The sequence below is a fragment of the Mus musculus genome, chromosome 3, assembly GCF_000001635.26.
Source record: "Mus musculus strain C57BL/6J chromosome 3, GRCm38.p6 C57BL/6J".
Lineage (NCBI taxonomy): Eukaryota > Metazoa > Chordata > Mammalia > Rodentia > Muridae > Mus > Mus musculus.
Genome location: NC_000069.6, coordinates 157,863,078 through 159,016,510, shown reverse-complemented (window position 1 = coordinate 159,016,510; position 1,153,433 = coordinate 157,863,078). Strand labels below are relative to the sequence as shown.

At 38.6% G+C, this 1,153,433-nt stretch overlaps 5 protein-coding genes, 1 long non-coding RNA gene and 3 pseudogenes across 71 annotated transcripts; 4 read left to right on the top strand and 5 right to left on the bottom strand.

Moving 5' to 3' along the window:
• Gm9423 (predicted gene 9423) lies at positions 54,865–56,083 on the bottom strand (annotated as a pseudogene).
• Gm3092 (predicted gene 3092) lies at positions 206,783–207,829 on the bottom strand (annotated as a pseudogene).
• Lrrc7 (leucine rich repeat containing 7) lies at positions 454,528–949,325 on the top strand. Of its 22 annotated transcripts, none has more exons than XM_011240122.3 (28): positions 454,528–455,405; positions 563,722–563,819; positions 603,306–603,390; positions 663,044–663,246; positions 697,959–698,076; positions 713,096–713,174; positions 724,489–724,578; positions 727,475–727,531; positions 775,999–776,062; positions 806,747–806,821; positions 814,017–814,161; positions 818,322–818,394; positions 829,406–829,535; positions 831,018–831,133; positions 834,901–834,970; positions 836,647–836,746; positions 839,178–839,302; positions 841,160–841,408; positions 845,755–845,955; positions 852,125–852,236; positions 852,439–852,619; positions 854,598–856,278; positions 859,583–859,723; positions 867,812–867,931; positions 881,102–881,323; positions 889,204–889,296; positions 912,009–912,083; positions 931,965–947,051. In XM_011240122.3, exons 4-28 carry the CDS (start codon positions 663,058–663,060, stop codon positions 932,070–932,072), a joined length of 4,614 nt encoding a protein of 1,537 aa, XP_011238424.1. In that variant the 5' UTR covers positions 454,528–455,405; positions 563,722–563,819; positions 603,306–603,390; positions 663,044–663,057; the 3' UTR covers positions 932,073–947,051. The 22 variants fall into 22 exon arrangements, 20 of the variants coding, with proteins under 20 accessions (XP_011238424.1, XP_006501570.1, XP_006501573.1 ...); NM_001081358.3 differs by having other exon boundaries at positions 454,750–455,405; positions 603,306–603,381; positions 931,965–949,325; XM_006501507.4 differs by lacking the exon at positions 603,306–603,390 and having other exon boundaries at positions 912,026–912,083; positions 931,965–931,997.
• A 95-nt stretch (positions 949,326–949,420) lies between these two features.
• Lrrc40 (leucine rich repeat containing 40) lies at positions 949,421–979,829 on the bottom strand. 5 transcript variants are annotated; one of them, NM_024194.6, is made up of 15 exons: positions 979,635–979,829; positions 975,889–976,070; positions 974,852–974,925; positions 972,821–972,950; positions 967,987–968,110; positions 964,672–964,814; positions 963,575–963,747; positions 961,843–961,930; positions 961,680–961,725; positions 960,685–960,793; positions 957,734–957,841; positions 955,163–955,273; positions 953,785–953,862; positions 952,642–952,827; positions 949,421–950,398 (listed from the first exon to the last, which is right to left on the bottom strand). In NM_024194.6, exons 1-15 carry the CDS (start codon positions 979,783–979,785, stop codon positions 950,293–950,295), a joined length of 1,809 nt encoding a protein of 602 aa, NP_077156.2. In that variant the 5' UTR covers positions 979,786–979,829; the 3' UTR covers positions 949,421–950,292. The 5 variants fall into 5 exon arrangements, with proteins under 5 accessions (NP_077156.2, NP_001276453.1, NP_001346692.1 ...); NM_001289524.1 differs by lacking the exon at positions 974,852–974,925 and adding an exon at positions 974,578–974,648; NM_001359763.1 differs by lacking the exon at positions 974,852–974,925.
• Positions 979,830–979,843: 14 nt separating this feature from the next.
• Positions 979,844–1,005,596, top strand: Srsf11 (serine and arginine-rich splicing factor 11). Of its 35 annotated transcripts, none has more exons than NR_166757.1 (16): positions 979,905–979,995; positions 984,863–985,059; positions 989,653–989,786; positions 992,280–992,388; positions 993,152–993,268; positions 993,561–993,670; positions 994,459–994,551; positions 995,086–995,135; positions 997,072–997,199; positions 997,313–997,424; positions 998,620–998,701; positions 1,000,058–1,000,189; positions 1,002,470–1,002,559; positions 1,003,615–1,003,731; positions 1,004,063–1,004,201; positions 1,004,308–1,005,592. NR_166757.1 is itself a non-coding variant. In XM_030252799.1 (15 exons), exons 8-15 carry the CDS (start codon positions 995,116–995,118, stop codon positions 1,004,500–1,004,502), a joined length of 882 nt encoding a protein of 293 aa, XP_030108659.1. In that variant the 5' UTR covers positions 979,905–979,995; positions 984,863–985,059; positions 989,653–989,786; positions 991,750–991,813; positions 992,280–993,268; positions 993,561–993,670; positions 994,459–994,551; positions 995,086–995,115; the 3' UTR covers positions 1,004,503–1,005,592. The 35 variants fall into 35 exon arrangements, 21 of the variants coding, with proteins under 21 accessions (XP_011238521.1, XP_030108659.1, XP_030108654.1 ...); NR_166760.1 differs by lacking the exon at positions 997,313–997,424 and adding an exon at positions 991,750–991,813 and having other exon boundaries at positions 1,003,636–1,003,731; NR_166759.1 differs by lacking the exon at positions 997,313–997,424 and having other exon boundaries at positions 1,003,636–1,003,731.
• A 2,880-nt stretch (positions 1,005,597–1,008,476) lies between these two features.
• Ankrd13c (ankyrin repeat domain 13c) lies at positions 1,008,477–1,071,091 on the bottom strand. Of its 3 annotated transcripts, none has more exons than XR_003954348.1 (13): positions 1,068,555–1,071,091; positions 1,055,486–1,055,527; positions 1,054,129–1,054,233; positions 1,044,194–1,044,279; positions 1,043,466–1,043,511; positions 1,041,217–1,041,283; positions 1,027,727–1,027,871; positions 1,024,699–1,024,830; positions 1,021,753–1,021,859; positions 1,016,775–1,016,854; positions 1,015,339–1,015,437; positions 1,012,702–1,012,802; positions 1,008,477–1,010,771 (listed from the first exon to the last, which is right to left on the bottom strand). XR_003954348.1 is itself a non-coding variant. In NM_001013806.2 (13 exons), the coding sequence occupies exons 1-13, from the start codon at positions 1,068,982–1,068,984 to the stop codon at positions 1,010,641–1,010,643; spliced, it is 1,626 nt and encodes a 541-aa protein (NP_001013828.1). In that variant the 5' UTR covers positions 1,068,985–1,069,511; the 3' UTR covers positions 1,008,477–1,010,640. The 3 variants fall into 3 exon arrangements, 2 of the variants coding, with proteins under 2 accessions (NP_001013828.1, NP_001346838.1); NM_001013806.2 differs by having other exon boundaries at positions 1,021,753–1,021,914; positions 1,068,555–1,069,511; NM_001359909.1 differs by lacking the exon at positions 1,043,466–1,043,511 and having other exon boundaries at positions 1,021,753–1,021,914; positions 1,068,555–1,069,511.
• A 7,064-nt stretch (positions 1,071,092–1,078,155) lies between these two features.
• Positions 1,078,156–1,091,303, bottom strand: 1810013D15Rik. 4 transcript variants are annotated; one of them, XR_867796.2, is made up of 6 exons: positions 1,091,165–1,091,303; positions 1,090,265–1,090,408; positions 1,089,486–1,089,722; positions 1,088,061–1,088,148; positions 1,079,438–1,079,575; positions 1,078,156–1,078,606 (listed from the first exon to the last, which is right to left on the bottom strand). It is a non-coding gene; the product is annotated as an RIKEN cDNA 1810013D15 gene (long non-coding RNA). The 4 variants fall into 4 exon arrangements; XR_376286.3 differs by lacking the exon at positions 1,091,165–1,091,303 and having other exon boundaries at positions 1,090,265–1,090,818; XR_867797.2 differs by lacking the exons at positions 1,089,486–1,089,722; positions 1,091,165–1,091,303 and having other exon boundaries at positions 1,090,265–1,090,818.
• A 126-nt stretch (positions 1,091,304–1,091,429) lies between these two features.
• Positions 1,091,430–1,122,263, top strand: Cth (cystathionase (cystathionine gamma-lyase)). 2 transcript variants are annotated; one of them, NM_145953.2, is made up of 12 exons: positions 1,091,448–1,091,645; positions 1,095,475–1,095,556; positions 1,096,399–1,096,494; positions 1,097,976–1,098,085; positions 1,102,780–1,102,911; positions 1,105,571–1,105,628; positions 1,107,535–1,107,612; positions 1,109,039–1,109,191; positions 1,110,207–1,110,328; positions 1,111,314–1,111,366; positions 1,119,181–1,119,319; positions 1,121,684–1,122,263. In NM_145953.2, the coding sequence occupies exons 1-12, from the start codon at positions 1,091,481–1,091,483 to the stop codon at positions 1,121,690–1,121,692; spliced, it is 1,197 nt and encodes a 398-aa protein (NP_666065.1). In that variant the 5' UTR covers positions 1,091,448–1,091,480; the 3' UTR covers positions 1,121,693–1,122,263. The 2 variants fall into 2 exon arrangements, with proteins under 2 accessions (XP_006500878.1, NP_666065.1); XM_006500815.3 differs by lacking the exons at positions 1,095,475–1,095,556; positions 1,096,399–1,096,494; positions 1,097,976–1,098,085 and having other exon boundaries at positions 1,091,430–1,091,645; positions 1,121,684–1,122,191.
• Positions 1,122,264–1,127,636: 5,373 nt separating this feature from the next.
• Positions 1,127,637–1,128,046, top strand: Gm6520 (annotated as a pseudogene).
• Positions 1,128,047–1,153,433: the final 25,387 nt, after the last annotated feature.

Here is a 1,153,433-nt window from a genome sequence, read left to right as displayed (position 1 = left end):
GCTGGAGTAGAAGGAATAAATATCTGACAGATGGGTGGTTTCTGAGATTATAGAACTGATTGCAGGTACAAGAAAGAAATAGGTCTCTAATAGTTTTGATTTCTGATTCCCTGTTTCTTTTTCAGAAATAGTGCTTGACACAAAACATTAACTAACTGGATTATGGGTAATGAAGATTATTCTAGAAGAAATAAATGTGGGAATGATAATCAGAAGAATGTCTCTCAAATTCAATCCCCTCTTTGCTCTTTAATTATCCCTTAAGCAGCAGCTCTCCTGCACATATCTAAAAATAGACTGATGCTAGGTCAGGAGAAACATACAGTAACTTGTTTGCTCTGTATTCAATATTGGCTCAGATTTGCATATCAGTGTCACAAAACACATTTGCATATGTTTTCCTATTTTAAAATCTAACATCTATTATAGAAAGTACATACCCAGAGGTTTCATTAAATCTTAAACTATGAGTATAGGATTATATCACTTTTGTTTAGAACTTCACAGTTTACAAAATACTTTAATATAATAGTAATCACCACCATCATTCAATTCTTTCATCCCTGAGTATAAATAATCGTAAATTAACACTTAAAACAATGGTGACTCCTTCCCAAATTTGCATATAAACTGGCAATGCTTCTGAGGAGTCCTGAAAGAAGAAATTAGGTGACTTGTGTATCAGTACTGTGTGTTGCCTACTGTTATCATGACTTATCTAACATTTTTTTGTCACTGTTTTGGTTTGTCATGGCAATATTTCCCGTTCTTCAGACAACTATAAAAAAGTTCATGGTACCCATATTCACCTTGAGTTGATAGATATTGATATATAAGATACATCTTAAATTGTCTGAGATGTACTGGGCTCCTCATGAAGATAGAGAGAATGCTTCATTTTCATCAATTTTTTGATATACTCTTTTCTCTTCTACTTAATGGGACATTTGTCCATATATTTATGATCTTTTAGCTAGTTGCTTAACACCCTCCCTCAAATTCTCAAAGTACCTCTAGCAACAGCTTTAGTTTATTCTTAAGTAAAGTTGCTCCAAAGCATCACTTTTCATGACAACCTAATATAATAAGGATAAGGCATTGTTGGCTCCATTTTTATATTAGGATATAAATATAGAAAATATATTAAATTTAATAAACAATCACCAGAGGTCATAATGTTAAATTAGATAATGATAAGGCTTTCTACTATTTTAGTAGTGATAGGAACCAAATCCAAGCCTTCATATATGCTAGGGAAGAACTCTACATGGAGCCCTAGCCCAGCTTCTTTCTCCTGATCCTATTCTGTCAAAGTCAGTGAGTCTTCTAATTCTATATTTTTGTATCAAGACTTCTTTCCTTTAGTGATAAAAGTATCCTGGCAGGCTGAGTTCTATGGAATTTGAAAGCCAACACATGTAATGTTGTGTGATCCATAACAAATGGAAACAATATCTTCCTAGTTATTTGGTGGTCAGTGATCCAGTTGTCAAACTAAAAAGCAAAACAACAAGCTCTCTGTAGGAAAGTGGGTATATCTAGGCTTTTATTAAAAGAAAGACCAGGTGCACTGGTAGGAATTCTCAAAGGAAAGTGTCTGAGGGATGCCAGGGAGTCAGAAAAAGAAAAGGGAGCCTGGTTTGTGTTTAGCTTAGAAGACACAAGAGGAACAGTGCATGGATAGGCTACCAAATTCATCTTAGTGAATGGCAGAGGTGGGTGGGTGTGCCCTTACCTAAAGATTTCCTCAATTTTAAGCTGTTGTAGTAAGAGGAGCATCTTTTAAGATGCATCACTGAATGAAAAGACTATAGCTCAGAGGCAGAAACAGCACATAGAAGTGGCTCATCTACTTGTCAACTCTGCAATACTCCAGTGGACTGAAACAATATTCTTGGTATGGCTAAAGAGAATGTGTTGTGAGGCATCTTGAAATTTATAATTTTCTTTCCTTTTGTGTTAATAGGAACCAAATAAGTTGAAAAAAGAATGAGGACTTGACCAATGCCTATAACAGGTGGCCTAGATGAACTCTCTGATACTTCATCATTGTCTTTAGAGTTACTTGGCATTTGCATCTGAATTGTTCTTTTTTTTCATCTTCCTAAAGATTTTCAGCTTCCACCAATTCTGCCTCAGGCAAATCAGGAACTCCAGACACCTTCCCACACCCAGAGACAGCCTGACTCCAGGATGTCCATTATAACCCATAACCAGGCTCACAGGAGGAATAGGCTCCAGTCAGATAGCAAAGCCAGTTAACACCAAAGATAACCAGATGGCAAGAGGCAAGCACAAGAACATAAGCAATAGAAACCAATCCCACTTGGCACCATCAGATCCCAGTTATCTTACCACAGCAAGCTCTGGATACTCTAGCACAACAGAATAGCAAAATTCTGACCTAAGATCCCATCTCAAGAAGAGGATAGAGGACCTTAAGGAGGTCATAAATAACTCCTTAAGGAAATACAGATAAATAAGGTAAACAGGTAGAAGCCCTAAAGAGGAACAAATAAAGCCCTTAGAAAAATGCAGGAAAACACAATAAAACAGGTGCAGGGTTAGAAGAAAACTGTCCAGGATCTAACAGTGGAAATAGAAACTATGAAGAAATCACAAGGGGAAGCAACCGTGGATATGGAAAACCCAGAAAAGAGATCAGGAGTTACAGATATAAGCAACACCAACAGGATACAAGTATAGAAGAGATAATCTCAGGCATACAAAATACCATAGAAGATATTGACACAACACTCAAAGAAAATTCAAAGTGTAAAAAGCTCCTAACCTATAATATCTAGGAAATTCCACACACAATAAAAAGTTCAAACTTAAGAATAATAGGAGTGGAAGAGAGTGAAGATTCCCAACTCAAATGGCTAGAAACACCTTGAACAAAATCATAGAAGAAAAATTCCCTAATCTAATGAAAGAGATGGCTATAAACATGTAAGAAGCCTACAGACCACCAAATCGATTGTACCAGAAAAGAAATTCTTCCTGTCACATAGTAATCAAAACACTAAATACACAGAACAAAGAAAGAATATTAAAATCAGTAAGGGATAAAGGCCAAGTAACATATAAATCAGGCCTATCAGAATTACACCAGACTTCTCAACAGACTAAATGACAGAAGATCTTAGGCAGATGTCAGGCAGACCTTAAGAGAACACAAATGCCAACTCAGGTTACTATAGCCAGCAAAACTGTCAGTCACCATAAATGGAGAAACCAAGATATTCCATGAGAAAACCAAATATAAGCAATATCTTTTCACTAATCCAGCCCTACAGAAATAATACAAGGAAAACTCGAACACAAGGAGGGAAACTACAGCCAAGAAAAAACAAGAAATTAATTATCTCACAACAAACCCAAAAGAAGAGAACCATACAAACATAACACCACTTCTAACAACAAAAATGACAGGAACCAACAGTCATTGGGCTTTAATATCTCTCCACATCAAAGGACTTAATTCCCCAGTAAAAAGATATAGGCTAACAGACTAGATAAGTAAACAGGACCCAGCATTTTGCTCCAAACAGGAAACACACATCAGTGACAAAGACAGTTCTTTCCTCAGAGTAAAAGGCTGGAAAAAAATTTCCCAAGCAAATGGTCCCAAGAAACAAGCTGAAGTAGAATATCAAACAAGAGTTACAGAGACAAAGTTTGGAGCTGAGATAAAAGGATGGACCATGTAGACACTAGCATATCCGGGGATCCATCCCATAATCAGCTTCCAAATGCTGACACCATTGCATACACTAGCAAGATTATGCTGAAAGGACCCTGATATAGCTGTCTCTTGTCAGAGTATGCCTGGGCCTAGCAAACATAGAAGTGGATGCTCACAGTCGGCTATTGGATGGATCACATGGCCCCCAATGAAGGAGCTAGAGAAAGTACCAAAGAAGCTAAAGGGATCTGCAACCCTATAGGTGGAACAACATTATGAGCTAACCAGTACCCCGGAGCTCTTGACTCTAGCTGCATATGCATCAAAAGATGGCCTAGTCGGCCATCACTGGAAAGAGAGGCCCATTGGACACGCAAACTTTATATGCCCCAGTACAGGGGAACGCCAGGGCCATAAAAGGGGAGTGGGTGGGTAGGGGAGAGGGGGTGGGTGGCTATGGGGGACTTTTGGTATAGCATTGCAAATGTAAATGAGCGAAATACCTAATAAAAAATGGAAAAAAAAAAAGAATCGATAAATGGGACCTCATAAAATTGCAAAGCTTCTGCAAAGCAAAAGACACCGTCAATAAGACAAAAAGGCCACCAACAGATTGGGAAAGGATCTTTACAAAAAAAAAAAAAAAAAAAAAAAGTTATCAAAAGAGACAGGGAATGTCACTTTATACTCATCAAAGGAAAAATCCACCAAGATGATCTCTCAATTCTGAACATAGACATCCCAAATGCAAGGACACTCACATTCGTAAAAGAAATATTACTAAAGCTCAAAACACACATTGATCTTCACACAATAATAATGAGAGATTTCAGCACCCCATGCTAATCAATGGATATATCATGGAAACAGAAACTAAACAGAGACACAGTGAAACCTAAAGATTTCCCAGCATCTGAGCTTTCAGTGCATTAGATTATCTTGAGAAACTGGGTCTCAAAACTGGGGTTGAGAAAATTGGAGACATCAAAGATAAATAGCTGACAAGACTATCCTAATAAGGAAGAAAGTTAGGGAGCTACTTGGATAAAGGAGTCAGTGAAGGGAAAAAAAAAGATGAGAGTACTAAGAATTCTTGCAAAATGGATTACTAATATCAAGAGTAGAGGATGAAGGATTTTATCAGTCACTGAATATGGTCTGATATGGGGGGTGGGGGGTAAGCTCCTTAAACAGTATAGGTTAGCCTAACATCACTGTAATGAAAAAGGAAAGGCTGCTAACCTTCAAGGTAAGTTTGTGGCCCTGGAGATTCTAGCTGCAATTCAAATAACCCCTTTGTTTCTGGCCTCAGTGAGGGTTGCAGATGGTAACAGCAGGAAGCCCGTGCTGGAACAAATTCCTCACAGGAAGAGTCTATTATCCCACAGTCCTCTTTCAGGTCATATCCACAGTCCCATTAGTACCACACAATAGGCCTTTCCTCTTAAAGGCCCATTGAACTTTCTAATACTGTCAGCAGGGAACAAGCTTCTAATATGTGGTGCTTGGAAACACTGCCCATATTTAAACTGTAGCACTGACTTTGAAATCTTCTTGATAAAACTAGCTAGACCAAAGGCCTAAGGACAAAGTAGAAAAGAGGGTTCAAAAAAGACTGCTCTGTCTCTAGTCTTGGTAATGTGGGGAAGATCTGTTTGGTCATACTGTCTTTGTCCTGAAACACAGTTTTGACTCTGAACCTTCTTCCTTCAGCTTGCCAAGTCCACTAGCAATGTTACTCCACATGATGGCTATGCAGACAGCTTGGCTAACTTATTTTATATTGTTTCATTCTAATATAAAGCATCCTTGTGAATGAGGCAATGTTACATTGTATGTGTTTACATAAAAAAAAGATTAATCTAGACAGTTTTAATCCTATAGTAAAGAATCACTTTAGAAAGGAAATGAAAATTTTAGTTCTAGATGGGTAAACTGAGACAGATAAAATGTGTTTCTCCTGAAAACTGCAAAAAGCAACACAGCTGGGAATAAAACCCCAAGCCCTGGTTTCCACTTCCCTGCTCTCAGCCCTGGTTTCCACTTCCCTGCTCTCATCAATAAAACAGAATCAACGCTTTGCTCTTTTGCTCTAATTGCTGTATTTACATGCCCCAATTCTCGCACTAAATTGTATCTGTATTTAAATATAGCTTGTATTTAACATATCCAGCAGAAACTTTAACTTTTAAATAATTTCTAGGAGGTCTTACTAGAAGTCATGGGATTTAATTTTGAGAACCAAGATGAGGAGTTAGGGCAGAGGTCAAATGAGGGTCAGAAGTCATGGTGCTTCCTTAGGTGAAAGCCATACCACACACTTTATTCTTTTCTTTTTTGAATATTTAACATTTTTTAAGCAAAAGTTAAAATAACTCTAAAATAAAATCAAAATATAGCAAAGTAAAAAGAAAAAAAAAAGGAGGACCCATATGCTCACTTAGCTTATTTTTTATTGAATAAACAAATTAATTATTCTTAATTCTTATGTTTTTCACATCCATTTGTCACTAGTGGTATGTATGTGTGCATATAATGACCATGCTGTGTTCAAATTAGAAATTAGCAACGATCCAGATTTATAGACAATTTTATGGCGCATGTGTAACTATTGAAATTTATATACTCCTGATGTCCAAATATTCAGGATAATGTTCACAGTGAACAATAGTGGATATTATTGAAAGGAAATATTCATGATAAAAAATAATCAGAAAACACCACCAAGTTTTCTGAAAATTTTGTCTCAATTCAAAGAGCAGGGGATAGTGTGAAATTTAGATTTTAATGGAAATCTATTAATTTTCCATTAATAGATTAATGGAAAAAAGAATTTTCTTTTGCTAAGAAACAGATAAGACTTTATTGTTTTCACAACTGAACACCCAGTTACACTGGAGCAAAAGGGGACATTGAAACTTTGTGAAGACTAAAAGGAAAGGATGGGATTATGTGGCTATATATCTCATACAAAATATAGAATTTTTAAAAATATAGTTGGATGGAAAACATAATTTACACATTCTTAGAAGAGAATAACATGATTAAGAGGAAACAAGAGCTGAAGAACAAAGCTAAGGCTTTTTCAGAAATGTACATAAGAGAAAGTGTTGTAATAAACAAATAAAAGAAAAAAGAAAGAAAAAAGCCCCCTTTGGAGAAATAATGAGATAGAATTGATTATAAGTATTAGAGGGTTTGAGAGGGTTGTTGTTTGTTTGTTTGCTGGTCTTTTTGGTTTTTTGATACAGGGTTTTTCTGTGAAGCCTTGACTGTCCTGAAACTCACTTTGTAGATCAGTGTGGCTTCAAACTCAGTGGATGGTGGCTTCATTTACCAAGATTTCTAATACGCAGGTTGGCCGAGAAAACACTGAGATTTGAAAAAAAACTTTTAGAAGTTATTTTGTTACACTAAATTTGAGATACTCCACAGTTAAAAAGGAAAAATCACACCAGGAACACACGCAAGTCTGGGAAGATATACTAAAGTAATGAGGTACTGAGATAGCCCACAAACATGGTCCTAAGTAAAAAGAAGACTATATACTTAGCTTTGGAAATGCTACTTGTCATAGATTAATGGCATCTTTGTAATTAGTACTTAAAGCACCAAGTATACACTAGTGTATGTTTTAATATATCTATTTATGGTTGAAGAGATGATTCACTCAGTAAGAAACTTGGTGTATAAGAATGAAAGCCTTAGGATCCCCCAACAACTGGAATGAGGGCTGTCCCTGAACCTGTTGGCTACCTGTGGATCCTGTTCTCCTGACTGGGCTGCCTTGTTCAGCCTCTGTGGAGGATGGTGAGCCTGGTTCTTCAATGACTTGATGTACCAGGGTAGGGATAGAGATGGGGGTAGGAGATGGGTGGTGATAATGGGATATGGAGTGAATAAATAAATTAATGAAAAAAAGAATTTTCTTTTGCTACTGCATGTACAGAAAGCCTATATAAAGCAGAATCCTTCTTGTAAGAGAAAAATGTTTCAGTAAATAGTAAGAGTCAAAAGAAATGTCTGCTGTGGTGTCATACAAGTATACTTCCATTGCTCAGAAATCAGAAAGTGAAGGAGTTCAGGTTAGATGAATCTGTCAGTGCCAGACCCTCTCCACAAAATTAGATAAGGACCAAACAAAGAAACCCCAGCCCTACACCTACATGCATACATGTGCACATACATGAAAATGCATGTGATTTACATTTAATGGAATGTAATGTAAGCTTAGTAAATACTTTTAAAATGTATCGATATGACATACACTTAAAAGCTTAGGAAAGGAAACACTCTGTTTTAAGCCTTTTTAGTTAAGGTGGAGATCCTTTCCTCAGTGTTGGGAGATGTCTTCTGACAGTGGTTCTGATATTGTTTGAAAGGGTTTTCAACGTTTCACACTGGAAGTATAACAGATAAAACTTGGAGAAAGCATCGTGGGAATCATGATGTAGAGTTGAAAGGAATTTTAAGGGTTGTGCCTGATTAGAAACTAATTGAATGTGGTTTTAGTTATTTTTAAACTGATTTTGCAAATAAAAACCTGAAAGAAAAAGTTAAGGGAAGAAAAGATTTGGTGTCTTCACACAGAGTATCACACCATTCAGTTCTTCATGGCAAAGAGTCCTGCCAAACCACTAATGAAATCACCATGGCAGAATAGAAAGAGGAAAGGGCCAAGCAAAGTGTAGTCACTAAGATTCAGCAACCACAATCTCATTTCTTGAATTAGGTTACCTTTCACAATTCTACTACATCTCAGTAGTCTATTCAAAATTTAAAGACATCAATTGATTATGCTAAAGACCAAAGATCTAATTACCTGAAAATGCCACCATGACTCTTCATTAATCTATACAGTTTTCAATATAGTGAAGTGGGCAATGAGACTTAACCATTAAAATAAAATTGTCAGCTTAAATCTTGATCCACAAACATAGCATTTAATTCATAATGTCCCATCCCTTATCCCACAAAGCCTCATATATTTCTTATAATTCAAAAATGCATCCAGTCTATTGCCACAAGTCCCCATACTTTTAATAGATCTGAAATTGTTCAGTCTCCACAGAACACAAGGAATCTGAAGTCTATGATAATTAAATGACAGTTTTTTAAAACTTCCCAAGGCACCATGGTATAGATAACACACTTTCATTTGTAAACAGAGGAGGAGAAGAATAGCAAAGGTAGATTGGACCAAAGCAAGATTCAATGCCACAGTTATAAATGTGTGGCAACTAAGTAAATGTGATTGATTTGTTCTGCATCTCTTATTATAACCTGCCCATCTTCATTAAAAAGCACACAGACTTGTGTTATATACAACTTGAAACACATCCAAAACACATAAGAAATCACAAATCATCCTTTACCCATCATTCCAAAGCACTACCTTTATATTTTCTCTTATTTTCTTACATTAGCCATCATGATTTTTTCAGGCCATCAAGCTATATTGACAGTAAGACCCCATTCTTTGTTCTACTCCATATCATTGCAGCTTCAGAGGTACAGTAATGCTTACATAATAGGAATCAAGCTTGTCAATCTCAAGACATGTTTTTGGTGAGACTTTTTTTGAGTTTTTAATTTCAGTAATAATATTAAGATGCATTCATTTAATTTTGCATAAAATTCTCTTCATTCATAAAATAGCATACTACTATTCTTTTTGGTGCAATTAAGACAAGATACATAAAAAATATTGACAAGCTAAAAGTCAATGCATAACACTGAACATGTCGTGGAATCATTTTAGGAATGAATCAACAATCGAAATACTTGCTAGAAAAAATGTTGGCTTTTCTGAACTGATGAATCAATGAAGAAACTCTAGTTTCTTTTACAACTTTAAAACTAAAGTCAGCATATGAAATTATTTCTTTGAGTTGCAAGGAAAGCTTTGTGTCATAGAGGCTCATCCAACACCATAGCATATAAATAGCATATAACTCATTTGACTCTGCTGGGCACAAAATGTACAAACCTTGATGTACATTATGTAGCTTGATGGTAATAAATGAATGCCTTATTTGTCAGTTTGAACCAAGTATGGGTCAGTTACCTTATACTAGAAACTCTTACACCTGTGTTTTTTCCCATTCTTTTTCTCTTTCTTATTCTGCTCACTTCTTTATTTTCTTATTTATTAATATATAGATTGATTGAGATAGAGTCTCATGTAGCCCCTGGTGGCCTTGGTGTATATATAGTAGTAGAAAATGATCCTCCTACCTCTTTTTCTGAAATACTGAAATTTCAGATGCATGCCATTACACATAGATTCTTTATTTTATATTTTAATCATACAAGACTTAACATAACAGCCCCTTAAAGGGAGAAAATGTTCAGTTTTTATCCTAATTAATGAAACGTGTACCAAAGATAGATTAGGTAAGTAATTGATCTACAAATGCCTTTTCCTCTGATGGCAGTGATTTAACACTGAAAAAAAAAAAAAAACTAAAAATATAAACCATTGAAATTCACATAGGATGTCCTCTTAGAAGTACCTAATGATTTGGTTGATTCTAATTGTGTTACAAAAAGGAGATGAGTGCCCAGATCTTGAATCAAAGACAAAATTGCTTAGATTTTTTAAAAAATGCAACACACATTTTTCTTTCATTTTAGACTAGAAATAAAAATACTCTTGATATCAAAAGGAAAATTGATTAAAACATTTTTATGATTGCATTCTCAATATGTTTATTAGGCCATATAAGAAGTTCTAACTTGAAAATTATTCTGGTGTGAGTCTGTGTGAGTGTTATCACACACACACATATATTTTATATACATATATATTATATCTAATATACATTATATGTATATGTGTATGTGTATATGTATATGATGTATATGATGTATAAGATGTATAAGATGTATAAGATGTATAAGATGTATAAGATGTATAAGATGTATAAGATGTATAAGATGTATAAGATGTATAAGATGTATAAGATGTATAAGATGTATAAGATGTATAAGATGTATATGTATATATGTATATGTATATGTATATGTATATGTATATGTATATGTATATGTATATGTATATACAGTTGTACATGCCTATATTTCAATGAGCAGAGGCCAAAGCCAGAGAAGGATAATGTCAGTGGTCTTCCTCTACTGTTTTTTGTCTTATTTTTGAGAAAAGGACTCTCACTAAAGGTGAATTTGACATTTCAACTAGGCTACCTGGCCACCAAGTACCTGGAATCCATTTGTTTCTGCCTTACAATACTAGGCTTATAGACATGCCTTGCTTCCATTTGGGGGCTGGAGATGTGAACTCAGGTCCTTGGTTTGGCATAAAGCACTCTTATTCATTAATTTATCTCTCCCAGACTGTGTGGTTTTGTTTTATGTTTTGTTTTGTCTTTAGTCAAAAGGAAAGCCAAGGCTTCTCTGCTGGGAAAAATAATCAGAGTGGAGATGAACTTACTAAAACAGGAAAAGATGTTCACTTCATGGTTGTATTCTAGGAAACCATAATTAGAGGCACATTTGCACATAGTTTTCCATATTGCAAAGATGTCCCTGACTTTCAATGTTATTGTCTGCTTTTTCAGTTACCCATCACCACTGTCTAAAAAGCAAGTGGCAAATTTTAAAAATAAACAGTTTATAATCTCAAAGTAAACGTTGTTACAATATATTATCATAATAATTCTATCATATTATTTGTTATTATTGTTAGTTTCCTACTATGCCTAGTTTAAAAATTCAATGTTACTATGGGTGGTATATGTAGAAAATATAGTCCATTCAGGATTTGGCTTGGAGCACTTGGTCTACAGATAGAGAAATAGCAGGATGGTCTTGCATTTAATAGTTACCTTCCTCTTACTGCTTTAGTATATAACACTAAATTATCCTTGTGGACATGGCACCACCATTTCTTAGGTGATCTGGCATTATCCATAGCAGTATTTCAGTACATTAAAGCATTATGTATTTTCATCCTTTTCCATTATTATATCTTAGTAAGGTCAGTGTTATGGAGAAGTTATGTAATTAAATGATTAAATGCTTGACTGACACACAAGAAAGGTCAAATTTACTACTCCCCACCACCACCACAGACACACCAGCATATCAATTATGGTGTTTAATTTAGTTGAAAATTATACAAGTGAACTCTGTGCCTTTTACTGTTAAAACACTGAACAAGATACTTCAAATTATATGACACAGGAAGTCCCTGGTCTTCAAAAAACAGTTTTAATATTAGTTGTGTACTCTGTAGTGGTGTCTTTAAGTAATCAACTTCAAGCTTAGCTTAATTGATCTAATCATGACATTAAGCATTCATTACCAAGAATAGCGCAATTATCCTAATTAGTTTTTTGACCTTCGACCAGTGTTTAGGAACTTCAAGGAAATCCTTCTTTGTTAAAGTGCTGTACCAAGAAAAAAAGATTCTTTCTATGACTAGTTGAGCCTTTCTAAGTTACAAAAGGAGTTGAGGTAATAACGTTTCAGCATAAAATGGTTGCTTTCTCTACCCTTTCCTGCAGCCTGGTGTTGAGAGGGTCTAATGGGAAAATGAACAAAGAGAAATAGCCACAGGTTATTCATTTACAGTGACCAACACTCAAGGGGGTTCCAGTGTTCTTAATTATTTCCTCAAGAATAACATGCAATGGTGAGTAGATGGAGTGAGATGCATTTTTATGCATCCAAGCATAAAAAATGAGGCAAAGGAACTGGGTAGGGATCAGGTAGACCAATACACACAATGTGACTAAGGGTTAGAACAGTGTACAGCCTTATTTTCCCTTCCAAAAGCCTTAAATATAAAAATTTTACATGTTCTTGAATATAGGTGGGTGTTGGAAAGGGGGTAGAAAAATATATAATTGAATTGAGTTGAAGTATAACAGCCCAGAAATTTCAGTGAAGAATCCTTAAATGAGAGAGTTTAGATTATAATTAGATATGATAATTAAGAAAGGTTGCTGGATATGTATCAAAAGATGGCCTAGTCGGCCATCACTGGAAAGAGAGGCCCATTAGACACACAAACTTTATATGCCCTAGTACAGGGGAACGCCAGGGCCAAAAAAATGGGAATGGGTGGGTAGGGAAGTGGGGGCGGGAGGGTATGGGGGACTTTTGGGATAGCATTGGAAATGCAATTGAGGAAAATACGTAATAAAAAATATTAAAAATTAAAATAAAAAGAAAGGTTGCTGGGATAGAGGTGAATTCCTAGATACTAAGGCTTCTAGCAAAGAAATGCACTGTGTACTTCCTGAATGTCAGATATGGTACAGGAATACCAGCTTCCTCTCATAATGTCTGCTCAAGTGTATGTTAAAATGCCATATAGTTAGGCAAAACATATCACATACAGGATTAGGCTTGACTAGAATCCTCATTGATGCATTTGCTCCAGCTCTCATCTTATGAGATATGTTATCCACCTTTATAGACTGCTACTATCAGACCAGGATGACTCTAGTAAATAGCATAAAATGATATTTATTTTCCATTTGTGGTCACTATCTTTTACAAACATAGTCCCATGGTCAATGATCCTCTCTCTTCTCTGCATGTTAGTATAGATTGCTTCTCTCTCTCTCTCTCTCTCTCTCTCTCTCTCTCTCTCTCTCTCTCTCCCTCCCTCCCTCCCTCCTTCCCTCCTTCCCTCTATCTCTCCACTACCTGTTCCTTTTCAGCCTTCTTTCTTATCAAATAAATTTTTCCACTCATTTTAAAACCTTTGCCCTTCTTGCTTCTGTTACTTTGGAAGCTCCACTTTCTTTTACAAATCTGCTTTTCTTACTTAACAGGCTTATACCAAGCTCTGCATTTTCTTCAGGCCTTGATATCACCACTAAATTTTTATGTCTGGGTTAGTGCTTCCTGTAGCCATCAGGCAACGCTTACTAGACATGGGCAATATCCAAATACAATTTGGTTGTGTTCACTTGTTTGGCAATCTTCCTGTTCATCTTCCTTGCATCTCTGGCTCAGCCTCTTTAGTAGCAGATCCAGGTTTTAGTCTCCCATTGGTTTTGTTCTATTCCTCATTCTTTTTACTGGTGAAGACTTTCTCTGTTCCTTCAGAGAGGTTTAAACTTCTAGTTTCTTGTAAATACATTTTATTATTTTTCTATAAAAGAGAAAATTTCCCCCCAAAGACAATGTATCTTCAACACTATAATACACTATACAAGCTATAGATTATTTTAGGAGAAAATATAGTAATGTTCTATATTAAAGTCTGCTCTGATGAAGTACTATAGTCTGTATTGTCAAACAAACCTTAAACACCAAAGGGATGTGAAACAATACTGAAAAGTAGGCAGATGTGTTTTGAGAATTTTTTTTTAAGATTCTAGGATTTTGGTACAAGTTCTGTGTCTTCCTAATATAATACACAGGTTATTAGAGCCCCAGTTATCAAAATTAGTGGCCTGACAGTTTCCAGTCTTCAGCTCAGAGGGAAAACTTTAGAAAGGAGCTAAGCTAATTCAAGTTGAGAAAGTGGACAGTGAATTCTGTGAAAATGAAGTGGCCTGACAGAGGACCAAAGGGAGAACATCACTGTTGAGAACTACATGGATCACCCTCTAGCACTCACCTAATGTAAAGAGCAATAAGATAGATATGAGTAGGTAATATAACCAAAGTTATATTTTATTACACTGAGACTCTCCACACAAAGTTCACACTCTTAAGTTCCCAACTACAAACATATGTCTATCTCTCCAGGGTTGTTCACTTGTGTCACATATCTCAGCTGAAGATCAGGTCCAGTCTCTAAAGGTGTCTTTTATTTAAGGGATCATGGAGGAGACACTTCAGCCACAGGGCAGATGGTGTCACTCTAGATGTGCAAAGCAGAGCATTCGGTGTCATAGAGTTCTAGGCCTATGTCTGGTTATCTTGAATGAGTGATGTCACTGAATTCTGGTTATCAGATACAGCCTTGATTGTAGTATATTGAATCTTACATGTCTAAACAGCATTTTTCATTATGATTGCTATACCTGCATAATAATCAGAACATGCTTGTGAGAAACAAATTGAGATGAAGAAAGAGATACAGCTCTACTCATCCAAAGCTGCAACATTCTCTTCACATCCAAACGGATAAACAGATATACAAGGTATTAAGTAGAGAAATCAAAATGTTCCTCCAGTACATATCCCTTATTGGAGAATTGTTAAGCATTCATAAACAATATATATCCATGCTGAAAAAGAACACATTTTCAGACAAATGGAATGCACAATGGAACTCAAGAGTACAGCAAGATCCAGCATTCAATAAGGCCAAGTTCACAGGGTGTGGATCCTAATTTGATATTGTCAGGTATACCATAGGAGCAGGAATATATGAACACTAAGAAATCAGTCAGGAAGTTTCAAGGTCCCCATACAGATGGAGGTCTTGAATTTAGTAGATAAGGCCATCAAATTAATTATTATTATTTAATTCTATTTCTTCAAAGGCTATGAGGAGATCAGGAAGATGTCAATAGGTTTACATTGAATTATGAAGATGGAAACTTTAATGTGATGAGGCACACTGTATAAGATGAATAGTGCATGAAATGCAGCCAAGGAGAATGAATGTATTTGAAGATATTTTGAAAGAATCCACAGAAAGGAGGAGAAAAAAAGCAAACTAAAATGAAATGGGTATTGGTGATCTGAGGAACAACTTCAGCAACTGAGTATGCAGCTGTGCAAAAGTCCTGTGTGACAAAAGACTGACCTAGAGATCCAAACAGCAGGACTACAATGAGAACTAAACTGAGGTCCATCATGGCAAGTCATATAAAAAAAAAAAAAAAAAGAAAAAAGAAAAGAAAAAGAAAGAGATATTTAACAGCTTTTACAGTTGTGTTGAATATAGACTTTTGTAGAAGGATCTGATGATTTTTTTTAATTTCCTCAGTTTCTGTTGTTATATCCCACTTTTCATTTCTGATTTTGTTAATTTGGATACTTTCTCTGCACTGTGGTTAGTCTGGCTATGGGTTTATCTATCTTGTTGATTTTCTCAAAGAACCAGCTACCAACTTTGCTGACTCTTTGTATAGTTCTTTTTGTTTCTACTTGGTTGATTTCAGTCCTGAATTTGACTATTTCCTGTTTTCTACTCCTTTTGGGTGTATTTGCTTCTTTTTGTTCTAGAGCTTTCAGGTGTGCTGTCAATCTGCTACTATATGCTCTTTCCAGTTTCTTTTTGGATGCACTCAGAGCTATGATTTTTCCTTTAGCACTGCTTTCATTGTGTCCCATAAGCTTGGCTATGTTGTGCCTTCATTTTCATTACATTTTAAATAGTCTTAATTTCATTTTTTATTTTTCCTTGACCAAGTTATCATTGAGTAGAGTGTTATTGAGTTTTCATGTGTATGTGGGGTTTATGTTGTTTTTGTTGAGTACCAGCCTTAGTCTGTGGTGATCTGATAGGATGCATGGGATTATTTTAATCTTCTTGTATCTGTTAAGGCCTGTTTTGTGTCCAACTATATGGTCAGTTTTGGAGAAGGTACCATGATGTGCTGAGAGGAAGATATATTCTTTTGTTTTAGGCTAAAATGTTCTACAGATATCTGTTAAATCCATTTAGTCCAAAACTTCTGTTAGTTTCTCTGTGTCTCTGTTTAGTTTGTGTTTCCACAATGTATACATTGATAAGATTGGGGTGTTAAAGTCTCCCACTATTATTGTATGAGGTGCAATGTGTGCTTTGAGCCTTAGCAAATTTTCTTTTATGAATGTGGATGCCTTTGCATTTGGAGCATAGATGTTCTGATTTTAAGAGTTCTTTTTTGTAGATTTTTCCTTTGATGAGTATGAAGTATCCTTCCTTATCTATTTTAATAACTTTTGGTTTAAAGTCAATTTTATTTGATATTAGTATGGCTACTCCCGCTTGTTTCTTGGGACCACTTGCTTCAAAATTGTTTTCTAGCCCTTTCTGAGGTAGTGTCTGTCTTTGTCACTGAGATGCATTTCTTGTATGCAGCAAAGTGCTGGGTCCTGTTTATGTATCCAGTCTGTTAGTTTATGTCTGTTTATTAGGAAATTCAGTCCATTGATGTTAAGAGATATTAAGTAATAGTGCTTGTTGCTTCCTGTTATTTTTTTTTTTTTTTTTTTTTGTGTGGTTATCTTCTTTTGGGTTTGTTGAGAGAAGATTAATTTCTTCATTTTTTTTTTTTTTATGGTGTAGTTTCCCTCCTTGTGTTGGAATTTCCCATCTATTATCCTTTATAAGGCTGGATTTATAGAAAGATAATTTGTAAATTTGGTTTTGTCTCGGACTATCTTAGTTCCTAAATCTACGGTAGTTAAGAGTTTTGTTGGGTATATTAGCCTGGGCTGGCATTTGTGTTCTCTTGGGGTCTGTATGATATTTGTACAGGATCTTCTGGCTTTTATGGTCTCTGGTGAAAAGTCTGGTGTAATTCTGATAGGTCTGCCATTATATGTTACTTGACATTCTTCCCTTACTGCTTTTAATATTCTTTCTTTGTTTTATGCATTTGGTGTTTTGATTATTATGTGACAGAGGAATTTCTTTTCTGGTCCAATCTATTTGGAGTTCCGTAGATTTCTTGTACGTTCATGGGCATCTCTTTAGGATAGGGAAATTTTCTTCTATAATTTTGTTGAAGATATTTGCTGGCTCTTTAATTTTGGAATCCTCACTCTTTTCTATACTAATTATCCTTAGGTTTGTTCTTCTCATTGTGTACTGGATTTCCTGGATATTTTGGGTTAGGACCTCTTTGCATTTTGCATTTTCTTTGACTGTTATATCAATGTTTTCTATGTTATTGTCTGCACCTGCGATTCTTTCTTCTCTCTCTTGTATTTTGTTGGTGATGCTTGCATCTATGACTCCCGATCTCTTTCCTAGGTTTTCTATCTCCAGTGTTGTCTCCTTCTGTGATTTCTTTATTGTTTTTATTTCCACTTTTAGGTCCTGGATGGTTTTATTCAGTTCCTTCACCTGTTTGTTTGTGTTTTTCTGTAATTCTTTAAGAGACTTTTGTGTTTCCTCTTTAAGGTCTTCTACTTGTTTACCAGTGTTCTCCTGTATTTCTTTAAGAGAGTTATTTATGTCCTTCTTAAAGTCCTCTATTATCATGAGATGTGATTTCAAATCAAAGTCTTGCTTTTCTTGTGTGTTGTGGTAACCAAGTCTCACTGTGGTGGGAGCATTGGGTTCTGATGATGTCAAGTAGCCTTGGATTCTGTTGCTTATGTTCTTGGGCTTGCCTTTCGCCATCTGGTTATCTCTGGTTTTAGCTGGTCTTGCTGTCCCTGACTGTGGTTAGTTGCCACTGCAAGCCTGTGTGTCAGTATTCCTGGGAGATCAGTTTTCTCTGGGAGGAATTTAAGTATGGAGAACTGTGGCACAGGGTCAGCTCAGGAGTGCAGATGGAATCCAGAAGAATCCTGTCCCTATCTGTTCCTTGGTTCCTGTGTCCTGATGGTTCTGGTGTGGGTCCCTCTTGGGCCAGGAATTTGAACAGAAGTGGTGGTCATACCTATGCTCTCAGGAGTGTAGGCACTCCTGGGAGACAAGCTCTTTCCTGGCAGTATTGGGTATGGAGAGATATGACATAGGGTCACTTCTGGGTGCAGACTGATACTGGAAGCATCCTGTCCCAAGCTTCTCCTCAGTTTCTGTGTCCTAAGGGTTCTGGGTAGGTCCCTCTTAGCAGAAATGGTGGTCTTTCCTGTGCTCAAAGGTGTGTCTACACTCCTGGGAGACCAGCTTTCTCTAGTCATATTTGGGTATGGAGCATTGTGGCACAGAATCAGCTCTAGCCTTAGTCTCTTTATAATAAACTAAATGTTAAAAATAAAAACTATTATCTAATAAGTCTTATTGTGTATCTCTAAGTGAAATCCACAACCTCAAGGCCATGAAGAAAAACAAAAGCATTCTCTGTAGACACCAAACATTGAAAAAGATGTCAGTAAAAGTAATGCTCATTCCTTGATTGTGAGAATCCAAAAAGCAGGGACTCTGGTCCACAGTTTGTTTGGTAGCTTCTTATAAAACTAAATGTATTCTTTTGTTTGTTTGTTTGCATGTTTGTTTGTTTGTTTTTTGAGACAGGGTTTCTCTGTGTAGCCCTGGCTGTCCTGGAACTCACTTTGTAGACCAGGCTGGCCTCGAAATCAGAAATCTGCCTGTTTCTTCCTCCCAAGTGCTGGGATTAAAGGTGTGTGCCACCGTCACCTGGCAACTAAATGTATTCTTACCATACAACCAAGTGATTGTTCAAGGAATCTGAAAATGCATGTCTACACAAAAACTGGTATATAGATGGGTACAGCAAATTTATCCATTAAGACAGCAAATTTAACCCCAAAACTTAGAAGCAACCAAGAGTGTGTAAATACATCAATTGTAGTACATTGTGGGAGTGTGAAAGGCAGCCTGTTTTCTGGTTGAGCTAGGTTCAAACTCTGGAGAACAGCAGAATAATCTACAAGAGACAGAAGCCCCATTTGCCATGCTCCCAGACATAGGCTCCTGACAGAAGGACCCAGCTCCATAATTCTGTCATTAGTTATGTAGGCTGTCCAAATTCCACCCTCATAGTTACCTGGCAATAGCCTGGTATGGTCCTCCCCACACTTACCCTGCAACAGCAAGGTAGCCCAGCCAACTACAGCTGCTTGGCCCCTCCTCTCTTTCGTGCTTCTCTTGCTTTCTCTCTAGCCCTCTTGCTTCCTCTCTCCCCTTCCCTTCTCCCCTCTTTCCACTTGGCCATAGCTTGCCTCTTTACTCTCTCTCTCTCTCTCTCTTTCTCTCTCTCTCTCTCTCTCTCTCCCTCCCTCCCTTCCCACTTTTCTACAATAAAGCTCTAAAACTATGGACTGTCTCTGTTCATTGAGACCAGCTGTGCTAGAGCAATGGAATAGGCCTTCCCCTGAAGATCTACATCTAATCTTCCAAGGGAAAGTCTCCCAGCATTTCCAGCCACCAGACTGGATCAAAGACTCTGTCATGGGAACACCCAGCACCTTCTCCCCTGCCCCTTCTCCCTTCAGTCTCATCCAGGATCCCCAATTCATACTCAGCTCTTCTGAGGTGTCTAGTGATGTCCTATGAGGTCCAAGAAATAAAATCTGCCATCCCTGGACTCCCTGAGGCCCAGGGACCCTGGTCTGCTCCCTTGCCACTCCCTTGGACCAGGGTTCCATGGCTTCCCACAGCCAGATACCCATTTAGCAGTATAAAGAGAGCTTGGCAGTCCCCGGCCTCTGCCTTCCCAGTCTCTGGAGCTCTGGCAAGACATAGGTCATCTCTCCTGCCCCTTTTATTTCCCCACACCCGGCACCCGCACTACATGGAGATAATAAAATATTTTTTCCGAAAAAATTTTATTAGATATTTTCTTCATTTACATTTCAAATGTTATCCCGAAAGTCCCCTATACCCTCCCCCACCCTGCTCCCCAACCCACCCACTCCTGCTTCCTGGCCCTGGCATTCCCCTCTACTGGGGCATATAATCTTTGCAAGACCAAGGGCCTCTCCTCCCAATGATGGCCTACTAGGCCATCCTATGCTACATATGCAACTAGAGACACAAGCTCTGGGGGTACTGGTTAGTTCATATTGTTGTTCCTCCTATAGGGTTGCAGACCCTTTTAGCACCTTGGGTACTTTCCTTACCTCCTTCATTGGGGGCCCTGTGTTCCATCCAATAGATGACTGTGAGCATCCACTTCTGTATTTGCCAGGCACTGGCATAGCCTCACAGGAGACAGCTATATCAGGGTCCTGTCAGCAAAATCTTGTTGATTTATGTAATAGTGTCTGGGTTTGGTGGTTGTTTATGGGATGGATCTCCGGGTGGGGCAGTCTCTGGATGGTCCTTCCTCCTGTCTCAGCTCTGAACTTTGTCTCTGTAATCCCTTCCATGGGTATTTTGTTCCCCATTCTGAGAAGGAACGAAGTATCTACACTTTGGTCTTCTTTCTTCTTGTGTTTCATGTGTTTTGTAAATTGTATCTTGGGTATTCTAAGTTTCTGGGCTAATATCCACTTATCAGTGAGTGCATATCATGTGTGTTCTTTTGTGATTGGGTTACCTCACTCAGGATGATATCCTCCAGATCCATCCATTTGCCTATGAATTTCATTAATTCATTGTTTTTAATTGCTAAGTAGTACTCCATTGTGTAAATGTACCACATTTTCTGTATCCATTCCTCTGTTGAGGGACATCTGGGTTCTTTCCAACTTCTGGCTATTATAAATAAGGCTGCTATGAACATAGTGTAGCATATGTAGTATAGAAAAAAACTTTCTGCTGGCCCTCAGGTCTTCAGTCCTGTTTCCTCACCCAATATCACATCAGGTTCCCCTCTCCGTCTCACACCCCCACCAGGCAGCCTCAGGAGATAGGAGACTGGGCGGACCCTTCAGAATGTACCAGAGATCTGGGAGGTGAGAGACTCTGATGACTCAAAGGGAATGACCTTAGATGAAATGTTCGACAGTAGGGAGAGTAATCTTTTAGAGCCCACCTCCAGTAGGAAGACAAGGCATCAAATGAGGGATGGGGTTGCCACCCCACAATCCAAACTCTTACCCATAATTTTTCCTGTCCAAAAGAACTATAGGAATGGAAATGGAGAGGAGCATGAGGAAAAGAAGGTCCAGTGAAAGGCCTAAAGTGAAACCCAGCTCAATGGGAGGTTCCAAGGCCTGGCACTATTACTGAGGCTATGGAGTGCTAACAAAAAGGGACCTAGCATGACTGAACTCAGGAAGAATCAACAAGCAGCTGAAAGAGTCAGATGCAGATGTTTGTACACAAGCAATGGAAATAAGCTGCTGATTCCTGTGGTTGAATTAGGGAAAGGCTGAAAGAAGCTAAGGAGGAGTGTGACCATCAGTCTCAACTAACCTAGACCCTGAGATCTCTCAGACACTGGATCACCAACGAGGCAGCATACATCAGCTGATATGAGGCCATTCAACACATATACAGCAAAGAACTGCTGGGTCTGTGTTCAATCAGAGATGATGCACCTAACCCTCAAGATACTGAAGGTTCCAAGGAGTTTAGAGGTCAGGTGGTGTTTGGGGGAGGCATCCTCGTGGAGACAGGAGTTTGGGGAGGAGGTATGGTATGTGGAACAGTTAGAGGGTGAACCAGCAGGGAGGAGAAATAAAAGCTGGAGTACAAATTAATTAATTAATTAAAGAAAAGAAATAAACTTCCAGGCCAATTAGATTCCAATACAGAGCAAAAACCTATGCAGGCAAAACTTCAATGCATGTAGAAGTTAAATAAGCTGATTTGAAAGAGCTTCAAGCTGTATGTTTTGAGCCCCATGGAATTCTAGAAAAAGGCAAAACTACAGCAAAAAATAGAAGGATGTCATTGTTAAAGGTTAGAGAGAGAGAGAAGAAGAATCGGTCCAGTAAAGAGTATTTTTAACATGACAAAACTATGTTTTCATGGTTTTATATCCCTGGATACATGTTTTTTTTTTTTTTCCATTTTTTATTAGGTATTTAGCTCATTTACATTTCCAATGCTATACCAAAAGTCCCCCTTACCCACCCACCCCCACTCCCCTACCCACCCACTCCCCCCCTTTGGCCCTGGCGTTCCCCTGTACCAGGGCACACAAAGTCTGCGTGTCCAATGGGCCTCTCTTTCCAGTGATGGCCGACTAGGCCATCTTTTGATACATATGCAGCTAGAGTCAAGAGCTCAGGGGTACTGGTTAGTTCATAATGTTGTTCCACCTATAGGGTTGAAGATCCCTTTAGCTCCTTGGGTACTTTCTCTAGCTCCTCCATTGGGAGCCCTGTGATCCATCCATTAGCTGAATGTGAGCATCCACTTCTGTGTTTGCTAGGCCCCGGCATAGTCTCACAAGAGACAGCTACATCTGGGTCCTTTCAGTAAAATCTTGCTAGTGTATGCAATGGTGTCAGCATTTGGAAGCTGATTATGGGGTGGATCCCTGGATATGGCAGTCTCTACATGGTCCATCCTTTCATCTCAGCTCCATACTTTGTTTCTGTAACTCCTTCCATGGGTGTTTTGTTCCCACTTCTAAGGAGGGGCATAGTGTCCACACTTCAGTCTTCATTTTTCTTGAGTTTCATGTGTTTAGGAAATTGTATCTTATATCGTGGGTATCCTAGGTTTTGGGCTAGTATCCACTTATCAGTGAGTACATATTGTGTGAGTTCCTTTGTGATTGTGTTACCTCACTCAGGATGATGCTCTCCAGGTCCATCCATTTGGCTAGGAATTTCATAAATTCATTCTTTTTAATAGCTGAGTAGTACTCCATTGTGTAGATGTACCACATTTTCTGTATCCATTCCTCTGTTGAGGGGCATCTGGGTTCTTTCCAGTTTCTGGCTATTATAAATAAGGCTGCTATGAACATAGTGGAGCATGTGTCCTTCTTACCAGTTGGGGCTTCTTCTGGATATATGCCCAGGAGAGGTATTGCTGGATCCTCCGGTAGTACTATGCCCAATTTTCTGAGGAACCGCCAGACTGATTTCCAGAGTGGTTGTACAAGCCTGCAATCCCACCAACAATGGAGGAGTGTTCCTCTTTCTCCACATCCTCGCCAGCATCTGCTGTCACCTGAATTTTTGATCTTAGCCATTCTCACTGGTGTGAGGTGGAATCTCAGGGTTGTTTTGATTTGCATTTCCCTGATGATTAAGGATGTTGAACATTTTTTCAGGTGCTTCTCTGCCATTCGGTATTCCTCAGGTGAGAATTCTTTGTTCAGTTCTGAGCCCCATTTTTTAAGGGGGTTATTTGATTTTCTGAGGTCCACCTTCTTGAGTTCTTTATATATGTTGGATATTAGTCCCCTATCTGATTTAGGATAGGTAAAGATCCTTTCCCAGTCTGTTGGTGGTCTTTTTGTCTTATAGACAGTGTCTTTTGCCTTGCAGAAACTTTGGAGTTTCATTAGGTCCCATTTGTCAATTCTCGATCTTACAGCACAAGCCATTGCTGTTCTGTTCAGGAATTTTTCCCCTGTGCCCATATCTTCAAGGCTTTTCCCCACTTTCTCCTCTATAAGTTTCAGTGTCTCTGGTTTTATGTGAAGTTCCTTGATCCACTTAGATTTGACCTTAGTACAAGGAGATAAGTATGGATCGATTCGCATTCTTCTACATGATAACAACCAGTTGTGCCAGCACCAATTGTTGAAAATGCTGTCTTTCTTCCACTGGATGGTTTTGGCTCCCTTGTCGAAGATCAAGTGACCATAGGTGTGTGGGTTCATTTCTGGGTCGTCAATTCTATTCCATTGGTCCACTTGTCTGTCTCTATACCAGTACCATGCAGTTTTTATCACAATTGCTCTGTAGTAAAGCTTTAGGTCAGGCATGGTGATTCCACCAGAGGTTCTTTTATCCTTGAGAAGAGTTTTTGCTATCCTCGGTTTTTTGTTATTCCAGATGAATTTGCAAATTGCTCCTTCTAATTCGTTGAAGAATTGAGTTGGAATTTTAATGGGGATTGCATTGAATCTGTAGATTGCTTTTGGCAAGATAGCCATTTTTACAATGTTGGTCCTGCCAATCCACGAGCATGGGAGATCTTTCCATCTTCTGAGATCTTCTTTAATTTCTTTCTTCAGGGACTTGAAGTTTTTATCATACAGATCTTTCACTTCCTTCGTTAGAGTCACGCCGAGATATTTTATATTATTTGTGGCTATTGAGAAGGGTGTTGTTTCCCTAATTTCTTTCTCAGCCTGTTTATTCTTTGTGTAGAGAAAGGCTATTGACTTGTTTGAGTTAATTTTATATCCAGCTACTTCACCGAAGCTGTTTATCAGGTTTAGGAGTTCTCTGTTGGAATTTTTAGGGTCACTTATATATACTATCATATCATCTGCAAAAAGTGATATTTTGACTTCCTCTTTTCCAATTTGTATCCCCTTGATCTCCTTTTGTTGTCGAATTGCTCTGGCTAATACTTCAAGTACTATGTTGGAAAGGTAGGGAGAAAGTGGGCAGCCTTGTCTAGTCCCTGATTTTAGTGGGATTGCTTCCAGCTTCTCTCCATTTACTTTGATGTTGGCTACTGGTTTGCTGTAGATTGCTTTTATCATGTTTAGGTACGAGCCTTGAATTCCTGATCTTTCCAGAACTTTTATCATGAATGGGTGTTTGATCTTGTCAAATGCTTTTTCTGCATCTAACGAGATGATCATGTGGTTTTTGTCTTTGAGTTTGTTTATATAATGAATTACATTGATGGATTTTTGTATATTAAACCATCCCTGCATCCCTGGAATAAAACCTACTTGGTCAGGATGGATGATTGCTTTAATGTGTTCTTGGATTCGGTTAGCGAGAATTTTATTGAGTATTTTTGCATCAATATTCATAAGAGAAATTGGTCTGAAGTTCTCTATCTTTGTTGGATCTTTCTGTGGTTTAGGTATCAGAGTAATAGTGGCTTCATAAAATGAGTTGGGTAGAATACCTTCTACTTCTATCTTGTGAAAAAGTTTGTGCAGAACTGGAGTTAGATCTTCTTTGAAGGTCTGATAGAACTCTGCACTAAACCCATCTGGTCCTGGGCTTTTTTTGGCTGGGAGACTATTAATAACTGCTTCTATTTCTTTAGGGGATATGGGACTGTTTAGAAGGTCAACTTGATCCTGATTCAACTTTGGTACCTGGTATCTGTCCAGAAATTTGTCCATTTCATCCAGGTTTTCCAGTTTTGTTGAGTATAGCCTTTTGTAGAAGGATCTGATGGTGTTTTGGATTTCTTCAGGATCTGTTGTTATGTCTCCCTTTTCATTTCTGATTTTGTTAATTAGGATTTTGTCCCTGTGCCCTTTAGTGAGTCTAGCTAAGGGTTTATCTATCTTGTTGATTTTCTCAAAGAACCAACTCCTCGTTTGGTTAATTCTTTGAATAGTTCTTCTTGTTTCCACTTGGTTGATTTCACCCCTGAGTTTGATTATTTCCTGCCGTCTACTCCTCTTGGGTGAATTTGCTTCCTTTTTTTCTAGAGCTTTTAGATGTGTTGTCAAGCTGCTAGTATGTGCTCTCTCCCGTTTTTTCTTGAAGGCACTCATAGCTATGAGTTTCCCTCTTAGAAATGCTTTCATTGTGTCCCAAAGGTTTGGGTACGTTGTGGCTTCATTTTCATTAAACTCTAAAAAGTCTTTAATTTCTTTCTTTATTCCTTCCTTGACCAAGGTATCATTGAGAAGAGTGTTGTTCAGTTTCCATGTGAATGTTGGCTTTCTGTTATTTATTTTGTTATTGAAGATCAGCCTTAGTGCATGGTGATCTGATAGGATACATGGGACAATTTCAATATTTTTGAATCTGTTGAGGCCTGATTTGTGACCTATTATGTGGTCAATTTTGGAGAAGGTACCATGAGGTGCTGAGAAGAAGGTATATCCTTTTGTTTTAGGATAAAATGTTCTGTAGATATCTGTCAGATCCATTTGTTTCATCACTTCTGTTAGTTTCAGTGTGTCCCTGTTTAGTTTCTGTTTCCATGATCTGTCCATTGGTGAAAGTGGTGTGTTGAAGTCTCCCACTATTATTGTGTGAGGCGCAATGTGTGCTTTGAGTTTTACTAAAGTTTCTTTAGTGAATGTGGCTGCTCTTGTATTTGGAGCATAGATATTCAGAATTGAGAGTTCCTCTTGGAGGATTTTACCTTTGATGAGAATGAAGTGTCCCTCCTTGTCTTTTTTGATGACTTTGGGTTGGAAGTCAATCTTATCAGATATTAGGATGGCTACTCCTGCTTGTTTCTTCATACCATTTGCTTGGAAAATTGTTTTCCAGCCTTTCATTCTGAGGTAGTGTCTATCTTTTTCTCTGAGATGAGTTTCCTGTAAGCAGCAAAATGTTGGGTCTTGTTTGTGTAGCCAGTTTGTTAGTCTATGTCTTTTTATTGGGGAGTTGAGACCATTTATGTTAAGAGATATTAAGGAAAAGTAATTGTTGCTTCCTGTTATTTTAGTTGTTAAAGGTGGCATTCTGTTCTTGTGGCTGTCTTCTTTTAGGTTTGTTGAGGGATTACCTTCTTGTTTTTTCTAGGGCGTTGTTCCCGTTCTTGTATTGGTTTTTTTCTGTTATTATCCTTTGAAGGGCTGGATTCGTGGAGAGATAATGCGTGAATTTGGTTTTGTCGTGGAATACTTTGGTTTCTCCCTCTATGATAATTGAGAGTTTGGCTGGGTATAGTAGCCTGGGCTGCAGTTTGTGTTCTCTTAGTGTCTGTATAACATCTGTCCAGGCTCTTCTGGCTTTCATAGTCTCTGGTGAAAAATCTGGTGTAATTCTGATAGGCTTGCCTTTATATGTTACTTGACCTTTTTCCCTTACTGCTTTTAGTATTCTATCTTTATTTAGTGCATTTGATGTTCTGATTATTATGTGTCGGGAGGAATTTCTTTTCTGGTCCAGTCTATTTGGAGTTCTGTAGGCTTCTTGTATGTTCATATGCATCTCATTCTTTAGATTTGGGAAGTTTTCTTCAATAATTTTGTTGAAGATGTTTGCTGGACCTTTGAGTTGAAAATCTTCATTCTCATCCACTCCTATTATCCGTACGTTTGGTCTTCTTATTGTGTCCTGGATTTCCTGGATATTTTGAGTTAGGATCTTTTTGCATTTTCCATTTTCTTTGATTGTTGTGCCGATGTTCTCTATGGAATCTTCTGCACCTGAGATTCTCTCTTCCATCTCTTGTATTCTGTTGCTGATGCTCAAATCTATGGTTCCAGATTTCTTTCCTAGGGTTTCTATCTCTAGTGTTGCCTCGCTTTGAGTTTTCTTTATTGTGTCTACTTCCCTTTTTAGGTCTAGTATGGTTTTGTTCATTTCCATCACCTGTTTGTATGTTTTTTCCTCTTTTTCTGTAAGGACTTCTACCTGTTTGATTGTGTTTTCCTGTTTTTCTTTAAGGACTTGTAACTCTTTAGCAGTGTTCTCCTGTATTTCTTTAAGTGATTTATTAAAGTCCTTCTTGATGTCCTCTACCATCATCATGAGATATGCTTTTAAATCTAGGTCTAGGTTCTCAGGTGTGTTGGGGTTCCCTGGACTGGGCGAAGTGGGTGTGCTGGGTTCTGGTGATGGTGAGTGGTCTTGGTTCCTGTTAGTAAGATTCCTCCGTTTACCTTTTGCCATCTGGTAATCTCTGGAGTTAGTAGTTATAGTTGACTCTGTTTAGAGATTGTTCTTCTGGTGATTCTGTTACCGTCTATCAGCAGACCTGGGAGACAGATTCTCTCCTCTGAGTTTCAGTGCTCAGAGCACTCTCTGCTGGCAAGCTCTCTTACAGGGAAGGTGCTCAGATATCTTGTATTTGGACCTCCTCCTGGCCGAAGAAGAAGGCCCAAAACAGGACCTTTCTCAGACACTGTGTTGCTTTGGCAGTTCCCAGGTGGTACAGACTCTCACCTAAGCAGACTAAATTCCTAAGTTCCTTGGAGTCCCGGGACCAAGATGGCGCCCGCTGCTGCTGTGGCTTAGGCCGCCTCCCCAGCCGGGTGGGCACCTGTCCTCCGGTCCGGAAGGTGGCCGGCTGTCCCCGGCCCACACAGGGTGCTGCCTCAGCGCCTCTGTGCTTCTGCCTGTTCCAGAGGCTGTCAGGTTCTCTGGCACACCCTCTCACCTGTTCAGACTAATTTCCTAAATTCGGTGGGTCTCGGACCAAGATGGCGACCGCTGCTGCTGTGGCTTAGGCCGCCTCCCCAGCCGGGTGGGCACCTGTCCTCCGGTCCGGAAGGTGGCCGGCTGTCCCCGGCCCACACAGGGTGCTGCCTCAGCCCCTCTGTGCTTCTGCCTGTTCCAGAGGCTGTCAGGTTCTCTGGCGCACCCTCTCACCTGTTCAGACTAATTTCCTAAGTTCGGCGGGTCCGGACCAAGATGGCGACCGCTGCTGCTGTGGCTTCCCCTGGATACATGTTACTTTACAAGTTTAAGTCTTTGAACGTCTTTGTACCATGTATAACAATCTGGATGCTGAGAAGAGGAGGTGGTGTAAAATAGTGTGTGTGTGTGTGTGTGTGTGTGTGTGTGTGTGTGTGTGTGTATGCATTTGTGTACACACACGAGATCAGGTATGAGGGTATTCTATGAAAATTTCTATAACTTCTGCTCAACTTTTCTGTAAATCTAAAACTTGTCTAAGAAATAAAGTTTACTTTTGAAAACTATATCATTCTAAGAGTTTACGCTATCTATGAAACAGAGTGGCATCATTTAGTAAGATAATATCACACATTAATATTGTTGGTGCTCAGTTAGATGCAATGAGATTTAGCATATTGAATACATCCACCCACATGCGATTGAAGATCTATAAACAAAGTGTTTCTGACCTAATACTGGTACCTGTGTCATTATAGTGATACCCTGTCCTTTCCGTTTAAAAACATTGGACCAATCCTCCTGTTTCAGTACCCTCTGTAGGACTTTCCATTCTTCAACAGATATGTTTTGTAAATTTTCCAGAGGCCTTTTGTCTAAGGATTCCATTTGTCATTTAAGTTTTGATTATTACGTATGACTAGATCTACTAATTCAGGCCTATAATCTTAGCTATGAAGAACAGTGAACACAATCCTAAGTTCCAAACCTGTATAGCCTACAGACTGTGTTAAATATCAAACTTGGAAACCTAGTCAAATCCTGTCTCAAAACAAAAATCATTTACAAGGTGCTGTGGGTCTATTACTTGCCTAACATGATAGAGTCTGGATATTAAATTCCCATTACTGGTAAATTATTATTGCTTTCACTAATTCACAATACTTTCCCTTATCAATCTATATTTTCAAATAGGAATTATGTTCCTAATCCTTATGTTGGAGAAGAGAGTTATCACATTTTTCTACCTCTATGTCAATATTACAAAATGCAATGCAATCACTAGTAAATGTTACAGTTGAAACGATGACAGAATTACAATATAAATAAAAGAGTGTTCAGTAAGTTAGAAAGAAGAGAAATATATCAAGAAAATACAAAATAAACATGCAATGTACACTAAGTTAATAGAAAATATAATCACATCAATAATTAGACTGAAGTGCCTTCAATTTAAAAACAGAAATTGTTACACTGCAGGACTTAAAAAGCCATATTCAAGTAGATGCCTCTTTTCTTAAAATCCCCTTAAATTACAATGTTCTATGGGTATAGCTCCAAATGATTTCATTCATAAGTTGCAAGAGAAATTTAAGGGAAAAATGTCAATTCAATCAATATAAACTTTTCTTGAAATTGAGGAGGAAGAACTACTGAAAATCCGTTGTACTAACAAAGCCAGCCATGAAAGCTAGATTCCTACCTTGCATGGATTTTAAATCTGTCCAGAGTGACTGGGGAAGTTATCATGAACCTCTTTTAATAGAAACTTGCTTATTTTATGGAAGTTAACAATGCAATGCTATGTCTTGAAATAAAGTTCTTCATCTTTTTTTGTTGCTACCATAAGCCATGCATTCTAATCAAAGAAAAAGTCCAAAAAAAAAGAAAGAAAAAAAAAAAAAAAGAACAAAGACAGAATTGTACTCTGAACAGAAATTTAGTTGCAAATTCTTTAAATATCTGCTATTCTAAAATTCTGGGTTTATTTATCATTTGCTGAGAAGCCTTTAAAGGTTATTGTAAAAATGAAGTGATTTTTCTTGATAGAAATTTTATATACCGTTTCTTTGATGCAAGCTACTTCAATTACCACTTAGCTAATGAACCCTTCAGATTTCATTTGCATAATTGGTGCCAATTTTGACAAGAGGGATTTATCCTGCTGGGATAAAAGCATCATCGGACACACCAATGAAGTGATGATTATTTAGTTTAAGACGTTCATGGACATGCCACCAAGCAGAAAGGCAGAAACAGCAGGTTGTCATTCTGGGCCTCTAAAGTCCATGATTGTATGTGTGTGTTTTCAGAACCAGGGGCTCAAATGTGACTGATCACACACATCCATTAGGTTATATCCAGCAATTGAGTGGAATTTTCAGAATATCTATTAATCACAGCTTCAACATGAGCAGCCCTCATTTTAAAAAGTAGGGCATTTTTACATGTTATGTCTTAATCTGTATGAACCTAAAATCACTCACACTCTAGCTTTGCTCCTAGGGTCCAGAGCCATGGACTAATTTGTATTCCAAATCCTCTACCTCTTCTGCATTAGGGTCTATGCCAACCACTTTACACACATTTTGCCATCTTTTGTATATAGCTCTAGTCTAAAAAGGACATTATACCACCCATTCTTATTTACATGAAAAAAGACTACAAATACCAGTTCGAATAGCTGGGGGAGAAAGATGTTGTATTCCAATTACATTTTTATGAATCGTAAGCCTTTTTGGATTCCATCATACACTGTAATATGTCTTAGAATTAATCTAACTTAAAGCAGAGATCTTATAAAACATAACATTTGAGGTCATGCCTTTAAAAACAAAACAGATTCTCACCCTATCTCCAATATTTTTATAGTAAAGAAAATTTCCATTTAATAAACAAAGAATGTCAGATTTACTCTGCTTTCGCCAAGCCAATAAGGATAGACCATGGCAACAGGTATGTTAGGTACTGACTTGAATATTCTCTGTAGACAAACTTTGCTTATCTCAAGAACAAAATAATTGTTATTTGAAGAATATGATATAAAAATATTCTGAAGCTCATCTCTCTCACAAACCACAGCATATTTAACAATCAGCCTAGACCCCTGAATTATAATTATGCTGATTCAGAGTGACTCTACAGGAACAAAAACAAGAAAATCATCGGAGGCAATATTCATTCATGTGTGTGTGTGTGTGTGTGTAGTAAATCTTGATCTGTCTGGCTTATACACAGCCAGACTAGGATATTCTGTAGAATTGATCATGAAGTATACATTATTCTGCTAAGGAATCAGAATATAAACTCGGGCTAAAAAACTGACTAGGACCCGTACAATCAGTTTCCTCCTGAAATTGCTGATAGATTAGACAAGATAAAGCAAAATCAGTACTAAGAACATTTTCTGTATAACATAACAAAGTGATGTCCCAGTAAAGACTACACTCACTAGTTTGCAACTGACTTATAACACTATAAGAGGCCCAGTTTTTATTACAGAAAGCTGCTGTTAACAGAAATAGAGAAATATACAAGATAAGGAAAAAAATTCATTGATTCTTAGCCTGGCACCAGAATTCTACAGTCATGGCTTCAGAACACCCCATTTGGTAAGTACTGCATGTAGGAAACATAAGAATACCAATCCACTCACAAAACTTTCCACCCAAAATTTGTCATCAAAAAGAAATGCAGGGATGGAACAGAGGTGAAAGAAAGGTCAACCAATAACTGGCACAACTTGCAAACCATCCCATGGGAAAGTATCAATCCATGACAGTATTAATGACAATCTGTTAGCTTGCAGAGTCTAGCATAACTGTCCTCTGAGAGACTCTACCCAGTAGCAGACTGAAACAGATGCAGATACCCACAGGCAAACATTAGAAGGAGGTCAGAGACACTTATGGAAGAGTTGGGTGAAATGATTGAAGGTCCTAAAGGGATGGGACCCCCCAGAGAAAGACCAACAGAGTCTACAAACCTGGGCCCCTAGGAGCTCTCAGAGTTTGAGCCACCAACTAAAGAACATACATGGGCTGGGACAAGGCTCCTAGCTTATATGTAGCAGATGGGCAGTTCAGTCCTCATGGCTGCCTTGTCTGGCCCCAGTGGGAGAGGATGTGCCTAATTTGACAGGGGCTGGATGTGCCAGGGTAAACTCACCCTCACAGAGGAGAAGGGAAGGCAGCCCAGGGAAGGGACTCTGTAAGGCAGGGACAAGGAGGAGGAGCAGCATTGGGATGTAAATAAATAAATACATAAATACTTAAATACAGAAACCGAACCAAACAAACAAAAAGTACACCCACCCCCTAACAAACAAAACCCAAAAATTATTCTAGCATTTGAAGGTGCTTGAAGCTATACTTTAGTAGCTACTCTCACCCAAAGATGAGACTGTTAACTACACTGTTACCAGGGGTAGAACAAATGTTCAGATAAACACAAAATTGTTTGATGCCAAATAGGACAAAATGATTAATTGGGAAATAGAAAATGCAAAAAATAATTCATTGCTTTAGGAATAGGAAATGGTTATGTTAACTCACATGTCAAAAGGTAAAATATCTATCACACTATTTTGTTGTAACTATTTAAATAACATATGTGACCAGTAGTATGGAGACTGAGTTAGTTCATGACCTATAAAACTTCTGAGGTCATTTTTATGTTATCAAATATACATACATTTTTTTCAAAATTAAGTAAAATGAATAAATTTTGCTTTAAAAAAAAAGAACATCAAATATCTAACAGATATCCTATTAACCCATTGCCAGGTCTGGCAAACTGTGGTAGTTGAGGTGGTTTTCCACAATATTCACTCTCTCTTTTATGGCACAAATGTTTCTGACCCTTGTACTTCGGCACTGCCATATAACTCTCTGTAACAATTAAATTTGGATAAAGGTAATGATATTCCAGCTGCAACTGTGTCTCAAGCATAGTGAGTTCAGACTTGGCATATTAAAACATGGCATGCCCAGTTAAACTTCAAAGTTAGATAAATAAAAACTTTTCCAGAGTAGGCATATTGGTCTATCAAATTGGAGAAATTATGTTAATTTGAATTCTAGTCAGTTAGGCTCTCTCTTGATCTGACCTTTACTATCATATACAGTATTAAAACCCCATGATTAAACATCTTTAAAAACTATTTCCCATCTCAGTAAATACTAAAGACTTTGCTTGACCTATATCAGGTCTTCAATAGATATTTATTAAAAGTTTGCTTGCATGTCTAATCTCTTAAAGGAGAGTATCAGTGTTCTCATTAAATGGCTTCAAAAGTTCACTTAATTTTCTTTACAGGGTAAACAATCCACATTTCCTTAATCATTATACATGTCAGTAAAATAATGTTACTAGTAGAGTACATATAGTACATAGAGTACTGGTAGAGAACTATTTCAGTATATGATTAAAGATCTATTTTTCACTTTTTACATATAATTCTTCTCAAGAGATATTTTTTTCTTTAAAGAAAATATGCCATTGTTGAATATCTAGTTATTTATATGTATTTGATTGCCTCTATTAAATAAAGCCATAAACTGAAACATGAATGAGTACATGAAAGAGAATAACTAAGAGTCAGGGAAAAAAAGGGACTGAACACACCTTGATATTTGGTGATTAGTAGAGATGTTTTTGGAAGGTTATGACCAGAATTCCCTCAAACAACCAAGAGAAATATAACATTTGAACTTATTCCTGGTGGGTGAGTGTGAATCAATATTTTCTGGATTAAAATGAGCTGAGTTGAAAATCCTCCCCTGCAACTCTTTCATCCAGAGGCCTTATATTATTGTTCAGGGGGAAGAACATTTAATAATATCAAGAAATAATAACTGCTTCCAAGTCCTCTACCATCATTTCCCAAGCTCCCCATTTTCCACAGTCCCTCTTAATACTTTTCTAACTTTGTTCATTAACCTCATATGTAGAGCATCAGAAAATGGGGTTGACTCACAGATGGAAAGTTAGAACTTGGGCCAGGCAGCTAATGTTTTCATCCACTTACTTCCAGAGTTAGCAGAGCATGTCCAGCTGGTTGAACATAGTAGACTTATTAATAAAAAACAGTATCCCAATCAGTGAGTTGAGACTAAAATTTCTTTCAACATAAATGAAACTACACCATCACAGTTCATGTTCCACAGACTTCATGGGGAAAAAAAGCTCATGCCTCCTAAAACTAAGATTTTCATAGCATCTAGTAGGGACTCTCTCATAATAAGCAGTACAGATGTACTGTATTCTACAATTTCTGTCTTATTTCCCTCTGAGAGCTTTTAATTATTGCCTCATAAGAGATCCACAGCATAATTTTTATATACTTGAAAACAGACAACAATGTTCAAATTTAAATATTTTAAAAGTGTCTCGTAGTCCATTATTAAACAAGGTAGAAAGCCAAGGATGCAAAACTCACAAGTATCACTTTTTAAAATCCAATTTAAATAAAGGTTCATAGATTTGGCACACAATTTACAATGAATATCTTAGACATACTTTTATAACTACAAAAAAGAGCTCTTCTCCATGTCATCCTACCAGCAGATCTACACAGTTAAGTGGAGAAGTGAGGCAATTCAAAAGCTAAATTGAACAAGTAAACAAAACACTTATCCTTAAAATATCTAAAGGAGATTAGACTTAAATAAGTACTTTTTTTAATTTTAAAACTTCTTTGTTCAGCTTTGGATTTCAGTAGGATAATATTCATCAAACGAACTCCTTGGAGATTTCATAAAGCCTGAAGGTTGTCACAGGATGGTGAAGGCAGCCACAACAAGGTTTCCAATGGTGAGCACCCAGGGAGATAAGCTGTGGAGACAAGGTTTTGGAGGCAAACAGTAAGAACACTTAAGAACACAGAAGTGTATTCCTCTTTCCCCACATACTCACCAACATCTGTTGTCACCTGAGTTTTTCATCTTATTCATTCTGGTTGGTGTAAGGTGGAATCTCAGGGTTGTTTTGATTTGCATTTCCCCAATAATCAAGGATGTTAAACGTTTCTTTAGGTGCTTCTCAGCCATTCAAGATTCCTCAGTTGAAAATTCTTTGCTTAGCTCTGTACTCCATATTTAATTGGGTTATTTGGTTTTCTAGAGTCTAATTTCTTGAGTTCTTTTTATATTTTGGATATTAGCCCTCTATTGTATATAGGATTAGTAAATATATTTTCCCAATTTGTAGGCTGTCATTTTGTCCTATTGGCAGTGTCCTTTGTTTTACAGAAGCTTTTCAGTTTCATGCAGTCACATTTGTCAATTGTTGATATTAGAGCCTGATCAATTGCTATTCCTTTCAGGAAAATTTCCCCTGTGCCAATGTGTCCCAGGCTATTGCCCATTTTTCTTTTCTATTAGATTAAGCATATCTGGTTTTATTTGGAGGTCCTTGATCCAGATGAACTTGAGCTTTGTACCAGGAGATAAAAATGTACCAATTTGCATTCTTCTACATGCAGACCACCAGTTAGGCCAGCACTGTTTGTTGAAAATGTTCTTTTTCTACTTCATGGTTATGGATTGCAAGCTGGTAAAATCAATTCGGAGATCAATTTGGTGGTTCTTCATAAAATTGAAAATAGTTCTACCTAAAGACCCAGCTTTACCACTACTACCACTACTACCCAAAAGTAGTTCCACTATATCACAAGGACACATACTCCACTATGTCCATAGCAGCCTTATTTACAATAACCAGAAGCTGCAAACAACCCAGGTGGAACACCCACAATGGAACCCAGAAACAACATAATGGAATACTACTCAGCTATTAAAAATGAGGACTTCACAAATTTTGAAGGCAAATGGATGGAGCTAGAAAATATCATCCTGAGGCAACCCAGACTCAAAAGGATATACATGGTATGTACTCACTGATAAGTGGATATTCGCCCAAAAGTTCAGAATACCCATGATACAACTGAAAGACCATATGAAGCTTAACAAGTAGGAAATCCATAGTGTGAATGCTTCAGTCTCACTTATAAGGGGGGAAACAATCATGGGAGTCAGACAGAGGGAGGGACTTGGCGGGGGGAGGGAAAGTGGAGTGGGAAGAATAGGGATAGGGGAGCAGGATCAGGTATGAGAAGAGACAGGAGAGAAATACAGAAGGCCAGGAGAATGAATAGAAATAAGTAACAGTAGGGACAAGGAAGAGGGTGTGGGGTGTCAGGGCACTACTAAAAAGTCCCAGACACCAGGGATTCAAGAGGCTCCCAGGACCAAATGGGGATGACATTAACCAAAATGGCCAATTGCAGGGATATAGAACCTGAAGAGACCACCTCCAGTAGATAGACATGGCCCCCAGTTGAGGTATGGAACCATCCACACATCTCGAAAATTTTAAACCAGAATTATTCCTGTCTAAAGGAAATGGTGGGACAAAAATGGAGCAGAGATAGAAGGAAAGGCCATCCAGTGACAGCCTCACAAAGGGATCCATCCCATCTGCAGATACCAAAACCCAAAACTATTGCTGATCACAAGATGTCTTTGCAGACAGGAGGCTCTGCCAGCTGCTGACTAAGACAGATGCAGATACTCAAAGCCAACCCAGGGACAGCAATAGAAGAGTTAGGGAAAAGACTGAAGGAACTGAAGGGGATTGCAACCCCATAGGAAGAACAACAGTATCAACTAACTAGACCACTCAGAGCTCCCAGAAACTAAACTCCCAATCAAAGAGTATACATGAGCAGGACCATGGCTCCTGCTACATATGCAACAGAGGACGTTCTTATCTGGCATCAGTAGGAGAGGAAAAACTTTGTCCTGCTGAGGCTTGAAGCCCCAGAAAAACTGGTGCTAGAGGAGTGAAACAGGAATTGGATGTGAGTTTCCTGGAGGAGAGATCAGGAAAGAAGACAACATTTTTAAATATAAAGAATAAAATCATACAGATCTTTCACTTCCTTAGCTAGAGTCACACCAAGATATTTTATATTATTTGTGACTATTGAGAAGGGTGTTGTTTCCCTAATTTCTTTCTCAGCCTGTTTATTCTTTGTGTAGAGAAAGGCCATTGACTTGTTTGAGTTAATTTTATATCCAGCTACTTCACTGAAGCTGTTTATCAGGTTTAGGAGTTCTCTGGTAGAATTTTTAGGGTCACTTATATATACTATCATATCATCTGCAAAAAGTGATATTTTGACTTCATCTTTTCCAATTTGTATCCCCTTGATCTCCTTTTGTTGTCGAATTGCTCTGGCTAATACTTCAAGTACTATGTTGAAAAGGTAGGGAGAAAGTGGGCAGCCTTGTCTAGTCCCTGATTTTAGTGGGATTGCTTCCAGCTTCTCTCCATTTACTTTGATGTTGGCTACTGGTTTGCTGTAGATTGCTTTTATCATGTTTAGGTACGAGCCTTGAATTCCTGATCTTTCCAGAACTTTTATCATGAATGGGTGTTTGATCTTGTCAAATGCTTTTTCTGCATCTAACGAGATGATCATGTGGTTTTTGTCTTTGAGTTTGTTTATATAATGAATTACATTGATGGATTTTTGTATATTAAACCATCCCTGCATCCCTGGAATAAAACCTACTTGGTCAGGATGGATGATTGCTTTAATGTGTTCTTGGATTCGGTTAGCGAGAATTTTATTGAGTATTTTTGCATCAATATTCATAAGAGAAATTGGTCTGAAGTTCTCTATCTTTGTTGGATCTTTCTGTGGTTTAGGTATCAGAGTAATAGTGGCTTCATAAAATGAGTTGGGTAGAATACCTTCTACTTCTATCTTGTGAAAAAGTTTGTGCAGAACTGGAGTTAGATCTTCTTTGAAGGTCTGATAGAACTCTGCACTAAACCCATCTGGTCCTGGGCTTTTTTTGGCTGGGAGACTATTAATAACTGCTTCTATTTCTTTAGGGGATATGGGACTGTTTAGAAGGTCAACTTGATCCTGATTCAACTTTGGTACCTGGTATCTGTCCAGAAATTTGTCCATTTCGTCCAGGTTTTCCAGTTTTGTTGAGTATAGCCTTTTGTAGAAGGATCTGATGGTGTTTTGGATTTCTTCAGGATCTGTTGTTATGTCTCCCTTTTCATTTCTGATTTTGTTAATTAGGATTTTGTCCCTGTGCCCTTTAGTGAGTCTAGCTAAGGGTTTATCTATCTTGTTGATTTTCTCAAAGAACCAACTCCTCGTTTGGTTAATTCTTTGAATAGTTCTTCTTGTTTCCACTTGGTTGATTTCACCCCTGAGTTTGTCCCAACCGGTAAGAAGGACACATGCTCCACTATGTTCATAGCAGCCTTATTTATAATAGCCAGAAGCTGGAAAGAACCCAGGTGCCCCTCAACAGAGGAATGGATACAGAAAATGTGGTACATTTACACAATGGAGTAATACTCAGCTATTAAAAAGAATGAATTTATGAAATTCCTAGGCAAATGGATGGACCTGGAGGGCATCATCCTGAGTGAGGTAACACATTCACAAAGGAACTCACACAATATGTACTCACTGATAAGTGGATATTAGCCCAAAACCTAGGATACCAAAGATATAAGATACAATTTGCTAAACACATGAAACTCAAGAAGAATGAAGACTGAAGTGTGGACACTATGCCCCTGCTTATAATTGGGAACAAAACACCCATGGAAGGAGTTACAGAGACAAAGTTTGGAGCTGAGACGAAAGGATGGACCATCTAGAGACTGCCATATCCAGGGATCCACCCCATAATCAGCTTCCAAACGCTGACACCATTGCATGCACTAGCAAGATTTTATGGAAAGGACCCAGATGTAGCTGTCTCTTGTGAGACTATGCCGAGGCCTAGCAAACACAGAAGTGGATGCTCACAGTCAGCTATTGGATGGATCACAGGGCTCCCAATGGAGGAGCTAGAGAAAGTACCCAAGGAGCTAAAGGGATCTGCAACCCTATAGGTGGAACAACATTATGAACTAACCAGTACCCCCGAGCTCTTGACTCTAGCTGCATATGTATCAAAAGATGGCCTAGTCGGCCATCACTAGAAAGAGAGGCCCATTGGACACACAAACTGTATATTCCCCAGTACAGGGGAATGCCAGGGCCAAAAAAAAATGGGAATGAGTGGGTAGGGAAGTGGGGGGGGGAGGGTATGGTGGACTTTTGGGATAGCATTGGAAATGTAATTGAGGAAAATATGTAATAAAAAAAAGAAATAAAAAAATAATAAAAAAGAAATAAAATAATTAATAAAAATAATAAAAAAGAACATGGAAAAATGTCTCTACCAATTCCTAGTGTGGACTATTTGCTTAAGGGCTGCTGGGAAAACTGTAGAATTCTAGCACAAATTATATGCCATGAAAAACACTTAAAACCTAGTGAGAAAGGACAACTCATCTGCAGACCTTATTATCAACCTAATTATTTTATCTGTATATTTTTCTAGGCTCTGAAAGAAATATATTTAGATCACATGTAGCACTTGTAGGGCAATGGCCAGAATCTTGTGTTGCTGGTCAAATGTGCACAAAAGGTTAGAGGGATAAAATATATTCAAAACTTTAGAAGCCTAGATAAGTGAGATATCATCTATGCAAACAAAAGACCTAAGGATATTGGTTAAGAGAAAGAGCTTTATTAAGTGGCAGATGTGTGGTGCTGGGTACTTCCTCTCCTCTCAAGGTGTCTGGACATCACCTGTACTGTAGAGGAGGACAAGGACAAATCTAGAACAGGTAGTGTCCACAGTCGGCCTCTCCATTTGGGGCATAGGGCACCCTGCCAGTCAGGAGCAAGTGCTGCAGAAGGGGAAGAGAGACTTCTTAGAGAATGTTAGTTCTAGGGCTCCTTTAGATGAAGGCCTTCCCTGACAATTTCTATTGGTGGTGGAATTGAATTCATATGCTTTATTGAGGCAAACCAAGAATTATATAATTTTGGGAAAAGCTGTGAGACTATCCAGGAAGGAAAGGTCATTAGCTGAAGGCTGAGGCTACTGAAATGCCTCGTTATCATGAATAAGTGTTCCAGGTGTTGGGTATGTGACTGACTGCTTGTGACCATCTGTTTGGGATTTGCTTGGTTATATAGCCCAAGGCACAAATGGAAACAGGGAGGGAGTTATCTCTAGTCCTGCTAGCCTCAGGTTCTGAGGCTTCTGAGGCTTGAGTGTGCTTCAACTCACTAGTCCTATGCCAACTCCTCTAGTGGCATGGTCCACTTACCTCAGCTCTGTAGTTAATACTCAAAAGAAAAAAAACTTTCAAAATATTAATGATAACAATTTCAAGTTCTTAAACAAAAACATTACCACCATTAGTGTGTTTTTCCTCTACTTTTTCTCTTAGAGGCCTTTTCATGCCATTTTATTAAAATGTGATATTATATTTTGCTAATTATTGATTGTTTTCACATTGTTTTAGTCTTGAAAATATTCTCTTTATAAAGTTTTGCAGCACTTATTTTGAGCTCTGTTGAAACCCAAGTAGGACAAGTAATAATCAGAATTTCTGTAGGTACTAACCAGAAGACCCTTCCTATTTTTTTCAGTTCTGAGAGTTTTAGAAATACAACCCACCCTTCCATCCTTTTTCTGACTCATTGTTTGATACTGTATCTATATATGTTAATCATATGCATACTGTGACTACAGTCCTCCAACCCTTCTAATAATACAACATAACTTTCCATGTTGACTTTTAAAACAAAACTATATTCTATGAAATTCTAGATTCTGGGTAGTGATAACATAGGATATTAACACTTGCTTATAAAACTTATCAGATAAATCTGATTGAAGCCAGATGAGATAACATGTCCATATTCCAGCAATGGGAAGACTGAGGCAGAAGGATTGCCATATGGTTGAGGCTGGTCTGGTCTACACAGTGAGATTTCTTTTTCTTTTTTCTTTTTCTTTTTTTTTTTTTTTTTTTTTTGGTTTTTTCGAGACAGGGTTTCTCTGTATAGCCTTGGCTGTCCTGGAACTCACTTTGTAGACCAGGCTGACCTCGAACTCAGAAATCCACCTGCCTCTGCCTCCTGAGTGCTGGGATTAAAGGCATATGCCACCACGCCTGGCTGAGATTTCATATTAAAATGAAAACAAACCAAAAGGCTAAGATGCAGAACAGAGGAAATTAAATACATTGAATAAAAAGACCAAGAGTATTTCACACATTTTCCTTCTCTTTAATATAGTTTTCTTGATTTGTGAGGAAGCTGATATAGTATAAATAATAATTGAAAACTTATAACAGGTTTTCATATCATAGGAAATGAAGGCAGTTCCAGAAAGCAAACAAGAAGCAATATTGTTGTTTTCTATAAGGTCAGTTTCTCTTAGGGTTGCATTCTACCATAACTTCTTAAAAATGATTGCAAAATAGACCAAAACCTTCTGAAGGTAGCTAAACAGCACTTTATGTTCTCTGAGTTTCTGGAACACATTGCAGTGCAGAGAAGAATGAAAACAATCAAAACAAAACAAAACAACAAAAAACAAGGTTAGTTTTATTACTGTCAGTCTTGAATGCAATTTTAGCTCCAAAGTCAAGGTCCTGGCACCTTAATTAAGCCAGTGTGTATGAGTGTGTGTGTGTGTGTGTGTGTGTCTGTATTGCACATGGTTGGTATGTGTGGTGTGGTGGGTGTGTGATGTGTGCAAGGAGTATGTATCATGTCATTGGTGTGATATATGTGTTATGACATGTCTGTATGGAATGTATGTAAATCTCTAACAGAAATATGTAGTAAAGCTCTAATAGTGAAAGTTAAAATCAATGGAGTAGCTTAAATCCTGTTTGAAGAACTCTCAAAGATCCATGTCAATGCCATGAAGACATATTCAACCAGATTGAACCATCCCAAGACTTCCTGAAGTTCTTCCCAGACCAGAAATCTTCCCTGAGGACATTTATAGCTATAAGATTTTTCTAATATAATGGATTATAATTTAATACCTTCAAAATCCACATTATTTTTTAAAATGTATTTGAATTATATAGAATGAAAAGGCCCAAAGTAAACATAAAAAGGAATAAGTTCAAAACTCAATTTGTTGCCATGGTGAGTACTAAAAGTCCCTCATTGAACTAAAGGATGTTTCATACAGTAAAATGATGATTCTGAGGACAGAGCTTAATATCTTGGATAATATAACTTGGCAGCATTACTGGATCTATGAAGGAAGCCTCCTTGCCACAGAAAAGGAAGGTATTATTATGCAAAGTTGGTTAATTTCAAAATAACAACTCAGATTGCTGAGAAACATACTAAGGAGTCTTGTCTAGCTATGAATGTCAGTCACAAGATACTGGACTTCAGGTCTGATCCCATAACTGAGCAAACTTGCTGAGTCTTATGCAAGGTGAGAGTTCATTAATTTATGGGAGAATGGAGTGTGATAAAACATTCATTCAATTTCACTGGTGTGTTGCTCACTTCAGCATTTTTGTGATGTTAATCTACTGAATTTCCTGTGTCCTTAAGTCTGAGATGGATGTAGTTTGCCTGGGCTAATAAAATTTGGGAGACAGGAAGATGTGGAACTTTGGAGGTAAGGCTTTAAGACACTTGGCAACTTTTGCTTAATTTTTTTGCATTGAAACCATTAAGTAAAAAGGAAGGATTTGGGATAGGGACATTTTATCTGAGCTCCTGGATAAAACAAACCTACAATTTCACCAGCTAGCCTCAGATACAATGAAAGAATAAGAAATAATAATTCATACTTGTTTCAGTCAATGTTTTACAGTTATATATTATATAAGATTGCAAATTACCTAGCTTAACCCATATCTGCTATCTCCCTGATGTACTAGGTCAAAAATCTAGACATACTTTATCTGAACCACTTCTGAGGTTGTCAGAAAGCTGAAATTATGCTTCCATGTCAACATGTCTTCCTTAGAGAAGAATCAACCTCAACAAGGATTTAATTGTTAATAGAATATGATATCTTTTGGCCATACAGTTGAAGGTTATAGCTTCTATCAGATACTTTATCAGATAACAACAGCTATTTGATGCCTCCTCAGTATGGCTTTATTCTTAAACAACTCACAATTTGTCTATTTACTTCTTTCTTGAATCTACTAAGAATCACAGAGACAGTCTACTCTCATCATCTTGCCGCATCAAACAGACTCATCAGAGATCCAATAATCCTTAGTTGGAGGGGCTAGTGAATGGGAAAGATTTAGTGAGGGTCATCTTAGAGGGATCTGATACAGCCATTGAATCTTACTGAGGTGGTTTATCAAGCAAGTGTGAATAACTAACCCTCCTTTATCCAACAACAAAACCTTAGTATATTATTTATCAGTTGCTGTGATAAGATACCATGACCCAAAGCAACTGATGAAGAAAATAGTTTATTTTAGTTTCTGATCATATTGGGAAAACATGGCAGCAAGTGATAGTAGTGGCAATAGAATTAGGAAGCTGAGAGGCCACATTTTCAACTGCCAGCCCAAAGCAGAAATAGTGAACTGGAAGTGGGAGGCAGCTTTAAACTCTCAAAGCTGCAAGCCTTCCAGCTATCACACTTCCTAAGCCTTCTTAAACAGAACTACCAACTGGAGACCATCTTCAAATACAGGGCCTATGGGAGTCATTTCTCATATAAACCATGACACTTAGCTAAGTAAAATTTGCCATTTTTAATCATTAGTAAAGAACCCAGTTAGAGAAACTACTTCATTAATTGCTTAGAAAATTAGAGTATCTACTCATTGTAATACTGGCTGATATACCAAGGTAGAAAACATTTCTCATCAGAGCCAACAGATAAGCCTGCCAGACTAGGGAATTACCAGACCATTGTGAATTTGAGCTCAGGCTTAGCAATATTCTATCTGCATTCTGTTTTCACATTCTAGATCCAAGCAAATTATTTTAAAGGTACAGCTACTCTGTTACTGTACAATATTATATTTCAAGATTCCAGTGCAGAGGAAGTAAATGGAGCTGGAATTTGGGGTAAACTAAATCTGTGTTTCGGATCATGATCAGTCTTACTGGAATCTGGAAAATGGCATTTCATATCCCCTGTCAGGGGAAAGTTAAATTTTTCTGTGGACAGATGATGATAACTTGTTTTCTTCTTCTTCTTCTCTCTCTCTCTCTTTTTAATAAGAATGGAAAGTATGAGTATATAAGCAAAAGAAGACCTTGACCAAGTCATCATGGCTGGCTGGTTTTACCAATTGAAACAGTAATAAAACTCAGTGGCATTCAACAGACAGTGTGATGAAAGGAGATTCAAATAAATAGTTTTTGAAAAGTAATTCTAAGTTTATGAAAAATAAAATCAATCAATTGAAAAGAAAATCTGCCATGAATGTATCAGCATTTCTGGTTTCATAAATAGTGAAAATGTCTTTCAGTGGTGAGAAGAGAGCTAGTGAACTTCCCACTGCAGAACTTCACAAAGCCCTTGAACTTCAAACATACCAGCTACCACCAGTTATGAAACTCAGCAATGTGACTATTCTTCTGTAGTTACAGAAGTGTGTGGGATAAAGAAGAAAGAATCTTACACCTGCCAACTTGACCCAAATAGCTCCTCAGAAGGCTTAAAAGGCTGCTTTCCTTCTCATTCAGCCTTCCTATTATGCTTTTCTGCTACAAGTAAGTCCTACTATGTGCAATGTTAAGATATGCACTAGGAACACTATAGTGGGAAGATGAGTTTGGATAATTCTCACAGAATTTATAGGATAATTAGGGGGAAAAAGAGACATGCAGACTGATGAGATGTATGATGTATCAGATACTGTGTTATCAATGAGAAGACAGTTGAGAACAGTCAAAATTCAGGCAATAAATGTATAAAATAGTTGGGTAAGGTGTTTTAATATAACCTATACTTAGAACTTATCAGATGAGAAAAATCATTATAATTACATTTTAAGACAGATAATTCTAACAGACAATAGTAAGCATGAGTGAGGTCTCAGTCCATGAACACAGTCTGTCAACAAACTGGAACTTGGCCACTCTGATGGTTAGTTTTAATTCTCCCAGTGAGAAGAACTTTAAATCATGATCTGCTCTGCTCAGTTCTTAGGAGAAATATACATGTACATGATTTCACATCAACTGGCAGCTATGGCTACTAGTTTATCTAGACTGCCAGGGAAGACACATGATTGACAAACTGGAAACAAGCAAATGAGAACCTTAGCTCTGAATGGATAAGAAAATTCAAGAGTATTCTCCCTTAAGTTGTGCTGAATACACTTGCTTATGTAATACCATTGCTTTCTCTCAATTCTTAGGCTCTGAATACACCATGTGATACATTTATTTTATACCACAATCTGTCAGTTTCTTTGCTGTTGTAATTAAAATAAACTGTCAAAATCAACATTAAAAAATGTATCATTTGGTTCAAAACAGCAAGTGATAGTCAATCAGTCTATCATGGCAGGGAAGTCACAGAGGCAGGACCTTGAGAGAACTAGTTATATCACATCCTCAATCAAAAGCAGACAGTGACGAAGAAGTGTGTCCCTGCTAGTGGTGGCTTGTTTTCTCCTTTGCATTCCTTCCATAGTCCAGCTTCCCAAATGGTGCAACCTATATTTAAGATGTGCCTTCTCACATCAGTCAACTCAATTAAGAAAATATCCATTCACAAACACGTCCCTAGGCCTATCTAATACAGACAATGCTTTGTAAGACTCCTCTCTCTAATGAGTCTACATTGTATTAAGTCAACAACCAAAACTAATCACCACACACAGAACTTAAAATTATTTATATTATGGTATTAAAATAATTTGACATAAGACAAAACAGTAAACAGCATTTAATAACTTCCAGAAAGAGCTAGAGAATTTTTGGTTAGATATAGAATTGTATCATACTAGGCAGAATTATTTACCTCATTATCTTTATGGAGGGATATTAAAGCTGGCCTAAGCATGCATGCATACACACACACACAGACACACAGACACACACACATATGTATGTACGTATATATATGTATATATATGTACACACACATGCATATATATATATATATGCCAAATTGCCAACGGGTGGGATTTTTTAGATTTGCTTTTATTTTGTGTGAACGGAGACTTTGCCTACCCGTACATATGTAAACTATTTACATGTAATGCCCATGAAGGCCAGAGGTGGCATCAAATCTCCTGGAATTGGCTGCCATGTGGGTGCTGGCAACCAAAACCAGGTCCCTGTTAAGACCCCCAAAGTACTATTAACCAGCTCTCTAGAACTGGCCCTCAAACCTCCACACACTCAGAGGTAGATTTATGGTGGGTAATTTCATGTATCAACTTGAGTAAATCATAAAATGCCCATTATTTCTGAGTAAAACTGTGAAAATATTTCCCCTTAACTTAGCACTGAGTTAATGAACTGTGAAACAGGAAGCCCTCTCTAATGTGGCATCATTCAATTCACAGTCTGGTATGGAACAAACAGATAGAAGGAGGTTATATTTGCTCTCTGGTTAATTGCTTACCTGGGACTTAATCTTTATCAGCCCAAAGCTCTCTGTGTTGTTGGAGAACTCAGTCTGGAATCTACAATTTCTGTTCTTGGATATATTCCCTTTGAACCCTGTAGCCTGTATTCCTGCATCGCTAGCTTGCAAATGGTGGACTGAGATTTCTAACCTTCACAGTCTTACAAGTCACCATTTTACAATGAATCAAGGTGATTATTTTTCAGAATTGTTCAATTCAGTAATGTAAAACAACATTCAACACTTTGATGATTTTTAAAAGCAAAATGAATTCTTCATTCTTTAGAGTATTTGTTATTTCTGACTTTCCCATACCGTCACATATTTATGCTATCTACTGGTTCCCCAATTAATAAGTTTTAATTCAACAATATAATGAATTGTAATGGCTGAATAATAAGACTTATTGTAGTTTTAGTGCTAAGATTACAACGATTCAGAACAAAATAGAAGGTAAAACCAGTGGTTCTGAAGGCAGAAGGATATAATGAATGGTAAAAATGCAGCTAGAGTAGATGAGTCTCAGTTGCTACAACCTAATAAGACAAACAGAGAGAGGATGGAACCTTTAAAAACTCATCTAACAGGTGGATACTTCATTCGTCCTTAGAATAGGGGACAAAATACCCATGGAAGGAGTTACAGAGACAAAGTTTGGAGCTAAGGCGAAAGGATGGACCATCCAGAGACTACCCCACACGGGGATCCATCCCATAATCAGCCACCAAACCCAGACACTATTGCATATGCCAGCAAGATTTTGCTGACGGGACCCTGATATAGCTGTCTTGTATGAGGCTATGCCAGTGCCTGGCAAATACAGAAGTGGATGCTCACAGTCATCTATAGGATGGAGCACAGGGCCCCCAATGGAGGCGCTAGAGAAAGTACCCAAGGGACTAAAGGGGTCTGCAACCCTATAGGTGGAACAACAATATGAACTAACCAGTACCCCCAGAGTTCATGTCTCTAGCTGCATATGTAGCAGAAGATGGCCTAGTTGGCCATCATTGGGAAGAGAGGCCCCTTGGTCTTGCAAACTTTAAATGCCCCAGTATAGGGGAATGCCAGAGCCAAGAAGTGGGAGTGGGTGGGTAGGGGAGCAGGGTGGGGGGAGGGTATATGGAACTTTCAGGATAGCATTTGAAATGTAAATGAAGTAAATACCTAATTAAAAAAAATGAAAAAAAAAGAAAATATATAATAATAATAATAATAATAATAATAATAATAATAATAATAATAATAACTCATCTAAAAGTTTTTAGGAAAGAAGCCAGAGGATGGGTTAATGCATGATCACTGAACATTCCTGCTTTTTTCTTAGTCTGGAATCTATGATTATGAATTTATTTAGGAAAAGTGGAGGCAATAGGTTCTGCATAAAGTAACAATGTCCTTAGAGTCCCAGAATTACAATAGGCTTAGCTCAGCCTCCACCTTTTCAAAGGGAAGCAGGGAGTCCATCATGACCAGGCTTATGATAAGGCAACCTCCAGCAGGCTAATCATCTGGCTCTCACTAAATCCAGTATTGTTCACATTTATCTAGTAGTTGTAGTCCAGCTTCAATGGTAATGATAGAAAGAGTCACCTTTAGAGGCATCTATTCAAGCATGGAGCTATTGTTCTTATCTATACTGACTGACAAGGCTCTGGATGCTCTAACATCATGTGAGGACACAGTGAAAGGGCAGCATCCTTGCAGCAGAATTACTGCTCATCAGACTGCACATAACTTGGTTGCTGGATCTTGTATTTCCCAGATTTGGGAACCAAAAACTCTTTACAAGTAATCCAATCTAACAAGGTATCTGGTAAGAGTAGTCCAAATATGTTAAATTATATCTTATAAGACCACCATGCCTCATAACTAATTAATAGTTTATTCACATGTGGTAGGACAGATGAGGAATAAAAGCAGGAGAAGCAATGCTAATGATTAAATGATTAAGCAAGGATAGGTGATAGGAGTCAGGGAGAGGAAGAAGTAGTGGGAAGGCTAATCACAACTAAGGATGCTAGAAAAAGCCTCATGGCAACCCACTAATTATTAAGAAAGTTTCATATTACAGCTTTAAAAAGACTTTGAGCAGATTTATCCTACATATTTGGAAAAGTTGTACCCAGACAACACCGGTTAGTAAATGAAAATGATGGTACAAACATTGGATGCCTCCCAGAAGCCTCCAGAGGTCTATATTATAGACTGTCTTCATTTCCCTTGATTGTCCTTCATTACTATGTGGTAAGATTCTGTTGATGAAGATACCATATACTGTGGATCTAGGACACAGGAAAATTTATGTCTAATCAACTAGAAAAATTCCTATCCAGTGGATAGATAGCTTTCATAGCAACAAAAGTTGTTATTCAGACTGCAAGGAAGAAACAAAGTTAATAGTCTTATCTAGCACTGAATTTCAAATGCCAGGCAAGATATGCCCACTAGTGTAATAGTGAGATAATTTGTTATAGGGTAACTTTCTGATTGGATTTGAGGTCAGCTCAGAGCCAGCCCGGCATGGAATGGTTTGAAGGAGAACAAGAGGTTGCTTTAAAGACTGATGGTCTCTGGCCTTCTAGCTCTCTAACTATACTGAATGCTGATAACTTCTTTTAAAAAATCCTAAATTAAAAACTTTCTTGCTTATTCTATGGTTAAAAACCAGTTGTTTGGGTGACTAATACCTGTTGCCTAGCAGTGGGGAACTAAGTAAAAAAAAATATTGCTATCACTCCCTTCTCTATTCAGGCAGCCAGAAGCCTCTCTGACTAGGTTGGTTAACTCTTTGTGAAACAGAGAAGAATGAAAGGAAAATAACCAAAATGTTTTATAAAGGCAAATATGTACAGACACATATATATTTGTATATACATTTACATTTTCATTTATATATTAATACATTCACATTTTTTTGGGCCCAACCATCTGTCTCATATACTCCACAAGTATTTATGCATGCTTACATACATACATATACCTACACACACACACACACACACACACACACACACAAACACACACACAGACTGACAGACAGACACATACATTTGGATGGATGGATAGATGGATGGATGGATGGATGGGTGGATGGATGGATAGGGGATAGCTCCTCAAGCAAAACCATTCAGCCAACAATTTTATTTCTTTTCTCTGGCCTTTTGATACATACTTAGACCAAAAGTTTTCAGATAAAATGTTACATAAAATGTGACTTACAGAAGGATGCTGATATTAAGTTCAAATCAAAAGCTTTTACATGGCCTTGCCTTATCATCGTGCACACCTGTGGCTTTATCTTTGGACCTAAATATTTTTCCTTGATCAAAAATTTCTCCTGCTGGGTGGCAGTGGCACATGCCTTTAATCCCAGCACTTGGGAGGCAGAGGCAGGCAGATTTCTGAGTTCAAGGCCAGCCTGGTCTACAGAGTGAGTTCCAGGACAGCCAAGGCTATACAGAGAAACCCTGTCTTGAAAAAAACAAACAAAAAATTCTCCCAAGTCTATTTCTCACTTCAGGTTTAATTATGAAAGCTCATTGTATTTCTTATTATGAAGCCTTTAGTTACTAGTATGAGGAGTGGGTACATTCTTCCCTTGGTTCTAATTTTATTATATTTTTTAGAAAAACAACTAAAACCATCTCTTACAACTTTCTTCCTAAAATTATTTGAATCAAATCATGAATTCCGTAAGATCATTAATTCAACTAAACAACATTAATTCATAACAGTGCATCTTTATGTTGATCTGCCATATGATCAATAGGGTGGGCTAATGCCCAGAAATTATTAAATTAATTAATATTGAAAAAAAAGGCTTGTCAGTTGCAAGAAGCAATTCTGAGATGAAGTCTCTTTGGAACCTTGCAATTGAGCGAACCCGCTGTAGACCATGTAACAATGGTGGGCCACCTCCAGGAATGTAACCTGCTAGCCTTAGTCTATCCTAGATGGCTCCTGACAGAGGTCTGCTCCATGGAAAGAGATTTAATGTCTGGAATTAAAATCCTGCTCAAAAGCAAATAGCTTGGAAGGTTACATAGGCCCTAGGATATTGTTATTGTTATTTTGCTAATTAATTAGTATATATCTAATTGCCTTTCAAATATTTCTGCTCGTACCCATATAGCTGGGTTTCTCATAACCTTGGAGAGAGAAGCTTCTCTTTGTAATCAACACTGAGATTCATAACTGTATAAAGTGCTAAGAATAACAGACTAGGTGTTCATCCCTAAATGGCACATTTATATTAACCCTACCACAATCAACACTCAGAGAACATACAGAACAGCAGGCAGAAAAAAATGTAAAAGCCTGAGGATGGTATGGTGCTCTAAAATACTGTATTCTAGACAGGACACAACTGTCACTGTCATGAATTCACAGCAGCTATAGTCCTCTGGACAAGACCTACATGAGATCAAGTCAACCAAAATCCCAGAATAGATGAGATGATCTTACTGAGGAGCTACTGACAGTGAATTGTTGCAGGGAGACAGAATCGGTTATTGAGCATGTGTCCACTAGTAGGTTCCTGAAGCTTCAGTGGATAGTCATGCACCCATTAACATGGAGATAGCACTGGCTGTGCTTACTGGGCTGGGAAAGGAAGAGACCAGGAAGGAAAAGGGGAGGGAGGAAGACAGGAAGGGATAAAGAGTGCGAGAGAGAGATTCACACACATTCAGAGAGAGAAAAGAGAGAGGGGGGAGGGGAATAAGAAGAAAAAGAAGAGGAAGAGGAAGGAGGGAGGGAGGGTCAGGGAGGGACATGGAGGAAAGGATGAGACATAAAGTTGAGAGCAAATGACAGGAATTGGAAGAGGAAATCAGGAATAGATATTTTATGCAAGTATGAAATTCTCAAAATTAAAATATGTTTTTTTTAAAAATTTAAATTATGTATTTATATTCCAAATATTTTTATTAGATATTTTCTTTATTTACATTTCAAATGCTATCCCAAAAGTTCCCTATACCCTCTCCCCACCCTGCTCCCCTACCCACCCACTCCCACTTCTTGGCCCTGGCATTCCCCTGTACTAGGGCATATAAAGTTTGCAAGACCTAGGGGCCTCTCTTCCCAATGATGGCCGACTAGGCCATCTTCTGCTACATATGCAGCTAGAGACAGGAGCCCTGGGGTTACTGGTTAGTTCATATTGTTGTTCTACCTATAGGTCTGCAGACCCCTTCAGCTCCTTGGGTGCTTACCCACCTTCCCACACATCCCAATCACCCACCAACCCATTTACCCAGATCTCATCCTCTGTCATCCCCCTTTTCTGAGGCATCAAATTTTAAGCAACAAAAAACATGCATCTCTAGAATATTTTTCATGTAGTTTTATAGGGAACTAGGACTGAATTTTCTAAAGGTAAGAATCCTAAATACTCTGCCCACCTCACCTTACCTTACCTTACCCCCCTAACCCTAATCCTCCCTAGTCCCTTCCTTTCTCCAAGATACAGCTCCCTCACTCTTCTTTCTCCAGGTCCCTCTTCTTCAATATCAATTCCTCAGTGTGCTGTTTACTCTTCGCAGGCCCTGGAAGCCACATCTCTACTTGCTGCATGTGTGAGTGTGAGAACTTCATGTAAATGAGTGACAATGCACTTGTCATTTTGTGACTTTTAACCACACAATGTTTTCAGGCTTCACCCATATTGTTAAAGATTTTAGAATATTTTTTGCTAGCGTTTAAAAAGAAAGGCTTCTGCTATGTTCTATTTTTTTATATATACAACTTATAATTTCCCTATGTCCTACATAACTCTCTTCTTTCATGTCACTTCTTGTAATGAAATGTGTAAATCACTTTTGCATTTACTTTTGTGTATGTGCTATACCTATTTTCTCTGTGGTAACCATGGGAATTATACTTAGTCTTCTGAAGTCATTGCTCTAAGATTATACAAGCTTAATTTCAGTATCATGAACAAGCTATTCTATATATTTCTCTTCCCACGCCTTTCAGATATTGATGTCATAAAATGAAACATTTATGAATTGCATTCTGAAGCAAACTGATATAATTTTAAGTGCATCCATTTTTTAAATTATTTAAGAAAAGTATATCCAACCAGAAATTGTTAGAATAATATTAGATTTTAGATTAGTAATCACCTCCTTGAAACATACTGTCCTTTTGATCACTTAGAGGGTAAATGGTAGAGTTACAAAGTGTTCTCGCACTAATAGTAACTTTGGGGTTGCTCTGGTGTCAACTTCCTGGAACTACCTCTCTTCACAGAACCTTAGTTGAGTGTGCTGTTCTTTGCTTCAGAGGTGGGACATCCCATTGTTTCCTGCAGAGCAGCCTTAACTTCAACAACACCCTCAACTTCTGTGTATCTGCTAGTGACTTAACTATTTAAAATTTTCAGAATTTTTTTTTCAGATAGAGAATTCTTCAAAATGTTTTCATACGTAGTATTTTTTTTGGCTAGTGGGTTTTGTTGTTTCTATATGCATTTTTAAATCTGTAAACTCCTTGCTGTCTTTTGCCCCAAATTTCTGTTGCAAGATCATCCAACAATCTTAATGAAGGTCTTTTATATGTGGCAAATTATTTCCTTCACTCAAGGTTGTTCATTTGTCTTTTCAATATATGTTTAATATTAATCTTAGCATTGATCTCTAATACTAACCCATTTGGAATTTACTGGGCTTCTTAGATGTTTATCAGATATTTATGTTTAAATCAAATTTAGAATGTTGTCAAACATTATTTCTTCAAAACTTCTCCATGGTTGCATTCCCTTTCCTTCTCCTTGGTCTCCTACAATGCATATTTTAGTCTACTTGATGGTATCCCATAAGCCCTTTCACCTCTCTATAGAATGTAAATGATGCTTTTATGTCTCAGGTTTGATCATTTCTATTGTTGTGTCTTAAAGTTCAGTATTTCTTTTGTCTGTTCAACCATCTCTTGATTTTATTTCCAATTTAAGTCACAGTACTTTTTACTTAGAACTTCCTTCTATTTGCATTCACGCCATCTATTTTTTTCATTCCTATTTATATTTGTTCATACATTATTTTCTTGACCTTGTCCACATCTTTGTTTACTTCATCAGCACCCTAAGACAATCATTTTGAATTCTAATAATTTCTCATCAGGTTTTGGGAGATTGTTAGTGAAAGTATTTTCCTTTGAGTGAACCATTCACCTTTGCTCTCCTGTATACTTCTTGACTGTTTCTGACTTTAAAAGGCAAGCATTTATTGTAACCCTGGAAACTATATTCCCTTTTCTTTTAGTTTTATTCTTGTGTTAGTGTTCGAGAATCCAAAACAACCTAAGGAGGCACAAGATTCCATGGAAAGCAAGACCTTTATTTGAATTAGGCAGCAAAAACTGACCAGTCAAGCACAGACTTGAGAGCTGACTGCATCCTCAAACATTCATCCTAGTAAGTATTTAAGCAGATGACAAAACTTTACTATAACCAAGTTACTACTGATTGAACAGGGCTACAGAACAGGCTTGGGAACTGAACTGTGATCTGACCCCTAGCCCCCATCCCCAGCCAGAATGTTACACATCTTTTAAACTTGAAAACCACAAACATCTGTGCCATGTTAGAGTTATATTTTACCATTAATCAGGACTTAGGGATAGGGGACTTCCTTAGGTCTCCTAGTGATACACTTAACCTGTTTCCATTCAACTGTGTCAGGGCATCTTGCCCAGCATTTATTCCTCAACTTGCCAGCCAGTATGTCAATTACCCACTTATATGTCTCAGCCAACCAGGATGTCAGTTACACAGGAGGTCTTGGGAACTTAAACTTTATTTGACACTGCTTAAAATGAAACTTTTATTCAAAATGGTTTCAGTTTGGTTGTTTCTTACATTTGTTCCTTGTTTTTTAATTTTATTTTTTCTAGACTATATCTGTGGCAAGGTCTAGCATAAGGTATAATATTAAAATAATCTTATTAATTTTATGCAACCCATGCTTTTCCTTGGGCATATATATTTTCTTTCATTATTCTCAATTTATGCTTTTAAATATTTTGACCTTTTTTTTGGTGGGTGCAGAAAACTTTTATTGATGGTATTCAAGAGAGTAGGGAGGACTCCCTAAGCCTCTCCTATTATTATGTGGGTCTGGGATGGAAATTGTGAGGGAGATGCTCAGTACTGGGAATTGAGTTGGCACAGGGACTCCTCAATAACCGAGGGTCTCTCTCTTCCTCTCAGTGTCCTTGCTGGGGTGGGTAGTCCAGGGTTTCTTACTCCTTGGAGGTCATGTAGGCCATTGAGGTCCACTACCCTGTTCTGCATCCATATCATTGTCAAACCAGGAAATGAACTTTACAAAGTTGTCATTGAGAGCAATGCCAGTCCCAGCATCAGAGGTAGAATAATGGGAGTTGCTGTCGAAATCGCAGGGAACAACTTAGTTCTCAGTGTAGCCCAGGATGTCCTATAGTGGGCCCTCAGATGCCTGCTTCACCACCTTCTTGATGTCATCATACTTGTCAGGTTTCTCCAGGTGGCATGTCATATTCAAAATGGATACATTGGGGATAGGAACACATAAGGACATGCCAGTGAGCTTCCTGTTCATCTCTGGGATGACCTTGCCCACAGCCTTGGCAGCACCAGTGGCTGCAGGGATGATGTTCTGGCCAGCCATCATGCCACAACTTTCCAGAGGGACTATCCACAGTCTTCTGAGTGGAAGTGATGGCCTGGGTCATGTTCATGAGCCCTTCCATGATTCCAAAGTTGTCATGGATGACTTTGGCCAGGGGGGCTAAGCAGTTGGTGGTGCACGATGCATTGCTGACAATCTTGAGTATTTTGTCATATTTTGGGTGGTTCACACCCATTACAAGCACGGGGGCATCAGCAGAAGGGGTGAGATGATGACCTTTTTGGCCCCACCCTTCATGTGGGCCCCAGCCTTCTCCATGTGGTGAAGGCTCCAGTAGACTCCACAACATACTCGGGACCAGCATTACCCCATTTGATGTTAGCGGGGATTTCGCTCTTGGGAGATGGTGATGGGCTTCCCGTTGATGACAAGCTTCCCACTATCATCCTTGACTTTGCTGTTGAATTTGCCATGGGTGGAGTCATACTGGAACATTTAGACCATGTAGTTGAGGTCAATGAAGGAGTCGTAGATGGCAACAATATTCACTTTTCCAAGTACAGAGCAGAAGGCAGCCCTATAACTAGGCACCCAATACAGACAAATCCATTCATACAGACCTTCTCCATCTTGTCTATGGGATGAGGCTGGCATTGAACAAGAACATGCAGCTGTCTCTGGAACAGGCAGGAGCAGAGAGTCAAATACTTGTGTAATTTTGAGGGAAAAGGTAGAGAAGTAAAGGAATGAACAATATTGTCCCTTTAATTACCCTAGAGAGATGTCTCTGCAGTTGGGAGGGGATAAATTTCAAGGATAAGAGAGGTAGAGCAGCCATTTTTCTCTGCATCTCTTTGCTTGCAGAAGACAGATTTCATGTGTTACTCATTCTAGAATAGAGATCTTACTCAGAAACTGAATACTACACTATTCTCTTGTTAGTAATTATATTAGTTATGAAAGACCTTCAGATTCGACTCACCACATTATAACTGGAGCTAAGCAAATCAGGATAGATTTATTTTCTTATTTTCTTTTTAATTTATGCCATTGTTACTGAGGGGACAATTTAAGAACTTTTCTTTCATTGACACAGTGGGAAAGATCATATATTTCTTTTTTTGCAAGTTCTTTTCTCTTTCCACAGAGATGGGGTGTTCTTATTGATAACTTTGAATATTTGTTTGTATTTTCTGTTTCTTTGCTGTTTGCAGGATGTATTTTCCAGGTCATTGCTTTCTTCAGTCACTTTTGTACCTTACTTAGGGTCTTTTCTGACGTTTCTTTATTCATAGTCACCCTTTGCATTTCAACTGGTTCTTCATGTAGGAAAACTTTCATATTTGTAATTGTAATACTTCTCATTCACTTCTCTGATACTGTTAATTTGCTTTCCAAATTTCTAACTTTTCCTGAATTTTATCATTTTTCCAATGGCAACTGTCTATTTATTTTGATATTCTCTTTCAGTCTACTACTTTTCTTTCTTTCTTTCTTTCTTTCTTTCTTTCTTTCTTTCTTTCTTTCTTTCTTTCTCTCTCTCTCTCTGTCTTTCTTTCTTTCTTTCTTTCTTTCTTTCTTTCTTTCTTTCTTTCTTTCTTTCTTTCTTTCTTCTTCTTTTGAACTCAGAAAACTGCCTGCCTCTGTCTCCCAAGTGCTGGGATTAAAGGCATATGCCACCACTGCCCAGCTTACTGCTTTTCTTGAGTTGTTTGGTTGCTACAATAGGATTAAGGACAGTAGAGGAATAAGAATTTTCATTCTCTGGTAGGTCAATGTCATTTCTGTCCTCTCAGAGTCTGGACTGGCTTCCTCTTTCCAGACTGATTTTGAGAAAACAGTATTGAGGCTCCATCCTTCTCCCAATAGCCTTGTTGGTGGTAATGCTTTGATTCTAGGCTACTTCCAAACATTTCCTTTCTGTTTTGAGTAACCTTTGCATGTACTTACTTGTACTTCCATCACTGCCTCTCCCATATGTTGCAGAGAGATGACTTGACTTTTTTTGCTCTCATTATATGACATTCCAGGCCCACATAAGGAAGGAAGACTGCTCAGTTATTCCAAAAATAAATGCATTGCATGAAATCTGTACAAACATTTTTGGCACTTTATACACCTGTATCTAGGTAGGAAAAAATAACCAAAAAGGCATGTTAAAGATTTGGTTTATGTGATGTAGGGATGTGCAAGCCCAAAATATGCAGAAATGATTAGCAGACTGGTGACCCAAGGGTGGGGTGGGATGATCATCTAGTCTAAGTCCAGTGACATATTTGATATGGAGATCTCTCTCTTTCTCTCTTCTCTCTCTTCTCTCTCTCTCTCTCTCTCTCTCTCTCTCTCTCTCTCTCTCTCTTTCTATTTCTCCCTCTCTCCCTCTCTCACCTTCTCCTTTTCTCTTCTCTTCTCTTTTTTTCTCCTGCCTTCTTCTTTTTTTCTGTCCTTTTACAATTGCCTGAAAGAGGTCTGCCTATGTAATTGCACTATGGCCTCAGTGGGTGACATATAAAACTATTCTTGTCACATGTATTCGAAAACATATGAGTTAGAGTTACATGGGAAACTACAGAGCATTGAAAAATCACCATTAAGTGTATTTTTAATAGCTTCCTAATTGTTTTTTGTTTGTTTGTTTTTTTTAGTTTAAAGGTAGACATTTTGAAGATAGCATCTACTGCTAACATTTCTTTGTTCCTACAGGCTTTAAGTAATATGCTAGCCACTTTTAACAGTACAGCTGTCAAGATTGGTGGGTTTGACAACTCTGGGTGGGTTTGTCAAGTGACTAGGATCTATTAGCTGGACAGAATATAAAATTTTCAGTAGTGATCACTGATTCTTGGAAGTTTCTACTCTTCATTGTCGTTTTTAAAGTTCCATTCAGAGTGTCATCTCTATAGTGCAAGCTATATAGTATTATGTAATAGGTTTGTTCTACTTTTTGTAATTGAGATCTATGTTTATGTTCCTTACCACATATTTCTCAGTGGAGTGGGAGAGGACATACTTCTATCATTTTCTGGGCTGAGATTGGGCCCTCTTTCTACTACAGGTGATAGAATGTGCACAGATGTTTGAATGAAAGCTGTGGTGGAAGGACTGGATCACCTCCATTTCTTTCTTTAGCAAGGAGAGTCTCAGAATCATGTATTGAAAAAAAATGAAATGGACTCATGATTTAAATTAGAATTCTAACAGCTACTTATAAATCTAGGAAATGTATCATTCTACTACCAATAAAATTTCTTCTTAGTATTCATAGAGGGTAAAATAAACTTACCTTTATAGGTTCTTTTTACTATGGAAACAGGTGGAAAGCTGCTATTGAAGAAATAAAAATTTAAATTACTATTAAAAGAAATAGTTTTCAGTCATAGTATAGGCAGGAAGGAAATATATTTTCTAATTAGCAAAGTAGCAAAGAATTTTCAGGCATCTGCATGGAATCAGTGTTACAGACTATTGGCTGAACATTATACAATAAGAGACCAGAATAAGCTTTAGAGACCAGTGACTGATATGCATAGCTTTGTCATACACTATGATCTATGGTCTACACATATTCATATGTAGTCTTTCCTCTGGGATGCAGGATAAAGTCACTGATAAACTCAAAGATAATATATATCCTTTCTACCATTTTAGTTCTTCTTTACTTGTCAGTTCTATGATTAACTGTCATGAAATTGTCTCCAGTGGTGGAGACAATAAGTAATAACCTATACTTTCATAACAAAAAACTAAAATTCTACCATCATTATTAAGGGTACTTGTAGTAGAGGCCCTGAATATTTGATTTTAACATTCATTGTTCAGGTCTCCAAAAAGAAACAAAATACTGTGGTGAGAAATTAAAGAATAGGTATAAGTCAGTAACGAATTTTAATTTATCAAGAATGGTAAATAATCACAATAACCCTAGGTTAATTACCTGATAATTATTCTCACACTTCATTGTTCTCAACAAGCTGTAATTGATTTGAATGTGAGAGCTTGCTTCCGGAAATATTTGTTCTATGATTTAATTTTTCCCCTCAATTTTCACTAATATCTGCTAATAATATCCTTCATGTTATCTAGTATGAGTGCAATTCTTATTAGAAAGTTCATAGTTTAAATATGAAAAGCTTATAGGTTTTCTATTTTGCCATTAAAGATTACAGAGCTTATATTTTACAATCCCTTCAATAAAGGAGCTAGCAAAATCCAAGATGCAAAATAAGACTGGGAAAACCTCCCTTGCTGAGTCCAAATGTGCTTTTATGTGCAGTTAAGGATCATTTGACCATTATAAAACCTAAATCAGTGTTTTACAATCTATAAAGCACTTTCCAAATATTCAGTTAATTCTCATCATTATCCTAGGAATATGCATTATTTCATCATGAAAGAATCAGTCAGAGTTGCAGAAAGTTTTAAATGACTTAGAAACACCAATATATAACTTATTAAAAATTTGCTGAGAAGTTTATATAAAATCTTCAAGTCTTCTCAGCATACTTGTTACCATAACAAAAGTTTATTCTAGAAAACTTTAGTATTTTGTGAGAGTATTGCATGCCTAATTAAAATTTAGTTCTTGAGATGATGTCATAATGACTTGAGATAACAAAGACAATCATCCTTATGTATATTACTTTTTTGACTTTTAAATAAATAATATTGACCTTTATCAATGGACAATATGATAAAATATGGACTTTTATTAAGAATATCAATTTTATTAAATGTCATCTCTTAAGTTTAAAGGGCTCTTATTTGACACATTGAAGACCTTTGGTATATGGGAAATGGCTACCCCATTCTTGGTTTTTGTAGATGCCCATTAGTTCTTGTAATTTTAATGCCCTATTTTGTTCAGTGTTTTGTTAGTGTCTAGTTATTGATACAAAAAGTTTTACTGAGGTGCGTGTGTAATGCTGATTGTATGGAGTCTCTCTCTCTCAATAATTTTGCCTGTCTTTGTCAAACCTGCTTTATGTGGCTGGAACATTCAAGGTACAAAGTTGAAAATTTCCATAGAAAACAGGTTGTAAGAAGCTATTTAATATTACTATTGGTAAAAACAACTCTAGTACATCTCTTGGAGGTGCAAAATTGAGAATGAACATGTAGCACTAAAGAATAAAATAAAAACTTTGGAAAGAACCACACATCGTCATATATTTTGCTGGCTATCACAGTAACCCATGATCACATTGAATATGGTAAGCTCTCAGTCATACTAGATGTCTGCCCATCTGCACCTCCAAGCATTCATTTCTGAGTGCTGTTCTCCATTATCCCAGACAATATGTGTGCTAGCACTAAGGGCAGTATGCACTCAGTGAGGTTTAAATTGTTCTTTTGTTGTTGTTGTTGTTGTTCTTTTCTTTCTTTATTGGATATTTTCTTTTTTTTTAAATATGTTTTTATTACGTATTTTCCTCAATTACATTTTCAATGCTATCCCAAAAGTCCACCACACCCTCCCCCCACTTCCCTACCCACCCATTCCCATTTTTTGGTCCTAGCATTCCCTTGTACTGGGACATATAAAGTTTGCATGTCCAATGGGCCTCTCTTTCCAGTGATGGCTGACTAGGCCATCTTTTGATACATATGCAGCTAGAGTCAAGAGCTCCAGGGTACTGGTTGGTTCATAATGTTGCACCTACAGGGTTGCAGATCTCTTTAGCTCCTTGGATACTTTCTCTAGCTCCTCCATTGGGGGCCCTGTGCTCCATCCAATAGCTGACTGTGAGCATCCACTTATGTGTTTGCTAGGCCCCGGCCTAGTCTCACAAGAGACAGCTATATCAGGGTCCTTGCAGCAAACACTTGCTAGTGTATGCAATGGTGTCATCGTTTGAAGGCTAATTATGGGATGGATCCCTGGATATGGCAGTCTCTAGATGGTCCATCCATCCTTTTGTCTCAGCTCCAAACTTTGTCTCTGTAACTCCTTCCATGGGTGATTGTTTCCAATTCTAAGAAGGGGCAAAGTGTCCACACTTTGGTCTTCGTTCTTCTTCAGTTTCATGTGTTTTGCAAATTGTATCTTATATCTCACTATACTAAGTTTCTGGGCTAATATCCACTTATCAGTGAGTAAATATCATTTGAGTTCTTTTGTGATTGTGTTACCTCACTCAGCATGATGCCCTCCAGGTCCATCCATTTGCCTAGGAATTTCATAAATTCATTCTTTTTAATAGCTGAGTAGTACTCCATTGTGTAAATGTACCACATTTTTTGTATCCATTCCTCTTTTGAGAGGCATCTGGGTTCTTTCCAGCTTCTGGCTATTATAAATAAGGCTGCTATGAACATAGTGGAGCATGTGTCCTTCTTACCAGTGGGACATTAAGAATTTGAAATCAGGAAATGTAGAGAAAGCTATAAATTAACTCTTCATTTTCTTTTTCTTTTTTATTGGATCTTTTATTTATTTACATTTCAAATATTATCCCCTTTCTTGGATTTCCCCCCAGAACCCTCCTTCTGATTCTAAGAGAGTGCTCCCCCACCCACCCACTCTCATCTCTCAGCCCTGACACTCCCCTACACAACCAGCTTTCACAGGACCAAGGGACTGTCCTCCCATTGAGTCCAACAAGGCCATACTCTGCTACATATGTAGTTGAAACCATAGATCCCTCCATGTGTACTCTTTGGTTGGCGCTTTAGTCCTTGGGAGCTAGGGGGGATCTGATTGGTTGATATGGTTGCTCTTCTTATGGGGTTGCAAACCCATTCAGCTTTATAGAAGGAAATAAGAATGGACCTATTTCCTTTTTTTCTTTAAATATATCTATCTCTATCTCTATCATCTCTATCTCTATATCTATCTCTATCTCTATATCTATATCTACATCATCTATATCTATATACATGTATATATATATATTTCTATTTTTATTAGATATTTTCTTCAATTACATTTCAAATGCTATCCCAAAAGTCCCCTATACCCTTCTCCTACCCTGCTCCCCAACCCACCCACTCCCACTTCCTGGCCCTGACATTCCCCTATACTGGGGCAAGACCAAGGGCCTCTCTTCCCAATGATGGCTGACTAGGCCTTCTTCTGCTACATATGCAGCTAGAGACATGAGCTCTGGGAAATACTGGTTAGTTCATATTGTTGTTCCTCCTATAGGGTTGCTGACCCCTTCAGCTCATGGGTACTTTTTCTAGCTCCTCCATTGGGGGCCCTGTGTTCTATCCAATAGATGACTGTGAGCATCCACTTCTGTATTTGTAAGGCACTGGCATAGTCTCACAAGAGACAGCTATATCAGGTAAATCTTACTGGCATATGCAATAGTGTCTGTGTTTGGTGGCTGTTTATGTGATGGATCCCCTGGTGGGGCAGTCTTTGCATGGTCATGCCTTCCAACTCAGCTCTGAACTTTGTCTCTGTAACTCCTTCCATGAGTATTTTGTTCCACATTCTAAAGAGGAACGAAGTATCCACACTTTTGTCTTCCTTCTTCTTGAGTTTCATGTGTTTTACAAATTGTATCTTGGTTATTCTAAATTCTGGCTAATATCTACTTATGAGTGAGTACATATCATGTGTGTTCTTTTTTGTTTGGGTTACCTCACTCAGGATGATATCCTCCAGATCCATCCATTTGCCTAAGAAGTTCATAAATTCGTTGTTTTTAATAGCTGAGTAGTACTCCATTGTGTAAATGTACCACATTTTCTGTATCCATTCCTCTGTGGAGGGATATCTATGGATCTATCTTCATTCTTCTATGTGCTGACTGCTAGTTGATCCAGCACCATTTGCTGAAAATGCTGTCTTATTTTCCACTGGACGGTTTTCGCTCCTGTTCAAAGATCAAGTGACCACAGGTGTGCGGGTTCATTAATGGGTCTCTAATTCTATTCTATTGATCTACTTGCGTCTCTGTACTAATACCATGCAGTTTTTATCACTATTGCTCCGTATTAAAGCTTGAAGTCAGGGATGGGGCTTCCCCCCAGAAGTTCTTTTATTATTGAGAATTGTTTTCTCTATCCTGGAATTTTGTTATCCCAAAAGAATTTGCAAGTTGCTCTTTCTAACTCTATGAAGACTTGAATTGGAATTTTGATGGAGGAGTGCATTGAATTTGTAGATTGCTTTCAGCAAGATGGGCATTTTTGCTATATTAATCCTGAAATACACGAGCATGGGAGATCTTTCCATCTGCTGAGATCTTCTTCGATTTCTTTTTCAGAGAATTGAAGTTCTTGTCATACAGATCTTTCACTTGCTTGGTTAGTGTCACAGCAAGGTATTTTATATTACTTGTGACTATTATGAAAAGCAGTATTTCCCTAATTTCTTTCTCAGTCTGCTTATCCTTTGAGTAGGGGAAGGCTATTGATTTGTTTGTGTTACTTTTCTATCCAGCCATTTTGTAGAAGTTGTTTATCAGGCGTAAAAGTTCTGTGGTTGAAGTTTTGGGGTCACTTAAGTATAATTACCTCCTTTTTTGTCTTTATTTTTTATTGGATATTTTCTTTACTTACAAATTCCAATAAGGCACTATTATTGTGAAATTGAGTCTTTATTAATAGCAAAAAATAATTGGCTAAGTTTAAGCCACTATTACATTTTTAGATTTTTATTTTGATTTACATGTCAGAAAGCAATTATGTTAGGGGGGATTTAGAAATTTTTAAAACCTCAGCTCTTAAATACTGTGTGTGGAGTTATATGGACAGGCCCTGTGGTGCTGTCACATTATTGCCATTTTATGTCACAGAGACTGGTAAAGTTTTCTTTGACAGTTTTCTTTAAAAACATTATGATATTATGATTTCCCAGTGGTATTGCCTCCTCTTTAGATCCATTGAGAAAGATTTGCTCACTTCAGTTACAGAAAGCAGTCATACCACTGGTGTCCTGTCTCTCCCAGGACAGAACCCAAGCTTCTCAGTGTGATACAGAAGGCTTCTTGTGACCTTAGACTAACTTCTGTAGGCTGAACCTTTGGATCTGGAGGCTTCTACATATAAATAATATTTAAGCTAATACTTGTCTTAATTGATTTGAATGGCTTATTTTGGGATAGATGATAAAATATTCTTTTATCTGGCAAGCTCTTAATTCTCAAGGTGATTTTGAGTGTATTTCTTAACACCATTTCCCCTGATGATGGCTTTGAAGCCTGCTAGAAAAAATTTACATCATTATTTTATGAGCTTCATATCATCTTAAACAACTGTCATATGTTTTGTCTGAATTACTTGCTCTAAATTCTGCCTTAGTCAATGAGAATTTTTATTAGCTATTTTCTGCATTTACATTTCATATGCAGTCCCGAAAGTCCCCTATACCCTCCCCCTGCCCTGCTCCCCAACCCACACACTCTCACACTCTCGCTTCCTGGCTTTGGTATTCCCTTCCACTGGGGCATATGATCTTCGCAAGGCCAAGGGCCTCTCCTCCCAATGATGGCCAACTAGGCCATCCTCTGCTACATATGCAACTAGAGACACAGTTCTGGGGGGTACTGGTTAGTTCATATTGTTGATCCTCCTATAGGGCTGCAAACCCCTTTAGCTCCTTGGTTACTTTCTCTAGCTCCTTTATTAGGGGCCCTGTGTTCCATCCAATAGATGTCTGTCTGCATCCAGTTCTGTATTTGCCAGGCACTTGCATAGCTTCTCAAGAGATAGCTATATCAGGGTCCTGTCAGCTAAATGTTGCTGGCATATGCAATAGTATCTAGGTTTGGTGGTTGTATATGGGATGGATCCCCAGGTGGGGCAGTCTCTGGATGATCCTTCCTTCCTTCTCAGCTCCAAACTTTGCCTCTGTAAATCCTTCCATGGGTATTTTGTTCCCCATTCTAAGCAAGTATCCACACCTTGGTCTTCCTTCTTCTTGAGTTTCATGTGTTTTACAAATTGTATCTTGCGTATTCTAAGTTTCTGGGCTAATATCCGCCTATCAGTTAGTGCATATCATGTGTGTTCTTTTGTGTTTGGGTTATCTCACTGAGGATGATATCCTCCACATTCTTCCATTTGCCTAAGAATTTTATGAATTCATTGTTTTTAATTTCTGGTAGTACAGTGTGTAAACGTACCATATTTTCTGTATCCATTCCCCTGCTGAGGGATATCTGGGTTCTTTCCGGCTTCTGGGTATTATAAATAAGGCTGCTATGAACTTCATTTGTTTTTGTGCATTTGTTTGCTTGATTGTTTTCTTGCATGCCTTACTCAAACTTCTAGCATGTGGTAGAAGAAATCTTTAGAGGAAATAGAAATTTTCACTTTTCTCTAAGTTCTAATAATAATCTCACTGTCCAGCCTTCTCTCTTACTACTGTTAAAGAAGTAATCTGATCAATCAGGCAGAGTACCATTTTTTATAGTTTGAATAGATATATTAAGCTCATTTTGAGCCAGCACTGGCTTGGCTTTTCTTTTCCTTTCCTTTCCTTTCCTTTCCTTTCCTTTCCTTTCCTTTCCTTTCCTTTCCTTTCTTTTCTTTTCTTTTCTTTTCTTTTTTTCCTTTCCTTTCTATTCTTATTTTTATTTTTAAAAATAAAAATCATGTAGTGTTAGAGGGATGCTTAAGATAAAGCAAACAATGCCAATGCTCAAATAAATAAAAATGTAGCTGATATAAAAATGAAGTATAAATTTAAAAGTAAATAGAAAAGTGAGATGAACACTTGAGAAGAATTATAAAAATCATGGATCTGACTTTTAAATAATCAAAACTAAATCACCAACAAAATGGATTCCCACTTAAAAAAAAAGGCAAGATCTCAGAAATCTGAATCGAGTCCTAGAAGAACTAGAAGAAATGAAGAAAGTTAAGTGCAAATATTTTCAAATGGGGATACTGATGTGAATAAGAAGAGACTCCAAGGATGCAAAGTATCACTAAATGGATTTCCCTAAAATGAGAGGAGAGCAGATAGAGAGGTTATATTACTTTAGCAACCATCAGAAAAAAATATCTCTCTGTCTTAGATAGATAATTTCATGAATTCAAAGTATGTACTGAATTTCTGGCATGAGGGGTAAATGGAGTTAGAACAACTTTCATATTTTAGCACTTGTGGTGGATTGAATGAGAATGTCCTCCATAGTTTTGTCCACAGTGGTGTTATTTAGCAGGTGTGGTTTTGCTAGAGGAAGTATGACATGAGAGGTGGGCTTTCAAGTTTTATTTCCTTTTCTTTCTCCTTGCAGCTAGAGATGTTAACTCTCAATAGTACAATGTCTATTTCCTGCTTCCTACTTCCTGCTGCCTACTAACTGCAGTCTGCTGCCTGCTGCCTGCTGTCTGACTGCTGACTGACTGACTGACTGACTGACTGCTGACTGCTGACTGCTGACTGACTGCTGACTGCTGAGGACTGTTGACTACTGTCATAATTCCCGACCATGATGGACTTTCATCCCTCTAGAACTGTAAGCTCAAATAAATATTTCCTTCAATAACTTGGCTTGGTCATGGTATTTTATCACAGGAGAAAAAAGTAATACAGCACTGTATATAGATTGCAGCTTTGTGATATTAAATTAGTAGAAGTTCAAGGTGGTAACAGAAAAAGTGCCCTAGGAATTATGGTTATTCTTTCAGCATGGAGGCACAACAGTACTTTCACAGAGTGTTGGCAACCCAGTAAATGTATCTTAGTTTTAGGGCCCAGGGTTTTTATTGCAGCTTAGCATATGGGAATAGTAGAATGAGTTAAACTTAGCCTCCACCAGGGTCCTTTCTATTAGAAATCAGCCTGATATCTAACTCTATCATCACAAGTCTAGTAACTCTGGCACACTCAGCTTATATCCAGAGTTATTTTGCCAACATAAGTAATCAAATTGTATACAGGATTCATCACAAACAATAAAATCTCTCTTATTTCTCATGGAATTCCAAAGATTCCACTTATGTCCAACATTGCAATGTTAGGAAGTAACATACCTAATGACATTGGAGAATCATACAACTGAGTCATAAAATGTGTGTATCACCCACAAAAATTTCTTACAATGTTTTAAGTAAGTTTACAATTTTTTATTGGCCATATTTGTCGCTAACCTTGACACTGGATATGAAGACTAGACCTCTATTTGGGTGGAGACCAAATTTCTTATTACACAAGAATATATTTGTGGGAGAGTTAATTGATAATATATTCAGTTTATATAATATACTTTCGATACATGGAAATTGAAATAGAATATGCCATAACTTAATTATTAAAAAAGAAAATTAATGGATTTCTAAGAAAAGTCATAAACACTGAAAATGATTAAAAATGTTCAGTGGAAAATAATGAAATGGAAAAAGGAACTTATACTATCCAAATAATCTCCTTGCAAAGAAGGGTCCTGTATGGCCAGAATTTTTTTCCATCATACTAGATGTGCTATAGGTATTATGAGAGACAATGAGACAAACCAGGGAGTAAGACAGAATCCGTGCTAGACTTGAATTGCACTGAGCCCAAACTTATTTGTGAATAACTTGCTTTGATATTTTGAGGTTAACTGTAGATATTTAGCAAACCCTAACATTATCTCTCATGTAGGAGGCAAAATTTCTAAACAGGAGCATAGAGTAGAAAACTATACTAGGCATAATAACAAATGAGGTAGGACTTAGTGTTGGAAAGAAGTGAGGAAGATAAGAGTCAAAATTCAAAATTGGTAACAATACTTCAAAACACCACCTTCAGATTTGAAAAGTCTAGAAAAGAATCATATTTGAATAATATAATCAATAATTAATTTTAGTATGCATAGATATGTACAAATATATGTAAGTTTATAACTCTCCAATAAAAATAAAATTTCATTTCAGTAAACTTTATAAAATTTCAGAAAAACGTAAATCTCAACATTTCTTCAGGACATATTCTCTGGTCATTTTCTCATCAAATTAGGAATAAATATAAAAGTTGAACATCATATCAATTAGAAAAAACAATAGGTTATGTGAGGAAAACATCAAATACGAAATTTAAAAACTATCAGAAAGCAAAGGACAGAAAACTTCATCTTAAAGAATATATTTAGAAAAAAACACAGAAACACATATGGGAATGTGGGGTCTTGGGGGACAGTGATATCAAGGACAGAATACAAATTAAAGGACTTAACATATTGTTAAGGGATATAATTAAAAGGAAGAAAATGTAATACTATCATGGAAGTATCATGGAGTTTTGTTAAATCTAAAAGCTACTACTGTGAATTTTTTCTTTATTTATAAACATGAATTGGACACTTATTTTAGAATGAATCCTGGATTCACCTGGGTTTAAAAGTTGACTGTTTCTTTTGCATAATGGTTCAGAATTCATTTGAAATCTCCCAAGCTATTTTGGTGATAACTATTTTTAAAAGACATTTAATATGAAAATAATAACTAAGCATAATTTCGTTTACTTATTAGCTATTCATATCCTATTTATAAGATATAACAGAGAGTGCTATTCCAGTTTATATTGAAGAGAAAGAAGAGTCAGGATTCTCTAAGCATGGCTTTCAAGCCAATTTCCATCTTCATAAATCCTCGATAAAAATTCAGCAATAACAAGGGCTATACTAGCTCAGATTACTTAGAAATATGTATTATTCACATGTATCATCTTGAATGAGTTCTGCAAAAATGATAAATGGCTGAAATCATAGTTCTGGAAGGGAAGAAAACAAATGATAGACAATCTTTGAAAACTACACAGGCTATTTGGCTTAGCTATACCTAAGTGCTTTGCCAGAGGAAGGAGGCTTGGAGGGTAAATGAACAACCCAGAGAGTGGAGTCCCATCTGCTCTGACAGCCTGCAGCTCCCAGGGATGACAGCATTTATGCAAGGATTTGATTGATGTCATCTCAATTGGCTCTTGACATGAGAGGTGGTTGTGGATGTCTGAATTAGAAATTGGTCCTGGGATCCTGAAAGTAAGCCAAGACCAGTGGTTATAAAAATGGTTTAGTAAACAAAGAGCAGCCACCATCCCTTGCCAGTGCCCCTCAAAAGTAAGCTAAGAAGAAAAAGAATAGGCAGGTAAAGGCAAGAGGAAAACAATAAACATGAAAAAAAGATTAAATGGTGGAACAGACTGAGGCTAGTACATGAAAAATTACCAGTTACCTGTTCAAAATCAATAGGTATATGTTTATCCTTGTCCATTCATCCATGCTATCTCTCTGATTTTTACTACCTTTTAATGTTTATTTAATATAACATTGCAAAGCTGATTTTCATTCAATTTTCACAGTCTGATATTTCATTTGAAAAATTTAAAGCCAGCCTTAATTAACCATACCACAAACAATAACAATTTATTTACATGTTAATTTCTACCTATTTTGACAGTTAAAATGTTTCAAAACAGAATTTGATTAATTATATAATGTTTGATACATAAGTAATTCAAATTTCTTGTTATATAAATGGCTTCTTAATTTTAATATAATTTTAAAATTATTTTAATTTATATGTAATAGCTTTTTGCTTATACATGCAATATATGCATGCAAGAGGAGGTCACAGGGTATCACAACCCATGGGGATGTAGTTACAGGCAATAGTGAGCTGCCATGTAGGTGCGTGGAACTAAACCTGAATATTCCAATCAAAAGCAGCAAATGCTCTAAAGATCTGAGCCAATAGCCTCCTACAAATGGTTTCTAATATTACATAATTTTAAGTTAAACCTTTAATATGTGTGAGTATATTTCTTTATGTTATTTGGATTGTTTTCTTAGGCAGAATTACTGGAGAAAAGTCTTTAGCTAAAATACAACAAATCTGAATTAAATAAATGATGGCGATTTGCTTCCACAAATATTTACAGTATTTGAAAGAAAGAGAGCTGCAATAATGCCAAGCAACTGTGTACAGTTCCCTTGTTTTTTACTAGTTTGTCTCTCTACTTGCATTACAAATGCCATATCTCCCTGTTACTTTTACTTTACTCCCATGGGTTAAATGAGGTTTTATATATAAGTTCCTTATATTGTTCCTGTTAGACCATACTGGTGAAATCAATTTAAGGAAAGAATGGCTTCTTTTGGCCAGGATTTAAATATGAAATTCCACAACAGACTCATGTGTTCTACACTTGTTTCCAGATAGTGTCACAACTCTGGAAGATTCTGAAAACTTGATTAGGCATGATCTAATTAAAGAGAGCACATCACTGGGAGCAGAAATTTAAATTATCCTTCCTGTCTCTTCCCTCACCACTGATTCTTTTCTGCAATAAAATAGCATCTGTCACATGGTTTTAGATATTCCGTCTCACCACAGACTCAGAATACATGGAACTGACTATGATGAACTGAGTGCACTGAAGCAGTGAGCTCAAACAAATCCTTCCTCTTCAATTGTTTACATCAGTTATTTTGTCAAAAACATTATATTATCTTGTGAATTTTGAATTTTTTAAACATTTCATTCTTCAATGACATAGACATCCCTGATGATTTAAAAGTTAACTTTTCTAAGCATAAGTTAAATTTTGAAATATCTCTCCTACTAACACAACAGAGCAAGCTGTATACATTTATTGATTTGACAACTTCAGTGATTATCAAAATAAGCTATTTTTATATCACTGTTGATTTTTTTCTTTCTTTTTTTTGTTGGTCTTTTTATTTATTTACATTTCAAATGTTTTTCCCCTTCCTTGTTTCCCCTCTGCAAACCCCCTATCCCATTTCCACTACCCCTGCTTCTATGAGGGCGCTCCCCCACCCACTTACTCCTGCCTCACCACTCTAGCAATCCCCTATGCTGGGGCATTGAGCCTTCACAGGACCTCCCCTCCCATTGATGCAAGATAGGCAATCTTCTGCTATACATGCAGCTAGAGCCATGAGACCCTCCATATGCACTCTCTGGTTGGTGGTTTAGTCCCTGGGAGCTTGGGGACGTCTGCTTGGTTGACATTGTTGTTCATCCTATGGGGTTGCAAACCCTTTCATTTCCTTCAGTCCTTCCCCTAACTCCTCCCCTGGAGTCCCTGTGCTCAGTCTAATAGTTGTCTACAAGCATCTGCATCTGTATTGGTCGGGCACTGGCAAAGCCTCTCAGGGGACAGTTATACCAGTCTCCTCTCAACAAGTGCTTCTTGGCATTAGCAATAGTGTCTGGGTTTGGTGTCTGCAAATGGGATGAATCCCTAGGTGAGGCACTCTCTGGATAATATTTCTTTCAGTCATGCTATACTTCAGAGAGCAATAGTGATAAAAACCACACAATATTGGAACAGAGACAGACAGGTAGTTCAATGTAATAGAATTGAATACCCAGAATTAAACCCACAAACCTATGGTTGCCTGATCTTTGACAAAAAAGCCAAAACCATCCGGGGGTGGGGGGGAAGACAGCATATTCAACTAATGGTGCCTGCTCACTTGGCAGTCAGCATGTAGAAAGCAAATTGATTCATTCTTAACTCCTGTATAAAGCTCAAGTAAAAGTGGATCAAGGATGCCCACACAAAACCAAATACAGTGAATCTAATAGAAGAGAAAGTGGGAAAGAACCTTGAACACATTGGCACAGAGGAAAATTACCTGAACAGAACACCAATGACTCAGGCTCTAAGATCAACTATAGACAAATGGGATCTCATAAAATTGAGAAGCTTCTGCAAGGTAAAGGACACTGTCAACAGGACAAAACAGGAACCTGCAGATTGGGAAAAGATCTTTACCAACCTTACATCAAATAGAGGGCTAATATCCAAAAATATACACAAAATTCAAGAAGTTAGACTCCAGAGAACCAAATAACCCTATTAAAATGGGGTACAGAGCTAAACAAAGAGTTGTTAACTGAGGAATCTCAAATGGCTAAGAAGAAGCTAAAGAAATGTTCAACATCATTAGTCATCAGGAAAATGAAGATCAAAACGACCCTGAGATTCCACCTCACACCACTAAAAATGGTTAAGATTAAAAAACTCAAGTGACAGCAGATGTTGGTGAGGTGTGAGAAAGAGGAACACTCCTCCACTACTGGTGGGATTGCAAGCTGGAACAACCACTCTGTAAATCATTCTAGTGGTTCCTCAGAAAATTGGACATAGTACTACCTGAAGACCCAGCTATATATACCCAAAAGATGCTCCAACAAATAACAGGACACATGCTCCACAATGTCCACTGTTCAGTTTTTGTAGTCATCTCTATGCCTGGCATTCAGATTGTCACAAAATGTGATTATGCCATTTGTGTTAAGTCTTCATCTTCTGTCTTATTGAAGGACTTCTGATTATAGAAGAAAGGAAGAAACTCATCTTCTGTCAGTTCTGTGTAGCAGGGTCCCACTCTCCTTTCCAACTTTATTCTGCTTCTTTATCTCCACATTTTCTACCAGAGGGTAACTCTTTTCAGCTCAATCTTATACCTCTCTACAATTTCCCTACTAAATTTCCTTCTCTTCTTAGGTCCCATTTTCTCTATCCCACAAATTCTCCTCTTTATCCAGGAGAATTTACACATTAATTTCATTTGTATGGAACTTAAAATGATTGCAAAATTACAAAATTCTTGGGATTATTTAGTAAGATTGCAAATCTTCTAAAGATGAGAATAATACTATTCCTCATCAACTTATCAGCAAACAGTATAGATTTCACACAAAGTAAATCTAGGTTTTCCATAAGAACTTAGCATATATATATATATATATATATAGTTTTATTATAAGGACTGACCATGATCCTAATAGTGAAAAAGTGATTGTTCCACAAACATCACTCAGTAAAGGTTATTTCTATCTATTTTTTTTATTACATATCTTCCTCAATTACATTTCCAATGCTATCCAAAAAGTCCCCCATACCCTCCCCCCCCCCCACTCCCCTACCCACCCATTCCCACGTTTTGGCCCTGGCATTCCCCTGTACTAGGGCATATAAAGTTTGCGTGTCCAATGGGCCTCTTTTTCCAGTGATGGCCAACTAGACCATTTTTTGATACATATGCAGCTAGAGTCAAGAGCTCCGGGGTACTGGTTAGTTCATAATGTTGTTGCACCTACAGGGTTGCAGATCTCTCTAGCTCCTTGGATACTTTCTCTAGCTCCTCCATTGGGGGCCCTGTGATCCATCCAATAGCTGACTGTGAGCATCCACTTATGTGATTGCTAGGCCCCAGCCTAGTCTCCCAAGAGACAGCTATATCAGGGTCCTTTCAGCAAATGCTTGCTAGTGTATGCAATGGTGTCATCGTTTAGAGGCTAATTATGGGTTGGATCCCTGGATATGGCAGTCTCTAGATGGTCCATCCTTTTGTCTCAGCTCCAAACTTTGTCTCTGTAACTTTGTCCATGGGTGATTGTTTCCAATTCTAAGAAGGGGCAAAGTGTCCACACTTTGGTCTTCATTCTTCTTCAGTTTCATGTGTTTTGCAAATTATATCTTATATCTCGTTATACTAAGTTTCTGGGCTAATATCCACTTATCACTGAGTACATATCATTTGAGTTCTTTTGTGATTGTGTTACATCACTCAGGATGATGCCCTCCAGGTCCAACCATTTACCGAGGAATTTCATAAATTCATTCTTTTTAATAGCTGAGTAGTACTCCATTGTGTAAATGTACCACAATTTTTGCATCCATTCCTGTGTTGAGGGGCCTCTGGGTTCTTTCCACCTTCTGGCTATTATAAATAAGGCTGCTATGAACATAGTGGAGCATGTGTCCTATTTACCAGTTGGGACAACTTCTGGATATATGCCCAAGAGAGGTATTGCGGGATCCTCCGGTAGTAATATGTCCAAATTTCTGAGGAACCACCAGAATGATTTCCAGAGTGGTTGTACAAGCTTACAATCTCACCAACAATGGAGGGGTGTTCCTTTTTCTCCACATCCTCACCAGCATCTACTGTCAACTGAATTTTTGATCTTAGCCATCCTGACTGGAGTGAGATGGAATCTCAGGGTTGTTTTGATTTGCATTTCTCTGATGATTAAGGATGCTGAACATTTTTTCAGGTGCTTCTCAGCAATTCAGTATTCCTCAGGTGAGAATTCTTTGTTTAGCTCTGAGCCCCATTTTTGAATGGGGTTATTTGATTTTCTGGAGTCCACCTTCTTGAGTTCTTTATATATATTGGATATTAGTCCCCTATCTGATTTAGGATAGGTAAAGGTCCTTTCCCAATCTGTTGGTGGTCTTTTTGTCTTATTGACGGTGTCTTTTGCCTTGCAGAAGCTTTGCAGTTTCACAAGGTCCTATTTGTCAATGCTTGATCTTACAGCACAAGCCATTGCTGTTCTATTCAGGAATTTTTCCCGGGTCCATATCTTCAAGACTTTTCCCCACTTTCTCTTCTATAAGTTTCAGTGTTCTGGTTTTCTGTGGAGTTCCTTGATCCAATTAGTTTTGACCTTAGTACAAGGAGATAGGAATGGATTGATTTGATTCGCATTCTTCTGCATGATAACCACCAGTTGTGCTAGCACCATTTGTTGAAAATGCTGTCTTTCTTCCACTGGATGGTTTTAGCTGCCTTGCCAAAGATCAAGTGACCATAGGTGTGTGGGTTCATTTCTGGGTCTTCAATTCTATTCCATTGGTCTACTTGTCTGTCACTATACCAGTACCATGCCGTTTTTATCACAATTGCTCTGTAGTAAAGCTTTAGGTCAGGCATGGTGATTCCACCAGAGGTTCTTTTATCCTTAAGAAGACTTTTTGCTATCCTAGGTTTTTTGTTATTCCAGATGAATTTGCAGATTGCACTTTCTAATTCGTTGAAGAATTGAGTTGGAATTTTGATGGGGATTGCATTGAATCTGTAGATTGCTTTTGGCAAGATAGCCTTTTTTACAATGTTGATCCTGCCAATCCATGAGCATGGGAGATCTTTCTATCTTATGAGATCTTCTTTAATTTCTTTCTTCAGAGACTTGAAGTTCTTATCATACATATCTTTCACTTCCTTTGTTAGAGTCACACCAAGATATTTTATATTATTTGTGACTATTGAGAAGGGTGTTGTTTCCCTAATTTCTTTCTCAGCCTGTTTATTCTTTGTGTAGAGAAAGATCATTGACTTGTTTGAGTAAGTTTATATTCACCTATTTCACCAAAGCTCTTTATCAGGTTTAGGAGTTCTCTGGTAGAACTTTTAGGGTCACTTATATATAGTATCATATCATCTGCAAAAAGTGATATTTTGACTTCATCTTTTCCAATTTGTATCCCCTTGATCTCCTTTTGTTGTCAAATTGGTCTGGCTGGACTTCAGGTACTATGTTGAATAGGTAGGGAGAAAGTGGGCAGCCTTGTTTAGTCCCTGATTTTAGTGGGATTGCTTCCAGCTTCTCACCATTTACTTTGATGCTGGCTACTGGTTTGCTGTAGATTACTTTTATCATGTTTAGGTATGGGCCTTGAATTCCTGATCTTTCCAAGACTTTTATCATGAATGGGTGTTAGATTTTGTCAAATGCTTTCTCAGCATCTAACGAGAGGATCATGTGGTTTTTGTCTTTGAGTTTGTTTATATACTGGATTACATTGATGGATTTCCGTATATTAAACCATCTCTGCATCCCTGGAATAAAACCTACTTGGTCAGGATTTATGATTGCTTTATTGTGTTCTTAGATTCGGCTAGCGAGAATTTTATTGAGTATTTTTGCATCAATATTCATAAGGAAAATTGGTCTGAAGTTCTGTATCTTTGTTGGATCTTTCTTTGGTTTTGGTATCAGAGTAATTGTGGCTTCATAGAATGAGTTGGGTAGAGTACCTTCTACTTCTATTTTGTGGAATAATTTGTGCAGAACTGGAATTAGATCTTCTTTGAAGGTCTGATAGAACTCTGCACTAAAATCATCTGGTCCTGGGCTTTTTTTTGGCTGGGAGACTATTAATGACTGCCTCTATTTCTTTTTTTCTCTCTCTTATTTTTTTTATTACATATTTTCCTCAATTACATTTCCAATGCTATCCCAAAAGCCTCCTACATACCCCCCCCCCACACACACACACTCCCCTACCCACCCATTCCCATGTTTTGGCCCTAGCGTTCCCCTGTACTGGGGCATATAAAGTTTGCCTGTCAAGTGGGCCTCTCTTTCCAGTGATTGCCAACTAGGCCATCTTTTGATTTCTTTTGGGGATATGGAACTGTTTATATTGTTAACTTGATTCTGATTTAACTTTGGTACCTGGTATCTGTCTAGAAATTTTTCCAAGTCGTCCAGGTTTTCCAGTTTTGTTGAGTATAGCCTTTTTTAGAAGGATCTGATGGTGTTTTGGATTTCTTCATGATCTTTTGTTATGTGTCCTTTTCATTTCTGACTTTGTTAATTACGATGCTGTCCCTGTGCCCTCTAGTGAGTCTAGCTAAGGGTTTATCTATCTCATTGATTTTCTCAAAGAACCAACTCCTTGTTTGGTTAATTCTTTGAATAGTTCTTCTTGTTTCCACTTGATTGATTTTGCCCCTGAGTTTGATTATTTCCTGCTGTCTACTACTCTTGGGTGAATTTTCTTCGTTTTTTTTCTAGAGCTTTTAGATGTGTTGTCAAGCTGCTAGTGTGTGCTCTCTCTAGTTTCTTTTTGGAGGCACTCAGAGCTATGAGTTTCCCTCTTAGAAATGCTTTCATTGTGTCCCATAGGTTTGGGTACGTTGTGCTTCATTTTCATTAAACTCTAAAAAGTCTTTAATTTCTTTCTTTACTCCTTCCTTGACCAAGGTATCATTGAGAAGAGTGTTGTTCAGTTTCTATGTGAATGTTAGCTTTCCATCATTTATGTTGTTATTGAAGATCAGCCTTAGTCCATGGTGGTCTGATAGGATGCATGGGACAATTTCAATATTTTTGTATCTTTTGAGGCCTGTTTTGTGACCAATTATATGGTCAGTTTTGGAGAAGGTCCCATGAGGTGTTGAGAAGAAGGTATATCCTTTTGTTTTAGGATAAAATGCTCTGTTAAGTCCATTTGTTTCATAACTTCTGTTAATTTCACTGTGTCCCTGTGTAGTTTCTGTTTCCACTATCTGTCCATTGATGAAAGTGGTGTGTTGAAGTCTCCCACTATTATTGTGTGAGGTGCAATGTGTGCTTTGAGCTTTACTAAAGTGTCTTTAATGAATGTGGCTGTCCTTGCATTTGGAGCATAGATATTCAGAACTGAGAGTTCCTCTTGGAGGATTTTACCTTTGATGAGTATGACGTGCCTGTCCTTGTATTTTTTGATAACTTTTGTTGGAAGTAGATTTTATTCAATATTAGAATGGTTACTCCAGCTTGTTTCTTCAGACCATTTGCTTGAAAAATTGTTTTCCAGCCTTTCACCCTGAGGTAGTGTTTGTCTTTTTCCCTGAGATGGGTTTCCTGTAAGCAGCAGAATGTTGGGTCCTGTTTGTGTAGCTAGTTTGTTAGTCTATGTATTTTTATTGGGGAATTGAGTCCATTGATATTAAGAGATATTAAGGAAAAGTAATTGTTGCTTCCTTTTATTTTTGTTTTTAGAGTTGGCATTCTGTTCTTGTGGCTGTCTTCTTTTTGGTTTGTTGAGGGATTACTTTCTTGCTTTTTTTAGGGCGTGATTTCTGTCCTTGTATTGGTTTGTTTCTGTTATTATCTTTTGAAGGGCTGGGTTCGTGGAAAGATAGTGTGTGAATTTGGTTTTTTCGTGGAATACTTTAGTTTCCCCATATATAGTAATTGAGAGTTTGGCAGGGTATAGTAGCCTGGGCTGGCATTTGTGTTCTCTTAGTGTCTGTATAACATCTGTCCAGACTCTTCTGGCTCACATAGTCTCTGGTGAAAAGTCTGGTGTAATTATGATAGGACTCTCTTTATATGTTAGTTGACCTTTCTCCCTTACTGCTTTTAATATTCTCTCTTTATTTAGAGCATTTGTTGTTCTGATTATTATGTGTCAGGAGGAATTTCTTTTCTAGTCCAGTCTATTTGGAGTTCTGTAGGTTTCTTGTATGTTCATGGGCATGCCATTCTTTAGGTTTGGGAAGTTTTCTTCCATAATTTTGTTGAAGATATTTGCTGGCCCTTTAAGTTGAAAATCTTCATTCTCATCAACTCCTATTATCTGTAGGTTTGGTCTTCTCATTGTGTCCTGGATTTCCTGGATGTTTTGAGTTAGGATCTTTCTGTGTTTTGCATTTTCTTTGATTGTTTTGCTGATGTTCTCTATGGAATCTTCTGCACCTGAGATTCTCTCTTCTATCCCCTGTATTCTGTTGCTGATGCTCGCATCTATGGTTCCAGATTTCTTTCCTAGGGTTTCTTGCTCCAGCGTTGCCTCACTTTGCATTTTCTTTATTGTGTCTACTTCCCTTTTTAGTTCTTGGATGGTTTTATTCAATTCCATCACCTGTTTGGTCGTGTTTTCCTGCAATTCTTTAAGGGATTTTTGTGTTTCCTCTTTAAGGTCTTCTACCTGTTTAGCTGTGTTCTCCTTTATTTCTTTAAGTGAGTTATTAAAGTCCTTCTTGATGTCCTGTACCATCATCATGAGATATGCTTTTAAATCCAGGTCTAGCTCTTCGGGTGTGTCGGGGTGCCCAGGAGTATGTGTGTTGGGAGTGCTGCGTTCTGATGATGGTGAGTGGTCTTGGTTTTGTTAGTAGGATTCTTAAGTTTGCCTTTCACTATCTGGTAATCTCTGGAGCTAGTTGTTATAGTTGTCTCTGGTTAGAGCTTGTTCCTCAGGTGATTATTTAGCCTCTATCAGCAGAACTGGGAGACTAGGTCTCTCCTTAGTTTCAGTGGTCAGAGTACTCTCTGCAGGCAAGCTCTCCTCTTGCAGGGAAGGTGCCCAGATATCTGGTGTTCGAACCTGCCTCCTGGCAGAAGTTGTGTTCAGCTCACCAGAGGTCTTAAGATCCTGTGGAGGGCCCTTTGAGGACCTTGGGAGTGTCCAGAACCTCTGTGTACAAGGAACCCTGGTGCTGGAGTGGACCGGAAGGGACTTGTGCCCCTGACAATGCCGGGTTATCTGCTTCGCTAGTTAATGCAGTCTCAGGTCTCACAAGATTGGATTGGAGCAGAAGCTGTGTTCCACTCACCAAAGGTTTTAAGATCCCATGGGGTATCCTGTGTGGGTCCTTGTGGGTCTCCGGAGACTCCATGGGCAAGGAACCCTGGTGCTGGAGTGGACTGGAAGGGACTCTATTTTTTACTTATACTCTTCATCCACTATTCCTAAGCTTACACACTGCTTTATAGAGCATGAAAAAATTTTATATGTCTTTACTAAATATGACTAAAATAAAATTACCCATCTAATTTCTCTTGGTTATGTAAGAATTTTACTTACCAGAGAACTTTGTTTTTCTTGACATCCATTGCACCAATACTTTACTTAACTAAAAGTGTATTAAAGGGAAACTAGATGTTATAAGGAGCAAATTTCTTTCTCCAGAAGGCTGAGCTAAAGTCTATGATAATATATGGATTTTGTTTTCCTTAGTTAAAGACAAAAATGTCAATAATTTTGTTCTAAATTGGTATGATGTAATTTTATGCATGTTGTAATTTCATTTTATTCATATCAAGTCCTTAAATATGTATTTATTTGCTCAAGCACTAAATCAATTTATGCTTTCCATGTTAAAAGTTGTTTTATAAGAATACTTTGTGTTTTTTAAATACTAACAATATACCTTTTAATATTTTATTTATTTGTACATTCCTCTGCTTAATTGAAGTTTTTGATGTCTAATTCAGGACCACCATATATTGACTGACTTTCTACTGCAGCAAGATTGGGCACTGAAAAGGGTAAAGACTAAAATTAGATACCTGAACCATAAGTTTTCCCAAGTGTCTATTATTTTATATTGCTTTCCAATTCCCAGAATTAGACAGATTAGTTTAAGAACAAGTAGAAAACCTTTTCCCATTCTGTAGTCTGCTGTTTTACCCTATTGATGGTATCCTTTGCCCTATAGAAGCTTTTCAGCTTCATGAGGTCCCATTTATTAACTGTTGATTTTAGTGCTTGAGATGTTGGTTCAGCAAGTTGTCTCCTGTGCCAATTCATTCAAGACTATTCCCCAGTTTCTCTTCTATTAGGTTTAGTATACCTGATTTTTATTGACATCTTTGATCTACGTGAACTTCATATTTGTACAGGGTAATAAATATGGATCTACTTGTATTCCTCTACATGCAGACATCCAGTTAGACTAGAACCATTTGTTGAAGAGCCTTCCATTTGTTCAGAACAGAAGAACAGGAAGAAGTATTGTGGTCCCTAAAGAAATAGGAACTCCACAGAAAGAGGAGTTAACTAACCTGGATCCTCAGGGATCTCAGAGACAGAACCACAACCAAAAGAATGTACATGAGCTAGAACTAGGCCTCCCTACACATATGTAGCAGAAGTGCAGCTTGGTTTTCATGAAAACTCAACAACTGAAACAGGAGTAATCTCACAAGCTATTGCTTGTACTTGTGATATATTCTTCTAGCTGGGCTGCTTTGTCTGACTTTAGCGGGAGAGGAAGTGACTAGCTCCACAGAGACTTGATGTGCCTGGGTTGGTGTATACCCTGGAGACTCTCACCCTATCAGATTTGAGATGAGCTGATGGAAGCCCAGTGTCTTCCTATAGCAGCAGGCAAAGATGCTGTAGCATGAGAAGCTAGACTGTGTTAAAGATTTAATGAAATTGTATTTGACAGAAGTGTAACATGTAGCTTTCTATGTATGTTCTCACTGTAGGAACTTTCATTAGCATTGTTATTGCATTGACTGTAAATATTCCAAGTTATAATAATTGTCAATGTTATTTCTCAAATTTATTCAGTATAAAAATACTGGACAATAACAAGTTCATAAAATTAACAAATTAACAAATCAACAGTAAATAATATTTAATAGGCCCAATTTATCTATTATTTATCATGTTCATATTTTACAAAGTTTTCAAAATTGACAGTATTTAAAATTCTGGCTGGTCTGACTTCCCCTTATGTCCTACAATATCGATTTTCTTTGTATTGCTTGCTTAGTTGCTGGTTACAAGACAACTCTTAGGGTCATTCCATCCTATCATCTAAGCTTCATGACTCTTCTGAACAGGACAAAAAAAAACCTTTGCTAAATGAACTCTGATCAAATAAATGCCTTCCCCCTCAAAAGGGAAGGTCATTTTAAACATGAATAAAAAATTTATCCTAAACTATTTGAAATCTTTCTTACTAAACTCACGGAAATAAATCTCATCTAGTTCTTATGCTTGTATTTCCAGAGCTTATAAAATTATCCAGTATATTGCTGAATGAATTCATAGAATTAAAACTTCAAGCATTTTCACACAAATCAGCCACTTTAACTATTATAATAGCCTGTAGAATCTTCTGTTGCCCAAAAAGAAGTTCTAGGTTTTCAGGTAAGTTTTAGAAACTCCAAAACCTAATACTTCTTGATTACACACTACTTTGACTCATTACTTACAAGAACTTGCCATCTTCTTATTTATTCTTTCTCTTATGCAGGTCAATTGAATTAGACCCATTTTCAAAGAAGCAAGGGAGAAAAACATTATCATACATGAATAAAAGCTGTTAACTATAACTTATTCATTAATGGGAGAAAGAATTGAGTCAGCAATAGAGAAAAATTTTGACTAATCATCTTGGATGTTTAATTTTCTTCATTCTGGTGAAGATTTCCTTATTTATTTCTGTGTGATTATAATTTTGGATTCATCGACCCATGGCTTTTCCAAAAGAGCACAGTTATGATAGTTCTGATTCTAAATAGCCAGGCATTGCTTTGTTTTGTTTTGAATTCTTTCAGTGTGGAATGGAAATTGGTTTTCCCTGGATCACTGATCCAATCACTTTTGAAACATGGAGTCTGTGACTGCAAGGTATGATTTATTTGATGAAGGTGAGAGAGTAAAGCCACAATTAGTGCATTCGTGGATTTTTTTCAATATAGAAATATATACTTAAAAATAAAACTTTCTCAAAGGAAATAACCTGCCTCTCTTTGGTTCTCTGTTAAGATAATACTGCAACTTATAGGAAGTCACACTAAAATGAGCTGAATTGAACAAATTAATAGGACTGTCTACTGGAGACAAATTACTCAGGTTTTTTGGTCATGGCATATGATTATATATCTTAGACATTTTTCTGAAGCCCACAGAAGAGCTTTAAAGTGTGTTGAATTAATTTCAAAATGGAATTTTTCTTTGTCCAATTGATGTGTTGTGAAAATGGAGCCTGTGCTATTAAAGAGGAACAGAAACACCTCCTAGAACATTATGTTTAGAAAGTAGTCATAGATTTAGTCACATAGATTCCTGAAGAAGCTAGACATTTCATTGTAGAGGAATGGATCCATGACAATTGCTCTCCTCCAGAACTAGGAGCATCAGTTTTTCAAGTTCATGGAGAATATGATCCAAGATGCCTACTGAATTTCTGGACTCATAGAAATCAACAAGTCCTATACATTGGTAGGTAGAAGTAAGCAGGGGGTATCTTATGCATCCAAAGAGATTTATGTCTTCGCTAGGAGAATGGAATGGAATACTATATTTCATCATAGGCATTAGGACAGGCCTACAACTCAAAAGTTATAAATTGTTTATTTCTAGAGCTCTACCCTTCTAATATATATATAATAACTAAATAATAACTAAATAATCACTACTTGAATTTAATTGACCACTCATCTTGGGTTTTGAGTGATTGAACTCCCTAAATGAGTTTGAGTAAAATGAAAAGACTTATCATGAGATGTGAGATAGTTCAGAGGCAATAAGAACATGCAGTTTATTGAACATTGCAAGGTCTTGGGTTGTGATGCAGAAAGCATTATAAACCTTGGATAAAGTGTGCAAATCTGAAATGTCCAATGACTAGCAATTCTTCAAATATGCCACTCCTCAAAATGGTTCTAAGAGTCAGGATGTAAAGCTATTTTTGGCAGCCTAACACTATTATTTCTATTTTGCTTTTTTTGAAAAAGGGTCTCATGCAAGATAACCTGAAACTAGCAGTGTAGCCAAGTCTGGTCTTGAACTTCTGACTTCCATACCCCCATTAAGCCTGATTTAACATTGTTAGCCTCAGTTTGTGTCTTTGAAGCTTCTTTGAAAGTTACTGTTGACAAAGGAAACTCAATCTTATATTCTAATAGCTAATAAGAATATTTTGCCTTACTCCTGTAACTTGAAAAACCCACAGTATGTGCTTGCTTCAGATTGTATACAGTTATTTGTGTCTAATTAGATTGTTTAACCCTGCCGTCCTTGCTTCCAAAAACAAGGAAAGGCAGTAGCTTCAACCCAGAACAACAGATACCTGAGGGCAGCTGGCTTCTATCATAACCCAGGTCAAAATCCATTAATTCCTGTAATTTAGAGAGTAATTTAATTTTTGCTCTGTCTTCAATTATTCCAAACTGACATTTTATATATGTTGAAAAAGATTAAGAAAAACAATACATTTACATCTTGTAAATGAATAGTGTACATAAGCATCTAGGTAATGCTAATGAAATCTTAAAAAGCTATTAAAACATTTATGAGATCCCAAAGCCACTCTGATAATCAATACTTATCCTTCAACAGAAAGCTATCCCACAAATAAATGATGCCAGAGTTTCTTATTACTGACATGGGTGGGAAAATCTGTTTTGTAAAACAGTGAGTACTTAATACAAGTCTTCTTATATTCAAGTTTCCACTGATCTCCTATAGGTAGATACTATTTGGAAAAAATGAATCCCAAATCTCATCTGAGAGAAAGAATATTATAACCTATAGCTGTTGAGTTCATTCAGGAAAATTTTTTAATTCCAGTTTAGATATTTTAAATGAAAAGTATTTATACTTTGGTGAGGCACACATTTTTATTCCTTAGTGAACTCAAGTGAGTTTTGACATATTTTAGGATTTCTGACTTTCATTCAAAAAGTGGACTAAATAAGACCAACCTGTGAAAGGATTATGAAGAGCTGGTGGATAGTTAATACCATCAATGTTTAGGGTTAAACATACTAGTTTCAGTAAATATTCTGATGTGTAGTTTTGTTATTGATTACAAAGGGTGGTAGACAGATTAGCTTCATAGCATAGAGTATTGGAATATTAAATTAATTAAATTTCTATAAAAATGCATATTCACTAAATAATTGCTAAGATAAACCTATGAAAAATCTTTTAAGTTATCTAGTTAAAAGTTTCTCTGGCCTTCTGGTCTCCATCTGCACCCAGGAGCTGAGGCTGGTCCACAGCCTTCTTTACACATGTCCTGCCAGAAGAGAGCTGATCTCCCAGAAGTGCTCTCACTCCTGGGCTCAGAGGTGAGAATGCCATGTTCTCTCCAATAATGTCCAAAGTGGGACCAGCCAGAAGCACACAGGGTACAGGAACTGGAGCAGCTGGGACAGGATCCTTCGGTCAACATCTACACCTTAGAGCTAAGGCTGTTCCACAGCCCTCCACACCAAAACCCTGCAGAGGATAGAGCCAGTTTTGCCAGGAGTGCTGACATAGGCTTACAGGCACACAGGAGGGATAAGTTCCAGCCAGACACAGCAAGAACAACTAATACCAGAGATAATCAGATGGTAAGAGGCAAGCACAAGAATCTTACACAGAAACCAAGGCTACTTAAGCATCATCAAAACCCAGTCCTGGATACTCCAACAAATGGGAAAAGCAAGATTTGGATTTATTTTCACATCTCATGATGCTGAAGGGGGACTTTAAGGAGGACATGAATAAATCCCTTTAAAAAATACAGGATAACACAGTAAAAAGGTAGGAGAACTTGAAGAGGAAATACACAAATCCCATAAAGAATTACAGGAAAACAAAACCAGACAGGTAAAGTAATTGAACAAAACCATCCAGTATCTAAAAATGGAAGTAAAAACAATAAAGAAATCACGAAGGGAAACAACTCTGGACATGAAAATCTAGGTAAGAGATCAGGAGTCATAGATGCAAGCATCACCAACAGAATACATGGGAGAAAAGAGAGAATCTCAGGTGTGGAAGATACCATAGAAAACATTGACACAACAATCACAGAAAATGCAAAATGCAAAAAGATCTTAACACAAAATATCCAGGAAATCCAGGACACAATGAGAAGGACAAACCTAAGGATAATTGGTATAGGAGAGAGCGAATATTCCAAAATTAAAGGGCCAGCAAATATCTTCAACAAAATTATGGAAGAATTATATAGAATTATACTTCCCTATCCTAAAGAAAGAGATTCCCATGAACATACAAGAAGCCTATAGAACACCAAATCATTTGGATCAGAAGAGAAATTCCTCCTGTCACATAATAATCAAAACACCAAATGCACAAAACAAAGAAAGTATTAAAAGCAGTAAGGGAAAAATGTCAAGTAACATATAAAAGTAGAACTGTAAGAATTACACCAGACTTCTCCACAGAGACTATGAAAGACGGAAGATCCTAGGCAAATCATACAGACCTTAAGAGAACACAAATACCAGCCCAGGCTACTATACCCAGCAAAATTCTCAATTAGCATAGATGGAGAAACCAAGATATTCCATAACAAAAACAAATTCACACAACACTGTTCCAAAAATTGAGCCCTTCAAAGTATAATAAATGGAAAGCTCCAATACAAGGAGGAAAACTACACTCTAGAAAAAGTAAGAAAATAGTCTTCTTTTAACAAAACAAAAAGAAATTAACCACATAAACATAATTCCACCTCTAACAACAAAAATAACAGGAAGCAACGATCACTTTTCCTTAGTATCTCTTAATATTAATGGACTCAGTTACCCAATAAAAAGAAATAGACTAACAGACTGGTTGTATAAACAGGAGCCAACATTTTGCTGCATATAAGAAACCCACCTCAGTAACAAAGACAGATACGACCTAAGAGTAAAAGGCTAGAAAACAATTTTCCAAGCAAATGGTCCTAAGATAAAAGCTGGAGTAGCCATTATAATATCAAATAAAATCGAATTTCAAAATAAAGTTATAAAAAAAAGATAAGGAAGGACACTTCATACTCATCAAAGGAAAAAATCTACCAAGAAGAACTCTTTAATTCAGAACATCTATGCTCCAAATGCAAGGGCATCCACATTCATAAAAGACACTTTACTAAATCTCAAAGCACACATGGTACCTCATACTATAATAGTGGGAGACTTCAAATCACACTCTAAACAATGGACAGATCTTAGAAACAGAAACTAAACAGAGACACAGTGAAACTAACAGAAGTTATGAACCAAACGGATTTAACAAATATCTATAGAACACTTTATCCTAAAACAAAAGAATATGCTTTCTTCTCAGAACCTCTTGGTACCTTCTCCAAAATAGACCATATAATCAGTCACAAAACAGGCCTCACAACATACAAGAAGATCAAATAATCTCATGTATCCTATCAGATCACCACAGATTAATTCCAGCACTTGGGAGGCAGAGGCAGGTGGATTTCTGAGTTCGAGGACAGCCTGGTCCACAGAGTGAGTTCCAGGTCAGCCAGGGCTATACAGAGAAACCCTGTCTCAAAAAAAAAAAATCACCACAGATTAAGGTTGGTCTTCAATAACAACAACAACAACAACAAAAATAGAAATCCTACTTACACGTGGAAGCTGAACAACACTCTACTTAATGATAACTTGGTCAGGGAAGAAATAAAGAAAGAAATTAAAGACTTTTTAGAATTCAATGAAAATGAAACCACAACATACCCAAACTTATGGAACACAATGAAAGCAGTGCTAAGAGTAAAAATCATAGCTCTGAGTGCCTCCAAAAAGAAACTGGAGAGAGTATACACTAGCAAATTGACAGCACATCTGAAAGCTCTAGAACAAAAGGGAGCAAACACACTGAAGAGGAGTAGACAGCAGGAAATAATCAAAGTTAGGGCTGAAATTGGCCAAGTAGAAAAAAAAATCTTTACAAAGAATCAACTAAAGCAGGAGCTGATTCTTTGAGAAAATCAAGAAGATAGGTAAATCCTTAGCCATACTAACCAGAGTTAGTAACAGAGATAGTATCCAAATTAACAAAATCATAAATGAAAAGGGAGACATAACAACAGAAACAGAGGAAATCTAAAAAAGCATTAGATCCTAATATAAAAGTCAATGTTCAACAAAACTGGAAAATCTGGATGAAATGGACAAGTTCTAGAAAGATACCAGGTACCAAAGTTAAATCAGGATCAAAGAAACCATCTAAACACTCTTATAACCCCTCTAGAAATAGAAGCAATCTTCCATAGTCTCCAAACCAAAAAAAGCCCAGGACCAGATTGGTTTAGTAGAGAGTCCTATCAGACCTTCAAAGAAGACCTAATACCAATACTTTTCAAACCATTCCATGAAATAGGAACAGAAGGAACACTACCCAATTCATTCTATGAAGCCACAATTACTCTGATATCTATACCACACAAAGACCCAACAAAGATAGAGAACTTCAGACCAATTCCCCTTGTGAATATCAGTGCAAAAATACTCAATAAAACTCTTGCAAACTAAATCCAAGAACATATCAAAACCATCATACATCAAGATCAAGTAGGCTTCATCCCAGGGATTCAGGGATGGTTCAATATGCAGAAATCCAATGTAATTCACTATATAAACAAACTCAAAGAAAACAAATATGATCATTTCATTAGAGGCTGAAAAAGCATTTGACAAAATCCAACACCACTTTATGATAAGAGACTTGAAAAGATCAGGAATTCAAGGCTCATACCTAAACATAGAAAAAGCAATATATAGCAAACCAGTAGCCAACATCAAACTAAATGGAGAGAAACTTGAAGCAATCACACTAAAATCAGGGACTAGACAAGGCTTCCCACTTTCTCTCTACCTATTCAACATAGTACTTGAAGTCCTAGCAAGAGCAATTAGACAACCATTGGAGATCAAAGAATACAAATTGGCAAGGAATAAGTCAAAATATCACTATTTGCAGATGATATGATAGCATACTTAAATGATCCTAAAAATTTCACCAGAGAACTCCTATACCCGATAAACAACTTCAGCAAACTGGCTAGATATAACATTACCTCAAACAAATCAGTGGGCTTTCTCTACTCAAAGGATAATCAGGCTGAGAAAGAAATTAGGGAAACAACACCCTTCACAATAGTCATAAATAATATATAATATCTTGGTGTATGTCTAACTAAGCAACCGACATGTCTGTATTATGAGAATTTCAAGTCTCTGAAGAAAGAAATCAAAGATCTCAGAAGATGGAAAAAAACTCCCATTCAGCATGGATTGGCAGGATTAATATAGCAAAAATGGTCATCTTGCTGAAAGCAATCTACAGATTCAATTCCATCCTCATCAAATCTCCAAATCAATTCTTCATAGAGTTAGAAAGAGCGATTTGCAAATTCACCTGTAATAACAAAAAGCCCAGGATAGCAAAAACTGTAATCAACAATAAAAGAACCTCTTGTGGCATCACCATGCCTTACCTCAAGCTGTAATACTCAGCAATAGTGATAAAAAAAAAAAAACCTGCATGGTATTTGTACAATGACAGGCAGGTAGATCAATGTAATAGAATTGAAGACCATGTAATGAACCCACACATCTATGGTGACTTGATCATTGACAAAGGAGCTAAATCCATCCAGTGGAAAAGATATAATATTTTCAACAACTCTTACTGCTTCAACTGGAGGTCAGCATCTAAAAGAATACAAATTGATCCATTTTTATCTCCTTGTACAAAGGTCAAGTCCAAGTGGATCAAGGACCTCCACATGATATCAGATAAACTGAAAGTAATAGAAAAGAAAGTTGGGAAGATCCTTGAGCACATGGGTACAGGGGGAAATTTCCTGAACAGAACACTAGTAGCTTATGCTCTAAGATCAATAATTGACAAATGTGACCTTATAAAATTGCAAAGCTTCTGTAAGGCAAAGGACACTATCAATAGGACAAAATGGCAATCAACAGATTGGGAAAAGATCTTTACCAACCCTACTCCAATAGAGGGCTTATTTCTAACATGTACAAAGAACTCAACAAGTTAGACTCCACAGTACTAAATGACCTAATTAAAAATGGGGTACAATTGCACACACTAGCAAGATTTTGCTGAAAGGACCCAGATATAGCTGTCTCTTGTGAGGCTATGCTGGGGCCTAGCAAACACAGAAGTGGGTGCTCACAGTCAGCTATTGGATGGATCACAGGGCCCCCAATAGAGGAGCTAGAGAAAATACCCAAGAAGCTAAAGGGGTCTGCAACCCTATAGGTGGAACAACAATATGAACTAACCAGTACTCCCCCCCCCCCCCCCAGAGCTCGTGTTTCTAGCTGCATATGTATCAGAAGATGGCCTAGTCGGCCATCAGTGGAAAGAGAGGCCCATAGGTCTTGCAAACTTTATATGCCTCAGTACAGGGGAATGCCAGGGCCACGAAGTGAGAGTGGGTGGGGAGGGGAGTTGGGGGCGGGGAGGAGGGTATGGGGGATTTTTGGGATAGCATTGGAAATGTAAGTGAAGAAAATACCTAATTAAAAAAATGGGGTACAGAGCTAAAGAAAGAATTCTCAACTGAAGAATCTCAAATGGTTGAGAAGCACTTAAAGAAATGTTCAACATCATTAGTCATCAGGGAAATGCAAATCGAAACAACCCTGAGATTCCACCTCACACCAGGCAAAATGGCTAAAATCAAAAACTGAGGTGACAGTAGATGTTAGCAAGGATGTCTAGAAAGAGAAACACTTCTCCATTGTTGCTGTGATTGCAAGCTGGTACAAGGACTCTGGAAATCAGTTTGACTGTTCCTCAGAAAATTGGACATAGCACTACCTGAGACCACAGCTATACCTCTCCTGGGTATATACTGAGAAAATGTTCCAACATGTCATAAAGACACATGCTCCACTATGTTCATAGCAGCCTTATTTATAATAGCCAGAAGCTGGAAAAAGAACCCATATGTCCCTCAGCAGAGGAATGGATACATGTGATACATTTACACAATGGAGTACTACTTAGCTATTAAAAACAATGAATTCATGAAATTCTTAGTCAAATGGATGGAACTAGAAAACATCATCCCAAGTGAGGTTACCTAATCACAAAAGAATACACATTGTACTAAGCTTGGAATACCCAAGATACAATTCACAGACCAAATGAAGCTGAAGAAGAAGCAAGACCAAAGTGTGGAGACTGTGGTTTGTCTTGGAAGGGGGAACATAATACCCATGGGAGGAGATACAGAGACAGTGTGGAGCAGAGACAATCCACAACAAATCCAGTTACTGCAGCATGGGGATCCATGCCACATAAAGTTACCAAACTCAGATACTATTTTGGATATCAACAAGTGCTTACTGACAGGAGCCTGCTATAGGTGTCTCCTGAAAAGCTCTCCCAGTGCCACATCTGGTTATAGACTCTATTCTCACAAAGGACTCAGTATTTCTTGTGCATCACTCAGCATTCTAGACCCATAATATGCTACAAAGTTAGGTAATTAAGGCTAAAGCTATTTCTTGTGTCAGTGATGGACTTTCCATGAGGTCCAAAGGGCCACAGTAAAAAATACAAAGCCTGGAACAATATTCTTGAAAGAAAAGCCAAATGTGTAACCAAACTGTACAGGGTGGCATAGGGCTTCCTCTCCCAAGTTTCTCAGGGTCTGTGCTACCAGGTTAACCTTATTCACTGTACTTCCAGGTCATCTGGTCCCATGCTGTTCATGTCAACTTCCTTCATAAATGATTGGATCTCTCACCTTCAGCAGAAATGAACCCTCTTCAGGGTTCTCACTATCAGAAAAATTGAGAGTACAAATTACTGGTCAAGTCAGCAATATTCTTCATAGCTTGTGTTTAGACGTACAAAGAAATATGCTAATTTTGATGAGCTGGAGTTCATCTCCTTGTAAACAGAAATCGTCATCATAAATCCACATATATTTCAGCAGCTTTATAATGCCTTTTCCAGACATCTCCCAGAACATGATGCTTCTAGACTAATGTGTGCTCTTATAGCTGTTTCCTTGTTTGCTGTACTAGACTTTACATGCTTGAAACATTAACTCTAATGCAGTGTCATCTTACAGATAAGTAGGGATCTAGTTATAGGCCATTCAGAAACTTGCTGGTTCGTTTGCTCTCTGTATCAGGATACAGACTCCTTACATGTGGCAGTGGTTACAGAAAAGCTCACACTAAGTTTACTTAATGGTCAGTCAACCCTCTGCAGTTGACTTCACCAAGTTTGGATTAGAAATTTCTAATCAATGGAAGGGGATAGGAAGACCCAATGGCATACCTGCACATGGGTTCTGCTACTCCACAGAAGTCATGACCACTGTTGGTGTGCTTTATGGGGACTTGGCAAAGTAGTCTTACTTAGTTGTTCCTGGTGTCAGCAGGCCTCCAGGAATACAAGCAGAGTTGTGGGCATGAAAGTGCAGCACAGGGTAGAGTCCAGCTCACAACTGCTCTTGCAATTATTTCTTAGCTATATGATTAAAAAACTAAACACTTTGTTTGATATATTTTGAAATTATCAAGATTGACCAGAAACCTGTGTTAATCAGCCTGAGTAATAGAGAAATTGCTCTCCAGGAATTAGCATTTACATAGGAAAATTATTTGTCATTGGCTTAGCAGTAATGGTCCAGATGGCAAGGACATTGAGTTTTGAAACTTAAATGTAATGATGCCAATCAGATAAAAACATGACAAAGGAATCACATGAGACAGCAAAGTTAGACAGCATATATTTACTTGTGTTTTAACTTTTTTGTTTGTTTTGTTTTATTGCTTTGTCTTTTTTTTTTTTTTTAATGTCTGAGGAGCTAAGGCAGATAGCCCAAGTTTAACAATGTGTTATGGTTTAATTTTGTGTATGGTTTAATTTTGAAGGTATGACAATGAGATCAGGAAAGATTAGCTGGGTAGCAAGTATAAAAAAAAAATAGCAAGAATCCAAATCTAAGATCCTTCCCAGCTGGAAAAAATCTATTTATTATATTTCAAAATGTGTTATGAATGAACCATTTGGACACACATTTTTATTAGAAAAATAAAGGTGAGTTTATGCACAGTAAAATAGATAGTATCCAGAGCACATCAAAGAAAAAGTAGGAGTATGATTGATCTAAGCAAAATGCAAAAAGTACCAAGAAGAATAGAAGGAGTAGCTGGGTTGAAGTGAGATGGAATAAGGAAATACAAGGCATGTGTTACTATTGAAAGAAAATACCTAGAGATAATGACTAGGAAGTGGGAGGGGGCTTATGCTAGGAAACAGGCTTCTTTATCCTCGTTTCTTAAAGAAAAGCATCCAAGAGGATGGGTTACTCTGGTTGTATATCAGTTAAGACAGTACAATATGAAGATGTTCCAAACATCCATAAAACAGTAAAGTCAATTCTGAGCTCAAAAATCTTTTCAGTAAAAGAGAATGCCCCACAGAAAAAAGGATGTCATCCTCGGCTTTGAAGCAAAGCTTATATTATGTTTTTAGTGGGGAGATGTGTTATGTAAAATGAAAGAATGGAGAATGGAGAGGGCAGTGAACTTTGGTCTGCCAGGAACCAATGCTAGGATGTAAACATTCTTATCTAGACTTGGGGTACCACTGTCTCTAAGATGCTATAACAAAACCATTATAGATGGTAAAAGTTTGGAAATAGGCTAGAGAACATTGCTTATCAATTTATGGCAATCAAAACTTATCTATAGTTCTTGAACTAGAACCATTTTGCCTATAGTTTGAAAATGCAATTTTATAGTAAAAATCCTCATGTTTTTGATAACACAAAAAATAATTCAGATTATTAAGGAAGCTGTTGATAATGAATATAATGCTAGTTTTGATAGCAAGGAAAATAACATCATTAAAAGTTTATAATTCAAATTACATAGAACAATTAGCAATTCCATTTTTTTTTTGTATGTGAAGTCAGAACCAAAATACCCAGGCACATCAGAGAATACAGTCATAAAAGTGTTTATAACATATCAAGTAGATGAAGCTGCTTTCTGCCTGGACCTGTACTATTAATTGTTATGGTTGTCATCTCTGATTTTACAGCTAATATTTTCTAGACTTCTTGTGAGCAAAGGATTTTATGATTTTTACTGCTCTTTGGGATTAACATGGCTTCATACTTGGTGGCTCAACAAGAGTTTTGAGCCTTAAGGTAATGCAGCTTTACAAAAGTATAAATCTGAGAAGACCCCAGGATTCCAAAATCTTACACAATAAAAATACACTCTATTCAAAATATAGTTTTTTATAATAAAATTTACTACTTTCTTCTTTAAAATTTTGTGTTTGGGAAGATGAGTTATATATTTTTTTCTGATTCTATGTGAAATTCTCAATGAGCACAGCTGAACCCAGGTAAAGAGGTACTATGTTCTGAAGAATACATGTGAGTTTATCAGTTTCTTACTCTCTCCGGGTCCATGGCATGTCTAATCAAAATCACTGCTATGTGGTCAGAAGCCAACAGAGCACAGGTTTAAGCATATGCATGGGGTGATATTTTAGGGATAATTGAGGTTTGAATTTTGACTTATGCTTTTGCAGGTCTTGCTATATACTTTTTACTTATTGTCATTCTAGAAAAAAAACCCTAAAATTAGAGGGTACTTTAAAAAGTGGAAGTGAAAAAGGTATCATATGTAATATACCACATATTAAGACTGTAAAATGCCCTGCTCCGCCTGGGGATCCATCCCATATACAGTCACCAAACCCAGACACTATTGTAAATGTCAACGAGTGCTTGTTGACATAAGCCTGATATAGCTGTCTCCTGAGATGCTCTATCAGTGCCTGAAAAATACAGAGGTGGATGCTCTCAGCCAACCATTGGACTGAGCATAGGATCCCCAATGGAGGTGCTAGAGAGGTGTTTGCAGCCCCATAGGAAGAACAACAATATGAACCCACCAGTACCCCCAGAGCTCCCAGGGACTAAACCACCAACCAAAGAGTACACATGGAGAGACTCATGGATCCAGCTGCATATGTAGCAGAGGATGGCCTTATCGGTCACCAATAAGAGGAGAGAGACCCTTGGTCCTGTGAAGGCTCTATGCCTGAGTGTAGGGGAATGCTAGGATAAGGAAGCAGGCATGGGTGGGTTGGTGAGTAGGGGAAGGGGGGAAGGAATAAGGGATTTTTGGAGGGAAAACTAAGAAAGGGGACAATATTTGAAATGTAGATAAATATAGCTGTCTCTTGTGAGACTATGCCGGGGCCTAGCAAACACAGAAGTGGATGCTCACAGTCAGCTATTGGATGGGTCACACGGTCCCCAATGGAGGAGCTAGAGAAAGTACCCAAGGAGCTAAAGGGAGCTGCCACCCTATAGGTGGAACAGCAATATGAACTAACCAGTACCCTGGAGCTCTTGTCTCTAGCTGCATATGTATCAAAAGATGGCCTAGTCAGCCATCACTGGAAAGAGAGGCCCTTTGGACTTGCAAACTTTATATGCCCCAGTACAGGGGAACGCCAGGGCCAAAAAGGGGGAGTGGGTGGGTAGGGGATTGGGGGGGTGGGTATGGGGGACTTTTGGGGACTTTTGGAAATGTAAACGAGGAAAATACCTAATAAAAAATAAAATTAAATAAAATAAAATTAAAAAAAAACAGAGATGTAAGGCCAAAAAAAAAAAAAAAAGAAAAAAGAAATAAAAGACTGTAAAATGATTACAGTACTTAGAGTACTGTAATTACTATGATGAAGAAATTATCAAGTATATATGTGCTGATAAAATACTCTTTGAAACAATCTATCATTTGTATTACTGTGGCTTCCTTGACTTTACAATCACTACAATGGCCTATTTTAATATATTTGTGACATCACTGGATGCAGAGATCAAAAGATAGCAAAAGAATTGCCCCTTGTGAATTTAAATGTCCCAACTTTCAGAAACTCCTGCTTTTTCCTCACATGATTTCCTAAATAGAAATGATGGCCTAAGCAGCCGCTTCATCATTTGTATCATAGGAAACTGGTTACTACAGCATGGGAGTATTTGTGGGCAATTTCTCCACACTGTCTAACACTCTCACTTTTATGCTCACACACTTTCTAGTGGGCAACAAGGAGAAAGTTAGAGCTTAGTTCTTGAGGGAGGTGTTTCAGGTATGGAATTGTTCTGCTAAAGCTCATAAATAAGATGGATTGCAATTTCATTTTGTTGAAGAAGCTCACTCAACCTGACCCTCCTGTTTAAAGATGTTGAGAAATGCTGTTAGTCACCCAGGCACAGAGAAGTTCAGGCCCTAAGTGTTGAAATAGTTTGGGGAAATTAAAATTCACATGAATATTAGACAAATAAAATTGCTATGTTGGCATGTATATAGTAAAAGAATATTCTTCCATTGGAAAGCAAATATGAGCTAGAGTTACTGTTTTTCTGTAAGAAAATAAGGCCAATCACAACTACTCAATTCTAAGGTAATGAGAGTTTTACTATTAAATGGGTATTAAATAACACGTATTTTATAATAGCTGTAAAATAGAGAAAAGCTTTAGTCTTTCTAAACACTGAAGAGACCATTATAAACAGACTGGAATAAGAATGAAAATTGGAAAAGTTATCACATGTATTATAACTAGTTTTAAAGTGAGAGGGCTCACTCACAGATATCTTAAATTTATACCAGTATTTATTAACTCATTGGTTTTGACCAATGTAATAAATAAGCTTCCTGGTCTTCATGACAAGAAGCTATCTATTATCCCAGAATCAGGTATCCAGGAATCCAGGAAGCTCATGTTGCTGCCCTTACATGGAATCAGAAATACAGACATCCTCATATATGTGTTCTCAACCTGTGGTTCATGACCCTCTGTTTTAGTGGGGGAGTCAAATGACGCTTTTACAGGGTCATCTAAGGCCATCAGAAAACATTGGTACTTACTTACATTTATATACATATATATATATATATACATATATATATATACATATATATAATTGGATATTTTCTTTATTTACATTTCAAATGTTATCCCCTTTCCTAGTTTCCTCTCTGAAAATCCTCTATCCTCTCCCCCCTCCTCCTGCTCCCCAACCCACCCACTCAAGCTTCCTGGCCCAGGAATTCCCCTATACTGGGGCATAGAATCTTCACAGGACCAACGGCCTCTCCTCCCATTGATGAACGATTAGGCCATCCTCAGCTATGTATGCAGCTAGAGCCATGAGTCTCTCCAAGTGTTTTCTTTGATTGGTGGTTTAGTCTCAGGGAGCTCTGGGGTTACTGGTGAGTTCATATTGTTCCTCCTATGGGGCTGCAAACACCTTCAGCTCCTTGGGTACTTTCTCTAGCTCCTTCATTGTGGACCCTGTGCTTCATCTAATGGATGACTGTGAGCATCCATTTCTGTATTAGTCAAGCACTGGTAGAGCCTCTCAGGAGACAGCTATATCAGTCTCCTGTCAGCAAGCTCTTGTTGGCATCTGCAATAGTGTCTGGGTCTGGTGGTTGTTTATGGGATGGATCCCCAGGTAGAGCAGTTTCTGGATGGTCATGCCTTCAGTGTTTGCCATGAACTTTGTCTCTGTAACTCCTTCCATGGGTATTTTGTTCCCCCTTCTAAGAAGGATCGAAGTGTCCACACTTTGGTCTTCCTTCTTCTTGAGTTTCACATGTTTTGCAAATTGTATCTTGGGTATTCTGCATTTCTGGGCTAATTCTACCTCTCTGGAAATCAGTTTTGTGGTTCCTCAGAAAATTGGACATAGCACTACCTGAGGATCCAGCAATATCACTCCTGGGCATATACCTAGAAGATGTTCCAACTTGTCATAAGGACACATGCTCTATTATGTTCATAGCAGCCGTATTTATAATAATTGCAAGAAGCTGGAAAGAACCTGGATGTCTCTCAACAGAGAAATGGGTAAAGAAAATGTGGTACATTTATACAATGGAGTACTACTCAGCTATTAAAAGCAATGAATTCATGAAATTCTTAGACAAATAGGTAGATCTGGAGGATATATCCTAAGTGAGGTAACCCATTCACAAAAGAACATGCATGATATGCACTCACTGATAAGTAGAAACTTAAATTTCATAATGGTAGCAAAATGATAGTCACGAAGTAACATCAAAAATATTTTTATACTGGAGGATCACTGTAACTGTATGAGGAACTGTATTATAGGGTCAGATCACTAGGAAGGTTGAGAACCACCATTCTAAAGTAATGACTTCAAGATCCTGGACATTCAGTAGTCAGAGACTGACAAAGGCCCTACATGATGAGTTTTCTAAAGATTTTTAATAGTTTGTAAACAGAAAAAAACTTACAATCATACATTTTTCTAAGATACTGAACAAATAGAGGGAGGTTATTCTTAATTTTAATCAAGATGAACTTATTTTCAATTTTATGTGTTCTTAGTATTTGTATCAGAATTAAATACATGGTTAAACCTGGCTGCAATCCTAGCATATAGAGGAAAGGAAAATATATTAAGGCCATCCTGAACTATGAAAAAGAATCAGTGACCAGTAAGGGCTATATAGCAAGAGACCATGTAAAATAAATTAAATAAAACAAAGAATTGAGGAATATTTGTCCACATGCAGTGGCACTTTGTAAAATCTACGTATACAATTGAAAGTACACATACCTATACTGGACTTGATTTAGCCAGCAGCCTCAGGCTCAGTCTTCCACGCCATCTATACCACATGTACAGCATCTTTTCTTAAATTGTAAATAAAAATAAACTTTAAGCTGTTTCTCATCATATTTTAGTCACAGAAACAAGGAAGAGGAATATTTGTGTTACAAGTGTCCCTCCATCTCAAGGTCACTGTAGAGCACTTGCGTCATTAAAACAAATGATGCAAGTTGGGAATGATTGACATTTCTGGCCAGAATAAGTTAGGAATGAGGGCATCACTAAAGAAAGAACATATTTTTTGATAGTTGAAACAAAGGTAACTATAATTTCCTAACAAAGGAATGGCATGAGATAATATGAACTAGAATCCTCTGAACAATCTGCTCCTCAATGACATGTTTTGCAGCTTGCCTGACCTCAGTGACTACAACATGGTGACTGTGAAACCTGAAGTGCTGGGCTGCTTAGCCTCTTTAACAGTTATGAACCTTAAGATTTACATCTGAACTAACCCAATAGTATACTGACTAATAGATAAAGTTCTAACAATGTGTAATTAAGTTTAATAGACCTCTACCTCCTCCAACCTCCAAGCTTAGAAGACTTTATGGAAATATCAAGGCTGTAGAAAGATTTCTCACTTTTCCTGTAGTCTGCCTACCCAAATATTATTAATATCAATCTGTATCAATAGCTGATACACATGTAGATTTATGACTTTTCTGTTATATGACTATATAGTTTCATGTAATATCTTCTACAGTGGACTATGCCATTTGGGTAACTGGAATTCAAGTTCCTGGGCCATAGTAACTTATATTAGGCTCAGAATAATGTTTTAAAATGTTTCTATAAAGCACATGTATTATTTTACAACAATTATAACATAGGAAATTTGTTCTAAAGTGTTCATGTTATTTATAATTCTAGGTTAAGTAACAGTTAGGAACTCCTGTGTTGACATCTAATAGGTACAGGTTTTATTCCAAGCCTCAACACTGTGAGAATGAACTTCAAGATTTTCTCTTTTTAAAACAAATACTTATTTATTTATTTTATGTACATGAGCACCCTGTAGTGGTCTTCAGATGGACTAGAAGGGGGCATCAGATTCCATTATAGACAGTTGTTAGCCACCACATGGTTGCTGGGAATTGAACTCAGGACCTCTCAAAGAGCAATCAGTGTTCTTAACCACTAAGCTGTTTATCCAGACCCCAGCAAGATTCTCAATCTCATATTATTCACCACTTTTTTCCCTATACTCACGATCATAACACTCTTAGAGCATGGACTCTCTTCAGTATGTTGTCAGTGCCTGACACACAAATACCAGTAAGTGATGATGGTGATCATCACCATCCTCATTATGAACAAAGATTAAGGGGGGGTGAGTTGCAGGATAATTAAATGATCTAGGTAAGGATTGTCAGTTTTTTTTTTTCTCATATGAAACAGCAAGTCTTACAGGTAAATCAAAGTTGTCCCGAAGGAACCTGGACAGCAATTTGCTGAATAAATAGACAATGACAAGTTTTGTCATCTGTACAAGCCTGATTGCTTGAAGAGTCCCATTTTTTACCCACTCCCAGGAAATTCCAAAGCTTCATCTTTCAAAGGCAGCATGTTCTCTATAATGATGATTTAGCCAGTTAGAGATTGAAAAAGCTAGCAAGGATTATTGCCCTCACAGATTTTATTTTATCATGAAAGGTTGTGTTTGGATAACTCGAAATAGTTTGATAGAGAGAACTTCTTTCATGCTCCTGAGAAGGCAGTAGAGCAACCTCCAGACCTGTGAAAAAAGCCCAGTTAAGTTTGGCCATGCTACACTATACCACAAGGAGACATGCTTTAAAATGTTCATAGCAGCTTTATTCATAATAGCCAGAAAGTAGAAACAACCCAGATGCTGATCAACCAAAGAATGGATAAAGAAAATGTGGTTCCTTTACACAATGGGATACTACTCCACTATTAAAAACAGGACATCATGAATTTTGCAGGCAAATGGATGAAATTAGAAAATATCATCCTGAGTGATGTAAACCGGACCCAAAAGGACATAGATGGTTTGTACTCAATTTTTTAAAAATATTTTTATTATTATGTATTTTCCTCAATTACATTTAGAATGCTATCCCAAAAGTCCCCCATACCCTCCCCCCCCACTTCCCTACCCACCCATTCCCATTTTTTTGGCCCTGGCATTCCCCTGTACTCAATTATAATTAGATATTCACCATAAAGTACAGGATATCCATGTTACAATCCCTAGGCCCAAAGAAGATAAATAACAGAGAGGGCAAAAGGAAAAATGCTTGACTCTAACTTAGAAGGAAAAATAAAATAGTCATTAGAGACAGATGAAGGAAGGAAATTGAGTGAGAGAGCAGATGCAGAGGAAAATGGAGGATATGGGAGCAGGAATCAGGATCACTGTAGATATAGATCAGAAGAGAGGTATAGGAAAGTGAGTGAAAACTGGCAGGTGGAGAGGTGCTGCATCTCTAGGATGGGTCAGAGACCTGGAATGTGGCAAGGCTCCCAGAAATCTCTGGGGGTGGTTCTAACTGAGCCTCTTTGCAATTAGGCACACTGGTTACAAATGCAGGTACTATCAGCCTTCCTGATACCCATCACCAAAGCTTAATGCTGTTTGTTACAAGGATTCAAACAAATCATATTCAAACAGTCTGATCTTTGAGGAATTTAGTGGGGGCTGAGACTGAAGAGGTCAGTTACCAATTAATATCTATAAACGTCCCAGGATCCTTTATACTCTAAACCTTTAAAATGGTATTTGTTATATCCAACCAAGATTTTTGTATGACACCCTTAACACTAGATTTCTATTTGTCAATAACTTTAAAACAGGCTTCCTTTCTTAAATTTTACAGATTGCCTTAAGGAGCCTATTTTATAGGACAGGCATTAAAATAAGTCTATCTGAACAAGGAAAGGCTGTAGAGAAGGCCTTATTTTCTTACACTAATAGAGGGCTTTATTTCTATTTGCATAATGGACTCAGACAACCAATGATTGGCTAAATTGCTCATTCTGTTTCTTGCCTCAGGCTTTGGCTGTGAGCAAGCACAAACACAAAATCCGACTGCATGGGACATTAAACAGGTATTCTTCTTTTTAAACTTTGTGATCTTCATTTCCTAGAGTTATCCAATGGAAAGCAGATGTAAATTAGGAGCTCAACTCACAGAAATAATAGGTGCATTTATACTGGCTTCCCATGGAGATGCCTCTAAAAGAAGTTCATGGAAGGCACAGTTAGCACTTCCAAATGAAACACTCATTCCTACAGTTTCATAAATACTCTGCTTGTTCTCTTCAAATATTGAACTTTTCATGCAGAGCACAAGGTGGATACAAACTAACAGAGGGTGGAATCCTAGCAGAGGGCTACCTTCTCTAGAGAATGAAAATGCATTTATGGGCTTTCAATGCTGCTTATTCAGACACAGAAGACCAGGAACAGATTCTTGAAATCGGACCTGTCGCTGCTGAGCAGTGAGTGGATGGACCTGGAAACTGAGAGTATTCTGAGCCTCTCTCAACATAACTGTTAAAGAAAAGCCCTGGCATACTACAAAGTCATTGGGAGAATGTGATTCTTGTTTGTGTTTGTACATATCTGTTTTTAATTTTTGTTTTTTTGTTTTCTTGTTCTTTTTCTTCAGTTTCCCTTAATAAGAAATAGCAAACAAAAACCAGAAGTAAATAAATTATTCTGTTATATGGATTTAGAACATTCCTTAAAGTTTTTAGATCATGACCATGGAAATGGTACAGTACTTGCTAAATAATAGTGGGGAACTTAGTTCACATCTCCAACATCCCCATAAAAATAAAATCTAGGCACTCTGGCCTATGACAGCAGTTCAGAGGAGGGGAGGCAGGACAAGTGGATTCCAGAGGTTCACTGGTCAGACAATCTAGCTCTAACAGTGAGCTATGTGCTCAGTTAAGAGGTCCTGTGTCAATCAATCAATCAATCAATCAATCAATCAATCAATCTAGCTATCTAGCTATTTAGCTATCAATCATTAATCAAATAATCAGCAATCAATTAAAAATCAATCAATTAATAAATGGGAAAAACATGGAGGAAGATACCCAGTGTCAACCTCTGGCTTCCACAAGCTCAAACACAGGCCACCATACCTTCTAACAAGCACTTGGATTCTTCAAAATACTCATGCATTTGTCATAAAGATAATAAATGCTGACTGAGTTTTTCTTGAGATTATAATGTTGAACAGAAGTCATTAGTTAAAAAGTGTTGACTTTTAAAAAACTGCCTACTTGCACCTAATTTTTAATTATATCTTAGGTGTCTGCTGCTATCTTATACAAAGAAGATCCATTTGTAAATGAAAGAAGCAAACACCACAATCTGTTCTATGGAATATCTTGTGACCATTTCCCTATAAAGTTTTTTTAAAGATTTACTTACTTTGTATATGCTGATGTTTGCCTATATGTATGTCTCTGCACCACATGTGTGAAGTGCCTGTGTAGGCGAGTCTGAGTTGCTGGATATCCTGAAACTGAAGTTATAGATGGTTGTGAGCCCCTATGTGGATGCCAGGAATAAAACTGGGATCATCCTCAAAAGAAGCCAGTGAGTACTCTTAACCATTGAGCCATCTCTCTAACTTTATCTTTCCCCTCTTTAATTTGCAGTCATTTTCCTCTTCAATTGTTTGAGTCTTATGTTCCAGGCTCAGGATATTGCTATAGTTGAGAATTTTCACTGCCCTTGCATACATTTTATTATTAGTAATTATGGTAGATTTTATAACTGCTATAGTTTGACAGTAGTGGCGTTAGCTACTTCCTTTATAGCCTCATACCTGAGATCTCAGACTATACCAAAATTAAATGCTGCAGCAAACTCAGATGTACACACAGACATGTTTTAGAAATTATGTATATTTTAACAGTGGCAATAAAGGCTCACAAGACTGTTCTGTATATTCAGAGGCAACCATTCCCTTGAGATGCCTGTGATGGTCTCTAGATTCTATGACTATGGATGCAGGCTTCAGTAGGATTGCAGTGAACCTTAGGAACACTCAGTCCTTTCAAGTCACAGTTAGTGAAGGATCCCACATATTGTAACTTTCTCTAGAGGAGAACCATTCTATTCTGGATCCCATGAACCATAAATACCTGAATCAACTATGTATGAACTACTACTTAAAACACACACCACATTTACCCTCCAACTTAGAAAATATTTTTCACACAGTCATATTATTTTATTTGTGAGACAATTATCAAAACAACCCTTTGTTAGTTGTCAGAAAGAGCCTGTCTACTTCGGCTCAGGAATTTTGAAACTATGTAGGAGCATTTGTGCTTTCTAGAGCCCTACTAGCAGCAATATCTACACTATTATCTCTCCGCCAAAACCTTATCTAGCTCTAATTGCAAAAGACCCTAGATAAAATGCCTTTTTTGGACCTCTCACAGAGGAGAAGAAGTCAGAGTGATCCATCTGGTTATTGTCAAAATATTCAAACTGAGGCATATGAATTAGTAGCAAAATAGTATGACATTGAATTTTATTGTGATAAAAGATAGTCCAAAGGAAAAAAATGTGTGTGTGTGTGTGTGTGTGTGTGTGTGTGTGTGTGTGTGTAAGCTTTGTTATTTTTGTGAAGGGGTTGCAAATGTCCTTCTATGAGTAAATGTATATGTGCATGTTCTCATATGTAAGGGTACATACATACATGTAAGAGGCCTGTGGTTGACACCAAGAATTTTGTCCCACCACTTTCTACTTCATTCATTTGGCAAGATCTCTTGGTTGCATCCAGAATTTCTTGATTAGGCCAGTACAGCTAACCAGCTTGCTCAGAGATTTCCCATTCTCACCTTCTTGGCATTACAATTACATGTGGGCTATTTTACTTACCCAGACTTTACATGAAAAGATCTAAGTCCAGTCCTTGCATTTTTACAAGTATTGTATCTGCTGAGACATTTTATCAGCCCCATATAGAGGTTTTGAATGGAGTCCTTCTTAAAATTGAAACTTTACTCTATCATCTACTGCCTGTATAGACTTGTTTATATAAACTTGTTTAATCTCATGCATGCTGCATTCCTTATCCATAAGCTCCAGTGACGTCCTAAATATTGCAACATACAAAATACTTAGTGTATTCTTAACCCAGTGAATAATAACTGTAGGTAAAAATCTTCATTATTTTTTGTTGATGTTATTAATATTCTCTCTTATTCTTGGGACTATATGTGAATTTTTGAAAAATCATCAAGGTCTAAATATGAAGAAGGTGTTTAATAGCCACATGGAATAAATCAAGATATAAATCACATACAGATGTACAGCAGGCTATCCTAGCAGTCAATATAAATGACAGCTTTTGTATGAAAACATTGTTCAACTTAGATTGGCTATTCAAACTATGACTGAATCCTAGGATTGTTTTCAGTTTGCAAGTCTCATTCATAAAAGACAGCAATTGCATATGTATTATGTATACCATACATGTGTGCTGATCCTAAAGGAAGAGAGACTAAATATTTTGGTGGGAATATATATTATAATCCTAACAGAAAGCAATTCATTTTCACAGTGGGCATTCTAGCAGTGTCACTAGCTTTAAACTTCCTACAGTCCCATCTGTCTGCGTTGTAATTCTAACTCTACCATGAAACCTTAATTTCAACTTCTATGAGATAAAGAAAAAAATGGGTTAAAGGGGATGAATGAAATGAAATGCAGAAATCATTTGACACAGTGATTGGTACATGCTAAATACTGTTATCTAAGATGTATCAAGAGATCTCTGGTGCTCTACTCAGCCTGGATTTTATTGTTGTTGTTGTTTTGTTTTGTTTTGTCTTATGTTGGTCATACAACCCAGTGCTTCGGTCATGACAGACAAGGACTCTACTATTGAGCTACACTTCCATCTCTGATATTAAAATATATAATTTAATCAATCACCAAGATGTTTAATATTCCAGTCACAAGGGAAACATTTGTGTATACACAAGTATGCTTCTATCAGACACAATAAAGACTTACACTTAATCCTAGATCAGAGTGCAAGAAAGGCACAGTGACACAATGCCATAGTCCAGATAATAGGACTGAGATAAATGCCACCTGATTGCACTTTGCCACAGCCCTCAGCATAGACAGCCATGTCACAATGAACTAAAGCTTAATTCCTATTTTAGAGCAGGTCCTGTGGACTGTTTCTGGAAAATAATGTCATTCTATGATGCTTGCTGAGATTGTGTGTGTGTGAGTATCCTCGGGACACTGAACTCTACTCAGACCCAAGGCTATACTATTAAGGCTCTCTACAGCTCCAGGAGCAGGAAGTTGCCTCCCTTTGTTACACAACTATTTTGCAAGTATTGAATAAGTATGCCTTACATGTTGCAGAAACTATAAAAGTAAATCATAGAAACAACACTAGAGAAATGAAAGCAAACACATTTGCTTTCCCATATGTGTTTCAATCACTGGACTAAACATTGTTTTCACCTCTATAATCACTATAAGAAATGGGCCCCATTGTGTCCTTCATTTTACAAAATGATGCGTTAGAATTGCACAATGCCACACAACTAACTGAGATGTGGGTTCAGGCAATATGAATGCATTGGTAACCTTCCGACTATAACACAGTTTTATGCCATAAGCTAACATACCAAAATCATCCATAAACCAGTCACTATTCAAGCCACGAACAAATGCACATGCACACAGTACTATTTTATGTCAGAACATCATCCAGTTTGCAGTCAGTAAAGACAATCTGTTCCACACCACTTTTAGATATACTTGAAGCCTTTCCGCATCTTTTCCAAAATTTTATATTCTTGTTGGAATCTCTCTCAAACCACAAACTCTTCATGATTTTTCTCCCACTCTATGATCCAAATAGCATTTTGGATTACTTACATGTAGTCTTCATAGGACTCTATGCAGTCTTTCCATTGTCCATTCTTTACCTATCATTAGGGTTTGAATAACCTGGAAAGTTTGCTAATCAGAGGATTACTTACATCAATCCTCTGATTAGCAAACCTTGTAGTTTGTCCCTGAAATTGAGAGTCCCACAACCTTTTAATCCCACTTCCTGTGATTTTTTTTTCATCTTTTTGAAATAGAACATATTTGTAAAGACAGAATTGTCTGGTGTTAACACATGTAGATTTCTCAAATTCAAGAGCAGTAAAGGTTCACTCCACTTAGACAGATCATAGTTTGGTTTCTTCTGCATTCCAGTCCTATTTAGTCAATGGTTGTCAGAATCTCTATTGAAGATCCCATAGCCAGAAACTGTGTGGAGTGATAGAACTTGAGACTTACAGTTTATTACATTTTTTTTTTGTAAATTTTGTCTTCCTGTCATATTGAAACCTATTTAGATGACACCTGCTGCCAAGTGACCACTGTGAACATTCTAAAAGTAGTAAAAAAGGAAGTAAAGCTGTGTCTAATCCTGAAAGCCAGTGTGCCCTTGCATGTTTAGCCATTTAAAATTAAGGGTAACTTACCATTTCATAGGGAACATTGAACAACAAAAATGAAATGCAAAAGTGTCTTTCCATTGGAGCTTTTACATTTTAATATACTGAAATTTTTCCCATAAAAAGGCCTCCATGTGCTTTATGTGGTATCAGGATTTAAAACTTGAGCCTCCAAAACAGATATAATGTTTCACACAGGTTGCCCTAGCACTGGCAAGGTGGAAGAAGGAGGATCAAGAGGCAAAGGTTATCCTTTAATTATATACTGAGTTTGAAGCCAGCCTCGGTGACATGATCTCATGTCTCAAAAGATAAATAACCCATGTTGTGGTAAAATTGTTCTTTTTATAATAAAGAAATAGTTTGGGTATGGTTCAATTCCTCCTCCCAAAGAAGATTCAAGTTCAAGATTCCAATCAGTGCTCTTAAAAGGGTACAAAGCTTCAGAGACAGAGGGGCACAGATTAGGAAATTTACCACTAGATCTTAGTATGTACTCAACCCCAACAAAGATGTTGGTTTCCAATGCCATAATCCCAGTTTCCCTGGAAAGACCTCATTTCTTGTCCCACAGCCCAGACCCCAATCTTGCATACTTCAGTCTGATTTGTCTTTTCTTGTCTCTGCCTTTTCAAAGAACCTAGTTCTTGTCCCAGAGGTAAGATTGGAGTGGGTGGGTAGGGGAGTGGGAGGGGGGGATATGGGGGATTTTTAGGATAGCACTAGAAATGTAAATGAAGAAAATACCTAATAAATAAATAAATAATATGCAAAAAAACCAACCACAACAAAATAAATTTAGCAATTTGCCTTGGGGGTAAAAAAGATTGCATGCTTTGCACATTTTTTTTTAATAACTCTGACACTGATACCAGCACCAGCTGTCAGGGTTGGTGATCAAGATAGCAATCTATATATACACAATACCTCTGTTCTCTGAATGAAAGAAAGGCTTGTTGTTGTCCTGGAATAGTATTCTTTAGTAGCCAATCTTCTTTCCTTCTTGGTACAGAAAAGCACTAATGATTACAGTAACTGGATAATTCTAATCAGATTTGCACAGTAGAATGAATTGCACTTTCCTATCATATCAAACTCCCACTATCTTGCTACTTGCTTTTTTTCTTATGGGTTATTTATTTATTTATATTTCAAATTTTATCCCCTTCCCAGTTTCCCCTCTGCAAACCCACTATCCCATCCCCCCCCCCAACTCTATGAGGGTGCTCTCCCACCTACCCACCCAGTCAAACATCAAAGAGACACTTGGAGTCAATAGTACTGTTTTATAACTAAAGGCCAAGAGACTGAGAATAGCAAGTAGTGAGGTTACATCAAAACAATCAAAAATAGTGATGGCTAGATCTCTCCATTCTTTCTCTAAATTGACAGAGTTGACTCAGAAGTTAAGAGTGCTTGGAAGAAGACTGGAGTTTAGTTCCCAGCACCACAGGAGCAGCCTACAACTCCAAGGGAATCTGATATGATGAATTCTTTTGGCCTCTGCAGGTACTGCTTTCATACACATGCACACCAATAAAATTAAAAATTAATCTTTCAATGGACAAATGTGATTCACCCCAATAAGTGTTCTCATTCTGTTTGAAACTGGAAATATTTTAGAGAAAAGGAAGGGGATGATTTTGGGAACATAGCATGAAAGTTCTTGTATCTGGATATCTCGAGAGAAACTAGGACTGTTACGTACACAGAATTCTTCTTTGTGAAAGATGAAAATAACCAGTTCTTCCATACAGGAAGCTGAACATTGGAAGTGGTTAATAGCCTGGTGATCTGCATTATCTGTTAGGCCATATCAAGATCCTACAGTCAGGACAGGAGTGGCCTGTAAATGGCCTGTATAGCTAGAGACACTCCAATACTCCCACAGCAAGAACAGAGTTGGCTAGTAGCCCAAAAGGACCCCTATGCTATCTGTATAATGGACACCTTAGCCTCTTAGCCTAGTGCAGGTAGTGTATCACTAGATCCCACTTTCTTGGAAGAAATTATATTCCCTGAGTTGAGTTTCAATGTAATTACACTTTCTTGTGAAACATGGATTTTATTACAGCAGGAATAATTTTTCAAATTATACTGGGCTTAAATATATTGGGAATAAACCATCTATTTTGAAACTCACCGAAGTCTGATCCAGGCTCCTAAAGTTAATCTGTGCCAGGTTTTCATTCTTATCTCTGTGCAGTGTGCATCCCTATATGATACCTGCATGAACCACTACTACCACCACCCCAGAATGAGGGAAAAGAAGGTACATATAATAATAGAGAAATAGAATTGAAATATTTTGTGTCCATATATGAAAATGATACCAAAACTGCATTGTCTTGAATTAGTCATATATATTAACAATACTTATAGTACTTACAGTACTCAAAATTCCCAATATTTAAATTATAGGCATGGCATTCAATCCCTATCTAATACTATCTTTCATTCACTTGTTTTTTCAACAAGTAATAACTATTGTGAAATTCTGTTTCCAATTCTTCAGTGTTGGGACATTCAATTTTATACGACTTTGCAGTTGAGAGCATTTGGAAAAGACTTTAGTTTGGTTTGTAGTACCCACATGATAGCACAAAATCATCTGTCAACACCTTTTTTGGCTTCTGCAGGCACCAAGCATACACACTGTACACATAAATGTACATATAATTCATAACCCATAAAGTGAGTTAATTTCCTGAATTCTTAAATTTTGAGAACAATGAATGGGATGCTTCCATAAAGATACTTGGAATAACAGTTTTCAAGTCACTGATTTGGATTATGTTTCTTATTATTAGTAACAATGCAATAATTTCTGGGGAGAAATGCTGTTACATGTTCCTGACTACATGGATTAAAGGAATTGACTATTCTGATTGGTTTTGTTCAATTTGACACATACTTCCACCTATCTGGGATGAAAGATAGGTGTTCACCTTCTCCCTTCAAGTTCTTGCCCTGACATCTTTCAGTGAGGGCTGTAAGCTGAAATAAACTTTTTCTTTTCCAAGTTGCTTTTTAATCATGGTGTGTCATCACAGAAACAGGAACTCTAACTAAAATTTTGACCATTCTTCCTTCTAAAAGATCAGACCCGGATCCAAAATGTCAGCTATAGGCACTCCTCATTTTTTAAGAGTCTTCTGTCTTAACTGCTGTACAGGATTTCTTGTCTCCCCACAGCTGCTGGAATGCTTTTGGTGATGTCTTGAATGGCAGTTGTAGATAAAATCTAATGTTCACTAACCTCAACATGAACCTGTTCTACACACTAGTGCTGGGATCAGAACTCTGATATGTTGTCTCCATTGTGATTATCTGCCTGGATAGCTGCCTCCCACCCCACATCCGCACCTCTGAACTCCAATATCTACAATTGTTCATAATGTCTCTAACAAGGCTGACTGATTGTGGGCTTCAGGCATCGATGTTTCTGACTCTACAGAATTTACTCTCTACTTCAATGCCAAATAGGCCTCTCCCAATATTTCAAAAATCTATCCCAAAAGCTTCTTTTATCTTCCATCCATTTTTTTAACTTCTAAAACCCACACTTAGATTAAAAGTGATTATTACCAATAAATAATCACATAACACTTTACAGCAGTGCCACCAATGATAAGCATTAGTTTTTCATTTACACAGGAGTCTTAACCTACTAAGCTCACTTAATCTGTACTTGTAGGAATAGATGACTGTGCTATTCTCAGCTCAGTGTCTGGCATACAGCAGGCACTTTACATGAGTTTACTGTCAAAGTGAAATAATAATTATCACTGTTTTCATACCTTTCGGTTGATTCCCATAAAGTGCAACACAAGATCTAAATCTTTTTAACTGTTTGTCACAAACTTCTTGCCTAGAGTCCCCATTCTTCCTATACCCATATATTTATTCATGATCCTGGGAACTAAAATAAACTACTCCCCCAATGGGTCTCTGTGTTTCTGCCTTCTAGCTCTCGACTTGTCTGAGTTCACAGCTAAACTATTTTTCAGGGTCTACTGAAGGCCAAATGAGAACAGGCTTGTAGGAGCTCTTTGTTACCTACAGATCTAAAGAGAGTTGGTGTCCTGAAATGTAGGCCAGCTTAAAAAGCAAAATCTAAAATGTTCCTGAGCCATTGTTTTATATGCTAGGCTGTGCCAATTTTGTCTTTGCTGAAGTCCTGAAGATTCTCTGCCTTCTCTTACATGTTCCTTTGTGATTCAGGCTTTTCTTTGTCCTCTTCCTCCACTCCCTTACCTTCTCTCTATCACTTTTCTTCCTTCTTTTATCTTTTTGTGGCATATTTTAACCCTGCCTCCACCTCTTGATGTAACATGAGCTCCTGACCTCCTTTCAACACTCACCAAACTCCAGTCTCATTTTCCCAACTGTCTGGCAGGAGCGTTGAGGATCAGGCCCCTCATTTCTCATGAAACCTGTGAGGGTTTTATCACACATCTTCTCACTTCATTCCCCATGAAGCTAGAAGGGTATTTAAAATCAAAAACAAAACAAACAAACAAACAAAAAAAACTGCCCTTGAGTTTTCTGTGTCTCCCCTGTGGCGAGTGAACTCACTGTACATAGGCTGACTCAGGCAGGTAGGAATTTGAGCACTTCCTCTGCTGTTAGCATGGACATTTAGTTTCATGAAAAGAAATAACAGAAATGAAGTCTGTGTGTGCCTCCTTTGTTCATTAAAATAATGTGTTTTCTTCATTCATTTAGTAAATCTTTCCTCAGGTCCCTGAAAAGTACCTGAAGAGAGATTTCTAAATGAATGAAGGTAATTTAACTTTTAGTTTAGTCACTTTTCCCCATCCCATCTCTATTGGAAACTGGTCTAGTGCTGCTTGTCTTTATATGCTAAATACTGACTACCAAGATCTTGTTGCAGATCCTTATGTACACAAAGTGATACTATGTAAACCTTTTGCTGCAATTTACAACTGCTGGTTAAATAAAACTGGCAACAGCCAGTTACTGAGAATGAAGTTTGCTTTAACAGGCTGGGGTGTCCCAGGTAGGCACCATAAGGAGGAAAAGAGAGAAGAGTACAAAGGAGCATGGAGGAGAAGAAGACAAGAGAAGAGGTCTCTAGGAATCCTGATGGACCAACAACAAATACCATGGTGATATGCCTCTCTAGGAGGCCAGACTCTTAGAGCAGAAATCACTCAGAGAGTTTCAAACAGCAAGTATTTCAGTACCACAGTTGAGCCAGTAGCCAGATTGGCAATTATAGATTTAGATTAGTGGTGATTCCCCAGGACATATACAGAGCCTAATAAGTAAACATCTTAGTTTGAGTTTCATTCACTTAAAATTATACAAAGAAAAGTTTAATAGTTATTCTTATACACCTCACTGCTAACCTATTTCTCTGAAAATGATGATAAAGTGAGAGAGGCAATGTGCAGAACGTCCTCAGACAGTTGGCAGCCTATAGACACTATTGAGCAACCTCATCCCTATGCAGCACCCAGTGTGTTGTGAATGGTCTCAGGCAAGCCCAGTGGCTTATGGATCTATGTTGTCAGGTTCCTACCTCCTGCTGCTTTCTATGGTTTTTATTTCGAGATGAAAAGTGTATTCCTTTCTTTCTTTGCCTTTTCTGTTTGCCTGATTGGATAATCATCCATCCTGGAAGCTGTGAACACCATAAGGCTCCCACTAGCAGCTGTTCTCCATAATTTCCTGTCAAGAGATTGTGAGGAGTAAGGCTTCCTTCCTGGGACACCACTTCCCACTGTGTCCCAGCAGTTGCTTACCATTAATACCTCCTCTTGGAACACATTTGGTTTTCCTTCTGTCTTCTTGATCCCCAGGGCCATCTTGCTGACCAGGTGTACCATCATAGAGCCATTCCTATATTCTTTATCCCTTTTCCTTACCTTGTTAGCCAAGCTGCTGATTCCTGAGGATAGCTATGTATAGAGGCTAACAATTATAACAGATCCCAGCTAAGAATAGTCATCTACCTTTTTTTGGGAAATATTTTAAAATAGATTATCTTTGTTATTAAGATACTACATAAATATTTCTCAGATGTTAAGACGAGAGCTTATTTATATTTGTGTTTCTATATTAAAAATTATACGTATTGTTTATTATCTTCTTGCTTATTTTGTTGAAAATAACATTATTGAGGCTCTATCATGTGTCTCTTCTTTCATCTACGTATATAAAGCATACACCTACATTGAAAAGTATAAGTATTAATATATAAATGTCATATAAATATGATATGTATTATCTTACTAGTATAACATTTAACAAATATAAGACTCTACATTTTAAAAGTAAATAATACAGGATAAGAGCTAAAACACTTATAGTTAAATATATAATAATCATTGTTATATAAATAACATTAAAATTCTCCCAATAAGAGGTTTATAATATCCAAATCCTAACAACAACATTGCATACATCAAGCAGAAATTTCATCCAACTGTGTTCTAATAATTCAAAGAAAAGAAAGCTAAGGGATGAGCATTTGTTTTGCCACAGAGGCACAGACAAAGTTTGTAGGAATGCTTAATTACACCCTTTACATCAACTCAGCCTAGATTATATAATGAGGGTGATGCTACCAACAGGCAATTTTATCTAAAGACACATCTTGTACCATTAGTTAGAAAATGCAATAGCTACCTGCTCATAGAGGAGGGCAAAGGTGACCCTGTCCTTGGTTTGTAATCAAATGTCCTTTGCATTTTGAGATCAGATTTGAAGTTTCCAAATGACACATTAGGTTTCAGCTGTTATTCTTGATGGTACATTATGTGTCATTTGATCCAGCAAGATGACAATGCCCCATAAACACAGTGGAAATGTAGTTAATAAGGGAAGATGTTGTAAGTCACTATCTTGTGACATTTCATGTTATCATGCTTCTTTCTCTTCATATGTATGTTCTCATATATATGGAGACACTCGCTCACACACAAATTGTCTTAGTCAGGGTTTCTATTCCTGCACTAACATCATGACCAAGAAGCAAGTTGGGGAGGAAAGGGTTTATCCAGCTTACACTTCCATACTGCTGTTCATCACCAAAGGAAGTCAGGACTGGAACTCAAGCAGGTCAGAAAGCAGGAACTGATGCAGAAGCCATGGAGGGATGTTCTTTACTGGCTTGCTTCCCCTGGCTTGCTCAACTTGCTTTCTTATAGAACCCAAGACTACCAGTCCAGAGATGGTACCACCCACAAGGGGCTCTCCCCCTTGATCACTAATTGAGAAAATGGATTTTCTTACAGCTGGATCTTTTTTTTCCCCATTTTTATTAGGTATTTACCTCATTTACATTTCCAATGCTATACCAAAAGTCCCCCATACCCACCCACCCCCACTCCCCTACCCACCCACTCCCCCTTTTTGGCCCTGGCATTCCCCTGTACTGGGGCATATAAAGTTTGCGTGTCCAATGGGCCTTTCTTTCCAGTGATGGCCGACTAGGCCATCTTTTGATACATATGCAGCTAGAGTCAAGAGCTCCGGGGTACTGGTTAGTTCATAATGTTGTTCCACCTATAGGGTTGCAGATTCCTTTAGCTCCTTGGGTACTTTCTCTAGCTCCTCCATTGGGAGCCCTGTGATCCATCCATTAGCTGACTATGAGCATCCACTTCTGTGTTTGCTAGGCCCCAGCATAGTCTCACAAGAGACAGCTACATCTGGGTCCTTTCGATAGAATCTTGCTAGTATATGCAATGGTGTCAGCGTTTGGATGCTGATTATGGGGTGGATCCCTGGATATGGCAGTCTCTACATGGTCCATCCTTTCATCTCAGCTCCAAACTCCAAAGTCTCTGTAACTCCTTCCATGGGTGTTTTGTTCCCAATTCTAAGGAGGGGCATAGTGTCCACACTTCAGTCTTCATTCTTCTTGAGTTTCATGTGTTTAGCAAATTGTATCTTATATCTTGGGTATCCTAGGTTTGGGGCTAATATCCACTTATCAGTGAGTACATATTGTGTGAGTTCCTTTGTGAATGTGTTACCTCACTCAGGATGATGCCCTCCAGGTCCATCCATTTGCATAGGAATTTCATAAATTCATTCTTTTTAATAGCTGAGTAGTACTCCATTGTGTAGATGTACCACATTTTCTGTATCTATTCCTCTGTTGAGGGGCATCTGGGTTCTTTCCATCTTCTGGCTATTATAAATAAGGCTGCTATGAACATAGTGGAGCATGTGTCCTTCTTACCAGTTGGGGCATCTTCTGGATATATGCCCAGGAGAGGTATTGCTGGATCCTCCGGTAGTACTATGTCCAATTTTCTGAGGAACCGCCAGACTGATTTCCAGAGTGGCTGTACAAGCCCGCAATCCCACCAACAATGGAGGAGTGTTCCTCTTTCTCCACATCCACGCCAGCATCTGCTGTCACCTGAATTTTGATCTTAGCCATTCTGACTGGTGTGAGGTGGAATCTCAGGGTTGTTTTGATTTGCAATTCCCTGATGATCAAGGATGTCGAACATTTTTTCAGGTGCTTCTCTGCCATTCGGTATTCCTCAAGTGAGAATTCTTTGTTCAGTTCTGAGCCCCATTTTTTAATGGGGTTATTTGATTTTCTGAAGTCCACCTTCTTGAGTTCTTTATATATGTTGGATATTAGTCCCCTATCTGATTTAGGATAGGTAAAGATCCTTTCCCAATTTGTTGGTGGTCTTTTGTCTTATTGACGGTGTCTTTTGCCTTGCAGAAACTTTGGAGTTTCATTAGGTCCCATTTGTCAATTCTCGATCTTACAGCACAAGCCATTGCTGTTCTGTTCAGGAATTTTTCCCCTGTGCCCATATCTTCAAGGCTTTTCCCCACTTTCTCCTCTATAAGTTTCAGTGTCTCTGGTTTTATGTGAAGTTCCTTGATCCACTTAGATTTGACCTTAGTACAAGGAGATAAGTATGGATCGATTCGCATTCTTCTACACGATAACAACCAGTTGTGCCAGCACCAACTGTTGAAAATGTTACAGCTGGATCTTGTGGAGGCATTTCCTCAACTGAAGCTCCTTTCTCTGTGATAACTCCAGCGTGTGTCAAGTTGACACAAAACTAGTCAGTACACAAATCATGCTTTTGCTAAGGTATAAATGGTCATTCAGAGAGCACAATCCTAAAGATGATGTGTACTTTAAGATACCTCTGGATTTTTGTTTTTATGCCTGCAACAGGGATTAAGGATGCTCACATAGCCAATGGCTGTTGTGAATAGATGAAAAGAAGGCATGAGAGTGAGATATGTGTCTGAAACTGTAGTTTAAAAAATGCCTCAAATTTCATGTATAAAAGAAAGGGATAGTATATCGATATTTGAATAGTTTTCACAATTCTACTAGGCTATGTTTCATTCATAATAACTCATGCTTGGGCAGCATACAATGAAGAGACAAGTCTGAAGGCTCCCAGCTTATCAGCATCAGAGCTAGTACCTAAGTTGTAGCATTGCTCTCAAAATATATATGCTCCAAATTGATCAGTTCTGGTCAGAAGAGTATTTAGGGGTAGATGTTATCTTCCTAACTTGGACTTTGAATTACAAGCAGAATTTCAGTAGATGGCAATAGAGAAAAGGCACATTTTGAGCAAAAGGAGATAACATTGACAAAATTGAAAGAATAATTTTTATGCATAAAGGTAATACTTAGAAAAAATTTAGGTTGAATCACGAAATTCCTAAAAATCCAGAAGTGACTTAAGTTCGCTTTACTAAAACATAAAGATATCACATGGGTGAGAGATAGTAATTTATTTTCAAAAAACTTGTGGCCAATTCTCATTGACTACCTGTAGTTATGTCCTTACCAGCATGGCAGAGAAAAGTGGTTATTGTCCTTAATTTGTATGCATGCTTAGTATGAATTACACTCATTTTACCTACATATGGATGTGTTTGGTGCTCATTTGCCACATCCTATGGATGAAACTCAGAAGATAGCATGCAAAAGTCAGTTCTATTCTACCATCTGGACCTAGGAACTGAATTCAGGGCATTGGCTTAGAGACAGACACCTTTATTAATTGAGCCATTTTGCCAGCTGTGAGTTTAATTAAATGGACAAAGAACTAAAAATGTCCAAAGAAAGATGAAAAGAGGGTGATGAAAGAAAATTTTGACTTGTTTATTCCAATCAATGAAAAAAACTGTATCATGAAGCTGAATGTAAGAGAGTCTGCTATAAATAGAACTGAATGCAGAATATTTTAAGGTCAGCAGATGGGGCTCTAAGAGGTGAAAACTGCACAGAAATTCAGTTTAAGACATAAGAACATGTAATAAATTCAAAGAAATATAACCTATATCCATAATTCAGAGATAAATTTTCACTTTGTGGGTAAAGTACAGACTATGCAAAAAGCCAGTTCCCTCAAGAAGTAATTAGAGAATAAAGGGACTCTCAAAACACAGCAGGGAGAGCTGGGCTTATAGGAACAGAATTATAAGACCAGGATTTGGGCCTAGAAAAGAATGGCAAGCTAAGGAAAATGAGGAACTATGGGAGAAGGTATCCTGAAATTTGTTTAATGTCTTTAGCTTTGATAACAACCTCCTGCAAGTCACACAAGCTCTGTCTTATTTCCACACAGTACAATTGCTGTAATGATATCATAGAGGGCAGTATGCCACACCAAATCTGAAACTAGACTCCAGTTCAAATTCTAACTGCATACCTGCGTAAGAATTATCTCTCCCCAAATTCTTCATATGTAAATTGAAAATTGTTGTTCCAGTGGATGCAAGCCTAATACAGCAAAGCATTGGACAATGATAGAGTGCTACTATGATTCCAGGATTGGATATTCTGAGCTTTGGGGCTAATATCCACTTATCAGTGAGTGCACACCATGTATGTTCTGTTGTGATTGGGTATCCTCACACAGGATGATATTTTCTAGTTCCATCCACTTGCCTAAGAATTTCATGAAGCCATTGTCTTTAATAGCTGAGTAGTACTCAATTGTGTAAATGTACCACATTTTCTGTATCAATTTCTCTATTGAAGGACAGATGGGTTCTTTCCAGTTTCTGGCCATTATAAATAAGGCTGGATGAACATAGTACAGCATGCATCCTTGTTATAGTTTGAGGAATCTTTTGGGTATGTGCCCAGGAGTGGCATATTTGGGTCCTCGGGTAATACTATGTCCAATTTTCTGAGCAACTTACAAGATACAATTTGCAGACTACATGAAGGTCAAGAAGGAAGAAGACCAAAATGTGGGTGCTTCGGCCCTTCTTAGAAAGGAGAACAAAATACTCACGGGAGCAAATATAGAGATAAAGTGCAGAGCAAATACTGAAGGAAAGGCCATACAAAGATTGCCCCACCTGGGGACCCATCCCATATGCAGTCACCAAACCCAGACACTATTGTGGATGCCAAGAAGTGCTTGCTGAAAGGAGCCTAATATAGCTGTCTCTTGAGCTCTGCCAGATCCTGACAAGTACAAATGCAGATGCTATCAGCCAACCATTGGATTGAGCATGGGTTCCTCAATGGGGGAGTTAAAAAAAGGATGGAAGGAGATGAAGGGGTTGCAACCCCATAGAAAGAACAACAATATCAACCAACCATATCCTCCAGAGCTCCCAGGGACTAAGTCACCAACCAAGGAGTATGGATGGAGGGAACAACAGCTCTAGCCACCCATGGAGCAGAGGAAGGCCTTGTCAGGCATCAATGGGAGGAGAAGCCCTTGGTCTAGTGAAGGCTGAATGGATGCCCCAGTGTAGGGGATTTGAGGGCAGGGAGGTGGGAATGAGTGGGTGGGTAGGGGAACAACCTCATAGAAGCAGGGGGAGGGGATAGGGAATTTCTGGGGGGAGGCTCAGGACAGGGGATAACATTTGAAATATAAATAATAAATATCCAAATGGAAATGTTTAAAAAGAAAAATATGTAATCAATTAAAAAAAATTAAAAAGAAATAGATTCCAGGATTGGGCTGCTTTATTTTTCAAAAGAAAGAAGCATTTTAAATTTGAAAGATTGGTAAATTTGACTAAAAGGAATCATAATAGATACAGTAGAGAATTGGAATATCATAAAATGGAGGACAGATAACAACAGTTATGTGACAAAACATAAGATGCCAATATTTGTAATTCAACCTTTAAAAAGCTTACAAAATTTTAGCAATAGAGCATTCTGTAGGAAAGAATAAGCACACATTCATTACAGCTGTTTATAGATTGAGCAGAAAGGGAGGGAAAGCCAATTCTCCATGTGAGTAACAGACAATGTGTGCTCCATTACAGCTAGGATCTTACTATTTTGTAAACTATGTGCATTTATTATTGTAATTTAAATTTTAAAATTTATTATTATTATATGTGCATGCTATGAGTATTCGTGTGTGTGTGTGTGTGTGTGTGTGTGTGTGTGTGTGTGTGTGTGATGGTTTACATCCTATTATATGCATGTGGAAATCAAAAGGCAACTATTTGGAATTAGCCCTTTTCCACCCTTTTCATAGGTCCTGGGGCTCCAAGTCAGATCACCATGCTAGTGTTGCAAGGGCATTTACCCACTGATCTCACCAGCCCTCTATGGAAGTTATGAGAAGTACATATTTGTATATAAGCTATGAGTAGATAAATTCCTGAGTACAGTGTGCCTAGAATGTCATAGGATCTACAAATGTGCTAATTCTCATTTTTGGTGGTATATAGACACATTGGAAACATCATGGATTAATCATATAAGATAGCTTCTATTTTAATGTTTTATTACAGGGAAAACCATATTAAGAGAGAACTTAGTCTGCACAAACAAGATCAGAAAGGTGTCTCAGAACACAAGAGATTTCTATCCAGTAGGCTTGTTCTTGCAGTGGGAATGATTTAGCCCAGGATTGTTAATTTATCATACCACTTTTTTTTGATTTTTGTTTTTTGTTTTCTACCATGGTCTACCATGGTTTCACATAACCATCCTACACCTCATTTCAGAAGAACACGATGTGTAAACCAGAGCATATTATCCCACTCCTTAGGCCAATTCATATATATGTGTGTGTGTGTGTGTGTGTGTGTGTGTGTGTGTGTGTGTTATCCCCTTTCCCAATTTCCCTCCCTCCAGGGAACACCCTATCACATCCTGCCTCCCCCTGCTTCTATGAGGGTGTTTCTTCACCCACCCACCCACTCTGACCTCCCTGCCCTCCAGTTCCCTACATTGGGGCATTTATCAAGCGTTCATAGGACCAAGGCCCTCTCCTTCCACTGATGCATGACAAGGCCATCCTCTGCTAAATATGCAGCTGGAGCTATGTATACTCCTTTGTTGATTGCTGAGTCCCTGGGAGTTCTGGGGAGTCTGGTTGGTTGATATTGTTCTTCCTATGGGTTGGCAAACCCCTTCAACTCCTTCAGTCCCTTTTCTAATTTCTCTATTAGGGAACCCACGCTCAGTCTAATGGTTGGCTGCTAACATCTACCTCTGTATTTGTAAGGCTCTGGCAAGGCCTCTCAGGGGAGTGCCATATCAGGCTCCTTTCAGCATGCACTTCTTGGCATCCACAATAGTATCTGGGTTTGGTGATTGTATATGGGATGAATCCCCAGGTGGGACAGTCTCTGCTCTATACTTTATCTCCATATTTGCTCCTGTGAGTATTTTGTTCTCCTTCTAAGAAGGATTGAAGCTACCATACTTTGGTCTTACTTCTTGTTGAGCTTCATGTGGTCTGTGAATTGTATCCTGGTTATTTGGAGCATTTAGGCTAGTATCCACTTATCAGTGAGTGCATACCATGTGTTTTCTTTCACAATTGAGTTACCTCACTAAGGATGATATTTACTAGTTCTATCCATTTGCCTAAGAATTTCATGAATTCATCATTTTTAATAGCTGAGTAATACTCCATTGTGTGAATGTACCACATTTTCTGTATCTATACCTCTGTTGAAGGATATCTGAGTTCTTTCCATCTCCTAGCTAGGTCTAAGTAGAACAAGGAACTCCACATGAAACCAGAGACACTGAAACTTATAGAGAAGAAAGTGGGGAAGGGCCTCAGAGATATGGGCACAGGGGAAAGATTCCTGAACAGAACAGCAATGGCTTGTACAATCGACAAATGGGACCTCATAAAATTGCAAAGCTTCTGTAAGGCAAAGGACACTGTCAATAAGACAAAATGGCAATCAACAGATTGGAAAACGATCTTTACCAATCCTAAATCTGATAGGGGACAAATATCCAAAATATATAAAGAACACAAGAAGTTGGACTCCAGAAAACCAAATAACCCTATTAAAAGATGGGGTACAGAGCTAAACAAAGAATTCTCAACTGAGGAATACTGAATGGCTGAGAAGCACCTAAAAAAAATAATGTTCAACATCTTTAATCATCAGGGAAATGCAAATCAAAACAACCCTGAGATTCCACCTCACACCAGTCAGAATAGATAAGTTCAAAAACTCAGGTGACGAGGATGTGAAGAAAGAGGAATACTCCTCCATTGCTGGTGGGACTACATGCTGGTACAACCACTCTGGAAATCAGCTTGGCAGTTCCTCAGAAAATTGGACAGAGTTCTGCTAGAAGATCCAGAAATAGCACTCCTGGGACTATACTCAAAAGATGCTCCAACTTGTAATAAGTACACATTCTATGTTCATAGAAGCATTATTCATAATAGCCAGAAACTGGAAAGAACCCAGATGTCCTTCAACAGAGGAATAGATACAGAAAATGTGGTACATTTACACAATGGAGTACTATGCAGCTATTAAAAACAATGAATTTATGAAATTCTTAGACAAATGGATGGATCTGGAGGATATCATCCTAAGTGAGGTAACCTAATGACAAAAGAACACACATGATATGCACTCTCTGGTAAGTGGATATTAGCCCAGAAGCTCAGAATCTTTCTTAGAAGGGGGAACAGAGCTTAGAAGGGAGCTACAGAGACAAAGTTCAGAGCACAGACAGAAGAAACAACCATCCAGAGACTGTCCCACTTGGGGATTTGTCCTTTAACCAACCACCAAACCCAGACACTATGGCAGATGCCAACAAGAGCTTGCTGACAGGAGACTGATAAAGCTGTCTCCTGAGAGGCTCTGCCAGTGCCTGGCAAATACAGAAGTGGACACTCACAGGGTCCCCAATGAAGGAGCTAGAGAAAGTACCCAAGGAGCTGAAGGGGTTTGCTGCCCCACAGGAGGAAAATCAATATGAACTAACCAGTACTCCCAGAGCTCCCTGGGACTAAACCACCGATCAAAGAAAACACATGTTAGGACTTGTGGCTCTAGCTACATATGTAGCAGAGGAAGGCCTAGTCGATCATCAATGGGAGGAAAGGCCCTAGGTCCTGCGAACTTTCTATGCCCTAGTTTAGGCAAATGCCAGGCCCACGAATTGGAGTGGGTGGGTTTGGGAGCATGGTGGAGTGGGGAGGTAATAAGGGATTTTTGGAGGGAACTAGAAAAGGGATAACATTTGAAGTGTAAATAAAGAAGATATCTAATAAAATATTCATATAAAAAAGAAAATGCACAATGAAAAATAAATATAAATAAATAAATAAGGCTGCTATGAACATAGGGGAGCACGTGTTCTTATTACATGTTGGAGCATCTTCTGGGAATATGCCCAAGAGTGGTATAGCTAAGTCCTCAGGTAATACTATGTCCAATTTTCTGAGGAACTGCCAAACTGATTTCCTGAGTGGTTATACCAGCTTGCAATCCTACCACCAATGGAGAAGTGTTCCTCTTTCTCCATATCCTTGCCAACATCTGCTGTCACCTGAGTTTTTATTTTAGCCATTCTGACTGGTGTATGGTGGAATCTCAGGGTTGTTTTGATTTGCATTTCCCTGATGACTAAGGATGTTCAACATTTATTTAGGTGCTTCTTGATCATTCGATATTCCTCAGTTGAAAATTCTTTGTTTAGCTCTAGATTATAATAGGGTTGTTTGGTTCTCTGGAGTCTAACTTCTTGAATTCTTTGTATATATTGGATATTAGTTCTCTATCGAATGTAGGATTGGTAAAGTTCTTTTCCCAATATATTGATTGCCTTTTTGTCTTATTGGCTTTGTCCTTTGCCTTACAGAAGCTTTGCAATTTTATGAGGTCCCATTTGTTGATTCTTGATCTTACAGCACAGGCCATTGGTGTTCTATTCAGGAATTTTCCCCTATGCCCATATATCATATGTTCGAGGCTCTTCCCCACTCACTCCTCTATAAGTTTCAGTGTATCTGGTTTTATGTGGAGGCCCTTGATCCACTTGGATTTGAGCTTCATACAAGGATATAAAAATAGGTCAATTTTTATTCTTCTACAAGCTGACCTCCAGTTGAACCAGCACCATTTGTTAAAAATGCTGTCTTTTTTCCACTGAATGGTTTTTGCCCCTTTTTAATAGATCAAGTGACCATATGTGTGTGGGTTCAATTCTGGGTCTTCAATTCTATTCCATTGGTCTTCCTGCCTGTTTCTGTATCAATACCATGCAGTTTTTATCACTATTGCTCTGTAGCACAGCTTGAGGTCAGGGATGGTGATTTCCCCCCAAAGTTAATTTATTGTTGAGAATAGTTTTCACTATCCTGGGTTTTTTATTATCCCAAATGAATTAGCAAATTGCTCTTTCTAATTCTATGAAGAATTGAGTTGGAATTTTGATGGAGATTGCATTGAATCTGTAGATTTCTTTGGGCAAGATGGCCATTTTTACTTTTTATCCTGCCAATCCATGAGCATAGGAGATCTTTCCATCTTCTGAAATCTTCCTCAATTTCTTTCTTCAGAACCTTGAAGTTCTTGTCATATAGATATTTTTCTTTTTAGATAAATAGTCTGAGAAAGAAATTAGGGAAATGACACCCTTCACAATAGCCACAAATAATATTACATACCTTGGTGTTACTCTAATCAAGGCCAATTCTTTTCACTTCCATTCTGCTAATAGAAACACATTCTGCTTTGCTTCTATATCTCTTGTTATTTCTTCTGTCACTGGAAATTTTGGAGTCCTCAATTCAGAAAGCATTAATAGCAGATAAAGAGATAGCATATACTGCTCTTTCAGAAGACTTGAGTTCACTTCTAGGACTTACATTGAGTATCTTGCAATTGCTTGTATTTCCATTTTCCGGGAATCTTAACTTCATGACTCAAAGGGCATGTACATTTTCATGCACAGGCTCACCCACAAACACACAAATATGTATACACTCACACATAATTAAAAATAGAATTAAATTAAAAATTTAAAAAGAGCCAGAAAGCATTAAGAAAAAGTCTGTGTCTAAAATAAAAAAGCAAAACCCCAGGTCAGAACACAGTGCAAGGGTAAAGCTTAGCCAGGGTACCCATCATATACTTTTTATGAGTTCCCCATCAAAAACAAATGGTGTCAGGAAAAAGAAAACTGTTCAAATAAGAAACTGTGGTTGAAAACGAATCATGGAAAGACTAATCTCTGGATATCACAAAAGATCTCAAAGTTTTAAAGTCCTGTGCAGAGAGTGGAAGAGTTCACGACATAGTGCTAGTTACACAAATCATGAATATGCACACTATATAACAAGAGAGATGCTACTAACAAACCCACTGATTCATCTAAGAATGTTCTGACTACTAACCAGAAAGAAAGGTGATGATAGGTAATCACTAACAAGTTAAATATGGCAGCAATCCTTATGTACATTTTAAAAGACATAAAATATCAACATGGGTTCACAAGAAGTATTAAAGGAAAATAAAGACAATATATGTGAATAGATATCCATTATAAATTCAAATAGGCATTTCCCAGTGTGCACAATATTTGTTTCATATACAATTTAGAATATATAGTAAACCGATTTATTTTTGGACCCAGATTAAGGAATAAACAAAAATAAAGAAAATTCAAGCCATATATTTAGGTACAATCTGTACATAAGTTTGAAAGTAAAATATGTATTAACTATCTACATTCATAGGTTAGTCACCATTATAATTCAAAGTACTCACCAAGAGAATTGATAGGATTTATATCAATAGATAATGTAATACAGTGAAAGACATTATGTTTTCTGACTATAATATGATAGTAGCTGAAATTAATTTCTCAAAAGCCAGAAAGTTTGACAGAGACAAATAGAATCATATCAATTTCCCATTAGAGCAGATAAGTTGTTCTTAATGGTAAGCAGGTTGATAAATAGGTCATATCTTTCAAAATACCCAAGTGATAGCATGCTTGGTAGTAAATGATATAAAAATAGCTTTCATGAGAAAGAATGAATATTCTAAATATGTATATAGATACTTTAGGACTTCTACATTACATTTTAAAAATAAAAACACCAGAATAAAAGACAAATGTACCAGTCAAAGTAAATATGACAGCAGGGTGATAAAGAAAGAAAAATGACAGACAAGCATACAGACAGACAGATAGGCAGATTCAACTTTCTTAAGTTAGTCAAAGAAATAATATGCAAATGATATGATAAGAGAAATATTAGACAAGACTGCTTCCTTATGGACTAGTCTTAAATGTAAGATAAAATACAAGAAGTCATTTAGTCAGTAATTTATTAATTCAGTAATTCTGTCAATCAGTCAGTAATAAATTCAATCAGTCAGTAATTCATTTATTCTCTCATTAAATCAGTGATTCATTGATTTAGTTTGTAATTCATTTATTCAGTCAACTAGTAACTCATTCCTTCACTCACTCAGTCAATAGTGCATTCATTCAATCATTAGTTTAGTCAGTGTTACCATCTCCATCAGAATCAGAAGAGGTCTTGGTAAAAACTTTGCTTTGTGTGTGAACACACACACACACACACACACACACACACACACGCACAGAAGAACACAAGAAGAATCATGTTGGAAGGTATTAAGACAGATCAATAGCTAAAAGCACTTGCCACCAAGCCTTATGAGATGTTTCATTCTTTCATAAACCATCAAAAAAGTTTCTTACATATTAATGTTACTCAAGGGGGAACAATAGGTTTCTCAAGCTATTTCACTCATTTCTTAGCATAAGACAAGAGACTGACAAGAATTAGGAGTGGAAAAGAAGCCAATCCTCATCCCCATGCAGTTAGGCATGCGGTTGACTTAAGATTGAGCCCTCCTGATGAAGGCCATGGAAGTAAAGCGAAATATTTGGGAGTCTATTACAGAAAGTTCTAGGGTCCTGGTAAGACTTTGAACCATCAGAGCATGTGACATACATTCCTTTGTGCTGTATTGAGCATGGGACAGAGGAACAAATGCATGGCAAAATACAACAGGAAGGATTTTCCAGAATCGGAACAATTTGTAGTCTTTAAGAAACAGGGAATATGGTAGCTATCAGTAATTGATGGCAGAATGGGTTCAAAGTAGAGATTAAAAGAATAGCATAAAGTATTCCTAAGTGTAATGGCCCGTCATCTGGATGGATTGATTCAATGTGGTTAGATGTTGAGGCAGCATGAGGAGCTGAATTCAGACACACTAAGTTTAATATACTATTGATGTGTGAGTGAGGATGTGGACATATTCAAGGAAACTGTCATCTAATTTATGTCATTGTGATAGTTAATATTCACTGTCAAGTCAATATGATATAAAATGACCTAAAAAAAAAAAAAAAACAAACCTCTGGAAATATTTCTGAAGGAGTTTCTATGTTGGCTTAATTAAGGTAGAAATGCCCATCCTCACCATGAACAGCACTATTCCATGAGCTGAGTTACCAGGCTGGATAAGGAAAAAGTAGGCTTAGCATCAGTGTTCATTTCTCTCTGTTTCCTGTCTGTGAGACCAGTTATCCCATGTTTTTGTGAACATGACTTCTTCACCATGATTGTCTTGTATCTCCCAGAGCTGTGATTCAAAATACATTCTTCTTTAAATTGCTTTGGTAAGGTATTTTTGGAAAATAAATAGGAAAATAACTAATACCACCATTGTTTGAAGAACAGTAAAGATTAAGATTTAGTCACACTTTCAGTAACTTTTACTATATGTTCTCAAATTTATTTCATCAAAATTGATCAGCATAAATTATGAATTTGCTTATAGGAAAAGAATGTTAAGATGGAACTAAAATCACCATTAGGCAAGAAGTAGTGGAAGTCCTGGGTAATTCTGCCAGTTTGAATGAGGTCCTTGCTCATTTCTCAGAACGATCTCAAAATGACTTTTATTTCTATACTTGGTTGCACTTTTAATGCTATATTGACTGAAGATGTGATAGTAATCATAATGAAACCAAAGCATTTAATAACAAAATGCAAACAAAAGTGAGAGAAAGAAGGTGACCACATAATTTCAGAGCAGTATCTTAATCAGTCTTGTAGGAAAACAAGCTAAATAAAAGATAACAAAATTAAGAGACAGACAAAAATTTGAGGCAAGAGTATATAAACATAGAGTTGTAGAGTGGGAAGAAGTTGAATATTTGTATAAAGCAAACTGGAAATTTTCTTACTACAAGTATATCATGCTATTCAAAGGGAGATGATTAAAGCCATGAAAGATCACATTGTAGTAGCCAGACTTTAAATCTCCTGGGCATGTAAACTAGTATGTTAATTTTGCTGGTAATGTAACATTTTTGCTGGCCTTGGAACTCTGAGAAAGAGAGCCATCAGTTGCTTGTCTGATAACTAGATATCCTTTCACATGCCATGATCCATTTGTCTCCAGAACTGTCTCTCAGGAACAAAAATAACATTTTTTTCTCCCATGTATCAAAAAATGTCACCCATTTCACCTATTATCTCCTATCAAACTTTTTCTAACCTGCCATTCCACTAATTATCTCCTGTACTTTCCCACTGTGCTGTCCTCCTCTTCCACTGATTTATTTTAATCTTCTAAAAAAAAATCTCTGCCTACAAATTTCTTATTTTTCAAGACAGGAAGTTAAGGATGTCCTCTACCTGACATTTGTAACTTGAAGAATTGTGAGGTTTATTTTAATTCTAATGCTTGAGCAATGTGCTCTATAGCTAGAAAGCAATATAGATGTATCTCAGATTATAGAGTGGAGCTGCCCCAGTAGCCATCCATAGTCTGAAATAACCCTAAATTGAAAGCAGACTTGATATGCTAGATACTGGACTCAATAGTAAGTGACAGCATGCAGGTTCAAGCATATTATGGATTTTCCACAGGAGCATAGCCTGACGCAGGAGTCCAGGCCTTGCTACTACTCAGCAGTTCAAAGACATTTTAGTATGCATCACCAGTTGAGGAAGAGAGAAATTTTCCAGTTTGGGACCCTGTTTCTTTCAAATTCATAACAATTTTGCCCTGTATGAAAGCTGAAAAGCTCAAGGTGAACTATGCTTCATTAGCAACAATTTGTACACTCATGTCCTACTAGGCAGAGGGTGACTGATTGGAGTGACACTTTTAGCTTACTACTTGATACCTGGTTGGTACTTTCAGAAGTGGTAATTGGAGGGCATGTTCAGTATCTCTACCAAAAATATTAATTCTGATTTCTGCCAAGTCTTCTTTTCCCTGCTTCTGTATTTTTGACATTTTAAAATGTATAATCTACTTTTTCCCAAAGTGAGTACGTTCAGGAATAAAAATCAGCCCAAAATATTCCTTACTAGCAGTTCATCTAGCATGTTTGACTCAAGAAAAGAAAAGAAAAGAAAAAAAAAAGAAAAGGAAAGAAAAGAGAAAGGAAAGGAATGGAAAGGAAGGGAAGGGAAAGGAAGGGAATAGAGGGAAAGAAAAGAAAAAAAGAAAAGAAAAGAAAAGAAAAGAAAAGAAGAGAAAAGAAAAGAAAAGAAAAGGAAAGGAAAGGAAAGAAAGGAAAAAGGAAAATTGGCTTAGAAATGTTGCCAAGGGATCTAAGTTATATAATTATTGTAATGATAGTAACTAAAGTCCAGAGGACATTATTTGTGAGAGGTTTTAATTAGTAGAAGAAAACATACAGTTCTTGTGTATGGGTTGTCTATGTTGAAACTCTTCCTGCTAAGATGAAAAGGTATGAGAGGATGGACCATGCTTAGAGTCAAACCCTAGCAAACCATGGGGACAACAGTTGAACTTTCTGATTCCACAGCCAGTGTGCTCAGCACGGCCTGTGTAAGAGAAAAACTGTTGAGAGTGACCAAGATAATTTCTTTAATGAAAACATATATTCAACATGTAGTCAACATATAGTCAACTCAGAAGAGGGGTAGTTAGTGAAGTATAAGATACTACTTATACTAAGATAGGTAAGATAAGATAAGAGTGTCAAATTAGCGACATTTCACTTTATATCATACCACATCACACACACATACACATGTGTGTCTATGTGTGTTGTGTGTGTGTATAGTGTACATATGCATACTGGTATGTATTTATGCCAGTGTTTTAAAAATCAAGTATTTAAAAATCAAGTGCATGCGCACGCGCACACACACACACAAAATACCTGGAAAAATTTGAGATCTAACTTAAAATTTACTCATAATAAACTAAAGACTACAGGGGTTGTTTCTATTAAACATCATTGTTGGAATAAAAATTCTCACTTTGTTTATTAAAATTCATTTATTTAAAAACTTTCTTAAATACCAAAATATTTCCACAATTGTTATTGAAATCATGATATCTATTAAGATCCAAATCTGAATCAGGTGAAAACTGCAATGTTTGTGGAATGGAATTTTTTTTCACATTCTGGGTGAGCTAAGTACAGTGCTGCAAAGTGCATGATCTCAGGTAAGTTGGTCACTCGCCAAGCAATTCTCAGATAAGATTTGAAGATCCTCTGAACTACATGCATAGAAATTTAATGAGTATTAATGATATTTTAAAAGAGATGCTGGAGTTGTTATCAGTAAGCATGGATGCTTAGATGGTGCTAATGTTATAGCCTAACAGATTCCCTAAATGCCTTTCATGTTGGGGAGAAATTCCTGTTTCTATGGCAACCTGCAGTGAGTTAAGAAGGGTACTGTTAAACTGTACTGCAATTTTGCTTACTCTTTCTGAAAGAAAAATGTCAGAGGAAACCATGTCTTTACCCATGGTTATAATGGGAGCTCCTCCCTCCACACCCACCAGCTTCTGTTCTGCTGCTAAAGAACACATGAAAAACAGCAAATCAAATCTACTTAATAATTGACTGTCTTTTATATAAGCTGCAGACCCTTCAGTTGGGGTGGGTGTCACATTTTTTAGTTAACATCTACATATCTGTAGGAATGGATCAAAATAGACAATGGTGCCAAACAGCGAGCAGAAGAAATAATAATGAAAACACCTGCAATGGCCTGATTCCTAGAGACTGCTTTTAAATTCACTAAAACTACTTCCTCCTGGGTGATGCATTGCTGTTCTGCCCATGAAGCTTTGCTATTCTTTGTATTTTGAAAGGAATGAAAATATAATGAACATTTATGTTGTTCTGCAAGGAATCCAAATCAAAGCTCTGACAGAGGACATCCACCCACGTGTTTGCCGCAGCTTTTCCTAATTCATTCATTATCCTGCCTCAAGCTCAAGACTAAGCTGTGTCACCCAGAATGACAGGCAGCTTGTCCACTGGCAGTGCTCCCAGACCATTGTTTTTTAATGATAGGCAAATGAAACAATTTAAAATCCCCATCTACTGGCATGTGTCATAGAACACTTGCTGTGAATGTTCACTGAACATCTACTGTGTCCCAGAAATTATGTTAAGTGCTTATATGTATCTTGTAAAGAGTAGCTGCACAATATCAAAACATATGGAATCTACATGTTATCACAATTTATAAATTGTTCGATTCTATGATCATCCATAAGACTCTCCGGCTTACTGAAGGACCCCCTGAGTGAACAACACATAGTCATGAATTGATGCAAAAAGCAAGAGGATTTTATTATTCCAACGTGTTGGGGGTCATCCTACACCCAAAGTAGAGATGGTGACCCTCCTCCCACTACACCCCAGCCCATTTGGTCAGTCTTTAAACAGTTTTCAGAGCAGCAGCCATTAGGCACAATGTGATTGGCAGAACAGTGTGACTTTTAAACTGATTGATCTTTAGAGAATGAGGTGGCAGGATCTGTCCTGTGGAATGTGTTTATTTGCTCTAGGCCTCCCCCTGCCCCCCCCAGGTGGTCAGGCCCTGCAGAATGTTAATTAGCCTTCCTTTTCTGGAGGGGAGGTATCTGGTGGAATTTCCCAAAAGGTCCTTAACTGACCTCTTCACATCTTATACAGTAAAATATTCTAAATTATCAGAAATAAACTTGAGACTGGCTATCTCTCCTTTAAAATATTCTTCTGATGCTAAAAATCTAAGTAAACATGTACATATTTACAATTCCACTTACTGTCAGGGCTATCATGGAAGTGTGTTCCAAACTAGAAGGCAGTGACTTGTGCATTCTATTATTGCTTCCCATGTGGAAGATGGAGGTCAAGAACATATATTTTATTTCTTTCTAGACATCGTAACAGTCACTGAAATGCACACATTTTTTAAAAGTTCTCAAATAAGTTTGAGAACCAAGAATTTGATTATATTGGAGACTGCCCATTCAATTGTTCTTTCTTCATTAATGATTAGCACCATCTTCCTCTGTAATAAAGAGTTAGAAATCCATAGCACCAGTGACATTAACAGCACAAAGGAGAAACTGAAACATGAGTGAATATGGTGGAGTCTCAGATGTGGTGAGACTTCCTGTAATGGGGACCAGTTACACACACAGCTCATAAGAATTACGTCCATATCTGGTTGGATCTCCATTTGCTGAATCTCTCATAGAAATTTAGTACTTTTGCTTAGTATGAATGTCGTGTTTTTTCTCTCTTCTAAGCCATTGGGACAGAACAGAGATTCATTTACTCCTTAATTAAATGAAATTGCATTTAGAAGTCTTGTTCCATAATTTTCTGATGATGCAAGTAGTAAGTTTAATTCATTTTGCTGAATGATGACAATAAACACACAGAACAGAGATGAATAATTTAGATTATCAGAGTTCCTACTATTGAAGTTAATCACTGACAAGAATAGATGGGGTGTTTTTTAAGGTTTATGTCTCACTCAAAAACCATCCTTCTGTGTACTGTTCAAAAATGCAGGTGTTAAGTGTAATGGCCAATAAGATGGGGGTGGGGGGAAGCTAAGGAAATCTATACCATGCAGGCTCCATTCCCTGATAAGGTTATAAAAGTTGCTTCATTCAGTCTTCATTTAGTTTATTTTTTCATCTTCTGCTCTGGAAAAAGAAAATTTTTGTCCCATCTAGAATGGTTGCAACAAGGTGCCACCTTAGAAGTAAGAATCAGGCCTTGACCAAATAATCCAACCTAAAGTCACTATGATTTAGAGATTCTCCAACTATCTAGAACTATGAGAAAGCTTTTCATGGAATTCAATTATTATAATTGTGTCAAGAAGTTTCATGTGGCTATGATAAAATATCCATGATAAGAACCTTATAAGAAAGCCGGGCAGTGGTGGCACATGCCTTTAATCCTGGCACTTGGGAGGCAGAGACAGGCAGATTTCTGAGTTCTAGGCCAGCCTGGTCTACAGAGTTAGTTCCAGGACAGCCAAGGCTACACAGAGAATCCCTGTCTCGAAAACCAAAATAAATAAATAAATAATAAGAAAAGAACCTTATAAGAAGGAAACACTTTGTCCCATGGCTTCTAAGGTGTCAGCTATAGGCAACTGGTACAATTTGGGGACTTGTGGCATTTCACTTTGATAGGTGCATGTGGCAGAGTGTACTGCTTAGCTCATGGAAGTTAGAAAATGGAAAATAAGACAGGGATGAGTCCCAGTGTTTTCCCTCAATGAGCTTACTTGACATTTAGCCTTACCTCCTGAAAGTTCTACCATTCCCAATGGTGCCATACATTAGTATATGGGATGTTGAGGGTCATTTAAGATCCAGCCATATATAGCTCCTTTGGCAACAAGTAAGAAAAAGAAGCTCATCTGTAACCTTGGTACTCAGGAGCTGAGTCAAGTACAGCTATTTAAAGTAGAGGTCAGCCTGGTCTACGCAGAGAGTTTCAGGACAGAAAAAGCTACACTGGGAGACCTTGTCTCTAAAAATATTAAGAAGAAGATCACACTGAAAATTATATGCTCCTGGTCTTTTTTTAGTATATTAACTTCTGAAGAGAAAACCAAATGCATGGCTATTCTGATAAACAGGAAAGGAAAATGCCCTAGTTCCCTGTTTTATCCTGACCATCTTATAGACATGCTAAGGAACAATGAAACTTCCCAGGGCAGAGGATATGGACACCTGTCTGTTCAACAAATTGCTTGAAATGTTTCTAAAGCAATGTAAACATTACATTAAATGTCAATAAATCATTCTGTTGCAATAATGTTTAGGACATTCCTCCTTTTACTACATTCATTAACTGACCACAAAGAAGGCCCAAGGTTGCTTGAAGGTGAGCTTGGTCATAAGAATAAATTCCCATGCTCACATACTAGAAACATATGCAATCATTCATGCATATGGCCCTCACAATGACATTTCATGGATTATTTGCTCTAACTTAACAAAGCTGTGAAATATATCAGCACCAAGCCCCAGAAGTAGTTGACATTAGCTGTCAGTCACAATGGGTCTTGCAAACATAGGAAAATATGAATAGAAGTTGTATTAGTCAGGGTTCTCTAGAGTCACAGAACTTATGGATAGTCTCTAGAGAGTAAAGGAATTTATTGATGACTTACAGTCAGCAGCCCAATTCCCAACAATTGTTCAGTCACAGCTGTGAATGGAAGTCCAAGGATCTAGCAGTTACTCAGTCTCACACAGCAAGCAGGCGAAGGAGCAAGAGCTAGACTCCCTTCTTCCAATGTCCTTATATTGTCTCCAGCAGAAGGCATAGCCCAGATTAAAGGTGTGTTCCACCACACCTTTAATCCCAGATGGAAGGTATATTCCTTAAACTTGGAGATTCAATCTTCTAGAATCCATAGCCACTATGGCTCAAGATCTCCAAACCAAGATCCAGATAAGGGTCTCCAAGCCTCAAGATAAGGGTCACTGGTGAGCCTTCCAATTCCGGATTGTAGTTCATTCCAAATATTGTCAAGTTGACAACCAGGAATAGCCACTACAATCCACCCCTTGTCAACTTGACACAAATAATATCTCATGTTCACATAAAGCAATAACAAGGTTGTGAATATGCCTAACATGATATAACTATCCCTCATACGATTGCAAAGGCATTTGTAAATTTACAATGGGCATTCATATTACTTTATAATCCTCATTTCTGCAACTGGTTACGTGGCCTTAATTGGTATTTATAACTACCTTCCTCTACTACCCATTCTGTATTTCCTCCAGCCAGCACCTCAGCAGGTCTTGGCTCTTTTCCTGGAGGATTGACCCATACCTTCATTCCTGATGGGTCTGCGTCCTTTGTCATCCTGCTTGGATTAGGCTATTGTAGTTTCCCATTGACTTTAATCACAGGACATGGTAGTACTAAGAGACGCCCTAAGGGATCTCCTACACTCCAGATATAATCTTGCTTACCACCATTGTGAAGAGGTAATCCAATTTCCCCATGGTAATCTGGATCTATCACCCCTCCTAACACTGTTATTCCTTTTTAGCCTGTTGGTTTAAGGGCATTAGAAGCCCAAAATGACCAGGGGGAAGTCTGAGCTTCCAGTTCAATGGAATGTTTGTTGTAGCTCCTGGTAGGAGCACTCCCCTCTCTGGAGCCAAAACTTCTAGGCCAGCAGAAGCTAGAGTTATGGGGACAGGAAGCAAAAATTTTCCTAGAGGGTCACTAGGAGTGATAGTAAGTGGAACTATTCCCTTTTCCACCCCTTGATTCCTGGACCCATGAATCCTGGCTATGGGTGAAACTGTACCATATATCGAGCGCTGATTCAAAGCATATACTGCCTTCTGAAGAACTCTACCCCAGCCTTCCAAGCTGTTACCACCTAATTGGCGTCTTCAAAAGGCCATTCCATCTTTCTGTCAGCCCAGCTGCTTCAGGATGATTGGGAATGTGGTAAGACCAGTGTATTCCATGATCGTGGGCCCACTGTCGTACTTCTCTGGCTGTGAAATGAGTTCCTTGGTCAGAAGCAATACTGTGTGGAATACCATGACGATAGATAAGGCATTCTGTCAGTCCGTGAATGGTGGTTTTAGCAGAGGCATTACGTGCAGGAAAGGCAAATCCATAACCAGAATAAGTATCTACTCCAGTAAGAACAAAACGCTGTCCTTTCCACGAAGGAAGTGGTCCAATATAGTCAACCTGCCACCAGGTTGCTGGCTGGTCACCTCGAGGAATGGTGCCATATCTGGGGCTCAGTGTTGGTTTCTGCTGTTGGCAGATCTGGCAATCAGCAGCAGCTGTAGCCAGGTCAGCTTTGGTGAGTGGAAGCCCGTGTTGCTGAGCCCAAGCATAACCTCCATCTCGACCACCATGGCCACTTTGTTCATGTGCCCATTGAGCAATGACAGGGATGGCTGGGGAGAGAGGCTGACTGGCCACAGAACGGGTCATCTTATCCACTTGATTATTGAACTCCTCCTCGGCTGAAGTCACCTTTTGGTGAGCATTTACATGGGACACAAATATCTTCACATCCTTTGCCCATTTGGAGAGATCTATCCACATACTTCTTCCCCAGATGTCTTTCTCACCAATTTTCCAATTGTGATCTTTCCAAGTCCCTGACCATCCAGCCAATCCATTGGCTACAGCCCATGAGTCAGTGAATAATCGTACATCTGGCCATTTCTTCTTGCAAACAAACTGTAATACCATGTGTACTGCACGAAGTTCTGCCCACTGTGAAGATTTCCCTTCACCTGTGTCTTTCAGGGTTGTCCCAGAAAGGGGTTGTAATGCTGCAGCTGTCCACTTCTGGGTGGTGCCTGCATAACATGCAGAGCCATCAGTAAGCCAGGCTCTAGTCTTCTCCTCTTCGGTCAGTCGATCATAGGGAACATCCCATGAGGCTATAGGCACATGTTTGGCAGCAGATGGCATTGTAACAGGAGTAGAAACCATAGGCATTTGAGCAACGTCTTCATGTAACTTGCTTGTTGTTGGGAGCCGCGCCCACATTCGCCGTTACAAGATGGCGCTGACAGCTGTGTTCTAAGTGGTAAACAAATAATCTGCGCATGTGCCGAGGGTGGTTCTTCACTCCATGTGCTCTGCCTTCCCCGTGACGTCAACTCGGCCGATGGGCTGCAGCCAATCAGGGAGTGACACGTCCTAGGCGAAATATAACTCTCCTAAAAAAGGGACGGGGTTTCGTTTTCTCTCTCTCTTGCTTCTTACACTCTGGCTCCTGAAGATGTAAGCAATAAAGCTTTGCCGCAGAAGATTCTGGTTTGTTGCGTCTTTCCTGGCCGGTCGTGAGAACGCGTCTAATAACAATTGGTGCCGAATTCCGGGACGAGAAAAAACTCGGGACTGGCGCAAGGAAGATCCCTCATTCCAGAACCAGAACTGCGGGTCGCGGTAATAAAGGTTCCCGTAAAGCAGACTGTTAAGAAGGATTCAACTGTATGAATTCAGAACTTTTCAGCTGGGGAACGAGAGTACCAGTGAGTATAGCTTTACGAGGTAAGCCTGGCCTTGAACTTTCTAAGGAAATTCAAGACAGTCTATCAGAAGTAAAGTGGAAAATGTTTGGCCTTGAATTTTTTCTAGTGTTAGAAGCCCTTTTGTCCCTTTTCACATGTTATCAAGTGGTTAAGGCAGGGAGGATTCTGGATGAAATTCAGGGCAATCTATCAGAAGTAAAGCGGGGAGAGAGAGTAGGAACAAAGAGGAAATATGGTACACAAAATAAGTATACAGGCCTTTCCAAGGGTCTTGAACCCGAGGAAAAGTTAAGGTTAGGTAGGAATACCTGGAGAGAGATTAGAAGAAAAAGAGGAAAAAGGGAAAAGAAGAAAGATCAATTAGCGGAGGTCTCTAGGAAAAGGAGCCTGTGCTCATCGCTGGATGAGCTCAGGAAGCCAGCTCTTAGTAGCTCTGAAGCAGATGAAGAATTCTCCTCTGAGGAAACAGACTGGGAGGAAGAAGCAGCTCATTATGAGAAAAAAGGGTACCAGCCAGGTAAAGTGCTAGCTAATCAGTTAAGGAAGCCAAAAGCGGCTGGCGAAGGCCAGTTTGCTGATTGGCCTCAGGGCAGTCGGCTTCAAGGTCCGCCCTATGCGGAGTCCCCGCCCTGCGTAGTGCGTCAGCCCTGCGCAGAGAGGCAGTGCGCAGAGAGGCAGTGCGCAGACTCATTCATTCCCAGAGAGGAACAAAGGAAAATACAACAGGCATTTCCGGTCTTTGAAGGAGCCGAGGGTGGGCGTGTCCACGCTCCGGTAGAATACTTACAAATTAAAGAAATTGCCGAGTCGGTCCGTAAATATGGAACCAATGCTAATTTTACCTTGGTGCAGTTAGACAGGCTTGCCGGCATGGCACTAACTCCTGCCGACTGGCAAACGGTTGTAAAAGCCGCTCTCCCTAGTATGGGCAAATATATGGAATGGAGAGCTCTTTGGCATGAAACTGCACAAGCGCAGGCCCGAGCAAACGCAGCTGCTTTGACTCCAGAGCAGAGAGATTGGACTTTTGACTTGTTAACGGGTCAGGGAGCTTATTCTGCTGATCAAACAAACTACCATTGGGGAGCTTATGCCCAGATTTCTTCCACGGCTATTAGGGCCTGGAAGGCGCTCTCCCGAGCAGGTGAAACCACTGGTCAATTAACAAAAGTTGTCCAGGGACCTCAGGAATCCTTCTCAGATTTTGTGGCCAGAATGACAGAGGCAGCAGAGCGTATTTTTGGAGATTCAGAGCAAGCCGCGCCTCTGGTAGAACAGCTAATCTATGAGCAAGCCACAAAGGAGTGCCGAGCGGCCATAGCCCCAAGAAAGAACAAAGGCTTACAAGACTGGCTCAGGGTCTGTCGAGAGCTTGGGGGACCTCTCACCAATGCAGGCTTAGCGGCCGCCATCCTTCAATCTCAGAACCGCTCCATGGGCAGAAATGATCAGAGGACATGTTTTAATTGCGGAAAGCCTGGGCATTTTAAGAAAGATTGCAGAGCTCCAGATAAACAGGGAGGGACTCTCACTCTTTGCTCTAAGTGTGGCAAGGGTTATCATAGAGCTGACCAGTGTCGCTCTGTGAGGGATATAAAGGGCAGAATCCTTCCCCCACCTGATAGTCAATCAGCTTATGTGCCAAAAAACGGGTCATCGGGCCCTCGGTCCCAGGGCCCTCAAAGATATGGGAACCGGTTTGTCAGGACCCAGGAAGCAGTCAGAGAGGCGACCCAGGAAGACCCACAAGGGTGGACCTGCGTGCCGCCTCCGACTTCCTATTAATGCCTCAAATGAGTATTCAGCCGGTGCCGGTGGAGCCTATACCATCCTTGCCCCTGGGAACCATGGGCCTTATTCTCGGCCGGGGTTCACTCACCTTGCAGGGCTTAGTAGTCCACCCTGGAGTTATGGATTGTCAACATTCCCCTGAAATACAGGTCCTGTGCTCAAGCCCTAAAGGCGTTTTTTCTATTAGTAAAGGAGATAGGATAGCTCAGCTGCTGCTCCTCCCTGATAATACCAGGGAGAAATTTGCAGGACCTGAGATAAAGAAAATGGGCTCCTCAGGAAATGATTCTGCCTATTTGGTTGTATCTTTGAATAATAGACCTAAGCTCTGCCTTAAGATTAACGGAAAAGAGTTTGAAGGCATCCTTGATACCGGAGCAGATAAAAGTATAATTTCTACACATTGGTGGCCCAAAGCATGGCCCACCACAGAGTCATCTCATTCATTACAGGGCCTAGGATATCAATCATGTCCCACTATAAGCTCCGTTGCCTTGACGTGGAAATCCTCTGAAGGACAGCAAGGGAAATTCATACCTTATGTGCTCCCACTCCCGGTTAACCTCTGGGGAAGGGATATTATGCAGCATTTGGGCCTTATTTTGTCCAATGAAAACGCCCCATCGGGAGGGTATTCAACTAAAGCAAAAAATATCATGGCAAAGATGGGTTATAAAGAAGGAAAAGGGTTAGGACATCAAGAACAGGGAATGTCCAATAGTCCTACTATGTGTCAACTTTATGTGCAAGAAGCTCTTTTGCCAGTGAGGGAACAATTCCCCTCTTTAATTTTGCTCCTTTACATGGATGACATCCTCCTGTGCCATAAAGACCTTACCATGCTACAAAAGGCATATCCTTTTCTACTTAAAACTTTAAGTCAGTGGGGTTTACAGATAGCCACAGAAAAGGTCCAAATTTCTGATACAGGACAATTCTTGGGCTCTGTGGTGTCCCCAGATAAGATTGTGCCCCAAAAGGTAGAGATAAGAAGAGATCACCTCCATACCTTAAATGATTTTCAAAAGCTGTTGGGAGATATTAATTGGCTTAGACCTTTTTTAAAGATTCCTTCCGCTGAGTTAAGGCCTTTGTTTGGTATTTTAGAAGGAGATCCTCATATCTCCTCCCCTAGGACTCTTACTCTAGCTGCTAACCAGGCCTTACAAAAGGTGGAAAAAGCCTCACATGTGATTCAACATTGCCTTGAGGCATGGAGTGCTTGGGGGAAACCCAAACTCCTTAAGACTGATAATGGACCAGCTTATACGTCTCAAAAATTCCAGCAGTTCTGCCGTCAGATGGACGTAACCCACCTGACTGGACTTCCATACAACCCTCAAGGACAGGGTATTGTTGAGCGTGCGCATCGCACCCTCAAAGCCTATCTATTAAAACAGAAGAGGGGAACTTTTGAGGAGACTGTACCCCGAGCACCAAGAGTGTCTGTGTCTTTGGCACTCTTTACACTCAATTTTTTAAATATTGATGCTCATGGCCATACTGCGGCTGAACGTCATTGTACAGAGCCAGATAGGCCCAATGAGATGGTTAAATGGAAAAATGTCCTTGATAATAAATGGTATGACCCGGATCCTATTTTGATAAGATCCAGGGGAGCTATCTGTGTTTTCCCACAGAATGAAGACAACCCATTTTGGATACCAGAAAGACTCACCCGAAAAATCCAGACTGACCAAGGGAATACTGATGTCCCTCGTCTTGGTGATGTCCAGGGCGTCAATAATAAAGAGAGAGCAGCGTTGGGGGATAATGTCGACATTTCCACTCCCAATGACGGTGATGTATAATGCTCAAGTATTCTCCTGCTTTTTTACCACTAACTGGGAACTGGGTTTAGCCTTGATTCAGACAGCCTTGGCTCTGTCTGGACAGGTCCAGACGACTGACACCATTAACACTTTGTCAGCCTCAGTGACTACAGTCATAGATGAACAGGCCTCAGCTAATGTCAAGATACAGAGAGGTCTCATGCTGGTTAATCAACTCATAGATCTTGTCCAGATACAACTAGATGTATTATGACAAATAACTCAGCAGGGTTGTGAACAAAAGTTTCCGGGATTGTGTGTTATTTCCATTCAGTATGTTAAATTTACTAGGGCAGCTAATTTGTCAAAAAGTCTTTTTCAGTATATGTTACAGAATTGGATGGCTGAATTTGAACAGATCCCTTCGGGAATTGAGACTTCAGGTCAACTCCACGCGCTTGGACCTGTCCCTGACCAAAGGATTACCCAATTGGATCTCCTCAGCATTTTCTTTCTTTAAAAAATGGGTGGGATTAATATTATTTGGAGATACACTTTGCTGTGGATTAGTGTTGCTTCTTTGATTGGTCTGTAAGCTTAAGGCCCAAACTAGGAGAGACAAGGTGGTTATTGCCCAGGCGCTTGCAGGACTAGAACATGGAGCTCCCCCTGATATATGGTTATCTATGCTTAGGCAATAGGTCGCTGGCCACTCAGCTCTTACATCTCACGAGGCTAGACTCATTGCACGGGATAGAGTGAGTGTGCTTCAGCAGCCCGAGAGAGTTGCACGGCTAAGCACTGCAATGGAAAGGCTCTGCGGCATATATGAGCCTATTCTAGGGAGACATGTCATCTTTCATGAAGGTTCAGTGTCCTAGTTCCCTTCCCCCAGGCAAAACGACACGGGAGCAGGTCAGGGTTGCTCTGGGTAAAAGCCTGTGAGCCTAAGAGCTAATCCTGTACATGGCTCCTTTACCTACACACTGGGGATTTGACCTCTATCTCCACTCTCATTAATATGGGTGGCCTATTTGCTCTTATTAAAAGGAAAGGGGGAGATGTTGGGAGCCGCACCCACATTCGCCGTTACAAGATGGCGCTGACAGCTGTGTTCTAAGTGGTAAACAAATAATCTGCGCATGTGCCGAGGGTGGTTCTTCACTCCATGTGCTCTGCCTTCCCCGTGACGTCAACTCGGCCGATGGGCTGCAGCCAATCAGGGAGTGACACGTCCTAGGCGAAATATAACTCTCCTAAAAAAGGGACGGGGTTTCGTTTTCTCTCTCTCTTGCTTCTTACACTCTGGCTCCTGAAGATGTAAGCAATAAAGCTTTGCCGCAGAAGATTCTGGTTTGTTGCGTCTTTCCTGGCCGGTCGTGAGAACGCGTCTAATAACAGCTTGTGCCTTCAGGACCTGCTCTGGCCCGATCACGAATATACCACTTCCATTTGATAATAGACTGCTGCTGTGCACGTCCCACTTTATGACTTGCAGGGTCTGATAGTACCCAGCTCATGATGGGTAGTTCAGGTCGCATAGTAACTTGGTGTCCTATTGTCAAACGTTCAGTTTCCACTAAGGCCCAATAGCAGGCCAAGAGCTGTTTTTCAAAGGGAGAATAGTTATCTGCAGATGATGGTAGAGCTTTGCTCCAAAATCCCAAAGGTCTTTTCTGTGATTCACCTACAGGGGCCTGCCAGAGGCTCCAAACGGCATCTCTATCAGCCACAGACACCTCAAGTACCATCGGGTCTGCTGGGTCATATGGTCCAAGTGGTAGAGCAGCCTGCACAGCAGCCTGGACCTGTTGAAGGGCCTTCTCCTGTTCCAGGCCCCACACAAAGCTAGCAGCTTTCCGAGTCACTTGGCAAATAGGCCTAAGTAACACACCCAAGTGAGGGATGTGTTGAATCCAAATAGACCCACTAAACGTTGTGCTTCTTTCTTGGTTGTAGGAGGGGCCAGGTGCAATAACTTATCTTTCACCTTAGAAGGAATATCTCTGCATGCCCCACACCACTGGACTCCTAAGAATTTCACTGAGGTAGATGGTCCTTGAATTTTGGTTGGATTTATTTCCCATCCTCTGATACGCATATGTGTTACCAATGAGTCCAAAGTGGTTGCTACTTCCTGTTCACTTGGTCCAATCAGCATAATGTCATCAATATAGTGCACCAATGTGATATTTTGTGGAAGATCCAAACGATCAAGATCCCTTCTAACTAAATTATGACACAGGGCAGGAGAGTTAATATATCCTTGAGGCAAAACTGTGAAGGTATACTGTTGGCCTTGCCAACTGAAAGCAAGTTGCTTCTGGTGGTCCTTATGGACAGGTACTGAGAAGAAGGCATTTGCCAGATCAATAGCCGCATACCAGGTGCCAGGAGATGTGTTAATTTGCTCAAGTAACGAAACTACATCTGGTACAGCAGCTGCAATTGGAGTTACTACCTGATTTAGTTTTCAATAATCAACTGTCATTCTCCATGGTCCATCTGTTTTCTGCACTGGCCCAAATAGGAGAGTTAAACAGAGATGTGGTGGGAACCACCACCCCTGCATCTTTCAAGTCCTTGATAGTGGCAGTAATTTCTGCAATGCCTCCAGGAATACAATACTGTTTTTGATTCACTATTTTCTTTGGCAGAGGCAACTCTTAAGGCTTCCATTTGGCCTTTCCAACCATAATAGCCCTCACTTTACAGTTCAGAGAACCAATATGAGAATTCTGCCAATTTCTGAGTATATCTATCCCAATTATACATTCTGGAACTGGGGAAATCACCACAGGATGTGTCCGGGGACCTACTGGACCTACTGTGAGTCAGACATCAGTCAAAACTCCATTAATCACCTGCCCTCCATAAGCCCCTGCTTTAACTGGAGGGCCACAATGTTTCTTGGGATCCCCTGGGATCAGTGTCAACTCAGAACCAGTATCCAGCAGACCCTGAAAAGTCTGATTTTTTCCTTTTCCCCAGTGTACAGTTACCCTTGTAAAAGGCCATAGGTCCCTCTGGGGAAGAACTGGAGAAAGGGTAACAGCAAAACCTTTGGGTGTCTTATCAAGATCCTCCTCAGTGGAACCTGGCCACCCCTTCATTCAAGGGGTTCCGGATCTGCAAACTGTCTCAAGTCTGGAAACTGATTCAGTGGCCGAGATTGCTGTTTACCACGATCTAATGTAGCCTTTCTTTCATTTGTTTGAGAATTTTTCTGCTTATACAGATCAAACAAATATGCAGTAGGCTTCCTATGTATTTCATTCCTGGAAACACCATGATTGATTAGCCAGTACCAAAGGTCCAACCGAGTCATGCCATTATAAATTTCACCTCTCCTGTGTTGACCATTACTGGGTATGTTATTATAAACATTCTTTTGTCTACGCTGTCCATTATAATAACTAGGATCACCTTGTCTCCGACGATTCAATGCTGCCACCTGGCCCTTGTTACCTCGGAATCCAACTAAACCCAGTGAATTTAATTCATCTAATTGAGCAGAAGCATCTCCAATGCTAAGATCTGGCACAAGGAAAAGGGAAAGAACAAAACCCTTCAAATGTGCTGGTGCCCCTCTCACCAATTTGTGTCTTATAGAGCTGGTGAAAGGCATATCTTCTGGACCTTCCCATTGTGGACAATTATGCTTTACACAATATATCCACTCTAGCATTGCAATTTCCCTAAGTCTTAAAATCCCTTCATCAACACTAAGCCACGGAATATCAGGCATCTCCAAGTCATTTCCAGTAGGCCATCTTTTGATAAACACCTCAGCCAACCATTCAAACAAACTTTTGACACCTTTTTTAACTATGCGAGCTTCCGTATTAAACCTAGAATCTCTACTCAGAGGACCCATGTCAATAAACTCAGCCTGCTCTAGTTTTATGTTCCTTCCACCCTTATCCCACACCCTTAAAATCCATTCCCACACATATTCACCAGGTTTCTGCTTGAATGAATTAGCAAACTCATTAAGCTCCTTAGTAGTGTAGCGAATTTCCTCATGGACTACACTTTCTACCTCCCCTCTAGGAGCCTGTTTTGCTTTGAGTCTGGTTACAGGTCTAGAAGAAACTATTGGTGGGCCTTGAGAAACATCAGTAGTGAAAGTCATTGCTGGTTTATCAGACTCTGCAAAATTAATTTCCTCATGTGGGGAAGGCATTATTTCAAGGGGTGGGGCTGAGGGTACTGCTTCCTCAGGTGGGGCAAACCCTTGAGAATCTGAAGATTCAAAATTCTCAGCTTCAACATGGTCTTCCCACACATCCCCGTCCCATGTTATAGGATCCCATTCTTTGCCAATTAGAGCCCTTACTTTAACTGTCGACACACTCTGAGGCTGAGACTTGAATTTTCGCTGTAGTTCAGCCAACCTTACAATGAGAGTTTCCGTTTGATTTTCTGCAACTTGAGCTCTATTGCTACAGGAGAGAAGATTCTCTTCAAGGACACACTTAGCAACTTTTAGATCGTTTACTTGTGTCTGGAGCCTTTCAATTTTCTCACACAACTCCTTCCTTTCATTCATCATTTTTTCCACAGATACTAAGAGCAGCCAGCCAGTAAAATCATTTTCTGATTTTTTCCCCATCTTGTAGAAAGCTTTGTGCACTGAATCACCTAATTCATTAAGAAAATCAAGGGCATTAGCTTCTTTAAGTTCGGAATATAGTTTCAACCATGGGTCTTCAAAATTCTCTGAGCTCCCAGGAGGGAGAGAATCTGGAGAGGTTTCAATAGTTGAAAGTGCTGGTGGATCAACAAGCCAATTCCAGTATTTTAAAAGATTCATCCTTGTACTTCTGTTATTCTAGAACCACTCCGGGTACCAACTTCTGTATTAGTCAGGGTTCTCTAGAGTCACAGAACTTATGGATAGTCTCTAGATAGTAAAGGAATTTATTGATGACTTACAGTCGGCAGCCCAATTCCCAACAATTGTTCAGTCACAGCTGTGAATGGAAGTCCAAGGATCTAGCAGTTACTCAGTCTCACACAGTAAGCAGGCGAAGGAGCAAGAGCTAGTCTCCCTTCTTCCAATGTCCTTATATTGTCTCCAGCAGAAGGCATAGCCCAGATTAAAGGTGTGTTCCACCACACCTTTAATCCCAGATGAAAGGTATGTTCCTTAAACTTGGAGATTCAATCTTCTAGAATCCATAGCCACTATGGCTCAAGATCTCCAAACCAAGATCCAGATAAGGGTCTCCAAGCCTCAAGATAAGGGTCACTGGTGAGCCTTCCAATTCCGGATTGTAGTTCATACCAAATATTGTCAAGTTGACAACCAGGAATAGCCACTACAGAAGTAATCACTTTTTTAATGGTAAGAGGCAGTGGATCATTAGCAAAACTTCTGTCTATATTCCATTCTGCTTGACCATTGAATATCTCATGGTGTGCTGTTATTTAACAATGATAATGATGTAGGCAATATATTTAGTTTTTACTATAATTAGATATTCCTGGGTAACCAATAACTCCATCTTTTTTTGAAAACATGTCAAAATTGAGTTCAATACACTCAACATACCATGTACTAAGGCTAAGCACCACAGTACGCTGTGGAGTGTTAGACATTTCCCATGTGACCATCCTCATAACTGACTCAAAGCCATGACCTTGGCCCTGCCAACCATCAGAGAGTTATTCTTTCTGCACTGACCATCATAACGATAGAATATTATTTCTACATACCACTATCTTGGAAGAAGATTCAAAATTCATAAGGGGATCCTGCATAATGCATATTGCTTTATACACTGGCTAATTGAAAAATAATAATTAATTTGAGTGCTTTAAGTTGAAAGCTATCTATAATGTTAGAGGTTCAGTCAGAGTAGATTTTCTAAGGGACAATAGCTGTGTTCTCTTTTCTTATTTGCCTCTCCCTGTACCCTAATTTGGATTTCTAGAATGGAAACCTACTTTTTATGAACTCTAGTCTTATACCAGAGCCAGTATGAACTGGATACTTATAGAAAACTTAGTATTTTTTGGAGGAAGCAAGAAAGATGTCAAAAGCTTTCCAGAAAGAGCACAGCTGGGACTCATTTGTAAAACATTACATGTTCCATTTTTCATTGAGTATTTAGCATTCAGTGGTTGCCTTCCATTGCAAAATGATGAACCACCATAATTGTTTCATTGCATGCATTCTTATAGGCTGCACACTTCTGGGGTAGAACAAGTCACTATAATCAAATTTATAGAGCCTCATCCAACGGGGCTCCATGCATGACTGTCAGAAGAAAGAATGAATAAGTATAGATTAAATCGAAGCACAGTACTGATTGTTGTTTTGCATAAGTATGATTCACAATAATCCATATTTTATGGATAATGAATATGAATTAAATTAGTTTAATTGTAGAGCAAATAGTGTGCGTGTGTGTGTGTGCACACACATGTGTGCCCATGTGTGTAGAGGAATGTCTGTGTATGCACATGTGTGGGGTATGAATAAGTGTTTAGGCTAGAGATCAACCTTGAGTATCATTTCTCAGGAGATGTCAATCTTGTATTTACTGACTTTTTATTGGAATGTAGGCTAGACTGAGTGACCATTGGTTCCCAGGTACCTATATCCCTTAACCTCCCAAGCTCTGTGTTTTAACTTTCTCATTTAAAAATGGTAAGGGTGATGTACTTTCATCCAAAATAATTCTACTTAATATTTGTAAAGTGATAATAATAGTTTGTAGATATATGGAGTATTTATCAAATATTGGCTACTATATTTTATGTACTACATTTAGTATGATATTGGCTTGGTCCCAGATAGAGTGATTCTAGTCACTTTTAGGCTCATACTTGATGTACTTCCTATATTTCAGTATCACTTTGAGGCCATTGTTGTCAGAGTTAAATTTGAATGAAAATGCTGAGCATTGGCATTGGTATATATTCAAAAATTTCACCAAAACATTTCACCATGCAGCTGTATTTTTGGTGTTATGGTGTTGTGATGACAGGATGTCAAATACTTATAACACTTTAACCTCGGCCTTTTCTTTTCCATTTGATATTGTCTCGGCCATGCCTGATCTCTGGCCCCCATGGAGAAATTGGTGTTTTAGGTGACTCATCAGTTATAAGCTTATATTATCAACTCATTGATCAGCAGGTGAGACAACTTGACCATTCCTGCACAGTAGATGACTATGAGTAGAAACTTAGCAACTGCTATAGAGGGAACTTCTAGAGAGAAAGTTACAAACAAGAGGCTGAGATACTTAAGAAACACATGAAGACATCATTAAAATTAGGATTTGGGTTGCTCAAATGGGTTTTAAGTTTGGACAACAATTTCCACCTCACTGGCAACATGCACATTTCTGCAGCTGGCCTGAAAGGCTTTGCTCTTCTGACAGATCATATTTTAGAAATCACAATGTCAGATTTTTTTAAGCTCCTTGCTGTGAACAGACTGCAGTAGCCACAAATACAGCAATCACCTAGTTCTGAAAAGCCAGGCACAGTAAACACAGGCTTGGCAGAGTGCTGAAAGCAAGAGTTCAACACAGATAATGGGAATGTTCTCAGTTTTGTAAGTAAAATTGCTATGTCCCACTTTTGTGCCTCTCTCTCTCTCTCTCTCTCTCTCTCTGTGTGTATGTGTGTGTGTGTGTGTGTGTGTGTGTGTGTGTGTGTGTGTGTGCTTGTTTTAACTTTTTCCTCTGCAGAGTCTGAATGCAAAGAAAGAGAACCCATGTTTCCACATTTGCCATAAGTCAGCCTTACCTGCCATGTTGCTGAAGTTGGGTTATCATCATCAGACTTTATTTAAAACATCATCACACGTGGTGTCATGGAAGCTCTCTTTATTATTGATTTTATTGCATGGCCACTTGACAGGAAGTTCCTCAGAAACTAACACATTTACAAAGAGACATATGTATTAAGTTTTGTGACTAACTTTCCTTCCCTTAAATTTATAATCATAGTCATATTAAGTTTTAAAGTCTTCAGTGGTTTTCCATCTCCGTTATACAGTCAAAAGATAAAATGTAGAAGCTCTCATTGAATTTGAACTTTAGATAAACAAATAGTTCCTTTTACTTTAAGTATGCCCCATGTAGTATACATGTTACATAAGATGTATGTATACTAAGAGTCATCTGACATTCAGATTAAACTGGGAGTTTTATACTCTTAGTTGATTAATCAGAGAATCATGCCTTAACCCAGATGTGTGAAATTACAGCTAAGCTCTCCTTTGTATTTCTTTGTATATCAAACATATTTGTTCACTGCTACATACCTTTGATCTCATCTGCTGCTCTTTCTGTTGTAATTGCAGTCCTCTGTTGTGCCTTCACACCACCCTGTCTTTTGCCTAAGCAGCATGTATTACACCAAAACAATCTCTCTCTGCTTCCCAATCAATATTTCTTCAAATCTCAAATTTTTCACTAGAAAGACAGGTTTTACTTTTTTTATTATGATTTTAGTGTAGTCAATATATAAAATTCCTATTTCTGGGTTAAATTAGGAGTAAACTGAAAAAATACTTGTAAGACAGGCAGAAAGGAAGCAAAGCTGACTGAAGAATATGATCATAAACCTGTGTACAGATAGGATTCTATTATTCTTGAGTTGACTCTAATTGCTCAAATTGCAGGCACCTTGAAAAAAGACAATGTTATGGGGTTGAACTTTTTCTCTCTAACTGGTGAGTCAGGATAACTCTTTTCTACTTGAATCTGAAGAGCAACTAAGAAGGCTTTTTCTAAAATATTCTTTTAGATGTTAAGTAGAAATTTTCTTTCCTAGCTGACCTATTTTAAAAACTTAAATAAATGTCAGTTCATAAATGTTCCCAGATTTTTTTCTTAGTTCACACAGTTAATCATTAGATCTGTGGTCCTACTATATATTTGGCAAGATCACCAACAGGAGAGTGTCAGGATGGTCATGTTTTTACCTTCTAAAGGCTATCTCATCATACTGAACACTGATGATGCTTTGAGATTCTCCTGTACAGATAGTGGTCACTACACTTTTGCCTGTTAGGCTCAGACATGGTCGAAAATTGAACTTATTTTGCAGTTTTAAACATGTGCACAATATGTGCATATTTATTCCATCAACTTTCCATCAGGAGGTGGGGATAAAATCACCACTTCTCTAAACTGAAAGAATATCAGAAGGAATTTTAGACAATTAATTTCTGGGGAGAGACTTTTTTTCCAGAAGTGGTATAGCTGCTCAAAAGTTGTCCATGTTCATATTACTAACCCTTTATCTAGGCTTCTGTAAGTTATTACCAAGCCAAATAGCAGTGGAATATTTCTTTGTTTCTATCACAGATGTGTTATTTAGTGTGAATAGACATTGATTTCCATATAATAATAAAAGGTTCACAAAATGTGATGTTTTCAGAAAGATTTAACTAAGGATTGGAGACTTATTCTAAATGTGGGTGGTAACATCCAAGTTTGAGTCCCATAGTGGATATAAAGAAGCACAATTATTTTTTCTTTCTCTGATTCATGATTGTATATGCAGTGTGACCGCCTGCCTCTTCCTCTTTCCACCATGCCTTCCCAGCCCAGATGAACTTAGCACTCAATTGTGAACCAAAACTAATCCTTTAAGTGTCTCTTGTCTGGTACTTTATCATAGCAACAAGAAAATTATCACAAAGTGCAAACTCGTAGTTTGTCTACTTGCCAAGGACGAATTTGGTTATTAGATTCCACTTCTAACCCTCAAAAGCCAGCAAGAAGCATCAAATTAGGTATCTTTAATCCAGAAAATTAGCAAGATCTCATCATGCCACAATGTAAAATATAACCTGAAATATATATTACCATTTTAATAAATGAAAATTAATGTCAAAAAAAAGATTCCACTTCTAGAACTCTATGCTATCATCTCTCAAGACATCACTTCAAAAGAGTAAAAGGCACAGTAGTAAGATGGCAACTAGCTCATAAGTTAAAAGTCTAATTTTTAAATGAATCAGTGTTATTAATGTAATGAATATCAAAGCAGAAATTTGGTTTGGTTTCATCAAGCATATTGGAGGGCATAATATAGTTCTAATGTTCAATCCTGGAGGATAAACTTTGCCAAAGTAAAGTTCACTCTGTACCCCCCACTTCTGTCCTTTCTTCAGAGGTAAAAAACAGAGCTCATCATTCCATTATCTATCCCTTTGTTAGGTAAGACACAAGTTAAGAAGTTAAGTGGTGAAGTGTACATGATATTAGAAAGTGTGGAGAATTAAGGTCTCTGTTCTCAACTCTATTATTGCTCACTATTGTGAGCTAATAGGCCCTCCCCATTTTAGTTGGCTTCTGAGATAAAACAGATTTGAATACAGGAGTTATTTTTGCCTTGCTTCCTAGTACATTCTCATAAATTGGCACAGTGCTGGCCCTGGTTAAATATTTACAGAAAAAAAGAAATACATGACTGCATAGTGCCATTTGTGTGGAATTTGGGGAAAGTACATTGATAACCAAACTTGTATCACAGCAATAGAGAATGATATGACATGAAGATTCACATATAAAGAGTCTTTCTACTGTTCTTCCATGGTGTAGAAGAAATCAGAATAGCTCTGACATAGAAATGATCCCTACCTCACTGTCCATGGTGCATCCAATTTCTGGTAGTATGGAGTATCAGACCGAGGGACTCTTCAGTCACTCTTCTTTCCTTCCTTCTTCAGAGGCAGCAGGGCAATATCCTAGTTATATAAATGCTGAATTTTTGTCTTTTACTGTTTATTGTAAAGCTAAGTATGGCCCCCAAGACAGGGAACCCGCATATAGCACCTGTGATCCTGCTCCCAAAGTACTTCTGATTGGTAAATAAAGATGCCAACAGCCAAATGGTGGGCAGAAGTGACAATGATGAGGTTTAGGTTTTCTGAGTTTGGGGAGAGAGGGGGATTATGAGAAAAAAGGAGAGTGAAGAGGAGGAGGAAGAAAAGTGGCCATGGGTTAAAACTCAAGAGAGTGTGATCCTGAAGGCTGCCCAATTAGAGCTAAGAGCAGTCCAGATGAAACATAGTAGGAAATAACTTGGGACTATTGATAGAAAAAATAGATTTTAACAGCATATTAGGTAGGCAGTTGCCTAGCCCTTGTGTTGTTTAAGGCTTATTGTAAATATAAAGGCTGTGAGTGTGTCCTTGGGGTAGAAGCCATAGGCCAGGACTTCAATACTTCCTACATCTATTCCATGAAGCCACTAAATACTTTATAGAAGCATGCCATCTCACAGAATGACAAATTAAGCAAATAGCATAAACTGAGAATTTTCCATTAAATGTGTGTTTATTTCATTTTCTCCTGTGCATCATTTTGCATAATAATTCTAGAACTAAGTTCAACTAGGTATCATTGAATATGATCTATTTGAACTGTATCTATTTGGGAAAGTTTATGATAATTTACATCCAATTTATGTCTAATAAAAAAGAATCTATATTTCAAAAGATATATTATTAAACCTCTTGGCCATAGAATGTGGGAGTCTAATCACATGGTTTAAAATGGTAAAACTGTGATGGAAATTGCCAGGAATTTTTTCCTAATAAAAGATGAAGGAATGGCCAGTATGATAAAAGAAAGGGTGAGTGATATGGTAAAAATTCTGGTTAGAGCAGGAACAATGAAGAAAAATTTCTGGGGGCTCAGAAAGAAGCAGAGATTTAGTACTTCAAAGTAACACAACCCAGTTACTCTAAACATTCAAAAAGGTATTCCATGAATGCATTCACAGATGGCTGAATGAAAGGAAAATCAGAAAAAGGAGGGGTACTGGAAATGAGATACAACACAGGCCCTGATAAAAGCAAGATTTTAGAATAAGAAATATCTAAAAAAAATGGGTGACTGCAGAATTTGCAGATATGTCAGAATAGCACTGGATATGGAATAAAGCTTGTGGATGTGGGTCATATGTTATTACGTTTTAAACAAAAGCTGAAGTCACAAATGAAGAATGACTAGATTTACTGTCAAATAGATGTCTTTGATATGCCACATTGCTACATGTTTGCCTACTATGAATAGATATTAAAACACCTTGCGTGTAAGTGTTAAATTTAGATGACAATAAATAATCTCTTTAGACATTTTAATAATTAAAATATTCTTACACTTCACATAATTTATCACTTTTAGTGAAATGCTGTTGTTAAAAGTTTGGTGTCTTATGCTTGATTTTTTTATACTAAACTTAGAGAAATGCAGCCTGTTGTCATTTGATAAGTAATAAAACTGAAGTTAGAAAGGTTAATTAAATAGTACAGTTTCCACAGATGACTGAGCCAAGGGGTTAAACATAAGTCTCTGAGCCTTCACATTTCTGTTCTCTTATATAAACTGTTTGTTTCCAGTACAGTTCAGAATCTGTTTTGATGCAACTTCACAAGCCTAATTCCATTTGCAAACACAGGAATGCATGCTCCTGTCACCACAAAAGACATTTGCACTGAGATACAATTCAGACAAAAAAGTCCAGGTGTCAGTGGTGACACAGAAAGCCTGTCAGTGGTAGACAACAACAAGCCGCCACGCAGCTAGCTATCTGATTTATATTAAAAGGAGAAAAACGCAGAAGGGTCACAACAAGCAAAATAATTCTGAAGGATGGAAAGAAATCTTGTTTTCTTGGAGAAGCAGGGAAATGACAAAAACCACCCAGGGATAATTCTTGCATTTGAAACAGAAAACAGAAACAGAAGACAATCTATTACAAAAAAAAAAAAAAAAAACAAAACAAAACAAAACAAAGAAAACAACCTTCAATTCATCCAAAGCAGTTCCCATGCAGTAGTACAAGTGTATACAGAACCATGAATTACTGTGAAGTGCCCCAACATGCAACTCAACATGCCTCTCAAGGTGTACTTACTGGAGCATGTTTTATGCAAGCTAGCCCAAAATGTCTGCTTCTCCAAAATACATTATGCATTGTGGTTGTGTCTTAAACCCAAAACATGATGATGAAAAGGGTCTAAACTGCCTTGAAAGCCTCAAATCCGCATTTAAAAAAATAAAGCTATTCAGACATGGTAGTATATGTTTGGAGTCTGGGCATGGGGGAGGCAGAGACAAGCAGATCCCTAGGGATTATTGAACAGCTAACCTAAATGATAGGTGAACTATAGCCCGTTGAGATATTCTGATAAAAAAATTTAAAAATAAAAGTAAAAAGGACGCTGGATGGGTGCTGAGGAACAACACTAGTGGTTGACCTCTGGATTTCATGCACCCCATATAGGTTTGTATACAAACACATGTACACATGCACATGTGTTCACTCAAATACAAATCAAACTCATTGGCTATATTGAAATAAAGAGACTGATGACTAGATAGCAAAAGTTACACAGAGTTAACTTATTTTTCTTTTAAACTGTTGCTTTATGGGTTCTTTGTTACCACATGATGTATCTGTTAAAGCTGTCATCTTTAGGACATTATCAGTACCTCCATGATTTGATTATTTAGAAGCTATGCTTTTGAAAATATTTTATCTCCCGTGTACTATTTAACAACTTTTGTACCATCATACTTTGAGTCCCAAGCAGCTTTGTCCAAATCAATGGTAAAACCACCTTCAGGAATACAATAATAAACTTAATTTATATCGCCCAATGACACTAAACTGGCTTCTGTTTTCACGGTTCATACATAGCATTTTGTGTTATCTATGAAAATATCCTCTATTAAAATATGACTCAACTACTGGTACTACTAAGAAGTGATTGGATTATTACTAGGAAATGAGGCCAGGTGGAATAAATAGATCATCAAGATCAGTCTTGAAGGGTGTCTGTTTTCTGTATTCTTCCTGTCTAATATGAGCTGAACCACTTTTTTTGTTCTACCTGATAATCTCATTATGCTTTGCCTAAGAGTCCATGAACACAGAAGTAATGGACTCAAGTGGATTATGAGATACAAAATAAAGTCTTTTCCCCTTAAACCATTGCCAGAGTGGTGAAAACAGAGGAATTATTAGCCTTGTTTTTAAGAAGCAAATATTGGCATTTTACTGATCATGTGCATTACCAAGACTTCTCAACACAAGGTTTGATATTTTTCTATATATTACTTGCCTACCAAAATATAATTACAGTCTTCCTTCTGAAAGCTCTAAAATTTTTCTTATTGTATTCTTTTTTAATCAATTGGAAATTTATTTTGAAATAGAGTATTATTTATAATATTCTTTTTTCTATACATAACCCAACTCTCTTCACACAAATTAACTAACACCCTGACAATTTTCACAGATTTTTGGTGATGCTTATGACATTTGCAAAGTACGAACTATGCGTGATTCTATATTTCCTTCTATATTACAATTAACTTTTGCTTTGATTTTTTTTCCATTTTTATTAGGTATTTAGCTCATTTACATTTCCAATGCTATACCAAAAGTCCTCCATACCCACCCCCCCCCACTCCCCTACCCACCCACTCCCCCTTTTTGGCCCTGGCGTTCCCCTGTACTGGGGCATATAAAGTTTGCAAGTCCAATGGGCCTCTCTTTGCAGTGATGTCCGACTAGGCCATCTTTTGATACATATGCAGCTAGAGACAAGAGCTCCAGGGTACTGCTTAGTTCATATTGTTGTTCCACCTATAGGGTTGCAGTTCCCTTTAGTTCCTTGGGTGCTTTCTCTAGTTCCTCCATTGGGGGCCCTGTGGTCCATTCAATAGCTGACTGTGAGCATCCACTTCTGTGTTTGCTAGGCCCTGGCATAGTCTCACAAGAGACAGGTATATCTGGGTCCTTTCAGCAAAATCTTGCTAGTGTATGCAATGGTGTCAGCGTTTGGAAGCTGATCATGGGATGGATCTCTGGATATGGCAATCACTAGATGGTCCATCCTTTCGTCACACTTCTAAATTTTGTCTCTGTAACTCCTTCCATGGGTGTTTTATTTCCTATTCTAAGAAGGGGCAAAGTGTCCACACTTTGGTATTCGTTCTCTTGAGTTTAATGTGTTTGGAAAATTGTATGTTATATCTTGGGTATCCTAAGTTTCTGGGCTAATATCCACTTATCAGTGAGTACATATTGTGAGAGTTCCTTTGTGATTGGGTTACCTCACTCAGGATGATGCCCTCCAGGTCCATCCATTTGCCTAGGAATTTCATAAATTCATTCTTTTTAATAGCTGAGTAGTACTCCATTGTGTAAATGTACCACATTTTCTGTATCCATTCCTCTGTTGAGGGGCATCTGGGTTCTTTCCAGCTTCTGGCTATTATAAATAAGGCTGCTATGAACATAGTGGAGCATGTGTCCTTCTTACCAGTTGGGGCATCTTCTGGATATATGCCCAGAAGAGGTATTGCTGGATCTCCCGGTAGTACTATGTACAATTTTCTGAGGAACCGCCAGACTGATTTCCAGAGTGGTTGTACAAGCTTGCAATCCCACCAACAAAGGAGGAGTGTTCCTCTTTCTCCACATCCTCGCCAGCATCTGCTGTCACCTGAATTTTTCATCTTAGCCATTCTGACTGGTGTGAGGTGGAATCTCAGGGTTGTTTTGATTTGCATTTCCCTGATGATTAAGGATGTTGAACATTTTTCAGGTGCTTCTCTGCCATTCAGTATTCCTTGGGTGAGAAATCTTTGTTCAGTTCTGAGCCCCATTTTTTTAATGGGGTTATTTGATTTTATGGAGTCTACCTTCTTGAGTTCTTTATATATATTGTATATTAGTCCCCTGTCTGATTTGGGATAGGTAAAGATCCTTTCCCAATCTGTTAGTGGTCTTTTTTCTCTTATTGACGGTGTCTTTTGTCTTGCAGAAGCTTTGCAATTTTATGAGGTCCCATTTATCGATTCTCGATCTTTACAGCACAAGCCATTGCTGTTCTATTCAGGAATTTTTCCCCTGTACCCATATCTTCGAGGCTTTTCCGTACTTTCTCCTCTATAAGTTTCAGTGTCTCTGGTTTTATGTGGAGTTCCTTAATCCACTTAGATTTGACCTTAGTACAAGGAGATATTAATGGATCAATTCGCAATCTTCTACATGATAACAGCCAGTTGTGCCAGCACCATTTGTTGAAAATGCTGTCTTTTTTCCACTGGTTGGTTTTAGCTCCCTTGTCAAAGATCAAGTGACCATAGGTGTGTGGATTCATTTCTGGGACTTTGATTCTGTTCCATTGGTCTACTTGTCTGTCTCTATACCAGTACCATGCAGTTTTTATCACAATTGAACTGTAGTACAGCTTTAGGTCGGGCATGGTGATTCCACCAGAGGTTCTTTTATCCTTGAGAAGAGTTTTTGCTATCCTAGTTTTTTTGTTATTCCAGATGAATCTGCCGATTGCCCTTTCTAATTCTTTGAATTGAGTTGGAATTTTGATGGGGATTGCATTGAATCTGTAGATTGCTTTTGGCAAGATAGCCATTTTTACTGTATTGATCCTGCCGATCCATGAGCATGGGAGACCTTTCCATCTTCTGAGATCTTCTTTAATTTCTTTCTTCACAGACTTGAAGTTCTTGTCATACAGATCTTTCACTTCCTTAGTTAGAGTCACGCCTAGGTATTTTATATTATTTGTGGCTATTAAGAAGGGTGTTGTTTCCCTAATTTCTTTCTCAGCCTGTTTGTCCTTTGTGTAGAGAAAGGCCATTGACTTGTTTGAGTTAATTTTATATCCAGCTACTTCACTGAAGCTGTTTATCAGGCTTAGGAGTTCTCTGGTGGAATTTTTAGGGTCATGTATATATACTATCATATCATCTGCAAAAAGTGATATTTTGACTTCTTCCTTTCCAATTTGTATCCCCTTGATCTCCTTTTGTTTTCTAATTGCTCTGGCTAGGACTTCAAGTACAATGTTGAATAGGTAGGGAGAAAGTGGACAGCCTTGTCTAGTCCCTGATTTAAGTGGGATTACTTCGAGCTTCTCACCATTTACTTTGAAGCTGGCTACTGGTTTGCTGTAGATTGCTTTTATCATTTTTAGGTATGGGCCTTGAATTCCTGATCTTTCCAAGACTTTTATCATGAATGGGTGTTGGATTTTGTCAAATGCTTTCTCAGCATCTAACGAGATGATCATGTGGTTTTTGTCTTTGAGTTTGTTTATATACTGGATTACATTGATGGATTTCTGTATATTGAACCATCCCTGCATCCCTGGGATGAAACCTACTTGGTCAGGATGGATGATTGTTTTGATGTGTTCTTGGATTCGGTTAGCTAGAACTTTATTGAGGATTTTTGCATCAATATTCATAAGGGATATTGGTCTGAAGTTGTCTATCTTTGTTGGGTCTTTTTGTGGTTTAGGTATCAGAGTAATTGTGGCTTCATAGAATTAGTTGGGTAGAGTACCTTCTGTTTCTATTTTGTGGAATAGTTTGTGAAGAACTGGGATTAGATCTTCTTTGAAGGTCTGATGGAACTCTGCAGTAAACCCATCTGGTCCTGGGCTTTTTTTTTGGTTAGGAGACTATTAATGACTGTTTCTATTTCTTTGGGGGATATCGGGCTGTTTAGATCATTAACCTGATCTTGATTCAACTTTGGTACCTGGTATCTGTCTAGAAACTTCTCCATTTCATCCAGGTTCTCTAGTTTTGTTGAGTATAGCCTTTTGTAGAAGGATCTGATGGTGTTTTGGATTTTGCAGGATCTGTTGTTATGTCTCCCTTTTCATTTCTGATTTTGTTAATTAGAATGCTTTCCCTGTGCCCTCTAGTGAGTCTGGCTAAGGGTTTGTCTATCTTGTTAATTTTCTCAAAGAACCAGCTCCTCGATTGGTTGATTCTCTGAATAGTTCTTCTTGTTTCCACTTGGTTGATTTTGCCCCTGAGTTTGATTATTTCCTGCCATCTACTCCTCTTGGGTGAATTTGCTTCCTTTTGTTCTAGAGCTTTTATTTTTGTTGTCAAGCTGCTAATGTATGCTCTCTCTAATTTCTTTTTGGAGGCACTCAGAGCTATGAGTTTTCCTCTTAGAAATGCTTTCATTGTGTCCCATAAGTTTGGGTATGACGTGGCTTCATTTTCATTGAACTCTAAGAAGTCCTTAATTTCTTTCTTTATTCCTTCCTTGACCAAGGTATCATTGAGAAGAGTGTTGTTCAGTTTCCACGTGAATGTTGGCTTTCTATTATTTATTTTGTTATTGAAGATCAGCCTTAGTCCATGGTGATCTGATAGGATGCATGGGACAATTTCAATATTTTTGAATCTGTTGAGGCCTGTTTTGTGACCTATTATGTGGTCAATTTTGGAGAAGCTACCATGAGGTGCTGAGAAGAAGGTATATCCTTTTGTTTTAGGATAAAATGTTCTGTAGATATCTGTCAGATCCATTTGTTTCATAACTTCTGTTAGTTTCACTGTGTCCCTGTTTAGTTACTGTTTCCATGATCTGTCCATTGGTGAAAATGGTGTGTTGAAGTCTCCCACTATTATTGTGTGAGGTGCAATGTGTGCTTTGAGACTTACTAAAGTTTCTTTAATGAATGTGGTTGCCCTTGCATTTGGATCATAGATATTCAGAATTGATAGTTCCTCTTGGAGGATTTTATCTTTGATGGGAATGAAGTGCTGCTCCTTGTCTTTTTTGATGACTTTGGGTTGGAAGTCAATCTTATCAGATATTAGGATGGCTATTCCAGCTTGTTTCTTCATACCATTTGCTTAGAAAATTGTTTTCCAGCCTTTCATTCTGAGGTAGTATCTATCTTTTTCTCTGAGATGAGTTTCCTGTAAGCAGCAAAATGTTGGGTCTTGTTTGTGTAGCCAGTTTGTTAGTCTATGTCTTTTTATTGGGGAGTTGAGACCATTGATATTAAGAGATATTAAGGAAAAGTAATTGTTGTTTCCTGTTATTTTTGTTGTTAAAGTTGGCATTCTGTTCTTGTGGCTATCTTCTTTTAGGTTTGTTGAGGGATTACCTTCTTATTTTTTCTAGGGCATTGTTCCCGTCCTTGTATTGGTTTTTTTCTGTTATTATCCTTTGAAGGGCTGGATTCGTGGAGAGATAATGGGTGAATTTGGTTTTGTCGTGGAATACTTTGGTTTCTCCATCTATGGTAATTTGAGTTTGGCTGGGTATAGCAGCCTGGGCTGGAATTTGTGTTCTCTTAGTGTCTGCATAACATCTGTCCAGGCTCTTCTGGCTTTCATAGTCTCTGGTGAAAAATCTGGTGTAATTCTGATAGGCTTGCCTTTATATGTTACTTGACCTTTTTCCCTTACTGCTTTTAGTATTCTGTCTTTATTTAGTGCATTCGTTGTTCTGATTATTATGTGTCGGGAGGAATTTCTTTTCTGGTCCAGTCTATTTGGAGTTCTGTAGGCTTCTTGTATGTTCATGGGCATCTCTTGCTTTAGATTTGGGAAGTTTTCTTCAATAATTTTGTTGAAGATGTTTGCTGGTCCTTTGAGGTGAAAATCTTCATTCTCATCCATTCCTATTATCTGTAGGTTTGGTCTTCTCATTGTGTCCTGGATTTCCTGGATATTTTGAGTTAGGATCTTTTTGCATTTTCCATTTTCTTTGATTGTTGTGCCGATGTTCTGTATGGAATCTTCTGCACCTGAGATTCTCTCTTCCATCTCTTTTATTCAGTTGCTGATGCTCGAATCTATGGTTCCAGATTTCTTTCCTAGGGTTTCTATCTCCAGTGTTGCCTCACTTTGAGTTTTCTTTATTGTGTCTACTTCCATTTTTAGGTCTAGTATGGTTTTGTTCATTTCCATCACCTGTTTGGATGTTTTTTCCTCTTTTTCTGTAAGGACTTCTACCTGTTTGATTGTGTTTTCCTGTTTTTCTTTAAGGACTTGTAACTCTTTAGCAGTGTTCTCCTGTATTTCTTTAAGTGAGTTATTAAAGTCCTTCTTGATGTCCTCTACCATCATCATGAGATATGCTTTTAAATCTGGGTCTAGGTTTTCGGGTGTGTTGGGGTGCCCTGGACTTTGTGAAGTGGGAGTGCTGGGTTCTGATGATGGTGAGTGGTCTTGGTTCCTGTTAGTAAGATTCCTACGTCTACCTTTCGCCATCTGGTAATCTCTGGAGTTAGTTGTTATAGTTGACCCTGTTTAGAGATTGTTCTTCTGGTGATTCTGTTACTGTCTATCAGCAGACCTGGGAGACAGATTCTCTCCTCTGAGTTTCAGTGCTCAGAGCACTCTCTGCTGGCAAGCTCTCTTACAGGGAAGGTGCGCAGATATCTTGTGTTTGGACCTCCTCCTGGCCGAAGAAGAAGGCCCAAAACATGACCTTTCCCAGAAGCTGTTAGCTTCTGTGGTGCAGACTCTCACCTGTGCAGACTAAGTTCCTATGTTAGGGGGAGTCCCGGAACCAAGGTGGCGACCGCTGCTCCTGAGGCTGAGGCCTTCCGAGCCAGGCGGACACCTGTCCTCTGGTCGGGACAGTGGCCGAATGTCTGTGGCCCGAAAAGAGTGCTGCCTCAGCTGCTCTGTGGCTCTGCCTATCCCAGAAACTGTCTGGTTCTGTGGTGTATCCGGTTCTGTGGTGTACCCTCTCACCTGTTCAGACTAATTTCCTCTTGCTTTGATTTTTCAAAGACCTCTAAATTAATAATGGTACTAAAACCATAGTATCAGAAAATTCTGGATTCTGGTGGCAATAAATGAGCTGAATAATAGAATTATCTAACTTTATACAGATGAAAACTCAATGTCATAAAAACTAAATGCTGGTGTAAGGCAACAGTATTGCCAATTTTAGGAATATTTACTGTCTCTTTCCATAGATTCCTGTCTTCAGGGCCAGTGTCAGCATAGTAGTTTATTTACTATTTGAATTAAATGACAATATCAGACAATATTAGCAGGGGATGAAAACTAAAGAGTATTTATCATAGACAACACTAAGTTATTCTTCTAATTACTCAGAATGACAAACATTCTGAATTAGCTTCTTTTCTTGTTGCTATGATAAAGTACAGAACAAAAGCAACTTAAGAAAGGAAAAGTTTACTTTGGCTTACAGTTGGAGGTTACAGAGTATTATAGAAGGGAAGTAGTGTCAGCAGGAGCAGATCCCATGGTGTACACATAGTCATGAAGCAGAGAAATGCTGAATGCTGGTACTTGGCTCATTTTATCCCTTTGTTTTCAGGCTTGAGCCTGGGCCATTAAAAAACAAAAACAAAAACAAAAAAACAAAACAAACAAACAAAAAAACATGATTCAGTTGAGTTCTTTTGCCACTATTTACATCAAGAAGTTATATTAGCTATTTCTTTTGTTACTATGACAAAATACCTAGGAAATAAATTTTAAAAAGGAAGAGTTTATTTTTATTCACAGTTCAATTGTAAAGTTCATCATAGAAGAGAAGTCATGAAAGCTGCATCCACACAAAAAATCAGAAATGGATGAATACTGGTGCTTAGCTCACTCTCTTCTTTTTAGTCAGTCCAGAACTTCAACCTATGGAATGGTGCTGCCACAGTTAAAGTTGGTGTCCTGCCTTAATTACCCAGTGTAGAAACTTCCTCATAGATATTCCCAGAGGTTTCCAATCTGGATGACTTAAATTTTGCCAAGTTGATCATTGACATTAATAAGATGGCCTTTCTTCCACAATCCAAAATAATTTTCAATTCCATCTTAGCTATCATCAGTGTGGCTTTTATTTTTCATATTCCTACTAGAATTCTATTCTTAACAAGTTGAGTATTTAAAAACTCCAAGAGGCTCCCCAGAACTTTCCTCTTTCTCATTTCCTTCCAGGACCCTTTAAAGAACTGCATGTCATGATTAACTTAAAGCAATACAGCATTTTTTTATTAACTTCAAGGCTCTCCTGTCTTCTAACCAGAATGTAGAGTACTCTTCTGCAATTCTATATTTTTGTATTCCAGTGTTCTTACTTCTCAGCACCAATTTTCTATTTTAATTGACTTAGACTTCTAACAGCAAATTGTTTTTTCACAGTTTAGGGGTAGAGAATTCTGAAAGAAGTGCTAGAGATTTGGGCACAGATGAGAGCTTCTTTCTCATAGACAGCCATCCTCCAGATGTACCTTTACATGGAAAAGGCATTAGCTCATTGGGTCTCTTTTAGGTATTAGGTTAGTTTCATTCTAAAGACTCCATGCTCAAGCTCAAGCCTTGGCCAAATTATCCATGAAAGTTAGGATTTCAGCCTGTGACTTTTTGATTTACTTCAAAATTCAATCCATTGAGTAATAAAACTAGGCAATCTATAAAAAACCTTTGCTTAAAAGTATTCTTTAAAAACATTAGAGATAACATTATTCTTTAGCAAATAAGGTTATTTATGGTAACCTTGAATTATATAGATTGTTGGACAGTAAAACCATGCCAGAAAGCTTGGTAAGATAGAGCAAGTTGAGACTCTGAGACTCCATGGGCACACACCTGAGACTTAGGCTGCTCCCCACACCCTGCCAGATTCCTGGCCCACCCATAACACATGCCACACTCCTCATAAGGAATTGCAACCTGTGCTTTTGTAGATTCAGAAGAGAGCTCTCCATGCTAATGAGGTAACTAGATGTCCTGAGGGCCTAGCCAATAAGCTCCCCTTCCAAGACATCCCTCCCTGCAAAAGGTATTTCATCTCAGGTCTGTGCCCTCCTCACAGTCTTGAGCAGGCTGTCTCAGACCTGGTTTGCCACAGTTGCTAGCCCACCTACGGTGGAGTCTTCTGACCTAGGTAAAGTCTATTGTCTTGCTACATCTGTGGTTTCCTTTATAACTATCCATATCCACTACCTGCATAACACTACCTGTTTTCCTGAGGCTATGCTGACAAAGCAGCGATCTTGACAAAAGAGACCCTGGTATGGTTGGGAGATGGGTTCCCCCACTTTATAAGCTCAGTCTCATAAGTAAACATTGGCCTTGATCAGAGAACTTTGTCTTGCCTCTTTATTTCTCTCTCTGCCTTTTCCATCCGAACCTCATCTTTCATTTCAGGAACCCAGTTGTGGGAAGCCACGTGTGCCGTTTCAGGGTGGCGCTGGCTACCACTGGCCACCATGCATACAAAGGCAGTCAAGGTTTTTTTTTTTGCCAAGATGAGGTTTTGAGAATTAACCAATCAGATGAGAGAGAAGTTAACCAATCAGATGAGAGAGAAGTTAACCAATCAGATGTAGGCATGCAAATGTGGTGGTAAGCATAACCCATGCATAACCAATCCAGGTGTGAGACACGCCTCTCCTAGGCCTATATAAGCAGCATCAGTTCTGGCCTTGGGGTCTCTTCGCCCCTGCAATCAAGCTCTCCCAATAAACGTGTGCGGAAGGATCCTGTTGCAGCGTTGTTCTTGCTGGTGAGCCAGGGTGCGCGCAAGACCCAGTAACCTATGGCTACTGGCAGCTACACAGGTCCACCCTGAGAAGTGGGTATGTTATAGGTATCCATCCATTTTCCACCATGAGCAGACAATAAACAGTTTAGAACTATGGCCGGTCTGTTTCATCAAAACCACCATGGGGAGCCATGGACAAGGCATTTGACTACAGAGATGCAACTTAATTCTCCCTTAGAAGGTCTTTCTGCACTTCTAGCATGCCTCTGCCAAGTTAAAGATAATCACCTCTGGGAAAAACTATAGCTCCCTTCCCCCCTACTCCCCCCAGGCCCCATGCTAGTTGCTGTCCCCAGCCCCAATCTATTCTCAATCTTCTACCATTCTCTGTGGCACCTGGATTCCAAGATTCTGAGAACCCCATGGCCCAGCCTCCTTCCAGGCCTGGGGACCCTGAACTAGCTCCAGTTTTCCCACATCTCAGACTGCACTTTCCCACTCCCAGAGCATTGTCTATCTAGGTGCTTCTCTACAGCCTCAGCAGCTGCATGGGATAAGTGCAGTCAAACTCCCCACATTTGGCATCACCAAGAGGCCATGCCCAGATGCAGACTCACAATATATCATATTTATTTAGGCTGAAACTGTAATATTAGGGAGTAAGAAAGATTTGCTTCCTGTTTTGTGAGAGTCATAATAATGGCATACATTAAAACAATAGCTATATATTCAAATAAGAATGAAATAATATGAAGAGCTGGAAATCCTTAGAATGGGAGAGCAGATAGGAAAGAAGCAAAAGTGACAGAGAATTAGGAAAGGCTTCCTGAACAAAAATGTGCTAATAATAAAAGTGGGTTGGTAAAAGATCAAAATGAGTACAACTTCCAAAAGTCATGCTGGAAAAAAAAAGTAGCTGGGCGTGGTGGCACACGCCTTTAATCCCAGCACCCAGGAGGCAGAGTCAGGTGGATTTCTGAGTTCAGGGCCAGCCTGGTCTACGAAGTGAGTTCCCGGACATCCAGGTCTATACAGAGAAACCCTGTCTCAAAAAAACCAACCAAACAAACAAAAAAGTATTCACATTTATATAGTATAACTCAGTAATAAGGATGGATAGCGAAAAATCAGTAGGTGATTATTAATTTAGTGAATATAAAAGTCACAGGTATTTATTTTGTATTTTGTATTTAATAAGAAGACTGTAATTACATTATAACACTTATTTATAGAACATCAGGTACTGATGCATATAAATGATGACTTACATGGCATAAAATATTGATAAACTCTTATAAAGGAAGTAAAAAGACATTTGAAAAAGTAGACTGGTAGGAGCTATTGTGTAGCAAGTCTTTCTTGTAAAGTTAAACTTACTGAGAAATAGAGAACCTATAACTTTGAGCACCTACATGTTCAGTGTCTTAAGCATTAACCATTACCATGTATTTACTTAAGGAATAAATAAAACAGTAAAATAATAACTTGTGGAAGGAATGATCTTCATAGATTTGCTCAACAAATATTTATTGAGAACTATTCTGCAATGAGTATTATGTTATAAAAGCAAATAGAAAATTATCTCTCAAACAGGGCTTTTTAAATGCATTAGGATTTCCTAACCTAAGTTATGTAGGCATTCAGATTTCTTTTGTTTTTTAGGTTTCTTCAAGGAAAAATGGTTTGTGAAGGATAGAGTAGCATGTATGTAGAAAATAAGATCTAAGAAGGATCTGAAGGGAAGGAATAGTGTACAAAAACATAAAAAACGCAATGTTCATTATAAAGTCACAGAAATGGATAGGAACTAACCGCATGGGTGAAAAAAGGGATCAAGACAAGAGAAAGGCTGTAAATCTGAAAAATGAAATGTCAGAAGTGAAGTGCTAACTGCAGCAATTTATAGGGAGAGAAACTAAGGCAGTAGGAATAGAAAGTAAGAAACCTTATCAATCTATATGATTGGAAATAAATTATTACTAATACTACATTGCTGCAGAATTTGGGAGCTGAATGATTATAAGTAGAACTGGAAGAGAGACTATACTGATGTTAGCTTCATAAACTGATATTAGAAATATATGCAATTCCGGGATCCCTAGAGAAAGAGAACCAAAAAGAAATCGACAAATGACAGGCAGGCAGATAATGGAGAAATAGATGTATAGATGACAAACAGTGAATTCATATGTAGAGAATGTGTTTATAAAGGTTGAGTGATTTGTTTTAATCAGTTTACTAGTCAAATGTTAATCTCTTTTGAGAACACACTCAAAGCCACATTGAGATGTTTAACACCGGTTTGTCATTTCAGACTTCCTAATTTGGTTTTTCCCACTCTTTTGTCTGAAGCACATAATAAAACTTTCACCACAGAAGTATCATTGCTACACCCAATGCAAAGGACTATAAGGCAGAGACCATGGAAGAACACTGTTTACTGGCTTGCTCCATGTACTTTCCTGTACCATCCAGTATCATTTGCCTTGGAGTAGCACTGCACTCATAGAGCTAAGCACTTCTACATCAATTACTAACCAGAAAAATGCACTACATGTCAATAGCCCAATCTATAGGAATATTCTCAATAGAGAGTCTTTCTTTTCAAATGACTCTAGCATGTGTCAAGTTGACAAGACTAACAAGGACAAAAGGCTCCTGCATCATAAAAATCTTATTTTAAATAAATGAATCTATAATTTTCTTCCTCTAATTTTTATAGGGAATATAGCCATGAACCTTGTACTAGTTTCATTTCCGTGGCTTATATACAATACCTTAATAAACTGACGTAAGGGGAAAGAGCTTTGTTTTAACTTACAATCCCAAGTTACAGTTTATCATAGCATGAAAGTCAGGGTGGCATAACTTAAAACAGCTGCTTAAATCACATCCACAGTAGATGTATGGATGCTTGCCTGCCAGTGCATGACCTACTTTCTCTGTTTTGTAATAATTTTTATAAATCCCCTGTGTGTGTGTGTGTGTGTGTGTGTGTGTCTGTCTGTCTGTCTGTCTGTCTGTCTGTCTGTGTATGTGTCAGAGAGAAAGAAAGAGAGGGTGTGTGTATGTGTATGTACTTGCAGTGAGAGTTTTGGTTTCTTTAAAATCCCAGATGTGTGAATAGGATTTAAACTCAGGTGTGGGATAAGAGGCTGCCTCACAGCAGGTGATTATGATTTGTCTCCTCCACTAGTGGGGGCATGACTTTTGCCAGCTACAGATAGTTTAATTCTGGAGACTCTAGAGAGCAAAGTGGTAAAAATCATGATGATGAAGATTGGACTGGCCCCAAGATACACAACAGGAAGTTGTGTATCAGCAGCAGATATAAATCAGCAGTAAGTAACCTACAGAGCTCTACACCCCCTTTCTCTTCTAACCTTTCTCTACTACCTAAGGAATTAGGGTGAAATAAGCATTGGAATTAAGGCGGTAGATATAAGAACCCAATTAAATAGCAAAACAATTACATAAACAAGTATCAACAGGATAGAGAATAGGGCTTTGGATTCCCAAGAACAAGAGTTACAGGCAGTTGTAAGTCATCTGATTTAGAAGATAGGAACTGAACTCAGATTCTCTAGAAGAACAAGAAGTACATTCAGTCTCTGAGCCATCTCTTTAGCCACTCGCTTTTCATCTTTTATACAATATAGGACAAAAATAGAATAATCACCCACTTAGTCTGGTGCTTACCACATTACTAATTATAACCAAGACCTAAGACTATCTCCAACATACATACTCAGAAATCAACCTTATTGACACTCTATTCCCAGATGATTCTCAATTGCATCAAGTTGACAATTAAAACTATCACAGCCTTGCACTGGAAAAAAAAAGAAGTTATTTCCATTTTCTTCTCATAAAATTTGCCTTTCCTTGTGGAGTAGAAAAATGTCTCAGAGCTCAGATGTTATCAAGTTAAAGGTCTATCCACAGGAAAATTCTTTATCACCCTACTAAGCATCTTTTCTGATTAAGAAACACAGAAGTGTATGCTCACAGTCAGCTATTGGATGGATCACAGGGCCCCCAATGGAGGAGCTAGAGAAAGTAACCAAGGAGCTAAAGGGATCTGCAACCCTATAGGTGGAACAATATGAACTACCCAGTACCCCCATGGAGCTCATGCCTCTAGCTGCATATGTAGCAGAAGATGGCCTAATTTGTCATCATTGGGAAGAGACACTCCTTAGGTCTTGCAAACTTTATATGCCCCAGTACAGGGGAATGCCAGGGCCAGGAAACTGGAGTGGGTGGGTTGGGGAGTGGGTTGGGGAGTGGATGGGGGAGTGTGTGGGGGACTTTTGGGATAGCATTAGAAATGTAAATGAAATAAATACCTAATAAAAAAGAAATTAAAAAAAAGAAAAAAAAAGAAAAGCAAATGGAATTAAAAGTGGTGACTACTTTCTATTGTTCTTGCTGATGTGTGGCTACTATATCTAGACAGGAAGCCTGCTCTTGACATTCATAGAGCAGATAACACCTGTAGAGTAGTCACCCAATACCTCATCACTAGAAAAGCATGTTTCTTTAACATTTCCAAGCATGTGCTTTAAAAAATAGCTTGTAAAAAATATGTTCCTTGAAATTTTCAAAGAGTTAAAACAAAAAAATTACTTTTAGATGAATCCTATATTCTGCACAAAGAGGGTAGTGAAAACAACCAATGCAACTCTTGAAAGGTCCACAAGAGCATGCTTAGATGCTACCAAAGATCCTCTGTCTATCCTTTTGATTGTGTTTGGCCTTTCCTTGATTTCTCAGAACATTCACAAACACCCCACTCAGTATTTATTGGCATTTATTTAATGGGGCCTAAAGAAAACAAAAAGCTTCCAATGGGCTTGGTGTACTGATGTTCTGAAAAAACCTGTCTGATTTAAGACAGAGAAATAAAACTTTAGCTTAAACACACAGAGAGGCATCCATTATTAAGAAGGCCCTAGACTGTTTATAAAGATATAGCTGGAAGCCACGTGTCATGAATGGTTACAGATTCTGAGATCTCAGGGAAAATAGGAATTTAGAGGTCAGGGATATATTGAAGGAAGGGGAGGAGGAAAAAAATGAGAACACATATAAAGGGAGAAGAAAGGGGCGAGAATATCCTAGTGTGTAACTGAGGCCAATGCAGAGCCACAGTGAAGATTTGTTTCTGTAAAGGACACAACTTAGAAGATCAGTATAAAATTAGTATCTCAAAACAAAACAAAACAAAACAAAACAAAACAAAACAAAACAAACAAACCTTTCTTGTTGAGAAAGGGGAAACAGAGTGAAGTTCACTGAAGTTAACAGTGGAAAGGCTGAGGACAAAGGTACAGCCTCATGACTTGACCACAAGTGTCTTTTTGTGTTTCTATGTTGACACAAACATTTCAGCTTGAAAGGAAAACAGGTAGCTTTAGTGACTATCTTCTAGTATAGTGATACATGTGGGGGGAGATGAAGGAAATCTAAAGAGTCAAGTCAGGTAATTCATGAATTTTATCAGTCTCACAGGATCATAGCATCATGGCGAAGGATAATTTCTGAACTTATTCTAGCTATGTTCACTTATGGAAACTCTGTGCCTCTTCCCTTGTGGGGAATCTGTCACTAAGTCTTTAGTATTTCAAATAGAGAATAGAAATTAAATACTCAAGGTCAGTACATTTTAGTCATTCAGGTTAATCCTTTTAATTCAGATATATTAGACAGAGAAGTGACACTTACATCCCATCACTTTTCAAGTCCAGTTAGTCTTTAATCCTAATTATACCTGACCTGATTTAAAGTGAACAGAAATTCATCCTCCGCTGGAGTAAACAAGAACCACAGTGCTTTTGTTATTCATTAGAACAAGCCTCTATCTCCATTCTAATTATCGCTTGGGGTTTTAAGGGTCCAGGTTAAGTGGAGTTGTCAGAGTTCTCTTTGTTGTATAATGAAGTAAGAAACATGAATTAATAACAACAGCTCAGGTTTGGGCCATGTTCTGAAATTCACTGATATGTCCATTAGTCCATTTAAATCCAATAATGTTGTGCAGAAAGTGTGTCTGACTCTTCATCCTTTAGTGGGAGTAAGAACTACCTCCTCCACACTGAGGTGATAAATTGAAGGAGCTTGAAGCCATGCCAGGAGCAAAACAAGTACTAAATAAATGTTCTCTGTATTTGTTAATACTTTTACTATGAGGAAGAAGGGAATGAAGAGAGGAAGGGAGAATAGGAAGAAAAGTGAAAAGAGGAAGAAGAGGTTTATATCTGGTTTATGACTGAGAGGCTCTGAATCTCATGCTTGAAAAGGTTGTTCAGAGTTGTACTGTATCACTAAGCCAAGTGGATTGAAGGAGATACATTAAACTGATATTGATTAATTTTGTTAATATTCATTCTCTCAGTCATCAAAGGAGATCACTTAAACTACAAATGCGAATAAAAAGACCTTCAGAAGAGAGAAAATTGAAAGACTAAGAACCACTCACCATCTATATAGGGTTGTACATTTATGTTTAACTTATCCAGACCCAGACTACCATCTTTGAAATATGGAGCTGAACAGTATATTCTTATCTGTATTTATGACATGGTTAATGTCAGAAGGCATATAGAGATTTCATGTAGGCTGAGTACATTAGGAAAGTGACTCCATAAATTATACTGCCATTTTATTCATATTTATTGTTATTTCTTTAATAATTATATTGTTCAGATGCCTGGATATTTACATAGCTTATGATTTTAGTTCTTGCTCTTCACAGTCTGTCTGCCATGATCGTGTGTACGCGCGCACGCGCACACACACACACACACACACACACCTTCTCAAGTTCATTGCATCATTGCATTGGTAATACTTTCCTTCCATTAGTAGGTCAATATTTGGGGTACCATTCTTTTTCTGTCATCTTTTTTATTTTTAAATCTGTGTTGGGAGGCAGAGAGTCCAACTCATTATACAGCCCAGGTAGAACTCACAGTATGTATGGGTCAGAGTACTACATGGGGTAGTTGGGTTTCTCCTACTACTTGTGGGTCCTGGAGACTCAGATCATCAGTCTTGGGTCCTTCAGAAATTAACATAAGTACACTTTAGAGAACACACAGCATTTGGAACTTTGTGACAAGAACATTGTTAAAAGAACTTTTTTGGTCAGCTGACAAATCAGTAAGGTTCATAGTAAGTGGGAGAACCAATATGTATACGACTTACAAACACATTGCACTTTTAAAATCTTTAAAATATTTAATTTTGTTGAATCAATGTAAATGAAAAGAAACTACATACATATAAATGAAACAAGAAAGCTCAAGAAAATTCCCAAATTTTTAAAATGTACCAATTAGCTATATTGTATAATCTTATGCAACACTGTATGAAGATAATTACAATTGAGTAAGTAAATATTCCTTTCTTCAAGGTCAATTTTCTATCTTGTGTCACCTCTGTTCTGTGGTCTGCTTCATGTACTGAAGACAAAGTATTAATAAAATCATCACATTGATTGCCAGTTATTTTATAGTTTGAAGAGGCAGACATTTAAATATATATTTGGGCATCCAAAGGTTAGAGAGTTTCAACAAAAGTCATACAGATGAAGAGAGTGATAAAGTGGATATGAAAAGTAAGGAACTATACTTAATGCACATCACTCTGCATAAACAATCTTGGATTTATTGAAATAGTGATAAAAATAATCAAGTGTTCTTTAGAGTAAATGAATCAGTTAATGTTTTCATTAAAAGGCAAAATTAATTAGGATACAAATTATACCCTTAATCTGACACTTTAATATGCTTGAGTCATGTCTAGATGAAGTGTAGGTTAGTCTTGTACCATTTGTAAAAAATGATTTTGCCAATATAAGACCCTACCACCAGCAAGATATTGTATATGTGTGTTCATTTGAGTAACAGATATCTGAAAGCAATCATTTGCTCTGTACTCACTGCCTATACAACTTTCAGGAGGATTGCTGACATTACAACCTTTAGTTTTCCTATTTGCAAATGGAAGTCAGACAATTCTTATCACAGGCCACTTTTGAAGTTCAGGAACAAAATCCAATCACATATTTGCCATAACAACTGTTTGTTCCATAACTGTTTGTTATGTGATTTAGTCAAAAAAGTGCAAACAAATGTGATATGATTGTTTATAATACCATAGAAATGAAATAATAATAAATATCATCATAATGTATATGAAGACTTTTAAAAAGCAGATTATATTTGTAAATTAAACTTAAAAGACTCAGATGAAGCTCGTGCCCACTTTCTCTTCTGTTGAAGTCATCGTATCTGGTTTTATGTGGAGGTCCTTGATCCACTTGGACTTGAGCTTTGTACAAGTAGATAAGGATAGATCAATTTGCATTCATCTACATTCCAGTGGAACCAGCACAAATGGGTGAAAATGCTGTCTTTTTCCACTGGATGGTTTTGGATTCTTTGTCAAAGATCAAATGACCACAGGTGTGTTCATTTACTTTTAGGTCTTCAATTCTATTCTATTGTTCTACCAGTCTGTCTCTGTATTCATACAGCTCTTACTACTATTGCTCTGTAATATAGCTTGAGGTCAGGGGTGGTGAGTTCCCCAGAAGTTCTTTTATTGTTGAGAATAGTTTTTGCTATCCTAGAGTTTTTGGTTATTCTAGATCAATTTGAGAATTGCTCTTTCTATCTCTGAAGAATTGAGTTGGAATTTTGACGGTAATTGCATTAAATCTGCAGATTGCTTTTGGTAAGATGGTCATTTCAACTATGTGAATTCTGTCAATCCGTGAGCATGAGACATCTTTCCATCTTCTGTGCTCTTATTCAATTTTTTTCTTCATAGACTTAAAGTCTTTTTCATACACATCTTGTACTTCCTTGGTTAGAGTCACACCAAGATAGTTTATATTTTTGTGACTATTATGAAGGGTGTTGTTTCCCTAATTTCCTTCTCGGACCATTTATCCCTTGAGTAGAGGAAGGCTACTGATTTATTAGAATTAATTTTATATCCAAAAAGATTGCTGAAGTTGTTTATCAGGTGTAGGAATTCTATGGTAGAATGTAGCAGTGGGGGATGGGAAACTGGGGGTAGCCACTAGAAAGTCCCAGACTCCAGGGAAGCTAGAGGCACCAAGGAACCAAGGGGGATTACTTTAGCTGAAATACCCAACAAAAGGGAGCTACACCCTGTAGAGACCACCTCCAGTAAATAGGTATGGCCCCCAGTTGATGAATGGGGTCACCCACCCATCTCAAAATTTGTTAACCCAGAAATATTCATGTCCAAAGAAAAGAGAGGGAAAAAAATACTGGAACAAAGACTGAAGAAAAGGCCATCCAGAGACTGTCCCACCTAGGGATCCATCCCATCAGCAGACACCAAACCCTGACACTATTGCTGATGTTAAGAAGTGCTTGCCAATAGGAGCCTGATATGACTGTTCCTTGAGAGGTTCTATCAGCAACTGACCAATACAGGTGCAGATACTCACAGCTAACAATCAGACTGAGCCTGGGGACTCCAATGGAAGAGTTGGGGGAAGGGCTGAAGGAGTGGAAGAGGATGGCAACCCTATATGAAGAACAATATTAATTAACTGGACTACCCAGAGCTCCCAGGGACTAAACCACCAACCAAAGAGTATACATAGAAGGCTCCATAGCTCCAGATACACGTGTAGCAGAGAATGGACTTCTCTGATATCAGTGGGAGGGGAGGCCCTTAGTCCTATGGAGGCTTGATGCCCCAGTGTTCGGGGAGGCTAAATTCATGAGGCACTTGTGGGTGAGTTGGTGGAGGAACACCCTCATAGAGGCAAAGGGGAGGGGAATATGGGGAATGGGATGGGAGGTGTGAAGGGATAACAAGAAAGGGGGGATATCATTTGAAGTGCAAACAAATAAAATGATTAATAAATAAAAAGACTCAGATGAAAAGCTTATGAAGCAGCTAGTCAAGTCTAAGTTATAAAATTGATCTGAAATAAAGTGATTGATATTTCAACTTCACACTGTAAGCACACAAGGGACTCTAGTTAATGTTATGGATAGATTAAAAACAGAGGGTTTGCTCCATACATTAACCGAACCAGAAATTAACCAAGCTTCTACCAAGGGGTAAAGCAAGGAAATGCCTTTGGCCTAACTGGAGTACATAGTATCTAAAAAGACAAGGACAAAAGACAAAGACCATATAGGGAAAGAGAAAAATGTCTCTTACCAGAAAATAGCCTAGTCATCATTTCTAACCAAAGAGGTATCACATCCTTCTTCCTTGGTCACCAGGAATTCTAAGAAAGAAGGGAAAGATGAAAGAAATGGGCTCTGTCCCAAGGCAATGAAAGAAAAGGGACAACCCTGCCAATTCTGGTAAATAGGAGATTACAGATTTCAGAAGTTCATACTCATTGAAGACATTTTTAAAGTATTATAATTTAACTGGTATGTTTCAACAGGAATAATAATAATAATAATAAATAATAATAATAATAATAATAATAATAATAAATTGGTGGTCACAAGACCAATGCCTAGAGTTCATACCTAAGTAAGCTGAAATCTAAGATAGAGTGAATAAACACAGTCTTAGAAAAAAAATCATCTTAGCTTTTGAGAAACTACTAACTCCACTACAAATGAAATTTATCAGTCAGAAACCAATGAAACTACAGCCAGATTTTACCAATCAGAAGCCACTATTTCATTTCTACTTAAAGAATTCCCATTTCAAAAATAAAATGTTATCTTTCTCTTGCTTTTTATAATGCCATTTAGAAATTCTCACTCACAATTCTTACTAGATTTCTCCATTGTTTTGGGTTTGGTGCTCCTGGATTCACAAATGACTGTTCGCTTGAATAACTCATTGAAATTTTAAGTTTATCATTTTTGTAGAGTGATCTTATATAATTTCAAAGGAAACGGTTCTATGTTTAGTTATATCCTTCATTTTCCTCTGAGAATTCAGTCCATTTAAAGAACAAAAGCTGTGACCCACTCAAATCAAAAGTAAGACACCTTGTCCCTTTGGTATAAATATACAAAGTGGGCACAGAACTGCAGAGCAATATGCATTTATCTTACTTGTATAAGATTAAAGATCACAACTAAACAATAGACCTCATTGTATGTAGTTATTTGTCAAAGGTATGCCAACACATTCCATTGTGGCCCATTTATTATTCTAAGTTCAGTTATAAAAACTATAAATAAATTGTAGCTATGAATGAAATTCTTTTTAAAAAGTATAATTTGTGTGTATACAACTTGTATTTATTCAAGCAGTTTCACAAATGTCTAATGAGTGAATGTCTTATATAATTTAAAAAATGCAAGCTTACTGAGAGCAATACAGTCCTTCCAACATACAATACAAAAAACCTTGGCAAAGCTAAGTTCCTCCCAAAACAATTAATGAACATGGCAAATGCCTCATTAACACTCTGTTCTTAGCCTTATGATCTGACCAAAGTTTATGTATAAGGACTCATTTATTATCTTTATTATTTTAATAAAATAGGCCATTGACCATATATGTGAGTTGGAATTGCTCAGACTATGAAAAGTGATTACATTAAAATAGTATGAATTGAGCCAGAGGAGTCAAGGACACCACAAGAAAACCCACAGAATCAACTAGCCTGGAATTTGGGAGCTTAGAGAGACTGAACCTACAACCAGAGAGACTAAATGGGTCTGACCTAGGCCCTTTGAATATATCTTATAGTTGTATAGGTTGGTCTTCTTGTGGAAGTCCTGGCAGTGGGACTAGGAGCTGCCTCTGAATCTTTTGCCTATTTTAGAGAGCCTTTTCCTCCTGCTAGGTTGACTTGTTCAGCATTACTATATGGGGACAGAGGTGCCTAGTCCTACTGCAACTTAGTATACCATGTTTGTTTGATATCCATAGAAGCCTGCCCCTTTCTTAGAAACATAGGCAGAATGGAGGGAAAGGAAATGGGGGAAAGAGACTAGGAAAGGAGGAGGGGAATCTGTGGCCAGCATATAATATATGAGAGAAGAATAAATAAAACATTTTAAAATAGTATAAGCTTTGTATTTTCTGAAGATGAATGAGATACGCAGAAATGGAATGTCTAGGTCAAGTTCAGGCATTGTGAAAGGTATAGAACTCAGTTATTACAAATTCTGCATGACTTGCCCTTGAAATTACATTGAGGAGAGTTGCCAAATCCTTACCAAACATATTATTGTGTAGAAAAAAGTCAGTGTAAGAGGATTCTCAATAACAAAAACAAAAAAACAAAAACAAAAAAAACCCAAACAAACAAAAAACAACAAACAACAACAAAAACAGTTTTCAAAAACTTAAGGGAAGATCCTCCTAGATTCAGAATGTAGTTTTGTAAATCTTACAGTATGTAAAAACATCAGGTATATAAATATTAAGGAGCAAATACAAGGGGCACAGCAGCAGTAGCACCTGCCACTCCACTGCCAGTCTATAAGGCACAGAAGAGGACCTTTCTGTGGTTATCTTTATTTGTGATACTTTCCTTGTCAGTGGGGTGGTGTCAATATACTGTGTCTTGGGCATCACAATAACTGCTGTCTGACACAGATAGTGCTGGTAATCGTTCCAAAGCCTGAAAGATGCCTGAAGAGTCTTAAAGAGAAATATTTGACTTTAAAATTAGGGATTGAAAAGGCTTACAAAAGCATAACAATGTTAAAAGGATCAGCCAGACCCCATCTTACAGACAAGTTTACCTGACTTATACTTTCAGCTGCTCTACTTACTAGTCCTCTGCTATTTCACTTTTATTTTCTATGCTATATATATTATTTATTTGGTATTTAATAATCATTTTAAACTATTTTTATAGTGAATTACTATATTGTAGAGTCTAAAAGGCTAAAGAGTGCATTCTTCAGGTTTTCTCACAGTCAGGATTATGGATTAGGCTCATCAACTAGATGAGCTCACAGATGTCTTGAAAGGCAAAAGGGAAAATGTGTAGACATATCCCTATCACATGTAATCTTATACAAGTGAGCAAAGTCCTATGGGAGCAGTACTTTTTCTTGACCATAAACTAGTGTCTAAATTTGCAAATATCAGAAGAGAATTCAGATGGTCTTGGAAGCTACTGCTTGTCTTCCCTGACCATTTATGGATGAGTCTTCCAAAAATGAGCTAGCAGAATCCTCCTCTGAGAGATAGTATTGTTACACTTTCAGAGTCTAGAGCCTACATACCTACTCCTCAGTGACTCTCAGTACCCAAGTCTGTGGGTTTAAATCAATTCCTTCTTCATCTGTCTAAAGTGGTTTCTGAATCCTAGTTTCAAGCCTGAATGATCAACCTGATCAAACCTCAGCTTCCTCACTTGGAAATTGGGGCAAATAGGTGTTTGTTTAATGGGAGAACTAAATCAGATGGCTTCTGAAGAATGTTTAACTCAGCATGCAGCAGAGCAAGGCCCTAATATATATTTAAAGGAGTTATTTTTGTATTAGCCTGTTCTCAGACAATCATGTAGCTGAGTTAAATTCAGCCACAAGTTGTCAGTCGTGGCCAACCAAGCTCTTTCAGCCCTTGTTTGGGTTACATGCATAAGTGGTGCCTGCTCTACTGTTTTACAAAGCCCTAAAGTCTTCTTATGTCAGTTCCAACAGTCAAAAATGGTTCTATGCTCAGTTAAACTGTGCTAAATCTAATGTATTCATATTTTTTTATTTCAACAATAGGAAAGACTGAGATGAGAAACTTCTAATCTCCAGATTGCATCAACAACAAAGCTGTAAAAATAGGGTTGTTTTGTAAAGAGGGTTGTGGGTGCGAACTGAAAGTTCCAAAAAAGAATCAAACCTGTGTTATACATTCCACAAGGCTGATCAGTTTTGGAGTGCTAAGATGTTACATGTTGAGAGGGTGAGTTATCATAAGTCTATCTCTTAATGGGCATTCATTGCCCATATTCTGTCTGACTCATCATCCTTATGACTATGAGGTATAAATACTTTTTGGAATGTATAGACAGACCTGTTGCAGTAAATCTCTCCAACCCAGATATGCCCCGGCAAGGAAAACACAACACAGTTAATATGATTACATGCTGTGGGCCTAGATTGGGCAGATCTACTGCTATACTACCATCTTCCACAGTTTATGAGTCTCCTTAGAACTTGCTGTTTTTCCAGGCCATGTGCTTCTGCTTCACTTTTCTTCATCTTCATTTTCCTCCTCCTCTGCATCCTCTCCCTCCTCCATTTTCTCCTTATTCTCTCTCCCCATCTTCCTCTCCACCTTCCCTTTTATCTGTCCAATCATCAACTCTTTCCTTTATTTTACAAATTAAGGTGGGAAGCAGGTTTACAGGAAATCACCTGAGTGCTGACTCATTCCTTGTTCGCAGCCACTCACAGGAGAACGGAATTAATATCAAATATAACTAGCCCCAAGGCTATCCACAACACAGACCCCTAGGTCCTACCAATATAAAGACTAAGAATGTCATCAAGAACTATGGAAATTTAGTAAAAATGAGGATTACAACCAATTATGAATATCTTTTGACACTGGGTAGCAAAATATTTTAGGATAAGGCATTTGTTCTCCTTCCAGTACCTAAAACCCTACTCCCTGGCTTTTACCCTGTGTTAGAACCATTTTATTGATATTTAATCACTGTCTTAAGTAAAAACTGCCCACGGGGTTAATTTTAAGACTCATTAGAGTAAAGATTATGACAGTATTTGTAGGATACCTTTTAGTCATTCTTTCTGTCTTTTGGATGGTCTTTAAATTAGCACTCTCTTCTCCACCTTCCTAAGTGCAGTCAATCAATTCTGCCTGCAAGTTTTAAGTAGTATCTCTCTATGCAAATGAGAGGTCATTCCATAGGTGATTAAATTAAAAGAGGCTCTACAAAGAGACTTTAATGGGATCTATTGATCTCATTGCTTGGCCTTGAATTTTTAGACATCATTAGCAGACGATAGAACTTACCTGAAGAGTTTCATTAATCTGGAGGTGTACAGGCAGGAGAAATATATGAAAGTCAGCCTTCAAAGCTCTTTAGCCATGTATGAAGTAGAATTTTTGACTAAATCAGTAGAGTAAATTTGCTGATACTTCCACTGTGGTGTAAGTTCTATACCATGTCATTTAATAGGTCATTTCATCTTCAACATTACAGCAAGATACACAGTAAGATACAGTAAGACCACTATCACAGAAATTCATGAATTTTCATGAGAATATCACTCTCAACATTTACATGTATATGTACATTTATATGTAGAATATATATATATATATATATATATATATATATATATAACTTTAGAAAAATTTATACATCTTTATATGAACACAACCATGCACATGGAAACTAGCTTTCTGGAAAATATAATGTTTAAACTTCTGTTGACACAGAATAACAACCCTGTCTTAAAGAATGTGAGAAAATTGTTTGTTCTGAGGAAAATCTAAATGACACTGGCCTGGGAACTTGAATTCAAGTTAGATTGAGTGATGTTAAACTATAAGAGAAATCACAAGAGCTATGATAGCCAAAGAAGAAATTGAATGAGCCAGGAGATAGCTTGGCCTGAAAAGTGCTTGCCACAGAACCATAAAGACTTGAGTTCAAGGACCAGAACCCCACAAAAGCTTGGCATAGTAATACATGCTTTTCATCCCAGCATTGAAGAGAGATAGGGGTGGATCCCCGAGGCTATCAAATCATCCTAAACAACTATATAATTTCAAAGTAAATGAGAGACTCTATTTTCCAAAAGAAGATGGAAGACTAGGGAGATGGCTCAGTGGGTAAGAGTGCTTGCTTTACAAACATAAGAACCTGAGTTAGATTCCTAATAGGTACATAAACATTAAGGAAAGGTTTCACCTATCTGTGACCCAGTACTGAGGAACAGGGTTGATAAGAATTCAGGTTCAATAATATACCCAATCTCAAGGTAACAAGAAAAGAACAATAGAAGAAAACACTCAACACCCTCCTCTGGTCCTTATGTTTGTGTGAAAGGTACATGAACCTGCCTGAACACATACAACACACACACACACACACACACACACACACACACACACACACACACACCAGGATAGAAAAATCCTTAGGAAGAAATACTCCCCAAGATTGACTGGCTTCCACATAGGCAAAAACATACACAAACAAACTTGTGTTTATGGACAAGTTTATAAACACTAAACTATGCCCCCTAAAAAAGGTAAAATAAATCATAAATCAATATATTTGATGCACACATTGGTGAGTTGTTAGGTAGTTGCTGATGAGTGGACATTAGCTTATACAAGTTTCAGCTATTGTTTTTTAGCATCTTAGCTTCAGGCTTGTCGAAGCTAAGGTGCTATGCATTAAGACAGAGTATAGAAGTTTACTAATAGTAAAAAGAATGTTAAGCCAGATGTAGAGTTTGAAAGTAAATAGATATTAAGTTTATTAATTTAGCCCAATGTAAGTTTGCATATAGAAACATGATGATCCACTTCTCCTAGACAATGCTGTTCATTCAGGCATACTATTTGGGGATATTCGTTGTGTATAACGCTTCCTCAAAGAACAGTAGTTTCATGTTTAGTCAACAAGCCTGGTATCTCTGTTCATAGGTCAGTTGATGTTTTAGAGAAGAAATAAATATCATAAAATGGAATGGAAAAACACCAAGAATATTGGGGGAAATTGAGTAACTATATATTTAATCTCATCGAATTTCTGTTTTAATGAAAATAAATTAGATGTTTAATGTGATGCACAATTTTCTCTTTTTGCAAATTTGAAACCATACAAAATTCATTAAAAATGATCCTTAAGAAATGTTGACTGTTCTCTAGATATGTGTCATAAGTTCTACAACAAGCACCCATTCAAAATAACTTTTCAAATGGTAGTGGCCACTAAAACAAAACAAAATGTTCTCAAAAGATCAAACATAAACATTAAAATTGTTCAACATCTGTAGCCATCAGGGAAATGTAAATTAAAACTGCTTTGGGATTTCATCTTAACCCAATCAGAATGGCTAAGATTAATTAAACAAATGATGGCAGATCCTGAGAAGGAAGCAGGAAAAATGAAACACTTATTCATTGAAAGTGGGAATGCAAACTGTTAGAGAAACTGTGGAAACCAGTGTGTTGGTTCCTTGGGAAGCTGATAATAGATCTATCTTAAGATATAGCTAAATTATATACCCAAAATACTCTACATCCTACTAAAGAGATGATCTATGTTTATTGTTGTTCTACTAATGATAGTCAGAAATCAGAAATTCCCTAGAAATTGGTCAACTGATAAATAATGAAAATGTGCTACATGTATATAACAGAATATTACTTAGCTATTTATTAAAATGAATCTAAAAAAATTTCTGGTAAGTAGAAGGAGCTAGATACAATACTCTTAAGTAAGGCAACCCAGGTCCAGAAAGGCAAAGATTGTGTACTATTTTTAAATATGTAAATATTATATTTTAAGCTTTAAAAATACATGTTTCCATGAAAACAATAGAGGCTAGGTGGCTTGCAAGGGCTAAAAGGGGAGAAGGGGAGCTTCCCAAAAAGGGAAATAAAACTAGTGTTATAAGGAGATTTAAGGAGAAATTAGAATAGGAGGGTTAAATGGGAAGTTGCAGTCCAGGGGAAAAAAAAGAAAGAAAGAAATATTAGGGGGAGTAACTAATGATAAATGCCTTTTGAAATCATATAGATAACCTCTACCACAGAAGTTCCTTAAAATATAAACATATGTGGAAGAAATTTAAATGTAATAATTGATTTATGGAGGAGACAATGCCCTAAGTAGACATCTTATGCCATAGCATATAACCTACAATGCCCGGAATGCAATGTCTAATTTTGAGTCATTGGCCAAAGGGGTCTCATAAACCCCTCCCAAAACATCACAGGTTATTGGTTATTTTCATAACCTGATGGTAAGGCACATTTGCAGAAAACACAACTTAATTATGCCATTGGACATGAAGAAATTGAGCTATTGCCCATATAAAAGCACAGTCCCTATTGTGCTTTTGTTTATGTGGTTGGATGGGTGTGTGTGTGTGTGTGTGTGTCTTATTGTATTGTTTTTTTTTTTCTTTTTTATTATCTTTTGGGAAGGAGATAAAGAACATGAAATTCAATAGGTAGGAACGTGGAGAAAATTATGGAGAGTTGAGGGAGGGGAAAGAATATGATCGAAATATATTGTATGAAAACATGTTTAAACAATAAAAAAGCAATTTATAATTCATGTGGGTTCTAATCTGCTTTCAATTTAAAAGCATGATTTGTGATTAAAATCATGACCAAAAACAATTTGTGGAGAAAATGTTACATTTCATCATACCCTTGTACATCAAAATCTACCATTAAGGGAAAAGAAGGAGGGAACTTAAGGCAGGAACCTGGCACAGAATCTATGGAAGAGTACTGTTTATTAGCTCACTCTCTGGTTGCTTTCACAGATATGTTCAGCTTGCTTACACAACGAAGACCCACCTGCTTAGGGATGGCACTACCCACAGTGAACTAGAGCCTCTATTAATCAAGACAATCTCTCATAAACATGTCCAATCTGGCCTTAGTCCCCAGTGGACTCGAGGTTATCTCAAGCTTACAGTAAAAACTAACCAACAAAAATGCTTTGCAAGCTGGATTCCACTGAGCCTTAAGCTACCTCTTGCAGGTTTGCAAACAAAAATGAAAACAAAGCTGTTGTCCTTTGTCTTAGTCAGGGTTTCTATTCCTGCACAAACATCATGATCAAGAAGCAAGTTGGAGTACTACTCAGCTATTAAAAAGAATGAATTTATGAAATTCCTAGCCAAATGGATGGACCTGGAGGGCATCATCCTGAGTGAGGTAACACATTCACAAAGGAACTCACACAATATGTACTCACTGATAAGTGGATATTAGCCCAAAACCTAGGATACCCAAGATATAAGATACAATTTCCTAAACACATGAAACTCAAGAAAAATGAAGACTGAAGTGTGGACACTATGCCCCTCCTTAGAATTGGGAACAAAACACCCATGGAAGGAGTTACAGAGACAAAGTTTGGAGCTGAAATGAAAGGATGGACCATGTAGAGACTGCCATATCCAGGGATCCACCCCATAATCAGCATCCAAACGCTGACACCATTGCATACACTAGCAAGATTTTATCGAAAGGACCCAGATGTAGCTGTCTCTTGTGAGACTATGCCGGGGCCTAGCAAACACAGAAGTGGATGATCACAGTCAGCTAATGGATGGATCACAGGGCTCCCAATGGAGGAGCTAGAGAAAGTACCCAAGGAGCTAAAGGGATCTGCAACCCTATAGGTGGAACAACATTATGAACTAACCAGTACCCCGGAGCTCTTGACTCTTGCTGCATATGTATCAAAAGATGGCCTAGTCGGCCATCACTGGAAAGAGAGGCCCATTGGACTTTCAAACTTTATATGCCCCAGTACAGGGGAACGCCAGGGCCAAAAAGGGGGAGTGGGTGGGTAGGGGAGTGGGGGTGGGTGGGTATGGGGGACTTTTGGTATAGCATTGGAAATGTAAATGAGCTAAATACCTAATAAAAATTGGAAAAAAAAAAAAAAAGAAGAATCAAGTTGGGGAGAAAAGGGTTTATTCAGCTTACACTTTCCACGTTGCTGTTGATCACCAAAGGATGTAGGACTGGAATTCAAGCAGGTCAGGAAGCAGGAGCTGATGCAGAGGCCATGGAGGGATGTTACTTACTGGTTTGCTTCCCCTGGCTTGCTCAGCCTGCTCTCTTATAGAACCCAAGACTACCAGCCCAGGGATGGTCCTATCCACAAAGGGCCCTTCCCCTTTGATCACTAATAGAGAAAATGTCCCACAGCTGAATCTCATAGAGGTACTTCCCCAACTGAAGCTCCTTTCTTGGTGATAACCTCAGCTTGTGTCAAGTTAACACACAAAAACAGCCAGTACAATTGACCACTTGTCAACTTGACGCACAAACAAGTCACTATTAAGCCTCAACCCTTACTTGATTCATCCCCAATATCTAAATAACTTTAAAAGTCCCACAGTCTTTACGTATTAAAAGTTCAATCCCTTTAAAAATGTCCAATATCTTTTAAAATTCAGTCTCTTAACTGTGAGCTCCACTAAAATACATTCTTCTTTCAAGAGGGAAAAATATCAGGGCACAGTCACAATCAAAAGCAAAAATCAGTCTCCAACCATCTAATGTCTGGGATCCAACTCACGATCTTCTGGGCTCCTCCAAGGGCTTGGGTCACTTCTCCAGCCCTGTCACGCAGCTTGTCTTCTAGGCTCCAATTGCCTGTACTCCACTGATGCTGCTGTGCTTGGTGGTCATCTCATGATACTGGCATCTCCAAAACCCTGAATGACCTCTTCAGTCCTGGGCCATCAATTGCAACTGAGGCTGCACCTTCACCAATGGCCTTCCATGGCCTCTCACAGTGCCAAGCCTCGGCCACACTTCATGACCCCTTCATGCCTTCAAAACCTGTACCACCTGGGTGACTCTTACACATTACTAAGTCCTGCTACAGCACGAAGTAAAACCTTGGTTATCTCTGGAACACAGGCCTCTGTGCTCTCAGAAAACACTTCCCAGAAAATTTCACCTCAATGATGCTGGTCCCTTCTTAATCACAGCTTATTTCTTAGCTCCAGCTAACCAGCATCAATAGTCCCAGTAATGCCCAATATCTTTAATTTTCCCTCTGAATTTAAAAAACCAGGCCTCCATTTTCTAATTGTTCTCAAGATTATATTCCAAGCTCCTACACAACATCCTGCAGAGCTATTAACACCAAGGATCTTCTGGCCCAAATTTCCAAAGTCCTTCCACAGTCCTCCCCTAAACATGGTCAGGTTGTCACAGAAACACCCCACTATGCTGGTACCAATTTGTCTTAGTCAGGGTTTCTATTCCTGCACAAACATCATGACCAAGAAGGAAGTTAGGAAGAAAAGGGTTTATTCAGCTTACACTTTCCACATTACTGTTGATCACCAAAGGATGCAGGACTGGAACTCAAGCAGGTCTGGAAGCAGGAGCTGATGCAGAGGCCATGGAGGGATGTTACTTACTGGTTTGCTTCCCTTGGCTTGCTCAGCCTGCTCTTATTTTTTTTCTTTCATTTCTTTGGAATTTATTTTAGTTTATTTTTCCATTTTTTATTAGATATTTTCTTCATTTACATTTCAAATGCTATCCTGAAAGTTCCCTATACCCTCCCCCGTCCTGCTCCCCAACCCACCCACTCCAGTTTCCTGGCCCTGGCATTCCCCTGTCCAGGGCATATAAAGTTTTCAAGACCTAGGGAGCTTCTCTTCCCAATGATGGCCAACTAGGCCATCTTCTGCTACATATGCAGCTAGAGACACGAGCTCAGGGGTTACTGGTTAGTTCATATTGCTGTTCCTCCTATAGGGTTGCAGACCCCTTCAGCTCCTTGGGTACTTTCTCTAGCTCCTCCGTTAGAGGCCCTGTGTTCCATCCAAAAGATGACTGTAAGCATCCACTTCTGTATTTGCCAGGCACTGTCAGAGCCTCACTCAGACAGCTATATCAGGGTCCTTTCAGCAAAATCTTGCTAGCATGTGCAATAGTGTCTTCGTTTGGTTCAGCCTGCTCTCTTATAGAACCCCAGACTACCAGCCCAGGGATGGTCCCACCCACAAGGGGCCCTTCTCCCTTGATCACTAATTGAGAAAATGTCCCACAGCTGGATCTCATGGAGGTACTTCCCCAATTGAAGCTCATTTCTCTGCGATAACTCCAGCTTGTGTCAAGTTGACTCACAAAACCAACCAGTACATCCCTTTGTCTTGTTCATAGATTAATTTTATGGATTTATATTAAAAAATAATTTTTTTTATTTTGAAAAGATAAAGGAAGTCCTGGCATTTGAGGTTATTTCCAGATCTGCAACTCTAACAGTCTAGAAGCCTGATATTCTTGTCTAGCTTCCCTTATAGTAACTTAAGACCTGTCAAGAAGAAAATGCATTAGAAGTGAAAATAAAGGAATAAGGAAGAAGCCATGCAGTTCTTTTTCCAGTGAGAAAATATCTTAGTGAGGTATTGCACTGTGCTGGTCTGTGTTTAGATAACCACAGTGGGAGAATTTATACTGTTAGAATCAACAGAAAGAATGTGTGGGTCAAATCCTCACCTTGCTGTTACACCTACTCAACCAACAAGTAGGGCCTGGGGTCTTACCATTTATCTCAATTCTGACCTCTGGGGAGAAAGGATATGATTAGAATATATATATATATATATATATATATATATATATATATATATATATATGATTCCTGGAGCTTTCGGAGTCATAGGAGCCAAGAAAAATGAACAAACACTTAATAAATATCTTCATTCTTTTCTACATTTTCCTTTTACTATGTAATACTTGTAAGTTTTCATTTATGATATTAAGATAGAAAGAGCCATTATTCACCTGCACATAACTGCTGTTGTGTGGAACTAGAATGTCTCCCAGAGGCTCAGGTGTTTAGGCATGTAATTCCCAGCTAGTGGAACTTCTTAGGAAGGTTCTGGAATCTTTAGGAGAGGAAGTCTTGCTGGATGAAGTATGTCACCGTGGGTGGGCTTTGACACCTGGTCTCAGTTTCTATTTTCTCTCTGCTTCCTGAGTATAGTTCCAAAGTCACCAGCCTACTTCCTGCTCCAACTGCCACATCTTCTCTGTCCATCCTCAGGCCTTCACCAACATGATGGGCTATCTCTTTCTTGAACAATAAAACAAGAGCCCTTTCTCCTTTAAGTTGCTTTTGTCAATTTTTCTCACAGCAATTGAGAAGGATTGATATAATAACCATTGAGCATTTGTTAAAACCAGCATTAACCTCAGTAAATACTATTAACAAAATTAGATACTGTACTTATATTTTTCCAGTGACCTCACTCATGTCTTTTCTGTTTCTTAAATCTAGCATGTGACCCTGCTCTGAGGAAGCAGATCTTGCCCATAACATGCATCCTTCATCCTTTCATCTTTGAGGATTTCTCAGGTTTCCATGACTTCTAATGGCTGTGCCATATTTTGAAGTACTGATAGTGTGTGTGTGTGTGTGTGTGTGTGTGTGTGTGTGTGTGTGTGATGTGATATTAACCACTTTCTTTGGTTTGTCTAATAGTTTTCTTTTCAATGCACTATGGAGAGAAATGCAACAGATCTTATTTTCAATCTGTGACACCCACAAGACATCATGGGATGCAGTGTACTTCAGGAAAAAATTTTTTGAAAGGAGTCAGTAAGTCTAGTTTATACTCCAAGTGAGAAATTAAAGCTTCACTTTCGGAGGAAGAAGCATTTGATTATTTGATTTTGACATATTCCTTCTTTGCTCTTTCTCTATCTCTCTCTCTTTTTCTTTGTGTGTGTGTGCGTGCATATGTATTTATGTGTGAATATGTACACAAATGTGCATATAGATATTTATACTTATGTGTATAGAAGCTAGAGGTCAACTTCAGGAATTGTCTTTATTTTTTTTTTACTTTTTTTTTTTTTTAGTTTGAGAAGGGGTCTCTCACTGACCTGGAATCTGCCCATTTGGTTAGGCTGCCCCTCAGTAATGTTCCTGTCTTACCTTCTCAGTGCCAAGATTACAGGCTCACATCATTATGCTGGGATTTTTATGTGAGTTCTAGAAGTTTAACTCAGGTCCTAATTGATATGTGAAAATCACTTTATAGACTGCATCTCCACACTCAGAGACATCTGTTAAGAAAGTTCTATAAGAAGTAAATCAGTATAAAATTGTGGTCATGAGAACAACCACAGAGAACATGATGGGACAAAATTATGCACCAACTTATTTATTTTTCCCACCACCCATAAAACAAGAATCTTTTAATAGCTATTCAGGGCTGATGGTCCTAAGAGACAGCATCAAGAAAAGAAGAGAAGAAAACAAAACCATGGGGAAACATTCTGTATAGGATATGAATAGAGTTCATATACTGAGGTGATAGTTGCCATTCAAAAACAGAATGTCTTAAAGGGATTTTTAAAGCAATATTTTGAGTAATAGAAAGCAACTCAAAAGAAGAAAAACACATAATCATCTCATTAGATGCTTAAAAAGCCTTTGACAAAGTATAGCGCCCCTTCATGCTAAAAGTGTGAGAAAGAATAGGAATATAACGTCCATACCTAAATGTAATAAAAGCACTATATAGCAAGCCAAAAGACAATATCAAACTAAATGGAAAGAAAATGAAGCAATCCCACTAAAATCAGGGACAAGACAAGGCTGCCCATTTCCCCCCATCTATTGAATATAGTACTTGAAGTTCTAGCCAGAACAATTAGGCAACAAAAAAAGATCAAAAGGATACAAATTGGAAAGGAGGTAGTCAAGATATCACTACTTGCAGATGATATGAGAGTATATATAAGTGACCTAAAAAAAAATCTATAAGAGAACTCCTACAGCTAATAAACAACTTCAGCAAAGTGGCTGAATACAAAGTAACTCAAACAAATCAGCAGCTTTCCTCTACTCAAAAATAAAGTCTGAGAAAGAAATGAAGGAAACAACACCCTTTACAATAGTCACAAATAATATGAAATATATTGATGTGACACTAACCAAGCAAGGGAAAGATCTGTATGACAAGAACTTCAAGTCTCTGATGAAAGAAATTGAAGAAGACCTCAGAAGATGGAAAGATCTTCCATGCTCATGGATCGGCAGGATTAACAAAGGAAAAATGACCAACTTGCTGAAAGTAATCTACAGATTCAATTCAATCTCCATCAAAATTCAAACTCAATTTTTCACAGAAATAGTAATAGCAATTCTCAAATTTAACTGGAATAAAAAGTAAAATAGGATATAAAAAAACATTCTCAACAATAAAAGAACTTCTGGGGGAATCACCATCCCTGACATCAAGCTATATTACAGAGCACTAGTGATAAAAACTGGATGGTATTGGTACAGAGACATACAGTTAGATCAATGGAATAGAATTAAAGACCTAGAAATGAACTCACACACCTATGGTCACTTGATTTTGACAACAGAGCCAAAACCATCCAGTGGAAAAAAGACAGCATTTTGAACAACCGGTGCTGGTTCAACTGGTGGTCAGCATGTAGAAGAATGCAAATTAATCCACTCTTAGCTCCTCGTAAGAGAAAGTGGGAAAGAACCTCAAACATACACACAGAGGGAAATTTCTGAACAGAACACCAATGGTTTATGCTCTAAGATCAAGAATTGATAAGTGGGATCCCATAAAATTGCAAATTATCTGTAAGGCAAAGGACATTTTCAATAGGAAAAAATGGCAATCCACAAATTGGGAAAAGATTTTTACCAATCCTACATCTGACAGATGGGTAATATCCAAAATATACAAAGAACTCAAGAAGTTAGACTCCAGAGAACCAAAGAACCCTATTAAAATGGGGTACAGCACTAAACAGATCATTCTCAACTGAGGAATCTCAAATGCTGAGAAGCACATGAAAAATTGTTCAAAGTTCTTAGTCATCAGGAAATGCAAATCTGAAAAAATTTGCATTTTTCCGTGAGATGATGAAAATCCATGAGATTCTACCTCACACCAGTTAGAATGGCTAAAATCAAACTTAAGGTGACAAGAGATGCTGGTGAAGATGTGGAGAAAGAAGAACACTCCTCCATTCTGGTGGGCTTGCAAGCTGGTATAACCACTCTGGAAATCATTCTGGTGGTTCCTCAGGAATTTGGAAATAATTTTACCTAAGGACCCATCTATACCACTCTCATATACCCAGAAGATGCTCCAACATGTAATAAGGACACATGCTCCACTATGTTCATAGGAGCCATATTTATAATAGCCAGAAGCCAGAAAAAAAAAAAAACAGAAATCCCTCAACAAAGGAATAGATACAGAAAATGTGGTACATTTACACAATGGAATACTACTCAGCTACTGAAAACAATGACTTCATGAAATTCTTAGGCAAATGGATGGAACTTGAAAATATCATCCTAAATGGTATGTACTCACTGATAAGTACCCACCATACAACTCATATACCATATGAAACCCAAGAAGAAAGAAGATCACACCAAATTGTGGATGCTACAGTACTACTCAGTAGGGGGAAAAGAATAATCTCTGGGAAGTAGAGGGAGAGAGGGATCTGGGAGAAAGAGAGGAGGAGGAGGGAAAAAGAGGAGCCAGTTCAGGTATGGAAGGAGATGGGGAGAAGTACACAGGGTCAGAAATCTAAAAGTAGGTGTGTAGCAGTGGTGGAGGGGGGAACTGGGGTTAGCAACTAGAAAGTCCCAGATGCCAGGTACCCAAAAGTTTCCCAGGGCTTAACAGGGAGGACATTAGCAGAAATATTCAACAAAGGGGAGATAGAACCTGTAGAGACTATATCCAGTGGATAGGCATAACCCTAAGTTGAGGGATGGGACCACCAATGCACCTCAAAAATATTAATCCAGAATTCCTCTTTTCAAAAAGAAATGCAAGTACAAAGAGAGTGGAACAGTAATTAAAGAAAAGGCCGTCCAGAGATTGACCCACCTAAGGATCTATCCTATCTATTGACACCAAACCCAGACACTATTTGTGATGCCAAGAAGTGCTTACTGACAGGAGCTCAGTATAGCTGTCCCACAAGAGGCTGTGCTAGATCTGGACCAATACAGATGCTGATATACACAGTCAAACATTGGACTAAGCATGGCGACCCCAATGGGCAACTTAGGGCAAGGACTGTAGAAGCCGAAGAGGTGTGCAACCTCATAGGAGGAACAACAATATCAAACAACCAGACACCTCTTCCCCCCCTCCAAAGCTTCCAGGGACTAAACCACCAACCAAAATGTACACAGGGGATACCCATGGCTTCAGCTGGATATGTATCAGATGAATGCCTTATCTGGCATCCCTGGGAAGGGAACCCTTTGGTCCTGCGGAGGCGTGATGACCCAGGATAGGGGAACACTAGGCAACTGAGTCAGGAGTGTGTGGGCATTTAGGGGAGCACCCTCATAGAGGCAGGAGGTTGGAGGAGATAGGGGCCTTATGGAGGGGGAATGGGAAAGGGGGTAACATTTGAAGTGTAAATAAATAAAATAACCAATAAAAAAAGAAAGCATAGTGGTCAGAAATAGATTTTGCTACTGGAATGCTTCCAGGAAGATTATGTCCTTGTTCTTTCTCTTCCTGTTTATTAAGCCTGGGCACTATAAAACATCTAGTACAGACAACATGAGGTGTCACATACAGTATCTCAAAATGATATCTTGGAAGTGTATAAATAAGGAAACTGTTGGAGAAAATAGAAGGTAGCATGGTGGAATTGGATCCTTACATCTGATGAGGATAGAATGTTGAACTTCAAAATCCTTGTGAACTTGTTAGCACTATACAAAAATAGAATACAAATATAAGCAGACTAGTGAAATATAAAATCATAAGAGAATCAGTATTTTTTTTTAGGTTTAGAATTAAGACTACTGCATTAAGAGATCAAACAGAAAATGGTTTGATTAGGTAACTGGTAACTATGTACAGCAGGGAAGGAGATAAAATACGTAGATAAAAGTGTTCTCTAATCTTACCTGTCCTTATTTCATGAGTGTTAACTTTTTTCCACAGTTCTTAAGCCTGTGCCCTATTTCAGAATCTTTTCCCCCACTCATCTTCTGAACCTCAGGATACTGAGGGAATTTGATGTTCAGACATTTTATTTTTAGGATAACACATTATATAATATCTTGAGTTAGTGTCATTCATTTTAAAAACTGCTGTTTTGAACAAGACGTGAGAAAAATGTACCCAGTAGATATCAATCTTTACATCTAAACCTTAAAATCACCTCAAAAAAAGCTGTCCTCCTGGAAGCATATTTCTTTTATCTATTAACAAATCCATATGTGACTCTGGGTTCACTTTCAAAGCCAGGTTACTGCACCTTTATTTCTAGTAGCAGTTTTCAATTAATTAACATTCCCAAGAGAATAGTTAAGCACAGTATTAAAAATAAAACAAAACAAACCAACAAACAAAAAACAACAAAAAAAACCTTTTATTTATTTTGTTTCCCTGCTGTGTAAAAAAATGTTTCAACTCTAGTATACTTTATCTTTTGAAAACTGGCCTCTCTGTTCTCCCAACAAGGATAACCATGAAAGCATATTTAGAGAAGAAGACAGAAAAGTTACAAATTTCAAGAATAATGAAAGTTTCTGCAATACACTGAGGTTCCAGCATGAACAATCTACACAACATATCTGCATTCACATCTGCTCTGCATGCAATCTGCTCCTTTTACGTTAAGGAAATGTTCTGTGGAGTTCCTGACAAAATCAACATAGATTTGATTTTTTTTTCTTTTTTTTGGCATGGAAAACATTAATGGACATCTGAACAGCAGTTATCATAAAGTCGAAATATCTCCTGGCTTCACACTGAACTGTTAGGGTAGCTTTGGCTTTTCATTATCTCGTCAGTCATTTGTTACAGTATCCAGTCTGTGGTGTAGGCAGAAGTCTGCAAGGTAAATTGGAGCAGCCATCCTGGAGCACTGTGAAGATGCTGGTGCACGAGCCAGCCCAGTCATTAATTTCATCACTAACAAAGAGGAAAAGCAAGTGTGTAATTACATGGTTTGCAAAGCCAGCAACAAGCACTGGCATCAGGGACTGTTTTCCTGCCTCCATTATTTTATCTGGACTAGAAGCTGCCTGTGTGCTTTCAAAGGAGGGGGTGGGTGTAGGCAGGAAAAGAAAAAACAAAAAACAAAAAATGAACAAGCACTGTCTCTCCTTCTACTGTAGGCTATTGTTTCCCCTTAAACAAGCTTCTCTCTCTAGTTCTTGCCAGTTCAACTAATTTTAGAAGTTACCATAAAGTACAGAATACCCATGGTACACTCCACAGACCCAAAGAAGTTAAACAAGAAGGAAAGCCCAAGCAAGGATGCTTGAATCACACCTAGAAGAGGAAACAGAATAGTCATAGGAGGCTGAGGGAGAAAGGGAACTGCATGGAAGAGTAGAGGGTGAGGGAAGTGGGGGAGGCGGGATCAAGTGTGGAGAGACACAGAAAAAGGTCCAGAGAGGGAGGAGAATGAATGTAAATCTGCAGCTGCCAGGGGTGGAGGAGGAGGGGAAAATCTCTAGGAATTCCCTGAGACCTGGGATCAGGGAGGTTCCCAGAAGCCAATGCTGGTAATCTTAGCCAAGATGCATAAGAGTGGGAACATGGAATCTGAAGATTCCACCTTCTGCAGCCAGGCTGGATCCCCAGTAAAGGGATAAGGACACCAACTCACTCACAAAGTTTTGATCCAAAATTTGCCCTGTCTAAAAGAAATGCAAAGATGGAGCAAAGACTGGAGGAAAAGCCAACCAATAAACCAGCCCAACATGAAACCCATCCCATGGGCAAGCACCATTCTCTGACATTGTTAGTGATACTCTGTTATACTTACAGACAGGAACCTAGCATAACTATTCTGTGAGAGGCACCACCCAGAAGCTGACTGAAACTGAAGTACAATATCCACAGCCCAATATTGGGCAATGATCAGAGACACTTACTGAAGAGTTGTGGGAAGGATTGAAGGCCCAGAAGGGGAAGGGAACCCCACAAGAAGACCAACAGAGTCAACTAACCTGGACCGACTGGAGCTTCCAGTGACTGAACCAACAACCAAAGAACATACATACACAGGTTGGAACAAGACTCCGGCACATATGTAGCAGACATACAGTTCAGTGTTCATGGATGCCTTGTTTGGCCTCCCTGGGAGAGGATGCACCTAATCTGGCAGAGACTTGATGTGTCAGGGTGGGAGTACACTTGGGTGTGGGGGGAGCTATTCTCTCAGAATCAAAGGGAAAGGGAGATGAGGGAGAGACTCTGTGAGGGAGGGGCTTGGAGGGGGAGCAGAGTTTGGGATATAAACAAATAAACAAAAAGTTAGTGAGATCACTGAGTCTGTGATTTTAGGCTTTTTATGACTACTCTAGTGTCTATATATTAATAATAGTTAAAGTAATAATAACACTTGCCATAATATAAAATAATAAGTGAGTTTTAGATAAATATCCATTCTTAAAGTTACAAGGGTAGCATGTGTGTGTTGCTAATTATCAGGGATGGGATACTCAAAAACTTTTAGGTTCAGTCCCTTAGAACATCACTAAAGATCTGGATACCAGGGAGTCCTATGACATGGACTTAAAAAAATTTCTGATATTTTATTTTCACAGGTTTCTTTGTGTTACATTACTTTTCTCTTCTCCTGGATGTTTTCAGGGACAGCAGGGATAATCTGCAGCATATTTCCCTGACTAAAGCAAACATTCTCTTAGCTATGGGAATGTCCTTGTTCTCTCTTGGTACAGTAGACGGTTTACACTACAGAACCCTGACCAACAATGATTTGAGACATTTAGATTTCTCTCTATAACATCTAGTAGATCTGATGTCTATTTTACTCTCACCAAAAGACCAATAATAATAATTGAAGGTCACATGATATGTGAAAATATTTAAGTTATGATTGGCTGGCTGATTTTGCTTTGGAGTTCTACAGAATTTTCTTGAAATATTCTCCCTCCATCCCTTCCTTCCATCTTTCCTTTATTCCTTCCTTCCTTCCCCACCCCCTTTTTATTTTGAGGTAATAAGAGATAATTTATTCTGGAAACATTTTAGGTGACTGTGAACTACAAACATAAGTTTAGGTTACCCCAAATTCCATGTTCCAATGTAGAATCACTTTTATAAAGTTTTACAGAACAAAGAAAGTCATAAATAAAATCAAGTTTAACATACATTGGGGGGTATATCAAAAGGGCAGTTACAGGAAAATGAGGGAAACATTTTGTTTTTGTTTTTGTTTTTGTTTTTGTTTGTTTGTTAGTTTGATTTTTTTTGAAACAGGGTTTCTCTGTATAGCCCTGGCTGTCCTGGGACTCATTCTGTAGACAAGGCTGGCCTCAAACTCAGAAATTCACCTGCCTCTGTCTCCCAAATACTGGGATTAAAGGCATGCACCACCACTGCCCGGCTAGGGAAGCTTTTCTATAAACCCAAGATCTTTTGGGTTGGTGGAAGTTAATTCAAAATGGTTTTAATTGTTAGGCACAAGATATTAATTCCAAATCAGGTGGATAAGGAATAGCTCTTTGGAAGGCCTAGAACTCATCCAAGATACTAGCCTCTTAAAGTTACTGTGGTTTCTTTCTTCCAGGAACTTAAACTCTGTTAGCATTTTTTTTTTTTGGCAAATCAAAATATTGACTGATCATAAAAAAAAATCTTTTTCAGTGAATCCAGCCCAAAGATTTATAAGCAAGGGAGGAACAGTTTCTGTAAGCACTGTCTATCTGGGATGTTACTAAAATGAAATATGGTCATGCAGAATAAAGATAATCACAGCACCAAATGGCCTGATGGCTGGAAGCCTCCCCATAACCCAGTGTAGTTCACAGGCACATCCTCAATCTACAGCCACCAAGGATGAATAAGCACTGTAAATTGTTCTATAATTTCCAGAAGCGGATCTACATAAAATATAGGTCAAAGCATTCTATTTAATACCATATTTATCTTTAAAACATGAATATTGAGAATGTTACTCTGCCATCAAAAACAAAGTGATAAATAAATAGACTCTTAAATGCTATTTAGGAGACTGCATTCTGTTTCAAAATTATCACTGAGATATGAATTCTACAAGGTAGAAAACATGTGTGTTTTGTTTACTGTCATCTGTCATGCATAGCACAGAGCTGGCCTCATACAAGCTTACACACAGATACACATAGATTTGATTATTTTGCTACTGATTCACATCTGCAATTTTGTGTGAATTGATTTATCATTGCTGTTCTCTACTAAACAAATTTTTGCAGTATGCAGAAGAGCTGCAGTATTTATTTATACATATTCTGTGCCTAGGTAGATGCTTGGCCAGTAAATAGAATGATATAAGAAAATGATGCTTTACTAATACTACTATTTATGAGGTGTTGAATATTAGAATCCAACCACTGCTAATATTCACTTTACTTGTAAAAGAATCAAATTTGTCTCTGGATTTGGCTATAGTTATAAAGTCAAATGACTTTGTCTAAACTTATTTATGTATAGTAATCCACAGCAATACAGACACTCTCATAGTTAACTCAGTGGACAGAAAAGAGAATGCAGATGCAGAGGGTGTTCTGGGCACAGAATGATGAGCACAGTAGACAGAATGAAATATTGAAACAAGAAGAGATATAAAAATGGAAATAATTCATGAAATCAGGGAGCTAACTGAAAATGTGTAAATATAGCATGTTTTTTAAATGTAATAGCATGAAACTTAAGATATGTTATGGATTTCAATAGTAAGAATTTAAAAGGAAGAGCCAGGAAACAATTTAGCCACCAGGACTAGACAGATATAGTTATGTAAGGGTTATGGCAGTAGGTGCGCATTGTTGGAAAGCCTTAGTGAGGAATGCAGGGGAGTGTTTTTAAGCTAAATTAGAAAAGTTAAGAAAGCTGGTAATGATTGCAAACCTGCTGTGCACAGAATGTGCTATTTGTGTCTTTGAGACTCAGAACTCTATTTTCTGGTCAGGTAAAATGATGCAGCCAGTCCTTTCTTGGAGATGCACTAAGAAGAGGTTGTCTTTCATAGAAACTATTATATATCTCATTCTTTCATCTAACAATAAACCTTAAATATTTAGCTGCTATCCAGAAGTTCTTCCAATAATTTGTAAAATTTGTAAAAATAAGAATTTCAAAAATAAAAAAAATAGAAAACAATATTTTGTGTCACTAAAAATGATTATTTGATTATTGGAAAGTACATTCATCCTTAATTTTGAAAAGAAAATTCTGATGTATATGCAACTGTTATCTGACAGAAAACTCAGTAGTTGGCCACACTGGATTGAGTAGAGATATTTAAAGTCAATAGCTGACTACTCCATTCACTGACTGTTACTGATTTCTGTTATATTGATTTTTACATGCACAAGAGTAGTTGTCCCCCCTTTAGTTAAGATAAGGTAAAAATAATGACTATAGCAAATGAAAAATCATCAACTAGCATATATTTTATATTCATTAATAATTCATATGAATTCTGTCTTTAATGTCCTCACGCTCAGAATCTATAGGGAATCTTAGATATCTACACTATTATTAATGTGACTGTTAATTCTGCTCATAGTTTAAATGGGAGCAATTTAACAAGACCAGAGTTGGAAACATTTGTCATCTAAATAACGTTAAAGTCAGGAGTTAATATTGTTCTTAATCCAACTTGTATTATATATAATAAAGTTTAGATGAAGGCACTTGGCTGTGTAGTTATAACCTAAATAGGAGATAAAATTCATTCTTCCATAAGTAATGCTTTGATGTAAATGGTTTCAAAGTGTCAACCCCTTATAAAGAACAATGCCATAAATCACGCATTTTGAAAAGAAGAAAAAGAAGAAAATAAAGATGTAAAGAAACAGAAAATAGATGGAAAGAAGAAGAAGAAAACCCTGGAGCATATTTCCAACTATTGGGGCCGAATTTTTGTCATTCCTTAGCTTTTTATAAATTCTGTATTTTAAGCATAGAACAATTGTAGCAGGATCATAAGGAATATAGCTATTCAAATTGTCAATTTACTTATCTGCAATAATGAAATCAAAATACCTTTGTAAGAAAACAATTGATTCTGGATTTTCAGAAAATAAGTTTTCATGTGATCTGTGTAGTACTGGAGAGCCAATCCAGGGCTTTGTGTGTTCTGAGGCAAACATTTGATGACTGAGCTACATGTCCAGCTGCAGAAAATACATAAAATTACATATTTGACCCTGTCTTCATGTTCTCTGTCACCATATACTCATATAACCATGATTATATACTCCTGGCAATATAAAATACCCATTGCTAGAATATTGTCAGTGACTAAATTTATGAACATTGTAACTCAGTATTTTACCAAGTTTCTTTGGGGTTTTTGTTTGTTTGTTTGTTTTGTTTTTTTGTTTGTTTGTTTGTTTTTTGTTTTTTTGGTTTTTTGAGATAGGGTTTCTCTGTGTAGCTCTGGCTGTCCTGGAACTCACTTTGTAGACCAGACTGGCCTCTAACTCAGAAATCCACCTGCCTCTGCCTCCCAAGTGCTGGGATTAAAGGCATGTGCCACCACCGCCCGGCTTTTACCAAGTTTCTTAAGACACACAAAATAGAAAATAAGCAGAGCAAAGCATTCATTTGCCTGTCCAGAGTCTACAGCATCTAGTCAGATCACTGAAGAAGCACAGATGTATGTTTTAAAGCTATAGAGCCTGCCATCTTAATTTTTCTTTAGTCATTGCCTGATGTGATAACAGTGATACCAGCACTGATCACTCACATAAGAGATAGCTTTGTGGAATTCTGTTCAGTACAAGATTAGTATTAGTGAGGACTGCTTTCAACTCTGCTTCATGTGATCCTAATACAAAGCAAGAGTTAGGATGAAAACCTTTTTCCACCAATGTCCTGACACCTGGTCCTAGCTGGTTAGGGGAAACACTGTGTTAAAGGCTTCTTCCCTCCATAACCACTATCTTATTTGGCCTGCACATCAGCCCTGGGAAATAGAAAAATAACAAGAGAGAGGTGTTTTGTCCTCTTAATAGGTAAGAAAACTAAGCCTGAGGGAGGTGAAGGCACAAGCCCACATTGAAAGCTCTTGGACCCATGTCTTCTAGCGTGCCCTGTGCTGGTTGAAATAAGTATGTATCTGATGTAGGAAGAAAGGCAGAGGAAAGCCTTGCTCTTGTTCATTCTACTTTCCTCTGACCAGGAAGTAGGAACTACTTAGGCAACTAGTGGTGATTTGGCTGGGAGTACTATTTAGGGATATGTCATTCATGAGCCCTCTAAGTTCTCTACCTGAGAAAGAAGAACTAGGAGCAGGTGTGAATTAGTGCTAACCATTGGTTAAATACACAGATACTACAATGAAGAAAGTAGAACCAGTTTCACCTTGAAAATCTGTAGCATAGTACAGATAACCAGAGATCAGAAGTCTTGAGCACAGCCTGTAGATTTCAGGGGTCTCCTAGAGATACATAACTGTGATCACAGGACAGGAAAGAAGTTACTAAGGAAATAAATTTCTATGAAATACTTAAACCCACTGGTATCTTTACATATGTGGGTACTTTGGTTATATTCTTGGAAAAAGAGTCCACCATAACCAGACCTATAACACACAATAACACACAAGCACATGCAAACTTACATATATATGAAATCCAGAGACACACACATACATAGACAATCTGTGTATTTTCCTGTTGATCTCGATATTTTAAATGAAATCTATTTTACTTTACAATCCTTTTATATATTATTTCATTTAGGGAAAATGATCCATACATATACAACATGTCTGTTAAATACACAAATAAATATATATTATGTACAGGATAATAAGTTCTGTGGGATAGAAATAATGGATTAATGCTATCAAGAGTGCCTGGGTCAGGGGTAGCTGTGGTCAGGATAAGCTTTATACACAAGGTTCATCTGAGAAAATCATGAAGACACTGAGGGAGTTTATAATAAGAATGTCTTCAGGACTTTATGAAAACATTACAAAAATAATTAACATAGCTGCCTTGAGGTCAGAGCATGACTGAAGTATTTGGCAGAAAACAAGGCAATGGGTGGGGTTGGAGCTAAATAATGAAAAGGAGGGAAATTGACAATTGGAACAGAATGTGGACAGAGCCCCAAGCTTAAGTAAGCACAGAAAGATGTTTAGTATCTTCTGTCTATTGAGATCAGATTAAAAAGAAGCAGAAAAGAAACAGGTCCAGTGGGAAGTTCCAGTTACTACTAAGCCTGACAGAAGCAGGGCTGGTAAGTTCACCTAGTTTGTGTATTTTGAAGGATCAGCCAGTAGAATTTTGGGGAAAAAATACAAGTAAATAGTTGAGTAAAGGCCCATTTTTCATACTGTTAAGAAGTCAATTTAATACTACATTGAGTCACATCAGAGCAAGAATAAAGAAGATAGCCTCAATTATAAATTAAGATATGATGCTAGTTGGACTCAGATAGACAACTGGAGTGTAAATCTACACAACCATGTGGGAAATAATTTGAAGGTATTTACTGATATTGAACATATGCACACTCTATGGCCCAATAGTTTTACACCTAGCTACATACCTAACAGAAATGTGTGCTCAGATTCACTGAAAGGCATATTTAAGTATTCATAAAAGTATGCTGTAAAAAAAAAAAAAGAAATTGAAAGCTACTCAGTAGTGGAATGTGAATTGTAGAACAGTCACATGGTAGCATATTATATAGGAATGAGAACGAACCAACCTCCTCTTCCTGTAAACTATATATTAATTCTCTCCATAAAAACAGGTAGATTTATATAAGCTCAAGCTGGTCAATTGATTTATGCTTGACAAGTCTGACGGAGAGCACCTTTGATTGGGGATTTGGGACTGCTGCTAGGGAGTGCTTCCTCTGGTACTCTAGCAACTATGTTCCTATTCCAGAACCAGTGAGCAGTTCGGTTTATGGAGATCATTTATTCACCCTTTCTTCAATTCTTTAAAATTATGCTAAATCTCCTTCAACTAATCTATATTAGTTAGTAAAAATGCAAATCAGAGAAACTTCTATGAACAATGATTTTCATCTTATCAAATACAAAAGCCAGTGAACACATACAATTCATTTTCCCACAAACCTTTTCTGTAGAATACAACCTTCAGCTTCCTTACAACAGAAGCAGCAAGATGTATGTGTAAAGTTATTCTTTAAAGCACTGTGTACCTCAGCAAGAAATTGAAACAACCTCAAAGGCCATCAGTGCAGACCCATTGAAATTAATTATGGCAGCACTGGTTCAATGGAAAATCCTGGGGCTGTGAAAAGACATGGGGAAAAGCACTAAGCTCTGACTTGAAACAATTGTCAACGTAATATTGTTAAATTCCCAAAAGTATGGCATAGGCAGCCTTGCCTGCACTATTATTTATATTGCATGCACAGGGAAGGATAATCAGAAGTAACATTTCAGGCTTCAAGTGGTAGAACATGAAAAAAAAATGGATAGTAGGGGTAGAAAAATTTTTACTAGCTTAGGTGAGTGTATTACTTGTCTGAAACACAAATACAATGCACATTTAAATGAATATTTATCTAGAAAGAAAATATATGTCCCATCATAGAATGATTGCAACTTGGAGAGAAGGGAGGTTGTTAAACCCTGACACTGTATAATAAGGTGACTTTTGTATTACAAAATGACACCTTATATCATTAAGTGTGAGATTTAATATATAATTGAAAGTGTCCATAGGATCAGATGTGAGGTGGACACATCTGCCCCATCACCAGAAGTAACGGGGTTCAGAGGCACTCGGGCACCCAGAAACTCCACCTGACCAATGGCACAGGTTCTTTCCTGTCTAGGCCAGTGCCCTGAGCAGACCTTGGACCCCAACTCCACAGTCAGTCCTATAATACTTGAAGGAAGTCCCACTCCCAGATGCTCTAACACACCCAGGTCCACAGGATCACACAGAAACTTGGTCACACCAGGATTTCAGGGTCATAGAGGCAGCATGATATCCCAGGAGCTCTGACATATCCAGGATCTCAGGATCACAGCATCACAGAATCATAGGATTACAGAGACAGCTGAAATCTAAGGAATTCTGATATAACCAGGATCACAGGAAGGACAGGCTCCAGTCAGATATAGCATGGTCAGGTAGTATTAGAGATAATCAGATGACAGGAAGCAAGTGTAAAAACACACGCAACAGAAACCAACATTACTTGGCATCATCAGAACCTAACTCTCCCAACATAGCAAGTCCTGGAAACACCATCACACCAGAAAAGCAAGATTCAGATCTAAAATAACTTCTCATGATGGTGATAGAGGACTTTCAGAAGAACATAAATAATGTCCTTAAAGAAATACAGGAGAACACAGGTAGAAGCCCTTAAAGAGGAAACACAAAAGTCCTTTAAAGAATTACAGGAAAACACAATCAAACAGGAAAGGAAATGAACAAAACCATCCAAGATCTAAAAGTGGAAATAGAAAGAATAAAGGAATCATAAATAGAGACAACCCTGGAATTAGAAAATCTAGGAAAGAGATCAGGAGTCATAGATGCAAGTATTACCAACAGAATACAAGAGATAGAAGAGAGAATCTCAGGGCAGAAGATAGAAACATTGATACAACAGTAAAAAAAAAAATGCAAAATGCAAAAAAGCTCCTAGCCCAAAACATTCAGGAAACCCAGGACACAATGAGAATAGCAAACCTAAGAAAAATAGGTATAAAAGAGAGCTAAGATTCCCAACTTAAGGGTGCAGTAAATATTTTCTTTTTTTTTTTTTAGTTTTTTTAATATATTTTTAATTAGGTATTTTCCTCATTTACATTTCCAATGCTATCCCAAAAGTCCCCCATACCCTCCCCCCCACTCCCCTACCCAGCCACTCCACTTTTTGGCCCTGGCATTCCCCTGTATTGGGGTATATAAAGTTTGAAAGTCCAATGGGCCTCTCTTTCCAGTGATGGCCAACTAGGCCATCTTTTGATACATATGCAGGTAGAGTCAAGAGCTCCGGGGTACTGGTTAGTTCATAATGTTGTTCCACCTATAGGGTTGCAGTTCCCTTTAGCTCCTTGGGTACTTTCTCTAGTTTCTCCATTGGGGGCCCTGTGATCCATCCAATAGCTAACTTTGAGCATCCACTTCTGTGTTTGCTAGGCCCTGGCATAGTCTCACAAGACACAGCTCTATCTGGGTCCTTTCAGCAAAATCTTGCTAGTGTATGCAATGGTGTCAGCGTTTGGAAGCTGATTATGGGATGGATCTCCAGATATGGCAGTCTCAAGATGGTGTATCCTTTTGTCTCAGCTTCAAACTTTGGCTCTGTAACTCCTTCCATGGGTGTTTTGTTCCCAATTCTAAGAAGGAACAAAGTATCCACACTTTGGTCTTCCTTCTTCTTGAGTTTCATGCATTTAGCAAATTGTATCTTATATCTTGGGTATTCTAAGTTTCTGGGCTAATATCCACTTATCAGTGAGTACATATTGTGTGAGTTCCTTTGTGATTGGGTTACCTCACTCAGGATGATGTCCTCCAGGTTCATCCATTTGCCTAGGAATTTCATAAATTCATTCTTTTTAATAGCTGAGAAGTACTCCATTGTGTAAATGTACCACATTTTTTGTATCCATTCCTCTGTTGAGGGGCGTCTGGGTTCTTTCCAGCTTCTGGCTATTATAAATAAGGCTGCTATGAACATAGTAGAGCATGTGTCCTTCTTACTTGTTGGAACATCTTCTGGATATATGCCCAGGAGAGGTATTGCGGGATCCTCCAGTAGTACTATGTCCAATTTTCTGAGGAACTGCCAGACTGATTTCCAGAGTGGTTGTACAAGTTTGCAATCCCACCAACAATGGAGGAACATCTTTTCAGGTGCTTCTCTGCCATTCGGTATTCCTCTGGTGAGAATTCTTTGTTCAGCTCTGAGTCCCATCTTTTAATGGGGTTATTTGATTTTCTGGAGTCCACCTTCTCGAGTCCTTTATATATATAACCAAAAGAAAGAGATACCCATGAACATACAAGAAGCTTACAGAACTCCAAATAGACTGGGCCAGAAAAGAAATTCCTACTGTCACATAATAATCAAAACACCAAATGCACTAAACAAATAAAGAATATTAAAAAGCAGTAAGGAAAAAGGTCAAGTAACATATAAAGGCAAACCTATCAGAATTACACCAGACTTCTCACCAGAGACTATGAAAGCCAGAAGATCCTGGACAGATGTTATGCAGACACTAAGAGAACACAAATGCCAGCCTAGGTTAATATACCCAACAAAACTCACAATTAGCATGCATGGAGAAACTAATACATTCCATGACAAAACCAAACTTATACAATATCTTTACATAAATCCATCTCTACTAAGCATAATAGATGGAAAACACCAACATAGGAGGGAAAGTACATCCTAGAAAAAGCAAGAAAGTAATCTTTCAACAACCCTAAAAGAAGATAGCCACACAAACATAATTCCACATCTAACAAAAATAACAGGAAGTAACAATCACTTTTTCTTAATGTCTCTTAACTTCAATTTCCCCCAAAAGACATAGACTAACAAACTGGATACATAAACGAGATTCAGCATTCTGCTGCGTACAGGAAACACACCTCAGTGACATAGGCAGACACTACCTCAGAGTAAAAGGCTGGAAAACAATTTTCCAAGGAAACTGTCCCAAGAAACAAGCTGGAGTAGCCATTCTAATATCAAATAAAACCAACTCTCAGCTCAAAGTTATCAAAAAAATAAATAAATAAGGAAGGACACTTCATACTGGTCAAAGGAAAAACTTACCAAGAAGAACTCTCAATTCTGAATGTCTATGCTCCAAATGCAATGTCATGTACATTCATAAAAGAAACTTTACTAAAGCTCAAAGCACACATTGCACCCCATACAAGATACATTTTTACAGTTTAATGAAAATGAAGCCACATCATACCAAAAAGAAACCGAAGAGAGCTTACACTAGCAACTTGACAGCATACCTGAAAGCTATAGAACAAAAAGAAGCAAATACACCAAAAAGGAGTAGATGCAGGAAATAATCAAACAAAATAGAAACAAAAAGAACTATAGAAAGAATCAACAAAGCCAGGGGCTGGTCCTTTGAGAAAATTAACAAGATAGATAAATCCTTAGCCAGAGTAACCAGAGGGCACAGAGACAGTATCCAAATTAATAAAATCAGAAATGGAAAGGGGGTCATAACAACGAAATATACCTTAAATAACTATTCTGTTTGTTGAATATCAACAGTTGAAAGTATTAAAATCATCTTCTACAAGAAAGAAAGAAAGAAAGAAAGAAAGAAAGAAAGAAAGAAAGAAAGAAAGAAAGAAAGAAAGAGAAAGAAAGAAAGAAAAAGAGAGGGAGGGAAGGAGGGAGGGAGGGAAGAAAGAAAGAAAGAAAGAAAGAAAGAAAGAAAGAAAGAAAGAAAGAAAGAAAGAAAGAGAAAGAAAGAAAGAAAGAAAGAGAAAGAAAGAAAGAAAGAAAGAAAGAAAGAAAGAAAGAAAGAAAGAGAAAGAAAGAAGCCAATTTCAGAGGGAGATCAGAAGCCTTTTCGTACCCTGCTATCATCTGACAACAGAACAAGCTCTGGATAAAGCCCAAGAAATATAAAGCGGTGAGATGTGATGGACAGTCAGATTACTAGATGTTGTTTTTCCTTTCTGAACAAGCTGTTTCTATTCCATGTCTAACTTGAAAGGCGTGGCCTTTTCCCCATCTCCCCTCTTGGTGGCTGTCAGGATTGTTACATAACCTGTACAATCTACTGTTTTCTGAAATGCTAATAAAATTGTTGTCAAGAAAAAAAGAGAATTACCTGACAAAAATTATATATAATTTTATATATATATATATATATATATATATATATATATATATAGAGAGAGAGAGAGAGAGAGAGAGAGAGAGTTTTCCTAGTGCATAGTAGTTTCTCCGGTAGGCTTTCTAGTTATCCTGACAACTGAGTGTCTTCATAAAAGTAGACAAACCCAATCCTCATAGACAGAACTCAAAGTCTTAATAACTGCAACCATGGACCATAGTTGCAGCTAATATATAAGTGGTATTTGCTATGAGCCAGAAATAAAATTTATGCTCTTTGATTACCAAATGAGACATAGAGAAATTAAGGAATATGTTCAAGGTAACAACTAATTAAGTGGCAGAGCCAGAATTTGAAGCTAGACAGCCTGGCTCTGCAATCTAGTCTCTTTATACCCAAACTTTCTCTTGTCCAAGGAAGTTTTACAAACATAACTGTAAGGAGATGAAGAAGCCCAAGCTGAATGAAGCTGTGAATGAATATGTTATTGACAGAGGCATGGCCATGACAAAACCCAAGGCCTTGTATCCATGAGAAATTGCCAAAACCTATCCCCCATATGGGTCTGGCTCCTCCTCTTCCTCCTCCTCCTCCTCCTCCTCCTCCTTCTCCTCTTCCTCCTCTTCCTCTTCTCTCAGGTAAAAGAATTTACAAATGATTGATTAGCATGTGAAAAAAAACCTAGCAACCTTAGCTTCCTCCTCCTGGATGTTTAGGATCTAAGACTCATCTACAAAGACCTCCTACTGAGAAGCACCAACAATACTCCCACCTCCTATGTTCTGCCTCCTCTGATGTATATAATAAATACTGATAAGGTCACAGGATGTAGAGGTAATAGGTGCAACTCCATGTGAGTATGCATCATGCACCGGATTTTTTTGTGCCTGTGTCTGTAATGTCTTCACCTCCTCACTTCTCCGAGCTTGGGTTCCAGACCCAAGCTCTTAAGGATAAAGCACATAGCCAAAAATAATTTTCTGCTCACAGAGGCAATAGGAAGCATATAAATTGGGGGCTGGGGGGCAGGAGTGATGGGCACTGTCATTTTTTTCAGTGATCTCCCTGGGTCTGGAGCCTTTACCCAGTTCTGTGACCATAGTTCATGGTGGCATCCATTAAGCTGTAAGGACTACTCTATCTGACCAGGGACTTGTTATGTTAATAAAAGCCTAAATAGGATGTCTAATCCAAATATTTGTGGTAAAAGTGGACTCTGTATTTGGGGTGCACTTAACCAGGCAAGACCACACATGGTCTATGTTACAATGGAGTTGTCACTTGGGTAATACTCACCACTCCCACGTAATATAGTCTTTGTGCACTTATAAAAATATATAAACAATGCATCTTGAAAAAGAAAGAAACAACTAGAATATGTAGTTTTATTATTCCTGCTTAATGGGATATAGGATGCCTTATTAGAAGATATCATTGCCAAATTAAGACCTTGTCTACTTCTTTATTCATTGAATTGAAATGAACATCGATCATCTAACATGCAATCTGCCTAATTTGCCTTTGCTTTTTAGTTTTTCATAGTTCAAATGCAAACACAACAGGAATTTCTTCAAATTATGTATGTGTCCTATACATCTCATATTGAAGTGAGAAGACAAAGTATAATTCTATCTGTGTATATTTCCTTTTTGTAATAACTTTTTAGTAATCTACTTATTTATTAACTACATCCTGATCGAAGCCACCCTCACACAGTGCCTCCCTCCACCATCCCTCCCTTTCACATCTGAAAATGTGGAGGTCCCCCCTGAGTACCAACACTCTGGAACTTCAAGTCACTACAGGACTAGACACATTCTTGCCCACTAAGACCGGACAAGGCAGCATAGGGGAAAAGGAGCCACAGGCAGGCCTGTGTCAGGGTAAGCCTCCTTTGCTGTTCCAGTTGTTGGGGGATCTTCGTGAAGACAAAGCTGCTCATCTGTTACATATGTGCATGGGGGAGTGGAGGCTAGGTTCTGCCTGTGAACCTTGTTTGACCATGGTTCAGTCTCTGGGGTGTCCCCAGAGTCCAGGTTAGTTGACTCTGTTGATCTTCCTGTGGAGTCTATCCCTACACTTTGGGTCACTTAATTCTTCCTAGCTAACTTCCAGTGCTCCATCTCGTGCTTGACTGGCTGTGAGGTCGCTCCATCTGTTTCAGTCAGCTGCTGAGTGAAGCGTCTCAGAGAACAGTTAAGATATGCTTCTATCTGAATCCAGACTGACAGATACAAAAATAACCTGTGGCTCCAAGATAGGTGAAGGAGTAAGGCAGGCAGGCCTACAATGTGTCCCTATGGATCCTCTGAAGACATCTTGGTCCATTCCCCCTAAATTGCCAGAGGTTGTGACTGTATTCAAGTCTGCCCCACATAGGGCACCTGTATATCTATCTAGGCCAGCAGTGACGAATATAGCTGTCAACAGTGTCTTCACTTGTTGTATCATTGTGACATGGATTTGACCAACAAAGAAGCAACAAAGTCTTGCAATGAGTCCCTGTAAATTCACTACCTGTGCAGTCACAACAGTAGTTGTTTCCTTCATCCACACATAGATCTCCATGGAGACATGGCTGACTAGCTTGTTCATGAAAGCTGTTTACAGTAGTCTTCAGGAAATCCAGGTGCATAGTCACAGTAAGGCCAAGAGCATCCTTACATGTGGTACCATGTAGACATGTAGACATCGCTGGGATCCACATTCTTCAATTTCCATCTCACAGCTCACACTAGAATACCCTTGACAACATACACATGTGTAATTTCCTATCTCATTGAGATATCCAGCCTCATTTATGCAGGGATCAGAAACACATTCATCTACTTCTAAGTCACAACATGTGCCATGCCTTGCTATCCAGGCACACCAAAGCAGGAGTAGCTATTGATTCTATCCTGCCATGCAGCCCCATTGTGGTAGGTGATGAAAACACTTTCATCGTGATCTGCCTCATAGAACCTTCCAGCATATCCAATAGGACAGATACAGACAGAGTGCTCAGGGTTTTTATGGCAAGTGTGTCCATATTGGGAGGCATCCCCTCCACAGGAATTAGTGCCACAGGTCAGCCCTCTGTACCCCTCTCCTAGAGTATTCACATAGTGGCAAGTCTTTGGCAAAGACTGGAGAAGCAGGGGCTTTTAGGTCTTTACAGTCTTTGTACAAATTATTGGCTGTGTCTAAGCAACACTTGTTGTCTTGTGGAAAACACTGTGCATTTAATTATTTTGGCAAGAATTTATAGTCATCCATTTGTTTGAAAATTTCATGATGACTTCGTTTTTAATAGCTGAGTACTAGGTATTCTATTGTGTAAAATGAACCACATTTTCTTATCAATTCTTCCGTTGAGAGACATCTGACATGTTTCTAGTTTCTGGCTATTCAAAAAAAAAAAAAAAAAAAAAAAGCTGCTCTGAACATAGTAGAGCACATGTTCTTGTGGTATGGTAGAACAACTTTTGGGTATATGCCCAGGAGTGTCTTGAAGTAGAAATATTCCCAATTTTCTGAAAAACCAGAAAATTGTTTTCCACAGTGGTTGTAGAAGTTTGCAATTCCATCAGCAACAGAAGAGTATTCCCATTGCTCTACATCTTTGCCAGCGTGTGCTGTACCTTGAGCTTTTGATCTTAGCCATTCTGATGGGTATAACACAGAATCTTGGAATCATTTTGATTTGCGTTTACCTGATGACTAAGGACTTTGAACAGTTTTTTGAACTATGTTGCCAGTCTACCTTTTATTTTTATTAATTATTCTATTCATTTACATTTCAAATGATATCCCCCTTCCCAGTTACCCCTCCACAAACTCCCCATCCCATCCCCCATTCCCCTCCCCCCTTTGCCTCTATGAGGGTGCTCCTCCACCCACTCACACAGTCCTGCTTCACCGGTGACTCAAGCATCCCCTTCAGACCGGGGATCATCAAGCCTTCACAGGGCCAAGGGCCTTCCCCCCCATTGATGTCAGATAAGTCCATCCTCTGCTATATATGTATCTGGAGCCATGGATCCCTCCATGTATACTCTTTGGTTGGTGGTTTAGTCTCTGGGAGCTCTGGGTGGTCTGGTTAGTAGATAGTGTTCTTCTTATGGGGTTGTAATCCTGTTTAGCTCCTACAGTCTTTCCCCTTGATCTTCCATTGGGATCCCTGGGTTCAGTCTGGTGGTTGGCTGTAAGTATCTTCATCTGTATTGGTCAGGTGCTGGTAGAACCTCTCAGGAAACAGCCATACCAGGCTCTGTCAGCAAGTGCCTCTTTGCCTCAGCAATAATGTGTGGATTTGATGTCTGCAGATGGGATGGATCCCAAGGTGTGTGTGTGGCGGGGGAGAGGAGCAGGCTGTCTCTGGATGGCCTTTTCTTCAGTCTCTGGACATTTCTTTAAGTGTTTCTTGATCATTAGAGATCCCTCTGTTGAGAATCCTCTGTTTACCTCTTTACCCCATTTTTAAAATTGGTTTATTTAATTTGTTAGTGTCTAAATCCTTAAATTCTTTATATATTTTAGATATTAGCCTTCTGTTGGATATAGGGTTAATGAAGATCTTTTTCCAATCTGTAGGCTTGGCAGTGTCTTTTACCTCATGAAACTGAAAAGCATAGGAGACCTTTTTATCTTTGCATATCTTCCTCAATTTTTCTTCAGAGACTTGAAATTCTTGTCATATAGGTCTCTCACTTGCTTGGTTAAAGTTACACAAAGGGTTTTTTTAAATTTTTTATTATTTGTAGCTATAGTGAAGGGTTTTCCTGATTGCTTGCTTAGCCCATTTATTATTTATATAAAAAAAAGGCTACTGAATTATTTTTAGTTAATTTTTTTACCTAGCCACATTGATGAAGGTGTTCATCAGCCGTAGGTGTTCTCAGGTAGAATTTTTGGGGTCACTTATATACACTATCATGTCATCAGGAATAGTGATACTTTGACTTCTTTTCCAAATTGTTTCCTCTTGATCTCCTTTACTTGTATTATTATTCTGTCTAGAGCTTAAAGTACTATATTGAAGAGATAGGGGAGAGTGGACAGCCTTGTCTTGCCCCCTGTACTAATGGAATTGTTTTAAGTTTCTCTCCATTTAATTTGATGTTGGCTGCTGGCATGATGTATATTGCCTTTATTGTGTTTAGGTATGTGCCTTGTATCCCTGATAACTCAAAAACTTTTAACATAAAGGGTGGTTGGAGTGGTCAAAGGTTATATCAACACCTAAGGAGATGTTCGTGCGGGATTTCTTTTTTTTATTTTTTATTATTTTAGTTTGTTTATATGGTGGATTTCATTGATAGTATATATATATATATATATATATATATATATATATATATATATATATATTGAACCGCACTTACATTTCCGGGGTGATCTGGGTGGATTATTTTCTTGATGTATTTTTAAATTCTCATAGTAAATACTTTATTGAATATTTTTGCATCAATGTTCATATGGGAAATTGGTCTGAAGTTCTCTTTCTTGGCTTTTTCTGTGGTTTAGGTATCAGAGTGACTATGGCCTTATAGAATGAGTTTGGCAATGTTTTTTCTGTTTCTATATGGTGGAATCATTTGAGGAGTCTTTTCTATTAACTCTTCTTTGAAAGTTTAGTAGAATTCTGCCTTAAAATCATCTGACCCTGTGCTTTTTTTTTTTTGGGGGGGGGGGGATTTTAATGACTGCTTCTATTTCCTTAGGGCTTATAGGAGTATTTAACTTGTTTATCTGATGTTGATTTAATTTGTGTAAGTGGGATCTATCAATACAGTCATGCATTTTATTTAGATTGTCTAATTTTATGGAGAACAGATTTTGAAGTAAGATCTAATGATTCTTTGTATTTCCTCAGTGTCTCTTGTTATATCCCCCTTTTCTTATTTTGTGGATTTGGATCTGCCTTTTAGTTAGTTTGCCTAAGGGTTTGTCTAGCTTGTTAGTTTTGTCAAAGAACCAGCTCTTGGTTTCATTATTCTTTGAATTTTTCTCTTTGTTTCTAATTGATTGATTTCAGCCCAGTATTTGATTATTTCCTGTCATCTATTCCTTTCAGGTATGTTTGCTTCTTTTTGTTCTTGGGCTTGCAGATGTGCTGTTAAATTGATAGTATTTAATCGCTCTGGTTTCTTTATGAAGGTGCTTAGTTCTATAAACTCTTCTCTTAGCACTGCTTTCATTGTGTCCCATAAGTTTGGGTGTGTTTGGTTTTCATTTTCATTAAATGCTACAAAGTCTTTAAATTTTTTGATCTTTTCTTTGATCCAGTGATCATTAAGTTGAGAGTTATTCATTTTTCATGAGTTTATATGTTTTCTGTTGTTTCTGTTGTTGTTGAAGTCCAGATTTAATTCAGGGTGATCTGATAATATGCTAGGGGTTATTTCAATATTCTTGTATCTATTGAGGCTAGCTTTATGACTGATTATATGCTCGTTTGGAGAAGGTTCAATGAGTCACTGAAAAGAAGGTATATATTTGTGTTTGTATGAAATGTTCTGTGGGTATCTGTTAGGTCTATTTGATTGACAATGTTAGTTAGTTTCATTATTTCTATGTTTAGTTTCTGTCTCGATGACCTGGCTGTTGGTGAGATTGGAGTGTTGAAATATCCCACTATGTATGGAGTTAGATGTGTGGTTTAAGCTTTAGTAATATTTCTTTTACAAATGTGGGTACTCTTCCATTTGGAGCATAGGTGGTTGAAAGTCTATTTTAGTAGATATTAATATGTCTACTCCAGCTTGCTTCTTGTGTCTCCTTGCTTTGAAGACAATTTTCCAGCCCTTTACTCTGAGGTTCTATCTTTGTTGCCCAGGTGTGTTTCTTGTATATAGCAGAGTGATGGATCCTATTTACATATCCACTCTGAGAGACATTAATGACCAGTGATTGTTAATTCCTGTTATTTTGATGTTGGTGGTGGTTATGTGTTTCTCTATTCTTTTCATTTTCCTAGTGTGAAATTACTTATTTCTTGTGTTTTCTTGGATATCTTAGTACTCATTGGGTTAGAGTTTTTCTTCTAGTATCCTCTGTAGTTCTGGATTTGTGGAGAGATGTTGTTTAAATTTGGTTCTATCATGGAATATATTGTTCTTTCCATCTATGAAGACTGAAAGTTTGGCTGGGTATAAAAGTCTGGGCTGACATCTATGGTCTCTTAGGGTCTGCACGACTATCCCAGTCACCTCTGGCCTTTAAGTTCCCAGTTGAGAATCAAATGTAATTCTGACAGGTCTATGTTTATATGTTACTTGGCCTTTTTTCCTTTTAATATTCTTTTAATTTATTCTGTACATTTAGTGTTTTTATTATTATGTAGTGGGGATTTTTTCTTTTCTCATCTAATATATTTGGTGTTCTGTAAGCTTCTTGTACATTTATAACCATATTCTTCATTAGGTTAGGGAAATTTTCTGGAGTGATTTTGTTGAGGATGTTTTCTGGACCTTTGATGTGGGAGTATTCTTCTTCTTCTATTCCTATTAATCTCAGCTTTGATATTTTTATAGTATCCCAAATTTCCTGGATGTTTTGTGTCATGAACATTTTAGATTTTTGCATTTTATTTGTGTTGATTTCATCTATTGTATTTTATATGTCAGAGATTCTCTTTTCTATGTCTTCCATTCTGTTAGTAATGCTTGTGTCTGTAATTCCTGCTATCTTTTCCAGGTTTTCCATTTCCAAGATTGTCTGAGTTTGTGTTCCCTTTATTACTTCTATTTTCAGTTTTAGTTCTTGGACTATTTTTTCATTTCCCTCATCTGTTTGATTGTATTTTCCTAAATTTCTTTAGGGGATTTATTCATTTACTCTTTAAAGCACTCTATCATCATTATGAGATTATATTTAAGGTCATCTTCTTGTGATTCAGCTGTGCTAAAGTATCTAGTAATACCTGCTTGCTGTCCTAGGATAGCAGGGCTCTGGTGATGCCATATTGCCCTGGCTCTAGTTGATTGTGTTCTTTAGCCATCTGGTTTTCCCTGGTGTTAGCTGAATTAGCCTGAGGCCTGTAGAACTCTTTGGTAAGGCTGTGCGCTAGACAATGCATCAGGGGTGGGTGCACAGTTTTCCTATGATGGCCATATGCCAGGTGGACCAGACTGGGAAGGGATTGGTGGAGCATGGTTCCAAGAGGACTGTTTTTGGTGCCCCTGAAGGCCTTCACTGGGAAGCAGGACACTTTTGGGGTACCCCCAGGTCCTTGGTATGAGCCATGAGCCACACAATCTTGTGCTTATTTTCAAATGTGATCAAAGTTTTTCTGATTTTAACCATGGAGAGACACAATGAGCATAATTGCTAATATTTTATTCTTTAATCACAAAGTATACATATTCTTATGGAACATGTTTAACAGAAAGTCAGTAGTATTTTAAGTAAATTTTAATGTAATACATATCTCCTTTTTTGGATAAAATGGGTATCATTCAAATACACACAATAAACATCATACTCTTATCCAATGTTTCAGGACAGTTATGTGCTAAATTATCAAATAAATTTTATAGTATAATCAAGAAGTCAAATGAAGAACTATTTGAAATTTAAAGAATTACAGTAAATAGAACAAAAACATGTTTTTAAAAGTTCACTTTTAAAATTCCATTTTACTTTAAGTATTCAAAACAGAAATTCTTCCATGTAAATAAAATTTAACGGTATAAAAATATCACTGACTGCAGATATAATATTGCACATCACATCACTAGACCATGCTTATCTTGTTTATTTTAGACTTTATGCCTATTAATTAGTAATTCCTCATTTGTCCTTATGACCCAGATTTTGATTATCACCTTATGTTTGATGCCAAGGGCAGTGCTAATTCAGATATCCTTAAAAGTAGAATTATGCAGGATTTACCACCTTAGTTGTGTGATCCCACTTACCATAACGTCAAAGACAATTCATATACTTTGGTATTTCAGAATTCCCTTCCAAGGACAAATAATTTTTCAGTTCACTATTGTGAATACCAACATCTTTATCTAAAGGTATTTTGTTTGCTTCCATTTCTTTGATAATATTAATAGACCCTTAGTTTGAATAGGAGGACTACAAGAGAGCTAATACCTCTTCTACATCCTAATTCACAGAGTTTAGATCAGTCCTTTGTTTCCCATGAGACATATTTCCTAGGGTAAAGTTTACAATGTCTAGTTGATAGTCATTGAATGTAACACTATAATTTACTATTGGATAATTTTCTAGTCATTGTATCTTCTTTCCTATTACTATATACATGAAGTACAAAGAAAGCTACATCATCAAAGTCTTTTTTTATATATATTTTTATTAGGTATTTTCCTCATTTACATTTCCAATGCTATCCCAAAAGTCCCCCATACCCCCCCCCCCACTCCTCTACCCACCCACTCCCATTTTTGGCCATGGCGTTCCCCTGTACTGGGGCATATTAAGTTTGCAAGTCCAATGGGCCTCTCTTTACAGTGATGGCCAACTAGGCCATCTTTTGATACATATGCAGCTATAGTCAAGAGCTCTGGGGTACTGGTTAGTTCATAATTTTGTTCCACCTATAGGGTTGCAGATCCCTTTAGTTCCTTTGGTACTTACTCTAGCTCCTCTATTGGGGGCCCTGTGATCCATCCAATAGCTGACTGTGAGCATCCACTTCTGTGTTTGCTAGGTGCCAGCATAGTCTCACAAGAGACAGCTATATCAGGGTCTTTTCAGCAAAATCTTGCTAGTGTATGCAATGGTGTCAGTGTCTGGAGGCTGATTATGGGATGGATCCCTGGATAAGGCAGTCTCTAGATGGCGCATCCTTTTGTCTCAGCTCCAAACTTTATCTCTGTAACTCCTTCCATGGGTGTTTTGTTTCCAATTCTAAGAAGGAACAAAGTATCCACACTTTGGTCTTCCTTCTTCTTGAGTTTCATGTGTTCTGCAAATTGTAACTTATATCTTGAGTATTCTAAGTTTCTGGGCTAATATCCACTTCTCAGTGAGTACATATTATGTGAGTTCCTTTGAGATTTGGTTACCTCACTCAGGATGATGCCCTCCAGGTCCATGCATTTACCTAGGAATTTCATAAATTCATTCTTTTTAATAGCTGAGTAGTAATCCATTGTGTAAATGTACCACATTTTCTGTATCCATTCCTCTGTTGAGGGGCATCTGGCTTCTTTCCAGCTTCTGGCTATTATAAATAAGGCTGCTATGAACATAGTGGAGCATGTGTCTTTCTTACTTGTTGGAACATCTTCTGGATATATGCCCAGGAGAGGTACTGCGGGATCCTCCAGTAGTACCATGTCCAATTTTCTGAGGAACCGCCAGACTGATTTCCAGAGTGGTTGTACAAGCTTGCAATTTCATCAACAATGGAGGAGTGTACCTCTTTCTCCACATCCTCACCAGCATCTGCTGTCAACTGAATTTTTGATCTTAGCCATTCTGACTGGTGTGAGGTGGAATCTCAGGGTTGTTTTGATTTGCATTTCCCTGATGATTAAGGATGCTGAACATTTTTTCAGCTGTTTCTCAGCCATTCAATATTCCTCAGGTGAGAATTCTTTGTTTAGCTTTGAGCCCTATTTTTAAATGGGGTTATTTGATTTTCTGGAGTCCACCTTGTTGAGTTCTTTATATATATATTGGATATTAGTCCCCTATCTGATTTAGGATAGGTAAAGATCCTTTCCCAATCTGTTGGTGGCCTTTTTTTCTTATTGAAGCTGTCTTTTGCCTTACAGAAGCTTTGCAGTTTCATGAGGTCCCATTTGTCAATTCTCAATCTTACAGCACAAGCCATTGCTCTTCAATTCAGGAATTTTTCCCCTGTGTCAATATCTTCGAGGCTTTTCCCCACTTTCTCCTCAATAAGTTTCAGTGTCTCTGGTTTTATGTGGAGCTCCTTGAGCCACTAAATTTTGACCTTAGTACAAGGAGATAGGAATGGATCAATTTGCATTCTTCTACATGATAACCACCAGTTGTGCCAGCACCATTTGTTGAAAATGCTGTCTTTCTTCCACTGGATGGTTTTAGCTTCCTTGTTGAAGATCAAGTGACCATAGGTGTGTGGGTTCATTTCTGGGTCTTCAATTCTATTCCATTGGTCTGCTTTTCTGTCACTATACCAGTACCATGCAGTTTTTATCACAATTGCTCTGTAGTAAAGCTTTAGGTCAGGGATGGTGATTCCACCAGAGGTTCTTTTATCCTTAAGAAAAGTTTTTCCTATCCTAGGTTTTTTGTTATTCCAGATGAATTTGCAGATTTCTCTTTCTAATTCCTTGAAGAATTGAGTTGGAATTTTGATGAGGATTGCATTGAATCTGTAGATTGCTTTTGGCAAGATAGCCATTTTTACAATGTTGATCCTGCCAATCCATGAGCATGGGAGATCTTTCCATCTTCTGAGATCTTCTTTAATTTCTATCTTCAGAGATTTGAAGTTCTTATCATACAGATCTTTCACTTCCTTAGTTAGAGTCACACCAAGGTATTTTATAGTATTTGTGACTATTGAGAAGGGTGTTGTTTCCCTAATTTCTTTCTCAGCCTGTTTATTCTTTGTGTAGAGAAAGTCCATTGACTTGTTTGAGTTAATTTTATATCCAGCTACTTCACCGAAGCTGCTCATCAGGTTTAGGGGTTCTCTGGTGGAATTTTTATGGTCACTTATATATACTATCATATCATCTGCAAAAGGTGCTATTTTGATTTCCTCTTTTACAATTTGTATCCCCTTGATCTCCTTTTGTTGTCAAATTTCTCTGGCTAGGACTTCAATTTTAAAGTTGAATAGGTAGAGAGAAAGTGGGCAGCCTTGTCTTGTCCCTTATATTAGTGGGATGCTTTCAGCTCCTCACCATTTACTTTGATGTTGGCTACTGGTTTGCTGTAGATTGCTTTTATCATGGTTAGGTATGGGACTTGATTTCCTGATCTTTCCAACACTTTTATCATGAATGGGTGTTGGATTTTTTCAAATGCTTTCTCCATGTCTAACGAGATGATCATGTCGTTCTTGTCTTTGAGTTTGTTTATATAATGGATTACGTTGATGGATTTCCATACATTTAACCATCCTTGCATCCCTGGAATAAATCCTAATTGGTCAGGATGGATGATTGCTTCAATGTGTTCTTGGATTCGGTTAGAGAGAATTTTATGGAGTATTTTTGCATCGATATTCATAAGGGAAATTGAATTTCTCTATCTTTGTTGGATCTTTCTGTGGTTTAGATATCAGAGTAATTGTGGCTTCATAGAATGAGTTGGGTAGAATATCTTCTACTTCTATTTTGTGGAATAGTTTGTACAGAACTGGAATTAGATCTTCTTTGAAGGTCTTATAGAACTCTGCACTAAACCCATCTGGTCCTGGGCTCTGTTTGGTTGGGAGACAATTAATGACTGCTTCTATTTCTTTAGGGGACATGGGACTGTTTAGATTGTTAACTTAATCCTGGTTTAACTTTGTACCTGGTATCTGTCTAGAAATATGTCCATTTCGTCCAGGTTTTCCAGTTTTGTTGAGTATAGCCTTTTGTAGAAGGATCTAATGGTGTTTTGGACTTCTTCAGGATCTGTTGTTATGTCTCCCATTTCATTTCTGATTTTGTTAATTATGATGCTGTCCCTGTGCCCTCTAGTGAGTCTGGCTAAGGGTTTATCTATCTTGTTGATTTACTCAAAGAACAAGCTCCTCTTTGGTTGATTCTTTGAATAGTTCTTCTTGTTTCCACTTGGTTGCTTTCACCCCTGAGTTTGATTATTTCCTGCCATCTACTCCTCTTGGGTGAATTTGCTTCCTTTTTTCCTAAAGCTTTTAGGTGTGTTGTCAAGCTGCTAGTGTGTGCTCAATCAGGTTTCTTTTTGGAGGCACTCAGAGCTATGAGTTTCCCTCTTAGAAATGCTTTCATTGTGTTCCATAAGTTTGGGTATGTTGTGGCTTCATTTTCATTAAACTCTAAAAAGTCTTTAATTTCTTTCTTTATTCCTTCCTTGACCAAGGTATCATTGAGAAGAGTGTTGTTCATTTTCCATGTAAATGTTGGCTTTCCATTATTTATGTTGTTATTGAAGATCAGCCTTAGTCCATGGTGATCTGATAGGATGCATGGGACAATTTCAATATTTTTGTATCTGTTGAGGCCTGTTTTGTGACCAATTATATGGTCAGTTTTGGAGAAGGTCCGGTGAGATGCTGAGAAGAAGGTATATCCTTTTGTTTTAGGATAAAATAGCCTGTAGATATCTGTTAAGTCCATTTGTTTAATAACTTCTGTTAGTTTCACTGTGTCCCTGTTTAGTTTCTGTTTCCACGATCTGTCCATTGATGAAAGTAGTGTGTTGAAGTCTCCCACTATTATTGTGTGAGTTTCAATATGTGCTTTGAGCTTTACTAAAGTGTCTTTAATGAATGTGGCTGCCCTTGCATTTGGAGCATAGATATTCAGAATTGATAGTTCCTCTTGGAGGATTTTACCTTTGATGAGTATGAAGTGTCCCTCCTTGTTTTTTTTTTTTTGTTTGTTTGTTTGTTTGTTTGTTTTTTGATAACTTTGGGTTGGAAGTCGATTTTATTGGATATTAGAATGGCTACTCCAGCTTGTTTCTTCAGACCATTTGCTTGGAAAATTGTTTTCCAGCCTTTCACTCTGAGGTAGTGTCTGTCTTTTTCCCTGAGATGGGTTTCCTGAGAGCAGCAGAATGTTGGTTCCTGTTTGTGTATCCAGTCTGTTAGTCTATATTTTTTTAATTGGGGAATTAAGTCCATTGATATTAAGAGATATTAAGGAAAAATAATTGTTGCTTCCTATTATTTTTGTTGTTAGAGCTGGCATTCTGTTCTTGTGGCTGTCTTCTTTTTGGCTTGTTGAGGGATTACTTTCTTGCTTTGTCTAGGGCGTGGTTTCTGTCCTTGTATTGGTTTTTTTCTGTTATTATCCTTTGAAGGGCTGGATTCATGGAAACATAATGTGTGAATTTGGTTTTGTCATGGAATACTTTGGTTTCTCCATCTATGGTAATTGAGAGTTTGGCTGGGTATAGTAGCCTGGGCTTGCATTTGTGTTCTCTTAGTGTCTGTATAACATCTGTCCAGGCTCTTCAGGCTTTCATAGTCTCTGGTGAAAAGTCTGGTGTAATTCTGATAGGCCTGCCTTTATATGTTACCTGACCTTTTTCCCTTACTGCTTTTAATATATTATCTTTATTTAGTGCCTTTATTGTTCTGATTATTATGTGTCGGGAGGAATTGTCCAGTCTATTTGGAGTTCTGTAGCTTCTTTTATGTTCATGGGCATCTCTTCTTTAGGTTTGGGAAATTTTCTTCTATAATTTTGTTGAAGATATTTGATGGCCCTTTAAATTGAAAATCTTCATTCTCATCTACTCCTATTATCTGTAGGTTTGGTCTTCTCATTGTGCCCTGGATTTCCTGGATGTTTTGAGTTAGGATCTTTTTGCATTTTGTATTTTCTTTGATTGTTGTGCAGATCTTCTCTATGGAATCTTCAGCACCTGAGATTCTCTCTTCCATCTCTTGTATTCTGTTGCTGATGCTTGCATCTATAGTTCCAGATTTCTTTCCTAGGTTTTCTTTCTCCAGCGTTGCCTCACTTTGGGTTTTCTTTATTTTGTCTACTTCCCTTTTTAGGTCTTGGATGGTTTTATTCAATTCCATCACCTGTTTGGTCGTGTTTTCCTGAAATTCTTTAAGGGATTTTTGTGCTTCCTCTTTAAGGTCTTCTACCTGCTTAGCAGTGTTCTCCTGTATTTCTCTAAGTGAATTATTAAAGTCCTTCTTGATGTCCTCTACCATCATCATGAGATGTGCTTTTAAATCAGGGACTATCTTTTCGGGTGTGTTGGGGTGCCCAGGACTGGGTGGGGTGGGAGTGCTGCGATCTGATGATGGTGAGTGGTCTTGTTTTCTGTTAGTAAGATTCTTACATTTGCCTTTCAACATATGGTAATCTCTGGAGTTAGTTGTTGTAGTTGTCTCTGGTTAGAGCTTGTTCCTGAGGTGATTATGTTAGCCTCTATCAGCAGACCTGGGAGACTAGCTCTCTCCTGAGTTTCAGTGTTCAGAGTACTCTCTGCAGGCAAGCTCTCCTCTTGCTGGGAAGGTGCCCAGATATCTGGTGTTCGAACCTGCCTCCTGGCAGAAGTTGTGATCCCCTTACAGAAGTATTAAGAGCCCGTGGAGGTCCTGTAGGTACCTTGCGGGTGTCTGCATACTCAGTGCCCAAAGTACCCCAGTGCTGGCGTGGACCGGAAGGGACTTGTGCCCCTGATTAAGCCGGGTTTTCTGCTTCTGTAATTAATGCAGTCTCAGGTCCCGCAGGATTGGATTGGTGCAGAAGTTGTGTTCCACTCACCAGAGGTCTTAAGATCCCGTGGAGGGTCCTGTGGGTACCTTGTAGGTGTCTGCAGACTCTGCACCCAAACTACCTTGGTGCTGGTGTGGACCGGAAGGGCCATCATCAAATTCTAACTTGGTTGTTTGTAATTTAGTTTGGGGGTTGCAATATGTTGACTACATTAACAGCCTTATCCAAATACTAAAACTAATTCATGAGAATAGGAAAAGGAATAGAAAAGTTAGGATCGGAAGAATGATTCCAATAAAAATGCCACATATTATTTTAAAATATAATTATTAAATTAAAACTGAGCCCAAGGCACTTTTATTTATTTTAAATATAATAATGGCTAAATCAGATTTAAGCGTCAAGGAGGTATAGTCTTGCCTCAGGGAAAGGATAGTTGTCATGAGTCATGGTTTGTACTACCTCGGAGTCTCATATTGAAGGGGCACAGATCAGAAAATACACTGTTTTTCAATGTTATGTTAGGCAAAGGAGGTTTGCTTTCATAAGGTAATGTATAAATGACACTTCTTTTCATTTTCACTGCCTTTGTGGTTCTACTATTGTTATTATGATTCAAATCAATGTTCATTCCATAATGGTCATGAGCTTGAGATTTAGTGGGGATTCCAGAAAGTGCCAAAAACTTCAGGAAATGGGGCCTACTAGAAGGATTCATGGTTGTGGACACTCCCATAAAAGCATATAATGACACCATACCCTCTTCTTTATCTCTCTATGCTTATCAGTTTCAAAGAAGTGAGCAGGTTCCTCTGCCATGGGCCCCCACTATAATATATTATATTTCCACAGACCCAGAGCAACAGGGGCAAATAGCAGACTGAAACCTTGAAACTTTCATCAAAAATTACCTTTTTCCATTATTAAAATGATCACCTCAGATAATTTGTCACACTCATAGGAACCGTACTAAGCTAAAGAAATCTTTTATCTTTGTCATGCTTTGTTTTACCAGTTCTTACTGAGCACTGTAAAGCTTCAGATAATTTCACTGGGGGCTCCATAGTAGACAATAAAGAATTGTTCTCTGTTCCAGGATATTTGATCACACTCTAAACATTGTGTTATTTACTGAAAAATCTGTTTCCTAGCTGTGGTGTAGCTCATACCTAGCAGACATCTTTAGCTCAAGATCTCTCTGCTTATTGTAAACAGGATTAAATAAGGTCAACCCAGGTTAGGAGGCAGAGCAAACAAGCAGTTGACAGGGAGTGAACATAGGGAATAAACAGAGAGAGAATGGAAGTCAGAACAGGTAGAGAAATGCATAGAAAGTAGAAGAGAGGGGCATTCAGTTTCAGAGTTTTTGACAGTAGAACTTCCTTTTCCATTTTCAATGTTAATGACAGGGAAGGTCAGTCAGGTGTTTTCTCTGCCATTCTAAGTTAGCAGGCTTTTACCCCAGCATCTAGCTCTGGAGTCTTTATTGGCAAATTGATTGCTTTAGATTTTGTTTAAGACTAAAGTTTTCCTTCTCCCCCACCCCTCATAATTTCAAAACATGTAAATATATAAGTGTACATAACCAATAATGAATGTTGTTCACTCAGTTATTTAGCCAGTGTCTAGAAAGTACCTGGTGGCTGAATCACAATGATAAGTTTTAAATATTATTCTTGTTATAGAACACTTGTCAGTTGTTATGGATGTTTATTTGACTACTTCTCTCTATATATCTCTTGATATAAACATGCTTTTATTTTATTTCCATATAATATTTTTGTAGAATTCTATGAATCAACATGAACCCCATTCCACCCTCTTGTGTAAGGCAGGAGCTCTTAAACTGTAAGCATGTATAGGGCTACTTGAGAGGTTTCTTCAATCATGTTGGGGTCTTGATTCTGTGCCTCATATCTTTTGCAAGACTTTCTTGCTGCAAAGACTGGTAATGTGTTGGTTGCCTGGGATAGCATCTGATTCATCATCTCTACTGTATAGCCCATAGGCACCTACACTCCACTGACTGTCAGATGTTTTGGCAGAAGCTGACTTTATGTTGGCTTGCAGCTTCTCCATATAAACCATGAGAGCTGTACTGGATAGAATCATGCTGGAATAGTGTTGTGTTGTATCATTAATAAAGCAGAAAGACTTTCAACTTTCAATATGTTTTTTTTTTCTTTTGAAATCATTATTCTGGTATGTTCCTTAACATCAATGCAAATTCTTATTGAGATTGCAATTAGTGGTCATCAAATAGGAAAACCAGAGACCAACAATTAAATATAATTTAGAAAGATTAATACATTCATGGTACATTTAATATAACTGCATAGTTAACTTTATACTATAGCCATCAAACATCAATGTGGTTTCTTTATACACCATGTTTTAATGAGTAGCTTCTTAGAGCCTACTTGGCAGCTTGTCCATTTTCAAATGCCAGATATTATTTGCTGAAGCAGTTTAATACCTATGTGTGACATTTTTCTTCCCAAATTAAAAATACCAATATGAATGTGCCAAAAATATTGTGATAGGTAGATCAATGGAATAGAATTGAAGATCCGGAAATGAACCTACACACCTATGGTCACTTGAACTTTGACAAGGTAGCTAAAACCACCCAGTGGAAAAGAGACAGAATTTTCAACAAATGCTGCTGACACAACTGACAGTTATCATGTAGAAGAATACGAATTGATCCATTCTTATCTCCTTGTACAAAGCTCAAGTCTAACTGGATCAAAGAACTCCACATAAAACTAGAGTCACTGAAATTTATAGAGGAGAAAGTGGGGAAAAGCCTAGAAGATATGAGCACAGAGGAAAAATTCCTGAACAGAACAGCAATGGCTTGTGCTGTAAGATCAAGAATTGACAAATGAGACCTCGTAAAATTGCAAAGCTTCTGTAAGACAAAAGATATTGTCAATAGGACAAAAAGGCCACCAACTGATTGGGAAAGGATTTGTAATGAGTTTTTATGGTAAGTAGTTCTATTTGTTAACTGGTCTACAGATACTTTCATAAGTCAAAAGAAGAAAACCAAGCAGTTGCAACAAAAGCTTTAATGTCTCCAGCGACCTGCCATTGCAGCACTTTGATGTCTGAGACAGGGATATCCCATGTTCTATTCCAAAAAGGAATATTTAGCAAGATCCTGTCTCAATAAACCACTATCAATGACCAAAAGTTTTCAAGTACAATGCTTTTGTAAAGTGTACCAACCAAATTTCTACAGGAAGAGGGCTCAGTAAAATTGTAGCAGAAAATAATGAACAACTTGAGAAATTACTTGTGTGTAAGGCTAGGAAACATAAAGGGCAACGCATGGATAAGAGCCTGGAGAATCAGACCAATGTGATTTACTTAATGACACGTGCAAGAGAAAGTGACTCACATTTTCTGAGCATAGCAATAACATCAAAATTATACTTAAGGTATTCATTTGTCACAGGTATACAAAATTAATTGAAACAGATAATGAAGACATCAACCATCAGCATGTGATTGAAAAACTATCACTGGCAAGAGATATTGGGGTTAGTTTTATGATGATAAATTGGAGGAGGAGATGACCAAATGTATTTTTATAATGACTCTAAGAGTACAGAGAGAGTTCAGAGATGAATAAACACTGGTGCAAGCTGTCAGCATCAATGAAGATGACAACTCAGAAAAATGATAAACTGTGTCAGCATCATGTCAGAGATGAAGATAGATGTGGCTGAGCAGAGACCATAGATATAATTGATTCTTCACTGAGAGCAATGGTAGATCCAAAATTGTTACTTAATTAAATGATGCACTGAAGGAAGAGAAAGAGCCTGTAGGCTTGTGGAGAAGCATGTGGAAATTTAAGCACTTCAGGAAAATTCACTGAATAATTTTATGAATAGTTACCTCTATCAATATGCCCATTTTACAGATGAAGAAATTAATGTTTAACACAACTGGGTTTTTTCCCACTCTTTCACAGTTAATATGAGAGCTTGAACACACACAGCCTTATATTGAAACTGTGTGCTTGCCTAAGCATAAACCTGGACTACATGTCAAACAAGGAAATATATGCAAAATGATATGAATGAACATAATGATGCTTTAAATTGTCCTCTTAGTTGTTAAAAAAAGTTTAGTGCTCTTTTATAAAGGTTAAATGGTGACTACCAGAATAAAAACCTGTGTCTATGTTACTTAATTTCTCATATTCTAATAACTATAAAAACAAACAATGAATAGGAAGAGAGAAGGGCTATACAAGGGCTGGTTCTATCTGTGGAAAGAGCAGTGGGGTGTTCTGGCTACCTGCTGTCATGCTGCCTCTGTTGCCTAGCTTATTGTGCAGATTGGATGGCTGTGGGAGGGACAGTTTCACCATGCTGTACTGAGTCTTTTTCAAAGTCCAGCCTGAACTCCACAGGAGTTTCAGGTCTTCTTGTGATTTTTGTCAACACCTTTCTACTCTACTTGGATAGTGCAATTTCTGTAACAGGAACAATAATTACACCAATTAGCTCCAACTTTCATTTTTTTTTCCTCAACCTTCAATAACCTGAAAAGAGTTTAATGAAGAATATATAGATCATTGTGGATATAAACATGGCTGAGGGGGATTTTCCTCATTGCTAATATATATATATATGCCCAACCCATTGTGGGTGACACCATTCCCTAGACAGAAGCCCCTAAAAGATAATAAGACATAATAAGACATGTTTTAAAAGTATGTTTATCAAATGAATAGACAAAAAGACCAATGTTCTACAGATAATGTTTCTGAAGTTTTAGGATTTTTGCTTTAGGATGTTGCTCTCTTATGGACTTTGCCAGAATTAAGTAGTGTTGAACTTTTGTTTTTTGAAATTTTTATTTTTGTTTTATAGGCTAGCCTTGATTTTGTAATCTCTATGAACAGCTGTGATTGTAGGTACATCCCACCATGCTTCTTATTATAATTATTAATTTATTTATTTACATCCCAAATGCTGCTTCCCCTCCCTGTTCCTCTCTCAAAGTCCATTCTCTCACTCCTCCCCCCTTCCCATTGAAACGGTGGACCCCCTGAGTATCTCCCCACTCTGGCACATCAAGTCTCAGCCTGATTAAGTACATCATTTCCCACTGAGGCCAGACAAGCAGTCATGAAGACTGAGTTGTCTGTCTGTTACATATGTTCTGGGCTCTTTTTTCCAGACCTTGTATGAATTTTTGGGGTCTGAGAGCTATCAAGGGGTCAAGATTTGTTGACTCTCTTAGTCTTCCTCTGAGGTTCCCATCTACTTATAGGCTTTGATCCTCCCCCATCTGTTCCATAAGTATTCCTGATCTCCACTTAATGTTTGGCTATGGGTATCTGCATCTGTTTCAGTACAGTGCTGGGTAGAGCCTCTCAAAGGACAGCTTTGGCAGGCTCTTGTCTACAAGCACAACACAGAATCATTAATAATGTCAAGGATTAGTGCTTGTCCTTGGAATTGGTTTTAAGTTGTGTAATTATTGGTTGGCCTTTCTTTTGGTCTCTGTTCCATCCTTGCAATTCTGTTATAGAGGATACTTTTTGGGTCGAAAACTTAGTGGGAGGTTGGTGTCTTTATATCCCCCCTGCATGTCCTGACTGGCTATAGGAGGTGGTCTTTTCAGATTCCATTTCCCCACAGTTAGGCATCTTGGCTAAGGTCATCAGCATTGATTCCTGAGATCCTCCCTTAGCTTATCCCAGGTCTCAGGGACTTCCTGTAGATTCTCCACTTTCCCCTACCCCTGCCTCCTGTTCCATTGGGCCTCTTTCCTGTCTCTTTCCATACCTGATCCGTCTCTTTCCCCACTCCCCTCCCCATCCCCTCTCCCACCCATTTCCCTACCTCCTTTGACCTTCTAGGATTATTTTTCTTTCCCCTTTTAAGTGTGGTTCAAGGAAGGCTTGGGCTTTCCTTCTTGTTTAACTTCTTTGGGACTATGAGGTGTAGAATGGATATTCTGTACTTTATGGCTAATATTTACTTATCAATGAGAACATGCATGTCCTCTTGGGTCTGGGTTACCTCACTCGGGAAGATATTTTCTAGTTCCATCTATTTGCTGGCAAAACTCATGGTGACTATTCAGCTTTTTTATAACTGAATAGTATTCCACTGTGTAAATGTGCTACACTTTTCTGTATCCATTCTTTGGTTGAGAGATATCTGGGTTGTATCCAGTTTCTGGCTATTACAAGTAGAATAAAGCTTCTATGAACATAGTGGGATACAGTCCTCGTGGGACAATAGAGCATTTTGGGGGTATATGCCAAGGAGTGGTATAGCTTGTCTCAGGTAGAACTATTACCAATTTTCTAAGAAACTACCAGATTGATTTCTGCAATGATTGTACAAGTTTGCAAACCCACCAACAATAGAGTGTACCCCCTTTTCCACATCCTCATCAGCATGTGCTGTCCCTTGAATTTTTTTGTCTTAGACATTATGATTGACATGAGGTAGAAACCCAGGGTTGTTTTAATTTATACTTCCCTGATGAGTAAAGATGTTGAGCCTCTTTTTAAGTGCTTCTTGGCCATTTGATATTCCTCTGTTGAGTATTCTCTGTTTAGTTCTATGCCATATTTTTAATTGGGTTATTTGGTTTGTTGAAGTTTAACTTCTTGAATTCTTTATATATTTTGGATATTTGCCCTCTTTTGGATATAGGGTTAATGAAGATCTTTTCCCAATCTGTAGAGTGCCATTTAGTCCTATTGACAGTGTCCTTTGCCTTACAGAAGCTTTTCAGTTTCATGAGTCCCATTTATCAATTGTTGATCTGATGGCCTAAGACGTCAATGTTCTGTTCAGGAAACTGTCATTTGTACCAATGTTTTCAAGGCTATTTCCTTCTTTCTATTCTATTAGTTTTAGTGTATCTGGTTTTATGTTGAGGTCCTTGATCTGCTTGGATGTGAATTTTGTGCAGGGTGATAAATTATGGATCTGTTTACATTTTCCTACATGTAGATATCCAATTAAACCAGCACCATTTATTGAAGATGCTTTTGGTTTTCCATTTACGGTTTTGGATTCATTGTCAAAAAAGAAAATGTCTTGTCCAATTCCAGTCCAGGAACCATCTATGATGATTCTACGAAAAAAAAAAATCCCAGGTTCCTCAAGGACATTACAAGAATGAGGGCTCCTGTTAGGCACTCCTCAGAAGGGAAGAAACATATCATATATGTTACAATACAATAAAGATGTGGTTTGGTTCACATGTGTAGCTGGAGGCTGAGAGCCAATATTTGCTCACAGTATCTCCCTGGTTTATGGCTAAGATGAAACAGGGTGATATTGCTGAGAGAAAGAAACAAATGAGACATAGCCATAGTAACTATCAGACAACAGTTACTCATCTACAACCAAAACATATGAAAATTAAGAGAAACTCCAACCAGATATTTGGTCTAGTGTTCCCTCCCTCTCTGTGTTGTATGTGAATGTGCAGGTGTATGCACATATTTTAAGACATGGCCTCTTGCTGTCCTGATTTTACAAATTAGGCTTCACTGGCTGATTGGCAAGCCTCATAGTCAACACTTTCCTTGTATTTGGATTACAAGTGTAGGCTGTCATGATGAGCTCTTTACAAGGGCTCTGGGCATCAAATTAAGGTCCTGAAGCTTACAAAAGAAGCACTTTACTGTCCAAGTTACTGCTTTAAGCCTGATTCCACCTCTTTCAGTGTCAGAGTAAGGAATATTTCCACCATCATGTCAGCAAGAACAAAAGTTCACATTATAGCCCTTGCTGGTAGTTTGGGATTTTCTCTGCTTTATATTTTTGTTACAGTTGGATTAACATCTAATAAAGCAGATGTGTACTATTTCAAATTTGGAATTATTTTTTTTTCTTTGCAATTTAACTTATAGCCTATGTTTATAACTGTGATTTCCTTTCTTTCCTACATTTACCAATGGGTCTATATTTACATGCCTTCATGCCTTTTTTTTTTTTTTCAAGACAGGGTTTTTCTGTATATCTCTGGCTGTCCTGAAACTCACTTTGTAGACCAGGCTGGCCTTGAACTCAGAAAACCTCCTGCCTCTGCCTCCCAAGTGCTGGGATTAAAGGCGTGCACCACCACCACCCAGCAACATGCCTTCTTTAAAGATGGTTGAAATTTATTCTGTTTTACTAATTTTTATCTGTGTATCATAATATAGATGAAAATATGCATTTCTGTGTTAATTTCTCCCTGCCTTTACTGCACTCCCTGAAGTTTTGGCTTTCAGAATTTCCATAATTTGACATCTAAGATACATTCTTACTATGGATTTGAAAATTATAATTATAAAGTATTAGTGTGTGTGTCATTTCACTCATCTTATTTTTTTAAAGCTTAAAAATAAATACCCACTTTGTCTGATTGGAGAATCATGAAATTTAGAAATCATTCAGTAAACAGTAAAAATGTGTCACTTTCCAATTAGGCCCTATTCTAGTTAGCCTATTAACTTCCCAGTTAGGAAAGTAGCCATGCCAGTGTAATAAATATTTTTTGTTCATTTTGTCATTAATCTGTGCAAGCCTGAGGATTAAAATTCATTTTATGAACCTTAATTCCCAATATTTAATCCCCTCAAAGACCACTATTTCATTAAGTATTTCCCTCCATTTAATCAACTTAATAGATTCAAGCACTTGGGCTTTTACTCCAGAAAACTGTGTTGTTGTTGTTTTTACCGTATTCTCAAGGATCTTATAATGGATTTCTCATAGTTTTACTGAGTGTTTTTCTCAGTCTCTTTGGGAATTAAAAAAGATTAATCCTATCACTATTAATGCTGCCTCAACAATTCACACAAGTCTTAATAAACTTTAGGAAAGGACAGTGCTATAGAGGTAAGGGAGGATGTCCATGCCCGGACCTGATTGGACATTTTCCATGATTGTGCAGTCACTCAGGTCAAATTTTGCCTCTGCACATAGCTTAAGGATGCTGTCTTACTGCATATGCACTTAGCTGTCAGGTTAAAAGTATTTGAGGTTGTTTTGTTATTGATTACATTTAATGTACAATACTTACCTTTGAAGAGCATATTTTTTACAAGGGTAGCATCTTCAGGTTCTGGTTCAATCCTAATAATGAATAATACACATAAAAATGTGTATTGGAACTGAGAAAAGATGTACTTTCTATTTTCTTATAAGTGCAATTTTAATTTATCAAGTTGATAGATTTTTATATCTCTGAATTTAGTCTTTTTTTATTTTCTTAATGTTTATTGTTTCATAGTAATTCCCTTATGTAACTTAAAGAATTAATAATTTCAAAATATCAGTGATGAGCTTCTGTGGTGATAAGCCCCTTCCAGAATGCTTGTTTCCAGCTTGTATCTCTTTCTCCAGGGTGTGAACCTGTAGTCAATTCATGTAAATGAATGAATGCACTCTCAGTCTTAGGCTGGCTTTCTGCTAAGTCAATTCAGAAACTGTCCACTGACTTCACCTCCTCTGTCAATTCCTTTTATGGTCTTGCTGACACCATATAACCTCACTTATCATTGTCTGTTTCCTCAGAACCTCTTGGACTAATGGCTTACTCTTCTTGCTGGTCCCTGATAGCCTGTGACCAATTATTTACAACACTTTCCCCCTTCACTTCTGATTGCTATCATAATAACAATGACTGTGAAAATCAGCTGTGAAGTATATCAAATCATTCTTCCTGCTACAGTTCCTCAGATTAGTGTAGCATTTTCAAAAGCACAATGTGGAAAAAATAAAGCTATATGTTCTGTATTATTGCTAAAAGCCTTCTTTCTGTTTCAGTACACTCAAACTGGTTACTCACCAAAACTCAACTTCTCTACATACTAACCCAGCTATCCAACATAGGTTTCTACCCTTATGTTTTTAACATATGATTTTCAGGAATTGACATTTCTAATTAATGGCCATTGTCATTTTAGTCCTGTGGTGCTCTTTTCTTGATTACAAGCAGATCACAGATTCAGTGCCTTATATCCTCCTTCTCTTCCTGATTCTTTCTATATCAGATAAATATTTCAAATATACAGTCTCACACAAAAACCCTCAGAATGAGATAGGTAAACTTCTTTGGGGACATCAAATATTGTTTCATGTAGGAAAATGATGAATATATATTTTTAAATAAAAAATCATTTCATGTGTATCCAGCATTTTAACTTATTAGATTTTAGCCCTCAGTTTCTTTTTGCCTGTGTCATTGACTACCAAAAATAAACTTTTGTTTTGTTTTGTTTGGTTTGGTTTTGGTTTTTTCAAGACAGGGTTTCTCTGTATAGCCCTGGCTGTCCTGGAACTCACTTTGTAGACCAGGCCGGCCTCGAACTCAGAAATCTGCCTGCCTCTGCCTTCCAAGTGCTGGGATTAAAGGCGTGTGCCACCATGCCAGGCATGAACTTTTATATAGGAAGAAATAATGTCTTTTTGTATTACTTTCAAAAGCATGAGAACAAAACTTACTAAATACTTTTGAGTAGGATGGAAATCAGTTCAGGTCTGTTATCATGTTCAATCCCCATGAAGTTCTAGACTAAGGTTGATAATTTGAGACAAATCTCTAAATTGATCATATCCACAATACCTAACTGTCCATCAGTCTTTGCATAGAAATAGGCCCCAGATTTTTCTTCGTGAAAGTCATGTGTTCACAGGATTTAAAGGAAAAATTTTAAAAGGCAGAGTCTGATTGGTTCATGGGCACCTGGGAATTTTGGGGGCTATTAGAAGTTGTAATATTCCAATTCAAATCTAACTTATAGGAAGAGGTGCCATCACAAATTTGTTTGTTTTTTTCTTTCTTCCTTTTCTTTCTTTCATTCTTTTTTGCTTTACATCCTGGCTACAGTTTCCCTCCCTCTTCTCCCCCTAGTTCCTCTAGCTATACTTCCCCACCTACCTATCCACTCTTCCTTTTTTTCCTCTTCAGAAAAGAGCCAGCTTCTATGGATATTAACCAGCCATGGAATATCAAGGTGCAGTAAAACTAGGTACCTCCTGTTTCATTAAGGCTAGACAAGGTAAAACAGGAAGACTGTAATACCAAGTCTAGCCATGTGCTGGAGGACAAGTATTAGGGGGTAAGAATATGTGACTGAAAATGTCATAAGATGATACGATGTGATGTGATGTGATGTGATGTGATGTGATGTGATGTGATGTGATGTGATGTGATGTGATGTGATAAGGTATGGAGTGTGGGGGGTGTGGTTATGTAGATGATGGGAAGAGTACATGATGTCCTTTTCCTTTCATGCATGTGGAAGTCAGAGATTGATATGGGATGTCTTCCTCCTTCGCTCTACACATCAGATTTTGGGGCAGGATCTTTCTTCTCATTGAACCTTAAGATCACCAATTTGGCTGTTGGAAAAGGCCAAGCGATATTTCTCTTCCCACTATTCCAGATCTGGGATGTTCATCCTTACTTTGTTTTGTTTTTTTTTTTGTTTTTTGTTTTTTGTTTTTTTGTTTTTTTGTTTTGTTTCATTGTTTTTGTTGTTATTGTTTTGTTCGTTTTATGTTTTTGTTGTTGGTTTTGTTTGTTTATTTATTTATTTTGTTTTTGTTATTTGTTGTTATCATGGTTGGTTGATTGATTTTAATGTGACTTCTATGAATTGATTGAATTCAGGTAATCATATTTGAATAGCATGTTACCAACTAAGCTATCTCCCCAGCCCCTATCCATTTCCTCTTATTTCAAATACCATAAATTTAGATACCTCAGTTGTTCTCAAGGAATTATAAAATATTATAGGCAAGAAACATCAGTGAGTATTTTAAAGAGCTGGCATGGTTATTACACATTGGCATTAAGAGAACTGTTTTGGTTATAACAAAATCATTTCCTGCCTATCTGCTTAGTACTGTCAGGAAACAGGACTCAAGATCAGAAATAAGGTGAGAAGCTGTTCACTGCCACTTCTTGACCCTTCTTGGTCCACCTCCCAAAGTTGATCCCATCTCCCTTTTCCTTTGCCACAGAGAGGGTGCTCCCCCAATCCCCTCACCCACCACCACCACCTATATCCCCCTTTCCAGGAGCATCAAGTCTCTACAGGATTAGGAACATCCTCTCCCAATGATTCCAGATAAGGGAGTCCTCTGCTACATATGTGTCAGGGCCATAGACCAATCTGTATATGCTCTTTGGTTCACAGCTTAGTCTCTTGGAGCTTCCAGGGATCTGGGTTAGTTGATACTGTTGGTCTTCCTATTGGATTGCCATCCTCTTCAGCTCCTTCAGTCCTAATTCTTTGATGGGGTCCCCAACCTCAGTCCAATTATTGACTGTATCTTCAACTGTCTCAGTCAGCTGCTGATAGAGCCTCACAGAGGCCAATCATGCTAGGCTCCTGTCTGCAAGCACAACATGGCATCAGCAATAGTGTCAGGGTTTGGTGCATGGCAATGAGATGGATTCTAAGCTGGGCTGGTCACTGTGTGGCCTTTCCTTCAGTCTCTCCTGCATATCTTTTGGACAGGAACAATTCTGGGTCAAAACTTTGAAGATGAATTGATGACTTCATCCCTCCACTGGGTGTCTTGCCTATCTACTGGAGGTAGTCTCTTCAGGTTCCATCTCCACATTGTTGGTCATTTCAATTAAGGTCATTCCCATTGGGTTCTGGGAGCCTTTCACACTCAAGGTCTCTGGACTTTCTAGAGGTCCCCCTCTGACCCTCACCCCGTATCCCCCACACCCTGAAACTGCATATTTCCATTCATTCTCCTGACCCTCTGGGCTTCTCTCCATCCCCTCCCTATTCTCCCTCCCCCTTTTCTCCTCCCCCTACCGTCTCTCACCCAGGTCCCTCCCTCCATCTACCTTCTGTGATTATTTTATTCCCCCTTTTAAGTGGGATTGAAACATCCTCACTTCAGCCTTCATTCTTGTTAAACGTCTTACAGTCTGTGGATTATAACATGGGTATTATGCACTTTGGGCTAATATCCAATTTTCAGTGAATACATCCTATGCATGTTCTTTTGGGTCTGGTTTACTTCATTCAGAATGATAGATTTTTAGATCCATCCATTTGCTTGCAAAATTCATTATGTCCTCATTTTAATGGCTGAATAGTATTACATTGTGTAAATGAGCCATATCATCTATTTCCATTCTTCTGTTGAGAGAAAACCTGGGGTGTTTGCAGTTTCTGGCTATTACAAATAAGGCTGATATAACCATAGTGGTTCACAAGTACTTGTGGTATGATGGAACATCCTTGGCAAATATACCCAGAAGCAGTATATCTGGGTCTTCAGATAGAACTATTTCCAATATCCCGAAGAATTTCCACATGATTGTAGCAGTTTGAAATCCCACCAGCACTACTCAGCTATTAAAAACAATGAATTTATGAAATTCTAAGGTAAATGGATGTATCTGGATGATATAATCCTGAGTGAGGTAACCCAATCACAAAAGAACTCACTTGATATGCACTCACTGATAAGTGAATATTAGCCCAGAAACTTAGGCTACCCAAGATACAATTTGCAAAACACAAGAAAAACAAGAAGGAAGACCAACGCATGGATACTTCATTCCTCTTTACAATAGGGAACAAAATACCCATGGAAGGAGTTACAGAGACTAAAGTTTGGAGCTGAGACAAAAGGATGGACCATCCAGAGACTGCCCAACCTGGGGATCCATTCCATCACCAGCCAGTAAGTGCAGACACTATTGCATATGCCAGCATGATTTTGCTGAAAGGAGCCTAATATAGCTGTCTCTTGTGAGACTAGGCCAGTGCCTGACAGATACAGAAGTGGATGCTCACAGCCACCTATTGGATGGAACACAGGGCACCCAATGGAGGAACTAGAGAAAGTACCCAAGGAGCTGAAGGGGTCTGCAACCCTATAGGTGGAACAGCAATATAACCAGTACCCCCAGAGCTCGTGTCTCTAGCTGCATATGTATAGCAGAAGATGTCCTAGTTGGCTATCACTGGGAAGAGAGGCCCCTTGGTCTTGCAAACTTTATATGCCCCAGTACAGGGGAACACCAGGGTACTGGTATAGAGACAGACAAGTAGACCAATGGAATAGAATTGAAGACCCAGAAATGAACCCACACACCTATGGTCACTTGATCTTCGACAAGGGAGCTAAAACCATCCAGTGGAAGAAAGACAGCATTTTCAACAATTGGTGCTGGCACAACTGGTTGTTATCATGTAGAAGAATGCAAATCGATCCATACTTATCTCCTTGTACTAAGGTCAAATCTAAGTGGATCAAGGAACTTCACATAAAACCAGAGACACTGAAACTTATAGAGGAGAAAGTGGGGAAAAGCCTTGAAGATATGGGTACAGGGGAAAAATTCCTGAACAGAACAGCAATGGCTTGCTCTGTAAGATCGAGAATTGACAAATGGGACCTAATGAAACTCCAAAGTTTCTGCAAGGCAAAAGACACCGTCAATAAGACAAAAAGACCACCAACAGATTGGGAAAGGATCTTTACCTATCCTAAATCAGATAGGGGACTAATATCCAACATATATAAAGAACTCAAGAAGGTGGACTTCAGAAAATCAAATAACCCCATTAAAAAATGGGGCTCAGAACTGAACAAAGAATTCTCACCTGAGGAATACCGAATGGCAGAGAAGCACCTGAAAAAATGCTCAACATCCTTAATCATCAGGGAAATGCAAATCAAAACAACCCTGAGATTCCACCTCACACCAGTCAGAATGGCTAAGATCAAAAATTCAGGTGACAGCAGATGCTGGCGTGGATGTGGAGAAAGAGGAACACTCCTCCATTGTTGGTGGGATTGCAGGCTTGTACAACCACTATGGAAATCAGTCTGGCGGTTCCTCAGAAAACTGGATATAGTACTACCGGAGGATCCAGCAATACCTCTCCTGGGCATATATCCAGAAGATGCCCCAACTGGTAAGAAGGACACATGCTCCACTATGTTCATAGCAGCCTTATTTATAATAGCCAGAAGCTGGAAGGAACCCAGATGCCCCTCAACAGAGGAATGGATACAGAAAATGTGGTACATCTACACAATGGAGTACTACTCAGCTATTAAAAAGAATGAATTTATGAAATTCCTAGCCAAATGGATGGACCTGGAGGGCATCATCCTGAGTGAGGTAACACATTCACAAAGGAACTCACACAATATGTACTCACTGATAAGTGGATATTAGCCCAAAACCTAAGATACCCAAGATATAAGATACAATTTCCTAAACACATGAAACTCAAGAAAAATGAAGACTGAAGTGTGAACACTATGCCCCTCCTTAGAAGTGGGAACAAAACACCCTTGGAAGGAGTTACAGAGACAAAGTTTGGAGCTGAGATAAAAGGATGGACCATGTAGACACTACCATATCCGGGGATCCATCCCATAATCAGCTTCCAAATGCTGACACCATTGCATACACTAGCAAGATTATGCTGAAAGGACCCTGATATAGCTGTCTCTTGTCAGAGTATGCCTGGGCCTAGCAAACATAGAAGTGGATGCTCACAGTCGGCTATTGGATGGATCACATGGCCCCCAATGAAGGAGCTAGAGAAAGTACCAAAGAAGCTAAAGGGATCTGCAACCCTATAGGTGGAACAACATCATGAACTAACCAGTACCCCGGAGCTCTTGACTCTAGCTGCATATGCATCAAAAGATGGCCTAGTCGGCCATCACTGGAAAGAGAGGCCCATTGGACACGCAAACTTTATATGCCCCAGTACAGGGGAATGCCAGGGCCATAAAAGGGGAGTGGGTGGGTAGGGGAGAGGGGGTGGGTGGGTATGGGGGACTTTTGGTATAGCATTGCAAATGTAAATGAGCGAAATACCTAATAAAAAATGGGAAAAAAAAAAGAAAGTCTTATACCCCAAAATATGGGATTACAATCCCTGCTTTTGCCAACTTTAATATCTATAGCCAATCTATCAAATAAAACCAATCTCCAAGCCTTAATTTTCTCATTAGATACTAATAATTTTTGATATTTATAGTTCATTTCCTGCAAACTCTGATCTTTAACTATATTATCCTGTAACACTTTGATATGGGATTTAGGAAAAAAAAAAAAAGCAAAAAAAAAAAAAATATCATCATTGCAGGGCGTGGTGGCACATGCCTTTAATCCCAACACTTGGGAGGCAGAGGCAGGCAAATTTCTGAGTTCGAGGCCAGCCTGGTCTACAGAGTGAGTTCCAGGACAGCCAGGGCTACACAGAGAAACCCTGTCTCAAAAAACAAAACAAAACAAAACAAAACAAAACCCAAAAAAATAAAACAGAAACAAACAAACAAACAAACAAACAAACAAAAACCATCATCATTGTTTTTAGAGACAGGGATTCATTTAACAGTTAAGTTTGGCCTATAAATCAAAAGTTCTCTCTCTCTCTGTCTCTCTCTCTCTCTTTGAGATATATACTCCAAAAAGAAGGATTACACAACTTTGAAACAAAAATTCCAAACTAAATGTAAAAAAAACTAATTTTTCTAGAAATTTTGGTTCTCAGTCCATGGGTATACAGACAGGTATTAGTAATTGAATTCAAGTGGACTCTGGGGAGAGGAGGCAAAGGAGGAAAAGAGGTGGATACAGGAATGTGGGTGCATTGGGGTTGGACATGGCTTAACATACATTGTATACATGTACATAATTGTTAAAAAATAAATTCTTTTTAATTAGGAGTAGGTTTATAATGATAATGACTTATTTAGTTGTCAAAGGAATTATACCTAGAGTGGCCAAATCTAATGCATGTTTAAAACAGAAAAAAAAAACCACAAAAACATTCTGGTAACACAGTTTTAGGCCTTCAGTGACTTCTTCCTCAACAAATCCTGCTGTGGCACTATATTAAGAACCACTAGTTTTTCTATTCAAGAGCTTTTCCTTTCCTACTTTTTGGCAAATATGTGACCTCCTTTTTTTTATTATTAGATATTTTCCTTATTTACATTTCAAATGCTATCCCAAAAGTTCCCTATACCCTCCCCCTGCCCTGCTCCTCCCAGGTTCTTAGAGGCATGTACTTCCATGCTGGACCTGAGAATTGACTTGTCAGATGTGCTATAACTTACCTATTTCCTAAGTGCCTTTACACTACTTTGCTTATCATACATTCCTCATAGGTAATCTGGATACATTGTTCCTATGAGGTTCAGGATTGTACCTTGTAGGAATTACTCTTTGTAATGAAAGTTTTGCTTAAATTCTACTCTTTTCCAAGTGACTTTAAGTTTCTATTTAAAATGCCTCTACAAACTTAGATCATTAATACTCTGCAGCCAATATAATTTAAAAAGTTCTCTAAAATGAGGGAAGAAAGACTCCCATCTGGGAGCTGTGGGTGTTCTTTATTTCAGTGAGGACACTGATATAATCTGATCTCCTAGGCTCCCTGGCAGAGATGTCATCTATTTAGAACATATTGATGTGGCAAGCTAGCATGACCCTTGAAGGTTCAAATAGAATGGTGATTAATGTGGTTTCCAGGCAGCCTCTGACCACTAGCTTCCTGCTGCTTTTACATGAGTATGTTATTTAGAATACTGTTTTGATACCATTTCTTTCCTAAGCAGACACTTTGATTTTATATTCTTGGTTTTATATTAGTTCCCTCTGCACAGACACTTTGCTGTCACTGTTGGCCAATTAACTCAGGTGCCAAATGAAACTCAAAATATCATAACAAGGTTTCTAGATTCTACTTTGTGAATAGAAATAATTCAATAAAAAACAAAATGAATTCATTCAAGTATAAATAGCAGGTGAATACAAGTGTCTTCTGGAAGTAGTTTTATAACTAAGCAGTTGTATTTATTACTACTTCTAAGATTTAAAGAAAGGTTGACTATAATCAAAGGGCCAATATCATCATTAAAAGGTTCCTGTGGGTCAGACATGATGTTATAGTCACCTGATACAGCCACAGCAGTGACTTCAAAGAGCACAGAGGGTTTGAGGAATTATAAAGTGGGTGTGTTGTTAGGTCCTAAAAACAAATAGTCAATGTTCATTGTAGAACATCATAGCAATTATTTACATAAAATAGAAATTAATCATTTTTTCACATTATCTGTGTGATTCATACCATTTGTATGAAACAGAAGCAATTAATTTATTTTTCCAGTATACAATTTATATAACACATCATGTCTAATATGACAGAATTCCAAAGCTTATACAGGAAATTCAACTTTAACACACAAATACAGCCAACTCTCCAAGGGAAGATGATAGGAATCCCAGCATCTATTTAGTGGCAGCAGAAGTCCCTGGATTCCTAGTCTAACTCTGTCTTAATTTCCTGTCCTCTTTTTGTTAGCTTATTTAACCTGCAATTTTATAATTAAAGTACAAAGCTTTCAGATTCTTGAATACTGTCTCATTCAATCTCATTCATTTCCCCTGAGTATTTAGCCCCAGCCGACTTGAAATGATTTAGACTAACACATCTGTTCAGAGCTTTTGCGTCCTGCAGATTTACAAATGGAAAACCTGGGAGAAGAGTGGGGCAAGATGTGAGTAGTCCATGGTGCTTAGACCAAAGGATTTGAATTTGCTTCCTTGAATCAAGTAATCTCCAAAAGATAACACCATAGTGTTATTTGGTATAGCATTCCAACTGACACATAAGGGTTGTGGATGGCTTCATGATGTGATGCTTCCTCTCCAGGGAGAGGCTGCCTGGAATGAGGAATGAGTCACGTGCTCACGTGGCTTCTTGTGAACCAATGCCCTAATGAATAAAGGCAATCACTGAGCGAGTAGGCAGGACTTCTAGATTGGACAGAGGAAGAGAGGAAGCAAGAGAGAGTTATTTCCTTTTGGAAAGGGACAACAGAGGGGTAAGATGCAGTTGCTAGAGTTTCCCGGTATCATGGTGGCCCCACAAGGATTCGCCACCAGAGGAATCAGAATTTCATAAGGCTTACAAGATTTGTTTGTTGCTCTCAAGTGGCGGCTCCTCTGGGTTCAAGAAAGGTACAGAGGCAAAGTGTCTGTTTGCCAGATGTGCACCACAAAGGCCATGGGGGATTGAAGCACAGGGTTGGGGTGGTAGCGAGCTGACAGTGGGAACCTAGTGAGCTGGGTGGAGAGATTGTAGAGTTCTGAGTCAGTCTCCATGCCATAAAAACAGGTTGGTCATTGCCCACCAGTGCATAGCTGGCCAGTCGGCCGGGGCAGAGGCATAAGTGCGGGAACGTGCGGGTTTATTTTTTCATATTTCCCGCAACATTTTACCATTCCAGGCCTGGCACAGATTGGCCATCATCCTTTTCCTTATTTAGAAGGCTGCATACCAGAATGGAGTTCATCCTCTAAAGTTGGTTCAAATTTATTTGTTTAATTCTTATGCCTTATATATCTAAATTCTCACAAAACACTATTTTCTACTTTCAAGGGTTTTTATTAGAAACATACGTTCATTTGCAGAAGTTAGTTGCATCATCTCTGTCATTTCCTTTATAGCAATTTGAAATCTTATTCCCCTTTTCCAGTTTAAAGTCTTTTCCTTTACTGCAATTATAAAATATTTATTGACATATTATTCAAGACCATTCTAGATATGGACAATATAAATTTAACAAAGTTCAAGTGAAAAAGTAAGCCATAAAGAAGTGAAAGTATGCAAATGGGTGACACCTGCTCTTCTCCCTGCCAAGATCCTTATACCCTTTTTCTTTGTTGAAATATAGCCTGGGAATATCATTTTCTGTCCAAACAAGCAGCCTATGCTTTTAATGTTATGGTGTGAATGTAAAGGTTCATGTTATTGAACACTTAGTGCATAGTTGTTAATACAATTTTAAGAGGCTGTCAGATCTTTGATTGATAAGGCCTACCTGGTAGTTGTAGGCTACTAGTAGTGAGCCTTGAGCATTATAAACTGGCACCACTAGTAGCCCAATTTTTCTGGTTCCTGGGATGTAAAGAAAACTTCACCACAAGTACCCACCAATGTGGACAGAGATGAACTCTACCCAGTAAACCTTGAGTAAAACCACACCTTTTCTCCTATGAGTTGCTCTGTCAAGTCTTCTCCCCAGCAATAAGAAGAACAACTAATATATTATTCTTCACATCTTAGAACCTGAGAACTCTGGTTCTTAGAACTCATGAAGCTCTGTGTAGTGGTTATATTATTCCCTGTGCATTAAGGGCTTTACACTTTTCTTAGCCAGACTTTGATCTTTGATTCCCCCTTTAGATGATACATAAATTTTGAACTAGTTTTATCATTGCTACTTGAACCAAGGACATGGAATTACATATTCAAAATAAATAGTGCATTCACCAAATAGGGGGGAGCACAGAAGAGTAGCCACAGAAGCAGCATACATGCAAAAACTATTGTCAATCTCTTGGTTTCACACATTCAAATTTTGGCTTATGCCTGCAATTTCAATGATACATATAAATAGTATAGTGTAGTGACCTCACCTATAGCCATAGTTCATTGCTTTTGCTTTTCTTCATAGTAGGTAGTCAGAGACTCAGGATATTATAAAATATTATAATCAAGCTGGGCAGTGGTGGCACATGCCTTTAATCCCAGGACTTGGGAGGCAGAGGCAGGCAGATTTCTGAGTTCAAGGCCAGCCTGGTCCACAGAGTGAGTTCCAGTATAGCCAGGGCTATGCAGAGAAACCCTGTCTCAAAAAGCCTACACACACACACACACACACACACACACACACATTTAGATCGTGATCACTGACTGATTAGTTTCACCCTTGTGAGAACTTGATAGAGTCTAGTGTTCAACTCTTAACATAATTTACAAATTCTGAAGGATATATAAAAGATCCTGAGAGAGAGAATGAAAAATTATTTAAGCCTCTAGACCTGTGTCCAAAATAGAGAACGTGCTCCATTGTTCCAGGATGCCAGGTGTTTGAGGTTTTTGCCTTTCTATAGCCCAATGCCAGGTGTTTGCGGTTTTTGTGCCTTTATAAACCCCTTACCCTTAAAAACCTCTACCCCTGCATGGGATACGAGTCTTCCCCAGTGATCTGGTCTTTCCCGAATAAACCTCTTGCAGTGAGTGATTTGGGGTGTAGCCTATCCTGAGTTAAAACGTGGGGGAATCCTCACATTGTGGGTCTTTCATATACACCTATAAAGTGTACCTGTTTGAGGAGCTAGGGATGTATCTCAATCAGTAAGGTGCTTGCTGTCTAGCATGAGTTTAATTCCCAGAAATCACAAAACGAGCTAGGCACAGAAATATGTATGCATCTGTAGTTTTAGCACTTAGTAGGTAGAAATAGAGCAATCCCTGGAGTTAAGTAGCCAGCCATGTTAGCCAAATTGATGAGCTCTAAATTTAGTTAGAGGCTTTAGTCCATAAATTAAATGAAGAGTGAGTAGAAAAGATATCAAGCTCTGCCTGCACAAGCATACACGTATGTGTACATGCACTATGACACACAAATAAATAGAAATAAACAAAAAGTATTTATTCGAAATAAAAGAGAATAGTATTCATGAATTCATTATATACATGGCCCAAGATAAGTTCATGAACATTTAGAAATCAGAAAATGTTATTGCCCTATTGGCACAATGATAGGTCTTCTGTGTATGTGTGTGTGTATATTCATGTACATATATACATGTGTATATTCTATGTATTACACATGTGTGTACATACATGCATGTGTGCATTATATGTACATGTATGTTTATATGTGCTTGTGCATGCATGTGGTGTGTGTGTATGTGGGTTTTTCTAATGATATAATGTCAGGCCTACACATGCTAGGAAAGTACTCTCCAAATAAACCACAACCCTGCTCCTCAGCACTATTTCTCTATTTTTAAAGGAAAAAAACAAATCTACCTTTAAAATCTAGGTAAAGAAAGGGGTCTATAAATAATGCTGTACCAACACCTAGTTTTGAATTGGCCTCACTGAAAGGCCCTGGAATAGTTGGAAAAACAACATTTTTAAATGAATTACATTGTCACCTACTAGAGAGACAATAAGACAGTCTTGTAAAATTAATATTTTGAAGGAAAAGAAAAGCCTAAGAGATTGTGCATAGATGTGAAGCAGGACCTTTACTAATCTCATATACTGAGCAAAAGCACCACTAAGAATTATTTTTCCATTAATAAAATAGGGAAGGTGGATAATTACAATGTTTTCACATGACACATACCTTGGTATCATGTCACAATGTTCACATTGATTTGGTTTAAACTTTATATTCTGTGGATTGGGTGAATATGAATTGCTCATTGTGATTCACTTTCTGAAAGGCAAACAGAACAAAGACAGAAGATTCATGGTCTGTATATTAAGATAATACATGCATATTGGTTTTGAAAGTCTTTCCTGTCATCCAATACTTTCTAGTAATAACATCAAGGAGCTAAGCATACCGTTGTGAAGCAGAGTGACGAGAATGTCTTCTGGCTTGAGGGCTCTCAGCTGCCCAGGACTATGCAGGATAACAGCCTATAGGAGCTTCTGTAGAGCTGAAAATGGGCCCAATTTGGAGCTAGGTAGATAAATCAGCAGTTAAAAGTGTTCTCTGCTCTTTCTGCTCTTGTCAAAAAAACAAGGTTGGTTCCCCGTGCCCATGTCTGTGAGCTCATAACTATCTGTAACTTCAACTCCTGATAATCTTGCCTCTGTACACCAGCACTCATGTGCACATACTTACATGTAGACATACACATGCATGTTTAAAATAGTAAAAATATAAATATTTAATGGACCTTTTAGATATTTTAAGGAATGAAATAACCAAGACTAAAACTAATGTGAGTGCATATCAAAGCTTCTTTTCCACTTTCTCCTCATTATTTTTTTGTCTTCTATCCCTCCTCTTTCTCCCTGCTTCCTGCACTATGTCTAATCTACAGCCTCTAGAATTTTAAGCCAGAAGTCATTTGAAGGTAATCACTCTCTTTCAGAAAGCTATGGATTTTTATCCCCCAAGAAACTTCCTTGATTAGTTTTTTGTTTGTTTGTTTGTTTAATAATCTACCAGTCTATTCTTTCTGGCCCAAGAACACTTATGAATTAAATACAAACACTTGATTTGATGTGAAAAAAAAAAAAACTGGGCATGACCAAACTGAATTGGTTGTTAAGATAACTGTGTTACTATTCCCTAAAAGTATTCCTGTTCATTAATGACTGATAATTCCTAATTCTATCCCTTTGGTCCATTTCCATAACCTACCTAGAGTGTCCCAAAATTGCTCTTGAGATATTCTGTTTACAACTTTATGTAAAATAATGAACCCAGACACACAGAAAAATCAAAAGGAATACAGGCATGTTAAAGTGTGCATGAGGCAGAAGGCAGCTCTGGATTCTTCAGATATGGGAACAAAATTTGTTCTGGAATAAGCAATACCTCTGGATGCTGATTCAATACTAATATTGCAATGTTCCCCCTTGATTTGAGATGTTATTTTTCTAAGTCAGAGTGCCCTCAAAGTCCAAATTACTTCTGTATCTATGATGTTTCACAAAATTCCTTGTAATTCAAAGTCATGACTAGCTTATTACTCTCAGTCCAGGGAATGGCAATGGCATGAGATTCCAAATATACTCATTCTGTCATGCTTCACAGTTTTTCATGATGATTATGTCAAGCTCATGGATGTCTATTGCTAAGTGAAGAGCTTGAGAAGTTTTAAAACACTTAGAAAGTTATTATGGCTTTCTACCAATTCTTGAATTTCAGGTTCAACAACTTTGTCACTCTTTGGGGTACTTTACCTACTAATAATGATTAATGACTATTACAGTAGATTTAGGCTAATACTCATGAAATTAGCTGACAAAGAACAGCATATGTGGCTCTAAAGTTGTAAAGACTGCTGTATACAGAGCTTGGAATGTGACATTTATTTGGTGTTTATTTAGACTAGAGTATTATCTTAGAGTTCTATAGAGTCACAGAACTTTTCAAATATATATGTGTCAGCTGGTCTTTTATATAAGCTGGAATTCAGAAGTGGGCTCCAATAGATGCTCTAGCAAGCAGGCAGAATGAGTCCTTCCTTCTTCCATCATCTCTTTATATAGGCTCCCAGCAGAAGTTATGGCCCAGATTAAAGGTATGCCTCAAGATCTCGATTAAAGATATGTTTTCCTGCCTCAAGATCTGGGTCACAGGTGTATCCTCCATTTCTGGATTGTAGTTAATTTCAGATATAGTTAAGTTGACAACCAAGAATAGCCATCACAGGTATTGAGTTGGTAAATCTGATTTTTTAAATTCAAATTAAACTTAAATTTGAACAATTCAAGCTTAAATTCTCTATGCAGAATGACTCATTTCATTTCAAAACAACATCAGACATCACGTGTCACTTAAACACAACCATTTTCAAGGAATACTATGTTCTACAATCTGATGTATAACTCATTTATAGAATGGGAATGATGGATGAACTTAAACTTTTTTAGTTCATTGTTGCCTCAAGGGCTTTAAGGGTGAGTGTATTTATAAGCAAATACATCACTAGAGCATAACAGTTATATACTGTTGACATGATTTTTCTTATAGTTTAATATAATATGTATATGTGTGTATATGGCCTGTGTGTACAGGATTCCAGAAAGGGGGATCATATCCCTGAAAATGGAGTTTCAGGTAGATGCCAACTACCCACCACTGATGGCTAGAAACTAAACTGGGGTTCTGCAAAAAAGCAGAAAGTGTTCTAAACTGCTAAGCCATCTCTACAGTCCCTCATTCATATATTTAACAGGGAAAATCTCAGGAATGAGATGAATGTCAGTGTTCTTAGTATACAAATAAACCTTTGGTTTGTTTACAATTGTGTCTTCCTTTGTTATGAATAATCAAATCAAAATTAAGTTTGTTAAGGTGGATAATGTTCACTAGTAATCAACCACTTAATGGTTTGCCTCAATACTCCTATCTTCTTTGGAGACATTAATGCTCATTGAATCCATCAGAGGGAAATACGTTTATACTGATTTTTTGTAACTATTATCTCACAATTGCTATTGTTATTGCTCTGATAACATAAATTGTGTTTCCTTCTACATACATGTAATAATTTATTTAAAATCTTTTATAGCAATAAAGATAATGTATGTTCTATTCCACTAACTAAATGTCTCATCAGTTTTTTTCTATGAAATTGGTAAGAATATAGCAATATATATGTATTTCTTTACATACCATAAGATAAATACTTTATTGTACCTGAATCACATTTTAAAAATGTATGTATTTGTGCATGTGTCTGAGTGAATGTATGTACATTGCGTATGTGCAAGTATGCACACCTATAAGCACTTGGTGGTCAGAAATTGGTATAGGACCCTTCACAGCTATAGTTACAGGCATTGTTAAACTTTCAGCCTGTTACATGGTGCTAATATTTTATCTCTGGTCCTCATTATTGTGTAGCAACTGCTTCACACTTCTGAGCCATATCTCAAGCACCCATCTCATTTTTAATTTAACATTTTACTTTACTTGATAATAAATAATAGTGTGGCTATTGATGTAATATATTTTTATAAGTAATTTGGTAAAACAATTTCTGATTTCTGGACATTTTGTTTGTTCCTAAGATTTTCATATTAGCACATATATTGCCCAAAATCTCATATATCCTCTTCTGCACACACATCAGTAATTATAGGGTACATGTGCCATTTTCTAAATGTAACTTAGGATAGTTCTACCTTCATATTTTTTTCTTTTTTTATTAGATATTTACTTTACTTACATTTCAAATGTTGTCCCCTCTTCCCACCCCTGCTCACCATCACACCCACACTCATTTCCTGGCCCTGGCATTCCTCTACACTGGGGTATAGAGACTTCACAGGACCAAGAACCTCTCTTCGAATTGATGGCTAACTAGGCCATTCTCTGCTACATATGCAGCTGGAGCGAGGAGTCCCACCATGTGTACTCTTTGGTTGGTGATTTAGTTCCTGGGAGCTCTGGGGGTACTGGTTAGTTCATATTGTTGTTCCTCCTATGAGGCTTCTATCCCTTTCAGCTCCTTGGGTCCTTTCTCTAGCTCCTCCATTAGGGACCCTGTCCTCAGTCCAATTGTAGGCTTCGAGGATCCACCTCTGTATTTTTCAGGCACTGGTGGAGCCTCTCTGGAGACAGCTATAACAGGTTTCTGTCAGTAAGGACTTGTTGGCATTCACAATAGTGTCTGGGTTTGGTGACTGTATATGGGATGGATCCCCAGGTGGGGCAGTCTCTGGATGGTCATGACTTCAGTCTCTGCTCCACACTTTGTATCTGTAACTCCTTCCATGGATATTTTGTTCCATCTTCTAAGAAGGATCAAAGTATCCACACTTTGGTCTTCTCTCTTCTTGAGCTTCATGTGGTTTGTGAATTGTATCTTGGGTATTCCAAGCTTCTGGGCTAATATCCACTTATCAGTGAGTGCACATCATTTGCATTCTTTTGTGATTGGGTTACCTCACTCAGGATGATATTTTTTTATATCCATCCATGTGCCTAAGAATTTCATAAATTTATTGTTTTTAATAGTTGAGTAGTACTCCATTGTGTAAATGTACCACATTTTTCTGTATATATTAGATATCTGGGACATCTGGCTTCTTTCTAGCTCCTGGCTATTATAAATAAGGATGCAATGAACATAGTGGAACATGTGTCTTTATTACATGTGGGAGTATCTTCTGGGTATATGCCCAGGAATGATATTAGTGGGTCCTTAGGTAATATTATGTCCAATTTTCTGAGGAACTGCCAAACTGATTTCCAGAGTGTTTGTGCCAGCTTGCAAACTCACCAGCAATGGATGAGTGTTCCTCTTTGTCCATATCCTCACCAGCACCTGCTGTCACCTGAGTTTTTGATCTTAGTCATTCTGACTGGTGTGACGTAGAATCTCAAGGTTATTTTGATTTGCATTTCCCTGATGATGAAGGATGTTGAATATTTCTTTAGGTGCTTCTCAGGCATTTGGTATTCTCTTTTTTTTTTTCCTAATATGTACTTTCCTCCTCTTGAACATCTAACCCATTCTGTCAGCTTTAAATTACTGCTCATTTTCCTCTTGTCGGAAAACTCTTGGCCTGGACACCCTTTATCCCTCATTTTCATTTTAATACACCTGAAATTGGTGTCCTCTCTTGCTCAGGAAGTTAATTATTCTCACATGTACCCACCATCAATAAAACATCTGCTTTATTCCCAAACCTGGACTTAGGATCAAAAAGTAGCCCTTCTCCACAAGGAATTTTGAAATTTATAAGGATTTTTGAGTTGTGTCTGTCATCCTGACTAGGGATGCTAGAAACAGTCAGTGTTGGGGATGGATTTGCTTCATATCCTAGCATTTGGCCTTTGTTTTTCCCCAAAGAATTTTTGTGCAATTTTGTGTAGTTGAGTGTTTGGGTTCTTTATACACATGATCCCCCATAGGTCTGCAATTATTGCTGCTCCAGGCTTTTGTGTGAAATAGTAGGGATTCATTGCTTTCATTTATTCATTCATTAATGGAAGATATATCAACTTTATCTCCACTTTATATTTGAATTATTCTGAGGGTTTACATATTGGGGTGAATATTGTTTTTATTAGTTTTCTTTGATATTCAAAAGGTTATTTTCATTTTATTAATGTCTAAATATTTAAATATAACAAAGAAAGAATGTTATGCATATATAAAGGAAGTTTGGGGTCTGAAAGAAATGAGTGTATATTCTAAATTCTTGTTTTCATAATATACTGCCAAAGTCTACACAGTTTATGTTCATGTGTGTTTGTCAACATTACTACCAATTATTCATAGAATTATGTGATCATTATATGAATACTTTTATCTGAATTTGCCTTGAAAGGTAGGCTACATTATTTTAAAATCTATGGACTTCGGAAAACTCATTTAAGGTAACATTTTTCCCATATTGTATGTTGTTTATATAAGTTGTATATGAACTTTTTATACTTAAAATAAGATGAATCACTTCTACATTTAAAGAAAAAATAATTTTTACATGTTAATCTTGAGATATGAAACATTTCGTAAAGTGTTTACATTGTAAACACAAAGACCTGATTTTAATACCACATTTTTATTAAATATTTTCTTTATTTACATTTCAAATGTTATTCCCTTTCCTAGTTCCCTCTGAAAATCCCCTGTCTACTCCCCTCTCCCCCTGCTCCCCAACCCACCCACTCCTATTCCTGGTCCTGCCCTTCCCCTATAATGGGGCATAGAAACTTCATATGACCTAGGGTCTCTCCTCCCATTGATGACCAACTAGGCCATTGTCTGCTACATATACAGCTAGATCCACAAGTTCCACCATGTGTTTTCTTTGATTGGTGGTTTAGTTCCAAGGAGCTCTGGGGATACTGGTTAGTTCATATTGATGCTCCTCCTATAGGGCTTCAGACCCTTGCAGCTCCATGGATACTTTCTCTAGCTCCTTCATTGAGGACCTTGTGCTCTGTCCAATGGATGATTGTGAGCATCCACTTCTGTATTTGCCAGGAACTGGCAGAGCCCCTCAGTAGACAGCTATATCAGACTCCTGTCAGCAGGATCTTGTTGGCATCTGCCATAGTGTCTGGATTTGGTGTTTATGGAATGGATCTCCAAGTGAGGCAGTCTTTGGATGGTCTTTCCTTCAGTCTCTGCTCTGAACTATGTCTCTGTAACTCCTTCCATGGGTATTTTGTTCCCCCTTCTAAGAAGGATTCTGAGCTTCTGGGCTAATATCCACTTATCAGTGAGTGCATATCATGTGTGTTCTTTTGTGATTGGGTTACCTCACTTAGGATGATATCCTCTAGATCCATCCATTTGTCTAAGAATTTCATGAATTCATTGCTTTTAATACCACATTTTTTTAAAGCTAGGTATGTTTGTATACGTATAATGCCAGGATTGTGAAAAGAGAGACAGGATATACACTGGCCAGGCAGCATGGCTTACTTGTAGATTGTATCTCAATGGAGAGAGAGAGAGAGAGAGAGAGAGAGAGAGAGAGAGAGAGAGAGAGAGAGAGAGAGAGAGAGTGCAAAAGGGAGAGAGAGGGGAGAGAAGAGAAAGAGAGAGAGAGAGAGAGAAGAGAGGAGAGAGGAGGGAGGGGGAGGAAGGAGGGGAGAGAGTGAGAAGAGGAGGTAAAGAGAGAGAGAGAGAGGGAGAGAATGAGAAAAAAGGAAATTAGGAAGGTAAAAAGAATGGAAAAGATAGAAAAAAGAAAAGGAAGAATGGAATGAAGGAAGGAAGAAAATAATTAAGGAAGGAAGGAAAGAAGGAAGGAATAAAGGAAAATAGGAAGGAAAAAAGAAGCAAACAAAGATAGGAAGAAAGAAATAAGCACCCACTAATGTAGATATCACCTGAAGAAGATACCCACTGTTGTCTATCTTTCAAGATACCTGCCTACACTCTCACACCTATCTGCAACCCACACACATGTGCAGATTGATACATGTGCTTTTATTGTACCACAAAGATTAATAAGCATAGATAATATGCCTGGCCCATAATCATATGCATTCATTGACTATAGTATTTCAGATTCATTTCTCTATGCTGCATAGCATTTATAAGTGTTCTAGATTCTCTAAAAGAATCTTCTTTGCAGTATTATACAATGTTGTTAAACCATGTGATATGACATTAGGCTAACAAAATACTGCTAAGGTGATTACCATGTTTTTTGTTTTTTGTTTTGGTTTTGGAGTTTTTTGGGGTTTTTTTGTTTTTGTTTTTTTTTTTTTTGTTTTTTTTGTTTTTTGTTTTTTGTTTTTTGTTTTTTGTTTTTTGTTTTTGTTTTTGTTTTTGTTTTTTGACTATGAACTAAAGGTGTGTGTCTCCACAGAAGAAATTGAAAAAAAACTCTTTTAGTAAAAGTCTTTTCATAACCTCCAAAGGAAAATTTTCATTACTTCTTAAATAATCTTTCAGATAAATTTGATGCTGGATATGAAGAAAAATTTGGCTTTCGACCTGTGCTGCCATTTCTACTGAACATCAAGAGCTTGCTTATTTTTGCTTTACATTTCTTTTATGATCTGTAGCTCCATTCAATTTCTTTTCTCCTAAAATGGAAATGTGAAGAATTTACTGAAAATAGACTGTTCTTGCCACATTATAAATGAAACATTTCTGAAAATTAATGCAAAACTCTAAGTTAACAGCAGTAAATTGAGTGCCTGTATGAATGCTGCAGAAAGTTCTTAGGGAGCCTAAGTCATTTCTGTTATTATTATTATTTGTAAAACTCATTTCAGAAATTGCTTATTTCTTCCAGTTGGATTTTCTTATCTAACATATTCATCTATAAAAAAATCAGAATGTTAATTTAAAACTTCAGGTCTGACCACTTTTCTAAGACAAGGTTTTTAGACTGTTTAGGACTGTCCTCTGTTTGAGGAATATTTCCGAGAGAGGGTCAGATACAACTGCAAAAAAAGGGAACTAAGTTGAGTTTTGGGATGAAAAGAGCAATAAGAAGGCTTGCTTGTAGCTAATAATGAAGGACTCAACATACAGAGAGGCATATGCCACATACTGAGCCCACAGACAAAACTGTAAGGGTCCGAGTGAGGAGATCCTTATGGGTAGAAAAGAGGACATCACTTTGGTTTTCATTAACCTTAAGTGACCACATCTAACAATTTGAAACCATGACAATATAAATTTTATTAATATTAAATTGTTATATTCTAGGTCTGTGCAGCAAACATATTTTATAATGTCAGTCTATGTAAAGGGATTTGCTCCCTCTCCATGGACACTTCTCTAGGAAATTCTGAAACACTAAATTGCAACATGTGTCAGTTTCAATCATATTAAGAATATAAGATCCATTTTGCAGTGTTTATACTGAACAACCAAAATGTTTTTTCTAAAGTTAATCCTATTATAGAATATTTAAATTTTTTCAAGTGGATTTTTATTATTACTATTTTATTAATTTTATTTTTATAGTCTTTTTGCCCCCCTCCCAGCCCACCCTCCCATAGTTCCTCATCCCATTCTTCCTCCCCTATCTCTATCCAAGAGGATGCTCTCCCTCCCCTACCAGGTCTTACCACTCCCTGGGACCTCAAGTCTCTTGAGGGTTAGGCTCATCTCCTCCCACTGAGGCCAGATCACTCAGATTTTTTTTTTTATACTTTTATCCTATACATTTAGCCAGATGAAAGATGCAGGAACTAAATCATTTCAAATCTGTTATAAATAATTGATATGTGACATGGACTGAATTAACAAAGAAGGCAAAGCTAATTCTTTACTCCTTCCGCAGGTGAACAAATCACTAGCCCACCACATACTGATTTCATTAAACATATTTCTTAACATTCTATTCAAAACCAGATTGGTTGTTCAGAGGCATAATTTATAAACCAAGATGAACACATTAAATGAGCTTTGACAAATACTGGCTTTTTGGTTTTTTTTTAGAAAACAATGGCAGGTTTCACCGTCAAAGCCTGTATACTTTAATCCTTTTTAAAAAAAAATAATTAATTTTTTTACACTCCAGATTTTATCTGCCCCTCTCCAGCCCCTGATCCACCCTCCGACTGTTCCACATCCCATACCTCCTCCCCACCCACTGTCTCCACGAGAATATCCCCAACCCCCCACCCCACCTGGCCTCTCAACTCCTTTGGGCTTCCAGTCTCTTCATGGTTAGGTGCATCATCTCTGATTGAACACAGGCCGGGGAGTCCTCTGCTGTATGTGTGTTGGGGCCTCATATCAGCTGGTGTATGCTGCCTGCTTGGTGGTCCAGTGTTTGAGAGATCTTGGGGGGGGGGGTGTCCAGATTAATTGAGAGTGCAGCAGGTCCTCCTACAGGGTAGCCCTCCTCCTCAGCTTCTTCTAGCCTTTCCCGAATTCAACCACAGAGGTCAGTAGCTTCTGTCCATCTGTTGGGTAAAAGCCTATATACTTTATTCTTTAAGATGAGAGTACAGGCACATTCTCTCTCTCTCTCTCTCTCTCTCTCTCTCTCTCTCTCTCTCTCTCTCCCTCCCTCCTCCCTACCGCCCCCCTCTCTCTCTCGCGTGTGTGTGTGTGTGTGTGTGTGTGTGTGTGTGTGTGTGTGTGTGTGTGTGTGTGTATGTGTGCCTATAGGGACTAGATTATGTTCTCAAAGCACCAGAGATGAGCCCAGTTAGAGACAATCTCTTCCTGAAGGATATGATGGCTTTGGGTGTCACTTCATAGAACCATTTACCGACTATACAGATACAAAACTGTCAGAAATACTCCTGGATATTCTGAATAACTTTCCAAAGTTGTAAGTTTGATGACACATTACCAGGCAGCTTTTTAAAATCAGGGAATATGGTGTGGCTAGGGCATGGACCCTGAATGTAGTTCTGCTAAGAGAAAGAATTGAACGCCAATCTGAAGGGCATAACCAGTTGAACTAACATGCAGGCTCCATACCAGTCATGTGGTAGGTTCAGGTACAAAGTTTTCCTGTTCATAGCATCCTCGTATGTCATGTAAGGAGACACTGAGGACAGAGTAACTGCTATTGCTGCTCTCTGTTGTTGGAGACATTTAGAATATAGGTAGAGACTTGTAGCAACCTTGTCTTGTTATGAGCCTAGCTTGCAGCTTACTCTGGTGGGATTGCCCTCCATATAAGAAAACTTGTCCTCCATCCACAGGAAAGACTTTGGCCTGGGGACAGCCTGCCATGCAACTGTATTGTAATTTTTAGTATACCAGATTTTGGATATTATTTTACATTAAACAAACTTCAAATTTACTTTAAATTTGTTTTAGTTACTTACTTTAGGCTAAAATTGAGAACATACAGAAGGCTATATAATGGGAGATATAAATTGTTCCCTTGAATACAAATATAGTTCTGAGATCATTAAATAATTTAATCATTTATAAGGTAGCTTAGCATTAACTTGTAAGTCTTAATTATCTTTAACAGTTTACAATAGTTATTAACTTTATAAAATTAGAAATTTTTAACTTTATCACTGTTAAGTTTGAGCCTTAAAATTATAATGTTTTAAATTAACGATACTTTAATATCAAAATAAATTTTAGACCATAAATATACTCCAAAGAGACCAGGAACCTCATTTTACAAAATACCATAGTTTTGGTTTGGGTTCTGTTTGTATATGTTTATTTCTGTAAATAATTAAAACTTAAGAAAATTAGTGAAAACATAGTGGATAGATGTGTGTCTTTACACCAGTTTCTGCCTGAACAGACTATTGTAACATTATGAATTTATAAGCCTTAATTAGCAAATATATGTTATTTTATGTCCCATCTTTCATAAACCTTGCCCATGGTTTAGTGCTCATCTCTTATTTTTTTTATTCTCAGAACAAAAATCATCACATAAAATTCATCCTAATCCAAAATATCTTTGAGGCCTTCTGTTCCATCCTTGATATTAAGAAAAAAAAAACTGTCTTGGAGCCTGATTTTGCCTTCTCGAAGAAAGGAGGTGATAAACAGTTCAGTAGAATGGTGAGTTTTATGGGTGCTGCCAAAATTGCTTTATATCACATGGTCATACTAACTAAAAAGGTGGGTAAATTATGTGGTATTCCCTCTCTATAGCCTGAGTAAAGTTGGTGGTCAACTGCAGGGTTGCTTTCATACTGATGAACTAACTTATCAACCAAGATGGTAGCAAGCCACATGGTTGCTTTATCTCAATGGTGAACACACCCCCTGTTTTCATATTTAAAAAAGGTTTATTTTCCTAAATAAGAGATGAATACAAGATACATATGTAGTAAGAAGGACACATGTTCCACTATCTTCATAGCAGCCTTATTTATAATAGCCAGAAGCTGGAAAGAACCCAGATGCCCCTCAACAGAGGAATGGATACAGAAAATGTGGTACATCTACACAATGGAGTACTACTCAGCTATTAAAAAGAATGAATTTATGAAATTCCTAGCCAAATGGATGGACCTGGAGGGCATCATCCTGAGTGAGGTAACACATTCACAAAGGAACTCACACAATATGTACTCACTGATAAGTGGATATTAGCCCCAAACCTAGGATTCCCAAGATATAAGATACAATTTGCTAAACACAACAAACTCAAGAAGAATGAAGACTGAAGTGTGGACACTATGCCCCTTCTTAGAATTGGGAACAAAACACCCATGGAAGGAGTTACAGAGACTTTGGAGTTTGGAGCTGAGATGAAAGGATGGACCATGTAGAGACTGCCATATCCAGGGATCCACCCCATAATCAGCATCCAAACGCTGACACCATTGCATACATTAGCAAGATTTTATCGAAAGGACCCAGATGTAGCTGTCTCTTGTGAGACTATGCCAGGGCCTAGCAAACACAGAAGTGGATGCTCACAGTCAGCTAATGGATGGATCACAGGGCTCCCAATGGAGGAGCTAGAGAAAGTAGCCAAGGAGCTAAAGGGATCTGCAATCCTATAGGTGGAACAACATTATGAACTAACCAGTACCCCGGAGCTCTTGACTCTAGCTGCATATGTATCAAAAGATGGCCTAGTCGGCCATCACTGGAAAGAGAGGCCCATAGGACTTGCAAATTTTATATGCCCCAGTACAGGGGAACGCCAGGGCCAAAAAGGGGGAGTGGGTGGGTAGGGGAGTGGGGGTGGGTGGGTATGGGGGACTTTTGGTATAGCATTGGAAATGTAAATGAGCTAAATACCTAATAAAAATGGAAAAAAAGATTACCTATGAATTACCTATGCATTTTGTAACACTCAATACATTGGTTACAAGTTTTAAGCTGGCCTTTTTTTCTTGGTTGAGATTTGTCAGATTTGTTTTTAAATCATATCCAATTAACTTACAAATCCTAATATACAGAAAGGTAAACTTTAAATTTCAACAAAAGCTTCAAAGGCTGTAAATAAACCTAGGAGATGGGTGTATTCAAAGAATTAAACATTTATGATTATACTTTGCCATTTATAACCTCTGCAGAAAATGGTTTACCTCATTGCTGCTCTCACATACATGGTTTCTTTTCCTGAAAAGTTCTGTTTTGCTTCTTCTCCATGCCACAGAATCAGTTGGCCAGCATGACTCAGGATAGATACTTTGGACAAAACATTTAAACAAAGAAGGTATGGAGTAAGCAGACATGTAAAATCCCCTCTCTAGAGTCAGACATTTTGGAAGAGGAAAAGAGCATGAAATAGTTTTTTCAGTACTATGTATACCCAAAAGACATTTGAATCTCTGTAAAACTAAACCCAGTAGTCTACATACACATAACCAGTTTGTGTGTGTCTGAAGTTTGGGGATACACAGCCTGAAATGCTTAACGTACATTTTAGAAGTTATAAAGATACAAGAAGGAGCTGGGCATGGTGGCACATGCCTTTAATCCCAGCACTTGGGAGGCAGAGGCAGGCAGATTTCTGAGTTCAAGGCCAGCCTGGTCTACAGAGTGAGTTCCAGGACAGCCAAGGCTACACAGAGAAACCTTGTCAAAAAAAAAAAAAAAAGATACAAGAAGGATTTTTCAGGTTTGGAGAGACAGAAACACAAGTAGGCCAAATGCATAAAGGCAAAAGGGTTATAAGGTAAAAGAGCCCTATCATATTTTAGGAATTGTAAAGATGCAAGTTTAGAGGCATAGTAGCACTCATGATCTGTGCATAGTTGCAAACAACAGCCTTGATAAAGAGTAATATGAACTGAGAGCTTCATAAGAAGAGAGCCCTTGAGACCATATTAACATTCTGTCTCATGGGGTTTTCTAAATCAGTTTAGACATTAAAATCAAAAGTTTCAAATTTGTACCAACATGGCCATTTGCCCAATGTATATTTAGGCCATATTTGCATTGCAAGGTGATTCACCAGGCTCAGTTCTCCTGATTGGAGCTCTTTTATGTTAGCCCACAAATATATACATACATATATATATATATATATGAATAGGAATGCCTTTCAGTATAGAAAATGTGAACCTCATAGTGGGTGTAGTACCAAGACAAAAGCATGTGTCAAATGGTTTGGGCTGGCCAAACAGGCCTGTAAAGAGTGTGTATGTGGATTACTGTCTCCATTTCCTATTATCCCAGGTTCAAAGAGGCCACAGTTCCAGTAAAAGGTTCTCAGCAATTTTAGCTACAGGCCAGTGGAGAATTCCAGGAAATCTCAGCCACTCTTAGCCAGTAAAAAGCCCTTGTAATTTCTGAATAACTATGGCACCTCTACATTATGTCTAACAGATTACCTTGTCCTGGTGTTTTGGTGTGTTGAATGTTTGATTTGGTTGACTGCATCATGGCTTCCCATGTAGGTCAAACTGCAACTGTGTCATGCTTAGACAAAGAAATGTATGATAGGGGCATAGATAGAGAGTTTAAAGAAGTGGCTGCCAGGGAGAAATAGGAGGTCCTACCTGGCTCAGTGCCAGGACTAAGGGCAGCTTGGCAGTATATGTTCTCCTCAGAGGACAGATCACAGGATTGTGCAAGTGTGGCAAGGTAGTCAAGAGGTCCTTTGAGCTACCTGCTAGGAGCTAGCTTACCCACATGGATAGTTGAGCCATATATTCTGTACCATGCCTGTGAATGAGAGAATGCCTAAGGAAAAAGAGGGGTGCAAACATTTTTAGAGGCAGGTAAAGATTGCAGCACATGTCCTGCCACAATCCCTCTTTACCAGCTCCAAGAAAATTTGGGAAGTGTAGTATTTTATCAGGAAACTATCATTGCTTCCCAAGAAGCTAGGTATAGCAGAGGCTCAATGCTATCTGTGGAACAACAAGTGAATTGTCCTTTTATATTCATGTTTGGAATATGACAGAATCATTATAAGTCTGTAGCCATATTAAGCCATGGAATAATCTTGGGAATGGAATCCTTATTCAATGCAGCAGTGAAGTTATCTGAACTCTTAGCAGAAGTGCCTCTTATTGCCTACATTACTACTGACAGTAATAAGAAAATAAGACTTTATTTTGTTGTAACCTCTGATAATTTTTGTTTGCCTGTTTCTTGGTATTGTTATTTAAAACTGAATTGGATGTTCAGATATCCACCTATTCAGTTTAAGGAAGTCAAGACTCAATTAAATAGGACAGAGGCTGAACATTGTGATAATTCTCATATGGTCTTTAACCACTTAGACTACTAACCCTATTCAAACATTGCACATGTGAAATAAATCAATCACCAACAGCAGAAGAACAAAATCACACTTCATAGAGATGTATTGAAGAGTAGATTCACAATGTAAAGAGTAAATTGTATACTAGAGTCTTAAATTTAGAGGGGGCTGCTCAATGTTAGCAGCTAATATTAATTACTAATGCTACTAGGAATTCTGAAGCAACTTTTTATTGTCATTTTAATATAATTTCAAAACAAAACCATGTAGGTTGAATGAAGGACAAAAGATCACTGTATGAACAGCAGTTCTCCTTCATCCAGGATATCATGGATACTAGCTTCCAACTCCAGGTCACTAACCACTTCTGCAGTTTAGCAGATCTTTAACATAGCAGGTGCTATACTAATACACATGTTGATACAAAAATATAGTGACAGAGACAAAGTATGGAGCAGAGACAAAGGGCCATTCAGAGACTGCCCCACCTGGGGATCCATCCCATATACAGTCCTAGACCAAGCCCAGACACTATTGAGGATGCCAGACAGATACCAGGAGTTCTCTGGTAGAAGTTTTTGGATCACTTATATATACTATCATATCATTCACATATAGCAATACATTGACTTCTTCCTTGCAATTCCACCACAATTCTTTACAGAACTGAAAAGAGCAATTCTCAACTTAATGGAAAAATAAAAACAAAACCCAAGATAACTAAAGTAATCCTAAACAATAAAAGAACTTCTGGAGGTATCACCATCCCTGACCTCAAGCTGTACTACAGAGAAATAGTAGTAAAAACTGTCTGGTACTGGTATGGGAGAAGATAGGATTATCAATGGAATTGAATTGAAGACCCTGAAATAAACTCATGTGCCTATGGACACTTGATTTTTGATAAAGAAGACAAAAACATACAATGAGAAAAGAAAGCATCTTCAACAAATGGTGCTAATCTAACTAGAGGTCAAGATGTCTGCATGTAGAAGAATGTAAATCAATCCATATCTATCATCCTGCACAAACTCAAATCCAAGTAGATCAAAGACCTCAACATAAAACCAGATATACTGAATCTAATAGAAGAAAAAGTGGGGAATAATAGCCTTAAACTCATTGATACAGGAAATAATTTCCTGAATGGAACACCAGTGGCTCAGACTTCAAAATCAACAATTGGTAAATGGGACATCATAAAACTGAAAAGCTTCTGTAAGGGAAGGACACTTTCAAGAAAAAAGCTGCTGTGAACTTAGGTGAACAATAGGACAAAATGTCAGGCTACAGATTGGGAAAAGATCCTACATCTGATAGAGGACTAATATCCAAATATATAAAAAGAATTCAAAAAATAGACACTAACAACACAAATAACCCAATTTAAAAATGGGTTCAGAGTGAAACATAATTCTCAACAAAGGATTATTGAGTGGCTGAGAAGTACTTAAAGAAATGATCAATATCCTTAGTCATCAGGTAAAGGCAAATCAAAATGAGCCTGAGATCCCATCTTATACCCATCAGAATGGCTAAGATCAAAAACTCAAGTGATAGCACATGATGACCAGAATGTGAAGCAAGGGAAAGACTCTTCCATTACTGGTGAAAATGTAAACTTGAATGACTACTTTGGAAATCAATCCGGCTGTTTCTCAGAAAATTGGGAATAGTTCTACCTCTAGAGCCAGCCATATTACTCCTGGGGATATACCCAAATGACATCTTGCTATACCACAGAAACACTTGTTCACCTATGTTTACAGCAGCTTTATTCTTACTAGCTAGAAACTGGAGACACCCAGATGTCCCTCAACTGAAGAATGGATAAAGAAAATATTGTTCGTACACAATAGAATATTATTCAAGTATTAAAAACAAAGACATCACAAATTCTTCAGGCAAATGGATGAAACTTGAAAATATCATCCTGAGTGAAGTAACCCAAACCCAAAAGGATATAATACTCACTTATTAGCCATAAAGTAAAAAATAACCACACTATACTACACATATTCAAAGAGGCTAAACAAGAAGAAAGGCACAAGCAAGAATACTTCATAGGAGGCATATGGAGGGATGACCTTGTTGGGAGAGGGAACAAAAAGGGGAATGAGTGTTTTCAGGGTCAGGTGTGAGCATAGACAGGAGAGGGGGCCAGAGGGGCAGGAGAATGGAAATTTTTAGTTGGTGGTAGTGTGTGTGTGTGTGTGTGTGTGTGTGTGTGTGTGTGTGTGTGTGTGTGTGTGTGTGTGTGTGTGTGTGTGTGTGTGTTTCATCCATGGATGTGGGGTGGCTTCTGGGCAGAGCTGGTAGAACAGTCCACCTAGGGTAGTAGAAACTACACACTATATTCACCGAGACTCACAGCAGTGGGGATATGTAATCTGAAGAGGCTATATCTAGTCAGGACCCCATTGGAGCAATAGAAGCACCAACTTACCCACTAAATATATATATATATATATTCACACATATATTGTCAACCAATAACCAGCCCAATACGAGACTTATTCCACAGGCATGCACCAGTCCCTTACACTATTTTTTTTTTGTTTTAAATTTTTTTTCCATTTTTTATTAGGAATTTAGCTCACTTACATTTCCAATGATATACCAAAAGTCCCCCATACCCACCCACCCCTACTCGCCTACCCACCCACTCCCCCTTTTTGGCCCTGGCGTTCCCCTGTACTGGGGCATATAAAGTTTGCATGTCCAATGGGCCTCTCTTTCCAGTGATGGCCGACTAGGCCATCTTTTGATATATATGCAGCTAGAGTCAAGAGCTCCGGGGTACTGGTTAGTTCATAAAGTTGTTCCACCTATAGGGTTGCAGATCCCTTTAGCTCCTTGGCTACTTTCTCTAGCTCCTCCATTGGGAGACCTGTGATCCATCCATTAGCTGACTGTGAGCATCCACTTCTGTGTTTGCTAGGCCCCGGCATAGTCTCACAAGAGACAGCTACATCTGGGTCCTTTCGATAAAATCTTGCTAGTATATGCAATGGTGTCAGCGTTTGGATGCTGATTATGGGGTGGATCCCTGGATATGGCAGTCTCTACATGGTCCATCCTTTCATCTCAGCTCCAAACTTTGTCTTTGTAACTCCTTCCATGGGTGTTTTGTTCCCAATTCTAAGGAGGGGCATAGTGTCCACACTTCAGTCTTCATTCTTCTTGAGTTTCATGTGTTTAGGAAATTGTATCTTATATCTTGGGTATCCTAGGTTTGGGGCTAATATCCACTTATCAGTGAGTACATATTGTGTGAGTTCCTTTGTGAATGTGTTACCTCACTCAGGATGATGCCCTCCAGGTCCATCCATTTGGCTAGGAATTTCATAAATTCATTCTTTTTAATAGCTGAGTAGTATTCCATTGTGTAGATGTACCACATTTTCTGTATCCATTCCTCTGTTGAGGGGCATCTGGGTTCTTTCCAGCTTCTGGCTATTATAAATAAGGCTGCTATGAACATAGTGGAGCATGTGTCCTTCTTACCAGTTGGGGCATCTTCTGGATATATGCCCAGGAGAGGTATTGTTGGATCCTCCGGTAGTACTATGTCCAATTTTCTGAGGAACCGCCAGACTGATTTCCAGAGTGGTTGTACAAGCCTGCAATCCCACCAACAATGGAGGAGTGTTCCTCTTTCTCCATATCCACGCCAGCATCTGCTGTCACCTGAATTTTTGATCTTAGACATTCTGACTGGTGTGAGGTGGAATCTCAGGTTTGTTTTGATTTGCATTTCCCTGATGATTAAGGATGTTGAACATTTTTTCAGGTGCTTCTCTGCCATTCGGTATTCCTCAGGTGAGAATTCTTTGTTCAGTTCTGAGCCCCATTTTTTAATGGGGTTATTTGATTTTCTGAAGTCCACCTTCTTGAGTTCTTTATATATGTTGGATATTAGTCCCCTATCTGATTTAGGATAGGTAAAGATCCTTTCCCAATCTGTTGGTGGTCTTTTTGTCTTATTGACGGTGTCTTTTGCCTTGCAGAAACTTTGGAGTTTCATTAGGTCCCATTTGTCAATTCTCGATCTTACAGCACAAGCCATTGCTGTTCTATTCAGGAATTTTTCCCCTGTGCCCATATCTTCAAGGCTTTTCCCCACTTTCTCCTCTATAAGTTTCAGTGTCTCTGATTTTATGTGAAGTTCCTTGATCCACTTAGATTTGACCTTAGTACAAGGAGATAAGTATGGATCGATTCGCATTCTTCTACATGATAACAACCAGTTGTGCCAGCACCGATTGTTGAAAATGCTGTCTTTCTTCCACTGGATGGTTTTAGCTCCCTTGTCGAAGATCAAGTGACCATAGGTGTGTGGGTTCATTTCTGGGTCTTCAATTCAATTCCATTGGTCTACTTGTCTGTCTCTATACCAGTACCATGCAGTTTTTATCACAATTGCTCCGTAGTAAAGCTTTAGGTCTGGCATGGTGATTCAGCCAGAAGTTCTTTTATCCTTGAGAAGACTTTTTGCTATCCTAGGTTTTTTGTTATTCCAGACGAATTTGCAAATTGCTCCTTCCAATTCGTTGAAGAATTGAGTTGGAATTTTGATGGGGATTGCATTGAATCTGTAGATTGCTTTTGGCAAGATAGCCATTTTTACAATGTTGATCCTGCCAATCCATGAGCATGGGAGATCTTTCCATCTTCTGAGAGCTTCTTTAATTTCTTTCTTCAGAGATTTGAAGTTTTTATCATACAGATCTTTCACTTCCTTAGAGTCACGCCAAGATATTTTATATTATTTGTGACTATTGAGAAGGGTGTTGTTTCCCTAATTTCTTTCTCAGCCTATTTATTCTTTGTATAGAGAAAGGCCATTGACTTGTTTGAGTTTATTTTATATCCAGCTACTTCACCGAAGCTGTTTATCAGGTTTAGGAGTTCTCTGGTAGAATTTTTAGGGTCACTTATATATACTATCATATCATCTGCAAAAAGTGATATTTTGACTTCCTCTTTTCCAATTTGTATCCCCTTGATCTCCTTTTGTTGTCGAATTGCTCTGGCTAATACTTCAAGTACTATGTTGAAAAGGTAGGGAGAAAGTGGGCAGCCTTGTCTAGTCCCTGATTTTAGTGGGATTGCTTCCAGCTTCTCTCCATTTACTTTGATGTTGGCTACTGGTTTGCTGTAGATTGCTTTTATCATGTTTAGGTATGGGCCTTGAATTCCTGATCTTTCCAAAACTTTTATCATGAATGGGTGTTGGATCTTGTCAAATGCTTTTTCTGCATCTAACGAGATGATCATGTGGTTTTTGTCTTTGAGTTTGTTTATATAATGGATTACATTGATGGATTTTCGTATATTAAACCATCCCTGCATCTCTGGAATAAAACCTACTTGATCAGGATGGATGATTGCTTTAATGTGTTCTTGGATTCGGTTAGCGAGAATTTTATTGAGGATTTTTGCATCGATATTCATAAGAGAAATTGGTCTGAAGTTCTCTATCTTTGTTGGATCTTTCTGTGGTTTAGGTATCAGAGTAATAGTGGCTTCATAAAATGAGTTGGGTAGAGTACCTTCTACTTCTATTTTGTGAAATAGTTTGTGCAGAACTGGAATTAGATCTTCTTTGAAGGTCTGATAAAACTCTGCACTAAACCTGTCTGGTCCTGGGCTTTTTTTGGCTGGGAGACTATTAATAACTGCTTCTATTTCTTTAGGTAATATGGGACTGTTTAGATGGTCAACTTGATCCTGATTCAACTTTGGTACCTGGTATCTGTCCAGAAATTTGTCCATTTCGTCCAGGTTTTCCAGTTTTATTGAGTATAGCCTTTTGTAGAAGGATCTGATGGTGTTTTGGATTTCTTCAGGATCTGTTGTTATGTCTCCCTTTTCATTTCTGATTTTGTTAATTAGGATTTTGTCCCTGTACCCTTTAGTGAGTCTAGCTAAGGGTTTATCTATCTTGTTGATTTTCTCAAAGAACCAACTCCTCGTTTGGTTAATTCTTTGAATAGTTCCTGTTTCCACTTGGTTGATTTCACCCCTGAGTTTGAATATTTCCTGCCCTCTACTCCTCTTGGGTGAATTTGCTTCCTTTTTTTCTAGGGCTTTTAGATGTGTTGTCAAGCTGCTAGTATGTGCTCTCTCCCGTTTCTTCTTGGAGGCACTCAGAGCTATGAGTTTTCCTCTTAGAAATGCTTTCATTGTGTCCCATAGGTTTGGGTACGTTGTGGCTTCATTTTCATTAAACTCTAAAAAGTCTTTAATTTCTTTCTTTATTCCTTCCTTGACCAAGGTATCATTGAGAAGAGTGTTACTCAGTTTCCACGTGAATGTTGGCTTTCCATTATTTATGTTGTTATTGAAGATCAGTCTTAGGCCATGGTGGTCTGATAGGATACATGGGATAATTTCAATATTTTTTTATCTTTTGAGGCCTGTTTTGTGACCAATTATATGGTCAATTTTGGAGGAGATCCCGTGAGGTGCTGAGAAGAAGGTATATCCTTTTGTTTTAGGATAAAATGTTCTGTAGATATCTGTCAGGTCCATTTGTTTCATAACTTCTGTTAGTTTCACTGTGTCCCTGTTTACTTTCTGTTTCCACGATCTGTCCATTGAAGAAAGTGGTGTGTTGAAGTCTCCCACTATTATTGTGTGAGGTGCAATGTGTGCATTGAGCTTTACTAAAGTGTCTTTAATGAATGTGGCTGCCCTTGCATTTTGTGCGTAGATATTCAGAATTGAGAGTTCCTCTTGGAGGATTTTACCTTTGATGATTATGAATTGTCCCTCCTTGTCTTTTTTGATAACTTTGGGTTGGAAGTCGATTTTATCCGATATTAAAATGGCTACTCCAGCTTGTTTCTTCAGTCCATTTGCTTGGAAAATTGTTTTCCAGCATTTCACTTAGAGGTAGTGTCTGTCTTTTTCCCTGAGATGGGTTTCCTGTAAGCAGCAGAATGTTGGATCCTGTTGGTGTAGCCAGTCTGTTAGTCTATGTCTTTTTATTGGGGAATTGAGTCCATTGATATTAAGAGATATTAAGGAAAAGTAATTGTTGCTTCCTTTTATTTTTGTTGTTAGAGTTGGCATTCTGTTCTTGTGGCTGTCTTCTTTTTGGTTTGTTGAGGGATTACTTTCTTGCTTGTTCTAGGGCGTGATTTCTGTCCTTGTATTGCTTCTTTTCTGTTATTATCCTTTGAAGGGCTGGATTCGTGGAAAGATATTGTGTGAATTTGGTTTTGTCGTGGAATACTTTGGTTTCTCCATCTATGGTAATTGAGAGTTTGGCCGGGTATAGTAGCCTGGGCTGGCATTTGTGTTCTCTTAGTGTCTGTATAACATCTGTCCAGGCTTTTCTGGCTTTCATAGTCTCTGGTGAAAAGTCTGGTGTAATTCTGATTGGCCTTCCTTTATATGTTACTTGACCTTTCTCCCTTACTGCTTTTAATATTCTATCTTTATTTAGTGCATTTGTTGTTCTGATTATTATGTGTCGGGAGGAATTTCTTTTCTGGTCCAGTCTATTTGGAGTTCTGTAGGCTTCTTGTATGATCATGGCCATCTCTTTCTTAATGTTTGGGAAGTTTTCTTCTATTATTTTGTTGAAGATATTAACTGGCCCTTTAAGTTGAAAATCTTCATTCTCATCAATTCCTATTATCCGTAGGTTTGGTCTTCTCATTGTGTCCTGGATTACCTGGATGTTTTGAGTTAGGATCCTTTTGCATTTTGTATTTTCTTTGACTGTTGTGTCGATGTTCTCTATGGAATCTTCTGCACCTGAGATTCTCTCTTCCATTTCTTGTATTCTGTTGCTGATGCTCGCATCTATGGTTCCAGATCTCTTTCCTAGGGTTTCTATCTCCAGCGTTGCCTTGCTTTGAGTTTTCTTTATTTTGTCTACTTCCCTTTTTAGTTCTAGTATGGTTTTGTTCATTTCCATCACCTGTTTGGATGTGTTTTCCTGTTTTTCTTTAATGATTTCTACCTGTTTGGCTGTGTTTTCCTGCTTTTCTTTAAGGGCCTGTAACACTTTAGCAGTGCTCTGCTGTAATTCTTTAAGTGACTTATGAAAGTCCTTCTTGATGTCCTCTATCATCATCATGAGAAATGTTTTTAAATCTGGGTCTAGATTTTCGGTTGTGTTGGGGTGCCCAGGACTAGGTGGGATGGGAATGCTGCGTTCTGATGATGGTGAGTGGTCTTGATTTCTGTTAGTAGGATTCTTACATTTTCCTTTTGCCATCTGGTAATCTCTGTAGCTAGCTGTTTTAATTGTCACTGTTAAGAGCTTGTTCTTCAGGTTACTGTGTTAGCCTCTATAAGCAGACCTGGAGGGTAGCACTCTCCTTAGTTTCAGTGGGCAGTGTATTCTCTGCAGGCAAGCTCTCTTCTTGCAGGGAAGGTATCCAGATATCTGGTGTTCAAACCAGACTCCTGGCAGAAGTTGTGTTCCACTCACTAAAGGTCTTAGGATCCCGTGTGGAATCCTGTGTGGGCCCTTGGGGGTGTCAGGCGACTCTGCTGGCAAGGTAGCCCGGGGCTCGAGTGGAGCGGAAGTGGCTTGTGCCCCAGATCAGGCCCGGGTAGCCTGCTTCCCTATGTACCACAGTCTCAGGTTCCGCGTGATTGGATTGGGGCAGGCGCTGTGTTCCACTCACCAGAGGTCTTAGGATCCTGTGTGGAATCCTGTGTGGGCCCTTGCGGGTGTCGGGCGACTCCGCTGGCAAGGTAGCCCGGGGCTCGAGTGGAGAGGAAGGGCTACCTTACACTATTAATGATATTCTGTTAAGCTTCTAGATAGGGGCCTAGCATAACTGACCTCTGAGAGGCTCCACCCAGCAGCTGACTTAAACAGATGCAGAGACACACAGTCCAACACTGGATGGAGCTCAGAGGTTCTTATGGAAGAGTTGGGGGAATAATTAAAGGCCCAAAAGGGATACAAATGCCACAGGGTAACCAATAGAGTCAACTAACCTGTACCTTTGGAGACTCTCAGAGACTGAAATACCACCCAGAGAGCATACACCATGGGCTGGACACAGCCCTCCCCACCAGGTCCATAGGTAGCAGATATGCAGCTCTGCCTTCATGTGGGTCCCCCAACAACTGGAGCATGATCTATTCCTAAAGCTATTGCCTGTCTGTGGAACACATTCCTCTAACTGGGCTGACTTCTCTGGCCTCGGTGGGAGAGGATGCGCCTAGTCTTGCAGAGATTTGATGTGCTAGGGTGGATGGATATTGGGGGATGGGTTGGGGAGCACCCTCTCAGAGGGGAAAGGGGATGGAGAAAGAGACTGTGTGAGGGGGCACTTCAAGGAGGGATAACAACCTGGATGTAAAGTGAATACCTACATGCGTACACACATATATAAAAAAGCAATGTTGGAAGACTTCTGTTTTCAAATGACTCCTCTTTTACAAATATACTAAAAGGATTACAACATATACAGAACCATCATAATTACAAGCATCACATGCACACAAGATTTAACACCCATTTCAGCATAACCTCATTTGAGTTTTTATAAACCATTTTGTAGGGGACGAAACTTAAAAGCACCTGTGATAGACTGGAACTAGAGTGGCTATATATGTTGCCTTTGCTTTCTAATTCGAGGGTCTTCTGCCATATAAATTTTGTATTTGTTATTTAGACGTAAGATTACAGTATTACAGTGGCATATTGTCAACACCAAACATTTCAAAATTATTTCCCTCAATCTTGAATGAGAAGTTATTTTTCTTATTGTATGTATCAGGTTCAAAAGTTAAGCTTTGTTATAATGCTCTCCTTGTAAGACAAGGAAAGGATGATGAAAAGATAGAGAAAAGGAGATAAGAAAGAAGAAGAAAGAAGACAGGGAGTGGTTGTAAAATTAATTACATTTTATTTCAGCATTATTAATTGAATTACCTAGAAACTATAGAGCCTGACTCTTCTTCACTATAGACTAATAAACTAACCTAAAGTATTTTCGAAAATTGCCCTGAAAAGCATCATGGGTCTTACATCAGGCTCCTCCTAGGCATCAGATCCTTCATACCACCTAGAAATTATTTTCAAAATAAATCTAAGCACTTTAATTCATTATTTGTAGATTTAAAAATAAACTACATGAGAAACGGGGAGAAATACAAGTCGTGGAGCATTTCAGGAGTGAGATTAGGAGCCTAGTGCAGCAATGGAAACTCCATGGAATCTATGACGCTGACACTAGCACTGACTCCTAGTAATGGGGGACACAGCACCTGAATGAACCATGTTCTGTAACCAGGCATGGTCTCAAATGGAAAGACTGGGACACCAACCCAGTCACAAAACCTCTAACCTACAGTTTATCATACCTGCAGGATTTTGTGCTGGGACTAAAGTCTAGCATAATCATCATCCTCATCAGAGAGACTTCATCCAGCTACTGCTGGAAGCAGATTCAGAGTCTCACAGCCAAATATTAGGTGGAGCTCATGGAATCCTGTAGAGGAGGGAGAGGAAGGATTGGAGGAGCTAGAGGGGTAAAAGACAGCACAAGAACATGGCCAACAGAATTAACTGACCAGGACTTAATGGGCTCATAGAGACAGGGATCCTATAAAGGCCTGACTTAGGACCTATGCATATATATTATAGCTGTGTAGCTCCGTGTTCTTTTGGGATTCCTAACAGTAGAAGCAAGAACTGTCCTTGAATCTTTTGCCTGCCTTTGGGACCCTTTTCCTCCTCCTGAATTGCATCATTGTAGCTTGTTATACCATATTTGGTTGATGTCTCTGTAAGACCTGCATTTTTCTGAGGGGCATGAAACAGGGGTGGGGTTTGCTTTGGGGGAAAACTGGAGGGGGGCAGGGAGTAAGGAAGGGAGGGAAATTGTAGTTGGGATATAAAATATGAAACATGAATAAATAAAAAGAGGGGGAAAGCCATTAATAACCACAAAAAAAACTACCTTTAACAGACCACATAGACAATTAGTATCTCTTACAAATAAAGGTTGTTTTGTACTTCCTAAGATATATGAAGGTATATTGAGGGTTTGGTAGATTGTACATGCACAGTTATTTTATATAAATAATAATTTATAATATGTTAGAATTTAATAGAATTTATATCAAAATAAATATATATATATACATACACACACACACATATACATATGTATGACATGAAAAGAAATGTTCACTAATTCTATGCCAAAGCCCTGTGATTCTATTAGCAAAACATCAATGATCTGGTGGATAGAGATTTCAGGGAATAGTACAGGGGGCGGCTTATCAAATTATTCTTGCTTGAAAGTTAAGATGCCATTAAAGCACAGGAATTATTTAACATGCTCCAAAGACTGGGAGAAGTGTCTTTATAGACTTAAATGAAGTACAGTCTGTATTTGAAGAAAGTATCTTAAAAGGCAAATGCTTCCCCTAGAAAACACAACAGTAATTTCATACAAATCCTCTTCTAAATTGGTAAATTGGTAACACAGATGGATAATTCCTTTTAATAGCTTGAATCTTTATTGTATAAGACTCTGTAACATCTCTTATTGTCACATGCTAAATAACTGCCATATCAGCTCACTTCAGCACGAGAGAGAGACAGAGAGACAGTGACAAAGAGAAAGAGTCAGAGATAAAGATACAGAGACTGAAAGACAGACAAAATTGTTTTATAGTAAAGCTGTTTGTTTAGGAAAAAGAAATATGATTTCAAATACTCAAATGGACTTTTGAGATCCACACCATACAAAGCTGTAACTGAAGTTTCAAAAACTTGGAGTAGAAATAAAAAATTAAACATCAATATAAAGTAAGCAAACAACAAAACCTACAATGTTTGTGCCAGGTAACATCTTTAGAAATCTTGTTTGTTCCCTTACACTGCAAATGCCTAATCTGGTATTTTCAGTTAAGGTCATCTCTTGAGCCTAACAATCTCAGAGTCCTGGGGGTCTGCCTGTGCATTGTGGGAAGAGCCCAAGTGTCGGCTCTATAGACCAAGTACTAATTCTCTTATGTGCTCCCTCATATTTAGTCAATTGTTGTGCATAAGCTATTTAATCATCTTGAGATTGCTCCCCAAATAATGATAAAGAATGCATGACCAGCACTGGAGCATTAGCTGAGACATTATCCATAAACTATCTGGTAGGGTCTCTGGTGAAGACTTAGAAGTTCTTCAGGTGTGAGAAGGGATGTATGCTGAAATAGCTATCACCAAGACAGGAAGTCTCTGCAATAGAATTCCTTTCATTTGACCTTTCTTCTATCAGATAATGTGTTTGGTGACAGGATGTATTCCTAGTGACATCATATTTTTGAGAATCAGATTTATCTAATCAATAACTAAAGTAATTATTTTCACTGCAGAATGTATCCCAGAGCATGATAACAACACAGGTGTTTATTCAATCAGCATCTAAAACATTAGCTTATTTCATCACAGACACTATTTGTGGGAAGCCGCCCTCACATTCGCCGTTGCAAGATGGCGCTGACATCCTGTGTTCTAAGTGGTAAACAAATAATCTGCGCATGTGCCAAGGGTAGTTCTCCACCCCATGTGCTCTGCCTTCCCTGTGACGACAACTCGGCCAATGGGCTGCAGCCAATCAGGGAGTGACACGTCCTAGGCAGAGGATAATTCTCCTTAAAAGGGACGGGGTTTCGCCATTCTCTCTCTTGCTTGCTCTCTTGCTCTGGCTCTTGCTCTCTTGCACTCTTGCGCTCTTGCGCTCTGGCTCCTAAAGATGTAAGCAATAGAGCGCTTGCTCTTGCTCTCTTGCTCCTGAAGATGTAAGCAATAAAGCTCTTGCTCTCTTGCTCTCTGGCTCCTGAAGATGTAAGCAATAAAGCTTTGCCGCAGAAGATTCCGGTTTGTTGTGTTCTTCCTGGCCAGGTCGCGAGAATGCGTGTAAGAACTATTGCCTCCAATTACCCTCTGCAGGGAGGTAATTTTTCCAATATGCACAGCTGAGAGTAGGATTGTGCCACTTTCAGGAGCTGGTAGAATCTCTTCATAAAGACTGCAGCACTTGTTGAGTCATGGTCCCAGGATCAGCCCCGTTGTTGTCCCACATGCATGACACCCACTGGGTTCTAAGCAATGCCGCAGGGAGGCATTAGCATGCCCCCATGAAGTTCCTCTGTGGGAACATCTTCCAGGTTTCAAACTCATTCTGTGTGAGCTCCTGTAAAATGCCTGTAATTGTGCTTGTTCTACTTTAATTTGCTTGTTTATCTTTTTGTTGCTGTTGCCTATTGGTTGGGAGGCTATTATACTTTTTGGTTAGACATGCTGCATCATTTACTCAGTTACTAGCCTGGATATGTCTTCTTTATGTTCTCTTCTGATTAGAACTTCTTAATTTTACTTCAATAATATTTTTATCAATAATTTGCTGTTTAATTTGCACGTCTTGTTAAAGCCTGATAAACATAAAAATAAATAAATAAATAAATAAATAAATGCATTATATCATGTTAATAGTTTTCCATTTCTATTTTATTGACTATGCTTGCATCTTATAGTGATGAAAGAGATTTATTTGATATAATTTTTCTGAAGTGAGCAATGATCCTAAACCAGGCACTTAGAATCTATTTCTGCGTACTGATCTAGAGCTGACATCATACATTCTCTTCATGCTACACTGTCTCCACTCTGTTTCCTTTCCTAGAAAACGATTCTTAGTCCAATACATTCCACTAAAACCCTTATAGCTTCATAGTAATTTTTACTATAATGTAGGATATATTCTTCCTTATAGCTATTTTGGTTCTGTACTCCTTTAAATAATCTTAAAAGCTATTTTATAAAATTCTACAGTGTCTCAGTGGGGCTAGAGTGAACACTCTATTAATTTATTCCTCTATTTTACTTTCAAATAATTACAATATTTTCACAAAACTTATAAATTGATGTTTTTGCTTTACTTTTAGATTTTATATCTTTCCATCTCCTATGTATAATGTTGTTTAAAATTACATTTTTATAATCAACAATTTACTTTTTAATATTATACATTTTAAATTAAAATAAAATTGCATCACTTACCAACTTCCTTTTCTTTTCTCCATCCCCATTAGTTTACTTTCCTCAAACACTGCCTGTGCTTCCTTCTACTCTCAAATTGATAGCCTCTTTTTTTATTATTATTGTTGCACATACACAGTGGTAATTTTTAATAGCAATCATCTCATCTGTTATAATGGCAGGTTATGCAATTTTTAATTCTTTCTTTCGTCATTACTTGACTGCTATTGCTTTGAGGTTATCATGCAGATCTTCAGCATAATATTGAAGTGGTAAAAGCTATGTGTCCTTAAAATATCTTTGGTGGTGAACAGAATGGTATCAACAATTTACTTTACATGTAGTGTGTTGTAGATCAGTGTTTTAAAACCTGTACTTTAAGGTATTTACTTTCCCACTATTTCTGGAATTTTTTTTGTAAAGTCTTCACTTGGTGTTTTAAAATTCCTAACCCTTAGAAATGGTCAAGGAAATACAATTCCCTGTTTGTCCCCTTATGTCCCCTGCTATGACATTTTTTAACCCTCTCCTACTCTCAGTTTCAGTCACAGTGAACATTTCTTGACTTCTTCATGCTCCAGATATGTATCTGCTTCATATTTCTGTTTTCTGTCTCATGTTGTCTCCTCCACATATATTCAGCACTGTCACCTTTCCAAGCTTTGGTTCATTAGTAGAATTCTCATACCCAAGATATGCCAGAGTCATCATCTTACCTTTGCCTAGACACATTCCACTTCTTTCCTCACTTTCACTTTGCCATTTCAACTTATGTTACTGTGTGCTACATTTTCATTTTGTTAGTATCTCACTAAGGGAAGTTTTATATTGAGTATTCATCTATGCTTTCACAAATAAATCAACTGATAAACTGCCTAAGAGGAAAATAGACTCCATTCTGTTTCTTCCATTAAATGCTCATAACCTACATGTACTGATTATTCTCTGTCAGAAGGGAAAAATGAACAGAAACATTCTGCAGTAATATACACAATACAATAATTATGTATCTGTGGTATTTTGGAATGACATTCACTACTGATTGTGTGTGTGTGTGTGTGTGTGTGTGTGTGTGTTTCCCCACTAAACACAATAGCTAAATTGGGGTTTTAGTTTTGTTTTGCAATTTTTATATATTTATCCTTACAAATAATGACTGTCTTAATTATAATAGAATATAGTTTCTTTCCTAGTTAGAATGATATAGAGTAACAAAAAGTTATTTTTAATATGGAACAGATTGAATGTGGTAATGTTTCTATGGCTACTAAGATTCTTGAACAAAAGATGAAATAACACATTACTGAATGTTATGGTCTCCATGAATTTTGCTTTCATGAGCTTGTATATCTTCAAAGCAATAGCAATTATTTTTATTTGAAATGGAGAAAAGTGAATGAATTTTCAGCTCTCCTAGGAAAGTTGTACTATAATAGACAAAACATGCTAGCACCTTTATGTGATGCTGGCTTGTTGGTGGTAGTTTCATCACACACACACACACACACACACATACACACATACACATACACACACACACACACACACACACACACACACACACACACACACACATATACACACACAGAAAGAGCAGGATTGATATTAACCTTTTGTTAAGCCCAACCAAGTCCAAAAAGCTGTCTTGTCAAGTTCCTTTCAGCTCATTCCACTGGGGAAACTGAAAAGCTAAGACTCTTCTGGCCAAGACTACAGTGAGGCACAGGCTGACAAATATATGATGGGTACTAGAGAATGAGCCTCTCCTTAATCTTTATGCCCTGAATCCTAATTTTTTTCATCCAAATTCTCCTCCTCATATTTCCAGTGGTTCCACAGATGGCCCAAACAGCAGAGAGACATGGAAACAAGGTATTCAAAGTCTGTTATTGTAGAACTTGTTAAAATTAACAAATATCTTTCTTTTTCTTTTAAGTATGGGGTTCAAAGACAGATTCCTGAAGCGATCAACAGCTACTAGAGGACAGCTAGGGCTATCTATTTCACCCTGATGTGAGGAATTAAAGTCTGGAGTTCACAGTGCCATCTTCCACTAGCTATAAGAAAGAAGAGAGTGTACCAAAAAGCAATGACTTGGAGATGGTCTACAGGAAAAGAACCCAGCCAGCTCTGGAGTTGCTGGGGTGTAGGCAGGTTGTAATAGTGGGCATGATGCATGATGAAATTTAAGTTAGAATTTCAAGGTACATTAAAGAATTTGAAATAGATTTTGTTGTTTTTAGTTTGTGGCTATTAAGTGATTATCATTCACATTTATCAATCTTTAGTGTTTATTATTAAATTTAGGACATCTTAGAATTTTGTTCAAGTTTGTCAGAGGTTTGAGAGACTGCCCCATTTATTTCTAGCCATTAAGAGAGAATACAAAGAAGCCACAACATCAGCTAGCTCTGTTTTCATTAAACTCTTAGCAAAATGAGCTTCTGAAGCTGGTAGTTGAGATGTTGAGTTTCCTACAGCAGATCATAGAGGAGATGATAGAAATTAGCGCTAAGAGACCTCTACTATCCAGTAGAACCTGTATCATTTTCAAACCAGAAAATGGAGCAGCAGTTCCCTGAATCCATCATCTGTTTTCATGGCAGTGTTCAAGAGAAAAAAACACATGAAAAAACTCTAAGAAGCCTGCAACTATTGTGCAAGATAAGAGAGAAGTACATAGACTTTGTTTAAAATTTCAATCACAAAAGAATACATTTGATAATCATTTATAGAAACTCATTCACTAACTACTGAATGAATTTGTCACAAAAACCTATGCTAGGAAAAGTACATTTTCCCACCATGCTTTTCCTCTAGTATTTATTTGTTATGCATATTCACAATCATCTTAAAAGCTACTGTTTTATAAACTGAAATTACCCTCAGCCACAGTCAATTAATATAGTTCATAGTCCAATTTAAGCCAGTGACATAAGCATTCTCCTGGTGTCACTGGGAACATGCCATGAAAACAGATGATGGATTCAGGGAACTGCTGCTCCATTTTCTGGTTTGAAAATGATACAGGTTCTACTGGATAGTAGAGGTTTCTTAGCGCTAATTTCTATCATCTCCTCTATGATCTGCTGTAGGAAACTCAACATCTCAACTACCAGCTTCAGAAGCTCATTTTGCTAAGAGTTTAATGAAAACAGAGCTAGCTGATGTTGTGATCATTCTAGCTGGGCACATAACCCACCACAGGTCACTCACAGCTGAGAAGTAGTTTTGTTTAACTTTTAAAGAAAATTACTTCTAAAAGTCTTTTTCTTAAGATTTATTTATTTTATGTATATGAGTACACTGCAGTTGTGAGCCTTCATCTGGTTGTTGGGAATAGAATTTAGGACTTCTGCTCACTTTGGTCTGCCATGCTCATTTATTATTATTATAAATAAGTACACTGTAGCTGTCTTCAGACACCAGAAGAGGGCATCAGATCTCATTACCAGTGGTTGCAAGCCACCATGTGGTTGCTGGGATTTGAACTCAGGACCTTCAGAAGAGCAGGTGGTGCTCTTACCCACTGAGCCATCTTGCCAGCCCTAAAAGTATTAGCATTACAGCACATTTTTTCAAGTCTGATTTTCATCTTGGTCTTTATGATTGCTATACTATTAATATTTAATAAATAAATACTTATGGAGGGGACCCAAAATGGTGGAACATATGCATGTTTGGTTAATAGAGCTAATTTGTTTATCTATTCAAATTGAAAGCTACCATATATAAAATGCTTAGAAAACAAACAAGGTAAACATAAGCTATAAACCATGCCTAAGCAGAATACAATTAAATGAGAGAACAAGATAAAGAATTTTACATTTCAGATTGCTACAAAGATCAAAACAATAAGACAACAAAATACCATCGCCATACTAAACATTCACATAACAGATGAGTGAAAAATCACAGGAGCAGCCTTTGAACCTTCCCATCAACAGATGTAGCACACTGACTAGTTCCTTCCTGGGCAGTGTATGTCAGCTCTTAGTTAATATGCTAGGCACCTTCACATGTAATCAAAGTGTACAAATAACAAGAATGTAGAAAAATGTGGGTTTTTTGTGTTACATGCAGTCTTATTGACTGCATAAGGAGTGTCAGGCTTTGGCATACTGTGAAGAGCAGGTGTGGTAGCAGTCCCAAGATGGCGCCTGGGACTGCAGCTAAGTCTTATGACTTGCACCTGACTTCCTCATACCCCTGAAAATAAGCCACGACCATCGTGAGAGCTGCGCAGGTGCACCATGATGCTGGCAGTGTAAACAAGTCCATATTTGGTGGAGACATGACCCTGCTGCCCTGATTGGCTGAAGCTGTGTGCCTGGTGAGGTGGCATGGCCTGCTGTGAGTGGATGGGGCTGAGAGTATATAAGCAGCCCTCCCTGGGTTCCTGGGGTCCCCGTAGCAGCATTGAGGTGTTCCTGCGATAAAGGCTGTTGAGAAGAATCTGACTGTGTTGTGTTGTTCTTGCTAGTCGAGAGCAGACACAACAGTATACAAAGTCATACAGGGATTAATCCTTGAAAATTTAACAATTCCATGAGGAATATAACAAAAACTAAATTGGTAAAGTCCTATAAAAGGCTTGAATAAAATGCAACAGGGGAAACCCCAAAAATCACAGAAGAAAATTCTAACAGCTTGATGATTAAACCAGAGAGAATAAACTTCCATAGCTTCCTCTCTCTGCAGCTGAGCTTACATGGTGGGGGTGGGCTTTTTTTCCCAGCCTTGACCACATGTGTAATATACAAGAGAGTTTTCAGGAAGAACAGAAAGCCATCAGGCACATGGAATTTGAAATAGAGGATGGCTCAGCCTTTACTCTCCTGCCATAATAAATATCTCTATTGGCCATTACTATGTGTGATCACATACAATGAGAAAATTAATTCCTGTAAGCTAAAGGGCTCAAGTGCTCAACTCATTATGTCCTTCATATGTGAGATTCATTTGATAATGACGGATATAGGATCGACTCTATGAAAAAGGATGGTTGAATATTTAAAGAGTTTGACTTTAATCAGCTCTCACTGATTTAAAAAATCACATTCTACTAGGATACCTTTGTGAAGATTCTTATGATGTTAGCCATATTTCTTGATTAAGCAACTTCTTCAGAAAGTCATTGAGAGTGTGCACATGAGCTTACTAGAAAAGAAGGCTCATTGACAAGCTAGTGATTGCTTATGGGGTAATATGTCCAAGGAAGGATATGAAGGAACAAGACCATAATTGTTAATTTGTTGTCCTAGAAAAGACAGAAAATAGAAAGGTTCTAAGCATAAAAAAACATTTTGAGCAATGAAGAACCATATCTTCTTTTAGAAAAAAAAAAAGAGACCAATTTCAGAAAGCAGAGAAATTAAAGTCATTGTATTAACCCGGTTTGTTTCACTCTACCTATTGTCCTAATAATAACATGATCCCTATAACTTCAGTCTTGATTTAAATAAACCTATACATCAAGTGGAAGGACTAATGTATTAGTAAGCCAGCAGTGTGTGAGTGTGTGTGTGTGTTGTGGGGGAATGTGAGTAAGAATACAGATCTCCTAATCATAAAGAACTTATAGTTGACTGGGAAACATTGTCAAATTTATAAAATACATTCTGTGGTAAGATGTCAACTACTCACTGAAGTAAACTTGATGTGAAAAAATGGGGTCCCAAAGATGAAATGCTGAGTATAGATTTCTCCCTGAAACTTATTTCTAAGTCAAAAGATGCAATAAGGCAGCAATCAAGAGCTGCTGAGCACAGGAAAGATAAGAATTCAGGGAAGGCGGTACATAGGGAAGCAGGCTACCCGGGCCTGATCTGGGGCACAAGTCCCTTCTGCTCGACTTGAGACTCGAGCCCCGGGTTACCTTGCCAGCAGAGTCTTGCCCAACACCCGCAAGGGCCCACACGGGACTCCCCACGGGACCCTAAGACCTCTGGTGAGTGGAACACAGCGCCTGCCCCAATCCAATCGCGCGGAACCTGAGACTGCGGTACATAGGGAAGCAGGCTACCCAGGCCTGATCTGGGGCACAAGTCCCTTCCGCCCGACTCGAGACTCGACCCCTGGGCTACCTTGCCAGCAGAGTCTTGCCCAACACCCGCAAGGGCCCACACGGGACTCCCCACGGGACCCTAAGACCTCTGGTGAGTGGAACACAGCGCCTGTCCCAATCCAACCGGGCGGAACCTGAGACTGCGGTACATAGGGAAGCAGGCTACCCGGGCCTGATCTGGGGCACAAGTCCCTTCTGCTCAACTTGAGACTCGAGCCCCGGGCTACCTTGCCAGCAGAGTCTTGCCCAACACCCGCAAGGGCCCACACGGGACTCCCCACGGGATCCTAAGACCTCTGGTGAGTGGAACACAGCGCCTGTCCCAATCCAACCTGGCGGAACCTGAGACTGTGGTACATAGGGAAGCAGGCTACCCGGGCCTGATCTGGGGCACAAGTCCCTTCTGCTCAACTTGAGACTCGAGCCCCGGGCTACCTTGCCAGCAGAGTCTTGCCCAACACCCGCAAGGGCCCACACGGGACTCCCCACGGGACCCTAAGAACTCTGGTGAGTGGAACACAGCGCCTGTCCCAATCCAACCGGGCGGAACCTGAGACTGCGGTACATAGGGAAGCAGGCTACCCAGGCCTGATCTGGGGCACAAGTCCCTTCTGCTCAACTTGAGACTTGAGCCCCGGGCTACCTTGCCAGCAGAGTCTTGCCCAACACCCGCAAGGGCCCACACGGGACTCCCCACGGGACCCTAAGACCTCTGGTGAGTGGAACACAGCGCCTGCCCCAATCCAACCGGGCGGAACCGGAGACTGCGGTACATAGGGAAGCAGGCTACCCAGGCCTGATCTGGGGCACAACTCCCTTCTGCTCAACTTGAGACTCGAGCCCCGGGCTACCTTGCCAGCAGAGTCTTGCCCAACACCCGCAAGGGCCCACACGGGACTCCCCACGGGACCCTAAGTCCTCTGGTGAGTGGAACACATCGCCTGTCCCAATCCAACCGGGCGGAACCTGAGACTGCGGTACATAGGGAAGCAGGCTACCCAGGCCTGATCTGGGGCACAAGTCCCTTCTGCTCAACTTGAGACTCGAGCACCGGGCTACCTTGCCAGCAGAGTCTTGCCCAACACCCGCAAGGGCCCACACGGGACTCCCCACGGGACCCTAAGACCTCTGGTGAGTGGAACACAGCGCCTGCCCCAATCCAACCGGGCGGAACCTGAGACTGCGGTACATAGGGAAGCAGGCTACCCGGGCCTGATCTGGGGCACAAGTCCCTTCCACCCGACTCGAGACTCGACCCCTGGGCTACCTTGCCAGCAGAGTCTTGCCCAACACCCGCAAGGGCCCACACGGGACTCCCCACGGGATCCTAAGACCTCTGGTGAGTGGAACACAGCGCCTGTCCCAATCCAACCTGGCGGAACCTGAGACAGTGGTACATAGGGAAGCAGGCTACCCGGGCCTGATCTGGGGCACAAGTCCCTTCTGCTCAACTTGAGACTCGAGCCCCGGGCTACCTTGCCAGCAGAGTCTTGCCCAACACCCGCAAGGGCCCACACGGGACTCCCCACGGGACCCTAAGACCTCTGGTGAGTGGAACACAGCGCCTGTCCCAATCCAACCGGGCGGAACCTGAGACTGCGGTACATAGGGAAGCAGGCTACCCAGGCCTGATCTGGGGCACAAGTCCCTTCTGCTCAACTTGAGACTCGAGCCCCGGGCTACCTTGCCAGCAGAGTCTTGCCCAACACCCGCAAGGGCCCACACGGGACTCCCCACGGGACCCTAAGACCTCTGGTGAGTGGAACACAGCGCCTGCCCCAATCCAACTGGGCGGAACCTGAGACTACGGTACATAGGGAAGCAGGCTACCCAGGCCTGATCTGGGGCACAAGTCCCTTCTGCTCAACTTGAGACTCGAGCCCCGGGCTACCTTGCCAGCAGAGTCTTGCCCAACACCCGCAAGGGCCCACACGGGACTCCCCACGGGACCCTAAGACCTCTGGTGAGTGGAACACAGCGCCTGTCCCAATCCAACCGGGCGGAACCTGAGACTGCGGTACATAGGGAAGCAGGCTACCCAGGCCTGATCTGGGGCACAAGTCCCTTCTGCTCAACTTGAGACTCGAGCCCCGGGCTACCTTGCCAGCAGAGTCTTGCCCAACACCCGCAAGGGCCCACACGGGACTCCCCACGGGACCCTAAGAACTCTGGTGAGTGGAACACAGCGCCTGCCCCAATCCAACCGGGCGGAACCTGAGACTGCGGTACATAGGGAAGCAGGCTACCCAGGCCTGATCTGGGGCACAAGTCCCTTCTGCTCAACTTGAGACTCGAGCCCCGGGCTACCTTGCCAGCAGAGTCTTGCCCAACACCCGCAAGGGCCCACACGGGACTCCCCACGGGACCCTAAGACCTCTGGTGAGTGGAACACAGCGCCTGTCCCAATCCAACCGGGCGGAACCTGAGACTGCGGTACATAGGGAAGCAGGCTACCCAGGCCTGATCTGGGGCACAAGTCCCTTCTGCTCAACTTGAGACTCGAGCCCCGGGCTACCTTGCCAGCAGAGTCTTGCCCAACACCCGCAAGGGCCCACACGGGACTCCCCACGGGACCCTAAGACCTCTGGTGAGTGGAACACAGCGCCTGCCCCAATCCAACCGGGCGGAACCTGAGACTGCGGTACATAGGGAAGCAGGCTACCCAGGCCTGATCTGGGGCACAAGTCCCTTCTGCTCAACTTGAGACTCGAGCCCCGGGCTACCTTGCCAGCAGAGTCTTGCCCAACACCCGCAAGGGCCCACACGGGACTCCCCACGGGACCCTAAGACCTCTGGTGAGTGGAACACAGCGCCTGTCCCAATCCAACCGGGCGGAACCTGAGACTGCGGTACATAGGGAAGCAGGCTACCCAGGCCTGATCTGGGGCACAAGTCCCTTCTGCTCAACTTGAGACTCGAGCCCCGGGCTACCTTGCCAGCAGAGTCTTGCCCAACACCCGCAAGGGCCCACACGGGACTCCCCACGGGACCCTAAGACCTCTGGTGAGTGGAACACAGCGCCTGCCCCAATCCAACCGGGCGGAACCTGAGACTGCGGTACATAGGGAAGCAGGCTACCCGGGCCTGATCTGGGGCACAAGTCCCTTCCACCCGACTCGAGACTCGACCCCTGGGCTACCTTGCCAGCAGAGTCTTGCCCAACACCCGCAAGGGCCCACACGGGACTCCCCACGGGATCCTAAGACCTCTGGTGAGTGGAACACAGCGCCTGCCCCAATCCAATCGCGCGGAACCTGAGACTGTGGTACATAGGGAAGCAGGCTACCCGGGCCTGATCTGGGGCACAAGTCCCTTCCGCTCGACTCGAGCCCCGGGCTACCTTGCCAGCTGAGTCGCCTGACACCCGCAAGGGCCCACACAGGATTCCACACGTGATCCTAAGACCTCTAGTGAGTAGAACACAACTTCTGCCAGGAGTCTGGTTCGAACACCAGATATCTGGGCACCTGCCTTGCAAGAAGAGAGCTTGCCTGCAGAGAATACTCTGCCCACTGAAACTAAGGAGAGTGCTACCCTCCAGGTCTGCTTATAGAGGCTAACAGAGTCACCTGAAGAACAAGCTCTTAACAGTGACAACTAAAACAGCTAGCTTCAGAGATTACCAGATGGCGAAAGGCAAACGTAAGAATCCTACTAACAGAAATCAAGACCACTCACCATCATCAGAACGCAGCACTCCCACCCCACCTAGTCCTGGGCACCCCAACACAACCGAAAATCTAGACCCAGATTTAAAAACATTTCTCATGATGATGATAGAGGACATCAAGAAGGACTTTCATAAGTCACTTAAAGAATTACAGGAGAGCACTGCTAAAGAGTTACAGGCCCTTAAAGAAAAGCAGGAAAACACAGCCAAACAGGTAGAAATCATTAACGAAAAACAGGAAAACACATCCAAACAGGTGATGGAAATGAACAAAACCATACTAGAACTAAAAGGGGAAGTAGACACAATAAAGAAAACCCAAAGCGAGGCAACGCTGGAGATAGAAACCCTAGGTAAGAGATCTGGAACCATAGATGCGAGCATCAGCAACAGAATACAAGAAATGGAAGAGAGAATCTCAGGTGCAGAAGATTCCATAGAGAACATCAACACAACAGTCAAAGAAAATACAAAATGCAAAAGGATCCTAACTCAAAACATCCAGGAAATCCAGGACACAATGAGAAGACCAAACCTACGGATAATAGGAATTGATGAGAATGAAGATTTTCAACTTAAAGGGCCAGCTAATATCTTCAACAAAATAATAGAAGAAAACTTCCCAAACATAAAAAAAGAGATGCCCATGATCATACAAGAAGCCTACAGAACTCCAAATAGACTGGACCAGAAAAGAAATTCCTCCCGACACATAATAATCACAACAACAAATGCACTAAATAAAGATAGAATATTAAAAGCAGTAAGGGAGAAAGGTCAATTAACATATAAAGTAAGGCCTATCAGAATTACACCAGACTTTTCACCAGAGACTATGAAAGCCAGAAGAGCCTGGACAGATGTTATACAGACACTAAGAGAACACAAATGCCAGCCCAGGCTACTATACCCGGCCAAACTCTCAATTACCATAGATGGAGAAACCAAAGTATTCCACGACAAAACCAAATTCACACAATATCTTTCCACGAATCCAGCCCTTCAAAGGATAATAACAGAAAAGAAGCAATACAAGGACGGAAATCACGCCCTAGAACAACCAAGAAAGTAATCATTCAACAAACCAAAAAGAAGACAGCCACAAGACCAGAATGCCAACTCTAACAACAAAAATAAAAGGGAGCAACAATTACTTTTCCTTAATATCTCTTAATATCAATGGACTCAATTCCCCAATAAAAAGACATAGACTAACAGACTGGCTACACAAACAGGACCCAACATTCTGCTGCTTACAGGAAACCCATCTCAGGGAAAAAGACAGACACTACCTCAGAATGAAAGGCTGGAAAACAATTTTCCAAGCAAATGGACTGAAGAAACAAGCTGGAGTAGCCATTTTAATATCGGATAAAATCGACTTCCAACCCAAAGTTATCAAAAAAGACAAGGAGGGACACTTCATACTCATCAAAGGTAAAATCCTCCAAGAGGAACTCTCAATTCTGAATATCTACGCACCAAATGCAAGGGCAGCCACATTCATTAGAGACACTTTAGTAAAGCTCAAAGCATACATTGCACCTCACACAATAATAGTGGGAGACTTCAACACACCACTTTCTTCAATGGACAGATCGTGGAAACAGAAACTAAACAGGGACACAGTGAAACTAACAGAAGTTATGAAACAAATGGACTTAACAGATATCTACAGAACATTTTATCCTAAAACAAAAGGATATACCTTCTTCTCAGCACCTCACGGGACCTTCTCCAAAATTGACCATTTAATTGGTCACAAAACAGGCCTCAATAGATACAAAAATATTGAAATTGTCCCATGTATCCTATCAGACCACCATGGCCTAAGACTGATCTTCAATAACAACATAAATAATGGAAAGCCAACATTCACGTGGAAACTGAATAACACTCTTCTCAATGATACCTTGGTCAAGGAAGGAATTAAGAAAGAAATTAAAGACTTTTTAGAGTTTAATGAAAATGAAGCCACAACGTACCCAAACCTATGGGACACAATGAAAACATTTCTAAGAGGGAAACTCATAGCTCTGAGTGCCTCCAAGAAGAAACGGGAGACAGCACATACTAGCAGCTTGACAACACATCTAAAAGCTCTAGAAAAAAAGGAAGCAAATTCACCCAAGAGGAGTAGACGGCAGGAAATAATTAAACTCAGGGGTGAAATCAACCAAGTGGAAACAAGAAGAACTATTCAAAGAATTAACCAAACGAGGAGTTGGTTCTTTGAGAAAATCAACAAGATAGATAAACCCTTAGCTAGACTCACTAAAGGGCACAGGGACAAAATCCTAATTAACAAAATTAGAAATGAAAAGGGAGACATAACAACAGATCCTGAAGAAATCCAAAACACCATCAGATCCTTCTACAAAAGGCTATACTCAACAAAACTGGAAAACCTGGACGAAATGGACAAATTTCTGGACAGATACCAGGTACCAAAGTTGAATCAGGATCAAGTTGACCATCTAAACAGTCCCATATCACCTAAAGAAATAGAAGCAGTTATTAATAGTCTCCCAACCAAAAAAAGCCCAGGACCAGATGGGTTTAGTGCAGAGTTCTATCAGACCTTCAAAGAAGATCTAATTCCAATTCTTCACAAACTATTTCACAAAATAGAAGTAGAAGGTACTTTACCCAACTCATTTTATGAAGCCACTATTACTCTGATACCTAAACCACAGAAAGATCCAACAAAGATAGAGAACTTCAGACCAATTTCTCTTATGAATATCGATGCAAAAATCCTCAATAAAATTCTCGCTAACCGAATCCAAGAACACATTAAAGCAATCATCCATCCTGACCAAGTAGGTTTTATTCCAGAGATGCAGGGATGGTTTAATATACGAAAATCCATCAATGTAATCCATTATATAAACAAACTCAAAGACAAAAACCACATGATCATCTCGTTAGATGCAGAAAAAGCATTTGACAAGATCCAACACCCATTCATGATAAAAGTTTTGGAAAGATCAGGAATTCAAGGCCCATACCTAAACATGATAAAAGCAATCTACAGCAAACCAGTAGCCAACATCAAAGTAAATGGAGAGAAGCTGGAAGCAATCCCACTAAAATCAGGGACTAGACAAGGCTGCCCACTTTCTCCCTACCTTTTCAACATAGTACTTGAAGTATTAGCCAGAGCAATTCGACAACAAAAGGAGATCAAGAGGATACAAATTGGAAAAGAGGAAGTCAAAATATCACTTTTTGCAGATGATATGATAGTATATATAAGTGACCCTAAAAATTCTACCAGAAAACTCCTAAGCCTGATAAACAGCTTCGGTGAAGTAGCTGGATATAAAATAAACTCAAACAAGTCAATGGCCTTTCTCTATACAAAGAATAAATAGGCTGAGAAAGAAATTAGGGAAACAACACCCTTCTCAATAGTCACAAATAATATAAAATATCTTGGCGTGACTCTAACTAAGGAAGTGAAAGATCTGTATGATAAAAACTTCAAATCTCTGAAGAAAGAAATTAAGGAAGATCTCAGAAGATGGAAAGATCTCCCATGCTCATGGATTGGCAGGATCAACATTGTAAAAATGGCTATCTTGCCAAAAGCAATCTACAGATTCAATGCAATCCCCATCAAAATTCCAACTCAATTCTTCAACGAATTGGAAGGAGCAATTTGCAAATTTGTCTGGAATAACAAAAAACCTAGGATAGCAAAAAGTCTTCTCAAGGATAAAAGAACTTCTGGCGGAATCACCATGCCAGACCTAAAGCTTTACTACAGAGCAATTGTGATAAAAACTGCATGGTACTGGTATAGAGACAGACAAGTAGACCAATGGAATTGAATTGAAGACCCAGAAATGAACCCACACACCTATGGTCACTTGATCTTCGACAAGGGAGCTAAAACCATCCAGTGGAAGAAAGACAGCATTTTCAACAATTGGTGCTGGCACAACTGGTTGTTATCATGTAGAAGAATGCAAATCGATCCATACTTATCTCCTTGTACTAAGGTCAACTCTAAGTGGATCAAGGAACTTCACATAAAACCAGAGACACTGAAACTTATAGAGGAGAAAGTGGGGAAAAGCCTTGAAGATATGGGCACAGGGGAAAAATTCCTGAACAGAACAGCAATGGCTTGTGCTGTAAGATCGAGAATTGACAAATGGGACCTAATGAAACTCCAAAGTTTCTGCAAGGCAAAAGACACTGTCAATAAGACAAAAAGACCACCAACAGATTGGGAAAGGATCTTTACCTATCCTAAATCAGATAGGGGACTAATATCCAACATATATAAAGAACTCAAGAAGGTGGACTTCAGAAAATCTAATAACCCCATTAAAAAATGGGGCTCAGAACTGAACAAAGAATTCTCACCTGAGGAATACCGAATGGCAGAGAAGCACTTGAAAAAATGTTCAACATCCTTAATCATCAGGGAAATGCAAATCAAAACAACCCTGAGATTCCACCTCACACCAGTCAGAACGGCTAAGATCAAAAATTCGGGTGACAGCAGATGCTGGCGTGGATGTGGAGAAAGAGGAACACTCCTCCATTGTTGGTGGGAGTGCAGGCTTGTACAACCACTCTGGAAATCAGTCTGGCGGTTCCTCAGAAAACTGGACATAGTACTACCGGAGGATCCAGCAATACCTCTCCTGGGCATATATCCAGAAGATGCCCCAACTGGTAAGAAGGACACATGCTCCACTATGTTCATAGCAGCCTTATTTATAATAGCCAGAAGCTGGAAAGAACCTAGATGCCCCTCAACAGAGGAATGGATACAGAAAATGTGGTACATCTACACAATGGAGTACTACTCAGCTATTAAAAAGAATGAATTTATGAAATTCCTAGCCAAATGAATGGACCTGGAGGGCATCATCCTGAGTGAGGTAACACATTCACAAAGAAACTCACACAATATGTATTCACTGATAAGTGGATATTAGCCCCAAACCTAGGATAACCAAGATATAAGATATAATTTGCTAAACACATGAAACTCAAGAAGAATGAAGACTGAAGTGTGGACACTATGCCCCTCCTTAGATTTGGGAACAAAACACCCATGGAAGGAGTTACAGAGACAAAGTTTGGAGCTGAGATAAAAGGATGGACCATGTAGAGACTGCCATATCCAGGGATCCACCCCATAATCAGCATCCAAACGCTGACACCATTGCATACACTAGCAAGATTTTATTGAAAGGACCCAGATGTAGCTGTCTCTTGTGAGACTATGCCGGGGCCTAGCAAACACAGAAGTGGATGCTCACAGTCAGCTAATGGATGGATCATAGGGCTCCCAATGGAGGAGCTAGAGAAAGTAGCCAAGGAGCTAAAGGGATCTGCAACCCTATAGGTGGAACAACATTATGAGCTAACCAGTACCCCGGAGCTCTTGACTCTAGCTGCATATATATCAAAAGATGGCCTAGTCGGCCATCACTGGAAAGAGAGGCTCATTGGACTTGCAAACTTTATATTCCCCAGTACAGGGAACACCAGGGTCAAAAAGGGGGAGTGAGTGGGCAGGGGAGTGGGGGTGGGTGGATATGGGGGACTTTTGGTATAGCATTGGAAATGTAAATGAGTTAAATACCTAATAAAAAATGGAAAAAAAAAAGAATTCAGGGAAGCCTGTGGGACACTTAGCAAGAGCAAAGGGAACTTCTGATTTAGGGATACAAATGATGCCGTCTTTAAAGCTCAGAGTATAAAAAAGAAATGCTCAGTGCTGCCCCTGGCAGTGTGGAGATTTGGATCCATTTGAAGCAAGATATAGATGGCTTGTTTCTAAACTGTAACAAATAAAGGGAGGGCATACTATAAGTCTGATGTGATGGTTTATGAATTTTGGAATCTCTTTGACCTCCAGAAAGAAGGCTAATGGTGGCTTCTAATTCCCTTTTCATTGTTCACTAAGCTACATCCTTCAGTCTGGCTGTATTCCCTGTCATCGCTGCTAACAATCTCCCAACACAGCACACTCCAACTTTATCCTTCCTTGCTTCTCACAGTGAACTTACAGGAAGCTATTGGCTTAACCTTTCTTTGTAATAAAAGATCTCTTAAACCCATCACTGCAGGCCCCAGTACCATCATATACTCAAGTAATTGATACAAAGGGGGGGTCCTTATTAAGGACCCAAATAGAGTTGTAAGAGGATATTCAAACAGTTGCTGTATGCTCTTTGAAAGTATCAAGCCCACTGTCATCTACTTTGGTGATTTTCAAACCTTTGTCAAATAGTGCTTTACTGCATATTTCAAAATAGCTAGAAAAGACGATTTTGAACATTCTCATATAAAACACAAATGTTTGACATAATACATTCGATAAATTCCCTGATGTGCTTGTTATATGTACGGTTACAGAAACCTATATCTTATATATATATTATTAATTTGTATAATAATCATATGATGATAATAAAAATATGCTGAGATATTGAGAAGACATTTTCCTGGTTAATAGTTTGAATCGAGACAATATAAGCTTAGATGTTGTGGTGAATGAAAGTAGCCCCCTTAGGTCCATAGGCCAAAGTAGCATTATTAGGAGGTACAGCCTTGTAAGAGTAGGTGTGGCTTTGCTGGAGAAAATATTTCACTTCAGGTGGGCTTTGAGGTCTCAGATGCTCAAGCCAGGTCCAATCTCACTCTTTTCCTTCTTACAGCAATGTCTCACTCTCTTCTACTTCCTGCTGATCTGCATGCAGAATTCTCAGCTACCTTTCCAGCACCTTATCCACCTGCATGCTAGCATGCTTCCCTTCATGATAACAAGGGAGTAAACCTCTGAACTATAAGCCAATCCAATTAAAATGTCTTCCTTTATAATAGTTTCCATGCTCATGGCAATAGAAACCCTAACTAAGACTGATGATACAGGTCCAATAAATGATGGGGGCATTGTATTGAGTGCTTTCTGGTTTATAAATGGGGTTGAGCAAACACATTGGGTATCCAATGAAATACAGAAAATAGAATTGTGATTCAAGTTCACGATATACATATTGAATCCTCAAAATGACAACATTCTTCATTTCACTAAAACAAGAGATATTCTTGAACTAGTTTGTCCCAGTGTATTTAGGATTTCAAGTTTTCTATGTACTTGCATCTCAGTAGGAGCAGAGATAATCATGACTGATGCTGACTATGGCTGAGTTCCCTGGGTTCCCTGGGTTCCCAGGACTTCATATCACTGCATCTAAAAATAAGAAAATCTCACCAAGGACTACACTGGTCTCCAGAGGATTACTTGTGAGCTTCCCATTCTTCACAGGCAGTGTGAATGTCAGTGGAGGATGAGAACAGATGATGTTCAAGTGTTTAATTTTGGCATTTAGATTTATATAATGATGTTTTCCTGTATTTATTTTGGATCTAGTCTTGTGTTTTTTCTATCAGGCACCATTATCTGCATCTCACAGATATCACAGTGAGACTTAATGTTGGCCATGAAGCAGATGAAATATCATAGATTTTACTGTGTGCTGATATGCCAGTAGGTCAAATGTTTGCAAAGTATAGAATTGCACAGACTATCTCCTACCATACTCATAAGCAAAAGGAAATTTTGTTTATTGTACTAGCATATATATGAATATTATAACTACCTTTTATTAAATACCTATTGGTTCCTAGGGTTTTTATACAATGCTGCATTCATGTGAGTGACTTTCTTGTTCAGCTTCAGTTGGAATCCAAAAACTAAGATGGGTTGGAAGTTATAATAGGTTCCAACTAATAATTATAAAAAACTATCTTAAACCTTGATGCTTCAAGCAGTATTTGTATTGGGTATAGCAATGTATGTTAATAATTCTAATGCTCAGAATGCTGAATCAGGAGTATTACATGTTTGAAGACACACTGGCCTACATTGTGAGATCCTATATGATAATTACAAGCTAAATATAAGTGTCTATTATGTTGACAAATGCCTTGGGCAAAGGAAGCGGTATACTGTGGCTTCAGCTGCCCTTAAGGCTAAGGGTAACTCAAAATGTAGACCCAAATTGTTTGAAGGCTAATTCATCCATATATTTGGGCCCATAAGAAACAAACACAAAGATTGAAAGTGACATCTAGAGTTTCCCTTTGGTTTGCCTCTCCACGGTGTGGTCATCTTGTGTATAACTTTCTCAGCTATGAATTCTGGGATTCTAGAAAAAAATGTTTCATAGCATAAAACCATCCTTTCAAGGCAGTATAATCTCTCCTATTAATGGACACCGAAATGCTAAAACTATGTTTTTTTAAAAGTCAAAGCATCGGCATATAGAAGGGAAAAGTTGTCAGTTTAAGCTGCTATAAAAAAGAACTCAAGAAGGTGGACTCCAGAAAATCAAATAACCCCATTAAAAAATGGGGCTCAGAGCTAAACAAAGAATTCTCACCTGAGGAATACCGAATGGCTGAGAAACACCTGAAAAAATGTTCAGCATCCTTAATCATTAGGAAAATGCAAATCAAAACAACCCTGAGATTCCACCTAACACCAGTCAGAATGGCTAAGATAAAAAATTCAGGTGACAGCAGATGCTGGCGAGGATGTGGAGAAAGAGGAACACTCCTCCATTGTTGGTGGGATTGCAAGCTTGTACAACCACTCTGGAAATCAGTCTGGCGGTTTCTCAGAAAATTGGACATGGTACTCCCGGAGGATCCCACAATACCTCTCCTGGGCATATATCCAGAAGATGTCCAACTAATAAGAAAGAAACATGCTCCACTATGTTCATAGTAGCCTTATTTATAATAGCCAGAAGCTGGAAAGAACCCAGATGCCCCTCAACAGAGGAATGGATACAAAAAATGTGGTACATTTACACAATGGATTACTACTCAGCTATTAAAAAGAATGAATTTATGAAATTCCTAGGCAAATGGTTGGACCTGGAGGGCATTATCCTGAGTGAGGTAACCCAATCCCAACAGAACTCAAATGATATGTACTCACTGATAATTGGATATTAGCCCAGAAACTTAGAATACCCAAGATATAAGTTACAATTTGCTAAACACATGAAACTCAAGAAGAACGAAGACCAAAGTGTAGACACTTTGCCCCTTCTTAGAATTGGGAACAAAACACCCATGGAAGGAGTTACAGAGACAAAGTTTGGAGCTGAGACAAAAAGATGGACCATCTAGAGACTGCCATATCCAGAGATCCATCCCATAATCAGCCTCCAAATGCTGACACCATTGCATACACTAGCAAGATTTTGCTGAAAGGACCCAGATAGAGCTGTCTCTTGTGAGACTATGCTGGGGCCTAGCAAACACATAAGTGGATGCTCACAGTCAGCTATTGGATGGATCACAGGGCCCCCAGTGGAGGAGCTAGAGAAAATACCCAAGGAGCTAAAGGGATCTGCAACCCTATGAGTGGAACAACATTATGAACTAACTAGTACCCCGGAGCTCTTGACTCTAGCTGCAGATGTATCAAAAGATGGCCTAGTCGGCCATCACTGGAAAGAGAGGCCTATTGGACTTGCAAACTTTATATGCCCCAGTACAGGGGAATGCCAGGGCCAAAAAGTGAGAGTGGGTGGGTAGGGGAGTAGGGGGGAGGGTATGGGGTCTTTTGGGATAGCATTGGAAATGTAAATGAGGAAAATACCTAATTAAAAAAAAGATTTAAAGAAAAGCTGCTCTAAGAGAATATCACAGATGGGTTTAAAGAGTACCTGTTTAACTCTTGGAATTCTGCAAAACTGAAATTCTTCACACCCATTGCCTAGTGAGGAGAGTTTTCTGGGTTACACACTTCAAAAGTTATATTGTATTCACATTATAACTATAGCACGTGCAGTAAAGGGGAAAGAGCTTGGTATGAACTCTTTTTAAGAGTACTAAGACAATTCATGGGCTCTTAGCCTCATGAACTACTTATATCCAAAAGTTTCTACCTCCTAGACATAAGGCATTTATGGCTAAGATTTCAATATATAGATTTTGGAGAGGCACAGATCTCATTAATAATGGATTGTGTATTGAAATCTAAAATCAGCAATAAAATACATTACTTATTCAGGATAATAAAACAAATGCATCGGTAAGTAGTTTGAGAATACAATGTAGTTTGGGGAAAAATGGCAACTCTGTCCATATTTCTTAAGTGTAAAACAATTAAAAAGAGAAATGGGAGAAGCTTCCGTTTTTCTTACTGGCAGGAAGAGATGCTTGGTAAATTTGGAGAGCTTGTTTTGATAGGCATTTCTTGAAACTTGTGGGATAGAATTAATGGGATCACACTCATAAGTATAAAGTCTAAAGCTGATTTGTAATTAATGATCCAGAGTAGCCTAGAAATCTAAAGAAGCCTAAGGCTAAGTATCCCTCAGAACCTCAGAACCATTCTGGACAGAGACATTTATGTCATCACAAAGTATGAGTTGTCTGGGGGATACAGCAATTAATTCCTCCATTCACTAAAAGGACAAATTGGGAAAAGATTTTCCCAATCCCACGTCTAACAGGGGGATAATATCCAATGTATACAAAGAACTCAAGAAGGTAAACTCCAGAGAACCAAATACCCTTACTAAAAAATGGGGTACAGAGCTAAACAATGAATTCTCAACTGAGGAATCTCAGATGGCAGAAAAGCACCTAAAGAAATGTTCAACATCCTTAGTTATCAGGGAAGTGCAAGTCAAAACAACCCTGAGATTCCACCTCAAACCACTCAGAATGGCTAAGATTAAAAATTCAGGTGACAGCAGATGCTACTGAAGATATGGAGAAAGAGGAAGACTCCTCCATTGTTGGTGGCATTGCAAATTGGTACAACTACTCTTGAAATCAGTCTGGTAGTCCTCAGAAAATTGAACATAGTAATACCTGAGGACCCAGCTATACCAATCCTGGGCATATATTCAAAAGATGCTACAACATATAACAAGGGCACATGATCAGGGTTAGGTTATCTTTATAGCAGCCATACTTATAATAGCCAGAAGATGCAAAAGAACCCAGATGTCCCTCAACACAGGAATGGATACAGAAAATGTGGTACATTTACACACTGGAGTACTACTCAGCTATTAAAATCAATGACTTCATAAAATTCGCAGACCAGTGGATAGAACTGGAAAATATCATCCTGAGTGAGATAATCCAGTCACAAAAGAAAATACATGGTATGTACTCACTGCCAAGTAGATATTAGGCAAAAAGTTCAGAATACACACAATAAAACTCACAGACCATATTAAGTTCAAGAAGAAGGAAGACCAAAGTGTGGATGCTTCAGTCCTATTTAGAAGGGGGAAAAATGCTCATGGGAGGTAGAAGGTGGGAAGGACTTGGGTGAAAGAAAGGAGGGAGGGGGGAAATGGGAGACATGGGAGATGAGATCAGGTATGGGAGGAGATAGAGTATACATACAGAGAGGGTCAGGACATTGAACAGAGGTGTGTAGCAATGGGGCATGGGGAAATAAAGTTAGCCACCAGAAAGTTTGAGATGCCAGGAAAGCAAGAGGCTGCCAGGACCCAAAGGGAATGGCATTAGCTGAAATACCCAACAAAGGGGAGAGAGAAGCTGTATAGACCATGTCCAGGGGCTAAGCATGGCTTCTGGTTGAGAGATGGGGCCATCCACCCATCTTCAAAATTTTAACCCAGAATTTCTCCTGTCTAAAGGAAATACAGTGGCAAAGAGTGGAGCAGAGACTGAAGGAAAGGCCAACCAGAGACTGCTCCAGTTGGGGATCCATCTCATATACAGACACCAAACCCAGACACTATTGCTGATGCCAAGAAGTGGTTGCTGAAAGGAGCCTTATATAGCTGTCTCCTGAGAGGCTCTGCCAGAGCCTGACCAATACAGATGTGGATGCTTGTGGCCAACCATTGGACTAAGCATAGGGACCCCAATGGAGGAGTTAGGGGAAGGACTGAAGGAGCTGTAGAAGTTTGCAACCCATAGGAAGAACAACATTATCAACCAACCAGAGCGCTCAGGGACTAAACCACAACCATAGAATACACATGGAGAAACCTGTTGCTCCAGCTGCATATATAAAAGAGGATGGCCTTATCTGGCATCAATGGGAGAGCAGACCCTTTGTCCTGTGAAGGTTTGATGTCCCAGGGTAGGGGAATACTAGGGCAGTGAGGCATGAGTGAGTGGGTAGGTGAGTACTCTCATAGAGGCAGGGAGATAGAATAGGGGACTGTGGAGGGAAAACCAGGAAATGAGATAACATTTAAAATGTAAATAAATAAAATAACCGATAAAATAAATAAAAAAGATAAGCACTTTGGCTCTGCTTGACATTATAACAGGATGTTCTGGTTTGCAGTGCCTATAAAGCAAAAGAGCCAGCTAAGCATGGACTGAAACCTTTTATATTATGAACCAAAATAAATTCTTCTTTAAGAAAAAAAAAACTAAAAAGGACCTGGCATAAAAAATCCAGAAGCATTAAAGGGAAAAGTTTAAGGGAATTTGGTAAATCAAGTGTATTCTGTCACTGTTGCCAAGGATTTGATATCAAAGATAAACCAAGTAAATAAATAAATAGCCCCAGGTATGTACCATACATAGATTGCATCACTCCATGATCCAAATGAGTATTCTTTTTTTATTAGATATTTTCTTCATTTACATTTCAAACGCTATCCCAAAAGTTCCCTATACCCTCCCCCTGCCCTGATCCTCAACCCACCTATTCTTAGGGCTCTGAATTTCTGTTCGTTCCGTTGTGTCAAAAGACAACCATCTGGAAGGAAAATGCCTTATGAAAATTAGAATCCCATCCACTAGAAGATATGGAAAAACGATCTTTAATTGAATGAGAATGCAGAGCTTAGACTGCCTATGGACTATGGTGTCATTAAAACCTGGGAAAAGAAAGTATTCTTGGAGTTCCTGAAAATGACTAATGGTATATGGTATCTGTCAGAGATTTTAATTCATGGTTAGATATTTTAAAGCTCTAAGGAATAGCAGTCATTGGGAAAGCATCAAGTATATTTGCTTCCAAATATTTCAAATAAATGTGACTCATGCACATTAAATATTTTGTATCGATTAGAAACATAAAAAGTATTATTTTTCCATGAAGCAGATAAATTAAGGGTTTATCTCTGGCATTTCTGCAGTAAAGACCAGCATCTTTATGTCCTTGCATTGTGTACAGGTCATCTGTGTCATGGATGCAGTGAAAATAATACAGAAGAAATAATGTCATGCCAGTTTCCAGGCCATAGCAGTGACAATCTGACAGACCTTTGTTTTAAGTAACCCTCTCTAAGATTTGGATCTACAGTGAAGTTCATTTACCTGAGACTTTCATGTTCATCTGATGGAGCCAGCTAAGCCTAAAGTCTCTTTAGACAGGTGTCAGAGCAGGAAGTTAAGTCATAGAGAATGATTCCAACTAGCTCCATCTCCCAAAGGAATCACACAAAGTAACCTCAGCTGACACTTCACAGAAGAGGAAAATGATACAGCTGAACCATGTCCAAATCAATCACACACAAAGGGACAAGACATAGTAAAAATGGATGGTTATCACTTAAAGCTATGAGGCTTAGAGAAAATTTTACATATTAATAAATACACTAAACATTCCCATCTTGTAATAAGGAAACAGACTCTAGAATATAAGATTTTCACAAGAAAATGTCTTTAACAAATGATAAATGATATTTAAAACTTTTTTCTTTTTTTTTTTCTTTCCATTTTTTATTAGGTATTTAGCTCATTTACATTTCCAATGCTATACCAAAAGTCCCCCATACCCACCCACCCCCACTCCCCTACCCGCCCACTCCCCCTTTTTGGCCCTGGTGTTCCCCTGTTCTGGGGCATATAAAGTTTGCGTGTCCAATGGGCCTCTCTTTCCAGTGAGGGCCGACTAGGCCATCTTCTGATACATATGCAGCTAGAGTCAAGAGCTCCGGGGTACTGGTTAGTTCATAATGTTGATCCACCTATAGGGTTGCAGATCCCTTTAGCTCCTTGGGTACTTTCTCTAGCTCCTCCATTGGGAGACCTGTGATCCATCCATTAGCTGACTGTGAGCATCCACTTCTGTGTTTGCTAGGCCCCGGCATAGTCTCACAAGAGACAGCTACATCTGGGTCCTTTTGATAAAATCTTGCTAGTGTATGCAATGGTGTCAGCGTTTGGATGCTGATTATGGGGTGGATCCCTGGATATGGCAGTCTCTACATGGTCCATCCTTTCATCTCAGCTCCAAACTTTGTCTCTGTAACTCCTTCCAAGGGTGTTTTGTTCCCACTTCTAAGGAGGGGCATAGTGTCCACACTTCAGTCTTCATTTTTCTTGAGTTTCATGTGTTTAGGAAATTGTATCTTATATCTTGGGTATCCTAGGTTTTGGGCTAATATCCACTTATCAGTGAGTACATATTGTGTGAGTTCCTTTGTGAATGTGTTACCTCACTCAGGATGATGCCCTCCAGGTCCATCCATTTGGCTAGGAATTTCATAAATTCATTCTTTTTAATAGCTGAGTAGTACTCCATTGTGTAGATGTACCACATTTTCTGTATCCATTCCTCTGTTGAGGGGCATCTGGGTTCTTTCCAGCTTCTGGCTATTATAAATAAGGCTGCTATGAACATAGTGGAGCATGTGTCCTTCTTACCAGTTGGGGCATCTTCTGGATATATGCCCAGGAGAGGTATTGCTGGATCCTCCGGTAGTACTATGTCCAATTTTCTGAGGAACCGCCAGACTGATTTCCAGAGTGGTTGTACAAGCCTGCAATCCCACCAACAATGGAGGAGTGTTCCTCTTTCTCCACATCCACGCCAACATCTGCTGTCACCTGAATTTTTGATCTTAGCCATTCTGACTGGTGTGAGGTGGAATCCCAGGGTTGTTTTGATTTGCATTTCCCTGATGATTAAGGATGTTGAACATTTTTTCAGGTGTTTCTCTGCCATTCGGTATTCCTCAGGTGAGAATTCTTTGTTCAGTTCTGAGCCCCATTTTTTAATGGGGTTATTAGATTTTCTGAAGTCCACCTTCTTGAGTTCTTTATATATGTTGGATATTAGTCCCCTATCTGATTTAGGATAGGTAATGATCCTTTCCCAATCTGTTTGTGGTCTTTTTGTCTTACTGACGGTGTCTTTTGCCTTGCAGAAACTTTGGAGTAAAACTTTTTTCAATTGCACATTATTTTCACATGAGTAATAGCATTATAGCTTGGTTTTCCTATAACAAATACCTAAGATGTATAAAGATCTCATGATGTATAAGATGTATAATATGGCTCATGATCTCAAAGGTTTCAGTCTGTGGACAGCTGATCCTATTACTTTTGAGGTGAAAATGAACCAGCAAATTATGTTCAGCTGTGTGTAATAAAGCAATACTAACTACATGGAGACTAGGAAGCACAGAGGCAAAAAACTAAGATCCCAATAACAATTCAAGAACATAGCCCTAGTTACATAAGTTACATAACTTCCTTCAACTAGATTGTGCCAAGCTAAGGACCAGTCTTTAGCCTAATGGCCTTTAGGGAGCATCCCAACTTGGCTCCCCGAGACTCATGTTCACCTCATAAAAGCAACATGCATTCTGTACACTGCCAAGACTCTCCAAAGTCTTCAACATTCCTGAAAAGTCCAGTATTATTGTTTCCTCAAAGATGCAAGACAAACCCTGTTTTAAAAGGGAGGGGGGAATTTCATGCTTGTCCCAGTATATAATGGCGCGGGCGAGATGGGATGTTTTCTGATGGAGAAAAACAAGAATCAAAGCAAAGCAGAGACGTGGGGAATGAAATGTAGGGGCCTACAGTTCATGGCAAGGATGGAATGGGGGCTCCCAGACTACTGGACACCCAGGTGGCAGTGCTGAGTTATGAGGAGCTGAGGAGGGAGGGGGACAGGTTGAAAACAGGTTGACAAGCCAGGGCTGGGATAATGGGAACTCCAGCTTAGATCATCTGTAATTGTCCTTAGCTTAGCAATAGTTGTCTGGGCGTGCAGAGAGGCCTTTTGCAAGAGACTTAGGCTGTGGCTCGGTAGTTGAAGACCTTCTCCATGCTCCCCACAGAGGTTTTTGATGAACGAGACAGTCGAAGTTTATCCATACCATTTATCAACTGTTCATCATGGAAAATGGATGCATGGCAACTTCTCAGGGTGGACCAGAGATTAAATGCCTTTTGCAAGGAGGAATGCCCTGGAAGGGACACTTATTGACCAAACTCTCAGGGCCTCTAGGTACCTCATTAGCATGGAGAACTCCATTTAGGCTAAGAGACCACAGGTCACATTTTCTTATGTGAGAAGGGTGGTATGTGTTCCAGGCCAGGAATCTGTCAGGGAGCAGGGAGATGCCTACCATCTCAAGTGGGTACTTGGGTTTCAGGGTCTAAGACCCACTCTACCCACTCTAACTTACCAAGTTTCCTGGCATGGTCCACTCTTTCACATATTATGTTCAGCCTGTCACCACAGGCTTCCCTTTGAGATCTACATGGAAGCAAGACCCTATAGTTCTTGCATTCTTCATTCCTGCAAAAACAGCATCAGTGGGGCAATGCCAAGTTATACTAATGCTCTGAGCTATTCCTGGACTTCTTGAGCCATTGCTGCAGTAGACTGTGGGTAGAGCAACAAATAAGATCAAATTACTGGAGCTAAGGAAATGTAACAGACTTCAAGTGCTTTTTAGGGTATACTTTCTTCTTTTAATTATTTAAGAATCTCATATTTTGAACATACTCACCTCTTCAGGTCCTCCCCTTATCTTCCATTAACTGCCCTAATCCTTTTGGTCCCAACATTGAGATCACTTCTTATTTTCTCTCTTTCTCAATAAAATCTAGTGTGTGTTGCCCAGGTAGTCTCGGTATTGCAAACTGCTTGGTCTGTAGTCAGGCGACCAGGAGCTTCATTGTAAAAATAAAAATATAAAAACAATCTATTTTTATTTTCTGGATAATGTCAATGAAGCAGTGTTTTGCAGTCACCACAGGGAAGATGCACATATGAACTCAGAGATTAAAAACAGCATGCACAAGACCTGCAAGCTCCACCCAGAGAAAATCCCAGCATAGTGTGTGGGAATGTCAATAAGCAATCCCACTACTAGGTGAGGGTATACTTTCTTTTAAAGTTAAATATCAACACTGAAATATCAACACTAAATCCATAATTTTTCCATATTATGTGTTATCTGCTTATACATCCTTCTGTAGGGTGCATGTAGATGAGGGATACCTACATGCACCTACGTATATAGGTGCATGTAGGTGATAGATAATTATGTCAAAGGAATTGTCAGAATGAGCCATACATTATCCAGAAGAAAATTTGGTTTTATTTCTAGAAACCAAAACCAAAAATCAGAAGTACTAAAAAATAATAATTAGCACTTTTAAGGAAATTTTATTGGATTTTATTCATATCTTCAAAGACTGCTAGCAAAGTCCAGTAAGGAGTTAAAGCAAAGGTGAATGGGATCATGGATGGTGGAGCAGATGCTGCTGAAAGCTGCAAACATTCTTAAGGGAAAACCAGATGGGTTTATTGACATATGAGATCAGTTGTAAGAAAGTGAACTGGGAATCAAGACTGATCTCGGCATTCTTACCTAAACAAAGATGCCAATGGGAGTGGCCAGAAACATACAAGAAGGATGAAGCTAGGTCAGAGAACCCCTTGGAAAGAGTACAATCATGAGAACATAGATGGCTGTATATACAGAAAGCACTGTGGCTGATATAATATAAAACAACATGTAATTTATCACCAATGGAACATAACTGTGGGTACTTATACACTGTTAAAACAGCTGTCATTTATTGTAGCCTTAGAGTCCCACTGGAAAAACAGAATCTATGTCAGCATTTGCATAGAAGGTGTTTTATGTAAAGAATCAGTTACAGTTGCAATTACAGTTCTGGGAAGAATAGGAAAAAATACATAATCACACCAGGCAATTTTCATAGATATCTTAGTGGGCCTGATTCAATTAAGTGTTTGAAAAGAGAGGGTCCCTTTCCTGAAGAAGAGCTGATGCCTGATCCAAGTCAGTCCAGAATTCTAGCCTGTTCATCCCCAGGCCTGCCTGTGAACACTGGGCTTGCCAAGCTATCCTGCTCAAGCAACCAATATGAGAACTAGAATAAATCTTTCTTCCTTCATGGTTGATCCCTGGCTGATATCATAGAAATAATAGAGAAAAGTTATCTATAGCAGGTGTCAGGTGGATGGAAAGTGATGGGTGAGGAGGTAAGAGCAACAGGATAAAGACAACAGTGGCAAGGTTGCTTCTTTGGCTACAGCTAGTGGCTTATGACTTTCTTGTTTGGCTAGGCATCATTTCTTAAGGTTGACTTTCTGTGGGTTTCCCAGAGTGTTCCTCTAGGAAGAAAATAGCACGTTGATATAAATTCACAGAGAATGGTAACTTTGACTTAAGCTGAGTGATATATTGACATTCACAGATAGACTGCATGTGGCAGCTTTGTCCTCTCTGTGAGTGAGTTGACACTAAGTCTGGCCATGCAACTTATCTGGATCAGTGAGACAAACTAATCACAGTAAGTTCATTACTCATTGAGTGCTTTGCCTATGAAGGAGCTGAGGCTGGACTCCTTAAAGGATGTGCAAGGAGAAATCCAGCCTTCTGCCTACCTGTACAACAAGCCACCAGCTCCCTATCTCCTAACACATAACCCGAAGTGGAAACATGCAGGAAATATCATCCACCCAGTCACAAAACTTGGAGCAAATTAACAAAAGTCTTTATTCAAAGCCACTGAACTCAGAATAGTTAGCTATAGTTAACTGATAATCTCACCTATCTCTGAAGAAAAACCTCCCATTAGGAATGATACAAAGCCATGATGAATTGTTTATCCATATCAATGTTTATTGTTTTAATTTTGAGATTATAATGTAATTATATGTGTGCATATGTGTGTAGTTATAATAGTATAATTATAACTATAAAAATAATGCAGTGTACATTATTTCTCCCTTCCCTGCTCTCTTTCAAATTCACTGCCTTTTTTTTCATTAGTTTATTGTTATTTATAACACATATATGTGTATATTCTAAATACAACCTGCTCTGCCTCAGTAATGTTATCTGTACGTATATTTTAGGGCTGACCATTTATTATTTGACAAGCAATTGGTGGCTCTCCCCTGGAGATAAATGTTTTTCACACTTTCAGCATTCCTTAGTTATCTCTAGTTCTTTATATAGGGTTGAGGCCTTTAGGGCTTTGCCTTGTCCACTTTGGTATTTCTAATTGTCCTGTCTTTGTTCAGCTCAGATTCAGGTAATAACATTAGAGAGCTTTCACAGGTGTAGCTTCTGACATTACTAGAAGACACTAGATATTACAATCTTTCTGCCCACTCTTCTGCAATGATCCTTGAGCCTTAGGTGGTAGGAATTACTTTACTGGTGTATGCATTGGAACTGAGCTCCAAAACTCTGTATTTTGATTTCTTTTTTTCCCCTGTGTCTTAGTCAGGGTTTCTATTCCTGCACAAATATCATGACCAAGAAGCAAGTTGGGGAGGAAAGGGTTTATTCAGCTTACATTTCCACATTGCTTTTCATCACTGAAAGAAGTCAGGACTGGAACTCAAGCAGGTCAGGGAGCAGGAGCTGGTGCAGAGGCCATGCAGGGATGTTCTTTACTGGCTTGCTTCCCCTGGCTTGCTCAGCCTGCTCTCTTATAGAACCAAGACTACCAACCCAGGGATGGTCCCACCCACAAGGGGCCTTTCCCCCTTGATCACTAATTGAGGAAATGCCTTACAGTTGGATCTCATAGAGGCATTTCCTCAACTGAAGCTCCTTTCTCTGTGATAAATCCAGCTGTGTCAAGTTTACATAAAACTAGCCAGTACACCCTGTTTTTTGTTTTCTTTTTGAAATAATAATAATAAAATTAAATCATTTCTCTTTTTATTTTTCTCACTCCAAACCCTTCTCCTCCCCATATATGCCTCTTGCTTCTTTTGATTTTTAAGAGAATATTCTGTAGATTGTTCATTTGGGGATTTTGTTTTTCAGCTGAGACATCAAAAAAGATGATTTATTGTATACAAGTTACATTTGGCCACAAGTGAGAGCAGAACTATTTCAGAGTGCCATAGGTCCAGGGCAGAGAGCCAGAAAGACTGTTTTGGTTGTAAGAAAGGCAGCTATGGTCTCAGCAAGAAGATGATGGTGTTCCAGGTCACTGAAACATTTTACCAACAGTAGTAGACAGTTCAATAGCTTGCATTAATATTCCAGCCGTAAGTATCCCTTACTTCTGCTCCTTCAGCCTTCATAGTACACAAACTAATTTATTTGGTCCTCTGACTCATTTTCCTTCTGTTGTGCTTCTGCTTGGACATTTGCTTCTTTGTCCAGTTCGCTTTCAGGATGAAGGATTTTCAAGGAAGATGGTCTAAGAAAGAGCTCATGTTGGGATTTATAATGGCTGGAATGTAAATGCTTTTAATATAGAGTTTTATATGGGACGTAATGGCAACTGAATAAAAAATTATTATAGAAAAAGCAAGACTGTAACCAATGCACACTTGAGGAAAATGAAGGATAGATCACAATAAGATTCTTAGACAGGCAATTTTGTATAACTTCAGAACACTAAAATGAATAGAGTTTCTGGTGCCCAATATACTGTAAAGTTTCACTTAATCTTTAAATGAGGGCCTGAAATCTCTGAATTCAGGTCCCAAGTTATAACTAATCCTCTCTTAAGATATATGGCTCTGCCTACTAATAAGGGCCTGCAAACATTCCAAGTGCATACATGGGATGTGGTAACTATTGTCAGGATCATATTCACCACATCTCTCTGCTCCTAAATGCTTATGTGTTAAATTCTGCTACTCAGGGCCCACAGTTCCCATATCTCTATTGTCCTAAATTTATCAGCACACACTCTGAAGTTGCACTTTCTCTTTAGACCTTTAATGACCCTTGCCTTTTCTACCATATTAATAGTCTTGACTATCCTAAGAGCTAGATGGCCAAATGTGCAAGCCAATTACTAGTGACCATGGCTTGTTAGTCTAACATAAAATTAGCAGTATTACAGATGCAACAGATTTATTAGTTTGTCCTCCCTCTTCTCACCCAAGTCCCCTGGAGATTAGATGGAACACAGGATTATCTTGGTATGTAGATTAGAAAATTCTCTTTATGGCCTTTTCTCTTCACTTGTTTTAAGTAGTCATATAAACATGTTTTATAAAATAGGGTCTTAATGTAATAAGGAAATTATAATAAAAGAATTAAGTAATTCTAGGTTCAAATTGACAAGGCTTCCAGGATAATCATATCTAATTTATACAACTGTTTTATTTATTTTTATTGGTTGTTGGGAATAAAAGGGTGAATGTGCTACAATGAATAAAGTCAAATTTGTGGAATACAGTGAGTAATCTGTGTTGCCTTCACATGTTTGTTCATAGGTACCAATCCTACCAGCAAAGGTATCCCAAATTCCATAATGATCAGTAAATCACAGGTAGGAAAAGTTTCTTTACCTCATTCCTTGTGAAGGGGAACACTGGAGCAGATTTGATGAGCTTCACCTCTGGGTTGCTATGGCCAAATCATCCATCAAAGGCTATTACAAGGAGAAGCAGACTTTTAGTCTCCTTCTGACCCTTACACATGGCTATTCCACATACTTCTTTCATGACTTAGCTTTTAAACATACAGCCCCTTAATAAGCTTTGAGATACCTGCAAAAAATGGGGTCCTCTGAAAAAAGTAAAGTCATAGGTATGTGCTGGATGTTACTATGGCACACATCGCAGCAATGTCTCACAGAGCAAATGCCCCACTCAAAAGTAAATTTGAACAAAACAGATTTTCTATGCACAGATTCTGTTAAAGGATCTGGCTGATATAATGAGACAAACATTTACTTTGGCACCAGGACGCTCAGTTCCATTTGAAAGTTCTTTTGCCCCGATGGTTTGCCTCTCTGTGCCTCAGTTTCCACATTGGGAAATTGGAGAACAAAAATCAAGAAATTTTTAAATTATGTGACTGAAGAAGACCCAAGTGGGTAATGCTTGTGGCCAGACTTCATACTATTAAATATTAGGGTGTATGTGAATTATGTTTTCCTGGAAAACATTAAAATGTTGATCTTCTGCAAGTATGCACTTACACCTACAAATCTAAGTACTAACCATGTGTTTAGAAACCTTCAAACAACATGCAGTCAGAACTTTTACAACTCATGTAATTTTTATGTATTATACTTCAGGTTCTACCAGTGGTCACAAAATAATAAATGCACCAAATTATTTTCTCCAGTGCTTGAAAATATCAGTTAAAATAATTACTTGGATTCATAATATCCCTTTCTTCTTTACTATTTTTGGTACACCAAAAAATAAAGACATAGCCTCATTAACTCCTAAGCCTTATATCACCCCATTGCTTAAATATAACCAAGGTTGAAAGTGAGGAGAAAGACAGAGGAACAGAAGTGATGGAATCAAGCTGGTCTTTCTTTTTGCTTGAGTGAGCTAGGATACTCCAAACCAATTTGTGGCAGATTATAGAGTTTTCACAAATCAGTAAGCAAAACTCAGGCAAACCAAGAGAAAATCATAGACAAAAGACTTGACCAAAAGCTTTGTATATTTACACAAAGATATTTTAGTATACAGTCTGAAATATCCTGACCATCCTAAGTAGAAGAGTTCAAACTGATCTACATCACCTGAAATATTTTCAGAATGTAATTTAATACTTCCATTGCCTACCAAATTTCCTAAAAGAGATAAGAAATCAGTCAATTCATGTTTCTCTGACTCCGACTGATATGAAGCAAAACATATATTTAAGTGAATTTATCAACAAACTTTACTTCAGAGCAATGACAGCTAATAGATTGGGACACCTAAGCAAGACATCTTTTACTTTTGCACCAACCCTTCCTGCATTTAGGTGTAGCATGCTTCCCTCCAGAACATGGGGCAGGACCCTCTTGAAGAAAACCACTCAGTGACATAGCAAATCAGGGAATTTCTTTAACATCAGCACAAGACAGAAAAACAGGAAAGACTAGTTCTTTTCTGAAGCACCTCTGGGAAGAAAATTCTAGTTTCAATGGTGTACCCTAAGTATGAAGTTATCAGCCAGGAACTGAAGACACACTGATGCACACACACACACACACACACACACACACATACATATTGTGTCTGTGTGTGTATGTGTGTGTGCATGTGAGTGTGCATGTGCATGTATGTGTGTACCTGTGTCAGAACAGATATCTAGGTATTATTAAGACAACAGAGAGAAACAAACAGTAATATGCCATCATCAGACCTCTGGATAGTTAAGATGAAAAGGAAATTGAAAAAAATGACAATTGGATTAGCAACAGTTGAGAAAAACTGGGAAAACTTATACGTGAATTATTAAATAAACATTCTTGCTATGTAAAACTTCACCTAGAACCACACATTAATATATACCAAAAGACAGACTTGAATGAGAACATACTTGTAGTGCCATTATTCACAATTGCTCTTCACTGAAAATATTTTAAAATGTTCACCAACAGACAAGGACACTGTAATATTTAAACATCTGATGAAACATATAACATGCAAAGAAAAATACCTCTGTTACATAAAATTGCTGGGTTAATCATGCAGACAATATGTTGAGTCAAACAATGTCTAAGCTTTAGGCTGTGGTAATATTTCAGTGAATAAAGCTCTTATGGCACAACAGGTAGACTAGTGAGAATCAGTAGATTCAGGCACAGAAAAAAAAAAACCAAACAAACAAACACTGAAAAACAAACAAACAAAAATACACTGTCAAAAAATAAAGTAAAATAAAAACCTGAAAAATGATGGAAGACATACAACTTCTTCTCCCCTCAAAAATGCCTGTTCATGAACAAGTGCTCCCATACTCAAGAAAATATGCACGCAGTCAAAAAGGAAGAGGAAAAACATCCCATCTCTAATGCTGGATATTTATTCCAAAGGTAGATAGCTTGCCAAGCATGCTTGAAAAAGCAAAACAAAACAAAACAAAAAAGTCTGCAAAAGAAGGTGTTATGCTTTGAATAAGAATGGCCCACACTAGCTGGGCATGGTGGCCTTTAATACCAGCACTCGGGAGGCAGAGGCAGGCGGATTTTTGAGTTTGAGGCAAGCCTGGTCTACAAAGTGAGTTCCAGGACAGCCAGGGCTATACAGAGAAACCCTGTCTCGAAAAACCAAAAAAAAAAAAAAAAAAGAATGGCCCACACTGGCTTGTATATTTGACCATATAGTTCCCAAGGAATGGCACAATTTGAAAGGATTAGGAGCATTGGGAGATGTGGCCTTGCTGGACTGGGTATGAAATTTTTGGTGAAACTGTGTCAATAGGGAAGTGTTTTGAGATTTTAGAAGCCAACATCAGGCTGAGGCTCTCCTTATTCTTACATAAGAGCTATCAGCTGATCAGATATTAGATATCAGCTATACACCTCTCAATTAATGCTCCAGCACTTCCTGCTTGCACCTTCTTCCTTCATGATGATAATGAACTAAGCTTCTGAAACTATAAGCAAGCCTCAAATTAAATGATTTCTTTCAAAAGAGTTTTCTTGCTCATAGTATCTCTGTCCAACAGCAGAATGGTGACCAAATCAGAGAGAATGAGAAATAAAGAAAAGGAAGGGAAGGAAAAGAAAAAGTAAAAGGGAATGGGGAATGGAAGAGAAGATAATCTCAATAATAAAACCATTTTCACTTCATTTACATAAAACATAAAAAAGAGAATACTAGCCCTTAGCATTGAAATTCAAGAACAAAGATTATTGGAAAGTGTTTTAAACTCTGGAAGGGACATTGTTGAGTGGGGTTAAGAGAGCATTATTGTTTGTTTGTTTGTTTGTGTGTTGTTTTCACTGTTCTAGCTCTGGATTTGTGTGGGTGTTAACTGGTTGACTGGTTGTTTTCTCTCCTGACCATTCAGTGAGTATCTGGGTATTTTCCTTTATAATAAACACCCAATTCAATACATATATCTGAAGGTTAACATTAAAATTAACATAACAAGTTTCTTGCTAGCATTTGATTTTTAAATCTTTTCTCACTTACTTTAGGCCACAGCTCCCTGAGCATCTTGGCTCATGTCAGCTACAAGATTAATTATAGCCATAGTCTTCACTGAATAAGGCAAAAGACACCGTCAATAAGAAAAAAAAGACCACCAACAGATTGGGAAAGGATCTTTACCTATCCTAAATCAGATAGGGGACTAATATCCAACATATATAAAGAACTCAAGAAGGTGGACTTCAGAAAATCAAATAACCCCATTAAAAAATGGGGCTCAGAACTGAACAAAGAATTCTCACCTGAGGAATACCGAATGGCAGAGAAGCACCTGAAAAAAATGTTCAACATCCTTAATCATCAGGGAAATGCAAATCAAAACAACCCTGGGATTCCACCTCACACCAGTCAGAATGGCTAAGATCAAAAATTCAGGTGACAGCAGATGTTGGCGTGGATGTGGAGAAAGAGGAACACTCCTCCATTGTTGGTGGGATTGCAGGCTTGTACAACCACTCTGGAAATCAGTCTGGCGGTTCCTCAGAAAATTGGACATAGTACTACCGGAGGATCCAGCAATACCTCTCCTGGGCATATATCCAGAAGATGCCCCAATGGGTAAGAAGGACACATGCTCCACTATGTTCATAGCAGCCTTATTTATAATAGCCAGAAGCTGGAAAGAACCCAGATGCCCCTCAACAGAGGAATGGATACAGAAAATGTGGTACATCTACACAATGGAGTACTACTCAGCTATTAAAAAGAATGAATTTATGAAATTTCTAGCCAAATGGATGGACCTGGAGGGCATCATCCTGAGTGAGGTAACACATTCACAAAGGAACTCACACAATATATACTCACTGATAAGTGGATATTAGCCCCAAACCTAGGATGCCCAAGATATAAGATACAATTTGCTAAACACATGAAACTCAAGAAGAATGAAGACTGAAGTATGGACACTATGCCCCTCCTTAGAAGTGGGAACAAAACACCCATGGAAGGAGTTACAGAGACAAAGTTTGGAGCTGAGATGAAAGGATGGACCATGTAGAGACTGCCATATCCAGGGATCCACCCCATAATCAGCATCCAAACGCTGACACCATTGCATACACTAGCAAGATTTTATTGAAAGGACCCAGATGTAGCTGTCTCTTGTGAGACTATGCCGGGGCCTAGCAAACACAGAAGTGGATGCTCACAGTCAGCTAATGGATGGATCACAGGGCTCCCAATGGAGGAGCTAGAGAAATTAGCCAAGGAGCTAAAGGGATCTGCAACCCTATAGGTGGAACAACATTATGAACTAACCAGTACCCCGGAGCTCTTGACTCTAGCTGCATATGTATCAAAAGATGGCCTAGTTGGCCATCACTGGAAAGAGAGGCCCATAGGACTTGCAAATTTTATATGCCCCAGTACAGGGGAACGCCAGGGCCAAAAAGGGGGAGTGGGTGGGTAGGGGAGTGGGGGTGGGTGGGTATGGGGGACTTTTGGTATAGCATTGGAAATGTAAATGAGCTAAATACCTAATAAAAAATGGAGAAAAAAAAAAAAGAAACATTAGGACTGGGACCCAGAAACATTTTGGATGCTGTTTTGTTTTGTTGTTTTGTTTTGATATCCCTGGGTGTTTTGTGGTAGCCAACACTACCATTGAGGTCTACAAGTCTTCCTCATCTGCAGTTTAAAAGCACAAGCTGTTTTTATCATTGGTACATGTCATTTGTATTCATTAATATAAAACTGCATACAAGGTAAAAATATGCATTGTTGGTCTTATTTCCATAAACATTTCTATAAGCTGAATATTTAAATGAGATATGATTGATCTCTGAGTAAAACTGAAGTTTTTGTGTTTAAAAGAATTTTCTTTATAAATCATTACATATAAAACTTGAATTTCAGCCATATTTGGGATATAGAATTTTGTTATCTCAAGAAGGATTTCATTGGGATTCATGACAAAATAGTTAAAATATTAAAACTTAGGATACAATAATTTTGGTAACTTTGTAGCTATTATTGTTGCCTTGCTCTTGTGGAAACAAAAAGAATCTCACTCAGGCCGGGCGGTGGTGGCGCACGCCTTTAATCCCAGCACTTCGGAGGCAGAGGCAGGTGGATTTCTGAGTTCGAGGCCAGCCTGGTCTACAAAGTGAGTTCCAGGCTAGCCAGAGCTATACAGAGAAACCCTGTCTTGAAAACAAAAACAAAAACAAAAACAAAAACAAAAACAAAAACAAAAAAAAACAAAATCAACAACTACAAAAAATGAATCTTACTCAGTTTACACAAGCTTTAAAAATTAAGCATTGTATATGTCAAAATATTATTATCATGGTATATGGAATTTTAAGTTGTCCCCTACGATTTCTGACAATCCAATGAGCATGCACTGTCTTATCCTAGGGACAAGGATGACTGATTCATGTTGCCCTTAGATTCACAGAGAATTGACTTTAATAGAGATCAGATGTGCTTTTAAACCCTTAGTATTTTTTTTTTCAGTTGGTACCAAGTATCCAAGAGATGAGTCTGTCTGGACAGAGTGAGAGTCAGCACTCATTTCATAAACTGCCAATAGAATGGCTAGACTAGCAAGTATTCAGAGTGGTACTCAGCTGGTAACCAACAAGGATGGGTGGCCATAGCTCCACAATCCCTAGGAATCAACTTCTTCAAAAAGGTAGTGTACCTCTCAGTCCCAGAAGACAATTGGACATCAGCCTGTGTGCCTTGAGTAGAGAATCTTACTGTGCCATTCCCAGACTTATAAAGAGTTATAAAAATGAGTGGGTAAAGGAGTCTAGTTTCAAACTGTTAAATTATGGCAATGTGTTATACTGCAATAAAAAGCTAACAAATTCTACTGCCTAGGGGTGGAACATGACTGTCATAAATAACTAAAAACGAGGACTGACCTAGGAACTGAGCAGGAGTAAGTTGGTTTTTGGAGGAGAATGATGAGTACTATACTGGGAAAAGCTTATGTTGCTCAAACACTTTTAATGGAAGTGTGAACACTGAAAATGCCATTGACACTATTGTAAAGTAGAGCAAGAGAGCTGGATGCTTGATGCTTAGGGTGGGGTAGTAGAAACTGCCTACAGTTGTGTGTGTGTGTGTGTGTGTGTGTGTGTGTGTGTGTGTGTGTGAAGACAGAACTTATGTAATTGATAAATATGGATACTGTGAATATAGATCTAAAGAAATATTCAAGCAAAATGAAGTAAAGAGTCGAGATCTAATTTTGTTGTTTTTGCTACTTATAATAAAATGCAATGCAATAAGTGTAAATGAGGACAAGGAGAGAGAAACAGGAGGTTATTTAAGAGGAGATTTTCTGGAGGTATGCTTCATATGCTCATGCTAGGAGAAAGGCTTGTGATTTGATTCTACTGTCCTGTGACATAACCTGGAGAGATCACAGGGTTATAATATTCATCCACAGGAGATTAAGGGTGTGTCCAGCAGATCCTCTCAATCAAATCACTTTTAGGAAGCTTTCAAGAGCTGTCTCTAAACTGCAAACCAGAACCAGGGTTGAAAATTATTTTAGAAGTCTGTAGATATGGCTTTTGTCTAGCAGAATGAATCCCCCATAACATCCACAGGAACTCCTTAAAATTAGGTCAATAGAAATACTTCCATTATAGATAAGGCTCAAAAGACTACAAAACTAAAGAAGTTCTTGACCCCCTAAAATTCTATTGGAAGCACACAAATGTTCTCAACTCCAAAAGCTGTAATTTTTCATGATTGACAGGAAAACCCTGCAACCCTGAGAGTACAACGAGGTGGCTAGAGGGCAGAGCAAAGAGCCACAAAGGTTTACTTTCTGACCCAGATGTTGAGTCAAAGGACATTATTTGAATTCTATCCACGTGGACTCCAAAATCACTTTATACTACCAACTCCTTTCATTGTCTTTTAACCACTTTTGTATAGGAAAGCCTATAACTTTTTTATGTTCATTCCATGCCTATAAGTTGGAATTGTTAGAAACGGAATATAATATTTGTCTTCTGATTATCACCCTGTGAGACCCTTAGTCAGCCTGGAAGAAGGAAAGGAAGAAATAAAACAGAATGAAAATGGAGCTTCCTATAGGTTATCACACAAAGTAAGCCAGGGGGTGGGGATTTGAATATATTTGGCCCCTGGGGAGTGCCACTATTAGGAAGAGTGACCTTTTGGAATAGGTTTAGCCCTTTTGGAGGAAATGCATCACTGTGAGATGGGTTTTGAGAGCTCCTAGTGCCACTTCTAGTCTCTTTTGGCTACAGTCAGATCAAGATGCAGAACAGTCAGCTCCTTCTCTAACACCATATCTGCCTAGATGCTACCATGCTTTCTGCCACAAGTTTCTACAGGATTGGGCACATGAAAATGGACTAAACATCTGAAACTGTAAACTACACCCAATTAAATATTGTCCTTTACAAAAGAGTTGCCTTGATCATGGTGTCTCTTCACAGCAATGAATCTCAAAATAAGACAGGGTGCTCACAGAAAATTAAAATTTTTCTAAAGAGAAAATGTCCAAGAAATGTCTTTATTATAAGCATATGCCTCAAGGATGCTGCCAATAAGACAAAAGGGCAACCTACAGATTGGGAAAAGATCTTCAGGAAACCTACATCCAAAACGAGGGCTAATATCCAAAATATATTTAAAAAATTCAAGAAGTTAGACTAAAAAAAAAAAGAAATAATCCAACTTAAAAATTTGGTACAGAGCTAAACAGAGAATTCTCAACAGAGGAATTTTGAATGACTGGAAGAGTTAGAGGAATGACTAAAAGAGATTAAGGGTATGGCAACCCCATAGGAAGACCAATAACATCAACTAATCTAGATGCCTGCCTGTTCTCAGAGACCAACCAAAGAGAATATATGGACTGGTCTGTGGCCCCTGACACATAAGTAGCAGAGGGCTGCCTGTCTTATCTCACTAGAAGAGGATGTGCCTAATCCTGTAGAGTCTTGATGCCCCAGGGAAGAGGAATGTAAAGGTGGGGAGGTGAGAATGGGGGTAAGGTGTTTAGAGGGGGCTTTGGGAGAGCATCCTCTCAAAGATTAAGGGGAAGGGTGATGGGGTGAAGAACTCCTGGAGGCCGGACCAAGAAGAAGGACCATATTTAGAATGTAAAAAAATAAAACCACTTAAAAAAAAAGAATATCTGTAATGCAGGATATTTTATTCTTTGAAAACATATTTGAAAGAGGAATCCTTCAAAGAAATGAAAATGTGCTTGGGAATCTCACAGGTTTCACCTGTAGTGGATGTGAAGGTTCTACCCCAGAGATGTAAAGATCTATCTTCAGTGGTAATTTTGGAGCTGGCATCTTGGTTAGCAATCTTTACCAAGAGCACTTTGATGTTTTTGAAATAATAGGCTCCCTCTCCTCTATGGCAAAGGATGTGCTAATGGCTTGATGTTTGTCGTTTTTCCTGTCTTGTGGATTTATGGCAAGTGTTTAATCAGTACAGTGTATTTGACAGCATTTTAAAACACAAATGAGGACAGAGCTTTCTCTCTAATAATCCTTTAACTGCAATGGATGTCATTTCTCAAGGATTTTCTTGTATCATATATTCAACACTAATCAGGACATTTTTTTCTTTGTTTAACAAAATCTAAACGCGTGTGCTTTTAAATCTCTAGATGTGTGCCACAGTTTCTTTGGCACATGATCTCTTGTGCTGTAACTGATAATAGTGTCTCAGGGACCAATGAAGAAGGAATTTTCCAGCCTTACTATTGACTGTAGAGTTTCCCTGAATTTGCTGTACTCAACTGATATTTAGTGGTCATTCCATGATTGGGCTGCACATTTACCAATAGCCTCTTCTGGGCTCTTTAAGGTGCCTGTCCTCCACTCTGCAGGATCCTTTTAATCCTAGGGCATCCACTGGTAGTGATTCTGCACTATCATCAGTGGCTTCCCCTGGCTTCTTACAGTGCCAAGCTCCTGATGCTCTCCATGACCCTTCATGCCTTCAAAAGAGGTGCCACCTGGGTAATTCTTACATATCAAGTTCAGCTGCCAGCATTGAGGCACATCTTTGGCAACCTCTGGAACACAGCTTCTGTGTGCTGACTCAAAACATTTCCCAGAACATTTCACTTTGGTGATTGCCTGTCTCTTCTTATTCACTGCAACTTTCTCAGCTCCAGCTAATCAGAACCATGGATTCTTAATTAAAAATATTCAACAGTTCCAGTAGAGTTTTTTGGGTTATGTTTTGTTTTGTTTTGTTTTAACTTTCAAATTTCCCTCTAAAACTTCACGTGCCAGGTGTCTATCCTCTGCATTTCTCTGAACAGTCTTTTTTTTTTTTCATTTTTTATTAGGTATTTAGCTCATTTACATTTCCAATGCTATACCAAAAGTCCCCCATACCCACCCACCCCACTCCCCTGCCCACCCACTCCCCCTTTTTGGCCCTGGCGTTCCCCTGTACTGGGGCGTATAAAGTTTGCAAGTCCAATGGGCCTCTCTTTCCAGTGATGGCCGACTAGGCCATCTTTTGATATATATGCAGCTAGAGTCAAGAGCTCCGGGGTACTGGTTAGTTCATAATGTTGTTCCACCTATAGGGTTGAAGATCCCTTTAGCTCCTTGGCTACTTTCTCTAGCTCCTCCATTGGGAGCCCTGTGATCCATCCATTAGCTGACTGTGAGCATCCACTTCTGTGTTTGCTAGGCCCCGGCATAGTCTCACAAGAGACAGCTACATCTGGGTCCTTTCAATAAAATCTTGCTAGTGTATGCAATGGTGTCAGCGTTTGGATGCTGATTATGGGGTGAATCCCTGGATATGGCAGTCTCTACGTGGTCCATCCTTTCATCTCAGCTCCAAACTTTGGCTCTGTAACTCCTTCCATGGGTGTTTTGTTCCCAATTCTAAGGAGGAGCATAGTTTTCACACTTCAGTCTTCATTCTTCTTGAGTTTCATGTGTTTAGCAAATTGTATCTTATATCTTGGGTATCCTAGGTTTGGGGCTAATATCGACTTATCAGTGAGTACATATTGTGTGAGATTCTTTTGTTTGTTTGTTTGTTTGTTTGTTTTTTGTTTTTTCTTTCCATTTTTTATTAGGTATTTAGCTCATTTACATTTCCAATGCTATACCAAAAGTCCCCCATACCCACCCACCCCCACTCCCCTACCCGCCCACTCCCCCTTTTTGGCCCTGGCGTTCCCCTGTTCTGGGGCATATAAAGTTTGCATGTCCAATGGGCCTCTCTTTCCAGTGATGGCCGACTAGGCCATCATTTGATACATATGCAGCTAGAGTCAAGAGCTCCGGGGTACTGGTTAGTTCATAATGTTGATCCACCTATAGGGTTGCAGATCCCTTTAGCTCCTTGGCTACTTTCTCTAGCTCCTCCATTGGGAGCCCTGTGATCCATCCATTAGCTGACTGTGAGCATCCACTTCTGTGTTTACTAGGCCCCGGCATAGTCTCACAAGAGACAGCTACATCTGGGTCCTTTCAATAAAATCTTGCTAGTGTGTGCAATGGTGTCAGCGTTTGGATGCTGATTATGGGGTGGATCCCTGGATATGGCAGTCTCTACATGGTCCATCCTTTCATCTCAGCTCCAAACTTTGTCTCTGTAACTCCTTCCAAGGGTATTTTGTTCCCACTTCTAAGGAGGGGCATAGTGTCCACACTTCAGTCTTCATTATTCTTGAGTTTCATGTGTTTAGGAAATTGTATCTTATATCTTGGGTATCCTAAGTTTTGGGCTAATATCCACTTATCAGTGAGTACATATTGTGGGAGTTCCTTTGTGAATGTGTTACCTCACTCAGGATGATGCCCTCCAGGTCCATCCATTTGGTTAGGAATTTCATAAATTCATTCTTTTTAATAGCTGAGTAGTACTCCATTGTGTAGATGTACCACATTTTCTGTATCCATTCCTCTGTTGAGGGGCATCTGGGTTCTTTCCAGCTTCTGGCTATTATAAATAAGGCTGCTATAAACATAGTGGAGCATGTGTCCTACTTACCCGTTGGGGCATCTTCTGGATATATGCCCAGGAGAGGTATTGCTGGATCCTCCGGTAGTACTATGTCCAATTTTCTGAGGAACCGCCAGACTGATTTCCAGAGTGGTTGTACAAGCCTGCAATCCCACCAACAATGGAGGAGTGTTCCTCTTTCTCCACATCCACGCCAACATCTGCTGTCACCTGAATTTTTGATCTTAGACATTCTGACTGGTGTGAGGTGGAATCCCAGGGTTGTTTTGATTTGCATTTCCCTGATGATTAAGGATGTTGAACATTTTTTCAGCTGTTTCTCTGCCATTCGGTATTCCTCAGGTGAGAATTCTTTGTTCAGTTCTGAGCCCCATTTTTTAATGGGGTTATTAGATTTTCTGAAGTCCACCTTCTTGAGTTCTTTATATATGTTGGATATTAGTCCCCTATCTGATTTAGGATAGGTAATGATCCTTTCCCAATCTGTTTGTGGTCTTTTTGTCTTACTGACAGTGTCTTTTGCCTTGCAGAAACTTTGGAGTTTCATTAGGTCCCATTTGTCAATTCTCGATCTTACAGTACAAGCCATTACTGTTCTGTTCAGGAATTTTTCCCCTGTGCCCATATCTTCAAGGCTTTTCCCCACTTTCTCCTCTATAAGATTCAGTGTCTCTGGTTTTATGTGAAGTTCCTTGATCCACTTAGATTTGACCTTAGTACAAGGAGATAAGTATGGATTGATTCGCATTCTTCTACATGATAACAACCAGATGTCCAAGCACCAATTGTTGAAAATGTTGTCTTTCTTCCACTGAATGGTTTTAGCTCCCTTGTCGAAGATCAAGTGACCATAGGTGTGTGCGTTCATTTCTGGGTCTTGAATTCTATTCCATTGGTCTACTTGTCTGTCTCTATACCAGTACCATGCAGTTTTTATCACAATTGCTCTGTAGTAAAGCTTTAGGTCAGGCATGGTGATTCTACCAGAGGTTCTTTTATCCTTGAGAAGACTTTTTGCTATCCTAGGTTTTTTGTTATTCCAGATGAATTTGCAAATTGCTCCTTCTAATTCGTTGAAGAATTGAGTTGGAATTTTGATGGGGATTGCATTGAATCTGTAGATTGCTTTCGGCAAGATAGCTATTTTTACAATGTTGATCCTGCCAATCCATGAGCATGGGAGATCTTTCCATCTTCTGAGATCTTCTTTAATTTCTTTCTTCAGAGATTTGAAGTTTTTATCATACAGATCTTTCACTTCCTTAGTTAGAGTCACGCCAAGGTATTTTATATTATTTGTGACTATTGAGAAGGGTGTTGTTTCCCTAATTTCATTCTCAGCCTGTTTATTCTTTGTATAGAAAAAGGCCATTGACTTGTTTGAGTTTATTTTATATCCAGCTACTTCACCGAACCTGTTTATCAGGCTTAGGAGTTCTCTGGTAGAATATTTAGGGTCACTTATATATACTATCATATCATCTGCAAAAAGTGATATTTTGACTTCCTCTTTTCCAATTTGTATCTCCTTGATCTCCTTTTGTTGTCGAATTGCTCTGGCTAATATTTCAAGTACTATCTTGAAAAGGTAGGGAGAAAGTGGGCAGCCTTGTCTAGTCCCTGATTTTAGTGGGATTGCTTCCAGCTTCTCTCCATTTACTTTGATGTTGGCTACTGGTTTGCTGTAGATTGCTTTTATCATGTTTAGGTATGGGCCTTGAATTCCTGATCTTTCCAAAACTTTTATCATGAATGGGTGTTGGATCTTGTCAAATGGTTTTTCTGCATCTAACGAGATGATCATGTGGTTTTTGTCTTTGAGTTTGTTTATATAATGGATTACATTAATGGATTTTCGTATATTAAACCATCCCTGCATCCCTGGAATAAAACCTACTTGGTCAGGATGGATGATTGCTTTAATATGTTCTTGGATTCGGTTAGCGAGAATTTTATTGAGGATTTTTGCATCGATATTCATAAGAGAAATTGGACTGAAGTTCTCTATCTTTGTTGGGTCTTTCTGTGGTTTAGGTATCAGAGTAATAGTGGCTTCATAAAATGAGTTGGGTAGAGTACCTTCTACTTCTATTTTGTGAAATAGTTTGTGCAGAACTGGAATTAGATCTTCTTTGAAGGTCTGATAGAACTCTGCACTAAACCCGTCTGGTCCTGGGCTTTTTTTGGCTGGGAGACTATTAATAACTACTCCTATTTCTTTAGGGGATATGGGACTGTAGATGGTCAACTTGATCCTGATTCAACTTTGGTACCTGGTATCTGTCCAGAAATTTGTCCATTTCATCCAGGTTTTCCAGTTTTGTTGAGTATAGCCTTTTGTAGAAGGATCTGATGGTGTTTGGGATTTCTTCAGGATCTGTTGTTATGTCTCCCTTTTCATTTCTGATTTTGTTAATTAGGATTTTGTCCCTGTGCCCTTTAGTGAGTCTAGCTAAGGGTTTATCTATCTTGTTGATTTTCTCAAAGAACCAACTCCTCGTTTGGTTAATTCTTTGAATAGTTCTTCTTATTTCCACTTGGTTGATTTCACCCCTGAGTTTGATTATTTCCTGTCGTCTACTCCTCTTGGGTGAATTTCCTTCCTTTTTTTCTAGAGCTTTTAGATGTGTTGTCAAGCTGCTAGTATGTGCTCTCTCCCGTTTCTTCTTGGAGGCACTCAGAGCTATGAGTTTCCCTCTTAGAAATGCTTTCATTGTGTCCCATAGGTTTGGGTACATTGTGGCTTCATTTCATTAAACTCTAAAAAGTCTTTAATTTCTTTCTTTATTCCTTTCTTGACCAAGGTATCATTGAGAAGAGTGTTGTTCAGTTTCCACGTGAATGTTGGCTTTCCGTTATTTATGTTGTTATTGAAGATCAGTCTTAGGCCATGGTGGTCTGATAGGATACATGGGATAATTTCAATATTTTTGTATCTTTTGAGGCCTGTTTTGTGACCAATTATATGGTCAATTTTGGAGAAGGTCCCGTGAGGGGCTGAGAAGAAGGTATTTCCTTTTGTTTTAGGATAAAATGTTCTGTAGATATCTGTCAGGTCCACTTGTTTCATAACTTCTGTTAGTTTCACTGTGTCCCTGTTTAGTTTCTGTTTCCACGATCTGTCCATTGATGAAAGTGGTGTGTTGAAGTCTCCCACTATTATTGTGTGAGGGGTAACGTGTGCTTTGAGCTTTACTAAGGTGTCTTTAATGAATGTGGCTGCCCTTGCATTTGGAGCGTAGATATTCAGAATTGTGAGTCCCTCTTGGAGGATTTTACCTTTGATGAGTATGATTTGTCCCTCCTTGTCTTTTTTGATAACTTTGGGTTGGAAGTCGATTTTATCCGATATTAAAATGGCTACTCCAGCTTGTTTCTTCAGACCATTTGCTTGGAAAATTGTTTTCCAGCCTTTCACTCTGAGGTAGTGTCTGTCTTTTTCCCTGAGATGGGTTTCCTGTAAGCAGCAGAATGTTGGGTCCTGTTTGTGTAGCCAGTCTGTTAGTCTATGTCTTTTTATTGGGGAGTTGAGACCATTGATATTAAGAGATATTAAGGAAAAGTAATTGTTGCTTCCTGTTATTTTTGTTGTTAAAGTTGGCATTCTGTTCTTGTGGCTGTCTTCTTTTAGTTTTGTTGAGGGATTATCTTCTTGTTTTTTCTAGGGCGTGGTTCCCGTCCTTGTATTGGTTTTTTTTTCTGTTATTATCCTTTGAAGGGCTAGATTCTTGGAGAAATAATGGGTGAATTTAGTTTTGTCGTGGAATACTTTGGTTTCTCCATCTATGGTAATTGGGAGTTTGGCTGGGTATAGTAGCCTGGGCTGGCATTTGTGTTCTCTTAGTATCTGTATAACATCTGTCCAGGCTCTTCTGGCTTTCATAGTCTCTGGTGAAAAATCTGGTGTAATTCTGATAGGCTTGCCTTTATATGTTACTTGACCTTTTTCCCTTACTGCTTTTAGTATTCTATCTTCATTTAGTGCATTTGATGTTCTGATAATTATGTGTTGGGAGGAATTTCTTTTCTGGTCCAGTCTATTTGGAGTTCTGTAGGCTTCTTGTATGTTCATGGGCATCTCTTTCTTTAGATTTGGGAAGTTTTCTTCAATAATTTTGTTGAAGATGTTTGCTGGTCCTTTGAGTTGAAAATCTTCATTCTCATCCACTCCTATTATGTGTAGGTTTGGTCTTCTCATTGTGTCCTGGATTTCCTGGATGCTTTGAGTTAGGATCTTTTTGCATTTTCCATTTTCTTTGATTGTTGTGCCGATGTTCTCTATGGAATCTTCTGCACCTGAGATTCTCTCTTCCATCTCTTGTATTCTGTTGCTGATGCTGGCATCTATGGTTCCAGATTTCTTTCCTAGGGTTTCTATCTCCAGCGTTGCCTCACTTTGGGTTTTCTTTATTGTGTCTACTTCCCTTTTTAGGTCTAGTATGGTTTTGTTCATTTCTATCACCTGTTTCGATGTGTTTTCCTGTTTTTCTATAAGGACTTCTACCTGTTTGGTTGTGTTTTCCTGTTTTTCTTTAAGGACTTGTAACTCTTTAGCAGTGTTCTCCTGTATTTCCTTAAGTGAGTTATTAAATTCCTTCTTTATGTCCTCTACCATCATCATGAGAAATGCTTTTAAATCCAGGTCTACCTTTTCAGGTGTGTTAGGATGTCCTGGACTGGGTGAAGTGGGAGTGCTGGGTTCTGATGATGGTGAGTGGTCTTGGTTCCTGTTAGTAGGATTCTTACGTTTACCTTTCGCCATCTGGCAATCTCTGGAGTTAGTTGTTATAGTTGTCTTTGTTTAGAGATTGTTCCTCTGTTGCTTTTGTTACCCTCTATCAGCAGACGTGGGAGACTAGCTCTCTCCTCTGAGTTTCAGTGGTCAGAGCAGTCTCTGCAGGCAAGCTCTCCTCTTTCAGGGAAGGTGCACAGTTATCTGGTGTTTGCACCTCCTCCTGGCTGAAGATGAAGGCCCAAAACAGGATCTTTCCCAGAAACTGTGTTGCTTTGGCCAGGAAGGTGGTCGGTTGTCTGGAGCCAAAGATGGCGCCGCCTCAGAAGCTCTCCGGCTCTCTCCTTTCCCAGAAATGGCTGGCCTCTGTATTCCACACTGTCACCCGTGCAGCCTGCCCTCCGCAGAGTCCTGGAGCCAAGGAGTCTCCCGCCGCCAGGGCCTGAGGCACAAACCTCTCGGGGCTGGCAGATCCCTGTGCACTCACCAGGAAGGTGGCCGATTTTCTGGAGCCGAAAATGGTGCCGCCTCAGAAGCTCTGTGGCTCATGCCAGGAAGGTGGCCGGTTGTCTCTCTCTGAACATTCTTATATTTGAGTTCCCTCAGAACAGCTCAGAAAACTTTGAACACTCAAGAGTGTAAAGTAGCTTTTATTCATCTGATGTAATTGTCTCTAGGGCTTACTGCCTAAGTCTGCTAATCTAGGCCTAGTCCTGGAAGCTTCTAGCATCTGTACAATCTTATCTAGGCCAAAAATGTTTTCAGCCTCTGAGGTTTACTGCTGAATAAACTCACTCTTTCTAATTCTTTCTGATCTCTTGCTGGACATCTAAACTCAGCTGTCTGTCTCAAACTCCTCTTCAAGCTGACTGATTCAATCTGGATTCTCTCTCTTTGCATCTCCTGAATTGCTCTGCTTGGCCTCATACTAAATTTGACATTATGTTCTAATTTTCTAACTCCTCATTCTCTAGCTCATTCTGTCTTCACCTGTGTCTAGCTTTCTCTCTCTCTCTCTCTCTCTCTCTCTCTCTCTCTCTCTCTCTCTCTCTCTCTCTCTCCAACCTCTCTGTACAACTGTCCCAGTAAAACTCCCTCCTTTTTTCTCTCTCTCAGCTGCTCTCTCTTAAGTTGCCTCTTTTTCCTCTCTCTCTCTTTTTTTATTACGTATTTTCCTCAATTACATTTCCAATGCTATCCCAAAAGTCCCCCACACCCTATCCCCCCCACTCCCCTACCCACCCATTCCCATTTTTTGGCCCTGGAGTTCCCCTGTACTGGGCATATAAAGTTTGCCTGACCAATGGGCCTCTCTTTCCAGTGATGGCCTACTAGGTCATCTTTTGATACATATGCAGCTAGAGTCAAGAGCTCTGGGATACTGGTTAGTTCATAATGTTGTTCTACCGATAGGGTTGCAGATCTCTTTAGCTCCTTGGATACTTTCTCTAGCTCCTCCATTGGGGGCCCTGTGATCCATCCATTAGTTGACTGTGAGCATCCACTTCTGTGTTTGCTAGGCCCCGGCCTAGTCTCACAAGGGACAGCTATATCACGGTCCTTGCAACAAAGGCTTGCTAGTGTATGCAATGGTGTCATTGTTTGGAGGCTAATTATGGGATGGATCCCTGGATATGGCAGACTCTAGATGGTCCATCCTTTTGTCTCAGCTCCAAACTTTGTCTCTGTAACTCCTTGGGTGATTGTTTCCAATTCTAAGAAGGAGCAAAGTGTCCACACTTTGCTCTTCGTTCTTCTTCAGTTTCATGTGTTTTGCATCTTGTACCTTATATCTCGCTATACTAAGTTTCTGGGCTAATATCCACTTATCAGTGAGTACATTTCATTTGAGTTATTTTGTGATTTGGTTACCTCACTCAGGATGATGCCTGTAAGAAGGACACATGCTCCACTATGTTCATAGCAGCCTTATTTATAATAGCCAGAAGCTGGAAAGAACCCAGATGCCCCTCAACAGAGGAATGGATACAAAAAATGTGGTACATTTACACAATGGAGTACTACTCAGCTATTAAAAAGAATGAATTTTTTCCTCTCTCTTGTAGTGAGAATTCTATCAAATCTTTCTCTGATTTGTTACTTTGCCATCTGATAAGATGTCACTTTCAAACATATATGCTTCCTTCTACAAACTAACTTTACATTCATTGTTTGGGGTTAAAGATATATACTAAGGCTGAAGCACACCAAAACTAGAAACAGGCTCTTCTTTTTTCAGTAAATAACACAATCTAGGGGTCCACAGTGTGATAGAATATCCTACAACACAATGACTTTTTTATCCCAAAGTTCCAAAGTCATTCTGCAACCTTCCCCAAAACAATACAGTCAGGTCTGTCACAGCCATACTCCACTCATGGTACAAAGTTGTCTTAGAGTTATTTTTGATATGCTGAAAAGCCATGACCAAATCAACTTTGTGAAGAAAGAGATTATTTCTCTCATAGTTCCATGTAACAGTTGATCATAAAAGCAGTGAGGGTAGGAACTCAAGCAGGTCAGAAATCTAAAAACATAATTTGATGCAGAGGTCATGGAGCGAGGAGTACTACTCAATGACTCATACTTGATTAGCCTGATTTCTTTTAGAATCTAGGATCGCCAGCCCAGGGGTGGCCCCACCTACAATAGACTGGGTCTCCCACATCAATCACTAATTAAGAAAATGCCCTATGGCATTGTCTGCAGCCTGATCTTATGAAGGCATTTTCTCAATTGAAGTTCTCTCATCTCGTATGACTATAGTTTGTGTCAAGTTGATATAAAGCTAGCCAGCACACTGAGTTTTAACAGAAACAATCAACAATGGGCCCTATAATTAATGAGAAATCAGCTTCAAAACACATCAAATCATTCTGAGCATTTCAGGTCACCACATTAAGCACCCTAATAATTCCCTAAGCTTTCTCTTAGCTCAGAGTCTAGGAGTTCTTCCTTGTAGGCTTTCTTACTTAGAAAAGACTAAATCAGCTGGTTAAAAGGAAGAAAATGGTAAGAGAAGGGAAAAATAATTAAAGGTGACCTACATTAATTTTGAAATAGAAACTTTGCCTGGGAAAATTCAAAGCAAATGTGAGAGCTTTTTATTGGATTTATTTTTATTGGACAGCAACACGCACATTAACATTTACTTGTACATATAACTCATTTTAGTAATAAGAAAACTGAAACAAAGTTTATGCAACCTGCCTGTGATCACCACAGTGTCACGTCACTGATGAGTTGATTTTAGACTTCAGGCACTTAGGTTATAGCTCTCAGCACAACTTGAACTGTATTGTAATGGACTGTTTATTTTTTCCTATTTGTGTCAGCATTGAAAAGCCATCTTCTTTCTATTCCCCTCTGTTATTTCAGTCAGTAAATTAACACTGTTAATTTTTTGCTGCTTCCAACCCTCATCCCATCTCTTCACCTAAAAACTCACACCAATTAATCAAAGGCTCCAGTTATTTCCTCAGTGAATTTAATGTATAGCAGAATGAACATTATTCTAAAAATATGGGTAATAGCACTGAAGTGAGAAAATAATTGCTGAGTATTGTCAAAGACTACCAGAAACTGACCAGAAACCAAAATTCTTGCCAAAGAAGAGAAAACTGAAGGTGACCTGTAACAGGAAATACAGGGGGTGGTGTATCAGAACCCAGGAGTAACAACTTGTCAGAGGGAGTAGCCATGGTGAGAGTTTAACCTCCCGTCTTGATGCTCTCTCCTCCTTTGAACACAAGTCCACTTACACATCCTAGAATTAAGAAAGTGTCCAGAAGCTCTGACACTAAACATTTCCTACAAATTTTCCTTCCTTTTAGAAACTATGTGCTTACCCAAGAAACAATAGCAACATATGCTAAGGATCTATTTTCCTTTAACTGACCTCAATTTCTTGAAAGATTTCTCCAGAGATAGTTGTTAGAAACTGAATTTGAAATGTATTCAAAATTGCTTACCTCTGTCTCATCTAGGTGGCAATGCCCATGTTAGCTGAACATAGTGGCCATTCAATTCTAACACAAATAGATTCTCAGTTTAAATAAGTAGACCATGAAGTGTGTAGCATATAATTTTTTTTGTGAGATCCTATTAAGACATTTAAAAATATATTTTATTCATCAGGTCCTTTCTCATTTGAAAATTTATTTCATTTTTATGAGAAATGTTGCATGTTTTCTGCAACATGCAATATTCCAGGCTTCTATATGTGGGCACTTATTTAGTATCAAAATTGAGAAGAGAGATAGAAAGTTAATGGCATTCTTCAGTGGACCTTGTTTATATCAAAGACTCAGGAGAATCACCCAAATACAACTGGAAAATGGAGGTATTACAAAAGTCAAATTATTTGACTACAAGTCCTCTGAAGTGTGTGTGAGATATAAGATATTGAGCAGATACAGAGAAAGATATTTGTATTGCTAATTTACTTTGCCCTTCAAGTACTCCAGATAAAATAACACAACACAAACAGAAGGCACTTTGAGCAACTTTTATCTCTAACAATACCTGCCTTTTTTTTTTAACCTTAGATACAAAGATAAAATGACTTTTAGGAAAAAAAAACAAATTTGGGTGGAAATATCAACCAACTTATTTATAATATAGTATATATATTATACTATAATAATATAGTATATGTGTGTGTGCATATATATATATATATATATATATATATATATATATATATATACATTCCAAAGAATATAATTTGGTAGTTTTTAAGAAAACAACAAAAACATGATTCTGAACAACTCAGGTCAAGATTCTACTATAATCCTGTAAACTCTTAGTCATGTACCTGCACTGTCTATGTTTTGAGTCACAGGATAATTTATATCTATTTTACTATAATTTCTAAATATGCAAAATATATCTTAGTTTCTTAAAGTTTTTTTTTAGTGATCAAGTTCTTGTCCACATTATACTGTCTACACTGGGAAAGCTATAAATCATAAGTTGAAGATTATGTATTATTTTAATTACATTTATCTATTTTAATGGACATTCTTCTAGAAATTGAACACATAAATTGAACAAATAAATATTAGAAGAATAATTGGTTAATGGTCTTGTCTTACCATTCTAGAAGAGGATTACACAAAAAATTCTAGAATATTACATATCTGTTCTACAATCACCTGTTTGTTCCCCTTGAACTGTGGACACAAGTGGTCCAGGTTGCTATTCTTCCTTCCTCCACAAATTTCAGGCAATGATCTTTATATCCCAGCCATGATACTGATTGCACATGACGCATGCTATGCACTCGATGCCACCTTGTCATGGCACCTCTTGCATCTGTATCCCAGATGGGTGCTGTAATAGTTCTTGTCTTGTTTTCTCTTTGTTTATTACAGTACTGCTTACTCCAAGTAAGATGTTGATAATATGGCTGCAAATCCTCAATGATTTGGGCTTTAGTGTATTCAGAATAATCTATCTCCTGTTGATACAGGGTTAATCAGGGTCCTTTCTAGGAGTTCTTAATCTCATTCATAAAATAGTTTAAAAATGGACTCAAATGAAAGTCCAAGATGCAACGTGAGCAGGCAAGCTGTAAATGCCAGCAGCTGCCCAGATGAGGAGAATGAAGGAGAGAAAGTGAAAAACATTCTGTTTGAGTGGATATGCAACACATGATGGAGATTTGTACCTTAAAAAGAAAGAAAAATGGGGGGGGGGGATTTGAAAGTATCAGAAAAAGGACATTTCTAAGTTCCGATGCAAATCAGAAAGAAATAGGCAGACAAAAAAAAAGAGAGAGAAGGTTGTGCCTTTCTGATTCTAGCCTCAGAAAGACAGGCAGGGCCAACAGCACCTGATACTTGCTCAAAGGACTGTACTGGGGTAAAAGGGATTCTTGGAGAAAGTATAGTATTTCATTAAATGAAAATATATTTACCCAATCATATTATAAGGGTTTTAGATGAATCCATTTTCTAGGGCCTGTCTGTTGGCAAAATTTGGTCCAACCCAACTGGAATATTTTGCCTCTATCTAGCCAGAAATTTTAGTTTTGACCAAAAGTTTTTCTTTAGTGGTCTTACTGCTATTATAATGTATCCTAACAAGGGACAAAGGCAGGCACATATCTGCATATTGAACGACTATGAAATAAGTTGTTTACTCTCTTATTCTTCTCATGTCATTCCAGAGAGTCTCCCTCTAGTCTGGGAAGAGGTGAAGTAGGATGTCTTCATCATTTCTTGTGATCATCTGTGGCATGTTACAGCTGAATTCCAGAGAACTTAGACTTTGAAAATCAAGGGATCCCATTTTTTTATAACTACAAATAACTTATTTTTAAAAATGATTTTGTGCTGTATTTTTCTTCCAAAAAAAAATATAAAGGGTACAATAAAACCAGAGGTAAAAAAAAAAATCTTGGTATGTATTTTCAACACAAGCTCTGGTGTTTGCTCTCCTTTAGAGTACTGTACACATGTCCTGCTGAGCCTGGCAGCATGTTTTTATATGTTTACCGATTTTCTAGCTGCCTCTGTCTTCTCCGCAAATAACAACAACGGGAGGCAACTTTACTTTTCTATGAAAGAGCTGATTTTTAATTTTCTGTTTATGACATTAGTGGCTCCCCTATTGGGAAGAAATATGGATGTCATGCCACACACTGAGCCATGTCATTAAACAGTCTCTACTCTGCCACACCTCCAGCCCGCTGCCTCTCGTGGCACTGCAAAATAATTATGTAATAATAATATGTTCAATATTGTATGAGTTTCGAAAGCATACGATGAACTCTAAAATGCTACTGATAGGTTCCCTGACTCACCACCAGTGGAGAACAGAGCTGGCTTATAGGATAAGATCTAATTTAAGCTCTTGTTTTGAGTAGGGTCATGTGCACTGTTCAATAGCAACAGTATTACAGTAATTGACTCTTCTATTGAGCACACAGCAGATATCAATGGTATGATGCAGCCGAATAGCATGTTAATGAGTCATTGACACTGTCTCAAGCTTGTGCAAGAGGACAGGGCCTGGCTTTTCTACAAGAGCTGCATTAAATGGAAAGACTATGGATACTGAGTCTATGAGTCACAGATCTCACATGAGATTGACCTTGTCTTATTTAAGCTGAAAGGTTTTACCTTTTAGAACAGATGTACTACAAAACTTTAGCAAAACATTTATCTGATTAGAAATATATATACTAAGAGAGTTGATATGTATAAAGTTAAAATGTACTTTAAACATAATGGCATCATAGAAAGAATTTTTTTCTTTTGGTTTTTTGTTTTTTGTTTTTTGAGACAGGGTTTCTCTGTGTAGCCCTGGCTGTCTTGGAACTCACTTTGTAAACCAGGCTGGCCTTGAACTCAGAAATCTGCCCGTCTCTGCCTTTTAAATGCTAGAATTAAAGGCATGCGCCACCACCATCTGGCGAAAAAAATAATTTTAAGTTTCATGAACGGGGAGATGTCTGAGTACTCATATCTAGATGGAGAGATTGAAAGTCTTTATAGAAGTAATCATCTATAAAGATGAGGTGCATTAGGTGAAAAGCTTAGCACAGGAGACTTGGGTCTTTTAAGACTAGGTATTTTAAGAATAAAAGCTCATCTGTAAATAGGACTGGTGTGAGATACTAAGGAACCCTAAATATGTACATAAGAAGGACTTCTAAAGTTATCAGTCAGTAAGAAGTTCTAGATGTGCTTAGTGCCCAAGTAATTAATAAGCTGCCATATATAAACACAAACTCTTTTTCTTCCTTAATCTCATTTCCCAGGGTATGCCTTTTATGTAGATTTCAAACTTTGGTTCTTAAATTTATCTCACCACAAATGTAGTCTCTCTCTAAGCTGACTTATCCATGGCTGTTTTGCTAATAAGACCTATTTGTTTCCACCAAGGAAACCACATGGAACCCAGCTTAAGAGTTCAGCTAAGAATTTTCCAATTTCAGGATGGCATAAAAGCACTATACAGAAATTTTACTTCACATTTTGAATTAGACTTCATGTACAGAATGAAGCTCTAGTGATATTACTTGAGGACAGTGAGCCACAAATCTAAAAGACTGTTAACACTATGTAAACAGCTGCTACTGTCAGGCTGATAGAGTGGCAAGAATTTATTGGATACAAATGGTCAATAAAATGCATGGGTCAGTACTTCACTAGGAAGTGGAGTATGTTGTGGGTGGATTTTCCATCGTCTATCAGTATCCCAACATGCAAGGACAACAATGTGTATAGACTTTGGGGTGAAAATCTGAGTCTTCAGGACAGTTCACAGGAGAGGGCTCAGAGTCCAGGCTAGAAGATTTTATCATTGCCCAGATTCTCCTAGGGATGTGGATAGGAAGTAAGAAGCTGGGGTTTAAGGGCAGACCAAAAAGATGGCAGAAATATGTATTTGGGTATTTGTAATTATTGAGTCAACACATTAGTCAAATACTTTCCAGACACCTGGTTGTATAAGGAATGTAATTTTCAAATTGGTGACTCCTTCTCTGTTCACTTTCTGCCTGCAAACTTCCGAATTCCATCAAAAGTGCTTCCCTTATGCAAATATTGACTTTTTATACACCGACAGACTGTGTTTGAATAAATTAAATATTTATTTGCTGAATTCCCCACACTTTCTTCTGTCTTTCTTTTATCAATTACTTTAAAGAATTCCGAGATCTAAGAAAAATAAAATATTGGATGTGGGGTAAAATTACCTACCATATCAGCAGATGAATAAATATATTGATATAAGTAAATTTAGAATGAAAATAGACATCCTTACTTTAAGAATGTGTTGTGTACAATGCTGTTTTTATTGGGCTGGCTGGCTAGACATACCTTTATACACTATTTTTGGTCTTTCCTACTATTCAAAATAAGTACATATTAAAGACCATTTGGCCCCAGTCGAAACATATATATGGAGGTCAGTGTTATATCCATATTCAAACTAAAATTGAGATGGTATTTTAGATTCTCTACTTCAAAGCAGAATTTAGTGTTAAATTGGCCTTAGAGATATACAGACAAAAAATACATCCAAGCTGAATGTTGACGTGATTCTATAACATTTGGTAGATCCTAAGGCAGCTTTGGTCTTTTGTTGCCAAAAACGAAATTTTTCTTTGACTGTGAATTCTTTTCCTACTGTATGGACAATCCAGCAGACTAGCAACTCTCAATGTTGTGTTTTTCAAAAGACCATGCTATATTGTGAATTTTGTCAATACCATTGAATTTCTCATCATGTTGAGTGACAGCACAAAATATTTCCTAATTTAATGCTTAAAGAACAGAAGATAAACTACCGTAGGAAGGATGGAGACTGGCATTTAATCTCCCCCATGTCAATATTACCCTCAAGCATACACTAAATACGTAGATGATAAAACCCAGATTGTAGCTGAAGAGAGATATGGCCAAAAATTTTAAAAATCTGATCAAAAGACAGACATGTCAGAGTACATAGCTATCAGCTAGAAAGCTAGAGCTTGTTCATACTTGTCTTCAACATCCTAGAAGTGATTCTGTTTGAATCAGAATAGTGACCATTATGTTTTTAAAATTTATTATTATTATTATTATTATTATTATTATTATTATTATTATCATCATCATCATCATTATTTTATTATTGGTTGTGGTGTGTTTGTGTGTGTGTGCATGCATACTTGCATGTGTGTGTGTTGAATGTGCTTGGCACAGGGTACATATTGTGGATATCAGAGACTAACTCAATGGAGTTGCTTTTCTCTTTTTACTTTTTTTTGAGTATTTTTTTTAATTAGGTATTTTCCTCATTTACATTTTCAATGCTATCCCAAAGGTCCCCCATACCCACCCCCCAACCCCCTACCCACCCGCTCCCCCTTTTTGGCCCTGGCGTTCCCCTGTACTGGGGCATATAAAGTTTGCAAGTCCAATGGGCCTCTCTTTGCAGTGATGGCCGACTAGGCCATCTTTTGATACATATGCAGCTAAAGACAAGAGCTCCCGGGTATTGGTTAGTTCATAATGTTGTTCCACCTATAGGGTTACAGTTCCCTATAGCTCCTTGGGTAATTTCTCTAGCTCCTCCATTAGGGGCCGTGTGACCCATCCAATAGCTGACTGTGATCATCCACTTCTGTGTTTGCTAGGCCCCGGCATAGTCTCACAAGAGAGAGCTATAACTGGGTCCTTTCAGCGAAATCTTGCTAGTGTATGCAATGGTGTCAGCATTTGGAAGCTGATTATGGGATGGATCCCTGCATATGGCAGTCACTAGATGGTCCATCCTTTCATCACAGCTCCAAATTTTGTCTCTGTAACTCCTTCTATGGGTGTTTTGTTCCCATTTCTAAGAAAGGGTAAAGTGTCCACACTTTGGTCTTCGTTCTTCTTGAATTTCATGCGTTTGGCAAGTTGTATCTTATATCTTGGGTATCCTAAGTTTCTGGGCTATTTTTACTTTTATTAGTCTCTTGGAATCAAACTCAAGTTTGTCGGGCTTAGACAGCAAGCACTTTACCAGTGAAAACACCTTGCAAATTCCATTGGTCATGTGTCTCATTCTTAGTCACAACCCAAGTGATTTTTCATTTAGAAACATTTCCATTTAAGGGTTCAATTTTTCTGAACAAGTGGAAACTCAGAAAGAAATGCCTGGTGACTCCTTATTGGAGCCCCTGTCAGAACCTGGATTAAATCCGCACACCTTGTTACAAGCGTCACTGAGTTCAGAAAAGCTCTGAGCCAACTTCATAGTTTGAAGTTAAATAAAGGGCTATGGAGAAACTCTAAGAGTTCAGTTTTATATTTAACATGGAGTTTTCCATTGCTTTCCCCCACTCAGAGCAGGTTTTGTGGGTCTTCCTGTCACTACTGGGAATATCTAAAGTAACTTCCTTCTATATTCTATATTTTTCTATATTCTATATTTTTGTAGACATTTTTCAGATTTAGGATAAGGAGCTCACTTGTGCTGATGGAAATAACACTTCAGAAAATGAAGATCAGGATTGAGAAAATTCCCTAATATATAATGTGGGCCTAAATTAGACAAGTAGCCTTAGATAGAACAAATAAAACAAGGAAGACACTGAAACAAAAACAACATGAAAACAGAGGTAGAGATGTATGGTAAGAACCACCAAAAAGTGAAAAGGGAAGATAAATATAACCCAACGAGCCTTTGGAAGGAGCCAGATTCTGACATCCAGAACTGTTACAGTATGTATTTTGCTCTCTCTCTCTCTCTCTCTCTCTCTCTCTCTCTCTCTCTCTCTCTCTCTCTCTCTCTTTCTCTCTCTTTCTCTTTGTGTGTGTGTGTATGTTTAAGTGTGTGTGTGAGTGTGTGTGTGTGTATGTTTGAGTATGTGTGAGTGTGTGTGTGAGTGTATGTATGTGTGTGTAAGAGAGAGAGTGTGTGTGTGTCTGTGTGTGAATGTGTGTGTGTGTGTGTGTGTGTATGTGTGTGAGAGTGTGTGTGTCTGTGTGTGAGTGAGTGTGTTTGTGTGTCTGTGTGTGACTGGTGATTCACACAGGTGCAGGTTCATGTCCGTGTACACATGCATAAGGAGGCCAGAGCAAGATTTCCAAGTTTATGCCTATATCGTCTCCTCCTGCCCACTCTCTTGAGACAGGGATTCTCACTGCATAAGAATGCTGTTTCAGCCCAAATCACTTCAGCAAGCTCTCAGGATGACCTAACAATATCTGGATTACAGGCACAAATATCCACATTTGGCTTTTATGTAGCTTCTAAAGGTTTGAACTCAGGTTCTCATGCTTGAAGATAAGCTCTCTTGCCCATTGAGTAACCTCCCAGGTCCCCATAATGTAACTCTTCCTGATTGTAGTTAGTACATCTACTTTGTTATTATATTTTTATTTCATATCTGTGTATTCCCTCTGCTTTCTTTATATGTCTTTGTTTTTTGGTTTTGGGCCATTGAGACATTCTATCAGCATAGCTCATGCTAGCTTTCTTTTACCTCAAATTAGTACTTTCTTTGTGTACAATTTCCAAATGATACATATTTTTATGATATTCATAAAATATGATGTGTTCTGTACATTTTACCTCTTGAGTCCAAGATATGGTATCATAATTTATGTCGTGGTACATATATTATATATCTTTAAGTATAAGTTCCCAGAGTTGCTGATGACTGATTTATTTCATGCTTTCTGTGATATACATGCATGGATCATACAATGAGTAAAAATATAAATAAAATTTTCATTGAAGACTACCTGATCTCTGAATAATAATCATCTCCCAATAACAAATATCAGATTCTCTTATTTTCTTCACAAAGGTAAACTCATACTATATATATATACTATATATATCCCTAAAGGATTGCATATTCTAAATAATGCTACTAATTAAAACAACAAAGAAAGGTATTTAAATTAAAACCTTGTTGAAGCGATCACCTTCCTCAGTTTGCCTTGTTAGATGCCAAATATCTCTTATTTTATTCTACTTATCCTTGAGAAAAACTTGGGATTGTAAGGGACTATGAGGGACTATGAGACCATCCTGCCCACGATGTCACTGAGTCCACAGCCACTGTGTTTAACTTTCTCGGTAAAACTTAGTCCTTTCTTCAGACTAGCACAGTTGCTTCTCCATTGCTCTGCACTGAGAGCTCCAGAGATACACTGAAGAAGAGAGTCCTTGCTAATGGAAAGGAACCCATATATATCATGTAAATCCTCAAGCTCAGACCACTAAAATGTAAAACCATCTACTGCAACTCAATGTCTTCACTCTCCTTTTCATATAGAAACCCAAGGATCTTCAGCAGCCCAGAGTTCCCAGAATTTCTTTTCCTTGCATCCAGCACTTACATTGCACTTACTTTTCTCCATGCTTAGAACATCCACCATAATTGATCCATAGATAAAGGAAGATATAATCAGTGATAGGCATCACTGTAAGTTTGATATAGGCTTACATAGTAAAAGTATATGAGTAAAATAGAACTTTTTTTTTTTTTTTTTGGTAAAGAAGGAAAAGCTTTACTTCAGTGTAGGAAGCCATGGACAGAACACTTCAGTCTCAAAGTCCTATAGACACATGTTGCTTCTTTTAAGAATTACTCAGAAAATAAAGACAAGATGATGGATAAAACTAATTTAAATGTCTGGGCTTTAGGCTATGATTATAAAGGTAAATAATTCTAGGTTGAATATAAAAATATAGGTTTTTATTAGAAGAGAATGTTCATAAAGAAAATTTATATTGATATATGAGCATACCATTATCCCTTTCTAAAAATTATAAAAGAATAATAAAAACATGTGTATTAAATTTATCCTATGTTGTCTAAATTTTCAATGAATTAATTTTTTGTTTTAAAAGACCCGAATTTTTCAAAATAAGTAAACTGCTTTTGGACATGAATTGAAACAATAAAAGCCCACTTGGTTTTGAAATGATTTTTATATTAACAATCTGTTTTCTGATGGGACAAAAGCAATTCAATGTAATAAGTATTTTTTTGTTTAAGGTCACAGGAGAAATTGTATCCTAGAAGAAGTTGTATGCTGTGGTTTGGATCCTAAGTGTTCCCAAAGACTATGTCCTAACACCTTGGTTGCCGACCAATGGTGCTCTTGAGAGACTCTACAATCTTGAAGAAGTGGGAAATAGTGGAAGAAAGTGAGGTCTCTAGGGTTGTGCCCTTGGAGGTGATACTGCAACCTTAGCTTCTCCTTCTCTTTTGCTTCCATGCTGCTATGAAGTTCATTAGCAGCTTCTACCACGTGTTTGCCACAATGTCAACCTCACCAGAGGTTCAAAGCAATACAGCCAACAAATGACCCTGAAACTGTGGCCAAAACCAGATAGTTCCTCTTTTTAATGTTTTCCTTTTCTTTTGCTTTTCTTTCTTTCATTCATTCTTTTTGTAACAGAAATAAAAATATAACATAACACCCAAATTCTTTTTTTCTTTTCAAGACGGGGTTTCTCTGTATAGCCCTGGATGTTCTGGAATTCACTTTGTAGACCAGGCTTGCCTCTAAATCAGAAATCCACCTGCCTCTGCCTCCTGAGTGTTGGGATTAGCCACCACTGCCAGACTTTTTAACTTTTTTTTTTTTTTTTTTTTTTGAGACAGGGTTTCTCTGTATCGCCCTGGCAATATCCAAATTCTTAATTATAATTCTATGTTAACTCATTTTGATGGTGTGAATAGGCAAGATGCCCATAGTCTAATGCTTAAATGCTTGGCCCAAAGAAAGCGGCACTGTTAGGAGGTGTAGCCTTGTTGGAGTAGATGTGGCATTGGAGGAAGTGTGTCACTGTGGGAGAAGGCTTTGAGGTCTCCTATACTCAAGCTACACCCAGTGTGTCACACTGTCTCCTTCTGCTGCCTGGAGATCAAGAAGTAGACCTTTAATTACTTCTCCAGCACCATGTCTCCCACTGTGACAATAATGGACTAGACTCTGAAACTATAAACCAGACCCAATTAAATGAGTCGCCATGGTCATGGTGTCTCTTCATAGCAGTAGAAATCCTAGCTAAGATATGCAGTGTGACATCTGAACTCTTAGAAATTTCCTTTCTCTTCGTGTATGAGGAAGATAATGTAACAAGTTAAGTCTGAGGGTTTCTTAGGTTTCTAGAGGTGTTCAGATGCTAAACAGTCTTTTCTCATTTTTTTATTTATTATTTTTTGTAATTCTAGACCTTTAATGGCAACACAAGTCCTACTTTTTTTTTTTTGAATGAGAGGTTAACAGGTTATATTCTTGCATATGTGACACTTTTTGTTTTGTTTTGTTTGTTTGTTTGTTTGTTTTGTTTTGTTTTGATTTGTTATGTTATGTTTTGTTTCGAGACAGGGTTTCTCTGTATAGCCCTGGCTGTCTTGGAGCTCACTTTGTAGACCAGGCTGGCCTCAAACTCAGAAATCCGCCTGCCTCTGCCTCCCGAGTGCTGGAATTAAAGGCGTGTGCCACCACGCCTGGCTACTTCTTTTTTTTTTAATTGGGTATTTATTTCATTTACTTTTCCAATGCTACTCCAAAAGTCCCCTACATGCTCCCCCACCCACTCCCCCACCCACCCACTCCCACTTCTTGGCCCTGTCATTCCCCTGTACTGAGGGATTTAAAGTTTGCACGACTAATGGGCCTCTCTTTCCACTGATGGCCGACTAGGCCATTTTCTGATTCATACGCAGCTAGAGGCATGAGCTCCAGGGGGGGTACTAGTTAGTTCATATTGTTGTTCCACCTATAGGGTTGCAGATCCCTTTAGCTCCTTGGGTACTTTCTCTAGCTTCTCCATTGGGGGCCCAGTGATCCATCCTATAATGACTGTGAGCATCCACTTCTGTATTTGCTAGGCCCCGGCATAGTCTCACACGAGATAGCTCTATCTGGGTCCTTTCAGCAAAATCTTGCTAGTGTATGCAATGGTGTCAGCGTTTGGAGGTTGATTATGGGATGGATCCCCGGATATGGCAGTCTCTATATGGTCCATCCTTTCGTCACAGCTAAAAAACTTTGTCTCTGTAACTCCTTCCATGGGTGTTTTGTTCCCAGTTCTAAGAAGGTGCAAAGTGTCCACACTTTGGTCTTCGTTCTTCTTGAGTTTCATGTGTTTTGCAAATTGTAACTTATATCTTGGGTATTCTAAGTTTCTGGGCTAATATCCACTTATCAGTGAGTACATATTATGTGAGTTCCTTTGTGATTGGGTTACCTCACTCAGGATGATGCCCCCCAGGTCCATCCTTTTGCCTAGGAATTTCATAAATTCATTCTTTTTAATAGCTGAGTAGTACTCCATTGTGCAAATATACCACATTTTCTATATCCATTCCTCTGTTGAGGGGCATCTGGGTTCTTTCCAGTTTCTGGCTATTATATATAAGGCTGCTATGAACATAGTGGAGCATGTGTCCTTCTTACCTGTTGGAACATCTTCTGGATATATTCCCAGGAAAGGTATTGCGGGATCCTCCTGTAGTACTATGTCCAATTTTCTGAGGAACCGCCAGACTGATTTCCAGAGTGGTTGTACAAGCTTGCAATCCCACCAACAATGGAGGAGTGTTCCTCTTTCTCCACATCCTCTCCAGCATCTGCTGTCACCTGAATTTTTTATATTAGCCATTCTGACTGGTGTGAGGTGAAATCTCAGCTTTGTTTGGATTTGCATTTCCCTGATGATTAAGGATGTTGAACATTTTTTCAGGTGCTTCTCTGCCACTGGGTATTTCTCAGGTTAGAATTCTTTGTTCAGCTTTGAGCCCCATTTTTTAATGGGATTATTTGATTTTCTGGAGGCTTCCTTCTTGAGTTCTTTTTATATATTGGATATTAGTCCCCTATCTGATTTAGGATAGGTAAAGATCCTTTCCCAATCTGTTGGTGGTCTTTTTGTCTTATTGAAGGTGTCTTTTGCGTTGCAGAAGCTTTACAACTTTATGAGGTCCCATTTATGGATTCTCGATCTTACAGCACAAGCCATTGTTGTTCTATTCAGGAATTTTTCCCCTGTACCCATATCTTTGAGGCTTTTTCCTACTTTCTCCTCTATAAGTTTCAGTGTCTCTGTTTTTATGTGGAGTTCCTTAATCCACTTAGATTTGACCTTAGTACAAGGAGATAGGAATGGATCAATTCGCATTCTTCTATATGATAACCATAAGTTGTGCCAGCACCATTTGTTGAAAATGCTGTCTTTTTTCCCACTGGATGGTTTTAGCTCCCTTGTCAAAGATCAAGTGACCATAGGTGTTCATGGTTCATGTCTGGGTCTTCAATTCTATTCCATTGGTCTGCTTGTCTGTTGCTATACCAGTACCATGCAGTTTTTATCACAATTGCTCTGTAGTACAGCTTTAGGTCAGGCATGGTGATTCCACCAGAGGTTCTTTTATCCTTGAGAAGAGTTTGCTATCCTAGGTATTTTTTTATTCCAGATGAATCTGCCGATTGCCTTCTCCAATTCGTTGAAGAATTGAGTTGGAATTTTGATGGGGATTGCATTGAATCTGCAGATTGTTTTTGGAAAGATAGCCAATTTTACTAGTCCTACTTTTAAGGTTTACTTCAGCAATATAGGAAAGCTGGAGGTAATCAGAAGCCATATCATTCTTTTCTTTGGCAGTGGTCAGTAAGTGAATAGGCTTCAGTGGGTGGGAAATAAGAAACCATGACTCCCATATTTCAGGCACAAACAAACTGAGGACTGTGTGCACAGAGAAGTTACTATTGGTTATTTGATAACCTAGTAATGATGCCTGTGAACTACAACCCTCTGTGAAAAACTTTTTGTAATAATTTTACACTAAAAACAATGCATGTAGAGGGTAGAAATGTCTAGTTTATGGTGAGCCTGTCTGCATTCAAATCTGGCCACTGAAGCTGAGCTGTTATGCAATCCAAGTAATTAAGATCTAGGGTAGCTCTTTTGACATATCTGTCTCCTGCAAAGAAGAGATTAAAAAAAAAAAGGCAAAAGCCTGTCTTCCCTCATAGAACTGAAAGTATCAAGTGTATTATATCTTTTAGTAACGCGCGCACACACACACACACACACACACACACACACACACACACACACACACACACTTCTGTGAAATCCAAATCATCAAAACAAGAGAACTCTGGTCCTTCCACATGCTCATTCTACCCTCAACCTGCAGGATTCCTTCAGAAATTTGGTCAGTTGTGTCTGTTAAATATCTTCCAAAAATTTTTCCCACCTGTGTTCAGTTTGACCATTAGTAACATCTCTTGTCAAGCCTATAGGGTTTGTGTTCTAACTCACTGTGTCTTGTGTACTGTCCCTCATTGTGTTTCCTTCCCCCACCTACCATGTCCACTAGGTAGAAAATGGAACATTGACTACAAATTTAAAACCTTCATTCTTTCCCAAATACCTACAAAGAAATGCGTTATCTCTGTATCAAGTTTCTTTTGCATGTTTGTAGATATTTTAGAACCTTGTTCCACAAAGAGTGAGTACATCAAAGATGTACTTCGTTTGAGTGTTTAGCAATTAATGCAGGAAATTCTGAAGCAGGGTTCCTGGTATCATCCTTTGAAAAAACTCTTGTGCCTGGAGCCAATCTTTCCTTCTCTACACGTGCCTTTTTTTTTTTTTTCCTATTCTGTGCTCTGTGTCTCTTTCTATGCCTTATGATCCTAGAAGAAATGAGCTTAAGGCGTTTGCAACCCCATAGGAAGAACAATGATATCAACCAACCAGATCCCCCTGCAGCATTCCCAGGCACTAAACCAGACTACACATGGAGGAACCCATGAGTCCAACTGCATATGTAGCAGAGGATTGCCTTATCTGACATCAATGGGAGGAGAGGCCCTTGGTCCTGTGGAGGTTTGATGCAACAGCATAGGGGAATGCTAGAAAGTTGAGGCAGGAGGGGGAGGGATAGAGCACTCTTGTAGAGGAAAGGGGAGGGAAGGGGTTGGGGGTTAGCAGAGGAGAAACTGAGAAGGTGAACAACATTTGAAATGTAAATAAATAAAATAAACAATAAAAAAGAAATGCCATATGACATTCCTATTTAAAAACAAAACTAACAAACAACAACAACAAAACACTTGGATTCTAGAAAATATCTCCCTGTAAAACCCCTTCCAACAGGAGTTAGGATTCCCAAAAGGCATCTTTCTTACCTATGAGAAAGCCTGTGTAAGCTTCTTCTCTATTTCTCCTGTGCGTGAATTTGATCTGTATTTTCTGTGAAGTGAGTTTACCCTGTGCCCTGCCAAAGCACCTAAGAGAATCAGCTTAAAAGAGGCATACCCAGATGTTCCCATTGCTGTGTGCTGCTACTGAGGTAGAACAGCAAACCAAGTTGTGTAGTACAACAAAGGTATGTCTCTCATAATGACTGGAAGATATGGAGCCAACACGGATCTGAGAACAAAATGTATTTCAAAACTGTGCCTCCACTGAGGTACATCCAGTGGAAACCCACTTCTATTGACCCATTAAGCTAGTTAGAAAGTTCAGGATCAAAACACCTCTGGATAGTGCTTCTATCCAAAGTTCATGACTGCTACATCTGAGTCTTGAGGAGGATGTTGGGTATCCAAGCCACAGCAATCAGCATGGGCTTTACTCAGGGCTGGAATGCAAAGAAAACCCACAGAGAAGTTTTTCCCAAGCTTTCATTCATTAAAATGAACACACATTCTGGTCAGCCCTCCAGTTAGTCTGCCTATTAGTCCTGCTTCCTTCCCACAGCCATCCCTCAAGGGTAGAACAGGTATTCTTCCTCCCCAACAAACCCCAACTTAATGCAATAGTTCCTTTTCAGAACCATCACAGAATTAGTCTTTAAAATAATTTATTAAGTACAGAGAAGTGGCAGGATTGAGAAATAAAATACTTATCATTAACTAGTAAATTTTCCTAATGGGACCAAAATGTACTAGAATCTTAAAATGCTGAAGAGAACTGAGGTCTCAGGCTGTACCTCAGTGGTAAAATAATCCTTATTCACAAGGTATTGGGTTTGGTTCTAGCAACCGAAGGAAAAACAGTAATTGGAAAGAAATGAAGTTACTGTATTATGGATGAGATTCAGTTATGGAAAGTAATTTTCAAATCACTGATTAAATAGCCTTTTTAAAACATATATTAGGCACAACTTATTAGGCAGGTCAGCTTCTGTGACTATTCTCCTAGGGATTATAGGGAGAAAATGACTGTAGAAAACATTTTTTTTTTTTTTTTAGAAATTTCATAGTGGCTTTAAAAGAATTACTCTGTGCAGACATCAATGTTGGGTTCTCTTTGCATGTAAGGGTTGGGCAGGTCCACATATCATGGATGACTCTTTTTGTATGCAAAGTTCTCAATAAAGACTAATTCTTCTACAATATTTGTTAATTGCATCACACTACAAGGCAGCATGCTATAAATTCTTTTTCAAGCTTAGCTTTAAATTTTTATTGTTCTTTGGCTTGAAATTATATTATGTACAAGTAGAATATTTAGATTCTTTAAGTTTACAAATTGAACATTTTATTATGTTCCAATTCTAGATATATTAAGAAATGATTATTTTTGGCTCACATAGTGAAATCATATTACTAAGATGTATAGGTGTGATTAGAAACACTTCAGTATTCGAAGTAACATGATGACTTCTGAGAGTGATATTTATGGTTGGTAATATGCATGCTCATCACTCTACCTGAGCTCATGACATCTTAAAGATTGGAATAAGCTAGTCTTGTAACAGCAATAATAAAACATGCAGTAAAATTAAAAAAAAAAAATCCAAAAAACAAAAGTTCACAAATTCCACCACTACTGAAAATGGTATGACTCACAGAAAAGGCAGTACAAGGAAAAAGAGGCAGAAAATAATCAGCACAATTTATCTATGATGAGAATAGTAGGACCAGGACTTGGAAAAGACAGCTGAGAAATGTGATTGGCACTTTTAATTTCTAATGTGGGTTTTCCACACACTTATCAGTTAACCTGTCAGAGTAGCTTGTTACCTACACGCAATTGTTGGCATTAGGGTTAGCTTTAAGTTTGTATTAATTCACATCAGGGTAGAAAAAAGATTCCCTTACCATTAGGGTAATGTTCCTTTATGAGAAAATTCTCTAAATTATCTTACAATCTACCTATGAAAATAGCATGAAACACATTTGTATTTTTGTTTTGTTTTGTTTTCGAGACAGGGTTTTTCTGTGTAACCCTGGCTGTCCTGAAACTCACTCTGTAGACCAGGCTGGCCTCGAACTCAGAAATCCACCTGCCTCTGCCTCCCGAGTGCTGGGATTAAAGGCGTGTGCCACCACGCCCGGCCACATTTGTATTTTAATGGTCAAAGTTTCTATGAAATTTTCTAGTAGCAAATTTAGTCATGCCCAGTGTGTTCATGGCTTCACACCCAGGTGGTTTTGTATATGATCAGTTTTTTTTTTTCATATCTGAGTGAAAAAAACCCTCAGGGCTTTCTTTTCTGAGTGGTTATAGATTATAATGATTTTTATTCTGGTGTCTATGCCCTCCTTTTAGCATATGGAAACACTTTTGATTTGGGAGTGTTGAGATTATAGGAACCTTTCTTTAACCTTTCTAAACACATTTACAAATTTTAAGAGGTTTTGTTTTGTTTTAAGCATTCATGGAGAATCCCAGAATCATAATTCTGCCATCAAGAAATAGTTATAGTTATCTCTTTCCAACCTATATCATTTAATTTTATATTTTATTACAGCGAGCAATAAATCTAGTACAAAATGCATGTTTTGTTACTTTTCCCAATCATTTTTCTTTTTTCAATTTTACTGATTACTGTCCTTTTTAAAATTATATTCTAATTAACTTATTTCATATAATAGATGTTTAGGGCATGCTTGAAGGTCAGAGGACAATTCACAGAAGTCAATTCTCTTCTTCCAGCATACAGGTCTTGGGAGGCAAACTCACATTGTCAGTCATGGCGAACAAGCACCATTACCTAGAGAGCTGTCTCACCAGCCTACTGTCTTTAGCGCTTCTCTGTTCTGTTATGAATGTGTCTCACTTTTACTTGTTCTCGTCACTTAGATAAATAACTTATCTTTTTTTATTTAATACTTTGGGACTTTGGGTAAATGATGATGTTTCAGTTGCCCTACTAACTCTACAATGGATTCCAAGCCTGTATAGGACTGCACTTGGTAAGTCTCACCAGCCTCAGAGAAGAGGGCAGTAAAAAGCCCTCAGGTCACTTAGCTGATCCATTTGAGACCTGCTCTCAGTGCCATGATGTTGGGTAGTGATACCCAGGAAGTCGGTCCCTAGAGGAACTGAGCTTTCTCTGGTTTGGCTTCCCACTGTCTTGTCAAGAGAATGTTACTTCTTTCCCCAATGGGCACAGAAGCTTACTCAAACCACCAAAGGAGTGGGAGATGTGTAAAAATGGTGGGGAACTCAAATAGTTGCAAGTATTGCCCAGAAAGTTTCTCTGTTGCCCATACACATCGAGAGAGTTGATTTCAAAGTGTTCTTGTCTGTGTCCATTGTTGGCCCTATGTATGGTCACTGCACCTTGTCTGAGAAGTACTAGGAACTCATCAATGAGTCACTCCTAAATTTTAAGGGCATGGGGATCCTAGATTGTCCACTTTCTTTCTACATTTGTAATTTTCCAGTCCTTGTTTATTGTTCTAGGTCCAAGGTTTTTTGTTTTTGTTTTTGTTTTTTTGTTTGTTTGTTTGTTTGTTTGTTTGTTTTTCAGTATAGTTGTGATGGCCTTGGAGAAATGAGGCTACTAAATCTTGGTGGAACAAGTGGTCTCACATCTCTTCTATGTTTCTTTATTTTTAGATTTGCCTAGGCATGACTGCTTCTCTAACAATGTTAACTTCATGAGGAGATCCTACTCATCCTTAAGAATTTCATGAGTGAGTCTCTTGGCTAAGGTAGATACAGAAATCCTCTGTGTATCCACAAATTCTTGTGCATATCTTGTGCGTTTCCAATCACATTGCTTTTATTTATGCTATTGTCTTGAGATGATTTTTTTATGCTGTTGTATGAGAGATTCCTATTTTGTTATATTTTTTGAGATACGACATAACTATGTAGCAGCTCAAGCTGGCCTGGTCTCACATTCCTCGTATGTCATCTTTCTGCATGCTGGAGTTATAGGCATTCACCACTATGCCTGGCAGAAGATTCTTAGAAAGATTTCAGCCCTATTCATCTCCATATACCTAATAATTAACACAAAGACTATATCATATGCTTGCTGAATGCTCCTTGCAATTAATAGGGCTTTGAAATATTAGAAAAAGATTTCATATTTTCTACCACAGTAGACACTCTATTACATCAGTCCTGTTAGAGCAGTGGTTCTCAACATTTGTAATGCTGTGACACTTTAGTACATTTCCTCATGTTGTGGTGACCCTCCAAACATAAAATTACTTTGTTGCTATTTCAAAACTATAAATTTGCTACTATTATGAATTGTAATATAAATATTTGATATGAAGGATATCTGATATGTGACCCCTGTGAAAGGGTCATTTGAGTAGTTGAGAACTGCTGCATTAGAAAAAATCTCAACAATTAGATATTTCAATCTAATTTTATAGGCATAAAAACTGAGAATTTTAATTTCATGTTGACACAAATCATGGAACAATGTCCTGCTTTCTAAATCAGAGGAAATAAGCCCTCCAGTTTACATGTGCTTTGTAGAGTAGGAGGGTAGATACATACAATTAATTTTTTTCAATGAGAAATTATGACAATCATACCAGTTAGAAAACTCATATTATTAGAGTCATTTCTTGATATTTGATCACAAACCTCTACACTGAAAATGAACAATTGTGAAGGAAGTGTTATTATTATTGTTTTCCAGTCCCAAACCAGTGAGATTAAAGTTGAAAATATCTCTCTGATAGAAATACAGAAATGAAGTATTAACACTGTGTGGCTTTATCCATAATTGTGCCACTACAAAAAGCAAAATTTTAATTTTATTTACATTTGTAACTAAAATTGCCCATTTGAATCTTGGTAGACAGCTAGACTGTCTAGAGTAACTGAAAAATTAGCATTCTGAAATATGATAAATCAGAGGAAAATTTGCTTGTTTTGACGAAAAATATGCTAAAGTAGAGCTGTTGATTTGACATAGGATCTGTAACATCTCAGCTCATTTAAATTAAATGCTTGTGTGACCCCAATCTGGATGCCTAGTGCTGATGCGTAGGAATGAATGCTGCTTGATTGAGGTAGTAGCAAGGGAGTGCACTAGGTCTCTAAAGACCCACTTTTTTGAACAACATTTTTACTAAAATAAATATAACGCATTATATAATTTCTGAAACTTTCACTCTGCCAGTGTTCCAGAGATAATCAGTGAAAGTCTATTTATACTGGGTCAGAAAATCTTGCATCAAAACTAGGCAACTTTTTTGAGAGAAAATAAGATAAAGCAAATTCAAAGTATTTGTTTTAACATTTTCTGTTTCTATAAAATACTCCATTTTATTCTAGGTCAAAAAATAATAACTATATTTCTGAATTGTGTTTGAGAAGAGGTACTGAGGAACACACACCTGTTACCTACCCCCACATTTCTAAGTGATTGTGTATCTAATAGTATTTCTTAGGTTTTTGTGACTTTGTGTAGTTCAGTATTGTTTAAATTACCTTTATGCTCTCATAGCTCTAAAGCCAATGTGTTCCTAATTATTTGTCTTTTAAAAAAATGTGTCCATCTGAACTAGAAAATATCACCCTGAGTGAGGTAACTCAGACCCAAAAGGGCATACTAATAAGTGGATATTGGCCAAAAACCAACCAACCATACAAACAAACAACAAAAAAAAGTACAGAATACCCAATATACAGTCCATAGAACTCAAAAAGGTCAACAAGTGAAAGTGCCCAAGTGAGGACACCTCAGTCCCATTTGGGAGAGAGAAGAAAACAATCACAAATGGGGAGGAAGGGAGGGACCTGGGAGGTAAAGTGGGTGAAGGGAAAGGGGGGGGGGAGAAGGGGACATGATCTAGTATTGGGTGAAAGAAAAGGACTGAAGCCCTGAGGGCCAGCAGAAAGTATGTTATCAGGCAAGCTCAGGAGATAGGAGGTTGGGGGGACCCTCCAGAATGCACCAGAGACCTGGGAGGTAAGATACTCTCAGCACTCAAAGGGAGGGACCATAGATGAAATGCCCTACAGTAGGGAGAGGGAACTTATAGATCCCACCTACAGCAGGAAGACAGGGCATCAAATGGGGGGGGAGGGCATCCCTCAGTCACAATTCCGACCCATAACTGTTCCTGTCTGAAAGTATTACAGGGATGGAAATGGAGAGAAGCCTGAGGAAAAGAAGGTCCAGTGACAGGCCCAAAGAGGAATCCAGCTCAAGGGGAGGTCCCAAGGCCTGACACTATCACTGAGGCTATGGATCACTCACAAAAAGGGACTTAGCATGATCGCACTCCAGAAGATCCAACAAGCAGCCAAAAGAATCAAAAGCAGATAGCTGTACCCAATGAATGGACAGAAGCATCTGACACCTGTTGTTGAATTGGGGCAGGCTGAAAGAAGCTGTGGAAGAGGGTGACCCTGTAGGAGGACCAGCAGTCTCAATCATTTTGGATCCCCCCCCCCCATATCTCTCAAACACTGGACCACCAAATAGGCAGCATATACCAGCTGATATGAGGCCACCAACACATATACAGCAGAGGACTGCTGGGTATGTGTTCATTCAGAGATGATGCATCTAACCCTCAAGAGACTGGAGGCCCCAGGTAGTTTAGAGGTCAAGTGGGGTGGGGGATGGGGACATCAACCTGGACACAGGGGTTGGGGAAGAGGTATGGGTTTTGGAGCAATAGGAGGGTGGATGTGGTAGAAAGGACAAAATATGGAATGTTAAATAAATAAATGAATAAATAAATAAATAAATAAATAAATAAATAAATGTGTCTGTCTTGTCATCAAAACTGGCTTTAGGCCCATTACAAGTTTCTCCCTCTTTTATCTGTAACTATCAAGTGTTTTGCTTGTTTTTGTTTGTTTTCTTTTTGGTGCTTAGAGGAATTTTTACATCTTTTTCCCCTAGGTAATTCTCACAAGATTCATGTTAACTACCTGTCACACAGAACATTGCAACCCTTCTTTGTTTTCTACTACATCCCAGAAATCAACTTTTGTAACAAGACAACATCTATTCATCACATTTTAAAATGTGTATCTGTAGTGCAAGGATCCTGTGAAACTTGTATTCAACTTCCTTCAAAGAAGCCAGAGAGGGAACATTCTTGTTCACATATATACCTTAAGTTAAATGAATTTCCTGTGAATTAACCAAGTGGCTAATCTTCTTTAAAAGTTGTTTTATTTATTTACATCCCAAATGTTGCCCCCTTCCTGGTCCCTTCTCTAAGAGTTCTTCATCCCCCTCCCCACTCCTTTGCCTCTGAGAAGGTGCTCCCCAACCCATCCTCTCACCCACCCACCCACCTCCACCTCACCCCTCATTCTCTCTCTTCCCTGAGGTATCAAGTCTCTACAGGATTAGATGCATCCTCTCCCACTGAGGTCAGACAAGGCAGTAGTCCTCTTTGGTTGTTGGCTTAGTTTCTGGGAGCTCCCAAAGGTCAGGGTGAATTGATTCTGTTGGTCTTCCTGTGAGGTTGCCATCCCCTTCAGCTCCTTCAGTCCTTCCCTGGACTCTTCCATAGGAGTCCTAGACCTCAGTCCAATGGTTGACTGTAAGAATCTGCATCTGTCTCAGTCAGCTGCTGGTAGAGCCTCTCAGAGGACAGCCATGCTAGGCTCCTGTCTGAAAGCACAACATGGCATAAGTAATAGTGTCAGTGTTTGGTGCCCACCCATGGGCTGGATTCCAAGTCAGGCCTATAATTAGTGACTCAATTTCATGGATCCAGTACTGAATTGTGTCTTCTTGGGCTTTTTTGTTGTTTTTAATTCCTCGTGTGTGTGTGTGTGTGTGTGTGTGTGTGCGTGCGTGCGTGCGTGCGTGCGTGCGTGCGTGCGTGTGTGTGTGTGTGTGTGTGTGTGTGTGTGTGTGTTATATTGTCTGGATGGGCACCATGTGAGTACATTGTCCACAGAGGCGAGAAAAGAGAACTGGATCCCCTGAACATGAGTTATAGACATTTCTGTGCTGCCCAAAATAGGTTTCAAGATTTCAAACAGGTTCTCTGCAAGAGTAGCAAGTGAAGCTATCTACTGAGCTGTTTCTCTAGATCCCTACTGGTACTAACTCTTTGGCTGTACATTTGCATGTTTTCTCTGCTATCCAAACATATTTTTCTTAAATTCACTCTCTATGCTGTTTCATAAGGATATCTTTCATGGATATAATAAATATAATAATACTATATAGCAGTACAATAAACATGTGAGCTCTGTGGTCAGAGAGAAAGCATTCTAGACTTTACAGAACCAGTGCAATGCACAATCACTGTGGCAACATTTACCTTCTGTTCTGAACCATCTTGAATTCTTCTGCCTTTCTTACCCTCAACTACAAGGCACACACACACAAAAGGAAGTAGTTGGATGTACAGAACAGAACTACTTACAAGTATCAAGTTAATAAAATAATCATAAACTAAATTGTACTAATTCTACATTTATGAATGGCCTCATAGTAATATATCATCTCTTCCAGAAAGTACCTGGAACTACCTAGTTTTGCAATCTTTAATTTACTTATTAAGTATTTTTTTTCACTTACAAATACCTTTAGTTGTGCAGCATATGTCCAGTAAAGCAGGTGAATATTTGCCTGTAATTCCTCTACAGCAGTTTTGATAATAAAACAATGTCAAAAACCAGCAAATGCACAATGCTGGACACATGTAAATCAAGATATTAATGAAGAACTGGGTTACTCTAAATAATAAATAATAAAATCTGGGATACTCTAGAAATGTTATTTGGAAAACATTAGGACCCAAAATATGAAAAAAAAGTTATATTTCAACTACCCTGCATGGAAAATAATGACTTGGCTCCTGCCTTAAAAGAAGTACTTTCTTTCAGAAAACAAAGGGATTGACTGAGATGCTGGGATATGAACACACACACAGACACACACACACACACACACACACACACACACACATCCCTTATATTCTGCATGTTTCCAAGTTATACAAGATTTTGAATTTGAGCTTTATCCTGACAACTATGCGGTTGGGTTATAATAACTATAGCTTCTCAGTAATTGGTAGTAACAACACCAATAGCTAATACTTATTTACAGTTAGTGCATGTCAGGGTAACCGAGTGCCTACATATATTTTTCATTTTATCATTTGATGACATTGCTGGAGAGGTTCTGTAATGATCAAAAAGAGGAAATATATGGTTATTAAAGTGAGGTTAGGATTACTGGAGCAAAGCACTGCAAGTAGATAATTTAAATGTGGGACTATAGAGTTCTGGCATGTAAATATCCATTTCAACATAACTGCATCAGATTAAATGACAACACACACATGAAAGAAATATTCATATCACATACTAAGAATACATCATCTTTTCCCTCTCTTCTATATATGTGTGATGTTAGAAAATAAACAATGAAATTTGTTAAAGAGCATTTTTTGTTCTATAGACTCATATGTCAAGTGTATTAACATTTAAATTTATTTTTCTGTATTAGAATGTAGCACACAAATATGGGAAATAATCAAAGAAAACCTTGTGGAGAAAGTAGAGAGACCAATAACCTTAAAGATGATTCTGATGGCCATTGGAAATGAATACAAAGGACTTGGCATAGGTCTGTGAACTAAAAAGCTGTTTTAAAAGAAATAATTTGTGTAATTTTTCATTGATTATAGAGAGCCTCTGTCATGAAGTTCATTTTCCAATAGAAATCAAGTGCTTTATTTCTCTAATGAAAAGGACTAGGAGTCATAATGTCCCATTTTATGTTTACAAGCCTGATTTCTCAGAACTCTTTAACTGTGGCTCCCAGTTCTTCATTAATATCGTGATTTACATGTGTCCAGCATGGTGCAGTTGCTGGGCTTTAACATTGTTTTATCATCAAAACTGCTGTGGACGAATTACAGGCAAATATTCACCTGCTTTACTGGATATATGCTGTCCAACCAGAGGTATTTGTAAGTGAAAAAGATACTTATTAAGCAAACTGGAGATTATAAAACTAGGTAGTTCCAGATACTTTCTAGAAGAGATGATACATTACTATGAGGACACTCATAAAGGTAATATTAGTAGAATTTAGCTTATGGTTATTTTGTAACTTGATATTTATACGTAGTTTTATTTTAATTGGTTTATGCATATATTTAGTCGAATAAAAGCTTGGTATCTACCTAGATCCAGTCATAACAGGAGACTCAGAATCTCAATCTTAGAATGTTAGCATTGGTAAGACTGCAGCAGTAGGACCATGGATTTAAGGACATTCTGACTATATAAAGAATTCTAGGCCAACTTGGGCTACATGGCAAGACCCTAGTACATAAATAAATAAATAAATAAATAAATAAATAAATAAATAAATAAATCTAAATAAATAATAAACAAATGTTCTCCACATATGTAAAGGATGCATGGTGCTGACATTTTGTCATAGTAAGAAGCTCTACAAATCATTAAGCCAAAAACTTGGCAAAAGTATCTGGACTTACTCTTGTGCTCCATCTAAAACTCACCATAAGCTAAAAAACTGTTATCCCAAAAGCATGTAGTATGTGTCTACCCTTTGGCCATCACAGTTTAGCAGTGCCATGTGCTTTGCCTTATAATCATTATGACCAGGCACCTCAGTAAGTCTGCCTAAGGTTATCAGAGTGTCCCAAAACAGTGCCCATCAGAGTGTGTATCAGTCTCTTAGTGACACTGACTGGTCTAGGAAAATACCTATGTCTTCAGTTCATAGAGTGGTGGCCAAATGGCTTTAATATGTCGTGACAATAAACATATAATTTTCCTCTCAATTATGTCCCTTTGCCATCACCATGTAATATTCTCTTTAATTCTTTCTTTTCCAGTCTCTTAGGCATCTGGCTCATCTGTGACTTCCATAGTTTTGTTCTCCTCTCTCAGAAGCTCTTGTATTTGTTCCTAGTCTTGACATTTCCAACAACCTGATGAGTTATTCTAATTTGTAATGTGCACATATTTCAGAATGTGTAATTGAAAAAATGCATTGTTTTTTTTTTCATTTTTCCTTACTTTCTAGAGATTGAACAGAAGTAAATCTGGTTGGACCAAAAAGACCAGTTCATTGAAGAAAAGGCACTCGTGTTCTGGGATTGTGTGGTTGGAATCTAACTTGCTGCACATTGTAAATGTTACCCCTGGCTCTGTCTTCCTCTCCACCCTGCCCTTAACAACTCACATATCTCTGATCTCTGTAAACATCTATCTCAGTCCTTCTTCATTGCCATTGTTTATTTCTGTACCTCACCTTAGCCATCTGTTCTTCTGACTGAACATATTGAAATCTGGAGTCATCAAAAATGTAGCCACACTTAGATCTAGATTACAAACATCCCAATGTCTAACCATACCGCTCTATAATCTTACAAAACTTCTTTTAACAGGATGTCTCTTGCTCAAAAGTGTGAGCTACAATTAACATTTCTTCCTATCAGTAGACTATCTTGGGCATTTTGTTACTGTAACAGAAAACTGATTAACACAGTTAAAGGTGGTAGAGTTTTACATTTCAATAAAGTTGAAGAATTAAAGAAACTGTGGTAGAGGAACAGGAAAAAAATAGCAACCAGGATTTTTTTTTTAAGAAGCTGATAATCAAGCATCCAGGTCACAGTGATTTAAGATGAAGGCTCCTAGCTTAGGAAGTCATACTCCATAGGCCTCCCCTAGTCTGGCTTTGAATGCTCCCTGTAGCTTCTCTCAACAGGGCCTTCACCTTTCTGTTTTCTCTATTATCTTGGGAGATTTCTCTTGTAGCTTCATTTTCATTCTCAGAGATCCTCACATTGCCATACTACGGGCATTTCAGAGACTCTAATCCCCAGAATGCTGCCTGGCCTGCCTGGCCTCCCTGGCCACCCAGTATTCCTTTGAAATCTAGATGGAAGCCTCCAGAATCAGGGAACTATGGTATTTTTTAAATCCCCATGAAGCCAGCAATGACATGGCTATCAATGATCTGCAGACAGCACAGATTGATTGGGTAGACCATGAGCTATGCCCTGATGGGGAATATGGAGCAATAGAGCAGAACATAGTGGATTGAAATTCTATTAGCATAAAGCTAAACCAAGCATGGCCAAAAAATGAAGGAATGGAGAAAAAAGATGTGCAGAGACAAAGATAGAGAAAGCATGGAAAAAATGTTCAACCAATGACTGACCCAAATTTAGACCCAACCCATAGGCAAGAACCAATTCCTGGTACTATTAATTATACTCTGTTATGCTTACAAATAGGAGCCTAGTATAGTTATCCTCTGAGAGGCTCCATCCAGCAGCTGACTGAAATAATTGCAGAGACCCACAGTCAAACAGTAGATGGAGCTCAGGGAGTCTTAAGGAAGAGTTGGAGAAAGGACTGAGAGACCCAAAGAGGACAGGGTCTGCAATGGAAGATTAACAAGATTCCACTAACCTGGACCCTTCGGGTCTCCCAGAGACTGAACCACCAACCAAGGAGAGAGCACAGACTGAATCTAGATCTGCCAGCCCATCTGTAGCAGATGGACTATTTCGTCTTCATGGGGCCCTCAAGAATTAGAGTGGGGACTGTCTCTGAATCTGTTGTTTGCCTTTTGATCCCATTCCCCTAACTGGGCTGCTTTGCTTGGGACGCACTTAGTCCTGCAGTGATTGATGTGCTCTGGGTATGGACTAGGGTTATACCCAGGGGAATATCCCACTTCTCAGGGGAGAGGGGAGGAGGAGGAGATACTAGGAAGAGAGGGGTAACTGATATTGAGATGTAAGTAAATAAATAAATTTTTAGAAAACTGATGAATTAAGAAAGTAAAAATGGGAGCAAAGCCACCATGGAGATTTTCTTTGGGAAACCTATACTTGTTGGTATAGGAACACACTGTGGGGAGAGGGACAGTACAGATCATGCTCAGTTGGTGAACACATTTCTGAGCATACATTTCAGGTCATGCCTTTGGGAAGGAGATGTGAAGTATGAGGTCTGAGACTAAAAGGTTAAAATAGGCTTTGGATATGTTAAACTTTTCTAGTTAGTTTAAACCAAGAAAAAAATTAAGAAAAGAAAATTTGCACGCATATTAGTATATGAATTTTGCCCTTAAAGTGTCCGAATTGCTTAATATCTAAATGTTAACCAGCCTGGAGGTTGCTGTGAATGTCTTTAACACCAGCACTTGAGAGTCAGAGGCAGGGAGAGGTCTGTGAGTTCCAGGCCAGCCTCGTACACAGAGTGAGATCCAAGATAATCATAGCTATGCAGAAAAGCCGTGTCTCCTGTCCTGAAGAACATATAGATAAATGACAGGTAGATGATAGATAGATAGATAGATAGATAGATAGATAGATAGATAGATAGATAGATAGATAGATAGATAGATGATAGATTAGATTGAGAGAGAGAGAGAGAGAGAGAGAGAGAGAGAGAGAGAAGCAAGATTGTTCACCTCAAGGTGTCTGCAGATCAAAAAAGAAATGGCTTAGACTCCCATAATTCTCTCTAGCCATATATATCCCCAATGACCCAAAGCCTCCTGGGAGTAACATTTCTTAAACAGTTCTACCACTTTCTAGTTGTGCCCAAATGGAAGACTAAGTTTTTAACATGGGAGTATCTGGTGTGTGTGAATATATGTGTGTGTGTGTGTGTGTGTGTGTGTGTGTGTGTGTGTAGAAAACAGAAAGCTATGGTTTTATTTTTTATTATATATTTTCTTCATTTACATTTCAAATGCTATCCTGAAAGTTCCCTATACCCTCCCCCTGCCCTGCTCCCCTACCCACCCACTCCCATTTCCTGGCCCTGGCATTACCCTGTATTGGGACATATAACCTTTGAGACACCAAGAGTCTCTCCTCCCAATGATGGCCAACTAGGCCATCTTCTGCTACATATGTAGCTAGAGACACAAGCTCTGGGGTTACTGGTTAGTTCATATTGTTGTTCCACCTATAGGGTTGCAGACCCCTTCAGGTCCTTGGGTACTTTATTTAGATCCTCCATTGGGGGCCCTGTATTCCATCGAATAGATGACTGTGAGCATCCACTTCTGTATTTGCCAGGCACTGGTATCACCTCACAAGAGACAGCTATATCAGGATCCTGTCAGCAAAATTTTTCTGGCATATGCAATAGTGTCTGGGTTTGGTGGCTGTTTATGGGATGGATCCCCATGTCAGGTAGTCTCTGGATGGTCCATCCTTTTGTGAAATAAAATATGGAGTGTAAAAATAAATAAATAGTCCATCCTTTTGTCTTAGCTCCAAACTTTCTCTCTGTAACTCCCTCCATGGGTATTTTGTTCCCCATTCCAAGGAGGAATGAAGTATCCACACTTTGGTCTTCCTTCTTGAGTTTCACGTGTTTTGCAAATTGTAACTTGGGTATTCTAAGTTTCTGGGCTAATATTCACTTATCAGTGAGTGCATATCGTATGAGTTCTTTTGTGATTGGGTTACCTCACTCAGGATGATATCCTCCAGATCCATCCATTTGCCTAAGAATTTCATGAATTCATTGTTTTTAATAGATGAGTAGTACTCCATTGTGTAAATATACCACATTTTCTGTAGCCATTCCTCTGTTGAGGGACATCTGGGTTCTTTCCAGCTTCTGGCTATTATAAATAAGGCTGCTATGAACATAGTGGAGCATGTGTTCTTATTACCAGTTGGAACTTCTTTTGGGTATATGCCCAGGAGAGGTATTGCTGGATCCTCCTGTTGTACTATGTCCAATTTTCTCAGGAACCGACAGACTGATTTCCAGAGTGGTTGTACCAGTTTGCAATTCCACCAGCAATGGAGGAGTGTTCCTCTTTCTCCACATCCACGCCAGCATCTGCTGTCACCTGAATTTTTCATCTTAGCCTCTCTGACTGGTGTGAGGTGGAATGGGTTGTTTGTATTTGTATTTCCCTGATGATTAAGGATGTTGAAAAGAGCACATTTTTTTTAAGATGCTTCTCAGCCATTTGATATTCCTCAGTTGTGAATTCTTTGTTTAGCTTTGTACCTCATTTTTTAATGGGGTTATTTGATTTTCCGGAGTCTAGCTTCTTGAGTTCTTTGTATATATTGGATATTAGTCCCCTATCAAATTTAGGATTGGTAAAGATTCTTTCCCAATCTGTTGGTAGCCTTTTTGTCTTATTGACAGTGTCTTTGCCTTACAAAAAAGCTATAATTTTAAAGTAGAATATTCTTTCAAAACTTGCAATCATAGAAAATATCCATAGCTCACTTACCTCTTTCTCTTTTGGTTTATTTGCTATTGTAGCCAAGCTATAAAGAAAACAAAAGTATTTTCCTTCTGTGCTTGCACCCTAGGTAGTGAATATTTCCTGGGAAACCACATAGCACTTCTTTGACTTTAAACTCATACTCAGAACTGCAATGAGGCCTGGTTCTCACATCTGTGTTTTCCTTTAAAATGTGCTTCACACTCTTCAAACTGATAACTTCATACAGTGTCCTGTCTGCACATCTGCTCCTGTTTTCCCTTGCTATGGTAGATAAAATCATTGTTCCTTCTCTTTTAATTTTAGGCTATGAACATTTACCTAAAGGCTGAGTCTCTTAATCTGACATCTTTCCCTGCTTCAAACATGCAGCAGGATGTTCTGCCAACAACTTTCCTTCTTGTGCTGTCATTTCCTCCTTCCTACTCTGTTACTTCCTGTCGACATAAAGGCTATGGAGGTTTTCACATTTTTTAAAAATTCTTCCCATATCACATTTATGACTCCCAGTTTTCACATATTCTTTTTCTAAAAAAAAACACTTTTTGGGGAAGGACCTTCTGCTGTCTCCATTTCTTCATGCCACAGTTGTTCTTAAGTGGGACAGATTTTCTGTGTCTTTTGAGACTTTAAAGCATCTTTCTGCATAGTTTACCCCTCTTTTTGAATAAACATTTTTGCAATTTTTATACTACCATATTCTACTAGTTTTCTTCCAAAGCTTTTAGCTTCTTTTATGTGTTTACTCCATTCTGTATGAAAGCCAGCCATTGGGTCTAGCTGCTAGGTAAGCTTTTCAATTACAATGATTTTGAAAAATAACTTTCATTCTGCATACTCTCATATCTGCTTTTACAGCACAAAACTTCTGTTTCTGATATTTTGACTTATATAGTGAGGGAATTAATTGACTTTTGTTAGATAATTCACAACTATACCAGAGGTAATATAACATGATATGATGCAATTACACTTTCATCCTGATCCCCAGCCCCTTTCCTGATCAAGCTAACAGGAAAACATCAGTTGTCAGTTTGGAAACCTGGTAGTTCTGCTAGTTCATGTCATGTCAACCTTATGTCAAGTTTACCTCACACCCTGGGTCCCTCTCCAGCTCATAACTTCTGCCCTAGTGGAAGAAGCAACATTACTTCCAACTTTGTTGGAATTATCTACCAATTTTTCATCAGAGAGCAATTTTTATTCTTAGAGTTTACTCTCTAAACCTCTACTTGTTCATAATAATGTGCTTTAGTTCATAATCAGTTTGGAAAGAATCTGTAACCTTTCCAAAGAAACATTTATGTTTCTCTGCATCCTATAAATAAGGTGTGATATGTACAGGCTTTGTAACCTGTTGCTGGCCCATCTGTGCACATTCATTTTGTGGCATTGTATCCCTTGCTTCATTGCTGCAATTCAAGTAAGCTGACCTGAGAGTTGTATGTGTAATAAGCACTTCCTGGCACAGGCTCTGCTTTCTTCTTTTCCTGTGGAGCCATTGTTCTAGCACACCTTGAAACCTTGTTTCTGCTGTTTTATGCTAAAAATGTAAACATCATCTCTGAAGATAGCTTCTTTGTACTTATTGGCTTCTGTTTATAGGTGAATCCTACCACCCTTTACTATGTACATGAAACCGTCCTGGTGTTTGGTGTCTAACACAAGCATCTATTATAGATTTTTGCTGAGTTCAAAGTGATTTCCTTGAAGACTTGCTAGTGAGTAAGAGACTTTATGGACGGTTTACTTGATAAGTAAATTTCAGCAAAGTTATTCAAGGTGATAATTAATGTAAGGCATTTAATTCTAGTCATTCATGACACAGTCAAGTTGCAGCTTGTATCTAGCTGTGAAACAGTAACAGAATATAGTCTGTAAGATGGTTTACTCACTGTTATGAGACGTTGCACTGTGAGCTTATCTATTAATTACAATTTCTCACTTCAGATTGACTGCTGCTGAGAACCCCAGGCAGGTGGGGTTAGAGCCAACATGGATTACATTCCTTTTATAACCACTGATGACAAGAGTGGATAATCAGGTGTGTGTTCTGCACAAAGCTGTGTTAAAAATTCAATTTTATTGATAACAAGTGCTACTGAATGTTATATTAAAATTGTTGTATTCTGGTAATAGTAAATAAATATCTGCCTTGCTTTTATAACAAGCTTTATAATTTGGTTCTTTAAAAAAAAAACACACACACACAAAAAAATGTGATCTAAAGGTGAAAGTAGACCCAGAAAGACAATAATTTTATTTTTATTCTTTTCCAAAGAAACAGCTATTAAAACATGTAAGAAGCATGGACATTAAAAGTTTCAAGTGCCATTCAGCTGAAAGAGTGTTGTCTAAGTTAGTTTGTTTCTATATTCTTTAGTAGGGCAAAAATATTTGGAATTACCCATCCCAAATGCAGTTAGTTATTAGTGAACCATATGTTATAAAAGTCCTAAAAAATTGGTGTGCCTTTTCCTCAGCTTCCCTCTCATATTTCTATCGTATAGGATCTCATCTCATTGACAGGAATTTCATAAACTTTTGACAAATCATTTATTTTTGTGACCATATACTATCTACAAATTCCATCTAATAGAGTATTGTATCATCATACATTTTAATAATTTTGGACATCTTTTTACAAAGATATTTTGAAAAAACTACTTCTATGACTCTAATTTTACCTTTGACAGGTAAATGTCAAATACTCCTTCATCTTAAATGATATACTATGGATTTAACTGGAGTACGAGAATATTAACTCGCTCCTCACCTGGGCTCCATATCCTTGCCCATAGCCAGGGCAGAAGACTCCAGCTCTACTGGAAACATGCCAGTACTAGGAAACCCAGAACTTTAATCCAAACATATTGTTGGTCCCTACTTGGCCTTGGTTTGGACCTTGAAAACAAACTGTAGCCTGACTCTATTTTCTTTTCTTTCTTTTTTTTTTTTTTAATAAAATTTATTTCTCTGGCTCTTATCTTTATAAAATGATTAAAAATATCCTCATGGTAAAAATATTACACACTTTTAAGAGGTGAGTTTATAAATAAAGAGGAGTGTACAAAAATATATATTTTTATGATAATATTGATCGTTGAGAATGATTTTGTACAATTAGATCTGCAAAACTGTTAAAGTTAAATTTTTCTAATTCTGTAAGATACCATTATATAATTATAGAAAGATATTGATAAAAGATGAAGAGATATGGATATCTTAGTTATAATCTATAAACACATTTACCAAGTTTTTAATATCAATTAAGGTTCTTTTTTTAATTTTTTATTAGGTATTTTCTTCATTTACATTTCCAATGCTCTCTGAAAAGTTCCCCATGCCCTCCCTCCCACTCACCCCCCCCCACTCCCACTTCTTGGCCCTGGTGTTCCCCTTAGGCATATAGTTTGCAAGACCAATGAGCCTCTCTTTCTACTGATGGCCGACTAGGCCATCTTCTGATACATATGCAGCTAGAGACATGAGCTCCAGGTGGTACTGGTTAGTTCATATTGTTGTTCCACCTATAGGGTTGCAGATCCCCTTAGCTCCTTGAGTACTTTCTCTAGCTCCTCCGTTGGGGGCCCTGTGTTCCATCCAATAGATGACTGTGAGCATCCAGTTCTGTGTTTGCTAGGTCCAAGAATAGCCTCACAAGAGACAGCTATATCAGGGTCCTTTCTGTCATTCGCTTCTGCTTGAGAATGGCTCAACACAGCCTGGATGAAATCACCTCTGCCTAGCTACTGCTGACTTTTAAAAATTTCATAAGACCCGTGAAGTCACCCCATATCCCTCATCATCTCATACCACCCCATATGTCATCTCACCCCATACCCCTATCCCCACCTCCTTGCCCTGTCTATATAAGCAAATTGCTGCCACATTAAAGTAAGTTCCTGCTCTGACTCTGGGCTTGGTGTGGTTCCTCTCGGGTTGCTGACATTCACCATCCCACTCAGCCCACCACAGAGAGATCCAGCTGACCTGGATTTCTCTCCTCACAGCTACCTCCTTTTAGGAGCAAAGAGCTGACAACATATGAAGATGATACAGGCTCTTAATGAAGAAATGGAAAAATGCCTTAAAGAAATATAGAAAAACACAAATAAATTAGGTGAAGGATATGAATAAAATAATTCAAGACCTGAAAACAGTAATAGAAGAAAAAACACAAACTTAGGGAATCCTTTTGATGAGATACTGAAGATCATGCCAGTAGTAAGAAGTGCAGATCCTATCCAGCCATTTACAATAGCACCTCTGCCCACTGGGATCCAGATGCTGACACACATCAGAACTTCTGCTTTACTGGAAACAATGTCAGTATTAGGAACCCCAGTCCACAACAGTACCACATCCCCTTGGCTCCATATCCTGGACCACAACCCCAGCAAGAGACTCTTGCTCTACCAGAGGCTGTCTTCATCTGGAGATAGAAAATCTAGGTAAGCAAACAGAAATTACAGAAGCAAGCATCACCAATAGAATCAAAAAAAAAAAAAAAAATAGGAGAGAAAAATCTCAGTCATAGAAGAAATTGATAGAGCAGGAAAAAAAAAACCGTTAAATCTAAAAAGTTCCTAACACAAAATTTTTAGGAAATCTGGGACACTATGAGAAGAGCAAACCGAAGAATAATGGGAGGGAAGTGAGAAGGAGGGGGAAGGAGAAGACGAAGAGTGGGGGAGAAGGAGGAGGAGGAGGAGGAGGAGGAGGAGGAGGAAGAAGACGACAGGCTCAAAGGCCCAGAAAATATTTTTACCAAGATCATAGAAGAAAAAGTTCCTAACCTAAAGTAGAAGAAACCTATAAAAGCACAAGAAGTCTGCCAAATACCAAATAGACTGGACCAGAAAAGGAAGTCTCACTACCATATGAATATTAAAACATCAGTCATATAAAATAAAGGAAAATACTAAAAGCTGAAGAAAGAACGAGAAACATATAAATCCAGACCTTTCAAAATTACACATGACTTGTCAACAGAGACTCTAAAAGCCAGAAAGCCTGGACAGATATATTGCAGACTCTAAAAGACCACAAATGTCAGACCAGACAGACCACTATACCCAGCAAAACGTTCGATTACCAAAGATATACAAAACAAGACAGTCCATGGCAAAGTCAAAATTAAGCAGTATCTGTACACAAATCTAGCCCTACAGAAGGTACTAGAAAAAAAACTTCAAGCCAAGGAGATAAATACCCCCAAGAAAACACAGAAAAGAAATAATTTCTCACCAGAAAAAGCAAAAGGGAAACACACACACTCACACACACACACACACACACACACACACACACACACTACCACCATCAGCACCACCACAAACAAAAATAACAATAGCAAAATAATTGAAATTAACAATCATTTATCATTAATATTTCTTAGTATCAATGAACTAAAACCTCCAATTAAAAAAAATCAGGTTAACAAAATAGGTACAAAACCAGGATCCATTCTTCTGCATTCAAGAAATATACCCCAACATAGAACATAGACATTACCTTAGAATAAAGGGTTGGAAAAAGATTTTTCAAGCAAATGAACCCAAGAAACAACCTAGTGTGATAATTATAATATCTAACAAAACTAGACTTCCAACAAAATTTAATCAAAAGAGATGGGAAGTATACTTCACAACCATCAAAGGAAAAGTCTGCCAAAATGACATCTCAGTTCTCAGCATTGATGCATCAAATACAAGGAGCACATTTGTAAAAGAAATATTACTAAAGCTTAACTCACACATTTAACACTTTAATTGTGGGTGAATTCAACACCCCACTCTCACCAATAGAAAGGTCATCCAGAAATAGAGAAATAGTGGGGCAGATGTTATGACTCTAATGAACTTAACAAATATTTATAAAATATTTCACCCCAACACAATAGAATATAAATTCTTCTCAGGACCTCAATGGAGCCTCCTCCAAAACTGACCATATACTCCATCACAAAGGAAGTCTTAACAGATAGGAGAAAATTGAATAACCCCCTGTGTCCTATCAGATCACCCTGGATTAAAGCAGGATTTTAACAATAGAAAGCCTATAACCTTGGAAAGTGAACAACTCACTACTAAATGACCCCTGGGTCAAAACAGAAGTAATGAATAAATTAAAGATTTTCTAGAATTCAGTAAAAGTGAGTTCACAACACAACTAAACTTACAGGATACAATGAAAGTAATGTTAACAGGAAACTTTATAACACTAAGTGCCTTCATAAAAAAAATGAGAGAGATCTCATACTAGCAACTCAAAAGCACACGTGAAAACTCTAAAACAAAGAGAATCAAACATCCAAAAAGAGTAGACAATAGAAAATAATCAAACTCAAGGCTGAAATCAATAAAATAGAAATAAAAGAACAATACAAACAGTTAAAAAAAATAGAGTCAATTCTTTGAGAAATGAGCAAGACAGAAAAATCCTTATCCAAACTGAATAAAGGGCAGAGAGAGACAATATAAAAATTAATAAAATAGGAAAGGAAAGGGGGAACATAACAACAGACAATGAGGAAATCCAAAGAATTACTAGTTCATACCTTAAAAACCTATATTCAACAAATTTGGAAAATCTAAAATAAATAAATGGATTTCTTGATAGATATCACTTAATAAAGTTAAATAAAAACTAGGTAAACAATTTTTAAAAACCTATATACCATAAGGAAATAGAAGCAGTCATTAAAAATTTCCCAATCACTAAGAGCCCAGGACCAAAAGGTCTTAGCATGGAATTTTACCAGACTTTCAGAGAAGAGCTTATACCAATACTCCCCAAATTATTCCATAAAACAGAAACAGAAGGAACAATGCCAAATTCATTTTATTAGGCCACACTCAACTTGATACCCAAACCATACAGACTCAACAAAGAAAGAGAATTTAAACCAATCTCTTGTATGAATACTGATACAAAAACACTCAGTAAAATACTAACAAACTAAGTCTAAGAACACATCAAAAGATCATCTGGTATAATAGAGTGGCTTTCTCCAGAGATGCAGGAATGGTTTGACATAAGAAAATCTGCAAACTGGAAGAAAAAAAGAACATACATTATCATCTCATGATATGCTGAAAAGTCTTTGGCAAAAATCCAATACCTCTTCACCACAAAAGTCTTGGCAAGATCAGGAGGACATACCTAAACATAACAAAGGTAATACACAGCTAGACTATAGCCACCATTAAATTGGATAGAAAGAAACTCTAAACAATTCCACTAACACTAGAAACAAGACAAGGCTCTCCTTTCTCTCCCTATCTATTTCATATAGTACTTGAGGTTCTATTTAAAACAATAAAACAACTAAAAGAGATGAAGGAAATACAAACTGAAAAGGAAGAAGTACTGCTATTTACAGATGATATAGTATATATAAGCAAGTCCAAAATTTTCATCAGGAAACTCCTAAAGCTGATAAACACCTTCAATGAAGTGTTTTTAAAAAATCAGTAGTCCTACCTTGTACAAACTATGGATGGGCTGAGAAGGAAATTAGGGAAATAACATTCTTCAAAATAAACACAAATAGTTAAAATATCTTGGTATAACTCTAACCAAGAAAGTGAAAGACTTGTATAAGAAGAATTTTAAGTCTTTGAAGAAAGAAATGGGCAAAGATAGCAGAAGATAGAAAGATCTTTCATGTTCATGGATCCCTAAGACTAACAGTAAAATTGCCATCCTACCAATAACAATCTAAAGATTCAGTACAATCTCTATCAAAATTACTATACAACTATTTACAGACCTTAAAAGGATAATATTCAAGTTCATAAGGGAACAAAACATAAAAAATAAAAACTCAAAGAGATCAAAACTCAAAACAGTCAACAAGGTGAAGTGCCCAAGTGAGGATGCCTCAGTCCCACATAGGATGGAGAAGAATTCAATCACAAGTGGGGAGGAAGGAAGGGAGGGAACTAAGAGGGAAAGTGGATGGGGGGGAGTAGGAGTTGGGGAGATGGGAACCTGATCTGGTACTGGATCAGGGAAAAGGACTGAATCCCTGAGGGCCAGCAGAAAGAATGGAAACAGGCAATCTCAGGAGATAGGAGGTTGTGGAGACCACCCAGAATGCACCAGAATGCATCTTGGAGGTAAGAGACTCCCAGGACTCAAAGGGAGGGACCATAGATGAAATGTCCTACAGTAGGAAAAGGGAACTTATAGAGCCCACCTCCAGCTGGAAGACAGGGCATCAAATGAGGGAGGTGGAGGCCATCCTACAGTCACAACTCTGACCGTAATTGTTCCTGTCTGAAAGACTTACATGGAATGGAAATGGAGAGTAGTCTGAGGAAAAGAAGGTCCAGCAACAGGCCCAAAGTGGGATCCAGCTCAAGGGGTGGTCCAAAGGCTGGACACTATCACTGAGGCTATGGATAGCTCACCAAAAGGGACCTAGCATGACTGTACTCCAGAAGACCCAACAAGCAGCTGAGTCAGAGGCAGATACTTGTACCCAACAAATGGACAGAAGCAGCTGACCCCTGTGGTTAAATTAGGGGAAAGCTGGAAGAAGCTATGGAGGATGGTTTCTATGTAGGATGACCAGCAGTCTCAATTAATCTGGACCCCCCAAGATCTCTCAAACACTGGACCACCAGTCAGCATACAACAGATGATATGAGGCCCCCAACACACATACAGCAGAGGACTGCTGGGTCTGTGTTCATTCAGAGATGATGCATCTAACGCTCAAGAGGCTGGAGGTCCCAAGGAGTTTAGAAGTCAGATGGGGTAGAGGGTGGTGACATCCTTGCAATGACAGCCAGGTGATGAGGAGGTATGGGATGTGGAACAGTTGGAGGGTGAACGCTGCAGGGTGAAATAAAATATGGAGTGTAAAATTAAATAAATAGTCCATTCTTTCGTCTTAGCTCCAAACTTTGTCTCTGTAACTCCCTCCATGGGTATTTTGTACCCTATTCTAAGGAGGAAAGAAGTATCCACACATTGGCCTTTCCTCTTCTTGATTTTCTTGTGTTTTGCAAATTGTATCTTGGGTGTTCTATGCTTCTGAGCTAATATCCACTTATCAGTGAGTACATATCTAATGACTTCTTTTGTGATTGGGTTACCTCACTAAGGATGATATCCTCCAGATACATCTATTTGTCCAAGAATTTCATAAATTCATTGTTTTTAATAGCTGAGTAGTACTCCATTGTGTAAATGTACCACATTTTCTGTATCCATTCTTCTGTTGAGGGACATCTGTGTTCTTTCCTGCTTCTGGCTATTATAAATAATGCTGCTATGAACATAGTGGAGGGAAGAGAGGCCCCTTGGTATTGCCAACTTTATATGCCTCAGTACAGGGGAATTCCAGGGCCAAGAAGTGGGAGTGGGTGGGTAGGGGAGCAGGGCAGGGAGAGGGTAATGGGAACTTTCGGGATAGCATTTGAAATTTGAAATGTATATAAAGAAAAGATCTAATAAAAATAAATAAGTAAATAATAAATATTTTTTTAAAAGAAAATAGTAGGATATCCATTACTAAAGGGAGAAGGATCTTTGCTAATGAATAGTACTGAAGACACAACATTAATAATTCTTCTTCCTTGACCTTTAAAAAAAATAAAACTAATTTACCAATTAAAAAAATAAAAGACACAGCTATTTGACTCCTGGGCATATACCCAATGGACACTCCAGTTTATGACAAGGACACTTATTTAACCATGTTCATAGCAACTTTATTCATAATAGCCAGAAACTACAGACAACTTACATGTCCCTCAAATGAAGAATGAAGAATACCCCTTTTAGACAAGGGAATCTTACTCAACTGTTAAAAGAAAATATGAAATTTGCAGGCAAATGGGTTGGTCGAACTAGAAAAATAGTCATCCTGAATAAGGTAATTTAGACATAGAAAGAAAATCATGGTATTTACTCACTTGTAACTGTAAAGGATTACTCTACTCCAATCCACAGACCCAAAAATACTAGTTAATAAGGAGGACTCAAGGGTGGATGTATGTATCTCCCTGGGAAGGGGAAATAGAATAGGTAAGTTGGGTGGCAGTGGGCAGGAACAGGAGAGATAAGGTGACAAGGTGGTGGGAGAGAGTACTGAGAGAGACAACCAAAACGGCTGAGCATCTTAGGGACTACATAGAAACTTGAAACTCCCAAGAATCTACAAAAGTGACCTAGATAAGACTCCTAGCAATAGAGCACATGGAGCTGGACTTGGCCATCTTGTGTAATCAGCCAAGACTTTTAGTGGGGAGATACTGGGACACCAAGGCAGCCACATAACCTTCAACCTAAACTTCTTCCTACCTACAAGATGTACTGAGCTAAAGGTGCATTGAAATTGAGGGACTAGCCAACAATGACTTATCTAGCCTGAGACATATGCCACGAGAGAGACACCACACCTAACACTGCCTGGAAGCCCAGGACCCAGAAGCTGGATAGCTCAAAGACTCAAGATAGAATCAAACAGGACTGGCCAAAAAAAGTCAATGAAATAATTCCTTATGATATTCTTCTATACTCATAGATTGGTGCCAAGCCCAATAGTCATCAGAGAGACTTCATCCAACAACTGATGGAAACACATGCAGAGACCCACAACCATACATAACGAGAGCTCAGGGAATCATGTGAAAGTGGGAGAAGAGGGATTATAGGAGCCAGACAGGCCAAGAACACCACAAGAAAACCCTCAGAATCAATGAATCTGGACCTACAGAGGTTCACTGAGACTGACCAAAAAAAAAAAAGGGGGGGGGAGCCTGGATAAAACTGATCTGTGCCCTCTACATATATGTTACAGTTGTGTAGCTTAGCCTTCTTGTGGGATTCCTAACAGTATGAATAGGGGCTGAGTCTGTCACTTTTGGTGGGTCTTAATACAATGGGAGGTGTCTAATCTTACTGCAACTTGATATGCCATGTTTGGTTGAAATCCAGGGGAGCCTGCCCTTTTATAAAGAGAAATTGATGAGGAATGAGTTGAGAGGAAGCATTAGAGGTTTGGAGGAGGACTTGGAGAAGAGAAGGGAGGGGAAAGTGAAATCAGGATGTAAAAATAATAATAATAAATTTTAAACAGAGCACTAGCTCTAAGAATATGAGTTGTTATTCTTTTTATGAATATAGTGATATGTAAAAGTTTAATTCTAAATATGTATGTGGAATATATAATGCCATGAGTATTTAAAAATAATATATCCAAAGTCTAATTATTCTTTTGCCCATTGATTTATTCATTGACCCATGCATTGCCTAATGAATTCCAAGCCTTAAAGCAAACAAGAAACACACAAGGTTATGAAAATAATCATGTCAATGTTGAAAGACAGCCATAAGTTTTTGGCATTCTCTCTCTGGAGTGTGCAATGTGGAATAAATGCCTGGTTTTCACTGGTAAATAATAGAGATGTATTTCATTAATTTCTGAGTACATACCTTAAAAACTAGCCCAGCCACAAAATCAGTTTCAGCCGTTTGGCCTCCTTTCCTCTTATTTCTCCTAAGACTTGGTCCCCACGATATGAGGTAAAGTTACAGGATTTTCCCTGTTCAATCACATTAGGGCAGTGGGAGGCCTGTAATTGGATAGGAAAGGGAAGGCAGAGCTAGGAGTTGGGGAAAGAGAGAGGTCTCAAGAGGAGAAGGAAGAAGAACCCATCATGAAGGCAGACGGACAGGAAGAAGATTCTGATCCGACGTGGTTTTAAACAGCTACAAGTAGCTAAGATTTTCACAAGGTTAAAAATATTGGGATAAAGCTTTTATCATTATCAACTGTCTCCAAAATTATTGTATTGGTCTCTTGTAAATTGTGACTTTATTGTTATATAAATCTGATTGGATACTTAAGCTTTAAGAATCATGTTTCTACCAGGAAATTAGGAGTTGAGATGGCTAACCAGGGGTGCATGGGGGGTTTCGTGGAAGTGAGATGGCCCAGCGGGTGCCCTGTGGCCTCATGGGGCAGAGAGTGAGAACACCTGGAACGGGGACTAGCTCCAAAGAGTTGGTTGGGGTGGTGGCTGCGGCAGGAACTCGGGAACTTGGCCTGACCACGCTGAGAGTTGGCAGATTAACTTTTTATTTTTATTTCTCATAAGGTAAGGCATATGGTCTATCAAGAAAGATAAGAAACAGCTGAAGATAGTCACTACCCAAGCTTTAAAGTAACTCAAACAATTCTGACTTCTGATATTTAATGCATAGTTTTAAATGTCAAGTTACTCCAACATAACACCATCTGAGAATGGAATCTTGGTTAAGGAATTATCTAAAACAGCCTCGACTGTGGACATGTTTATGGGGAATTGATTGTTAATTGACCCAGCCTTCTATGGGAAACACTATCCTCTAGGGTGGACCCTGAATTATATAAGAGTAAAAAAGGATGGCTATGAGAGCAAACTGGAAGCATAGTGAATTCATTTCTCTTTGCTCTTGATTGTGGTTATAGTGTGACCAGTTATCTTAAGATCCTGCTTCTGTGACTCTATAGTGATAAACTATAACCAGGAAGTGTGAGCTAAAACAAACTCTTTTTCCCTTTGTTGCTTTTTATCAGGTTATGATTGTGGTAACTAGGAAATGCTATTAACCACCCTTTGTTTTCATCCTATACCGACATGAACTGAATTTTATAACATTAAAATATAAGAGACATATGGAATGTGATAGTTTAGACTAAGCATTAAAAGCCATTGAGATCCTTACTGCTCTCAGAACACTGAGGAACACCCCATGAAGCCACTCAAGCAACCTTTTGGAGAGATTCACAAGTGAGAAGTTGAAATCTTTATCAAAACCTGTACTTATTCCCTGTTCATATGAACATACCATTTTGAAAGCAAATTCTCTAGACTCAGCCAAATTTTGGGTGACCATGATCCCAGTGGCTTGATTGGTGTCCTGACAGAACCCGAGGAGGATAACCCAGATAAGCCTTTCTCTACTGTTTCACCACAGAAACTCCATATAAAATGCTTATTTCTTTTTCAGTTGATAAATTTGAATTAAATTGTTCTGGATTGATAGATAATGAATTCACAGGCATTAGAAAATGATCTTAGAAATGGATTTTCTACTTCCCTACTGCTACCATGTAGAACTAAGACAAGATGTCAATGAGTCTTACCAAAACAGTAAATTTGTTCACATAAAAGAAACAATTATTCTAATGAGCCACAAATTGTGAAGCAATTTGTTATGTAACACTTAATAATGATTAGATAGTGAGTTTTTAGAGGTATAAAAGTACATTTATAATAGTGTAAAAATGAGATTAGATAATCTACTATTGTTACAAAATGGAGGACCTGACCTAGGCATTGGACTGGGAATAGCAAAAAGACTGACCAGAGAGAAGACTACCTGGGTTCTTTGGAGAGAAAACTGCTTTTATTCTGGTCTTTGGTCCTTTGTAATAGTATTAATTTTTGCCCTTCATATTCTTGGAAATCCAAGCTTATAGCTTTATATAAACACTGTATGATAACTATGTGTACCTAAATAAGATTTGTAACTTTTTTTATTAGTATTGTCCTGAAAAAATAAAGACAGCATTTGACAGGAACTAAGACATTTAATATCTGATGCAATTAAGATTTGTATTTTAGATTGAATTGATTCCTGTGGCTGTAAAGAAGTTACTTAATTATGACATTTTATCTCAAATATAGATCTGGATTCATGTTTGTTTTCGAAATCTTTCTTAAAATCTTGATAGTTTTATAATTTTTTTTATCCTCCCATGGTCCTGGCTAGTTCAGGTTCCTTGATTTACAGATTTTGCAAGACAAGCATTTTAAAGGTTCTATAGTTGCTGAGTTCCCAGATAGCTTATTAGGTCACCAAGAACATCCTATCTTTTTTCAGTGACAGAGACTGTTCAGTACCTCAAGGCCAAAGACAATGTGGGTATCTAAACAAATATGTCCTGTAGATACTATTTTTAGCAAATTCAGAGAGAAAAAGTATGGAATTCACAGATTTGTCAAGCATATGTTCAAATTAAGAATTTTTTATAAAATTAAATCTAGTTGCCTGGACCTTCTTAGATATGGCACATTAGACGATATGTATTTTGTTCTAAGTCTCTCAATTATACTTAATGTTATGTATTTTCATGGTATACTACAAAGGAGTCCTTTCAGCCTAATGAGGATGTCACCTGTGAACTGCAACCTCAGGTATCTTAACTATATTTGCCGTATTGCTTAAGGCCTCTAGTGTTGTGCTCTTGTGAACATATAAACTCTATTCATACATATTAAATGTTAAAGTATATTTAAGGAGCTAGAGAAAGTACCCAAGGAGCTGAAGGGGTCTGCAACCCTATAGGTGGAACAACAATATGAACTAACCAGTACCCCCAGAGCTCGTGTCTCTAGCTGCATATGTAACAGAAGACGGCCTAGTCGGCCATCATTGGGAAGAGAGGCCCGTTGGTCTTGCAAACTTTATATGACCCAGTACAGGGGAATGCAAGGGTCAGGAAATGGGAGTGGGTTGGTGTGGAGAGCCGTGAGCAATCGCCATCATGAGCCTCCGCTGTGCCTAACTGGTAAACAAGTAATGTGCACAGGTGCAAGAGTAAATTCATGCCAAGTCACTGCCCATCCTGGGGCATAGTAGTGGGGTGATGAGTGAGCAGCTAATCAGGAGCTGACACCTCACATGGAGGGGTATATAAGCTGCACCATTTTCCTTGTTCAGGGTCTTCCTTCAGATGAAGCAATAAAGCTTTGCCGTAGAAGAATCCGAATTCTTAGAAGAGTGAATTCTTGCTGGCGAGATACTAGCTCGGGATAGGTGGGTAGGGGAGCAGGGCAGGGGGAAAGTATAGGGGACTTTCAGGATACCATTTGAAATGTAAATGAAGAAAATATCTAATAAAAATTGAAAAAATATAAAACATTAACTTTGAAAGGGCTTCCTTTTGTTTCTAATTCTTTAGTGAAAGATTCATTCCTAGTGAATTCCCAAACTAAGCCATCTTGATGTTTTTCTTTTTTTCTCCTTCTCAGTGCTGTTTTTGAGGATACCTTTATTTAACAAGGAAGGACACACTAACACTGGCACAACGGAAACTCCATGCAAAAATTCAAGTATGAAGCATCCACATCATAAGTGATGGGTCTGTAATACTACGATTGGCATGGTCAGGGTCTGCCTACTGTGTCATAATCTATAAAGATTGTGATGGGAGTAGCTTCATTTCAGTCTGCTTGGAAAAGGAAGGGAAAAGGCAGAGGGAAATACTAACCCATATAGACATAGATGAGAAGCTTCACATATCACTTCCATTCACAGTAGAGGTCATGACCTGCCTGCAACTGAGACTCAGAAAAGGACAACAGATGTGTTTTAACTTAAAGATCTGCTACAAATCAGAAAGAGGACAAGATGCACCATATACAATGGCTACATCTTTAAATATGATCACTGCCAAGAAAATATTAATGCCAGGATCTTAAATTACTGTGAATGCCTGTCACCAGCACTAGATCCCTGTGTAGTGACCCTAAGTCATGATTCCTTTAATATGACAGGTAAATCCATTCCCATTCACTATCAATGGGTTGTCTGAGCCAATATCAAATTATGATGATCTTTAAACCATAAAGAAAGAGCCTGAATTATTTGTATACTTATCAGCAGCACTTGTCATTTTCCTGTAAAGTCACCAAAAATGTGCATGTAATATTACAGTGAAATGGTCAAAAGTCCAAAAATGCCTTTTGGTTTCTCTCCTTACTCTAAGTGGCATATGTCCTGGTACATCAGAATTTTCTTTCATCCATTTATTTTTCTTGAACTCAATCTTGAATAAGATTGTGATACTTTGCTAAATTTTCCTGTGGGGGGGAGGAATGATTTGACTTTGTCAATCCATCTAGCATGATGACTGGAAAATAATTGAAAGAAGATACAAAATGTACTTACCAGGAAGCTGAAAATACACAGCAGTAGTTTCTCCTTGTCATTATAAAAGAGCATGACAAATTCATTGTTATCCTGACTTCACAGCTGTCAGCCCTTCTACATACAGTGGTCACATAGGAGCTATGGTTGTCACTAGCAGTAGGATTTGATGTATTTACCAAAACATCAAATATCACCAATTGCCAGCGAAAAAAATGTTCATAACCCCAGTAAGATAATGGGTATCAAAAGGCACTTAATGTTATCTACTTTTGGGCTGAACAATTCCATACAGACTTGTGCTCGAAATTTCAAATCACTGAACAATTAAGTTGGTTCAATAATTCCTTGTCTTCCTGGATCCCATCTCTCATTAGCCCTCTAGTCTATGCTGTGTTTATTTTGATGCTTAATCCTTGCCCCATCCAATTTTTAAAATGTCAAATAGTAGCATTACAAAAATCACTGCCAATTCCGTTCAGTATTAAACAGTTCCCAATATAGAGGGTGAGGAGTTTGTTAACATCTCTCCATTAAAAAAAATGAAACAGGTGGAGATGTTGGACCCTGACAATTAAGGTGGAAGTCTGCCATGTCTGGATAGCTCTCTGAGCCCTTCAAAACAAATGAGGGACTCCCTTTACCAGTAGGGCTTCTCTTTTTCTGATGTTGTCTCCAGAGTCTAAAACCCCCACACCTTCTACCTACAAGTGAGATTACAAGTTCAACTTCCTTTCTGATGTCCAGAAAACACCTGGAATTCCTGGAATATTTTTCAATGCAAATGAGACATTCAGTACCCTAAACTATAGCCAATGATACCTACCTACCCTAGAAATCCCTACTCCCTTCCCCCAAGCTACATAGTCCTTGATTCACCCCAAGTAAAGTTGAGTTGCCTTTCTGAAGTTGATCCTGGAAGTCTATCCTTTCTGACATACAGAGTATCAGAACCCTGTTTTTCACCTCTGATCCCTTTGTTCTCATGGGTTGGTGGCAAACAGCCTTTGGGGAGAAGGGAGGACCACAGATCCTAGCCTCAGATCCATGAGAAAATTTGAAAGGCTTCCCCTAGGCTGGGTTTAGGAAAATGACAAAGCATCTCCTCCTGGTCCATGTGCAGATACTGATAGTGTGTACAGAAAGCATCCACCCATAGATGATTCCAACTGTCACTTTGGCCTAAAAACTGTATCCACCACAAATATGGCTCCTACTGAGATTAGCTAAACCTGTCTCTTTGATCCAACTGTATATCATTAAGTAGATCTTGTTGTTTATCTGTGTTGATGTCCAATATCTTTGTTCAGCTATATGCAATATAATCTGGTCTCCCAGTTCAACTGTATATAATAAACAAGCCAAGCTCCCCAGGGTCTATTGTTTCTCCATCAGAGAACCCAGGCTACTGATTCCAGTCATTTTTGCATTTCTGTGTATCTGTATTTTCATTGTCTTCTTGTCCCCAGTCAAGTCAAATTCCTGGAAGCCATGCAGAAACACAGCTGATTATACAATGATGCAGAATAAAGAAACTTATCAGTTATGAATGTGTAAGACAAAAGAGCTAAGTTCTCCAAGGATACTACCATGTGGCTAGTAGTATGCATGGGGTCAAAGTGTAGAAAGGAACCTAGAAAGATCTGGTGTACATAAGGACCAAATGAAAACAGAATTGTAGGTGTGCTTGGTGATGGAATAGAACTCTGCACAGAGTTTGGATGTCTTATGGAAATGCAGGGATGGGTAGTAGCTGGCTCGATGAGATTTTAAATACTATAGTGTTTGACATTCAACAGAAAGAAGATGGCACTGTTTGTTTTAGGAACTGGTAAGAAGTCATGAAACAGGAATGAACATTGGTTTTTGAGAAGCTAGTAGTTCCATGCATATTGTTGGGGTTTTAACTTGTGGCAATCACAGCAAAATATGATGTATATAAGGCAGGTAGGGGTCAGGTCAGGACAGTTCCTAGACCTATATGGACAAGTCTGCTGGTTACCCTGAAAATAACATGATGCTTGCATGAAAGCAAAGAACATTTTTGTTTACTTTTGAAGACTAGAATATTAGAACTAAATCCCTTTGGTTAAGTGCTGTGACTCTGTGACTCAGCTTTTGCTCCCCCAGGGTGATTCCTACAAATGTTGCAAGACTTAGAAGTTAAATTACGCAGGAACAGATCATCACCATTTCTGCAAATGAGCACAAACAATGCAACTACTAAAAGTGTTGGTCTCCTGGGACACTTATTAGATAAGAGATGCGCTGTTAAGGAACAGGGAGGGTAGAAAAGCAAGCTGTACACATGGAGTGACAGCAGGAAAGCATTTTCAAAAGCAGAGAGCTGCATATTCCTCTGGCTGTTTGTGTGTGTGTGTGTGTGTGTGTGTGTGTGTGTGTGTGTGTGTGTGTGTGTATGATGTATATGTACATGTATATGATATGATGTATATGCATATATGATATTTATGTCAATTTATATGTATATGTGTATATATAATTTGCCTGCATGTATGTGTGTGTGTGTGTGTGTGTGTGCATGCATACATAGATTCCCAGACACCATCAAATAAAGAATCCTCACCTAGCTTCAGATGATCATGGCCTGCTGACATCACTGTTTTCTACTGTTCCACCATTGACAGGACATATCTGCTTGAACTCAGACAAAATTGGTTCCTTAAACAGGAGAAAAACATTCTCAGTACATTCAGTCTTGATATGTCCCTGAAAATAATGAAACATGGTATGAAGAAAAATAAAATTAATGAAATATCTACCTATTTTTATTTACTGGTAGTCCATTTATTGATTGATTAATAGATTAATTATTTATATATTTTAAGATAGATTTTCACTGTAGAGCACTGCCTGGCCTGGAACTTACTATGTGTACAAGTCTGGCCTTGAACACACAAAAAAACACTACCAGGCCTGGTGTTTAGTTTTGGTTTTGTTGCTGTTGCTATTGGGGATCAAACTCAGATTCCTGTGTTATGAGACAAGCACTTTATTGGTTGAGGTATCTCTCCTACCTCTAACGTTACACTTTTAGTTTGATTTTATTCCTTTTATTAAAAATGAAATTTTTCCTTACATAATATATTCTGATTATATTTTCCCCTTCCTTTACCACTCCTAGTTCCTCCCCTTCCATCTGGATCTACCCTTTTTCTGTTTCTCAGAAAATAAACAGTTTTCTCAGAGATAGTAATATAATATAACACAATAATGGTATAATGATAAAAACAAAAACTAATACATGAAAATTGGACAAAACAAACAGAAGGAAAAGAGCCCAGGGAAAAGCAAGAAACAGAGACCCACTCACTTACATGCTCAGGAATCTCATAAAAACAATAAGTGGAAACCGTGATATATGTACAAAGGACCTGTAGGATAAAAAGAAAGAAGAAAAAAATTAAATTAAAGGTAAAAAAAGAAAAAGAAAAGAAAAATTGTGTCATGACAGTATGAGACAAGGAACCTCCACAAATGGGGCTGAGTTTGTTTTTTGTTGTCTCTCTGCTGCCTGAGCTTGCAGCCTACCCTTGGATTTGTTTCCTCAGGGAGCTTACCCTGAAGAAAATTAAATTTTCATTTGCAAATAGTTATCAACTGGATCATGAATGAGGGTGTGTCTACTTCTCCTTTCAGATCCAGGCCCCCTTCGGTTGCAGACCAATGCAGGTTCTATGTATGCTGCCTCAGTCTCTGTGCATTCATATGTTCATCAATCATGGTGATTTAGAGGACTTTAGTATTCTCCATCCTGTCTGGTTTTTACAGTCTATCTGCCTTCTCTTCTGTAGGGTTCCCTGAGGATTTGATGGAGTGTTCATGTTTAAGGTTGAGTATTCCAAGCTTTCTCACTCCTTGGCATGATCTCTGACTGTGAGTCTCTGTAAGGAAGCTTCTCTAATGATAGCTGATGCTTTTAATTTTAAAATATTTTCATTTTACTGAGGCAAAGTGAATATACTCATATAGTCAATACTTAACTCTAGAATAAAATGTTATTCATGGAAGTTACAAAAGTAAACAAAACAAAATGTAAGACTACAATGACTTCTAAACCTGTCTTTACTTTGAGATTGTTATCTTTACTTTCCTTTGGTGTTAAAATAGCTTCTTCCCTTGGGAAATATTTGTAGATCTGAGGCTTGGTTGCGCTTTTATTGTCTTTAAGGTGACAAAGGCTGAGTTATTAAAGTGCTAACCTCCCCAGGTACTCCTGAAATACAGTCTTTCCTCAGCCATAAAATCCCAAATGTGGATTGCTCTCAATGAGAATGACAGAAAGAGAATTTATTTAGATACATTAGGAGTAGAATGTATTTACTTTATGTCCGTCCTGAAAATGAAACTAGATCTTTTTTATTTTTTCAGTAGGAAAAAGATATGGTGTCCTCTCGTGAGGGAACTGATTAAAAATAGTGAGTATTTTTTATATGTCTCTATGAAAATTTCTTCATATTTAAATTTGTATTTAATAAACACTTGTTTTGGAAATTTTAGTTTAGTAGTATGTTAAAAGATGTATAAAGTTAAGTAACTCATGGTTTAATATTTTAAAAATTAAAATGAAATTAAATTAGAACATTCACATTTTTACTTGAATAAAGTCCATTTCTAAATTTAACATACTACGCATAGTGGTTGTATGAGAAAAATCAAATTTTTTCAACACATTTTATGCTTTTAAGTTGTTTGAAAGCTATAAAAATTTAAAAGGTATCACATATTTTACTTTGACAAATTTCTCTTCTTGAAAATATTATTGACAAGAGTAAAGTGTTTTGTTATGAATTCAATTTGCCCAGAAATTTTATAATATAGGAAAAGATCGATGAAAATTGCTTACAACTCCTGAAACAGCAGCTCTAGACCAGAGCACTGATAACAAGTTTGCTACATTACCTTTGCTTATAGAAACATGGTGTTTCCAGGATGATTGAGCAAAAGTGCTTCCCAATCAAAATCTCTGACCTACACTGTCAAGTAGCTTCACATAATGTCCTCACTTTCCAGATTTGTGCTGTTATGTGCCCACTACAGTCCAGGGAAATAGCTGTTCCATCTTTGCCAGGTTGCTACATATAAAGAGAAAAATATTTTTGTATATAACAAATTTATAATTTTTGAATCCATTAGTGCTTGTGTGATAAAAATAAATCAGAACAAGGCAGTCAGAAAAGGAAAACAGTGTGGGACATTTGAGAAGAGATACCAACACATAAGCCACAATTTTGTACTGTGTGTTGCTGAAGATTCTGAAATGCAGTTTAAAAATTCTAAATATTAAAGCACAATCCTCACCAATTTATAAATGTTTGTGTACTACATTCTATGCTCAAGGTACTATACAAAAAATTTGAAATCACACTGGAAATATACAACAAATAACTGAAAAAAATGACTTCCTATTTTGTTGTAATTATGGAAATTTGTCCAATAGATCTTTTGACATGAAGACTTTAAAACTGCTTTCTTCTCCTCTAATGTAATATGACTTCTACTTTGTTAGCTATGAAGAAAAATTCAAACTGAAATAAGATGCATTATTTATAGTTTTTAAGTCATTTCAAATTAAATATTATAAAACTATGCTGTGCTAGAACAGTTGTAATAAAACCTGGCAATTATATATTGTAGGTGGTGTGCGAGATAAACATGAGTCTTCTGAAAGGTTATCGTGAAATACCTTTTCTGAACAAACATTGTTCATATCATTTGAAACATTAAAAGATTTCTTGCTCTTGGATATTACAAAAAGACATACAAGCAATAAGCTACATGAATTATGATATCTACAACAGAGTGTTTTAAGAATGAACCAGTTGCAGCCGGGTGTGGTGGCACACACCTTTAATCCCAGCACTCAGGAGGCAGGACAGGAGGATTTCTGAGTTCGAGGCCAGCCTGGTCTACAAAGCTGAGTTCCAGGACAGCCAGGGCTATACAGAGAAACCCTGTCTCAAAAAACCAAAAAAAGAAAAAGAAAAAGAAAGAGAGAGAGAGAGAGAGGGAGAGAGAGAAAGAAAGAAAGAAAGAAAGAAAGAAAGAAAGAAAGAAAGAAAGAAAGAAAGAAAGAAAGAAAGAAAGAAAGAAAGAAAAAGAAAAGAATGAACCAGTTGGAACATCTTCTGGGTATATGCCAAGGAGAGGTATTGCTGGATCTTCCGGTAGTACTATGTCCAATTTTCTGAGGAACTGCCAGACAAATTTCCAGAGAGGTTGTACAGTTGTACCAGCTTCAATCCCACCAGCAATGGAGGAGCGTTCTTCTTTCTCTCTCGTTCTCAGGGAGCAGAGTGAGCAGAAAGTGGGGCTGGGTTTTATAGCCTCAAGACCACCCTGTTGTTCCACTTCCTCTAGTGAGGCTATACTTTCTAAAAGTTCCATTAGCTCTCTCATCAGCCCCACCAGCTTGGGACCAAGAAATCAAACATATAAACCTGAGGTAGACATTTTACATTCAAAGTACAAAGATATTTCTGAAGCCTATATTGTAGATTCTTCTCCCTTTTGTTGTGATAACCTCTTAACAGCTATGCACCATCATCCAAAGCCCTTCACAATATCACTCATACTTTTACTTATTAAGACCACTAAAACAGTACCTCAAACATTTTCCTAACTGTGTTTCCAGGCTACCTTCTGCAACGTAAGTGCAGTGATTTTGCTGAAAATGTAGATTGTGGGACACTCCTGGGTAGAAATCAATAACTTCCCACTTTCTGAGACAGAATGAAATCTGAAGTTCTTCTACAGTACAGCAGAGCTGTCAAACTGTGGTACTGACTATTTCAGTTTAACAGAATTTTCAACCCAGCTAATGTCATAGTAGTAACTACATTTTTAATGTACAGCATGTAAACTACATTTGTTAACTCATGTAAAATTTATAACACCCTTTTACATTGAGAATTAGTATTTATAGATGTGCAGCATATAATTGTAATGTATATTCCTGATAAGTCATTATACTAATTGTACCCTTACAGCTTCAAAGATATCAAGCTGAAGAAAAACAAAGTCATAGCTTGCAGTCACACAAACAGTCCTGTTAGGGACAAATGGGTTGAAATTTAAATGTGCTATATCCAAAGCCCATTAACTTACCTCTACATTAGAATCTCAATAAACTATTTCAAGTTCTCTGAATATGCCAGGAATTATTACTCAGTCATTATTTATGACTAGTTTACAAAAGAGAGTCAAATCAAGCTGGGTTTTCCCCAATTTCTCTACAAAAAAATCTGTCAACCACATTGTATCCATTGTATCATAGTTTAGACCACAGATCTAAATTCTACATTAAGTGAGACATGAAATCAAAGACTTTTACATTTTCAACAATGTTTAACACCTGAAAGCTTCAAATAAGCTTCAATTTCTCCTGACAATTACTTAATATTTCCCAACCTTTAAAATGTAATAGTTACCAGATATAGTGTAAAAGTGTTTTGTTTGGGGTTTGTTCAGTTTGAGGCATGGGAGTTTTTATGATGACAATTATAAATCATAAAATTTATTTATTTAGATCCTGGGTGAGACAGATCATAGCAAGCTTCTCATATGGAAAGAGAAAAAATAACAAATTTCTAAATAAAATGGAAGGTATTAGAGTGATTTCAAAATATGCAGATAGCTGGAAAATAAATGTATGCCTTTTAGAGGGTTTTCTGTGCTGTTTTGTAGGGAAAACAATCTCAAATAAATGCCAATAGAAATCACTGTGAGTTTTCTACCAGCCATTCCTGTAATTGTTACAGCAATTCAAATACCAAAAATGTGATATACCTGCACAGGAAAGGCTAACCTATATGAATAACCCTTTCCTATTTGCTCCATTCAATACATGCTAAAGGAACTACTGCGCTTTGTTCATGACAAGAAGAAAGAGTCCATTATTGATATTTGTTCAAGAAAAATGAGCAATAAGAAAAAATTTATTAAAACAATCTGAATTGCATTTTACTTTCCTAGTGTACCTTTGAACCACCTTCCTGTGGTTGATAATCTCTCATCCATCCACCCAGAATCCAACAGCTCTTTCGGTAGCTTCTGTGATTGAAGTATTTTGTGCTCATACTTTATTTAGTTTTTAAAAGATAAGTGAACTGCAGGGTTAAAAGTCCCTTCCAGTTGGTGCCAGCACCGGGTCACCTTAGGCAATGAGTCAGCAGACACCCCCAAGGTCCCCTAGAGGACTCTCCATGCGATCTTAGGACCACCTGTGAGTGGAACACAACTTCTGTTCCAATCCAATTGAGTAGGACCTGAGACAGCATTAGGAAAGCAGGAAACCTGACCTGACCAGGGTCACAAGTCCCTTCCAGTCAGTGCCAGCACTGGGTCACCTGGGCACAGAGTGAGTGGACACCCCCAAGATCCCTAGAGGACAGCTTCTGAGACAGACCCCATTTCAGATTCCAGACATCCGGGCACCTTCCTTGCCAGAGGAGAGGTGTCTGCCCTGCCCAGGAGGGCTTTGCCTGAGCACCTGGGGGAGCCATCTTGGTTCCCGGATCCCTCTAAGACTTGTCTCTGTAGGTGAGAGTGTGGACTACAGAAGCTAGCAGCTTCTCTGACAGGCCGAAGCAACACAGCTTCTGGGACAAGTCCTATTTTGGGCCTTCATCTTCTGCCAGGAGAGAGGTCTGAACTACAGATATCTGTGCACATTCCCTGTAAGAGGAGAGCTTGCCTGCAGAGAGTGCTCTGTCAACTGAAACTCACAGGAGAGATCTAGTCTCCCAGGTCTGCTGATAGAGGCTAACAGAATCACGATAGAAACAATCTCTAACCAGAGACAACTGTATCAACTAACTCCAGAGATTACCAGATGGCAAAAGGCAAACTTAAGGATCTTCCTAACAATACCAAGGGCAATCACCATCATCAGAACACAGCACTCCCACCTCGCCCAGTCCTGGGCACCCCAACACACCCGAAAAGCTAGACACAGATTTAAAAGCATATCTCATGATGATGGTAGAGGACATTAAGAAGAACTTTAATAACTCACTTAAAGAAATACAGGAGAACACTGCTAAAGAATTACAAGTCCTTAAAGAAAAACAGGAAAACACATCCAAACAGGTGATGGAAAAGAAAAAAACAATACTAGACCTAAAAAGGGAATTAGACACAATAAAGAAAACACAAAGGGAGGCAACACTGGAGATATAAACCCTAGGAAAGAAATCTGGAACCAAAGATGAGAGCATCAGCAACAGAATACAAGAGATGGAAGAGAGAATCTCAGGTGCAGAAGATTCCATAGAGAACACCGACACAACATTCAAAGAAAATGGAAAATGCAAAAAGATCCTAACTTAAAACATCCAGGAAATCCAGGACACAATGAAAAGACCAAACCTACGGATAATAGGAGTAGAAGAGAATGAAGATTTTCAATAAAGGACCAGCAAATACCTTCAACAAAATTATAGAAGAAAACTTCCCAAACCTTAAGAAAGACATACCCATGAACATGCAAGAATGCTACAGAACTCCAAATAGACTGGACCAGCAAAGAAATTCCTCCCTACACATAATAATCAGAACAACAAATGCAATAAATAAAGATAGAATATTAAAAGCAGTAAGGGAAAGGGGTCAAGTAACATATAAAGGCAAGCCTATCAGAATTACACCAGATTTTTCACCAGAGATTATGAAAGCTAGAAGATCCTGGACAGATGTTATACAGACACTAAGAGAACACAAATGCCAGCCAAGGCTACTATACCCAACCAAACTCTCAATTACCATGGATGGAGAAACCAAAGTATTCCACGACAAAACCAAATTCACATATTATATTTCCACGACTGCAGCCCTTCAAAGGATAATAACAGAAAAAACCAATACAAGGACAGAAACCATGCCCTAGAAAAAGCAAGAAAGTAATCCCTCAACAAACCAAAAAGAAGACAGCCACAAGAACAGAATACCAACTCTAACAACAACAAAAAAAAATAGGAAGCAACAATTATGTTTCCTTAATATCTCTTAATATCAATGGACTCAATTCCCCAATAAAAAGACATAGACTAACAGACTGGCTACACAAACAGGACCCAACATTCTGCTGCTTACATGAAACCCATCTCAGGGAAAAAGACAGACACTACCTCAGAGTGAAATGCTGGAAAACAATTTTCCCAGCAAATGGTCTGAAGAAATAAGCTGGAATAGCTATTTTAATATCTAATAAAATCGACTTCCAACCCAAAGTTATCAAAAAAGACAAGGAGGGACACTTCATACACATCGAACATAAAATCTTCCAAGAGGAACTCTCAATTCTGAATATCTATGCTCCAAATTCAAGGGCAGCCACAGTCATTAAAGAAACTTTAGTGAAGCTCAAAGCACACATTGCACCTCATACACTAATAGTGAAAGACTTCAAACACACCACTTTCATCAATGGACAAATCATGGAAACAGAAACTAAACAGGGACAAAGTGAAACTAACGGAAGTTATGAATCAAATGGATTTAACAGATATCTACAGAATTATTTATCCTAAAACAAAGGATATTCCTTCTTCTCAGCACCTCATGGCACCTTCTCCAAAATTAACCATATAATTGGTCACAAAACAGACCTCAAGAGGTATGAAAATATTGAAATTTTCCCATGTATCCTATCAGATCACCATGGACTAAGGCTGATCTTCAAAAACAACAAAAACAATGGAAAGCCAACATTCACATGGAAAATAAACAACACTCTTCTCAATGATACCTTGGTCAAGTAAGGAATAAAAAAAGAAATTAAAGACTTTTTAGAGTTTAATGAAAATGAAGCCACAACATACACAAGATTATGGGACACAATGAAAGCATTTCTAAGAGGAAAACTCATAGCTCTGAGTGCCTCCAAAAAGAAACTAGAGAGAGCACACACTAGCAGCTTGACAACACACCTAAAAGCTCTAGAACAAAAGGAAGCAAATTCACCCAAGAGGAAGAGATGGCAGGAAATAATCAAACTCAGGGGTGAAAGCAAACAAGTGGAAACAAGAACTATTCAAAGAATTAACCAAAGGAGGAGCTGGTTCTTTGAGAAAATCAGCAAGAGAGATAAATCAGTAGCCATCCTCACTAAAGGGCACAGGGACAGAATCCTAATTAACAAAATTAGAAATGAAAAGGGAGACATAACAATAGATCCTGAAGAAATCCAAACCACCATCAGATCCTTCTATGAAAGGCTATACTCAACAAAACTGGAGAAACTGGATGAAAAGGACAAATTTCTAGACAGATATCAGGTACCAAAGTTTGATCAGGATCAGGTTAATGATCTAAATTGTCCTATATCCCCTAAAGAAATAGAAGCAGTCATTAATAGTCTCCCAACCAAAAAAAGCCAAGGACCAGATGGGTTTAATGCAGAGTTCTGTCAGACCTTCAAAGAAGATCTAATTCCAGTTCTTCACAAACTATTCCACAAAATAGAAGCAGAAGGTACTTTACCCAACTCATTCTATGAAGCCACAATTACTCTTATACCTAAACCACAGAAAGGCCCAACAAAGATAGAGAACTTCAGACCAACTTCCCCTATGAATATCGATGCAAAAATACTCAATAAAAAATTTTGCTAAGCGAATCCAAGAACACTTCAAAACAATCATCCATCCTGACCAAGTAGGTTTCATTCCAGGAATGCACGGATGGTTTAATATATGGAAACTATCAACGTAATCCACTATATAAACAAACTCAAAGACAAAAACCACATGATCATCTCGTTAGATGCTGAGAAAGCATTTGACAAAATCCAACACCCATTCATGATAAAAGTCATGGAAAGAGCAGGAATTCAAGGTCCATACATAAAACATAATAAAAGAAATCTACAACATACCAGTAGCCAACATCAAACTAAATGGAGAGAAACTTTTAGCAATCCCACTAAAATCAGGGACTAGACAATGCTGCCCACTTTCTACCTACCTATATAGTACTTGAAGTCCTAGCCAGAGCAATTTGACAACAAAAGGAGATCAAGGAGATACAAATTAGAAAGGAAGAAGTCAAAATATCACTTTTTGCAGATGATATGATAGTATATATAAGTGAGCCTAAAAACTCTAGCAGAGAACTCCTAAACCCGATAAACAGCTTCAGTGAAGTAGCTGGATATAAAATTAACTCAAACAAGTCATTGGCCTTTCTCTACACAAAGGATAAACAGGCTGAGAAAGAAACTAGGGAAACAACACACTTCTCAATAGTCACAAATAATATAAAATACATTTGTGTGACTCTAACTAAGGAAGTGAAAGATCTGTATGATAAGAACTTCAAATCTCTGAAGAAAGAAATTAAAAAAGATCTCAGAAGATGGGAAGATCTCCCATGCTCATGGATTGGCAGGATCAATATAGAAAAATGGCTATCTTTCCAAAAGCAATCTACAGATTCAATGCAATCCCCATCAAAATTCCAACTCAATTCTTCAAGGAATTAGAAAGGGCAATCTGCAAATTCATCTGGAATAACAAAAAAACTCTTTTTTTTTTTAGGATAGCAAAAACTCTTCTCAAGGATAAAAGAACCTCCAGTGAAATCACCATGCCTGACCTAAAGTTGTTCTTAGAGCAGTTGTGATAAAAATTGCATGGTACTGGTATAGCAACAGACAAGTAGAACAATGGAATAGAATTGAAAACCCAGAGATGAACCACACATCTACGGTCACTTGATTTTTGACAGGGGAGCTAAAACCATCCAGTGGAAAAAGGACAGCATTTTCAACAAATAGTGCTAGCATCATGTAGAAGAATGCGAATTGATCCATTTCTATCTCCTTGTACTAAGGTCAAATCTAAGTGGATTAAGGAACTCCACATAAAACCAGAGACACTTCTTATATGCGTTCTCACGACCGGCCAGGAAAGACACAACAAACCAGAATCTTCTGCGGCAAAACTTTATTGCTTACATCTTCAGGAGCAGGAGCGCAAAACCCCAAGCCCCAAAAACGAAAGCCCCCTTCTAAACGAAAGCGAAACCCCCCGTCCCTATTTAGGAGAGTTAACCTTCGCTTAGGACGCATCACTCCCTGATTGGCTGCAGCCCATGGCCGAGCTGACGTCACGGGAAAGGCAGAGTACAAGTAGTGGTAAAATACCCTTGGCACATGCGCAGATTATTTGTTTACCACTTAGAACACAGGATGTCAGCGCCATCTTGTGACGGCGAATGTGGGGGCGGCTCCCAACATCTCCCCCTTTTCTTTTAATAAGAGCAATAGGCCACCCATATTAATGAGAGTGGAGATAGAGGTCAAATCCCCAGTGTGTAGGTAAAGGAGCCATGTACAGGATTAGCTCTTAGGCTCACAGGCTTTTACCCAGAGCAACCCTGACCTGCTCCCGTGTCGTTTTGCCTGGAGAGAAGGACACTTGGACACTCAACCTTCTTGAAAGATGACATGTCTCCCTAGAATAGGCTCATATATGCTGCAGAGCCCTTCTACTGCAGTGCTTAGCCATGCAACTCTCTCGGGCTGCTGAAGCACACTCACTCTATCCCGTGCAATGAGACTAGCCTCGTGAGATGTAAGAGCTGAGTGGCCAGCGACCTATTGCCTAAGCATAGATATCAGGGGAAGCACCATGTTCTAGTACTGCAAGTGCCTGGGCAATAACCACCTTGTCTCTCTTAGTTTAGGCCTTAAGCTTACAGACCAACCAGAGAAGCAACACTAATCCACAGCAAAGTGTATCTCCAAATAATATCAATCCCACCCATTCTTTAAAGAAGGGAAATGCTGAGGAGATCCAATTGGGTAATCCTTTGGTCAGGGACAGGTCCAAGCGCGTGGAGTTGACCTGAAGTCTCAATTCCCGAAGGATCTGTTCAAATTCAGCCGTCCAATTCTGTAACATATACTGAAAAAGACTTTTTGACAAATTAGCTGCCCTAGTACTGAATGGAAGTAACACACAATCCCGGAAACTTTTGTTCACATCCCAGTTGAGCTATTTGCCATAATACATCTAGTTGTTTCTGGACAAGATCTATGAGTTGATTAACCAGCATGAGACCTCCCTGTATCTTGACATTAGCTAAGGCCTGTTTATCTATGACTGTAGTCACTGAGGCTGACAAAGTGTTAATGGTGTCAGTCGTCTGGACCTGTCCAGACAGAGCCAAGGCTGTCTGAATCAAGGCTAAACCCAGTTCCTAGTTAGTGGTAAAAAAGCAGGGGAATACTTGAGCATTATACATCACCGTCATTAGGAGTGGAAATGTCGACATTATCCCCCAACGCTGCTCTCTCTTTATTATTGACGCCCTGGACATCACCAAGACGAGGGACATCAGTATTCCCTTGGTCAGTCTGGATTTTTCGGGTGAGTCTTTCTGGTATCCAAAATGGGTTGTCTTCATTCTGTGGGAAAACACAAATAGCTCCCCTGGATCTTATCAAAATAGGATCCGGGCCATACCATTTATTATCAAGGACATTTTTCCATTTAACCATCTCATTGGGCCTATCTGGCTCTGAACAATGACGTTCAGCCGCAGTATGGCCATGAGCATCAATATTTAAAAAATTGAGTGTAAAGAGTGCCATAGACACAGACACTCTTGGTGCTCGGGGTAGAGTCTCGATTCCCCTCTTCTGTTTTAATAGATAGGCTTTGAGGGTGCGATGCGCACGCTCAACAATACCCTGTCCTTGAGGGTTGTATGGAAGTCCAGTCAGGTGGGTTACGTCCATCTGACGGCAGAACTGCTGGAATTTTTGAGACGTATAAGCTGGTCCATTATCAGTCTTAAGGAGTTTGGGTTTCCCCCAAGCACTCCATGCCTCAAGACAATGTTGAATCACATGTGAGGCTTTTTCTCCGGTTAACGGAGAAGCAAACATGATGCCAGAACATGTGTCAATGGACACATGGAGATATTGAAGTTTTCCAAAGGAAGAAACATGTGTAACATCCATTTGCCAGACCTGTAGAGGTCGAATACCGCGTGGGTTAATTCCCACATGAGGAACTGGCAAGAACTCACAGCAGCTTTGACATTGAGTAACAATGTCACGGGCTTCTTTTCTTGTCAAGGAGAAACGACTGCGTAATGTTTCAGCCATCACATGAAAATTGTTATGAAAATTTCTTGCAGCCTCTACCGGGGATGATAGGGCAGCAGCCACCACTTTAGTGGCCTTATCTGCCAAATCATTTCCCAGAGCCATGGGGCCAGGTAGGCCTGAATGGGCTCTAACATGAGTAATATAAACAGGAAATCTTCTAGATAACAAAACTAATTGTATTTGCTGAAAAATATTGGCAACTCTACTGGAAGGCTTAATCACTCCAGCCACTTCTAAAAGATTTACTGCATTAACCACATAACAGGAATCTGACACAATATTAAGGGGTTCTAAAAAGGTTTTTAAAACTTCTAAAACCACTAAACATTCTACCACTTGAGGTGAATTTTCATTATATTGTTTGGATACCACTTTACCATTAGCCACATAGGCACCTATGCCAGTTTTTGATCCATCAGTATATACCACAATCCCATTTTTAAGTGGGTTTCTTACTGTTATTTGTGGAAACACAACAGATTGATTTTGGGCAAACTGTAAAATTGGATGTTTTGGATAATGGTTATCTATTTGCCCTGAAAAGGAGGTAACTAAAACTGCCCAATCATTAGATGTGGCTGCCAAGGTTTGAACCTGTGCAGCGGTATAAGGTACAATTAAAAGATATGGACTTCGCCCAAAGTGGGTGATTGCTGCTTTTAGGCCTTTAAGGGCAAGCTGTGCAATTGCATCAGGATACCAATCTATTATTTTAGCTGGGGATACGTTTGGATGGATCCACAACAATGGCCCATTCTGCCACAAAACTGCGGTTGGCAATTGTGCTGTCTTAAAGACACACAAACTGAAAGGCTGCGAATCCTCAATACGTTGTAATTGTGCATTCTGTAAGGCTTTTTCCACCTTTTGTAAGGCCTGGTTAGCAGCTAGAGTAAGAGCCCTAGGGGAGGAGATATGAGGATCTCCTTCTAAAATACCAAACAAAGGCCTTAACTCAGCGGAAGGAATCTTTAAAAAAGGTCTGAGCCAATTAATATCTCCCAACAGCTTTTGAAAATCATTTAAGGTATGGAGGTGATCTCTTCTTATCTCTACCTTTTGGGGCACAATCTTATCTGGGGACACCACAGAGCCCAAGAATTGTCCTGTATCAGAAATTTGGACTTTTTCTGTGGCTATCTGTAAACCCCACTGACTTAAAGTTTTAAGTAGAAAAGGATATGCCTTTTGTAGCATGGTAAGGTCTTTATGGCACAGGAGGATGTCATCCATGTAAAGGAGAAAAATTAAAGAGGGGAATTGTTCCCTCACTGGCAAAAGAGCTTCTTGCACGTAAAGTTGGCACATAGTAGGACTATTGGACATTCCCTGTGGTAAGACCTTCCATTGATACCTCTTATCAGGTTCCATGTGATTAATAGAGGGGATGGTAAAGGCAAATCTGGGCCTATCCCTTGGACACAAAGGTATAGAAAAGAAACAATCTTTAATATCTATAATAATTAAATTCCAGCCACGTGGTAAGGCGGAAAGTACAGGGAGACCCCTCTGTACTGGGCCAAATAAGTTCATTTGCTCATTAATGGCTCTGAGGTCATGGAGCAGTCTCCACTTTCCTGACTTTTTCTTAATTACAAAAATTGGAGTATTCCAAGGTGAGGTAGAGGGTTCAATATGGCCTAGTTTTAATTGTTCCTCTACCAGTTGAATCACAGCTTCCAGTTTTTCAGAGGATAGGGGCCATTGAGGAACCCACACTGGGTCCCCTGTTTTCCATGGTATGGGTCGTGCTGCCCCAATGGCCACTAAGGAAAACCCAGACCCTGTCTGTCTTGGTTTCCATTAGGTGAGATGGGCTCTATCCTTCCCTGTTCTTGATGTCCTAACCCTTTTCCTTCTTTATAACCCATCTTTGCCATGATATTTTTTGCTTTAGCTGAATACCCTCCCGATGGGGCGTTTTCATTGGACAAAATAAGGCCCAAATGCTGCATAATATCCCTTCCCCAGAGGTTAACCGGGAGTGGGAGCACATAAGGTATGAATTTCCCTTGCTGCCCTTCAGAGGATTCCCACGTCAAGGCAATGGAGCTTATAGTGGGACATGATTGATAACCTAGGCCCTGTAATGAATGAGATGACTCTGTGGTGGGCCATGCTTTGGGCCACCAATGTGTAGAAATTATACTTTTATCTGCTCCGGTATCAAGGATGCCTTCAAACTCTTTTCCGTTGATCTTAAGGCGGAGCTTAGGTCTATCATTCAAAGATACAACCAAATAGGCAGAATCATTTCCTGAGGAGCCCATTTTCTTTATCTCAGGTCCTGCAAATTTCTCCCTGGTATTATCAGGGAGGAGCAGCAGCTGAGCTATCCTATCTCCTTTACTAATAGAAAAAACGCCCTTAGGGCTTGAGCACAGGACCTGTATTTCAGGGGAATGTTGACAATCCATAACTCCAGGGTGGACTACTAAGCCCTGCAAGGTGAGTGAACCCCGGCCGAGAATAAGGCCCATGGTTCCCGGGGGCAAGGATGGTATAGGCTCCACTGGCACCGGCTGAATACTCATTTGAGGCATTAATAGGAAGTCGGAGGCGGCACGCAGGTCCACCCTTGTGGGTCTTCCTGGGTCGCCTCTCTGACTGCTTCCTGGGTCCTGACAAACCGGTTCCCATATCTTTGAGGGCCCTGGGACCGAGGGCCCGATGACCCGGTTTTTGGCACATAAGCTGATTGACTATCAGGTGGGGGAAGGATTCTGCCCTTTATATCCCTCACAGAGCGACACTGGTCGGCTCTATGATAACCCTTGCCACACCTAGAGCAAAGAGTGAGAGTCCCTCCCTGTTTATCTGGAGCTCTGCAATCTTTCTTAAAATGCCCAGGCTTTCCGCAGTTAAAACATGTCCTCTGATCATTTCTGCCCATGGAGCGGTTTTGGGATTGAAGGATGGCAGCCGCTAAACCTGCATTGCTGAGAGGTCCCCCAAGCTCTCGACAAACCCTGAGCCAGTCTTGTAAGCCTTTGTTCTTTCTTGGGGCTATGGCCGCTCGGCACTCCTTTGTGGCTTGCTCATAGATGAGCTGTTCTATCAGAGGCGCGGCTTGCTCTGACTCTCCAAAAATACGCTCTGCTGCCTCTGTCATTCTGGCCACAAAATCTGAGAAGGACTCCTGAGGTCCCTGGATTATCTTTGTTAATTGCCCAGTGGCTTCACCTGCTCGGGAGAGCGCCTTCCAGGCCCTAATAGCCGTGGAGGAAATTTGGGCATAAGCTCCCCAATGGTAGTTTGTCTGATCAGCAGAATAAGCTCCCTGACCCGTTAACAAGTCAAAAGTCCAATCTCTCTGCTCTGGAGTCAAAGCAGCTGCGTTTGTTCGGGCTTGCGCTTGTGCAGCTTCGTGCCAAAGCGCTCTCCATTCCATATATTTGCCCATACTAGGGAGAGCGGCTTTTACAATCGTTTGCCAGTCGGCAGGAGTTAGTGCCATGCCGGCAAGCCTGTCTAACTGCACCAAGGTAAAATTAGCATTGGTTCCGTATTTACGGACCGACTCGGCGAGTTCTTTAATCTGCACGTATTCTACCGGAGCGTGGACACGCCCACCCTCGGCTCCTTCAAAGACCGGAAATGCCTGTTGTATTTTCCTTTGTTCCTCTCTGGGAATGAATGAGTCTGCGCATTGTCTCTCTGCGCATTGTCTCTCTGCGCATTGCCTCTCTGCGCATTGTCTCTCTGCGCATTGCCTCTCTGCGCATTGCCTCTCTGCGCATTGCCTCTCTGCGCATTGCCTCTCTGCGCATTGTCTCTCTGCGCATTGCTGACGCACTACGCAGGGCGGGGGCTCCGCATAGGGCGGACCTTGAAGCCGACTGCCCGGAGGCTGAACAGTATGCTGGCTTTCGCCAGCCGCTTTTGGCTTTTTTCTTGACCGATTAGCTGGCTGGTAATGAGCTGCTTCTTCCTCCCAGTCTGTTTCCTCAGAGGAGAATTCTTCATCTGCTTCAGAGCTACTAAGAACTGGCTTCCTGAGCTCATCTAGTGACGAGTATCTCCTAGAGACCTCCGCTAATTGATCTTTTTTCTTTTCTTTTTTCTTTTCCTTCCTTCTAATCTCTCCCCAGGTATTCTTACCTGACCTAAACTTTTCCTCGGGTTCAAGACCCTTGTAAAGGCCTGTATACTTATTTTGTGAACCATATTTTCTCTTTGCTCCTATTCTCTCTCCCCGCTTTACTTCTGATAGATTGTCCTAAATTTCATCTAGAATTTTCAACCCTATCTTAATCACCTGATAACATGTGAAAAGGAACAAAAGGGCTCCTAACACTAGAAAAAATTCAAGGCCAAACATACCTTGTAAAGCTATTTTCCACTTTACTTCTGATAGACTGTCTTGACTTTCCTTAGAAAGTTCAAGACCAGACTTACTTTGTAAAGCTGTACTCACTGGTACTTCTGTTCCCCAGCTGAAAAGTTCTGAATTCATGCAGTTGAATCCTTCTCAACAGTCTGTTTTACGGGAACCTTTATTACCGTGACCCGCAGTTCTGGTTCTGGAATGAGGGATCTTCCTTGCGCCGGTCCCGAGTTTTCTTGTATTTTTTCGTCCCGGATTTCAGCACCAACTCTTATACGCGTTCTCACGACCGGCCAGGAAAGACACAACAAACCAGAATCTTCTGCGGCAAAACTTTATTGCTTACATCTTCAGGAGCAGGAGCGCAAAACCCCAAGCCCCAAAAACGAAAGCCCCCTTCTAAACGAAAGCGAAACCCCCCGTCCCTATTTAGGAGAGTTAACCTTCACTTAGGACGCATCACTCCCTGATTGGCTGCAGCCCATGGCCGAGCTGACGTCACGGGAAAGGCAGAGTACAAGTAGTGGTAAAATACCCTTGGCACATGCGCAGATTATTTGTTTACCACTTAGAACACAGGATGTCAGCGCCATCTTGTGACGGCGAATGTGGGGGCGGCTCCCAACAGACACTGAAACTTATAGAGGAGAAAGTGGGGAAAAGCTTTGAAGATATGGGCACAGGGGAAAAATTCCTAAATAGAACAGCAATGGCTTGTGCTGTAAGATTGAGAATTGACAAATGGGACCTCATAAAATTGCAAAGCTTCTGTAAGTAAAAAGACATAGTCAATAAGACAAAAAGGTCACCAACAGATTGGGAAATGATCTTTACCTATCCTAAATCAGATAGGAACTAATATCCAATATATATAAAGAACTCAAGAAGGTGGACTCCAGAAAATCAAATAACTCCCTTAAAAGATGGGGCTCAGAGCTAAACAAAGAATTCTCACCTGAGGAATACCGAATGGCTGAGAAACACCTGAAAAAATGTTCAGCATCCTTAATCATCAGGGAAATGCAAATCAAAACAACCCTGAGATTCCACCTAAGACCAGTCAGAATAGCTAAGATCAAAACTTCAGGTGACAGCAGATGCTGGCGAGGATGTGGAGAAAGAGGAATACTCCTCCATTGTTGGTGGGATTGCAAGCTTGTACAACCATTCTGGAAATCAGTCTGGCGGTTCCACAGAAAATTGGAAATAGTACTACTGGAGGATCCAGCAATACCTCTCCTGGGCATACATCCAGAAGATGTTCCAACCGGTTAGAAGGACACATGCTCCACTATGTTCATAGCAGCCTTATTTATAATAGCCAGAAGCTGGAAAGAACCCAGATGCCCCTCAACAGAGAAATGGATACAGAAAATATGGTACATTTACACAATGGAGTACTACTCATCTATTAAAAAGAATGAATTTATGAAATTTCTAGGCAAATGTATGGACCTGGAGGGCATCATCCTGAGTAAGGTAACCCAATCACAAAAGAACTCACATGATATGTATTCACTGATATGTGGATATACTGAAGATAATAAGATACAATTTGCAAAACTCATGAACCTCAAGAAGAATGAAGAGCAAAGTGTGGACACTTTGCCCCTTCTTAGAACTGAGAACAAAACACCCATGAAAGGAGTTACAGAGTCAAAATTTGGAGCTGAGACAAAAGGATGGACCATCTAGAGACTGCCATACCCAGAGATCCATCCCATAATCAGCTTCCAAATGCTGACACCATTGCATACACTAGCAAGATTTTGCTGAAAGGACCCTGATATAGCTGTCTCTTGTGAGACTATGCTGGGGCCTAGCAAACAGAGGTGGATGCTCACAGTCAGCTATTGGACGGATCACAGGGCTCCCAATGGAGGAGCTAGAGAAAGTACCCAAGGAGCTGAAGGGATCTTCAACCCTATGGGTGGAACAACAATATGAACTAACCAGTACCCCCCGGAGTTTGTGTCTCTAGCTGCATATGTATCAGAAGATAGCCTAGTCGGCCATCAGTGGAAAAAGAGGCCCATTGGTCGTGCAACCTTTATATGCCTCAGTACAGGGGAATGCCAGGACCAAGAAGTGGGAGTGGGTGGGTGGAGGAGTGGGTGGGGGGTGGGGTGGGGGGGACTTTTGGGATAGCATTGGAAATGTAAATGAAATAAATACCTAATAAATAAAATTCAGAAAAAAAGTGTACTTCCTCATTCTTGGCCTGTAAATGACATCCTTGTATTTTCTCTGACAAGGAAATTAAAAACCATTAAAAAAAAAAAAGGTAAGTAAATCATTTATATTGTGGAAATAGACAAAGTTAATTAACATCAATGAATGTCACCTTGCTTCTCTGTAACATGAATAAGAGAAGCAAGTCTGTAGGTCTCTTTCAGTGTACATTGTGTGAAGGTCTGTTTTTGTATATTCAATTGTTATTCTTTACTCTTTACAGAGTTTGTGGGAGAGACCTAATGCTGGCAGGATCTCAGTATTGCTATTTCTATGGTGCACCACCAGATATTTTCTAAATATTTGTTCTTCCTCACCTGCCTAAGGCAATCTCGAATTGTATCTCGTTGGTTGCAATAAAGATTTTACAGTCAGTAGTTGGGCAGGAAGTGAAGGGTGGATCTTATGGACAGAGAGAGGGACTCTGAGAGGAAATATCTTCTGAGGAACCATCAGACTGATTTCCAGAGTGGTTGTACAAGCTTGCAATCCCACCAACAATGTAGGAGTATTCCTCTTTCTCCACATCCTGGCCAGCATCTGCTGTCACCTGAATTTTTGATCTTAGCCATTCTGACTGGTGTGAGATGGAAATATCAGGCTCAGAATTCATCAGCAGACACAGAGAAGAATAGACAGATTATAGCAGAGAAGATAGTTAGACCTGATCACTTGGTTAGTCAGGTTAGAGTAGTCAGAAAACTGCTCAGGAAAGACCTAATCTTTAACATATATATAAAGCATTGTGTCATTATTTATATTGCTGGTGTGTTTAAGAAAGTCCCACTATAGGTCTCAGAGATTATCACAGAGATCTTGTAACTGACAAGCAGCAAATATTCACCACCTGAAGACTAGTTGGAGGACCCAACAACCCCATCTTTACAAAATTCTTGTCTGATGTCTTTACTCTTTGTTGAAAGATCTAAAATATTTTTGATGTTTAGAAGACAATTAAAGTGATTATGACTATTTATGAGAAGGCTGTATATCAATATTCAACTCATAGGGTTGGTGTGGGAAATTAATGAGTAATTTATATACAAATCAATAAAAAGAACCCAGGATATACAGTAAGCACTCCATAAATATACTGTTATTATTCACAACATCCCAGGAGCCATCTAGAAAGGCTAAATGCTAGCAGGTCATATTCCAGAGATGTTTTCACCATGGCACAGCAATGAAAGAGCCTTTGAGAGACAAGGCCCTAAGGAAAGAAATCTCATAAAATGATTCCTACAGCTAACATGGCTTTCTGTCCTTATAAAATTAATGTTAAATAATCCCTGGGCATTAGCCTACCCTATTGGGCAAATTTCTGCAGATCAATGGAGATGTACTCTCATATAATGGTGCTATATAGACAAACAGATTATTTCTTTATTCTTAAAAATTAATAGCTAATATTATTTATTGGAATTATTTTGGCTTAAACTCTTTTTAGAAATACCACTTCATGAAATTAATTTGCTCAAAACACATTTTGTACAGAAAACCACATAATCAGTGATTTGTTGTAAAGATTGTGGAAATATTCTATTTGTAAATCAGATTAGATCTTATTTTCTTATTTTCTGGTTACTTTTGATGCCTCTACTTAGGTGGAATATATTTAATTATAAAAATAAGGAAGGAAATAATATGAATAGCATATCTTAGAGACATATGTGTGCCTTAATGTGTAATCTAGACACATCTGGGAATTTTCTTGCTCTGGAGTGGAGGGGGGGTTAAGTATGACAATCAGGCTGAAATCACTATTTGGTAGTATAGTATATTCTTCTGCAAGTTGATGCCTCATCCTTTAGTTTCTATAAATCTCAACAACTCATCACCTGTGCCTAGCGTATTTCTCTACATATATGTCTAGATGTAATGAAATTAATATGCATAATTAATATGCTTTTCCAGAGAACTTCCAAGTCACAGTGCAATAAATTGTCTTACTGGAAGTGTTACAAAAAAGTCTTATAATAAAGAGTATACCTTTCTAAAAACCAATGGAAGTGTTAGAAGTTCTATTGTTTATCAAATACAAGAAAAGTCATGTTCAATGGTAAGCAAAAAACAAATTATGATAATCTAAAAAGAACTATTAAAAAGAAGTATTTTGAAAATGAAATAGCATTTTTTATCATTTGTAAGAATTTCTTATCCAAAAATAATTGTAAAGAAAAGCAACAATTCTGGAACTATAGTGTAATGAGATTTACAACTCAAATCCTTTTAATTGAGAACTTCAGTCCATGGTAGGCAACATGTAGAGTTAAATTTTGATGAGAACTAGAGATTTGTTTATAAGCTACATTAGGTGTCTGCTCTAGATATTCTATTCCTCATCTAAGGTCAATGTTTCATAGATAAACAAATCAGAAGTTGATACTGTGATGTCATCTCATCCTAATTCAGACCATCACAAATAGATTCTCAGATGCATCTTGAAAAAAAAAAGTGTTCAGCTATTTTGTGGGAGAAGAAAGATGCAACAGTGATTTAATTTTCATAAAATGCATCAATACATTACTAATAGTATTGGTTCTAGAAACACAACAATGCCCTAATATACCAGATCCCCTATTCACAAAGCACTGTGCCTCAAAATACAGGGGTTGAAAAGCCTGAATGGCTATTCAGGAAGCTACACCTCTCTAGTTAATTAGGGATTAGGTTGATATTACCATCACATTGCTGGGTGACAGGAGACAATACCTGTGACCCAGCGTAGTACATAGTAATTGTCCAAGGTTAATTAGCCCAGACAGCATTGCTTCTGAGAAGTATTGCACATTTACAGACTAGCACTAGGAAGAAATATAACTTCCTAAGGCTGGGATGAGAAATATCCCTGTGTTCCTGACTGCATTCAGGCCCTGGAGCTTATTTTAATTTCCTTCTTCAGCATGCTGAAATGGCTGTTATATTTAGATAAGGCAGTTATAATTACTCCACCATGGTAAAGTATATAATTCATAGGAGATACATCCCATACCACTTATTTTTCTCTACATATACCTGTCGTCACATACCTTCCTATAGCCATATAGCTATTTAAAGCTTTTTTCCTCTAAAAACATATCTTAATATATAATACTTTAGCATTAACTATTAAGTGATGGTGATGTCTATTCAGATATTAACTTTCTGTTATCTGTCACTAACCTAGCAAGATCTGTAAAAATTTAAATGCCTAGCTGATATTTTTCCCTTAATACCAATTGCTGGATTTTAAAATAATTACTCACTCTATATTTATTTCATGAATGCCTTAGGGCATTCAAGTTTCTTCCAAAAATAGCCCACTATTTTAATGAAGGTGGTATTTTCCAGAAGTCCCTTTTGTAAAGTCTTTTCAAAATTACATCTTATTGCTTTTACATAGACAGGTATAAGAAGATGTCAAAATAAGGAAGAAAAAAGACAGCAATGAATATGTTGTGGAGTAGGTGTATAACAGTGGCAATAATTGTAGACTATATCTCCAGGATTATCACCTACAATGAAAGGCACATTCAAAAAACACAAGTTGATTCTTTTTATTTTATTTTTAGGTATTTTCCTCATTTACATTTCCAATACTATGCCAAAAGTCCCCCACACCCTCCCCCCAACTCTCCGACCAACCCACTCCCACTTTTTGGCCCTGGCATTCCCCTGTACTGGGGCATATAAAGTTTGCATGTCCAATGGGCCTCTCTTTCCAGTGATGGCCAACTAGGCCATCTTTTGATACATATTCAGCTAGAATCAAGAGCTCCGGGGTACTGGTTAGTTCATAATGTTGTTCCACCTATAAGGTTGCAGATCCTTTTAGCTCCTTGGGTACTTGCTCTAGCTCCTCCGTTGGGGGCCCTGTGTTCCATCCTATAATGACTGTGAGCATCCACTTCTGTGTTTGCTAGGCCCCGTCATAGTCTCACAAGAGACAGCTATATCAGGGTCCTTTCGATAAAATCTTGCTAGTGTATGCAATGGTGTCAGCATTTGGAGGCTGATTATGGGATGGATCCCTGGATATGGCAGTCTCTACATGGTCCATCCTTTCATCTCAGCTCCAAACTTTGTCTCTGTAACTCCTTCCATGGGTGTTTTGTTCCCAGTTATAAGAAAGAGCAAAGTGTCTATACTTTGGTCTTTGTTCTTCTTGAGTTTCATGTGTTTTGCAAGTTGTAACTTATATCTTGGGTATTCTAAGTTTCTGGGCTAATATCCAATTATCAGTGAGTACATATCACTTGAGTTCTTTTGTGATTGTGTTACCTAACTCAGGATAATGCCCTCCAGGTCCAACCATTTGCCTAGGAATACCATAAATTCATTCTTTTTAGTAGCTGAGTAGTACTCCATTGTGTAAATGTACCATATTTTTTTGTATCCATTCCTCTGTTGAGGGGCATCTGGGTTCTTTCCACATTCTGGCTATTATAAATAAGGCTGCTATCAACATAGTGGAGCATGTGTCCTTCTAACCGGTTGGAACATCTTCTGGATGTATGCCCAGGAGAGGTATTGCTGGATCCTCCAGTAGTACTATTTCCAATTTTCTGTGGAACCGCCAGACTGATTTCCAGAATGGTTGTACAAGCTTGCAATCCCACCAACAATGGAGGAGTATTCCTCTTTCTCCACATCCTCGCCAGCATCTGCTGTCACCTGAAGTTTTGATCTTAGCCATTCTGACTGGTGTAAGGTAGAATCTCAGGATTGTTTTGATTTGCATTTCCCTGATGATTAAGGATGCTGAACATTTTTTCAGGTGTTTCTCAGCCATTTGGTATTCCTCAGGTGAGAATTCTTTATTTGGCTCTGAGCCCCATTTTTTTAATGGGGTTATTTGATTTTCTGGAATCCATCTTCTTGAGTTCTTTATATATATATATATATATTGAATATTAGTCCTCTATCTGATTTAGGATAGGTAAAGATCCTTTCCCAATCTGTTGGTGGTCTTTTTGTCTTATTGACAGTATCTTTTGCCTTACAGATGCTTTGCAGTTTCATGAGGTCCCATTTGTCAATTCTCAATCTTACAGCACAAGCCATTGCTGTTCTATTCAGGAATTTTTCCCCTGTGCCCATATCTTCGAGGCTTTTCCCCACTTTCTCCTCTATAAGTTTCTGTGTCTCTGGTTTTATGTGGTACACTTAGATTTGACCTTAGTACAAGGAGATAGGAATGGATCAATTCACATTATTCTACAAGATAACCACAAGTTGTGCCAGCACCATTTGTTGAAAATGCTGTCTTTTTTCCACTGGATGGTTTTAGCTCCCTTGTCAAAAATCAAGTGACCATAGGTGTGTGGGTTCATTTCTGGGTCTTCAATTCTATTCCATTGGTCTACTTGTCTGTTGCTATACCAGTACCATGCAGTTTTCATCACAATTGCTCTGTAGTAAAGCTTTAGGTCAGGCATGGTGATTCCACTGGATGTTTTTTTATCCTTGAGAAGAGTTTTTGCTATCCTAGGTTTTTTGTTATTCCAGATGAATTTGCAGATTGCTCTTTCTAATTCGTTGAGGAATTGAGTTGGAATTTTGATGGGGATTGCATTGAATCTGTAGAATGCTTTTGGAAAGATAGCCATTTTTACAATGTTGATCCTGCCAACCCATGAACATGGGTGATCTTTCCATCTTCTGAGATCTTCTTTAATTTCTTTCTTCAGAGACTTGAAGTTCTTATCATACAGATCTTTCACTTCCTTAGTTAGAGTCACGGCAAGGTATTTTATATTATTTGTGACTATTGAGAAGGGTATTGTTTCCCTAATTTCTTTCTCAGCCTTTTTATTCATTGTGTAGAGAAAGGCCATTGACTTGTTTGAGTTAATTTTATATCCAGCTACTTCACCAAAGCTGTTTATCAGGTTTAGGAGTTCTCTGGTGGAAATATTAGGGTCACTTATGTATACTATCATATCATCCTCAAAAAGTGATATTTTGACTTCTTCCTTTCGAATTTGTATCCCCTTGATCTTTTATTGTTGTCGAATTGCTCTGGCTAGGACTTCAAGTACAATATTGAATAGGTAGGGAGAAAGTGGGCAGCCTTGTCTAGTCCCTGATTTTAGTGGGAATGCTTCCAGCTTCTCACCATTTACTTTGATGTTGGCTACTGGTTTGCTGTAGATTGCTTTTATCCTGTTTAGGTATGGGCCTTGAATTCCTGATCTTTCCAAGACTTTTATCATGAATGGGTGTTGGATTTTTTCAAATGCTTTCTTCATGTCTAAGGAGATGATCATGTGGTTTTTGTCTTTGAGTTTGTTTATATAATGGATTACGTTGACGGATTTCGGTATATTAAACCATCCCTGCATCCCTGGAATAAACCCTACTTGGTCAGGTTGAATGATTTTTTTAATGTATTCTTGGATAAGGTTAGTGAGAATTCTATTGAGTATTTTTGCATCGATATTCATAAGGGAAAATAGTCTGAAGTTCTCTATCTTTGTTGAATCTTTCTGTGGTTTTGGTATCAGAGTAATTGTGGCTTCATATAATGAGTTGGGTAGAGTACCTTCTACTTCTATTTTGTGGAATAGTTTGTGCAGAACTGGAATTAGATCTTCTTTGAAGGTCTTATAGAACTCGGTACTAAACCCATCTGGTCTGTGGCTTTTTTGGTTGGGAGACTATTAATGACTGCTTCTATTTCTTTAGGAGATATGAAACTGTTTAGATTGTTAACTTGATCCTGATTTAACTTTGGTACCTGGTATCTGTCTAAATGTTTTGAGTTAGGATCTTTTTGCATTTTGTATTTTCTTTGATTGTTGTGCCTATGTTCTCTGTGGAATCTTCTGCAGCTGAGATTCTCTCTTCCATGTCTTGTATTCTGTTGCTGATGTTTGCATCTATGGTTCCAGATTTCTTTCCTAGGTTTTCTATCTCCAGTGTTGCCTCACTTTGGGTTTTCTTTATTGTGTCTACTTCCCTTTTTAGGTCTTGGATGGTTTTATTCAATTCCATCACCTGTTTGGTCGTGTTTTCCTGCAATTCTTTAAGGGATTTTTGTGCTTTCTCTTTAAGGTCTTCTACCTGTTTAGCGGTGTTCTCCTGTATTTCTTTAAGTGGGTTATTAAAGTCCTTCTTGATGTCCTCTACCATCATCTGAGCTATGCTTTTAAATCAGGGACTATCTTTTCCGGTGTGTTGGGGTTCCCACGACTGGGTGGAGTGTGAGTGCTGCATTCTGATGATGGTGAGTGGTCTTGATTTCTGTTAGTAAGATTCTTACACTTTTCTTTTTCCATCTGGTAACCTCTGGAGTTAGTTGTTGTAGTTGTCTCTGGTTAGAGCTTGTTCCTCAGGTGATTATGTTAGCCTCTATCAGCAGACCTGGGAGACTAGCTCTTCACTGAGTTTCAGTGTTCAGAATACTCTCTGCAGGCAAGCTCTCCTCTTGCAGGGAAGGGTCACAGATATCTGGTGTTCGAACCTGCCTCCTGGCAGAAGTTGTGATCCACCTACCAGAGGTCTTAAGATCCCGTAGAGGGTCCTGTGGGTACCTTTCGGGTGTCCATGCCCAAGGTACCCCGGTGCTGGTGTGGATCAGAAGGCAGAAGTTGATTCTTTAGAATGGCAAATTTAGACTTTGAAAATAACATACCTTTTAAAAGTCTTCTGATTCTTAATCAGAAACTCATAGACAATTCATGGGATGAGAATAAGTGGTCAAGAAAATGTTACAGTAGTAAAGGCCCCTATCTCTCTGGACATTGGAAGATAGGGTGGACCATGAATATGGAAGGAAGTGAAGGAGGCATGAGGAAAAGATTCAGTGCAGTGCAATGGAGGTCCTAGAAAGACAAGCTGAAAGGAGAAGGCAGAGGGAGGAGTGATTAATATGAGGATCTCTACTGGCCTACTGGATCATGTTGTTGTGACTTAGACCCCAGTGAATCCCAGGAGGAGGTGTGAGAATTGGGTTTTCTGGTGCTGAGTTGTAAACATGCTTTTAAACACACAAAAATAATTGAAAACTAAGAGCAGAGAAAAGAGACACAGCCTTCAAAGGAACATCTCTGTGATTAACAGCTGATATATCAGATTCTATAATCTGAGGACAGCAAAACATTAGGAAAACACCAAGAAGCAACTGTCAATCATTGTTCACACCTAATAAAGTTATCCCTTACACAAGGTTGCAGATTAGAGTCATGTTTAAAATAAGTTGAGGTAAATTATTCTTACCAGACATATACTCCAAAGAATAGTAAGAGGTGCCATTTTATCTGTGAAAACTTATGGCGGGTGGAATTGGATATAGGGAAAAGGGCATCAAAGAGGGACTGTGAAGGAAAAATCAACTTAATATACTCAATTTTGAGTATATTAATCAGGATGTTCTCTGGAGTCTGAAATAAATGTAATTTTTAGACCAGAAATAATTGAATATAAATAACTATTCACTGAGCAAAGGAAGGTGATGGCTCATGGAGGTAAAAGAGGGTTTGAACTCCACCTGTGCATTCAAAACAGAAATACAATAAAAAAAATTGCAGGCTGAGAGTCTTAAGACTGAAATAAAGACTGAGTCTCAAGAGATAGCTTAAGATACACTCCCTAAAAGGTTGAAAACACGACTACTTAGGCACATGTTGCCTCCAAGCTGAAAATAAAGACTTTGGAAGGAAAAGATTAACCAATCATTGTGCACTGAGATTCTGTGCAACCCAAGAATGAGAGATAATGCTTGGATGTTCAGGTGGGTATGCACCTGTCACTACAAATACTGTCATTAGAGAAAAAGAAACTAATTAAAAGCCAGCTTAAATGTGAATCAATGTTGCTTCTAAAAGGGATGCCTGCCTTGTTGGAAAGTTTGCACCAACTGGATATGGTCATGAAAAAGCTACTGAAAATGGTAAAGGTTCTGCCAGGGCTTTCAAACTATCACAATTGAGACTCAGAGAAAAGCTATCCAGGAGGAGCCCAGGCCCTAAGAGTGGTGAGAGCCAGACACCCATGTGGCCAAGGCACTCATGTGCCATAGAAAGAGGGAGGAGTCTACACACCCAAAAGAAAAGCAGACCCTCTCCGTGGTTGTCAGCCATTGTTCCTATAGTTCCCTCTCTCGTCAAGTCTCACACTATCCCAGTGGACAAAGAACAATGTTCAGAGGGCAACAGGATCCAGGTTGACAGAGCTGATGAGGAAGATGTTCTATAAAATGATAAGAAGATAAGGCCTGCACTGGGACTCTGTACTCTGTTCCTTCATTCCATTTACTTACTATTTACTTATTTTTATGTATATAATGATAGGTGTAACTGCAACATATGTTTAAAGTGTTATAAAACGTAGGAGTGAAATAAAGAATGATTGTTACAATGATTTTGTTTTACCTACAAAATGGAAAATGTACTATGGTGGAATGTACCACATCAAAGATATTTATTGTTGTCTCTAAGAAAGCCATTAGAAGGATTATAAAAGACAGTGTGACTAAGAAACTCTATGGAAAAAGAAATATGCTTGATCTAACAAAAAGAAGAAAGGGCACAGGGAACAAAGAGCAAAAAATAATAATAATGTGATTGTAAATTGCCTAGTTACAAGGAAATATTTTAATACTGAAAGCACATAAAAACAGATTAAAATGGTAGTAGACACAGTATTAGACTGACTCCTAATGACTGACTTATCATCATTATACCCAAAGAGTAATACAGCTCTCAACCCTATCAGAGAAACTTTTCTTTGTGGTGGATGGTGATTAACACAGAGACTCATAGCTGGTCAAAGTTCAGGGAATGAGAGACTGCAGAGTACTCATCCTTAAATGAAGATATATAAGTCACTCCCTCCTCCTAAGACTCAAGATCTTTGTGGAAGAGTGAGTAGAAAGAGTGTAATAGCCAGAGGTGGTGAATGCCTACAGGAAACAGTGTATTCTGGATACAACACAGCAGCTGCACATATAAACAAACCCACAGCAGTTACAACAGCATTCTCAATACCTGTGCAAGCTTAAGACAGACTGGCTAGAGAGATGGCTCAGTAGTTAAGAGCACTGACTGTTCTTCCAGAAGACCTGGGTTCAATTCTGAACACCCATGTGACAGCTCACAACTGTCTGTAACTCCTAGATCAGACACCCTCACACAGACATACATGCAGGGAAAACACCAATGTACATTTAGTAAAAACAAGTAATTTTTAAAAAAAAATTAAAGAGCTACCCAAAGAGCTATTGACAATTGTTAGCTTCTAGTAAAGAGAAGTCCAATTGTTTTTTTCCTAAGAGTATAGTCCTAATAAGCTGACCATACTCCAATAGATAACTAAACATTCAAGAATATGTTGGCCTTACAAAATTGGCTAAAAGAAAAAAAGAACACAAAGATGGGTGAATAAGGAAGGGGGCAGATCTAGGAAGAGTTGGGAGTAAAGGATGAATATGACTAAACACATATTAAATTCTCAAAGAAATAATAAAGATACATTCTAAAAGGTGAAAATTAAATGATACAAAAAGATTCAATGTAAAAAGTCCAAAAGAGAAGCAAATTACAAAACAAAACATACAAGGATCTGTCTTCTCAGCAGATAGCTTGGACTTGAAAGCAAGACATTATGCCTGGGGGAAAAAAGAAACTTTCAAGTGTGATGAAAGAATCATTTCTGTAATCGCATATTTCATAATTCATGTGCAGCGAGTAACATGGATCCAAAATACCCATAATAAAACAAGAAATCAAGAAAAAGTAAAATCGTAATTATAGCCAAACATTTTATATCATCTCTCTCATTAACTGAGGAAAAAACAAGTCAAAAGCTAGGAAGATTTATAAGCCATGGTTAATAAAATGTCCTAATCCACATGCTTAAGGGACAATTTCAAAAAATGCAGAAAACACTGTTCCTGAGTATATTTGTGCATTTACCTAATAGACTAATAATGCCATATATTCAAAGAATTTGTTAATCACAGAAAACTTAACCTACTAATAAATAATAAGACCCTCCAAAAATTTACAAAATATTGATAAAAATCAAAGCACTGTGAAAATGATGAAGTGGATGTCCACAGACTGGTAAAAATCACTATTGAAGAACCACTATTTCTTATGTAATTAGTATACAAAGCAATATAATGTCAATTTCAACTAAAAAATCCAAATGTTGTGGGTTTTTTTTTTCCTTCTTGAAAAGAGAACAGGGCTGAAATCAAGCAGCCAGTGTAGAAATGAGCAATACGTAAAATACCAAATTCAATATTTTAAAAAGAACATAATTACATAAGACTGTATATTACTAGGAATAAAATGTTCTATTCTGCTGTCATAATCAAAACGACCATGTACTTGTTGAAGGAGAAACGGTCTGATGAAACACATTTCAAGGAGAACCCCACATGTGGAACTTTGGTCAGGTTCTCCCACTGGCACCAGTCTGAACAGGAAAGGGATATCAATGACAGGGTGAGGTCCTTAATGTGGTTTTAAAATAGCGTACATCATATGTAATTCACCAAAGCAATAGCAGCTTATACAGTGTGTCAACCTAAACAGGACCTCTATACCAGAAGAAATTAACTTTGGGTGGGTGGTGAGATATTAGCATATCTCAAGATCTTGAAATATGGTAATATTTTTAAAGTGAGAAACTAGAACTATTCATTATTAAAGGAGAAAAGGTAGAAAATGGACTTCATTGAGATGGAAAGCATTTACTATTTAAATCTCCATTAAGCAAGTCAAGACTCCAATCATACAAGACATCACATTGTGCGATATACAGACATTTTATAAAGGCATTATATGTAGAACACATAAAATTCATAGCAGGCAATGGAGGAAACAATGGCTGCAGTAGAATAACAGAGTAATGCTTGAACAAAAGGACAGTATCTGACTATCACAGTGCAAGGTACTCCTTAATCGTGGGGAAATTCCACTGAAACTCTCAGTAAGATCCCATTCTATTTTAACTTACAATGATCAGTCACCTCCTGTGAGGACAGGAGAGTACACAGACCTTCCTTACCAGTCTTTACATGTGGTGGGTGGTGAGAAAGTCGGGATATAGAGGTTATATGTTGCAAACCTTAACATACCTAATTACAATGATAAAAAGAGACTGATCCACTCAAAGCCAACAAAATAAAATTACTTATCAGTTTAGTAAATTTAAAGTATATTACTGAGTTGATGTGTCTGAGACTTATCCCTAACTATCCTCAACAGCAGAGCAGAATGAAGTCAAAGTTCTCACAGTCCTGGAAGTTTCTCATCCTATGAGATGCATGAGATAGTATGAAGCCCTGGAATGCATACATACTTTTATATTATCAGGCCTTATAATTTGAGGGCAATGGCAAAGATATAAAGTCTTTTAAAATTATCTATAAAGCTCATGAGTATATTTGTTTTCCACCATTTTTAATGGGTATTTTTTATTGTCAGATCATTACATAGAAAACAATATGCAGTTGTGAGTTCTCTGCTCTAATGGGGGGCCTGGTATGCAATGAGCTGGCTGCCAGCTGCTGGCTGCTGGCCAGGCTATCCTAAGGTTTCTGTCTTTATCTTCCTAGGATTAGCACAATCCAGGTGTTTATTTAGTGCTGATTCCTGACACTGCTGTTTCCGCCCATTAAAACCTTGAGTTCATCTCAACAAATCATTGAGCCCTGGGATTCTGTCCAACCCAAGAATGGAGATACTGTTTGGATGTTCAGGTGGGTGTGCACCTGTCACTACAAATACTGTCATTAGAGAAACAGAAACTAATTAAAAGTCAGCTCAAATAGGAATCAATATTCCTTTTAAGAGGGTTCCTGGCAAAGTTGCCTAGGTGAGTAATTAATCAATTACCTGTAAGTTTGAGGTTTCTCTCATACTCTGGGACTCGGGAAAAGAAGGCAATTGCTTCTCTGTGTGAGATGGATGGTACACTGAAGCTTGGGTGCCTTCCCAGTCATTCACATGCCTGACAGAAACAGCTGACACGTCTGATGACTGTGTTATAATCTCTTAACCTCACTCCAAACAGTCCACAGCTTAACAGAAAAGGGAGTTCAAGCAGGAAGTTCAAGCACAACTCTTGTGATAGTTTATAATTTAAGATCAGATCAAAACTGAAAAAAAAAAAAAAACAAAACAAAACAAAAATCCAAAAGCAAAAGAGTGAGACTTATAGGAAAGGGAATTTCACTTGAGAAGCATATACCCAATTTTCATTCATGTGAAAAACTGTTCTAATTCTTCCACAATGTCCTTCACATACATTTAAATCTTTTCTTATATATGATCCAGCTTTGCTTCAAAACAAGCAACCAAAAACGATTGAAATTGACATGAGCTGAGTTTGGCTTAAATATCATAGCTGGCCTCATCTCTCACCTGTGGCAGCACTCACAGCACTCAAGAGTGCAGGTCTTGCCCTTTGCCCAGGCAGTACCATGAAGCTGGTCCTGGTGGTTTGGGTGTAGGTAAGCTGACCTTGAAGGTGTGAATGTGCATGACCTGACATGACCCCACCACTGGTCTGCTGTAGGGTGGCACAAGCATAGAGGTGATCTCCCAACACATAGTCAAGCAAGTTGCCCACAAAGTTATTAGCTCAGGAGAGCTGGTGGAAGGCCAGATGAATTCTCCCAGAGGGTAAGAGTGAGAGAGAGCTGGCCCTAACACTCATCTGGAGTGGGTGTGGGGATGATGTTCCCCACCACCACCACCATTCTCCTCAGAAAAACTAGCCCCAGGATCATGAAAGTCAGTGGACTGGCCTTTTCTGTTTCAGGATACAGTACTCAGGAGAGCATGCCTTGCACCTCACCTGGGCAACACAGTGGACCTGGCCCTTATAATAAAGGCACAGGTGAGCCCATTCAGAATGTATGAGAGCAGGAGATCTAGCCCAGGCCCTTGTAGGCTGCAGCAGTTGGGATAAAGGCTCCTACTGCACCTTGATTGGGCAGCGAAACAGAGCTTGCTCTGCTGACGTGGGTGTGGCTGAGCAGGCCCCAAGTGCATAAGAGCAGGAGAGCTGATTCCTGGTGGCATCATTGGATGGCCTAACTAGAGCAGTGATGGAAAGCTTAAAGTGCTGAGGATAAGAGAAAGCTGAGTAGCTCAGCTACCACCCAGTTCCAGATCCAGGGTTCAGAATAGGCTCTCCCCAAAATCTATATCATCTGTGAATGGTTGAGATTCATAAAAGGGCCAGTCCTGCTGTCTCAGTGCTGCAGGATCTCCATGACACAGAGCAGCAACAGGATAACTGGGAAGAGTTCCAGTGAGGATCCAATATTGGTATCACAGAAGCCAGAGATCTTGAACCAGACCAATGCTTCATTGAGATGAACATTTGCAAGTGAAACTGTTTGGACAGAAGGATATACTGTGAAACACACTGCAACATACTATAGCCTGAATGATGAGGTATCTTCTATGCTTTGTTTTGTTGTTGTTTTTGGTGGTGGTGGTGGTGGTGGTGGTGCAAGGTCAAAGGATGGACATTAAGGGACACTTAGATAAGCAGCACTTGGGTGCATGATGTGAATGATACCCAGAGTCAATTAAAAAGTTTAAAAAAAAAAGGCTTAACAGAAAAACATCTAAAGAATGATGAACGCTGGATAAGGATATTCCAGATAAAGAAGATAGAGGAAAGAAAGCCACTAAAGCAAGAAAATGTGGGATATGTTTGGAAAATGGTGACTTTAACATAAAGAGAATTATGTCCTATAACCTACAGAATGTAAACTATAACCATGATAAAAGTCTACAAATGTCAGACTCCATTGATGGAAAATCCTATGATTCTGTTTGGAATAAAAGTTTCCAAAGCAGGTAGAAATTCAAAAGAAAAAAGAATTATTTTCTAAGCCTGTAAAGGCAAGATGAGTTGTGAGGAAGAGCAGGTACGTGCAAGAAAAATGTAAGTAGAAAGGAGTAGGTTGTTCCATGATAATTTTTGAAACAGAAAGAGATGTATAGTAGATAGATGATACATGGATACATACATACATATATACATACACACACACATAGATATAGTTAATGATGATAGATTGATAGGATAGATACAGCTGATATATATTATAGATATAGATGATAATAGATCAGATGATAGAAAGATATAATACATAGTAGAATATACACAGGAAATATGGAATGATATATACACACATGGCTGCACATACACAGAATGGCACAAATACATTCATAGGTGCACTAGCATATATACAGATACATGAGTATTTGAGCACACAAATATATAAATAGTTATGTGTACATATATGTATATTACAGTGGCTCAGCAAAGCTGAAAGAGAAAAGGCTGAACATTGGTTTTTGAATTTGTATAATGAAGGTGAAATGTAAAACACAGAATGAATTGTAGGATCATAAAATTTTAATTCTATATGCAGCTTAAAATCTTGGTCATAATCATTATCTCTGGAGTCAGATCACATATTGGTCAATACTAGTGCTCCAAGATCAATCTTGGTACTTCTACTTATTAATTCTGAAGCCTTTAGGAAAATGTTATTTGTTTACCTACATTCCTGTCTGGGAATTAATAGTAACAACAGCTCTTCCATAGAGTACATAATGAGACGAATGCATTAATATGTTTGAAACATGAACTCACACTTAAATACAGGGGAGTATATTAGTTTGTTAGATAAATAATTTCACTAGATTTAATGTTTATATTGGACAACCATAAAAGAAAAAAGTAAACTAGAAAGATAACTATATAGGTAGGGGCATTTGTCACCAAGTCTGATGATCTGAGTTTGGTCACCAGAACCTCCATGGTAGAAAAAAAATGGACTCTCCCAAGTTGGCCTCTGACCTCAATATATATACCATAGTACATATTTCTGAGAGAGAGAGAGAGAGAGAGAGAGAGAGAGAGAGAGAGAGAGAGAGAGAGAGAGAGAGCGATGCTTTTGTAAGACTAAAGAATAGTAGTCAATACACACTAATCCTGGAAAGTAATATTTGCTTTACTAGTTGTCAAAGTCTGACAAAATTACAGCAAGAAAAGCACCAACAGAACATAGACATGTGTATTGAATCACATTATGCATCATTATGCATCATTTGAGTGTCTCCCATAGGCTCATGTGTTTGAACACTTGGTCTCAGATGATGGTGAAGTTCTGAAAAGGTATGGAACTTTCAAGAGGTGGGTTATAGCTGAATAATATGTGTCACTGGAGGAGTGGGCTTTGTGGATTATACTTCAACTTTAATTGTGCTATAGCTCTCTGCTCCCCAAATAATTGAACAACTAAGATGTGAGCAAGCTGCCTTGTTCAGAGTGTTCAGTAAGGTAGCAGCATGATGTTTGTTTGTTTGTTTTATATATGATGAGTACACTGTAGCTGTCTTCAGAGACACCAGAAGAAGGCATCAGATCCCATTACAGATGGTTGTGAGCCACCATGTGGTTGTTAGGAATTGAACTCAGGACCTCTGGAAAAATCAGTCAATGCTCTTAACCGCTGAGCCATCTCTCCAGCCCTGAAAATGGTAGATCTTAGTTCCATGAGTGAGAGGGTTTAGTTTCATACATGAGTGTGAGGATAGGTGTTATTATTTCTACATGGGTGAGAGGGTAGAGTGTCTTAGTTTCATACGTTAGTATGAAGGTGGCAAGTCTTAGTGCCATACATGAGTATGAGAGCGGGATGGGTGACTTCTAATAAGGATGATCAGACAAGATTATGCAAAAGATTCAAGAAATGAGCCATTGGAGAGGAAAGGGTTTTGTTCTTACTAAGTTAAAAGTGTGATCTCTCACGAACAGAAACCATGAAATCAAGGACCTTCTACTTGTAACACATTGCTCTTCTCTGTGTGAGAGATCTTGAGCAATGAGAAAAGTTCCAAGGAGACTGGAGGACATTGTTTCTTCTTAATACGGGTACAACTTGAAAATCTCTCTTGACATTTTAATTTTATTCTATTTATCAAAAATCTAGTTAGTGGATGACTTGACTTCTCTGTATGGATGTTTTGGAGATAGAATGTTTACTATAAAGTGTTACTTATCTACCTAGAAAACCCATATAAGGAAAAAATATGAGAAAAATTCTATCCGATACCATTCTCTAATGTTTTTATTTCAAAATTCTAATAACCAAATCTACCAATTATAACACTGCTTATATATCTACTGACATAAAATTCAGCTCCATTGAGCACTTAAATACCTGGACTCACTTTGCAGTAGTGCTTTGATCAACTTTTCTTTCTATCTTTTTTTTTTACATTTTTTATTAGATATTTTCTTTATATACATTTCAAATCTATCCCAAAAGTTCTCTATACCCTCCCCCCGCCCTGCTCCTCTACACACCCACTCCTGCTTCTTGGCCCTGGCATTCCCCTGTACTGGGGCATATAAAGTTTGCAATACCAAGGGGCCTCTTTTCCCAGTGATGGCCGACTAGACCATCTTCTGCTACATATGCAGCTAGAGATACAAGCTCTAGGGGTACTGGTTAGTTCATGTTGTTGTTCCACTTATAGGGTTGCAGACCCCTTCAGCTCCTTCAGTGCTTTCTCTAGCTTCTCAATTGGGGGCCCTGTGTTCCATCTTATAGATGACTGTGATTATCCATTTCTGTATTTGCCAGGCACTGATCAACTTTTCTTATAGTAAACTTTAGAACGGATGTGGAATGCTGTTAAGCAAATAGACTATAGCATAATATCTTTTAATTAATTAACATACCTAACAACAAACACTTTTTAGGTTACCTCTCAGATTCCAAACTGTACTGAATGAAATTTTTATTGCCTTGTTCCTCATCACCTTCATGGAGAAATCTTTATTACCATTTAGAAGGGTCTTCTATTTCAAATTGATGGACATGCATATTATATAAGGCAATCTATATTTATGTTCCCCGAAAAGGCCAGAAGTTGACTGAGCACATCTAGAAATGCCCCTGTCAGAATGTAGCTGTCCATGCCATGAATACTATAATAGCTACAGCATCTGCTGGGACCTTGGCAGCAACCACTGCAGCAAACAGTAAAGACTCACTAATCTCTCCTCCAAGGGGAAATGCATATGCTTTGTGATGGTAAAACTCCTAACAGCATTACAACAATCAAATATTTTTCACAATATTTACAATTTCAAAAAATAGTCATGTAAATAATTCTTCACAAACACTCTTCTATAAGTGTTAATTATCTTAGACTGAACAATGGAATAAATTTAAATGTCAGTCTCAACTTATTACCATGTTGTTGTGATCAGAAAGCACAACCAACTATCAAAGACTAAATATAGACAAATGAAAAAGTGCTTCCTAGCTTTTAAATAAAATAAATAACATGTACTTTATTCTAATTACACTACATATAATATAAATTGTCTTATAATTTAATAATAATAACTAAATGAAGGATGCACACATTTTAATAATCTGGTAAGTCTCATTTGTTTTGGGAATAGGAGCTTTGAAATTTAATTGTAACATCCAAGGAACTATCACAGTAAAACTTCCTAACTTGCAACTTCCCCAGGCAAACATATGTTAAAAGAAGAATTTAATTTAAATGCCTAAGAAAGATAACATTTAATCATTAAAGGCTAATATTATGAAACTATATCCATCAGACCAAAAGTAAACACTAAAAACTAACAACTAAAATAAGAATATTCCAAACAAAAGATGAAAGTAGTAGAAAATAACATCATCTGGAAGGAAATTAAAAGAACGACGGTATCAAAAAAAGGAAGGAAAAGATGCAAAATTAAACACACTGCATAAAGTTCATGTGACTGAATAATAGAAGTTCTGAGAACAATAGAAGAAACATTAGGAATACATTATCACATAATAATCAAGAAAAGATTTTTCAGAGCTAAAGGTTCCAAGTTTCTGCACTGACAAAAAAGACCCTCCAAGGATCCAGGATGTTGTGTAAATAATACTTTCCAAACCACAATTATAAACCTTGAGGACAGGCAGACTTTGAAAGAAAGAATTGAGGTCCAACGGAATGGAATGCACAGGCCAGTAGCCTTCCAGGAGCAGTTCCAGGAACAAAAACTTGTCAGCTATGCCTGTCAGGAATCTGTAATGAGGAATGTAAAGGATTATCTTCAAACATACTTTCCATAAGGATGAACACAGGATTTTTGTCATGAAAAGAATAATGAATATTACTTCTCAGAAACTTAGGTGAATAATAACTATGGGCTTCATCAAAACTGGAAAAGAAGGGGGGGAGAGAAGCTGGGTTGAGGATAATCAAAAGATAAAGGGATGCCCTGGTAATGCTGATTCCAAGGGCTGAGAATGAAATGTGTCCAAACTAGAATAGAGCAATGCCTCTGTAGGTTGAATGCTCATTGTGCAAGTGTGAGGATTAGTGTGGATCCACAGCACTCGAAAATGTCCAGGCATAGTACCACCTCTATATAATCCCAATGCCAATGAGTGAGCCTCATACTGAGTGAGAGATTCTGCCTCAGAACATAGAGAAAGCACTAGAGAAAGATATCCAGTGTCAATGTCTGGCTTCCACTCATACACACATACTACATATGCTTTCTTTTATACATCCCACAACTTTTCTTGAAGCAACTTTGGATTCTTTCTCTCCATTTTTTTTCTGTATGTGTGTGTAAGGAGGTGGCAGTGGTGGTGGTGGTTTGGGGGTGGGAGTGGACAGGTATGTGTGGGTATATGTATGTCTGGAGGCCAGAGACTGATGAGCACTGACTGCTGATTCCAACAAAAATAAGATACCTTAATGTGGGGAAAGATGAAGGGATCCATTAGCTGATCCAAGATCTTTACTATAATACAGCTAATAAATTTTGTCAGAATGATCCAGTAAACACCAGTCAGGTTCTGCATGGTGTTCAGAAATACAGGTTAAAAATAACTGCCTCTAAAACCTGAAAAGCAGCTCATACTAGAAAAAAAGACTAGAAGATAAAAGCAGAGACTGAATGTAGCTGTCATTTAAGGTAAAGCTAACTGTTTATTTGCATAAGGTTCAATGATGTACAAATAAATGCCCCAGTTGCTCTTTCAAATATTATGTGCACCTCTTTGTCCGTTTGATATCATTTCTGGTAGGTTAAGCTATTCTTGAGCTATAAGGCATGCCTTGGTCATTTTTAGATGCCAGTATGGCAGCTATAATATAAGCAGTTTCCTCAGTGAAACCCCAGGGCTGTTTTGTTGGAGAATCTTGAAGGCTGACTGTGGAGGACAGAGGTTTCTTATCTGTGGAGAATTTTGTTTGTTTGATTGTTTGTTTGGTCCATTGCAACTCTGTCTTTTCTCTTCTGTGGGTGGAACATCTTTGCAGGTATCTTCTCTAATGCTAGTCAGAGTTTGCTTGTAGACCACAGGAGCTCTTCCCTCCCTGCTTGCCTGTCTTTAGGGTGGCTTCTCACTTTTCTGCACACATTAATAATTATCAGATATAAGACTCCATGAATAAGGCACGGGGGAATTTTACTCCCTAAAAGTCACATGGAAACGCAGCTTATGCTATTGCCTCTCCTTTTTGTTCTGCTATAAGACAGACTTTTCACCTACTTTCTACTTTTAGTCTTTCCAGTATGCCCCTGGAAACAGTTCTTATGTTTCTTTAAAATCTGAGTGAGCTCCAGACTTCTCTTTTGTAGTCTGAGAACAAGCACTCCATTTCTTCAACTTATAGTGGAAAACACCTGGTAAGTATCCATACTTTAACTGTTTTCCACAACTGCTACTGGTCCTCTCCTTGTGTGGGAGATAATCAAGCCTGGAAGCCTCACTTTTACATCTGGTCAGTCAGTATAGTGCAGGTGCACAGAGACCAGCTTCAAAACACAGAGTCATGTGACAACTGTGGTACAGAGCTGCTCCTCAGTGTCCCCTGTAACAACCATAACTGTGTTGCACAGCTGTCCTTCAATATGGTACACAGCTGTCCTTCTATGTCCTCCACAGTTATGTTATATATAGACATCCCTCCATAACCTCACCCTTTCTCCTGCAGCTACCCAAATTCACAAATGTTCAGCTCATATGCATAAAGAGCACTGTAGCTGAATATAACTTTACTTTAAGGCATCTCTTGGTTATTTTACTACTTAATAAAATGCAGATTATATGCAAACATTTGTTATACTGTATTAAATGAGGAATGATCAGAAAAAAAGTATCTGTGTATGTTCAGTACAGACTCAGTAATAATGTATGCTCTGATTAGGAGGGTAAACAGTAAGAAATGGAGGCCTAGCATTGCGGCATACCAGGTGTCTACACATGACCACACACCTACACAGTTGCACTCAGATTATGTGTGGCAACCTAAAGTTTTGTTTTGGAGGGATTTGTGAGATCTTTCATCTTTTTTTCTGGGTGTTTTGGTCCATGCTTGGTTGAATCAAATTCCATCCACCAAAAGAGAAAGCAGGCAGTAATCAGAAATGCATTGTTCTTTCTTGTCAGTTCCTGGCACAGAACTATTGAAATCCTCAGAATTCCCTAAATGACAGATTTCTACAGGTTGGATCTGAGTTTATGCTCTTGAAATGATGGGATGGAGGCCTTAGGACAAGGTTGAGTACAAAACAATAATACAAATGAAAATAAAAATAAAAACAAAACAAAAACAGGCAGGCAGACAGACAAAACCCTGAAACACCAAGTGTTCAGTAAGTAGTGCGTTTCAGACCCAGAACCCAGAGCAGTCTGAACTGTGAGATTTGGGCAGCTCCTGACCAGAGCAGCTGAGCCTACTGGCTTTCTGGAGTGGGAGGTGAAACAGAGAGAGGCCATGGAAGTTCCACACCTACCATGTACCTTATCTGTGCAACCCTATTCATCTGTCCCCTGAATTTTGTAACTTACAAGTCATTGCAAGCTAAATATTCTTAGGATTGTATGATCCATTCTAGCAGATCATCAAATATGGAAAATGTCATAAAATTCCCAAATTATAACAAGTGAATGAAAACTACAGGTGACCTAACCTGTGGTGTAGAGAAGTCCTGGGGGACTGAACCTTTAAATTTGTAGGATCTGATGCTAGCTCCAGATTTGGATCATATATTTGGATACTGAGAGGGTTTCAGAGAACTTCTGTTATCAAAGCACACTTCAGAGAAACTTTATGAAAACCTGTAAATGCAGAACAATATGAGCCTGAACTGATAGCCAATACCTATTGGTGTAGTTCAGCTGATGTCCAGGCAACCATTTAAAATATTCTAATATTTAATAGAAAATAAATATATTTGCACTCTTTTAACAACAATAGCATTTTAAAAACAATCAGTATGCTCTTAGAAAGTGATGATCTCTGGATATGGATTTTTTATAAAATCTGTTATACATGATGATGCTAAGTATGTAGGTGAGATACTTTCTTTCCATGATGCTATAAAATTTTTGAAGTGTTTGCCCTAGGTTTCAGGACAGCTAAGACTAAGGTCAATGACTCAGCATTAAATCATTTGGTAAATGCATATTAAATGCTTATTACATACAAAGTGACTTGCAAAGAAATAATATAACACAATGATATAAGATAATAAAACCTTCCTCTCTGTAAATATTAGTGTCAGAGTCCTGAGTTAAATAGCTACTGTGTCATAGGTTAAATGTATAAAAAATGTTGTAATAAATAAAAATCCTTTCTGGAAAAGTCACAGATGAAAATTAAAGCATACATCTTGACTAACGAAATCACAAATAATAATAAATTCTTGAACAGAAAAGATGCATTCCTAACTCATGTGCCCTGTGTTCACAGAAGTTGGCCCATGTGTATTCACAGCTTCACTCATAGCCAATGAGCTGCTTGTTGTTCTACCTCTATATCTGTATTTACAAGTTATTCTGGTGCTGTTACCAGATTCACATAAACAGAAGTCTAGAGATGCTCTCTTTACGTAACATGCTACAGTCCCAATAGCAGTCTTCTAAACAAGGACTATGTTACACAGGAGTTCAGAGGTCCCCATTCACTTGCCTTTTCTAGAATGGCCCAGAGATGGTACCTCCATCATTATTGAACTGTCATACAAGATTGCTTTCTGGTCTGCGCCAGTCCCAGGCCACCTTGGGCACGAACTCAGAGGATAGTTGCACGGTCCCCAGAGGACTCGACACCACAGGTGCCCTAGCACACCCTGGATCTTGGGATCACTGGTGAGTGGAACGCAACATCTGTTCCAAAACAACCAGGAGGGACCTGTGCCAACAGGAACAGTGACACAATAGACCCACCCAACCAGTGGCTGGGATTCTTTCCAGTCAGTACTAGCCCAGGGGCACCTTGGGCATGAACTCGGTGAACAGTCCCAAGGTCCCCAGAGGGCTCTCCATGCCACAGACACCCTAGCATACGCAGGATCTTAGGGTCCCTAAGGAGAGTTGGCCTCCAGAGAGGGCTCTGACCCATGGACTCAGGTGAGAGCTCCATCTTGTATCCAGGGTCTCTCAGAAACCAGTCCTCAAAGAAGAGCACATGGGCCACAGAAGCAACAGAGCTTCTTGGACAGGGTCCCTTCTAGCCTTCATCTTCAGCCAGGAGGAAAATCTGAGCTCCAGACATGCATGCTCCTTCTCTGCAAGAGGAGAGAGCTTACCTGCAGAGAGTGCTCTGACCACTAGGACTCAGGAGAGAGTTGGACTCCCAGGAGTGCTGACAGAGGCTAACAAAATCACAGGAGAAACAAGCTCCAGCCAGAGACAGCTAGAACATCTAACACCAAAGATTACCAGATGGCTAAAGGCAAACATAAGAATCTTACAAACAGAAACCAAGACTACCCGGCATCATCAGAACCCATTATTCCCACCACATCAAGTCCTGGATATCCCCAACACACCAGAAAATCAAGATTTGGATTTAAAATCATATCTCATGATGCTGGTAGAGGATTTTAAGAAGGGCAATAAAAACTCACTTAAAGAAATACAGGTGAACACTGTTAAACAGGTAGAAGTATGGAAAGAGGAAGCATAAAAATCCCTCAGTGGATTAGAGGAAAACACTGCTAACCATGTAGAAGTCCTTAGAGAGGAAACACAAAAATCCCTTAAAGAATTACAGGAAAATACAACCAAACAGGTGATGAAATTAACAAAACCATCCAAGATCTAAAAACGGAAGTAGAAACAATAAAGAAAACACAAAGGGAGACAACTCTGGAGATAGAAATCCTAGGAAAGAAATCAGGAACCATAGACGCAAGCACCAGCAACAGAATACAAGAGATGGAGCTTGTGTCTCTAGCTGCATATGGATCAGAAGATGGCCTACTTGGCCATCATTGGGAAGAGAGGCCCCTTGGTCTTGCAAATTTTATATGCTTCAGTACGGGGAAATGCCAGGGCCAAGAAGTGGGAGTGGGTGGGTAGGGGAGTGTGGGGGGGGAGGGTCTGGGGGACTTTTGGGATATCATTTGAAATGTAAATGAAGAGAATACCTAATTAAAAAATAAATTTAAAAAAAAAAGAGAGAGATGGAAGAGAGAATCTCAGGTGCAGAAGATTCCATAGAAAACATGGACACAACAATAAAAGAAAATGCAAAATGCAAAAAGATCCTAACTCAAAACATCCAGGAAATCCAGGACACAATGATAAGAACAAACCTAAAGAAAATAGGTATAGATGAGAATAAAGATTTTCAACTTAAAGGGTGAGTAAATATCTTCAACCAAATTATAAAAGAAAACTTCCCTAACCTAAAGAAAGAGATGCCCATGAACATACAAGAAGCCTACAGAACTCCAAATAGATTGGACCAGAAAAGAAATTCCTCCTGACACAAAATAATCAGAACAGCAAATGAAGTAAATAAAGATAGATTTTAAAAGAAAAATGGAAAAAGGTCAAGTAACATATAAAGGCAGACCTATTAGAATTACACCAGACTTCTCACAAGAGACTATGAAAGACAGAAGATCTTGAACAGATGTTATACAGACCGTAAGAGAACACAAAAGCCAGCCCAGGCTACTATATCCAGCAAAACTCTCAATTACCATACATGGAGACACCAAAGTATTCCATGACAAAACCAAATTCACACAATATCTTTCCAGGAATCCAGCCCTTCAAGGGATAATAAAGGGAAAACTCCAATGCAAGGAGGGAAAGTATGCCCTAGAAAAAGCAAAAAAGTAATCCTTTAACAAACCTAAAAGAAGATAGTCACAAGAACAGAATCCCAACTCTAACAACAAAAATAATAGGAAGCAACAATTACTTTTCCATAATATCTCTTAATATCAATGGCCTCAACTACCCAATAAAAAGACATAGACTAACAGACTGGCTACACAAACAGGACCCAACAATTGCTGCATACTGAAAACCCACCTCAGAGACAAAGACATAACACTACCTCAGAGTAAAAGGCTGGAAAACAATTTTGCAAGCAAATGTTCGCAAGAAACAAGCTGGAGTAGCCATTCTAATATCAAATTAAATGGACTTCCAACCAAAAGTGATCAAAAAGACAAGGAGGGACACTTCATACTCATGAAAGGTAAAATCTTCCAAGATGAACTCTTAATTCTGAGTATCTATGATCCAAATGCAAGGGCATCCACATTTATTAAGGAAACTATAGTAAAGTTCAACGCACACATTGCACCTCATACAATAATAGTGGGAGACTTCAACTCCCCCCCCCCATCAATGGACAGATTTTACAAACAAAAATTAAACAGAGACACATTGAAACTAACAGAAGTTATGAAACAAATGGATTTAACAGATATCTAAGAACATTTTATCCTAAAACAAAAGGATATACCTTCTTCTCAGCACCTCATGGTCCCTTCACCAAAACTGACCATATAATTGGTCACAAAACAGGCCTCAACATATAGAAAAATATTGAAATTATCCCATTCATCTTATCAGATCACAACAGAGTTCATAAAGGCTAATCTTCAATAACAACAAAAATAATACAAAGCCAACATTCACCTGGAAGCTGTACAATACTCTACTCAATGATTACTTGGTCAAGGAAGAAATAAAGAAAGAAAATAAAGACTATTTAGAGTTTAATGAAAATGAAGCCACAACATACCCAAACTTATGGGACACAATGAAAGCATTTCTAAGAGGAAAAATCATAGCTCTGAGTGCCTCCAAAAAGAAACTAGAGAGAGCACACACTAGCAGGTTGACAACACACCTAAAAGCTCTAGAACAAAAGAAAGCAAATTCACCCAAGAGGGGTAGACTGCAGGAAATAATCAAACTCAGGGCTGAAATCAACCAAGTGGAAACAAAAAGTACTATACAAAGAATCAACCAAACCAGGAGCTGGCTCTTTGAGAAAATTAACAAGATAGATAAACCCTTAGCCAGACTAACTAGAGGGCACAGGGAGAGTATTCTAATTAACAAAATCAGAAATGAAACGGGAGACTTAACAACATAACATTAGGAAATCCAAAACATCATCAGATCCTACTAAAAAAGGCTGTACAGAACAAAACTGGAAAACATGGATGGAATGGACAATTTTCTAGACAAATATCAGGTACCAAAGTTAAATCGGGATCAAAATAACAATATAAATAGCCCCATATCACCTAAAGAAATAGAAGCAGTCATTAATAGTCTCCCAACCAAAAAAAAAAAAAAAAAAAAAAAAAAAAAAAAAAAAAAAAAAAAAGCCCAGGACCAGATGGGTTTAGTGCAGAGTTTTTTGTTTTTTTTTTTTTAAATCGGGTATTTATTTCACTTACATTTCCAATGCTATCCCAAAAATCTCCCACACACTCCCCCACCCACCCATTCCCACTCAGACCTTCAAAGAAGACATAATTCCAATTCTTCTCAAACTAGTCCACAAAATAGAAACAGAATGTGTTCTATCCAATTAATTCTATGAAGCCACAATTCCTCTGATACCTAAGCCAAATAAAGATCCAAAAAAGAAAGAGAACTTCAGACCAATTTCCCTTATGAATATCAATGCAAAAATACTCAATAAAATTCCTGCTGACCAAATCCAAGAACACATCAAAACAATCATCCATCATGATCAAGTAGACTTCATCCAGGGAGACAGGGATGGTTTAATATATGGAAATCCATCAATGTAATTCACTATATAAACAAACTCAAAAACAAAAATCACATGATCATCTCGTTAGATAATGAGAAATCATTTGACAAAATCCAACACCCATTCATGATAAAAGTCATGGAAAGAGCAGGAATTCAAGGCCCATACATAAAACATAATAAAAGCAATCTACAACATACCAGTAGCCAACATCAAAGTAAATGGAGAGAAACTTGAAGCAATCCCAGGAAAATCAGGGACTAGACAATGCTGCCCACTTTCTCCCTACCTATATAGTACTTGAAGTCCTAGCCAGAGGAATTCGACAATAGGAGGTCAAGGGGATACAAATTGGAAAGGAAGAAGTCAAAATATCACTATTTGCAGATGATATGATAGTATATATAAGTGACATTAAAAATTTAACCAGAGAACTCCTAAACCTGATAAACAGCTTCAGTGCAGTAGCTGGATATAAAATTAACTCAAACAAATCAGTGGCCTTTCTCTACACAAAGGATAAACAGGATGAGAAAGAAATTAGGGAAACAACACCCTTCTCACAATAGACACAAATAATATAAAATATCTTTGTGTGATTCTAACTATGGAAATGAAAGATCTGTATGACAAGAACTTCTAGTCCTTAAAGAAAGAAATTGAAGAAGATCTCAGGAGATGGAAAGATCTCCCATGCTCATGGATTGGCAGGATTAATATAGTAAAAATGGCTATCTTACCGAAAGCAATCTACAGATTCAATGCAATCCTCATCAAAATTACAACTCAATTCTTCACTGAGTTAGAAAGGGCAACTTGCAAATTAATCTGGAATAATAAAAGAAACCTAGGATAGCAAAAACTCTTCTCAAGGATTAAAGAACCTCTGGTGGAATCACCATGCCTGACTTCAAGCTGTACTTCAGAGCAATTGTGATAAAACATTGTCTGGTACTGGTACAGCGACAGACAGGTAGATTAATGGAATAAAATTGAAGACCCAGAAATGAACCCACACACCTATAGTCACTTGATCTTTGACAAAGGAGCTAGAAACATCCAGTAGAAAAAAGACAGAATTTTCAGGAAATGATGCTGGCTCAACTGGTGGTTATCATGTAGAAGAATTCAAATTGATACATTCTTATCTCATTGTACAAAGCAAAAGTCTAAGTGGATCAAGGAACTCCACATAAAACCAGAGACACTGAAACTTATAGCGGAGAAAGTGGGGAAGATCCTTGAACATATGATATATGGGCATAGGGGAAATTTTTCTGAATAGAACAGCAATGGCTGGTACCATAAGATCAAGAATCAATAAATGGGACCTCATAAAACTGCAAAGTTTATGTAAGGCAAAAGACACTGTCAATAAGACAAAAAGGCCACCAACAGATTGGTAAAGGATCTTTACCAATCCTTAATCCGATAGGGGACTAATATCCAATATATACAAAGAACTCAAGAAGCTGGACTCCAGAAAATCAAATAACCCCATTTGAAAATGAGGTACAGAGCATTCTCAACCGAGGAATACCGAATGGCTAAGAAGCACCTGAAAAAATGTTCAACATCCTTAATCACCAGGGAAATGCAAATTAAAAGAACCCTGAGATTCTACCTCACACCAGTCAGAATGGCTAAGATCAAAAATTCAGGTGACAGCAGATGCTGGTGAGGGTATGGAGAAAGAGGAACACTCCTCCATTGATGATGGGATTGGAAACTGGTACAACCACTCTGGAAATCAGTCTGGTGGTTCCTCAGAAAATTGGACATAATGCTACTGGAAGATCCAGCAATACCTCTCTGGGGCACATACCCAGAAGATGTTCCAACTTGTAATGAGGACACATGCTACACTATGTTCATAGCATCCTTATTTATAAAGCCAGAAGCTGGAAAGTACCCAGATGTCCCTCAACAGAGGAATGGATATAGAAAATGTGATATATTTACAGAATGGAGTACTGCTCAGCTATTAAGAACAATGAATTTGCCAGGTGGTGGTGGTGCATGCCTTTAATCCCAGCACTTGGGAGGCAAAGCCAGGTGGATTTCTGAGTTCGAGGTCAGCCTGGTGTACAAAGTAAGTTCCAGGACAGCCAGCAGTGCTATACAGAGAAACACTGTCTCAAAAAACAAACAAACAAATAAACAAAAAAGAAGAAGAACAATGAATTTATGGAATTCTTAGCCAAATGGATGGTTCTAGAGGATATCCTCCTGAGTGAGGTAACCCAATCACAAAAGAACACACATGATACGAACTCACTGATAAGTGTATATTAGCCCAAAAAAATAGAATACCAAAGATACAACTTGCAAAACACATGAAACTAAAGAAGAAGGAAAATCAAACTGTGGATACTTTGCTCCTTCTTAGAATGGGCAACAAAATACCCATGGAAGGAGTTATAGAGACAAAGTTCGGAGCTGAGAAGGAAGGAAGGACCATCCAGAGACTACCCCATCTGGGGATCCATCCCATAAACAACCTCCAAACCCAGACTCTATTGCATATGCCAGCAAGATTTTGCTGACAGGACCCTGATATAGCTGTCTCATGTAAGGCTATGCCAGTGCCTGGCAAATACAGAAGTGGATGTTCACAATCATCTATTTGAGGGAACACAGGGTCCCCAGTGAAGGATCTAGATAAAGTACCCAAGGAGCTAAAGGGGTCTGCAACCTATAGGAGGAACATCATTATGAACTAATCAGTACCCCCAGAGCTTGTGCCTCTAGTTGTATATGTAGCAGAGGATGGCCTAGTAGGCCAGAAGTGGAAGGAGAGGCCCTTGGTTTTGTGAAGATTATATACCCCAGTACAGGGCAATGCCAGGACCAGGAAGCAGGAGTACATAGGTTGGGAAGCAAGGCAGGGGGAGGGCATAGGAGACTTTTGGGATAGCATTTGAAATGTAAATGAAGAAAATAACTAATAAAAAAAATTGCTTTCTGCTGAACTTTGCCCTTCCACTTAACTTTTTATCCCTACCAACGCTTCCTAAATTTCCTAAATGTCTGTCTATATTCATTGCTTAGAACATAAATCAAACCACTTCATTCCTAACATAGGGCCAGAAACAGTTGTCTTGAAGTCCCAGATGTCTGTGGATTTTCTACCTTGTAAAGGTCATGAGGGAGACTCTGTCTACCTTCTCATTTCTAATCGTTTTATAGGAATCTTATTTTGTTCCTGAACTTTGTTCTTAGTTTTCAGATACACACAGTATTCTTGTACTCATGCCTATATTTGAATTTTCTCCTTATGAAGATACCTGTCATGCTGACTTGGAATTTCAAACTAACAATACTTTATTCTCATTTGTATCTCCAGATAAGTCACTAGGAATTAGTACTTAATCATCTTTGAAAGTAAGAAACAATTCAATACTTGAAGTTTTGTTCAGGACAATAGTTTCATATAAATTCTTGTGTGAAGGTCTGCTTCCAGAAAGTCTTGTGTCATAATAGATTTAACAATGGCTTAGTCTCAATAGTTAGAGTTATCAGAAAAATAATGTTCAACTAAAACTGACAAGTAATAAAAACAATTTATTTCATCATATAAACAAAAAATTCAAAAAAGTCACACTTGAAGTATAACTTCAAGAATTTTTGAGTATCTCAACAATTTTGAGTCCTGACTGTGTGCTTCATGTTTAGCTATAACACAGAGCAAAGAGACACATTCCTGAAACACTAATTAAGAGAAGATAAAAAAAGACAAAATTAATATGTAAAATATATAGGAATTTAGATGACAATAATGGTGTGGTTATTAAGCTGGAAATGAGTCACGAGTTCTTTTTATGTGTGTATGGTTGGAAGTAGGAACACTGGCTTTGACAGTTTGGTCTTGACAGGTTCAATAAAAAGGTAGCATTTGACAAATCAATCAATGGAATAGAATTGAAGACCCAGAAATAAATCCGCACACCTATGAATAGTTGATCTTTGATAAGGAAGACAAAACCATACAGTGGGAAAAGAACATCTTCAACAAATGATGCTAGTCTAACTGACAGTCTGCTGGTAAAAGATTGCAAATTGATTCCTATTTATTTCCTTGTACAAAGCTCAAGTTCAAGTGGATCAAGGACCTCAACATAAAACCAGATACACTGAATCTAATAGAAGAGAAAGCAGGAAATAGCTTTGAATGCATTGGCACAGGGGAAACTTTCCTGAACATGGGCGTATACCCAAAAGATGTTCTACCATACCATAAGGACATGTGCTCCACTGTGTTCATAACAGTCTTGTTTGTAATAGCCAGAACCTGGAAACAACCCAGATGTCCCTTAACCAAAGGATGAATGCAGAAAATGGAGTTCATTCAACTATTAAAAATGAAGACATTATGAATTTTGCAGGCAAATGGATGGAACTAGAAAATATAATCATGAGGAGGTAACCTAAACACAAAAAGTCATGCATAGTATGTACTCACTGAAAAGTGGATATTAACCAAAAATACAGAATACTCATGAAACAACCCACAGACCATAGGAAGTTTAACAAGAAGGAAGACCCAAGTGAGAATGCCTCATTCCCACTTAGAAGGGGGAACAAAATAATCATAGGAGGTACAGGAAGGGAGGAACTTGGGTGGGAGAGGGGAGGTAGAGTGAAAAATGGGGCAGGTTCAGGTATGGGGCAAAATAGGAGAGAAGCCCAGAGGGCCAGAAGAATAAATGTCATTATGCAGCAGTATGGGGTGCGCAGGGGTTGAGGGGGAACCTCTAGAAAGTCTCAGAGACCTGGAATGCGATGGGCTCCCAGGACTCACTGGGGATAGCCTTAGTTGAAATGCCCAACAGTGGGGAGATAGAACTTGAAGAGACTACCTCCAGTAGACAGACAGGGCCCTAGTGATAGGGTCACCAACATATGTTCAAAATTTTTGACCACGAATTGTTCCTGTCTAAATGAAATTCAGGAACTAAAATGCAGCAAAGATTGAAGGAAAGGCCAGTGACCAGCCCAACTTGGGAACCATCCCACGGGCAGGCACTAAACACAAACACTATTACTGATGTTGTGTTTCCAGACAGAAGCCCAGAATGGCTATCCTCTAACAGGCTCTAATAGCAGCTGACTGAGACAAATACAGATACTTACAGCCAACCCCTATGAAAGAATTAAAGGAAGGACTGAAGGAGCTGAAGGGATGACAATCCATAGTAAAAAAACAATATCAACTAACCCAGACCCCTGGAGCTCCCAGAGACTAAGCCACCAAACAAAGAGCATACACAGACTGGTCTATGACCTCCAGCACATATGTAGCAGAGGACTGCCTTGTCTGACCTCAGTGGGAGAATATGTGCCTAATCCTGTAGAGACTTGATGCTCCAGTGAAGGGGGATACAGACTAAGGTTATGTTAGGGGATTGGGATTAGGAGTGGTACCCTCTCAAAGGCAAAGGGGAGGAGAGATGGAATGAAGAACTCTTGGAGGGGGGGACTGAGAAGGGAAGAACAATTAGACTGTAAATAAATAAAACAACCGTTTAAAACGGAAAAGAAAGGGGTAGCATTTGAATAAAGACATGGAAACAAGAAAAAGATCCCGGAGAATGTCAAATGGAACTCCAAGCAAAGGTAAAGAGTCCTGAGAAAATCTTAAGGGAAAAGGAATGTAAGATGATATGGAGGAGAAGGAAAACTAGTCCTTAGCAGAAGAAAAGTCTCAAGGTGAAGAGAAAAGTCAAGAGGGAACATTGTTCCAAGCACAAAGAAACTGTAGACTACTGCAGAGCTTTGGTCTTATTCTGAATTGTTGAGAAGTTGTTAGGTGGTACTGAGCTGAGAATAGAGTACACACTTGGACAAGCTGTCTTGCTTCAGACCTGAGAGTTGAATGCCAACAAGGAGACAGCAGTAGACAGGTGTAAGAAGGACATTATAATAACCAAGGGATGAAGGGGGTTGTGTTCCAGCATGGTAATGTATGTTCATATGATCAAATTGTTAAAGCATTTTGGAGCCATAGACAGTAGACTCACCTTGTTATTACTTACTTTCTTTTTAAAAATTTTTTTTACTGGTTATTTTATTTATTTACATTTCAAATGTTATCCCCTTTCCATGTTTCCCCTCCACAACCCCCATATACCACTTTCCCCTTCTTCTATGAGGGTGCTCCCTCACCCACTCACCCACCCACTTCTGCCTCACCTCCCTAGTATTCCCCTACACTGGGGCATTGAGCCTTCACAGGACCAAGGGCTTCCTTTCCCGCTGATGCCAGGTAAGACCATCCTCTGCTACATATGCAAGTGGAGCCATGGGTCCCTCCATGTGTACTCTTAGTGGTATAGTCCCAGGGAACTCTGGGGGGTCTGGTTGATTGATATTGTTGTTCTTCCTATGAGGTTGCAAACCCCTCAGCTCCTTCAGTCCTTCCCCTAACTGAGAATTTTCAATTAGTTATTTCATTACTCATGTTAAATTTTAAATTTGGATGGTGTAGTTTTCTTCTGATTGTGGTATATTAAATTGGAAAATACAATGTAAAATGGCAAAAATATCCCCTAAAGCAAAAATTTGACAAAAATTGGAGTACAGCAGATGTAATAAAGATTAAAAAATGTCTGTGAAGAGAACTAGTACATGATATTATGGAAAATGAGTAAGACTCAAAGAACAAAGCCCATATGGATCATCGTCTTTCAATAACCCCTAGCCTTCTCTTTCACAATAGACTCTGGTTACTGTAATTCTCAGCTCCACTGTCCCTAGAAAACTGGTCACACCAAGTTGCTTTTCTCATGGTAGAAATGTACTAATCCTGGTATTCACTTTGTGAAACCAGCAGAAAATTATCAATAATTTTATTATTTAATTAATATTTAAATGATAAAAATAATAAATAATAATTTTATTATTTTATTAATGTAAATTTATCCAATAATGACCCAACCAATGACCCTTCTATATAAAGTAGTCTATATAAAACAGTAGTCAAATATGCAATTATCAAAACAATGTGTTTTAGAGGACGGCAAAGGCACCATTTCTAAACCAAGAATATTGTCAGGAAAAAATAGGAATATACTGAGTGCCCCCAAATCAACTGTCACTCACAGAGTGAGAAAAATCATTGAACTAGAATTCCAATCATAAAATGGGAAAGAGATACAATAAATACCTGCAAATGCAGTACAAGCTGATGATTGGACAGATAAAAGGGAAGGTAGAGCAGAAGGTGGGGAGAGAAAAGGAGAAAATGGAAGAGGGAGAGGACACAGAGGAGGAGGGAGAAGAAAAGTGGAGCAGAAGCACATGGCCTGGAGAAACTGCAAATTCTAAGGGGTCTCATAGATGTGGAAGATGGTAGTGTAGAGGTAGATATGCCCAATCTAGGCATACAGCATGTAATCATATTAATTGAGTTGTGTTTTCATGGCCGGGACATATTTGGGATGGAGAGATTTACCGCAACAACCTTTGATTTTTGTTGACGTTCTTTAAAATACTAGGTAACAACATTGGAAAATTCTAAAAGCCTTAGCCCATTGAGATCCACAGTACCAAACTTCTGATTTAGTAGAAGAATAGTTTAATGTTTCCTCATGAGGCTCCTGGCAGGTTAACAAGAGAAAATCATAATTCTCTAACTGAAGTTTTATTTGATAAAAGGGCTTTCAGACACAGAGATCTAAAGTCTCTTTGCTTGAGCGCCAGGTAGACAAAGACTAGGGGTGATGCACGGGGTCTCATGTACTGGACTGATGGAGGGCAGTGAGGGCTGCGTGTTTACATCCTTTGTGATCATTCCATATATCACTCCTTCCTCCTGGATGTGGAATAAGATCTTTTAAATTGTAGATTTTCCTAAGAGAAATGACCTTCATAAATTGAATGGCTTGCTTTGGTAGTTTCTATGACTTGTTTAAAGAGAGGGTTGAAGGCAGGCAGGAAGCAAAAAATTCCAGCAAGATTTTGCTTCTGTGACCCTATGTCCTTGAGGAAGAAGTACTTAACAAACTAAAGTACTGCATTTTGGGCTATCACTTTTCTGAACCCTAACAAGATCAATAACTAAATTTCTGTCTGTAAACACCACCATTTGGTTTCAGCTGCTAAGTTCTTCATTAGTTTAATTGCCCTGTAAATCTTTATCAGCTAAATAATTCAGTATACATGTGCTTTCTGCAGTTTATCAGGTGTAATAAGCCAACTGAAAGACTGTGTCAGGGTTACTAGTATGTCAATAAAAAGTGTCACCTTCAGGCAGAACACTAATAGCTGACTCAGTTACTCACAAGTACCTGTAGTACTTTTCTTAGACCTCTATATATTCATTCAATTTTCTTCTTAGATTAAAGTTAAAATCCTCCAAAAAACCAAAAGAATGTTAGTAGACTTCCACCAAACTAAAGATACTTTTACCACAGAGTCTAGTGTATGCTTCTTTCTAGAAGGCCAGTAAAGGAGTTCCTATTTTACTATTTGCATTTCTGTTTCAAGAGAATTGGTACTAGAAGAAATCAGTATACACAGTGTCTCAGATTTTAAATCTACAGTGAATACCAAGCTATTTTCACAACTTTTAATATAAGCTGTGTATAGTTGACTCACCTGACTTCACCATGTAACACAGCTACATTATGAAAAAAAGTAGTTTTCATCTTAGCAGTTTTGTCACCTAAATAGACCTAGTCAAATCTCTCACCTAAATCTGACCTAGTCAAATACAAAATAATTATCTTTTAAATCCCGTGACTTAACAATAAATAAAATAAATACTTTAATCTCTTTAAATTTCATGATTTTATCCTATATTTTTCAATATGCTGAGATCTATAACACATTTGGAAAAGTGCTAAGACTGCCATTTTATGTATGGATTTGTATTCATTTTTATTTTGAAATAAAGAGAAAACACAAATTATCTCTAATTTTGCTTCTTTTTCTTATGTTTCTTAAAAAAACAAGCTATCTTACAAAGATCCCTCCTATAATTCAATTCATCATGCAATTAAAACATGATATTAGAATTAGAAACACTAAGTGTGTATGTGTTTGTGTGTGTGGTGATTTGCACTATATTAGGAAAAATGTATACATGCACTACATACATATTAATATATATGTGCACAGAGTACACACACATATATGTACTATATGTGAACATGATATACAATGTTTCAGTGGACAGATTATCTAAATAAATGAATATTACAAAGGACTCCAAATTCTATTTATGTATGTTTATTAACTAACTGTCCAGTGATGAAACAGACAACAGTATTAATAGGACAACTATTTTATTTACATAATACATATTTCTATATTTAAAATTATATATACATATTACATAATGTAATGATGTATAAAGTATGTTAAGTAGAAAGTATAGATTTCCTACATTGCTGCAGACTAATTTTGCATGGGAAATTTTCTGCTTAAGTGAATTGGCTGAAAATTTTCAACCGTTAAGGGTCATTGCTTCAAATGAAAGACTTAAAAAGCATCCAGAGAGCTAAAAGGAAGCCATTTCAAAATGATATTAGTCAATACTATAGGAATTAAAGGTGGTGAACTGTAAATAATCTCTAGGGTTATAGTTGGTGGTTTTAACAAACTAGAGCAAGCAGGGGAGATGGTTCTGGGATCAGAATGTCTTGAAGCCCTGACAGATGCTTATACAAATGTAGTTCCCTGCATGCATCCTGACTGCTCCAGAATGAGGGAAAAATAGTTCCTTCTTGTCTGGGTCTTCCCTGGTTTTTAGGATTGCATTGACCCATGTAATAAGACCTCCATGATACAAAGTATAAACATCTGTGGCAGATGAGGAAAGTTTTAAAGAGACCAACCAGAAAATGTACTTTGGAATGTTTCATGACCTGGATACATACAGCAAAGGAAATGCAAATGAAAACAAAACAAATGAGAAAAACCTCCACAGGAGCAAGGATGGTAACAGGAAAGAAAAGAAAAAAGTTCAAATACAGAAAATGTAAAGCTTCAGGAATATGTTAAATATGTCACAATGTGTCATTACCGAAAATAAATATACTTGTAGTTAAGTTACACACCGAAGAGATTTTCAACTCTGTTTGTACTATTATGCCAAGACATTGAGTATTTCTCATATACATTGACTATTCAATGATGGGTGAATGTAGAAACGAAGAGAATCAGCTCCTAAATGGCAGTGAAAGACCAGAACAAATTTATGTCTTACTGATATCAGAACAAAATGACTTCACTAAAAAAGTGTCTTCTGGGACAAAGAAGCTGCTAAATGAGAACATTCGCTGTGAAGATGACATAATTCATCAAAATACATTCTCAAATACACCATAAGGCACAAGTGGTCAAGATTATAAAATATCATGCTTAATCCATTAAAGCAAATGGTAATATGTGTGTCTCGGAAATTGATATACTGAGCAAGAAAAACATTAGTAAGGAAATAGAAGAGTTATATTATATGATTATAAAATAAATGGCTAAACTCATCAATTAGGGAATCCATATTTTGTGGCATACATAATCAAATCTAGATCGTCTTCCAAACTATAAAGATAACTTCAGCAATACTGAATAAAAATTACAACTTAAATGATCTGTGGCTATAAAATAACCATAGACTGATAAAATGTTGCTGTAAATGAATATTTCATACCTTTACAGTGAAATGTGCTTCCACACATATCTGACTGAATTATCTCAAAGAATAATCATAATGTAAATTGTACAATATTGCGATTGCAACAGAAAATAGTAAAAATAATAAACAAAAATTATGACCTGTCTGAGAAACTCATTCACTGAAAAGTAAGTGGACTAGAAATGAACTAAGAGGTTAACTTGGGGGGAAACATTAACAGAATAAAGAAAATGAAAATAGTGAGAGAAAGGTATTTATGATATAGGTAAAATATTAAAGTAGATTACAGTATGGTACAGCCAAGAAATAAAAAAATATTTAGAAACATACTGAAGCATGGGACATGGGAGTGGGAACAAACGACTATATCAATCATAATGGGGAAGGCGTGGCAATGGGAGCATAGAAACAACCATCATTTCAGACAAGACAAAGTGCTATGAGCACAGTCTGTCATGCTGGGGAAGGCATGGGTGCATGGGTGTGAGGCAGCTGGTCACATTACCTCATTACATTCACAGTCAGAAAGCAAAGACAGACAGACAGACAGACAGACAGACAGACACACACACACACACACATACACACACACACACACACACACACACACACACATTCACACACAGGAGAGACAGAGACACAGAGAGAGAGAAAAAGGGAAAGGGGACCTCAGCCCATCCATGTTCCTGCCCAGGGTGGGGAAAGGGTATAGGAGGCTTTGGGGATAGCATTTGAAATGTAAATGAAGAAAATATCTAATAAAAAAGATATTTCCTTTTTAAATTTTTTTCTTAATCAATTCTAGACCTTTAAATTAAGATTACGTATAGCCTTCTCTGTAAACAACAATTGTGGATACACACAGAGGTGTTGTTACCCAAGTGATCCTGGATCTAATCAAATTAACAATGATTACTAGCCAATATGGTGATTAAGCTTAAAAAGAAAAACTCATTCCATTGATCTATCTGCCTATCACTGTACCAATACCATGCAGTTTTTAACACTATTTCTCTGTAGTACAGCTTGAGGTCAGGGATGGTGATTCCCTCAGAAATTCTTTTATTATTGAGAATAGTTTTTGCTATCCTGGTTTTTGTTTGTTTGTTTGTTTGTTTGTTTGTTTGTTTTTGTTTTTGATGTTTTTTGTTATTCCAAATGAATTTGAGAATTGCTCTTTCTAACTCTATAAAGAATTAAGTTGGAATTTTGATGACGATTACATTGAATTTGTAGATTGCTTTCGAGATGATTTTTACTATATTAATCCTGCCAATCCATGAGCATGGGTCTTGTGAAGTCTTCTTCCATTTCTTCCTTCAGACATTTGAAGTTCATGTCATGCAGATATTTCAGTCGTTTGGTTAGAGTTCACATCAAGATATTTTATATTGTTTGTGACTATTGTGAAGGGTGTTGTTCCCCTAATTTCTTTCTCAGCCCTTTTATCCATTGAGTATAAGAAGGCTACTAATTTGTTTGAGTTAATTTTATATCCGTCCACTTTGCTGAAGTTGTTTATCAGCTGTAGGAGTTCAATGGTGGGATTTTGGGGGTCACTTAAGTATACTATCATATCATCTGCAAGTGATGATATCTTGACTTCTTCATTTCCAATTTTTATCCCTTTGACCTCCTTTTGTTTTCTAATTTCTATAACTAGAACTTTAAGTACTATATTGAGTAGATAGAAAGGGTGTGGGCAGCCTTGTCTAGTGCCTGATTTTAGTGGGATTGCTTCAACTTTCTCCCCATTCAGTTTGATGTTGGCTACTGATTTGCTGTATATTGATTTTACTGTTTAGGAATGGGTCTTGAATTCCTGATCTTTCCAAGACTTTTAACGTGAAGGGATGTTGAATTTTGTCAAATGCTTTTTCAGCATCTAATGAAATGATCATGTGTTTTTTTTTTTCCTTTGAGGGTTTTTTTTTGTGTGTGTGTAATGGATTACATTGATGGATTTCTGCACATTGAACCATCCCTGAATCCCTGGGATGAAACCTACTTGATAGTAGGGAATGATCATTTTGATGTGTTCTTGGATCCTGTTGGTAAGAATTTTGAGTATTTTTGCATCAATATTCATAAGGGAAATTTGTCTGTTGGGACTTTGTGTGGTTTTGGTACCAACAAATTGAAGACCCAGAAATGAACCAACACACCTATGGTCACTTGATCTTTGGCAAAGGAGCTAAAACCATCCAGTGGGGGGGGGGGGCAGCATTTTCAACAAATGGTTCTGGTTCAACTGGTCGTCAACAGGTAGAATAATGAAAATTTACCCATTCTTATCACCCTGTACAAAGCTAAAGTCCAAGTGGATCAAGGACCTTCACATAAAACCAGATACACTGAATCAAATAGAAGAGAAAGTGAGGGAAAGTCTCGAACATGTGGGCACAGGGGAAAAGTTCCTGAACAGAACACCAATGGCTTATGCTCTAAGAACAAGAATCAACAAATGGGATCTCATAAAATTAGAAAGCTTCTGGAAGGCAAAGGACACTGTCAATAGGACAGAATGACAACCAACAAATTGAGAAAAGATCTTTACCTATCCTACATCTGATAGAAGCCTAATATCTAATATATACAAAGAACTCAAGAAGTTAGACTCCAGAGAATCAAGGAACCCTATTTAAAAATGGAGAACAGAGCTAAACAGAGAATTCTCAACTGAGGAAACTAAAATGGTTTAGAAACACCTAAAGAAATGTATATTCTTAGTCATCAGGGAAATGCAAATCAAAACAACACTGAGATTCTACCTCATACCAGTCAGAATGGCTAAGATAAAAAAATTCAGGTGACAGCAGATGCTCGCAAGGATATAGAGAAAGAGGAATACTCCTCCATTGCTGCTGGAATTGCAAGCTGGTACAACCACTCTGGGAATCAGTTTGGCAGTTCCTCAGAAAATTGGACATAGCACTACCTGAGGACCCAGCTATAACACTCCTGGGAATATACTCTGAAGATGCTCCTACATGTAATAAGGACACATGCTCCACTATGTTCATAGCAGCCATATTTCTAATAGCCAGAAGCAGGAAAAAAAAAAAAACTCAAATGTTCCTCAACAGAGGAATGGATACAGAAAATGTGATACATTTACACAATGGAATACTACTCAGCTATTGAAAACAATGACTTCATGAAATTCGCAGGCAAATGGATGGAACTTGAAAATATCATCCTGAATGAGGTAACTCAGTCACAAAAGAACACACACGGTGCGCACTCACTGATAAGTGGATACTAGCCCAAAAGTTCAGAATACCCAAGATTCAACTCACAGACCATATGAACCCCAAGAAGAAGGATGACCAAAGTGTGGATGCTTCAGTGCTTCTTAGAAGGGGGAACAAAGTACTCACAGGAGGAAATATGGAGACAAAGTGTGGAGCAGAGATTGAAGGAAAGTCCATCCAGAGACCACCCCACCTGGGAATTCATCCCATACACCAAACCCGAATGCTATTGTGGATGCCAGGAAGTGCTTCCTGACAGGAGCCTGGTATGGCTGTCTCCTTAGAAGCTCTGCCAGAGACTGACAAATACTGAGGTAGATGCTCGCAGCCAACCATTGGACTAAGTGTGGGGTCATGATGGAGGAGTTGGAGAAGGGACTGAAGGAGCTGAGGGACTTTGCAGCCACAGGGAGGGAGCAATAGTGTCAACTGGCAAGATACACACAGCCCCCCCCCCATCCCCGGAGCTCTGAGGACTGGACCACCAAACCAAAGAATACACATGGAGGGACCCATGACTCTGGCCACATATGTGGCAGAGAATGGCCTTGTTGGATATCAGTGGCAGGAGAGGCCCTCAGGCCTGAGGGTATTCCATGCCCCAGTGTAGGGGAATGCCAGAGAGGGAAGGTGGGTGTTGGGGGATGGGTAGGGGAGCACCCTCATAGAAGCAGAGGGAGGGAGGATAGGATAGGTGGTTTCCTAAGGGTTGACCTGGAAAGGGGAAATATTTTAAATTGTAAATAAAGAAAATATCCAATAAAAGAGAAAAGAAAAGAAAATTTTAAAAATATAGAAAAAAGTGAAATTCATGAAATAGTTTTCTGTTAATTTAACTTCATTTTTATTTTTGGAGAATTGTATATATGAATGCTATATTTATATCATTTTCAACGTACTCATTTTTCCCTCTAACTCATTTTGTGTCCTCTGCAAATTTATGACTACTGTAAATATTTTTGATATTGATACACAGCTCGAAGCATACAATTTGGTCCTCTGTCATTGCCAATCTTTCCAATCCTCTTCAAGAATATTTCCTGAGCCTTAGGTTGTATTGTAAGTATATAGCTGGGGCTACATAACCCATGTCATCCATTCTCATAGAAGGAGCCTACTACAAGTTAGAGAAAATCCTGGTTAAAATCTAGGGAAATAGTCACTTCCTCTTATCTCACATGGATTCTAGGAAGAAAAGGGGATCTTGATGTGACAGAAGAATTTTGCAGTGTTAGTTTTGTCCCTGTCTTCCATCTGCCCTAAATGGTGCCATTACTTATGACAAGGTATGATTTAGCATAAAAAGGGAGAAAAGTTTACCTTAACTCTCCTGCATATGACTTGTATGTCTCTGAGTTTGCCTTGTTTCTGAACCTGGACATCTTCCTGACATTGTCACAACAGAAACACTGACACCCTGGTGGTTTTATAGTGGCATTTTAGTTGCTGTCCTGGTGTCACCTCCTTCACAGACTTCAGCCTCACAAAGATAGATACTTCATGACTTAAAGCCTGTTCTCCCTTTATCCTAGAATCCTCACTGAAACCAGGAGACCAGCAAGTTCATTTATAGTCACCCCAATGTGAGCAGCAAGCTTCCGAGTTCACTCCATTTTCTCTGAGGATGGCAGTGAATTAATTTATAACTCTATTGACCCCATGCACTACTAATAAGTTGTTGATTTGTGTCAATGTAACAAGTGTAAGTAAGCAGAGATTAAAGAGATGCATGCTGCCCACACTTGGAAAGATGGAGCTTGTGACTGCAAGACCTTGCAGAATAGAGGAACCAATTTTATCAACAATTTGAACACTAATTTAACTCTGAGAACTAATGACGTCATTACTTTAAGACCATGTCTGATACACTACTTTTTCCAGTATTTTAGAGCAATATGGTCATACAAAATGTCTTTAAATGAAGGCTTTGTGATGCTTCCTTGTTAAGATGTCAGAAAAGAAATGCAGAAGCTGGAGAAAAGTTGGCTAGGAGGAATCACACAAAGGGAATCGGTCAGCATAACTCAAAATGTCAGTGCCAGATAAGCAGCAGTGGGAGAATTGAAAAATCAGAGGTGTGAAAACCACATCTGGCTATCAAAACACCTCAAAGCAACACAGGTAACAATCAGTCTGCTCAGATAGCAGGCTTTTTAGAAATTCCTAAAATATATCTTTTATTTAAGATGTCCTATTTTTATTTTCTCTCATGGCTCAGCAATATCTATGATGCTGTTAGTAGTTCTTACTGTTAAAACACTAGGTACTTTGAAGAATTGATTGGAGGATAAAGAACAAATATTTGAGGACATTCTCTAAAATGTCACTATTAAGGCAACTATCATTTCAGTATTTATTTATTTATTTATTTATTTATTTATTTATTTATTTATTTATGTGATTTTGAAATAGGGATTTTCTGTGTACTCTGGCCATCCTGGAACTCACTTTGTAAACCAGGCTGGTCTTGAACTTAGAGATCTACCTTCTCTCTCCTTCTCTCTCCTGAGTGATGGGACTAAAGGCATGCACTGCCTGGCTCCATTTCATCAATTAAAAAAATATATTTACTGTTCATCTCATTACATGCTACCCTTGATGAGAAACTGGGCACATAGTCCTTAAGGAAAAGATGAAAATCTTTCTTGAAGTTTACTTCAGGAGAAACCAGAGGATGGCCTAGTAGGTCATCAATGGGAGGAGAAGCCCTTGGTCCTGTAAAGGCTCTATGTCCCAGTGTAGGGGAGTGCCAGGGCCAGGAAGCAGGTGTGGGTGGGTTGGTGAGCAGGGGGAGGGGGAAGGAGGAGAAAGTTTTCTGAGGGGAAACCAGGAAGGGGACAACATTTGAAATGTAAATAAAGTAAATATCTAATTAAAAGAAAAGAAAAGAAATTTGGTATGTAAAATACATTCAAAGTTCAGTGCTTAGGTAGATACATCAAGCAGAAGAGGAAATTAGGAAGTTTGTCTGTGAGGTTGAGACACATACCTCTTGGCTGTGAAATGCCTTCTTATAAGGCATTCTTATAAAGGAATGATTTTTTGATAAACAGTTAGTAAGTAAGATGAGCTCTGTGGGGACCTGGAAAAGCCATAGTTTGAATATAAAGAAAAGAAGATGGAAAATTCCATGAGCAGGAACTGTGCAAACAAGGACTTATCAAATACATTAGTCAGTTACTACCTGTTGTTAGCATTTATATTCATAATAAGAAAACAATTTCTTGTTAAGACCCTCATAATTTGTGCTATATGCACTTCCTTAGTTTCCCTTGTCTTTTTACAGCTTTTATTCTTGATTAGATTAGCGAATTAAATCTTAGTCATGATTTTGTGGCATACAGCATTGCACTGAAGAATTCATTGACCCTTTCACTGACCCTTTTTAGTGCTTTCATTGCTGGCAAATAACCATAGATTTGTCTCAGGTTCTATGCTTTAGATCACTAACATAAGCATTTACCCTCTGCGCTGATATGTGATAATTACCCTGTGGAAATGTATTCTTTCAAAATTTTTGCTTGAAAATATAGATGTTGGATAAGAGTTCTCTAGGAGATAGAAATGCAAGTCATTGGCTGTATTGCATATTATGGGGACACATTTCATTCCAGAAAACTCACAATCTAATGGCAATGGTCTAGTTTTAGCTTTGAGTTGTAATGCTTCTTTTATTAAAGTTTTGCTTGCAAAAATCAACATTTAAACTGACAGGGCCTTTGTCCCTATTTGCCATAATCTAATCTGTTCTCAATTTCTCAATCTAAGGAAAGGTCTTGAATATGTTCTTATGCTCTGGAACTCACAGACATGTTTGTTTTCTAATATTTTCTTTGAGATTGTATACATGCATACAACATATACTGAATATATTCACTCCTCACTCCTCTTCTTAAATCAAACCTCACTTTCCTACCATCTTTCCTATTTTATGTTTGTTTGTTTGTTTGTTTGTTTATATGACCCACTGAGTTAAATGTATGCTGCATATATACTCATGAGTCTGAAGCCACTGGAGGATGGATGGAACTAATGAGAGTCATGCCTTTAAAGAAAATTGACTCTCCTCTCCCAGAAGCTATCAACTATCAATGGCTCCTTAGTTGAGGGTAGAGGGACATAAGCCCCACCCCCTTCATGCATGATTGTCTTGATGTTGAAATTTTTTTACCATTATTGTGAAATGTCGTGAATTGATAGATAAACATATAGTGCTTATGTAATAGTAATGGGTAAGCGTTATAACAGATAACAGCAAGCCACCTGTAAGATCTCGGCTGTACAAGCACATGCCTCCCTGCGTTTAGGTGCTTGTATGGCACTTTGTAATTTGTTTTGCCTGAAGGATAAGTTATAGAAGCTTGCAAACAAAACACTTTGAACTCATGATAACATCATCAGAGTAAAATATGGCTGGGAATGGAAATATTTCCCTTTTTAGAAAAGGAAAACAAATTAAAAATTGTAGCTAACATTCTGGGTGAAAAGATTATTCAAGGTTGTTAAGCATGTATCAATGAAAGATTGTTAAGTCTCATCATGTGTTGGGAAATTTTTGTCTTCACATTGTTCTTTCAAACATACAAGTTTCAGGGTAGCTGTTGTAGGTCATGATATTGTGCCTTATACTCTTTATGGCAGGTAGAATGCTTTGAACATAGAAAAAATAGGTCTAACATCATTTTAAATTTCAGTATATATTTAGCAGTAAAATTTGAAGACAGAATTTTTTAAAACCTACATTTTTAAAATTACTTATATAAATCAACTAATGGTAAAAATATGAGTAAAATATCTTTGAGTCATCAATTTATGATTACAGAGATATTTGAATGAATATGATGGTAACAAAAATAAAGAGTTTAATTTAAAATTACAGAGATTTTAATGCCATAACTGATACATTTATAAAGTTTTTGTTTACTTCTATGAAAATGTCACTTCTTTACATTTAGAATTAGCATAAGCATGAGAATTTTTAATTATGATGTGTGCTTTAGATAAACAGGATTATAGAGAGATATGTTTTGAAAAAATAATACCTGAAAGTTAAGTACCAATCTTCCTGGTTACATTAGGTACATACAATTAACATCATAAAATGCCCTATTATGCTTAAGTAAGTAATATTTGCATGGAGATTCAGTGTCTGTGATAAAAAATAATGACTGTGATTTTTAATAATACAAATAGTTGCTTCCATAATAATTTTCACATTATCTAGTCTCAAGGTACCATTTTATTACCTATTGCTTTTAAAATGTTTTTGGAGTACAAGGGTAAATTATTCTATTCATTTTTATTTGAAATCATGTATCAATCTTAAACCAAATGACTGGTGGTAAACTTTATCTAGTTTTCTTTTATTCTGCAAGAACAAACAAACTAAGTCTTCCAAGTCTGAGTACACTGGTCCATGTCATTCTCAACCAATGGAATTCAGAAAATCACTGAATTAAAGAATAATATAATTTATATCACTACCTGATGGAGAATGAGGTTACCAGAAATACTTTGACTGTATCTGTATAATGCCAGAGGGTGGACCAGGAGGGGAAAAAAATCTGGAGAAAAATAGATGATAGATAGATAGATAGATAGATAGATAGATAGATAGATAGATAGGTAGGTAGGTAGATAGATAGATAGATAGATAGATAGATAGATAGATAGATAGATAGATAGATAATATTTTTTAAAAGAATGATTAACATGGATAAAACAAATGCTAGCTCATGCTGGTGAGAATGTGGGGGGGAAAGAACACTTTTCCACTGGTGGAAGTAAAACCTACCACAACCAGTGTACAAATCAGTGTGGTTGTTCTTCCGGAGACTGAGAATAGATCTACCTAAAGATCCAGCCATACCACACTTGGGTATATACCCAAAAGATTATATATCCTACTAAAGAGATATACAACATTGATTGTGAATATATTTTAGTTAGGACCATTTTCAGTCCAAAGAAGATATACGTAAAAACAAACGGCCAATGATTTTAATTGGTATAACAGATGGCTCAGTAGTAAATTAATTTGTCTATGGAGGAGGAGCTTAAAAAACACTAAGAAAAACTTAATCCCTCCCTCACATCATACTGAGAATGTTTATATGCTGAAAATTGAAAGTCTGAAAGCTTTTATAATAACACATAGAAATTTTAGCAATACACTTATAACCTTAGCATAATAAAGCTTTCTTTAAACTATTGATGGAATAGGGAAGCATTGATAGTTGATAGCATTCAGCTAAAGCTTCTTTTCATAAAATGTACCTCATTAAGAATAAGAAAACAATATAAATATGACATGTAACTAATACAGAACTAGAATCCAGGATAGACACACATTTACACATAAATTAAGATATTAATAACCATAGTGATTAAATGAGATATGTAACAGAATTATGTTGATTGAGTGAGCTATAATTGAAAGTAACTGAAATACATACAGAAGTCAGAAAGGGAATGTGAGGGATGGTCCTACTAAAAGTTACACTGCCTTGTACACAAACAGGAAATGTGAATTTTTAACCCATAATAAAATCCAATCTCATACATTTTCATGCAGCAACATGAAAATGGCTGAAGACAAGCATTGCCATGGAATGAATGAAGGGGAAACTCTTCAACTGAATAAAAAGAAATATATACATCCATGGGATGCCCTGTGTATTTTGAAACATGCTCTGCAATGTTCAAGTGAGTAAACACAGTTGTTGCATCATCTACTAATTTATTTATTTTGAAAATATTAATAATTTATTCTGTGTATTTTCCTATGTTAATTACCTTCATTCTTCTTGGAATTTTATCATAAAGCTGTTAACTCTAAGATTATTTTCTGCATCTACTGAAATGATTATATGATCTCTGTCTTTGAGCCTATACAACACACTATATGTAGTGACTAACATATGTTAGATGTGGTGATTTGAATGAGAATAGGACCCAAGGGCTCATAGATTTGAATGCCTGGTCACTAGAAATCTGCACTATTTGAAGGGATTAAAAAGTGAATTAAAAAAGTGATTAAAAAGTGTAGCTTTGTTGAAGGAATTTTATCACTAAGGGTGGTCTTTGGAGCTTCGAAGGCCAAGAAGATCCCAGTGTCTATCTTTTCTCCTACTACTTGCCAATCTAGATGTAGAACTCTGAACTACTTCTCCAGCATCCTGTGTGCCAGCATGCCACCATGCTTCCCCCATGATAATGAACTAAATCTCTTTAACTGTATGTGACCCTCAATTAAACAATTACTTTTTTAAGAGTTGCCTTGGTCATGTTGTTTCTTCACAGCAGTAAAACATTGACTCACTCTTGCATTCCTTGAATAAGGGCAACTTGGTCACAAAGAGTGACATTCATAATGTACTGTGGAAATTGGTTTCTGCGTATCGAACTGAGAAATTTTGAGTTCATGTTATTTAAAAAATATGGTCTGTAATTTCCTATTGTTCTTAATCCTGTTTTGGTAGCAAGGTAACTGACTCTGTAAAATGAGTTTTCTAACATTCCTTCCTCTTCTAGTTCCTAGAAATTTTCAAAAAGCATTGGTGTTTATGCTTGTTCAAAGGTTTGCTAGAACTCAGCCATGAAACTGTGAAGCACTAGGCTTCTGTAGTTGAGAGACTAATTCAGTGTCATTTCTGATAATAGATATGTTGAAGTTACTTACACTTTTGACTTAATTTAGATGGACCCATATTTATGCAGATATTTAATTTTTTATAAATTAGATAGTTCAATTGGAAATAGAATTTCAAACTATATACAGTGAACATCTGAATTTCATTGTTATTACTTATAATATCTTCCCTCTTCATCTCTAATTTAAAATTTTTTGGGGTCCTATTTTTTTTGGTAAGTTTGGTATATGGATTCATAAATCTTTGCAAAGAACCATTCATTGATACTTGCTGATCTTTGTTTCCCTGTTTTGTTATTTTCTGTCTCAAATTTGACTATTTCTTTGATCTATTTATTTAAACTTGAACTTTTTCTGGTATTTTTAAGAACTTGAAGTATACCATTAGGTGATTTCTTTAATATTTAAGTGATTTTTTTAAAAATGTAGACATACATAATTATAATTTTCTTCATTAAAATGGATTTGGTTATTTCCCAAAGGTTTTGATAAATTATGTTTTGATTTTCCCTTGTTTCTTAGAGTTACTATTGTTATGATGAAACTCCATGACCAAAAAGCAAGGTGTAGGTTGCTTACAGGAACTCAAACAGGACAGGAACCTGCAGGCAAGAGCTGACATAGAGGTTGTGGAAGGGTGCTGCTTATTGGCTTGCTTATCATGGATTGTTCAGCCTATTTTCTTATAGAAACCAGGATCAACAACCTAGAAATGGCGCCACTTACAATAGGCTGAGCCCTCTGCCATTAATCACAAATTAACAAAATGCCTTAAAGACTAATCTTACTGAGGCATTTTCTCAATTGAGGTCCCTTCCTTTCAGATAACTCTAACATGTCATAAAGCTGACATGTTATGACATAAAACTGTCCACCACAATTGGGTCTTAGTCAACATGACACACAAACATATCACTATTAAGCAACAATCTTTCATTTCTTGTTAATTCCCAAGATCATACATTAATAGCAACATTACAACATAAAATACTTTACAAACTTAAAAAGTCCTATAGTTTTACAAATTAAAACCCTTTAAATTGAATTTCTAAAAATCTAGTCTCTTCCAGCCTTTCCCTAATTCAACCACAGGGGACCCTGACTTCAGTCCAATGGTTGAGTGTAAGTATCTGCATCTGTCTCAGTCAGCTGCTTGTTGGGCCTCTCAGAGGGCAGCCATGCTAGGCTCCCATGCACACCATAGGATCAGTGATAGTGTCAGGCCTTGGAGCTTCTCCTTGAGCTGAATCCCAATTTGGGCCTGTCATTAGACCACTTTTCCCTCAGGCTCTTCTCCATTTCTGTCTCTGCAGTTCTTTTAGACAAGAACAAGTCTGGGTCAGAGTTTTTGACTGTGTGATGGCAACCCCAATCCCTCTACTTGATGCCTTGTCTTTCTACTGGACACCCCATAGGAAGACCAGCAGTCTCAACTAACCCAGACCCCTAAGATCTCTGAGACTGACTGATCCAACAACCAGTTAGCATACATGATCTAGTCCAAGGCCCCTGATTCATATACAGAAGAGGACTGCCTGGTCTGGCCTCAGTGAGAGAAGATCTGCCTAACCCTCTAGAGACTTGAGGCCCCAGGGAGTGGGGAAGCCTGGTAGGGGGCAAGGGGACATCCTCTTGGAGTCAGGAGGGAGGAGGAATGAGATGAGTAACTGTGGGAGGGTGGACTGGAGGAGTTTACAACTGAATGTAAAATAATGAAGAAGAAGGAGGAGAAGGGGGGAGGAGGAGAGGGAGAGGGAGAAGGTGAAGAAGATAGAAGAAGAAGAAGAAGAAGAAGAAGAAGAAGAAGAAGAAGAAGAAGAAGAAGAAGAAGAAGAAGAAGAAGAAGAAGAAGAAGAAGAAGAAGAAAATCTAAAGTCTCTAAAACTTAAAAATCTTTTTAAAATTCATTCTCTTCACTGTGGACTCTTATAAAATTAAAGATAAGTTAAATACTGCCTTACTTCAAGAGTAGCATGATACAGTCACAATCAAAGCAAAGCAAAACCAAGCTCCAACAATGTAAATCACTCAATTTCCAATATCTGGGACTCACTTACAATCTTCTGATCTCCCCCAAAGGGCTTTGGTTACTTCTTTGACATCTGAAGCACAGCATGTTGTCTTCTGGGTTCAGGCTAGCTCTATTCCTCTACTGCTGCTGTTCCCCCTTGTCATCCCAAGGTACTAGAATCTCTAAGCTTCTGGGGTCTCTTGAGGAAACTGTTCTGCACTTTCACCAATAGCCTCTCCTGGGGTCTTTTCATGGTGCCAAGCCTCAACTTCTCTTCATGACTCCTTTAATCCAGGGGTTTCAGCTGACACTGAGGCTGCATATTTTCCTGGCCTTTCACAGTGCCAAGCATCAGCTGCTTTTCATGATTCCTTCATGCCTTCAAAACCAGTACAACCTGAGAGACTCTCACACAGTACCAAATTTGTCTGCCAGCATAGGGTACAAACTAGGCTACTTCTGGACCATAGCTTTTGTGTGCTCTCAGAAAACTACTTCCTAGAAGACTTAATGATGCTACTCCCTTCTTTCTTTTTTCTTTTTTTTTCTTTTTTTTTTTATTAGGTATTTTCCTCGTTTACATTTTCAATGCTATCCCAAAGGTCCCCCATACCCACCCCCCCAATCCCCTACCCACCCACTCCCCCTTTTTGGCCCTGGCGTTCCCCTGTACTGGGGCATATAAAGTTTGCAAGTCCAATGGGCCTCTCTTTGCAGTGATGGCCGCCTAGGCCATCTTTTGATACATATGCAGCTAAAGACAAGAGCTCCCGGGTACTGGTTAGCTCATATTGTTGTTCCACCTATAGGGTTGCAGTTCCCTTTAGCTCCTTGGGTAATTTCTCTAGCTCCTCCATTAGGGGCCGTGTGACCCATCCAATAGCTGACTGTGATCATCCACTTCTGTGTTTGCTAGGCCCCGGCATAGTCTCACAAGAGACAGCTATATCTGGGTCCTTTCAGCGAAATCTTGCTAATGTATGCAATGGTGTCAGCATTTGGAAGCTGATTATGGGATGGATCCCTGCATATGGCAATCACTAGATGGTCTATCCTTTCATCACAGCTCCAAATTTTGTCTCTGTAACTCCTTCTATGGGTGTTTTGTTCCCATTTCTAAGAAAGGGTAAAGTGTCCACACTTTGGTCTTCGTTCTTCTTGAATTTCATACGTTTGGCAAGTTGTATCTTATATCTTGGGTATCCTAAGTTTCTGGGCTAATATCCACTTATCAGTGAGTACATATTGTGTGAGTTCCTTTGTGATTGGGTTACTTCACTCAGGATGATACCCTCCAGGTCCATCCATTTGCCTAGGAATTTCATAAATTCATTTTTTTTAATAGCTGAGTAGTATTCCATTGTGTAAATGTACCACATTTTCTGTATCCATTCCTCTGTTGAGGGGCATCTGGGTTCTTTCCAGCTTCTGGCTATTATAAACAAGGCTGCTATGAACATAGTGGAGCATGTGTTCTTCTTACCGGTTGGGACATCTTCTGGATATATGCCCAGGAGAGGTATTGCGGGATCCTCCGGTAGTACTATGTCCAATTTTCTGAGGAACCGCCAGACTGATTTCCAGAGTGGTTGTACAAGCTTGCAATCCCACCAACAATGGAGGAGTGTTCCTCTTTCTCCACATCCTCGCCAGCATCTGCTGTCACCTGAGTTTTTGATCTTAGCCATTCTGACTGGAGTGAAGTGGAATCTCAGTGTTGTTTTGATTTGCATTTCCCTGATGATTAAGGATGTTGAACATTTTTTCAGGTGCTTCTCTGCCATTCGGTATTCCTCAGGTGAGAATTCTTTGTTCAGCTCTGAGCCCCATTTTTTAATGGGGTTATTTGATTTTCTGGAGTCCACCTTCTTGAGTTCTTTATATATATTGGATATTAGTCCCCTATCCAATTTGGGATAGGTAAAGATCCTTTCCCAATCTGTTGGTGGCCTTTTTGTCTTATTGACGGTGTCTTTTGCTTTGCAGAAGCTTTGCAATTTTATGAGGTCCCATTTATCGATTCTTGATCTTACAGCACAAGCCATTGCTGTTTTATTCAGGAATTTTTCCCCTGTACCCATATCTTCGAGGCTTTTCCCTACTTTCTCCTCTATAAGTTTCAGTGTCTCTGGTTTTATGTGGAGTTCCTTAATCCACTTAGATTTGACCTTAGTACAAGGAGATAGAAATTTTTTCTTAATTTATTTATTCACTTTACATCCCAATTGAAGCACCCACTCTTTCCTTTCCCGACAGTCTCAATCTCATAAACACAACTTCCCATTGCTCTCTCCCATTTTTCTCAGAGAAAGGGAAGTCCCCCATGGGTACCAACCACCTTGAACATCAAGTCCGAGCAGGACTAAGCACATCCTCTCCCACTGAGATCAGACAAAGCAGTCCAGTTAGGGGGAAGGAGACCCAAAGACAGGCAGAGTCAAAGACAGACCCTGCTCCAATTGTTGGTGGACACACATGAAGAACAAGCTGGACATTCATTACAAATGTGTAGGGGCCCTAGGTTCAGCACCTTCATGATCTTTGTGAACCTCCAAAGACTGAAGTTATTTTACTCTGTAGGTCTCTTTGGTGTCCTTGACCACTCCACTCCTCATTCCTTCCTGCCACTCTTCCAGAAGACTCTGCCTATTTTTCTGCAAGTCTCTGCATCTGTTTTCTTCAACTGCTGGAAGAAGCCTCTCAGAAGACATTTATGCTGGGCTTCTTTCTGCAAAGATATTATTAATAGTGTCAGGGGTTGACTTTCTCCTATGGGATAGGACTCAAGTTAAACCAGTCATTGGTTGGTCATTCCCTTAATCTCTGCTCCATTTTTATCCCTGTGCATCTTGAAGGCAGGACAAATTTTGGGTCAAAGATTTTGTGGGTAGGGTGGTATATCGCTTCCTCCACTGGAAGTCCAGCCTGGGTACAGAAGGTAGACACTTCAGTCTCCGTATTCACAGCTGCTGGGGTTCTCAGCTAGGGTCACCCCCATAGACTCCTGGGAGCCTTCCCCATCCCAGGCCTCCAGCTCCTCCCTGAGATTCCACCCTACCAATTTCTGTTCTCTCTCCCAGCCCTCTCATCTCCCCAACTCACCATAACCCCATACCCCTTTCCCTCCTCACCCTTATGTCCCCACCCAGATCCTTCCCTCCATCCACCTCTGCTGCCTATTTTATTTCCCATTTGAAGGGAGATTTAAGCATACTCCCTTGGGTCCTTCTCATTATGTAGCTTCTTTGGGTCTGTAGATTGTAGCATGGTTATCCAGTACATTTTGGCTAATATTCACTTATAAGTGAGTACATACCATGCATGTCCTTTTGGATCTGGGTGACCTCACTCAGGATAATATTTTCTAGTCCTATCCATTTGCCTGCAGATTTCATGATGTCTTTGTTTTTAATAGCTGAGTAGTATTCCATTGTATAAATGTGCCACACTTTCTTTATCCATTCTTCAATTGAGGGGCATCTGGGTTGTTACCACTTTCTGGCTATTACAGATAAAGCTGCTATAAACATAATTGAGCAAGAGTCCTTGTGGTATTGTGGAGCGTCTTTTGGGTATAAGCCCAAGAGCTGAATAGCTGGATCTTGAGGTAGAATTATTCCCAATTTTCTGAGAAACCACTAAGTTGATTTTCTTTTTTTTTTTCCATTTTTATTAGGTATTTAGCTCATTTACATTTCCAATGCTATACCAAAAGTCCCCCATACCCACCCACCCCCACTCCCCTACCCACCCACTCCCCCTTTTTGGCCCTGGCGTTCTCCTGTACTGGGGCATATAAAGTTTGCGTGTCCAATGGGCCTCTCTTTCCAGTGATGGCCAACTAGGCCATCTTTTGATACATATGCAGCTAGAGTCAAGAGCTCCGGGGTACTGGTTAGTTCATAATGTTGTTCCACCTATAGGGTTGCAGATCCCTTTAGCTCCTTGGGTACTTTCTCTAGCTCCTCCATTGGGAGCAGTGGTTGTACAAGTTTGCACTCTCACCAGCAAAACAGGACCGTTCCTCTTGCTCCACATTCTTGCTAGCGTGTGCTATCCCTTGAATTTTTTTGAAGTGGAAATTTCTGGTTTCTTTGGAAACTTAATTGGGTCACATGATGCTTTTCTGGAAGCTGTCTTGTGAGAGCATGTTTTACTGAAGCAGAAACATGAGAGGATAATTTGCTGATTTGGATACTTGAGAGGGTACATGATATTTGGAAAGAGGATAAATAGAACCCCACAGACAGTGAAAGGATGCTCTTGCATCACTATGCCTTGTAACACCACTGGTCTTCCTTGATCTTGGCTAGCTATGCAACGATTCAATGGTCTTCACTTTGTAGAGAAAATCACTCCAAAGAACTTCTCATAGTATTCTAGCTGAATCTTGACACCTCTCCTGACTAGTGCTGATTAGGCAAAACCTGTGGTTTCTGCTGGATGGAGCAGCTGCTACTGATTCATGTTTGGTGGTTGCTATTGGATTGGATTGGAGTTCTGGTGTCTTGACAATGAAGAGTGGAATCACCCCCAAAGAACTACTTCTAAACAGGTTCACAAGCCCATTTCTTATAAACCTTCTTTTCCCCCTACCTCTGGTCAGTAGGCTAGAAAGGAAGTTGACATATTTTAGAATCCTAAATAAAGTAGGTTTAGACAAATCTAAGCCTACACTTACTATCTTAGCCATTCAGTAAGATGGAATCTCAGATTCATTCTGATTTGCATTTTCCTGATTACTAAGGATGTTGAATATTTCTTTTAGTGCTTCTGTCGAGAAGCACTTAAAGCACAATACCCATCGTTTGAGAATTCTGTTTAGCTCTATATTCCATTGTTTAATTGGGTTATTTGGGTTGCTAGTGTCTAATTTCTTGAGTTCTTTATATATATTGGCTATTTGCCCTCTGTTGGATGTAGGGTTTGTTGATCTTTTCCAATTCTGAAGGCTGCCTTTTTATCCTATTGCCGGTGTCCTTTGCCTTCAGAAGATTTTCAGTTTCATGAGGTCCCATTTATCAATTGTTTATCTTACTGCCTGAGCTATTGGTGTTCTGTTAAGAAAGCTGTCTCCTGTGCCAATGTGTTCAAGGCAGTTTCCCATTTTCTCTTCTATCAGATTTAGTGTGTCTGATTTTATGTTGACATCTCCAAAGATGATATGATAGCATATATAAGTGATCCCCAAACTTCTACCACAGAACTTTTACAGCTGATAAATACCTACAAAAAGTGGCTGATTGCAAAATTAATTTTAAAAAAATAGTACCCTTCTTTATACAAATAATAAATGGGCTGAGAAAAATTATGAAAATAACATCTTTTACAATACCCACAAATAATATAAAATATCTTGGTGTAACTTGAACCAAGCAAGTGAAAGACCTGTATGACAAGAACTTCAGGGCCCCAAAGAAAGAAACTGAGGAATATATCAGAACATGGAAGGATCTCCCATGCTCATGGATAGGTAGCATTAACGTGGTAAAAAATGGCCATTTTACCAAAAGCAATCTTCAGATTCAATGCAAATTCCCATTAAATTCCAATAAACTTCTTTTCACACATTAAAAGAGCAATTCTCAACTTCATATGGACAAACAAACAAAAAACAGGATAACTAAAACAATCCTGTACAAAAAGACTTGTGGAGATATCACCATCCTTGATTTCAAGATGTACTAGATAGAGAGCAATAGTAACAAAACCCACATGTTAATGACATAAAAACAGGTTGATCAATGGAATCAAATCAAAGACCCAGAAATATATCCACACACTATGGCACTTGATATTCTTTACAAAGAAGCAAAACCATACAATGGCATCTTCAAAAGCGGTGCTAGTCTAACTGGATGTCTGCATGAGAAGAATGCAAATAGATCCATATTCATCACTCTGCTAGTCTCTTCTTACTCACAGCTGATTCTTCAGCCCATCATCCACATCCATTGACTCAGAAAAGCAAAGGTTTTACTTTAGTGATTTTGAGCTCTTGTTAACCACAGCCAGTTCTTCAGCTTTAGTTGACCAGTCACTGCAGATAGGAGCAATAGGAACACCAACCTACCCAACAAAACTTTCAACCCCAAATTTATCCTGTCTATAAGAAATACAGACAGAGGCAGGAGACAGAGTAGAGACTGAGGGAATGGCCAAGCAACTTGGCCAAGATGGGCAATTGCCCCAACTTGAGACCTAACCTATGGGCAGCACTAAATCCTAACACTATTAATGATACACTGTTATGTTTGCAGACAGGCTAGCATGGCTATCCTCCGAGAGAGTCTCCACTAACCAAAGACCATGGGCTGGACCTAGGCCCACACAGTTGTAGCAGATGTACAGCGTGGTCTTCATGAGGGTCCTGAACAATCAGCGGGGGGGGGGGGGTATCCCAAAAGCTGTTGCCTGTCTGTGGGATGTTTTTCGAGCTGGGCTGCCTTGTCTGGTCTCAGTGGAAGAGGATGCACCTAGCCCTGCAGAGGCTTGATGTGCCAAGGTAGGGGATACCCTGGGGGCCTCCACCCTCTCGGAGGACAAGAAGGTGGGGAAGATTGCTAAAGAAAGTGACTTGGAGGAGGGGCAGTAAGTGGGATATAAAGTGAGTAAAGTGGATAAAAAGAACAATTTTTACTGACTTCTGAAATATCACAAGCCATTCTCCATTATCTGTACTCAACATTCTTTTTGTTTGTTTGTTTTTCTTTGGGTTGGTTTTTTTTTTTTTTTTTTTTTTTTTTTTTCAAGACAGGGTTTCTCTGGATAGCCCTGGCTGTACTGGAACTGGAACTCACTTTGTAGATTAGGCTGGCCTCAAACTCAGAAATCTGCCTGCCTCTGCCTCCCAAGTGCTGGAATTAAAGGCTTGCGCCACCACTCCCGGCTTCCGCTCAACATTCTTATTTTGCGAGGCACCTATACAACAGCTCACTGAGTTTTGGACACACATTAGCTTTTCCAGCCCAAAGTTCCAAAGTCCTTCCACAATCTTCCCCCAAACACATGGTCTGGTCTGTGACAGCATTATTCCACAATTCTGATAACAATTTGCCTTAGTTAGGGTGACTATTGTTATGATGAAACATCATGACTAAAATCAAGTTGAAAACGAAAGGGCTTATACTTCCACATTACAGTTCTTCACAGAAGAAAGTCAGTCCGTACAGGAACTCAAATAAGAAAAGAAAAAAACAGAAAGTGGGAGATGATATAGAGTCCATGGAAGGATGCTGCATACTGGTTTGCTCATCAAGGCTTGTTCAGCCTTATTACAGAATCTAGGATTACAAGACTATCACAACACACAATGGGCTAGACTCTTCCTTATCAATCACTAATTAAGAAAACTAAAAAAATAAAAAATAAAAAAATAAAAAAATTACAGCCGGCATTTTTTTTTCAATTCAAGTTCCCTTCTTTCAGATAACTGTAACTTGTGTCAAGTTGACATAAAACTATCCAGCACACTTTGTTTCTAAGAAAATATTAATTTCTTTTCTGATTATAATCGATTATACCATATAATTTAACCTGTACTGACCAGATTTTGTCAACTTGACACAAACTATAGTCATTTTGGGAGAGCCTAAATGGAAGAAATACCTCTATCAGATTGGATTGAAGGCCATTTTCTTAAGGAATGATTGATGTTGAAGAGCCCAGTCATTGTCTCCCCTGGGTAGGCCCTGGGTTGTAAAATAATGCAAACTGAGGAAACAAAGGGGGAACAAGTCACTAAGCAGGATTCCTCCATTGTCTCTGCTTCAACCTCAACCTCCTTGAATGTCTGCCCTACCTTTACTTCGTGATAGTTTGTTAGCTATAAGATGTAGCATATGTTTTTTTTTCCCCTAAGCTGCTTTTGCTCATGATGTTTATTACAGGAATAGAAAGCAGAATAGGACAAATCTATTGTTTAATGTTTATTTGTTGTTACAGTTTGTATAGTTTACTTTGATATTGATCTTTAGTGTTATTCCACTGTGATCTGAAAAGTTAGAACAAATAATTTAAATTATTTTTTTATTTCCTAACCCATGCTTTGTGGCCAGGCATCCTATTTTGAATAATGTTTTATAGACGTTTGAGTACTATATAAACTTTGTAAGTAACTTGAGATGATACAATTTAAATCTGTAGTTTATTGTTCAGGATGATATATTTATCGATGAAAGTAAAGTGTTAAGGTCTGCCACTACTTTTGTCTGGACCTATGTTTATGTTTTGTGGAATTTATATATTTTTATAAAATTATTCACATCTACATTTAATGCACATGCATGTATATTCTTGATCTAACTTTTGATGAGTGTTTTCTTTATTAATGTGTAATGACCTTATTTATACTATAATTACATTTTTACTTGAAGTCTACCTTTCAAAATACTAGAAGAGCTATTCCAGCCCATTTTCTGCTTCCATGTGTGCAGTACATAGTTTTTTACCTCTTAACTTTGAATCCATCTTTGCAAGTGAAGTTAGCCTTTTGCATAGACTAAAGTGTTGGACTTTCTGTTTTGATCCAATAGGCTACTTTACATTTTTTTAATGGATGAGTCAAAGATATTAACATTTGAGTTACTATTTAGATATTTAGTGGTGCGTATAAAAGTTTGGTATTTTATTTCTTTGGTTAATTTGAATATTGTTTGTTCTTTTCCTTTTCCCTTCTCCACATCTTAAAAGAATTTTTTGTCTTAGGGATGTGATAACTTGGGCTGGCAGTTATTGATCATCAGGATTTGAAATATAACATTCTAACTTATATGGCTCTTCAGGATCCTATAAAAGATATGGTGATATTCTGATAGGTTTTCCTTTGAAAGTTAATTAGTGTTTTTCTCTTGCTACTTCTTCTATGTTCTTAGCATACTCAATGTATATATTATGACACAGAGAGTATCTTCTTGGGTTATTTCTCTTTGGGATTCTAAATGCAAGTACATGTCCATATCATTTCTAATACTTGGAAATTTTTCTGCTATAATTTCACAAAATAATTTTTAACCCAGTAATTTTTTGTCTCTGCACCTTCTTTTGTTACATAGATTCTTGGATTTAATCTCTTGATAATGCTTCTGTGTTCTTAAGTCTTATGTTCATGTATAGTTTTCTTTATTGCTGTCTGAATGCAATCTGTAATCACCCTTCTCTTCTGTCCCTGATACTCCTCCTTCTGCCTGGTCTATCTATAATGCTTTCTATTGTGTCCTTATCTGATTCATTTCTGTTCAACAGTTATTATTCATTTTTCAAGATACCAACCTCCTTGCTCAGTTTTCATTATATGAAGTTTGGTGGTAATACTGGATATTTCTTTCATGTTGCTTTTTGATTCACTAATTTAGATCCTGAATTGACTTCTCTTCATTTGTCTACTTATTTGAATCCTCTTTGAAGTCACTAAACATTTTTAAGGGGGAATTTTTAATTCATTGTCCAGCATTTCAGTTATTTTATGATCGTTTGTTGCAGTTATTAAGGCATAAGCTATAAGGGGGTTACATTTATTTTTTCATAGCTTTCTTGTTTTGTCTTGTGATTTACATATCTGTCTTTCAGTTCTTTGCTTCTTCCACTATGAATTTTTTTCTTGGATTTTTGTTTGTTTGCTTGCTTTTTGGGCTTTTTAGAGGGGTCTTCTTAATGGCTAGTCTTCTCTTGGGTTTGCAACCTCCACTTGTGACCATCTGTTCTATTAGCAGGTTATATTTTATTTTCTTCTAAGTTCCAGTAGTCTTTGTCCCATTACATATTTTTTATTACTGTTAGCTTTCAAGTTGATAACTAAATTAAAAAATAAACAATTTAATTAAAAAATGTAAGATATCATTCCTTTAATGGACAGAGAATGTTGAGTTTAAGAGAGCAGTCTCACTATAAAATCCATCTAACAAATATACTTGAATAATCTTACAGACCCAGCATCATTTCTTACTCGAAAATTCTCCCTGAATTTTAACAGTTAACACTGACAAAGCAACTATTTTTGTTTATAGTGCTCATTGAGGTTGATCTGCCCTGACAAACCCTACCAGCTCTGATATTATAAGACCTGTATCTCCATGAATCCAAAGCCAACAAAGTTTTCTCTTACCCCAGTCACCAAATATCTAAGGAAGTCAACTTTTTCAGGATATTAACATTTCTTAAAATTGACAGAAGATGCTGGCAAGGATGTGGAGAAAGAGGAACACTCCTTCATTGCTGGTGGGATTGCAAGCTGGTATAACCACTCTGGAAATCAGTTTGGTGTTTCCTGAGAAAATTGGACATACTGCCAGAAGATTCAGCAATTCCACTCCTGGGCATATACACAAAAGATGGTCCAACTTGTAATAAGGACACATGCTTTACTATGTTCATAGCAGCCTTATTTATAATAGCCAGAAGCTGGAAAGAACCCAGATGTCCCTCAACAGAGGAATGGATGCAGAAAATGTTAGGATACAGAAGGAGTGTCATTTACACAATGGAGTACTACTCAGCAATTAAAAACAATGAATTCACGAAATTCTTAAGCAAATGGATGGATCTGGAGGATATCATCCTGAGTGAGGTAACCCAAACACAAAAGAACACACGATAAGCACTCACTGATAAGGAGATATTAGTCAAGAAACTTAAAATACCCGAGATACAATTTGCAAAACACATGAAACTCAAGAAGAAGGAAGACCAAAGTGTGGATACTTCGTTCCTTCTTAGAATGGGGAACAAAATACCCATGGAAGGAGTTACAGAGACAAAGTTTAGAGCTAAGACGGAAGAAAGGACCATCCAGGGACTGCTGCCCCACTCAGGGATCCATCCCATAAACAACCACCAAACCCAGACACTATTGCATATACCAACAAGATTTTGCTGACAAGACCTTGATAGCTGCCTCCTGTGAGGCTATGCCAGTGCCTGGCAAATACAAAAGTAGATGCTTACAGTCATCTATTGGATGGAACACAGGGTCCCCAATGAAGGAGCTAGAGAAATACCCAAGGAACTGAAGGAGTCTGCAGCCCTGTAGGAGGAATAACAATATGTGCTAACCAGTACCCCCAGAGCTCATGCCTCTAGCTGCATATGTAGCAGAGGATGACCTAGTAGACCATCAATGGGAGGAGAGGCCCTTGATCTTTTGAAGACTCTATGCCCCAGTATAAGGGAAGGGCCAGGAAGTGCGAGTGTGTGGGTTGGGGTGCAGGGGGAGGGGGGAGGGTATAGAGGATTTTCAAAGAGGAAACTAGGAAAGGGGATAGCATTTGAAATGTAAATGATGAAAACATCTAATTAAAAAAAATGAAACACTGCCCTCTGTGTGTGTGTAGTTTTACCTTAATCAAGAATCCCTCAAAGAGAATATCTTGGTAAATATTGCAGACATCAAGAAAGAATTATACACAAAGTTTTTGGCACCTAACAATTTAATATCATCATGCCTTTTATTTTCAAGTAAGGTTTAGACCTGCTCATCCTAAGAATAGATTATCATTTCAATGATTTTAATAGTATGAGTCAAAGAACTTGATTAGCACCTCATAAAATTTTATAGCTTAATATCTAACCATATGTAGATGCATATTGAATAGCTAGTCTTAAAACTCTCTGGTCTAACTTTGTAAATTGTGAATTTTTAGATGTCAAGCATCTGCATGAAGTTTTCTGAGTATCATCTACATATAGTTAGAAGTAGTGTTGGAGACAGGAAAAGTTGGAGTTTAAAGACAAAAGAACATTTGCATTTCAGTAGTTCTATAATTCTGTGAAACCACTGACATCATCAATACACTTCATTGTATAAATACTGAAGGTTGCCAAGTTTCCTTCAAGGTTCATAAATAATAGTTGGGGGTGGGGGAGGTGTCCTGGGCCTTGTAGCCAAAACTTCTTCACTGTCACTTCTAGTGCTGTATTCACATTCCACCACAAAATGCCTTTTGTCTGGATATTTATGGCCCAAAGTGAGATTATAATCTAAAGAAAAAGGAGAAAGAAGGCATGTGGTTTAAAATATGATATTGTGGTGGCACTGAATTTTAGTTTTCGGTTTCAAAAGTTTTCTCCCATTGGAAAGAAAAACAATTTCTCCTACCTAATGGGAGGGCATCTTTTCGTTTATGAAGGCCAGAAGTTACTTGTAGCCAACTGTGACGCTGGATAGAATTTGAAATGTTTTGATAGGAGAGTGGATCATCAAGTTAGAGTAAGAAGTTCTGAGTTCTAATGCAGACAGTTCTAAGCTCAGAGGAGCTTTTTCTGTCTTTTTCATAAGGGTGGGCCCAACATACAGCTTTAGGAAAGAAGTGAAAGACTGTGAGAAAGAACATTGTAAGCAGTACTGAAAAGAACTGGAACCTTGCAAAGGATTTCTGTAATGGGGCATAAGCCGTGATGAGCTATTTTAATAGATTTTCAATTCCTATCTAATTTTTTTCACAGCATCTCCTCCAGCTGAGATATTGTAACTTACAGTGAGATGTTCACAGAACAAATCTGCGGGGGGGGGGGGGGAAGAGTTCAACAAAAGTTAGGTTTAAAAAAGTGTCCTTTCAACAAATTTTGTCATTTCTTTGCCACTTTCAGAAGAAGTTTTACACTGTTTCACAATGCTTTTTTTCTTAAAAATGTGGTTTTCCAAAATGCACTCCTTTCCTCTTCTTTGTGTAAATTAAGGGAAGTCTCCTTAAGAGGCCACCAACCTTTTCACCTTTTCCAGATAAAGCAGTAATCCTCTTCCATGACTATCTATAGATGAAGTCTCAGTCTCCAATCTCTTCCTAGACAATTCCTGGCAGCCTGGGGTGGGGGCAGGGTTCGATGTTTAACCTTGAAGACTTTTCGTATTCCAGATATAAGATACATGCCAGCACTTTTGGGAGTTCACCCAACTCCAAGTAGCATCTGAATGTCACAGTCCACTGGCATTGGAGAGAAAAGGGGGAGGCCCCTAGCCCTATCACTTCTAAATCACAGAAGAATCCCGGGATAGAAGGAATTCGGTTTCGTCTAGAAAGCAGGGGGTCTAAATATAGCACTAGTCTCATCACTATGCTTTTTAAAGCTTTTTGTACATGTCTGTATTTTTCTGTGTGTGCTTTCCGGTGAATATGTGTGGAGGAGCGAATGTTCCTGAGTTCGGGGCAGAAGGAGCAGGATTGTGAATAAATGAAAGGAAGTTGGGAAACACTTCTCATTTTTTGTACATCCCCTGAACAGCAATCTCAGACCAAAATGGAAAGGGGTCTTGAAAGCTGCCATTGACTCTCTATGGTAGTACTGAATAAGCCACTGGACTCAGAAGCAGACCTTTTCCTTGGGCAGCCTGCAACCTGCAGCCTGCAACGCAGGCAGGGAGGAAACCCCGAGGAGGCACTCCTGGCGGTCTCTTTGCTGAGGTAGCAGGAGCGGCAGCCTGCGGAGCCACGCGCAGCGTCACTGAACTGGTGCGGGAGCACCCAGCGCACAGGCCTGGAGCCGCGGTGCTGGCGGATTCCCGGCGCTGCAGAACACCGTGCCGCCAGCAGGAGCGCCCCGGGCTGGTGGGAGAACGCCGGGGGAGCCCGCGCTGCCCCGTGCGAGCCTGATGACACCTGCTTTGTGTACTCCAGGCAACTGAGGGACCTAGAGAGCTCAACTGGCTGTCTAAAAGCTGCGGGTGGTAACGGAACCAGAGAAAGCTAGAACATCTCATTTCTCCGCGGGACTGAGATCTTGCTCCTCCAAATTGCAGGGAGTCCAAGTAGAGGTCATAAGGGGCAAGCAAGGTAGTCCAAGAATGGCTGAGGTCTGGCAAGGTGGTGGTCATCCTCTCTGAGCCCTGGAAAATCTCCTTGACATTTTTCACACTTTGAAGCAGCTGCAGCTGGTGTCGTCGGAAAAGGGGGTGGGAGGAAAGAGAGGGGGCGGGGAGAGTGGGGAGTCACAGGCGCGAGCCAGGAGCAGCGCCTCGTCTGCCAATCCTGGCACCTGTGCGCCAAGCCGCGGCACCACGGAGGACCCCGTTCCGGGCCAACCCTGGGCTCCAAGCCACGGCCACCCAGCCTCTGGGCAAGCGCGACCTGCAGCCGCCCACCCAGGACCCCCGCCGCCACCCGCAACTGCGGGAGCGCAAGAGCCCAGCCAGTGCTTGCTGCGCCCCGGGCCACGGGGTCCCTCGCCTCTTCAGAGGCGTCGCGGCCAGCCGGGGCAGCAGCCGAGTTGGGTACACGATTCGCCCGCGCTGCCTTTCTCTTCTCCACCCAGGATTTATTGTCTGTGGAGCCTTCTGGGGGCGGGGAGGGAGCTGCGCCTCCGCCGCCGCCGCCGCCACTGCTGCTGCTACGGTCGCTAGCGCGGCGCTCTGGGCGGGCGGAGGCCGGGGACTGGCCGCAGTGGTGCTCCGGGCGGGCTCCCGGCTCCCCAGGGGCGCCTCTCCTCTCCTGCACCTGAAGGGCAGTGGCACCATGGTCTGACACCGCATCTGCCTGGAGTCCCCTCTGCCTTTGCTTCGGAGGACTCCCCTACTGGCTTCACTGCGGACCCCAGAGCACTTTAAGGAGTAACCCTCAGCAGCTGCAAGGCCTTCACTCCTTGGACCCTCATGGGTAGTTTCTGCTTCCGGCGATGTGAGTAGGGCATTGGGGGACCTCTGCCCACGGTCCAGGAGTGGGGATCTGGGAGGCTCAGGTGGCCCGGGTGCCTCAGCGTTGGGGCGGTTGCCGGTCTGTGGAATCCAGCGATAGCTGGACAAGTGCTTAGGAGCCCGGCGCTTTGGATGGTCAAGGGACTCTAAAGGGTTACATATTGCGAAAAGGAAAGGTGAGGAGCGAGTGCGGGGAACTGATGCTGGGACCACGGAGTCCTGAGAGATATGGCTTTCTGCATTTTTTTTTTTTTTTTGATCCTGGGGTATCCAGTCTGCTTTCCCCGTGGTGTGTGAGGGATGGAGCAAGTGTGATACACACACACACACACACACACACACTTGTGGCAGCACACACTTGTGCTTTATCTTGAAAGGTGTATTACTGTCTTGGTGTCTATAAAGGAATTATTGGGGTGTCACTGAGGGTGAAAAGAAAAGGGTGGGGTTTGGGGAGAAGAATGGGATGGGAAAGAAGGAAAGACTAAAGGACAGAAAGAAGTGGGAAGGGATGGGGCGAGTGCTTTCCTTGGAGTCTGAGAAGATGCTTGACTCTCTAAGCCAGGCAACTCCTTTGTGTTCTGTGAGAGAAGCTAGGGAATCTCACTGCTCCTGGTACAGCTCTGGGTCCCTTGGCATCCTCCGGGGTCTTTTGGGATTCAGGACATGCCTTGGATTGTATTTGAAAAAGGAGCTAAGACCGCCAATATTGGGGTAACTGTGACACTCTGCTTGCAGACAATTAGCTGGGCTACCAGAGATCTCCTATATCATCAAATTTAGAGTCAAGATGGGGGCGGGATGGGGGTGGGGGCTGCACAGATTGTCGTTAAAAACAGTGACTTCATAACCGAGATGGCTGCAAAATTGCTTCATTACACTACTTGGCCATCAGGGTTGGGGAGAGAAAAGATCCGCCTCCGCCCCCCACCCCCTTCTTGCTGGTTGCCCCTCCTCACCAAGGCACAAAGCAAGTGGCACCTCACCAGGCAGGGAAGGGGTTACTTTCACAACTCCTGGGAATCGGCCTCAGGAAGGAACCATCTGTGACTCCCACGTCCTTTCCAAGTTCTCCATCAAAAGGAATCTCAGAAAGCAGGAGGGGGTGGGTGGGAATTGAGGCAGCGGGCCTCCACCTGCTCTTTGCTATTACTTTCCCTGTACACTTAAGCACATCGGAATTACCTGCAGTGGTAATTGGGTCAGCAGGAGAGCATGTGCACCCGAGTCTCTAGATGGGGCTCTGCTGATGGATGAGAAGCAATTTGTGTTTGAGCATATTTTAACCTGAGCAAAATTTCTAAGCACAATAGAGGTTTTATCGCGTGGGCGAGCAGAGTGCATACCAGTGAAAGTGAACACGTGATCCCTCCAACGCAAGAGAAACTGTATTAGGAAGTAGCTTTTCTTTGTTTCAAGCTGAGCCTATGAGAAGCTCAGCATCCCAGTTGCTGAAGTTCCCTTTTATTTTTAATAAAGTTGACCAGAGGTGAAAGAAAGCGAAAGGGAACTCAGCCTGAGATGCCTCTTGGTTAGCAACATCCTACATTCTTTGTTTCAACGTTCCCTCCAGTACCCTCCATTCAGATATCTATCTGGTCCCAGCTGGTTCCTAGTTTGAAATGATACATTCTTTCTGAGGGCATAGGGGAAAGTTCTTCAGACCCTGAGCACAAGCACGTGCACATGGGTGCTCTAGAACACCAAAAGCTGCTGCCTTTCTGAAACGCGTGCTTCTGTCTCTGGTTGAAGCACTCCCAGTTGCTAGGTTCTAGAGAACCACCTGGAGGTCTTGCTGGGAATGAATAGAGCAGTCTGCCTGGCTTCCTTGAAAATACTCATCACAACAGGGAAGGGAGAGAAAGCAGGCTTCAGGGGTGATTTTATTTCTCCTTAACTATCTGAGACTAAAGTTATTTAGAGGTGTACTTAGCAATATCTGTATTTGAATTCCTCAGGTTTAAAAAATGTCCTGAATGTTGATAATCTATTAATTTAGTGTAAGTGGAGCTGATTTCCTACCCAATCATTAAGGGCAGTTACCTAACTTGGGAATCTCTTACTTCCAAGAGACCTTAAAAAGCTGATGTCTTTAAAATTTGAGCTGTATATGTCCTACCTGGACAATGCCCTTCCACCACACCAAGATGTCATGGGAGAAAAGGCACCCTCAATTTCCAGAATATGCCATGAGCTGAGAGATCTTTATGCACATTTTTTTTAATTTAACTTCTCAAAAAGATGTGTGCTCACCATGGCAACCCTTGCCTCCCACATCCAGGCTCCTGCACATATGCAGCTTCAGAATTAGAACAACTTCATAAGAAATGAACTTGGTCCAATTACAGGAGCCATGTTTTATTCAGAATTTTAGCATGCCTTTAGGCAAGCATGAATATTTTCTCAATTAATATAACATTCCATTATATTTTGTAAGCTTTTAATTTTTCCAATTTCTCCATAATTATAGAACGTAAACATGAACAGTTTAGTGTACTTTTTGTTTGCTTTGAATTTTTAGAAATTGAAGATATTGTTATTACAAATCTTTATTGCATATGAAAGGCATCCTGTATTACTGTCAGATTGCTAATCTGGGGTATTTCCAGTACATAGTGCATGGTCATAATTGTAAAAAAAAAAGTCTGTATTTGAATTTAAAACACTACATTTTTACAATAGCTGAAAAGTTGTAGATATTAGATTTTAATTGACATTAATATCTCACTGATGCTGTAATTTTGTTTGTTCAATGCCTGTAACCCAGGTGTAAGAATTGGTCACACATTCCACAGCACTAAAACTTTACACCTAAACCAAGAATACAAAGGGAAAGACTAACTGCTCATAAATTTATTGATGGGTTGTTTCTGGGTTGTTTTTTGTTTCTTTGTTTTTTGTTTGTTTACTCCACAAAAATTACTTCATGTTTTAGAAAATTCTAAATTTTGAAAATATGTGGTGCTCTTTAAACTCAAGAATTATAGTAGCCACACATACCAGCAATGAAAACATTATTTTGTTCTCTTCAGCAACTTACTTTTCAGGGCATCCTTTGTACTCCTTTTTGGGAATAAGAGAGGTCTAATTGTTCATGGGTTTGCATCTTGACTTTCAGAACAATTCTAATCTGTGACAGAGAGGACACATTCAGTTTGTGTTACTCTTTTCTGACTCTGAATGATATCCCCATGGAATGATAAAGTGGAGAGTTTCTAGGATCTTCTGAGAAACTTGATGCTTTCTCTGGGAATCTCTAAGGACAACATCAGTCTCCCATTGGGTATTTTACTGTTTCTATATTAGAACATGGAATTTGAACATAAAACAATTTTAACAGTGTAAAGCTACTGTTTCTGGGGAAGTAACAAAGCAGAAAGTATGGTCTTTAAGAATCCTTGAATCGGGATTCACTAAGCCTATATTCACACCATCAAGCAAAGGCCATACTTAATTTATATCAGGATTCACTCTGTGTAACATATTATGTGGACTTTGTCAAATGTATAATATCTGTCAACCATTTTAATATTATACAAAATGTTTTATTGCCGTAACAGGCTTTTATATCATACATGCTTATCTTCCCTCCACTGCAACTTTAGAAATGCTGAAATTTATAATCCTTAGTTTTGCCTTTTCCCATAATGTCATATAGTCAGATTGGCATGTGTTTGAGTCAGTTTCTATGATTTACCAATATTTGCATATGCCTTAAAACATCAAATTATGGATTTGCATAATACTCAAAATTAAAAGTAAGTGTACCATAAAGCAACAGTGTATGGAAGGAAGTACAAATCAACAAACTTGCTTTATATTTTAGGGGTTTTATTGCTGTGAAGAGATACCATGACTATAGAAACTAAAACATTTAGTTGGGGCTGTCTTACTGTTTAGAGGTTAAGTTCATTTTAGTCAATAGCAAGAATCACGGCAGCGTGCAGGCATGCATGGTACTCTACATCCAGAGTTACAAGTAGCAGGAAGAGAAAGGATCATCTGGCCTTACTTGAGAATTTAAGAGTAGACATGGAGGAACCCATGGCTCCAGCAGCATATGTAACAGAAGATGGCTATGGACATCAAGGGAAGGAGAGACTCTTGGTCCTGAGAAGGCTCCATGCCCCAGTGTAGGGAAATGCCAGAACAGGGAAGCATGAGTGGGTGGGTTGGTGACCCTGGCAGGGAGGAGCTTGGGGGCAGGGTGGGGGGAGAAAAGGGGTTTTCAGAGGGGAAACCAGGAAAGAGGATAACATTTGAAATGTAAATAAAGAAAATGACTAATTAAAAAAAAAAGAAAAGAAAACAGATAATAGTGACAAAAAAAAGAGAGAGAGGGAGAATTTTAAACCTCAAAGCCCACCCCCAGTGAAAGGCTTTCTCCAACAAGACCACACCTCCTAATCCCTGTCAAGTAACTCCTCTTTCCTACAAAATGACCCATGTGGGCCATTCATATTCAAACCACAGCACTCCCCAGTAAAGTCCTAACTTTGTTCTTTGTGCGAGGTTTGAATCATTAGGAACACCCATATCTAGAGAAGTGGAGTAAGAGGAAGCTGGCCTTAGGAGCCTCCAGAGCAACTCTACAATCACCAATAACATGAAGATTAGTTGGCTAAACTGTTGCTGAGCTAGAAACCATTTCCAACCGGAGAGATTTCTGCAAGGAAAGTGGGATGTCAGGTTAGATGAATATTTGTTAAACTTTTGGGTATAAATCAGTTTTTCTGTGGTACAAGTCTGTGTATATACACTTACTTGTAGTGGTAGGATAGCAAACATTAAAATAACATCGCTTAAACAGATCACTCTCTTCCTGTCCTGGAATTAGGTGTGTGTGCTGAGGAGTCAGTGAACACTTAATGCCTGCCTTTCCTCACAGAAAACAGTGGTGAGCTGTACTCACACTGTTAGGCACCAGTCCCTAACCCCCAGGATGAATCAAGAACAGAACTTCAAAATTGTACTGTAGGAAGCATCATTCCCACTATTCCAAATACTGAATGTTTGAGGCTTGGAAAGGTTCAAAGGTGTGAACTCAAGCTCGTGGAGTGAAAATCCAAAATGTTTTCAAGTTATGCATGTATATGCATGTATTTTAAATTAAGTTTTATGTCTTAGAGTTATGATTATACACTATTTATATATTTCCACCACTTCCTCTCCTCACCCCAATTCCTCTTCAGTTCCTCAGATGGAGGGCCTCTTACTTTATACTTATTACTTTACATTTATACATATATTATACACATACAAAAACTACTTAGATCATTTGGTGTCACTTTATGTACATGTGTTTAGGTACACTGATAACCTCTCAGTGTGGTTGCCTGAACAAAACTTATATTTTCTTGATTTATAAAGAAGTATATTCTGATCCAGATTTTCAAAAACCAGCTACATATTTGGCAACAACATATATTACTTTTGTGACTACCTTAACGTGAGTATAAGAGATACTCTTGTTTGTATTCTAGGAATAATTAACTCATGGAAGAAGTGTTTTATCTCCTGTTAGAATCTGTTACACTAAAATGAATTAAGAAAATTTCAGCAAATCATGCAGGGTCAATATCTGTCACCTATTCTTAAACCATGATGGTAGATTTGATCAATAACCTCTTTGGAAGTGTCAGATAGGCTACTTACATTATTAATCAAAAGAGAAAGTTTATCATTTGTCACTCAAAGACACATGGAATATGTATTAAGTAAATGCATCTCCGGGGGTTTCTCATGTTCACTCCGTTTCATTGATTGTTCATTGCTTTAATAAAATCTCCACATCAGTTGTCATTTTAATACACATGAAACATGATACATTAATAGCAGTGATCAGGGATGACATCAAAGCTTATATTAGCATCAACATAATCTATTTAAACACTTTAACAATGGAGTCACTGTTTATACTGACTGACTTTCAAAAGATATCATTTCTCCAGTTGCCCTGATTATCTTTGTTTTACACCAAGTTCAGGTTAGTTGAAAATTATCTTAAATTATTGGAGAGTTATAGTGTGCTGAAGGTCATGCCTATAACAAACATATTAGGCTAGAAACACACATGCTTTCACACATGTACTGTGTTCATATAAGGGCAGAATTACACTTTGTGGAATTTCAGGGGTAAAGTAGGAACAACAACAACAAAAAAAATGTGTTTCTATGAGGAGAGAGAGAGAGAATAGCTGACCTGAAAAAGAAACTGTTTTGCTACTGTTATGCATTAACACTTCACCATCAAATATTCCTAGGAAGAAAAAAGAACGAAGCATTATAAACAACAGGAAATCAGAAATAGCATAGAAAATTGGGGAGCCAACATCTGGAAAAGTTTGAATTAATTTGTTGAGAAAACTACCGTATTTGAAAGAGGAAAAAATACCTTTGTGAGGAGGCAAAATATCTTTTAGAAGACTGCATAACCAGGCTATGGGATAATAGAATGAAACCAGAGTGAAGCTGAGACACTGTGTGCTATGAAGACATCAGTGTATTAAGATGGTGAATAATGGACAGAAAGCTGAGCTATGCCAGCTGAATACTAAGATATGCTGTGACACAGATGGTGTGACTAAAATAATTAAAATGTGTAGATAATTAGATTTCTTGAGTAGTAAATGCTCAGTGGTCTGTATTCACCATAATAGGCACCTCTCAGAGTCACAGAGGATGGAAAGGTACCTGGAACCACTTTCACCACATATGATGTGCCACTCAGTGTTATACAGAGAAGGTGTACTTCATGACATAATTTTTTTTCTTCTCCATTTCAAGTGCAATTAATTTTGTAAGACAATTATAAAGGCTATGGTGATTAAGTTATAAATACCTATATAAATGTTGAGTGAGTGTTAAACATCAGAGATCTCCTGGGATAATACTGAGTGCGGAACAATATGTACAGGGTGTATATGCACACATGGTGTGACGCTCTGTTTCTCAACACGTGTGACAGAAGAATCTACTTTTTCATTGCTTCTTAAAACATCAGAGCTGGACAAAATTCCAGAGGTTGCACTATATAAGAAAGGAAGTTGAGGCACAGAGAAATTTGCTTCTTTGTTCTAGATCAAAGAGCTGTAAGTGGGAGCAAATTCTTGAGACCAGCTCATAGTGTCCAACCTTTGCCCACAAAACTACACATACAGAAGTGTTGTAGCATTTATACCATAGCACATGCACAAGTACTTAATCCAATAGATACGGTCAACTGAGCCCTTAGCACCACACACTTATTTTTCATTTGGGTTTTGGACTAAATTTTTCACTAAGATTATATTTGGTTTAAGGTTTTTCAACAATTACCTTATATTTTCTCTTTGATTTTAATTATATAAAACACTTTAATATCATAAATGTAGCATTTATTAAGTATTCCATTTTTAAAGATGCCTTTATTTAAGAATTAATAATAATAATAAACACAGAATTAATTTTTACTATATTGAAGTATTCTAAATGTGATAGAGTCTATCTTAATGGAAACTAAAATTTTCTCTTAGGCTATTGATTTGTTTTATAATAATTCCAGCAACATGAATATTGGATGATGAGAGATATGCAATTCAGTCTGCATAAATAAATTCTTTTCTAAATTTGTTGATTTCGTTAGTGGCCAGTTGGTAAGTTTTCTTACACAAAACAAAATTATTTAAAATATTATAGCTTCATATAAAATGTTATCTTAAATATTGATTATGAAATAATTATAATTTGGTAAGATAAATGCATTACAATTGGAGTTTGTACAACACATCATTTTCTGTGTTTTACACACCCTTCTGTGATTTTCTTATTAGTTTTCTCAACTCCAACACCCCAAATTTTTCTTCTATCTGGTAAAACTCAAGTTACAGGTTATATTACCTTAGAGATAACAAATTTCCCCTTCTCAATGTGTTTAGTGTCTGTTATGTCTTATTTGTTCTGTCACACGACAAATTGTAAGCAAATGACCCATGTGCTTTCTAAGTGATAACTATACATTCTATAGCTTTGGTGATAGGGAAACCAAGGGAAAGACCCTGTTATTCCACAAACAAAACATGCTGACAGTTCTAGCAGGTCTGACACTTAGATGTAAGCCTCTTAAGATATGTACTTACCTTATGGTCAGTGAAGCACAGAAACATTTGCAAACAAAAGTGTTAAGGAAATTAAACCTATAAATCCCATCTCACAGTGATGTTTAAGGCAGATTAGGGGGTTGCAAGGCAGCTATGCAGATAAAATGCTTGCTGTTGCAAGTGTGAGGTCCTATTCAGATCTCCAGAATAAATGTAAAAATGCTAAGTGTGGTGTAATAGATTTGTAATCCCAGTGCTGGCAAGGAAGATAGAAAGAGAATCCATGGAGCTTGATCTTAAACCAGTCTAACCACATTGGTGAAATCCAGGTTAATTGAAAGACCTGTCCAAAAAAAAAAAAAAAAAAAAAAGAGGGAAGCAATTGAGGAAGGCACCCCAATGTCACCACTTGCATCCATACAGGCACACAAACAAGAACATAGAAATGTAGACGCACACACACACACACACACAGAGAGAGAGAGAGACAGAGACAGAGACAGAGAGACAGAGAGAGAGAGACACAAAGAGAGAGATTAAATCTTGTTAAAAATTGTAGGAATACCATAGTGACTAACTACTGCCTACTGAGCTGCATATCAACACCGACATTCCCCCCTCCCTTTCTGAACAGCTCTTACTCATTCTGGCCTTCAGTGTGCAGTCTAAGGCTCGTGGGTGTGACAGAATGGAACATATTTCTGCATCTGAGAGTGCAATCCCACACACCATACAACATGACACAGTCTGAATGTCCTATGTCTGTGCTGACAGGAAGACAAGATGCCAACCTCCACCAGCATGGGCCTCCGCTCACCCTCATAGTAACAACTGTTGTATCTTTCGGGTCTAGTTTTATTTAGTGAGATGGTATATAAAGATGAACTGTTCTACATGCGTTGTGGTGGCTTACTTGTTAGATTTTTCATATTTAACATACCTAAATTTGCTTCCTGCAGCCAGAAAGCTTTTCAGTTAAATTCATACACAGCTGACAAGGTAGGATGTGAATATCAGGCACTATCTGATAAGAACATACATTTTTTTCTACTTCTGTATGTGAAGAAACTGCCCCAACTAACATGATGATTAACTTACAAATTAATATCATGAAGTAGATAAATGTTATTAAGTTAACTTATGGCCAAGTGTAGTGCCTCACACCCTGAAATCCCAGTACTCTGAGGTAGGTGGATTGAGAACTAGAGGACAAGATTGTTGACAAATGAGCTACCCAATGAGACTAGGTTTCAAGAAATAAAAGAGGAAAAAAAAGAGTATATCTCATATTGAGACAGAGTCCCTACTCACTTACAAAATTCTAGCACATGGTAAGGGCAGGTTCAAGCAAGTACATGTACACAGGGCTTCAGGGCTGTATATTGTTATCATAAATGTTTATGTAAATAAATATATATATTTCTTGTCTCATACCAAGACCATCATCTTCTGTAGCAGTTGGCATGGCATGTACTTCATTTGTTCCCAAAGGCATGCTATGATGGAGACTGCTAACCATGTGCTTGTTGTGCCTGATGCATTTTCTGCTGCTGCTATAACTGAATTTGAACTGAGATATTTTATAAAGTAAGCTTATTCAACACATAGAGTCTTGAGGCCCACAAGCTATGAGCTGCATTTAGTGAAACTCTTCTTGTTGTAGAAAATACAGAATCTAGATGCCTTGTAGTATATTAAATGGAGTGAGGCTGAGGCCCAGAGACAGAAGCAACCTGATTTTTATAATAGAACCACACTCAAATAACTCTTCAATTCATCCATCCATGAGTAGGCTCCATTCTCATGCTATAATCAGACTGGGACATTGAAAATCCTAGGAAAACACTCCATCATTGAACTACACTCCTACCTTTTCCTCATCTCTTAAAGGTTCTTCCTGACTCCATCTCTTAAACACCAGCAAGGGATGACTTTCAATATGGGTGTTGAGAAAATTTAAACCACAGTGGCCAGTATCTCTGCAGTTAGTCTTAGCTAAGTAAATTGACCTCTTTATTCTACATGAGGCCAGACAGCTCTATTGCTCAGAGGTCTATCTCTTCTTTGCCTGTGTCAAGTTCCCACTATTTGCTGGACTGTGTTCTAAATCTTCTCTCTTTTCTGACAGGATTTCATTGTGGGATCAGGTGTGAAAAGTAGAAATTCAAGAAAAGAAAGAAATCTGTATTTTGATTCTGGAAATATAGATTAATTCTTTCTTACTTAAATTCTGTTTACTAGCTTTAATATTATTGTTTAACAGTTTATAGAATGTCATACTCATTATAGAAGACAGATCATTTTATTGGAGGCTAAGAGTTGCAGACCCAAGAGCTAACATTATAATAAACATATTGCCTGCTAGTGTTTCAACTGAGAACAAAGGCAACAGAAAGCCTTAGACTACTACTTCACACTTTCACACTCTTTCCTTCTGAAGGAGAGACCATGAAAATTTTAACTTTAAACTGAATAATTATCACTGTCAATTGGTCAATTCTTTTTAGAGTAGTTAGTTGAAAGAATACCATATTGAATACACAGCAGTTTAATGAAATACACCATTCTGTGAGTGCATTGTTTGCCTGCCTCTCTTTAAAAATCATCACACCTTTATATTGTGTGGTTTTAAGTGATTGTCATAGGATCCTATTCATACCATTATTGTTTAAATAATAGTGGCTGGTTTAGATATGCATCCCAAGCCAGCACGTGCAAAGGAACTCTCTCACTTTGTGTACTTCTAGGAAACTAGCTCATGTCTCAATATAGATTAGACACATGTCTCACTGTGTGAATGAATGACTGAATAGAATTGCCCAGTTACAATTCTCTAGGCCTTGGTAACACTTACACTATGATTAAACAACACTTTTCTTTCTGAGACAAGCATAGGAACATAGTTTCCAGCCTTTCATTCCAGTTAGATGTGGTCTTGAAACATGCTTCAGCCAGAGTGATAGAAGCATCTTTTCTGAGAGAGGCATTTATGGGTCAGCAAGTTGTGGGCTCTAGTATGGCAATGGTAAGAAAGAGTGTTGTGATGAAGCCTCCATTCATCTAGACCCTAAACAGGTACACCAATTACATCCGTTCAGCAAGTATTCATTCAATATATAGCTTGACCAACACAGACAACTCAGAGATTCAGGGGTTGTTATCAGAAATTACTACTAGGACTCTTTTTTCTCAGTCTAAGAGACAGACACAGATGAATTCTAGTGAAGATAGATTTCTGATGTTCATCCAGTATATGGCATTATGGTTCTAGAGATATTATATAAACATGCCTGTAATGTCATGATGAATCGTGAACACAGTTCACTTAACATCATGCATGTTTTAAATGTTTTTATTCTCAGTTTATAATTTTGTGTGTGTTTTCAAACACAGTCCAGCGTCATCATATTTTCTTACTCTGTGTATTTTTACAATAATTTTTATAATGAAAAACCAAGCTGATTATTGTTGTAGCAGTAGAAAGGGTTAAGATAGAAATATGCATTTTAGGTCTGCTCCTGAATTAAGTGAAGACAGCTAATGGAAAATAAAACTGGAGTCAAAAATTATTCTCTAACTTGAGAGATTAGATATGTGAAGGTACATGTTGCAAGCTGTAGAATCTTGTAGAAGGAGATAATTTATTCAAATGCAGTTAGAACACTGACCTTATTAAGAAGGAATCCAAGTAACAGGCTAACATATAGAAGCAGCATAATTAATCAAAGTAAATGCACCTATGTAAAAATTACTAGAAATACATTAAAGATTTTATGGGGAAAAATAGGGCCTCCTTTTAAGGAAAAAAATGTGTTTTCAAATAAATGAGAATTGGGTATGCAACAGAATGACTCATTTTATTTTGCTATCTTGGTTTCTTTTTAATTATTTTTTGGCATGAGAAGAAAGCATGAATACATACCCTCTTCTTCTGAATACTAATTTCTTCCACCGGTTTCTATTTTGCTTTATAGTTTAGAAAGGATGCTTGAGTTCTAGTCTTTTGTATACTGATTTCCTGAAGTGAGAAAAGATTTGGCTCATGTTTAAAGTTTTTAGGCCCATTCTTGTTACATTAGCCAAAGCAAGTCACATAAGCAACCCAGCAAGACAAACAAGTAGTTTACTGAGATCCACATAGACATAAAGGCTCAGTGATAAGATGAGGATGACAGGCCTTTTTCCAAATCTGTATCTGTTCCTTGGTGGGGTTCTTTTTGTTTGTTTGTTTGTTTGTTTATTATTTATTATTATTTTGGCAAAAAGAAAGTTTGTATATTTAGTATAGTGCCTTTAGGTGTACTACACCATAGTTCCCCATTGTACTGAAACACACTTGTATGGCCAGCTGAGCAGAAGAGTCAGCATAATTAACAAGGGACCAGCACCATTGCAAAGAAACCTTTGCTTTACTGGGACTATTAATGCTGTTTAAGTGGAGCTAAGAAATTAGTGGTGATTAAGAAGAGACCAGCATCACTGAGGTGAAATTTGGGAAGTGTTTCCTGAAAGCACAGGAAAGCTGTGTTCCAGGGGCAGCTACAGTTGTGCCTTCTATTGGTAACCAAACTTGGTAATGTGTAAGAGTCACCCAGATGGTACTGGATTTGAAGGCATGAAATGGTCATGAAGAGTAGCTGAGGCTTGGCACTGTGAGAGGCCAGGAGAGGCCACTGGTGAAGGTGCAGTCCTCAGTGGGAGTTGAAAGCCCAGCACTGAAGAAGTGATACAAAGAAGGTGGAGCTTAGCACTAAGAAGAGAGCATATGAGGAGATACTGGTGCAGTTGCAGCCCAGTTGCAGCAAGTAATCCCAGCAGTTTTGGAAGAAATTGTCTATTTTGAAGTGACTGGAATTTTATTACATTTCTTTCTGTAAAAACTATAGGAATTTAAAGTAATGTATGTTTTAATATGAGATCTTGGGGATAAATAAGGAAAGGTTGTGGCTTAGTAGTGATGTATTTGTGTCAATTGGACAAGAAGTCTGTTGTACTGGCTGTTTTTTTGTCAACTTTCCATAAAACAAAGTCATCAGAGAGGATGAAAGAAGCCTCAGTTGATGAAATGCCTTTCTGAGATCCAGTTGTAAGGCATTTTCTCAATTAGTGATCAATGGGAAAGGTCCCAGCATACTGGGCTGAAAGCAGGCTGAGCAGGCTAGGGGGGGGGGAGGCAAACCAGTCAGCAGCATTCCCCCGTGGCATGAGCATCTGCTTACAGGTTTCTGTCCTGTTTGAGTTTCTGTCCTGACTTCCTTTGGTGATGAAGAAGTAGAAGCCTAAGCTGAATAAACCCTTTCCTCCCCAAAGTGCTTTTTGGTTGTGATGTTTTGTTGCAGCACTAGAAATCCTAACTAAGATGGGTATGAACAAAATTTTGGTTTTCTTTGAATTTAAATGCATGTTCAAAACTTCCCAAGGTTTTCCCTTTGCTATGGCTAAGTAGTAGAACACAGCTTAAAAATATAGATTTACACTCATTTAGTTCTTGGAGACAAAGAAATTTATATCTTTTGTTGCACTGGAGCTTAGTTATGTAATAAAATTTTACCTTCCAGCCAGAATCTGGAGTTAGGAAGCCTTTCGTATTTTAAGAATGGGTGCACTTTATGAGATATGAGATGCTTATCAATACATACCGCTTGCAATTCTGTTTGATTATTGTATATTATTATGCCTTTAGCTTTGGATCCCATAGCTCATGTTGTTGTTGTTTGTTTGTTTCTTTGGTTGTTTAAACCAGTAGGAACATAAATTTTAGGAATAAAAAAAATCTCTGAAACACTGTTCCTCAGGTTTGTTTTTTTTTTCTTATCATGATTTGTAGTCCTGTCGTCAAATGAAATTTTAGAGAGACCACCAAAGGTAGGTAAGAAGGCTGTGTTTAAAATGGCTGTTTTGTGTTCAAAAGTTGCCAAGCTAAAGCATGATTGTTTTATAATTTCTTATTTTTGTACTTCAACAAAAATAACTCTCCCAGTTAGGGAAATTAAATAAAAATAGGCTGAGCAATGTGACTTGAATTGTCTTGTAAGTTCAAATGGTTACATTATACTGGTTCTCGTTGTTCAGTTGATTTATTTGATGTTCCCTACAAAGAGGCTTTAAAAGAGGTTCACTTTATCACACCTACTATGTACATGCACACAAACAGGTGTTTGGGGTTCCCCTTTTGCTGCTGCTTACTCTCCTGTGTTCTACTAAACAAAGAAACGACTTCAAAACATACCTATGATATGGTTTATCTAGCCTAGAAAGAAATCTGTAAAAGATCAAATGATTGCACCGAAGTCCAACTTGTTAAAACAATAAGTCTTTGTTGGGAATGAATATATAAGTTACACACAAGAACAAGGATAATTCAAAACAGTGCCACACTAACACCCCCGCCTCACCATGGATGATGGTTCACAAAAGCTCAGCCATGATCCTTCTGCAAACTTACAGGCAGGCAGTTCGACGACAGGGCCAGGAATCTTCTCTTGGCTGCTTGTCTAATCAAGCTGTTCCCTTGTATTTGTTTATTCATTCTGTTCAGGAGTCTCTGAGAACCTTGCAAGTTTCTACTTTCACAGATCTATGTCATTTTTTTAAACCTCCTTAGCCTCATGAGGCCCTCGTTTTCCTTCCTAGAATGTTTCAATTCATATGAAATGTTTTGTAAGATGGAAGCTTGGCTCAGAGGATGAGGACATCTCTATAGCATACCTTTGGTTTATACCTGCCACCTCCTAGGATCTCCTACTTTCTACATTTCCCTGTTGAGATTGGCTAAATATTTTATGAAATTTTTTTCTGTAAGATGTTCAGCAAAAGAAGTTGTTCCTGGGGCAATGGGTGTAAGGTTAGGTGAGTTCCTTTAGATTCCACATCTCTTATTCCTTGAGATAAAAATATAAGCAGGTGTTTTGTAGAAGCCTTGTGCATTACAAGACAAAAGATTGTGTCATTCCAAATTATTTTATCTATATTTTTGTCTTGCTATCTGCTCTTCTGGCCTTTGAAACTTTCAAATACCTATCAAAATTGTATTTTTCTCGTATCTGTGGTTCAGTGACATGTATATTAGATCACAGATTGCTTTCAGAGGTTTTCTGTTGTTATTTTCTGACTAAGTGACTTTAGGAAGGTTAATAGTTTAAACAAAGCACATCACAATGTATTCATTTGAAGTAAAGACAACAATAACAATTGTGTGCTGATGCTTTAATGGTCCAATAATTTAGCCAAAATACAGCCTAGCATAGTATTACCTCTATAATACTTTGGTTGTGCCTTTGTGACTATCTTGCCCCTCCCTCACCAAAACAACTTATTAATTTGGCATTCACTTGGGGATTAATAATTGTCTTGTTTCTGTCAAAGTCCAGTACATCTGTTGTCTGATGTCTCAGCTTTACCTCTTACCTGACCAAACACTGGTGTGCATGGAAATGTCTGAGGACTGAGGTCATTTAATATGCTACTCAGGACACTTGGAAAATTTTCATTTTCCTCTCTATATGAACAGAGTGGTTATAGAGTAGAAAGCTCTCCCATCCTCTTCGGAAGGACATTGTATGTTTAGCAGGATAACAGACACAATGCCCCATACATGTTTACAGAGATGCTCCACTAACTCCTAACTAACCTTTCTGATCCTTGTTAATGTTTTGTCTCAAACATTTATAAAATTACTTTTTTAATTTTACTTACAAATTGAATAAGAAAAGATAAAAGGACAGCAATTCAGTGCAGGAATATATGTATTATATATATATATATATATATATATATATATATATATATATATATATATTATACATATATTCCATTATATTCATATAATCTGATATAATCCTCATCAGCTCTGTGAAATAATATGATGTCAGGAAAAACTTAATGCTACATTATCATGTAATACCACTATAATATAATATATCATTATATAATCACTTTGACTATTGAATTTCTTTGTGCCAATCAATCAATCAAACTGCATAGACTTAAAAATGAACATTTATAGAAAAGCTAGAAAATTATATAAATGTTTAGAATGGCAGGAAAATTCCATGTTACAGAATATTCTAATTATTTTTATTTTTCAGGTAATATCTGAAATATTTGCTATTTCTATAGATCAGGCTATACCTCAGTAGTCTAATCCAGCCATGAACCATGTAGGCTAAAATAATGATCAGGTGCTCAAGTGTGCCTACTGGTGGGCAAGACTTTTTTATGGTACAGCCAACCATTCTGTCCACTTGAATATAAGCCAGAGGAAGGAATTCATGCTTGGTAATGTAAACATTGCCAAAACCCATTGCTAGGGAAGTTATACACCTGACTGATGGTATTTTTCTAATGATCAATTTGTCAAACTGCCTTCTAACTCTGTGGGATTTTTGCTGCCCAAAAACCTTGATCAGGGAAGCATTTTGTTGCAGAGGATAGTAGTTAACTACCCATAATGTTAAGAATAAGTAACTGTGAGTGCTCAATCATAAATGATACACCTGTATCAACACCCTCCCTCCATGCAAAGTTTGGGAACAAGGAGGAAGTGGGGATGGAAAGAATGTAAGAGCTAGAAGAAAGAGAGGAGAGCTGTGAAATACTGTCCTTTGGACATGACATGGTCATTGCATACATGAACTCACAGCAGCAGTGGTTACCTACAGAAGACCTGTGGAAGATCAAACTAATATAAAATCCCTGCATGGAGGTGAAAGAGTCTCTTCAGGCCCTAACCTAGCTGAGGTACTGTTGGAAGTTGATGGTTGCAGGAGGATCACTTTTCTTTAGAAGTGTGGGTACTGGAAGGTTCCTCTTTCCCCATTAGGTGACCCCACACCCAAGCACATGTAAACAACAGTAATTAAACTCAGTTTGTTTAGAAAAATAATAGCAGGACATAAAGTTAGGGGAGAGATGAGATGAGGGTCTTAGGGGGAGTTTAATAAGCTAAGTAAGGGGTAGATATGATCAAGATGCTTTAGTACATATGTGAAATTTTAAAAAGAATACATCTATAAAACAGAACTAGGGATACGGCCCAGTAGTAGAGCACTTGCCTAACACTGATAAATCCCAGGATTCTACACTAGAACTGACAAGAAAAAAAACATACAAATACCATGTGCATATTTTCCAGTAATGCATGTGTGTTTATAAACTGAATAATTGTAATGAAAATTACTCTGCCTACGTAAATAACATGTGATATTCATTTGTACCACAGTCACAAAAGGAAAAGCTTTCGAACAGCTTGTAGATGTCAAGAATAAGTTGTGAACCAGAACAGTAAACATTTCTTGGAAGTACAAGATGTGATAAAACATTTGCAGCCAGTTAAATGAGGGCCACTGACCTTATCAGAATGACACGGCCATCTACCAGAGAGTGCAGAAAGAACTGCATGAACTATTACCAGGAAACATAGCCTTCTAAGAGTTTTAATTAGCACACTCTCCCATTGTTCATCTTAAACATCTTACAAGATAATGTCTTTGGTTCCTTTATGCCATAGATTAATATCAACTCCTAAAAGCTTTGCTTACAAAATTACTCTAGAAATGGAAGGACACAGAGTTTCACATAAATCTATGACAGAAGAAGCTTACTTTGGACTAGATTTACCATTTATACAGTGGAGGGGCAAAGAGTTTGTCTGACACTTGGCCTTACTGTTTCCAGTCATGTTAGTCATGTTAAAGGATAATTCAAACTTAAAATTAAATCCATGTAGATTAAAATACTGACACATTTAAGAGATTGGTCTTTCCCTCTCTTAGTGTACCCATAAACAAAAAACTGAAGATGATTGTATTCAATCAGTCTGACTTCATTCCCCTTGCCCATTTGACCAATTAATCTTCTCCTGTGTGTGTATATATGTGTGTTTACACTTATGTGTATATTTGCATGTGCATACAGAAGCCAGGCACCAAAATCAGTTGCCAGCTATTCCTTTGGTACTATCTCCACTCTTTCCCTCTCCCTCTCCCTCTCCCTCTCCCTCTCCCTCTCCCTCTCCCCCTCCCTCTCTAACACTCTCTCTAACCCTCTCTCCCTCTCTCTTTACACACACACACACAAGCTTCAGTTTCTTAAGATGATATTTGCCAACTTGAAAGCTACTTGTGACATTTTCAAATCGGTCTCTGCATCTGCTGTAAACAATATCCCAGTACATTTAGTGTGTGTGTGCATGCGTGTGTTGAGTTTCCCTGAGAGTTGCATATTTCTATAGAGAGGTGTGATGAGATAAAAGATAATGCAATCAACCCATTTCTGTTCTACTGAGAGCTGTGGGCTATAAGTGTTTAAGGTAAAGACTCCTCCTTCTCTGTACATGAGAAGTCATAGCAATCACACTCATTAGCTTCATGAGGATGGCTTTGAGTTTTGGAGATGACACGGAGTGATACATACAAAGCCCTAAGTAAGGATGCTGACACTGCCAATGGAGACAAAATAATTGCTCCATTCTTCTTGCTTTATTAAATTGCTACTTCTCCTAAAAGTACCAGAAAATTGCCTGAGGCCACAGTGAAATATGTCCTATTGATTGTGAGGAAAACGTGTGCGGAAAGGCAATGAAGAATCTGTGGTGAGGAGCAGACAATCTGGCCTCACCTGGTTCTCACAGGCCCTCCTTGCTTTGTACCAACTGGGATGCTGCAGAAAAGCTAGGTACTATGAGCCTTGGTTTTCATATTAATAAAATCAAGAAAATATTTTGTTCTAAAATGGTAGTCAGGTGGAGAGTCCATGAACACCATTGACTAAAATTTCTTCTGGTGACCCTTGATAATGGTTATTTCTTATTCTTGTAGTGGAGAAGTGAAATACATCTTTCAATAAAGTTGATTTCCTTGTAAATATTTAATTTAATTCATTATGAAAAAGAAAAATTATGTATTTTTAAAATTTTTTAAAGAATGTGATATTTTTTTTATTTCTAAAATCCCATTGTTAATTCTTAACAAAGTAATCTAAGATCATAAAGATCATTTTTTGTTAAATCTTGAGTTTTCAGTCTGGTTACAATTTGTATAAGAAAATGGCTCTTGAGTAACTATAGCAATTCTGGAATGCTTGTGGTCTTTGAGTATTGTAGTCTATGGAAAGCACTGTTGATTTCTGACCTTTGGTATCTAAATCGCATACACAGCAGATTTGTATATCTAGCTTTCTTTCCTCCACTGGGAAATCTACAAGTATGTAAGTGAGGCAATATGGTATGATGTCATACAGTTTTATCTACAGAGAAAATGCCCCAACTTTTAAAAATCTCCTCTGTCTATCATTTATTTTGCTTGTTCATGACAAAAACAAATTTATACAATATCTTTCCACAAATCCAGCCCTACAAAGGATAATAGATGGAAAACTCCAACACAAGGAGGGAAACTATACCCTAGAAAATGCAAGAAAGTAATCTTCCAACAAACCAAAAAGAAGATAGCTATACAAACATAATTTCACGTCTAGCAACAAAAATAATAGGAAGCAATAATCACTTTTCCTTAATAGCTCTTAACATCAATGGACTCAATTCCCAAATAAAAAGACATAGACTAACAGACTGGATATATAAACAGCACCCAGCATTTCACTGCATACAGGAAATGCACCCCAGGGACAAAGACAGATACTACCTCAGAGTAAAAGACTGAAAAATAATGTTCCAAGCAAATGGTCCCAAGAAACAAGCTGGAGTAGCCATTCTAATATCTAATAAAATCGACTTTCAACTAAAAGTTATCAAAAAAAGATAAGGAAGGACACTTGACACTCATCAAAGGAAAAAATCTCAATTTTAAACATCTATGCTCCAAATGCAAGGCTACCCACATTCATAAAAGAAACTTTATTAAAGACTTCTTGAGTTTCATGATTGATGTATAAATAGTTTTTTACTTTCTACTCCTTACTGTTTCTTCAATGATTTCCCTAGCTTGTGACTTTTTAAAGTCACCTCTAACAATAATTAGTGGTTCTCTCATGGTTCCTTTTCTGAGTAGTTCACCTAATCTCACCTCTAGACAGTTCTCCAGTCTTGAGATTTGGGTAAGGGCCAGACAATTGAGACAGCACTTAGCTATCAGTAAACACATCCCCAAGATCTTAGACATGTATTATCTGTGTACACAGCACATTCTGTTCTGACCCTTGCAAGCATTGTGCCCACAGTGCCTGCTGCTCTGTCTCTCACATGTGAACTATATATTTCTAGAAGCTCTGATGAAACATCCTGCCTTGCCCAAGCCTGTCATCTTCCAGTAATGCTAACAAACACCTAGTCTTCCAACTGTTCAGATGCCACTGTTTTATGCTTTCTCTCTGTCTTTGTTAGGGTTCCATTGCAGTGAAGAGACACCATTACCACAGCAACTCTTCTTAAGAAAACATGTAGTTGGGGCTGGCTTTCAGTTTCAGAGGTTTAGTTCATTATTATCATGGTGGTAAGCATCATGGCAGCATGCAGGCAAACATGGGGCTGGAGGAGCTGAGAGTTCCACATCTTGATCCACAGCCAGGCAAAGAGGAAACTATCTTCCATACTGGGCAGAACATGAGCATGGGAGGCCTCAAAGTTTACCTTCACAATGACATACTTCCTCCAACAAAGCTGCATCTCCTTCAATAATGTCACACCTCCTAATAATGCCACTTCCTATGACTAAGCATTCAAGCACATGAATCTATGGGGATCTTACTTATTCAAGCCACCATATTCTATTCCATGGACACAACAGGCTTGTAGCTATAACATAATGTAAAATGCATTTAGTCCAACTTCAAAAGTCTATCATAGGCTCAACAATGTTTAAAAGTCCAAAGTTCCAAGTCTCTTCTGAGATTCTTGCAATCTCTTAATATCACAGAATATACATTACCATCCCAAAACAGCAGAGTGAGGAAATACTGAATAAGAATGAAAACCAGCTGGACAAATTCCAAACTCTGTGTTTCCATGTCTGATGTCCAACTCCTTTCAGCTTTGTTGACTGCAACACAATTCCTTCTCTTGGGCTCATTCCACTCCCTGTTAGCAGCTTTCCTGGGCAAGTATCCCATGGCTCTGGCATCTCTAACATCTTGGGGTCTCTAATGAAACTTCAGCTTCATAGCTTCTTGTTCCAATATCTGGGCTCCTCCAAAGAGCTTGGGTCACTTCTCCGCCTCTGCCCTCTGTAGCACTCTAGGCTCTGGTTGACTCCACTCCACATATGCTGCTGTCTCTCATGGTCATTCTCTAGTACTAGCATCTCCAAAACACTGGCATCTTCTGCTGCAACTAGGTGGCACTTTCACCAGTAGCTTCTCATAGACTCTCTTCCTTGTGCCAAGCCTCAAATTCTGTGTATGATTCCTTCAGTCCTGGACTTTCAACTGACACTGAGGCTTCATCCTCAGTAGGCCTTTCCTGGACTCTCCTGGTGCCAAGCCTCAATTGCTCTCCATGACCCCTTCATTTCTTTCAAACCAGTACTACCTAGGCAATTCTTATACATTACCAAGTTTGTCTCCTAGCATGATGTCTATCTCTAGAACACAGTTTTTTTGTGCAATCAGAAAACACTTCCCAGAGAATTTCACCTCAATGAAAATGGTCTATTCTTAATAACCACTAATTTTTTAGTTTTAACTAACCAGCATCAACTGCTCTTCTATTATTGACTCTAAAGGCAGTGCCACATGAACAAAGCTGCCAAGTTCTGCTGCCTGCTGGTGCTGGAACACAGCCCCTTTATTATGGTGAATCTTCACCAGCTTTCTGTTTTCAATGGTTTTCTTCACTGTTTAAGCTTGGCTGTTCTGGAACTTGCTCTGTGACTATACTTGAATTCATAGATCTGCTTGCCTCTGTCTCTTATTTTCTGAGATTAAAGACATGTACCACCAGGCCTGGACCTAAACTTTTCTTTACCTGGAACTTGCTCTGTACCAGGTTAGCATTAAACTCAGAGATCTCCTTGCCTCTATCTCTTGGGCTTAAAGCTGGACCAAACCTTTTCTTTACTTCCTTTCACAAGATCTCTATAAGTTTTGGATTGTAGTTCATTCTAGATATAGTCAAGTTGGCAACCAAGAATAGCCATCACAATCCAACCCTTGTCAATTTGACATTAAATCATATCTCCTAATAATTAAATGAAAACAATACCCAAATTATAGTGATACCTAACAACTGCAAATGCATAAACAATAAGCTTATCTTGGTAGGATTTGCCCTGAGGTCACCACTCCCTTAATTCCATTTAATATCCTTGAATACAGAATTTAGCTCCATTCTACTTTCTGGTACCCTTTTACTATTTGAACCATACATTTTGTATTTTACTTTCTAAGATTGCTATGCTTGATCAAAATATTCTCCATACGAGTGAAATATAGAAAAGAGTCTAGACTTTTTGAGATTTTCTTTGCCAGTGCAATTAATCTAAATCTCTTCCGTTCAGTCTTAGGCAGACTCTTTAGACAAGGGCAAAAAGCAGCCACATTCTTCACCAAAACAACAGTCTCTAGACTGCATAGTAAAATTCTTCTCTGAAACCTCTTGAGCCAGGTCCTCACAGTTCAAATCACCCTCAGAACTACTGCCTTCCATCATACCAGGATGGCCCATTAAGCCCTACTTAAATTGTTCAACTGGTTTTGTAATCCTCATTCCCAAAGTCCATATTCTTCTGAACAAAAACATGCCTATCCTAGCAATACCCCAGAATCCCAAAGTTTACAAACAAAAACATGATCAGGCCTATGACATGAACTTATATAATCCCTAGTACCAATTTCTGTCTTTTTTGTTAGGGTTTTATTGCTGTGAAGAGACACAATGACCAAGGCAACTCTTATAATGGAAAACATTTATTAGGGGTTTCAGAAGTTTAGTCCATTATCATCATGGTGGGAAGCATGGCAGTGTGTAGGCAGACATCGTACTGAAGGAGCTGAGAGTTCTTTAGCTTGATCTGCAAGCAGCAGAAGAAGACTGTCTTCTGCAGGCAGCCAGGAAAAGACTATCTTCTACACTGGGCACAGCCTGAGCATAGGAAGCCCCAAAGTCCACATACACAGTACCACACTTCCTCTAACAAGGCCATACCTCCTTCAATAAGACCTCACCTCCTAATAATGCCACTCCCTATGACTAAACATTCAAATACATGAATCTATAAGGGCCCAACCCTATTCAAACCACTATACTCTCTCTATCATCTTCCTTCAACCATTCTAAGAAGAAAAATCAAAAGGTTTCCCTCTATTTTGGAAGTGACTGTCATATAACAATACAGTATGACCATTTCTATTTCATTTTATTGTGTGTGGGATTGAATGTTGCATTATAGAATTAGAACATCATTCCTGTTGTGCACCAACTTTTAGTACATAGCAAATGTTAATAAATATTTGAAAACAAATGAATAGCAAAAGAATGTGTTAAGGCTGGCATGAAGTTTCATGAAAAGTGTGAGTAGATCTACTTTCAAAACCACCTCTTTCTGTTGTTAGATGCAGATCACAGAGTTCAATTTCCTAAATTAAACTATAAAGCCTAAATGCAATAAAGCCAATGTGCAATAACAAAGACAGCATAAGATTTGGAAGGGTTAAAAACAAATCAAAACAAAAATAACTCTGGGTTTGAACTTTAGCTGGTGTCTTAGTCAGGGTTTCTATTCCTGCACAAACATCATAACCAAGAAGCAACTTGGGGAGAAAAGGATTTATTCGGCTTACACTTCCACATTGCTGTTCACCACCAAGGAAGTCAGGACTGGAACTCAAGCAGGTCAGAAAGCAGGAGCTGATGCAGAAGCCATGGAGGGATGTTCTTACTGGCTTGCTTCTCCTGGCTTGCTCAGCCTGCTCTCTTATAGAACCCAAGACTCCCAGCCCAGAGATGGTCCTACCCACAAGGGGCCTTTCGCCCTTGATCACTAATTGAGAAAATGCCCCACAGCTGGATCTTATGGAGGCATTTCCCCAACTAAAACTCCTTTCTCTGTGATAACTCCACCTGTGTCAAGTTGACACAAAATTAGCCAGTATAGCTGTCTAATGGTGAAGAAATGTCAAACATGCTGCATAGTTTTACTAAGTCCATTATATTTTTATTTATTACAAACTCTTATTTCATTTCCATCTGAATAAAGAAAAGAATTATGTGTCTACCCTATCATAGATGGTGAAAACCAAGTGACAGTAATTGAAATGCTTTTTAAAGCATTAAGAACCAGACATTTTTTATTGAGAATTTAATTACATTTAAACTTATAACCATAGTAATAATCTGATGAACCATTATACAGCGTTAACAATCTATAATGTACAGATATTCTTGCACCTATTAAATTTGTTTTATCTTATAAAATTTCTGAAATTACATTTAATCTAAAATAGTCTCTTCTTCTTTCACATTTTTAGGGCATTCTGGAAACAAAAATATAAGACTCAAATAAGATATATCTGATCTATGTGGAGATCCACACATCTACCCCACATACTTCATTTTAACACTAGGCCTCTTATTGGCACCCATGGGTGTCCATACTCCAGTTGTCTTCACTGTGACTTATTCTATACTCTTATACATTCAAACAGCCACTTCTTTTGAAGGGAGCATCAGATATATCAGATCAAATGAAATGTTTCTTTGTTTTTTTGTAGCAGTAAGAATTTGTGTCCATTTCTCCTAGTTTGATACTTAATATGCAGCTTTTAAAAATCCAAGAAGAAATCCCCTCTCAGGAAGAATTTGATTTTCAATCTGTATCAAATAAAGCCTGTAAAGTCCTTTTATTAATACTTAAGCCTGAGTAATTATTTCTTTGTTTTTATCTGTGTTCATTGTCTTCCTCGGTAATGAAATCTACCAGCCTCAACATTATAAGGTACATAGATTATAAGAAGAACTATATGGAAGACTTTCATCCATGAACTATAACACTGGGAGCAACATTATCTGATTATGATAAATTAGTATCATTATCTGTTATTAAAATTCTAGCTTCCTTAAACATTATTTATTATATTCTAAAATACATAAAAATATCTATAACAAATTTGATTATTCTGTGTCTCTAACTAGGCTTTAAATAAAAGGCAGATCAAGTTTCTTCCTCTCCAAACTTCAGTAAGAGTGACTTTCTGATAAATGTATCAATATTAGACATAATAATATAGACTAATCAAAAATTATTAGTGCATGGTAGAGATTTTTTGTAGAATTTAAAGCTCACTGTTTCATGCTCTTGCATCATGTTCCTACAAAGAACTTAAGTGTGGCAGTTAGTAACTCAAATCAGCAATTCTAATAATATTAACAATGACTAACAACCATTCTGCAAATCCATCCTTTCTGCACACTTTGCCTGAGAATATGGATTCTGTCTATTCAGCAGTGAGGGGGCCTTCATCTACCCCAAAGTGCCTTTACCAGAAACTTCCCCCAGTGAGACACACTGTCTGAAATATGTGCTGGTATCATGATGGCAATGGGCCGTTAGGAGCAAGTAAGTATATAAATTATATCTGTGACCAGACTATCTGGCTGAAACAAGTTAAAGGAGGAAAACATTTTGTTGTCTCATGATTTCAGAAGTTTTCCTTTATCATAGCAAGGAAGAAATGCAAAAGTAGGCCCTGTCTGTAGAGGTAGGACCATTAACACATGAGAAAACACAGAAAGATGACCATGAGTCAAGGGTGAATGTAATTTACATCTAGTGATTGACATCTTCCAGCTAAGCTTTATCTCATCAAGGCTCCATAATACTTAAAATAACACTACCAGTGGTGGATCACACTTTTTAAACTTGAGTCCTTGAAGCCCTTCTGGATTCAGGCCATAAAAGCAAGGACCACATCCTAAATTTCTAACATAGTGTTTCAAAGTAGTCATGTTAGTGCCAGTCACTAAGAAATCTCATCAGCTTACATTGCACAGTTAAGCTAAAAGATGCCAAATGGAGTATCCAGGTCACTCTCAGTGCTTAATATCATATAAGAGTGATAGACACCAAATCTGAATACAAATAGCCTTTTTGTAGAAATGTAGTCTCTGGGTTCTTTTCAGTCTCACCTACATGTAAGGATGGAAGAAGAATAAACATTAAACATTATCTTAAAGAGATATAGCTCTCTCTTGTGAGACTATGCCGGGGCCTAGCAAACACAGAAGTGGATGATCACAGTCAGCTATTGGATGGGTCACACGGCCCCCAATGGAGGAGCTAGAGAAATTACCCAAGGAGCTAAAGGGAACTGCAACCCTATAGGTGGAACAACAATATGAACTAACCAGTACCTGGGAGCTCTTGTCTTTAGCTGCATATGTATCAAAAGATGGCCTAGTCGGCCATCACTGCAAAGAGAGGCCCATTGGACTTGTAAACTTTATATGAACGCCAGGGCCAAAAAGGGGGAGTGGGTGGGTAGGGGATTGGGGGGGTGGGTACGGGGGACCTTTGGGATAGCATTGAAAATGTAAACGAGGAAAATACCTAATTTAAAAAAAAAAAGAAGATGCTGAATGTGTCATAGAAAATCACTATTAAATATTATTAATTATTATAAGAAATGGTGGTTAGACACAGGGGCTATTTTGCTTAAATGAAATTTGTATTTCACATATAAAATCAATTTTAATCTTTACTAAATCATGTCACAATTAATTGAAATAGGAAAGTAAATTCTAAATAAAACGGAAAGTAAATGTACTTATTAGTGTTTCTGAAAACTCTTAAAGGAGATGGTTAACTTGTTTTCTGCCTCAAAACTTTATAAACATGAAATCCCAGTAGCAATCCTGAGCAGTGAGATTGTCTGTCACCTAAGTGCCCCCACTTAGTATTATATTTCCATTACCTTGCTTTAGCATCCAGGGTTGCCAAGAAAACCTTATGTGGGCACCTTATCAAAAGGGGCAGTGTATAAGAAGATGTTTCTCAGAATAGTATTTGCCTCATAGATGTCAAGAGGAAAAATCTTGCTGCCCAGAAAGCATAAATCACACAGGCTCTGAAGCAAGGCCATCTGAGCCTTAAGTAATGCCCCTATGGAAAGCACAATAAAGCAGGAGCTTCCATGATGGATTCCTCCAAGGGAACTATTAATGGGATCCTTAGTGTCCTGACAGCTTAGAGTGTCACGTTTTTCATAAACTATATTACCAAGATATGCTCTCTCTCTCTCTCTCTCTCTCTCTCTCTCTCTCTCTCTCTCTCTCTGTGTGTGTGTGTGTGTGTGTGTGTGTGTGTGTGTGTGTGTATGGTGTGTGTATATCCTGCTGGAAATTCAGCAGAAATTGGGTCTGTGATTCAGGATTCATGATCAAGTGAGTACTTAGCTCTTCACTTTTGTTGCTGTTTTGAGACAGGGTCTCCTGTAGTTCAGACTGGATATGAACTTACTATATCATGAAGGATAACCTTGAATTCTTGATATTCTTATCCATATCTCCAGGTTTTAGAATTTCAGGTATACACACCCTCACGTGTTGATGGGAATCAAACCCAGGGCTTTGTGTGTACTAGGCAAGTACTCTATGACTGAGAAGCATGCTCTGCCCACCTCTGCATTTTTCATCCAATTAGAAGCAACAGGAATCTGATGGAGCAAAGAATAGACATTGTGTCTATCAATCTGTCTGTGCAGTGTCTCCCAAGGCTCCCACCATTCTCATCTAGAATTGTATTTTCTCTTTCATTTTCTTTTACCTTTTATGTTGTATATGCCTATTTAAGAATTATTGAGCCATGTGTCCTGTATGAGAGACACTGCACGTGCTGTGGTAAGATATAATTCCAATTTCTTTATCCAATCTACAGGGAACAAAAGATGTTGCATTGTTTCCCTCTTCATTGGACATGGTTTCTCAGCTGTTTCCCTTCACTTCCACAGCTCCCCCACCCTTGCCCCCTGCACACACATACAGTGTGTTTGTTCTGCAGTCTGTGAAATTGAACAGATGCTTCAGTTTAGTGAAAATGTTATAGGAAATTAAATCATTATATGAATTTGCTTCAAAGAACCTAAGAATGTCTGTCACCTGGAATGGATAAAAACAGAAATTCCAAGGGGTTGTCTTATAACCCAAAGGCATTGGCATATGTTGAAATTTAAAAATATAAAATAGAACGGTTTCCTGTTATTTTCTTCAGGAGTGGACTTTTTAGAAACACTTGAACATTCCCATGACTTTTGAATTTTAAGGCATTATGCCCACTACATACCACTGCAAATTATCCATCCAGATACCAGGCAAAGATTGTTCTGAGCACAGGACTAAGTGTTATACTTAGTGTTCAGCCACTAAGACTTTGGCTAAAGCAAACCTTTGTGTATACAGAATATTCTGAAATTTTAAGCTTTCATCTTAGAGATAGAATTGCCAACAACTAAGGTGTAGATATAATGATCATAGCTAATGTCTACACTTATTCTGTGTGCTTTTAACATGCTTGGTGTATATTTAGCTTCCAAACATCATGGAAAAGAAAAAAAATTATCTTTCTAACCTACAAACAAGGAAATTCTTCTCTAGTTGGGTAAGATAACGTTTCCTCAGCATCTTAAGATGCAGAACTCAGGTCCAAGCCCAGGAATGCTCATCTTTTTTTTGTTTATTACATATTTTCATTATTTATATTGCAAATGTTATCCCCTTTCCTAGTTTCCCCCCAAAAAATCCCCTATCCCCCCCACCCCCGCTCCCCAACCAACCCACTCCTGCTTCCTGGCCCTGGCATGAATGCTTATCTTTTAATATCACAAAAAAATTTAGCTTTTTTCTAACCTATTCTACAGATAATATTTTAAAATAATTTTCATTTTAATTTACATTTGAGAATTTTATATGAATACTGGATTTACATAAAGATCTCTCTTACTTTTCAATATCTCCCCTCTCATGTCCCTCCTACACCTAACCTAAGATTTGTCTTTTTATCCTATAATTATAATTGGTACATATATTTGTACATAAATTTATAAATACAACCTACTAAGACCATTTAACATTGCTCATATGATTCTAGAGCTTACATCTTGGAATTGTCTAACCTATTAAGGAACTTGTCTCTGGAGAAGATTGATTCGCCCTCTCCTAGCAACCATTACTTCCTTCCAGTTCTTCAAGGGATAAAGCCCCCAAAACTTGTCTGTCTGTCTTGGTGAATCTATTGGTATTTTCATAAAAATGTTGTCATTTTGCTCAGATTTAAAAGCAGATTCATTAACTTTGACACATGTAACTTGGAAGATGGTCTGAACGTAGAAATATAAGAATGGGCACTTAGTGATGCAGATTGCTTAAAAATTCTTAGTATTTAGTTGGTAAATAATCATATTCTCTTTTAAGCAAATTAATGATACAATAAGTGTATAAAAATCACACTAAAACATAAGTACTTTTAATGATAAAATTTTTAAAAGTATACTTAAACATCTAACTCCCTTATTCCCTTATTCTATTTTATAGTGTTTGCTTTTGAAATAAATTTAAGAAGATTAAATGAATGATTCATATTTGTCTTTAGTGAAGAGAAGAAACATGATGAGTGTTCTTTGGCTTAACAAATCTAAATATGAGGTGTAGATTGGGGCTAATAGCTCAGTGGTAGTGTATTTGTCTAATATGTATAAAACCCAAAGCTCATTTCTCATAAGCACACACACACACACACACACACACACACACACACACACACACACAATGTAGTGACAGTTTGAAATACCAGCAGGAAAACCTGGATATGTTCAATGTGCTATAAAAGATCCTATTCCTGATCTAAGTTATGTTCTTCCTGTGAAACCACAAAGACCTGAGTTCATAATCATAGCACCTATGTTAAAAACCAAACACATAGAAGTTCACAGCTGTAATCTCAACACTGGTGAGGTGAAGGCAACAGGATTTGTGGGGCTCACTAGCCAGACACTCTAAATGAATCAGCAAGCTTCAGGTTAATTTCAAAAATTAAGGGGGAGGGTAATAAAGGAAGACACACAATATCAGCTTCTGGCACACATATACCTTCAGCTGCATGCATTCTTGTGCACATACCCCCATTTGTGTTTACACAAGAACATGGTCATACAGGTGCACATACTCAAACACGTTTCAGGCTTGTGTACCTGACTTCTAAGATGCCCTTCTTTCTAAATCCATGTTGCTACAAGATTCAAGAAAAATTAAAAATTTTAAAGTTTTCTTTGCATAGTCCCCATCTTTGACAAATCTTTAAGGTATATAGATGTAAGGTTGGAGCCAAAGACTGACCATGATTTTTATATGTTTTTCTATTTATGTATTATTTGTTGACAAAGGGCTCATTCATATCACTGGCTCTGAATTCAAGCTCCCACACAATTGAGTTTAAAACTATGCCTGAGGCTAAGTTGAAGAGCTTTGGATCAATGGCATTAGCAAACGAAAACTCAAAACAGCCTAATATCAATTCTGTCGGGGTTGGGGATTTAGCTCAGTGGTAGAGCGCTTGCCTAGCAAGCACAAGGCCCTGGGTTCGGTCCTCGGCTCTGGAAAAAAAAAATCAATTAATTGTTAATTCTATGCAAATTTAAAATGAAAAGGAGTAAGCTGAGCAAGAAAAGAAATACAAAATATACAGTCTGAGGAGAAAAGAGGCACCAGGAAGTAGAAGGAAGCTAAGTCTTGTATTTAAGGAGATAAACAGATTAAAGAAAATCCTGATGTTAAATGGAATAAAGGGAGTGATGACCTCAGGGAAAGACCCCACCAAGATAAGCTTCCAACTCGTGCAAAGGAATTAAAGAAACTTAGTGCTGGACTTGGTAGTGTACACCTTTAAAATAACCCTCCAGAGGCAGAGGGAGGTAGATGTCTGAGTTTGAGGCCAATCTGCTCTTGCAGATTTTCAGGACAGCAAAGCTTAGACAGTGAAGGAAACCACCAAGCAAGAAAGCTGGGTAAATTATTTGAACAAATGGGTCATGTTCAAGCCCCAGCTTTAGCAACTTGTCAGATTTAGCCCTGTGGTTCTGTCTTTAGAATCAAGAATGCAAGGGGTTATAGAGTCTCCCTTTGCCATCACTGGAAAGAGAGGCCCATTGGACTTGCAAACTTTATATGCCCCAGTACAGGGGAACGCCAGGGCCAAAAAGGGGGAGTGGGTGGGTAGGGGAGTGGGGGTGGGTGGTTATGGGGGACTTTTGGTATAGCATTGGAAATGTAAATGAGCTAAATACCTAATAAAAAATGGAAAAAAAAAAAAGCTACCAAGGCCATGAGTTTATCAGGGACATTCCTGCATGGAGGCCCAGAGAGACCATTGTAGGAAGCTCTGAAGGTAAAGCCTGGACTGCCTCAAAATACTGAAGACACCAAAGGTGTAGGATACCTGCCAAGGAAAGCTGCTAAAAGGGAGCAGAAACAACTCAAGAGAAAGAAGTGTGTTTCCATAGCAAAGCTGAGAGGAGTTGGAGACCTGAAGAGTTCTTTGAGATGGAGATTCAGAGTTTGGACTGGGTCCAGCTGTTTTCAGTCCCACCCCCACCCCCCAAAGGTTCACTGTGCTCCCCTTCCTCCCTCTCCTCCCTCTCCTCCCTCTCCTCCCTCTCCTCCCTCTCCTCCCTCTCCTCCCTCTCCTCCCTTTCCTCACTTTCAGAATGGTAATATATACCCTAGGCCATTATATGTTGGAAGTATGTGATCTGCTTGTGGTAATGCTAGTACCATTGATAAAAACTCACCAAAGAGCTGCTGGTGAGGTTCCTGTGGCTTCAGCAGCCTCAGTCTGCTTGGCAACCCTTGCTTTTTTTTTTTTTTTTTTTTAATTTCATGGGTGTTTACTTAAATAAAAAGTTAAAGATATAGACAAGGAGCTGGGATATACATTTGTGGTAGAGTCCACTATGAATCATAGTTCCAAACATTACCTAGCACAATGGATATCTCAGAAAAGAGATCAATAAACTATATCCAGTTCTTACTGCACCACAATGTCCTGTTTATGATTTTTCTTTCTCTTTAGTTTCTGGATTACTGAGACACAGTTTTAGTCATTAATACTTCAGTACATCAGACAGATACTTGTGACTTTTTTTTTTACATCATAGAAATTAACCATTACCTTCCATTTCCTTTTTTTATTAGATATTTTCTTCATTTTCATTTCAAATGCTATCCCCTTTCCTAGTTTCTTCTCTGAAAGTCCTTTATACCCTCCCCCATCCTGCTCCCCAACCCACCCACTCCTGCTTCCTGGCCCTGGCATTCCCCTGTTCTTGGGCATATAATCTTTACAAGACCAAGGGCCTCTCCTCCCATTGATGGCCAATTAGGCCATCCTTTGTTATTTCTTTAGGATTGAATTACAGCAACTGACTCCTTTGTGGTGTCTGCCTGTCAAGAGAACTGGACTGAAACTGCTGATTCGTATTTGGTGTTTGCTACAGGACTGCACTGCTGACAAAGAAGACTGAGCTCATCCCCAAAGAACTCTTGCTAAATAGATCCACTTTCCCCAAATCCTAATAACTTTTCTTTCCCATTACCTCTTGTGGGTGGTGGGCAAGAGGAGAGGTTGAATGTTTATTAAAATAGGTTACAAAAAAAAGTATGTCTACACTCTCCTTCTTCCTTTCATCCCTCAAACCTATCCATCCTCCATCCAAACAGATCCATACTCACCCTGAATTCTCATCACACCAGACCTGTAATAGCCCTCAATCATCTTAGTAGATTTTCTTGTCACCCATGTTATACCTGTCAAGGGCATTGTGTAGGCTGCCAACAAGTATCTTACTAAAAACTGCCAATCCATTCACTATGTCATGTATCTTCATTGTGATTTAATCTTCCTTTTGCTTGAGTGAGTTCCACTCAAAATGAAAGCATTGGAACCTGAACGCAAACCACCAACCAAAGAGCATACAGGGGCTGGACCTAGGCCTCCTACACATTTGTAGCAAGTGTTCAGCTTAGTCTTCATGTAACTCCCCTAACATTTAGAGCAGGGGCTCTAACTCTCTTGCCTGCCTTTGAATCTCCTTTCCCTAGCTGGACTGCTTTGTCTAGACTTAGTAGGAGAGAATGGGCATAGTCCTGCTGCAATTTGATGTGCCCAGGTGGGTTGGTACCCATGAGGAGCTTCCTCTTCTCTGAGAAGAAAATGGAGCAATGTGAGGAAGGAGTATGTAAGGATAGTACAGGAAGGAGAAGAGGGAGGGAGGCTGTGATCAGAATATCAAGTTTAAAAAAAAAAAAAGAATGGGAAATTGTCTATCCTGCTAACATCTTTTGAGAGTCTGCATATATATTTGGTATTACACTAGCTATTTTCTACAGAGGGATTCATTTTAAGCATACATCTACTTATATGGTAGGCATATCATTCACCCAGAACATGATAGCTCACCTGTGATGACTTCATGATCGCCAGATGTGCTGAAATCCATCCATAGTGAAAGCACCGATGTCACATCAGTAGCATGCTACATTATGGGATTTGTATGGATACCCTACCATTTGCCTCTTTTTAAATATTTAATATTTAACTTAAATTATAATACTTAAACACTAGAATTTTTCTTTAACTTAATCTTTCAAATAAAGTACATTTTTAAAATAATCTGTAATTAGTAAAATATGTACTAGATAACTGCCTACTCCTAAACTATTAAATTACATCATATAGAGAATGTTGTGTTACTTAAAGTGATGTGTAATTACTTTTGATATGAATCTTCTATTTATCTTTAATCACATAGCATTGGATAATGATTCTTACAAGTCTATATTTGAGAGTACTTTAAAACTCTTCAATTGTGCCAGGCTTTATTCTGACTACTTGATTAAGATAAGTTAATTTGTTCTTCATGTGACACCAATATTTATACCATTTGAAGATTGAAAAATAGGTAATTTTTTTAAGGTGACACAGAATAGTAATTGATGAGCCCTGGAGATTTGACCATAGGACCATTGCTAGTCACCACTGTGTAAAAGTCCCCTCATGCATCATCCCTGAATCTGGTTTCTTGTGTAAATATAATACTCCTGGCTTCTCCTCATGGTCAGTTGAGGCTAAAGCAGATTGGTAGGTGAGATGTTTTCAATTATGCCAACTGATGAATCTTCCATAGAACAATGTTCATTAACTAGGTAGTAATCATAAAAATAGACAGAGCTTGAAGTTAAACATACAGATCTATTTCCCATAAAGAATTTAGAAAAAGAAACATGGAACATTTACATCCTTTTTTAGAAATAAAAATTGAAATATGCCTTGCACCTAATCAGAACAAAGGAGTGCTAATGGACAATATCAAGTGAATTTTCAGTTTATGCACAAATGTGCCTTGAATTCTTCCAGAGTGAATGGAGGGGATCTGAGTGGCATCTTCTCTCCTTTCCTTCTTTCCTCTGGTGTCAGGACTCACTGAGGTTCACTGAGTCTGAAACAGACAATTACAAAGCCTGTACAGGTATGAGCTAGGTCCTCTGTGTATATGTTATGGTTGTGTAGCTTGGTGTTTCTGTGGGACTTCCAACAGTGGGAGTAAGGGGTGTCTCTGATTCTTTTGCCTGTGCTTAGAACCCATTCCCCTTACTGGGTCACCTTCTTCCAGCCTTGATACAAGGGTGTTTGCCTAGCCTTGTTTTAATTTGTTATGCCATATTCATCAGATATCCCTGGAAAGCCTTTTCTTTGTTTTTGAAGGGAAACAGAGGAAGAGTGGATCTTGGGGGAGAGGAGAGGTGGATGGGTACTGGGAAGAGTGGAGGTAGGGGTAACTGCAGTAAGGACATAACATATATAAAGAATAAAAATACAAAATATATCAAGGAAAATAACAATTAAATTTAGAAATAGATTAAAAAGTGAACTATAGGAAAACATGTAGGGCATTTTTTAAAAGTTAGTGATTAATGAGGAATATCTCAGCCCATTGTGTGTGGTGCCACCTCTGGACTGGTGGATCTGGGTGCTATAAGAAATCAGACTGAGAAAACCATGAGGCATATAAAGGAGAAGCCTCTATGGCTTCTGAATCAGCTCCTGCCTGTAGGTTCCTACACAGTTTGAGTACACTTAGGTTCCCTTAGTGGAGTGTGATTCAGAATATATAAGTTAAATAAATCCCTTTCTCATCAATCTGATTTTGGTCATACTATTTGGTCACACCAATAGAAACCCTAAGAGACTGGTTTCCCCAAGTAGTGCTATCCTACCACAGGATAGCTAGCCTTAATGGTCTACTTCACTTTGCTGAGTCCCAGGTTCTTTTTCAATAGGAAAGATTATATTCCAGCAGATTTATTACAAGAGTCACAGAGAACATATATAAATAACATGATTTATTATCTTATACAAAATGGAAAATCCATAAAATGTTCACTATGGTTTCTGTCTTCCCTCTTCTAGACTTTTTGTCTACTTCTACCAGAAACTATAAATACTTTTTAGCCTCATGAGCTCCAATTTGAGTTATGTATATTTTTATATTAATATATTTATTTTCTCCATTAATTTGTTTATTTAATCCCTGTATAGCCTGATCACTGTCCCCTCCCTCTTCTTCTCCCAGTCCTACCGTTACACCCTCCCCTCAGCACATAAAGTCACAGGACAGCCGAACATCCTTTCCTGCTGAAGCCAGACAAGGCAGCTCAGCTACAGGAAAGGGATCCAAACTGCACATCTACTAGACTTGTGTAGGTCCAGCCTACACATACTCTTTGGTTGGTGATTCAGTCTGTGTGAACCCTCATAGGCCCAGATTAGTTTACTCTGTAGGTCTTCTGTTTCCTTGACCACTCTGGCTATTTCATTCTTCTTTCCATTCTTCACAAGAATCCCTGAGCTCTGCCTATTGTTTGGCTGTGGGTCTCCACATCTGTTTTCATCAGCTGCTGGATGAAGCCTCTTAGAAGTTAGTTATTCTAAGCTCTCATCTGCAAGTATAACAGAATATCATTAATAGTGTCAGAGGTTAGCTCTCTCCCATGTGGTGAGTCTCAACTTGGGCCTGTCGTTGGTTGGCCAATCCCTCAATCTCTGCTCCATCTTTATCCCTGTACTTCTTGTAGGCAGGACAAATTTTGGACCAAAGATTTTGTGAGTGGGTTAGTGTCCCCCTTCTTCCACTGGAAGTCCTGCCTGGCTAAAAGAGGTGGGCTCTTCAGGCTCCATATTCCCAAGTGCTAGGAGTCTCAGCTAGGGTCACATCCAAAGACTCCCAGGAATTTCCCCTGTTCCAGAACTGCTCCCCCAAACTAATTTCTGTTCTCCGACTAATATATTATTTTAGACTGAATTTGAATCCCAGCATGAAATAGTGTGCCAAACACCTGGGGAAATTCCTGATATATAATAGATGGTCAATAAGTTATTGTTCACTGAAATATATGTGATCCTCATTTTCAAAATACATGGAAAGAGTACAGAATGGAGACACCTAAACTAACTGGCTTATTCCACATAATGTACATTTATTTACCTTTTTCTTCAAGGCAACTTATTGGATTTTAACTCAAAGAGTTGACCTCATGCAATAACATAGGTGGTATTGATGTCTTCTTTTTAAATATCTTTTTGTTTCTCAATGAAGTCATTTTAATCATGGCTGTGGAACAAAGGGGGTGGGGGAAAACAGGCAATCTGAGCCATTGCCTCCAAATAAGTAACTGCCAGAGAACTTCTAGAAGACTGATCACTTTCTCTTTTGCAAGGTTCTGCTAATAGACAAGGTGAAAAGAACTAAGTTTAATATGTTTTGCCATTTACTAATGCATACATGAAAAGATGTGTTTAGTCACAGTGACATAAATTACAGCTTTTTAATGAATCAAGGCTTTCTTTCTCTTTTAAGAAGTGACTCTTCTAAGGAGTGACAGATTTCTAAGTGTCACGTCTCTGCAATCCTGACATTAAATTTCCAGGAATGTAAGCTACAGTGAAATGATGACAGTATGCCTTGGTCTGGTTTTAAAATAAAAACTAAAATACTCAATGATGATGATGCCTTGAGCTAATAACACAACTTAGAACATGTAGACTTTACAAAGTCCTCTGAGTGTTAAGTTGGTATGCAGTAGGCACGAGGGAAAACTTGCTATTATATTCAGCAGATATATGATATTATCCTATTATACCTGACCTTTTTTGTCATAAGCATATTGCAAAAGAAGAGTTTTGGTTTTGAGCTGTAACTGTGTTCCTCCAGTAAAGTCTTGTCTCCTCAACTGAATTTCTCACATTAGATAGTGTGAATGTCTTATCAAATGCTGTGGCTAAGCAGTATGATAGGTACATAATACAGTAGGAATAATATCAATTGCCAGCATTATACTTTATAATCAGAAAATATCTTCCATTTGCATTACTCTACATAGCTACCCTGTGAGTGATATCAGGCTCCTCCCATGAGATAAATGTAGAAAATGGCAGCCAGGGAGTACATGTGGAGGTAGGAAGCAACCAAGAAACATTACCACAAACCAGGAAGTAACAGAACTAGAACTAAGGTGAACTCTTTGCCTTTATTTGCATGAATCTTTCCACTATGTCCTTCAATGAGTGATGGATATTGGCAGAAAGGAAATTGAAAAATATAACAGAGAGAGACAGAGAAATTGAGATTCAGGATTTAGTTATTAACCAGGGTATTGTGAGCTAAACTCTGCTGTGTCTGGAAGGCAAGTGATGAGTTAAAGGGTAAATTTGAGCAGTCTGTTTGCCAAATTCTTTCTTACGAACAAAGCATTAAATATTTATTTTTTAAAGGTTTCTCTTTTATTTATTTCATGCATATGTACCACATGTGTGCTTGGTACATATAGGAGCTAGGATAGGGAATTAGATTCCCTGGAATTGGAGTTACTGGCAGTTTGAGCATCCACATGGAAGCTAGGAATGAAACCAGTGTGCTCTACAAGAGCACCAAGTACTCAAAACCAGTGAACCATTTCTCAAGCCCCAACATTGAATTTTCCCTGTAAGACTTACCAGAGATTAAATGAGGCCATCATATTACAGAAAATAAACTTTGTAATTCAAAGTATATCAACTTAAGATTGAATCTTATCCTATAAGCATATGAATGAAAACAAATGTTTAGTTAGATATGGGCATGGTGGTCTACATAACATACATATAAACTTAACCATTGCATATCCCTAAGTATCTCCTACCACCATGTACAGAGGGAGAGTATATTGTTGCAGTTACTTAGCTTGAGGATACTGATCATAACTTCCAGCATTCAAGGCCAGGCTCCTGGTGCCCCTGTTCAACATTAACATTGACTCACCCGAGCTTCTTAATCTCCTTCATGTCTACCAACCTTTAGACTATTTCAGTTAACAGTGCAGTTAACATTCTCTGTTCACTCATTTCCTACCTGACATAGCATGGTAAATGAAGCATAACTATTATTAAAGTATACCTGACATTCTAGGAAGAATTTCATTAAATGAAAAGGAAAAAGAAGAAGAAAAGAAAGTAACACTAGCCTAGAGATGTTTGCTGCATCTTGGTGTTGTGGATGAAGTAAATCACATCTCAGATTGACAAATGGAAAAACAAAGCCTCAGAGAAGGTCAATAATGAGCCTAGTAGTTGTTACATATTCATGTTTCTCTGGCTCCCTGTTCTTTCAGTTTTCCCACATTTGCCTGCAATGCTGTGCTCTGAAGATGCAGACAAGTAGATGTCATGGCTATTTGCTACAATGTTGTTCTTTAGTCTGTAAAACAACTCAGGGTAGATTGTCTTTGGGAACTACACAGAATTGCTAGGGGTGTGTTACTCTAGTGTTTACTTTATGAACCTAGTCATGAAAGAATACATAATTATTTCCTAAGTTATATTGTAAGCTGTTTATCAGGGTTTTCAAATATGGCACAAGATTGGTAATAAAATACTTAGTTGCAAAGCTTTAAAAAATAATGTTTTCAGCTGGGCATGGTGGTGCATGCCTTTAATCCCAGCACTTGGGAGGCAGAGGCAGACAGATTTCTGAGTTTGAGGCCAGCCTGGTCTACAGAGTAAGTTCCAGGACAGCCAGGGCTACACAGCGAAACCCTGTCTCGAAAAACAAAAAACAAAACAAAAAAACAAAAAACAAAAACAAAAACAAACAAACACCCAATGTTTTATTCATCAAAAATTTCCTCAAATAGAGGAAAAAGAATCTGGTGTAAGTGATGTCTAGTGGCCTTGGAACCTGGGTCCAGTCATGGCTTTGTGCAATACATAGTCAGATGACATCACAAGCAGCTATGGTGTCCATGACATCCAGTCCTCTTCTTCCCTCATGTGCATGCTCCATGTTTATATCTGCACTGACTACAAGTATTGAAGAAGGACCTACTTATTTCCAGCTTCAGAGATAAGCAAGTTTGTTCTTATCCATCATGACCTTCCAACCTTTTTGTCAATAATGGCTTAAACCTAGTTCGAAGACATTATTAGAAGTCTGAAAACTATTGGTTTATTGCAAGGAGGAGACAAAGCATGTGCTTCTGGGAAGAAAGCAGCAGATAAAATATATATCAGGTAAAATAACTTCTTTTTTTCTTGTTAAATAACTTACTATTTTATAGTTAGTTGAGATTTATAGAAATCTCAAAGATAATAAATGGTATACACGTTTGTCCATATCTACTATCCCTTTTATGATCTTATATGAATTTGGCAAAATTAAATAATACATTTTTATTAAGTACAGTACATACTTTTCAGGCTTCCAGAGTTTTTACTCTATCATTGAATTTTATATTATTGATATTCATTATTAATTTCAAACTCTTATTTTGTAGTATTGTGTTGGCTTTCTAAGGCTGTTATGGCAAGTCTTCCAAAACAAGATAACTTGAATTAGCAAAAATTTGTTACTTTGATATGGTGAGGCAGGAAGCTTCAAACTAAGATGTGAGACGGTGGGTTTTTCTACATAGTTCTAACAGATTGTGAGTCTACTCCAGGTTTCCCTCCTAGTGGTTAGGACTTTGGAAACAGGTGGCAGCCCTCAGCTCATGGCTACATGATCCCAACTCTTAAGTTTTTCTTCACAGGGCTGGCCATCCAATGTCTGTCCTTTTCTTTACCCATGTCTTCACAGGACTTGCTTCTTAAGTTCTTTAGTCTCTCTTCCTCTCCCCTCATATGGTAATTCCGAATTACATTAAGGACCCACCCTAAGTCTATCGTGTTCTTATTTCAAGATCTAAAGACCACATTTCCAAATAAGGTCATGTTCAGTGACAAGATTTTTTTACTTTTCTCAGCCAGTGTTCAGCCCAGTGCAGATATATAGCCTAAGCAATAAAATTTAGACAAGACAGAAATAACACTCATAAATTTTCTTGTGAATAATTTGGCATGTTAGAATAATTATACATTATAGTATATTTTTACTACATCAAATGATAATTTTTGTTCCTACTACAACTCATATTTATACTGTTCCATTAGTGGAATAAATTTACCAGATATTTGCACACATAATTTTTGCTTAAATAATGCTTTAATACTAAAAACAAATGAGGACATTAGCTATTAAAAATAAGCAGAAATTCCAGTTCATTAATTGAATTGTAAATTCTAGGGACTAAGTATTTCAAAATTTTTGTAATAATCTTTAATAACCTTTGAGTTTCTTGTTTTAGTTTAATTTTGTGATATGTTTTTTGGAAAATCCAGGATGTGGAGGTAGGTGAGGCAGCGTGTTCTGAGTGTTGAACATGATTTCCTTCTTCCTTGGTTTTTAGGAGCTCTGTGCCTTTGTGATAGTAAACAATAATTAGCTTTAATTTTCCTCAAAGTTGGTTAGAAAATAAGTGAATTCTTTCTTCAAGCATAAAAATACAAAACCTCAAATATCAGACTTAGGAATTGGTTTTTTACTGTTTTGCCTTTGCAAGCTTTTCAATATTGTAAATTGTGTGTTGGTTTTACAATTTCTTTGGAGTCAGAGAAATAAACTATATTTTTAGGACTTCTAGGGATGAAGGAAGTTGATATAACTCCATCTCCATTAAAAACATATTTTAAAACTCCAAATAATGGCCTTTATATTGTTATTTCTAAGATTTTTCATAGATACACCTTTTTTTTCAAATTCAAAAAAGATCTAGAATCCCATATCTCTCAAAAAAGTCCAGTCTACTAATTTTATTTTATATGGCCCATTCATTTTTTATTTTATTCTATTGCACATAGCCAAATGTCATTATTTTACTTTGGAACTAAAGAATAAAATTATTTTCACCATAAATAAATGGCCTTTAAAGAAACTGACATCCTGTAAAGTCACCCAATAATTCCTCTGTGAGTGAGAGGCAGGTGAATTATAGAAGTAATCTGCTAAAGCAAGACAGGGCACCATTAACACCTTAGCTAGACTTAGTGGCCTGAATTATTGGATTAACTCTGACAGAGAGCAGGACCTTGGGATAAAAGCATTAAGGAAAGCTTCTGTTTTGATGAAGGGATGCAGTATTTTGTCATCACTTTGTGGCTAGATGGATTTTGCTGTAATTATTTGTAAGTAGTTCTAAATATGCCAATATCTCTGCTTTGCTTCAACCATGTTGTCTCAGTGGCATCAGGTTTTAGGGTGACTTGGACACGCTAAGATTTGTGAGATAAAATAATACAGATTACAAAGTGCCAATAAATGAAAAAATAAGTGCCTATAAAAGTCAAGCTATAATTGGCTGTGAGGAGTGCTGGAGGAATAGAATGAAAAGGACAGACCATTCACATACCTTCTGAATTTTCTAGAAGTTTGTGTGTACGTACTACAAGGTGTCCAATTTCCAAAAACTGTTAAAACTTATCTCGAGAACTGGAGGATTGGTTTGGCTGTAAAGACCATTTGTTGTTCTTAAATTGGGCCTGAGTTCAATTCCCAGCAGCTATGTGGTGTCTTAGAATCATCTGTATATCTAGTCCCAGCAATCCAACACCCTTTTCTGACCTCTGTAGGCACCAACCACACACTCCGTGCATATGCATGCAGGTAAAACGCTCAAACACATAAAATAAAATTATTTTTTATCTAAAGAAAAATTTTCTTGAAATACATGAGGCATTGTCTGTATATTGCATTCACCTGAACACTTGTGTTCAAAGTGGATTTCTGGTCTATCTCGAAGAAAACAGGCATCGACTCTTGGAATGGGTCCCTTATTTTCAAAGCCTACTTCCTGAAGAAGAGTTAGTTAACCTTCCATGATGTTGGCTACTGCTGAGATCCATTCTAGACTTGAATCATTTCCACTCTGAGACACAAATAACCTCATCTAATAAATGTGTGGCATTGTTCCCCAGGGGAAATGAATAGATACAGGATAAATCTCAACAGCATCCAGTAAAAACCTAACTGTATTTTGAAAATGTTGTGTTGTTTAAAAACAAACTTTGACAAACACAAAAGATGCTCTCCCCACCTTAGGCTCTTGCAATTTTAATGAATATTTAGCTTCCCTGTGGCTCCTATTAGCTGGATACCTACACTCAGATTGTTAAATCTAGGCTTGGTTGTAGGATTATCTTTTCATTTTATCTCTCCCATTTATACCATACCTTTGGCAAATCTAAAATGAAAATGTTGTTGTCTGGATAAATTTTCAACAGCATTCAAGTATTGGATATTATGCATTGATTCACAGTTTCAAAGAAGTGTCTTTACTAATTCTTTTTCATTTAATATTTATGTCATTACTATTCTAAAAGAAGTTTCTCTAAGGTTGTTTAGCCTTAGCCATCTTGTGCCTCAGCTCTTCTTTCTATGTGCTAAAGACTATGGCAGCATCTCTGTAAACTGGGACTTCTACAAACTCATTTGAACTTCCCTAAGTTGCTTTCCATGTGGCTGGTGCAGTCAGCTGTTGCAAGCAGAGTACACTCAGCAATTATGCTTCCATGGCCCCTTAATACTAATATTAAAAAGTAGTTCAGACTAGAAACCTGTGACATGCAGTGTCTTCCAACAAACCAAATTAATATTTACATTAAGTATTATTTTATTAATTTTTTGAGAGTTTCATGCATTCATACAATATATTTTAATTATCTTCTTGCAATAGGCTGAAAGTTACATTCAATGACAGACATACAGGAAGGATGTAATTATCTACTAACCTAACATTCTATCCAAGAGATTTAATGTAAGAAAGACATACCTCTGATTTACAACAGAAACTTAACTTTGAGTAATAGGGTTATCTAAAAGAACATAACTGATAGAATAAATAAATGAATATATATGACTTTATTTTTTATACCTTCTTATACAAAAGTTCTTTGTAAAATTACCTCATAGATAAAATGTTATGCAAAAGGGGAGTTACAGGTGGATATTGATAGTAAATTCAAAGCAATGTTTCATTCTATAAGCTCATTATAAGTTCAAAACATTTTCATGGTCCTTGCTTTATCATAGTGCATACCTGTAGCTTCATCCTTAGACTGGACCAAAAATGAATATATTTTCTTGATCAAAAAGTTATTACAGTAGCTTACAGGTTGTGGTCAAGCTAACACAACAATGACAATCTACTCACAGAAAGACAAAGAATCAAGTAAGTCCATGAAGCTGGATGTCTTAGCTGGTCTTCAGTCTATGTTGAAATCCCAAAAAAGTAAATTCTAATACCCAGACAGGAATGCCTCAGCAATAGTATAGGTGAATTTGCTAGTGAAGGTAAGGGAAAGCAAAGAAAACACAAATGCGTCCTTCTTCCACGTCCTTATGGCAGGCTGCCATTAGAAGGTGTGGCCCAGATTTAAGGTGGATATTCCCTCCTCAAAAGATCCCCACCTGCTTGAATTGTCAGTTGATTCCAGATAGATTCAAAGGTTACCCATTGCATATTGCATAGCAAAATAATAATAAGAATAAAAATAAGAATAAAAAAATTTAACTACAAATTTCATATAGCTTAAATACAATATGAATTTACGGGGGTTATATTTTTCCATAGGAACATGCCCAGGTCTCGAGATTTTTAAAGATGAAGCACAGGTAGTCTGAAAATGTTACGCCTTGAAGGTTGGGGAAAGAATGATTCTATGAAAGCAAAGAGGAAGGAGATGGACTTCACTACTGACTTTGACTATTTATTACAGCTCTTAGGATCTTGTTTCCATTGTGTGCATTTAGCTAGATGGTACTTTATCTTCTGATGATTCAAATCTGACTCACTTCTGCATATTCATAAAGGTTATTAATTAAACACAATAGCAGAAAATAATTCATCATGTTAGTTTTGCATGTTTCGATTTTCTACTGACAAAAAAAATTGTTATAAAAAAGTTATTAAAAAACCTTATAGTAGTCCTGAGAAATAAACACAGGCTATACAGAAGTTTAAAGTGGGGAAGAGCTTTGAACATATGGGCACGGGGGAAAAATTCCTGAACAGAACACCAATGGCTTGCGCTGTAAGGTCAAGAATTGACAAATAGGACCTCATAAAATTGCAAAGCTTCTGTAAGGCAAAAGACGCTGTCAATAAGACAAAAAGGCAACCAACAGATTGGGAAAAGATCTTTATCAATTCTAAATCCAATAGGGGACTAATATCAAATATATACAAAGAACTCAAGAAGTTAGACTCCAGAAAATCAAATAACCCTATTTAAAAATGGGTTACAGAGCTAAACAAAGAATTCTCAACCGAGGAATACTGAGTGGCTGAGAAGCACCTAAAACAAATGTTCAACATCCTTAGTCATCAAGGAAATTCAAATTAAGACAACCCTGAGATTCTACCTCACATCACTCAGAATGGCTAAGATCAAAAACTCAGGTAACAGCAGATGTGGTGAGGATGTGGAGAAAGAGGAACACTCCTTCATTGTTGGTGGAATTGCAGGCTGGTACAACCAATCTGGAAATCTGTTTGGGAGTAGCTCAGAGAATTGGACATAGTACTACAGGAGGATTCAGGAATGCCTCTCCTGGAGCATATACCCAGAAGATGCTCCAACTTGTAATGAGGATACATGCTCCACTATGTTCATAGCAGCCTTATTTATAATAGCCAGAAGCCGGAAAAATCCCAGATGTCCCTCAGTAGAGGAATGGATACAGAAAATATGGTACATTTACACAAGGGAGTACTACACCGCTATTAAAAACAATGAATTTATGAAATTCTTAGGCAAATGGATAGATCTGGAAGATATCGTCCTGAATGAGGTAACTCAATCACACACACACACACACACACACACAAATGATATGCACTCACTGATAAGTGGAGATTAGCCCAGAAGCTCGGAATACCCAAGATACAATTCGCAAAACACATGAAACTCAAGAAGAAGAAAGACCAAAGTGTGGATATTTCGATCATTCTTAGAAGGAACAAAAACTACCCATGGAGCAGAGACTAAAGGAATGACCATTCAGAGACTGCCTCACCTGGGGATCCACCCCATATACAACCACCAAACCCAGACACTATTATGGATGCCTGTTTACAAGAGCTGGTTACAGGAGCCTGATATAGCTGTCTCCTGAGAGGCTCTGCCAGTGCCTGACAAATATAGAAGTGGATGCTCACAGTCATGCATTGGATGGAGCACAGGGTGCCCAATTAAGGAGCTAGAGAAAGTACCCAAGGAGCTGAAGGGGTTTACAGGCCCATAGGAGGCACAACAATATAAACTAACCAATAACCCCAGAACTCCCTGGGACTAAAAACCACCAACCAAAGAAAACACATGGTGGGGCTCATGGCTCTAGCTGCATATGTAGCAGAGCATGGCCTAGTCGGTCATCAATGGGAGGTGAGGCCCTTGGTCCTGGAAAGGTTCTATGCCCCAGTATAGGGGAAAGCCAGGGCCAGGAAGCAGGAGTGGGTGGGTTGGAGAGCAGGGGGAGGGGGGAGGGGATGGGGGTGTTTCAGAGGGGAAACCAGGAAAGGAGATAACATTTGAAATGTAAATAAAGAAAATATCTAATTAAGAAAACAGCCTTTTAGTATGCATATTACAATTGCTTTTTTAAAGGTGAAGAAATTGGTGTCTAAATGGATTGACTAAAACACAGGAAATGTAGCCTACCTGCTAGGTGACCTGACTTTACTCAAATCAATATAGCTTCAAAGCCTCATTTTTACCAAAGTGAATAATAACTTTCTTAAGGTAAAAGTTCTAAAGTGAGGTGTGTGTGTGTGTGTGTGTGTGTGTGTGTGTGTGTGTGTGTGTGTGTACTTTATTTATATTTTTTTGGTGGTGAAATTTCCGTTTTTATTATGTACTGCTTTAGAAATCACTGAACTGCTGTATATACAGAACTTTCATTGTGAACACTGCCCTTCAGAATAATTTTCCATGCTTTTTTTACCCATAAAAAGCACAAGAATATTAAAATGGAGCCCAGATTGAGCATAGTTCTGCTATGCCTGTTCCTTGAAGACTGGCATTAACTTGTTCAAGGTATTCTAAAGAAGAAACAATGTTCTGTTATTTTATCTGTGGGCACTGAAGATCTCAGAAGATGGAAAGATCTCCCATGCTTGTGGATTGGCAGGATTAATATAGTAAAAATGGGTATCTTGCCAAAAGCAGTCTGCAATCCCCATCAAAATTCCAACTCAATTCTTCACTCAGTTAGAAAGGGCAATTTGCAAATTCATCTGGAACAACAAAAAACCTAGGATAGCAAAAACTATTCTCAACAATAAAAGAACCTCTGGTGGAATCACCATGCCTGACCTAAAGCTGTACTACAGAGCAATTGTGATAAAAACTGTGTGGTACTGGTACAAGGACAGACAGGTAGATCAATGGAATAGAATAAAAGACCCAGAAATGAACCCACACACTTATGGTCACTTGATCTTTGACAAAGGAGCTAAAACCATCCAGTGGAAAAAAGACAGCATTTTCAGCAAATGGTGCTGGCTCAACTGGCAGTTACCATGTAGAAGAATGTGAATTGATCCATTCTTATCTCCTTATACAAAGCTCAAGTCTAAGTGGATCAAACACCTCCAAATAAAACCAGAGCCACTGAAATTTATAGAGGAAAAAGTTGGGGAAAGCCTCGAAGATATGGGTACAGGGGAAAAATTCCTGAACAGAACAGCAATGGCTTGTGCTATAAGATCAAGAATTGACAACTGGGACCTCATAAAATTGCAAAGCTTCTATAAGGCAGACATGCAACTTACAAGGAGAGCTATGGAGCTTCTGTAATGAGTCCTGAGTCCTTGCTTCTCTCTTGTAGAAGACACAAGGTGATTTTTCCTTTCTTTTCTTCCCTTTTCTTTTCTTTTCTTTTTTTTCTTTTCTTTTCTTTTCTTTTCTCTCTCTCTCTTTTTTTTTTCTTCAGGTCTGAGGACTGAACTCAGGGCCTTGTGTTTGCTAGGCAAGAGCCCTACCACTAAGCTAAATCTCAACCCCACAAGGTCATTTTTCTTCAACAGTTTTCTGTGGTAAAGGTTTAATTAAACCTCTGTGGTAGTATTTAAAGAATTGCACTATTCCTTTTGTTCTGAAACACAGATGGTTAGATCTATGGATTTAGTGTGTTTCCATACTTGGCTTAAATATTCCTTGTGTCTTTCAAAGAGAGTTCTGATTTCAATTTGCCCATTTTCAGTTTTGATAAGCCTGGTCATAGGACCCAAATTATTGTCCTTCAGTATTTACACCTCTGCTTATTCTCGAGCTTCTTTAAACACTTGTTTTAAATTTATATGAGGCCTAGATTTAAAAAAAAAAAAGTTTGTTGAACCTTTGATTTATCTTATTTTGGCTTTGTAGTAATTTTAAATTTCATTTAATAATATAAAACATATTGCTACAATCAATTCTTATTTTATATATATGTGTATATGTATATGTATGTATATACATAGATATACATACACACATGTATATAGATATAGATATACACATACATATGCATGTATATGAATATATAGCATTTACCACATTGGTGTCTAATGAAGATGTAAGAAGTTTTGGATTTCCTGGAACTGGAGATTTAGACAGTTTTGAGATACTATGTACATGCTCTACTAGAGCAACAAGTTCTCTTAACCCTTGAACTATCTACCCAGGCTCTTTTGACATACTTTTGTTAGTTCATTAACATTGGATTTTTGACCAGCAGCATTGTAACTCCTGCCTCAATGGTCTTTCCTAAAACACAGCATTTCTACATGGCTATATCTCAGTCTTCTTATGTTTAAAGGCTGGACAGTGCTTTGATGTTATTCAGGGACCATGTAAAACAGGAGTTAAAATGCTAAAGAACACAAAAGGGAGCTGTGTTTATCATGGACCAGTAACTGAAACAAGAAAGAGACAGCATTGTTTGACACATGCAAACTAAGCCATCCAAGCCAGCAGCTTCTCTAATCACAGATGCCTATAGAAGCATGGCAGGTTTGATGTTGCCTGGGCAACTCAACTTCTTCAAGTAGGCAAGTTCAGAAGCTAAGGATAATATGCTATATTTCATTTTTGTTATCTTTTCTTTGCTGTCTCTATTGCCTATATTTAATGATATCTTAAAAAAATTTCTATGCTACTTTTATGACATTAACCAATGTTTCACTAAGAACTACTTTATTTCAACAAGATAAAATTAAAATAAAACATAAATCTGGTGATTTCTGCAATAAAAGAACATACTATATACTTTTAAGACTTTAAGAGTTGAAACTACTACATCAAAAATTGATCTTATTTGACATTAAAAGTTACAGCCAAGCATGGAGCACACACCTAATCCCAGTATTCCAGTGGCATTGGCATGTAGAACTCTGTCAATTTTAGGCAAGCCTGGTATACATAGTAAGTTCTAGCCCAGCTAGAGCTACACAATGAGATCTGTCTCAATCACCACTCTTCCTTTCTTCTAATTCAAAACACTATTTGTATCTTATATACAAGTATCTGTTTTAGTTTTGTTGGAGCTAATAAACAACTTACCGGAAAATATCCGAATACTTATAAACTAGTTTATTAAAAGTTTAAAATCGTCGGGCAGTGGTGGCACACGCCTTTAATCCCATCACTTAGGAGGCAGAGGCAGGCAGATTTCTGAGTTCAAGGCCAGCCTGGTCTACAAAGTGAGTTCCAGGACAGCCAGGGCTATAAAGAGAAACCCTGTCTAAAAAAAAAAGTTTGAAATTTACATTGTTAGATATTTGACTCTAAATAGTTAATCAGTAGGAAGTTGACATGAGGAGTGTTAGACATGTGGAGCTCCTTAATCCACTTAGATTTGACCTTAGTACAAGGAGATAGGAATGGATCAATTCACATTCTTCTACATGATAACCACCAGTTGTGCCAGCACCATTTGTTGAAAATGCTGACTTTTTTCCACTGGATGGTTTTAGCTCCCTTGTCAAAGATCAAGTGACCATAGGTATGTGGGTTCATTTCTAGGTCTTCAATTCTATTCCATTGGTCTACTTGTCTGTCTCTATACCAGTACCATGCAGTTTTTATCACAATTGCTCTATAGTACAGCTTTAGGTCAGGCATGGTGATTCTACCAGAGGTTCTTTTATCCTTGAAAAGAGTTTTTGCTCTCCTAGGTTTTTGTTATTCCAGATGAATTTGCCGATTGCTCTTTCTAACTCATTGAAGGATTGAGTTGGAATTTTGATGGGGATTGCATTGAATCTGTAGATTGCTTTTGGCAAGATAGCCATTTTTACTATATTGATTCTGCCAATCCATGAGCATGGGAGATCTTTCCATCTTCTGAGATCTTTAATTTCTTTCTTCAGAGACTTGAAGTTCTTATAAAATCAGAGACACTGAAACTTATAGAGGAGAAAGTAGGGAAAAGCCTCGAAGAGATGGGCACAGGGGAAAAATTCCTGAATAGAACAGCAATGGCTTGTGCTATAAGATCAAGAATCGACAAATGGGACCTCATAAAATTGGAAAGCTTCTGTAAGGCAAAAGACACCGTCAATAAGACAAAAAGGCCACCAACAGATTGGGAAAGGATCTTTACCTATCCTAAATCATATAGGGGACTAATATCCAATATATATAAAGAATTCAAGAAGGTGGACTCCAGAAAATCAAATAGCCCCATTCAAAATGGGGCTCAGAGCTAAACAAAAAATTCTCACCTGAGGAATACCGAATGGCTGAGAAGCACCTGAATAAAATGTTCAGCATCCTTAATCATCAGGGAAATGCAAATCAAAACAACCCTGAGATTCTACCTCACACCAGTCAGAATGGCTAAGATCAAAAATTCAGGTGACAGCAGATGCTGGCGAGGATGTGGAGAAAGAGGAACACTCCTCCATTGTTGGTAGGATTGCAAGCTTGTACAACCACTCTGGAAATCAGAAAATTGGACACAGGATTACCGGAGGATTCTTCAATACCTCTCCTGGGCATATACCCACAAGATGTTCCAACCGGTAAGAAGGACACATTCTCCACTATGTTCATAGCAGCCTTATTTATAATAGCCAGAAGCTGGAAAGGACCCAGATGCCCCTCAACAGAGGAATGGATACAGAAAATGTGATACATTTGCACAATGGAGTACTACTCAGCTATTAAAAAGAATGAATTTATGAAATTCCTAGGCAAATGGATGGACCTGGAGGGCATCATCCTGAGTGAGGTAACCCAATCACAAAAGAACTCACACAATATGTACTCACTGATAAGTGGATATTAGTCCAGAAACTTAGAATACCCAAGATATAAGATACAATATGCTAAACACATGAAACTCAAGAAGAACGAAGACCAAAGTATGGACACTTTGCCCCTTCTTAGAATTGGGAACAAAACACCCATGGAAGGAGTTACAGAGACAAAGTTTGGAGCTGAGACAAAAGGATGGATCATTTAGAGATGGCCATATCAGGGGATCCATCCCATAATCAGCTTCCAAACACTGACACCATTGCATACACTAGCAAGATTTTGCTGAAAGGACCCTGATATAGCTATCTCTTGTGAGGCTATGCCAGGGCCTAGAAAACACAGAAGTGGATGCTCACAGTCAGCTATTGGATGGATCACAGGGCCCCCAATGGAGGCGCTAGAGAAAGCACCCAAGGAGCTGTGGGTATCTGCAACCCTATAGGTGGAACAACAATATGAACTAACCAGTACCTCTTGTAGCTTGTGTCTCTAGCTGCATATGTATCAGAAGATGGCCTAGTTGGCCATCAGTGGAAAGAGAGGCCCATTGGTTTTGCAAACTTTATATGTGTCAGTACAGGGGAATGCCAGGGCCAAGAAGTGGGAGTGAGTGGGTGGGGGAGCGTGTGGGGGACTTTTTTGATAGCATTGGAAGTGTAAATGAAATAAATACCAAAAATAAAAAAAGAATGTTAGACATAGCTATTATAAAATGTTTCTAATATGAAGAGAAGGTTTCCTCTGACTGTCTTGTTACTGTTGTCCTGATTAGATTTCTATCAACTTGACAAGAGTTATCTAAGAAAGAAAGCATAGTTGAAAGAATGCCTTCATCAGGTTGGTGTGTGAACAAGTATATGGGATTATTGTCTTAATTAAGGATTGATGTTTGACATTACAGCTCACAGGGGGCTTTCTCATGCTCAGAAATGTGGTCCTGAGTAGTATAAGAAAGCAAGCTGAGCAAACCATAAAGAGAAAGCAAGTAAGCAGCACTCCTCCTGCTCTGTGATCTGTATTCTAGTTCCATGCTCCAGGTTTCCCCTGGAGTTCCTGTACTAGCTTTCCTCAGTGATGGAATGTGACCTGAGAATTATAAAAATAAATCCTTTCTTCTCCCAAGTTGCCTTTAAGTAATCATACAATGATGGAAAAGGACAGGACAATTTACTTAATTTTTGTACTTTTTCATGAAGGATTCCTAATGCTTTTAACTTAGTTCTATAAACTAAAGTTTAGGGGTTTAAATAACTTGCCTTAATCAAAGACCTTGCCAAAGATCAGAGAATAAGAAAGTGCTAAAGCCAAGATTTGTCTTCCTACTCTTGACAAAAGAAGATCATTACATTAAATTACTCTTTGCTATAACCTCATATTGTAGCCTGTCTACCTGGCAGTTCTTCTCAAACCAACCTTACTACACCTATATTCACTTAGAGAACTGTCACTCAATCTCTTGTTCTGACTTATACAAACACCATAGACTGAGTAGTTTGAGGCACTAATGTTTCTCACAGATCAGGGGACTGTAAAGTCCAACATAGAGATGCTTCCTATCCAGTGCTACTGAGAACATGCTTCCTGATTGATAGGTGACCACCTGCTTATTTAATCTTCATGCTGTAGAAACAGAAATTAAGTGGCCAAAGACTTTCCAGGAATCTTCATGAGGGTGACAATTTTACACAAGAGGGATGTACCTTTATGACCACATTACCTCCCCAAAGCTCTGCTATTAACATATATGTCTACAGTTCATTTCATGATAGTTAAGATTTACACAGGAGTACATCACTTATATGCACAAAGTCCTTACGAGAAAATGTTATCATGAGAATTTGTTATGTATCTTTGCTCATGAAGTAATTTGTAGGATACTAAAATTATCAGTAAAAGGCAGCTCAAACTCTTATTCTTTTTTGTGATGACACTATGAGGAATAGTAGTAGTAGTAGTATATGTTCATTCCAAACCTAATGCCATGATCAAATTTACTTCAAGCATTACTAAATGCAATCAAATGCAACGTTGAAGTGCAGGATAACTGTGTGATGGATTCTTGACCGCCAAAGCTGGATGCAGATCAGTTGGGGAATGTGCTCCTTGTTAGCTGTTAGCACTGGGAGAGATAAAGCTTTGATTTGTCCTGGCCACTGTGCTTGTTGCTGTCATTGACTGAATGCCAATTTGGACTGTGTACTTTTGCACAGGAAGGATCAGGAGCAATTTGAAATTGCCTTCAGGCAGTTTTCATTGTCTCCTTTCACGTTCCCTTTCTTGGCACTGATTACTTATCTCAGCTCTCCTATTAACTTCCATGTGACTTCAGGGATACAGAAATTTGAGAATTTGTGTGATGTTTTATTTGTAAAATGCAACTAATCTACTTACTGCAGCAATGTGTGGAATTGCTAATTACACCAGGTGACTCTAATTACTTGACTGACTAGAAACAACTCACAAATTTGGGCAGTACGTGAGGGTTATGTAAGCCACCCATTTTGACATACAGACTTCTTCACTACTTATCCTTTTGGACACAATAGAACCAGTTGAATTTATTGCATTTTGTATTTGTAATTATTTGTAAGTCTCTGTGTCTTTAATTTTCTTCTGATTGTCTCAACTTTTGACCAAATAAGTGGTACAGAAAAAATCAGATTAATATAACTACAATGGATTAAAATCCATGCAATTGCTATTTCTGTTCCCAAGTCACAGTTAGATTTTATCACTAATTTTCTGGTTTATGAAGAATATATAAATGCATTTGTAGAAACCAGCTCTATCCTCTACTTCTTTACCACTTTTATCAACAAGTGCTAAAAACAAGACCTTAATTTTACCCAGACTTCCTTGGAAGATATGATTGACCTTGTGCAATATTCTGATGAATAAATTTTTTTCAAGAGGATTCTGGGTATTCTTGGATATTCCTTGATCCTTCTCTTTTCAAGCTGAGAGAGAGGTGCAGAAGTTACTCTGAAGAAAAAAATAACATAACAGTGCTTGGGACAGGCACCAGTGACTTACATGTCAATGTTGACAGCTTTCTGATTTCCAAATATTAATAAAAGAGAACAATAAATCCTTCTTAAAAACAGAAATAGCTATAAGTACATTTATTTTAAACCAAACACATTCTGGAAGCAAGGTGAAAGACACTAATATACAGTCACATAAGAACATGAGTGCACTCTCAGATAAAGCAGATAGATGTTGGCGAATGACAGTAATGAAACTTGCCATGGTAGTTTTTGAAGACCCAGTGATCTTGGTGGTAGTTGAAGAGTTCTATTCCTTATATAGACTCTTATTCTACTGTCTAGACGAGAGCACATTGTCCTTTCCAGAACTCTGACTCTCTGCTCTGGGAAGATCTTGCTTTTCTTCTTTCCTTCACTGTCAGAGCTGATGAATGCAGCCTGAGAGTATGAGGGACTGGATTTTGCCTTTCTTACAAGCTGATTCTGTTGCATACTGAGTGAGAACAGGGACATATTATAAACATAAGGTATACTTGGGCTTGCAGTTTCTTTAATCATTCACTTTCCTTGAAAACTTTTGAGTTTTGGAATGGTTGGGTCTAGTCAATTCTATATCAGTGACTCTACCTAATCCTCTTTCCTCAAAATTCCATTTTTTTCAATTTTTGATTGCTTGTTAAAAGTATCAGACAATGCCAGAAGGCTCTCTCTTATTCTCTCATTCACTAATACAAACTTCATCAAGCTTTGTCTCTTCAATAATTTTTTTCTAGGCAAAAATTTCCTGGAGGTAATTGTCTAATAGTTTTCAAAGAATCAGATTATGGTCTTTCTTTTTCTTACTATTTCTACCAAAATATCTATCAACTGTTGCTTGAGATTATTGCTCTTTTATATTTATGGAAACAACAACATAAGTCACACATATGGTCTGTGGTCATGTTCATTCTTTTTTGTTGTTGTTGTTTGGTTGGTTGGTTGGTTGGTTGGTTGGTTGGTTTTTGTTTTGTTTTGTTTTGTTTTGTTTTGTTTTGGTTTGGTTTGGTTTGGTTTGGTTTGGTTTGGTTTGGTTTGGTTTGGTTTTTTGAGAAACGTTTTCTCAGTATAGCCTTGGCTGTCCTGGAACTCACTTTGTAGACAAGGCTGGCCTCAAACTCAGAAATCCGCCTGTCTCTGCCTCCCAAGTGTTGGGATTAAAGGCATGCACCACCACTGCCTGGATATGTTCGTTCTTTTTTATGACTCCTCTAGATTTTTTTTTGAATTTTTCTGATCTTTTTTTTTCTTTTTTCTTTTTTTTTATTATTATTAGGTATTTTCCTCGTTTACATTTTCAATGCTTTCCCAAAGGTCCCATGTATTCTGAGATCAGGGGCCTATAGCCAAGTTATCACTGGTAATGCTTCTAGAAAACAATTTAAAAAGCAAAATTGAAACTTACGGCTCAGAGGTTATCATCTAGCTCCTTATCACCTTTGGGTTAAGCACATAGTATAAGCCTAATGTTCTATGTTTTAGTTTTGGAAGTACTGATTTCTGTAGAGATTCTTAATGCCACAATGCTTACAAGTGCCTCACACAAAGAAAGTTATGCCTTCTCATGACACAGTATAAAACTGCCTTGGTGGAAGAGTTAGTTTATGTATGATCTTCAGGTAAGTTTTCAAGGTCCTTAAGGAATCACGCAATGCACAATAAAGATACCTGCATTCCCAAGCTTATGGCTTCACTGAACACAATTATCAAGTTATGGGATCAGCCTAGGTGTCACTCACTAAATAGCTAGATAAATTAAATATGGTACATATGTGTAATGGAATATCATTTCACCAGAAGAGAAAAATGACTATTTATGTGGGAAAATGTCTAGAATATAATAAAAATATGCCAGCCTCAAAATGACAGCCATATCACATATTTTCCCTAATGTGAGGAAACTAGATTTTTAAATGAATATATAAAAGGCTGATTGAAGAGATAGCTCAGCAGTTCTGATCACTCAACACTCTTTGAAGAGGACCCAACTTCAGTTCCCAACATCTATGTCAGGAGCCTTATAACCACTTACAACTCTAGTTCTTGGAATCCAATTTCCTCTTATGATCTCTTTGTGTACAAGAGGGCTCATGGTGCAAATAAACTCATGCAAGCACACAGACATACAAACAAACAAATAGATAAATAATAGTGACTATTAAGAAAAGTGGGAGGGGTGTGGGGAAAAAGAGGTGGCTGAGTTGGAAGAGGAGGGGAGATCAGGCAGAGTAAAGACAGAGTATATATGATCCAATTATGTTATGAATATGAGTGGAAAGATAATAAAATTCACCTTATACAGTAAGGGCTGATAACCAACATCCATACCCTGTTCACTTGTGACTCCACTTCTTTGGCCTCTTTAGTTCTCCAGCTATGGACCTATGGTCTGGGTCTGGCTTTCTTGTTCTATTTGAACATGTATATCAATTTTCAGTGAGCTGACATTTGCACCATAAGTATAGAAGAAGGAGGAGGGGGAGGAGTCAGAGGAGGAGAAGGAAGATGAAGAGGAGGAGGAGGAGAAGAAAAGAAGAAGAAGAAAGAAGAAAGAAGAAAGAAGAAAGAAAGAGGAGGTGGAGGAAGAAGCAGAAGAAGTAAAAATTCAGTTGTCTTCATATAGATTAGAATAGTGATTGATGTTCCACCACAAAAGCTGCCAAAGCTCTATTTGTTTTCATTGGCTTACACGAGAAACACTGTTGCTTCTCTTGAGTGTGCCAGAAATGAAGGGAAAAAAAACATCAATTTTAATATAATATTTTGATTGATTATCAACAGATTGTATTCTTCAAGTAGAAATGTTTTTCAATTTTTGAATGAAGAAATGGGATCTAGAGATAAAATAACATTGTTATACACAGAGGTGTAGTATTTAATCTCAAGGAAATGTCTTTGTGGGGTAACTTGGGCTTCAGTGTATCTGGTGTTCTTCCTCCTAAAATCGTAATTGGCTTCCATAATATACATTTTTTTGCAATTTAGAGTTAACTATGTGTTATAAAGGAACCTCTAAAATCAACCTGAATAAGATAATTGCACTAGGACAGTAACAGACTGCATTTATGGAACATTGTAATTTTTTTTTTATCTTATACATCTATTTTTTGTTGTTGTTGTTATTTTTATTGGGTATTTATTTCATTTACATTTCCAATGCTATCCCAAAAGTCCCACACACACAACCCCACCCACTCCCCCACCCACCCACTCCCACTCCTTGGTCCTGGCATTCCCCTGAACTGAGGCATATAAAGTTTGCACAACCAATGGGCCTCTCTTTCCACTGATGGCCAACTAGGCCATCTTCTGATTCATATGCAGCTAGAGACATGAGCTCCGGGGGTGGGGGTGGGGGGGTACAGGTTAGTTCATATTGTTGTTCCACCTATAGGGTGGTAGATCCCTTTAGCTCCTTGGGTACTTTCTCTAGCTCCTCCATTGGGGGCCCTGTGATCCATCCAATAGCTGACTGTGAGCATCCACTTCTGTCTTTGTTAGGCCCCGGCATAGTCTCACAAGAGACAGCTCTATCGGGTCCTTTCAGCAAAATCTTGCTAGTGTATGCAATGGTGTCAGCGTTTGGAAGCTGATTATGGGATGGATCCTGGGAAAATTGTAAACTTTTAGGTTTGCAGTAAAAATTGGAATAATTGAAATTTACTTTCCTCCAAGAGATTGAAAGTGTTCCAGTAAAAATGTAACAATGTTGTTTTTAATAGCAGTATTGATAAAATGCTTCAACATCTGGAAGATTCATAAAGCTGACCATGTGATGCCATGCAAATGACCACTATATCATATTTTGAAATTAATTATTAATATTTTGATTTCATTCAATATCCCAGATAATGGGAAAGATTTTCACAAAACGGAATTATTGTGCAATGATACTTGAAGGAAAACAAGGATTTTTCATAGATGATTAAAGAATATTCAAATAATGGTAAGATATTTTCTGAACCAGGCATGCTGATGCACCTATAATCTTATCACTCAGGAAGCTTAATGTCAGAGTTAGATTCTGCCTGGGCCACACAGTGAGATCCTTTCTCAAAAGCATATTCTTTGAATTTCTAGGTATTTATTTAGATTTTCATATGCAGAAGAAGATATGAAAAGATAGCTATCTTAAATTAAGTCATACAAAAGGAAATTTTTAAAAAATGTACATTAATGTTCTTCCTGCTCTTGAATTTAAAACAGTTTGGATTTAAAATGTCTTTTAAATTAACATGTCATCACTTGGTATTTTAAAATAGATTAATGGACATTTATTAATTCTCTCACAGTTTACTTTTGTAAATATTACAAATATTTATAATATTGTAAACATGAGGAGATATATTCTACATTAAAAAATATACTCTTTGAGTACTGGAGAAATGATTCAGTCAGTAAAGTACATGAGTATTATTAGGACCTGAGTTTCCTGTTCAGTGCCCACAAAAAAGATGCTAGACATGGAACACATGCTTGTGTTGGGAAGACAGAGGTAAGGCAGACCTTGGGACTGGCTGTCCATCTAAATTGCTTATCTTCATGGTTTAGTGAAGCCTTATCAAGCGGGGGGGGGGGAGAGAGAGAATTAAATAATTCTGAAATTAAAAAAGATTTAACCTGTTGCTCTAGAACAGTTGTTATCAACCTTTCAATCCTGACCCTTTTATAAAGTTTCCTAAGACCACTGGAACATGATTCACAACAGTAACAAAATTGCAGTTATGAAGTAGGCACAAAAATAATTTTATGGTTGGGTGCTACCACAACATGAGGAACTGCACTAAAGTGTCACAGCATTATCAAGTTGAGAACCACTGCTCTAGAATGTCCTGATTAATCAGTGATGAGGAAAGCAGATTACAAGTACAGACTGTAATAGTTTGGACCAAAGCAGGGACTATGAGTCCTACTTTAGACAACTCTCAGCACTAGCAGACACAGCTTCAAGAGAGCCAGACAAAGAAAAGAGGAATAATAACAGCCACTGATCACACTGAAATTAGGAATTATCCTTAATATTTTTACTACTTATTCCTACTGATATTTCTCTATCACACAAATATTTTCCTTATCTGCACATAATCATTTGTGGAAGTGAGTTCATACACAGTTTTACTTTTCTTCAATTCCTCACTATATAATCCGTACTTACTCAAACTTATGATCTCATACCCTCAGTATTCAAAGTGCAGAAATTGACGTTGTGCATCACCACACAGAGCTATGAGATGATCTGGGACTGGTGTCTTATTCGTATGGTTTGTTTGGCTGTTGTTAGTATTTTGTGATGTAAATATCCCATGAATGCACCTTCCTAACTCCACTTCTCAGAGCTGGAGTTCTATGTAAATGAAAATGACAAAAGTTGCCCAGTGAGCTCTGTAGGCAAAAGTCAAATTAGAATCTATCTAGTTCATTTTCTCTTTTCCTTCTGACTTTTCACACTGGTTTATAGAACCACGATTGGTCGAGATCAAAATATTGCCCTTTGATCTTCTACAACCATCTAGCAACAATCACAGATTCTCTAACTCGGACTCTTTGGAGTCCTCGAATTCAGGAAATTTCTAGAAATGAATTTATACTTTTTGACTCAAGTGTGTAGATCTTTTTCCCACTAGAAAATTTCCTGACTGAAATATAGTTGTCTCATAATTGCACTCAATATTTCCCTAGAATTAGGGGCTTATTTTTTCTACTTTAGAGTGTTAGCTTGTAAATTGCCTTGTCAGGTTCTATCATTTTATTTCTACAAATATGTTTGCACTGCAGTTTCTAACTAGTCTAGTAGCAGTGGCTGCAATAGCTTCAGTCTCTGAAAGAGGGAATTGGCAATGCCCTTTTATTAACTGCTGCTGTTATCTGTGTAGAGATTTCACCTTCCTCCTCTGTAACTGTCACAATAAACACCCTTCACTATTCCCCTGACTTTCTTCTCTTCCATTTACCATAATCCAGCACTTTCTACACATTACTTGTGATTGCAACCTCTTCCTTGGTTCTGGCATCTGGTACCCTCTTGGTTTACCACCTGTCCCATTTCCTTTCTGTTGCTGTCATAAAACATCATAACAAAAGCAATCTAGGGCAGAAAGAATGTAGTTCATCTCACAGCTCCAAGTGCTGCAGGTCCATTGCTGCTGAAGTGAAGTCAAGGCATCAGGAATGTGAAGCAGTTAATCACACCTATTCAAAAGCAGAGAGACAGAGAATGTATTGCTTGATAATGCTTAATTTCTCCCTCCTTTTTGATTCAGTCCAGGGCCCAGCATATGAAATGGTGCTTCCCACATGCAGAGTGTGTCTTCCCAGTTTAATTAACCCAACTGAAAAAAATTCCTAATTGCCACAATCATATACCAACTTAATATAGATAGCTGCTCCCTGAGACTCTCTTTCCAGATGACGCTGATGCTTCAAACTGACAATCAACAGTAACTTGGGATTGCATTCAGAATCTCTTTCTAGATCCTGTCATTTCACTTGCTTTAATGTCCTTATCTTGAACCCCGATGTACTCAACAAGTCTTGTTATAACTTGCAATACACCTTTATTTAATCTTTACTCCTCTGCCTTTTCTTCTATTAGCTGTAGCCTCTTTATCCAATCACAATTGACTGGAGGCCACTGATTCTATAGCATCATCCTTAGTCAGAACATTTCTCCAAGATTCCTTTGGGTTATTGGACCTTTTCTTCATCTGTTCCTGTGGTTTTGGTTATGTGATGGTACTGAGGAAAATATCTTGAAATTTCAGCATGTAAGTGGAGGCCTTCTCTGGGCTACATCTTCAACCCTGCTTAAAAAAAAAAAACTAAACTGTCAAGCTGTTTTTTAGAATTTGCATCTTTCACAGATGTTCTAATATGTTATTTTGTTATAGTACCATTTGCTTACTTGTCTTAACCTGAATATCGGTTATTACTCTCAAAAAGGAATCACTGCCTGGCAACTTCTACCTACCTAATGTCACCATATCATGTATGTTCTGTGTGATTGCTGCTGTTGTTCTCCTACTTTATGATTATTAATTAGTAGATGCTGAGTGGAAGATTCTGCAAGACTACGCTTCGATTGGGTGTTTTTTCTAATCCATTGCTCTCTGCTCTCATATTGTTCATTTCAGAACTTTTTCCGTCTGTGATTTGTATATTCATTTCATAATCAGTTTCCAAATGTCCTTGTATTCAGATAGCCATTCCATTGATTCAGGACCATTTCTGTCAGAAAGAAAAAAAAAAGGTCATTAAATGTTAACAATTTTTCTTATCTAAGAACCTATGAATTATGTATTATTTTATCCCTAGTGTCTCTAGTATGCATTTCAGAACAACTCTTAGATATTCTATAAATGGTAGTGATGATAAATGTTGTACATAAATATCCAAGCATGTGCAACTCCATCATAAGGGATGGCCCTTGTTAAAGACTCATGACCTGAGGTTGAGTTGAGAATGGAGAGATTTAAGGGAACTGTATAAAACTCATCTTGAAGTTAAGTTGGTAAAAATAATAATACATAACTTTAATGAAGCCCATGGCCTCAGAAAGACCTCTGCCAATTTTAGAAAAGCTCTTCCTAACAATTTTCTATAATATATAATATATCGTGGTATTCCTGGATTTTACAAGTGAAAATCAAAGGTACTAAATATATGCATGAATATAGCTTGCAATTACATTCTAAATGACCAGTAAGAGAGAATGGCCTGCTCAGATCTGGCACCTGCTTCTTTTCACCACTATAACTGAGAAGTCTGGCTCCTTGTTCCACCTCTTCTGACCAGGAAACAACTTGTCTACATTAGTGAATATTCATAGTACCCTGCCTATCAGTTTAGGTTTTCTGCCATGTGAACCTTGGAGGGAGGCAACAGGGCTTTTCCTTCCTCTTTGGCTTTTGATCCCAGCCAAAGGTCAATTGCTTCTTGTACAAGGGACTAAAAATCAGACATTCCTTCAGGGAAAAATTCAGTATCAACCACACAGATGTGATCTTATAACATCCTCTGAAGGGCAATTAAATTAAGCAACATTTGGTTGGCCTAAGTCAATTCTTTCAGGCTGTTAGTGTTTCAAGTGTACCCAAGACAAGAGACGCTTTTGTCACAATCTTCAGAAATTTGCAGATATTGTGATGATATATTGCCAGAGGTAATCTGCCCAATTTGAGAAAATGGACACTTTGATGCAATAACCAAAGACACAGAGTTTGGGTAAGAGATACAGCAAGTTTATGTGACAGGATATCTAATTCCTCAGCATAAATCAACTGCTTTATGAACTACATCCCAAGAGCTGGTGCTTTGCATTTATTTTCAATAATTTTTGGTCAGAAGAGTGGTAAAATCTAGTATGATCTTGAGCTTCCTTAAGAATGAAAAGACTTGGCACTTGAAGCCAGAGTTGGGAATACCCACAGGGCCCCCATCTTCTCAGAAGCTAAGGGAAGAGGAATGGTGGGAAGGATTCTGTGAGGGGGTTGCAGGTGGCAGCATTTTAGAAATTAATTAATAATTAATTTTAAAAAGAATCAAAAGACTTCAAAAATAACAGATTTCTACTGGAGTTTTTTCTTTTGTTTTGTTTTTACTAATTTGAGAACACGATATGTTAAAAGAAAAGTTTCATCCATAAGTATAAAATTTATTTTTCTTTTTGCCAATAAATTACTTGTTTTATTCACTGCAATTCAAACACAACATATACAAATATGGAACTGGAGCTGAATGACACAAAATGTGCACACAACTAGCATACTGCCAGAGCATTGGTCTCCTGATTTGCATTCCCCTTCCCTCTGCTGTCTTCATCCCCTAAAGATATTACCAGTTTGTCCTTTCACAGTGTAATTGGTTTGACCATTTAAACCACAAGGTGGAAAATACATTTCTCTTATCCTCCTTTCCTTATGTCTGTGTTCATTTTTTATGTATTCCATTGCTTGGGAATCCCCACCTGTTACTTGTTTGTTGTCCAGAAGAACTTCAGTTTGGCACTGGCTTTTAAGGTAAAGTGTTAAAGAAAATCCATAAAAGATAATAATTTTGTTAAAATGAAGGTGTTTCTGCTCTGCAGGCAGAACTATTAAAAGAATGAGAGGCGTTTCAGATTGTGGAGAAATAGTTTCAAGTATCTGGTAAAAAGATTAGTATAAAATATATAAAAATATTAAAGCTGAACAATTAAGACATGAATGATCTGATTAAAATTAGGCAAAAATGATCAAATACCTCATTAAGTAAGATTTATTACATATATGGAAGTAAGCATATGAAAAGATGTTCAACATTATGTGAAATTAGGAAATTTCTAGGTAAAACAAATTAGATAAAATATATATGTACTATAATGGCAAAAATCTAAAACAATGTCATTGCTGTCAAGAATGAAGAGGTTGGGGCTCTTCACAGCTGGAAGCTGTAAAATGATAAAGGATTTGTGCAAGGCAGTGTGGCAGGTTTTCATATGATAAGCATTTGCTTATCATATAAACCAGAAATCACGATGCTCAACATTTAAACTGTGTCTCCACAAAATCTGACCCACAGGTGTTCATAGCTATTTTATTCATAAACATTCAAAGTTGGAAGGAACTGAGATATCTTCCAGTAGGTGAATGGATAAATAACTCTCTCACATTCAATCAAAGGAATACAGAAGCAATGAAAGTAAATGAGCTGTCAGCGGAATAAACACATGGAAGAAATTTAAATGCATATTCCTAAGAGAAAACACTCAGTCTGAAGAAATAAACTGCATTATTCTAACTCTGTAAATGTCTAGAAAAGGCATATTTTAGACAGCAAACAGATCAGTGATCGCTAGAGAGATTAAGATCACTGGTGGTTGAATAAGAGGAGCCAAGAAGGCTTAGGGCAATAAAACTACCTCCTATAATGGCAATGCAGGTGATCATGCACTTGTTAAGACCCATGGATTTTATTTTTGTTTGTGTTCAGAACGGTCTCATTATGATGACCTTGAACCTTTAATGTTCCTGTCTCAGCTGCCTGAGTACTAGGATTATAAATATATGTCCAATGCCTGTCTGGTAAAGTGCATAGGTTTCAAAAATAAAGGACCAAAGCATGAACTTCTGGTGCTAGGGACTTATTTTTCACTGTAGATCCATCAGCTATAGAAAATATAGCCTCTTGATATAAGACAGCTAATAGTATGGAAGGTTAAGGGGTAGTAAGAGACAAGAATTTGCATTCCACTTTGTTCTAAACTGAACAGTTCTGCAAAATAACATCTACTTTTAGAGAAAACCTATTGGTCTCCCCCAAAGTTATGCTAGAATATGATTTATTTGAAGCTGAGTATGAAAATTCAAAATCTTTAACACACTTGCAGAACTTAGTGCAATATTATCATAAGGAAGATATCACCCACCGACTGGATCTTATCAATTGGAAACAAGAACTTTTTGTAACTTATGATTAAGTATCCAGTTTTCAACAGCATCTAAGATCACCAATGAGTCTGTTTTCTATCCCCCAAAACACAGTGAAATCTTGTCTCGTGATAACTGTTCATTTTATTTCTATAGAGTTTCTCTTTCTTTCCACTTTGAACCAATTTTGACTCTTTGGTGTTTCATCCTAGCTACTGTATCCCCAATATATCTTCAATCCCTATATCTTTGTTCTTCACAATCATTGACCTATGGTCTCTCTATTCACCTATACAGGCAGGTAATAGAAAGAGATAACCCAAAAATTAAGACAATTTGAGTTGATACTTTTAGAGTTTACTACTGATCCCTGTTTCTGTTTTATTTGGTCACTGTTTCTTACCTTTCTCCATATCTAACTTGATTTCAACTCTTACAGTTCTCAGCAGCTAAGAGGATCCCTCTAAAGTTTCAGGGAATATAAACAAGATCCATGTGAAATGTGTCCACCTCTTACCAAGTCTGCAACCATTCTGGCATGTGCACCTGTCCCCTTCCTATTTCTACTTACAAATGTAACTTCCTTTTCTGTTGCTTCAAAGTGAGCTACTCTGCCTCCATCCACCCATTTTCTGCAGGTGCTGGACTTCTGCATCTCTTTCTTCTGGTTCATTCCCCTCTCTTGCTGTTTGAATCCAAAATGTCCCTCACAGGCTTTCAGGTTGTAGAGCTGTTTAAAGAGCAAAAAAACAAAAAAAACAAAAAAAAAAAAAACAAAAAAAAAAAAACAAAAAAAAAACAAAAAGGAAAGACTTGGCTTGCAGAAGCTGGGCTCTAGGAGGTGAGGTCATCACAATTTGGGTTTGTGTTCTGTATGTCTTGTGAACAAACCACCAGTTCACACTCTGACCTACCCTGTCTTCTCTTTCATGTTGGACTACTCTAAAATATGCGCCAACATAAACTCCATCCCAGAAGCTCCTTCTGTCAGGTATTGTGTGAATAATGACAAAGTATCTTTAACTTTAATAGAGTCTCTCATTTTTAACAAGCCTAGATGACTATGGCTATTTCTACATCTGCTGCATCATTCTTCCCTACAGACACCTGCACATGTTCATAAAAGAATTGTATGAGCCAGGCGTGGTGGCGCACGCCTTTAATACCAGCACTCGGGAGGCAGAGGCAGGCAGATTTCTGAGTTCAAGGCCAGCCTGGTCTACAAAGTGAGTTCCAGGACAGCCAGGGCTATACAGAGAAATCCTGTCTCGAAAAACCAAAAAAAAAAAAAAAAAAAAAAAAAAAAGAATTGTAGGATTTTTATACTGATAACACTGTTTCAGTGGTTCACTATCCCAGAACATATTTCCGAGAGGGAGATTTATTGCTTGTTATCAGTTTAGAGGTTTGATATTTGTAAAGTTTTCATGATGATGGAATCCCAAATTTCATATTTCTCATTGACACTTGGCTTTTCAATGAACACCTTTATTTTATAATTAAAGAATTATTGTATGTAATAAAAAACCTAGACATTGGCTTCTTGTTTTCACCATTTTAGTAATTAATGACAGTTAACAACTTTAAGCTCTTGTTGATCATTTCCTTTCCTAATAATTATTTTTGTACTTAACTTTTTTATGTTTACACTTTTAGGAACTTTATTAATAAATATTTATTTTAAATATTCTATTTATTTTGCAATTTCCTGATAGACATATAGTTCAGTTTGTTATATTTTATTCCAGGGTTCTGGTTTATATACTTTAGAAACATATCCCTTTTGAAAGAATTGTTCACACAGGGTGCCTACATTTACTGAAACCCCAGTATGCTTTAATCCACTGTAATACCAATTTCTTTCATCACTGATGATGCTGCGGCTGTGAAGGCCATCAATGTGAAATGGCCATACTTTCATAAGACACTCTTTTCCTGCAGATTTACTAGACACTGTTCACTGCTCATTCTGCTCTGGTCCTTTACAGCCTTCTTAAGTCAAAACTCTTAGGTGTTGGTCCTCCTTAAGTTTCAGACAAGGAAACTTAACCTTTCTCATTTTACATAAGCCCAGACTTGCAGTTACATGTTTGATGCTCGTTTGATGATTCATACACCAGGATGAAAATGAGATCCCCTTAACACCATCCAGAGCATCAATACATCAGTAGCCCACCCTAATAACTCACCTTTTCCCCCTTCTACTATACTCTCAGATATTTAGAAAAGATGTGTCCAAAGGTTTATTTTTAAGGCTGGGATGATGTCTGATGGCCCTCGTGTTAAAGTTCTCCTGACTGAGATAATGGAACATTCTGCCTGCTGCTCTCTCTCATCTTCCTCTAAGGTCCTGACCTCTGTCATGGGTTCTTACCACTCTATCTTTCTGCTCAAGCTCCCAATCAGCTTTTTCAGTGGCTTACTCCCTAATCAGCATCCATTTCGTTTTGAAATTTGACTATGTCTGTGCCCTCATTAGATATTTCTAAAGCCCAACATTAACTAGTGTCAAAATCTAAAATCTTTATCATGTCTTACCAGAGGGTTCTGACTGATTCTGCCTCTAAAAGGACCTCCTTCTCTTTTGTGACATTTCAAACAAAAGTTGGGTTATCCATGTGTTCTTGGAGGGCTTTGTGACAGAGCCAAGGTTCACCCATTCCTGTAAATACTTTAACAAAGCTGTGCTTCCTTAGACCCCTTTGATAGCTCTCACTTAACACTGTGACAATTTGTGGCTGGACACTATTCTCATAGCAGGCTAGAATGTTACAAGGTCTATCAACAGTTATTGAATTTAGAATCAATTAAATGCCAAGCATACACACACACACACACACACACACACACACACACACACACACATACACACACCTAATTTTTATGCCACTCACTTTTTTATAAATTAATTTATTTATTCACTTCACATCCCAATATCTGCTTCCTTCTCCTATCTCCACCTCACACAGCTCTCCCTCCCCTTCTCCTTTGAGGGAGGAGGGCCCCCTAGGTGTCGCCCAACACCAAGTCACTGCAGGATGAGGCATATCCTCTCCCAGTGAGGCCTGACAAGGCAACCTAGGTAGTGGAAAGGATTCCACATACAGGCAAAGGTTTAAGGTACAGCCCCAACTCCAGTTGTTGGGGACCCACATGAAGATGGAGCTGCATGTTTGCAACATAAGTGTGGGAAGCCTGGGTCTAGCCTTGCTTGGTCTTTGGTTAAACCACTCACTTTTATTTCATATGCTTTTGACTAATATTTTATATAATTTGTTACATAAATCTCCCCTTGCTAATTTTATTTTCTAGAAAACTGTTTTGTAACAATTTTCTGTTTTTATGTGCCTTAGTATTTAAGACACTGTTGTATGGTATAGTGTTTTGTTCTTCTTTTGGAATCTTCCTACCTTTGAGTAGTTGACGCTTGTCTTCTTGTTGAGCAGGTGAATGAGTTAATGAGTATATGCTCTCTTCTCTTCTGAGTTAACAGTTTCACCCCAGCAAGGAATAGGTTATTGTCTTAGCCAGGGTTTCTATTCCTGCACAAAATATGACCAAGAAGCAAGTTGGGAGGAAAGGATTTATTCAGCTTACACTTCACATTGCTGTTCATCACCAAAGGAAGTGAGGACTGGAATCCAAGCAGGTCAGGAAGCAGGAGCTGATGAAGAGGCAATGGAGAGAGATGCTACTTAATGGCTTTTTCCCCTAGTTTGCTCAAGATGCTTTCTTATAGAACCCAAGACTACTACCCCAGGGATGGCACCACCCACAGTGGGCCCTCTCTGCTTGATCACTAATTGAGCAAATACCTTACTGCTGGATCTTATGGAGGCATTTCCTCAAGGGAGGCTCCTTTGTGATAACTCCAGCTTCTGTTAAGTTGACACACAAAACCAGCCAGTACATTTGTCTTACTCATAAACAGAACAAGGCTAATGAATAAACACAATTTTAAGGCAGTAATGTCTAAAAATGTGAAATTTCTTTTTCTGATATTTTAAACTTGTTTTATTGTTTAAGTTCTAAAGCAATGAAATATTAAATCAGAGCATTTACTACTTATACTTCTGAAAATTGAGTTTCATTCATTAGATAATTTCTGATCAGCATGTTCTAAATTTTGTAATTATTTATAGTTTCCAAAAGGCAATATATAACTGTAAAATTGACATACTATGCTGACCACATTCCTTCCTTCCTTGTAGAAAAACAAGGTAGTTTCATGTTGTAGAAAATGTTTTATATGAGCAAACCATCCCATTTTGTTTATTTTGATTTCCACGCATTTATAAAACTACTGTATATTGAATGCTAATACCTGGTTATTTATTATATGAGAAATCACATTTATAGAATAACTACAACTGCTTTCAATCTAGATGACCCATATCTGTCGAATCTTAGCTCATTTGTATCATAATCCACTATTTAGACTTGACTTTATTTTCCTTCCTGTTTGCTGGCTCAGTTCTTCCTAATCCTTACTTTTGATCTTTCATGTTGACTTTGACCCTTATAAACAGCTTATTTGTGTCTCAGAGAACATTTAACTATTCTTAAGGTCATTGAACGTGCCATGGTGCAGTCACTCTACTTATTCCAAGAATATGGCATATGATGTAAGTAAGTTTAAGTCTGAAGATGATCACAGGCCCAATGCATCCAATAGTTCAGGCAGCACAGTTGCAGAATGAAGCAAATACAAAGTAGAGCACACAAGAAGCACTATTCCAAATAGATCAGCTTTCACTTTGTTGACTGAGATTAATTCTTGATTACGACAAGAAAAAGAGAAAAATAATTATTTTTAAACTATCTCAATAATTTCAATTATGTCACTAACTGTTTTGTTCCACTGAATTTAAAAGGGCAAAGCAATCACTATAGGAACGCGAGAAAGAGTAGAGATAAAATTTAAAAAGAGCAGAAATTAAAGGCAGCAGCATGAATGGTGTCAGAAACAACAAAGTAACTTTGCATTCTTGAAAAAATCCATTTTGAGTATTTCTTTGATTACTTGTTCATTCAATATGCTTATTAAATCAAAATAACTGGATTTTTCTGTTAAAATTTATTTCACGAGTTACATTTTATTAATTTTTTGGCATTTTGTTTTTATCCTTACTTCTTTAATATCCTGGCAGTATTTCCCCTTCTCTCCTCTCGTCCCAGGCCCTCCTCTGTACCTTCCTTTCCCTCCCTGCCATCCACAATTCTGTTTCTATTCAGAAAAGAGCAGGCCTCCTATGGATATCAACAAAATATGGCGCGTCAAGTTGCAGTGCTGTCATGATGAACTGTTTTCTTCTGACCTTTGAGACAAAATATGTCCTTCTGATATTTAGTTTCTCTGTCAAATATTTTTTTTTGTCCAACAACAAGAGAAGTAGCTAACACATAGAATAAAACAAAACAAAACCAGGTATTTTGAGGCTGTTGAAAATGAAAGTGTCAAGGTTATATTTATTGAAAATATTTCTGAACATATTGAAATGCAATACTGTTTTATTCTTTTAATATATTCATTATAGGAATTATAATAATAGAGAGTCTAAAGTTAAACTAACCATGCGTTCCTGGAATAAACTTATATTGATTATGAAAGACATAAATATTTATACCTGACTAGATTTAGTTTGCTAATATTTTATTCATGATATTTCAAATATGTTTAGGAGTAAAATTAGACTCTCATTTTTCTCATATAGCTGTTGTCTTGTTTTTTGATATGAAGGTTAACAGTGACTCCATATTAACTAGGAGAACATTTTCTTTCCCCCCCCTTTTTTTCTTTTCATCTATGTCTTCACCTCTCACTTTCTTTTCTCTATGATCATTTATGGATGATGGATCAATTGAAATGTATAGAGTAAGTTTTGATTTTCTAGTGATGTTTATAGTGGATGTTGTTCAATTTGTTGAGAAAAATATTGAGCTGCTAAATAAATGTGTTTAATGATTCCCGACTTTAACTGCTCTTTGACTATCACCTTTGTTTGTGTTTTCCATAGAATTTTGCCTTCCCTTGATATTTTCAGACTTATAAAAATACCATTATAGTTGTAGGATCATTTCTATCCAAATATTTGTATATTCTGTACATAGGAAGGAAAACAGCAATACAGAATTGATATATGCCTTGGTCATTTATCACATCCTTCTTTTTGTCAAATGTGGAGGCTCAGGCAGGATACTTATTCTCAACTTTACTAAGAAGTAAATAAAGAAGCTATAACGCTGGAAATGGCAGTCTTTTTAACTAATTGACATGATTCATTTTAAGCATTAAACATAGTACCTCTCAGGAAAATGACACAATGGCTACTAGTTCTATTTCATTTTTGCATTTTACATCAAAGTTTATAGATTTCTATTCCATGAATGCTCATCAACATACTCTTTATCTATATAATCTGTTTACCACTACTAATAAATTTATTTGTATATTTCTTTTTATTTATTTTATATTACATAGATGAATGTAATATATTTTATACATTACAATAATATAATATAATTTATATATTTCAAATAATGATATAAAAATGAATGAAGAATTCTTTTAAACAATTAGTAAAGAAACTTGACAAAGAAAGGTGAATTTTTTCTAACCTTGATTAATAAAATAAAATAAAATAAAATAAAAACCTTCTAACTTGCAACACAATCATAGTAGTACCCTAAGACTAGTCAGAAGAGAATTTTTTTCCATATTTTTAAATTTTTTTAGATTATAATATAATTTCATAATTTCTACTTTAACTTTCCTTCCTCTTAACTCTACTATATATTCTTCCTGGCTCTTTCTAATTCATGGCCTCTTTTTAAATTGTCATAACACGCATATATATATATATATATATATATATATATATATATATATATATATATATATGTGTGTGTGTGTGTGTGTGTGTGTGTGTGTGTGTGTGTGTGTGTGTTGCAAAGGGAAGTTTCCATAATGAGAGATGAAAACTACACTTATCTGTGAATGAAAGGATAAACATTTAGAATATCATTAGGAATTTGGCTGGTTTCATAAAGTGGTAGTTTTCAATTTTTCTCTAAGATCCATGAATTCTCTAGCCCTGAAAAAGGTGGCTAGATTTCCATTACCAGATATGTTTTTTTTTTCTCTTACCAAGCAGGGCTTACATATAATTAGAGAGCTATGTATACCAAGGTATGTATACCACTACTGCATTTTTAAGATTGCCATGCCATTCTAGTCATTTATGAGGTTCTTAGACATTGTGGCTGGGCAGGACATTTTGTTGCTTCTTTCCTTTGTAAAGTTGCATGATGTCTTCTGGTACCATGAAAGCTAGTCAGAGGAAGGTTTTGTTTAGTTTGATCGGAGGAATGTTCTAAGCTGACCTGGAGCTTATGATAATCCTACCTCAGACTTCTAAATGCTTTGATTTGAGACATGTGACATTTTGTTTAACTTTATCGTCTGAGTTTACAGGATTATTTCACAAGGCAATAAATGTTTGAATCTGAGAGCAAGCAGTGAAGGAAGAATTGCTTTTCCTTGTATTTTGACATTAACTCAGGACCTTGTGTAAACTTGGGCAAGCACTCTTTCTTAACTATATGAGAAGCACTCTTTGTTTTCAAGACAGGATCTTGCTAAGTTGTTCAAGCTGTCATTTAGCTTAACGAGTGTCTAAATACCTTATTTGCTTTTCCTCTTAATAGCAACTATTGGGTCATTTTAACCACTAGTGTGCAGGAAAACAGTTAATAAAATGTGCCTCTGATCATGAGTACGCTGGGTACTGTTTACTGTGGTGATCATTCTGTTTCTTCCCTGCATGTTTCCTATATCTTTGGTGTTCTTTTTTAAATTATGATTTGTTGTATTGTTTAATGAAATGTAACAATGGATGAGTATCAGTATTTGAAAGTCTAAACATCAAAAGTTTCTACTACATAGAAAGCAAAAAAAAAAAAAAAAAAAAAAAAAAGAAAGAAAGAAAGTTTGTAATCACCTACTGAGTGAAGAGAGACTACAGAGCCCTCCCAATCCTAAGAGCTGCAGAACTAGATATTGGACAAGAGGAAAATCATCTAACTTCACTGTTTCTTTCTTTTGTGAAACTAGTTTTGCTTTTCTCAATCATGGATGACTATATGATTGAAAGTATAGCATTCTCTTTAAGAAGGAATATTTACACTTGGGCTGTTGTTATGACATATTAAGCAGCTTTCTGTCCATGCTGGGGTCCTGTTGATTCGAAAGTTCCATGGTCTGTATGCTCTGTACTTTATATATCTGTTTCAGGTATACAGCTACCCAGTTTTCAGGCCTCTTTTATAGTGTTAAAAAAGAAACTTTGGTTAAGAAAGTCATTCAGTTCAGAATTACACTTGACTGGGTAAAATCTAAACTCAAACTGAGGCCACTATCTTCTTTGTACATTAAAATTGTCCATTTTTCCTTCAAAGGAAGAGGCTTGTTAGTCCAATCTAGAGTCTGGATAATATCAAAGGCATTTCAATGACAGTTGTTAGTTTTCTGAAGTAGTATACTCTATCTAAACTGTGATTGTAATCAGTAAGAGCTACCCAAAGTTTCAGAAATAATGGTCACAAAGTGTTGTTGAATGATATTTTATATTTGGTAACAGCTTGATGATAATTACTACTATGTAATGAGCTTTAAGTACAGAGGCCATCTGGTATACATACGAAGGGACTTTGCAGTTGAGGACAAGCAGTTGAATCTAATCACTTCTGCAAAGTGAACCTGCATTTGAATATTCACTATTGTCTTCCCGGACAAAAGACATTGAAATTTTATTATGTTAACAGCAGTTGAAATGCTTCTTTTACATAAATAAAACACAATTAACTTTTAGGGAGGAAATCTATGAGTGTAAGGGTATGAGGAACATGTCATAAATAATACACTCTTTGATTCACAGAGCAGTGTACACTAAGATTGTACCTGATTGGTGAGAACAATGGAGCTAAGAAACAAGGCCATGCACATTACCATTGTGTGCTATTTTCGACAGAAAACACAATTGCATCATAAGGACACTGAATATTAATACTTTACTTATACCTAATAATACCAAATGATGAAAATTATATTCTCAGTTTGTAAATGAAGTAACTATAATTTTGAGTTAATTAAAATTGGGTGGATGAATCACAAAGTTAATTCTACTCTGCTGTCATTTATGATATAAAGAAATAGATAATTTAGGGTGAAATGATATATTAACATTCATTCTGTATTGTTCATCAAATATGGAAGAGAATAAAATTGAAGATTGTTAGTAGAATGAAATGCTAACACATGTCACTATATCTGCCATAGCTTTAGCAATATTCTGTTACTATGTAACAAAACACCCAGTGATTTCTGGAACCTAACTCTTCTTCAAAATGGGAGAAAGAACAAAATGATTCGAAAGTTAAAAAAAAAAAGATCAGAGGGTCAAGTAATGTTTTATTTTATGTGAATAGAGAAATTAGAAAGTTCATAAAAAACATCCAAATTGCCAAGTTATTTCTCTTATATTCCAAACAATGTGCAAACCTTTGCCATTCTAGTATTAAAGGTACTATAACTGCAACAAAGCTGCCAAATTTTTTGCCAAAACATATTTCTTTCAATTAATTATCCAAATATACTAAAAACTTAGGCAAATAGATAGCTTATTTCATACCTTTTATATGTATAGTATAAAATTTAAATATATCTTCTACTCTTTTTCTATTGATTTTGCTTGTATGTATATGTATTTTGATATATAGTCACATGTAGTAGACTTTGAATGTGTATTCCCAAGATTTGTCTTCTATAAACATAATATCCAAGGCCCTATGTTATTAAAAGTGAGGGCTTTTGGAAGAATTATGATCAGATAAGGTCATGATTGGAAACCAAGCGATGACATTATTGGCTTTGAAACAGGGTTGATTTATACTTGGACAAGTGCTCTAACATCCCAAGTGTGGCCTCCTCATGCCATACAGCCAGAAAGCTATTGCCAGATGCTAGGCAGATATCAATGTCACATGAGAGATACTATCAGCAGCATAACATCATTAAAAGATTGCATTGATTTAGAAACAAATTTAAAGCTGTATTTTCATCTTAAATGATTCTGAACAAAAATATTAAAAAATCTTGTTTTAAAATGTTGCATCAGCAATTCAATGTATTATAATACTTAAAAGTTACTATTAATCTCTGAAAGGTCCCATGAAAAGAGAAAAATAGAGAGGAAGGAGAAAAATGAAACACAAAAGTAAGTTACCTTTAAAAGAAATACAGGGGTAGATAAGACAGAGGATCTCTTCATGAAGGCTCTCTCCGAGTTTTATGCTTTTCCTGCTTTTCCATGATAAAATGAATATGAAAAATACTCAAACTCAAGACCTCTACAGCTCCATATTTTCTTTTGATGAATATTTCAAAATATGTACTTTATAAACTATCACATTAAGATGGTGCTATGTGATTAGGAGAACAGAAAGACTGAATGAGAACTGAGGTAGTCACTATAGACAGTCCCCTTCATAGACAGAGAACCTGTTGGAGAATATGTATGTATGTATGTATGTATGTATGTATGTATGTATGTATGTATGAATATGAATCGATAGAAGATAAAGGTGACAGATGATAGATGACAAATATCAATAATATAAATAATAATTTCAATATTGTGCAAACTAACAAACAAATGAATAGGAAAATATTTCCCAACTAACCCTGATAAATGATACTCCACATAAAACCAGAGACACTGAAACTTATAGAGGGGAAAGTGGGGAAAAGCCTCGAAGAGATGGGCACAGGGGAAAATTCCTGAATAGAACAGCAATGGCTTGTGCTGTAAGATCCAGAATTGACAAATGGGACCTCATAAAATTGCAAAGCTTCTGTAAGGCAAAAGACACTGTCAATAAGACAAAAAGGCCACCAACAGATTGGGAAAGGATCTTTACCTATTTATTCTAAATCAGATAGGGGACTAATATCCAATATATATAAAAAGAACTCAAGAAGGTGGACTCCAGAAAATCAAATAACCCCATTAAAAATGGGGCTCAGAGCTAAACAAAGAATTCTCACCTGAGGAATACCGAATGGCTGAGAAGCACCTGAAAAAAAAAAATGTTCAGCAACCTTAATCATCAGGGAAATGCAAATCAAAACAACCCTGAGAGTCCATCTCACACAAGTCAGAATGGCTAAGATCAAAAATTCAGGTGACAGCAGATGCTGGCGAGGATGTGGAGAAAGAGGAACACTCCTCCATTGTTGGTAGGATTGCAAGCTTGTACAACCACTCTGGAAATCAGTCTGGCGATTCCTCAGAAAACTAGACATAGTACTACAATCCTGCAATACCTCTCCTGGGCATATATCCAGAAGGTGTTCCAACTGGTAAGAAAGACACATGCTCCACTATGTTCATAGCAGCCTTATTTATAATAGCCAGAAGCTGGAAAGAACCCAGATGCCCCTCAACAGAGGAATGGATACAGAAAATGTGGTACATTTACATAATGGAGTACTACTCAGCTATTAAAAAGAATGAATTTATGAAATTCCTAGGCAAATGGATGGACCTGGAGGACATCATCCTGAGTGAGGTAACCCAATCACAAAGGAACTCACATGATATGTACTCACAGATAAGTGGATATTACCCCAAAACTTAGGATACCCAAGATATAAGATACAGTTTGCAAAACACATGAAACTCAAGAACGAAGACCAAAGTGTGGATGCTTTGCTCCTTCTTAGAATTGGGAACAAAACATCCATGGAAGGAATTACAGAGACAAAGTTTGGAGCTGAGACAAAAGGATGGACCATCTAGAGACTGCCACATCCGGGGATCCATCCCATAATCAGCCCCCAAACGCTGACACCATTGCAACACAAGCAAGATTTTGCTGAAAGGACCCTGATATAGCTGTCTCTTGTGAGGCTATGCTGGGGCCTAGCAAACACAGAAGTGGATGCTCACAGTCAGCTATTGGATGGATCACAGGGCCCCCAATGGAGGAGCTAGAGAAAATACCCAAGGAGCTAAAGGTATCTGCAACCCTATAGGTGGAAAAACAATATGAACTAACCAGTACCCCGGAGCTCTTGTCTCTAGCTACATATGTATCAGAAGATGGCCTAGTCGGCCATCAGTGGAAAAAGAGGCCCATTGGTTGTGCAAACTTTATATGCCTCAGTACAGGGGAACGCCAGGGCCAAGAAGTGGGAGTGGGTGGGTAGGGGGGGAACGGTACGGGGGACTTATGGGATAGCATTGGAGATGTAAATGAGGAAAATACCTAATAAAACAATTTTAAAAAAAAGAAAAGGTTAGTAAAAAAATATCTGATTTGGGGAACAATTATATAAACACACAAAAAACAAAATAGTATCAAGCTGAACCTAGCAATAAATAACGGAAAATGCATCATGTACAGGTGATATTTTTCTGAGTATCACCAGTTATGTGTACCAATTAGAAGATTATTAATTAACTTATCATATATTACCAGAATAAAGGGAAAAACATAGCCATTTTCTCAGTTTGCTTTTTGTTGCTATGATAAAGACCATGAGCAAAAGGAATTTGGGAAAGAATGGATTTATTTCATCATATAGCTTATAGTCTGTCATCCATGGAAGTCAATGTGGAAACTAGAGGGAGGAACTGAAACAGAAGCCATGGAGCATTGTTGCATATGGCCTTGCTCCCTATGACTTGCTCAGCCTGCCTTTGTATACACCCCAGGATCATAGATATAAGTCTTCAGATCTAAAACACAAAGCAAAACAAGACAAACAAAACAAAAACAGCTTTTTCATTCTGTGGGTTCATTTTAAAATCTGATTTTATACACACTAACTTTTAATAAAACACCCATCTTTCTTTTCTCTATTTGGCCTTCTGAAAAGTTTCTTATATCTTAAATCATTCTTCAAATTTTATAGCTTAGGAAAATGAGATGCAGAGGCATGAGAAGCTAAGCAGGCTTACGAGGCTAATCTGAATTTAACAGCTCTCCGTGACCAGGAGTCTAATGCCACAACCTAAGCTCTCAGCCACTTCAGCAGACTTTCTCCTTTAGAAACTTTTATATAACAAATAACTTGATGGTTAATGTGTAAATAGACCTTGTACAGGAGACAAAATGTAAAATAATTACTATGTCTTTGTGATATTATAAAAAATAAAGGCCGAGTTTTATGGGAGTGTTACTATAAAAGGTTCTAACTACCTTGGGCAACAAATTCGATAAATATCACTATCAAGTTGATTTTTCCATTGAAATTTTAAAAGAAAAATGGGTGTGATTTTACTCTGTTGTTCTAAATTGCAAAATACTAAGGGTTGAGAGGCTGCTATATTAAATTTTAAAGTTTGAGCAAAATAAATTACAATAGTGTCTGTGTCATGCTGAGATCTTGGAAGTCATGATAGCTGCCCAAAGAATGGAGCACAGGATGCTGCTGAACAACATACCCTGAACAGGATGACAGCTAATGTTCACGTGATGCAGAAAAGTGTAGGCAACCCACATCGTGTGATCCAAATTTGACTTTGTAAGTACCAAAAGAATTGTTATTAGTGTTGTATAAGCTCATACATTTATTGCAATATACAATTTGCAATAAATGCTTTTTCATCTGCTAAGACATGTTTGAGAAAAATTCTGAAGGTCTAATGAGCATTTTTCCCACAGACTACCTCTTAAATTATTACTTCGCCTTTTTCATCTTTCTGGAGTAAAGCAATAATATAATAACTTTTATTTCTTTTCTAAAGTCACCTGGCCTCTCTATCAAGCCAGATGCAATCCACATATTCATACATAAAATACAGCTGACTTTCAGACAGATTTTTCTAAACACTGATGAAAATCTCTTCCATTGGTGTGCCATTTTTAGAAGGTTTACTTTAAAATACTTGTTTCAAATTAATTTCAATGAACTTTAATCCATGTAGTTGTTATTTTTTTTTAGTTATGTGTTTCCTGCTACATGTTAGGAGCTACACCAAATACTAGTTTAATATAGAAAAACATGATAAAAAAATAAAACTGATGGGAAGAAATTCCAGGCCAATTCACATAGGAATATGTGTACCATTTAGTGTCAGTCTCCTTAATTGATTGTAATTATTATTGACTTTGTTAGAAAACAATGCCTACAGAGTTACAAAATTTTAATAATATGATTTGGTGGGAGAATGTAAGAAGAGCCAGGGAGTTTCTGCCTTGCATAAGAAGACATGCTGGAGGGCAAGGCAAGTAAGCTGGCTTCCATATGAACCTACCCAAAGGAAGACTGGAGCCAAAAAGAACAGAGAAGGTCACTCCCATCCCCTGCCACCAGAGGTTATGCAGTGGCAGCTATTTCTCCATGTTGGTTTGTGGTTTCAGCCTCTACCCAAGGAACAAAAACCCTGGGCTTCAGAAATCCCTTTCTTCCAGTCTCCATTCATTAGGCCTGAGAATGTTTTCCACTGCTTTGAACTGTTGGTTCTCAGCAACACCTCCTCCATCAACATTTCCCTTGTATTTAGTTTCTCTGTGACTGTACATGAAAAATATCTAACTTATTGTTGCTGTTGTTTTGGGGTTTTGTTGTTGTTGTTTGCTAAGATTCTGAGATACGTGGTTAAATAAGTGATAAGATGTATTCTAAACAGTCCAGAAAGTATATTTGCATGTCTGTGTAAGTGGGCAGATCGGCTAATTTTGAGGATTTTAGAAAATCTATGGGAAGTAATGAGAAAATATTATTTTGAGAGGGCAAAGGTGTATTTATAAAGAGGTAAAGATTTGTTGTTAATATTGCTGGTTGTTCTTGGATTCTCAACCTGCTTTGTATATAATCAACATTTTGGCTAATGAGTTAGGCATGCAATGCTATACCAGCTACATTGTCACCTGTACCTCACTTTAATCACCTGTAAAATAGATACAACTAATTATTTCCTCCTATAAAAATGTCTAGAACAGTACCTGGGAGACAAGACCTACAAAATTATTGATTATTATTTCCTCAATTTAGAAGCAGGGTAGGGGGCTTGGTTTTAAGTCTGTGAAGTAAAGAAAGTAATGAATGTGCTTTGCCTAACCAGAGGTATGAATGAATCTCAATGCAGGGAAGGTGGAAAGTATCAGAATTCAAAGATCTGTCTGAAAAGAAGGTAATTGAATATAGACTGCACAAAACTATTAAAACTTTTAGACAAAAATGATGCATCTTTTCCTACATTAAAGAAATGGTTTAAGGACATCACTAAAGATGCAATCAGAAGAAACTAAAGGTGGGGATTAGGAAGAAATTTAGAAGTTCTGGTACCATGCAGGACATAGGATAACAAGACCTGCATACCACACTGTGCTAAGTAAAAACAAACAAAACAAAACCAAAATAACACCCTTTCATGTTCCCTACACATAGGAAAACTTCTAAACCAAGTACCTTCATGCAATCACAAACTGCCCCCAGACAATACTGCAAGCAATATAGACATTGCCAGGGACTCACCAGGCTCTTATGGAATGCTTACCATAAAGGAAGGGGTTGAAAAGGACTTCCTCAGAATGATACCTGGCCTTAATTACAACTGCAGGAGCCTCAGGCTCCCAGGTGGGATTTCACATATTTGAAAACTTCATGAATCATGGCAGGCAAGCATAAATAAAACATCTCAAGATGCAGTTAAGGAATCCATCAGCATAAAGTAAATATTCAAGATGAGTGTTAATTTACTGCTTTCCAGCTCTCTGCCAAGGAGAAAACACATCACAACAGACACACTATCACTTCATTATTTATTCTCTACTTTTTTATTCAAGGAAATTTTATTTTCTGTATCCTACTATAAATCTCATTTATTCCTTATAAGTAGAGAGTAGATTTACTTTTAAACACTTTTGAACATTCTTTAAAGGCTTATTCATACACAAAAAGCAATGACATCTCTCATTTGTTACAGAGAAACACATTGTTTTATACAAGTATATAATATTCATCAAACGTTCATGGTGAAGAACTAGAGAGATGGTTCACTGCTTACTCTTCCAGAGGACCCATGTTCAGTAGCCTGAACCCACATGGACACTCACAATCATTGGTAACTCCAGTTCTAGAGTACCCAATGCTCTCTTCAAGCCTTGCTAAGAACCAGGCAAGCACAAGATACAAAGGCATACATACAGACAAAATAGTCATACACAGAAAATAATACAAATAAAAATTTTGAGAAAGAATATACACATGGGGCTGTCTGAAAGTTAGACTGTGTTTGATGCCTATGCCTTAAGCTTTGTATTCAATTATTGCCTCTAACAACCATGTCTTTTAAATAGAATGTTTTATGATTTCTTACAGTGAGAAGATTTTAGTTCTTCTTTTTGAGATTCACTCTGGATGTTTTGTGATCACAGATATCCAAGCAGAATTGGATTGCAGTGTTGCAAGCATCATTACTCTGGCTATGGCTAGCTTACCTAATTTAACAGATGTATCATCCCACATTTTTCACCCCATTATAGCTGCCACTAGAAGCAATGCTATCCTCATAAAAAAGTTACAACAGTGCTGACATGTGCAGATGTTGAACTCTGAGTTATGGACTGAGACTTTCAGCTAAATCACCCCACCACCACCCCCTGCAGACAACCTGGTATGTCTGGATTTATGAATATAAGTAGTGAAAGACAACTCCTTATAAACAGGTGACAACTGATATCTGCTACCTGAATAGAACTAACCTTTGGTATAAACTATGAAACAAAAACAATAGTAATCCCTTAATACTTTCCTCATAATTTTCATCTATTTTTTCAAGTGTGCATTCTATCTAAAGAAATATAGGTTATTTAATAGAATAAGTTTCAGTGGAAGGCATATTGTACGTGAAAGGAAATCAATCATTATTTTGTTTTAAATTTATTTTTATTCTTTAATCCTTTTTTACAGTCCAGACTTCATCCCCATCCTGGTCTGCCCCCAACCACTCCAGATCCCATACCTCCTCCCTGCTCCCTGTCTCCAAGATGTTATACCCCTCATACTTCCCCCAACTCACCAGGCCTCCCCACTCCCTGGGGCCTCAAGTCTCTCAATGGTTAGATGCATCCTCTCTCACTGAGGCCAGACCAGGCTGTCCTCTGCTGTATATGTGTCAGGGGCCTCATATCAGCTGGTGTATGTTGCCTGATTGTGGCTCGGTGTCTGAGAGATCTTGAGGATCCAGATTAATTGAGATTGCTGGTCTTCCCATGGGGCCACCCTCCTCAGCTTCTTCCAGCTTTTCCTCAATTCAACAACAGGGGTCTCTGGTTTCAGTCAATTGGTTGGGTGCTAGTATCTGCATTTGACTCTTTCAGCTGCTTGTTAGGCCTTTCAGAGGGCAGCCATGATAGGCTCCTGTCTGCAAGCATATCACAGCACCAATAACAGTTTCAGGGCACCAGGTGTCTACTTGAGCCTGTCACTGGACCTCCTTTCTCTCATGCTCTTCTCCATTTTTGTACCAGCAGTTCCTTCTGACAGGAACAGCTCTTGGTCAGAGCTTTTGACTGTGTGATGGCAACCCCATCCCTCCACTTGATGTCCTGCCCTCCCCCCCCCCCCCCCACTGGAGGTGGACTCTACAAGTTCCCTGTCTGCACTGTATAGAACTTCATCCAAGGTCCCTCCCTTTGAGTCCTAAGAGTGTACTCATAATTTTTTTATGGTTGAAATTAAAATGATGCACCCACTTTGGACATAATAAAACTTTGAAAACCCAACTACACCTGTCAACTCTGAGGTCTTTTTTAAAATTGTGACTTACTCTACCAGCCAAAGTTATTTTAGAAAGCATTGGCAGTTAACTGAATAGTGCCTTTAAAAGTCAAAAGCACTGTGGGAGGACTGATGTTAGAAAAAAATGGCTGAATCCAAAGTCTACGTCCTTGTTCATCACGGAAACACTAATTTAGCAATAATATATGGAATGAATCATCACTTTGAGATTTTCAAAATTCAATTAAAAAGTGACATCATCCCAGTTAAGCACATTGAGGAGAATGGTTAATTGAGAAAGATGAGCCATGTGATTAGCAGGTATCAGACCCTGTGAGGCTACCCATGTCTCTAATCAGTCCTCTCTCAGGGAGAATAAAAGAGTGACATGTGCGTTAAAACTTCCAGCTCTTTAGAGTGCTCCCCAAGGGGTTGGTTTCTATTTTGTCTCATTGAGATTACTGACATCCTTGACAGTTCTGATTCCTTTGTTTGGAAACAAAGAGGAAGAAGTTGCCTGCTGCATGTCTTGGCCTGACCTTGAAGCACTGAACTTGAGGATTCTTCTTCAAAAGCTTGTGAAAGAGGGTAATGAAGAATGAACCCCATGGTCCAGCACTCCAGAAAGTCTACACATGGTTAGGCATTTATTTCCAACTGAAGACACAGAATGAGAGCCCCAAAATGCTTAAATATCATGACTGTTCAGAATAAGGAAAGTGTGAGAGTTCATTGTTGTAGAACCAAATAATTTGCAGTAAAGTCAACAAGAAGCAAAAGAATGCAAGTCCCTGAGAAGGAAATGGGTCAGACTAGGCCTACATAAATTGTATCCTTTCTAAAGTTTCAGAGTTTAAATAGATTTACCATGTATGAAACAATATATAAAGAAGAGGAGAAGTGGCACTTTTTCTTCAAATGCACAGATCCACACATGAAAATGGAAAATAGCCCTGAAGCACCAAATAAGACTCCAGATTCTTAGTCAAAAGAATTGGAAAGATGAAGCATCCAAAGGAGACTCCATAATAGCCATGGTGAGAGTGTCTTGTGCACCAAAGACCTTGAACAAGGCTCAAGACACACAAAGGAAAGAACAGAATGGCGAGTTGGAACAGAAAACCTGAACTAAAGAGCTCACACATAGGAGATTCAGCAGTGAGCTCTGTAATACAAATGAAGACCTATGAAGGTGGTCGTTAAAAAGCATTCAAAAGTGAGAAGATTAAAAACAACTGAACTAAAACAGAAATTTATTGAATAAAATCAAGTGGAACAGTATCTATATCGTAATATTTCTAGGAGACAGAAATGAGATTCGAAAATTACAGTGACCCATCCTGGAAACAAGACTCAGAAGGAAATATACATCATCTTGAATTCCAAATTTCATAGACAAAAAAGGGACTTTGTAAAACAGACAAAAGATCACATATAACAAAAAGTCCATAAGATAAGAGACAAATTTCCAGACTGGAGATATGGCTCAGCAGTTAACAGCACTGACTATTCGTCCAGAGGTCCTGAGTTCAATTCACAGCAACCACACAGTGGCTCACAACCATCTGTAATGGCATCCAATGCCACCTCTGGTGTGTCTGAAGACAGGGACAGTGTACTCATATACATGAAATAAATAAAAATGTCTTTAAAAAGAGAGAGAGACAATTTTTCTAGCAAAGTTTTTTAGTTACAAGGAGAAGATACATACAAAGTAAAAAAAGGAAGAAGAAAGGAAAAAGAAAAAACCTACCAAGAATGTTATAATTAAGAAAGTAGTGATGAGAAGGGAGAAGAGGAAAGGAGAAAGGTAATGAATGAATTTCCAACATAAATGAAACCTAAGGGCATTTGTCTCCACTTAAACTCCTTTACAAAGCCAATATCTAGGCTCCTTTGGGTTAGAATTACATTGAAAGGTATCCTAAAATAACACTGAACTCCAGATCTCAAGGCAAAGATGAGGGTAGATAATGTGCTGGCTTATAAATAACCTTGAATTTGGTAATGAGTTTTGAACAGTGTAAACTAACACCTATAACTAAAATATGCTAATGACCACAGGCTAGGATATGCAAATTGTAACTCCAGAAACTAAGCATGAGTGGGAGGCTAGACTGTTAAAACGGCTCTTGAAGTTATGTTTTGATAAACATAAAACTGACAGTTATGAGATGTTTTAGATAAGTTCATAGTAATCATGAAACAATTGTCTTTTCATGATGAGCAAAGGAAAGTGAGAAAGAATCAAAACTATAAAAATCATTAAAATCAAAAAACAGTGAAACAGAGGAAGACCAAGAATGAGGGGAGACAGGCACAAACTTTGAGGCCAAAGGCAAATCTTTTTAAAGATTTACTTACTTTTATTTTACATGTGTAAGTGTTTTACCTGCGTATATGTACATGCATATCAACACGTAGTGTCCTCAGAGACCAAAAGAGGGCATTAGATACCCTGGAACTAAAGTTACAGGTGGCTGTGAGCTGCTGGATCTAAATATGGGTCCTCAACAAGCTCTGCCAGTGCTAACGGCTGAGCCATCTTCCCAGCCACCACCACCACACATACACACCACATGCCAAACACTTAATTCACTTTTTCCTCAGTGTACCTCAGTTTCTCTCTTACCCCAAAATACTATATGTATAAATTCAAGAGAAACATTGAGGTAAAATATAAAAATATAAGCTGGAGATGGTTCTATCTTTAAGCAGATACAGGAGAGAGGGAAAAATATATAATAACCCTAGCCCCTTGAATTCCTCATAGATCTTTTTTTTTCCTTTGAAAACTCTAGTGATAAGAAGTCATGATGATCTTTGTGGCTAGTACATCTCAGAGTGCACATGAAAAGTGGACTTTATCATCCCTCCATGTGACATGGAGTTGTCTTTAGCTAAGAACCTCCCTGCTGGTCTACTGACTACTTTCCTGTACCACAGGCTCCTTTGGACCAGGATGAATGCTCCTGTTAGGTGAAGAGAGGTGTCAGCACTCCTCTTCTGCAAACACATGGAAAGAAAGTTGAGGCCATGGTGGAATTGTGACCACTTGCCATTCATTTAATTATCATTTATAAATTTGTTTAAAACACAAATTGGTTCCACTTCTCAGAAATAAAAATATTTTTAGCAAATGCATCCTTATTGTACTGGCTGGTTGTGTCTGTCAACTTGGCACAAATTAGAGTCATCAGAGAGGAAAGAACCTCAGTTGAAGAAATGCCTCTATGAGATCCAGCTGTAATGCATTTTCTCAAGTAGTGATCAATAGGGAAGGGCCAAGGCTGCTGTAAGTGTTGCCATCCATGGCTGATGATCCTGGGTTCTATGAGAAGGTACCCTGAGCAAGCCATGAGGAGCAAGTCAGTAAGCAATACTCACCATGGCCTCTGCATCAGCTCATGCTTCCAGATTCCTGCCCTGCTTGAGTTCTTGTCCTAATTTCCTTTGGTGATAAACAGTGATGTGGAAGTATAAACTAAATAAACCCTTTCCTCTCCAACTTGCTCATGGTATTTTTTTGTAGCAATAAAAACCCAAAGACACTGATGATAAATTATCAAGATGACCGAGACCAGAAGCACTCACCAGTATTTTAAGGAAATTTGCTCAGGAACCACATCAGGATTCAAGTTTCCTTCTCAGTAGGGCACAGAATTCTATATCTCACAGCTAACTGGGCTTCTTTCACTAGCAGACAAATTAATCCCTGGAGCATGTTAGGCATCTTAAGAAAGCTATGAATTTGCTCTGATTTCTGTGATAAATTACCACTTGATAAATATTTGATGGAGTTAAGTAAAAGAGTTCACAGATATGCTTGAATACTCTATCAACCTAGATATTTATTTAAGTTATGGATTACATTAAAGTGTAAGGAATATAAATCACCCCAAACTGTCTCAAACCAGCAAACACTCATTTTGCTACATATACTAACATTATGGCCATTGTGGCCCCATTACAGACAGGAAAAACTCAAAAGGTGAAGGGCAACAGAGACTTTTAAAGACCTCTCCAGAGTCCCCTGATGACTTTTGATGTGTGGCTGAAGTGGATTGCATTGCTACTCCGAGATCCTTAAAAGATAGATTTTTAGTATTTAGGTGCATTACCCAGAACAAATCTGAAGCTCTAAATGGAAAAGAAAAGTTACATAAGGCAGCTAACAACATCTTCAAATTATATGAAGATTGACAAAAATATTCAGGTATTTTCTTGTACATTAGCTGATAAATGAGGGATATTTCATCTTTCATTTGCAAACTAAAATCTGAAAAAGATTTAAAGTGTACTTTGAATGTAATGTGGCTGCTTCCTGTGACTGAAGCCATCATGCTTTCAGTTTGGAACCAAGGATCATAAACAGAAATATGTGACCAACCATAGGGATGTGACAGATCACATTTCCAAATAGACCACAGTAGATCAAGAGATCGGCATTTCCTGCTTCCATGTTGACCGTGTAGAAAGGCTTTTGAACTGATTCCTCATTGCAGTGCAGATAGTTGTATGTAAGTGGACATCTCTACTTATAAAAGAGGAGAAAAGCAGGTATTGAATTTATATTAAATAATGATAGAAATGGTGTACCCAGGGCTCAGTTGATGTAAATTTTTTAACTAGATGATCAACTGCTAGAGATACACACAGAGCTACAGTAAAGTGGAAACTTCTTTTTGTACTAAATGTACTCAAACGTAAATATGCTGATAATTGATATTTTAAAATTCAGCAGTGTACATATTAGTGGAGTTATATGTAGTGTTTAAATAGGTATATACAGTACATAATGTTTAAGCTTGTATATATGTGTGTGTGTATGCATATATATATATATATATATATATATATATAATGCTTATTATTTCTTCAAGAGAAGCACTCAAATTCTTTTACCCAGGCTGTTCGGGTGTTAAGTTTCTCAGGTATTAATATTCACTTAGTTGAAGGAGCACACCAAAACTTCCTGCTCTAACTATATCACAGTGCCTATTGATCAACCTATCTCTCTTTTTACCTGCCTTCACTCTCATCAGCCTTTGGTAACAGTAATATACTTTCAATTTCTGTAAAATTAACTTTTTAAAGATCTCATGTGTGTATGAATGACATCATGTGCTGTCTGTCTTCCCGTGTCTGCCTGAGTCTACATAAAATGATGGATGGCCTGCAGTTTCACTCACATTGCTATGAAAGATTAGATATTATTTCCTTTTACACTGTGTGCATGCCATGTGCTCTTTATCCATTGGGAAGCCATGGGGCACCTATTTGTTTTTAATTAGTGAGTGTTGACTGTTGTTGATTACATTCTGGGTGAGCAGAATGAAGATCTTTCTTCAAAGTTCTGATTTCATCTTCTATGGGTTTATATCTTTGGGTTAACAGATATAACGTTATATGGCATCACCATAGTGCTTTCATACTGGATGTATCTATTTAGAGTCATAACAATAATGAGTGAGTGTATATTTTCTTTTTTTTTTTTCAAAATTTTATTGCATTAATCTATTTAACTGGTGGAGGCCACACCACAGTACACCTGTGGAGGTCAGACAACTCTTCAATATCAAGTCTTTCCTTCTGTCCCTTGGTCCTTGTGGATGAAACTATGATCATCAGGCTCTGTAGCAAAACTCCTGTAACCCACTGAACCATCCTGCCAGACAAAGAGTATTTTCTGCACATCCTCCCCCATTTGTTATCTTTAGTAATTTTATTTAGATAGCATCTGTAATTAGAAAAAGTATTAAGGTTTAGTGGTGGAAATATGGTGTTTGGAGAAATAGGGTTAAATACAAGGAGATACTAGGGAGCAAGAAAGATTCAAAGTCCTTGCCTACGAAAATAGATTGGTGTGAGCTATCATACTCCATGAGGACTGGAAACTTTTCTCTTTTGGGGTCATAGGATGAATATCTCAAATAGTCATTTTGGTGATAGCAATTTTTACCAGAGAGGGTGATATCTCATCACAGTCGGAGTCTTATTTACCTGTTGGATATTAATATTGAAGGATTTTCCTATTACTGTTGAGCATTAGTGTGTTTTCTTTTGAGGAATCTCTATTTAGGTCTCTTGCTCATTTTCAACCAAATTTCAAATTTCCTGAGCCATTTAGTTAACATTGAGGCTACAATCATGAATATGGTCCCAGTTATGCTCCCAGGGAGCTGAAGAACTGATCCAGTGCAGGTAGTGACCCATGTAAGACAGGATCACAATTCTATAGGGCATCATTCATACAACATACTAAGTTAAGGACGCTGCCCTCGCCAAGGCTACTGTAGTGATTTTGTTCTTCATACATATATGGAAATGACGTTTTTTTTTTATCAAAAGGGGGAGGGTACCTTATAAAGGTTTTTTTGTTTTGTTTTGTTTTTTGTTGGTTTTTTTTTTGAGAATTGAGTAAGGTAATATACATACATTGTATAAGGACAGTAAAGTTTCATTTAGGGGAATGTATTGCAGTTCAGTGGGTTAGCAATGTAGGTTCTGGAGCAGGATGACCTGAATTCTAATTCCAATTTCATCACTATGTACTGTGATAGAAGGAGGTATTTCCTCCTCTGTGAAATACTAACCATAATCTACTAAATTCCCTCACAGGGGAACTGAAAAGTTAATGAGATGTTTAATTCATACAATCAGGAATTTTGAATAAATTTTGATTAATAGCTTATTAATTGAAACTGAAATATTAAGCCTGAGACTCCATTGTATTGAATAGTATTTGATGGATATTTTTCAATTCAAGTTATATCATTTGCTTTCTCTTTGTTAATAAAATATGGTAGTTATAATTTAAGCTTTTCTTCATTTTAAAGGACATTACATATCTGGATAATAATAAAGTGAATTAACTCAGGTTTCATGAGTGCTTACTGAGCACTCACTGAATTTGTACTTTATAGGCAGGTGTTTGAATGAGTTTCATAACAAAGATTATTGTTTTGGGACTTAGGGAATGTTTTTTATTTGTTATTAGATTCTTTGCATAGACTATTAATTCAGATAGTTCTGGCTTCTTAATAAATGGGAACAACACAAATAGCATAGATTTTTAAAAACCCTGCAATGGATACTATAGTGTCTTTATCAATAGGTTACTTTTTTCCAGAATAAATGTGATTTGAATAATAATGTCCTCCAAAGGTTCATAAATGTAAATGCATGATCACCAGGGAATTGCACTATTAGGAGAAATGACCTTGTTGGAGGATGTTTGTCATTAGGGGTGGGCTTTGCAGTTTCAAAAGCACAAGCAAGGCCTAGTTGGTCTCTTTCTACTGACTGTGAATTCAGATGTAGAACTATTAGCTCCTTCTCCGACACCATGTCTGCCTATGTGTTACCATGCTTCCTGCCATGCTAATAATGGACTAAACCACTGAAACTATAAGCATGCCTGAATTAAAAGTTTTTCATTATAAGAGTTGCTATGCTCATGGTGTCTCTTCACAGCAATAGAATATGGGATAAGATAATAAGTGATTTTAATTGAAAGAGAGCTGTTATTCTGACCTTTCTAGATTAACCTGCATCCTATCCTAGTAAGGTATTTAATTTACTCTCTTGTTGAGTATTGTTCTTGATATTTGAGATGATCAGCCAGTGCAATGCTTAAAACAGATCTTCATTAAGAGCAGGTGATTAAAGAACAGTCTAAAAAATACAAAAATAAAAAAGATCAATCTAAAATTCCAAAACCATAAAAGAGGTTAAGAGTTAAGTAAAATCTTTTTTTTCTAAAAATCTTGACATGTGCCCACCTGTCAAGAGTTGAGTTATCACTCTGTCTCCCATTCAGTTTAAAATGACAAAGGCAAGCTCAGAAAATGACCACTCCATTGTTTAAATGTACCACATTTTCTGTATTCATTCCTCTGTTGAGGGATATCTGGGTACTTTAGATATTAAAAACAATGGATTTATGAAATTCTTAGGCAAATAGATGGATCTGGAGGATATCATCTTGAGTGAGGAAACCCAATCACCAAAGAACACACATGATATGCACTCACTGATAAGTGGATATTAGCCCAGAAACGTAGAATACCCAAAATACAATTTGCAAAACACATGAAACTCAAGAAGAAGGAAGACCAAAGTGTGGATACTTCGTTCCTTCTTAGAATGGAAAACAAAATACCTATGGAAGGAGTTACAGAGACAAAGATCGGTGCTGAGAAGGAAGGACCATCCAGAGACTGCCCCACCCAGGGATCCATCTCATAAACAACCACCAAAACTAGACACTAATGCATATGCCAACAAGATTCTGCTTACAGGTCCCTAATATAGATATCTCTTGTGAGGCTATGCCAGTGTATGGCAAATACAGAAGTGGATGCTCAGAGTCTATTGGATGGAACACATGGCCCCCAATGGAGGAGATTGAGAAAGCACCCAAGGAGCTGAAGAGATCTGCAGCCCTATAGGAGGAACAACAATATGAACTAATCAGTAATCCCAGAGCTCATGTCTCTTGCTGCATATGTAGCAGAGGATGGCCTAGTCAGCCATCAATAGGAGGAGAGGCCATTCGTCCTACGAAAATTATATGCCCCAGTATAGGGGAATGCCAGGGCCAGGAAGTGGGAGTGGGTGAGTTGGGGAGCGAGGGAGGGAGGGTATAGGGGACTTTTGGAGAGGAAACTAGGAAAGGTGATAGCATTTAAAATATAAATGAAGAAAATATCTAATAAAACAAAAAGAGAGGAAAAAAAAAAGAAAATGACCCCTCCTCTTGGCTGTAACTAAATCATAGAGTTTCAGCAAACAGAATAATTCGCCATTAGCACAAAATAAGCCCAGATTCTTTTTTTTTTTTTTTTTGGAATGTATTGTGTAAGGTGAAAGTACCCAACACAAACCAGGAAGTAGTTTATTATTGCAGCTTTATATGAATGAAAATGCCATATGTGTGTATATATATATGTGTGTATATATACACACACACATACACACACATATATACATATATATATATATATATATATATATATATATATATATATATCCCAAAAGGTTTGAAAAAGTCTCCTAATCTTGCACAAAACACACTTACTTAGGCATACATTTTACAATGGTTCCTCTTTCTACATAGTTCTTCTTTTCTTGTTAGTGTAGTTGCTTAGTAAAACACTTAATAGACATCAATTATTTTGGTTTCTCAAACAAAATAAGAACACTTGTTCTTTTAAATGGGTGTCATGAACAGTTAACTATTGCTTAATGCAACAACTTTGACCAGAAGTACTTTATAGTAAGTCTTGTTTTGTTATAACCAGTCATCCTGCATCCTTGTTTGGTATGACAAATCATCCTGCATCACTTCAAATCCCCAGCAGAATTTAGGCATTCATATAAATGACATTTTCAAAATGTTGGCTTTTAACAAATGGAAGATGCTGATGGAATTCTCAGGCTCAGCTTTTTTTATATATATATTTTTTATTACGTATTTTCCTCAATTACATTTCCAATGCTATCCCAAAAGTCCCCCATACCCTCCCCCCCACTCCTCTACCCACCCATTCCCACTTTTTGGCCCTGGCGTTCCCCTGTACTGGGGCATATAAAGTTTGCATGTCCAATGGGCCTCTCTTTCCAGTGATGGCCTACTAGGCCATCTTTTGATACATATGCAGCTAGAGTCAGGAGCTCCAGGGTACTGGTTAGTTCATAATGTTGTTGCACCTACAGGGTTGCAGATCTCTTTAGCTCCTTGGATACTTTCTCTAGCTCCTCCATTGGGGGCCCTGTGATCCATCCAATAGCTGACTGTGAGCATCGACTTATGTGTTTGCTAGGCCCAGGTCTGGTCTCACAAGAGACAGCTATATCAGCAAAATTTTGCTAGTGTATGCAATGGTGTCATCGTTTGGAGGCTAATTATGGGATGGATCCCTGGATATGGCAGTCTCTAAATGGTCCATCCTTTTGTCTCAGCACCAAACTTTGTCTCTGTAACTCCTCCCATGGGTGGTTGTTTCCAATTCTAAGAAGGGACAAAGTGTCCACACTTTGGTCTTCGTTCTTCTTCAGTTTCATGTGTTTTACAAATTGTCTCTTATATCTCGGGTATACTAAGTTTCTGGGCTAATATCCACTTATCAGTGAGTACATATCATTTGAGTTCTTTTGTGATTGTGTTACCTCACTCAGGATGATGCCCTCCAGGTCCAACCATTTGCCTAGGAATTTCATAAATTCATTCTTTTTAATAGCTGAGTAGTACTCCATTGTGTAAATGTACCACATTTTCTGTATCCATTCCTCTGTTGAGGGGCATCTGGGTTCTTTCCAGCTTCTGGCTATTATAAATAAGATAGGCCCAGATTCTTACTGCATTTTGTTGTAGCTGTTATAACAGTGTTGTGTATGTTGAAACAACAGAAATTGCTTTTTCTCTTTTCTGGAAGCTAGAAATCTGAGTCCAGTGTGATTTTTTCCTGAGATCTCTTCTTGGTTTATAAGTACTATTTTTATAAACATGGCTCTGGTATTACTTTATATGAAATTTTCTTTTCTCATAACTATACCCATCAATTTTATTAGGGATCTCCCAATCAGCTTGTCTTTGATCACTCTCTTAAAAGTCCTACCTCCCAAAGCAATTACGTTCTGAAGCCTTGGCACTTAAGCTCCCACATGAGTTTTGACAGAAAACAGTACATCTCAGAACAGTCTATTTAGAGGTCCACTTACAGATTCTAGTTGGAGAGCAATTTGAATGCATAAAGCAGCAGTAACATGAGATGGTATGTCTTCTCATGCTTTAGCAATAGGTAATAAATTTTATGCTCAAGAACCTGCTTATTATCTTAACAAATTCAGACAGCAAATTAACTAGAAGCTCTAATAAAATCTTCATCTTGGTAATGAGAAATATCCCAAATCAAATATATATATATCTCACTGGATGTAGTATATCTTATAAGTGCATCTGTTTGTCTAACTATAATTTTCTAAGGCATACATGCATAATGAAGGCAGAGTAAAAGAAAACACCATTTTAGGATCAAAGTTGAGGAAACATGTTATTCCCATCATCACCAATCAGCTGCTGACTGGGAACTTTCAGAGACTTTTGAGTGGAATATTTCTGCTAAAAGATGAACAGATAGAATTTTCTGTAAAGCAAAGCCCACTCCAGAAACAAGAAGTATGTTATTTCTGTTTTTATTGTCTAACTTTACACTGAGATTGAGTTGTATTTGTCGAGGAAACTTGGTTCTTCCCCGTGTTTTCAGGTGAATTCTGGCTGATAATGTCCATGGTTTCTGTCAGTAACTAATATTTTCTTGTTCACTCATATTCTTTGGTATAAATTTCAGACTTACCACTTTGGTGCTTCTGAGTAGATGACTCTCCAATCCAATGATTTTTTTTTTCAGATGGTCTGATCAGGTACTATTTGTTTGGACACATCTATATGTATTTACAACTGGGATTTTACTTATGACTTCTTCACTCAGCCACTATTCATTCTCAGAATGCATGCTTTAGGACCATAAACTCCCTAATTAAGTTTATTTCTAATTTCTTGCATATCATGTTTGTCAGAGTAACATTTTTACCTGTAGTTTCTCCGAACACTATACAAGTTATCATTTCTGAGACGTCTGGGTTAGAGTAACCTGTAGCTTTTACACTTATGACAAGGAAGGTTGGGAAGGAGTTTCTCACCCTGTCATAGCCTGAAAAGTGTGCACAAAATGAAGTAGAGATAGAGGAGAGGAGAAAACAGTGCCAGGCACACTATTCCTGGACATGTTTTCTGTTACCTGCTTCTACCAATGAACTCCTTTTCCTGTCATTTCCTCCACTTGCCAATGATGCCATCAATATATAAATCCATCAGTGGATGAAATTGTCAATAAGACCAAAGTTCTCATTATCTAATCATCACCTTCCACCAACCCCACATTTAAAACTACAGCAATGGGAGCCAAACTTTAAACATGTGACTTCTTGGGAGATATTTCAGATCCAGTCCTGATACCACCATTTTCCAAGAAAGGATGTGAAAAAAAAAAAGTCTAAATTAATGCTTCAAGAAAATGCTTTTTTTTTTTATTTCTTAAGTGAAAATGGTCCCAAATTGAAGCCAAGGAACTAGAAAACAAAAGAGGTAAAGAGAAGCAGTTATTGCCTAGAATGCTCGACACAACCCTTTCTCATGGCTAAATTGTCCCTCTTCAACATGCTAATGATTTGGTAACAGCCAAAAGAACAGTTGCAGAAAATGTCTAAAAGTGAGATTTGGCTGTCTTAGTACACAGCAATAAATAAATAGAAAACAGTATTTTAAAAAAATTGTGGAATCATCCATTCATTGCTTGAGTTTCATAGCAACACCCTGCCTAGTTTATCTAACAAAATGTATAGTTCAAATTTTCCTCTAAAGTAGACTTTCTTAAAATCTTCTCCATTGTACAACAACCCTTTCCATCCCAAAGGCTAATTAAATATTGATAAATATCCATGGTTTTAATGTTGCCCTAGGCAAGCAGTGTCAGTGCAATGAAAAACATAAAAATAAATGTCATCATGTCTCACAACAATATAGTCATTGCAAGTAGATGAGGAGAAAGAAGGGGGATAAACAGAGGGGGAAGTAAAGGGATAGAAATAAGAATTCAGTCACAAAACCACACTGCTTCATAAAGTTAAAGGATCCATAGCTGATTATAAACCTCAGGATGGATCTCCTCGGCACTTCTGTGTTACTGAGTTACACAGCGTGAAGAATATTCCTGAATTTACTTAATATTAATCTCAAAGACTAAAAGCTTAATTATTCTAAAGGAAATGACTAATTCATAAGTTCCAGTTATTTAAGTCAGAAGTTCATCCATCAGGCCATAGCACTGTTTATGAGGAGATGATATTTTGCATAGACTTACCAGTTGCTTTCTCTATGTAGAGTTACTTCAGAAAAAGCTACACGTATGTGAAAGATTAGAAGGTACTTTCTATTGTCCCGTTATAAAACTTCCTTCATTTGGATGTTGTGTATCTATACCACCTGAGTACACACATGTTATTTTCTGAAATATGTTCTAAAGGATAATATTGAATGTGTTAGCCACAAGATGTTATTGACATGCCAAGAACCACAGAGAACGTAACTAAGAGAAAGGTAGAAAAAGTATAACAAGTGAAGAAATTTGACAGAAAGATACTGAGGGAACATTCCATTTTTTTTCTATTTAAATTTTTTACTAGAAGTAGTTCTGCTGAACTAGCCATGTCTTTTTCATAACATCTTTCATACTTTTTTTTTAATTTAGGCTCTCCACAGGAGTTCCAGACACATTTATGGTTCTGTGTGCTGATAGACTATTTCTGTCGACTGAAGTGAGTCCTTTTGGTCACTTAATATTGAAAATGATAGGGATCTGTTGATTCCTACCCATACACTCTTTTATTAATTCTTCCCAATGTACCTTGTGACAGCTATTTTTCAATTCACCACTTTTGTGTAAATGCTATAGGCTTTTAATTATTCTTACTTTGGCCTATAATAATAATAATGTATATTTTTGATGATATTATTCTAATATAGCACAAAAACCAGAGCTAGGAGAAGTCTTACAGCTAGAGAACTTTGACATTTATCAACTTTGAATACAAACCACTGTCTTACAATCTCTGTAATCTCAGGCAGTTTATCCATGAAGCATTTCTAAAGCTCTAAAATTTCATATTTCAGAACCAAGGTGGCATTTTAAATAATTTTTATTTGCTTGCTTTGCTCCCTTCCAAATATGTGCCATTAAGATAAGAGAATTTTCTTGTTAAAATGTGATTTTCATTGCTAACAGCATGAACCTCTGCAAGTGCCTTTCCATGGAAACTGACATACTCATGTGATATAATTTAAATATTTTCAAATGAGATCCTGCAGTAATTAGGAAATCAGGAAGTAGCCAAGAGTCCTAACAAAGAAAAATCTTAGCAAAACCTTAATAAGCCATAAAGATGAGTGTCCAAGAAAAAAAAATGAGCTTATTATATAAAAATCCCAAAATACATGGAGAAACCAGCAACTGCAATAAACCTGACCATGAACCAATGTACAGAAGGGCAACTCAGAAGAGCCATGATGCGAAGAGCTCAGATATTGAATCTTTTAAAGTGTCTCAAGAAATGTACATGGAACTGCGAGAAGAAAATAGAGTCTATAAAAATAACCAGATTTATTTGTCAGACCAGGAGAGGAAGTTAAGCAAGAAACCAGGATGACACATCCACAAGGCTTCCAAGAACAGGAAACTGCTTCTTTGTGTCTGAGGGAAGAGCACAGAGGTCAGAGCAGATGGAAGTAACTGGCATTGAAGCTGTAACCAGGGAGCCACAATGCCAGGAACAGCACATTCAGTGGGCTCTCGGGTGCCAGAAACAGCACACTCAATGGGTTATTAGGTGTAATAGTTGTTCGTTAACTTTTAACATCACAGAAGTATCGTTAAGAGGTACAAAATGTACATGTTTTCAGATCAACAACATCTGTACCCATTAACCCAATCACAAAAGGACACACATGGTATGCACTCACTGATAAGTGGATGTTAGCATGGGGGATAGAATAGCAGGTTTCTGGTGTGTGTGGGGGGGATATCAGGAAAGGGGCTAACATTTAAAATGTAAATAAATAAAATATCCAATAAAAAAAATCTCCTGACTCATTTTAAAGAAGCCTTTCAAAGACCTTCAAAACAAAAAAGGGGTGAGTTAAAAAATAGGTGTTTCAGTGAGTAATAGTAAGCAAATATTGAATATGTAAGTTTATCTAGACATGGAAAGAAAGTTCAAAATCAAAACAATAAAGTGGAAAAGAAGAATGTAGCTCAGACAATGGGGGGAAAGTTAAACAGAAAATAGAATACAAATTAAGCTATGAAACATGAGTCCAAGTTAGTGTCAATAAATCATGAATATAAATATAAATTATAAATATCTTCTGATTAAAACTGATTTTTAAATATGCATTTAAAATACAAGAAAAAGGAACTGAAAAGGTGGCTCAGTGGTCAAAGGAACTTGATGCTCTCATAAAATGACTGGATTCAGTTTACAGCAACCACACAGCAGCTTACCCCAGTTCCAGAAGGTCTGAGATTTCTTCTGACCTCCTTAGGACTGGGTGGATATAGTGCACAGACATGCCTATAGGCAAATACTCACACAGATAAAATAAAAATAAACATTTAAAATGCAAAACAAGAATTTTTTTTTCCAAAAGACATTACTTATAGATACCACCTTGTGTTACAAAATAAACAAGCTAAAAGGCAAAAAGCAGCATTGGGTATCCGATCACTGTTCCCAATTGAAGAGTAAGCTCACTAGGATGTTGTAGCTTCAACAAAATCTACAATTCAGCCTCACATTAGATGAGCAAAATATAACAAACAAAAGGAAAAATAAATTGATCATCATCCTTGGAAAACATTTACATTCTCTCATTAAGGAAATAAAAGCAGTATTTACATTATTATGCAATCGCTTTTAAAGCACATTTGGAATCTTATAGTCAACAAACAAATTCTAAATTGAAAGAGGATAAAGATGCTAGAAATCAATGACAGGTCAAAGTGAAAAAAGAAGAGCCTGGTGGAGGGAACCAAGAAGCTGCTGCTGCTATAGGCATTAAGGAAGCTGCACTGAATGGTGGATGAAGTGTGGCTGTTTGCAAAGACACCATTGGCAGAGGAACAGCCTAACAAAAAATGGACAGTGAAGGGGATTCAACAAAAGAATATGGCAAGGATAAAGACCTAAGACAAGTCTGTCACGTTTGTGCAAATTCAGTCAAATGAGCATAGATAACACAGGATCAAATACTAGAGGGAAAAAAGATACGAAGAAGAGTTATGGATGGTCACACACAGGACCTAATGGGTAATTGTAAAGACTGAGTGAAACAGAACTCCACATAGTGTAACAGAGAAATCTCACAACTTGAAAGGCAACAAGGGAGCAAGAATAAGAAGAGACGCTTTGACATTTTTTTTTTTAAATGGAGAGTGTGTTCACCTTCCTCAAGAACATCAATAGCAAGTTCTTCCTACCCCTGGGAAGAAACTGAGACAGAAGTAAAAGGCACAGATGCTGTAGGTGAAATTACTATGTATCTGGTGTTTCCTAACAAAGTATTAGGATAAAGGAAAAAAGATTTGGAGGGTTTTCTTTTATTGGTTTGGTTTTGACTTGGTGATGGTGGTTCCTGGATTTTACACAAAATCATGCGAAGTCCATCAGAGCTGTTCAAGATGCTGAAATGTTCACTGAATCTTTTTTTTTAACTTATTTTTTATTAGGTATTTATTTCATTTACATTTCCAATGCTATCCTAAAAGTCCCCCATATGCTCCCCCACCCACCCACTCCCACTTCTTGGCCCTGATGTTCCCCTATACTGAGGCATATAAAGTTTGCATGAACAATGGGCCTCTCTTTCCACTGTCACTGAATCTTAAATGGAGACTTAATTCAGGTTTTCCCAGAAACCCATCTTACTAAATAAATGAGGCACTGTAATTATCCTTTTTTTTTTTAGTAAAGGAGACCACTTGTTCTATTTCCTCATAAGATACTGATATTAAAGTGTTTTATGATCTGAAAAATCCTAGAAATTGTTAGTGTGATCTGAATCATTGTCCTGCCTTTTGTTCATGGCTATTAGACTGTTCACTAGGTTAGCCATGGTGGTCTGTCTACCTGAAAAGAATATACAATACCTTTACTGTGATGCAAAACTCTAGAAAAAAACAAAACTCCAGAATGTTGTTCCAGTGGTTCTGAGTACAAAGACTGACCACTGGCCTGTGGTCCCAAAAATTCTTCAGAAAAGGATAGTCAGTTAAAAGCAGAACTTAATGTATATCTGCCTATCAAGATTTATGTTCTTTATATTCTAGGTAATGAATGGTGTATTATTGACAAATTTTGTGTATTTCCAAAAGAATGGCATTTATTCTTAGGTGCCAACATCCTCCATTTTCCTTCAAGAAATAGATATTTTGTAGTCCCTCAGTATCTATTTCTTCTATGTCTAAGCAGTTACCACATGCGATATTATTTTCTTCTCTGAGATAGAAGGCTCCACAGTAAGGCTAAGTAATGTGAATGAGAGCAAAGAACTTCATCTTCTAGCATTGTTCAAATCTGTGAATCTGCAAGAAGCAGGAAGTCTGTGTGTGAGTCTTGATCTTGCTATAACACACTGACCTCAAAGAGTCCTTATGAGACATACCATAGATACGTTAGCCTTGCACTAGAGCAATCCTTTATATCAAATGTCATTCGTTCATTCATCTATTCATTCAATATCTTGAAATAAATACACCATTTTCAATGGGTTTGACCAAGTCCATCAGATAAGACTTCTGCCCAACTCCAACTCCAGAGTAGGATGAATGCATAGGATCCTAAGACGGGAGATCCATGATAGCTAGGGATAAGAGCAATGTCACTGGAGCTCCTATGACAGGAGAGGAGTCTGTGCTCTGATGACTTTTGGAAGATCATAAATACTAACCACTCAAAACATGACACTTAAATTATCACAGATGAAACTGTGAAATTGTGAAATATTGAAATTATGACAAGTTCATAAACTTTCATGATTTAGTTGCTGAGCATATTTCTAAATCTCATACAAGTTAAATAGTCACTTTGCTAGAACTGCTCTAAGGAAAGCTTGCTATCTCTTGTACTACCCAATTTGTTTACAAGACAATTCACAAAAGATAGCAGCCTTCCATTATACAGCGCTACTGTCTAGATGGACCAAAAAAAGGTACAAAACCTTTTCTAAAACATAGAAGGGGAAGAATTAATGCAAAACTCAAATTCTGAGTTTTGAAGGGCTGGTTTTTCTCTGTTGCTATATATATTACTGTCATTCATCTTGAGTTTTCCATGATGCATTTGCTTGATACGTCTGCAGAGAAAATTATATACTGTTCATAGTCTAGCACTGGTATCTTTTTCTACAAAAGGTATAGATTTTCATGACTATTTAATTATACCTATCAATTTTCTATTCTATCTTTTTTAAAAGAATTGAGCTGAAGAAATAGTTCAGTTTCTAACTCTCAAGCATGAAGGCCTGAGTCAAATCCCAACAACCGAAGTAAAAATATATTTACATAGTATTCACGACATGGGTAGATAGACCCCAGGAGTTCATTGGCCTATCTGTCTAGCCTAACCCAGGTTCAGTGAAAAGCTCTGTCTCAAAACTTTATTTAATAAGCAATCAATGAGGACCTCAAATGTTAGATTCTGGCCTCCACTTGCATGTGTGCATGTTTACCTGACATGCCTTTATGCACATATGGACATGTAATATAACAAACAAACAAAAATAAAATTAATTAAAATTAAAGGCTAATTTTAAAAGTAGGAGAAAATGTACCACTATGTTTGGTGGTTCTCAAGGTACATGATAAAGAAATATAAAATAGTCTCCTCTCTGAAACCATTTCTGATTCTTGCTCTTTGAGAAATTACTGTTATCATCCGCAAGACAACCTGTCTCATCTCCAGCTCTATAGCCTTTTGCCTGTATTTCTGGAGTAGGAATTTTACTTTTTCTAGAAATTCATTCTCCTCAAAGTGATATTCCTTTTCAACTTTAACTTTTCCTTAATGAGTTAAGTCAACATGTTTAGGCAAGATAACTGAGCACTGATTGTTTCTATGCTGTCATTTGTAGTTCATCCACATGACCACTCAGTTGTACTCTACACGTGTGTTCTCTGGGAGCATATCCAGGCTCTGGTGATCAGACTGCTATGGTTTGGATTCAACTGTCCTTAAATAAAAGTTATCACTGATGAAACAAGTCTATTTCCATTCTGCCTTCAACTCTTCCATGAATTCAAAGCTAAATAAGGAGACTTGAAAATCCAGGAAGTTGATGGTTTAAGGGCATTAAAAAAAAAATCAATGTTCATAGTATATTACCAATATGCCTTTTGACTTTATGTTTTCCTTTTCTGTATGAGGGCATAAATCTCTTTCTACTATTATTTCTAACTATAACAATCATCTTTTTATCTGCAGAATAATGCTATGATTTCATTCATAGTACTAATTTGTTTAGTTTTCTATAGATTACTTCTTTTGAAGTTTTAACCTCGAGAAAAGTTGTTCTCAAATTGCCTAATGCAGTGACCCTTTAATACAGTTCCTCATGTTGTGGTAATCACTAATTATAAAATCATTTTTGGTGCTATTTCATACTTGTAATTTTGCTACTGTTATAAATCATAGTGTAAATATTTTTTGAAATAAAGGTTTGTCAAGTGGGTCACAACTGGTAGGTTGAGAAGCATTGCTATAGAAGCACAAGCTATATAGTACTGGCTAATTTTATATCAACTTGACACAATGAGTCATTTTCTATGGAATAATCTCATAATAAAATGAACCTCCCTAGACTGGTCTGTGGGCAAACCTATAATGCATTTTCTTAGTTAATAATTGATATGAAAGTATACACCTCACTGTAGGTAGTGCTACCACTTGGTTGGTGGAACTGGGTGCTACAAAAATAAAAATAAAAATAAAAAAGGAAAGTGAATGAGCCATGAAGACAAAGTCAATAAGAAAAATTCCCCCATAGATTCTGCTTGAGTTCCTACCTCTGCATTCCTGCCTTGAGCTCCTGTACTGACTTCCTTCAAAGATGGACTTTGATGTGGAACTACAAGCTGAAATAAAGCTTTTCCTCCCCAAGTTGCTTTTGGTCATGGTGTTTTATTATAATTATAGAAAAGTAACTTAAGTGTGTATTTTCAGTGCTTGTATGATGATTAGATACTTCCAGACATGCTAATCTGAAAAGCTGTAGCTATGTGTAGTTATTGAAATTCCCATTATAATAAACTAAGACTTAAAACGATTATTAAATCCCAATTTTAGTTCCTCTGTGACACTAGCTAGTTTAAAGTCCACAGTGGCTGTGCACGGCCAGCACAACTATCTGGCATTCCTATCCTCTAACACTGAACAGAGGAATCTTTAAGAATCTGACTTCACAGGTGTTTATGTTAGGATGCTCACAGTCAGCTAATGGACGGATCACAGGGCCCCCAATGGAGGAGCTAGAGAAAGTACCCAAGGAGCTAAAGGGATCTGCAACCCTGTAGGTGGAACAACGTTATGAACTAACCAGTACCCTGGAGCTCTTGACTCTAGCTGCATATGTATCAAAAGATGGCCTAGTCGGCCATCAGTGGAAAGAGAGGCCCATTGGACTTGCAAACTTTATATGCCCCAGTACAGGGGAACGCCAGGGCCAAAAAGTGGGAGTGGGTGGATAAGGGAGTGGGGGAGGGTATGGGGGACTTTTGGGATAGCATTGGAAATGTAAATGAGGAAAACACCTAATAAAAAAAGGAAAAAAAAGAATCTGACTTCACTGACTACATCTTCAGTAAGCATCTTTTGCTTTGGAACAGAGTAAGGGGTGATTGTTTAAAGGTTCTCAGCTGACTGAGATCTGGCTATAGTAGATCTCAAATATCAAACAGGCTCTAGGAAGATATCAAACAGGTTGTGGACTTATTTTGCTTACATATTACAAATGCCTACTCATGTTGTTTGAAATGTATATGGATGTTATAGATGTTCATACTTCTCAGCAAAAAGACATGTGGGGAACACTTTTTCAAACCTCTCAATGAGACTTAAACCATCTGCTTTCTCTGTGGTCATCACACTTCATCTCTCACTGCTGGAACTATTAACACACCTCACTGGTAATGTGCCAAGCTAAAGAATGGGTGAGACAGCTCCTTTGCAGAGCACTGGAGTGTTCCAAGGTTCCAGCCTTGGTAACTTTGTTTGGACATATAATGTACACCATGTACCACAAATTGCACTGGTTGAAAAGTTTGCATAAATATCAGTGTGATCTCCAGAAGACTGGAGTGCCAGTTATATAACACTGTGGACATGACTGCATGTCTCCCAGTGGGCACAACATTTACAAATCTGAAGAATGAAAAGAATCTTAATGTTTTCAATGTTTGCTTCCATGGCTATGTGATATACATAATTTATAGGCATTTTTTTTGGCTCCAGTTAACTTTTCAGTAGTTCTTGAAGATAAAATGTCACTGAATGAAGCAGACATCAAGTGACACCAGGACAACAATCAAATCATAACATGGAATATTATTATATATTAACAAACACATTTGTTTATATACTGTTGGTTGATCTGTTAAGAAGCTGTACATTAAACTTTCATATATCAGTATACAGCTCATATTAATGTTGTGTTTATGAAGGATTTTTACCTCAGTTAATGGTGCTTTACTCAATAGAATGATAGGCATATTATTTCCATATAATCATGGGCATGGGATAATGGGGTAAAATCAGAAAGTGAAGGCCAGGAAAGACTGACTACATCTTCCACAGCCCATGTGGCTATGAATAAGTAACTGAGAAACTCTAAGCCTTCATATACTCACTTAAAAAATCTCTTTCTGATCATTTCACTGGGTACTGAATGAAACGGGTAAATTGTGAGACATTAGAGATGCTTCAGTAGTATTCCTGTAGTCAGAGAACAGTTCTAAATTTTGAATTGTCTAAACCCTGAAAAATAATAAGGTATTTAGCTCTTTAAATAATATGACATGGATAACAGGGCATTTTATTCATCGAAATATTCTTAGATTTTTACTTGTAATTTCTTAAATGAATTGATTAATTGAAGTACACTATATCAACATTTTCATTTCTGAAAACTGGCAGTTATTATATATGGATTTTTCCCTTTTGTACATATATGGTTTTGTCTGATTCTCTTTCCCCATCTTCCTGTCCTTGGCCCTGTTTATACCCTTCTGGACCCCAGTATTCCTGAACCCACTCTCTTATCACATGTTTTCTACCAGTTCCATACCTTTCTCTCTTCCTCTACAGGTCCTTTCTAGTTTCTTAGTCACTATCATTGTTCACTCGTACATGAATACATTTTGCATATCAGTTATGGTCATCTAGTCTGACTCCATTTCCTGGTGTTTTGACTAATAATGATATGGGTGTACATTCTCTATGGTGAGATGTGGAGTCCCAGAGTCCCAGTGCTTTATTCCTGGAATAGTATAGCCAGATCATATAGGTGTTCTACTTTTAGTTTTTTTGAACACACACACACACACACACACACACACACACACACACACTGATATCCATAGTGACTTCTCCAGTCTACACTCCAACCAATGTTGATTAAAGATTTCTTTCACCACAATCTCTCCAGAATTTGTTACAGTCTGTCTTTCTATGGTAGTCCTTTTGGCTGAGGTAAAATGGAATTTCAAAGCAGTTTAATTTAGGTATCTCCAATGGATGTGGGTGTTTTCTGTTTCCACAATGACAAAAACATTTCCTTCCTCAGATATTTTTCTCCACAAGGCCAAATGTTTCTTTTCTTTTCTGTAAAAGGGAAGTGCTGACATTTTTCCTAGCACAATAGACACAAAAGTGTTACTTTATAGTTTCATTTCTATTTGTCAAAATTTCTATTCATAACCATTCCTTTATCTACCCTGTTGCCCTGTGATATGCCACAAACCACTTCATCTATGCTGACATATCTGATCCTCACAAAAAGTTAGTAGAACTGCGTATCACTTTACTGATGAAAAACTGAAGCAATCACAGACTGTGTGAGCAAAGTTCCCTGGTGCCATCCTGTAAGAGACGGCCCCCAATCAGCAGTCAACATGAAGACCACCCTATCTTGTCCATGCTTTACTCCTAAAATTGCCTATATTCTGACATAGGTGTTTGGTTTGCCCAAATTGCAACCTCTGGTAACTAGGTACTTGGATGCCAGTTGCTACTATTCAAGTGCAAACTCCCTGAATCTTGAAATCTATTCCCCACCAGAGTTATGTGGAAATGAATCTCTGTTCTCACAGAATACAGATATTAAGAAAATAAGCAAGTTTTCTCAAAATTGGCTTACACATATTCCAACATGGATAACTTCTCCTTTCATATCAAGATTTAATTATGATGAGAAAAACTGGTTAAAAAAAAAAGCTAGCCAAATGGATGGACCTGGAGGGCATCATCCTGAGTGAGGTAACACAATCGCAAAGGGACTCTCACAATATGTACTCACTGATAAGTGGATATTAGCCCAGAAACTTAGGATACCCAAGATATAAGATATAATTTGTTAAAAACATTAAACCCAAGAGAACGAAGACCAAAGTGTGGACACTTTGCCCCTTCTTAGAATAGGAAACAAAACACCCATGGAAGGAGTTACAGAGACAAAATTTGGAAGTGTGACGAAAGGATGGACCATCTAGTGATTGCCATATCCAGAGATCCATCCCATGATCAGCTTCCAAACGCTGACACCATTGCATACACTAGCAAGATTTTGCTGAAAGGACCCAGATATAGCTGTCTCTTGTGAGACTATGCCAGGGCCTAGCAAACACAGAAGTGGATGCTCACAGTCAGCTATTGAATGGACCACAGGGGCCCCAATGGAGGAACTAGAGAAAGCACCCAAGGAACTAAAGGGAACTGCAACCCTATAGGTGGAACAACAATATGAACTAAGCAGTACCCTGGAGCTCTTGTCTCTAGCTGCATATGTATCAAAAGATGGCCTAGTCGGCCATCACGCAAAGAGAGGCCCATTGGACTTGCAAACTTTATATGCCCCAGTACAGGGGAATGCCAGGGCCAAAAAGGGGGAGTGGGTGGGTAGGGGAGTGGGGAGGGGGTATGGGGACTTTTGGTATAGCATTGGAAATGTAAATGAGCTAAATACCTAATAAAAAATGGGAAAAAAAGCTATGCAAGGGCCAAGATATGAATCAGTGGTAGACTATTTACCTACTACATTTAAGACCCTTGTTCAATCCCCAGCAGTAGAACAAATACTTATACACATCTATGGAGACATTACATATGCAGGTTGTAGTTGCTTCATTTTAGTATATTGAATTTATAAATACTGGTGAATATTCACTTAAATTATCATTAGACTCTCATGGAAATTCATACATTTGCTCAATCAGATTATCAAAATTGTATACTGAATTGACTCAAGAGTCAAAAACTGAAAAACTGGATGAGTTTAATTTTCATATCTAAGCCTCATGGCAAAAGTTAGGATTCTCTTCCAAGAAATAAGCACATTGTATTACAAAAAAAAAAAAACATAAGAAATATTTACTTAGTAATACAATGATAAAACAATTTAGAAATAATACCATGAAATATATTTGTATTAAAATTGACCATTATAATCATGACCACAAAAAAGAAAATAGAAACTTAATGCTTATAACATTGATAATGAAATTATATGTATGCATATTAAATTGTTCATATATATTAACTATTTACATATCCTTGTTATTTATATATCTTTTTGTGAAAATATTTTAATATTAAAATCAAAGAATTTTTATTGGATATTTTCTTTATTTACATTTCAAATGTTATCCATTTTCCCGATTTCCCCCTGAAACTCCCTATCCCATCCCTCCTCCCCCTGAATTTATGAGGGTGTTCCTCCCCGCATCCACCCACTCCTGCCTCCCTGCTCTCCCATTCCCCTACACTGGGGCATCGAACCTTCACAGAACCAAGGGCCTCTCATCCCATTGACTACTGACAGGGCCATCCTCTGCCACATATATACAGCTTCAGCCATGGGTCCCTCCGTATATATTCTTTGCTTGGTAGTTTAGTCCCTGGGAGCTCTGGGGTGTCTGGTTGGTTGATATTGTTCTTTCTATGGGGTTGCAAACCCCTTCAGCTCTTCAGTCCTTTCTAACTCCTCCACTGGGGACCTCATGCTCAGTCCAATGGTTGGCTGTGAGCATCTACCTCTGTATTTATCAGGCTCGGGCAGAGACTCTCAGGAAAGAGTTATATTAGGCTTCTGTCAGTATACACTTCTTGGCATCCACAATAATGTCACTGTTTGGTGACTGTATATGGGATGGATCCGCAGATGGGACAGTCTCTGGATGGCTGTTCCTTCAGTGCCTGGCAAATTGTATCTTAAATTTTTCAGGTCCCCCTTATGTTTCTGCCATAGTACCATCATTATTTCAAGATCAATAACTATTCCTCACCTAAAATAACATTCAAATGAAGCTAAGATATAAGTTATAATTGCATATTCTGAAACATTTTCTTATGCTTTATAGATATGTACACAAGTATATTAATATGTATACATAGTAATAATTATTGCTACTACTAATAAAACAATAGTAGTAGTAATAATAATAAAGAAATTCTTTCATAATCACCCAGTAGCATGGAAAGAAGCAGAAAGTCTACCCCTGAAGACTATTCTCTAAGATTTTTTTATAAACTTTTATATTTTCAAGAGATTACTCTTTTTTAATAGTTTCCCTTTGGACTGATTGGAATATCTGATAAATTATCACGGGCATAATGGTTAAATGATGGGTATGTTCAATTCATAGATTTTAGACTGAGAAGGCCAAGGTCATGGTGCAAGTAGTTTTGCTTTGAGGCAAGGCCTTCTTTCTGATGACAGTCTTCTCACTGGTCTTGTATGGAAGAGAAACAGATCTCTGTTCTTTCTCTCAACCTTACGACAGTGATCCTACTATGAAGACACCATTGTTATAGCATCCTCTAGATCTACTTCTAAATCTCATTAGTTCCAAATACTTTGGAGTAAGACAAAAACATTCATTCTTAACAGTCTCTTACTAAACTATGTATGGGATTTGTCCACATGGTAGGGTGTGTGTGTGTGTGTGTGTGTGTGTGTGTGTGTGTGTATACATACATACATATAGGAGCAAATACATGTGGATGCCAGAAGACAAAGTGTGCTGTCATTACTTAAGCCACTTTGTGTATTTGAAACAGGGTTGCTGTCCTGAAATTGTTGAGTAGATTTTTCTGGCTGGCCAACAAGCCCACAGGATCTATCTGTCTGCTTCCCCAGCACTGGGATTACAAGAGCATGCCACCACACCCAACATTTTTACATAGTTTTTGGAGATAAAACTCAAGTCCTTGTGCTTATAGGACAAGCACTGGCATTACTAAACTGTCTCTCTAGTTCCACCGGATGTTTTAACATTTTAAATCAATATAGCTTTTAAAGGCCAAGCATTCTCCAGCTTACCATGCTCCACACTCCCTTGTCATCTTATCTGTTAGATACTCTCAGTGGTACAAAGTAGGGTACAAACCTTCTGTCAGTATTTAAACTTCAATATGATATTTCTATTATCAACCAAGATTCAGGTATTAAAACACTACTGGTCTTTCTCTTATAGGATGGAGAGCCTAATACGGGGAAGGAATCCCCCACAATATCAGAGAAGTCCTTGTAAGGAGGCTCGTGCAGCACTTCGGAAGAGGCCTGAAGAGGAGTGTAAGTACAGCTAATCGGATTAACCATGTTCTAGGTAGATTTTTGGTGATTGGCACAAGAAAAAAAAAAAGAAGAAGAAGAAGAAGAAAGAAAGAAAGAAAGAAAGAAAGAAAGAAAGAAAGAAAGAAAGAAAGAAAGAAAGAAAGAAAGAAAGAAAGAAAAAGAAAGAAAAAGGACAAGAAAGAAACAGAAAGAAAGAGAGAAAGAGAGAGAGAGGAAGGAAGGAAGGAAGGAAGGAAGGAAGGAAGGAAGGAAGGAAGGAAGGAAGGACAGGTTCACTTTAAAAAGCTCAGGCAATTTGGAGATATATTCAATAAATATATGTTACATTGACTTGATTTTTTTAAATTATAACAAATACAAGTGCTACAAGCTCTTTTCCCAAGATCATTCCTCTGGTATTTTAACAAATTCCCGTGGCATTTGAATTTTGTGTTAAATGAGAACAGAAAAGTCCACACAGTCTCTAAATCTTTCAGAATCACTCTATGTTATGCATACTAATGTCCTGAGGTAAAAAACCTTATAAAATGTGCTTAAAATCAACATTTTACAGTTTCCATTGCACTACAGCTCTCTTTTGAACTTTTTTTTTTTTTTTGCTTTCTTAAAATGCCACACTCTTTGAAAAACACTGTTCCTAGAGAATTAAATGCCTAAGGGTAAATGCAGACCCATTTGTCAACTGAAATGTTTGATTTAAAGGAATTTAGTAAAATGTTTTGAAAGATAGATTTTATAAGTGACACTGTAAAGACACTTTAATCCAGCCTCAAATTATTTTATATTAGCATGTGTAGTCATCTGTAGAGACTTCATTTAAATATTTATATTCCATAGCATATAACAGATTGTTGGAGACTTTTGACATGCTATTCGCATTTGAAATTTGTCAGATGACTCATGATCCTAACTTTTCTTGTGGTATTTACATGGAGTTATTTTCAGCATACTAAATTATGTTCCATTATGACAAACATTCATCTGAATTTTGTCCAAATTTAAGAACTTACATTTCTTAACTATAAAGTTAATGCTGAGCTCCACAGACGGCACAGTAGACTGTTAACTTTACATTTGGATTTTAAAGTAGTTTGAAGTGTAAGGATCACATATACTGCCTGCAAACTCAAGTGAAGCGCTTATACTGGCTGTTGTGTAGTAAAGTCAAGAGATATGTTTTTGCAGTAATTTTTATGTCATTCACTAGAGTGTTGATCTTTTGCATGTGAATTAATGTCTCTTAACCCTATAAACAATATCCAATAAATACTAAAATGTGAAAGTGGAGATGCTATTTAGCTAAAAGCACTTATGAAGATCCTAGCTTTTAAGTATTATCTCCGTTACTGAATTTATAGGAATCACTGGGATTTCCCCTCTTTTCTGGTTAAACACAACATCTAAATCTCTGGAATAGGCTTATACATTTAACTTAAAAACTTAGAAGATATGTGGATACATTGATAGATGGTTGCCAGGTAGTTGCTGTTTAATATATAGTGATTTTTTTTTTCCATGAGTACTCTTTTAGTGAATTATGTAGGCCAGTGGTTACTCAACTGCAATTTACCATGGTATTCATCCTGATGCCTATTTCTGTACATATGATTTTATGGAAACATTGGCATTACACATTTGTTTAGATGTTCTGAAGAACTACTTTTGCCTGCACAGAAAGACTCAGCAGTCATGACTAAGGCTAAATGTTCCACAGAACAAAGCCAAATTCCTGTGCCTGGTTCTTTATAAGAAAAAAAATTGTTTATCTATTTGGTTTTGTTCTTTGAAACAAAGTCTCACTAGATAGCCCAGACTGGCCTCTTGTCTCAGTCTTCTCAGTGCTGGCATAATGAGCCAGTCATCCCATATGTCTTGAGAAAGATTTGAACTCCTGTCTGAATAAGTGATTCTTAAATTGGGGCACTGAAACCAACAGCAGATAAATCACCCTAAGAACTCATTAGATGCACAGATTCAAAGGCTTGTGGCCAAACTTGTTGAATTAAGTATCTCTTCAGACAAGAGTAGTGATCTATACTTTAAGAAGCCCCATTAGAGAATGTGATGCAAGGATAAGCCTGAAAGTCACCGACTAAGCAAGTGATTGATGGTGGATGAGATTAAGCCATCAAATACACAAGACTAATGATGATGGAGATATCAATAGATATATTTCATACTTATAAGCAATAAGCTTCTTGCATATACTTCACATGTATCTAAGAAAGTTAGTATGGATAGATAGATAGATAGATAGATAGATAGATAGATAGATAGATAGATAGATAGATAGATTATATAGATAGATAGATAGATAGATTATATATAGATATATATAGATTATAGATAGATAGATAGATAGATAGATAGATAGATAGATAGATAGATAGATAGATAGATAGATAGATTATATATATATAAAATCTCCAGGTTGTCGTTAGTTAATATAATGAGAAGTCCCCACTGTGCTCTGGTAGGGAAGCATTAACTCCTGAGAAAAGGACACCATCTTTTTAATAGTAGTGACAAAACACTGCGGTATTTTATTAACTTTAGCAGCATGTGAGAAGGTCTATTCTCTAGCACAACTCATGACAATAACTAGCTGCAGTATGCTGTGTGTTATTTTCATAAAGAGCTCTATTGATATACCTCTAAAGTAAGATTAATAGTGAGCCACGCCTTGATGATTTACAGGACTATTGTGAGAAGATAAAGATTTATATTAAGTGTGTTGCACAGAACCTAGGACATATAAAGTTTTTCTCAGCCTCTTGATTTCTTTCCCTCCCTCTAACTTTGTCTCTTTTAGCTTACTAATATGGTTTTTTGCCAAATTAATCTTCTGTTTGAGGAAAATAGAAAGTTGTAGTAGATATTTAATCTCAAATTTGGGGTTTGCACCCTGCCTTTGATCATTCAGTTACCAAATTAAAAAATACAACATTTATATTTATAATCAGCCTTTAATTCAGTAGAGCTGAGTAGATATCTACCCTCTTAGCTACTAGAATCTACTTCCCCATCAATAACCCCATACAACTTGCTATTTTCCATCTAGCCTTCTCTTACCTCCAATTGCCCAGCTTTCATGACCATGTTTTCATAACTTATCTACCCCACAGCAACTTCTATCTTTGCCTACTTCCTTTATCCCTCTCTTCCTGGTCCCTGCCTCTTATTCCAATCCCGGGAACCAAAAAAATCCACCTATCTCTTGCCCACTATAGGCTGTACACAATTTTATTCACCAATCAGGGATAATTTGGGGGTCAAGTTACATAGTGTCACTTGGGTCTATGTGCATATTCTCTCATCTCTGGGGGCAACCATGTCTTGGGGGCCAGCATTTAGCACTATAATACATAGCAAATGATCAAACCTCAACAATAGAATATTTTTATATCAAAAAATGCAAATTGCCTAAAAATTTATGAGCTTCTAACTTTCAAAATAATGAAATGCCAAAACCTGAAAATCCATATTATTCATTCTATAGAAAAAAATAATGTGCAGTACACTACAGGTTCCACATAGGTAGCAACAAGCTGACCTTGCAACTGCTAGACTATAATTCATGTTATCAGACAATACACCTAACACTGGTCAACTTGATACAAGCTGGAGTTATCACAGAGAAAGGAGCTTCTCTTGAGGAAATGCCTCCATGAGACCGAGCTGTAAGGCATTTACTCAATTAGTGATCAAGGTGGAAAGGCCCCTTGTGAGTGGGACCATCCCTGGGCTGGTAGTCTTGGGTTCTATAAGAGAGCAGGCTGAGCAAGCCAGGGTAAGCAAGCCAGTAAGGAACATCCTTCCATGGCCTCTGCATCAGCTCCTGCTTCCTGCCCTGCTTGAGTTCCAGTCCTGACTTCCTTGGTGATGAACAGCAGTGTGGAATTGTAAGCTGAATAAACCCTTTCCTCCCTAACTGCTTCTTGGTCATGATGCTTGTGCAGGAATAGAAACCCTGATTAAGACAAATTGGTATAGTTACATCTCTTGAATCCACAAGTTCAGCCTAGCATCCAACCCACAACTTCTGCTCACTTCCCAGGGAAAGTTGTCACAGAAAAGCAGAATCATAGAAGGGCCAGGGGAATCATCTACCTGCTAGAGAAACAGAGGAATATGGAGCTCTGTTAAAATGACAGGGTGTTTTTGTGGGATGTCTTAATAAATGGCATATTTTATGCTACCTTTTGTAATCTCTAACATTTTATAGTGTTTTCAATATTAAGATCAAGACTGGGTCACCAGATAGTGTTCTTAGCTAGTTTTTAAATATTTATTTTATCTAGATGTCCGGTATCTAGTGAGGCTGAGCAGACATCCAGACATCCATTAACTTTAAAAAAAAAAAAAAAAAAAAAAAAGAGGAAATGCTGTAAAAACAAACTTTTAGACATAGACAAGTTATTCCACATTTAAAAAGTCAAATAAATATATGTCCTTAAAACTATATCCACGAGGTGCCCGCCCGGCTGGGGAGGCTGCCTAAGCCACAGCAGCAGCGGTCGCCATCTTGGTCCGGACCCGCCGAACTTAGGAAATTAGTCTGAACAGGTGAGAGGGTGCGCCAGAGAACCTGACAGCTTCTGGAACAGGCAGAAGCACAGAGGCGCTGAGGCAGCACCCTGTGTGGGCCGGGGACAGCCGGCCACCTTCCGGACCGGAGGACAGGTGCCCGCCCGGCTGGGGAGGCGACCTAAGCCACAGCAGCAGCGGTCGCCATCTTGGTCCGGGACCCGCCGAACTTAGGAAATTAGTCTGAACAGGTGAGAGGGTGCGCCAGAGAACCTGACAGCCTCTGGAACAGGCAGAAGCACAGAGGGGCTGAGGCAGCACCCTGTGTGGACCGGGGACAGCCGGCCACCTTCCGGACCGGAGGACAGGTGCCCGCCCGGCTGGGGAGGCGGCCTAAGCCACAGCAGCAGCGGTCGCCATCTTGGTCCCGGGACTCCAAGGAACTTAGGAATTTAGTCTGCTTAGGTGAGAGTCTGTACCACCTGGGAACTGCAAAGCAACACAGTGTCTGAGAAAGGTCCTGTTTTGGGCCTTCTTCTTCGGCCAGGAGGAGGTCCAAATACAAGATATCTGCGCACCTTCCCTGTAAGAGAGCTTGCCAGCAGAGAGTGCTCTGAGCACTGAAACTCAGAGGAGAGAATCTGTCTCCCAGGTCTGCTGAGAGACGGTAACAGAATCACCAGAAGAACAATCTCTAAACAGAGTCAACTATAACTACTAACTCCAGAGATTACCAGATGGCGAAAGGTAAACGGAGGAATCTTACTAACAGGAACCAAGACCACTCACCATCACCAGACCCCAGCACACCCACTTCGCCCAGTCCAGGGAACCCCAACACACCTGAGAACCTAGACCTAGATTTAAAAGCATATCTCATGATGATGGTAGAGGACATCAAGAAGGACTTTAATAAATCACTTAAAGAAATACAGGAGAACACTGCTAAAGAGTTACAAGTCCTTAAAGAAAAACAGGAAAACACAATCAAACAGGTAGAAGTCCTTACAGAAAAAGAGGAAAAAACATACAAACAGGTGATGGAAATGAACAAAACCATACTAGACCTAAAAAGGGAAGTAGACACAATAAAGAAAACTCAAAGCGAGGCAACACTAGAGATAGAAACCCTAGGAAAGAAATCTGGAACCATAGATTTGAGCATCAGCAACAGAATACAAGAGATGGAAGAGAGAATCTCAGGTGCAGAAGATTCCATAGAGAACATCGGCACAACAATCAAAGAAAATGGAAAATGCAAAAAGATCCTAACTCAAAATATCCAGGAAATCCAGGACACAATAAGAAGACCAAACGTACGGATAATAGGAGTGGATGAGAATGAAGATTTTCAACTCAAAGGTCCAGCAAACATCTTCAACAAAATTATTGAAGAAAACTTCCCAAATCTAAAGAATGAGATGCATATGAACATACAAGAAGCCTACAGAACTCCAAATAGACTGGACCAGAAAAGAAATTCCTCCCGACACATAATAATCAGAACATCAAATGCACTAAATAAAGATAGAATACTAAAAGCAGTAAGGGAAAAAGGTCAAGTAACATATAAAGGCAAGCCTATCAGAATTACACCAGATTTTTCACCAGAGACTATGAAAGCCAGAAGAGCCTGGACAGATGTTATACAGACACTAAGAGAACACAAACTGCAGCCCAGGCTACTATACCCAGCCAAACTCTCAATTATCATAGAGGGAGAAACCAAAGTATTCCACGACAAAACCAAATTCACGCATTATCTCTCCACGAATCCAGCCCTTCAAAGGATAATAACAGAAAAAAACCAATACAAGAACGGGAACAACGCCCTAGAAAAAACAAGAAGGTAATCCCTCAACAAACCTAAAAGAAGACAGCCACAAGAACAGAATGCCACCTTTAACAACTAAAATAACAGGAAGCAACAATTACTTTTCCTTAATATCTCTTAACATCAATGGTCTCAACTCGCCAATAAAAAGACATAGACTAACAAACTGGCTACACAAACAAGACCCAACATTTTGCTGCTTACAGGAAACTCATCTCAGAGAAAAAGATAGACACTACCTCAGAATGAAAGGCTGGAAAACAACTTTCCAAGCAAATGGTATGAAGAAACAAGCAGGAGTAGCCATCCTAATATCTGATAAGATTGACTTCCAACCCAAAGTCATCAAAAAAGACAAGGAGGGACACTTCATTCTCATCAAAGGTAAAATCCTCCAAGAGGAACTCTCAATTCTGAGTATCTATGCTCCAAATACAAGAGCAGCCACATTCACTAAAGAAACTTTAGTAAAGCTCAAAGCACACATTGCGCCTCACACAATAATAGTGGGAGACTTCAACACACCACTTTCACCAATGGACAGATCATGGAAACAGAAACTAAACAGGGACACACTGAAACTAACAGAAGTGATGAAACAAATGGATCTGACAGATATCTACAGAACATTTTATCCTAAAACAAAAGGATATACCTTCTTCTCAGCACCTCATGGTACCTTCTCCAAAATTGACCACATAATAGGTCACAAATCAGGCCTCAACAGATTCAAAAATATTGAAATTGTCCCATGTATCCTATCAGATCACCATGCACTAAGGCTGATCTTCAATAACAAAATAAATAACAGAAAGCCAACATTCACATGGAAACTGAACAACACTCTTCTCAATGATACCTTGGTCAAGGAAGGAATAAAGAAAGAAATTAAAGACTTTTTAGAGTTTAATGAAAATGAAGCCACAACGTACCCAAACCTTTGGGACACAATGAAAGCATTTCTAAGAGGGAAACTCATAGCTATGAGTGCCTTCAAGAAAAAACGGGAGAGAGCACATACTAGCAGCTTGACAACACATCTAAAAGCTCTAGAAAAAAAGGAAGCAAATTCACCCAAGAGGAGTAGACGGCAGGAAATAATCAAACTCAGGGGTGAAATCAACCAAGTGGAAACAAGAAGAACTATTCAAAGAATTAACCAAACGAGGAGTTGGTTCTTTGAGAAAATCAACAAGATAGATAAACCCTTAGCTAGACTCACTAAAGGGCACAGGGACAAAATCCTAATTAACAAAATCAGAAATGAAAAGGGAGACATAACAACAGATCCTGAAGAAATCCAAAACACCATCAGATCCTTCTACAAAAGGCTATACTCAACAAAACTGGAAAACCTGGACGAAATGGACAAATTTCTGGACAGATACCAGGTACCAAAGTTGAATCAGGATCAAGTTGACCTTCTAAACAGTCCCATATCCCCTAAAGAAATAGAAGCAGTTATTAATAGTCTCCCAGCCAAAAAAAGCCCAGGACCAGACGGGTTTAGTGCAGAGTTCTATCAGACCTTCAAAGAAGATCTAACTCCAGTTCTGCACAAACTTTTTCACAAGATAGAAGTAGAAGGTATTCTACCCAACTCATTTTATGAAGTCACTATTACTCTGATACCTAAACCACAGAAAGATCCAACAAAGATAGAGAACTTCAGACCAATTTCTCTTATGAACATCGATGCAAAAATCCTTAATAAAATTCTCGCTAACCGAATCCAAGAACACATTAAAGCAATCATCCATCCTGACCAAGTAGGTTTTATTCCAGGGATGCAGGGATGGTTTAATATACGAAAATCCATCAATGTAATCCATTATATAAACAAACTCAAAGACAAAAACCACATGATCATCTCGTTAGATGCAGAAAAAGCATTTGACAAGATCCAACACCCATTCATGATAAAAGTTCTGGAAAGATCAGGAATTCAAGGCCAATACCTAAACATGATAAAAGCAATCTACAGCAAACCAGTAGCCAACATCAAAGTAAATGGAGAGAAGCTGGAAGCAATCCCACTAAAATCAGGGACTAGACAAGGCTGCCCACTTTCTCCCTACCTTTTCAACATAGTACTTGAAGTATTAGCCAGAGCAATTCGACAACAAAAGGAGATCAAGGGGATACAAATTGGAAAAGAGGAAGTCAAAATATCACTTTTTGCAGATGATATGATAGTATATATAAGTGACCCTAAAAATTCCAACAGAGAACTCCTAAACCTGATAAACAGCTTCGGTGAAGTAGCTGGATATAAAATTAACTCAAACAAGTCAATGGCCTTTCTCTACACAAAGAATAAACAGGCTGAGAAAGAAATTAGGGAAACAACACCCTTCTCAATAGCCACAAATAATATAAAATATCTCGGCGTGACTCTAACGAAGGAAGTGAAAGATCTGTATGATAAAAACTTCAAGTCCCTGAAGAAAGAAATTAAAGAAGATCTCAGAAGATGGAAAGATCTCCCATGCTCATGGATTGGCAGGACCAACATTGTAAAAATGGCTATCTTGCCAAAAGCAATCTACAGATTCAATGCAATCCCCATTAAAATTCCAACTCAATTCTTCAACGAATTAGAAGGAGCAATTTGCAAATTCATCTGGAATAACAAAAAACCGAGGATAGCAAAAACTCTTCTCAAGGATAAAAGAACCTCTGGTGGAATCACCATGCCTGACCTAAAGCTTTACTACAGAGCAATTGTGATAAAAACTGCATGGTACTGGTATAGAGACAGACAAGTGGACCAATGGAATAGAATTGAAGACCCAGAAATGAACCCACACACCTATGGTCACTTGATCTTCGACAAGGGAGCCAAAACCATCCAGTGGAAGAAAGACAGCATTTTCAACAATTGGTGCTGGCACAACTGGTTGTTATCATGTAGAAGAATGCGAATCGATCCATACTTATCTCCTTGTACTAAGGTCAAATCTAAGTGGATCAAGGAACTTCACATAAAACCAGAGACACTGAAACTTATAGAGGAGAAAGTGGGGAAAAGCCTTGAAGATATGGGCACAGGGGAAAAATTCCTGAACAGAACAGCAATGGCTTGTGCTGTAAGATCGAGAATTGACAAATGGGACCTAATGAAACTCCAAAGTTTCTGCAAGGCAAAAGACACTGTCTATAAGACAAAAAGACCACCAACAGACTGGGAAAGGATCTTTACCTATCCTAAATCAGATAGGGGACTAATATCCAACATATATAAAGAACTCAAGAAGGTGGACCTCAGAAAATCAAATAACCCCCTTAAAAAATGGGGCTCAGAACTGAACAAAGAATTCTCACCTGAGGAATACCGAATGGCAGAGAAGCACCTGAAAAAATGTTCAACATCCTTAATCATCAGGGAAATGCAAATCAAAACAACCCTGAGATTCCACCTCACACCAGTGAGAATGGCTAAGATCAAAAATTCAGGTGACAGCAGATGCTGGCGAGGATGTGGAGAAAGAGGAACACTCCTCCATTGTTGGTGGGATTGCAGGCTTGTACAACCACTCTGGAAATCAGTCTGGCGGTTCCTCAGAAAATTGGACATAGTACTACCGGAGGATCCAGCAATACCTCTCCTGGGCATATATCCAGAAGAAGCCCCAACTGGTAAGAAGGACACATGCTCCACTATGTTCATAGCAGCCTTATTTATAATAGCCAGAAACTGGAAAGAACCCAGATGCCCCTCAACAGAGGAATGGATACAGAAAATGTGGTACATCTACACAATGGAGTACTACTCAGCTATTAAAAAGAATGAATTTATGAAATTCCTAGCCAAATGGATGGACCTGGAGAGCATCATCCTGAGTGAGGTAACACAATCACAAAGGAACTCACACAATATGTACTCACTGATAAGTGGATACTAGCCCAAAACCTAGGATACCCACGATATAAGATACAATTTCCTAAACACATGAAACTCAAGAAAAATGAAGACTGAAGTGTGGACACTATGCCCCTCCTTAGAAGTGGGAACAAAACACCCATGGAAGGAGTTACAGAAACAAAGTATGGAGCTGAGATGAAAGGATGGACCATGTAGAGACTGCCATATCCAGGGATCCACCCCATAATCAGCTTCCAAATGCTGACACCATTGCATACACTAGCAAGATTTTACTGAAAGGACCCAGATGTAGCTGTCTCTTGTGAGACTATGCCGGGGCCTAGCAAACACAGAAGTGGATGCTCACAGTCAGCTAATGGATGGATCACAGGGCTCCCAATGGAGGAGCTAGAGAAAGTACCCAAGGAGCTAAAGGGATCTTCAACCCTATAGGTGGAACAACATTATGAACTAACCAGTACCCCTGAGCTCTTGACTCTAGCTGCATATGTATCAAAAGATGGCCTAGTCGGCCATCACTGGAAAGAGAGGCCCATTGGACACGCAGACTTTGTGTGCCCCGGTACAGGGGAACGCCAGGGCCAAAGGGGGGGAGTGGGTGGGTAGGGGAGTGGGGGTGGGTGGGTAAGGGGGACTTTTGGTATAGCATTGGAAATGTAAATGAGCTAAATACCTAATAAAAAATGGAAAAAAAAAACTATATCCACAATCAGCTAAAATTACATGTTTATGTTCTTTTTCAAAGATTCCCCCGAAGAGCCATATGTGGCAGCCCCATTTGCTTGCTTCACACTTGCTCATTCAAACGTGTCTGGAGGTGGGGGGAGGGGAGCTCCAACCTGTCACTCCACTAGGACAGCTACCACTCAGATCATCAATAATGTCTTCACTTCACACTGCTGTGAAGATTTTCTATCGTCATGTCACCAGCTACAATAAATCCATTGGCTTAAATTGTCATTTATTATCTCTCAATTGTGAGTCAAGAGTTTAGTCCAAGGTTGTCAGCTTGATACTTATCAGAAGCTTAGTTTGGAATAGATAGATTTGTAAATGCTTTCAACCTGCTGGTAAAATTTATTTCCCATAGAGTTGAGAACCAATTGCCCTTTCTTTTTGTTCACTATCATCTGAGGAACACCCTTTAAGTTCCAGACAGCATTCTAAATATGGATGTTTATTCTCCTTTTTCCCAGTTAGACTCTTGCCCCTGTTTTCAGCCTTTTCATCTGATTAATCCAGACCCACCCAAGATAATTTCCATTTTTATTAATTCAAAATAATTTTATTGAAGCCATAGTGCTAGTGTATCTTGCCATATTCTCATCTAGAGGAAGGTCACAGTTTTCTGCATTTGTATGAATAGTTTATGTTTTAAAAAAAATCAGAAGATGCAGCAACATTCACTGCATAATCTTAGAGTTCTACTTTGCCAGTTGCTAAAGTATTTTAAGTGTTTTTTTTTAATTAAATAATCTCAGCAATTACATTCTTCCAAAATTCATTTGTTAAAATCTGATTACTTAGGGATGATGGTAGGAGGCATGCTTTGAGATAGTTTGATGGTCAGTTGAGAATCATTGTAAATGGATTTATTATTCATAAAAAGACCCCTTAGAGGGGTCCTTCTTCATTCTTCCTGTTCTCTGGATACATGTAGAGAAGGAACCTCCATAAACCATAAAATTACTTTCTCTATAATCCCAAATCAGCCACAACTTGATCTCAGAACTGTAAGAAATACATTCCTCTATTGGTGATTCTTGGAGCTTACCATAGCTTTTTGCAATAGGAACAGATGAACACAAATGCTCCTGTGGCTCCTTCCATGGGTGTTTTGTTTCCAATTCTAAGAAGGGGCAAAGTGACCACACTTTGGTCTTCGTTCTTCTTGAGTTAGGGTTAGGGTTAGGGTTAGAAGGAGTTACAAAGACAAAGTTTGGAGCTGAGACAAAAGGATGGACCATCTAGAGACTGCCATACCCGGGGATCCATCCCATAATCAGCCTCCAAATGCTGACAGCATTTCATACACTAGCAAGATTTTGCTGATAGGACCCAGATATAGCTGTCTCTTGTGAGGCTATGCCAGGGCCTAGCAAACACAGAAGTGGATGCTCACAGTCTGCTATTGGATGGATCACAGAGCCCCCAATGGAGGAGCTAGAGAATGTACCCAAGGAGCTAAAGGGGTCTGCAACCCTATAGGTGGAACAACAATATGAACTAACCAGTACACCCCAGAGCTCTTGCCTCTAGCTTCATATGTATCAGAAAATGGCCTAGTCGGCCATCATTGGAAAGAGAGGCCCATTGGTTGTGCAAACTTTATATGCCCCAGTACAGGGGAACACCAGGGCCAAGAAGTGGGAGTGGGTAGGCAGGGGAGTGGGGGGGAGGGTATGGGGGACTTTTGGGATAGAATTGGAAATGTAAATGAAGAAAATACCTAATAAAAATTTTTTTAAAATACTCCTGTGGTCATGACTATCATAGTATAATGCTTTCTTAGTTTTCTTCCAATATTTTAGGTTACTCTCTTGCACACTCGTCTCTTTCCAGCTATAAATACTAGTTTCTATAAGCAGTTTGAAGTCTTCTTTCCACCACAGATCATATCGTCACAGTGCATGTCAGTTAATCCCAAAATCATATGACTCACAATTGATACCTATCCATTGATCCAGACGTTGGCTTATTACATCTTAGCTATTCCAACAATACAAACTCCACAAATCAAAAGTCATGTCTGTCATACCTTCTTTAAAGCTTGAGATTCTCCTGGGATTTTTGTTTTAACTTTTAAATTATGTTAAGAATCATTTAATCTACAGTTCATTTTTCATAGCCTCTCACTCATTTTGCTCTTTATTTTGATTTCAAGGTCTCTCAATGTCACTTCATAATTACAATTTGAATCTTCCACAACCAACCTTTGCAAAGGTTCCAAGGTGCTGCCACTCCCTCAAGTGACGGCCCTAAATACAGTTCTGGAAGTCTTTTGCCTTAACATTGCCCTAGGATTTTACCCAAGAGAGACAAAGGTATTCTTGTAGGCTCTAAGACCTCACAGAGTTATAACTCTGCTTACTCCTTCGATTTCATCACCCACTTAGCTCTTCATCTTTCTGACTCAACCACACTGAAATGTTTTTAATCTACAACAACCTAACCAAAACAAATACTTATGTCATGCATTCATTTTGAATGTCAAAATATTTTAACATTATCCCCTTTGGTAAAGTTCATTGTACTTATCCATATTATCATCATGGTATTAGCCACTGGAAGTAAATGAACCTGGTCCTGTGCTTGGGGTGGCTTTACAAACTCCTGGCATGGTCAAGTCTAATCCCAGAGTTCTGGCTGTATATTTCCCTCTACACAAAGTGGTTATAGCTGTTCATATTTTGTAACCATCATTTTCCTCCTACAGCTGAAGTACAGGGGATGAAATCCAGGTTCTCCTACATGGTAGGCAAGTGCACACCACTGGGCTACATCCCACCATCCTTCCTCTTTGTTCATATTTTAAAATAGTTTGAGATAAAGTCTTGATAAGTTGCTTAGGTTGGTCTTGAACTCATTCTGTCACTCAAGCCAGCCTTGGACTTTCAATCTTCCTGCCTTAGCTACCAGAAAAGCTGAAAATGAAGGCTTATGCATTAAAGCTAGAATAAACTACCTTGTCTTTAAACATTGTTTCCCATTTTGCTTTTCTCTTTCAAAAGTCTGAGAACTTCAACAGTCACTCTTATAAGAATTATAGATTTTAAAGAACTGTAGATTTTAAGAATGAACAATTGAAACATCAATACAGCTTAGATATCTTATGATGTATAGAGAAAAATAGGTACAGAATGTAAATGCAGTATAGACAAGGGTTCCTCTGGTGGAAAATCCTTAAGTTCTAAATCTTAGCACTAGGGGAAATAAAAGCAGAATAGCAAACCATGGGCTAACCTGAGCTACATAATCAGACCCTATCTCAAATAGCAAAGCAAACAAAGAAGTGATTCTGGAACTCTGGTCCTCTATTCAGCTTCATCTCAGCTGTACTGTGTGAAAAAGTTTTCTTTACTTCATCAGGTACTTATTTCTATATGAAGCCTCACCTCTGTTCAGTAGTTCAGTTTTGTGCATTCATCTGATGGGACCAGACCTCCCAGTACTCATAGTAAGGTAACTTTCGAAGATGACTATCACATAAACTGTACAACAAAATCAAATAGATAATATACACAACTTTAGCAAGAAGACTATGGAAAACAGATATTCAGTGACTTCTGATTATCTCTAATTTTGAACTATAAAATCTTATTAAACATCTTGCTTCTTATTGTTTTCTGTTGCAGTTACATAGTGTCAACCAATCAATTAGAAAGCTGAAATTGTGCTCAGTTGAATTCTATGTGCATACACATAATCAACTCATTCCACTTACTACTTATTTTATCACAATGTAAAAGTAATATTAAAGAGAGATTAGATATTGTTCTATCAGCAACTTGAATATTCTTAAACTTTAGAAATAGTAATAGCTACTAAGACCTACCCTGGTGTATTGGTGGAATTAAAAACAAATCCTAGCAAAGAACATACATAAGTAGCATTTTATCCTCACTTTGGTATAGTCACCTTGTTATTTCTACAGCATCTCCCCTAAATGCATATTAGATGCAAGTTTAGAAAACATCCATCATCATTTTCTCTCACCTGTGACCTAGCTTCTCACTTGTCTGTATTGGACCTGACATACCCTGAAGTACAGTTTCTCCAGTCACATAGATCTTCACTGTGAATGAGTTTTAATCACTGACTTCCATAACTGAGAAGAAACCAAAGAACAAGGGATCTCTGAAAAGAAAAAAAAAAAAAAACAAAAAACAAAACAAAACAAAAAACAGGTAAAATCCAGAAAACTGATAGGAAAACTTTGACAAGAAAGTTTCATCTAAGACATTTTGGCCAAGGATTGATTTGTTATCAGATAAAAGACTTTTCAAATATGATTCTCAAAGCTTAAGCTTGTGTTTGTGAGGAGCGCGTGTGGCTGCGACCCCAAGATGGTGCCTGGGACTGCTGCCAAGTCTTATGACTAGCACATGACTTCCTCATATCCCTCAAGATAGCCATGTACCTTGAGCTGCATTATGTAAGATCAGATGATGTGAAGAATGTAGTCCTGAGCCAATGAACTGTGCCTATGTGGACTGGGGTGATGGGGAGTGGACGAGAGGATGTAAAGGGGAATGGCCAAGAGAGGTCGGGCATTCTTTTTTCCTGGACATTGTAAAGTTCCTGAATAAACTGCCTTGAGAAGGACATTAGTTTCGGGGATTCTTTTCTGCTGTTCGGAGATGGTAGCGACATGTCTTCTTGTTCCATTCTCTTCCTTCATCACCACATTTCTTGTACCTTTTTGCTCTCTTGGAGGAAGATGAACCTCTTCCTCTCTTTTCCTGACACTCTTTGAACAAGACAAGTTTTTCAATACTTCCTTAAGTCTTGCTGTAGTAGGTCCTACAATCCCAGTGTTGCTCATATGGTACTTCCTGTAATACCTCCCATAGTTCCTGGAGTGTTCTTGTGGTACTTCTTGTAGTACTTACTGCAGTACAAATTATCCTCTCACGTGCATGTCACTTTCAGCCCTCTCTGTTATAAACTGCTTACAGATGAAACAGACATGTTTTATGCATCTTTTAATCTCTAGTACTAAACATAACATTTGACATATAATCACCTTTTTAAACAGTGAGTAATTATCAAAGGCACAACTTAATTACTACTGCAGTAGTTACAGCTAAAAGGATAGTTGGACTTTGATGATATCCAGCATATTATTTCTGTATTCCACTGGCAATCTCAGGAAAGTGCCAGAAAGTTAAATATTAGCTGTCATTCTTATGATTTACAAAGACCAGATTGGAGGACATGCTTGTGATTTTTGACAGTGGAATTTTTTATAGAAAAGAATTATGTAATGCTTCTTTACCAAGTCAGTTCTATCTAAAAGAAAAGAGGGATGGATACTAATGCAGGGACTCCTTCAAACTTTAAAGATCGAGTAAACTCCTTCACTTCCTAAGTAGAGTCAGAAACGATCCTAGCTTTAAATGTCTATGTATGTATAAATGAATCATAAAATTCCATGTAAGGATCTGGAGAGATGGCATCAATTAAGAAACTTAGTGTTTTTCCAAAGAACACACTTTTAATTCCCAGCACCTGTATTAGGTAGTTCATGCTCACCTATAATTCCAACTATAGGCATTTGATCCCTGCCCTTTTCTGGTCTGCATGGACACACAAATGGCATATATTCCTCTACACACACACACACACACACACACACACACACACACACACACACACACAGAGAGAGAGAGAGAGAGACAGAGAGACAGAGAGACAGACAGAGAGAGAGAAATATAAATTCTAATTTTTTTATTTTTTGCATATGTAACAGTCTAAATCAGCTTATCATTGCTATGGAAAATATGACAGATAAGTTATTTGAGATTATCATAATTAAAAGTTTCAGTCCATTAATAACTGCTCCCATGGTTCTAAGACCAGAGACAAGCTGTATACCTTAACAGAAACAGTCATCAGAAAAAAACCTTAACAGAAACAGTCGTCAGAAAAAAACTGTTCATTTAATGGCTAGGAAATATAAAAGGAAAGGAGCAGCAAACTAACTCTCTTAATCCTTAATTGAAGTCCAATCATCTCAAACCAACAATCTGACCCAAGTTCCCCTTCCCACCCCAGCGCCACAGTATTAATTCTCTGGGAATCAAGCCACTAACTCATGGGCTTTCAAGGACTCTTTTTTTTTCCATTTTTTATTAGGTATTTAGCTCATTTACATTTCCAATGCTATACCAAAAGTCCCCCATACCCACCCACCCCCAATCCCCTACCCACCCACTCCCCCCTTTTTGGCCCTGGCGTTCCCCTGTACTGGGGCATATAAAGTTTGCGTGTCCAATGGGCCTCTCTTTCCAGTGATGGCCAACTAGGCCATCTTTTGATACATATGCAGCTAGAGTCAAGAGCTCCGGGGTACTGGTTAGTTCATAATGTTGTTCCGCCTATAGGGTTGCAGATCCCTTTAGCTCCTTGGCTACTTTCTCTAGCTCCTCCATTGGGAGCCCTGTGATCCATCCATTAGCTGACTGTGAGCATCCACTTCTGTGTTTGCTAGGCCCCGGCATAGTCTCACAAGAGACAGCTACATCTGGGTCCTTTCGATAAAATCTTGCTAGTGTATGCAATGGTGTCAGCGTTTGGATGCTGATTATGGAGTGGATCCCTGGATATGGAAGTCTCTACATGGACCATCCTTTCATCTCAGCTCCAAACTTTGTCTCTGTAACTCCTTCCAAGGGTGTTTTGTTCCCACTTCTAAGGAGGGGCATAGTGTCCACACTTCAGTCTTCATTTTTCTTGAGTTTCATGTGTTTAGGAAATTGTATCTTATATCTTGGGTATCCTAGGTTTGGGGCTAATATCCACTTATCAGTGAGTACATATTGTGTGAGTTCCTTTGTGAATGTGTTACCTCACTCAGGATGATGCCCTCCAGGTCCATCCATTTGGCTAGGAATTTCATACATTCATTCTTTTTAATAGCTGAGTAGTACTCCATTGTGTAGATGTACCACATTTTCTGTATCCATTCCTCTGTTGAGGGGCATCTAGGTTCTTTCCAGCTTCTGGCTATTATAAATAAGGCTGCTATGAACATAGTGGAGCATGTGTCCTTCTTACCAGTTGGGGCATCTTCTGGATATATGCCCAGGAGAGGTATTGCTGGATCCTCCGGTAGTACTATGTCCAATTTTCTGAGGAACCGCCAGACTGATTTCCAGAGTGGTTGTACAAGCCTGCAATCCCACCAACAATGGAGGACTGTTCCTCTTTCTCCACATCCACGCCAGCATCTGCTGTCACCTGAATTTTATAGGGAAAAAGGTCAAGTAACATATAAAGACAAGCCTATCAGAATTACACCAGATTTTTCACCAGAGACTATGAAAGCCAGAAGAGCCTGGACAGATGTTATATACTCACTAAGAGAACACAAATTCCAGCCCAGGCTACTATACCCAGCCAAACTCTCAATTACCATAGATGGAGAAACCAAAGTATTCCACGACAAAACTAAATTCACCCATTATTTCTCCAAGAATCCAGCCCTTCAAAGGATAATAACAGAAAAAAAGCAATACAAGGACGGGAACCACGCCCTAGAAAAAACAAGAAGATAATCCCTCAACAAAACTAAAAGAAGACAGCCACAAGAACAGAATGCCAACTTTAACAACAAAAACAACAGGAAGCAACAATTACTTTTCCTTAATATCTCTTAATATCAATGATCTCAACTCCCCAATAAAAAGACATAGACTAACAGACTGGCTACACAAACAGGACCCAACATTCTGCTGCTTACAGGAAACCCATCTCAGGGAAAAAGACAGACACTACCTCAGAGTGAAAGGCTGGAAAACAATTTCCCAAGCAAATGGTCTGAAGAAACAAGCTGGAGTAGCCATTTTAATATCGGATAAAATCGACTTCCAACCCAAAGTTATTAAAAAAGACAAGGAGGGACACTTCATACTCATCAAAGGTAAAATCCTCCAAGAGGAACTCTCAATTCTGAATATCTACGCTCCAAATGCAAGGGCAGCCACATTCATTAAAGACACTTTAATAAAGCTCAAAGCACACGTTGCACCTCACACAATAATAGTGGGAGACTTCAACACACCACTTTCATCAATGGACAGATCGTGGAAACAGAAACTAAACAGGGACACAGTGAAACTAACAGAAGTTATGAAACAAATGGACCTGACAGATATCTACAGAACATTTTATCCTAAAACAAAAGGATATACCTTCTTCTCAGCACCTCACGGGACCTTCTCCAAAATTGACCATATAATTGGTCACAAAACAGGCCTCAACAGATACAAAAATATTGAAATTGTCCCATGTATCTTATCAGACCACCATGGCCTAAGACTGATCTTCAATAACAACATAAATAATGGAAAGCCAACATTCACGTGGAAACTGAACAACACTCTTCTCAATGATACCTTGGTCAAGGAAGGCTTTCAAGGACTCTTAAGATGCAAACAGCAACACAGTGTTGGGAGTCTAGAAAAGACTCTATGTCTAAGGTCCTCCATAATTATAAACTTCCAGTCTATTCAGGGTCATTGCTAAACTTTTAGCAAGTAAAGTAAGCATTCCATTGTCCTCTAGACATTAGCCTCTTCTTCCAATTGAGTCATTCTAGAGTCAGAAAGGAGAGTCACTATAAACTTTATTCCAAGAGTACTATGAAGCAAAGTGATATGAAGTGACACTTTATATCAAGTTTTATTTTATTCTAAAATTATGTCCTACATGTGACCAATCTATAGATATGGTCAAATTACATTAATTTATACAACACACACCAAAGGTCTATGTGCCTCTCTCTACTCTCTGGTGCTTCTGATGCATAGTGCCAAGGTCCATCTTATGTGTCAACTTGATATTCATTGTTTACCTAAAGATGACTTTTATGTGTCTATAAGGTGCTTCCAGAAGAGTTCACCACTGGCATAAGTAGACAGAGTAAATTACACATTTCCCTACATTTTGTAGGCATCATCCAACCTCTGATGATCTGAAGAGAACCAAATTGCTGGATTCATGTTATCACACTACGAGCATTTGAATACTGATGTTCTCTGGTGCCTGCTGCTCTGACAACAACAGATACAACATGCCTCCACCTTTGCCTCTGACCTCCAGGCCTTTCAGCCACACTGCTTTCTACACCAGGCCTCCATCTTGCAGACAAAGGCACTTACACTTCTCAGACTCATAATTACTGCAGTGTTATACTACAATTTTAATGAATCTCATTGTATATAGCTGTTATATTATATATTCCATTATTTCTACATTTTATAGAATGATCGGTAAACAATGAACAAAAACTTAAAGCCCAATAAACAAACAATGATATTCTTGGTGGAGTAGGAGAAAATAGACATAAAAACACATTAATTAATGACAAATCCATAGGTAATCCATACTGTGAAAAAAAAGTGGACTAAAGTCACAATATTTACAACTGAAAGTAATGTCAGTGAGGGAAGCTGAGGATGCCTGGAGAAAGGATAATGTCTACAGACTACAGAGAATCTATGAGTTGTGCATGTGCACTTAACTAGAAAGTTCCACTAAAAGATTGCTTATAACAGCCTAGGAAATAGTTTCCTAGAATACTGGTTCTGGTTTTGGCAAGGTTAAGACACTCTTACATATTTTGCAAAATGTAGAAACTTGAAATGTTAGACCCTCAAGTTAGCAGAGCTTTTTTTTTAGTGTTTTTTTCTGTTCTATATCGTGTTTTTAAAACTTTAAAATTTCCCTTTCTTATCTGAGTGTAACTGGTGTAATGAATATTAATTTTTTTCCAAAGTTTGAAGAGCTAGTGTCTCTGATCCTTGTACCCCAATGGCCACTGTCATCTGTGTTGCTGTAGAACTCAAGTCTGTTCTGCTTCTGCCATTCTTATCAGTTCCTTGGTCAGAATTAACATGACCATGACCCTGACCTAAGGCTGATGTCCCTATTTCAGAATGTGTGTCCCAGGAGATTGGTGGGAAATAGGGATAATCCTTCAAGAAACCTGCTTTCCTTGATGGCAGACCTTCATTCTGTTGTATCTTTTCTCAAAAGTAAAACTGACAATATTTTATAACTTCTTATCACTCTTCTAAATGAGATCGCCATGAAAATGGTAAGATTTTTATGTAAGTAACAGTTTTAGTGTAAATATTTCACAGATGATAATTAGAACACACTTATACACACAAGTATGTAATTATGTATGTATCCTCATTGCCTATCTGACACCAGATTTTGAAAAGAAAATAAACAGTATATCTACATATAGAAATTTATTTTCAGAAATTAGCTCACCTCATTGTGAAAGTTGCTGGACACAGTAAGCTGGCAGTCTTGAAACCCAGTATTGCAATTATGTTCAAAGGATGTCTGCTAGCAGGGGAGGACTCAATCTTTTTCTGCTAAAGCCTTCAGCTGACATACCTACCCATATAACAAGCTCAATATGTTTTACACAAAGCCTATTGGATTACAAGTTAAGCATATCCAAAACACCCTCTCAGAAACATCAAAAACATAGATTGAGTATCTAGCACTTCGGTTTAGTCATGCTGGCATGTTAATCTTCATAGGAGATATTTGTTTGCTTGACCACTGTCTCTGAATTGAATTTAGCTTAAACAGCTCCCCTGTTGACCTCTTCCTTTCTTAAACAATGTTAACCGACCACTACTTAGTATTGTTTTTTGTTAGTGATTCATTCTAGAACCCAAACATATTTTGTAAATTATTTCTACAAGTCTGATCTCATGAGCTCTCCCAAATGAAAGATTTGACATTTTTAAATTCTAATTCTTCCAAAACAGCCCGTGCTTTAATCCTGCCATATTTCTATGTTTCTATGAGAATTGCACCCCAAAGGAAATTTCCTACTCCTAACAAACTCCAAGCAAGGAAAGGACCTCTTGTCACTCAGCCTTTCTCTTCCTGTAGGGAGCCTCTGGTGCTGGGTCTTATCTTTCTGGAAGTTGCCCAATTTCATAAATTTCTTGAGAACTGCCTTAGGCAAGGCAACATGGGAATCCATAGAAATAAGGATTGTGAAACTCACCTAAGAATACCTTGAATATTTTACTTGGTTTTCTGTCTCTTCCCTGTGAAATATGTCCAGATTTTCTAGACATTTTCTTACCACCATTTTTCAACCAACAGTTCCCCAGGTGTTGTGTGGCACTGTAGGCTATTTATCTGTGTCCAGACTGTCATATTTTCCTTGACTGTCCCTCTAGGGGTCTCCTTTCAGACTGTTCTAGAAATTCTTTTCTTGCTTCTGTAGATTTCTCTGTGCTCCGTGTCTTCCTTTCTACATCTCTATTTTGGATTCCTTGGACCCCAGTCTCTCAACTTACTTAAACAACTATTTTTCCCAAAGTTTCAGGTTACTCTCTATTTCATAGCTGTCTAAAGCAGATTATAAAAATGTAAATGCTCCCCTAAGAAAACTTCTCTCTTCCTCCAAAGTAAACAGTTTTCCTTTATTTTCATTGTTCTGTTCCGAAAGTAAAACAGAGACCACCTCATTCACTCCTGTGCATCCCCAAGCCTGTTATTTGGTCTTTCTCAAAGTCCAATGGGATCCAAACACAGGCTTTAGCTTTTCCCCTTTAAGCCTCTGATATGCAATAATTTCAGTAAGTGATTTGGCGTTTTTAATTCTATTTAGAACAAAGCAGCTGTTCTTCACCAAAAGAATTAGCTGTCACTTTTTACTTGTGTGTTGATTCACTAATCTTTGAAAGGTGATAGTAATTCACACTGGGTGTTAGGTTTATTGCCTTAGAAGGAAACAGATCATTTGTAGCATGAAAACTTCCAAAAAGCTCAGTAGCCACCTAGCTTCACCAGCAGGGACAGAATATTGATTTCCAAACAGCTCAGCATGATCAGAAATAAACCTTCCATGAGTTTCCATCTTTGGAAAATAGAGACATTTTCAGGTTTTGGAGAAAAGGCTCCCTATTAAATATGAGGTGTGAGCCACCATCCTATTCCCTCCAACAGTATCCTTGACATACCTGTAACTGCCCACAGCAATAGTGGATCATGTGGGTTAGTCTTCAATGATAGAACTGAACACTGATACCTACAATACTATCCTGGAATGTAAAGAACCAGAGAGAAAATTCCCAATTACTCCATGACTCCAATTCTAGCTTAACTCCCTTTCAACCAGTGCTTTGCTATACTGATATCATTCTCCCCTGAACAAAGGGATATATATACCCCCAAAACACATGGACTGAGATACAGTCCAAGCCCTGACCCAGCAATAAGGCTTATCCAAAGTTTTAATTTACTAAATGAACAAAAAGGCTTGCATAACCTTCTGTGCCTCATTGTAATTTTGGCTTCCCAAGAACACTTTTAAAAATGAAACAAAAATTTGAATTTATTTATTTAGCTCCTTCATTGGAGACCCTGTGCTCAGTCCAATGGTAAACTGCAAGGAGGAGAGGCCCTTGATCCTATGAAAGCTCTACACCCTAGTATAGGGGAATGCCAGAGCCAGGAAGCAGGTGTGGGTGGGTTTGTGAGCAGGGGGAGGTGGGAGGGGATAAGGAGGGGTTTTTTTTTGAGGGGGGAGCCAGGAAAGGGTACAACATTTAAAAAGTAAATATCTAATAAAATTAACTTTTTTACACTCCATATTTATTTCTGCCCATCCACCCTCCAACTGTTCCATGTGGATGTCTCCTATCCCCACCACACCTGACCTCTAAACTCCCTGGGGCCTCCAGTCTCTTGAGGGTTAGGTGCATCATCTCTGAATGGACACAGACCCAGCAGTCCTCTGATGTATGTATCAGCTGGTTTATGCCGACTGTTTGGTGGTCCAGTGTTTGAGAGATCTCAGGGGTCCAGATTAATTGAAACTGTAGGTCCTCCTACAGGGTTGCCCTGTTCCTCAGCTTCTTTCAGCCTCCTCTAATTCAACAACAGGGGTTGGCTTCTTCTGTCTCTTGATTGGGTGCAATTATTTGCCTCTGACTCAGCTGCTTTTTGGGTCTTCTAGAGTACGGTCATGGTAAGTCCCTTTTTGTGAGTGATCCATAGCCTCAGTGATAGTGTCAGGCCTTGCGACTTCCCCTTGAACTGGATCCCTCTTTGGGCCTGTCACTGGAGCTTCTTTTCCTCAGGCTCCTCTCCATTTCCATCCCTGTAATTCTTTCAGACAGGAACAATTATGAGTCCGAGTTGTGACTGTGGGATGATCCCCTTCCTTCATTTGATGCCCTGTCTTCCTGCTGGAGGTGGGGTCTATAAATTCCCTCTACCTACTGTAGGGCATTTCATCCCCTTTGAGACCTGAGAGTCTCTTACCTCCCAGGTCTCTGGTGCATTCTGGAGGGTCCCCCCAACCTCCTATCTCCTGAGCTTGCCTGATACCATACTTTCTGCTGGCCCTCAAGGCTTCAGTCCTTTTTTTTCACCCAATACCAGATCATTTTCCCTTCTCCCCCCAACTACCCTCTCCCCCATCCACATTGCCTCCCAGGTCCCTCCCTTCCTCCCCATTTGTGACTGTTTTATTTTCTCCCCCAAATGGGACTGGGGCATCCTCACTTAGACACTTCAGCTTGTTGACCTTTATGAATTCTGTGGACTGTACTTGGGTATTCTGTACTTTTTTTCTAATATCCACTTTCATACCATGCATGTCCTTTGGGGTCTGAGTTACCTCACTCAAAATGATTTTTAGTTCCATCCGTTTGCCTTCAAATTTCAAGATGTCCTCATTCATAATAGGTGAGTAGTATTCCATTGTGTAAATGAACCACATTTTCTATATCCATACTTCTCTAGTGGGACAACTGGGTTTTTTCCAGCTTCTGGCTATCACAAATAGGGCTGTTATAAACAAAATAGAGCACGTTCCCCTGTGGCATGGTGGGGCATCTCTTGGGTATATGCCTAAGAGTGGTATATCTGGGTCTTCAGGTAGATCTATTTCCAATTTTCTGAGGAAACTCCAGATTGATTTCCAGAGTGGTTGTACCAGTTTGCAATCCCACCAGCAATGGAGGAGTGTCCCTCTTTCTCCACATCCTCTCCAACATGAGTTGTCACCTGTGGTTTTGATCTTGGCCATTCTGATTGGTGTAAGGTGGAATCTCAGGGTAGTTTTGATTTGCATTTCTCTGATCACTAAGGACTTTGAAAATTTCTTTAGGTGCTTCTCAGCCATTCGAGATTCCTCAGTTGTGAAATCTCGGTTTATACTTTTCATATCTTCTTAGCCCTACAACACAGCCAGATCATTGTGTTGTGTCTCCACACTAGATATATATGGTATGTAAAACAACCACACTGTATAGCACAATGGAGAGTCAACTAGAGTTTTGGCTCCTGTTTAAGTTTAAAGGTGGTATCTCTATCTGCTAACCCTTAGAAAAATAACCCTCTGGTGGCTTTAATTAAACTAATGTAAATTTGATTTTGTAATTAAACTCTCAGTCAAATTTCTCTCCATCAGTTTTCATTAGATTTTAAGATATTTCTCCCTTTTCTTTTCATCCATGTATGCCTGTTTGCTTGTTTGGCTCAGACAGGAGAGTGTACTCTATCTCTTCCCTCTCAGTCCGATCATCTGTCACTTTTTCTCTGGTTTCCTTGATCAGATGGAGAAGGGAGCTGGAGCAGAGTTGAAGGATCCAGGAAAGTCTTACTTTGATAAAGGCTTTGCTCTGCATCTGTGATAAGCCACGATGATTACCTTAAGCAAACTGCATGACATGTTCCCCTTTCCTAAACCTTTTCCCTTGCAGAAATTCTCACCTGACCTCTCTGGACATATTCTCCCCTCTGAAAAGTCCTTGCCACTCCTTGGGCTGCCCCTGTAAATGTGAATTTGTCTGCAAGTTGTTTTCTGAGGTTTCATTTGTCCCACCAGACAGTTGTATCAAGTAGGACCAAACATGGAGCATTTGAGTTCACTACCTGATGTGACCTACTTCTGATACCCATGTCTTACTTGCTTAAAAACACTGGGCATGCATAAAGTCTGACAAGCACTAGGACCTCTATGAATCTGGGGCTACTTCTCTCTGAAAGACAAGCACAAGAATTTGGGGTTCAGGAAATAGACAACAAGTTTTTAGAAAAATCCTGTGGAAGTCTGTCTCTCAAAGCTTTAAGAAATATAAGATAGTACCCCATGCATGGGTAAGATATGCATTTACAAGAGAACACATCACAAGTCCTTCTGCATAATTCCTCCTTTCATGTAACACTCTGATGCTGGTGTAGGAACATGGCCTTTGGGAATAGCTGAAACACAAAGCTGGACCAAGGTGTCTACATTTGATTGACAGCTTTACTCATGGCTAAGCCTTGTGACTCAGGAAATTTACACTATCTTTCTGTGTTGTTTCTTCATTGATAGCAGTAGTAAGGGTTATATGAATTTCTGTACAGTAAAGCCTGAAATGTAATAAATATTGTGGTACCATTCCATAAGTGTGCCTTCACTAACAGCCAATGATAGTTATTTGCCTTTTCCTGGGGAGAATAAATACCTTGTAATCAGCTACACAGGACAAAAACAATAAACTAAAGAAAGGATTTGGTTGGAGAACCAATAAGTTTATTTAGAGTTATCTATAGGATTATGAGCTACCTACAGGAGGATATACCAGTAAAGGGAAATCTCTTTCTTTTTCTGTCAAGAGGAGGGAATGGCCTTGTGAACTCTTCTTCTTCTCCAAGAAGAAACAGTATTGTGTGGGCTTACTAGTAGAAACCACAATAACCTGGCCTCTTTACATCCTTCACCATGGGCAGAAAAATCAAGCCTGGAAAGTGTCTCCCTTTGTGAGGTTGGCTTCACAGCTTCAAACAAGAACAGAGCAAGACTGCAGAAGAAAACTATTGTCAGATCTTAGTAGCACATCTGGCTACTTTACTCCAGGCCAGATGGAGGGAAACAAGCAGGCACAGAAGTCAGAATAATCTAAAAAAGTCTTGGAAATCAGTTCATGGTTACGCCCTTTTGAATGGCATCATTTCTGTTATTGAGCCCAAAAGATCTGAAATCACCAACTTCCCATTTCAAGATTTCATACAGTTCTTCTGCAGCTTAAAGCTGATAATTTTCTGTACCCTGTGGTTTGTCTCTGTCATCCTCTGGGGTTCCTGGACATCTACCTGCTACATCTGTAGCTGTAAGTGTTCTGCATTCAGCTTGGGATATTTTCTAAATTGAAATAGAAAAGATTGTCCTTGTGGTTAAAATGATGGGTAAAAGATAAGTATCAGGTTTCAAAGAAATTCTTCTCTGAATTGTCAGGTCAAATTCTACCTGTAAGAAACTAAGATTATAAGTTGGAAAAATGCTGTGTGTTAAATGTATCAGCTTCCCAAAGTGTGTAAGTGCAAATACAGTCTTGGGCAGAAACCTCCTAACAAAATAATAAGCTGCTAAATCTTAGCTCTGACGAGTTAGGAATGATGCCTTTATGGCTCCAATGGATATCAACAGCATTGGGAGCAGGGCTGTATGCAAAGGTGCTTGGCAAATAGCTGTTCACAGAATAAATTAATTAATGAGTAAAAAGACATCTTCATTTAGAAAAATACGTACTTCCATTTTTGTTCTCTTATCTTCCACATGAAATAAAAAGGCAAGTCATTAAGTTGATGGCATTTTAAGCCACTTATGTATTTATGACTTCATGTCTCTTGGTGGTTTCTGATGGATCCATTAACAATCAAACCTCCAACCAGCGCAAGACTGTTTTCAATTCTAGAATATGTAAGTGTTCCTGTGAATTAAAAGTCTTGGAAAACAAGAAATGATGTCTGGTGTACTTGGAAAATTCTAGCTTTATTAAATCAAAGGTTGCTGTTTAATGAGAGTGGATGATTTTAAGAACCATGCAAATAATTCATTTCAAGTTAGTACACAATGGTTGCTTGTATTAAATGATTCAAATGATACCTGGGGTATCATACAAGCTAAGGGAAAGAGTCCATTCTAATATTTTAATTGTTTAAATTAATGTTGTTTCCATACAAATAAAACTCATAAAATCTTTGCATCAATACTTTTAAGTCATGGTTATAAGTTCAGCTTCATTTCACATCAGGTGTCCAAAATCCAGGCACCTTGTTTTATTTTGTGCAAGTCTGGGCATCTGTAGCACAGAACACAGACAAATGCTTCCTTATTAAGTTAAAAACCAAAAATATAAGTGACTTTTTGAGACATCCACTCGGGTGTTTAAAGATTATGTAGTGTTCTCTCTCTCTCTCTCTCTCTCTCTCTCTCTCTCTCTCTCTCTCTCTCTCTCTCTCTCTCCCCAGAGGTCATGAGGTATTCACATGTAGCATTTGTTACACCACGTGTCTGTCAGATGTGGAATGACACAGATCATGTCACAAAGCACATCACTCCTTACTGCTGCCTTTTGGTGTCATCAATGCAGAGCAAATGAGAAAGCTCTACACTCAGCTGCACTCTAGCTGGCATTCTGTCACCCACAATGCTTTGGCTGGATGCAACTTCCAGGGAACCTCTAGGATGGAATGTGTTGGCCAAAGTTACCCTAAAGCTTTTTATAAGCCTTTATCTTTTTTTATATGTTTCTATATGAAAGAAAAAAAAACTCTTAACTAAACTTGTTATGAACTGAATTTTAAAAGAGGAAAGGAAAAAAGAGATCATTGAAACTAATTCTTTCTTAAGGGTAATTTTATGTTTTGCTTTAAGTTTTTGAGAATTTCATATATAAATGTTACATCTACATCAATTCCACCTGCCCTTTGTCCATGTAACTCCCATGTCCATACCCCCTACTTCCTCTCAAGTATTAAACTCTTCTTTAATTGTTATTACATGTATGTGTACACATACATATATAACTGGCCAAATCCATTTAGAGTTGTTTATATATATCTTAGGGTTACCATTGCTTGAGGAAACATCATAACCAAAAGCAGCTTGGCAGGAACGGAATTTATTTTATTTACACTTCTAGATAACAGTCCATCACTGAGGGAAGTTAGGGTAGGAATTCAAAATCAGGGCAGGAATATGGAGGTAGAAGCTGATCCAGAGGACATGGAGAGGCACTGCTTACTGACTTGCTCAGCTTGGTTTCTTATAGAACCCAGGACCACCAGCCCAGAGATGGCATCACCCACAATGGTCTGGGACCCTCCTACATTTAATCACTTATATTCTAGCTAGTTTCAAGCTGATATAAAACTAGCTAACATACATACATACACACATAAATACATTTATACATTCATACACACACACACACACACACACACACACACACACACACACACACACACAAACATACACACTTACACACACAGTTTCTTAAGTCCTATGTCTAAAGAGCAGATTCTTGGTGCAGGTCTTTTTTTTTTTTTTTCGGTTTTGGTTTTGTGTTTTGCTTTTTGTTTTTCTTTCTTTTTTTAATTAGGTATTTTCTTCATTTACATTTCCAATGCTATCCCAAAAGTCCTCCATACCCTCTCTCCCCCCCAACTCCCCTAAAACACCCACTCCCACTTCTTGGCCCTGGCATTCCCCTGTAGTGAGGCATATAAAGTTTGCAAGACCAATGGGCCTCTCTATCCACTGATGGCCAACTAGGCCATCTTCTGATACATATGTAGCTAGAGACAGGAGCTCCGGGGGGTACTGGTTAGTTCATAATGTTGTTCCACCTATAGGGTTGCAGATCCCTTTAGCTCCTTGGGTACTTTCTCTAGCTCCTCCATTGGGGGCCCTGTGATCCATCCAATAGCTGACTGTGAGCATCTTGGTGTAGGTCTTACTGAATTTTGGGAGATACATGAGTATTAAATGAGTGTGACAAACAAGTGAGCAGGAAAGAAAAGTGAACGCAGGAAGTGATTTTTTGTGAATATATAATTATGACCCTTGGGAATTTATTGCTGCTCTGACTGATAGGATGTGAAATACAGAGCGTCTCTGAAACTAGATAATACACATTAAGTAGTTGTAATGGCTTTCTGTGTTTACAAGGGAATCAATAGCGGTCAGGAAGGGGTGAGCAGGTATATGAGTTGCTATCACCCAGATATGTTGTTCCCTCTAGGATCAATAGCTGTGTTTATTAAATAGACATAATATATATTTCTGTGCTACATATCATCTTCTCTTTCATTAAGTGGTCCACGATGTGCCTGTTTCTCAGCTTTCTAATATGTCAACCTAGAGTTCAGATTCTAATTGCTTGATGAAATCTATTTTTTAATCTCTTCCTGGTTCATTGAACATTCTTTTTTATGTCAATTTTTTTAATTAGGTATTTTCTTCATTTACATTTCCAATGCTGTCCCAAAAGTCCCCCATACCCTCCCCCACCCAATCCCCTACCCACCCACTCCCACTTCTTGGCCCTGGCATTCCCCTGTACTGAGGCATATAAAGTTTGCAAGACCAATGGGCCTCTCTTTCCAGTGATGACCCCAACTAGGCCATCTTCTGATACATATGCAGCTAGAGACACGAGCTCTGGGGGCGGGGGGGAGGGTACTGGGTAGTTCATATTGCTGTTCCACCTATAGGGTTGCAGATCCCTTTAGCTCCTTGGGTACTCTCTCTAGCTCCTCCATTGGGGGCCCTGTGATTGAACATTCTTATAGAAATAAATCTCTCCTGGAATTAGTTTTGTAAATGCTTAAAGACACATTGTTCTTTTTTAGTAATTATCTTATGATTTAAGACAAAGAGAAAATAAAACTTTGTTGTAAAACTCATTTAGTATATTATATAAACTTTTAGGTCTTCAGGAAATTATTTACTGAATGCCTGGGAAATTTTAACTTACATGGATATTTTTATTACAAATTATGAGATTATGACAACTAAAAAGGCAGGCAAGTTTTTCTATGTGTGCTTGAGTAGCAAAATTTAAGATTTCTTTAACTTAACATTAGCCAAATGTCCACCTGTCTACTCTAAGACCAATTGAAATATTTTATTTATAAGAATCTTGCAATGGAGTATATAATCATTATTTCAAATAGACAAAATTCTGCAAATACATATTCATATGTATATTTTACATGTAAATAAAGATGGTCACCCTTTAGGTGACAAAATTTTCAAAATACCATCAACACCAAGTTATACTTTCTAGGTATACTTTCTAGGTAGATAGATAAGTCAATTGATACATAGAAACATAGATATATAGATGATACACTGATACATGAATAGATGATGATATGTAATTGATATATATAAATAGGTGATATTTTGATATGTGATAAGCAAGTAAAGATTATTATTAGATTATCTATAGATGAGACATAGAGGTGAATAAGTGATAATCATAGATTCGTCTTGGTCACATTCGTTATTACTTAATGTTCTTGGTTCCTTTCTTGCAAAAAAATTGGTCAATGATCTTGTTTAGACATTCTCTAAGTTACAAGATGCCTAAATAAACAGGTCAAACACCTTTGTTTTCTTGAATTGATGTGCTCCCTTAAAACAGAGATTTGTTTTTTTTATGTTCCCTCACTGACTGTCCCAAATTTTTACTCCTTATTTAGTTGAACAAGCCTTCTAGTCTTAAATATAATAATTTATTCTCCTTTCCTTTTTACTTTTATATTTTCTTTATGAAATGCTAGTTTATTTATATTTATATTTAGTTATGTTTTAAGTTCTTTCCTAAGGATGATAGAGAAAAGACAATAAAATAATAAAATAAATGCTTAGGTGGTATAAATTTATTTACTTAATTACTGAGCACTTACTGCATGTGTAAAGGTTTCCAAATTACCATTTTATATTTGCAATATCTCTTCTTAAGGAAAAATATATCAAATTAGGAAGGAAAAAGCTTTCAAATGAGACATTAACCAATGACTAATTTTCTTCTACTCTAGCAAGATCTGAGTTATATGACTTTATCTTGGGGAACATGAGGAAATTCACTCCTGTCAAGGAACCATAAAGATCACAGAAATAAACCCACCCAAATCTAACTTGACGACCCAATGAGCTTATTGGAGAACATGAATGAGATACATGCAGGAGGCTGCACTTGAAAACCCCTACTCCTCCAGGGGTGATGATTCATGATAGCTAGATTTCTGGAGCTCCCTGCACAACTTGTAGGCAGATGCACACAAGAGTCTCCTCTACTAATAATTGTTTATTGTTTACCTAATCTTGGTGATGGGACCTGATAGGTCTTGAAAGTTTCTTAGTTGTTCAACCTTTCTTCTCTCCTAAAGTCTTATGAGCCTCCCTAATATTTAAAAACTAGACTTGATTATGTAGAAGACATTTCAGTATTTTAGAGACAGTTTTACTATGTGGTTTGGATGCTTTGAACCAGTGCTTCTCCTGACTCAGCCTCCTGACTTCTTGAATCACTGCTGTTGTTTGAGTTACTTTGTTATTGTTGTGAAGACATCATGACCTAGGCAACTTATAGAATAAAGACTTTATTGGGGCTTACAGTTCCAGAGGGTTAGAGTTCATGACCATCATGGTAGCGAGCATGGCAGCAGTCAGGCAGACATATCACTGGAGCAGTAGCTGAGAGCTTACATCCTTATCCAAAAGTAAGAGAAAACTCCCCTTCAAAGACACATCCACCCCAATAAGGCCATACCCCTTAATCTCTCCTAAACAGCTCTGCTGAGTACCAAGCATTCAAATATATGAGCTTATTGCTCCATTCCCATTCATACCACCATAGCTGTGGTCTACCCCTCTTGTCAGTAAAACTTTGCAAGTAACATAGATTGACTTTTAAAGCCCAAAGATAAATAGTATATTTTAGGAGGCATTTAAAAGCCCATTAGTGAATTATAGAATTACAAAATTGATTAATTTTTCCTTGAGTTTGGTTCTGGCAGCATGAATCTTCATTTACTCATCCATAAAATGTAAAATATGTCATTATGTCACCATGAACTTTGCTCTGAATTTCTCATGTTCTAGAATGGCTTTTTTGCCTAGGGGGAAAAACTCAAGTTAATGGAAATTTTTATTTTATAAAAGGTTGATTTTTTTTAAATTAAACCTAGGTTTTAAAGTGTTTTCTTAAAATTGAACTTAAAAATATTGTGTTTATAAATCTGTCAAGGTTAAATAATTGCTTGAAGGCTTATTTATAGATTTTGTTCCATTTTTAAAGTATTTCTTTCATATTATAGCTATAATATACTTACTTTTATTGACTTATTGTGCATTCTAAGTCCTAGTGTAATAAACAAACCTCCCAAGGACTGAAATAACTCCCATATCTAATCAGTTATATATCTGTAGGTATAGAAAGCCCAAGTTCTCTTAAACATTATGAACCATTACTAATCCTCAGAATATAATTCTCCTATATATCCCAATTAAAATCATAAGAGTAATTTATTTCTCACTTCATTGGAATTATGTGTCCTCATGTTCGAACAGGTCAATTTTTTGAATGTTATTAACACATTTAATAGCATTTTTATATTTCCCTACACTAAAACCACAAGTTATTACTAGAATCTATTTTTTTTATAATTTTATTTGTTAATTTGCAAATTTCCAGAATCTGGATGTCATTTTTTATAGTCCTTATACAACTTTACCACTGGGTAAAGTTAGACCCAGGTCTAACACCTTGCTGTCACACAAAAGTTTATTTTACAAGACCATGACTCACTAACTAACAATGGCCCCAAGTTCAGATCCACCTTATCTTTGTTCCATAATCATTGGCTAATGCTTGTCATCAATAGAAAGAGCAAAAGTGGATAACAGCAGGTTCTTCAGGTTTCCATTGGCTTACGCTTCATAAGCTGGAGTGAAATACTTGCCTAGAGGACATCATGAGGACAAGTACAATCCACCAGGTAGAGGAGGATAGCATAAACAAATGTATTAAATAATTTATTTTGGAAAAGGGTTTCATATAACTCAGGCTGACCTTGAACTCACTATACTGTTGAGGATAACTTTGAACTTCTGATCCTCCTCCCTCCAATATACAGGTGTTAGACCTAAACAGAATAGCCACAACACTTGGTTTATATAGTACTGAGGTGCAGATCCAAAGTTTTGTGCAGCACTTTATGCCAGCACTCTCCTTACAGAACTACTTAACATATCAGACATCAGATACATCAGTCAATAGGTGCTGCACACTCTATCCTGTCACCTCTCAAGAATGATCACATCCTCACAAAATTCTTGGGTGATTCTGCCATTCAGGACTCAGGTTAAGATATACTTTGTCTGCTATTTTGTTGCATGGCCTAATATTTTATTATTATTATTATTATTATTATTATTATTATTATTATTTTGCTTTTCCCAAGGTATGTGATCAAGCTAATGACTCTATCTTGAAGTTACAATGAGGTGCCTGAAATGAAATCATTCCTGTACTCTGAGCAACATGAACACTATTGCATTGTCCTGTTTTTTGCTCCTGTCTTCATCCTTAGTAGTTCCATTTTGCTTCTATATCTGTGTGGTATCTTCGGGTCCAGCTGAGCCCTGTCTGTGGCACTTTGAATGCCTCTGGCTTTTGTCTTCTGAAATACACTGCAGCAGTTTCTAGTGTTCATACCAACTCCTGTTGTTCAAGAAACCCCATTTACCCTCACGCAGACTTTTCATATTTGTATTTGAGAGTCTAGATCATGCTGTTTCCTACTATTAAACTAATTGTTAATAATAAACAACCTGCAAGTCATTATATTATACAGATTTTGCCAGCATTTTATTTGTCCTATAATTTGTTTGTTCAGTAGTTTTTTATAAAGATGCAACTTAGAATAATATAACTGCCCAGATTATGGAAGGATTTGAAATTCAGGCAGAGAAGTTTCGATTTAATGCTGTAGGAAATAGGAAATAATTGAGCTTTCTGAAGCAGGAAATAGAAAATGGGCATGGGGCCATTATCACAGTAGGATGGAAGGTATAGGATTTCATATCAGATCCTCATGAACTGGAATCCTGTCACCAAAAACAGGACATTAACTTTCCACCCATTGCAGAGGATCTCACTACCTCCTCTCTGGGAGTCTCATCCATGCATTGATTTGACAAATGACAGCTTCCCTCTTTGTCAGAGATGTTATCAGACAAAACAGGTCAGTTCTCAAACATGTTACATTCAATCTGATAGCAAAATTAAAAGCATTGAACGAAAAGGTTCAAATACAACATGAACAATTTTGAGGGGAAAATGTCTCCAAAGGAAAGAAACAACCAACCATGTGAATTCTAGTAAGAGACTTTTAAAAGGAATTGTTAACAATAGGAAAAAAATATATATTTTATGCCTGTTGAGGACTGCCTCCTACCATGTACCTGGACCAAAGACATTCACAGTGTCTCTTAGAGTCTCCTTGGAACATAACCAAGCATAACAGCTTCCCAAGTAGAACATATCATCCCCCCATTGTCTGCTTCTTTCCCTTGCTTATTTTGTTTTTTACTCTTATATTTGTGTTTTCTGAGAGTCTCACCAAAATAAACTATTTATTCATCAAAATTGGTCTCAGCCAATATTTTCTTCTGGGGAAACTAACTTGAAAAGAACTATTTAAACCCATTTGGGGTGAAGTCTAAATAAAACACCTTCTTGTCCCTCTTGACACTTAGACCAAGATCTTTCCTGTTCATTTTAGGTTATAGCTCTAGTCTGTTTGTTAACCTACCACCCTGTGTCTCTGTGGCTTTAACCACCAAAATCCAAGTAGTCTAGTGATGGCTAAAACAATTTCTTCAAATATCTTGGTCTAGGAGCATTCAAACCATGACTTACTTGTCAATCAAAAGGCCTCCATGCCTCATGGCTTGTGGTCAGTGCCCCTCCTCTGGGATTATATAATACAAAGGCTGTATTCTGTCAAACTGTATTTCAAATTTAAATGTCTTTATCTCTATCCCTCATCAGAGCCTTCTGTGGAGTGTGCTAGTATTGTACCGTAAACTAGGCCGAGAAGACCCTAGTCTAATATTGTGAATTCTGTTTCCCATCTCTATATACAGATCCTTTACCACATTGGTTTGCTCCACCCAGATTTTGCAAGTTCAATGTTAAAAAACTTTATTTCACACTCTTTGGGGAATTCCGCACTCTGGATCTTACAACTGCGTTGTATCAGTTATAATGAGTTTTATGAAAATACTTCTGACCTTTAAAACATAGTTGTTTTTTTTTTCTTTTTCTTTTTTCTTTTCTTAAGTTTTAATTTTTCAATTTTTTATTAGATATTTTCTTCATTTACAATTCAAATGCTATACCAAGAGTCCCTTATATCCTCACACCACCCTGCTCTCCAACCCACCTACTCTCACTTCCTGGCCCTGGTATTCCCCTGTATTGGGGCATATAACCTTTGCAAGACCAAGGGCCTCTCCTCCCAATGATGGCCAATTAGGCCATCTTCTGCTACATATGCAGCTAGAGACATAAGCTCAGGCGGTACTGGTTAGTTCATATTGCTGTTCCACCTATAGGGTTGCAGACCCCTTCATTTCTTTGGGTACTTTCTCTAGCTCCTCCACTGGGGGCCATGTGTTCCATCCAATAGATGACTGTGAGCTTCCACTTCTGTATTTGCCCTTGCCAGGCACTGGCATAGCCTCACAGGAGTCAGCTATATTGAGTCTGTAAAAGGCAAAATTTGCCTAAAATGATGAGCAGACAATGGATCTTTCAAGTTTCTTTTGCACCTGTAATTCACCCTTAAAATGCCCTTTGCCATAACACTTGCTGGGTAAAATGCTCATTGAATTTCTTTGCTGTGCGGTGTTTGTACTTCATCAGCTCCTAGGATATTATTGGCATTAAATAATCAATGATGATTAGTAAACATGTCACAGAAACCCCAAGAAAGCATTGAGCGTGACACTAACTTAAAGCTTTCAGACAAATCAATACTTGTTTGAGAGCATGACTGAGATTTCAAGTTCTCAGGACTTTTCACTTAAGCATCATTTGTGTCTTCAATCTTAGGCTTGCAATTGTCAGGCAGACCATCTCTACCTTATGTATTTCAAAGGATGATTTTAATGATAGCTTCAATGTTTGCAATGAAGAATCATATTTAAGTATAGCGTTAATAAATGGAAGGTATAGGGCTTGGCATCTAGGTCTGTCCTATTTCACTAGACTCACACTAAATCCTGCAGTGACACATGTTAAATACTGCAGTCAGAACAGACACTCTGATTAAAAGTGTAACCAAACAAGGCTTTGCCCCTGGGAGTCATGTGCTAAATAGGAACTTGTGCCCAGAGGATTTTTAACATGTGCTTTCTACTTTTGAGTAGTGTCAGAGACACAGTTCAAACTATGGGCAAGTGTTGACTGGAAGGAACCTCCAGAGGACTGTATCCAAACACTCCAGGGTGTATGCTTTTTCACCAGCATGCTCTACATACAGCCACCATATCCAGGGAAATGGTTTGATATATAGAATATTAACTAAGAAGTCAAAAAATAGCACTGCCACAAAAGGAATTGTAGCTCAAAGCAAGGAGCCTTTTGAAATGTTTTCAAACAATATATCCTTGTAAATGCATTAACACATAGCTCTTGAAAAACAATCTAGATTCCAACAGCAGTAGCAACCTTCCCTATCGCCAGTAGAAAATGTCCCATAAACACACAAAACTGCTCTGAGTCTCTGCTCTCCTTTTAGAGGACAAACATATTGAGAAGCTTTCTCAGGCCTAATATCTCTTAAGAAGTTCTCATGAAAACAAAAATTCTTCAACCTTAAATAAATATTTAACCAATATATGAAGTGTTTTCAGTCTACAGTGCATGGTCTTAAGTAGAACTCTGAGGGTATATCATGGAGAACAGTCTAGAGAGAATCAGCTGTTTGAGGTCTCGAAGTGTAAATCTGATAATAGGAGGCATGGAAAGTTTGAAGCTTAAAGGACCCATGTAACGTGAAGCTGAGAACCAAAAGAGACCAAAGAGAGAAAGCCAATTACCTGAACTTTGAGGTGAATTATGAAAACTGGCCCGCAGATATCTGAAGAGCAAGAGAGCTTAAGCAAAATGAATTGGATGAGAGAATTAAAGGCCATGTCTCCATTTCTGTGTAAAGAAAACCTGCAACTGAGTCAGTATTTGTATGTCATGACAGGGAATCTGAATCTTTTTCCTCTGACAAAATAACAAGTCTATAAAGATGTTAAATCACAACAACTCTAATTTCTTTCTCATCTTTTGTTGCTATTGTTGTTTATGTTTAGTTCTAACAGATACATTGTATTTCACTTTAGCAATGCATGTGTAATCAGCAAATTACTTGAACCTAAACACATCATTTGCTAAGCATTATTCCATCTAAGACTGAGCATTTCAAACAAATAAATAATTGCACCAATTAAATGAACATAATCTTCATCATTTTAATTGCTATTTATACTCTGTCACTATGTTTTGAATTTTCCAAAACATCCTTTAGCGTTGTCCCTGGAGACAAGACCTTAGTACATAAGTTCTTCCATATATAGTTGGCATAATTAAGCACATCTTGAACATTTCCTCCATCTCTTTATCCCACATCTTAAATATTTATTAGGAATACACACTAAGTGAAAGTAGCAATAGAAGCATTTTGAACTCCATTAAATTCTTCAGCTCTATCTAACTATACTTGGAGTAGAATGTGCCAAGTATAGTTAGTGGTGTGTGTGTGTGTGTGTGTGTGTGTGCGCGCGCGCGCGCGCGCGTGTGTGTGTGTGTGTGTGTGTGTAAAAAATCTGGATAATCTAATAATTTCCTAGAGATTTTCTTATATAAGCTATGGATGGAAAGATTTTATATAGAATATCCAAATAAATACTTTTAAAGTACTATTTAATATTTCCCACATCAGCCATGGATAGAATACATGCAGAAGTCAAAATAACTTTATTCACCCATAGAAACTACTCTCAAATAATTTAATTATTACAAGTACATAGGAACATGTTAGGCTTCATTTTGTTTGTTTGTTTTTTTGTCTATGAATGATACATTGAAGGCATCAGCCATGGTCACTTCTGCATGGGAACTGACCACTTCAAAGCAGACCATTTTGTTTCAAGATCACCAGAAATTACTGATTCTGTGTTTATAGTAGTGAGAACAAAAAAGTCATCCAAATGGAATTATTAGAAATTACTCTGATCTGTAAGAAATAAACTATATGATAGTTCCCAAGAAATTATGTTTTTCTAATTTTTCAAATAAAGAAAGGAGCACTTTGTGTTTGCCATTCTGTTAGCACAACATTAAAGCAGCAAGGGGAGTATCATGGTATGCACAGTCTTCTCACAGGAATACTGTGTCACTTGGAAAGTGAAGGTTCTGTCACACATTGAATTTTCACAGCCATTGCTCAAATGTTTGAGTGTTGTTTGGGGACTGAAACTGATAGGAAGTGTAGCAGCTGACAGTTAGGAACATCTCTGAACATTCTGTTCTTGCTTTCTGTGTTCATTTAGATGCATTTATTAATTTATAAGTACATTTAATTAAAATTGTTTAAATTTTCTTTTTTTTTTTTTTTTAAGGAGCCCGCTACATGAAAAGAATGCAAGTCAAAGTGCCCACAGCCTAGAAGTCTTCAGAGACAGGAGTGACTAGCAAGTAGATATTGTAATACTTCCTATGCCTAAGTGTACAGGGTTCAGTCATGTTCTGGGGATTTGACTCTATGGTGACCAAATATTCTTACAGCTTTAAAGTGATGCTTAGTAATATTTGCGCAAAGCTCTACTACACCACATAAAATAATTAGGAAGAATGAAAGCCGTCATGGGTTTCTGGAAACTCATTTTCTGTCAGTAATAATGAAATTATTTTTTAACATAAATTTGAGATTAAGTACTGTGTCTTCCCCCAGGCCTAACTTTATATTCCCAATTCCACACTCACTCAGTCATAAAAAGAGTAAATGAATCTCCCAATTTCTGGTGGCATATTCAACCATGGCACAAATGTATTAATCCCTATCATAAACCATTTGAAAAATTTATTTTGTAGTCATGCTTTCACTTTTTAAGGTTGCATTTCAAAGCATCAAGGTATTGTGAAATAAAACCCAGGCAGAGGGCAGTAACAGTGCACTTGCCAGCACAGCCTGACATTTGCAAGAGAGATTCAATGACAAAACCATGCAGTGTGGGGATGAATAGATTAATGGGGAGCTGCCACAGAGAGAAAAAGTTACATAAGATTGAATGGATAGCAAGAGAATTTTCTGAAAACCTGTTGACATCATGTTAAAACAGACAAAGTTGGTTCTTCTCAAATTTATCTTGAAGATTATAATGCAATCAAATGTTCAGGCCAAAGGATTATAGAAGTACATACATTAAATATTTTATGACAAGTAGATTTGCAATTATAAACTATATGTCTTAATATTTCACACATATATTACACATAAATACATTATCATTTCAAGATAAAAATTAGTACCATAAGTTCTTCAGTCTTCAAAATAAGTGCAGTAAGTTATTAAGTAATTTTTAATATTAATATCAATATAACCCATTTACCAACAAAAATATTTAAGAATTATGGTGTTCACAATTGAAATTTTTAGATTGTGCATAAATGTTTGTTTTTAAAATCCTGTAATACAAGACAGTTCGGTGGTAGAAACTATAATAAATATGTAACATGTATTTCAGTTGCTTAGCAATACAGATTCCTAAAGAATTATACAACCCAAGAGAAGTATCTTCCCTCTCAATGTCTTGTGAAAATTTTATGAATGAAAACTTACAGATGATAAATAATTCATACATAAAATTTACCAAATGTTTACAGAGTTTAGTTGACACAATTGGAGAAGAAACATACTTACAAATAACTAAGTAGAGATAAAAATTTATAGTGTAAACTATTTGCCTTTAAGGCATTTGCTTACACATGTAGAGATTTTTATAATGGGCTGACATAAAGCAATACCTCTTACAGTTTGAAGAGATGTGGAGGAATACCTTTAAAATGCAGTCTTTTTATACAGTTCACCTAAGCAACCTTCATATTTAAGGGGGGAGTGGTGAAAGTATGCTTGTAAATACTTGTGTGCGCATATCAAGAAATAATTAAAGAAGACCATGATTTTTAGAAGGCATGAAGGAAACTAAAATCAGAATTGCTCTTCAAATAAAGGGAAAATAGTAGGTGGCAGATGTGAATAGACTGTTGGGGTTATGGGGTTTGCAACCAGGAAGTTGAGACTTGAAACTAGGTGTAAATGGTAAGAGCCCAAACTAAAGAGGTGGTGACAGAGAAGGGAAGACACGGCTGCATGTGTTCATATGTGTGCCTGATATGCTGTATCAGGGAAAACAGTATTTCCTTATAGTCATCCGTAACCTCTGGCTCTTAGTAATCTTCCCAGAATCAGTTCAAACAATTCCCAGCATGGAGAGTGAAAGTGAATGTGAAGTCCCACCCTTTAGCTGAAGGCCTTGGCAATTGACAGCTGCTGAGAGAGGGAAAGTCAGTTGTCTTTAAGGTTGTGACCTCTGGTACGTTGACCATGCTCAGCCTACCTCAGTCAGTGCAAGGCCACATATCAAGGAAGCATGGACAGCACAAACTTGACTTTTTAAAACAAACAGAAAAATATTTAAAAAAGAAAGAGAGAGAGAGAAGAGAGAAAGTTGGGTAGGAAGGGAAAGAATGGTAACTCTAGAAGAGTTTGAGGAAGAAGGTTAAGATAAGAATAGACTATGAAATTCTCAAAGAATTAATATTAGTGGGGATGGTACATGCACATTCCATAATAACTTTGGATGGATAAGCTGTGACCTGAAGCATTTAAAATAGGGAAGGGAGCAGCTTACTTCCAATGGAGGCTGTTACTGTGGCAACTGTGTTTAACAAGATGAAGTCTCCTGTCTCTAAACTCTGTAAGCTGAGAATAACAGCTTGGAATCAGACCTATGGGCTGAATTACCTAGATAGAGATTGTGTTTGAAGACACAAGAACTTAACCAGACAAAATTTGTGTTACAAAGTGAAAGATGACCATTACCCAGGTCAGTTCTGAGGCACAAGATTCAGTTTTGTTTTGAAAGATACAGATTCTGTTTGAAGGAATTGAACCATAAAATAAGAGTAAACTGAAACCAAGGAAGTAGCATAGAAGTCATTGGTGTTCAAACTTCTAAAAGGTCTTGGGTAGGGTGACTGACAGAAAAAGTTCATGCCTTGCAGTTAGTCAATAACGGAGATGGGTAACTAAGCCAATCAGGAGAGAGAGAGAGAGAGAGAGAGAGAGAGAGAGAGAGGTGTCAATGAATACAATATGGCACGTTTGTGCTTTGGCTTCTTTCTGTAGAGACCAATGGGAGATTTTTCAGATTCACCATGGGAGAGTTCAGTTTTAAGTTCACATCTTATTTGTTGAGTATCATATTTTAAATATTCTAAAACTTTCCATAATTTTAACAGCTAATTCAATTCAATATATATTAGTTAAGGAAATCTTGTCTGCTAAATACATATATGAGTATTTTATATGTCTATTGATGGATATATGTTGATTTTATAACTTAGCTATAATGGCAGTGATATGTGAATGTCTTATGTCATGTTGATGTAGAATCCTTGAATGTATACAAGAATAGTCTAAAAAGATGCATGTATACACAGTGGTGGTCAAGCTGGGTCATATGGAAGTTCTATTTTTGAAATTTTTAGAAACCTACATTCTGATTTCCATAGTGGACAAACTAGTGTACATTTCCAGCAATATTGTATGAGAGTTGCCATTCCCCTCCTTTCTCACCAGCATTGGTGTAAACTTCTCTTAGCCATTCTAACTGTTATGAGATGGAATTGTGATGAACTTCGATGTGCTTTTTTAATCTGTATTTTTCTGGATAAAGTTATTTAATATCTTTTATGTGTTACTGGCCATTTGAACGTCATCCTCTGAGAGCTGTCTATCTGTCCATTTCATTGTCCCATTTATGTCTGGATTGTGTAGGTTTGGAGTATTTGGTTGTGTTTGCTACATATGCTAGATGTTAATTGTCTGTCAGATGGTCAGCAGTGACTTTCTCCCACTTTCTAAGCTTCTCTTCATTTGATTGTTCCCTTTGAAATGAAGAAGCTTTTTAATTCCATATGCTCTCATTGGTCATTTATTGTCACCATTTTCCTACTATAGAATCTTTTGCAGGAAATCCTTGACTATGTCTAGATCTTGGGTGATTTTCCTATGTTTTCCTCTAACAGTTTCAGAGTTTCAGGTTACACCTTAGATTAACTTTTGTATATTTTAAATTAACTTTTATACAGGGTGAGAGATGGAGAGAGAATTCCACTCATCTATGTTTAGACGTTTCTCTTCCCCCACACCATCATTAATGTCTCTTTTGGGAGAGTGGATTTATTCCTTGGTCTCTAAATCTGTTTTATGACATTGCCAAACTGCTCTTTGCTCCCTTGGCTCTGTAGTCAAATAAGATACCAGGATGCCTGGAGAAGGGCGCTTTTTACTGAAGATGGCTTAGGCTGCATGGTGTCTTTTAAGCTTACCTAGGAATTTTAGAAGATTTTTCTGTGAAGAATATCCTTGGAATTTTGATGGGAATTGTGTGGAATCTGTAAAAAAAATGGTAGTATAGCTACATAATTTACTATATTAATTCTACAAATCCAAAACCATGAGAGGTCTTTCCATCTTCTGGTGTCTTCTTATGTTTTTTTCTTAGGTGCTTTAAAACTGTAAAGGTCTTTCCTGTACTTGGTTAGGTTTATTTCTAGGTGTTTTTGAAGCTATGTGAATAATATTGATATTTCTATTCATTTCTCCGTGTGTTCATTATTGTTATATAGAGAAACTTCTAATTTTTATGTTAATTTGTTTCTGGTAACTTTGTGAGGTGTTTGTCAGTACTAACTTTTACTGGTTTTACCACTTCATGCCCAGTATCATATCATGTGCATCAAGTGTAATTTGATCCTTTAAATTTCCTATTTATACACTTCCATTTCTTTTTCCTTAGCTCACTTTTATAGTGAAGACTTAAAGCATTGTTTTGAAGAAGTGTGGAGAAAATAAACACTATTATTTCATTCCTGATTTTAATGATAACACCTTGAGGTTTTCCTTATTTAAATAGTGAAATATTAGCTATTTGTCAAACATAAATTTTATGTTAAGGTACATTCCTTCTGTTCCTAGTTTCTTTCTGTCGTTTATCATAAATGAGGGTTGAATTTTGCTATAGACTTCCCTGCATCTACTGAAATGATCTTGTGATTTCTGTGCATAAGTCTAATAATATGATATGTAGATATTGATATAGTGGTTTATGTTTTTAATTACTCTTTAATTCATAGAATAAAGCCTTCTCTGTTATAGTGAATGGGTTCTATTTTGAATTTGTTTGTTTCACAAATACATGGTGGAATTGGATTTGCATACATCTTTAAGAATTTTTACATCAGTGTTCATTAGAGACCTTGGTTTATTATTTTTTGTTGTGTTCTTATCTGCTTTGATATCAATCTAATACTGACTTTGATAACATGCCTTCCCTTTTTGGCCATGGAATAGTTTGAGAAACATTTTGCTATTTCTTATTTAAAGGTCTGTAGAATTCAGCAGCATCAACATTTCACTTTTGTCTTCTCAATCTTAAGGTTTTTTTGTTTTGTTTTTGTTTTTGTTTTTGTTTTGTTTTGTTTTGTTTTTGTTTTTTGTTTTTTTTTGTTTGTTTGTTTGTTTGTTTGTTTGTTTTTTGGTTTTTTGAGACAGGGTTTCTCTGTATAGTCCTGGCTGTCCTGGAACTCACTCTGTAGACCAGGCTGGCCTCGATCTCAGAAATCCACCTGCCCCTGCCTCTGCCTCCGGATTGCTGGGATTAAAGGCGTGCGCCACCATGCCTGGCAAGTTATTTATACTCTCTTGGACTACTTTTAGGTAAGATTTATCTAGAAAATTATCTATGTTTTTCAAAATTTTTGTTTATTGGTATTTAGGCTTTCAAAGTATAGCTATAAACATCCTTGGAATTTCCTTTAAGCCTGTTGTGACATTTCCATTTTCTCTCTCATTTTATTAATTTGAGTGCTCTTCACAGTGGCTAGTTTGACCAACAGTTTGCCAATCTCATTTGTCTTTTAGAACTGAGTCTTGACTCCATTGAATCTATTCACTTCCATTTATTGGTGCCTTCCTGGTGTTTTGTAGTGCTTTCTACCTATTGAATGGGGATCGGCTTGTTTTTACTTTCCTACGGTCTTATAGTGCCTCAGTAAGTTAATTATTTGATATTTCTCTGATGTTTTAATGCAAGCATTTGTAGATTTAAACTTCTCCTTGGAGCTACTTTTCATTGTGCTGGACAGATTCCAGTATGTTTTAGTATCATTTTCATACAATTGTAGGAAGTTTTAAACTGCTGGTTTCTTTCATGTCACATCCATCACTCACATGGTCACGTTGTTCCATCTCTTGGAGTTTGTGTTGTTTACATTTTCTTACTGTTGATTTTTAGTTTTACTCCACAGTAATCGGATAGAATAAAAGGAACATTTCAATTGTCATGCATAGGTAAGGACTGTGCTGTGTCCTAAGATGTGGTTTATATTTTAGAGAAAGATCATTAAGCTGCTGAGGAGAATGTGTATTCTGCAGTGTGAGTGGAATGCCTGTTAAATCCATTTGACTATAACCACAGTAAACCCGGGTGTTTCATTGCTGACATTTTGTCCACATGTTTATTTGTAAAAGTGGGTTTTTGAAGCCATCCACTATTATTATATAATGGTCAACTTATGGTTTTATACACATCAGTGTTTGTTTTATGAAATTGGTTGTGTTTGGTACCATGTTGTTTTTATTACTATGACTCTGTAATATAAAGACCTTGATGGTCAACTCTTCAGCACTGTTCTTTTTGCTCAGGATTGTTTTGTCCATGTCAAGTCTTCCATTATTCTGTATAGCTATTTAGAATAGTTTTTTTCCTATTCTGTAAGAATGAGGTAAGGATTATTGAATCTATAAGTAACTTTTAGTTAAATGATGGTTTTCACAATTGGGTGTACTAATATCAAATGCTTACGTACTTAGAAATTTACTATTATCATAATGGATGGTGAAACCAATCAATATAAAATAATACTCTTTATCTTTTTTAATTTAGGTTTGAGAAATATTTGTCAGATAGTAACATTTCTACCCCTGTTTGCTTCCTAGTTTTATCGGGTCCTACTTTATTATTATTATTATTATTATTATTGTTGTTGTTGTTGTTGTTGTTATTACTTTTATAATTGTAGAGTCCAGCCATTGCCCCACTCCAGGTCCGTCCTCCCACAGTTCCTCATCCCATTCCTCCTCCCCCCACCCCACCCCTGTAGTATCCAAGAGGATGTTCCCCACCCCTGCCCGGCCTCCCCACTACCTGAGGCCTCAAGTCTCTTGAAGGTTAGGCACATCTTCCCCCGCTGAGGCCAGATCAGGCAGTCCTCTGCTATATATGTATAAGGGGGCCTCGGACCAGCTCCTTTATGCTGACTGGTTGGTGGCTCAGTGACCGAGAGATCTTAGGAGGTCTGGGTTAGTTGAGACTGCTGATCTTCCTATGGGATCTCCCTTCTCCTCAGCTTCTTCCAGTGCAGAGCCTCCCAGACTGGAGAGGGTAGTGGCAGATGCACAGAGTTAGACTCTAGTGTGGCTTTAAAGTCTGAGGTTCTCCAGGCACTCTAGCTCTCTAACTGTACTGAAGTGCTGATGTTAACTTCTATAATTCCTAAAAACTTTCTCTTTCTGAGGGTAAAAGGCTGCTGGCTTAGGCCTGTAGCCTAACAACTGAGGATTAAGTAATGTGGCTTTTGTTCTATCTCAGCAGGAACTGCATGGCTAGTCTGAAATCACAGGAAGAAAAAGAGACACTTTGAAAAGTGATTATAGTGTTTATTACTAAGTTGTAAAAAGTTTCCTATGAAAGCTAAGAAAAAGGGGGAAACCAGGAAGATCCTAAGCGGGGCAAGAGAAAAATTCTTCTCTCATCTCTTTGTCCTCAGTACTTATAGATCTGTCAGAATACATAATCACATGTTAAAAAGTTCATCACAAGTTCACACCCAAAATCAAATCATAAATTGAAATAGAAGTTTACAACAGAAAATGTTTACGTGCATATCCATTATGAGTAATTATCTGGCTAAATATCCATCACCTGTCACAGCTCCACAGGTTCATTGAAAGTCCAAAAATTTAACTAAGTTATTAGTGAAGTTTTGCATAGATAAACCCAGTCAATATTTTATCTCCTGTCCTAGCACCTATAATAAATCTTTAGTTCCCTTTTTATGACTTTTGGTTAATTGTTTTACTACCTCTTGGAATGTGCTTTGAGTAGGAGAAAGTCTGGTTACTATCTAAGAGCAATTAACTGGTGACACTTGGGAGACTGCCAGTGTCCACATAGAAGTTTTGACTATCAGAAAAGGAACTAATAACAGTCCCACTATAAAAGAGCTTAATAATTACAGATATAATTTTAGGAATTCTTACAGGATCATCATTAATACTTAAGAAGTCATCTATTTGTCTATATAGCATCAGTATAAGACAGTACATCATTGTAGATCTGCAGAAATTTGCTCAAAATGGTTGGCTAATAGCTAGTGATTGTCGTATATGTTTAATAATATAACAGGAAAAGCATTTTAATAGCAGAAATCTTTTCTAAAATAAAAATTTTAGGCCTTGTCTATAAGAGCAAATTTGTCGTAGATTAATCCAAAGCAGACATTCTTAATAAGATCACGTGCTAGTTATTAGCTTGTCCTGTTATGGCTCCAGACATTCTACCCTTTCCCTAATTCAGAGGTCCCTGACTTCAGTCTAATGGTTCGGTTTAAGTATCTGCATCTGTCTCAGTCAGCTGCTTGTTGGGCGCTGAGAGGACAGCCATGCTAGGCTTCTGTCTGTAAGCATACCATAGCATCAGTAATAGTGTCAGACCTCGGAGTCTCCCCTTGAGATAGATCCCAAGTTGGGCCAGTCTCTGTATCACCTTTTCCTCAGTCTCTTCTCCATTTTTGTCCATGAAGTCCTTTTAAACAAGAACAAATCTGGGTCAGAATTTTCGACTGTGGGATGGCAATACTATCCCTCCACTCAATGCCCTGTCTTTTTATTGGAGGTAGACTCTACAAGTTCCCTCCACCCACAGTTGGACATCTAAGGTCCTCACCTTGGAGTTCTTAGAGTCTCTCACCTCCCAGGTCTCAGATACTTTGTAGAGGGTCTCCTCACCTCCCACACCCTCTGAGGTTGCATATTTCCATTCATTCTGCTGCCAAGAGGGCTTCTGTCCTGTACCCCCCTCCCATCGGCCCCCATACCTGATTGTGTTCCCCTTTGCCCCTGTCCCTCCTATCTCCCACCAAGATCCCACCCTCCCTCTGCTCCCCCATGATTGTATTCTTCCCCCTCACTTGGGCCCTTCTTGAGTTCTGTGGATTGTATTTTGGGTATTCTGTATTTTTTTTTTGACTAACATTCATTTATTAGTGAGTACATACCATTCATGTCCTTTGGATAAGAGTTACCTCACTTAGGATGATAGTTTCCATGCATTTTCCCTCAAATCTCATGATGTCCTTGTTCTTAATAGCTGAACAGAATTCCATTGTGTAAATGAACCACATTTCCTGTATCCATTCATTTGTGGAATAATTGTTTTGTTTCCAGCTTCTGACTATCACAGATAAGGCAGCTATGAACATAGTAGAACATATGTCCCTGTGATATAATGGACCGTCTTTTGGGTATGTGCCCAAGAGTGGTATAGCTGGGTTTTTAGGTAGATCTATTTCCAATTTACTGAGAAATCCAGATTGATTTCCAGAGTGGTTGTACAATTCCACCAGCAATGGAGGAGTGTTCCTCTTTCCCCACATCCTTCTTAACAGATGTGATCACCGGAATATTTGATCTTAGCCCTTCTGACTGGTGTAAGGTAGAATCTCAGGGTCATTTTGGTTTGCATTTCCCAGATGACTAAGGACTTTGAACATCTCTTTAAGTGCTTCTCAGCCATTGAAATCCCTCTTTTGTGAATTCTGTTTACCTTTGTGCCCCATTTTTGATTGAGTTGTTTGGGTTTTTGGAGGTTAGATTTTTGAGTTCTTTATATATTTTGGTACTAGCCCTCTATCAAACGTGGGGATAGTGAAGAATTTTTCCCAGTCTGTAGGTTGCTAGTTTGTCCTATTTTTCTTTCTTTCTTTTTTTTTTTTTTTTTTTTTTTTTTGTCTGCCTCCTGACTGTGTTAGACTTTCCTTTCTATGTGTAAGATTCCTTTATAACCTTTATATCTCTGGCTTAGTGGTCATGAATTCCTTCATCTTGTGCTCATCACTGGAAGTTTGTCTTTTTCCATTTATGAAGGTTAACTATGCTGAGTATAAAAATCCAGGTTGGCAATAATGCTTTTGAAAACTTGAAATACATCTTTGTGAGAGCTCCTGGCTTTTAGAGTTTCTATGGAGTAATCTGATGTTTTTCTGATTTGCTTTCATGTATGACTTGGTGCTTCCTTAAGCTTTAAATATGCTTTATTTCTATAACCTTGGAGTTTTCACTATAATTAAATATGGAATAGTTTCATTGAGGGAGCAGTCTCTTGTCCTATATTTGAGTAATTTTCTATTATTTTATTAAATAATTTAATGTTTTCAGGTTGACCTTCTATGCTCATGATTCATAAATTTGGTCTTTCAATGGTATCCTACAGATCTTACACATGTTCTATTCATTTTCTTGTCTATCGTCAATGGTGTTTTAATATTCAACATCATGCACCTAGTTTCTAAACCCTGAAGTTCTGCCTTTTACTTCATCTAGTCTGTTGGTGAAACTTTCTATTTCACTTGTGCTTTTCATATCCAAAATGTTATGTACATTTTTTCAATATTTTTCTTTGTTGAATTGCCCTTTTGTATTCTAGATTTTTTTCTTCCCTATCACATTCAGATGTATGTGTTTTGTTTCAGTTTTGTCTCTTCGATTTCTTTGAACATTCACTTATTCATTCTTTTAATTGTTTGTTTGAAACATCACTAATTCCTTTGCATTGGAATCCTCTGCTATGAAGTCATTCATTTTCAGGAAGTTCTGTTTCCTCTGTCTGTGTTGGAATCCACACAGGTGAAGTTTGGGATCCACACAGGCTTGAGATTGGATTTTTTAATTGAATTACTTGAATTATTTTAGTGGAAATATTTGCAGTTTTCACGTGGGACTACGTTATAGTAAGCTTGAGATGACCTTTCTCTCTTCTGGATTTCAGGCATAGCTCAATTGCTAAACACTCAGACCTGTATTCTCAGGCTATCACTCTGGACCTTGAGCACTGTCCCAGATAATGTCATCCACAGAGGTCACTACAACCAGTAGACATGCCCAACACGAAAATATAGTAACAATTAACTTAAACCAAACCCCTTCAACTGTAGCAGTGCAAAGGAAAAGAGCAAAGGTAGAAAACTGAAATAGTAATTATAAAACCTACAAGTGGAAAAGAAATAAGCTAAGTGAGATATTTTAGGAAAAAACGGAGGAAAATAGCAAGTGATAATTGGAGAATAATAAAGATAAAGGGGAGATGTTGGGGGGGGTCTTGCCTAAATTCAAGATTTTTTTTAAAAAGCTAAAGAAATCCAATCAATCACCCTAACCAACCCCAACCCTTAGAAGACTGCAGTAGACACTTAAAAGTCCAAGCAACCTGTGTATCCTGGGTACACTTTTATACCTTTTAAAAGAGCCAGGTGTGGAAAGAAGTTTACTAATTTGAAATTAAATATTAAATAAAGGGATCACAAAAGTAAACAAGAGAAACATGGATGACAGGCAGTTTGTATAAAGCTCCTTGCCTGAACACAGAGCTCAGGCTTTCCGGAAATCCTTTGTGTGGGCACAGATCCTAGCCTGTCTTTGTGTGTTATTGGCAAAGTCATGGAAACTAGGCCTGTCTCTGTGAAATTCTTCATGTGGGTCCATGTCCTGGGTCTAGATTTGTTTGTTCTTCAGATAGCTGTGGGAGCCTTACTTGTTTCCTTGTGGTTCAATCTAATCTATGACAAACAGCAGGTTTGTATTCTACCATTCTGACCTAAAGAATTGCCAGTGTATCTAGGGGTATTCTTCAGGACAACTCTAGAAAAAAGTCCACAAATACATGCTAGGGGTTCCCAGAGAATGCTCTGGAGAGACCTTTACCTAAAGAGTGCTCTGAATGAGAGATGACTTTTTGACACTGTTCTGGTCGAGTGTGAAGAAAAAAAGAGAAGAAGAAGAAGAAGAAGAAGAAGAAGAAGAAGAAGAAGAAGAAGAAGAAGAAGAAGAAGAAGAAGAAGAAGAAGAAGAAGAAGTTGTTGATAAATGTACCAAGCCCCTGCTGCCACTGCAATTATGGCTTTGTTTTATCTACATATCATCTGTCTGTCTGACGTCTGTCTATCTATCTATCTATCTATCTATCTATCTATCTATCTATCTATCTATCTATCATCTATCTTCTCTGTCTTTATCTCTCCTGTGTCTACTTCCTGTGTTTGCATTTCTCTCTCCTCTCCCACCTCTTCTCTTCAACACCTCTCTTCTCTCATCTCTTCCCCTCTATTTCCTCTCTATTCTCTCATTAGATCAAGCACTTGCTCTCTTTCTTCCTCTTGCTGCTCATAAAATGGTGTTACTGAAAAGCCTTTTCCAAACATTTTCTTCATACAGTCACAATGGAAAAAAGAACACTCTCAAGGACTGAGGTTTCTAAACTCACTTTTCTTCTGTTCTGCTCTCCAAAGTTTCCTTTGTGTCTTAGTAATGTTTTCCACCCTCACTCTCTAGGTCTCTACTCTCCCTCTGTCTGGGGATTTTTCACAGAAGTTCTGAAATCCATGCAAAATGTGGGTGTCCTCTACCTACTCTGAGATTTGTCACCATCCCACTGTGGCTTGAATTTGCAGTTCCCTAGTGGGTAATTATTCTGAGCATACTTGAATCTGCTTATAACCATTTGCTGTAGAAATGTCCGTTTAAGTTTAATTCTAGTCAAGAGAGTTTTTGTGTCTGGATGGTTACCTGATTTTCAAAATTCCCTCTTAATTTTTCATTTTCAACCTTTTACCACATGAGTAAGTGTGGCTTTCTTTCTGTTTATTGTTTCTACCAATGTTTGTTTGTATGTTTGGTTGGTTGGTTGGTTGGTTGGTTGGTTGTCTGGTTGGTGCCCTCTGTCAGTTTAGGACAGTCAAAGCCATTGTTTCATGAGGTAGTATTTCAATCTCATTCTTTCTGAGACTTCAACCTTAGCTTTCCACTGCCTCCCCCTGTTCTCTCACCTCTTTTCCTGTGAACTGGAATCTTTTCTCCTGCTTTCCTTAGGACTGATTTTATTGCTCTACTTCCCAGGTCATTTTTCTGGATTTCTAACCTGGTTTTAAATTTAAACTAACCACTGAATTTGAGATATATATCAATCCAAGTCCATTTGATTTTTTTATTATACTTCAGTTCTCTAGTGAAATTCTATTTATTTCCATTTTCCTCTAACTCATTATACACCGTTTCTCCCACCTATATAAGCAGAATACTGTAATCCTTTTAAATTTCTTACCTAATAACTTTGGTGTATTGGTCATTTGCTTTGTTATTTTCAGTGTTTGTTCTCTAAAATTTGTGTCATTATAATCCTGTGTCTTTAAGAAATGTGTTTTATTATAAAACAGATATTTTAAAATTTTTAGCCAAAAAAGAAATGTGTATTTCACTACTTAAATAATATTGTTTTAGACTATGACCATTCTTCTGTAGTCAAAACTTTTAAAGCTTTCATCCAAGGAAAATGATTGATAGAGCTAATTAGCATATTAATGGCTTTCTATACTAATCATTTACTTTTTGTGATGAGTCCTTTTGGACCTATATCCTTTAGTAGAGTTTTATTAAATGACAGACATTGAATATATAAAATTTTACAATCTCCAGGTGTTAAAATTCAGGCACGTTAAGTGAAGAGCAGATGGTAACTAACCTTTCAAATACAGAGACTGTAATACAAGTCAGCCCAGAGGTATACAGTTTCCCAAGTGTTCTCTTTCAAATTTTCAAAAGAGAGCATCTGAGTTTAGTGCAGTTCTTTTCTGATGTGTCTCAGTCCAGAGGGTGGGACTCGGACTTTCTTCAGCATTATATTTCAGAGGATTGAAGAGCCCATACCATGATCCACTAGACTGTAACAGATAGCCAAAAGGAGAGACCAGATGGACACAAGTTCCTCACTCCAGGCTCCCAAGATAAAACCCTTTCAAATCTAAGTGATTTTTTTTGTTGTTATTATGTGTATATTCCATAGTCTGTCCATTCAGAGTACATTGTTTTAATTGCTTAATTTGAATTTATAACTGTGTGTCTTTCATTAAGCATGTTTCTATTTACTATTAACATTTTGCCATCTAAAATAATGACATATGCACTAGCTTGAATGTACTTTATTTATTTACTATTATTAAAAAGAAATGTATATCCAGCTACAGGCTTATGAAGACATAGGAATAATTTTAAAGAAATTATTTTTTAAATTATCTTATTGAATAAAACTATATTAAGAAGGCTGGAGATGTTGTCTGGGGTTCAATCCCCACCACCTCATAGACTGGTGGGGTGGTACATGGCTATAACCCCAACATCCAGAAAGAGGTTCAGAAATTCAAGGTCATCCTCTGCTATATAGCAAGTTTGACGGATACATGACATCTTATCTCTGTCTTTTTTTTTTTGATATGACATTGTAATATAAAAAAGTCTATGATAAAAACTAAAGTTGGACATCTTTAACATTTTAAATATAAATCTGTGGCATTTGATCAACTCACATTAGTTTGAAAAGAGATTATTTTAATTTTTATAAGCAATAGTTCATCTATTCACAAATCTAAATCTTTTAAATTATATCAACTGAAAAATGTCCCATTGTTATTGTCAACCATGTAAATTTACTCTGTATGGTAACTTCTATTGCCAGTTAATGATCTAATTTTCCAAAAACAAATTTCACCTATGTGATAGATATACGTTCTCATAGTTTTTTCTTTTCCAGTGAAATCAGATCATATTGCATTTTTAGGTACTATAGATTCATATTACTTATGTCCACAGGGAACTTTCATGCTTTCATTTTTGAGCCTCATTAGTGACAACTTGCATGGCTCTGTATGACTTCCACTGATGGTCTGCTCTGAATGACCATGCTAAGATTATTGAATTTCTGGGAGTGTAGCATAGAAGTGGAATGCTACGCACAATGGTATGCCATTTTGTAATTTTATAGATTTTGTAAAATTGTTCCTCATCAAGACTGTTTCATTTTTACCACTATTCATTCTGTAATGGATATGGCATGGCATTCAAATTCTAGGCTGGTTTCCTCCTTTGCAGGGCTGTGTGCATACTTCTGTCCTCTGGGTTCTGTGTGGGGAAGATTTTATTCCTTGTCCTGCTACCCAGAAGTAGGTTAGGCAAAATTTATTCTTTTCTGGTTTGTTTCATTCTGCTGGTTACAAAGCAATGTTTTGAATCCTGTTGATGACCTTTATCGACTAGAGGAATGCAGCCTTTCATACAGCCCTGTCTTTTATATTATGTTATGTGAGCTTTTTCATTTTACTAATCCATAGCTATTCTTTGTATGAGCCACAGGCCAGCCTAATTTTCTTTGTAATGTACCACAAATGATTCCTCAGGAAAGTTAGATTTTAATAATGTTAGGTTTTCCCCTTTTAGTTATACGAGGCAAAAATGCATCTATTATTATTGTGTTGCATGAACTAGGTTTTATAAAACTCTTCTATATATAATTTATTTCTGTATTTAATTCCCCCAAAGTAGGGGGATCATTCTTGTAAGTTATAATGATGGGAAGTTTCTAAATTATTTAATTTCCAACTAAATTCATTAATGATAGTAAAAACTTCTATTTCTGTAATGAAGAAATCTTTTTTGTTTTTTCTGGTAACATTTAAACTTCAGTCCAATTTCTACAGTGCATTTGAAACTTTTCTTTAAGAGTTTATGGCACTAGCATTGATTGCCTGGAGAATTTGGTTTGGGGGAGGTTGGTTGGTTGGTTGTTTGGGGGGAAGGTTGGTTATTTTATTTACATTTCAAATGTTATTTTACCTTCCCAGTTTCCCCTCCACAAACCTCCTATCTTATCCCACCTCTCCCCTGCTTCTATGAGAGAGCTCCCCTACCTGTCCACCCACTCTCACCTCACCACCCTAGCATTCCCCTATGCTGGGGCATTTAGCCTTCATAAGACTAATTGCCTCCCCTCCCATTAATGCCAGATAAGGCCATCCTCTGCTACATGTGCAGCTGGAGCCATGGGTCCTTCTATGTGCACTCTTGGTTGGTGGTTTAGTCCCGGGGATCTCTGGGTGATCTGGTTGATTGGTATTGTTGTTCATCCTATGCAGTTGCAAACCCCTTCAGCAATGAAGAGATCTTTTGTCTTTAATCTAAAGCATACAAATGACTTCATTCTTTTATATAACTGTTCTAGAGACATTTCCCAGATAAGAAATGTCAAAAGGGGCTAGAGAGATGTCTCACTAGGGAAGGGCATTTGATGTTCTTAAATACCCCAGGTTCAGTTTTCAGCACCTACACAGCATCTCACAATCATCTATAACTTGAGTAATGGAACATCCCATGTACTCTTCTGTCATCTATAGTACTGTGTGAACATAAGCACACACACTGACATATTTGTTTATTTAAAGAGAGATAATCCTTAGCCTATTAACAAAAATTAAGTATCAAGAGAGCAGTGGGATATGGCCAGAGACTTTTGAATGTGATCCACACATCTAACTCCTCCTTGATGTTTTACTAGGTAATTTCTACAAATTATTAGAAAAGGTACTTAGAAATTAAACCTTCAAATCTTCTTATTACTCAGCTTTTGTTGTGCTTAGAGATCCCCCTCTACTCATTACAAATCAATGTTGGGACATACCTAATAATCAAAGTTCATTAACATAATTCTGGAGCTTGGAAACTCTGAGGTAAAGGTGTCATCAATTAACATGTCCAGTTAGGAATTGTCTTCCCTTTTTGAAGGGAAAAAACTGGGAGTTCCTGAACCCATTTTGTAGGGGCACTGATTCCATCTCTAAGAGCTTCTGCCCTAAGAAGCACACACTCTGCAAAGCCTCTTACCCAGCCCCTTACCATGGGGCTGAGAATTCCACTTCAGGAACCTGACAACTTGTAAATGTTTAGCCTGCTGTGGATAGGGATCCAAAAAGACTAAAGGCACATGAGCCGTGAAAGGATGGGGCCCAGCTATTGAGGATGAATATTCTAAAGTGAGATCAGTCAGAAGCTACCATGAATTACAATGCATTCCAAACCAGATGATCATGTAGCCTTTTGTTCGTTCTGTTCCCTCATTTTAAAAATGAATACAACTCAGGTCAAGAAGGCCTGATGGACATACTTGTTCCTTTCTGACTGCAGTCTTCTTTGTGTTTTAAAATGTGTGTGGGTGTGGGTGTGTGGGTGTGAATGCATGTTACAGATAGAAAATTTATATATATCACATAACATGGAAATAGTTTAAAATCCATTTTATCCATTGTTGGTATACCCACCTGCAATGTGAGTGCAAAATCGGTGAGGTCATGAACAGTTTGTACTATGCATCATATGACTATTCAAAAATTCTTAGATTTTTTTTTTTAGAACATTTGGGACTTTTATCCTGCAGATGCTCAGGCTGTTCTAGCACTTCCTCCTGTGAGGAACAAAACAAACAAGATTGGCAAACCTCATCCTTCACAAGTTAACCCCTGTAGACCTTATAGGAAATAGGACAGCAAGACGTGTCCTATCACACAGAGCGGAAAGTCACAAGTCACACAGCATAGAAAGAACTGACCATGGAAGTGACAGGTGCTCCTTAGCTTTCCCCAGGAAAGAAATGCATTTAGCACATCTCATTCACACAGCATCGTGGCTTAGGAACCCAGTACATTGTAGAAAACATTGTAGAAATCCTATAATCCCCAGTCAGAGAAAAATAAAAACTCAGACTATGAAGTAAGGTTTCTACTGATCACCTATGTTACACAATCCTAAAGGGAAAAAAAGAGGCTAAGTCTAACCACTGTTAGTCAAGGGCACTTAGAATGTCATACAGATCAAACTGGACAAATTGGTTTTAAAAGAAAACACACATGGAGCTTATTATTATTTGAAATTCATTAACCTGTTCTAAACATGTTCTGAAAGAAAGAAGTTGTCATTCATAATTTTGAAGGGAAATAAAACCTTGTAAAATTATATAAAAGGAGACAAGGATAAAATTGTTGACAAGGATTCTTCAGTCTACAGAAGCACCTCAATGCCAACATACAGCTCAGGTGTCCACACGTAATGACTATTATGACAGAAAGGAAAGGTCTAGAAAGTTCTAGGAGTCAGAGGTGAGCTGCAGAGCTGTCAGCACAAGAGAGGGGCAGGCTGGAGACAAGCAGAGAGGTTGGCACTCTTGTGTTTGGCTCTCACAACCAGGCTGATGACTGAAAGCTACCGCCAGACACATACCCCAGGTTGCCAGGCATGGTTGTATTGCTCTCTCCCTGAGCCAGCACCCTAGCTCTTCCTGCTGCATGGTTCCTATGGCAGGCAACCAGGTTCCGTATCTGCTGTGTCTGACTATATTTCTGTCATCTTTGCTGAACAATGAACCAGATCCTACCCCATGGCCCAATATCATCCCAGCTGGCACTAAGAAACTGAATTAGATGTTTAAATGATAGTGAGAAACATATATGCCTAGAGAGGGAAGGAAGCCCTAAAGAGAGGGAAACTGACATTAATAGAATAAGTTCTCTCTAGACCTAGAACATTTAGACCCATACTTTAATCCCCATGATATTTCCAAAGAAAGACAAGTCACTGAGGGAAGGGAGGTTTCTCCCAACTTTACTGTGGTTGCCACAGTTGCTAAAGAAAAACACATGTTCCTACATGGTGGGAAGGATCATTCCATCTCTACTGTATTGCCAGAACAAAAGGATTTGATTGAAATAAATTAGATGGACAGAGTATTATAAAATTGTATTATCTCAATAAACTCTATAAGTTCATGAGATGGAAAAATTTAAATCTTCTTAAAGCAAAAACAATGGAACAGCAGTGACAAGAGAAATCTTGATGGCTTTGATTATGGTGCTCTTGGGCAGGTAGAGAGGGTAACAGACTATAACAGAAGGTAGAGGAACCAAGACAATATCAGTGGTTCCCTGAAATGCAGCATAGGGGTCTGGAGTGAGATATGGATTTTGGATACAAATCCACAGAAACAAAACAATGTTTGAAAAGTAATTTTTAAAAAGAGGATATGAGAGTCAAAGGCTGTGAAGATATGTAATTATTTGTGGCTGAACCCAGTAGAATTGCTTCCTTGCAGCCTAGAAAATTGAGAGGGTCTTAGGTTGTGCTCCTTGGATTTGTCTGTGGAGGATCTCTAAGCAGCACTGGGGCAGAGACCGAAAGATACCAGGGTGACCTGGTGACAACAGCTCAGTGTAGCTGGGAAAGTCCTTTGTAACAGTGCCTGTGTGAAGCCAGGGAATTGGGCTTCTAAGCCAGGGCCTTAATACTCATTAAAGGAGATCATATTCTGAATGGAATGAGATTGCATATTTGAAAAACTGTGCACAGAGAAGACTGTCTATGGACATTAGTGAACAGTCTTATAGCAGCTTGGAGCAGTGTGAATGAGCCCATGCAGGAAGTGTGAGTATTTGTTGCTCAGACCATGGTAGGAAAGCTAGGCTTCCTGATGCACTTTGCTTTAAAGCAGTTCTTCTTAACCCTCCTAATGCTGCAACCCTTTAATATAGTTCCTTATCCTTTGACCCCCAACCATAAAATTATTTCCTTGCTACTTCATAACTATAATTTTGATAATGTTCTGAATCAGAATGTAAATATCTAATATACATGGTATCTGATATGTGACCCCTATGAAAGGATCATTTGACTCCCAAAGGACTCCCAACTGGCAGGTTTAGAACCACTGCTGAAAAGGGAGGCATTACCAAAGCCTGCCATGCCACATTCATGTTGCTTGGTGAGTCCATTTACCCAACTCCTCCAATTCCTCACTGATAGATCTTCACAGATAGAAGCTTCATTTGCTCATCTGCTCTCCAACTAGGCAGATATTTTCTTTCCAGTTCTCATTTACCCACTGCTCTGAGTTTATCTGAACCACTGGGAACAGGATATGGTAAACTTATGTGGATTCCTCCAGCCAAATCTGTTATCATGTGTTATGTAAAAAATAAATATATTTTACAGGAATTCCTAATATCAATTACCATCAGAAAGAAGGATTTCTGTGGAGCACCTAGGTTAAAGATTTCAGAAGTTACAGGCTAAAGCAATACATCATTTCTGAGTTCTAAAGACAAAAGAGCCTGGCTTTACATATTTTATATTTGGCTTTGCCTTTCCTTCAAAGAGGATGCTAAGAGGCTACAGTTATAAATATGAACATAATCTCATGCTCATGAATATAGAAAAGGTTAATAAAAGCTGTTAATCATTCTGGCAATTATTAATTTATGGCTGCTCAGAGTGTAGGAATAATGTAAAATAGTTCCCAGGAGGGATTTGAGTCAACACACATTTACACTATCCTATCATTATTTTTATCACCCTGCATTTTTATGTTTCCTGTTAATGCAATGACAACTACCTTCAATTGTCTGCAATATGTACTAAGTGCCAGTTCATTAGTTTTGCAGATGATATTGTCATATTTTGTCAGATAATTAGTAGTATAGTTTAAAATATATTAGAGATGGGGTTTTGTCTGAAACTGTGAGGTTCTTGGGAGTCACTTGTATCTAGCATAAATATGGATGCAGGAGGTGGGTCCACAGAACCAAAAAGAAAGAAAATTATAAAACAAAAACAAACAAAAAATGTCAAGAGAGACAACTGCTGAAAAGAAGTTTAGTAATTCATGGACTCTGGCCCTTAAGACATATTTGGAACTTGCAAACAGATTGTATTCCACTATGCCCTTGCCACCAAAAACACCCAGAAGCATATAACAGCTTTATTGGGGTTTGCGCATGCTTTGAAAATAGCATGCACACATACACACAAACACACACATATACACACAGACACACACACACACTCAAGCACACACACATACAACCACATTCACAAACGTATACACATGCACACACACACACCAATTGCATCTACTGCCTAGAGAATTAAATTAATAAAGAATAAAGCTACATTAAAGCTATAAATACAGCAATAGACGAAAAAAAACCTCGACTTCACTTATTTTGTAGTACACTCCTTGAAAACAAGTGATAGTTGCTGCTACCTCAGACTACCTGCCACCATGGAGAATCAGAGAATTGGAAACAAAATATTTGACTCCCAAAACCAGCCCTTTCTTCAATCATTACCCAAGGAAAGATGAAAATTAATAACATTTACTTCCATTTTAAAGGAGCAAATCTCAATTATTCCTACCAAGCAGTACCAAAATAAATAAAAGGAGGCCTTTATTTGTGATTGGGGAGCTTGTGCCTCTATTAAAGTCATTATGAATTGGCAAAGAAAGAAAAGCTGTTACATTCTGCAGCTCTGCCCAATGGGAACAGGAAAACCTCCTGAAGGGTATGCTTGTGAGTTGGATAGTGGCAACTGTGCACCCTGAACTACTGCTTTACAAAATGTGGAATCAGCAGAGACAATCAGGCTTATTAGAGATTGCTGACAAGACTCACTCTACCTCATAACCAGCTCCTACAAAAAGAGACACCATAAAACTAGTGTACTCATCCTTTGCAAAGGTAGCTTTTTGCCTGGATGGTACTTCTGAAATGTTCCTTTTTGCTATCAAACAACAAATTGGAAAAACATTATGTTGGACAAAATGTTCAGTGTCAAACTTAGTGAATGTGGTCTCCATCTGTGAATGCTAGCAAATCTATCCAAGAACTCTGTTGATACATTCTGAAGATAGCAGAATAACATCAGATGCTCAGAACAGTTTATTACCACTTATGAAACAGGAACCACAGCAGAAAAAGCCTGCTTATAAATAGTAAGAAATAATTTCTTACATGGAGATAAAGCATGAGCAGGTCGTTTCTACTACCCCTCATCATCTAAATAATAATAATAACAAATAGGATTATTATTATTATTATTACTTGGAAATGGCAGAGAATGTACTTGATTTTTTTATCCTAACTTTAAATCTATACTTTGAACTACATAACACCTAGAAAATACCATCAAGTGGAAGAAGAAAAAAAATCTTACTTTAAAAATATGCGATATAGGTTATAAAATAATTCTAATTCTGTAGTAACCATGAGATACTTTTAATATACTAATTTTAATGAGTATAGAACTATTAAGCTAAGTGTTTTCTAATGAACCAAATATTTAACATTGTATCAAAAAAACAGGCTTGTAAATGTTATTTAAAATTCTAAAATATTTCACAGTGTTGCACAGTCTAAAGTGTGTGTGTGTGTGTGTGTGTGTCCAGCTGTTCAAATTATGATACAAATGATTACAACAAAAACTCTGATAACTGATGAATCAATTCTGGTCAAGTCAAACAGAATGTGCTATTAAATACTTAAAAGACCTCAATATCTTGCCCAAATCCAGTTAATGTAAAAACAGCAATTATTTTAAGTCCTATATACTAGAGAATGTATTACCAGATCTATTCATCAAAAACGCAGATAAAGAGTAATAAATACTTGTGATATTTAACTCTAATTTTAGCTAGATGAATGAAGAGTTGGTCCTGTCTCCTTATTCTTTTGGTGGGTTTTGGTTTTATACAGGATCTTGCTCTGGTACAGGGGAGTTACATTTGCAGGAGCCTGCCTATCTCAGCCTTGTATGTGCTGGGATCCCAGTTTGTGCCAGCATGGCTGACTCTTATGTCCCTTTTAAAAACAAAAATACTTGAATTAGAATGTAGATGTGAAGATTAGCCTGCTCCTCTGAAAATGTGTTTCTGTAGAATTAGCTTTTTTGTATCACACAGGCACATTACAATGCTTAAATGGATTCTCTAGAGTCCCAGAATGGCTTTGAATTGTCAGGAGTTAGAACAGAAACTGTGAACCAAAAAAATGTGGAAAGGTAACTGGTTCATAAGAAATACTCCAGGTGGAAACAGCTTAGGTAAATTTTTGCATAAATAGTCATTTAAAAGAACATGTGTTGTGTATTTAGGAAGCAATGAAGTCAAGTTATAACAGTCTGAAACTGCTCTATTTATAGCTGAAGACATGTTTAGTCTATTTGGCTTAGACCATGTGGCTGCTTGAAAGCAGACGTGGGTCTAGAGTCCAGATCTTCTGACTCTTAATCCAAAGCCCTTATGTGGAAGCCTGGCAAGGATCCTGCTGCCTGTTAGCCATGAAGTTAAGCTTGTAATTGGTCCTTGTTCCTATCTCTGTAAACAAGTTTCCTCATATCCTATGAAATGACACCTTATCCACCCTAGGACAGTCAAGAAAATGTAAGATTAACTCAATGAAGTAGTTATACTAAACTGTCCAGAAAACAAGTGTAGTAATGAGATTTATTTGTTATTTTCAGTTTCTGTTACCTTATCTTTGTTAATTAAGTACCTGATTTATCTAAACTAGGTACAAGTAACTCCCAAATTATTTTTTTATTTTTCTCACAAAGAACTACAGAAATTTTGTTATAAGGTAGGGCAACTATAACAGAAACTGCATCTTGCAGTGCATATCTGCCATCAAATAAATTTGAAAGATTTGAAGTTCACCAGTGAAAACAATTATATTTTCGATACCTCAATCTGAACACCACACACACAGACACACACACACACACACACACGAAGGTAAGTCTCAATATTCAACTCATTTATTCTTGTTTTAATTAATGTATAGCAAAGAGTTTCCTCATTAAACATAGTTTTGAATTTTAAAAAATAGTAAAATGTGCATTTACTTGAATTAATGTGTTTTTTTAACTTGGATTTATAAGCAAATAATAAGTCAATAATGATAAGGATGATAAAAAAAATAAAACAAACAGCATGGCAGTATTTTCCAAACTCTGATTTGTCATAATTTTCTTAATTTTAACTTTGTGAACAGTGTATTGTGGATATTTAAGAAGCACAGAACATTAGTATAAAACACATGTAGAGTGAAATTGCTAAGGTGCAACTAATTCACATGTCCCTCCCTCCCTTCTCTTCCTCTATGGGAAAAGTGACCCTCCCTTTATGCATTTAGAAAAAAAGAAAACCTAATAATTATAGTTTTATCAACCACAGTTCCTGATCTCTACATTCAAGTTTGTCCACATAACTCTTCATCCTTCCCAAACCTAATCAAAACCTGTTTTATTCTCTTAGCCCCTCCTTCCCTTTTTTCTCTCTCTTCTTCCTTCCCTTACTCCCTCCCTCCCCCTCCCCTGTCTTCCTTGCAGAGGGGTGGGGGCTCAGTGTGCGTCTTCTTTCTTGTTGGTTCTTTATTATTATTATTATTATTATTATTATAAGATTTTATTCTCTTTTGTTGATATTTTATTTATTTACATTTCAAAAGTTATCTCCTTTCCCGATCCCCCCAGAAACCCCTTATCCCATGCCCCCTCCTCCTGCTCTATGAGGGAGTGCCCCCACCTACTCACCCACTCCTGCCTCCCTGCCCTCACATTCCCCTACATTGGACCAAGGGCCTCTTCTCCCATTGATGCCCAACAAGGCCATCCTCTGCTACATATACAGCTGGAGCCATGGGTCCCTCCATATATACTCCTTGGTTGGTGGTTTAGATCCTGGGAGCTCTGGTTGGTTGATATTGTTGTTGTTCTTCCTATGGGGTTGCAAACCCTTTCAGCTCCTTCACTTTTTTTTCTCTAACACCCCCATTGGGGACCCTGTGATCAGTTCAATGGTTGGCTGTGAGCATCTGCCTCTGTATAAGTCAGGCTCTGGCAGAGCCTCTCAGGAGACAGCTATATCAGGCTCCTGTCAGCATGCACTTCTTGGCATCCCACAATAGTGTCTATTTTGGTGACTGTCTATGGGATGGATCCCCAGGTAGGGCAGTCTCTGGATAGCCTTTCCTTCAGTCTCTGCTCCACATTTTGTCTCTGTATTTGTTTCATGTATTATTTTGTTACCCCTTCTAAGAAGGACCTAGGAACCCACACTTTATTCTTCCTTCTTGAGCTTCATGTGGTCTGTGAATTGTATCTTGGATATTCTGAGCTTTTGTTCATCTTGAGGCAGCAGAGGGGGGAAAGCATTGGAGGGGGGTAAGACATTGTCTTAATGAGATATTTAGGGTTGCTGTATAATAGTAAAACGTTTACTTATCCACATCTAAGTTACTATGCTACTGTAGCTGATCCGCCTTCTGTGTTCCTCTGAGACCAGAAACTGCAGTCTCTGGCACTTAGCACAGCATCCTAAAACAGCAGGAGATAAAGTAAAGGATTAATTGCTAGAGCCTTTTCCCTTTTGTCCTGATGCCTCTTGTTTGTCCAGCTAGGGGGAAGTTTGGAGCAATAAACTTATATTAAACCAGTAGAAGAGACTAATGCTTGCAGAAGGAAAAACTTTTACATAGACAAATATGCATAAGCTCACATAAGTTCATATAGAGATTCACGCATGTGAATTTATGCATTTCCATTCAAACCAGTTGCATCCAGCTTGCATGCATTCTCACAATTACATACTCTCTCACACACACATCCATACTTACATATGCATATGGAGCAAAAAAAACAAGCACTAGTATAGAAAGAACTCACTCATTCTAGATGAAAAATGAGCTCTAATCTTTATTGTGTAGAGAAAGAAAAAGCTTCTACCCTTTTAGTGCTAAATGGATTAAACCCATGTTTGTAAGAAAAAAGCTTTGTTCCTTTTAATAAGACTAAGCCTGCCTTTTTATTAAGAAAGGACCTATTCTGTCTCATGGTAAGGAGAAGCCTGCCTGCTCCTTCTGCTCTCTGCAGTTTTTCTTTTTTCCTCTTCCCCTCTGTATTCTGCACATTGCTCTCTTAGGTTTTTTTTTATGTTATCTATAGTTTCTAAGTTATTCCACTCTGCATTCTCCTTCTAATCTTGCTCTCTCTTTCTGCTCTGAAGTCACAACAATGCTATTGCTCTCAACGCCATTTCTCCCAAAGCTATATCTATACTTCTAAGTTCTTCTTGAATTCAGTTCTGTCTAAAAAGTGTTCTGTCTAAAAACTTCTCCTCAGCTCAGTTCCCTCTCACAGCTCAATTCTTCTCAGCTCAGTTTATCTCACCTCAGTTCTGACTCTTTTCTTTGTCCTCAGCACTTAAATATCTTTCAGAATACATGATCACGTTTAAAAGTTCATCAAAAGTTCACACACAAAATCAAATCATAAATTTAAATAGAACAGAGACTGTTTACATGAATATCCAATAGTAGAAATTATCTGGCTAAACATCCATCATCTGTCACAGCTCCACAGGTTCACTGTAAGTTGAAAACCATAACTAAGTTATTAGTGTATAGATTAAACCCAGTCAATATTTTATCTCCTGTCCTAGCACCTATACTAAATCCTTCGTTCCTTTTTTATGACCTTTGGTTAATTGTTTTACAACCTCTTGGAATGTGCTCTGAGTAGGAGAAAGTCTGGTAACTATCTAAGGGCAATTAACTGGTGATACTTGGGAGACTGGCAGGCAGAGTTCTCATTGCATTTTTGACTATCAGAAAAGGACTTAATAGCAGTCCCACTATAAAAGAGCTTACTAATCACAGATATAAGTTTAGTAATTCTTACAGGGTCATCATTAAGACTTAAGACGTCCTCTCTTTGTCTATATAGCATCACTACAAGACAAAACATCTTCGTGGATCTGCAGAGATCTTCTCCAAATGGGTGTGCTACTACTTCATGGTTGTTATATATGTTTAATAATAACAGGAAAAGCATATTAATAGCAGGAATCTTTCCTAAAATGAATTCCCTTATATTATTGCCAAATAAGGGCAAACCTGTGGCAGATTATATAAAAATCTGAAGCAGGCCATCTCAGGAAGATCACCTGCTAGTTATTAACTTGCCCCACTATGGCTCCTGACACTTTTCTTTTTCTCCTTGCCTCCCTCCCTCCTCCCTTTCTCCCTCCCTTGCTTTCTCTCTCTCCTTCCTTCCCTCTATTCCTCTTTCATTTCTCTCCTCCCTTCCCTCCTCTCTCTCCTTTTTAAACCTTTATCACACATATAAGTGAAGTCGTGAAATACTTTTCTTTATATGGATGGTTTATTCCATTTCAGCATGCTATGTACCCAGTCCACTCATATCCTTGTCTGCTCAGGAACATTCATTTGAATTTGAATCTGTGGAATAGAGTTATGGTCACATTTTTCCTGTCTACTCTTCATTGGTACATATTAACGTTTTCTCTGCCATCTGACATTTTAGTCAGTGAGCATGAGGTGCAGGTATGTCTCAGACATATTGGAGTCCATCAGAAGGGTATTGCTGAGCCATATGAATTCCAATTTAGTTTTCTTGGACTTTCTACACTTTTCTATAAAGGTTGGACCAATTACAGTCTCAGCAACTGAGTGTAGACCCTCACCAGCATTTATTTTTTGTCATTTTGAAAACAGTAACCACCTTTGTGTTCATTGGAAATATATTTCACGACTGTTTCAATTTGTGTTCCCCAAAGATTGCTAACACAATCATGTTTTTCTTATACCTAAAGCCACTATTATACTTTTTTTGAAAATGTGAATGTTCAAGATCATTTGCCCAGTTTGTATTTTTTTATCATGTTCCTTAACTACTGAGTTGTAAGAGAGCTTTATAAGCGTTAACATTAATTCTCAGAACAATGGAGTTTGCAATTATTTTTCTGGGTTTTGTGTGTTGCCTTCTGTCTGACACCCACTTCCTTAGCTGTGCAGATATTAGTTTGATATAATCCTGTTTATTTATTGTTACTTTGTAGCCTAAGTTTCCCATGTGATATTCACCAAACTCATTTTACCTTCTATGAGGGTTGTAGTTTTAGAGCTCATACTTGAGTCTTTTATCCAGTATGAGTTGACATTTGGGCATGGTAGAAACAAAAGCATCCAAATTCATTCTTCTGTGCATGGTAATCTAGTTTTCTAAGCTTCAATTATTAAAGAGACTAGCCTGCTTCTTCTGATGTCCTGATCAAGGATTAGTTGGCCATGTGGTTAGACTTTTTTGTTGCTTTTCTGCTCTATCCCATTGGCTGGTATTTATATCTTTATTTCAACCCTGGATTATTTTGATGGTGTAGCTTAGTGATATGACTTTAAATAAGGAAGCCTAATATCTACAACTTTATTTTGCACTCTCAATATTATTTGTTATTCTTCTGTGAAGAATACCAACAGCATTTTTACAGAGACTGAGTTTTATCTGAGTATAAATCCCCTACCAATATTCTTCTTGTTTATGAACATGCAATAGCTTATGTTGTCTTCAATTTGTTCTATAACTTTTAGTTATTTTAAATACAAAACACTTCTCTGGTTAAATTTATCCCTGTGTATTTATTTATCTTGATGTTATTATAATGGAACAACCCCCCTTGTTTCTTTCTTAGCTAAGTCATTACTTATGTGTAGATGTATTGACTTTTATATGAGTTTACATTCTGTGACTTGACTAAATTTATTTCTTAGTTTTAACACTTCTTTATGGATTACTCTTGTTTTCTATGTATAGAAACAAATCATTTGTAAATTGAAGTAATTTTTAGTTTTTCCTTTTTAAGTTTAGTGCATTCTTGCTTTTTGTTTATTTATTATCTGATTGTTCTGGCTAATACTTCTAACACTAAATCAAATAGATGTAGCAGTATCAATGCTTAGTGGGAAAACTTCCCATTGTTCACCACTAATAACAGTATTTGCTTTGGAGTTTTCTTAAGTGGAGTTTACTAGGCTGAGGAATTTTTCTTCTACACCTATAATTTGAATTTCAAGAAATGATGCTAACCTTTGGGAAATGGTTTTCTACATCTGTAGGAATGACTGTAATCATTCTGTAACAGTAAGGTTCAGTTATTCATTCGACAAGTGTTAAGTATTCCATCTTAAGCACATGTTTGTAAATGTCTTTACACAAGGAGTAGGTTCTGACTTTGATGTAGGATCTTTTTGATGGTTTGAGTCCTGGGAATCTCTAATTTCCACATCCCTAGCACTAGGCACTTGAATATTCATCGTAAGTTCTAGGCATTCCATTCAGAATTCTCATGCTTCCATGATATGTACTTTACCCAATTAAACTGTCTTCCCAGCTGTGTTTTGTATGTCCTTCCAAGTTAATGACCTATGGCTTCCTTCTCTGTGGTTTTTGCCTGGCTTATGTCGTGACGTTTTTATATTTCTTCTAGCTGTATTTTTGGAAGGATTTAAGAAGTATTAAGCACTGTTTCATTGGTTGTTTGGAAAAATTCATGTATCAAGTTCTCTGGTACTGACTGGTGGTTGTTGTTGTTGTTGTTGTTGTTGTTGTTGTTGGCAGCTTTTAAAATTATTCCTTTAATCTATCCTGTGTTGTTGTTACAGGTTTAAATATATAATGCTCCCCCAAAGACTCATGTGTTTGGATATTTGTCCCCAACTGGTAGTGCTGTTTGAAGAGGCTATGGTAGCTTTTAGGAGTGGTACCTAGCTAGAGGAGATAGATTGCTGGGAACAGACTTTGATTATAGCCCAGCCCTTCTTCTGCCAATGTCTTTGTGAATCCCCTCAGATATGAACAAATTGTTGCCACCATACTTTTCCTGATGGTATACCACACTCTAAAACACTAAGCCAAAAATAAATAAATAAAAGCCCTTCCTCCCTTAAGTGGGTTCTTTTCAGGAATTTGGTCATAGCAACAAAGAAAGTAGCTAATAGTTTGTCTGCTTAGGCTTTCTGTCTGTTCCTAATTCAGTTAGCACAGGTTATTTTTTTCTAGGAATGAATCCATTCCTAAGTTAACTGGTTTCTTGGTATACAATTGTATCTAATAGTCTCCCTCATGATGCCTTTTATCTCTAAAGCATTTGCCTCTAATCTTGTATCATATATATATATCATATCACATATATATATATATATATATATATAATACACATTTTTAATACTCTAGCTAAGGGGTCTTTTCAATTGTCTTTTCCAAAGAATCAACTCAGTTTTGTTAAATTTAACTCTGTGGCTTTTCTTATTCTTTATTTGGTTTATTTATGTTTTGATCTTCATTATATTTTTACTTCTACTCGTTTCAGGTTTAGTCAGTTCGTTTCAAGCTCCTTCAAGTCATTCATTTGGTGTCTTTACTCTTTTAAGTGTGAGCATCTGTTTCTATAAAATTTCATCTTAGGACTTCATATATAGCTCATGAATTTTGACTTCTTATATCCACATCTCTGTTTATCTAGAGATGTTTCAAAGCTTTCCTTTTATTTCTTCTTTGATCACCAAGTATTCAAATTTCTACTTAGTTTCCACATACCAATGGATTTCCCATGAGCCCTTAGTTTGACTTGTATATTTATGCTACAATTTTCAGAAACAATACGATACATTACTTTATCCTTGAGTTTGTTAAAACTCTAGTTAGTGTTGGGGACCTAACTGAACTATATTCCTTGTGCAAGATTAAATGTGTTTTCTGCTTCAGAGGTGGTTTGTTGTTAGTTATTTTTGTTATTTATTTTGGACTTAGTTTTGTGTTTGTTTGTTTGGATAGTCTTTTGATTAGTTGGTTGGTTGGTTGGGTTTTGGATTTTTGTTTGTTTGTTTGTTTGTTTGTTTGTTTTGAGTGGGGATTGTTTTGTTTTTGCTCTTAGATGGGAAGTTCTGAATATGTCTCTTGAGCCCCTTTTGGTATAGAATGCAGTTCTAATCCAACATTTTATTATTATTTTCTCTATCATTCTAACCATTGTGAAAAAGTAGTATTCTTGTTATATTCTACTGAATTTTACCTTTATATTCACTAATATTTGCTTTACATGCCTAGAGGCACTGGTGTCATCATATATATATATATATATATATATATATATATATATATATATATATGCTTATATATGAATGTCTTAGGTCCTCATGATAAAGTGTACTTCTTATCATAATCAACTCTCTCATAACAGCTTCTGATTTTGTCGATTTTAATTGTTGTGTTGTTTTTGTGGGTTTTTTTTTTACATGAAAGGACTCCCATCCCTTTATTTTCACTATATGTGCAATCTTAAAGCTAAACTGACTCTCCTATGTGAACAATGTGGTTGGGTCTCCTTTCTGGTCACTTAAGGTTAAATTTGTTTCTCTGGCAGGTGAAATTCCTTTTCATTCTGGGTTATTATTAAGGAGTCTCACTTGGGCATTGTTTTGTTTTCTTATTGATCTGTGAATCTTCTGGTCTTACTATTATCCTTTTGTTTTTTAACCTTGTGGTTTGATGTTTTTGTTTTTTGTTTTTTCTGTTGTTGCATGCTTGAATTCCCTTTTCGAACTTGTGTTTTAATCATTTCTTGTTTTGTATTTGAAAAACCTTACAGAAGCATTCTTATAGAACTCTAGACTATTTTAAACTAATACTGATTTTGATTATATATAGGCATTGTTTACCTTCCCCCTCCCAATCTTTTATGTATTATAGTAATTATTTTCAAGCATTTTTACTTTTAATGTATATACTGGAAATTTGAAATACATTATCCTTAAGGTATTGAAGCATTTTAAATTTGATTTGATTATGGATTTACCTCTCTGCCTTCGGGCATTACGTTTTCAAGTGTTTTCTTGGGCATAATAATCTTTATTTCCAGTTGAAACACAGTCTTCTAGGAACCTGCTGATGCTGGTGGGGTGATTACAAATTTCTCACTTCTGCTTGACTGAGACTTTTACTCTTTCATTTCTGGAAGAAAGATTTGTTAGGTATGGCATTCTTGACTACCAGAGTTAGGGTTAGGCTTAGGTCTTCTTCCCACACTTGGAATATGTCAACCAATTTTCTTCTGACATGAGGAAGCTGCTAACAGTATAATGGGGACTTGCTTATTTGTTACTACACAGTTTTCTTTTGACACCTCCATTTTTTCTCTTGCTTGATTTGTTTTGTTTTGTTGTTGTTTTTGTTTTTGGTTGCTGATTATATCTGAGAAAGGACTTCTTTGGGTGGAGTCTACCCTGAAACCTTTTATCTTCCTGTTTCAGAACATCCCAACATTCAGAAAGCAGAGACAGGAGCACTTTGAGCTTGGGACTAGCATGAGCTATACAGTTGGTTCTAGATTGGCCTAAACTACATAGGGTCTAACTTCAAAAGAGAAACAATTAAATAAAAAAACGAGAATCTTTTAAATGAGCTTCCTGTGTTTCTCTCTCTCTCTCTCTCTCTCTCTCTCTCTCTCTCTCTCTCTCTCTCTCTCTCTCTCCCTCCCTCCCCACCCCCTGGAATTCCCATAGTGTAAAATTGTTCACTTATGGGAACTATGCAAGTTCTGTAGGTTCCTTTCACTTTTTCTAGTCCCCATGCCCACTTGGATTGTTTCAAAAGATGATTCTTCAAATCCAGAAGCCTTTTTCCCCCTGCCTGCTCTAGTCAGTTGTACTTTACTTAATTAATATGTATTCACCAAGTTCTTCAGCATCAGACTTCAGTCTGTGTGATATATCAATTGCATTTCTCATTTAGATCATGATTTTGCTGATTTCATTAGATCATCTTTTGATTTCTCTTGCATCCTGAGGTGTCATTGTACGATTACTGCTTTAAGTCTTTTCCTTAAGGCGCTGGTGGCCAGACTCCCTGTGGCTCATTGTTTCTGAAGTTGCTGTGTCAGTGTCTAGTGGAACAGCTTCCTCCTGTCATATTCAGTAATTTTACAGGGGAAATTCATGTTTTTAGAAGGGTTATTGGGTTACTTGAGGGGATGCATGGTCTCAGTTCATTTGGGTTTCATTTGGGTGAAATAGTGTAATCTTTGTGCAACTATCTGTCTCCTGTGTAAAGACTGTGGTGCTTACTGGCCTGGGGTGCAGAAGCTTATGGAGATGGTTGCAAGGTCAATATCGCTTTAGTAGCACAGCTTTATAGATAATCCACCCTCCTTTTCTTTTTACAATGGTGAGATTTAACTGAGGACATCTATATTGGTGTTAGATCTGACCTAGCTGTAGGCTAGCCCAGAGGTATCATGTTCTAGGGCACAACGAACATGCCTGAGAACTACCATGGTACCTGTGATATGAGGCAGGTTAACCCCTCTGTGTGATAGATGCAGTTCTCCCACTAACTATGGTGTTGTCAATCTGACTAGGGATTTATGGATGAAGGTCAATCTGACTAGGGATTGAATATTGCTCTAACCCTGGAGAGCAGAAGACAGCACTGGTGTCCTGAATGACAGGACATTGCTTGGCCATGAGCATCCCAGCTATAGCTTGTTCCCTGAGCCTGCATGCCAAGAACAGAGTAGCCACTCAAACAAGGGAGATGGTGTGCTTCCAGCCACTCCTGCTCAGGATAAGAAAGCTGAAGGCAAACCCTAGGAACGGCTATGTGTAAATATGGCACAATACCTACAGAACATCTTAGGAGCAGAGAGATTGGAGAGGGACCAGCACTTAGTATCTTAATCATAAGAAAGAAACATACCATGGACTCCCTTGGAAATAGCACAGCTATGTGTAGTCTAGGCTGTTGCTGAGTCTGTATTCAGGGCTGGAGGGAGACCTTAGCAGGTATCCACAATGCTAACAGGAACTTCTAGGGAGCCTCTGGTTTTATTTCTCCCACAGCACCTCACCACTGTCTCTGAGGTAATCACAATGGGCAGTTGAGCAGTGTTAGCAGGGCTGCCCCCTTCTCTATGTAGTAAGCCAGAGCACACTGTCATCCTTCTGGTCTCAGCTGTTATTGCTCTCTAGTGCTCCCATTTAGAGAGTTTAAATGGAAACGCTGTTGTTTTGGTCCTTTCTGTTTGGGGAGAGCTAAACACCATGCACCTTCATTTGGCCAGTTTCTTGAATCCCAATATCTTATTATTATCCATCTGTAATATCATTTTAATGGCTGGATAATGTTCTATTTAAAGTGCATTACATATTCATTTAAGCAATCCTCCATGGCTTCAAGTTAAGCTTTTCTAAATTCCCTTTGCTTTTAGAAGCAGTCATGTGTGACTTTATATGTGTTTAATTCTGGACAAGTTTTCAAATTTAGAATTATTGGTTCAAGTGGAATATCAGTATCAGTGGTGTGAATTCCTCCTGCCTATTTACTTCATGTCCTCATTATCAATCTATTCCTATGCTTTACTTTTTCTAGATATCCAATTCTCATCACTATAGAAAAATGATAATTTAATACAGTAACATGGCTGAATGGCAACAAAAAGAAACAATGTGGCAGTGATTCTTTTCTAAATGTTCAAAAATTTCAAATCTGTGAAAAATAAGTCTTCATGTATCATATACCTGGCTCTCTCATTCTCATCAGCCACATTAACTTTCTCTCTCTTAGATGTGAACATTAAACCCTGAAGTATTTAAATATTTCACCAAGTATAATAGCATACATATCTCAGCCTTGAAGGAGTTCTCTTAATACATTTATGTCTCCTGAGCAAGGGTTGTAGAATGGGTACATCACCCCATCTTCCCACACAGCAATCACAGTCCTTGTAGAGTTTTTCTCTCAGCCCCCCCCCCACACACACACATACCCATTTCCCTTTTTCTCTTCCCTTACATCACTAGTCACCACTATAGATGTAAGACTTATTTTTAATTAAATATTTTTTTAAAATCACTGAAAGCGATAAAGTTCATAATAAATCTAATTTAATCTCAAAAATTAAAGGACTGAAAATAGTGGTGTCACAGAGAACACACACATTTAATAATTAGCAGTGTTCTGTTATTTTGGAGGATAGTTTGCACTGATTTTGTTGAGAGAAGAGCACATTCTGGCCAGTGCAAATTCCGAATGTATGACTAACTCAAACCCCAACGCTATAAAACAAATGAATGATAGCAAAAATCCCCAAAGCAAACCATTTAAAATAAAGATCCAGACAGCATGTTCTGCTACAGACTTTCCGATCTGAATTTTTCTTGGATGATTTAGTGAAATTTTAATTGTGCAAAAAGAAAGGCAAGCACAATTAAAAACACTTAACTGGAGTAGACACTCAAAGAGAAAAATACAGAATTCACTGATGATATGAAATTCTAAGACACTGCATTTACCAGAGTAAAAAGTGATGTGTTAAAGCAGGTACACAGTTTTGTCCACTCTAAGAAAAAACATATAAAAATTTAACAAGGGTACACTTTATTAAAAAATGGCAAAGTCATCAAGAGTTTAATAAAGAGAACTCAAAAGTCACAAAACAGAGTCTGAACAAGTAGGAAAAGATATGTTTGGGCATGAAGAAACTATCAACTTTCCAGCTTGGTGTGGTGGTGCACACCTTTAACCTCAACATTCTAAAGACAGAGGCAGGGGAATTGCTATGAGTTGGAGGCCAGCCTGGTCTACATAATGATCTCCAAACTACCCAGGGATACATAGTGGGACCATGCCCAAAAGAGAGAGAGAGAGAGAGAGAGAGAGAGAGAGAGAGAGAGAGAGAAGGAGGAGGAGGAGAGGAGGAGGAGGAGGAGGAGGAGGAGGAGGAGGAGGAGGAGGAGGAGGAGGAGGAGGAAGAAGAAGAAGAAGAAGAAGAAGAAGAAGAAGAAGAAGAAGAAGAAGAAGAAGAAGAAGAAGAAGAAGAAGAAGAAGAAGAAGAGGAAGAAGAAGAAGAAGAAGAAGAAGAAGAAGAAGAAGAAGAAGAAGAAGAAGAAGAAGAAAGGGAAGGAAGGAAGGAAGGAAGGAAGGAAGGAAGAAAGAAAGAAAGAAAGAAAGAAAGAAAGAAAGAAAGAAAGAAAGAAAGAGAGAGAGAGAAAGGGAAGGAAAGAAAAGAAAAGAAAAGAAGAAAAAAGAAAAGAGAAGAAAAGAAACAGTCAGAGGGTGGGCCAGGAGGTAAATAATATCTGGAGTTTAAAACAGATAGATAGATAGATAGATAGATAGATAGATAGATAGATAGATAGATAGAAGATAGATAGATAGATAGATAGATAGATAGATAGATAAAAATTTAATCCACTTTCTCAAGGAAATATGCACATTTTATATCATTTTAATTACCAATGTGTTAATGAGTGCAAAGACAGTCACATGAACAAAATTATTTAAACTTCTGTAAAGGACAATTATTCAGGAATAGCAAGAAAAGAATGAAAAGGGAAATTTGCCTGAAATTTTTGAGAGTAGACACTGCAGACAAAAAGAAAAAATTACACAGTTTGTGGATAGTAAGAAGACTCCACTCAGGAGACTTAAGAGACGATGCTTCCAAGCCTGAAGACCTGAATCTGATCCCAGAACTCATTGATTGGAAAGAGAAAAACAATCCACTCCACAGAGTTGTCCTCTAGTCTCCAAACTGGAACTGAAATATCTGTGCTCATGTGCACACATACACATATACACACTCAAAATACAAAAAAAAAAAAAAGAACAAATGCTATACTGCTTGACTTTTTAAATTTTCATGAGACATGATTGTTTTCTGTGGCTGATTCATTTTAAGATTTATTCTGTAAGTTCCACATTTTACACAAATATGAAGTACTTGATGTTTTCTCCATATTTTAACACCAATTTGTCATATGTAAATGGCAGTGGGCCATTTTAGATTATCAAAAGCCTACTTTCAAAAATCAACCATCAGTGTTATGAAAGGTTTATGATTTTCTTCGTAGGAAACAAAATATCTCCTGAGAGAGGAAAATGTCTATGTAGAAAGTTATAGTAGATTTGAATGAATTTAATATGAGGGTCTTTTCTGCTGATAAGAGAGGAGAACAAGCCATGGATGAACTCAGATTTCATAGCCATATACCCCTCCTCATTTTAATCTAGAGCTGACTCATGAGCTCCTTTGGAGACTCAGTTTCTTCTATTTTTTTGAAGGACAAGAACCCCTTTTTCTTAACACAGCCATCACAATTCTTGTCACAAGAAATATGGCAGCCCACCTTTGATGTCATCAGCCTAGAGTTTGAGGCAGTCGGGTTGTAAGCTTAGTTCTAACACTTGCAAGGTGGGGTTTTCATTCCAGCCTCTGTCTGGATTTCTTCTTCATAGAAGTCTGAGTGCTGACCCAGAATGTATCAGCGACAACTTCAAATTCCTTCACATGCAGTTTCTTACCTGTAGTCCACATAAGCGTCTTTGGTTCCCTTAGCGTGTGCCTGTTCTGTATGATCTACATAACTTCACCTGGAGATGACTCCAGTGGCTACTGAAGTCTCTTAGGACTGGGATCCTCAGTAGCTTTATAAATCAGGGTCCCTGGCTTTGCTCTGTTTCCTTTCCTCTCTCTATGAAGATGCTCCCTGGCCTCCTGTCTCTAGGTATCTGTGTCAGGAACCTCCCAGCTGTCTTGTAAACCTGTTCACAGGCCACCCAACCAAGCTGATTGTACAAGCCCGCCACCTTGTGGTCAGGTCTTTTCTTAAACAGGTCATCTGCTAATCTTTGCACTACACAGGAGTTTTTTGTTTGTTTTAATTTATTTTTTATTAGATATTTTCTTTATATACATTTCAAATGCTATTCTGAAAGTCCCCTATATACCAAGAAGTTTTTTTTCAAACACATAAAAAAAGAAACTGGGGAGAGGGATTGTATTGGGGGAGGGACTGGGAAGAGAAAGTGGGCTGCGATCAGGATGTAAAATTAATAAATAAATTAATAGCAAAAAAGAACACTGATCAGCTGATCTGTAGCATCTATTTTACAATGCTTAAATTATTATAAAGTCATGTTTTGTATTTTAAAAAGTTGAAAAACATTGAACATGAATTTGCTCTTTCAGTTTTTTACAAAAAGGTATAAAGACAAGTGGAAAACAAGTTAACACTTATTTCAGTGCACTCTGTTGCTGTTTGGGGAAAGCAGCCTTATTTTTTGCAAGCAGAATATAAAAATCTTGCTTGGACTTCCTGGAAACTCGCAGGTGCCAAATGAGGACTAAAGGACCTATAAAGCCTTCTGTATCTTGCTGAGACCACAAATAAATGAAAGTGTGCTTCATCCTACCAAAGAGGGCTACATTCATTTTTAGATCCTGTGTTCTGAGGCAGTAACAGGTTAGATGATCAGATCATGTGGGCCTTGCACTTGCCCCCTCGCGATCTGTTTCATGCTCCAGAGCTGTTTATGATCAGCCTGTGATAGGCTATCTGGCAACGGCGCAAACCCATGTAAAGGACTTCTGTCTGCAAGGTTTTTCTTGCTCTTCTGTTTTGTCTTTTATTGTGAACTTATTCCCAAATAAATTGAAACCTACAATTCTAAATATTTCCTGCTTTAGTGTGTATAGTGTTAGTTTAATTCATGGACTCTTATTGTACTTATTTGCTTAGGGGAAGGTGATATCACCCTCTTTGAGAGAAGTGAAGACTATTTTTGTTTGAAATAACATACAGAGCAACAGTCTGTTAGTTGTAATGGCAACTACCAATCCACAAAAAAAAAAAAAGCAGTTTATGTGAAAGAAAAAGAGGCACAGAAGACACAAAAGAACTAAACTTCTTTACTTAATAAACTATAGGAATTACAAACTTGAATCTTAACAGTTTGAGATGTAAAATGTATGAGTAGACCCTGGAGACTCATGAAAACATGGAAGCAGGAAGAGGTTCTTAAGGAATCTTTAAGAGTGTGGATACTAACAGGACCTAGGAAAAAATGCCCAACAAGAAATCCCTTAGAGAAGAAAATCATACTGTAATTATGCCTAAAATAGCAGATTGTAAGTTACTGGTATAATGCAAATTCTGTGTAGAAAAGTAAAAGGGGGTCAAGAGAATGGCTAAAAGCATCATAGCAGAAGTTGGTCACTATGGCAACCAAAGGAGACACAGTGCTAGTGGGAAAGAATATTTCACATTAGGCCAAAGAAAAAGAACATCAAGTTGCTTCTACTGTATAATCTCTTCCAATTTGGAAAATGAAAGGTGAAGGGTAGCCAGTTGGGTTAGAAACTATCCTAACAGCAACCATACAGTTTTCAACATATGGAACTAGCAGAAGACAAGGTAAAATAACAGGAAGCATAAAAGCTAGATATCATGGAAGGGTATAACTAAGGCATAACACTTGCAGGAATATTTCTAAAGCCTAGTGTCTGAATGGCTGAAGGCCACTTCTTCCATTCAGCTGACTTAGCAGCTATACAATGACTGAAGCTGTATACACTCACTGAAAATATCCTAAAACAGCACATGATTGCATTGAGCCTTGCAGAGAGTCAATTAACTTGCTTATAGGCCTTTGTGCTTACTTTTTCAGTAATACTGAATAGTGTTTATATTTACTCCCCCACACACACCTTGGGTAAGAGTTTTATTAGGTAAGTTTTTTTGGGGGGGGTTGTTTGTTTGTTTGTTCATTTACTTATTCACTTTACGTTCTGATCACTGCTTCCCTCCCGGTTACCCTCTTCCACAATCCTTCCCTCTATACCCCCTCCCCTTCTCCTCTGAGTACATGCCCCCCCCCCTGCTATCCCCCTACCCTGGCACATCTAGTCTCCGTGAAACTAGGTACATCCTCTCCCACTTAGGACAGACAAGGCAGCCCAGCTAGAAGAATATATCCGATGTACAGGCAATAGCTTTGGAGATAACCCCCTCTCCAGTTGTTCAAAAGTCACACCAAGCTGCATATCTCCTACATATGTATGGAGAGGCCTAGGTCCAGCCTATATATGTTCTATGGTTTGTGGTTCAGTCTCTGAGATCCCCCAAGAATCTAGGTTAATTGACCCTGTTGGCCTTCTGATAGAGTTCCTATCCCTTTAGAGACCTTAATTCTTCCTCCTGTTCTTCCATAAGAGTTCCATCCCTGTTTTACTGAGGGTTTCTGCATCTCTGAGTTGGCTGCTGGGTGGAGCCTCTCTAAGGACAGCCATGCTAGACTCTTGTCTGTAAACATAATAGAGTATCATTAGTAGTGTCAGGAATTGGTGCTTGTACATGGGATGGGTCTCAAGCTGGGCTGGTTATTAATTTGCTGTTTCCTCAGTCTATGCTCCATCCATCCTCAGTCTCCATCTACATTTCATGTGGACAGGATAATATGCCTTAGCCGTTAAAGGCTATACTCACTACCAAAAATGTATTAATTTTAAAGAAAGAAGTGAATTGTTTACTGGCTAACTTGGCAGCTGATGACTAATAATGCTAGATAATTTATAGCTCATTTAATATGATGAAAACCAAGGTACCAAGACATTAAGTCATATTTGTGTGTATACATGCATGTATATATTCAGTGTGTGTGTGTGTGTGTGTGTGTGTGTGTGTGTGTGTGTGTAAGCCAGAGGGCAATATCAGATCTGCCTCTGCCACATGGTCTTAATTTTGCCACAGGGTCTCTAACTAAACTGGAAGCTCTCCAGTTTCGGTAACCTGACTAGCCAGGGATGCACTAGGACCCATCTGTCTGTTCCATCTCTTGCTCCAGGGTTAAGGGTGTCTACCACATGCCTTGCTTTTTACATGAGTGCTGGGGAGATCACCGACGGACCTAACGCTTTCATAGTAAGTGCTTTATACCCACTGAGCCATTTCAGTCAATCCCTCAAACTATAATTTGTCACAAACAAGCTTAAATTGTACACATTTGTGGCCATGAATTGGATCATTCACAATGTTAATCACCAGAGAACACACTGTGTTCTGGTTTCTGGAAATAATAGGGAACTATCATCAAGAGAATTTAATTCAATGGATAGCTCTAGTATAAAAATAATACCCTCAACCTGCTAGCTAGATTGTATCTAGCCAATGTTCATGTATATGAGCAGCATCAGAAAAAAATAAATAAGACTTCTCCCTCAAGATCCACCAAGTGGAGAAAATAAACAAAAGGAAAATCTAAGAACCGAATACATATTAGTCACTTAGGGTAGTCATACAGACACAGTTGTATAATCAGCTGGGGCTTACATTAGTCCCTCTGAGACACATGTTGAGATTGGCCTCTGTTCATCAGTATTGGGCAGTAGTAAGGCAGTGAAGTAGTGAGTTAAGTCTTAGGACAGGGTCTGCTTTCCTGGGAGTGGATTAGTTACAGGGGTCAAGGCATCCTGCACTCACACTCTCACTTTGCTCCTAAACAATATGGCCTCCTTCTGCACACCCAACCTGATTTCCCTCATTCACATAGTGCAGCCAGCAGCAAGAGGCTTTCTCCAGGAGCAGGATGCCTGATGGGACCTTGTGCTTAAAGTTGACTACCAACAAAAATCAATTTCCTGTTAAATTGTCAACCTATAGGAACAAATAATAGCCTAGAACATCTGCCATCATAAAAGAAAATGGCCTTATAAGGGTCAGGTATATTTGAGAGTTCATGTGCACATGGAGGCAAAACTTAAGCTTACTTGTAATTCTTCAGGTGTTGTCCGCCCTGGTTTTGTGAAACAAGGTCTCTCGTTAACCTGGAATTCATCAATAAGGGTAGGCTGGCTGTCAGACAGTCCCAAGGATTAACCTGACCCTGCCTCCCCATTGGTAGAATACCACTACTCTGATAATCAAATTTGGGTTCTTGGACAGCAATGGCTTGTGCTGTAAGATCGAGAATTGACAAATGGGACCTTATAAAATTGCAAAGCTTCTTTAAGGCAAAAGACACTGTCAATAACACAAAAAGGCCACCAACAGATTAGGAAAGGATCTTTACCTATCCTAAATCAGATAGGGGACTAATATCCAATATATATAAAGAACTCAAGAAGGTGGACTCCAGAAAATCAAATAACCCCATTAAAAAATGGGGCTCAGAGCTAAACAAAGAATTTTCACCTGAGAAATGCCAAATGGCTGAAAAGCACCTGAAAAAATGTTCAGCATCCTTAATCATCAGGGAAATGCAAATCAAAGCAACGCTAGATTCTACCTCACACCAGTCAGATCAAAAATTCAGGTGAAGCAGATGCTAGCAAGGATGTGGAGGAAGAGGAACACTCCTCCATTGTTAGTCGGATTGCAAGCTTGTACGACCACTCTGGAAATCAGTCAGGTGGTTCCTCAGAAAAAATGGACATAGTACTACCAGAGGATCCCACAATACCTCTCCTGGGCATATATCCAGAAGATGTTCCACCTGGTAAGAAAGACATATGCTCCACTATGTTCATAGCAGCCTTATTTATAATAGCCAGAAGCTGGAAAGAACCCAGATGCCCCTCAACAGAGGAATGGATACAGAATATGTGGGAAATTTACACAGTGGAGTACTACTCAGCTATTAAAAAGAATGATGGACCTGGAGGGCATCATCCTGAGTGAGGTAACCCAATCACAAAAGAACTCACACAATATGTACCCACTGATAAGTGCATATTAGCCCAGAAACTTAGAATACCCAAGATACAAGATACAATTTGCTAAACACATGAAACTCAAGAAGAACAAATACCAAAGTGTAGACACTTTGCCCCTTCTTAGAATTGGGAACAAAACACTCATGGAAGGAGTTACAGAGACAAAGTTTGGAGCTGAGACGAAAGGATGGACCATCTAGAGACTGCCATATCCAGGGATCCATCCCATAATCAGCTTCCAAACGCTGACACCATTGCATACACTAGCAAGATTTTGCTGAAAGGACCCAGATATGGCTGTCTCTTGTGAGACTATGTCGGGGCCTGGCAAACACAGAAGTGGATGCTCACAGTCAGCTATTGGATGGATCACAGGGCCCCCAATGGAGGAGCTAGAGAAAGTACCTAAGGAGCTGAAGGGATCTGCAATCCTATAGGTAGAACAACAATATGAACTAACCAATAACCCCCCGGAGCTCGTGTCTCTAGCTGCATATGAATCAGAAGATGGCCTAGTTGGCCATAAGTGGAAAGAGAGGCCCATTGGTCGTGCAAACTTTATATGCCTCAGTACAGGGGAACGCCAGGGCCAAGAAGTGGGAGTTGGTGCATAGGGGAGTCGGGGCGAGGGTATGGGGGACTTTTGGGATAGCATTAGAAATGTAAATGAAGAAAATACCTAATTAAAAAAAAGAAAAAAAGAAGAGAAATAGTAGAAGAAAAAGAATAGAACAAGATAAGAGTTGAGAAAAGGTGGAAAAAGAAGAGGAAAAAAGAATTTGGGTTCTTGGACTTGCAAAGCAAGTACTTTATTAACAAGGAAATAACAGTATTTAATCTTATTTTTTTATTTTGACTGAGTTCAGTGTCTTTTTATATGTTTGTCTTTGGAAGATACTTGTACATGTTAAATGTGTGTGTTTGTGTATTTGTGTATGTGTGTATTTATTAGACAATATCGCAACAACTTTCTTTAATAATGTGGGGTATGATACTCACTTATTTAATGGTGTTTTACAAGTTTTTCTCTCAAGTTAACCATTCACAGATTAAAGCATAATTTGAAAAATTATACCATCAACCTTCATTGATTATATCTTACCGTGTAAAAATATTATTAGCCTAGTGTCTTCAACTTTGCTAATCATGTCCCTACTTTTCTCTATAATTGTAATATATCACAAAGAAGTTTTTACATATCATGTGTTCTTGTTTCTGAAGCAGAAAAACACTCCTGGGTCATAGATTTGCTAAGACACGAGATTCTACTGAACAGGATGTCAATCTTGGATGTGGTGGTATTTAATGCATCCTTGGAGTGTGTTATTTACAACATAAATATAACTATGGAAGACATTCCAAGGAAGGATTATTCTTCATTTAGATGTCACTATATGTGATGTCTAGCAATATACACAAAAGCTCTGAACATTTCTATCTTGATTAGAGACGAGCTGCTGAGATCACAAAAAGTTCTCAGAATGAGCTCTGCCATTCAGCACAAGTCTAGCCCCTGCTCTGAGAGCAAAGGAGAGAAGCTTACAGCCTTGGGAAAGTGGTGAGGTTTGCTAGGGGACCGACATGTGAACTGTATTGAAGTTGGATGATAAGATTTCTACAAGTTAAGGAGACAATGATGATCCTTCTTGGCAGAGAAAAATGTTTGCAAAAGTATAGAAGATGAGGAGGTTTCGCACTTACGTGCCAGCCAGGAAGAGGCTGACAGCTTTTCCAAGCAGGATCCAAGGAACCTAGCTGAAAATCTGCTTAAATGGGGGGCATAGGGAAAAGCAGCACCTCAGCTATGCTACAAAGAGAAGAGTCACATTTGCAAGTCTGACTCATTCTTGACATGAAGTGGGGAAGAGAGAAAATAGGGAGTGAAGGATGCTTCCCACAGCTGAGAGGAGGAGATGACAACTGACGGTTGAACAAAGATGACAGTATCTTAGAAGGGTCAGATTTGTGGAGGAGAAAAATGAGGGCATGTGTAAACCCTGTTCCTTGTCAAAGGGCAGTGAGAGCCCTGTGGGTGGCAGTTTGTACAGAGGGAAAATTTTATGGGGGAAAGTATTATGAGAACTGAAGTAAAACTTTAACACTAAAGAAGACGATATGTTCATTTATCATTTAATGTAAAGGTTATATAACTGCATCCATGTACTGTATTAAAAATGAAAAATATCTCTAAAATGATGAAATAGAATGTTTCTTATGTCCTACTCATATCTATTATAAGCTTTACAGAAGAATTTAACAAAATTTATAATAACTCTGACATAAGCAGAAATATATAATGGTTATATTCCTGCACTATGCTAGGAGAATTACCTCCATTAGGTGTGGCAGTGGAAAAGGAAAACTTGGGGATATTTCTCTCTCCGTCTATGCATGCCAAGCAAATAATCCTCCCATCTAACAAACCAAATAGGAAATTATATAGAAAAATGCCATATCAGTCCTCCAAAGGCTACTATTTAGCAGTTATATGACCATTATAAGGCTCCTTTGTGATAAATGCTATCACTCCAAAGCCATGGAAAATAGCAAATTTCAAAAAATGCCATCTGGATTATTCACATTCCAGAGAGTGAGACTAGTTATCAACATAAGGTAGTAGTATAAGACTATTTCCTGAGGGGGAATGGAGAAGCCCTATATTTTCCATAGATGGGACAGAAATAACACAAATAAAGAACCAATTTCTCCTGTCTAGACTACTGAGCCAATAAGTTTTAATAATGTTACTCACAAGATCAACTTACAGGCAGCTAGCTACACTACCTGCCACCAAAAGTCTTTTCCAGAAACTGTTATATGCCTACTTATCCTCTGAGAAAGTCATACTAGTCCTTTTCCTTAGCAGCTTTCAACTGCTTAAAAGCCCTCAATGAGAGATTAGACCACATAAGTCCTCCATGGGACAATCTTATGCACATAGCCTGCTGGCAATTTTGCTGAGATTCAAGAGAATGGCAGAGATGTCATTGCCAGAGAAAAGTGTTGCAAATCAAATGGAACAACCAAAACACTTGTAACCTGTGAGATTAACAGATCTCCTTTGGGAATTCACCGATTTGAGTTTGAAGGGCAGTGATTGATGGAATACCAGTTTCTTATTTGTACTCCTTTGAATTAAATCCATTGAGTAAACTAATCTTTTTTTTTAATCCTGCATTTTAGAAGATATCATTCTTGTTTTTCCCCCAATGGCATTTTTCCTTTTTATTCTTTTATTGAAAATAGATTCTTTTCTCATAAAACTTATCATGATTATAATTTTTTAATCTCTTTCTATTTCTCCCAATTCCTCCAAATTCCCTCCCCTTTGGAACCACTTCCCTTCTGTCACTCATCAGATAAGTCTTCTAAGAGATAACAACCAAACAAGACAAAATTAAATAAAATACAATGAAACATAAACTACCATATCAAATTGGGACATGACAACCCAATAGGAGGAAAAGATCCTCAAAAGCATACAAGACTCAGAGTCTCATTCATTCTCATAGTCAGAACTCCCATAAAAATACTAAGCTAGTAGCTATAATATATATGCACAGGAACTGGTGAAGACTCATATAGGCCTGTGCTCACTGCTTCAGTCTCTTTGGGCTCATATGCACCTTTCTTAGTTAACTTAGAAGGCCTTGTTCTCTTAGTATTTTCTATCCCCTCTAACTCTTATCACATCCTCCTCCACAGGATTCTCTGAGCTCTGAGTAGCAAGATTTGATGGAGAATTTAGATTCCATTAAAATGAAATTTTATACTCCATCTAAAATGTACTCTCCACATAAGGCAATAGACTGACCTTATAGCCATAGCTTAAAGAAAACATTACTGAAAACATAGATTTAAAATACCTTTAATTACGGTCTGCATCATCAAACTGACAGAAGTTAAAAATGCATTGATAGCAGCTGCTAACAGTGGGTCAGAGATGGGTATATGTGGGTAATACCCAAAGTAGGATCAATTGGGAGAAAGAATTAACTCTACAATGTTTGTCAGTAGGAAAATTTTAAATCCTTTTCATACAGTAGATGTGCAAGGAGGTGTTTGTGTGTAACTGTTTAACCAGACATGGATTCAAATATGAAGAAATTATGACATGCATATGCTCCCAAATCATGAAGAACACTCCTCAAAAAATTAGTAGATATATTTATAGTATACGCAACTATATTTCAATAAATGTATGTGAGAATGAGATGTGAGGATGTGTATACGATAATGCTAAATGAAAGAGCATGACACAAAATACGTCTGATTTTTCTCCTTTTTAATATGTTTTAATCGAAGTAGAAATACTTCATTTTCATCTCTCCTATTCCAATCCTTCCTCTAGTTCCTCCAAGTTTCCCTCCCTGGAACCCCTTCCATGACCCCCTCCACTCTTGTTGATTGCTTCGTTTTCTTTGATTATTATTGTTTCATACATACAGGTTTATATGCATATATAATAGATAAAATAGAGCTTGATGAGTCTGTTTTTGTGTATATGGTCTCAAGACTTCCCATTCTATGTAATCTTAACAATATGTATACCTGGCCTGTTGTTGTATGTATTTAGAATATTACTTTAAGTAAATAGAAGGATGTAGTGCACCATATCAGTGCCCTCTTTATGGATGTCATATATATGGGGTATGATATATTCTTATATATTCTATATTTTCTAAACTTTTATTTGTAAGCATGCACTGCTTTTATAGCCTAACTAAAATATGAAATGGGATTTTAAATAGAAAACATTTATGATCAAGCAAAGTGGTGTATCCAACATACCTAAATAGCTCTGTATTTGTTGTAATTTCTACTCTCTGAGAGATTATATTCACTCACACTGCTGCCTGCTAATGCAACTCATGGTCTGGTGGTTGGCAATGTGCTTTCTAAGGGTATATGATTTCTAATTTCTCTCTATTCTCCACCATGTTCCACTGTCATGCAAAGCTCTTACTTCCAATGGGAGCTAGTGCTTCTAGCTGAGACACACTCCTTTCTGTATGATATCTGTCGAGGCATTTTCTAAACACATTTAAGATCCATTAATTCTTTAGATTAGATTGCTTAAGTACAGTGGTTTATGACAGCCACTCTGAGGTTGCCTAAGGACACTTCGAGTCAGCTCTTTTCCTGGATGTGCATTTCTGACAATGAGTGGGCACAGTTAGTGTTGTCTTTCTGTGATCTCATACATGCTCTTCCCAGTGTCTTATTTTATGCTTTCACTGGACATTTTTATCTACATCTAAGATCACATTTATAAACCATCTTCAACAGGCTTGTAAGCCTACGACAAAATGAAACTAATTCTCAAATGTCTCATCTTTCTTGGGGCTGATAGCTAATGTTCAGGAGATAAGACTGCTGCTTCCTTCCATTGAGGCTACGAGAGGATCTATTCCTTGTTTTGTCAATGACTCTCCTCCTTGTGCATCTTCCATCCTGTTCCTCCACAGGCTTACATGTAGACTTATGTCAATAAAGACACTGGTACTATTGGAGGAGGGTCTATGCTACTTCAATTAACCAATCACAAAATTACATCTACAAAATTCTGTCTTCCAAATAAGGTAAGAGTTTGATGTCCCAAGATTGGGAGGTAAACATATTTTCAGGAGACAGTTCTATAACTCTCAACAAAATGTACTTGGGAGGAAATTTATATATTAGTTTAACCCTTAGCCTTAGTTGAACAAGATTATTCTTCCTTAGAATCATTACCCAGGAGGTGGTGAGTAGGCAGAAGGCCTCAGAACAAGATAGAGGTAGCAAAGCATGAACACAGAGCATCAGGGAGTGTAGAGTTTGTGTGGGTGTTGTTCAAAAGGAGATTGACAACTATGTTCAGGTATGGAATCAGTGGCAAAAACTGTGTGGTTTACCGTGAAAGCAATAGGGAGCTGGTGAATAGTTTATGTACATCTCATATGAATTTTAAGACTGATTAGCCCTGTAGTGCTACAGTTACATGGAACACATTTGTCCACTGGCAGGATCTTCTGTTTGCGCTTACCCCTTTTAGTCTAGAGGCTATCTCCATTCTTTAATACCTTTTCCATTGTTTCCAAGGCATTTTTCTCCTTGTCATATTCTCTTAATTTTCTCAAAATATATTGGATTTTAATCAGCTTCTAAATAATTTAATTCAGTAACAATTTTCTTTCACTAAGAATGAACCAAATATTTCTGGCATTTATTACTTACAAAATGAATCAAGATCGTTACTTAAATATTCAGAATATTGTAAATTGCTTCTTGAAATTGCACTTTTATCCCATATCAAAAAGTTACAGTGAATTCTGTATCCTAGCAATTGTTCGTCTTTAAATTGAGCTCTGATTCAGCCATTTTCGGATTTCATGAGCTTTTCTATCGGTTGCTTAGACTGAGGCTGAATTTTTTATGCCTATGTTTCTCTGTAGATGTCTTCTTGAATTAATTTTTGTTTTAACTCCCCTTTTAGCCTTAGGGTGACACCAGACAAGCGTGTACATTTCGTGACTGCTAAAATCTTCCCAATTATAAAGTAACTGCCTAGATTTATACCCATAGCATTTTAATTGATTAAAAAAATTATCACTACAAGCCCTGTTTATTTAGGTGAGTCTCAGAATTGTAATGTGTGATCAAACTGTCTTGAAGGCACAAATACAACTGTCACAAGCATTAATTAAAATACTAATAAATATATGCAGTATCAAAAAATTCTAGTTAGGCTGAAGAATGAAACACCAAGAAATATCATTGAAACTTCTTACTTTCAGTAATTTATACAAGATTTTTAAAAAGCCAACATTTTACCCTGCTCTGTGAAGGAGATCATGAAAGAAGGGTCCTATTCTCACAAAGGTGCAAACAATGGGATAAAATAACCCACATTGAAAGGCTTCCCAGCTCTGAAGCTTTTACTCCAATAGAGGAAGATATGGAACATTCCACAGAAAGAATATATATATATGTACATATATATATATATTTAAAGTATTATCATCTATATACTCAAAATTTTATTTAGAAAAGTATTTGTCACACAAAGTTCAGATGTCTCTGACTTCATAAAGATCATAGTGCAATGGACTTTCTCTTGATAACTTCTTAATAATCATCATCTTGACTTGGTACTACAGCATAAGACTTCTCAAGAGTTATTCAAATAAGAACATCACCTGAGTAATTTATTCAAAGATTGGAAAAGTCATTAAACTGAAGTTCTTTTCAGACACAAGATTTTACCAAAAACCAGCTATTTTCTGACAGAGCTGTCTTTTCTGTACCTCCATATAAGCAAGCTTTGAATGCTAGGACAGAAATTCACAGTTTTGCCTTGGAAGGGCTAGCTCCTTGAAAGATATCATAAGGCTTAGAAGTTAATTTCTCCATTTAACTCTTAGATGATATTATCCATTTTCCTGGAATCCAAAGTCTTTTAAGAAATATAGCTGGAACAATTTATTACTGAATCATAACTTTCTCCTGGAGTTTAGATCTTTTAATCTGATATTGAGCTTTACTTTGCACTATCTTGCTGCTATTTTCTCAAAGTACCATTGTATTTCCTTAAAAATCCCATCTCTGAGAACTGGGCCCCAGTGTTGATTTTAAATGGACAGAAACATTTGAGCCATAACAACCTCTGACCTCATAATATTCCAATTCGTTATACTTATTTCTAAAAGAGGGCGAAGAGCAGAAATATGAGCTAGAAAAAAAACATCACTGCAAGTGAAGACTGGGCTGAAGACATAGTTTGATGATTACCTCATGAGACCTTAAGTTTTATACCCATTATCACAAAATGGAAGTTTTTAAAAAGGAAAACCTATGTTCAGTGGAACTTTCAGAACTGAAGAATGCATGTGGATTTTAGAAAACAATATATTAATATATAATATCATATTTCAGCTTATTTTATTTTGTTAAATGTGTAAGTGTATGGCAATGTATATGTATAGGTATATGTATATATATTTATATTTATATATATGCTTAAGACTCTGCTATTTCATAGAAGTAAGCACAAAGAACAATTACGCATTTATTTTCTTGCCTATCTGTTCAACATTTATCTCTTGTCACTCTCCTATAAATTCATTAGTTCACAGAACTATTTTATTCCCCGGTGTTTCCCAGCATATAACCTCATATCTAGCACAGCAGGGGAAGAGATGAAAGATGACTCTGGGCTGCATAAACATTAAAGCACAAATAAAAACAAAGAACAATGAAAGCACAGGCACTAAGAGAGACTTAGCAAACATCTCCAAGGCCTGCTGTTGAGGAGTGGATTTTACTTAAATTAGTCTTCTCATTAAGCAGTTTAAGATGAAATCAGGAATGATGGTTTATAGTGGGAATCACCTTGGAAGAAAGTCTTTTGAAGTTAGTTGATGAAGGTTCCTGGAAAGACTGTAGACAGCACAGAAACCCTGAAGTTCTGCTATGAAGAAGCTTCTCATAGAACCTGGTAGAGGTGTCAGTGAGTGTCCCTGAAGACAAGAACTCGATCTTCTCTCCTCCTTGATCACCCGTTTGATTACTGATAAGATGACATCATCATTAAAGTCCACTGTCCAACAGCCCAACAATCCATGCAAGATGATGATGAAAAACAAAATATTTAGAACTCAGGTATTATAATGGTAAGATGAAAATTAACCCTCAGATCTAGTTAGGTTTTCAGTGTGCTCATGTCAACAGTCAAAAACTAAACAAGCCTCTGGCACTGCACTCCACATCCTCAATCCTCATGGAGATGACCCTTGATTCAGGTTTCAGAGATGTGCTTGAGTGCAATGAGTTTAAAGATGCCTCTTTCTAAGTAGGATGTGGAGTGAGCTTGGCAGATTTCCATATCCCTGTGGCACAGTTAGTAAGGCAAAATGCTTCCCAGAGGATGAACTAGAAACACTTGTCACTTGAAAAATGCAAGACTGTGTGGATGAATAAAAACAGCATGTATGCCATAGAAAACCTTGGAAAGACAAAGCCCTGTTTTGGCCCTCATCTTTCTAGGTACGGCGTGTGAGGCAAGATCAGCTAAGAGACTGGCATGAGGTTACAGTGAATAAAGAGGCGCCTATTGGGCACACGTATTCTTAACTTTTGACTTTTGACTATGGTATACATAATTCTCAGGTGACTGCAGTTCTTTTTTACCTAAATTTTCATTCATATTAGATTTACATAATACAGCAAGAAGAATCTCCCTATGGTTTCACCTGAATTAGACTTGTCCAGGAAATTATGCTGCTTATTTATTTGTGTTAGAGTATTCAAAGAGAGGCTGTGACTGTCGACCACATGCCATTAATGTAGACAAGAAAAAAAGTCCCCCATAGATAGATTCAACTCAGACTAGAAAACATACATTATTTAATTAAAAGGGAACTGCTCTGGGCTGTGAGAACCCAGAAAAGAAGTTATCGTTGACTTCAGAGAAACACACTATACTAGTCTTGCCAAAAGACACACATTCTTATTTTCTTTTTGACCTTTTCCATCCCTTTCAAAAAAAAAGAAAGAAAAGAAAAGAAAGAAAGCTCCTAGAATCTAAAATTTTCTTTTTTTCTGCCTTTGTGGAGAGCAGGTCTCCCTGTGTAACCTAAGCTGGGCTTGAGCTGTATGTCTTCTTGCTTCTACCTCCCACATGCTGGGATGACATAAACTCCCATGGCTGACCTAACTGCTCCTCCATGAGTGCAAATATGAGGCAATGCTGAAAATCAGACAGTGTACAAAATTCAAGGTGAGAAGATACCTGGCTTTGATGTATTCTAGGCTGTGACCACAATTCAGAAAAAGAGAATGTGTTTCTATATGTGGTGTGTATATGACATGATCATAATTTCTTATGTATAATCTTACACTGTTTCCCAGACACATTCTTTCTATGCCTTTGTTGTTGTTGTTCTATCTAAAAAGTTATTTTAAAGATCATTAAATCTTTAAAGCTCTCTCCCTTGGTGCTACCTCCTTGTTCAACATTGTATCAATATTCTGTGCATAAATCACTCTTCAGATGTGTTCATTGTTCCTGTGTCTTCCAGAGAGAAACAGGAATGTCCTGGATCTAAATGTTCAGCTACTGATAGGTACATATAAAGTTGGTTTAAAGAGAACCATCTAGCCATGGCTTTGCCTAAGGAGATGTGAAATCCTAGCCAAATCTGTAAGCTTTACACTCACTGCAGACCATTAACTCTTAATCGTTTTATCACTAAAATTCCGGAAATACATTTAAAAAATTCCAAGTTGACAGATTGTAAATTGGTTTGAAACTGTACAGACTATACAGATTTCTCCCACCCAAAGCCTTCTCTCCATTTACTTCCGATAACTATTTTATTTCCACTTCTGAGTAAGATTCAAGCCTCCTCCCTTAGGCCTTCCTTGTTACTTAGTTTCTTTGGATCTGAGGACTGCAGGATGTACTTTATGGCTAATGTCCACTTTATAAGTGAATACATACCATGCATGTCTTTCTGAGTCTTGGTTACCTCACTCGGGATGATATTTTCTATTTCCATCCATTTGCCTACAAATTTCATGAATTTTTTGTTTTTAATAGCTGAATAGTATTTCCTTGTGTAAACATACCACATTTTTTTCATTCTTCATTTGAGGGACATCTAGATTGTTTCCAGTTTCTTGCTATTACAAAAAAAAAAAAAAAAAGCTGCTATGAATATAGTTGAGCAAGTGTTCTCGTAGTATGGTGGAACATCTTTTGGGTATATGCTCAGGAGTTGTATATCTGGGTCTAGACTATACAAATTTAGAAAATAAAATAATCTTTAGCACCTATATCTATTTACTTACACAGTTAATATTTTTATGTATCTACTTTGAACCTGATATTACACTCATTCTGAGAAACACCAGGTTGAACAGGTCAGATGTGGATCCAGACCTCACATTGCTTCTGATATATTCACAAAATTGAGTTTTAAGTGATTAAAATGTGATCAAAGTAATCCACAGCACATAGTTGCATGACATATTTTCATGCTATAGTAATCATAGTCTATTCTGACAGGGGAAAACTATTTTCCAATTTGATTTAAATTTTTAAAATACAAAGAAAAATATACCTGTGTAGAGTAAGACGTAGATTACCCATGGATCTGGTATAAGAATATATAATTTTATGCCCTCTGCAAAATGACAGCAAGGCCCTACTACTGAGGACAAAACCCACACAACTCATTGAACACAGAGAAGTTGATCTGGTACCTACTTGGAGCCCTCCCCTATATTTCTGTCTGTTTGGTGTGGGAAGGTACTCTTCAAGCTACTAAAGAGAAGTGTAGGCATCAACCCAGCTACAAAATCTTTGACCTATCATCCAATCTTCCTTCATACATGTTCCAGCAATGCTGGCACAGAACTGGTAGGAGTGACCAACCAAAGTCTGATGTGACCTAGGGCCCACACCATAAGAAGGAACCCATACCCAGCACTACTTGGGTAACCAAAGACCAGGGTCTAGATAACCAAGAAAACTAGAGAAAAAGCAAACACTACTGATCTAAAAAAATTAATAAAGTGATTCCTAGTAATATTCTGCTATACTCATAGATCAATGCCTTATACAGTTGTCATCATCATTTCCCATCATCTGACAGCAGATTGGGAAAAAGATGCAGGGACCCACAGCCAAACATTATGTGGAAAGAAACTCTAAATTGGAAGTCTCCATCAAATTCTCAACGCAGAGCTCAGGGAATCTTGCAGAGAAGAAAGCAGAAAGATTGTAAGAGCCAGAGGGGATGAAGGACAGCAAAAGAACAAAGCCCTCTAAATCAAGCAAGGAGCATATGAGTTCATAGAGACTGAAACATCAAGCACAGGGCCTGTGTGGGTCTTTACCAGGCCCTCTGAATAAATACTGTAGCTATTAGCTTAGCATTTTTATGAGACTCTTAACTGATAGAATGTGAGTCTCTGAGTCTTGTGCCTACTTTTAGGACTTTTTTCCTCCTTTTGGGTTGCCATGTCCAACGTTGGTATGATAGTCTTTGCTTCAGCATATTATATTTTATTTTGTCAGGTTTTGGTTGTTATCTTTTAGACACCTGTTCTTTTCTTATAAAGGACAGAAATGGAGTGGATCCTGAGGGAGAGGAGATAGGGAGGAGCTGGGAAAAATAAAGAGAGAGAAAACTAATCAGTATATGTTGTATGAAAAAAGGATGTATTTTCAATTAAAGAGAACACAGGAGATAAGGTGAAGAGTGGGACCAAGTAGAGTTGAGGCTGAGTGTGAATGTAGAAGAGGAGCACCAGTTCATACTTAGTAGTACCACTGTTAAAATCACCGATCTTTTGAGAGTTTTCTTGAGAACTTAAGTAGCTGCCATGATGCAATGCATAATCATATTTGTGCTTTCATTATAGAGTAGTTTGGAGATGTATATTATGAAATATATTATTAAATGAATTTTAAATATATAAAATTATATATTATATGTAATATATAATTATGTATGTGTTGGTCAGAGGACATCAGCGGACAACTCTCAGGAGTTTTTCTTCCAACTATATGTGGGTTCCATGGACCAATCTTGGGTCATCAGCCTTCTGTAGCAAGCAATTTTACACACTGAGCCATCTCACTAGCCCATATATGGGTTTTCAAAGTATCATTGCAGGAAGAGAAGATAGATGCAGATGTTTGTAATGTGAACTTGAATTGAGATGCTCTCAAGATAGACATGTATGATTCAGTGAACTTCAGGTTTTTTAGTTGCTTTGGCTTGCTGACTGCAAAATATCACATGAGTGAACTATAAGAATCAGCTGCAAGGAGATCTCTGACTTGAAAGACTACGTATGTGGTAGCACCATCCTGAAACTGGGAGGTATGGGTGGAACACTACTGGCTTCAGAATTGGAGATAAAATTCTCTACACTAGATGTATACTGTGGTTTTCACAATGATGAAATCAAGAATACTATTAGAATAATGTGCCAGGGATCACATATATCCAGACATCTGACTCTAGAGTTCAAGGTCTCCACCACAATGAACTCCCTTTCAAGAGTATAAGTTTAGCTCTGAAAGCACTATTGCTTGTGATATCTTTAGATCATAAAGTATACATGACAAAGAAAATAAATCTGTTAAAGACAATTTTTATAGATATCCACTTTTTATTTAGCTTGTGTCAATAAAATGGGTGTTGGGAAATGTGGATGGTATTATGCAACTGGAAGCACAGAATATCTATAGAAAGCTAACACTATAGACTACAGATTTGGTGTAGATGGAAGCCTCTCGATAGACTTAGAGTAAAGAACCTATGTAGAAAGATTAACGAGAACAATGTTATATCACAATGTGACGGCAAGTGTGATGTTATTAGTGTGAAGTTAGAATATGAAGTCAGAGTATGACATCAGAGGAGCCAATAGAAGAAAGAATGTCATGATGTTTCTGCTCAGAACTACCATAGGTTAACTGGGGAAGAATTAGAAAAATAAAAAGCATTGAGAGAACCTCCTTTATTGGCCATTATTGATTTAGCTACATGTTTTCTCCCTAGTGTGTAGACATGAGATATTAGTAGGTAACTTCAACATGTTTTTAGAAGAGAGAGTAAAATATAGATATCAATATTTGGAGAGGGGGAAATGCATTGCAGAGTCATTGCTAACAACATTATGAAATACTCTCTAAGGTACAAGAGTTGATTTTCCAATTCATGAGTATTGAAGGCACAAAATTAAGATGCTAGAAACTGAAGAGTAGATAAAAAAAAAAGTTTGGCCAGTTAAGTATTTTCTATGAAAACATGAGGCCCTGAACCCATAGATTCCCCGAAACTATGTAAAAATAGCAGGTATAGAAATAAATGTTTGTAATCTCAAGATAGGGAGGCAAAGATGCAGATCCTACCAGGCTAGCTCAATAAGTTCTAGGCTGCTAGAGTAGTCTAGTCTCAAAGTACAGGGTAAATGAGTCTTGAGAAGCAAACAGAGTCTAACCTCTCCCCTCTACATTCATGCGCACATTTGCATACATATACATACAAATACTCATACATATGATGGGGGGGGCAAAATATAGGAAAACAGCTTCTGCAAAGAATCTTTTTCCAGACCAGGTAGATGACCAGAATATTCTTTAGAATTTTCTTTGGTTTGCTGACAGTTCATTCTGAAATAAGACTTGTCATGCACACAGAGCTTCAATTATCCTTTTAGAGAGTCATTCAGAATTGGAGGACTGCCACAGATCACCAGATATTTAAGGAAACCCTCTATTCTGCATGATGAAAACCAAAGGAAACAAACCAAGTGGATCTCAGGGCCTACACAAGGAACAGGGGGCAATAGATGAATTCACAGTTAACATCCTCTGAGTGAAACAAAGATGGCATGGCCCTCTGGCACACAAACTTCATTCAAGATACGACATAAGACTCTCATAAAGTATAAAGTACTCTGTCGGAACTAAGACAAATCACTACCTAGAGTTAGATGATAAACTTGAAGAAGCTTCCTGAAAAATAGAGTCAAAGAACAATGACACAGAAATTACTAGAGAATAATCAATTTACTGATAGGCTGTGTCTAAGTTTTCTCACCCAGTTAGTGAGGAATTGCAGGAAAAAAAAACTTACTGATGAACGAGAAGAAAATGTCCATTAAATAAAAACCTTCAGCAGAATTGCAAGATTGGAAAACTCATCAAAATCAAGCACATGCGAAGCACAGTGTCACGAATGTTTAAAACTGGAGTTAAAATTTAAGCTTTCTGCCGGAGAAGTTGAGTGTGAAATAGAACTTTAAATAGGAATAGAACTGGGCTTTCTTACAAGTTACCACAAATGTGCTTCTAAATTTATAAAGAAAAAGTATTTCTGACCTATAAATGTATATCCAGATGAACTTTTACTCCTATGTAGGTAAAATAAGCCAGTTCAGATTGCAAAGTCTCTAAAAAAAAAATTGTGCCTACTATTCATCCTTTCTCAGCTAATAAATGGAAGCCATCTTATACCAAACTAAGAGAATAAAATCTCGGAAGAAGGCATGGAATTCATAAAATTCAAGCAATAACATAGGAAGGAAGCATAGACCTCACAGAGTGGTGGTGAAGGAAGCTTCTAAATGTGCCATCTACAGAGTGAGGGTGAAAGAAACTTCTGCATTGGGCTACAGAAGCAAAAGAACCAGATAAAGCAGGAAGACAGTGTTCTCAGAGTACTGAGGCTCAGTGGGGATTAAACCTGGGTGGTCACATCCAGAGAAGAGAGGCAGAAATCTGAATCAGTTAAAGGTACACAGAAAAACACAGGCAAGGGATACACCAATGCACCAGTTCAAAGACTGGATAGATGTCTCAGTGATTAGGAGGCCTTGTCACCCAGTCATCAAGGCTGGAATTCTTATCCCAAAGCTTATTTAAACAGAAGCTGTCTCATGCCTATTTGTTACCCCAACCTTGAGTAGGGCAGAGACAAGAAGATTGTTGGGGCTTGCTGTCTTCTAGCCACAAATCCCAGGAGAAGTGCCACCTCAAAGGTCCAAAGAGCAATAGAGGAAGGCACCAGATGCTCTCTTCCAGCTTTTGTGTATATACACAGGTATATACACCTTCACACACACACATGTATGCATGAATTCTTACATGTATACACATAAGTAAACAAATCTTTGTTAAAAACCAAAACAATGCTAGCCATAGTCTATCATTTTTCTTTATAACTGCAAAGTACTCCATACATGTTTACTGGGTAGCAAGTATATACCACTCATTTTTGAGGATATTATTGGATTTTTTAGTATGTGCCAGATTCCAGGTAGAGACAGAAAGTTGTCCCACAATCCCACAATTTCAGTAAAATTTGGTAAAACAATAGTTACCAAGTCTTGTGATTCATTCCCTAGAAATGGGAAGTGTCAGAGTTGGAATGATGGAATGCAGATGAGAAGAAAAATCATCTTATTAAGGCTTTCAGTGTTCTTCAGGCTCCATTGTGAAAAAAAAGTATATAAGTGCTTATTCACCAACTTGTCCCCAGAATATCCTTGCAGGAATTTCAGAAGTTAAAAGAGACATAAGGACAGCCTTGGATGAAAACTCAGCAGCTTTTAAGTAAATTGTGCCTGGTTGCTTCCAAATCTGAGTCAAACTATGAAACTTTAAGAATAAAATGCTATACAATTTTTTAAATAAATGTCATTATTTTTTATTTAAATAATACATTTTTACAGATGTGTGAGCATCTATGTGTGCATGTGAGTGTGTAGGGAGGGTGGGGGCCTAGATGCCTGCAGAGCTACCTAGAATTGGTGCTTGAAACAAAACACTGGTCTTTTGCAAGAGGAGCAAGCACTCTTAACTGCTGAGCCATCTCTTCATCCCCTCAGCAATAAATTACTATTCTACAAAAAAATAATTAACAGTCTGAAGAAATAAATCAGGATCAGTTGGTAAAGAGCTTGTCACACAAACATCAATTCATGAGTCCCTGAGTTGGGGAGACAGAGATAGGAGGATCCCTGTGGTTTGCTGGCAAGCCAGCCTAGACAATTCAGCAAGCATTTATGAGGCTAAAGAGAGACCCATCTCAGGAAAACAAAACAAAACAAAAACAAAAAAAATCAGAAAACGTGACTTGCTCCTAAAAATCACACCTGAGGATTACCTCTGTTCTACACACACACACACACACACACACCAAATGAAATGCAAAGTTTGAGTTAATATTCATTTAATACTAATTCTGTAGTCATCAAACTACAGTGATGTGAATTTAAGATATAAAATATTTCATATATTATATAATATGTGTAAAAGTATAATAAGATAAATATAATACTATATACTAAAAACTATATAAGTCAAGGTCTCCTTAAAGAATTCAAGATAAGTATGTAGGGAAAGAATGCACATTGAAGAAACAATGTCACCCTTGTTCCCAGATTACATTCACCCGAAGAGTGACCTTCAGTTAAAAATGAGAAGTTTCTCAGGCCAGTTATTAGTAACTGATAGCAATCAGGGACAGAGCTCCATGCATTCATCTACTCATCCATACATTCCTGTGTTAGTGGCACACATGTCACTCTATAGTCAATAAACACTTATCATTTTCTGGGCACCTAGACAGATATCAGGAATAAAGTACTGCCATGGCCCTAAAAAACTCATCGTGGGAGAAAATGACATGAAAACCTGTAAAATAAGTTTAGTGTTGATGTTATCGTTGTGTATGTATGCAAGGCCTTTGCTCATTTTAACTTAGAGGAATAAAAAAGAGATGTGTCAGGGTTTTCCTAGGAATGTCTAACCTGATTCTAAGTCCTTTTCTTCTATGTGAATCAGGATTCTATGGCTCCAAGAACATAGATTCCATGAAGATAGTGTTTTGAGAATGTAGAATAGTCATGGTCCACAATAAAGTTATTCATAGAATCTGTCTATGGGTCAAAAAGACATCATAAACTCTGGGTTTGAAATTTGACTGTTTTTGAATACACGGAATACTCTTTCAAAAAGTTCTGTGGAAGTTGTCCTGTGCCTGATTTCACATCTTGGGGCAGTTATGGGTGTGATGGTTACATGTCCTGTGTAGACGATACACACTGTAGAATTATAACTAACCTTTTCTGCTGAAGATGCAACCTCCCTTGAGTATCAATGCTAAACACCTGTGTGTGTTCTCTCCCAGTGCAGTGCTTGGAGATGACCACCAAACGGAAGCTCATTGGCCGCCTGGTGCCATGCCGCTGCTTCCGTGGAGAGGAAGAGATCATCTCAGTGTTGGATTACTCCCACTGCAGCCTGCAACAGGTGCCCAAGGAGGTCTTCAACTTCGAACGCACACTAGAAGAGCTCTATCTGGATGCCAATCAGATTGAGGAGCTACCTAAGGTGAGTTCTGAAAAATCAAAGACGCACTGTCAATCTCAAGTTCCTAATGCGAAGATTCAGAATGGAGATAAGCTTCCTTCAATCCTAGTAACTGAGTCATTATGACCTTCCATCTAGTAATTAACGCATCACTGCCTCTCACAAAACAGACTTCTGTCACAGTAGTACATGACACAGTACATCCCTCTATCATGGTATTTGATGCATGGCTACGGCCTTCCATCCAGGAAATACAGCAAGGCCTTTCATCTTGGTAACTAACAAGCTGGGCTGCAGAGTTCTTCAAGTCTATAAACTGAAACCCTGGGGCTCCCCACTTACAAACACAATAACACAGTGTGTGTGTGTTTTTGCTTAGAAAAGAGAGGGATAATATGAAATGTGATATAATTTTAAAGCATAAATTCATGATATGTTAAAATTATTTTAAACCTTTATTCATCTTGAGTCTAACATATTTAGCTAGCATTACATTATATTGACAAACATGATAAAGAGACTATATGCACAGAATAGTATTTGGTGTAGTGCTTACCTAACATGGGCAGAAAAAGAAAGAAAACATTGAATTTGTGAGGTTTTAATGTAAAAATATTTCAATAAAGGTTTTAAGTATGAACCTTTTACATATGCACACTGCTACTATAAGCAAATTCAGGACTCCTATGACTTCATTCTCTGTTAAATGACTACGAAGTGACAAAAGCCACACCTCAAAGAAATTCAGGGTTAGAGGAACAGTTACCTAAGTAAATCACTAGCTCGAACAGTCAGCTTGACATTTACTTGTGAAGAACTTATGCATTTGTGAGGGCAGCATTTGGGATGTAAATAAATAAATAAAATGCATTCAATATGCAAAACAAGTTTATTAAATATTTCAATGTGCTAACCAAAGTAAAATATGAATGGTTGTTTGTACATGCGATTATGAATTTTGGTATTTATAAAATGTTTCAAAGTTAGGGAATATTTAATGCTTACTTCAAAAATAACCTACTTCATTTTTAACAATGCAAAACATAAATAGGTCATCCTTAATCTTTGAAGAGAATGTCTGAGTCAAGGCTAGAAACGTAAAAGTTAAAAGTGTAAAAGCCTTGGTTTTTCCACGTGGACAGAAGCCAGTTCTGTTTGTAATTTAATTCTGAATTCAATACTACTTTGCTTTTATTTTGAATTAAGAAGTAAAGATATAGACAAAATAATAAATTGTAATTGGCATACATTATATTAAAATCATGTATAAAGACATGCATAAATAAAATAGTAAACTGAAAAATACAACCTAGTTCTTGGCATTTAAAAACTCTGCAAAAGACAATAAAAGTGATTTTAGAAAAGACAATATGTAACCAAAATTTTGACTAAAATGTAACCAAATAATAAAATGGGGACTTAGTGAATTAAATCAAGTTGACCCTATCTAAAGTATAACAGAACTGAATTTGAAATAATATAAAAATATTTATAAATGTTATACTATATTTATATGTCTATATTTATATTTATATGGCATAATGTATAAATGTACTTATATATACATATATACTTATACTTATAAGTATAAATTTTATATTTACATAAATATAAATAATATTTATAAATAAAATAGTAAACTTTGCAATCTTATCTCATAAATATTTTAAATACAGAGAGTTTATATATTTAGGATGCAGATTTGATCCTATCTCTGCTGTTTGGTTGGGAAAGCCTCCATCAGGAAAATAGCACCTCTAATACAGAGAGTAGTAGGGCAGAATAAAGGTACAGGAGCCTAATAACAATGTAAGTGGAAGACCTATAAGTAAAAAAATTTAAAAACAAATATTTACTCCACCAGAGCTGTAGTAAGTTCCCATGTAACTTATGCTGAGTCAAATTAAAGTTGGATTTGGTGGCATTCTGTGATAGTTCTAAGTAGTGTTCATCCAACAGCAACAGGAAAAGTCATTCAGACATTTCTCCAATCTCGTTTCTATAGGTCTCAGTGAACTTTTATACACCTAGAACAGCCACGCAGCTTCATTTATGGTTTTACCACAGTTTTATTCATTCCACCACACACAAACACACAAAAAAACCAACAGCAACAACTAAGACTGAGTTGAATCAATTATCTTTGTATTTTCTTTTTTGTTGTTGTTTTTTTTTCCAATGTTTTTATTAGGTATTTTCCTCATTTACATTTCCAATGCTATCCAGAAATTCCCCCATACTCTCCCCCACAAACCCCTACACACCGACGCCCACTGTTTGGCCCTGGCATTCCCCTGTACTGGGGCATATAAAGTTTGTAAGTCCAATGGACCTCTCTTACCAGTGATGGCCGACTAGGCCATGTTTTGATACATATGCAGCTAGAGTCAAGAGCTCAGGGATACTGGTTAGTTCATAGTGTTGTTCCACCTATAGGGTTACAGATCCTTTTAGCTCCTTGGGTACTTTCTCTAGCTCCTCCATTGGAGGCCCTGTGATCCATCAAATAGCTGACTGTGAGAATCCACTTCTGTGTTTGCTAGGCCCCAGCATAGTCTCACAAGAGAGAGCACTATCTAGGTTCTTTCAGCAAAATCTTGCTAGTGTGTGCAATGGTATCAGCATTTGAAAGCTGATTATGGGATGGATCCCCGGATATGGCAGTCTCTAGATGGTCCATCCTTTCCTCACAGTTCCAAACTTTGTCTCTGTAACTCCTTCCATGGGTGTTTTGTTCCCAATTCTAAGAAGGTGCAAAGTGTCCAAACTTAGGTCTTTCTTCTTTTTGATTTTCATGCATTTAGCAAATTGTATCTTATATCTTGGGTATCCTAAGTTTCTGGGCTAATATCCACTTATCAGTGAGTACATATTGTGTGAGTTCCTTTGTGCTTGGGTTACCTCACTCAGGATGATGCCCTCCAGGTCCATCCATTTGCCTAGGAATTTCATAAATTCATTCTTTTTAATAGCTGAGTAGTACTCCATTGTGTAAATGTACCACATTTTCTGAACCCATTCCTCTGTTGAGGGACATTTGGGTTCTTTCCAGCTTCTGCTTATTATAAATAAGGCTGCTATGAACATAGTGGAGCATGTGTCCTTCTTACCGGTTGGGACCTCTTCTGGATATATGCCCAGGAGAGGTATTGCTGGATCCTCCGGTAGTACTATGTCCAATTTTCTGAGGAACCACCAGACTGATTTCCAGAGTGGTTGTACAAGCTTGCAATCCCACCAACAATGGAGGAGTGTTTCTCTTTCTACACATCCTCGCCAGCATCTGCTGTCACCTGAATTTCTGATCTTAGCCATTCTGACTGGTGTGAGGTGGAATCGCAGGGTTGTTTTGATTTGCATTTCCCTGATGATTAAGGATGCTGAACATTTTTTCAGGTGCTTCTCTGCCATTCGGTATTCCTCAGGTAAGAATTCTTTGTTCAGCTCTGAGCCCAGTTTTTTTTTTCCATTTTTTATTAGGTATTTAACTCATTTACATTTCCAATGCTATACCAAAAGTCCCCCATATCCACCCACCCCCACTCCCCTGCCCACCCACTCCCCCTTTTTGGCCCTGGTATTCCCCTGTACTGGGGCATATAAAGTTTGCAAGTCCAATGGGCCTCTCTTTCCAGTGATGACCGATTAGGCCATCTTTTGATATATATGCAGCTAGAGTCAAGAGCTCCGGGGTACTGGTTAGCTCATAATGTTGTTCCACCTATACTGAGCCCAGTTTTTAATGGAGTTATTTGATTTTCTGGAGCCCACCTTCTTGAGTTCTTTATATATTTTGGATATTAGTCCCCTATCTGATTTAGGATAGGTAAAGATCCTTTCCCAATCTGTTGGTGTTCTTTTTGTCTTGTTTACAGTGTCTTTTGCCTTGCAGAAGCTTTGCAACTTTATGAGGTCCCATTTATTGATTCTCGATCTTAAGGCACAAGCCATTGCTGTTGTATTCAGCAACATTTCCCCTGTACTCATATCTTTGAGGCTTTTCCCTAATTTCTCCTCTATAAGTTTCAGTGTCTCTGGTTTTATGTGGAGTTCCTTAATCCACTTAGATTTGATCTTAGTACAAGGAGATAGGAATTGGTCAATTCGAATTCTTCTACATGATAACTGCCAGTTGTGCCAGCACCATTTGTTGAAAATGCTGTCTTTTTTCCACTGGATGGTTTTAGCTCCCTTGTCAAAGATCAAGTGACCATAGGTGTGTGGGTTCATCTCTGGATCTTCAATTCTGTTCCATTGGTCTACTTGTCTGTCGCTATACCAGAACCATGCAGTTTTTATCACAACTGCTCTGTAGTACAGCTTTAGGTCAGGCATGGTGATTCCACCAGAGTTTCTTTTATCCTTGAGAAGAGTTTTTGCTATCCTAGGTTTTTTGTTATTCCAGATGAATTTGCAGATTGCTCTTTCTAATTCATTGAAGAATTAAGTTGGAATTTTGATGGGGATTGCATTGAATCTGTAGATTGCTTTTGGCAAGATAGCCATTTTTACAATGTTGATCCTGCCAATCCATGAGCATGGGAGATCTTTCCATCTTCTGAGATCTTCTTTAAGTTCTTTCTTCAGAGACTTGAAGTTCTTATAATACAAATCTTTCAATTCCTTAGTTAGAATCATGCCAAGGTATTTTATATTATTTGTGACTATTGAGGAGGGTGTTGTTTCCCTAATTTCGTTCTCAGCCTGTTATCCTTTGTGTAGAGAAAGGCCATTGACTTGTTTGAGTTAATTTTATATTCAGCTACTTCACCGAAGCTGTTTATCAGGTTTAGGAGATCTCTGGTGAAATTTTTAGGGTCACTTATATATACTATCATATCATCTGAAAAAAGTGATATTTTGACTTCATCTTTTCCAATTTGTATCCCCTTGATCTCCTTTTGTTGTCGAATTGCTCTGGCTAGGACTTCAAGTACTATGTTGAAGAGGTAGGGAGAAAGTGGGCAGCCTTGTCTAGTCCCTGATTTTAGTGGGATTGCTTCCAGCTTCTCACCATTTAAATTGATGTTGGCTACTGGTTTGCTGTAGAATGCTTTTATCATGGTTAGGTATGGGCCTTGAATTCCTGATATTTCCAAGACTTTTATCTTGAGTGGGTGTTGGATTTTGTCAAATGCTTTCTCTGCATCTAAGGAGATGATCATGTGGTTTTTGTCTTTGAGTTTGTTTATATATTGGATTACGTTGATGGATTTCTGTATATTGAACCATTACTGCATCCCTGGGATGACACCTACTTGGTCAGGATGGATGATTGTTTTGATGTGTTCTTGGATTCGGTTAGCGAGAACTTTATTGAGGATTTTTGCATAGATATTCCTAAGGGAAATTGGTCTGAAGTTCTCTATCTTTGTTGGGTCTTTTTGTGGGTTAGGTATCAGAGTAATTGTGGCTTCATAGAATGATTTGTTTAGAGTACCTTTTGCTTCTATTTTGTGGAATAGTTTGTGAAGAACTGGGATTAGATCTTCTTTGAAGGTCTGATAGAACTCTGCACTAAACCCATCTGGTCCTGGGATTTTTTTGGTTAGAAGACTATTAATGACTGCTTCTATTTCTTTAGGGGATAGAGGACTGTTTAGATCATTAACCTGATCTTGATTTTTAACTTTGGTAGCTGGTATCTCTCTAGAAACTTGTACATTTCATCCAGGTTCTCCAGTTTTATTGAGTATAACCTTTTGTAGAAGGATCTGATGGTGTTTTGGATTTCTTCAGGATCTGTTGTTATGTCTCCCTTTTCATTTCTGATTTTATTAGTTAGAATGCTTTCCCTGTGCCCTCTAGTGAGTCTGGCTAAGGGTTTGTCTATCTTGTTGATTTTCTCAAAGAACCAGCTCCTAGATTGGTTGAATCTTTGAATAGTTCTTCTTGTTTCCACTTGGTTGATTTTGCCCCTGAGTTTGATTATTTCCTGCCATCTACTCCTCTTGAGTGAATTTGCTTCCTTTTCTTCTAGAGCTTTTAGGTGTGTTGTCAAGCTGCTAATGTGTGCTCTCTCTAGTTTCTTTTTGGAGGCACTCAGAGCTATGAGTTTTCCTCATAGAAATGCTTTCATTGTGTCCCATAAGTTTGGGTATGTTGTGGCTTCATTTTCATTAAACTCCAAAAAGTCCTTGATTCCTTTCTTTATTCCTTCCTTGACCAAGGTATCATTGAGAAGACTGTTGTTCAGTTTCCACGTGAATTTTGGCTTTCTATTATTTATTTTGTTATTGAAGATCATCCTTAGTCCGTGGTGATCTGATAGGATGCATGGGAAAATTTCAATATTTTTGTATCTGTTAAGGCCTGATTTGTGACCAATTATATGGTCAATTTTGGAGAAGGTCCCGTGAGGTGCTGAGAAGAAGATATATCCTTTTGTTTTAGGATAAAATGTTCTGTAGATATCTGTCAGGTCCATTTGTTTCATAACTTCTGTTAGTTTCACTGTGTCCCTGTTTAGTTTCTGTTTCCACGATCTGTCCATTGATGAAAGTGGTGTGTTGAAGTCTCCCACTATTATTGTGTGAGGTGCAACGTGTGCTTTGAGCTTTACTAAAGTGTCTTTAATGAATGTGGCTGCCCTTGCATTTGGAGCATAGGTATTCAGAATTGAGAGTTCCTCTTGGAGGATTTTACCTTTGATGAGTATGAAGTGTCCCTCTTTGTCTTTTTTGATAACTTTGGGTTGGAAGTCGATTTTATCCGATATTAGAATGGCTACTCCAGCCTGTTTCTTCAGACCATTTGCTTGGAAAATTGTTTTCCAGCCTTTCACTCTGAGGTAGTGTCTGTCTTTTTCCCTGAGATGGGTTTCCTGTAAGCAGCAGAATGTTGGGTCCTGTTTGTGTAGCCAGTCTGTTAGTCTATGTCTTTTTATTGGGGAGTTGAGCCCATTGATATTAAGAGATATTAAGGAAAGGTAATTGTTGCTTCCTATTATTTTTGTTGTTAAAGTTGGCGTTTTGTTCTTGTGGCTGTCTTCTTTTAGGTTTGTTCAGGGATTACCTTCTTGGTTTTTCTAGGATGTGGTTTCCTTCCTTGTACTTGTGTTTTTCTGTTATTATCCTTTGAAGGGTTGGATTCATGGAAAGATAATGTGTGAATTTGGTTTTGTGGTGGAATACTTTGGTTTCTCCATCTATAGTAATTGAGAGTTTGGCTGGGTATAGTATCCTGGGCTGGAATTTGTGTTCTCTTAGTGTCTATATAACATCTGTCCAGGCTCTTCTGGCTTTCATAGTCTCTGGTGAAAAATCTTGTGTAATTCTAATAGGCTTGCCTTTATATGTTACTTGAGCTTTTTCCCTTACTGCTTTTAGTACTCTATCTTTATTTAGTGCATTTGTTGTTCTGATTATTATGTGCCGGGAGGAATTTCTTTTCTGGTCCAGTCTATTTGGAGTTCTGTAGTCTTCTTGTATGTTCACGGGCATCTCTTTCTTTAGGTTTGGGAAGTTTTCTTCTATAATTTTGTTGAAGATATTTGCTGGTCCTTTGAGTTGAAAATCTTCATTCTCATCTACTCCTATTATCTGTAGGCTTGGTCTTCTCATTGTGTCCTGGATTTCCTGGATGTTTTGAGTTAGGATCTTTCTGCATTTTGCATTTTCTTTGATTGTTGTGCCGATGTTCTCTATGGAATCTTCTGCACCTGAGATTCTCTCTTCCATCTCTTGTATTCTGTTGCTGATGCTCACAAATATGGTTCCAGATTTCTTTCCTAGGGTTTCTATCTCCAGCATTGCCTCACTTTGGGTTTTTTAGGTCTTGGATGGTTTTATTCAATTTCATCACCTGTTTGGTTATGTTTTCCTGAAATTCTTTAAGGGATTTTTGTGCTTCCTTTTTAAGGTCTTCTACCTGTTTAGCAGTGTTCTCCTGTATTTCTTTAAGTGAGTTATTAAAGTTCTTCTTGATGTCCTCTACCATGATCATGAGATATGCTTTTAAATCCGGGTCTAGCTTTTTGGGTGTGTTGGGGTGCCCTGGACTGGGCGAAGTGGGAGTGCTGGGTTCTGATGATGGTGTGTAGTCTTGGTTTCTGTTAGTAAGATTCTTACATTTACCTTTTGCCATGTGGTAATCTCTGGAGTTAGTTGTTATAGTTGTCTCTGTTTAGAGATTGTTCCTCTGGTGATTCTGTTACCCTCTATCAGCGGACCTGGGGGACTAGCTCTCTCCTCTGAGTTTCAGTGGTCAGAGCACTCTCTGCAGGCAAGCTCTCCTCTTTCAGGGAAGGTGCACAGATATCTGGCCTTCGGACCTCCCTTCTGGCCAAAGATGAAGGCCCAAAACAGGACCTTTCCCAGAAGCTGTGTTGCTTTGGCCTGTCATAGAAGCTGTTAGCTTCTGTGTGCACACTCTCACCTGTGCAGACTACTTTTCGGCAGAGTCCCGGAACCAAGATGGCTCCCGCCAATCCTGAGGCAAAGGCCTCCCGGGCCAGGTGGTCACCTGTCCTCTGGCCAGGAAAGTGGTCGGATGTCTGGAGCCCGAAAAGAGCGCTGCCTCAGAAGCTCTGTGGCTCCCGCCTGTGCCAGAAGCTGTCAGCTTCTGTGTGCACACTCTCACCTGTGCAGACTACTTTTCGGCAGAGTCCTGGAACCAAGATGGCTCCCACCGATCCTCATCTTTGTACTTTCTTTAGTGACTAGTATGTCCTTTGCCTGCATTTGAGGGAGAATACTGGTTGGCATTTTACTCTCTTGGTTTGGATTGTCACCTCACTTATTGTTATAACTCTAGATCTACCTGTTTTCTGAGATTTTTTTTTCATTTTATTCTTATATATAGCTGATTCACCTTCTGTTTTATATATTACCATATTCCCATTATGTATTCATTTGAAGATAAACATCCAGGTTGTTCTATTCCTTTGTTAATCATGAATAAAGCAGCAATAAACATAGATGTGCATACATCTCTGTAGTAGTATATATCGTTCTCTAGATATATCCAGGAGTGAAATAGTTTGTAGATGGCAGTGCTCCATGCTGCATGGCAGTGCTCCACCCTGGATGGCAATGACTATGGTTGCTCAGCACCACTGCAGTCTTCTAAATATGAAGAATTTGGGTAAGAAAATACCTAGCTTAGCAAAATCCCTGTCATTTAGTAGTTACATGACTCAGACAGACTGAACCCCTGAAGCCACAGCTTCTTCACCTGTGGCAGAGATGAGCAGGCTTTGGTTTCTTCTCGTGCAATTATCATAAAGACCAAATAATGCAGATTATATAAACTGACTTTCTTTTTTAAAAAATCAAAGTGTTCTGTGACTCTTGAGAAGCAGCTGGACACATTCTTGAGAAGCTCATGCCTTTATCTTGGATACATAAAACATTACCTTAAGCATATCTTCTCTCCATCTCTCATAATACACATGCTTAAATCTATGTCAGAGCTGTTTCTTTATATACTCCCACTTTGCTACATAAAAGAAAGAAATGGCTTACTTTAGGGTCTAGGAAGCTCAGTTGGTAAAGCTCAGTTGGTAAAGTGTTTGCCACATAAACAAAAGGGCCTGAGTTTGAATCCAGAGCACCGGTGTAAAATTCTGGGCACAGTAGCATGAATCAGTAACCCCAGAACTGGTGGAGTTGAGATGGACAGATTCCAGAGATTCACTGGTCAGCCAGTCAGGCTGAATCACTAAGATCCAGGTTTAATGAGAAATCCTGTCCCCAAAATAAGAATGATAAAGAAAGACATCTAACACTGACCTCTGACCTTCACACACATGTGTGCACACACATGCAGCAACATTTAAATGTGCACATATGTGGTGGTGGGGCTCTCATTCCAGTATGAAAAGAGACTTATTTAATGATGTTTATTTGCTTTTTCAGAAATACAATAAATAAGTAATAAATAAATATAAATAAAAGGTTACAATAAACAAAAACGTGCCTACGAGTGGCTATACGTTTACTATTTAATACAAATTTACAGTTGTGCCTGTTAGGTTTGTTATGGCCATATTAGATAAAGATGAACATTTGCTGGCTCATTAAATAAGACTAAGAATAGCCTGAAAAACTTTATGTGGAAAGTACAGAAAACAGATTTCAAGGTGACTCTCCAGGGTCTGCAGCACAATAACAACCTGGGTCAGCTGCCCCAAAGACCCCACATAACTGTGACATTTGCTCAAAGTTCAAACTCCTCGCTCTTCAAATAATACCTAGTGAGGATTTCTTATAAAGAATGTGATGGTTATGATGGATTTAGGAGGTAATTTCCATATAGGCAAGCTCACACATACACCACAGACATGCACACAGGTAGACACATAAACACTTGTATACACCATGCACACTCAAACACACTCCTATTTGTACTCATGCTTATCCATATACAAACATACTTATCATGTGCAATGTGTTCTCCAATATCCCACATAGCACATATCTTCAATTACATAGATTTTCTTTTCATTTTCAATAGTTGCTACTTAGTCTAAAGCCATATTTGCTATATCTTTAAATACAATTATTTAAAAACCAAGATATTCTCTGTATTGGGAGAAGTCTGTGATCCAAAGGAAACCCAAATGAAATGTTACAAGTTGAGAAATGCTAAAGTGCAGATGTGATTACAGTTAATGAAAACAAATGATCACTGATTGTTTCCTTCTACTACTAAAAATGAATCTTTTTGAGTAGCAGAAACTACTTATATCTCTATACTCACAGGTTAAACAATCATTATAATTGGTAACTATCAAGTTTGATCAAGATTAAAGATTACCTAAATTTGAAATATGGAACATGAAAAATGCTACTTGACCAGTGGCACTGCCTCGTGCTGACTATAATTCTTTTGAGACATTCTTTTGAGTGTCTCCTATAATTATGGAGTTCATAATTTGACATTTTATATGAATACTACCTTTCACATAGATCTAGGAAGGCCTCTGCTTTTAAATAAAGATGAGGAAAAAAGAATATATCTTTAACTTCCTCTCAATATCTGGGACCTGATATTCTGACTTTCAGTATATAGTGTTTTCTGAATATATAAAACCATATTAAGAGTAAAACTGCCCCATGTATGTGTCTAAGTAATAAAGATGTAACAAGAATTGACTGTTTAATCTCTTTCTTAGAGTATCATACTTAGATGCCTTCTAATTATTTTGTCATTCATGTGAACAAATTTATTTTTAAAGTAACTGAAAACTTAGGTGAAGTCTGCAAGTGTATAGCAGAGGAAAATGGAAGACAAATTAACATAAACTGCTCTTGTAAAGAGGATATCAGATTTCTTTTCTCACTCAGACCTCTATTGTTACTTAAAATGCTTCACACATAAAATTTAATATGGCTGTTACTCTTAAACATCAGAATCAATAAGCAATGGTTCTCTGTTTATTTCATGCATTTTCTAGATATTTTTTCATCTTTCATGTGAGGACCTGGTTCTTTTGTGTTTCTCAATCGTACATGAATAGTAAATCCGGTAGAAGCATTTTAAAGTTCCATTCTCTAATCTCTGCTCCCATTCGGGAGCATACATAAGCTCCTAGATTTTAGATTAAGTGTACAAATTGGCATACTTGTTTATTCTGCATGTTTTCTGTAGATGCTATTTCAGCTACCAGGGTTCATTATTGGACAAAGTTCCTAGTCTCACAAAATGTATTTTACTGTAAAAGGTAAAGAATTCAAAGGGGACGTGTTAGGTAGCAGCAAGTGTCCTGATGAAAATAAAGCACAGACTTTCCGAAAGGCCAGTTCAGGTTGAAAGGGCAGCCTGTGCATCCCTAAGAAGTGACATTTTGTGTTCTGTTCTGATTGACAGGGGAAGGTCACAAGGAGAGATCTGAGAATAAGTGTGCTAGGCCATGAGTCCAAAGACTTGCAAGAGAGCTTGTGATGAGTGAGAGAAAAAGTGGAGCAGATAGGGCAGGAGGCTGACAAGCACTGGGACAAAAATCAACTGAAGGATTAAAAAAAAAAGCAAGAACATGAGATCACTTATTTTTCAAGTGCCAATTTTGGTGTGGTGGGTATCAGTGAAAAGTAAAAGCAAATAGATTAAGGTTGGTATAATTTAGGGGAAAGCCGCAGGCTTCAACTCTACCAATGTAATTTTAGAAACTAATAATAAAATAAAATAAAACCCTTCAGACTAGGTTTCATAGGTGAAGGAAACAACTTAGCCAGTGGAACTAGAATATCAGGGCCTGAGAAAGATCTAAAAATAATAGCCATTTGGAGAGCTAGAAAATAAGTATGAAGTATCACTGAGGATGTGGGAAGAAAAAAAATGTGTTGTCATGGAAGCAGAGAAAAAAATGGAAAGTGTTTAAAAATAAGAGGCAATATAAACAGAGACTATGGCAGTAAGAACAGGAAAGAACATTGTATTTAGTACATGGGAATAATAGTTATAGTCACAAGGTTGAACTGAAGAACCAACAATACTGACTCTCCTGTGAGATGTCACTAGGAAGAAATAAAGCAAGCCAGAGAAGCCCGTGAGAGCAGGGCACTGCTATTTCTTGTTAAGATTGGTGACATTTGGGGATGGAGAAACTCACAGGTTCAGAGCACTTGCTGCTTCTGCAGAGGTTTCAGGTTTGATTCTCAGAACCCACATGACAGCCCACAACCTCTGTAACTCCAGATAGTTATGAGACATCAAACACCTTCTTCTGACCCCAAAGGGCACCAGATACTCACCTAGTACACATAGGTACCTCAGACAAAACATACATACACATTAAATAAAAACAAATACGTTTTTTGAATGAAAATATGGGAACTCCATGCTACAGTCAGTGGCACGGAAGCTCATTTGTATACATAAAAGTAAAGAAGGAGAAATAAACTGGAGGCCGGAAACTGCTATCTTAATTGGGAGCCATAGTAGAAGAACCTAGATTTGCTGAATATGTTAAAGACTGACTTTCAGAAAAGCAGATGTCTCCAATCTTTGTAACAAGCAAAGATGGAGAAAGCATAGATCCAGACAGTGACAGTTTGTGGGACTTGAGGGACATGATGCACACTGAAACCTAGCATAAATGATAAAGGTTTTGGTGTATGAAAGAAAATTCCAAAATTTAATGAACTAAAATGGTGGAAGGAGGCAATCCTACAATACACTGAGAAAATGGGAGCATGAACGTCAGGTTTTCAGTTGAAGTCACATGAAAGGAACTGAAAGTCATCTATGTCTGCTAGCCATTCTTTGTATTGTTTCTACATTAATTAGGTATGTGGAAATGAACCTCTGGGTGCTGAGCCAAAGACACTCCTTTGTCAGGACAACTCTTCCAGGTGTTTTGGTGGCCTCATTTTGAATTTAAGTCGACTGAAGCACAATGAAGTTAGAGTGACTGAAACTTGTATACTTAGCACACAGTATAGTTTTTAATACAAATTTAAGGTGTAGCTCTTGTGTTTTCAATCTCTGGGAATTGTACTCTACCCCTAAACTGCAATATAGCCTAGAAATCTCTCTATAGTTTAATATTTGTCTCAAGATGTATGAACTGAAAGACATAATCAAATATTATAAGATTTAAACCATAAAATCTAAAAAATAGTATTCAGTTTTGAAATGAGCTCCCATTTATTAATTGCTGGTCTTAGTATCTGTTCTATCTGTGTCCTGTGTAGAATGTCTTTCCTGTACCCATGAGTTCAAGGCTATCCCCTACTTCCTCTTGCTTAGGATTCAGACTATCTGGTATACCTGAGGTACTTAGGGTTGGTTTTCTGCAGGCTGATGAGGATGGATTCATTTCTGTTCTACTAAAGGCAGATATACAATTTGACCAGCACCATTTGTTGGCATCTTTGTCAAAAATCAGGTGTCCATATGTGTGTGGATTATGTCTGCTTCTTCATATCTATTCCATTAATCAATATGTCTATTTTTATGCCTATACCATGTTTCTTAAATTACTATAGCTCTGTAATACAACTTGAAATCTGGGATGATAATACCACCAGGGGTTCTTTTATTTTTCAGGATTGTTTTAGACATCCTAGGTTTATTATGTTTCCATACGAAGTTTAAGAGTAGTTTTTCAGTTTCTGTGATGATTATGTTGAAATTTCTAGGAATTGCATGGAATCTATAAAATTTTTTTGGTACTATGGACTTTGTTACCATATTGCTTCTTCCACACTACAAGCACAAGAAGTTTTCTTTCCATCTTCTGATGTCTTCCTCGATTATTTTCTTCAATGTCTTTTATTTGCATGGTTAGAGTTATTCAAAGATATTTTATTTTTGAGAGTATTGAGGACATCACCAATTCTCAGATTTTTTTTTCTCGGTATGCCATTTGTGTATAAGAAGGCTACTGATTTTTATGTGTTGATATTGCACCCTGATACTATATTTAAAATGTTTATCAGATATAGAAGTTTCCTGGTGCACTATTTAGCATTTTTATTTATAAAATAATATCATATGCAAATAAGGATCCTTTGTCTTTCTTCCTTTCCTAATTGTATCTCCTTTGTTTGTCTTATTGATCTAGCTAAAACTTGAAGCCGTATTTTGTGTGTGGGGGGGTTTCTTTCTGGGACTTTGACTCTTTTTATTCTATTGGTTTGTCTTCTCCTGTCCTTTTTTTTTTTTTTTTTTTTTTGGAAATTTTTTTCAATTAGGTATTTTCTTCATTTACATTTAAAATGCTATACCAAAGTCCCCCATACCCACCCACCCACTCCCACTTCTTGGCCCTGGTGTTCCCCTGTATTGAGACATATAAAGTTTGCAAGACTAATGGACCTCTCTTTCCAATGATGGCCGACTAAGGCATCTTCTTATACATATGCAGCTAGGGACACGAGCTCGGGGGGGGGGGGGGGGTACTGGTTAGTTCATATTGTTCCACCTATAGGGTTGCAGACCCCTTAAGCTCCTTGGGTACTTTCTCTAGCTCTTCCATTGGGGGCCCTGTGATCCATCCAATAGCTGACTGTGAGCATCCACTTCTGTGTTTGCGAGGCCCCAGCATAGCCTCACAAGAGACAGCTATATCTGGGTCCTTTCAGCAAAATCTTGCTAGTGTATGCAATGGTGTCAGCGTTTGGAGGCTGAATATGGGATGGATCCTCGGTATGGCAGTCTCTAGATGGTCCATCCTTTCCTCTCAGCTCCAAACTTTGTCTCTGTAATTCCTTCCATGGGTGTTTTGTTCCCAATTCTAAAAAGGGGCAAAGTGTCCACACTCTCGTCTACGTTCTTCTCGAGTTTCATGTGTTTTGCAAATCGTATCTTGTATCTTGGGTATTCTAAGTTTCTGGACATTAGTCCAGAAGTGGATATTAATCCACTTATGAGTGAGGACATACCATGTGAGTTCTTTTGTAATTGTGTTACCTCACTCAGGATGATGCCCTCCAGGTCCATCAATTTGCCTAGGAATTTCATAAATTCATTCTTTTTAATAGCTGAGTAGTACTCCATTGTGTAAATGTACCACATTTTCTGTATCCATTCCTCTGTTGAGGGACATCTGGGTTATTTCCAGCTTCTGGCTATTATAAACAAGGCTGCTATGAACATAGTGGAGCATGTGTCCATCGTACCGTTTGGAACATCTTCTGAATATATGCCCAGGAAACTATTGCGGGATCCTCCAGTATGAGTATGTCCAATTTTCTGAGGAACCGCCAGACTGATTCCAGTGTGGTTATACAAGCTTGCAATCCCACCAACAATGGAGTAGTGTTCCACTTTCTCCAAATCCTCATCAGCATCTGCTGTCACCTGAATTTTTGATCTTATCCATTCTGACTGGTGTGAGGTGAAATCTCACCTTTGTTTTGATTTGCATTTCCCTGATGATTAAGGATGCTGACCATTTTTTCAGGTGTTTCTCAGCCACTCGGTATTCCTCAGGTAAGAATTCTTAGTTTAGTTCTGAGCCCTATTTTTTTAATGGGGTTATTTGATTTTCTGGAGTCCACCTTCTTGAATTCTTTATATATGTTGGATATTAGTCCCCTATCTGATTTAGGACAGGTAAAGATCCTTTCCCAATCTGTTGGTGGCCTTTTTGTCTTATTGACAGTGTCTTTTGCCTTGCAGAAGCTTTGCAATTTTATGAGGTCCCATTTATCGATTCTGGATCTAACAGCACAAGCCATTACTGTTCTATTCAGGAATTTTTCCCCTGTACCCATATCTTCGAGGCTTTTCCCTACTTTCTCCTCTATAAGTTTCAGTGTCTCCGGTTTTATGTGGAGTTCCTTAATCCACTTAGATTTGACCTTAGTACAAGGAGATAGGAATGGATCAATTTGCATTCTTTACACGATAACCGCCAGTTGTGCCAGCACCATTTGTTGAAAATGCTGTCTTTTTTCCACTGGATGGTTTTAGCTCCCTTGTCAAAGATCAAGTGACCATAGGTGTGTGGGTACATTTCTGGGTCTTCAATTCTATTCCATTGGTCTACTTGTCTGTGGCTATACCAGTACCGTGCAGTTTTTATCACAATTGCTCTGTAGTACAGCTTTAGGTCGGACATGGTGATTCCACCAGAGGTTCTTTTATCATTCAGAACAGTTTTTGTTATCCTAGGTTTTTTGTTATTCCAGATGAATTTGGAGATTGCCCTTTCAAATTCATTGAAGAATTGAGTTGAAATTTTGATGGGGATTGCATTGAATCTGTAGATTGCTTTTGGCAAGACAGCCATTTTTACTATATTGATCCTGCCAATCCATGAGCATGGGAGATCTTTCTATCTTCTGAGATCTTCTTTAATTTATTTCTTCAGAGACTTGAAGTTCTTATCATACAGTTTTTTCGCTTCCTTAGTTAGAGTCACGCCAAGGTGTTTTATATTATTTGTGGCTATTTTGAAGTGTGTTGTTTCCCTAATTTCTTTCTCAGCCTGTTTATCCTTTGTGTAGAGAAAGGCCATTGACTTGTTTGAGTTAATTTTATATTCAGCTACTTCACTGAAGCTGTTTATCAGGTTAGGATTTCTCTGGTGGAATTTTTAGGGTCACTTATATATACTATCATATCATCTGCAAAAAGTGATATTTTTACTTCTTCCTTTCCAATTTGTATCCCCTTGATCTCCTTTTGTTGTCGAATTGCTCTGGCTAGGACATCAAATACTATGTTGAATAGGTATGGAGAAAGCGGGAAACCTTGTCCAGTCCCTGATTTTAGTGGGATTGCTTCTAACTTCTCACCATTTACTTTGATGTTGGCTACTGGTTTTGCTATAAATTGCTTTTATCATGCTTAGGTATGGGCCTCAAATTTCTGATCTTTCCAAGACTTTTATCATGAATGGGTGTTGGATTTTGTCAAATGCTTTCTCCGCATCTAACAAGATGATCATATGGTTTTTGTCTTTGAGTTTGTTTATAAAGTGGATTATGTTGATGGATTTCCGTATATTGAACCATCCCTGCATCCCTGGAATGAAACCTACTTGGTCAGGATGGATGACTGTTTTGATGTGTTCTTGGATTCAGTTAGCGAAAATTTTATTGAGTATTTTTGCATTGATATTCATAAGGGAAATTGGTCTGAAGTTCTCTATCTTTGTTGGATCTTTGTGTGGTTTAGGTATCAGAGTAATTGTGGCTTCATAGAATGAGTTGGGTAGAGTACCTTCTGCTTCTATTTTGTGGAATAGTTTGTGAAGAACTGGGATTAGATCTTCTTTGAAGGTCTGATAGAACTCTGCACTAAACCCATCTTGTCCTGTGCTTTTTTTGGTCGGAAGATTATTAATGATTGCTTCTATTTCTTTAGGGGATATGGGACTGTTTTCATCATTAACCTGATCCTGATTTAACTTTGGTACCTGGTATCTGTCTAGAAATTTGTCCATTTCATCCAGGTTTTCCAGTTTTGTTGAGTATCGCCTTTTGCAGAAGGATCTGTTGATGTTTTGGATTTCTCAAGGATCAGTTGGTACGTCTCCCTTTTCATTACTGATTTTGTTAATTAGGATGCTGTCCCTGTGCTCTCTAGGAGTCTGGCTAAGGGTTTATCTATCTTGTTGATTTTCTCAAAAAAAAAAAACAGCTCCTCGATTGGTTGATTCTTTGAATAGTTCTTCTTGTTTCCACTTGGTTGATTTTGCCCCTGAGTTTGATTATTTCCTGCTGTCTACTCCTCTTGGGTGAATTTGCTTCCTTTTGTTCTAGAGCTTTTAGGTGTGTTGTCAAGCTGCTAGTGTGTGCTCTCTCTAGTTTCTTTTTGGAGGCACTCAGAGCTATGAGTTTCACTCTTAGAAATGCTTTCATTGTGTCCCATAAGTCTGGGTATATTGCGGCTTCATTTTCATTAAACTCTAAAAAGTCTTTAATTTTTTTCCTTATTCCTTCCTTGACCAAGGTATCATTGAGAAGAGTGTTGTTCAGTTTCCACGTGAAGGTTGGCTTTCTATTATGTTGTTATTGAAGATCAGCCTTAGTCCGTGGTGATCTGATAGGATGCATGGAACAATTTCATTATTTTTGTATCTGGTGAGGCCTGTTTTGTGACCAATTATATGGTCAATTTTGGAGAAGGTACCATGAGGTGCTGAGAAGCAGGTATATCCTTTTGTTTTAGGATAAAATGTTCTGTAGATATCTGTTAAATCCATTTATTTCATAACTTCTGTTAGTTTCACTGTGTGCATGTTTAGTTTCTGTTTCCATGATCTGTCCATTGATGAAAGTGGTGTGTTGAAGTCTCCCACTATTATTGTGTGAGGTGCAATGTGTGCTTTGAGGTTTACTAAAGTCTCTTTAATAAATGTGGCTGGCCTTGCATTTTGAGCATAGATGTTCAGACTTGAGAGTTCCTCTTGGAACATTTTACCTTTGATGAGTATTAAGTGCCGCCCCCCTTGTTTTTTTATAACTTTCCATTGGAAGTCTGTTTTATTCGATAATGGAATGGCTACTCCACTTGTTTCTTCAGACTGTTTGCTTGGAAAATTGTTTTCCAGCCTTTCACTCTGAGGTAGTGTCTGTCTTTGTCCCCAAGGCGGGTTTCCAGGAAGCAGCAAAATGTTGGGTCCTTTTTGTGTAGCCAGTCTGTTAGTCTATGTCTTTCTATTGGGTAATTGAGTCAATTGATATTAAGAGTTATTTAGGAAAAGTAATTGTTGCTTCCTATTATTTTTGTTGTTAGAGTTGGCATTCTGTTCTTGTGGCTGTCTTATTTTTGGTTTGTTGAGGATTACTTTCTTGCTTGTTCTAGGGTGTGGTTTCCGTCCTTGTATTGGTGTTTTTCTGTTATTATCCTTTGAAGGGCTGGATTCCTAGAAAGATAATGTGTGAATTTGGTTTTGTCGTGGAATACCTTGTTTTCTCCATCTATGGTAATTGAGAGTTTGGCTGGGTATAGTAGTCTGGGCTGGCATTTGTGTTCTCTTAGTGTCTGTATAACATCTGTCCAGGCTCTTCTGGCTTTCATAGTCTCTGGTGAAAAGTTTGGTGTAAATCTGATAGGCTTGCCTTTATATGTTACTTGACCTTTTTTCCTTACTGCTTTTAATATTCTGTCTTTATTTAGTGCATGTGTTATTCTCATTATTATGTGCCGGGAGGAATTTCTTTTCTGGTCCAGTCTATTTGGAGTTCTGTAGGCGTCTTGTATGTTCATGGGTATCTCTTTCTTTAGATTTGGGAAGTTTTCTTCTATAATTTTGTTGAAGATATTTGCCAGCCTTTTAAGTTGAAAATCTTCATTCTCATCTACTCCTATTATCCGTAGGTTTGGTCTTCTCATTGTATCCTGGATTTCCTGGATGTTTTGAGTTAGGATCTTTCTGCATTTTGCATTTTCTATGATTGTTGTGCCGATGTTCTCTATGTAATCTTCTGCACCTGAGATTCTCTCTTCCATCTCTTGTATTCTGTTGCTGATTCTCACATCTATGGTTCCAGATTTCTTTCCTAGGGTTTCTATCTCCAGCGTTGATTCACTTTGGGTTTTCTTTATTGTGTCTACTTCCCTTTTTAGGTCTAGTATGGTTTTGTTCATTTCCACCACCTGTTTGGATGTATTTTCCTGTTTTTCTTTTAGAACTTCTACCTGCTTGGTTGTGTTTTCCTGTTTTTCTTTAAGGATTTGTAACTCTTTAGCAGTGTTCTCCTGTATTTCTTTAAGTGAGTTATTAAAGTCCTTCTTGATGTCCTCTACCATCATCATGAGATATGCTTTTAAATCTGGGTCTAGCTTTTCAGGTGTGTTGGGGTGTCCAGGAGTGCTGCGTTCTGATGATGGTGAGTGGTCTTGGTTTCTGTTAGTAAGATTCTTACGTTTGCCTTTCACCATCTGGTAATCTCTGTTGTTATAGTTGTCTCTGGTTAGAGCTTTTTCCTCTCATGATTCTGTTAGCCTTTATCAGCAGTCCTGAGAGACTAGCTCTCTCCTGAGTTTCTTTGGTCAGAGCACTCTCTGCAGGCAAGCTCTCCTCTTGCAGGGAAGGTGCACAGATATCTGGCGTTCGGACCTGCCTCCTGGCAGAAGATAAAGACCCGAAACAGGGCCTGTCCCAGAAGCTGTTAGCTTCTGTAGTCCACTCTCTCACCTGCGAAGACTAGTCTCAGAGTGATCCAGGAACCAAGATGGCTCCCCCAGGTGCTCCGACAAAGTCCTCCTGGGCAGGGTGGACACCTCTCCTCTGGCAGGGAAGGTGCCTGGATATCTGGAGCCCAAAACAGGATCTGCCTCAGAAGCTGTCCTCTAGGGACCTTGGAGGTGTCCGCAGACTCTGCACCCAAGGTGACCGGATGCTGGCACAGACCGGAAGGGATTTGTGACCCTAGTCAGGCTGGGTTTTCTGCTTCTCTAATGTTGTCTCAGGTCCCGCCCGATTGGAATGGATTGAAGCACTATTTTGAAAACATCTGGAGAACGTGAACAATCTTAGTCTTGTTCCTGATTTTAGTGGAAATTTTTTGAGTTTCTCTACATTTATAATGATACTAGCTATGAACCTGTTGTAAATTACCTTTATTATGTTAAGATATGTCTCTCATATCCCTAGTCTTCCCAGAACTTTTATCTTAAAAGATGTTGGAATGGGCTTTTTTGGAAAAGAAGCTTGACAGATTGTATATTAGATGTAAAATATGGGTTATTGGATCAACACTTTCTTTAATATTTCAGGAAAGAATGAGGTCTGAGTCTGAGCCATTTCAACATGGACAGAAATACAAGACAAGCTTTTATCCTGAGATCAGGAACAGGTAGTGGGACATCTTTACAAATGAGTTAGCAGATAATTTATGGAAAATAAGATTTCACTCAAAAGTCCAGATTTGTGCCTACTCTTTTTAAAATCACATGAGATCTAGTGAGGTCCATAATACCAGTTGTTGACAATGGCAGATGGAGCTAATCAGTGATGGGACCCTACAATAAGCATGTATGCTTTGCCATTGATGCCAGGTAGGCTCATTGTAGCACTGAAATTTGCTGTTTGTATACTAAAAATGAAATGAGTTTTCAAGTAAACATGGATATTCTTTAACAATAATATTTCATTTATTAATAACAAATTTAATAAGAGGTACCATTGAAATATGAAACATCAGATAATGTCAGGTCATTTGCTCATCACACAAGGAAACAGAAATGGAAAAGATTTACATGCTTGTTAGCATGGAAAGCATGAGTTCAACAGCATCATTATCAGATGTGTGTCTGCTAAGACGCACAATCAAGCAGTGGCACTTTGGAAATGCTCAGTGGAGCACCCTTCCTAAGTAAGAACATTGCAAATGAGACTTAGTAATGAGTAGCAGCTTTTCAGGAAAGAAATATGTGCATTCCAGGGTATGAACAGGCATTGCTGAAGAATTAAAGTTCCACAGTATGTATGTATATGAAGCAAGAGACAGAAATCAGGCTGAAATGGTACAGCCTTCTGTTCTAGATTGAAGAATTTTAATTTTGTTCTGAAATCTATTTAAAAATTCAGCTGATAACACCAAGATAAAATGATCCTTATAAAAAATGGTCTGACTATACCTAAAGTAGAATATAGAGTGAATAAAGAGGCAAGAAGGCCATGTACCCCAATCCTGAGGCAAGCTGTGAAATCTGAGGTTGACCTGGCTTGTTCCTGTGCAAAAAGCTCTGTGATGTCAAGGCATTCTAAACTTTTAAGAGAACATGACACTACTTGAGAGCTATTTTGAGTCTGACCTTTCAAAGAACTGATCTTTCCTCAACTGTATAAACTACCATGTGCTGTCGGTTTTCCAAAAGTTAGTAGACAATAAGTAAGAAAACACCTATGTGTGCTGCATCCTACCATAATGACCAATAATTGAAGACTGCTAGGACAAGATCGTGAGTAAGTTCTGGAGGTCACAGTCACAGGAACGTGGAGACAAAAGTCCTAGTCTCTTAATTGTCTTGTCAGAGATATGGAGCACAAAGGTTAAAAGACCCCTGACTCAACTTTTAAGACAACCATTCCTTGAACAATGTGAGTACACACTGCTGTTGGGCATTGCAAAACCACATGTTGGAGTCAGGCCATCTTGAGTTTGAACCCTACTCCAAGAATGCTCCTGTGACAAATGGAAAAAATATCTTGTCCTTCACAAGAATATTTTACCTCTTTCAATTTTATCATGATCCAACCTTGTGAAAATTCTCTACAGTTTTAGATTGAGTAATAAAACACATGATTGGGGTGTGACATGTACATTTTAGCAAGCAGCAGTGGCTCTCATTATCTGTCACACCATAAACAGCACAAAATCGATCTCTTTTTCTTCCTATGTTCAAAAATGTTTAAAAATTTGGAACAGGCAGTCCTATGTTCCAAAATTTAAGTGATCTTTTTCCTAAATCAAAAATGATTTAAAGCAAAAGAAAAATAATTTTACAGGCACCCTTTCTACAATTTATGTGGACATTTAGTCTAAATGAATTTTTGGAACTAGTTCTCCCCATTCAAGGAGACAACTTGGCATTTCCATAATGAGCCTGAAGCAGTACTGAATCAACCATCTGGTTGGTCAGACTCAGGAGCTCTGAAGCCTCTCTGTAGAACCTCCCATCACTTCCTGCTATTCTGGCAACTGGTTGGTTGAGAGAGAGGAAGGAGGGAATTATTGCCCAGAAAGTTTTTTGTTTTCTTTACATTTTAAGTAGATGAATTAATGATTTGTTTTCCTTTTTCACAATACAGGTTGTGCTGCATTTAATTTCTATGGCCTCAAATAGAGTCTTTCTTATGCCAGCTGTCTTCAAACAGGAAGAGTGGCTCTTTTTCTTTGTTCTAAATAATTAAAGGTTGACTACAGAGAACCTTGTAAAATACTCACACACCATGCCAATGTTCTCATTAACATTAATAACAACAGCTTTTTCACTTGTCAGTGAAACAAAGTGTCACTAGCCTGTGAAGAAACCTAATTCAGTAGCAGGTAACAGACAAAAGTCCCAACTCTATTTACAATTAAAAAGAGAAAAAAGACAAAGAAAACAGGATCCTGTAGGGTTCCAAGGCAGGGTGACTGCACTGTCAGGCAGAGTACAGAGCTGGATCCTCCACAGGTTAGGACCTGAGGTTTCATTTTGATGTCTCTCTTCTGCCATAGGGTAGGGCTCTTCTGGTTCTGGCTTGATTCCAGTATCAACCATTCTCATGCTCAATGACACACTCAAATCTCTCACCCACCTCAACACTACCTCAGTCTTCAAAAGTAGCCACACTTTCTTATCTCACTTGAGTATTCATTCAAACTCAGCAAGCCTATCTCGGTTTGTCTGTTGTCTCAGTTTCTCCCATCTCAGTAACTACTTATGGAGTTGGGATCCCTATCTTCCTAGAGTTCCTCTCATCTCACCTTCCAAACAAAGCTGTGTCTTGTCATGTTTTGTTTTCTATTTGTTAAATTTCTTTCTTTATTCTTCTCCATTCTGATCCATTTGTCCAGCCCTCATCTCTAGGACACTAATACAACAATCTTCTTACTGATAGTTCTTAAACCAGCCCTTTCTCTCCGTTTTATTCTCCTCACATTCAACAGTGATATATTTCCAATGTAAATATGACCAAACCACAGAAGTTAAAGTCCCACCACTTCTTTACTTCTAGAAAGAACCTATATACCTGAGCCTGAGCCTGAGCCTGAGCCTGAGCCTGAGCCTGAGCCTGAGCCTGAGCCTGAGCCTGAGCCTGAGCCTGAGCCTGAGCCTAGAGTAATAAAATGAGACTTCCATTGTCTGGCTACAATTAACCTTGTAGCCTCTAGCTTTACAGGGTTTATCTTAAAACAGAAAATGGTATTTCCTATGCTTGATATCCACTCTGCCACTCATTCCAAGATCTCATCCTTCCTGGCCTTCATCTTTACTTTCTGATACAATCACTTTGTCTCATTCTCTGCTGTACCTCCTTTTATACCACATACTCAGGTTGCTGTGGCAACTACTCACATGACATATATATTGTGTGTTTGATCTGTGTCCACAGACACAGGATGAAGCAAATAGTGCTGTTGTGTCCACTCCCCTGTGGAAGTCAAGTTAATATGTGAGTCAACAGAAACTTGCACTGCAGTCAGTCTAAAGCTCTCTTCTTATTCCCTACTCATTGGACAAGAAATTATAGTTTACCTTTGTAAAGTGGATCATAGGACTATAAAATATTAAATGAGGTAACAATAAACACTCTGCTGACGATGAATAAAACTCTGTATCAAATGCCATCCAACCAAGTATTGTCCATATCTATACTGATTGTTCCCCTAAGACAAAATTCAATGTTTCCTTAATTCCGTATAATCAGCAATCATATTAATTTCCAGTTGCAATAAATAAATAAATAAATAAATAACCTAAAAAGAACTCCAAAATAATATGCATTCCCACACACACCCTCAATCTGTAGTTTAATGTAATATTAGAATATAACCTAGGCTGCAGTGTGGAACAGAGGTAGAGTGCCTACCTTGCAAAGCAAAACCTTGGCTCAGTCCCCAGCACTGACAAGACAGTTTACCCCAAATTCCTGGGAAAACTGGAAGATGAAAGACAATAAAAATATGATTTTCTACTTAGTATTTGTTTCTCTTTCTTTCCTGATATTAGCTTGATACTGCCAAGTAATCACAGGCATGTAAGTTAAAGATTTTACCTCTAAATTGTAAATGTATATGATTATTGAATAGGCTCAGTCTGGAAATATGCCTTCTATCGTCAAAGCAACAGCTGTTATTCTAGTTATCAGATATACCCCCTTTGAAGACCGTGACAAATGCTAAAAATCACCCTGCTGTTCCAAAAGGAAAAACAACCCAACATCTTTGTACAAATTTTTGCCAAAAGATCTGTAGTTTAGAAAGAGCACCCACAGTGTTTACCATTTCACAAGATGAAATGCCTGGAAACTTTATTGCAATCCTTCTGCAAGACATAAGAGAGATCCCTTCCTTGTAGCCCATTTGATATTGCCAATTAAAAAAGGAAAGCCAAACTGCTGTCTTTTCCTATAGCTGGAATCTTCCCTAATCCTGTCTTACCTTGTTGAGTCTCACATCTGCCACATTTATGCCCCACTCACTGCAAGATTCTTTTTAAATATAAAATCTTCCTTTATGTGATAGTCAGTGGTTCTCCTTTAAAAGGACTCTCTCCTTGCCAGTGTACACAGCACCTTACATGTGGCTCTAACATGGGTATTTTCATTTCCAATCAGCCCATTTCTGATCACAGAAGCAGTTCTTTTCACAAACAGAAATTGGAATGAATGGATGAATAAACTTACTGCTAATAAACATTAGGGTGGGCATAGGGTCTTTAAGTTAAGGATATCCAGAGTTATTTTATCTGATGTCCTCTGAAAATTCCTTTTCTGGCGTCCTATTTAGTTAGGTATATATGTTATTTCTCTCTATAGCTCACTGAATACTTGAGGAAGGGGATTATTAGTTTCCTCTCTTGAGTCCTGACACTATATAACTGTTAAAGAGGCCCAAACTGAACACCAACAATCTGGGAAGAAAGGATAGAAAGGGAAGAAAGGGGAAAAAAGGACAAAAAGTAGGAAAATGAGGTATTATTGGAAGCTTATAATTTCATAAAATGCAAATGTAAAACAATTTTACCCTATTATTTCTGAATTGCTCCTTCCTAAATAAAGATAATTATTCATAATTTTATTAAACTAAAGAATTTTACATTTTTCGTTAATGTACACAAGTAATATTTTCATTGAAAGAGTTTTCCAACCAAGTTGGGATTGTCAGTGGTTGAACACTTGAAAACAGGATTCAAGGAGGAATTTCGAAGAAACCAACAATTCAGAATACCAGTTCACTGGACTTTAGTTTTTTTCCAAAGCCTTCTTCATAAACACCGATAGCCCTCTTTTTCAACATTTATGAAATTACATGAAACGTTCCAGGAAAAATTTCCCCATACAACAAACACTCCCAGGTGTAGTGGAGAGTTAAACAGTTGTCTTCTTACCTCTGCCCTAGGGAACAATGTTTTGGCATACAGTCACCTACATGCATGTCATGATGTTGCTATAGTAACCATGAATCTCCAAGCCTGGATGTATAAAATACCAGTACAAAGAATAATAATGTTTAGCCAGCACATGCATATGCTCCTCCAGCTGCATATTTGCTGCTGTAAAATCATCAGTGAGCTTCCTATCAGTCATCCAGGGATGGCTCACTGGTGCCCCTGGTCTTCCTCACTCTTGTCAGATGTCATAGTTAACTGTCCAGATCATACATCTTTGCAGAATGTGCTGCTTTGGACAAAGCTTAGTACCCACATAGATGTGTAAGAGAATGTTGTCTCTGGCCCTTGCTAATTATATGCCATAAAAAGCTGTGTTCTCCCCTACAAAGTGAGTAAAGAATGGCGTGTTTCCATTACTGTTATAAGAATATAATATATTTTTACAATGAAGGTTGGTGAATTGCCCTTATGTAGCAGGTACTCATGAAATGGGGCTCCTTCTATGTTACATTATTCCTTCTCATAATATTTATGAAGAAATAGCTTCTCACTAAGAAGACGAAATAAAGTTCACCTTACATGATACACTGTCATAGCTACTGGAACAGCAAGAGCCTTCAGTGCAGCCCTCACACACATGAACGTCAGGGCCAGAACCTCAAGACTTAGACAAGGACACAGACAGAGTGTGTAAACTGATGAGAAGGACATGGGGCAGAGCAGGAGAGCTAACAGCATGAGCTGGAGACTAGAGCATGAGAATCAGAGGCTCCTGTGCAGGATGATAGAAGCAGGTTAGAGGATGCACTGGTGATGGAGGATGTGCTAGGATGGGGAATTGCAGAGATAAGGGCCTCAAAGGCCACAATGGAGACTGCACTTTTTCCTGAGGAACAGAGAATCACCTAAAGCTTATGATCAAGAGACCATGCTGTATTGTAAGAAGTATCATATGGTTAACTCTCAGACATTTCTCTAAAGATAAATCTGCAAAGTTAATTACCAGACTTTTTAATCTAATCATCTCTCTCTTGACAAATGCATTCATTTTTTCAGACTTTTGCTTCTGACCTGATTGTTAAGCCAATAATTAACACTTTGCTGTTGCTTTATAGAGCCAGTGACTATTTAGATTTACCAATACTTCCCTTTTGATATAGCACCAAATTTATTCAGTCTTTAGTTCCACTCTGACATCACTTCTAGAATCATTTTCTATTATACTTAAAGATATCTTCTGATGGTGGCTTTAACCTGCAACTCTTGGTAAAGAACTCACTTGGTCTACGTCTGAAATAATGCTGTTCTGTACTTTTTCTTTAAAAAAAACTGTCAATATAAGATTATTATTGGTTCTTGAAAGACTAATATCTAGTGAATCCCTACTCTAATTGTTGTTGGGAACTCATCTGTTTTCCTTAACTACTTTTTTGTTTTTAATTGACACAATATTTATCCATGCTTGTGGGCTACTGTGAGATAATTCAGTACATGTCCACAGTATGCATCAATATAATCAGGGTGATTAGCAACCACATCGCCTCCAAAATTTATTGCTTTCATCTGCTGAGAACTACCAAGTCTTTTATGGTTTTGAAGTATGACCTAAAACTGTTGTCAACCACAGTATCATGGGCTGCTAGCACTAGTCTCTCCAGCTGCCACATGTCTTTTGAAGGAAATCTTTCCTTCTGGCAACTTTTAGATGCTCTGATCTGTATAGTTTCATATGAATTTGTGTGAGTATTTTTTCTTGTTCAGAATTTTTTGAGCTTGTGCCTCCTGCACATTAGTGAAACTTGCCATTTAATACCCTTTTTGAACCCCATCCTCTTTCTTTGTACTTAACGTTCTCTTGTGTTCCAAGAAAACCTTCTTATTCTCTCCCCTGTGTCCTTTAGGAGTCTTTCTGATTACCTGGTATCTTTCGTGGCACATTGGTCTAATTTCTCCCTAGAATCTGATCTGCTACTACTTTCTGCATCTGACTTTAATCTTTTTTAATCTTCTTCTCTGATTTCTCTTTAATAATATCTGATTTCATCAACATACTTTCAGATCCTGCCTTAATTATCTAAATATAACTTAATAACAATCCACTTTGCAGTTTTTTGTTTTTCTTTAGCAATGCTAACAGCATTTTCACTGTATATTCCTCAGTTCATAATTATCCCATGAATATTAGAACATTGTTGGCTAATAATTATCGAAGGACAGCTTTGACATCACAGGTAAACTGTCTCAGGGCATACATACAGTCTATGATTGAACATGCAGGAAACTTTTCTCTGAGGGAACAAGTCTTGATTCTTTAGACCCCCATGAAAGTGGGGAAACACACACACACACACACATACATAGTGGAAAAAGCAAGGCTCCAACCATTTTATATATGTATATACATGTACACACACATTTGGTGGACGGAGCAAAGCTCTACCTAACTTTACATATATACATGCATGCATATATACATACACATATTTGGTGGATGAAGCAAAGCTCCTGCAAACAAGTTTTAATAACTTTATTTTTCTCCTAGCCATTTTAGACCACCTAAGATAAAAATTCTCTATGTAAGGAAAAAGACTACCTCATAGCTACAAATTACATGTTCTCCGAGAACAATCACCATAAGAACTTATTCCTTAAGAACAGATAAAAACATTTACACAAAGGGAAATTACAAAAGGATTACTGATTATGTATTCTTCTTTGAAACTCATACCTAACTAAACAGTTCCCATCTATCTTTCTCTCCACGAGTACATTGTAACCCCAAAGCAGTAATGCTTTTGACATTGATTAACAACATTTAAGAAATTCAAGTTTAAAGTAGCAAGTTTTTTCTTAAGCTTAGCTGATGACAATTTGCATTTACCAAGAAAGACATCATCCTCTATCTTACATCTTATTTTTGAGGCCTTGATCAGCTAAACTGGCTAATTGTCTATTTTCTATTCTTATACTGACAATTGAATTATTTACTCTTTATTTGTAACCCTTTCTCTTCATGGTATGCACTAATACCTTTGGCCCCATCCTTAGGAATAAGTTCTAGGAACTCAGACCTGACCTAGGATGAATATTTTCTTTTATTATTAACTTGTGCCAAGACCATTTTTCTCTTCCAAGTACAATTACGTGCTTGTAACACATGGAAGCCCACTGTTCTCCTTTTCTAACCTATGCTGCCCTAACTATTTTACAAGGGAGGGGGCACATTCTACTCCTACTTCAAACTTGATTATATATTTTTGGCAAAAACAAACCAGCTCCTTAAACTTCCTATAAACTACTTAACTTTCTAAAAATATTTAAATCAAATCAAAAATTCTGTAAAATTGTTAATTCCTCTAAATATTATTTTATGAGAATTCATCTTCATATTGATCTGCAAGATCAAAATGCCCAACAGAATGAGCTATCTCCCAAGAAACAAGAATACCACACTATAGGCACTGATGATCTCATGGCCATTCACACAACACTAAATACAGGAGGAATATAGCAATGACAAGCATGAGAAGGATCAGCAACAGCAAGAAGCAATACAGAGATGAAGTCCCCAGAACTGTGCCTCTCCAAGGCACATCCATCACAGCTGTGCAAAATGGTGGACTGTATCCAGGAAGCTCACTTTCTCACTGTATGGCATCCACCAAATAATATCTTTTCTAATTCCTGGGCTCAGAGGCATTTCGTGTTTGCTTCAGCTTGACTTTTGAGGGCAATGCTGACATTCAGCATATCTCCAACACATGCACCTTTAATACAGACTCAGGGCACTCTCTCCAAGATCTAGATCCCCTCAGATTATCAAGTGAATTTCTGAAACTAGTTTGAAATGGCAACTGATAGAAGCATAGCCATGGCTACTCCATGTCAGCATCCTCTGACACTTGCAAGTAGATTCCTCCAAGACTTCTTCCCTTCAATGCCCTTTTTGGAGAGGCTGATGTGAGTTGCTGATGTTCTGTCTCAACCCAATTAGATGCCCTGTGCATATATGTCTAATACCCTGAAGAGATTTACACAGGGCACTTACATGTGTGTCTGAATATTGAAGCACAGACTCTAGATTCAAGGGGATATCTTCTTACTTCATGACTCCCTGCACTTATATTCTGGTGTCCACTTGACCAAATACATGTGCACATGGTCCATTTACTTGTGTATTCAGAGCCTGGATCCCAAAGGGATAGATCTTCATATATCACATAATGTCCCTTGTACTCACAACCACATAGGCCTAGTTTGTAACAGGCACAACTAAACAGTGTCCTTGTAATTAATGAGGGAAAGTATACATTATAGAATGTAGAAAGCAGAGGTCTTTATGCTCATGTAAAAGCACTTAAGGAAACAAGGAATGCTAAATATTCAGGGTTGTCTCTTCAAGGGAGAGATGTATAACCTGTTTTGTGCCCAGAAGTCTGGGAATGGGTGTAATTAATAGCCTGGTAACCTGTGTTTCTGTAAGGACAGGACATACATAACTCCCCCAGACTAATATGTTTATCTTAGACTTTTCCTTACTAGACCTTTATCTTGAGCATCATTTCTTAGTCAGTAGAACCCAATATTATGGGAGATGTCACATGTACTTTACAATAGCCTAGATGACCTTTGAGCTATTTATAGGCCAGGCCATACCTGATTCCCTCAGACATTTATATTTGTCTCAGTCATTCTCCCTAGATCCTTTCTTATCTTGAATAGTGTTTCTCAATCCCTAGAACCCATCTTTATGGAAAAGTCCATGTATACTTTGTAAAGAGTTTCAATATAAACATTTCTTAAGTTTTGTTGTAGACATGTGATTGAGTTAATTGTCATTGGATAACTTTTTGCAAAATTGTGCTAGGGTTAATATAAATATTCCAGAGTCACACTCTGGGCATTTGAGCCAACACACACTACAGATTTCATGTTGAACAGGATTTCCTTTTTGCATCATGTATCATTACTGTCTGTGGAGTTTGAAGAGACCCATACAATACCTTTTTAACCTCAAATAATTTTTATTATACTTTTGTATGTTTCAATATCATAGCTTAAAAATGTTTAAGTGATTGTACTTCAGTTCTAAAGTTTCTTACAGAGTCAGCAATTTAAATTACATATGCTTCTGAAACAAAACTCCAGCATTAAATTATTTCTTTAGCTATAGAGATATGGGATTCTAGCACAAATGCATCTTCAGATTCAAAACATTACTGTTATGTTTAAAATGTGAGCTATTAGCAATTCAAAATTAGAATACTCATGTAGTTAACAGTCTGACAGTAATTAGCTATTTATTGTTTCTTATTTCCCCTATTTTGAAGAATAGAGATCTTCTATAATGATCCCACCTCATTTTCACTCAAAGCTTGAATTTTGAGAAGGCCTTGCAAGGGCTCTTAGTTTTGTAGAGGGCATGACTCCTGGGATGTTCAGTCAGATAAGAAACTTGATCTAGAAAACCTACTCCACTGAGACTGTTTACCTCTCTGAAGCTTCCTGTCCAAAACTGCCTGCCTCAGCAGGAGTTTGGTACTCTTCTCATTTTCCCTTTAATTATCTGCACTCTCAAAATTATTGGCTCAGCATAAATTGTGAACAGGAAAGCATCCTGTGGTACATGGGAAGGAGAAATGCATGATACCCAGGCAAGCTGATCAAGCTTCTACCTCTAAACACACTGCTTTGTTTAGAAAACTAGCAAACAGACCATCACATTGTTGTACATTAGTGTACTTTTAATTGCTAACAGTCACCCAACTTTTCTGGATATGATAGATTCACAAGTGATTTATTCAGCAACTTTAAGACTCTTATTATGAGATTAAATCATTAGTGCAAGAATATTGGGGGGGGGTCCTTAAAAATAACTTACTCTCTCCTCTCACTCATCCCTCACCACCTATGGCAGTTAAGATAACTAGCCCAGGGTTATGAGAGTGAGAGAACTTGCCATGTCCTTCACCAGCTGCAACACTCAGGAGAGTGGGCCCTGCACCTCACCCGGGGAACAAGGTAGAGCTGGCCCTAGCTGCAGGATTGCTGGTGATCCTGTCCAGAAGACATGAGATCAGGAGAGCTGGCAAACTGACCAGCTCAGATACCTCTCAGGACCAGAACAAAGGATTTGAATTGGCCCACCCCAACATCTACCCTCTGGATAAACTGCTAGAATGCATGAATGTGTGGTTCTACAGATCCAAAGCTGCAATGTCTCTATTTCACAGGGCAACAACAGGATATTCTAAGTTCCAGTGTTGATAGAGTATTAGAAGCCAGAGGCTTTGTACCAGACCAACAAGTCATTAAAATAAACATTTGCATGAAAAGAAGTATGGACAAAGGTTATATTGTAGGACACACTGTGACACAACTACAGCTTCCATGAGATTTTTCTATACTGGGGGAGGTTTCAAGAGTAGAGGGCAGGTTTCAGGAGTAGAGGGCAGGTATGAGGGAAGAGGAAGGTGAGTGACACTGGGGTGCATGATATGAAATTCACAAATAACAAATAAAAAGTTTTTTAAAAAAACTTACTCTTGATTGTAAGGTACATTCCAAATACCAAAGATGTTAGTAAAGGAAAACTGTGAATCTTTTCGATAGCCTATATTAACACCTTTTGCTCTCTCAAGTCTCATGTTATATGGCTGAGCATCCCTACCCTACAGACAAGAAAACCACTGGGTTCAAAGATAACCCTGCATAAGTGTCAAGGTTGACCAGATACTGATCTTGAGTCAAGGGCTCATTCTGGCTTAGATTCTCCCTAGTAGATCATGTAAGGGAGTTTCCTTTTAAAAAATTTATATGTCCCTTCATTCAAAATTAAGAATATTAGGACTTCTACTAAATCTTGACTGTGTTTGAGAAGTTTGTTTAAAAGACTGTTTTTTAAAAAGCATTAGTTTTAACATTCCTCTCAGTGATGAGATAGTTGACTGTTAAGCTGTAACTAACCACACATATTCATATAGCACATCACTGTCTTACTAGATAGCACAGACTAGAAGGCAGTTGAGAATAACTTCCAGGACTATAGCCATGTGTCTTCCTATTTGGCTAGGAGAAATCTCTTTCAAAGAACCCATTAAACATCTTTTTTCAAAGTTTTATTTTTAAAAGATGTACATTTCTATGTAGGGTGTTGAAAAAAATAATTCTGACATTATATCAAGTGGCAAATAATCTTTATAAAGAACCCAAGATGACTAAGTCAACGTAAGAGACTTTATACTTCCTCTTATGTAAGAAGTCATATGATCTCCTTTTTAAAAAGCTAATGAGTTAAATAACAGCCGTATGCTACATTGTTTTTTCCTATAAATAAGGAATTATGTGTAGGAAGAAAGAGTAGTTAAATATACCATTAGCCAACTGCATAATCATGATTACCAGACTTCATTTGTGGAAGTTCAGCAAAGCAACATTAAAAATGTCAGAAAAGGATCTCATTAAGATAATTCTACAAGAAAATTAATAAAAACTGTTCTTCCAACTGTTCATGCCTTTAGTAGTCAAGATGAGTTGAATAGAGCTTTTAAAAAATTAAAACTTGTTGTTTTCCACAGTGTGATACTAGAAACACTTATATCAATTCACCCAAACTGATGTCTTCCTGAAAATGCATGTTGCCTTATCTCCACACTAGACTCATTGAGTGAATCAAGAAACTACCACCAAAGCACATTTCAACCCACAGTAGTTCTAAGCATGCTGGGTTCCAGAATCAACGGTAGTTCTTGGTTCTCCCTCACCCAGTACTTCAGACCGATAGAACAAGAAATTGAACCTGACTGGGTTTTCCTCCCATGTTTCATTTACTAGTGATTTCTGAGGCATAGCAAGGAACACAAAAGAACATGAGTATGATATTCTGATGTGCTGCAGCTCCTGACAACACACAAGTATTTATTTAGAATGAAGAAATAGAAGTAATCCTTTCTGAAATCTAATACTATAGCAAAATAAAGAGAGCTAGGGTGATGCCCCTACTTTCAAGAATGTTGACAGTAACTCTGAAGGCTTTTGTCTGCCTGGCTTTCATTTTGTTATGTTTTGTTTATGTTGCTATGGGGGAAAAAAGAACAATGAGGCACTAACAGGTGGATGTGTTGTGAAACTGTTTCAAATTGGGTATGGAAGAAAATAAGGATGAATCAGTGGCTCTTTTGCTGTCATGTTGATAAAAATGTGCTTCACATTTGCTACTGAGTTTAGGTATAAGTGAGTCTAGCCAAACTGTGGCCTAACTAGTGAGTGATTCTTTTCTATTACAGCAATTGTTCAACTGTCAAGCTCTACGGAAACTAAGCATTCCTGATAATGACCTCTCAAGTCTGCCAACCTCCATTGCTAGCCTAGTTAACCTGAAAGAACTCGACATCAGTAAAAACGGTAAGATAAGAATCTCCAAACAACTTCAGATCTTTTTGCTGAAAATATCTATTTTCTTTATGATAAGGTATTTTTTTATTTTATTAAAGTTCTATTAATTTTAATAACTTCTCCTTCTTGTCTCACAGTATACCTGACTTCCCTGGATCTAATTCCTCACTCAACTCAGATATGCATTCTAACTTTCTAAACCATTTTGCATCCTCTACTAGGTTCATCCTCATTTTCAGAGCATTGTCTACTCAATGAACTCTGTTCACTTCCTTGAAATAATCCTCCCATTTGCTACCCTGAGCTTTACTGTCCCCTGGACACTCACCTCTGCACAGCATTCACTTATTCACCATGCCTATTGGCTTTCTTCTCCTGGCCCAGATTGCAAACTCTATCCAGTGGCAGGAGAGACACTACTTTCACATTCCAAATGACTTGAACAGATCCTGGAAAAACATCAAGGCTCAGTCATATCTGTTGTATTGTGAGCCAAATTCATGAACCTGGTGAATTTTTTGACCTGGTGCTAATATTGATTTTTCATGTTGGTATTTCCCTGAAGGTTTCCTAGAGGAAGATGGGCCTTCAGATGATCTCAAGTGTCCTAATTCATTCAGTAGGTCATTGTTACTTTGCAAATGGCATCAGCTACCTTTTTATTAGAATAAATTAAAGATCCATCTCAAAGGATTGTGACCAGGTAATTTGTGGTGCAAAGCACAGCCTCACCATCAAGTTCTTGAATGAAAAATGTGCCATGGTCACAAACAAGTATTGCTATGGTAACTCCACCCAATATGGTTGGTGCCAAGGGGACAGGCATAAAAAAAGCAAGTCCCCCCTCACAAAATTTGCATTTTTAGAAAGTGATTTAGGTATTTAAACAAGTGGCTGTGAAGGACTGAGTAAACAGTTGTGTGTAAAGTTATGTTCAACTTGAAGGCCACCTTTAGGAGGAGGGTGAATATGTTCTTAGAGGATGTTTCCTACAAAGTAGTAAGCAAGGCAAACCAAGATGAATGGGAGCTGGATAGTCCTGGATTGATGTCTAGGTAAATAGTCTGTTTAAAAACTTCTTGGATATAAAAATGGCATCTTTAAGATGTCTGATGCCCCATGATGCTCTATGACAGTTTCCTAAGGGAACTCACTATAAACACTGGCACTACTTGAATGTCCTCTTCACAAGCCTTCCTACACCTTTTCACTAAAACCCCAGATTCTGCTGGTGAGATCCACTATAAGCATATCCCACTTCACCATTTTCCCACACATGAAAGCGACATGCCATATACATTATATATCACCTGCAGTCAATCCACTTTCTAGCATTTAAGTTCAGTGGTGTCTCAGATTCTTTGTTGTTGCTTTTTTTATTTCTATTCCCAATAATGTGTGGCTATTATAGGATCTCAATAAATATTTACTGAATGAATTCATGATAGAATGGCTGAGAGTCATTATTAACTTTACAGTTCACTGGAGAGCTAAGATAGATACCCACAAATAACTAATAATCTCTAAGACACTACTCAGAGTAGTGCTTTAATTACATGTGTTATTAGAGAATGGCAGGACCTAATTAAGACTGTTGTATTAATAGAAAAGGGGTCAAGTTCCAGATTTAACTTGAAAGAGATAATACATTTGTAATCAGGCTCTTAAACAATCTTCCACATTAAGCTCACTGGCCACTGAGTTATTTTCTATGAGAATAATTCAAGAAAGACTATACAGGTGCTCCTGAATAGCAACCAGACTTAGACCTATGGACAGGGGCCTCATATCCACTTTTATTCTTGTAGGAATATATTTACTGGGGGTGAAAAGACAGCATTTAAGAAAGTATACAGTTCTTCCTGAAAATCTTATTTCAGCTCCCAGCAGCCACACCAGGTAGCTCGCAACTGCCTTTAACTGAAGCTCCAATGGATCCAACAACCTCTTCTGGGTTCTGTGAGCATTGCACAGACATACACAATAAAATTAAAATAAATGTTTTTAAAATAATAAATTGAGGGGCATTTGATGTATGTTACTGCTATCAAAGTACTTAAATGCATTTATATTTCAAATTCTATGTTCAATGTATGATTCTAAGAAATATGATGTGGCTAATACCACATCTGGCCATTGGGCAAATTAGTAGACAATACAAGTAATAAAAACTTACCTTATATTTAAAAATGATCACATAACATATTGCCATACATAAATTTAAAGTTCCTAAAGAGTGACCTTATTGAAAGAATATAATAATTCCCAGAGGTCTTTTTACACTAAAAATTACAAGTTGCACTTATTTATCCCAGAAGAAAGTCTGTGTGCATCTTTAGAAGTCTTTAAAACTATTATTTACTTTTACCTCCATAGCCTGGAAATATTTACACAAAATGTCATGCAAGAGATGTCAGGCCACTATAGGGTACATGTTTGATTACAAGGGTGTGAGGTGACAATGAGAAGACCACAGCTGGCAATCACACAAACAGCCCTTCAGGAAATTATAGCTGCAGGCTGTCCTGTCCCACATTCTGTGACAGGGACCCGGGCAGTTACTCAAAGAACTTAATGAATCTTTCAGGAATCTGTCAAGGGAAGAAAGAACAGGAGTCTGAAATGAGTACAGTCAGCATTGCAATTGGCAGTTGAAAAAGCCCTGTTGGAAGGGGAGAGACTACAGCAGAGCTGGAGTACAGGGATAGAATATCGATTGATATCGCTAGACAGACCCATGCAAGGTCTCAACAACCTGAGCAAAAACTTGACTGAAATGTGCTTGGATTAGATTGAGAGAACCTTTAAAAAATGCGTTCATTTTGAGTCTAAAGCTGCTTTTGACCATTCATTGTAGACTCTCATCTTACTTCTGCCAATTTCTTGTCACATTATCCTTGGTCATTGCAATATCTGGCACAGGAGCTATATACAGTTTCCTCAACCTGATCCCTCTCTGGCTGAATGCTCTAATCTCAACAGAGTCTTCTGCTTACTAAAAAATAAATCCAAGTGTTTCTTCATGCACATACATGTGTGCACATATGCATCCACATTCATATAAGCACACTACATACATTCACAGAAGAGACTTCAAACGCTATGTATTCTGAGATTTTCCTTCCATTTACAAAAAGGAAAGTAATTATTGCATAGTATAGTTGCCTGTTATGTGATAACTTTTGCCTTGTAGCTGGTTTTGTTTTGAACTTACATCACCTTTTCAGGTGAGGAGGAGACATTGGGGATCCAACCTGGGGTTTTTTGCATGCTAGCTAGGCATTACTTTTCCACTTGATTTTTTGAATAAGTAGTATTTTGTGATCTTAGAATTCAGAAACTATCTTGATCACTTTTCTATTTGGAACTATGAGCACACGGTTTAGGGAATATTGTAAATTTTGGCAGGTAAATAATATTTTATCCTATTAAAAGGTACTATGTTAATTATCTGTTATTAATTAGATGATCCTCACAAAATCCCACTTGGCACATTGAAAACTTCTAAGTGGTTTAACTGACTGCTAGAAAAGACACACTGAGTAACCTGCTGCATAGCAATATGTTAAATACCTATGTTCTTTGGGGTAATGACTACCACCTGTCAAGCTGTGACTCTTCCTTTAGCTTCACACTAACATAGCCATCTGTCTGCTGAGCATAGGTACACGATGCCCCACAGACACAAAACATGATGCATTTAAAACCAAACTCATAATCCCTGTGATATGTTCATCCTTCATTTCCTAGGCCTCTGCTTATGTTACTGTGATCCACTGAGGCAAAGGATGAAAACATGTATTCTCACTTCTAGTTTCTTATCCATTCAATTGCCATGGCTGCCAAGTTCTATGTCTGTGGAAAGTCCATTTGCTTCTTTAGGTGTCCACAGCTGTAGTTCAGTTCTCTCTTGTGTCTGGCATGTACGACTCACTTGAGTAGCCCCCTAACTGCTTGTGCTTGTCCAACCACTGCCAGACTGACCCTCCATTTGTTAGCTCTAGCACCCACCTAAATTTCCAGCATACCTATGTTTCTTTCTAGCTTAAGGTGATTCTGTGGATCTAGGACACAGTATTGTTCCTGAACACAACGCTGGGAGTCTTTCTTCATATCTGACCTAATAACACTCATTTCAAGTGCCAATCTAACCACAGGTGACTGGCATTTTTCCTCTTTATGGTCTGGGTACTGGAAAGCTTCTCAGACATTTAATAGAGATTCATGAACGCTTTCTCTTTTCAAATATTACTTCCTCTGCATAAATCACTTTCTATGCCTCTTGTACCTGGCTCACTTTCACTCTACTCAATACTCAAATGTCATTGTTTCTGTGAAGATTCTGGATTTCTAAATTAAGTCAAGAGCTTGACCTCTCTGTACTAACATGACCTGTGTGCTCCTTCATTAAAAACAGTCAGGATTTAACTGTATTAAAACATTCATGTATTTTCAAGTTTTAAGCTAGTGAATATTTTAATTGTGCAGAAAAGAATATCAGATAATGTGTGGAGTGTTAACATTCATTGCAAATATATATTCTTTTTAAATGAATAAAACTTTACAAACACACCTAAATGGCCATGCCCATCCCTTCACCCTCCTAGTTGTTTGAATTGAGGTTTAAATTTTCTGTAACTTACTATCACATTTTATATATTGTTCTTCAAATGCTTTTTAGTAACCTGCTTAGCAGTATGCTAAATACCTATGCTCTATTTTTTTATTTTATTTTTCTGTATGAGTGTTTTGTGTCTGTGTGCCACATGCACACAGAGAAGTCCGAAAAGAACATCAGATTCCTCGGACCTAGAGTTACAGATGGTTGCAATGAGTAGCCATGGGCATGCTGAGTGGAACTCCTGCTTCCCAGTGATACTCAGTAGCATCTCTCTCCACTGATTGTGTAGTCTTCCAGTTCTTTAGCCTTTTTGGCTTGCTGAACTGCTACTGTCTGGTTGAGGCCTGCTCTCACTATTACAGTGTCTTATTGAGTTTTAGTCTAAACATTCTGTTATTCATTTCTGTTATTCATTCTGTTATTCATTCAGTCTAAAAATTCTGTCCTCTCTTCCTTTCTTCATTTTAAGTGTCTTGATGCTCTTGATATTCAAATCCAAGCTTTTAGTCAAGTTTGTTAAGACGCACAATTAAATTAGTCTGGCATAATTTTACATTTTGATTTGAATTTAACAGTTAACTTAGAAAGAACGGATCCTCATGGTGATAAATAACAACAGGCTACTTCCTATTATTATGTCTTACTTTGTGGCTATCACTTGAGTTTTACAAATTTCTTTAAGAAGCTTTATGCACATTTTTCTTTAATTACATTTGTGTGTGTGTGTGTGTGTGTGTGTGTGTGTGTGTGTGTGTCTGTGTGTGTGTGTGTCTGTGTATTGTGGTCTGGGTATATCTGTGTGGGTCCATGTGTCTTTGTGTATGTTCTGTGTGTCTGAGTGTGTGTCTGTGTATTGTGTCTGTGTGTGTGTGTGTGTGTGTGTGTGTGTGTGTGTGTGTGTGTGTACTTGCCACAGCACATGTGTGGAAATCAAGAACCACCTACTGGAATCAGTTCTGTCCTTTTACTGTATGGGTCCCAGAACTGAATTCCAGCCTTCAGCTTGGCAGCAAGTGCCATTACCCACTGAGCCATCTCACTGTGCAGTTTTGTGCACAATTTTTTAAATAATTTGTTTTATAAACTGTATCACTTTTTAAAATACCTTTTCTTAATTTGGTTGATTCTATATTTCAGAAACATTGCCAATTTTGAAACCTTTGTCTTATACTCAGTCACAATGCTGAATACAATTCTAACACATTGTCAATAGGTCTGCTAAAATTCAAGTGTATCATACAGTCTGAACGTAGGCCAGTTGCTTCCTTTCTAATTCTGATATCTTTGTGTATTCTTGAGTCATTCTTTCACAAGTTACAATGCAACTAGTAACTAGTCCACTCCGTCATCCAGATTTTCAATTTTATTTTTACTTCTTTTTCATAACTTTCTTCAGTTCAATGTTGTATGCCTCTCCACCATATCTGTGGCCTCTTTTATACTCTGAATTCCTAACATTATTTAATCATTCCACTGTACTATTCCAGTCTGGTAGTCTATACTTTTACCAGAAGTTTTTGTAATTTTTATCAGAAGTTGCTGTAATAAAAATGCACATTCTCTGAGGGTGGGTGTAAGTTAGGGATATACTAATAATGCATTACATCCCCCACTGTCAGCTTCTCAGCTTGATGAATATATTGTGCTCATAATTTTTACATAGTCAGGGCACTGAAAGGATGAGGAGATGGCTACCAGGGCAACTTAAGTTACAGTCACCCAGAATGAGCATTCATTCCCAGCTCTACTGTACAGCAGGGTGCTTGGGTATAATAAAGCATGAGGTCTTTCAAAAGTCAGTTCATCGATGAAATAATAAATGTTTGAGGAGATAGGCTAGTATAAACTGATCTCAGCATTGCCTAATATGCACATACATCAGAGTATCACAGGATTCCTGTCAAATGTGAAGAGTTTGTGTTCTCATCTTTCAATTAGAAAATACATTTTGAAAGAGCCCATTTCATAGAATATTTATCTACATGATATAATAAAAATATTCAATTAACTGAAAGGCAATGAACTGGAAAATGAGGTCCCAGCTTTTTGTCTTCAATTTAAAAAAAAAATGATTCCTTTTTCTTAAAAATAAGTTTATTTATTAACCTTAACCTTCTAACAAACTTTTGTTAATTGTAACAAAACTTTGTCATTTGTGTAACCTGAAACAAGAACATGTCCAGACTTTTTATAAACCAGACTTCTTTTCTCAGCAATAATAAATTCCCTAATTGTATGCAGTGATCCATTGTCCATCCTAATGTATTTTCTTAACCTTCTAACAAACTTTTGTTAATTGTAACAAAACTTTGTCATTTGTGTAACCTGAAACAAGAACATGTCCAGACTTTTTATAAACCAGACTTCTTTTCTCAGCAATAATAAATTCCCTAATTGTATGCAGTGATCCATTGTCCATCCTAATGTATTTTCCATCTGTTGCCCTCTGTGTTAGCTAGTTTTATGTCATCTTGACACAAGCTAATGTTATCAGAAAGGAGAGAACCTCCTTTGATAAAAATCTAAAATATCCAGTTGTAGGACATTTTCTTAGTTGATTATTGATAGGAGAAGGCCTAGCCCATTGAAGGCAGCACCATTCTTGGACTGGTGGTCCTGAGTTCTATAAGAATGTAGGCTGAGAAAACATGTAAGCAAACAACATTCCATGGTCTCTGCATCAGCAACTGCCTCTAAGCCCCTGCCTTGTTTGGGTCCCTGTCTTGACTTCCTTCAATGAGGAATTAAACATGGAAGTACAAGTTAAATAAACCCTTTCTTCCCCAACTTGATTTTGGTCCTGGTGTTTCAGAACATCAGCAGAAACCCTAAGACACCCTCACTTCTGAATTCAGTAGTGAAATAAAATCTATACAAATCAAGAGCAGTGCATTTCATGATATGGTGATGTCTGAATAAATAGTCTAAGTTAGCTTGGAGCTGATGCATGGCCATAGTAGAGTAATTGTTTTATATGGTGAAGTTAGCTAACGAATGATACAGTTTAATTAGTCAGTGATTTTATTTCAAGTCTGATTGCTGATTTGTCATAGCTTCTTAGAGACAGTGACACCATAATCTAAGGACTTTAATGAAAATGAATTAATTCGAAAGTGCCTCCTAATTCTCCAGCAATTAAGTGGATTTTTCTTTCATCCTCTAAAACTTACTTCTATACATGAGTGGATGTGTGCAGCACCATGGTGAGCAAAATCACTATTGTTAGTTGTAATGAGAGGCAATCATAGTTGAAGGGTTATTATGTGTGTTACTGATGTGCCAATTATTCCACCCCTTCCTGAAGCACTCGTGAAACATGGGGTAAATCATATTCTCCATCTGCAGGAAGAAAGGGGAACTCTCTGTTCCAGACTCCCAAGAGGAAGCAGTTAATGGATTTTAAAAATCTTTAAACCTTTGAGGATTTTGAAAGAGATAGAGAAACCCCAGTTGTCTGCACTGTAAATATTCAGGGAAGTTACCTTGGGATGCTTTTAATGGGTGATGGAGAAATGTCAGCATGTGTTCATAATCAATATGTAATAATTGTGCTTGTTGGTACCCTGACCTATAAAATTCCTTACTTCATTACTGTATAACATACCAAAAATCACTGTCTTGCATCTTAAGTCTACTTCCCCTGTCTGTAGACTCTCTTCTGCCCACGATGGTTCAAATAAATTCACAGTATCTTTTGCTCCATTAAATAGCTTCATGACAATGAAAAACAAAACTGCATCTCCTGTGTCCTCCACAGCTCGGTAACTGCTCTAGTGTCTTTGTATGGACATGAAACCTGGAGCATGTCAGCCACAGCATGGCCTTTTCAAAAATATATGGACTATAAATCCTTTTGAATAATTTGAAGAGAATGAAATTGAGCTTGTATGCACCATTTTAAGTCCCATGCAGCACTTCTGGTCCATTATGACTAGGATCTGAACCTTATACTTTTCTCAAAGCCACAGTGACTTCTGTTAAAATAGAGGTGGGTGGAATGCTCATTTAAGCCATCTACTATTCTGAAGGGAGCATCGAAATAACATTAAATATAAAATAATATCATATAGTCCATTTCAATAGATACTCAAAATCTCTGTTAGAGTAAAGAAAGGGAATACAGAATCAGTGTCAATTAATTCAGTTGGACCAAGTCACATGTATTCTTCTATGGATACATTATGAATCAACGTCATAACAACTTTACAGAATTTTCTCAAGATATGTCCCAGAGGTAGATTCTGTTGTGTGATTGTAACCATTTACCGATAACTTCACCAGACCATGTAATGTCACTGAAACAAGCAGGTTCTCACAAGTAACACAGACCTCCCATGCATGGTTCCTGAGTCCCTCTTTCTTCTCCACTGGGGTAGAACACACAGCATCCTCCAGATGCTTCTCCAGTTCACTAACCCAAGAGATACATGCCCTTCACTTTGACCTCACAGAGTACTACAAACTGCCCTCCGAAGTCTTCTTGTCAGTCCTCACCCTGTTATAGTCTATTGTACCTATTGTTGCCTATGTGCCACATATCCTTAATAACTTTCTAAATGAAGTAAAATTAAACTCCATGTTCTTATATATAATTTTTTTCATTTGTTAATCATAATTTTTGCAAAACAGATCCTAGTTATCTTCTTTGAACAATTCTAATTGATTAATGTACATTTCCTGTACTCACATGAGCTCATCTGTGCTGCAGAAGTAACTATTTTTATGAGAATAAAAAGCAGCGTTGTCTACACAAAGCAGGACTGCATAGGAAGATGCTGGAATCACTCTTTAGCTCTCCCATCACCTCCCTTCTAATGAGACAGTAGTTCTAATTTCTTCTTGCTGACACACTGAGGAGAGTTAAATTTACATTAAATTCCATGCAAATTGCCCTGTCTTAAGTACTGCATTGATGAATATGTATAGGTAGAAACTATATCCCACAGCAGATAAAATCCTAGATTTCATAGTTGTTGCTCAGAATAGGCAAACATAACAGTACTTGAGATATGCTGGTTTCAAATCCTGACCATCCAGGGTGAATCTTACTTACTTTATTGTCATAAAATCTTTGGAATGCAATAAAGTACATATAACATCTTTCTCTAAACATTTCATCTTTTACTCCTCTGAGACTAATACAACGTGTTTAGCACACAAGTAACCTGACTGTGCTTTCCTCAGAATTAAAAAAAAAAACAAGAAACCTACAATTTCAAGGACTAGTAACAAGTAAAATGTAGATGAAAATGTTTTAGTAGCTGTGTTTCTGTTGTTTTATTATATAAGATACAGCATTGTAGTTTTTCCTAGCATTTAGCATTTGTACCACATAGTAAATTATTTGCTATGTTTATGTGCAATTCAGAAACATAATCACTCAGTATTCACCCCCATAATTATGTATATTCATCTGTACAGAAATTTATAAGTAAGAAATGTATCTTGTAAATTTGAAGAGACACTAAATCATTTCAATTTGGCATTTATAAAATGTGTTATATTTTGTTTGTTTGAAAAGAGACAATTATCCTTTCATTTTAATAAAGGTAATTAAAATCTATATCCTCCATACCAAAACCAAGTGTTTCTTCACGTGTCTGAAATGTATTTAAGTTCAACGCTTCAATCTACTGATGTGAAATATAATTTACAGGCAATTTAACAAGCACTTGCTAAGTTGTCATGTTTTTATAGGTATAATGTAGGAAATGAAACATGAATGAATCTCAGTGTCTGACTGTATAATGTCTTTCTAGATCAGTCCCTACTATCTTTAAGGTACCAGTCCCTAATAGCACTGTCTTCTCCCATGCCAATCCTGGCAAGTCTTGAATTTTTTCTTTACTCTTTCTGTTGTTCAAGTTCTGTGGATAATTATCAGTATGTTCTTCTGTAGACCTCTTTAACACTCTGTCCCTACTTGATGACTATAGTTAAGCAAAACTACAAGCCCATTTGAATTGTTTTCTATTATTGCAGAATGGAAGTTGTGGAGAACCAATCACATATAGTGGTAATACAGAATTCATGATCACAATCCAAAGTGTAGCCTTTTGTTCCTCACCAATCATCTCATTCTCTTCAGTGTGAATATGACCACATATCCTCCACCTCCAGACATGTGGCTTGTCATCTCCATGCTCATCTGGGCTGCACACACACCACTCAGAATTCTGAACCTTTCAGAAGATGTTTTCTTTCCCACCCAGCCTCTGCACTATACTGCCTGACTGCCTGCATGTTGGTACAGGAAAGTCAGCCTGGCTTTCTCCCAAGCTGTCTCTCCACAATTGGAACATGCTCTCTTGCATGTCCCAAGACCATCACAGCAGCTTTCCTAACTCTGCACTGCACTGTATCATCTAGATACTTTAGTCTACATGTTTAAGAATATATATGTACTACTATTTGTTCAGACCTAAAGTAAAAGAACAAAAGCTTCCTGCTGTTTTCTCCCAACTGTCTTCCTCACTACAATAACTTTAGACAGATCGTTTCTCTATTATCTGTATTATCTATATGGTCTTTCTCTCCATCCACTCTTAAATCAAATCTCATTCTTTAACATTCATTACATCCCTCCTATAGGTTGCTTCACGGTCATAGTGACCTTTTACCTTACTAAGTACACTGGTCATTGATGGTTCTCTGTTGATGAACTATCAATGTAGTCTGAGTTAGTTCTTCTTATTTCTCAACTTGAAAACTCTTTTTCATTTGAATTCTAGATCTCAACACTTTCATTTTGTCCAATATCTTACTAGTCCTTTGTTTGTTTGTTTGTTTGTCTCCTGTGTTAATTATTCCTCATTTTGGAGAGCATTACAGCTGAATTCTTTTCGTCATTTTCATTATCTTCTATACTGATTCCGTCAGTGCTGATATTGTTTCATAGTTTAAATATTATTTATATAACTAGACTCTCATTTCTTTTCTGTGTATGTATATGTGTTTGGGAGTGTGTGTGTTTCTGTCTGTGTCTGTATGTATATCTGTGTCTGTGTTTCTGTATGTCTGTGTGTATGCCCATGTGTCTGTATCTTGGTCTATATCTGGGTTTTCTGTCTGTCTCTGTGTCTGTGTCTGTGTGTGGGTATATGCATATGAGTATAGGTGCCTGCAAAGATAAAGAGATAGATTCCCCTGGAGCCAGAGGTACAGGTGTTTGTAAGTTGTCTAATGTGAATACTGGGAATTGAAGTCAGGTTCCATGAATGTGCTTCTAAATTGCTAAGCCATTTCTCCAGACCTGAGTGGCCAATTCTTAAATTGGTCTGGTCCTGTCTCTTACACTCTAAGTTTATGAGCAAAACTCTTCCTGGCTTCTCCTACTGAGTTTCAACCAGTAGTTATAGATGCCCAAAGTACAGCTATGTCTTCTACCTAAAATTTATTCCGTATACTAATGTTCCCATCAGAGCAGAAGGTAATTCCATCTCTTTAGTCATCCAACCAAACATTCTGGCATCATCCTTAATTCTCTTTCATTCTATTTATCTAATATTAAACTGATACTGTTGTGATATTTCTCATTGCTAAAACATGATATATGCTTTATTTTTGCATATACATGTTTATTGTGTGCATTCACCTGATAAAATATACGCTCCACCAATAAAAAGAATTCCCTATCTTTTCTGAACTGTCTACTCAAAGTTCATCACTTCTCAATAGAATAAGCACTCAGTAAAACGTGTTGAATGATGGATAATTCTTCTTCAGAAACTGAAGATATATTAGAAGAAAAATATCAGATTTTTTAGCTCATAATCATGCACAGTAGTGTTTTGTTTTATTTTGTTGGGTTTTCCTGTTTTCTTTCTATTCTCATTCAATGTAATACAAGCTAAAACAGGAGGCAGTAAGAAGTTAGGGGCTTAAAATAGTTGAATAAATCCTCATGCAAACACTAGAATTTAAATTTCTATATATAGATGGTATTTAGACCTAGATTTGGTAAGAAATTAGATGGGAACAGGCAAAACATAACAAATAAAGCAAACATCAGAAAAGTGAGGTACAAAACCAACTTTTATTTCACAGAAATCTGTTTCGGTATCTCTGAGTAGTGTCTTTTTATAAGCTAGGGAATCTATGTTCTATTGTTAAGTTCAGAGCTTAGTAATGAGATGAAATCTCCTACATTTGTGTTCCAAACTTCTGTACAGAGAGAATATTTTTCTTCATACTTAGAAATATAGTTAGAACCAAAATATAGTTAGTTTAAAGCTTAACACAGATTTTATGACACTCCTTTTGTGTCCTTTTTAACTTCAGAAACCTTTTTTTTCCAAAAACAATTTTTATTAGATATTTTCTTCATTTACATTTCAAATGCTATCCCAAAAGTCCCCTATATCCTCCCCCCACCCTGCTCCCCAACCGACCCACTCCCGATTCCTGGCCCTGGCATTAGGCATTACTCTGTACTAGGGCATATAAAGTTGGCAAGACCAAGGGCTTCTCCTCCCAATGATGGCCAACTAGGCCGTGTTCTGCTACATATGCAGCTAGAGACATGAGCTCTGCGGGTACTGGTTAGTTCAAATTGTTGTTCCTCCTATAGGACTGCAGACCCCTTCAGCTCCTTGGGTACTTTCTCTAGCTCCTCCATTGGGGGCCCTGTGTTCCATTCAATAGATGACTGTGAGCATCCACTTCTGAATTTGCCAGGATCAAAAACCTTTTATTACTAGAGAAAGCTAAAAGCCATTTTAACTACAAGCTTAAGAGCCTCTGTAAGAGATGGAAAAATGAATTATTGTCAATTCCCAAGTTCAGCTCCCCAGCAACCTCTTTAAAATGTTAGGTATGGTAGCATACAATGATTCCAGCACTGATGAAGTGGAGACAGGAGGATACCTAAGTTCTGGCCAAATAGGTGAGTTTCAGGTTCAGTGGCAGATGCTGAAAATAAAATGGAGAAAGATTGGAGAACACACTCAGTATGAATCACACACACACACACACACACACACACACTCAGTATGAATCACACACACACACACACACACACACACACACACACACACACACAATCTGGCAAGATGATGCGACTTTATTTGAATTATCCTGTCTGCAGCAGACAGGATAGCCCAAATAGAAGGAATAAGTTAAACCTCCTAACCTGAAATCCATGATTCCCTGACTCCCCTCCTCCTACCAGGTAGGAATCATAATTTGATTAGTCTCAGATGTCTTTCTTCCCTTATACATTGTTTCCTAGTAGAAGAATGAACAAGCATGAAGATAAATGGAACACAGGAAGCAGAATATGTACAAGGAATAAATAGCCCTAATAAGTAACAAAAAGGTTGCTTCTTAAATAATTAAGCATTTAGATCAAAGCCTTTTATTTTCTTTTGAGCCAGGGCTAACATAGACCCAGTTGGCCTTTAACTAATATGTGGCCAAAGATAACCTTCTTGTCTGTACCTCCCAAGTTTGCTGAGATTTCAGACAGGTATCATCACACCTTGTGTATGTGGTACTGAGAATCAAGCCCAATGGACTCTGCACTCCAGTAAACACTTTATATTATTCAAGTAATTAATAATTTGTTAATACACACTTATGATTAATTCTGTGGTTTAAAAGGTTTGTTTCTAAGAGGACTTGAGTTCAGAATGTGGGAATGATGTTTCTTTTTGTCATTCATTCTGTGAACACAATCAAGTTAGATGTTGTGGTGCATTTACTGAAATGAATGCATTGGAGACATATCAACATAGTGTCCTCATTTGGAGTATAAATGTTAATTAATGCTATTTGCTATTTGTGAATATAAAACTGCCCAGTTTTAAAAGCAAACATGCCATTTTGCCTATAAAACTCAATGCCCCCATATAATTAGTGGCCAGAGAAAGCTCTAATAAGAACTTTCTTCTATTATGAGGCGGGTTCAGCCTGACTCTGAAACCAGCCTAAACATAAAAAGAATGCCCAGAGTTTCTCAGAACTGGACTTGGGATGTTCTTAGAGGGGAGCTTTTACAGTTTTATGACCTCACCTGAAAACAGGGGTTGGAACATTGGATTATGGTGCAGCTTTTACAGTCAAAAACCTTTACAAAAAAAAATCTTATCATTAAGCTGCTTTTATTTTCATTCCTGAGAGTTGATAAAGGGCCAAATACAATTGTCCTTAACTTTATATGCAACTTCCAGCTAATACTATTCTAAAGCATTATTTAACTTTCAATTTTATTAAAAATATTGTGTTTATGCTTCTGTGTGGTTTTATAATATTTTGTTATCATTTCTGCTTGAATGTTTGCCCTACATGGAGTTTAAACCCAAACTTGTGGTTTTAATTGTTTATTTCGACTGTAGGAGCCAGAGCTTCAACATGCTTGCTGGGATATCTTCATGAACTCATATCACTGTTTTCTTTTCAACCTTTTAGGTGTACAAGAATTTCCAGAAAACATAAAGTGCTGTAAGTGTTTAACCATAATTGAAGCCAGTGTCAATCCCATTTCTAAGTGAGTATAAATAATTAGATTTTACTCATATTTTTATTTGCAATTCCATTGGCATATAGTGTACCTAGATGGAACTTCTATGATAGTAGTTTTGGATGTAACATCAACTTTCATAGTTAAGAGAATAATAGAAAAGCTACCAAGATCTGTGTTTCATTAAAATAATTAAAAGCATTATGAATGTGAATAAAGGCCCAACTGGCACAAGATAGCATTACTTTGAGCAACCATGCCATTGATTTTCCATAATTCTCAGCAGTATTCCATGGATGAGAGTCAAAAATCAAGGAAATGGTTGTTAGTTGCAATCATGATAAGAAACTAGCATCCAGGACCCAATAGAAGTTCAAAACCGTTGGAAGATTTAAAGGTGCCAAAGAATGCTTTAATAGTTGAGTGTCTCCACCAAAGAAATTGGGCCTTACTACAAATAAGTACTTGGGTCCCAGAGATACTATAAAGAGTATAGGGAAAGCCTAAAGGTGCAATAGATGAGGAAATATGAATGGTAAATGTGCTAGCATCGGAGAAATGATGCTTGTGGCTCAAGATCTGTTAGTTAAGAAATCTCATGGTAAATAAAAATGTGGCTGTGTTGCTGATTAAAATACTTTCTGGAGTGAGAGGCCTATTGAATCATGAGCAAATGAGTGAGATAAATCCTGAACCAGAACATTCAGGTAAAATGGAAGTAAAACTAAAGTCTGGGAAGGTTACTGACATCTTAGTAGTACTTGGAAAAGATTGAAGCAGCGTGGTCCGGGAATGTCTCAGGTGGTGTTCGGAGAAAAATGCCATGTTATTTACATGAAGCTGAAAGCAAAACTCTTCAGGACTTTGTCTACATGAGTAGAAGAGACAAGAATGCTTAATGGAGGGAGTATTTTCAAAAGATACAATGAGACTAGTCTGAGTTTTACACCAGAGGACACAGTAGACTGAGTTGGAAGTGTACAGTGAGTGACTTGTATGCTAAACAGAAAAATAATGTGCTTCAAAATCAGAATTTCTACATCAAAGTACAGTATGGGAGAGGGAAGCAAATGCAGGCCTTGAAAATATTCCCCCAACTGTATACCAAATGCATTTTATCATCATCTCGGCATAATGGATATCATTAGCTTCTGACACCAAGACTAGGAACGTGTCCTAAAGCCACACAGCACAGGGTGGATGAAGAGCTGGGCTGATTTGTATGTTGCTTATCTGTGTAGCCCTGGCTGTCCTGGAACTCACTCTGTAGACCAGGCTGGCCTTGAACTCAGAAATCTGCCTGCCTCCACCTCCCAAGTACTGGGATTAAAGGCGTGTGCCACTAACACCCAGCTGACTTTTTGTTTTTTTGTTTTTTTAGTTCCTTGATTCTAATACATTGTCTTGTTTAGTGATTGCAGCAAGTCTTTTAGTATAGAAGTCAGATTAAAAATTACATCATACCCGCAGCCAAACAGTGGATGGAGCTTGGAAACTTTTATGACAGGGAAGGGGGTAGGAATGTAGGCCCTGGAGGGGGTAGGAACTCCACAGGAAGACCAACAGAGTCAAATAACCTGGACCCTTTGGGACTCTCAGAGACTCAACCACCAACCAAAGAGCATACATAGACTGGAAGTAGGCCTCTCCGCACATGTGAAGCAGATGTGCAGTTTGATCTTTATGTGACTCCCAAACAACTGGAGTGAGGGCTATTCCAAAATTTGTTGCCTGTCCATGGGATATGTTCTTCTAGCTTGGCTACCTTGTCTGGCCTCAGTGGAAGAAGATGCACCTAGTCCCAGGGAGACTTGATGAGCCAGGATAAGGGGATAGCTGAGGTGCCCCACCCTCTCAGAGGAGAAGGGGAGGCAAAGAAAGGAGGACTGTGGTATGGAGTAAATGGGAGGGGGGCAGAGTGGGATATAAAGTGAATAAATAAAAAGTAAACCAATAAATTACTAAGAATTTAAAAACTAGTTTTATTGTAGCTATTTCCAAATTAATTTCACATATTTAACCTTCTAAAATATTTTAAATAACCTATTTCATCAAAGACCCTTAACACTTTGAATAGTTAAATAGTAAATAGTTTGGGAGATTATAAAATTAGTCAATAGAAAGGCAAGTTTAAGTCATGTGTCATCTTCAAAGTCAGACTTTTCCTTTATATGAGTAAACATTTTTTGTCACAACTGAGTACACTTTGACAGGTGGTTAGTCATGAACTGTCACTATCCCAAGAACCCCTTTAACCCATCTGTCCAATCTAGAATGCCTTGTGAATGGCTGGTGTCTGTGTCAGATTGTTTTTACTCATTTTCCTGGACACCTCTTGGTCTACATGTTGGTCCAAGATCACAGGACTCCTTTGTCCATTGATGGGAGATAAGATTGTCTATAAGCACTGCTGGTAGACACTGTGTGAGACATTTGAGAGATTCATGCTCAGGTGTCACTTGTGTTGCCTAGGGTAGTTTAGCAGGGAATACAGAATTAATATCCTTGAGCTTAAAAGAAACGTACAAGCTTTTGCAATGGGAGCTGTTTCTTTGCCACCATCCACTGTTTTCCACTCTGATTTCTGCCGTTTCAGTCAGTCTGGTAGATATGCTGTATCCTTGTAGCTTTAATTTACATTTATAGTGTCCAATCAGCATATTTCTCTGCATATTAATTAAATGTATTATTTCTTTGGCAGTGATTCGATTTTTTTACATTTCTTCTTGACTTGCCTTTTAAATGCTAAAATATAAGTTATTTTCAGATTCCAGGGGCAATATGAGCTCTAAATCTGTGGTTTGTTCCTTCACGCTCTAAATAGTACCCATCACAGAGAGAATTTTGTTTGTATGAAGTACTGTTTAATAATAACATGCATCCTAGCTTCCGGCCTAAGAAAATTTTGCCAAGTTCGGAGTTCTGCTGATTTCTTTGAAGCTTTTCCTGGAGCTTTCATAGCTCAGGATTTCCCTTCAGTTTAGGATTCTCAACAGAGCTAATCTCTGCTTATCACTAGGATGTAATGGACATGAGCTTTTCTCTACTGTCCGAGTATCCAGTTGCTGCAGATCATTTGTTGGGAATTGTACCCATCCTGAATAGGGCTAGCAGGTACCTCCACTAAAAACTAATTGATCATATGTGTTTGGGTCCATTTGTGCTCTCTGCTCTGGTATACCACCCTGAATGTCTACTTCACACCACCGATACCCTCTCATTTACAAATATATAGTCTCATTACAAATCATTTACCCAAGTAATATGAGCCCTAATTAAGTTTCTTCTTCATCATCACCCAGTTTCTCCAAATATATAAAAGTCTACCAGGATTTTGACAGTAGTTTTAAATTAATACTGATATATTGAGAACATTATCTCAAAAAGTGTCTACAAACCACCTTATATCTTTTAAATTTTTGTTTCCTTTTTATATATTTTTATATGTAAATATAACATATCTTATTTATTTTCACAAGTTTACTTTTTACATATTTTCATTATCCCACTTATTTTTGCCATATATATAAATACAAGAGATTTTTTATGTATTTGTATTATAAAAGCTAAATTTTGTTTCTTTGCTGGACTGTTTCTGAACATTTCCAGAGGAAGGGGTTCTGAAGAAGCAGTAATGAACCTGTGAATTTCTTTTATTTCATTGTTTCTATTTGCTGAATATTGACTTTGTCTTGGAAGATCTCCTCTCACACTGAATAAAGAAGTAAAAACAGACAGCACTGCCAGTTTTTCATTATCTGCTATTGCTTCTTATTTCCTCTTATAGTTCTCTTATTTACTCTCTAATGTTCCATAAGTGGCTTTCACAACTATTGGCACTCTTGCCTACAAGTCCTCTCAGTGAGATTCATTCAGGGAAATGCAGTCTCTGTCTCATGGCCTGTGTGTGTGGTGTGTGTGTGTGTGTGTGTGGTGTGTGTGTGTGTGTGTGTGTGTGTGTGTGTGTGTGTGTGTGTGTGTGTTTCTGGATTTTAGCAATCCCTTATTCTGTGTTCCAAAGCCACTCAAACTGTTGCAGAACTTCATCCTCATTTAAGGAGCTGAGATCCCAGCTTTCTGCTGGCCACCCCTACAGACACTATGGACCTCTCAAAAGTACTCCTACCTGCTCCATAATTATGTCCAGATGCAACTTGCTACCCAGCATTTGGTCATCACAACGTGAGGGTGAGTCAAGAAGGTTACATATAAACATGGCACTCGCTGTACAGCCACATGATGTTAGCTGATAAGAAATGCCAAATCCTGCCACCATACACTATATACCATCACACTTTTGGTATCTAGTTTGAAGAGGGCTTATTGTACTGAGTGTTCAATTTTGTCAAAGCTAATTTCTAAGACCGGTGACCACTTGACTTTCCTTCCTCTGGTTTTATGGTGAGTCACATTGTTCAATGTTTACTGTCAATTACGTTTGCCATGACAAACTCTATTTAGTCATGGGCATTACTCATTTTTATGCTCTATTGCTCTGGTTTGCTAACATCTACTAATGCTTTGTTGATTTCGTTAGATATACCCATCAGATGTTTCTACTAATTCCTTTTTCTAGATTGTTACCAAAGTAAAACTGATTCCATGAAGTAAGTTTGGAAATATTATCTTCAGTTTGCTATAGTAGTTTGCACAGAGTTAGTTCTATCTCTTAATTAACCCTTGGTGAACTAAACAGGTGAGAGGCTGCACAGTGTGGCCTCTGCTTCTTTTGGTGTTTATTGAAGGGCACAACTAACACCAACCCCTCCTTTGCTCTCAGAAATGTCTGAATATGCTCTAGAAATTACATAGCCACTGTTTATACTACATAATCTCTAAAAATAATTATAAGTGAAAGGAAAAATAGATATCCATTTGTCATTAAGGCAATTTTTCTTATTGTTTAAAAATAGGAAAATAATTTTTAGAAACCAGGTGAAATGCAAATCACAGCTGTGTAAAGAGGTGGGATTACAATTCAATTTCCCATTACTTTCCCAAGTGTTCTGTAGATATTAATTTCTGATTTAAGGTTATATAAATAAAAGTATGTATAAAATGTCTTCCCGATTAGAGAAGAAGTTTTGCATTGACTGTTTAGTTACATCATATAAAACGTACTTTGGTGGGCCTAACCATTCTATTACAGGTCTGATGCTTAAAGTACATTTTCAGTTAGCATCTATAAAAAAAAAAAAACAACAATAAGAAAACAGAAGGGCTGCAGCAAAGCTGTCTGCAGTCAGTCTTAAAATTTTCATTCCAGTGATGAAAATAAGCAGTTATAAAAAGTATTTACAGCAGTATTCAGCTAAAATGGGAATAATAAAAACACCATAGAGAAGAAATGTGATTGTTACTTCATGGTTTCACCACAGAACAAGGAATCATTATGGATGCATATCTAAGGAGATAGTGCTAGAATTAACATTTCTGAGTAAGGAAACTGAGTCTGATGGAATTATTTTCAAAGATCTCACAGATATTAACAGAACTAGAGTTCAAAACCAAGATTTCTGGCTCCAGTGCCAGCACTCCAGGACTGCATGTTCAAGTATCTCTCATGACCAAGGACATGTGTCTGTCCTATATTGAGGGTAGAATATATACAGTTTAATTTCAAATAAATAAATAAATAAAAGACGATCTTTGTGTCGCAGAATAGTTTAATTTTTTTAAGACTATAACTTTTAACAAGTCAGCTAACTGTGGAAAAACCATCAAATTATTTAAGAAGTAAAGTCATTTCACTATAAAAAGACTTCTTACTGTGTATATTGGCTTCCACTGGATAGTTTGAATGCTAATGAAACACGTGAAAGATTTCCTATCACTTGTTATGAGATTTCTTCTTCCTCACAGATTCTTAGGCATGCTGATGAAAACAGAAGGTCTCATCATTGGGATTAGTCCCTTAGAAAGTACAATTGTGACGCAAAGTTAACAAAAGCCAAATGTTTTCTCAAGTAAATTTACTGACTACATCTACTACCTCAATACCACCTAATCCACATTGTTGTCTATGCTTTCACAGTACAGTACCATGTGGTTTAGGAGACTTCTTATACCAAAGTGCTATGTGATTTATCCTTGCTAACAATAAAAACTTCTTAGTGCTACTACAAGCAATTGCTAGAAACTTCCTACTGGACGCATGAGAACTTCATGGGGGAAATGAGAAGATGTTAATTTTCAATCTCATGTAGAGTCATCATTCAGTGAATGATGTGAATGATTCATACTATTGACATGAATTATGATTAAAAAAAACGTAGTTCTGGGAAATACACCGTACCACTCTACACCATACCATCATCCCCAACTCTGTGCTTTTAAATAAGAAAGCTCCATGTAAAATATCAGCATGTATGTGTATAACTATGCTAAAAATAGTCTTATACTGGGTTTTTTTTTCATGAAATGTATGTTTGTTAGACCAAGGTTTCATTTTAAATATGCTTCATATGGTCAGTTTTTAATTCTAAGGGAAATGTTCTATCACTGTGAGTTTCCAAGTTGTACAAACATTGCGACAGCAACAATAGAGAAGCAAATTGTTGATCAGAGTAAAAAATAAGATGCCATGTAATGCCCGCCTATGGACAGAAGACCAAGGAAGGCCCATGCTTCAAAGTGTCCCATGACTAGAAAGTTTGGGTTTTCAGTCTTTTTTTTATTGACAGTCACCTTTCCCCTCAGTTTAATGAGACAAAGCCTTGCTTGTAGCCTGTGATAACCTTGAGTTCACAAACCTCCTGTCTGAACCCCACACATGAGTATTACAGGAGTGCACCTCTATTCTGAATTGGAAGTGTCAGGTTCCTCACATTTAGATGTGTTTGTGGCTGTTCCTTCCTCCAAAATCATAATCCATTCCTTCATACAATATTGACGGACAGTGGTTAACTCTCATTAGAAATATAGTTAATGCCTTTGCCACTGCCAGGAAACATTCATGTAGTAGGCTTACAGGCTCTAGTATATGGAAAGGAAGGCATGAAGAAGAGTCACTGTTCACTTCAGGTGAAGTTTTTTGTAGAGTCAAGGCCACACATTTAAGGCAAAAGTTCAAAGCCTTCTAAGTGCAGATCCCTACAGATGTTCTCAGATGTTTATTTCCAGCACTGTCCCATGAACTCACTTTGAACTCAGTGTCTGTCTGTCTGTCTGCCTGGGATCTACACTCTAAAACCCATATTATCTCCCCTATCCCTTTTCCTGTTTTCATGAATCTCACTTTCCCAAAGAGTAAAGTTATAGAAATATCTTCCTAGAGGCTATATCCAAAAACAAACCCGCTCTAAAATCCAAGCAGGAGCAAGATAGTGCAGAATAAAATGACCATTACAAAATTAGTGCCCTGGGAATGTGTAGAGTCACTATGCCAGTCAATACCAATCTATTGTGTGTAAAGTTGCACCCAGGTTTGGTTTAACAAGTCAGCAACACCTAGAATTAGTAAGACTTCAGCGAGAAGATTGATTGGAGTTCGAAACCAGCTTGAGTTATATAGTGAAATAAAAACCAGTCTGAGATGTACAGTCAGACACTTTCTGACTCAAAAGCAGAGTAGGAGACAGAGCACTGGCTCAGTGAGTAAAGCATTTGACCAACAAGTTTGGCATCTTGACTTCAATCCCCAGATCTCACTTAAAAACAGAAGGAAAGCTCAAATTTCTCCTCTGACATCCACACACTGTGGCATGCCCCTCCATAAGAAATAATGATAACAGTTTTCAACTTAATAAAATACTAAATTTAAATTGTTTTGGAAAAGTTTTTGCTATGAATAAAAAAAAAGAAAAAGAAAAAGGCCTGAAAGTGGCAGAGAGACTGTTAGGGACTGGTAAGAGAAGAGTAGGAGAGTGAACAAAAATCTGTAGATAATAGTTACATGTGGGGAGATGTTCCTGTGGAGCTGCCAATCTGCATAATCAGCGTGCTAATAAAAAAGTAATAAAAGAAAATTATTTCTGAGAAGGGAATTCTGTGTTTAGTTTGGGTTGACACAAAGCAGGTGTTAGAGTGAATGTAGGCAGAATATGCTGGCAACAGTCCCAGGAAATGCATGTTGAGCTTTCAAGATCTCCACTGGACGCCGTCTCATGGGGATGCTTCAAGGGCATAAAATTCTACAGAGCTGTAGACAAGGCAGATGAGGAAGTGAGCTATTTCACACCTGCTCCACGGAAACTAAGAATTGCTCCTAAGATATTCTGAGGCCCTGGATGAAGACGCCATCCTGCAGAGGACTGTACAGAAAGCCATAGGCTGTGAGTCAAGGTAGAAAGAGATGTATGAAAACAACCAAAATGAATAGACATGTTTTCCACAGAGGATAAAAATCAAAATCTGACTGTAATTCATCTTTGAAATTATCATTGTATTAATAAGAAGTAAAATGTACAAATATTTTATATTACCAAGTTTATAAAAAGTGATATGAAAAAGAAAAACTGGTGAGAACAGGAGTCAAGAAGCATATAGAGAGGGGTTGGACAAAAGCTCAGCTTTAAGAGCATTGGCTGCCCTGGCAGATGGCCCAGGCGTGGTTCTCAGTGACTACCATTTTTAACTCTAGTTTTATGGTATAAAATGCCCTCTTCTGGTCTCTTAAGGCACTGAATTCAAATAGTATACAGATAGATATATTCAAATAGATATTCAAATAGATATATTAGATATATTCAAATAGATATATTTGCAGACAAAATACCTACACATATGAAATAAAGAAAGACAAGGACAAAGAAAATTAAGCTCTTATAGAGATACTTTGGGTTATAAGTGGATGGAACTATGAATGAATTTTGCTATCCTTGGAACATTTAAAAATTCATTCCAAACAACTCATTATTGTCCCTTTCAGGAAGGGCACGTATGCAGCCCCTAGTGAAGGAACATTGGGATATGTATTCAAATGACTTCACAAAAGCAATATTTTATGACCACAAAAAAAAAAATAATCTGAAAATAACTACCCTTCATTTACAAGAAAATGCTAAACAATCTATGTTGTATCTGAATAATGACATGGCATTCTAAGACAGTAGACAGTTACTATCCAAATGAATAAATATGAAAAATATAAATCGATTTTTAAAGCCTCAGTAAATATAAGCAGTATGATTTGATATATATAACATGGTAAAAACACAAACGGGTTTCTTTGTTTTAGGGAGTTAAGCAGTTACATAGTAAAAGTCTTAAAAGCTAAAATCAATGAGCATTTAAGAATTTGTAAGCTAGGCCAGGAATCAGGGTGTATGCCTCAGAACTTGGAAGGGAGATGCAGGTGTGAGTTCAAGGCTAGCCTGGTCTACATAGAGAGTTCCAGGTCAGCCAAAGCTACACAATATAGAGACAAACTGGAAGATGCATTCAGGAAGAGGCACAGGTGGCATCCACAGTACTAGCTGTTTCTTTATCCTGTTGGGTTTGAAACCCACATGTCATGTTCCTGCAATGTGATGGGGAGGCAGTAGAAGTAAAGGGAATGTCTGTCAGTGATGACAACAGTTGACAGGCAGCTTGGGATGCAGAGTAGAGGGCAGAGGAGGCTTGGTGACTACAGGCCAAAACCATTGGAGTAGCAGACATCAGTGAGTACAGGCAGTTGTTCTCATGATGTCAACAGGAAAGAAAGTTAAGAGATGAGGAAAGACAACTTAGAAATATTTATAGAAGAATGAAGTCCAGACTAGACTATAAACACATTAAAGTGTTAAAATAGAGTACAGTTATAGGAAAATTCCAATATTGTTTCAAGGAAAAGACTCCTGAGGAATATTTTAATTAAACAAAAAAAAATGTTTCAAGTAATGATTTCATCTAATTTCTAAAATTTCATTAAAGGTTATTTCTCACTTTTCAATGTCACTTATAGCCATTATGATTCTGTTAAAAAATATATCCAATGTTCTTGCTTGTCTTTAACTAATAAGACTTAGCCCAGTTTTGCATTTACACACACAGATTAATCTGGCAATGGAGGAACTATAGGAGTGGAAGTCAGCTCAGTCCCTTTTCACATGGGGCAGGATACACCATCCTAATGATAAACTGTGAGAAATGTTAATGACTAACTGAATTAGTTGTGTGTCAGTAAGTCCTGTGTAACTTGTTGCAACCATTCTAATAGGAAAGGCGGGTTCATCTTAAAGTTGCATGGTCATTCAGCTGAGATTCCCATAAGAATGTCTTGGCTAGTGCAAAAGGTGCAGCTGCCATGGACCTGGCCTCAGTTGGCCTTTCTCAATCCATGGGAAATTAGGGTTCTGGAGGTGGGCATGGAGTTGGTGATGAAAAGGCTAAGAGACATGGACACAAGGGAGTGTGTATTGAATGTATTTTCTCAAAGCGAGCACCAGTCTTATAATACAAACAAAAACCAAGAAGGCTAGGTGAATAAATTTGCCAAGGTACAGTGGTTCTTAACACAAAATAAAGAAAATGCATACATAAAAATATGGCGAGAGCCAGGCTGTGTTTACAACTGAAAATAGGAACAACCCTTAATTAAGATCAGCTAAACACAGAAGCCAGGTGAATGCTCTGATGCAATGCTAGTTTATTGTTAAACCCACCACCAGGGTTTCTTTAGTAAATACCTGATTATGCTATTCCTCTGGGCCTAGTGAAAAACCTGAACCCCGGGGGAATTCGTTCTACTAACCTTTTCATGAATAATACTACAACCCACCTATTTCCTAGGCCATTGTGTATTCCTGAGTATGGGGTGACTTGGCTCTTGTTCTAAGTAATTACTTTGCAGACTAGCCCTGAGCTTTTCTAGCTCTATTCAAGTAAATTGTAATGCCTAAACATTGGAACACTGGCAGAGGCTTAGCTATATGTCAAAATCAACCCTTAAAGGCACTTATAATAAAACAATACTGAAAGAGAGCACACGGATCCATACCCCAGACTAATGCAGGGGCAGGATTTGAGTGTACATGTTATGGTAATGCCAAGGTTCCAGGAGGCTAAGTTTCCATGAAACTCTTTGCCTTGTGACTGCTTCCAGGCTCTTAGGCCTGTCAAGCAGACTTCACTGGAGTGGATGTAGCGTGCAGCCAACAACAGTTTGAGATTCTTCTCTCCATGATAGCAATTTCAACTCTAGATAGGAGTATTGGAGAGGGGATCATATATTTTAATAACAAGTAAAAGTTTTAAAACTTCCAGCTGTAAAATTATATGCACCATAAATTCTTCCATTACTGACACTAAAGGATAGTTTGAAGACATATTTTATTTCCCGTTTTCCTTCTCTAAGATATATTCTGACTATTTCTATAGCAACATTGATGTAGTAACTAACACTTTAACTCCCTTTTAGACTACCCGATGGCTTCACGCAGCTTCTTAACCTGACCCAGCTCTACCTGAATGACGCATTCCTCGAATTTCTTCCAGCTAATTTTGGAAGGTAAGAATAAGATATAATACTTATTTTGTAATCTTATTTTGCTTCTGCCAAGTGCTTCACCAGTACATGAATGACAGGGCAGATTACAGTTGGGTCTCATTATATACAATAAATGTTAATTAAATGTTCTATAATAATTAACATAAAATTAGGTCTTCACATAATATTATCATAAAATAATTTTAGGTGAGTTAAAATTAAATATAAAAAAGTCCCAGATAATATGAGCAAATGCAGGAGACTATTCATGGCTCTTGGGTTGCAAAATTCCTTCATGGTCAAGGAATCAAAGGAGAGCATTGTAAATATATAGACAGTCTTGGCCAGCAAAATGCTTTCAGATAGAATAAATCATTAAACACAAAATAAAGTAAAAATTGTTTTCATTGTCTATAAAAACAAATAAGATCCTTAATATATAAAGTCCTCTCAAATGAGGGTGAATACTGGGAAGTTTGTGGGTGGCTGCACAGGCAACTTGTAATAAAATGTAAATAGATAGTGAATACAGGAGAAATGTCTGTCTCTAAAAATATCCAATACAATACAAATTAAAATGACAACAAAAGACTTCACTTGTCCTAGCTTCTGAAACCAACATATGTGACTGAGGGTAGTGATACATGCTTAAAGAACTTCAAAAATAGTAATGCTATCACCTTAAATTTTATTACCAGAAATGTCTAATGCCGTATTTTGATTTTGTAGACAAATACATTTTTCACTGTTGACAAAATGAAGACTAAGAAATCACATCTCTGTCTAGGAGCTTGGCTGACTCTGGTGTGGTGCTATGTGCTGCTCCTATGTGACAATACCGTGCAGAAATGGATAATCATGTATGAAACCCTAATAAAGCTGGGAAGGTTTATCTAGCAAAGTGTATAAACTGTTTTTCCAATATAAATACATGAGATAAAAGTCTAAAATTCTAGGTGACTTTGATTTTCATTCGTATTTTGTTTCATATCTTCAAAGGTATTTTAGTATAGAACACATATCTTATAAAGTTCAAAGTCATTCTAACATTATTATCAGCTCTTGGTTGATCAGTTTTTAATTGTGAAAATGATTAACTGGATTTTATTCAGCACCTGCCTCTTGACAGAGGTAAGGAAGACATCAGGTAGCATGGTGAAGTCAATTTACACACAGTGTTCCCCCTTACATGCTATAAATGTCCCAGACTCCTTCATTTCTGTAGTTGAAGATATATCACAGTATCCTAACCCATACACATGGGGAAAATTACAAGTCAATGACTAGTAAAAGTGTTTCCCCAGCTCCATCTACCCTTGTAGACTAGAATTATCCTTTGAATATCAACTACAGCACATTGTTCTTTAAAATGAACAAAGCATAAAATATTTATGACACCATCAGACACTTTTTGTCTTGATTTTTTTTTTGTCATTTATCTTAAGTAGTTTTAAAATGAGCATGAGGTTCATGCTAAGAGGACATATAATATCAATACTACAGCTACTTTTAATTAGAATTTAAGTTTTGGGTAAGTTGCCAAAATACGCTATTTTTAATAACGTTTACTTATAATAATTTATAATCTAAGCAATTTTTCAAGTTCAACTACCAGGTAGTTTGACAAAATGATGCTCAATTTTTCTTCCAGCCTGAAACTTTGTATATTTAAAAGACAGAGTAGATTTCACTATATTATCAATACTATCTCAGCCACTGGGATGTGAGGTTTTCAGATATCTAAGACACTCTCATGACTGGAGCTTTTGTGCACTGAAGCATGTTATTTAATAAAGACTTAAAGTTAAATTGAGAACTAGAGAGAAGAAAAAGGGAAGAGGCCTAGATAAATACCTAAAAGCACATTAAAGATATAGATGATAGATGGAGTCATTTAAATAGATTGTCCTTCAAAATTAAGATTTTGGAAAATCCAATTGGTACTGGTTTTACAGTAGCTTTGTGAAAAACAAAATTAAGGCTCAGTCTGGTCATATACAACAGTGTGTGTTCCTGATGTCACACCCTTATGTCATCAAGTGTGAGGTGCCCTCCTGGAACACAGTGGTACCCAAGCAGCAAGAGAGGTGAAGGCAGCACCCTCCACTCAGTACTGTCACAGGCAGTAGACCTTCAGGTTCCCAACAAACCTTTTCAGAAAGGGAAAAATGTGAACCTTGGAGTCAATAAAGCATGGCACAGAGAAGTGCTCCTGTTGTCTTTAGTGAGATTAGAGAGAGCAAGAACTTCACCACAACTTGTGATGTGCTAGGAATTTGTGTTGCAAGCATGATATCATTTAAAGTATTCAACCTGAGGGTTTAGTGTTATTGATGAGGAAACTAAAGTTAGGAGGATAACAGGGTTGATTAGCTTGCATAATCTATCATAGAGACAGGATGTTCATGTACCTGTCTTCACACCAAACCAAGGCCTCTTACCTCTGTCTGTCTTTCAGTTATGTCTATGGTCTCTCAATGAGAAGCTTTGCTACATCCCAATGAGCATAACACCTGAAATTACTGAAGATACTCAATAATCTAATGAACAAACATTAAAATTAATTAAATGTAAAAGAAAATGTACTTCTATGAAACATTAGGAACTTAGAAGGCTGGAATTCAAAGATACAATCAAATATTTTTAGTTTTAGCATTTTGCCATTAGCCAGGGGTGAAGCAACCCTGCACATTATCAGTTTACGTATTTATTTAAAATCTGGCACAAGCTCATGCATGGTGCATAGGCATGCATGCAAGCAAAATACTCATATTCATTAAAGTTATAAATAAATATCTGACACCATACTAAAGCAGCTGAGTATTTTTGTCTAATTAATGGCAGTTTGTTTACTTTGCCATGTAAATGCTTTTATATAGAAACAGCGATGAGTAATTTTTAAAACTCTTCTCTACAGACTTGTCAAATTGCGAATACTGGAGTTAAGAGAAAATCACTTGAAAACTCTACCAAAGTAAGTGATGGCGTCTTTTCCAGGGTCTCTGTTGTGACTTTTCACTGCTAGGAAGATGCCTTTTTTATTTTATTACAGCAGCTTTGCAATTTTGAGTGAATTTTTTTACACATCTAACTAAAGGACAAATTCTACAGTAACTGTAGACTCATATGAAGTAGAAGGCTTCCTGCTTTGCAAACCCGCTCACCAGCAGAGGTTTGCTCATGGCTAAAGAGCCTTGCCACAAGTCTGAACCAGCATTTGTGTCATTTTTACAACCAGAGCCAGTTTCCCAGGCTTCAGCCTCGGATGCTTCACACCTCAGGTTAAACTGTGAATTGAGACAGTTTACAGTTGTACATCAAAGCCAGAAGTTTTTAAAGGAAAAAAATTAAATTAAAGTGGTTTAGCAACTTAAAAAGAAAAGGTTCTGTTCACTTATTCATTTGTTGCTTCCAACCAGTCTTTTTAAAAGATGGTTTATATAAATATTCAGAACATTCTAAAGCAAAAGCTAATTTTACACATCTTTGTAAAATGTTTTGTTTTCCTCTACTTTCCTTCATTCGTGTACAATCACAGGATATGAACTGTACGTGATAATTATTTTCCAAGATCAAAATGAATTTTCAATTTTATTTTGCTCAGGTAAAATGATGTGCTTTGTCTGGGTGGTGGTTCAATGAATGTCTTGTTACTCTCATTGCTTTACTTAAGTTTTGCAAGGCAGCAAGTATATCAATTTATTTCCAAATTTTCAACAAGGCTCAAACATATTACTCTGCCAGATTAAACCTTAATTTTTTCTTTTAAAATATATTCTTTTGGCAAATGAGGCTAATTATACTGATAAATTAACTTAAGTGCAATTGTGTGTTATATAATTCATGAACTTTTCATCACTGCTATGCAGCGCATGGATATGATGAGAAGTCCCTGCCATGCTCTGGAATCCACTTAGACAGATACATGGAGTGTGATTCTCCCTATATGGCAGTTACAAAGAAAAGTTCAAAAGGGGGAGTGTGTTCCACATTACAACATCCTGTATATAAGCAAAACCTTTCCTGGACCATAGTCCTAGACAGGTAGAAATGGGGTGTTGTGTGTTCAGTGTTGGTCTCCTATACAGAAAACTACTGCTACTGTTTCATCTGGGTGACTTTTGCTTGTCACCTTGAAAACTGAAACATAGCCAGGTGGAACATGAACCAAGAGGGAAGAGCAGTGATTGCTTACATCTGACTATATGCATTCAGTTCTGGGAGAATACCCTGAGAGTACAGAGGGGAAGAGGCAGCCTCCTCATATAAGGATTTCAGCTTGAACTATAAAATAAACCCAATGTAAGTTGTAAGAATTTTAGTACTTTTGATGTAAGTCATAATATGTAAGGTATAACCTAATAATATCAATTTATAATATGGACTTCATAGGCAATGAGTAATAGTACTCCTGATATCTGGGTATTCTATGGGTTTTCAGAATACCACCTGTATTAAGTAAAATTAAGTTAAGTTTAACAATGTACCTAGGCTGTTTGGGAATGTAAATCATTGTCAAAGTCTCTTAGAGAAGGATACTAAGTTTCTTTGGTAGACTGCTGTACATGTCACAGCTATAACTTTTATATTTAAGAAACATTTTTAGAGCTATTTGCAATTCAGAATGTTTGTTTTATTCTGTGTCAACAAGAATCTAAGAAGCAATATATAGACAAAGAATGTATGGTGCTTTACTTTAGTTTTGACATCTATGGAATGAAAATTACATTAAGACGTTCTGTTGAATAAAGTAAACCCTGTTTCCACATATAGCTAACTATTCAGTCACCATCTGTACCTATAACTTAGAAGTGTATGAGAGCTTTGTATATTCCTTTAGTTTGCTTTTCCGATGAAAAAATTAAATGCAGTTTAAAAAAAACTATTTTAGTTTCAAAATATCTTCTTAGAGAATTGAGAGCATGTAGTTTCCTTGGTGATACAAACAAGCTGGAGAATGTTGGTGGGCCTTTACTTTTTCTTTGTTTGATAAGTTGGTTGGTTGGTTGGTTGGATGGTTCATTGGTTGGCCTTATTTTTGTCTTACAGGCTACAAATGCTATGATAAGTAACATTAGAATACATTCCTGTATTAATGTGATGGGCTTTATATGTGGGGAAACTAGGATATGTGTCTTGGTTTAAAAATGCAAGCATAAGCAGTCCATCTCCACACAATATCCCCTGTGACTATTCTCTAGGAGTATCAAATGGTAGTGATAGTTAGGCCCTCAGACATCTGCTTATAAACTCATTGAAATTTGTCAAGTCAACTGGATGTGGTGAAAGAAGACACCAAGCATCCAAAAAGGAGTGTATAATACAAAGGAAAAACCTTGAGATTCAATAATACCACTTCTTAAAGCACAATTATTCTGTGTTCTGGGTGGTAATCTGAAAGGGTGGGACTAGTCATTCAGAGGAATATTAGATGTGAAGGGAAACCTGCTCTGTTTGCTGCATTTTGTTTATGTTTAGTTGCCTGTCTGTTCCTTCGTTTCAGTTGGGTGTCAGAATTGAAAGGGTGGCTCCTGGCTGGTTCATCTCAGAAAATGAGATCCCCAACTGTTGACAGGGCTACAGCTTCCTAGAGCCTTGTGTCTGGAATATGCTTCTATGCTTTCTAAGGTGCTGGCTGTGAGGGAGAGGCTTTAGTCTTACACATATAAGGCTACTTACTCTCAAGTTGTAGTTAGTGGCTCTCAGAACTTGTGAGAAGCAGGGGTGGGGGGGAGATGACTAGGAAGAATAGAAGGAAAGGGTGGGGGAAACCTTGCTCACTTTTTTATAATTTGATTAAATCTTACTCTAAATTGTTACTTTTAAAGATAATATCTAAGGATAAAAGAATGATCAATACAAGGAAGTTACCAGTTTTGTTTCTAAAAACTTATGGACTCAGGGATCAAAGGGACAATTTACATGTATAAAGTAAGATGCCCAAGTATAAAAGCCACCATGTTTCAATTGAAAGGAACTGTATGTTTGTGCTATGTACATGTTATATATTTTACATATAAATAGTGTCTATAGGCCAGGCAGTGGCACACACCTTTAATCCCAGCACTTGGGAGGCAGAGGCAGGCGGATTTCTGAGTTCGAGGCCAGCCTAGTCTACAAAGTGAGTTCCTAGATAGCCAGGGCTGCACAGAGAAACCCTGTTTCACCACCACCCCCCAAAAAATAGTGTCTATATTCGTAATTATCACTCAGATTTCTAAAGTACTCATTTCCAAGTAACTTGTTCCTTACAGTCCATAGAATGATTTATTACAGCTGTACTTTAGGTTTCAAATGAGTAAGTTTATACAGTATTCACCAAAGCCAAAATAAAAAAACAAATGGCAGACAGCAGGCAAACAGAAGCAGCAGATGACAGAAGCAGCAGATAGAAAGAGCAAACAGAAGTAAAAGCCATCAAATCAGGCACTTAGAACATGCAGAGGAAATACAGAGAGAGAAATCAAAGGTAACATAGTCAAGCCAGAAGCTTACAGCATCCCACAGAAATCAATAGAGGAACAAAGTTTCTCTACTGATAATCTTCCTCCTTCCCCTTCCCAGTGCAGAGTTTCTATAACCTGACTGCTCTCAAGAGTGCCGTGTTTTTAACTGAGCTATTTCCTGTTCTCCCCTATCCCTGTCACTGAAGTAAGGAGCCAACCAGCCACAGGATGGGAAGTTTGGGTAGATTCTTGAAATAAACATGATTGAGTCTGAGACAAAGATGGCTTCCTCACCCCAGTGTTCTTCCAACATACTTAGGTAGCATAAGACTAACTAATGTAATGTATATTACACCAACATAATGTATAGTACATGTACTTAATTTTCATGGAAGATCTTTTATTCTTCTTTACTAAGGCAATCTATTGACAGATTTGCCTGGAGTACCATGTTTTTCCTCTCTTCGTCTTCTGTTTTGATACAGACTATCAATGTCAACAGAAAAAAATAAAAAGCTCAGAAGCAAGTATGCATACTGATCTGGGCAGTAAGATCACAGCCTCTTTTCCTCTCTGATCAGTGTGTTGTTGATGGATGGCACTCAACCTCCATTTCAGTAAAATACTTTAATGGATTTTCTAGTGCTTTACAGGGGAAAAAAATGCCCTAGTCAGGCACAGCTTCCTGAATGGCTTCTTGGTGTTTCTATCAATTCTGATTTTCTATCTGAAATTTATAGTCAGATATTTGTGTTTTATAATTATACTAGCTCAAATTCTTATAAATCTTCAATGTGTCATGGTTTTACTGAGCATAGTGTCATCCCATTCTGAGTTTTCTTTATGGGTCAGACATGGTGACAAGCTCTCTTCCCAAGGGAAACCATGTCAGTTCCTCTGGCCTTGGAGAGTGGCACATTTTTCACCTGGTGGCTGACGTTTTGACATAACAACAGCTTATAAACTATAATGTAGTGTAAGTGTACAATTTTAGGCTATCCTCTAAAACATAAAACATGAACTCTCAATTGGCTCATGCAAAGAAAGATTATGAGCTATCCTATGAACTAGTTTAATTAAGATTTAAGACTACTGAGGGAATGGTAGGAACATGTAAAGTGGAGGAAAAAGCAGATAACCCCTGGGAATCTAAATCACTCTGTGCTCCATGCTCCAGTAAATAGCTGCTCTGAGCCCCGATCCTTTCATTTGCCTCGAGATGAAAGCTGCAGGATGATAAAATCAGGAGGTTTCAGAAGAGCATGTAAGTTAGCATCGCACAGGGTGATTAGCCTGAACCTTGAGAACTGCAGATGTGTGTGAGTGGCCAATTTTTTTTATAGACAAACAGCCTGCATTTGTAGTCAGGCCCTCATGACTTGTTTGAGTTTTTCATCTTCTTTGAACCAGATCATTTTTACTTTAAAAAGGATTTGATATCATTACCTCTTTAAAACTGAAAATATTGAGTAACTGCTGATGCAAATAATACTTGGAACTTTTATAGTTAAATATTTACAATAGAGTTCATGATATTTATATGTGTTAAAAATACTATGAGTTACATGATTTTTTATTGTATCTTTTAAAAAATCTATCACAAAGGGATTGATACTAATTTTTATTTCTTTATAGGAAAAATCTTAATAAAATATAGTGATAAATGATAAAATAATATAAGTATAATATAGTGATATAAATTATATAAATATAATACAGTGACAAATGATAAAATAAAATAGTGATAAATGCTTATTTGTAGCAATACTTAATAAGAACTCACAGTGTCTCCTCAATAAAATATTTTTAAAGTTTAGGCATCAAATTATTAAATTTTAAAAATTAACTTTTTCCATTTTAGGATGGTAATTTATTTCTTTGACTAAATATTGAATTAAGTAGTAATGAACATAATAAAAATTATCAACTCACTCGATATCAGGAAATACGTATAACTAAAGTCTGTGTCTTCACTGTCAAACCCACTCTCCATAGACAGGAAAACTCAGGTTAACATAATGCTATCCTCCCCCTTCATGGCTTTGGAATGAATGGAATGTCTGTAACAGCATGCTGTGTACCACATAGTAACATCACCTTGTTCTCAGCATCTTGGGGCAGGAACATACACAGAGAACCTGCATATTAGTTCTGTCACCATGCTCTCGGATGTTAACCCCATGTTAAGAATCACCAGTGTCTTCACTGAAACCTGAGCTTTAGCACGAGTTTCTGTTCCACTCATCTACAACCAGGTCTCAGATACAGTATCATCTCCAGTTCAGGACCAAAAGCTTCTTCAACCCTGCATCCTGCACAGAGCACTGCTCACCTTGGAAGTGAGAACTGCACATGCTTTTCCTACATGTCCACATCAGTTTCTGTCACCCCTGAGTACCTTCCCTACTTGTTGCCTCCTCAAGCTCCTACACACTAGCTTTTGCCTCTAGCATCCCCATCCTCATCACCTGTACCATTGCAATCTGTCTTTCTATTGTTTCCAGAATGTTCTTTCTAAAATATATCATGACATGTATCAATTTGGAAGTGCACCAACTTTCATAAGATAGCCATGCTGAGGTCCATTTTAGCTGTTCTGCATGTCCATATTCATTAGCTTCTAGCACTTTATGATACAAAGCTTCCTTGTATATTAAGTCAATGCAGCTTCCTAGCACTGAGAACCTCTCCTGACATATCCTTTTTTTTTTTGTCTGAACAATTCTAAAACGTCCTTCAACCATTGTATTGCTTTGTCATAAAATTCAATCATGAATTCTGTAACCAGAGTGGAAATTTATGCTAGACAGTTTCAAAGCACTGAAAAAATGATCTTATTGTAGTTTTATTCGGAGAACTAGTTTGCTTAGTTTATGAAGGTTTCATCATCTTGTTTATATCATCTGATACTCCAGCTCCATAGCTCCCTGCAAGGGAGTGGACACGAAGATGTCATCCCTTTGCAACTTTGTCTTCTTGTAGGCTGGGTAAGAGGTCTCTCCCCGTCCTCCCAAGGCACAGAAAAAAAGAGATGGATTCTTTTTTCAGATCTGTTTTCCTTAATGTTTACAAGAATCCTGTTGCCCATTCTTTGGTTTGTAAGTGTAAGAAGGATTCTTCATGATTAATTTGTTCCTGGAATCCAGCAAGCTCAGTAAAAGGCAGTAAAAGACACTCTTCCCAACTCTTGGCAAATTCTCTATTCTTTCACTCGAATCAAGATTATTTCAGGTCTTACCCTATGCAATACACATCTTTTTTTCCTTTTCTTTCTTTCTTTTTTTTTTTTTTTTTTTTTTAGCTAAAGGTAACTTTATTTTTTTATTTATGTATTTATTTTAATTTTATTTTTAATTTATTTTTTACACTCCATATTCCATTCCCTGCCCCCCCCCATCCACCCTCCGTCTGCTCCACATCCCACACCTCCTCCCCACCCCACCCTGTCTCCATGTGGATGCCCCCAACCCTTACCCCACCTGAGCTTTAAATTCCCTGGGGCCTCCAGTCTCTTGAGGGTTAGATGCATCATCTCTGAATGAACACAGACCCGGAAGTCCTCTACTGTATGTGTTTTGTGGGCCTCATATCAGCTGGTGTATGCTGTTTGTTGGTGGACCAGTGTTGAGAAATCTCAGGGGTCCAGATTACTTGAGACTGCTGGTCCTCCTATAGGATCACTGTTCTCCTCAGCTTCTTTCAGCCTTCCCTAATTCAACAACAGGGGTCAGCTGCTTCTGTTCATTGGTTAGGTGCAAATATCTGCATCTGACTCTTTCAGCTGCTTGTTGGGTCTTTCAGAGGGCAGTCATGATAGATCCCTCCATATCCTCAGTAATTGTGTCAGGCCTTAGGACCTCCCTTGAGCTGGATCCCACTTTGGGCCTGTCCCTGAACTTTCTTTTCCTCAGGCTCCTCTCCATTTCTATCCCTGTAATTCTTTCAGACAGGAACAATTATGGGTCAGAGGTGTGACTGTGGAATGGCAACTCCATCCCTCAATTGATGTCCTGTTTTCATGCTGGAGCTGGGCTCTATAAGTTCCCTCTCCCTATTGTTGGGTATTTCATCTAAGGTCCCTTCCTTTGAGTCCAGGGAATCTCCCAGGTCTCTGATGCATTCTGGGGAGTATCCCCAACTTCCTATTTCCTGAGGTTGCCTGTATACATTCTTTCTGCTGGCCCTCAGGGCTTCAGTCCTTTTCCCTCACCCAATATCAGATCAGGTTCCCCTCTCCCCCCTACTCCCCACCAACCCTGTCCACTTTCCCTCCCAGGTCCCTCCCTCTCTCTCTCTCTCTCTCCCTCCCTCTCTCCCTCCTGATTTGTGATTGCTTTCTTCTCTCTCCCAAGTGGGACTGAGGTGCCCTCACTTGGACACTTCAGCTTGTTGAGCTTTTTGAGTTCTGTGGACTGTATCTTGGGTATTCTGTACTTTTTTTTTTTTTGGCTAATATCCACTTATTAGTAAGTACATACCATGCATGTCCTTTTGTGTCTGAGTTACATCACTCAGGATGATATTTTCTAGTTCCATCCATTTGCCTGCAAAACTCAGGAAGTCCTAATTCTTAATAGCTGAGTAGTATTCTATTGTGTAAATGAACCACATTTTCTGTATCCATTCTTCTGTCATGGGACATCTAGGTTGTTTCCAGCTTCTGGCTATCATGAATAAGGCCGCTATGAACATTGTGGAACACATGCACCTGTGGCATGATGGGGCATACATCTTTAAAAATCCTTAGTTTCTGCTAAACAAATGAAGAAAGTTATTTCTAAATTCCTATTGTTTGACATAGTTTATATGGCATTAAAGATCAGAGCTGAGAAATATTTTTTAAAAATTCATGTAAGATGCCAATTCCATGACTTTTGTTTCTCTAAATCATATTTTCTATTTCCTCTTGGTGTAATAAGATTTTATTTTGTCCTTTATGGCCTTTAAACATTGTGGGATTTTTTTCTTTGTCAAAATACTTACTCTATTGACTATTTTATTTAAAATAAAACACATATTTGGTTTTTAAAATTCATTCAGAAAGGCCCAAGTCTTTTCCCCAACTACATTATAATTATATTTTTTTCTTTGTAAATTTAAACTTTATTTATAGCCTTATAGGACTTTTGTTCACATTTATCATTTAATGGCAATCTTTTCTAGCCATAAAATAAATCCTCTGTAATATTATGAACAAGATTGAAAATGAAGTTAATTTGATTGAAAAACTATAACTCTTATCAACCTTTTGAATTTATATACATTTTTAAAAGATGAGATATAATAATGCATCTTGGCATGTGGATGGATTAAAAAGCAACAATTGTAGTGTCTTGGAAATGTTCAGGGCACTTTGATAATTTTTATGTTTTAATTACACTAAAATATTGTTAAGGATAATTTTTGGCTACTGCATTTTGCAATGCACTTCTAAATTAAATGTCTCTAATAGCAAACTTTCCATTCTGCTTAAGTGTTTTATGCAATTTCCAAAAGAAAAAATGAATCACAATTCTTACATAAAGACAATGTTAAAAGACATGTCTTGAATTATTGCATCCATTTAAATAGATGTACATTTTAGAATGCATATTTGATTCATAAAACGAAGTTCTGATGCCTACATTTTTAAGAGAAAATAAATGAAAAGCCTTGCTTTCTCATAGCTTGTATAGCACCATCAAAACCTATATGTGATCACTGCACACAGCAATGTCAAAACCTATGTGACTTTTAAGACCATAAGCCTGTTTTCACCCACTGTTAGCCCTTAACTCTCTAAAAAGAAAATGTAGGCTGATCTCCATCATCCTGATAAACTCTCACTTCATATAATAAGGAAAGTCTATTAGAAATAGCTGTAGTAATTCATATATCAGATATAAGTTAGACTCTCTTTTAGGATAGATATAACAGTGGCAAGTAGAAGTCACTCCACATCAGTGACTTTCAACTGTGGTGGTGAAGCAGACAACAAAATACGACCACTTAGTACCCAAGGAGATAAAGGGGTCTGCAATCCTATAGGAGGAACAACAATATGAAAGAACCAGTACCACCTCCCCCCCCCCAGAGCTGTGTCTCAGGTTGCATATGTAGCAGAGGATGGCCTAGTCAGCCATCAATGCGAGGAGAGGCCCTTGGTCTTGCAAAGATCATATGCCCCAGTACAGGGGAATGCCAGGGCCAGGAAGCAGGAGTGGGTGGGTTGGGAAGCAGGGCAGGGGGAGGGTATAGGGGGCTTTGGGGATAGCATTTGAAATGTAAATGAAGAAAATATCTAATAAAAAAAGAAATATACATGGATGCTCTGAAGAAATTGGAAGATTAGAGAATCTTGGTATCTGTGTGTTTGAGGAGAGTTTGGCAATCTCTTTCAATTTTAGATAAATTGCTCATGGGAGACCTTTGTAAAAAGGTAGAGTTTGTGTTTTGAAGTGAGAATGTGAAAGGTGCAATCTAGAGAAGAAGAGAAGTCATGGGGACCACAAATGTGAAGCTTGAGACATTTATACAACATAAGCTTGATGTGTCGAAGAGAAAGCCAGAGTACTTTAAGTGTGGTGAGCTTGGGTGAGGAGGTCTAAGAATAGAGGCAAGCAGTGTGTGAAGCAAAATTACGAGAATTTTGTGAGCTGTGTTTCAGAATTAGGATGCATGCTGTTCTTAAGAAGCCACTGAGACTTTCAGCAAGAGAAATCTGTGGCAGAATGTAAGAACTACCAGGACCAGCCAGCTGCTCTGTAGAGTCATGCAAAACTGACTGAAAGAGGAATGCTGTCAGGAAACCACTGCAGCAGAGAATGTTTGCAAATTGTCACTGCATGTAAGACAGTAGCTCTGAAGATGGTAAGCAAGAAGAAAGAAGTCATGCTGGACTCAGAGGCAGTTTGACAAACAGAATACCATAAGAGGAAGAAACAGAAACTAGAGAGCTTCCCTAGTTCAGGTTAGACATGCTTCAGAGCAGTTTCTGGATATGGCGAAAAATAGAAGAGGAGCAGGTGAAGAGAAGCATGGTTTTCTGAAATTGGCAAAACAATCAAGTATAGGCAGTTGCAAAAAGCATCTACTCAAGGAAGAAGAAATGCAAACCTAAGAATCATCCACACATAGCAAAATTTAAAATTAAGGCACTCACTGAAGTTGTCAAAGGAGGGAGTATATGATAAGACCCAGACCTGAATTTTGAACATATCAATTTTTTATTGTTTGAGCATTGAGGAGAAGCCTATAAAATACCCTAAAAGTGGGGGACAAAGAGTTAAAAAGTAAAAGCCATACAGGGAGAGCAGCAGAAATCCAGAAAAAGACAACTGAGAGGAGTCAGCTGTACCCATCACTGATGAGAAGTCAAGTAAGACAGGAAGAGAAAGCTGCAGATCAGCCTCAGCTAGATGGGTCATCAATAGATCAATGGGAGCTATTTCAGGAGTGCAGTGTGTTCAGCTCATCAGAATGGTTGGAAAGTATAGATTAGCAGAAAGCAAATACAGAGAATTCCTTCAGGCTTAATTACAAAACCAAGCTGTGAGGTATAACTGAACAAGGAGAGTCTGATGGAAACTATTGGAGCAAAGTGTCCTTACAAGCTAATGGGAATGGCCATGCAGAAAGGAAAAGGGGATGCAGGAGAAAATCAAGGTGGTTGTAGGAACAGAAGCTTCAAGAATGAAAGGAATTGGACATGGTATAAATGAGGGAGTAGTATAAATATATCCCCCAAGAAGACTGGAAACTGCACACAGAAGAGCTGTAACTTTTTGTTTATTTGTTTATTCATTCATTCATTCATTCATTCATTTTCTTTCTTTACATCTTGGGGTCAATAGGGGAGTTCCCAACGAACTTTTGCTACAAGAAAGCAGGTGCCATGACATGAAGTAAGTACCTCAGTGCATCTAGTCACACCAAGCAGCTGGGCAGGTAGCCAATGCTTACATTTTTTTTTCAAGACTGTAAGTTAATAGAAGCTAAGTGCATTAAACAATCTGTCTATCACAAAAGATTTTTGGTCACTTAATAATTCAAATATAATTTACATTCTCTTTATCTCACATCACTTGACAACCACTACCCGGGCTTTAGGGAGAGCATACCAGATGTTCAGTTTTGTTGCTAATTTTTGTTTTCAAACATGTTGGCAATGTCATCAAATGGCTTAACTGCTGCACCAGAGTAGTATACAGAGATGTTTTCCTTAAGTTAGTTATTCTAATATGCCCAATTTCAATGATGAAAATAAATATCAAGTTTGAGTAGATTCTTAAATTAAACTTCCTTAAAATATTTGATGGAACATATTCTAAAATGTGAGTTTCTGTGACACTGCATAATTCAAATGTGTCCGAAAAAAAGACATGGCAAAGCAGGAAAGGGCACTGTGAGGCCATGTGGCCTCTTCTAGATGACCAAACACTTGCTTAGGAAGTATACTAGTTAAAACACTTTGGATCAAAACCCCATAATGCAACTGTAAATTGCTGCTGAAACCTTTTTCATAATGTTCTATAGCTTGCTGAAATGTCAATCTGGGAATGATGTGAGCCTTTAAGTGACTCATGGTCTGAATGCTATGCTGTAGGCCTGATAAAGCCTATGAGGATTCAGGGTCTATCTAAAACTGTAAATGAAGCCACAGTTGATGACATTCTGCTGGCTATGGTTCTCAATAAAAATCAATCCCTCCATTTTTTCTCTTAATGTACAATAACTGACAAAATTATTTTTATTGGCAGTAAGTTTTCAGACTGTTGTAGAAAGAACATTTTAAAAGATTTGGTTCTAGATGAAAGAAACAGAGTATCAACACATAGTGCAGAAAGTGGGTGAGGACTATAAACCCCGATGATTCTTGCATTCTGTAGTGATACCAAGAAATCTGAAACCCTCACTGCACATCAGTAATGTATATGTTTAAAACTGTTAATCAAATATAACAGCTCATATTCAACATTAGTTTATAAAGTTACCTCCTTTTGTTCTCTAATTGCTCTAGCTAGAACTTCAAGTACTATATTTAATAAATAGGTAGAGAGTGAGAAGCCTTGTCTAGTCCCTGATTTTAGTGGGCCTAAGCTGCAGCCTTAATATTGATTAACTCGTATAGCTAGGTGAGGAACCAAAGGAAACTCTGCCATGCTTGTGACACCAATTGAAAATAAATAATGTCTGTGCCCTTGCTGATACATAATTGTGCCCTGCCCTGACAAATCTGAGACTCAATACAGTAATAAAATGAATAGCAATTTTTAATATAACTTTATGTATCTGACTGGCATAGGGTATGGTATGGTATGTGTGTATGTGTGTATATGTATGTTTGTATATGCACGCACTTGCATGTATGCATAGTACTATGGAGACCAAAAGAGGATGATGTTGGATCCATGGGACTGGAGATACAAGTAGTTGTGAGCCTCCATGGAGTCAAATCCTGGTCCTCGGATGATCCAGCTCAACAACCCCAGAATAAAATTAATTTTGCAAGATAGTTAAAGATTATGAATATAAGAATGCCAATTGTTTTACCTTTTAGGAAAGAATTACAACAAAAATGGTAATAAGTATTGTGTTTCTTAGAACAACAAAACTAAATAGTACAAAGGAGTAAATTTCACAGTAAAGGCATAAAATTTATGAAATAAATTATTGTTGATGTGCAAAGAAGATACAAAAATAATGAAAAATATTTCTTACATAATATTTAATATCTCAAGAGATATTTCTATTAATGAAGCTAAGAATAAATTCAACTAAACTTTCCTTAAGTTTGCAAAGGCTTTTAATTAGACAAGACAATCTGTGTTCAGTGAGAAAAAAAACCAAATGATATATGTCAGCTATGAATTTTTAACACATAATATTAATAGTAGAGGAGTTACTTGAACATACATAAGAAGACAGTACTCAAAGTTCTTGTTATACATATTCTTATAAAATAAATGATAACAGTGAAAACGATAGGAAGACAAAAGTAGGTTTCAGTGTTTGTAAGGAATTAAAGCATGACAATGTTGGTCATTGAAGTCAGTGAGAAAGGGTGGACTATTTAGTATATACACTTGTCACAGTAAGGAATCCACAAAGTTCTATTAGATTGCTTCGTTGCCATGTTGAAAACAGTTACCAGGCATATTTTTTTACCAAGAAAAACAAGACTAAGAAAAATCTAAGAAAAGTGAATCCTGAACAATGATGGTGCAGAGAAGTTATAAACACATGTCAACAAGTTATTGTTGAGGAGGGAAGGAACATATCAGATAATATAATCTATAAACTAATGACTCTATAGCTTCCTGTATATGTGTGTATTTTGTACACAATTATACAACTACAGAGAAAAAATGTACTAGAAAGGTACTGGCTTATGAACTTGGGTCAGCTGAGGGTCTATAAAGAGTGGCAAGTGGGTGAAAGACAAACATAAGATATTTGAATTATTATAACTACTAAAAATACAAATATGACAAAATCATACAAACTTACATAAATCATTCTTTATTTTTACATAAATCCAAAGCATCAAATCATAGAAAGTTTGAAAAAGACATCAATTGGTGTACTTTAGGTGCAATAAAAAAATATGAATTTTTATGAACCACTATAGAATTCACATTTTCAGCAGCATTGAAACTTTTCTGTGATGTTCTTTTGATTTATGGAGTAAGTAGATGTCCAAACATTGATCAATGAGCACAGCATATCATGGCCTTGTGTCAAATGCCGAATGAGCAAACCATGTGTGATCCAATAAGCACTAACAGTTTCTAGGGTGCTTTGGCTCTAAAAATACAGCATATTCAATTTTGAAATCTGCTGGACACAAAAAATGATTGTACAGGTTCACATAACAGAAAGCTTACAATGAAAATCAGAGAGTAAAACAAAAATGCCACCAAAAGATCTGACACAATGAGTGAGCATAATTCCCCCAGGGGGAAAGACTTACAATTCCAAGCTGTCCTTCAGGAGATGGAGCATTGATCTCTAAGAGGAATCTGCTGGCAGAGGGTGGTTTCAGCTACAATAGCCATACCCCAAAGGCAAATAGGAACTTGGGCTGGCTCCCAGACCGCTCTTGCTTTGATGGTTTGCTTCCATGTCTGTGTGTAGGGGTACTGGAATTACAGCTGTTCCTGCAGCTTACAGACAAGTTGTAACATCAACTACTAAAGTCTACCTTTCTGGCACCTGTTGAAGAGTTTCTGAGTAGAGCAACTCTCCAAAGTCATATTCCTTGTTGAGTGATCTGTGCTGAAATAACATTCCATTGTAATTCCCAGTTGCCACGTATATAGCAGGATAGTCTCCAGCATGTCAGTATACATGGGCACACTCTACCTTGGATTATCTCTATTCAGCACAATGCCTTCCAAATTAACCACAAAAGTTGAATTATTTTCAATAAAGAAGAATCATTGCCCTCATCTGGGAATAAAGAGAACAGTATGTATCTCAAGACAGTATTAAAGTATTTTCTTAGAGTTATGAAGCTAGCTCATCAATGAGTAGTATTCTCCTTACAAGCACAAGGACTAATTCAATATTTAACACCTACATTAAAAAGCCAAGCATAACAGTGAACTCCTGTAATCTTAGCATTGTGGAAGCAGAGAAAAACACCTTGGCATTGCTGGCTAAACAGCAAACCCAACATAAAAAGTTCTAGACCACTGATAGATCCTGGAGAGAAAGATAGAGAAAGTGAGATGGGGGAGATAAAGATAGAGAAAGTGAGATGGGGGAGGGAACGATAGAGAAAGTGAGATAGGGAAGAGAGAGAGGGGCAGGGGGAGAGGGGGAGGGAGAGAAAGAATATTTTAAGAGTCAGAGGACCAGGACAACAACCATGGGTTGTATTCTCTATCTATGACAGGAAGCTGCAGGACCAGGACAACAACCATGGGTTGTATTCTCTATCTATGACAGGAAGCTGCACCCTTGAAATCTCATCAATGCAGTTGTAAACAAGAGAAGTGCAGTAAATCACTAGTGTATATGTCAGTGTAGATGGAAAAAAAAATTCTCACAAGACCACACCCCTACATGAAGAACTATAGGCAATTAATGACTGCTGAAAAAAAGAAGACTGTGTTCTTCAGGGGACAACCTCCTTGACGGGTTATCCCATCATGAGTGGTCAACACACACGCACACGCACACACACACACACACACACACACGCACACACACACACACACTGTGTGTGTGCGTGTGTGCGTGTGTGTGTGTGTGTGTGTGTGTGTGTGTGTGTGTGTGTGTGTGTGTGTATTGTGTGGGTAAATGATTCAAGAAGAGGTCACGAATTTGAGAAGGAGTTAGAGTACAAATGACTGAACAGAAACATGTTCAGCAAGTAGAAAGCATGTCCCAACAAGTTCACTGGGAAATTAGCAGATTAAGAGTTCATGGCATAGTAGTCGCTCTTCTTTCAGGGCTGTCCCCTAAGTGGGCATACTCTGGAGGGTCTTCATTTTAAGTTCAGTATCTCACAGGAGCTCTGAAGCTGGATTGGGACAGTTGGGCTCATCCTCCACATCACTGTCTGCATTTTGTCTAGCATTTCCAAGCTCAACTAATAGAAATAACATTTTATAGAGCCTGTGAATCATCTCAGACCTATTTCTTACTCCCACATTAGTCAGTCAAAAAGCTCTGTCAAATCTGTCTAACTTGCTTATTCATTTCCTTCTGTCTGGAACTCTCTGCCTCCTTTTTATCATTCAAATCTCAAATCAAATGCCATTTACCCTAAAAGGTCTTTAGGGGTCCTTGCAATATAAATTAGCCCCTCCTGTCACTGGAATTTTCCAAGCACACATTTATAATTTCTGTGTTAACATAGATGAGTGTCTCAGATTTCTCCAGGAGAGAAATCCCAGCTTGTTCACTACTCTATACTTACTGCATGATAGACTGGCCAATGTATGTACCTTCAAGTTCATTCAATATGAGATCCACTCAGTAACTGCTTATTGGCCATTTTCATAGAAGACACTGACTCCAAGCAGAAAATAGAAGGATGGCTAAAATAAACTCAATCTTTCACCTCAGGGCAGCAATACTAACATGAAACTAATATGTAGAGGTAATTATCTAATAACCACACAACAAAATGTCAAATTACAACCAAAAGTAGTATATCTTATTTTCCCTTTTCTAAATGTCCATTGCCTGTGCTTTAGTTCAGTTTGTCAGAATCACCCAGTTCCTGTCCTCTGCTCATTTTGAATCTTTCAAGCACTGGTAATCAACACTTAAACCCCTAAGTCTATTCTGTTATTCTTGTTAAGAACAGCAGCTATACATAATAGTCAAGGCAATATGGCAATTATACCATCACACAAAAAGACACATTGCAAGGTTTTCTACCACCATTGAAATGTACTCAACACAAAATGGGATTAGCATTCCCTAATCATTACTGAGATACTTGAAAATGTGAATAATAAATGTACTTAGGGACTTCTTTTCGGTGTGTAAGGAATAGAAGCAATGTTGTTTTGTGTGCTAAAAAAAATACTCAAGTGTTTATGGCAACCTATAAGGTCTAATGAAGGCTAGGAATTGATATGCCCTTTTGATGTCCTAGGAATGCTGACTTGCTAGAGAAGGAGAGGAGAGAATGTATAAAAAGGTTAATTGGCCCTTGACCAAATGTCAGCATCCGCTTTCAATCGAAATGTTGTTTGTGTCATTAGCCATTGAGGATAGAATGAGTATACAACAAAAGTGTGAAAATAGGATGGATCTAGTAATTTCACCTGAGGATATTCTAGATGACAGGAACTACATCACCCCACCTCCAGTGGCCCAGGGGAGCCAACTCCCATAACTCCCTTTGCCACAAAAAGGTACATGGAGTAACATTGCAGTCTTACACTATAGTCATGATGTTAGCAAAGACTTTAGCTGACCAGCTATATAATATGTACCCAGAGTTCTGCAAGTACTCATTAAATACCTGCTGCATTCCATGCACAGGGCTTCATGGAGTCTAATTGTTGGAAGCAAAAGCTAAGAATTGCTGGTGGAAGGGCATCAACACTAACAGGTATAAGATTGCTCCAGGCAGGAAGCTTAGGGCCTGCAGAGCATCGGGATAAGCTGGCCACTGAAGAAAATCCCCTGTGTAGAGATAACACAGAGAGACAGGGCTAGCAAACCCATACTATGTATCTCAGGGGTGAACAGGCAATCAACTGTGACCATGACAACTTCAGACTCACTGGGAGTAATGGAGAAGAGAGATTGCCTGGATGTTATTACCTGATAGAAAAGAAGCCTTGGGTAAATGAAAATTTTAAAGAGAAATGAATGCCTGAAGGCACTCATCTATCAGTAGTGAATTGATACACATTCCCTAAGACAGTCATTCTCAACTTGCAAAATAATGAAACTTAAGATAAACTCAAGAGGGAGCTGCAGCTTCAGCTGTGTTGTTATTTCTAGCACTGTGATGTTAGGATAGAAAGAACACTCAAGGCCACTGCTGGCCATCGTTGGTTGTATTTGTTTTGTTTGGGTTTTATTTGGTTTGTTTGTTTGTTTGTTTGTTTGTTTTCATCAGTAGATCTGAAAAAGGAAAAAAAAAAAAAAGACAAGTGATAGGACATGAGAAAAAGAATCTCAGCCCTGCTTTCTCTCACCCAAGATCACAAATGTCTTTTTTTAGAAGCAGTGGCTTCCCAAGAACACAGAGTTTCATGTGAAGAGGAGAACACAGGGAGATCAGCAGCTGAAGCATGATGCTAGAGGAAAGAGTATGCTCTCCAATGTTGCACAGCAACAGCTCTGTAATGGACACACAAAAATCAAATGTTAATAAAAAGTTAAATAGGCTCTAATGTCAGGCAGACTTTTCAAACATGCTCCCTTGGATCCAAGGGTTGTTTATCACAGTCTACTCATGAAACATATGTCTTTTTTTATTAAATATTTTCTTCATTTACATTTCAAATGCTATCCCCTTTCCTAGTTTGCTCTCCGAAAATCCCCTATACCCTTCCCTCTCTCCCTGCTCCCCAACCCACCCATTCCTGCTTCCTGGCCCTGGCATTTCCCCATACTGGGGCATAGAACCTTCTTCGCAAGACAAGGGCATTCCAGTGATGGCCAACTAGGCCATCCTCTGCTACATATGCAGCTAGAGACACAGCTCTGGGAGTACCGATTAGTTGATATTGTTGTTCCTCCTATAGGGCTGCAGACCCCTTCAGCTCCTTGGGCACTTTCTATAGCTCCTTCATTGGGCACCCAGTGTTCCAGCCAATAGATGACTGTGAGCATCCACTTCTGTATTTGCCAGGCACTGACATAGCCTCAAAGGAGACAGCTATATCAGGGTCCTGTCAGCAAAATCTTGTTGACATATGCAATAGTGTCTGGGTTTGGTGGTTGTTTATGGGATGGAGCCCCAGGTGGGGCAGTCTCTGGATGGTCCTTTCTTCAGTCTCAGCTCTGAACTTTGTCTCTGTAATTACTTCCATGGGTATTTTGTTCCCCATTCTAAGAAGGATTGAAGTATCCACACTTTGGTCTTCCTTCTTCTTGAGTTTCATGTGTTTTGCAAAGAGCACGTGGGCCTTAGAAGCAAAAGTTTCTTGGACAGGGTCCCTTCTGGCCTTTATCCTCAGCCAGGAGGTGGAGCTGATCTCAGTCCTCTGTGCACCTTCCCCTCAAGAGGAAAGTTGGCCTCCAGGGAGTGCTCTGACCCCAAGGGCTCAGGTGGAACATATGTCTTAAGATGACACAATTATCACCAGCAGGCCCAGGAAATAAAAACACAAGAACAATCTTGGAACTCCTAATCAAACTCTAACAATAACCAGACTTCATGATGCTGTTATTCACAGCAAAGTTTCTTTCAATTAGCTTTGAAATTAATTGTTTACCATAGAATGTCAACGTTACATCCACGCTCCTTTGGTAATTGCTGTCTGTTCTCAAAGCATTATTAAGCTCCCATGTTAAAAGCAGATGACTATGTCAGACTCTAGAACTTATTCTTAGAGCAATAATGCTTTTAGCAATGTCCTTATTGCTTTCGCCAATAATTATAATTAACTAAGCCCCAAAAAGTTTATACATGAAGGTCACAATAGGAATAATATGTCACTTTTTCATACTTCTTGAAACACCTGTATGTGATAGTTTAGCAATGATTTGAGAATTTTTCAAATGCATTTTTACTTCAGTTCTGATGAGAAATATATTGCGAGTTTTTTGTTCTTTTGTCTTCTGTCTCTAACTTTGAATGTACAATGAATAATTTGTCAGTGTAGGTGCTGAGACATCTAGTACATATACTGGCCTGAGAAAGAACCTTGGTTTTGAAGGAACTAAGATCTACTGCAGAGCTCTAAGCTGAGGAATGAAAAAAATGCAGTAATATTCAAATTACAAGACAAAGTTGAGAGAGAGAGAAAAAGAGAGAGAGAAAACTTGTGTGTGTTTAGGAGTCTAAAGATAGGCTTATAGTTTCTGAGTGCCAACAAATTATAAGAAGTAATTTGTATCAATACAATAAAGTGGATAAAACACAAAACATATTTAGGAAAAAGTCAAATACTTTAGTGAATAACTATATTAGAATTGTGTGAGATTGAAGGAAAGGGCAATAAATGGAGACTCTGTTTTCTATGTGGGTGAACTCAGCTTTTAGTGAATTGTTCTTGAAACATTGAAAAATGGTAGTTTGAAGTTGGAGAAATGCAGGGAAAGGAAGAGATCTCTTTGAACTTGTTAAGTTTTACTGGTATCACCAAGAGGCAGATATGTCCCCAAAGAGTCTGATGACTCTAGGAGTGTCTGCAGGAGTGCTTTCTGAGCAGCCACTTTCCTGAGGTTGCAGAGAATGATTCCCTCCCTATGCCACTGTGTAGTCTTTTCTGTGTGTGTGTGTGTGTGTGTGTGTGTGTATGTATCCATCCTAAACTTCTCATTATACAAGCATAACCATCATACTGCATTCTTGATAGCTTCATTCTAAATTAACAACTTTTTAAAAACAGCCAGATTTTGTGGGTTCTAGAAATTAGGATGTCTAATTAAGATATCATTTTTAGGGGATGCAACTCAGTCCATACAGAAATGATGATGCTACATTCTTTTTGATAAGTGTATGGAGCATAAATTCAAGAAAGAGTTAGATTAACAGGTTATTATAGCAAGCCAGGTAAAATAAAATTAGTCTAAGGTATAAATCTGTGACAACAGAGATGTGCCGGAAAAAAAAAAACTTCTCAAGTATTTAGTAAATAAAATCGATAAAGTCAACATTTAAGAAACAGAGAAAAATCCATGAGTGAAATGATACTGCTACATGAAGAGAGAATCAGCATCCCAGTGGAAAGATATTAATCAGTATTGAAAATAAGCACCTTCCAGTGGAAAAGCATGAGGTGTTGGCTGGAAAAATTGTAATGATTTGTAGATACTGACACCTCACAGTGATGCCCCAGGCTTTTGTGTGCTGGACTCAGGTAAAGGAGTATGCTGTAATTTTAGCATTACAGGAGACTGAAAAAAGCATTATATCTTTACTACACACCAAGCATATTGCAGCCCAGAATAGTCACATGCCTTGCCTAAGATTGGCCCAAGAAGAGCAGATGTGGGATTCAGCCTAGAATTTCTTTCACCTCAACATAAAGAAGTTGATCAATTAAACCAAATCAATGGGTAGAGACTCTATAGGTCGAAAAGGAGAATGGTTTGTGAACTGACATAGGTCATGATATGCCGCACACTGGTAATCTTGGTGCTCAATGGCTGAGGTAGGTGGATTAACAAGTGTTTGAGGCTAGCCTGAGAGATAAAATAAGAGCAAATACGGCTTGGCTACTTATCAAAACTCTGTCCCCCAAACACAACTCCAAGCAAAAGAGACCAAGAAAAGGGATAGATGGTTCCTTTAGAAGACAGTCCTTGCCATTACCCTTCACTGTCTCACATTGTATTCATGCCTGTATGTGGTGCATACTCAATAAAAGATAGTCAATGGGCAAGAGATAAAGGTTCACTTGTGGCAGCTGTCAGGTAGACATAGGGAGTATTGCCATAAGGAGCAGCAGGATATAGACTGCCCATAGCCTCAGAGTCTGGAGCCAGTCGAAAGGCTAGCACTCCAGAGAAATGCAAGGAAAACCAGAAGACAATGTCCTTCCTGGAGGAAGTGAGCATAAACTGGGATACAGACACAAATAGAGACTGTGCCTACATTAAAGAAAGAGAATTTCCTCTGGTGTTGAACCAAATGAGTGTAGTTAAGAGACAAAGAAAGCAGCTCCCTCCTACACACCCAGTCTAAGATGCTTGCTTCAAAACTTCACTCAAACCCTATGCCTGGAATTATCTCTTTTCATTGTTTCATGAATGCTTTTTAAGAAAAAGGGAGAGCTAAAATAGAATTCTGTTTTGCTCAACAGGTCTTGCATTCACTCTGTCCCTTTCCTTACCATTTAACTCACTCACTCCTTATTCTAAAGACACTTGCATAAACAATCTCCCAGTCATTCATTTATCTCATCTTGGAATACCTTAACAGATAGATGCAGTATTTAAAACATTTCTATGGAAATTTTAAGGTAAAAGTATTTTAGCTTGAACACACTTGTATTCACTTAATTCATCCTCTTAAAATTTTTAAGCTACATTTTTTTTTAAACTTGCTTTTTGGCTAACAACTCTCTGACAAAGAGCTTCACTCTACTATAAAAAGGCAAACTCATGGTTTAATGAATTTTATTTATCTCATGTATGTAATGACATATGGGTTAGGAAAAATTATTTAATATATATTAAGAACAAAATGTTGCTTGTCTACATTGTATCTACATCTACAACACAACTCTTATATCTAAAGCTCACAGATCATAGCAGAAGTGGTTTAGAAAGATTGTACATATCAGAGGAACAATAAGTTTGCTGAGATATTTCATCCCCCAGAAATATTAAAGAAGCTATGTCTATGAAATCTCACAACATAGCTGCTGTCTACATAGACCTGAACAATGGGAGCACCAATGGTCATGCAAACATTGAAGGGAGAAAGCTAATATGTTCTCAGTGTTAGCCAAAGAGTGACAGGCAACTAGGAAATGCTGAGATTGGGGGAAATGGTCTTCCCTAGGGATTAGTCCCTAATGAATTATCCAATACCAAGTTGTTAGCGCTGAAACCACATACATAACAAATAATATTATATACTTAGGAATGTATGTGTGTGTGTGTGTGTGTGTGTGTGTGTGTGTGTGTGTGTGTGTGTGTGTGTGTGTTTAAAATAACAATAAAAAAGATGCCATAAATTTGAAAGAGAACCAAGGTGGCAGGGATCCATGGGAAGGGTTGGAGGGAAAAAGTGAAGTGGGGAATGATATAATTATATCTCAATTTTAAAACTTATTTTAAAAATATTTTTAAAAGCAAATTTATCTACTTATGTTTTTAAAAATTATGGGTACTTGTGCCCCAGCTTCAAGGTAAAAAAGAAATAGAAATATAATTCTTCAAGGTTTAGCTGATGCTTAAGTTTGGCTTCTTCAATAGTGAGATAGGAATAATATTATTAATGACAAATATATTAACATCTTATTGGACATTTTCATTCTTTAGCCATTTAAGACCAATGAGGACAACAAATGGTCAGACAAAAATCTGAGACAAAGTACCAAGATGTGATTTTTTTAACTGTAACTAGCAGGTTGCCTACTTCCAAATCATCTGAAGAAAATACAAAAATACATGGGTGTCCTCAACTTAAGCTTGACTTGAACTTTCTAGTTTGATTCACTTATGACTTACAAAAATTCAATCATTGAGCAGTGTATATTTATATTTAGGAATATATATAACAACTGTTAAAGAAATAGACTTCATGAGTTTGAGAGATAGTGAGGTGAGTACATGGGAAGAGTTGGAGAGAAAAAAGAAAAGAAAGACATGGAATTATATTTTAATTTTAAAAGAATTTTTAAATACAGTCATATATGTCAAATCTAGGAATACATTATATTTTGCTATAACATTGTGCACATATTCTTTTGTCTTTAACAACAAAATAAAAATTGGAATCAATAGGCACACATTTTCATATCAACCTGAAAATAAACATTTCTTCTAAATTATGATTTATTATGCCTAAAAACAAAGAAATAAAGCCAAATTTATAACAAAATCTGAATACAAAATATACACACCATGAATGTACATTGGCTGTCAAACACACCAATAAGGAATGTATTGCTTTGGTGTGCAATCCTAGTGCATTTTAACTTTTAAACCATTTGCTAAGTTCTTTTCATGTAAATGATAATCATATAGATTTATACAGTCTTCTTGCCTTCTAATATGAAAATACTTGAAGATTAATGTGTACTAATTTTAGATGTATTTAAAAATACTATAAAGAGATATTACATTTTTTATATTTTAATTGAAATTTCAAAAGTTCTTTTACTATGAAGAGAAAGTTCTAATGTAGCTTAAGGTATTTGTCCATTATTTAATATTTTTTTCTAGCTGTAATTGCGTTTATCTGAGGGATTATAATTTGCTTTGTGCTTTGTACTTGAGCATATCTACTTTTTAAATTATTTAATTTAATAAAAGTGTAATACTTATTACAAATAAAATAAAAAACGTCAAAGATGTGAACAAAACTATGTATCAGCCATTAATTAAAATCTGAGATTGATAGCCTTCCTGGAAGTAAAGTGTAAAGGAAATCAGGAAATGGTTTGATTGACTGACTCAGAATGGCTGCCATGACAAACTCTGCTCAATGAGCATCTGTCATATTTTGTGCTCATCTGTCACTCTGCCATGCATGAAATGTAATGGATCCAGTACAAGTGACTATATAAAAATGCCAGATTTTGAAAATGGTTTCTTTAGTTAATAACCATGATGTACTATGGCTTCAAGAGATAGTAAATATTCTTGTAAATTATTTTTTAAATATATTTACAATATTTTATTTAAATCTTAACTGTTTTTCAGAACGCACAATATACATATTTTATTAAAACATGAAGCCATCAAAATTAAACATTTATTAAAAAAGAAGTGCTTGTTTCAAATCCAATATAATCTTCTAATCAGAAATTTGGGGTTTTTTTTTAGACATTGGGTCTTAGTATATATCCCAGACTATCCCCAAATTTGCCATTCTTCTGCCTGCCTCAGACTTACAAGTGTGAGGATTATAGGTGTGTGCTACCAGGCATATCAGTCAAAAAATTCTCTTAATGTAGTGAAATAATACATTGTTCTACAGAGGCATGCATATTGAGAGAGATTGGATGGATGGATGGATGGATGGATGGATGGATGGATGGATGGACGTACTACATAGACTAGATTAGATAGATGATAGATAGATAGATAGATAGATAGATAGATAGATGATAGATAGATAGATAGATAGATAGATAGATAGATAGATAGATAGATAGATAGATGATTGATAGATAGATAGATAGATAGATAGATAGATAGATGATTGATAGATAGATAGATAGATAGATAGATAGATAGATAGATAGATAGATAGAAGATAGATTGATGGATGGATAGATGGATGGACAGACTGACAGACAGACCAAAGACATCTTTAGTTTTTCTTACATAAAAGCTTTTTCTAAAAAGCACATCAATATTAAACAGATGTATTATGCATTGATGGGAATGTATGAAGATAATGACTCTGGCCTGGTGTGAACAACATCCACTACTATTTCTTGTGTTACAGAACAGCTTTTTTATGTGAGCACAGGTAGTCTCAGAAATTTCAGCATGGAATTTACTCTAGAGAATGGCTTGCTACACTGATTATCCAGTGACAGTGATGTCTACTATTCTCTTTAAGGGAAGGAAGCATGTATGAATTCTGCATCCAGTCACTTCCTTAAGTTTCATTACTGATATTTTCCCTAACCCTAGACTTGTTCTTCCATCCAATATCTTCCTCAAGTCCCATTTAAATGCAACCAATATAAAACTAGTTGGCATTCTGCCTCCCTGTCATATTAACCAAATGGTAGTTACTATAGTCACCTTCTGCCTCGGGAGTTCCATCTTTTGGGCATTGAAATTGATTTTTCTCATCTTAGCATCTGAAGATCCCGAGTGTTCCCCTTGCCCAGTCACCTGAGACTGTACAGTGGCACCTACAGATGAGGAGGAGGCGGCAGCAGCAGGAGCTTCGGTACCAGTAGACTTTGGAGAGGTAGTTCTCCCAAACCCTGTTATGAAACCAAACATTTGTGGTGTGCTACCTGCCAATAGGGGCAGCCTTCTTACTGCCTCTCTGTACACAATGTTTGGTATTTGTTAAAATTTTACGGCAATATTCCAAGAGATCTAATTTTTCTCCAAGTATATTCTGTTGCCATCACTTGCAGTAAATACGAAATTTTATCAGTTTTAGGAACCCAAAAACCCCAATCTTCATCAAGTTTATTTTCCTGTGTTTTGTGTAAGGCTGCTGTTGCATATGATTTGGCTATTTTTAAGTAGATCAAGCTATCATTTGAGAGCTGTCTAATCCATCAAATTCTTCAGAGGTTGAATGTGCCAGTTTTCCTGTCTGATGTTCCATTGTGAGCTTATTCTGCACATTGACAGATTCCCAAGTGGGAACCATCTCATAATTCCTATTTCTTACATACAATTAGAAATAAGACATATTTGTTATTGAAGCTTTGAAAAGCATGATGCCTATCAAACAGGGATATTCATGATGTAACTTTTGGGTTATTCTTTTTTGGGAAAAGGGAAAAAGAAAGAAATTATAGCCATTTTGTTGAAGATATTGCTTGGTCAAATACCACTGGAAGTATCTTTCTATCACAAATGGAATGCACTGAATTTAAAAGCTTGTCCACTATTGGTTCTATTTCATTTTACTGTCTAGGAAATAGCAAGATGTGACACTTTATTAAAAACCTATGCTATAAAACCAAAATGAATCTTTCTGAATGTTCTGGGCTTGTCTTGTGCATTCTACTATGGCAAATACACAAAATATGAAAGTGCTCTAGAATGCAAGGCCATTTGTATAAACCTCATGTGCACATAAAAGTGGATTTTTATTTCTTTGTGAAAATTATGTATAGCTTTGTTTGGGTATGAATACTTATGAGTGTGTTTGTAAAGTTCCTCAATGTGTACTGCATTATTTTCAACAGGGTGTGCTTTATGCTGACTTCTGTCATTTTCACATAATTGCACATATGTCTCCGAAACAATGTTCTGAAAAGTATGTGCTATTCTAAGAAGTCAAGCCATCATTCTTTCTCTCTTCTTTAATATATATTGTAAGCTCTTGGTGTGGTTATATAATGTGTTCTTATAAATTTTCAATGCTCTTCAAATATCACCAACATTCAGCTTCCTAAAGTTTATTTTTAAAATAATGAAGAGCACTTGCCATGAAAGTGCTTTTAAAAAAGAAACGCCACTCTTCTGTTTCCATGATGTCCCAAGAAAGTCACTGCATTTCCCACTATCAAAGTTTAAAATCTAAAAAAGCTGCAACTGCATTGGCAGGTGTGTCCAGACGATGGGAAAATTAGTTTGTAGACATGTCCTTACTACAGTAAGCCAGGCTACCCTCTGATTTCATGGGAACACATAACCACTGAAAGATTATAGAGCAGAAATCAGTAACTGAGGTAACTTTTATCCAAGCCAAGACAATTTAAAACTGACATAGAGGAGTGACTGAATCAGGACTCAAGATCATGTCACAGTACAGCCTCTGGCCGTGTTTGCCCAGACCTGTGTATGGCACTGTGAGCACCTCAGCAGGTGTCAGCAAACCTAAATCCATCTGTTTGTGTCAACCTAATTTTTTATCACACATATAACTTGAACGAGACAATAAATGTGCTTATTTTATAAAATACATTTTAATGGCAATATTTGTTTTTTAAAACTAGATAAAATAATAAGGATAATAATATATAATTAATTAGTAATATATATTTACTGTCATTGAAACATTTAGTAAATCATACTTTAGAAATACATTTTTATTATTCTTTATTATTAAAAATTTATACATGTATACAATCAAATATGGTTGTACTTAGCCCTTTTTTCTCCCCTTCAGGTCCCTGAACTCTTTTTGTTTTTGATAATCCAATAAGTTATCCGCTCTGCTAACACATACATGGTGTCAAGCCATCCACCAGCCTTCATAGTACTGACACTATGTAAGCTAGCCAGCAGGGAGTTTAATTCCAGCTTTGTTTAAGAGTGATTTATTTCTCTATGTGCTGTAGAAAAACTGTGACATCCTCAACAATAGAGTCTTATCATGAAAGTGTGATGGATAACCAAAGTCAATGGCCCTAACCTGTTTTATTTCGGACACCATCCCTATGACCAATAACTCATGGATAGAGAGGTATCCATGCCCTGTAGTTTGATTTTCAATTAATAATCCATGTCTTCTGGAAGGAACATTATTCAGCTTTACAGAATAAGTCCATTTGAATTTGTTGTTGTTTTGTTGTTGTTGTTGTTGCTTTTGTCATTGTCTTATTTTGAAGTTATCTTACTAACTAGCAGAATTCCATAAAGCTTTTCATATATCCATACATCTTATATAACCCAGCAGCCACTATGTCCTTCTCTTTCCTTCTACTCCCTACCCCATCCCTGCCCTTCTTGTGTTTCACATGAAGGTTCTACCCTTCAGTTGCATTCTTTTTAAGCTCAATGTGATCTTCCATGTGGCTCTTTATTCCCCCTTCTTTTATGTTGTCCCTCTCCTTCATGCTTAATCAGGGAAGGGTGTGGGAGTGTGGAAGATTTAAATTTTTTCAATAGAATATTTTTTTGTTAAAAAGAAAATGTAAAGAAACTACACCTGTGGCTTGTTTAATCTTACATCATTCCTGCTTCTGGCATTAGGTATCAGAATATGTTGAATAAGACCAGTGTTGTGTATATTGACAAGAGAAGTCAATAAGCACATCATGACACATACCTACAATCCTAGCATATAGGAAGCAAGGGTAGGAGGATTGCCACAATTTGAAGCCATCCTGGGCCACATAATGAGTTCCAGGCAAGCCAGGGCAACACAGCAAAACCTGCTGAGAGGGTGAGGCAAATATATAACAGCTGAATGCACAGAAAAACCTAGAACATCCTGAGGATATAGAAACTGTACAGTAGCACAAAGTCTCAGTAAGGTAAGTTGATCTGCCAACCCAAAAATCCCATTTTGAAATGTGATGTAACGTATAAACACACCTAAAATTTAAACTTCCTTTCTAAAATATATTAAATTCTTTAAGAATTTTGTACATTACGTTTTCATATTCATCCCACTTCCCCAGTTTCCCCCAGATCCTTATCCCTCATGCACCTAACTGCCCAACTTCCTCTCTCATTCCTTCCTTTTCCCTCCCTTCCACCCCTCATTCTATCCCTCTCTTTGTCTCTGTCTCTCTGTGTGTCTCTGGGTCTCTGGGTCTGTGTGTGTGTATGTGTGTGTGTGTGTGTGTGTGTGTGTGTGTGTGTGTGTGTGTTGACCAGACTACTCCTGGATGTCGGTCTTACCCTAAAGTCTAGTCAATAAACCAAATATCACACCATTAAAAAAGATTACCTCCAGCAACAACAAAGTAGAATGACTACTCAGCTAGAGATTCATACCCACTCCCCTTCTCTGTGCTGGGATCTTCTCTGGCTTGAGCATGCGCAAGTCTTGTGCATGCTTTCACCACCATTGTGAGCTCATATATGCTTCTACCTTGTTATGTCTAGAAAATGCTATTCCCTTGAGGTCACCCACCACTTCTGGCTTTTATAATCTTTCTATCCTGCCTTCCACACAGAACCCTGAGCCTTGAGGCAAGGCCTATAATATAGATGTGCTACCCCAACATTGGATGAGCAAGGAAGGAATAGCTTGCATAACTAGGGAGAGCTCCCAAGGGACTCGTTTTTATACTGTATTGTTAAATACTGCTTTGTAGGCAACAGTGTAGCCACAATGAAAAAGTTTTAGTCAGAAGAAAGTAAGCCACGCCTGTTAGTGATGGGATTCTACGAAGAACAAATTCATATGCAGCCTGGATGCAAAGGAAGCAAAGAATATACACCATTCTAGAATTAATTGCTTTAAAATCACATCATTGAGGTTTGAAGCTATTTTCATTTAAAAATTGTCTTAATCTGCATTTATGCAGTGAATATAAAATGTGCCCATTTTAACTGTAAAAGTCAATATTATTCAACTGTGCAATTATCACCAAAATCCAATTTTTTCAGTCAACACCAACTCCTATCCTTTCTCTAATCCCAGCCACAGATAATCACTTGTCTGTTTTCTGACTCTTAATTTACCTGCTCAATACATTTCACGTAATGAAATTATGTACAGTCTTTGGTATTTGGCGTCTTATGTTTTTAATATTTCTGAGGTTCCAGACCGGTTGTTACTAGACAAACAGAACAAAAATGTTTCATACCAAGCTATAGACAATGAAGAAAGAAGACACATGATAAGGATGTCCCTGAGCCTGCTCAGAATGAAAGTGTTAAGACCAAGGCATCAAGAATAAGAATCCATCAAAGAACTAGAGTGGAGAAAAGGAATTGACCTCTGGATTTCATGAAAAAGCTGGAACTGAATGTCCATGTAATTGGGAACACACATCACTTAACCCAATACCAATGAGACGTTAGAGGGGGAAGATGGATATACCTGGTAGCTGGTAGGAAAACTAGAGTTCTTAACACAGAAAATCGAGAATTTCTGTGAGAATAGGCTGAACAATTATAAAGTATCAGTAAGGGCCAGTGGTCAAATAATTAGAATCTTTTCAATCACAGTAAATAACTATAAAGGGAAACTAAGCATCCTTTCCAACAATTTTATTGTATCGCATATGGTGGGCAGGGAATGTGATGTACCAGGAGACAAGTTGCTCTAAGGAGGTCAACAGAAACTGAGTACTATGGGATCAAAGATAGAGAAAAGCAAGTAGAATTGGGAGACAAATTTGGAAGTAAATTTAAGTGATATTCAACAACATGTGCTTTATTATTAACCTGTGTAGGAGTGAAGGTGATGTACTCAAATGTATTCCAGATCATCTCTTAATTGTGAGCCCTGAGATTTAATTTAAGTTAATTTAATTTAATATAATTTAATTTAAGAATTATTTTCCAGACACAACACAGAGGCATATTCTAATGTAGCCAAAGACAAGTCACAAGGCCAAAAAGACCATCTCACTGAGCAAATGATTAGAAACCAGCTTATTTGGGAGTATATATGAGCTGTACAAAGTACTTAGCTACACATGACAGCCCTTATTTCCCTTAGTCCCACATATGAGAAAAAAAATAAGATACTTGTCTTAGTGAATGTGCCTTACTTCACTTAGTATGATAATCTCCAATCCCATCGATTTGTATACAAACAATTTTATTCTTATTATGACTGAATAAAAATCTTATTGTACATATACACTGTATTTTCTTTATTTGGTCATCCACTGATGAGAACCTAGTGCCACAGCAAGCCTGGGTATGTGGGTGTTTCTGCAGTAAGATGACATTCATTCCTTTGGATTCATGCCCATAAGTGTTACAGCCCCATCATAAGACAGTTCCAGTTTAAAATTTTTAACAGCCTTCGTGGTGATTTCCACAGTGGTTAGAATAAGGTACATTCCCATCAATGGTGTATTAAAGGTTCCCCTTTCCCTACATCAGATTTGTTTTCGTCAGGCTTTTTAATTTTTTATGATGATCATCTGACTTGAGTGAGATGGATGCCAATATAGTTTTGATTTGCATTTCCTTGATGACTAGAGATACTAACACTTTTCTATATGTTTATTGAGAAATTTTATTTCATTTAAAAAGTATCTGCTTGAGACATTTACTCTTTTGTGAATATAAAGAACCCAAAAATGTCAAATGCCAAAACAGCAACTGTTATGTGCTTTATCTTGAGCATACATGGCTTTCCTTTATTGTTTTGGCCAAGATCCAACCTAAATATCAGTGCTGAGTGTGGACCTCCCTGCTCTCCAACCCCAGTCTCTCTGTCATAAAAGCATATGACACATTAGGTATGAAATCCTAAAGTAGTATCTTGCTATGGATCATTTCAGGGTTTGCCTTCTAAGGTGTTTTAGAAGCAGGACAACCTTATGCAGCATTGCATCTCCAGTGACAGGAAAATTGATGTGTCAAAAAATTTTTCGGTGAATGAATAGCGGAGCGGTGACAATTAGAGAAAATAAAATTTCCTGCTGACTGTTTGAGACTATTATATATAATAAAAACAATAAAGCCAAAATATCTAAGGGTATTTTATGTGTCTATTTACAAAACTGTGAAACTATGCCCAGAATTATTCTCAAGTGCATAGTACATTTGATATGTCAGTTCCAATCATTTTGTGACAGGTTAACTATCGCCTGTCTTAAATGCATAGGAGAGATTGTTTGAATTTTACATTTTTTTATCTTGGATTATTAGCATGTTATGTACCTTGGAGATGGGACTAGAGTCCCAACATAAAATTCACTTAACCTCATACATACCTTTTACACAGAGCCTAAAGATAACTTTACAATATTTGTAGTAAGCTGAGCTTTGACTGTGGCCTGTCACATGAGATTGGGTGTGGAAATTTCCACTTATGACATTACATAAGGACTCAAAAAACTTCAGGTTAGGGAATATTCTGGATCCGAGACTCTCAGAGTAGGATAAGCTGTGGAGCACTGTTGAGACAAAAATGGTTGGCATTCAGCAATCAGCAAAGGTGTAGGAACTAACTCCCTTTTAGTTGAATTACCATCATGGCAAAAGCTCAGACATGCAAAACAAAATAAAGCAGATGGCGTTACATCCAACTAAAAGAAAATCAGCACCTCAGAGAGACATCTGCAATTCTATATTCACTGCTGGCAAGCTATAAAATAACATGTTTTAGCTAATTGATGAATAAGTAAATAAATTCATGTATGTATGAGTGTGTGTGTGTGCATGTGCGTGTGTGTGTGTGTGCGCACACACACACACACACACACACACACACATTTGCCTGTGGTGTATGTTCATGTGGGCATATGCACATGAGCATTATGTATGTGTGAATTCCAGAGACTAGTGTCAAGTGTCTTCTTCCTCAGTCACTGTCCATCTTATATTTGAGACAAGATTTCTCACTGTGTCTAAAGCTCTGGTTTCAACTAGGTTGGCTGGCTAGTAACCAGAATCCAACTGTTCCCAACCACCTCACCAGCGGTAGGGTTGCGGACACTCACTCCTGCACCAAGCTTTTTACATGGGGATCTGGATTCAAGACATCAAGCTTTTCCATCAGGCGTTTTAGCAACTGAATCATCTCCCCAGAGTCTCAAAGAAATGATTCCATTTACATTTGAATGCAGAATTCCTCCATTGTGAAATATTAGCATTCTTAGCAGTTCTCTCAGCATACTCTTGGTTTCATAGAAGAGGTATTCTAGACCAGGGGCCGTCTTTTACAGAAACAGAGATGAACAAGAAGCTGGTAAATTATTTAAAAAAAAAAAAAAACTGGATAGTTCTTTTGTTGAAGCCTCATTGGCCAATGAAAGACGCATCCATTCCAGATTGTGTGCAGTGCAATTACTAGGTCAGAAAGAAAAATTTTGAAGCCTCATTAAGGTGAATTGGCATGAAATAATACCCATTTGATTTTACCTACTTTAGGCAGGAGAATTTTGACTCTAGTAATTAATAGAATTGCTAATATTTGAATTTGAAAGTATTACATAGATTAACTCATCTAGTCCTTTTAGTAACACAATCACCCTGAAACATAATCTGCCATGTCCCATTTTACAAATGAGGGAACAGGTACACTAAAGGATTTAACCCAACAGCCTAGCTCTTAGCTACCATTATGCAGGTACCCACCAAAATTATATTAAAATTCTAATGATTTGTGGTATTTTTAGATGTGTGAACATGTTGACTGTGTATTGATTTCAGAAAGGTTTTAGTAATATTTGTCAATGGAATTAGCAGGCCTCCTTTATACTGAAAAGAGTTTTGCTAAAGAATAAGTGGCATAAACTGCACAAACTTAAAATGTATAAATTCACAACAACCAATATAGCAAAATAACTGCAAAAATCCAACAGATAAAGAAGGCAGAGAATGCACACCCAGTGATTCCATTACTTGGCCTTACAAGAGGAAAAGTCTGCCACCTACAACCTACAAATACACAGGAGGCGTGCTGCTGAACTGTCGGCCAAGATAAATTGTGTCACTCTTGTACATAGAAATAAAGGAAGAGACTGAAGTAAACTAGACATCTGGCTATCCGGGATGGGGCAGGAGAATTCTCGGTGCAGAGTGCCCACTCCAGGAGATGAGGAGATTGCAGAGATGTGTTCTATAGCACAAAGCCCAAGTTATCGCCAAAGTATCATATTTCCTTTTTTTTTGAGCTTTATCTTAATTTAATTACATTTTGACTTCAAATTCTACTTATATCTCTCTATGGAATTGATGGATATGTTATACAAAGCTTTAGAACATAAGAATATATCTTGATAGCAGAAAAAATCTAATTATAGTCATATTTTCAAAAGTACTAATAGAAAAAAATAATTAATAATTAATTAAAAGTGAATAACAAACAAAATTAATCAAGGAAGATTTAGAAGTGATGAATATTTTCTTATCTAGATTATAGAGGCATCATCAATATATATCTAATTACAGACAGAAGAAATAAGATGTTGTTACTTGCCAAAAAGGCACTAGTTAATTCTATATAAAGTTTGGAAAAGGTTTGTAAGTTTGTATATAAGTTTTAGAATACATGCTCAGGGCATAACACTGGTCAACATAATGTACAAATCCATTCTCAGTGTGTCCTTTTGGCCAGCTCACCCTATACCTCACCCAAATATATTTCTGATTTGGGTTATCAGAAATTAGTACAAATCTTCTAGAATTTTTAAGAATATAATTATGAATATGTTCATTTTATGCCTGGCTTTCTTCACTAAGCAATTATTATGAAGACATGATATAATCTCATTTTTATCACTTGAGTACTATTCCAATATGTGGATACACTAGAGTCATTTGTGTTTTCACATCATAGCAGATATTTTGATTGCTTCCTTCCAGATCTGGATTATCACAAATAGGCTTCTATGAAAATTTATGTAAAGACTCTGTTGAAGGTTGAGCAAAAGAAACTAGGAATAATGAATATACATTTTGCATTTACATGTGCTATCAGAAACTGTAAGCGTAACTTTCTTTCAGGAAGGTTGACAGTGGCAGGGGCCAGCAGTGGGTTACTTTTTACTCTAGCAATGTTGTGAGGTCCATGTATGAGAATCCAATGAGCATTGCATTTCTTATCTGTAATCTTTTATAATGGTCTTAAACTTATTGAAAGTTATATACAGGTTAATGAGTGGTTTTTAGTCCATCTGGAAGTTTTTCCTGCATGTGGTCTGACTGGAGCATCTGTCCATGGTCTTCCACTACTCAGCTCTTCAGTCCCATGCTTTCTCTGAATGTCCCACTTCTTTCTATTGCTTGTCTTGTGTGTTTCTTTCTTCTAAAACAAGGTAGTGTTGAGCTTTTTCACTTCTCTACCTGATTTTGGTGCTGGGTATGTAGTGGCTATCAGTGAGTACTGAAAGAGTGATATTCAACTCTTTTAGTGATTGGTTATCCATCTAAATGAAGTTCAAACTCCAAATCTTCTTTAGGTGATTTGTACGACCCGCCTGCCTTCTTCTCTGTCTAAAATTTGTTGATTGAGTCACATAATACAGAAGGTTCTCCTTAACCTAGTACTTGGTTCTAGGACCCACTTCTCAAAATAACCATAACATTAATTAGTATATACCATGAGCCATCTAAGTATTTTATACCTACTAACACATGTGAGGAGCATACTTCAACAATACTTCATTTTTCAAATATGGAAACTATAACACTTAGGGCTACTAAATCCACAGTTTATAGATTTTTTTTAATCTATTGTGGATTTGTTGGGATGGAAAGTCTCAGATCATCTGCCATCAGTGCTGCCACTATAAAGCCAATGTAGGCCTTGACAGGAAGTAAGGAAATGTGTATGTGTCTGTGGTGCTGGGATATGAAACAGTCCTCTCTATAATTTGGGTGCTAATAGTGTGGTAGGAAAAGGTGAGACATTAAGCAGCAGTTGGGCCATAGGCTCTACTCCTTTCCTGACAAGATTAAGAACTCTGAAGATGTTTCAGACACCATCATTGGAAAGAGCAGAAAGCAGAATCTGGTGATGAAACTATCTCAAATGCAAGATAGGTGTCAGTCAGGAAGGTAAACTAAGACAATGGCAGTCCATGAAAGAAACCTATGCTAGGTCAGACGTCGCAGGGGCATAATGACCAGGGGTGTGGCATGATGTTTTGGAAGATGATGGAGAAATAGCCTCCAGACTTCTATTATGTTTGGATATTGGTAAGGAAGCAGTGATGTTTATGAAGAGAAGGAAGAGAAGAGGGGGAGCCAGTTTTTTCTAGTGTGGCTTCATTGAGATAAGCAGTCATTTCCTGTGGAGATGGGAATTTCACATTCTGGTTTGTCTGGTAGTCATTCTCCACCCTCAGAAGTGGCCCTCTCAGTGTGAAAGATCTCACACCTTGGCCCTGATAACATGACCTGCTGTGGACTCACAGAGGAATAATTCACTGAAAGAGGCTTCCTCAGGAAAACATGACTCATGTCTGTTCCTTGGGCATGAATGTTAAAAGAAATAAGAATGCCTTTGATCTCCCATGTAGCAGAGAACTTTACTAAGAAAATATGTTGCTATTTCTAGAACATGCCAGATACTTTAACAGCTAGGAAAATAATGACATTAATGCCATCTGTTGAACTCTCATTCGAGCGCTATCTCATAGTGCTTGTCAAAGTTCAGTCCTGAAGTACTAATTCCCTTAGCAATCTGCCTTCTAGCTTGAATAAACCTCAGTAAAATTAATTAAGACTTTTCATGATCACTTTATTTCTGAATTTAATAGATCTTCTACATAAGATCCAGAGCTGGAATTATACCAAATTTGCTATGCTAGGATTGTTATGCCATGGAAGCTAAAGCTTTAAGCCACCATCCTTATTATCAAACAGGAGTTTGGTTTTGTTGTTGTTGTTTTTTTTTGTTGTTGTTGCTGCTGTTGCTGTTGTTTGACAAGGGTTTTATGATGCTGAGAGTTACCTAAAAACTACCGCTATATTATTGTGCCTATCGTCTAAGTATGCAAAGGAGTCAGCTAAAGTAGAGAAAAAATATTTGGCTAAAACTAAAGGCTTAATATAGAGAGGATTTAGTAAATGAAGCGATACATCATTACGAAATGAAGGCAAAGAGCTTAAACAGTGGCCTTGTTTTTGTCCTCAGAGTAAATTATGGTTTGAAGAATCAGAATTTCTTCCTCTTTGACAATTACCAAATTTTGTTCTCTTGAACAAAGTTAATCTTTCCTCAGTTGAATTTTGCTTCAGAATACAACATGTACTGAGAAACTGTGGTAGATATTATGACTATTTAAAAACAAGATTTACTTTATTCAGATGTAATTAGCCATAACAAATGATGTAATTAGACATCAGTATCTTTTACATTTTTGAGCTGAAGTTAGTTTCCTATGAAGTATGTTCCCAATTTCCTCAGATCAAGTAGATTTCTTACCCATTGATATTTTTAGAATACAGTCAATTATTCTTGATAGCTATCCTGCTATATTTTATATCAAAACTGCTAAGTAGTAGATATTATAATCATATTTTAGTATAATAATCTTCATGCCATATTATATCGACTGGAAAAAATTAAACCTAGTTAAGGACAATTGAAAATTACCCTAAGTAAAATTCATTTTTAAGTTGCCATGGTAAACAAAATTAAATACTAAAACAGTATTTTGGAATAAATTTTGGAATAAAATCTAATTTTACTTCTCTGTGTAGTAGATACTATTAAAAAGTGTACCCATAATGAAAGTTTTAGCATCCAGATGGAAAGAGGAGAACCTCAGTGAGTGCTTTGCATGAAAGGATTGAGTAAGTCAAAAACAGCTGAATCTGGGTCAGATACATTTTTTAAAAGAATCAAATGGGCAAAATTTTCATTTTCTTTGACAATATAATAAATGTAAAGGGAAAACAATGTATATTTGAAAGCACTAACACCTTAATTTCAAAATATATAAGGACATACAATGTAAAGAAACCATATATATATATTTGTGTGTGGTTTTTCAAGACAGGATTTCTCTGTAGCCCTGGCTGTCCTGGAACTCACTTTGTAGACCAGGCTGGCCTCGAACTCAGAAATCCGCCTGCCTCTGCCTCCCAAGTGCTGGGATCAAAGGCGTGCACCACCACGCCCGGCTGTCAAGAAACTATATATTTAGAATCACAGACATGGTTCTGAAATGGGGTTGTATAAAATACTAGAACTCATGTGTAAATACAAAGAATACTTGATAAAAGTGTATTTTTAAATGGGAATCTATAATACTGACAATTCCAATATGGGAAGAAAAAAAATAAGTGAACAACTAATCAAAATGAGTTCTTATAAGCTTATACTTAAAGTTAAAAGATGTGTGAATACTTGCACTCTTTCAAACTTTATTGCCGATGATCTTAAGGGCATGTTTTATACGTAATTACTAATTCACATTGCTTTTAATTTAAATTTTCTTCATAGTATTTTAATTTGTATATATTATCAAAAACTTCCAAATGATAAATTTTTTAATTATTTTTCTTTTATTAATTTATTTGATTAACATTTATTAAAGTTTATCATTGAAAGCAGGATCTTCTTTTTATGTATGGTACATCTGACTCGGTGGTGTGGCTTTGGTCTTCGTCCTATCTCCAACACCAGGCACATTCAATGAGATTCCAACTTGTCTAGTAGACATATATGTTAGGAAACATGCTTTCAGCTCAAATAACCTAAGTCTGAATAAAAGCAGATTTTGAAGTAGTGAGTAGATTGTTTCTCAACATGAACTTTCAAAAAAGCATCCCCGAATTGGGTCAGTTGTATGATTCTTGTCTCCCTGCTCCATCTCTGGCTGGCTGACTTTCTTCCTTTGGGGTCACTACACCTGGAAAGCCTGTCTGTATACAGCGTTCACTTTCTGTCTGTGATGTTGAAAGTATTTGCTGGCAAGAATGGAAGAGGGGAACCACTGCTGCTGCCTGGGTAGGATTTCCAAAACCTTCACCTAGTGTCTCAAGTGATAATTCTCCCATATCTTAGTTGCTGGATTGGACCTTGTTTATTTGTAGGGCAGGACATCAATAACTAATCTATATGAAGTATATGAGAATTAGCATAAGAAAACCAAAATACAAGTGAAAGAGTTTTCTGTGAATTTTAGCCCAGAAACATTGGCCCTGGCCTTTCTCAGAACGGCTGGATACACACATACACACACATACACATACACAAACACACACACACACACACACACACACACACACACACACATACACAAACACACACACACACACACACACACACACACACACATGCATGCACGCACACAAGGGTGTATGTGGCAGAAGTCTGTGATAGAGGAAATTTTCTGTTGTTCCCTGCACAGTTTTCTGTGGGCATTCTAAATGGCAATTCTGCTTAAGATTGTTCTGTAGAACCCAAACCTCTTTCTGAAAGAATAATGGAAACTGCAGCATCTTCTAGTGAAAGCTGATGTATTTGTAGCTTATTACAGTGCCCGCAACCTTTTGATATGCTGCTAAAGTGTGTTGCAGAAGATGTAATTACTGAAGCTGGGCTCTAGAGATAATTGTCAAAGTTCTTGATTACACAGCACCCCTAGCCCAGAAGCCCAGCAGGCCTTGCAAGCTTGCTTGATTACTTTCTCTGTATCAAGAGCTACAATTTGCTAGTGGAAAAATTTGTGTGCAGGGTGAATGAATAATTGGTTCAGGTTATAAACCAAAGAAAACTAAAGAGCAGCAACAAAATGCAAGATTGTCCTCAGCCTAATGAGATAAAGCAGTGATCCTGGATTTACCTGTAGACAGCTGCTCTTCTGAAGGCGTACTCTCATAACCTAGTCCTTCTATTTCAGCCAAGTACACTCTGCTACATCGAGTGGAAGGGCCCTGGGTGGTTTACTTGTGGATTTGACACCTCTTACAGAATATTTCATTAAACTTGAGATGAGTCACTACAGAAAAGAAAACGTTTCTAATAAAATAAATAAATAAATAAAGTCAACTAAACTCTTAAATGTCAAGTTTTAGTATTAAAAATAAAAATATGAAGACACTCAAAATGGGAAACATCTCCGTAAAAATTATGGAGTCTAAATGTCTTTTATAGTTCAAAGTCCACGAAGAGATACATCAGAATGAATAAACATTTAGAAGACTGATCAAAAAGATAGATCTTTCCAATAATCTTTGGGGGAAAAAAAGCAAATATTCAATTTGCCACAACTTCTCTTTCTGGAAGATACCAGAAGACAGTTTGACTATTTTGGATGTTAGGGAAACCTGGAATGATTCAAAGTACATGAAAGTCATAACTGTCACTGGTTCAAGTTTTGTAGTGAAAGAGAATTTGGGGGTTGCGAAGCTGGCTCCGTGGATGAAATGCCTGCCACACAAGCGTAAGGAGCTAAGTTCAGACCTCTAGTACCTACACTAAGAAGTGAATCATGGTCTGGCCATGTGTACCTATAACTACAGCACTGGGGAGGATACAGAGACAGTAGGACCCTGAGGCTATCTGGCTAGGCAGTCCAGCAAATCAGTTGGTGCCAGGTCCAGTAAGAAATCTTGTCTCAAAAGATAGAGAAAAATATCAAAAAATATCTGGCTTTGACCTTTGTCCATCCCATTAATGCACATGAGTGCATACACACACATGCACATACACACACACACACACACACACACACAAACAAACACATGTGGAGATCAGAAGACAACTCATGGGAGATGGTTCTTTCCCAGGCACCTGGTATGCAAAAACTGCATTTTGGCTGCAAGGCCTGCATACAAGCATCCCTCCCACTAAGTTATCTCATTGGCCCAGTAGCTGTATTTTCAAAGAATATTAATTCCTGGACTTTCTAGACTTTCATGTGTATGCTATAATAAGAATGACAAAATCCTGTATTATATGGGGTTCCTTAAATGAACAAGTTATTACAAAGAGCAAAGCATGATCAGGTAAAACTTACAGTCAAAAAATATAAAATGTGTCTCTACCCACTTAGTATACAGTTCAGTGAAGTGCAAAGGACCATCTCTAAAGTTCTAATAGAGAAGCATTTGAGATCAACGTTGAGTTTCCCTGCCTCTGTGCCACAAACAGCCAATACATGGAGAAAGTGTGCACACTTCAAGGACAAGTTAAAGCTGGAATGAAAAAGCCCATGTCAAAATCTCACGAAATCCTGTAAGTCAGTAACCAAGTGACTCACTGGGGATTCAGAGGATGCTGCAGTCCTGCCAGCTTTATACAGCTCAGAGGTAATTGTATGTCTGAACAGAGAAAACCTCTGAATGAGATGAAAAGAAAATCATAGACTGCACTATTCCATCAGTGCCACAGACCATAGAACTACTGCATTGTCTTCCATCCTGCACCAGCTGGAATATTTGAAGTGGATAAGTGCTGCAAAGTGATAGCATTACAGGACACACTTGACTTTAATAAGCACAGCCAAAGGACAGTGCTCACTGAGAGTCAGTGTCACAGATGCCAGCAATGTGTACAAGAAATGACTATTTCAAAAGTACTCACTATAATTATCTAGGGGAGGCTTCCTAACAATCTGTATTCTTAGCTCTTCCTTTATCTGCCCTTTGAGAAGCATCTGAAATCTTCACTGTTCTTAGGGGCTGGGCTGGTAGTCAAAACCTGTAATGTTATCTACATGTCAGATGTTAAAGACTGTGTACCAAGTGATGGAAACTTTGGCAAGCCTGTTTTTATAAATAAAGCTTTATTGTTGGGCTGGAGAGATTACTCATGAATGAAAACCATTTGTTGTTCTTGCAGACAAGACCTGCTCTTGCAGGTTCATTTTCCAACACTGACATGAAAGGTCATAATCACCTGTAAACCCAATACCAAGGGATCATCCTAGAGCCTCTCCTGTCTTCTATAGGCACCAGGCATGCATGTAGTACACGGACATACATGTGCAGACCAAACACACACATACGTATAAATTAAGACTAGATAGACAATAGACAGGTATGCAGACAGAGGATGGTTGGATAGATAGATAGATAGATAGATAGATAGATAGATAGATAGATAGATAGATAGATAGATAGGTAGGTAGGTAGGTAGGTAGGTAGATAGATAGATAGATAGATAGATAGATAGATAGATAGATAGATAGATAGATAGGTAGGTAGGTAGGTAGATAGACAGACAGACAAATAGACAAACAGAGTGAGCTTTATTAGAGTACACAACTATGGCAGATTTTCTCTACAACATTGGATTAGGGAAATTGAGACAGAGACCACATGGGCTCCAGAGCCTGCAACATTTGCCTATCTAGCCCTTTACAGAAAATGTTTGCTGACCCTGGTATAGACTATAGTGAGCTATAGAGCACATTTTTTTTCATTAAAATTAAGCATTGGTCATTTAAATAATGGCCAGGGTAAACAAAATAAGTCAGGTTGAGATTCTTGCCTGGTCTTGGAAATGAGGCTGCAACTGAAACCAGCTCTATCTTGCATTTTCTCTGCTGTGCTGAGACATCACCTGCTCTTCTCTCCTAAGGCAGTGTATTTCTCTTCAATGAGGTTTCTATGCACAGTTCCAGAGGGAAAAACAAGTTTATCTCTGGGGGGGGGGGGGGATCATGGAGTCACGCCAGTAAATCCTGTTCAACACAATCGCATTCTCAAGAACCTGAAGTGAACACTGGGCCCTGGGGTAGAGTCAGACATGACTGGTGAGACATGACAAGTGTGAGTGTACTAATAGTTTCAGTATGCACACTGGGCCCATACTTTTATGAAGTGTGTGCCTGTGAGTCTGTGGACGAGAGTTGAATTAAGTCTAAGATAACACAAGAACTACCAAAACCTCTAGGAAAATGTGTTTCTGGTCTAACAAATGTCAAGCAGAGAAAAATGTTCCATAGCAAATAAACAAGAAATAACCTGTTTCAACCTGGTGGAGAGCCACTGTGAGTATTTTATGTGAGCATTCCCACCAATACAGAATCTATTTCTAGCCAGGTATAGTGGCTCATGCTTTTTATACAAGCACTTGGGAGACAGGGGCAGACAGCTTTCTAAGAGTTCAAGGCCAGCCTGTCTACATGGTGAGTTCCAGGAAAGCCAAAGCCATGTCTCAGAAACATAGTGGCCATCTAAAATCTTTTAAAACTCCTACGACATCTATCAGATCCTAAGAAAATGATAGCTTGCAATCCCTTAAACTGAGCTAACTACCACGAAGTGTTTGCCTGTATGTGCAACTGTTCATGTCACTTTGAAGAGCCAGTGGCAAATAGGTGCATGTCTTCCTCCTTCTCACAGTGCATCGGGGAAGACCGAAGTGCAAAACAGATAGTGGAGATCAGCTGTTCTTTCCTCATACTAGGGAAAGCCGATGGCCATCTGGCCATGTCTGTAGAGAAAGCTGTTCAATACTATTGCTGCCCAGTCAGGGAGGGCTTCCCATACAAGTTGTCAGGAACTGAGAACTGCCCCCAGACACCTCCTTTTTCATCTAGATCAAAAGATACTGGACTCTTAGCACCATCTCCCACAAGAATTTCCTCACCTTTGACCAAAATCCTTCACTTCTTTTGAAGAGATGTGTCCATATTACATGTAGTATTATTCAAGGTACAAACTCAGAAGTACAGAGTTCTCTCTATCCTCTAGATGTCCTCCTTTGGTTTCTTCATTGTTTCTTTTCAGATGTGCAACTATATATGATTCATGCAACAAACTCTTCAAACCCCAGTGGAAATGTCGCCTCTTCCTGACATTATTCCTAATTACTGAGTCTTTAGTTCTTCTGACCTCCTTTGGCAATCTATACACATTCTTTTCCTCACAGTTATCGCTCTAGGAAGCAGTTACTCACTTAAAGGTCATTCCCATTTAGAAAATGAGCCCTTTAGAGAAGAGGCTGTGTAGGGTGTGCTAAAACTCCCACTACACACTTGATAGCCCTTATGTTAGAGAAGAGGCCATCTCAAAACACCAGTAATGACAAGTTTGAGAAACCTACATCTTAGAAACTGTGGCAACTCCACTGTCCAACATGGCACCTGCCAAAAAGAAACAATTGAATGAAAGCTCACAGAGGACTGCTTCCATGGAAATGTCACCAGTCCTGTGCACTTGTAAGGGAGTAATTCTTACTACATGTACTCATCTAAATAAGAAATGTGGGAACAGTGTGACAGAATGATTAACACCCAGCACGCATAAGATAAAGGATGTGAATGGAGTAAAAGGAGAGAATCAGGGGACACAAGAAAGATAAAAATACATGACATACTTGAAAAATATGTCAGCAAGATATACAATGAAACCTAACAATATTTAATAAAAACACAAACATGCGTGCATAGCTAGCAACTGTCTATATATTCTTGTGGGTAATAAATACAAGAATTTTTTACTTACTTACTTTGGGATTTTGTTTAAATATTAAATAAGAAATGAAGAAAAATCTGTATTTTTATTAACGAGAGAAGGGGTTTGATGAAGACATCCCATTTAATTTTGAGTATTCCAAGGTCTCTTAATCTCTATACATTGTCCAGTTGTGGGTCTCTGTGTCTGTCACTGTTTACTGCAAGAGTAACCTTCTCTGATGATGGCTGAGAAGACACTTATAGATGCATGTAACAATGTCATTAGGAGTCATTTTATTATTACATTCCTTTAGTAGAACAATAGTATTTGGTTTCCCTGTAGGCCTATTTAGTCTCCATTTCTTGACTACCAGAGCAGTGTGAGAGATTTATCCAAATGAGTTCCGTCTCATGGAGTGGGCCTTAAATCCAATCAGATAGTAGTTAATTACACATTCATTCATGCCACTAATGTACCAGCATACTATGCACACAGTTTAACACTGTAGATTGTAGGGTGTATAGCTAGGTTGGTGTTTACTTACCTTTCTCCTTTGGTAGTATACAGAGTGTCTTTTAGTACCATGAAGACTAGTCAGCAGGGGTGAAGGCCTTACTTAAGAACAGGCTTTACTTCTCCCTATTAAATTAGATATGTAAGTGTGTCTTCAGCAATAGGAACTTACCATCAGTGTGTGAAGAATAACAAATAACCTTGGCAATAGCCTGAGTTGTTTGAGGGTTTCCACAGAGCTCCTTTCACCAAAAACTCAATTAGATGTAACCCATTCCTGGCACTGGAAGTTTCACTTGATTACAAAATATCTCTAGTTGAGCCTTTGTCTCCCCCATTATTTGGTGACTTCACTTTGACTTCTTTGATATATTTATATATTTAATGAGCTTCTACAGTAGTAGGTTTCTATATGACCCCTAAAATGCATGTACTGTTAGTTGTCCTTCTTACATTTTTCTCCCTTACCTCCTCTTCCTCCTCCCACTCCATTTAATCCTCCTACTCCAGTCTCCCACCCCTTCATAGCTATCAATTCTATTTCCTCCCCTCCCATATCTATTCTCCATAACTAACCTCAGTGGTTAACCACTTACCAAAGAATTGATAACAAATATACATATGTGAGCAATAGAGAGTATGTACAATATTTGTCTTTTCCTGCAGTGAGTTTATGTGTAACTCTCAGATGACGCTTAGAGTGTGCTATCCTTCCACATATTCTTTCTCTTGCCCCTTCTCCCTTTCCCTTTGCTTTGTTTGTTTGTTTGTTTGTTTGTTTGTTTGTTGAGGCAGGGTTTCTCTGTATAGTCCTGCCTGTCCTGGAACTCACTATGTAGACCAGACTGGCCTTGAACTCAGAAATCCACCTGCCTCTGTCATCCAAGTGCTGGGATTAAAGGCATGTGCCATCACTACCCAGCTTCCCTTTGCCATTCCAATGCCCCCAAATCCTCTCCATGACTATAGATTCTATTGCCCCTACCTTAGGAGCTTCTTCCCCTCCCCTAGTCCCTTATTCTATATCAAACCTCTATGATTATTCAGATAGTAGCTGCCTATTGCATGTTTAAAAGCTAACATCTACATATAAGAGAATGCACATATATTTGTTATTTTGGGTCTGAGTTACCTTACTCAGGGTATCTTTTTCCTGATTCTATTTACCTACAAAATTCATGATTTCACTTTTTTAACAGTTGAATAATATTCCATTGTGTAAACTTACCACATTTTAACTATCCATTCATCTGTTGATGAACATCTAGATTGTTTTCAGTTTCTGGATATTATGAATAGAGCAGCAATGAACATGGTTGAGCAAGAAGGGCCCAAGAGTAGTACACCTGGATCACAAGGTAGACCTATTCCCAGCATCCTGGGAAACCACCACATTGTTTTCCACAGCCACTGTGCAAGTTTGCACTCCTGACAGCAATAGATAAGTGTTCTCCTTTCCCCATATCCTCACCAGCATATGTCATTTGTTTTATTTATCTTGGCCATTCTTAGAGGGGTAAGATTAAATTCAAATTCGTTTTGTTTTGTGTGTCCCTGATGACTAACAATGATGCTTATGTTCTTTAAGTGACAACTTCTATATTAATTCATGAATATTTTATTATCTTTTAAATAGAAAATAATATAAACATTTTATTTTCACTATTCTTGAGCTGTCTTGGACAAATTTCCACATTTTTTACTTAAATTAAAAATCTATTTCAATGTATCAAGGAACTCTATTATGTATTTATATACATACACATTTGTAAATATATAATATGTAAGTTATTCAAAGCAAGCAAAACAAATGAACATGAATGATTATATAACTAATAAGACAAAAGTTGGTGTTTTCTGTTCTTGACTGAAGCGTCTACCTAGAATCATAATTGAAATGTTTTCAGTCATATGCATAGCTGTTTACATGTATAACATACATTCTACACTATTGTTTTTATTGCATAATTTTACTCATACATATATTCTGGCACATTACAGTGCATATTAGTTCATATTAAATTCAACTTCTTTTGTAAGGAGAGTAGAAGCCTCTATGCTGACTGTGAGTCTTGTCTGAGTCTAGTCATGAGCCACCACTTTTGAAATGTTTTGTTCAGTCTTAACCAAACTTTAAGCATCCCCTGCTGTATACTCTGTCAAGTGATTCATTAAGTCATGCTTCTCTCCAGAGCACATTGTCTATGTCACCAAGGTATCCAGATCACCATGTTCTGCTTCTGGCCCAATCATAGATCCCAGGACACTTACTTATGTGGTTTCATTGCTGTTACTGCCTTTTCTTGCTTCCTACAATATCTAATGATTCCAAAGTGAGGGTCTGAAGTTAAAATCTAGCATCTTCCTACAAAAATAGTAAAGCTTTGTGTTGCCTTTAGACTAAAACTTAGGCTTCATAGCTGGACATGTTACTTTGTGACTGTATTTCTTATGTCTTATTATTTTTTGTGAACTATCTTCTTAACATTTCACTCCTAGGTATGCCCCCAACCTTCATATAGCCTGATTAACTACCCAAATCAAAACCTCAGTTAAGTTTTATTTTTCTAAACATGTTCTCAAGGCTAAAAGAGTGCTACTCTTTAACAACTTGTAAGTGGTCTTTCTATGGAATTCATCCGATTGTGTCAGAGATGTTTCCTCAAGATTATGGGCTGCTTATAATATGAACAATGCCTTTCATGTTCATGAACTTGGAAGAAAAAAAGGAAATCAAAATACTTAACATTCTTGAGGAATCTCATCTTGATAAAGGCTAACTTGTTCACCTTATTGAAAATATAATCCTTGTGAAAAGTCTCCTCCTTGTCCGCTGACACTGTTTCACTGTGGCACTTTTAACCTTGTATTTTACTTAATTGTTTTGCTTGCTGTCATTCTCTTCCAACCACGTATAAAGTCTTCTGGTGAAAAAATTATCAGCTTTATTTATTACTGTACCCTAAATTAGTGCATAATAACCTCTCAATAATGTTGTCATGTGAAAAACACACACTGTTTGAGTCTAACTTGTGATATATTTTCACTTAATAGTCATAAAAATCTAATAGTTTATGTTAAGAAAAAGAACCCAAAATTTCTAAGATTATTTTTTCTGAAGTTTCAAAGCTTTTGTGTATGCTGTGGTTGGGAATAAACTATTTTTAAATCACTATATTTTATTATGTTGTATGTTTATTTGGGAAGGATTTGAGAAATGTGTACCATACTAGGGGTGTTCTAAAATGCCTTTGAAACCAATTCTTAGTCCAGAGTCTTAAAATAGCTCAGCACTCTTACAGCCCCAACTCAGGATATTTCGGAATGAAGATATTCTATCTGTAACAGAAGCTCCTGTAATGAGCAGAAATAACAAAGCTGATGATGCAGCCATGGGTAGAAGGACTTCCTTTACTATGATTGACTTGTGATTAATGAATCAGGGCAGTGACTCTTAAAAATATGGTAACTCTTAAAAATATGATAGTGAATCCATCCTAAGCTTTCTAGTATAGATACTTAATGAGACTCCCGGTGTGTGAAACAGCTGACCCTAACTCCCATCACACACTGCATTGGTGGCCCAGTGCTGTGGACCACAGTCTGCTAGAACTGTACCCAGATGGCTGTTCACATGTTTCTCTGTGCATCTGTGTTTCATCCCTTGCTAAGGAGTATCCTGAAGTTTTTGCTTTTATTTTTGTACGTGATATGGTCAGGAAAATCTATCAAGTGTGGGCAGACTATCTTTACAGAGATATGTCAAGTGCTGCCTCATCATGGTACTCTTCTCCATCTTTTACAGGTCAATGCACAAGTTAGCCCAGCTGGAAAGACTTGACCTAGGCAATAATGAATTCAGCGAGCTGGTAAGCAAATGTGCTTCATTAACTTGTCAATTAGTCTCAAGGAGATTCTTCTTGTATCTTCACAACCCAAGCATTAAAGCATTGAGTGAACATGTATGCTTCCAAACACTAAGATAATGAAAGCTAATAGCTATATTGATTGTTTCACTGTATAGTAAACCACAGGAACTGGGTATTACATATCACAAAAAGTCAGAATTAGAACAGATGTGTATTGACAATTTACTACCAATTATGTGGCAAGAGGAACCAGGTTAACTGTGCTGCAAGCTTCATCTCAGCTAATCTTCACCTGACACATGGTAATTTTAACTTTATTTAAATGAACCTGAAGTGGTCCCTAATACGTAAATGTTATGTGGCTATACAAGGATTAAAGGGTATTGTTCACTTTGAAGATTGCTGTGATGGTTTAGAAAGTTAGTCCCAAGGGTCAGCAGCCTTCCAGTTTTAAAGAAAGAACCTTTCTCATGAAGACATGTTGATACCTTAATCACTGTCTTTAAGAGTGACAGTGTTCTGACAGCCATTTTCAATTTTTGGCTTTATTTCAAGTATGTCCAAAGACCAGAATCAGAAAATCAAATTAGAAAGCAAATAGAAAATCCTTTGTAAGAAAACCCACCATTCTTTATTCAAAAGTTTCCCATTAGACATTGTCAAATCTCCAAAATCAAATTTACCTGTAGTTAACTGAAGGCCTCTAACTAATCAATCAGTTTTTCCAACTGATAACACATTTAGGGAAAGTCAATTAATATCTATAAACCTCATTTTCCTGATCTATAAAATGGAGATTATAGTGATTGTTGCCTCAGAAGGCTTGTGTGAGAATTAAATTGAACATGTATATAATATTGGGCCAAAAGCGCTCTGAGCCAGTGCCCTGTGTAGAATGGCAGGGTTTTCATTCATGCTATAAGGTTATGCATGAAGAATACTCACTGTTTTACTTTAACCATGTCCAGTACATTATTATGCTGCCTTATATGCTGATTGTCAGTGCCAAAGATAGGCTTTTATTTGTCTAGATTAAAGGCTTTAATCTATCCTTAAATAAAAATCTCCTCACTAAAATATCTTCCCTTCTGCTACTGAGATATGGACCTACATAACAACTTGTCTTTGTAACCTGGATGGAAAGGACTCCTGGCCTGGGAAGCTTGTAGTATACCAGGTGCACGTGATGTTGCTGAGTTCTGACACTTAACCATGTGTCTCTGAAACCAAACACTGTCCCTTTCCCTCTTAAATACACTACCATATTTGGTTCTCCTTCCATCCTCCCTCCAGAACCAGCTCAGCTGTCATTTCTGTTCTTACCAGTCAGTCCCCAGTAGTGGCTTCATAGCCAGCCAGGCTGAATCCTCTGGATGTGCACTCTGAGATAAGTCCAGGAAAGGTAGATGTCATATCTTCCATCTGTCACATTATGCCAACCAGCTTACTGTGTGTGAGCATAAGGAGAGAGAATGAATGCACCCTAGCATGCATTTTTCCTCTCAATGGTTTAAAGATAATTTTTCAATGTGTGTATGCATATGCACATAAGTGTAGTGCCAGAAAAGTCTTTCAGATTCTCTAGAACTAGAGATATACAGTTATAAGCCACTTAGTCTGACTTATAATTGGGAACTGAACTTGGGTCCTCTGAAAGAACAGTAAGCATCCTTAATCACTGAACCATCTCCCTGGCCCTGAATCATTGTATTTTTAAGGAATATATGTATGATAGAGACAGGGATTGGTAAGGGTGGTAAATAACCTTGAAGTATGTACAGACAAATTTGAAGTTAGTTGCTAAAGCTCTAGGGAGAGCCCTGCTTCGCTTACTCCATATGTCTTGATGTCATGAGAAAACAAAAAATAAAAAACAAAAAAAACAAAAAAACACAGGCAGCAATTACATTCTTTACCTTACTATGTAACTGCATCTTTCTTACCATTAAAATAAGAGCATCAGTTTCACACATTTCATGGGCTTTGGGAAAGTTTGAATGTAAGAAAATCTGCAGTAAACACTCCACATATGTTTTGAAGAATTTCAGTCACCTAAAACTTTGCAAGCTTTTCACATGAACAAATGTAAATTAGGACTTTAAAGATTTAGATCAACAAGCATGAGTAGGTGTTTTAGTTAGGGTTTCTATTGCTGTGAAGAAACACCATGACCACAGCAAGTCTTATAAAGGAAAGCATTTAATTGGAGTTGGCTTATATTTCAGAGCTTTAGTCCATTATCAGCATGGCATGCAGGCAGACGTGGTGCTAGAAAAGTAGCTGAGAGTTTTATATCTGGACAACCCCCCCCCCCCAGGCAGAATGGAGAGAGAGAGAGAGAGCTATTGGGCCGAGCTTAAACATTTGAAACCTCAGAGCTTACCGCCTGTGACACACTTCATCCATCGAGGCCCCACTTTCTCCAAAAAAGCCACACCTCCTAATAGTGCCACTCCCTGTGAGCCTATGGAGGCCATTTTCATTCAAACCACCACAGTAAGATATATGGAAAGAAATTCTAATGTAAACCAACTTTTTTATTTCTGAAATAAACAGGCCACAAGTGTGTGTGTGTGTGTGTGTGTGTGTGTGTGTGTGTGTGTTGATAAAATAAAATGTCTTAGAGTGGATAGTTTATGAGCAATGGAAAATCATTCTCACAGACTTAGGCATTGTAAGATTCAGTGTTAGGTTGAGGTCCATCCTCTCTTCATCCAAAATGACTCTGTTGTGTTCTGTGTTCTGACATAGCAGAAGACAGAAGGGTAGAATGGGTGAACTCTCTCAGAAGCTTCTTATCAAAACATATCCATCTATTCATGAATCCACAGCCCACATGATAAACCACTGGCAAAATGTGCCTGCCTCAATACCAGTGCAACAGAGATTTCATTTCATTATGGATTTTAAAATCATATAGTAAAAACTATCACCATATAATATATTCACTCCAATACCAATTCTGAGTTTTTTAAACTTGTGTTCATAGTTGTAATTATATACATTATTCTGTCTACTTTATAGATTCTTGTTATTCATCAATTTAGGATAATTTCCAGCCCTTTTCTCTTTAAAATTACCCTCTAATCTACTTATATTTTATCTTGCTGAAATTTGTTAGATGTGAATATAAACACGAAATTCTGCATGTTCAAGAAATGCAAGCTACTTATTTTATGCATTTCATGAAAAGTAGTCCAATAAGGAATGGTTTTTAAATACATATTTCAATTCCTTAAAAACATGTTTTCAACCTCCCTGCTTAGAAATATGCAGTATCCACTCTCCAGCATTAAGATGCTTTCAGCATTTTGATCTTTCTGGATCACTGTGGGAGCAGTCCACCATCTGTACCCAGAAGCTAAGGCTGTTCCATAGCCCTCTGTGCACTGGTCCCACCAGGAGAGAGCCATTCTCCCAGGAGTGCTTTCATTTCTGGGCTCAGAGGTAAGATAGCCACTTTCTTTCCAATAACTGTCTGGAGCAGGGCCAGCCAGGAGGACAGAGGGTCCAGGAACAGTGGAGCAGCTGGGACAGGATCCTTCCTGTATACCATCTGCACCCAGGAGCTGAGGCTGTTCCACACCCTGCTGTTCACAGGTCCCACCAGAAAAGAGTTGTTCTCCCAGCCACTTTCTCTCCAATAATTGTCTGGAACAGGGCAGCAAGGAGCACACTGGACACAGGAACAATGGAGCAGCTAGGACAGGATCCTTCTGGTCACCATCTGCACCCAGAGCTTGGGCTGTTCCAGAGTCCTCTGTACACAAGTTCCACCAGGAGAAAGCTGGTCTCCCAAGAGTGCTGACACAGGCTTACAGATCCACAGGAGAGACAAGCTCCAGCCAGAGATAGCAAGACTATCTAACATCAGAGTTAACCAAATCTCGACAAAGAAATCTTACCAACAGAAACCAAGGCTACTTGGAATAATCAGAACTCAGTTCTCCTACCACAGCAAGTCTTGGGTAACCCAAAACACCAGAAAAGCAAGACGTTGATGTAAAATCACATCTCATTATGATGATAGAGGATTTTAAGAAGGACATAAATAACTCCTTTAAAGAAATACAGGAGAACACAGGTAAACAGATAGAAGCCCTTAAAGAGGAAACACAAACATCTCTTAAAGAATTACAGGACAACATACACAAATGGGTGAAAGAATTGAACAAAACCATCCAGGATCTAAAAAATGGAACTAGAAACAATAAAGAAATCACAAAGAGAGACAACTCTGGAGATAGAAAACCTAGGAAAGATATCAGGAGCCATAGATGCAAGCATCAGCAACAGACTATAAGAAATAGAAGAGAGAATCTAAGGTGCAGAAGATACCATAGAAAACATTAACACAACAATCAATGAAAATGCAAAATGCAAAAAGGTCTTACCCAAAATATCCAGGAAATCCAGAACACAATGAGAAGACCAAACCTAAGGATAATAGGTATAGATAAGAATAAAGATTTTCAACTTAAAGGGCCAGCAAATATCTTCAAAAAATTATAGAAGAAAACTTGCCAAACCTAAAGAAAGAGATGCCCATGAACATACAAGAAGCCTACAGAACTCCGAATAGACTGGACCAGAAAAGAAATTCCTCCTGACACATAATAATCAGAACAACAAATGCACTAAATAAAGACAGAATATTAAAAGCAGTAAGGGAAAAAGTTCAAGTAACATATAAAGGCAGGCCTATCAGAATTACACCAGATTTTTCACCAGAGACTATGAAAGCCAGAAGATCCTGGACAGATGTTATACAGACCCAAGAGAACACAAATGCCAGCCCAGGCTCCAAACCCAGCAAAGCTCTCAATTGCCATAGATGGAGAAACCAAGATAGTCCATGACAAAAACAGATTTGGACATATCTCTCCACAAATCCAGCCCTACATAGGATAGTAAGTGGAAAATTCTAACACAAGGAGGGAAATTATGCCCTAGAAAAATAAAGAAAGTAATCTTCTTTTAACCAGCCAAAAAGAAGATAGCCACAAAAACATAATTCCACCTCTAACAACAAAAATAACAGGAGAAAACACTCATTTTTCCTTAGTATCTCTTAATATCAATGGACTCAATTCCCTGATAAAAAAGACATAGACTAACAAACTGGATATGTAAACAGGAACCAACATTTTGCTTTATAAAGGAAACCTGCCTCAATGACTAAGACAGACACTACCTCAGGTAAAAGGCTGGAAAACAATTCTCCAAGCAAATGGTCCCAAGAAAAAAGCTGGAGTAGCCATTCTAATATAAAATAAAATTGACTTTCAACGAAAAGTTATCAAAAAAAAAATAAGGAAGGACACTACATACTTGTCAAAGGGAAAATCTACCAAGATTAACTCTCAATTCTGAACATCCATGCTCCTAATACAAGGGCACCCACATTAATAAAATAAACTTTACTAAAACTCAAAGCCCACATTGTACCTCACACAAAAATAGTTGGAGATTTCAACACCACACTCTCAGCAATGGACAGATCTGGAAACAGAAACTAAACAGAGACACAGTGAAGTTAACAGAAGCTATGAAACATAGATGGCTTTAACAGATACCTATAGAACATTTTATCCTAAAACAAAATAATTTACCTTATTCTCAGCAACTCATTGTACTTTTCCAAAATTTACCATATAATTAGTCACAAACAGGCCTCAATAAATACAAGAAGATTAAAATAATCTCATGCGAAAATCAACAAGATAGATAAACCCTTAGCCAGACTCACTAGAGGGCACAGGGAAAGCATCCTAATTAACAAAATCAGAAATGAAAAGAGAGACATAACAACAGATCCTGAAGAAATCCAAAACACCATCAGATCCTTCTACAAAAGGCTATACTCAACAAAACTGGAGAACCTGGATGAAATAGACAAGTTTCTAGACAGATACCAGGTACCAAAGTTAAATCAAGATCAGGATAATGATCTAAACAGTCCTATATCCCCTAAAGAAATAGAAGCAGTCATTAATAGTCTCCCAACCAAAAAAAGCCCAGGACCAGATGGGTTTAGTGCAGAGTTCTATCAGACCTTCAATGAAGATCTAATCCCAGTTCTTCACAAACTATTCCACAAAATAGAAACAGACAGTACTCTACCCAACTCATTCTATGAAGCCACAATTACTCTGATCCTAAACCACAAAAAGACCCAACAAAGATAGAAAACTTCAGACCAATTTCCCTTATGAATATTGATGCAAAAATCCTCAATAAAGTTTTCGCTAACCGAATCCAAGAACACATCAAAACAATCATCCATCCTGACCAAGTAGGTTTCATCACAGGGATGCAGGGATGGTTCAATATATGGAAATTCATCAACGTAATCCAGTACATAAACAAACTCAAAGACAAAAACCACATGATCATCTCGTTAGATGCAGAGAAAGCATTTGACAAAATCCAATACCCATTCATGATAAGTCTTGGAAAGATCAGAAATTCAAGGCCCATACCTAACCATGATAAAAGCAATCTACAGCAAACCAGTAGCCAACATCAAAGTAAATGGAGAGAAGCTGGAAGCAATCCCACTAAAATCAGGGACTAGACAAGGCTGTCCACTCTCTCCCTACCTCTTCAACATAGTACTTGAAGTCCTAGCCAGAGCAATTCAACAACAAAACGATATCAAGGGGATACAAATTGGAAAGGAAGAAGTCAAAATATCACTTTTTGCAGATGATATGATAGTATATATAAGTGACCCTAAAAATTCCACCAGAGAACTCCTAAACCTGATAAACAGCTTCAATGAAGTAGCTGGATATAAAATTAACTCAAACAAGTCAATGGCTTTTCTATACACAAAGGATAAACAGGCTGAGAAAGAAATTAGGGAAACAACATCCTTCTCAATAGTCACAAATAATATAAAATACCTTGGCGTGAATCTAACTAAGGAAGTGAAAGATTTGTATGATAAGAACTTCAAGTCTCTGAAGATAGAAATTAAAGAAGATCTCAGAAGATAGAAAGATCTCCCATGCTCATGGATTGGCAGGATCAACATTGTAAAAATGGCTATCTTGCCAAAAGCAATCTACAGATTCAATGCAATCCCCATCAAAATTCCAACTCAATTCTTCAACAAATTAGAAAGGGCAATCAGCAGATTCATCTGGAATAACAAAAAACCTAGGATAGCAAAAACTCTTCTCAAGGATAAAAGAACCTCTGGTGGAATCACCATGCCTGACCTAAAGCTGTACTACAGAGCAATTGTGATAAAAACTGCATGGTACTGGTATAGCGACAGACAAATAGACCAATGGAACAGAATTGAAGACCCAGAGATGAACCCACACACCTATCGTCACTTGATCTTTGACAAGGGAGCTAAAACCATCCAGTGGAAAAAAGAAAGCATTTTCAACAAATGGAGTTGGCACAACTGGCAGTTATCATGTAGAAGAATGTGAATTGATCCATTCCTATCTCCTTGTACTAAAGGCAAATTTAAGTGGATTAAGAAACTCCATATAAAACCAGAGACACTGAAACTTATAGAGGAAAAATTAGGGAAAAGCCTTGAAGATATGTGTACAGGGGAAAAATTCCTGAATAGAACAGCAATGGCTTGTGCCTTAAGATCGAGAATCGATAAATGGGACCTCATAAAGTTGCAAAGCTGCTGCAAGGCAAAAGACACCATCAATAAGACAAAAAGACCACCAACAGATTGGGAAAGGATCTTTACCTATCCTAAATCAGATAGGGGACTAATATCCAATATATATAAAAAGAACTCAAGAAGGCAGCCAGGGATGGAAACTGTCCCTGGGGGTTTCAATCCTGCTCTGTCATTCTTTACAAATTATTTCAATACAATCTAAGAAAATAAAAAAAAAGAAGGTGTACTCCAGAAAATCAAATAACCCCATTAAAAAATGGGGCTCAGAGCTGAACAAAGAATTCTCACCTGAGGAATACAGAATGGCAGAGAAGCACCTGAAAAAATGTTCAGCATCCTTAATCATCAGGGAAATGCAAATCAAAACAACCCTGAGATTCCACCTCACACCAGTCAGAATGGCTAAGATCAAAAATTCAGGTGACAGCAGATGCTGGCGAGGATGTAGAGAAAGAGGAACACTCCTCCATTGCTGGTGGGATTGCAAGCTTGTACAACCACTCTGGAAATCAGTCTGGCAGTTCCTCAGAAAATTGGACATAGTACTACCGGAGGATCCCACAATATCTCTCCTGGGCATATATCCAGAAGATGTCCCAACCAGTAAGAAGGACATATGCTCCACTATGTTCATAGTAGCCTTATTTATAATAGCCAGAAGCTGGAAAGAACCCAGATGCCCCTCAACAGAGGAATGGATACAGAAAATGTGGTACATTTCCATAATGGAGTACTACTCAGCTATTAAAAAGAATGAATTTATGAAATTCCTAGGCAAATGGATGGACCTGGAGGGCATCATCCTGAGTGAGGTAACCCAATCACAAAGGAACTCACACAATATGTACTCACTGATAAGTGGATATTAGCCCAGAAACTTAGGCTACCCAAGATATAAGATACAATTTGCTAAAAGCATGAAACTCAAGAAGAACGAAGACCAAAGTGTGGACACTTTGTCCCTTTTTAGAATTGGGAACAAAACACCCATGGAAGGAGTTATAGAGACAAAATTTGGAGCTGTGACGAAAGGATGGACCAGCTAGAGACTGCCATATCCGGGGATCCATCCTATAATCAGCTTCCAAATGCTGACACCATTGCATACACTAGCAAGATTTTTCTGAAAGGACCCAGATATAGCTGTCTCTTGTGGGACTATGCTGGGGCCTAGCAAACACAGAAGTGGATGCTCACAGTCAGCTATTGGATGGATCACAGGGCCCCCAATGGAGGAGCTAAAGAAAGTACCCAAGGAGCTAAAGGGATCTGCAACCCTATAGGTAGAACAACATTATGAACTAACCAGTACCCCAGAGCTCTTGACTCTAGCTGCATATGTATCAAAAGATGGCCTAGTTGGCCATCACTGGAAAGAGAGGCCCATTGGACTTGCAAACTTTATATGCCCTAGTACAGGGGAATGCCAGGGCCAAAAAGTGGGAGTGGGTGGGTAGGGGAGTTGGGGGTGCGTATGGGGGACTTTTAGGATAGCATTGGAAATGTAAATGAGGAAAATAACTAATAAATAATATTTAAAAAAAGAACAAAATAAACAATAGAAAACACACATACATGTGGAAACTGAACAACACTACACAATGATAAGTTGGTCAAAGAAGAAATAAAGAAAAATTAAAGACTTTTTAGAGTTTAATGAAAATGAAGCCACAACATACCCAAACCTATGGGACACAATGAAAGCAGTCCTAAGTGGAAAACTCATACCTCTGAGTGCTGCCAAAAAGAAACTAGAGAGAGCACACACTAGGAGCTTGACAGCACACCTAAAAGCTCTAGAACGAAAGGAAGCAAATTCACGCAAGAGGAATAGAGGGCAGGAAATAATCAAACTCAGGACTGAAATCAACCAAGTAGAAACAAAAAGAACTATACAAAGAATCAAACAAACCAGGAGCTGGTTCTTTGAGAAAATCAACAAGATAGATAAACCCTTAGCCAGACTAACCATAAGGGACAGAGACAGAATCCTAATTAACAAAATCAGAAATTAAAAGGGAGGCATACCAACAGAAACCAAGGAAATCAAAAAAAATCATCAGATCCTACTACAAAAGCCTATACTCAACAAAACTGGAGAATCTGGATGAAATGAACCATTTTCTAGACAGATATCAGGTACCAAAGTTAAATCAGAATCAGATTAATGATCTTAACAGTCCCATATACCCTAAAGAAATAGAAACAGTCACTAAATGTCTTCAAACCAAACCAAAAAAAAAAAGTCCAGGACCAGATGGGTTTAGTGCAGAGTTCTATGAGACCTTCAAAGAAGACCTAATACCAGCACTCCTCAAACTATTCCACAAAATAGAAGAAGAAGGAACACTACCCAATTCATTCTATGAAGCCACAATTACTCTGAAAAACCATACAAAGATCCAAAAAAGAGAACTTTGGACCAATTTTCCTTATGAATATCGATGCAAAAATACTCATTAAAATTCTCACAAACCGAATCCAAGAACACATTAAAATGATCATCCATCATGATCAAGTAGGCTTCATTCCAAGGATGCAGGGATGGTTCAATATATTGAAATCATCAATGTAATCCACTATATAAACAAACTCAAAGAAAAAAAAGTACATGATCATCTCATTAGATGCTGAGAAAGCATTTGACAAAATCCAACACCCCTTCATAATAAAAGTCTTTGAAATATGAATAATTCAGTGCCCATATCTAAACATAGTAAAAGCAATATACAGCAAACCAGTAGCCAACATCAAACTAAATAGAGAGAAACTTGAAGCAGTCCAACTTAAATCAGGGACTAGACAATGCTGGCCACTCTCCCTACCTATTCAATATAGTACTTGAAGTCCTAGCCAGAGCAATTTGACAACAAAAGGAGATGAAAGGGATACAAATTGGAAAGGAAAATGTCAAAATATCACTATTTGCAGATGATATGATAGTATATATAAGTGACCCCAAAAATTCCACAAGAGAACTCCTAAACCTGATGAACAACATCAGCAAAGTAGCTGGATATAAAATTACAATATATAAAAAAATAAATAAATAAAAAAAACAAATCAATGGCCTTTCTCTACTCAAAGGATAAACAGGCTGAAAAAGAAATTAGGGGAAAAACACCCTTGACAATAGTCACAAACAATATAAAATGCCTTGGTGTGACTCTAGCTAACCAAGTGAAAGATTTGTATGACAAGAACTTCAAGTCTCTGAAAAAAGAAATCGAAGAAGATCTCAGAAGATGGAAAGATTTCCCATGCTCATGGATTGGCAGGATTAATATAGTAAAAATGGCTATCTTGCCAAAAGCAATCTACAGATTCAATGCAATCCTCATCAAAATTCCAACTCAATTCTTCACAGAGTTAGAAAGAGCAATTTCCAAATTCATCTGAAATAACAAAAAAAAATATGATAGTGAAAATTATTCTCAAAAATAAAAGATCTGCTGGTGGAGTCACCACCCCTGACCTCAAGCTGTACTACAGAGCAATTGTCATAAAACTGCATTGTATTGGTACAGTGACAGGCAGGTAGATCAATGGAATAGAATTGAAGACCCAGAAATGAACCCATACACCTATGGTCACTTGATCGTTGACCAAGGAGCTAAACCCGTCCAGTGTAAAAAAGACAGCATTTTCAAAAAATGGTGCTGGCTCAACTGGTGGTTAGCATGTAGAAGAATGCAAATTGATCCATTCTTATCTCCTTGTACAACGCTGAAGTCCAAGTGGATCAAGGACCTTCACCTAAAATCAGATACACTGAAACTAATAGAAAAGAAAGTGGGGAAGTGTCTCGTGCACATGGACACAGGGGGAAATTTCCTGAACAGAACACCAATAGCTTATGCTCTAAGGTCAAGAATTGACAAATGGGACCTCATAAAATTGCAAAGCTTCTGTAAGGCAAAGGACACTGTCAATAGGACAAAATGGCAATGAACATATTGGGAGAAGATCTTTACCAATCCTACATCTGATAAAGAGCTAATATACAATATATACAAAGAACTCAAAAAGTTAGACTCTAGAGAACCAAATAATCCTATTTAAAAATGGGGTACAGAGCTAAACAAAGAATTCTCTACTGAGGAATATTGAATGGCTGAGAAGCACCTAAAGAAATGTTCAATATCCTTAGTCATCAGGGAAATACAAATCAAAACAACTCTGAGATTCCACCTCACACCAGTAAGAATGGCTAAGACCAAAACCTCAGGTGACAGAAGATGCTGGTGAAGATGTGGAGAAAGAGGAACACTCCTCCATTACTGGTAGGATTGAAAGCTAGTACAACCACTCTGGAAATCAGTTCGGCAGTTCCTCAGAAAAGTAGATATAGTATTACCTGAAGACCCCACAATACCACTGGGCATATACCCAGAAGATGCTCCAACATGTAATAAGGACACATGTTCCACTATGTTCATAGCAGCCTTATTTATAATAGCCAGAAGTTGAAAAGAACCCAGATGTCCCTCAACAGAGAAATGGATGCAGAAAATGTGGTACATTTATACAATAGAGTACTACTCAGCTATTAAAAACAATGAATTTATGAAATTCTTAGGCAAATGGATGGATCTGGAGGATATCATCCTAAGTTAGGTAACCCAATCACAAAAGAACACACATGATATGCACTCACTGATAAGTGCATATTAGCCAAGAAGCTCAGAATACCCAAAATACAAGTCACAAACCACATGAAGCCCAAGAAGAAGGAAGACCAAAGTGTGGATACTTTGGTCCTTCTTAGGAGAGGGAACAGAGACTGCCGCACCTGGGGATCCATTCCAAATACTGTCACTACATCCCAAACCCAGACACTATTGTGGATTCCAGCAAGAAATGGCTAACAGAAGCCTGATATAGCTGTCTCCTGAGAGGCTCTGCCAGTGCCTGACAAATACTGAAGTGGATGTTCACAGCTATCCATTGGACGAAGCACAGGGTCCCCAATGAAGGAGCTAGAGAAATTACCCAAGAAGCTGAAGGAGTTTGCAGCCCCATCGGAGGAACACCAATATGAACTAACCAGTACCCCCAGAGCTCCCTGGGACTAAACCACCAATCAAAAAAAAAAAAAAAACACATGGTGTGACTCATGGCTCTAACTGCTTATGTAGCAGAGGATGGCCTAGTCGGTCATCAATGGGAGGAGAGGCTCTTGGTCCTGTGAAGGTTCTATGTCCCTGTAAAGGAGAATGCCAGGGCCAGGAAGCAGGAGTGGGTGAGTTGGTGAGCAGGGAGTGGGGGGGAAGGGGGAGGGGATTTTCATAGGGGAAACTAGGAAAAGGGATAACATTTGAAATGTAAATAAAGAAAATATCTAATAAAAAACAATGAATTTATGGAATTCTTAGGCAAATTAATGGAACTAGAAAATATCATCCTGAGTGAGGTAACCCAGTCACAAAAGACTGGTTTTTAGTGGGGAAACCAGGAAAGGAGATACACATTTGAAATGTAAATAAAGAAAACATCTAATAATTTTTAAAAAATCACTGTGGTAATATTTGCACTCTTTGAAATTATATGCAATGTGCCACATGCAAACAAAACCTTCTAAACAGTACACAGTACACTTCTGGGTTAAATGTAAGGGCTGTGTTATCTTAAAGGCACTGGTTGGTCTTCCAGAAATCCTGACTTCAATCCCCAGCAACCAGATGGAGAGAGCCAGGACTCCAGATAAATATGTAGCAAAGGATGGCCTCCGCTGACATTAATGGGAGGAGAGGGAGGCTTGATGTCCCTTCATAGGAGGATGCTAGAAGAGTGAGGCAGAAGTGGGTTAATGAGTGAAGGAGCACCCTCACAGAGGCAAAGGGAAGGAGGGAGAAGTAGGGTGGGATGGAGATTTGGTGGAGGGGTAACCGGGAAGGTGGATATCATTTAAAATGTAAGTGAATAAAATGATTTATTTTTAAAAAGAAGAAAAAATTAAATGAAAGCAGAAACAATATGTCAAGAGCAAAAAAAAAGTGTTGAATCTGTAGGAAAGACCAAGACTTGATATTTTACCAACAGTGCAAAGGTGGACTGCGTTTATCATGTTTTATAAATTCATCCAAAAACTAACAGCATTTGACTAGTACTTCAAAAAAGTCAGAAAATCTTTTTAAAAACAGTTCAAAAATAAGTCACCCATGGACACATTAAAGAATTAACAGTCTATGAAACTTCTTTATAAAAAAAAGTAAAGAAAATATTCTGCATTCTATAATCCACCATTCAAATCTATAGTAGGGCTGAAAATTATAGCAAGAAAAAAATTTTCATCTTGGGCTTCAACTGGATTTTATTTCTGTTCTATTTTCTCTAATTGATTTTATAAAATATTCTAATTTAATGAAAATCTCTGTATTGGAGATACCCTGATCTATATAACTAAAAAGATGAGTTACAGACTATGTACTCAGGTAGAGTGTGCAATGAATATGTTCTCACAGAAATTTGAAATTGTTGAGTACATTTTTAATGTCTTCACATGCAATTGAAATTCACTGGACTATAAGATTAATTTTATTAAAAGCATTACAGTAAGTACCTCCACGTCCCTAGTTTCCCGAGGTTTGCTCATTTTTAATTACCTAAGATGCATGCACACCCGAGGCAAGCAGTAAGCCTCACTCTTGTACCTATTCATTTCCTTCATGTGTAATTACAACATGTTTCCTACATCTAATCAAATTTTACCAATTGTTCTTCTAGTAAAGATTATTTTAAAAGAACAAAATAAGAATGAATCATTATATAACAAGCTATCTTATCTTTAGGCAAAGTATTTAAAACTTGAAACATCCTGATTAGTAATGCCTCCATTTCTCTGTATTTGGAGAACTATTAAGACTTTGAATCACACCAGAGGCATTGTCAGAGTTATTAACATAACAAAACTTAAGAACTGAAACTCACTCTTACTGTAATTGCAAGCACATCTTCATCTGCCTTGGTCAGGAGTACCGGAGGTACAAACTATATAAATTATTTCAGAGAAATTTTGGATAAAGACTGACTAATTATGCCCTGGAGAAGGGAAAGAGGAAGAGAGAACGTAGAAGTGATAGCTCCAGAAAGCCACTAACACACGACAGACGAGAACAGGTGAAGAATCGTGAGATCCTGAGGCTAATGGCATTGAGAGGAATGCCTATCTGCTGGCGCTATGACTTTGGGGGCTTTTGAGTTTTGTAGCTGTGTGGAGAAAACCACAGATGGAAATAAGTGGTCTTATAGTGTTTAGTGTCAACAGCCTGAAGAAATATTGCTGGTGAAACAATGAGAAGAAAGTTGAAAAATTCCATATTTGTCCAGCCCCTTATTCTCTCCAAGACGCTCTGTTTATGTAGAGCTCATCACAGATCCTCCTGTCAAAGAAAGAAAGAGAGAGAGAGAGAGAGAGAAAGAGAGAGAGGGAGGGAGGGAGGGAGGGAAGAAAGGAAGAAACAGTAAACTTAAGATTTCTGAAGTAGACTATAAAAGAATAAGCTCCCAGTGGAAAGCCAATAGCCTAATAAGCAGCAGTTTAATTCTGTGCTGAGTACAATATACAATAGAAATCCTTTCTGACTAGATTTTGGCATCATTTTTCTCCTGAAAGTTCTCCCTGGCCTAGCAGAATACCCAGCTCCCACCTGGCACTAGGAATAAATAATTTGATTTTTAAAAGCAAACAGTTCAGTTAGTTTTAATCATCAGAATTATGCCTATCCACACAGGAAATGTTTAATTCAAGCTAGACAGTAATGGAGATGGGAGAAACATTTCCATTTATCTGAAAAAGCAATCATTTGATTATAAACTGTCTTTTGAGGAGTCAATCTCCTGGAGCAATCTTAGACGTTTTCCAAACCGCTTATGTAGGAAGCTTTATAATTCAAAATTGTGACCATTCCTACTGTGCTGGCTAGTTCTGTGTCAACCTGACATAAGATAGAGTCCTTTTGGAAGAGGAAGTCCCAATTAAGAAACTCCCATTGTGGTGGCATATGAACACTGGCCTGAAAAAGCCATTGAATGCTCAGAGCTCAGCTGGCTTTTCTGAGGCAACCTTGGACAATAAAATTGATGAGAGGAAAGCAGACAATAGAGGCCTGGCTCTAGTGATGTTTCAGGGGAAGTAAAGCCTCTATTGTGGCCATATTTAGGATTTTTTTTAAATTAAGACTCTGTGATTCTAGTCAGAATCATCCATGATTAACAAGAGACCAACATTACTAACATGAAATGGCCTTCCTGAGACAATTGATGCTGGATTTTAGCTGGAACTAAGAAGTTAGAAGTGGTTAAGAAGACACCAGCAACATTAAGGATTATGAATCTGGGAGTATTTCATCAGGCTCAGCAAATAGAAACTGTGGTACAGAGGGAGCTGAAGCTGCATCTCATGCTGGCAGCTAAACTTGGCAGTGTAAGAACTACCCTGGCTTTGTAGGCATGAAGGGGTCATGGAAAGCAATTGATGCTTGATGCTGGAGTTCTTGAAGAAAAGCAGGAGAGCTCATGGGTGAAAAGTGTAGCCTCAGTTACTGTAAAAGGCTTAGGATTGAAAGGGTCATGAGAAGAAGTTGAGGCTTGATGCCACGTAGCAGGGTCAGAGTCACTGAAGAGATCCCAAGAGTGGCTCTTGGCAAATGGGAGACCCCATCATTTTGATACTCAGACCTACCACCACGCACAGCAGCAGGTGTGGGGTGGAGCTTCCCTGAGTCTACAAGATGTAATATGTGTGCTATGGCAAACTCTTTGGAGCCCAGAAGCCTGACGCTGAGCTTTATACAGCCGGACTTCAGTTTTACTCTCATCTAATTGTGACCATGTTCTGGTTCCTTCTTCTTGCAGTGAGAAAGTATTTAATATATTTTTTTTTTACTTTACTGGAGCCCACAGTTGCATGAGATTTTAAAATGTTAGAGAGATTTTTGGAACTTTAGGAAGGTAGTGTTTTAAAGGGTTAAACCTTTTTTCTTTCTTTCTTTCTTTCTTTTTTTTTTTTTTTTTTTGGTTTTTTTTTTTGTTTGTTTGTTTTTTTGGTTTTTTGAGACAGGGTTTCTCTGTATAGCCCTGGCTGTCCTGGAACTCACTTTGTAGACCAGGCTGGCCTCGAACTCAAAAATCCACCTGCCTCTGCCTCTCAGTGTTGAACTTTTAAAGTGTTTGAATTTTTTATTAATTTATTCACTTTACATCCCAATCACAGCCCCTCTCCTCCCTGCCCCACCCATATTTCTAAAAGACTTAGAACTTTAAAAGTTGGAATATTTTATACTGTTGTTAATATTAACATACTCTCCTGAGGATAAATGTAGAAGGAAAGGCTCTAGCTGAATAGTGATTGATTTGTGTGTCTCACTGACAAAAGGTGAATTGTGATGGCTAGTTCTATGCCAACAAGATAGACCCATTTTGGAAGTGGAAAACTCAATTGAGGAGTTTGAGATTTGCCTGTGGTCAAGACTTTGGTGCATTTTCTTTGTTGACTAGTAATATGAGAGGGCCAAGCTCATATGGTATCAACCCTGGACTTGTGGTTTTGGGTGCTATAAGAAAATCAGTAATAAATCAGTAAACAACATTCCTTCATTTCCTATCCATAAGCTTCTGCCTCCAGGTTCCTGCCTGAGTTTGTGCCTTGCTTCAGTGATGCACTATAAAAACAAACCATTTTCTCCACAAGTTGCATATGCTCATGGTATTCTCTCACAGCGATAGAAATCTTAAGACACCAACTAATTCTGAAATTTGAAAGAAACCCTTGATGACTAGCGATAGAAATCTTAAGACACCAACTAATTCTGAAATTTGAAAGAAACCCTTGATGACTGATTCAGTTAAAAACAATTTTTCCAGTAAAAATAGTTGCAGACATTTCTTTCATAAGTGAATCTAAGGGTATCCTCATTGTCTATCAATGCAACATCTGTTGACACAGGATCACAGTTCATGGTTTCCAGTGTTAAGCATGCAAATGAAAAATTGTTTTGTGGTTTCAAACAGCAATAAAGTAAATCACCTTATCCAGGCTTGAAAAAAAAAAAAAGGGAGCTTTCTCCTGTTGGCAGTTCTCATTACTGCAGTACCATAATGGCCATCATGAATGGAATCAACCCACCTCTATAATGAGAGGGCATGTTCTTTCAATTTAGCGAAGTGCAAGAGATTCTGACAACATTTTCAATCATGAAAATTAAAGAAATGAAAAAGTCTTGAAAAAAACAGAGTAAAGCGTTTTAAATAGGAGTTCAAGTTCACAATTAAGACTTTTCAAATGAAATAGATGTTTTTCACTTCTAATATGGCAGTAAAGCTAAAGGTTGCAAGACCAAAAGGACACAGTAGAATGGCAAGAGGAGATGGCAATGAACCAGTAGTGGGCAAGGGAGAACTCCTGGGCCTTTGGGAAACTGAGTCAGTAAAGCCCTCGTTAAGCCTTTTACCTTTTGTCATATGGATTGACTTATGTTGTACTTATGTTGTTACTGATTTCCTTTACTACTATGTTAACCATGAACAGAAAGTTTTGAAGTGAAGGTTGTCAAGGTGGAGTCGGGAAGCTATTAATATTACTGCCATAATCTAGGCAAAAACAAGAATGTCTGGGAGATCAGAGCAATAGAGAAGAGGAGTCAGTTTCTTGAATCAGTTGTGAAAGTATTGCCAGGCAATTCCATGAAGTTTGAACTCTAAATAGTTCCCACAAAGCATCTGCAGAAATTGTTGAAGAACATGCAAAGACAATCCATCAAATCTTTGTCAAAGGTATCCCCATTTGACTGCTTTTCAACCAGCTCCCCAGCATGCCTGTGGGTACCCCCTTCCACATCATGAGAGAAAATGATGGAACTTGAAATATCTCACTTTCACTCACCATGCCAGACCTAAACATCACTCACTGCATTGCTGAACTGGACAGGTAGAAGGACATGTGCTTTGAGTGTTAGTAGATACTAGAGAGTTTTCCTCTCAACAGAAGTAGCAATCCTCACTGACTTTTGGAGCTTATTAGGGGTACCAAAGAACTCTGTTTTCCCAGAAAGAGTCTTTTTGGTTTTTATTAAGTCACAAGTAGATGATACTGAATTTTTTAGGATACTCAAATTTACTTTATTGCATCTACAGCTCCTCTTCTAAGTTCCTAACTTCTTGCTTGTCTTCCCAGTTTACAGACAGCAGCATCTTCCCCTTCATTCTTTCAGTTTAATTTTGGTTGTGTCCTATTGGTGGGATTTGGGGAGCAATAGAAGACAAATCCCTCTGGTGCCTTGAGTAAGCTTGCTGTTTATCTATGCAGCACGCATTTGCCCTGTGTTTGTTTATGCAGTTGTTCTGTAAGAACTGAAGGCCAAAGATTAATTAAACACAAGTTTGGCGTTTTAGAAATTCAAGCTTAATAAGAATGCAAATCAGTGTGGCAGCTCACAGAAAGCTACTCAGACAAATAAGATAGGAAAGCTGAAAGCTGGCTTTTGATTGGAAAGGGCATGGAAGTTCAAAAAAAAAAAAAAAACAGTGCCCTAAAAGCTCTGGGAAGGCAGAGCCGGGAGATACATGAAGCAGCTGGGAAGACTGTGTGATGGTGGGGCCAGATAGGATCAACTTTCATATAATAAGAGAATGGTTGAGAAAGAACTGCAGCCAGGGCACCAGAGTCTTTAATGCCAAGAAAGAACCCAACATTCAACCCTGGGTGGCAGGGTGGCAGCCTATCTTAAAGGTCAAGACCTTGTACTCTGATATGAAAGATGTCTTACCAATAACTATTCATTACTTACTCACTATAGGTGTCTCAAGTTGTGATCATCCCTATTGTTTCAATAGAAACAGACAAAAAAAATCTGTGAAAATCATAGTAGCTTTGGAAACACTAGGGTACTTGAACCAAAGTGAAAATGGAGGAAATGAAGGGAATTTCAGAACATGAGGAGGTAGGGAAATCTAGAGTATGGCTTTGGCTGTAGTCTGGGTAAAAGGTAAGAGAAATGCAGCTGGAGAGGAAAGCAAACTGAAAATAAGACAGCATGGAGTCGGAATACCTTTGAAACATGGGGAACATATAGGAGATATGCAGGATTTAGAACAGGTTCCTGGCTGTGCATAACATCTGTGGCTCACAAGCAGAGTTGGCCTACATATATGATTAAAGACAGAAATTATGCAAAACTAATAGAAAATGTGTAAAATAGCAAATACACAAATTTACAACTTCCTTAATTATGCAATGTAACTGATAACTATGATCCATGATCCAACAAAACTTTGAAATCTAAGTTCCGTGGTGTCAGGAAGCCCTTCCTTATTCACCAATGTGTTACACATCAGACTCTGTCAAATACAGGAAGGGTACCAGGAAATAGATCCCCTTCTCTAGTGTATTTGCTGCACAACTGGGATACAGAAGCAAGATGGAGATTGTGACTTTCCCCGGACTCTCTTCAATAGCCACACAGTTGACTTGGTCCCTCAGTTCTTTAACTCTGAAGACAGTATTTCTTTCTGAAGGTAATGACCTCATCTGCTAGAGTAGCTGAGATAGCTTACAACTGTTCTTCCCCATCCTAGTGAACATTTTTAAATAATGTTGGTAAAACAGGAACACAATCTAGGGAAATATTTACAACCAACAAAACATAAGCATGCACTTATTATAAGGCTGCCCTAGGTTAGAACTCTTTATCACATCCTGGGTTAGAACTGTCTATTCGTTCTCAGTCATAACCAATATCTCAGCATAAAAATATCTGGTTGTCAGCAGTGACAAGCAATAGTCTTCTTATCTGCCTAGCTGATGTTATTAGCACATAGAAAACCCAGCTGGCACATTATCCTATTGTTTGCTGTTGAGGTTTTTATGAATGAAAATAATCTCTATTAATCAGTCAACAGGTTTTTTTTTTTCAATCCTGCCATGAACCAGACACTGTCTCCATCCTGAAGGACTTATAAAGAAGTAAGAAGTACCCTGCGTTTAGGTAAAGGTTATTTCCTGGACAGACAGGCTACTGTAACCATCTTAGGAAAAAGGCATATGACTACCACCTAATTGTTTCACTTCCCCTGAGGATATAGACTGAGCACTGACCACAGTGGATGCTGGGATACTTAGAATTGGTGTGTTCATAGGGTGAATTATGGCTAAAAAATTCAAGGTAGAGTCTTCAAGGAGTAATGTGGGGAATTGCAGGCTGGTCTCCAGTCGAGCTGAGGTCTGAACCCCGATGGTCATAATTCACCTACATGACACAGTAGGTGTTCCCTCATGCTGGAACTCCAGCCCCTGCTTAAGGTACCACCTCCCACAGCCCCAACAAGAGAAGCATGGTCAGTAGTCATGTAAGCAATGGCCCAAGCTTCTGACCTTCAGGCTAAACTCCTCCCCAGTTACCTAGCAACAGTAAAGACCATAAAAAGGGGTGCTCAGCCCCCACCACACTCTCTTATTCCTTTGTCCTCTTACCTCTCACTTCTCTCTCCTCTTCCCTTTCTCTTTGTCTTCTTTCCTCTCCTCTCTCCTTCTTTCTCTCTCTTTCTCTCTAGCCTTTCCACCCCCCCCCTCTCTCTCTTCTACCTTCTCTCTTTCCCCTGCATTTCTGTAATAAAGCTCCTAAACCATAGAGTCTCTGCTCTGCTCCTTCAAGTTCCACTGCACACTCTGGTCAGTGTTGGGAACTTCTTCCCTCATCCCTCTATCCCAAAACCCTGGTGGTTTTAGCAAAGTAGCTCTGGGGGGGAGGGGGTGTTCCCCAGGCAGGGCTGCCCCTTGACCACCCCCTGAAGAGTGGGATAGAGGAATGCCCACCCAGGGATGAGTGAATAGGGTAGATAGCAGCCCTCCCACGCCTGACTAACCAGAGAATTATGGAAACTCTGGTGGGGTGTGGGCATCTTTTTCCTTCCGTTCTTCCCCAGGGGCCCCGGGACCCCTCCCCTTTTTATTTTGTTCCCAACAGAATAAGACTTTCTGGGCCCTGAAAAATTAGTTATATTTAATATGTATGGAAAATAGAGGGCATGTTGATCATGAGATTGGCAGAATCAAAGGGAGAGGATTGAGGAACACATATGGAAGGTCGACAATGAGTTTAACAAAAACCAGCAGAGGAATAACGCATGGTGCCTTCCTACAGCATAAGCTCTAATTTCATTTTCATGTAATAAAAGAAAAATTGAGTGCCTTGGTGTGATTGATCACCAACAAGGGAGCCATAGAGCTGCCTTGGCATTTATCCACCACCTTGGCACAAGCAGAAATATAAGATTGATTCAAAAGTAGCCTGCCCAAGTGTCTGTTCACAATTCCATGAAAGACGAAAATAAACCAAAGCATCAAAGCATATGCTATAAGAAAAAAATATGGGCAACATTTTTTATATAATAGCCATAAGAATTTGCATCTTTAGTAAACTTTTATTAGCTTTCTCATGCTAAATAAAACAAGAGTAAAACAAAGCTTAGAAAAAATAATAGCATACTGCTCACAGATGGAGGAAAAACCTAGCTTGTTATAACTGGAGTAATAAACTTTATATATATAATATAATTTGTATATACTAAAACACACATACACACATGCACATACATATATATATATACATATACATATATTCATTTGTTACTAGGCAGCCCATACATCTATGATTATCTCACCTTTGCACTCAGAAATCTGTAGGTTTTTATTAGCAACTGTCTGACTGCTTGTAGAGTTCTGTGGACAACACGATGAAGCAAATCTCAAGTTAGCACTTGTTCTTAAGTGATGTCAAAGGTCAGGTGTCATTAAGTGTTCATCCACATATTCATTCATTTAGCAGTCGTTAGATGAATGGCTAAAGTTCCCTGCTCCTGTTCTGTTTTCTATTGTATTGTCCACTTGGCAGAGCACAGTTTTCAGTAAATGCTTATACCTGGTGTAGTTCACATGACCACACTAATTCCTCTCTCAGGCTCTAACAGTACAAGGTAACATGGAAAGAGAAGTGGTGTAGTCCCACTTGTGTATAATCTAGAGAGGATGTCACACTTTAACAAGTAGGATCAGACTTGTAGGACTCTAACTCTAATGTGTCCTGAAGTTTCTAGTAAAGTTTACTCTAGCAAACAAAGTGTGCCCTGCAGAAGTGATCTTGAACTGAAATCTGAAGTATGAATGGAACTTAGTTCAACAAAAAAATAGCAGCACTTTATACAGAGGTCTTGGCATGGCACAAGGACTTCCTGCTGTATATAAGTGAGAGCAGAAAGCTGGGTGAGGTGAAAATATGTGAGGATAGCTTTTCAAGAGTTCCAGAATTATAAATATTAGAAAAATTATGTGGTCAAGAACATGTATTATTTGAAGCTGATGAAATATAAATTGGACTAACAAAATTGATGTGTTTGTAATTGTCATAGATTGAAGTTAAAACCTGAAATCTCTTTGCTCATTTGTGATATAAAAGTTTGATGAAACAAAGCAAAATTATTATAATCAAAAGAATTGAGCATATAATTTTGAATTTGAATTATATAACCTTGATCCTTGTCGATTATACCAATAAAATTATTGGTATAATTATTATGTTACTAAATCACACAGCACTAATTAGCCCTCAAACAGGGATTAATAGACATGTCAATGTAGCACCATGAAGATAGTTTAGGTACACTAATGTAGAACTGTAGTGACCTTAATACACCTGCCAAACATTTCATTCAATTGTTTCTAAAACCAAGTTTTAAAACATATTCTTTTTGTGTGTATGTGAGTTCAGAGTATTTCTTTTTTTATTAGATATTTTCTTCATTTACATTTCAAATGCTTCCCTAGTTTCCTCTCCAAAAATACCCTATACCCTCCCCCATCTCTCCTCCCCCTGCTCCCCAACCCACCCACTCCCACTTCCTGGCCCTGGCATTACCCTATACTGGGACATAGAATCTTCACAAGATGAAGGGCCTCTCCTCCCATTGATGGCCAACTAGGCCATCCTCTGCTACATGTGCAGCTAGAGACACAAGCACTTGGGGGTACTGGTTAGTTCATATTATTGTTCCTCCTATAGGGCTGCAGACCCCTTCAGCTCCTTGGGTACTTTCTCTAGCTCCTTCATTGGGGACCCTGTGATCCATCCAATAGCTGACTGTGAGCATCCACTTCAGTATTTGCCAGGCACTGGTATAGCCTTACACAAGACAGCTATATCAGGGTCCTGTCAGCAAAATCTTGTTGGCATATGCAATAGTGTCTGGGATGGTGGTTGTTTATGGGATGGATCCCTGGGTGGGGCAGTCTCTGGATGGTCTTTCCTTCAGCCTCAGCTCCAAACTTTGTCATTCTGACTGGTGTGAGGTAGAATCTCAGGGTTGTTTTGATTTGCATTTCCCTGATGACTAAGGATGTTGAACATTTCTTTAGGTGCTTCTCAGCTATTTGGTATTGCTCAGTTGAGAATTCTTTGTTTAGCTCTGTACACCATTTTTAATAGGGTTATTTGATTTTCTGGAGTCCAACTTCTTGAGTTCTGTGTGTGTGTGTGTGTGTGTGTGTGTGTGTGTGTGTGTGTGTGTGTGCGTGTGTGTGCGTGTGTGATATTAGCCCTCTATGATTTAGGATTGGTAAAGATCTTTTTCCAATCTATTGGTTACCTTTTTGCCTTAATTGACTTTGTTCCCATAAGAAAATTCATGCAGAGTAAAGTAAGGCTAATACTATGAAAGAAGCAACTTTACATGTTCTGTATGTTTAGACCATGCAGAGAAGGACATGCTTCTCTTTCTATAGCTATGATGGAGTGCTTAGCCAGAGAGACTGGGAGTATTCAGTCAACTCATTTAGCATTTCCTTTGGCACTTATTATTACAACATTTGCCACAATCTCTGAGTCCAGATACATCTGTCTTCATTAATCTGTCCTATCTATCCTGAGGCAAAAAAATATAATGCAGGCACATGTATTGTTTCCAGTTTTCACACAGTGAGATGCTCACCAATCAGCAGATTGGTGGCAAAATTCTACTGAGGTTTTCTCTCCCAGTAATTGGGCAAGATTCATAAAGTTTAATAGAACAAAAATCTTTATGTGCCTGCTTCTGACTGCTGACTTGAAAAGAATTCCAGTTCTGAGTTAATCAGTGCTCATTGAGCAGGATTGTCTCACAGTTCATAGGTATCTTGTTTTCTCAGTTCATCTTCATGACCTTCAGGGGTCACTGCCAGTATTCTTGTAACAGGCATGTAATTAATTGCAGGGATTCAGAGGGGCATGCCTTGTTCCAGAGCTTATAACTGCCAGTGTATACCTCACTGCTAAAATAGGGTGGAGATTATTTATGGGCTTGCCAATAAGAAAATAACTTATTCGTTTTTCATTTGTTGGGGAAAAAAAGTATTTCTCTGGTGGAGAAGAAATAAAAGTTTCTATATTTTTGAAGTTTAGCTCTTAGGGATATATGATGATGGAATTGCAAATAAAGTATATCTAAATATTTTCAACACTTCAAATGTTGAGATGAACAAAACTAGTCTATTACAAAAAGCCACATAGCTTGATCCAAATAAAATTTCCATTAATGTGCATCTATATCACCTGAAGATTCTAGATCAATTCATTGCCCTGACTATTACAAACTTTCTATCTTGAAAGTACAACCATAAAGTTTTCTTTAATCAATTACTCATAAATGTCTTGTGTATAACTTTTGTTACTTTGATTTTTTTCCTTTATGCTCTTTTTGTCTTTTGCAGGTAGGCATCAAATCTGACATATGCAGATATTTTCTAGGGTCCAGCTTCAGTATGAGGGCATAGAGACTCCATAAGTCCATTTCCATGCTGCATCAGAGCAGGTTTAAGAGTGATGGGAGGCTCAGGCTGAGCAGACAAGATACTTCTGCCATGTTCTTGTATAGAATAGCAGGTGGGAGAGCATAAATAGAATGGGCAGCAGAGATAGTGATGAATAAAACTAGAACATGGCTACTTCTATAAGGAACCTAGGGGGAGGCATGCTGAGACTGTCCACAGATAGAAGATCAAGGGACCTGGGGAGAGGCATGATGAAACTGTCCACAGATAGGAGATAAAGAGACTTGGGTGGTGGAAGGCAGGCTGAAACTGTGCATGCATTGGAGACTGGAGTCTGTAGAGACTAGAAGAGATCAGGTAAGAAAGTCATACAAATTTGGGAGAGCCAGATGTAGTGAATGAGAATCAGAAAACTTACTGAAAATACATAAATGTGGGGCACTAAATTTAAACTAAATGTGCACCCAACTCAACTTCAATTATGCCCTAAGCGAACGACTTTATGGCAAAGGAATGCAATTGGGAGGAGGGGGAGAGAATATCTGGGGGTTATTGCTGGGTTTGGTAGGCAAAGGATAAATAGTTTGTTGTTGCTTGTTTTGGTTTTGTCTTATTTTTAGCCAAGTTCATACTCTGTACTCTTAGCCAAGTAGTATGACTAAAGGTATGAGCTATTAAATCTCTTGGCACCAGAGAAATAAAATAAAGAAATCTGTGCAACAAGAGAAATGAAGTCTCGGCTAACTGTCTTTAAAACATTATCTGTTAATAATTGTAACCATACACATAAGAGCCTACTGTTCAAATTTTAAATAGCTAGAGTCAGTCTACTTGGACAGTCACTACTTCAGGGATCAGTAGTGAAGTTGGAGAGAGACTAAAAAGAGGACACTTTGGACATGGGTAAAAAAAAAATCATCTCTAGAGTGCAAAGCAATTTTCTGGAGGACAGACGTTGAATTGCAAGCATCTAACCCCCCACTTAAGGCATTTGTCAGGAATATAAAGGGAGGTCAAAGCCAAATTGTAGCTTTCTCCAAAAATTCTTGGTACAGTTGCAGAAAAGGCAGAAAGTCCTGTTGAACCCATGATAAGCTCAAGACTATGCCAAGAGTTTGCTAAATAATATGCTGAGAAACTATTAATAATACATTTATGCTTGGGAAGGAAGGGGAGGGGCCAATAGAGAATAAAGGCAGTCAGTGAAAAGCCACACTGGTAATTGCTGTATGGGTCTTCTAGGATGCTGGGCTAAGTGAAACAAACATACGAGGAGGGGTGGTCAACAAATGGTGTCAAGACTGCACACAGTTCAGACTGCAGGAGTGATACTGATCATTGAGATCACAGTCTGGGTGGTATCTTAAGAGAGTGACTGACAAGGATTTGAGAAAACTATCAATTATGGGCATGGGTTGCTCTTTTGTTCAACTCAGATGGGCCTTCAAGAGGCATTCCCATGAAACAGTTGCTTTGGGAGGAGCAGAAAACAAAAAGGACAAGGAAGTTCAGATCAAAGCTTCCAGCATCTCAGTATTCCAAGCTCAGTGCTGTTGTTCAAATACCAACAGCAGGAAGGAAGTCTGTGCCAGCCAGAGATCAGCAAACAGGCTTAAGATGACCAGATGGCAGAAGTAAGCATGAAAAATGCAGAAAGTGGGGCTCCTCATGCCTACAGGATACAGGGAGAGGACACAGAGTAAACACAGGGCAATGTAACATATTCTATATAATCTGAGACTTGTAGTTGCTGGGTCATGTAAGACTACAAACAGGAGTGAGCACATTGGCATAACTCCTGACAGCAGTGAACTTAGGGGCTGGAAGATGTAAATGTACTTAGAGAAAGTAAAACCAGTTCATGCTATGAGATGAGAATATATTTGTTACATAATTTTCATTCTTATATTTAGAGTCTGGCAAGCTCAATTAATTTGAGGTCTAAATGGATGGTAGTGATTCTGAAACCAGAATCGCATCCCTTGACCAAGCCAGGAAATGTGAACTACCAGAACATAACTCCCAGGAGGACTGCTCTGCATTATTAGTTCCCTGTTCTGGAATATAATAGCACATTAATAAATTCCTTGAGGGAATTTGTCTAAAAAGTCAAAACCAAATTCTGGCATCTGACCTCTTCCTACTAAGAGGTTCACCTGAAAAACACCACGTACATGTGAACCACCTGTCACTTTCCCCAAGATGATCCCCTGCTCCTAAACTTAGTCACCATAGTTCATATAGCTTTAAGATCAGGCTAGCTATCCTCATATGATAGTTACAACTTGGGGTACATGCATTTGCTTCTTTTGGCATGGGACTCTGTGAAATGAAGATTAAAGCTAACTCACCAAATACTGAACACTGTTTTGAACATTGGAAACCATTTTCCTCAAAGGTTCATTTTTCAGGAGCTTAGTCTAGGTATGACAGTGCCAAGAGATGACTGAACCTTTAAGAGATAGAGCCTGACTGGAGATAATTAAGACATTGAAGGTCTTGACCTTAACAGAAATTAATGTAGTCCTTACATGGGGAGTAGCTAGTCCCAGGAGAACAAGCTGCTGTAGAGAGAACTAGCTTGTATTTTCTCTTTCTTCATGCTACACTTAGTTCTTTTGCTGTCCTCTGCTTTGTTGTAATACAGCCAGAGAGATGTTGATGAAATGGAGGCCATAGCCAACCAAATTTGGGACTTAATAAATCTCTTTACTTAATAAAATATCAGTCCCTGGGTATTTTGCTGTAACAATAGAATTGGACTTAAGCAAAAACTCTCAGAAGTCTCCCCATGTGAGTGGTGCACCTGTCATCACCTAGAACTGAGGAAGAACCTGGGGCAAGAAAAGGACGGTTTGGATCTGCCTGTCCCCAAGCCCAGCTCTTCAATGTTACTGCTACCGCCTATCCATGATGACACCTCTCTCAATGACGGGTTAAAATGTGCTAGAGAAAATAATCTGTGGAAAAACACCTTGATGGGGCTTGGGCTGTGTTGTTAGAGTTCTCCTAACATGCACAAAACCTTGGCTTGGTCCCTAGCATCATATAAATTAAGTATGGTGGCACATGCTCAGAGTGTCAGAAATTAAAAATCATCCTTGGCTCCCCAGTGACTTTGATGCCAGCCTGGCCTTGATGAAGCTCACCTAAAAAACAAAACAAACAAACAAACAAAAACAAATAAAACTTTCAAAGTGTCTTACAATAGTGAGTGTTAGCTTTTGTTGTTAATTATCATTTATGCTTTCCTAGGTAGTTACATGTTTATTTGATAGAAGAGCCACTGAAAGAGGATTAGATTTTTGCCTTTGGAAACATGTACCTGGAAATATTACCTGCCTACTGGTGTAGACTTTTGTTCTGTCCCTGTGACTGTGATAATTATTTCTAGTCCAAATGTGGAATTAGATTAAACCATCCCTACTTCCTTATAACAACTCTACTATGTTTAAAGATGAATATCTGTGGCAGCCATTCTCCCGACTCTGGACCATGTGGGTCACCTTAACCATTTCTGCTCTAGAACTACCCCCAGAAGGACTGCATACATTCACCTTGTTGAGGACATCTTAGCACTTGGGCATTATAAGAAGCAAAATTTTGTCATTCATGCTTGGCATGCTGGCATCTATAGAAAAGAGCACTCTAAGTGAGACTCTTCTAACTGCCACTTTTTGAGAACTGGCCAGATTTCCAGAATCTTTAGATCCCTTGCTATGCTGACTTTACCATTTCACATACTTGCTTTCCTTCCCCACTTCATGTCATCTTTTCCCTTATTCCATCAATATACTCATCTGATTATTTAAATGGATTTATTCAACTCATAGATATTAAAATATTCATAAGAGCTTATGGATTAAAGTATTTTAATTAATTATGAATCAATTACATTTTCTCAGAAATGCCTTTCTTGATTGCCACTAGAATACCTATTTGTTCACTCAACAATTACTGAAATATAACATCATTTTTTTCCTATATATTACTGAGAGTGGATGAATTAAAACAAAGCATTAAATTTTTATGAGCATGTTAGTAGAATTGATTCTGAAATAAAACAGAGAAGAATAAAATTAATGTAACCTTGAAACAAGCACAGACCCTATGGAGGTGACCTTTCTGTCTCCAAAGAAATTACCTAGAGAGGTTAGACAATCTCAAGTCATGTCGTACATCACAACTGAGAGAATCATAAGTGGGCTTTTCATCAAGTGCTGAACAATTTCAGCCATCCAATTTTGTGTATCGGGGTTTCAAATGTGGACTATGAAATTCATGAATAAAACATTTGCCTCTTGTGAGAGCCAAAGGGCTTGTAATAAAGCAAGAGTGTTGTTAAATAAAAGGTTTAAGTAAAAGTGGAAGAAAGTTTCTTAAGCTGAAGGTAATCTTCCTTTGTGAGGTGCAGATTTTAGATGTTATCCAACAAGACTGAAAGGGTAAAGAGTGAAAAACAATTTAAGCACCAATGATCAGGGCATTCAGAGGAAATGAAGTCATTTGGAGAGAGAGAGAGAGAGAGAGAGAGAGAGAGAGAGAGAGAGAGAGAGAGAGGGAGGGAGGGAGGGAGGAAGGAAGGGTGAGTGTGAAGAACCACAGTGAGGGTTCACGCCTGTGTTTAAAACAGTAGTGCCTTGGCTTTCAAATGCTGATGCCACTTGGGCTGGCTCAGCACTTAAAGGTAATGACTGCTCTTCCAGAGGACCCAGGTTCAACTGGCATAATCCACATTGAGGCTCATTAACTGTCCTTAACTCCAGTTCCAGGGGATCTGATGCCCCCTTCTGGCCTCTATAGACACTGCATATATGTGGTGCACAGACATACATACATGCAAGTTGAACACCCATACACATAAATAATAAATAAAAGTTAAAATTTTTTAAGAAGAAAAGCTTAAGTTATGTGAAGAATAAACTTACCAAGTAATTAAAAAAGAATTAACGATTTGAAAGATAACTAAACTATATTAAAGAAATAGATTAAGATGTCTGGGTAATAGGTCTTAAGTTTTATAATTGTTCTGATTGATTCCAGATAATTCTAGGCTTGTGCTTTTCCTCTCTACTGGGTTTCTTGAAGGTCTGTGAAACATGAGATTTCTTAGATTAAGAATAGATTCCTAAATAAAAGCTAAAGATTCAAGAAATAACATCTAATATCTATGATCAGAGAAGACTAACTTGGTTTGTATTACCTCTCTTTCTCTCTGCCTCTCACACAGCCTGAAGTTCTGGATCAAATACAGAATTTGAGGGAGCTGTGGATGGATAACAATGCATTGCAAGTGCTGCCTGGGGTACGTAAGCTTTGCCATGCATGTGTTCTGACTTGCTGAAGGTTGATTGTGTTTTTAATCATTAATCCCACATCTGAATTCCCAGTCCTTGGAATTAACACGTTTTAGGGCCTCAGGCACTAAGTGTTTCTCGCAGGTTTGTCTTTAATCGTCTAAGTCTTTTGTGACTCGCAAAAAGAAAACAGCTGGGATTTCTCTTGATATCCATTATCCTACTCGTTGGATCTTAAAAGCTGATAAGTTCACAGTTGTAGTCTTAATATGTATTTCATTTCACAAAATCAGCCTCATTCTCACAGGTAACCATACAGCTGTCCTTCCTCTTGCTGCTAGAATTCTTCACAAATGAAATGGCTTTCTCTGCTTCTTATCCAGTAGAACCCACTTACACCTTTGAAAATCACAAGGATCGCACAGTATCCAATGAAAACTGAACCAGAGCCAGGTTTTCCTTCTGTGAGAGGGGGTTTCATTACACCTCCCTGGCCAGGTTCAACTGTTGGAGCTGAAGTTCCATCAAGTGAGAGAATGGTTTTCAGTAACAGCCTTGCTACATGCACTGGAAAGAGTGTGTGCTCACATATCCAACAGACCAAGCCCCTGCTTCCTATCTTTCCTGATCACCTCAACACACATGTCACTCAACTAAGGGTCCAGGCAAGTGGAGGAAATTATTTTTCAGCCAAGACTGAGGCTTCAGTATTTCTGAAAAGTGAATTTTTCTCTTCTTTTGAATTTACATTAAATTATTTCAGAGATAAGACGTTTAAGACATTTGTTCTCTCTAAATAAACATGAGGCCATAGAAAAGAAGATTTATCAAGGGAAATTAAGAATTTTTTTTAATTCGGAAGGACTACATTTATAGCATTACAGACATAAACTGGGAAGTTTGTACATCTCATGCTTATTGATTTATACAAGACAGTTTATTAGTATGATCAGAAACTATGTCAGTGTCAGAGCACAGAGGTCATATAGCCAGCTCCCTCAATTGTATTGTTTGGGAGACTCACATAATAATAACTCCAGAAATGAAAATGTATAAATGGTTTGTTATTTTATTTATTTATTTACTACTTATTTATTTATTTATTATTTTTGGATTTTCAAGACAAAGGTTTCTCTGTGTAGCCCTGTCTATTCAGGAACTAATTCTGTAAACCAGGCTGGCTTTAAACTCAGAGATTCTCTGCTCCTGCCTCTCAAGGGCCAGAATGAAAGGTATAGACCGCCACATCTGGCTTATGCAGTTCTTTAGTAGTCTCCTGCTCTGGTGTTTTATTGCAGTCTGTTGCTATTTGCTTGATAAATTTTATCTTAGGTGAATATGTAGAGAAAGCCACAGTCTGTACAGGTCTGAGTCACAAGCAGTTTCAGACATCTACAGACTATCTTAGAACTAACTTATCCCTGTGAATGAAGGGAGACCAGTGTATATAGAGTCCTGGAGAATAAAGATAAAATGCCTCTTAATTCCTGAATCGAGTTGGGAAAGTCAGAATGTTACCTAGCTGCAAGTTTTCAACAGCTTCTTGAATATATTCATTTACAAAAAGCCACTTACTTTGCATTTACTGCCCCTGAGGCACTGCCTAACGAAGCTTATAAATATTCATTTTTTTTTTTTTTTTTTTGGATCCTCAAAGAAACCCTATGAGTAGGTTCAGTCCAGCTCAGATCACAAAGCCAGTGAACCCTGGTCTGTAATCAGAGCAGCTGCTTTTGTTCAGTAGTGTTTCACCTAACAGTGTGTGTGTGTGTGTGTGTGTGTGTGTGTGTATGTGTGTATGTGTGTGTGTGTCAGTGTGTTCTCTAGAGCCTGTTGAAGGTACAGGTGAGAATCAGGGTCACTGCGTCGTCTGTAGTGGTGATATTTGCAGAATCCAAAGGTCTAAATAAGTAAAAGGTGAGATGGACAATCTGTCTAGCATGTCTTTTTCAAAAATTTTGTATCTAATCCACTAGCTCAGCTGTAGTTCATGGCTAATTTTACTTAGTGTGCTTTAATTTGGCATTTTGCTGTGCCCCACATGTGAGTTCTCCATTCCTCCCAGCTTAAGTGACCCCAGCTTTCTATCCAGTTCTACATGGCTTTGGCAGCCTGCTCATATCCAGTCCAACCTGTCAATCAGTCCCAAAGATGAATAACCTTAGTGTTTACTGTGAAGAGATGTGGATGGACAGCAAATCCACCTTTTCCTTTGCTCATGCATCCTAACATGTTAAGTTAATATGCATTTAGAAGTCTAGACTAAGGGGCTGGAGAGATGGTTCAGTGGTTCAGAGCACTGGCTATTCTTCCAGAGATCCTGAGTTCAATTTCCAGCAATGACATGGTAGCTCACATCCATCTGTTAGGGGTTCTGATGCCTTCTTCTGTTGTGTCTGGAGACAGCTACAGTATACTCACATAAATAATCCAGACTCTTGCTTTCTACTCATTTTCCATAACTCAGAGAGACAAAAAGAATGATCAAGTATTTCCTCCTCTACAAAGCTCTATCTTACAGCTATTGACCAAATGGTGCATAAAATTATATTGTTTCTAAATAGTCTGGCATCTTCCTCATCTTGTGATTTCCACTCTTTCTTCTGTCATTCACTTGTGGATCCCTCTGCATCCAGAGTAGTGCTGAAGCAAGAAAAAATTTCCCTAGGGTTAGAGATCTTTGCTGCAGGAAACGATGCCTTTAGAAGGTGTTTGAAAGACGCAAAAATAAGCACCCAAATGTTGTTTCGATTCCAGGAAATGTTTAGAACCTGCCTAGCATATGCTATTCAGTGCTGGAAAGAGCAAGACAGCTTTGAGAGCAGCTTCAAAGATGGGAAAAAAAAAACCCTCCTAATTAAAGGACAGTAGTAGAACTACAATGCAAAAGCACAGAGGGTCTTTTACCCCTGGCAAAGAGAAGGTTAACATGCTCATATCTCCTTGAGATGGGACAAGATAACAAAGTGGCAGCTTTAATCAATTGTCATTCTTCTGAATGTGGAACATGCCACCTGCAACTGTCTTTTCCTCCATTCCTGAAGGCCAGCTCCTCAAATGTCTGCTTCCACCTGGTTCATAGTGACCTAAAGAGGCAGGATGAGGCCCCTGAGTTAATAAGGGGCATTGGGGACAAGATGACCTTTTGTCCAGTCCAGATAAAGTTCCATTTCAATGCCTAACATCATTCTTGGGGCAACCTGAAAAGGTCACACAGAAAGTATGTGCTTGTGTGTGTTCTTCAAGAATGAAGAAACTTCTCTCTTCTCCAGCTTCTAGAAACACTGCATGTAGTTTCCCTGGCCTCTTCAGATTCGCTTTTTTGATTAGAGCCTCCTCACTCAAGGTCAAAACCCCATTCTGGGCAACCTTCTGTTCCTCTAATAACCCACAAATGCAGGATCCAAAGGCCCTGTTCTCAGCACCTGTGGGTTGCGGGACCTGAACTGTTAGAAAGCTTTGCTAGGGACTTTCTCACAACTCCCTCACAGCCCAAGATGTCCATGTCTGTTTCCTTCCTTCCATGCCTCTCCTGTCCTCGATTGCTGATTCTCAGAGGACTCCATCCTGAATTTCAGTCATTGCCTTTGCTTCCTTGGGAACTTCATCCACAACCTTAAGCTCCGAGCATTCGTGCCAGTTAGAAGGCTGCTTCAGACAGCCACTGCTTAGTGGCTCTAAGATGGGCTGGAGAATCTGCTTTCCTGGCAGGCCCAGGGAAAGGTGAGGATGGGAGTCACTGTAGTTGGTCTGATTGTAAATTGCATTATATGAATATAGAATATTAAGTTTAAAAAATATATAAATCCCTTAGCTCAGTGCCAATCAAGTTGATTAATTTTTGCTATCTTATTTATACTCTGTTAAATAAGTACAGACAAACAGTAAGGTGCCCATAAATGGATCAAATGAGTGAACTGCCAAGCAATCCAAATGCATGAGGCACTTATCTACAAACATCCTGAAACAAAGGAAGATGGAAACTTTTACCCAGCTGTTTTCTGTTGTCCACCTACAAGTTGAGTGACCACAGGTAGAAGCTGCCCCTCCCACCCTATGCAGTCAGAAATCCTTGACTTGACTTCACATTTTCTTGATCCCATCCTTCTTTCTCCACACATCCACTGCCTTGGGTACCTAGCTACTACACATACAAAATACTCTGTCCAGTAGTCAGTAGTTCCTTGGTGTCTAAGGGATTCTTCCAAGATCCTGTATACCACAAACCAAAATCCACAAATGCTGAAGTTCCTTATAAGAAATGGGTGCAAAACTTTATATGCCCCAGTACAGGGGAACGCCAGGGCCAAAAAGGGAGAGTTGGTGGGTAGGGGAGTGGGGGGGGGTGGGTATGGGGGACTTTTGGGATAGCATTAGAAATGTAAATGAGGAAAATACCTAATAAAAAATTAGAAAGAAAGAAAGAAAGAAAGAAAGAAAGAAAGAAAGAAAGAAAGAAAGAAAGAAAGAAAGAAAGAAAGAAAGAAAGAAAGAAAGAAAGAAAGGGAGAAATGGGTGCAATGCTTGCAGCTAAGCATTTGGACCTTCCAAATGTCTTAAATCCTCCCTAGGTTCTGGATAAGAGCCACTGCAGTGCAAATGCTAAACAACCATGCTATTTAGTAGCAAGTGGAAACTCTCAACTATTTCTTTTTATGTGTTTTTTGTTTGTTTGTTTTGGTGCAGTCTCCCCCACATGTCTTAAGTTTGCCTAGAATTTTCTATTACTTTGTATATTTCTGATGTATGATCAGTTACAGATGACATAAGCCCACAGTACAGCATCTAGTAGACTTTCTTGACTCTAATCATGAATCTGCCTTTTTGAACATTCCCTGGAGTTATTTTTTTTTTCAAGTACAGATCGGATCAATTTATTCCCAGTCTTACAAACCTTTAACTATCTCTTCTTGCCCGCAAGAGAGAGTTTTCATGACCCTGTAACATATGATATCCTCCTGCAGTAGTCCTCTTCCTGAAAACCTGACCTTAGCACAGATTTCAGTTTCTCTGAGTTATTAATTCTCTCAACATGCCAAACTTTTCCAAGCTTCTCTGTGAATGTGAAAGCTTTTCTCTCTTCCAGGTTCCCTCCTTTTCTTCCTTTGTATGCTAGTGTGAATGTGTGTGTGTGTGTGTGTGTGTGTGTGTGTGTGTGTGTGTGTACGTCTGTGTGCACGCATGCAGAGTCCTGAGATATATGTTAGGTGCCTTTCTCAATTAGTCTCCATCTTATTTTTTGAGACAGTATCTCTCGCTATACCTGGAGTTCACTGGCTCAGCTAGACCGGCTATCTGCATAGCAGATCTGTCTCTGCTTCCCTAGCACTAGGAGTATGAGCATTTGTCAGTATGCCTGGCTTCAGTATAAGTGCCAGGGATTAAACTGGAGTCTTCAGGGTTTTGCAGCAGGCCCTTTACTTACTGAACTATCTCGAGACCTTTGACTTTCCTCTTTCTTGACAAATAACAACTGTTGGACAGTCTTGGTTTTTTTCTCCTTTCTTCTGTGATATTTCCCATATGAATTTTCATGTACCTATAAAGAGTATTTTTAATTGTTTCTTTGGATGTTGTCCTCACTAATGTAAAAACTTCCCTAGAGATAAAAACCTTGTTTTGACAATTATGGTGTTGAGTAGTTATGATTAAAGTCCTTGGAAGAAGGAATGTTTTAAGTTGAAGACCAGCCTGTACTTCACAATGACAGTTCATTTCAAAATTTTAAATTTTAAATTTTAAAATGCCTTTGTCTTTATCTATGTCTTCCCAGATAGCTGCCTGGCCCTGATGTTGTCTGCAATTCATAACACAGATAGCAGCATATAATAGGGAGTCTCAAAAATGGATAGTGAAAGAGCAGAATGTTGAAACTCTAATACAGGGGTCTCTGTGACCACCATGGCCAGCAGAGTAATGATCTGTGGGAGGCAAGAAAGCAGTTCAGTTCAGCATGAATAAGTATATAAAGTTGATTCAAACTTTGGAGTCTGACCCTGAGTAGCTTATTTTAGGTATATTTAAGCAACACACAATTTGGTGAAAACTTCCCAGGTGATAATTAACTCAGTCCCATGTGCACAATAAAGCAAACATAAATCTCTTTGAAGAACAAAGTAAATTAAATGAAGATCAGATATACTACATCAAAACTTTTTGTAAAGTTGACACCTTCCATACAGATGGATTCTGTAGACTGACTGAGAAAAACAAACTTATGATAAAGGTCTGAGGGAGGGTCCAGTGTAATCTTACCCACAAAGATCTCACAAAGGTAAGCAGGCTATTAATATCTTTTCCCAGACTTCTGGGTAGATGACAAGCTATGTATTCCTTTCTTTGAAGGAACAACCCTGTGTATTTAAAATTCCAGGTTCCCCTAGTCCTTATCTGTGAATTCAAAGACCTCCTTGCCTCCCATACTCTAATTAGCAGAATAAAGTTCGGATTACAATTCTAAATCTCTCTGAGGCATCTCAACCATAAGAATAATATGCAATGCTCAGTGCCCCATTGGCAACTTTGAGAACTGTGGTGCTCTGACTGCTGCGTTGACTCAAAATTTATCTATAACCACTGCTGTGAGATATAATTCACAGGCATTTACAACTCGGCGGATTTTTTAGCAGACTCACAATGTTCTATAAACATCATCATAACCTAACTTTAGAACATTCCCATCACCCTTAAAAGAAATCCTAAATCTTTGGCAATCTTCTCTACTTTCTGTCTATACATTTACCAGTTTTGGAGATTGCATATGAGTGTAATCTATGCTGTGTGGGTTTTTTGTGACTTGCACCTTTCAAAGTTCATCTATTTTGAAGCACATTTCAACACTTCACTCACTGCTACTGCCAAAGAACATCCATTATGTGGGCAGGCCACTTTTGCCTTCCTATGCAGTCATTGAGGCAGGATTAGCTGCTGTGAATAATGTATCCATAATCATTTGGGTACATGTGTGGCTTTATTCTGCAGAATAGGTCTAGAGGTATGTAGATCATGTAAGGATTCTGTGTTTCCAATTGGATACACTTGTATCCATTTCCAACCAGTGTACATTTGACCAGTGCTTCCATATGCTTCCTATTGCTGTGGCGGTGGTGTTAAAATTAATTTCACAACATTGTGGTTTTCACAACTTCAAGAGCCTTATGAAAGTTCCCCCAACTAACCCTGAGTTTATGCACTGTCTTCAAGTCTATAGGGAAGTTAAAGATGTTGGTATACCTGGATATGTCAAAAAACAGGATAGAAACGGTTGATATGGATATTTCTGGATGTGAAGCCCTCGAGGACCTCTTACTATCATCCAATATGTTGCAACAGCTGCCTGACTCAATAGGTGAGGATGTAACATTTTGTCATGAGTAATTATGTCAAGTGTACAGGTTTTTTTGGCAGTATAACTTGTTTATGCATGTAGGTAATATACTACTAGTCTAACATTAATGAACTAGCAAATTTACCATGCAAGATCATAAAACAACATATTATGAATTCCTTAAAATGAACAGTTAACTTTAGCTACCATATCCAGCTCTCTTCCTAGTAAATTGGTATATACCCTTAAATTATCAAATGTCCTGAATTGCACAGTGTTGTCATGAGAAGTAAGAATTTCGATTTAGAGTTATTTGGTGATAGTGGGTGCATTTTAACATTGGAATGACAGGTAAGTAACACAAAAATGTGTGAATATAAATTAGATTCTTAATTCCATTATTTTTAAAAGACGCGTTGTCCTTAATATGTTGTAAGATGCTTGTCAGTAGGAATAATTGTAAGTATAGCTTGCACACTAGGGAATTTTATGCATTTTATGAATTTTATGAGTAAAGTTATAAAGGACTGGGTAATAATATTCTTTTATATTCTTCCTATTATTTTTGAGATGTCTCAGGTAGGAGAATAAACGTCAATTCTCATAACTTTGAAATGGGGATTTGAACCTATTTGCAGTAGATGTGCCATTGTATTTAGCAACTTGCTAACGTTTCTGGAAGTTAAAGGCTAAGTAGCCCAGTGGGAGGGAAACTTGATGACAGGGCAGTTTTCCAGTTCCCTTTAATATTTTATCACCACTTTAACTGATCCTTCAGGCTGATGGAGAGCACTGGTTTTAACAAAATCACATAGTTTAGTTTTTCTCATAAATTGGCTGGCTTTTTATTTACATAATCAACACATTTCCAAAAGTGTTTCTCCAACTGTCAGATGTAACAGAAATCTTCATTAAACCTCTCATTTACCAGCTGCATCTCATGAGGTTGTGATGCAGTGGGGATATTGGGCTCTCTGATCTGAATGTTAGTCACCTTAGATGAAACTTGTGAGCAGATGAGTACAGGAAGAGCTGGTGTGTGTGTTGCAATATTGTAGCTTGTCAGCTACAAAGAGCATTGTCTGATCACACAACAGAGTGGTAGTATTTGGCTACACCTTCAGCACCACTCCATGTAACTGAGGATCAGAGTTTACCCATAGCTGCATACTCATTGCTGAGACTGTGTATCTGGCCTCTAAGAAGGATCAATATTTATCTGATAACTTTAAAAAATCCCACAAGTGTGCAAGAAAAATGAAGTTAAATAAGCATGTTAAAAATGAAAATGTGTCCACTTATAAAAGAGATAAAATTTATACCTTGTAAAGCACCAGAAAACAGGAAATTGAAAAAAAAATCCATACAGAAGATAAAAGAAGTTAAAGTAATCATAGAATAGAAAACAATGGGATCAAGTGTCATAAATCATAGAAAAAGCAGCTCGGAAACACTAGCTACTCACTGAACTATCCTCTGTATCTCGGTAAAATTTCAGAGGAAATTGTATCTATGCATCTGCCCAGAGCCTGGTTATAGACGCAGACCAGCCTTTCTTGGAGAGTTCCCCTATTGACCACCAGACATTAAAGCTTTGTTCTATATCGCATTGTAGCTGACAAGGTACAATGTTGCAACACACACCACAGACACCAACTGGGTGAGAAATGGCACCTCTTCTTTTTTATTAGAACATAGATCATCTATTGAGCCACCACAAAATTTGAAAATAATATTTAAGAATTTCCATAAAATTAATAAAATACAACTAAAACAAAATTTCCATTTCTGTCATGAGTCCTGCAGCTGAGAGTCAGTTGACAGAGGAGAGGCACACCCAGTAAGCACTCTTACTTATGTGTGGTTCCTCCATCTGCTGTTTCCACAAAGAGAGAAATGTCCTCTATTCATTCCTCTTTCTAACTATTTTAATAGAGCAAACACAGGGGAAGAAAAAAAAGACACACACCTTGGTGAAGATGGTGATTGGCCCACAGAGTCCTACCAAGGCTCTAAATCAGTCCAGATTAAATGCTTGGGTAGTGCAAGAGCATCAGAATAGCTCCGTGAACGTAAATACACAAACTCCAGCAAAGCCAAAAGGACTGGATTGTCTCTCGTGTAAAGATCCACATGAGAGCCATGTCTCCAATCTTCACAGAGAGCATTTGCCTGAATCCAAATCTGCCTCAAATTTCCCTTACAATTGCTTCATACCAGAGGCCTCAGATCTTCTGGAAAAGCATATGATGATCTGGTTTCCTGGTTTCTGCTCAGCCTGCCATCTACTCTCAGCTTCTTGTGACCTAACACAGAGGTAAAGAAGCTCAATAACACTCCCATAGCTCCACTGATCAGTTGGAGCACAGCAGTTTGATTAGGGCTGTGAGCTACAAAATATTATACTGTGATTCATGGCTCCACTCATAAACAAGCTTGGGTGTTCTTTTACATCCCAGAGCTGATGTTTCAAAATATATGCTAGGGGAGCTAAAATGATTCAGATACCTTTTAAGCAGAGATGAATGGGCCAGTAGATGTTCAGCCTGGTACCATAAATTTGCACAGTGTGAATGTCATGGCTCCCACATGCTATTGTTTCCAAACTGATGAATTAAGCTTCCATGTTGCAGGTATTTTGTTATAGGGACATGACAGCAAGTACAGTCCTTTTCACTTCTAAAGAAAATGTATCTGTACTGAAATCTCAAGTCACCCACAGCTTTACTTCATACTTCATGTGACTTCCTACAGCTTTAAAAAAAAAAACTATCAGAATACTAAAGGGGGTCACATGACCCAACACTATGTCCACAAAGCATTAGTGTCAACAATAATATGCATGTGGGGACATAAGAACAGAGAGAGACATGCACAGAAATACACACACACACATGTGCATGAACAATTTCAGCATAGTTTCAGAGGAGCACATCTTCATATTGTTATATCAAAAAATCCTAGAAAAACATTGCTAGAGAAAATGGTTTAATTTTCTTAAAGTTAGAATTCCTCAAAAGATGTTTGATCATGAATTTAACATTTTTATGACAAACTTTCTGAAGAACACAGTAATCTACAAGCATACATATAGTTCTCATATAAAGCAAAAGCTGCCCCAGTACTAATGTTCTGTTCTAGGGTTTGGCTATTTAAGGCACATTGATTTACAGGCTGTATAATAGCTGGGTAAAAGTGGTGATTTTGCCAAAAGTAGTTGTTCTCCCATTACTTTGTGGTGATTGCACATTAAGGTGATAGGAGAGCACGCCATAAAAAGTGTGAAGGGCATAGATTAGACATTGAAAAATAAGGAGTTATGGAACTAAGGCAATGGCTCAAAGTTAAAGTACTTGCCAGACAAGTGAGAGCTAGACTTTAGATCCCAAGCACCCAGATAAATAGTAGTCCACTTATAATCTGAGCCTCAGAAGGTGGAGAAAGAGGATCCTAGAGCAAGCCTGAAAGCCAGATAAATAAAAATCAGCCAGGTCTAGGTAAGACAGAGATAATTGGTCTTAACAAAGAAAAAAAGATATAAGAGCAATCCTAGAAGACTTCAGACACCAACCTTGGCCTCCACGTGCATGCACACATGCAAGCACACATACACAAAAGCATATACATCTCTCACACATACACATGAAAAAGATAGTTCTGACATTAATCCCTGGCCAGCTAGCTCTACAGGATGCACCAAAAATCACAGTTTTTGTCCCAACACAGATCATGACTCATGTGTGGCCATTTTCCAAGAATATAGTCATACGAAGTTCATTGCAGGACCTTCCTTACCTCTTGTTGGCTGTTACACTCCATTTAAATCTATTTCCAGTCTGTAACACAACAAGAAAATTAGTTATTGGTGCTTAGGAATTAATTCAATATTAGATCTCAGCTGACTCGAAATGTTTCTACTAGTCCATTTGCAGACAGGAAAAGGGGATGTGAGTGCATCTCTTGACAAGTGTGTGAACTTGTCTTTTCTGATGTTATTTACTCCCATTGACATGTGAATTTTTACAACGAAATCCCAAAGCTAGTCTGTGTTCTATTTGTGTGTTGTAATATGAAGAACATGGCCAATCAGAACACCATGTGTTCATCATGACTGATCCACTGATTTCCTTCTCTGCCATTTCCTGCTCTGAGGTATTAGTAAAATTTCTTCTCTGTTTCAGGATTGCTGAAAAAGTTAACAACTCTAAAAGTAGATGACAATCAACTTACAATGCTACCCAACACAATTGGAAAGTAAGTACCCAAACCAACCCATCAGCCTGGGTGTGACAAAAAATATCAAAACATAGCTGCAGATCCTTCATTTAGATTGTATTTCATTTGGTTGATGTTTGTATACATCTGTATACATACTTTATATCTGACCACTGAATCAGCTACTACTATAAAACATAATGAAAAATAGTCAGTCATGAACCTTTCTCAAGCAAGTGATTATCAGATCTACAATTACACTGCTAATTGTAGTTTCCAGAAAGTATCTGATTTTTTATACTTAGCAGCAGATATAAATTCAGTTAAATATTTCTTGTAAAAGGGAATCAAGTTTTTAAGTCCTGTAAATGTATATATATTGAAATTACACTCTAATGATTTTTGTATATATAGAAGTTTGATATATTTTTTGATTTTGCTTATCCAACATTGAAAAAAAACAAAAAACAAAAAAACTTGGGCTGGATAGATGGTTTAGCAGTTAAGAGCACTAACTGCTCTTCTGGAGGTCCTGAGTTCAATTCCCAGAATGGCTCACAACCATCTCTAATGGAATTTGATGCCCTCTTCTGGTGTGTCTGAAGACAGCAGCAGTGTATTCATATGTATAAAATAAATAAATCTTAAAAAAAAAACTCGAAGATAAAATCTCAACATTGCCTTAAAGGATAAAATATACTGCACATTTTTTATTAACTGATTTGAACTTAAATTGCCAAAGCATTTTGTTTATAATATGTTAATGACTATGTATGTTCTGTGTTTCACTGGCATGATTTTATTGACAATATATGAAATGAGATATCAGAATAAGACATCTCCAGCACAAAGTCATGTGGGATCCTTCTTGCAAGGGCATGCCATCAGGTTTTGGCCACCTCTTCCTGGTGTGGAGTATATAAGCCCTTTCACATGACAGAGTTAAGTATACTCAAGGAAAAAAAAGAGTCAGTTTAAAAAAAAAAGCTGTGTTTATTACTATTAAGGATACTTGACACAGCCAGCACCATACAGGATAGATGGTGAATTTATCCCTGCCTTTTCTTGTCCCCTCTGTCCTCTACCAAGTGGATAAGCAGCAATTTGTCTGGAAAGTTTTACCTCTAAAGAGTGAACAATTCAAAAATTTAAATTTAAGCATTCTATTTTGGAGACCAGTAAACACCTCAAACACTGACAAAATATCCAGACCATCCAGTATGCTTCTGTAGTCACATCCATTTCTCCTAACAGAGAGATATGTGGTTCTTTGAGGTTTGAATAAAAGCAATTTTCCTTATCAATTTTATTTCCTTCAAATTTCACTTCCCAATTATATGCTTAGGCCCTGAACTTTCTTCACTGGGTCAAATGCAAGAAAACTGAATTCAAAGTCATTTATCACCAAAGGCTGTGAGTGGCATTTTGCCTACAACTTTGCATTTTTTATACAAACCAATTCCTTGATTTTCTCACCCTCTATTGGCCTCTTATCACCTGAGGGATAAACTAGGTTCTAGAGTCTGGGTTAATCCTAGACATACTTAGGACCAGTTCCTGCCCAAGCTGGCAGTCCACACCCTAAGTTTCTGCATTTGCCCAGTGAAAGATTTGCCTCATGCTTGTTGGTGTAGGACTATGCCTCTGTACCTCCTTCCCAGCAGTCAGGTAGTGTTGCACATCTTCATTCATTTACTCAGCATTTACTCAGGTCCCTTGACTTACAAATGAGGAGAAACCTGAGCTGGTCAAATGGTGACTCAATACAGGCATTTATACTACTGTATCTAAAAGGACCAGACTCATAATCACCAGTCAGCCATCAGCTCTCAAGTTGATTGGTAGGTAGTAAATAGAGCAACAGAATATCTACAAGTACCAACAAGATAGAGCACTGAGTCTCCAGGTTGAAACTGCAGGTTCTTATGAAATTCTCAGAAGCCACAAAGCCAGAAGAAACACTTGTGCTGGATGAAAGAAGCAATATCTAAGAGTTGAGCAGGGCAGGTGCCTCCTTAAAGGAAACCTAGTGCTTTAACTGACTGTTACTGTCATTGCCTTTGATCACCATGGACTGTTTATACACAGAGATTCACTCTCAGGCTACTGTAACTAGTTGGTCAAGTGTCCTTAGGTCCAGGCAACAGCCCTAGTGGCTCACAAGACAATGACCATGAAGAAGTCTAATTTATGATGAAAGGATAAAGGTGTTGTGGAAGAGAAATGTGTTCTGAAGAATATGTGAAGATTCACAGCTGAGAAAGCAGTTTTCTTAGAAGTCCATGGTCACAGGCTTTACCCTCTAGTATGCATTCCCAATGCCACTTCCAGGCTTTGTTGTCACATGTGACACTTTCCCTACTGCACACCTCAGGAACCAAAAAACACTATCATCCACCATTACCCTCTCTAGTCCTAGACTGTCTTTATGGTGTCAGAGTATTATGTACAGTAGCCACTTGTGCTGGTTCATCATTATGAGAAAATCAACTTAAAAGAGGAAGTTCATTTTGGCCATCTGCAACAGTGGGCTCAAGGCATGGTCACATGGCTGTGTTGCTCTGATCCTGTGATGCAGCAGAACACTGTGAGTGTCAGAAAAGCAAAGCTGCAAACCTCACAGTAGCTCAGAAGCAGAGTGAGAGAAACAGAATGGGGACAACATATTCTTGACTATTCTCCACATGGACTCACCTCCTAAAGCTTCTACCACCTCAGTCACCCATTAGGCTCTGGATCCATGCATGCATAAGTCCATTTACATGGTTAGAACCCCCATGATCCAGCTGCTTCCCAGAGCTCTGCCACTAATACACTACACTAGGGATGCAGCCTTTAGCAATTTGGAGGAACATTTCACATCCAAGCATAAACACCACCCTCCTTGCCTCCCTGGGATGCAAAATGTAGGCTTTGCCCCACAACTTCCTGAAGATCTATAGGCAGTTAGTGGTTGCTGGGGAAAATAGAGACATTATTTTCAGTGTCAGCTTCTGATAAGTTGTCCATACTTCTGTAATGACAGGGTTTCCCATGCTTCTGTAGACATCCCAAATTAAACTTCATGGTTCACAAAAAGAAGAGAGAGAGAGAATGAACATGTGCAGGGTTTGTTGATACACATTTTATGCCAGTTACTAGAGAAACTACCAGTTAATGTTATAAAGTTAAAAGTGTGCTTGATAAAATACATAAACACAGGTTAGACTGGCCTGATCATGACAACTGACACACATCAGTCTCACTGCTCTTCCTGATTCTAGGTTTCCCTTGTTCTCAACTTCCATTGAGACAAATTTGTCTGACTCCTTGGTCCTGTCTTACATGTTACGTGGAACAGTCTCTACTACTTTTCCTAAGACTTACTGCTTTGCATCTTGTAAGTCTGTGCCTTTAGAATGCATCATCCACCACAGGCTCCTGGGAATCCTGTTTGATAGACAAACTCTTGTCTAATAGGAATAATAGGGCTTAGAGTTCTGTACCAATTGCAGTTGTCCAGGAGACATCTGATACACAGACAGCCCTGGGTCTCGAGGTTCTAGACCTGACTTTAAACACTACCTGCTTGTGAATCCTTTATACTCCTTACCAAAATGTCCACCATAAAATATTCTTTCTCCCTGTGGTTCCTTCATGGAAGTGCTGCCAAGCCTGTCTTTTTTACACTCCATTCCTCACAGTTTATTACAGCTTATTTTATAGATTATCTTACTCCTCAGTTCCAATTCATAAATTGTATAATGAATCTCAATTAAGGTATTTTCTAAATCCCAGCTCCAAAATAGTATAAAGCTTCTACAAATGATGGAGTCTAATTTGCTTTTAGTAAATTGTTTCTCTGGAGTTCTCTGTGGACCTGTGCTGGTTGTTAAGAGGTAGAGAGTATCAAGCTGAAAGAGTGGGTAATGGATGTGTTTTTCTATTTAGAACTCTAATGTTCTGACTTTTCGCTAATTGCCTTGACTCAGAATGAAAATACAAAATAGAAAAAAAATGGGAAAATTATGCAAGTGAAGTGGGTGCCAGGTTAACACATACTTAATTTTCTTTTTGCTAAAATTGGTAACTCTCCTAAAAGTGTGAAAGATACTTACCAAAGATAAATGGGAACACTTAATTCAAAGGTCGATGGCTGGGTTTACAGGAGCAGAGGTTGAGAATTCCATCACAATAACTCGTTTTTCAGAGACTTTTAGTGTTATTATATTCCTTTGATTATTGTTTCAGGGAAGAAATAAGGAAAGTGTCAGTCCTCTAAAACTAACTTGAAAATCACTACTGACTATAATAGGAATAAAACAATGGCACTCCTCCAGGGTTCTGGTTTAGTTTTGTTGAGGGGGTATTTGTTTTACTTGGTTTGGTTTAGTTTGGTTTGGTTTGGTCTGGTCTGGTCTGGTCTGGTCTGGTCTGGTCTGGTCTGGTCTGGTCTGGTGTGGTTTGGTTTGGTTTGATTCAGGAAAATGTACTTACTTTGCTTGTAAGTGTAATTCAGGGCTGGAGAAATGACTCGGTCAGTAAAGAGACTGCCAGCCAAGCATGATGGTCTGACCTCATCATTTCCAAGAAAAATGCTCTGTTTTCCCTTGGGAATGTAGTGATGATGTGTCTCTTCATCTCCTTGAAGCAATAGCCCCGTTGAGGTCTGAAACAACACACATGCATTTTGATGGCTGTAGAGTCTGTACCTAGCAATGCAGTCTTTATCACAGTGCTCTTCTCAAGGCTGGCTAGCAGCTGCTATGCTATTATGGTCATGTGACATCTCCTTTGCCCAGGGGAGTGTGAAGATGCTCTCTCATCAGTCTTTTGGCTGTATCTAATTTCACCACCTTCCAAAAGCCCAATGACATTGGGCAGGGCAGAACCTTTGGAAGAAAATAACTATTCAATCTATAATATACACATTTGGAACCTTTAAAGTGTAGTGTTAATAAATGAGATGTGTAGTATTTCCCAGGCTTATGTGTATATATGTATGTGTATGTGTATATGTATATGTGTATGAAAGTATGTGAGGGTGCACATGCTTGTATGTGCATCTGAGTGTGAAAGCCACAAGATAAGTATATTTATATGGGTGATGGAGACCCACATTCAGCTCCTCATATTTGAATAGCAAACTTTATCCACTGAGCTATCAACTCAGTCATCTAGTCTTTTATAGTTTATTCAGGAATAAACTGTTCAGAGTCATGGAGCAACCAAGAATCACTTGACAACAAGGACATGTGTTTTATCACTGTGTGAACATCATAGAGGCACTTTCTTCCACAAGTGCAACACTGAACTTTTGAAGAAGTTGAAGGCATACCCTCCAAAATACTGATAAAGAGCATAGCCTAGTAAACACTTTACAAAGTAGACTGTTTACTGTCCTTATCAGGAGTGTCTGCTGTACAACTTTGGATATGTTGCATTCTGTGTGACTAGCAGCACAGTAGGTCTGCCTACACCGGCATTACTATCCATCCAAGTACAATCATACTATGTGTTAGTGTGTGATCAAGCAACCATGGTTCTGCTTCATTTTGTTGTTTTTGTTTTGCAGTTTCATTTGTTTTGTGTGTAAGGGCCAGTCACATGGCTTCACACATGGCAGACAAGAGTTCTGCAATGGAGTCACTCTCCCAAGTTCAGCAGTAAAAATCCTTCAGCCCCATTATCATCTTTCCAAACCATTGTCATAATTCCATCTGACACTCACTGAAAGATGGCTGCACTGCACCACTGTGTTTGATTACAAGTTGAAAGTATTAGAGAAATTTGAAGTGCAGAAATTAAGCATTTTGTCCCAATGATAGATGGCTTCACATGCATTCACAGATTATTGAGAAAAACAAAAAAAAGTAATCACAGGGAATTCACTGGTGATATTAAAATACATAAAAATTTAAAGTACAAAGGTTATTATGATACCTATGAGGCACATCTATCTCTCCTACTGCCCCCACCAGGCCACAGCATCTTACTATAGCTAAACTGAAATTGTGCATACTCACTCCCACATGCATGAAATATTTCTGTAGCTTTGACTGGTCAGACAATGCTTTAGAATTGTTTAGTATCATTTGGAGCATGTGGAATTTAATTATTTATTTTAAAAAAAGGTACGTAGGCAGAGTCATTTTCTGTTTTCCACTAAAAAGTGGTGAGGCAGTAGTTTGCATTCTGTTGATAATTTTCTCATGCAATCAGAAATACCTTTTCACAGTCTTTCTCTTCAATCGATCTAATTGGCTTCCTAGAGAGCAAAGAAAGTGAAAGCTTGTAGCTGCTCTGGAAGGGTGACAATGTAGTGTTTTGTCTGTGTAATGATAGGAACTGCTGGGATCTGGACAGTACTTCTAGAAGACACAGCCTCCTCCTCAGTTTGGCCAAACCCAACTCAGACGGTAATTTAGACCTGAAAATGAATAGGCTTCTTCCATTGACAATAGAGTGTTAATTTGACTGAAGTCTGTTAATGTCTTGTCACTATTTAGAATCAGCCCCACAACTTACCAAAGCTTAGTGAGAACATAAAGGATGGGATCTAAGACTTAATCCCTAGGCCAAATTAAAGTGAATTGATTTATATCTGAAATAAGAATATTGGAAATCACATTTTTATTATATGAAGAATTAGGATTTAAGAAAGAGTAAGTGGAAAGGTAGAAGGGCCATCTGAGAAAGGAAGGGTGGGGAAAGCAAAAAGGGGTGAATATGTTTTACATACATGTATGAGCATGTCATGATGAACCGATTATTGAATACAACTAGTGAACAGCTAAGAGAAACACATTTTAAAAAGTAGAACAAAATTAAATCAATGTCCCTCTCGCCCTAGAAGGACTTGGTGGGATTTACTTCATTCCTGTTCACTTTGACCCTACAGACCTGGCTAAGCTCTACTGGCACCTCTACTACCCAATTGACAATTGACCAGATAGATACCCCTTCTGCTGCTCATAAGTGAGGACTACAGCTTCAGTCACTGTCTGAACCTTGGTCTCTGCCCTGAGTCTTTTACATCTGTAATATCAGTTTAACAATTCTCTCTCTCTCTCTCTCTCTCTCTCTCTCTCTCTCTCTCTCTCTCTCTCTCTCTCTCTCTCCCCCCTCTCTCTCTCTCCGATCTCCCTCCCCGTCCTTCTCTCTATCCAAAAGATCTTCAGATATATTAAATTCTTCAGAAATAGACTTTGTTTATGTGCTTCCCACAAACTACTAAACAATTGTTGATAATTTATTAGCAGTTTTATTTAATGAAATAGTCAAATTTAACTAAGTAAATTTCCCTTAACATCTGCATGTTTCAGGAAGAGATTGTTCAGGCTTTGATTCCTCAGTATGCTTTCTAGCATCTGCTGTGTAGTGTTAATGGAGTCTGACCTCTACACCAAGAGTTAATGTACACTTATCCCTTATTGAACCTGTATAGATTGGGTGTTGTCCATTTGAGTTCACTTAGCTCTCAAGGACCTCATTACTCTGTTAAGAGTTAAAGATATATTAAGATGAAGCTCAAAATCATTTGTTCCTGTTTATTAGTAACTACATTCATTATACCTTCACTGGTCATAAATAACATTGAAATGGATTATAGATTCTCTATGTGACATGTTCACATTCCTTCCTCTATTCACTCTGTAACTGAGGACCAGGAATCCAGAATTATCTTTCCAGCCAGGAATCTCCTGAAGACCAAACTAAACTAGAGAACAGGTGTATGTGCCCAGAGCACAGCTTCAGAAATGGGATGAAGGCATTCCCTGCCATTCTGGTCACTGGTGCTGAGAGAGCTGAGGCCCATAAATGCCCCCAAATGTTACTGGTATGTCTAAGATATGAATGTTACATCTTGCTCTTGAAAGATTTGCAGGAGCTTTATCTTACACCTTCATGGCCCCACAGCACATGTGTATCCCGGGAACTGTTACTGGTGCAGTGTGGTCCGATCCATAACCACAACATCAGAATCTGCATCTTATCAAGTTTTCCTGGGGATGCACATGATACTGAAATTTAGGAAGCACTACTTAAAAAATACCTGATGCTTGTTTTCACTTTTAACATGTAAAGTTATAGACATAGATTTCTACTGTCTATTTGGTCTGTTCTTTACATTTCATTTTTATTAATACCATTGGTACCTGATAAGATGTGATGACTGATTTTATACAAGTGCCTGCATTAAAACACCTTTAGTGACTTTAACCAGATAATCATTCATAAAGTAAGCTGGCATTATGTGTTATAGGTTTAAATCTTAGGGATTTTAGAGGTCATTGAGAAATGAGTATTTGTGCCCATCAGTTCTACTTCATAATCCAAAGATCTCAAATAATTGTCAGGCTCTTGATTCATTCTGTCTACTGCATAGGGCAAAGACTGATATCTTTTTAATAAAATAATTCTCCAATTTTATGGTAGCATGGTACTAATTTTTAAATGCTTTTGCTATGGTATTTTGAACAGAGACCAAGACTGTTAACTGAAATCTATGGTCTTTTACCACACAAAATAGTTCTTTAGTTGTCATTAGACCCGAATTAAGGTGCTACGATTTAAATGAATTCACACCCATTTTTCCCCATTTTTCTTTAGTTAAAATCAGAAGACATAGATAAAGGCTCAGTCACTGCCCTCCAACCAGGGATCAATCACAAACCCTGACTAACTACTTGTAAACAGGTAGTTCTTGGAATCACCTTCTCAGGTCCACTGTTTTGTTTTTCACTTTGTTTTGTTTTGTTTTTCATAGAATGGATCAGAGAAAATAGAAAATGGCTGTAAGTTATATTGCAAAGGCACAGATGAATAGCCACATGAGAATGTGTGCAGGGAAAAGTATTTTCAAAGGGACACAGACGCTAGTACCTCTTTGTCACACCTCCTTCCAATAGCTTCATGTGGTCAACAGTTGGAAGCTCTATGAACCTTGTCCTTTTGGTATTTTATTGAGACTTTATTTTGTAAACATAATTGATTATGTCATGGCTTTTGGTGATCAGATCAATTTTGACTTCTTTCCCCTCCCCAGAGGTCAAGAGTGGCTGGACATTCCAACCCTAAAATCACATGGTTACCTTACATGATACACACGTCTTCTAAAGCTATGCAGGAGTTCTCAGTCATAAGTCTTCTAATTAGTACACAAAAAGACACCTTGCTTTTGACCACACCAAGAGTTTTAAGAGTTCTGTGCCTGAAGGTGGTTGGATATCAGAATATCAGAAACATATTTCTCAACATAAATTACATTATAACTGGGACCATAGGAATGATCACGCATTTTGACACTGCGCATGACTTTTCAACAAAAACTCTTTCTTTTATCTATCTGTTGTGAAATTAAATACTCTAGCAGAAAATCATGAGTGTATAACAAAATGGGAAAAATAGCAAGATTGATATTTACTTAGTACATGGCCATTAAGAATATTGAGAATTAAAGATTCATTTTGTCTTGTGAAAATTCACCAGGAAGACCTTGACCAGCAAGTTTTGATACACATGATAAACATACCAACATATTTCTTTTCCTCTGTGGATTACCATCATCCTTAAGAAGTTTGGATCACCAGGTGTAATGGTGCACACTTTTAATCCCAGCGCTGAGAGGCCAAGGCAGGTGGATCTCAATGAGTTCAAGCCAGACTGGTCTACAGAGCCACTTTCAGGACAGCTGGAGCTATGCAGAGAAACCCTGTAGAGAGAGGGGGGGGAGGGAGAGAGAGGGGGGGGAGGGAGAGAGAGAGAGAGAGAGAGAGAGAGAGAGAGAGAGAGAGAGAGAAAAGAAGAAGAAGAAGAAGAAGAAGAAGAAGAAGAAGAAGAAGAAGAAGAAGAAGAAGAAGAAGAAGAAGAAGAAAGAAGAAGAAAGAGGAAGAGGAAGAGGAAGTTGTTGTTGCTGTTGTTGTTTGGATCCATTTCCAAACGTTGATTCTCTGTGGTCTCATTGTTATGATATATATCTTAGACAGTCCCTACCTCACCAGTACTTCTTCTGGGTCATTTACTCTGTAATGTAGGTTACATTGCCCTCATGAAGGGCCTCTGACAGCTTATCTAGGATTCTATAATGGTGTCAACATTCCTCTGTTTAATTATCTCTCCTGTAGATCTGTTCAAATCTTGCAGTTATTTCCACAGTGCTAGAAATTTCTGTTGTACTACACTCAAATGTGAGAGATGGTGTACGCTCATGTGAATGCCACTACATTTGTAGGGTAGTGCAAGCACGTGTGTCCATGTGAAGACCAGCCAATTCTGAGTGCCTTTCCTCAGAAGTTGTGCACCACATGACTAAGTGTGCAGTGCTGGGGACTAGGACAAAATGAAGAGTTATGCCCATTTGAAGGCATTGCCTCTTATTCTGTTCCAAATGCCAATCACGGACAGGAAAAGGCTCATTATTTCAAGAGGCACCAAAATCTGAGCCACTGTGTAAAACTTGGTATATTTTAAATACTGTGTTATTCAAACAGCATACACCTCCATGCTGGGCATGTCTGCCTGACAGGTGGGATGATGGAGTCAAGCAAGCTGTGTGCCATTGCTTCTGCCCCAGATTTGCTGCTTTGTGTGGCTGGGAGCATATTCCTTGCTCTCTGTAAGCCTCACTTTCACCATCTGTAAAATGACTTTTAAAGGTAGATATTGTATTCACTTTTTAAAAGGGGAGCTATTAATGGAGTCTAGACTCTAAGGCACTTAGTAAAATCTGGAGCAGCTCACCCTTGGCTCCATCTTTCTCTCTGCTCCCCTCACATTCTGCCGCTCCAATCACAGGTGCTCAATCCAAGCCTCCTGTTGTCAACAACACCTAAGTTGTAAACTATCTTTTGTGTCATCCTGAGGGTTGCAGATAAATGACAAATGCAGCCATGTATGTGGTGGCATTTGATCCTTTCCACTGTACTCACTAACTAGATTGATTTATACACTATTGTGCCATCTTAGTTTAATAATATTTGGTGAATTTGGACATGTGGATTTTTCAAACCTCTTTTTTTCCTTAACACATAACCTTGAGGATGTCTAATGCTGTGTTTTAACTTCTCAGCTTATCTTTATTAGAAGAATTTGACTGCAGCTGCAACGAGCTGGAGTCCCTCCCTCCCACCATTGGTTACCTGCACAGCCTTCGAACATTAGCGGTTGACGAGAATTTCCTCCCAGAGTTGCCAAGAGAAGTGAGAAGCAAGCTCATTTCTATCAATTAACTGTCAATGAATCTGTTTTTAAATGAAATCCTAACAGGTGCAATCACAGGATAGATTTATGAGTTGAACTGTGAAAATATGTAGGCATTGCCTATCTGTTTATGTAGATGTATGCTAATTGCTTTTTTGAGTTATGAACTCCATATGATGTATGGACTAAATTTTGCAAGTAAAGAAAAGTAAAATATGTTAATCAATGCTAAAGGATGCAGTTTTGGATCATTTATTTACTTTACCTTTAAGAATAGTTATACACAGCAGTCAGGATAATTGCATCTCTACTTCTGAAGTAAAAGAGTAGGTTTTTATTATGTCTGTGAGGCTTGATGACTCTTGTAACTATTTTAGTTTCTGGTTACATGAAGAGATTCTTTTAATTTTATCTCTAAACTGGATTTTACTTATTAATGTTCAGAAAAAAACGTAAAGTATATTTTTCATTTAAAACTTTCTACTACAAATTTCCACAATGATAGAATAATAACTATGTCATTATTTTAGAATAAAACATTATTAGTAAAAATGGCAAGTATCACATAATATGACATAAAATTAGATTTTCTGAGGAATTATCAAGAGCATCATTGAATATGTGTGCTGTCTGGTTTTAAACAGATTAGTAATCATGTAGAAAAATAACATGATTTGCGAAAACCACAGGGCCACCAAATGTTTGAACATTTACATTATTAAGAAAACTATTTTTAATATGTGAAAGAATATAAGATACATGTTACTGCTGGGCGTGATGGCACATGCCTTTAATCCCAGCACTCGGGAGGCAGAGGCAGCAGATTTCTGAGTTCTAGGCCAGCCTGGTCTACAGAGTGAGTTCCAGGACAGCCAGGGCTACACAGAGAAACCCTGTCTCAAAAACAAAAACAAAAGCAAAAACAAAAACAAAGATACATGTTACTGTCATATTTAAAGGCAAACACCACTGTAAAGAGCAATAATATAAAAGCATAAAGCAATAAGTACACCACATTACATATGTTAAGAGACATTACAATGATAAAGGCATCTCTAGGCTAACTGTGATGGTACACGCCTACTATCCCAGTGCTCAGGGGACAGATACAGGAGGATCACCTTGAGTTCAAGCCAGCTTGACAAATATTGTGAATCTTGGGTTAGCATGGACTACAGTGTGAAACATTGTCTGAAAGAAAGAAAGAAAGAAAGAAAGAAAGAAAGAAAGAAAGAAAGAAAGGAAGGAAGGAAGGAAGGAAGGAAGGAAGGAAGGAAGGAAGGAAGGAAGAGAGAGAGAGAGAGAGAGAACGAGAGAGAGAGCTAAATTCTTTTGAACACTAGAGAAACTAATATGCAGTAACAGTTCTTTGTGATTCTTTTCTATGCTTTTTCTATACTAAGTATACTTTTATTTGTTTGAGAATTCTGTACAAGAGACAGTACAACATTATAAACACCACTTCCTCTTGCCACCTGCAGATTGGAAGCTGTAAGAATGTCACCGTTATGTCTCTACGCTCCAATAAGCTAGAATTTCTTCCTGAAGAAATTGGGCAGATGCAGAGACTGCGTGTCTTAAATCTAAGTGATAATAGGTATGTAAATTACTTGATAAAAGTAAGTTATGAAGCCAAATGTTGAAGCCAGATGTGGTGGTACAGCCCTTTAATCCCAACACCCAGGAGGCAGAGACAGCTGAGTCTCTGTGAGTTGTAGGCCAACCCAGTCTGCATAGTGACAGATAAGAATATCTAGTCAACTCTGATCCAAAGCCACAGGTTAGCCCATTGCAGCAAGTAATGAGTCGCATTCTGAGTAAAATGGACAAAAAATAAGGTGAACCCTCTTCTTATGAAGAAACAAAAATTAAACTACAATTCGTAGAGATCCTCACAGAGACCCTCCTTCCATCCCCCCTTCCCTTCTCCTCTGAGAGGGTGTCTTCCCAGGTATTCCCCAACCCTGGCACCTCAAGTCTCTGCCAGGGTAGACACATTCTCTGTCACTGAGGCCAGATGTTGGGGGGACCACATAGAGACTGAGCTGCACATCTGCTACACATTCAAGCCCATGTGTGTTCTTCTTTGGTTGTTGGCTCAGTCTCTGCAAGCTCCCAGGGGTTCAGGCTAGTTGACTCTTGGTCCTTGTGTGGGGTTCCCCTCCCCTTCAGAGCTTTCAATACTTCCCCCAACTCTTCCATAAATGCCCCAACCTCCCTTCAATATTTGGGTGTGAGTATCTGCATCTGTTTCCATCAGCTGCTGGGTAGAGCTCTTAGAAGACAGTTTTGCTAGGCTCTTGTTTGTAAGCATAAGGGTATCATTAGTAGTGTCAGGAATTGGCTCTTGCCCATGGGATGAGCTTCAAGTTGGACTAGTTATCGACTGGTCATTCCTTCAATCTCCACTCCATCTTTGTCCATGCATTTCTTTTAGACAGGATAAATTTGGGATGGAAAGTGTTGTGGGTGGGTTGGTGTCCTTATCCCTCTACTGTTGGTCCTGCATGGCTATATGTCCCCACTGTTAGGCTTTTGGCTAAGGTCACCCTCATTTACTCCTGGAAGCCTCCCTTATGCCAGGTCTCTGGGACTTCCTAAAGATTCCCCTTACCCCCGACCCCCAGCAGCTGCAGATTTCCATTCATTCCTGGCCCTCTGGGTCTCTCTCCTGTTTCTCCGCATACGTGATAGAAGTATTGATATGTTGATTACCCTAACCTAGCAAATCTAGTAGACTTCAGCACTTGCCATAGGTCAGACACATTTGTGTATGCTGTAGAAATATACATATATGACATCAGACACTCACAAAGCCAGAAGTTAAAAATACCTTATCAGGGGAAAAAATAATGTTAGTCATACTTATCCTGTAGTATTGTAGTTGCAACACAACCATGTTAACATTTTCAGTTAATTATTCCATCAGTGAATCAATCTGGGGGTGAATATGGTCAGTGCATAGTGAAATATGAAGTCAAAGTTAGTGTTGCCACAGAAAAACATTAACTGAGAAGTGCTATAGTAAGTAGTGAACTATTGTAAATTTGTGTTTAAAATGTAATCGACTTGTAGAATTTGCCACTGTAGCCAGAAACAGTGACTGTTTTGTTCTGTCAGCTGCAAGGTCTTGGCCAATTCCCTGCTCATTCATAAAAGACCACTGGGCGAGTATTAAGAAACAAGATCCCTGCTCTCTGTCATATTCTTCTCTCTGTACTACACATTAGGATGCACAGTGATGACTCCTTAGGGACATGTATGAACATGATGTGAACATTAGATGAGTTTTACTGGTGTAGAACTTGGTGGCACCTTTTAATTTAACTGTGTATAATATCAAAAACATTACCCCACCCCACAAATCTTATTTTACAGATTCTAGCTTAAGTGAATTTAAACAACTTGTGTGGGTAATTGAGTTTGAAATTAAAGTTGTAATTCTGCCAGGAAAGAACAGTGATATGAGTTAAGACCTCCTTTGTTTGTGTTCTTATTTATATTTTACAGATGTTCATTAGTTCATAAGATTTAGGTAGTCGCACTAAGATCTCTGCCTACTACACACTCTGGTAATGTTTTCACTGGTGGCCAACCTCTTTTCATATTTACTAAATTATTTTAAAGTGCCTGGTTACTTTTAGACACTAATTAACTCCTTATTAATCATTGTGACATTTTGTACTTCTTTTCTAAAAGTAAATTTGTCAGTTGGTGAATAGGATACTAATATACAGGAGAGTTACAGAAATTTCATTGCACATTTTGTGTAGAATGTTTGTATGTTTGGAGATGAGCCTGCTGTGGATGTTACTGTGAGTGTGTTTGTGCTGCTAGCTCTATAGCTCAGAAGTGTTGGTCACTCAGGTGACCAGACTGACCACACACTAGTTTGAAGACATCAAGAGCACACTGAAGTAGATGTTTCTCTTTTTGGGTTTCCACAGGTTGAAGCCACATTTAAGCAAATGCTACCACTGAGGCCAAACTTCACCTATCATAAAATACTATTTTTAAAGATTCCCTTTTGCAATGTCTACTGTGCAATATACAAAGGAGAAAAGAAAATAGCCATACACTTTCCAGATATTAGCATCACTTTGGAAACTCTGAAGTGATTTAGATATAAGACATCATGGCCCTTAAACTTCTGGAAACTACAGTTTTGTGAGGATATTAGATAGTAAACAAATAACCACAAAAAATAGTCACATGTGAAATCTGTGAAATGTTCTATTCAGGCAAGTGCAAGGCACCCTAAGACTAGACTAAGTTAAGTAGATTACGTGAGACACAAGAAAACCTTTCTCATGAGAAAGTGGCATTTAAGCACTAAAGAACTGTGGGATTTAGTGTAGAGAGGCATGACAGTAGGGGTTATAAAGAAGTTCCTCCTGGGTTGGTAGAAATTCATTGTGTACTCCAGATATGAGAAAAAGATGATCAATGCTGGGGTGTAAGAATGGCTTTAGGAGCTTCAGGATTTTAGTTTTATTTGTATTTATATGTGTGTTTATATATGCCAGTGGAAGCCACCTTTGGTGTACATATTGGGTTTTTAATATTCTCTCTCTCTGTGTGTGTGTGTGTGTGTATGTGTGTGTGTGTGTGTGTGTGTGTGTGTTTGTGTGTGTGTGTGTGGTGTTTGTGATGGGTGTGTGTGTGTGTGTATAGTGTGTGTAAATGTGGTATGTTGGTGTGGTGTGTGTGTGTGTGCGTGTGTGTGTGTATGTGTGTGTGGTGCCACGTGTATGAAGGGCTCCTGAAGTTGGAATTAAAAGCAGTTGTGAGCTGCCTGGTGAGAGGACTATGAACTGAGCTCATGTCCTAGGAGGAGCAACAAGTTCTCTTAACTGCTGAGCCATCTCTCTAGCCCCGAGGTGCATACTGGAGAGCTTAACTGTGAGGGCTAAGAGGATTTTTATGTTATCTAGAGACTTATGGGAGTAACTGAAGGATTAGAAAGGTTTTTGTTGTCTTGGGCCTGGGAGCTGGTTCAGAAGGTAAAGACACTTGCCGCCAAACCTGATGACCTGTGTTTGATCCTGAGAACCTACATGGTGGCAGGAGAGCAAAAACTACAACTTGTCTTCTGGCTTCCACATGCTCATGTGCACACATACACACACGTGTGCGGGCACAATGTGCACACATACACATGCATATGCGCACACACATATACATGCACAAACTCACACACGCTAATATGAAAGGAAAGAAGATATTCATTCTTTTAAGATTGTTTGAGCACTCAGGAGAAAGGATTAAAGAGAGCAATTAACCAACACAGTAGTATGTTTAAAGTTCCTAGAAATGAGCTTTGTTGTCTGTGCCTGTGCTATGAGATGTCTCTTGTCTCTGCAGGTTGAAGAATTTGCCATTCTCTTTCACCAAACTCAAAGAGCTTGCAGCATTGTGGCTTTCTGACAATCAGGTAAAATAATAATAATAATAATAATAATAATAATAATAATAATAATAATAATAATAATAAACCCTTATGCCCTGATTTATCATGTTCCTTAAATGTGTGTGTGATTAAAACTCTGAATTACTGAGTCGCAGTAGATACCCTTGACAACTATTATAAAGTATAGATTCTTTATGCCTGGAGGAGAGATTTGTGCAAAGGCTCCATCACATACTGCTGTAGGTGAAGCAATGTCATGATCTCCAAGCTCCCCAAATACCTCTGTTCAATACTTACTTCATTTTCAGAGATACGTTATACAATGGATGGTTTGTATGGCTTTTCAGATCCTGGTGGTACACATGTCCTTAGAGGATATGCTTTAATTATAGCTCCGAAAGTAAAAAATGAAAAACCATTACCATAATCCCCACAAGAGGGAATTGCTAGCCACTATCTTCCTTTTTCCTCACTGTTTTTAATTATAATCAACTTGATTCTAAAACTTTATTGAAAACCTTTGCTGATATATTGATAGCTATCTTCAGTATTTTGTGATTATCTTAATATTTTATATACTCATGAAAATAGATTATAATGGAATCAGGGGTTGCATGTTAATGAATAATTTTATTAACTGAAAAATAACAGAAAACAGAGACATGTGCTTTGACTCAAAAGCAGCTGTGGGTCATTTAACCAGAGTTTACTACTAATCAATTTTTGTGTTTCTAAATCTTTGAAAACCACCCCAAAACATGAATGGCCAAATAAAAACAATACACCTTTGGTTTGATATATCAATATTCCCTGGACATCAAGTATATATTTCAATTACTTGAGTACTTTTATTAAAAATTAAAAATGACTCCTACAAAATTCACAGTGTAAACACAAGAATTTTGGTATTTCTTCAGCTAATCATAGGCCTTGCCTCCATTTCCTGGCCAAAGGTCAAATTGTCATCCAAACTCTTATGGCCTCCTCTGAACTGGTCTGTCCTTCCAGATGGTCATCTCCAGAGTCTGTGAACTCTGCTGCTGGGGCAGTAGCCTTACATTGTGAAAATTTCTTTATCAAAGTATTATTCTTGTTGGAGAATAACCAGAAAGTTACTGCTCCATTTAACTAAAATTGTGAGTTAATGTCTCTAGACAGCTTCATGAGGTGTAATAATACCTCAGAGCGCCTTCTGTATTTCCTATGAAGTAGTCTTTATGCTATTCTTATGAAAATAATACCTGAGTTCTAAAAGCCTTTAAAATGGTATTCCTGATATCAAATTAGTGATGGAGGATAAAATTCAGCATAAACATCAGATTCTTACACAGCTTTTATCCATATGCGGGGCATGCCTTGCTCAATAGCAAGTGCAGATACCACATATCTGCCTAGAACACAACTCCTGAAAAGGAATGCATGGCCAGGACCACTCCAAACACTCACTCTGCTGAACAGTAAGTCTAGCACTCTCTGGTCTCCTCAAGATAGAACTGAAGTGCATAGCTGAACAGGTTTTGGTAAGCTTTGTAAGAATATACTAAAGAAGACTAAACACGAAAACCTTAAAATCCGGAGTCTCAGCAGTATCTGCGGTTTCTCAATTTACCCATTCATCTCTGAAAGATCAGACTATTGGCCATTTCCTTGTATAAAATCTTGACTAATTTCTTCATCTAACTGGTGCTCATTACTTCCAGTCCAAGGCCCTTATCCCTCTGCAAACAGAAGCCCACCCAGAAACCAAGCAAAGGGTACTAACCAACTACATGTTTCCCCAGCAGCCCCGTGGTGACGAAGGTAGGCTGTCAACTGATACATTCTTTAATGTTTATGATGTTGTGGATAAAAAAGAATGTCTAATTCTAATCTCTATCCAGGAATACTGGTTCACAGACAATAAAACTCCGTAGTATGTCATCTAGGAGTCTGAGTCTCCATGCTGTAATATTTTAAGGAAGATTCCAAAGACATGGCTCCTTCAGGAGATAGCTCAGGAAAGTGCTTGCTAAGCAAACATCAGAACCTACCTGAGTTCAGGCCATACCATCAGTGTAAAAAATTCAAGCACAGTGACACATAGCCTGTAATCCCAAAGATGAGGAGCTGAGACTGACGTATGCCTTGTACTTGCTGATCAGCAATTAGCCACACAGCCTAATTGGTGAGCCCTAGGTCCCAAGTGAGAAATGCCTCCTTAAAAATTAAGGTAGAGAGAAATGAGGAAGACACTGTTGAACTCTGGCTTCCACTTGCACATACACACACGTACCCAAATGCACATAAACATGCAGACGCAGGCACACACATAGACTCCAAATGTGAAAGAAATACCAGCACTCTACAGAAACTCCTTTAAAGATTAAGCTGCAGGGTATGGGACCTGGTCATCAAATGTTGTGCTCAGCTACTGGCAGCAAAAAGAAAGACAGGCTTCAAAGAGAAAGAAAGACTGGCTGGGGAGGGTCTTTTTCTCTTGTGATCATATATTTCACAGCATATTTTAAATATCAGTGCAGTGATCTTGGATCCCTACATATGAGATAGTCCTAGGACAGGATTTACAATAATGGCATTTTCATCTTTACATTGAGATTCCCTACAGCAGCTATAATTAAAAGATACTTTCTAAAAAAAATAATAATCCACATCTGTTACAAATAAATCTTCCAGCCTGTGGTCACACTTTTATACATATCATTTTTGCCCTTTCCTTTTGAAACAGGACTGACTGGTATGTGTTCTCTGTAATCATGCAAAGTCATGGTAGTTCTTAGAACAATGAGCCCACTTTGATACAGCCACAGATAAACCCACCCTGTCTGAAATTAACCTGTACATTGAACCATTTGCCTGTGTGTTCTCATTTTCAAAATAATGATAATAGATGGCTTTAGTCTCTGATGTCCAGATGTGAATGAATCATTAGGGAATATGTAAGAATACTTCTGGCTTGCAGAAATAGTAAAAAGGGAAGGTTGTTTTGAAATATAATTTTCACATCTACATAAATTAATCTTTCTATTTTATAAAAGAAAAGCCTCAAAGTTTTTGTACCATAAAGAACCAAGAAAGGACTGTTCTATTAACCTGGATTTATTTTCCTCTTCTTTGCAACATCCCTGGGTTTGGAAATAATGCAAAGAAAAGATCAAAAGTGACCCAGATCCATAAGTCATCCCTGAGAAGCAGTGTGTTGCCTAAACCCCTGGTTACTTCTGGGCTATGAGGTCAGCAGTGGTGACCTGAGATAGGAAGGCATTTGCCTTTGCTGTCTTGGATTTTCTTTTTGTTCCTCTACTAAAGGACAAAGTCTGGTATAATAATTAAAAAATAATATTTGAACTTCAACCCAGTCAGTCAACTTCTGTCTGTTGAAAAAGAAAATAGTGAATTAATTTTAAGAATCCTGTAAAACAAAGAAAGATATGACAGGGAAATTCTTTGGAACATGATTTAGCCTCAATTAAGCACTTGTCCCTGGGTTTTCCTGCAATTTTCACTATTGTGTTACAAAGCAAATTCTAGCATTAGACAACATTTTGATGTAAATTGGGGATTTCTAAATCTTCCCTGCTTATTTGAGACATATTCAAGTTAAATGAAACTATAGTGTTAAGACTGAGCTGACCCCTACCTTAGAAATGAGGTTACTCCAGTCACAGACACTTCCCACACACAAAGAATCAGCAAGAAACTCAGATTACTGGGCACTTTACTGAAAACTCACTGCTGTGTAATTTCTTGCTTTGTTTTGGTTTTAATATGGCTCAGGTTCTGCAGCCACCACAACTGAGAGTAGAACCCGAGACCTGAGAGCCCTAGATCAGAATCTGAAAACTCAGCCAGCTTTTCCACACCAAGGATGATGTTAGCGTGACTCCTCTGCTGCTGTGAGGAGTCCAGAGACGGGAATGCTCCAATCAGTCTCCATGCTGTTACTGTTATCCTAGGGAAGCCCACTCTTATGCTAGGAAGCTTTCCAACCCCTCATGACTAACAGTAAAATGCACAAGACCACATAAGAAATGTAAAAAGGAATTTTCTACTTTCCCTTCCTGTCTTTCCATTCCCTTCTTCTTTCTCAATACTTCTTTCCCATGTCCTTTTAAATGTATTTATTGTAGTCATTGGTGGTGCTTGCTGTCTCTTTTTTCATAATATATTAAATTTATTAAATACATTGTGTATATAAAAGAAAAGAAAAGCATTAATACTTTGGACTCCATAGATTTCCAGTCAGACAGCGACAGCTTCAACCCCACCCTGTGGGAGGAGCAGAGACAACAGCGCATGACTGTTGCCTTTGAATTTGAGGATAAAAAAGAAGATGACGAAAGTGCTGGGAAAGTTAAGGTGAACTTTTGGCCTTTGTTTCTCTGTTATTGTTCTTATCTGTCCACTGTTACTACTCAGGTCGAGGAAGGATACACTGAGTGACCTCTCTGGAAGGTTGCAGTCATGTCTGTTTTCATGAACACGCCCAGTGTAGAGGGCCAGTGTTTGGGCAACATTGGTGTGATTCAGAATGATATGAACGTCCTGGTTGTGACTGAGCAAGTCTGATTTGCACTTCCCCCTCCACACACCCTCCAGTATAATAATAACATGAGAGAGATTCAAGCTGAAAGTGAGAGAAAGGTCACCTCAAGTCCTCATTTAGCTGTAACACTTTGCAGCAATCCTATCCTTCACTGGGCCATGCTTCATGAAGATAGCACCAGCCAAAATACAGGTTTGTGTTTGTATTATTGGCAGACAGGCCGCTAACATTGCATCCCTAAAGCCTTCTACATGGCTAGGGTGTTTGAGAAGAACTTCTTTTCTTTAAAACGATACTTAAAAGAAATCTTTTATTGTGACTCTTCTGAATGAAGAAACAAGGTTAAACTTTTAATCTATTTTTTCCATTATTTCAATTTTCAAATCTTTGAATTGGCTGAGATTTCATTAACACTTAATTTTCATGTTATGTCATCTTGAATCTCTCCTTAATTTTTTGCACTTTTTAAAAACTGTCATAAATACTAACAGCTTTAACTCATAGAGACTAATGACCTAAGTAACTATGGAGGCACCTTATTAATAAGTCAAGACTGTGTGGTGTGTTTCGTGTTCCCACCTTACAACATTTTCTGTTTTCTTAAACCATTATTTGTGATGACTGAGTCACTATGGGAAACTCAAAATGGAGTCACAAATACAAAATGGCAGGCTTACATTTAAATTTTTTGTTTGAAAAGACATTTAGGAATGATTAGTTACTGCTCTCTTTCAACCAGAGAGACAAGTTTTAAAACTTGTGACGTCTTAGAGGATAATTATGCTAAACTGGATAAGAGCCTTTAAAACAATTGTTTTCCCTTTCAATGATTTTTGGTTAAACCAAGATCCATTCGGTGATGCATTCTGTGTTGGACTCTTGATTACATTTTTATGTTTCACTGAATTTTGAAAATAGCTACATGCTTCCTCTTAAAACTACATAATCAAGGATCCAAAAGAAAATACCTTTAATATGCTCCATAGATATCTTGATTAAAAACGAAGGATATAGAAACGGAGATAATAATTGGAGATGATAATTCTGAGTCCCTGTTTGTGTGCTCTGTGACTGGTTTCTCTATGCTCATCGTGGATTCCATGTGCTTTAGAGTGGTTTGGTTTTGTTCTCTGCATTTATTTACATCCACTTTTATTTGCATTTTGGTGAAACAATGTTTTTCCAAAATCTCAAACTACTTGGCTTTGACTAATTTGGTTGTTCCTGATGCCACTGGCTATCAGACAAATTAGAGGAGAAACACTTTTAGGTTACATCATCGAGGGAAGATGATGAATGGAACACCCTAGAGTCTTAACAACTCATGCTCTTCTGGTTCATTACATGTACATTAAAATTAGCACCATTTTAATTTCAATCGACCTGAAATTTAAAAAGGAACCATGGGCCTGTGCCATCAGCTTTCAATGGGACAAAAGCCCTGCTTGCAGTGTGTACAGTGCGTGTGACTGCTTCATTGTGGGAGAAGGTGGCCCCCGTGGCTTCATGTTATGCTGTTTTATTACATGGAAGTAAAATCATTGTTTTAAATGCATTGCCCAGAATGAAAGAGAGGAAAAAAAACTATTCAAGAGTAGAAAATAATCAAGCAAACGTGTTGCTGCAGTGCTCCTGTTTCTCCCAGAAAATGGAGATTCCTTCTCCCACAGGCTCTCTCCTGCCAAGCCCCCTGGGACAGGGGCCAGCGTGGGATTACTCTCCAACCTGCCAGGCTGTCTGGCGATTGCTGCACACCATGGGCCAGGTGTGATCAGCAGATCCAAGATATGCCCGTCCCCCAGAGTGACCCCCAGCTGGCATGGGGTTGTATAAGTGGCCTCCAGCAGGAGAGGAGCATGTGTGCTCCATTGCCAGTGGCAGCACAGTCCACCACTCTTCCCTCTCTAAGTGGCAGACAGGTAGGCCTAGGTGTGTGGGGTAGGAGAAGCCCAGTAGAGGCTCCCTGGATCAGTGCTTTATGGGGTATGTGCTGCATGGTTATGGGTGAGAACTGCTGAGCGCACACTTCAGATTGCCAGTGTCTGAATACAATTTATCTTTAGATTCTGGACATTGGCAAAAGGTGGGGAGGCCTGAGTCAGAGGGCGGGGACATCAATTTAAGGTGCCTTTTCGTGGGTTATCTGGCATGGCTTTAAAGTTGGGGCTTCGCTTTTATTTGTTCTTCTTGGCTCTTTCTTTTAACGTGCGGGATACTGCAAGCTGTGAGAATGCTGACCAGACTTTGGAAAGGATTAGAATTGTCCTCCCGTGAACATGCATGCTTCTCAGGGTTAGCTTGAGGAGACTAGATAAAACCTGACTGGAAAACACCAGAAGTCGAAACAAAGATTTGCTGGAAATGGACTCTGAGCAGAGACTTCTGTTCACGGGCAGCAGTTTCCCTTAATTTGAAGATGCAAATTATATGAATTCCTGTAAGAGAAGATAGGGTCATGAGGTATGGCAGGGAGGAGTTTCCTTTCCCAGAGATGGGGGCCTAGGAGGGTAATTGATAGGAGAGAAAACACAAACATTTTTGTAAATGTTACCACCCACATGTAATGGACTAGATTCTCATTCTATGTCTTATATTCTTTCCACAATATAAGACAAGCTGAGAATGCACCTTCCTGACTAAAACTGCCCTGTTTTATTTTCTTTGTAAAATTAATTTCCATTAATTTCTAGAATAAGATGATATTTAATAATCACTACAAAACTCTATTGTTTCTCTTACTGGAATTTACTATCAAATTCAAATTCGATGATTATGTATATTATATTATGCATATATAATATAATATATGAGAAACAGTTCTGTCTGAATCCAATACACCATTTATGAATGCCCACTTATAATAATAAGTAATTCTCTCCTTACTGAATTTTGAAGGCCTTTCAATGCCTTGAAGCAGCTATTTGCATTTAATGTACTGTATTTAGATGCTAAGAGTCTTGTGAAGCATTTTACCTCCCAAAATTAAAATATATACATATATATATATATTTTAGTAAAAGTCTTGCATTTTAATGCAATGTATGTGTGACATGAGCAAATACTTTATAGTGAGTGACAAATTTAACACTATCTCAGAATGAATTTTGGAGATTTGCCCACCTCTGCGTATCAGAAATTCACTGTTTTATATCATATTAGGATGGGAAATGTTTCTAGCCCAGGTGTTATTAAATAATGAAACTGCTTTTAGATATGGATTCCCTGAATTAGTAATGTAATTCTTTATGACCATGTTGTGGCACTCCTGAAGTACTGAAGGCAGGATCTGAGAGGAAGAAAAGATATAAATATGTCTGCACAAAGCTTAAAATAGAATTAAATTCTAAAATGCAGTTTCATGTTAAAAGAAGTGAAATTAGAATTACCTAGCTTTATTTTTAAAATTACAATTATCTTATTATTTAATAGTGAAGTTTACATCTTAGTTTTATAACACCTTTTCCACAAGGTCACACAGTTTGTGTCATGCTATATAGCAGAGAATATCTCTAAATTAATCAGCAGTGTTGTGATATAAATCTGAGAATCCATGTTAAGCTTTAACATTACCTCAGAAAAGTTAAGCACTCTCACTCCCAATATACCTTTTGTAAAGCGACAACAGCCACTGTATAAAATTTCAATGTACAATTACAAATTAATAACATCCCATAATGTGTAGTATTTATAATTTGATATATAGTAGTATATTGTAATTTGTGTTTAAACCTATAGGAATAATTATAAACCTTGTTGCATTTCATACAGTTAACCAATAATAAATTAAAAATCTCTATAAAACATTCATCATAATGCCTAGAACACAGTGAATAGAATAATTACCTCTTAATAACCTAAAGGAAAGACTCAGCATGTAGCTAGACATGTGGGTCATAGTCTAAATTATCAGAGGAATCCAGAGTTTTTTTAAATAAACAGGTAGAATATTATATTAAAAATAATATTGAGCCGGGCGTGGTGGCGCAAGTCTTTAATCCCAGCACTCGGGAGGCAGAGGCAGGCGGATTTCTGAGTTCGAGGCCAGACTGGTCTCCAAAGTGAGTTCCAGGACAGCCTGAGCTATACAGAGAAACCCTGTCTTGAAAAACCAAAATAATAATAATAATAATAATAATAATAATAATATCAAGCTGGGTTTGGTGGTGTTTACCTATAATCCCATCAATCAGGAGGCTGAGGCAGGAGGATTGAGATTCTATGCCAACCTGGATTACAAACTGAGATCTCTGCATAGATGTCATATTTGTAATATATGTTTGAGTCCTTTATATTTATTTTAGTTCTAAATAAATGCAAGTGTGTGGAAAGGTTAGGTTTCTATTGTTCATGAGTAAAAACAACAGATTAGAGGCTATTGGCTACTTAGAGGTACATCTACGGCTTGAATTTGTACTTCATGACTCCAAGTCCAATGTTCTGTAAGAATAGTGAATGGAGGCAAAGTGTTTGTTTTTTAAATAAAACAAATTCAGGTTTAATGATTCCTAAACATTCCCAAATCTGGGAAAGAGACACTGTAAGGAAAAAATATAAAATGATCCATTTAAATAAGTAATTAAATAGCAGCCCTCCCATAATCTTGAAAGTGACAGCCAAATAGTTTAAGCTTTGTGGGAGATCTGCTTCTGCATGTAAATATTTCCACAGCAGTAAAACAACCAAACATATTCTGATGATGTGAGCAAAATACTGCATCAATCACTTTAAAAATGATCAGAAGCATCTGCAATACAACTGAATACATACACATTAGTGTGTTCTGCCTAGCATGGTCATCATTGTTTTATGCCTACTGAAGAATACACTACAAATCAACCTCCTGGAACATATCAGTAGTAAACTATAACAACCCACCTTTCCTATGAAACCTAATTTTTTTCTTTGGTTCTTACAACCTTAATTCTATTTATTCATTTATTCTCATTTATTTTAGAACATAAAAAATTAAGTAAGTTACCCTATTTAACAAAGAAAAGGGTCTTTCTCTGCAATCCAAATATATTGGAAAGTAATTTTTGCTTCTAATATCAAAAGAAATTACATAGTAACAACTAATCCCTTTATCTGATTCGGATAATGAGCCACAGTGAACCCTAAGAGTAACACCGTTGGTGAGCTTGCTAAAATAGCAGATTAGCAAAAGTGTTTGAGTCCTCCATATTCTCCAGCCTCTCCCTCATGTCATGGACCAGGTGGGGAGTCCCTCCTGACTGCTTTCCTCTGTTGTCACCCTCTTCCTTCTTCATTCTGTCCCACCTCCTCTGTTGCCACTCTCCAGCCTCACACACATGCTCTCCACAAACACATACCACAGCCACTTAAGTCATTCCATTAAAAAGTTGATTCTGCTCAGATTGAAAGTAACATAGTGTTGGCCCGAGTCAAACTGGGTACACCTATCTGTTTATGTGAGTTCCTTCAGTCAACATGAACAACTTGTATTGATTCTCTTTCAAATAAATACATTGTAATGAGTCCTCTCCTAGTAGAATATTCTACATAACAAAATCAGTTCTTAGGAGTTAGATTAACACCTGCAAAAGGATTTAAAGATGGAAAAAACATCTGGATAATATTAGCCAAAATATCTACATTTACCTAAAACATATTAAGAAAGAGAGGCTTTTTATTTCTCTTTATATAAACTACTACTTAAGAAGCATATGGTTTTATTAGTTTATAAAACAAGTATGAAAGTCACCCCAAAGATTTTTGGGAAGTATTTTTAAAAAGCCACCTTACCTTTTAACACTGTGTGCTAGTTATAAATTTGTATAAAGCTAACTCATGTTTGGCTTTTTCAATGCCTAACTCCACTTGTAAATCTTCTGAGGTCTCCTCCCAATACCTGCACTGAACTCCAAAGACATTCCAACTTTGAAAGTTATTAAATTTTAAAATTATTAAATACCAAAGGTGGGAAAGTTCTAAGATGTAATGCAGCTGATAATATATTGATTCTATTTTTTAACATTAGCAGTCACTTAAGAGTTTTATGTACTGCTATTTCACTCACCTAAAGACCAAAAAGTTGTTGATGAATAAGAGTGTGAAGGAGTTGGGGCCAGCCCCACAGAGTTCAATATGCATCAAGCCCAACTCCTCATGTCAACAGGAATTCCCTGGGAAGCTCAACACTCACTGTATTGCATTTGTTTTTCGTGATGCTTGTACCATGGAGTAGCTTGGTGAACATGCTTGCTGAAGTCATTTTTATGTTAAATTTCTTTTTATAAACTTCTAGGTTGAAATAAACCTAAAACGATATCCAACTCCTTACCCGGAGGATTTAAAGAATATGGTAAAATCTGTTCAAAATCTGGTGGGTAAGCCAAGCCATGGAGTGCGTGTTGAGAACTCAAATCCAACAGCTAACACGGAGCAAACTGTGAAAGAAAAGTTTGAACACAAGTGGCCGGTGGCCCCAAAGGAGATTACAGTGGAGGTATTTGGAGGTTATTGGTAATTGCCAGTGTGGTTTGACTTTTAGACTTCTGCGTGATGATGTTTCTTCTAACTAAGTAGATTGCTTTAATAAGCAAATTACACATTATTTCTTAAATAAAAGTGACTCCTCTTTTGAGATAGGATGGTTACATCTAGTAAATCAAAGATGGCTCCCCCCCCCCCCGCCCCCAGCCCAAATCACTACTATATCTTTAATATGTACAGTGGCTCATCAGCTACCCATGAAAATGTTTGCTACCCAAAATTTATCTGATCATTTCCTGGGAAAACTAATGGGACACTTTTATTCGAATAATCACAGTAAAATCTCTACTAAGTTTAGCATGAATTTTTTTAATGTTTTTGTGTTTGAGTTTCAGCAAGAAAGAAAGAGACAGACAGACAGACAGACAGACAGACAGACAGACAGACAGACAAAGAGAAAAAGAGGAAAAAGAAACCCACAAACATTAACCAGGATCAGGAACAAGTAAAACCCAGGCTTGTGAGATCTGACCATGAAAGGCTTGCTTCCTATGTTTGGAAATAAGCTATAATTTCAGTCTTATTGATTTGTGTTGTCTGAAAAGAATTCAACTACATTATGCCACCTCTGCTATCTCATCAACTCTTCAGCTAATTAGTTGCATCTTTTACTTTTGCTAGAAACACAATTGGAGCGAGCATGTCTGGTCCATATTACTTCTCTAAAATCTAAATTCACAAAACTCTTTTACAAATCTGCATTTCGGATAATCAATTTGTGGCATATGAACACCAACAGTATATGTAGCACTGTGCTAAACACTGTGAGAGGCTAAAATAAAAGAAACTGTGTCCCAGGCTCCCCATTGATTCAAAGCTAAGCTAGAAACACACATGAAGTGATGCCAGGATTTCCTGTTCTAAATTAGGACTGAACCATGTATTAAAGATGACATAATTCCCTTAACATAGGAACCAGTGGAGGACATTCCAGACAGGGAGAAGACCTTGAGCAAAAACAGTCATAGCTACTTGGGAGGCTGAAACAGGAGGATGGCTGGAAGTTTCAAGGCCAGCCTTGGATACAGAGTGAGGCCCTATTGTAAGAACAAAACAAAAAAGTCATAGTTATAGAACGCAAATCCACACAAAAGAGAAGCATACTTTCACTTTTACGGAAATGAAACCTGGAGTTTCCGAGGATAAAGTAAATCTGCAGTTTAGGTTTTTTTCCTTGCCTTACAAGTACCACTGTGGTCTCTTCTTCACATGATAACCACACATATCAAAGCAAAGTCACAGTCTTCCATCTAAGATAGTACAATAGTACAAGTAGGACAGAAAGCAGAATTCAGCAAGTCGCACGCATGTGCACGCGTGCACGTGTACACACACACGCACACGCACACATACCCTTTGTATTTAAATTTCATGGAATCACACTCAACACCCTTTGTAGCACTGTGGTTATGAAAACCTAACCCTGAGTGAATTCACTACAAATATAAGAACATTTAAAATTGCTTAATTTCATAATTGGATAGATAAAAAGCAAGAAAAATATCTGTGGTCATAAATTTAATAATAACCCATAGTAGATAAATTTAGTTTAAGTATTCCATGAACATGCCAAAAATAATACATCTTCTGCCCCAAGCTTAATCTGGTTTCACAACATTATCTACCATTATCTATCTTTGAGGATAAAAGTGGGGTAATAATTTCTTCTTTCTCTTCACTCCTTATCCCTTCCAAATAGTTACTCAAACCTTCACATATTCTGCTTTGTTTCCTCAAGTCCACAACTCTGTCAGCATTGCTACCAAAGCCATTGTCTTTTTCCTTTACTTTGTCCCCAGCCTCCTTGTTGCCTTGGCAACGCTTTTCCTAAAAAGAGTGCCAACCTAATTGTTTCCTTGGCAATAGCTTCTTACTGCTGGGAGAAAAGTCTGAGGTTCTTCATTAGCTAGGGAAGCTACAATGGAAGCTGATTTCCAACCTGATGTGTCCTATGTGACCCGCCCCATCCCTTTCTCCATCCGCTGATGTGATCTCTGTAAAAAGAAATTCCAGTGGAGATTTCAATACTTTTCCTGAAATCAAGACTGTATCGCCTTTCCATTGAGCCAACTGTAGGCATTCATTGCCCTCTTAAATATAGCCAAGTTAAGGGCCACACTACATTTTATTCAGTGTCCTGATTTAATTAGTGTGAATAACCAAGTAGGTTATTGATTATGAAGGCTCTGCATCTATTGTATATTTTTGCATCTGTATATATTTTGTATTTTTTATTCAGGGTTTCAATACTTGTATATTAGCCCAGGCTGGTCACAAACTCAAAACTAACCTGCTTCTGCCTCCTAAGGACCATGACTGCAAGCTTGTACCACCTTGTCAGTGTGGTGAGTGTAGACTGTGCAATAGAGATTTGCACACTTCATTATAGAATCAGCCAGGTGATTAAACACCTTAACCAAGGGAGAAAAATGAAGAATTGAGGTAAGCAAGACTGAAAAAGTAAATCTCGAAGGTAATACAAAGTATTGCCTAGTGTAATGGTGCACTTGGGAGGTGGAGGAAAGGATATTAGGAGTTCAAACTCATCTTTGGCTAGATAGTAAGTTCAAGGCTAGCCTGGGATACATGAGATCCTATCTCAAAAGAGAAAAAAAAACGGTAATTGTATTTGATAGGATGCCAAGTGAATGAGAAAGGAAAGCCAGCCCCAGCTGACCTTTTCCACACCCTAGAGTTTTCACACAGTTATACTAGATAAAGAACAGAGCCAGGACAACCATAGAAACCAAGAGAGCTGGTAACAGGAAAGCTTCCCCTCCTGCCTTTTTCCTTCATAATGTCATCTGAACTTTGTGTGCTCATTCCCCAGCTCTGTGCATGGCTAGTATGCCCTCAGCCTTTAAATCTCAAAGGGCCACCCCTGATCAGTCTAACCTCCTGGCTTTCTCTACTGCATCACTCTGTTTGCTTGCATTGAATGCAATGATGACATTTACGATGACTTTGTATATTAGCTTCAGACAGTTTCAGAGAGTAAGAGCCATTTCCATCTTTTGTAGTGTGTGATGATTCAAGTTGGAGTTTTTCAACTTTGCCTTACTGCCAAACCCATCAGCTCTTAGTAAAAACCATACACCAATTTTGGATTCTGACCTTTTGCTTGGCTAACAATGTGCTCTCCATACTCAACAAGCCACATGCCCTTCAGCAGCTGCAGCATCAGTACACACCACATCCACTACAGTGTGCTGGGCTGCTGGGCTGCTGGGCTGTAAAATGCAAAGTGTTAAAAATATCAAAAGCATTTTTACTTAATGATATTTTCAATTTAATCTGGGTTTACTAGATGTAACTACAAGATGGGAGCATCTATATGCCCAAAATCTAGCACATAAAAAGCACACAATGAATATTTGTGGAATAAAACACTCATTAGTTAAGTCTAGTGTGATAATCGGACTCTCCACCCAATTAGAAGCTCATGGAAAGCCAGGTGAGTTTCTGAGGTTTTGTTGAATTGATTCGTCCTTGTTGGCTGCTTTGTGTAACCACTCTTCACCTGTGCATTGAAGAAATTCCTTGCGTATTATCTACATATCTTTTTTAGATAGGTAGCCCTCTGTTTCTCAGTAATTTTTGTTATTCTTCTAGACTCTTACCTTGGGACTCTCTTTCTCCATGTTACTAAGAGCCAAGATTCTATTTAAATAAAGGAAGGGTGGTGGAACTAAGAGAGAAAGGACATTTCACCTTTCCTCCCTCTACTTCATTCTCAACCAGAGACAGATTTAGATGAACTTCTTCTGATGAACCATTTAGAAAAGTTGATTGCTTTACAACCATGGAGGCAGCCTCGAAACTTTGCTTTCCTCAGCTTTGAACAGGGTCAGAAACTCATATCCTAGTTGGGCCATGCAGAGCCCTGGTCACAAATTTTAAAAACTGACGCATAGGAGCAAAATATGTTAAATACTGAATTGTAGAACATGAGGTAAAAGAAGTAATGTCAACAGTCTGTGTTGATATGACTGCTTGATTTTGTTCTTGTATCTCATTTTATTTTCATTTTGCTATTTATTAAAAGAAGAAACTCTTTGATTTGTATTAGGTGTCATCTAAAAATGCCTCCTTCCCAAGTTGTTTCATACAAATAAGTTACCTTTACCTTCATAGACTAGACAGACATTAGCACTAATTCTATTACCTACCACCTTCATCTGATGAATGTGTTGGATGCAGGTCTGAGAATGCTTCACCTTGCCCAAGGTGCCTGATTAATAAGTGATGAGGCAGAAACAGGACAGAGAAACAGTACCCTGTGATTGACAGGCCAGCATGTCTTGGTCCTTGCACAGAAGTGCTTCTCCAGCTTGCATCTTCTTATTAATTCCTCCCAAGTCATACACATGCTTTTACTCTTTATTATACCAACTTAAAATTTTACTGTGCATTTGTTGTGCTGAACTTAGAAATTCCATGGAAATTCATATTTCTCTCTTCAGCCCTAGGCTTTTCATCACCCTTTTTCTCCTAGGATCTCTTTTGAATCAGATCATTTGCTTTAGGTCCCTGATACAGGGGGTCTCATTGGGAGCCTCACTCTGGAGTGGGGACTAGCTGTGTGGGAACCCAAGAGGACCACATTGAGAACCGCTGAGTCTTTCTTAAGTGTTTTTCTGTGCCCCAGGTCCAGGGAAAGAGTTGAACTAATTGATAGGATCATCTTCATCTTGAAATATAATTCTTTTAAAATTGATTAGTATCAGTCAGATGTTGGTTTTTCATAAGAAAATATTCTCATACACTGTCAAAAACAAGTTCAAACAAAAAAGTTTCAGTCAAGAATTAAAGAAATGGATGTGTTTTTTCTGAAAGACCAGAAACCTATAGCCTGTTCCTTTGAGTGTTTCTGCCCATTTATTACACCAACCAAACACTAGACAAATCTTTCCAAATTCCTACTTTATCTAAGTGTATCCTTCTCCAATTCAAGAAAACATCTCTACTTGTGTTGGTTCAGTGCTCCAAATTAACAAACACACACAAACAAACAAACACACAAACAAAACCTTGAATGTTCTTTGAATTCAAATTATCATAAAGAAGTTAAAAGACACAGCTGTGTGTATAGAAAGTGGAGATTTAAATTTTAGCTTTCTTAATGTTCTCCTGATACCTGTTTAATTGGAAATGATCTGAATTCTAGAAATTAAAACTCATGGAATTTATACACTGATGAGACAACTCAATGGCTGAGAACTCTGGTTGCTTTTGCAGAGGACCCAAGTTCATCAGCACCCACAGTGTTAAACTCCAGTTCCAGGAAATCTAATGCCCTCTTCTGGCCTCCACAGGAATTGTATACAAATAGTGCATTTATGTACATGCAGGCAAACCACTAACACATAAAATGAAATAAATCAAGAGGGGGGATTTCAAAGCTTCTGGAACTTTTATATTGTTCATTTTTTATAAAGTCATATTCTTGCACCACTGCCATTTATCACATTCAACATTCAATATGCAATGAAGATTAAATAGGTTGAAAATGGCCATGAGAATGCTAACAACCCAGGAAGGAGAAACAGCAGACACACAGTGACTGCCGACAGCCACCTGAGACACAGCAGGGATTGAAAAGCAGAGGCAAGGGCTGCAGGAGTGCAGGGGTGCAGGACTACTGGGATATTGTAATGGGGTAGAACAAAGATCCTACTGGTCAGCAATGCCCTTCCTACTTGGAACTCATGGGAGTTCGGCCTCTAGAATTCTCACATCCAATATCTATGACTGAGCCACACTGCCTGTGGAGGGCGCAGCATAATTCAATGCCGTGTTGAAATGAGTTCTGTTCCATCTCAATTAGATTGGAAATTCCCAGAGGACCATGTTGTATCTTTCTGGGAAACCTCCACAGTTCTTTGCACAGTGCCAGGCATACAAATTGCATCCAAAAACACATCTAATGAATAAATGGGCTCATATAAATTAGAAAAATAATTAGTGCTCAATTACAGACACAGAGGTTATTTTGCAATGCCCCGTGGTGAATTAAAGTCTAGGGCCGCATCTTTGAGTCTGAGCCAAATAAGATATTGCCATCTTGGTTAACCGTTATTTAAATGTTTACTTTCCTTGTCCTGTATTATTATATCTCTCAGGATTCTTTTGTTCATCCAGCTAATGAAATGAGGATTGGGGAACTTCACCCTTCATTAGCTGAGACCCCTCTGTACCCACCCAAACTTGTTCTGCTAGGGAAGGACAAAAAAGGTAACATCGTGAAGCCGATGTGGAACTGTGCCCGATGCATGTGCATGATAAATCGCCACTTATACATTATGACATGCCATAGTCTATAAGTACTCGCACACGTGTGCTTCTGACATTAATCCATATGGAATCTGCTTTTCATACATCTTTTGTATCCGTCAGTGTTCGTAGCATTGTAACATGTTTCCCCTTTAAATTTCAGAATCAACTGATGAGTCTGAAGTTGACAAAACTCACTGTCTGAATAACAGTGTCTCCTCAGGCACCTACTCAGACTACTCGCCCTCCCAAGCTTCCTCGGCATCCTCTAACACCCGGATGAAAGTGGGGTCCTTGCAGGCAACAGCTAAAGATGCCGTCCATAACTCTTTGTGGGGTAACAGGTGTGTTGAGAATTTCCCCTTCTGGGTTCCCAAATGTTCGTTGTCAGCAATTTTGACAAAGTGGAATCTGCTTTATGTTGGAATTGTGTTTGGCATGTGAGTTGCACAGAACACAGAATATGCAGGTAAGCATGTGGGCTCACCTGGGACTTTGGAGGGCATCAAAACCAACTTCCAGGGCCTGGCATCCATGCAAGGCCAGTGGGAAGAGGCTATGGGAAGTCACAGTGGGAACTAAAAGCTTGAAAGTGAAAATTTGTGTTTGACCATCCCTAATATATATATATATATATATATAATTATAAGTATGTATAACTCAGCATTATTAGCAAATGAATTCACATACTCTGGAAAAACAGGCATGCTGGAAGTGGCCACTGGCTCAAATGTGCTACTAGCCCCAAGCATAGTACAGTCAATATGATAGACAATCCCTTGATATAGGCCAATAGAATTCTATAGGCCAATAGAAGACTATGAAATCGTGAGAAGAAGGAAGAGATCTTAAGGGAGGAGGAAAGAGAAAGCAACAGCACACGTGACAAGAAGTGAAAGGGAACACTTAGGGAAGAAGAGTAAAGGAGAGGACCGAATTAGAACAAAGTCTAATAGCACCCAAATCTGAAGATGCTTTTTATGCTATTTTTTAATTAATTATTTATCTACATTCCAGATGTTGCCCCCTCCCACAATTCTTCTTCCCACTCGCCCTCCCCTCTGCCTCTGAGAAGGTGCACCACTCTCTACCCAGGAATTCCCCTTCTCTGAGGCCTCAAGTCTCTGCAGGATTAGACACATCCTCTCCACCTGAAGCCAGACAAAGCAGTCTTCTGCTACATATATGCCAGAGGCCTCGGACCAGCCTGTGTATGCTCTTTGGTTGGTGGCTTAGTCTCTGGGAGATCCCAGGTGTCTGGGTTAGTTGAGATTGTTAGTCTTCCTATGGGGTTGCCACCCCCTTCAGCTCCTTCAATTCCTCCCCTAACTCTTCCATAGAGGTCCCTAACCTCAATCTAATGGTTAGCTATAAGTGTCTGCATCTGTCTCAGTCAGCTGCTAGTAGGGCCTCTCAGAGGACAGCCATGATAAGCTCCTATCTGTAAGCACAACATACCATCAGTAATAGTTAGGCTTTGGTGTCCCTGCTCCCCCCACCCCACCCCCCATGCGATGGATCCCAAATTGGGCTGTTCACTGAACAGGCTTTCCATCAGTCTCTGCTCCAATTTTGTCCCTATATTTCTTTTAGACAGGAATAATTCTAGGTCAGTAACCCCATCAGTCCACTTGGGGCCCTGACTATCTACTGGAGATGATCTCTTCAGGTTCCCTCTCCCAACAGTTGGGTATTTTGGCTAAGGTCATCCCCATTGAGCCCTGGGAATCTCTCATGTCCAGGTCTCTGGGACTTTCTAGAGGGTCTCCCAGCCCCCACAAATTAATGAAATAAATAAAATAAAACTGGAGACTTGATCTTATCTGAAGACAGCTTGTACTGATTAGAAATGCCAGCATTTTTAAATTCTTTCATTTGGTGGCTTAGAAGTGTTGTGAGTCAGAAATTCTAGAGAAAAGCAGGGGAAATCCCCTTGCCAGTCACTCTTCAGAACCATGGTTGAAAGAGTACATTCTTCATTCAATCACTCATTTAGCCAATATCTATCCTGAGCCCAGAAAGAGGACCTCCCTCCACATGTTTGCTTTCTATGGAAGGACCTAAGATAGTATACAATAGTACACTAGGCAGTGTGCTACAAGGCCATGTTTACTCAGAAGATATGAAAGTCAGAGCCGGTTAAACTGAGAATTTTTTTTTTTTTTTGGATTGTGGTGAAATAATGTGACTTTAACCATAAGCCAGGTGGGGATAAATGAGCTACACAAAGAAAGGTTGGTGGCATTCTCTGTTACTTATTCTTCTTCTGGAAAAGTCACCTCTTCCTCTTGGTCATTTTTCTCCTCCTGCTTGTGTTCACAGGATTGCACCACCTTTCCCACAGCCTCTAGATGCAAAGCCATTACTCAGCCAACGGGAGGCTGTCCCTCCAGGGAACATCCCCCAGCGTCCTGATAGGCTGCCAATGAGTGATGCTTTCCCTGACAACTGGACTGATGGCTCCCATTACGACAACACTGGTTTTGTCTCCGAGGAAGCCGCAGGCGAAAATGCCAACAATAACCCTCTCTTAAGTTCCAAGGCTAGAAGCGTACCTGCTCATGGGCGCAGGCCTTTAATTAGGCAAGAAAGGATTGTCGGTGTTCCCCTGGAACTGGAGCAGTCCACACACAGACACACACCAGAAACAGAAGTGCCTCCTTCCAATCCCTGGCAGAATTGGACCAGAACTCCCAGTCCATTTGAAGATAGGACTGCTTTTCCTTCCAAATTAGAAACAACCCCTACTACCAGTCCCTTGCCTGAAAGAAAAGACCACATGAAGGAGCCTACAGAGACACCAGGTCCCTTTTCTCCGGGAGTGCCATGGGAATACCACGACCCCACCCCTAACAGGAGTCTCGGTAATGTCTTTTCTCAAATCCACTGCCGCCCAGATTCGTCTAAAGGTGTTATCGCAATTAGCAAAAGCACAGAGAGGCTTTCCCCGCTCATGAAAGATATAAAGTCCAACAAGTTCAAAAAGTCCCAGAGTATTGATGAGATTGACGTCGGTACCTACAAGGTCTATAACATTCCACTAGAAAACTATGCCTCTGGGAGCGATCACTTAGGAAGCCATGAGCGGCCAGACAAGTTCTTGGGACCAGAGCATGGCATGTCCAGTATGTCCAGGAGCCAGTCAGTACCCATGTTGGATGACGAGATGCTCATGTATGGAAGTAGTAAAGGCCCACCCCAACAAAAAGCGTCTATGACTAAGAAGGTCTATCAGTTTGACCAAAGCTTCAACCCACAAGGAGCGGTGGAAGTAAAAGCCGAGAAGAGGATTCCACCCCCTTTTGCACACAATTCTGAGTATGTACAGCAGCCCAGTAAAAACATCGCCAAGGATCTGGTCAGCCCCAGAGCCTACAGAGGATACCCACCCATGGAACAGATGTTCTCCTTTTCCCAGCCATCTGTAAATGAGGATGCCATGGTGAATGCTCAGTTCGCCAGCCAGGGGCCCAGGGCAGGCTTCCTAAGGAGGGCTGACTCCCTGGCCAGCTCCACCGAGATGGCCATGTTCAGAAGGGTCAGTGAGCCCCACGAGCTGCCCCCTGGTGACAGGTATGGCCGAGCAACCTATAGGGGTGGGCTGGAAGGCCAGAGCAGCATTTCAATGACTGATCCCCAATTCCTCAAGAGGAATGGCAGGTACGAAGATGAGCACCCTTCATATCAAGAAGTGAAAGCGCAGGCGGGAAGTTTTCCTGCTAAAAACCTTACCCAGAGGAGGCCGCTGTCTGCCAGGAGCTACAGCACAGAGAGTTATGGGGCCTCCCAAACCAGGCCAGTTTCAGCTAGGCCTACCATGGCAGCCCTCCTGGAAAAAATACCATCTGACTATAACTTGGGTAACTATGGTGACAAGACATCAGATAACAGTGATATAAAGACAAGGCCCACCCCTGTGAAGGGAGAGGAGAGCTGTGGCAAAATGCCGGCAGACTGGAGACAGCAGCTGCTTAGACATATAGAAGCTAGAAGGTTAGACAGGGTATGTCTGGCGTTTCTTTGTAAGAATTCCCTCCTGCCTTGGGTTTTCCTTTCCTGGCGTCTCTTAGCACATGTGGCGGCGCATGAGTTACAGGAATGGTAGCGCCCAGAATTTTATTTTTATTTTGTGGGGGAGATGGATTGCAACAGTTTATTGTCAGTATTGCTAATGCTTTCTGAGAAGTCATAACCAGCAGGTGAATTACTTAGCAAATATAGCCTAAATAATGTTGGTAAGAAAGAATTTGACTCTATTATCTGAGACGGTCCTTCGATGTTTTCCTAACCATGGAAGCAAGGCCACCGCTCCTAGGAACCAAAACTGTTCCCTGGTGACCTAAAGAGTGTTATTTTTATTGAGTCTATAAAAAGTGAGTATTTTACCCTTTTCCACACGGACTCACTTATATTAAACTCAGGCTTAATTTGTTTATAAAATTTTCACATTGCTAAGGGACAACTGAAGTTATTACTTCTAATGAGCAATAATCTTCACAGCAAGTAACAGAAAAATAAAATAATCAGAGATTAAATGCCCTCCTACACACTATTTTATTCGATTATAAAATCCTGCCATTTACAATATTGGCTTTTATGTAGAAGGAAATTCTAAAATTCAAGTCAATCTACAAACAACAAATGCAGATGATGTCTCAAGGACTACAAATGAAACAAATTAGTGTGTACAATGTAGCAAAACAAGGAAATAAATCCCAAATTAATCCTAATTCAGTTAAAAAAATGAATCATAATACTGTATGGAGTGAACAGTAATTGGAGAATTAAAAACAAAAACAGAAAAACAGTACAAAGCTTAGAGTTAGTTCCTGTTGCCTGTTTGAATCTCTCTAAGAGAAACCAGGAATTTCATTTTCTAGAGCTTTGGCCATCTGCATCATCGTTCACTGAGCCTTTGACTCTAGGTCAGAAGACTGTGTGTGTCCCAAACTCATGTCAAAATTAAGGATTGTTTGCAAAAATGGGGCTTTTCCCTCTCGTGTCTTCGAGTTGGGTGTTCTGAGTGATATTACCCACCAGGGTGCTTCATGCAGTCATTTCAGTTTTACTGAAATGTTCTGCTTTTATGGAGCAAGTTCACTGTGTTAAGTATTTCTTTCATTTTAAATCTGATTTGTAGGTTATATCTACATGACAAGGAAACCGTTTGCCTAGAGAAAGAATGAACTCATAAATGTGGCTGTGAGCATTAATTTCTCAACATAAAAATTAGTTCTGCCTTGCAAACTATTTCATCAAAATGTTTCAAATAAGTATAATCTCCATCTCCTTGAAGGAAGATTTGTTAAAGTCTCATGGCTGATGTCATAGTAGACGCCTAGCCAGATGGTACATGGTTTACCTTGAATTATACCCTCATGTAGACAGATAACTTAAGAGAACTCTGGCCTCATGTAGACATGACCATATATTACAGGGTAATATGAAGTAAGAGAGGCTCTAAGAAGGTATGAAGAGTATATGTAAGATGACTAGTAATTGGAGACAGAAGAATGGATGGAAACAAAGCATGATAATGGAATGACTAATGTGAAGTATTTGGTGTCATCGATTTACTGGTGTCCTGGATAGATGTGTCCCACACACTTTGAAACGAGACGTTAAGAAGTGGGTGACTCTTGTAGCTGCAGAGTATATAGGGGTAGGTTTGGATAAGTAGGTCTGAAGGCTCTGCCTGATTCAGATGGCTAATATGAATTTATCTGTATTTTTTTTCATTGTTGTGATGACACCTCCCTTTTTCCATTGAGCTCTGTTTGTTTATAATTCTATGGTTCTAGCACTAACTTTTCAGAGCCATTTTTATATATATTCAATAGTTTCTCCTTTGATTCAAGAAGTTGAGTTACTTTGGACCACCACTTCAAGCCACAGTTTTCTAGGAGCTTTCAAATGACATTTTCTTCCCCAGTCAACTGAGCTATTTAGCCGTAACTCAAGCTGCATCTCCTTTGAAATCTTCCAGCTATTCTCCCAAATGAATTCAGGGTGCCAGAGTGCATATCATAATGGCAAATAGTTTTGACAGAGCTGAGCTATTAACATTCTGCCCATGATCAGATAGCACCAGAAATTTGGGGTACCTTTTTCCTCCAAAAGCTGTCCAATTCTGAGCAAATGGTAATTCCAGCAGCTACAAGACCTTTGTGATTTCACATAAAAGCCAACTACCTACAGATCTGCTCCTTTTATAGGCTTAACAGTCCAACATGGAGTTGGCAAAAGATTTTAGGGTTGGCCTTAGAGAGACAAACAGCTTGAAGGACTACACTAGAATAAGGATACCATTTTCTCCCTTAATCACAAAGGCTTCCATGAGAGAACTCCTCTGTGACCAAGAATAAAACAGGAGTCCAAGTGTCTTAGATTGCTTGTCCTCTATAGGACATTAAGGAATTAACCCTGAACAAGAAGAGGTTGAGAGTCTTTTTCACTTTTGGCATGATGACAGTGAATTTTAGTCCATAGTCCTTAGCAAACTGAATTGGCAGACAAGTGTATCTCCGTAGCTCACCAAACTCTGGTGGTAAAAACCATTACTTTGGGAATAGAATCCACCCATTAGTTCTCAATGAAAACTAAGAAAAATTCTACTGCATAAAATAAGAGAATTACTGACAGAAGCAAACATTGCCAATAATTGTGTTTCCACTGTAGATAGAAAGTTGATGCCAGGCCATTTTATAATATCTTAATTACTGAAGAGAAAATTTAAAAATTACTGGTCATTTGTAGATGGCAAAGGATATTCACAATATAAATATCACCAGAATGCTGTGCAAATATTTGATGCATACTAAAAAGAGGGAATAGCATTAACCATTTTTAAATTATAACTACCTTTAAGGCTGCCACACATTAGCTTAGGCAGAGTTAGAAGTTAACATCTGTCTTTTATATATGTAGATCTGACAATGTGAGACATTGAGAATTATAACAGAGGGAATCTTATTAAAACCCCACTGTTTGAAATTGCAAAATTAGGAGACTACTACAGATGAGCAGTATTTGTCTCAGCCTCATGATATCTAAGAGACAGACTTTATGTGAGAGCAGGTGTAAAAGGTGTATCTTTGCTCTTGTCATTTCTGTAGCTCTGGACGGTACTCATTTTGTGCACAACTAACCCTGTTACTGTATGCTTCTGTCTGATCGAGCGCATGTTTATAAAGAGTTACTGTTTGCCCGCTTACAGTTCAATGTTATGAATTTAGATGTGTTCATGTAATGATTCGTTTGTGGAGCCCGTGTTTACATCCTGTCACATGGTTATCTCCTCTACTCAGAATGCTGCTTACAAACACAACACAGTTAACCTTGGCATGCTGCCCTATGGAGGTATTTCAGCAATGCATGCAGGCAGAAGCATGACTTTAAACTTGCAGACTAAGTCTAAATTTGACCTTCAAGACCTACCTCTTCAGAAAGTAAGTATGGACTGCCCTACATGTGTCAGCATCCCAAAGCCACTCGATGTTTGTGCACCTGATGTATTTAGGCTATGCATCCAGCCCTGTCTGTTACGGACTCTCCATGGTCCGAAAGCACCAGGGAAAATGATGTAGAGCCTGAGTCCGTAGCTGCTCGGTGTTTATTGTAGCCAGACTGATTCCCAGACTCTTGCTTTTTGGACTGAGCAGGCACATCCTTTGAGATTACTTTAAGCATCATCTTTCTACTTATTTTCTATTCTTCCATGGTTTTCTTTCTTTTGTGTTGACACATTTATCATTTACTGTTTTGGAGGTGACTCCTGACATCCCTTGGTGAAGCACTCTGAGAACAATGCTAAAAACTGGTTTTGGACTCTGGTGGGTCCTTTAGAAGGCATAATATTATGACTGAGCATGGAAGTTAAATGTTTAGCACTGTACATGCTTTTTAAAGTCCACTTTCCTTGTGGAAATAGAGCACAGGAGGAAGAGATGTAAGTAGTAACAAGTTCATATATTTTAAACAAAAATGTAGGCATATTATCAAGGAAATAATAGTGTATATTAATGAGAGGAAGAATTCCCGTTGTTAAGGATACATTTTTCTTGTTCAGTCAGTACTGGGAATGCCCATTTCATCTGCTTAGACTGACTAATGCTTTTCTGTTACATCTCAGTAGAGACTAATGAGTCATTTTTATACAATGTCACTATGACTGTATGTTAATGTGGTCACTTTGTGGAGGAAGCAATACAAAATAGAAAAACAGAGTGATAGCAGTCCTCAAACATTTCTGCTTTCTGAAGAAAATTAAATGTGGGAGAAATTACCGTGGCTTTATGCCTCACACTTACTGCTAAATGTCTGGTAACATTCCCTAATCTAGATCATTTTATCCATGCTTTGGGTAGCATAACATAGAGATTTTATATCCACAACTTTAAACACATGCAGGAAGGGAAAGAGAGAGAGAGAGAGAGAGAGAGAATCTAAACTGGATTTCTTCTCAGTCTCCAGGGGATGACCAGTGGTGTTTGATAATGTTCTCTGCTAGTTTTTCCTGAGGTCAGCAATATCTCTTATCATAACCATTCTCATGACCCAGCTAGCAGTCCCTAAACTTAGAACTCGGCTTATGTGCAGTTAATTTATTTGAGCTAGCACAAGTTGACTCTAGCATGTCATCAGCCATTTTCTTGATACCTCTTATATGTCCAAAGCCTTCATCCTCTTTCCACCCAAAACCAACTTTCTTATGCTATCCACACTCAAGTATGGATGACCTGTAAAAACTGTAGCCCCCTCCATAAGAGGACTTGTGAAGTAATGCAAATCAGACTTTGAAACTAAATAATAAAATTTCAAAAAAATTATGAGCAGATTAAAGGAATCTTGGTATGAAGAAAGCCACTGTTGGAACCCTGTGAAAATATCTAATAGCAACAAGCCTATTTTGACTCATTTGGGTCCTAATTTCACTTTGAGCTATACTGTGATCTTAACTTATGCAGAAACTGGACAGCAGCAGTGTACTTAAATGTGTCTTTCGTATCTCGGTTATTCTCCAGATATGAGTTAGAGACAGCTGCCCTGTTGTTTTAGCCTTGTGGTGTGGTGGCCCTGGAGTTACACCATACTTCATTAACAGCAATAACACAGAGCTGTATTTGAGGACCTCAGCTATCCTCTCTCAACTACAAATAGAACTTATACAAAATGGACTCCCTTTGGAAGGGAAGTCCCTCTGGAAAGCACAATAAATTGCAACCCAGGAATTAAAACAATGAAAGACTTCAAAGTAAATTACTATCAATATATTATCTCCTACATGGAGGAGGAAAAGGAGGAAAGAAAGGAGAAGGAAGAAGAATAAAAAAGCCATTTCTAAAATTACCAGTTAAAGTCTATGAAAAACATACGTTACTATAATGAGTGAGATAATGAGTTTGAAAGCATTTGTGCGCAAGAATTCAGAACATACTGAAAGGTGTAGCTGTGGCAGTTCAGCCTGTGTTCCACTCCATAGGTTATACCCTAAGCTTCTGTCTATTCTGCCAGATTCATCTCCTCTAAGGAGCTTGGATTAGCAAATTTGAGGAGGTTTTCTGCCAAACAAGACAGCTAATCTATTTTTATATACTTTTAAATTAGCATACAAGGAAATAGGTGTTACTATGGCACTTTCAACTACACTACACTCTGACCTCTCCTCCTCTCTTCCTTCCCCACTGGCCTCCTTCCTACCCCAGAGCTCCCTTCTGCTTCCTTGTCACATGGGCTCTATTATGCCTGCTTTCTGTTTTCTTCACCCCCTTAAGATTTCCTCATGATCTCATACACATGCACAAATATATATGCACATATATTAAAATCTGTACATGAGAGAAAATGTGCAGGGTTTGTCTACATCTACTTCGCCACTTCAGTCCGCCCATTTTCAGTTTCTGGCCAACCGCCATAACTTCAGGATCCATGGCTAACTGTTTTCATAATATGGCATGCTTCCTCTCAATCCTAGCCAGACAAGAGCATATTCAACATCTGTTTTCCTTTGTGCAGAAAATTACTCTCAGGCATCTAGGGAAAAAAAAGCATGATGCTTCCTAATTAGTGGAATGGAATGAGAAGTGCACATATGTGGGAGTGGTACCCTTCCCTAGGGACATTTGGGGCTGAAATCACACCTTGTGGCCATCCTCTCTGCCTCCCAAACTTGGCTTCTTGCATCAGGATGAAGGGGGTATTCTAATTCCCCCCAAAGCACTGACACTGTCCTTAAGCAAATTCATGATAAGCTAATTAAATGACACAGTTGTTTGTAATGAAGAGCCCTGGTACCTGGTGGTGCTTGAACAGCATGTGTCCAAGGGCACAAGGAGGGAAGACATGTTGGTCAAGGGCATTAGGTATGCTGATCAAGGGCATTAGGAGGGAAGACATGCTGATCTTCTTGAGTATTTTGAACATTTCTAACTCATCTCTATTTATTGCATGTCCAGTCAAGCATACATTTTTCATGAATTAACAGCTAACTATGGTCTTTCTATTATGTAAACAACAAATGATAATTTCATGAAAGTCTTTAAGATACTTTTGAAAATGCCACCAGATACAAAAAAATTAATATAAAAAGTTAAGATTATTCATTAATTTGTTGACATTTCTGCTGAACTTGAAATTGTAAGAGTGCCTGTGAACTAGAATGTTGATATGCAAGTCAGACTTAAATTATAGGACACTGATATTTCCTATATTTCCTATTTATTTGTTCATTCATTCACTCATTCGGTCATCATTTATTTGCTGCCTTTCCAAAAAGCATTTAAGTCAACTTTCTATGATGTTTTTAATGGTTCATGTGCTTTTTTTGGATGTGTTCTACTGTAATGAGCTCAGCTATTGTCTTGAAATGTTATGTTACTGGAAAAGGATAACATTATAAAGGAATTTCCATTCAAATGCTATTTTTATTGCCTAGATTAATGATAGAATGATAAATATTTCCATTGGGAAAAAACAAAGGCTGAGAAACACTGAGAACCCACTCTGTCTGGTACCACAAGGTACTTTAAGGATGGTTTTTCTTGCAACTCACAAACCTAAGTGGAGATATTTAGGAGGTTATGAGACAGACTGGAGACTGGAGATCACAAGTCACACAAACATATCATGTGCTTTACTGTCATACCCCTGGTATCCAGCATAGTAATAAAAAGAATTTAAATCTAACTCTGCCTGGTACCTAGAGTATACCCTTTCTACCCAAGGTGAAGCCTTTTTAAAATTTGTAACTCCTGGAATTTTCACTCATGACTCTCAGAAGTCAATACAGTTCCTTTATACACCTTATCCAAACAATCATGAAAGTTGATGATATGGGATAATAAAAAATTAAAAAAGGAAATAGATGGAGTAACTTAACTAACCTGATGACACATGATTCTGTAGGCTACTGGAGAAACCTGTCAGGTATGATCTAAGTGAAAGTCCGTAGTCACCCTGTACTTCACCAGACCCACCTGCACTTCCTGACTATTCGGACTCACCAGGATGTGCTTGGTGACATGACTATTACAGACTCCAAGCCTCACATGCTAACCCTGCTGACAACAACACCACCAAAAAACATCAGAACTGGTGAAGAAACATAGCCTTTGCTAATGCCAGCCCAGGGCATGGCTTCCAAATAAGTACAGTACTTTCCACAGAGCTAGAGTTACATTTGCCACCTCTTCTTCTTCTAGTGTTTATTACCATAATGACACCTTAGAATCTTTTGCTTATTGTTTATAGTCTCGAGCAGTAATATAAATTATAATTTTAGAGAATAAAGGCCAAAATCATATATGTGTGGATAGATAGATAGATAGATAGATAGATAGATAGATAGATAGATAGATAGATAGATGTAGATATAGATATAGATATAGATAGATATCTTCAGCGTCTGTTTTGTTAGTTACTAAATCAGTTTATTGTTGTCTAAGAAACTTTTAAGTTATAGAAATTTAGACAGCAATGTTTGCCCTGACTATTTTTAATCTTCTGGTTTCCTTTTTCACTGGACCTATGCAGATGACTCAGGAGAGGATGGCTCCATCACTACTGTCTATTTATTTACTCTAAAGCCAAGAATCACTTATTAAATGCCATTTTTTTCCTGATGAAAGCAAAGCAAAATCTATGCTGTACCTTAGCCAGCTTCACCTGTAACTGCTATCAGTTCTGTTATGCTTATTAATGGCTCTTTATCGCTCCAGAAAGAACCATCTACCATTATAATTATGAAAAAAGCCACCAAAGCACACACAATTCCTCACAGAGGCTAACATGAGCAAACAATGCTGGTATCAGTGTGGATGCTGCCTCTTCTCTGTTACAGGCCAACATAGTCTTTCAAAACCATTACCACAGAGATTCTCCCTTACAAGATATTTGCCTTTATCATAAATGTCTCTTCTCAAAGACTTGCTGGAATACAGAAATAATTTCACTAAAAATACTCCGGACAGATTATTTTTCTAGCTTTTCCTGTTTTTGTTTTTGTTGTTACTTTCTATTTATTGACTTGGATGTTTGCTCCAGTTTGGGCATTTTGTTTTGTTTTGTTTTGTTTTGTTTTGTTTTGTTTTGTTTTGTTTAAGGTCTCAGTACATAGCCCATGCTGGCCTCAAACTTATGATTCTCCAGCTTCAGTCTCCCTCTTAAATGCTGAAATTATAGGCATGTGCCACCATGCTGCTTGGGACTAACTGTCTTTAATATCTTCCTAAATCTATGGAAATGTGCTTTGCAAACCATATATAAATTACCTAACAAAATAGAACCTTGCAGTCATCAAAGATGTCACAAGAACTTGGCAAAGTGTCATCTAATTAATACATATAATACAGATATATATATAATTTCACAATCATGCTTTACACCATTAATTACCAGATGAACAAGGCTACTGGCTCAGCTATGCTCATTTGCTCATGCTAATGCTGTTTATGTATGTGTGTATATATACATACATAAATATTCATTCATTTGGTTACATTCATGTACACAAATGCATGTACAAATATACTCACACAGATGCACATTGAAGGCTCAACCAGATTAGAAATTACTTCTTTCACTAGACACCATCATTCCTAGTTCTCAGAATCCTTGACACTAAGTCTAACAATAGCCATAGCAGATTTTGGAGTCAGTTTTCTTAAGCTATAGTCCTTATCAAAATGTTTGCTTTTTCACTAAATCACACTGGCCATTCCCTCTGTTATTCCAATAAGCAAACTAGCAGAATCCAGCAGCTAAGGGACCGTGCACTGTGTTTCTTTATCTTCTGGAGAACTTTTAACAGCTAGATGACAAATTTATTTACAGCATTTATCCTTTGATAAACAATGTGAGCACACTAAATATTTCACTTTTCAGTCATCTTCTCTCACCACCCGACATCAATAAGTTGTTTCCGTGATTTTTCTGTTTCTTCAGGCTTTAGTGCCTCACTTCAGAAAATCGAGTCACAGCTCATTCCTGAAATAAGGAAAATGCTTTCAGAAAGTTCCACCGATTTTACTGTGTAGTGAAAAAGAATCTCTTTAATAGTCCTGTATGTTTCTGTCACTTTGTCCCTGTAATATGAAAGAATTAATGTGACAGTTAACTCTAATTTTTAAAAAGAGACAAATTAATTTATAAACTTACAAAGAACCTGGGTCATAATGTCAAGTTTTTGATAGAATGGAGCTGTGCCTTTGTATTAGGCCAAGAAGAATTGTGCCAATTTTAATAGCTCTCAGTGACTATTCAAAATAGGACTATTCATTCCTGGGAAGGTACAAAAATGCATATGAGGAATACATATAAAAACAAGAGTGACTTGAGCAGGAAAAAGAACCCTGTGTTGAATTCTGCCATCTCTCAAGAATATGTCTGACACAGAGACAGCCAGATGACAGGTTGTGTCATCCCTCAGGGCAAAGGACCTGAGTCAAAGAGTCATAGATACTGAAAATGCACTAATCAGTGTCTCTTGAGTGCATGAATAACTTTCAGCTACTTAATATTTGTATTCTTGTTTGCCATATTTTAATGTCTAGAAAAGTTGCATGTGGGCACATGTGAACATATTGGTCTAGAAATAGTAAAGAATAGAAATCAATTTCAAACATATATCAGATAACCATCTCACTGCTTTCAAAAACATGTTTTTCATATGTGTTACTCTTCATTTGATTTTTTTTTTAAACACAAATTCCCTCTTAACATGAGAAGTTACATTCAAAAACCTTTTTTTGCTGGGTTTTGGGATTTTTTTTTATTTCTGATGGGCTTATAGAAACAGAATTTACATAGTCAAAGTAAAAGGTGAAATTTGAGCTATGTCCTTTTCCTTATGTCCATTGCAGGGACAATGAGACAGTCTTACTGTGAGCCCTGTTAATTTTACTGTATTTTCCAAAAGTTCTTTAAAAACATGCATGTGGTCAGAATACAAATAAAGATGTTATGGGGTTGCTTTTTATAGTGATAGGACTACTCAGTGTAGCCAGATGAGCCTGACAAGCAGCTGTCTAAGATGGTTATGAAGGCAGTGGCCCAGCTCACCAAGACTGAAGGACCCACCTCACACAGAATACCACCAAGCACTGGTCAGGTTTTGCTAACATGGATTCTTCAGAATGTGGGCAAGGACTGGTGTGGGCAGCAACGGACTCACACGGATTCCCAATAAGACAAGCAAAACTCATGTATCCTGGAGGTTAGAGGGGAAGAGAATTTTTCTACATGCCCCACACTATATATTCCACCTGTTGTCTCTCCAGTAGAAACTATAGGTCTCACCTTTCTAATGGTATATGATTGCTTAATGTTAATCTAGACAGAGTATGGATCATCTCAAAATATCTGAGATCAATATTAAAAAAGACAGGATATTTCTATTTGCTAAAATACCACACTAACAATTTTTTTAAACTTATTACTTTAAATTTAATATATAAGTGATGCATAAATGAATTTAGTAATCAGAACAGTAATGGCTTACTTGGTCATGACGCTAGCAGCTGTCTGTTGATAATACACAGTGCCAAGCATCTTCATCTGCCAGTGCTGATCCTGCCAAGGATTATTGGAAAATACATCTTTACAAAATCACATCAAAGTCCAAAAATTCATGTTAAGCTATGGCTTGGAATATTGAACATTCCAGTCTATGAATTTCATGGTTTCAGTTTATATTATAAGTGGTAAGATCAAACTAAAGAGACAAACTAAGCAAGATTTAAAATGTTATGGGTGTTTTTAAAGCATTAATTAATCTCATTCTGATTATCTTTATTCAGGTATTATAGAGAATCTAAACTTTAAAATTCAGTAAATAACTCTGAGACGGTTACTTTAATCATATTTCTCATTGCTTCCAAAATAGTTGTCAGTTAATCAGTAAATAGCATATAATAGTGTTTCCAGTTAGGATATATGTTTTATATAATCAAACAAAATTAATTTTACCATAATTGTTAGGGACTCTTTTCAGAAAACTATCGTAAACATCACTAAAGAATGCCATACCATTTTCGCAATAGACCCCGTCCCAGCAAAGCAACATTTTAGACAATGGACAAGAAGATGTCTCTCCTAGTGGCCAATGGAATCCTTACCCACTTGGGAGGCGGGATGTACCTCCGGACACCATTACTAAAAAGGTAATCAATTTCAAGTTGACACAAACCATGAACCTCACACGTCCATCGTAATTTGTAGTCCATATCTTGTGTCTTAACATCCTTTCTAACCTCATAGTAAATTCAGGCTAAATAATCCTGACATTCAAGGGCTTCTGGTCAACTGTCAGTGCATTGAAGATAATGGAAATAAACACAGTCTGATGCTCAGTTAGCAATAGCTATATGTAAGTAGCATGCCCCTCTGCAGATTTACCATTTCTAGGCGTGCCTTAAGGTGTGCTTTGAAGTGCAAGGACAGAAAGATGTGTTGTATACACTTCATCTAGCCTTGGCTTCAACAGTGCACATAATCAACTTCCATAAAACTAAATGTACCATAAAAGGTTGATTTGCCACATCTAAAGTTGTAACAGAGTCAACGAGATGCCTCCGCATATAAAGGTGCTTCCCTGACTACCTGATTTTGATCTCCCAGGCCCACATAATAGAGAAGAAACCAATTCCTACAAGTACACTGTATGAGAAAGGGAATAAGTACTTTGACCAAGTACATATGCTTTGTGACACACATATGGCCACACACAGGTAAACATATAAATCAATCTGTAAATAAATACAATAGAAATTGTTTAAAGTTTTGCCTAGCAAGCACTCACTGAGCAGTGGTACACATACTACATGCTAAGCACCTTCTTGGTGCTAGAGAAGCAAAGATGAACACAAGCCTCAAGAATCTTTTAACCAAATGGGTGTAGCGAGTGGGTCAGACATGATAGCTCACCACAGCAAAAGGAAGGAAAGCAGCAACATGTGAGAGTGGGGAGTCTGTGCCCCTTACTGTGATTTTAACTTCTTACAAAACAAAGAGACACTGACCTAATTTTTAAATTAGTAAAACACAAGCTGTCCTGAGAGGCTAAATCATTAACATTACAATAAAACCAAACATTCTTAGCAAGCAAGGAAATGGGCACAGTCCATTTCTCACCTGCTACACAGGCTAAGTAGAAAGCACTGGAACACACAAATCTCTTCATATGCCTATAAGAACAAAGGCATGACGACTGTGGTGACTCATGATGCAGTGTAGCTGAGTAAGCACAAACCTCTCTGAAGTGTCTAAAATCATTAAACTAAACTTTAAGTGTCATTCAAGGTCACAGGACATTTACCAAAAAAAAAAAAAAAAAAAAAAAGAAAAAAAAAGAAAAAAAAGAAAAAAATGGGCAGATTCAATTGTCTGTCAGCAAGAAAGTGTGTAAATTCTGCTGTCTTCACAAAGGAATATTTTACAGAACTGAACAATGAGTAAATTTGGTTATGATTGTGGTTATAAGCCCTAAAAACAGCCAGAAATATACCGAGCAGGACTAAATCTGAGCATCTCTGGTCTAAGACATGAGAAGGAAAACTGTTTTTATAAGGTCATGATAAGCACTGTATTTAGAGTTCTACATACTTCTAGAGAGAACCCTGGGTGAGACCCTTCCACTAGCTGTGGTTCTTACACTAGAATGTTGAGGGCCCATTGACATCACATTGGAACTACACTCATAATTTGCCTAAGTGTAACGTTGAGGATTTTGCCTCTGATGAATTCAGTCAATCTTTTTTATATATATATATTTTTTATTACGTATTTTCCTCAATTACATTTCCAATGCTATCCCAAAAGTCTCCCATACCCTCCCCCCCACTCCCCTACCCGCCCATTCCCACTTTTTGGCCCTGGTGTTCCCCTGTACTGGGGCATATAAAGTTTGCATGTCCAATGGGCCTCTCTTTCCAGTGATGGCTTACCAGGCCATCTTTTGATACATATGCAGCTAGAGTCAAGAGCTCCGGGGTACTGGTTAGTTCATAATGTGAATTCAGTCAATCTTAAAGATATACATTTTTTTCCAGAATCTCTGGTGGGTCATTGCCTTGCAGATACCATGCTTGCACTCGGGCAGTACAATGTGATCTGTGCTATGAAAGAATGCAGACTGTGACAATTCCAAGAAAGGACACCATTTGGGAAGAAATTAAAGGGACCTAAGGACAGGGGCATAGTGTCCAAATAAGGAGAAAATAACTGGAAGTCAAATCATATGGACTGTATCCTGTAGGAAATGGAAAGGAAAATATGGAAGTATTTTCAAAGGGAAATGGCATGATCCAATGTTTATTCAAACGGTTCTCTCTAACCAGTTTTCAGAGAACACACTGCAAAGGAGAGAGCTTAGAACCAAAGAACAAGCCAAGAAGCTTCTCTGGATATTCAGAGGAGATCCAAAAGATGGAAACATAGTATATAGAGAAAAGGGATTGAATGCATTAAAAGCCTGACATGTAGAGTCAGGAGTATCTTATGGGGGGGAGGGGGGGGACTGGGACTGTATTCAGTAAGCAAACCGGGGCTGAGGCAAATTAAATGAACTCTTTTAGAAGAATGAGTTATATTATAGTTTCTAGGAAATCAGCCCAGCAATTTTTTTCTATGCTATGGAAATAAGAATGAATATGTTAGTGCTAGAGAGATGGGTCAGCAGTTAAGAGCATGTTCCTGTAGAGGATCTGAGTTCGGTTCCCAACAACTGTCTGTAACTCTTAACTCCAGGAAGATCTAAACCTCTGGCCCCCTATGGGCCCCTGAACATAGATGCACAAACCCACATAGAGACACACATGCCTATAGATTTAATTAAATAAGCATCTTTAAAAGAACATGTTACTTGGATTTACTATTTTGTGTTACTATGTAATTGACATGAGGTGGAGAGGTGCTAGAGAAGAGAAATAAGATTGTACTAGACAGAGATGGGAGAGAAGGAAAGTGGGGGAAAGGGATTGATCTACTTGCTAAACAAGAATTAAATAAAGCCACAAATTCTATAAAAATAAGACTCTAAAGAGGCAGTGCCATGGTAATAGCAAGTCAGGAAGATAGTTTTGAATTAAGAAGAAATTTCCTTTCTACTGATCCATTTCAAATATTTGTTTTGATAACCCAAAAGACCAGGATGATATAGTTCTACCAATTGCTTTCAATGTTAACTGGATTGTGTAAAACTTTTTAAAGCTTACTCTTTCTAGTACGTAATTACAGTTTTCCACAAAAGTAACATGGATAGGAGCTTATGAAAATATATTTATCAAAAGTTGCTCTAAAGATGAAGTAGCAGGTGAATAGCAGGTCTTTAACAATCGTGGATTCCTACATGATGTGCCAATATTCTTAGCAGAGCACATCCCTTTATTTCCCGATGCCAGTGTGGCCATGCAGTAGACACAAAGTCGGGGTACTCTTCTTGTCCCCACTGACTTTGAATTGTCCCTTTAATAAAAGTCCAAACTCAAAAATTATCTATTAGCTAGCTATCAAATCAAGGTAGAGAATAAACTCATCATATATTAAAGCAATAGAAAGGGTATTGGATTAAAACATTTCATATATCAATCTTTGGCACAGGTGATGCATAAAGCAAAGTATTACTCTCCTTCAGAAAATTGATATAATCATTCCCATTAATGTTATCTTTGCTTTGAGAAAAATCTAGAAGCAAAAATACAAAACTAACCCAACACCACAAAAATGTCCATGACTTACTGTATAGCTAAAAGACCTAGATAACACAGTAACTGGGGGGATCACGGGTTATTGCCAAAGAGAAGATTCAATTTCTAGTCTCATGGTTATTAGCCCTCTAACCTCATTATGTATTGGTTCTTTAAAATATTAATATGGAAAAAATAACTTGCATTTTTATCACTGTTGCTAAATATGTGACAGTGATATTAGGAAACACTATAGGTTAAAATGAACAGACATATACTGACTTTTGCTACATCCCACTCTCATGGACTTCTTATTTTTTCCATGTAATTATTTTTATTTTTTATTAGATATTTTCTTTATTTACATTTCAAATATTATATCCTCTTTCCTAGTTTCCCCCTCGAAAACTTCCTATCTCTTCCCCCCTCCCCCACTCACCAACCCACACACTCCCTCTTTCTGGCCCCTGCAGTCCCTTATACTGGGGCATAGAATCTTCACAGGACCAAGGGTCTCACCTCCCATTGATGGCCACCTAGGCCATCCTCTGCTAACATCTCATGGACTTCTGTTATTAACCCTAGTTCCATTGTTGCATTTTGTATGTTGATGTTTAGTCATGGGACAGTGTACTGGTGGATATTCAATAAAACAGACATGATTGCCTTCACATCACCCAGATGCCACCCTGTGGCATGGGGGCAGCAAAGGAGAAGGCTTACCTCATATTTCATGTGTAATTAGAGACAGAGTGGTGTGTTACCTGCCTCTACCTAAAACCTGAGAGATCAGCAAGACCTGTGAATACCCCTCACACTGCAGAAACACCACTGAGCTCTGAGAGACTACCCTAGCACCCAAGGGTGAGGATAGGTTGAGGTACCAAATACAAATTAAACAGAAGACAGATTCTTCTTACCATTAGCTCTTACAGAGTTGTCATAATCATGAGTGTGTACAGTGTAGATCAGGCACTGTAATAAAGTGCTTGACAGAAAGTCTCATGTCATCTTCACAGTTTCACAAGGTGGAGACTTCCCCAAGATGGACTGATAAGCAAGGAATTAGAACCTAGTGTTGTCTGGCATACAGTGTGCTCCACTTTCCCCATTGGTGTATATTCATTGTGCTTCATGATGGGTTAAATGAGGGCATGTACTTTCAGCTTCCCCACCCATGTCTTCTTCAAGCCCCCTCTCTTTCCCACAAGCCCATGGGCCCTGTGCAATTTTGTTTTCATTTTCATGTCATATATACATCCATGATTTCATGCATCTGTATAAAATTTAGAAACCAAAAGTGAGAGAAAACATTCCTACAAAAAGCATACATTTGTTCCTTGTGGCTGAAAAAGGAATCCTCTTTGTATATAAAATATATTTTCTTTGCCCATTCTCCTGTTATTGGACACCTGAGTTGGTTTCATAACTTAGCTGCTGTAAATAGTGCTGCCAGAAGGTTTGATGTTCTAGAATCTCTATAACTTGTCTGCTTGGAATTCTTTGTTAGCACTCGAGAGTAGTAGACCTGGGTCATAGGACAGGTCTATTTCAGTTTTCTTTAAAATCTCCATACTGACTTCACAGTGGCTGAACTAGTTCAGATTCCCACCAAGGTATATATGGGATCCCTTTGTCCACATCCTCATTGGCATATATTGTTATTCTTTTTGTAGATTTATTTGTTTATGTATGGGTGCTCTATCTGCATGAACACAAGCATGCTGAAAGAGGGCATCAGAACTCATTATAGGGTGTTGTAAGCCTCTCATTTTTGGTTTCTAAATTTTATTCAGGCACATGAAATCATGGATGTATATGCGGCATGAAAATGAAAACAAAACTGTGTAGGGCCCATGGGCTTGTGGGAAAGAGAGGGGGCTTGGGGAAGGTACGGGTGGGTATTGCTGAAAATTGAACTTAGGACGTCTGGAAAAGCAACTGGTGCTCTTAACCACTGAACCATCTCTCCAGCCCATATTGTTAGTCTTAATAGTTGTCATTCTGACTCGAGTTAGATGGATTACCAATATAGTTTTAATTTGCACTTCCTTGGAGAGTGGAGAAGGTGAATAGCCTCATCTGTTTATTGGCCATTTCATATTCTGAGAACGGTCAGTTCATTTCATTAGTTTCTTCGTTGACATGGTTGATTTCTTGTTATTTAGATCTTGAGTATTTTAGATATGCTATCAGATATACCTGGTGAAAAAATTTTTTCTCATTCTCTAGCCTGTCTCTTCACTCATTTAAATGTTTCCTTTGCTGAGTAGAATTCATTTCATTTCATTCATTAAATCTCATTTATCAATTGTTAGTGTTATTTCCTAAGCTACTGGAGTCATTCTCAGGAAGTCTCTGCTTATGCCCAATATCTCAGAGTCTTAAGCTCTTTGCTTTACTGATTTTCTCTGCTGTCACCGAAGGGGGCTGTCCATGTCTTTGTCTAGCAGGTGAATTTGGTGTCATGACTCTCCTACTTGTGTTTAGCTCTGTCCCACAGATCCTAATATGTCATATTTTCAAGTACACTGTTTCAATGCACTGTCTTATTTGCCCTGGGATTCTTCTTTGAGCCTGGACTACTTAGAAGTATATTATTTGTGGTGTTTGGGGAGTATCCATCCATCCTTCTGCCACTGCATATAGTTTAAGTAAATAATTGTTGGAGACAACATTTGGTGTGACTTCAGACTACTTGTTGAGAGTTGATTTTCAGTTTAGGTCATGGCCTAGACAGATTCTTAAAGTAAACTGGGGAGAATTCTAGACATAACAAAGAGATGTGGTCAGTGTGTGGTGTTGGGTTCCTCTATATTTTTATATTCTTGATAATTATCAGTATAGTTTTTCTATCAATTATTTAGAAATGGATATTACCATCATCTCATTCTCCTGTAGTTCAATAATTTTCCTTTGCCATATCTGCACCTTCATTATCTGAATATGTAAGAACTTTTTGGTGAACTAAACTTCTTTCAGAGTATAAAATTCCAATCTGTCTCTAGCAAAGTTTTTGTTCTGAAATATTTTTTATTCAGTCTCACACAATCAATTTTTCTCTTCCTTTCATTAACAGTCACACAATGTCACTTCATAGACCTGTTTAGCCTTTTAATACATTCATTGTATTTAAAGTAAGAACAGAGAGGTTGAGAAAATAGGTCAATTTTATTAAGTCTGGCCACATACAAGTCTGAGGACCAGAGTTCAGATCTCCAGAACACATGGGAAAGGGTAGAAGTAGCATTTACACATGTGCAGTCCTGGTGCTAAGAAAGCAAGTGGATACAGATCCCTGGGTTTTGCTGGTCAGCCATGCTCAATCAGGAAATTCAGGTTCAGTAAGAGAATGTTTCAAAATTAAAATGGAGAGCAACTGAGAAACACTCTCAATGTCAACTTCTGGCTTTCAAATGCACGTGTACACATATACCCATGTGCACACCCACAAACATGTTGGTACAGAGACACATTAACCACACATACACATACAAAACAGTAATAAAATGCATCAAAGTTTAATTCCATTTATTTTTTTCTTTTACATTTGATTATGAATTTTGTTGCTTCTGAGGTTTTATTCCTGTTTTCTATGAATTATTTGAACATCTTTTAGAATTTCATTTTCATTTATTATGTTTTTAGTGTGACATATCTTTTGTAGTACTGCTCCTGGGGTGTATACACACACACACACACACACACACACACACACACACACACATATACTCAATGAGAGAGACGGTGTGGTGGGAAAGAGAGCATTTACAAATCTACTGTGTCACGATTTAGAGGCTGAAGCACAGAGCACAGACCTGACATCCCCCACCTTCCTGGTCTCACCTGCCTGATAGGATGCAGACTGCTCTTGCATTTGACCTGTGTGGGTCTGCATATAGCCACATCAGATAGTGTCATAATTTTGTTTTGAATGTAAAAGAAAGTTTGCAAACTTAAGGAACGGAAAGTCAATTTATCCACTGGCAGCTCTTTGGCAATGTTTTTCCCCTTCTTACCAATAGAAGCTTTTTCTTTTCCCATTTCCTTCCTGCTGGTGAGCTGCCTTATGACTCTATTTTAAGAGCGTTCTTGAGACAACAATTCCCCTCATTTCCCTCATTTGAAACTGTTCTGATTTCCTGTTCATTGCTGAAGAATACTTGAACAGTTAGAGGATTTGGGCTGACAGTTCATTCTTTCCAGTGCTTGAAAATTATGTAATTTCCTTCTGTCATTCCTGGCTTTTGGTGAGACATCTGCTGGCATTCAAATTGTTTTTCCCTTGTAGAGAAGGTGTCATCTTTTCCTCTAGTTGCTTTGAAGGTTCTGTTTGACCTTAGCTTCTAGTCATCAGATTAGACTGTGTCTGCACATGTACCTTGTTTTTCTCTGCTTCCTGAACCTGTTATGTTTTCTCAGTCACCAAATTTCCAGGTTTGGGGGGAATCTTACTTTTTAAGATTTATTTTATTTTTTATTATGTGTGTATGCAGTGCCCATGGAGATGAAGACGGTATCACATTCTCTGTAGCTAGAGTCACAGGAGGTTGTGAGCTCCAGGATGTGGATATTGGGCATTGCGAGGGCAAACATGGTCTTAGCTGCTAAGTCGTCTCCCCAACCCCAGAGCATTATTTCTTCTGGTAGCATTTTTAGCTCTACCTTCTTTCCCCCATCCTTCTGACAACATGATTACTAAAACAGTGTATAGTCCCACGGGGTTTTGAGACTTTTTCCAGTGTGTTCTTTCTCTGTTACTCAGACTAGATAGATGATTTCTGTTGTCCTAATTTACAGCTCTCTGTGGTCTCTCCCTAAGATTCTCCAGCAACTGGGCTTTCTATTTCAACCACTCTGTTGAAATAGGAAATCTAAAATCCCCATGTATTTTCTTTCTTCCTCTCTGTGTTCACTGGGGTATTATATTTCTTTGCTGATGGCTTTTATAATTCCAACCATAATGGGTATGTATAGTCAGTCACTGGGGTTTTTTCTTGATGACTGCCTTAAAAGAAGGTACTTCTAACACCTTCATCTTTTCAGTATAGACACCTATTGATTGTTTACTTTCTTGCATCTAAGATTTCCCTGACTCTTGGTATGAGGAGTCATTTTCCCATTGAGATGTGAATACTTTTATATTTATAAAACTCTGTATCTTATTTTTATACACAACATATGTGGGGGTATGGTGTAGTGTTTATGTGGTGTATATGTGATGTGTATATGTGTGTGTGTATGTGTGTAGTGTTTGCATGTGTAGCGTGTCGTGTGGGGGGGGGGTAGTGTTTGCATGTGTAGTGTGTCGTGTGTGTGTGTGTGTGTGTGTATGTGTGTGTGTGTGTGTGTGTGTGTGTGGTGTGGTGGGGGTGTGTGGTATGTGCAGTGTGGTATATGTGGTATGTAGTGCATGTAGTGTATGTGTATGGTCTGTAGTGGGGGAGATGTGCATTCATGTTGTGAAGGGCCTACACTTGTTCATGGGTATGTATGCATGTGAATGCCAGAGGATACTGTCTTTTTACCTATGTTTTTGAGACAGGGTGTCTTACTATCCTTTACTCACCTGGAAATCCAAGAATGCCCTTCAGTGCTCAAATTGAAAGCATACAGCACCACAAATATATCCCATCATGCCCTGCCTTTTAAACATGAATTCTAGGAACTCAGGTCCTCCTATTTGCAAGACAAGCACTTTCTTGACTAAACTATCTCTCCACCCCAATTTGGTCTTTTAGTTTTAACTAGATTTCTCTGATTCTGTTTCAGTTGAGGAAGGATTTGGTAATCAAGATTTGTAATCAAGAGGGGATAGATAGGTGTTGGGAATAGAGAGATGGTTCGATGATTAAGAGCACTAAACATTCTTCCAGAAGGCCCAGGTTCAGTTCCCAGCATCCATGTGGTGGCTCACAACCATTTGTAAATCTAATTTCAGAGGATCTGATGGTACACAGACATATATGCAAGCAAAGCACCCATACACATAAAATAAAAATAAATAAATCTAACAAAATAATTTTTAAAAGAAAAGGTTTTCCTTTGAGCCTTCACTGAAACCTCAGACAAAAGTTCCTTGATATTATAAGGTTGAGGTGAGGATCCAACCTCCCCAGTGATTTCCTCTGATGCCCTGGTACAGATGCCTCATTATCATGGGGTCAGATAGAAGTCTGACTCTGTTAAGCCACCTCTAACATCACATTGGGAAGGCAGTAATTTTATTCTTGCTGGGTGGGAAGAGCCATTGAGTGCTGATCATTTGATTGCCCTGGCACCCTACTTAGCCTCTGGGTATTAAGGGTTATGGTATTGTACTTCAGCAGCCATTTAAGTTTATAACATAAATCATGCACTTTTGAACATCCTAAGTGCCATGAGCTGTCATCCCTTGAAGCTATGTTTGATTTTTCTGTCACTCAATGGCTCCTCCCACTCAGCCCCAATAAGACTACTGCCTTCCCAAAGGGATGTGGGAGATGGCCTAATAGAGTTAGACTTTCATCTGACCCCATGATAGTAAGGCAAGTGTACCAGGGCATTTTTCAGTTGCTCAAGAGTCAAGAGGGATATAGTAAGGTACAGGCCCAACATGCTTGGGTCTGAAAGAACACTGTGAGCAAACCACATCAGTGGTGATCTTGTATGAATCTTCTCAACAATGTGCAATTTCCCATAATAAGCCCAATTAGTTTCAGGCTGAATTTGGGGTGAGTTATAGCATTTGGTATCAAATTAACATTCTTTTCCTTAGTTTGTTGGTGTATTTTCTTGACTTCTAATGGTATTAGATTTTTTTTTCCCTGTAAACTTTGTTTTGGGGTCCAACCTGAAAATACCATACTCCAACTATGTAATGGAATATGTGTGGTTTCTCCAACCTCCTCTTGAAAGCTCCAAATTTACAGAATCCTCTAATTCTTTTTGTCATTACACTGTCACACTGTCTTTGCAGAAACCTTTGTGTTGGCATTTCCCATACAGAGAGACTCCGAGTGCACATGGCTTACTTCCCGGAAGCCCCTGCTTGAGTAAACATAGCCTCTGACATTTGTGTTCCCGTCGCTGTGTTGTGCTTCATTATCAATGTTCTCATCGCCTTGAATAAGTGTTTGTGCCACTTCCTGTCCTTGAATCACCTCCCTCTAAGTGTCTTGTCATTTTTTGCTTGTTTAGTTTATGCAAGTAGGTGTTTGTTCTTTGCTTTCTGCAGCAATCATTGCCATCCCCTGCCCGTAGCCCAGGAGAGTGGGTGGGCAGGCAGAATCACTTGCAGAGTAACAGTGTGCCCCTTCCACACTCAAGATCCAAGAACATAAGCTTTATTAACTCACAGTAAGGGAAAAATTAGTAACTACAACAGCACCATCCTGCTCACATACCTGTAAGCATGAAGTCCCAAACAGAGCATCGAGACTCACAGGCCTAATCCACTGAGTGGGAAATACTACAATAGCTGCTAAGAAACTGGCTGTGAATACCAGCCAGACCCAAAGGCTCCTCTGCATGATCTCCTTTCTTTCCCCAGTTGAAGTGGGGATGGGGACCAGGCTGCATACCATAATCAAGAAGATGACCCTTGATAGACAGCTTTGTCAAGTGCTGGTTTAACAGTTCTCAGGTACATGAATTACATGGAAACATTGTCTGCTGTTGCACAACCTTAGTTTCAGTAAATTTGGATAATAATACTAATCACCTCTTAATGCTGCTGTGATAACACAAGGAGGTAACGCATGTGAGATGCCTTGGGACACTCTTCACATGTTTGGTGATACCTAGTGTTTGTTAATTGCATTTACTGCACCCACTCACTGAGAAGAATAAGAGGGATAAGCTGCATGTCCTCAACAACTCAAAAATAGGAGCAGGGGGAGGGCTCAGTTGGTAAAGTGCCAACATAGACAGGAGGACCTGAGTTCAGATCTCCAGCTCCCACACACAAAAATCCATGAGGAATAATTGTAAGCCCAGAACTGGAGGGGCAGGGGTGGATAGAGGCTGATGGTTCCTGGAGCTCATTGGCCACCTAGCCTAGCCAAATCAATAGGCTTCAGGTTTAATGAGAGAACAATTAAGGAAGACTAGTGTCAGCATCTGGCCTCCACCTGGACATACACAGTGCGCACTCTCGCGCGTGCGCGCGCACACACACACACACACACACACACACACACACACACACACACAAACGTACATACACCACACAAAAACAATTCAAACATCTATATAATCCTGAATTCAAACTGGCCTGTCGAAAGAAAAAATACATCAGAAAAACATGTCTAAAGTTAAGAACTGGCAGAATAAAGAAGTCTGATTCACCTTTGAACAGTCATTTCAAAATTAATCAGCAGAGTAGCTTTCAAGCAGACATTATTGATTTTTCTCATGCAGATTGTATATTAAGGTGCAGAAGCTGCCAATTATTTTACCAGAGAACCAAGTAGGAATGCAGAAACCAACCCCTGTCAGCTTTCAACCTCGAACCTCAGATCATTCTCTCTGGCATGTAGCTGGCCATGTCAAGTGAGGTCACTCAGGAGACAACTTAGAATATAATCCTGTGTTTGCCATGCTTCCAACTACCAAACAAGAGAATAAAAAACGTATGGCAGTAGAGAATAGCCAAACTTCCCATAAGGACTTCCAGTCTTCTAGACTGGCAGGAAGGTTCTTAAAAAGACAGATGAGTCTGAGGAATAAGCATTTGCCTTTGACGCTACATAAACTAGGTCCATGAGATTATGACATTGTGGTCATGGTCGTGTGAGTAACTGTTTGCACCTTGCACTGGTACAGGCTAAAGACCCCACAACTTTCCCTCCAATTCTCCATGACTCAAACATCTTTAATGTTCATGAAACTAGAAAATGGTTCATTATGCTAAGACAACTAATTGGACATATAAAATATATTGTTTATTTTGCATTGCATATTGCCAATTAGTAAATTCGAGTATTCTATTTTTAAATTACCTCTTGTTTGGAATCCAGCAAAATATTTTCCTCTAGATGATGTTCCATCTTACTATGGGTTTCTTTATTTATCATTTCCTTTAAGAGCTCTAAAACAAAGGAGAATGCACAGCTCATTCTAAACACCCTTCACTTCCTATAGGCAGCAGAATCTTACAGGCATTTATCAGACGATTGGTTTTTTGGTGCTCTCGAGCTAATAACAAATTAATAAACATTGATTATTCTCTTCAGAACAAGCTCACTGTGCACCTGTGTCATAGAACTTAGGCGATCCCTCTGTTATACCTTTGGGAGCAGGATCATTGTCCTTGGTGCTTATATAGCTCTTTGAGTAATTTTTTTAATATAAATATCAGCTAGCACTCCCCTTTATATTTATTGTGAACTCTCTCATTTTTTTATATTCTTTTCAGATGAATTTTGTTTCCTTAAAATCGTAATAAAGTAATATTTGGCAAACCACCAGGTACCAGTACAAACATCTCCACCAGCCCCATGCACACCCTCTTACCTTCCTCTTGTTATCCTTCCCAGCCTGGGCTGGAAGGCCACTTGATACCCTCTCACCTGTGGGTATCTTCTTCCAGTCTCTCACCCATGAGGTGGCACTGCTGCCTTCTGTTTGCACACAGGGAACTCGGCCTAATGGTTCTGCTCTCCACAGGCAGGCAGCCACATTCAGACCCTGATGGGGTCACAGAGCCTTCAGCACCGCAGCCGGGAGCAGCAGCCATATGAAGGGAACATCAACAAAGTGACCATTCAGCAGTTCCAATCGCCATTGCCCATCCAGATCCCCTCATCACAGGCTACCCGGGGACCTCAGCCTGGACGGTGCTTAATTCAAACGAAAGGGCAGAGGAGTATGGACGGTTATCCCGAGCAGGTAAGGACTAGTCTTATAACAGTAAATAACCATTCAAGAAGTTAAAACAACTCCATGTTGCATGTTTGTCCTTCACACATGATGCTCTTCATAGGAACTTATCGTTGCTTCCAGTGGTTATGGGCAATAACACAACGGTGAAATGCCCTTTCAAAGCATGCAAAATGCAATGGTCTTCCAGTCCTGTCCTTTCTTCCCACTGCCCACCCCAATTCAATTCTTCAGCACTGGTTTTGAGTATTACAAAGCAGCTCTGTGGATGGGGTATGTTGACTAAGACCCCTGGCGAAGTGCAGGGACTGAAAGGTAAGCTATTATCCCATCCTCATTTGCAGAAAAACATTTTAGTCCTATTTTCTGGTTGTTGAATAGTACAGAGTATAGAAAACTCTAAAAAAAATTATTAGAAGAGAAATATTTTAGATGTTCCAAAAGCTACTGATCATTGTGATGTAGCAAAATCTTTATAACAAGAATGATTGTTTTCCTGCCCTGACTAGAATCGAGAACTCACTCTCCACTGTAGAATATTCTCCTTCCTTGATACCAGAAAAAAAATGTGCCCTGATAGGAAGCTCAGAGAGGAAACAACTTGATCTAGCACATACAATTAATCCCTCTTACTTCATTATTCAGATTACTATAGGCAAAACTCCAGGGCATTATTCACCCCTCACATGTTTATAAAGGGTCTGCTCTGTTATTATCTAGAGCTGTACATGTTAGTCAACCTTGTATTCTGAACAAACCAGTTAATATTAACTTATTTCTCCAGATTTTCTCTGGATGTTGCTAAGAGCCATTTATCCCTGGGACTCCAGCTGCTTCAAGCATTGTCTCTGTATCAATAATCCTCAGAATCATAGGTGCTCAAGATGTTTCTCTTTCCCTTTCCTTGATCCAGGCTACCTGTTGGCTTTAATGTGTAACAAGCCAGGCAGGCGCCCCTTAGTCAGATAATGATGTATAGCTACTGATTCTCTAGAGGTTCTAAAAAGTTAATGAAGTTTAAATTATGCTGTAACAAAGGCTCTGTGCATATCTGGCTCTGCAGGAAAAACTACCCTCCAACAAAAAGTTGACATTACAGGAATAGTTAACCACAAGACTAGCAAGCACCCTAAAGCAGGGTGTACCTCACCTGATGAGCTGCAAGGCACACAGAACATGATTACTTCTCTCCCTTTTTGCCTTCCCTAACCTCTGTTCCTCATCAGGCTCTGTCCCTCAAGAAATATCACTAACGCCAGGGCTCAGAATCTGCAGTTCCTTTACTATTATTAGCCTTGTGACCCTGCCCAAGTCATCCACTCCTTTTAAGGGTTCTGTTTCTTTCTTTAAATTGAAAACAACAGCACCTGTCAATAACTCTCAGATAGTTTTGATGAGGACTGGGAGATGGTTCAGTCCGTAGATTGCTTGCCGTGCAAGCATGAGCGCATGGGTTCTATTGAGAGCCCAAGTAAAATCTGGGTGTGGTTGTGCACCCTTGTGGTCAGAGCTGAGGAGTAGGATTTCAGTGGCTTTCTAGTACTCACTGGCTAACAAAGACTACTCAGCAAGTTCCAAGTCAATAGGAGACCCAATCTCAAAAAGCAAAGTGAAAACCAGGCGGTGGTGCTAGCAGTGCATGCCTTTAATCCAAGCACTCAAGAGACAGAGGCAGGCTGATCATTGTGGGCTTGAGGCCAGCCTGGACTACAAAGAAAGTTTCAGGACAGCCAGGGATACACAGAGAAACTCTATCTCTGGAGAGAGAGAGAGAGAGAGAGAGAGAGAGAGAGAGAGAGAGAGAGAGAGAGAGAGAATGGCACCTAAGGAACTACACCAGAGATTCATAACTTCTTGCCCCTATGTGCATGTGCACATTTATGAATGCACCCTGCACACACACACACATGCTTCCTCCTACATATTAACATACACCCCCAAAATGTTTTGGTGAGAGTTAGATGACACAGTCCTATACAGTACAACATAGGACTTCCAAACTGAAACTTAGACCTCCTTCCCAGGTCAACTCACTTCGTTCACCTACCTGTGACTTAGGTAATGGGAATTCTTGTGAACCCTTCAGTGGTTCTACACAGTTCAACCAAAGATGAGAGCCAACACTAGAGTTACTCTGTGGCCCAACTGTGTCCTACCTGGACAATGTACTTGTGTCATCACTATGTAGAAACCACACTAGTTGAGTGTTTTTTTTTTTAAATAAACTGATAGTATCTTTGATCTTTCTTTATGCATATTGATAACTGAAGACAGAATGTGTTTACATGCATAGAACATAAAGATACCCAAGCAGCCATGAGAAGGGAAACTTCAGGACAATGTTTGAGACCTCCTAAAACTCCTTCAGCAATTTGCCAATACATTTCCGTTCTCAGTTCTATGATCCAGGTATTTAGCATCTATCTCATTGATAGAAAAGGCCCAAGAAAGTAAAGTACCCCAAATGTGGCAATGCAGCATCTTAGAAACTAACCTGGAATCAGGACCTGGTTTTGTGAGGTTTTGTATTCCACATTGTGGCCTGAGGCACAATAACCTATAACACAGTCAAGAGTAAATTCCTATGACGAGTGGATATAGGAATACACCCTACAGTTCAGGGAATCCACCATCTGACTGCATGCAACTTACAGAGTCAACAAATGTATTTCAGTATACATTCTTTGCCAAATGATGAACTATAAGAGACAGCATCATTGTTCTGAGGCTTTTGGATAAAATTATCAGAAAATATTTACAAATACTTTATGGAGTAAAGTGGGCTGAGTGGGGAATAAGATATCTCTGAAGGAGTCGGAGAAAATAGCATACAGCCCAACCATTCCATGTGTGCTGTCTTAATTAAATCATTGCCTTTTAATCTAAAAATTAGAATTTTCTCTTGTTTTTCTTTTCCTTTCCTCCAAAGGGTAAGCAAGCAAGGCCTTATTGAGAAATACAAGAAAGAGGCTCCTGAAAATGTGTTGCCCTATATTTTTTCTTAGCATGTACTAATTGTATTTATTAGTAGGGTTCAGACACACTGAACTAATCTAATACACTAATCTAGTACAGCTTGCTTTATCCACCTTCATTCTGCTAATATCCAAACTCTAGAAAACATTGTTCCATGTTCTTGTTGACTTTTTGAAGCCTCAATGTAAGGCTCATCTTTCTGTCTCTGGTTTACTTCACTTAACATAGGGTTGTCCGGTTCCGTCCATCTCACTGCAAATACCTGGGTTTCATTCTGCAGAGTCAAGTCACATTCCACTGTCTGTAACTGTGCACCTCACGTTTTCTTTGTCTGTTCATCCAGGCATAGCTCTGTGGTAAACACAGATGTGCAGGCTTCTCTTTAGTGTGATTAGCACACTTCCTTTAACTACTTGCTCAGAAGTGAGACAGCTAAGTCAGAGGACTCACTCTTCTCCATAATGCACTAAATTACATGTGTACACATGACACAAGACTGCTTCTCTTTCAACGTCACCACCATTTGTTAGTTTGTTGTTTATAAAAAACCATTCTAAGGAACTTAAGATATTATTTCCTTGCAGACTTTGATAAGTAATATGTCATTTTAACAGGCTTTTATAAGCCTTTTTCTTATATCATTTAACATAATATAGCTTTCTTCAGGCACTCCAAGAGCTGCAAACCTCCCCTGAAGTCTTACACACACTTCCAGCAGGTTATAAGACAGAAGCCAACTGAAAGAAATGTCTGAGGTCATCATCTCTCAGCCACTGCTTCATGGGCTTGTATGATGAAATCATTTTTCAGGATTACTCACAAACTTTCATCCTGAGATGACCACTAAGTACTGGAGTAACCCAGTGTCCTGTCTCTCTATCCACACCATTCCTTTAATGACAGCATTCAGCCCCAAGCTGAATGACTCTCAACTCTCTATCTCCAGTCCTGGTCCTCCCTCCTGTACTTCAACTGTCTGAATACACTGGCTGAGTGATGTCTTCCACCACTCTCCACCTGGGTTTTTCAAGCACTTGATAAACATGGTCAAAAGAGCTGTCAACTTTCTTCACCTGCCCTTTCTTCCACACGCCTGCCTTTCTCCAGATGTTCATTTCCCATTCAAGGGCCTTCTATTCAGCCTTCTGCTATGATCAAAAGTGTCTGATTCCTCTTTTCTCACCTCCAATCCAAAGGACCTCTATCATGAATATCCTAAGCTTCCCAGTTTCCTTGCCACCCATACCCCTCCCACTCCAACTACTCCTGAAACCTCCTAAATGGTCTCTTTCCAGTGTAACTCCCTCTGATCTGTTCTGCTGCCAGAACTAGCTTTTTTAAATGGAATCTATGCCATTACACTTCTCTACTTAAAATGGTTTATTGGCTTTCAATAGATTGTTGAACTTGTTTTCAACCTTTACAGGATAGTATAATGTCCCCATGGGTCTAGCCCCTGCTTGTACCCTTACAGGATAGTATAATGTCCGTGAGGGTCTAACCTCTGCTCACATTGCCTTCTCTTCCTTACTGATCTGTCTTTTGGTCATGATGATCTTGCTGTTTTTAACTACATTATACATATAATTTACATCCCAAAAGTGGGTGGTTTTAAAGTACACAGGTCGTACATTAATATTTATATAGCTGAGTAGCATCACTGTAATATAATTTTACAATATTCCCATCCTTCAAAAGGAAATCCTTAGACCTGACTTTCCATGCTCACTCCTTTCATCCCTGAATGAAGGTCTTTAGGTAGAGCTGCCCTTACTGATATTCTTGACACTTGTTTTCCCCTCCCTAGTGTGTTCCATAAGCAGGTTTCTCTGAAACCTACTGTTCTAATTACAGTGAGATCAACACAGACCAGAAGTATCCAGTCAAGCAGCATGCAGGAAGCACATAGACTCCCTGTGCTTTGGACAGACATCTCATTATTGTCTCTGAAGGGAAAATTGAAATACTGATTTTCACTAAATAAGCTATTTATTAACTCCAAGGTCTTTTGTAAAAAACACTGTGTTCCAGTTCTTTTCAGCTTCTCTTGACTATGAGGTTTTCTCTCTCTCCTCCTTGGGCCACAGCAGGCAGATGAAACCCCTCATCACAAGAGAAATCTTCCATCCCAGAGGCTTTAGGAGGCCCCAGTCACCACCCATCGATCGGATACATGTGAGCATTCTAGAAATAGCTGAGCTGCAGATCACAGCTGATGTCTGTTTGTCACAGTGAAACAAGCGTCATCTTTACTATTTAAATTGTTAAAAATGTACTGAGAATGCTCCCCAGAGCTGGTACCGGAAACACTGTTTTCCTTAGCTTTTTAGCACATTCTAGATTTTCAGTGATATAAATTAGATATAATCACTTCCTTTAAAAAGGATGACTGGAGTCTACTTATGGAAATTATCCACGTATTATAGTGACCTGAGGGAAGCCAGGAAGCACACCTTTCATGTTATTTATGTACAACTTTTATGAGATAGAGTCATATTTGTTGTTGTTGATGATGATGCTGTTGTTGAATAGATACTTTTGTATGTGTCCATGTGTGCATGCATGAGTGTACATGTGTGTAAGTGTCCATATGAGTGTGCATGTGTCAATGTGAGTGTGCATGAGTGAGTCTGTGTGTTCACGTCTGTGTGTGACCATATGAGTGTACATGTGTGATGTGTATGTTTTCATGTCTGTGTGTGTCCATGTGAGTGTGAACACATGAGTGTGTGTGTGTGTGTATCTGTGTGTCTGTGTGTGTGTCCATGTTCATCATTGTACACAGTACTGGAGTTTCACAAGGATGTTTTCATATAAAAAAAATAGTTTCTTCCTTTGCATAACCTTTCTTCCACTCTTACCACCCCTTCCCATAAACCTCTTCTTCCCTGAGATCAGTGGTCCTCAATCTTCCTAATGCTGCGACCCTTTAATATAGCCCTCGTATTGTGGTGAGCCCCAACCATAAAATTAATTTTCTTGTTACTTCCTATATGAAGTTTTGCTACTGTTATGAGTCATAATGTAAAGATCTATGTTTTCTTGTATTTCTGGTGGTCTTAGGTGACCCCTGTGAAAGGGTTGTTTGACAACCCCTAAAGGGGTCTCAACACACAGGTTGAGAACCACTGCTTTAGATAGTTCTGCATTTACCTTGTGCCATATGTATATATGCGTGTCTATAAAAAAAAATCTAAGATCCACAAATGAGGGAAAGTGCATGCGCCTGTGAGCAAATACATGGGATGTTTTTCTGTCATTTTCTAGTTAATAAATAGTAGTAAGGAGGGAAAGTGCTACATAAAATACAGCTAAGTATTCCCTCCAGCTACATCAAACTGTTTTATCTTCATGCTCATAGGTTTTGAGTCATGTAAATTATAAACCATTATAAGCTAATTTTTGCTACCCTATAAAAACTAGCTTTAACAAATCTAGATCACTTGAAGGAGAAGTTGCAATTAAGTGTATCTTTAAAGTGAAATATGAAAAAGTGTTCCTTGCAATTGTGCTTACTTATAATTTAGAAATTACTGGCTGATGAGTTGAAAATAGAAATCACATTAGTGGAAGATTTTTTTTTCCCTTGTGCTACAAAAGAACCACAAGCCGGTCAGATGTCATTTTAGGAACAAGAACAGTAAGTATACTAAGGCCGGTGCCTCTGAGTAGGATTAGTTCATCCAAAGTCTGGTACCTAGAATACATCTTAATTAAGTATGAAATGTGATTCGTGTTTATCTTAAACCATCTAAGAAGAGAGACTAGAGACGTGTTTAAAATAGAAAGATAGAGTGCTTTGGCATTGGAGTTTAACAGGTTAAGAGGGTGAGTGAGTGCTAGCCAGAGGCATAAAGTTGCTTAATCAGCCAGTCGTTCAATCATCTTTAAGAACTTTTCTTCTGTGTGTTTATTTAATTACAAAGCTCTTGCCAGTGTGTACCCCACCGTTTTTTTTTCCTTGACCTGTCAGTCACCTCACTGCTGCCATCTGGTACCACAGGGCTCCCCTGCTTGCTCTGTACCTATCATTTATGAATCTCCTTTCTCTTCATTTAACAACAGAATGCTGCCTCTTAGTCACAAGGCTGCCATCATCTGGGATCACCCTGCCCCACCCTATATTCAAAGCCAGTATTTTCCTTCACTAGCAACTCACCCTCAGCTCAGGATCACCCAGATGCCCTCATCTGTTGAGGTTTCTGGATGTCATCCTGCTAGCTTCCTGTCTGCAGATGTTCCATCCACAGCCTACATTAACATAAACACCCGTTCCACTGAATTGCAGCCTCTGCCAACAGTAGGCATCCATCTAAAACTGTCTGATACCTAAGAAAATAACAGCATAGTACTAGACCAAATTCTCCACAGCCCTGGGCACTGTTCCTGCCCAGTCTCTGTCTCATGGACCACACTCTCTAACCTCATGACTATAATGTTTTCCCTCTATTCTTCCCTCTCTCATCTCAGCAACTGCTACAAAACTCAATTCCTTTTTCCCCCAGGGCTTCACTTTCATTTCAATCCCCTATTTGTGGATCCTTTCTCAAACTAAAAGCCCTAACATCCCTAAATGCTACCAGGCCTTCCAAAGGTGTCCTTCACGACCATATTTAAATTTCTATCTCTGCTTTGTCTCGCTTGTCTGTACAGTCTTTTCTAAGTAGCCTGGACATGTGTATAGAATGACAGATACTGCCCAGTAAGCTCCTGAGGTATACTGGACATCTAAAGCCACTTTCTGACATATAGAGGCATAGAGAGACATTACCCCTTTAATGGAGTTTGTGTTGTTTACACTAGATCAACACGGGCTCACTATGAAACATGAGTGAATTGCAAACCTTGTTGGAAAATATTTAGTTGTAATGGCTAGTTGGTGACTTTTTGTGTGTGTGTTTTTTTTTTCTTAGTTCTGTGTGAGGATAGAAAAGAATCCTGGGCTTGGATTTAGTATCAGCGGTGGAATTAGTGGGCAAGGAAATCCTTTCAAACCTTCTGACAAGGTAAGAAGTGAATTCCTTATTGACAGTCTTAGTTTCAAATGTTATCTCCCACTGTGATGCAATGGTAAAAGGAAGCTTGTGGGTATGTTTGCTGAGCTGAGTTGATCTAGCTAACCATGAAGCCAGACAGAAGCTGAAACGAGTCTGTACAGGGAAAAATGAACCTCACATAGTGCTTGAAGAAAACAGAGCAGGAGAAACAAACTTTTAATCTTTCTATTTGAAAAGAAATGGGTTTTGAAAGTATTCTCATGATTAGTTTCCATGGAGTTTGTGTGTGTGTGTGTGTGTGTGTGTGTGTGTGTGTGTGTGTGTGTGTGAGTGTTTGCCTATTTATTTTGACTTTACACTTGTATGTGGTGAAGAAATCTATGTAAGCAATTTATAAGAATTTTTCCAAAGATTTATTTGTAAAGTATTCATTTGTTACTTAGAAAAATGTTTTCTTATAGCAACAAAATGATCCCACCTTGACTGGGTTTTCAGGCCAGCAGCTGACCTCAATCCACCAGACTTGCAAAGGGTTTCGTTAACAGAATTTTGGAAATGAGAAATCACAGAAAATAAATTTTACAAGAAAATTGAAGTTAACATTAGCAGAGGAACCAGATCCTCATCTCATTGGATAAATATGTAGCCTCCTTGCTCTCTTCAGGCCACAGCAGGCCAGTCTGACTCCAGGGTGGACAGTCTAATTTTCTACCCTGAGCCTACTCTGCTACCATTAATGCTTAACAATCTCATACTGAAATCAGTGCAAATAAATTCACACAATTACAGTGATCTACCTTTGATCTCACCAAACTATATTGTCTTAAGTGTCTGAAGGTACAGACCTTTTCAATATACTGCTATTACAGAGGTAGCTCACAGATCATTTGCTGAAAATAAAGTCAATCTCTGAGGAAATTTTGAATGTAGGACTGCCTCAGTGGCTAAAGCACTAGGCTTGCATCCCTGACATCCAGAGTTTAGATTCCTAGCACTCACATAAAAGCCAGTAGACATGGCAGTCAGCCTGTAATTGCCAATGCAAGATGCAGAGACAAGCTGTTAGAGAGAGATGAATCTGAAAATTCTGGGTTCAACGATGAGACCTTAGTTCAATATACAAGGTGAAATTATTAAGGAAAACATCCAAAGTCAACTTTGAGCCTAACAGGCATACATACACAAATGTGGGCCAAACACATAAGAACACACACACAAATACAAACACACGCATTAACTCCCCATCTGAAGATTTCTAAAGCAAGACCTTTATCCTGTATTTTTTTTAATTTTCTTTTTATTAGGTATTTTCCTCATTTACATTTCCAATGCTATCCCAAAAGTCCCCCATACCCACCCCCCCACTCCCCTACCCACCCACTCCCACTTTTTGGCCCTGGCATTCCCCTCCCTGTACTGGAGCATATAAAGTTTGCAAGTCCAGTGGGCCTCTCTTTCCAGTAATGGCCGACTAGGCCATCTTTTGATACATATGCAGCTAGAGACAAGAGCTCCAGGGTACTGGTTAGTTCATATTGTTGTTCCACCTATAGGATTGCAGTTCCCTTTAGTTCCTTGGGTGCTTTCTCTAGCTCCTCCATTGGGGGCCCTGTGATCCATTCAATAGCTGACTGTGAGCATCCACTTCTGTGTTTGCTAGGCCCCTGCATAGTTTCACAAGAGACAGCTATATCTGGGTCCTTTCAGCAAAATCTTGCTAGTGTATGCAATGGTGTCAGCGTTTGGAAGCTGATTATGGGATGGATCCCTGGATATGGCAATCACTAGATGGTCCATCCTTTTGTCACAGCTCCAAATTTTGTCTCTGTAACTCCTTCCATGGGTGTTTTGTTCCCAACTCTAAGAAGGGGCAAAGTGTACACACTTTGGTCTTCGTTCTTCTTGAGTTTCATGTGTTTAGCAAATTGTATCTTATATCTTGGGTAGCCTAAGTTTCTGGGCTAATATTCACTTATCAGTGAGTACATATTGTGTGAGTTCCTTTGTGATTGGGTTACCTCACTCAGGATGATGCCCTCCAGGTCCATCCATTTGCCTAGGAATTTCATAAATTCATTCTTTTTAATAGCTGAGTAGTACTCCATGGTGTAAATGTATCACATTTTTTGTATCTATTCCTCTGTTGAGGGGCATCTGGGTTCTTTCCAGCTTCTGGCTATTATAAATAAGGCTGCTATGAACATAGTGGAGCATGTGTCCTTCTTACTGGTTGGGACATCTTCAGGAGAGGTGTTGCTGGATCCTCCGGTATTTTTCTAACCTTCTTCTTAGCCATGACACTTCCTACATTCTTTCTATCCTTCCTCCATTCTAAAGAGGGAAGGTTGGGGTAGATTTTTTTTTTCATGTAGTGATATACAGCAGGAAGGAGATATGTAACATATATCAAAACAGAAATGATGCTGACTGGTAAAATTAAAATGGTTGATGGTCTAGTTGGGACAACTACTTATTTAGTCTGATAAATTATGAATAAAAGTTAAAATTATCAGAGACCTGTATAAGTATTTAAACTTCATGATGTTTGCTCATCTTGATCCTCTCTTTTTAATTCTTATTGATGTTATACATTGTATGAAGTGATGAGTTTCAGTATCAATCTCCTGGCCCCTCTTTCTATCTCGTTAGCCCTATATATTATACATATATACATACATACATACATACATACATACATACATACATACTCTGTCAACAGACAACTGAGCTGATTGCAGAATGTGACTGTGAATAGTACATGTGTGGGTGTCTCTGTGCTGTGCTACCAGTCCTTCAGGTGTAGCCCCAGGTGTGGTACAGTTGGGTTATGAGGTAATTCTGTTTTGGCTTTTTTATTTATATTTTTAGTTGGTTAATTAGTTGGTTGGTTGGTTGGTTGGTTGGTTCCTTGGTTGCTTGGTTGCTTGGTTTGGTTTGGTTTTAGTTTCTAAGGAATTTCTATACTGACTTCCCTGGTGAACTATTTGATGAGGGGTTGTTTAGATTTTCAGCTCTTTGTGTATTTGAGTACTAAACTTCTGTCAAAGGTGTTGACAGACTTTCTCTTCTGTAGGATGCCTCTCCACTTGTTGTTTCCTCTCTTGTGCAGAAGCTTTTAATTTCATGTAGTATCATTTGTCGCTTTTTAGTTCTCTCTCTTTTGCTGTTGAAGGACTCAGAAATTCCTTCCCTGTGTCCATCAGAAGTTTCCACTATGCTCTGCTATCTGTTTCAAAGTTTCTGTTCTTATGTTAAGGTCTTCAATTCATTTTGAGTTTACTTCTGTACACAGTGAGAGGTAATGGACCTAATTCCATCTCCTCTGTGTCCAGTTTACTTAGCACAATTTACTACAGGGCTACCTTTGCCCTGGTCGACATTTCTGGCATCTTCATCAATATCCACATGACAGTAACAGTGTGGCTAACTGTTCTTCTTGCCTTTGCCCTCATATCCCTTCCCCGAACTCTTTCAATAAAAACTTGGCTACATAATCATCCTCTGTGTAGCTGCCTTTCAAAAGATGTCTCCCCTCCTTTCTTTCAGCATAGGAAAATTTTCATTCTACTTTCAGTAGGTAGAAGATGGTGTTTTTAAGTTAAGAATAACACAACACTAAGTAGGATACTAGAATGATGTTTTGCTTCTGTTTAAGTGCAAAGACCGAGGACTTAGGCTTTAGCATCAATTTCCTTCTAGAGTGCTATGAACACCTTATAAGCACTAATTTATCATTTGTTTGGGTGACCGTACTGAGACTTAACTGTGTCTGTGATCATATAGTTTGCTCTTTGGGCTAAATGTAGCAGATAGAGAGTCTGAATTGTTTGATGCAGCTGTTGAAAGATCCTTCCTTGAAAGTACATTTCTCTGCCTGATTACACTCCAACCCACTTTACAGCCTAAATCATGTTTCCCTGTTATTGCAAAATGGATGGAAGTAACCAGAATTTCAGCTCTACAGAACATTGTTCAAGTTAGAAATACTTTCCTTGGCAATCCAAACTTCTGATGGAGTCTTGAGTAACAAATGATATAAAGACCTTGACTCCAATAATTTACAGAAAAATTTAGTCTGTTCATTGAGGGAGGGTTTCATGTCTACATAACCCAGTTTCACTTCCTCAGCCTCGTGTTCCACACTGATAAAGGTTCTATATGATTTAGAATAAAACGCAGGGCTTGGGGAGAGAAGGTGGATAAAGTGCCTGCCTTGGAAACACAGGGACCTAAGGTCATTCCCCAGAACACACATTTTCAAAGCTACGTTTGGTGGCATAAATTTATAATCCTAGCACTGGAAAAAGGGAGGCAGACAGATCCCAGGAACTTGACAGCCAGCTACCCTACCTTATTTGGAAGGTAGCTCCAAGCCATGAGAGACCCCATCTCAAACGGACTGCTTGAGGAATAAATGGCATCTGAGGTTGTAGTCTAGCCTCCACACACACATCCACACATATGTATGTGCACACACTTGTACATGTGCACAAACTCACATACCACAGAGAGATAGATAGAGAGACAGAGGGAGAGGGAAAGACAGACAGACAAAAAGAGACAGAGAGAAAACATATACCTATCCTCAAAAATGAACAGTAAGTATATGAAGATACACTAGTATACTATTTTCTTCAATGTTAAAAAAGAAATTACCTTTTCATGAGTGGACTAATTCACAGCTGGAGGTGAAATGTAGCAAATTAAGTGGCAATTAAATTCAACAGATAATACCTGAGTCTGAAGAAGACATGTCCTAGAAACTCTAATCTGCAGGGTAATGCCTGTTCCCTTCCCGTGAACAAATCAGACATTAGCTATGTTCCTGGACACACAATGTGCTGCTAAACTTGCTGTCTCTTGGCTGCTGAGAATCCTTGACCATCTCATGTCCCGAAAGCACTTGGAAGTTTCTATGCTATAGTTATCGCAAAATGTATCTCATCCTACTCGATATTATTGATGCTGTTGCAGCAAATCCCAAGGGCAGATGGGTATAGGAGAATACCCACACTGGTAACAAGCAGGGAAAGCATATAGTAGTCCCTAAACTGGGGAAGGGAGTGCATATTGGGCAAAAAGGAGGAGCTACATTGCTTAGGGCACAAAATTTGCCATCTGTTCTGGGTTGTGTGAGATTCCTGCAGTAAATCACCTCAGACAAGTCAAGAAGTTTGCTGAGGCTTCAGATGGGTTTGCGATTAAGTCTCACATGACTGACAGGCCATTTCATGCAGGACTGGCATATCTGGAGCAGCATTTGAAGCTAAGTTAACTTTCCTACAAGACCCAAGGTGGTCCTGAGGAAATGTGTTCTCTCAGGGTCAAGGAATCAGCATGACACTGTCAAAACATTGTGTAGTTTATGGGAAAAACAACTTATTTAACAAAAAGATCACTATTTTGGACAAGAACCTCACAAAGTGTAAACTGCTTATATGAACTTGTGAGGAGAAAGTGGTAGAACACAGAGTCCAAACAGCTCTTTATGATGTCCACCTCTGCCATCTCAGTAAAGAGGATAGAAGCTGTAATCCAGCTTTTCATCAGAGATAAACACTGCTGTCACAGTAATAAAATGCCACTTAAATGAAATATTTCAACCAAGTAAATCTAATGATAAGGCAGGAAAAATGGCATTAATTATCATGTGCCAGGCATTGTATGAAGCTTATTCCATGTGTAACATCATGTGATCATCTTAGCAACATCTATTAGTCAGATAGTATTGTAATTGACATGTGACTGAGTCCCAGCATGGTTCATTAACATGACCAAGGTCATTTAGCTAATCTATGACAGGCAAAATCTGAAACCAAATTGATCTGGCTCCAAATCTTTTTCTTTTAATGAGTTCTTACATAGGCCTCTGTCTGCAGATGCCACTTAGCAGAGCTCATGACAAGCTCACACCCTGTGATGCTGAGACACATATGATTTTTCTAATTTTGAACATATTATAGAGAGCCTTAATTACTCAAAATCCTCATATTTGCTTCAACAAACCAGTGGAAATCAGCACGCCTCCTCCATTGAACCTCAGTAATCAGGGAGTTTAGTACAGGGAGTATTGATAATCAATTATGTAACTTGCGGGCTGAGGTATCGTCATCGCAGTGGCAACGAAGCAAATTCACTATGCTATCTATTAAAACACACACTAATTTGTGGTTGCAAAATCCAAGGAATTTCCCACTGGTGAGTTCCATGGAAAAAGAGAAAAGCAAAGTAACAGAATGACACCAGACTGTGCAATATTTCATAAATCAACGCAAGATCCTCTGAATGGAAGAGCTCCTAATGAAACATTCAAAGCTCATCATCCAGGGACTAACATCCTTCCTAGCTCCATTTGAGAAAACGACTAACTGCCTAGAATTTAAAGCTTTGTCAAGGAGACTTGCTATAACATCTGATAAGACTCACAGGAAAGCTTTGTTATGGACCTAGACTATCCACATGGGTCTTACAGCAGGAGACAGCTGTGGGGAAAGCAGGGAGCCACTTAACACTCCATAGTTTATCCAATGCACAAGCTAGGGCAACACCATGGAGCTCAGCCATTTTTCCACCTGGGGAAATATGAACATGATGAGAGAGAAGAGTCCATGTTTGTTTGTTGGTTGGTTGGTTTGTCTAAGGTAACAAAAAATTCCAAGCCCTGGGAAGAATGTTGGAAAATGTAAAACAGTCATGAACTTTAAATAAATGTCATATAGCCTCAGGGCTATCATCAAATCATTTTTGAATCTTGCCTCTACATGTTCAGATGAGCTGCAACAGGACCCAAACCCTTCCTACCCTGCCTTCCACTCCTGAATGAGTAAGGCTGTGTGTGTGTGTGTGTGTGTGTGTGTGTGTGTGTGTGTGTGTGTGTGTGTGAAAGAGAGACAGACAGACAGACAGACAGACAGACAGACAGACAGAGGGGGAGGTATTATCTTGAGTTAAGGTTTTCATAAGGCCAGTATTAAGAAGAGAAAGGTGGTTAGACTCAGAAGCAGGCATTTGTTTGTTGGACACCTTTGCCCCAGGACACCATACCAGAGACATTGACAATAACACCAAAAGTGCTGAAGGATTATTCATTTTCTCTTTCTCTCTCTCTCTCTCTCTCTCTCTCTCTCTCTCTCTCTCTCTCTCTTTCTCTCTCTCTCCAAAACCACCTGTTTCATCAATTTCACAAGTGCATATGCATACTTATATATACACATATGCATAGAGACAGAGAGAGACAGACAGACAGACATATATACATATATACATCATATATACATATATACACTTGGTAGATGGAGCAGATCCCAAACAGCCACACTTTATTTCTTCTCTCAGCCTTTTTATACCTTCTTAAACAAAAGTTCTTAATAAAATTACCTCATAGATAAAATATTACACAAAAGGGGAGTTACAGAAGAATGTTGATAGTAAGTTCAAAGCAGTGTTCCATTCTATAAGCTCATTATAAGTTCAAAGCAACAGTTTCACATAAACTTGCTGTATCATAGTGGACACCTATGGCTTCATTCTTGGATCTAACCTAGAATGAATATTTTTTCCTTGATAACAAATCTGTCCAAGCATATTTCTCAGTGTAATATATTGTATTCCTTATTATGTAGCCTTTATTTATTATTTTATGAGGAGGGAGCACATTCTATTTTTAATTTCAACTATATTTCATCTTTCTGGCAAAACAGCTAAAAGCATCTCCTTAAACTTTCTTCCTAAAATTATTTTAATCAAAACAGGAATTCTATAAAATCATTAATTCATCTAAATAGTATTAATTCATAAAAATTCAATTTCATGTTGATCTGCAGGAAATCTGCCCAATAGGGTGGGCTGATGCCCAAGAATCATTAGGCTATATAATAGTGATAGGAAAGGCATATCAGCAGCAAGAAGCAATCCTGGGATGTAGTCTCTGGGAGCATACCCCTCCAGAGTGCACCCATCACAACCATGCAAAATGGTGAGCCATCCCAGGAAACTCATTTGCTTGCCATAGCCCTTCCTAGATGGCTTCTGTTAATCCACAGTTATATACACTAAATAAATTAATAACGTGAAAAATGAAAGAGCTAAAAACAGAAAAAGAAATAAAGATTTTTTTTGATTACTTTTTTTTTTTTTTTTTGGTTTTTCGAGACAGGGTTTCTCTGTGTAGCCCTGGCTGTCCTGGAACTCACTTTGTAGACCAGGCTAGCCTCAAACTCAGAAATCCACCTGCCTCTGTCTCCCAAGTGCTGGGATTAAAGGCGTGCGCCACCACACCCGGCAGAAATAAATATTTTTTTTTCCATTTTTTATTAGGTATTTAACTCATTTACATTTCCAATGCTATACCAAAAGTCCCCCATATCCACCCACCCCCACTCCCCTGCCCACCCACTCCCCCTTTTTGGCCCTGGTATTCCCCTGTACTGGGGCATATAAAGTTTGCAAGTCCAATGGGCATCTCTTTCCAGTGATGGCCGACTAGGCCATCTTTTGATATATATGCAGCTAGAGTCAAGAGCTCCGGGGTACTGGTTAGCTCATAATGTTGTTCCACCTATAGGGTTGCAGATCCCTTTAGCTCCTTGGCTACTTTCTCTAGCTCCTCCATTGGGAGCCCTATGATCCATCCATTAGCTGACTGTGAGCATCCACTTCTGTGTTTGCTGGGCCCCGGCATAGTCTCACAAGAGACAGCTACATCTGCGTCCTTTCAATAAAATCTTGCTAGTGTATGCAATGGTGTCAGCGTTTGGATGCTGATTATGGGGTGGATCCCTTGCTATGGCAGTCTCTACATGGTCCATCCTTTCATCTCAGCTCCAAACTCCGTCTCTGTAACTCCTTCCATGGGTGTTTTGTTCCCAAATCTAAGGAGGGGCATAGTGTCCACACTTCAGTCTTCATTCTCCTTGAGTTTCATGTGTTTAGCAAATTATATCTTATATCTTGGGTATCCTAGGTTTGGGGCTAATATCCACTTATCAGTGAATACATATTGTGTGAGTTTCTTTGTGAATGTGTTACCTCACTCAGGATGATGCCCTCCAGGTCCATCCATTTGGCTAGGAATTTCATAAATTCATTCTTTTTAATAGCTGAGTAGTACTCCATTGTGTAGATGTACCACATTTTCTGTATCCATTCCTCTGTTGAGGGGCATCTAGGTTCTTTCCAGCTTCTGGCTATTATAAATAAGGCTGCTATGAACATAGTGGAGCATGTGTCCTTCTTACCTGTTGGGGCATCTTCTGGATATATGCCCAGGAGAGGTATTGCTGGATCCTCCGGTAGTACTATGTCCAGTTTTCTGAGGAACCGCCAGACTGATTTCCAGAGTGGTTGTACAAGCCTGCACTCCCACCAACAATGGAGGAGTGTTCCTCTTTCTCCACATCCTCGCCAGCATCTGCTGTCACCTGAATTTTTGATCTTAGCCATTCTGACTGGTGTGAGGTGGAATCTCAGGGTTGTTTTGATTTGCATTTCCCTGATGATTAAGGATGTTGAACATTTTTTCAAGTGCTTCTCTGCCATTCGGTATTCCTCAGGTGAGAATTCTTTGTTCAGTTCTGAGCCCCATTTTTTAATGGGGTTATTTGATTTTCTGAAGTCCACCTTCTTGAGTTCTTTATATATGTTGGATATTAGTCCCCTATCTGATTTAGGATAGGTAAAGATCCTTTCCCAATCTGTTGGTGGTCTTTTTGTCTTATTGACGGTGTCTTTTGACTTGCAGAAACTTTGGAGTTTCATTAGGTCCCATTTGTCGATTCTCGATCTTACAGCACAAGCCATTGCTGTTCTGTTCAGGAATTTTTCCCCTGTGCCCATATCTTCAAGGCTTTTCCCCACTTTCTCCTCTATAAGTTTCAGTGTCTCTGGTTTTATGTGAAGTTCCTTGATCCACTTAGATTTGACCTTAGTACAAGGAGATAAGTATGGATCGATTCGCATTCTTCTACACGATAACAACCAGTTGTGCCAGCACCAATTGTTGAAAATGCTGTCTTTCTTCCACTGGATGGTTTTAGCTCCCTTGTCGAAGATCAAGTGACCATAGGTGTGTGGGTTCATTTCTGGATCTTCAATTCTATTCCATTGGTCTACTTGTCTGTCTCTATACCAGTACCATGCAGTTTTTATCACAATTGCTCTGTAGTAAAGCTTTAGGTCTGGCATGGTGATTCCGCCAGAGGTTCTTTTATCCTTGAGAAGACTTTTTGCTATCCTAGGTTTTTTGTTATTCCAGACAAATTTGCAAATTGCTCCTTCCAATTCGTTGAAGAATTGAGTTGGAATTTTGATGGGGATTGCATTGAATCTGTAGATTGCTTTTGGCAAGATAGCCATTTTTACAATGTTGATCCTGCCAATCCATGAGCATGGGAGATCTTTCCATCTTCTGAGATCTTCTTTAATTTCTTTCTTCAGAGATTTGAAGTTTTTATCATACAGATCTTTCACCTCCTTAGTTAGAGTCACGCCAAGATATTTTATATTATTTGTGACTATTGAGAAGGGTGTTGTTTCCCTAATTTCTTTCTCAGCCTGTTTATTCTTTGTATAGAGAAAGGCCATTGACTTGTTTGAGTTTATTTTATATCCAGCTACTTCACCGAAGCTGTTTATCAGGTTTAGGAGTTCTCTGGTAGAATTTTTAGGGTCACTTATATATACTATCATATCATCTGCAAAAAGTGATATTTTGACTTCCTCTTTTCCAATTTGTATCCCCTTGATCTCCTTTTGTTGTCGAATTGCTCTGGCTAATACTTCAAGTACTATGTTGAAAAGGTAGGGAGAAAGTGGGCAGCCTTGTCTAGTCCCTGATTTTAGTGGGATTACTTCCAGCTTCTCTCCATTTACTTTGATGTTGGCTACTGGTTTGCTGTAGATTGCTTTTATCATGTTTAGGTATGGGCCTTGAATTCCTGATCTTTCCAAAACTTTTATCATGAATGGGTGTTGGATCTTGTCAAATGCTTTTTCTGCATCTAACGAGATGATCATGTGGTTTTTGTCTTTGAGTTTGTTTATATAATGGATTACATTGATGGATTTTCGTATATTAAACCATCCCTGCATCCCTGGAATAAAACCTACTTGGTCAGGATGGATGATTGCTTTAATGTGTTCTTGGATTCGGTTAGCGAGAATTTTATTGAGGATTTTTGCATCGATATTCATAAGAGAAATTGGTCTGAAGTTCTCTATCTTTGTTGGATCTTTCTGTGGTTTAGGTATCAGAGTAATAGTGGCTTCATAAAATGAGTTGGGTAGAGTACCTTCTACTTCTATTTTGTGAAATAGTTTGTGCAGAATTGGAATTAGATCTTCTTTGAAGGTCTGATAGAACTCTGCACTAAACCCATCTGGTCCTGGGCTTTTTTTGGTTGGGAGACTATTAATAACTGCTTCTATTTCTTTAGGTGATATGGGACTGTTTAGATGGTCAACTTGATCCTGATTCAACTTTGGTACCTGGTATCTGTCCAGAAATTTGTCCATTTCGTCCAGGTTTTCCAGTTTTGTTGAGTATAGCCTTTTGTAGAAGGATCTGATGGTGTTTTGGATTTCTTCAGGATCTGTTGTTATGTTTCCCTTTTCATTTCTGATTTTGTTAATTAGGATTTTGTCCCTGTGCCCTTTAGTGAGTCTAGCTAAGGGTTTATCTATCTTGTTGATTTTCTCAAAGAACCAACTCCTCGTTTGGTTAATTCTTTGAATAGTTCTTCTTGTTTCCACTTGGTTGATTTCACCCCTGAGTTTGATTATTTCCTGCCGTCTACTCCTCTTGGGTGAATTTGCTTCCTTTTTTTCTAGGGCTTTTAGATGTGTTGTCAAGCTGCTAGTATGTGCTGTCTCCCGTTTCTTCTTGGAGGCACTCAGCGCTATGAGTTTCCCTCTTAGAAATGCTTTCATTGTGTCCCATAGGTTTGGGTACGTTGTGGCTTCATTTTCATTAAACTCTAAAAAGTCTTTAATTTCTTTCTTTATTCCTTCCTTGACCAAGGTATCATTGAGAAGAGTGTTATTCAGTTTCCACGTGAATGTTGGCTTTCCATTATTTATGTTGTTATTGAAGATCAGTCTTAGGCCATGGTGGTCTGATAGGATACATGGGACAATTTCAATATTTTTGTGTCTATTGAGGCCTGTTTTGTGACCAATTATATGGTCAATTTTGGAGAAGGTCCCGTGAGGTGCTGAGAAGAAGGTATATCCTTTTGTTTTAGGATAAAATGTTCTGTAGATATCTGTCAGGTCCATTTGTTTCATAACTTCTGTTAGTTTCACTGTGTCCCTGTTTAGTTTCTGTTTCCACGATCTGTCCTTTGAAGAAAGTGGTGTGTTGAAGTCTCCCACTATTATTGTGTGAGGTGCAATGTATGCTTTGAGCTTTACTAAAGTGTCTCTAATGAATGTGGCTGCCCTTGCATTTGGTGCGTAGATATTCAGAATTGAGAGTTCCTCTTGGAGGATTTTACCTTTGATGAGTATGAAGTGTCCCTCCTTGTCTTTTTTGATAACTTTGGGTTGGAAGTCGATTTTATCCGATATTAAAATGGCTACTCCAGCTTGTTTCTTCAGTCCATTTGCTTGGAAAATTGTTTTCCAGCCTTTCACTCTGAGGTAGTGTCTGTCTTTTTCCCTGAGATGGGTTTCCTGTAAGCAGCAGAATGTTGGGTCCTGTTTGTGTAGCCAGTCTGTTAGTCTATGTCTTTTTATTGGGGAATTGAGTCCATTGATATTAAGAGATATTAAGGAAAAGTAATTGTTGCTCCCTTTTATTTTTGTTGTTAGAGTTGGCATTCTGTTCTTGTGGCTGTCTTCTTTTTGGTTTGTTGAATGATTACTTTCTTGGTTGTTCTAGGGCGTGATTTCCGTCCTTGTATTGCTTCTTTTCTGTTATTATCCTTTGAAGGGCTGGATTCGTGGAAAGATATTGTGTGAACTTGGTTTTGTCGTGGAATACTTTGGTTTCTCCATCTATGGTAATTGAGAGTTTGGCCGGGTATAGTACCCTGGGCTGGCATTTGTGTTCTCTTAGTGTCTGTATAACATCTGTCCAGGCTCTTCTGGCTTTCATAGTCTCTGGTGAAAAGTCTGGTGTAATTCTGATAGGCCTTCCTTTATATGTTACTTGACCTTTCTCCCTTACTGCTTTTAATATTCTATCTTTATTTAGTGCATTTGTTGTTCTGATTATTATGTGTCGGGAGGAATTTCTTTTCTGGTCCAGTCTATTTGGAGTTCTGTATGCTTCTTGTATGATCATGGGCATCTCTTTTTTTATGTTTGGGAAGTTTTCTTCTATTATTTTGTTGAAGATATTAGCTGGCCCTTTAAGTTGAAAATCTTCATTCTCATCAATTCCTATTATCCGTAGGTTTGGTCTTCTCATTGTGTCCTGGATTACCTGGATGTTTTGAGTTAGGATCCTTTTGCATTTTGTATTTTCTTTGACTGTTGTGTAGATGTTCTCTATGGAATCTTCTGCACCTGAGATTCTCTCTTCCATTTCTTGTATTCTGTTGCTGATGCTCGCATCTATGGTTCCAGATCTCTTTCCTAGGGTTTCTATCTCCAGCGTTGCCTCGCTTTGGGTTTTCTTTATTGTGTCTACTTCCCCTTTTAGTTCTAGTATGGTTTTGTTCATTTCCATCACCTGTTTGGCTGTGTTTTCCTGCTTTTCTTTAAGAGCCTGTAACTCTTTAGCAGTGCTCTCCTGTAAATCTTTAAGTGACTTATGAAAGTCCTTCTTGATGTCCTCTATCATCATCATGAGAAATGTTTTTAAATCTGGGTCTAGATTTTCGGTTGTGTTGGGGTGCCCAGGACTAGGTGGGGTGGGAGTGCTGCGTTCTGATGATGGTGAGTGGTCTTGATTTCTGTTAGTAGGATTCTTACGTTTGCCTTTCGCCATCTGGTAATCTCTGAAGCTAGCTGTTTTAGTTGTCACTGTTAAGAGCTTGTTCTTCAGGTGACTCTGTTAGCCTCTATGAGCAGACCTGGAGGGTAGCACTCTCCTTAGTTTCAGTGGGCAGAGTATTCTCTGCAGGCAAGCTCTCTTCTTGCAAGGCAGGTACCCAGATATCTGGTGTTCGAACCAGACTCCTGGCAGAAGTTGTGTTCCACTCACTAGAGGTCTTAGGATCACGTGTGGAATCCTGTGTGGGCCCTTGCGGGTGTCAGGCGACTCAGCTGGCAAGGTAGCCGGGGCTCGAGTGGAGTGGAAGGGGTTTGTGCCCCAGATCAAGCCCGGGTAGCCTGCTTCCCTATGTACCGCAGTCTCAAGTTCCACGCGATTGGATTGGGGTAGGCGCTGTGATCCACTCACCAGAGGTCTTAGGGTCCCGTGGGGAGTCCCGTGTGGGTCCTTGCGGGTGTTGGGCAAGACTCTGCTGTCAAGGTAGCCCGGGGCTCGAGTCTCGAATCGAGCGGAAGGGACTTGTGCCCCAGATCAGGCCCGGGTAGCCTGCTTCCCTATGTACCGCAGTCTCAAGTTCCACGCGATTGGATTGGGGCAGGCACTGTGATCCCCTCACCAGAGGTCTTAGGGTCCCGTGGGGAGTCCCGTGTGGACCCTTGCGGGTGTTGGGCAAGACTCTGCTGGCAAGGTAGCCCGGGGCTCGAGTCTCGAGTCGAGCGGAAGGGCAGAAATAAATATTTTTAGAGGCATTACCTTTTACCACTTTCCAATTTTTTTTCCTGAAATGATTGATATCAATTCAACATAAAGTTCTAGAAATATATGCAAAAGATAACAAGTATTGTTATTTTTATTTCGAATATATTATATATATATTGTGCATATATAATTTTAAGATAAGTCAAAAGTTAAACAAAGCAAAAATAAATACAAAGTAACAAATTATACTTATACATACAGTCATCTTCACAATGTAATGCATATGAATGTACATACTTTTCATGACTAATATAAGGAAGTGTGTCCTTTACTTGGAGTTTCAATTAAACCCATCATCACAGGCTAGAGTCTTGTCAATGTCCTTTTACCACTGATGACATTAATATACAATTCCTTTTGGTGCTGAACTAAATAGTGAAGTGGGTAAAGAGATTCATATTTAATTTTTAATTTGCTTCTTTGCTTATGAATATTCTCTAATTGACTGAGGATGGCTAATTAGGTCTGTTTTCTAAATTTGGTATATTGATTACCTTTCTTGCTGCTAAAATACCCTAGCCAAACAACTTTAGGAATTAATGGCTTATTTTGACTTAAAATTCCAGGAGGGTCCATCATGGCAGGGCAGGTAGTGCAAAGGGAAGCCAGCGGGTCACATTGCATGTAGGTGAACAGAGTAAACAGTAAGGACAGTCTGTAAGATCTCAAGGATGCCCATCCCAATCACCTTCCCCAGCATGGCTCCAGCTCCTAAACTTTGGGTACTAAAGATTCACAACCTTCCCAAACAGGACCACTAGCCATGGACTAAAGTTAAAATACATGAACCTCTGGGAGACATTTCTCACTCAAACTATCACACTGGGCAATGGTCCCCTTGTGGTGTGAAAGATAAACAAATCTGTATAACTAGAGCCAGGCGTGGTGGCACACGCCTTTAATCCCAGCAATCAGGAGGCAGAGGCAGGGGGATTTCTGAGTGGTCTACAGAGTGAGTTCCAGGACAGCCAGGGCTACACAGAGAAACCCTGTCTCGAAAAACCAAAAAAAAAAAAAAAATGTATAACTTATACTGAGCCAGCTAGTTGGGCTCAGTATCTCTGAATCATAACTTAATGTATTCAGTGGAACCCATGGACCCAAGAACCACTTTTTCTGGAGCTTCTGTCGGTTCTGTTGGGTGTGCAGTATGCCCATGCCAGGGCCTGACATGATTGACAGTCCTTCAAACAAATTCTAATTCCTAGAGAGTTTTTTTTTCTTTGACTTAGACCTTTTAGAAAAAAACTGCACATGTAGTAAGTGAAAATATTATCACTATAATTTTTCTTATAATACAGGGTCTGGAGCTGGTAGAGCACTTGCCTAGCATGCATGCCCTTCTGCCTATCTCCAACACAGCCTAAATCTGATGTGGTGATGCATACCTGGAATCTCAACCCTTGAGAAGTAGAGGTAGGAGGGTCAGAAGCTCAAGGTCAAAGTCAAAACTGCATAGTAGGTTTGAGTACAGCTGTGGATATAGCAGACCCTGCCTCAGAAACATTCAAACAAAACAGAAATATAAAGATTAAAAGTGGAAAGGAGAATATTATATTGTACAGATCTGTTTGAGAGCCTCTTCACCCAGGAGCACCAGGGATTCTTAGTTGCAGTGTACATTGGATTATTGTTCACAGATATTTTGATTTCTTGATTTCAGCATCACTTCTAAGAAATATCTCTAGACTGATCTCAGGACATAACAATGCTTAAGCAATTAAATAAAAAAATATTAAACCTACAAGAATTATGGCTAGATTTTTATATAGCTTATGAGAAACATTTTCTCACCACCAAAAATTTAACCTAAGTGAAAAATAAGTTTAACTAAATTCATCGCTCATGATTTTGAAATGATGAGTAGTATCCAAAAATAGCAGAGTGACAGGGCTTGGGGGAGCCTGCAGGAGTGATAGGTGAAGCCTACATGCCACCACTATTTTAGGAAGAGCTTAGAGAAGAATCCACTATCACCTCTCATTACCTCCTGGTTTTAATAGTTTCTGGAGCCATTAGAAGCTTAGACAGAATCAGTAACCCGTGCAAAGCTAAGAAGCCCAAATTTCCACCATTGCCAGCTGTGCATGACTCAAAAAATAATGCAAGTAGAATTTTCCCACTGCCCACATCTCCCTAGAAAGCCAGAAATCTGGACCAGACAGTAAGGAGATGACCATTGACTTCAAGAAAATACCAAAGGAAACTGTTTTCAGCTCAAAAATTTCACCAAGAAATAGACAGCATTGAAAATATCCCTTTGGGGCTGGTGAGATGGCTTAGTGGGTAAGAGCACTCGACTGCTCTTCCGAAGGTTCAGAGTTCAAATCCCAGCAACCACATGGTGGCTCACACCATCTGTAACAAGATCCGATGCCCTCTTCTGGAGTGTCTGAAGACAGCTACAGTGTACTTACATATAATAAATAAATAAATCTAAAAAAAAAAAGAAAATATCCCTTTGTTCCTCACAGTTAATCGTCTGTGAAATTTCAATGTGATTCCTGGAACAATTGCTAAAATTAAAGACATAATCAATCATACAATAGCCAAAACTAAGCACAGCTTTAGCTCTTACATTCCAATTTCCCAAAGGACAACAGGTTAAAGAATATTCTAGTAGTCGGTCTGTTGTTTCTGAAAGCAGCCTCAGAGGAAAATGGAATTAATTGCTTAAGGGTGCTTTTAAATCAGAAAACCTTTATTTTTGATTATTTTTGCACCGAAAATGTTTTAGAATGACATAGGAGTCTAGAACTCTGAAAACCAAGCCATATATCTCTTCCTCTAGAACAAACAATAGTCAACTGGAGAATTCTAATTTGGATCTGTCTCACATATTTTCTAGGTCTCCAAAGGAATTATCCCTTCTAATAAATTTTATAATAGTTGCTTCTTTCATTGCTGTGACACTGTGTCTGATAAAAATCACCTTCCAGAAGGATTGAGTCTTGCTCAGTTTGAGGGTTCTCTCTGGTGTGGTGAGGGGGCATGGCAGTGGGAGAGTGAGGTTTATGGCCACATTGCATCTTCAGTCAGGAAACAAGGGGAAATGACCATTGGCACTTAGCTAGCTTCCTTCCTTTTTTATTCAGTCTGGAACTGTTCTTTGCATATGGAATGGTGCAACCCACATTTAGAGTCTTCTTTCCTCAGTTTAACCTCTGGAAACATCCTCACAGACAGACCCAGGGGTGTGTCTCCTAGATTATTCTCAATCCAGTCAGCTGTACACCAAAGATTAATGATCACAGCCTTTTATTATTATTACATATGTTTGTGGTGTGTGTGTGTGTGTGTGTGTGTGTGTGTGTGTGTGTGTGTGTGTGTGCACATGTCAGAGAACAATTTTCAAGAGTTGGTTCTCTCCTTCCACCATGTGAGTCTCACTGGCCACCAACATGAGGTTTTATGGATTTTAAGCTTCACTGTTTGAGGAATGAGGTTCGGGCATAGCATGGAAATACTATATTCAATTTCTGGTGATTTCCTCCTTTCTCTAATGTTTTTCCTCACTCCCTCCTTCTTGGCTTCCTCTATTCTTAGTTTCTAATGTCCATGGAACAAATTTCTTTTCTTGCCTTGATTCTTCTGTTACTAAGGAAGCAGATTCTTCAAAGCCTAAGTCCTGACACATAGCAATTAAACTTTAGGAGAGTTCATCATTATAGGTCGCTAATGTTTTTATTATTGGTATATCACCCCAGCCCTTACAGAGACTATACTGTAGAGTGACCCAACTTTGCCTCTAGAAGCCTCAACATAAGCAAATCATGTCCCTGCTTTCTGAAAGAAATCAGTGCTTGATTACACTCTCTGGAGAGAAGACAGTATCCCCTGCAACACTATCTCACATCAAGCTCTGTTTGCTATTTTAATGAGTCATTTTCCCTCTGGAAAACTTCTTTGAACTTTCGTACTTACAGGAATACATGAAGCGCTGTATTCTAAAGCATGTGATGTGCTATGAATTGTAACAGATATAATTTTACTTGAGATATGGCCTTCCTAGAAACCATTTTCCAAGCTGTGACTAGAAATAACACTTTGGAGAATTTTTTAAAAATATATTTTATGCACTGTGGTCGCAGGTCCCTTAAGAGTAGTTCTATTTTTGTGTCTACGTTGACAATAGCTGAGACTGTCACAGTCACTCACCTTCATCATTAAAAAAAAAAAAAACACATAAAGTTCTGATCTCCTCTAAAGTTGGAATGTGAAGTGCTGGCCTTGCAGGCTTAACTTGCTGAGTCCTTGGTCTGTATTCAGAGATGCTGAGGGTAGAAAACCAGAAGAGGTCAGATCTCAACACTAAGAAATCTCAACTCACAATTTTGCGAAAGGACTTGTCAAAAGCAAAGGCTTTCATGAGCCTGTTCATTGTGAATGCCTCTTGAAGAGTCATAGAACTTACAAATAGACAAATTTTAATACAAGGCAGAAATATAGGGGGTGGAAAGGTGAATTAGTGATTAACACCACATACTGCTTTTAACAAGTTCATTTCCTAACATCCAACTCAGGTAGCTCATAGTCACTTTGTAACTCTAGCTCCAGGAAGATCTGATGCTCCTGACCTCTGAGAGCACTTACAGTCACACACACTTCCCACATGCAGATACACACACACACACACACACACACACACACACACACACACACACACACTTAAAACTATGTAGCAACAGAACATGTCACATGGAGCAGCCAGCTAGCCCTATCTGGATTAGCAATGTTAAAAATCTATAGTGGTCTCTGATGCATGGTTCTGTGAGATCTAAGTCAATGTCACATACACCCCAATGTTAGTATCTACAGAGACCAAGGATTCAGTCTTTGGAAATAAAACTTTATAGCAGCCAAGATGTTGCTCTGATATGAGACAGCATCTAGGAGAGCTACCAAGTAAAACCATTTGTTTGAGTCACTAAAGAACCACAGAAGTAACCATGAAGTAAGAGACATTTGACAAACGTAGTCAGAGATGCCATAAACTAGATCAGATTCTGTCAGCCATATGGAAAGCTGATAATGCTGTGTTGTAACAATCATGGGAAGAGCTCCCAGAAGTCATTAATAACTGCTGGAAAGCTCCCCAGATGGAACCCAGGTTGTGTATGGCCAGTGGCCAATGATTAGAGCCACTTTCACCATGAGCCACCACAAGGAGTCCACAGCTGAGGCAGGAAGAACTTCCCAGAACTCTTTTCCAATGTGGAGAAGCTAATAATCCCATTGCCTGTCAGATTCAAATTAAAATGACAAATGCTGGCCTTTAATATACTCACAGAGAGGAATAACTGCTAGCCAGTGAATCTAGAAACACTCTAATTGTGGGATTTTCTGGATATAAGATGTTCAGATGTAGCTCAACCTTAGGACCTTCAAAATTCATAACATTGGTTATTGATCATCTATGGGATTATCTACTGTCCAGATATTCTATATGCATCTGCCCACCTAAGACAGCTTTCTTTTATTTGCCATTTTATATACATTTTACTAATGAAGAAACATTATATAAATAAAAGTATACTTGCCAGTTTATAAATGTTACACAAGGAAGACTAACTCCAGAAATGTGTTGGCTATGGCTGCAGTGTACCAGATAGAAAATATGATTCCCCAAATGTGCCCACATCCTAATTTCCAGAACCCATGATTATAGCACATTACATAGTAAACAGGAATATGTGAAGGCTAAGAACCTTGAGATTACTCTAGATTATCCAGAAGGGTTCTTGGAGGTGGGAAAACTCCTCTGGCTCTGGTGAAAGGGAGAAGTGGTCACAGAGATGGTCCATGCTATCTTTGAGACAAACAAGAAGGTCATCATCCAAGAATCTGCACATCTCTAGAAGCTGATCTAGAAAGGATGGAAAAGTGAGTCCTCCACAGGAGGACCACACAGCTCTGCCAGAGCCTTTGCTTTGGCACCATGACAGCAGGGTCTGGACTCCAACACCATGAGATGATAAGCATGGTGGTGTTTTAAGTCACTAAATCTATGGTGATGTGTTATCGCTGCAGTAAAAGGTCAAATACAGAGTGTTCGATGTGAGAGAGATGTGCAAAGGAGAGAATACCTTTTGGGGTGAGATGGCTTGGCTGTAACTTTAGATAGTTGGATATTAGTGTACTTTCTGATGTATTGTTTGATAGCTTGCAACACATTTCACATTGTGTCACATGTCAGGATCTGAGCATGCCTAGATCCTCCAATCAACCAGGTGGCTTCCTGTTGTCCCAGAAATTTAAAAGAAACTTTTTTTTTTACCAGAAAGAATGTTATTCATCTACATTTTTAATACCAAAAAAATTTGATGATTCTCTACCAAATTCTGTCTCCAATGTCAAAATATTCTTTCAAGTCTCAGAATGAAGTGAACTATTGAAAGATGTTGTGATAATTTTCATCTCTAATCAATCCCTGTCTTAGAGACTCAGATTGGCTTGGACTTAGGTGAAATTTTTTTCCAAAGAAGTATCTTTACATTACATATAAAATGGAACATCTTGGCCCTATACCCTGAGGCAGTCTTTGGGGAACAATACACAAATAACAAGGCCGGGATCACAGGGCACCCTCACTGCTCTCTGGCTTCACTAGTGTGGCTGTATGCTGAGAAAGAACAGAGAGATGAGGGAGTTACAGAAATAGAAGCATCTTAGCTTGTGAAATTTATTGACTGGAAAAAAAAAAAACAAACTTTAGAAAAAAAGGAAATAATGACTTTAGAAAGCTCAGGCCACCATAAAAGTCAGCTTTAGGGCGGGTCCACAGTAATCAAATCCTGTAACCACGATGCTACTACTGAAATTAAGCATGCCACAGATGTCACCTTCATGTTGTCTAAGCAGCCAGGCTCTGCACTGAGGTCTCTGGTATTGTGGATATGTGGATATGACTGTGTAATTTAGCCTCCTATGGTTTGGATTTATGCAAACCTCATTAAACTGTCTCTGCATGGTGAGATGGTGAGCTGAAGAGGGGTGATCAGGATCAGCTGAGTGGCAGTCACTGGCAGATGGGGTGACGTAAGGGCTGAAACTTCACCTCAGCAGCCAGAGATCCAGTGGCTTGTTTGGCACAGTACTGTCATGATGCCTGTCACAGCACAGGAGGGAAGAAGGAAGCTTCCAAAGGGAGCTAAGAGTCATCAGCAGCAGTCCCCTGGGTGGATGTACACACAATCTGCCAGGCCAAGGAGGGAATGACTGACTGCAGGGTCTGTGTCTGTCATCACAATGCAGATGCCCCCAGTGATTAATGAAACCAGCGCTGCATCTCACCCAACTGTCTTGATTCTCAAACAACTCATTTCTCTTTCCCGTCCAAATTTTCCACTTTGGAACTAAGTTTGGCAATGCTGTTTTTATTGTTGAGTTGTTGCTTGTTTGATTGATTGTTTGAGTTGGTTTGGTTAGTCTTTTATTAGATTCTTCATCGATTGCTCACTGTTGAGACAAGGTCTCATACTGTATCCCAGGCTGGCCCAGAACTCACTATGTAGCTCTACTTGCCTCAAATTCACATCAATTCAGACAGGCAGCAGATCTCTGAGTTCAAGGCCAACCTTGTCTACAGAGTGAGTTCCAGGACAGCCAAGGCTACACAGAGAAACCCCAACTCAAAAAACAAAACAAAACAATTTTTTTTTTAAAGTTCACATCAATCCTCCCACCTCGGCCTCCTGAGTCTAAGATTACAGCCTGTACCAGTAATTGTGTCAAATTCAGAATTTATACAAAAAGACATTTCTATTGATGGCTGTGAGTTTGATATATAAACTGCAATTGTACTTAATGAAGACAAGGTAATCTTTATATCACATGTGGTTTTTATTAGACTTGACTCTGTGGAACAGTGTTCTACTTTAAATACTATAATCCTTGTAGAGCTTACTTGTATAAACTGTGACTTTTAAAAACTGCTTTTCACTGTTTTCTATATGAATGTAAATGTATTTAAGTGCACCTACTTGTTGGTGATAAGCTCCTAACCTCTGTCACTTCTGACTTATAGGGTATCTTTGTTACTAGGGTTCAGCCTGATGGACCAGCATCCAACCTACTACAGCCCGGGGATAAAATCCTTCAGGTGAGATGAACAGAAGCTGACATTTCGATGTCAGGTCGAAACAGGCACACATGGTGCTTTAGGGTTAAAGAACTTGAACTGAACACTGACAATCGGTTCTTCCTGTGTCATTACTTGCCACTGATTGTTAAAACCCCAGATGCCAAAAAATACATCCTGATTGCAGCCATGGCCATGATGTTTTGTAAAGCTCCTCCATTTTACTTCAACAACGACAGTTCCTGAAATAAAGGCATTTGGTTCCCGGATTCTCCCCTTCCCCATCCCCACAGCTGGCTCTGCATACAGGCCCCAGGCTACCAAACTCCCCCATGCCCACCTCCTACCTACCAGGAATCAGAGACAGCTCAACAACAAGCATATACTATGGACTCCCCTTAAGTTACCTCCTATAGAAACAGTCTCTTCTTCTAAAATGTGTAAGAAAGGTCCCTCACTCTACCATGTGAGCCTGTTCTCTCCTCAAAGCCCTGCTATGTTGCTGTCTATGGCCTTAATAGCTCTTCTAGCAAATTTCATACCTACAAAAAAGGTCTGCCTCAGTGTCTGCCTTTCACTGAGCACAATCCCAGTACATGGTGGCACCTTGCACATTCTTGCTGGATTGAAGGGGATCATGTGATAACACAAGAATCTGTACACGTGTGGACACATGAACTGTAAGGTCATAAACTAAAAGTAAGCACAGTTGCCTTGGTAGGCACCTGGGTGACTTTACCTGAGAAAGAAGACTGAGTCATGTCATGAGTCAGCTTGTTTCATTTGAAGGCTGTAACACGTGGTTGTGTCTGCCTGCTCTCCTGTGCAGAATACAAGTTAAGCTTTTTAAATGTCAGGTGGAGAAAGAATTTTCTCAAACTTAAAACTGTACATATAATCAGAAAAGAGCCACAGTATTAAACAGTTAAACATGCACTTGCCTTAACCTTATCCATTTAACTTCTTTTTCCTTCTCCCCAAATTTAACTCCCATGGAAGAGGTGTTTAATTATTTCCTGCACTACATGAAAGGCCTTAAGGGGTGCCCGTATACTCAAGGTTAAATGATTTAGCATAAGTTACCCATTATATAAATGATGGAATTACCTAAAATTGCTAGCACTTGCCTCAGGTACCCTGAGATGACATGGCATTTGGGGGAAAAAAAAAGTTGACATTAGCTCTTTAGTAACAGTCAGAAAGATGCAGAGACTTTCTTCACTCAGCCATGAGAGGCCTTCTGTCTTCTATCTACAGAACACTCAAAGAAAGTCTTAGAAAAAGAAATTCCAAGATAACCCAATACTGAAAGAACGAACAAGGTTGCTGTAGTAATTTATTCTCACAAGAGTTTTAAACTAACTAGTAAGATCATTGTCAGCTGCTCAAGTTTCTAAAGTGATAGATGCCTGAAAAGACCACGGACTGATTTGAGCTGTAGCAATGTTGACATAGCACTGTCTGGGATGAGACATCTCCACAGGCAGATTATTAAGCAGAAGGTCTTTGAGTCAGGACAAGGAAACAAAACAGGCATAAATAGTTGAGATTTTTCTTGGCCACTTCATTAGGAAGAATCTGTTTTTTAAAGGTCTAACTAGTATGTCAACTTTAAGCAGTTTGTATCATATTGATAGAGCTCATATTGGGTAAACATAATTTATATTAATAACAAAGTTCCTGCCAGATCAGAAAATTAATTGCATAAATTTTTGAATTGTAAAAGACAGCCAAGAATACTAATAGTACAACTTTCTTCTTTTTTTTTTTTTTTTTTTTTGGGTTTTTTTTTTTTTTTTTTTTTTTTTTTGGTTTTTCAAGACAGGGTTTCTCTGTACAGTCCTGGCTATCCTGAAACCCACTCTGTAGACCAGGCTGGCCTCGAACTCAGAAATCCACCTGCCTCTGCCTCCCAAGTGCTGGAATTAAAGGCATGCACCACCATGCTCAGCTTTGGCTTTGTGGGGTTTGTTTTGTTTTGTTTTGTTTTGTTTTTTGAGTACAACTTTCTGACACTTGGTTTACAAGCTCTTTCTTCTTCCCTCTCTCCCTCCCTCCCTCCCTCATACCCTCCCTCTTTCCTCCCTCCCTCCCTCCCTTAACTCAGTCTCTCACTTACTCTCTTGCTCCCCTACCCTCACTGAATTCCAAAAGAATCTCAGAATTTGAGAAAATTGTAGCTAGGTAGACTCCCATTTGCAGCTTCAAACAAGCGGTAGATTCTGTTCCACCCATGCCAGAGTTAGAAAAGAGGTCAGTGCCCGGCTGGGGAGGCGGCCTAAGCCACAGCAGCAGCGGTCGCCATCTTGGTCCGGGACCCGACGAACTTAGGAAATTAGTCTGAACAGGTGAGAGGGTGCGCCAGAGAACCTGACAGCTTCTGGAACAGGCGGAAGCACAGAGGCACTGAGGCAGCACCCTTTGTGGGCCGGGGACAGCCAGCCACCGTCTGGACCGGAGGACAGGTGCCCGCCCGGCTGGGGAGGCGGCCTAAGCCACAGCAGCAGCGGTCGCCATCTTGGTCCGGGACCCGCCGAACTTAGGAAATTAGTCTGAACAGGTGAGAGGGTGCTCCAGAGAACCTCACAGCCTCTGGAACAGGCAGAAGTACAGAGGGGCTGAGGCAGCACCCTGTGTGGGCCGGGGACAGCCGGCCACCTTCCGGACGGGAGGACAGGTGCCCGCCCGGCTGGGGAGGCGACCTAAGCCACAGCAGCAGCGGTCGCCATCTTGGTCCGGGACCCGCCGAACTTAGGAAATTAGTCTGAACAGGTGAGAGGGTGCGCCAGAGAACCTGACAGCTTCTGGAACAGGCGGAAGCACAGAGGCGCTGAGGAAGCACCCTTTGTGGGCCGGGGACAGCCAGCCACCGTCCGGACCGGAGGACAGGTGCCCGCCCGGCTGGGGAGGCGGCCTAAGCCACAGCAGCAGCGGTCGCCATCTTGGTCTGAGACCCGCCGAACTTAGGAAATTAGTCTGAACAGGTGAGAGGGTGCGCCAGAGAACCTGACAGCTTCTGGAACAGGCAGAAGCACAGAGGCGCTGAGGCAGCACCCTGTGTGGGCCGGGGACAGCCGGCCACCTTCCGGACTGGAAGACAGGTGCCCACCCGGCTGGGGAGGCGGCCTAAGCCACAGCAGCAGCGGTCGCCATCTTGGTCCCGGGACTCCAAGGAACTTAGGAATTTAGTCTGCTTAGGTGAGAGTCTGTACCACCTGGGAACTGCCAAAGCAACACAGTATCTGAGAAAGGTCCTGTTTTGGGCCTTCTTCTTCGGCCAGGAGGAGGTCCAAATACAAGATATCTGCGCACCTTCCCTGTAAGAGAGCTTGCCAGCAGAGAGTGCTCTGAGCACTGAAACTCAGAGGAGAGAATCTGTCTCCCAGGTCTGCTGATAGACGGTAACAGAATCACCAGAAGAACAATCTCTAAACAGAGTCAACTATAACTACTAACTCCAGAGATTACCAGATGGCGAAAGGTAAACGGAGGAATCTTACTAACAGGAACCAAGACCACTCACCATCACCAGAACCCAGCACACCCACTTCGCCCAGTCCAGGGAACCCCAACACACCTGAGAACCTAGACCTAGATTTAAAAGCATATCTCATGATGATGGTAGAGGACATCAAGAAGGACTTTAATAAATCACTTAAAGAAATACAGGAGAACACTGCTAAAGAGTTACAAGTCCTTAAAGAAAAACAGGAAAACACAATCAAACAGGTAGAAGTCCTTACAGAAAAAGAGGAAAAAACATACAAACAGGTGATGGAAATGAACAAAACCATACTAGACCTAAAAAGGGAAGTAGACACAATAAAGAAAACTCAAAGCGAGGCAACACTAGAGATAGAAACCCTAGGAAAGAAATCTGGAACCATAGATTTGAGCATCAGCAACAGAATACAAGAGATGGAAGAGAGAATCTCAGGTGCAGAAGATTCCATAGAGAACATCGGCACAACAATCAAAGAAAATGGAAAATGCAAAAAGATCCTAACTCAAAATATCCAGGAAATCCAGGACACAATAAGAAGACCAAACGTACGGATAATAGGAGTGGATGAGAATGAAGATTTTCAACTCAAAGGTCCAGCAAACATCTTCAACAAAATTATTGAAGAAAACTTCCCAAATCTAAAGAATGAGATGCATATGAACATACAAGAAGCCTACAGAACTCCAAATAGACTGGACCAGAAAAGAAATTCCTCCCGACACATAATAATCAGAACATCAAATGCACTAAATAAAGATAGAATACTAAAAGCAGTAAGGGAAAAAGGTCAAGTAACATATAAAGGCAAGCCTATCAGAATTACACCAGATTTTTCACCAGAGACTATGAAAGCCAGAAGAGCCTGGACAGATGTTATACAGACACTAAGAGAACACAAACTGCAGCCCAGGCTACTATACCCAGCCAAACTCTCAATTATCATAGAGGGAGAAACCAAAGTATTCCACGACAAAACCAAATTCACGCATTATCTCTCCACGAATCCAGCCCTTCAAAGGATAATAACAGAAAAAAACCAATACAAGAACGGAACAACGCCCTAGAAAAAACAAGAAGGTAATCCCTCAACAAACCTAAAAGAAGACAGCCACAAGAACAGAATGCCACCTTTAACAACTAAAATAACAGGAAGCAACAATTACTTTTCCTTAATATCTCTTAACATCAATGGTCTCAACTCGCCAATAAAAAGACATAGACTAACAAACTGGCTACACAAACAAGACCCAACATTTTGCTGCTTACAGGAAACTCATCTCAGAGAAAAAGATAGACACTACCTCAGAATGAAAGGCTGGAAAACAATTTTCCAAGCAAATGGTATGAAGAAACAAGCAGGAGTAGCCATCCTAATATCTGATAAGATTGACTTCCAACCCAAAGTCATCAAAAAAGACAAGGAGGGACACTTCATTCTCATCAAAGGTAAAATCCTCCAAGAGGAACTCTCAATTCTGAATATCTATGCTCCAAATACAAGAGCAGCCACATTCACTAAAGAAACTTTAGTAAAGCTCAAAGCACACATTGCACCTCACACAATAATAGTGGGAGACTTCAACACACCACTTTCACCAATGGACAGATCATGGAAACAGAAACTAAACAGGGACACACTGAAACTAACAGAAGTGATGAAACAAATGGATCTGACAGATATCTACAGAACATTTTATCCTAAAACAAAAGGATATACCTTCTTCTCAGCACCTCATGGTACCTTCTCCAAAATTGACCACATAATAGGTCACAAATCAGGCCTCAACAGATTCAAAAATATTGAAATTGTCCCATGTATCCTATCAGATCACCATGCACTAAGGCTGATCTTCAATAACAAAATAAATAACAGAAAGCCAACATTCACATGGAAACTGAACAACACTCTTCTCAATGATACCTTGGTCAAGGAAGGAATAAAGAAAGAAATTAAAGACTTTTTAGAGTTTAATGAAAATGAAGCCACAACGTACCCAAACCTTTGGGACACAATGAAAGCATTTCTAAGAGGGAAACTCATAGCTATGAGTGCCTTCAAGAAAAAACGGGAGAGAGCACATACTAGCAGCTTGACAACACATCTAAAAGCTCTAGAAAAAAAGGAAGCAAATTCACCCAAGAGGAGTAGACGGCAGGAAATAATCAAACTCAGGGGTGAAATCAACCAAGTGGAAACAAGAAGAATTATTCAAAGAATTAACCAAACAAGGAGTTGGTTCTTTGAGAAAATCAACAAGATAGATAAACCCTTAGCTAGACTCACTAAAGGGCACAGGGACAAAATCCTAATTAACAAAATCAGAAATGAAAAGGGAGACATAACAACAGATCCTGAAGAAATCCAAAACACCATCAGATCCTTCTACAAAAGGCTATACTCAACAAAACTGGAAAACCTGGACGAAATGGACAAATTTCTGGACAGATACCAGGTACCAAAGTTGAATCAGGATCAAGTTGACCTTCTAAACAGTCCCATATCCCCTAAAGAAATAGAAGCAGTTATTAATAGTCTCCCAGCCAAAAAAAGCCCAGGACCAGACGGGTTTAGTGCAGAGTTCTATCAGACCTTCAAAGAAGATCTAACTCCAGTTCTGCACAAACTTTTTCACAAGATAGAAGTAGAAGGTATTCTACCCAACTCATTTTATGAAGCCACTATTACTCTGATACCTAAACCACAGAAAGATCCAACAAAGATAGAGAACTTCAGACCAATTTCTCTTATGAACATCGATGCAAAAATTCTTAATAAAATTCTCGCTAACCGAATCCAAGAACACATTAAAGCAATCATCCATACTGACCAAGTAGGTTTTATTCCAGGGATGCAGGGATGGTTTAATATACGAAAATCCATCAATGTAATCCATTATATAAACAAACTCAAAGACAAAAACCACATGATCATCTCGTTAGATGCAGAAAAAGCATTTGACAAGATCCAACACCCATTCATGATAAAAGTTCTGGAAAGATCAGGAATTCAAGGCCAATACCTAAACATGATAAAAGCAATCTACAGCAAACCAGAAGCCAACATCAAAGTAAATGGAGAGAAGCTGGAAGCAATCCCACTAAAATCAGGGACTAGACAAGGCTGCCCACTTTCTCCCTACCTTTTCAACATAGTACTTGAAGTATTAGCCAGAGCAATTCGACAACAAAAGGAGATCAAGGGGATACAAATTGGAAAAGAGGAAGTCAAAATATCACTTTTTGCAGATGATATGATAGTATATATAAGTGACCCTAAAAATTCCAACAGAGAACTCCTAAACCTGATAAACAGCTTCGGTGAAGTAGCTGGATATAAAATTAACTCAAACAAGTCAATGGCCTTTCTCTACACAAAGAATAAACAGGCTGAGAAAGAAATTAGGGAAACAACACCCTTCTCAATAGCCACAAATAATATAAAATATCTCGGCGTGACTCTAACGAAGGAAGTGAAAGATCTGTATGATAAAAACTTCAAGTCCCTGAAGAAAGAAATTAAAGAAGATCTCAGAAGATGGAAAGATCTCCCATGCTCATGGATTGGCAGGACCAACATTGTAAAAATGGCTATCTTGCCAAAAGCAATCTACAGATTCAATGCAATCCCCATTAAAATTCCAACTCAATTCTTCAACGAATTAGAAGGAGCAATTTGCAAATTCATCTGGAATAACAAAAAACCGAGGATAGCAAAAACTCTTCTCAAGGATAAAAGAACCTCTGGTGGAATCACCATGCCTGACCTAAAGCTTTACTACAGAGCAATTGTGATAAAAACTGCATGGTACTGGTATAGAGACAGACAAGTGGACCAATGGAATAGAATTGAAGACCCAGAAATGAACCCACACACCTATGGTCACTTGATCTTCGACAAGGGAGCCAAAACCATCCAGTGGAAGAAAGACAGCATTTTCAACAATTGGTGCTGGCACAACTGGTTGTTATCATGTAGAAGAATGCGAATCGATCCATACTTATCTCCTTGTACTAAGGTCAAATCTAAGTGGATCAAGGAACTTCACATAAAACCAGAGACACTGAAACTTATAGAGGAGAAAGTGGGGAAAAGCCTTGAAGATATGGGCACAGGGGAAAAATTCCTGAACAGAACAGCAATGGCTTGTGCTGTAAGATCGAGAATTGACAAATGGGACCTAATGAAACTCCAAAGTTTCTGCAAGGCAAAAGACACTGTCTATAAGACAAAAAGACCACCAACAGACTGGGAAAGGATCTTTACCTATCCTAAATCAGATAGGGGACTAATATCCAACACATATAAAGAACTCAAGAAGGTGGACCTCAGAAAATCAAATAACCCCCTTAAAAAATGGGGCTCAGAACTGAACAAAGAATTCTCACCTGAGGAATACCGAATGGCAGAGAAGCACCTGAAAAAATGTTCAACATCCTTAATCATCAGGGAAATGCAAATCAAAACAACCCTGAGATTCCACCTCACACCAGTGAGAATGGCTAAGATCAAAAATTCAGGTGACAGCAGATGCTGGCGAGGATGTGGAGAAAGAGGAACACTCCTCCATTGTTGGTGGGATTGCAGGCTTGTACAACCACTCTGGAAATCAGTCTGGCGGTTCCTCAGAAAATTGGACATAGTACTACCGGAGGATCCAGCAATACCTCTCCTGGGCATATATCCAGAAGAAGCCCCAACTGGTAAGAAGGACACATGCTCCACTATGTTCATAGCAGCCTTATTTGTAATAGCCAGAAACTGGAAAGAACCCAGATGCCCCTCAACAGAGGAATGGATACAGAAAATGTGGTACATCTACACAATGGAGTACTACTCAGCTATTAAAAAGAATGAATTTATGAAATTCCTAGCCAAATGGATGGACCTGGAGAGCATCATCCTGAGTGAGGTAACACAATCACAAAGGAACTCACACAATATGTACTCACTGATAAGTGGATACTAGCCCAAAACCTAGGATACCCACGATATAAGATACAATTTCCTAAACACATGAAACTCAAGAAAAATGAAGACTGAAGTGTGGACACTATGCCCCTCCTTAGAAGTGGGAACAAAACACCCATGGAAGGAGTTACAGAAACAAAGTATGGAGCTGAGATGAAAGGATGGACCATGTAGAGACTGCCATATCCAGGGATCCACCCCATAATCAGCTTCCAAATGCTGACACCATTGCATACACTAGCAAGATTTTACTGAAAGGACCCAGATGTAGCTGTCTCTTGTGAGACTATGCCGGGGCCTAGCAAACACAGAAGTGGATGCTCACAGTCAGCTAATGGATGGATCACAGGGCTCCCAATGGAGGAGCTAGAGAAAGTACCCAAGGAGCTAAAGGGATCTTCAACCCTATAGGTGGAACAACATTATGAACTAACCAGTACCCCTGAGCTCTTGACTCTAGCTGCATATGTATCAAAAGATGGCCTAGTCGGCCATCACTGGAAAGAGAGGCCCATTGGACACGCAGACTTTGTGTGCCCCGGTACAGGGGAACGCCAGGGCCAAAGGGGGGGAGTGGGTGGGTAGGGGAGTGGGGGTGGGTGGGTAAGGGGGACTTTTGGTATAGCATTGGAAATGTAAATGAGCTAAATACCTAATAAAAAATGGAAAAAAAAAAAAAAAAAAAAAAAAAAAGAAAAGAGGTCAGTCTTCAGTTCATATTCAAAAAAGAAAGCACTACCTCTTCAGGTGGAAAATAAGACGCTCATGTCTCCTAATAAGATAAGCAGGTGTTCTTTCCTTTAAAATTCTGGCAAGGGTGCATGTGGGGCAGGAGGGTGTGCCATTGGAATCCTGAGATTACACAGTGGCTGCCAAAGATACAAAATAAGATCCTAGAATAAGAGGTGGAAAAGAATTATAAGTCAGTGAGTAAAAAAACAAGAACATGGTTCAAATGGTCCACTGTCAGGAAAAGAAGCAAAATAAATAGACCTTAATAAAAATACATTAGTGTAGTTTCCGTTTTTCTCATAGTAATTAAAATCAAAAGTGGTCTATTACATTCCCTAGGGAAAAAAATTAGACTAATTCTTTGGTAGCTTTGTGTCATAAGTGAGAAAGTAAGCTAGGTTCTTGATTTGTTTTTAACACATTTGAATCCTTAAGAATGCTGGGAATTGGCTTGGTTATCAATCACAAGATCAGTATTGTACTTTGTCACTTGGACAAATATACTTTCAAAGCTTAATGACAATAAAAATCCTGAGAAATCTAAGTAAAAGGAAGATTTGACAGCACAGAACAAAAGAGATACAAAAAAGCAAAGAGATGCCACTCCCCACCTCCCAAGCCAGAATGTATCAGGTCTGCTCTTTCTCTCCTTTTCTGTGACTTTATTTTTATGTGTGTGCATGAGTGTGTAATCATGTGTATATTTACATGGGTAATGTGTATGTATTCTATGTATATGTATATATGTATGTGGGTAACATGCATGTAACCTATATGCATGTGTGTAACATTTATGTGTGTAATGTGTGTGTGTGTGTAACATGTGTGTGCAACCCATATGTATATGTATAGCATATGTATGTGTGTATACATGGTGACCATGAAAAATCTACCAAAGAGCAACATCAAGCATCTTTATATACCACGCTCACCCTAGCTTTTGAGATGAAATCTCTCAGTGAACCTGAGCTCACCAGCTAGCTGGACTGTATGGCCAGTGAGCCCCAGAAGTCTCTGTGTCTTCAACCTTCTTCACCAGAACTGATGCCTCAGACTCACGCTAGCCCAGCTTCTACACGGTTGCCTGGGATCCAGATACATTGCCCATGCTGGTGCTGCAGACATTTTAACAACAGAGCCACCTGCCAGCTCTGTATGACTCACCCAACACTTCCTTCTACACCTGTGAAACGGTGAAGGGCTGGTGAGCATAAAAACATGTTTGCCTGATTTTTCTGTACTTTACCATTTGTTTTCCCTGCATAGATATATGGCAAAGGACAGATGTATGCAAACAACTCAGTCCTATTCTGCTTTAAAACAGCACAGAAGGAAAGCTATAATCAAAGGGCTGGCACTTTGCAGCCTTACCTAGAATAATTTACGAAAAAAAGGAAAGCTAAAGAACTGAAATTACACAAACCATTAAAAAGACACACACATTAGATGGAACCCCGCGAATCTGCTGATCATTAACCATCCAAATGGCAGGCAGTTTTGTTATTTTAATATCTACTGTTCTTTCTTCTTTCTAATATTCTTTCCACTTGAAAAGAATCCAACCAAATCCATTGCATGCACTGCAATTCCAAATGTACCTGAGCACAGAGCTATCCATTCACTGAAGTTTCTTTGTTGAAAAGATGAATAATTTGGAGGAAATTATACTCACTGGTGAGCAATAGATTTCACAGCCTAAAGCCTGCGTGCTTATGCTCTGCTCTGCTCTGCCCCCCACCCCCACCCCACCCCACCCCATTTACAGCCCTATCTTGGGCAGGAAAAGTTAAAGTACCTAACTTTAAAAGAATTCACCAATAGTAACTATATTTTACCAGTTACCAGGCCTGACATTTTTTTCAACATGTGACGTATCAATGTGTTGTCCTATTGAAGATAAGATAATTGCCATTTCTTACAACTTATAATCATTCTGATGGGCTTGGAATTAGTAGTATGTACTCCTGTTCCAAGGCTGTAGTTCTTTTCTCTCTCCTTCCTTTCTTCCTTCCTTTCATCCTTCCTTCCCTCCTTCCTACTCCTATACCTTCTATACCTTTTCTTCCTCCTCCTCTTCATCCTCCTCTTCTACTTTTTTTTTTTTTTTTTTGGACAGGTTTTCATTATGTAGCCCTTGGTTAACCTGGAACTCTCTATGTAAACCAGGCAAGCCTCAATCTCCTGGTCCAAGATTATATTTCTAAAATATCAAAATAAAATAGTTAAAGTGACAATAATATAAACCATGTATTTCTCTCCCTTTTGCTAAAATTTTGGTTTATTTTTTACTTTATATATGTTTTACCTACATGTATGTATGTGTACCATGTGCGTGCCTGGTGCCTGTGGAGGTAGGAAGAGGGCATCAGATCCCCTGGAACTGGAGTTACAGATGGTCTTGAGCCACTGAGTGGGAACTGAACCCAGGTCCTCTACATGAATAACAAATGCTCTTAACCACCAAGACATCTCTTTAGCCCTTGTACTAATCATTAAAACAGTGGTTGCGTTTGTACAAAAGTTTAAACAATAGCTGTCAGGCACTGTATCTACAGTGAACAACTGGGCTGTTTGCAGGTATAATTAGATGCTGTTAAAGTTTGGTCTGCACCAGGCCTGTTACCTATCTATCCTGTTCTTTAATCACTCTGCCCTATATCCCCACTAATGTCATATGAATGGTGGATATTAGATGCTTCCCAGCTATTGCTGTAACAAAACACCTGAGGGATGAAGGATTTGCTTTGTTTGCATAGCAGAGGTTCCTGTCCAAGGTTCCTTAGGTCTATTGATTCTGGCACATTCTTCGACAAAGCCTCGTGGTAGGGAGCACATAGTGGAACAATGTGACTCAATAAATGTCTAACAGGAAGCTGAGAGATGAGAAGAAGGAGTCAGGGATGAGATGTCAAAAGCATACACACCTCTGATAGTGACCTGCTTCTTCCAGCCAGCCCCCACCTTTTAGACTCCACTATTTCCCCAAAATGCCACCACACTATTACACTGTCCAGAAAACAGCCACTGATTAGGTCCAAGGCCTCAGGACCTCATCCCTTGTTATCAATTGTCAACCAAATTTCCACCATTTGGGGGATGCTTCATGCCCTAGTGTAACAGTAATATTAAATGATAGTGAAGCCACATGTCATCAGAGTTCATCCCAGCTTCACACAGGGAAGAGGAGTGGGCAGGCACAGAAGGAATATAGGAAGAAGAACACCTGAGAGAAAGACACAGAAGCAGGGTAGGAGCTTAACCAGAGTGGTATGGGGGCAACTAAGGGAGAACTGAGGAGACTCCAGGAAGAAAGAGACCCTTAAGGCACTGTACCATTCCGTATGGACTTGAAGGGCTCAAACATCGAGACAAGCTGAACCAGGTGGGACATAGTAGCATGAAGCTTCAGAGCTCAATGTGGCAGAGTAACCATGGATTCTGCAGCTGTCTGGCAGAATGTCTGTGGGTGGCTAGATCTGGCTATACAGATCCATGGTACTGACAGCCAGTAAAGAGGCAGATTGTCCTTGTCAGAATTAGATTCTGTGGCTCTTTAATGACCCATGAGTGTGATTAGCTAACAGAATCATCTTACGTAAAGATTGTTTATTCAGAAGCCTCCAGCTTGTATAAATTAAAGAAACAAAACAAAACAGATTCTGAGAACTCATAGCTAACACAGCAAAGCCTCCACACTGAGTCCCATGTCAATGAGAACTTGCTTCATACTGGGAGTCTCTCACCTAACCTTCTAGAACACCCAGAGGAAAGCCTCTAGGCCCAAGCACATTGCCAAGAGCAAATAGTCACAGCTTACCTGTGCAGGGAGAAAGTGCAAGTTTTCTTTTAAAAAGCAGAAGAAGCAGTATTCAAGAGGCTCAGCATGTAGCAGTCAGACAGTATAAGCCAGTAGCTTACTGGTTGTTCTTTTAAAATATCTTTAGTAAATGAGTTCTTTGATCAAGTAAGTTGCAAAGCCACCTTAAGCCCTTCCTGTTTCAGAATTTTGTACAAAGCTTCTTAAGAGCCTGAGAGTTTTACAAAGCGTCCCAGTGGGTAGTTTCTGTCCACTTCTATGTAACATACTTTGGCAATTGCTTCTTTTAGAAGAGACCTACCTATACCAAAAGTTCATCATTGTTTCCCGACTCAGCAGGTTCACAATCGTTAGCCTGAGTCATGAACAAGGGGGTGGAGGCATCTTCTGAATCTTCAAAAATTTCTCCCTCCTCCACCCAAACTACAAAAGTCAGAAAATGAGAAATAACTTTAAGTTCAAATGAAGTTCTGTGCCCTAAAAGAACTAAAGTCTAGGCACCGTGAATAACTTATGTATAGTTTAATCCTAGTTGATGACTGAAAAACCACAAACATCAGAGACCCTAAAGGGGATCCCATCTTTCCTGAAAGAAGCAACATCTTTCATTATTGTGTATACTCACAGAATGCTTTGAAAAACAAAATTTTCTTTAAAGACAGTTTAATTAGAAAGCACCTAAGCTGTTTTCAAACACATATAGTTTTATATGGCAGAGTTTAACTGAATAAGGCTATGTGTTTACAAAACCAGTCAGTCTCAGCAGGTTCTTTCTGCCTCTGCTCCCTAGTTTGGCTACTGTGAAAATAATGTTAATTAAGCATCTACCTGGTGTCATTTAAATCACACAGTGCTGGAAGTACCTGCTGTTGGCATACCTTACATAACCTGCTTGAGCACTTTCTGTTGAGCAGGGCTGATTGATTATTTCCTTATTTGGAATATGGACTCATTATATATAAAAAAAATTGAGCCAAACAGTATAAAAAATATTATGATAGGAAATATACCTATGTTTCTGCTTTTTTACAAACTAGTGATACCCTGAATACACAGCAGAGAGTGTTGAAAGATAAGAGAGTTAATATCAAGCATTTGATACTGAGTCTAGGGATGGAGCTCAGAGGTACTGTTCTTGCCCAGCCTGCTTAAGGCTTTGTGATAGATCCCATCACCATAAATTAATAGTAATAATAATAATAATGCAATGGACACCAGTCTGTCACTATTTGTTTTTGGGAATGGAACCTATGACCTCACAGGCTAGACTAGCACTCCCACACTTCGCTCCACTCCCAGATCTAACTCAGACATTAGCAATGAAACAAAAACCAGCCCAGCCACAAAGAATCTCCTTAAAATCGTCAATTTTCAAATGACATGGCAAATATAAAATAGAACACATCATCTTGAGAAGCTGCCTGATAATTCAAACGTTCATTTGTTAGAGATTAGGCATGCATGACAGGAAGGAGAACTCTCTAAAGGCAGAGCAGGTTAACAACAGTCTTCAGACCTGTGTGTTGCTTAAGTCAGAAGAGGAATTCTTTTTCTCTTTTATTCTGTGAAATTTCAATCCCAGTAAAAGCCACTATGATGTTAGGTTCTCTAACAAAGGACAGTTTCAGAAATGAAGGTCTATAGTTGAGATTTGTGATAGAAAATTACTTAGTGATTTGTCAGCGACAGTGCAGTATTGATTATATAGTGTATTCAGTTGGAGTCAGCATGGGATTGATTATATGGTGAATTCGGTCAGAGTCAACGTGGTATTGATTATATAGTGCATTCAGTACTAAATGTAGCACATTTAATGAGAATACTCTTATCCAATGAAGATTCTAAAACTGGGCTGAACAAAGAGCATTCTTGTAATCCCAACATAAAGTGGAGAGAAACAGGGAGTTGAATTGAGTTCAAGGCCAGCCTGGCCTAGCCACACTCTGTCTCAAAACAGAAAGGAAAGATGGAAAGAAAGAAGGAAAAGAAAAGGATAAAGTAATCGAAAAGACAAAACAAAAAAGCAAGGCAATTCTGGAATGGGAATTAATTCTAGAAAGTTAATTCCTGGAGCACAATAATTATCTGTGATGGACTGTTTGTTTTCCAGCATGCCTGGCTATCACAGCTGGGTCCATAAAGGATTGCCTTCTCAGCTGGAGCTTGCTAGCTGACTGTGCTTTTTAATCTTTATCTCCAGAGTTATAAGCATTCGAATTTGCAAGATATTGTTATACAAACATATGTGCCCTGGCCCTTTAAGTGTTTTCCCCTCTTGATGTGTTTAACCAAAAGCACATGTCAAATTTCTAACCTGATTTCCCTTTTAGTGGTTAAAAGAATCTACTGTCCTTACCCTGTGGGGCTTTCCTTCTTCAGTACCAGTAGTAAGGTTTGGAGTTTTGAGTAAGAATGCAACAGAATTCCTTTACTCTGAGAAGTTCCTATAGATAGTCATCTGTAACTTGCACATTTAACAAAGGTTTTTATCAGAAGGAAGTCAAAAACAAGCCTCAGAGAAAAAGAAAAGAGAATGAAAAGTCATGTGTGTTTTACAGTGGAGTAATGAACTATATCTTCAACTTGTAATTGAACTGCAGATATTACTTTTATGAACTCCTGGTATTTCCATGTCTAAATCATGACAAGAGGAAAGAAAGCATTTTACAGCACAGGAGATGTTCACATCAGATTTAAATTAGCCAGGGTGACTTTTGGAAGCAGTATAAAGATTACACTGGAAAGGTCTTCCATACTTTCAAATCAGCTCCTGCTAGAAGCCCATTAATTATATATTCTCAAAGTGTACCATTTTCTGAATATCTCTTCCATGATTGTTTCCCTATTAACTTTACTAGAACTTAATAAGCATCTCATTTGTTTCTCGTTTCTCATTAACTTGCAATTTCCTCAAAACTGCACACACTTTATGTGAACCTGATGTTTATTTAAAACACACACACATGTGACCAAATGTGACATTTCAAAAGTTTCCTGATTGAGCACTGGTCCATATTATTGCCTGCACTTGTGTTGTGTACATATTTAAATGTCATATGGTAATGCTTTCTATGTATTTATCTTTCAAAACAACATTGAATTTGTGTTCTGCAGTTGGCACCACCATTAAAACAGCTTTCCTCTCCTCGGCCTCTCTGACACACACATTCAAAGCAACCACAACCTTGCTAATTGAACTCTAGGGTTTTCCTCGCCTTTATTTAATCATAAAAATTACAAATTCAATGACTCTTTGAGTGACTGTCTGAACTATCCAAGGTGAAAGCAGGTATTCGATGCTTGTGGTCACAGAAATAGTGTAAGTTATTTTGGGCTCTTCTGTCCTAAGGATGAGAAGACAGTTCTCTGGGACAGCATTCTTTTACTTCTGACAGCACTCAACCAGTTTCTCCATTCTCCTCTGACACTGCCTCGCATGGAAACAGGCATTTCAGTATGTTCTACACCAAGGAAATGCTCAGGGCCAGTAAAATGGCTTAACAGGTAAAGGTGCTTGCTGCCATGCCTGATGACCAGAGTCCGATCCCAGGACTCACGTGATGGGAAGAGAAAACTGACTGCCACAAGCTTTCCTCTTACTTTGACACATTTGCCACAGCACATATGCATCCGTGTGGATACACATACACACCAATATATATATATATATATATATATATATATATATATATATATATATACACACATATATATATATAAATAAAAATGTAATAAACATTTAGAATGAAAAAATGTAAATGAATAGCTCAATTATTATTTTAAAAATAATTCTTAAGGTTGGGAATAATCGCATACACCCATGTACTGGGCACTAGCGCAGGGATTATTAAACCTTGACATTGAGATCTTCCATTATTAATGAAACATGAGTTCAAAACTACCCTGGCTGTATAGCTAGACACTGTCTCAAAGAAGCAATGTAAATAGATAAAATAACATTTAATAAACCTGAAAGAAGAGCTATACCTCACAACATCCAGAAAAACTGTGCCAAAGTCAAACTGTGCCAAAGTACAATGATAACTACTGTGGGTAAATTCCTGTTTGCGAGGGATAATCTCCAGTGATTTATTTATGTCTCAGTCTAACTTTCCCTCTATCCATCTGCCCACCTACCAATCTCTATCTATTGTCCATTGGTCTATCTTGTCTCTATCTACCTCTTCAGGACTACCTAGTGCTTCCGTAGCTGAAGCCCTCCCCTCTAGCTTCTGTTTACTTCCGTGAGCTTTCCCAGCTCCATTATCTTAGGTATAAGTTTTACGGTCTCCAAATCTAGAAGTCCTTCAACCTGACACTTTGAAATATAAAAATGTTGGACAATACTCAGAAAGTTATGGGTTCTCTGCAATTCTAGGTTAAGGCTACAGATAGAGTATGGGCGCTGGCAAAGGGATTATTAAACTTTGACATTGATCTTCCATTATTAAACTGTCACTTTACAACTAACACTTACCTTTTGGGAAAATTGAAAGCAGTAAGTACATCATTTTCTTGAGGGTTTGCTATTTTCCCAATGACCAAACTAAATTGAGAATAAGAAAAAGTTCTTCATGCTGTGTTCTATTCCCTGGAACCTCATTGGGTTTTGAAGTTGTTGTTTGTTTGTTTTGTTATTTTGTTATTTTGTTTTGTTTTTTGTTACAACTTAAAGCAAGAAGGTGTTGTTGTTGTTGTTGTTGTTTTAAATCAAAAAGTTGAACTTAGCATACCCCCAATTCTACTCAGCTACTGTCTCCTGCCACTGAAATAACTCATGCCAACCAGTCAGCGTTTTCATTAGTTGAATGCTATTTAAAAAAAAAAAAAGTACACACAACTGGATAATTCAAAGCAAATTTGTTGCTCTAGGAACACAGATTCTCTTTCCGTTCCCCAGGCTATTCCCTATTGATAGACATGCCATGATTTTAAATTCAGCATTTTTTGAACCTTCTTTGCTACGTTACTATCCTATTTTAACTAACTAGGGATAAAATTATATATGCAATAATTTTTATCTAAGTTATAAAAATGTGTTGTATTGTTGAGGTACAAATATTTTTTTGAAATTTGGAAGAGATGACGACAGTGAAAGACATTTTAACTCTTAATTGAATGGTTAATTCAAATATAAAAAGCATAAAAAAGAGTAAGTGTTCCCAGATTACGTTTGCATGTACTGAAAATGGGAGAAGTCGAGCTAGAGAGCTGACTCAATGGTCAGAGTTGGTTGTGCAAGCACACAGACCTGAATTGGGATCCTAAACACCCATATAAAAATTGGGCATAGCATTACACACCTGCCATCCTACACTGGGAAACAGAAACAAGAGGATCTGTAAGGTTTGCTAACCAACAGCATAGCTGAATTGGTGTGCATTAGGTTCAATGAGAGACCAAGCCTCAAATAGTAAGGTGAAGAGCTATCAAGGAAGATGCCTAATATCATCCTCTGGGCCTCCACATACACACATACACACTCAGGTATACACATGTGCACACACGTGTGCATACATGCATGTATACACACAAAACATACACACATGGACATATACACACACATTCATGTATGTATGCACAAACACACACATGCACATAAAACTCACATGCGTGCACGCATTCATGAGCACGTGTGTGCGCATGTGTGCACACACACATACACACACAGAAATGTATGGATTCTACTACATATACATTGTGAAGCAGTCCAATTAACTGACTCCAAATCCAATGCATTTCGCCCTTCAAGGAAATAGTTATTTAACTGTCAGTTATTTGGATGACGGGATTTATTCCAAATTTCATTGATTTTGTGTTTAATTTAGTTTTAATCCTCGGAGGCATATGGACCTACCTCCCCCTAAATTCAGAATGAAAATAATTCAAGTAGTACAATTTGCTGTTCAGTATAAAGAAAGCCAAGGACCGTAAACACTTGTTAGAGAGAAAAATATACATTTTGTGACAGCAGTAACCAGCTGGAATTCCAACAGACTAATTACATTTTAAATGAAGTTTGATGTCTTGCTGGATGACCCTTAGCTAGAATACTGCAGGCTTTCTCTGTGACTAATGTCGCTGGACTTTAGTCCTAAAACATGGATTCATTGAACTGGGTTAAAAACCAATGTGCAAATAATGCAAACACTAGCATTTACTAATAGACTGTTTTAATTTAAAGAATATATAAATCAACTATTTTTCAGTAGGTCAAAATAAGATTAAATAGTGCCATAAGTGTTCACTTACATTTTGCAAGATTAAAATGTCTGACTTAGAGCTGAAGAGACAGCTCAGTGGTTAAGAGCCTTGCTGCTCTTACAAAGAACCTGAGTTTGGTTCCTATCACCCATGCCAAGCAGTGCCTAACCACCTATAACACCATTTCCAGGGGTCCAATGCCCTCTTTTGGCCTCCACAGGCTCCCACATACATATGACATGTATTCACAAAGATGGATATACATACATGAAAATAAAAATTATTTTAAAAATATACTGGTGAGTTTATGCAAGTAATAGTGTCAACTAAGTGCCACCTCAACTAGGAACTCATACAAACAAACGGGAGCCACGAGGTTGGGGCATGGCTCTGCTACAGAGGGCTTGCCCAGCATGTACCAGGACCTGACTTCTATCTCTAGCACAGCAAAACCCCAATGACAAAACCCAGAGCAATGCAGTAGAACTGCTGTGTTGTAAGTAAATATGACTGATCTGACTCAGTAGGACATTATGATCACACACAAGCAAGGAAGCCACTTCACTCTGGATCTTATCATCTTGTTGCTGTGCTCTTTGGAGCCCTGTAATTACAGTGGTACAGAGGGGGTAAACTGTTTGTATTGACTGACCTGTTTCATTCTTGTGTTTTTAGGCAAATGGACACAGTTTTGTGCATATGGAACATGAAAAGGCTGTTTTACTACTGAAGAGCTTCCAGAACACAGTAGACCTAGTTATTCAACGTGAGCTCACTGTCTAAATGTTTTTTATAAATAGTGAAGATATGTCAGGCCAGAACTAATGTTTAAAAATAAATTTATACATAGAAACAAATTTTGCCAGTTGCTGGACCAATGGCAAACATCAGTGCCAGGTGTATAATAGTGTATGTTAGCCTTCCACCCTGAAAAATGTTACTTATAAACATGGCGTTTGCGCGCAGTTCTGTATCAGTTCCAGCGGCAGCCTCTGGCTGTGCATTGGTGCAGTTTTATTTCTGTTTTTGTTTTTTAATCAAATAAGTTGTCCTCTCAAAGTGGATTTCCTATAATTTCGGAGCACGGAAGCACACACAAGCTCTTTACAAATTCTGCTCTCCATCAGAAATACTGCCTCAAAAAATGTATATAAAGAGTTGTAATCCCCATAAAGTATTTCTAGCACAAGGTATATGTTGGCATATATACAAAAAAGAATATAGAAAAACGATATTTTCGTAAACATCTTGGATTGAGAAAGAAAATATATCTTAAAATAAGACTTTACTATATTGAATCTTTTTCAATAAAAATTACATGATTACGCCTTATGGAAGCAACTGTACATAAAGTATAAAGTATTTATATTTGGTTCCATAGCCATTTGCTAAATTCCCATAGTAGAGTGAAATGATTCATAAATTATCCATTAATCTCTGGGACCTGAGTAAAAAAACCGGAGAAGGTAAATCTGTTCAATGCCTTTAGCTAATTAAGAGGACACAAGCTGACTTCAGAGACAGACCACAGGTGGCTGCGGGTCAGTCTCTTCAGCAAAACCACGTGCAGTGAGCGATGGGTGGCGGGAAAGGCTTAATGCTTTAATGTTCTGTTTCCTCGGGTTATGTTGACTATAAACTGTGGCCCCTGTGATTCCTTTACTGTAAATGTGGAACTTATCTGTGTGCTGATTTAATTAATTTGCTACTTTTAAATCATTTTAAATGAATTTTGGGAATTGATAACATTTATTATAGAGAAAGACTTGTTGGAACGCTATGGTGGTTTCAAAACTTTGGTATTGAAATATGAAACTTCAGATATAATTTCTCAGAGCTGTGGTCTACTGATATCATTAATCTTAATTCCTGGGGGTTTTTTTTGTGGACAGAAATAGACAAAATGTTTTTTCTCCAAATAAAAAGTTTTAAGGAACATAAACATGAATTCATTCATACTAGACAGTGAAAACAGCCTAGTTAATGCACTTTTACAATCTGTTTTCCTTTGTAAGAATTCAAAATTTATTTTACAATCCTTTAAAATATTTCTTTTTATATTAGTCATCAATTTGATTAAAATATTAATTTGAAATTTTAGATCAACTTTCCATAATTGGTTGTATAAACTCCCTCATATATCTACATCACTTTTTATACAATAAATTTATCTCATATAGTAGTGTTTAAATATTCTATAGAATTTTACAATAAAATCACATGTGGATGTCACCAGAGCTCTGAGGATAATATTTGTAAGTTTGTTTTATGAGGACATTGAAAATATTGTATTTTTGTAGGATCTATTAAAATGAGTGCCACTTATTAGAAGTACAGTGGTTTTTTTGGCATAGAATTTGTCGGAGAAAAATGTTACTTCATTTACCAAGGAGTGCACTAGCTCTGGTCTTGATTTATGCCAGGGTGACACAATACCGTAGTCTTATAGACTTGGACAATTAGCTGCTGATTCTAGATTGACCTTTTTACACGGAAGCAGCCATCATGTGTATTTTAATATATTGAGAGCATTTAATGAGAAGTGTTTTTCAAAGCCTAATTTTCTGTGTCAAAAACTCACAGCACATCACTATAACAGATGTTCTGGGCTCAGCCTTAGTTAAGAGAAGCAAGACAAGCTCAGAGCAGTATGGTAGCTTGCAACACTCAGAAAGCAGCCATCAAGGCTACACAACCTTCTACAGGAGAGGCAGGAGGCAGCCAAATGGAGGGCTCCCCAGGAAATTTCTTGTGTCAGAGCATCAAATGCTCCTGAGGCCTTCAGCTGAGAGGATGAAGCTCCCTCCTTGATAGATAGCATTGCATGAGGTCTTGCTTTGATACTTCCTTCTCTGAGGTCCAGCCATGAAGAAAGGAAAAAGAGAGCTTGCTGGCCTCTTGGGAAAGTGTGGATATAGTCAATGCTACACACTGATAGGTAGATAGATGGTCACACAGAGGGGCATTTTCTGTTTTAGGTTAACTCAATGGAATCACTAATCAGTTGTGGGGGGCTTCTCATTGATTTTAAAGGCTACCCGAGCCAATAATTTGTTGATCTACAGATATTTGACTTTTTGTTTTTGAGTAACTAATTTGCTGCCTGAAACTAAAATCCGGTTCATGTTAACATCAAACATAAAAGTCAAGAGTATGCTGTAAAAAGCAAAGAAAGAAAAAGAAAAGTCTCCAAAAAAGAAGTCCCCAGTGGCATCATAAAATTTCTACCTCTTGATAGGTCCTCGATCTTCCTGCTGAGGAAGCTGCTTATAGACATGGATCAATAGGGCAATATGGAGTAGGTTGGAGACATTAGAGGTAAAAAGAACAAATACTGACAATTAGTAGCCAACATCTGTGGGGGTTGCAAGATAGATAGTCATAAAGGGGCATTTTTTTAAATGAGTCACAAGGCAGACAGTATTTTGTCATAAACACTTTGCTTAGGTGACTCTTGACTGCCAGGCAACACAGACCCTCAAAACACATGTCATGCTGACTTGAAGCTTGTGAAACTGTGCCTGTCCCTTAGAATTGTCTAGGCTTTGCCTTGGAACGCTGCCTCCATAGACAAGACCTCTGCATCAGGGTTGTGGACTAGCACTGCCTTGTGTTCAGAGATGAGTCCATGCAAACAAAATATTGCTGCCACTCTCTCCTTAAAAGTGGGATTGGGCTACTTCTTGCAATGCGTGTGAGGCAAAGAGAGAGGACAGAAGTTAGAATAACGACAAAGAAGTTTGATTTACATATTCAAATATCAAGAGAAAAGTTTCTGAATTTTCCAAAATATTAGATGGAAAAACCCAGAAACTCTTAGTTTTTAGTCCCCAAACCTGTCTAGAGTGCTCACCACAGTGTAAATGTTTGGAAAACAGTGTTCTTCTCAGTTCTTCTTCACACTGGGTCTGAGTTGTCATCGTCATTTTCTGCTTCTCCCTGGCAGGAAGATCTACTATGTTTATTCCAGTGAACACATTTCTATGGAGAGAAAGAATATGACCTAATCAGATCAAAATTCATATTGGTATCAGACTGCTATTTGAACCACTCATAACATGCTTGACTAATCCATGAAATGGCAACCCACCCACAGATTCCCTGGAACACTAGATCAGCAAAAAGTAACAAGTTAGGAAAATAATGAAGTCCAGTCAGCTAAGATAGCTGTTTAGTACAGACACCCAGGTTGAAGGGTCAGGGAAAACTCTGCAGCAGAAATGTTCATCTTTCCACAGCTTAACCAAATATTCAAATGCCAGTCAGTGATGTAGCCACATCCGTCTCATGGGTGTAACTTCTTGACCCAGTTAGGACTTTGGTGAATTTTCTAGATTTAAGACTACTTTCATAAACTTTTTTCCTAGCAAACCTAGGAGAGGCACTCTTTCCTTACTTGGAGCATTAGCCTGGCTTCCCCTGAAAACATGCTATGTCAATCAAATAGAATGTGGGCTAAGGGAAATTGGGTGTGCTCTGTGGGACACACATAGACAATGTTACAAGAAATATGAATGTTGACTCTCCTGCACATCTGTATGGCTCCATTTTAGTCAACAGGATTCAGTGAGTTTCCCACCACACCCATGTACAAGACAAAGGCAGACACTACTGTGTTTCCATCTCTGTTATGACGCATCTGGAGACATGTCTGCGTCTAACATGCAAAGCTAGTCTCCTCTCAGAGCTGTTGTCTTTCTGTAGACTCATGCCCTACCCACCCTTGCTGTCCAGTGGAGGTGAGTGTTGTTTCCAACCCACTGAGACAAGCCTCCAGAGCTCCAGCTGCCAGAAGACCCAGAATATCAACTGGGGGCTTCTGCCCCAGCTTGAGAGCAACTCTCCTAGGGAAGAGTCAGTGCTTACCATGTTGCTGACAGCAGCAAACAGCTCATGCACAAAGATGTGTGAGGGTGGCGGTGCCTTAACGAAGCCACCTTTCCACATCTTTGCTTATTTTCACTGTTGCCTCTCCGTTCTCAGTGTTAGGTTTTTGCCATACTGGGAGACTTTCTCTGAGCTGCTTTTATGCATATTGGGGTACCTAGTAGTCTTCCCAACCTTTAACACTGTGAGAAAATTATCCACAGACACTCTCCTGTGAGGACAGAAGCACCTGCCTTCCACCCTAAAGCATTCAAGAGTTTTGAAAGAATGAAGAGAGCCGGGCAGTGGTGGCGCATGCCTTTAATCCCAGCACTCGGGAGGCAGAGGCAGGCAGATTTCTGAGTTCGAGGCCAGCCTGGTCTACAGAGTGAGTTCCAGGACAGCCAGGGCTACACAGAGAAACCCTGTCTCGAAAAAAACAAAAACAAAAAAAAAAGAAAAAAGAAAGAAAGAAAGAAAGAATGAAGAGGAAAAAACACTTCAAGGTTTTACTTTAAAACCAACAGTGAAAACAAAGGAATGTGGGTCCCTTTGCTTTTTCACTCTATGATTGTCTTGATTTTTCCTAGGAGCTGATTTTTTGGGGGGAAATAAGGAGATATAGTTTCAACTTTAGGGACACCTTGACTCCCTGGGTTCTGCAGGTGGATTCTTTGACATCACCCTAAGTAAGAAAAAACTTTTTAAAATGACAGACCTGGACCCAGCATGTGCAAGCAGCCAGGAGATGTGGGGTATAGCCGTTTCTTCCAAATTTTCAAGATACAGTCTTATTTTGGCACAACTTGGTTCATGGTAGCACCATAACAAATTAAATATTGGGAAATGTAGAAAATGCTAAAATCCTATATAGAGCTGGCCAAGGCTGAAGCAGTAGGCCAGTCCCCAGCACATGAATTTCCAAATATAGCATAATTTTCCCTCCTTTATTAAAAAAAGGCTCTTGTTTTATCGTTTAAGCTAGTATCATTTGTTTATATGAATGGATATGGAAAAGGGGTTTAAAAGGATCATTCAAATTTCCTTCCCTTGAAAAGTTTGTTCTCTCATTTTGAACAAGTGTATTATTTGTAGTGTTGATCCCCATCCCCTATTTTAAAATAAAACAATGAGCATATGGTTGTACAGATAGGCAGGCATCTCTCACCTCGAGAAAACTAACATAATATTGTTTTCAACAGCAAACTCCTTCGCAATAGGGTAGCTGATCTCAGTAATGGAAGATATGTTATACAGTCAAGGCATCAAGAGACATGACTTTGCAGACTGTCACAAAAACAAAGTGCAGTGATTATAAATTTTATGACAATTATCTGCTGGGCACCCCCGTGCATCAGGCCTGTTGGGGACACAGTACAGTCTCTCCTCTGCACAAAACATCATAGCTGGGAGGAAAGAGAAGCTGCAGACAGAATGAGGCGGGTATGGTGAGTCCTCTGTCTCTGCCCTTACCCCATGCCAGGGCTGATGGCATCAACTCTGTCTGGATTGGAACAGTACTTTAATTGGAGCTCTCTCTATACATTTCTTCCTACTGGGTCCTAGGGCCACTGGTAGAGCATTTAAAGCATTTGTTGGGACTTAAAAAGACATTTGACAAGCGGATCATGGCTGGACTGAAGATATTTTTGGACAAGGGAAATAGAACCAAGAATCTCTTGGATTTTGGAGGAAGGGTTGTCATGAAGACAGTTGTCCCCCAATCTGACCTAGTGTTCAGCTCCATGCTGTGGCATTAGTAGATGATAAAATCATAACAGACACAGGCACAAGAGAAGGTCTTTCCTGTACCCACCACCTCTAGAGCACACTTTCAGAGTCCAGTGTTAGAACCGGCCACGCAGCAAGGCAGTAAACATCCCAGTGTAGGGGTGTACACCTTTAATCAGAACTCAGGAGGCAAGAGCTGGTGACTATCTATGAGCTCAAGGCCAACCTGGTATACATAGTAAGTTCCAGGACAGTCAGAGCCATATAGTGAGACCCTGTCTCTTATCAATTAATCCATCAATCAAAAAAGAAAGGCAGTAAACGGGGAACAATATTTTTGCCTGTGTATTGCCCTGTGGGTTTAAGAACACTGTCACAGCCTGTTTATGCCATTAGATTGCACATATTCACAAATCAAACTGTTTTCCTTCAGGAGAGCTGAGGCCTCTGATTATTGTACCAGCTTGTATCTTTTCTTTGAAAAGAACACACAGACTAGGTGTTCTTTTACTTCTGTGTATCCCAGTGATTCACCACCTCGGTACACATTGGTTCCGCTAGCAGGCTTCCTCTCCCAGACGCCTTTCCAAGTTACCAATCATGCTTGGCCTTCGGAGTCCTGCCTCAGTGAGCATGAAGGCTTTCTTAATCTTAATGGGAAAACTTCTGTGTGTCAGTACCACGGACATGGTGTAGCCTTCACTCTGCCTGAGCCCCTGGCTGCTTGGTCTGTGTTATAAGAGAGAGAGACAGAGAGAGAGAGACAGAGACAAAGACACACAGAGAGACAGAGGGACAGAAAAAAAACAAGAAGCATTTACATGTCTTCTGAACGGCAACACCAGAACACACCAATCCCTCAGCCTTAGTGCCACAAGCAGAGTAAGTGACATATTTAACAAATATTGACTTGAATGGGTGACTGATGCTCAAGCTGTATATCCTTAAGTGGTAAACCTTAGATTCACTATTCTCATTTTTGCTGGGGGTGGAGGCATCCTCTAAGCTGACTTCCCCCCTCTCTTTGCCATTTCTTCTCAGACTTTCAGAACCCTGTGCTGTTAAGAAGCTAAGTTTCACTTCCTTTTTACGTGTTCTAAAGATGCCAGAACTGCCCAAAACCTTTAACAACAGAACAATTGTTCCATTTGAAAACATTTTATTTATGTCCTTTTAATTAGTTCAGAACTTTCTTCTGGGGAGAAGCCATGCTGTCAGAAATGTCCTAGAGACATGAAGGATGGTGTGGAACTCACAAAGCTGTGGTTTTAAGTGTCTTAGAGACCACCAAGCTCCGGACCCCATCTTGGACATAGTCCTCAAGTCCCACTGAGGTGTCTATTGAAGACTGTATGTGGTCAAGGCTGACTTCAGACTCATTTAATGTAAAGATCCATTTGTCTGTATAATATGACTAGGGAGGTTGTTGGCTTAAATTGTTTATACAATATGAAGGTGGGGAGAAGAGACAAGAACATCATAAAAGAACATGAAAAATTCAGAGGAGAAATGAGGTACCCATAGTCAACAGAGCGTTTTACTGAGATACAATATACCACCTGAATTCCCCAGTAAGGAGGCCTGTCTTACCGATGTGTTACCACCATCCACTAATAAAACTGAGGAAGCGCCAAATTATTGTTGCTTTTCCACCAAAATTTCCTTCTTTTAGGGTTCTGGGTTCAAGCCTGAGATACATGCTATCCTTACAATCATTTGAACATGCCCACAAAACTTTTTTTTTTTTAAGGAGCATGTAGTTACAAAGAGTCACCACTAGATGGAGAGAATCTTCCTAGATTTGATGTAAGAGTTGAGACACATCTTCCCAGGCTGTTCTTGTAGCTGATGGAGTTGTTAGTAATAGCCCTTTCTACCCTCTTTATTAAAGATTATAACTATGCTCTAAGATTAAATGATGCCAGTGGATTCTATATCTTTCTGTACTAAAATGTTCAGGTTGAATCAACTTTCCAGAGTCAGTCTCTCTCTCTCTCTCTCTCTCTCTCTCTCTCTCTCTCTCTCTCTCTCTCTCTCTCACCCTTGGACCAGAGTGTGCTGTGATTCCGATCTTTCTAACCTGTTCATCAAGCACATCCTCCAGTTTCCTTAGCTTTCTTGAGTCTTCCAAATACTTTGTGCTGATCTCCCTTATTTGATCCGCAATTCCCTTCAGTTGATGTGGCAATATATTTGCTTTAAATCATCATTATTTACTTTGTAAATTATCTCTCCAAAAGTTAAGCATCAAGTTTACCTGAATGGCCTCTCTTAATGAAATACTAATCAAGGTCCTGCCTGAATGTACATTTCTGGCTGACATCTGGTAGTAACTCCTCTGTAAACTCACTTTTCACTTTATTCATGTGTACAAGTAATTAGCCTATCCTAAATGGAGTTTATTGCATAGAGAATGCTTTTTTAAAAAGCATCGCATAAAGTGAGAATTGGGTTTCAAGAAAGGCCTACAGTAAACCCATCCCCAGCCTCTTTCAATCAGAAGATCCACATATTGCAAGCACAGACTATTGACTACCTTCAGGGTGCACATGGTTCTGAGATATTTAGAATTTCAGGGCCTCTGATGGCTGGGTCCTGATGGAGGAAGCCACATCTAAGCTAAGGATGTCTTCACTGTAACCTCTGCCTCAGCAAGCTTTTCCCTTGCTGATCCCATCAGAACCATCCCCATTTGAGCTTCAGACTCCCCTCTGCCAACACTTAATCTCCTCTTTCAGCAAGAGTAAACAGATGACAGAATGTTCTTCCCTGAAGCTTACTAAAACTTTAAGTCCCGGTGTTATTCTCCAAAGGAAGCTGCTTTCTTCTGGCCACCAGGTCACCAGCTCCTATAGTGAGCTCTGAGCAGATTCTAGTCAGCCTCTTTAAGGGGCTGGGACTAATCGCTGTGACCTCAATCAAGCCTGCTGGTTTTATGATACCAGGAAGGCTCACCAGGTGAACTTCTGCTCCTTTTAGGAGGCTAAGCATCCCCCAGCCACCTTGGACTTGAGCAGTGTTACCTGCCAGCAAGCGCAACAGTGCCAACCACTGGTCTCTTCTTTTGGAAAACGTTTGACTTTTAACTTGCTTTCTTCTCTATTTCATCATTATCCTCCTTTCCGACTTTCATGTACTCCTAAAATTTTTGGTTGTAGAACTAAGCAAGAGAATGAGAACTGGGAAGAACCTTGGAACAATGCTGAGAGGCTGCCCAGATGCTCTTCTGTGTTCCACAGTACTGCCGAATCTTCCTTGTGGCTCTGGTACTGTAGTGCCACTCAAATTTTGGTACAAACCATTGAAGTATTTTTTGCTTGTTTTTCTTGGTCTACATAGTAATCTTAGTGTTCTGTTCCTGGAATAGTCTCTCAGTTAGCACATTCCCTCTTGTCCTGAGATCACCAAGCCCTTCAAGATTAAGGCTCTTGCTGTCTACCCTGCCAGCTCTGACGCAAAGCAAACACCCTTTTCTACTCTGCAGTATGAAGTGCTCAGGACTGTGTTTTTAGCTGTTCAGAATGTTAGAGTTATTCATGTTGGTTAGTGGAGTTATCCTTCAGTGTAGAAAGAGAAAACTGCAAGAAAAACTGGCACTAACTTAAGTGGCCTCTGACACCTTCCCTAACCCTGTCCCAGTTTGTGTCACATTCTACAATAGATGAGTGATCGTGATCAGCAAAACTGTTTCTTTCCTTCCTTCCTTCCTCTTTCTTTCTTTTTCTTTCTTTCTTTCTTTCTTTCTTTCTTTCTTTCATATCTATCTATGTATCTATGTATCTATCTATCTATCTATCTATCTATCTATTTATTTATTTATTTTGGTGTTTGTTATAGCAGAATTTGATTCATGAGAAAATCATCAGGCAGCTGGTAAGTCCCAGCTTCTCCCAAACTCTATGTAACCTGTCCCCAGCCACCTATCTTGACCCAGTGTTCCTCATGTTTTAAACTAGCTGGCAAACACATTTGCACAGCCTTATTGTGGGAACATTCAACTTGGCAATAAGTACTTTGCTCTTGATAGGATCTCAAAGATTCCTTCAGACCAAGAGAGACTCCAGCAAGCATACAGTTAGATACGGTTGCCCAACCTGCACATCCCTGTGCCTGCCTCCCAACACAAGTCAAATGTGGGAACCAATCCCCCACCAACTACACATACACACACAAACACACACCTCTGTCCTTTTTGGTATTAGTATTCCTTTTTTTTTTAATTTTCACGCATCTCTTCAAAATCTGGACCTCAGGCTCTACAGCCCTGGGTTGTCATAAATAGCTCAAAAATGAGAAATCATGACTTCGGCTTTCTTTTTTAAAATTACTTTAATAAATACCCCAACATGTTCACCTATACCACTGTACAGACTTTGTTTGTTTGTTTGTTTGTTTAAGTGCTTCCAGACCTGTAGTTTGAATATATGTAGTTCAGGGACTGTTGTTTCTAGGCATTCTACCTAGGAGTTTGTGCCTGTGGAGCATGTGGATGCCCCACCCCTGAGCTACACCCAACCCATACAGAAGTGATGACGGGAGTGTTTCCAGAGTTCTAGCCTGTGGTATTAAGACTTAAAAAAAAAATGTAATGATTTTTTTAAGCCTTTCCTTTTCTGGTTGCCCTTGCAATTAAATTAAATAAAAAGAGGCATATGTTCAAAGTTTTACTGTGGCAGCAGTTAAACATACAACTAAGCCCTGTCAAGAAACAATCAGGTGGGGAGATAGATGCTTAAGTCTACAAACTGCTGTCTTCGAGAAATGTGAGAGCAGAGACCACATACTCACGATCTCCCTCACTCCCACACGGCAGCAAAGGATTCCTTTCAGCTTTACCGATTCACACTGTGGATACAGAACATTCTAGAAGGCCAGCTCTTGCTTCTCACCTGTGTTTATTGTGCAGAAAGGACAAGTCTTTAGAGACAGAGGAGGCAGTATCATCCAGGATAAGTTATTAGGCCTGGCTTGCCATTCCTTTTAATTTAGTCCTTCAGGGAGGCTGCCATCAAGGAACAAAGCCAGAGAGAATGTAGAGATAGGGCTTCTCATGGCTGGAAAGCCAAGGCCTATTGCTTCAACTTATGTCCTTGAGGTACTGTGTCTGTACAGAAAATAAGACCCTGAGAGGCCAACAAGAAATGCAATTTAAACTGCACCTAAGATAATAAAATTGGATGAAAAGTAAAAAGAAAAAAACAAACAGATTTCCTGGTACTAGGGTTTCCTGTAAACACCTTGTGGGTACCTCATAAGCAGCTGAGATTATTAGTGTTTGGTCCTAGTGACTATTTCAGCTGCCTTATCCACATTAGCTGCTAAGAAGTGATAACTCCCCAAGTTCCCATATAAAGTCTCTCCTGCTACCGTATTACATGGCAAGGAGAACAGGGGCTTTTGTTTGTTTGCTTGCTTGCTTGCTTGTTTTACTTCCTTGAGGTTAAAACTAGAGTCCCACCCCCACCCCAGATTAGTCTAGAGTTGGGGCAGCAGTAATAAATTAGGACGCATTCAGGTGTGACAACACAGCTACCTGTGATGGTGAAGACCTAGAGTGACTTAGTGTATCTGTGCATTAAATTAGAAAATATTTAGCAGAAACATGTAGCATAGCCGCATTTGAAAACGAGATTGTGCACTTGGGAGGCAGAAGCAGGTAGATATCGGAGTTCAAGGCCACATGTGTTCTACAGAGTGAGTTCCAGGATAGCCAGGGCTACACAGAGAAACTCTGTCTCAAAAACTCCAAGAAAATAAAAAATAAAAAAATGAGATTGCGTTTTGAAAATACTTGAAGTATTTCCTGACCTCCAGGTACCACTTTAAGCATGCTAGATATCTAGGTTGGGAGTCACTGAAGCACACCCCACAGCTATATTGGCCAGTAATGGAAAGTCCACTTTGTAGGAAGTTGATAGTGCCTGCTCCACAGACGCTGTCATTTCTTAAGCCAATCTTTAGAATCCCCAAATGTTTGGGGCAGTGAAAAACAGTAAATATACTTTGTTAATTAAAAACAGACTTTCTTTTTTAATGATATACTTTTACATGACAAATTAAAAAAAAAAAAAACTTGTAATCTGTGTCTGTCACACTAAGACACCAGATACCACAGAGAATCTCTTAAATCACCACCAAAGAAATGGAGAGAATAAATCAAATGTTTGAAAAAATAGAGAATGGCCTTGGGAGATGGCTCAGTATGTAAAGAACTGACCACACAACTATGGGAGCCTGAGTCAGGACCCTCAGAACAGCTATACATCTGGGCAGGCATAACAGCTTCCTGCCATCCCTTGTCTAAGAACGCAGAGACAAGTGACACCCCGCCCCCACCCCCTGCAACAGGGCAAGCTGGCTAGCTGGATTAGCTCTGGCTTCAAATGGAAGGCCCTGCTCCCATATATAAAGTGGAGAGATATTAAGGAAGATATTTGACAATAACTTTAGGTCTCCAGAGGTACGTGCACACATGTACATCCACACCCAAAGTCACACATGCAAAAGAAAGTGGACTAGAATCATAGTTAGTTCTTAGCACCTTACTGGAGTTCTTATAGTGTGGAACTCTTGTCTTATGGAACGAATGTGGTAACATTCCTACATACAGGAGATGGGTGGCCTCTCAGAGGGGCTCAAGTTTACCCAGAAGGCCAGTTAGTCTTTGAAGCTAGTCACTATTCAGTTTAATCCTTGGCAGCTAGTCTTCTTGACATGAACTGTCTGATTTTCGACACTATATATATATATATATATATATATAGAAATAGAAGCAGCAATCTATTCATTATGCCAACTTTATAGCTACTTCTGAAGACCTCATGTTGTGCTTGCCTCTCAGAAAGAGATGCCTACTCCTTACCTACTGCCTTCAGTAACAGCAGAGCTCCATGGGGCTGTCCTTCATGACATTATTCAATCCTGACCTTCATTGTGGTATTAATATAAAGAAATTTAGTCTGCATACACGAGGTTTTGTGTTCCAACTTGCTTACTATCCTGAGTGTCCAGGTCCCTCATAGAGTCCAGAAGTCTCTGAAGGACTCTGAACATTGCCAAAGGCTTCAGTGAGGGAGTCTAACAGGTCACTGCTAAATCAAGGCTTCTAGAGAAATGTTTTGCAGGGTGCTGCTTCAGTCAGATTATTTGCTGTTAGACACTGAGGCTCACAGTTTAGTGTGACTTAGTTCCAACTGTCCAGACTCCTTGCCTGGTAGATGTAATGTTCCGTTTTGTCATGTGAATTTGAAAGGTCACCAGGTGAGGGCAAATGAAAGCCATCACTGTGATTTGGAAATCAGCTCTCAGAAGCAGTTGAGTGACCTTCCTTGGACCTTCTGCATGTCACAGTGCATTTTAGGATCTGTCATAGACAAGGCTTATGAAAGTAGCTTTTTGGGAAATTGGAAGGATAAGAGGGGTGGCTCACAGGAGCACAAATGCAGACCCACAACTCATATCAGAGTTGAAACTGCTAGGTCCTTACTGCCAACTTCCCAGCTGGCTGGCTTGAAGATGACAACAGCTCAGGGAGCCTTTGAGCAAGTGAAGAAAATTAAATCCTCATTTCCCTGAAAAACTAAATTCTCAGGTGGTTGCCTGACAGGGGTAAGGGGGAGAATTTTTAAATCATGGCCTTTGTTGATGTTCTCTGGCTTTTTCTTGGGAGGCTGCTTCAAGCAATAACGTGAGGTATGCGGTAATCCTGTCAGGTGGTATGCTGGGCTTTTAAGTCTTTTGCAGGTTGCCTGCTTACCCACACAATTCACATAGGATCTGAAAAGCTTAACTTATCAGGGATGGAACTAGGTTTTACAGAGTTCCTTTAACCAAATAGGCTTGCTACTTTTTCCTTTCTTCCTGCATCTGCCAAGTCTTTCCGACCATTTTCATTGATCTCACCAGATGAGTAACACTTTAAATTCCAAAGGCTTAAAAATCAACTCCTTGTCATTTTTTTTCCAATTTAATTCTTCACTCTTTGTCATATTTTCATCTTCTTGCATTAGTTCCCATGGCAATGTGTCTGTTGGCAGAGAAAATTTAACTCTTTTAGTGTTGATCACAATGTAAAATCCTTTTTAGGCAAGTGCCACAAAAACAAGCAGAGACTGGAATTCTCTTGCTAATACGTTTTATCTCTTATATTGATTTCCCATCCTATCCCCAAGCAAAGCTCTCACAGAAAAACATGCAGAGGCCTTTGAGGCAGCTACAGCTTCAAGGATTTAACCTTTGGCTTCCCATGGCTTCCCGTTCCAAGTGTTAAAAATATGAATGCATCTATCAGGGATGTACAGAAGACAACTTTCAATTTCTATCAGAAACACCCAGTGTATCTGAGGAAATACACATGTCCTAAAATGAGCCTCAAGTCAGGGTCTAATGGCAAGATGAGAGGCACTTAAGCAGATTTCCTCCCAGTAAGTAAATGGCAAAGAGGCCAAGCAAGCTCTAAGTTCTTGAAAGAAGCAGCAAAGACTCAGGTGGAAAGCAAATGACATGGCTACTTGTATGGGGGAAGCGGCACTTCAGTTCAGACAGTTTGTGATCAAGTATGAAAAAGCAAGCAACTGCATCAGGCTTGATGATGTATGCCTATGATTCCAGCAATGGAAGGTCAAAGGCAGGAGGATTACAAGTTTGAGGCCAGTCTGGGCTACATGGGAAGATCTTGCAAGGACTAGGATTCAAGGTGCTAGGTTCAATTCCTAGGACCTAAAAGGCCTACTAAAGCCTTTAGAAATGCTTTAGAAATAGAATGTAGGGATAAAGGGAAGAGGACTATGCAGAAAGCCCAACCCCAAGATTAAATGTTTGTTTTAAACTTTAGGTTCCATCATGGCTTGGCATTGGCAGCTCCTTCTACTGCTTCAGTATCCAGAAGCAACAGGTCTACTGTCAGAAATTGAACAGACTGACCCAAATATGTGTAGGATTTTTTTTTTAAAGAAAAACTGATGAATTCAGGGGAATGAAATAGATATTAAATAAAATGTGGTTATCTTAAGTATAGTTAGGAAAAACGATCAAATGTAATTGATCTTCTTGCTTAGTCTAATAAGACACTTAAGCACTAAGCTGCTTGTATTGTATAAATGTATTTTTGGCTGTTCATAGGTTATTTTCCTATATTAAGAAGTTTATTAAAACCTTTTATTGCAACTCAGGTTTTGTGTCTTTTAGACACACATTTTTCTTTGCTAGTTTGTTTTGCACAGCTGGAGTTTTGAGGTGGAATAATGCCTGGGCATGGCAGTCAGCTAAACTGCCTGATAGCGAGACTAAGGAAGGTACTTGACATGTGGACAAGCCACATTGTTGTTTCATAGCTCTCCATGCCTCCACTAAATACAGTTAGCCGGGAAATCTCACATGATTTTGTTTGTTTGTGAAAAGTCTCTGGAGAAACCAAGACGAATCTCTCAGGCAGATAAAGAGCTTTCCGTATTTGCCTAAACGTACTATTGAAATAAATATTATTTTCAATACTTGTTTTTCCACTCAGAGGGCACGCACTGGTCTCAGACCAGGGAGAGGACATCTGGCTTAGATCAGGACTGCTGAGTGCTGTATAACTCTTAGGAAACTTTTGTTTTGATGTCAGTGTCAACAGATTGCAAGGAATGGTTCGTATTTCTGCTCCCAACAATTTGATATTTCCTTTGCTTCCCTCCTCTGAAGAGCGAGCCTTACTGTGATGTGATGGAGTAAAGACAAAGGCAATTGACAGGCAAACCGCACTTTTGTTGGAAGAGCCAGTTAAGTTCTCTTTGTACTCAGTGAATGTGAGGGACCAAAGGCAGATTGAGAATGTAAAACTGTTTATACATGAAGGAAGGGGCACTGTCCAGGGCTGGCAGGAAGCCAGAGGTAGATCTATTGAACTTCAAAGAGTAAGGTCATTGCAAGGTCACTACAGGTTATAACAAAACCAGAATTTTCTTTCCTACTTACAGCCATGAAAGGGCACCTCACCGTCAGCTGTGTATGAGAAACTCATACTGCAGTCTCATTCTTTTCAGGAAAGAAACATTAAGTAATTCTGATGGAAGAATAGAAAAGTAATTCTGATGGAAGACAATGGTGGGTTTACAAGAGGTTTGTAAAGAATTATACAAACACACTACAGACTGATTTTTTTTTAAACACTCATGAAATTTATTTTTCACTTTCAAAACTATCAGATTGATGATTTCTTGCCCTCAGTAATTTGTGGGAGATGAACGTATTTCATTATTCTGTAAATGTTTTATGTGTCAAGCACATAAAAATTTTGAGGTCATATTTGCCAGTTAACATTTCATCCTCGTAAAAAGTCGTAAGAGAAATTCCTAAGTGGTGACGCAGCTTTGGGTCTCTTGACCATACTCTCTGATGGGATCTGGCTTCATTACCATAAGTGCAGTACCCGGGTAACAGATCTGCAGTAACCGCAGGAATCTTCCCTCAGAACCAGAACTGGGACCTCATTCCTAAATCTCCCATCTAGCTGATGACAGGTGGCAGGTGAGTGTTCCTTCTGTCCATCCTTTGCTGTCTATGTGGACATTCTGATGTGTGTCAGTGAGCTGAATTCTACACGCTGTATATATTGCATGCATTTCACTGCAGTCTATGGACATGCCCTTTGTAGAGCTTTTATGGAAGAACCAAGAAGCCAAGGCAGTTTAGCAAACGAGGCTCAATATTTATAACCTGGGGCCTTTTCTGTCTCTTTGCTAGCCTAGGTGGCTGTATACAAACTGGGTGGGAGGGGCAGCAAACACCTCACACATCACATTTAGATTTTCTACTTGGGTGTACTCTAGCCAATTCAAAACAAATTGCTTACTTTAATAATAAAGTTTACCATTTTATATTAAAGAAAATCAAACCATGACATGTTTAATTGAACTGGCTGTATTGTAATTAATATTTTGAGATAATTGTGATTTTCAGCTTAAAATTATATATAAAAATTGTCATTTTTGTATGTGTTAAAAAAAACAAACAATGTACCATGATTAACAGTACTTTTTAGTTAAACTACATATTGGTGTAAATAAAACTGAATGAAGAAACACTTACTACTTTACTAACTTAGATTGTGAATGTACTTCATGGTTTTTTGCCATATGAGACCATAACAACCTTGAAAGAAAGCTGTTTAATTTTATGTGCAAAGTCCCACTAACCTGTATTTCAACTCTGCCAAGCCAATGACTTTGCAAGTGTGATCTGTACTCTCCAGCTGTGTCTTACGTTCTGACACTATGGGTTAGGGGTAGGGTGTAGCCTGGAAGCATCTGCAGATGCGCTTTGTACAGATAATAGCGCTGTGTGGTGTATAGCAGAGCCATTTTTAGGTTCTGTTGTACTCAATTTTTTCAGAATTTAAAAAAGTGTTTTGAATAACATAAAAGTCTATTGTATAAATAATAAAATGTCACCTTATTACATGATGTCTGGTTTACTATGGAAGCAGATTCTGAACTTAGGAACTGTGACATGGTAAAAATATGTTTCTTTTTAAAACAAAAACACTATACCAATACCTTAAAAATGTAGCTTTTATTATGAACACGAAGCATGTATCTTTATTAGCACTGATTTTCCTAAGATCAACAACCTCAACCGCCTATAGGTTCTCTACCTCCACCCTCCGCACGCAGGCTGACACTGAGCTGACACATGCTTCTACTGAGCTGGCTACTCTCGACTCAATCACATGATGAACCAGGACGGCTGAAAAGCTGCATCTGATAATTTCAGTGTAAACAACAATGTTTATATTTGGACTTTTATTAAATCAAGCTTGGCTATATCTAACTCCTTTTTAGAAAATTACTGTAAAACTACCAGTCTAGTTTTAATCAGACTGTAAGGAGATTTCAGAATCAACGTTGTGGAAATAATAAGATGTATCACATTGGAATAAAGGACACTGAAAACATTAAAAAAAAAAATGTAAAGTCAAAACCAAAACCCTAAACATAAACACGCACTGACACTGACCACATAGCAAGTCCTATCCTGGACAACGAAAAGTCCGATTTTCTTTTAAATGCCAAAAAATAATATTTAGTAAAAGTTCGCTGACTTTACACCTTATATAGTCTTGCTCAGTTCATATAAGATGGAAAATGAAAAGATACCAGGGGGAACCCAGATTTACAAAGATGGTTGCTTTTTCATTATAAAAATCATATGAAAAGTTCTTGCAGTGTCATAAAGGAATGAATTTATAAAACATTTAAAATCTGTAGCAGTTGACATTATAAATGTTCACATCACTTCACAAACTGTAGACATTTAGTAGGAACGACCATAGCCCAAACAGTGACTGTCTAGTGACACCTGGACACTGGAGGCTGGCTCTGTCCTATCCCGAGTGACCATGCCCAGAGTAAGAAACCAGCGGTACTCAGGCAGGGATTCGATCTCTCAAATACTCCAGCACAGCAGCTGTGCCTTTCATTAATATGGCCGCTCGAGGAACTCGGAATGGATTTCCATCTAGCAGTAGTGTCCTAAACAGAAGAAACAGGAAAATCAAACATTTCCCATTAGTGATTTTCTTTTCATGAAATAAAACTATTGTTTGCAATTTTATAAATAAAGTGTGTATTTTCTTATGTGTCTTTTAAAAGTCCAACTAAGCATGCAAACAGCTAGAATTATGACAATGTCCAACAGCACTGGCTAACTATCACATGAAAGTCACATTAAGGTGTTTATAGTCTCTGACTCTGTAGGTTTTGTTTAAAAAGACTTATGGTATAGGTATCATTAATATTTCTAATTTAAAGAGAAATACAAATCTGGAGAGACAAAAGCCCATTCAAAATAAACAGCTGCTGAATGGTGGCACTGTGATTTGAGTCTCCTCTCGATTTGCTACAAGCACACTCTAGGTAATACAATAGATTTAAGCAAGAGAGTGAACAAACGGATGTGGGTCATGCCAAGAACATTGAAGTCACAGCTCACTCCACACCCTACAAGGTCCCTTTCTTTTTATCTTTTTTCTGTTTGTGGGTTTTTTATTTTATTTTTCATTAATTATTTATTTACATTTCAAATGTTGTCTCCCTTCCTGATCCCCCTCCCCCTGCCCCTGCCCTTCGCCTCTAAGAGGGTGCTCCTCTACCCACCCACTCACCCACCTAGCATCCCCCTTCTTGACATCAAGCTTCCATAGGACCAAGTACATCTCCACCCCCCTTTACTGATGCCAGATAAGGCAACCTTCTGCTACATATGTAGTGAGGAGTGCAGACCGGCCCATGTACACTCTTTGATTGGTGGTTTAGTTCCTGGGAGCTCTGGGGGGTCTGGTTAGTTGATACTGTTGTTCTTCCTATGGGGCTGCAAAGCCCTTTAGCTTCTTCAGTCCTTCCCCAAACTCTTCCATTGGCGTTTCCATGCTCAGTCTAAAGGTTGGCTGTAAGTATCTGCACCAGAAGGGCCTTTCACACATGTCCGCCCTCCCATATTTGGAAATAAGACAATTACAATTTACAAATTATGGGCTGGTTATTTTGTTTTTAATGGGATTAGTAAAATATCTTCAATCAAAAGACTTTAATAATCTAAAGTTTTATGTAAAAAAAATTAAAAGGCTCACACAACATTATAAAGGTTCACCTATAATTCTTCAACTATTTCCATGTTACTAGGGAACTCTTTTTTTTTTTTTTTTTTTTTTTTTTTGGTTTTTCAAGACAGGGTTTCTCTGTGTAGCCCTGGCTGTCCTGGAACTCACTTTGTAGACCAGGCTGACCTCAAAGTAAGAAAACCGCCTGCCTCTGCCTCCCTAGTGCTGGGACTAAAAGCGTGTGCCACCACACCCGGCACTTGGAAACTCTTATACACTTAATTTTCTTAGCTTCTAGAAAAAAAAAAGAATTGCAGTTGACTCTCACTGTACTCTGTTATCTGTTAATCTACCCACTCCAAATCTGTCTGTAATCCCAAATCACTGGATTTGCAGGTTATGCTGAGAATAGGAAAAAATTGATGTCTTTCAAGACTTCATTCCTGTGAAGTCTGATAGAGCATCTGGAATCACACTGCAATCAGGCGTCCAGCCTATGGCCTACTCAGTGCATAGTTAACAAGTATTTGTACCTTTTGTTTATCATTTCACTGTTCAAAATGGATCCAAATAGCCAGGGATGAAATTTTACAACTATAACCCCACTAAGACAAACAGCCAAAACATATCATGCTGCTTTCAAGAATCAAGCATCTTCCAGCTGAGCTCTGCAGCCCTCACCCTCCACCTACTGTTTAACCAGCCCTTAATGAGGTGCTTAGAATGACTGAAGCTTTAACACAACTAAAAAAAAAAACCTAGAACAGATGGGTCAGAAAGAACAGTAGCAAGGATTCTGTGTGAAGAGGAGGAAGGCTTCCCAGGGGGTACTAAGATGGTTACTACTGAGATCAGGGTAAGGGCTGAGGGAGAAGCAAGTGGAGAAAGACCATAAGGACTGGGTTTCCAAAGTTGGTGCCCTGTAGTGTGACCTCAGAAATCCCTCTCCCCAGTGCAATTCTGGATAAGCATATACAGAGAATAATACTAAGAGAAATGGTGTTTATGCATACATCATGATATATACATGCCAGAAAACATCTGGTGAAATTTAAAAAGAAAAATGAGGTGTTTGCTTAACTATTATTGTTAGAAGGTATTAAGTCTGTTATTTCAATTTCCTATAAGAAAAAAGCAATCAACAAATCAATTGGGAACCCCCAGTAAGGAAGTTACCGTAGCTGCACACAGTTCCCAAGCTCTGGGGGAATCTGCAAAAGGTCATTGTTTTGAAGGTCTAAAGTATTCAGATTTTCCATCAGCTTCATCTTCTGAGGGTCCACAGAGCCAACCTGATTGTTACTGATCAGAACCGCTTCCAGTGTGGAGATTCGATACAGAACTTCAGGAAACACTTTGAACCTGTTACAATGTGAACACAACAACTTCATGTAATGGGCAAGAGTTACATCACCCTTAAAAATGGATGACTCTGTTTAAGTGTGCTTTAAGTTCTATAATCAAAATTTCCCTTTTTTTTCGAAAACAATTTTTTATTAGATATTTTCTTCATTTACATTTCAAATGCTATCCTGAAAGTCCCCTATACCCTACCCCCGCCCTGCTCCCCAACCCACCCACTCCCGCTTCCTGGCCCTGGCATTCCTCTGTACTGGGGTATATGATCTTTGCTAGACCAAGGGCCTCTTCTCCCAGTGATGACCGACTAGGCCATCTTCTGCTAGATATGCAGCTAGAGACACAGCTCTGGGGGGTATTGGTCAGTTCATATTGTTGTTCCACCTATAGGGTTGCAGACCCCTTCAGCTCCTTGGGTACTTTCTCTAGCTCCTCCATTAAAGACTGATTTTGGAACACATACTCAGCAGACATAGAAGATACTATTGATTATAAGAATCAAAATGAGCAAAAGCTGAGGCAAAGCTCCTCACTGATGGGCAACATATCTTGAGGTGTCTACAGGCCACCCTCAGGAAGTTACTCTTTCTTGATCTAATTTTGTTTAGGCTTCCAGAACAAGGGCATTTTGCATTCTTTCAAGATTCCTGACCATCACAGACACAGGCTTCATTGTCCAAACCAACCTATCAGATGCCAAAGACAGGTGTGCCTGGCTAACATCTGTTTACCTCAAGGCACCACTTTCCACTACAACAATCACAATTAGTCAGATGTTTATCTTTCTTCTAGACTATGGGTTTCTTGCAGTGGTAAAACAAACAAATCAGCTAAGCACCAATCATGAGATTTCTAAGCAATATTACATTCAAGTAGAATCTAAATGAAAATAAAATCTGCTAGTAAAATATGATAAAAATAAAGGCTTCTGATCTATCTGGCTCCCAGATGTTTCCTCACCTGTTAAAGGAAAGATTGATCGTTTGCAGTTTTGTCAGTGATGACATCTCTTCAGGCAAAGAACTTAAAAAATTATTCCTAGGTTGAAAATCAAAACACAATTTTTAAAGTTTGAAAACCTTTACTGTTTAAATCCCAGGAAGAATAAAAAACACACAAATATGTTTGTCAATTCTTATTAATCTGATCTCCTTAGGATGACCCTAGGAAGTGGGGTTGGTAGTAGTTAATGACACAAGTCTCCTGCAGCCTTTTGTTTCTATGCACAATGATTGACTGTACACACTCTATTGCACAGTGACTGTCTGTGCACTCTATGTTACACAATGACTGACTGTACACACTGTGTTGCACAATGACTGACTGTACATGCTATGTTGCACAATGACTGACTGTATACACTGTGTTGCACAATGACTGACTGTATACACTGTGTTGCACAATGACTGACTGTACACGCTATGTTGCACAATGACGACTGGCTGTGTATGCTATGTTGCACAACGGCTGTTCACGCTATGCTGCAGAGCTCACACCTGTCCTATTCTTTTTCTTCAGTCTTTCTGCTGTGAGACATGGAAGCAGATTTAATTCTTCTATCAGAGATTTAAGGGACAGTTACACAGAGAGACATATACACAGAGCTTGGGGCAAAAAGAAGGAAACAGCAGCCGTGGGGAGCTCCCTTCCTTTTGTTCCATCAGCTTTATGCTCTGCTACCCCAGAGAAGTGAAAGCTCCATAACTAGGGCACACCCTCCTGCCTCAACTGTACTTTATGCCAACTAAAAGTACTCTAGCTAACCACAGGAAGCATTAGCAAAAATGCAGGCCCTAAAAACAGAGTTTACAAGTACAATGTTAATGCTGTGACCCTGGGATGCACAGTATCACCCTATGAGCTGCTAGCTTCCCACTGAATTTGTTTAAATCTAGCTTGCTATGATTTCCAAACAGCATAAGGTAGGTTCTCTCTCTCTGCTCCAGGCAGGGCTCTTCTGCTTGACCTATCTACTGTCCTGGTTGGGCCTGGTGCAACCGCAGGGCTGCTCAGAGGGGTGGACATGCTGCTTAGTCACTATCTACTTCAGCGACAAACAAGAGGAAGGAAACAGTTTCCATGCACGAACTGCCAATTTACTTAGGATCTAAAGAATATATATTGATTAAAAATACTTTAGATAATTTTATCTCACCACTTAAGTTATAAGCTACTTACAATTGACAGTTAAAATGCCTAAATAAGTTAATTTTACATTTCCCCTAATATACTTAATACACTAAAGACCAAATTCCATACTCACCAAGAAAATACAACATAAAAACTCAAAAGATGAATCATAACATTTAAGATGTCAAGTGACAGAATTATCAAGTACCTTAAATCTAAAAATGTCAATTTCTGAAGCAAGCATAACTCGTGGGATATAAATGAAAGCTTGTTAAAACTGAGGTTGATATCCAACACCATTTCCTTCAGCTCAACAATCCTGAAACAAAAACAATTTTAAATATCAGCACTTACTCAAAACTGAACCCATGATAAGAGGAAGAACAGGACCTTACTTCCTCACAGAAACTTCAGAAACTGGCTGTGCAAAGACTAAACATCTTAAAAACCACCTTACCATGACTGACCAAGGCTTCAATCTGACAATGGATGGATACTGAAGTTTAATTTAAAAATTCACTGATTATACATTTAACCAAATCATGACACAAAAGAGAAAAATCAGACCTAGGTGGCTTCTATAGCATTTTATTTTGGCAGTGAACTAAATTCATGAAGTGTTTTGTTAGACACTGATATCACAGCATTTTAGACAGCATAATGGAGAGAAAGCTAAGATGTTAAGAGTACTGGCTACTCTTTAGAGGACCCACTTTTGATTCCCAGTACCCACGTGGCAGCTCACAGCCATCTGTGACTCCAGTTTTAGAGGCTCCCACACGCCTCTGTCCTCCACAAGCATCAGACATTTAAGTGATTCACTGATGCAGACAAAACATCCATACACAGAAAGTAACTTTTTAATTTGATCTATCCATTTTTTTTTAATATTTATTATCTGAATTAGCATTAAATATAATCATGGTTAAAACAATATCTGAAAACAGTTTCTAAGTCTGGCAAGTGCCACCCCTAAACGGTGGAGGTCCAAGTGTAAGGACTGACCATCTCTAATAAGCCTAACCAAGTTTAAACATTTTAATTATGTGACTGATATAATCTACCACATAACAAACTTTTTTTTTTTTAAATCTACCACATTACTAAAGAGAAAGAAAGAGAAGACCATCACAGCTGGTGATGCAGGTGCAGGGAGGCGGTGAGCTTCAATGAGTAACTAACAATCTTTAAAAATGTTATTGGGTATATATGTACTAAGGGTCATATCTCTCAACACAGTAGTTTTTCTGGAAATTTGGCTTAAAGAAACAGTATGTTTTTTTAATTGCTACAAGGAAGGACCCTACTTACTTATACACAGCTAAGATAGATTTTAAAAATATTACTTATGAAGTTGGGAAATACAAAAAGAATCCAATAGGTAAATACATATGGTAAATAAAGCATTCAAGACACAAATTACACATAAAATTCCAAACAGCTTAAGATAAAATGTCATTAACATATATATCAGTGATAAGACTGCATGCAACATCCTTCCATTTCATCCAGTCCTTTATGAATACTCATTATGAATTATAAGTTTTAGCTATAAGAATAAGAGCATGCTTAGAAATACTCTAGAGCAAGGTGTGCTGTGTTCTTTGACTTTATAAGTTGCTGTTGAAAAACACCAAGCATCCCTGGTAAGAGAATTGCACACTGTGTAAGAATGAGACTGTAGAATAAAGTAGTAAGTACAGCCTATGTACGCAGGGGCTTCCCCTGCAGCTCTCCATCTTGACTCCATTAGTTGGCATGATCCACGTCTGCCCAAACAAACCATGTACATCTGGGATCAAATCAGACATCTTTCTAGCCCTTCAACAACAGGAACAAAAAGATGGACAGCTCTGCTTTTCTAACAGGCTATCTTGCTTCAAGACCTACATCCCAAGTGTTCTCTGTAAATGTGACACATTTTATAGTTTGCTCTTTTAAACATTTGAAAATCTGGGCAGTTCTATGAAGCAATTCTTATACTTATTTTTTCTTTTGATATAGCAGTCTTTACCATTCCATCAGTTCCCTTGTGCTTTGTCATTTTCTATCTGCTTTCGTTAGGTGTCCATGTGTCGTGTCTACTAAGACACTGAGCATGATGTCATAGGTGAGAAAGCTAAGAGCAGCTTGTCACAGACAAACAGCACACTCAGCTGTACTGCTGCGATTCCTCACCAGGACACATCCTGTCCTGTAGTCTGTGTATAGTGAGAGGTCATTCGTTTGCCAGCATCATTTGGGTGCAGACAGTTAACAAACTCTGTTGAAGTTCAACAATATACTAGTTTTCTCCTTTAACTGGAAGATTTTGTTAATTAATGCCAACAATGACATACTGAACAGAAGAAAGTACAACATAAATAGCAACTAGTGGCTAGAGTGGAAGGTCCTCTGCCTAGAAGATGACACTAGCAGTTCATGTTTTTGGCTTTAGTTCTAAAGGAGAAAAATCAATCACTCATGTTTCTCTAGCCTGAGCCTGCAAGTGAAACCCCTCTGATCCACTGTGGGTCTGGTACTTGGGTGGCTGCTCAAGACTCTCCCTGCCATACTGCATTATATAAGACGAATAATTTTAGAGCTAATAATTCTAACACCCACTTCCCAAGTTCACAAAGTAAGGTTGGAAGTTTTAAGATCCTGTACATCTCTCAGAACAGTAGAACCACAGTGTGCAGCATTCTCTCACATTAATAGTTCAGGAAACTAACATTCATTTGTCAAGACACAACAAACAGAAGGCCCAGCTCAACAGTGGATCACTGGACAATCCTACCTTTGTGGAATCTCGCACAGCTGATTTTTGCTGAAGTTGATGGAAGTGATGAGGGTCGTTTTTGTGGCATCAAATAGGTCATCAGGAATCAAGGTTGCTTGTTTATCACTAAAAGTGGTTCAAAAATAAAAACATTCTCAACATTCCAAAAAGATGTAATCACCATTCCCCACATCTGAAGGCTTTTACAGATTTTACCAAAAAGTTCAAGGTAGCTGAAGAAGTTTTGTGAGGTCAGGACGCTCTGTTCATCCTCAGAAGCAGAAACAGAAACAGAAGCACTTGGGAAATCCAGAAACTCACAGAATGCATGGTCCACTTCTCTACCTGTGCTTGGAGCTTAATCTAATTTTATAACTAAGCTTTCCTTAAAATGTGGGCAATCTGTGAGCTTTGGTGACTGAAGACTGGCAGGTGTACCACTGTACTAAGTTAATGCGTGTAATCACCTACACTACTTCTCGTGCTTCTATTATGTGGAGGTGGAGGAGATGCAGTAGGAAAAAGGCTAAACTCACTGTTGGTGCTGCCACACTGTTGAGCGTTGTAGCTTGTCCTTACTTTGGGATTAGAATCTCAGGAGTAGTCTTCAATACTTACTCCACTGGTTTTGCAAATGTAAATATATATAATGCCCTAAAGTTAGAGGATTACAGAACAGGTACAGGGGAATTCAAGCTGTTAGTGTGGCTAAGTGACTGCCACACACATTACAGGGTGGCAACAAGAGGTGAGAACAATGGCAATGGAGATCTTCACTGCGAAAGGGTTCCTCCCAGCACATAGATGAGGAGCCACATGACTGTTCATAGACTCTGTATCTGCCTATAGTCTATATTCCTACATCTCTCTGACACCATACAGAAAGGAGGATCAGCAAAAGTGTTGGCAGCATTACTCATCCTCACTGCAACTGCTTCACTACTGAAGCACCTGAAGGATTATCCAGCTTCTTTCCCTAATATGATAATCTTCCACAATACTTAAGAGTCTTTAGTGCTTTCCCTTATTCTGTACACAGACATTGTCAGTGCTTTGGTGTTACTGTGTTCCCAGAATGCAGTGCAACTATGAGACATCTCAGTTCCATTCACAAACATAATCACTTCTCAAGCTGCCTGTTAGTCAAGTTTTAATTAAACGATAGTTTCTTATTTAACATATCCACCCTCAAACATGAAATGCTCTCTAAGTGCTAGTGAATTTGAGAGCTTAAATACCAAACTCTCATTCATAATTCTTATAATAAAATCTTACCATAAAAGGTTAGCATTAATTCACCTACCTGTCTCTCTCATATTTTACAATTGATATTGCTTTGTGTCAAATATCCTTGATAGGGGAGAGTAGGAAGGAAGAGAATGAAAGGACTGCTACAGCCACCTGCCTCCTAGACACTATCCAGGTAGATGGAGCACCGCCTTATACCAAAGCCCACCTCATTCCCAACAAAGGTATGTGTCCTTTAATAAAAACCACACTCTGGCTAAGTAGTTAAAGGCATTGACTGCTCTTCCAGAGGACCCAGGACTGATTCCCAGGACCCACATGGTGGTTCACAACTTTCTATACCTCTAGTCCCTGAAGCTCTGACATCTCTTTTGGCCTCCTCAGGTACTAGACACATATGTGGTGCATATGCAGGTAAAACATCCATGCACACAAAATAAAGTAGATTGTTAAAAAAAAAAAAAAGGTCCAGAGCACACGTTCTTCCCAATCCTTAATTTCACCACGGTAGTCCATTCTCTCCCTCCTTCCATCTTCTACCTCCTTCCAACAACACCTCTCCCCAAACATCCAGATACTCAGGCACTCCACCTCCTTTCCACAATACCTTTCCCCGGATATTCAGGCACTTTACCTCTTTGACTCAAGTTCTCTTTTGTGCCCACTTTTAAATTCTGTGAGATGATGAACCTGCAAAGGGGAAATCTGCTCCTCTGACTGTCTTTTCCTTACTAGCTGTCCTTTCTCTGAAGAGCTCTTTCTCAAAAGTTTCCCATGGGCCTTGCAATACTGTAGTGCAGATGGACTATGTATCTGTAGTTAGCAGCTTTAGAGTGACTGGCATGGACACTGCATCCTCAATGCCTTGCTGTTGGGGTGACCTTTCTTACTTGTAAGGTGTGTCTCTGTATTTACAATTGTTAATTCTGTACAGGCAGAGAGCTAAATGCTGGCAGGATTTTGGCATGTCATTTCTATGGCCATCACCGGGTTTTCTATTTCGTAAATATTCATCCTTCACCTGCCTAAAGGCAATCTAGTGACGTATCTGAGGTTGTCTTGCTGCTAACTGGTTGTAAGAAATATACAACAGCCAATAGCTAAGGCAGGAAGTACTAGGGTGGAATTTCCTGGCAAAAGAGGTCTTAAGGAGAAGAGACAGGAGATTCAGAGAACAGACAATGGAAAAGACAGACCAAAGCAGAGAAGTACAGAGCTAGCCATGTGGTGGGTTGAAGGCTAGTTGGTGGGTTAAGTTAGATGAGCTAGCTGGAATACTGCCCGAGCAAAGGCCTAAGCTTCAAACTTTTTATTATCAGTCTCTGTCTCATTATACTGCTGGAAGGTCCAAGAAAGTCCCCCCGTACTATGGAGGTGGGCAGTGTGATGGTTTGAATGAGACTAGCCTCCACAAAGTCATATATTTGAATATTTGGTCCACAGTTGGTGGAACTGTTTGGGGAAGGGTTAGGAGGTGTGACCTTGTTGAAAAAAGTATGTTACTTTGAGGTAAACTTTGAGGTTTCATAAGCCCACACCATTCCAGTTAGCTGAACAGCATTACGCCTGACTGCCTGCTGACATACTCCCTGCCATGATGGTTATGGGCTCTTACTCTCTACAACCATGAATGTAACTGTCAGCCCCAAGTTAAATGCTCCATTTTAAAAATGTGCTGCTTGATCACAGCAACAGAACAACAACTAAAAGACACTGCATACCTATAATCTAGCAGCTTTAGTGTGGCTATGGCATGGATATTGACTCTGGCTTCACTTGGTAGTGTCATGGCAGTCTCAGGAACAGAATCATTTTGATTGGTTCTATCATCTGGAAAAGAAAAGTTAGATAAAGTGAATATTAAAATTACACAGCTATCTTTAAATTTGTAATGATATATAAAAGTATTCATGATTTCTAGCCAGTACTGATAATACCCAGTCATATATTTTATTCCCAATAATAGAGACATCATTTAAGAAACATAGTAATAAGCCAGGCAGTGGTGGCACATGCCTTTAATCCCAGCACTTGGGAGGTAGAGGAAGGTGGATTTCTGAGTTCAAGGCCAGCCTGGCCTACAGAGTGAGTTCTGGGACAGCCAGGGCTATACAGAGAAACCCTGTCTCGAAAAACCAACCAACCAAACAAACAAACAAAAAAGAAACATAGTAAAGTCCTATGATGGCATATGTGCACATACATACAAGTAGGCAGAACACCCATATACATAAAATAAAAAAAGAAAAATATTAAACTTTGTGTTGATACTTCATAACTGGTAGATTTCAACACAAATCTAAAGGACTGAGACATAGCATCCACAATCATGAATTCAAGAACTTAAAAAAAAAAAAAGATTCATTTTTTTTGTTCTTTTATGTATGTGAGTATTTTGCCTGCATGAATGCATGTGAACCATGTGCCTGCCTGGTGCCTACAGAGACCAGAAGAGAGCAATGGTTCCCCTAGTGAGCTGCCATGTAGGTGCTGGGAAACAAATCTGGTCTTCTATAAGAGCAACAAGTGCTTTTAATCGCTGAACCATCTCTCCAGCACTTTTATAAGTAATATTCTACAGGAATATAGAATTAGAACCATGAATGCCAGGCACTGTACCTCTAATAAGCATAACAAAAGAACATTTAAATTGATGTCCTTTTAACATCACGACTTTTCATATATTCCTTCAAAATACAGAAGGCAACAGTAGTACCTTTGATCTTGCTGCGCAGGTATTTTAGAACTTCTTGAGTTCCTTTCTAAAAGAGTGGAGACAGAACACATTGTTAGCAAGGCACACTTGGAAGTTTTGTGCATCAACATACATATCTGAATTTTAATTTAAAAATAAGTTGCTAAATCCTAATAGTACGTACAGCTATAATTTCTCTTCGAATGGTTCTTAGAGGATTTCCTTCTAGTGCCAGGAATTTCAAATGAAGATTTCCCAATGAGCAGGGCAGACTACAGAACAAATTGATTTCAAGGAAACATTACATGTAAGTCTAATTCAATCAAAGTCATGACTACAAAGTAACAAATGAAAACAACATATCCTGTAATAATCTCAAGGAAGAGGCATGAATGCCCCTAAAATCTTTTCCTTTTAATGCTAACACACAGAAAGATGGCCAGATACATTTCCAAGCTCACACTACAGCTGCTAAAGAACATGCACTACAAAGCATCTGCTCTATCTGCCTAGTGCTCATTCTGAAACAGTAAAACCAACAGCTGTGAGCAATCTGCAGCCCAGTAACACAGAAGACTTCACCCAATTACAGAAGGGGATCTCCAAAAACCAGAACAAATTCCAAGCTCTCAGTGTATAAGATTCTAATTCAGTGGTGTCTCACCATCGGGTTTGCTGTTTTGTTTTGTTTTTTCCTTCACTGCTTTTTAAGTGATCTCAAACCCACCTAGGAAACAGCTAGCCACACCCACTGGAGAGTAACATGGAGTTTCAGGCGTGAGAAGACTGGTGTTCTCCTGACAAGTGGCTCCAGCAGCAATGAGGAGCCTTCCAGGAAGTCAGGAGGACACAAACTGCTACAACAGCCGAGAACTGCTTTTTCCACAAAGCTCAAAGACTCATGTGTGCCCTTGATTTATAAACCCAAAAGTCTCATCTCTGTAGGCAAATCCTTTCTTAGCACTGTGTTCTGTAGCTTTCACCATTCTTTGCTTATCACTCTGCTCTGTCCAACTCTAACAGACAGCTAACAGCTACTAGAGACAACTTATCCTGGTTCACCTCCTCACTTCATCCCCTTCTTCCCATGGCCACTGCAGCCACATCACACACTGTCAACAAACTGAACAAAGAAATGTTTCTTAGTGACAATTATTATTGAGCTAAACTGACAGATCATCTTTAAAGCCTGCCGCCCACAACCCCTTCCCACTCAAAGCACCATACTCATTGCCATCAAGTGGCTCTTTAATGGGCTTGCACTCAGGATAGTATCTTCATGGTATGCTAGTGGCTCTGAACTAATAAAAACTGACTATTTGGTCTAAATTCTTAGACTTCCCTAGTTGGACCCTATTTAGAATTCCCAAAGCTATATGTGTGTTGTTTCCTCCTGACATATGGATCATATACACCAACTTTCACATGGAATTAAACATCCTGGTTTATATATATATATCTCAACTGGTGGAACTCAGAGGTCCTGAGCATAAGTGTGCTGTTAGGTGTGTGTATATCAGGCAACTAACCTGCTAACTGACTGACTAATCTCAGTCCTATTTCAAGTTCTTTAATCATAAATCCTTTAGTCACCTGAGAACTTCATATATCAATTCTATGTTCGTTACCCAAGCCCAATGAAGCACTTGCTTTGTCGAAGCATGGACAGTAAGTATCTGGAAATGGAGTCATGCATGGAAAAGACACAAAGCAACCCTGAGGGATTCTGAAATGTGACTACACATCTGCTTCCATTAATGTATTAACTTGGCTGTCAGGGAAGAAAACTAATTCTTCTTCGTATACAACATGAGTTCAATATATAATTAATAGATTTTTTTAAAAGGACTTACAAAACTAATTATAATTCAATGCAGAATAAACTCTAATTTCTACCATTTAATCTTTAAACATACCTACTAATATCATTGTTGCTCAGGTCAAGCCTTTCCAAAGACTGCAGCAGGGCCATTTCCTCAGGGACAGACCGCAGCTTATTGCCCCTTAGGTCCAGGACAAGGATGGCCTGCAGGTGCTGAAGATGCTCTGCCCCTAACTTCTCTATCTGGTTTTCAGCTAGGTGTAATTCCTATGAAACCAGGTACAACATATTTCATTCAACTGTATACTAAACAATGAAAACAAGTGTGGATACTTTAGTTTTAAATCACTGCAACATATAGAACAAGAACATTGTAATTATCATGTCATTTAGACATAACCTCTTGTAAAGCTACAATATGATTAAAGAATTTTTTCTGACAATCTCAAAATAATAATTGTTTAACCTTGCAGAAACAGTTTTACAAAACTAAATCAGTAAAACAATTTATTAATTATACTTACAGAAGTAAAAGTATAAATCTAAACACAATACTGATGATAAACTAGTTTCATAAGAAACCCATTCAAAACTGTTTTCAGGGTAACAAATACTACGGGATATTATCATTACATACACCAACTTCCTAACAGAATCTATAACCAATAAAAACTTACCATAGTGAATGGAATTTCCCAGCATTTTAAAAAACTCACCATCACAATTCTATTTTAAAAAAAAACTTGCCGGACCTCAAAAAAGAGCTAAAGCACATCAAACCTAGGAGGCAGTGCTAATGCTATACCTCAAACCAAAAGATTAGCTTGGAAGTGTGACTGCAGTCAGGTAATCCTGAGAAGTGGCAACCTAACAAGTCCCCGTGCCCCCAGCTGCTACAGGCCAGCCACAGTACAGCTCAGCAGAGCCTCTCACCTCACTATAAGGTCCTTCTTTAGGGAAAAACTACTCACTACACCAAATACACAAAACCTACTGCTGAAATGATTATTTCTTTTTATTACCAAGAAAACATTAGTACTCTTAGTAGTAGATCGAAGTTTTGAAAGATATCAACAGAGAAAAATACCATTCATAGATTATACCCCAAAAATTGGCTAGTTTTTAAAAACTTCAATTTCATAAAAAAGTTTTAGAAATCATACAGAGGTATAATTATTAACTAAACAGTACCTTTAGCTGCCTACAAGAAGGAAATTCAGGTAGAACACGCAATTTATTCCTCCGCAAATAAAGCAATTCCAGTGATTCCATGCTACCCACATCAGGAGGCACAGTCTCCAGGAGATTGGCATCACAATCCAAGTGCTTTAATCCTACAATATATATTCAGAGACAATAAAAAAAATACTTTAATTTTTTTTATTGTATACAAGACAGAATAATTTATTGGAGAATTAAATATAGAAAAATATCAAATCATAATAAACATATCACAAAGACTTCTTAATCTGTTCCGATGAATACGACAATCAAAAATATGCAAACATCCTTGAACTGAACAAATAAAAATTGACTTTTGTATTTAAATAAAGAGAAATGATAATCAATAGTGAATAGTACAAGGCCATCTTTAAAATACAGTTATGAGCAAGGTTTTTAGGTACTTTGCTAAGCTACTCTGAAGTATATACACTGTATTTACTGTACAGCTCTCATTTACTCCTCTTTAAAAGAGCTTAGTGTAATTAAGGCATCTCAATATGGATGTTCTCTGTTGGATGAGTGAATGTGACAGTGGCTTACATACACTATAAAGCAAGCCTTGGGTTTGTGTGTACTCCTTCCCATTCTTTCATCCATTTTGCCTCTTCTTTTCCTCCCTCTCTTCTTTTCTATGGTGAATTTTATGTGATGTGTATGTGTATGCTTGCACATGGGTACATATGCTTGTGCGTGTGAAGGAAAGATGTTGCCGTTTGGTATCTTCTTCTATCTTTTCTACCTTATTTTTTGAAACAGGGTCCCTTAATGACCCAGGACCTCAATGATTAGGTTAGTGAGTGCTGAGACTTTAAGTGTGTGCCAGGGATCCTCATACTTATATACCAGAATTTTACCAAGTGAGCCATCTCCCTAGTGCCAACATTCTTTCCTTAACACCTAAACTAATCTGCCCAATAAAAGCAAATACTGTATCTCAACAATGCCTTCCATTACAAGATCTTCATCTCCTGATAGTTCTTCTTCACTTGTTTGGTTTTGGAGACAGGGTGTCCTCTCCTCTATGAGGCCCAAGCTGGCCTCAGATCTAGATTCCCAAAACCTCTTGCCTCATTCTCCTGACTGCTATTTTGTCTGATGTGTGCCTTTTATAGAAAAATAAAACTGTCTAAATAAAGGTATTCTTTAAGGAGTTAACAAGCAATTTTCTCCCTTAACCATATTATAGATTCTCTCATTTTAAGATTGAAAATATACTTCACACATTTCATCCTCAACCCTCCAGTAAACTGGAATAAGGAATATGCATTTTGCAGCTTATTTTCCTAACTTCAATCCTTTCAATTTTAACATAATTGAAAACTGTACTGACATGCCACCTTCAGCTTCTATTCTTCTACTATGTAGAGAAGCTAGCCACATATTTTTTTAAAAATTGTAGTACTAGTTTTAACTTCTAATAAGTTTATTTTTTAAGCTTAATATTCATTTATTTTATATTGAGTGTTCTACCTTCCCCAAAAATTTAAATATTACTTGCCTAGAATAATGAGGGGAAAAAAGGTGATGAACTGATCCACCCAAGTCTGTAAAATTCTATAAACAAAAGCTCATTGTAGGAGCTGGCTAGATACCTAATAGGTAAAGGCACTGACAGACTGCTCTTTCAGAAGATCCAGCACCCACATAATGACTAGTGATGTACAACCACCTATAATTCCAGTTCCAGGGGATCTCTCTTCTGACCTCTGCAAACGAGATGCGCATAAATGCATGCATGCAAAACACACATACATATAAAATAAACAAAATTTAAAGAAAAAGGCTATTGTAAACTCTGGGGTCAAATCAGGAGCACTGGCTGAGGAACAAAGCAGTGGACTATGTGTTCTGGGGTGGGGGGATAAACACTCAGTTCTAAATTTGATTTCTAATCTCATAATTATCAATTTTTAAAGTGGGGGAAAAATGTATCACTGTCCCATTTATCTCACAGAACCACTGTTAGTAATAAAACGGCAAACTCTCAAGAGAAAGCATTCTGGTTACATAGCATCACACAAATGTAAAATCCTAGGCTCTGCTCACCAGTAACAAATAACTAGCAAATACGGTATGTGTGAGTTCAGATGCCCTCTGCTGTTTGAGCATGCTCTAGTTGGGAAAAACAAAAGCCAACCAACCAAACAAAACCATGCTTCTGGTTGATTCAATGGTACCACTGTCTAGCACATACAAGGTTCTAAGTTTGATCTTGGCAGGAAAGGAAGGAAGAAGGGCAGTGTTCCATACATTGTTCTGATTTTATATTATGTTAGTTAAGGTATGTGACATTGAAAATGGTAAAGTCAAAGCCTGCCCAAAATAATTTCATTTAAATCAGAGTTAAAGTAAAAAATCACAAATTTACAATTTAATTGAAAGTTATCTACAATCAATTGTAGAAAAATCACATCTATGACTTCTAAAACTATGAACAGGAGTTAGGCATGACAACTCAAATGTGTAACCCCAGCACTAGGCAGGTAGATTCAGGAAGACCAAAGCCATCTTCAACTACATAGCAAGTCTGAGGGCAGCCTGAGTGATAGGAGATAGCATAGTTCAAAACTTTTAATTTCTCAGTATATAATTTTAATGTAACTTATAATTATATTTTTACAAGAAAAATATCTTATATATTACTAACCAAAAAAGACTACCTATGGTAAACAGTATACAGTGGGTAGTAGTGTAGTCATGAACCCAGAAATACTAACCATGTTTTATGCCTTTAAACAAGAACAAAAGAATGTTTTTCATTCTAAATTAAGAGCTTTGAGATAGTCATGACTACAAATACAGAAGCACTAGAATGCTTCTACCTGTATGTGTTACCTCTGTAAACGATGAACCACTACCGTTTACTATTTCATTATTTTAAAAAAAGAATTAACAATCTGAGCACTGAGACAAAATAGGACTCTCACTAGACATCATTACTTCCAAGCCAAGGGAAGCAACAGCTGAATCCCTCTGCATCACAGGGGGAGTCAGCTGAAGATAGGATGAAGCAGAATCTTCATCAAGTTCCTGTATGTTCTTTCGGCTACTCACCAGTTACAATTTCATTTTGTCATAAGCTACATGTCTTTTGATAATCATTCTTTAGACAGACCCTAGATACAATTGTCTGGAGAACAATCTTACTAAGTAGCATTTGAATTTAGAATTAAAAAAAAAGAACAACATACTTTCTTTCTCTATAATTATCTTAACAATTGTTTTTCCAAAAGAAAGTTGCATTAACCTCGAATTCATACAGAATTTACTATGGCGATTTACTTTTCATTCTGCTTATTTCTGCTGGCAAATTCTTCAGCTGGTTACTGGAAAGATTGAGTCGCAACAGACTGGACAGCAAAGCAAAATCAGCAGGCACAGTTGCAAGACGATTGCTTGAAAGATCCTTTAAAAAAAAAAAAAGGACAGAATGAATCTGTAAGTGAGGAAATAACAGTAAACAGATACCCATGAAAGGAATTTCAGAGTTATTAGAAAATTTTGAAATAAGACAGACCAGGATTCACTCCTCTTCAACACCTGCAGGTCCATTATCTGTCCATCAAAGTCATGAGCAGGAATTAAAATCAGTTCCTACTCTGAAAGTATTTTACATGATGGTGTTTACTAATCTCAAGTAATACCTCTGCAGTAGAACATGTGATTCAAAAGGAGATAAAAGAATTCTGGAGGTTAAAGAGTTAAGTGGGAATAGGGCAGAGGGATGGAAAACCAAAGAGTGAGTGTGTGTGTGTGTGTGTGTATGTGTATGCTTTTTTTGGGGGGGGGGGGGTGGTAGACAATTCTAGGATGTATGAAAATCCTTATAAAAACTCAGCACTGTGTAAGCTAGGTTAAAAATATATATAATTAAAGAGGCTGGAGAGATGGCTCAGTGGTTACAAGTTCATACTCCTCTTGCAGAGGACCTGAGTTTGGTTCCCAGTACCCATGTCAGGCAGTTCACCATCCCCTAGGACAATAAATCCAGGGGCTCCAAATGCCCTCATCTGGCCTCTACCATGGGCACCCATACTTACATGCACATACTCGTGTAAAGCTTAAAGAAAAGGGGAGTTCTAGGACAGCTGCCATTCATTGGTAGACAGAGCTGCTTCCAGAAGACATGGGTCATTAAACAAAACTCTTTGTGTCAGGCATACATAGCTTACCTCCCTATGAGGTATTGGTCAGGGAGCTTCCAAAGGCCCCCAAAACAACAAAAGCTATTTCTATTATTTTTGGCTGTCGACCATAACTAGATGATAAGACCCTATTGTTGAAGACCCCACATACTTTGGTTGCAGGGCAAAGATAATCTGGAATTGAATAGGAAGCTTCCTCCATGCTGGCTAGCTTTCAGAATGCCAGAACTTGCAGCCACTGGGGGAAAAAAGATACAATGAGCTTAATACTGCATGCTGCGATACTATCGGCTAAGCAAGATGTACTTACAGTAGTGGCTTGGCTGTCATGAGAATGACAACAGCTTTACCCTTGGATATGAGGACTGTCCCATGGAAGAGAATTCATGCTGGCATTCTAAAGCCTCTAGGGCTAAGGTGGAGGAATTTACTACTGTGGTTTTGCTAAGTGGACGTGCTGATAAACTGCCTTCTAAATATTTATAATCAGAGATAATCAATCTTGTCTAGAAAAGCCTCTTGCAGTTGGCAGCAGTTACTAATCAAACACAACTGGTCAAAATGTTGAGAAAACTTAGTGTTTAGGCCTGGTGCTGGCGGTACATGCCTTTAATCCTAGCACTCGGGAGGCAGAGGCAGGCAGATCTCTATGAGTTCAAAGCCAGCCTAGTCTAGTCTACAAAGCAAGTTCCAAGACAGCCAGGGATACACAAAAAGAAACCCTGTCTCAAAAAACAAAAACAAAAACAAAAACAACAACAACAACAACAACAAAAACCAATAATAAACAATAATAATTTTTAAAAATTAGTTCTAAATCCTGAATGACACACATAGAGCATTCCCTTCAAAGCTCAGGAAACACTGAAGAAGAGGTAGAAAAAATTAAGAGCTGGAGGATGAGCAGAAATGCTGTTGAGATGCTGTTCTCTGAACATAAGATGGTCACTGACTCACAGTAGCTGTGGCCACCAGCACACGATCAAGCCAACAAGGCAAACCAACATGCCAACAAGCAGCACTAATTAGACTTCCCGGGTTACAAAGAAGGAAGAAAGGAAGGAAGGGAGGGAGGGAGGGAGGGAGGGAGGGAGGAAGGAAGTTAGTTAAAATGTGAGGGCCTATAATGGGAGAGTCTGGAAAGGAAAAACTGGAGCGGGTATGATTAAGATACAACATACAAAAATTTCAAAGAATAAGTAAGTTATTCTAAAAAATAAAATTAAGTTAATTGAAAGTCAGGATGAAGGGCATTTGGGAACTCTTTACTGTATTTTTAGAACTTTTTACACAATCCCAAAATTATTCCAAAATGAACTAATACTGACAATGAAGAGTTCCTAACAAAGAAATTAAGAAATTCTGAAACCATGTGAAAAAATCAAATTATTTTAATAAAATTCCTACTAACTTCTAAACAGTATCAAGACAGTCAAATATTTAATTATTACATAAAATATTTGGGGCTGGAGAGATGGCTCAGCAGTTAAGAGCACTTGTTGCTCTTGCAGAGGACACAGAGCACCTGCATGGCAGCTCACAAATGCTTGAATCCTAGGACCCACTTCTGGTTTCTGCAGGCACTAGGCATATTCAAGGTACAAAAACACACATACAGGCAAAACACTATACACATAGAACAAATAAAATTTTAAAGCAAATAAGATATATAAACTGACATGTCATTCTTTCGATAAACATTTACTTGGCACTCTTGGGCTAAACAAGTTCTACATAATGTCAGGAAATATTAGTGTAATTGATTACAAGTGTTTATATTTTAATCTTTTTAAATGTATTTTCTATATAGATATTTACTTAGCATTAATTAAATGCTATAGAATTAAAGCATATTGATTTTTGTTTTCTTTTTTTTTAATTTATTTATTATTAAATGTAAGTATACTGTAGCTGTCTTCAGACACACCAGAAGAAGGCATCAGATCTCATTATGGATGGTTGTGAGCCACCATGTGGTTGCTGGCATTTGAACTCGGGACCTTTGGAAGAGCAAGCAGCCAGTGTTCTTAACCAGAGAACACTGCTCTCTGTTCTCTCTCCAGGCCCTGAATTAAAGCATATTGAATCTTTAAGAAAAATTCTTGAAGTGGGCATTGGTGAAGAACATCTTTATTCCCAGCATTTGTGAGGCAAAGGAGTTTAAAACTAGTTGGACTACAGAGTTCCTGGACAGCCACCACTAAATAGAATTTCTATGGGGGAGGTGCGGGGGGGCGGGGGGGGGGAGCAGAAAGAAGGAAAGGAAGGAAGGAAGGAAGGAAGGAAGGGAGGGAGGGAGGGAGGGAGGGAGGGAGGAAGGAAGGAAGAAAACATCTGGGAACCCGAGAAGAAGAGAAAACTTCATTTATTGTAAGGTTTCTTTTTAACTTTCACCTCTACATGATGCTCTTTTCTAGAGAAAAACAAAACAGAAAACAAGTTTCAGAACTAGAGACAGTTAAGAGAGCTAACTGCTCTTCAGAGGATCTAATTTAGTTTCCAAATTCAGTTCCATCACCCACCCACCCACACTAGGCTACTCACAACCACCTGTAATGTCAGCTTCAAGAGCTCCAATATCATCTTTCAGCACTTGCATGAACATGCCATATACTCACACAAACATATACTCATAAAATAAAACTATACTTAAATTTTTTTATATCAATTTTAAAATTAACCTACAAAATTAACTTTTTTAAATGAAAAGCTAATAGCTCCCTCCTTTCTTTTATCTACAAATGTCTTTTACTTCTCAAACCTTACTTCCAATAGGATCAGACTGAAAGACAATTTTTCATTTTAAAATGGTAGACATAGGAAGGAAGAGGTATACACAGAATAAATACTTAAACACTCAGAAATAACCTTTCCATTAGTAAGAAATAAAACTTAAGGCTAAAATGGGAAATCAGTTTTCTGAATCATTCAAGGCTAAGGACAGGGCACAGTATGAAATGACAGCACATACTATGGGCTGGAGCCTCTCAGTCAGAGGACTGAAACCTTTCAGCTGAAACATCTTATGGTAGACTCTCATCCTGTTACACAGACCAGGAATGTGCTTTAGAGGCAAACTGACATCTTTAAATCTTAAATGCATTCTTTGTCAGTTGTATGTATAACTCAGGACAAATTTCCTGTTGTATAAGCTGCTGTTTCTTACTGTATAAAGTAAGGCTCAGACATACTTATACTTACCTTGTTATATATAAAGCCAATGCAAGGTGTCTATGGCTTTTATTCTTAAAATAATATTGTACTGATTTATGATTGACTTTGGTTAAGGAAGATAACAGGCAGCATGAAAGTTTTGCCAAATGGAGTGTTAAATTTGAAAACTGAGGTAAAGTAACCACTAAGAAATTGGAATACATAGGGCAGTAAGGCCGTTGGGTAATACAGAGAACAGAATATAAAATACAGAGAGGATAGGAAAAAAGAACAGATGTACTTTCAAGACTGCTTCCCTCTATTCAACTAAGGTATATGGGATAATCCTATGGGTTAAGGGCTGGACAGATTGCTCAGCGGCTCGGAGCACTAGCTCCTCTTAGAGAAGGCCCAGGATTGATTCCCAGCACCTACATGATGACTTATAACTGTCTGTAAATCTAGTTACACCCTGGTATCCAGAAGAGAGCATTGGATGCTCTGGAACTGAAATTATGAAGCTCTGACAACCTCTTTTAAAAAAAAGAAGAAAAAGAAAAAAGCCTCTGAATAACAAAGGCTTGTCCCCTGTTTTCTTCTAAACTCTATTCCTGAAGTGCAACTTAAAGTTCACTTGATAACAAAGAAAAGCCATGTTTATAGTTACTAATTAGCAATCTAATTAAAATAATTTCTGGTAAGCTACTCATAAAATCAGTTGCCTATGTTCTACAGTTTAAATCATACATTCAGTTCTCCAGCCTAGTGAAAATTCCCAACAGCCCCAAATCATGCAAAAACCAAAAGTCATAACTTACTAAATCTTCTAAGCAGGAAAGATGCTCAAATCCCTCGGGGATGCAAGTCAGCTCATTGTGCTGGAGGTGCAGCGTCCTCAGGTTTTTTAAGCTTGTAATTTCTTCAGGCAGTATTTTCAGTTTGTTATGGCTATTAGTTAATAAAATAAAAGCTGAATGACTTAGTAGGCTAAGAAGTATTTACCAAAGGCTTTTGTCAACCAACCACATAGACTCATCATAACTATCAAATGGTGCTGTCCGGTTCAAGTGTTTATCAAGACCCCCATCTCCGAAATATACAACCATCAGCAGAAATTTAAACCAACCAAGTTAGGGTTTGAAAGAAAACCAGCAATGAAAAATATTAAGTAAACATAAATAATTTGTAAACTTTTGATTGCTTGTTTACAATCTGTTTATATAACATGTAATGTGAAAAGGACTTACTAAACTCTTATTAAATATTTACATTGTTACTAAAAAAAATACGTTCACATACACATTGCAATGGAGCTAAATTTTTGTTAATAATATATTTTTATGTGTATAGCTGTTTTACCACATATATGTCTGTCTTGTGTACATCAAGGCCAGAAGAGTACTCCAAGGCCAGAAGAAGATACTCCAAAACTGGAGTTGTAGACAAATATGAGCTGCTATGTAGAGTTGGAACTTGAACCCAGATCCTCTGGAAGAGTACACAGTGCTCTAAACTGTTAACCATCTCTCCTGCCCCTGAAGCTGTGTCTGATATGGAGGCTAGGTTTTTAGTTTCATGTTCAAAACAAAAGCATTTATTCCTATTTTCAGAACTGGTAAGTCTGGCAATCCTCAATTTGACTGTATATTTAGCCTTTTTAGTTGAATCCTTCTGAAGAGATACTCAATCTACTGATGTAAAAGTCCCAGTGAGGACAATATACTTCCTGGTAATTAAGAGAGGAACGAGGAACCATGGCTTACTTGATCAAAGCACCTGTCTTATAAACTTGGTTTGAATCCTACAGGTGCTGTTTGTATGGCCTAAAGGGTAGTGCACCTTTGCCTGTTTTTAACTGTAGTTAACCTTTACAAATTGCTGGATGTGTTGGCACACACATTTAGTCCCATCATTCATGAGGCAGAGGCAAATATATCTCTGGAGTTTGAGGCCAGCCTGGTCTACAAAGGGAGTTTCAGGAGGTTCAATTCCAAGGCTGTTATACAGAGAAACCCTCTCTTGGAAAAGGGGGGGAGAGGGGTATGAATAAGTTTCAGATGCATCATAACTTAAATATTCAACTATGAAATTTATCCTATTTTCTTATTGTCATTTACATATAATAGGGGAAAGGTGAAAGACCAGAGGCTTTTGACTAATTATATTACATTAAAATAATGGACCCCAAAGGTGCTTGGACATGTTGAATTACTACTAATAGTTAAAAGTCATGAGGTTTGGCTCAGCTGCTGAGCATACATGGGGTCCTGACCTCCACTAAGTACCACAAAACCCAAAAACTCAAGCCAAAATCAACAAAAGAGCACAAAACTCTTCACCATTAATGAAATAATTAGTACTAATCTACTGTGTAATACCTAGATTTTCAGGCTAAAAATGTAAATTAAAACTTGAGATTCTGAGAAAGAAGTTTTCTAAAACAAGAGCCAAAAGTGTCTCATAAACATAAAATATACAAAAATCAATTGGCCTTAAATCTGTAGAATCAAAGAGGATGTAATAAATGCTAAAAACAAAACACACAGACAAAGTTGCTGTGAAGAGCCCCACAGACCTGTGTGACTAAGACACGAGTCCCAAAGCACAGCACTGTGGTTTTACACTGGGCCAAACAGCAAGATTCCACTAAAGAGAGAAAACAAATAATTGATTCATTAAATTCTCTGGGATGATGTAAAGATCTGGTCTTGTTTTCTCCTCTTGGGTAGAATACAGCATCTGGCAGGTGTTTAACCAAGCCTGATTCCTACTGGGCCACACTGTAGTTCAAGGTTATTTTCTATGTGAAGAAAAGGGATTTCAGTTTTAGAAACAGGTTCACACTTTACCTGACATTAAGTTTCTGAAGATTGTCTAGCTCTCTTATAGCTGAAGGAAGAGATGTCAGCTGATTATCATGTATCTAAAATGATTACAAGACAAAGTCAATATTCTTAGTCTTACAATTAGCAATAGTTGAGCTTTGCCATTGAAAAAAAATAATTTACTAAACTCCTGTTTTTCATATTAAATGGCAATGTGTTGGGTGATTAGTAATTTATTCTGTGTATATTGACCAAACTGCTGTCCAGAAATTGTGAACAAATAAGTCATTACTAAAATGAAAAGAAACAAACACAGACTTGACTTGAGGAGGCGTCAACAGCAGCAGAGTTCTGGTGGTCTCTTAATATCACACACAGAACAGATATGAGCTGGGAGAACAGCTTTACAGTCTCACAGAATCATAGCATCTTCACAGTAGAAAGAACCTCAGAATAAGCCAGACTATTGTTTTGTTATTTTACAGACACAAAACAAAACTTTTTGTTCCTCAAGAATGGCACTGTTTACATCCACCATTTCCACACACGAGTTGAAGAGTTTGGACATGACCCAGTTCACTAAAGGCCTGTAGATTCTAAAGTACACCCTTCATGGTTCACTTATCACATGATAGGTCAACTTTCACTACAAAAAAAAAAAAAAAAAAAAAAAGACCCAACTAAGAACACAAAAAATTCAGGTAAATAGTTACAGTCAATGAGTCTAAGGGCAAGTTCTGAAACAGGAACACAAAAGACCCCTGAGTACTGTATTTGCTTTAGTGTCTAAAATAAAATTTAACAAGGGGAAATAAAAAACAAAAACAAGAAGCCAAGTGCCAGTTCTGTTTGCACACATGACTCATTTAATCACAGCATCTACACCAGGTCTGTGGACATAGAGACATGGAGCCGATCTTCCAAGTCAGTTTTTTAAATTTGTCTTGCATTCTACAAGCTCAGCAAGGAAGGCTTCCTGTTTAGCAACTTCTAAATTTAGCTCTTCAACTTACCTAAATTCAGTTTGTTTAACTAAGATCCCATAATTATAGTCAACTTACATCAAGAACAGTAAGGGCAGGCAAGAGTCGGAGGTCATCAGAGAGAGACTGAAGTTTATTGCTGGAGATGATGAGTTTGGTCAGATCTGTCTGATCCCACCATCGTTCAGTAGAACTGAATGAAAGATTCTGATTAGCCTCTTCAGGAATGTCCACATTTATTCTCCAAACACACTGAGGGACTATCTCCATCACCACCACATCAAGAAGAAAAGGGAAAAAGAATAAAAATGAAGTGAAGACTTAGAGACATACTCATTGAATACTTTATCTTACAATGGTCCCAAGTAACTCCAGGGCCTGAGGGACAGCATGGTCAGGGCCTGAGGGACAGCATGGTCAGGGCCTGAGGGACAGCATGGTCAAGGCCTGAGGGACAGCATGGAGGGTATATTAGTGACTTTTCTATTGCAGTAATAAAACACCATGACCAAGATAATTTATAAAAGAAAGTGTTTAATTTGGATTATGGTTCTGGGTGGAAAGGGGTAGAGCTCATGATGGTGGAGTAAATGATGCACCCTGAGCTACAACCATGAAGCAAAAAAATGGTACAAGGTTACATCTTCTAATCTTTCCCAAGTGGAGACCAAATATTCAAGCACATGAGCCTCTGGAGAACATGCTCATTCAAACCCTCACAGTGGGTAAGAGCACTCGCTGTCAAACCTGCTCAGAGTCTGAACCTCAGAACAACACTGCTGGAGAAACCCAGCTCCCACACGATGCCCCCTGACTGCCCATGTGCAGGTAAATAAAAAATAAATGTTCAAAAGGTATTTAAATGTCAATAAACCAAATGTTAATAAATTACAACACAATGTATTTTATTGGGGGGGACCCAGACTGTAGTGTGAATTTTACATGAGACCCTGAGTTTGATCCCTAGCATGAAAACACAAACTACAATGCTAAACTCTCCTGATAACTCTGTGAGACAGGAGGTTTCATTATCCCTGTTTTGTAGGTGAAAAAAAAAAAATGAGGCATCAAGAAAATGTGTGACTACCCAGAGTTTAGCGGGTACGTTAGCACTGTACTCTAAGCTCTGCAGAGCCACTTGCCATTATGGCCTGTGAAAGGTTTCTGATCCTAGCAGCTACCATTCTACCAGACATAATTTTGTTTCTTACCCACCACACAAAACTGTGTTATTCTACTGTAGCAAAAGGTAACATCTATAGTGTAGTGAGTAGAACAATCACTATGAAGTGGAAGCTCCACTAGAGTGCTTGCTTCCAGGCAAGGCCCTCACTGAGATAAGCAAAAGCTTGAATTTCTAGGAAAAAGCTTGTCGACAAGCTGAATCAAAACCTGGTGTAGCCAACTATCCAAAGAGTCTTTCAGTCCCTGACAAAGGTATGGCTGCAGGAGGGTGACACAAAACTTGGAATAGGACTCAAGCCAATCAATCACTAGTTATGCCCTACTCTCACTGTCATTCAAATTCACCAGAGACTTCCCAATCAGATGCAGGAATGGAAGCTTGCCTCTGTATGACTCAGTAAAGAGTCAGAATAAGGAAAATAGATTTTAATCCCAAAGAGACAAATAGAACAAAAGCTTTAGAAATTTAAAAGGGGAAAGAACATAGGAAAAGAGCAGAAAATCAGCTCCTCCTTCTAGGTTCCTGTCCTGACTTACTTCAATGATGCCAAATAAACCCTTTCTTCCTCAACTTGCTTTTGGTGATGGTGTTTCCTCACAGCAATGGTAACCCTTACTACAACAACTAGTAATGGTATATTAGTGAGCAATAACGTATTTTCAATGTATAGATATCTTTATAGTTTGGTGGGTTTGGAGTCACAATAGTCTGTTTCTTTCTTGATGGGTGGTACTGGAGACTGAGCCTTCAAGAACAGTCTACTTAATATGTCTACTTAAAATTCTAGACTAGATATACAAACCAACAGATGTGCAAACTGCAACACAGAACTATAAAAAAGTGAAGGAAATATGATCCCTCAAAAATTGCAACTGATCTTCACAGATACTGAAATAGACAAAATGCCACATGAAACTTTCAAATTTTCGGGTAAGAAATTACTAATTAATTAAAAGAGGATACAAACAAGTAGATGGTTTCAACCTAGGTCTCAGAGAAGAAAGTCAGCAAAATGGATGAAAACATCCACAATATGAATGAAAAGTTAGAAACATGGAAGAAAAATTCAGAAACTGAGATCAAGGGGGGGGGGGGATCTTAACATCAATTAGCATAGCCAAGACAATCCCCCACAGACCCACCGACAAGCTTACTTGTGTTGACCCTAAAAAAAAAAAAAAAAAAAAAAAAAAAAAAAAAACCACTTTCCTATTGTCCCAATGCTGTGCAAGAGGCTGCTTTACAATGGTATAGCAATTATACAACGGTTTTCAATACCAGTCTGAATACTCTCCCAAAATTGCCTCTGCCAAACGAACCAGTATATCTGTCTTCTCTCAGGTACTCAGGACATGGGTAGAAAGAAGGAAGCCATTTCTTGGCCACAATATAATCCAAATGGCAGCTAACCCAGTTCCCACCACAGTCCTTGTTGCCCTGTAAAACTTCAAAAGTCAGGCTTCCAATGTCTACATTTCTGTCAGCATTCTTATTTTCCAACTTCCCATAACAACAAAACAAACCAAAACACAGTCCATTATGCTCTGCCCATAACATTCAGCTTTTTTCCTAGACCTACATTCCAGAGCCTTCCACATTCTAGCCATATAAAATAGTTCAAATATCCTAGGAACCATGTAGTCAGATTTATCCACTTTCTGGGTACCAATTTCTATTCTACTCTTCTTTCCAGACGCTGTGGTAAAATACCATAACAAAGAACCTTAGAGAAAAAGTTTATTTTAGCTCATAATTTCATTTGCAGGCCATCAGTCAAGATGGCAGGAACTTGGAACAGCTACTCACAACACAACTACAATCAAGAGCAGAGGGAGAAATGAATTAAGGCACGCACACTTTTTTATACGACTCAACCTTTGGATTCAAGACCCAACTTAGGGAATGGCACAACCCACAGTGGGCTAGATCTTCCTACATCAATTATCAATCAAGACAGGTCTTCATAGACGTTCTTCATAGAGAACATGATCTAAATAATCCCTCATTGATTGTGTCAACTTGACACAAGTAATCATCACATTCAGTAAGCATACACATAATGTCTTTACTTAGTCAACCTTACAGATACATAAGTACATTATTAGAAGTGGAAGATTTTAATCAATGCAAGTAGAAAAAAATATTACAGAAAGAATGCTTCACTTCTCAATCCTCTCTTTGTCTCTGTCCTCTCCTACCAAACACATACACTACAAAGGTATTTATTTATACTTAGTAATATGTAGATTTGTGCTTGTTGATCATTCATAGGTTTCTCAGGATGTTCTCAAATTCATATACTCCGCAGCATTTACTCTGAATTAGTACTTAGGATAAGGAGTATGTTTGTCATTGGGATTTTCCTCAAGTGGAAGAAAAAAAAAGGCTAGGCTTGAAAGAAAATTATTCTAAGCTCACAGAGGGGAGCTGGTAAAACGAAAATAAGAGGAAGGCGAATCAAATACCTGCCTATCCTCTATCTCACAGCGAATTTACTCCCAAACTACGATGTTTATCCCGTATTCTGTGGACATCTCAGTGAACACTTCGAGTAAGTCAAGGCCAGTCTTAGCAGGGCCACGGAGCAGGCGCGGGTGGGTGCACAGGGGACCAAGAGGATGTTCGCGCGCTGCCTCACCTTCCCCGAGGTTCCTTCCCGCCAAGTTGAGTTGGCCGCTGCTTCTCGCTGCCTTCAGCAGGCCCTGGGGAACAGAGGGGCCTCTGTCCTTGCCCTCCGCGTGGAATCCCGCACGAGGGTCAAACCTAGGGGCTCTCAGCTGGCGCGACATATTCAAAAGCTCACACCGGAAGCCCCGACCACGGCTGTGACGTTTCAAGGTGCCATGGCTGGATAACCCCGCCCCTTCCGCCTCACAGTAATCCGGGCCTTGCCCTAGCTGCGCGCGCTGATGTCGTCACCGCCAGCTCCCGGGACCGCAGGACCGACGAGCCCTTCCGTTGCCCTCACCAACCTCGCCCTCAGGAGAAACTTCTTTCGGGTAAGTGCGTCTAACGGGCTGAGAGGTCCTCGTGGGGGGAACATGGGCTCCCTAGACAGCGCGGTCGGGCATGGCTGCGCTACCCAACGTCGCATCAGAACGTGGCGGCGTCGAAACCTGAGGCGCGGCCTGTGGCCCTGGGCGCCAGGCCTGGGGATCGCTGAGTTCAGTGCGGTGATCGAATTGATCCCGGAGAACAGGATGGCGAGTGACACGAAGCTTGGCCCTTAAGCTTAAGTACCCACCTGACAGCTAAAAGCTGTGGTGAAGGGCTCGGACTTCGAATCCTGCTCGCTTACAGACTAACTTATGCAGTTGGTCCCACGCTTACGAAGCTCATTTTTCACTGATTTACCGATAATCCAGTCTTAAGAAGTTTTAAAAATAACTTCGGATAATGAAAATGTAAATACTGACCTGGCATGGTGGCGCACGTCTTTAATCACAGCACTAGATTAGGCAGAGTCAAATGGATCTCTTGAATTGGAGGTCAGCCAGGTCTACACAGCGAGTCCAGGACAGCCAGAGCAACAGAGAAACAGTCTCAAAAAAGAAAAAAGGAAAAAAAAAAGAAGAAGAAAGAAAGAAAGCAAAGAAAATTTAAATGCGTAGTTTTGTTGTAAATACAAAAAAGAAAATTTTATTTAATAAGTAGCGATTTCCTGCTTAGTTTTTCCTGGAGTTTACAAAGTATTGATATATTTTCCCAAACGAAGAAGTAGCCCTCAACTATCCAGGGCTGGGGATATAATTCCCTAACGTGGGCAGGGCCGTGAATCCTGTGTCCAGCGCAGACCAAATTCTTTGACTGAAATTGATTTTCTATTACATTCCTCTTTAAGTTTAGTGTTTCTTTTTGCACACGTGAATAGGGTTTCACGTGCCCTGGTGCCTCAGGAGGTTAGAGAACAACTTGAGGGAGTGGGTTTTTTTTTCCACCAACCTGCAGAGCCATCTCACCAGTATGAAATGGTTATGAGTCTGGGGGATGTTTAGAGATTCACTAGAATGCAGCGCCCAGCCACCTCAGTCGGGTTTATAAAGGCAAAGAATGCAAAATTACAATGTGTTTATGTTCAAGCAGAACAAATTTATTTACAGGAACATCAGTTAAAAATATATATCCTTAGCAGTCCTTAACATAGGAGGTCTAATTTTGCCTAACTACAGAGATTTTTAACTTTTAAACATAGTTAGCCATCAACATGTCAGCCATCACAGAAATGAGTTTTTAAATTAATTTGTTTTCTGTGTATTTATGTTTGTGTTTTTTTGCTCTAAGAAAATATCAGATCCTTTGCAACTGTGGTTATGCAATGATTGTGAGCCGCCTGCCATGTGGGTGCCTGGATCAAACTTTGGTGCTCTGAAAAAACCTTAAGTGCTTCTAAACACTGAGCCATCTTTCCAGCCCCGATTTTCTCCCCTTCTTTTAAATGTAAAGAACATATGCAGGGAGAAGGCTGCATAACTCTTTTGTCATCCTAATGAGAAAAACAGTATTAGTTGAAAAGTAGATTTGGTGTGGTCTGACCATACTGTATCACATGCAGTTTCTTCACCCAAATGTATTTTAGAGTTTTGTTGTGTTTTGTTTTAGAGTCTACAGAATCTATGTAGCCCTACCTAGCCTGGAACTCACTATGTAGATCACACTGGACTCCAACTTGAAATCCACCCTGCCTATCAAGTGCTAATATTAAAAATGAGTGCCACCACATCCAGCATATTTCTATATCAATAGGTATGAACTGGCATAAGGATTTGGCTAATACAAGTTCATAATATACTGTATGTTATACTCATATAGCATGTGAAAAATAAACAGGTTGTAGCCAAAATTATCTCTTGCATTTGAGAAAATTATCTATTTGTTGCTAATTGATAGAAACTGGAAGGTAATTCATGGATTGAGCTTGTTTATAAAATATATGAGGGTAGTCTTGACAACTAGTTCTTTATGGTAGTTGAATTACCTTAAGACTAATAATGCATTTAAAATGAAACATTTTTCAGTAGTGGCACTCAAAGTATTTGTGGGTTTTAAAATTAGACAATATGGGGACAATTGGAAGGCTCAGTTGTTAAAAGCACCTACTGAAGCCCGGCAGTGGTGGTGCACCCCTTTAATCCTAGCAATTGGGAGGTAGGAGGCAGGAGGATTTCTGAGTTCAAAGCCAGCCTGGTCTACAGAGTGAGTTCCAGGACAATTCACAATTGCCTTTAACTCCGTTTCAGAGAATATGACCTCTGCCAGCATCTGCACACACATGGTGCACATAAAGGCTCATACAGGTACACACACAGACATAAATTTTAAAATTTTTTTAATTAGACATTCTGCATTATTGAAGTAGCGCCAAATAAAATAAAAGATCACATCTTTTGGGATGTAGTTCAGTTATAGAACACTTACATATCTTGCAAAGACGTTGGGTTCTATCACCAGCTCTGGAATACTGAAAAGCAGCCCTCTTCTGTCCTGCTAAAGATTAGGCATACCTGCCTTTTTTTTAATGGAGGTGTTTGGCTATGGTTTATTATATGCATTTTATTTAATATCGCTTGACATTACTTAAAAAAAAAAAATAAGCAATCAAGTCACCCAGAAAGTGCTGATTTGTTTCGTGACAGAAAGTAAAACTTATTATCAAATAAAGATAGGGAAATCCATTCTTACCACTACAATTTAATAGTACATTTTCAAACATCGCTGTGTCCCTCATGAAATTTTGTTTATATATTAGACTTTTTTCATAGTTGAAAGCTATAGTTGATGACTGACTTATTAAATAAGTAGTTTCCGTTCTAGTAAGAGAAAAAGAGGTTAATTTGTGCAGAGTTTCTTGCCTTTTTAGTACATGCATTTCTTACATCTCTATGTTTGCTTATGGAGAGAACTGCAATTCCAATAGATTGGGAACATTGGCTGTCTTTTCTTTGTTTTCTGTGTTATGCTATACTTCTAGCATCTCAGAAATCTCTAGAAGTTAGTAGAGATATAGTATTTGGAGAAATTTGTGAGTTTGGGATGCCTTTATAATATTGGAGAAATAGTAAGAAGAAAGAATTTGTTGCCTATATCCAGATTCTATAATTCTGTTGCCTTTTCTGGCAAATAATTACGATCACTTAAACTGTCATAGATTAGATATACTTACTGTTTGTCTTAAGATTTTTGTCACCTGCTTTTAGCTATATTATTTCTGTGAAAGTCATTAACAATGATAAGTATTTCATTGCCTATTCAACTTAGTAGCTCTATGGTGATAGTCAAAACAGATGGAAAATATTTAAATAAATTACTTTTTTGCTAGCCTTTCTGCATCAAATGCCCTCGATTACTGTGCTCAGTAAGTCTTACATAAATCAGATTTGTAGTTAAAAGATTTTATCATGCCGGGCGGTGGTGGCGCACGCCTTTAATTCCAGCACTTGGGAGGCAGAGGCAGGCGGATTTCTGAGTTCGAGACCAGCCTGGTCTACAAAGTGAGTTCCAGGACAGCCAGGGCTATACAGAGAAACCCTGTTGGTTTAACTATAATTTTTATTATAAAACATAAAGCATATAGAAAAATGTAGAGATGGATTAAACCCAAGTTTGATCAGGGACCCACATGGTGGAATGAGGGCACCTTCAAAGGGCACTGTGACGCACACATACACTATAAATAAGTAATAAAATTTTTTGTTTGAAATGTAAAACAGTATTAAAGATTTTCATATACCTTTTACAGCTAATAAACTGATGTTAAATAACACTGAAAATCAAAAGACAAAGCTTGAGCTCTTATTATTGTGTTCTTTGTTCTGTCATGGGCATTGTATGTACTCCTGATACTAAGAACGTTGATCTGTGAGAATCTGTAATTAACAGTGAGTGATACCTGTTATTCGAGAAACTACTTAACACTATCTTGGGAGTGATTGATGAGTGATCATGTGTTTTGTTTTGTTTTAAACTCTGATGAGGCACATTAGTCAGCCCCTCCCTTCTGTGCTTAAGAACTATGTCACTGAACTAGTGAGTAGACCTAGCAAGTCAGTTGCATCCTTTTCAGTATTGGCCAAGAGTTATTTGCCAAGTGTAGAGATTTGTAACTCTCCGTGTAAAGTCTGAGGTTTTTAGCTCTCGGTAGTTTTGAGTCAAATAAATTAGCGTGGCCTGTATGATAAATGACTAATTAAAGTAGGGTGGGGTGAGTGTTCATGTGTTCAGTGCTCGTTGGAAGTAACTCAGAATTTGTGCTAGGTTCTGCAGTCTGAGACATACATTTGAATAACAAAAGCAGTGCTGTTACTAACAGGTGGTATTGAGATGAGATTAGGGAACTTAGTGGCTTCTGTAAAGGCATAGAGAAAGTAATTTGGGTTTTTTATGTTGGAGAACTGGAATAGGTCAGATGTGGCTGAAGAAATAAGGCAGGGGTCTTTGTTTTGTTTTTGTAGTGAAGAATGCTCGTGTTAAAGCGGGTGTATTTCAAACTGCTGACCGTATACTGTAATATATTGAAGGACAGTAAAGGTAAGCTAAGTTCAGTGAGCGAACAGAGAGGCAGGGCGTGTGTGTTAAACTGTCTTTGCTGGAGGTTTCAGCGGCTAGGTGGAGGGATTCTGCCTGAAAATGCTTCTGGTGCTATGTGGAGTAAGCAGGAACCATTTCTGAGGTGGCTCAGCTGGGTGGGCGCAGCCGGGACAGTTGCGGGAGCGCGAACTGGACGCGTACTTCCGGGATATGGGCGCATGCGCGGGCGGGCGTGTGGAATTGTGGGCCGGCTGCGCTGCGCGAGGTCCGCGGCCGTTTGTGTGCGGCCGGCGGCCGGTGCCGCGCGCTCTCACTCTGTCTTGTGTTTGATGTGTTGAGCAGGAGGCAGCCCGCGCCATGAGCAGCACGGCAGTGGTCCCCAGCGCGCCAGGCCCGGGCCCAGGCCCCAGTGGCGGGCCAGGCGGCGGCACCGAGGTGATCCAGGTGACCAACGTGTCTCCGAGCGCCAGCTCAGAGCAGATGCGTACGCTCTTCGGCTTCCTGGGCAAGATCGACGAGCTGCGCCTCTTCCCGCCGGAGTGAGTACCGGGGCGCTGCGGGCCCGAGGCCCTTCCGGTGAGGCGAGGCGCGCGGTCCGCCGGAGCCTAGCGTGGAAAATCCGCGGGCCTGCCAGGCCGCAGGCCAGGGATAAGCGCCCGATTGGAGTTTAAGGAATGTTTTTCCTCTTGGTGTTGTTTATACCATCATTTTGCTTTGGGCACTTAATGTTTCGATTAAATCCCCCTTTTAAAGGAAAAACTAACCCAGTGCTTTGTTAGAAAGGAAGTAAAATTGTTGCTGTTATATTCACTTGATGTAAATAAGGATTGCTCTTAAGTAATTTTGAACTAGGGAAGTGCATCAAACCCTATAACCCTTAGACAGAAGACTCAGTCAATAGACCTGAATGCTGTTTTTATATAATTCAGAGAAATTCATCATAGCTGAATCCTGTTGTGTTTAAATAATTTACGGAATGTTTAAATTTGAGTTAGGGTTTATGTGGGTTTTGTCTTGTTTTAAAAGTGGTTTTTATTGCCGCGGTATTAAACGTGTATTCATTGTAAGGAACAAAGAAAGTATGAAGATAGAAAACACATTTGAAATAATTGTATGTCCTCTAGAAACAATTATAACGTTTACTGAAAACATAGTGGTTAATGTTAGTAAAACTACCAGCCAAATTTTGGTGGTTAATGCTGTCCCTTAAATTCAGAATAAGAAATGAGAATCATCACAGTCATCTGTTGTGTGTGTAATCACTAATCATGCTGAAGTTAATCATACAAGTCTTATGTGTTAATTATTAATTTTCATGACTTCCCTACTTGAAATATTTTTACATAACTGTTTAGTGCTTGACATAAGTATGTTAACAGTTTCGTAGTGTTTTAGGAACAGTTGTTTGGAGCAGAATCTTGACCTTGGAAATCCACAGGGTAGCTCCTTATAAAAAAGCATACAGAAATTGATGTTGTTTATTTCAACACATCCTACCCTTCAGATTGCTCCTAAAACTAATATTAAAACTACAAAAAAGATTATATATTCAACTTGTGATTTTAATCTTGCAGATTACTAAAAGTTTTATTATAGTCACTCACTTTGTTTATTCTCCAAAGCAAATCTATACTGTATTATAAAAGATAAAAGAAGTGGGTGTTAGCCGGGCAGTGTTGGCGCATACCTTTAATCCCAGCACTTGGGAGGCAGAGACAGGCAGATTTCTGAGTTAGAGGCCAGCCTGGTCTACAAAGTGAGTTCCAGGACAGCCAAGACTACAGAGAAACCCTGTCTCGAAAAACCAAAAAAAAAAAAAAAAAAAAAAAGAAGAAGAAGTGGGTGTTGTATTGGGCTTTTTACTTTTTTGTTTGTTTAGTTTTTTTTTTTTTCCCCTTGTAGACCTACCTAGCTAGTGAACAATACTTTAAAGGAGGTTGTGATAGACTTAAGCTGGTCTTTTTGTGGTGATATGGGTAATTCCATCATAAGCTGAATAGTTGCAGGGTTTGTTTATTCCTTGAAATGATATAGGGTACTGTGTACTCACCTTCAAACAGTAGCATGGCAGCTGTCACCAATTCACAGAATAAGGTCAGCCTTCCTGCCTTTCATAGAACAAGATTCTTGAGTTCATCAGCATTCCATTTTGAAGAATGCATACCCCAAACACACTTACTAAAACACTTCAGACCAGGGAAGGGCTTCGTAAGTGTGTGTGTCGGGGGGGGGGGGGGGGGGGGTCAACGTAGGCTATGCTGACCTCCAATCAGTATTTTCCTGCTTTTACTTCTCAATTGCTATGATTTATAGACATGGTGTTTATTGTAGAAGTGGATAGTAAAGTATTTAGTTTTAAAGGAATTTCACAATGGGATACTTACCTAGGTAAGGATCCCAGTGACACATGTCAGTGTTATGCTGTACTCGAAGGCTACTGTCAACAGATATTCATTTGAAGCCTTCATAACCAAACATGATCAGTGATCACTTTAATGATCTTACCCACTTTTCAAGAAAAATATACTTTAATGAGTTATTGAATATTTCATGATATAATTAGAAAGAGGCATATGAGGTCAGTAAAATTGTTCTCAAGTGATTGTTATTTTCTTACCTGTGCTGCCTTTTACTTTATAAAGCGTAAAGGTCTTCTGCTTAGAAATGGCTGACACAGTACTAAGGTAGAGTTAAAAGACTGGTGTAATGGCCTAAACCACAAGTTCTTTTTTTTTTTTTTTTTTTTTCTGAATCTGTTTCCTATTTTATACATGTGTGTGTGTGTGTGTGTGTGTGTGTGTGTGTGTGTGTGTTTCATTGTGGAGTGCAAATAGGATTTTACAGGTCTATACAGTGTTTAGGAGTGAGCTTGGCATGAACTCTTCTGGATGGTCATCCTCTTCAGAAACAGCATCAGAACTTTGTCTGCCAAAAATCATGCTTTTAAACCACAAGTTCTTAAACTTGAGTGTCCATGAATAGGGGGATCTTAAGAATGTCCCTCCTGGGAAAGATATTCTGATTCTGTGGACTCTTGGTAAACACCAGAATTCACAATTTTCTATGTACTTCTTAGAAGATACTTTGAAATTCTTTCAGCAGTAGAAGCATAAGGGAACTGTTTTTCTTATCTTGCTTCCTTACACAGAATAAAATGTATTTGGTAAGTGGGACATAGTTAACTTGAAGGCAGTTTTTTCTGACTTTCTAAAAAATTGTTTTATATATACTTCAATAATGGTCTCTCTTTATTTAAGATTCCTTTTCTGTATATAAATGCTTTGCATGCTTGTATTTCTGTGCCTTGTGTATGCCTAATGTGAGGCCAGAAGAGTGCACTGCATCCCCTCGAACTTGAATTATTGACTGTTGTAAGTGCCCATCTGGATGCTGGGAATCGAACATGGGTCCTTCACAAGAAGTGCTCTTAACCATCTCTTCATTCTAAGAATTAGTTTGAGTTTCGCTGTTATTGTGGTGGTGGGTTGGGGTTGTTTTCACCGAAAATTGGGCCAACAGTTACCGGTGTTAAAGAATGCCTATAATTTCCTAAGGTGCTGTTCTGTGGGTTTTAAAAACAGAAGGTAACTTCGTTTTGAAGAACTTTGTAAATGTAATGGTTAAAATTTAAAACAAAAATGACAGGAAAAAACAAAACAAAACAGGTGTCCTAGCACTCATGCTAGAACATTCTTTTCACTGTTTCTGATCGAAATTTTTTCTCAAATTCTAGACACATTTTTTAAAAATGTGTTCATTGAGCCACATAATCTCAGCAGGTAGGTGTAGGTAGAAGGATCAGGAGTCTTGCAAGGCTTGAACTTACATAACACCCTGTCTTAAAAGAAAGCCTATCCTTTTAGAAACATTGAGCTTTCAGCTTTATGGATGCAGTTTGTTCTGCACCCTAAGCTCATATTCACATATCAGGAAAAATTAAAGTAGAAGGAAGGGTTAATGTTGCTGTGCTGTCAGGGAGCCTGGATAGGGTTTCTCACAGTCAGAGACTAAGATTGTTACTGGTCCTGGGGAACTGACCTCCCAAGTAACTTGTGGTCTGGGTTATGCTAGGAATTGACCCATTATGTCTCTTTAAAAGCCTGTTCTTCACTATCACCTTTCACTTCCATAGCTTGCATTTTATCACTTATCTGTGGAAGCAATGTGCTCTTCTTAAAGTGTAGTACGGGGAGGAGCTGCTATAGAACATGTATATATGCCCGGGTATGTGCTATTTTTTTCTTTTGTCTGACAGTGGCTTTAGACCAGAAAGCCTTATTTAAAGTGCTTACGAATTCTTATATAGAGGTGGAAAGATGGCTCGGCAGTTGAGAACTGACTGCTTTTCCACTGGTTCTGAGTTCAATTCTCAGCAACCACATGGTGGCTTACAACTATCTATAATGGGATTTGATGCCCTCTTTTGATGTGTCTGAGGACAGTGACAGTACTCACATATATAAAAAATAAATAAATCTTTTTAAAAAAAGAATTCTTATATATTCTACAGATGTAGGGTCAAGGTGTTGAGTCGATCGGTTTGTTGTTCAGGCCAAGAATGTTCATTGATTATCAAATAGATGTAGCTTTTTTTGTTGTTTTGAGACAAGGCTTCAGTGTAGCCTATGCTGGTCTGGAATTTACAGTTTCTGTCCCTGCTTCCTGGAGAGACGGGGATTATAGGGTTGTGTCATTGTGCCTGCTTATGTCTACTCTCTACCTTTAAAGCTACACTGTGAAATTACCTATAATAAAAACTTTCTACACCAGAACTGTCACTGTGTATAAAAACAGTTGGTGTTGGAACTAGGGTTGTAGGTCAGTGGTTCAGTGTCTACCCTGAGCTTAAGCAACGCAAGCACATGTATGCACAGTCACTAAAATGATATAGTTGTCTCTCTGACTTAAATGATTTTAAAGCTGCTGTGTTACAATTTAAATGGTGATTATAAGAGCATGTCTGCACTGCATCTCACTCTGTTAAGTCATCAGGTCATGCAAGACATTCTCTTTTCAATTTAAAACAAATTAACATTCATCTATGTATTTTTACCAGAGCATTGTCCTTTTGGTGATGTGTATGTGTTTTAGCCAGTGCTGTTTTTCTCTAATGATATTTCTTTATCTTTTAGTGACTCACCTTTGCCAGTCTCCTCTCGTGTCTGCTTTGTTAAGTTCCATGATCCAGACTCAGCAGTTGTGGCACAGCATCTGACAAACACTGTGTTCGTTGACAGAGCTTTGATAGTCGTACCATATGCTGAAGGTTTGTGCTTTGTTTCACTACCTATGTGGGCACCCCTGCCTGGCCATTGGCCACAGTGTAGATGTAGAGTAAGCATCACTAGCCTGTCAGATTCCAAGTATTACTTTGAAACCCTTGTTATACTGCACTCCATAATTATGACTTGGAGGTTTTTTTCTTACTCTAAAACTGAGAAATAAAGTCTGTTTTATAAGGTAATTAACTTTTTGCTATCTTTAAAATATTTTTAAGCTTTTTAAACTGAATTCCAAACTCTGAGATCTATTAATGTTAAGTATTAAGAAGTCCCAAAGGTAAACATTCATATCATCCTCACAGGAACCTTCAAATTAATGCATGATGCTTATGTTCTAAAGTCAGTAGCTAAGTCAGCTTTATTTCCTTTATTCTCTCACTCACTCCAACCTTAAAATAGAATAAAAACAAAAACCACGTGCTGAATTCCAGTATACCAAGGGTTGCAATAATTTTAGTTTTGTAAAAGTTTAAGATTTCCTATAGTTTAGGTGCCAGATGGACACTGGGTGTTTGTTTTTAATGGCAGATTTTCTTGTTCTTGTTATATTTTCTAGAATATCTCAAAATAATAAACTCTTCTCTCTGTTGTGTGTGTGACTTTTGTAGTGGAGAAGGCACATGCAAAACCCTCCCAGATGGCTGGACACAGTGGGTGCTCTGCAGCTGCAGGCTCTAGACACTAACTAAACCAGCGAGCACTCGAGCCCCCAAGTGTTTCCTGCTGTCACCATTTGTTAACTGCATTTTCTCTCTTTTTACGTTTTAGGCTGTTACAGTAATTTGACAGGAAAAAAAAATGAGCAGGTTTTTGGATCTAAAAGCCACTGTGACAGGACAGCACTATTTTAATGCCATTTTGTAAAACTTTTCTAAGGCATACTTTACAGTTAGCTTGTTCCCAGTAAACTGCTGCTTGGTTTGCTTTTGGTAACTATAAATCTTTATTTGAGGAAATCATTGACATGATATACGTACTAAATTTTAACTTAATAATTGAATATACTGTCCATGATCTACATGCTTTCCCTTTCCTTTAATAAACTGGTTAGTGGAAGCTGTATCTTGTAATTGTTGCTTTTTAGATGCTTCTTAGATAATTGAAGACAAATGTGAAGATTTGCCACCATACTTTGTGAAAGTTGTGAAATGTCTAATAGAGAATTGCCTCTGGTTTTTCTAAAGAAATTATATTCGGAGATAAGTTAAGGCATGCTATTTTGGTAACAGTGTACTAAAGTGAGAGATGTGAGGCCAGTAACAATGTTTCTATGAAAGAAAAGTCAGAAAGAAGCTGATTTAGTGTATTTTGGATAAGCAATTCCTTTTATTTCAGTATGCCTCTTTAAGATAAGACTTAACCACCACCTTACACCAACAGAGAACTTACAGAACTCAATTCAGGATGAGTAAAGTAGACAGTAGGTCTTGAGACGGTCATGTCATGTGAGTAATGTGCAGAGTGCTTCAGTTAGCCATAATACAATGAGCTTGGGATGGAATATATAGTATATCATATATCTGGGTCTTTATAATTATTTTAAGCCATAGTAATTTTTGTAGATGTGATTTTGAAAGTGAGGTTTTGGGGAGTATATATAGAGCTTTAGAAATACTTAGTTCAGGAATCTGTTTTTGCTGCATTTAATTTGTGGTATGATGTGCTGTATTAATGTTCCCTCCACAAGTAAACTGATATATTCAATCCCTTTGTCACCAGTCACTTGGTTTTAGCCCTTAACACTTGGTGTTGGCTCTTGGTCAGTGTGTTAGAACAATAGACCAAAAAGTATACGGTAAGAATAGCCTCACTTGGTAAAACAGAGATAGCTAGCTGGATGTGGAAGGTGCTCTTAATAGTAATGGATTTGGGGGCATCTAGGTTCCTTGGTTAATGTTTGTTTCTTTTGTCTGTTTCTTTTTCTTTCATTTCTACACATTCATGCAGTATTTCATGGTTCTATCAAAGCAGCAGTAAAAAAAAAATACTCTTGACGCATGAAAATTAACTGGTGAGGGGCCTCATTGCTATTTTTAAATTGTAGTTTTGTTTTTAGTCCTTTTTTAATCAGAGGATCAGATGCATGAATTTTTTTTAATGGATGCAGATCTTCTCTCAGGTGTCTCACAATAAATTCAAGAGGATTTTAGTTTGCCAGAAATGTTGGAGATGCACTTAATTTGAGTAATATGTTATACTTAATATATCCTCTTGAGACATAATTTTGCATGCAAAATTATCCCTTTATCTTTGTAGGTTTGTTAATATTGATGCATTAATACCCTATATCCAAATGATCATCTCCCCTCCCCTCCATAACTCTCGGTATCTAAATTGATGACAGCTCTGACACAAGCAAGATAGCAGTGCTGTGTAGTATACATTTGTTTATATTATCGGCACTTCTCAGTGTAGGTGGAAGGAACCATTACCTTTATTTAACAGTGGTTTTTCTTTTTTGTTGTTGTGTTTTACAGTTCTTTTCCCTGGTTCAGCCTGAACTATATACCAGGCCCTGCTGAAAATACCACCCAACAGTTTTCTTCTGCAGCTTATCCAGTTTCTCTTAAGTGCCCTGTACATATTGTATGTTTTATGATGAGATGCAGTTTCTTAATATGTATTACAGAAATACTACTGGTATTTGCAAATATGTAGTTTAATTGTATTATTGAACTCTCATTTTGGGGGCTTGGGCACATTAACAGATTAATCCATCTGTATAGGGCTTTTGCTGTTGGATAGAATTTAAATTGTCTACATAAATAATTTGTCTTAGGACCTTTAGATTTTATCTGAATACACAGATTAGGCTTTAAAAGCAGGCATACATGTGGTTTTGGGCTTAAGGAGTTTTGAACAAGTTAGATGTTGAACTGACACTATATAGCAACATTTTTTTGATATGGTTAGCATGGCACATATTGGAACCTAAAGCATTTTACTGTACAGGTAAGGAATGTGCCATGTTTTACCTACTCTCACTCTCTCTCTCTCTCTCTCTCTTTCTCTCTCTTTTCCCCCTCCCTTCCTCTTCCCTCCTTCCTCTCTGCGTCCCCTTCTCTTTCTCTCTACCTCCCTCTCCCTCCCTCTCCCCTTTACTCCCCTTACACACATTTCCCCTGTGTATTCAGAGACCTTCAGAAACATTCATATTCATGTCATGAGTCAGCAAAAGCCCTACTCTTGATTCCAACAGAATATTTCCTTTACATACTTTCCTTCTTTTAATTTTTACAAAATTTGTATGGTAGGTGTAAAGAAAATCATAGTAACTGTACCATATTATTAACCCCTAAATCAAACTTTTTTTGTCTTGTGTATCTTGATTTTTCTGTGTGCTTTATAGTGAAGCAGCCGACACGAGTCGTTGTTCATAAAACAGCTTTTGAAAGTTGAGAGCACACCCCTGGAGAACCGACTGTGCTTGCTTACGTTTGGTTCATGACTTAAAAATCGAGTACAGGTGATGAAATCTTGGCAGTGTTAACAAAACAGTAGTGTGTATTGTGCTATTTTTTTTTACTCTAGAAACTTAACCATTGTAGAGAAAAAGGAAACAAATTTTCACACATTGAAGTTTCATTCTGACATAAAATTAATGATAAATAATCATAGAGATCAAACTTTATATTTTAGCGAACATAAGTACTTTCAACAAACTCAGGTGGTGTATCAGGGAGACATTTTCTGGGTGTTTTTGTGTGTTTTCTGTCTTCAAAGAGAGTGTGTTCTCATGCAAGGATGTTTCTCTGCAGGAGTTATTCCTGATGAGACTAAGGCTTTGTCTCTATTGGCACCAGCTAATGCAGTGGCAGGTCTTCTGCCTGGTGGTGGACTCCTGCCTACCCCCAACCCACTTACCCAGGTATGGCCCCATTGAATTTAGAAAGGGTATGTTTAGTGTTTGAGGTAGTATTTGACAATAGACGACTTCAGCACATGAATGGAAAGTCAGACTGCCTCTGTAAGACTTTGCATGTTTGTGTTGATTTAATTGTGGTTTAACTAAAACTTCTGTCAAGAAGACAGGATCTTGGCAGTGTAAATCAGGAAAAAAAAAGGGGGGATGATTAGGGAATAAGAGTTACCATACATCTAATGAGTGACTAGCAGTCCTGTGAGGAACAGTGCTGCACAACAGGAACACAAACATTTTGACCAGAGGACTTATTTAGTATTGAGATTTGTACTTGATAATGCTAAAACTGGGAGAACAGGATATGGGGGCTTCCAAAAGAAGCCTCTACCTTAGTATCCAAACAGACAGTAGACAGCATGCATAAATGACAGCAGCCAGAAGAAAAGTACTTAGGGTCCTGTCATCATAGCACAGAGCTGGTTTTCATTGAGGATGCAATTAGTACTTAAGGCTATATTGAGAGGGCCATTTCTCTTTATAGATCATAGAGAATTAATGTTTTATAAGAAAATGAGAGGTTGACCATCATATGGACAGGTGTGAGGAACTACAAACCACAACCCTCATTTCTGTTGATATATTTTTACTGGGACATAATTATGTCCAGTTTTTAGATAGTTTATACAGCAGAATTTGAACCATGGCAGTAGTACTTTTATAAATGAAAAAGTTAGTGTCTAGCCCAATACTGAAAGTTAAAGATGTTTTATATAATAAACCCTTACCTGTTGCAGATTGGCGCTGTTCCCCTGGCTGCGTTGGGAGCTCCAGCTCTTGATCCTGCCCTTGCTGCTCTTGGGCTTCCAGGAACAAACTTGAACTCTCAGGTATATCTTACTACCTTTCATTTGTGAGCTTGTGTTTGTAGGGTATTATTTCATTAAACCTTGGTTTGCATTTCAAAGCAAGGGTTAGCTGATTGTGTTGTAATCTTTTTACTCTGTTGACTTATTTGAAAGAGATTTTTAAATGACCACTGAATTACATCAGTCATTAATCCTTGACACATTTAGAGAATATTTTGTTTCTTGGAGTTTGTACTTTTTAGAGATGTTCTGTTACTCTAAGGAGTTTCAGATTTTCTATTTTAAGTCTTTAGAATAAGCAAGAGCTGATCCTAATAAACCCAGACTGCTCAGCCTTACTCTTGATAATTTGCTTCCCTCCTCTTCTATAGGCTTAGCCACAAAGTTACCCATTGTTAGAATTCATAATTTGCATTTTACCTTTTTGCCATGGATATACACAAAGCATTGCACTTTATAGGTTGCCAGTTTGTCCCACAACTTTTCAAGAAACTTAAAATAACAGTCACTTATTGCTGTGTGTTCATTGTCTTTTTTTTTTTTTTTTTTTTTTAGTCCCTTGCTGCAGACCAGCTATTGAAACTTATGAGTACTGTTGATCCCAAGTAAGCTTTCTCATTTGTATTTGTCTCTTTTGGTTTTATACTGTATAACTGTCAAAAGAACACTTACTTTTGTTTTCTTCTTGAGGTACATATAATATAGTTTTATATGTAATATATTTTATATCTGTGTAATATAGTTTTGCCATATGTTCACTATGTGGTCAAGCCTGAACTCAAATTCCTGTCCAAGTGCTGGGATTCCAGGCATAGACCACTATACCAAGTTAAGAATAGTTTCTCTGTTATATATTACATTGTAGAACAGTTACAGTTAACAGAAAAAAAAAATTAGCTATTCCTAGGACATGCTTGGTGTATAATTATAGATTATATTGTAGAAACAAGAAAGGGAATCCAAAAATAAGGGTTTTGAATGTTTCCTAATAGTTGTGAGTGGCTTGTTATAGTGTGAAAGTTGTATTTTGATGATTTATACAAAATACACATTGGAGCCCATGCATGGTGGTGCACATCTTCAATATCATCAGTTGAGGGACAGAGGCAGGTGGATCTCTGTAAGTTCGAGGCCAGCCTGGTCTATAGACTGGCGACATAATAACCTGACTCCAAAAAAAAAAATCAATAAAAAGCACAAAGGATTTCTGTAATCAATATTAAGCATTTATTGTGGCAAAGTACGTACATTGAAATGGGAAACATATAGAAGTGCCAGGGGGAGGGACCACAGAGAAAAAAATCTTGGGTTTTAGATCAGAGTCTGGGCCCTGAGGGAGGTAGAAATTGGAGAAGGGGGCTGGAGAGATAGCTCAGTGGTTAAGAGCACTGACTGCTCTTCCAGAGGTCCTGAGTTCAATTCCCAGCAACCACATGGTGGCTCACAACCATCTATAATGGGATCCAATGCCATCTTCTGGTGTGTCTGAAGACAGCTACAGTGTATTCGTCATATATATGAAATAAATTAAAAAAAAAAGAAATTGGAGAAGGAAGAATATATTAGGGGACTAACACTACCATGTCTTATAGGTACTTTTACCCCAGTACTTAGAATTCTTTTCTCCTTGATAGATAACAGATTTGTGGGGCTTTTTCCAATGTAGCCTAATTTGGAGGTAGTCAACATCACTATTAGTGAGTAGAGGAACATTGCAGGACAAAGGACATGGCTTAGTTGATTAATATCCCCACAGCCCAGCATATTAGTAGCACCAATACATAATGGGCTCTTATGCTCACTCTCATATAGCCTTGGCTGAGATCAGGCTAGCTATCCTAGAGCTCATAGAGATCTGCTTCCCTCTGCCTCTTGTGTGGTAGGATTAATGAGTGTACTACCACACCCAGCACTCTTTCAAAAAAACTTGTTTTGTTTTGTTTTGTTTTTTTTAAATCTGTTTAGCGCAGTGGTGTGCATGCATACAAGCTACAGTGTGTATTCGGGTTAGGACGGTTTTAAGGAGGTTCACAGTCATTAGACTTAACAGCAATAGCCTTTGCCTGCTGGGTCTCAAGGGCCATTTGTGCCTGTTCTTGATGACATCCCTCTCCACTGATAACTGAGGTTGTCTAATTTATTGGATTTGTTTTTGCTTTTTCCCTTGCATGTGTAAGCACTTAAACACAGATCATTACCTTTTGTGGTTAAGATTTCATGTGTAAGTTTATGAGCTATTGACCAATGCCTTAGTTTCTTCCCATCTGTAGTCTAATACGTAATGCTTTCCCCTAAATCCTATGGTGAAAGGTTAACTTGAGCATCAATATGTTCTCTTATACTAGCATTTTCCAAAATAAGTATTTTCTTACTCCAGGTCTCTGTAAGCATTGAAAGTGGCACTTCACTGCATGCTGCTTATTAAAATGGTGGTTCCCGGTATTTTGCTTTCAAGGATTATTTACAAATAATGATGGTATGTGAAACATACCTGTTTACTTGAAATGGAAGCTTAAATTTTAAACTGTTTTCTTGCTCCAGATTGAATCATGTAGCAGCTGGTCTTGTTTCACCAAGTCTGAAGTCAGACACCTCTAGTAAAGAAATAGAGGAAGCCATGAAGAGAGTGCGTGAAGCCCAGTCCCTGATTTCTGCCGCTATTGAGCCAGGTAAAATGCTCATACACATGTTAAATTTTAGTTCTTGGTAAAGCTGGTAATGGCCTACATGTAGAAGTTGTTGAATAACATTCTTGTCGTTTTTGTTTTGTTTTGTTTTTAAGACTTTCTGTATTCTGAGACACAAAAATCATGTAGTACAGTGCCAATCAGATTCTTTTGGGTGGTGGTAGGAGTTGCCGAGAGGGAACCTGGAGGCTTGTGGATGCTAAGCAGGTATAACCACCACTAAACAAGCTCTGGACACTGTCTTTTTGAGGTTGATTAGATGAATCCTCCCAGTGTATGTGTGTTATGTATATGTAAATCTGTGGTAACGAAGCACATTTTCTTAAATAAATGTTTGATTCATTTTTTTTAACTCCTATTCCTTAGTAAGTGTGAATGTTATTACTTGATAAACTGGTAAAAATAAACTGATAGCAAATGCTATAAGTATATCATCTGATAAGGTGTCACATAAGTGATAGGGGTCATAGATGTACAGCTGGGTTTGTACTGCAATAGAATGTCTAACTGCTTCTCTTTAAAAACAGGCTGAAATGACTAAGGTTTACCTATAATGAATTCTATGATTGTATGGCTTCACTTGTGAAATACCTGTAAATTAAAGCCTATGAATGAAATGACAAAATAAACTAGTGGCATCATTTGGTAATGGTGAACACGTGAAGAGGGCAATGGCTTTAGTTGCCTCTTAGATCCTGAGTTAAAGAAACTTGATATGTTAGAAATGAGGCAGTTTTGCTCTAAGTATACAGTTGAGAATGGCCTTGAAGAATGGGCATATATTAGGAAATAGCTGTCTTCCTAAAATCAGTCAGATTCTGTCACTAAAGTAGAGGGACGGGAGAATGAGTCATGGTTTTCGCTTTAAATTTTGATATAAATTATACTTAGGTGCTAGAGACAGTATTCTTGATATCCTTTATATATACATGCACAGTTGTGTATGATGAGAACATTTCATTGGATCAGGATTTGAAATGTTTATATTAGTGCCTGATAAAGGTAGGTGCATTTGTGAACCACCTTCAGTAGAGACTTCTAAAGACCGAATGAGAAAGCCACAGAGGTGCCTTATGGGGATGATTGAGCCCTCAGGAGCATTTCAGATCAGATAGCAGTTAACAGTTAGAGTCGCCATAGGGTTTACTGAAAGCTGAGGAATCCTGTCTCTAAAGCTTCCTAGAGTGGAAATAGGATCATTTATAGCATTTGAGGGTATCTTAATAAAGGCTGAAATAAAGACAAGATATTCTTTGAAGGCCAGCACATTGTCTCATTGGTCACACATGCCTCTGGACACCTGGAGGGCTGGACTTTGATTCCTGAATCTCACACATAGACTCACACACACCTCGGGTTAAGCATTTCTTAATACAGTTTTTTCTTTCTTTTCTTAAATCAGACAAGAAGGAAGAAAAGAGAAGACATTCGAGATCAAGATCTCGCTCGAGGAGGAGGAGGACCCCCTCATCCTCCAGACACAGGTTAGCTCTCTTGACCATCAGCGGTGCCCTGAAGACCACCTCCTCGGTGAAGTAGATCTAATCATTAGACATTGCTGCTCATGGAGTCCGAGAGGGGGTTTCCTGGGCATTTTAGGAGAAATGTGTAGTGTGAACAGATGGTTCCTACTTAAAATCAAAGCAGTGTTAAGTCCTTTCACTGATAGGAAACACTAAAATGTTAGAATTGTATCAAAGAGCAAGTAACTTGAAATTCTACTACCCAAAATCAGATCTAGATCTGCGTAGTGGATCTCTCACATTAGTTTATACCCTTTTGTGAATATGTAAGGTTTTTTTCTGTAGCAGAGTGGGTCTCTCTCCAAACTTAGGAGTCTTTGCTTTCACATTTAAAAAAAATAAAGTCAGTGTACCTTATGTGGGTTATATCTGACTATATTAAACATTGTGTAAGTCATAACAGCTAATCCATATCATTTTACATAGCTCTGCAACATAACTCACCACCCCGAAAACAAGGGTTTGTTGTTCTTCACCAATCTAAAGTTTTAACTTAATAGAAGAAACAGGGTTCTACTTTCAAATTTTACACTATTTCTGTTTACTTTTGCTGTTTCCTTTGGGGGGCTTATTTTGAGATAGTCTGAGTATGTAACCTTTGCTGGCCTAGAACTCATGTACACCAGGCCACTCACAGAGATCCACCTGTTTCTTCACCATGATTGGCTCACATATTTAATATGTAAATTACATAGATTATTTTTATCATAATCAGCCTTGTTTGCATATTTTAAAACCTAGCCTCTTGAGTATGCACTTAGAAAAGTTTTAATATTTTCAGGAAATTATAATTAGTGCTTGATAAATTGCCCAAATTTAGTATGTCTTTTGGTTGCTACCCAACACTATGCACTATTTAATGATATCTCAGACTTCATCAGAAAACCAATCAGACTCATACTTAGTTTTTCATATGTTTTTATTTCTTTTGGAAGGCAGATTTTTATTATTGACAATAGATTATTTTTTCCTAAAAGGATAATATGCTTTGTTTATTTCTAAAAAAATCATCCTTCACATACTCAGTTCAAAATACTTATATCTGTTGGTTCTTGGGAGACTATAGTTTGTTACGGAATCTTCTGCCATCAACTTGTAGAGTGTACAGTTATAGACTCTCAGTTGTATACACAAGCACAAGTGAATGCACATCATGAACACACACATCAGTAATTTGTGAGGTCTAGAAGATAACTGGGCTAAATGATGATCGCAGCTGACAAGAGGGGACTTTTCTCTGGTGCTTGATACTTAGCTCTGAGATGGGTTCAGTATACATTTTATTTCGATGCACACATTACTGATGTACATTTTTAGGCGGTCACGAAGCCGGTCAAGGAGGCGGTCACACTCCAAATCCAGGAGTAGAAGGAGATCCAAAAGTCCAAGACGGAGACGATCTCATTCCCGAGAGAGGGGTAGAAGGTCAAGGAGCACATCCAAAGCCAGGTACGTTTGTGCAAAGCAGAAGCGGCAGCCACAGTTCCTGAAACCCCAGTGCCAGGCTTCTTTGTTACAGAATTGAGGTATGGAGAGGAGACAGGGTGGAAAAGAAACATGGCTTGAGGATGCTGCTCTTGGTTTTCTTGTCTCCTGCCACCTTGAAAGTGTAACATAAACTTTTTTTCTTAAATTTTTTTTTCCGTTTAAAAAAAAAATTATGTGTTTGAGTGTTTTGCCTATCTGTGTATCTGTACTATGTGCATGCCTGCTGCACACAGTCTATGAGAATCAAATTCCCTGGAACTAGAGTTACAGTGGTTGCAAGCTGCCATAAGATTAGCTGGAATTGAACCTGAGTCCTCTATAAGAGCAACAAGTGGTCTTAACTGCTGAGCCATCCCTCTAGCCACTCTTAACATTCCTTAGTTACCTACCTGTTGGCGTTCCTCTTTTCCGTTTAGTCACTGTTTTGGGTGTGGATTTAGGACTCCTAGATATCCTTTTTGTGCCAAGGAGCTCTAAGCAGACAGCTAGCTGTGTTCATTTATCTTCATGTCATCATCAGTATTTGGGAACATTCTTGAAAGATCATTTATGGTCTAGACATGTAGCCATATTAGAGAAAATCTCTAATAGGACCAATAAAGTTAAATTGAGGATTTGTAAGACGAAAGAATAAGTGGTAGATTTTTTTTCTCCCACTTAAAAATACCTTTTTTTAAGACTAGTCTTGGGGCTGGAAAGATAACTTTTAACAGTTTGAGTATTTGCTGCTCTTATAGATAGATGACCTGGATTTGGTTCCTGGAACTAACACCAGGTTCTTTTACATCTACTTGTAACTCCAGGTCTAGTGCATCCAACACTGTTCTGGCTTCTAGGCACCTACATGCACATGGTGCACATAAATTCATACAGAAACATAACAAGCTTAAAAATAAGTAAATATATCTTTTAAAAAAGAACCCATCTTTTCATTCAGAGAGAAATTCTTTTAAGTCAACAGTCTAGTTTTGAGTAACTAAAAATAATAGTGTCTGCTTTCCCTACCCTTCAATCATTTATCATTTGAGAGCATGTACCTTAACTAATCAGAAAGGAACTGTTTATGTACACAGAGAAGGAATCCTGGTATTCTTTTCCTTAAGACCTTTCTATTGAGAACAAGGAATAGTGAGATGAGAAGGAATCATGTTCAGTGATAGCCGTAGAAATTCAGGTATATTGAACAGTTATTGAAGGGAGAATATAATGATATAGTATACACTTATGCCTTGAACGACCAATAGTGCATGGTATACTTGAGAAGGTATACTGGAGCCTGTTGGGAAATTTGGTAATAAAGACTGCCTGACAAGAGAAGATAACTGTTGGAGGACTACGACCAGAGTAGGAAGGAGACAAGGTAGAGAGTGTGTACTGTGGGATTTAAATAAAAATGAATTGGTAAGGATCTGTAAAGAATTTTGGAATTGAGTGTGGTGTGATACCTATCTTTAGTGGTGGGAGAGTCTTCAGATGTCACTGACTAGCAATAGCAAAAAAAGGTAGCTGTTTTGGCTTAGTCTGAGATGGGCATTTTCCTCAGCATGGGTGTATTGAAGGAAACAGGCGCTAGCAAAGGATTGGCTATGGTGCTTTATTGGATTCTGACATGGATTCTGACATGTTGCCAGAGTTCAGGAACTTGTGATCAAGTGAAAAGGACCCAGCAATTAAGCCCATTGAACTCAATACTAAACACAGGAAACTAGCCAGCATCTTAAAAACTTTTCTCAGTGCATAGGCCACTTTCTTATTTTTTTAATTTATTTTTTTTAATTAGGTATTTTCTTCATACATTTCCAATGCTATCCCAAAAGTCCCCCAGACCCTCTCCCCCCCACTCCCCTACCCACCCACTCCCACTTCTTGTCCCTGGCGTTCCCCTGTACTGAGACATATAAGGTTTGCAAGACCAAGGGGCCTCTCTTCCCAATGATGGCCGACTAGGCCATCTTCTGCTACATATCCAGCTAGAGACACGAGCTCCAGGTGTACTGGTTAGTTCATATTGTTGTTCCACCTATAGGGTTGCAGACCCCTTTAGCTCCTTGGGTACTTTCTCTAGCTCCTCCATTGGGGGCATAGGCCACTTTTCTATCAGAGATAAGTTCTAGTGAACTATCCAAAAAAAATGGGAAGCTTAGAAAAAATTTATTACAAATATGCTATTTGTCATAAGAAGGGTGAGATTACATTGAATGACTTGTTAGTCATCACCCTTTATTAAATTTTGTTTGCTAGAGACAAAAAGAAAGAAGATAAAGAAAAGAAACGTTCCAAAACTCCACCAAAAAGCTACAGCACAGCCAGACGCTCTCGGAGTGCAAGCAGGTAAGGCAGCAGCACCTGAGGCCTGGGGGCATGGCTGTTCAGCAGGCCATGAGAAGTCCAGAATCAGACAGTTACCTCAGTGTTGAACAAATGAGACTTAAACAGCCAAGTCTTAATGACTAAGGTATCCTGAGTTGTTTGGGGTAGCTTCATTGTGATATGTTTACTATAGTCACGTGTCATGCTCAAAATGTTTAATTCCCAGATATTAATTTGGTTATAAATGAATGGTAGAATTTTAAGGGCTGACTGTGTCATTTTAAGGCTCCAGTAACTATATATAAATTATTACAGTCAAGATAGAAGTAATGCAGCAAGCTTTATAGAAAGCTTTCTTAATTAATGTTCAATACCATTTCAGTTGGATGTTCACAGATTCTTGGGTACAGCATTTGCCATGTTTGTGCCATGTTTTTCAAAAACTTGAAAAGTTGGACCAAAGAGTTGAAAACCAATGTTGTAAAATTTTTAGAAGAAAACTAAAATAACAGCGGAGGTTGCGCACGCCTTTAATCCCAGCACTTGGGAGGCAGAGGCAGGCGGATTTCTGAGTTCGAGGCCAGCCAGGGCTACACAGAGAAACCCTGTCTCTAAAAACCAAAAAAAAAAAAAAAAAAATGGGGCTGGAGAGATGGCTCAGCGGTTAAGAGCACTGTCTGCTATTCCAAAGGTCCTGAGTTCAAATCCCAGCGACCACATGGTGGCCCTCTTTTGGGATGTCTGAAGTGTACTTATATATAATAAGTAAATAAATCTTAAAAAAAAAATAAAATAAGCTTTGGTATTCTTGAAGACAGAAGAATGCCAATTCAAGGCTAACTTATGTGACCCTGTCTCAAAAATACCACCAAGAAAGTAAAAATAGTCCAGAGTGCTAGCTGTAGGTCACATTTTTACATTAGATATGATAAAGAATTCCTTCTGGATCTATGTATCACATTAGTCTTTTCTTAAGCTTGAGATTGTTATTGCCTAAAACAGTATTGTGAGGCAGGTCTCGGGCTGTGGAAGCTCCTAGTGGAGCTGCTGAGACCACACTATATTTTAAAGCCTAGTTTGCACGTTTGTGATTCTAGAGAGAGAAGACGACGGCGAAGTAGGAGTGGTACAAGATCCCCTAAAAAGCCCAGGTCTCCTAAAAGAAAGCTGTCTCGCTCACCATCCCCAAGGAGGTAGGGGTATCATTTATATCTGTGATTTGTAATATTTGGGACTAATGTTTTTTAAATTATTAGATTTCTTTTATACATGTGCAGTAATTTTCTTTGGGGGGAATTTAAGGCATTGTTCTCTTGACATTTCTAGTATGTACTTTTTTGGGATGATTAGCACTTTAGGGCTCTATCCAGCTTAAATTCTTACTTTGATTACCCAGCTCTTTGCATCCTTTCTAGAGAGCTTGATTAAGCTCATCATCTTAAGACCTGTTGCTCACTTAGGAATTAAACTGTCAGGAGTTTTTGCAAAGCAACTTTATAAACAGATTTTAACTATTCTTTCTAGACATAAAAAAGAGAAGAAGAAAGATAAGGACAAAGAAAGAAGCAGAGATGAAAGGGAACGATCAACAAGTAAAAAGAAGAGGAGCAAAGACAAGGAGAAGGAGCGAGAAAGGAAGTCTGAGAGTGACAAAGACGTCAAAGTAAGTATACAGGCTGGGGTGCTGACACCATGGTGCTGCTGCTGCTGTTTGACTAAGAAGTGTTTTTCCTTTGAAGAAGCTTATTTTCCCATTCTCCTTGTCAAAGCAGGTGACTCGGGATTATGATGAAGAGGAGCAAGGCTATGACAGTGAGAAGGAAAAGAAAGAGGAGAAGAGACCAACAGAAGCAGTGTCCCCTAAAACAAAGGAGTGCTCTGTGGAGAAGGGGGTGGGCGACCTTCGAGAGTCCAAAGTGAACGGGGATGATCACCACGAAGAAGACATGGATATGAGTGACTGAGCCCAAGGCTGGCTGCAGATGGTCCTCAGTGTCATTCCTTGTGATCTCTAATGCTGTGTGTGTTCATCTCACCTAGGTGTATACAGCTGCACATTACCAATGGCTTCAGAACACCTGATTGTGACCTCTAGTGCTTTATAGCAAAAGCTATAAAGTGGTACCCGGGTGACCAGCATTGCCATGGTTACATCCATTTGCGTGATCAAGCAGCTGTGCAACTGCTGCTTTAACACAGATGAACAGCTGCATGCATCTCCAGCAGGCATGGATTGTCTCTGTCTATGATCCTCAGTGCGTTCACTTAGAATATTTCTAGAGTTTGAGTCCTTGCCGTGATAGAGCCATGTAGGGAATGCACTGATTGCATGTTACCCCAAACGTCATGAAACTTTCTGACACGGTGACCTATTTAATGGTCTTGTTTGTTGACATGACAAATTAACATTCTTAGAGTTACATCTGAAAAAAAACATTTGTGATAGATAAGCCTTTTGAGCCTTGTGGCTAAATTTTTGTGGCTTTGTTTAACTTTCAAAGGTTATATATGCACTAACCTTTTTTGATGGCTAAGTAGGCTTTAAATTACAGTAAAAATTTTTCAAAGAAAACTGGCTGTAAAATATGATGTTTTGAATTAGTTGTTCACTTTTTCATAGCTACTTATGTTTTTCCCCCAATAATTTATTTCACATCTCTACCAGTGAACGCAGCCCATCACTAGAAAATGACCTTGTCCTGATTTTCAGTTTTCAACTTTTAGTTTTTAAAGCTCACTGTTGAACAAGAAGTGGTGGTGCATTTTAAATTGACCTTCATGTGCTTTTAAAATACGACAGCTCTCCTTGATAATGTACTTTTATTTGATCTCAAGTTGTATAAAACCAATAAACTTGTGTTACTTTGATTGCAGTAGTATCTTATGCACAGTGATTCCATGTTATATGCAGACTAGGTAGGCAACTGTTTTCTTAGTTACAAGCTTTACTTTTGTGCAGTTAAAACAAAAGTAGGCTACAGTCTGTGCCATGTTGATGTACAGTTTCTGAAATTGTTTTACAAGACTTTGATAATAAAACCCTTAAACTCACAAGTCATGCTTCTGTAGAGCTGGGTTGTGTTTATTCACAGGTTGAACATATGTCAGCTGCATCATTCCCTGTCTACATATTCAAACAATAACTGGAGTCTACCCCCTTGTTGTAGATGCCTGCAGAATCGTCACCAGTACCTTCTGTCTAAATTATGGTTTAACCTGTGTTTTAGTACAGAACTAAGTTCATCCAACAGTGTCTTAGGAATAAATATGATCTCACCTATACCTAGCAAATTTATATTTTCACTGAAATTACAGAAATTTGCCTTTCTAAAATCGCATGTCGTTGGTCACATTTGTACTGTATTACAATATTAAACAGGTAGATGGCTAGTGTTGGGTGGCTTAGAGAAAGGAAGATTGAGACAAGTTTATAGTCTAAAAGGTTTGGATATAAATTATTAAAATTGAATTCTGGTATATAAAAGCATTTTTCAAGTTTGTATTTGAGTAACTTTTTAAAAGATGGTATGATACTTTTATATTTTGGTTTATGACAAATGCATCAAATTCTAGTAATGGTCTGAGTAACCACTACATTTTAAAACAAAGCTGAATGTAGGTGACATTCACTTAAAAACTTAGTAGATCAAAGAACCATGTGGAACATGGCAAATTCTGTGCAAAACAAAATACTGGCAGTTCAAGTCACAAAAAAGCCTCAGGCTGTGCAGTTTGTGAAAGGTGATAACCTGATGGTAAGCCTGAATGACCTGGGAGGGCTGCAAAGATGAGGTATGCCTGCGTGGGGAGCATCAAACTAGTCAGTAACTGGGAGGAATACCAGAGCAATCAGCCTTCTGTTCTCTTGGGTGGTAGCTGTGCCTTGTGGGAAGTGAGTTCTGACTACACCCACCCTGTCTCTATGAGAAGTGACTGGCTGTTTTCAAACACTCAGCTTATTACTATAGTGAGAATTTATTTCTTTAAAAAACCATGTTTTTAATCCAAGGTGTGGGATATGGGGCTACTTGAGATAGTCCACAGCTGCAGAATGATTTGCCTCTAGCAGATTTTGCCACCTGCAGATAGTTCTGTGTGCCAAGTTTGGTATATAAATGCTATAGCCACCATGGTGGAGGTGGGAGCTACTGATGCTGTTGGTTGATAAGTTGTTTTCAGAAGAATTCAAGATAACCTGATGGCAAAGAGCAAGCCCCATGAAACCTGACACCCTTAATGAGCAGGAAGTTGTCTAACCCTCTCCCCACCTTTTTCTTTTTTTAAATCTAATGTTAGGGGGTTATATTGGAGAGGGGTGGAAGAGCTCAGAAAGTAGCCTATATTTTACTATTTGTGTAGAATATGCCACTAATCTGAGAGTGGTGCCTCTTTAAAACTGGTAGAAGTATGCTTTTGGGTTTTTTGCATGAGAAATTGAGGATCACAAGTGGAGTTCTATAAATCTTTAATCAAGATGTTATCCCAAGATGGAGTTTTTACTTTTCCAGTATTTGAGATACAAAATAATGTAGCTTCCTGGCGGTAATTGTATTTTTTTGAGTCTTTTTAAATACTTCGCAAGCACCCAAAATAATGTCTCATTACATAGAGTCAATGTAATAGTAGTTATCAGAAAAGCAGTTTTGGTTTTTAGAAAGCAATTTGATTCTTAATGACTGAGCTTTGTAACTGGTACTGCAGGTATAACCAGTCAGGGGAAGCAGGGAACCTGGCACCTGAAATAGGCTGGATCCCACAGAGCAGACAAGTGGCCCACATCTTGTTGCTTGTGACTTTGGAGGCGTGGGTGTCATGCAGAGGAAGACTGGTGAGCTGAAGACACCTAAGTCAGAAGTAGAGCTGCTGCTCACAAAGGGATGAACAAAATTGACCTTTGAATTGATCCCAAGAATTCCACCATCCAGTCAACGACACCCTTTAGATAAATAAGTGGGACTATACTATTGATATATCAAGCTTTAAAGCCATATTCACTTGAAAAACATTAAAGCCTGAATGACTGGCAAGTAAGAAGCTGACTTGACTATAAATGCATATAGGCTTACAAGTGCAGAGGGTATAGCAAAGAGGTTAGAAGTGCTGATCAGAGCAAGCTGAAAGGAGCATCTTTGTTTTTACCTAAAGCTAGCCCCCTTGGGTGCAGTGAAATCTAGAACTTGCTGGCATACTGGGAAACTTGTGACAGCTAATGCCTGTTTGTGGCATGAAATGTTTATATAAACCTACAGCTTCACAGTATCAAAATAGAGCATTTCTACTGTCCATTTCTCTCTTGGCAAATTTCACTGTTGTCTGCAAAATAGGACCACCTCCCCGCCGCCCCCCCACCACCACTCAAAGATCCAGATCTCTGTCTGCTATAGACTTAGTGGAAAGTGAGGAGCTTGATTATAGCAGCTCATACAAGACAAGCATGCAGCCAAAATGCTCCATCTGTAACCACTATTTACCTAGTTTAACATAGGGTCTCTTTACTCTGTCCTCTTGATCCTGCTGCCTCAGCCTCCAAGAGCTGGCATACAGTGCCACTATGCCTAACTTGAAAGCCCAGTTCCTGTGAAGCTGTAATTTTGTGATGAACTGCTTGCTATTAGCTACTAATATAGCTTTCAAACCATAAACATACTTTAACTCAGCCACGACACCTGCTATACACTCCTTTTATGAACTGCAGCTCCTCTGCCCAAGAATGTCTACTGAGGACAAGTCTCATGTTTTCTTGGAGATGGGAATCCTATCTACATAGGTCACATGAGTGGTGAAGTATTGCACACCTTTCTAAATGGGACCCCTAATACCAGCTTAAAATTTAAGATTTACCATACAGAATCTTACATTATCTACATTTCAAAACAGTGATATGCATGTAAGAGTATACAAAAACACTGATGTTAACAGGATTAATAGGCACATCATGAAAAGTCTAATATTGTGAAAAGTTTATTTGCATTAATTAACTCCTTTTTTTTCCACCATCATAAGAGATACACTTGTTCTTTGTGATCAGAGAAAAAACATTTTGGAATGGACAATCTGATTCTACTACTCATTAAAGGTAAATTGAAGTCTCAAAACAATCCAGTGCAACCATTTTCAGTAGTACAATCCAGTGCAACAATTTTCAGTAGTCCTATCTCCAGTGTTACCCAGCAAAATATTCACATGTTTAAGAAATTCTAAATCCCAAGCTGCAAATTTATCATTTCTTCCTACATGTTCAAGCCAATGAGCCTAAAGCAACAGTGTCACTGCCTTTCAGAACCTTGGAATCATGATTGACAACAGAACTAAATAGCTAAGTCACTGGATCAGCCACTGCCTCCATTTCATCATGCTAGCTTTGGGCTTCTCAGTTCTTAAAACTAAATAGATCACTTACTGGAGTGGTGAGGGCTTTGATTTTTTTAACTCAATTATTTTTCTTAGAAAAAGTAAAATGTCAACATATGCCAGGTGGTATCACTATGTGAGATGCAACTGTAAAGAGATAAATATCGGGGACTGGAGAGATGGCTCAGTGGTTAAGAGCACTACCTGTTCTTCCAGAGGTCCTGAGTTCAATTCCCAGCAACCACATGGTGGCTCACAACCACCTGTAATGGAATCTGATGCCCTATTCTGGTGTGTCTGAAGACAGCTACAGTGTACCCACATTAAATAAATTTAAAAAAAAAAGAGAGAGAGAGAGAGAACTATCTTATGGCTAACACTTTGGATTTTTAAATAAGTCATCTTTCAATAAAAGTCTTGGTCAAAGTTTAAACTACTAGTCACACTGTAACAACCTGACAAATGTATCTTGACACATCTCATCAGGACACAAACATTTAGCTAAGTCTTTAATAAAACATGATACTATTGTGATTTGAACATTATTCTCCCTACTTTTCTTTCTTGGATCTTTAAACTATTTTTTAATAAATATGAAAAAAATTTAGGTGTAAAAGTGAGTAATGCATGATTTTAACACTTTGGAGACAAATCAATAATTATTTTCCTATGACTTAAAAAAAAAGAACTTTCAATCTTGTGTGTTTCTGGACGTTTAGCCTATAACAAATATATTGTTACATATAAAATGTTTTTACCTTATTTTGAAATCATTAATACATAATTGTCCAAAATACATATTTATTTTTTAAAATTGACACCAATGCATCCATATTCCATTAAAAATAATCTGACTTACATGCACTTACTAGGAAGCAAGTTTAAAAATTTGGAATTTGTTTAAAGTGCTGATACTTAGGAGAGGGCTAGCTGTAAGCATGTTACCGTACCTATCAACAGAACAAGGACCTTTAAACTCAAGTTTAGGAAAAAAAAAAAAAAAAATAGAAGCTCTATGAAAGGAAGATCAGTAACAAACAGTTTCCACTGAAAAAGGATTCAGGTGAAACAAAGAGCACCACGATGAGCTGCATGGAGGTGCTGGGGGGCACCGCATTCCCTGCAGGGAGCACTCCCTTGGAATGCATTGCAGCTATAAATGCAACTGTTATCAAGGTGCTGGGGGGGGGGGGGGGCACCACATTCCCTGCAGGGAGCGTTCCCTCGGAATGTATTGCAACAGGCTGTAAATGAAACTGATGGTTACCATTGCTCTGTTCACCTCAGAAAACTGCATTCCTTCTAGTTGGTTAAACATTCAAATTACAGAACTATACATAATGATGAAAACAAAGCTTAAAGGAACATTTATACATGCCACCCTGAATAGAGGTGACGCATTTCAAAGGGTTTCATATCTCTTAAGACACAGAATTTACGTTAATGGTCCAGGAGTGTTTTAGATATAGCTATAGATATATTTATTTGATATATATTTCAACAAGAAGTGTAAAAATCTTTAAAAACAAATCACAGCACTCACAGCTGCTTTACATAGGAAGGTCTCAGGGTCACTGGGTGTCAAACTATTACAGACAGGAAGTGACTTTAAAAAGATGAATGAATGGCACATCAGGAAGCTGTGGATGTTTTATTAGAGGTCAGTTTTTCATCACATCACTGATGTGTTGACACTCTGCTTAGAAAAGCTCTGCCTTTGCCACCTGGAGCCTCATGCTCTTCTGGATCAGTTAAAGGTCAGGAAAACGACTTGGGTCTTCCTTGTAGTCTTCAGGGATAGCAAAGATGGATCCATCAAATTCATCACATCGGAACTCCTGAAAAGTCACAGTGGCTGTGATTGTGGGAAACACGGGTATATCTGGAGAACAAACAATGAGATGTAACAAACAGTGAGATGTAGTCAGATGTCCATCTTTGATAGCCCACTGGAGTCAGCCACCTTCTATCACACAAGTATTTCTACAACAACCCAATATGCACCTGCCCCAGCCTGTGCAGTGGGCTCCAAGGCTCTGGGACTGGACCTGTGCAGCTGCTCCCTGAATGCTCTGAACAGGTGCAACCCCCACGATTTTTTAAAATCTTGACACCTTTGCTTCAAGAAACACCTCATCACTTGATAAAATCATATTGCTTCAGCATAGCAGGTGTATAAAAGAGTTTCTGGCTCAAACTGAATCTGGAGATGGAAAGTACATTCACCAGTCTGCTCTGATCATTTGATTCTTAGTTCCTGGAAACAGTACAGCCCACACAGAAGCTGGTCTGATTCCTAACCCACTTTACTCAGGAGCCTCAGATTTCATCTGTGAAGAGCCTCCATAGTGGGTCTATGGAAGCCAAGCCAAGAGCCTACCACAGGGAGAAAGTAAAGTTGCTGTTGTAAACCTAGTTTGTTTGCAGAAATAGCCTCATGCTAGAAAACCAGGGAAAGGATGCTCCCAGCTTCCACTGATGCTCACTGTTGGAGAAACACAGTCTCCCAGCAGTTAGCAAACTCGGTGCTATCGACCAAACAGTTTTTATACGGCTTGTAAGAATTTTCTTGACCCAAATCTGTAAATTTCCTTTAACTGTGTTCATTTCTTTAAAAAGAAATTCTTTATGCTCACTTCTTTAAGAAGCTTTACAGCTCACATTTAAGACTGGCCTTTAACTTCTTTGTAAACTAAGGTAAGGGAATGTTCACTTCCTAGGTTTTTGGAGGGTTTTTGGTTTTTTTTTTTTTTTAGGGGGGAGGGGGTGTGATTGCAAGCCAACCTCCACCACCAGACAGGGCTTCTTCTTTGTGTAGCCTTGGCTGTCCTGGAACTTACCCTATGGACCAGGCTGGCCTTGAACTCAGTGATGCATCTGCCTCTGCCAGGAAAAGTGCTGGGATGACTCTCACCATGTGGTTAAAAAACAAACTCTTTTCTGCACTAAAGTGTTTGTGCCTTTGTCAAACCAAAAGTTAAAAGACCTTCTGGTCCCTCTGCTCATGTGCATCACGCACCACATGTGTGTGGTACTGGAGACATGGAGTTAGGATCAACCCACAAGGAAAGTAATTGCTAATACATTATGATTCTTTGTCATAATAGTTCAGCTGTTATGATCCAAGTCTGCCCTCTCAGGATCTCTGCAAGTACATCAACCCAAGAATCATTACCTAGTCCTAGCCCTGAGAAAGAACACCAGAAAGATGAATCCAGAAACTGTAACGCCACTTTTCAGCATATAGAAAGCTGCTGAAACTCAAGGTTCCAGATGAGAAGTCAGCAAAGTTATCACCCTGGTGACAGTGCTGATCTGACTCTAGCTCCACAGTGCATTCTTGCTGAAGACATTCTACATCAGCTGTTAGGGAGAACCCTAGTAAAGTATGCAGAATTAAACTTCATGACTTCCCATGTGAATACTGAATGATCTGGAATTTGGATGGGAACTAGTATGCCAACTCTCCCTCTACACAGCTTCCTTAAACTTCCACTGGTGCTGTGCAGTCTACACAATTCAAGTCTTGATCCTTTTGCTTCGTTATCTCTGTGTCTTTTAGTGCTTGAAATGATCACACACACTCTCCTGCAGGAATTGCTCCTGTGTCCTTTATATATTTTATTTAAATCATAGCAATCAAACTTGCATCTGGTACTGTTATTTCTCAGGCATTTCATACATATAACAAAACAGAAGCACCAAAATACTTTAAAAAAAAAAAAAAGCTTACTAAAAGTGAAGTCATTTGTATATTTGTTGCCCTTTAAAATATACACCATATTAAATTCCATCTGACTTTTTTGTCTTACCTAATTTTACAGGAAAGCCTGGAGGAAGCTTCATTTGAACGAATTCTCTAAGCTTGTTAAAGTGCTTGAAGGGTGCTATTACTTCTAGAACATTCAACAATCTGAAAAATAAAAGAAGAGAATGTTTCCATGGTTCATGTCTGTAATGATTTCTTGAACTACGTGGCTCAAACCTCACAGACTAACTTCCCAAGCACTGAGGAGGAAAGGTTCCAGTTGTGCACTACAGGGTGCCGCTCTCAGCTCCCTGAAAACACTTGCTTACTAAAGCCCGCAGGCTACTCAGTCATTTTGGGAGGCAGGGCTGAAGTGAACTTCTATTTTCATGCCTAAGCTTCATTGTTTTCATGATGAAAAATTAATCTTAGTACTTATGATGCTGGCTCACATAAATTTCAGGTCATACAGAATCCTCTGTAGATTCCAGGATCCTTCTGTGTCCTAATATTGCAGTCACATGACAAGCCCTTTGGTCCTCTGGTTGGCTTATTCTATATTGCTATTCTCTCAACAAGGCATATTCCCAGTGCCTTGCTATAAGCAGCACGCCATCAGATCACTGCTTTCCTTTGCTGAGTAACCACAGCTGGACACACACAGTCATGCTATTTTCCTTATTTTTTTTTTCTGGGTCCAAGAGCTGGCCCCAGGATCCCATGATACTAGCCCAGCACCTACCACTGAGCTTAATCCAAGCACTGTTTTTCATTTTTACTTAAACTTGAGACATAGTCCCACTAAATTTTCCAGGCTTGTCTTGTACTCTGTAACCCAGGCAAGCCTTAAAGTTCTGATCCTCCAGCCTCAAGCCCCCCAAACAGATGATTGTGGGTCTGAGCATAATTTATCCTTTCCTATGTGTCAAAAACTATGGGTGGGTAACTTTTATGCTTTCTTTGCCCAAATACCTTAGATTTGCTTCTTAGTAACTAAGGGATAGACTACAAATAGAGGCCATGAGTAAAATTCACCCAATATGAGCGGTGGCCCTAGGTTCAATCTGCACTACTAAAATAAAATAAAACAAATTCCAAAGAAACAAAACCCAGACGTTTATGTGGACAAGGTGGAGTAGCTCACATCTGTAATCACGTGATCTGGGCTCCGAAGAGTCCCAGGAAAGCCTGGGCTATAATGAAGTCCAATTAAAGCAAAGACGCCCTTCACTTTAACAGAGTAATTTTTTGATGGTGACAACTGTGTACCCATTTTGGAATCAAATGTTATCTCACAGACTCTGTCCTTTCCTTTCTGTTAGACCTCAAATACTACTTCAGCCACACTTGGAGGCCAGTAACTGGGTCTTACATCAAGCCAGTTCTACTCTCAGTCATGTCTCTAACCTATTATCTGCTGTCCAAACTGAATTTCAGCCACATTTCCTCTCATCAATTGTGTCAGATATATTTGTTTCTTGATATTGCTGTTCACTGCTATGGTTAGTATTCCTTTCCATCTGTTTTTCATTTCATTCCGCCTTCAACTCAGGAGGATGTAATCACACTGATTATGTCCTTGATGTGCTTTTCCATAGCAGTTACAGGAAATCTCTACTGCTGTAGAATGGATTCTTGTCTATCTTCTGTATCCAGGATTCCTTAATTTCCCTTTTCCTATGACAATGGTCACAATCATCGAATGTACTAATTTAGCTACTGCTTGTGTCTTAAGATCTCTGGAGTTAACTCCAAACACTCTGTAAAATCAGCTGTATTCCTTTATTAGGAATCAGAGTCCGGAAACAGATGTCTGCCTGTGCTTTCTAAGTCCTTTCTCACACTGCCTCAAGACTCTCACCATGTGTGACCTCTAGCTTACGTAGAGGGTCTACACAACAGCCTATCTACCCTTCTAAAGCTTGAGGGTGACATAGTCGGAGATTCTGAACAAACTCTGTTGAAAATTATAGACCTTATTGCCTTCTCTAGGGGAAAAAAGTCACCATGTTGGGCCAGGTTAAAGGGGGGAATGAATTAGGGAAAAATTGTAACTGGATCCTTCAAGTCCTCCCTAGCTACATTTTCATAAGGAGCTGAGATCACATCCCATCAAAAGTGAGCTCTAGTACCCACCTCCCATACACCCATTTCTCCAAACTCAATGTTTCTAAAGGAGTGTCTGGTATAGATGGGCCTGGAGGTGTATATTTAAGGTATGCACTGCAATACAGTTTTCAATAGGAAAAGACTGAAAACAGAGTGTTTATCAGGAAAAAAAACAAACAAAGGGCAGGAGGTCGGGGAGAAACAAACATGATTACTGTTGGAATCCAAGACACCCTGGCTCAAAACACCAAAACTCATATGGCAAAATGCAGAGTATTTCTGGGCTTTGCATTCAGTAGTCAACAAGACAGTCTAACTAATATCCTAAGACAGTATCTTTTTATTCCACAAATTCCTATGCTTTGAGGTTTGTTTAGGTTTTTCGGAATCATGTGTTGCTTTAATAATTTTCTTTAGACTATCCAAAATGTATAGAAAATGATACTTCTGTAAATCAGAAGTTATGGGGCACACTCTCTCAAGCCTGTCTCGAGGCTGTCTACTTTTTTTATATTTCAACACCTTAGATGCAAGTACTGTCAGATACCTGTCAGAGTCTCTTAGGACCTATCATAATCAACAGCACACTTACGACTCAATTCCCAGGGGAAATTCCTGGCTCATGGCTACAGTGGCTTTAAATGTTTTCTTGCTCTCTTTGCACACCAGTTCTCTGCCCAGGTGTGGTGCCCTATAACAGAAAGAACACTGTTAAGGAGGCCTTGTTAAGAACTCATCAATGCTCATTAATACTTCTACTTATCTACAGAAATAATATTATTATGCTAAATACAAGATGTCTATAAGAAATGGGACGAAAGAAACAGTTTGAAAGTTCAGAAAATAACACGAATAGTCAAGGAATTTCATACTGAATATAACTTAAACACCATTTTAGGAACAAAATAAAAATCATTTAATTCAATCTCTTTCACCGTCTACTACAGTTTCAACATTCAACAATAAAAAGCACTGTGATTAAAAATTCTGTACATATGCACTGTTAAAATTATAACAAATTTATAATGTTTCTTTTTTGGTTATGTGACTACAATGAAGCAAAAACAGAATAAGCTGAGCAGACAAAGTTGAGTTGAAAGACGCAGAAATTATTTCAAAATCATTTCCCTTGCAGAATTAACATAGAGGGGACCTGCCTTATTCCACTGTGTTGTATCTGGGATTTCCTGCCTGATTTCAAAGTTCTGTTGAATTATCTGGCACATGCCACAAGTAACTATATGATAGTTTCCTCTGACCTGCTGGGAAGTCTAATGAAGGCTAGTCAAATAGTCACTCACAAAAAGACAAGGTCAAATACCCCAACACTAGAACAGAACATGCAAATGGACAATCATAGCATGCCTTTCAATAAGAAATCAATCAAATAAAATCAAGGCCGCTTCTTCTTTAGCACAGTGGGGTAGATACAAGGGGAGGTATTTTGTTCTCCACCAAAGAGAAACACTGGTGAGCCAAGATAAACATATCATTCAAAATAACCTTTATTCATTCACCTCTTGTCAACTCAATATATGCATAAGGAACGGTAATGGTGTGCCTAACTCCTCTTCAAGAGTTAGTGGCACAGCAGTAAGTAAAGGTTTATGGAATTCAATGAAATGAATGACAGGACCCAGCTTGAGAAGGCAGAGAGGAAACAATCTGGAATGGCCTAACAGGAAATGCTTAAAGCATCAACATAGGTATGAACACCAAGTCTGACAGACAAGTCCTGCAGGCTTCTTGCTTATTGCCTGGTGTGTGTGTGTGTGTGATTGGCAAAAAAGATGTAAAAAGAAGGCTCTAAACTCACAGTGCACACATAATTTGTTAGGTTTCTTTGTCATGCTTACTTTATATTTCTTAAAGTTAGAACAATAGTTTCAGATAAAAATACACCAATAATACTCTCTCAGAACTCTTGTACCAAAAAACACTGTTTTAACAATTTTTTTCTTCCTAAAAATTCAAAGAAAACATAAACCAAAAAAATAAAAATAAAACAAAGCAAAACAAAACACCTACTTTCCATTTTCAGCGGATATGTATTCTTCCCACGTAATAGTGTTCTGAGGAGGAGGGGTAAGGGACTGTCTTCTAACCGGCTGCCAATAAGAGAAAGAGACAAGGAGAGTGTAGAATACTAGTGAAGAATATCACATTTTAAAATTAATGTTAAAACACACTGAGGCAGGAAAGAGAGGGAAGCTTAGCAACCCAGGACGACTCTTCACTTGAGTTACATGCACCCATTTTCTAACCATGCACTTAGCAACCTGGGACCGACACTAGTGTCACAGAGAGTTGGCTCATCTCTAACAATCTTTTCCTAACACCACATTTCCACTCAAACATGTCCTAGAACATATCCAGCTTGGTAATGCACAGTAAAACAGACTGGCATCTTGAGTAAATTTTTTTTATACAAAACCCTATTTGCCATCTATTACCAATGCTTGATTAGGCTTGCATATGAGTAACATCAGATGCATTATGGTCAAGGACATGGACAGTGAAAAGGTCAATCAAGCCTGTCAAAGAAAACAGATAACCATCATAATCCTCCTCTAGTAACCACTTCCTCCTCTTCCTAGGCTTCATAAAAGGAAGCCCCAAACACTCTCTGTGGCTCTTGGGCCTGTTCCTTTGCAGTCTCCTATTGCTCTCTAAATAAAACTCCTTGAACTTTGCTATTTGGGTGCTTTCTCTATTCAGTAAGATGACAAAAGCTTGAACACATTGGGTCCAGACAAAACTGCCTCACAAGACAGTAAACTGGGGTTGGGGTGTTGAGTGATAAGACAGCATTCCTGTACACCGCACAAAACAGGAAGTCATTTAAGCATTGGTTCATTTAACCTCTTCAAGTTACATTTAATGAGGTTAATCCCACAGTAGTCCCCTAGCAGTTTAAGCATTGAGACTACCTCTTCACTGTTTCAATTATCTAAAATCCTCCAGATATTATGTTAGATACAGAAGCACAGACAAATGCAAGGTTACTAGCTTCAAAAAACTTAAAGCAATAGAAGAAAATTATGTCAATGAGCAGTGCGGCAGGAAAAAAAATTTAAGGGTCATGGTCACTGGAAATGGCATAGATGCCTGCAATCCCAGTGTGGGAAATGGAAGCAAGAGGATCAAGGTCAGCCTCTACCACACATTAGGTTCAAAGTCAGCCAGCCTGACCTACTCAAGACTGCCCCTACAACCCCTGATCCTCCGCCCCCTGCAAAAAAAAAAAAAAAAAAAAATTACCTGGGTCTATTAATACTGCCCAGGTGAGGGCACAGGGCTGAAACTTTACTGCAGGTTTCTAACAACCAACCACAAACTCCTTGGATCAAAAGAGCTTCCAAGCTGGGTGGTAGTGTCGCATGCCTTTAATTCTGGCAATTGGGAAGCAGAGGCAGGTGGATTTCTGAGTTCAAGGACAACCTGGTCTACAGAGTGAGTTCCAGGACAGCCAGGGCTACACAGAGAAACCCTGTCTCGAACAAACCATAGATAGATAGATAGATAGATAGATAGATAGATAGATAGATAGATAGATAGAAAGAAGAGCTTCCAGCAACGCAAGTGCACATAAATTAATTAATTAATTAATTAAAAAAAATAAAAGAAGAGAAGAGCTTCCAGCAACACAAGTGCACACCAGTGTATCTGGCTCAAAAAAAAAAAAAAATATGACAGCCAAATGAAGCCACAGCAAGCACCTCTACAGACTTACGGAGGCTTCCATCTTTCTTTGTTTTTGTTTTTGTTTTTTTAAGACAGCATCTCTCAAAGTAGCCCTGTCCTAAAACTCACTATGTAGACCAGGCTGGCCTTGAACTTGCAAAGATCTGCCTGCCTCTGCCTCATAAGCAGAGTCTCTAATCCTGAATGGACTATATTTTTAAAGTAGGGAGAATCACAGATGAAGAATATAAGTTAATGTACTCATTTCAACTACAGTAAGAAAAGGAGAGATCAGTAACACAGTAAACCTGTTGGCTGTTTTTAAAGTCAGTCAGAATTCAATGCCTATTAAATATGAGCTTAGATTACTGTAGGATGAGCCAGCAATAGGAACTAAACTAGGGAGAGGTAGTGCAAACTAAAAACTGCTGGGAAGAAATAAGGTGAATGACAGCCAACAGTAACATCACACCCTGCTCAAAGAAAGGAAGGGTTTTGTTCTGGGTTGTTTTAAAGACAGTCTCAGGAAGCCCAAGCAGAACTCAAGTTCACTATCTATCTATCCAATATAACCTTAAACTCCTGATCCTTCTGCCTCCACCTCTCAAGAGCTGGGATTACATGCATGTGCCACCTGGCCAACCTCGCTCCCCATCTTTCTCTTACTAGTATGTCCCTAGTTAGTCAAAGGGAGATACCCAGTAGAACTGTGATTGGTAAAATGTGGCTTGTTTCAACAGGCTGTTAACAAGTGCCTGGAAAGGCCACAACCCTTGTTCCAAAGCAAAAGTCGTTGTGCAGAAGAGAAACTGGCTTTGAATATTAAGCAATACAGAGGATCCATCCTTCATGACAGCCTATAGCAAATAAGAGCTGCCACTACGGAGCTGGATAACAGAAGAACTGATAGCTAGGGTTTGCTAAATGCTGCCTTATACACAAGACCCAAGTTCTAGACCCAGCAACATATAATACACAGACAGACAGACACAGACAGACACACAAACACAAGCCAAATTTATGTAGCAATGGATTTATCTATAAATTCAAGACATAATCATCAATCCCCTATATTAGACACTGACAAACTAAAACTTAAATATTCACCAAGAACCACAAGGTTCATAACTTGGTTTGCTGTTCACAGCCACAAAGCTGAGGCAGGATGATCAGAAGTCTGGGGCCTGTTTAGAAGAATCATAAGAAAAAGAAAAACAAAAACTGTCTTTTTCCTGTCCTAACATGATCTGTGATGAACAGACTCCAAACAGACATTCCCAGCATCAGAAACTAAGCCAAAAGTTGTCCCACCAAGCCAGAGCCAAAATAAACCTATAGTTCACAACTGATCTCTGAAAAGCATAATCTCAAAAAGCTTATGTACATCATATATATATATATTAGTCTGTTCTATTTCATAGCTACATCCAGTAAAACACATTTTAACTTCAATTTGAAAAACTACATCTGTGTAACATGTCATTTTAAGAGCACTTTAACAATTTAAATGCAATAGATCATAATTCATGTAACTTGATGAAAATTACTACTTTAAGTTTGAATAGGCATCAATCAAGTCTGTAAACTTAACCCCTAGATTGTTTTTTTATGTACATATAAGCAGTGATCAGCTCAGAGCTAATTGGCAAATAGCCCATGAATTTCTTTTGTTTGATACAGTGTTCCATATTTATCCCCTATGTTAAACAAGCCCAGTGATAGGCACCATCACAACAAAATCTATTTTCAAAAGAAGCCTTTAATAATATGCAAATCACAACTTGGTCAAGGAAGGTCCATAGAGAAAGCAGCAGTAACTGGGCGTGGTGGTGGGGCACGCTAGTTCGAGGCCAGCCTGGTCTACAGGATGAGTTCCAGGACAACCAGGGCTACACAGAGAAACCCTGTTTTGAAAAACATAGATAGATAGATAGAAAGATAGATAGATAGATAGATAGATAGATAGATAGATAGATGCATGGATGGATGGATGGATGGATGGATGGATGGATGGATGGATGGATAAATGGATAAATGGATAAATGGATAAATAAATAAAGGAAGCAGCAGCTCTGCCAGGCTGTACTGAGATTCCGTCGAGTTAGCTGCTTTTGCTGTGCCCTTTATTGCCTACTAACCAAGAATTTGTGACTGTATAAAGATTAACAGGGTGCTGATTATGAGCAAGAGAAAGCCTGAGAAACACAAACAGCATTTGGCAAGAAGAGGATGCTAACACCCAGTTTTAACTGAAATATTTCTATACTGTAGTCACTTCAAATATGGCTAATATGCTCAATCTCTGGAACATACAAACACACACACACACACAGTATTACCATGGATTGTTTAGAACCTGTCACACTATTCTAAGGAAATCCAGCCATTTTGCTATAGATTAAGTACCCAAGCCTCCTGTCCTTAGTTCCCAATCTTTCTGACTGTAGGCGTAGTGCTCAAACATATATGCGTGCTTACAAACGCATTCACAGCCCCTAAGACTGCTGTTTCAAAGAGTAGCAGTGACTACATTTTGTGAGATGTGCTTCTTCTTTGTTGTTTTATTCAGACACTAGTTTGAAAAGAAAAGTGGTCATGACCCACTGGACTAATCCTATTCTCTCTCAAGGATCCCTATTCTGAGACTTGGAAAATGTCCTGTAGAGAGAGTTAAGTTAATATCTGGGAGTCTTGATAGAGGATATGCCTGAAACACAACAAATTTAAGAAACCAGGAGAGATGGTTCAGTGGTCAGAAGCATCTGCTGCTCTTTCAGAGGAGCCACTTTTGGATCCCAGCACTCATATCAGACAGATTACAACCATCTATAACTCCAGTCCCAGAAGATCTGACATACTTCTGGCCTCTGTGGGCACCTGAGCTCACATGATGTGCACACATATATATACAAAATACATTTTAAACAGGAATAAAGCAGTATCTGGTTCATATTAGAAATAAGACCGTAGAACAATCCTCATTTTTCATATATCTTCTCACTTTCTACTTTCTTTTTCCCACTTCTTCTGAGCCCCATACTCATTGCACACAGTGTTTCAATAAGCAGAGACTCAATACATAGTTCCCAGGCTGTACACAGTAGATATGGCCCAGGAGTGGGTGAACCTTCAGCTGGGTCTTGAAGGCAGCAGGCAACAAGACATGGAATAAAATTAACACCACAATCCATGCTTACAAAATGACTTCAAAGACAAAGCACAGACTCAAAACTATACCAAAGATCCCCCCCCCCCATCCTCTATTATTCAGAAACAAAGAGAATGGAGTTGTACAGGTAGACAGAGGTAATGAAGAGTGTACCTCAAAGCTCTGCTCCGCCAGGCTCCCCCCTTTGCTCAGGCTCTCCATGATGGCCTTGTTCCGCAGGATGTCCTCCTCACTCAGGTGCTCCCTCCTTTTCCTTGATTCTAGAACAAGTCCATTCACCAGATAAAAGTCTGCCAAAAAGTTTCCTACTCTTTCCTAAAACAAATCAAATATTCCAAAATGACAGTTTAAAGGAAGGTTGATCTCAGATTTTAAAAAAGCGTTGAGATCATAAATTTCTCTGTAAGTATGTACCATGTAGGTGAAAATAAATATCCTGATATTTAAAGTCACCAAATTATTTTTGTAAGTTAAAAATACAATCATTCATTTCCAAACTACAAAGGGAAATTTAAAGTAATGCTAGTTAACCTGCACATTAGGTAGTCTAAACAGAAGTACACTGGTGTTCTTTCACTACCAAGCAGCACAAAGCAATCTTAGAAGTTCACTAAACACGCAATTTCAAATAACAAGGAGGGGTCAGAGGTAACACTGTTGTTCCCATTTTATAGATAGAAAAGCAGGATTAAAATCCACAGTCCATGCCACACTGGACCCTCTCTGATCTCTGACTGGATAAAAGTTACTGCTTTGAAAAGAAGCAAATACAAGTAGCCTTGCTCAATAATACATGTAAAGTGTTTACATCATAGATGCAGGCACAGATAAAAAGGCATCCAAAAGAGAGCAAACAGTTCTTTGCAGGGATGCTTCATTAATCATCCGACCCCGACCCACACTTCCAACCCTCACACACTCCCATGTAAAAAGTTACCTACTTATTACGACGAACTTTACCTGACCCAGCTTCCCATCTTTACCTACATCCAGGCTGCCTACTCCACCCTGACATGTCCAAAACTGTGTATATAGGACATCTCTTAAAAGTCACCAGGAAGCCAAGCATTTTAAACAAGTTTCTATCTACAAAATGGGAACCATGGTATACTGACTCCCTCCTTACCTGTCAACGACTTAAGGAGGTCACCTAGCCGCTCCTCAAGAGCTTTTGGCTGCTTAGTGGTAACACTAGGTGGACAGCAGTTTTCAATATTTATCTTCTCTTGGGGAGATCCATCTAATGCTGCCCAGAAGAACAGAGTACAGACAAGTAAGACTTCAAAGCAACAAATGCACTGTAATGTTGGACCCACAGCCTGGAGTCCAAAGTGCCACTTGTTGCCAAATAGGCTTTGAGGGCTCAAAGGTCAAAGTTAAGTTTGGCTAGGAGGTGGTTAACAGGTCTTGTGACCATAAAAAGGAGCAGCAGTTAAACAAAAGCTATGCTATGAACAAAAGTATCAGGTATGTGCTGCTCATGATCCAGCCACTGCAGTTCCTACTGCCTACACTGTGCACTGCAAAGGCATGGGGAAGGGGGATAAATTCAGTTACAAAGGAGGAAACAGCAGCAATGTAAGCTATTCATTCCTGTATCTATAACACTATGGCTGCAGGTAAGTACTGTAGGCACCTTCACTGTGTCACATGCAAGCTGCTAACGGGCATAAGCAGCATTTATGTGTGAAGTAGAGGTTCCTGCCACACTCATGGACAGCCAATTCCAAAGCCTTTGACAGCACTGTATTAAAGAGTATCAGTACAAAGCACAGCACATTACTTACAGAGAAGTATTTATGTGTGAAAAACACTAAAAAAGTCTACAGGGGTTCCAGTATCATAGACAGTAACCACTAGAGTTTCCTGACTTCATATGTAAAGCTGTATGATATTTAATCTTGTGATGGTCAACATGTGCTGTGATGGCATCTTTAATACAATTAACACCAAATTAACAGACTCTGAAAAAGTAGATTTCCCTCTATAAACTATGTGGGTCTTATCCAACCCTGAGTCTTAATAGCAAAGACTAAGAATTCTAGAAGAAAATGTAATTCTGCTTTAAAACTGAACTTTAAAATTTTGTAACACAAAAACCCTGACAGCCTAACAGCAGATTTTTAACTCCAAATAATCCCAACTCTCCTGTTAATGTCCAGCCTACTATACACAGTTCAGACATGTAAAGTCCCATAAAACACAAGCCAATCCCCTTTAAGCAAAAAAGGTCTCCCTCCACAACCCTGTCAGTTTTCTTCCCTTTTCTCGAATAGCTCACCTCACTCATCCTCTACACCCTTCATTTCTCTCTTCTATGAGTTTTACGTGAATACAAGGCTTATTTTTGTTTTTCTAATATGAAAACATTCACTTATTATGTTCAATAAGATGTAACTTTAAAAAAATTAAATCTCACCCTTTACCTGATTTGGCTCTTATTGTTAAATTTGTATTATTTAATTTTATGAATTTATAAGTATTATTTATTAAAATGTTTCATTATTCATTTAATTCAAAATTATACCATGAATTTAATATACAATGGTGTTTTAATAAATACACGCAATTCAGACCAATTTCAAACCTGAACACTCCTTCATCAATATTGCATACAGTGCATGCCAGGCAAAAGAGCCTTAGCATATATTAGGTGATCTTACATTCTCCTGCTAACAGATGTGATGGGAATTATAGAAACTTCCACTGACACTTAAATTTGGCATCTTATAGAAATATAAGCGTCATATGAGCAGACAAGATAAAAGAGCCTAAAGTAAGAGGAAAGACACAGCAAAACAAAGTATATACATCTCTTCACAAGCCTCTTAAACAAAAAGCACTAGAAAAAGAATGGAGCCATGTGCGAACTTTCTTATAAGGGAAGGCAGACAAGAAGAGTTCAAGTAAACCACACTTTCTCTGAGCTTTCCCAAGAATACAAGTGAGCCCCATAAATATGCACTGTTAACTACCTATGTGAATTCAAAAAAACGAGAAACAATCTGCCTATCTAAGGACAATTTCTATATTTCATCATTATTTTGGTGATACTAGATAACAATTTTTAAGTTCAAAAATATCTAAATTTTTACATACTGTTTTATCTTCCCGAAAAAGCCATCCAGTTTGGGCACGTGTGAAAGAAATGGATTTGGTTGATAAAGTTGCAGAATAAATATCACTGCTCATTAAAATATCAACTTCTTCTTCTGTTTCCATCTCTGACTCCTAGATTGGGGGCAAAAGTTAAAATAAGAATCTGGGTTTTCTTCAAAGATATTACAAATTTCAAAAGACAAGTAACATGATATTATTTATTCTAAAACCAGAAGTTTAATTTTTGTGTCTAATATCTTTAATTACTCAGAATTATGACTAATAATGAATCTTTAAAAGGCAGGCATAAAAAGTACAGCACTTTCACACTTCTATATAAATATAATAAACCCACTGTTAGTACAGAACTATTTGGTCTATTTATAAAAGTTTTGTTTACTTTAAATGGAGATAAATTAGCCTCCAGTTATTGCTATTGTACACACACACACACACACACACACACACACACACACACACACACACACACATATATATACATATATATATCCATCATTGTTGTCTGAATCTTTCCTTTTCAGTAACTTCTAAGAGTAAGGGAGTAAGGGAGCTGACCATAACAGCCCTTATGTTTGGGTCGCAGATATTCAGAATTGAGATATCATCTTAGTAGATTTTTCCTTTAATGAGTATGAAGTATACTTCCCTGTCTCTTTTGATTAATTTTGGTTGAAAGTCTATTTTATTAGATACTAAGATGGCTACTCTACTTGCTTCTTGGGTCCATTTGCTTGAAAAAAATTTTTCCAGTGCTTTACTCTGATATAATAGCTATCTTTATTGCTGAGGTATGTTTCTTATATGCAGCAGAATGATGGATTCTGTTTTCATATCCATTTCGTTAGCCTGTGTGTGTGTGTGTGTGTGTGTTTTAAACTGGAGAATTGAGTCCATTGATGTTGAGAGATATTAATGAACAGTGATTGTTATTTTCTCTTATTTTGATGGGTGGGGGGTGTACATGTCCATGTGTCCTGTGCTGAAGGTGCAAGGACTTTTAAGAGCTTGAGCAGTGATGATGAGGAGTAATATATAGATGGGTCTATGTTCACAGTGCCAAAGATGCAAAGAAATCAGATTTTAAATGCAAGGAAATTAGATTTTGAGCAGCAGTCCTTGAACAGGAATACAGTAGGCTCTTGTACTTGCAGATCAGCGTGCTGTTTATGCTGTCTGAAGTACATTTAATGTCGTATGAGGATGTGTGCATACCATGTGCAAACATCATGCTATTGTGTGCTTGAGACTGGAGCATGTCAGGTTTTAGTACCTCTGGATAGTCCCAGAATCAAACTCTTGAGATACTAAGTGAGGATACCAGTTGTTTATTGTAAAATGCAAACATGACAATAATTGCTTACTAACTGCTTGTTGAAGGAATGTAATTAACAGCAGATCATTTATAGTGAGGGGTCAAGAGATGTTCCTTGATTTATAGATGGATTTCTGTTCCTAAAGCTTGTCTGAACTCAAAAGGAAGAACACTTACAGTGTTCAGTACCCAAGCTGACCTATACAAAATTTGGAGCATTTGATTTATCTTCTCAACCTATTGCATCCAAAGTATTTCTTTAGAAAACTTTGTTCAGTATTTGTGTTACCCAGGAATCTATTTTCACCCATTATTCATTAGCACTAATGTCGGGATTTTGTACCCTTTGTTTGTAATGGTAGTGAGGATGGTATTGGTATAATTTCAAGTTATGCTGTAGACTCAGTTGTAGCCACGAGCTTTTCTACTCAGCCTCTTTGTTCCCAGAATAACAAGACTTAATTATTTATGAATAAATACTTAGGTCGTAAGCTTCTCACATAATTCCCTTGCCTCCAATTGCTCTCTAACTCATTTTGAACACTAGGAGAAACCTATCATCTGTAATCTATAAAACAGAAATACTAATTTGCATATATTCTTCTTATTTGCAGCATTAAAAGCTATAGAGCACTTAGATTTTAACCCTAACATAGACTCCACTGACTGTTACTACACACTGCTGCCCACAGCACCTGGAAGCTCCTAGCAGCTATGGCATGTGTAATGGGGAAAGGGCAGGAGGGAAGACAACTCTGGGTGGCTGATAGCAAAAGGAAAAAAGAATAAAATAGATTCACCAATATTTGGTCAAATCGATACCTTATTTAAAAATCTGTGACCCTCTGTTGCTGACTGCAGCAGACTGTGAGGTAACTTTTCTGGCTTTTAGGGCGTTGACACTTTTTCTCACTGAAGTCAGATCTTTTTCCCAAATGGCCTGTCCTTACTCTTCCTTTCCTGACTTCATTCACCTGGCTCCTCTCCAAAGAATACCCTTGCTTCTTCTTCTTTTCTCCTGTAAATCTATATTTCTTGGTATGAGTTAGAAAACTATTTCATTAGTGCACATACAATGTTAACTATAAAGTCCAATCTAAGACACATGATGTGGGAATGAACAAGACAAGGTAAACAGGAAGAAAGGAACTTTAAAATCATCTACAGAACACTGAGGAGGCTGAGGCAGGGGAAGCACTTGAGCTCAGGAGTTCTCCCCACCTCAAAATAAAAAACACAGGAACTATCTGCATAGCTCCTGGTGACACATGGATATTGAGAGACCCCTGGTTTGCAGCAGAAAAAAAGGAATGGATGAGGTGTAATTGAACATACAGCAGAACCAAAGGGAGAAGAGGGGGAGGTAAAGGAGCCCAAGGTAGAAAGCAGAGCCTCTGTTCGGGGCTTTGTAGACATCAATGACAGTAGCAACTCAGTTGGTTAGACAACAGATGGCAAAAGGGTCTCTCTGTTAGCAGAGACTCAACATGAGAGCCAGTGAAAACTAGGAGAAGCCAAGGCCACTACCCTAGGAATCACCTCAACTCTACTAGGGGGTAGATGGTTGCAATAAAGCTTTTCAAATCAACCACATTAACTATACTTTATGCTTTAAATGAAGCCCTTATACAGAGGCTTTAGTAAATACATACACATTTTCAACCCTTTAGGGAAATATTAATAAGATATGCTCACCTCATGGTGTATTCGCTGATAAACTTTTTGTTCATTGTCTAACACTACAAAAGACTCAGAGGGTGCAGCATCCCCATTGAAGATGAAGCTTAGATCCCCTCGTTGGCACTTCATGTCAGTAAAGTCTATGAGAGTTGTGTCAAGCCTGTAAAAGATGGGCAGGTAATAATGGACAGAATTTGATAAAACTTCATTTTTTTATTAGATATTTTCCTTATTTACATTTCAAATGCTATCCCAAAAGTTCCCTCAACCCTCCCCCGGCCCTGCTCCCCTACCCACCCACTCCCACTTCTTGGACCTGGCATTCCCCTGTACTGGGACATATAAAGTTTGCAATACCAAGGGGCATCTCTTCCCAAAGATGGCAGACAAGGCCATCTTCTGCTACATATGCAGCTTGAGACACGAGCTCTGGGGGTACTGGTTAGTTCATATTGTTGTTCGAATATAGGATTGCAGACCACTTCAGCTCCTTGGGTGCTTTCTCTAGCTTCTCCATTGGGGGCCCTGTGTTCCATCCTATAGATGACTGTGAGCATCCACTTCTGTATTTGCCAGGCACTGGAATAGCCTCATATGAGACAGCTATATGAGGGTCCCTTCAGCAAAATATTGCTGGCATATGCAATAGTGTCTGGATTTGGTGGCTAATTATGGGATGGATCCCCAGGTAGGGTAGTCTCTGAATAGTCCATCCTTTCGTCTTAGCTCCAAACTTTGTCTCTGTAACTCCTTTCATGGGTATTTTGTTCCCTATTCTAAGGAGGAATGAATCTACATGTTGGTCTTCCTTCTTCTTGATTTTCTTGTGTTTTGCAAATTGTATCTTGGGCATTCTAAGTTTCTAGGCTATATCCACTTATCAGTGAGTGCATATCTAATGACTTCTTTTGTGATTGGGTTACCTCACTAAGGATGATATCGTCCAGATACATCCATTTACCCAAGAATTTCATAAATTCATTGTTTTTAATAGGTGAGTAGTACTCCACTGTATAAATGTACCACATTTTCTGTATCCATTCCTCTGTTGAGGGGCATCTGGGTTCCTTCCAGCTTCTGGCTATTATAAATAAGGCTGCTATGAACATAGTGAAGCATGTGTTCTTTTTACAAGTTGTAACATCTTCTGGGTATATGCCCAGGAAAGGTATTGCTGGATCTTCCAGTAGTAAAATGTCCAATTTTCTGAGGAACTGCCAGACTGATTTCCAGAGTGGTTGTACAAGCTTGCAATCCCACAATGTAGGAGTGTTCCTCTTTCTCCACATCCTCACCAGCATCTGCTATCACCTGAATTTTTGATCTTAGCCATTCTGACTGGTATGAGGTAGAATCTCAAGGTTGTTTTGATTTGCATTTCCCTGATGATTAAGGATGTTGAACATTTTTTCAGGTGCTTCTCAGTCATTCAGCATTCCTCAGTTGAGAATTCTTTATTTAGCTCTATACCCCATTTTTTAATGGAGTTATTTGAATTTCTGGAGTCCAGCTTCTTGAGCTCTTTGTATATATCGAATATTAGACCCCTATCAGATTTCGGATTGGTAAAAATCCTTTCCCAATCTGTTGGTGGCCTTTTTGTCTTACTGACAGTGTCTTTGGCCTTACAGAAGCTTTGCAATTTTATAAGGTCCCAGTTGTCAATTCTTGATCTTACAGCATAAGCCACTGCTGTTCTGTTTAGGAATTTTTCCCCTGTGCCCATATTTTCGAGGCTTTTCCCCACTTTCTCCTCTATTAACTTCAGTGTCTCTGGTTTTATGTGGAGGTCTTTGATCCACTTAGACTTGAGCTTTGTACAAGGAGATAAGAATGCATCAATTCGCATTCTTCTACATGATAACTGCCACTTGTGCCACCACCATTTGTTGAAAATGCTTTTTTCCACTGGATGGTTTTAGCTCCCTTGTCAAAGATCAAGTGACCATAGGTGTGTGGATTCATTTCCGGGTCTTCGATTCTATTCCAATTATCTACACATCTGTTGCTGTACCAGTACCATGCAGTGTTTATCACAATTGCTCTGTAGTACAGCTTAATGTCAGGCATGGTAATTCCACCAGAGGTTCTTATATTGTGGAGAATAGTTCTCGCTATTCTAGGTTTTTTGTTATTCCAGATGAATTTGCAAATTGCCCCTTCTAACTCAGTGAAAAATTGAGTTGGAATTTTGATGGGGATTGCACTGAATCTGTAGATTGCTTTTGGCAGGATAGCCATTTTTACTATATTAATCCTGCCAAACCATGTGCATGAGAGATCTTTCCATCTTCTGAGATCTTCTTCAATTTCTTTCTTCAGAGACTTGAGGTTCTTATCATACAGATCTTTCACTTCCTTAGTTAGAGTCACACCAAGGTATTTTATATTATTTGTGACTATTGTAAAGGGTGTTGTTTCCCTAATCTCTTTCTCAGCCCGTTTATCCTTTGTGTAGATAAAGGCCATTAATTTGTTTGAGTTAATTTTATATCCAGCTACTGCACTGAAGCTGTTTATTAGTTTTAGAAGTTCTCTGATGGAATTTTTAGGGTCACTTATATATACATATATACTTCTGTATCATATTATCTGCAAAAAGTGATATTTTGACTTCTTCCTTTCCAGTTTGTATCCCCTCCATCTCCTTTTGTTGTCGAATTGCTCTGGCTAGTACTTCAAGTACTATAATGAATAGGTAGGGAAAAAGTGGGCAGCCTTGTCTAGTCCCTGATTGTAGTGGGATTGCTTCGAGTTTCTCTCCATTTATTTTGATGTTGGCTACTGGTTTGCTGTAGATTTCTTTTATTATGTTTAGGTATAGGCCTTGAATTCCTGATCTTTCCAAGACTTTGACCATGAATATGTGTTGGATTTTGTCAAATGCTTTCTCAGTGTCTAACAAGATGATCATGTGGTTTTGTCTTTGAGTTTGTTTATATAGTGGATTACGTTGATGGATTTCCATACATTATTGATAAAACTTTGTAAGTGGGAGCATGGCAGTATCCAGGCAAGCATGGCGCATGAGGAGCTGGGAGTTCTATGTCTTCATCCAAAGGCTGCTAGTGGAAGACTGACTTCCAGGCAACTAGGGTGAGGATCTTATACCCATACCCACAGTGACACACCCATTCCAACCAGGTCACACCTATTCCAACAAGGCCACACCTTCAGATGGTGCCACTCCCTGGTCCAAGGATATACAAACCATCACATTCCACTCCCTGGTCCCCATAGACTTGTTCAAAAACATGAGTCTAAGGGGGCCATACTTAAACATAGCATAATGCAAAATGCATTTAGTCCAACTTTCAAAGTCCTCATAGTCTATAGCAGTTGCAACAATGTTAAAAGTCCAAAATTCAAGGTCTCTTCTGAGATTCATTCAACTTAATTAACTGTAATCCCCAAAGCAAGGCAGTAAACCAGCTGGGCAAACTCCAAACTCTGCATCTCCCCGCTGATGTCAAAGTGGTCTTCAGATCTCCACTCCTTTTTCATCTTTGTTGACTGCAACAAAGTGCTTTCTCCTGGGCTGGTTCCACTCCCTGTTAGCAGCTTTCCTCAGCATTTAGCCCATGGCTCTGGCATCTTTAACATCTTTGAGTCTCCAAGGCAATTTCAATGTTACAGATTCTTGTTTCAGTGTCTGGGATTCCACTTGATCTTTTGGACTCCTTCCTAAGGGCTGGCATCACTTTTCCAGCTCTGCCCTCTGTAGCACTCTAAGCTCAGGTTGATCCACTCCACTACGGTTGCTGTTCTTGGTGATCATCCCATGGAACTGACAGCTCCAATACACTGGGGTGTTCCACTCCAACTAGGCTTCACCAATAGCCTCTCATAGGCTCTCTTCAGGGTGCCAAGCCTCAAATCCTTTGCATGACCCCTTCAGCCCTGGGCCATCAACTACAGCTGAGGCTTCACCTTCTCCAATAGCCTTCCCTGGCCTCTCACAGTGCTAAGCCTCAGCTTCTCTCCATGATCCCTTCATTTCCTCACAAGAAGTACCACCTGAGTGACTCTTACACATTACCAAGTCCAGCCGCAGCATGAGGTACAGCCTTGGGTATCTCTAGAACACAGCTTCTTTGTGCTCCCAGAAAACAATTTCCAGAAGATTTTACCTCAACGATGCTGGTCTCTTCTTAATCACTGCTAATTCCTTAGCTCCAGCTAACCAGCATCAATTTTCCCAGTAGTTCCTTCCATTCTTAACTCTAGAGCCAGAGCCACATGGCTGAAGCTGCCGAGTTCTGCTGCTTACAGGAACTAGAACATGATCCCCCTTATACTATTACATTAACACTGGCTTTATGTTTTCTAAATCCTTCACTGCCTAAGCTTGGCTATCCTGGTTCTTGCTCTGTAGATTGACCTTGAATGCAGAGATCAGCAGGCTTGTCTCATGGGATTAAAGGTGTGTACCACCATGCCTGGATTTAATTTAGCTGGGTAGGATCTTGCCCCAAGGTCCCACTCCCTTAATCTGTTATCTCCTAGAACACAAGATTTTGCTCCATTTCACTTCCTGGTACTCGTTTAATACTCGAACCGTATATTTTATATTTTTCCTTCTAAGCTTGCTATGCTTGTTCAAACTTCTCTTCATAAGACTTAACCAGAGAACAAAATCTCTGCTGGGCTTTTTTGAAACTTCTTTTGTCAATGCAATTAATCCAAGTCTCTTCACCTTAGCCTCAGGCAAACTTTTCAGACAAGGGCAAAAAGTAGCCACATTCTTCTCCAAAATACCACAAAACCAGTCTTTATGCCACATTCTGAAATTCTTCTCCTTTGAAATCTCTTGGGCCAGTTCAACACAGTTCAAATCACTCCCAGCAACAAAGTCTTCCATATTCCTACTAGGATGACCAATTAAGCCCCATTTAAAGCATTCCACTGCTTTCCAAATCCAAAGTCCCAAAATCCACATTCTTTCAAATAAAAGCATGGTCAGGCCTATCACAGCAATACCCCACTCCCAGTACCAACTTCTGTCTTATGTAAGCTTTGTGCCTCTTAAGCTCTAACATGTCAATATCACAATCCAACTTAGAATTTGTAGATAAAAACTAAATTTAAAATGTTATTGAAAACAGCATTTGAATACATACTCTATTAACTCTATTTCCTTTTTCTGAACACTTAGTTAACCAAGAAAGAAAGAAAAGGCCCCATGGTGATACTACCCTCCCTGTACAACTGCTTCTTCACTCCCTTTGCTGTACTTCCATAGGGAAGGCAGAAAGGGAAAGATTTCTTCAGGATCCTATCACTAGCTCAACACAGTACTCAAAATAGGCACACTTGTATTGGGCCACAGTCTTAAACTGAGAATGCCATTCTGATATATAATGATCTCTTATACCTAATCACCTAGGCACACCTAACTTAGTCTGCCCTTCAGCTTTACCAATCACGTCAACCCACTGCAAAACCGTGGGGCTTTCTCTTCGGCTTTCCAGATTTAGCCAACCACCATCTTTTTTTAAACAACATTTCCGCCAGGTGTGGTGGAATGCATCTTTAATCCCATCAGAGGTAAGTGGATCTCTTTGAGTTTGAGTCCTACCTAGTCTACAAAGTTGAGTCTAGGACAGCCAGAGAGAGCTGTCTTGAGAAACCTTGTCTTGAAAAAGCAAACAAAAAAACCCCAAAACAACAGCAACACACACACACACACACACACACACACACACACACACACACACAACAAAAAAACAAACAAGCAAGCAAGCAAACACCCCAATGTTCTCATTGTCTGAAAGCCTCATAGATTATAATCAGTTTTAGTTGTCAACCTGATAGAGTCTAGAATCATCTGGGAAGATCTGTCTAAATCAAATTGGCCTCTGGCAATGTTAGTGGGAGATTGTCTTGACTATCTTAATTGTTACAAGAAAACCGATCCAGAAAGTAGGAGACACCATTTCCTGGTTCTGGGCTCTCAACTTGTCTTTAGAGTAGAACAAGTAAGCATGAATATGTTTCTCTCTGCTCTGAACTACAGATGGGACATGACTTACTGCTTCAAGATTCGGCCACTGGGTCTTCCCTGCAATGATGGACTGTTCCCTGGAATTATAAACTAAAATAAACTCTTCCTTTTAATTTATTTTTGTTATGATATTTTTGTCTTAATAAAGTTTATTTACTTTTATTATTTTAAACTACCTGTGTAGATATGTGCACATGAGTTCAGGTGTTCAGAGACCAAAGATGTTGAATGCCCCTGGAGCCAGAGTTACAGAAGACTGTGAGCCACCTGATGTGGGTACTGGGAAGTGAACTCTTCATTATGTAGCTTTGATCAGTGAGCCATCAATCCAGCCCCAGCCAGGATATTTTTATCACAGTAACAGAAAGCAAGCTAAGATAGAAATCAATTTCTACCACACATTAATATACCTATACATCTATATGTTTACTGATTCCACAAGTAACCTGGATCTGCTGTGGCCTAGCTGAATGGTGTGGTCTCAGACATTCCACATATCACTAGTTGAAATTGGGAAAACAATGGGATTAAAGAGTTTACCACTACCCTTTAATTACTCAGTCTTATATTAAGGCTTATATTATAGGTTACTAGTCCAGGTTCACTTAACAGTTGCTCAACAGTCTTTAATCTCAGAAACTGCTTATCACAGCTATCAAGAAAGGCTCATCACGTTCTCTGAGTGCCACTGTGCAAGATCTAGGTCAGTTTTTAATGCAATTGTTTATTTGGTTGACATGTCAAGTTTTATCAGAGATAAGGCAAAATGGACTGGAGTTCTTGATTTCTATACACAGGAAAAACCTCAACTATGAACCTATGAACCCTAGCTCATAAGACACATCAATAGTATCTATGGCTATATGTAATTTAACATCAAAACTAACAACTTTTTTTTTTTTCGAGATAGGGTTTCTCTGCAGCCCTTGCTGTCCTAGAACTCATTAGAGTGCTGGGTGCTCTTGCAGAGAACCTGGGTTCAATTCTCAGCTCACAACCATCTGTAACTCTAGTTTGAGCGATCTGGCACCTTCTCCTGGCCTCCATGGTTAACAGACACACAAGTGGGTACCCAGATACAATACATATACACATAACTTTAAAAAATAAAAATATAAGGTGTGGTGACCTTATATTTATCCAAGCATTTGGAAAGCAGAGGCATCTCTTGAATTCAAATCTAGTTGGTCTACAGAGCGAATACCAGGACTGCCAGGACTACACAGAAAAACTGTCTTGAAAAACCAAAAAGGAAAAAAAGAAATGTGCCACACACACACTCCAGTGAAGTCCACTTGACAGGCTAAGAAGCCTAAAAGCCACTCACAAGGCAAAGAGTTTCACAGAAACTCACCTCCTGGAGTTTTGGCGTTATCTTTTACCCATATACTCATACCCTATTCCCGAGTTAGTCTGGTGTATGGAAAAATTCTGTTATAGTTATGTCTCCCCAGTGTTCCAAGGTCCCAGAAGCCAAGCTTAAAATCCTGTAAGAATGCAGTAAGGAAGTTAACCTATTCAGTAACTAATTAAGCATTACAAAAGACTGAGCCAGTAGCTCAGAGCTGGTCTACTAAGGACAGTAGCAAATCTCACCCAAACAAGGGAATAAAAGAGCCAGGGAATACCACTGAGATAGAAATCTTCAGTACAGGCTACATTGCATATTAGAAGCAAGTTGGTAAATTCTTCTGATAAATGGAGATTCTCCAGATACTTAAAAGTTACACTCATATAAGAATTTAACAAGGCCTAAGAGATAGGGGGGGTTGTGATATTACATTATTCATGAGGCCTACCAAGAGCAGAACCCCCTGGTGCTAGCCTTCACAAGGTTCAAAGGTATAGCACTAGAGTGTAAAATCCTTACCTGTCACTAAGCTGACCCTAGGCAGGACTGCTTTATCTTTACAGTAAACATCTAACTGGTTCCTGTATATCCTTTTGAAGTCATTCCTTTGTTTTGTATCAAGTAACTTCAATGTACCTTGCCTGCTGTGACTTCAGGACCCCTTGTATTTTCTGTACTATATAAGATTGGTGTTCACTTTGTGACATTACATTCAGATTCTACACAATCTCCTGTGTTGATCTGTCTGTCACCTGCCATCTCCTTGTCCACCTGCCCCAGAGACCCGTTCCACACAGACAAAGGGACCCAGAGGGTCTGCGGCAGAAATGCATTTAAAAAAAAAAAAAAAGTAAGTATAGTTCCCATGTGAATGCCACACACTGTATTAAAAAATTGAGTGTGGTCTCTATGTGTATAGCAAAGATACCATAAAGAAGTTCAAATAGTCTCCATGTGGATGGTACACATATACCATCAAGAAGCAAGTATGAGCCGGGCGTGGTGGCGCACGCCTTTAATCCCAGCACTCGGGAGGCAGAGGCAGGTGGATTTCTGAGTTCGAGGCCAGCCTGGTCTACAAAGTGAGCTCCAGGACAACCAGGGCTATACAGAGAAACCCTGTCTCGAGAAAAATCAAAAAAAAAAAAAAAAAAAGAAGAAGAAGAAGCAAGTATGGACACAGCCCCAGTTGAGGCATGGGGCCACCCACACATCCTCAAAATTTTTGGTCCAGAATTGTTCCTGTCTAAAGGAAATGCAGGGACAAAAATGGAGAAGAGACTAAAGGAAAGGCCCAACTTGGGATCCATCCCAGGCAGAAGCACCAAACCCTGACACTATTACTGATGCCATGTTGAGCTGGGAGATAGGAGCCTAGCATGGCTGTCTTCTGAGGGGCTCTACTAGCAGCTGAGATAGATGCAGATACTTACAGCCAACCACTGGACTAAGGTTGGGGACCTCTATGAAAGAGTTAGGAGAAGGACTAAATGAGCTGAATGAGGTTGCAACCCCATAGGAAGAACAACAGTATCAACTAACTCAGACCTCCCCTCAGAGCTCCAATCAAAGAGCATACATGGGCTGGTCTGTGATCCTCAGCACATATGTAGCAGAGGACTGCCTTCTCTGGCCTCAGTGTAGGAGGATGCACTTAATACTGTTGAAACTTGATGCCCCAGGGAAGAGGGATACTGGGGGGTGGGGGAGGATGGATGGAGGGATGGGGAAATACCCTCTCAGAAGCAAAGGGGAGGGGGAATGTACTGAAGAACTTGGGGAGGAGAAACTAGGAAGGGGGCAACATTTGGAATGTAAATATATAAAATAATTTAATAATAATAATAAAAGACCTATTTTTTTAAAAAAGGAGGGGCTGAAGAAATGGCTCAGTGGTTAAGAGCACTGACTGCTCTTCCAGAGGTCCCAAGTTCAATTCCCAGCAACCACATGGTGGTTCACAACCATCTGTAATGGAATCTGATGATCTCTGCTGGTGTGGCGGAAAACAGCGACAGTGTACTCATACATAAACTAAATAAATCTTTTTTAAAAAATTTTTTTGGCTGGATGTGGTGGCTCACACCTTTAATCCCAGCTTGGGAGGCAGAGGCAGGCGGATTTCTGCGTTGGAGGCCAGCCTGGTCTACAGAGTAAGTTCCAGGACAGCCAGGGCTACACAGAGAAACCCTGTCTTAAAAACAAAACAAAAAAACAACAACAACAAAAATTTTTTAAAGGTAAAAAAAAAAGTCAAGTACGGTTGCCATGTGTACACATAAAGACCTTAAGAAAATAAGTGTGGGGCTGGTGAGATGGCTCAGTGGGTAAGAGCACCCGACTGCTCTTCCGAAGGTTCGAAGTTCAAATCCCAGCAACCACATGGTGGCTCACAACCATCCGTAATGAGATCTTACTCCCTCTTCTGGAGTGTCTGAAGACAGCTACAGTGTACTTACATATAATATAAATAAATAAATAAATAAATAAATAAATAAATAAATAAATAAATAAATAAAGTGTGGTCCTATGTGCACACTATAAAGAAGTGAGCATGGTGCCAAGCGATGGTGGCACATGCAGGTGGATCTCTATGAGTTCTAGGCCAGCCTGATCTACAGAGTGAGTTCCAGGATAGCTACTCTATACCCTATCTTGAAAAATACGAGAAAGAAAAAAAAAAGCAGTCCCTACATGCCATGTGTATACCGTAGTGACACACACACACCATGGCTACAATATGAAATCAAAAGACCCTAAGAGCTCTAGATTTTTTACAAGGGTAAGGCCACTGCTGGCCCCTGATCTTCTCTCAAGAGGTCTGCCACCTAAACTGCGTCAGAAGGCCTGTCACTGGGTGTACATGTGGCTCAAGAGAAAACAGAGTCAGCAGTCATGTCAAAAGTTTACCTACTACCAAAAGGGAATCTTATATCCAAGTACACAGTTAAACTATTTGGCTCCATGCTTTAGCCACTTGGGAATTCTAGACTACATAATAGGTGGCACAGAACAGTTCTTTGTCTCCACTTCTGTACCTATCATCCTGAGAATTATAATGGGCTTTTAGGATGAGAATGAGAAGGAAGAGATGCACAGAAAAAGAGGCAAAAAGACAAAGACATGGGGACATTTGCAATCTCAACAGGTCCAACCTACTTGGGAACTGAGGCACAATGGTCACTAATCCAAGGCTTAGATCCAGCAATAGCTTTCATTAAGTCAAAAAACCCCAACTACATTAAACACATGGTGTCGATTTTAATTCTATGTGTTTCTATCATTACAACTAAAGCAAGATATATTTACACATATAAATACGTATTTATACATATACATCATATACACATACATATATTAGGCCTATGATATAAATATTGTCCTAACCTCATCCAGCTGAACCTTCCTTCCTTAAGCAACCTGGAGGTCCCCAACTCCCAAAGAGTGCCCAGGTGGCTTACTATACTACAGCCTAGAATTCCTGAATTCAAGTGATTCTCCTGCCTTGTAGCTGAGACTACAGGTAAACAGAGAAGAAGCAAAAAGGAACTTTATACAAATCCAAAAATTTGAATCCAAAATATTCTGATAAAAGCCTAAAAATACTCATGTCACTGACATGCAAAATAAGCAAAGTTTATAGTGACTGTCTCAGTGGGTTGTCATGGGTATTTTCTTTCTGTGTCTGTCTGTCTCCTTGCCCCACACCCCCAATATATAGCTCAGGACGGCCCCTCCTCCCTCAACTTCTGTGGGGATTATAAGTGTACAACATCATGGCCATCTTAGATAACATCTTAGTTTACATATTAGTGAAAATGTTTATTGATATTTTTTCCCTTATGTGTAAGAGTGGTTTTTCTGCGTTTGTGTATGTAGGTGTACTATATGCATGTAGTACCTGTGGAGATCATTAGAAGATATTGGATCTCCTGGAACTGAAGTTATAAATGGTTCTGAGATGCTATATGGGCACTCAAAACCAAGCCCAGGTCCTCTGAATTGCTGAGCCATCTCTCCAGCCCCCTCCCCCTCTTGAGCCAAGGCTGTTTACTAGGTACCTCAGGCTAGCCTAGAAAACAAGACCCAGGCTGACCTGGAATTCATGATGCACTTATGCACCTCCCAAATGCTAGGATTACAAGTATCATTTGCATCATCATGCCTTGCTTTATTACATCAATTGGTCTAATAATGTTGCTCAATCTCTCCTTTGCCTACTAAAGTATTGATTCTTCTTTAAGTGATTACTTGACTGATACAAGATCAACATAAGTTCTAGAGATTCCTCTATTTTATAATTTAGCTTCCTCTGAAGTTATACTTAAAAGGATTGTCTTAAAACATAAACATAATTTTTATTAGATGTTAATTCACATTTTTAAATAGAATCTAATAGTCTAGGGAAAAAAATATTTGCCACACACCCTCCAATCCAGCCTCTGCACTGTTCTGGGACATTTCTTCTTCACCTTGAGGCTGAAAGAAGTCCCATGCCCAGGACCTCCGTGAATTGCTTGCTCTCAGTTTTTAACTTCAGCCACAATCCTCTTGTCACACTCTCAGTCTTATACCCACTTAGTCTCTTCACAGTTAGGTTGGTAATGCGCTCCCCATTATTACCATTTTTGTGTGGCCCCCGCCCCTTGTGTTGGTGATCAAATTCAGGACGTCACATACACAGAGAGCAAGTGTTTAGCCCTCATATCATTTACTATAAAAAGTCACACAAATAGGAAGCAATTTTTAACGTAGGCATTTTGCATAAACAAGAATCAATACAACCAAGATATAAAGTGATCATTTAAGGATTATTCAATTTCTGAGCTCTCTCTCCTACAAATGCACAGTATATATTTAAAAAATCCCTTAAAACATTTTAATTCTAAACATCTAAACTAATAACTTGGAGACACACAGGAATATAACAAGGCTGTCTATATGCATACTTCATAAATATTATGTACTATGTGTCGATATGCAAGTTAAAATTTTAGGATTAATTTATAAATTTAAAGTTTAAATTTGTTACATTAATAATCTAAAAATACGAGTTATGTTGATACCAATCATGGAAGCTGAAGTCAGAAGCACACCAAGTGCACAGGCAGTGCACAAATACTCAAACTGCATCGCAGTCATATAAAACATACTATTCAGAATCTAAAGGGAAGGCAACTGTGATGTATACTCAAGTTATATAAAGCTTCAAGACACTGGGCTAAGTGAAATAAGCTGGCTGCAAAAGGAAAGACAGTGTATTATTTCACTTATGTAAGGTATCCAGAAGTCAACTTCATAGAGATAAAGAAGTGGGAAGGTGGTTTCCTGAGTGGAGGGGAAGGGGAGTGTGTGGTTACTGTTTAAGAGTCTAACTTCACTTCTGCAAGATTAAGAACACAGTAAGAGATTTGTGGTGGTGACAGTTGTCGAACACTATGAGCATCCCTAATGCAACTGAACTGTGCATTTAAAAATGGTTCAACAGCCGTTCAACTGATTCTATGGCTGGAATAGGGTGAGAGGGAGGAGATAAGTGTAAATAATAGGACAATAATGAGAATATCCTATATACATGAATGAGATGGCAAATGAACCTCACAATTCTATACCATTAATATATGTTAATAAAAGTGGAAAATTGTTAAAAAAATAATAATCTAAAAATATAAGCAATGACAAAAAATTTTAGTATAAAATATATTTACTTTTATAAACTTAATTATCAATCATAGCTATAAAAGAAAAAGATGAAAATTAAATCATCCTTAATATGTTGACTGAAATGGAAAGATGACTGAAGACATGAGAAGGGTGGAGCATGGACAGCCAAACAAGGAATAAAGAGTGTAAAAGACACAGAGCAAAGTTAAGATAGAGGGTGAGTCCTTATTACTAAAGGAACCCAAGACCAAGGTAGCACTGCAGCATGGCATTCCTTGATGCTAAAGAGTTGGCTTGGATGACAAGCTCATCTTAACTTAGGGTTTTTGATGAATTTACATCATCTCTGCACTAGGTCTTACACAAGCACAAACCTGAATAGAGTATTATTTTAAGTTATTAAACACAAGTAAATTATAACTACCAGAAAAGCTGCCTCTAGAACTTAACTTTCTTTTACTCAGAACACAAAGCATATCACCTCACCTGATGTTGATACCTTGCTTGTATATTTTACAGGCATCAGAAGGCAGAATTCGGGAAAGCAAAGGCACTGTAATTTCAGAAACAAAAGGTTAAAAAGTAACTAAAGTCCAAGAAATTTGTAAATTTTTAAATAGCAGCACAGTAAACATTTTAGTAATTTACAAATGTTGATGGTTGCCTTTAAGTTCTCTCCCTCTCAAAGTCTTACTCAGCTGCAGGGTCAATGTACTTTACTACACGCTTATCCCCACCTAGCCGAAAAGTAAGCAATCGCTAACTCCACTGCAGACTGCAAAGTGATACCGATGAGAAAACACTACCTGGGGTCACTAAACACCACTTTATGCTAAACAGGAAATCCTGGGTCTAAAAGATCCCTCAAATATCATTTGGAAAAACAGTAGAAAAGTAATATATTAAGAGACATCTTTGAGGCAGCTGTATTTAAACTTTTGAGTTCTAAATATATACCCTTGTTAGTTAGGCTCACTGTGCCTCAATTTCAAAGTCTGTACAAGAAAAACCACACCATTTACCCATCAACTTCTATCCTCCTAGGGTCTCTCACTGAACTGGGAGCTCATCAATTTGGCTAGAATGGCAATCCCCAGACGCCTTACCTCCACTTCTCTGCTCAGGATTACAGGCATGCACTACTGTGCATCCAGCATTTTACACAGGTGCAAGTATCAGAACTCAGGTCCTCATGCTTGAACAGCAAGCACTTTACCACCTGAACATCTCCGTAGGCCCTAAGTTGTGAGTGTGCACACCTAATGCATTCTGAAAGTGTAACTTGTATTAAAGGGTATCAGTGCCAATGCACTGCTCCAAACTAAGCTGTATTTATCAATCTTCTATGGGCTCCAAACTTGAAAATGTCTATTATTTTTCAAGCTGTAAAATATAAACTACTACTAGTTTGTATTAAGATCTAGAAAGACCTATTAGTAGACAGTATATAACAAAATGTACTATACATATATAGAGAGAATATCATTGTAGCATATAAAATAATTAGAAGATATATATGTAATATGTGTAACTTCCAAATAATATTCAATTATATAAAATGAAATATACTTCACATTTTTGTCAAAATTTGGTTTCAATGCCTATTTTAAAGATAAATACCACTAATCATTTAAACTACTTTATAACACAAAAGTTAATTCAAATGCTGATAAAAATATGTATATTGAATACAAAGTTATTACATTTTTAATAAAAATAAAATTAAACTGGGCATGGTGGTACATGATTTTAATCCCAGCACTCAAGAGGCAGATGGATCTCTGCGAGTTCAAAGCCAGCCTGGTCTACAGAGCAAGTTTCAGGACAGAGATGTCTTGTCTTGAAAAAACCAAATAAATAAATAAATATATAATAAAATAAAATTTAGTTTTTCAACTAGCTTTAAAAAAAAAGTATGGGGCATTTTCATGAAATTTTGTTTTTGGACATTAACTTTTCTCTGAGCAGATTCATGTTTGATAAAAGAAGAGCCACGTCCATTGCTATGGTAAATTAATAAATGGATGCACAATCAAAACCTTTTATAAATATCAAGTTCTATCTTGACAGTGGCCATGAAGTACTTAAGAGGTAAAAATAACTGAAAGATGACAAAATAAAAAGAATTTTAAGCAAATTCTTAGAAATTATAGAACTATACTTCAAACTTTCTTAAAATGATTAATAATCCCATAATTTTTCATTTTTTGGAAGTTCTTATTGTTAAATTACAATATTTTTAAACCTTTATTTTACTTTTTTGTTTTATGTGTATGTTCATGTAAGCCTGAGAGCATGCACGCTATATCTACAGAGACCAGAAGAGGGCATTCAATCCCCTGAACTGGAGTTACAGGCAGTTTGTGAGCTGCCTGATGTGGGTGCTGGGAACTGAACCTGGGCCCTAAAGGTCTCACGCTGTAGTACATGGCCAAACTTAGCATGGCTTTGAACCTGTAGCTACAATTCTGCCTCAGCCCCTGTGGTAAAGATGTGAGACTAAATTACTATAGTTTTCAAGCTTGTTTTTGTTACAAAAAATATTTTTAGGTAGTTTTCCATCTTAAAAACTAAAATTTTGAGAACTGCCTCTCTAGCTGGGAATGGAATATTACTAATAGGTATAACTAGTGGTTGTTACAATGATTATGCTAAACACAATGAAGACAAGTATAAAATGTGTCATGCTAATGTCTATAATTGCACTTTTATAATAAAACGTAGCACACTCTTACCCCAGCTTTGAAAATCCCAGTGAAGTTCTAGGTAAAAGTCACCTAACTGAGAAATAAAATAAGAAAAATTACTAAATGTACTTTAGTTATAAGCTCTGATACTTACAATGTTGCCCCTGTCCCCATGCCTACCCCCAAAAACTACCTGATTTCATTAAAGATCTAAAGATAAGAGGAGAAATCAATTATTTTTTTATTTATGTTTGGATTTGCAAAAGAACACAATTATCAAAATACCTTCTTGTAACACCAACATCAGTAAGATGTGGCCACCAACCATGAAACCATAATGTACCTCTTCTAGAGTACCTAATTTATTAAACGTTAATAATATCTTCCCAGTTCAAAGAAAATATGCTTCTACCAAAAACTCACATTATAACCCCAGAATTTTACTTCAATTACTTAATTTAAAAATAACTTTCACCATTTATTAATCCTCAACTGGTGAGAATTTAACTTCATTTTAAAAGACTGCTTAAGGGGCTGGAGAGAGGTTCAGAGGTTAAGAGCACCTGCTGCTCTTGCAAAGGACCAAATTCGGTCCTGAGCGCCCACGCTGGTCAACTCACAACTGCCCATAATTCCAGCTCAAGTGCCCTTTGGCTCCCTGGGCACCCTACTTACCTACTTACACCAACACCTCTACACACGCACACCTACACACACAAACACACACATTTTGGTGCTTTTTAAAATTATAATTAACTGTCTTAGAATCAACTTACCTCTTTTAGGGCTTTTAACAACCTAGGTCGTTTTTCTCCAACACTCTCCCTAGATTGCTGCTTGAGTTTCCTTAGAAGAGCTGTGACTAGAATTTAAAAGAAACAACTGATTTGTAATTTTCCTTATTTTTTTCTATGATTAAGTTTCTAAAATGAATATTATCGGGTTTATTTCTAAATTTATATTACATTACTGGGTGTGTGTGTGTGTGTGTGTGTGTGTAATATGTGGGCATGTATGGGTGTAAAATGTGAGTTGGTCTACTCCTCCCACCTTTATATCAGTTCTGTGTATTGAACTAGGGTCAGCAGGCTTTAGCTGTTAGGTAGCAATTGCTGTTAACACTAAGGCATCTTTCTATCCCTTGTTCCTTCTCTTAAGAAGTAAAAACAAACAAACAAAAAAAAAAAACATAGCCAGGTGTGGTGGCGCACGCCTTTAATCCCAGCTCTTGGGAGGCAGAGGCAGGCGGATTTCTGAATTTGAGGCCAGTCGGGTTTACAAAGTGAGTTCCAGGACAGCCAGGGCTACACAGAGAAACCCTGTCTCAAAAAAAAAAAAAAAAAAAGAAAGAAAGAAAGAAAGAAAGAAAGAAAGAAAGAAAGAAAGAAAGAAAGAAAGAAAGAAAGAAGGAAAGAAGGAAAGAAAGAAAGAAAAAAGGTTAAATTTTAAAAACTCAGGGTAGTAATAAAAGTCCCCAATGAAAAATTTTAAAGATTTCTTTATGTGTGTGTGTGTGGTTTGTGTGTTCTGTGTGTCTATGTGTGTCCTTTATTTATGTATGTGTCCTGCGAGTGTGTCCTGTGTGTGTGTATATCCTGTGCATATGTCCTGGGGGGGGGAGGGGGGCTGTGTGTGTACCCTGTATGTGTGTACATGCACACAGAGGAGTCAGAGGGGAGTGTTAGATCACCTACAACTAGAGCATCAGTCACGGTGAGTCACTCCTTCCCCTATGAAGGCTCTAGAAGTCCTCTAAAAGAACAGCAAGAGCTCCTAATTGTGAGATCTCTCTCCAGCCCACTAGTATAAACTTAAGAAAAACTGAACTAGTAGAAAAGAAATTCCAATATGGTAGCCTAAATTTATCTTTGCAATTTTTAGTCATCTATTATGGATTCACTGAGTATTTTAGCAGAGATAAAAATCTGAAAATATACATATGACTTGAGATCTCACAAAGCTTGTGTAAGGAAAAATATTGGATAATTAATTCAAAATGTGCTAAATAAGCAACTAGATCACTTTGAAAATTTGTCACAGGCACCACTTTAAAAAAATGTGTGTGTATGTGTGTGTGTGTGTGTGTGTGTGTGTGTGTGTGCGCGTGCATGTGCACATGAAGCCTAAATGATGAAGACTGCCAGGTCTAGATAGACAGCAAATCATCAGACTCTGGTGTGCCCAAAACTTAGACAGTGCCCAACAGAATTTTCAAAACTACCATAAAGCCATATGCTGTAACATAAACCCACACAAAGATACAATGAACAGGCCCTAGAGACCAAAGATAACCCTGTGTGAAGAAAAAGCCACAGCTGTCTATGGAAATCACAGGAAATGCTGGAAATTATGGAAGAGTTAATCAGAGTTATATCCATTTTTCCCCAGATGTGCTTAAGCCATTATTGCTCATCAGGTAAAGATTTTAAGGCAGAAAACCAATATAATAAAATCTGAAATTGAAATTAAAATTAAATAGTCCTTGAGAAGTAGTTTAGCATTTTCTAATTTTTCTTTTTTCTGTTTTTCTTCTTAGGGTTTTTTTTTTTTTTTTTTTCGAAACAGGGTTTCTCTGTGTAGCTCTGGCTGTCCTGGAACTCACTCTGTAGACCAGGCTGGCCTCAAACTCAGAAATCCGACTGCCTCTCTGCAGTACAAGTACTGGGTTCTTTTTTCTTTTTCTTTTTTAGAGACCATCTCTTCTGTATCCTGGGCTGCCCTAGAACTGACTATGTAACCGAAGAAGGCCTCAACTTTTTTTTTTTTTTTTTTTTTTTTGGGGGGGGGGGGTCTGTGTAGCCCTGGCTGTTCTGGAACTCACTTTGTAGACCAGGCTTTCCTCGAACTCAGAAATCCACCTGCCTCTGCCTCTGCCTCCCATGTGCTGGGATTAAAGGCGTGCCACCACTCCCAGCTAGTCCTCAACTTCTGATCTTTCTGCCTCTACTTCCCCAGTGCTCACATGCCCAATTTTACATAGTGTTGAAGACCAAACTCAAGGTTTTATAAATATTATGTATTCTACCACTTGAGCTACATTACCAGCCCTGACTGCTTATTCTATAACACAAAACATTAATAAAATTAGCAGAAATTAAACAAAAAGACAAGGAGATCACAAAGCTTTTGCTAATAATTTATATTAAATTTTCTGATTCATCAAAAAGTAGAAAATTTCACAGTAGCACATCAAAATGAAGACTTAAAAGCCATCTCCTTAAACACCATCAAAAATACAATTTCACACTGACATTCCTAAATACATACTATTGGTTCAGTTAAGGCTCCTTTAAGAGTTCAAGAAAGACTATTGTATAAGTACCGCGCTATTAAAAAGAATGAATTTATAAAATTTCTAGGCAAATGGATAAGCCTGGAGGGCATCATCCTGAGTGAGGTAACCCAATCACAAAAGAACTCACATGATATGTACTCACTGATAAGTGGATATTAGCCCAGAAACTTAGAATACCCAAGATATAAGATACAGTTTGGGAAACACATTAAACTCAAGAAGAATGAAGACCAAAGTGTGGATACTTTGCCCCTTCTTAGAATTAGGAACACAACACCCATGGAAGGAATTAGAGAGACAAAGTTTGGAACTGAGACAAAAGGATGGACCATCTAGGGACTGCCACATCCAGGGATCCATCCCATAATCAGCCCCCAAACGCTGACACCATTGCACACACTAGCTAGATTTGGCTAAAAGGACCATGATATATCTGTCTCTTGTGAGACTATGCCGGGGCTTAGCAAACACAGAAGTAGATGCTCCCAAAAAGAAGTAGATGCTCAACAAGCTGAAGTAGCCATTCTAATATCTAACAAAATCGACTTCCAACCCAAAATAATCAAAAAAGACAAGGAGGGGCACTTCATACTCATCAAAGGTAAAAACCTCCAAGAGGAACTCTCAATTCTGAATATCTATGCTCCAAATACAAGGGCAGCCACATTCATTAAAGAAACTTTAGTAAAGCTCAAAGCACACATTGCACCTTACACAATAATAGTGGGAGACTTCAAAACACCACTTTCACCAATGGACAGATCATGGAAACAGAAACTAGACAGGGACACAGTGAAACTAACAGAAGTGATGAAATAAATGGACTTAACAGATATCTACAGAACATTTTATCCTAAAACAAAAGGATATACCTTCTTCTCAGCACCTCATGGTACCTTCTCCAAAATTGACCACATAATTGGTCACAATACAAGCCTCAACATATACAAAAATATTGAAATTGTCCCATGCATCCTATCAGATCACCATGGACTAAAGCTGATCTTCACTAACAAAATAAATAATAGAAAACCAACATTCATGTGGAAACTGAACAACACTCTTCTCAATGATACCTTGGTCAAGGAAGGAATAAAGAAAGAAATTAAGGACTTTTTGGAGTTTAATGAAAATGAAGCCACAACATACCCAAACTTATGGGACACAATGAAAGCATTTCTAAGAGGAAAACTCATAGCTCTGAGTGCCTCCAAAAAGAAACTAGAGAGAGCACACATTACCAGCTTGACAACACACCTAAAAGCTCTAGAACAAAAGGAAGCAAATTCATCCAAGAGGAGTAGAAGGCAGGAAATAATCAAACTCAGGGGTGAAATCAACCAAGTGGAAACAAGAAGAACTATTCAAAGAATCAACCAATCAAGGAGCTGGTTCCTTGAGAAAATCAACAAGATAGATAAACCCTTAGCCAGACTCACTAAAGGGCACAGGGAAAGCATCCTAATTAACAAAATCAGAAATGAAAAGGGAAACATAACAACAGATCCTGAAGAAATCCAAAACACCATCAGATCCTTCTACAAAAGGCTATACTCAACAAAACTGGAAAACCTGGATGAAATGGACAAGTTTCTAGACAGATACCAGGTACCAAAGCTAAATCAAGATCAGGTTAATGATCTAAACAGTCCTATATCCCCTAAAGAAATAGAAGCAGTCATTGATAGTCTCCCAACCAAAAAAAGCCCAGGACCAGATGGGTTTAGTGCAGAGTTCTATCAGACCTTCAAAGAAGACCTAATTCCAGTTCTTCACAAACTATTCCACAAAATAGAAACGGAAGGTACTCTACCCAACTCATTCTATGAAGCCACAATTACTCTGATACCTAAACCACAGAAAGACCCAACAAAGATAGAGAACTTCAGACCAATTTCCCTTATGAATATCGATGCAAAAATCCTCAATAAAGTTCTTGCTAACCGAATCCAAGAACACATCAAAACAATCATCCATCCTGAACAAGTAGGTTCCATCCCAGGGATGCAGGGATGGTTCAATATACGGAAATCCATCAACGTAATCCAGTATATAAACAAACTCAAAGACAAAAACCACATGATCATCTCGTTAGATGCTGAGAAAGCATTTGACAAAATCCAACACCCATTCATGATAAAAGTCTTGGAAAGATCAGGAATTCAAGGCCCATACCCAAACATGATAAAAACAATCTACAGCAAACCAATAGCCACCATCAAAGTAAATGGTGAGAAGCTGGAAACAATCCCACTAAAATCAGGGACTAGACAAGGCTGTCCACTCTCGCCCTGCCTATTCAACATTGTACTTGAAGTCCTAGCCAGAGCAATTAGACAACAAAAGGAGATCAAGGGGATACAAATTGGAAAAGAGGAAGTCAAAATATCACTTTTTGCAGATGATATGATAGTATATATAAGTGACCCTAAAAATTCCACCAGAGAACTCCTAAACCTGATAAACAGCTTCGGTGAAGTAGCTGGATATAAAATTAACTCAAACAAGTCAATGGCCTTTCTCTACACAAAGAATAAACAGGCTGAGAAAGAAATTAGGGAAACAACACCCTTTTCAATAGTCACAAATAATATAAAATATCTCGGCGTGACTCTAACTAAGGAAGTGAAAGATCTGTAGATAAAAACTTCCAGTCTCTGAAGAAAGAAATTAAAGAAGATCTCAGAAGATGGAAAGATCTCCCATGCTCATGGATTGGCAGGATCAACATTGTAAAAATGGCTATCTTGCCAAAAGCAATCTACAGATTCAATGCAATCCCCATCAAAATTCCAACTCAATTCTTCAACGAATTAGAAAGGGCAATCGGCAGAGTCATCCGGAATAACAAAAAACCTAGGATAGCAAAAACTCTCCTCAAGGATAAAAGAAACTCTGGTGGAATCACCATGCCAGACCTAAAACTGTACTACAGAGCAATTGTGATCAAAACTGCATGGTACTGGTATAGTGACAGACAAGTAGACCAATGGAACAGAATTGAAGACCCAGAGATGAACCCACACACCTATGGTCACTTGATCTTTGACAAGGGAGCTAAAACCATCCAGTGGAAAAAAGACAGCATTTTCAACAAATGGTGCTGGCACAACTGGCGGTTATCATGTAGAAGAATGCTAATTGATCCATTTCTATCTCCTTGTACTAAGGTCAAATCTAAGTGGATTAAGGAACTCCACATAAAACCAGAGACACTGAAACTTATAGAGGAGAAAGTAGGGAAAAGCCTAGAAGACATGGGTACAGGGGAAAAATTCCTGAATAGAACAGCAATGGCTTGTGCTGTAAGATCGAGAATCGATAAATGGGACCTCATAAAATTGCAAAGCTTCTACAAAGCAAAAGACACCGTCAATAAGACAAAAAGGCCACCAACAGATTGGGAAAGGATCTTTACCTATCCCAAATCGGATAGGGGACTAATATCCAATATATATAAAGAACTCAAGAAGGTGGACTCCAGAAAATCAAATAACCCCATTAAAAAATGGGGCTCAGAGCTGAACAAAGAATTCTCACCTAAGGAATACAGAATGGCTGAGAAGCACCTGAAAAAATGTTCAACATCCTTAATCATCAGGGAAATGCAAATCAAAACAACCCTGAGATTCCACTTCACTCCAGTCAGAATGGCTAAGATCAAAATCTCAGGTGACAGCAGATGCTGGCGAGGATGTGGAGAAAGGGGAACACTCCTCCATTGTTGGTGGGATTGCAAGCTTGTACAACCACTCTGGAAATTAGTCTGGCGGTTCCTCAGAAAATTGGACATAGTACTACCGGAGGATCCAGCAATACCTCTCCTGGGCATATATCCAGAAGATGTCCCAACCGGTAAGAAGGACACATGCTCCACTATGTTCATAGCAGCCTTATTTATAATAGCCAGAAGCTGGAAAGAACCCATATGCCCCTCAACAGAGGAATGGATACAGAAAATGTGGTACATTTACACAATGGAATACTACTCAGCTATTAAAAAGAATGAATTTATGAAATTCCTAGGCAAATGGATGGACCTGGAGGGCATCATCCTGAGTGAGGTAACCCAATCACAAAGGAACTCACACAATATGTACTCACTGATAAGTGGATATTAGCCCAGAAACTTAGGATACCCAAGATATAAGATACAACTTGCTAAACGCATAAAATTCAAGAAGAAGGAAGACCAAAGTGTGGACACTTTACCCCTTCCTAGAAATGGGAACAAAACACCCATGGAAGGAGTTACAGAGACAAAATTTGGAGCTGTGACAAAAAGATGGACCATCTAGTGATGCAGGGATCCATCCCATACTCAGCTTCCAAACGCTGACACCATTGCACACACTAGCAAAATTTTGCTGAAAGGACCCAGACATAGCTCTCTCTTGTGAGACTATGCCGCGGCCTAGCAAATACAGAAGTGGATGATCACAGTCAGCTATTGGATGGGTCACACGGCCCCCAATGCAGGAGGTAGAGATATTACCCAAGGAACTAAAGGGAACTGCAACCCTATAGGTGGAACAACAATATGAACTAACCAGTACCCCGGAGCTCTTGTCTCTATCTGCATATGCATCAAAAGATGGCCTAGTCGGCCATCACTGGAAAGAGAGGCCCATTGGATTTGCCAACTTTAGATGCCCCAGTACAGGGGAACGCCAGGGCCAAAAAGGGGAAGTGGGTGGGTAGGGGATTGGGGGGTGGATATGGGGGACCTTTGGGATAGCATTGAAAATGTAAACGAGGAAAATACCTAATAAAAAAAATTTAAAAAAAACGAGTTTAACAGTTCTCTTAGTGATAGGCTGTAGTGAAATATAAAAATAACTGGGGGGGAGGGGGGCGCGTGGTGGCACACACCTTTAATCCCAGCACTGGGGGGGGTGGGGGTGGGGGGTGGGGTAGGCAGAGGCAGGTAGATTTCTGAGTTCCAGGCCAGCCTGGTCTACAGAGTGAGTTCCAGGACAGCCAGGGCTACACAGAGAAACCCTGTCTCGGGAAAAAACCAAACAAACAAACAAAAAAAAAGTGAGTAACTACAGACCTATCTTGAAGCTGGTTTTCCATGAGAATTGTTTCCTGTCTTTCCTCATAGATGATAAATTCAAATTGACACAAAGACTCATGACTTATTCTCTTCACTTGTATACACAAAAGGGTCTTACACATTCTTCTACTGTGAATAAATGATCCTTGGAAGTTCCACAGTCCTCACTACTTTCCCTTCACTCTGCTAACTGGTTAGAAAAATGAAAGAAAAGGCTTCAGACACTGCTACTCCTTTCTCAGGTGTCTTCAATATGTACATTTTAACTTTCCCCTGAAATAATTCAATGATGAGAACTATTTCTTGCTCTCATATGGATTTCTGATTATTCGTCTACAAGGAAAACTGTTGGTATAACTACAAAAAGCACAAATGCCAATTTATCTGTAAAAATACCATAGTATTATCATCATATGTTACATTTTACAGTCAAATACAGCCTCATCATTCAAAGTTGTCCAAGAAATTCAGGCAATCTGCACATATACTATGTGGATTACATATAGAACCAAATCCTAAGAAAGAATTCAGAAAAATCCAAAACCTAGCACAAAAGACACATAGCAGCCCGATAATAGACAATGCTACAGAATTCTTCAATAAACATGACAATTTTTTTTCTACATAGCTATTCTTCATTGATTTTTCCTACCTGAACTATGAAATATTAATAGTAGCAGGGAGATGATGCTTCCTTTCAAACTAACAAATACACTTGATAAAAATAAGATCTTTGTATCAGGCATGTTTTTTTTTTAAACAGTATGTTCAGAGATTAAAACATTCCATTCTGCAGGAAGCTACTTAAACAAAAAGGTAAACAACTCAGAATAGCTTCATTCAGAAGTCCCCAAAACTGACCAGGTTCACCAGGACCCTCTGTAACAAAGTTAGTAATAAAAGCTGAAGAGTCCCTGTCACATGAAGTTAGGCCAAGCTGCAAAGAAGACTAATCAGACCAGACCAGCTGCCTGTAAGAAACAAACTACCTAAGTTGCCTAGGAGAGGTTTAGAATAATTGAGGCACCTGGAAAGGACACTCTGGACCCTGTTAATCTGACTTTAGGCTGTGCAGTGCACTACAGGTTCCCAGTTTTGTGAGCTGGGCTAGGCTTTAGTGATATAGTTGTGTTTGAGTCATTTCTGCTCCTGTAAATAGGCCCTCACTCTTATTCCTGTAAGTAATAATAATAAAACTCACTGATTCACCAAATTGGACTTTGGTGGTATCTATACCTAAGGAAAAAATAGATAAAAGCCAAATTGTATTCTAAGGAGATTCTAGAAGGCTTTAAAGTCTAAGTGGCAGTTCATGTAGAACAATACAAGTAAATATTATCAAGCCTGACCTAAGGGTGGATAATCATCCCCCAAACAAAAGGTTATGCTAGTGGTAGAGATGCCAGAGCCCCACACCCATACCCCCAATAGCCATGTTAGGACCCAGGGAGTCAGCAAGTGCAGCAGGAGAAAGCACGGCCACATTTACCTTTAGCCCTGATTAGATCTGAGCAGATTAAGTCTGTCCCTGAGTATATCAAGTATAGAGAAATGTAGGGAAGCCCCGTGAAAGATCTCCAGGATAAGGAAACAAAATGACTCAAAGAATGAACCAAGAGACAGCACATCTCCTAGCTTCCAGCAAAGTCTACATCTGCCAAAAGTAGGTAAACACTGGTTTTTTTGTTGTTGTTGTTTTTTGGTTTTTGGGGGGGATTTTTTTGTTTTGTTTTGTTTTTTAAGACAGGGTTTCTCTGTATAGTCCTGGCTGTCCTGGAACTCACTCTGTCACTCTGTAGACTAGGCTGGCCTCGAACTCAGAAATCCGCCTGCCTCTGCCTCCCAAGTGCTGGGATCAAAGGTGTGCACCAGCACTGCCTGGCAAAATTTGAGTTGATTACCTGTATCTTATTTTTTTTAGATTTATTGATTCTTAAGTACACTGTAGTTGTCTTCAGACACCCCAGAAGAGGGCATCAAATCTAATAACAGGTGGCTGTGAGCCACCATGTGATTTCTGGGATTTGAACTCAGGACCCTCAGAAGAGCAGTCAGTGCTCTTAACCGCTGAGCCATCTCTCCAGCCCATAAACACCGTTAACATCATAATTAGTTTCTATTCTGATTAGTACACTAATAATTATGCAAAAATAATAATTTGCAAGAAAAAACAATGAAGTCTTGACTTCAAATGTCTTAGCACCAATATAAGGAGGCTTTCCCACATGACTCAACTGTTCTGCTGCTCAATGCTAGAGTTCCCAAGTCATGTTTAAGCTTACAGATTTCTCAGTAGAAGTCACACCACAAGAAAACTATCTCAACACATCAATTTCTATTTTTAAAGTACTACTTACTCATCTGTCTGTCTCCATAGCTGATGGCTTCCGCAAGAGGGCTCCATCCCTGAGCATTTTTCACCTTTACTGGAGCATTATGAGCCAACAGTAAATGTGCGCATTCTGTAACATAAAATAGGAATAATGATCAGACATACAATTTCTAGAACCTTTAAATATGAGTATTATGCAAAAGAAACCAGATTATACTACATATGTGAAATAATGCTGTTCTATGTATAACTAACTTATAAACTCCCATGTATATGTTCTATGTATAACTAACTTATAAACTCCCAGAGTCAAAAGAACTCAACCTATCTAAAAGTAAATTGGATACTCTCTGAAAAAAAAGTATTGCTTCCCGTCTCTAAAGAATATTTCAAGTGTTTTACATGAACTAAAGATAACCTATGAACCTTAAGAATAATTTATACAAATGTCTACAGTTCAGCTAAGCACGGTGGTGCATGCTTTTAATCTAAGCACTTGTAAAACAGAGACAGGTGGATTTCTAAGTTATAAGGTGCCTGCTCTGTACCTTGAGTTCCAGACAAGCCAGGGCAAAATGGTAAAACTGTGTCTCGAGAAAAAAATCTACAACCCAAAAAGACCCAAAGGAGAATCTGCCTATGCCTATCTGCTATGTCAATTGTTTATTTCAGGATGAAAAAAAAAAAAAAAAAGCTAGGCTGGAGAGATGGCTCCGTGGTTAAGAGCACTAACTGTTCTTCCGAAGGTCCTGAGTTCAAATCCCAGCAACCACATGGTAGCTCAAGACCATCTATAATGAGATCAAATGCCTCCTGGTGTGTCTGAAGACAGCTACAGTGTACTTACATATAATAATAAATAAATCTTTGGGCTGGAACAAGCAGGACCAGAGGAGGCAGAGGCCCTAAGTTCAATTCCCACCAACCACATAAGGGCTCACAACCATCTGTACAGCTACAGTGTACTCATATACATAAAATAAATAAATCTGAAGAAGAAGGAGGAGGAGGAAGAGGAGGAGGACAGTGGATTCCCTGGAAATAAGATTTACAAACAGTTGTGAACCATTATATGAGTAATGGGAATTGAACCAGGTTCTCTGAAAGAGCAACAAGTGCTCTTAGCTACTGAGCCATCTCTCTAGCCCCTAGTTAAGTGATTTTTCAATGACAAAACTAAGGCTGACAAGATGGCCCACTGGGTAAAGGCTCTTGCTATCAAGACTTTAATCCCCAGGACTCATGTGGCAGGAGAACCAACTTCCACAAGTTGTCCTTTGATTTCCATACACATGCAGTAGTGTGTATGAAGCCACATGCATACACACAAATGTTTTAATGACAACTATGAATGAAGTTAAACATTAAAAGTATTTACTAACCTTTATTTCCTAACATCACAGCAAGATGTAAAGGAGTGTTTCCTAAAATTGAAAACAAAATTAAATTAGAAGCCATAACAACATAAGAAATTATATTTAAATGTGGTTTCAGCTCCTTCAGGATAGACACATTTTAAGCAGAAATTACACTTCTGTTTTCTGTGCCAAATTCAGAAGGGACAAAAGTACAGCCCAGAGTACTTTCCCTGACCTGCCCAAAAGCAACCAGCAGGACATTTATTCTCTGAGATGTTCTCAAAGACATCAGATTCCGAAGCCAGGTGTGGTGGCACATGCCTTTAATCCCAGCACTTGGGAGGCAGAGGCAGGTGGATTTCTGTTCTGGGTTCGAGGCCAGCCTGGTCTACAGAGTAAGTTCCAGGACAGCCAGGGCTACACAGAGAAACCCTGTCTCGAGGAAAAAAAAAAAAGACTTCAGATTCCTTCTGTTGTTCATTATACCAGTCTTTGTGGGGACATAACTATTCATGTGGGGAAGAGAAAACAATAAGAATCAGTCTTAGTCCTCAAGAAGTTCAGAGTTCTTTCAACTGTATGAGTCAGGACTCTTTAATAACTGTTAAACACCAAGATATCAAGAATCTCTTTAGGGAGCTGCAGAGATGGGTGGGTCAGCAGGTAAGAGCACTGGCTGCTCTTCCAGAGGACCCAAATTTAGTTCCCAGCACCTGCATGGTAGCACACTACCACTGGTAACTCTTGTTCTAGGAGATCTAATGCCCCCTTTTGGTTTGTGTGGGCACTGCACACATGTGGTACACATGCAAACATGCAAACAAACACTCATATACATAAAAATACATGAAAATAAAAATGTAAAATTAAAAATAAAGGGAACTAATTTCAATAAAAAGTAGTATGAATATGCCCACTATCCTGTAGGGAAATGCTTAGGATAAACTGGTAAGATAGCTTCAGCTCTTCTCACAATTCTGTATACAACCATTCCTCAGTCAGTAACTGGAACTGCTCGCTGTGAACAATCGCTATAAAATGTCAGTATCTGTCTATGATCCACACGTGGTTCTTGCATGCCTTACACCTGTAGACTGCAGACCTAGAGACCATAAAGACCACACATGGTAGCTATGCTAATTGTTTGAAGAAGTGACAAGAAGGAAAAATGCTGCCAGCAACCAGAGAAGGACTTGTAGGTTCTCTGGACTATTCTTCCAACTTTCTAAGGGTATGAAATATTTCAGAATTTCAAGTTTCATTTTTAAAAAGTTTTCAAAGAAGTGAAAATGTTTTTTTGGGGATGGCTTAATGGATAAAGGTGTTTGCTACCAAACATGAAAACCTGAATTTGAATCCCAGGGGCAGATATGCTAGAAGGAGAAAACTGAATCCTGCAAGTTGTCTTTTGACCATACATCCACACAGTGAGAAAATAAATGTTTTTTAAAAAATCTCTTTTCAGTACTTTTCCTTAAAATATACAAGATATTTCTGCCTTTGGGACATCTAATCAGATCTAATTAGATCAACAGGGATTCCTTGTAGATGTGGTAAGGCATGCCTGTAGTCACAGCAACAGTGAAGCAGAGACAAGAGTATTATGAGTTCAAGGCCAGCGTTAGCTTCATGCAACTTTGTCTCAAAAGAGAAAAAAAATTTTCCTTTATATCTTTAAATAGTTGTCTAATCCAGTTGCTCTTATTTTCATTTTCAAGTAAAATGAATATACTCTACACTGTATTTACATTTTGCATCTTTTAGATTTCCTACAATTCTATATTACTTTTAGTATAGTTTATATAATCACTCAATTTGCTGACAAGTAAATTTAATTTATTTGACCTATATTTTAAATTTCCTGTTTCTTTGTATGCTGATTCATTTTCTTGGGCTTTAGAGAAGTAATCCTTGTAAATGGATTAATGAAAAAAATCAAGCAGTTATTACCCAAATCTTCTGTTTCCCTCAGTATTACTATTAACATCTTCTGTGAGAATGAGCTTTTTCCTTATACTGACTATCTTTCAGAGATACCCCAAATGGACTTTATCTTCTGCTCACCCATCCTGCAAAAAGGTCTTGTAAGAGAGAGGAAGAGCACCACCCTGTTTCTCCTCTGCTGGCTCTAGCGATGAGCACCCTAGACCCCTCTAAGCTCTTACTCTAGCTGATAATCACAGCACTTTCCTGTGAGAGTCACTCCAACGGTGCATTCAAGGAACTGGAAAAGTGAGGCTTGCTAAACAAAGTAAAAGATAAAATAGTATAAAATAAACCCTGAAAATTATGAAACAACAATTAAATAAATTAAGAACCTAATTACAACAAAACCACTAAATTTACAGACCAGTTTAAATGTAGTAAGAACAAAGCATTAGTTGGTCAAACACTAGCTTTTTGCCCAACCCCACTCACCCCACACTCCAGACAGTCTCTGTGCAGCCCTGGCTGTCTTTGAACTCATCCACCTGCTTCTGCCTCAGAGTGCTTGGATTAACACACTATGCCTGGCAGACCAAACACATCTTTTGGTTTTCAGAGTGGACAAAGTAGTAGGTAACACCATCTCACAGGCAGGGGCAAAATGGTAAAGGAGGAAGCCCCTTGAAAGTAGGTTCTGCTTCCTGGTCCTCCAAGATGTGAGTGAGTTAACAGCAGAGCACATTTCTGATGGCCACAGCTGAGAGCATCACCAGCATGGACACAAAACCCATCTCCCTCAAACTGTTTAATCAGGTATTTCATCACATAAAAAGCAACTAATACACCACCAATACTACTCAAGTTGGCAAAGTCAAAGCAATCTCCATGAAACTACCCAGTAATTTTTCTCATGAACTGAAAGCTGGTGTTAAAATCTGTATGAGAATATCTAGGAATCTAGAACATCATCAACTCAGTGTTGACAAATGGCAAAGCTTTCCAGCCTCAAGCTCACGTCTTCTGAATAAGGTTGTGGCTGCTCTGGAAACAGCCAATAAGACTGGTAAACTTAGTGCCCTGAACCAGGGTTTTTTTGCAGACCTGATCCAAACAGCTGCCTGCATTTGGCTTCCAGGACAGAGCACTTTCTAGTCACTACTCAACTTTCTAGAGGCAATCACACTACAGTGCTGTTTAAATGTCCTCTCATAGTCAACTAAATTCTGGCATTACTGTGTTTTACAATGTCAGGTTCATTAAAAAAAAACAAAGCCAAAAAAAAAAAAAAAAAAAAAAAACCAACAACAACAACAAAAAACTGAAACAACTGATGATCAAGCAACCTCACTCTGGGGTATAGTGGTTGTCATCCCATGGATTAAGACCCCTTTGGGGATTGAGTGACCCTTTCACAGTGGTTGCATATCAGATATTTACATTATGATTCCTAACAGCAGCAAAATAAGTTATGAAGTGGCAACAAAAATTATTTTATAGTTGGAGGCCACCACAACATGAGGAACTGTATTAAAGGGTTGTGCAACACTACCATTCTGTGAGAGATGCCTGCACTCATGCAGTGAGGACACAGGGTCAATCAAGTGTACAAAGAAATAGATAAGACTTTTTAAAATGAGCACACACAATGAAATATTACTCAACTATAAAAGCTTTACTCTCTTTTCTGGCAACATGGCTAGAAGTGGAAGACATCATATTAAAGGAAAGGAGATAAGCTGGGAGCATCAAGACAAATACTGCTGTTCTTATTACACTTGGTGAAGGTTTAAAAAAAAAAAAAGTCAGTTACAAAGCACAGAAAGACAAACCCTGCTGTCACTCATCTGTAGAAGCTACAGGAGCTAAACCAGTAGACACTGAGTACAGAATGGACAACAGCATGAAACACAACTGAGGCGTTGTCTGGCACAATAAGGCAGTGACAGACTATAACTATGATTCAGAGTAACTGGAGGACAGAGTCTGAGGGTTCCCAAGACAAAGAAAATAAAAACATCTAAGGAAATAGAAATGCTAGTTATGCTGATTTGGTCATTAAACAATGACCACATAGATCAAATTACAGTAATTTATTCCATAATTACGTAGAAATATTGTGTCAATGAAAAATGCTGCTTCTAACAAAATTAGGACTTCAGAAAATGAAGTGCATTGTCCAAACTAATGACAAGAGCAGCTTAAGACATTTTAATTAAAAACATTAATTTCTGCCGGGCATGGTGGTACACTCCTTTAATCTCAGCACTCGAGAGGCAGAGGAAGGTGGATTTCTGAGTTCGAGGCCAGCCTGGTCTACTACAAAGTGAGTTCCAGGACAGCCAGGGCTATACAGAGAAACCCTGTCTCAAAAAAAACCAAATAAATAAATAAATAAATAAATTTCTTTAGTGTATGCCATACTAGAATGGAGCATATTTTAAGGTTTGTTTCTGCATTTAATTAGAAATAAAACATTTTACCTACCCTGAACAAAGGCTGGATTAAATTACCACTACCGAAAATAAAAGTTCTGAAGTACAAGAAGAATATCTACTTTACAAAGACTCGCCGTTGTAAATGGAAAGAGGTTTTCAGAGCCTTTCAGATAGATAGCTGAGGGAGCTCTGGATACTACACCAAAACTCATGAAGTAATTCTCAAAGGTATTTGCAATGGGGAATCCAAAGTCTATCAGGCTCTGTTACACTGTAACATGCTGGATTCACTTGTACTCTGGGTAGACTGTGTGTGTGTGTGTGTGTGTGTGTGTGTGTGTGTGTTTTCAAAGGCTCGATTGTTGCAAAGGACCAATCTTGGGGCTTCACTCTTAGAGCCCCTACCTCTTTGCTACACTCCCAAGCTGAGACATGATTACAGAATACATACCATCACAGATGGAATATCACTATCTTGAAATTTTTATGGCCATCCAATATTGATACATTCCAATAGTATCAAAACAGCATTCTGGATGTGATCACAGAAACAGTTTTAAGAAGTAGAACCTGGTAAGCTTAAAATGACAGAATTAAGTTGTCAAAATTCCAACTTGCCTTTTGTTTAGTTGGTTGGTTTTTTTGTTTCTTGTTTTTGAGACTTGATCTCTCTGTGTAGACCTGCCTATAATGGAACTTGATCTGCAAATCAGGCTGGCCTTAACTTACAGAGATCTATCTGCCTCTGGTGAAATAAAAGCATGGGCCACCACAGCTCATTCTTTTTTTCTTTTCTTTTTTTTTTTTTAAGATTTATTTATTTATTTTATGTGAGTACACTGTTGCTGTCTTCAGACATTCCGGAAGAGGGCATCTAATCACATTATAGATGGTTGTGAGCCACCATGTGGTTGCTGGGACTTGACTTCAGGACCTCCAGAAGAACAGTCAGTGCTCTTAACCGCTGAGCAATCTCTCCAGCCCAAGCCTTATCCTTTTAATTGATAGCAAACCTTGTTCTTTTAATTGGCAGGAAATACAATTTTGTGCCATATGGGATCAAGCTTGTCCCATTTTCTTTCCAGAGAAAAACCTGCCAAATATCTAATTTGTCTATACACTGCATGCTAAGAAAAAAATGTTCTGTGGAAAAATGGAATGTAGTTAGTTCACCTGTAGCCACCTTCAGAAATGTTTTTTCCCTTATTGCCCTCACATACAGAAAAGCATTGTACAAAGTGCCTGCATGGCATCAAGAACACCCCAGAGGCAAGCATTCAGCAGGGTTTCTGTGCTCAGTGCACAGGCAAGCACAAAGAAGGCAAGCAGTGACTTGTGTTATGAGGCAGTTTTGACCTACACACCCATTAAGCAGAGCAAAAAATTACACATACCAGATCCAGTACAGCTCCACGTTGTCCTGACACATCTAAGCTCCATCCAGACAAGGAGGGAGAAATTCTCTCTCAAAAATGCTACTACTGGGCTGGAGAGATGGCTCAGTGGTTAAGAGCACTGACTGCCTTCCAAAGGTCCTGAGTTCAAATCCCAGCAACCATCTGTAATGAGATCTGACGCCCTCTTCTGGTGCATCTGAAGTCAGCTACAGTGTGCTTAGATATAATAACAAATAAATCTTTAATAAAAAAATGCTACTACTGTAGTAAATTCACAGAACACCCTACATCTACTTCACCCCTCACTTCCAGTAACAGCTATTTACTCTAACAGCTGTTCCACCATCCTGTGTGCAGACATCTGTGGACACCTACTGCTTAATGGAGCAGTAAGGTGAGCTTTGCAACCACAGTCAGACCTCAGCTGAAAACTCCTGACTGCATTCCATGTTGGTACATAAAGAAGCCCTCACAGAGTCTACAGCACACTTACTACCTCTCAAGTCTCTAAACTCCAGCTGCATTTACATTTCCTGCTCACTTCATCAAACAGTGGTTATCCCAACCCATAACGGCAGTAACTTTGCATTCAATTCACTGGTTATCTACTCTCTGGTGCTTCAACTAGCAAGCAACACACAGGAATTATGCTAATCTGTTCACCTGTGCAACTCCAGCACCAAAAACACTACCACATATTAGAAGCTCCATGTTTATCTGCTGAATGAATAGATCAATCAACTTAGTGGGGGAAAAAACAAAAACAAAAAACTGGACACTATTAAGAACCAAGAGAGCAATTTCAAATCTGTTTTAACTATCAAAAATATTTCAGAACAAGAACGATTCCTCTGAACTATCCTTGAAAACCAACCAAAAGATGCACAGAGGGGCATTGCCAAAGTTTAGCAAATCCAGGAGTCAAGTAATCTTGCCCTCTGTTGTACTGATAGGCAGTATTAATACACAATCAAATTAAATACTCAAAAATCTACCTAATCCTCAACAACAAAGCAGCTATTGCAACCCACAGAACTGACAGCTGGTGGCACACCAGCCAACAGAACCAAAAGCAGAAATCACCAAATCTCCAAAAACACCAGCAACTTTTCACAACTCTGAAGGACTTCACACATCGAGCAATCTCAGCACTGTCAGACACCTCAAAGCTTCTAACATTCAGGAAGATCTGATTAACTTAAGGATGTTTAATTTAACTTAAGGAAGAAACAAAACTACATGTTTACCAAGCAGGATTTATGATCCAAACCAAGTTTTTAATCTATATTTACCATTTTCAATTTTGAAGTACTAAATAGTAAAATCACCAATGTTCACTATAAAACAAACTGTCCTAACTACTCAGAGCAAATGTGACTCAAATAAACCTTGACACTCAATGTAAGTAAAGGCTAGACTCCATCCTTCCTTTTAAAATTTACATTATTTATTTATATGTGTATATCTATGCATGCAGGCATGTGTGCCCACAGAGACCCAAAATAAGGGTGTCAGATCCCTTATAGCCAGAGTTGCAGGCAGCTATGAGCTACCAACATTGATGCTGGGAACCAAACTGCAGTCCTCTGCAAGAGCACCAAGTGCTCTTAACTATTTTTTTTTTAAAGATTTATTTATTTATTATATGTAAGTACACTGTAGCTGTCTTCAGACACTCCAGAAGAGGGCGTCAGATCTTGTTACAGATGGTTGTGAGCCACCACGTGGTTGCTGGGATTTGAACTCCGGACCTTCAGAAGAGCAGCCGGGTGCTCTTACCCACTGAGCCATCTCACCAGCCCCAGCTCTTAACTATTAAGGCATCTCTTTGGTGCCTCAATCGTTAATTTTATATTAAAGGAGAAAAAAAATCTTATTTGGCTGGACAGTGATGCCCCACACCTTTAATCCCAGCACTAGAGAAGCAGAAGCAGACAGATCTCTGAGTTTGAGGTTAGCTTAGCCTACAGAGCTAGTTCTAGGACAGCTAAGGCTACACCGAGAAATCCTGTCTTGAAACAGAAAAAAAGAAAAAAGAAAAACATAATTGAAGATATAATAATAAAGGTATAGTAATATTTTGTGCACTTCTAATGTGGTATAATTCTCTCCTGTTCTCCAAAAACTACTATTAAATAATCCACCCAGAATCATTTGGCACACTTGAACAAAAGATGGAGATATTTTGTCATATTTAACTTCTATTCATAAGCCCAGCATACAGTTCTTCTGAACATAATTAGAGGCTATACTTCAACATTTTATCAAGGAAAAAGCAATATGTAGCAAAAAGTTTACCAAAGATCAGTCCAAACTGAAGAAGCTAATGAACAATGAAGTTAAATAGTAACCAGACAAGAAGTCAACAGGCTCTACAAATAAATCAAGGGGAAAGACTGCAACACATAATACATTATTAACTACAGAGCCCTGCGTCTGAAAACTGCAAACTGGTTTTGGGAAGCTGAGGCAGGAAATTCTCAAGCTTTAGGATAGAGCCTAGACTACACAATAAGACCTCTCTCAAAAATTGTAGCGATAGGTGACAGGGACACAAACATAAACTCACTGAGAAGGGTTAAGGCAGGGTAACAGCAGATCACTTGCTTTTCGAAAACACAGTATTAAAAAGATTTTATCTGGGCTAGAGAGATGGCTTAGTGGTTAAGAGCACTTGCTCTTCTTCCAGAAAACACAAGTTTGGTTCCTAACACCTACACCAGGCTGCTCGAAACCAAATGTAATTCAAGTTCCAGGGGAAATGGTACCTGTGGCCTCTATAGGTACCTGCACCCAACATGTACATACCCACATATAGATAGACAAGACAAACACTCACAGACACATAACTAAAAGTAATAAAAACTGGCCAGGTATATTGACATAAATCTTTAATTCCAGCACTTGAGAGGCAGAGGCAGGTGGGTCTCTGAATTCAAGGACTGCCAAGGCTACATAGTACAGGTCTATCTCAAATAAAATAAATGAATGAATGAATGAATGAATAAAAATCTTTTTCTTAACCTTTCGGTTTTTTGAAAATATATTTGACTTTTGTCATTTATGAGCGTGTGTGTGTGTGTGTGTGTGTGTGTGTGTGTGTGTGTGTGTGTGTTTACCATATGTGTTCAGGTGCCTGGAGGCTACATGGATGCCCTGGCAACAGAAGCTGCAAGGGGCTGTGAGTAGCCAAACATGGAAGGTGGAAATTGCACTGGGTCCTCTGGAAGAGCAACAAATCTTCTGAACCCTGGTGCCACTTCTCCAGCCCTGTTTTGGTCTTGGACAATAAAGGGGTAGGCAAGGCTACCCCTGCCTGACTAGCCACTGCAGTTCCAGAAAAGATCAGAGCAGGGGTGCCATCCTCAACAGGGAAGATGAACAGACTAAGATTCCATGGACAGAAAGTCTCTTTGGGTTTTCATCTACTTATTTAAATCACTGAGTATTTACTATGTTTTAAAAACAACATGTGGTGGTTTGAATCTGCTTGGCCTTAGGGAGTAGTAGAGGTGTGGCCTTGTTGGAGGAAGTGTGTCACTGTGGGGGTGGGCTTTGATGTTTCTACCAGTGCCAGTTCGGAAGAGTGGAAATTCAGCTCCTCCTGAGCCTTGCCTGCCAGGAAGCTGCCATGATCCCACCTTGATGATAATGAACCTCTGAACCTGTAAACCAGCCCTAATTTAATATTGTACTTTATAAGAGCTGCCTTGGTCACAGTGGTGTCTCTTCACAGCAATGGAAACCCTAAGGCATCATCTAAAACATTTCACAGAGGACATATGACAAATGGCTATAGACGACAGCACTAACTGGAAAATGAGGAGCACATGACGGCTCCTGCAAAGATTCTAAAAGGCTATGGTGTGAATAAATGACCCAGTGGAATTCATGCTACTCCACAAAGAAATTTACAATATTGCAAAAGTTCTGCAGAAACTGAAGGCTAGTGTCAGAATCTTTCCACAAGGCTCCTAATAGCTGAGAAAAAGAAATGGGGGCTACAAACTTCTACTATAAAATAGTGAAAAATATGCACAAAAGGACTCTACTGCAAAATAAAACAAATGTTAGAAATGATTTTCCTGCAATGCTGTGGCCACTCCCCACCAGCTGATAGTAAGAGGTTGATATGAGCTTAGGAATTCTAGGCATTATTTCTGTATCTTTTGTTTTCTCCTTTTTCCCTTTTTTGTTTGTTTGTCTGTCTGTTTGGCTGGTTTTCAGACATGGTTTCTCTGTGTAGACCTGTCCACCGTGGAACAAAATCTGAAGACCAAACTGGCCTCCAGCTCAGAGATCCTCCTGCTCTGCCTCCAATAATGCTGAATTCAAAGTCATGGGCCACCACCTTCTGGTCATTATTTCTAATTCTAGCCTCATGGTTTCTATTGCATATGCAACCTTAGCAAAGGTCTGTGCCCTTCTGGACACTTTTTTGATAGAAACTCAGTAAGAGCCTTTTAAGAAAATCATTTGAGGGCTGGTGAGATGGCTCAGTGGTTAAGAGCGCCGACTGCTCTTCCGAAGGTCCAGAGTTCAAATCCCAGCAACCTCATGGTGGCTCACAACCATCTGTAACGAAATCTGATGGCCTCTTCTGGAGTGTCTGAAGAAAGCTACAGTGTACTTACATATAATAAATAAATCTTAAAGAAAATCATTTGACAAAATCCATTTAAAGAATAAAACTACAGGGCTGGATTCAACTGGTAAAATAACTGCTAAACAACCCTGAGGACCTGAGTTTGAATCCTTGATATGAAAGTTGGGTATGGGGGCTGGAGAGATCTCTCAGCAGTTGAGAGTACTAACAGCACTGATGAAACTTCTGAAGACCCAGGTTCAATTCCCAGCACCCACATGGCAGCCCACAATTGTTTGTAACTCCAAGATCTGGCATCCTCACACAGACATGAAGGCAGAACACCAATGCACATAAAAAAATAAAATAATTTTCAAAAAGAAGTTGGATGTGGTAGCACATGCTTGAAATCCCAGAGTTGTAGAAACAAAGGAAGGCACATAAAATAAAAATAAATCTAAAAAAAAAAAAGTTTTAATAGCTAGGCTGGAGGCGGAGGCGGCTAGGGTTAAGTTAACCTGCAGTAATGGGAACAACAGACAACCTGGGTTCAATTCAATCCTGGGACCCACACAATGAAAGAGAGACTTAATTCTCCACAAGTTGTCCTTGGATCTTCACAAACAGGCATGCAGAAATAAATTCGGTTAAAAAAAAAAATACTGATCTTAGAGTTTAATGGGGACACTATGAAACTACAGAAGAGCACAGCAGTGCCTCTTCCCTGAGTGTGCCAAAAAGAGGCATGGTTGCACTTTTTACAGGCAAGAGCCCATAGCTGCTTTGATCATAAGTGATATAAAGGCAGCTAAATGAAATACAAAAAAAGGTGAATTTTGGTGGGTAAAGGTCAGGAGTATCCTTTAAGGATATATAGAATTCTAATTATTCTGAAAAGTATTTAGTTTTTAAAAATGATAAATACATAACTAGAAGCTCAACAATCAGTAATTCCAAAATTTCAGTAGTTCCTATGGCATCCACTTATCTCTTAAAGAGCATTAACTTGCAAAGGGGATGTTTGACCATTTTCAAAGAGACTTTAAGGCATGTAACTAAGTTCTAAAGGCAAAGATAAAACACAGCTACTACTAGACCACGTCTAAACAGCATCCTACTAACCAATACACTAGGGCTACGATTCAACTGTTTAAGTCGGCATCTAGTTCTCGGTAGCAGTCAAATGTGCTTGGTAGAACAGCACAGTAAAATAGACTAAAAGGCCGGGCGGTGGTGGCGCACACCTTTAATCCCAGCACTTGGGAGGTAGAGGCAGGCAGATTTCTGAGTTCGAGGCCAGACTGGTCTTACAAAATCAGAAGACAAAGACAGAAAACTGAACCAAAATCATTCATTTTTTTTGTTTTGTTTTCTACTTTTGTTCTAATTTTAGATAAAAAAAAAAAATCTAAAAACCAATGAAATTCAGGAAGCTTATTTTCACAGGTGGTATTGCATTAATGTGCAAAACCATTTTGTGCACAAATGTATAATACCATCTTGAGCAGTTTACCTAATTAATTAATGTAGAATGAATGGTCAGGTTAAAAACAGCTGCCAACAATATTTGCCTGTTAATAAAACATTGAAAAATATTTTCAACAATTACTATTTCACAAGACCTTAGTTAGATACAATCCACAGCACCACGAAGTAGGGGGGGGGGAGGCAGGGGAGGATGCAAATAAGTCTTTACAAAAACAACAACAACAAGTTGCTTTAAAGGGGTTAAAAAATCACCAGGCAAGATTCGGCCAAAAGTAGATACTGATACCGTTCACTACCAAATATACCATGCTTTCTCAAACATGTGCTGTCTTAGTCAGGGTTTCTATTCCTGCACAAACATGATGACCAAGAAACAAGTTGGGGAGGAAAGGGTTTATTCGGCTTACACTTACATACTGCTGTTCATCACCAAGGAAGTCAGGACTGGAACTCAAGCAGGTCAGAAAGCAGGAGCTGATGCAGAAGCCATGGAGGGATGTTTTTTACTGGCTTGCTTCCCCTGGCTTGCTCAGCCTGATCTCTTATAGAACCCAAGACTACCAGCCCAGAGATGGTCCCACCCAAGGGGCCTTTCCCCCTTGATCACTAATTGAGAAAATGCCTTACAGGTTGGATCTCATGGAGGCATTTCCTCAACTGAAGCTCCTTTCTCTGTGATAACTCCAACTGTGTCAAGTTGACACATAAAACCAGCCAGTACATGTGGCTAAGACTTTATAATGAAAACCATAGTATGTCTTTAGTCTCAATCAAGATGAAAAATGGTCCTGGTGTGGAAAGAGCAACAAAAACAAAAGTCTCTTCAATTGCTTTGGGAAATTAAATGCGGACACATTTCAGTATGGCTTTCAAAAACCAGTGTTTACAGCACGAGGTCAGTGACGGATAAAAACTCACATCTATCTGCGCGTACCTGGGCGGTGAAGACCGGCAAGAAGGGAGGGAGGGAAAAAGGAAACGTTCCCTAAAACCCAGAAGACCTGCCTGGATGTGAGATAGCCCGACCTTTTGGCACTCGCAAAGACTGCCGCAGAGAAAATGCAACCTGTCCCGAAATGCTCAGGTGGAAAAGAAGAAAACATCCTTGCTGCACCCTGACCCCTGGCACGCTCGCTGCACCTGAAAAGACTCGAGGTTTTCCGCCAGAGGAAAACACGGTGCGGGAGAAGGGACCGGGAACCCGGAGGCCAACGGTCACCCCCACCCCACCTCCGAGGGGACGGAAATTAGGCAAAGCTCACCATGATTATCTTTCTGTCCGATATTGTGCGTGCGGATGAGCGAGGACAGTCTCCTCACGTCCCCCTTAAAGACGCACTCGTGGACCGGGTAGAGCGAGGGGCAGCCGCCTCCGTCAGCGACTAAAGCGGGGTTGCTGCCGCCCAGGCAGGCCGGGGCAGGGCAGGTGGCAGTCACTGCGTTGTGCTGCGGCGGGGCCGGAACGCCGGGGCCCGGAACGGCGGGCGCCTTCAGCTGCAGCCGGTGGTGGTGGCTGAAGATCTTATGGCAGGCCTTGCCGCCCTTGCCGCTGCCGCCCGGTCCGCTTCTGCCCCCGGTGAAGGCGCCGCCGAGCGCGGCTGTCGCCTCCTCCTCGCAGGGCTCCAGCACGTCCCCGTCCTCTTTGCTGGGCTTGTGGTCCCTCCGCAGGGAGCGGATCTTCTCCCCGGTCATAGCCGCCGCGGCGCGCGGGACAGGCTCCGGGAGGCTCACCGCGGGCCGAGCCGGCGCGGCGGCGGCGCCGGGCGATTAGAGCGGCGGCCGCGAGCCTAGCACGCAGCATGAACTCCCGGGGCGACCGCGGGTCCGCGACACGCGCATCTCCCGGAGGCGGCGGCCCTCGTCTCGGACGAGGAAAGCCGCAGCTCAAGAGACCACGACCGCACGACGCCCGGCGCCGCCGCCGCCGCCTCCTCCTCACTCGGAAAGACCCGGCGCAGCCATCTTTCCCCGGCTCCTCTCGCGAGAGCTTCGGAGGAAACGCCGCCGCGGAGTGTTAGAGGGCCGCTTCTGCGCTTGGGTCAGGGTCCGGGCAGCGCCCGCGCTCCTCTCGCACAGGGTTCCACCCTGGGCCGGGCCCTGCGGCTGAATTCAGACCCAGACTCAGAGCTCTGACCTGGTGCTCTGGGCCTTCGTAAAGGAGGAGGTCAACGGCAGTTACGAACTCTAGCTTAAAGGCTGAAACCCTGTTTGTCAACCTCCCTCAGAACGACGTAGGAAGACACCACCGGATATCGGACGTGACGTCACTCAGCTGCGCTGGACCTTCAGTAAACACTCGCTAAGACTCTGCTGGGTTCCCTAACCTGTGCAAGGACTTGCTCAGGCTGGCAAGGCTGTAGGCGAGGAGAGATGGCCAGTTATCCTGGAGGAATCTAGGGCCTGACTTTGGAATTCAAAGGCTGTTTATTACACCGGGAATGGAGGATTTTTCAAACAGCTGTTAGTTGAGTGTATTTGGGACAAACGTCAGAGTTAAAGTATGTGGAGGATGCTTACTTGAGGAAATGGAGTAATTGTTTTTAAATAAGTGGGCAGTAACCCGGGTGAGAGATGATGAAAGCATGCTCTGGGATACAGTGAATCCGGAAAAAGCTTAAGACTCCTTTAAAAATGAGTTCAAATTTAGCATATTGAAGTTGGAGGTCCTTGGTGTTTTTACACAGAGTGCTAGTTATACAGTTTGGAATTTTGGACATAAATTCTTTGGAAGTAGGAAACGGATCTTAGATCAGATTCAGGAATTGCACAGTAACCCAGCGAAATAAAATGGTGTAGAACAAAAGTGCCATAAGACGTATAGAATGAATAGTCGAGGTAGTGAGTGGGAATCAAAGCACTGTGTGTGTGTGTGTGTGTGTGTGTGTGTGTGTGTGTGATGAAATTGTGAACATTTAGAAAACTAAACTGAACATGGTGGCTCACATCAATAAGTTCCAGCACTCCAGAAACTGAGGAAGGGCAAAAGGATTGATCACATGGATTCAAGGCTAGCCTGAGCTACAGAGTGAATGCTGTCCCAAAATTAGTAGATGGACCAGTGACATGACATGCCACTGAGCATTCAATCCCTGGGACCCACATGGTAAAAGAAAAGAACCCATTCCAACAAATTGTCCTCTGGTGCATACCCACACACACACACAAAATTAGTCTTAAAAAAAAAAAAAAAAAACAGTAAATAGTAGGTAGGCAGCCAAAATCATGTACCTAATTACTGGCTGCTACCTCTTGATGGATGTTAAAACTCCTAAGTGTTCTTTCAGTGAAATCAAACACCATGAACATTTTTTTTTAAGACAACCTATTGTGGTGGTATATGCTTACAATCCCAGCACTCGGGAAGTAGATACAGGAAGGTTGCCTCAAGTGACTGTTCTCAAAAAACAAACATCTCATCCCTTTAAACTTTGAGGTTTAAGGCTTATAGTATGTAATGGGTAGGGACATCAAAATATGAGTACTATTAAAGATATTTAGTACAAGAAAAATGTAAATTCTGAGATTCTGTAACATCCCAATATAACATAAGGGGAAATTATTAGTTTAAATTGACACAGAAATCAAATTTCAGAAAGTCTTTGTGAAGGGCTTGGAGAGGAGGATCGGCAGTTGAGAGAAGTGGCTGCTTTTTCAGAGGACCTGGGATTCAGCTTCCGGCACCCACATGACAGTTTACAACTATCTGTATGTAACTCCAGCAGTTTCTGACTACCTAACACCCTCACACAGATATACATTCGGGCAAAAAAAAAAAAAACATATAAAATAAAAATAAACAAAATCATTTTTAAAAGTCTTTGTGGAGGAAGTAGTATCTGAAAGAGGTTTTAAAGAACTTATGAAAGCCCAGTCTCCCCAGTCCCTTGTGTTGTTTTATTGGTTTTTGTTTCGTTTTGTTTTTTAACTTCATGATAGTGCTATATCTGCATTACACCTAATAAAGATGAGTATATACACAAGTTTGGTTTTTATAAAATTCTGAAGCAATTTTGATACATTTTATTGCCACAGACCCTCTGGATCCCTTTGTCTGTGTGGAATGGGTCTCTAGTCGCAGGTGGGGAAAGTGTCTGATGGGATGACAGATAGATGCACACAGGAGAGGTTGTGTAGAATCTGAATGTAATTTGTCAAATCGAACTTTTTATACAGAAGACAATAAGGAAGTTGGGTGACACACTCACAAGGTACAAAGAGGTTACTGGATTCTTACATAAATCAGAGGAATGCAAACACAGGTCTAACAGGAACCACCTGGGATAGAATTCATTGTTAACAACTGGGATCAACAAGGGCTCCACCAACAACATTATGAACTAACCAGTACCCCAGAGCTCTTGACTCTAGCTGCATATGTATCAAAAGATGGCCTAGTCGGCCATCAATGGAAAGAGAGGCCCATAGGTCAGGCAAACTTTATACGCCCCAGTACAGGGGAACGCCAGGGCCAAAAAATGGGAATGGGTGGGTAGGGGAGTGGGGGGGGGGGTGGATGTGGAGGACTTTTGGGATAGCATTGGAAATGTAATTGAGGAAAATACGTAATAAAAAAAAATAAAAAACAAGGGCTCCACCTAAGATTCACTTAATTTTAGAAGCCAGGGTCAAGGGCTTCGTGCCCTTGCCAAAGTTCCTATTTTAGTCTATTGTATAGTCCACCTTCCCCCTAGGCCATTGTAAATACGTGCGTCTGGGTATAACTCAGCTATCTATAGTTCTAAGTATCTACTCTGGTTTCTCCTTAGGTCTGAAACTCCCTTCTTCCTAGGTGATGGTAAATTCATGTGTAGGGCAGTGACTTAGTTTTTATTCAAAGTGATAGTGTAGTACCAGAGGCAATTCTGAATGTCACTGAATAGCAACATTTTTACTGAATTTCCAAGCCCATGGTCTTGCTCAAGGACTTTCTAGGACTGTTGGAACACTGGTGAAGGCTTTAGCTATGTCAGAATTCAATCTTAAAAGGCACTTATAATAGGATAATACTAAAAGAGAGCACGTGGATCCATACACTAGACTAACTCGGGAATGGAAAATTAATGTATGGGTTAGAGAGAACGCCAGACTCCAGGAGTGAGTTTCCGTGAAACCCTTCTGCCTCGTGTGTAGCATCCAAGCCTCTCAGCTTGTCAAGCTGACTCAACCAGAGCGTGTGGCACTTTATAATTCATATTATGCTCCCAGAAAATCTATTCCAAATATTAGTGACAAGAGTTTTCTGTGGAATTGGGCATGGTGGTACACGCCTTTAATACCAGCACTTGGGAGGCAGAAGCAGGCAGATTTCTGAATCCAGGACAGCCAAGGCTACACAGGAAAACCCTGTCTCGGGGAAAAAAAAAAAGAGTTTTCTGTGGTATTGAAGAAGAAGTCTATGGCAGGAAAAGACTTTAGGATCCATGTTGGAAATCACCTCTCCTAGCAGCAACACAGCCTCCTGAATTATGTTTCCTGTCTTTCCTTCTTCCTCATTCTCCATTACAATTTCCATATGCCTCCTTCATCTTCTTGGCCTTTGAGTTCTGTGAGGAGGGAGCCATACTTAGCGTTGCAGTGTCAGGGATGAGATGCATTGCTCCCATGCTGGTACCTGCAGCACCCACAGGTGTGCTTCAAAAAGACCTCTGCTCTCCTAAAACTGGACAAGCCAGTTAAAGCAGAATTTGGATTTACTAAGAGGAGGCAAACATGTTTAAAACAAAAAGAGATGCACTTAGGAAAAGTGCCCAAATGGCCTTCTCAAGAGTGTCACATTCGGGGGCTGGAGAGATGGCTTAGCGGTTAAGAGCACTGACTGTTCTTCCAAAGGTACTGAGTTCAAATCCCAGCAACCACATGATGGCTCACAATCATCCATAACGAAATCTGACTCTCTCTTCTCAAGTGTCTGACGACAGTGTACTTACATATAATGAATAAATAAATCTTTAAAAAAAAAAAAAGAATGTCAAGTGTCTTAACAGTCAGCTAGTTGTGGTCATTCCTAAATTTACACCATTCAAAGGGCTTCCACGAACTAACTCACTCCTCCTCCCCTCTCTCTTAAACCATGCAGTAGTTTCTGGGATCCTTTGGATAAGGGAGAAGAGCTGTCCCATCCTCTGCCTATCTCAAACCCTGAGCTTGGTTTTCTGCTATTTAACCTTACTTGAAATACCTCTACATAGCATATTCTCTCTGGGAAACCGTATTATAAAATTCAATCCGTTGTATTGGAATTGATTCTTGACTCTCAGATGCTGGAAGGCTCCAGAGTGAAGGACCCCTTCAATTAAAACTGCCTTGAAAGCATGTAATAACCTACATAGCACACTTAGACCAGTTCTCACGAGTAGCCCTTCGAGTCCCGAATTGGTGACCTTCCTGGTGAACCCCTCAGCCAGTCCCAACCCTGGATGGACTCTTCAGATCGATCTCCATCAAGGACATGAGTAGAAGGAAGCAGTAGCACACTCAGCTCGCACTGGGTGGGGAAGTGGGTGACCTAATTAGTGTTGGCCAATTGGACTGATCTCTGAGTAGAAGTTGAGGCCAAGTTCTCAAGATAGTAGAACTATTTCACAAAGGGGATTGGCTCTGAGAGATGCAGAGACAAATTCCAAGAACCAGCAGCAAGCTTTAACACCCAGACATGGAGGAGGAAAGGAAGGGAGGGACTCCTGGGATAAGAAGGGAAGGAAGGAGGGACACAGTTAGCTTAGTGTTTTGCTTTCAGTTGAATATGACCTTTAAAATATCTGGATGTGAACTGAACTACTAACTTCTCAAATATTTTTACTTTTCAGTCAAATATTGAGGATAGAAGATCCAATCCATAACTCAAGCACTGAATTTACCACACACAAAATCATGTTGTTGTTGTTGTTTTCAGAGTAGCACTTCCTAATTTCTTGTGTGGTTAAGAATCTAAATTACGAGGCTGGAGAGATGGCTCAGTGGTTAAGAGCACTGACTGCTCTTCCGAAGGTCCTGAGTTCAAATCCCAGCAACCACATGGTGGCTCACAACCATCCGTAATGAGATCTGACGCCTTCTTCTGGTGCATCTGAAGACAGCTACAGTGTACTTAGATATAATAATAAATAAATCTTTAAAAAATATAAATTATGGGCCAGTGACATGCCTCAGCAGATAAAGGCACTTGCCACTAAGGCTGGTGAACTGAGTTCAAAACCACACACACAAAGGTTTTGCTTATTTTTTTTCCACACAGTGAAAGACTCCGAGAGGAGCCCCTCGCTCAGGCCTCAGGACAATAGCGGACACCCAAGAACTCACGACAGACCGAGCTTGTTGCAAACCACATGAGGCTTTATTCGGGGAAAGCCAGAGCTCTGGGGACGACTCATATCTCACGCAGGGGTAGAGGAGTCGTCCTCGAGGGGAAAGAGTTCCCAGTTTTTATAGGCCCTCAGGGGGGAAAGGAGAAGGGGGAGATTAGGGGATTTCCAGATCTAAACAATGTCTATTCTCAAGAAATGGGTATGGGAGGGGTACAAGGAAAGAGTCTAATGAAGGTGCAGCAATGGGCACACACCTGATCAGAACATTGGCAGACACACAGGTTCAAGGAGTGGCCAGAGCATTGTGCACCTCTATTTTTCTAAATCAGTGAAGCTAGTTCTGCTAACACTGATGTCTATCTTGCCAATTTCAGGGCTTCTGTGTCCTTTTACATTCTGCCAGGATCTTTTAACAGCACCAATAAAGGTCAAAAGATAGCGGGTTCTCCTCTTCCATCAAGTGTGTTCCAGGATCAAACTGAGGTTGCCAAGCTTAGAAGTATGCATCTCTACTTCCTGAACCACCTCACGATCAGCTTTTTTTTTTTTTTTTTTTTTTTTTTTTTTGGTTTTTCGAGACAGGGTTTCTCTGTGTAGCCCTGGCTGTCCTGGTTTCTCTGTGTAGCCCTGGCTGTCCTGGAACTCACTCTGTAGACCAGGCTGGCCTCGAACTCAGAAATCCGCCTGCCTCTGCCTCTGCCTCCCGAGTGCTGGGATTAAAGGCGTGCGCCATCACGCCTGGCTATCAGCTATTTTTAAACTAAGTTTTTTTGCTAAATGCCTTATATGTTCACAGACTAGACCAGATAAATCTTATTCTAAAAACAAGTATTTCGGACTTTTATGAGAAATGTATGTATCTGAATAATGTTAATCCCACAGATGAAAGGAGAAAGACCACTGATCCAAATTACCATGGCCAAATTTATTAAAGCAAGCAATTAATTAAAGCAAGCTTTTTAAAAATTGTGTTCCTGAGATGTCTTCCCCTAAAGGTGAGGTTCAGAGATCATCATTGAACATCTGTAAGATAAGGATTTTTTATAGTTCAGGGGGTTTCCAAATGGGGGATTTGGTAGGCAAGTAGGTGGGTTTACAGGAGCAGAACATAAGCATAATAAGTTGGTCATTAAAAAAAAAAACCAACCTCTTGAAACAAAAACCTGTTTGCAAGGTGGTCTCAACAAGGCAGTCATAACAAGGCAGTAGTAATAAAAGGTCATAATAATCTTTTGGTTTTCGTTTGTTTGTTTGTTTGTTTGTTTGTTGAAATAGGGTTTCTTTGTGTAGCTCTGGCTGTCTTGGAGCTCATTCTGTGAACTGGGATGCCCTCAAAATCACAAGAGATTCACCTGCCTCTGCCTCATGAGTGCTGGGATTAAAGGAATTTGGAAGAAATACATGGTTGCATTCCTTGGAAAAGGACTACAGAACCATTTGTAGTTGAGATTACAGATGAGACATAGTCCAGCCCTTGAGAAACAGATTATTCATAAACAGTAATGAATCTCGTTTGTCTTTACTATAACATGGCTTTCTTAAGCCAGGCAGGCTGGTTTATCGATTAACCTGTTGATGCAAAACATAATTCTCACCTAGGAGGGCATAGGAGAGAGTTGCTCTGAGTCTTAGTTGGAACATCAATTTGGATTGCTCTGAATGGCAGGTTCCAATATGGATGAACTTTCAGAGATGCAAAACAAAAGAAAGTCATAAATCCATGCATTTACTTCAATATATATTGATGGAGACATCCAGTAGGCAGTTATAGCAAAGTGGGGGTAGTGCTGCTGTGGCGTGTGGAGGTTGACTGATGGCTCGCTCTGCTTTGTGATTAGTGGAAGCTAGTCATGTCCTAAATCTATACTTTCCAAAGGTTTTGCCTGATAATTACCAGAGGTGGGCAATGAATGGATGTTAAAAGGACTGTGGTGGTTTGAGAAGGAATGGCCCCTGTAGAGTCATGTGTTTGAATGCTTGGTCACCAGATAATGGAACTAATAGGAGGTGTGGTCTTCTTGGAGTAGGTATGACCTTACTGGAAAAAAAAATGTGTCACTTGGGGTGGGCTTTGAGGTTTCAAATGTTCAAGCCAGGCCAAGTATCTCTGATTTCTTTCTGCTGCTGATCTGGATGTAGAACTCTAGGCTCCTTCTCCAAGTCTACCTGTGTGCTTGTCATGCTTCTTACCATGATGATAATAGACAAAACTTCTGAACCTGTAAGCCAGTCCCAATTAAGAGTAGCCATGATCATGATGTCTCTTCACAGGAATAAACCCTAACCAAGGCAGGTATCAAATAATTTGTCTCTAGATCTACAACATTCCAATTTTCTGCAAATTGTTAATTGATACCAATCAACTTGTAGAATCATTAACATATTTGTGACTCTGTTTCTGAAAACTTCACAAGTCAGAGACAAAGCATGCTAACTCTTGAGCTAGTAGTATCTTCATGTAATAAAAGCAATAATATCACCACAGTCTTTCTTGTTCAGAAGTACTGCAGAAAATTATTTTTAAAAATCTCTTGGGTTATATTTTATAAACACATCAGCCCTATGGTTAAGAGTGGTGGCTAGTGCCTGGTGTAGTGGCACACGTCTTTAATCCCAGCACTCAGGAGGCAGAGGCAGGCAGATTTCTGAGTTCAAGGCCAGCCTGGTCTACAGAGTGAGTTCCAGGACAGCCAAGGCTACACAGAGAAACCCTGTCTCGAAAAACCAAAAAAAAAAAAAAAAAGAAAAAAAAAAGAAAAAAAGCATGATAGCTAGTGATCTCACTCAGTTCTCCTTGAGCAGTGTTAGTTTCTAATGTGAACATTAGTGCAGGATTAGGCTATGTCCTTCCTTCCTCCCTTTGTATGGGTTGGTATTTCAAGCTGTCACAACCATCTAGAATATGGGTTCCTATCCTCTGTATTGTTGACGTTGAGGTGGGCCTAAAAGCATTTTGGTTGTAGAATTGCCATAGATCTTCCACTAGTGAGGTTGGCCTCTTCAAAATCTCCCAACACCCACACCAGTTCTCTGAAAAGTGAAGAAAAAAAATAACCTGATGTAACCAATACCTTTTCCACACATTTTACTCCCTTGATCTGTATCTCTCTGTATCTGCTTCCACTTCCTTCCTGTGGTCAACACTTTTCTTTCTAATATTTCCGTTCAGTGGTTTAGTCTGATTCCTCCCAAGACATGAGTAGAAACCTGAGAGGCAGGGATTGCCAAGGAAACCACAGAGCCCATTGGTGCTAAAAGTTCTTAAAGGAATAAACTCCTCTGAGGCAGATAAAACACATCGATCTGAAGATAGAGGAAGAAAAAGTGCCAGGAACCTGATGATGCCATGTTAAAGAGGCCAAAGAAAAGATAAATGTCAGAAACACACACACACACACACACACACACACAGAGTAGTTTGAGTATAAAAAGATGATTATAACAGTAATAATCAATCTTTATTTTAATGTATACATAGGTGCTAATATACAAGTATATCCTATATATTAAGCATTGTAAGGGACCATGATTCACCAAAGAATGATGCTTTGGACTCAAATTAGTATGTAAATGCAAAGAGTGTTTTATTCTGCAGAAATCCAGCATGTTGGAGTCTCCCATTACCAAAAAAAGACAACCAAGTGAGCTCACAGGCCCATTTTAAAGCACATTAGAGGAATTTCGGGGGGTAGGTGACCTTTATCTTTCTCCATCTCTAGGGACATTCCAGAACCATTTCTGGGGTGTGGGAGCTAGAAACTGTTGCCGGGGAGGTCTGGAAACTTTTGGCTGAGAAAGTCTAAAAACTGCTGCTGACTCGTTGTCCTTGCCTCAGGCCAGGTGGCAAGGCAGCTTCTGAGGCCTGGACTTGCCTGGACTTACCCAGTTCTTGGAAACAGAGATTTAGGCCTTGTCTCCTGAACTGTCAATTTGAAGCCTGTCATGGAGTCAGCCTAGCCTTCTCAGCTTGTGTCTGTTTATAAGTTCCCCATACAAAAATGTGCATCCTCCTGTAGAAGGGATACATAGCACACATCAAGAACTCTTCTTGAACCAAATGCCCCTAGAAGTAGACAGTGTGCCTAAAAATCAAATAGATTCAGCACCCTTATTGATAAACTTGACAACCGAATAAAAAACAGCCCCAGCCACTGATGGGCAGTAGTAACCATAACTAGAGCCAATTTATAGGAAATTTATCAATGTGTTCCACATAATGGGCTAATCATATGTCACAAAATTAAGAGAAAGGTTGACCTCTCATCTTATGGTAAAGGAGAAATTCTGTTATGACCTTCAGATGACCTGATAGACAATTATACATCAGATTCTGAAAGGACTTTTTACAGTTTCTAATAATCAGATCTGGCCAGATCCAAGATGCCACCACAGTTTGTTTCTAACTTGTAGAAGTTAGGCCCTGGTTCTTCCTCCTAGGCCCATGCTCCTAGAAATAAGAATCAGACTCAAAATATATTTACATATACCTTGTCCATATAGCTAGGCTCTTCCCTGATTAGATCTAACTTAAAATATCCCATTTATTTTAACCTACATTTCACCACATGCCTGGTTACCTGTGCTCAGGTACCATGTGTCTGACTCCTCACATCTTCACAGTCTGACTTTCTGTGCCTGTTTCTAAACCTTTCTCTCTCCCCGATAACCCCCTCTCTATTTCCTGCCTAAGCCATAGGCCACAGGATTTTTAATTGGCATGTGATGCATCTATACAGTGCACAAGATTTTCCCTCTACATAGTATAGTCTCAAAGGGCAAGGCAGTCTGACAGTGGGGAATTGGTACACAGCCATTGTCTTCTTAGGCCCAGAGAAACTCACCTCAAGTAAGTTATCTGAGCTGCTGCTTCTGTTTCCTTATCTGTTGTTCCATTTTTCACTTCTTCCCTCAGGGTATCCAGGCAAAGAAGGATAAAGTGAAGTCTGGAACAGGTGGATCCCAATGTGGGTGGGGGAGACCTATTCAACGAGACAGGTTATGAGCATACACTTTATTGGGGTGAATCAAAGACTTGAACCTTAGAGAGTGGAAAGGGGTGGTTCTTAGGGTGAAGTTTCATTGGCTGAAGCTTAAAGTTCTGGGGATCCCTCGTTTGCATGAAGAGGCATTCCAGGAAGTTGAACTTGTCATTTCACCAAGGATTATGTGACATTCCTCAGGTAGAAGATTGGGGGGTCAGGCTTCCCAGATCAAGCGAAGAAGAGGAAGCTCTACTAAGAAATGGAGTCCTCCATTTTGCACCAAGCTCAGGAAAACTGTCCAGATATGGTAGAATACAATCTTAGTAGCAAGGTATAATTTATCCATAAGATGAGAATTTCAGTAATTCTATTTCACATGCTATTTTAAGCTCTACTAAGAAAATGGAGTCCTCCATTTTGCACCAAGCTCAGGAAAACTGTCCAGATATGGTAGAATACAATCTTAGTAGCAAAGTATAATTTATCCATAAGATGAGAATTTCAGTAATTCTATTTCACATGCTATTTTAAGAATTAAATGAATAAATGCCCATGGACCACTTAGCAGTGTTGTGTTTAATATTACTATAACCCTTCTAAAAAAAAGACCAAAAACTTTTGTTAAAACAAGTCAGATAGATAGATAGATAGATAGATAAGATAGATAGATAGATAGATAGATAGATAGATAGATAGATAGATAGATAGATAGATGTTTGCAACCCTCATCACGGAAGTGATCCATAAACTTTTGTCTTTGGAAAGGCTTCCACCTGATTACTGAGTGTGCCCTCTGGGACTATACATGACTCTATGCCTTGTCCAAGATTCACTCTATCAGCAGCTCAGCTTTTATGACCTCTAATGGTGTGAATTTTGGAATGGGGAGAATTTGACAGTGCAGAGAGAATGGGGTGTGTGGCTGTCAAGCCCTTATAGAGTGTGAAAACTATTTTGCTTTAAAAAAAAATGTCTTACTGAATATTCCTAGGACCAATTTAATGGCTGACAAGTGCCTGTCTCTAACTCCTGAGGTGAGATAAGGAAAAGGATGCTTTTAAGCTGTGGATAAGTCTGGATTACTTTCAGGAAGGACCTTCTCATCTTTGATAACTTTATTGGAATTAGCTCTCCCTATGTCCACTGTCCTCTGCCTTTCCAGCCTCTCAAAGAAAACACACTCGGGAAACAATTGGTAGTGGTTTAGATTTATCTTTTGTATAGTTCTTTGTTTTGGTAAACAATTTCATTTTGGAACTGGAGGGATTAAGCAACAAAGATCGCTCGCTGCTCTTGCAAGTTTTGTTCCCAGCACCCACAGTAGGTGCTCACAACCACCAGTAACTCCAGCGCCAGGTAGTTACACTCTGACACACTTTTCTGGACTCCTCAGGCACCACATGCATTTTGTACATACTTCCACTCAGACACACACAGACAGAGAAAAAAATTAAGGAAATCTTTCAAAACTGCTTTGTAGACGGTAGCTATCTCCAGTTGCTATGTGGAGTCTCCTTTCTTCCACCCTTCTCTACCCCTTTTCTTCAGACCTTTCCACCCTATAAGATTAGATAAGAGAGAAAAAGTGATAGAAAAGGAAGGAGATCCCTCAATAAAGTCAGGGATTGGGAAGGGGTGATGTTACCCTTAGACTACTTCCTGCTCATTAGGGGTGTCAAGTTCCTTGGGGGCAAGTTTGATCTTCACCTTCAGGATCTCTAATTTCTTCTTGTTGTTTCTTTGCACATGTACTTAACAATCCATGACCAACAATAACCAATAACAACCCACCAACAAATCCCCCTACAAACCTCCTCACCTGTCATTTTTCAAATGTTATTTTTTACTAACTAATTTATTATTAATTTATCTTTTAGTTTGTTGTTGTTATTGGGGTTTTGATTGTTGTTTTTGTTTTTGTTTGGTTTGGTTTTGTTGGTTTTTGTTTGTTTGTTTGTTTGTTTAGACAGGGTTCACTAAGAAGCCTTGACTGGCCTGGAATTCACTGTATAGATGAGGCTGGCCTTGAAGTCATTGCCTGCTTCTGCCCCCAGAGTACTAGGATGAAGAATGTGCCACACATGCTTAATTTATTTACTTTTTTATATATGAATGTTTTACCTGTGTGTATGTCTGCACACCACGTTCACGTAGTAAACATAGTGGCCAGAAGATGTCAGATACCCTGGAGTTATGAATGGTTGTAAATTGCTATGTGGGTGATAGAAATCTAATCTCAGTCTGCTGGAAGAGCAGCTAGAGTTCTTAACTACTGAGTCATCTCTCCAGCAGCCATGCTGATTGTTGAGACAAGATGTCTCATTAGCTATTAGCCCAGTAGGATAAACTAGCTGCTAGCAAGGAACAGGAATATGCCTGACTTTGCTTCCACAGCTCTGGGATTTCAAGTATGTGCCACTCCCAATTTAAGGACTCAGACCCAGATCTTCAGGCTTTTGTGGCAGGCCTTTTACCAATGCAGTCCCGCCCCTGTTTGTTTTGTTTGTTTGTCTGTTTGGTTTTTGTTTTGTTTTGTTTTGTTTTGAGGCAGGGTTTCCTTGTGTAGTGCTGACTGTCCTGGAATTCACTCTGAGCTGGGCATGGTGGCACACACCTTTCATCCCAGCACTTGGGAGGCAGAGGCAGGCGGATTTCTGAGTTCGAGGCCAGCCTGGTCTACAGAGTGAGTTCCAGGACCTCCAGGGCTACACAGAGAAACCCTGTCTCAAAAAACAAAAACAAAAAACAAAAAAAGGAACTCACTCTGTACACCAGGCTGGCCTTGAACTCAGAAATCTGTTGTGGTTAATATTAAAGGGGAATTTCTACCCCACCTTTGATCATACAGTTCCCAAATAAAGGGCACAAAACCTTCATATTTATAATAAGCCTTAAATCATTAGATATTAATTTTTATGATTCAGATAGCTAATAACTCCACAGAATCATTCGTTCACTCTTTACCGAAGAGAATGTCAGATCCCCTGGACCTGGTGTTGCGTACAGGTGGTTGTGAGCTGCTGTACAAATGCTGGGAACCAAAACCAGTTCATCTGCAAGAGTAGCAGTCAACCCTCCGAGCTATTTTGACTACTTCCCTGTCAATAACTCTGAGTCATAACTTGTCATATTCTGCCTGGTCCTCTCTTACTCCAACTGGCCAGACCTCACAGCTATGTTCTTACCATTCACCTACTCCATGGTGGCTTCTCTCTTCACCTTTCTTCCCCTCTTTATGGTCTCTGCTACCTCTCTTCTGCCCAGCTACAGGCTGTCATCGTCTTTATTCAACCAATAGCTTTAAATTTAGGAGCAAGGTTACAGCCGGGCATGGTGGCACACGCCTTTAATCCTAGCACTTGGGAGGCAGAGGCTGGCGGGTTTCTGAGTTTAAGACCAGCCTTGTCTACAGAGTGAGTTCCAGGACAGCCAGGACTACACAGAGAAACCCTGTCTCGAAAAAAACAAAACCAAAACCAAACCAAAAAAAAAAAAAAAAAAAAAAAAGGATGAGGCAACCGGGGGGGGGGGGGGGGGGCAGTATTTAGCATTACAATGCATAGCAACTGTCCAAACCTCAACTGAAATTCACCGGCCTCTGCCTCTGGAGTGATGGGATTAAAGGTGGCAGAGCTGCTGGGATTAAAAGGCTTGTGTCACCACAACCCAGATACATATTTTACTTTTAATGGATATTGTCAAATGATTTTCTTAAAAGTCTCTTCCTGGGTTTCTATCAGAAAGGCATTATGTGCCCTTTCCTACTAGAGAAATGGGAGACTGACAATCCATTTTACTTTGCGTTTTATTGGCTAGGGAAGCAGCTCTCAGTGTTACAGCATTCGTTAAACGAATGATGACTAGGTTTGTAGAATGGATCAACACTTGAGAGCCCTTGCTACTCTTACAGAGGAACTGGTTTTGGTTCCCAGCATCTGTACAGCAGCTCACAACCACCTGTACACAACACCAGGTCCAGGGGATCTGTCATTCTCTTCAGTAAAGAGTGAACGAATGATTCTGTGGAGTTATTAGCTATCCGAATCATGCAATTTAAATCTTAAGGAAATTTTTAGTAAGTGAGCATTTAACAGATAAGTAGAATAGTGGACTTAGTGCCTTTGTTAGCGTGCTAAGGTGTCTCAGGAATAGATCTAGTCACTAAGAATGATCTGAAACAAAGCAGTTTTCAGTTATGTGTGGTGACACACGATTGTATTCTTGACACTTCAGAAACTAAAACAGAAGGATTAAGAATTTGAGGGTAGCTTGAGTTACATGAGACCCTGCCTCAAAACCAAAACAAGACAAAAGATGAAATGATCTTATTATATAGCCATACAGTGTTATAAATGAGGGAACCTGCTTTTTTTTTCCTTCCGTGTACCTTAGAGCACTAAATCTAGAGACTTGTGTATGATAAGCGACTGCTGTACCACTGAGTATGTGCCCAGCTTTTGTTTTACTTTTTATTTTGAGACAGGATCTCATTAGGATTTCTAGGAGGTCTTGAGCTTACCTTATAGCCCAGACAAGATTAGGGCTGTTTGTAAGAAGGAACACTGTACGAAGAACTCAATAGTGCTAAAGTTCAACTGGATAAACTAGCCTCCTCCAGTCTTGAGCAGGCTGCCTCAGACCTGTTCTGCCATTGTGAATGAGACCACCTAGGGTGGAATCTTCAGACCTAGATAGGTCTATTGTTCTTCTCCAAGACGCAGCTACAAGCTAAGAGGCTGAACTTGTCTTCCTGAGACACTCTGAGATAAACTGACAGCCTGGTGACTGGCGACCAAGTGCTAACAACTCTGGCAGACCAAGTGCTGGCAGGCTGGGAACAAAGCATCAGAGCCTGGCCTGGCAGTGGATTTGCCTTCCCCCTTTATAAGCTCAGACTCTTAAGTCAACATTGGGCCTTGATCGGAAGCTGTCTTGGTCTCGTTATATTTCTCCCTCCATTTCCTCCCATACAGCTCCAGTCTTCTTTCAGGAACCTGGTTCATGTAGCCCCACCCTCCCCCCCCCCGCCCCCAGCAACTACAGGTAAAGTTACCTGACACATTAAGCGGGGTGATTGTCTTTGCTGATGATTAAACAAGGTCAGTCAGAGACTACACAGCAGGAGACAGCCCTGCACTGCCCTCTGCAGCTCTGGGAGATACCTTCACTTGAAGGTTCCTCCACCCAAGAGCTAGATAATCCTTGATTTTGCTGTACAAAGAAGTTCAGGACCAGCCAGATTGAGGCAGAGCTGGAGTTCATTCAAAAGTTTTTTTTGTTTGTTTTTTTTTTGTTTTTTGTTTTGGTTTTTCGAGACAGGGTTTCTTTTTATAGCTCTGGCTATCCTGGAGCTCACTTTGTAGACCAGGCTGGCCTCAGAAATCTACCTGCCTCTGCCTCCCGAGTGCTCGGATTAAAGGCATGCGCCACCACGCCCGGCTCATTCAAAAGATTTTTAAGTGTAGATTTAAACACTGAAGTTAATAGGAAGATGCACCAAGAAAAGAATCACACACAAAGAGAATATGAATGTTAGCCTCACAGAGGAAACTTCCACTTAGGTGTCTTAGCAATCGGCACCTGTAACATTTTGATGGTTCTAAAGTCTTATCTTAAAGGTCACCAAGAGGCCCTTTTTACTTCTTTGTGATAAGTGAGATTACAGTGGATGGTAGAGGTACCTAGGCTGGGTTTACCATCTGATAAGATAAGGATAAACGTTAGACCTAGAGATGGCAACCCAGGTGATGGGGATAGAGAGTGCAAACAAAGAATGAATCAGGAAGAATTCTGTCTCTCCAGTTTCAACTGTATCTCAATATTTTATGTGACATATAGGGAATAAAAAATGCAATTGAGGTAGATGTGGTGGTGCATGCCTTTAGTCCCTGCACTTGGGAGGCAACTCCACAGGGTGGATCATAGTGAGTTCTAGGTCAGCTGCAGCTATACAGTGAGACCCTGTTTCAACAACAACAATGTAAATGATAGAGAAAGTGCGACATATTGGGTGACTACAGAAAGACTTTATCTGTTCAGAAGTTTCCTGAGATGAATAGTTTGTGGCTGGACAAGTGTTTGTTTGTCTACTTTAATTTAACTGGATGCTGTTTTTATTTCTAGGTTCACTACAATTAGGCGATTTTATTTTAAAATGAGGAAGAAATGAAAGCATGGATTGCAAAAGTTGCACATAGACGGAGACTTGCCTTTATTATGTGAGGCCAATTGTGAGAGTGCAAGAAAATTTCAGGTTTGCTACTGGGACAGGAAATGGCCATAGTTGGTGATAGACATTCAGGCCTTCAGCTGTGAGAATGATTCTCACTTAAAACTCCACTACATAAGAACAATATTATCTTGATATAGGCAAACACCACAGCATGGGAGCTCCTTTTTTTGTTGTTTTTGTTTTGTTTTTTGGTTTTTCTTTTCTTTTTTTTTTATTACGTATTTTCTTCAATTACATTTCCAATGCTATCCCAAAAGTCCCCCCCCCCCACTCCCCTACCCACCCATGTTTTTTGGTTTTTCAAGACAGGGTTTCTCTGTATAGCCCTGGCTGTCCTGGAACTCACTCTGTAGACCAGGCTGGCCTCGAACTCAGAAATCTGCCTGCCTCTGCCTCCCCAGCGCTGGGATTAAAGGCGTGTGCCACCACGCCCGGCTAGCATGGGAGCTCTTGATTCTTACCTGGTGAGACAGAGACTTCAAACAGACTATGGGGGCAAGGGCTCCTCTCTTCCCCCAGGTCCCTTACTCTTCCCTGACTTTCTATCCTGCCTCAGTCATAGGAGGGAACAGTACTCTATATCAGGGGTGACAACCAGAAGGTACAGAGCATGAGACAGCTGTGCTGTGTCCCCGCTTCCCTGGCCTGTGACCATAGACTTCCTTTTCTGCTCTTCTTAGTGAGTCCTTAATGTTTTATCTATTGCTTTCTCTTTTTGATTTTGATATTGTTTGTTGTTGTTTGTTTGTTTGTTTGTTTGTTAAGACATGTTCTCTCTGTGTAGCACTGGTTGTCATGGAACTCACTCTGTAGTCAAGGCTAGCCTTGAGCTCACAGAGATCTACTTACCTCTGCCTCCCTCTGGAGTGCTGGGATTAAAGGCATACAACTACCATGCCAGCCCTATCTGTTACTTTCTATGATCACATTTTAAGTTCAAAAAGTTACTCTGTGGTCTTCAAGGGTCTTTGATGTATCAATTCTCTCTAAATCTCATATATTGTTCAGTTGGTGACACATTTACTTTCTAAGAGGTCAGGGCCCCTTACAACAAGTGGAACAGTCAACAATGGGGCAACAGTGCAATTCTCCTATTTGTTTTCCAGCCTTTCCAAGGACAGAGAATAAGTTGCAATATTCCCTCAGCTTCATAAAGTTTATCCTGGCAGGGGCTGAGTATTGAGTTTGTGCTAACATCAGAGCTAGGTGTTAGTGACATGAAGATAAATTTTATATCCCCCTTTTCTTTTTCCAGCACATATAACCAAGCGGGGTACAGTTAGACAAGTAGATAAAACAAGCATTATGGAGGCTGTATAAGTCAGGTGAACAGAAACCTCAGACAGATTTTACCAGAAGAGAGGCTTGAGCTAAGGTACAGAGAATCAAAGCCCCTCTAGGGGGAAATTTAAGGACGATCCTATGGGTAGAGTTGAGAACAGATGTGGGCATCTGCAGGGAAAGGAACGTTGTGCAGTGGGGGGATGAGGGAGGAAACAAAACAGCACAACCAGGAAGAACTCGGGTTTAGAGGTGAAGGAATATTAAATTCATTTTGGGTGGATCCTGATACTCATGGCAGAGCATCCCACTCTGGTTCTATGAGTTAGTTTTCAAAGTTTTTTTTTTGCTAGGAAAACAGAGGCGGAGGCAGTAAAGAACCAGGACATGCCATCATGCTTGCCCATAATTGGGACTGAATAACTGTTTGTTGATGAGCAAATGAATGTTGATGGAAAGTGACAGCCTCATCGTTCTTGGCACACTACATGCACATAAGCTGTGGGGGTGGAGAACTCACAGAATTTATTTCTTGGTGTGATGGACTTGACAGTATTTTTATGATTAAAAAAAACCAAACCAAAACCTATATTTTTGAGAAGTTATTCTGACTCTACATGCAGCATGAACCAGAAAGGGATCAGTCCTGAGTACACATTAACTGCTAGCAAAGGAGAACATATCAGGAGAGAGAGAGAGAGAGAGAGAGAGAGAGAGAGAGAGAGAGCGCTGGGGAGGACAGGGTGTGGAGGTCAGACACTCCATTTATGCTGTGCTCCTGGGAAAATGAGGCCAACTCTCCACAGTTCTCTGTACTGACTTGTGGAGCTGACACAATGTCTACTCCTTGGTATTCTCTGCAAGTATACTACTTAGCATAATACTTAGACTAGGCTCAGTATGAGGCAGCTAAGCTAGTGTGTTAATAGAATATCTGAGGTTGGCTCCTGCACATAGAAGCTTACTGACCTCACAGCTCTGGAAGCTCATGGGCACAGGAGGGGCGTGGACCAATCTGCCGAAAAGCAGACATCCTTGAAAAGGTGGGTGTATGTTCCTGTGAGAGAAATATCACACATCGAATCAGAGTGTAAGACTGGTACAAAGATTCTACACCACCCGTTCTCCATTGATCCAGTTACCTCACATTCAGCCCTATTTCTTCAAAGGCCCATCACACAAGGAGTTTCCACCACACTAACTCCAAAGCCATAGCAATGGCTTCCATGGTGTAGCTATGTTAAATGTAAAAAGCCCCTAGGTATGTGGGGAAGCTGGGAGGCAGTGGGGAAACTGAGTTAGTTCACATCACCTTCTCTGTGAGGATGGCAAGAAGAGACTGAGGAAGGAAGTTCTGGAGTGGGGATTTTAGAGAGAATGACACTACCCGGTTCAGATCTGTCGTCCCATCACCTGAAGAGCCAATCAGGGATACTGCACTCAGAGTTAGCGTACTCTACACAACGGAACCTCCCCAACAAGTGAGGCAACTAGAAATTTATCGTGGACATTTTCTATTTCTTCTCTTTTATTCTTTGAGACAGGCTCTGATGTAGCCCAGGCCGGCCTGGAACTAACTCACCATGTAGCTACTTGAGGATGACGAACTCTAGATTCTCCCTGCAGCAGTACTGTGAGTGTTCTGTTACCTTCTCCATAACGAGCAGCAAAGCAAACCCTGCCAGCCAGCCAGCCCAGTGTCTCTCAGTGGTTGACTGTTTTTCAACTTCTTAGTGTCAAACTGTGCTATTTTACATTATTTCCTATTCTGCTTTTTTTTTTTTTTTTAAATTATAGATGGGGCTGGAGGTGGACTCAGATAAAAAAAAAAAAGTGCTTGCCTAACATGCAGGAAGCCATGAACTCTCCTGACCACATAAAACCAAGCATAGCAGCGTACACAGGAGGCAGGAGGGGCAGATATAAGACCATCCGCTGCTAGTTTGAGGCCAGCTTTGAGAAACAGGAGACCTTGTCTCAAAACACAAGACAAGAAGGAAAGAACATATGCCCTTCCTCAAACCCACACCCAAGAGGAATCCATGGGTTAGCAGTGTTATGATAATTTCATGATGGTGTTAACCGGTGCTCTAAAGAAAAAAAAAAATCAGCATTCAGAAGACATTCACTGTATTTAAAGTGGCCATCACTCATTTACTTTAAAAGTTTTTCTAGTTGGGTGCAGTAAAGATTGCCATGAGTTTAAGGTCTGCAAGGGCTACAGTATGAGACCATGTCTCAAAAGAAAAAAACCTTATTTTACTTTATATATATGAAATGTTAAGGAATTTATTTTTTCCTGAAGATCTGTGGTTTCTGCCACCACAGTTGTTTCAGATGTCAGATCAAACATAAAAGGCATGCAGCTCAGCATGTGCTCCTGGATTCACATACTCCTTTGCAGTTCTCTTTGCTGTCTTGGAAACAGGAGACTGTGTCTGTTTTCTTCAGTGCTTCTGCTCATTGGCCACTCTGTGCGTCTGTCATAGATCTAGCTAGTTGGACTCTGAAGGATGGGAAGTTAAGTGCTTTCCGTTATTCTAGCTGAGAGGTATGGAGTCACTCATGCTCAGCTTTGCACACAGGTCAGATGATGTCTGAGAGAGAAATTCCTGGGTGGAAGGGACATTCCTGTGAATAGAGAAATTTAAATCTTGGGCTGCCACCCCACAGCTTCCTCTAACTTTATCAGAAGCCTCTCATTTAGAAAGTCTGTATAAGGGCCACTTTTCAAAGACCTCTTTGTGACAGTTACACTAAATAAAATGTCCAGTGGGAAGATGGCTCAGTGGGTAAATGCTTGCCGCACAGCCTGACACCCTGTGTTCTATCTCCAGCATCTACCTTTGTGCTGCTGTGTATCTGTAATAGCAGCTCTCCTACTGTAGAAGACAGAGAATCCACTGAAGCTCCTGGGTGGTCTAGCCTGGGGTAAGCAGTGCAAAGACCCTGCGTCAACAGGGAGGTGGAAGACTGTCCTCTGACCTCTATGGGTGTGCCACACATTCCTCTGCACTCTCAAATACGATAAACAGACAAGTATACAAACAAATAGAAAACATCCATGTTTGTATAACCCAGGGCTTACCAACTGTACTTAGAACTGGACTCAGAACTGTTTCAGGCCCTTCTACTCCTCGGTGTTTTCTGTGATCTCATCAAAATGTACTTACGTCTTTAGAGATGGCTCAGGGAGCAAGAGCATTGCCCGCAGGAGCATTGGTTCCAGAGCACCAGGGCTTGGCTTTCTCTCCCACACGCAGATCACATCTGTTTCCAAATGCAGTTCCAGGGGAATCCAACAGCCTTTCTGACCTCTGTAGACATCAAGTATGCATGTGGTGCAATACACACACACACACACACACACACACACACACACACACAAACACATCGTTAAAATATACTCAGGCTGAGAACATACTTTAAAAGGAGAAATACTAATCAAGCAAGCATGGTAACCCGTTAGTGTTTCAGAGGCTACCCGCTTCCCCTGTGCCTCTGGCAGTGTACACTTGGTTCTGGAAGGTGATTGTGTCTGGAGCTAATTTGAAAAGCATACTGATTGTGTTTGCTCTTCGTAGCTTTTCCAAACCGTAGCTTTTAAAATCAGTTGTTTATTCCTTAACACCTTCCAAATTCGTTCAACAGTGTTTCAAAGTTTTAGGTTCGGGCTGGTGAGATGGCTCAACAGGTAAGAGCACCCGACTGCTCTTCTGAAGGTCCTGAGTTCAAATCCCGGCAACCACATGGTGGCTCACAACCATCCGTAACGAGATCTGACTCCCTCTTCTGGTGTGTCTGAAGACAGCTACAGTGTACTTACATATAATAATAAGTAAATATAAATAAATCTTAAAAAAAAAAAACAAAAAAAAAAACAAAGTTTTAGGTTCGACTTCCCAGGTACAGAAACTCCTTAAATTCCCCAGTTCTCGGACAAGGTGTAAAATTAGGTCAAAGCTACGTCTTTTTGGGAGCAAAGCTTGGGCCTTAAGGCCTGATCTTGGCCAGAGTAGAGACGCGGGCGCTGGTGGCACAGCTGTGGCGGTCCTCAGATCCGAGGGAAGCACCTGCCTGCGTGACCCTTGCCGGAACTCTGGGGCCACGCGAGGCTGCTGGAGGTTGCGTCCCTATCCTGCAGACAAAGGGGATCTCTGGGCTGAGTGCTGCACCTCAGTGCTGAGGTGTCCCACGTGGGCACTGCTCTGTGCCACTGGGAGGCGGGGCAGGAACGATCGGGGCAACACCTCCACTGCCGACCAATAAGCAGGGCCGCTGCCTAGGGACCAGCGATGATTGGTTGCGTCGGCCCCTCCCCACCCTGGATATAAGCGCCAAAGTCCAGAAGGTTTTAGCCAAAGCAACACCTCGCACTCCTGCCCCAGCATGCAGAAGGACGCCTCTTTGAGCGGCTTCCTGCCTAGTTTCCAGCATTTCGCCACTCAGGCCATCCACGTGGGACAAGAGCCTGAGCAATGGAATTCTCGTGCCGTGGTGCTGCCCATTTCGTTGGCCACCACATTTAAGCAGGACTTCCCGGGCCAGTCCTCGGTAAGCAGCCGGGCAGGGCTGGGCTGACTGTGGGAGCGCTCGGGACATGCGCTCTCTGCGATTTTCAGTTAAAAACCAGAACTGTAAGTTGTTGAATTCTGTAGCATCGAAGCTACCTGCAGCCAGTCCTACTTTGAAAAATGAAGGCTCTTGGGCTGGTGAAATGGCTCAGCAGTCGTGCTGACTAGTTTTATATCAACTTGACTCAAGCGAGAGAGGAGGGGACCTCGATTGAGACAATGCCTCCAGTAGATCAGGCTGCAAGCAGGCATTTTCTTAATTAGAGATTGATGGGGGAGGATAAGTCCATGGTGGGTGCCCCCCCCCCCCAGGCTAGTGGCCCTGCGTTCTATAAGAAGTTGGGTGAACGAGCCAGTAAGAAGCCACCTCTCCGTGGCCTCTGCATTAGTTCTTGCCTCCAGGTTCCTGTCCTAACTGCTTTCCATGGTGAACTGTTAAATGGAAGTAAAATAAAAAACTCTTTCCTCCCCAAGTTGGTTTGGGCATGGTGTTTATTACAGCAGGTATATAAAGGTGCTTGTCACCAGACCTGACTACTATAATTCAATCCCATAATCTATAGGATGGAAGGAGAGAACCAACTCCTGTAGTTGTTTTTTTTTTGTTGTTTGTTTGTTTGTTTTTGAGACAGGGTTTCTCAGTGTAGCCCTGGCTGTCCTGGAACTCACTTTGTAGACCAGGCTGGCCTCGAACTCAGAAATCCGCCTGCCTCTGCCTCCCAAGTGCTGGGATTAAAGGCATGAACCACCACCTTAGTTGTTCTTTGATGCACCCAAAGGCTTGCACTCTCCCTCTCTCTCCTTCTCTCCCCCCTCCCTCTCTTCTCTCTGTCCCCAGTCTCTTTCACCCACTCCGTCCCTCTCTCCCTGTCCTTCTCTTCCTCCCTCCCCCCTCAGTCTCTTTCTCTTTCTCCTCTCTCTCACACACTAAACAATGAAAATCCTAGAATTAAGATTAGTTTCAGTCGGTATGTTCAGTTAATAGCTAATGTGTATTTATGTACCAAGTGCGTACTTAAAATCTATGTGTGTTACATGTAGAGTCTCACTGAAGGTTAACAAGAAGGATCCTAGCCTGAACTAAGGTCTCAAGTGTTCAAACTGAGATAGCTGAGATAATAGGGTTATAAGATTTAATTTATCTTGAACCCCTCCCTTCTGCAACTGACTCCATGGTGCTGCACTGTAACTGAGCTATGTAATAGTTCAAGCCATTTCATCATCTAAGCCAGCAGTTCTCAACCTCTGGGCTGTGACCCCTTTGGGAGTGGAACAACCCTTTTCAGGGGTTACATGTATCAGGTATTTACATCACGATTCCTAATAGTAGCAAAATTACAGTTTCGAAGTAACAACAAAAATAATTAGTTGGGGGTCACTACACCATGAGGAACTGTATTAAAGGGTCACAGCATCAGGAAGATTGGCAACCATTGATCTAAGTAGTGTGGCTTTGTGATTAAGAGCACATGGGTTTTAATTCTTACATCAGCTTCTCTGACTGAGTAACCTGGAGGAAGCTATTTAACCCATCCAAGACTTGAGATGACCTTGTGTAAACTGGGATAATGATAGAACACACTACACAAGCTGTTACTGTTGTAACATTTCTAAATTTTGTAGTACACACTTAGGAGTACTTTGGTGTTTGCAGTCTTCCTGCCTTGTTATTTCCATTTGACCACAGCAGCTAAGTCATAGGGCAGGGGTTAAATCCTTTTATAAAAACGGAAACTGACCCAGACTCAACAAACACAAATGACCAAGTGACTGGTAAAGCCTGTAAGATGCAGCCTTGTGAATCTCATGGCATCTTCCTTTCTGGTGGCTTACTAAATGGGTCTTGGTATATTAAAAATGCCCCAGGTTCAGAGGACAGCTGTTATCAAAGCAGTTGTTGCACATTCCCAGGTCTTGACTGCTCTGAATACTGCCTTTCTGTGTTCTAAGCCAGGTAAAGTTCTTACAAACAACCCTTTTTTGTATGTGAGGTGGAGTCCCAAAAGTGTCTCTATATCAGGCTAGGATACTCCTGATGATGTGCATTCAAAATACGCTCATCACCTCCTCCAAGTGTGCCCCTCCTAGATAGGCTTGCTGCCTGTGTGGAAAAAAGTGTATAGAAATTGAGCAGTCAGGTATGATTTTAATGTTAAAACGGTTCAGAGAGCAAGCAGGAGTGGTTAAATCCAGTATGTGCTCAGAATCTCCAAAAGCTAATAGCACTGCAGCTAAGAGAAGTATCAGAGATCTTTAGTTCCATTTGAAAAGCCATGGAATGCACAAGATAATTTGCCAATGAAAGACGCTCTCCTTCCCTGGAAGTTAAATGTCTGCATGCTTATGAATATTTATGTGAGTCTGTTCTAGAAGCCAAGCTTTTGCAGGAAGGTTTGGTGAGTTTAGCATCTAGGTGATGAGTGCTAGAACCCTGTAAACTGTGTTTATCTAACACAGGGGGAAACTCTTAAAATTATTATTACTAATACTAGAAGTTTGAGTCTAAAACAAGGGTATAAGTAGTGGTGTACAGTATAAGCCAAGGGGAGAAAATTGTAGGATGTTTTGTTTGTTTGTTTTTAAAACAGTCTCTCTCTCTCTCTAGTGAGAGATGGCCTTGAACTCACAGATTAATCTTTGCTTCTGCTGGGATTGCAGATGTGTATGACCACAGGAGCTTAGATCCTAGGATTGGCTCTGGCTCTCACATTCCCCAGGCCTTACAACATTTGACTGCACTTTTCTCCAAGTAGGTCACAAGGCTAAATAAAAGGATTACATGAATCTTATGTATAAAGGGATGAACTTAAGTGCAAAGGGAGCTTGGCACAGGAGGGTCTTCACTGAGAACTGCTTCCTCCTTTTGTTTTGAGTCATTTTTGTTTTGTTTATTTGTTTGTTTGTTTGTTTTCGAGACAGGGTTTCTCAGTGTAGCCCTGGCTGTCCTGGAACTCACTCTGTAGACCAGGCTGGCCTCGAACTCAGAAATCCGCCTGCTTCTGCCTCCCAAGTGCTGGGATTAAAGGTGTGCGCCACCACGCCCGGCAAGTCATTTTTTATAGTGTCAAGATCTGAGCCCTGAGCAAGTGAATGGCACTTTCAACCCTCTCTGTGCTAAATGGACCTGTATCACTTAAGTCTTGGGAAGAGAAACACAGGTCAGACTCATTCGCTTCCCTTTTCCTAATCTTATAAGGAGAAGGTGAGGCTAACATAACTGCAAGGTCATTCTAATGTTAAGGACTGCCACCCACCTAGTGGTTAGCATAGCATGCTGAGGAATTTGTGCCTCACCCCATTTCATCTTCACAACTTTGCAAGTAAATGTGTATTGTCTCCCTCAATCCCAGACTGCAGGGAAAATCCCAGATGTTGAGGCGTTTCCTTACTAGCACTGAGCTCATAAGTGGCAGGTACATAGCCCTCACCCAGTTTACTCATTTTTATTTTTGTGTATAGGTGTTTTGCCTGCATGTCAGTCTGTCTGTGCACACAGTCATGTAGTGCCTGCCAAGGCCAGAAGACCTCAGACTGCCGGAACTAAAGTTCCAGACAGTGAACTGACATTTGGGGACTTGGAATTGAAGTAGGTCCTCTGTAAGAGTACCGAGCATCCTTAACCACTGAGCCACCTCTCCAGCCCCACCCTTGGTTATGCCTTAAGCCTCTCCATACTTCCCTAGCCACAACAACGCCACAGATAGAAAGCAGTTATGGTGGGATGGGCCTGTAGCTGTGGCCATGTCTTCATGGGCTCTGATAATAAACCCTGTTCCTTCTCTTCCTCCTTTGCCCTTTCTTATTTTCAGGGTTTTGAATACAGCCGCTCTGGAAATCCAACAAGGAATTGCTTGGAAAAAGCAGTGGCTGCGTTGGATGGGGCAAAGCACAGTAAGAGATTTACATCCGGAATGAAAGCCAGATTCTCTTTAGTTGGCTAGGGGGCCACAGAAGCATAGAAGATGAAAAATAGAGATCCTCATATTTCAAATTTGCATTTTCCTAAGACAGTGAATCCTTTGGCAGTATTCTTCAGCTGGGATATATAAGCGTGTTCTCACTAGTTAGATAGAGTATATAGTTTGCAAGTAAATGTGTAATTTTTCCTCCAACCCCAGACTGAGTGTTGGAATGTTGAAGCGTTTCCTTACTAGTACCGAGTTTATAAGTGGCAGGTACATCATTCTCATCCAATTCACTCATTTTTATTTTGTAGGTGTTTTGCCTGCATGTCTGTCTGTACACCACAGGCATTGCAGTGCCTGCAGAGGCCAACTCCTCTGTAGGGGTCATTACTGACCATGCAGAATGGTAGCCCTCACTACACTCTTCATCTCAGGCTATCACTGTGCTCATTTGCCAAATCCAAAATCTTTGATAATATGCTCTCAGAGGGAAGGAACTCACTTCTTGAACCTTTTCTGGGGAGTGAGTTCTGGTTAAGTCATCTTTGTATTTTCAATATAAATTATGCTAAACGATCAGAATAGTCAAGAGAAAAAGTCTCAATATCTACCCTCTGTGTGTGTGTGTGTGTGTGTGTGTGTGTGTGTGTGTATACATATATATATATATATATACACACACACAGTATTTTAACGGTTTCAGAAAGGGCTCTAGTAACATTAATTGGAGGACCTCAGAGGAGTAGTAGCAGTGGGGAACTGCAGTGGTACTAAGTTGTTGCTAAGATTTTGGGTTCTTAGCTTACTTGAATTTGCTGTTCATGGTAGGTTTGGCCTTTGCATCGGGTCTTGCTGCCACCATTACGATTACCCATCTTTTAAAAGCAGGAGATGAAATCATTTGCATGGATGAAGTGTATGGAGGTAAGTGATCTCTCATTTCCAGGTGTGCCAGATAGTGCTTTGAAGATAGCAATAAGTCTTGAATTTCATGGGTACTATTCCACTTTCAGGGACAATGTTCTTTCAAAGGTGGCAGGCATTTCCATGGGGCTCAGACTCTGTGTTCCAGAAGTACCTAGAAGACACTGTCTGATAAGAATTATGTGTAAGATGCTAGAAGAAGGATGTGGGACTTGTTCAGCCTTCAGACACACCATGACCTTGGTTCTGAGCATGCAACACATGCACTTGGTATGAGTTATGCTGTCAAGGCACATGGTGTCAATGGATGTCACAGGAGAATAATTTCTGAGAGGCAGTTCTCTCCTTCTACCCTGCGAGTTCTGATATGAAGCTCAGGTTGCCACACTTGGTGGCCAGAATCTTTGACCTGTTTGTCTCATCAGTAATGATTCATTTGCTTTAGACTTGCATACCATGAAGAAACTGTTAACAATTGTTTATGCCTGTGAATTCCAGCACTCAGGAGGTTGAGGCAGGAGAATTGCCATGAATTGGCCAGCTTGGGCTATATAGTGAGTTTGAGGTCAGTTGAGCTACAGGGAGACTCTGTCTGTTTTTTAATATGTACTTTTGAAATGATAATATAATTACATCATTTTCCTTTTCCTTCCTTCAACTTTTCCCATGTGCATACACACCCTGCCATGAGCATCTTCTCAAATTCATGGCCTCTTTTTCTTTGATTATTGTTACATGTGTTTGTGTGTGTGCATGTTTGTGTGTGTATGTGTATGTTCCTAAATACATAAATATTTAATACATAATACAACTTGCTCACTCCATAAAATGTTACCTGTATGTTTATAATCTCAAGGTATTGGATAACCAATTGGGAGTGGGGCTCCACTCTGGGGAAGACTTTCCCCACTCAACCTTCCTTAACCTTCTTTAGTTATTTGTAGTTCTCCGCCTAGGTTGAGGCCTCTTGGCTTTTGCCCTTTCCATGTTAGCATATTCATTGGTTTCATTGTTTGTTGTTCACGTCTTAGGCAGCAATGTTGGTGGGATTTCATAGGTTAGCCTCTCTTGACATGTCTAGGAAATTCAATCTCACAGCAAACTTCCGTCTTTCTGCCCTGTTCTGTAATGATTCTTGAGCATTAAGTGCTGTGTTGTAGATACAACCACTGGGACTGTTCACACCAAGACCCTGTCTTATACATACATGTGTGTACATGCAGAGATTTCTACAGGAGATGCTGTGTTGGAAAAGTAGAGGAAGGGGAGTTTCAGAAATGGGTCTTCTTCTTGTCACTTATATGTATCAAGTATATTTTATTTGACGCTGTGGTATCTCAAACCATGTTGCTTAGCTACACTGAAGTTGCTCTTAGTTGCTTTTTTTTTTGGAGTGTTTCATTTTGGAAGTGAGCAGGTCTGCCAAGAGCAGATACTTCCTGACCTTGTGTTCTTTGCATATTATCTGTCTTCTGCCTCAGGCACCAACAGGTACTTCAGGAGGGTGGCATCTGAATTTGGACTGAAGATTTCTTTTGTAGATTGTTCCAAAACCAAATTGCTAGAGGCAGCGATTACACCACAAACCAAGGTAACTAGTTTGGCTTTTGAGTTTATCTGTTTTTCCTGTGATGTGTTAAGCCCACACTTTTCTGTTTACTAGAGGATGTAATTTAAATCCAAATAACATTTTATTGAATCTGTTGGAAACATTGAGTTTGACATGGGCTAGAATCTCAATGGCTTGACAGCATAATAGCCTAGAGTGCACACACAAATTCTGTTGTGGAATTTCAGCTGGGCCTTGAGGAAGGAGGGAGAGAAAGAGCATTAGACAGAAAATGGTACAATATATTTAAAACCACATAACAGGGCTTTAAAGGGAAGGGGAGATTTCCCTTTTAAACCTGGAGTGGAGGAACTTGAAAGATGGTTCAGTGGTCAAGAGCATTTGCTGTTCTTGCAGAAGATCAGGGTTTGGTGGCTCACAACCATCTATAACTCGAGTCCCAGGGGAGTCAATGTCTTCTTCTGGCCTTTGAAAGTACCAGGCATGCATGTGGTACCCAGATAGATATGTACACAGGCAAAACACTGAATACACATTTTATTTATTTATTTATTTATTTATTTATTTATTTATTTTTCCTTTTTCCGGAGCTGAGGACCGAACCCAGGGCCTTGGGCTTGCTAGGCAAGCACTTTACCACTGAGCTAAATCCCCAACCCCGAATACACATTTTATAAAGTAATAAATAAATGTAAAACTCAGCTGGGCAGTGGTGGCGCATGCCTTTAATCCCAGCACTTGGGAGGCAGAGGCAGGCGGGTTTCTGAGTTTGAGGCCAGCCTGGTCTGCAGAGTGAGTTACAGGACAGCCAGGACTATACAGAGAAGCCCAGTCTTGAAAAACAAACAAACAAACAAACAAACAAACAAACAAACAAAAAAACCCCAAACAAACAAACAGACAGATAAATGTAAAACTCAGGAGCTTTAAGAGTGGAATGAGTGGCCGGATAAATGGCTTAGTGGTGGTTAAGAACATGTACTGCTCTTGCAGGGGACTCAAATTTGGTTCCCAACACTACATTGGATGGCTCATAAATGCCTATAATTTCAGCTTCAAGAAATCCAATGCTTTTGGCCTCTGTAGACACCTGCACCTGCATGCATAGACTCACACGCAGACATACATATGTTCCCATAACTAAAAATAAACTCTTTACAAAAAAAATGAGATTGGGAGAGAGAGAGAGAGAGAGAGAGAGAGAGAGAGAGAGAGAGAGAGAGAGAGAGAGATATGCAGAGATAGACAGCTGCCATGAGAGGGATGGGAGATATCATCAGAGCCTCTTTGGAGTAAATTTCCATAGCAATTCCAAGAACAAAGGGAATACCAGACTTTTATAAGTTTCACATCATATGGTTTCGTTCAGTATTGTATACATGACAAAAAGGGTAAATGAGCCAGGTATTGTAAATCAGGGACTGCTGTTAGTCCTAGCACAGCCTGCTTCTTAACTCTCTGTCCCAGAAGAAAGTCATAGAGAGGCCTGGCATAGCCTTTTAAAAGTGACCTGTCTTGTAGGGGCAGGTCAATGTTCTAACAGTAAGTTTAAAATAAAATTATGTGCATTGTTAGAAGCTAGTGTGGATTTTTTTGTTTGTTTTGTTTTTCGAGGCAGGGTTTCTCTGTATAGCCCTGGCTGTCCTGGAACTCACTCTGTAGACCAGGCTGGCCTTGAACTCAGAAATCCACCTGCCTCTGCCTCCCAAGTGCTGGGATTAAAGGCGTGCTCCACCACGCCCAGCGCTAGTATGGATTTAATCTCTCAGCTCCACTGAGTGTTTTTTTTTTTTTTTCTTTTGTTAGAAAATTTAAATTCAGCAGGATGTAGTTCTCAGTCATACCAAGTGAGCATGATTCAAAGACCATAGGCCTCCTCGGTCCAGTGGCTTTGATCTCTGTCCTGGGAAGCTTGTGAGCCATGGAAGGTATTTGTGCCTTGAATAGCAGATGTGGCATTTGGGAACCTCATTTAAATTCTGCAGGAGTGAAAGACCAGTGTCTTTTATGAGTGAGCTTTCCCAACTCTCTGCTAAGAATTAAAACATTAGACTTGTACCTAAGCTCATGTTGCAGTGAATGCTAGAAGGTGAAAGTCCTTTACACAAGCATTCCTTCTAGATTAGCACTGGGGCAGCTTCTACTAAGTAAGCTTTGTTTTCAAGGAAGTTGTGTTTTTATCTTGCTTGAGAGAAAAAAAAAATGATTCAAATAGCTGGTCTGAGTGTTCCCAAGGGAAGAAAATCAGATCTTAAGTATGATAAATTTTGTTCATACAATTTTATTGTTGGCTCTTTACTCACTCGCATTAATACATTTTCCCCTGAAACAGGTTCTGCTTTTGAAGTTATGCATATGTGATATTTATTTATTTTATGTCCATAGATGTTTTGTTTCCATGCACATATGTGTACTATGTGTGCCTACTACCTGTGGAGGGTGATGGATCCCTTAGAACTAGAAGCACAGATGGTTGGGAGCCACTGTGCAGTGCTGGGAATCTAACCCTGGGCTCATGAACAAGTGCTTTTAGCTGCTGAGCCATTACTCTAACCCCTGCAGTCAATTTTAAAGTCCATGTAAAAGAGATTTTGTACTTAGGTACTTGTTTTCATTTTTGTTTGTTTTTAAATTATCTTGATGAGAATTTACTATTCTTATCCAGGAGTCATTTTTATATGTTTTTAAGTAAACCAAAAATTTTAAACTACCTTTTAATAGTGAACTTCCAGACTTGGGAGTGCATTCAACTAGATATCTTGTCTGTCTATATAGGTAATTAAAAGTCATTAGTTTTTCTAAGAGAAAGGTGTAGATAATACAGTTCAAAGCAGACACACTTTATTAACAGAGTTCTCATTTGGTCTTTTCAGTAACCGTTGAGGGTGCACATAATGGTTGGATTGTGGTAGATCTGTGTGCTCACTGCCAGTGAACCTGGTTTTCTGTGAGGCTGCCACTTTTTTTCTTCAGCCTAATGCATTTCCTCAGGTTTAGTGTGTCTAGTGCTTTTGTCATTATTTAACTTTGAGGATGTCCTTAGTGGCTGATGGTAACCTTGAATTTGTGGTTCTTCTGCCTCTGTTACTTGAATGATGAGAATATAGGCATCATAACTCCCCACCCCCACCCCTACACCCACCAATCCCTTCTGGTTTATGAAATGCTAGGGATTGATCCCAGGCTACATGCATGCTAGGCAAGGTCTTTACTGACTACTTCTCCAGAGCAAGGATATATTTTTATACAATCTATTATTATCTGTCTTTGAGAACAGAAGTTCCTGCACAAGTCTCTGGGATAATTATGCAATTAACTTTTTTTTCCATTTTTTATTAGGTATTTAGCTCATTTACATTTCCAATGCTATACCAAAAGTCCCCCATATCCACCCACCCCCACTCCCCTGCCCACCCACTCCCCCTTTTTGGCCCTGGTGTTCCCCTGTACTGGGGCATATAAAGTTTGCAAGTCCAATGGGCCTCTCTTTCCAGTGATGGCCGACTAGGCCATCTTTTGATACATATGTAGCTAGAGTCAAGAACTCCTGGGTACTGGTTAGTTCATAATGTTGTTCTACCTATAGGGTTGCAGATCCCTTTAGCTCCTTGGCTACTTTCTCTAGCTCCTCCATTGGGAGCCCTATGATCCATCCATTAGCTGACTGTGAGCATCCACTTCTGTGTTTGCTAGGCCCCGGCATAGTCTCACAAGAGACAGCTACATCTGGGTCCTTTCAATAAAATCTTGCTAGTGTATGCAATGGTGTCAGCGTTTGGATGCTGATTATGGGGTGGATCCCTGGATATGGCAGTCTCTACATGGTCCATCCTTTCATCTCAGCTCCAAACTTTGTCTCTGTAACTCCTTCCATGGGTGTTTTGTTCCCATATCTAAGGAGGGGCATAGTGTCCACACTTCAGTCTTCATTCTTCTTGAGTTTCATGTGTTTAGCAAATTATATCTTATATCTTGGGTATCCTAGGTTTGGGGCTAATATCCACTTATCAGTGAGTACATATTGTGTGAGTTTCTTTGTGAATGTGTTACCTCACTCAGGATGATGCCCTCCAGGTCCATCCATTTGGCTAGGAATTTCATAAATTCATTCTTTTTAATAGCTGAGTAGTACTCCATTGTGTAGATGTACCACATTTTCTGTATCCATTCCTCTGTTGAGGGGCATCTAGGTTCTTTCCAGCTTCTGGCTATTATAAATAAGGCTGCTATGAACATAGTGGAGCATGTGTCCTTCTTACCAGTTGGGGCATCTTCTGGATATATGCCCAGGAGAGGTATTGCTGGATCCTCCGGTAGTACTATGTCCAATTTTCTGAGGAACCGCCAGACTGATTTCCAGAGTGGTTGTACAAGCCTGCACTCCCACCAACAATGGAGGAGTGTTCCTCTTTCTCCACATCCACGCCGCAATTAACTTTTTCTTATTAGATACACATAACCTTATTTGAGCCTAACAATTGTTCTGTAAGATAAATATCACCAACACTTTTATTCAGATGAACTGGAGAAAGAGAGTTTATGAAGCAATAGCCTGTGTGAAGTTTGTAGAGAAAGCTCAGACTCGGACTTAAGTGTTCCACTTTTATTGTCGAAGCCTTTCCACATGGCAAGTAGTTGCCTTCTATATTGTTGCACATGAGATGTATGTATATGTCATATATTTTTACATACTGTTGTTTGCTGAATTACTGCAGCTTGTTTGGATCGAAACACCCACAAACCCAACTTTGAAGTTGGCTGACATTGGAGCCTGCGCACAAATTGTCCACAAACGTGGAGACATCATTTTGGTTGTAGATAACACCTTCATGTCTGCATATTTCCAGGTAAATGAAATAAACGGTTTGTGCTGTGATTAATAAACCACACCATAATCTATAATTTTAAAAGGGAAGTCTACTTTATAATATAATCATTATCAAACTATGAGATATAACTTATTGATTAGACAAAGAATCAGATTTGGACTTTCTTTTCTATTAGTTATTATCTCAAAACTGTGTTACTATTTTATTGGAAGTTTTTCTGGGATCAGTGAACCTCAGGAATAGGAGTAAACACATTTGTTAGGCCAGAAAGTATAAGAACAGACATTGTATAGGCTAGTTTTATGTGTCAACTTGACACAAGGTAGAAACATCAGAGAAGAAGGAGCTTCAGTTGAAAAATGCTTCCATGAGATCCAGCTGTAAGGCATTTTCTCAATTACTGATTGATGGGGGTGGTCCCAGCTCATTCTGGGTGGTGCCATCTCTGGTCCTGGGTTCTTTAAGAAAGCAGGCTGAGTGAGCCAGGGGAAAGAAGCCAGTAAGCAGTACCCTCCATGGCCTCTGAGTCAGCTTCTGCCTCCAGGTTCCAATCCTGCTTGAGTTCCCATCCTGACTTCCTCCAATAACAGATTATGATCTGGAAATGTAAGCCAAATGAACCCTTTTCTCTACAACTTGCTTTTTGGTCATGCTGTTTCATCACAACAATAAAAGCCTAAGACAGACACTATGGATAGGAACATGGTAGGTGGTCTCAGACCTTTATAGTAGTTAAGAAAAGTTACTGTCCTCCCTTGCCTATTTGAACCCTTCCTCAGCCATCTGAGTTGAGATACCAGGAGCCATCAGAGTTGGGGGTCATGCGTTTCCTAGATTGTGAGAGATTGGGGGTTTCTATTTGTATTTTAACCTTTCTTGTCCCTAGAGTATCATTGGGGCAGCCCTTTCTGATCTCTTAGGCTATATAAGTCTGTAAAGACATGGCTTGTTGGGTAGTTGTATCTCTGATGCTGTCCACGTCGCAGGCATTAGCATGGCAGTGTGCTGGTTATCAATTCATGTTAAGATAGAAATTTCTGCTTCACCTGTCTCATGTTATGGCTAAGAATTCTTGGCTTATTTGGGCTGCTGTAGCTCAGTGCTGCAATCTGGATGGCTTCAGAGCAGGCAGGACTTTTGCTTCTTACAAACCAAGTGTGAAACCTTGTACCTTGTCCGGTTTTAATGATTAAAAATCTAAGCAAAGTAGTTTGTACTCACTTGGCACAAAAGTGGTTTCGTAAACTGCTCCATGTGTTTAAAGAGTCATAAATTACACCAGTCTCTGCTGCAGGCAATAAGCCCAGGGCCAGCCAACAACTGTAAAGAAACAGGTTTAGGGAGGCTACCAAGTCCCTGTGTAGGGCCAAGTCCATCCTGGGAGAAGAATCCAGACAGCTCTCTGGGGTTTCCATGAGACTCTGATCCTCTTCATAACAGGTCTGTTGTCAGGAGCTCATCACACCCCAGAGTCTTGATTCCTAATGCCATAGCATGGTCATTAAATGCCAACATTTGAACTGGGGAGACACAGACATTCCAATCACAGCCATGAGTGTTTTAAGTAACAACTACTGAGAGAGACTTTGTCTGAAGAAAACAAAACCAAAATATATGTGTATAGCATGTAAGTGTGTGCAAATGTATGTTTTAAAGACATAGGGTGATTAGTTGGTGGCAACATTAGGGCAGGAGAATAATCTGAACAAATTTCCTTTTGAAAACTGTTACTTGTTTGAATTTGTGTGTGTGTGTGTGTGTGTGTGCGCGTGTGTGCGCGTGTGTGCGTGTGTGTGTGCGCGTGTGTGCGCGCGTGTGTGTGCGTGTGTGTGTGCGCGTGTGTGCGCGTGTGTGCGTGTGTGCGCGCGTGTGTGTGTGTGCGCGCGTGTGCGTGTGTGTGCGTGCGCGTGTGTGCACGTGTGTGCGCGTGTGTGCGCGTGTGTGTGCGCGTGTGTGCGCGTGTGTGTGTGTATGTGCATTACAGAATGGTGGTGGAGGTCAGAGGATGCCTTTGTGGATTCAGCTCTCTCCTTTAGTCTTTGTGTTCCAGGGATTGAATTCAGGCCATGCCGAGCCATCTCTCCTGCATGAGCAGATTTCTTTGTGACTTTATACTTGTCAAAACTAGTATAATGAAAAAGACTCTTGACAAGGAGTCAAGAGTCCCACAAACCAAGTATGAACAAACACCTTGTACCTTGTCAGATTTTAATGATTAAAAGTCTAAGCAAAAGAGGTTGTACACCCTTGGCACAAAAATTGACTGATGCTTTCATAAACTGCTCCATGTGTTTAACAAGTCATAAAATACACACATCTCTGTTGCAGGCAATAAGCTCAGGGCCAGTCAACAACTGTAAAGGAAAGGTTTAGGGAGGCTTAGACTGGGCCTGCCTCTTGTTTGCATGCAACTTATGCCTTCAGATTCTGAGTCCAGTCTTTCGTTTGTTTGTTTTCCTTTTTCTGTTTGTAGCTTCTTTGGTAGAAGAAACTGTAGGGGCAGACTCAAGATCTTAGACAATCGAAGCTCTGTGGAGTCTCACACAGAAGAGCAGAGACAGATTCATCTGGGATGACAGATGCAGATGACAGATGCCATGACAGATGCAGGAGGGTGGAATGGTGCTTTTCAGATGGTTTCTCAGTTGAAGTGAAAATGTCTGTTGTTTTCTTTCAGAGACCTTTGGCTCTGGGTGCTGATATTTGTATGTGTTCTGCCACAAAATACATGAATGGTAAGACAAGCATAGCCTATATCTTAAATATTCTTCACTATAGGTAGGTGATGTAGGGCGAGCTTGTCATTTTGGATCCATTTCTTCTGCTACTGTGTAGGATTTATCTGTCACTTGAGTTGAAGATAAAGTAACAAGAAGTGTTGATTTTAATGTAGCCAAGGCTAGTATGGAACTCACTACTTGCCAAGGCTAGCCTTGAACTTCCTGCGTCTACTTCCCAGGTGCTAGGGTGAAAATTGTGCATCACCACAGTCTGAATTTCGTTTCCCATAGACAAAACTTCATTTGTGGCTCATAGGGCTTACTGTGAAGGGTTGGTTATGCTGCCATTTTGCTGGCAGCTTGGAGATAATGACTCTTTATGTGATTTTTATTTTACTGCTTTAAGTATAGTCACTGCTATAAAACTGGCTAAAGGTCACCTAAATGATCAAAGATAAGGCTTTTTGCTTAGGATTTTTTGAAGAGACAATCATGGGTTGGTGCCCGGGGCTTGCCCTAGTCTTTTACAGTTTGGTTAGATGAAGGTCAAAAGACTGATGATCTTCACCTTGTAACTCTCTCTAACTGTACTGGGGGTTCGCAGCTGATGCTTTCTGGAAACTTTATACTCTCTTGCTTATTCTGTGGCTGGAAACTGCTGACTTCTTTTCTCTTTAACTCTCTGTGTTTTATTAAATGCTGCAAATTTGAAACTGTTGGAAACTGTTCTGTGCTTCAATAAGCACTGAAAACCTAACACTTTATGCTTAAATAAGCGCTGGGAAATTATGAAAAGGATTTATTGCTAGTGCTCCTCTCTCTGGCAGGACAGCCAGGAGCCTCTTGCTGGCCAGGTGAGAGGCTCCGAGCTTGTTAACTATTTTTGAACCAGAGAGAAAAGAAAAGGAAAGAAGTCCCTCACATAGACAACACACACACTGGGAAATGTGTGTGCTGTACCTCCTTTCTTTATTGCTGTCAGACTTTTTATACTTTTAGACAAAAATTTCTTTAAGAAAGAAATACCATATAGATAAAATGTTACATAAGACGTGAGTTACAGAAAGATATTAGTAACAATTTCAAAGCAGTGTTTCATACTGTAAGTTCAGTAAGTTCAAAGCTTTTACATGCCCTTGCCTTATCATAGTGCACACTTGTGGCTTTATACTTGGACTGGAATGTTTGTCCTTGAGCACAAATTTACCCCAAGCTTACATCTCTTTTTAGTGTAAATATGAAAGCTCATTGTATTCCTTTCTTTTTTTTTTTTTTTGTTTTTTTTTTTTGTTTTTGTTTAAGTTGATCACTTTTACTATTGTACAGCAAAGTTTCTGGTGTTCTGAGACCTTTCCTTTTTTTTTTTTTTTTAATGAGGTATTTTCTTTATTTACATTTCAAATGTTATCCCCTCTCCTGGTTTCCCCTCTGAAAAACCCCCTTCCCCTTACCCCCTTCCCTGCTCATTGTATTTCTTATTATGAAGCCTTTACTTACTATTTATGAGGAGTGGGCACAGTTTATTCTTGATTCTAACTTTATTACATCTTTCTAGAGAAACAACTAAAACCATCTCTTAAACCTTTCTTTCCAAAATTATTTGAAAGGAAATTCTATAAAATCATTAATTCATCTAAATAGCATTAGTTCATGAATGTTTATCTTCATGTTGATCTGCAGAAAATTTTCCCAAAAGTGTAGGCGGATGCCCAGGAATCATTAAACTATTTAATAGTGTCAGGAAAGAAATATTAGCTATAAGAAGCAATCCTGGTGTAAGCCGTGCAAAGATGATGGGCCACTTCCAGGAGGGCCATCTAGTACCTTAGCCTACCCTAGATTGTTCCTGACAGTTTGGAAATTGTGAAATGAGAAATGAATATGAGTTGTTGTTGATGGTGGTGTTTGTGTTTTGTTCTAGGCCACAGCGATGTTGTCATGGGTTTAGTGTCTGTTAATTCTGATGACCTCAATAGTCGGCTTCGTTTCCTGCAGAATTGTAAGTGGTCAAAAGTCTGGGTTTCTTTGTATTATGTAATGTGTGTGCACACTACACTTGATATTTGCCCTTCCACAAAATACTGTAATACATTTAGGTATAGAGAAAGAGAAAAAGTTATAAAAACATAGTTACACCTAATACTTGATAGGCAGAAAGATCTCTGTGAATCTGAGGCTAGCCTGGTCTACAAAGTGAGTTCCAACACACTATGTCTCTTATAAACAAATCAACCAACAAACAAATAGATAAATAAACAGAGTTATGCCTGGAGCATAGTGAAGTTCAAGCTAGTCGGGACTACAGAGTGAGAGCCCCTGTCTCAAGTAAATAAACAAAGAAATAAATAGAATCAGATCACAGCAGTGAATTTTTAACACTCAGAGTCCTTTTTTTTTTTTTTTTCCCCTCTTTTTTCGAGACAGGGTTTCTCTGTGTGTAGCACTGGCTGTCCTCCACCTGCCTCTGCCCTCCGAGTGCTGGGATTAAAGGCATGCACCACCACTCCCAGCCAGAGTACTATTTTAAACATTGAAATGTTAGTTCATGTACATAAGTACCTGGAGTGGTGGTTAGGTTTGAGTAGCACTCAAGACCTAAGCATACACCTTACATCCTAACATCGTTGTGTACATTATATACTTTTCTTGGTAGTTTGTTCAGTTTACCTTGAGTATAGGTGATCACCATACTCTGGCTGATAAGAGACAGACATAGTTTCAAATTAAAATACTCTTCTAGAAATCACTCAAAGTAAGCAAAGGGGTTTTGGAGGGTAATTGACTGACTGCTTGATAAATAAGTAGGAATTAGATAATTCAGCAGCTAAGAGCTGGAGCTGCTCTTTGCAGAGAACCTCAGTTCAGTTCCCAGTACCACATCAGGCTCACAAGCACCAGTAACTCCAGCTTCGGGGATCTGACTCTCTCCTGCCTGGCCTCTGTAGGCACTGCACCCACACTCACAAATAAAAATAAAATCTTTAAGAGCAGAAATAAGCTATACTATTAGTAGATTGTATAGCAATAATCATGACCACGCTTCAGATTTTTCCCTGTCATGCGTTTCAAAGATATGAGAACCCACACTAGCTGATGTGTCACATCATTAAATCATAAAGAGCATTGGCATATCTCAAAGATGTGAGGCCCACACTATGCAGAGGGTCTCATTACAGAATCATAAAGGATCATCTGCTGAAAGCCTAACCTTGGTTTCCATTTCTCCGCGTTAACACATATTTCTCTCAGTGCATTGTTGGCTCCATTCTGTGCTTCCACTTCAACATAGCAACTCCTTCCTAAAACACAAACGTTGAGTTTCATAGCTAGATTTTCCTGAGCCACTCTATTGAAAAAGAGGAACCAGAGAATTCTTTAAGTCCCATGGTACCTCCAAGCTAATCCAAGCTTTGTTTGCTTTCTAGCACTAGGAGCAGTTCCTTCTCCTTTTGATTGTTACCTCTGCTGCCGAGGCCTGAAGACACTGCAGGTCCGGATGGAGAAACATTTCAAGAATGGGATGGCGGTGGCTCGTTTCCTGGAGACCAATCCCCGGGTAGAAAAGGTTGTTTATCCTGGTATGTCAACCTGAGTTCTAGGCAGTTCTGTTTAGGTTAAGACTTTATATGGGTCATTCATTCTTTGTGAGTTTCTTTTCTCGTGTAATTTTACATTGTTCATTGGTTACTGTCACTTTCTGTCAGGCTCTGGAATGAGCATGGTGGGGCATGGATAGACAAGATGTTGGTCTGAAGGCAATGAATGTCAGGTGTTAAGACCGCCTTCACATGTGAGATGCTTTTGCATCTGAGGCTTGTGTAGACCCCATCACAGGATAATTCTGTTAATTGCCTGATGGCCCTGCCAGTCACTTGTTCAACACTAGCTCTTACTATAGTCTGATTTAAGTTTGTCTCACTGAGACAATATACCAGAATTCTCCCCAGACTCTTTTCAGTTCACCAGCCTTTTCGGGTAGATTCGTAGGCTCATTGTTTCCCTCTGAGTTTATGTTAGCAGGTAAGCTGCCATGGGCTTATGCAGCCTTGTTCTTAGATCCTGTGGCCACAGGATGGATCATGAGTACAGTAGTTAAGATTTTTGTCTTCAAGGAAATTGGGCAAACCATACTAGATATGTATATGAGCTCGAATCTCTCACTGCTATTTGGTAAAATGCATTTATTTTATTAATATTGCATGCATATTCCTACAGAAAATACAAGCCCAACAGTTGTTGGATACCTCTGGAAATACTTGACCATGAACATTTAACAAGTGCTATCCACTGCCTGAAGATAGCCTTGTTCCTAAAATACATTAAGGAATTGCAGAAGGGTGCAATTAACCAGGGAGTTCGGACCTGCAGAGATCCTGAATAGAGAGAGCACAGGCTGATGGAGTCAAGAGAAGAGACATGGTCGGGGCATGGGAGGAGTAGAAGAGATGTCTTAAATGCTTGACAGGAGAGAAAGACTTGCACAACCCCATTGTTAGGGATACTTTCGGCAGACTTAGGGGTCAGTGGCCTTGCTCCCTTGAAGTTGTATATGTAGCTCTAGAATGAAACTTCTCTCGTGTTCTGTGGTTGCAGGGCTACCCTCTCACCCTCAGCATGAGCTGGCCAAACGCCAGTGCTCGGGCTGCCCAGGGATGGTCAGTTTCTACATCAAGGGTGCTCTGCAGCATGCTAAGGCCTTCCTCAAAAATCTAAAGGTGAGCTCAGGATTGGATTTTCCCCCAACGCTTCCTTTCTGGAGTAAATTTTATGGTGCTGTAACACAGTCTTAGTCCTTATTGCTTGCCATAATTCCCAACACTGGATAGATTAGCCCGTTTTTCATTTCTATCACAAAATGCCAGAGACAGGCTATTTTATAAATAAAAGTTTACTTCACTGACTGTTGAAGACCAAAAGCATAAGTTCAGTGTTAGGTGGCCCCTTCCTTAAGTCCTGGTGGCAAATGGCATCATGTGTGAGAGCAGTCACCAGTCAAGGAGCCCATTGGCACCTAAGGTCCCTGCTTCTTAAAGGTATACCACACTGAGGACCTCAACTTTGACCCATGAGCTTTGGTAGAACCAGCCCCGCCCAGACCGGGCAGATCACTCAGGGTATAGTTCTGGTGGCTGAAGGGACCAAATCTCCTGTCAGTATCCATGTGGCCAACATCTGTCTTAAGCATATTTGATACATACAGATTTTTTAGGTATTGTCTAAACAATAAATAAAAAAATAAATAAAAAATAGGGTGATGCAGGAGACTGGCTTTGGTCAGTTTATTGTTGATTCATTGATTTTGTAGTGCTGAGATGAAACTCAGGATCTTGGACATGTCAGGCAAGCACACTTTCACTGAGCTATGGCCCTTACCTTGTAAAGTTCATGGAGATAAGGTCTCACTGTGATGTTTAGGCTGGCCTTGAACTCACAGAGATCCTCCTCCTCTGTCTCCTGAGTGCTAGAATGATAGCCCAGGCTTCAAAGGCAAGCAGCTTTTCATGTTTTAAAGATTTGAAGACAGTACATCTAATTGTCAAAAGCATTGTCTTAAACTGTAATATGACTTTTTTCTTATTATCTTGCCTGATTCTTGATTTATTCATAGTTATTATCACTCTTCATGCTTTCATCAGAAGCATTCATTTTCAGATTTTAGCACCATTATCAGCTGTTCTAAATTTCTGTTTTCTTTGCTAGCTGTTTACTCTGGCAGAGAGCCTGGGAGGATATGAGAGTCTGGCTGAGCTTCCGTAAGTATTCTCCTGTTTCTCTGTTATTTTTGCATATCACTTATCTAGTCTTTACTTTTAATTGTTGATTGTTTTACCTTGATTTCTTTATGTCTCCTGCTAAGCTGCTGCATTGGGCTGAGTGTCTCTCTCACTCACTGACATAAAACCACAGCTCTCATCTTCAAGGGAGTAAGACCACAGACCCAGGAACCCAGATTAAGTTAACACAAATTCCATGTTCCAATGTGGAAGCAGTTTCACAGGGTGTCTTAGTCAGGGTTTTACTGCTGTGGACAGACACCATGACCGAGACAAGTCTTATAAAAAACATTTAATTGGGGCTGGCTTACAGATTCAGAGGTTCAGTCCATTATCATCAAGGTGGGAGCATGGCAGCATCTAGGCAGGCATGGTGCAGGAAGAGCTGAGAGTTCTACGTCTTCATCCAAAGGCTGCTAGTGGAAGACTGACTTTCAGGCACCTAGGGTGAGAGTATTAAGTCCAAATCCACAGTGAAACACCTACTCCAACCAGGTCACACCTCCAAATGGTGCCACTCCCTGGTCCAAAAATATACAACTCATCACACAGGGTTTTTTATAGTTTCACAGAACAAAAAAAAGTTATAAATCAAGACAAGTTTAAGATACATTGTTTGGAACAATGAGATAGTGAGAGCCATTTTATAGTCCCAAAACGCTGTTGATGAGACTCTTAATCTTGGATTGTTGGAAGCTAGTATTCTGCTAACTTAATAGCTTCTAAGAGGTCTTATTTATTACCATCACAAGATGTTCAGATACAGAGTGGGGCAAGGAATTGCTATTTCAGAAGGCTAACACTAGCCCAAGATAAAGTAAATAGTCTCTGATCCTACAAAATTCCAATTCTTCCACAGTACTGAATTCCAATCAGTCCATCAGTCTCTATAGACACAGACTCCTTCTAGATTTTTATTCACAGCTAGACTTTGTTCATTCACACACCTCAGCAGAGGGTGGGGACCACAGGCATGTGCCATCTCCTAAGTCATATAAGCCTGTGGGGACAAGGTAAAGGAGGGAGCAATGCCCTTCTCAAATGCTTCCTCTTGCCCAGTCCTGCCAGAGAGAGAAATAACTATGTCCTATGCTGCCATTCTCCCCATTGGGCCTTGGAAGGGAGATTGTAGACTTTATCCCAGAAAAGCTGTCAAGGTTCCCTGGAGACTAGAAAATATGTCCTGTGCCCAATGTGATAAGAGGAGGGTCTACCTATACTGTAAACCCACTTATCTTCTTAATATGTTGTCCTTGATGATGATGTGCTCTCTGAGTAGATATACCCAAACTTACCTGACATTCCACCGCCTCCCTAACCCAGGTATTAGCCAGAGGATTTTAGAGAAGAGGCACCCAGAAGCTTGTATTACAGACAGGGAGACAGACCCAGCGAGCTAGGCTGGTAAGTTCAGGAATACACAGCAAATTCATTCCTGAGGCTTTGTGTCAGATATAGTATGGGTTGGGACTGGGGCAATGGGTCAGGAGGTCAAGTGCTTGCAACAGAAGCACGAGGACTTGAACTTGGCCTCCTGGTAGTCATGTAAAAAGCTGGACATGAGCCGGGCATGGTGGCGAATGCCTTTATTTAATCCCAGCACTTGGGAGGCAGAGGCAGGTGGATTTCTGAGTTCGAGGCCAGCCTGGTCTACAAAGTGAGTTCCAGGACAGCCAGGGCTATACAGAGAAACCCTGTCTCGAAAAAACCAAAAAAAAAAAAACAAAAACAAAAAACAAACAAACAAACAAACAAAAAGCTGGACATGTTGGGGCATGCCTGTAATCCCAGTGCTGGGGGGAAGGAGAGAGGAAGATGCTAAAGACTTGCTGGTTAGCCAGTGAAGTGGCATCAGTGAGCTCCACAATGTCAAAAATTGACTTTGACACCCAGGTAAACTGAGGTAGGATGTAGCATCAGACAGATCAAAAGCTGTTAGCTCCTGGCTCTCTTTGGCTCTTCTGGGGCCAGAGTTGATATCTCCTGGCAGTTAACTCCTGCTGATAACAGCAGGGGATTAGGAAAAGAAACTTAATTACTTGGGCTGGCACTTCTCTATTAGAGAATCTTTTTAACTCTTTAGGGGCCTACGAGAGAGAAAGGGAAAGAAAAAGAATCATACACACACACACACACACACACACAAAATCTGGTTGAAGCAAAAAAAAAAAAAAAGGCTCCACTTCTATTTCCTTCAGGCTTTTTACCTTCTTATGCAAAAGTTCTCTACATAAAAAAATTACGTCAGGGCTATAAAAGCAATTGTCAGGTAGAATTGTTACAGCAGGATAATTGACTACATGGTCTTCTAAACACTTTTACGTTCCATAAGTTCATAGTAAGTTTAAAGCAATAGTTCATGTCATAGATTAGAGCATAATTGTGTACATGTCTTTCCATTAAGTGTCATATCTGACTAAACATTCTTAGCTCCATGAACTCATTATAAGTTTATAGCAATAGTTTTTATGTCATAAGTTAGCAAGGTTTTTGTCAAGAGACAAATTATCTGTTTTATGTCTTATTATTTTGAAGTCTTATATAGATAAACTAGTCAATCACTTATTTTCTGTCCTTGCACCTATAATAAATTGCCCATTCTCGGTTTATGACCTTTAGTTAAAGATTAGTGGCCTCATTCCTAATCTAGAAGGAATGTTTTCCTTGACTGTAAATTTGTTCCAGACCTATTTTCTTTTCCTAGTACAATTAGCTCATGACACAAAACTCTTTGTAGCTTTTTATTCTACAGGGAGCTTAAAATTACTTGAGTCAATTGGGGAGTTCTATAAAATTAGTATCAGAAATTAGAAAATCATCTAAACAGCATTTTTTCATGAAAGTTCATCTTCCTATTGAACTGCAGGAAATTTGCCCAATAGAGTGGATTAATGCCCAGGAATCAATCATAACAGACTATAGGGAAGACAGGGTCTTTCTTTGCCCAATCACATCATGTCAAAACAATGAGTAATATGGCAATGACAAACATGAGAAGGAGCAGTAGGAGTAAGGAGCAGTCCTGGGAGGAAGCTCCTGGGGCCATGCCTTTTGGGGATTCACCCACTGCAGCCATGAAAAATGGTGGGCTGTCTCCAGGAAGCTTGCTTGCTTGCCATGGCTCCCGCTACTCCAGATTCATTGTTGGAGATCGATTGAGGTGGACCTTGGCCTCCACTGTGTGTGCATGTGACATTGCAGTGACCTCTGATACATCATGCCAACTCCTGCAGCAAGTCTGCATCTATAGGATGAGATTAATAGTAAGGCCGTGGTTACTGCTGACGGCTGGCCTGTCCTGCTAGAGTCCCAAGCAATATGACTGTTTATTACAGCTGTGACCAAAGGAATATGACACCATTGCTTTTTTAGTGTTTACGTGTTAACAATGAACATGATTTTGGTTAATTTGTTTGTTTTTAGATTTTTTTTTAAGGTGGGTCCTGCAGCCAGGGATGACATTAAATTACTGACCATTTTGTATCTAACTCCAAATGCTTGGCTTGCACCATACTTAGCACTCATGGGATATTTTTGTGTTAGTTTTGTACACATTCATCAATGACTGTGTCTCCGGAAGCTCAGTGTTAAAGTGCTTCCAAGCATATAGGCATATTTCCCATTTACAATTGTAAGGACAGTAAGAAATGTAAAGAAATAGATCTAAGTCAGGTTTGAAGTACACCAGATGGCATGGCTCTTCCCCAGTTTTCAGGAAGATGCCTGAGAGAGGGTGTGCATGCACAAGAGGGCATATTTGCAATCAGTTTGCTCCTCACAGAAGACAATGTTTATTGCTTTAAGGTTTTCTCCATAAATAGATGTTTCCTGATTTATTAGGAATTGGGTTTAAGAGTATGGATACGTAAATTTAGGTTGGGGCTTGACTGCTTGATCGCCCTTTTTTCTGGGCCTCCCAGCCCAGTTGTGACTGGAGGAGCTCTGCAGTGTGCAGGAGAGGAAGCAGAGTCTGCACACTGGGTTAGCCACCCAGACATATGTTAACTCCTTTGCCTTAGAAACACTACGCACAGTGTTAGGATCTTAGTCAGTGTTTCTATTGCTGCAATGAAAACACCATGACCAAAAGCAAGTTGGAAAGGAGGTTAGTATGGGTAACACTTCCACATTGTAGTCCATCCCTAAAGGAAGTCAGGATAGGAAATCAAACAGAGCAGGAACCTGGAGGCAGGGACTGATGATGTAGAAGCCTTGGAGGGTGCTGGCTGCTGGCTTGCTCTTCCTGGCTTGCTCAGCCTGCTTTCTTATAGAACCCAGTACCACCATCCCAGGGATGGCACCACCCACAATGGGCTGGGTTCTCCTCCATCAGTCACTAATTAAGGAAATGCCCTACAGATTGGATCTCATAGAGGCACATTCTCAATTGAGTTTCCCTCCTTTCAGATGACCGTAGCTTGTGTCAAGCTGACATGAAGCGACTCAGTACATTACTCTTCCTTTTAAGATTTCATTTATTGATTTATTTTATGTATAGAGTACACTATTGCTCTCTTCAGACACACCAGAAGAGGGCATCAGATCCCATTACAGATGGTTGTAAGCCACCACATAGTTGGTGAGAATTGAACTCAGGACCTCTGGAAGAGCAGTCAGTGCTCTTAACTGCTGAGCCATCTCTTCAGCCCTGATATTATTCTTTCTTAATCTCAACTTAGAGAGTGGGGGGGGGGGGGATGCCTGAGTTAGTGCCCTGGCTCATATTACAACACAAAAATAAATCTATTGCTAGAATTGCTTTAGGCATCTGTTACATTCCTTTCCCCTTCCTCTCTCCTTGCCTTTCTCTTTACCTCCCTGTCTTCTTCCTTACAACCTCCTTCTTACCCCCTCCTCCTTCCCTGCCTCCTCTTTTCTTTTCTCTACTTTGATTTTGTGTCTTGTCTCCTGTATTGGGACCAAGTAGGGCAAAGTCTCCCCTCAGTGGTTCTCAGTCCATGAAGATTGACCTTCTGAACTCTCAGAGTGCATGATTTTCTAGTACTCCTTAATTAACTTTATGTACTTTAACTGATGCTTATGAAATGTTTAAATATAGAAGCTACGTGACATTTCTACATATTTAAAAAGTAATGGCTGGCATGCCCAGCAGGAGGTGGCCAACAGAAAAGTTCAATAGCATCTTTAGAGGCTCCTTGTCTCTGTATAGCTCTGGCTGCCCTGGAACTCACTTTGTAGACCAGGCTGGCCTTAAACTCAGAAATCCGCCTGCCTCTGCCTCCCAAGTGCTGGGATTAAAGGCGTGTACCACCACTGCCTGGCTGTTTATTTTATTTATATATATTTTCCCTCTCTTTTTACCCTATAGATCCTGTGTGTGTGTGTGTGTGTGTGTGTGTGTGTGTGTGTGTGTGTGTGTAATGGCTTCCAGTTTAGTGTTTTTATGGGGTCCCTGAGCGTACAAATGAGTAGGTTTCTGTTTTACTATGTCATCTCTTGGACTCTTTTCCTTCTCTTTGTTTGTTTTGTCCTATTCTGTGTTAATTTTTGTTTTATCTTATTATATCTTATTTTATTATAAAAAAATCAATGGTACATTTCTTTAATTAAAAAAAAAAAAAAAAAGAAATGGTAAACCTGGTACTGCGTACCTTTAATCCCTACACTCTGGAGGCAGAAACAGGTTCTGTGAGTTCGAGGCCAACCTGGTCTACATAGTGAGTTCAGAGCAGCTAGAGCTTCACAGGGAGAACCTGTCTCCAAAACAACAACAACAACAGCAACAACTCACACAAACCCCACAGGGCTAACAGGCTTTCAGCTCAGGTTACCTTGAAATGGAATGCAAGGACTTTGTTGGTTTTGGGGTGTTTGTTTGTTTGCTTGCTTGTTCTGAGACAGGGAATCCCCTGTGTAACTCTGCCAGTCCTGGAACTCACTATGAAGACCAGACAGGCCTTGAGCTCACAGATATCTGCTTGCTTCTGCCTCTCAGAGCCACGATTAAAGGCCTGTGCCACTACAGCCCTCAAGGGTATGTTTTTCTTAATTTTTGTTCCCTTTGTGTGTGCAAGCACGATATGTGGGTGTGGTAGGGGACACGTTCGTCAAGGCATGCATGAGCAGATCAGAGGATAACCTTGTGGATTCTGGAGGTGGAATTCAGACCATCAGGTTCATGGTCTCTGCCTGTCGAGACATCAGTTGGCCGTGGAATATTATTCATTCCTAAGAGTATTACTCTCTGAGGCTTGGGATTGTTTGGTCTTGTGCCTCCTCCCTTGGGGAAGAAAGAACCTGCTGTGGCAGAGCATTTTCAGGAGGATGTTAGTGTGCTAAAACTTTCTGCCTTAGGGTTTTTGTTGCTGTGAGAAATACATGTGCAAACCCAGCTTGGAATGAGAAGACCTTATTTCCCTTTACAACTCTCAGGTCACACGCACGTCTGTCACTGAGGGAATCAGGACAGAAACCCGGAGGCAGGAGCTAATGGGGAGCCCATGGAGGAGTATTGCTTATTGACTTGCTTCTAATGGCTTCCTCAGCTTTTTGTCTTATGTCACATAACCTCTTGTTCTGGTGGTGCGGGGACACACACACACACACACACACACACACCTCGTAATTAATGATTGTGGGTGGGCCCAGCCCATTCATGAAGAAAGTTCCTCATAGGCTTGCCTCCAGGTCAATCTTATGTAGGCATTTCTCAACCATAGTTCTTCTCAGATAACCCTTGCTTTTGCCAAAACCCAAACCAACCTGGAAGCTTCTTTGAGGGCCAGCAAGATAGCTCAGCAGATAAAGACACTTGGCTACATAAGCCTGGCAACCTGAGTTCAATCCCAGAACCCACATGAATGTTGAATGAGAGAACTGACTCCACAAAGTTGTCCTCCAGCCTCCACATACATCCTGTGCCCCTCCCACAAATCACATATACATACATAAAAATTAAATTTAAAAAACTTCCTTAGAGCAACAAAAGAAGATACTGTTTGTTTACCTAGACAACTCAAGTGCTTTTCTCCATGGGTCTGAGGGTTGTTAGTTCACTTGAAGGTCACATTGGATTTAGGTATGACTGAGCTGAGCCTCTTCTGCATGGTTCTCAGTCTACTCAGTCCCTCCTTTGACCTTCTACAACCTTCCTGCTTGGATCTTGGGTTGGTTTGTCTGCTTTTCTTCAGTGCCTCCTTAATCCTCTAAAATAAGAACGCCTTATTTCTCCCAGGTTCTCCCTATAGTGCATGATGGAGTAGGCTCCTATGATGCAACGAGCTCTCATGATGCAATTGGCTCCCATGGTGTAATGGGCTCCCATGATGCAGTGGGATCCCATGATGCAATTGCCCCCATAATGCAACAGGAGCCTGATTTTACACCTGTTGACGATGATTGGCTTCTAGTTTGGAAAATTCTTCAGGCCTTTCTTCCTTGGGTTCTGTACTAAGATTTCTGTTGCCTGTTGCTGGCTGGTAGAGGCCTGGGCTTGTCTCTCATTAATCTGCCTCAGAAGGATGTTTCTTGTAAAGAGCAGCCTAGGAGCAGTTTGGTCTCAGCAAAGCCTCATTTCGTCAGGTAGTCAAATCCACAGGTTACTGTTCTCTCCCCTGCCTGGGTACCAGACTGCTGTGTTCAGCTCATTTTTATGACATGCAAGTAGTGTCAAATAAGAAGTCCCAGTTTTTTTTTTTTTAAATCATAACAAGAAGAGATAAGTTTGACAAAAATAGGAGCAGAAAGAACTGAAGATAGCTGACAACATTGAGCTAGAAATATGCCTCCACTGCCACAATCCAATGGTAAAATTTGCTCACATTTTCTTCCAGAGCAATCATGACCCATGCCTCTGTGCCTGAGAAGGACAGAGCTACCCTCGGGATCAATGACACACTGATACGACTTTCTGTGGGCCTAGAGGATGAACAGGACCTTCTTGAAGACCTGGATCGAGCTTTGAAGGCAGCGGTAAGTTGTGTGTGTGTGTGTAATCTTTTTTCTTTTATTTAAGATGGATTTTTTTTTATATATAATATATTCTGGTTATAGTTCCCTGATCTCCTACTCTTTCTAGTTCATCCCATCTCCCCTTGAATTTGATCTTTCTGTCACTTGTTAAAAAGTAAGCAGGTATCTAAGGAATAAAAGTAAAATAAAATAAATCAAAAGAAACAAAAGACCATGATTCCTTGGTGTCTTCATCCCCTCTGGCTCTTTTACTCTTTCTACCTGCTCTTCCTCAGAGTTCCCTGAGCTCTGAGGAGATAGAGTTGATGGAGGAGATCCATTTCTAGGGCTGAATGTTCCAGTATTCCTCACTCTGTGTATTGTCTGCCTGTGAATCTTTGCATTTGTTCCCATCTGCTGCAGGAGGAAACTTCTCTGATGGCCAAGCAAGACACTGGTCTTCAAGTACAGCAGAAAGTCACTAGCAGTCATTTTAATGCTATGTTCGCTATGTTCCTTTAGCAAAACAATAGTAATTGGTTTCCCCCTAGGTCCCTGCCCTATCTAATCTCAGGTTCTTGGCTACCCAAGCAGCACTGGGCTTGGGTTCCATCTCATGGAGTGCGCCTTAACTCAAATCAAATATTGGTTGGCTATTCCCACAAGCTTTGTAAAAGTTCTATTGGACCAGTGGACCTTGTAGTCAGGTCACCATTATAAATTGAAGAGTTTGTACCTTTCTCCTTTGGCAGCATGCAGAGAACCTTCCAGTAGTATCTAATCTGTAGGGAGTGAAGGCTGTAGGTAGGCATCAGCTCAACTTCTCCATGTTTAGTAAGTTGTTAAGTAAGAGGATCTTACTGTCAGTTTCTGGAGAGCTACCCATAGCCTTGGCAGTAGCCTGGGTTGTTTGGGGGGTTCTCATGGGATCCTTTTTGTCAAGAACTCAATTATGTAACTCACTTTCAGTACTTGAAACTTCATTTGGTGACAAGAGATGTTCAGCTGGGGCTCTGTCTCCCCTGTTATTTGGTGATTTAGATTGTCTTCATATGTGTGTGCATTGTAGGAAGCTTCTACTGTATTAGGTTTCTATACAACTTCTACAACTTCTCAACTATCCCTTAATTTTAGCCGTTCCTCTTTATATTCGTTTCCTTGCCTCCTTCTTTCTCTCTCCCTCTTTGATCCTTCTATTGCAGTCCCCAGCCTCCATCCATCCATAATTATTTATTCTGTTTCCCCTTCCTATGGAGATCTATCCTTTCCCCTAGTCCCTTGCACTCTACATATCTTCTGTGGTTATATAGTTTGTCACTTGCTTGTCAACACTGAACATCCACATATAAGTGAATACATACTATAGTTGGATCTAAGTTACCTCACTCAGGATGATTTTTTTTTCTAGTTTCATACACTTACCTTCAAATTTTATAATTTTATGTTTTAAAAACTTGCTGAGGAATTCCCTGTTGTGTAAATGTACCATTTCCTTTATGCCCATTCTTCTGTTGAGGAGCGTCTGAGTGGTTTCCAATCTCTCGCTGCAATGAACACGGTTGAGCAAGAGCAAGTTATCTTGTGGTAGGATGGACTGTCCTTTGGGTATATGACTTTAAGAGTACTATAACTAACTTAATGTAGTTTCTGGAGAACCACCATACAGATTTCCATGCTGGCTTTGTAAGTTTGCTCCCACCAGCTATAGATGAGTGTTTCCCTTATTCCACATCCTCTCCAGCATGAGCTGTCATTGTTTTATTGATACTGACCAATATCATGTAAAATGAAATCTCAAAGTAGTTTTGATTTACACTTCCCTAAAGATTAAGGGTGCTGAGCATTTCTTTTAAGTGGTTCTCAGCCAGCATGAGCCTAGTAGTAAGGGTGGGTGTCATCATATTTATAAAGAGTGGCCTCAACAGAGATTCGTACTCACGCAAGTCCCTGAGTAACAAGATGACCCACCTACTGGCCCCTGAGGCTAGTTTCAGCTTATCAACAGGTATTTACCCCTCTAAGAAAGCAAGAACCCCAAGCCACCCAACATCTCCTAGCATGACATCAGCCTCTCTGAGTACATTCAACGATTCAGACTTCTGGACCACTTTTGGCATCATCTGCAGCACCTTCCAGCACCTTGGGCTATACACAGTATAGGGCATCTGACTCACAACATCTTCATCCACCCACCACAACCCCAATCTAGAGCCATCCCAGTTCCATGCTGACCCTCATCGCCAAAATTAAATTAAAAAAAAAAAAAAAAAGGTGTGACTTTGCTGGCATGTGTGAATGAGCGAATCTTGGACTGAGTTCTCAGGTCTCAGCCTATGATGTGGAGATCATTGACATTCTTTCTTTTTCTGTACACTGTTGACACAGCACCCTTAAAAGTTCGAGTCAAAGCTGTCATTCCAGTGCTGCCATCAGGAGCAGCATCCAAGGGGCCAAATCTTCGGAATAACTGGACAGATCATTACGGAGCATACGCAGAACTGCACTGAATATTTTAAGGCCCTAATGAGTTTACAGCTGTAACCTTCCATGGATCTTCCCTTAAGAACTGTCTTCTGTTTATCTTCTAACTAACAGGTTGTTCTGTTAGTATCATTTCGGTAATTTTGCTATATTTGTGTCCAAGGAAGTAAGAGTTGTTCTGTTTTGGGATCATGTTGTCTTTTTTCTTTCTTCAGTAGCTTATGATATATTTTAATCATGTTTACAATGTTACAATTTAGTATTGATGTTTTATGAAGTTAAATTATTAAATGAATGGTCTTAAATCCACTGTGGTGGTTTTTTTTTGAAAAATTATATAATTACCATAAGCCAAAAATCAAATATTTGGAATACCTACTGTGAAATTCAAGAGATTAAAGGTTGTACTTGATACTTGTTATTTTTCTTAAATAAATCTAGTTATCAAGTTATTTTTCTTAAATAAATCTAGTTATCAAATGTACCTGGCCCTGATCCTACTTTGCTGTTTCTGGGTTCTTTTTCATATCTAGTGGCTGCTCTAGAGGCCCCAAACTCTATTGATTTTTATAAGTGTAACTGAGTAATTCTTATGCTTAAAGTTTAACATATGCACATTAGGTACAAATTATATCCCCCCCCAACTTATAGCTGGGGGGAAATAGGCTGGTGACTTGGGACTATAAGACAGGTGTGTTTAATTCAAAGATCATTTCATTTTGAATGAAACAATAGAGCCTCGGTTTGCTCCTAGGAGAGGTTGTCTCTGAAATAAATGCACTTCAACACTGGGGACAGCTGTTGCCAGAGAGCAGTAATGCATCAGAGAAGGAAGAGGACAGAATGGTTTGAGGAGTCACAGGAGACTTCCCAGGCAAAATAGCTCTGACAGATAAAGGCAATTGTTTTTGGAAGGGCACACATGCACAGGTCTAATAGTGTCTTAATTAACACACTACAGGCAATTCTTCTTGGTGTGACCATTCATATCAAGCTCCTCCAAGCCTGTCTAAAACAGTAGCCATGGCTAAGATGTGTTGGTTATAATATATGATGTGGTATATAATACATAATGTATACATAGTATATTATGCATTTCTCCCCTCTGCTACAATGTTTCTTTTCAGCAAAAGTAATTTTATTTTTTTTTTCTGGAGAGTTTAAGGAGCTAGAAGAAAAGTCAGGGGGGTGGGTGGGTAAGGGGGACTTTTGGTATAGCATTGGAAATGTAAATGAGCTAAATACCTAATTAAAAAAAAAAAAAATATTGGCCAGAATGCAAAAAAAAAAAAAAAAAAAAAAGAAAAGTCAGGGCCAGAAAAAAAAGGAAACGTAATGGAGATGTGGTACTGGCTAGTTTTATGTCGACTGAAACAAGCTAGAGTCATCTGGGAGAAGAGACCTCAACAGAGATAACATTCCCTTCCAGACTGGCCTGTGATGCATTTTTTTGATTGGTAATTGGTGTGGGATTGTCTAGCTCACTGTGGACAGTGCCACCCCTGTGTAGATGGGCAGGAGTTGAAAAGGAGGGCAAGCTGACCAAGCCAGTAAGCAGCACTCTTCTGTGGCCTCTGCTTCACTTCCTGCTTCCAGGTTCCTAACTTGAGTTCTTGCCCTGAGTTCCTCCAATGATGGACTGTGATGTGGAACTGTAAGCAAAACAAACCCTTTCCTCCCCAGGATGCTTTTTTGGTCATGCTAGTATTATCACAGCACCAGAAATGTAAGACCCGTGAGAAAGAAAATGAGCTTCATGTGGGCTGAGAATCAAGAATTACAACACAATGAAATTTGCCTTAGGTCTTTCTCTCTTCCAGCTGCAAACTTACTGATTTCTAGGAATGTCACTCAAACTTCCCTTTTTGGGAAAAAGAAGAGTTAAGACCTCTTCAACACTTCCTGGAGAAGGCCCTATCCTCCACACTTGGGCATGTCTATCCTTTCTGTGAGTCTTTCTCCCTCCCTTCCTCCCTTCCTCCCTTCCTCCCTCCCTCCCTCCCTTCCTTTCTTTTTATTCTTTAATCTTTTTTTACAGTCCAGTCTTCATCCCCTTCCCAGGCCTCCCACCCAACTGCTCCCCATCCCATACCTCCCTTCCCCTTGTCCCCCACCTCCCATCTCTAAGAGGATGGTTCCTCCCCACTCCCTGGGGCCTCAAGTCTCTGGAGGGCTAGGGAGCACCTCTTTCTTAATCCCTATACAGAAAACCTGTTTTGAGGGGCTGAGAGACAGCTCAGTTGATAAAGGGCTTGCCATGCAATCTTGAAGATCTGAGTTCAGGTCTCTTCAACCTATGTAAAAAGCCAAGTGTGTGGGCAGTGGTAGTGCATGCCTTTAATCCTAGCACTTGGGTGGCAGAGAGGGGCAGATTTCTGAGTTTGAGGCCAGCCTGGTCTACAGAGTGAGTTCCAGGACAGCCAGGGTTATAAAGAGAAGCACTGTCTCGAAAAAAACAAAACAAAACAAAACAAAAACAAACAACAAAAGAAGCCAAGTGTGTCAGTCTGGCTGCAATCCCAGTGCTGGAGAAATAGACAAGAGGATTCCAGGGATTTGCTAGCCATCCAGCCTATCCACACTACCAAACTATGGGGTCAATGGGAGACCTTGTCTCAAAAAAAAGGTCCCTTGGGCTGGAGAGATAGATGGCTCAGAGGTTAAGAGAACTTGACTGCTCTTTCAGAGGTCCTAAGTTCAATTCTCAGCAACCACATAGAGGCTCATAACCATCTGTAATGGCATCTGATGCCCTCTTCTGGTGGTTCTGAGGACAGCTACACACATGTAAAATAAATAATTCTTTTTTTAAAAAATGGTCTGTCCCAAACAATAGAAGAAGACACTTGGTGTTGATCTCTGGTCTCCAGATGTATACAAGTGTACATGTCTTTAGGCACACATATTTTACACACACACACACACACACACACACACACACACACACACACACACACATTTAAAATATCTTTTAATAATTTTTTTTTTCTCTAAAGCCAGAGAATAAATGGCACCTCTTGCATCTGGTTTTTAAAATACTGTGAAAAGGCAGGAGTTACCAGGCAAACCTCTGTGACTTCAAGGTCAGCTAATCTACAAACTACATTTCAGGCCAGCCATGGCTAAAAGTGGATACTATCAAAGGCCAGCTTAGACATTCAGAGTAAACTGAGGAAAGCATCGAGTGTGGAGTTAGCAATGGGGGTCAGTGCATAACAACTGATGCTGGTCCCCACTGACAACAGCAGGCAAAACAATTATCTGGGGCCAGCAGTCTGTGGTCATCAAGAAACTCTGAACTCTTTAACTCTTTACAGCTCGCTGAGAAAGAAAAAGAAAGTCCTACACACACACACACACACACACACACACACACACACACACACACACAGAGAGAAACAAAGCAGGTTCCAACAATCAACCTTAAACAAGCAAGCTCCAACAATTTGACACATGCACATGTGTACATACATACATACATAAGTACACACATACATACATACATATCATTTACACATTAGGTGAATGGAACAAAGCAGGCTCCAAACACACACATACACATACACATACACATACACATACACATACACATACACATACACATACACATACACATACACACACAGTTGTTGGTGAAACTCCAACAACTTTATTTTTTCCTCTTAGCCTTTTTATATCTCCTAAGACTAAGTTCTCTATGTAAGAAAAAAGAATTACTTCATTCAAACACAGATAAGATGTTACATAAGAGGGAGTTACAGTAGGATTGTTGATTGTAAATTCATAGCATTGTTATCTCTATTTCACTCCATAAGCTCATTATACATTCAAAGGAATTGTTTTATATGTTCATGGCTTTACTTTATCATGGTGCACACCTGTGGTCTCATCTTTGGACCTTACTTTAAGTGAATACTTTCTTTGATCATTAATTTTTTCCAAGCCTATTTTCCTTCCTAGAGCCCATGTACTTGTGAACAGGCTACTTATGATTCTAACTTTAACTTTCTGTTTTGTTTTTTGTTTTGTTTTTTCGAGACAGGGTTTCTCTTTATAGCTCTGGCTGTCCTGGAGCTCACTTTGTAGACCAGGCTGGCCTCGAACTCAGAAATCCGCCTGCCTCTGCCTCCTGAGTGCTGGGATTGAAGGCGTGTGCCACCACGCCCGGCTAACTTTAACTTTCTATCAAGTTGTCTTAGCTTCTTAAAATTATTTGAATCAATAAGCAATTCTGTAAAACCATTAATTTACCTAAACAATATTAATTCATGTAAGTTGATCTTGCAGAAAATGTGCCCAATAGAGTGGGCTAATGCCCAGGAATCAATCACAACAGACTATATATAGGCAGACAGGTTCTTTCTTTGCCCAATCACACCCTGTCAGAACAATGAAGAATGCAGCAATGACGAACATGAGAAGGCACAGCAGCAGCAGTAAGAAGCAGTCCTGGGAGGAAGCTCCTGGACTGTGCCTTTCGGGGATTCACCCACTGTAGCCATGAAAAATGGTGGTCTGACTCCAGGACACTCATTTACCCACTGCAAGACTGTCTCAAACACACCCACCCACACACACACCCACACACACACACACACACACACACACACACACACACCACACACAAAACAAAACAAAACATTTAAGATGGGTTTTAGAGGAAGAATATGTGCTTAGTATGTGCATGGTCCTGGGTTCAATCCCTAGTACTGCAAATAAATAAATAAATAAATAAATAAATAAATAAATAAATAAAATTTAATCCTCTGTAGTTTTGATTCTCAAAGTCAAATAGTCTTTGTAAAAGGCAAAATACCCAAAATCTTAGAGTAGTTTTGTTAACCAATTAATGTGCCCCGTCCTCTCTTCAGTGTGGACTGTTTATACAGTCTATTCAACCTTCTCTGGGCAACATATATTATGCCCTAACACTTTATTCTGTCTGAGGGAGAACTCTCATAATGAACACAGATGACAAGAAACATACCTGTTATCCTCCTGCCTGTGACAGTGGCTTTAGTTGAACCTTAGTTAACTAAGATGGGAGTTACCAGAAAAGGCACATTCTTGTCCCCTGTGGCTTAAGTGATGTGTATCAGCAGAGCCACCTCCCCACTCTGAAGGGGACACATGTCTGAGATGTTAACAGAGACTTGACATCTCCAAGAGGTAGAAAACCAGGTTCTCATAGATCCACCGTAAAACATAGACTTGTGCTGGTACATGTGGGTCCCATGAGCAAACTTTTTCCTACTGCTCTTTCTTGCTCTTTTTCCTGCTTCTCCTTCTTCCTCTCTTTTTCCCTTTTGTTCTCTCTCCTTCCTGCCTTCTCTCCCCTCCTCATCCCTCATTTCCCCTTTTTCTCATCTTCTCCTTTTGCTTTTATGAAGCCAGTTTTTCTTTTATCTTTTGTTGCCACTGCTCTTAGTAACTGCAAAAATCTCATCTGATATTGACATGAAGGGACATGCAATATATGATTAGATCAAATTCACTGGATGTTTCTAGAAATTTTGATCTTCCATCTCAAGACTCTTCCCCTTGATCCTTCCTTCCAAGATGCTATTTTATCCACATAAAAGCTTTCATGAAATGCCTAACCCCATCACTGTAGCTCCAACCCTTATGTAATCCTATTTCCCAAAGGGCCCACCTCAAGCCCCATTACATTGGAGATTAGGGTTTCAACATATGAGGCTCTGGTAGGAATAGCACTGAAGGCACACATTTAGTTTATAGCAGAGAATTCATGAAAGATTAGTAAATGATGAATTAACATTTACCTGGTTAAAAATAATGTGTGTTGCTTCTTCCTCGGCACTGCCTACAAGGTGGCTGCCATCTGTTTTGCGGCATCATGGCTGCCCTCCGGCTTCTGGTGAAGCCCAAGATTGTCAAAAAGAGGACCAAGAAGTTCATCAGACACCAGTCAGACTGATATGTGAAAATTAAGCGAAACTGGCGGAAACCCAGAGGCATTGACAACAGGGTGTGGAGAAGGTTCAAGGGCCAGATCCTGATGCCCAACGTCGTTTTTGGGAGGAGCAACAAGAAAACCAAGCAGTGCTGCCCAGCGACTTCCGAAAGTTCCTGGTCCACAATGTCAAGGAGCTGGAGGTGCTGCTGATGTGCAACAAATTTTACTGTGCTGAGATTGCACACAATGTGTCCTCTAAGAACCGAAAAGCCATCATAGAAAGAGCAGCACATCTGGCCATCAGAGTCACCAATCCCAACGCCAGGCTACGCAGCGAAGAAAATGAATAAATGACTTGTGTGCATGTTTTGTGTTTAAATAAAAATCACAAAAGCTGCAAAAAAAAAAAATGTGTGTTGTGATATAGAGGACTAAAAAACAAGTTCAGTCGATGGAGGACTTGCTTAGAATGTCCGAATCCCTCCGTTCAATCCCTAGCTTCCCATAGACTGGTCATGGTGGCTTATGCCTCTAATTCCTGCACTTTGGAGATGGGGGCGGGATAATCAGAAATTCAAGGTCATCTTTCACTACATAGCATGTGTGTGTAAGTGCATGCCCACTCTGAATAAAGTAGTAGGCTATCATTAAAATCTTGGCTTCCCCTCCACCTATCTTGTTTTAGCCTGGAACAGAACATCCATCATCTGAGCATAAGCATCATCGAAACTTGAAGCACTGTGGGAGAGAAGAAGAGTCACTGTCAGGGAGCCAGGCAATGTGGCAAGAATTTGGAAATCAGTTGAAGAGGTGAAGCATTGGCTTTACCCCTGTATTTTGCTTCCCCGAGGACTGGCAGTGTAGCTCCGAGGTAGAGAACTTGTCTTGTTTAGCAAACACAAGGCCCTGGGTCCACCTTTAGCACTGAAGACAACACAAAGCAACAAAAGCAGCAACTACACACCAGAAGAGCTGGGCAGAACATGTGCTAATCACAGCACTTAGTAGTTGGAGGTTGAGTTTCAAGTTCTCAAGTCCAAGCCCAGTGTGGGTTATATAGCAAGACTGTCTCAAGATTAAAAAAAAGAAGAAGAAGAAGAACTGAATGAAACTAGTTTTGTTTCATCGCTGCTCCTATATTTCTTCCTTGTTTTAGACTGGCAAGTGCTGGGAATATATCTGTTTGGGGCTACTTACCCAGGGAAACAGGGGTGGGAAGGAGTTTGGTAATTCATCACAGCATTGGTCTTTTAAGAGATAGATCTAGCAATTTGCCTGAGAAACTTGGAGCTAATGACTGTTAAGTCAGGTGAAAGCAAGTATACTTTGGTTGCCAATATTTTGCTGGGAAAAGTTCCTCTTGTGTTATATTCTAGAAGGCCAGGAACAAGGACCCTGGGCAACATCACTGCCTGGATGCTAAAGAGGAAAAGCCTCTATCTGCTTGAGGCCTGGGTATTCCATACATGAACGAAAAAGTGTTGAAAGGTAGATAATGGCCCAGACAATGTCTGGGTGCCTAGGCTCTATGGTCTTACCGGAAAAGTAACCAATGGCAGTGACTTCAGAAGATAATCACTGATTCTGTGAAGATACTGATTTCAGTGCCTGTTTGACGTATATTTAAGGTAAAACTAAAGCAGTGTAGAATCTTTCCAAGAATTTCGATCCTCATCCAATTACTTTAATGATATAAAATATATGTCTTGTTCTGGGTGTCTACACTTGAAATGACTATTACTTGGGCCAAAATCATTGTAGTAAATAAAATTTTGGATCCATTCACATAGCAGTGCTGTCACTAAGGAGAAATAGCTTTAGAGCCCATGATTTGCCAGTCTTGTTAGTTTTTATATAAAAGTATAGATTGCAGTAAATGAAACATTTTAATTATTGAGTGAGGCAAGGCCAGTTTCTATCCAAGGAATTCTACATGGTCTGGTATGACCAACATGTCAGAGCCAGTATTACATTCTGTTACTCTGCAAGGAAGGTAAAAATACAGGCTCAAAGGATCAGAGCCAGCCCTGTCCTGTGACATCTAATGTTCTGAAGCAAGGACTCAAGAAGAAGGTTCTATTAGCTGAGGCCTCCTAGGGCCTGGGTTCAGCAATAACTGTTCCACCCTTTAAAGCACACTTTAAAGGATTGGGGCATCTTAAGGGAACATTTATTGTGATCATATGGCATTTGAGCTGTGATGGGCTGAATGCTTTCTGTCCTTCAATACTATGCTCCTTGAATAAGACGTGGCAAATGATAAGACCCTGGCCTGCTTTCTGCTACAGGCATAATTATGTTTTAAAACTGGTGTCTTTTACAAATACACACTAAAATTTTTTGCATATAAAATTGTCTCGTGTCCTGGCTTCTGTGAGAATATGGTCCATGTGCTGTCACTGGGTCTGGACTGCTCCCCAAAGGCTGGTGTAAAGACTGTGTCCCAGGAAGGGGTTATCTGGAGGTGGTGATACGTCCAAGCAGCTGGTTTGTGCGAGACACTTAGTTTATTGGAGGCATGCCCTGGAAGTGTATTATAAGACCCTTTACTCTTTCTCTCTCCCTCCCCCTCCCCTCCCCCTCCCCCTCCCCTCCCCTCCCCCTCCTCCTCCTCCTCCTCCTCCTCCCCCTCCTCCTCCTCCCCCTCCCCCCCCCTCCTCCTCCTCCTCCTCCTCCTCCTCCTCCTCCTCCTCCTCCTCCTCCTCCTTCTTCTTCTTCTTCTTCTTCTTCTTCTTCTTCTTCTTCTTCTTCTTCTTCTTCATGTGCCTGTGTTTGTTCGGTGTGCAGGAAGTGTCTCTCTTTCAGTGTATATGTGTGTGTGCATACATGTGGAAGCCCAATTTCTTTCCTCCATGACTCTTCCCCTTTTTGTTTTCTGAGCAGAGTCTCTCACTGAATTGAGACGAGTATCAGGTTGTCTAAGGTGGCTGGCCAATGAACTTTAAGGATCTGCCTGTGTCTCCAAGTCTGAGGTTATGAACATGTGCTGCCCTGCTGGAGTTTTACATGAGTTCTTGGGATTCTCACTTCACGAGATAGAACCCATTCTCAACACTTATACCAGAGCCAAGAACCTGTGGTTAGACAGGTCATGGGCCCTTAGGATGAACTTAATGTTATTTTTTCTGCAAAGTGGACACAGTATTAAGATGATTCCCCATGACTCATTGCTATACCCATAAATTAACCCATCTCTCAACCCTCATCAGGGAAGCGTCATCTTGCTATAGATGGTTTTTAACACAAAGATTCACAGCTGGCTAAGGTACAGAGAAGAAGCTGCAGAACACTTGGCTTTAGATGGAATACCTGTATCATACCTTTCCTCCTAAAGGCTCAGGGAACTTTGTGGAAGAGGGGCAGGAAGACTATAAAATCTGGAGGTGGTAGGTGACTACAAGAAAGTAATGTTTTCCAGACACAACTGAGAAGTTGCAATATGAACTCCATAATTTTGATAGCGTGTACAAGACGTTTGCAAGACCAAGCCAGACAAAAATGCTAGCATAGGGGGTGAAAGGTAGGTACAAGGTCCCACCCTTAACGGAAGAGCTATTGGCATTTGAAAGCTACAGGAAGAGGAAAAAATCAGTTTTCTTAAGACTGTAGTTCCTGGCCGGGCATGGTGGCACACACCTGTAATCCCAGCACTCGGGAGGCAGAGGCAGGCAGATTTCTGAGTTTGAGGCCAGCCTGGTCTTCAAAGTGAGTTCCAGGACAGCCAGAGCTATACAGAGAAAGTCTGTCTCGAAAAACCATTTAAAAAAAAAAAAAAAAAAAAAAAAAAAAGACTGGTTCCTGGCTGGCTGATCACACTTCAAGGCAGGTCCTACACCCAATAGTATTTGGGATTTATTTATTATGTATACAGTTCTGTTTGCATGTATGGCTGCAAACCAGAAGAGGACATCAGATCCCAGTATAAATGGTTGTGAGCTACCTTGCTGCTGTTGGGAATTGAACTCAGAACCTCTGGAAGAGCAGCCAGTGATCTTAACCTTCGATCCATCTCTCAGGCCTTCATTAAAAAAAAAAAAAAGTTATATTTTAAGAGATAGGGAGGTGGGGGTAGATGTAGGAGGAGTTGGGGGGAAATGAGTGAATATGATTAAAACACACTATATGAAATTCTCTAAAAACCAACAAAAAATATAGTTAGCATGGCAGGCACTTCTCCCCTGCTCAGTGTTGCAGGAGTACTTGGAATTAATGCTTTTCCAAACTACACAGTTATTTGAATTACACAGACAAATGCTACCAGTTGTTTTTAACATTTATTACAAAATGTTTATCAATGTGTTGTAGCTCAAGGGTTTTGCCAGGAAACAGACTTAGCACAAATCAGCCATGCCCCGTGTGAGCTGCAAGCCTTTTGGCAATGCATCTCCAAGTTGGCATCTGTTGAGTGGAGAGTTATGATATTTTTCTTGTAAGATTGTGGAAACCAAAATTCAATAATTTACATAAAGATCTTGGCAACTTCTGTGACTAAAAGCGAAAGCTCCTGAGTGGAACTTACTGTTACTCACAAAGTTGAGTCCACTTTAGTGACTCACGCGACTTCCAGCACAGATGAGTCAGGAGCAGAGAGAACGTGCCCTGGGTGGGGAGACGATGCAGACTTTGGTTGATAAATTTATTCAAAGTTTTTCAGCCAGGATGATGAAGAGGACAGGTGTGTCATCTACTCTCTTACTGCTGTGTCAGAGTTCCCTACAAAAGCAAGTTAAGGAAGGAGTTTATTTCAGTCATAATCAGAAAACAGTCTGTCACTGTGGAGAAGGTGTGGAGGCAGGAGCACGAGAAAGCTGGTCATGTTGCATAAACCCACAGTCAGGAAGCAGAGAAAGATAACTTTCTCCTTTGTATCCAGCCCAGGACTCCAGGGCCCACATCCAGGGTGGTTCTTCCCATTTTTGTTAAACATTTCTGGAAATATTCTCTTAGAGACACCCAGAGGTTTCCATGGTGATTGACCAACTTGACGAGTGAGGTTAGCCTTAGCCAGTGAGAAGGTCCTTGTTTGAAATGGGAAGAACAGGCTAAGCAAAGAAGTGGAAAACATTGATTCCTCCAGGTCTGCTGAAGTGTAAGCGAGTCACGCGGAATAGACAGCTCAGGAGACCGCTCTGTCCTCTCAGGAGCAGTCGTGTCTTGTTGAACACTGGAACACTTGAGCAAAAGGTCCATTCCCTTTCTTGGTTTCTCCTCTGGAAACCCCCTATCTCCTCCTCTTACCCCTGCTCACCAACCCACCCACTCCTGCTTCCTGGCCCTGGCATTCCCCTATACTGGAGCATAGAACCTTCACAGAACCAAGGGGACAGGGTATTTCTATGTAACCCAGACTGACAGGGAACCTTCAGCAATCCTCCTGCCTCACTTCTCTCCTGCTGGGATCACAGGCATGTACAGCCACACCTGGCTTTAGTGCCATCATTTGATGCCCTACTTAAAGTGGAGGACAAGCCTTCACTTCGAGTGATTGGTGTAACAGAGAGTGAACGGTGACGAAAGCTTGCTAGCCAGGTTTCAAAAACACACATCCATGTGTATGCTTTGGCTAGAAAGTTCAAACCAGAAGTTTTCCTGCTCTGTGAGGAAACCTAGCCCTTGACCACTTTTCTCTCCAGGCAGTTGCTGCCTCTTTAGAGGCAGCATTTAATTATGCATGTGACTGGACTCTATTAAGCCTTTTCTTTCTCTGCACTCCGTATAAGGAAAGCTGTCAAGATCTTTGAACTAGATCACCAGGAACAGGGCATACTTCCCGCTCTCTGGATATTTAGTTTTAGGCCACAGATCTTTTACTTTGCTGACTGAGTTCTGTGGTGTACTTTCCCACCAGTCCTACTTCAGAGACAGAAACCCATTGCCAGGCCATGTCAGCTCTGGGGTGGACCCAGGCACCACATACGGGCCTTCTGAGGTGTCAGTAATATACAACTTTCCTATCCTTCAGGTACCAAAGCTCACAGACATAGTAAATGACTGGAACTAAATAAGGAATTTATTTATTTTACAATTTTATTCTTCATAGTTTCTTCCTAGACAAGCTGTTTAGAGGAACTTGACACAGGGAAGTAGAGTCAGGACCACTAATGTCCTCGCTCATGGCCGCAGCTTAGTTCTGCATCTTGTCTGTGGAACTGTCGAGTTGTCTGGAAGCTGGTGCACAGGGTGGAAAGCTGGGCTTGCTTCTAGGCCAACAGTCTTTTTGGGTTGCTTTTATAAATTTTATATGTATAAAACTGAGTAAGAACACTGGTTACTGTCTTCTTTTAGTATCTCTTAAGTCTTCCTTAGCTTTTTTCATCCAACACAGCCCACATGGAATCATTAACAATATCTCTTTTTACTTAGACATCTGGTCAGTTGTTTATAGTTCATTATTTAACATTCAAAAAGTTATTCATTGCAAAAAATTTCCATATATTTTTTCCTAAAAAATAAAAATCACCAGAGCACCCACATCCAGTAAGGTGTAACTTGTTCAAATAAAAAACAAACACATTTCTATTTCACCACTCAAGGCCGCCGGTGAGTGAAGCCTTGTACACTGTGATGAGCATGGTGTCCCTGACCTTTCAGTACAGTGGAGTTTATGAACTCACAGATAAAGAGGGATGGACACGGGCACAGTTCAGCATGGTGTGACTCAGTTGCAAAACATGAGAAAGGGCATAGGTAGACAATGACCACCATTGTGTAATCAGGTCATCACATGTGAGGTGGGACATATGTGTGCACTGCCCAATTCACCCTCCAACTCAACTCACCAGGAACATCAGTTCTTAGTGTACTTTCATCTCTTTGTTGCTCTGACTACCATGCCAGTCATGTTAGCATTTTGTCTAGGCTCCGCCCCACAGTTACCTGGCAATAGCCAGGTGTGCCTGACTCACTATAAAAGAGGCTGCTCACCCATCCTTGCCTTCTTGCTCTCACTCTGTTCTCTGTCCCACTCCCCCCTCTCCCCATACCCCTTTACCCTCTCTCTCCACATGTTCACGGTTGGCCTCTACCTACCCCCCCCCCCTTCTCTGTCTCTACTACCCTCTCAACTCCCCTCCCCATGCCCTGAATAAACTCTATTCTATACTATTTTATTCTATATTATTCCCTCGGAGGAGGGGGTGCTTCAGCATGGGTCTGCGGAGGCACCCCTTCCCCTATACCTGACTACACATCCACCAAACATAGTCCTTTTCTCCTTATTTTTATATGACACAAGAAGTCAGGTCTTTATAAATCAGATGATATACTCTGTTAAAAAATCTTCCAGAGGCTGGGCTGTGGTGGCACACACCTTTAATCCCAGGACTTGGGAGGCAGAGGCAGGTGGATCTCTGTGAGTTAAAAGTAGGCCTGGTTTACTGAGTGAATTCCAGGATATCCAGGGCTAATTAGTGAGACCCTGTCTCAAACAACAAAGACAAACAAACAAAAAACAAAAACAAAAACCAAGCAACCAAAAGCTCTTCCAGTTTCTGATAGCCCTTAGGGATGCAATGACAATTTTCTGCTGTCTCACATTGACCTAGCAATTGTATTGTGAGTATTCCTCCAGCCATATCTCATCTCTCTCTCCTCATCGCACCCTGCTTACTGGCCAAGATGGAATGTTTTTAGTTCACTACACAAGCCAAACTCATTCCTGCCCTGAGGAGTTTCTCTTGGCTTTGCTTTCCCAGAAGCCCACTGCTGAAGCTTCCCATTATTAGGTCCTTTTTGGCATTTGGACCTAGGCTCCTCTCCAGAATTCCGGAAAATTGTATCTTCTCTGTTGACCGCCTTGGCTGAGCTTCACTTTTTCTTCTCCTGACATTTAAGGAGTCACCCACTGGGAGGCAGAGTTGGAGTTTAACAAATCAAAGGTATGTGGGTTTTAACTTTTCTGCTGTGTAGCACCCCTTCCTATGAGTCTTCCCTTTGTTCAGCCTCACAGGCAACATGGGGAACATGAAGCTGCTGCACTCCCAACATGCCCGCCACAGGGTCTGACTGTGAGACCTGTAGCTGTTGGTGCTTTTCTACTGTGGATATGGTATGTCCCCTGCCTCAGGAGATCCCACAGCAACTCTACAGAAATTAAAAACTTATTACCCAATTTTACAAAGGGATAACTACTCAAGTTTGCACCCAAACAAACCTCTAGAGCATCGAAGTCCACTCCAGGCTATGGTCAACCTTCTACAAATCAACTTTCCCCACCTTATGGAAAGGTGCTTGCATCTGTGAGGTTAGAAATTCCACTCCTGATTTATCCAGCTCACGCCTGCTTCCTACATTTTCCAATACCTGTGGTTACAGGAAGGGAGTCAGTCAGTTCCACTGATGGCCTGAATAGATGACCATTTAGGCTGGGCGGCACATAAAAACATAATGGACAAGTGATTGCTGGTAACTGCAACCCATTAAACCACCCAAAATGGTTTGGAATATGTCTTATTCTGTTTCCTGTTCCTCTAACTCAGTATCTTAGTTTGGGTACTTTACGAAGCATAGAGGCTTCCTTAGGCCACGGTTTTGAAGGCTGGGATGTTCAAGAGCATGTAGCTGATTGATATCAGGTAAAGTCCTTTTCCTTCATCAGAACATGGCAGATAGTACATGATAGAGCTTTGCAAACATGCTAACCTTTCTTTTTATAAATTTGGTAATGTAGTCATCCAAATTCAAGTACCTCTGGATACCATTATGCATAAGTTTGGGGATTAAGATTTCAACATACCATCTCTAGAAGTATAACTACACAACCTAGATAACACAGTTCCGGGCCCATTTCAGGTTAATAATAAATAAACCAACACAGCTGTTTATATTTTTATCACTTTAAAATTAGCTATTTATTTTTTCTTGTGTGTGAGTTGTTTTCCTGCATGTATGTCTGTGCACCACGGTTATGCTTGATGATGTGGACGTCAGACAAGGATGTCTGATACCCTGGGACAGCAGCTCTAGAAGGCTGTGAGCCACAGCTGGGTGCTGAGAGTTGAACCCAGATCCTTTGCAAAAGCAGCAGTTGCTTCTAACCATTGAACCATCCTTCCAGTCCCTCTAGTGCCCAATTTTTCTGCCCTTCATAGTCTCACTTAACCACATGGTGTTTTCGTCTCTACAACCTCTGTTAAAAGGCTTATTCTAGTTAAGATAAAATAGAATGATCTGCAACAACTTAAAAACCCAGAGCCTGCTCAGCGTTATTCCCAATTAAGTGAGCATTGATATATGCTAACAATACAGAAACATTTGAGGCTCTATATTTTTCTAAATTGTCATTGGCCGCTTATTTCGCATATGCAAAAGCCATGTTCGTGACCCAAATATGAGACATGAAGAAATTGGAAGGCCTCTAAGGACATGGTGGTGGTGGGGCGCTCAAGGCAATGGAAGAATTTCTTGAGCCCAGAATTTGTGGTATTTTCTTTTTTCTTGGACTCTAAGGTGGCAGTCAGAATTGATCTTTTATTCCCATGGGGGAAATGATTTCATGAGAGCCCATTAATTGAGCAGTCAAGAAGAGCAGAATCAGGGGCTGGAGAGATAGCTCAGCTGGTGAAGGCAAAGAGACTCACGACTGAAAGCCTAAAGAATGGTGGAACTTGGTTTGAGAAATGCCTTCGAAGGTAGAAGAATTTCTAATGTATCTAACAGCCTGAGTTAGAACCCTAGGATGCACACAGTAAAAGGAACAAGTTATTCTCTGACCTCCATGTGTATGCCTATTCACACAAAAGAAATGAATAAATGAATATAGCAAAAAAGAGCTGTGAAATCCCAAATTTTAAATGGAAGAAAACCTTTATTATTATTATTATTATTATTATTATTATTATTATTATTATTTTACCTTTGGGTATTTTGCCTGTATATATGTGTTCCGTGTGTGCTCAGTGTCTGCAGACACACAGAAGAGGGTGTCAGGCCCCTGGGACTGGAGTTGCCTATGGTTTTGTTCTACCATGTAGGTGTTTTGGAAGCAAACATGGGTTCATTGGAAAAAAAAATACTTGATGGTTGATTGAGGTGGTCTACTTGACCACATGTAGAACCAACTAAAACCCAAGCAGCTGGGCTTGCCTGTGAGGGATTCTCTTGACTGGATCCTCTGAGATTGGAAAAGCCATCTCAAATCTGGGCCAACCCTTTTGATGGCAGTCCAAAAAGGAAGTGGAAGAAAGAAGGACTTTGCTTTTTGCCTGCTTGCAAGTTCATCTACCCTGTTGCTGAGTCATTCCTTCAATAGTTTTAGAACCTACTTCTTCAGGAATCCAAAGCAGTAGAACTTCAGGCCAGATCAGGACTACTGAGACATCCAGTTTTGTGGATAGAACAGTACTGGATTCTTGGCCTTTCTGTTGGTAGACAGCCACTGTGGGACTAGCTGGACCACAGCCTGTAAGCCTCTCTAATATGTTTTCACTCTATCAGTTCTGTTCTCCTAGAGAACCCTGACTGATATAAAAATTTTGCTTTCCTTTTACTTAAAATAAGGAAAACAAAACAAGTTCTTTGTCCAGAAGGTGGTCATTGGTCATCTGCTGCTGTGTTCTGGGCAGTCCATTGTGTCTAATAGAAGCATTTACTGTAGAAACTCAGTGTGGGAATTGTTATGTCTCAGGCCTCAGAAATATCCTGAAATGAGTTCAACCTGGACTATAGGAGGATTTCTGGTGGTTAGATAAAACCCAGAGTTCACTCAGGAACTTGTGAAACTGGTTCCATGTGCCCAAAGGAGTCATTTCCTTTACCTCTGGTAGAAGGGACCTTTGGCTTGACTGACACTTACCCTTGGTAAGTGGCTGCTTACTTCCAGGCTCCCTTGAGCAAAGTCTCCATTGCCTCCCTTCAGCTGTTCATCCTCTTTATAATCTGCTAGTTAGTCCCTGTTATTCTCAGTCTTTCTGCCTCTTATTTTTGCATTCTCTCTGCTCTATTCTCTATCTTTTACTAACTTTCTTTCTCCAGTATTCTTTTTACCCCTCTGCTTCCATAGCCCAGGCTATGTTCAGTCTACTTCTTTCTCTCTCTATTCTTTTCCAGATGCCTTTGGTCTCTCTCTGTATCTCTCATATTTACAATAAAAACTTTAATAGTGGATCATTCATCTGGTGCCTATACCCTCTCATACAAGGCGTAGTCCCTCTCATAACTTACAGGAAGTTACATGGTAAGAGCAAGGACAGAACATGGAGGAGTTAAGGATAGAACGAGTTTTGCTGAGGCTTTGACAGAGTGGTGAAGCTGGACCTGGCTCTCAAAGGGTGAGGAAAGATTAGATACACAAGACACTTTGAAGACAAATCTTTTGAAAATCTTCTCCAATAAGAAAAGGTTATCTGGTGATCAAGGAAATACTGATTTGGATAATCCGTGAAACCAGCACTTCTACAAGATGACAAAACTTGCACAGTTGTTACTTCTCTGATCTCGAGGTATTTGTTTTCAGGATCCATGGCTAAGTGTGATCCATTCTATTGAGTTTTCCTGCAAGGAATCTCATGTCCTCTGAGCTGTAGAGTTAGCTACTGGAACCCTAAACACAAAATATTGTGCTGGATCCAGTTGTCAGACTTCCCTCAGGACAAAGTAAAGATAAATGCAACTTCTGTCAGGGTGGAGAACAACGTTAACTCTTTTCCAGGAAAAAGAGAAAAAGAAAAGAAAAGAAGAGAAGAGAAAAGAAAAGAAGAGAAGAGAAAAGAAAAGAAGAGAAAAGAAAAACAAGTTGAGCTAGTTCTCAAAACACAAGAACATCACTCTTGGGTTCACAGGAAGCCAAACTCCAACCTTAGACACAAAGGAGAGTCTCTTAATCAGCAGAAAGCGACACCTAGTGGTCCTTAAAGGAAGAGTCGACAGCCAGAAGCACTGGGCTGTTTTTTAAGCGCTGTGCCCCACTTGTTTAGGGTTGGCATTGTTAAATTACTCAAATGGGGAGAACCATGGAAAAGTACTTGTCATTTCACTCTGTGCTGTTAGGTTCTTCCAGAAAGCACAAACGGAGATATGTTTAGGTGGCTTCAGACCATGGGAGTTTATGGAAAGGAAGGAACATGAAACCAAAATAGTCATCCAACAGCCGGAACTTAAAGGGACAGTGAGACAGCGCTACCCGGTCATCACAGCAGACAACGGTCAGCACAGTAGCAGCTGCAGATATACCCTCTTGGCACCAGACCCAGATCTTCCCTAAGTAAAGCTTGCCAGGGGCAGCCCTATCACAGAGTCCATTAGCATCACCCCAAGGGATTGAAACTCGCTTGGAACGAAGGCCAACCTTTGCATCTGGGCCAAGTGCCCAGGTGAAGCTGAGGCTGTGAGTTGAGGAAATTGTGTTCTGAGAACCTCAATGACTTTCCACGTCCCACAAGCACAGGCTGTTTCTGAGAGTCAGTGAGATTCAACCCTGAAAGGAAAGACAGAGCGGAGTGAAGGTGAAGACAGAGCTAAGCAGCAGACAGACCGGAAGCAATACATCTCATTCATTCAATCATTCATTCACCCATCCATCCATCCATCCATCCATCCATCCATCCATCCATCCACTCATCCATCCACCCATCTAGGTATGCATGCTTTAATCAATATGTGCCAGAAATTGTTTTGGGAGGGTAGATGACTTTACCATGAGACGTTTAAGGAAAAATAACTTTCAACCAAGTGCTGTGCACTTGGTCAAATTGCATTTTGAATGAAGGGGCAGATACTATGCACGTCTAAGTGTGTGAGGTGTCCTTTTCCCCCTCTCATGGCTTTTATTTTACAATGAAGAATCATGAGAATATGTTCTAGCAAATAGGTGAAAGGGAGGAGAAGGAGGAAGAGATTCAGCCTGTTAGCTCTGCAGGGTGCATCTGCAGCTTCTACAGCTCTTAAGGCAGTGCCTCTAACGTCTTCACTGTCGAGCTGCTTCGCACAAATGCCAGGCACATTTTACATTTAGTATGGGATGTGGTGGGAACGATCCAGAGGAAAGGCTCAATACACTTCCCAGAACTAAGATTGACTAAGCTCTGTCTCTTTGTAAAATAAAGAACTAAGGCATGGATACCCTACGATTGCTTTGAGGCAACGCTTATCAGTCTTTGCTGACGAGGCACTGTGTGAAACACATGGAGATATTCAGATGCCTCCATACCTCCCCTGAAGGGGAGGCTTTGTAGTGCGGAATTTAAAAAGCACTTTAGGCGATTTTGAGCGCACTACAGTTTCGGACACATTGTTTGAAGTTGACAACATCATCCCAGTACTTGGTAGGTAGAGGCAGGAAGATCAGGAGTTTCAAGGTCATCCTTGACTATAAAGTAAGAGCCTATGCTTTATGAAACCCTATCCACATCTCTCCCCATCCCCAAAAGAACCTGCCAGTCTTTTTCTAGTGGCCTTCAGATCAACATGTAGAACTCTCAGCTCCTCCTGAGCCATGCCTGCCTGGACACTGCTATGTTCCCACCTATATGACAATGGACTAAACCTCTGAACTTTTTTTTTAATATATATTTTTATTAGGTATTTTCCTCATTTACATTTCCAATGCTATCCCAAAAGTCCCCCATACCCTCCCCCCCACTCCCCTACCCACCCACTCCCACTTTTTGGCCCTGGCGTTCCCCTGTACTGGGGCATATAAAGTTTGCAAGTCCAATGGGCCTCTCTTTCCAGTGATGGCCGACTAGGCCATCTTTTGATACATATGCAGCTAGAGACAAGAGCTCTGGGGTACTGGTTAGTTCATAATGTTGTTCCACCTATAGGGTTGCAGATCCCTTTAGCTCCTTGGGTACTTTCTCTAGCTCCTCCATTGGGGGCCCTGTGATCCATCCATTAGCTGACTGTGAGCATCCACTTCTGTGTTTGCTAGGCCCCGGCATAGTCTCACAAGAGAGAGCTCTATCTGGGTCCTTTCAGCAAAATCTTGCTAGTGTGTGCAATGGTGTCAGCGTTTGGAAGCTGATTATGGGATGGATCCCCGGATATGGCAGTCTCTAGATGGTCCATCCTTTCGTCACAGCTCCAAACTTTGTCTCTGTAACTCCTTCCATGGGTGTTTTGTTCCCAATTCTAAGAAGGGGCAAAGTGTTCACTTTGGTCTTCGTTCTTCTTGAGTTTCATGCGTTTAGCAAATTGTATCTTGTATTTTGGGTATTCTTAGTTTACCTCTGAACTTTTATGCTAGCCTCAGTTAAATGCTGTCTTTTGTAAGAGTTGCCTTGGTCATGGTGTCTGTTTACAGCAGTAAAACCCTAAGTAAGAAAGACAGAACAATTGCCAGAGATCTTAAATTATATAATCAAAGTTTGGCTTAAAGTAGATGTGTTGGGCTGTCGAGATGGAGATGGCTCAGCAGGTAGAAGCGTTTGCTATACAAAACTGACAACCTGAGTTCCATCGCTGTATCCCACAGTGGAGAGAACTGACTCCCACAAATTGTCCTCTGACCTGCACATGCACTGTAGCAAGTGTGCATCTCCACTCACAAACATATGTCACTCACACAGTAAATAATAACAACCACAGGAAAAAATTAGGGGATTGGAGAGATAGCTCAGCAGTTAAGAGCACTGACTACCCTTCCAGAAGACCTGTGGCTTCCTCCAGAACTGCACATAGAAAGAATACCATATGCATTAAAGAAATCATTAAAGCATTAAAGAAATCAGTCTTAAAAAGCAATAAATTAGATACATTTAGTTAATAACCATTTAAGACAATTCATTATTATTAGAAAAGATTGAGTCAGTTTGTCACCTTCTAAAATGACAAATAAATTGTTTTTTTCCAGGCATTTATTCAACAAATTTTTTTTGTGTATGTTCATGTCTATGTAGATACACATGTGTGCAGGTGCATGTATGTATGAGCTTACACATGGAGGCCAGAGGTCAACCTCAGGTGTCATTCTTTAGCCTTGTGGTTTCTTTTTAGAGTTTACAACTTATTTTATAGGTATCAGTTTTTCTTGCACATACATGTGTATACCACATACATGTGTATTCCACATGCATGCCTGGTGCTCTCAGGGGTCAGAAGAAAGCACTGTATGCACTAGAACTGGAGTTGTAGAGGAATGTGAATCGCCATTCGGGTTCTGGGAACCGAACCCAGGTCCTCTGCAAGAGCAAGAAGTGCTTTTAACCAGTCAGCTGACTTTTCAGCCTCCACCTTGGTTTTGAGACAGGGTTTCACTTGGACCTGGGGCTTGCCAGGCTCTGCCTTCACAGGACTGAGATTACAACTGTGCACCTCCAAGCCTGACTTTCCTTCTCCACATGGGCCTTAGAAGAGCGAGCCCAGTTCCTTTAGAATGGCAAATGATACCAAGATGGTTGAGACAGTTTCAGACATCAAGAAGTAGAGAAGCAGACTGACAAGGTGAGAAACACTGTGTGAGGTTGGGCATTGAGAGAGTTATTAACCTTTCTTCATTTCCCTCACTCTGAGACGTGTTAAAATAACCGTCGCATTCTGTTGATTCTCTCTCTGTAAAGTTTCCTCTCATCCCTCCATCTGCATAATCACATCCCTAGATCAGACCTTTTGTTCTTAGTCCTTTCAGGCCTTCCTGCCCCAAGGTTTTTCCTTCCTCTCATAGCTGGCTTGATGTTTATAATAAAAAGACACTCTACAGATGTCTTCCCTCTGGACTCAAGCAATCTTCTAAAGAGGCGAATCCCACTTGCCATTTCCTCTCTCGTAACCCACAAGGGCTTTCGTTGTGATGAGGTATAAACTGTTGAATGCCTGCATAGATTTCTCCTGCTCAGGCCAAGTTTAGAGCAGGATACAAGGCTGCAAAAGAATAAGCTGGGGTATGACTTATGAGGCGGCTGTAATTCAATTTCCAAGTAATATAGATAATATTCCATATCTAAGCACTAATCAGCAGATGCAGATGACCAAGCATATCTTACAGATAGTTAGTGGTGATGGCTTTACTGAGAAAGCTGGGTAAAACTGTAGGATTCTTGGAAAATGAATAGGATTTACATAGTTATCACAGCTGAATGTACACAGTAATTATTGTACAAGTGACAGTTTTGAACATTTAGAATGGTATCTGCTTTAGTGATGAGAAAACTGAGTGCTAAGTGGCTTTTCTGTTGCCTTGATAAAACACCCTGACAAAACAATTGAGAGAACAAGGTTTTAACATGCCTTACATTTCCAGAGCCAAAGAGTCCACCACTGCTAGTGGGGAAGACATGGCAGTAGGAGCAGGAATGGGGCTGACCACATTGAAAATGCACTCAGGAAGCAGGGGCTGATGTGTCCTGTTAACCTTGCTTATATGTAAATAGCTTGCAGCTGGGCTCCTGCAGGTGGGAACACACTTAGGTTTTAGTTCTGGTGGTGACAAACCACCATAGCAGTGCTGGCAAGGTATAGTGTGGTACCTGGGGAGGAGACAAGGTGTAGGTAGCTGCTGTCCTGAGATCGACTCACAAGTAGAGGGAAGAGAGAGGAGGGAGTTGTTCTGCTGACTGTTCTTATGAATGCATGGATTTCATCATGAGGCTCTGCCTTCAGGACCTATGTACCTCTCAAAGGCTGCCATTTTCAAATACCTCTACACTGGGCTTCCAACAGGTGAAATTTGGGGGAAACAAATACTCGGTTTGTTTGTTTTGTTTTTGTTTTTCAAGACAGGGTTTCTCTGTGTGGCCCTGGCTGTCCTGGAACTCACTTTGTAGACCAGGCTGGCCTCGAACTCAGAAATCTGCCTGCCTCTGCCTCCCAAGTGCTGGGATTAAAGGTGTGCACCACCACCGCCCGGCTAAGAACAGACTAATTTAAGGTAGAAACATGGTCTAAGACATGCAGACTGTTTAAATACCCCAGTTATTATGTTGTAGTAACAATAAACTCACTTTGATTGACATGGCGGCAGACAATAAAGAAAACTCAGAAATATCATCTCTATCATTCATTTATTTAAGCAATGTTTGTTGAATTTTTTTGTCTATCAGGAATCTTCCTAACCATTTTAAAGCATCTTCACTGATGTCCAGAAACCTGGATTTTTCTATCTTTTTAAATGAAAAAAAAATAGAGAAAATTAGAATTCATGATTAGCTATTCAATTAACAATTCTATATTATTAGCTGTTATTGGTAGATATATTGTCATTGATTTCTCCGTGTATCCCTGACGGTCCTGGAACTCTCTCTGTAGGCCAGGCTGGCCTCAAACTTAAAGATCAGAAATTTTATAATTAACCTTCTGCATGGTTTTCAAATGAATATTACTCAATTCCAAGGCTGTATAATAAACATCATTAACAATGTTATGGTTTTCTCATTATGCATCAATTTTTTCACAGTGAAGAGTTTCCTCTGCTTCTAGAATTATAAGACAATTGATATAGACTTAGTTTTGCTCTGTGACTTAACAGAAACACAGCAGCCAACTGGTATGAAAAACGTGCCACAGGGAATAGACATGGTGGCATTAACTTATAATTAACATTCTCACATTAAAAATTGTGGGTTCTTTTGTTTGTCTGTCTGATCAGTAAAAATCTTATTTATGGGACAATGAGGACCCTTTCCAATGAATAAGCAGATGGATGTGGTAAATTGAAGCTTTCTTTCTTTCTTTCTTTCTTTCTTTCTTTCTTTCTTTCTTTCTTTCTCTCTCTCTCTCTCTCTCTCTCTCTCTCTTTCTTTCTTTCTTTCTTTCTTTCTTTCTTTCTTTCTTTCTTTTTTAGAGATTTATTTATCTATTTTATGTATATGAGTACATTGTAGCTGTGCAGATGGTTGTGAGCCACCATGTGGTTGCTGGGAATTGAATTTAGGACCTCTGCTTGCTCCAGCCCTGTTTGCTCTGGACCAAAGACTTTTTTGTTATTATAAATAAGTACACTGTAGCTGTCTTCAGATGCACCAGAAGAGGGCATCAGATATCATAACAGAAGGTTGTGAGCCACCATGTAGTTGCTGGGATTTGAACTCATGACCTTCAGAAGAGCAGTCAGTGCTCTTAACTGTTGAGCCATCTCTCTAGCCCCAAATTGAAGCTTTGTAATGAGAGAATTTGTCTGCTGCTCTGCTGTCCTCTAAAACGCATTTCAGTGTAGTGCTTTTATTCTGCACTATGTCTTTTTCTTTAAAAAAAGTAGATTTCACTTACTTGTCATCATCACCATCATCATCATCACATCATGTGTGTATACACTTCTGTGTGCCTGTACACATGTGCATGTAGGCTGCAGGAGGGTGGAGGTCAGAGAACACTTGTGGGTTTTCTCCTTCTATTATGTGAGTTCCAGGAGTGAAGCTCAGGTCATTAAGCTTGGTGGCAAGCCGACTTACCATCTCTGCCATCTTGCTGGCCTTTTGTTTGATTCTCTCTAAAAGTAAACTAGAGCTCTCTGTGGATCTCACTCAGCGGTCAGTCTGGAAGCTTCAGAGAATGAGGAGCACAGGGTGGGTTGATCAACATTGACACAGACAATCTCTGGCTCTAAACTGCTGCATTTTCTTCCTTCTTTCTGTTAGGCCATAATACAAACTTTTACCCATCTCCACTTAAATTTTTTCCTTTACGGCATTTTTTCTATGTTCATATTTTATTTAATTTGAAAAAAAATATAAAGAGGATTAAGGTCGTGGGACTTTGCTGCTCTGACAAAGTAACAGGATCCACTCACGCTTTCAATGTTTATTTCTTTAACAAAATTTTACAATCTGATTTTTCTCATTGTTTGAAAACCATAATTTGTTCATGATATGTGGGACTTGTTTCTATAATGAATGAGACATTTTGCCACTTAAGGCAGACAAGATAAAGATGGTTTCTTTTTTTTTTCTCAAAAATTTTCCTTCTGAAAAAAATAGTATCTACACATGAAGTCATATTTATTCTTCACACAGTATTAAACTGCTAACATAAGTGAAGAATTTAAATTTCCATGATACCAATCCACCAGGTAAGTAAGGTATGCCCCACCGCTGCAGTAGTGGATGACCCCTCTGGGGTAACTGATGGCTGATGAGATTTGAGACTATCTCAAAAATGAATAATTTCATGATGTCCCAGATACAATGTTCTGTGAGAACATTGACAGGACTGGGAAAAACAGAGGCTTTATAAACATTCTTGCCAGTATAAAGACAGTGTCTGGGGGCTGGTGAGCTGGATCAGTGGTTAAGAATGCCAACTGCTCTTCCAAAGGTCCCGAGTTCAAATCCCAGCAACCACATGGTGGCTTACAACCATCCATAACAAAATCTGATGCTCTCTTCTGGAGTGTCTGAAGATATACTACAGTGTACTTACATATAATAAATAAATAAATGTAAAAAAAAAAAAGACTGTGTCTGTCACTCCCAGATCTGGATCCTTATTTCCAACTTCATGTCTTAGATCTCCAGGTCCTCCCATCTCATCCTCACATGAGTCATCTTTCCAACTGTGGCCAGTCTCTTATTGAAGCAGAGATAATGAGTCTTGCTATTAGACTCCCTGTTGCTTTTTTACAAAAAGAGTATGAATCAGATTCTAAGAGCAAAATATGCCCTTATTTCTCCCTAGAGTCCAAAGAAGGAAAATTTTTACAAATTCAATTTCATTTCCCTTAAAGACTGGTGTCAGTGGTTTATTCCAATTTTTTATAAAGTATTTAGAAACAAAAATAAGGTATAGTTATAGAGAACGGAGGAAGATACTTTTTCTAGAGCCTCTCCAAGGAGAAATGGGCAACTGTTCAACTGTTGAGTCAATTTTAAAGCACTCTGAGACCTCCATAACAGCTTGATGATAAGTGCCAAGTCGCTCACAGGGAACCCGTGTTAACTCTTGTGAGATGAATGGAGGATGAAAGTGGGTTTTAAAGCTTGTCATGTCGAGGAGAGTGCCGTCTGCTTCATCCTTAAATGCCAGCCGGAGGAAGTTCTGTGTGCTAAGTGAAATGTCACTGCTGGTCTCTGAAGTGTGGCACGCACCTTAGGGAACATAAAGTAACGGCATGTTCACTATTCATTTAAACCGCTGTCCTAAAAACAATCATGCTGCAGTGATGGTGTGGATGATGGGCCTTGGCGGGGCCATGAAGGGGGAGAGCAGGAATATATGTGTTAATACGTAAGAGCCTCTCAGTACCCAATAGTTGAAATCAAGCCAGTATGCGATAAGCAGTGTCCATGGACTGTCTTGTTCACTCATCAACTGAGTTTATACGTGGACTATTTCAATTGCAGGCTATGGCTTTGTCAGTCTTCTCTCTTCCCTTGAGGGTTCCAGTGAAGGTGTCAGAAACATGAGTATCAGGAATCGTAAGTTACTGAAGAAACACACGTTTAAACATTAGGGGATTTTGAGGAATAACAGGAAGAGAGGCAGAAATTATGGGTAGAGGTCAGAACACAGAGAACATTTTGAACAAAGGGCATAGCACTGAGGTCCCAGGATCAAAGATATTGTAAAGCACCAACACACGCGACTTCCTTAAATATTTTTGCTCAGTTTGTAGATAATATCAAATATGAACAAAGTTCTTCCAGCACTCCCTCCTGCCTATGCAACCAGCACCTCCAGACCCAGTAGGACCTAACAGGGGCTTAGTAGGATCAGAAGTATGGTGTGGGGAGAAATGTTGGGCAAACGCTACACAAGTAGTGAAATAAACATGAGGATGTATCTTAAAGGCGTTCAGAACATTTTGTAACACTTCAGAAAAGCATTTATTCTTTCCCTCTCTTTGGAAGAAGCCCAAATAAATATATTCTGTTTCTAACAACTTAAGTCTGCTTTGTGTGCAAATGGATTCAAACATGAATTGAAAGCCAAGGAATCAGTCATGTTCTTTATATCTTTAAATTCTGTTTCCACCCAGTTTCTCTTGAACCCCCTCCATGTGAACATTAATTTTCTGTGAAGGTTTTTTGGCTATGCTATAGCTCAAGAGTATTCTAACAGTCCAGGGAAGTGTGACTATCTTCTAGTTGCTGCTAGAACCCCATGTATCTTCCTCCCTATAGTCAGAAAAGGTATGGGATTGGTTTTATAATTATAGAATGATATTTTTAGTTAAAACTTGGCATTGTTGCACACACTTTTAATTCCAGCACTTGGGAGGCAGAAGCAGGTGAATCTCTGAGTTCGAGGCCAGCCTGTTCTACATAGTAAGTCCCAAGACTGCCAAACTACCTGTCTCAAAAAAATTAATTAAAAGTTAAGTGAACTGTAGCCAAAGGATGCAGAATTACTACTACTACGACGACGATGACGACGACTACCATTTTTTTTTTCAAGACAGGGATTCTCTGTGTGGCCTTGGTTGTCTTGGAACAAGCTCTATAGACCAGGCTGGCCTCTAACTCAGAGATCTGCCTGCCTCTGCCTTCTAAGTTCTGGGGTTAAAGGCACATGCCATTGCTGCTTGCTTTAGAATTTGTTAATATTTTGGTTCTCTACTAGATCTGGAAAGCATGCAATGGAAAGCATTATTTGTTTGCTTATTTTCTTTCTCAGTGTTGGGATTGAATCTAGAGCTTCTTGTATAAAAGACAATGCTCTACCACTGAAATACAACCCCAGTTGCCTGAGCTGTCCCTGAACTGACCATGTAGTCTAGGCAGAACTTGAAGTTGTGATTCCCTTGCCTCAGCAGGGATTGCTAGGCGTGCACCACTGGGCCTTGCTCTTTGGGTCATTTAGAAGCAGCGTACTTATTCCTTTATTCTCTCTATATGAGAGAGAGTCCTGGTGTGCCCAGGGCCAAGGGCATCCTAAAAAGCTCCCGTGTGAGACCATAGTAGGCAGGTATAATTTAGCCAGTGTTCTATGGGTGTATTTATTGATTGGAGAAAGTGGCCCCTTCAGGCACCAAGAAGCTGAAAGACGGTGCTTTTCATCACAGCCTGACTCACTTGAAATCTTTGCCTTGCTTAGATGCTAGGAAGATTTTGGAGAGTCAAACTGAATTGATTACCACAATCTCACTTAATCTTTGCAGTTCACAGCTGCTTTCAGGGGAAGAACAGCACCCCCTGCCACTTGGCACCCAATTACTGACAGAGCCAATCGAAAGCAATCTCCTTTGTGTTAGCACCTTCACTTACCGAGCTTCTAACCAGCTCTACAGCCTGTCATTATGACCAAGGTCAGGAAACTGTTCTGTGAAAGGCTCAGTGGCAACAGATTAGCAGCCCCCACCCATCTTCTTCCCCTATTCTTGTCCTTTGGAGTACTTGAAAAGTGTTTAAATCATTCTAAGTCTCAGGGTTATAAAAACGTGTGGCTGGCTAGGCTTTGCCACACCCCCATCCAGCCCACACCTAACACTAAAGTCCAATTTAAGGATTAACCGGTCATAGTGACATCAACTTGCTAGAATCTTAAGACGATAACTGCATGATCTTGGACTTCTGATCTCTCTGTAAGACTCTAAGCCTTCACTGGCTGTGTGGTGCTGGACACAGCCTGGGGCTTTGTGCCTGTTAGGAGGGTGAGCGTTCTACCTACTGGCCAGCCCAACCCTTTCCCATTTCTCTATATTTCCATGAATTGACCCTTGATGCTGATAGTTTCATTTTCACAAAGCATGAACCTTTGAAACAATATAACATGATCAGTTACTGCTGGAAAAAAAATACCACTACTGATCCCACTAAAACTGAAATCACTGCATTTGAACTTTTCATTATTTCTTGAATGAATCCACTGGACATTATCAAGTTCATAACTTTCCTGAGAGCTGAGGCTATGGCTATGCATATGACAGACAAACTTGTTCCCTCTACTACAGAGATTACACACGACTGAATACTGGAAGGCATGAGTCACAACTGAAGGCCCAGGGGCTTTAGATTCCTGATATTGCCCACAGCTAGTCAGTCAATGTATGTGTTCTGTGGTAGGTAGATTGGATGTATAGTAATCTGGAGTCCAGAAGAGACCCTGGATTAAGGAAGAGTTTTAGCCATTCGGTTTATTTGAATTAATTTACTACTATGCCCTTCACCCAGTTCTCAGATTTTTCTTTTTAATTAGGTATTTTCTTTATTTACATTTCAAATGTTATCCCCTTTCCTGGTCTCCCTCCGACCCCCCCCCAATACCTTATCTCCTCCTCTCTCCCCCTGCTCACCAATCCACCCACTAGCACTTCCTGGCCTGGGACCAGCAGGTTCCAGGGAAGCAGGAATCCCGCCTGACCAGTGACTCAGATGTTTTAATTAGTCAAAACTCCAATGTTGAAAAGGACTGTTGCTTAACCCAAATAACTATACTCAAATCGTCCAAGCAGTGGTGGCTGGCGGTGCTCCTCGCTACTTGCCCCAGTTGTCCCCAGCTGGGTCTAGGGCAACAAAGATGGAATATAGGTTTTCGTAATTAATAACTCAGAAATATTGGAAGGGGTGTGTTAGCCACATGGAGGTTTAGAAGTGGCTCAGCCATTGAGCTGTTTAAGGCATATTAAAATAAAAAGACTATGTGTGTGTTTAGGAACCCCAAACATTGGGAAGGATTGTGAGGGACACTGCTGCTGCCACCGCCGGGGGGGGGGTCGATTTGAGTAGAGTTATTTGGGTTGAGCAACAAAGAACATCTTTCACAGACCCTGTGCTCAGTGATGCTCTAATAGTGTGCTAAGGCTTATTAAGAGAACAACTTGTGAACTAATCAGTCTGGCTAAGGGTGGAGTCAGGAAAAGTGTATTCTATTAAGTTCCTCATAGAGTTCTGAAGTATGCAGTCCATGGTGTATACTCTGATAAATAACTGCTTAATACAGAGGACAAAGGCGTTGTTCTGCCTCAGCCCTTCAAGTATGCACAGTTGTTACTAGCACCCCATTCTTCAGGCCCACCTCTGACATCCCTTAAGGAGCCTTGGTCTTTTGTCTTATTTGCCTGTACAATTACCCAAGATACGATTCCTCCTCTTTGATTTTGACTAGAGATGTGTTAGGGCTTTCTTTTCTTTTTAAAAAAAATTAGATATTAAATTTGTTCATTTTATATGTGAGTGTTTTGCCTGCATGTATTTATATGCACCATGTTGCGTGATTGGAGTCTGTGGAGGTCAGAAGACTTCATCAAATCCCCTGGAAATGGAGTTGCAAATGGTCGTGAGCCTCCGTGGGTATATTGGGAATTGAACTCTGGCCCTCTGCAAGAACAGCAAGTGCTCTTAACTGCTGAGCCATCTCTCCAGCTCTGGGTTTTCTTGTATTCCTCTGATTTGTGATGTTTTCTTGTTTCTACTCATGGCTCTGAATGCTGGCTCCTTCAGAAAATTTCCAAAAATAGTGATAAGATATAGTTGAATTATGCTTATGATGACCGGAGAAGCCCATCTTTGGCAGTGTCTGAGCTTTTTAATGGAAGAATCCAGAGCCAGTATGTTCATGAGTGCTTTGAAGTCTAGGTTACATCTCCTTTAATACAGGCACTTAATTGATAGGTTGTGCTGTGACAGTTTTACATTTGTAGAATTTTGAGGTGAAGGATGCCAAGTGTCTTGGGATGTGTGTGAACTCTTATTTATGTTTTCTTTTTCTTTTTAAGATTCCATGTTCTTTCATGAGATTCTTTGAAATAAACAGAAAGGTTATTTCCAGCTTTTATATTCCTGGGTAGGATTTTCTGGAAGTGATGTCATAATAATGGCAGGGTGAAATGATGAAGTCATATGAAGGTAGATACTGGGTGGGATGTGTGAAGATGACTGGGGCTCCCATTTCTCCTTGATAAAAATGATTCTAGTTATATAGATTTTTCCAGTTACTTCTTTATTGATTAGCTTTACTTACAAACAGTTGAGTATAGGCCTGAGTTTGTAGTACTGTGTTGGAATATGGTTCTCTCTCTCTCTCTCTCTCTCTCTCTCTCTCTCTCTCTCTCCTACCCCTTGTATTTTGAAACAGGGTCTCTATATAACCCTGTAGTCCTGAATGTCCTGGAATTCACTATGTAAACCAGGTTGGCCTCAAACTCACAGAGTGCTGGGATTATAGTCATGTGCCACTCTACTCTGCCCCACTGTTTTTAAAAAGGAACATCAAGAAAGTTATTTCTAACATTTTGTATTGATTAGTTACAAGAGGTAGTCAGAAATAATTTTCTTTTTTCTTTTTAGGTAGAAGCCAAGTTTTTAAAAAGGTTTTATTTATTTTCCTCTCATACAACACAGCCTTACCACAGCCTTCTCTATCTTCACTCTTCCCAGTTCCTTACCTCAACTTTCCCCTCCCCTCCAGATCTACTGTTCCTCCATTTTTATAATAAGATTGCATTTAGTTGAAAAGTTCAACATATAGGTCACATAACTTTATTATTATTGTTATTATTGATTTTTTTGAGACGATCTTTTCTCTGTATAGTTCTAGCTGTCTTGCAACTCAATATATAGGTCAGGTTGGCCTCCATTTCTCTACCTCTGCTTCCTAATGCTGGGGTTAAAGGATGAGCCATCACACCCAGCCTGGGTGCACGTCATATTTTATTTATTTTATTTTATTTTATTTTATTTTATGTGTATGAGTATGTTATCCACATGTGTGTATGTGTGTCACATGCATGCCTAAATCCCACAGAGGTCAGATGGCATCACATCCTTTGGAACTCTAGTTGATGGTTGTGAGCCACCTATGGATGCTGGGAATTGACCAGGCCCTCTGCAAGAGCAGTCAGTGCTCATAACTACTGAGACATCTCTCTAGCCCCTTAGTCTACATAATTTTAAAGGAAAAACAGTATATAACACTGAAGCAGTTATTAAATTT

Bases quoted from the DNA above. Each gene is read 5' to 3' on its own strand.
- Lrrc7 (NM_001370781.1), top strand. The intron at 836,747-839,177 runs GTAGGCTGTCAA...TGGACTCCATAG, and splicing joins GCAGCCCCGTGGTGACGAAG to ATTTCCAGTCAGACAGCGAC. The intron at 852,237-852,438 runs GTAACATCGTGA...TTTAAATTTCAG, and splicing joins GCTAGGGAAGGACAAAAAAG to AATCAACTGATGAGTCTGAA.
- Lrrc40 (NM_024194.6), bottom strand. From the start codon at position 979,785: ATGTCGCGCCAGCTGAGAGCCCCTAGGTTTGACCCTCGTGCGGGATTC. The intron at 961,726-961,842 runs GTACGTACTATT...CCACTCTTTTAG, and splicing joins TTCGAAGAGAAATTATAGCT to AAAGGAACTCAAGAAGTTCT. The intron at 960,794-961,679 runs GTACTACTGTTG...TTTCTTTTCCAG, and splicing joins CCTGCGCAGCAAGATCAAAG to ATGATAGAACCAATCAAAAT.
- Srsf11 (NM_001379531.1), top strand. From the start codon at position 979,906: ATGTCGTCACCGCCAGCTCCCGGGACCGCAGGACCGACGAGCCCTTCC. The intron at 993,671-994,458 runs GTATGGCCCCAT...TACCTGTTGCAG, and splicing joins CCCCCAACCCACTTACCCAG to ATTGGCGCTGTTCCCCTGGC. The intron at 994,552-995,085 runs GTATATCTTACT...TTTTTTTTTTAG, and splicing joins GAACAAACTTGAACTCTCAG to TCCCTTGCTGCAGACCAGCT.
- Ankrd13c (NM_001013806.2), bottom strand. From the start codon at position 1,068,984: ATGACCGGGGAGAAGATCCGCTCCCTGCGGAGGGACCACAAGCCCAGC. The intron at 1,041,284-1,043,465 runs GTAAGAGTGTGC...CTGAAATTACAG, and splicing joins CTGGGATTTTCAAAGCTGGG to TGCCTTTGCTTTCCCGAATT. The intron at 1,015,438-1,016,774 runs GTAGGTGTTTTG...TTTCTGTTATAG, and splicing joins ATATCCGCTGAAAATGGAAA to GGCACCACACCTGGGCAGAG.
- Cth (NM_145953.2), top strand. From the start codon at position 1,091,481: ATGCAGAAGGACGCCTCTTTGAGCGGCTTCCTGCCTAGTTTCCAGCAT. The intron at 1,091,646-1,095,474 runs GTAAGCAGCCGG...TCTTATTTTCAG, and splicing joins ACTTCCCGGGCCAGTCCTCG to GGTTTTGAATACAGCCGCTC. The intron at 1,105,629-1,107,534 runs GTAAGACAAGCA...GTTTTGTTCTAG, and splicing joins TGCCACAAAATACATGAATG to GCCACAGCGATGTTGTCATG.